Source organism: Rhinopithecus roxellana, chromosome 3 (genome assembly GCF_007565055.1).
Source record: "Rhinopithecus roxellana isolate Shanxi Qingling chromosome 3, ASM756505v1, whole genome shotgun sequence".
NCBI lineage: Eukaryota > Metazoa > Chordata > Mammalia > Primates > Cercopithecidae > Rhinopithecus > Rhinopithecus roxellana.
Genome location: NC_044551.1, coordinates 134,481,305 through 135,634,737, shown reverse-complemented (window position 1 = coordinate 135,634,737; position 1,153,433 = coordinate 134,481,305). Strand labels below are relative to the sequence as shown.

Here is a 1,153,433-nt window from a genome sequence, read left to right as displayed (position 1 = left end):
AGAAAAGAGAAGTTTTATTTAGAAGTATTCTTAGATATTATCTAATTCTTTATGAACTTTTGCAAATTATTTTCACCTTACAAATGTATGTTAAGGCCTTATTAAGAGTGAATTTCATAATTCTCTCCAGTAAACTTAAGTTCATTGTAATAAAGAGAGAAAGCTTTGTAAGGGCAGGAATGTACTGAAAACTTTTTAAAGAAGGCCAGTAATTCCAGGACTTCCACATGGGTCTACAAAAAGGTCTCATCAATCGGTTTCTACGTGGCCCAAACATTAGCCTTGGAAATGGAGATAGGATCTCAGGATAGCTCTTAGGTCCCTGATAGGACCATGGAGAAGGAAAAAAAAAGAGTGGGAGAAAGGAAGCTAGGCACTGACCTTGCAAGCCATCCTATCATTTACTCTCTGATTTCAATGTTTTTTACATATTCTGAAAAAGAAATGTAAGAATTACATATAAGAAATCAAGAATATAATTCTGAAAGGTAAATACTATCTAGTGCTTTTCATTTTGATGCAAAAAATTATATAGTTGATACTTTTTATAGTTATATATTGTTATTTTAATTGCTCATATTATTTCTGATCTTGTTTTTATACTTAATTGTAAGTGTCTTGAAGGCAGAGACCTTGGTGGAAGGCTTGTACATACTTCACAGGAATCACAGTGCACCAAGAACATATGTACTTGAATGTTAAGATAAAATAAAATCAATCGTTACTTAAATTTTTCATGCCACAGAGGGAAATTAAATATTTTATATTGACTTAGGGGGGATTAACTTTACCTATATTTCAGCGAATAATTTGAACATGTGTTGAGAATCTTCTTTGATAACTGTACACAAGTGTTTCTTATTTATCTGTAATTTTAAAAACTAAAAATAACAGAGTATGATAATTCCAGTCTAACTTTGTGTATGTAGATGTATATACACACACATATATACATATATACATATATACACATTATATGTATATATATGTGCATATATATGAGGGAATGTGTACATATGTATATATGCGCATATATATACATATATACACATTTCGTAATATATATATACACACTCTTATATATGAGAATATATATTATGAGAGAATGTGTACATATGTGCGTGTGTGTGTGTATATATATACATATGTATGTATGTATATGTATAGCAATGGAGGAAAAGAAGTGTGTCCAAGCACCTGAGCAGCCATTTGGCCAAAGAGGACTACAGCCAGTGTGGCTTCTTGAACTTATGATTATACACTTAATCAGTGCCTGACCTAACCCTTAATAAGTCAAATCTCTATTGATTTGCAGCCTTACTATCTCAGAGTGTGCTGTGAGTGGATACAGGAGCTGGCAAGTAGGAGAACTAAGAGTGGAGAAGGTGCCTTCACTGGGAAACAGGTCACCACAGAACTTTCCTCATCATGGTGCATACAAGGGAGTATACCCCTTCAGGAAAGCAACAGAAGCAACATAGAGAAGAGTAGCATAATGCATCCAGTATGATCAGACAAAGAAAAATAAGTCCCCAACAAATAAGAACACATAACTCATGAACCTGACTAGCACAGAACAAAGAAATCATTTAACCACAGTAAGTCTAGCAGATCAATATAAGCAATCAACATTTAGACTAAAATGAGTGTTTTTCACACTGGTTTATGCAGTTTGACTGATTTCACGATCTAAATCAATCGGTTTAAGCAGATTGATCAATTTCACCACCTGAATTCTTTCCATATGGACGTAGCTTAAGAATACTACAAGAATATTTAAAATTATGTGTACACAGTCGTTTCATAGATAACTGAATGAAAATGAAATTTCTACCCCAAGATAAAATGATTAAAATCATGTGGGTAGTGGCAGAAATTGTGTACATAAAGACTGCTCTAAACATATGATACCTTAGCTCCATATATGGTTCTTTAAAGCTGTCCCCAGGCAACCTTACTGTAGAAAGTTTAGGGGCAGGTTATCAGTGACACATGGAGGGCTCTCTGGGCTAAGAAGGGACTTTCAGGCCACAGTGTTCTCACAAGTTCTAAGAAGTCATTCACAGTGAGAGGGACCACATTCGAAGAGGATTGACAGTTTAGACTGAAAACAGCTTTCAAAGAGACTAATCTTATAAAGTATTGCAAATGAATAAGGGCAACAGGAGTAGGTGTTCACCTGCCAGTCTCCGCCGTGCAAGATGAGAGCCTGTCTGTACGCACACATGCGCTGACTTAAAAAAAAAAATCATATAAAAAACAACATCTTTGCTACGGAGTCGTTTTTAACAAGTATTACAGAAAGAGCACCAGCTACCAAAAAGAGTTGCCAGGGCCAGAAGGAGCCATCAATCGAAACAGTTTACATTTCAAAGTTTTTCCAAGAAGAGTGAAAACGTCTCCTCTCCTTGATGGAAAACGGAGGAGCTGTAGTAAAGAATCTATTTGCTGCCTTCTCAGTCAAGTTTCTTTCTCTAGAGTGGCCCTTTAACCATTAGGTTGAGGCCAACAGGTAGAGATAAAAAGGAATGTTTGTGTCTTCTGCTTGTGCTCTGAGCAGCTTAACTAGGCTGTAGAGTTAAGATAAAAATCCTCTTTCTTTTGTGAGTTTCGTTGTTCAGAAAGGAGTCTTTTTTGCTCTTGGGCACTACTGGAGATAAACAGGTCACTTTGACTTTTACACTCTGTACTTCCATTGACATCACTAACAATTATACACATCAGCCTTGGAATGTGTTTTTCTCCCCAAAATATTTCAGGAATTGACTGTTTCTTGTCTCGGCTTCATTTACAACCTTGGAAATTAATGCTAAACATGCTACATTTTAACCACTGTATATTTGTTTATCTCTTTAAAAAAGTCTTTTATTTGAAAGAAAAAAATTTGGCCCTAGGTGGAAAAGCATTTCTTAAAATCAGGAACGGTTTTCGTAAGGTATATAATCTAAATGTATACTTCTGTTTTTAGCTTTTAATTTTCTAAATTTTTTCCTTATTTCTAAACACCAAATTTGATTTCCTGAATCCATTAGGATAAATTCTACATACCTCATTCTTACTTCTAGAAGCATGTTAAATGGAAGCACTAATCTAAGAAAAAATTTAATTTCACAATTAAGACTTGGGAAAGAAAACAACAGACCCTGGGACCCCTTTGTCATGAACTTGTCCCATAAAAATAGTTATTTGTGCTTTTCCCTCCCCTTACTCCAATAATCCCACCACTGGATTCAATTGTTATCACATCTCTTTGACCAACAGGCAGTTTGTAGAACCATAATGAAGACTCCGCATCCGTGATGATCATTTTTTCAGATTGCAGTGTGAATAGAAAAGGGAAAAAATGAAAGGACCCCCTTCTATTTTTGCACACACATATAAATGCTGCCCATTACGGTTACAAAAATTACAGTCACTTTCTTAGATTGATTTATTGATATAAATGACACGATATCACTGAAAAAATATTGCCAATTTCCATATTAACATCCTTTATAAATACCATTGGTTCTTAATGAACTCCTTCTGACCTCCTGGTCTGAGACCGTCGCTATGTGATGTACATAATTCTCTCAACACTGATCCATTACTTCTGCTCAGTGCTGGGGGTCAGGCCAATAGTGTAAAGTCAAAGATAATTAGCACCCCTATCAATAACCAGCTACAGAATTGCTGCCTAAGTGACAGGCCAGAAAAGCCAAAAAAGGAGGTAGCAATATAAAGTAGAAGGGAAGTGCCGGTATATTCTGTGGTTCGAGCAGCTGCTATGGACTATCAGCATCACCAGGAGACCTCATTGCATTAGCATAAATTCAAATGACAAATGCACAGTGCTATTCAGAGATTCATTAATTTGCAATGGGTGCAGTGCTCATGACATATTAGTGCAAAATTCAAATGTCTTTGTAGCAATGTGAATTTAGTTGTGAGACCAAAGTCGCTAAAATGAAAATGTGTGGTTTTTTTAGCAGTTTATTAAATTATGAACTGTGATGACTATATCCGTGCATCTTTTTAAGCAGATGAGGTCCAGCGTGCTCCAGCGGCAAATCGCATGGTTTGTGTTGATATTTTCCTGTCAGACAATTTCCCAAGCAGCAGATAAGATACTAGACTGTCTGCCTTGCTCCGCTGCATGCGGACTGAGAGCTCCCCCTTCTGGACAAATGACATTGCCACTCTAAAAGAAAACCCAGCCATTTTTTGTCTTTTTATATTTTTAAAAGGTTTTGAGGCAAAGAATTTTGGTGTCCACCTAAGCCAAAAGAAAACAATTTGCAATTATTTATTATAAGTGACAGTACATGATAACTGTCTTCAAAATACTGAAGAGTCACCCTCAATTGAAATGCATCATATAATTTTATATGAAGCTTCTTCAAGACCTCACTTGCAAATATCTTTTAAAAATAACTGCCTGATTTATATATACCAAGAATATAAGCTACAAAAATAATAAAAACTATCATATTCATATTGCTTCCACAATATCATAAACAAACTTAAAATTACTAGCATTCTATTGTATAAGAAAAAAGCAAGTATACACACGGCTGGAGCCTTTTAAACAAAGCAACCAAGTGTATATTGTATTCAACTCTATTGAATGAAATTATGAACAGACCCAGACAAGGAAAGTCAGATCATACCCATGTCACATGTGTGTGGTGTGTTGCATGTGCATTTTTCTCTTTAACATCAGGAATCTTCTGTCTAATTACTTCAAGTTGGTCAAAGCAGATTTATCATTGGTGTGTCTTTTAAAAATTGGCATTTTTTTACATTTAAATAATGACTCAGATTAGTACAATAATGGGATGAAGAAGGTTAATTTGTCTGCAGTATTAACATTACAAAAATATACTAGATGTCAACACCTGCACTTCTCAGTACCCAGGGTTCACAGCCTCTTAGAGTAGACCTGCATCCCAGTTCATATGATCTAAATATTCATGTTCACATCTAATACTAACAAAAACATACATATAGCATTTTTCAGTAAAAGCTATCGCTTCCCAAACCATGTAACATACCTCTGAATGAATTGAAAAACATGTTGCATTTTGAAAGTTACTTTTAGGAGAATAGAAAATCTTGAAGTAAAAGATTTGCCCTTTGGCCATTTGAGCCAATTGATCTCCATCAGAGTACTAGAAGTGTGTTTTAGCAGATCTTTATGAAAATTTATGTTTATCATTTTTTAACTTTAAATATGTTATTGAATGTAAAAGGGGGTGACATCACTCTGTTACTGCTTATAGATTTAATTACATACTTTCTGAGCATTATTTCAGTTTATGATGAATTTGGGAGGAAGGTCTTCTAATGAAAGTTGTGTACTTTTGAATTACATTTTATAATATCATTGAAGCATTGTATCATCTTCAGCAATTAAAAGTAAGATCACTGTTATCTATTCCAGTTACTTGCAGTTGAAGCGGTCTTGAGTTATTTAGCAGGCTCATTTTATTTTACAGTAACTGCTACAAGGAAGACACAAAACTAATGAGGATTGAGAAGGATCACTGTACTGTACATTATACATGTGGAAGTTGTATATAACTAAGCAATATCAGATTTATCACTGTAACCAGATATCTAGGCATTGTTTTTCTCTAATGAATTTTCTTTCACCAAGTAATTAGAATCTCAGATTTACAGAATGTTAGAACTGGGAGAGCCATTGTTGATCATCTCTCATTTTATGGATGGGAGAACCAAAGGTTCAGAAAAGTTAAGCGAATTTACCAAGACCTAATGGTTAGAAAATGGCAGAACTGAAACAAGAACGCTGCTCTCTACACATCCTTTCCCAAACTTGAGCTGACAAGCCCAGAGGGCCTGTAAAAACACAGATTGCTGAGCGTATTTCCAGGGTTCCTGATTCTGTAGGGCTGCAGTAGGGCCTACTGATTTGCATTTTTATCAAGTTCTAGGCAATGTTATGCTTGCTCGTCCAGGGACCACACTTTGAGAGCTATTGGTCTCTAAACCAGTTTTTGAAAAAACTGGCATTTTATTTCTAATAGCTTTTCTCTTAAAGAAGAAAGCAAACTCAAGCTAATACTTGCCACATTACTTTGTTGTCATCTCTCTAATAGAGGGTTCGATAATACATTATGAAAAGTCTGGAAGGTTGCAGAAAAACAACAATAACAAAAACGGCATCCCGATTAAGGCATTTGGGGGCACTAAAAATAAAATAATGTCTGAGCTTCAGTTTTTCTAAATCATAACAGAATGTAGTTGGAAGCCAAATATAGGAAAGATGGCCTTGTTTTCTGGTCCCTTCCCCCACTAGCCAACAACATTTAGACAACATAGAAGTTTACCTTTTTAGTCTCTAAAATAGAATAGCATTCACAAACTTAATTAATCAAGGTACAATTCATCACTGCCTATATAGTATTCACAAATTTACATACTGAGAGCCAGAAAGAAGGAGCCCCTGTGTAAATGAACTTGAACTCATCCGTGCCTGAAGCACAGACTCAGAAGAACAGGAGCATGTTCAAGAGGAACTTCGCCAGGGCACGTGCTCGTTCTTAAGCCCACAACACAGAATTCAACAAACCTGTTCAGCAGTCTGGTGGCACAGTTGTAATATAATTTCATTTTTTCCTGGTTTGAAGAATGACCGTGATGAAGATAATCACCAAAATACAAATATATACGTGTGTGTATATATATATATATATATATATATATATACATATATATATACACACACTTAATTTTAAAAAATAGTATCAGTTTGGAAAATGAAAATAACTGATGGTGAAAAAAGATTTTAACTATATACATAAACCTTGATGTTCTTATGTTTTTTTCTCCCATTTTTATTGAAGTACAATATAATTACTTCTTTTTATATAAGACTTTAAGGTAAATTATCTTTTGTCAGTTTTCTAGAAAAATTTGATTTCATATGATAGGCTTGATCTCAATTGATACCGTCAATCAAATGGCATTTTTCCGGACATTAAGGGTGCCTTCCCCCTAAATAACATCCCTGTTTTGGGGGTTTTTTGCCAAGTTATTACATTAAAATCTGATTCCATATATTATTTAAACTTTCATAGAAAATAACCTTTTCACTTAAAAATAATTTTCAAATATAAATGGTTTCCAAGTAGATTTTACTGTGCTTTTGCCTTATACTTAGTTTTCTACCATTATCCCTGTTTTTCAGACAAGCCAACCAAATCACAGAAAAACTAACATAGGTTTTGCTGTGATTGCAGGTGCATCCAGTGTGTTCCTGGGCTTACTTCATGCCTAAACCAACATTTTGTGTTCACTGTTATTTCCTTTAGGCCCTCCATTAATAGACTCCTAATCTCAACATCTTTTGCCACGCTAGGTGCTTCCTTTCTTGTTTCTTTCTCAGGTTCTGCCTGCCAAAACCCTTTAATGACTTGACATTTCTGAATTATAGCAAAAATGTATTTTGCTCTGTGTGAATTAAACTGAATTATTTAGTGTTTCAATCATAATTTAAAAAAATTGTGAGTGGCAAACAGGGAATTAGTTTATTCAGAACAAAAGTCTATGATAAAATGATTTTTTTTCAGGACAATAGAATACTATTTATTTAAAAAAAAAAAAAAAAACCTAAATTCTGTCCTGTAAAACAAGTGTTAAGTGTGATCAAATATTGTGACTCAGAGGTTATCTGGCAAAAAAAAAAAAAAAAAAAAAAAAAAAACCATATTATCAATGTAAACAGCTAAAAACTAGCCTCCTATGAATACTAAAGAAAATAAATTATAATCTATTAATTCAGGTTTTCTGTTCTACAACTGTGTTTTTGTTTATACCTTTTCATTTCAAATGTATGTGCATAAACTATTTTTATCCCTCAGTAAAAATAAAGCTAGATATGTTCTGGTATATTAAGCAACTCTGTTTTACCTGTTTCTAAAATCTTCTCTCTGATATTTTCATCACGGGTATCTTACACAGACTCTAGAAATGCAAAGGCAATACAAATGGTATGTAAGAACCTTTATTAATCTTTGTTTCAAGGAGAATGTGAACATTCTCTGTACGATTAATATTCTGTGTCCACCCACAAAATTCTACAGAGAAGTACGTGTGTGTGTGTGTGTGTGTGTGTGTGTGTGTGTGTGTGTGTGTGAATCGGTAAGTTTGATTTTAGTAGGAAATCAGTAAAATATGCATATTACAAATAAAGAGAGTACAAGTCCCCATCTGCCATTTATAGTAAGATTTTATATTTCAGAGCTTAATAATGAACCTCTCTGGGGAAAATTTAATAAAGCAGGTGCCCTTGTATTGCCGGCAGTTTGGTTTTTCTGCATCTCTTTTCTTCTTACTCCCCGGGGGGAAGAAAAATCTCAGTAAGATTTGTGACCCTGTATCAAAGATAAATCTAGTATAGTCTGGACTATACACCACCCAAACTGATCCAGATCTCCCACCCAACCCACTGTTCGTTACTGTTTATAAAGTGCAACATGCCCTGTGAAATTATAGGTTGGAGCATTCTTTATCTGTCCTTACCACAAGAAGTACAAAATCAGTTTAGAGTAACTGGAAATTGCAGTGTTTCAAATTTAAAGAAACACCAGTTATGTATAGGGTGGGTTAGGGATGGGGGTAGTTCTTAACTGTTCTTTTCTCCTACAGAACACTGAGCGTCTAAAACATGTTCAATCCTGTTAATGCTTGTCAAAAATTTCACAGTTCAGCTTTGTTCAGATTTTTTACTGACTATGAAAAATCAATTTGGTGGGATTCAGATTCATAAAGATGGAAGAGCTGCAAGAGACCTTAAATAACCTTGTTCTACCAAGTCTATAGGTAAAAACTGAGTCCCAGGGAAATTAAGGGACTTGCTCAAGGTTTCACATGTCCAGATTGGAACTCAAGTCTGCAGGCGTCCAGTCCATCATCCTTCCCACTGCTCATTTCATCTATTATTATACTTCAGTAATTAAACAATTTAGATAAGTTATACAATGTGATTTCACAATTAAGATAAAGCAGTCATATTATATCCAGGGTTGTGTGGAATTTCATCTGTGCAAAATTTCACTTGGTATTTAGTCATTACACTCAAACAGTATCATTATCTTTCAATTACAGAGATCAATTTTAGTTCATTAGCAAAATAAAATGCTTGCAGAAGGTCCACACAAATTCTTCAAAGCTGCAATCTTCTAAATGTCAGAATTGAAATACATTTTATAAAAAAAACAAAATGTGACAAAAGTACTTGAGGTTAAACCACAGCTGTGCAAGACTCACTGCCCTGCGTGATCATAAATCTGCTAAAAAGGCATAATTCAAAGTTCTGTAAAGGAAAATGTGTGTCGTTGCCAACTAATAATATTGCCATTTCCCCCAATTTCTTGGATTTTGCAGCTTTTCAAGAAAGATTTGGGTCATAGGATATTGTGACACAAATAAAGTATTATGAGTACAGATTCAACCTAAGATGACCTAGAGGCTGCATAAAGGGAAGATTAGATTAATATTGAAGCCTTGCAAAAGGATTACTATCTATAGGCAAAAACAATGGCCCAAGCAATATAGCTATTAGTAATGATGGTAAGCTTATCAGGCTTTCTAAACTGAGAGCCTTAATTGCTATCCAGACAAATCCCAGTCAGCTAAGCAGAGCTACCAGCAAAGGGGCAATATTATCAAGTTTAAGTCGATGCTAATATCCTTTTGATAAATCTGTGTTGATAAATCTTGGAAGAAGTTATTTACAAAATATGTATAAAGTTGATGCTCCTTAATATGTTTAACTATTGTAAGGTTATCATACTAGAGTTTCTAAGATTATATGGATATTTCAGCTTTAACTTGTTAGAATATGTAAACCAAAAATATAGCCTTTGGTTTTCCAACATATTTTTATACTATTGTACTTTTTTCTAAAGAAGGAAGTGGTGATTTGCTCATACTATGATGTGGCCACACTGATAGCACAGCTAATGATCCTTGTGGCATAAATTAAAGTTGCAATAAATGAGATTCTTTTTCTACTAATAAGTTCAGAAATTTAAAACCCAAAAAGATAAAGGGTTTTCGATTTTACCTTTATACATAACCCTTTTCAACATAAGTAAACTCTTCATAAATTTTGTTATGGAATGTAAATAATACATAGTCTTCTTTGTGATTACTTGTTTCATGGAACCCAGTCCTTTGAATTCTCAATTACTAGAAATTCAAGAAGTTTATCATGTTAAACAGTTTACTAATACAGTAGAAAGATGAGAAATACCATTTTGTGCCATACCGACCAAGGGTAGTGGTATTCATCGAGCTTGGATGATAAGTAAAAAAGGCAAGCAAGAAAATAGAAATTAGGGATGCACTGAGAGTTGTCCCGTAAACATGAGTGAAGGCCAGGAAAAAAGTTAAGAGAACAGAAAGGGCCTTTTTAAAAAAATGAAACATGTCAGGCACAGTGGTTCATGCCTGTAATCCCAATCCCTTTGTAGGCTGAGGCGGGAGGATCACTTGAAGCCATGAGTTCAAGACCAGCCTGGGCAACATAGCAAGACCTTGTCTCTACAAAAAATAATAACAATAATAACAAATTTTTTTTAAAAAATTTAATTAGTCAGGCATGGCGTCGCACACTTATAGTCCTAGCTAATAGGGAGGTTGAGATGAGATCACTTGAGCCCATGAGTTCAGGGCTGCAGTGAGTTATATGATCATGCCACTGTATTCCAGCATGGATGGCAGAGTAAGATCTTATTTCTTTTATTTCTTTTTTTTTTTTTTTTTTTTTTTTTTTTTTTTTTTAAGGAAGCCTGGTGTAGCAATTAAACTCCAGAGGCAAAATTTAAATATTCTTGTGTTATGGGTGGGAGAGATGGACAGGTAATTGTGAGATTATCAATACGTATGCACTGAAAGAGCATTGTACTCAGCAATCAAGTCTCCAAGGAAAAGAACTGTGTGTGTGTGATTGAAAGGACAGGGGGAGGCACTGAAGAATATCCAGAGCTATGCCTGCCGTTGAGGGACTGAAGTCATCCTGTTTTGAAGGATCACTTGGGTGAGCCCCAGGAAAGTTTTCTGCTGCATAGACTAACAGATGGAGGAAGGCCAGAGCTCAATAACAGCAGAACACATCAGTGAAAAGCAAACTAACTGATGGCAGTCCAGTCACAAAGCCGACGCAAGGCTCATCTGTGCTTGGAAGTACTGTTGGAGAAGGGCTTCCTTTGGGTTTGTAAAAATCCCTTAAATTCTTAGACAGTCTTGGAAACTGGTTGGCCCCCTAAGTATGCAATACCATACTTCTGGCCAGCGTAGCATGTGGAGGCTTAAGCCAATCCTACTTTAACCTAGCAAAGGAAAACCGGTGTGACTGTCCTTGCAAGCAGAGCCTGGGGACTCCTTTATCCCAATTACATAAATATTTGTTGTGTTGTTGTCTCTTTTGTTTTAAAAATACCACTACTGAAGGTAACAGATACCTGTGCAGATGAAGCCGAAAACCCCATTGTACAGCTCTCAATCCATTTTACATTTTTACCTGCACATCTAGTCATTTGGATTATGATATTTACAACTAAATGCTTTATATAAAAAAACCTAGTATTGTTGATACTCTTGATCTTATACTTTATTCCATAAACAAATCCATGATATTAGGAATGCTGATGATGAAACTGTCCTGAATGTTGCTATTACTTAGAAATTTTCAGTAATGTCCTATCGTTTCATATGTTTCCCAATGTCTTGCATTGTTCACTTATATTCATCTTTTACAAAGAAAACAGAACCAAGGGAAATGCTCAGAGATGTATAGGTTGTCTTAATTTAACTCACAGATGTTTTTAAAATTCAAGCCTGGGGTTTAGAAAACAGGAGTAACTAGGAATGAAGCTCTCCGTCAACAAAAACTTTGAGTAGAAAATAACAGGCTATCTTGAATAGCTTGGATATTCCATTTAAGGCTAAGAGTCTAGGAAAAACAAAAACTCTTTTTAAAATTATTCGAGTTTTTGATTTCTCAAATAACACATCTACATACTTGCATTAAACAGCAAACATTACAAAGAACTCTAAATTATCAGTTGATCACCCTAATGAAAATACAAATCAGTTCCCACAGGTAAGCACTGTTACCAGTTACTGCTATATTCGTCTAAACTATTTCCTATACATTTATAAAGATACATAGAATAAGTGCGCAGTTACCTTTATATACACAATTAGTACATGAAAATATGGTATGTTTGATTTTACATGAACAGAGAGAAGGTATCTTTCAATTCTATGAGTATGTAATTTAATTATACTGAGAAAAATAAAACATTTTTTGCAATTATTGGCCTAGAAATTACCACTGAATTTTGCTTCCGAAATAGCATATTAGCAGGAGCCTCTTCTACCTAAGGAGGAAAAATCTGCTTTAATAGCCCTTTCATATCCCTCGCAGCCCAGTGACAGCATATATTTAGCTTCACTCTCATCTGCAAAACAGAAATGTTCCGCTCAGATTTTGTTATAAAACTTGTACCTGATGAACCTCAAGGCAAGTTGTGGAATCACATACCGTTTTTGTCCAGCAACCCACTTTACTCATCTTTTATTGTCATTGCTTATCAAATTTGCAACACACACACATATATTCATAGACACATAGAGAAAATTAAACCCTACACTTCTTCCCTTGAGAGGGGAAAGGAAAGAAAAACAGGAAAGTCAATATTCAAAATTTGCTGTGGTTAAGTATATATATATGTATATATGTATATGTTTATATATATGTTTCCCCTTAGAGGTTGCTGGATAGAGGATGGGTTTACAAAAAGTTTAAATAAATGATCAGTTACTCTAAGACCTCCAGAGACTTCACATTTTTTAACTCTAATATTTGGGAGCTGTTTGATTTGATGTTTGATTTGAAATGAAAAGGTTTAAATAAATGCTTGGAAAGTATACTGGATGGCAGTATTTAGCAATCTTGTTTTCTTTACATAATGTAACACACTAATGGACTACATTTTTCTTTGCTTTCTGCCGTTAACTTTGAAAATAAGCAAGTTACTGTCCAAATCAGAGCCAAAAACACCACAGGGTTTCTGGCTGCGAAGGGACACTTCATGCACAAATGTGGGAAAGGAAAAAGTTGATAAACAGCCAGTTGGGAAGTGTGAAGAGATTATTTTTATTTCATGGTGTTTTCAGTGTGTAGTATCTCAGATGTTCAAAAATATATCACTATGCCTGAAAGTTTACAATTCCCATGGTAGATATTATCTGATGTAGTAGCAGATAAAATACTTATAATGGGGACACTCTCCCTCAACCTCTCCCTCTCTTTTCTTCTCTCCACTCCAAATCTAGCACCGTTAAAATGAAGCTTCACGGAAGTCAAGCTTAAGCACACTGGGATTTTAATGAATGGGTCCATGAGATGCAGCTCTTAAAAACAGATGCTGTCCCTCTGCTGCTGTTCTCTCTTCTTGGTTATTTTTATTTCTTTCCCAGTCAAAGAGGTTGGTACGTCAGGGTGATTTTCCTTTGCTAACCATCCTTTTTCCAACATTTAACACCAAAGTATTATGTTCAGACCTCAAGGTTTACAATGATAGTGTTTGAACAAAACTGGGGGGGGGGGGGGGGGGAACTTGAACAAATTACAATTTGCATTCTATTGTTGATTCTGTAGAATTTTAAAATGTATATATAAATGTACATAGGAGAATGAACACACACATACAATCAGACCACACTGGGTGTCTAAAATAACAAAAAGTAATTATCTGATCGAAGTGCCAACCTGCAAACTTTTTGTGAGGTTTCTAGTGTGTATTGCACATTTTCTTTTACATGAAACATTGCCTGCACTAGTCTTTTCATTAGTTCATTCCTCTCATTGTCATTGCCTCTGATTATTTTGTTGATTATGATCTTGACTTTTAATTAATATTTATAGATTGTGCTAATTTCATAACACAGGAAACATTTGAAATTAAATAAAGAAAAATTTGAATTTATTTAATTTAATCAATAAAGGTGTATCACTTGGGAGCATAAATGGGAAGTTAATTTGTTTCACAAAATAAATACCACAACAATGGAAAGACAAAAATTTTAAATAAAATTCTCACAATAGAGGATAAAGTAAAGAATATTTTCCTCTGATGTCCTGTAATAAATGAGTATGCAAATATAATCAATTGACACTGGTAAAATCATGATTACAAATTATGTTTTTTAATGTGTTCCAATATTTTGTATCTATGCACCCCCTAAAAAAAGCTATTTAAATTAAACAAAGAAATTTATCACAGAGGAGCTAAAAAGTATACACATGTATAGAATGTTTTCTGCTGATAAGTAATAAATCTGTTGAATGAACATTCCAAAAAGCAGAGAGTTTTTGTAAAACTAGGAAACAATTAAAAACCACCATCTAACAGAATGGGTGGCAATTGCATGGATAAATCCCCCAGGCATTCCATGCCCATTCATTAGTTGAAAAGCAAAAAAAAAAAAAAAAAAAAAAAAAAAAAAATACCCAGGATACATCTTGTTTCTTGGACCCTTCATCCAAAAGAAACCAAAGCAAATTACAGTATTTCCAATTTAATTTGGAAGCTAGTCAACCCTCTGTTTAAACTTCTGAAATAATATTGGTAAAATAGTCAGAATCACAGACTCCTATCTGCTTTCCAATGACATGCGCTTCCTCTGTTCCTATGCGAAGAAGGGATTTATTTCTAGTAAATAAACTATTTCACGGGAAAAAATAAACACAATTTCATGAAGATAAGAATGTCGCGTCATAGGAGACAAAGAAAAAAGCCGTGTGTTTACATCATATGTTTTAAAGTAGCTTCTTTTTATATTAGCAATTTCTTATCAAAAACAGGAAAATAACACATTCATAAGATATGGAAAACTCAGCTTCTGAGGAATAGTGGTGTTTGACAAATATAAAATAAAAAACACCATAATGTCTGCTTTTGTAAATTTTGAAGATTGGTAAACTGAAGATAAACTTCAGAAACGAGAGAGACTCAGTAACACCAAGAGAAATGTAGGACCCAGAGAAAAATCTTAACAAAATTCCTGTCTATTTTCCTTCTTAGTTTTATTGAATAAACAAATCCATTGGTGGAGTAAGGAGCTGGATGTTAATGCTTCCTCCTTCAGTCTGTCTAAGTCAGGAGTAGGCAAACAAACATGTCCCCACTAAGTGTTAGAAAATCTCTGGGCCTCAACCTTTTAAGGAAATGATTCTCAGCATCGACAAAACACCCCCAACTGCCTCTCTTTCATGACCTCCTTGAGAATACTCTTAAAGTTATCCTGCTCATAAAGCTAATTCCATAGTTCCTCAAAAAGTTTACCACATGACCCAGCAGTTGCAGTCCTAGGGATATGTCCCAAAGAATTGAAAATAGGATTTGAAACAAAAATGTGTACATGAATGTTCATAACAGCACTATTCAAAGTGTCAAAAGGTGGAAACAACCAAAATACCCATCAACAGATGAATGAATAAACAAAATGTGATATATCCATACAATTATTCACCTGTAGAAGGTAATGAAATATTGATAAACAACATGGATGAACTCTGAAAGCATTATGCTAAGGGAAGAAGTCAGACAAAAGGCCACATATTGAACGATTTCTTTCATATGATACACACAGCATAGGCAAATCCAGAGAGACAGAAAACAGTTCAGTGGTTGCCGGGGGTTGAGGAGAGGAATGAACTAGGGACTGATTGATTAACGGATATGAGGTTTCCTTTTAAGTTAATACAAATGCTCTGGGCTGGGCACCATGACTTATGCCTATATAATCTCAGCACTTTAGGAGGCCAAAGTGGGAGAAGTGCTTGAGCCCAGAAGTTTGAGATCAACTTACAAAAATTTTAAAATGTAGCCAGGCCTGGCGGCACCAAAATGTGGTAGGTGGTCAACTGGTGGTACATGAAACCACTTTAAGTGGTAAACAGCAAACATTAAGTTTTTTATCTATCATGTCAAATTTGTAATTTTGGAAGTGAAAAAAAATTTGCTTTAAAATAAATTTACTTAGGTAAAAGTTTTAATTGACTTAAAGAAAACAATTAAGCAGGCCAGGTGTGGTGGCTCATGCCCATAATCCCAGCACTTTGGGAGGTTAAGGTGGGAGGATTATTTGGACCCGGGAGTTCAAGACCAGCCTGGGCAATATAGCAAGACCCCATTTCCACAAAAATAAAATTTAAAAAACAGCCAGGTGTGGTGGCATGCACCTGTAGTCCCAGCTACTTGGGAAGTGAGAAGAGAGGATCACTTGAGCCCAGGAGGTCAACACTATGGTAAACCGTGATTGTGCCATTGCACTGCAGCCTGGGTGACAGAGTACAACCCTGTCTCAAAAAAAAAAAATGTTCTGTACCAACGTCGGGACTGATGGTTGCACAGCATTGTGCAGGTACTAAAAGCCACTGAATTGTATACTTTATAATAGTTAAAATGGTGAATTTTATATGTAAATTTTACCTCAAGTCAAAAAAAAAAAAACTAATTCTAGTACATATGGCCTGGCCCAGAGCCTTCAGGGCTGATGTGCCTGGCTCAAGAGAACTAAAGACCCTGGCAGGTAAGACTCCTTGCATCAATCCTACAAGGTGCACTATCTTTAAGTTGGGTAAAGTTTCTGCAGCAATGCCTCGATGCTCAAGTTTACTGTTTTAAAATTTGGCGGTTATGGCCCTAAAGATAAAAACTGATATGTTAAACAGTAGGCATTTTCAAGAAATCTGGATTTTAGAATATTCTTTCCAAGTTCAGGACCTACTTTTAGCTCTTTGGCCATTAGATAAAAGAAATTTCGAAGCGAAAATGGTCAATGACTTCCTTCTAGGGTATCCATCTAACCAGTTTCCTGGAAGAGTTTTACTTTACATCTATTACCCTACTGTTATTATTAATACTGTGCCTACCACTCTCAACTATCTCAGTCTGGATGATCAATTATACAGTCTCCCTACTTCGAGGGGACCACTGTAAAGCCTCCCTATCTTTTCTATCCAACAGGAATCTTATTTGTGCCAGCTTTGATCCAGTTCTCTGGCAAGCTAGATGGGATTTGTCTTAATATGTGCATTCTGTTTGCCAAGGCATACATAGCATGTTTGGACACATGGTCTCATTTTATAATCTTTTGCTCTTATTTATTCTTCTTACTCTATGGCAGAGCTAATCATTTGTGGGAACCAAAATGTTAGGAATAGATGGTGTGTCAAATGTTGCCATAGCAGACTTTTCTGTGGAACATATTTTTTAAAATAATCCAAAAAGAAAATGTTTTAAACTTAATTTGAGTAGCCCCTGGTGTTATTGAATGGTAGTGTGTGAAGGAAATCTGGGTGAAATTTCACTCACATCTACTTTCTGGGATCAAGTCCTATAGATAATTCTGTAGCTATCTCCCTATACTTGTGAGCATCCCTCTAGGTAAAAAGTAGTCATCTTTAAAAAAAAAAAAAAAAAAGAAAAAAACCTACGCATAGTCTCAAAATTTATCTTCATACAAGATTAGATTAGAGAAGTAAGTGGGCTGAGAAGACTGAAATGGGCTGAGAAGTTTTCAAAATAGATTGCCATTGAACACATCAAATTTAATACATTCCTCTTAAATATCGCTGTCTGCTTCTTATATCATACATCTAGAAATTGCTTACTTCTAGAAATTTGGTAGCATAATGGTGGCATACTTCAGGATTTGACCATCAAAGTCATCCCAGGCAAAAATTACTCAGGCATTACTTTAGTCGGGCTACTTCGATTACAACAGAGGCTCACACAAGCCATCTTAAGAGAAGGGAAGTTTACTGTGAAATTACCCATAGGCTTAAAGAACCACTTACTGGCTACATCAGCCTCCCCCAGGGTAGGTGGTCATAATTACTGCCCTCCTTTGCTTATTCAAACTGTATGCTTCCTCAAAACTTTGGTTTCCTATGGCTCAACCATGGTGCCAGCTTTACACCATAGCATCCTCTCAGCTTCAGATCCTACTTCTTTCCATTTAGTTCAGATAAGTGAAGGCGAATCTGATTGGTCCAACTTATCGCATTTCTGTGGAACAGCTGCCCTTGTTTCAGATTTATCATCCCTTTTCCATCCCCCCAACCAAGATAAACTGTTTTGGCCAAAGAAGAAAGGCCGGTCATGTAATGCAGTTAAAATCCCCATCACCTCCCTATCATGAGAGGTTTTAAGCAAGATAAACGTCAAAACTGAGAGGGCTTCAGTAGCACCAACAGAAGTGTAGGACCCAGACAAAATATTTAACCAAAAGTTCCTGCCAAATTTCCTACTTTGTGTTACTGAATAAATAAATCCATTGGTGGAGTCACGGTTCAGAATGGGAAATTCAGCATGCCTAGCTGGGGCAGTTACGCCTTCGTATTTTCCTCTCACGCATTTCAGTCCATCTCCATGAAAAAGTAGTTTCATAAAACTGCTTTCCATTCCATTCCATTTCATTCCATTCCATTCCAATTCCGACCTCAACCTTCCCTGGATCTCATTCTCATTAACAATTATCTTTAACCGGGTATCAAATATTTCCAACATAACTTGTTAACTAGTGACAACATGATGCTACTTCCAGGAAACTAGGAGACTAATCTCTTCTCCTGTTTCTCAGACCTTCGTCTTCCAACATGTTTACTGGGAACATAGAAAGAGAACAAAACATAGCCCAAACATCCATCTCTAATGACAGGCGTGACTTTATCTGCCATACTCACTCTGACTCTTCCCTGTGCTTATTACACGTCACTCTCCTGAACTTTGGCTGCTGGCATGATTACATTTAAATTATCATCTCCTACCAGCTAATGCCAATATAATGGTAACCTATCTGTACTATTAAAGACACATTTAGGAACAGGTATTTCTGCCAAGCACCCCAATTACATCATAATTTTGTTTACTAGGTCAGCTCAGGATTTTCTTGCTTTTCCATTTAATTCAAATCAATGCCCAATCAAAACACATTATGATTTATGTATATATTTCCGTGACACTGCTTCAAAGCACAAAGCTTATGCAATAAAGTCTGATTTTTGGAAAGCATTTTTTAAATTACAAACATGAAAGTGCATATTTTGAAAGTCCTTTTTGCAGAAATGAAGGCCAGCCAGCTGGGGATAAAACATTGCAGATCTTTGCTGCACAGTGAGAAGAGCAGTTTCTACAAAATTTTAAAAGTTGAATAATACTTACTAAATGACTGCATAGCACAATGTAGTACTATAGAAAATGTATTTCTTTAATAAAAGCTATCTTCTTGCCCTCAGAGTGCCTATAATAGTTTGATGGGTCCTCGGTATTATCATCCTTGTTCAGTTTCTGAAGTTTTCAATTGGATAGCTTTTTCAGAGCTTGGGGAAAATAGTGAGCGAACAGCCCTAGAACCTTCTCTGGGCAGAAAAAAAAAAAAAATCCCATGAAATGTAATGTGTTAAGAAAATATCTTTCTTATCTCTCTAGTCCCCCAAGCAAGCCTGTTGAATTCTCCCACTTGTCGGTGTAGGGATCATGCCAGCAGCCAAGGTTCAGGAGAGTAATGTGGAATAAGCACAGGGAAGCATCAGAGTGAGTACAGAAGATAAAGGCACGCCTATCATTAGAGATATATGTTTGGGCTATCTTTTGTTCTCTATGTTCCCAGTAAACATCATTTTGGAAGATGAAGGTCTGAGAAATAGGAGAAAAGATTAAAGATATCAGACAAGGGAAAGGAAGAGAAGCAGATAAACAACCTGACATCCCAGAAGGTGGGAATTTTCCCTTTTCTGGGAAGCAAAAAAAAAAAAAAAAAAAAAAAAAAAAAAAAAAAAAAAAAAAAAAAAAAATCCTCTCAAGCAAATTTAACACCTTCACGCATGTAATTAATTTATTATCACTTAAAATAAAACATAGCAATAAAAACTCAGGCTAATCACATGCAAAAGTTACTGTTTTCAGACACAGACCATGCAAACAGTCCTCAAGCTTATAAAAGATTACATTTTGGAACAAGAGCTATCAAGTAAAATTACTGGATCTTGATTTTTTAATGTTATAAAGGGGTGGTGGGAGGGAGGGAGCAGAGGTGTATGTTCTAGCCTAAACCCTAACATTAAACATTTTGTAAGAAAAGCAGAAAGGAGCTATTTAGTACCCCCCAAAATGTCTGTTTTAGACTTGTGCAGATTAAAACCTTCGAAAATATTGAACAGCACAAAGTATGAATCCCAGCACTATAATTTTTCTAGCTATGTGACCTCAGACAAGTTATCCCCTCAGACTCAGTTTCCTGATTTATTAAAATGGAATAATAATGGCACCTATCTCATGGGATATTGTAAGAGTTAAATTACATAACCTATGTAAAGCACTCAGCAATGCCCAGAAAAGTGTGTGCGCTCAATAAAGGTTAGCTGTTGTTAGTATTATCATGTGTAATTATTAATAACCAGGCTCATGTCTTGCCACTCATCCTGTAAACTGCCCTGGTTTATCAAACCACATTGCAGCCCATAAGTCCCAGACAAAAACACCAGATAACGCCATTGTATATAATCCTACATATTTATTCCTGACATCGTTCTAATTCAGTCACTCCTCATCACTCCTCCACCTGACTTGAATCATGCCGCCAGTTTCCAACAATCCCCATGTGCCCTCTTTATTTTATTTATTTATTTTTATTTATTATAACTTTTTTAAGACAGAGTCTCACTATGCTGCCCAGGCTGGTTTTGAACTCTTGGTTCAAACAATTCTCCCACCTCAGTCTCCAGAGTAGCTGGAACTACAAGTGCCTGTCACCACTCCTGGCTCCATGTGCCCTCTTTAGCTCCAGCCCCGGTTCTGGCCTCCATCACTTCACTGGGACCTGCTCAAGCTAGCTATGTTCTCTATACCACCCCCACTGCCTCGGTGAAAGCGTTAGATCAACTTAATATATCATCTAAAATAACTTAATACAATCCATTATAAATGTATAAAATGTAACATCTTCATAATTTTCCCTTAATTCAATCAAATCTTGATTCTTCCCTTACTCCTCTCCCACCAAAACTTGTTCCTTCCTGAGACCTCCTCATCTCAGTAAAAAGCACCTCTAGCACTTCCCTAGAATTCTAAATGTTGATTCTTCTCTTTTCTTACTCCCTAAATTCAATCCATTGGCAAGTTCTATAGCCTCAACTTTAAAATACATCCTGAATCTTTCCCCTTTTATCTCCATTACTAACACCTTTGTCCTTTATAGAATCAGCATCAGCACAACCTGCAAACATGGGCACCATCCCACTTGTATTGAATCAGACCCCAGGGAGAAGAAGCAGGCCTATCAGCTTGTGTTCAGCTCTCCCTTCTGGTGATTCCCATGAACACTTCCATTTAAGAACCACTGCTCCCATCAAAACCACTACCGTTTCTCCCACTGAGAATATCACAATAGCCTTCTGACTCACGTCCCTGACCCGACTCTTTTGCTCCCCAACAATCCATTTTCCACACAGCCGCAAGAAGAACAGTTTTTCACTTAAAATCCTCCAGTGACTTCCAATGTCCACTAAACTAAAATCCATTTTCCTTATTCTGGCTTACAAATCCCTTCATGAGCTGGCTACATCCTACTTTTCCAACTGCATTTCTCTCCAGCATCTTTTATGAGCTGGTGACACTGGTCTTCTCTTGCCATTACTTGAACATATCATTCTGGTTTCTACCACAGGGCCTTGGTAAAAACTTGCTCTTCTGCTGGAATCATTCTTGTCATTGGGATCCCAGCTTCAATGTTTGCTCCTCAGAGAGGTCTTCTCATTATGTTACTTAATAAGTAGCTTCTGGACTCCAATAATTCGTCACAATCAGATAGCCAACAATCATTCTCTATGTATCTTTAACTGTGATCTCATAACTTTCTTATTCGCTAATTTAAGATCTATTATCTTTCTTCTACTAGAATAGACTAAGAGTAAGGACCTTGTTCATTGTATTCACCCTTATTCACTCAGAAACTACAACATGGCCCGGCACGGTGGCTCACGCCTGTAATCCCTGAAATTTGAAAGGCCGAGGTGAGCAGATCACTTGAGGTCAGGAGTTCGAGACCAGCCTGGCCAACATGGTGAGACCCCCATCCCTACTAAAAATATAAAAATTAGCCTAGCGTGGTGACAAGCATCTGTAATCCTAGCTACTTGAGTGGCTGAGGCAGGAGAATCACTTGAACCCGGGAGGTGGAGGTTGCAGTGAGCTAAGATTTTGCCACTGCACTCCAGCCCAGGCAACAAGAGTGAGATTTCATCTTAAAAAAAAAAAAAAAAAGAAGTGGAAACTACAACAATCACTGGCATATGTGCAGCAAACGTTTAATAAATATTAATATTTAACAATAATTAATAAATTAATTATTTATTGAAATAATTCATTAATTGAAATAAAGCAGAAGAGGAAGAAATATTTTCAGCAGTTTCAGGAAATTTGGAAAGTATTCTTTAAGAAGATTGTGTCCAGTTACCCTGAAAAGAGGCAGAGTAGGACAATGGATTAAAACTAAGCTTGGAATCAGATCCAGCAGGATTCAAATCCTAGGTCTACCTCTTACGATATACAAAAAGTATCTCTTTTTTTTAACTTGTTCAACTTCTAAAGCAATTTTTTATCTTTCCTTTTTTTTTGTTGTTGTTTGTTTTGTTTTGGAGACAAGGTGTCACTCTGTCACCCAGACTGTAGTGGGTGGCATGATCACTGCTCACTGCAGCCTTGGCCTCCCAGACTCAAGCAATTATCCCACCTCAGCCCCCTGAGTAGCGGAGACTACAGGTGTGTACTACCGCCCCCAGCTAATTTTTTATTTTTTGTAGAAATGAGATTTCACAATGTTGCCCAGGCTTGTCTCAAACTCCTGGACTCAAGAGTTCCTCCTGCCTCCTGCTTAGCATCTTCCTCTCAGGGTCATTGTTGGGATTAACTAAATGATGTTACAGAGTAGTAGATCTACTCTGTAAACTATACCTTGAAACTTTAAAGAAGATTTGGAGTTCCTTGAAAAATATGTGTGTCATATGACAATATAAATGTAAATCAAAACAAAATAAAGAAAAAATTCACCCTATAATCTCGTTTCCTTCAAAGAAAAAACTATTTCACTTTGCCATTTCCCTTTCACATACACATACAAATTATTTACATAATGAAAATCTTAAAATGGGTTCAATTTTGTAATTTCTTGCCTTTTTGAAAACCCAATTCAAAATGTCTCCTTTTCTGTCTCTTTTTTTTTTCTTTTTCTCAAGCAGGCAAAGTGATCAAGTTGCTGGTCTCTCCTGCCTTTGAAGCTGAAAGTCTTACTACCTTCTTGTACTGCTCTCTACATTAGCAATTTCATCTTGCACTCTGATATTATGAATGTCATACCTTTAAAATGCATGAACCAACCCTTATTTGCACTAAAAATTCCAAGCCTTTGATCATTCCTCATCCTTTTGTCTCAAAAATAACTACTCCAGGTTTTGACTTGCATAGTGGTCAACTCAAAAGCACACATCTCCGTGTTTGATCATGAATCTACAAAATTAAAAGCCTTTGTTCTCATTGGAGCAATGCTGGTAACAGGAAAAGGAGTGAATCCTGGAGGCAGATAGAAGTTGGAAGTCACAGAAATATGACGAGTATCATCATTCAGGAGACAGCCTAAATTGCATAAGTTGTTGAAGTGCTTGTGGCCACTCTGAGTGTTGCGAAGGGATAACATAGGTATAACAAGGAAACGATTGTAAACTAATAGATTTTGAAAAGTAAACAGGGGAAAACGAAAGTCTCCAAGTTTACAATCTATCCAAGTAACATTAATTGAATGCCTACTTTATGCCATGCAATGTGATAAATTCTGGAAATATGGTGATGATTAAAAATAAATAAATGAGCCAGGCAAGGTCGTTCATGCCTGTAATTCCCAGAGCTTTGGGACACCAAGGCGGGGGGATTTCTTGAGGCCAGGAGTTTGAGACCATCCTGGGCAACATGACAGAGAGCACAGCATCCACAAAGGTCCTAAGTCAGAAACAAGGCCTGTTGACAGAACTGATAGAAAACCAGTATGACAATGGCCAAAATTGCTCACAAGATGAGTCAGAGCACCATGCAAGTCAATGTTGGGATGTGTCTAAATCAGTGCTGGAGCTGTAACTCAAAAAGTTGGCTGTGAGGGTTAAAGAAAGAAAATAAGATAACCTTGGTAAGGAATATAGTACAGTGCCTGGCACAAACCAAAGCTATTTGTACGTGTTCCCTATTCTTATTACCATCATATTCATGACCATGTCTACTTGCTCATACATTAGCCATTTTCCTCTTTTCTGCCATCTTACCTGACAAGTCAGGTCAGGCCACTATTGTTCCTCACATGGATCACTCCAATAGCTTCCTTCAAACTCATTCTCTACACTGAATTCTTCCCTTCCCACATGAAAGCATTTAATGATTCCACCTCTGGTTAGTTGTGTGTAATGATGGCTTTGAATATGGTTCATTGTGTGCAATGTTTATAAGATTAAAAGCCAGACATTATTTATTCTGGTCAAAATATACAGAAAATACAGTCATTGCCACCCAAGATAGTGATAGAGATGGCTTAAATATTATGTGCTCAAAATGCCAGGTGAAATTAAAATATCATCCAGAGTAATTATAACTTTAACTAAGGAGTCACCTGTCAGGTAGGATCTCCAAAATACCAAAAGCTATATTGAGTGGGGAAGGTGAGGCTACATCTGCTCAGTGAAAGATCTAGGGAGAGCTAGAAATGTTGGAGCCTCTGATCACTTTAAAGTACAGCCTTTAGTAAAACTTCTCCAGAGTGAAGTTCCATGACAGTCATAGCTCTCTGCTCCAGCCAACCAAGTCTAGAGCACCAGCCAATCTAGGACCCCAATTTCCTCATCAACAGTGTAAGAGGTGAGGCTGGGAGAGCCATGTAAGCAATAGAATTTCTAATTAATGGCAGGACACAGTTTACACATGTAATCTAATCACTTTGGGAGGCCAAGGCGGGCAGATGATTTGAGATTGGGAGTTCAAGACCAGCCTGACCAATAAGGTGAAACTCCCTCTCTATTAAAAATACCAAAATTAGCCAGGTGTGGTGGCACACGCCTATAGTTCCAGCTACTCAAGAGACTGAGGCAGGAGAAGAGCTTGAATAGGGGAGGTGGAGGTTGCAGTGAGCCAAGATTATGCCACTGCACTCCAGCCTGGGTGACAGATTGAGATTCTGTCTCAAAAAAAAAAAAAAAAGAATTTTTAATTAAAGACCCCAAAATCCTTCTCTTTTTATTTTGAACTTAGTTCTGGCTAGCCTATGGGTAAATACCAACCATCATATAGGAACCTAAATGGCATAGTCTTCAAAACCAAGAGAAGTACAAACATAATAGAGTCACCTTCTAAGTAAAACCGTTCTAATGATTCACATTGCCTCAAGATAAAATCACTCCATGTAGAGCCTTTCATGATTTGTGATCTATACCCTCTTGAATTCCTCCAACTTCACCTCTCATTACAACCCACACTCACTCAACACTCCAAACTTAACCACAGCTTTTGAAATCTCCAGAGTGGATTACGCTCCAACTCATCTTTGAGTCTTTGGATATAGGCTACTCTATCTGCCTAGAATTTCTTCCCTCCCTGCTACCAATTCATTCTTCAGGACTCAGCTTAGAAATTATCTTCCACAGCTGGACGCGGTGGCTCATGCCTGTAATCCCAGCACTTTGGGAGGCCAAGGCAGGCGGGTCAATTGGGGTTGAGATTTTGATGCCAGCCTAACCAACATGGAGAAACCCCATCTCTACTAAAAATACAAAGTTACCTGGGTGTGGTGGCTCATGCCTGTAATCCCAGCTACTCCAGAGGCTGAGGCAGGAGAATCACTTGAACCCAGGAGGCAGAGGTTGCAGTGAGTTTAGAGCATGCCATTGCACTCCAGCCTGGGCAACAAGAATGAAACTCTGTCTCAAAAAATACGTATATATATTATCTTCCAAAAGATGCCTGTCCTGAATACCCTATCCGAGGTTTTATGTCTCTCCTAAATGTTCCCACAGCACCCTGTTTCTATGCTTAGTAAACCATTGCCTGCTTTTGCACCCCACACCACCACACTAGATTGTGATCTGCCTGAAAGAAAATACAGTGATGTCTTCATTCAGCTCTTTTTTCTTTTCTGTTTTAAATAATTTCAATTTTTATTTTAAATTCACAGGGTGCAAGTGCAGACTTGTTACATGAGTATATTACATGACACTAAGATTTGGAGTACAGGTGATCTTGTCACCCAGGTAGTGAACATAGTACCCTATAGGTAGCTTTTTACCCCATACCCTTCACACTCTCTCCCTCAACCCCAGTACTCCCCAGTGTCTGTTGTCTCCATCTTTATGCCCATGTGTGCTCAATAATTAGCTCCCACTAAATAAGAACGTGCTGTATTTGGTTTTCTGTCCCTGTGTTAATTTGCTTAGGATAATGACCTCCAGCCTGGATCCATATTGCTCCACAAAGGACATAATTTTATTTTTTATGACTGTGTAATATTCCATGGGGTATACGTATGGCATTTTGTTTACACAATCCACCATCATTGGGCACTTAGGTGCAATTGTGAATAGCACTGGGATGAACATACAAGTGCATAGGTCTTTTTTGTAGAACAATTGATTTTCCTTTGAGTATATACCCAGTAATGGGATGGCTGGGTCGAATGGTAGTTGTATTTTAAGTTCTTTGAGAAATCTCCAAACTGCCTTCCACAGTGGCTGAACTAATTTAAATTCCCATCAACAGTGTATAAACATTCCCTTTTCTCCACAGTCTCAGCAGCATCTGTTATTTTTTGATTTTTTAATAATAGCCATTCTGACTGGTGTGAGATGGTATCTCATTGTGGTTTTGATTCATTCACCAAATTAAGAGTTTTCTTTATGCACGTAGTGAATAAAAATAAAGTCCCTATCCTCAAGAAGCTTATATACTTTATTTAGCTTGTCTTTCCAGCATGTAGCAGCACATAGTAAACAATAAATAGATGAAGAGAGTTTGAGTGGATAGCAGTTGTTCTTGTCATTGTTATTGGTTGGGAAATCTCTAAGAACAACCTTGCCCAGGGCAGGAGAGTTTAGAACATTTACTTTGTTTATAATATTTATTTATTTTCTGGTTATTGAAAACTATATTCAGTATATGAAATTCAATATATATATATATATATATGCCTAAAGAAGTGAGTAAAAACTCAACTGAAAATACATATGAAACATGTATTGATATTTTATGTTTTCTTGCTGTATGTTTCTGTGTACGTGTATATGTATGGATATGTACAGGTTTTTAATTGTTTTATTGGAATATAATTCATACATCATGCAGTTCACCCATTTAAAGTGTTTTTTAGTGTGTTCACAGGATGATACAACAATCACCACAATCTAAATTTTAGAACATTTTCATCTTACCAGAAAGAGATTCTACATACCGTTTAATTAGCAATCACCCCCAACATCGCACTCCCTTGCTCCAGGCAACCACTAATCTACTTTCTGTCTCTATGGATTTGACTATTCTAGGCATTTTATATAAATGGAATTATACAATATATAGTTTTGTGACTTGCTTCCTTCACTTAGAATAATGTTTTCAAGGATCATCCATGTTGTAGCATGCCAGTACTTTATTTACTTTTATAACCAAATAATATTTCATTGTGTAGATATACCATATTTTATTTATCCATTCATCACTTGATAGACATTTGGGTTGTTTCCACTGTTTAGCTATCAGGAATAATTCTGCTATAAACATTCATATACAAGGTTTTGTGTGGTTGTATGCCTTCATTTCTTTTGCTTATCTTCCAAGTAGTAAAATTGCTGGGTAATATGGCAACTCTGTGTTTAACATTTTGAGCAAATACCAAACTGTTTTCAAAGTGGCTACACCAATTTATTTTCCCACCAGCAACAAATGAAGATTTCATTTTCTCCTACATTTCTTAACTTAGGGAAGTTCTTATTGTAGATAAGTAAGATTTTCTGTATAAAGCAGACTTAGGTTCTGCTTTACAAGCTACACAAGTGCTTCTCTCTTATAAAAGAATTACTTGTAATGGCTGTATTAGTCTGTTCAGGCTGCCATAACAAAATGCCACAGATTAGGTGGTGTAAACAACAGAAATTCATTTTCTTACAGTTCTAGAGGCTGGAAAGCGCAAAATCAAGTTTCCAGCGGAGTTTAGTGTCTGGCGAGGGCTCTCTTCCTGGCTTGCAGATGGGTGCTTTGTCCTCAGATGACCTTTTCTCAGAGCACATGCCTAAAGAAGAGAGAGAGCACTCTGGTCGATCTTCCTTTTCTTATAAAGACAAAAACTCTCTCAGATTAGAGCCCCACCTTTATGACCTCTCTTAACATCTATTACCTGTTTACAGTCCCTGTCTCCAAACACAGTCACATTAGGGGTTAGGGCTTCGACATGTGATTTTAGAGGAGGACACAATTCAGTCCATAGCAGTGACTAAAAAATGGTCTATTGCAAAATTCTATATGAAAATGATGCTCTAGGAGCAAGATATTAAAGTTTAAAAACTTTTTCCTTAAAATACATTATTTGCAAATTTTCTTTAAAATTCATTTTGTTGTGTTAGCTACATACCCTTCACGTCCAAGTGTGGATAAAAGTGTCTTTCTGAAATTTCTCACCTGCATCTACTTGCAATCTGGAAGAACAGACTTCACACTCTTTCAAAAGATATTTAAATTTTCTGTGTAGCTCAACTGTTGTTGTCTCTAACTCCATTTCCATGCTAGAGAAAATGATGCCTTTTACACCATTGAGAGCCTGTATAATCTTGAAAGTTTTCATTTGAACTGATGAAGGAAAAGAGGCCATCCTAGAGTTAGCTTTATTGGAAGCTTCTACTAAGCAAAAAACTTCAGATTTCCAAAGAAAACTAATTGGAACCCTGAAGCAGATGGGAAAAGCAGAAATTTCGGAACACCTCGGTGACCTCATTACAAGCATAATGAAGGAGGCAACGATGGAGTTAATTAGAAGAGAGGCAAGAAAAAGATTAAATGAGAGTACAAAAAAAATGTAACTCAGAGAAAGAGAGGCATTCAGCAAGAAATAGAATATGCTGATCTCTGCAAAACTATTCAGAACCGAGGGAGATGGGAGCTAGAATCAAACAAAAGGAATATAAACCAGGTGGCCACTGAGGATGAAAAGTCTGTAGAAAACACAAAGAGCGGGCACCTGGGAAGGAATTACCAGATATCTGCATCAAGCAGAAAATATAGACTTGGTAGCCAAAGGAATTTAGTTAGTTACACAAGAGGAGTCGTTCTTAATTGGGTGACACTGATTGTGTGCCTGTGTGTGTATGATGGATAAAACTCATGGATTTCTTAACAGTCACAAATAGACATTAGTCCAAATTTGTCCATTGCCACTTAAGGCCACCTTAAACTGTTAATATCTTAACCACTTTCTAACCTAAGGGCTATTACTCTACTATGTGTAGAGAACAAACAGACCTCTAAAGATCATTATTTTCATAAGCAATATTTGCCCTTCAGACATAGGCTGCGGATGGTAAATTTTAAAACTTGTCCATAAAATGGTATTTTAGACATGTAGTTTGTCCATTTATTTATGGCTCATACTCATTTTGAGAACAACAAGAAGACAGTTTCATAGCTCTAAAATTCACATGTGAAAGTTTGTTGCAAGAAAGGAATACCATGCTTTCTGGTCCAAATATAATTATGCTACTTGTGTAGACTGGTGGTTTAAATTATAAGAAATTGCAAAGACATGATCCAGAAAATATTCAGTTAACACAGACTAACTTCTAGAAAGTTCAGCTCCAAAATTTATTTCTGAATTATGTAGATTAGCTAGTTACAATGAGCACACAGATTAGAAATTTGCCACATATTTTCTTTATTTATATTTGAAGTAATCCAGGTCTACAAGCTGTGGTTGAATTGAACGTGAAACCATAAGTATGATTTGCTATAGTTCACCTTAATGCCACATGGTGATACATTTATGGCTCCAGATTCTCACTCATGTACCCCCCAGGGATGTCACCAGGCAAGCGTCAAATTGGACTAACCAGTCATTTTTGCTGTAGTCCTACAGTGATCAAGAATGTAAGATTTCTTCTAGCTCAGACTGTTACATGAATAATGTAGAAGGTACATTTCTCACATGTATCATACCTTCAAACCTCTTGCAGAACTATATTCCACTGTATACATAAATTAAAAGTTAATGCTTCAAACTTCCTTTATAGCATAAAAGAAGAAATAAAATTTTAAAATATAAACAAAGAGAAGGGTCAAATTATTTTGAATGTGATTTTGGGACAGTTGATTCCAAATAAAAGGAAGTAATATCTCATCAGAACTTTTGTAGAAATTTATACTATGGCAGCCTACTTCATTTAACCCCATCATGGCAATTGTTTCCTAGTAACTAGTCTTCTTAGTAAATCAGATATTCATTTTTTAAGCATGGTCTTTTTAGTTCACTAAACTCTTTAAGTACCCCCACTTCAACCCTTCTAACTATCTATCTGCCAGGCCAATTCCAAAGCCTAAAATTTCTAAATATTCCCTTCTATTTCCTCTGCCCTGTTGAACAGGGTGTTCAACAGTCTAACTTCTGAAAAAAGTCAGATAACCATGTTGATTGGCTTCCACAAACTTCTACTCCCTGAGTTTTCCCCAGTTGCTTTTAACTTCCAAGTTTACAGTAAATGAATAAACAGCAATAGCTATCCAATTGTGAGCTCTGGAGTCATTCCTATAACCCTTCTACCAATTCCTGAATCATATCAAGTTTCCTTCCATGTTCTTCCCACTATCTAACATTCTCTGGAAAACTGCCAAGCACTCCCACCCCCTCATTTGCAGCATACACCCAACTTTATCAATCAGTCCAAAGTCATTCAACAATATTAAGACTTTTAACTTCTTAACAATTCAAGGGCAATTATCACTTTCTCAAGAGTGAGTTTGGAAACGCCACTCGCAAGATTCTGACAAGTATGGTGCAGACACAAGGCGGACTCCAAACCTAAGCCATTTGTCTGGAGATCTGCTAGTTAAATTGGTTTTATTTGAAAACTAAATGGAAAAACTTAATGAAGGAAATGGTATGAAAGATTAAAGGCACAAAAGAGGGAAGAAGTTTACGGATACCAAATTGAGTTCATGAGAATGCTGGAAAATATTGTAAATACTGATCAAATGTGTGAAAGTGATACGGTTTGACTCTGTGTCCCCACCCAAATCTCATCTTGAATTGTACTCCCATAATCCCCATGTGTTGTGGGAGGGATCTGGTAGGAGATAATTTGAATCTTGGGGGTAGTTTCTCCCATAGTGTTTTCGTGGTAGTGAATAAGTCTCATGAGATCTGATGGTTTTATCAGAGGTTTCTGCTTTTACATCTGCCTCATTTTCTCTTGACACTGCCATGTAAGAAGTACCTTTTGCCTCTTGCCATGATTCTGAGGCCTCCCCTGCCATGTGGAACTGTAAGTCCAATTAAAACTTTTTCCCTTTTTTATTTTTTTTATTTTGAGATTGAGTCTTTCTCAGTTGCCTAGGCTAGAGCACGTGATCTTGGCTCACTGCAACCTCCGCCTCCCGAGTTCAAGCAATTCTCTGCCTCTGCCTCCCGAGTAGGTGGGATTATAGGTGCCTGCCACCATGCCAGGCTAATTTTTGTATTTTTAGTAGAGACAGGGTTTCACCATGTTGGCCAGGCTGGTCTTGAACTCCTGACCTCGTGCTCCACCGGCTTCAGCCTCCCAAAGTGCTGGGATTACAGGCGTGAGTCACCGCACCCAGCCTCAAACTTCTTTTTCTTCCCAGTCTTGGATATGTCTTTATCAGCAGCGTGAAAATAGACTAATACAGAAAGCCAGCATCGATCACTAGGAAAAGCACCAGAGTAGACAAGCAACAGGGAGCAGAACACATATTCCAGGGTGACAGAGCAAACAGAGTAGGGTGGGAGTGAAGGCATACCTTTCCTTATATGGAGCTGAGATGTGGTGAGAACAATGCAGTGTGATGACAGGAGTAGAATGGATGGGAATGAGTAAGCCAAGAATGGAGTGCCAAAGCCTTTGCTCTCACAAAAGAGAGGAAGAATGGAAATAAGACCACGTTATTAACAGATTGTGCTCCACTTTTAAAATAAATCTAATATTCCATTATTGTACATTGTCACACTCTTACACAATTAGTTCTGGTTCTATTTTAAATCAGAATTATATACTTGGAGCAAGTATGTTCTATATGACATTTGAAAGTTTCCTGTACAATGAGCACACTTAGTGATGAGGGAAGGAATAATAATGCCACCATTTATTTATATAAAATTTTATCATAATACTTTTTGGCAAAATACATATTTAATTGTATAAAATGATTATAAGTGATATATAATATTTTACTGATAATAATATAATAATGAAGACTATATAATATACAGTGTAACATAATATAATATAATAAAAAATACTATAACATATTTGTCTCCAAGCCTTTACTAAATCACTTGCCTTCTTCCCTCGACTCCTTGCTAGCTTTGACGTTGTTCACGTTCCTCTTCATCTGTAATTGAATTGTACCTAAGAGTACTTTACATCAGAGTACTTTCCCCTCCACCCAGCAGGGGTCTTGCTTTGTAGTTGCTCTTTGCACAGATGAGAAAAGAAACCAGCCCTTTCACCACTGAGGGGACTGCTGCTTTTTGCTTTTTTAGTCACATTATTATAAGAGCATCAGTGTTCAGGGACATATTCTGCTCATTTATCTAATCATCTCCAGAAGGTTTCTTAAAAGAACCAAAGCTCTTAGTGCAACTTCCTGAATGTGATCAGGTAAACATCAGTTCAAATTTTCAAATCGCAAAATTACACAGAGGCCAAGGAACTAGAGAACAGCGACCTTCTCATTCAGTTTCCCCAAAGAAGAATATCAAAGAAAGATAGGCTGCATTGTGAGTAACTTAAGTTCATAGGTAGACAGTCACCAAGGAAATTTTCATTAAGGTTTGATGCCAAGGAAAGCCATAGAATAGCCTACTGAAAGTATTAGGTCAAAACCCTAATGGAAGGGAGACAAAATGATAAGGGACAGAAAGGGGTAAAAGAGGAAGAGAAGGAAGAAGAAAATGGTATTCTTATTTAAAAATGCATATAATACCAGCTACATGTAAACCACCTTTACAAATAAAGTACAGCTGAAAAATGCCCACTCTTCAGTTAGATGCTAGATAACCACTTATCTCCATGGCTTACTTCACTCCCACCGTTGTCACTTTCCTCAGAGAGGTGGAAATCTAAGTTGTCAATTAATAGATAATGTAAGATTACTTAGACATCATGTAAACTTTTAGCCACATAGAAATACAATGTTGTAGTTCTTTTTCAAGGCTACAGGGTTTAGTCAAATCATTTTTTGGGGGAAAAATAAGAGTTTGAAAATATGATTGAAGATTACAGAGTACATGATCCTTTAAGATGTGAAATTTCACAATTATGACTTTTTAAATGACTCTACATTCCCCTTTCTGAGAATACAGAATATAATCTGTTTTTGTAAAATGTTTTCAGCGTGTATATGTGCATTTGCTTATATACACACAAACATATATACAATATATCTTTTGAAATATGATGGCTTGATGTTTAAAGTTTTCTGACACTAAGCTGGATTATATTTTGAATATAATCCTTTATAATATAACACAGTCCTTTTGTTTCAGTAAATTCTTTTCTTCCTGTTTTCAACACCTTAATGCTACATTATGAGTGCAATTCATACTGCAATAGAGCAATATAAGGCAGTATGACACAATTAGAAAGCACTTGTCTTGTAGGCTCTAGGTCTGGAAAAAAAAATGAAAAACAAAAAGAAAGCACTTATTTTCTATAGATATAGCATCAGTGTCTCTGAAAGAGTTAATATTACTTCCAAAATACCAAGCCAGGGACATAGGAAAGCAGTGAGAAAATTGGTTCAATATGATATTGATTTGTGGAATTCTTGAGTTCAGAGCAAGAGTTCCCCACTTAGTCTATAGATCCAATCTAGGTATTCCTGGAATACATAGTTCAGGCAGAACTCACTGGAGATCTAGCAATATAAACACTAACCAAATTAACTCTAAGATGCTTTAGATACTGGTTCATAAACAATGGTACCAGTACACTCCTATGTACTCTTAGATCTTCCCATACTATCCATCAAGCTGTGAAATGCCCAGACATACTCCAGCCACCAAGTAAAGAATGGATGGCATTTAATAAAAGCAAGTCAAAGTTAACATTTTGAATCAATTTCTTTCCCTAATATAGCAGCAGAGAGTGATTTAAAGCAAATGTTTTAATTGTGCATTTCCTCTGGCCGATCCTAATCTAGCATTAAAACAGTGCCTCCTACAACTTTGTCACTCCCACCTGCCACTGCTAATGTTGTAGTTGTGTAGGCATAACCTATGTGCATTTAGGTCCAAATTTAAAATATTCTGGAAGTTAGTGTTCCTTTCCAATGTACTTTTCTATATACAAACAGGAAAAAGTTAAATCGAGGCAAAAATCTGTAACTCTAAGGACACTTTGTCTTAAACATTTTCTTCACTATTTCTAATCATCTTTATAAAACTGCTTTGCCAACTAACAGCAGTCAAATTCTTAAATAAAAATAGCAGAAAATTGTAAATAAATAAAGAAATGAACAAACAGCTCCTTGCTCCAAATGAAAACATTTCCTATTATATTCCATCAGTGTAGTTACAGTTTAAAGGTATAAAGGGAGTGTCCAAAGTAGTGTGTAAACAATAAATATTATCTAAAAATGAAACACACTTTATTAGCTGTTTAGGGCTTTCTATTTCTTCTGGCTAATAAAGTGGAATTCAAATATTACATTTGAAGCTGAATCATAAATCCATCAAAGAGCTTATTTTCCCCAAATCCCAACTTCAAAACATATGGAAAATTGCCTAAAGGTAGAGAAAGTTGTTGCTTTTATCACACTGTGCATCTAAATTCCCAAGATGATTGATTTAACGAGGTTTGCACATTAGAAGCCTTTTCCATTGTTACAATAAGAGGAAATCACAAGAAAGATTAATGCCCTCCGCATGGTGCCACAGTATTAAAATGTCTTTGAAATGTCTTCACTCCAGGAGCACTTCCTACCCATGCCAGTACTTAGTAAAGTTGGTCTCAGTGTAAAGGATTTATTAGTTACAGCCAATGACGCTGTTGTGCTGGAAATAAATACCTGCAATACGCTTACTTTCCAAGAGACATATAAACCAGTCAGTTTCCAAACAAAATTTAATTTCATGGCCCGGTACAAGGAGAGCACGTCTCTGAGATGCTCACAAGTGAGGCCACCCACAGGTCTGCCACAGTATCTAGGATCTTGTCACAACACTGCAGTGTTACCAAATGGAAAGCAAAGCCACGCACCCTCCTATCTCTTGGAAAACTTCTCAGATCCTCACTGGCATTTTCTCTAAAGTAATGGAATGTTTTCTTGCTCTCACCTTTCCTCCTCTTCACAGACACAGGAGAAAAAACATTTCAATCTGCTGTTACAATCTCTGGGATGGTGCCATACGCCTGAGTCTGTTTTCTCATACTGCTTGGATTATATAAAAGAGGTAGCTTCAGAGAATTATTTTTTAAATGATTAAGACTAAGACTCCTATACTCATATACAAGCAATAGCATTAACTGTACAAATTATATGCTCCATATTGAGCTAAGTGCTGGGATATACACATGAAATAATTTATGAACAAAAAATTATTTATTATTTCATTACCATGAAGTAAAATAATAAATCTGAAGTAAGTAGCACATACAACGATAAAACAAGTTAAAATAAGAAATATCACATGAAATGCAACAGAACTGTGATTGACAAATACCAAAATGTACATGGCATAGAAAGGCAATTGCTGGCATGCATCAAATATTAAATCAATAAGCATAGAAATAGAAAGTTTCTATCTAGTATATCAATGTTATTCCCTGGTATTATGCATTTCTGTTTCTTTCCCTCTCCTCATGCTCCCCTGGTCTGGAATGTTTCGTCTCTTCTCTGTTCATCCAAGTGATATTGTCCTTAAGGACCCAGCTGAAATCCCACTTCCCCATGGCAACCACAAACTCCATCATTCTCCCACTTCTATAAACTTTTAGTTTTTCTAGTAACCATTTCATACTTCAGTGTCTATTGGCCCATGCTGCTTACTATTGTTTCCCCTTAATTAATTATCCTTGCTGGCTTGCAAGCGTCATGAGAGTAGGAAACAAACCTTCTATGACTTCTGTTTCCTCATAACACTTATAGGAGTGAGCACGTGTTTATTTGTACTTAATAAATACTTGACACTTTGGTTTGATGTAGGATGACCTGCTACCAAAGGACTTCATGAGGTTATAAAAAAGTTGTTAAATGCAGAATGGAAATATTAATTTATTCACCACTTCAAAGTGAATAAACAAAAATAGTCATCAAAATATATAGAAAACACAGACACTGAGGTACAAATTATGCAGTGGTAAATGTTTAACTCATTAGTTAGTTTAAAACAGTAAAAATTAGAATCGGGGAAAAAATCCATAGGTAAACACAATAGGAACAAGCAGTAATAGATGATGATTAATCCAGATGCAAATACAATAGGAACGAACATTCATGTATTAACTCATAGTTTCTTTGCCTTGTTCCAAAAATTCTAGTATTGCTTCCTAGGCATCTCTCTCCCTTGTAATGAAAAAGTTAAGATTAACTGTCAGCAGATCATGAGGGTGTGGGACAAGTAGAAAGAAGCAAAGAGCTTGTACACACGAGGCATTCAGGAGCCATGTAGGGAGAAAATTTACAGAGGATGAAGATAAAAGCTGCTCAGGGAGCTGCTGGTGAGAGAGGTAGGGGTGAAAACAAAGACCTGGATTCCAGTTATATTTAGCTGCTAAGTAGCAGAAATATTTGGGAAAGTTATTGAAACTCTTTGAATTACAGATAACGTACATATCTGTAAAATCTGAATAATAAAACCCACCATACGGGATTGTTGGAAGGATTAAATTAGTTCCTGGTTCATTATTGACATTCAGTAAATAGAGCAAATCTCACGTTATTATCAATAACAGGCTTTGAAATACTGGTAATCTCACTTCAGCCTCCCAAGTAACTGGGACTACAAGCACACACCACTGTGCCTGGCTAATGTTTTGTACTTTTTGTAGAAACGGAGTTTCACCATGTTGCCCAGTCTACCTTTTCCCTTCGTTTGGCTATTTCTTTGAGCATTCAGTGTCTTCCAATCCAGCTTCTATCTTCACACTTTCCTCCTCTTGATATTATTTCCATGGCTTCACTTTCACCTATTCTACGGCAAGCACATACTGCCCCTGAGAGTACAGAAAGAAAAAATGCAAAGAAGAAGAAAAATAAGGATTTTTTGTGTGTGTTTAATAAGTTGAATCAGCTGGGCACAGTGGTTCATGCCTGTAATCCCAGCACTTTGGGAGGCCAAGGTGGGTGAATCACCTGATCGGGAGTTCCAGACCAGCCTGGCCAACATGGTGAAACCCTGCCTCTATTAAACACACCAAAATTAGTCGGACATGGTGACTCATGCCTATAATCCCAGCTACTCAGGAGGCTGAGACAGGAGAATCGCTTGAACCTGGGAGGTGGAGGTTGCAGTGAGCTCACAGTGAGCTGAGATTGCACCACTGCACTCCAGCCTGGGTGACAGAGCAAGACCCTGTCTCAAAAATAATAATAATGATAATAACAATAAGTTGAATAGTATGAAATTATCATCTTGTGAGGAAAAGTTTATATATATATGATATATAATATGTTTATAACAGTATGTCTGTCTACAAATATTATAAATACCTTCTAATGTTTTATTGTTCTGAGCTTATGAAAAGTAAAGATACATTTACTTTGGTAACATTGCAAAGCCATGTTCAATGTGTGGGGAAATTTCAAAAGTTTGCCATAAACCTCATACAAATGGTTATACAGTTAAGTTTCTTCAGTTGAAAGCAATAGAAGCCAATTCTGGCTAATTTAAGCATAGAAAGTAATTTATCGGAAGGTATAGGATAGTTCATAGGATTTTTTTTAAATCTGAACAATTCTTGGGAAACATAGACTTAGGGCAACCATAGACCTCAAGAGCAAGAATTAATGTTCAGAAACCTGAACATTAGGTCCCAGAAATGAGGAAGTTCTACTTTTTATGCGTGGGTTTTCCTTTCATGATTCAAAGCTCACGTAGAGTCTAGCTGGCCTACTTTAGGCCAAGGCTCCACATAGAATCCCCATGTGGTACAACCCCAGGGGCCAAATTCCTATTTAGTCTGTGACTGAACCAGTGAGAAAGATGTTCCTTGGAATTACATGACATGGGATCTGGCGTTAAAGCATGTGGACTGACTGTTCCAACAGGGCAGACAAAATTTTACTTTTTTGCCCCCCAAAAGTAAAATTTTACTTCCCAAAGCTGGAGGAAGAAAGAAGAGAGGTCTACCAGAGCACGTGTCTGTGTCCAGTGACAAACGGCAAGCAAAAGATACTCTTCCGAGTTGAGTAACCTGGAAAAAAAAAATCACACTTATTATCACAATAGTTACACTTCAATTGTTTCTGTTACTGAACCCTGTAAGAGAACATTTTCATAGCTTCTTATGAGATGATTCTTACAATTGTTGTTTAGCTAAAGTATTATAAGAATATGAGTCTTCAAAGCACAGGGCTTCTTATTGTTTACGGGTGTAAAGAGGAGGGGTTCTTCTTAGCTGGAAATAAGTCAGATGCTTCTACAGAAAAAAATAAATAAATAAGCCCATAACCCTAGCCAGGAAGGATGAGGATATTCATTTATCGATTATCATAGTTCTGCCAGTCAGATATACAGGAAGCACACACTGCAGACCTGAAACCAGATCAGAAAAAGCACATTCTAAACAGATGGTGTTCAGCCAAGAAAAGTGTCTTTTATTAAGATTCCACACCTCCAGGTGCACATGTAAGTTTCCTGCTACCACAAGACAATGTCGAGACTTGGCTTCCTGAACTACCTGGTTGCCAGTTTCTACCCCATGTTTTGTGGGTACAGCTAAAATAGCACAAGTGGTTTAAGCTCAGATTACAATCTTGGCTCCATCATTTACTTGCTAGTTTTATGAGACCCTGAGCAAGTAATTTATTCTCTGTCTCTCGGTTTTCTCATCTGGAAAAAGTGGGAATAATATTCCTGCCCCACAGGGTTGCATATTATTACATAAGTTAATGCATGTAGAGTGCTTTGAATGTGCCTTGGGACTTCATAAATACTCAATAAAAATTAGCTAGATATTTTTCTCCTAACTCTCCTGGTATACAACTATTATTGATTCCATTATTATGGTTATACAATCACCTTTCACCCTTTTAGTTTGTATATATGTATGTCTGTTTCTCTGGACCATAATCTTAGCTTTCCTCCAAAGTATATTCTTTGGTTTTGTCTATCAGAAAACCAACATAGAGCACTTCTTTTGGTTAGACCCAATTTTTTTCTTGTTCACCCAAGAGTTCGCTGTCTCTTCATTACTAAGAGCACCCAAATTCATTCAAATATAAGTCAGCCATGTTCTTTCCAAAAGACAACTTCTACCCAACCTCAAGAAGTTAGGTTTCTTTGGTCCAAGACAATTATGGTAATTCTATTTTCCTTATTTTAGTTTGGGGCTGTATAAAGTATCACAGTCAATTCTTAGTCTGATCTTTTATGACTCCAGATGTGTGAGCAAACCAATGAGGAATCTGACCCTAGGTATTCAAGACATAACTCTCATATTGTGTAAAAAAAAAAATCAAAGCAATTAGCAGGGCATTAAGTTGGTAGTGAAGCCACTAGCCCTTTGAGGCTAGAATATAGCTAACTTGGGACAAAATTCTATAATCTGGGAATTTGACTCATCTATGCTAAAAATTTTCTTTCTAGTGTCCCGCTATGCTTAAATGTCACAAAGAAATTTCAAATACTAACAAGGTGTCTTGGGTAGCAGGAGCTCAGTGGTATACAGCACTCAAATTTGTCCCCAAGGAGTCAGACCAGGAGCTCATAGAGCAATGGCAGGCCATTGAAGCAAAAGCAAGTAACACATTTTGGTAGTTGTACCGCTAAGAGTTGCAATGGATTTGGCTAAGATGGAAAAATAAAGACTCAAAAAAATGAAAGAGGCTGTGCACCGTGGCTCACGCCTGTAATCCCAACACTTTGGGAGGCTGGGTAGGTGGATCACCTGAGGTCAGGAGTTCGAGACCAGCCCAGCCAACATGGTGAAACTCTATCTCCACTAAAAATACAAAAATTAGTCAGGCATGGTGGCACATGCCTGTAATCCCAGCTACTTGGGAGGCTGAGGCAGGAGAATCGCTTGAACCCCGGAGGTGGAGGTAGCAATGAGCCAAGATGGAGCCACTGTACTCCAGAATGGGCAACAGAGAGAGACTCCATCTCAAAAAATAATAATAATAATAAAATAAATAAAAATAAACAGAAAAAAAAGAAACAGTACTCAGCATGCAGGTAAAAGTTAAGGTTTATTTGAGCGAATTCAGTTAACTTGGTAATGATCAAAAGACAAGGAGATGACAGTAACATCTGGATAGAATAGTGTTCTATCATGCATTTTCGTTGTCTACTCAGTAGCAATTTCTCTGTCTCTTCATTACTAAGGGCACCCAAATTCATTCAAATCTAAGTCAGCCATGTTCTTCCCAAAAGACAGCATCTACCCAACCCCAAAAAGTTAGGTTTGTTTGGTCCAAGTCAATTACGGTAATTCCGTTTTCCTTATTTTAGGAATGGGCATGTAACAAAAGACTCACCTATAAGAAGTGAGGGGAGACTTCTGTGGATGGATAGATGAACAAGGTTTATAGTTTTTTAAAAAGGTAAGAAGAAAATGGTAAGAGAAAAAATCAAGCATTTATTCTCTTTTTCCTGTATTTTGAGTAACCAGATAGTTTTTGAGAAAGAGTTATTCTTTATTCAAGAATACCAACTAGGGCCGGGGGCGGTGGCTCACACCTGTAATCCCAGCACTTTGGGAGGCCTAGGAGGGTGGATCATGAGGTCAGGAGATCAAGACCACGATGAAACCCCGTCTCTAATAAAAATACAAAAACTTAGCCGGGCATGGTGGCTGGTGCCTGTAGTCCCAGCTACTCAGGAGGCTGAGGCAGGACAATGGCATGAACCCGGGAGGCAGAACTTGCAGTGAGCCGAGACCATGCCACAGCACTCCAGCCTGGGGGACAGAGCGAGACTGTCTCAGAAAAATAAAATAAAATAAAAAATTTAAATTAAATTAAATTAAATAAAACAAACGCCAACTAAAAAAATTCAACCCTTAAAAGAATAATGAATCTAGGCAACAACCATCAATAGATGTTAAAATATTATGGAAAAGTTGACGTGGAACTTTATAGTGGATGGAATTTTACAGTGGATAGATCTTATTGACAACTTCTGAATCCACAGATGAATTTTAGTATACTAAAAGTAGAACACAAGGCTGTATCTGTCATCCAATTTGAAGTTTGGGGCTGTATAAAGTATCACTTGTAAAATATTATTACAAAACAAAAGTGAATCTTAATCTATTAAAGTCTCTATATTTAAATCTCTAGTTTGGAAATATGAGGAGAGATAATCAGGTTAAAACCATCACAAGGAAGCAAACAGCCAAATCCAGAACATAGGATAAACTACAGGACAAACTAATTTCTTCAACAAAATGAGGAGAGAAGGACTCTTGTAGATTAAAAGATGGTTAGAGAAGCATAACAACCAAATGCAGTGTATGAACCTTATTTGGATTTTTTTCTTTAGAAAAAAAATTGAACACAGATTAGTGTGTAAATAAGTTGAACACTGAACACAGATTAGTGTGTAAATAAGTTTAAGAAATTATTATTATCATTGTATGTGATATCAGCATCACATTTAAATTAAAAGTCCTTAGATGCTTAAAATGCATGCTGAAATATTTATAGATAAAATATATAATACTTAAAGATAATCATATTTAAAAGTGTAGAAAGGAATAAATGAAACAGATTGGCAAATATCTGTAATTGTTGAAGCTAGGTGAAGGGCGTATGACTGAAATTTTCTGCAATTGAGATTTTAGACATATGGGAAAAATATGACATTAGAAATGATGCACTCTGTTCCCATTTCCAACTTCTGAATATCATTGTAACCACGAGGGGACAACTCTTCTTATGGCAGAGCAGAGAAAGAGAAAAAAAAAACAGACCTTGATGACATCATGAGCTAGTGGATTATGTAGCCCTGAAATCATTTTACTCTGTGATGTTACCACGTCAAATAAAAAATGCTTTATTATTTCATCTAATTTTAAAATGGGTTTTCTGTTACTTGCAGCCACAATTATCTTAATTGATAAAATGTTATATATAAAGTTATTTTGTTGCTGTTTTTAAATTATTTATTTTTAATTAACCAAATAATTACATGTTCATTGAAGCAAGTTATTATATGCTCAGTGAAAAAAAAAAGAATATAGAACACAGATTATTATTCTCCTTCATGTGGCCCCATCTCCCTCTCCTTAACAGAGGCAGCCACCCTTAACATATTTTGATTTAAATGTTATTGGAATATCTGCATCTATGCTTGCCTAGATGACATTGTTTATGAGGACTGCTCTGTCAGTCTGTGTGCCTATGTATCTATGTGTATCATCACATGTGGGACCTGATCCTTCTGGGACAGACAAGGAATCTGTCTTCTCATTCACTTCTAATTATCTCCCCCCTGTGGCTAATGTGGCACTAAAATTTCACCATGCACTCAGTAAACCCTTATTTGTAGGTAATATTAATGTTGATAAGAATAGCCAGGCTCACAAGAATCATTTCCAAACTGCGCTCAAACTGAACTCCAAGTCTGCAAAAGCAATATTGTACCTTCCCCACCCCCACAGAAAAATAACAATAGATCACAACCAAAGATACCAGCAGGTGTGCAACATGCAAATGGCAAGCATGAAAACTGAAGTGACTGACATTCTGAAGACATTTTCCAGCAAGATAAATTGTCAAAGCTGAGAACATTTGAACAGCAGGGCACAGCAAAGAGGCATTACATCTTCACATTTCAAGTCATTTGGCTGTGCACGGCAGAGTTACTTATAAAACTTAGTAAAGAGAAATCTACATTAACTGTTGAGCCATCCATAGGACTGCATTTGGTAGGGAGAGAGGGCATATGTGCCCATCTGTTCCGGATCTAGCTACCTTCCCAACCTTCCCTCTCTTGTCATTTTTAGAATGTAAACATTCTGAATGTAGGGAGGAACTGGGTTCTGTGGTATGTTCTGAACAGTTTCCAGCACTTTGAGCACTTAGAACATTTTTAAGGAATAACAACATTTTGCATTGGACTGAAGGGAATAGAACTTCCCCTTCATTTGCTAAAATGAGAATATCTTTTATTCACCAAAAGCTGTTCTTTGGCTGACCAATTTAGCAAAAGAATAAAGAACTCCTTTTCTCATGCTTAGAAGGGACCTGTTCTTAAACAATGAAATGATAATTCAAGGAGACATGTAGCAGCAGACAGCCAGTTTGTAAAAGTACTTTTCTGGACAAGAAAGATAGTTTCAAAATGTAGAAACTCAATTGGACCCAGCTAGATTTTGCTTTGGGAGGCCCACAGTGCCTAATGCAGACACAGAAAAAAAAAGAAAAAAAAATGTGCCAGATTAGGGCAGGCATTTAGAAAAAGAACAAAAAGCTTTTTGATTCCACATGCCTAAGTTTAAAAGAGGGAAAAGGGAACTGGTGTCTATCTTTTAGAATCTTTAAGGAGTAATAGTAGCCTGATTATTTAAAAGAAAATCAAAGCTTTTAAAATTCTAAATTTTGTTTTAATTTTGATTTTTTTTAAATCAAAGCTTTTAAAATCCTAAAAAGTCCTTTAGAATTTTTTCTATAGATATCATCATTCATATGTGAAACAAATGTAAAAATAGAGTGACTTACTGTGCACTGAATTAGTGAAAAACTGGAAACAATACAAATATTCATCAACAGAACACCAGTTGTCATAAGCACATGAAAACATGAAATATTATGTAGCTATAAAAAAGGATGAAGTTTCTCTACATAATCATGAAAATATCTGAGTAGTATATTGTTAAGTTTAAAAAAAATACAAGAGTATATATAATATAATGACAGTTTTATAGTAAAGAAAAATATCTATATAGCAAATACATCCATGAAAAAAGTCTGTAAGGGCATATTTTAAAACCTCATGGTGGCTCCCTCGTGAGATTTGGAACTGAGCAGGTACAAGATAAGAACTGAAGGACTGATTTTCATGGTGTAGTGTTTCATAGTTTTTCATTTTGAATCATGTGACTGTTAAAAACTGTTTTTAATTAAGTCCTTTTAAAACCTTTCTCAAAACTTAGATCAATTAAACAGGCCAAGTTTCATCTTTTGGATGATTTTTTTTTTGATGCCTTCCTCCATTTATTGCAAAAGGAAAGCAATCCTGCCTGCATTTATGGACTCATATAAAAAAAATAGAGCAGGTAAAAAGGAGGTAAGTGTATAATACACTATTTTTCCCTAGACAGTTGAAAACTTGAATATATAAATATTTGAAATGGTGTGTTGCTAACATAAAATGAGAGATGTAACCTCAGGGGTAGAACGGAATTCACAAGGGAATGACTACAATTTAGAGGAAGAAAAATACATACAGTCAGACTAATGCTAAAACCCCAATTGTGTCCACAGAGACTGTAAACAAGAAGTCTGGGTGAGTGACAAACATCATAAGATCTTCAACAATGGATGATAGTTTATATGCTCCACTCCATTTATGTCAATAATAGTTATATTTATGGAATGTGTAGATGGCCTCACCCAAAGGCCCTATTACCATAGAGAATAAAAGTGTGGCATAAAGGGCAACTCTGCCCATTGCCCCTGGTTAAAATAAATTGCTGAGAATACAATCCAGTCCAAGAATGAATGCCTAAAGACCTCTGTTTAAAGTTTTAACTTAATCCCTAAAACCTTTTGTTGTATCTTTATTTTTCTATCATTTCTCAACTGTTTTGAAAATAAGCACCTATAGTATTTGGGGAAATAAAAGCTATATTAGGTTCTCTGTCAAGACCATATGGATCCTTCTTTCTCAATGATAACACAAAACAACACAAAACTAAACAAAAAATTCAAGTACTATTGTTGCCTTCATTTTATCCCTCTAGCTAAAAAAGAAAAAATTTAAATAAACTGGCCACTGCTTTTTAATGTTGACTAAATGAAAAATAAGCCAATATTACACATAAAAAACACTGAACATAAATGATAAGCTCCCATTATTATATTTGCTATTTAATTTGTAGATGTTAATTATAAAAGTAAATCAATGTAATGTAGACATATTGTGATAAATAATTCCACAGTGTGATTCACATAAAAATCCTTCATTTGAAAATGAAGTCACTTTTTCAAATTAGGGAAAATACACTTGGGATGATTGGAGTCTCTCCAAATAACTGGCAGAAGCATAAACATGACTTAATAATCTGAGTGTCATTTCAACTAAGTGTTTGTGAGGTATCAGATGCATGAAAAACTCTGGTGAAAAACAAACCAGAAACATATTGCAACAAATTATTATTATAATATGATTCATTTCTATACATGATTTTTAGTATTAAGTCAGTGATCCTTCCTAAAATCCAGACTACAGTGTATCACAGATACTATATCATTTGTCTAACACATTTAGTTTCATAACCAGATGGCTATCAGTAGTTGCAACTTTAAAACATTATAAAAGAGCCTGTTTAACAATTTGAGTGTGCCAAAAAGTGACTTCCTCTGAGAAAAAAAAAAAAAAAAATCAAATGCAAAAGTAAAAGTGCAATCACTCATCTTGATTATTTTGCCTGTCACTAAATATCTGAAAGTAGCAATAGAAACTTAAGAAATAGAGGGATCTAGGAGACTTTTAGTAAGAGAGAGAATTTCTTCTACAACATTCAACAGATGATTATTCAATCTGGATTATTGATGAGTGCCCTTAGTCAGTGATAAGCAGCTGCAGTAATAGTCTTTCCTTGTTGAATGGATCTAATTGTTATCAGAACTTTTAAGTTAGCAGCCCCCATGCTGTCTACCAAATATTCCGAAGCCAAAAAAAGAAAAGTTTATTTTTCCCCCAACATGGTAGTTTTTCAGATATTCAAACAGTCCTTCCATGTACCCAGGTTTTCTGGTTCCAAACCAAACATTTTTCAGTTGTCTTCTTATAACATACTTTCCAGATGCTATACCTTCCCAATTTCTCTTTGACACTCTCATAAGATAATGTCCCTATTAGAGCGTATTAAGTGTGACTAACACCATGCTTCAACTAACACAGCCTAAAATTGCGCACCTTAACAGTTGCAACACATTTTTTCAAATCTCAGAGTAGATTTAGGATTAACCATAATGCTAACGTCTTTTCAGTATTACACTTTTTGACATTTTATATTACTTTAATAATCATAGGACTTTATGTTAATATCTGAAAATTTTAACTGATTGTTTTTAGTACCTCTTTCCAAATAGTTTTAATTTTCAATCAAAATTGAGGCATACTCATTATACCTAAAGTTTATATTATTGTTAATTTTTATAACCTTGGAGCCTATTTCCAAAACAATAAAAAAGAATGTTTGAGTAACTACAGTTAGAAAATTTCATTAGAGAAAGTCTCAAAAACTAACATTGGTGCATCAATCAACCAGTTTTCTTTGCATTTTGTTGTACAGTCACATGCATTTCCAGTTATTTGTGTTATCACTAATTTCACATTTTAGTACCCGTTCAAAAAGTATGTGAAGAGGGTTGTCAAATAACCAAGCCACTCTATACCATGGAATAATGATGACCCACCAATTTAGCAATTCATAAAGAAATGGAAATGGCATTAGTTAGCAAGAACTTTTTGCTGGTGAATACATGCTGCCACCCAGAGATTACATTCCATATTTCAGTGCACTTTGTCCCAGTTTATTTCTTCACCCAAGAAAAAGGAAAACAATTAATTCTCCATGGGTATGACCTTGGAATTTGGATTTTAACTGTTATGAAATGTTAAATTTTAAAAGCTTAAACATTAATGAAATGTCTAAGAATAGTCAAAGCAAGAAACAGAAATCTAGTATGGTTACTCAGTCCCAGTGGAATCTGGATGTCTTCTTAGTGACATGAGATTTATCTCTGAGGTAGTAAACCGTAAGATATCCTGGAGAAGACAAGCTTCATTTAAACACGTACCTTATTAATGTTATCCAAAGTTGCACGTGTATTTGTTTTTAAACGCCTTCTCTTTCTGTCAATATTTGCTAACTTTCTGGCAAATACAAATAGGTTGGTAGCAAAGTATTCTTCCTTAGTTATGAAACTATGTACGGTGAAGAAATAAATGAACAAATGAATAAGTAAAAGATGACAGAAGGGAAGGAGAGGGAGAGAGGAGGGAGAAAATTGTCTATTGAATAAATTGGTCTTGCACTCTCTCTGTTGGATAGAAATGCTTTTCTTACTGGTTTCCAGTAGGAAAGGAAATTAACTAAAGGGAAGAGCACAAAGGTATTAGGAAAGAGGTACATCAATGATGTGAGACACCACTACCCAAGTTTTTACACAAGTTCTGGGATAGATTTGACTAACTTTTTCCAAATAGATTTTTAATTATCAAATGAGAGAGACAAACTCTGAAATCTAGCACATGGAAACATAACAAGCCAGTTAAGAGACACTGGTCGGCTGGGCACAGTGGCTCACGCCTGTAATCCCAGCATTTTGGGAGGTCAAGGCAGGAGAATTGCTTGAGTTCAAGAGTTCAAGACCAGCCAGGGCAACATGGTGAAACTCTGTCCCTACAAAAAATACCAAAATTAGCCAGCTGTGGTGGCACACACCTGTTGTCCCAGCTACTTGGGAGGCTGAGGCAGGAGGATCACTTGAGCCCAGGAGGCAGAGGTCACAGCGAGCTGAGACCACGCCACTGCACTCCAGCCTGGGCAATAGACTGAGACCCCACCTCAAAAGAAGAGATAGTGGACAGTGGCCTACTTGTAACATTTTAGAAGGCTTAATTTAAATTATAAAAAAAAAAAAAAAGTATTCAATTACTTTAAAAACATTGTCTTAATAAAAAAATGATTCTAATATAAAAGGCTTAAAACGTAAAACACATTTTAAAGAAACAAAAAAAGTTGAGATTAATCAATTTCTAAATAAAAACAAATTGAGCTAAAATAACCATATAATAAATCAGTTATGGTATAATTAGACTATGTAGAGATTAATTGGTCTGTAATGCTTACCATGACATTGTGGAGGTGAAGATAACAAAGCAAGTCTTTTTGTCATTAAGATTTCTTCAATTTCAGGTTATAGGATAATCCAAAAGCCTTTTTAAATATTCTTAACTTTTCAGAAGTAATTTATTTTGTAAGATTTTTCATCGTGTATATTTCTTTTTTTAATCTTTGCCCTGAACATTAAGAAAGTCATTTGTTTTTAATTTGCAGTGTTCTGCCAGCAGCAAATGTGAATGACAATATTACTTGCTTTTCCTTCCTCCTATTAAAGATTGCAAGCATTAAAAAATTTGATTCCTATTTTTATTTTGAGTCACTTTTCGCAAAGTTGGTAAGATGTTGATTGTGTAATGGTGAAGGGTTTTCTTCATCTTGACTTAACTCTACCCCTATTATCGCACCATGACATTTTCTTGGTCCTGGGATGGCTAGGAGGAGAAAAGGTATATGGGTACCTTGAGCTATACGGGCTGTAAGTTCTTTGGATATTTGAAACAGGAAAATCTGTAAATCTGTCATTGTAATACTGTGCCCTTCGAGATGGGAAAATCACACACTACTTCTTCCTTTGTCCTTGGAAAAATAGCAAAATGAGTCATTTTGTTATAAAAATATTAAGTAGTAATGTTTGAGAACCTATGGCTCCAAAGAGCTAAAATGCTCACTGAAATCATGTAGAAGGCTAAGTGTAACCTCTGCAGACTTTCTCCTTTTAAGAAATATCCTTTTTTAGCTCTGCATTTTCATGGTAGCATACTTGCTGACTGTTGCTTTCCTTATGGATGAGGATGTGTGATAAGTCTAATTATTATTGCTCATGTAATACTAGGAACTAAGACTTAGAACTACAAAAAAGATGTGTGATCTTATACTGGTTTCAAGGATATAAAAGCAAACTGGAGTCAGACTCTCCGGGAATGGAGGCTTACATTTATATTTTTAGAAAGCTCCATGCGTGCTTCTGAAGCAGTGCCAGGTTTGAAAAGTCTTTTACTACAGCGTATTGTAGGAAACTCCCTCATGGTATAATTTAAGATTCAATAAACCAGACTTTGAAAATAATCTGATGTTGGGCTATTATGTTCTGATGTGATTATTTGGGGCAAGGACACACCAGGAATGTTCTAAGACCGGAGTTTCCCTAGAAAGAAGTGGAAGTGAGAAGGCACAGGGACGAGAGAGGCAGGTTGAGACAGCACATGTGACTGAGATGGTGAAAATTTCTCTGCTCACATTGGGCCTTGTACTTCAAGCACAGCACCTTGGAGCATCAAGACATACTAAAAAGAGCTCCTGGCTGTGGGGAAAGCTGAACTACATTTATGGCAGCAGGCCGGGGCCATTCTTCTTTGTGCACAAGAATGATGAGTGCTAAGGGAAAGTGGATAGGGCACTGACAGCTTTACCCACACTCAGGAAGTAGGTTAAATGTGCATGAAGTATGCACAAAGTTATCGAGTATTTCTCATGTGTGTGTGTTTGTGTGTATGTCAGAGTTCACTACATTTAGTTCTGAACTGCAGTGCAAAGAACATACCATTTAAGATACTACAAGATCCACCTGTTCAAAGTTTAATTTTCCCTCAGCAAAAACAAACGAAGCAGAAAGGGTATATCTGGCACCTCTTGGCATTCAACACTTTCTCCATTACCAGCTCAAGATGAAACCTAAATGTTTGCATGTGCTCTAGGTCCTAGTGGAGGCAAAGATGTAGAAACAACAATGGTTACTGCTGTTTTCAGATTCACCTGGACAATGGAGATGCTTTTGCAGGTTGCCTTACCTTCAATGATAAGGCTACATCTCAGAAGTGAACAAGTATAGCATCATAATATCTGTATGTAGGCATTGAAAACCACACATTGCAAAATAATGTGTACAGGATTCACAAAACTTAATTTGTGTGCCATATAATGACAAATCTGATGACTGAATATGCTGTCACAGTGAACTTTCCTCACAGCTACAAAAAGATTCTAATGATCTGTACAGATTTATCTATAAGATTCTTATTGTTGGGTAAGAATGAAAACTTGCCTGTTATTTTATTACATATTGCATATTTCCTCCATAAAATTGTATCATTTTACACTCCCACAGCAGTGCAAAAATTCTCATAGACTTATCGACATTATATATTATCAAATTTGGGCTTTTTGCAAACCTGATAGATGAAAAATGACAACTTGGTGTGATTTTAACTTGCTTTTCACTCACTGTGAGTGAAGTTGAGCATCTTCTCATGTGCATTTGAGACCACATGTATTTCTGTTTCTGCGTTGTGTTCGTTCATGCCCTTTGCCTATTTTTTGGGAGGAAACCACTGGACTTCTTCTCAATTTTCACAATTTGTACACTTCTTCTATTAAGGTTCTCCAGAGCAACCAAATCCCCCATATATGTGTGTGTATATATATAATGTATGGAATATTTATATCATATATAGGGAATATCTGTATCCTTACTTATCTATCCTACATATATCAATTCCCTATATATATAAATTCCTATATATATAAATTCCCCATATATATGTAGGCTGGATAGATAGATGATAGATAAATAGATGGATAGATAATTTTTATATTAGGATATATAGATAGATAAAGATATAGATATAATAAAATTATTATGAGAATTAGCTCAAGGCCCACAATCTGCTGTATGCAAGCTAGATAACAAGGGGAAGGCCAGTGATGTAATTCAATTCAAGTCTAAAGGCCTGAGAACAGGGGAAGCTGTGGAAGTCCCAGTGGAAGGCTGAAGGCCTGAGAACTGGGGTAGTCACTTGCATAAGTCCTGGAGTCTGAAGTCTAGAAAACCAGGAGCTTTAATGTTCGAGGGCAAAAGATGGATATCCCAGCTCAAGAAGAGAGCATACACCCTCCTTCTGTCTTTTTGTTCTATTCAGTGAATTGGATGATGTCCATCCACGCTAGTGAGAGCAGATCTTCTGTGATCAGTCTACGAATTCAAATACTAATCTCTTTTGGTAACATCATAACAGACACCCAGAAATAATGTTTTATCAGCTATCTGGGCATCCCTTAGCCCAGTCAAGTTGATACATAAAATTAACCATCACAGGCCAGGGTACAGTGGCTTGCACCTCTAATCTCAGCAACTTTGGAGGCTAAGGCAAGAGGATCGCTTGAACCCAGGAGTTCAAGGCTGCAGTGAGCTATGATTATGCTACTTCACTCCTGCCTGGGCAACAGAGCAAGAATCTATCTCTAGAAAAACAAACAGGCCGGGCACGGTGGCTCATGCCTGTAATTCCAGCACTTTGGGAGGCCGAGGCAGGTGGATAACGAGGTCAGGAAATCGAGACCATCCTGGCTAACACGGTGAAACCCCGTCTCTACTAAAAATACAAAAAATTAGCTGGGCATGGTGGCAGGTGCCTATAGTCCCAGCTACTCAAGAGGCTGAGGCAGGAGAATAGCATGAGCCCAGGAGGCAGAGCTTGCAGTGAGCCGAGATCAAACCACTGCACTCCAGCCTGGGCAACAGAGCGAGACTCCATCTCAAAAAAAAAAAAACAAAAACAAAACAAAACAAAAAAATTATTATACTGCCCCTAAATTGATTCATAAATTTCATACAATTTGAATACAAATGCCAACAGGGTTTTTATTTATTTTTTGTTTTTCTGAAACAAGACAAAAAGTGCTGGGGTTTTTGGATACTTCTTGCTTGTTTATTTTTCTTTAGTAACAAGAAACAATTTGAATTTACTTTAAATATACAGAAAAGCTTATAAGCTTTTCCTATTTCTTAAGTTTCACCTACGTACTGTGTTTTATCTTTTTTTCTATTGTGAAAAGGGTCTTTTCTTCAAATTATATCTTCCAACTTATTGATTTTGCGTCTATTAGGTATTTATTTCTGTATGTTAATTTCAAATCCTGTGACCTTTCTGAGCTTTGTAATAGTTTTTAATAGATTCTCTTGGGATTTTTTAGTTACTTATTCATAGGTTGCCTTTTCATTTTCTCTTTTTATAATTTTAATTTTTTCTCTTATCTAATTGTGCTATCTAACGTTGTCAGTATAATTTTAAATAGTAATGCTGAAAATGAGTGTTACTGTCTTATTCCTGACTTGATTGAGAATTCCTTCAATGCTTATTTATTTTGTAATATGTTGTTCTGGAGATAATGAGACACAAATATGCACATATCTCTGTACATATATAAGTATTTGTATATATGCTATATCTATGTTTCTACACAGACATATATAGTTAATCTATCAGTTTTCATTTATAATTTTAATAAATTAAAAATGGAGATTGAATTATGTCAAATGTCTTTTCAGCATCCATAAACATAATTATATAATTTTATTCTTAAACCTATTAATTTACTAATATAAAACAATTCTTCCTGTGCTGGAATAAACCCCCATTTGGTTATGATGTGTTATTTTTTAAGGTACTGTAGAATATTATTTGCTTATATTTTATTTAATATAATTGCATAAATATTTAGAAGTGAGATCAATCTGTAGTTTTTATCTCATGGAGCTTTAGTAGTTTTGGTATCAGGCCAGGCGCAGTGGCTCAGCCTGTAATCCTAGCATTGGGAGGCCAAAACTGGCGAATCACCTGAAGTCAGGAGTTCGAGACCAGCCTGGCCAACATGGCAAAATCTCGTATCTACTAAAAAAGTACAAAAATTAGCCAGGCATGGTGGCAGGCATCTGTAATCCCAGCTACTCAGGAGGCTGAAGCAGGAGAATCACTTGAACCCAGGAGGCAGAGGTTGCAGTGAGCTGAGATCGCACCACTGCTCTCCAGCCTGGGCGACAAGAGTGAGACTCATCTCAAAACAAACAACAAAATTTGTTTTGGTATCAGGGTTATACTCACTTCATAAAATAAATCCCAACCTTGTCCTGTGTTTTCTTTATTAAGCTGGAACAGCTTAAAAAGCACTGAGAATACCTGCCTTTAATGATTTTATAGAAATATGATTTAGAAAACATCTGGCCGTGATGATCTTTTAAAGGATGGCCCTTTGATCCATTTTTCTATTTATTCTAACCTCTTTCCCTTCCTACCCCTCAAGTTCTCCATTATCCAATTTTAATCAATAATTATTTTCACAATGTTTATTTTTGGAAACTTACGTATGCTTACACTTATGCTACTTGACTTGTTACCTGTTTTACTTCCACTTATTACTTATGAGACAACTATTAAGTTCAGTCGACTTTTTTTTTTTTTTTAGACAGAGTTCCTATGTTGCTCAGGCTGGAGTGCAATGGCAATGGTGCGATCTCAGCTCACTGATTGCAACCTCCGCCTCCTGGGTTCAAGCAATTCTCCTGCCTCAGCCTCCCAAGTAGTTTGGATTATAGGCGCCCACCACCATGCCCGGCTAATTTTTGTATTTTTAGTAGAGACAGGATTTCACCATGTGGTTGGGCTGGTCTTGAACACCTGACCTCCTGTGATCCATGCACCTCATCATCCCAAAGTGCTGGGATTACGGGCATGAGCCATCGCGCCCAGCCAAGTTCATTCTACTTTCTACCATCTCTCCTTCTCCTTTCATTTTTTTCTCAGGTCCTCAATTTTTACATTGTCAAGGCATGCAACAATTATACACAAATATGTCACTTTTGTCTTTTTATACCTTTGTCTTATTATTGATAATGTATTTAAGTCTATTGCTTATTATTGGTTCTTTTGTCATTTCTTTCCTTAATCATCTTCTGGTTGGAAAATGTGCAACTTCAAGATCTTCCATGTTGTACATAGATTATCTGAAACCTGCACCCATAAAGGAGTGTTTGGCTCGGTATCTAATGCTCGGCTCAGACTTCTTTTCTTGAGTACAGGGCTCTACAATGTTCTGTAGGCATTAAATACTGCTTTCAAAAAGTACGATGCAGCTTAGTTTTTGTTCCTCATAACCTGGATATCTTGTGGAGTTATACAAAGAATTTTTTTTTTATTCTTTAAAGTCCGATACTTTTATTTGTTTATTTATTTATATCTTAATATTGATTCTGGATTGGTTTTCTTCGGTATATGATACGCCTTTTCAAGAGATTCAAGTCTCATGTGATTTTAGGGGCATTCCTTTGAATTATAATTTAAAATATTTGTTCTGTTACTTTATTTTGTTTTTCTTCCTCAAGAACTTAAATTATATGTTTCTGGATCTCCTTTGTCCATTTTTCTGTCTAGTCTCTTTTTTATTTTTTACTTTTTTCCCATTTTCTTTCTCATGTCATTATTGTGTTTTTATATCTGGTGTTACTTGTGCTTTTTGTAATTTAATCTGCATTTCTGAAATAATTTCATCTTTTCCTTTCATTTCTTTCCTGAATTCTGTCAATTCTCAGTTTCATGTTCCTACTGTCTGCCATCTTTTCTCTGAGTTCCTTTATTTCTATTCCATGATTTTTATAACTGTGAATATATAATATATATATATATATATATAGCTTTTCTATATAATATGAAAATGTTTGTGATTTTCTTCTAATCTTAGCAGTGTTTTTCTGGGGAGTTTTCTTCTGTTGTTCAGCTCTGATTTTTCTTGTGTTTTTACAACATCTTCATTTGAATTCAGCATTTTTACTTTTTCGTTCATAGCTGAATGAGTTTTTCCTGGCTCACCTATTATCAAAAGAACCTGGTAAATGGGAGAAAAGAGATAAGGGTTGTGTTTTAGCTCACTCGTGCTGCTATTACAGAATACTTGAAACTTGGAAATTTATAAAGAATAGAAATTTGTTTCTCACAGTTTGGCACTTTCAAGTCCACAAACAAGGTGCTAAAAGGTTTGGTTGTCTGGAGAGGGCTACTTCCTCCTTCCAGAATGGTGCCTCAATACTGCATCCTCCAAAGAGAAGGAAGGATGTGTTTTCACATGGCAGAAAACAGAAGGTTAAAAGGGGGCAAACTCTCTCCATCAAGCCCTTTTAAAAGAGCACCTAATTCTATTCGTAAGGGTGAAATCCTCATGATTCAATCACCTTGCAAAGGCCACACTTCCCAATACTGTTGCATTGGGGATTAAGTTTCACACAAATTTTCAAGAGGACAAAAATATTCAAACCATAACAGGTTGCTTTCTCAGTTTCTTAGCTCAAGAAATCTGCCTTAGATAGCTGAGCTGTTTTTACTCAAACATTTCTGACACCAAATGTGTGGGGATTTTTTCTCACACCAAACAATTCTCCCACTCTCTGGACACCAACTAGGTGTCCTACAATTCAATTAAATTGTGACACTACCCCAAGTTAGCACAGACCACGCAGTTGAAGGGTTGAGTCCCATAAGACTACCCCAACTTCAGATGCCAGTCACAAGTTCTGGGTTGCCACCTATACATATGACCAAATGACTATAAATTCAGGGTGTCCATGACTCCTCCCTCAGGTTCAATAACTTGCTAGAATGGCTCACAGAACTCAGAAAAACACATTACAAGTTTATTGTAAAGGATAAGGCTCAGAAACAGCCAATTGGAAGGGATGCATAGGACGAGGTATGCATGGGTTGGGGAGTCCATAGACTTTCCTTGCCCTGTCTGGATTATCCACTATCCCAGCACTTCAGTGTGTTTGCTAACCCAGAAGCTCTCCAAACCCTGTCACTGGGTAAGGGGGTGGTTATTGTGATTTCATTATGTAGCCATATTGATCAAATCATTGGCTATTGATACTTAGCTCAACCTCCATCTTCTCTCTCCTCCCCAGAGGTCAGGAGTTGAGGCTGAAAGTTCTGACCCTCTAATCATGCCTTGGTCTTTCTGATTACTAGCCTCCATAATGATGTCTAGGGGTCCCCAGCTACCAATCATCTCATTAGCAAACAAAGACACTCTTATTGCTTTTGAGATTACAGAGGTTTTAGGAGCTAGGCGCTAGAAACTAGGACAAAGATGAAATATATATCTCCTATTGTATCGCTCTGTAACCAGTATTTTCTTTAGTATCATCTTTAATATCGTTTAATACTGCCACCCTATTCTCTACACTGTCTACAATCGTTCACATTGCTTCTCTGAGCACTAATGCTCTCCCCTGCTTGTTCTTGGTTCTACCCACAGCAGTTCTCACACAGGGCCCCTTCCTTTGGTGGGGTGAAAATTTGCTGGCATTGTCTGTGCTCTGCTTCTGCTAGAAAATCTCACTCCCAGTTCTTTCCTACAACACCTGCCATCACCCAACACTGTGTGTCAACCCATGCTATTCTTCTTGTTTCAAATGTTCTTCCCCTAACTTATGTTTTATTCAGTTTGTGGATTTTTCTTGGTCTTCTAGTTCTTTTGAAGGCTGTGGAGAGTTGTAGTATTGTTGTTGTTGTCTCTATTGTAATCCATAATTCCTCTAGTTCTCATTTCAAGTTATTATTTCTGTTTTCTTACCTTGTATTATCCAGAAGACTTCAGAATAGTTTGATAAAACTTAGAGCTAGATCTCTGGAAGACTGTAGAAAACTAAGAGAAGCATCTATGCCCACGCATGCGATCAAACAGAAGGTATGGAAGAGCCCTTAGCAGGCTGAAGGAGGTCAGCCATCTGAGACCAGAGAAAGCATTATGAGTGGAAGGAGACTAGACTCAGAAAGTTTATCTGCAGTGTGGAAACAGACAGCTGAAAACAATACCAGATGTGTTATTTATAAAACTAGTAGGCACACTCAGGCATTCACTTGAATTCTGGTGGAAGAGAATAATAACAGCAACAACAGCTAACACAGAGCACCTCTATGTGCCAGGCACTGGTCTAAGTGCTTTACACACATTGACTCATTTGTCTCTCACAACAACACTATATGATAGTTACAGATTTTATCCCTATTTTACAGATAAGGAAACTGACGCGTAGAGCATATGAGTAATTTGCTACAGGTGAATAGCAAGTGAACAATGGAGCTGGAATTCAAATCCAAACAATCTGCTCCAGATTCCATCCTCTTAACTAGTAAGTTATTTGTATTCATCAAAATTTTGAAAGAAATAAGACACCTTCTGAAAAGCGGACTTTTAAGGTGTTCTCAATATAAGACTCTATGTTCTTTAGTCCCTTGGAATGCATGCTTAAAGCCACCATAATTTGAGCAACAATGTTAATCTGACTTCATGTGTGCCATAAGCCATTAGTTCAGGGAAATTCTGCGTTGCATATATGTATTAAGAATAAGTATTACTTTGGTACTTTAGAAATCAGTGGGTGAAAAATTCTAATCTGGAATATAGTTATTTAAGTAAGAAAATATATGGTTTACTTCAAGATGGCAACGATTTCATGTGATCCACATTTAAATAGAAAAGCTAATTATTTTAATTTTGAAATCAAATTAATATAAAAAATAAAGTGTCTACAAACTAAAAGCCATACCTGTCCTGCTTATAAAAATGGCAACTTTTATTTGTGTTCCACATAAGGTATAAAATCTTGCTTCCTTGAAAATGGCCCCATATTGAAAAATGAGGTTTTGTTTTGTTTTTTTGTTTTTTGTTTTTTGTTTTTGTTTTTGTTTTTTTGAGATGGAAGTCTCACTCTGTTGCCCAGGCTGGAGTGCAGTGGTGCGATCTCCGCTCACTGCAACCTCCACCTCCCGGGATCAAGCGATTCTTCTGCCTCAGCCTCCCAAGTAGCTGGGACTACATGCACGCACCACCACGCCTGGCTAATTTTTGTAATTTTAGTAGAGATGGGGTTTCACCATATTGGCCAGGGTGGTCTCAAACTCCTGACCTCGCAATCCATCCACCTCGGCCTCCCAAAGTGCTGGGATTACAGGTGTGAGCCACTGCACCTGGCCAAAAAAATGAGAATTTTTTAAACAACCACTAGTATGTAACAACTACCACTGAATAATTAGTGTCACAATCACTGGAGATACTGACATTGCACAGATAACTAATGTTCCTTTTTCTTAATTTTTTAAAAACTTTTATTTTAGGTTCAGGGATACAAGCGTAGGTTTGTTATGTAGGTACATTGTGTGCCATGGGGGTTTGGTGTATAGATTATTTTATTACCCAGGTAATAAGCATAGTACCTAATAGGTAGTTTTTTGATCCTTTGCCTCCTCCCACCCTCTGCCCTCAAAGGAGCCCCATGTTTGTTGTTCCCTTCTTTGTGTCCACGTGTACTCAATGTTTAGCTCCTACCTATACGTGAGAATATACAGTATTTGGTTTTCCGTTCCTGCATTAGTTTACTTAGGAAAATGGCCTCCAGCTCCATTCATGTTGCTGTAAAGGAAATGAACTTACTATTTTTTTGTCTGCATAGTATTCCATGGTGTGTTTGTACCACATTTTCCTTATTCAATCTACCATTGATAGGTATTTAGTTTGACTCTATGTCTTTGCAAATATATATATTTTGTTATATACCCAATAATGAGATTGATGGATTGAATGGTACTTCCATTTTAAATTCTTTGAGGAATCACAACACTGCTTTCCACAATGACTGAACTAATTTACAACCCCACCAGCAGTGTATAAACATTTCCTTTTCTACTCAACCTCACTAGCATCTTTTATTTTTTGACTTTTTAGTAATAGCCATTCTGACTGGTGTGAGATGGTATCTCATTGTGGTTTTGATTTGCATTTCTCTAATGATCAGTGGTGTTGAGCTTTTTTCCATATGTCTTCTTTTGAGAAGTGTCTGTTCATATCCTTTGCCAACTTTTTAATGGGGTTGTTTGTATTTTGCTTGTTAATTTATTTAAGTTCGTTATAGATTCTAGATATTAGACCTTTGTCAGATGCATTGTTTGCAATAATTTTCTCCAATTCTGTAGGTTATCTGTTTACATTGTTGATAGTTTCTATTGCTGTGCAGAAGCTGTTTAGTTTAATTAGGTCATACTTGCCAATTTTTGTTTTTGTTCCAATTACTTTTGGCATCTTAATCATGAAATCTTTGCCAGGGCCTCTGTCCAGAATGGCATTCCCTAAGTTATCTTCCAGGGCTTTTACAATTTTAAGTTTTACATTTAAGTCTTTAATCCTTCTTGAGTTTATTTTTGTATGTGGTGTGAAGAAGGGATCCTGCTTCAATCTTCTGAATATAGCTAGCCAGTTATCTTGTTGACATTTATTGAATGGAAAGTCTTTTGACTATTGCTTGTTTTGTTGACTTTAAGATCAGATGGTTGTAATTGTGCAGCTATTTTCACTCTGTTCTATTTCATTGGTCTATGTTTCTGTTTTTGTACCAGTACCATGCTGTTTTGGTTACTATAGCCTTGTAATATAGTTTGAAGTCAAGTAATGTGATACTTCCAGCTTTGTTTCTTGCTTTGTTTTGTTTGTTTGTTTGTTTTTGTTTTTGTTTTTGTAGTTTTTGCTTAGGTTTGCCTTGGCTGTTAGAGCTCTTGTTTTTCATTCCATAAGAATTTTAAAATAATTTTTTTAATTCTGCAAAAAATACCATTGGTAGTTTCATAGAAATAGCATTCAATCTGTAAATTTCTTTGGGCAGTATGGCCATTTTAACACTATTGATTCTTCCTATCCCTGTGCATGGAATGTTGTTCCATTTGTTTGTGTTATCTCTAATTTCTTTGAGCAGTGTTTTGTAATTCTTATTGTAGAGATCTTTCACCTCCCTGGTTAGCTGTGTGCCCAGGATTTTATTCTTTTTCTGGCTATCATGAATGGGATTGCATTCTTGATTTGGATCTCAACTTGGGCACTGTTGGTGTATAGACATGCTAGTGATTGTCTTACATTGGTTTTGTATCCTTTAACTTTGTTGAAGTTGTTTATCAGATCTAGGAGCTTTTGGGCAGAGAGTATAGGATTTTCTAGGTATGGAACCATATTGTCTGCGAATGGAAATAGTTTGACATCTTCGCTTCCTATTTGAATGACTTTTATTTCTTTCACTTGCCTGATTGCTCTGACTAGGACTTCTAATACTACGTTTAATCAAAGTGGTGACAGTGGGCATCACTATCTTATTCTGGTTTCAAGGGGAATGCTTCCAGCTTTTGCCCATTCAGTATGATGTTGACTATGGGTTTCTCATAGACAACTCATTATTTTGAGGTATGTTCATTCAATGTTTAGTTTGTTAAGGGTTTTTAACATGAAGGGATATTGAATTTTATCAAAAGTATTTTTTGCATTTATTGAGATGATCATGTGGTTTCTGATTTCAGTTCTGTTTATGTGGAGAATCACATTTTTTTGATTTGCATATGTTGAACCAACCTTGCATCCCAGAGATCAAGCCCACTTGATTGTGGTGAATTACCTTTTTGATGTGCTGCTGGATTTGGTTTGCTAGTATTTTGTTGACAATTTTTGCATCTATGTTCATCAAGAATATTTTTACATCTATGTTCATTAAGGATATTGGTCTGAAGTTTTCTTTCTTTGTTGTGTCTCTGCCAGATTTTGGTATGAGAATGATCCTCACAGAGTGAGTTAGGGAGGAGTCTCTCCTCAGTTTTTTGGAATAATTTCAGTAGGAATTGTACCAGCTCTTCTTTGTACATCTGGCAGAATTCAGTTGTGAATCCATCTGGTCCTTGGCTTTTTTTTATTGGTAGGCTATTTATTACTGATTCAATTTCAGAGCTCGTTATTAGTCTGTTCAAGGATTTGATATTTTTTTTCTATTCAATCTTGAGAGGTCATATGTTTCCAGAATTTATTCTTTTTTTTCTAGATTTTCTAGTTAGTGTGTATAGAGGTATTCACAGTAGTCTCTGAAAGTTTTTTGTATTTCTGTAGGATCTCTGGTAATGTCCTTTCTGTCATTTCTGATTGTGTTTATTTGGATCTTCTTTTTTCAAAATTAGTCTAGCTAGTGGCCTATTTTATTTATTCTTTCAAAGATTCTGCTCCTGGATTTGATGATCTTTTGTATGGTTTTAGGTTTCTCAATTCCCTTCAGTTCAGCTTTGATTGTGGTTATTTCTTGTCTTCTGCTAGCCTTGTGGTTGGTTTGCTCTCACTTATTTAGCTCTTCTACATGTAAGGTTAGGTTGTTAATTTGTGATCTGTCTGACTTTTTGATGTGGGCATTTGGCACTATAAACTTCCCTCTTAACACTGCCTTATCTATATCCCAGAGTTTCTTGTGTATTTTATCTTTGTTCTCATTAGTTTTGAAGAATTTCTTGATTTCTGCCTAATTTCATTGATAACTCAAAGTAAACTCATTGTTTACTCATGTAAGAGCAAGTTGTTTAATTTTCATGTAATTGTATAGTTTTGAGTGATTTGATTAATGTTGATTTTTATTTGTATTGCCCTGTGGCCAGGGAGTGTGGTTGATATGGTTTCGGTTTTCTTGTTTTTTTAATTTGCTGAGGATTGTTTTGTGTCCAATTTTGTGGCTGATTTTAGAATATATGCCATATGGTGATGAAAAGAATGTATATTCTGTTGTTTGGGGAATGGAAAGTAATGTAGGTATCTATTAGTACTAGTGTTGAGTTCAGGTCTTGAATATCTTCTGCCTCAATTTTATGCCTTGATGATCTGTCTAATACTGTCAGTGGCATGTTTAAGTCTCCCACTATTATGTGGAAATTTAAGTCTCTTTATAGGTCCTAAGAATTTGCTTTATAAATCTGGGTGTTCCTGTAGGGTGCATATATATTTAGGATAGTTCTTTTGTTGTTGTTGTTGAATTACACCTTTTACCATTATGGAATGCCCTCCTTGTCTTTTTCTAATCTTTGTTGATTTAAAGTCTGTTTTATTTGAAATTAGAATAGCAACCCCTGCTTTTTTCTGTTTCCCCTTTGCTTTCTAGTTTTTTTCTCCATTCCTTTACTTTGAGCCTATAAGGGTTATTGTATGTGAGACGGGTCTCGTAGAGACAGCATGCCATTGGATCTTGTTTTTTATCCAGCTTGCCACTCTGTGCCTTTTAATGGGAGCATTTAGCCCAATTGTATTCAAAGTAAATACTGATATGTGTGAATTTGGTCCTGTCATCCTGTTGTTAACTGGTTATCATGCAGACTTGTTTACGTGGTTGCTTTACAGTGTCAATGGTCTGTTTACTTAAGGTGTTTGTGTTTTTGTTTTTGTTTTTGTTTTGTAGTGGCTGGTAACAGTCTTTCCTTTCCACATTTACCACTCCTTTCAGGACCTCTTGTCAGCGAGGTATGACGTAATGAATTCCCTCAGCATTTGTTTGTCTGAAAAGGACCTTCTGTTTCCTTCACTTATGAATCTTAGTTTGGCTGAACGTGAAATTCTCGGTTGAATATTCCTTTTGTTAAGAATGCTGAATATAGGCCCCCATTATCTTCTGGCTTGTTGGGTTTCTGCTGAAAGATCTGCTGTTAGCCTGATGGAGTTCCCTTTGTAGGTGACCTGTTCCTTCTATCTAGCTGCCTTTAACAATTTTCTTTCATTCGACTTTGGGGAATCTGATTATTATGTGTCTTGGGGATGGCATTTTGTGTAGTACCTTGCAGGGGTTCTCTGCCTTTCCTGAATTTGAATGTTGGCCTCTCTAGTGAGGCTGGGAACGTTTTCATGATGATATCCTGAAATATGTTTTCCAAGTGGCTTGCTCTCTACCCATCTCTTCCAGGGATACCAATGATTTGTAGATTTGGTCTCCTTTCAAAATTGCATAATTCTCGGAGGTTTTGTTCATTCTCTTTTATTCTTTTTTCTTTATTTTTCTCTGGCCGAATTAGTTCAGAGAACCAGTCTCCAAGCTCCAAGATTCTTTCCTTACCTTGATCTATTCTGCTGTTAATAGTTACAATTGCATTATAAAGTTCTTTTAGCATCCTTGTCCACTCTATCAGATCAAATTGGTTCTGTCTTACAATGGCCATTTCATCTATCAGCTCCTGATTCATTTTATTGTAATCCTTGGATTCCTTGAGTTGGGTTTCAACTTTCTCATGAATCTCAATAATTTTCGTTCCTATCCGTATTCTGAATTCTATTTCTGTCATTTCTGCCATTTCAGCCTGGTTAAGAACCCTTGCTGAAGAACTAGTACAGTCATTTGGAGGAAAGAGAATGCTCTGTCTTTTTGAGTTGCCAGAGTTCTTGTGCTGGTTCTTTCTCATCTGTGTAAGGTGACGTTCCTTCACTGTAGTATAGTTTGAGTACAGTCAGCTGACTTCTTTTCTGGATGGTTTCAGAGGGCTGAGGCTTTGTGCAAGACCTTTATTTGTAGCTGAGTTCTTGTCCTTGGTGTCACAGGGTGGGTATATTATCAAAGTATTTTTGGAGTTGACATTTGGGCCGTGATCCAGCAGATGGTGCTTAAGCATAATGGCCAGTAGGTAGACTCTTGCTCAGTCACATGACTCCTCTGTATTTCTTCTCAATTGCAGCCATGCTCCCTCTTAGTGCTCTGAAAGTGTGGGCTCCTCTCCCACTGGAATGCTGGCTGTGCATCTCAGGTTGGTACTCCCAGACTGCACACCACAGACATGGTGCAAACTCAGGCTTTCTGTTCCCTCCCCATCTTGGAGCAGCAAGGGATGTGACCTTGGCAGTGACTGTGGCTGAGGGCCTTTCACTTGTCTCTTGGGATTTCACCACAGAGAAATGCAGAGCTCCTGCCAGTCAGTGCATTTGGCCCAGGGTGGGGCAGCTGTGTTGTGGGCCCCAGTCAGGTGGCCCTGCCTGGTAATAAGCAAGGATGGCAAGGGGCTTATCAAGGAGACAAACTGGTCTCTTACCCTTAGGGTGGCTGTGGCTTGCCAAAAGTGTGGCTAAAGTACTAGGGTCTTTACTCCTTTCCCAGTCCAGGGGCAGTACCACTGCAGTGACAATGGCAGAGGGGCTTTCAGTTGCTTCTGGGAGCTCCACCTCAGAGAAGCACGGGGCTGCTGCTACTGAGAATGTTCAGCCAGAGGATGGGTTTGTTGCCCTGCTGGCTCAAGCTGTGGGTCCCTCTTGGTGAAGAGTGGGGAGGTAAGGACTCACACGGAGGAGAGAGGGGGCTCCTCTGTATATGGTAACTGTGCTGTGCTAGCAGTGAGAGTAAAGCCCTCAGGCCCTTTGTTTCTTCTCCAATCCTTAGGCAACAGGGGCGGAACCACTGCCATGGCAGTGGATGAGGAGTTTTTGGTTGCCTCAAAGAGCCCCTCCCCAGGGAAACACAGAGCCGCCACTAACAATGGGAATGCTCAGCCAGGGTTGGGGTGGCTACTCTGCAGTCCTAAGCTGAGGGTCCTGCTTGGTGAAGAGTCAGGGATGGAGGCTTACATGCAAGAGACACTGGGCTCCTCTCCAAATAATGGATGCGGTGTGCTGGAGCTTCCAGCATAGTGACAAGACTCTATTCCTTCCCCAGCCCCAGGGCAGTAATAAAAGTACTACTGCAGCTACAATTGCAGAGGGTTTGTGGGATGCCTCTGTGATTTCCTCCTCAGAGAAATGCAGAGGGTCATTGACTGAAGTGTTCAGCAGGGAGCAGGGTGGTTGTGTTTAGATCCCAGGTGGAGAGGGACTGCCCAGTGACGAGTAGCAGAGGTGGGACCCATATGGAAAACAGTCTGGCCAGTTTTTCATAAAGCACCTGCACTGTGATGGGGGTTCGCATTGGTCCGCAACTGCTATGCTACCTTCCAAGCACAGAGGAGCAAGGGCTGTGGGCAGCAAAAATAGCAGCCTCCCTGCTTCCTCTGGGACCTCCATCCCAGGGAAGTGCAGAGCTCAAGAGCTCAGGCAGGGAGTGGGTAGAGTCCTTTCTCTATCAGGTCCCCTTATCCAGAGAGCAATAGTAGAAGTGATGACCCACGTGAAAAAGTCTGGCCACTTTTCTGAAAGGCAGCTGCACGGTACTTGGGGTCCAAGATAGTTCCTAGTCACTGCGCATGCTCCTGAGCCTGAGAGCAATGGGAGCGATGGCTGCAGAGCAGCAGAAATGACAGCCTATCTCTCCCTCTGGGGGCTCCACCCCAGGGAAACTGCAGAGCTGCTCCCGGCCCAGGAATGAAAGCAGAGCTGCAGTGGCCTCGCTAGCGTCTCAGGCCAGTAGGTCTTTCCCTGTAATTCTTCTTATAGAGATGGCTCACCTCCTTGGTTAAATATATTTTACTTTGTGTGTGTGACTATTGTAAATGAGATTGCTTCTTGACTTGGTTCTCAGCTAGATTGTTATTTGTGAACAGAAACATTACAGATTGCTGTATGATAATTTTGTTTTCTGGAAATTTACTAAATTCATTTTTAAAATCTAAGAGTTTCTAGTGAAGTCTTCAGGGTTTTCTAGATATAAAATCATATAATCAGCAAATAGGGATAATTTGACTTCTTTTCCAATTTGGATGCCTTTTATTTTTTTTTTTTCTTTTGCTTGATTGCTCTGGTAAGGACTTTCAGTATTATAAGAGTGGTAAAACTGGGCATCCTTGTCATATTCTAGTTCTTAGATGGAATGCTTTCAACTTTTCCCCATTAAGTATGATGTCAGCTGTGGGATTTTCATAGATGGCCTTCATTATGTTGAGATAGGTTCCTTTTATGCCTAGTCTGTTGAGGAGCTTTATCATGAAAGTTACTGAATTTTACTGAAGGTTCTTTCTGCATCTAATGAGATGATCAAAGAGTTTTTGTACTTAATTCTGTTTATGTAATAGTAATATATCACGTTTGTTGACTTGTATATATTGAACCATCCTTGCATCCCTGGGATAAATCCCAACTGATCATGGTTTATTATCTTTTTGCTGTGTTATTGGATTTTATTTGCTAGTATTTTGTTGAGGATTTTTGTATCTGTGTTCATCAGGATATTGGTCTGTAGTGCTTTTTCTTTGTTGTGTCTTTGTCTGGTTTTGATATCATAATGATACGGGCCTCATAGAATGAGTTAGGGAGAATTCTTGCCTCTTTGATTTTTGGAATAGTTTCAGGAAGATTGGTATTAGTTCTTCTTTATATGTTTCTTCTTTGTATGCACAATTCAGCGGTGAATCCATCTGGTCATGGGCTTTTTTTTCTTGGAAGTTTTTTTAGTATTGATTTAAAATTATTACTCATTATTGGTCCATTCTAGTGTTCTGTTTCTTCCTAGCTCAATCTCAAGAAATTGTGTGTTCCCAGAAATTTATTCACTTCCTCTAAATTTTCTACTTTGTGAAAGTATAGTTGTTCAAAACAGTCTCTGATGATCTTTTGTATTTCTGTGGTATCAGTTATAATGTCCCTTTTTCATCTCTGATTGTGTTTATTTGGATCTTCTCTCTTCTCAGTTAGTCTAGCTAGTGGCATATCAATTTTGCTTAGGTTTTTGAAGAACTAACTTTTCATTTTATTGATCCTTTGTGATTTGTGATTTGTGATATATTTCACTTAGTTCTACTCTGATCCTTATATCCTTTCTTCTGATAAATTTAGGTTTAGTTTGTTCTTCTTTTCCCTGTTCCTTAAGGTGCAATGTTAGGTTGTTAATTCATGATCATTTTACTTTTTTGATGTAGGCATTTAATGCTATAAATTTCCCTCTTACCACTTTTGCTGTATTCCACAGCTTTCGTGAAGTATTATGTTTTCATTTTTATTTACTTCAAAAAATTTTTCAATTTCCATCTTAATGTCTTCATTGACCTAGCCATTATTCTGGAGCATGTTGTTTAACTTCCTTATATTTGTATAGTTTTGGAAGTTCCTCTTACTATATATTTCTAGCTTTATTCCACTGTGGTATGAGAAGATACTTGATATAGTTTAGATTTTTTTATGTTTGTTGAGATTTTTGTTGTGGCTAAATATATGCTCTATCTTGGAGAATGTTCCATGTGCTGCTGAAAATAATGTATATTCTATAGTTGGGCAGAATGTTCTGTAAATGTCTGTTAAGTTTATTTGTTCTATCTCATGAGGCAAATTGAATTTTTTAAAAAATGTTGTTCAAAAGTCCAATTTAAAACCAATGTTCCTTTGTTAACTTTCTGTCTCAGTGATCTGTCTAGTGTTGTGAGCGAGGTGTGTTAAAGTCCCCTACTGTTATTGTATTGCTATCTATCTCTTTCTTTAGATCTAGTAATATTTGTTTGATAAATTTTGATGCTTTGATAATGAGTACATATATATTTATTATTATATAATTAACTTCTTTGTCTTTTTATACTGTTTTTTTAAATCTGTTTTATTTGATATAAATATAGCTATTCCTGCCTGCTTTTGGTTTCTATTTGTGTGGAATCTCTTTTTCCACCTCTTTACTTTCAAAATATATATATCTTTATAGGTAAGGTGAATTTCTTGTAGGTAGCATATAGTTGAATGATGTTTCTTGATCCATTCTGCCAATCTGTCTCTTAAGTGGAGTATTTAATCCATTTATATGCAAGGTTAATATCAATATGTGAAGCTTTTTTCGTGTCATACTGTTGATTATTTTCGAGTTGTTTTATAAATTCTTTCTTTCTTTTTCTCTTTTTGCCTTTGTGTTTTGATGAAATTTTGTCATGTTGCCATTTGATTTCTTTCTCTTTCTCCTTTATGTGATGGTTTTATACAAACTGTTTTATATGTCCATGTATTTTCATGGTGGTGAATATTAACCTTTTGCTTCCACATTTAAGATCATTTAGAGTATTTCTTATAGTCCCAGTCTAGCAGTGAAAATTTCCCTCAGCATTTGCTTATCTCAGAAAGACTTTGTTTCTCCTTTATTTATGAAGTTTCTTCTGAAAGGATACAAAATTCTTGGGGGATACATTCTTTTTCTCAGCATTTCAAAAATGCCATTTTTTTCTGGCCTTTAAGGTTTCTGCTGAAAAGTCCACTGTTAGTCTGATGGGATTTCCCTTGTAGGTAACTAGGCACTTTTCTCTTGCTGATTTTAGAATTATTTCTTTCACTTTGACTTTAGACATTCTGAATATATGTTGTGGTGGGGTCTTTTTTCAATGTCTTACCTTGGGGATCACTGGGCCTCCTGAATCTGAATGTCTCTCTTAATAGACTTGGGAAGTTTTCATTGATTGTTTCTTTAAATACGTTTTCTAATCACTCCCTTGAGAACACCAATAATTCATAAGTTTGGTTGCTTTTTATAGTCTCAGATGTTTCAAAGGCTTTGTTCATTCTTTTTATCCTTTGTATGTTATTTTTTTCTGATTGGATTATTTCAAAAGTCTTGTCTTCAAGGTCTGAGATTCTTTCCTCTGCTTGGTCTAGTCCATTATTGTAGCTTTAGAATGTATTTTTTATTTCCTTCTGTGAATTTTTTAGTTTCAGAATTTCCACTTGGTTGTTTGGGTTTTTGTTTCTTCATCTCCTTGGTAAATTTCTCATTCATGTCCTAGATTGATTTTCTGATTTATTTGCATTGGTTTTCAGATTTCTCTTGCATCTCATTGAACTTATTTAAAATCAATATTTTGAATCATTTATCTGGCATTTCAAGGACTTTTTTATTGGTATCTATTGCTGACAATTGTTCTGTCCTTTTGATTGTATATTGGCCTGTCCTTTTTTTTTTTTTTTTTTTTTTGAGACAGAGTCTCGCTGTCACCCAGGCTGGAGTGCAGTGGCCGGATCTCAGCTCACTGCAAGCTCCGCCTCCCGGGTTTATGTCATTCTCCTGCCTCAGCCTCCCGAGTAGCTGGGACTACCAGTGCCCGCCACCTTGCCTGGCTAGTTTTTTGGTTTTTTTAGTAGAGATGGGGTTTCACCGTGTTAGCCAGGATGGTCTTGATCTCCTGACCTCGTGATCCACCCGTCTCGGCCTCCCAAAGTGCTGGGATTACAGGCGGCCTGCCTTTTAATGTTCCTGTGTCCTTCTGCTGATTTTAACCTGTGCCTCCTGGGTTCAAGCAATTCTCCTGCCTCAGCCTCCCAAGAAGCTGGGATTACAGGCACATGCCACCACACCCAGCTAATTTTTGCATTTTTAGTAGAGACAGGGTTTCACCATGTAGGTAGGCAAGGCTGGTATCAAACTCCTAATCTCAAATGATCTACCTGCCTCAGCCTCCCAAAGTGTTAGTATTACAGGTGTGAGCCACCATACCCAATCTTTGTTCCAATTTCTTGAAATTGCTTTCGTAGGAGATATTTTTTTCCTCAGGATTTATGTATATTGTTGATTAAGATACTTTGGCTTTAATTTTGGGTGCCTGAAGTACTGTGATCTTTTTATGACTTCTTCAATAGTACATAGGGTCAATGGTCTGTGTCATTTCCTTGGCAATTTAGGGTACAGTTATTAGTTGAGGTTATGATGAAGTTTAGCTGAAGACTTAGATGCCAACTGAACCAGCCTTCAGGCCCTAGTGGTGGCAGCAGTGGGTTGACTGTGCCTGTTTTTAGGCCTCAGGTCAGCCTCCACTGACCCTGGTGTTAGTGGGTCCTGGAGGGCTAAATTTTAGGCTTCCAGGTGGCTTTCTTAGAACCCAGTACTGGGAGTGGTGGGCCCAGTGTGTGGTGTGAGTTCTAAGTTCTTGGACAACTGGTATTTCATGTGGGTGATGGAAGTGGAGAAACTCACTGGGACCCAAAAAGTCCATGTTGGTGCTGCTGGAAGCTGCAATAGGTTGGGCAAGTTAGTGCCCAGTCCCACAGACACCTGGAGCATGGCAGAGTGTATTGTCCTAAGAGTGCTTAAGAGAGCTTCGTCTTCCCTGTCCCTCCCTGAGCTGGGTGGTGGCTGCAGCTTAATTGCCTCAAATTCAGCCCAAGGGTGGGGCACAGCCCAGCATTAAACTCTCAAAATGGTACCAGCTGCCAGCGTGTGACCTGAGAGGGCAGGGCCTATCTCAGGCCAATAGCATGAGCAAGAAGCTGTGGGGAGTGTGATCCCCTTGAGTCTCAATCTTACAGAAGCCAATCTTACAGACAGCCTGGCTTCCTTGTTTCACTTCAACAAAGTCATGGCTGCAGCTATGTCAAGTCAAACTTGGCCAGAGGGTGGGATGTAGCCCAGCATTAAACTCTTAAAATGGCACCTTGGGCCTGTGACCAGGGAGGACAGGGCTCCTCCCAGGCAGACAGTGTGGGCAAGAAGTCTTAGGGAGTACGGTCTACTCATGTCTCAGTCTCAACAGCAGCCAGCAGTGATCCTCCCGGGGGTGAATGGGAGTGTTTGTTCTCCCTTCTGCCTCTTTGGAGCAGCTCAGCAGCAGCAGCAGCCATGTCTGTAGATTCCCCGGTCTCTCGGCTCAAAATGACTCCCAGCTGAGATGCTCCAGGCTCAGATACCTACAAGATTCTGTGTGGGTTACTTTTCTGGAGCAACATCTCTGTGCAATCTTTAGGCAGCTCTGTACGTCAGGCCCATTCCCTAGTAGGTCGATGATTTCTCCCTTGGCCAAGATCACAAAACCCCATTTTGGAGCCCTAGAGTTTTCTCTCTTACTGTTTCCTCACGTGCAGGAGCCTCTCCCAGCTCCCAGTCAGTTCCCAGCTGAGCAAGCTGCCTTAAACCCTCTACTTACTTACTTTGGGTGCTTCCCATCTCTCTTCTCTTGCTTATCCTAGCGTTCTTTTCTATGAAATCTGTTCAAAATGTGTTGAGATTAGCATTTAAGTCAATAGACTGAATAAAGCATCTTGCCCTTCCCAATGTGGGTAGACATCATGCAGTATGTTGAGGACCTCAGTAGAACATAAGGAAGAGGAAGGAGGCATTTATTCCTTTTATCTGTCTCACTGTTTGAGCTGGTACATCTCATCTCTTCTTCTGCCTTGCAGCTGGGCTTTACATCATGGGCTCCCCTGATTCTCATACCTTCAGACTCAGACTCTGAGTTATATCACCAACTTCCCTGGGTCTTCAGCTTACAGACGGCAGATAATGAGATGATGGGATTTTTCAGCCTCCATAACCATGTGAGCCAATTCCTATGTGTATTAACTTACATGTGCTTATATGTGTGTGTATATTTGTATACATATATGTATATCTGTATACATATATGTGTATATGTATATGTATATCTGTATACATATATATGTATATGTATATGTATATCTGTATACATATATATGTATATGTATATGTATATCCTATTGGTCTGTTTTTCCAGAGGAACCCAACATATAACCTAATGCTGTTCAAAGCATCTGCACTCCTATTTGGAGTTTACAACAGTCTAGTAAGGTGAGTGAAATTTTAGCATTCTCATTTCACAGATGAGGAGATGCAGGTTCTAAGAAGTTAAGTGATTTTCCAAGGCCACATGGAGACTTAAATTGTTAAAAGAGATGAAGACTTAGGGCTTCTGCCCCCCAGATCTAGTGTTCTACCCACAGCACCCCACCAACATGGACATGTGAGAGACAACTCAAACGCGTGCAAATAGTAGACAACTCTGTCTACTATTACAGTACACAACTCTGTACTGAACCTCAGGTTCCCCAGGTTATGTTCAAGATTAATAAAAGTCAGACACCCAAGAATGTCACCCTAAGTATCTGGAAGCCCCTGACTTCTGATTTCTTGTCCAGTAAAGATATTATAATTGATTTGATTTTCTGTATATTTGCCCTCTGAAGTCATCCAGCTATTCATTCAGTCAATAATAACTGAATATTAATAGAAAATGTGTTATGTGTGTTGATTAAACATATGGCTACGGTTTTTGGGGGCAAATAAGAGACTTACATGGATTAAAACTATTAAATTTACATTTACAAGTATATGCCAATATATTAAAATCAGTTGACCCAAACCCACACAAGTTATCCACCAACTTGATATCAAAGTATAATACTACATTCTATTCTAGTAGTTTATTTTTACAAACATTTATTTTTAAAATAAATTAAATAACTCTTAGATTTTAAAATATCAACAAAAACATTGTTTAAATTTCCTGAGAAATTCATCATCATTAGGAAATAATACATTTATATTTAGAGTCAAATTACATTTGACTAAGACTTTATGGATTCAATAACCTACTTCAGGAAATACTATCCCACAACATCTTTTCTTCATATATAATTAATGTGTTCTAAAGTTCTTGTTTATTTATTTATTTTTTAAATATATTATTGATTTCCTGCCCTGAGCCATGCTGGACACTGGGGACACAACAGGGAATAAAACAAATTTAAACAATTTTTAGAATCACCCATCCTCATGGAGATAACATTGCAGGAGGTGGCACAGGGACAGATACTGAAAAAGACAGGTAGATAAAATGTAAAGTATGTTAGATCGTGATCAATGCTGAGAGGAAAAGTAAAGGGGGCAAGCCAGATAGAAGGAGCTGTTGTTTAGATAGGGTGACCAGGGCTTCTTATTTGTCCAGTAAAGTTTCATGTCCTAGGAATCCTCAGTCCCAGGCAAAATAGGATCTTTGGTCACTCTAAATCTGTATTGAGAGGCAAGGGAAGACATACTATGAAAATATTCTTTCAGTGAAAAGAACACTTCCAGTAGAGGAAGCAGCAAGTGGAAAGACCCTGAGGCAGGAATATGCCTGGCTTATTACTTGGGCAAAGTCAAGGATTAGTGGGGCAGTAGTGAGCAAGATATGAGATGAAGAGAAGTATGAGGCTGCAAGTTGCTTCAGAGAAATGCTCAGTGTCCTCCACAGGAAGAAGGAACACCCTCAGTACTGCTAGCTTTGGCTGGGAAGAAACTTACTCTGAATGCTGGCTGTTCCTAGTTCTTACTTCTGGTACTTCTGGAGAAGCCAAGGGGCAAAAGGGGTCAAGAATAATAGTTTAGGAAGAAAAGGGAAAGAAATGAGCCCAGCCACAAGGAAAGGCTCCCTCCCACAAATCCATCTCCCTTTGGAAAGTCTTAGGTTAAATCCTTGAAAGTGCCTGCATATTTATCCCATCTCTCCATTTTTTCTTCTCTGATCTTGCTCAACTGGGCTCCTTCTGTTTGTTGACAACTCAGGATTTTAAAGTTAGTACTACCACCAGGCATTCCTGCTAATGGAAGAAGTCCAAATTCTATTTGGCCACGAATACAATTACACCCACAGAAGTGTATTTTTGCTCCCAGCTTCAGTCTTCTTTTTGCCAGGTAGATAATTTATACAGAACTAGAAAAAGATTGTTTGGGGGCAAATGACACAATACATTTGCCACAGATAGACACAGCCTCCTATGTGAAACCAAGACAATGAGCAGTTCACTTAACTTTTCAACTCCCGTTTCAGCATCCTTTTTAATTTAAATGGAGTTGATATTTCTTTACCACCTACTAGCACCCGAAGGGTGTCATAAGGACACTTTTAAAATGCTTTCAACTACTCAGATGAAAGATACTTTATGAATATTATGTGATGCTGTCACTGAATCTTCATTCTCACTAGCCTATTTATGTGTCTTTCTTTTTTATTTTCCACAAACATAATCATGCAGTATACCCATTGTCTGCATACTTTGCAAATTTGCTAACTAGGCATTCGTGTGCTCCTTCAGGTGTTTCATCCATATTTATTGATATTCATCAAACAAGCAGGGATAGTAATGTAGCCTGTTTGCTTTTTTTTGTTTGTTTTCTGCTACTTTAGTTGAAGACAAATTAAATTGTCTCTCAGATGTTATCAGCAGCTGTCAAAAAGCATCCCTTACTCAAAGATCTATTTTGTATTCAGAAAACACAAAATCACATAACACAGTCACTCCAGCAGCAACCTCAGTAGCTATCTATAGCTGTTTATTGAGGGCCAACTATGTGTCAATCATCAAATTTTTTATTGCATCTAGGAGAATTCCAGAAATGGGTAACCACCATGTGACATGTATGATTCAAAGACTCCCAGCAATAACCCCTTCCCTTTAATGTACTTTCCAAAACAGATTCCCTCTAAACAATGTGAGAGGGCACATCAGTGGTGCCCAAGGCTTTGCATAAAGGCTTCACAAGTAATTTGAGCCCTAAACACTGCCATGTGAGGAATGACTTAGGGAGGGGTAAGAGTATGAAATAATAAGCATAAGAAATGCGTTTGATGGAGATTACACAGACTATCACTGGGTATGTAAGACTTCTGCCTGATAGGAAATAAAGTGCAAAAAAGCAAATACTATATTTTTAAAAATATTTCAAGTCATTTGATTTCTTTTGTTTTGTTTTGTTTTTTGAGATGGAGTCTCACTCTGTCACCCAGGCTGGCATGCAGTGGCACAATCTCGGCTCACTGCAACCTCCACCTCCTGGGTTCTCCTGATTCTCCTGCCTCAGCCTCCTGAGTAACTGGGATTACAGGCATGTGCCACCATGCCCAGGTAATTTTTATATTTTTAGTAGAGATGGGGTTTCACCATGTTGGCCAGGCTGGTCTCGAACTCCTGACCTCAAGTGATCCACCCGCCTCAGCCTCCCTAAGTGCTAGGATTACACGTGTGAGCCACCGTGCCCAGCTAAGTCATTCAATTTCTACAAATTTACAATTACTACCTTGGGAGAGCACCGAATCCGGCAAACATCTATTCTTTAGAAATTGATCACTTTGTGTATTTAACATGGCAGGGTTTTTGTTGTTACTGTTCAACTCTCTTTTTCTTTTTTTTTTTTTTTTCATATTTATTGTTCTCTTTTTTAAAAAAGATGAAGTGAAATATTTTACTAAAACACACACACACACACACACACACACAGGGAAACAAACCAAAAGTTTGAGTTCCTAAGCCTGGTTGTGCTACTTGAGATTCATATAACCTCTATACATTTTAATTTCCTAATCTGTGAAATGCTTATATTACCAGCCCTTCCTCATCACAGGGTTACTCCATTATATGAAATAATGTATACAAAAACAGTTGGAAAAATATGTCACCATGCAAATATTTGGTAGAAATTATTATTTTCTAGTATTTAAGCTACTAATCTTATCTCCTGTTCTGGCCATCAAAGGTTGCCCTGAAGAAACTTAGAAAAAAAAAACCTTTTGCATTTGCTTATGCAGTTCCACTCTGCCACTTCCATAGGGGAATGTGTTTATCTTTGTCCAGCCTCTGGCAAGCACATGACTCCATCCTGTGTAGCCGGAGGGAAAGAATAGTGCTGAATGAAAAATAAGGGTCAATCATCCAATTGACATTCACTTCTTCTGGTTCAATCATCTATTTGTCATGACGAGAAGCCACAAAACTATACTTGCATGTGAAGTACAACAAGAAAATACAGAGAGATAAATTAAAAAGAAAAACCTGAGCAATCATCACCTATTTTTCCTTTGAGGGAATATTCCACAGTCCGTGTTTCAAGAACAAGGTATTTTTATTAAGAACTTTTTTGTCATTGCCCCAATATGTAACCTTTTAATGATGTATCCTGTATCTCTATAAATTATATAGCATGTGTCAAAATCAAATATTCCTAAAATATTATCAAAAGTTGCTAAATATATTTTGCACATTCCTTCCTAACTCTATGTTATATGATAATTGATACACAGCCCACAAAACATCTAAAAATACTTTTACAGCAAAATAAATGCCTGTAATTTCTTTCTACTCTATGGTAAATGTTGACCACAGAAACCAATGTAGAAATTCATAAGTATAATTCGGGAAGTAAAGGGAAGGAAAAATAAGACAGCGGTCTCCACAACTCAACGTTTACTTCATCTCTCTTTATTTACTAATTCACACATAGTTCAAGGAGTTAGAACCCATTAGAATTATGCCTTTTTCCCCCCAGTGATATGGAATGGTTTTTTGATTTTTTTTATTTTCTGAGTCAGGAGATTGCTTTCCATTTGAATTTAACAAATATCAAGAAACGGCAAACAACTTGGCTTCACACTGTTACCCCTCCCAAAACCATTTTTCCGTTCTCCTCCCAAACAGAGTGATGATTTTCTTAGGTATCTATGCCTTTCCCCCACAATTCAGGGGGAGGATATTCCGACCTCTTGCCCTCTCTAAGTGTTATCTCTCCATTGAGCAAACAAAACGTTGTGTAACCTTGAAACTGCTTTTGGGCCAAGGTAGGAAATGACCTAAGTCATACCAATCTGATTGAATGGAACAATCTGATTTCATTCTTGTGCTATGGGATCTCAGTCTCTCCTGTTGGATGTGAATATGATCTCATTCAGACGTGGAAAATAAAAAAATCAAACTTGTGGAAGTTAAGAGTAGAATGAATGATAGGTATCAGTGGCTGGAGGATGTGGGTGGATAGAAAGGGAAGATATCCATCAAAGGGTACAACGTTTTAGCTATACAGGAGGAATAAGCCTTAGTAATCTATTGCATGGAATGGTGACGTACTTAATAATAATGAACTCTATACTTCAAAATTGCCTAAGCATTACATTTTAAATGTCCTCACCAGAAAAGTTTGATAAATATGTGAGGTTATAGATACGTTATTAGTTTGATTTAATCATTCTAGAATGTAAGTGTTATGCCCAGACCGTTTGTTCCCCGAAGAAGACCACCAGAGTCCAGAGTCAAAGCCAAGCGGCAAGGATCTTTAATGCAAGTTCGAACTTGGTCCCTCCGTTCCACAACATACAAGAGGGCCCCAAACAATGCGTGCGCTTGCTTTTTATAGCTCGAGGTAAACAGGACTTGTCAGGTTACAGAGGAACAAGGCATTTCTCTAGGCTACAGCATTACAATTGGTTTACGTGTTAATGTTAAGTTATGCTTTTAGCAGCCTTCTTATTGGTTCTTGCGCTTTCACAAACGGTTGTAACCTTATTGGAGCTTCTCCAGGTGTCGTTTTTCTTTGAGATATATGGAGGAATGTGTTTGTGTTGGGCCCAGGAAGTGGAGGCATATGGGGGGATGTGATGTGCTCAAGGCTGTGATGTGTTTGTGTCGGGCCCAGGAAGTGGAGGCATTGCTCAAGGCTGTGATGTGTTGAGGAATGTGTTCTTTCATAAGCATGTATCAAACATCACCTTATACATCATAAATGTATGTAATTATTATTTGTCAATTAAAAAGAAAATATAATGTTTCCAAAAAGAAAGAAGAATATGAGAAATAAAAAGAATCATGTAGACCCAATGGCTCTAATGGTAACTGCAAGGGGACGCAGGCATAGGATGAAGCTGTTGCTGAATACGGCAGAGCATAGACGCAGAAAGAACCTGAGGCTTTAAAGACTTACCTCCAGCTATTGTATGACAAGAAGCCTGCCTTACTCCTGGCAATTATGTGAAGTGACTTTCATAATTGTTTCATCAATTTAGATTGTGTTGTCATTGTTACTTGCAGCCAACACCATCCTAACTTATCAATCATGTTCCTTACAATTTTTCTTTTATTTTCCACAGTTTAATAATGAGTAAGCCTGTTCAGTATATATAAGTAAGCTCATAGACATAGGTTTGCTTTGTTGTATTGTATATGAATGATTAGTCCATCAACATGTCCAAGTTGCTGTTACTAAGGGGACAGTCAGCAATGAGAAAGCTTCATGCATGTCAGAGTATCAGTTTTAGCACTTCTTTCACGAAGAAGAGAAAACCCAGAGAGTTTAAGAGTGTACATGCTGTTCCATCTTTGCATGGAAGCATCTTTGCACTCTTCTTCTCTATCTGATCTGGCTGACTCCTATTCACCCTTCATGGTTAAATTTCACTGTCCCTTCTCCTGAGAAGCCCTTTTTGATCTACGAAGATGACTAGACTAGATGCCCTTCCTGTGTGTTCCCACAGCACTTTCATTTTGTCTCAATCGCAGCTCGTTAGCATATGGTAATTACCTTTCTTTTTGTATTCCCCACTAGCCTGTAAGTTCCCTTGGGGCTGGGATGGTTTATATTTTGCTGTTATATCTATAGTCTTTGGCATAATACCTGTTCCTCATAGGTTCTCAATAAATATTTACAGAATGAACACAGGCCCAGAATGCTTTGAATAGACTAAGACAGAATTTTAGCATAAAATAGCCATTGCTTTTAGAAAATTTAGTAGAAAATATTTTGGAAAAAGCAAAATTTCCAAAATAAGACTTTATGTGTGGTAAACTTTGAGCATTTGTAATTACAAACTTCAAATATTTTAATAAAGGTCCTATGCAAGAAAAAGATACACTAGAAAAGATGCTGCAAGATTCCTTAAATTCAGTAAACTATGAAAGGAAAAATAATTCAGGCTTATAGCAGAGAAATTACCCTTTGTCACACTCTGAGTATTATCACCAGTTTATAATGAGAAATAACTGAAGATCGAGATCAGAACTCATTCTGTGTCCTTTATAGTTGTTCTAAAATATGCTCCAGTAATTCTCAACACTTTTGTGGTGTTCATGAATCCCCAGATTTTAGAATCCTTTCAAGTCGTTTCATATGGGACAATCCTGCTTCACGACTTTACAGTCAAGATTCTGTTGCCCGGAAATGACCATTTCTATTACGTATATGACTTTAATAATTATCTTTTTATATTTCCATCACAAGTAGCATTATTCTGGATGCATACCAATATAGAAGCCAATTACTACTTAAATTGAAAGTAGGGACTACCAAAATTATTTTATTACACCATAATTTTTGGTATCAGATAATAAGTACAAAAACTCAAGCATCACTAGAACTTAGAAATCTCCTCAAAGCATGTTCCTAATATAAGACTTTGTTAAAAATAGAACTTGCTTTATGCCATTAGAAAATGTCAAAATTTTAATAATATAAATTGTAACAGAAGGCTTTCACTTTGCCTAATTAGAGCAAAGAAAGTTTTGTTTTGTTTTTAAAGTAATATTTTTACTCATGAGCACCAACACTCCAAAGAGGCCATAAAGGGTGTGAAGAGCAGATTTTAAGAGAATAAAGCAGAGTCATACTACATCTCCAGAGTATTTGCATTTTGTTTTTATTTGATGCCTATTTTCATGTATTTCTAGTTTTCTGGTGATAACAAGATTTTCCAATTTTACTTCTGTTGAAAGATAATGATTTCAGTTGTATACCTCAAGATGACACCCACAGAAGTTTTTAAAGCCCAGTAAAGCTACTCCTAGAAAGGAGTCCCCATGTATAATTTATTAAAAGCAAACAAGCAACCCAACCAAGTTAATTGAATTTATTTTGCAACTTTACATTCCTATCTATAAAGTTTTATTGGAAATCTCTTGTGATTATGACTCCGCTCCTTGGGTAGAGGGTTGAAGAAGTGATAGTTAAAGATTTTCGTCTTGCATCCTAGCATCTAGGGCCTTAGCTTATGCCAATAGAAAGAAAGAGCAAGAGACATCTAAAAGGGAGAGATGACAGAGTTAATGATCAGAGGTAGCCTAGTAAAGTCCTAGAACTCTGATCCTGGCATAGCTATCATGAAAAGTCTTGGTTCACCTTTATTGGCCATGTACCCACTGAAATCTGAGCTCCCTTAATTGTCAGTCTATTCTGTTATTGTGTGGTTGGTTGATTGACTGACTGGTTGATTTTTGTTGATAGTAACGGAGTAGTTCCCTTTTTCTTTATGCCATTATATGTGCTACCATGTTGCCAGTTTGTTGCTTTACCAATATTTACTCTGAAATAGTATTTTTCTATGCCACCTTAATGCTTCCTCCCATATAGATTATATTTGCCTTGCAGTCTCTTGCTCTAGCTTTCCGTCTCTCCTTTATTCTCCACAAGTAAGTCACATTAGAAGAAAATTGCTAAGTATATTAAATATGAAATGATATATCCTACAGTTATATGTAACCTATTTTAGAAGAGAGGTATAGATAGGAAAGAAATCCAAAGGCAGCCACTAGATTGTACCTACGTAACAGAATAAAAAGAAGAGACTTGGGAGGCTGAGGCAGGAATATGGCATGAATTCGGGAGGCGGAGTTTGCAGTGAGTCGAGATCACGGCACTGCACTCCAACCTGAACGACAGAGTGAGACTCTGTCTCAGAGAAAAAAAAAAGAAGAGACTTAAGATTATCAAGTCTTATCTAGTCTTGAGACTAAATTATCAACTCTTATCTGGTCTTGGTAAAAAGACTACGTAAGGTTCCACGAATGATGGCATTTGGGGCCTAAATGTCCATGAAACTATATTTCATGGTGTACCACATAGACCAAAAAGTTCATGTAAGAGGAAAAAAACGGAAAGATTAGAAACCTGACCTCTGAAAGGGAGAGAGAAAGGTAAAAGCTGGTTACAATCCAGATATTAAATGGGAGGAAAGTAACATTAAGAAGCATGAAATGGAAGTAGATGGTAATTGGGACCAAAAGAGAAGAATTTATCTTAGAAAAGAACAATGTCATCATCAAATGTGGAAGGAACAATAAAGGAAAAAATTAAGGTGATTGGAAGAGCAAATTATAAGAGTAATTAAACGGGATTTTGAACATTAGATACACACACATATATGAAGTGTCTGTTTAACAAACTGAACACAGAACAATGGAGAAGAGGTTCACTTCAGAGCACCTCTACCGAGTGGAAGTGAATCTTAAGTTCGCACCTCCATGTGCTTGCTAAGACATTAATGTCAAAACCTAATATTGATATTAAATAAGTCACTAAATCTTTGCTAAATTCTGCAATATGTAACTAGAAATAATGCTCTAAAGATGTGTGGGTAATGTGAATACTTATAATAGTATGCTGTGAGTACTATCATAAGCACTTTTTCCTTTTCCAATATTTCAATATCCAGCAGTGTATAATTATATAATGTCAACCTGTTATGTTTGAAAATAATACCCCCACATGGGTTGGCTTATATCACAAGATCTTTGAATATGAATATGGTTATAAGAATTCCCCTTTTGATTATACCTATGTTGAAATAGTTTGTTGCTATAGGTTGTGGTAATAATACTTCAAATTTCATAGCCCTTTCATCCAAGGATTTGGGGAGATGTTGCTAAAAATAGGAGAGCTAAAATTCAGTAACTAGAAAGCCTAATGTTGTTCTTTCTCTACTTATTGTGAAACATTTTAAAGGTAAGGATTTGAGGAGTTTCTTATTATTTCTCAAATTTTTCTTTGCTATCACAGAGAAAAATTATGCTAATATAAATGTAGAGGCAATTATAAGATGCATACAATTGCATAATGAACCAGGTTGTATATAATTGAAGAAAAGTTTGTATTTAGAGCAAAGAAAAGACAGCAAAGATTGCTCTGAACTCTGATGAAAATATGTCATATTTAAAAACATGACATGACTGAGCTTTTTGAATTGCCTTCTGAGAATATAACTGGATTCATGTTTGCAAAACAGCAGGCTATGTATGGAGTGCTAGGGTAACTCACATCTTAGAAGTGAATCTACAACTAGTTCATAAACATAACCCACTAAGCTCATCTATGACGCACAAAGGCAGCATATCTGCAATACAAAGGGTAGACCAAGGGGAAGAAAGCCTTTAAAACCAGCAGAGGAAGAATATGATCTAATCTGTGAAGTACAAAAACTATTGTACAAATGTTGGTCAATATATTGATTTGTAATGAAAATTATAACTCTAGAGTAGTACAGCTCTTATTTTAAGAAAGAAAATACCATATTTCATGTCAACTTCTGTGCATCTCGGTTTGAAATTGATAATATGTTTTCTTCTCTCTTCAGTTGTCAACCTGAAATGTCTCATGTAATTCCATATGCTGATGGCTTTCTTTTAGTTGTGTTTTGTTTTGGTTTAATAATACATTTGAGTGGTAGAAAACTCAGAGTACCTCAGAATTCAAAACCTCAAATTTGAATTTATGTTTCCAATTCCATTACTTAGCTCTCTAAGTAGCTCTCAGAATAGCTCTCTAGATATTCCATAAGTATTTAGAGGGACCCAAATGTGGCCCAAGCATTGGAGTAAGGGTTGGGGCAAGAGCTGTGAGTTGGACAGGTGCAGTCCTGGCCTTCATGGACCTGATGGTGGGGAGATGAAGACAGACTCCAAAAAAACAAGTGCTGTGAGTTTCATGAAAAGAAGTGCTGGAGCCATGAAAGCATTGCACGAGGTAGCTGGGGAAAGGGTAATATAAAATAAACCCTGAGGGATGAGTAGGAGGTAAGGATCAGCTATAGGCAAAGAGGGGAGACTGAGAGAGGGACTAGCATACTTAAGGGTCCTGAACCAAGAAATAACATGTAGATTCAAGGTAGGCCAGAAGGGCTTCTACTAAGGGAGGAGACCACCCCTCTTATTGTCTTATGCCCAGTTTCTGCCTCCAAAGAAAGAAGAAGTAAAAATTAAAAGTAGAAATGAAATCCACAAGCAGACAGCCTGGCACCACACCCTGGGCCTGGTAGTTAAAGATCAACCCCTGAACTAATTGGTTATGTTATCTATAGATTACAGACATTGTATAGAAAAGCCCTGTGAAAATCTCTGTCCTGTTCTGTTCCGTTCTAATTACTGGTGCATGCAACCCCCAGTCACGTACCTCCCGCTTGCTCGATCAATCACCACTCTCTCACGTGGACCCCCTTAGAGTCGTGAGCCCTTAAAAGGGACAGGAGTTGCTCACTCAGGGAGCTTGGTTGTTGGAAATGTGAGTCTTGCCAAAGCTCCCAGTCAAATAAAGCCCTTCCTTCTTTAACTCACTGTCTGAGGGGTTTTGTCTGCGGCTTGTCCTGCTACACTACTACTCAGTCAGCACTGAGCCCAGTAGCTGTGTCCATTGCTGTGTTCATTGACACATCATCATAGTGCCTAGCACAGAGTAGTCACCCAATAAATATTTGTTGGATGAATGTGGCTGAAGGATAGATAACTAGAAGAGTAGAACAAAATGATCCTATAGAGGTAAGCTAGGAACCAAACATGCAAAGCCTAGTAGGCATGTTAAGATGTTGAAGTTTATCTTAAAAACAATGGGATATTATCAAAGGTTCTATGTAGGGCATTAGCAGATACAGAAAGACTGTTTTTTCTATTATTGTATTTCATCAAATCTAAGATGCCATTGATTATAAAATGTACCATTATTTTATATGTGATTTATTTAAAGCAAACACTGTTAATTAAACCAGGATACAAAATAAATTGTAAGACATATTCCAATTTTAGAAAAGTTAAAGTGGAAAATAAAAAATGCATTTGAAGTTGACAAAATGTAATATATGTGGAAAGAAAATGAATTAAAAGTGAGAAAACTGGGTACAAAGTGACTAGTTAGGAGGGTATTGTTATGGCTGTCTCAGTTGCTCAATCTGTTGCAGAAGTTCAATACTGGACTAAAGCAGAGATAGTTGGGATGGAGAAAAATGGACAGAAATGAGAAATATTCAGAATGCAGAACTGCCAGAATTTGCAACTGGTGTGTATTAGAGTGAAAAAGTCAGAGGTATTGGGTGGATGCTGGTATTGTTTATTGAGTTGGAAACATTAGTGTGGAAGCTCTGAAGAGAAATCTGACTAGAGATATAAATTTGTGATTTCTCAGCATACAGATGGTGAATGAGGTCGTGAAAGCAAAAGACATTTATTTCTCCCCTAGGTCAGCAGTTTTTTAACTGGGGCAATGACTCCAGCTGCATTGCAGAAGTTGCGTTGGAGATGGCAATGATGGGAGACAATTAAACAAATCAAAAGGTTCTTGAAGTAGTACAAGAGAGGAAAATGAGTGCCTGACAAAGGCATCAGAAGCAGGAATAGAAAGAGGATTCAGACTCCAGAGATATTGTAGAGGTGAAAGCTCAGGACTTAGTGACTAAGTTGGCTGTGGAGGCTGTGGGACCAAAATAATTTACAGGTTCCTGGGTAGATCATGCTGCCATTAGCTATAATAGAGGTGAAAAAAAGAAGCGGCAGCAAAAAAAAAAAAAAAAAAAAAAAAAAAAAGGTTTGCAGGCAGGATAGTGAGCTCAGTTTCAGGCTCTTTACTCGCTATCACCTATGGAGCATGCAGATGAAGATGTCCACTGGGCAGGTAGAGCACTGACAGAAAAAAAAAACAAATTCTATGCCATGCTACAACAGAAGCTTGTTCATTCTGTAGGCAGCAGTAGAGAAGTTCTGCCCTTACTCGTCTTGTTCAAGGAGAAAAGGTAGCATCTTTTTGCCTGACAGCTCAGGCTCTCCAGTTCGATGGACTCCAACTTTAGTCTTGACTCTACTGGTTACTGGCTGGAAGATTGTGGGGTAGACACTTGACATCCTTGAGCTTTGGTTTCTTTATCAGTAAATTGAGAAAAAAAATATTTAGCTACTGAAGTTAACTTACAAATTAAAGAAGATACAAAAATTCCCAGAACAGTGCTGGGCATGTGAAAAGGACTTGATAAATGATAGCTATTTTTATTATCCGTTTTGTTGTGTCTATCAACTCTGGGACAGTTCCTTCCAGCATTTATAATTGTATTCATTTGTTTAATTCTTTCATCAACTATTTATAGGATCCTGCTATATGCGAGGGACTGGTGACCATTTGTTTGCATCATACCTCTCCATGTCTTATTCAATCATCTGAGTTACTAGCTGCTATTTTAGTGTTTGATGTCTCACCCAGCAGGCTGGGATAAAATATCAAGTCCTCACACATGCCAGCAGAGGGTCATATGAGTTTTTTTCCTCACAGACTAAATGAAAGGACATGAGGAAGACACATATGAAGCAAGGGAGAGCAAACCCAAGCTTGAACAAAGAACTTATATTTCTGCAGAACTTATGTATTTAAAAGAGAAAAGTAATTTCTACCTCAGAAAGAGACAATTCCTCCAAATGATTTAAATCTCTTTTTCTGTAACACTTAGGGAAAAGTTATATCATTAATTTGTGATTCTCTTTTTCTAACATCTGTAATTTTAATCATATTTGTACCTTTCTTCCTTCAGGGATTTATTCCTATTTGCTACTCTTTTGTTATCATCACAAGGCTTTGAAACGGAGTCATTTGGAAGCTATTCTTGCTTACGCTCTTATTTTTCTCTACGTGGCTTTAACAACAATTTTTAAATTCTTACGCAGAATTACCTGTTGGAAACTGCCCTTGTTGTAGAATAGGTCACCTTGATTTATAATACATCTACATATATATTCTTTTGTGGTTTCTAGATTTCCCTTTGCTAACTTTCTTAGAAAATTCCTCAGTATGCCTCTTTCTACTAATTGATCACTTAATTACCTAGGATTTCACTACTCTACTTTGAAATGGCTTCTTTTTATTTAGTTAGTTTTTATCTTCTTCTGGTCTGTGTATACCAATAAGATATAAGAAAGAATGCCCTAAATGTCACTCTTCTATTTTACAAGACTCCCGACAGACAGCCACCTGTTATCTCTTCACTCATGGCTGACCATGAGCAGACATGGGAATCTTTCATCAGTTCCTTCACTAAAGAACACACACCATAAAATTAAAACAAAAACATACATTCTATATTTAAGGGAACAATTTTTGTTATATTTAAGTTCTAGGATACATGTGCAGAATGTGCAGGTTTGTTAAATAGGTATTCATGTGCCATGCTGGTTTGGTGCATCCATCAACCTGTAATGTAGGTTTTAAGCCCCATATGCATTAGGTATTTATCCTAATGCTCTCCTTCTCCTAGCCTTCCACCCCTCAACGGGCTACCTGGTGTGTGAATGTCCGCTCCCTGTGTCCATGTGTTCTCATTCAACTCTCAATTATGAGTGAGAACATGTGGTGTTTGGTTTTCTGGAGAACAATATTTTTCAAGAATATTTTTATGTGATGTCAGCATGGCATTTTTTTTATTAACTGTAAGAACTTGTAATCTAGCTGGGGATACAGAACCTCATGGAACATTCAGGGATCACCACAAAAATAATGAAGTCCCAGTTTATAAGAAAACTAGGTAGACCAAACTGAACACACAAATCACTCAGTAGGGATTCGAGCAAGGGAGTGTTTCTGATCTGATAAGGTGAAAGAGTTTCTAGGGAGTAGAAATTTGAAAAATAAGTGAAAAACTCTACTGGACATTTAACAAAAGAAAATAATTTTTATTCCTTTAAAACAGAAAATAATGCACAGATTTCAGAGTACCAAGAAACCTAAAAGACCAAAGAAATAATTTGACTCAGGCCTAAGTTGTTCTCAATCCAAACAATATTACCCATCTGATGCTTCTACATTGGTTTCAGCTCCCTTATTATCTGGATATTTGTCCTATAAATGTTTAACAGATATAAACCACCATACCTCTTGAAAGTAGGCAAGAGGTGGGGGAGGTCAAAGAAAGGTTTTACCTGAAGTTGATGACACCTTCAAAGGGGGAACACATGTTTCTTTAAAACTCTTATGGGGCAAAGATGTTTGAAAATGAAGACAGCCTGTCATAACTCCATTTCCTCATGTGAAACTTTCCCATAAGCAGAGAATTCTGCATTCTTTAATAGAAATATGAAAGCATATAGCCAGGCACAGTGGTGTGTGCCTGTAATCCCAGTTACTAAGGAGGCTGAAGCAAGAGGACTGTTTGAGCCTGGGAGTTCAAGAACAGTCTGGGCAACATAGTAAGACTCTCATCTCAAAAAAAAAAAATGAAGAAATATGAAAGTACAAGCCAACACAATTTTTAGTTGGGTATTTCCTACAGAAATTTTCCAAACATTATATGTTCCATTTGTTGCAAAATGTATGAATTATCTTTTGAAAAAGCTCTTACTAGTGTCACACAAATCTAAATTGTTTCTCATAAGAAAGAGTAAATTATTAATTTATGGTGAGTATGTGGGGAAAATTTTATCATGAATCTCCAGAAATAGGGCCAAAGATATGCAGAGAGGAAGCAAAAGGGAATTCCTGAACAGCCCAAAGGAAACAGAATAAGAAACTTTCTGTAAATTTTCTACCTTTAGCAAAGAATATGTCAAACCTCAAGCAAGGAACTTTATTCTCTGTAAAATAAAAGAGAAGCAATCTATTGGGAAACGTAATTATGACATAGAGAAAGGTCTCAACTAGGGAATAATTTCTCCAGAGTTTGGTTTTAGTAATTTCAAGTACAAGACAAAAAGCTACAATGAAAAACATATGAGTAAAATTACAATAGGTTTTCAAAAATGAATAATTCATTATACTGTGATAAGTATATAAGAATTTATACCACTAAATCAAGAAAATAATGGCATGTTGTAAAAATGCCTAAATTCATAAATCATTTGGTTTTGAAAATACTGAATTTTTTCATACTTGTAAAACTTGGAAATAGCAGTTTAAAAAAAGTCATTCCAAAATGAGGGTTTTAATGCCAGATAGACTGAGTTTTAATTCTCACTCTGTCATTTACTATGTTACGTCAGCATTTTCCTTATCTGTAATAATATCTGCTGTGGAAATTTCTTGTGATGTACATAAGGCACCTAAAACTTCCTGTTAACTATGGTGAATTGAACACACCTGTTCTCTGCTTCTTCCCCTAAAATTCTAAATTTTTTAAAAAAGAAAAGGAAAAGAGAAAAATTAAACGTAAATCCACAAGAACAACAAAAATGGGAGAGAATATAGGATACAAAAGATTACAATGATTTTAAAATCTGAAAAACAAATAGATAAAGGGTAAGTGTCATAACATATTACAGAAAGCTGAAACCTAAGTCTGCAATCTAGTTGTGCCACAGAACCTGGAAAGTCTCAAAAACTGACAACAGAAGTATTCCTGAAGGATGGGGATAGAGTGGGACTGAAAACAAAATTTTAGACAGATCTCCCTCCTTCCTCTGTGCTGAAGACTGAGATTTACTCTCTGCAGAGAATGAACCAGACTTCTACATTCAGGAACAGAAGATACAACTGAGTGTATAGGCAAGGTACCCAACTGAACACAGGGGCACAAAGTGGAAGTCTACATTCTGAATAGCCTTTCTCCCTACTCCATCCACTACTTACCTCTCAAAACACTGGCAGCCAAACTTAAGCCCCTAAGGCATAAGATTGGAAGATTCTTCTCTTAATAAACTGAATAAGCTGGCTAAAGGGAAAAGACATAGAAATTGAAACAAGGGGAAAAAAATGTTAAAAAATTACGGGATCCATCCAGAAGGTGCTATGTTAAAATGTCAGGAATTGCAGAAAAAGAAAACAAATAAAACAAATAAAAAATTGAGGGACACAAATCATTAAAAAACTAATACAAGAAAAATTTTCAAATACCAAAAGTCATGGGTTTCCAAACTGAAAAGATCTGTTGAATTTATCATATAATAAGTGAGAAAGGGCCTACACCAGGATACACTACCACGAAAAGTTAGTGTACTGTCTATAAATATAAATTTTAAAAAATCAAAACTTTCCGGAGAAAGGAGAAACAAAAACATCTTATATGAAGTAACAATTAAGGTTCACTTCCATTATATACCTTTCCACCTAAGCCTGCCACCTAAAACAATTATAAAAGCTGGGTGAAAACAGCTACTTTAAGGCATTGGAAATAATTAAGGCAGCCAGGACTTGGAGAGCCAGGATCACAAAGAAAAGGAAAATACATTGAGGTGAGCCTCATATTCACCAGTGCTTTTTCTCCTCAGGGCATTTGCTGATTTGCACATCTTCTAACTGCCTACCAGAGGAAAAAAATTCTTTCTGAAAAAAGACAAAATCAGCCAGAGCTTCTATAATTTTTAACTTACAATGTCCAGCATTAAGTCAAAAATTATCAGAAATGCCAGGATGACAAAAAATAACTAAAAACAAAAAAATAAAAAATAGAATCCCATGCCTCATGGATAGATAGTCCAGATATTAGAGTTATCAATACACATTTTTAAATAGCTATAATAATATATTCAAGGGAAAAAAAGTGGCAAGATGAAGAATTTTATCAGAACTGAAATCTATGTTTAAAAGGCATCACATGAAAATTCTAGAACTGAAAAACAAAATAACTGAGATTAAGAAATCAATAGATGGGTGTAACAATAGATTAGACTAGCAAGAGAGAAAGGATACTGAATTGGAAAACAGCTCTTTAGAAACAAATAATTCAAACTGAAACATAAACAGAATAAAAGAACATAAAAGCCAGGAAAAGCATGAGCATCAAATGGAGAATAGTAGAAAGGTTCAACAGGAATTAAGTGGAAATCTCAGCATGACAGCTGTGTGGCCAGCATAAAGAGCAACCAGTGTGGATTAGAGCAGGAGACAGAGGGCTCTAGAAGGGATTTCTACACTGTCAGAATGCCAGTTCCATTCAAGAATTGGGATGGATTAATGATACTTATGTAGAAAAGTAAAAAACAAAAAAAGAGGAAATTTTTAATTTTAGAGAAAGCATACTATAACCAGAAATGAAATACAGTGTATGGTTCATTATTTATACATAATAGTTATGTAGTCATAATAATGTAAATAAATATTAATTTAAATAAGAATGATTATATAATTTTGGAAGCATGAGTAAGGGGCTAAATATCTACATGTTAAAGAGATGAGGATATAAGATAAGAGAACTAAACCATATCTTCCATAGCAGGACATACAAGAAACAATATTTAAAACTGTCAAATGAAGAAATAGCAGTATTTCTATTTAGGAATATGAAAGCAAACATTAAAATAAGCAGCTACAAATAATTTTAAATAGTAGCCATTGGAGAAAACAAGAGAAGAGAGAAATAAAACAAAGGCTAGCTTTTTATGAGTCTTGAAGCATTATTTGATTTGTTAAGCATGTGTAAGTATAAATTTTGTAAGAAAAATTTACCTTAAGAATAAAAAGTAAAGAAAGCCTCTAAGACAGTGACTGATACACATTAGGTTTTCTATAAATGTTTCCTATATAAATTATATGATTTCAAGGAATGTGGTGAAGGTAGGTGATCGATATTTGTTGGCCCAGGATCTTTCTGAAGGAAGAAAGCATTGCCTTGTATATTCCCTGAGTGTGTCTTCTGCCTCCATTTGCTGGAGTCTCTCTGACAATTGTTCAGCAGAGCAGTGCCTCCACAGTACAGAGTGGGCAGATGCATACATAAGGCTTGTGATGGCTAATATTGAATGTCATCTTGATTGGATTGAAAGATGCAAAGTATTGTTCCTGGGTGTGTCTGTAAGGGTGTTGCCAAAGAATATTAACATTTGAGTCAGTGGACTGGAAGAGACAGACCCACCCTCAACCTAGGTGGGCACCATCTAATCAGCTGCCAGGGCAGTTAGAAGAAAGCAGGCAGAAGAAAATGGAAGAGAAGACTTGCTGAGTCTTCTGGCCTTCATCTTTCTCCTGTGCTGGATGCTTCTTGCCTTCGAACATCAGACTCCAAGTTCTTCAGCTTTTGGATTCTTGGACTTAACACCAGTGGTTTGCCAGGAGCTCTTGGGCCATTGGCCACAGACCAACGGCTGCACTGTTGGCTTGCCTACTTTTGAGGTTTTGGGACTCGGACTGATGCACCACTGGCTTCCTTGATCCTCAACTTGCAGACAGCCTATCGTAGGACTTCACCTTATGATTATGTGAATCAATTCTCCTTAATAAACTCCCTTTCATATATACATATATCCTATTAGTTCTGTCCCTCTAGAAAACCCTAACTGATACAAGACTGACTACACTAAACTATTACTTGCCTATAAGTAATAACCACCCAATGACCTGCCATAGGCCTTATGAGCTTCTTCCAAGCTCGTAGTCTGGCTACTGGTCAAAAAATGAGGTCTATTGGCTTTATTTAGCTGATAACTAAATCCTAGAGAAATCTCAATCCTCGGATGATTATGCTGAGTGATCCAGGATTATGGGGGCAGGCAAGAAATCCTCTGTAGCAAAAAGCTGAGATCATTTATCAAAAAAACAAACAAACAAACAAACAAATCCTAGCTGAGTGCAGCGGCTCACACCTATAATTCCAACACCTTGGGAGACCAGTCTGGGCAACATGGCGAAATCCCATCTCTACAAAAAAAAAAAAAAAAAATTAGCCAGACATCGTGGCATGCACCTATAGTCCCAGCTACTCAGGGGACTGTGGTGGGAGAATCACTTGAGCTCAAGAGGTCAAGGCTGCAGTGAGCCATGTCCATAACACTGCACTCCAGCTTGGGCAACAGAGTAAGACCCTGTCTCAAGAAAAAAAAAAATCCCGTAACACTCATATTTCACTTCCAAGTAACAATTAAGTTTCCCTAGGTGATCATATAGGGATCACCTTAGGAATGACATTTGTAGTGTGATTATTTATAGTTTTAAATAGCATGGCAAATCAAATATGTATCTGAAGAAACAAAGCTAGTATATAATAGTGGTTGAGTGTTCTTAGGATGGATGGATAGATGGGTAAATTTATATTAGAATGAATAATGACTCAGAAGACAAAATATAATATAATATAGCATACAACAACTTAATCATAAACATAAAGGATCTGAAAACATGATAGTGAGGTAATATTTCATGTACTTCTTCCTCCACAATTTTGGGTCTTGTTAGGCCAAATAGATATTACAGTTGGAAGGGATATTAGGAAATCATTCAGTTCTCTTTATTTTAACAGATGAGGAAACAAAACTATTACTGAACCAAACTTGAATCCACTCACCTGGCACAATAAAGCCAAATACCAACACTGAGGTTTGCAGGAAGAGAAAGAAGGACATTTATTGCAGGGCACCAAGTAAGAAGAACAGGTAGCTAACACTTAAGACGCAGCCTCCCCAGTGACTTACAATAGCAAGGGTTTTTAAAGACAGGGGGACATTTCAGGAAAACAGAAGTAACAGGCAAACTCATAAATCAATACATGGAGGTTATACATTGACTTGTTCTGCAAAGACAGGATATCTTGAAACAGGGGCTAACAGGTCCGAGGTGGATTTAGAGATTCTCTGATTTGAATTGGCTAAGGGAACAAGACTTTGTCTAAAACCTTGGGGTCAGCAGAAAGGTACGTTAAGCCTTGGGGTTAACATATCTTCGTTAAGATGAGGAAACCTGTTAATCATCAAGTGGTGCTATATCAGAGTCAAGTCATGAGAGCAAGTCACAACAGACTGGGTCAGTGTGATCAGTCTAGGAAGATTGGTTGAAGATTGGTTGCCTGCAGGTGTGACTCTCTCAAGGCCCCTTTTAAGAAATTTAAAACAGCCCGAGTTCAGTCTTCAGTTTCTTTTTGCCTGAGGTCTACCTGACAGTGGGCAGCATTCTCCATCAATGGGGATCCTGGTTTCTGAAAAACAGATCAAGAAAGTATGCTAATAAGTTATCTTTTAGTTTCTATGGGGAACCAAACACCTTATGGCCCTGACTTGCTTGGATGACTATTGTTTAGGTTATTATTCTCTTCTTACTTATCAGGCTATTCATTTACTTCTCAGGGCTAGCTAGATGCCTGGAATTTCCCTTGAAGGGACTCAGAATTTTCCCTTTATTTCCATGCTTGAGTGGTTGCAGCTGGCCCCTAAGATTGGTCCCTTTTCCATCTCAAAAGCTTTAAGAAGTCAAGGTAGGGGCAAATTCTGGGAAGACAATGGTGGCAGTTGGGTAGTAATGAATGTTCCCAAAGTTCAACATACAAACAAAAGACAATTATGACAGTAAAGCAAAAACACCCAAAGATCAACATCTAAAACAAGATAGGCAAAAGAGGTATCCCATTGAGCCCCCAGATCCAGATGCAGAGAAAATGTCGACAGTTACAATGTGTGGGATCAGCATTTGTGTGAAAAGAGGTGGAGGAGTGTCTGACAGACCTGAGGACAGCAAAACCTTCAAAGCATCAGAAAATGTCACCAGCTAAAACAAGGCTTCTTCCTAATAAAAATTAAAATGCTGTTTTAGAGGTATATGTTGACTTAATTGACATCACAAAAGACTCATGAGATATTCTTATGCCTAATCTGAAGATTAGGCCACAGAAAATTTAAATATCATTAAGTAACCAGGTAGCAACTGTCTATTAGTTGTCAGTATTTTAAAATTTGGTGAGAAAATAAATAGCAACCCAAAAGACATTGCTTGTGTGTATGTAACATTATCTATGTCAATTTATCAATATTTTAATATAATCTTTCTTTTAAACCATTAGTTTCATACTCTTTCTTGGCACTAAAGCAAATGATTCTAGAAAATCACTGTATTTTAACTTTGAAATTGTTTGGAACTATAAAACTGACCTTTCAAAATACTAATCTTTTGGCTAAGTGCTAAAGTATCCTTTTAGCATCAGGAACACTTTCTGTCATCCTGGGGATATTGAAACTGCTGTTTCCCCCTCAAAATGTATGAGAAGACCCTCTAGTATACATTGATATGGTGCCCCAAGGACATCTCTATTTATAATGTGAAGTATCTCAGGAACAAATCTGTTTTCAGGCCATAGTGCTCCAAGGCAGAACAGTGTGGTCTGTCCCAGGTGAGTTTCTTAGGTGGCCCCTTACAATGCAAATTGAGCTGCCCTCAAGGCACTCTATAAATTTATTATAAAAATCTAAAATAAAAAAACACAAAATAACAAAAAAAAAAGTTTGCCTTATTAAAATTAAAACTATTCCCCTCACTCAATGTAACTTTAAAATAGAGTAGAGCAACAGTTACCATAAGAAACAATGGAAAGGCCTCTAGCACTCCACAAAACACCTTCTTATATATAACTGACTAAAGTAAAACATTCTGATTCAAGGAGCTGACGTAGTTACAGTGCCCTATGTGCTTTACAATTATTACATTGCTTTGTGATGGGATAATATGCATTAAAAAAATTTACAGTTAGTTGTGTCCAAACTTGTTTTGATAACCTTCTTATTACTTACTTTCCTGTCTCCAGACACATCTCTTGGCAAGAATGTTGAGTAAAGAGTTAAAATAAAAACCTTAAACTACCTTTTAAATTCTAGCTATTTAACACGTCAGTTCTGACCATGATAGAGTAACAGGGAGACATCCTCCTTAAACAATGAGAAAACTTTATAAAAATATTGGAAAGAATAATTTGCCCCAGCTTACTACCTAAAGATAGTTTCCAGTCCTCAACAAAAGGAAGCCCTGTGGTCTCATGAGGAGAAGAGACAGAAGATGAAATTTAGGGAGGCTGAGACAGCTTAGAATTTGTGATCAAAATACCAGAAAGGAGAGAGCTACAAAGAAATTTCCAGAGATCTGTGGAGGGTTCTCCTTACATCTTTGGCTAGCTGATCTGTACATGCAAGAGAAGAAAGTAACTCTGGCCACATAAGAAAGCCACAGAAACCATAAGGCCAATCAATTCCCACAGTTCCTACAGGACTGGAAATAGTCCGTGTTCCTACCAGTCGGAGTGGAAAGACCACATAATTCACAAAGTGTTAGGAAGGGTCTTCGAGAGCATACTGCTTAGTAGTGAGGCCAAATTAGTCCCAGACTAAACCCTGCTCTGGATCTACCTAACAAAGTTTTAAAACAAGCTTCAAACGAATCTAACTGATTCCTAAGAACTTAACTGCATTCCAGGACAATATTCAACAATATTTAAAGGAATACCAAAAATTCCAGCACCCAAAACCAAAAACACAATGTCCAGTATCCAATCAATAATTAGCAGACACGGCTGGGCGCGGTGGCTCAAGCCTGTAATCCCAGCACTTTGGGAGGCCGAGGCGGGCGGATCACAAGGTCAGGAGATCGAGACCATCCTGGCTAACACGGTGAAACCCCGTCTCTACTAAAAAATACAAAAAACTAGCCGGGCGAGGTGGCGGGCGCCTGTAGTCCCAGCTACTCCGGAGGCTGAGGCAGGAGAATGGCATGAACCCGGGAGGCGGAGCTTGCAGTGAGCTGAGATCTGGCCAGTGCACTCCAGCTTGGGTGACAGAGCGAGACTCCATCTCAAAAAAATAAATAAATAAAAATAATTAGCAGACACGAGAAGCTGCATGCACAACAGAGATGATGGAATTAATGACCGTGAATGTAAAGAGGGGACAAATGGAAGAAATTTTTTTAAATGATACTTTTTTGACATGAAAAAATTTAGTAGCCGAGATTTAAAATATGCCAGATATGTCTTAGCAGCAGATTGGGAACTGCAGAGGAAAAAAAAAAATCAATGAATTTGAAGAAACAATAAAAACTATCCAAATGAAGCACAGAGGCAAAAATAAAGACAGAAAAAAGTATCAGTGACCTCTGGGACACTGTCTAATGCATGAAGGAAAACTGAGAGAAAGGAGGAGAGAAAAAATATTTGAAGAATTGATGGACAAAAATCTTCCAAATTTGATAAATTCTTCCTACTTTTTAAATGTATAATATCTTGGAGAACAGTCCACTTTCCAATGATTAATGAGCCTAAGACTTGGCTTGGGCAGGGAAAAAGCCAAAAATTCAAAGCTGTTACTGAGAAATTCCACGTGAAATCTTAACTATTTTACTAAAAAAAGAGAAAGAAAAAGAAAAGAAATAACAGCCCTAAGAAGCGAATTAAGGCTGAAATGTCATGTGGTATTTTAACCTTAATTCTGAATTTCCTTGTTCTAATCAATCTAAATCAGGTCCTAATGATATTTAAACGTAGCTACTTACAATTCCCATAATAGGCAAACAAAAGGGAGATTAAAATAATTCTATTATTTCACAATGATGAAACAGACTGAATATTTCAATTATTCTACTTATTATAGTACACATAGAACAATGTTCTGTAATCTGCTTCGATATATATAGGCTCTTTAACCACACCACAGTGGGACTAATACAGTCACTTTGGTTGAGCTGCACTCGCTGATTCAATGTTGAAATAAAGTACTTCACAGATTAGCTTAGTCTGCAGCACTTAAAGGTCAGGATTTATTGTAATGTAAATCACAAAGCAATTTTATCTTGACAGAGATTACATACTGTTACAATATTTCTCGCTGAATCTAGTGATGCGTTTGCTTTTTCTTTGCAACTGCTGTGCAAATTGGACCGTAGCCCAGAAAAGAAAAAGAGATGGCAGGCTGCTTTGGCTTTTTAGAAACAACTTAATTCTCTTCATTTTTCAAAGTTCCATAAGAAAAAATAACTCTGAAAATACACATAAAATCATACATAAATACTTGTAAACCTTAATAAACTCTGAGCTCCAGTGCACACAGATATCTGTAAATGACCACCTCTCGAATATTTTGATGTGTTTTAGGAAAGGATATAATTGCTAATGACTCACTTCTGATCATTCATACCAAGTAGCTTGATACATTATTTAAATTATCTCCATTTTAAGCAAACAAAAACAATAAGAAGAGCTCATGTTTTTATTGACAGAAACCACAAACAAAAATAAAATTGAGTGTAAACAAAGAAAGGTGATGATTAGAATGTCCACTGCTGTCATTGTCTCTCTAGCCAAATATGAAGAGGTGGAATAGCAAAACCTTCCCAATTTTTCTGTTTCTTCAGAGATTGTACTTAAAGTAGAAGGGATTGGGGCCAGAAATCAGAAGAACTTTTTGATTACCACAGAATCAAATGAACTTCTCAAAGAGTTTGAGGAGTCTTTATTTCTGAAATTCTCAAGACAAGGCCAGCTCATTCTCTGTCCTGCATCATGAATCAGTGTCCTGCACCAAGAATCATGCATGCATAAAACGTCCCCACAAAGAATCAACTGGCATATGTAAGAATTCTGCCCATTTTTTATCAGTTCTTCATATATAGTTTACATTAATAATATACAAGAATGATGGTGAGTCCCAGGACCTACCAGGAAATGTAACCGAGGCTAATCTTAAGTTGCAATTATTTCATTTCATTTCTATTTCTCTAATTTGGGCCACAAATAAGTTTGTATTTCCAACCCTGGCAAAGCACTTTTCCTTGAATGAAAGTCATAAGTTATTGTGTGTTTTATTCAAATATTAAGCAGCGTGTTCTTTCATTCTGGCTGTGTCTTATAAAGCAGGGCTTCCCACATATCAGTCATTCCAGGTCAACCTTTATACATCTATAATCCAATTATAGTGTGATTTGCTCAATTTTTTTTGGTTTTTGTTTTGTTTTGTTTTTGTTTTTAAAGAGACAAGGTCACCCAGGCAGGAGTGCAGTGGCACAATTATAGCTGACTGCAGCCTCTGATTCCTGGGTTCAAGTAGTCCTCCTGCCTCAGCCTCCCAAGTAAATAGGACTACAGGTGTGCACCACCACACCTGGGTTTTGTTGTTGCTGTTGTTGTTGTTTTGTTTGTTTGTTTTTTGTTTATTTGTGAGACAGGGTCTTGCTGTGTTGCCTAGGCTAGTCTCAAACTCCTGGGCTCAAGCAATCCTCCCACCTCAGCCTCCAGGATTACAGGGGTCAGTCAGTGTGCCTGACCTGCTTAATTGTTCTCTTTAAATTAATTCAAAATTTGACTTAGGTAAATTTATTTTAAAACAAAAATTTTCACTTTCAAAATTATAGACTTGACATGATAGATAAAAAAGTTGATGTTTGCTGTCTACCACTTTAAGTGGTTTCATGTACCACTAGTTGTCCACATTATCACATTTTGGGAAATGCAAACTATACACGGTTTTGAAAATAGGAAGTATGTATTACAGATTCCAGTGGCATGTGGACAATAAATGATATTCATAGAATGCAAGCTTTTTAATAAATTGCATTTATTCTTACAATGCAAACATCCCTATCCACAATACCATATACAATTAGGTACATGCACTTCCCATCCAAAGGTTTCCTGTATATGTTGGATGAGCATACATCCTGGTTTACCTTGGCATTGGTATTTATGGGAGGTTTAATGACTTACACAGTGTTCCTACAGCTATTACAGGACACAGCTAGTACTCACATTGAGGTCTCTTCTCCATATCAAGTGATCTTTTCTAGGGAATTGGGAGAAGTAAGGGTCTTAGAAGGAAAATGATGGGGTTTGGGAGGGAGAATTATTCTGAGAAGGAGCCATTCCCTTTCCCTGTGTGAATCTGGAGAGATTAGGGCAGGCAATGGCATGTTTGCAATGTTCCACATTCCCATTTTATAAGAACCCATTTTCCATTAAAACTATATTATAAATACTGATTAGATTGCTGGGATTATAGTCAACAGACCTTGTGTTTTAAGTGGACTCTCGTTCTGTCCTAAAAATCTAACCAGACTCTTAATTACAAATTAAGTTTTATAACTCAGTTTTCACTTTTGATGCTGAAAAGAAAAGAATGAGATGGAAGAATAGGAGGCACCCCCTGTGTGGCCTTGGAGACATGAAGAGAAGGGGAGGACACATAACAAAATAGTCAGCCTGTCTTTTCTGCACTACCCTCCTTTCCTTTTGCGCCACTGTGAGTGTTATGCCAAGCACGTCTATCCTCTCAGCTCGCATGGGGGAGGGCCAAAAGCTTTACATTACACCACTGGTTTACACCCTGAGAAACGTCTCGTGAGCTGCAAAATACACTTTGAAGCAACTTTCTAAAAGGCACATCTATATTTACCAATGTGTTCCACATGATTAAACTGTGAAATTTGTCTCCAGTTTGGCAATACCTTAGAGAGATGTTGTGAGGTTTAGAAAGAAAATGCCTGTGAAGTGCTGTGAGTTCCATAGAAGGAAAGCACTCTACATCTAAGGTGCTGTTACACTCCTTGATGCTATATTGGTGCAACAGCAAGTAAAATAGCGTAAGCCATGATGTCACAATGTTGTCATGCAACATCATCCACAGTGAGAGCAAGAAAAATCTGTTTTTAAAATGCCTCTTTCCCCCCTCCTCTTCAGCTTGTTAAAGCATATGGTATCCAAAACTAGTTCACAGTGAACTTCATTTCTGCCACTGCTGTAAATGAAGTTTCTTCTCAGGCAGATGTCAGTGCTAAAAGTTTGGTGCTCATAAATACCAAATTTACATAAAATCTATATAGCTTTTTTCAAAAGTCTTTCTTGGTTGATGTAGGCTGATTGGCTGGGATACACAGTTCACTTACTTATTCCTGTAACCATAATACATTTCTAGATTCACTAATTGGAAAAACAATGATTTCGACTGAGCCACGCAAATGACATTCCCCAAGGCCTCTCTGATTGTAAATGCCGTGTGTCAGATTGAAAGAAAGAGACGAATTTAGAAAGTTAACTGAGATCTTCTTGGACTGTTAATTTAGGCCTATGGCTTCAAACTATAGGCTATCATTTATGCAAAATGCATCGTTTGTTGGTGGAATAAGAAATGAATTTTATAGGTATTTTACTGCCTGCAAATACCATCAAACTAACCTGTTGATAAAGCAGATCTGAGTTACTGTGCTTGCCACAGTAACAGAGGTCACTACCTTGACAATAATCTTTATGGTATCTCAGAAGAGGAAAGGGCAAAGAGAGGGTATTTATGAGATTTGGGGCATCTGGTTTAAGGTGGGTCTCTTGCGGTGGGATGTGGGGGCTTGATTATGATTGGTCAAGTTTGTGATGTTTTAGTATTGGTAGACATAGAGAGGGAAGGGTTTTGAAAAAAGGGTTTTAACACAGTCCTTGAAGAGTAAACAGTTGTTTTATGCTGCTTTAATTTGAGTAGTTTAATATATGTTTAAATGGATTTCCGGGAACATTTTGAAATGAACGATAAAGTTATCAGCAATTTTATCTCCCTGGGCAAAACTTTTCTGAAATACTAAAATCAAGCATATGAAGATAGTGAAATAATAATATCACATTAATGAAGCAACATAATAGTAAAATCAAGTTAATGTAAATTTTAAGCTGTGTAAGTATAGACAGCTTTGGATCTCAACACATATACTACGAGTGTTCTTCAAATTCAACTGAAAAATCTCAGCATACCAAAAGCAGCTCCTTTTCTCTGAAAAAGATTCATTTTCAGCCACTGAAGCAGACAGTCTACCTCTAAGATATCCCCCCTTCTTTTTTTATGGTGATTGCTGACTACCTTTCTTAAGATCACTGTCCATTTTTGGCCTGAGCATCATTCCACTTTTCTAATTGATTTAGCATATTTCTATGTATACAATGTAGTTTAATGATTTGAGGACAAACCTTGAGTTCCTTGGAAACACTGAATTGTCAGTCTCACAGTAAAAATTCTAATCATAACACTACTCAGCTTAAAACTTTTTAGTAAACCTTTTAGACTTCTGGATGAAGTTTAAGTTTCTATACATGCTTCTTGGGTCATATTTTCTTCTACTTCTCTCTCACTTCACCCCATCTGTGAGTGCATACATGAATGTTATACATCAATTACACTAAACTGTTGACAATTCCAGAATGCATTTGTCTCTCTCTTCCTTCACTTGAAGGTCTTGTACATGCACAGTTGTGTGTATCTGGAAAGCTCACCAATTACTCCTTTCTTCTTTTTTCCACTGGTTAATTCCATTAAAGATCCTCTCAGAAAAAAAAAAAAAAAAAGAAAAAAACAAACAAACAAACAAAACAAAAACGCTTCCCCCAGGACACCCCTTGAAATAGGAGGAAACTCTTCCCTTTTGTGCTTCCTTAATACTTTATACTTATTTCCATCAGTCCACTCCCTCTCAAATAATAAGGAACTTTTTACATTATATTATAATTCTCTATTTATTTACTTACCTTATCCTATCCGTTAGTAAGCTTCTTGAAGGCAAGCGTATTGTATGGGAAATAGAGAGCCCTCAATTATATATTTTGAATAGTCAGTGAGTTAATGAATAGATAAAACCTTAAGATTGCAACAAAAAAATTATAAAACTTGACAGAATCTCAAAGAAATTACCTGACGGATCCTAAAAAGTAAAGAATTCTCAAAGTATTTGTCTAATAACAATAAAATTTAAAGGAATTAAACTTAAAATCTTCACAAATAATATAAAAGTGTGAGAATGCATTCTGCTAGTGAAGCTGTGGGGAGGTAGGCACTTTCAAACATTACTGGTACAACCCTTTTGAAGAAGAATTGGACAATACCTAACAAAATTAGATATGCACTTACCTATATGCACTTACATTTTAACCCAACAATTAAACTTTTAGGAAGTTACCCTGAAGATGCACTTACCACAAAAGAGAAACATATATGCAAAAGATTATTCATTACAAAATTGTTTATAATATTAAAATATTGAAAGCACAGTAACCAAATCAGGAAGGTACTGGTACAGAAACAGACACATAGACTGATGGAACAGGTTAGAGAACCTAGAATTAAAGCCACACACCTACAACCATCTGATCTTCAACAAAGTCAACAATAACAAGCAATGGGGAAAGGATTCCTTATTCAATAAAATAGTGATGGGATAACTGGCTAGCCATATGTAAAAGATTGAAACTGGAACCCTTCCTTTCACCATATACAAAAATCAACTCAAGATGGATTAAAGACTTAAATGTAAGACCTAAAACTATAAAAACTCTAGAAGAAAACCTAGAAAATACCATTCTGGTCATTGACTGTGACAAATAATTTATGACTAAGCCCCAAAACCAATTGCAACAAAACCAAAAAGCGACAAATGGCTTCTAATTAAACTAAAGAGCTTCTGCACAGCAGAAGCTAGCAAGAGAGTAAACAGACAGCCTACAGAATGGGAAAAAATATTTGCAAACTGTACATCCAACAAAGGTCCAATATCCAAAATCTATAAGGAATTTAAACAATTCAACAAGCAAAGAACAAACAACCCCATTAAAAAATGGGCAAAGGACCTGAACAGACACATCTCAAAGAAGACATGCTGAGACCCCAAAAGCAAATGCAACAAAAACAGAAATAAATAAATGGAACCCAATTAAACGAAAAAGCTTCTGCACAGCAAAAAAAAAAAAAAAAAAAAAAAATCAGCAGAGTGAACAGCCAACCCACAGAATGGAAGGAAATATTTGCAAACTGTGTATTCAACAACAGACTAATATCCAGGACCTGCAAGGAACTCAAACACGTCAGCAAGAAAAAAAAATCCCATCAAAAAGTGGGAAAATGACATGAATATATATTTCTCAAAAGAAGATATACAAATAGCCAGGAAGCATGAAAAGATACTCAGCATCACTAATCATCAGGGAAATGCAAATTAAAGCCACAATGAAATACCAGCTTATTCCTGCAAGAATAGCCATAATTAAAAAGTCAAAAAACAATAGATGTTGGCATGGATGTGGTGAAAAGGAAACACTTCTACACTGCTGGTGGGAATGTAAACTAGTACAACCTCTATGGAAAACAGTATGGAGGTTTCTTAAAGAACTAAAAGTAGATTTACCATTTGATTCAACAATCTCACTACTGGGTATCTACTCAAAGGAAAAGAAGTCATTATATGAAAAAGACACATGCACTTGCATGTTTATAGCAGCACAATTGACGATTGCAAATATATGGAACCAGCTTAAGTGCCCATTGACCAATGATAGATAAAGAAAATGTGGTGGGTATATACACATGGAGTATGACTCAACCATAAAAAGGAGCAAAATAATGTCCTTTGCAGAATCTTGGATGGAGCGGGAGTCCTTTCTAAGTGAACTCAAGAATTGAAAACCAAAAACCACATGTTCTCACTTATAAGTGGAAGCTAAGCTATGAGAATGAAAAGACATGCAGAGTGATATAATGGACTTTGAAGACCCAGGGAGGAGTGGGTGGGAAGGGTGAGGGACAAAAGACTATATATGGGGTACAGTGTATACTGCTCAGGTGATGGGTGCACTGGAATCTCAGAATTCACCACTATAGAATTCATCCATGTAACCAAAAACTATCTGTACTCCAAAAACTATTGAAATTCTTTTAAAAGACATAAATGTGGCCAACAAACATGTGAAAAAATGCTCAACATCACAATTAATTAGAGAAATGCAAATCAAAACCACAGTAAGATACCATCTCACACCAGTCAGAATGGTTATTACTAAAAAGTCAGCCAGGTGCAGTGGCTCATGTCTGTAATTCCAGCACTTTGGGAAACAGAGGCAGGTGGGTCACTTGAGCAAAGGAGCTAGAGAACAACCTGTGCAACATGGGGAGACCCTGACTCTATAGGAAACTACAACAATCAGCTGGGCATGGTGGGTCAGTCCTGTAGTTCCAGCTACTCAGGAGACTGAGATGAGAAGATCATTTGAGCTTATGAGGTGAAGGCTGCAGTGAGTCATGATCACACCACTGCTCTCCAGCCTGGACAAAAAAGTGAGACCCTGTCTAAAAAATAAAAGAAAAAAAAGTAAAAAAAAAAAAAAAAAAAAAAAAAAAGTGTTGGCGAGGTTCTGGAGAAAAGGGAACACATACACTGCTGATGGGAATGTAAATTAATTCAGCTACTGTGAAAAGCAGTTTGGAGATTTCTCAAATAACTTAAAACAGAACTCCCACTCAACCCAGCATTCCCGCTACTGGGTAAATACCCAAAGAAAAATAAATCATTCTACCAAAAAGACACATACACTTTCATGCTCATCACAGCTGTATTCATAATAGCAAAGACATGGAATCAACCTAGATGCCCATCAGCAGTGTACTAGATAAAGAAAACGTGATACATATATACCATGAAATACTATGCAGCCTTAAAAAACACCAAAATCATGTCCTTTGCAGCAACATGGATGCAGCTGAAAGCCATTATTCTAAGTGAACATATCCTTCTTCTCATAGTGGCAGGAGGGAGAAGAATGAGAGTTGAACAAAGGGTCCTTATAAAACCATCAGATCTCTTGAGAACGTACTCGCTATCACAAAGATAGCATGGGGTAAACTGCCCCCATGATTCAATTACATCCCACTGGGTCCCTCCCATGACATGTGGAGACTATGGAAACTACAATTCAAGATGAGATTTGGGTGGGGACATAGCAAAACCATATCAGTAGGATTCAGAATTAGATCCTGGACTAGAAAAAGAACATTAATGGGATAATCTGAGAGATTTTAATAAGGCCTGTAAATTAATTACTAGTATTTTTTAATGTTAATTTTCTGATTTTGATTATTATACTATGATTATATAAGATTTCAGGAGTTTAGGAAGTAAGTATGAGTGACAGTGACTTGTGTGTAGTCTTCAAAATTTTATTAAAATTTAAAATTTAAATATGTGCAAACCAGTTTGATATCCTAGTAAAAAAAATTATTTTAATGAGACTACTCAATATATCTGGAATATTCTGTATACCTTAGAATTTCATGATTGTTTTTTCAATTGCTAAGGCAAAATTTCTAAATCCCAAGGAAAATAGTTTTCCTTTCTATGATTTTCTAATATAATACCAACAATAATTACACTCTACATTTTGTAGTGCTTTAAAATTTCTAAATAATAATTACTTATATATGAGATTATTGTGTTGCTTCCGTAAATAATGTTTGGACTACGTAAGATATTTTATATGATATTTTATGTTAACCAAAGTATCTTCTACACATTAAGTGATTAATAAATTACTGTTATTATTATTATTACTATTATCCTCTTTGCCTTTTGCTCTAAATCACAACTTTAAAAGGTTTGTAGTACACCTATTATTTTACCCATTTTGGAGATTAGAAAAAAGAGTCATGTAGGTAATAACAGGGGATCCAGGATTAAAGCCAGATATTCTGATTTAGACTGAATGTCTGATCTCCCCATGACATCTGCAAGGCAGTGACCAAGCCTTATATTTCACTTCTATAAATCTTCCTCAGAGTCTAACACATAGCCAAGGTTCAACCAAGACTGCCTTTTAAAGAGACACAACTTAAATGTAGATTAATTTCTTAGAAAGAAAAAAATATTAAACCAATAATAGAACAGAGGTTCCCTGATTTCAATGGTTACATACCCCTTATATGTGTGACCAGCATCAGAGTAATTTAAAAGAAAAATGTTGTTATAAAATATTATTACTAGGTTATAAAGGAGTTGGATATATTAATCAATTAACCAAGAAGGTTTATTTTCTGTAAGTAGTAGCTTGTGACATAGGGTGGGAATAGCAAGGTTGAGTGGGAAAGCATAGCGAGGGTGTATGAACCAAAATGTCTTGGAGATAATTTTCAGATCATTTGCAAATGCATTCTCCTAGTACCTGCCACAATCTGTAAGGGGCTGGACTCTATCGTGCAAGGATGTCTAGTTTAAAAAATCTCCAGTTTATTCTATGAGATTATTTTCTTTCGTTTGTTTTTGTATTCCCTTTTCTTTCACTGTTTCTTTTATTTAATTTAAAATAATTATACAAAATGTGCATCTATTTTAACATGTCAAACAAGAAAGTACCTTTTTTTAAGTCAATAATCCCCTTTCTCTCTCATCCTCCTCAGTAAAAACTGAGGACATGAATGCAAATGCTTGTGGATGTGACTATGGGATTCTATGGATGTTCTCTTCAACTTTTTCAGTAAGGTAGGAAGAAAAGTCTTTAGCTGAGAAAAAGTATTGGAAGTATGATATAAGAAGAAGTGTGAAATAATATTTCACACTTTGTTTGTTCTCCCACTTTCTGGACTAAGGATATACAGCATGGTTACGAGGCAGTATTAGGGTTCCATTTGAGGTTTGTGATCATGAGTTAAAATGAAACCCATTAATAAGACTCTATGCTTTTTACTAACCACATTCAGCTTCATGAGTGCAGGCATGGAACAAGTGGAAGGTTGGATTAACTAGGAATGTGGCTTTGGCTCAGCAAGGACAATGAATCAAGAAAGCCAAAATGGTATCAAGGGTACGTGCAAGGGAGAATTATAATTGATTTAAGCTAAGTAAAGAAGGGAGAGAGGATATGAAGATGTTGAGAAGTGAAATGGTGAAAGATCAATGGATTAAATGGATTAAAGTTCCTAGTGGGGTTAAAGAATTATGATTATTGGATACTCCGGGTACTAGAGGGAGAAAGATGGAAATTTAGCACATGATGGTCGGAGAGTGGGATGCATGAAATTGAAATTATGAAGAAGTTGTAGTAATTAGTCAAGATCTAAGTTATGACTATGGGAATTAATGATTAAGGTAAGTTGGAAGGCAAAATCACTGAAGGAGACAAATTCAAAGAACTGAAAGATCAAAATGTTGAAAAAGTATGTGATTGACATTACCAAGAATTAAGATCACAAATAGTATTGATGACGGGGGAAAGGTGGTGTGAATTATGTGTAATAAAGAATTTGGCTGGCTTTTGTTTTCTAGAAGGTAGTCCTTAAAATTTCCCAAGTGATAAGAGTGTCTTTGTTATTCACGATGGGCTCTGATAGTTTATGCTAATGAGGTGACTTATGGTGGGTTTCTAGATAGTTTGTGCCAATGAAATGACTCAGGATACAGCTGGCTACTCCAGAAAGATGAACCATGTGATTACAGGGTTAGAGATTTGAGCCATGTGATATCACCTTTATGAGGGAGAGGATGAGCCCTGGAGACTGAGTTCAATGCTGGCCAGTGATTCAATCAGTCATGCCTACATAATGTAAGCTCAATAAACACTCTGAACACTGAAGCTTTGGCAAGCTTCCCTGGATGGTAACACTCTGTGTATTGTTACACATCCATAGCAGGAGGATGCCAGGAGGGTGATGTATTCTGACTCCATGAGGAGAAGACACTAGAAGATTTATGTTTGGGAGTCTCTTAGACCTATACACTGCTTCTTTTGGCTAATTCTGGTTTGTATCCTTTTGCTATAATAAAAGTATAAACATAAGGAAATAAACAAAACTGAGGCCATATAAATTCTGGAACTTTGGAATAACTATTAATATATTGCATTAGTCCACTTTCACACTGCTAATGAAGACATACACGAGACTGGGCAATTTACAAAAGAAAAAGTTTTACCGGACTTACAGTTCCATGTGGCTGGAGAGGCCTCACAATCTTGGAAGAAGGTAAAAGGCACATCTTACATGGCAGCAGGGAAGAAAGAGGGCTTGTGCAGGGAAACTCCCATTTTTAAAACCATCAGAGCTTTTGAGACTCATTCACTCTCATAAGAGCACAGGAAAGACCCACCACCATAATTTAATTACCTCCTGTTGGGTTCTTCCCATGACACATGGGAATTGTGGAAGTTACAATTCAAGATGAGATTTGGGTGGGGACACAGCCAAACCGTATTATTTTGCCCCTGGCCCCTCCTAAATCTCATGTTCTCACATTTCAAAACCAATCATGCCTTCCCAACAGTCCCCCAGAGTCTTAACTCATTTTAACATTAACTCAAAAGTCCACAGTTCAATGTCTTGTCTGAGACAAGGCAAGTCCCTTCTGTCTATAAGCCTATAAAATCAAAAGCAAGTTAGTTACTTCCTAGATAAAATGGGGGTACAGGCATCAGGTAAATACAACCATTTTAAATGGGAGAAATTGGCCAAAACAAAGGGGCTACAGGCTTCATGCAAGTCCAAAATTCAATGGGGCAGTCAAATCGTAAAGTTCCAAAATGATCTCCTTTGACTCCATGTTTCACATTCGGGTCACACTGATTCAAGAGGTCAGTTCCCATGGCCTTAGGCACTTCCACTCCTGTGACTTTGCACAGTATAGCCCCTCTCCTGGCTGCTTTCATGGGCTGGCATTGAGTGTCTGCAGCTTTTCCAGGTGCACAGTGCAAGCTGTCAGAGGATCTACCATTCTGGGGTCTGGAGGACATGGTCCTCTTCTCACAGCTCCACTAGGTGGTGCTCCAGTAGGGACTCTGTGGGACCTCCAACCCCACATTTCCCTTCTGCACTGCCCTAGCAGATGTTTTCCATGGGGGCCCTGTGCCTGCAGCAAACTTCTGCCTGGACATCCAAGTGTTTCCATAAATCCTCTGAAATCTAGGCGAGGTTCCCAAACCTCAATTCTTGTCTTCTGTGCACCCACAGGACCAACACCACATGTAAGCCACCAAGGCTTGGGGCTTGCAACCTCTGAAGCAATGGCCTGAGCTGTACCTTTGCCCCTGTTAGCCATGGCTGGAGAAACTGGATGCAGGGCTCTAGACCGTACACAGCAGAGGGACCCTGGGCCCAGCCCATGAAACCATTTTTCCCTCCTAAACCTCCAGTCCTGTGATGAAAGGGGCTGCTGCAAAGGTCTCTAACATGCCCTGGAGACATTTTCCCATTGTCCTGGGGATTAACATTTGGCTCCTCATTACTTACACAAATTTCTGCAGCCAGTTTGAATTTCTCTACACAAAATGGGATTTTCTTTTGATCACATTGTTGGGCTGGAAATTTTCCAAACTTTTATGCTCTCCTTCCCTTATAAAATGGAATGTCTTTAATGGCACCCAAGTCACCTTTTGAATGCTTTGCTGCTTAGAAATTTCTTCTGCCAGATACCCTAAAACATCTCTCTCAACTTCAAAGTTCCACATATGTCTATGGCAGGGGCAAAATGCCACCAGTCTCTTTGCTAAAACATAACAAGAGTCACCTTTGCTCCAGTTCCCAATAAGTTCCTCATTTTCATCTGAGACCACCTCAGCCTGGACTTTATTGTTCATATTGCTATCAACATTTTGGGCAAAGCCATTCAACAAGTCTCTAGGAAATTCTAAACTTTCCCACATTTTCTTGTCTTCTTCTGAACCCCCAAGACTATTTCAACCTCTGCCTGTTACCCAGTTCCAAAGTCGCTTCCACATTTTTGGGTATTTTTTCAGCAACATGCAATTCCTGTTACCAATTTAATGTATTAGTCCATTTTCATGCTGCTGATAAAGACATACCTGAGACTGGGCAATTTACAAAAGAAAGAGGTTTGATGGATTTACAGTTCCATGTGGCTGGAGAGGCCTCACAATCATGGAAGAAGATGAAAGGCACGTCTTACATGGCAGCAGGGAAGAGAGAGAGCTTGTGCAGGGAAACCCCCATTTTTAAAACCATCAGAGCTTATGAGAGTCATTCACTTTCATGAGAAGAGCACAGGAAAGACCCAACCCCATAATTCAATCACCTCTCACCAGGTTTTTCCCAAGACACATGGGAATTGTAGGAGTTACAATCCCAGATGAGATTTGAGTGGGGACACAGCCAAATCATATTATACATGGAAAAAAAATCAGTCTGCAGAGAAAAACAGTAAATTAGATATACCAAGGAAAGTGTGTCCAATCTTAGAAAATTGCTTCATAATTATCCTTTTTATAAGACATTCCTTAGTAATAGATGCTTTACAAATTAACAAAGAATAGTCTTTGCAGTTTGTGACAATTTACCTGAAATACAATAGGATAGTAGGTAAACCATGAGTCACAGAATCATACTTGGAAACTTCTAGTTAACATAAATGAATTAATTAGTTTAATAAAAATAAGTAAAGAAGTAAGTAAATAAAAACACTAAGCATTCTCCATTCTCCAAGGTCAATGTTTCAAAGATCCTTTATCTACCGACCATATGTAAAGCAATGGCCCTACTTGTAGATGGCTTTTGTGACTGTGGCACAAAAGCATTCAAACTGTTCTCCATGCCTCTATTGGTAATTCTGAGTATACTAATTCTGAGTATTGGTAATTCTGAGTCTTGTGAACTGCATGTGACAATAAGGCCCACATAGAATGCTGACATTAAAACTTAGACACGTGCTACTCTAGAAGGGGTGGATATTGAAAGTATAAACTATTTGATGTCTGAAATTTTAAAGATTAGCATCTCTTCCTAACTCACCACTGTATGATAACCTTTCACATTAAAAAATAAATCAAACTATTCACCTGAAAGACCAACTATTCAGTGAATGATTTGTGAATGAAAGTCTGTAGTTATGCTATCTAAAAATCATACTTTTTGCTTTTTTAACTTTTTGCTTTTTAAATTTTTTGCTTTTTTTGATCCAACAAAATTAGACTATAATGTGATGATAACCTCTAAAACACAACACTTTAACACAACCAATTTAATTATCTCCACGCTAAATATTAAAGGTGAATCACAGGAGATTTCAATCCTAAGTCACTAAGAAATCAAGACTGTGAAAGCTTCATTTTAACACATAGATTCATGATGATCACAGCAAGGAAACTTAATAGACTACACACAGACTCTTCACACTCACTCCCATCTCTGGTTGACACAAAGGACTTCTGCTCACATTTTATTAGCCAAAACATGTGACATAGTCCATCTAACTTCAGAGTGGGTAGGAGTTAAACCCTTCCACATTCCTGGAAGAGGAATGGAATACTTGTGAATGCATAATGACATATTTTGCATTTGAGCACCTGACAATTCACATTTCTCAGTGAGAAGTAGGAAAATGCTCCTACTCTCTCTCTCTAGTCTCTCCTCACTTAAGACTCAATTCTAGCCCAAACATATCTGGCACCTAAAACACTTTGAGCTAGCTTCTTATGATATAGAAGAATCCAGTCAGGTATTCTGGCACAGGAACTGGCAACCTGTCAGAAATCAGGGGAAGACAATTTGTATAGGCAAGAGATATAGTGAGCCCTTGCTCTTCACAAATATCTTCTACTGTCAAAGTCTACCCACTTTACATTTTTAGATTAAAACCACCACAAAAACATTTTTAATTTTAAAAAGCTTTGTGTGATCAGAAATTTCAGAAAGGGCAGAAAAGCTACAAGACAAAAATATTTCAGATTTCACTACCTAGATATATCCATTTCTTATTACAGAGAGTTTCCAAATACAGTTGACCCTTGAAAGATGCAAGGGGTTTGGAGTACCTATTTCCCATGCAGTTGGAAAATTCATGTATAACTTTTGACTCCCTGTATTAGGCCCTTCTTGCATTGCTATAAAGAAATAACTGAGACTAGGTAATTTATAAAGAAAAAAAGCTTAATTGGCTCACAGATCTACAGGCTTTGAAGGAAGCATGATGCTGGCATCTGCTTAGCTTCTGGTGAAGCCTCAGGGAGTCTTCAATCATGGCAGAAGGTGAAGCAGGAGCAGATATTTCACATGATGAAAGTAGGAGCGAGGGGCAGGGAGAGGTCACTTTTAAATGACCAGATCTTGCAAGAACTCACTATCACAAAGGCAGCACCAAGCCATGAGGGATCCTCCCCCATGATCTAAACACCTCCCACTAGGTGCCACCTCCAGCAGTGGGGAATTAAAATTCAACATGAGATTTGTGCAGGGAAAAGTATCCAAACTATATCACTCCCCAAAATCTTAACTACTGATAGCCTAATGTTGACTGGAAGCCTTCCCAATAACTTATACTCAACTGACACATGTTTTATATGTTATATGTATCATATACTGTATTCTTATGATACAGTAAGCAGATAAAAGAAAATGTTATAAAGAAAATCATAGAGAAGAGAAAAATATTTACTATTCATTAAATGGACGTGGATTGTCATCTTCACATAGAGCTGACTGAGGAGGAGGAGAAAGAGAAAGGTTCGTCTTACAGTCTCATGGATGGTAGAGGCAGAAAAGGTGCAGAAGGTGGAAGAAGAAGCAGGAGAGGCAGACACATTTGGTGTAAATGTATGGAAATACATCGTAATTTCTGTCTGATGTTTTTGCTTTTTCATTTCTCTAAAAATGTTTTTATACAGTACCAATCCTTCTTCCACCATTTACTTTAGTTTCAATGTCTATATCATTGAAGAATTCATGTCATTAATGAAATTAAAAGTAGTCTTGAATCATTTGTACCCTTCTGCCAAATTGTCTAATATCGATTTGTTTTCTGGCACTGCTTCTTCCACATCTTCTGCTTCATCATCTGGCACTGGTCTGTAAGCACTTATCTTCATCAAATCATCTCTTGTTAATTCCTCTGATGTGATGTCTATTAGCTCTTGAATTTCTCCAAGATCCCTATCTGAAAACCCTTCATTCTTGACCTATTTTGCCACATCCATGATCTTTTTCACGATTTCCTTGATGGACTCTGTCATAAGTCTTGTGAAGTTATGCACAACATCTGGACATGGTTTTCTCCAGCAGGAACTAATTGTTTCAGGCTTGATGGTTTTCACAGCTTTTTCTATAGCAACACTGGCATCTTCAGTGGTGTAATCCTTCCAGACTTTCATAATGTCCTCTTTATTAGTGTTCTTTCCCAAAGCCTTGAAAATGGTTTCCACAGAGTATTGCATATAATGAGCCTTACAGGTCCTTATCGCCCCTGATTTAGAGCCTGAATTAGAGACACTGTGTTTGGAGGAAAGTAGACCGCTTTAGCACAGTTGATGTTGAACCCGTGGGGTTCTGGGTGGCCAGGGGCATTGTCCAATATCGAAAGAATTTTAAAAGGCAGTCCCTTACTGTCAAGGTACTTCCAGACTTCAGGAGCAAAGCATTGATGGAATCAGTTCTAAAAATGGAGTTCTTGTTGTCCAGGCCTTCTTGTTCTACAACCAAAAGATTTGCAGCTGTTTTTTAACTTCCTCTTCAAGGCTTGGAAGTTACCAGCTTTATAACTAAGGACAGTCCTCATCTTAAACCCAACTGCATTTACACAAGAGTAGAGTTAGCCTATCTCTTCCTGCCTTACATTTCGGTACTTGTTTCTCTTCCTTACTAATAGATGTTCTTTATGTCATTTTTACCCAAAAATAAGGCACTTTTATCTGTGTTAAAAACTTATTCAGGCAGATAAACTTTCTCCTCATTGATTTTCTTAATGCACCTGGGAATTTGTATGCTGTCTCTTGGTCAGCAGAAGCTACTTCTCCTCTTATCTTGACATTTTTTAAGCCAAACCTCTTTCAAAATTATCAAACCATCCTTTGCTGGCTTTAAATTCTGCAGTTGTAGATTCTTCACTTGCCTTCTGCTTTCTGTTGTCATATAATGACCTTGCTTTCTCTCAAATCATATTAGAGTCTATAGATGTGCCTTTCTTATAGCAATCCTATAATCACATAAAAGTTGCATTTTCAATACTACATAAAAAGGTATTTCACAATAAGTGAAAGGTTTTCACACTTGCTAATCTAGCTGTAATAACAGCTTCACGAATTTCCTTTTCATTTATTATAGTGGTGCTTATGCTGGACTCATTTATCTTGAAATGGTACACAACTGCGACTGCAGACCTCTATCTATGGCACACTTTAAGCAACTCAGCTTTCTCTTGTAATATCATGATTTTTCTTGGCTTCTTGGGAGCACCTGCAGCATCGTTAGTGGTACTTCATATGGGTCCCATGATGTTATCCAAAGTTTACAGTATTGCAGAAAACATGATGAAAAATACACAAAGATCACAAGAGATCACTTTTTACTTCAATAAGCAACTTACTGGAGAGAGGTACTGCTCACGTGGAGATGATTGGTGTCACATAGCATTCTAAGAAGACATTTGTAGCACTTCAGCTCACCACAATACCAAAGGATGGGGGCTAAAATATTATTAATAGTAGTACAATATTATTACAGTTCATTGTATACAGTTATGATTTAATATTGCATCTTTATGTTTGTTTACACTTCTTTCAACTGTGAATGGTACCACACACACTCTGTGTGCATAAGTTCTGATACATTTTAACTTTCTATAATAGATTAGTGTGTATTTTTTGGCCATAAATAATAAAACAGACTAGTATTTACATGTATTTTATGCATTCATGGCATATCTTACTTTTTCTAATATTTTTATATTTCTAGGCGGTGTGGTTGGTCTAGGAGTTTTTTAAACTGTCACAAATGTCCAAAACATTTTCCAGTATATTTACTTTAAAATTACTCATATAAGTGGGCAAAGTTCAAATCTACATTTTTCAAAAGTAAACTGTGCATGGAAAAATGTCTTGGCATTTGATATATGCCATTCGATTGTGCATTTAAGATTATAGTTTTTCTGGCTGAGCATGTTGGCTCACACCTGTAATACCTGCACTTAGGGAGGCTGAGGTGAGTGGATCACCAGAAGTCTAGAGTTCAAGACCAACCTGGCCAATATGATAAAACCCCGTCTCTACTAAAAATACAAAAAATTAGGTGGGTGTGGTGGTGGGCATCTGTAATCCCAACTATTCGGGAGGCCTGAGTCAGGAGAATCACTTGAACCCGGGAAGTGGAGGTTGCAGTGAACTGATATCACATAACTGCACTTCAGCCTGGGCAACAAGAGCGAAACTCCATCTCAAAAAAAAAAAAAAAAAAAAAAAAGAGAGATTATAGTTTTTCTTCATTATGCAAAAAAACCATAATGATGCAATGGGAATTTATGTATATAAATCTTTATATGTATTTCTAAGATTAAATTAATAAAAAAATAACTAAGTCAAAAAGTATGGATTTTTTTCTTTTTTGAGAAAGGCTTCCTCTGTTGCCCAGGCTGGAGTTCAGTGGCATGATCTTGGCTCACTGCAACCTCTGCCTCCCAGTTTCAAGTGATTCTTGTGTGTCAGCCTCCCAAATAGCTGGGATTACAAGCATACGCCACCACACCCAAGTAATTTTTTTTTTTTTTTTTTGTAGTAATGGGCTTTTGCCATGTTGGCCAGACTGGTCTCAAACTCCTGGCCTCAAGTGATCAGCACACCTCAGCCTCCCAAACTGCTGGGATTACAGATGTAAGCTACCATGCCCTGCCAAGTATGGACATTTTTAAAGTTCTTAATGGATATTGCCCACTTGCAAAATCCATGAGTTTAGGAACTTTATCTTATTTGCCTCTGGGTCAGTAGAACCAGAAAGTGATGAACATATAGTAGACACTCACTGAGAATGTACTAAATTAATGAATTAATACATTGCCCAAGGGCTTTACAAAATAAATAGCACTTTCAAATACAATCATTCCCACAGGAAGTTAAGTCTGTCGCTTGTCCCCATCTTGGTCTGATTCATTATTTAGCTGATTTATTTCTTCTTAATACTCACTAAAGGAATTGCTATGTTTAATAGGAAATATTTCCCGGGAGGTAACTGAGGGGAGGACACACTTACTTTTCCCCGCAATTCCCCAAAAGCTTTTCTTGGGACTTCAAGATTCAACAATTTATTTGATAATCTGGCAGTAAGAAAAATAAATACATTCAATAGGCTAGAAATAATTGTAGTTTCCTAAAGCCTGGGTAGGGAATAGATGCTTATAGATAAGTATAAGTAGTATAAGTAACTGTGTGTATGCCCATGCATAGGGGTGTGTGCATGCTTGCTAGTGGCCACCATAACATCAACTACATTTTGTTGCAGATTAAATACTGCTCATATTTCTCAAATTAATCCACATCCGAAGTGCATATGTAGCTTCCCATTTCTACACATGACCATAATCCCAGAACAACCCTTGACAAATCCTTCAACTTTCCTGGTTCACTCTTCTCTAATAATAGACAAAGTATACATGTAGTAGTTTGATATAGAACTTCTATATCTCAGTTCCTAAATTAAGGCCTTTCACAGAGCTTTTAATAATACAGTCCCATGCTCCTGGAATTATAGGCAAAGTTAAAAATCATTCCTCCTTTGCCTTTCAACAAATTTCAATTCTCTCCTCTAACTATGTGCATGTAAATTCTATTAATGCTAATGGAGGCGATGTACAGGCATACAGAGTGGAATATATCTCTAAATCACACTTTAATCTTTAGCTACATAACTCTGGCACCTGTTCAAATGATACATGTGCCTCAAATACACACTATATGTCTCTTGTTTCCTATCTGGGTATTAAAATTTATTCATGTATTTTTAGTAGCTATTACAACATTTTGGCCAACAAATTTTGTTATTATTGTTATACATGTGTTGAGTTTTAACTGGGTGCTAGATGTGACCATAAACATTCCTGATTTATTATAATGCAATTAGAATGTAAATTTGATTCCTGACCAGGTTATATTTATTTTTTAAAATGGAAATTTTCTGTTGTTTTCCACCTGGTTAAACATATGTAGTAAAAAGAAAACATAACGCAAACAAAATAAATATAAGTAACCTGGTAGCTTGTTTCTGTACTGAATCATGGTTATCTTTAATTTAAAAAAAAAATTTTAATGCATGCATTTTTAAAAACCCAGTTAAATGAGGTTATACTTGGTTTATTTATACTAAAATATATTTTATTAACTGTATTAATGTTTTAGAGAAAAAGTGGTTAGCTAAACCATTTTACATTATTTTTACGTGTTTGATGTTCTCTGGACACTTGGAAATCTAGCTTTAGCCACTTCTCAAGAGGGCCTCCTGCACCTCCACCTTCACATTCTTTCTTTCCTTTTCCATCTTACCACAATGTTCCCTCAAAAGGTGAAAAAGTAGATAATACTGAAACATGTACACTATAGCAAGGCCAGAAGCTGTATACTTTGAGGTGAAAAAAAAAGGTCATATTCTTCCTAACTGATCTCTTACTCTGGAGCTCTAAATCAATAGATACAGAAACTTGCCAATTAAATGCATTCAGTCTCTTTGCATTTAAAACTGTAAATATTCAGTCAATGCAAAGTTCAAAGTCCCTCCCAGGACTATTTTCACTTTCCTTTCCCCTTTCCCCTTCCTGAGAGAATGGGGCAGGGTGTAAGCCTTGAATCCTCAGGCAGTGGCAGTACAGATGCTGCCATGTGGTGCCACAGATTTTGTGAATTTGTTTGAATGTAACCCAGAGAGCCCCTGGCCTCTGCCACAGCCTCCAGGCACAAAATCCACCTTCTGCAGAAACTTTGAATTATATAGAACCCGAACCCTAGGCCAGACCCATTCACCTATCCCCATCCTTCAACCATCTTATCCTCTATTCAGTGGCATGATTGGATGTGGTTTCATTCCAATTCCTGGACTTCTCTGAAAGACTTGCAACTTCCCGGGCTATGTCTCAAGAAACTAGGACTAAGGATCCCATCACTTGAAATTCCGGTGTTTCTATCCTCCTCAATCCCTCCCTACAGTGCTCCTCCCCAGGCTTAAACCTTAAGTAGAGAGCCAGGCAGGACACTCATCTCTGACCCCTCCCCTTCTCTCTCTTCTCCCAGTAAAATAATTTTCTGCTTTCCCTTCCTATCTGAACAGAACTGTCTCTAAAAAATTCTATTTCTTCTTCCCTGTTCCATGGCATTTTCCCCTTCTCCTCCACATTCTCTACTGACATAATCCTGACTTTGTTCAAGTGTGGATCAGAGGTGTGTTTAGGGGAGCCTGAGCCACGCCTCAATTTCAGAGAGTAAAATATAATTTAGATTAAGCCAAGCATGGCAATTTAATTTCTCTGGCTAGTTGGTTTAGGAATGGCCTGTGGTATAATTATGGCCACTGGGATGTGAGGAGGAGCATGCCGGAGGCTTCTGGAAAAGTGTTTCTTTTGTTCCGGCAAGGGGTCCTGATTCAGACACCAAAAGAGAGTTCTTGGATCCGAGCAAGAAAGAAATTTGAGGCGAGTCCATTGATTAAAGTTAATGCAAGTTTATTAAGAAGTAAAGGAATAAAAGACTCCACAGACAGAGCAGCCCCGACGGCTACTGGTCGCCCAAATTTTTTTTTTTTTTTTTTAGACGAAGTCTTGCTCTGTCGCCCAGGCTGGAGTGCAGTGGCGCGATCTTGGCTCACTGCAATCCTCACCTCCCGGGTTCAAGCAATTCTTGTGCCTCAGCCTCCTGAGTAGCTGGGATTACAGGCACATGCCACCATGCCTAGCTAATTTTTGTATTTTTGGTAGAGACAGGGTTTCACCATGTTGGCCAGGCTGGTCTTGAACTCCTGACCTCAGGTGATTCTCCCGCCTCAGTCTCCCAAACTGCTGTGATTACAGGGTTGCTCATTTTTATGATTATTTCTTGATTATATGCTAAACAAGTCATGGATTATTCATGTCTCCCCTTTTTAGACCACATAGGGTAACTTCCTGATATTGCCATGACATTTGTAAACTCTCAAGGTGCTGGTGGGAGAGTAGCAGTGAGGACAACCAGAGGTCACTTTCATTGCCATCTTGGTTTTGGTGGGTTTTGGCTGGCTTCTTTAGTGCGACCTGTTTTATCAGCAAGGTCTTTATGACCTATGAATCTTGTGCTGACCTCCTATCTCATCCTGTGACTTAGAATGCCTAACCTACTGGGAATGTGGCCCAGCAGCCCCTGTTCAAGATGGATTCACTCTGGTTCAAATGCCTCTGACAGTTTCTTAAAGAGAGACATGAAGACAAATGACCTCTTCTCCCACGCGGCCTTCGGATATTGTTTATGAGGACCAAGGCCTGCGACTGATGCAGTCATCTTGCAGCTATGAGGAGAGTAGCCAGCACTCTAAGGATGGCAGCCAAGACTTCAGAAAAACACCTGGTCCTTAATAATGTCACTGAGTCACTGAGCTAGACACCCTACCTAGAACCTCAAGGTTTCTTTTCGCGTGAGATAATATTTACTTATGGGTAAACACTTCTAGTTGACTTTCTGTGGCTTGCAGCCAAAAGTATACTAACTTCCCTGAGGTAAAAATGTTGAGAGGGCCACAGGGAGATAAGACAGAAGTCAGATAAAGGAAAATATATTGAAATATAATATAAAAGGCCGGGCGCGGTGGCTCAAGCCTGTAATCCCAGCACTTTGGGAGGCCGAGACGGGCGGATCACGAGGTCAGGAGATCGAGACCATCCTGGCTAACACAGTGAAACCCCGTCTCTACTAAAAATACAAAAACTAGCCGGGCGAGGTGGCGGGCGCCTGTAGTCCCAGCTACTCGGGAGGCTGAGGCGGGAGAATGGCGCAAAACCCGGGAGGCGGAGCTTGCAGTGAGCTGAGATCGGGCCACTGCACTCCAGTCCGGGCGACAGAGCGAGACTCCGCCTCAAAAAAAAAAAAAAAAAAAAAAAAAAAAAAAAAAAAATATAATATAAAAATACTACTTCCATAGCAAATGTAAAATATTTCTTTTCAGATGATGTGAGAGAGGTGTGGAATTACATCAGAGTTTTTTCAGAGGTGGCTTGGCTATGAGAGTTACTGGTGAATCCGGGTTCCTGTCCATGAACAATGAGTCTCAAGGAGCTACCACAATATTAATAAGCTAGACTAAATGTAGCCTGCATTTATAGAAAGTACCTAATGTGCCATTAGTCCCTATCGATGGCATCCTCTATAGAGCCCCCAAATGTCCACAGTGCTTGAGAGTCTCACCTGAAGAAACTTCACTATCCAGATGAAAGAGACAAAAAATAATTTTCATTTATCAGACACTACCTTTTTGGTTTGTTTGTGTTTTTATCAACATTATGAATATACATAGGTTAGGCCGGTCACAGTGGCTTATGCCTGTAATCCCAGCACTTAGGGAGGCAAAGGCGTGCGGATCACTTGAGCCCAAGAGTTTAAAACCAGCCTGGGCAACAAAGTAAGACCCTGTTTCTACAAATAATAGGTGTAGAAATAATAGGTGTAGAAATAATAGGTGGGACCACAGGTGGAGCACACCTGTGGTCCCAGCTACTCAGGAGGCTGAGGCGGGAGAATCATTTGAACCCAGGAAGTCAAGGCTGCAGTGAGCTGTGTTTGTGCTACTGCACTTTGGTCTGAGGGACGGAATGAGATTCTGTCTCAAAATAAACAAATAAACAAACAAACATAGTTTAAAGAGTCAAGTTTTATAAACTTTTTCTTAAAACAACAACAACTTCTTTCCTTGCCCTTATATTCTGCTTCCCAGAAGCAACCTGTTTCAGTTTTTAAAATTTAATCTTTTAGTATTCATTTCCAAATCTTTCCACAATTTAATACTGTATTAGATTTCAAGAGCTGCCATAACAAAATACCATAGACTGAGTGGCTTAAACAACAGAAGTTTATTTTCTCACAGTTCTGGAAGCTGGAAGTCCTAGATCAACGTGTTCTCAGGTTTGGTTTATCCCGCAGCCTCTCTCATTGGCTTGGAGATGGTTCCCTCACTGTGTCCTCATATAGTCTTTTCTTTGTGCTCAGGCATCTGTGGTGCCTCCCTCTGTACTCTTTGCAATTCAGGACTAATCTCCTTTTCTTACAAGGACAACAGTCAGATTGGGTTAAGGTCCATCCTAACAGACCAGCCTTTGAATATGGGCTGCTTCTGAGGGGAGGATGTAACCTCGGGCAAGGTAGCACTTTTTTTCGCCATTTAGCTGTGACCCCTCCACTACAGTCTTTAACTTTTGTATTAAAAGCTTTCTTCATGGCCAGGCACGGTTGCTCATGCCTGTAATCCTAGCACTTTGGAAGGCCAAGGCAGGGGAATAATTTCAGACCAGGAGTTTGAGATCAGCCTGGCCAACATGGTGAAACCTCGTCTCTACTAAAAATACAAATATTAGCCAGCCATGGTGGTGCACGCCTGTAATACCAGCTCCTGGGGAGGCTGAGGCACAGGAATTGCTTGAACTCAGGAGGTAGAGATTGCAGTGAGATCACTCCACTGCACTCCAGCCTGGGCAGCAGAGCAAGACTCTCCCTCAAAAAGAAAAATTTTAAAATAAAGCTTTCCTCACTTACTTGGTGAGTTTTAACTTTTTGTGAATTACTAAAAAGTTATCTGAAAGCTCTGAGTGCAACCTGGAGCCTGTCAACTTTGATCTATACTATAGGGGGTTCTGGCTGGTCATTTCATTGGTCCTTCAGTTTTCTTTTCTCTTGACTGGTCAGATTTCCCAAAGAAGCATCTTTTGCCTCAACTGTATTGTGGACACTCTGAGAGCTGAGTGGAGAAAGAAAGATTACAGAGAGAGATCTGAATATTCAGTATGCAAATGTTCAATTAATCCCTTTTTTCCCACAAGTTATTGCTCCCCCGACTTCCCCAACACCCCCATCCTACCACCACTACTCTTCTTGATACATCTCAATCCAGAGAAGTTTTGTTTTATCTGCTTTGGAGACTAACCCTATCAAGTTGGGTAAAGGAAGTTGCCCACCTGTGCAATTGGGGATTTATTTAATGGCCTCTTAAGGAAGCTTTCAACCAATCTTCCTATTTTTAGCTCCATTTTCAATCTGATTTTCAGAGGTACCTGGAAATGCCAATTCCTGAACCTTCTGGATATTCTGCAGTGTAAAAGTTTCTCAGCTTTTCCCAAGTCAGCAAAAAAGAATCTGGCTTTCTAGGTTTGCTGAGTCAATATTATTCATTCATCTGCCTTCAAGCTTCCAAAATTTTTGCTATTTCTTTCTCCTCCATTCTTTTTGTCCTTGCGGGTATGTACCTTTTAAAAAACAGCCCTTTACTGTCATCTTAGGGAGTAAAAGTATATGTGTCTACTTGAACTCGACTTATACATTTTCTCTTTCCCTCTCATTTTCACACACACACACTTTTTAAAATATAGGTAGAATATTCTAACAAAAGAAAATAAGTGTCTTTCCCACCCCTGTCTGTTAGCCATCAGTTGCCTCTTTGCGTCCAATCCCAAGCAGGTAATCTAGTTCTCTATGTGTTCTTCCAGAGTTTCTTTATGTACATAAGATGAAATATAAATATATATTCTTATTGCTCCCTTTTTACACAAATAGATTATTATAAGACTGTTCTGCATTTTGCCATTTTCATCTAATACTGCTTGAAGCTCTTTGCATATCAGTATAGACCTCTTTCTCATTCTTTTTAATAGCTGTATAGTATTCCAATTAATCAGCCTCTTATCAAGGGACATTTTATTTGTTTCCAATTTTTACTATATAAAACCTGTAATGAATGGTCTTAAACATAAACAATTTTGCATTTATACAAGTATATCCATAAGCTAAATTCCAAGAGATCTGTTAGATCTCTTGGAATGTAGGCATTCATAATGTTACCAATTGCCTTCCATGGGATTTGTACCAATTTGTAATGCCAGCAGTGGATGGATTCTGGTTTATTTCCCCTCCTCTTTACATTTAACAGAGTATATTACAAAAATAATTGAATAAAAGTGGTACCTCAGTGTACTTTAATTTTGCATTTCATTAGTATGAGTGATTTCATATGTCTAATATAAATTTTTATTTCATTATGATTGTACTTTATTCAGTTCTTGATAATATAGAGTTAATAATTTTATTTGGAGAAAAAAGTAGTGTGTGTATTTATGTATGTGTGTGTGTGTGTACATATAACCAAAAGTTCAAAGGCATTATTACACCTTGCTTGGTCAAATGTATAATAGCAGTATATATATTTAAAAATCTCTTGCTACATCTAAAGTATTGTATTACGTATTTTAGTGTTTATTCAGGACAAGGAAAATTATCCAAACAAGTTATCTGGAACAAGGAATTTATCATGCAGAAGAACATGTCTGGGATAGAAGGTCCATTAACACTCAAATTGTGAGTTCACTAGTCTGGTCTAGGTTGAGAAAGTATGTTAGGAACAATAGCTTGCTCGTATCTGCGATGTGTTAAAATTAACTGTGTTTATTAATATTGGGTTTAGAATCATATGGTAGAAAACATTACATTAGCCGAGTTATGTAATCATTCTCAGCATCAGTTTCCTGATCTGAACAATGGACATGGTAATATCTGTTCCACAACGTTCGTAAACTTTGTTCACCACTGACACCCATTAATATAAATCACTTCTAATCAATGAACTCAGAAAGGAGGTAGTCACATGAGTCAGATAAAAACATCTAGAATTTAGAAAATTATACAGCTCTCAGAAAGAGAATATTTGAACAATAAAAAATAAGGAATTTTGAGATATATATGACTATAAATAAATAAAATAGCACCTGATGCTAAGAAAGCATGCATAATCTGAAAGCACAAAATAGAATGTCCTCACAACTAGACGTGAGGCAAAAGGATAGATTTACTAACTTTGTGATTACAGAACTTACCTATTCTGTAATTATAAATAGTATGGTATGAAAATGTTTCATAAAAACTGTAAGCCTTTAAATCCCAGACAAAGCCAGTGGAGTAGGGAATAAGATATACTGAATTAACAAAATTTAGAAAGTTATGTTTTCATGAAAAAGAGTTTTTCCTGCTTTCTGTAGGTAATCTTGTAGATATATTAAACAGAAATTCTTCTCAAATAAAGACTGAATTTATATTTTCACTTAATAGTTACTCTACTTAAAAAAGTTTATCAAGAAAACCTCATCTTTTATTTCTTTATTTTTACATTTTAATTACTATATATAATGTAAAAATAAAATTATACCACAAGAAATACCATTATATGGAATCTAAAAAGCACTTTTTTCAAACAGGTGTATACACTTAAAAAAAATAAAACTCTAACATCATGGAACTGTTGTGTAAAACAAATGTTCTTCCTCAGATTCATTTTTTTTTGTTGCAGCAATAGGGCCCCCTGCTGGACATTGAAAATATATTTTGTCCTATTTTTCTTTTTCCAAGTCACTTATCCTAATTTGAGTAATTAAGTGCCATTCTTCCTTGAAGAAATGAATAAAGAAGTTTAGAAGGCCTGTGGATTGACTGTCATCCCTTCTACAGATGAATTCGTACCTAGTAACATTCATAATTGCAGGAATTAAACGATTCTAACTAAAAAGAACATTCCCCAAAACATAAAGTCTTAGCTGATAGAGACTAATAAAATTAAATATGCAAAATAATGAAGCTTTTAAAAATCACACTCATAGATTATAAGAATCTAGTTAATGATCCCTCTTATTGGTCTATATATATTCATGTATACAAGGCAAATGGCTCCTTAACTGGGAAAGAACAATCGTTGTTCATTGATGACTCACAAGAAAATTACCATATGGAAGTATGAAGAGATACACCTTTCATTGTTGGGTTACATGAGATGATACCTTAACAAGTGATATGTAATGGAAGGAAAAAGTGTGCCAACTTCTATGCATGAATAAAACAGGAGTTCTTGAAGAGAAACCAGAACCACGTGTTCCCAGTCAGTTCCACCAGGGGATGCCCACCCAGAAGCCTAATCACCTTGGAACAATATGGAACCCAGATTTCATTCCATACCCTCTTGAAAATGAAAGTTCCAGCAGTGTCAGCCTGGGGCAAAAACTGAAATTTAGATGATACTATCTTTTTTTAACTGTTTCCCACATTGTTGAGGTCCTGGAGATCCCAGAACATCCAAGATCTAATTATAGAGTTGCAAATCACTTGAACCTATAGGTCAATAACCACTCCATGGGTCCTTTCTCTGGCATCAGTGTCCCACTGCTGCTCACCATTTCCCTGTGACTCCCATAAGTTTCCCCTGCATTAGCCCTAAATCTCTGGCTTCCCTGAGGCTTACGAACAACTAAGCAGCTATTGATATGGATGGTGTATTCCTCAACACTTAATTCATCAGAATCCTGAGCAATGTTTTCAGATGGTCAAACACTACAGCAATCTTAATCTCTTTAATTTCATGTTTCTTGATTTTTTTTTCAGTAAGTAGTATATGGAGTATGTCATTGAACTGATAAGGAGTATGTGAATTAATTTACACTTCAGAAAACTTCTACATCCATACTGTAAGCTGTATTCTAAATCAAGCTCTCCTTTACCTCTAGGCCCTCACTCACCTTTTATTTCATCCTGGGCTCCTAGAACAAATTTCTTGATTATATAGGAGCAATTTGACTGGTCTGTAGACTAACACTATTAAAGTACAGCAGATGTCTTGGCATTTTCCTTCCCCTATAGTGCTGGGAAGGGCTCCTTTGGGTTCTCATTCCTACTTTAACCAAACATACTTCTCAGTTAACTCAGCACTTCTCTAATCTTGTGGGAGACAAGGGGGAGAAGGTGAGAGCAAAAGTGGTAAAATGCAGCAATTACTTAATTGGGAGAAGAGCCTTGTCCAGGTCTCTGCTATGTTTAATATGGTTAATCTGAACACTCCTCCATCTGACCCCAAATAACTGAAGTTGACTGCATTTGTCTCTTCTTATTTCTATACAGTTTGCGATCTATTATTTCTAATTTAATAATCGTACTGAATTTGTGTTGGAGAAGTCTGCTACAATCCTTTTTTGGAAAAAAAAAAGATGTTATATAAAGTATAAATAAAATAGAAACTAAGAACTCTTTTAAAAAGATTTGCCTTTTCTCTTTTTCACATGAATTAACTCTTTAGACCCTAATAGCTGCTAGCAATCAAGTTTAGCATTTTGAAAATAATGTTTTAAAAATGATTGATTTCAATTATAACTTAGGTAGAAACATAAACCATGATTTTTAAGCTGATTTCAACCAAATGTTAATAGCATATAATTTATCCATGCTCCCTAAGAATATATTTCCTCCCAATGGACTGAACACTGCCTTGCTCACCTGTTTATGAATACTCCAAAGAAACTAATCTGAGTTTAGAATTTACCCCCAAGCAATATCCTAGCTACCTAGGTCTGGGTACAACCAACAGCTCCTTAGAGGCCCTGAAGACCCCAGAACTTCCAGGATCAGATTGTAGAACTATAGGCACTTGGGCCCACAGGCCAATAATTCAAACTACACAAGAAGTGTTAACTATAACAATTAATTTTAATATAACTTTGCAATTCACAAAACACTTTCATAAACATAATTTCATTTAATTTTTCCCCAAACCATATGAAATACAGTAGATTGTTAATTTTCTAGTTTTTAAAAATCTTTCCCAGTTTTGTTTTTCTTGTATCTTTGCTACAATAGTGAAATCAACCAATTAGATATAAACAAAGTTTTCTTTCACAAGGAAAATTCTTAGAATCCAAATCTTGCTTCTCCCCCTCTGAAAGAGTTATTGTTTTTATTGCCAGTGTTGAAAAACATCCCACTATCCCTTAGGACTTAGATTAGCAACAATTATTTCCTAGCAAGACCAGTATAGAAAGTCTCCTGAAAAGCTCAGTTTTGGCCAGCTACTCAGATTTAATGGAACATTTTTAATCTTAATAGGAAAAGGAAAATGTAATATTGCTTAAAGTATGGTTATCTACCTGTTTAGCAGGAACCTTAAATGTATAAACTTTCAAAACAATCAAAATGCATATTTTCTTAAAAAATAATAATAAGCCAACCCCAAACCTTTAACCTGCTGTTAAATTTAAGGAGGTCCTAAATGGTAGGAAATATAATTTGAAAATATTTTTGTCACTTAACATTTAGTTTATGTATATTGAGTGGTCTTTAAAAAGCTTCGTATCAGAAATAGGCTTCCATCAATAAGTCTCTAGAATTTATGCTCTACAATAGTACATGTCTCTGTGCTGTCAAACATACACGGACCTTTTGCAAGACCCTGGAGATAGGCAGTCTAGGTAATACCATACAGTGAAAAGGATCGTCCTTTTCAGAGAGCACAGTGGTGTGTTAGCAAATGTTACAAGCATATTAAAATCAGAAATGTTGGACTCCAGGGATTCTATTAAGTATCTCTTACTTATTTTATTATAGAATAAAGAAAACCTATTTTAAAATATTCTTAATTAAGTATAAAATGGAGGTAACCCTGCTGCTGTTTGATTCTATAAAATGTCAGTAATATTCCTAAAATCATCATATAATGAAAATATATTTTACATAGTCTCAGAATAGCACAAGACATATAGGTTTCCAAAGTTCTCATGAAAGAGATAATTTGGATTTCTGTAGACAATTAGATAAAATTATTAATAAAAACACCTAGTATTTAGAGTATACCTCACAAAGGTAACTTTTAACATACAATCATAAAGTTCAGATAAACCAGAACCTGGTTTTATTTTAGATTTCATTTGGCAATTTTTCATAGCATCTAGGATGAAGTTTTCAATGAATGGTTTAACTACAGTATATTCTGAATTCAGAATCAGTAAAGGTAAACAAATTACCTATTCCAAACTGAAAATCTATTCCAAGAACTCCAAGATGCAACTAAGCTCTCATCCAGTAGGCTACCATATTTCATTCTGAGATTTCCTACTTACAACCCAAATTCTGCACAATTCTAATATTAAAATCACCTTTACTGACCACCCCTCTCCTCCAACCAATGCACCTCAACTGAGACCTACAAGAACTTTGCTTTAAGACTACCAGCTTCAGGTCCACAAACCTTGCTCCTTCCTCCTCTTTGGCTTAATGCTTAAGACCACCCACACAACCTTCTATCAACCATACTTCTAAATCTAAAGTTCCTTTCATTTTAAACAGTCCCTAAAATAAAATCTTCTCCACAAAAATTAAGTGATAAAGTTTCCCTAAATGTTACCCTCAAAATGAAAATCTTTTGCAAGTCTTCACTACTCAATAATGTTTACTTTCTCAATAACTATTTGCTTAACACTATTTTTAATGTATTTCTTTTCCAAACTGATTTATTCTTTCAATGTGTTGTCTCCATGACTATATAATTACCTAAGATTATAAGCTTCCAGAGTTCTGACACAAAACACTAACTTACATGGAATAACACATAATATAATGCCATGCTAACTTAAACAAACATGTTTCACAAATGTTTTTCATCTGAGCTTCTGAAGCTCAAATTCTCTTTCATGTTTTGTGGTTCTAAAGGTGTGATGTATTACATCTTGAGGGATTACATAAAAGTCATTGTTAAGAAGACAGCATCAGTTATAAGTGGGCTCTAGAGTAAAAAAACTTGGGATCATATTCCAATTCAGTTACAACCTGTTACCTTCAACATGTTATTTAAACCCTCCAAATGTTTGTAAAAGACAATCCTACAGTATCTACCCCAAAAGGTTATTAAGATTAAAATGTGTAACTTCTCTAAAATAACAGTGGTTGCTATTCCCAGAGATCAATCATATGATTTGCCTAGGACAGTTCTGATTTATCTCTGTTATCCTAGTGTAAATAATAGCTCCCCCCTATCCTCTAGCTCCTTCGTTCTCAAAAGTAACCTGGTTCAGATAATAAAATACATAATCAGCTGTGCTAGTTATTGAACCACTTTTTCTCCCCACAACTCCAAACCACTATTCTATACTCAAATTGTAATACTAGGGCTAGGACTATGAAAACTACATTTCTCCCTTGCCACCTGAATTTTTGTTAGGCTCCACTAATAGCAGCACTAGAAGATAAAGACATAAAGGCAGGAGAGGGAAAGAATCTTGCTGTTTCCTGTTTGCTTGTTATTCCTACCAGCATTCCCAGAGCAACGGCTCTTCATTCCAGTAGCCACACTTAGTTCGTCTCCTGCTTTTCTCAGCATTCCCCATACCAGCTTCATCATTCCCTATCTACACTACCACCACTTACCAGTGGCCCCTCCTCAGATGTCCGAGTCCCTGCTCTGCTGAAGCTCTCCCCAAAGTGTCTAGTAACCACAACCTCTATCTTGGTCCCCTAGGCCTAGGGGTGGTAGCTGCTACCTGAAGTTATGTGTCCTTTCTGCTTTTGTTTTGGTTCTCCAGTACCAATGTAACCTATTCCTTATATTACACTGCTAAAATTGTAATACATTACATATTGTGGTTTTTTAAATTATTTTTTCTTTTTCACATTGGTCATCAGAACATTGTAAATGATCTTTAAAAAACACATCACTATTAAATCCCTAAGAGATTTTACTTCCAGTGACTAGCATCAAAGCTCACCAGGAAACCAGAGTAGCAATGCACTAACCAAGTTTAGTAGGTAACAACTTTCTCACATCATGAAATGCCACTGCATAGTAAGTAGGATCATAAGGATAAATATAACAAATACCTACTTCCCTCTTTTTACAAAAAAAAATCACTCTTCAGTCAACTGCACTAGCCAGTATTTTTTCCTTTCCACTCTACAGTTACTGATTATGAATACTAGAAGAAACAACAATAATTCATATCCTACTGTAAGGTGAGTCTTCCACAAACATGAAGAGCCCAGATGAACACTCTTCTCTAACCCACAGTAAGAGAAGAAACAAAGGTGCTAGTATCCCAAGGAGAAAGTATGTATACTAAGAAAAAAGAAGGCCGGGTGGGGTGGCTCACACCTGTAATCTCAGCACTTTGGGAGGCCACGGCGGGCAGATCACCTGAGGTCAGAAGTTCAAGACCAGCCTGGTCAACATGGTGAAACTCCACCTCTACTAAAAATACAAAAATTAGCTGGGTGTGGTGGCAGGCGCCTATAATCCCAGCTACCTGGGAGGCTGAGGCAGGAGAATTGCTTGAACCCAAGAGGCGGAGGTTGCAGTGAGCCAAGATCACGCCATGGCACTCCAACCTCGGGGACAGAATGAGACTCCGTACCCCCCCCAAAAAGAAAAAAGACAAAATATCCATAAAGTGGCAAAAAATAGCTTCACTATTCCAATAAAGTCATAGAAGACTCGCAAAAATAGATTTACTTTTACTGTTTTATTTTTCACTTTCCTGGAAATCAATACATTTCATGATCAAGACAGAGGCAACTCATCAGTAAGTGCGATAAAAATGTTTTAATTTCAAGGTCTGTTGCCCTGAATGTTGTTATGACTGTGACCATTGAATTTGTATTCAAAATTAAGTTTTATTCTAGTTAACTTGCTGATATAGTTTGTGTATCTATCCCCACCCAAATATCATGTTGAATTGTAATCCCCAGTACTAGAGGTGAGGCCTGGTGGGAGGTGATTAGATGTCCTCACAATAGTGAGTTCTCATGAGATCTGGTGGTTTAAAAGTGCTTGGTATTTCTCTTACTTGCTCACTCTGGTTTTCACCGTGTGATGTGCCTGCTCCCCCTTTGCCTCTACCATGATTGTAAGATTCCTGAGGCCTCCCCAGAAGCAGATGCTAGCACCATGCTTCCTGTAAAGCCTGCAGAACCGTTAAGCCAATTAAACCTCCTTTCTTTATAAAATACGCAGTCTTGGGTATTTCTTCATAGCAATACAAGAATGACCTAATATATACTTGCTTTCTAGATAACTGTTTGAAATGTCACTACTGCTATAGTGTTCCCTACTGATTTTGTGTTAAATTTCTAGTGGACAGCCCTTAATGTAATACTCTTAAAAGGCTCACAACATTTAAAGTGCCTCAAATTATACTGTACTTTAAACTTAAAATTTAAAACAAGAATTCTAAAGAAAGATTGCTGAAATAGACAACTCAATTCCCTTCCTGGGACAGCCCATAACACCAAGTACTAGATTACGAGTGAAGGATCCATATAGGTACTATTTTTCCTATGATCCATCTCCATAACCACTTGTTTCCCCCTAACATACACTTCTACAAGGCAGAAGAGCCCACCAATGCTTGGAAAGTCTGTCTCTACTATTTCCTGGTGAATCACAGACTGTTCCTTTATATAGGTTAAACATAGACTTAAATTATTTCTGTGGCTTACAGCTTTCTATTTTCACCACTGTGACATTTAATTGAATGATAATTATCTTAACAAATCAAAATTCCAAAATTTAAATCTCTCACTTAGTCAAGAAGTTCGAGAATTCAAATTGTATTCATTCAATTCGTTTGAGGAAATATTCAGGAAAAAATTAACTTTCATACTTATATTGATACCAAAAGAGTTAAGAAACATAATACACAAGGATAAATGGGTCTATCTGCACAATACTTATTCCCTCTAAACTCAAAGACAGGATTCTTAAAAAAGGGATTAGGCTTACATTGAGTCATCTTGTATTAAAATATAGACTGTCAAAATTGATGAAATGTTAGGTAATGGAAAAATGTGCCATTCTATTGCTATTTGTATTTCAATTTTTGTTTCAGAAACTAGTAAAATTATAAAGAGGAGATTTAAGAAATACACTCTTGAGGGTTAACAGATACTAGGAATAAAAACAAATTTACCAAACTTTAAAATACTAATAAAATAAGCATTTTATTAATGAAAGTCTGGAAAACGTGTGCACCAAAATAAAAGTGACTATTAATGTTAAATTAAAAAACCTTCAAAGAACACATATCACATATTCAATTTTTAAAAACTTTATATAAAAGCTCTATTATAAATACAAAGCTAAACTATCTGAGTACTAACAACATACTTCATACAAAGAAACTTAACAGTAGTAAAATACAAATACATAAGATGCTTATTTTTGGTCCTTTTGGATAAAAGAACTAAGTTGGTTTTTTTCAAATGGCTCCAGGCACAAAAATAGAATATAAGATGATAACTGCAACATTCTTAGTGTTTATCCTTGTAATTCTTTAAATGTCACCAGTCATAATAGCAATGAACTCCTCTTGGTTTACTGTGGTAAGAAAGAAAATGAAACAGTCAGAAATACAAATATTTTATTTTTTCAGAGTCCACGACTACCGTTTTACACTAAGTATTTAAAAAATTTTACATTATGCAAAATTGTTACATCAAGGCATGGCTTTTTGCTTTTACTTCGTTAGGAAGTGGAACGTGTTTATTAAATGTAACCTCTTGAATGCAAAAGTACATATAATGTGATAAACATTATAAATTAGTATTCTATAATGTTAACTGGGGAAAAGACAATGCTACCAAAAAAGTCAATCACAGTCATATTTGTACATACTTGCTAAAACATTTTAAATGCTTGACATTTCAAAGTTCTTTAAACAATCTTCTTTATAACCTTTATTCTACTAGTTCATTTAGCAAATCCTTCCTTTACAAGTAAGCTTGAACATATCATGCATGTAAATTCGATTTCTAAAGAATGAAAATATATTAAAATTATAAGAAATTATTATTTTTTAAACTTTTATATGCTTAAAAGCCTACGTTAAAGAATAATTAAAACCAGGTCACCATACCTCAAAAGTATCAATAAAAATGGCAATTTGAAAAGATTACAGATTTAATCTTAATCGCCAAGGTAATCCAGCAACTATATAGATGTAAACGCAGAAAATAATCATGGATAAGGACTAATATTTAGTTTGCCAAAATTATAAATATAGTAAGAATCTTCAATTTATAAAACATAATGTTTAAGACAGCAACCTAGAATAAGAAATCAGATAATCTTATTGAATATAATTTTGAAAACCCAATATATGCACACATATCAATTAAGAAAAATGTTCAGAAGATACTTCTACTAAGTATTTAGCATTTAGCCCTAAGACTTAATACATACCTAAGCAAGACACAAGTTATGAATGATAATTTTGATAATGCCAAAAGAAAACTACAGAGACATTAAGACCTGGTTTCTAGTCATAGCTCTGCACAGAACAGTTCTGCATCTCATTTCCTTCATCTGAAAACACTGAACTATGAGATGATGTTTTAGATTGTTTAACTCTTATTTACCATAGAAGGTATTATATGAAAATACACCATTGAATCAAACATTTTTAAGTGGCTAGTGAATGCCAATACCACAATAAGTGTTGTGTAATATATCAAAACAGACACCAGGCTTCCTATTCTGGTATACATTAAAACTGAAATGAGAAAGATATTATATATTATAAAATTATTGTTAACTTTCTTAAGTGTAACATTGATATCATAGCTTTATGAAAGATATATCCTTGTTCTTAGTAGATGGATATGCTGAAATATTAAAGGATCAAGCTTTCTTTTGTTTTATTAAAATTTAATTAATTAATTAATTAATTAATTTATTTATTTATGAGACTGGCTAACTTTTGTATTTTTGGTAGAGACGAGGTTTCACCATGTTGCCAAGGCTGGTCTTGAACTCCTGGGCTTAAGCAATCCACCTGCCTCAGCCTCCCAAGGTGCTGGGATTACAGGCATGGGTCATGGTGCCTGGCCTAAAGGATTGAGTTCTTAATATACGAAATTTATTTTCAAATGATTGAGAAAAAAACATACACATGACAGATAAAGCAAATGCGGTAAAATACTAATTATCGAATCTAGGCAGAAGGTACAATGGTGTTCACTGTAGTAGTCTGACAATTTTTCTCTACGTTTGAGAATATTCATAATGAATAGTTAGAAAAAATTAGCCAATTAAAAAATGTTGAGGAGATAAAACATGGTCACAGGGAATGAAAAGAATATATACTGCACTGGTTCTAGAAACCACATAGAAAACCATTTTCGATAACTATGTTAGTCAGTTTTTATACTTGAAACAGAACAAATGTTTTATAACATAAAATACTATTTATTATTAAAATAAAGACCAAATCAGTGTTGAAAAAAATCCTTCACAATGGTAAAAATTATTACTAATGAGAAAAATTCAGGTAAAGGTAAATCATTACTTGGGCTCTAAAATAAAAACACAGATTCTGGAAAGGAGGTAGAAAGGGAGCTGGGGTGGGAGAACACCATCAGAAATACAGTCAAGAAAGAGAATAGTGTATGCCTCACAGAAATAAGCTAAGAGTTAGGAAAAATGCACCCTCCAGAAGCTGACAGGGAACTATGAATCCATGCAATCAGTATTTAACATCTATAAAACACTATAATAGACATAGTAAGACCGTAATACAACATCTATAATACTCTCAAACTACTTTCAAGAATCTTACAAATTGAAGTAGTGATCTTTAACCTTTGCAGTTAAATAGCCATGCCTGAATATCTTAGGAAAGCTATGATCCCTCTCTGTTTCCAATAAATAAAGCTCAAATACATAAAATTATTAATCAATTCAGCCAGTGTGCACCTTCACTGAAGAACCCCCGATTTAGACTGAGGCATCTAGACCAAATAGGAAGCAAGAGTATGTTCTTAAGAACTGTATTAAGAGAAAAAACATAAAACAGCCTTAGAATGATTTGATTACAAATCATTTTAACAGTGTAATACAGCCATGATTAAAATATTCAAAATCCAAAAAGTACTTGTTACTTAAAGATCTAGAAAGCCTGTAATCCCAGCACTTCGGGAGGCCGAGACGGGCGGATCACGAGGTCAGGAGATCGAGACTATCCTGGCTAACATGGTGAAACCCCATCTCTACTAAAAAATACAAAAAACTAGCTGGGCGAGGTGGCGGGCACCTGTAGTCCCAACTACTCGGGAGGCTGAGGCAGAAGAATGGCGTAAACCTGGGAGGCGGAGCTTGCAGTGAGCTGAGATCGGGCCACTGCACTCCAGCCTGGGCGACAGAGCAAGACTCCGTCTCAAAAAAAAAAAAAAAGATCTAGAACTTTTTCTTGATCTGTAAAATTTCAATACTCAAACTGCACATATTTTAAGCTTCATATAGAAGTTTGAAAACCACAAAACACTTAATTTTTATATTGTTTATACATAAAAACTTTAAATTATAATAGCATTTCAAACACATTTAAAACTACAGTCAGTCTTCTGTAACCACAGGTTCCTCACATCTGCAGATTAAACCAACTGCAATGAAAAATATTTGGGAAAATAATACAATAAAAAAATACAAATAAAATAAATTATAACTATTTACATAGCATTTACATTGTATTGGGTATTATAAGTAATCTAGAAATGATTTAAGGTATACAGGAGGATATGTGAAAGTTATATGCAAATACTATGCCATTTTATACAAGGGACTTGAGCACCATAGATTTTGTCATCCTTAAGCGACTTGGAACTAATCTCCTGTGCTTATCAAGGGACAGCTGAATTCCATGATTCATACCTAAAAACATAGTACTTAAACCCCAAAAAGTAAAAATTAGAAAGTGGCTCAGGAAATTAAACTAGTTACTTTACTACCAGTCTTGTAGGCAGTTAAAAGACAATCTTCCATACCTCTGTACATTTGGTTTTATAACCTTCTCTATTAATATCTTAAATCAAGTTTCTATATCTAATAAATCTACCACAATGCCTAGCTTAAAATAAGCATTTGGTAAAACATTTATTGAATCAAGAAAATATGACACTTTGTTTCCTTTTATATTGCCTTCTTTAACAAAATTTTTCATAAATCAACCATTTCATAGAGTGAATCTTATTATAAGTTGCTAACAATAGGAATTTTAGAGAACTAAGTAGATTAAGTACCTTAGAGACCATCTGGCTTTGAAGGGGAAAAGCAAATCTTAGAATTCGAAGTTCCAACTGAGTATGTTGCTAATACACTGCTTCCTATAATAGTATGTAATTTTTAAAACTCCATAAACATAGAAGTCTAGTTAATATTTTACTTCATAGCCCAAGAGGCAATACAATATTATATTTAAAAGCACATTCTTTGCCATTATGGAGATTTGTTTTGAGTTCTGGCTCTACCATGTACTGTATTAGCTTTTGATAACCTGGGGCAGACTATTAATCTCTCAAAGCTTTAGTTTCCTCATCTATATATATACATCTATTATACGTATGTATAGGTATATTATTATATCTACTTTACAAGTTATTATGGAAATTAAGTGACATAATTCATGCTAATATCCAATACAGTAACTGCTAAATAAATGTTAACAAACATCATCATTATTTAAAAGATGATCCATTCTGGCTTTTCAAAACGTTCCTTTCATTTTTTCCAAAAGATGTGCTGTGTTTTATTTTATATATGTTGTGGGCGGGGGGGAAGTGACTCTTTCTGTATCATTATCACAGCTTTATGTCTATCTTGTAGTACATCTTATTTACCTTTAACTTCACATTCGCCATGTTTATTATTGTATATACCCAGTATTTTTAAAATTTCATTGCTCTTAGATACCGAAAAGCATGAAAAAGTCACAAAGACAGAAGAATACTAAAGTTCACAAAAAAGATAGCAAGGTCTAATCTTCAGCAGTTTAACATATAAATAAAGTGGTTTTTATCTCAACAAAACTTAAGTTTCCAGCCAAAAGATTCCATATTAAGTGTATGAAAGTATCAAAACAATCTGTTTCTCTAAATGCTATAGGCCTTCAATGGAAGTCTCATGATTCACACAGAGAGCATTATGGGAAGCTTTTGAGAAAAAGACGGTGTTTAATACGTACCTGAGAGAATGAATCACATTTCAGCAGGCAGAAATTAACATTAGAGCCTTCTTAAGAAACAGTACGACGAAATGAACAGCATAAAAATGTGTTTTCAGGATAGAGTATTTTGACAAAATGTGTACATATAGGAGGTGAGGGTTAAAGAAGAAAAGTGGAAGAATACACTGGGAAATAAAATTACTCAAGGTGGGACAGATCACAGAAGGCTTTGAAGTTTACTCTGTAGGCACTGAAGAATCGTTCCAAGTGCTTGAAAAAGGAAATGGCATTATCAAATGTATATTTTAGGAAAAGAATGAGACCAAGAGACTGAAGAAGAGGTTAGAGACTTTTATATGCCTAAAGGGCAATCAGGACACTACAAGAGACTGCCAAGTGAAAGCAGGAACCACATCTGCCTTTTTCATTGTGTAGCACCAGTCAACACACAGGACACTGCACCCAGTAGGCAGCCAAGGTAAGAATAAATGAGGCTCATAACATTCCTAATTAGAAATTAGGGCCTGAACTAGGACAGCCACAGTGGACAAAGATAAAAACAGATTCAAAACATTTGAAGGGGAAAATCAATAGAACTTAGAACTTAGCATGTAGGTTGAGGGAGAAGCCATTAAAGACTGAAATTTTATTGAAAGGCCGAAATTTTGGTGATGTTTCACCTTCAGAGAAAAGTGAGGTGCCTTCTTGAAGTGTAATTGGTTTTAGAGATCTGCTTCATTCTAAACTGAATATGTGAATTATTTAGACAGAAGGCCCATTACAAGAAGCGGTAAGTTTACAAAAAAGTCTTGCAAGTCATTTGTTTTTAGAAAAATGTATTACACGTGTAGTATCAGGAATACTTGGAAAATATGTTTCACTTAAGACTTACTTTCTCCATCACCATCTTTGTCAAATTCTTCTATCATAGCTCGAAGCTCTTCATCACTCATGTTTTCACCCAATTCTCTAGCAACACGTCGCAAATTTCTCAAGCTTATTTTACCTGAATCATCATCATCAAATAGTTTAAATGCCTTGAGTATTTCTTCATGGGGATCTCTTTCCAATATCCAGTCTGTCACTACAGTTTAAAAAAATATATATTTTAATAAACCTGCATAGTCACAAAGGCATTCATTTGTGATATCAACTAAATATTAGATGAGAATTAAAGCTGTGACTGTCAACATTTAGTCTGACAATAAAATGTCAAATGAGATCCCCAAACCCCGAGATAAACCTGAAATTAGAAAAAACAAATCCATACTTTGAATGTTAACCTTTTTATTATGAGCAACTTGTCTTATTAAAAAAGTAAGCAAAACTGTATCACACAGAGGCAAAATTAAAAGGACTACATTTATGCCATATTTAAGATCTACTATAATCAAGAATTGTACTAGGCTCCACTGACATCAAGCACACAAGGAGTGTGTCATCTACTTGTGGAGAGACATACCAACAAAATAATTGGAGCTAACTAAATAAAAGCTGCTTGCTAACTAAATGTCATACTAACACTGATTCTTCCTCAAATTTAATCCAACTTCAAAACAAGAAAAACTGCGAAAGACAAAAAGTACTGCCATCGCAGACACAGGCACAATCTCAAGAGAGCAGATGAAAATTCCACTAATACCTTCGTGATTAGAAGAACCTCTTGGTTTTCCAAAATTTAGAAAGTAGTAAATAGGATCAAATCTGACTATAGCAGGAAAGCCCACCCAAAAAAAAAACCTGTGGAAAGAAGGTCTCCTTAAAGCTTACCCGTTTTGTTTGGATAAATCACTCTCAGACAACTAACTAAAAATAAATGTAGTTTCAAACCTCAATGGTAATTGTGTATTTTAATACACTAAATATAATCATATATAACAACATAGTAATAAGCTTAAGTATTTTCAATTTTACCAGTCTTCAATCAATAGCCACAATAAAAATTAAAATACAAATCTGTGGCATAAAAATTGTTGTTACTAAATAAAATTCTAACAATATCTAAATAAATATCTCTGAAGTAATTATATACACTATCTGCCACTACAAGAAAAGGTATTTATGGCCTTTACTATGCTATTAAAAATAACTTGGTCCTGTTAAAGGTTACAGAATCATAAAAAAAAAAAAAAAAAAAAAAAAAAACAGAAAACTGCTTATAGATGGAAAATACTGGAATGTTTAAAGAACCCAGAATGAAAAAAATACAAAGTCTCCAACAAGTTACTGTTTTGTGGCTGTTTCACCTATATTAGGTTCAATAATCACCTATTCAAATGACTATTATATCATCTACACATATTTTCAATAGTTTCCTTTTATCCATTAATTTTATCCAAAAAGGCTGCCAAGTAACTAATTGAAGTATATTACTGTAAGTATGCAAATCATCAAAGCTCATAAATATTCAGTCAAAAAGGAGCTGGCATATCTACAGCCATAACACCAAAATAAAATACCACACTTAACTCTATGGCACATACTCAACTTATTTTGAATTTAGTCCCAACAAAAAAGCAGGACAAGGAAAAAAAGTGTTAAGAAATTTTCTTCACCAATTAAATAATTTACATGACAGGTGAACCAAAAAAGCAGCTTGCTGAAAGTATTAATGTACTTAAAGAAGCAACAGGGTGATTGGGGAACAGATGGGGCTCCAAGATGTATAAATTCTTATCCCACTGGTACTTTAATTGTGTTAGTTATTTCAGAGCTATGTGTCTATATATTCTTTTATCAATATTCTTCCTTAAAATGCAGCTTTTCGTGGGAATTATAAATGCTCATCATTTTGGACAGCAAAAACATTACCTAATATATAACTTTATAATGATTCTCCTCCATGCCTTCATGTTCTATTCTTGTTCCACAAAGTAGAATTTAATTACAAGAAATATATTTATTTTCAATGAAAATATTAGTAAACTGATATAGAGGCAGTTAAGGTGGGTTTCATTTATTTCACAAAACTCCAAATTTCTGTCCATGTAACTGTATTTTCAAATGATTTAATTACACATACTATCAGAAATGTACTTCTTCAAAATACTTTCTTAGACCTTTCATGTGTAAAAATCACTTAAGAATACGGCAAATCCAAAAACATCACATCAAAAGTAAATTAAAAATCATTGTAGGTAATGCTAGAAATACAGCTTTAACTGTTATTTCTCAATGTCTTTTGGAAACTTCTATCCAAACATACCAGTGAAACATGTTGGACTCCAAATTCATTCCACTACCACCATGGTAACTGTAGCTGCCTCCTCTACCCCCACCAAAAGATAACAGCAACATTGACAGCCAGATTCCACATTTGAAAAGTATAAATCATTTTCAGTCCCATAAACTTAATCAGGTCCTATAGTACTGAGAATACTATTTTTTTTAATTTTTGTTTTGAAACAAGGTCTCGCTCTGTTGCCCAGGCTGGAGTGCAATGGCATGATCCCAGCTTACTGCAGCCTCAACTCCTGGGCTCAAGCAATTTTTCCACCTCAGCCTCCAAAGCAGCTGGGACTACAGGCATGTGCCATCACATCTGGTTAATTTTTTTTTTATTTTTTGTAGAGAGACAGGATCTCACTTTGTTGCCCCGGCTGGTCTCAAACTCCTGTGAGCAAGCAATCCTCCCGCCTTGACCTCCCAAAGTGCTGGGATTACAGGCATGGGCCACCAAGCCTAGCCTCTTCTTTACTCTTAAATGTATTTTCTTTTCACGCTCGCCATCCTCAGCATAAAAAATAGTATTTTCTGTCTGCAGTCTCTCTTCCTTCCATTGCATCATCCATAATACTCTCATCAGTTTTATTTCTCAAATATATCATATCCTCTTCCCTTAAAATTTGTGAATGATCCTCTGCTAACTAAAATTAAAAATCTTTTAAGTTTTGCAAGACTTTACCAGTCTGGCCCAATCCTACACTTCCAGGCATTTCCCTATCGTCTAGCCCAGAACACTATCTAGTTTCCCAAACACGCTATGCTTCTAGTACCATTCTTTGTTGTTGCTGCTTTCTAAGCCTAGAATGCTTTTTCTCTACTCTTCCTGGCAATCTTGGAATGAAATCCTACTCACGTTTCCAAAGGCCTAAATTTAAAATCTCCTCTGCAAAGTCTTCAATTCCTCTATATCAGGGATTAACAAATCTTTCCTGTAAAAGGCCAGACAGTAAATACTTTAGGCTTTGTAGAGGGCCATAAAGTCTCTAACTACTCACTCTGCCATGGTAGCACAAAAGCTGCATGAAAGAATGGGTGTGGTAGTGTACAAGCAGCAGCTGAATTTGGTCCAAAGGCTATAGTTGCTGACTTCTGTCCTAGACAAAATTACAATTTACCACATAGTACTATAGCCTGTTGTCACCTATATGTACATTGTAAACTCCCTGAAAGAAGAACCTCTTAGTAACTTTTAATTAAGTCTTCTTCCTAACCCCAGTACAGTACCTAATACCAAAAAATTCAGTGTTAAATAAGCAAAATGAAGACAATAATACACTATTATAATCTGAATCAGCAATAAGTAGTACATGTCAAAAATAGTGTACAAACGTTTGACTTATGTTGGTGTTCAAGACAGAATTCCTAAAACATCTATGTTACTCACTAGCCTCAGGATGTCTTGACCCTAAACTTACATTAAATATATTTTAAAGCTTTTTTCTAGTACTAGGAAGAATCCATAATAGTTAACTGCCAAACTTCATCCAGATAGATCTGTGGAACAGTATCCTCAATTAGTTCATAAAACTAGGACTCAAATGTTATGATTTAGAATCATTTGTCCCAAAGCACAAAATATATTAATCTGTGGTCAGTGATTAGTTAAAAATAATCAACAAAAGGGGAAATACATAGTTCTTGACTGATTCCCAAACAGTAATAAATTTTTATTTTACACCTGGTACTCTCCATAGGTAGCCTTAAGATAGCTAAGATAGCTGTCAAAAGGTTAATCTTTGAGTGTCAAAGCTGAAGTTTAGCCACATCTATTTATTCTAAAGGAAGCCAGTATTTCTGCTCTGTTAATAACATAGAACAGATAGGGCGTCAGGAAAAAGTGGAGGTGGCATGGGATTCTGGTCCCAACTGCCAATAAAAAAATCACAATTTTAAAATTGTATTCATTTAAGATGAAATAAAATATTTTGTAAAATTATTAGTGATGATATAGTGCTTACAATAGCCTTTATAATAAAAAGTATACACAGAGTCTATTTTATGTCCCAGTGATGCATATATGATTATTTCGAGCCCCTGAAACAAAGACAATTTTTTAAAGTAATAATAATAACAAATGCTTAGTAGCACTTACAACATGCTAGGCCCTTTTCTAGGTACTTTACATGTTATTAACTTAATCCTCAGAAGAATCTCATGAGAGAGTACAATGATCCCCACTTTATAGTTGAAAATGAGGCACAGGGTATTAAAAAGACCAAGTTCCAGAGCTATAAAGTGGCAAAACCAAGGTATGAACCAACGGAATCTGGTTCCAAGTGCTAAACCACTATACTGTACTAAACATACCTGGATTATAGCTCCTTCCTAATAGTATCATTTCCACTGTATCCTAATATCTTGTTTCTACAAATAAACAATCTAAGGTAAAACTAGGAATACTACGATCATAAACTTCAGGAGAGTGTCCATTCTGGGAGAACAAAAGGTAGCTCTCTCCCTCTCCTCAAATAAATAATTCTACAAATTAGAGGAAAAAAGGAAAATGTCCCCAACAAACAAGTTGCCTCTCTAAACAGTCATATATTAGTTCATAAGTTGAGTATCTTCTGTGCTGTATTTTTTTTCTCTTAGGTTTATCATTTATTTTCCATCTCAACTGCTTTTGACTCGAGCATTTGGATTTTAAAAACTGACTAATGACATGAATCTAAATTTTCTCTGCGTATACTAATTGCCATTTCTTTTTGCTTCCCATATTGCTTCTTGATGAATATTTAAAAGAAGGGGTTTGTGTATATAACAGAATTTGTTCCAAATATCTTAAAATACTTATATGATGTGCTTATATCGTGACCCATTGGTTTAGGGGGGAAAAAAAAGAAATAAACCTGAATATTTATATATTTTGTAGGTAATATCCTAGACAATAGTAACATCCTTGTCTTCCAGACTCTTCTATTTTGAAAAAGCCTGGTCTATGTATGCTATAAATAATTCACTAAAATCAACCACACAAAAATTTAGCCATATTAAGCCTATGACACATTATCTTCAGTTGGTGGTACTAGGATGTTTTCTCCTGCTTCCAGTATGCCCACTGCCTCCTTTACTACTACCCTCTAAACAGATGACTTTACCCACTAAGATCAAGGTCATCCAGAGGATGTAGCCTCTCATAAACTCTGTCAACCTGAAGTCGTGCATTTCATCTACGGCCAGAGATACCAACTACTACCAGTTCTCTCTTCCCCACTTAGCCAGCAAAAATCACATACCAGAAAGGTCTTGGGAAACATTTTCCAAACAGCAGGATATCAAATTTTCTGTTTTACTGAGCAAAAATAATTTTTTGATCACCCTTCAAGTTTTATCACATAATATAAATACAAATAACTTGGAAAAGCATCTTTCCATAAAAAGCTACACAGTAGTTCCTTGGTTAGAATCTTCACAACAAAACAAAAGACAAAACTATAAATCTCAGAGCAAAGCCATATTTTTTCTTTGAAAATGAAAAAAGTAAAAAAAAAAAAAAAAAAAAAAAAAATCCAAACAAAACTGAGTAAGAGTCACATTATACACCAGTGTTCTATAAGAAAATTCCATAACCTAGAGAATTTAAAATTTAAAAAGTCATATTAATCAGACAATTTCCTAACAGCTGCTGATTACAAAGACTATTAAAATACACACCAACTTCATTAAAATCTTCAAAGGTGATTTTCCCTGTGGCTTCTCTGTCATAATCTTTAAGAATCTTCAGTACATCAGCTTTTTTTACATCAAACCCCAAGGCTCTCATTGCCACCTTTTGGATTAAAAGGGAAAAGCAAATTATAAAGCAATCTTTACAAAAGAATTTCTAGTTATTAAGTTTTTACATCTTAAGAGATGAACACACATTAATAAAATATAACTTTTTTGCATGTTTTACCTCTTTAAAATAGCAGTGACAGTGTAATTGTTCTTCACTACTGAAATTAAGTATGTATAAGTTTTTTCATTTATAAATTGCATTTTTATATGACAAAGTAACCAACAAGTGTTTACAGATTTTACTATATAAAATGCACTAACTTACTGCACAGATAATTTGACTGTTATTTGTTATCAAGGGATTAACAACCAAAATGAGAAAAAGGCATAGCATAAATATTAAACAGTTATATGATAGAAGAGATAAAACATTAAAATAAGAATTATCATCAGTATCTCCATGATTAGTTATTAGGTAAATGATAGGGCTAAGGACCCTGAGCTTAGAGAAAAAAGAGATTTTGTTACTAGTAACAAGGAAGGAAACATGTTACTGACTAGATAAGTCTTATTTGGAAAGATTCAAGTTGTTCCTTGAAGGACAGATGAAGAGGGCATTTGGGAAGGATGACTAGTATTAAAAGAAACACTGAAATGAACAATAGGTTTGAAGGACAACGAACAGAGCAGTTTACCTCACCTGAATTACAAGAGTTCAGGTGAGATAAACTGCTCACCTGGATTAGAAGGTGAATTCCACGTGAATTAGAAGAGTTCGGGAAGAAGAAAGCAGTTAGCAAATGAAAAAAGTAGTTGGTGGCAAAAGTGTAGAGAACATTCAGTAGAAAGCAAAGGAATCTGAACTTTAAGTAGTATATAATGAGGAGTTATTAATAGTAAAGGTTTATGAGCAACTAACAATTTATAAGCAATGGTGAAAGACTTTTTAAACTATCTAAATTCAGTGGTAGTGTACAAGGTGAACTACAAGTAGAGAAACCATTTAGGAAGCTCCAGGTATGAAATAAGGTCTGAAACCAAGACAGTCAATGGTTACTAATGGAAGAGACACTATAAAGGCAGACTTGATCAAATCTGGGTAACCAAAAATAAAACAAAAACAAAAAACAGTGGGAAAAGAGAGCTAAAGAGGACTGCAAGATTGAGAAAGCTAGACTTACAGGCCTATTAACTGCTTTTATACATTCTATACTGTCACTGCATAGTTCGTATCCCTACTTGGAATTCTAATGCTTAAAAATCCCTTACGAAATTACAAAAATTAAAACTACCAAATAAACACTTACATTCACCTATCCATTAAGGCTATTAAAAATCTCAAAATACTATCTTTCCCACTGTGCTGAAAGTAAGTCCCATTCTACCCTAAACCCAAATCTCTCCTTATACCCTGACAAATAATAATTTACAAATCCCTCTCTACACCTTGACATTCTGGGTCTTAAAGTCGACATTTTTACCTATTAGCATGTGTCAACATCAAACAGCACTGAAGTTGTTTGTACCACAGAAAGTGGATCGAGACTATGTTACTAACAAACACAAATTATGAGATTAAAAGACAACAATCCCACAGTCCGAAAACAGTATGAGTCACCAAGAAACAAAAACAAAAAAACAGTGAAAAGAATATGGTAAGAATAGTTTAAATTCCAGTTTGAAATCCTTTAATGATGTCAGTGAAAAATAAGCACCTTCCCTAGGAATGTATTGTTACATTTAAAATGCTATTCGTTTTATCACGTGAAAAAGATTTTCTAAAAACTGTGTTAGGAGTTCTATTCAGTATTATTATAGAATCTAACTACGAATGCTTAAAATGCCTTCATAGTTCCAAAACCAATTTAGTTAAAATAATTACTTAGAAATGTAATGTAAAGCAACTGTCAAAATGCAAATCATTTTAACACAGAAACAAGTATTTTAAAGTATACCATTACCTTTAATTCATGATAATCTATTGCTTCATCTTTGTCTGTATCAAATAGTTCAAAAGCATCTTTAATTTCTTGTTTCTGTTCCTCAGACAGTTCTCTTCTTTTTTTCCTCTTTGTTTTGTCTACTACAAGCTCACTTCTATGAAATGGAAAGAAAAAGCCCTTAGTCCACTTTAATTCTCTTTACTAACAGAAATTAACCAATAATTATTTTCTAAATTTTAAAAATGAAAGTACTTTGGAGAAAGATAGGGAAACTTTCCCTTTATGAGTCAATGCCCTGTTTATTCCATAGTGTAAATTGCTATAAATACGAACTTCCCAAAACTAAAGCGTGTTACAGATTATTAAAAGAAATGAGGACCAAACTTTTCCTTTTCCCAGCTTTTTATTTATTCCCACTTTCCCTAGCTTTTTATTTATTCCCACTAATGTTACTGTGGAAGAAACAAGAACTGTGAATAAGCAACATTACTTTTATGTCTGAAACTCCAACCAAAAAAAAACAAAAACACTCACAATATTGTACAAGAATGTTAAAGAAACAAAAAAATCTCCAAATGAAACCAAAATTCATAACTGACAATCACTATATATCGGTTTACTTTTGATAGTTCTGATAATTAAGTTCATAAAATTACTACAAAAAATACAACTGAGTTAACTTATATTTTGGGACTGTTGGTTCAAAATGTTTTTAGATTACACGTTTCTAACAGTTTGGCAATTTACGTGTCATTTCCTCCACTGATATTAACAAATCATCCAAAATATTAATGAGTCTAAACATATGACAAATATTAGATGTCAAAAAAGTATACAATATTTGTGCTTCATAAGTCTTGTCTCACTTAACATGTAAACTTGGCGGTTAAACTTCTCATAAACTCTGGAAACGCTTAAAGAAAAAAGCAAAAATTACTTTAAAGCCAGAAATGTTTTCCTTAAGAGCTGCCCATCTAAATGTGCTCCAAGTTTTCCAATGGAGCCGCAACACTGGTATAAGAACAAGTTTTGAAACATACAATCCGGTAACACATTAACATGTCAAAACCAGTTGACTGTGTTTAAAACACGTATCTAGTTGCATTTGAAAGTCGTTTTGGCCTCTGAACGCTACCAAAAAAAAAAAAAAAAAAAGCTAGGAAGTGACCAGTAGATGCAGTATGACAAAGCTGAGGAAGATCTTCCTTTCATGAGACCTGACTTGACACAAACTTGGTTATTCCTGGGGTCAGTCTTTTTCTTCCTGAGACTTTTAGAGGCCAAGTCCAGAACCGACTCACCCCTGACCCCATCCAAGGGTACCATGATTATCCCTTAGCAGAACATGGAACATTTTTAGAGTGTCCTAAGTATATGTATAGTTTTACGGTACAACGTCTACATAGGGGGAGCGGGCAACAGAGGGTTAGAGGTTAGAACTGAAAGGTAAAGAAACGAAAGAAACAGGAAATCCAAGAGACAGTTTGCCAATTAGTCACTAAAATGGGTTTCCAATTACACCGTAAAGCAGGACCTTAGGAGAAGAGGAAAGAGTTTTTTGTTATTTCCAAAATTTATAGGTGGATGATTGCATCGGCAGCGGAGCAGCCGAGGTGGGGCCCTGGCCAGGCATACGAATTGAATGAAGGGATGTTCCGCGGCCTGATCTATCAGAGCAACAGAGTAGAAGCCTCGCGATACTTCATTCCCTCCTCGCTCGCAACTAAGCCCATTTTTTTGGTAGTCCAAAGCCCTACGCGCTGACAGAAATAACCTCCTTAGCAGAAATGCACTGGAAGTCTCGTTCTCTGCAGGGCACCGGAGCCCAGAGGGTGAGTGATCCGGGCAGGCTGCCCTAGGCTCCTTTCCCGCATCCCAAACAGCATCCCGTGCCTCGCCACGGCCCCAAACGGCCTCCCTTCCACACACACCCTCCCTAGGTCCCGCTCCGGGGTGTGGAGAGCACTGCCGCCTCCTTATTACCGACCTCAGAGCTAAACTCATTATCTCTTCGGACAGAGTCGTTCCTCTCAAGAAACGATTTTAACCCCTACCCAAAGCAGCAACACTCCCACAACCGTTCAACAGACACGAACGACCTCAGCGGCCTCAGGGACCTCCCACAACATAGACACTTTTGAGCTGGATTGGTTGAAATGTCGCTATGGTTCTGCCCATTATGGCGGAAGCTTTACCAATTTTATTTTCATTGGGTATGCTTTACGTCAATCAAGAAAAAAACCTTTCTCTCCCCCACCCACCCACCCCGCCCCTCCATGCCTAGGGCCGCTCTCACCCTTCGGATTGGCCCGATGCCTTTTTCCCCGAATCCTTTGCGGGTCCGGCCTCCGATCCCTGTGTGGTGGTTTGGGTAGTGGGAGCTTTCGTCTCTCGCGTATTGTCCTGCGGTCTGTGGGCCGACGTTCGAAAACTGGATGGATAGCTTGGACGGTGGGAAGGGAAGGGACACGCTGCAGGCCACCCTCCGGCTAGAAGGAGGCAGTAGCTGAGGAACAAGGTCTGCAAAGCGTGGCTCTGCTCTGTTCTAAAACTTTGGATGGCCTCAGTACCTAGGGAATGTGTTTAAAATGCAGACTTAAATGCCCCTTTCTCCATTCTAATTTCAGTAGGTATGAATCTGCGTTTGTATTCCTCGCAAGCCTTCCAAGTGATTCTGAGGCAGGTGCTGTGACTATACTTGGATTATCACAGGGTGAGATTATCAGGCTATTTATGGTAAAGCTGTATCTAAACCGCCCTTCCCTCTCCTTTTCCTCCTTTGAACTGTTTGAAACGGATTTGTTAGCTTCTGTCTCTTATTTTACGGTGCTGTAAATTGTTAATACACATGAGACTGTATTCACTACCAAACCAAGTCTCCTAAAGCTCACTTGAATGTCTACTTATTCGTCTCCCTTACAGGTTCAATTTCTTGAAGGCCATGATTATATCTATTTAACGCTTTTCCTTGTACCTAATAAAATGTCTGGTGCATAGGTGCTCGGTAAATTAGGTGGAATCTTTTGAAAACCCACAAAATACTGAGCTAAACAGCAAATCTCATAAACGGGAATAAAATAGCCTGAGGATGGGAGTTGAAGGCGGAGAATATATAAACATATGTTTAAGGGATGTATATAAAATTTTAGAGAAGGGAGAGAGCACAAGATAGGCTTCCTAAAGAGGTGGCATAAACGTTAGACCTAGAAGGATGGGCTAAATTTGCACAAGTAAAGATAGTATGCTAGAACAAGCTAAAAATTAGCTAAGGGATAGCACCCCTAAAAAACGAAAGCGGAACTTTTATTTTGTTCGTATTTTAAATTTTGAAGTACCTTTATAAATCACCTTTGACTCTAAAAGGAAAGAGAAATTGTAATTACTAGAACATAGTGATATTGAAAAAAACTATATGTTAACATTTTAAGATACAGACCAAACTATAGGAGAACATTATTTTAAATAAGAAAGAATAAAAATAGACCAAGCATTTATTTGAAGATGTTAGAAATGAAGAACAAAATTGTATAATTGAAATTAGGAAGAGGAAATTAGTAAAGTTAAAGTTGGAGAACAACGTTTTAAAAGGAAATGGTCAAATTGATAAAGTACTCATAATCTGGTGTAAAGCTGGTTTTTGGCAATACCAGTGAAATTCAAAGACAGGAAGTGTAACAAGAAAAGGAATAGTGCCACTAGTAAGGTTGGTAATTTAATAAAAGGGAGGTTTAAAAATTATTAAAATATTTTATACAATTTTATACTGCCAATAAATATTAATAGAAAATGAAATAGTCACTTTTCAAGGAAAACATAACTCAAAAAAGGTGGAAAACTGAATCAAGTCAATAACTACAGACAAGACTGAAAAAAAGATGCCAAATTTCTGTACCCTCAAATAAAAAGCTTCCAGCCCACTCAGATTTATGGGTAAAAATCATAAGAGCTGAATCTTGTGCTTTAAACTCAAGTCATAGAAAATGATGGAGAGCTTCTTAGCTTAATTTTTGAAGCTGCCATAATCTTTAACATCCTAAAAGAACATTTAAAGTCACTCAATGTAAGCTTAGTGATGATGAAGGCTATACATGTTGCTCACCATTGTATCCCCGGTGCCTGAGTCATATTTGATGTTCATTTGTGAACTTAAGTGCAAAATTCCTAGATGTTAGCAAAATCAGTTTGATACTGTCTTAAAGGAGCATTTCTCTATAACCAAATTGAGTTTTTTGTTGTTGTTGTTAAGTGCAAAGATAATTCAAAATATAAATCTGTGTTAAATATAGTGTTAAGGAAATCATCTCAGTGTCAAAAAGACACTGAATAATAGGCAACACTTTTTCTACTAGGATATAAAGTGGGTTTAGAAAATACTTTTTTAAATATGATCGGCAAAATACTTAAACACCAGTGTTTCTCAAACCTCATTCCTGAAGCACTAGAATTTTGTGAGATGCTTTTGGTCTCAGAGTGAGTTTTATAAGCAAATAATTTGGGCAAACAGATTTTAACATGTTTTCAATAGGGTATCCTTTTAAGAGTGACAAGGAATTTACACGCATCACTTTTATTATATTTAGTGAGAACTAGTGACAACCACTTCTTGCTTCACAGGAGTCTTGAGTCAAATCTCTAGATGGAAAACTGCTCTGCTGAAACTTGGGGTCGGATTATCTGTTTCTGAAGATAAGACAGGTGATTACACTAATTTAAATCTAAATTTGATGCAATCAAAATTCTCATTTTTCTTGAACAAAATTATTCCAAAGATCTCAACAGCAGTTGCATAAAAATAACTTACTAAACTGTGAAAAAGAATAATAATACAAAAATTGCTCTATAGGACAGTAAAATGTATTTGGTACAATGGTAATCAGACCAGGAATTCCAGAGACAGCCAAACGTAAATAAAAATTTCTGCTTTGAGAAGGTAGTGACAGGAGTGTTTAGTCTGCCTCCTAAAGCCTTAATAAAGCAAGAGTTCCTCTATCACCCATGCTGGAGTACAGTGGCATAGCTCACTATAACCTCGAACTGGGCTTAAAGGATCCTCCCACCTCAGCCTCCTGAAAAGTTAGGACTACAGAAGCATGCCATCATGCTCAGCTAATTTTTTTTAAATTTTACACTATGTTGCTATGTTGCCCAGGTTGGTCTAGAACTCCTGGTCTCAAGTGATCCTCCAGCCTCAGGCTCCCAAAGTGTTGAGATTACAGGAATTAGTTCCCATGCCTAGCCAATAAATTAATTTGTTAAGCTGAAGTCACCTGGAGAGGGGCCATCAGCAGACTAGGTATTTCAAAAATTATTGGAAAGATCAAAAGAAATGTGGAAACTTGTTGACAAATGAAACAGATCACGGAAGTTGCATCCCATAATTTTTCCGGAGGTGACTAATGTTTCACAGAGAGTTGATCTGCCTAGCAAAGTCCCAGAGAGACTCCAGGAATGGAGTTCTCTTGTACAGTAGAAGGTGAAATGAGAAGGGGGCTAAATACAAAACGTCAATTTAAAGCCTCTTTAGGAAACCACTGTACTTCCATTCCTCCAGATTCCTCTCCCCAGTATTTGGTCTCTACCTCTATCTAGAACTCCACTCTTTTTTTTTTTTTCCTTTTTTAGAGACGGGGGTTCTCTCTGTTGCCCAGGCTGTAGTGCAGTGACATGGGCATAGATCATAGCTCACTGCAATCTCACTCAACCTCCTGGGCTCAAGCAACCTCCCACCTTGTGTCTTGGCCTCCTGAAGTGCTGGGATTACAAGTGTGAGCCACCGCACCTGGCCTAAGTCTTTAAAATGAATGAAGAATGAAAAACCATCAGAGATGTGAAAATCAACAACATGAAAGATGAAACTAAAAACTATTTCGGGAAGACTCTGAGTCAGCTAAGGAACCAAAATAAAATAATAAGAAATTAATAATAATAAGCTTCCTAAGAAGTACTCAAGAAAATATTAGAGAACAGAATACTCTGAAAAAGGAACATCAGATAATAAGAAAAGTCTGTTGAAAATAAACATATGAATGTAAAAATTAAAATGGCAAGATGATTTAATTGAAAAAATATCACAGAACCTGCAGTATTCAAACAACATGGAGAATTTTGAAAAAAAATATGGAGGACTAATTCGTTATTTGACTAATAATTTCTGAAAGAGAACAACAAGAGGAGGAGGAGAAAAATATCAGACATTGAAAATATATTTCAAAGAACTGAAGATAAATACAGGTCTCTAAATTGATAGAACACATTTAATACTGAGCAAAATTATAGTAAAAGAACACACCTAGACACATAAAGAAGACATTTCAGAGCATCAAAATAAAAAGGCCTAAAAACTTCCAGACACAAGAATCTGACCTTTTATAAAAGAATAAGAACTGAGCTAATATCAGATTTCTCATCAGAAACTTTAGATACCAAAAGATAATACCTTTAAAATTGTAACTGAAAATTATTTTGAGCTTAGAACTTTATTTCCTGTCAGAACAAAAAATCAAGTGTGCGTACATAATAAAGAGTTCAGAAAGTTCAATTATATACTCTTTCTGAAATATGTACTCCAGAAAAGTAAGAATGAAATCCAAAAATAAGATAGAAGTAAAATACAAGAGTGTGGCATAGAATGACTGACCCATCAAAAATGTCCATGTCCTCCTAATCCTTGAAATTTGTTAATGTTACTTTACATGGAAAAAGGAACTTAGTAGGTGTAATTAAGGTTATTGAATGGTTTTATTAGGCTTTGGGCTTTTAGGTCCTTAACAATCTTTTGGAGTCCTTGTTGGGCCTCAGGTCTAAGCGGTTACTGGCTTTGGTAGGGAAAGGAGGCGGAATCCTTTAGTTTAACTTGAATGGGACAGGATTCTTTGCTCGTCCATATTGTCCTTCTGTTGCCCAACTTCCGAATTAATTCCTTCCTCACGTAGGGGACAGCCAACTGTGTTCCTTCTCTTATGTTCAGGTGTATAATGGCCCCTGCTTTTGCTAGGATGTCTTTCCCTAACAAAGGCGTGGGCTTTCAGGCATAATTAGAAAGGCATGCGAAAAGAGTAAAGTTCCCCAGTCACAACTTAGTGGCTGGGAGAAGTATCTAGTGACTGCCTGTCCTAGGACCCCTTGGATAGTGACAGATGTGGAGGACAGTTGTCCAGGACAGGAGAGTAAGACTGAGAAGGCTGTGCCAGTGTCCAGGAAACAGTTAATCTCCTGGCCCTCAATGGTCAAGCATACCTGGGGCTTTGTGAGGGTGATGGCATGGGCTGGCGCTTGCACTGGGCACCCTCAGTCCTGCTGCTGGATCATCTGGTTAGTGGCTTCTGACTTAGAGGATCTTCATCCCCTGGGGTAGTGGGCCTTCCAGTGATTCCCTTGACATAAGGGGCATGGACAAGGGGATGGCTTATTTCTATTCGGACAGTCTTTTTTAAAGTGTCCTTGTAGACTACACTGGAAGCAAGACCTATTAGGCATTCGATTTGCCCAGTCTTTCCCTTTTGCAGAGCCTCCAAAGTCTGCCTGCCTGAGGGCCATAACTAAAGCAATGGCTTATTTTTTTTTTTTCAATTCCATTTGTCCCATGCCATCAGCTCCTCCTGAAAGAACACATTCCTCAACACATCACAGCCTTGAGCACATCACATCCCCCCATATGCCTCCACTTCCTGGGCCCGACACAAACACATCACAGCCTTGAGCAATGCCTCCACTTCCTGGGCCCGACACAAACACGTTCCTCCATATATCTCAAAGGAAAACAACACCTGGAGAATCTCCGATAAGGTTACAACCGTTTGTAAAAGCGCAGGAACCAATAAGAAAGCTGCTAAAAGTATAATTTAAAATGTAAATCAATTGTAATGCTGTAGCCTAGAGAAATGCCTTGTTCCTCTGTAACCTGACAAGTCCTGTTTACCTCGAGCTATAAAAAGCAAGCGCACGCATTGTTCCGGGCCCTCTTGAATGTTGTAGAACGGAGGGACCAAGTTCGAACTTGCATTAAAGATCCTTGCCGCTTGGCTTTGACTCTGGACTCTGGTGGTCTTCTCCGGGGAATAAACGGTCTGGGCATAACACTCCTGATCTCTATTATAAAAACCGAGGTTGCCAAGTTCAATAGGGGTTCTAAGTTTTTCTCTGGGCCCAACGTTTCCAATGTCTGCAGCTGGCTGAGTGATAAACTTATCCTTTAAGGTTAGTTGGCCTTCAATAGAGTCCAGTGACAGAGAGGTATGCTTCCTCAATGCCTTCCTTAGTATCTCCAGAAAGGCAGTAGGATTTTCTTACTTTCCCTGTGTTATAGTGGACATCATTGAATAGGCTTCTTCCAGGTTTTCCTTAGTCCTTCTAGCACGCAAGTTAGCAAACGTCTGCTGCACCAATCTCCATGTTCTGATTCTGTGTCCCAGTGAGGATCTATACTGGGAACTGCCTGCTGGCCTGTGGGGAACTGCTCACATTCCTCTGTTGTCATCTTATCACTGACCTGACTTAGACACCAGAGATCACCAGACTCTCGGGCTACAGTTATGGTGGCACTTCTCTCATTTGGGGTTAGTGTCTGATCTACCAGTAACATAATAGCTCTCCATGTCAGATCAAAGGATTGTCCTAACCCTTGTAAAACATCAATATAGCCATCAGGGTTATCTGAGAATTTGCCTAGGTCTGTTTTAATTTGCTTCAAGTCTGAGAGGGAAAAAGGTACATGGACTCTGACTGGGCCGAATTCTCTAGAATACATCTTAGGGACATTTTAGCCTTGAGGGGAACGTTTCCCATCTGAAAAAAGAACGTAGGGATGCCAGCACCCCTAGTCATTTTCTCATGAGCATCAGTCGTAGAGCCTCCTCTATGGTCCTAATGCTTATTCCTTTCCAGGGTGCATAACTGCCCATGGACCTCTGCTTATCAGATTAGTTATGCTTACCAACGTAGCAGTCTTGCACCTGTTTTCCCACCTTTCTTGACCACAAAGAAAGGGGTATGGGCTGCTGGATTCTAGTGGTCCTTTACAAGCGTGCCCAACATTGACTTTGCACTCACGGGTGAGTTCTAGAGCTAGGCTGGGTTCCTGAGTATTTTATAACAACCCAGTTGCCCCATCCAGATGCATTCCCATAAACAACAGTTCTTATGCAAATTCACTTCATATAACCTTTTGAGTCAGGATTGAGATAGAGTTTTTTTGAAGATGATAACCATTTTTTTCCAAAGCGAAACTTCCTTTATGTCTGTAGACTGGACTGTGTAAGGCCACAAGATTAGAAGTTAGGATAATACAGGTTACACTGTTAACTTTTAGCGAACTTTACTTTTATTGAAAACCTTGTAAGTTTGGGATTTCAATTATCCTTTGCTATTAATAACACCTTGTTTAGTCTAAATTAACTTAGAATTGGTATAGATGGTTTTTTATTCCACAAGTACTCTAAGGCTTGGCTGAGTGCAAACAGCTTGCACATTTGAACAGACCAATTATTAGGCAATTTTCCTAACTCTGCTGTTACAGGAGTTTCCCTATCAATTACTGAATACCCATTGTGTTTTTTACCCTCAATCACCCGGGAGGAACAATCTATTGTCCTGTCCTGAAGGGAGTTCCTCTTAGGTTTTGGTTGGACCTTTGTATGATAATTAAGATTTAAATCCCCTGTTAGGAAATTTGCTGGGTTAAGGGAATTTTCAGTGGTTAGTGTTAAATCATCTTTTTCTAACAGAATAGTTTTATACTTTTAGATTTTTGAGTTAGTAAGCTACCTTTTTGCCTTTTTTTTTTTTTTTTTTTTTTTTACTTAGGATACTTCTGAACTGGTGAGGTGTGCTCACCATGAGGTTTCCTCTAAAAGTTATTTTTCTACTTTCTTCTGCTAGCAAAGAAGTTGCCACTACAGATTGGATGCATTTGGGCCATCCGCAGCTTCCTTGGTTAAGGATTTTTGATAGGAAGGCTACGGGTTGTGAGTGGCCTCAGTGCTTTCGGGCTATGCCCTTGTTTGCACTGACAAGCAGGTGGTATTAGAGTGTTACAGGGTCACAGAGAAGACCTTCAATTATCAATTATAGGTTTTAAATTTACCCTGGCTTTTAAAGGAATAGGGTACACTGTTTTTTCTTTACTACTTCTATCCTCTCTCTCTCTCTCTCTCTGCCTTCTCTCTTTCCCCTCTTTTGTCTCTCTTTCTCTGTCTCTCTGCTTTCTCTCTTGGTAGATGGATTTTGGGAACACAGCGGAAAGAGGTTCGCTCGTTGCCCCCCTTTGCTACTATAGGAATATGCTACCTCCCTGGCTGGGCGAGGTGGCTCACGCCTGTAATCCCAGCACTTTGGGAGCCTGAGGCGGGTGAATCACAAGGTCAGGAGATTGAGAGCATCCTGGCTAACACAGTGAAACCCCGTCTCTACCAAAAAAAAAATACAAAAAATTAGCCAGACATGGTGGCAGGTACAACTAGTCCCAGCTACTTGGAAGGTTGAGGCTGGAGAATGGTGTGAACCCGGGAGGCGGAGCTTGCGGTGAGCCAAGATGGCGTGCGCCATTGCACTCTAGCCTGGGCAACAGAGCGAGACTCTGTCTCAAAAAAAAAAAAAAAAAAAAAAAATGCACCTCCCTTTAATTTACTCAATTTGCTTTCATCCTGATCTATTGTGTTGTTGTAGACACAGTTCCAGTTGTTAAAGTACTGGGTCATCAGTTCTAAGGCCCTGGCCAAAGAGCTGAGGCTTGGAGATTGTATTGCAGTGGGGGTAAGTTGGGTAGAAACTGGGGGAGGAGAGCATCTTACATAATGGGAGAGCAATCCTCTTAGCCATTTACAAACTTGGGGCCCTGGCAAGGGTGGTGGGGAACAGGTCCCACATAACTGCCCATGTCGAGAGCTATATACCTAAATTGGGAGTGACACTAGGGGCAAGACTCCCTGGGTTCATAGCCTAGGTGCATTCGGATGCAGCGTTGAGCTTCCTTAGATCCCTTTGGAGATACAACTTGCTCTGATACTTGGGAGAGGAAGTGAAAGTCTGAAGCATTAGTACCTAAGAGGCAGGGATTGGAGGAAGTAAATTCAGAGGTAAGGAGAATTTTGGGGCTACACTTTCAAGAAAGTGGTGGTTAGGACCCAGGAGATATGGGTCAGAAGGAGAGGTAGGGGCGCACACATGGGCGACTGTGGAGTAGAGACTTCTGGTTGTGCCATGGTCTCAACCGGCCAATGCTGGGAGTTCAGGATGACAGCTTTCTACCTCTAGTCCGGCCCTCGGCTTCCCCAGGAAAATTGTTAAAGTGGAAACTGCTTCCAGGAAACTGGGTACTGCTTTCCAGTTGGAAAGCCTGTACCCAGAAAGCCTCACACTTGAGTCTTAAGTCCAGTGGCCATGCTAATCATTTTTAAGTAGCTGATAGGTACCTGGTATTTTCCTCCAATTCTAAAGAAGAATAGGACAGAATAGCAAGTGAAAGTGGTCCAGTATTACTCACCGCTTTGGAGAATCCCCATGCAGGTCACCAAATGTTACCAGCGCGTCTTTGTTCTTGAGCCCTCAAGATGGTGGTGGCCGCTCCCAAGATGGCAGCAAGCCTTTTGCTCTCTGACCTGGGGTTCTTGGCCTCACAGATTCCAAGGAATGGGACTCTGGGCCATGTGGTGAGTGTTATAGGGCCGTGTAGTGAGTGTTATAGCTCTATTAGAAGCCGTGGGTCACGGAAGAGAACCATGGAACCCAGTGACTAATGTTCAGCTCAATTAGGATGAACCTGGGCACTTAGCTGCACAGCAACAATGGCGAGCCTTTAGCCCAATCAGGAGTGGCAATGGGCACCTCACTGGATCAGAAGCACAGTGGACACCCTGCCAGATCCGGAGGGGTAGACGTCTGCGGTGGATCTGCAATGATGGCGATCAGCAATGGTGGATGATGAGCAAAAGCTCACCTTGAGCCAGAACAAAGATGGACCAGAAGAGTGTGCAGTTGTAAGATTTAACAGAGTGAAAACAGAGCTCCCATACAACAGGAGGGCACCCAAAGCAGGTAGCCCCTGCCGGCTGGAATACCTGGATTTGTATCCTGGTCATTGTCCCTTCCCCTGTGCCTTCAGGCGATAGATGATTGACTATTTTTTTGCCTCTTGCTTTTAGCCTAATTGGCATTTTAGTGAGCTGAGTTACAAGCCCTGTGTTTAAAGGTGGGTGTGATCACCTTCCCCAGCTAGGCTTAGGAATTCTTAGTCAACCTAGGAAATCTGGCTAGTCCTGTCTCTCAAACATAGGTTCATCAGTTGCTATAAATATACCTCTCTCATGCAAGATGTTGATAATAGGGGAGAGGTTGCACAAGTATAGGGGCAGAGGATACATGTGAGCTCTGAAATTTCTGCTCAATTTTGCTGTGAACCTAAAACTGCTCTAAAAAAAAATGGTCTATTTTCTTAAAAAGATGAGACTGTTGGAGTATTTAAAATGGATTACCTCTGGGAAATGGGAAATGAGATACTCATTTCCTATTCCAACTGAGACCAATTGCTTTTTAGATCTGTCAAACAACAGTTGGGTTCCTTGGTTAACCCCACCATTTCTCATATTTCACATCTTCATCCTGTTACTATGTTTCACTCTTACTTTGCTGGAGTGTATCTTCAGGAACTCAGAAATGGTATATGACAGGCAAATTTTCTAAATTCTGTATTTTGTCCCCACAACTGCTTTCACAGTTGAAATGGAAAATGGAAAAGAATGAGACAGGTGACTTTTACCCTTATGAACTATATTTAGTAAACCACACTCATGAAGTACTTTGATAAAAATCCAGAATAGAAGGAAAAATTCATCTGGTCAAAATGTATTCTACAGTCCATTAGGAAAATAAAGTTAGATCCACATTTCAGATTTTGTATCAAAATACAATCAAGACAAGTTGAAAGTTTAGCTATAAAAAACTTAAAGAACATATACTTAGTTTGATAATGTTAGAATTCAGAAAGACTTCCTCAGCATAATTATCAACATTAGAACCCATAAAATAATGATAGATCTGACTACACAAATGTACTTTTTTTTTTTTTTTTTTGAGACAGAATCTTGCCCTGTCACCCAGGCTTGAGTCCAGTAGTGCAGTCTCAGTTCACTGCAACCGCCGCCTCCCAGGTTCAAGCAATTCTCCTGTCTCAGCCTTCCAAGTAGCTGGGAGTACAAGCCCATGCCACCAAGCCTGGCTACTTTTTGTATTTTTAGTAGAGATGGGGTTTCACCATGTTGATCAGGCTGGTCTCAAACTCCTGGCCACAAGTGATCTACCTGCCTCAGCCTCCCAAAGTGCTGGGACTATAGGCGTGAGCCACCACACCTGGCCCAAGTGTACATTCTTATATAAATAAAATATCCTTATATAAATAAAATACACACCAAGCTATGTAACCAGTGTTTAACTCTGGAGAGAACAATGGCAACTGGAGAAAGGGATCAGGAAAGATCTTCAGTGGAAAGCACCGAAACAACAAAACAGAAAATAATAAATTGGGCTTCACCAACAAAACAGAAAATACATAAATTGGGCCTCACCAAAGCTAAAAACTTTTGGGCATCAAAAGATACTATGAAGAGAGTAAAAAAGAAACCCACGTGGGAGAATGGGAGAAAATATTTGCAAATCGTATATCTGATAAAGGGCTGATATTCTGAATGTATAAAGAACTCCTATAACTGAACAACAGAAAAACAAGCAATTCAAAAATAGGCAAAGGACTCGAATAGACATTTCTCCAAGAAGACAAAGGAATGAACAATATGAACATGATAAGATATTCAACATCACTAATCACTAGGGAAATGCAAATCAAAATCATGGTGAGATAACACTTCACATCCATTACAATGACTGGTATAGAAACAAACAGCATCTGAAAATAGCAAATATTGGCAAGGATGTGAAGAAATTGGAACCCTATGCATTGCAGGTGGGAATGTAAAATGGTAGAGGTGCTGTGGAAAACAATATGGCGGCTCCTCAAAAATTACATGTGATTCATATGATTCAGCAATTCCATTTCTGGGTATATACCCAAAAGAAATGAAAACAGAGACTAGAACAGATAGCTGTTTACCCATGTTTGTAGCAGCATTATTCATAATAGCCAAAAGGTAGAAACAACCCAAATGTCCATTGGATAAATCAAATATAGTCTGTAAATACAGTGGAATATTATTCAGCCTTAAAAAGTAATGAAATCCTGATATATACTACAACATGGGTGAACTTTGAAAACATTGTTAAATGAAATAAGCCAGATACCAAAGGACAAATATATGATTCTACTTACATGAGGTACCTAGAATAGGGCAATTCATAGAGATAGAAAGTAGAATGGTGATTATCAGGGATTGGAAGAACGGGAGAATGGAGAGTTATTGTTTAATGGGCATAGAGTCTCAATTTGAGATTATGAAAATATGGGAGACAGAGGAACCACTTTCAAAAAATTTTTTAAAGGTACACTGTGAGGAAACAATCAGATGAATCCAGAAAGTAAAACATTCCTTAGGAACTGGCCGTTCCCTTCAGTAAGCCAGTGCAAGAAAAAAGGCAGTAAATTAGATTGAAAAAGATTGAAAGGATGTTACAACCAGATGAAATGTCTTGCCCCAGATTAGATATTAGTCTGGACAAAGCTGCTGTAAAAGGCATCAGGGAGACAATTGAGGAAATTTGAATATGAATTAGGAATTCAGGGATATAAATAAATATTATTAATTTTTTTTCAGGCATTATAAGAATATTTTGCCCATGTATGAAAATGTTCTCTTTTTAGAAATGCAAACTGTGTTAAGAGGTGAAATGTCCAAAATTTCTATAATTTACTTTAAAATAATATACAAAAATACTTTAAAATAGGGATACAATGATAAGTAATGTTATGTCATCTAATTCCTAATTCATATTCAAATTTCCTCAATTGTCTCCATAATACCTTTTACAGTAGTTTTGTCCAAACCAATATCTAATCTGGGACAAGATATTTTGGTTGTAATATCCTTTAAATCTCTTTTTGAGTTGGTGGAAAAGTAATTGTGGTTTTTGCCATTATAAAGAAACTAAGGGGAATTAGATAGGAGGTGACCAGGGATTGAGTACTATAGACTTGCAGTCTCTGAGAAAGTGACATTTGAGCTGAGATATTAAGTGATTGCCAGCTATGTCAGTTCAGGTCCTCCAAGGTCTAGATGACAAGACAGGATTGGTTTTAAAATAGATCAGAAAACACCTGTGAAGGATAAAGGTGTGGCAAACAAGAGAAGGCAGGAGAGTCTTCAAACCGCAATGCAGTTCTGGCACCTGGGAAAGGAGAGCAGGAAAGAAAGAGCATTGGATAGGAAGAGTTTTCAGAGTGCAGCACAGTTGTGAGAAAGTCTCAGGCCAATGGGAGCCCCCAAGCAGAAATTGCCTATCAGAGGAGTCCTGCCTTGAGCAAGAATGGCCCAGCTCTGGTTTCCCCACTGACCATCCCATTGATAGTGCTCAGTCCTTGGCTGGATGTAGTTAGCCTCAGTATGAATGCCGAGGTGGATCACAAGTTATGGCCACTAGAGGGTGCCAACTCTGCTCCTCACAGCAGGTTCTCTTGAAGGGAAATCTGAGCGGCACACCTTCTTAGCTGTCCTTCCAGCCAAAGATCTGGAGGAAGAATCTATCAAGAGGAGAAAATGGCAAAGGCAGAGTCCCTAAAATATAGGAAAATTGTTGGTATATTTGAGGAAAAGAGAAAACTGAGTAAGTTTGCAGCATAATGAGAGTGGCAAACTGGCACAAGAAGTCAGACTGATAAGCAGAGGCCCCATCATATGGAGCTGAAAAGACTATGATGAGGGGGTAAATTTCATTCCAAGTGTAATGGAAATCCATCAACCAGTTGTTTTAAGCAGTGAGTTATTATGATCTGATTTAGGTTTTAGATTCAAACTTTCTAAAACATTAATCTGTATTTATAGCATTCATTTCTTCGTATTTCATTTTCTCCCAACCCACAGCAAGTCTGATTTACATCCTCACCTCTCTATTGAAAATGCTTTTACTAGGTTACCAAAAGCTTGTTAATTGCTAAGTTCAATTGCTTCTTTCTAATTCCCATCCTAGTTGTCTCCTGGGTCACATCTACACATTAGCCACTCCTTAAAATTGCTCTCGTGGCTGCTTTTCACTACTCCTTTCTAATTTCCTCCTATGGCTTTTAAAAATCCATTCCCTAAATTTTTTTATTGGCAATTATGTCTTTAATACTTTCATGTTATCCCTAGGCATCCTCACCTGCTAAATTTCACCTACATGCTGATGACTCCAAAATTTCTAACTTTTTTTTTTTTTTTTTACCTCTAGCCCTCTATTCTCACTCTTCAAACCTGTATTTTCATCTGTGAGTCATGCATTTCCACGTCAGAGCATAATATACCAAAACAAAAATCATTACCTTCCTTAAAAATGCTTCTTATGGCCTGGTGCAGTGGTGCACACCTATAATCTCAGAATTTTGGGAGGCTGAGGTGGGTGGATTGCTTGAGCTCAGGAGTTTGAGACCAGCCTGGGCAACATGGCAAACAAAACCTTGTCTCTACAAAAAATACAAAAATTAGCCAGGCATAGTGGCACAGGCTTGTAGTCCCAGCTAGTTGGGAGGCTGAGGTGGGAGAATCACTTGAACCCGGGAGGTGGAGGTTGCAGTGAGCTATGATCATGCCACTGTGCTCCAGCCTAGGTGACAGAGTGAGACATTGTATCAAAAGGAAAGAAAGAAAGAAAATTCTTTTTTTTTTTTTTTTTTTTTTTTTTTGAGACAGAGTCTCACTCTGTTGCCCAGGCTGGAGTGCAATGGCCAGATCTCAGCTCACTGCAAGCTCCGCCTCCCAGGTGTAAGCCATTCTCCTGCCTCAGCCTCCCGAGTAGCTGGGGCTACAGGCGCCCGCCACCTCGCCCGGCTAGTTTTTTGTATTTTTTAGTAGAGACGAGGTTTCACCGTGTTAGCCAGGAGGGTCGATCTCCTGACCTCGTGATCCGCCCGTCTCGGCCTCCCAAAGTGCTGGGATTACAGGCTTGAGCCACCGTGCCCGGCCAGAAAGAAAATTCGTACATATTCTCTTTCTTGGATAATGACATCATCAGTCACACAATTCACATAACTTCTTGGAATAACAATTTAACTCCTCACTTATGGTCAAAGTATAATTTTCAAAATTTAAAGACATGACTGTCATATAATTATGGAATGAATAGGTCTCAAATGTCTGTCTCTTTGATGAGAAAACAAGCATGATGGTAAAGCTGGTTTAAAATTAGGGAAATTGAGTATACATAGCGAGTCACAAAAGATGTTTAAACTTATAAGCTGAAATAAGTTTGCTAAATTACAATGTCATACAAGTTACTGTTCTATAGGTCAAAATAAACTATAGCCTTTGGAGTTATGTTCTCTGCTAGATAAAAATGATTTGCATCTCTGTAGGGCAAAAATCTACGCGTTAACTTTTTGCACACTATCAGTTCTAATAAATGGCATATAAATCAAACAAAGGTATATCTCCTGGAGAATAAAATAATCATTGGGTGGATCTATTAAGCAATGCTCCAGTATGACATGCAGTCATTCCTTGGCCTTATTTCCAAGTTCTGGATATTTTTTTTTCTCATACTTGCCGTTGATCTTAAATCGCCATTATGTGGTGATGGAGCTATATTTTAAAGACAAATCTGTCTGACTTCAATGCCTATGTTTTAGAATGTTAGTTGCTGGCTAATTCAAATACCATACATAAGATGAGAAGTAAGGACTGAGAAGAGGTCTCTGCTTTTCAAAATCAGTAGGACACAGTGATTAAAAGAGTATGGCATTAGACAAAGAGAGAAAAATATATCAATAGATAGACCTACTTATACAGTCCATGTGATCTACTACAAAGGCAACAGTACAATTCAATGAGAAAAAGAAGACCTTTACAATAAATGGTGCTGCAGCAACCAGATATAACACATACAAAAAGACATGAACTTTGATTCCTGCCTTGTACCATACACAGAAATTTACTTAAGAATAATCATATACCTATATGTAAAAGAAAAAGCTATAAAGATTCTGAAAGAAAGTGTCAGGGAATATCTTTATGATTTTGGGGCAGGCAAAATTTCTTAAACAGAACTTAAATAGCTCCAATCATGAAATTGAAACTTGAAAAATTAGACATTATCAAAACTAAACATTTCTGGTCATCAAAGACACCAGTAGAAAAATGAAAAGGCAAGTCACAGACTGGGAGGAAAAATTTACAATACACATACCTGACACCGCATTACAAATCAATTATAAAAAGACTAAACATCCTATAAGAATAATGGATAAAAGATTTGAACGGCACTTCACAAATGTGGCTACCTCAATAAACACATGAGAAAGTATTTAACATAATTAGTTAAATACAAGTTAAAACAAGTTAAAACCACAATAAATAATGTCATGCAAACACCAAAATGGCTAAAATTAAATTTTAAAAATTTTAGGTCAGGTGCAGGTTGCTCATGCCTGTAATTCCAGCACTTCAGGAGGCCAAGGCGGGCGGATCATTTGAGGTCAGGCATTCAATACCAGCCTGGCCAACATGGTGAAACCCCAACTCTACTAAAAATAAAATTTGCCGGGCGTGGTGGTGAGTGCCTGTAATCCCATCAGGCAGGAGAATCACTTCAGCCTGGGGGGCAAAGGTTGCAGTGAGTTGAGATAGTGCCACTGCACTCCAGCCTGGGTGACAGAGCGAGACTCAGTCTCATTAAAAAAAAAAAAAAAATTAAAGACTAATGATATCAGATGGTGGCAAGAATGGGAATCAGCTCTCAAAATTGCTGGTATCAGTACAAAATGATACAACCACTTTGTAAAATTGTCTGTCTGTCTTTCTCTACTAATGTTAAACATTCAGTTACCTTATGACACAGCAATTTCAGTTGTAGGTATTTACCCAAAAGAAGTGCATGTGCCCGCAAAAAACTTTCACAAGACTGATCATTGCAGCTTTATTCACAATAACCCCAAACTGAAACAATTGAAATGTCCACTGACAGGCAAAAGAACAAATAAGTTGTGATATATTCCTACAGTGGAATAGTATCAGTAATAAAGGAAAAAAATAAAAATAAAGCTTCTGGTATAGTCTACAACCATGTTGCCCCTCATGTATTGTTTTGAGTGAAGTAAATCAAGTATAAAAGATATATAAAAGAATACACACAACGAATATGTAGTATAGGATTCCATTTATAGAAAGTTCAACAACAAGCAAAAGTAAACAATGTTTATAGAAATCAGAGTAGGGGTTACCTCTGGACAGGCAGGGATGGAGGTAGTCGTGATAATATGTTCTGAAAAGAAACAGTGGAGTTTTACGGGGTGTTGGAAATGTTTTGTGTCTTGATCTGCATGGTAGTTACCTGGGTGTATACATGTAAAAATAATCTAACTGTTCATTTAAGATTACTGCACTTCAGCAAAGGAAAATGTCAACAGAGTGAACAGACAACCTACAGAATAGGAGAAAAATTTTGCAATTATGCATTTGACTAAAGTCTAATATCCAGCATCTGTAAGGAACTTAAATTTACAAGAAAAAACCCCATTGAAAAGTGGGGAAAGGACATTAAACAGACACTTTTCAAAAGATTACATACATGCGGCCAACAAGCATATGGAAAAAAAGCTCAACATCACTAATCATTAGCGAAATGCAAATCAAAACAACAATGAGATACCATATCTCACCAGTCAGAATGGCTACTATTAAAAAGTTAAAAACCAGCAGAGGCTGGTGAGGTTGCAGAGAAAAAGGAACGCTTATACACTGTTAGTAGGAGTGTAAATTAGTTCAACCATTGTGGAAAGCAGTGTGGCAATTCCTCAATGACCTAAAAACAAATACTGTATGACCCAGCAATCCCATTGCTGGGCATATACCCAAAGGAATATAAATCATACTATTATGAAGAAACATGCACACATATGCCCATTGCAGCACTATTCACAATAGCAAAGACATAGAATCAACCGAAATGCCCATCAATGGTAGACTAGATAAAGAAAATGTGATACACATAGCCCATGAAATACTATAAACCCTGTGAAATACTATGCAGCTAAGAAGGAATGAGATCTTGTCCTTTGCAGAGACATGAATGGAGTGGAACGCCATTATCCTTAGCAAACTGACAGAGGAACTGAAAACCAAATACCACATATACTCACTTATAAGTAGGAGCTACATGATGAAACACATGGACACATAGGGGGGAACAACACTGAGGCCCGTCAGAGGGTGGAGGTTACAGGAGGGAGATGATTAGAAAAAATGACTAATGGGTACTAGGTTTAATACCTGGGTGATGAAATGATCTGTACAACAAACCTCCATGACACAAGTTTACCTACATAATAAACCTGTACATATACCCCTTAACTTAAAATAAAAATTAGATAAATAAATAAGAATTGGCACACTTTATGCATTTTACTAGATATGTTATCCGTCAAAAAGGATATCATTTAGTTTTTTAGTAAAAAAACTAAAAAAGGATTAGTTTTACATGGGGCCTTGGTTTGCAATTTTTGTAGAACCAGGGAAAATAGTCTAGATTATAAAGGATCAATGAATAATGATGTAATGAAAATTAACTTCAGTTTCAAGAAATTTGATTTGAAGAGAAGGAGAAAATTAAGGAAGTAATAAAAGACATCAACAAGTCAAAGAAATACGTTTTCAAAATTCCTTTAGAATTGGGAATGACTATGAGGGAGAAGAAGCCAGTGGAGAAGCATAAGTTAAAGATGGGAGCAGAGAGAAGAGAAAGTTGGTATCTTTAAGTCAGAAACGGAAGAGTTACCTAAATAATGAGAAGGAAGCTGTCTACCTCATCAAATAGAGCAAAGGAAGAGAGTAGGTGAAGAAACATAGACGCTATGCATCTGACAAAAGTCTAATATCCAGCATCTATAAGGAACTTAAATTTGCAAGAAAAAGACAACCCCATTAAAAAGTGGGCAAAGGACATGAACAGACACTTTTCAAAAGAAGACACCTTTCAAAAGAAGACATAATTTAGGGACTTTTACTGTACCTGACCTCAACCTTCTTACTAAAATAAGTAAGAACATCTACTAAAATTCAGGAGGTGTAGGGAAAAGAGGACTGGAGGTAGTGAGCTTGATGAAGTCAAGTAGCTGTGTCATTATCTGTGAAATCCTAGGCAAGTTACTTTGCTTTTTGAGTTTCCTGACTCATGTGATGGAAACTACATTCACCTCACAGAGTTGCTGTGAAGATGTAATGAGCTAATGTCTACAACGTGTCCATATAAGGCAAACAGTGAATATTAGTTCCCCTTTTAAAGGAGCAGAGATGCTGAAAATTACCCTTCCTGAATAGTTTGGTGAAAACAACGAATAACCTGGAGTCAGCATAAAAAAGCCCCAACAGAGAAGGATACAGAATCTAATGCAAAGCACTTTACTAACATTTGTGAGGGACAGTGCAAATGAAGTCCAAAAAACTTTGTCTAAATATTTACAACTTATAAATCAAGCTAGCAAAGTATTCAATAAAAGATGTTCTGTCCTCCTCCTTTCATAAATATAGCTTAGAAATGACTTGAAGTCCAGTTTCAAAGTTAGAATCTCCAGATTCCTTGGAGTTTCACACTGAGTCTTGGTGATGTGAGAAGAGCCAGAACAACTCTGCCTTCTTCCACTTCTGTCCCATACTGAAAGGGGTCTCCGGTGTATGTGTGAAGATACTCCAGCCTGCAAATCCAAGCTCTGTTCTCACCGTTGGCACCCTTGGGTCGTTCTTGAGCTTAGGGTTGTTCATTCCTATGGCATGGTCTTTGCCTTACAAAAGCCCTACCAGCAAGCTCAGAGCCATTTGGGCAGAAAATTCTGAGGGTCCGAGTACCTGGAGCTTTCTCTGGAAGGGAGCACTGTGGGCTTTGGGTGCTCATTAGGCCCCAGAGGCTCCTCACCTCATAGTGGAGGGGTGTGGCTGAGGAAGGGCCAGAGTGGCTCCAAAGTATGGGCCCCTGAGCAGGCGCCTCTCATGCCCAGAGCCAAGGGCTATGTAGCTAGTCACATTTAACTCTTAGATTACTCACACTTCGAGTCCCAGTAGTAAATGCAGGTAAACTCCAGTACTACTGACTAGAAAGAGCAAAAGACTCAAGACCAGAATATGCTAAAAAATAGAAAGAAAATGAAGTACAACCTATAAATCTTTATTAAGAAGCTCTTTCTACTTAAAAAGTAAGCAATGTAGCCTTCTGAGTTATTGTGATCAATTGAAAACTTCCCTATAAAGCACTGTGTAAAACTGAAAATGATATCTTAATCTCAGATATGCTCTGCAAATCAGGATACTTAATAGCTAGCAGTGACCTGAAAATGCTTTGTGAGCCTTGGCTGGAGAAAAAGAAATTTTCTACCCTCTATTCTTTGTCTGGCTTTATATTTCTTAAAATCAAGCAAGTTGTATTTACATATGCATATTTGTAGATTCATAGGATGTCTGTGAACTCAAATGGTGTTCTTACTACAACAATCAGAAACAAAGAATTTTGCATTTTTTCGACAAATTCTCATTAGTAATGAGGCACTGAACATGCTAGTGAATACAACATAGAGGAGAATATTAATCAGGTTATTTTTAGCTACCACCTACATACACCATCAAGGCAACATCAAGAGCAGGAGGGAAATAATGATTCTTTTAGTTTAATAAACCATGATGTTTCTGAAAATTTCCTCTTTCCTTTCCAAATCAGGCATCTAATTATATAAGTTATTACTGTGGCAACAGATTAGATACAAGGAGAAAGAGAAAGAGTTGGGGGAAGAATGAAGGAAGGAAGGGAAGGTGAAGGAAAGAAAGTGAAGGTGGGAGGGAGGGAAAACTAGGCTATGAAACAAACAAGAAATAATCATTAAAAGAAGAAAAAAAGTGTTTTTACTGAAGAGTAGAATGTGGGAACTGGTAACTAGAAGAAAAAGGAAACACTGAAAAAAATGTGTTTAGGATTCAAACCAGTCAATATCAGAATAAAAGAAAGGTAAACTTTGTGAATGTTGATAAAAGATGCCACAAATCACAGTATTAGCTTGCAAAAGATAGGATGAGGACATACATATATTTCAAAACTATGTAATAAACCCTGCAAGTAACATTCAATAGAAGATGCAAAGATTACATATTTTATATAACATTTTATATAACATATACATTATATATTGTTACACATAATATGTGTTTATATTACAACTACTTGAGAAGACAGCTCACATAAAAAGATCTACAAACCCTTTTTAAACATAGAACTCAAACAACATCTCTAAAAATAAAATGAAAACAAACTACTGTGAGATAAAAATGTTTACCCAATGAATTTGCAAAGACCTCGGTTTGGTAATACAAATTTACTATGGAAAGTGTAGCAGGACAAAACTTCCTTAAATATTGTAGATAGTTAAATCATTTGGGGCAACTTTTTTGGAAAGCCTTGGAAACAGTATGTATCAAAATTTAAAACGCACATACCCTTTGAACTAGCATTTATACTTCTGAGAAATTATCCTTTAGATATACCTGTACTTGTACAGAGAGTGTGTACAAAGCTATTCATGTAGATTATAAGAGGAAAAGATTGGAAAAAGACTTGAATGTTCATTAATATAAGGCAGGTTAAATATATTCATTTACATTCATATTGTACAATTATTATGCACCTGATAAAAGGAATAAGGTAAATCCTTAGGCACTAATATGAAATATGTTTGAAATATATCATTAAGTGAAATAAAAAAAGTGCAGTGTATGTAACATACTATCATCTGAGTTAGAAAACAGTAATAAAAAGGGGGCCGGGCGCGGTGGCTCAAGCCTGTAATCCCAGCGCTTTGGGAGGCCGAGACGGGCGGATCACGAGGTCAGAAGATCGAGACCATCCTGGCTAACATGGTGAAACCCCGTCTCTACTAAAAAATACAAAAAACTAGCCGGGTGAGGTGGCGGGCGCCTGTAGTCCCAGCTACTCGGGAGGCTGAGGCAGGAGAATGGCGTAAACCCGGGAGGCGGAGCTTGCAGTGAGCTGAGATCCGGCCACTGCACTCCAGCCCGGGCGACAGAGCGAGACTCCGTCTCAAAAAAAAAAATAAATAAAAATAAATAAATAAATAAATAAATAAATAAATAAATAAATAAATAAAAAGGGGTTGGGGCCACTTCATATTGTCAATGCTCTTCAGCCAAAGATCCCCAGAAGTACTTAAGTTAAACAAGTTGGGTTTAGTATTTTGTGCTGCAAGGGAGAAAGCAAGAATTGTGTGATATCTCAGCAAAAATGTGTAAAAAGAACTTCATAAGGATTTGGCTTTGGTTTGGGTTTATGGAAGTAAGGGTAATTTCATGATTGAATATCTTAAATTTTATCTACAGAGAGGAAAGACTATAGGAGGACAAAGCGAGAATTGGGTAAAGTTCAAATTTCCCTACTTGGCCTTCACTGGTATGAGTGAGGATGGAGCCATAGTTTTGATGTTTGGCAGCAGTAAGTTTGTTATTTTTCTACAAAGTTTTCTGTCTTGCTAGACTGCCTTTTCCTTGTCCTTTGACTCGAGGGAGCAGACTTTTGCTGGGACATTTTTTTTGTCTGTGGCCATTGGCATTTCCAGGTTGCCAGCTTTGCAATTACCACCTGTGACATGTAAAGGGAAAACAAAGACTAAGGAACTCACTATCATGTCATTCTTCAGATTCTGAAGTTCTCACCTCTTCTGCCTTCTCTTTACTAATCAGAATATTCATGTTTGTTTTATATATTATGCCCAGGGTTTTTTGTTGTACTGGGAAAAGTATATCTATTGCATCTTCCTGGAAATGGAAGTCCTCCTGGATATACTTTTGTTTGGTTTGAATTTTTTGTCATAAGCATGAATGCCATAGATTATTACATGCTTTTCTAGGACTGATAATTTGCTCAATCTTAATGAAGAGAATAGTGGGATAAAGTTGGGGTAAGTAAAGCTGCTTAGTTTAGGTGATCAGGAAAAGCCCCTCTACAATACTTGAGCTGAGATTAGAATCTAGGCTTGTGAAGAACTGCAGAGCAGAGGAAGGGTAAAAGCAAAAGTCCTGAAGTAAGAACAAGCAAAGTATAATCCGGGACAGAGTGCTAGTGTCAGTGAAATGCTGGAGCTAACTTGTGTCAGCTCAGAAGAGCCAATTGTTAAAATTTCAGGAATTTTGTGAGCTGATACATAATTATTATTAAAAATTAAATTATATAAACATAATTAAATATTTGAAACAAAAGCAATAAATAATTAGAAATTTACCATTTTTGAATTATTTTACATTTTCCTATTATCTATGTTTTTAAAATCATTTATACCTAATACACACATTGTGGAAATACTATATGATGCTATAATACTATAATACTACACTGCTGTGCATCTTCAGTGACCTTATATTGATGTATTTAAGTTGGTGAGAGTATTTACACCTCAGATACTGGCAAATGCTACAAATTAGGGCTTAATTTGTGGTTTTTCCAACTGTCTAGATTTAAGAACACGATGAAGAAAATGTTAATAATACAGATTAAACTTAAAAGTATGTCAAGTTAATAACCATTACATTATACATAGTATGAATTAACAAGGAAATAGCCTTCCAGTATTTAAAAACTATCATTTGATTCAGCCAAGAAGTCACTCAGATCATCTATAAAGGCATTAAGTTTCAACATATGTCTTCATTGTTTTACTTTTATCTTATGAAGGAAGGAAAAAGAGGGGAGCAGGAAAGAATAGCACTTGTAAATTTTATATTACAAGTGCAAAAATTTATAGACATTATCACTGCTTGCCTTATTTATTGTATCCGTGTCAGATGGCCACCTATAACTAAGTGAATCTGCGAAACATGCATTTTAAACATTGCTGCCTCTAACTAAACAATGATTCTGTTAATAAGGAAGGAGAAGAAAGTAGTTGGCTGGAAAAGTAGACAAGGCAGATGGGGCAAGAATGGAAGCCCAGAAACCAGTAGAGGCTATTCTAGTGGCCCAGAATACAGAAGATGGAGGCTTATACTAAGGTGGGGGGCATGGGAAGGGAGAAGACTGGACAGATTCAAAGTAGTATTTGGAGACTAAATGAATACAACAAGATTGGAGGAGACTGGGGAAGGAAGAATTAACAACTTTCTTAGGTTTGGGGTTAGAGCAACTAGGTGGATGGTAGTGCCATTTACAGAGATGAGAAAGACTAGAAGGAAAGTATGGGTGCAGAAATGGGGAATGAGTTTGAACTTAGAGACAATAAATAACTTTCAGATGCATTTTTAAAATTTATGTGGGGCCTGACACCGTGGCTCACGCCTGTAATCCTAACACTTTGGGAGGCCAAGGCAGGTGAATCACCTGAAGTCAGGAGTTTGAGAGCACCTGGCCAACATGGCAAAACCCCATCTCTACTAAAAATACAAAAAATTAGGCCGGGCGTGGTGGCTCACGCCTGAAATGCTAGCACTTCAGGAGGCCGAGGCGGGCAGATCACGAGGTCAGGAGATCAAGACCATCCTGGCTAACACGGTGAAACCCGTCTCTACTAAAAATACAAAAAAACATTAGCCGGGCGTGGTGGTGGGCGCCTGTAGTCCCAGCTGCTCGGGAGGCTGAGGCAGGAGAATGGCATGAACCCAGGAGGCAGAGCTTGCAGTGAGCCAAGATTGTGCCACTGCACTCCAGCCTGGGCAACAGAGCAAGACTTGGTCTCAAAAAAAAAAAAAAAATTAGCAGGCATGGTGGCTGGTGCCTATAATCCCAGCTACTCAGGAGGCTGAGACAGGAGAATCACTTGAACCCTGGCAGGGAGGCTACACTAAGCCGAGATAGCGCCACTTCACTCCAGCCTGGGGGAAATTGTGAAACTCCATCTCAAAAATAAATAAATAAATACATAAATCAATACATATGTGGAACTGTTAAGTAGGAAGTCATTTATAAGAATCTAGAGCTTCAGAGAAAAGTGAAATCTAGGAATAAATTTGAATAGTCAATATTTAAATAGTATTTAAAGTAATGTAACTAGACAAAATCAACTAGAAAAAGTGTGTATGTGATATATATGTGTATATATGTGTGTGTGTGTGTGTGTGTGTGTATAGTTCAAAACCACAGCTAGCATATTGTAAGAGGTATGACCAATGTATTAGAAAGAAAACCAGGAGAAAAAAAATATATATATATATATGATGTGTCTACGTATATATAGATGTCTATATATATGTGTGTGTGTGTGTGTGTATATATATATAGAGAGAGAGAGAGAGAGAGAGTTCAAGACCAAAGCTAGCATTATGTTAAGTGGTGTGACCAATGTAGTAGAAGAAAAAAAAAAAAAAAAAACAGGAGAAAATGAGTCATGCTGAAAACCATATAGGAGACACTGGTCAACTTAGCTGGGCTTGGCAAAATTGGTAACCTCATCAAAAGCACATTTTGTGAAATGTTGGCAGCCAGAATGAATTAATTAGAAGTAGTCCCAGCATGTCTATTATCAACCAAGATTTATGTAAAATGTATTCTAAATTTTTTTTTCTAATTATGAGAACTCTAAGGTGGAAACCATTTTAAACTCACAAGTTTACCTGGCAATCGGAGACCGAATTCCTCCTTTAAACTGACTCTATTATGAGTCTATCCCTTGTTGATTGCCCCTTTCCCCATTTATTATTTATAGCAAAGGTTGCACACTTACGGCCTGATGGCCAGATTGTGCCCACATATTTTGTTCAAGCTGTATAGTATTGGCTTATGCAGAATTTTTAAATTTTTAAATCTTGGAAAGAAAAGAATCCTCATCTTTGTAGGATACATATTACTAGTCTGTCTCTCCTGCTTGCCCTCTACCTCCCCATTATCATTAATAATCTTTCCACAGCATCTTTTTCTTTCTCACACATTCCTTAAAAAGCTGTGTAACTATTGAAGTATTTACACGTGAGATAATGTGATGTCTTTAACAGGCTTCAAAATAATCCAGTGTCAGGGGAAATTGGTTAGTGAGGGTGTAGATGAAACCAAATCGGCCATGCATTGAAAATTGTTGAGGGACCAGGCATGGTGGCTCACACCTGTAATCCCAGCACTTTGGGAGGCCAAGGTGGGTGGATCACCTGAGGTCAGGAGTTCGAGAACAGCCTGACTGACATGGTGAAACCCCATCTCTACTAAAAATACAAAAATTAGCTGGGCATGGTGGCAGACACCTGTAGTGCCACCTACTGGGGAGGCTGAGGCAGGAGAATTGCTTGAACCCTGGAGGCAGAGGTTACAGTGAGCCGAGATCAAGTCATTGCACTTCAATCTGAGCAACAAGAGCGAAACTCCGTCTCAAAAAGAAAAAATAAAAAGAAAAGGAAAAAAGAAAATTGTTAAGGATGGGTCAGTATGCAAGGGTTGATCCCTATGCTATTCTCTCTACATTGTATGTGATTGAATATTTCCAGAATAAAACCGTTTTTAAATGGGGGAGGGGAAGAACTCGAGTAGTCCTTACCATCAAGAAATTTATACTCAACTTGAGAAGGCACATTACTCAAGAAGTTAAAACTCAGAGGCTGCGGGGAGAAGAGTGTGCACTGGCAGAAGGAAAGATGGCACAAAGGTGTTTAAAGGTATGCCATGTTGATGCAGAAAGCCAGATCGCAGTATGGTTGCAGCAGAGCAGGAGCAAACATTCGTGGAGTACTTTGTGTTAACTTCTGTGTACTGTGTTTTACAGGATTTTTCTCATTTACTGTTTACATACATCCTATGAGGTTGATGTCATAGGCAAGAAAGCTCTGATACTCAAACAAGTTAAATTATCTGCCTTGGGTCACAAAGCTGGTGTAGGATACCTTTTGGGAAAGTAATCTCACTGGAAAAGCCAGACTGCAATTTGCTGAGGAAAACTTGTGGAACAGAGACCAGGGGTCACCTACAAGCTAAATAAGATGTATGGAAAGTGTGCTTAAAATGTTTCCTTTTGTTGCTAACATTTAAAAATCAGAAACAAAGACTTTAGATTTCTGACTTTTCTTTAATAACTGAGAATCCATCAACATGGGTGCTGTACCCCTCTCACCGTCAAGGCACTGCTGCCCCCTTTAGGTGGGACTTATGCTCTCTTTTCTGCGGGAGTTCCTCCACTCATTATTGCAAACCTGCTGCTTCACTTTATGCATTATGGCCTACATAGGTATTTGAATTCATTTATATACTAATTATATTCATCCTGGAGTGTTATGACATGCTGGCATGGGTCTGATCAGTGAGAGAGAAAGGAGTACAGTCTTAGAAACTCAATGTGATTTGACCACCACATGTTGAGAACTACGCTCCAAACCACTTATCTGGCAATTAATCGTGTCCTCTATGCCTACTATAATGTCTCTTGCAGTGTTTTCTTGTGCTATAAATGCTAAGTGCCATATGATGAGTGGTGTGATAATAAACGCTTAGGGTTTCAGAGGAGGGCACAATTATTTCTGCAATCATTAAGACAAAAAATTATAAAAGTTGAGTTGAAATTTTGTAATAGAAGACAAACCATTACATATGGAAGGAAAATCAAAGGAAAAAGCCTAAACTTAGGAAGGTGCAAATATGTGCAGAGAGTAGAAAGTGGACCAGTGTACTTGAAGTTGAGGTTCCTTCATCCAAGCAACTGTAACTCAGGACTTCATAGAACCACAGAAATGTTTAAACTAGAAAAGAACTTACAGCCCATCTATACTTGAAATTATTCTTACAGATGACAACCAAGATTTGTTTTTTACAATTTTTTGTAGAGGTGGGGTCTTTCTATGTTACCCAGACTAGTCTTGAACCGCTGGCCTTAAGTGATCCTCCTGCCTCGGCCTCTTTAAGTGTTCATATTATAGGCATAAACCACTCTGCCCGGGCACGATCTTTAGAAGTTAGGTGATTTGCTTAATGTCACATTGGTAATTCATGAAGGAATTGAGATTAGATTTTCTGCTTTCTATTGTTCTCCTCTGTACTTCCCTTCAACATGAATCATTTACATTGTAGACAAGGAGAGAAAAGTCTGAGCTGCTGCTGGGTTCTGGACACATTATTTTTCTTGACCTCAAGTCGCAGTTGCCCTTTGCCTTTCATCACTCAATTTTGCTTCAAATTCTTAGCCAGGAACTGAACCAAGAAAATACTGCGGGCAAATCTGACAAGCAGAAAAAAGAATTAAGAAGGGTTGATGCATCATACCACTTTTTGCCATTATGTGACTACATTTGACCTTCTTCAAAAATGACCTGGCCAGCTTCTATTCTATATTACTACCAGGCTCAGAAAAGGGGAAGAAACTACACAGTGAATTTTTAACCAACTAAAGTGGGCATGAGGAAAGGGAAGATGTGCTGGCAGGCAAGTCTCAGGCTCAGCATTTATAATAATAAGAACTGAAATCTGAAAAGAGTAGTCAGCTTCAGTGCTGTCTAAAAGGCACTCGGGCTTCCTCTGGCTTTTGCTCCACAGCTAGTGTTGCCTAGTTTGTATCTTGTAATTCAGGCTGGCAATATAGCCTAGTGTTAAGATCACAGCCTTTGGCTTTGAATCCAGGTTTTAGCATTTACCAGCTAAGTGATAGGGATAATTGATTTAACCTCTCCAAGCATAAGTTTACACACATATAAAACGGTGACTTGAATAGTTCTTACTATCCTCATTGGGTTGTAATGATGATCGAGTACCTTAATTTAGGTTTCCCCCAAGGCACAATCTGAGATGAAATTTTGAATGCAAGTAGTTTATTTGGGAGGTGAGAGTGTGATGATGTGAGACAGGGAGAAGAGCCAATAATGGCTGAGTTAATAAGCACATACCCCCTGTGTGAAGAAGAGGCCAAATCCTACCAGGGATTCTTCATCACAGGGCCAGGAAGCTGGGAAGGTTGGTTATCCTTAACTTCCCATTCCTTGCTAGTTGAGAATTTCTCCCGGGCAAGTGTACCAGACACTTCTGGCCTCCCCGAGCACAGGTCAGGTACAGTCCAGAACACAGAGAAAGCCCTCTCACAGAAAATCCATGGCTTGAAGTAGAAAGCTTTGTTTTCACAGGAACTGTCCACTAAGGCTGCAGGTGACTTCTAGATGGGGCCAAGGGGATATGGATAGGGCATTGACAGCATCTTCTTTAGTGAGATAATGTATTTATCATAGTAATTCCTGGAACACAGTAAGCACTCAACAAATGATACAGCTACTTAAAGTACAAGGTGCTCAGCACAAAGATGGCAAAGGGAAGGTCCTCCCAATTAAAAAGAGGAAACACTGTCACTAAGGAGATGAGATGAGTAGAATCAACCCAGAAACCTGGAAGTCATCCTTCACTCTACCTTCTTCCCTTCACCCGGCTCCCCCGCTGACCCCACCTTTTTCTCCATGTCTCATCAGTTTAATCACTTTAGCATCTCTCATTTCTCTCTTCTCCACTCCAGCAACACTACCTTAAGGTAGGCTTTCACATTCCTTGCTTTAGGTATCATATCAACCTTCTGTCTACCTGACCTTCCTGTTATTCTCCCTTTCTTGAATTACCCAACCCATTCATTCAGTACTATCAGAATGCTTTTTCTAAAACCCAATTCTGACAAGGTCAAACTCTACCTCAAATGCTTTGATGATTTGCCATTTATTTCTGGGTAAAGTTAAAACTCTTTAGTTTAGGACACAAGACTTCTCATAACCTGGTCCTGCTTATTTACTCAATCCCATCTGCACTGTACTTTACCCTCAACTTCCACACCCACACATAAGATTTAGTGCCTAATGTATGGTACATTTTCTCATCATTCACTGCCATTGCCTGACTCCCACCTTTTTTCATCTAGAAAGCTCCTCGTTTTCATTAAGGAATTCAAATCGCTATCATCTTCTACAAAAAACTACCCCTGATATTTCCCCTTCCCTCTTGATCTGGATAGGTGATCAAATGACCATCTCTGTATATCTTTTTTTTTCTTTTTTTGAGACAGTGTCTCACTCTGTCACTAGCGCTAGAGTTTAGTGACACCATCATGGCTCACTGCAACCTCTACCTCCCAGGCTCAAGTGATCCCTCTGCCTCAGCTACCAGAATAGCTGAGACTATAGGCATGCAACACCATGCTCAGCTAATTTTTGTATTTTTTTGTAGAGATGGGGTTTCATCATATTGCCCACGCTGGTCTCGAATTCCTGGGCTCAAGTGATCCTCACACCTCTGCCTTGCAAAGTACTGGGATTACAGGTGTGAGCCACCATGCCCAGCCTGTATATCTCAAAACCTACCACTTGTATTATAAGTATTGGCTTACTTTGTGTCTTACTAATTAGACTGTCATTCTTCATAATCAGATACCAAGAGTCTGCATTCATAAAAAGTATGCGAAGTGATTTTTATCCACATTGAAGTCTAAAAACAATTTTTTACAATAAGTGCTTCCTAAAGGGAAGGACCTTTTTTCCTTGTAATTCCAGTGCCTATCATAGCTCCTAGCATGTATCTGATGCTCAATATGTAACACTTGAATTAATAAATAAAATTGCTTCTCTGGAATATTTCCACTCTTTCACAGAGATTTTATCAGGTTGCCACATGTGGTAGTAAGACTTATTAAAGAACGCTTCCCTGCACAGATGGTATTGTAATTTGGGCATCTCATTGTTGATCTGCCAGTCCTCCAGCTAAGTGGTTATTAAATAAGACCTGTTGTTCTACTTTTTCACCCTTGATTGCCTTAAAATCTTTTTTAAGTATTTAGTCTTATTGGTTTTGGTAATGAAGTCTAGAAGATTGGTTCTTAAACTCAGACACATCAGAATGACCTGGAGAGCTTGCTAAAAATAAAGATGTTTGAACCCCAATCCCAAAGATTCAAATTCATTATTTGAGTGGGAAGGAGCCACGCTCTGTATTTTTAATGAGATTTTGAAGAAGAAAGTATCCCCTATAATAAACAGAACTACAGATTGTATAATTTAGAGAAACGGATGGCATTTTTACAAACAGATACACCCTTATGACTTATTTCCTCTGGACAAATACCATGACTTGTTTCAAAAGAGTTTATCAGCACACTTTACAAATAGCTCTTGAAGTTTGGCAGCATTACAATATTTTGCCTTGATTGACTTGCCTAGTAACTTAACATACCTAAAGAAAAATCCACTGTCTATTTTCTTTTCTTGTGAATGTAAAGGTAGGTTGCAAATTTAACCAAGAAATTGGGAGTGTGGTCATCCAACTTTGACTTGTGTGTGTTCACATGTTGCATGTTGCCTTCTTACTAGATGACAAAAGCAAATCTTACTCCAGACCTTGTGTCTGTTCTTACTTCCCACAACAGGCTCTGTAGTTACCTGAACCCTGACAACAACTGAGGGGGCTGCTGGGTGAGGACAAGTATACACCTTCCTCCCTCTACCATAAACTATCCAGGGTATCATGGCAGTCTCTGCCCCAGACTGTTTTCAGAATAAAGGTTTTTATTATTTTACACAGGAATCATAAAGTGAACCTGTTTGTTCCTCTGTTTAGTTCATCTCCCCTTTAAACTTGTATATCTACTCCAGAAGAATACTAGAAAATCTAGATTACTCTGGAAAAGACTTGGCATCTTGTTTGTCTCAGGCTGGATATATTCCACCGTGGTACTCGGATGAGAATTAAGCTCTATTCTGTTTAATTCAGTTTAAGCTATTATAGTCTCCAAAGTAAAAAAATTGCTTTAAAAGTGGTATCAGAATACTCAGGAATTGAAAAAAAAATAGTTTCCTCTTGACAATACTTGAGCTAATGGTGATCTGAAATGTCCAAGGAGAACATGGGAAAATCTTTGTCATGGTCAGATGGAGTCCAAACATCTATGGGAGCTTTTGTCTCTCATGCTGTTATTAGAAATAAAATCGCTCTATAGAATAGAGTGATTCCATTTTACTTAGGACTACAAAAACATATACCCATGCAGAAAGTAAATGATACCTGTGAATTTTCTGAGTTTACCTATAAATAAAATTTTGCTGGACTTACAGATGTAATTTTTATAAGTATAAACGTCAAAGGTTTTTGGATTGAATAGTGTTACAGAAATACATTTTAAATTTTATAATAAAAGTCAATGATAAATTAATATTTAATAAAATATACTTTTGTAGCCAATTTTGCTATAATAGTGTATTTAACAAAAGCAAGGGACTGTAGCTTTAGACTATACTTTAGAAAACATCACTATATAACTGTATATAACATGTACCTGTTTATTTTATAAGGCTTCTTCTAAAATTTTGTTAGAACTATTAATTTCACCGTTAATTTAATTTTGGTTTTGGTTTTGGCTGTCTAATATCTGGCAATTTCTTCAGTGTAACATCATCTTTCATTAATATTTTCTTCAATTATGAGGTTTTTGTGTGTTTTAATTCAAATCCTACTTAATAGAGAATATAACTTGAAAAGAAAAAGATAAGTGGCCAAGTCTGAATCCTTAATTTGAAAAAGTGTGTTAAGAATTGCTTTCTACAAACAAATGTTTTTATATTCAGGGCCACATGAAAATATTAATGAGAAGCTTCATGGGAAAAACTTGCTTTACTGAATTTCTTCAATTAAACCACTAGATGGCAATAGCTTTGTTTCTTTGTGAATGAACTAGACAAATGGCTCATAAAACATTTAATTGTTTTGTTAAAAGCTCTTATTTCAGCTACCAAATTGCAATTCCTCAATTCTTAAAAAATAAAATTACAAACGAGAAAACCCTAGAACAGCTAGAGACTATTTTATAGTGTTGAGTTGTAGTAAATTAATGTCCTTCCTTAGTAATCAGAAAGTCGCTGGGTCACTGAGGTGGAAAAAGAACAGCTGGCTTCACTTTGGAGCCCGCAAACTTCCAAGATTTTAGGCCTGTAAAGATACTTCATACAGGAAGACACAGCTGAACCAGGGATCATGAATATGTCTTCATTACTTTCGACAAATTTTTTTCCTTTCTCATCTAATTTCACCTACTCTAAAACTTATTTTTGCTCTTTATGGATGTAAAAAACACAGCCAAGGGTAGAACGAAGGTTTTCAGAGCAGACGACTCTGATGGATTTCCTCTACCATAGAAGATTTTACACACTGCATGGAAAAACTGTAGTCACTGTACGCAAAATGCATTTTCTACCTCAGAATTACTACCAAGTTTTTATGGTTCCCATACCATGTGATATATTATATCCAGCTAGCTTTACTCATTTTACTTATATGTCTTCATCTTCAAAGCATTTGAGTTTGCAAACTTTGACCTTTTCACAGTTCACAAGTGTACTGGGTTCTCTTATTTATTTCCAAATCTAGTCTCTGGAGAAAGTGGGACACATTTCCAGATTTGAGAATATTGAGTGGCAGGCACCACATCCCATTTAGAATAGTGAGCCAAGTCAGAGATAATTTATTTCTATTCTCTTTTAATTTAAAAACAATTCTTCACTCATCTTCTAGGACATCTACTTCTTTTTTTTTTTTTTTTTCCTCCTTGAGATGAAGTCTCGCTTGGCCACCCAGGCTGTAATGCAGGGAGGCGATCTCGGCGCACTGCAACCTCTGCCTCCCAGGTACAAGCGATTCTCCTGCCTCAGCCTCCCAAGTAGCTGGGATTACAGGCACCTGCCACAATGCCCGGCTAATTTTTGTATTTTTAGTAGAGACGTGGTTCCACCATGTTGGCCATGCTGGTCTCGAACTCCTGACCTCAGGTGATCTGCCTGCCTCGGCCTCCCAAAGTGCTGGGATTACAGTTTTTGAGCAACTTAGGTTTACATATTTAGTAACTTATCTGAGTTTTCTTTTTTTAATTGAACCTGCTGAAATATGACCATCAAAACTTTAAGCATTTTACTGCTAAATTATAATATTCAGAAGAAGCAAAAAGATATATGTAATTTTTACTGTCATGCAAATATTAAATGAACTAATAAGAAAGATTTTATTATATTCATTGATTAATGAGAGAATCAGTTTAAAGAAAAATCTCAAAAACATATACATACATATACACAATTAAAAATGCTGAAAAGAACTAGCTAACATACAAAACTGGTAGTAGTCTGTAGGCAATAAAAATATTTGTGGTAAACTTTTCTACAAGGCAAAAATCAATTGTATCTCTAACAGACAGAATTAATTTGCATTGCTATAGGTAATAATTACTTGCATTACTATTAATATTAGTATTGTCCAAGTAAATGTCTACCTATATTAAGATGTAAAATAGCCTTTTTAATAGAAAGTCAGTCAAAGGTACACAACCTTATATAATCAGATAATTTCCAGAAGGTCTGCTAAACTCAGTAATCTCATTTTGCCCATTTCCAAGTGGTAGACAATTTTTCTAACACTGCCATTTTTAAAAGTTATTATGTTGTGGAATGAGCAATATAATCTCAGAAAAGAGCCTATTCCATATGCTGCAACAGAGCAAACTACAAAGAGAAATTTTTTGTTCTAAATTTCCTGCACAAATGATGAATATGACTAGTGATAAAATCAGGGATACTGTCATTAAACTTTGGAACAAATTAAGCAGGCAATGAGCTGCCTTAGCTCTAGAAGTAATGTCCAGGCCAGGTGCAGTGGCTAATGCCGGTAATCCCAGCACTTTGGGAGGCCGAGGCAGGCAGATCATATGAGGTCAGGAGTTTGAGACCAGCCTGGCTAACATGGTGAAACCACGTCTCTACTAAAAATACAAAAAATTAGCCAGGCCCGGTGGCAGGTGCCTGTAATCCCAGCTACTTGGGAGGCTGAGGCAAGAGAATCGCTGGAACCTGGGAGGCAGAGCTTGCAGTAAGCTGAGATGGCGCCACAGCACTCCAGCCTGGGTGACAGAGCGAGACTTCGTCTCAAACAAACAAACAAAAAGAAGTAGATGTCCTTGAAGATGAGCAAAGAATTTTTTTTTTAATTAAAAGAGAATAGAAATAAATTATCTCTGACTTGGCTCACTATTCTAGGTGGGATGTGGTGCCACTCATTCTCAAATCTGGAAATGTGTCCCACTTTCTTCAGAGACTAGATTTGGAAATAAACAAGAGAACACAGTACATTTTGCAAACTGTGAAAAGGTCAAAGTTTGCAAACACAAATGCTTTGAAGATGAAGGCAGATAAGTAAAATGAGTAAAGCTAGCTAGATATAATATATCACATGGTATGAGAACCATAAAAACTTGGGAAGCTCAGGCCTTATCTAAGAGAGAGACCACTATTTAGGTCCAGCCTCATCTAAAGAGAGAGACCAATTTTCAGGTCCAGACAATTGATAATGTGGGGAAATACATGCCCTAAATTGCCAGATTTTCAGATTTCTCAAGAGAAACAAGAAAACCAAATTTTGCATTCTTCTGGTTTTTTAAGACGGCCTTAAAAAAATTCAACCTCCCAAACAGGCAACTATGTATCTTGCCTTGCCCTCACAAAAATCTGCCTAAGGAAGTTTTCTAGAAGTCCTCTTCCATTTAAAGTCAGTTGAAAGGGAAAGTCAGTTGAGAAGTAAGAGTGTAATTGGGGAAGTGGCAAGAATTGAGCAGCAGTAATGAGCAGGCAAACAGTAAGAATATATAGGCTATAGATAGAATATATCTATGAGTCAATAGGGAACCATCACAAATGAAGGGTCCTTTGGGAGTTGGGAATTCTCATGACTTAGGAAAAACTTGAGTATTAAAGAGTATCAGTTATCAATTTTTTCATTTGTTTATTGACACTCAAAAAAATTGAGTATCAGTTTCATCAGTTGTTATTCTCATCCTCCACTCCAATACTGTCAGTGCTGAGCTCACTTACGGGAACCAATAAATATTTGCTAATTGGGTTCTCATTCTTATAACAGGTCAAGGATTAATATAACAACTTTAATTTTCTGTCCACTGTTTTATAACTCAGACATTGTGCATGTGTGTATGTATGTGTGTGTATGTCTTAATTTCTTAAAATCAGTGGAGAAGTAAAGATGTGATTAAATTATTAATGATAAAATTCCAGAATGGAACTGGGAATATATTATCACCACAGCCTGCTTTTACTCCTTTACTCCCTAAGGATTTCACAAAACTTTGGCTAATAGAAAGTATATTTTAACTGGTCACAGTTTCTATAAAGATGTATACCAAAGCCTCTACCACTATCACTGTCTATTAGACCACTTGGAGAACTCTGACCTAAACTGAACCAATCAGATTCTTTTTCTTGAGATGCTGAACATGGATATTGAGCCGACTAGTCAGACAATGCTAAGTACTTGAATTGAAAGGTCAGGGCAAGACCTGACAAAGGACAGCAAATCAAAGCCAAGTACAAGATAATTTGGGGGGGGGGGGGGGCAAAGAGATGCCCAGAAGTACAGAGAGAATCAGGGCCATGCCACTTGGAGAGAGATGAAAGGAAGTATTGGGGTTTTAACACCTTTTTTTCATTTTCCAGGTGGACCAACTATATTTTATTTCTTCAAATGCTTTTGAAGTGACCAGTTTTGTCCTCTTGATAAACTTTTCCTTTATTGGTGCTGATTTGTGTATATTTGTTACTTACAATCATGCAATGGATAATCCCTTTCTACTAGTTGCAGCACTGCCAGATGCAGGAAACTCTTGTTTGGCAGAATGGAGAGACCTCATTTTTGTGACCTGAAAACATGCTGTGGTCTCTATGGTGATTTTTACAGCTGATTCTCAGTGCTTTTTACCATCATGATGCTGAAGGTTAAATTAAAATGTTGCTAAAAATAAGATGAAATGGAACGTCGGGGTCATGTTGAGTCTTCCTTGGCATTTCTGATGTAATTATCTCCACATCATATATTTCCATTAAAAATATCAAAGTTGTGGTGGCTCCTAGGCCTTCATTTGAAGGTTGCAGGCTGGGCGCAGTGGCTCATGCCTATAATCCTGGCACTTTGGGAGGCCAAGGCAGGCAGATCACCTGAGGTCAGGAGTTTGAGACAAGCCTGGTCAACATGGTGAAACCCCATCTCTGTTAAAAATACAAAAATTAGCTGGGCATGGTGGTGGGTGCCTGTAATCCCAGCTACTCGGGAGGCTGAGGCAGGAGAATTGCTTGAACCCGGGAGGCGGAGGTTGCAGTGAGCTGAGATGGTGTCATTGGCACTCTAGCCTAGGCAACAAGACCAAAACTTTGTCTCAAAAAAAAAAAGGTTGCAATTTTTGCATTTTTAGCTATAAGAAATAGTATCATTTTAATATTTAAAGACTATCTCATTTTATTGTCTATTTAATGGTCAGTTTTTTAAAGCTTCAAATAAGATAACTAGCTCAATGGAAACAATTTACCTCAATATAAACGTGTTTTTCTTTGATTCATTCATCAATGATTCAGTTACCTTTTTTTTCTTTTCACCACTTTGTATTTATTTATTATAAATAAATAAGAATTTAAATTAATTATAGAAGATACATATATAACTATAAAATATAGTTTATATTTAAAAAATCATCTTTTTTCCCACAATCTTCTACTGGCAAGTAGCTTTGTAATCACATCTAATTATTATCAACTACATGAACAATTATGTTACAGATCATTAAATTTCATTATATTTTGCTATGAACTTAGAGTACAACAATAAGAACAAATAGACTCCTCAACTTCTCTACCTCTAATAACAAGTTTCATTTCACATTAGTTTTTATCATCAGTAAATAAATATATAAATGTTAAAGTATACTGAGCTGAAGAATATCAGTTAAAACTGGTATTTGAGGGAAATTATTCAAATGGTAGTGTTCAGGATTAGAGAGATGGAGAGAGAGGAGTCAGAGAGAGAAACAGAGAAACGATATGAAGCATAGTAGGAGGTTGCTATAGTAATCCATGTGTGAGATGACAGAATCCTGAAATAGACTGAAGGTAGAGGGATGCAAAGTAACAGACAAGCTTGACAGACATCGGAAAGATGATGACATTTTTAATAGGGAAGAGTCAGGATAACTGAGCATTCGGCTCTGGATACCTATGAGAAAAGTGGTGAAATCAAGAAAGCTATACCATAGACTGAATATCTGAGTCCCCTCCAAAATTCTTATGTTGAAATCTAACCTCCAGTGTCATGGTATTTGAAGATAAGGCCTTTGCATAGTGATTAGGTAATGAGGGGGGAGTCCTCATGAGTGGGATTAGTGACTTTCTACAAGGGACACCAGAGAGCTCTTTTTCTCCCTTCATCTTGTGAGGTTACAGTGAGAAGATGGCAGTCTATAAACTAGGAAATAAACTGTCACCAGACACCAAATCTGTTGGCACCTTGATTGGATTTTCCTACCACACGATTTCATTGCTGGTTCACCCTCCCCTTCCCTCCTGTTCCCCTCCCCTCCCCTCCCCTCCACTCCACTCCACTCCTCTCCCTTCCCCTCCCCTTCCTTCTTCTTTCTTCAAATGCTCTTGAAATGACCAGGTATTTTTTTTCTCATTCTGTTGCCCAGGCTGAGTGCAATGGTGCCATCTTGGCTCACTGCAACCTCCGCCTCCTGGCTCAAGCGATCCTCCCATGTCAGCCTCCCAAGTAGTTGGGAGTACAGGCACATGCCACCACACCTGGCTAATTTTTTTTTTTTCTTTTTTTGTAGAGACAGGTTTTCACCATGTTTCCCGGCTAGTCTCAAACTCCTGAGCTCAGGTGATCTACTGGTTTCAGCCTCCCAAAATGCTGGGATTACAGGTGTGAGCCACCATGCCCGGCCTCATTGCTGATTTCTACAAAACATTAAGGAAGAATTAATACCAATCCTTCTCAAATTCTTCCAAAAAGTTGAAAAGGAAGAAACTGGAAGAGGAGGGACCAAAAGTTTTAGCCAGAGCAATTAAGCAAGAAAAGGCATCCTAATAGGAAAGGAAAAAGTAAATTTGTCTCTGTTTGCAGATGACACAATTTATATATAGACAACTCAAACAACTCCACTGAAAAACCGAACTAATAAACAAATTCAGTAAAGTTGCAGGATATAAAATCAGCATATAAAAATTAGTTGCATTGCTATACACTAACAACAAACTATCAAAAAAAAAAAAACAGAAATTAAGAAAATCCCATGTACAATAGCATTAAACATAAAATACTTAGGATCAAATTTAACCAAGGAGGTGAAAAATCTGTAAATTGAAAACTATAAAATACTAATGAAAGAAATTGAAGAAGACATCAATGAATAAAAACATATTCAGCCTTCATAGATTGGAAAAATCAACATTGTAAAAATGTCCATACTACCCAAAGTAATCTACAGATTCAATGCAACCTCTATCAAAATTCCAATGGTACTTTTCACAGAAATAGAAACAATAATCCTAGAATTCATATGGAACCACAAAAAAACCCTGAGTTGCTAAAGCAATCCTGAGCAAGAACAAAACTTCCTGATTTCAGATTATATATTGGAAAGCTCTAGCAAACAAAACAGTATTGCACTGGCATTAAAACAGATTCACAGATCACTGGCACAAAATAAACCCATGCATATATGGTAACTAATCTTTGAACAGGCTTAAAAAATACATTATGGGCTGGCTGGGCACGGTGGCTCACGCCTGTAATCCCAGCACTTTAGGAGGCCGAGGTGGGTGGATCACGAGGTCAGGAGATCGAGACCATCCTGGCTAACACAGCGAAACCCCGTCTCTACTAAAAATACAAAAAATTAGCCGTGCGTAGTGGCGGGAGCCTGTAGTCCTAGCTACTCAGGAGGCTAAGGCAGGAGAATGGCGTGAACCCAGGAGGTGGAGCTTGCAGTGAGCTGAGATTATACCACTGCACTCCAGCCTGGGTGACAGAGTGAGACGCCGTCTCAAAAAAAAAAAAAAAAAAACATTATGGGAAAAAAAATCATCTCTTCAGCAAATGGTTTTGAGAAGACTGGGTTTCTACATGCAGAAAATTAAATTAGATTCTAATCTTTTTTTTTTTTTTTTTTTTTGAGATGGAGTCTCGCTCTGTCACCCAGGCTGGAGCGCAGTGGCATGATCTCGGCTCACTGCAACCTCCACCTCACGGGTTCAAGCAATTCTCCCGCCTCCAGCTCACCAGAAGCTGGGATTACAGGCGCCCGCCACCACATATGGCTAATTTTTTGTATCTGTAGTAGAGACCAGGTTTCACCATATTGGTCAGGTGGGTCTTGAACTCCTGAGCCACTGTGCCTGGCTCTTCCCTCCCTCCTTCCCTCCCTCTCTTCCTTCCTTTCTCTTCTTTTTTCTTCTCTTCTCCTCTTCTCTTCTCTTCTCTTCTCTTCTCTTCTCTTCTCTTCTCTTCTCTTCTCTTCTCTTCTCTTTCTCTGTCGCCCAAGCTGGAATGCAGTGGCATGATGTTGGCTCACTGTAACCTCTGCCTCCGGGGTTCAAGCAGTTCTCCTGCCTCAGCCTCCCAAGTAGCTGGGACTACAGGTGCAAGCTACCACGCCCGGCTAATTTTGTATTTTTAGTAGAGACAGTGTTTCACAATGCTGACCAAGCTGGTTTCGAACTCCTGATATCAGGTGATCTGCCTGCCTCAGCCTCCCAAAGTGCTGGGATTACAGGTGGGAGCCACCGTGCCCAGCCTAGATTCTAATCTTACACACCACACACAAAACTCAAAATGGATTAAAGACTTAAATATGAGCACTGAAACCATAAAGTTTCCCATTTCCCCAATTTTCCTATATGGTTATTTGTAATAACTTTTCCTTTCCTAACTCTTATGGTTTTTCCTGAAGTTAATAACTATCTTTTTTATATACTCAATTTTTTATGCATTTATCACTATTTCATAATGCACATATTTCCCAGGTATGTAAATCTCTTAATATGGGTAAATAAATATATTAAGTAGTATTCTAATAGTTTTATCATCTTCAAGAAGTGTCTTCTAGAGCCATTTGATCTGCTCCAGTACAACTGGGTTGTTTTCTAGATTCCTGTGGTTTGAGCAGCTCTTTCAACATTATGTTGGTAATGCCTTTGTCTTGCTTTTGTGTTGAAACCATGTGCCTTAAATCATATTTCTTCACATTTTAGAGTTTGCTCTCTTGTTTCAGTTGAAGGCATTCCAGTATATAAAAAAGTTTTTGTTCTAAACTCACACTTGACTAATAGTTTGGCTGGGTATATAATTCAAAGTTGAAAAGCATTTGCCTCAGTTTTTTTTTTTTTTTTTCTTTTTTTTTTTTTTGAGATGGAGTCTCACTCTGTTGCCCAGGTTCGAGTGCAGTGGAGCGATCTCGGTTCACTGCAAGCTCCACCTCCCGGGTTCACGCCATTCTCCTGCCTCAGCCTCCCGAGTAGCTGAGACTACAGGCACCACACCCGGCTAATTTTTTTGTATTTTTAGTAGAGATGGGGTTTCACCGTGTAAGCCAGGATGATCTTGATCTCCTGACCTCGTGATCCACCTGCCTTGGCCTCCCAGAGTGCCTGGATTACAGGCATGAGCCACCACGCCCGGCCTCAAATGTTTAATAAATCATTCCTCCATCGTCTTCTAGCATCCAGGGTAATTTTTAAGGACTCTAAAGTCATTCTGATTCCTTATCTGTTAAATAAAGTGTAATTCTACCCTCCCTGTCCCTGCCCCCACCTCCCCCACAAACTGGAAGCTTGTTGAGTCTTTTGTCTGTATCTAGTATTCTTAAATTTCATGACTTGTATCTTGGTGTGTATCCATCTTCATTTTGTAAGCAGTCCTTTCAGTCTAGAAATTCATATTTTGTACTCTCATAAATCCTTCTGAATCATTTCACTGATAATATTTTCCCGTTGTTTTCTCTTTTCTTACTTTTTACGATACTTACTATTTGAATTTTAGGCCTCCTGGACTGATACTCTGATTTATTTATCATCTCCATCCTATTTTCCAGTCTTTGGTTTACTTTCTAGGTTTTTTTTCAACCATATTGTCTAAAATATCTATAAAGTTTCTACTATCATCTTTTTTTAAGAGTTGCTTTTTCTTCTTGTTGCTTATTTATACCCCATTCTGTTCTTTTATGGATGCCACGTTTTGTCTTACCTTTGAGAAGATTAATAATATATTTATTAAAGTGTTCCTTTCTTAAGAAATTTAAATCCATGCAAAAGTAGAATAGTATAATGAGCCCACATGGATCTATCATTCAGCTTCAACAATTATCAACTCACAATTTTGTTTTATCTATACCCCCAATGCTTTCCCAACTCCTCTCCCCCTTTGAATAATTCTGAAGTAAATCCCAGACCAGACATTACATTATTGTTTTTGGTATAGTTGTCTAAAAAATACGTACTGTTTATTTTTGTATAACCATAATATCTTTATCTTGCCTTAAAAAATTAACAAGAATTCCTTTTAATCTTCATGAAAATAATACTCTATTAAAACATCAAATAGTATTACAAGACTAATAACAATGGCAAAAATGAAAAACCAGCAACTCTTTGCCTTATTTCTGCCTACTCATAAATCTTACTTTCCAGAAGAAACCAGTTTAGAGTCCTTAAGACATTTCTTCACATTTTAAGATATTTAGTTATCTTGCACTTTATGGTTTATGTTTTTAAAGGTTATGTGTTGATATCCTATTGTAGTAGATGTAAATTTAGCACTCATGTGACAACGCTCCCTACTATTTTCCCCAGAGTTACATAAAAATTTCTAGTTATGTCAGTGTTTGATATATACTTTTTTGCTATATACAGTTTTCAAAACTTATTACTGAAAATTTCAAATATATGTAAGAGAATGTAATGTAATAAATCCCATGTATCTGTCATCCAGTTAATATTTACAACTGCATAGCTAATTTGTTTCTTCTTTGTTGCACTTTTTTTTTTTTTTTCCTGAAACAGGGTCTCACTCTGGAGTGAGTCCTGGATTGCAGTGGCACAATCACAGCTCACTGCAGCCTCGACCTCTAGCCTACTGAGTAGTTGGACCACAGGTATGTGTCACTATGCCCAGCTAATTTTTATTTTTATTATTTTTTTGAAGGAAAATTTGTATTTTAATTATTTTTATGTACAGAAAACTCAACAGTGTACATTTAACCCAGCTTAGTGGCAAGTTCTTTAGCCTTTGCCTTTTCGAGCTTGGCGATACGAGCCACAGACTTGGGACCCAGGACATTGCCGCCCCAGTGATGGCGGATGTCATCGTATCTGTCGTTGTAATTGGCCCTGATAGCTTCCACCAGCTTAGCCAAAGCTCCTTTGTCTTCCGAGTTCACCTGTGTGAAGGCGACAGTGGTGCAGGTCTTCCTGTGGACTAGACGGCCCAGTCTGGCCTTCCCCTTGGTAATGCAGTAAGGGACCCCCATTTTACGACACAGGGCAGGCAAGAAGGCAACCAGCTCGATGGGATCCATGTCGTGTGCAGTTACCACCAGCTGAGCTTTCTTGTTCTCCACCAACTTGGTGAGGGTGTTAACTCCTGCTCGAAGGACAGGTGGTCTCTTAGTGGAGACATCCCCTTAGCCAGCAGCTTTCTTCTCCACCCGGGCCAACAGCCTCTGCTGCTTCTCTTGCTTTGTCTCTGGTCTGTACTTATGGGCCAGCTTAAGCAGCTGAGTAGCTGTTTGGCTGTCTAGGGCCTGGGTGAACTGGTTAATAGCAGGAGGCACTTTCAGCCGCTTATAGAGGATGGCTTTCTGCCACTGCAACCTGATACAGCGAGGCCATTTCACAAAGCGGGTGAGGTCTCTTTTGGGCTGGATGTCCTGTCCAATGCCAAAATTCTTAGGTCTTTTCTCAAACAGGGGATTCACCACGTTTTTGGCCTCCTGCTTTTTCACGACAGCAGAGGCCGGAGCCACCTTCTTTCTTGGCCTTCTTTCCTTTCAGCATCTTGGGCAGCGGGAGGAGAGAGGAAAAAAGCTTTTTTTTTTTTTTTGGTAGAGATGAGGTTTTGCTATGTTGCCCAGGCTGGTGTTGAACTCCTGGGCTCAAACTAACCTCCAGCCTGGGCCTCCCAAAGTGCTGGGATTACAGGCATGAGCCATGGAGCCAGTCTGTTATACCCATATTTTGTAGCAAATCCCAGAAAGATATACTTTCATTTGTAAACAATTTAATATGTATCTCCAAAATGACTTTTTTTTCAAAAGTGTAATAGTTTTACCATGACTAAAAAACACACAAAAAAATATATTTGTAATAGTCTCAAATGATCAAGTCAGCATTGGCATTTCTCCACGTTTAATTTTTCTATTTCTTTTTCCTCTGCCTCCTCCTCTTCTTTTGTTGTTATACTGGTTTGTTTGAATCAGGATCTTCTAAACACTATCTAAACCTGCAAGATTTGCATTCCATTTAAATGTTTCTTAAGCCTTTAAAACTACATAGGTTCCTGGCCAGGTGCGGTGGCTCACACCTGTAATCCTAGCACTTTGGGAGGCGGAGGCGGGCGGATCACGAGGTCAGGAGATCAAGACCATCCTGGCTAACACAGGTGAAACCCCGTCTCTACTAAAAAAAATTACAAAAAATTAGCTGGGCGTGGTGGCAGACGCCTGTAGTCCCAGCTACTCGGGAGGCTGAGGCAGGAGAATGGCGTGATCCCGGGAGGCGGAGCTTGCAGTGAGCCGACTTTGCGCCACTGCACTACAGCCTGGGTGACAGAGTAAGACTCTTGTCTCAAAACAAAAAACAAAAAACAAAAAAACTACATAGGTTCCTTTTTCCTCTGTCCTTTTTTTCCTCTAGTTTATTTGTTGAAGAAACCATTATGTTTATCTTACAGTTTTCCACATTATGAACTTCGCTGATTACACTTTGATGATGCCATTTAACATGTTACTCTATGCTTTATGTTTTCTATAAACTGGCATTTAAGTCTAGAGGCTCAAATCTAAGTATTAACCCTTTGTGGCATAAGCTGAAAATAATCTTTTCCAGTTTGTTATTTATATTTTTGCTTTGTTTATGGTCTTTTTATCATGCAAAATTAAAAAAAAATAATGTATGCAAGTGTGTCCATTTTTTATTTTATTGCTAGTATTTGGAATAAGGATCAGAAAAATTTTTCATATCCACAAGTTATACAGGAGTTTGCTTCTGTTTTTTTCTGAAACATATATAGTTTTATTATTTTATATTTACATCTCTTGAGAAGAATGAATCTGATTTTATCTTTTTCCATTTCACTGCTACCCCAAGACCACATATTGAAAAATTTACGTTTTCTTTTGCTAATTTAAGGTACCACCTTTATTGTACACTAATCAATATAATAATTGTATCTATTTATAAAGTTTTACATTTTGTTTGATCAGTTCTGTTCATACGACAATACCGTAATGTTTTAATTTTACAGAATTTGTAATATGATAGGACAGGACCCCTTTTATTTATTCTTCCTTAGCGTGGTGTTTCTGGCTATTTTGTTTGTTTGGTGTTTGTTTGTTTGAGACGGAGTTTCGCTCTTGTTGCCCAGGCTGAAGTGCAGTGGCACAATCTCGACTCACCGCAACCTCCTCCTCCCGGGTTCAAGCGATTCTCCTGTCGCAGCCTCCCGAGTAGCTGGGACTACAGGTGCACACCACCACACCCCGCTAATTTTTGTATTTTTAGTAGAGACAGGGTTTTGCCATGTTGGTCAGGCTGGTCTCGAACTCCTGACCTCAGGTGCTCCACCCACCTCGGCCTCCTAAAGTGCTGGGATTACAGGCGTGAGCCACCACGCCCAGCCTGTTTTGCTTTTTTTGAGAGGGAGTGTCACTCTGAAGTCCAGGCTGGAGTGCGGTGGCACCATCTTGGCTCACTGCAACCTCTGCCTCCCCAGATCAAGCGATTCTCTTGTCTCAGCCTGTCAAGTAGCTGGGATTACAGGCGCGCACCACCATGCCCCGCTAATTTTTGTATTTTTGGTAGAGATGGGGTTTCATCACATTGGCCAGGCTGGTCTCGAACTCCTGACCTCAAGTGATCCACCAGCTTTGGCCTCCCAAAGTGCTGGGATTACAGGCGCCAGCCACTGCACCCAGCCATTTTTCTGGCTATTTTTACTTGCTTGTTTTTCCTAAAGATCTTTATAATTAACTTGTTAAGGTCTAGAAAAAAAAAAATGGTAGGAATTTTATGGTGTCATGTCAAATTTATAAAGTAACTTGGGAAAGATTGATATCTTTATAATATAGAATCATCCTTGTCTAAAACTATGAAGAGTATGAAATTTTGCCCTATTTACAAGCTAACTAGTAAGCCTACCACAGTCTATGGATGCTGGTAGAAAACATGAAATGTCTGGGTCGGAGACAAAGGATTTCATTACAGCAATGTTAGTAGCTAGGGTATTCGAATGTGCTTGCACTATTTTCCCAAATTCCAGTTGCCACAAGGTGATGTGAAGAGGGCAAGGTGACACTGGCACAAGTAGGGAGTTGCTAAAAAGGAAAAATACATATATAAGCTTAGGAAACCCAGTGTTTTTATACTGGACATTAAGAAAATACACCCTTTGCTCTGGAGGGAGACACCATCTGTATTTTTGAAAACTATTCACTATACAGACATCTTTGAAACTATGAATTTTTTTCCCATTTTTATTTTAGAGACAGGGTCTCACTATGTTGCCCAGACTGGCCTTGAACTCCTGAGCTAAAGGGATCCTCTTCCCCTCAACCTCCTAAGAGGCTGGGACTTCAAGTGCTTACCACCATGCCTAGCTAAAAAATGGATTTAAAAATTTTTTTTAGGCTGGGCACAGTGGTTCATGCCTGTAATCCCAGCACTTTGGGAGGCCAGAGCAGGCATATCACCTGAGCTCAGGGGTTTGAGACCACCCTGGGCAACATGGTGAAACCCTGTCTCTACTAAAATACAAAAAGTTAGCTGGGTGTGGTGGCACATACCTGTAGTCCCAGCTACTTGGGAGGCTGAGGCATGAGAATTGCTTGAGCTGTGGAGGCAGGGGTTGCAGTGAGCCAAGATCGTACCACTGTACTCCAGCTTGGGCTACAGAGTGAGACTCCATCTAAAAAAAAATAAAAAATAAAAAAATAATAATAATAAAAATTGAGGTAGGGTCTCATTGTGTCACCCAAGCTGGAGTACAGTAGTGCAATCACAGCTCACTGAAGCCTCAACTTCCCCCAGCCCAGATGATTCTCCCACCTCAGCCTCCCAAGTGGCTGGCACTGCAGGCATGTGCCACACACCCAGCTAATTTTTTCACAGAGATGGGGTTTCGCCATGTGCCCAGGTTGGTCTCAAACTTCTAAATTCAAGCAATCCATCCACCTTGGCCTCACAAAGTACTAGGATTACAGGCATGAGCCACAATGCCCAGCCATAAAAAACTGATTTTTGCCTAGGGTATAAAGACAATAATGAGAAAGAACACTTTCAAACGAATGAAGATTGGACAACTGGATATCCTTTTGCAAAAGAAGGAAGTCAAACGCCCTACCTCGTATCATATACAAAAAATAACCCAAAATCGATTAAAAAACTAAATGTAATGGCTGGAACCATAAAGCTTGTAAAAGAAAACATAGGCATAAATCTTCATGACTTTGCATTAGACAACACTTTCTTAGATATGTTACCAAAAACACAAGTAGCCCCCAAAAATCTAGATAAATTTGACTTCATCCAAATTAAAAACTTCTGTGTTTCAAAGGATATTACCAAGAAAGTGAAAAGATAATCTGTACAATGAGAGAAAACATTTTAAATCCATATATTTGTAAAGGGCTAGTATGCAGAATGTGCAAGAATCTCTTAAAATGCAACCAAAGATAATCCTATTAAAAATGGGCAAAAGATATGAATACTTGTTCCTTCCAAGGGAAGACACAAATAGCCAATGAGCATATAGAAATGATTGACATTTTTAGCCAACAGGAAAACACAAATCAAAACTACAATCAAAATCTCATGTTCAATAAGATGGTGTCTTAATATATTTTTGCTGCTGTAACATAGTACCTGAGACTGGGTAATTTATAATGCACAGAAAGTTATTGACTAACAGTTCTGGAGGCTAAGAGTCCAAGATCAAGGGGCTAGCATTTGACAAGGGTCTTCTTGCTGCATCACCCCATGGTGAAAGGTGGAAGGGCAAGAGAGAGTCAGAGAGGGGTGAACCCTCCCTTTTATATGGGCACCAATCCTGCCCATAAGAGTTAGTACTCATTGCCTAATCATCACTTCCTAAAAGTCCCACCTCCTTTTTTTTTTTTGAGACTTCCTGTTCTCCTGTTGCCCAAGCTGGAGTGCAATGGCGCGATTTAGGCTCACTGCAACCTCTTCCTGGGTTGAAGCAATTCTCCTGCCTCAGCCTCCCAAATAGCTGGGACTACAGGGGCATGCCACAATGCCCAGCTGACTTTTGTATTTTTAGTAGAGACAGGGTTTCACCATGTTGCCCAGGCTGGTCTCAAACTTCTGATCTCAGGTGATCCACCTACCTCGGCCTCCCAAAGTGCTGGGATTACAAGTGCGAGCCACCTTGCCTGGACAAGTCCCACCTCTTAACACTGTGACCATGGCAATTAAATTTCAACATGAGTTTTAGAGTGGACAAATATTCACATCATAGCAGATGGTATAATAAAAAAGATGAAAAATAATGGAGATATTGTAACCATCATACATTGCTGGTGGGGAATATAAAATGGGACAGCCACTTTGCAAAAGAGTTTGGCAATTCTTCAAAAAGTGAAAAGCTAGAGCTGCCATATCCAGCTCCACTTCCAGGTATGGAACTAAGAGAATTGAAAATATATGAATACACAAAAAATTATTCTTGAATGTTCATAATAGCATTATTCATAATTGTTAAAAAGTAGAAACAATCGAAATGTCCATTAATTGATGAATGGATATTCAAAATGTGGTATATTACACAAGGAAATATTCATCAACAAAAAGAACTACTGATACGTGCTACAACGTGGATGAATCTTGAAAACATTATGCTAAGTAAAATAATCTAAACTCAAAAGGCCATATGTTATATAATTCCATTTATCTGGAATTCCCAGCATAGGCAAATCCCTAGAGACAAAAAGTAGGTGTGGTTTCCAGGAACTGAGGGGTAAAGGAGAATTGGTAGTGATTACTAATAGGTACAGGGTTCTTTGGGGGCAGTAAAAATGTTCTGGAATTAGGTAATGGTGCTGGTTGCACACATCTGTGAATATAATTAAGACCACTAAATTGTACACTTTAATGGATGAATTTAATGGTGTGAGAATTATATTTTTATAATTTAAAAAAATTTAACATATGGAACAAAAGTAGTCAGTGCTTGTTTGCAAGGTGCACAGAAATGTGAGAGACCCCATGGAGAATTGTTTCTCAATATTCCTATCTAAATATTAATACATAGTATTTGTTGTTTTTCGACAGTTTTCTGTAAACAAGGTTGAACATTTTTTATTACTTGTGCCTAGTCATTTGAAAAATTATTTATTATAGTATATATTGTATTATATATTATAAATAATATTTTGGGGCTGGGCGCGATGGCTCACACCCGTAATCCCTGCATTTCGGGAGGCCAGGCAGATCGCAAGGTCAAGAGATCAAGACCATCCTGGCCAACATGGTGAAACCCTGTCTCTACTAAAACTACAAAAATTAACCAGGCCTGGTGGCACACGCCTGTAGTCCCAGCTACTCGGGAGGCTGAGGCAGGAGAATTACTTAAACCTGGGCGGAGGTTGCAGTGAGCCAAGATTGTGCCACTGCACTCCAGCCTGGCAGCAGAGCGAGACTCCATCTCATGAACAAAAAATACCTACATAAATAAATAATATTTCTGAACTCATTGTATGTATAAATGAACTCTCGATTTTTAATGTTAATTTGATGTCCTGTTACTTTATTCTCATAATGCTTTTAGTGTTTGTTTTCCAGTTATTTCCTTCCTCCCCCCCGCCCCCCCGTAGGTTGTTTGCTTTTGACATAGATACTTAAACTTATCAGTAGAAGACTTTAGAGTTTCTGGGGTAGGAGTGGCAAGAAAGGGAGTCTCAACTGTGAGCTAGCTGCCTTATAGGGTAATCTCACTGGGCTCTTTCCTTGGGGACTCCAGATTCAATATCATGAAGTTCTTTCTCTTGAGTCAAATTTCTGCAAAAAGACTCTTTCAACCTTCTGCTGGGAGGGTATGATGCCACCTACATGCATTCTTTGAACTATGTCAAAAGAGTCTGGGAATGGTGGGTCTTTACTTTTGTATACAGACTTTTTTTTTTAGATAAGAGTTTTGCTCTGTCGCCCAGGCTGGAATACAGTGGCGTGATCTTGGCTCACTGCAATCTCCATCTCCCAGGTCCAAGAGATTCTCATGTCTCAGCCACCCGAATAGCTGGGATTACAGGCGCCCGCCACCACACCTGGCTAATTTATGTATTTTTGGTAGAGACAGGGTTTCACCACGTTAGCCAAGCTGGTCTCGAACTCCTGACCTCTGGTGATCCACCCACCTGGGCCACCCAAAGTGCTGGGACTACAGGTGTGAACCACCATGCCAGGACTTTTGTTGTATATTAACCTTTGCCAAATTTCTCTTTTTTCAATATAGGGCCCAAGTCTTAATAAAGTTTAGTCTCCTCAAAATAAAAATCCACTGTTTCATCTTTCTAACTAAAAATCCTCTAGCCTGGAGCAGATCTCAGTTTTGTGGGCCCTGAAGCGTATGGAATTCGGGGACTTTGAGAGAATGAATACAAAAATAACTTACCTTTGCAAAATAAAAAAAAATAAAAAAAAAAAAACAAAAAAAGACTTACCAGGCATGGTGGCTCATGCCTATAAAACCCCAGTAATTTGGGAGGCCAAGGCAGGCAGATTGCTTGAACTCAGATTTCGAGACCAGCCTGGGCAACATAGTGAAACCTCATCTCTACTAAAACTACAAAAACTAGCATGCCTGTAGTCCCAGCTACTTGGGAGGCTGCAAGCGGGAGGATCACCTGAGCTCTAGAGGTTGAGGCTGCAGTGAGCTGTGATCAATCCACTGCACTACAGCCTGGGTGACAGAGTCAGACCCTGTTAAAGAACAAAAAAAAGACCATTTTAACACATATCTCAGGCTCTTCCTGGATTCTTGGAAGGGGCTCATCCAAGTGCAGTGGCCTTAAACTATAGCATACTTTACTTCATGGCAAATCTATATTGACCCCCAATAGTCCCTGAAGCTGGGGAGAGAAAATTGCTTAATAGCGTAAGGGAGGAATTTGGTGCTCTAAATCACAAACAAAATTTGAATCAAGAAGACCTTTAACCTCCCTCTCAGAGTCACCTAGTAATATCAATTTCTAAGCTTTTTATGGGGTTTTGTGCTAGAGGATCAATTTTTGGCTTTCCTCATCCCTGGCCTAGTTTTCAGCTTTCTTGGGTTTGTCAAATCAGTTTTCATTCATCCATCAGCTTTTTGGTGTCCAGAAATGTTGTTGCTGTTGTCTCCTTTGCCATTCTTGTTCCTGTGAGTTTATGCTATTAAAAAAAAAAAACCTCTTTCCTGTCATTTTATTAAGAGTTTTAGAAAAGAGCAGAAGGCAGTGTGTATACTCAAACTGCCCTTCTTAAGGCAAAGTCTGATGGTGCCAAATCATACTTCAAAATTGCCCCCCAAATGGTGCAACACTTTATACTTCTGGCAACACAGCATGAAATAGCCACTTACTCTTACCAGTACTCCATATTCTTAAAATTTACCAATCTGGTTCAACTATCTCATTTACTTTAATTTGTATTTCCCTGGTTACTAGTGAGGTTATTTTATATGTTTATATATTTGTTTTTCCCCTTCTATGAGTAACCTGTTCATACAATTTACCCCCAACCCGTCTTTTTTTTTTTTTTTTTGTGAGATGGAGTCTCACTCTGTCACTCAGGCTGGAGTACAGTGGCGTGATCTCAGCTCACTGCAACCTCCACCTCCCAGGTTCAAGCGATTCTCCTGCCTCAGCCTCCCAAGAAGCTGGGACTACAGGCATGCACCACCAGGCCTGGCTGATTTTTGTATTTTTAGTACAGATGGCATTTCACCATGCTGGTCAGGCTGGTCTTGAACTCCTGACCTCATGATCCGCTGCGTCAGCCTCTCAAAGTGCTGGAATTACAGGCATGAGCCACCGTGCTTGGCCCAATTTACCCATTTTTTATAGTATGTAGTGAAGGGGACCAGAACATGCTGCCCCCAAATATGCCATTTTAGTATACTGAATATTTTGAACTGAAGGTAACTGAGAAAATGCAGATGCCCCCTTACTACCCAAAAGCAGGGCATAACACTTCCCATGAGAGAGGTACCCTTCTCCACCATACCATAAAGAGGACATTCTTCTCACTGGAGATGAAGAGTTATGCCAAAATAAATCTGCATAAACAAACCTAAAGTAATCCTTATCTTCCATTGGTTTCTCCCATATATTTTCTGTTCACTTTCCCACAATTTACCACCCTTAGCCAAAACTCCACTTTCCTTTGTCTTGTCACACCTCCACAATTTTGTCATTTTTTGTTGAAATGGTATATAAGTGCTCAGGCCTATCTGCTTCTATGGGTCATGAAGGCCTGTGTGTACACATAAAAATATTAACATTAAATAAAATTTGTATGCTTATGCTTTTCTCCTGTTAATCTGTCTTTTGTCAGTTTAATTCACAGCCACAGCTATAGAATTGAAGAGGAGAGAAGAAAGGTCTTTCCTCCCTTACAGTAGTTTATCGTTTGCTTACTGATTTGTAGGCATTCTTTATATTTGTTAAATTATGTTATACAAATTGTGATTTTTTAAAATCTCTTTTTAACTTTATTTCATCTAAATTCTAAGACATTTAAAATTTTGATGTAATTTTGCTTTTTGTGTCTATGAAAGACAGATCTTCCCCATTCCAAGGTGTTAAATATGATTTTCTTTTAATACATGTGTGGCTCTGATTTTCACATTTAGGGCTTTAATCCATTTGGAATTTACTTTTATAATGGCAGGAGCCATTTTTCCCACATCAACAATGGTAACATTTATTGCACAGTCTATCTTTTACCCATTGATTTGAATTGTCATATTTCTTAATTACAAAAGGCTTATATGAGTATTTTTCTGTTTCTGGGTTCTCTATTCTTTCTCACAAATTTAGTGTCTTATTGACCATAAGCTTCTCAAAACTGCACTTTGTACAGGAAAATCCTTGCAAGAAATTAAATGGAAACTTGCTAATGTTATAAAAATATCAATTATAGATTGAAATAAAATGACTACTTTAATATTTATTACACAAATGCTTAGTTACACTTATCTGAAAATTATAGGACAATTGGTGCATGTCACATTCATATTACTATCCATATAAGAACAAATACAGTCATTTAGTCAACTATATCAGGATAACACACAAGGTTTTTGTTTGTTTTAGGCTTCCCAGTTGAAAGAAAACATCAAGTAAGGAAAATGAATTTCCAATGATTAAGCATTAACATAAATAATAAAATTACTTCTAAATATCTTAACATTTTGACAACTTTGTATTATACTTACATACTAGTATTTCCAAAAATCGTAAGTTACAAGGGTCACTGTCAGGATGGAAATATATTTTGAAAAGCTTTTTAAAGATATATTATTATTATGCTTTAGCATCGTTTGATTTATTCTTGGCACATGTGGCATCTCGGAAAGTAAAAAATACACCTTGCCAATTTTCTGCTATTGTGCAGATACAAGAGAAAGAGAAGTGTGGGGCAGACAGACCTGTGTTCAGTTACCAGCTTTGTCCAAAATTGTGTTGTCTGAGGCTGGTCAATTACCTTTTGGTGCTGGGAGTAGGATTAAATTAAATAAAGCATATTTTAAATGTACAGCATGGGCACTCAATAAATGATACACTTTACCCAATTTATTCACATTGAAGTAATAGTAAAATATCACAGTTCCATGTTGTGGTACAATTTGAAAAACTGAAAAAATTGGGAAATTTAAAAAAAATCAATGTTTTGAAAAATTGCACTTTTTATAAATAAATCCTTCAGCAGGTTTAAATATTTCCTAATAAAACTTAGTGCCTACTGGCCGGGCGCAGTGGCTCAAGCCTGTAATCCCAGCACTTTGGGAGGCCGAGACAGGCGGATCACGAGGTCAGGAGATCGAGACCATCCTGGCTAACACTGTGAAACCCCGTCTCTACTAAAAAAAAATACAAAAAACTAGCCGGGCGAGGTGGCGGGCGCCTGTAGTCCCAGCTACTCGGGAGGCTGAGGCAGGAGAATGGCGTAAACCCGGGAGGCGGACCTTGCAGTGAGCTGAGATCCGGCCACTGCACTCCAGCCCGGGTGACAGAGCGAGACTCTGTCTCAAAAAAAAAAAAAAAAAAAAAAAACTTAGTGCCTACTATACCCTGATTTTTAAAAAAAGGCCTAAAATATGATAAAAATGATCAGTGGTTAAGGACTTTTGGTTTTCCTTTGTGCTACTGATATAAAAATAATGGCTTTATTTAAGGCTTAGTAAGTGATTATTTGTAGTTGCCCTGAACCAAATCATTATTCTCAATGTTGCACTCAGTTGAAACAGACCTACTGCCTTGAATGACCATCATAGAGAAATGCCCATGATATCCTATTAATATAATTGAACCAATCATACTCTCCTTTTTGATTGAAGTAAAGGTTCATTTGGTGGCATGTGGCAGTTCAGCTTGTCTCCCATTAAGAATGACTCATATACACAATCACAAATCAATTTTTCTCATGCTAAATATCTGGTGTTTGGAATATATTGGATTCCTGAAAATTAAATTTATATTTTCACAAGGAATAGACTATTCTAGACTAGCAATGCTTATATCCCTATTCTTGGATTGTTTTGTTTCCTACCCTGACCATCTAACAAGCTCATCCTTCCAAATTTGATTCAAAAACCCCTCCTCCAGTAAACTTTGCCTAACCGAAGTTCACACCCCTCCATTTATGTCCCTTACATGCACGTATAATGTACATTAACTTGCATATACTATTATTTATATTTTGTGTGCTTTCAACTTTTAGCTATAATGTTGTCTTTGACTTTTTTAAGCCTCCACAGTGTTTAGCGCTGTGCTACACATGTATATATGTGACTGTGTGTGTTTGCATGTGGGGTTGTGTTTGTGTATGTATATGTTTATGTGTGTGTGAGTTGAATGAATAAAAAACTAAAGAACCTGGGCATCTGTAGGGTAGAAAAGTCTCATAATTTTTCAGAAACCAAAGTTGCTGGATCTTCCTAACATTAAAAAATCTGATTTCCAAGCGATTTCAGTTTGGTTTTAGTTATGTCAGTAATAAAAAGGCAGTGGGAAAAAATTGTTTAAAACCCTTTATGAAATATTCTAAAAGGCCTTTTAACAAATTATTAACAGCACCAAACTAAAACATTTTACTAAATAGTGGTATAACCTTTTCTATGACTTTACGAACGTAGACTTCTCTATTCAAGACAAAGAATACTGAACAGGAATAGGTGTTGTGAATCAGGATACAAAAGGCAATTCACTCTAAGTCAATAGCTAATGCACATTTTGCAATTAATTTAAAAATCCCTCTGTAGTACATATGCATGTTAAGTAAAAGAATAGTTGCAGATCTTCATAGTAGTTCTAATACTGTAAAACATAACACAATACTGAAGTCGCTATTTAACAGGAAAAATTTTGTTTATAATAGCTGTTAATATTAAAATAGGATATAATAATAAAAAATTATTCTCAATGTGTATATTTTCAAATTTGCCTGACAGTGTCCTTTTAAGAATCTGACAATTTGTAGTTAGATTACAGACATTTGCATTTCACTTTCATAATTGAAAATATTACTTACACAATAACAAACAACATATAGTAGCTTTATACTGAAGCACTCTGCAATTTATATTTAAAGCTTTGCAATAAAGCAAGATTCACTGTACTTTTCATAAGTTATATTACATGTCATGTATGCTATAATTACACAAAGAATAAATAAATGAAGCATAAAAAATGCAGGACGATAACAATGGAATGTTTTAGCTGTCATTCTCAGTGTTACTTCATATGTCTGCATTAAATTCTGATGTATTTTAAACCCAAGAACCTTTATCTTTAAATAATACACTAAAAATATCAAGTTTAAAGTACAAACATAATACTCTATATGCCTTTTTTCCTAGGTCATCTGGGAAATAAAACAAGACAAACAGAGGCAAGAGCAGTTCTTTCTCTTGCCACAGAATCTCTCTTTACTTCCCTATAAACCTTTATGTCATTTCTAGAGCATACATTACAAGATGACAGCTTTGGCAAAGTATAAGCATATTAAATGGCTTCTTTCTTAGAAGAAAGAAAATAATTTAAACTAACAATTTGCTTTTTGGCTTATTCATTCTCAATCTTTCTCTGATATATAATAGTGGTATAAAAAACACTTCATGAAATGCTCACTATTAATCAGTTAAATAGTACAGAATGAATTAATGTATGTAATTAATCAAAATATATTATCAGTATAGATACTATGGTGAGGTCCTAGAATTTGTTACACGTAGAGCTAAACTTGCAAGAGATCGCATGGCAAAAGTAGAAACTTTGTGACATATCCCAGCTTTTGAAATATAGTTAGAAGCCAATCGAAAAAGCCTTTCAGCACCAAAGGTATTGAAGTGCCCGGGAAGCACCTTCTCTACCAGACCTCTGTCCACTAATTCTATTAGACGTTCACAGGTCCCAACATAGTCACTTATCCTGCTGTAGGGGAGCCAGTCAATCAGTGATCCATCATACACGACGTCTCCACTGAAGAGAATCTTTCGGTCTTTGTCATGTAAGCAAATACTGCCCCTGGAGTGACCTGGCATGTGCATAACAGTGAGCTGTCTGTCACCAAGGTTGATCACATCCCCTACAAATGGAAACAGAGTTTACAGATAAACATGTTGTATACTTGACTTAGCATTTAAAGCATAGAAGAGCATTATATGCTTCCAAAGAAATTGGGAAGGATGACATTTTATTTCATAAATACTGTATTTCTTAATGATGATTTAAAAATAAGCTGCCTATGGTTCATTCCTATTGTTTGCTAGACCAGTGTTTGCCAAAGCAAGTAATGTGGAACACTATTTCTACAGGCTATCATGAGACATAAATGAAAAGGAAGTAATTATGTGGTCAAATAGTTTGAGGAACTCTCAGTTTAAAGAAAATTCAGCAGCTTTTCAGAAAGACCTCTTTGAGCTTTTATTATATGAATGTATACTGTGGATATACACAAAGTAGATACAGTTGTACAATTTCTCAAACTTATTTGATCATGAAACTTTTAATTTTCAGAACATCTATGGTACCAGTATCCTGTTGACACAATTAATGAATGTTGCTCTAGGGAATTTTGTTGTATTTTGCCTCTTGTTGTATCACCCTGTCAGAATTAGGGCTTGAGGAATTGATATAAATGATGATGCTCTAATATGTGAGTAATAATCTCCATAATCTCTGACCCAGGAACCTCAAGTCTTCTGTCAGAATACATTAAACTCTGGCAGGCTAACTTGCAAATAGGGTTAAATCTCAGACTTCAGTTACCGACAGCAGAGAGGAAATGGAGCTACATGGGTGCAAAATTGCTCTGTTTCACTGGAATTACATTAGTATAAACTTGAAGTAAATCATGGTAAATTAAAAGATTCATACTGTAATCTCTAGTGCAAGCACATACACAGGAAAAAGTTTAAAAATATATAGCTAAAAAATTAATAAAGGAATCAAAATGGTGTAATAATCAGGATTTGGTAAACATAAAAAGGCAGAGATTGTCAGACTGGATTAAAAATCACGATATATGCAGCCTACAGGAAAGAAACTATAAGGCCAAAGACACAAATAGGTTGAAAAGCTTAACCATATTAAATATTACTTTAAGAGAACTAGAGCAGCTATATTAATGTAAGACAAAATTGATTTTTACATGAAGAATATTACTAAAGTAATTTTATGATAATATACATTAAATCAATACATCGACAAATAATTATAAATGTACATGCACCTAAAATATCACCAAAAATACACGAAGCAAAAACAAACAGAAATAAAGGATAAACAATTCAACAATTATATTTGGAGAGTTCAACATTCTTCTCTGTGTAATTCATAAAATAAGTAAACAGAAAATCAAAAAGGATATGGAAGACCTGAACAACTCTATCAACCAACTTGACCTGACAAAAATAAAACACTTTACTCCAAAATGGCAAAGTACACATTCTTTTCAACTGCAGTTGAAATATTCAACAGGCTATAAAGCTAGGCCATAAAGCAAGAATCAATAAATGTAAAAGGAATAAAATCATACAAAGTATGTTCTCTGACTATAACATAATTAAATTAGAAATAACAAAATGAACAGAAAATTGATAACGTGTAGTCTTTTTGTTTGTTTTTTTTCTGAGACAGAGCTTTCCTCTCTCGTCCTGGCTGGAGTGCAGTGGCGCAGTCTTGGCTCGCTGCAACCTCCTGCCTTCCAGGTTCAAACAATTCTTGTGCCTCAGCCAGCTGAGTAGCTGGAATTACAGGCGTGTGCCATCATGCCTGGCTAATTTTTATATTTTTAGTAGAGATGGGGTTTCACCATGTTGGCCAGGCTGGTTGCCATGTTGCCAAGGCTGGCCTCAAGTGATCCTCCCTCCCTGGCCTCCCAAAGTGCTGTATTATAGGCATGAGCTACCACGCCCAACCTTATTATGTGTTTTTAATAGGCAAAAAATAAATTAGGAAGAACAAAAATAAATATGGGCAATATTCAAATATATGTAAAGCAAACATCAAACTTCTATATAGTTTATGGATCAAAGAAGAAATCAAAGGGAAATATAAAAATATTTTGAATGAATGAAAACAAAATCAAAACACATCCAAATGTATAGAATACAGCTGAAGCAGTACTTAAAAGAAAATTTATTGCTTTAAATGCTTATTTTATAAAGGATTAAATGTTTAAAATCAATAATCAAATTACTATCCTAAGAAGTTAGGAAAAGAAGAGCAAATCAAACACAAAGTAAGTGTTAATGGAAATAATAAAGGACAGGGCAAAAATAAATGAATACAAATACCAACAAAGAAAAGCAGATGAAACCAACAGTTATTTATTTGAAAACTACAACAAAATTGGTACACCTTTAGCTAGACAAATCAAGAAAAAATTAGAGAAGATACAACTTGCTAAAATAGGAATGAAGGAAGGAACATCACTATAGACCCTGAAGAAATTAAAAGGAGAATAAGGGAATATTATGAACAATTTTAAGCCAACAGATTTGACAACTTACTTGAAATGAACATATTCTTAAAAAGAGACAAATTATCAAAAGTGATCCAAGAAGAAATGAAGTCTAAATAAATGTATATCAAGCAAATAAATTGATTAACAATTTAAAGTTTCCCCACAAAGAAAAGTCTGGGCTCAAAGAAGACTTCATTGATCAATTCTGTCAATCATTTTAAAACGGGACAATTTCAACCCTAAACAATTTCAACCCATATAAAGACTTTCAGAATATAGACGAGAAATCTAACTCAGTTATTGCTCTCATAAAAGCGAAAGACAATATATTAAAATAACAACAACATCAGGCCTGCTGCAGTGGCTCACTCCTGTAATCCCAGCACTTTGGCAACATGTGGGAGGATTGTTTGAGGCCAGGAGTTCGAGACCAGCCTGGGCAAAATAATGAGACCTCCATTTCTATAAAAATTAAAAATAATAATAATAATAAAAAGCCAGGCAGGGTGTTTTGTGCCTGTAGTCCCAGTTACTCAGAAAGCTGAGGTGGAAGGATTGCTTGAGCCCAGAAGTTTGAGGCTGCAGAGATCTATGATGGCACCATTGCACTCCGGCCTGAACAACAAAAGGAGACTCTTTCAAACAAAACACAACAAAAGCCTGTACACAAATATACCTAATGAATGCGGTCTTAAAATTATTGACAAAATACTGGCAAATCAAATCCAGCAACTTATAAATAGGAAAATGACAAAGCGGAGTTTATCCCAGAAATATTAAGTTTGGTTGAGCTAGTGAAAATAAATTAGTGTAATATACTATATTAATAAAGGAGAAAGCCATATGATTATCTCAATAGATACATAAAAAGCATATGACAAAATCCAATTCTCATTCATGATAAAAACTTCCAGCAAACTTGGAATAGTTGGGGAAGGTCCTGAACTTGATAAAAGTCACTTATGAACACCTATAGGTAATACCTCTTTGAATAGAAAGTCTCCTAAGATAACAAGGCAAGGATGTCTGCTCTTACCATTTCTATTCAACATTATACTGAAGATCCTAGACAGTGTAATAAGCCAAGAAAAAGAGAGTAAGGTCACACAGATTAGAAAAGAAAAAGTAAATCTGTTTTTATTTAGACACAATCTTACGTACAGAAAATCCTAAGTAAAGTAAGAAAAAGCTAGAGAACTAAAAAACAAGTTTAGGAATGTCACAGGATACAAGATCAACATACGAAGATAAACTGTATTTCTATATGCTACAAATTACTATCAAAAATGAATTTTAAAACATTCGACTCAAAATAGCATCAGAAAGAGTAAAATACTTGGGGAAAAATTTGACAAAAGATGTTTTGCAATATATGAACACTGTATGATGAAAACTACAAAAACACTGTCAAGAGAAATTAAAGAAGACCTAAATAAAAGGAGAGAGAGGCTATGCTTACTGTCTCAATATCACTAAGACTCAATATTGCTATGATGGTAATGTAACCCAATTTTTCCAATAGCTACACTGCCTAAGAAAACTTTCTGCAATGACTGAAATATTGGTTCTCAATACTGTTCAGTATGGTGTGGCTAATGGTGCTTGAAATAAAGCTAGTACAATTAAGGAATTAAAATTTTAATTCTAACCAACTTTTTTAAAGAGATGGAATCTCTGTCACTCAGGCTGAAGTGCAATGGCCTGCTTATAGCTCACTGTAACTCCTGAACACCTGGGCTCAAGGGATCCTTCCAAGTAGCTGGGACTACAGGTATATGACACCAGCCTAGCTAACTTAAAAACTTTTTTTTAGAGACAAGATCTCACTTTGTTACGTAGGCTAGTCTTATACTCCTGGCCTTAAATGATCCTCCATCCTCAGTCTCCTAAGTAGCTGGGATTACAGGTGAGCCACCACATCTGGTAATCTTAATTTAAATTTGCTAGTCATACATGGCTAGTGGCTACTGTAATGGCCAGTAAAAATTCAACATAATTTCAATCAAAATCTTGACCTTTTTTCGAAGAAACTGAAAGTCTGACTCTAAATTTCACATGGAAATGCAGCACAATTTGCAATTGCAAAAATATGGAACCATCTCAATGTCCATCAATCAACAAGTAAATAAAATGTGATACACACACACACACACACACACACACACACACACACACACACATACACCACAGAATACTACTCAGCCATAAAAAGGAATGAAATAATGGCATTCATAGCAACCTGGATGAAATTGGAGACTATTACTCTAAGTGAAGGAACTCAAGAATGAAAAATCAAACATCATATATTCTCACTCATTATGTGGGAGCTAAGCTATGAGGGCGTAAAGGCAAAAGAATGATACACTAATGTTTGGGGGCTTGGGGAAAAGGGTGTGGGGTGGTGAGGGATAAAAGACTACACATTGGTTCAAGACCAGGTTGGTCAACATGGTGAAATCCTGTCTCTACTAAATACACGAAAATTAGTCGGGCGTGGTGGCGGGCACCTGTAATCCCAGCTACTTGGGAGGTTGAGGCAGGAGAATCGCTTGAACCCAGGAGGCGGAGGTTGTAATGAGCCAAGATCATGCCATTGCACTCCAGTCTGGGCAACAAGAGCGAAACTTCGTCTCAAAAAAAAAAAAAAAAAAAAAGACTACACATTGGGTACGGTGTATGCTGCTCGGTAATGGGCACACCAAAATCTCAGAAATCACCATTAAAGAACTTATTCATGTAACCAAACACCCACTTGTTCCTCCAAAAACCAATTGAAATAAAAATGTTTTAAAAAAAAAAAAAAGATTTGGAAAAATTGGAACCCTTACACACTGTAACTAGGAATATAAAATGGTATAATCGCTTTGAGAACCAGTTTGGCACTTTCTTAAAAAATTAACGTACATTTACCATATGACCCAGGAATTCTGTTCCTAGGTGTCTACTAAGGGAAATGAAAACAAGCATCCACACAAAGACTTGTATGCGAATGTTCATGGCAGTATTATTCATAGCAGTTCCGAACTGGAAAGATTTAAATTTCCTTTAATAGGTGAAGACAGAAATAAAATGCTATATTCACACAATGGAATATTTATCAGAAATAGAAAGGAATGAATTATTAATAGATGCCACAATATGGATGAATATCCAAAAGAAGCCAAAAAAGACTCTATCTATCTATCTATCTATCTATCTATCTATCTATCTATCTATCTATTTATCTACTATCTATCTATCTATCTATGGCATGATTGTAGTTATAGAAAATTTTCAGAAAATCAAAACTACAGCAACACAAAACAGATCAGTGAGGCCAGGGGTGGGAGTAGGTGACTGAAAAAAAAAAGCAGGAGGAAACTTTCAGGGTTAACAGAAGTGTTCTTGAACTAAATTGTGGTTATAGTTGCCTGTATGAATGCATTTCCTAAAATTCATCAAACCATACACTTAAAATAGGTATATTTATGGTGTGTAAATATACCTTAATAAAGCTGTTAAAAATATTTAAGTGGAAACAATCCAAATGTACATCAATGGATAAATGGGTATTAAAATATGATACATATTCATAAAATGAAATATTATTTGGTAATAAAAATAAATGAAGTACTGATTCACCCTTCAACATGGATAAACCTTGAAATCATAATGCTAAGTGAAGGCAATTGTGAAGGTCCACACGTTGTATTTTTCCACTTTAATGAAATGTCCAGAATAGACAAATCTGGGGTGGGGATAGGGGGCTGGGGATGTTAAGGGGGATGATGGCTAAAAGAAGGGGCTATTTGTTTCAGAGGTAAGAAAAATATTCTCAAATTGACTGCAATGGATGTACAACTGAAAAGATTAAAAACCACTGAATTATACATGTTAAATGGGTGAATTTTATGGTATATGCATTATACCTAATTCATAAAAAGCTATTAAAAGGGAAATAATAGAACTGAATGCAAAAAATTCAGTAATTTTAAAGATAAGCACAATGCTTCAAATACATTTTCTGAATATGCTGGTACTTCTGGCTTTTGCTTTATAAGCCCAGGGATTCACATTATTTCTTTTCTGAATTTAGGAGTAAAGAAATTCCTTGTTATTTGGGTATCATTAGTACTTAAATAAGATGATTTAAAACTGGGACTAAATTTTTTGTGGAGGGGGGTAGAAAGGACTAAAATTTTACAGTACATAGTGAGAAATGGAAAACAGTTTGGTTAGAATTTCATTTTAAAGAATTACTAAATTTAATCTTATCAGTAGAGAGTCTCTTCAGTAGTTTGCTAATCTACCGTGGCCACAGTTCCTAGTGAGATGAAATGTAATAATATTATGTCCTGTAAAGTGCTATTTTCTTCTCATACAGAAGGTCCTTTGGGCAAAAGTCAAGAGCCTTAACAATTTTCCAAAAGGCCTTTCTTAATACTTTGAATTCCCAATTATTTGCTTTTGAAGAGCCATTTGTGTCATTATCTGTATCATTTTCCCCTTCTTCCATTGTGAACTGATCTGTCTCTACAACAGTACTGCTCAAAGCATGATCTGAAGACCAGTAGCAGTAGCAGCAGTAGCAGCTTTCCAGGTGTTTTTCATGCATGAAATAGTTTGAAAAACAAATCTAATCCAGACTTCTAGAATTTGCCTGTGATAACGGTATACTGGGTAGCTAGTCAGGCATAAGCAGGGCAGGAGAGGGGTCTCCGCAACCCCACACACACATCAGGAATGTCAGGTGATGGTCAGGTGGTTGCTGAAACGCTCTCTCTAAAATAAGAATCAGCTGCAGCTCATGCCAGGGTAAAGCAGTCTCCCAATAGACAGAAACACCTGAAACTGGTGATCAGCAGCTTCCCAATAAGATTTTAAGAGGTGGGTGAGTGGGCTCAAGCATGCGCATTAAGAGGCAAAATGGTGTTTAACTGGTATGTGACCTCCCAGGGACATTCAACTGGTAAGGGAAGAATGCCTCAAGTGAATATGTATAAAACTCCAGTAAACACATTGTGCACGCTCACCTCCCAAGCACTGGCAGGCCACTGCACATGCAGAAAGCCCACCCCAAGGGAAGAATTAGGGTAGAAGAGATGCAAGACCCCAGAAGTATGAGAACATATAAAACCCCAAAGCAAAAAGTCAAACTGCACACTTGATCTCTCAAGTTGCCCGCCTGGCCTTCTTCCAAGTGTACTTCCTTTCATGACTGCTCTAAAGCTTTTTAATAAACCTTCGCTCCTGCTCTAAAACTTGCCTCGGTCTCTCCTTCTGCCTTCTGCCCCTCAGTCGAAGTCTTTCTTCTGAGGAGGCAAGAAGTGAGATTGCTGCAGACCCATATGGATTCACTGCTGGTAACAATAAGAATCACCTGTAATACATGTTAAACACACAAGTTTCTAGACCCACTCCAAAGTTTCTGAATTAATCTTTTGGGGAAGAGTCTGAAATCTGTATGCTGAACAAACAACCAAGGTGATTACGGGAAAGAAAGTTTGGGAAGCAAGGAATTATGCTAGTAGTTTTCAAACCTTAGTGTGCATCAGAATTCCCTGTAATGCTTGTTAAAACACAGACTGCTGGGCCCCACCCCCAATTACTGCACTGATAAGACTAGTGCCCGAGAATCTACATTTCTAACAAGCTACCAGGCAATACTAAAGCTGTTAGTGAGGACCATGCTTTGAGAACTACTGCTCAGGCAGCACTGCCTCTTCAGTTACGACAACATGTAAAGAAGGATGAAGTAAAATACTGCATAGCCATAACTGCACTATAAAATGCTAAGCAATGTAATTCTATAAAATAATATATCTCGCAAATTATGGTATGCAGAACTTCTGCATCAGAATCACCTGGGGACTGTTAAAGATAAGGATTCCTTTGTCACACACAAGCCCTACAGCATCCAAACTTAGGTGTTAAAGCCTAGAACTTGCTATTTTTAACAAGCTCCTGCATACCAAAAATCTAGAACCACTGTCATCATGCCTAAATGACTTTTCTAATGGATGATGCCAAGCACTGTATAATCATAGGGCTACATTCTCTGAAAGAATTTTTGTCCTGATGGTACTGCCAGGACACAAGAGCAAAAAGCCAGCTGGCATCTGTCCTGGGTAGCTGAAATCTACGTCAGGGCAGAGCCTCGTTTGCTGCTTCATCTGCCCATTTTCTCTTGTCTGAATCCCAGTAGTGACATTAAGATGGTTTCGGACACTCCCAGAGTTCTTCACATTCCAGTCGTAAGGGACCAGAATTCCTTTATAGGATTAGTCCAGATTTAAGGCACCTCTAGTGATTACAAACCACTACCACTTCCTGTATGATTGGCAGGTAAGGCAAATAAATTATTTCTAAGTTGATTTAGTAATAGAGCTACTGGAGACCAACTGTTTAATAAACGTAGAGAAAGGTTAAATGTAAGAGAAGACTGATCCTAAAAAGAAGCTATAGAGAATTACCAATTCAGGGACAGAATCATATTGATCTTTGGTTATATCCAGGTGATATTAAAATATTTAGCAATAGATAAAATGTAAGTACCCGCCCATCAAAATAGATACCAACTGTAAGCAACCAATAAGGCCATGGTTGCTGAATATCATTAGTTCTGCCATTATCCTGTGGCTTTAAAAATGCTTTCAATATGCTGATAATGCTCACACATAGAATTTCATGAGCACCTCTCTTACAAGAACCAGAAATGCCTATGAAGCGTATCATAAACACACAAGCACACACATACACAAAACCCTTCCAACTTCATCCTGATCTAATTGTCCAGATTCCAGTCATTCTAGACTTCTCTTACACACTCTTTCCAACACGGCATCCTCTATCTTTTAAAATTTCAGTTTATATACAAAAATATATATGTGCATATTTCAAATAAAATATTTCAGAGGGGCTTAAAATGTAAGACAAAAATTTACTTGCTCCATTTTGCTCTATCTCCAATCTTGCTTCCATGATGCACCCACTTCTAACAATCTCAGCTATTTCTTCTGGTAGTTACCTCTACCAGATATAGTTATCTCTAAATAATGGTTATACTCCATTTCCATATTTACCAATTGGGTATACTCTGATTTCATGCATGTATTATTTCTTGGTTTTAAAATTTTGTTAGCCATTGACTTCCACTGTGAAATAGGATTTTTAGTTCTCTTTACTCCCCACTCTCCACATACCATCACATCCCCCTGAGAAAGAATTATGATTCAACTGCTCCAATCTGGACCCTCTAAGCCTGGGGTACTAGCATTATTAGAGTGTCATCTGTTGCATCTTCCTGATGCTTTCTTTTGAATTCTATTTCCTGTTTACTATATTACTTCTTTCTTGGTTCACTCCCTTATTTTGAAGGGGCATATCCTAGTAGCTTTCTAAGAAACAGTATGTGGGAAATAATTTGAGAACTTGATTAATAGTGGGATATCGAATTCTAGATTGGAAATCATTTTCATTCAAATTGGAAGGCAAGATTTCTTCTTTGCTAGCTCCAAAACCATTCTATTCTGAGTACATAACTCTTTTGTTTACATTTCTTAAAGCTTGTAAAATCTTCTTTGATCTCAGTGTTCTGAAATTTTACAATAACATGCTTGGGTTTGGATGTGTTTTCATCTATTGTCCTGTGAAGTCTGTGGGCCCTTTCAATCTGGAAAATTTATATCCTTTAATTGTGTGATATATTACTGGATTACCTCTACCTCTACTATTTCTTTTTTTTTTTTTTCTTTTTCTTTGAGACAGAATCTAGCTCTGTGGCCTAGGCTGGAGTGCAATGGCACGATCTCGGCTCACTGCAACCTCTCCCTCCAGAGTTCAGGGGATTCTCCTGTCTCAGCCTCCCGAGTAGCTGGGATTAGAGGCATGTACCATCACACCCAGCTAATTTTTGTATTTTTAGTAGAGACGGGGTTTCACCATGTTGGCCAGGCTGGTCTTGAACTCCTGACCTCAGGTGATCCGCCCTCCTCGGCCTTTCAAATTGTTGGGATTACAGGCATGAGTCACTGCGCTCGGCTGCCCTACTATTTCTTTTCTTTCGCTGTCTCTGTCCTATCTCTGTATCCATTATTCTAAGGCTGGATTTTCCAAACTGGTCCTCCTACTTACTTTAGTCTTTTTCTCTCCTGGTTTCTATTTTCCTTTATTGCTCTTTAGTAAGTTTTTCAACTTTATCTTCTAGACCTACTGCTGCGTAATTTCTGATGTTTTAAATTCCGAGAGCTTTTTTTTTTTTTGGTGAATATTGTTCTGTTATTTATTTTTAAAGCATCCTTATTGACTCTTAGGTATCTTGAATGCAATAGCTTGTCTTATCCCCTGATGATATTGATGATAGTTGCCCACTCTCAAATTGCTTTATGCTGTTTAATAGTTGATCTCATGTTAGAGAATTTTCTCAGATTTTTTTTATAATGCTTGGTTGCCTATTTAAGAGTTCGGGGGCATGAGTAAAAATGGCTATTGTCAAAAAGACAGAAAATAACAGATGCTGACAAGGATGTGGAGAAAGGGGAATGCTTGTACATTGTTAGTGGGGATGTAAATTAGTACAGCAACTATTGAAAATAGTATGAAGGTTCTTCAACAAACTGAAAATAGAACTACCATATGACCCAGCAATCCCACTGCTGGGTATATACATCCAAAAGAAAGGAAATCAGAATACTAAAGAGATAACTGCATTCCCATGTTTATTGCAGCAATATTTACAATAGCCAAGATGTGGAATCAACCTAACTGTCCATCAGCAGATGAACGGATAAAGACAGTGTGGGACAATATACACAGTGGAATTATTCACTCACAAAAAATAATGAAATTGTCACTTGCAGCAACACGGATGGAACTGGAGGGCATTACGTTAAGTGAAAGAAGCCAGGCACAAAATGACAAATACCTCATGTTCACACTCATATGTGGGAGGTAGTGCTAGTATGGTGGTTACCAGAGGCTGGAAAGGGTGGGGGAAGGGAATGAAGAGATTGGTTAATGGGTACAAAAATACAATTAGATAAAATAAATAAGTTCCAGCGTTTGATAGACTAGAGTTAATAAGGATTTATCGCATGTTTCAAAATAGCTAGAAGATTTGGAATGTTTCTGACACAAAGAAATCATAAATGTTTGAAGGGTGGTGGATATTCTAAATAACCTGATTTGATCATTACATTGTATGCATTTATCAAAATATCACACATACCTCACAAGTAATTACAACTATTAGGTATCAATTAAAAAAAAGAAGGGGGGACAAGAAGGCTGCTTGCAGCACATGCATGGGGCCTGGTGACTGAGGCTTCACACTAGAGAAAGAGGCCAGGATTTCTTAGGTATTCCTCTACATTGGTATCTTCGTCTTTCCTCTAGAAGGCAGATTCCCTAGATAACATTTTTCTAATTTCCTACCTGGGTGGGGAAAGGCCTGGCTCTCATCCTTCTGGAAAACTAGTAGGACGGACGAACATACACACACACACTCTTTCTTTCTCCTGTTTTCCATACTGAGCCCTTAAGATCAATAGTAATTTGGCATCCTTCAATCAAGAAACTCCTTTGTTTTACTATCCCTAGAGAATAAACTAATTGGATGGGAGAGGGAGGGGCATTCACTAGAGTTTTAAGAGCTTCTTAAAAGGTTTTCAAGAAATTCTACTTACTCTTCCCTTTGCCGCCACTGAGGTACTGCCTATTGCTAATTCCTGTAATTTTTAAGGCTTCTGCGGTGGAAACTGAATTGGCTCTTAATTTCCCTTTGCTGGCATAGTATAAAACTGTTAACTTAGTAACCACATCTACTTTCTAGCATCCGAAACAGTTCCCCCAGCCAATGGGGCTTTATGTTTAAATCACGGTTCCTTTACAGTATATTAATGGTGCTTCGGAAGAGAGCCAAATTAGATGTGTCTGTTCAATTCGCCACCTTCCTACAACCTGTTTTAGCCTCTGCAAATGACTTAAGTCTGCCTGAAATCACGCCTCTGAGATAATATCTTGGTGACACTGGGCATATGGCTTAAACATGTATGTAATAGGGATCACAATGCCAGAACTTTGTATCACTTTAGTGAAAAATGGGCACAATGATGTATGCCCACTCAAGAGCTATGTGCTATGTCAATTTAAGGTCTACTGCTATCTTAGAGGAAGATAACCATTTCACTATTAGTAAGGCGAGTTGCTTTTTCATCCAGATAATGCACTGGATGATATGGCTATTCTCTCCTTGTCCCTCATTTACAAGTTGGCTTTTGGGTTAGAGATACAGTGCACAGATTTATGCTTCTCCATGACAAGCAATCATCAATTCATTAAAGGAAATGTAATAAATGATTTCAGCTCCTTGCATTCTACCAAAGCAATGAATACTTTATGCTGTTCATGTGTGTAACTGTATACAAATTTTTAATACAAATATTTTATGTATCCTCCCAGGCATCTGGATTATGTTAACAGCAAGTTAGCAGGCCACATCATTCAGAATATACGGGAAATTAATATTCTTGAGAAGACAGGAAATTAGACACTACTTGAGAGGGTGGCGCATCCAGCTCCTCATGAAAAACAACTTTTGATAATACAGTACTATCACCTTCAAAGTGTCTGGTAAACATTAAGGTTTCTTTTCACCCTTTTAAAGGCTTAAAGCACCACACAAGTAGTTTGCAGGCCCCTTTCAGCTCCCAAAATGTTAGGATTCTACCATTAACCGGAAACCTGGGTTCTAGTCCCAGCTCTTTTCGAGATGGGCGATGTGACCTCTTGCATGATACTCAGGCCTGCATGGGTTCTTTCTTCATCTATAAAACAATCCCTATCATCTTTCACCTTTGATTTCCCATTGCTGATACGGAATCAAGAGTCAATTTCAAAATTAATTTATTCTTTTCAATAATTTAAGTATATTTTAATACTAATGTAAACATTTTTGGTCTGGGTGTCAGAATTTGGTCTGAATACCCATCAACTGCATGGAAATCTTACTCCTAAAAGTACCCATTTTTGTCAAGAAATACAGTAATTAGGTGTGACTTTAATGTAAATTAAAATTTAATGTACATGTACTTTCATCTCATATTGTCAGATAATGTAAGACTCCCATCTAAACCATTTTTTTTTTTTTAATTTTAGATTTAAAACTTTAATGAAGACTTTTGTTGGGTGGGGGTGAGGTACAGAATCTTGCAATTTTTTTTTTTTAGCACCGATAAGTACAATATAATACTGCAATTTTTAAAATATCTCAAATGAGTAAGATGTCATCTGTGAGATAAACTGATTTTTGTAAAATATTTCATTATTTGCCATATTGTTTGGTCATAAAGTGAGCTTCATTATACTGCAGCAACTGGCTTTTTCTACTATATAGAGGCATGTTTTAATAAACCAAATTGGTAATTAAAATGGTCTCACGCTAAAGAAGGGGACTTTCACATTCTACTCAGAATTATCATCATGTATTTATGAGGTACGTTCTGCATGCCTTGATCTATTGTGCCTAGATTCATATCCTAGCTTTTATCATGATCTGGCTCAGGCAAGCCATTTAACTGGGAGGTCAGTGGCCTCACTTTAAATGTGTTGTGAGGATAAAATGAAATCAGAAGTATTCTAAAAAGAAAATAGAAAACTAATATACCAAATATTGCTGATGTGGCAAATTAGCTCAATTATTTAAGTCCTTGCGTAGGGAGAATGGGCTGAGGCCCTAATCTATTTATTTTCATTCCATGAATTTCTCTCTGAATTCCACATTTGTCTTTTACAGAGCCAAAGACGACCATGGCTACCTATGCATTAGTCCACATAATTTACCTCTACCGAAAATTACTTCCTCATTGATCTTTCTCAGGCTTTGCTTTCAACCGGACCAGATACGTCATAAAGTTAGACTCAGATATATTCTACGTTTATGATTACTATTAAGCTTTTGCAATCGTGAGTCAACATCAACAGAAACCTATCTGAGAGGTTTCCAATCGCATTAGCGGATTGGAATCACTGGTCTGATGACTTTCTAAGGCTACAGGTGGGAACTGCAGTCTGCAGTTCTCAAAAGCACAGATCATGACATGCACTCCCCGTGGGCCGTCATTCCTTAAAAGTCTACTCACTACGAAAGCTCCTGGAAATGTCGGGCAGGTGCTTAGGGAAAGAATAAGAAATCCCTAGTCAGTCACAAGTCTCTGTAGTGTTACTACTATAGCCGACGCAGGAAACTGGCTAGGGAGGGGTTGGTGCCGGCTTTCAAAAAAGTACTCAGAATTGCTACACGGTGCAAAGCTGCCCTCTGGCAGGGAAGGCTGTGATGGCTTTGGCTCTGGTCAAGTGGGTTTTTACTCAGGGAAGGGTGTTAACAGAAGTGGTTCTGGCGAGGTGCCAAAATAATCCCCTTTATGGCCACGCAAGTCTGCAACATGCGGCACTCGGACACTCTCTTCCCAATACCCTCCCTTAACGAGAGCGCGCGCCCGCGGGGGCCCATTACCATCCTGCAGGATGAGGGTGGGCTGCACCGCCTGTACCCGGAACTGTCTGGCCCTCCAGCCGGGGCTGGGCGCCCGCACCACCTCGCTATCGGAGAGCCAGGTCACGGTCTCAAAGTTGTCCCCGCGAGCCAGCGCCTCGGCCTCGGCGTGGTGCACGGCCACCCGGTCGAACTGGTAGAGGCCGCCGGAGTGGTCGAAGTGCACGTGGGTGGCCACGGCAAGCAGCGGCCGGCGCGCCGCGTCCTCTTTGGCCCCGCGGTCCTGCAAGAGGCCTGAGGAGTACAGGTACTCCGGAAGGCTGCGCAGCCCCAGGCCTGTATCGATCACCACGTCCTGCTCGGAGCCGCGCACCAGCCAGATGTTGGCACGGTTGCCCGACTCGTAGAAGCGTTCTTGAATCCAGAAGATACCATCGCCTAGAGACTTGTGGGCGTACCACTCGAGCGCCGACATGCTGGGCAGGGATGCAGCCAGGCGGAGTGAGTGTGGGCGTGCGAGTCTCCCACAGGCTGTGTAGACACCGGGCGCTGCGGCTGTGTGGAGCCGTCTGCCTGCAGCCAGGGAGGAGGCGCTGAGTGAGGCGGGGGCGGGGGATGCGGGAGTCAGAATAGGAGGAGGAAGGACGCAGACCGACGCTGCCTGTAGCGTGCGCTCTCGCACCCTCCCGCCAGGTCGGCAGCAAGCAGAGGCTGCGCCACCAGCACGGGGGCGCAGGAGCTACAGCAGCCTCGGCAGGCGCACCACGAGGGAGCTTTAACGCAGGGACCACTGCAGCAGAATGGAGACTCAGGTGGCGACCCTTTCGCCACCCCTGGCGTGTGACAGCAGAGGCCCGGAGCAAGGGTGGGAAGCGCTAGGACCGCCCACCCACTGGCTCCCCACGGCGCGCACTCCCAGCTGGCGCGGAAAGTGTGGGGCCTAGCAGGTTGTACGGAGACTACGGAGCCTGCCAAGGGCAAAAAAGCTCTCTGCCGAGGGGATGGGGCTTGCCTAGGGAGTGGGCGGGGCTAGTTGGTAGGGCTCACGCAGCGGTCCTGGGGCCGCGTGGAGGGCGGTGCGAGTTTCTCCTGAGGTGGAACGAACGGCACTCGAGCGCCGGTGTTCTCTGCCAGCACCCCTTCCTTGCCGGCCGGCGCTTCGGCTGCAGAGTTTTGCCCAAGCTTCGAGACTTAGGGAACAGGTAACCGAGGAAGCAATCGAAGACTTGGGAGGGTTGGGGAGGGTAGAGGGGAGTTAAAGGGGCTTGTGGAGAAGTTGTGGGGGAAGTCGGGGGTAGAGATTCATTAACGCGCCTCTGGGTTGAGGGGCGTTTGGAGATAGCTTGGTACCTCCCCTCCTTGTCCTGCTCCCTTCAGAATTTTTTAAGTCGAATTTCCAGATCTTACCCAGTCTCCCCTCCTGGGACTGTTTGCAGTGAGTTAGAAGGGTATTTATGCTCTTACTGATAGTAGGTTATTTTCCAAATCCGGTGACTTTATGATTTGTTAAGGCACTAGTCATTGCCGCAGATTGCAGCTGAGGACCGACTATTCAGTATCTGTTTTCGTAACTGTTGGCATTTTATATCGTAGGGAAGGAAGTTGTTAATATGGTTTGTCTTCTAAAAAATAAAATTCTGTATCCACCCTCTTTTTTTTTTTTTTTTTTTTTTTTTTGGTTTGGTCTGCCCTTGGAAGAGAGTAAAGCGAGTTGGTAGAAAGGCTCAAATAAAGAAAAGGAGCACCTGGTGAGGACGGGAAAAGTGAATAATGACTGGGTGTGGCCCCGCCAGCCACATAAATCATCCACTCTGTTAACATAAGGTTACTGTCTCCACTCCCCACTTCCCAGCTATTGAAGCATCTATTTAGGTGTTTTTTTGATTTTTGTTTTTTTGAGACAGAGCCTCTATTGCCCAGGCTGGAGTGCAGTGGCGCAATCTCGTCTCACTGCAACCTCCGCCTCCTGGGTTCAAGCGATTCTCCTGCCTCAGCCTCCCAAGGAGCCGAGATTACAGGCGCCCGCCACTGCACCCGGCTAATTTTGTATTTTTAGTAGAAACGGGGTTTCACTATGTTGGCCAGGCTGGTCTTGAACTCCTGACCTCAAGTGATCCGCCTGCCTCAGCCTCCCAAAGTGCTGGGATTACAGGCGTGAGCCACTACACCCGGCCAGAAGCATCTATTTAGGCTTCAGAAATTCCCTTGAGAACTTGACTAACCTCCCAACTTAGCCAGGAAGAATGATAAAGAGACTCATGAGACAGAATTACAAAAGAATTATGAAAACCGTTACTGTGACAACTACTAATAAGCCTTCATGGAAGGAGAGGTATACGCTCTTTTCCTAGCCTCCTAAAGTCTTTGGTGGGCATGCAGCTTTTCTAAATACTTTGCTAATCTTGGTAGAGATTATTCGGTTACTCAGTTGGGGGCTATCCTTATGCACAAGTCGCTGAGCTAGATAATTCATGAACAGAATTGTGTAAAAAGGTCATGATCTGGATTCTCAGGAGTTTTAAGGAAGATAATGTCTGTACACAATTACTTGCAAGATAAAGCATTACAGGGTATGTACCACAGAGAAAGTAAAAACTCGAATACAGATGGAAGGGATTCATGAGGAGTGGCTTTTGAGCAGGCCTTAAAAGACTACTTTTAGAGCATTCTCAGCAGAGTAATATAGGGCCCTCAGTAGTCTGGGTACTTTTTCTCTAGGCAGAAGTGAGCCACTAGTGGTGAAATGGAGTGATATCTCTACCAGGCCATGAGCTCAGCAATAATTTGCCCAATAATCATTGGACTTTTGCCAGGCTTCGGTTAGTAATGGGGACATAAAAAGGAGAATAAGTTTCCAAGGAGACCTTCACACTTCCTGGTCCCTCTGCCTGCATCCCACATCTCACTGGATATCCTTTTTTAATTCTCTGCATGGCTCTTTGCTTTACTTGTGTCAGGCTTATGCTCAGATATCACTGAATAAGAGAGGACTTCTTCAGCCACCCTTTCCACAATAGCATCCATGTTTCCTGTCTTTATTTTTCTTCTTGTCACTTCCTGACATTTCCTATAAAATATATTTTGTCAGTTTCTTACCTCAGACTCTGAGCTTCATGAGAGGAGAGATTTTGTTTTGCTCACTACTGTATTCTCAATTCATAGAAGACAGCCTGACGATGAGGGTGCTTAATAAATACTTGATTGGATTGAAGAACTCCCTGGGAGACAGATAAGAGCTGACAGTTACAACATGATTGTAAAAAGGGCTTAAAAGCAGAGTAGTACTTGGGAAACACAGAGAAGGGAGAGGCCTATCTCCATGTAGGGTGGAAGAAATTGTCATGGAGAAAGTGTCATTTGCATGGCATCTGAAAAGAACCTGGGGCTTAGGTGGATGTGGCGGGAAGGGCACTCCAGGCATGCAATGGTTGATTTGGCCACAGCGTGGGGTGCATGTGGTGAGAGGCAGAAAGACTCCAAAGCTCTTTTAAGGAGAGTCACATGTCAAGATTTGTATTCCAGAAAGATACCCTAGACTGCAGAGTGGATTGAAAGGGAGAGTCCGGCCACAGGAAGTTTATTTATTCTGTTTTAGAGGTCCAGGTGAGAGATGCGAGGGTCTGAACTGAAGCAGAGGTGGAAGAAACAGAACATGGGAGAGAGAACAGAGCTGGTAAACCTCTACTTTTAGATGGGGGATTGGAAGTAGACAGGTCAGGATACCCATCCTGATTATAGCAATTTAGGGATCATTCATCAGGAATAACTGTGACTTAACTTTCACTGCCTCCTCTAGCTTCTATGTCTGCTTCTGTCTGTTTGTGCATTTGTTGAGGGAGCTGGCGTTGTTACTGGTGGAGGGTGTCCAGGTTCTTGGCGTCTTGAACAAAGAATTGGACAAAATGCACAAAGCAAAGAATGAAGCGACGAAAGCAGATATTTATTGAAAATGAAAGTACACTCCAGTGGGGGAGTGGGTGGAGCAAATGGGCTCAAGGGTCCCCTTACAGAATTTGTGGGGGTTTAAATACCCTCTAGGGGTTTCCATTTAGTTACTTGGTGTACACCCTATGTAAACGAAGAGGATGAAGTAAAGTTACAAAGTCGTTTACTTGGCATATGCCCTATGGAGAGGGTATTTCCTGTCATAGCTGAAGTGTGAATCAGCCTGTTTGTTCCCTGCCTCCAGACCCTATTTTCCTGCCTCAGTGTGTACAAGGAACTGTGTAAAACGTGGAGGACAAGACATTTCGCTTACATCATAACTCATAACATGTTAGAACTAGGAGGAATTTCAGAGATTAGCTCAGCATCTGCTAGGGGTTGTTTTTGTAGTTGATTAAAATTGACTTTTTCAGCTCTTGGATGCTTAAACTATACCCATTTTTAAGCCCCCCAGAACAATTCTGAATAGGAATTTTCAGGAGACATCCTGAAATGGAAGGGGCAATGCTACTGATTTTACATTTTTAATTGAGTCTGTTTTGCAGTTATTAATTCACTTCATTGAATAAAGACCTCCCTGGGATTAAAAAAGTCTTCTAACCAGCCTAGACTATGCTTCCTGAAGTGTAATGCAAATGAAAGAATAGTGGAAAGGTTTTCTGAGGCCTTAAAGCTGTCCTGCTTTTGTTAGGAATTAGCTTTGCGTCCTTAGGTAATCAAGTAACCGCTTAGGGTGTCACTTTCCTTTTCTGTAAAATGGGAGGTTTAATCTGCAGTGGTTCTTTTTTTTTTTTTTGAGACAGAGTCTTGCTCTGTCGCCCAGGCTGGAGTGCAGTGGCCTGATCTTGGCTCACTGCAAGCTCCGCCTCCCAGGTTCACGCCATTCTCCTGCCTCAGCCTCCCGAGTAGCTGGGACTACAGGCGTCCCCCACCACGCCTGGCTAATTTTTTGTATTTTTAGTAGAGACGGGGTTTCACCGTGTTAGCCAGGATGGTCTCAATCTCCTGACCTCGTGATCCGCCCGCCTCGGCCTCCCAAAGTGCTGGGATTACAGACGTGAGCCACCGCGCCCGGATTTTTTTTTTTTTTTTTTTTTTTTGAGAGGGAGTCTCACTCTCTCACCCAGGCTGGAGTTCAGCGGCGCAATCTCAGCTCACTGCCATCTCCACCTTCCGGATTCAAGTGATTCTCCTGCCTCAGCCTCCTGAGTAGCTGGGACTACAGGCATGTACTACCATGCCCAGCTAAGCCTGTAATCCCAGCACTTTGGGAGACCGAGGCGGGCAGATCAGGAGGTCAAGAGATCGAGGTCATCCTGGCCAACATGATGAAACCCCGTCTCTACTAAAAATGCAGTGGTTCTTAATTTGGGTTGCACGCTGTAATCTCCTGGAATGCTTTAAAAAGTCCTGATGCTTAAATAGTACCTCCAGAGCTTCTGATTTTATTGTTCTGGGGTGAATCCTGGGTTTTCTTTTCTTTAAAACCTCCCAGTGATTCCAGTGTGCAGGTAGGTCCCACTTAAAGAAAGGGGGAAAAAAGCCTTAATAGTGGGCTAACTGAATTGTACTTCTGTGGGTAGATTTGCTCCTCAAATCACAGTGCACAAATAGGGTAAGCCTGACATTAATTGTGGAGCTGTTGCTACATAGGAAGCAGTATGCTAGACAGTAGGGAGGATAAAATCTCTACTTAATAGACAGTAGGGAGGATAAAATCTCTACTTAACACAGTCAGAACCAACAAACAGCCAGGCGCAGTGGCTTATGCCTGTAATCCCAGCACTTTGGGAGGCTGAGGAAGGCACATCACCTAAGGCCAGGAGTTCAAGAGTAACTTTGCCAACATGGTGAAACCCTATCTCTACTAAAAATACAAAAATTAGCCGGGTTTGGTGGCGGGCACCAGTAATCCCAGCTACACTGCAGGCTGAGGCAGGAGAATTGCTTGAACCCGGGAGGCGGAGGTTGCAGCGAGCCGAGATCCCGCCAATGCACTCCAGCCTGGGCGACAGAGATTCCATCTCAGGGAGGGGGAAAGACAAACAAACAACAAACTAAAAACATAGGTGAAACTCTTCTCCTTTGGAAAAGGTCCATTTCCCAAAAGTGGTGTTCTCTTTATTTCTTTGAAAATTGATGAGTGTGGTAACGTGTATCACCTGAATTTTTTTTTTTTTTTTAATCTATGTGTTTTAACAGGAGGATCTTTCCAAGAGCAATGTGGGATGAAGTGACTGTTGTGGTTGCTGAGGGACTTAAACTGGCTTTTATGGTGAAAAGGGATGTAGCAAGTCAGGGAGGCAGAGGGAGTAAGTTGCAGTGGAAAGACTGGTATTCAAGAAATGACTATAGACTAGTGAGTCAGGAAAATAGGGTGCAACCATCTTTTAAAAGGGCTCTGAGTAAATAGGGAGTTTGGATTTAATTCAATTAGCCAAGAGGGAAGATGAGGAGAGTAGCAGAATCAAAACTGTGCTTTAGAATGAGTAATGTGGATCCATAAATTAAACAGGAAGAACAAGGGATACAACAAGGTTTGCAGTTAATTAGAAGTGAGGTGAAAAAGGACTGAGCTGGATTATGGTAGAGAAATTGCAAAGAAAGTGACATTTAGAAGGAAGGCATTGATCAGTGCTCTCTAGCTCCTAGCACAGTGCCTGGAATGCTCAATATTGGTTGAATGAGTGACTCAGTGAAATTGGGCCATATGAAGTAGAGAAAGATTTGAAACATGAGGAAATATAGAAAGCACTAAAACTCCTTTATTCAAGAGTTTGATATATTGAAAAAGGAATGAGGCAGTGTGAGTTAACTCAACCACAGTCTCACTTGTAAGTCGTTTCTTTCATGATATATTTACCAGGATCCAGGGACTCTCTCTGAGCTCTGCAGGAGAAGAAAATGAATTTATCAGCTCCTCTGTGTAGAGGGGAATGGATTCATGAAAACTAAACTTAAAGAGATGGATTTGTAGACTGGAATGCCATATAATTATTAAATGTGTCAACAAACTAGGAAACTTTTCTGTCAAGGGTAGTACATTCGCTAATGATAGCAATTCATACACCCAAAGATTGCTTGATTAAAAATGGAAATTTAGAATCAGTAAAGATTGTTATTTTTCAAGAGCTATTTCATGAAGCCGTGCTAGCTGGTATCCTCTTTTTTTAGAGTGAGTTTTCCAAACTTTTCCAGGGCCCACCTCCAAAGATTCTGGTATAGTAGGTTTGAAGGCTTGAAGAAAGCCTAGGACTGTGTGTTTAGCAGGTCCTCTGGTTAATTCTCATGATCAGGAAAGTCTGGTAAACTTTACCTGAAATTGTTTTTAATCTTTAAGTAGTGGCAGATCCTGGACTGGAGTGCAGCCCAGTGGTTTTGAGTAGGGCTAGTGGGCTCTTGTAATTGTTTCTTAGAGTGAAAGGTGTGACCCCTTCTGCTCAGCAGTTTGGATACTTGGGAGACATGCTTTCTCTAGGCTCAGCATATGTCTTAGTGACTCAGCAATTGAAACAAATCCATTTGGATATTTTCCTGCTTTTTTAATGTAGAGAGCTGGAATAAGTTTGGCTATTAAAATAAATACAGTTACTGTATGAATTTTATTTTAAGGTAACTAAATAATAGATAAGAGAAATTGATTCCTGGTAGAATTCCAATTAATGAAACAGAAAGAATGATACAATTTGTATACCACCATTTTGCAATTCATAATGGAAAAATGGATGTAGGTGGTGATCATCAGTGACTGCTAAAATCATTAGGTGAAAACTGATGGACACTTTATACTTAATGAAATAGACCAACACCTGAACCCATGACCAGCCTGATCAATACCAAGAGTGAGACTTTATGTTCATCTTGATGTAATGCAGAAGGAAAGAGAGAGCATCCCTTTTAAGTATTCTTTAAAAAAAAAAAAATCAAACCCTAATCTAAACCTCTAGTTTACCTGTTTATTGGAAATACACCCAGTGAAGAGAGGAATATGTTAAACCATATCTCAGGCATAAATCAGTCAAATCCAGAATACGGGAAATTGTATAGCTTTGCTACTTTCAAAGTATGGTTTACAAATCAGTTGATGTCTCCTGAGACCTTGATAAAAATGCAGATTCTCAGTTTCTGATTCAAAATGCTGATTCAAAATCTGCATTTTAACAAGATTCCTAGGTAATTCTCTTGTACCTAAAGTTTAAGAAGCATTGTACAGAGCACTGACCTAGTTTTTTAGACAAATAGACAGAAAAAAGCAAAAAAAAAAAAAAAAAAAAAGGAAAACGATTACAGTTTAAAAGAAAGTAAAATGTCATGTATTTTTTATATCTTGATTTGAACAAATTAACTGTAAAAACATGTGATAAGTAAAAAATGTGAATGTTCTATATAAGATGATGGTATAGAGTTATTGTTAAAATTATAGATGCAATGTTATTGTGATTTTTTTTTTAAAAGCCCTTAACTCTCAGAGAAGATACATACTGAAGAGTTTAAAATAATCTGAAGCATGGGAGTAGAAAAGTATAGTGAAAGTACAATAGTCATATACTGTTAATTTTGAAGCTAAGTAGTGGGTATATGGGGATTTACTATACTGACTTTTGTGTAAGTATAGTAAATGTAAGTATTAGTAAAAAAAAAAAAAAAAAGGCATGGAGTTGTAGTTTAAAATGGCAACGTTAAAGATGACAAATCAACTTTTAGTGTTCAAGCAGCTATGAAGGAAAACTCAAATATGGAGGCCTGCAAGGATAAATTTACAAAATGAATAATGTAAAACTATGAAACCCAAAGGGAGGGATTGAAACCAGCTTTGCAAAAATCATAACTGAGAAAATTATGACAGTGAAAGATACAAGACCTAGCTGATCCCATCTTGCTTCTAACCTCTAAACTGTCCTTGTTCATTCTTGGGCGTGAAACCACCTTTGCAAAATTATGACTGAGACAACGAAAGAGATCTAAACTAACTGTGACTCCGTCTTACTTCTAACCTTTAAGCTGTCCTTGTTCATTCCTGGGCATAGACTGAACTAACTTTGGGAGGATCTTAGTTTATGGTTTAAAACAAAGACGGTTACAGACTTTCCCAAAACAAACCTCCTCCTTGCCTCCTGCCATTGTAGGACTAAGAAATTATTCACAAGATTAGAAATTACAGTTTAGGAGTCATGCAGCTGGAGGCTACAAGATTCTGACCCTCCCTAAACTGAAGATCAGTGCTTGAGATATTTTGCAGACCCTGCTCTTGATGGATCAGGGGACACTACCCAGAGCGATTAACTGACTCTTCTGATCTTTTAGCCCCCACCCAGGAACTGACTCTGCAGAAGAGAACAGCTTTGACTTCCTATGATTTCATCCTGGAGCCAACCAGTCTGCACTTCCAATTCACTGGCCCCCTACCCACCAAATTAACCTTAAAATCTCTGATCTCCAGCCAGGCGCAGTGGCTCACTCCTGTAATCCCAGCACTTTGGGAAGCCAAGGCGGGTGGATCACCTGAAGTCAAGAGTTCAAGACCAGCCTGACCAACATGGAGAAACCCTGTCTCTACTAAAAATACAAAATTAGATAGGCATGGTGGCGCATGCCTGTAATCCCAACTACTCGGGAGGCTGAGGCAGGAGAATTGCTTGAACCTGGGAGGTGGAGGTTGCAGTGAGCCAAGACCGCGCCACTGCACTCCACCCTGGGCAACAAGAGCGAAACTCCATGTCAAAAAAATCTCCGAGCTTTCGGGGAGGCTGATCTAAGGAGTAATAAAACTCCGGTCTCCCGCACAGCCAGCTCTGTGTGAATTACTCTTTCTATATTGCAATTCCCCTGTCTTGATAAATCAGCTCTGTCCAGACAACAGGCAGGGTGAACCCCTTGGGCAGTTACAAAATCATGTCTGAAAATGTTCTCAGTTTCATAGCCATTATGTCAAATCAAATGCCATGTATTCTACTTGAGTAATTCACAGAAAACAGGAAACAATGTTTCATTACAAAAAGATGTTGAATATATGATTTGCTTCTGGGGCCTTAAGTGTAGAAGGACATTAAAATTGGCCATCATTGGCGGGGTGTCATTGGCTGGGCGCCGTGGCTCATGCCTATAATCCTAGCACTTTGGGAGGCTGAGGCAGGCGGATCACTTGAGGTCAGGAGTTTGAGACCAACCTGGCCAACATGGTGAAATGCCGTCTCTACTAAAAAAATTCAAAAGTAAGTCCTATGATCCCAGCTACTTAGGAGACTGAGACAGGAAAATCACTTAAGCAAGGGAGGGAGGTTACAGTGAGCCACGATTGTGCCACCTGGGTGACGGAGCAAGACTTCATCTGAAAAAAATAATAACAAATAAAAAATTTTAAAAATTAAATTGGCTGTCTAAAAGTGCAGTGCCTTGTTACTGCTATTCTTTGCAAATGAATTAAAACTTGGACTGCCACATCCTAAGTGTTACGTAGATTTACAGCAGTTACAGTTATCTCACCTTTAAGGCAAATATTTTTAAGTTGCTAAGGCTAATGTGTATAATTTTAAACCTCAAAGATGAGACCTATGAAGTCCTTGATTCTACATGTGTATTTTAACTCAACTACTCCTTAGTAGCTAAGACTTCCACCAGAACAGTTCTCTCAATACTCTTAACATTTGCTGTGTGTTAGAATCACCTGGGAAGCTTCTAAAACTGACTCTTGCCCAATCCTCACCCCAAGAGATCTGGATTGATTGGTTCAGTTCAGTGATTCTCAGAACTTAGCATACATAAGAATTATCTGGAAGGCTTCTTAAAACACCAATGCTGGGCTCACGCACAGTTTCTTTTTTCTTTAGGTCTGTGGTAGAACTCACAGTTTGCATTTCTACCAAGTTCTAAGTGATGCTGCTGCAGACAGCACTCTTTGAGAACCATTGCTCTAGGTTTTTAAGCTACGCAAGTGATTCTAATGGCAGCCAGGGTTGAGAACTGAGAGGCGCTTGCTTTGTAGTGTTAGCCCTGTGATAAAGTGAGCTGGGAGTTTTCAGCCTTTTGGTCCAAAGAACTGCGTATATTCAAATTGTAGACAGTAAAATTGATATAAAGAGATAGCACCTTGTTGGTTTTAGGTGGTGTTCCTTCACCATTAATGTGGCAGACTAAGAGGGGTGACATTAATGGCCAGACAAGAAACCCTGGTGAAGAGTAGAACAGCTGTGTGAAGTACTGTGGCTTGCATAATTTTGTAAGGAGGGCAAGTGAGAGTGAGTAGATTCAGAAATTAGACTGAGCTGATGGGACCAAAACCAAAGCCACTCCTCTGACTTCCTCCAGGTGGACTGGAGGACATATCGTTTCTGTCTTGGGTTCACAGGCTTAAATGAGACTCAGTATTATCAGCGGGAAAAGAGATGTAAAGAGTGTGCATTATAATCATCACTACAGTTGAATGCAGATTTCTACTGGAAGAACTCCAGCGTAAAGAACCCTGTTTTTACATTGCCAGCTCAGTTCTCATAGTATAATCAGAGGATTCAAAAGTTCAGTACAACTTGCATGTGTGATATCACTCCAGTCCCCAAAATTGAAGAGTACAGGTTTATCATAACTTTAATGATTTCAGCTCTTTTCCTCTGAATTTTTTTTTCTTGGACAGGCTTCTTTCGAGTCTCATCGAGCGACCATTACCATTTCTAAAAGGGAGACATTGGACTAGATCTCAGGGATTCTTCCTAACACTCACATGCTAAGATAAACCATTTAGAGTCTTAAAGTATATATGACTAATGATAGTTTTTATGTTGATATGAAAAAGAAAGATTTCTTCTCATCATTCTGGATGTGGGGCAGTAGTAGTGGGTGAGGGAGTTGAAGCCATCATTATCTTACCTGCCAAAGATGTGTGAGTGTGAGAAATTCAACAGTTACTTGTGAAATGTTTATTTCTCCACATGTTTTGCTTTCCAAAAGTATTTTAAATCAACTATGCTACTTAAGGGGTGCAGTTTTATATTTTGCTTTAAAGTGTTGATTTCTTTTTTATGTGTGATCCAGTAAATCTTAATCATTAATAGTGCCTTTCAGAATTTGGCTACTCATCTGGTATAACTATTTCTGATGGCTGGGAATAAAGGAAGAGGACGTGCTGCTTATACCTTTAATATTGAGGCTGTTGGATTTAGCAAAGGTGAAAAGTTACCTGATGTAGTGTTGAAACCACCCCCACTATTTCCTGTAAGTATATGAACTGTTGAATTCTCATAGTGTGTTTTTTCATTTTTCAGAGAATATTAAATTCTATATAGACTTGATATATGATTATAGTATCCTCAAGTATAAGAAAGTAAAGGAGATGTGTTTCACTTACCTTTAAATATTTTCATGATCTGCTTTCTTAAAATATAGAAAACAAAACTGTATATGTTTTTCTATTAATATATTTAGTGCTATGTGAACCAGTAAAGAATTAGTTTTCAATTCTTACAACTCCTGTTGGCGTTACTGATAAATTCCAATATGAAAGGGAACTTAGAACCATTATAAAACCTAATGACTTTTTCTTTTTCTTTTTTTTTGAGAAAAAGAAAATAATAGTTTTAAAAGTCATTAGGTTTTATAATGGTTCTAAGTTCCCACCATATCGCACCTTCACTTAATGATTTTCTTCTCGTCTTGTATCTATAGAATTTAAGTTTGCTCCTTAGTATGCCACTTGACTTTGTCCCCTACTGAACTTTTTTTGCTTATTTTAGTGTTGTTTTAAAATTTAGTGAGTATGCTACAAGCTAAATTTGCATAATATATAATGTTTTCACTTTATGTTTAGTTTAGAATGTATCCAGTGATCTAGATATCTCACACAAGAGGTCTCTGCTTTTTGCTGTTGATATTTTACCTTTTTGATATTCAGTGCAGCATAAAAACAAAGACAAATATCTCAGGTATTGGCATAATGTCACTTTACAGTGATTTTTAAAACAAGCTCTTTTCCATGTATGAGGAGATTACTTCTAAACACTGGGGATGTTAGTACATAGTATTTCTTTATACTTGGAATAAAATTAAAATTCCTTACTACGGGGTAAAAGGCTCTTCCTGATCTCTCCGTTTTGATGTCTCTCTGACCCTTTTTCTACCACTGTCCTTCTCATTCCTCAGCTACGCGGGCCTCCTTATGTCCTCAGGCCTTTGGGCCTGCTGGTTCCCCACCATCTCTTCTCTTTGCATGGATGGCTCCCTGATTTTATCGCAATCTCTACTCAAATGTGACTTCCCCAAGAGGCCACGCGTGCTCACCCTGTGTAGATTCCACCTCCATCCTCCATGCACTGTCAGTCACTTTTCCTTTACCCACCTTCGTTTACTTTTATGTCATTTATCACTATGTGAAATTGTATGTCACCTCATTTGTTTACTAATTTGTTGTGTGTTTCTCTCCTAGAATGTAAGTTCCCTGTGGGCAGGGACTTTGACTTGTTTATCATGGTATCTTCTATAGTCTAACCGTGTTGGGTACTCAATAAGTAGTTGCAGAATGAGTGTATATATTCCTAATCAAATTTTGAAAATGTACCTTATCTTTATTCTCTGAAACCAGAAATGTCTTTACTATGTACCCTAGAGATCCACTTGTTAATGAATATATTTGTGTAAATATATGCACACATACAAATGCATATTTGTGTATATGTATATGTGTGTATAATTTTAAAAACTTGAAATGCAGCTTCAAACTCCATCTTGCCATTTATTCATTCTATGGGCTTATAAATTGTTCACTTCTCAATTTCTTCACTGTAAAAGGAGAAATATTAGTAGTCCTTTCAATGAGATAATGGATATTGGATATTGAATATATCATAGTAACCATATACTAAATGATAGCTGCTGCTTTTTTATTTATTTATTTTCCAATAACACCACCACTAGTTGAGGTTAATAAGGACCTAAAGCAGCTGCTCTCATTTGGGTACCTTAGTTTTTCTTTTTCTTTTTCCTTTTTTTTTTTTGGTATGTTAATTTTTTTTTTTTTTTTTTTTTTTTTTTTTGTGAGACAGACTCTTGCTCTGTCACCCAGGTTGGAGTGCAGTGGCACGATCTTGGCTCACTGCAAGCTTCGCCTCCTAGGTTCACGCCATTCTCCTGCCTCAGCCTCCCGAGTAGCTGGGACTACAGGCACCTGCCACCACACCTGGCTAATTTTTTTTTTTTTTTGTATTTTTAGTAGAGACAGGGTTTCACCGTGTTAGCCAGGATGGTCTCGATCTCCTGACCTTGTGATCCGCCTCCTCGGCCTCCCAAAGTGCTGGGATTACAGGCGTAAGCCACTGCGCCTGCCTGGTATCTTAATCTTTAAAGTAGATAATCACATACGTCAACAGACTGTATGACAAAATGATTATTGATGTAGTTTTCAGGGCCAATAGGAAAATTATGCATCTTTTTTACCTCTAATATGAGAGCAAAGTAGGAAATGGGTTAACAGGTTAAATAGACTACAGAAGTTCATCTTTTAAGTTGATTATAAAACTTAGTGCCTGTAAAACACAGTATTTCAATAAAACTGCTCTTTTCTACAATACAGATAAAAGGGATATTAAAATACATAATTGATTTGAAAAAAAACCTTTGTCTCTTAATATAAACAGGATACAGATTATAAACCAGTGCCACTGAAAACAGGAGAAGGTGAAGAATATATGCTGGCTTTGAAACAGGAGTTGAGAGAAACAATGAAAAGAATGCCTTATTTTATTGAAACACCTGAAGAAAGACAAGGTACCATATTGGAATCTTTAATTATGTGTCTTAATGTATACAGATGAAACAGTGTTTAAGCACAAGGTATATAATCATTGAATGTTGATTGATTCTATTCAATCAAAAATTATCAACCACTTTGAAAAAGCATATTTATGTTGCTTTAACAGAAAAAATACTTTAAAGTTTGATATTTTATTTTTAGAAATAGCTTTCACAATAATTTTATATGTCCAGTGAAAATTATGAAAAACAGGAAAATTTTGAAAAGTAAAAATTACCCATGCTTATGTCTAGAGAACCACTATTAATATTTTGTTATATAGTCCAGATTTTTTCTTATGCATGTATATTCTCTTTACAAAATTAGATTCATATTACTTTGTATCTTTTTTCACTCAGTAGCATATTAGCATTTTCACATATCCTTATTATTCTTGGCAAACATGACTTTTAATGACTTAGTAGTCTACTCTGTGGATATAATATTATTAACTGTAACTAATTTCCTGCTTTTTAAAGATTATTTCCAGTTTTTTGCTTGTATATATAATGCTGTGATTATTATCATTATACATAAACCTTTATGCATGTCTCCAATTATTTAATATTTAGGTTAAAAAAATTTTTAAGACTTGATTTTGTTTGGTTTATCATTTAGGTATTTGATATGATGTAAAATGTGTGTTCATTAGTGCTGCTTAGGGAAGAAAGGAAACATTATAGTTGGAGAGGGCTCAACAGTCTCAGACTAGAAGTGGGAAGTGGTTTTATAGGAAAGGAAAACGATTCCTGCGTAGCTATTTAGCACAGCAGTACTATATTGATTTTTCACTTTCTGCCCTTGATTGTTGAAATTAGAGAGACTGATACCACCTTTGAGTTCTCAAAACAACATCATTAAAACATGAGAAATTAATAGTGTCATCTCATTCCATTAGTATTAAAAATACATTCCATTTTTCCTCTCTCTAGAATAGTTTGAATTGGCTGAGTCAAAAAAGGAAGCCTTGTGTAATGATCTTAGCATGCACTTATAATTATAAGAAGCATTTTAGACAAATTCATTTAATTCTCAAAACATAGCTGCTTTGAGTTATATAATGGTTTGATAAGAGATATTTTATCTCAAAAATATTTAATTGTTTTTGGTTTTTTTTGTAATGGAATGGAGTCTCACTCTTGTCACCCAGGCTGGAGTGCAGTGGTGCAATCTCGACTCACTGCAACCTCCGCCTCCTGGGTTCAAGTGATTCTGATATCTCAGCCCCCTGAGTAGCTGGAATTATAGATGCACAATACCATGCCCAGCTAATTTTGATATTTTTAGTTGAGACGTTTCACCATGTTGGCCAGGCTGGTCTGGAACTCCTGACCTAAAGTAGTCTGCCCGCATCAGCCACCGAAAGTGCTGGGATTACAGATAGACGTGAGCCACCGCGCCCGGCCTAATACTGAAATTTTTAACTTCCATGAATATGTTGTATGCTTTCATCTGTTTGAGTTCTAAAATAAAACTTTTCATTTTAAAGATTTCAAAAAGACCAAATGAACTAATCAGTATTCATTCTTATTAGAAAAAATAGTAATGCAGGGTATACTTTAGTGCTTTTAAAATTGATCTTTTCTCTATGGTACAGATTTACTTAGCTGAATGTGGTTGTTATTAAAGCACATGTCTAATTTAAAAGTACATCAAATCAGACCAGGTGCAGTGGCTTACTCTTGTAATCCTAGCACATTGGGAGGCTGAGGCAGGCCGATCACCTGAGGTCCGGAGTTTGAGACCAATCTGGCCAACATGGGCAAACCCCGTCTCTATTAAAAATACAAAAATTAGCCAGGCGTGGTGGCCGGTGCCTGTAATCCCAGCTTCTCAGGAAGCTGAGGCAGGAGAATCGCTTGAACCGGGGAGGTGGAGGTTGCAGTGAGCTGGGATTATGTCACTGTACTGCAACCTGGGCAACAGAGTGAGACTCTGTCTCAAAAAAAAAAAAAGTGTATCAAATAATTAAAGCATTTATGTGAGTGTTTTAGACAGGGATATTAAAAACATAATTTTGTCGGTGAGGCGCTGTGGCTCACGCCTGTAATCCCTGCGCTTTGGGAGGCCGAGGCAAGTGGATCACGAGGTCAGGAGATCGAGACCATCCTGTCTAACACGGTGAAACCCCATCTTTACTAAAAATACAAAAATTAGCAGGGCATGGTGGCGGGTGCCTGTAGTCCCAGCTACTCGGGAGGCTGAGGCAGGAGAATGGCGTGAACCCGAGAGGTGGAGCTTTCAGTGAGCCGAGATCGTGCCATTGCACTCCAGCCTGGGTGACAGAGCGAGACTGTCTCTTAACAACAAAAAACAAACAAACAAACAAAAAACCATAATTCTGTTGTTGGTCTTTGGGAATGGTTGGCTTGTACTTGGATTAAGGGGCACTTTATCTTTGATAACTAGGCAATAAAGTATTTAAAAATATAAGGGTTTTTTTTTTGCTTTTATTTCTTTCAGGGGAAAACTCTTGTATAGAAATTTCCAGATTGATACAAGTACATTCTCCCTGAGATCTTCATGTTTACTTCTGTCTTTTTTTTTTTTAATTGTTTTATTTTGTATTTTAGAGATGAGGTCTCGCTCTGTCACCCAGGCTAGAGTGCAGTGGCACGATCACAGCTTACTGCAGCTTCCAAACTCCTGGGCTCAAGTGATCCTCCTACCTCAACCTCTTGAGTAGCTGGGACTACAGGCACATACCACCATGCCTGGCTAATTTTTTATTTTTATTGTTTTTGTAGAGACAGCAGTCTCGCTTTTTTGCTCACAGTGGTCTCGAATTCCTGGCTTCAAGCGATCCTCCCATCTTGGCCTCCCAAAGTGCTGGAATTACAGGCCTGAGCCGCCACACCCAGCTTACCTCTCTTTCCTGATAATAGTGTGCTTAAAAAACACACTCATGTTAAAAATAAAGGTTTTTCTATAAAATATATACATTTATATGTGCATATATAGGTTTATATAATATGTGTATATATGTGCATGTATAAATTTATATAATATCCATGCTATGAGTAAAAAAGAATTGGCCAGATTGAACAGAACCACCCGACTGTCAGAATCATATTCCAGATAGAGATACTGCATGACTGTGCATTCGCCAGGTGCATCACTTGCCACCTGTGTTCTTTAGGAAAGAGAGACTTAAGGGCTACTGTAAATAACTAAATCATGGCCGGGCGCGGTGGCTCAAGCCTGTAATCCCAGCACTTTGGGAGGCCGAGATGAGTGGATCACGAGGTCAGGAGTTCGAGACCATCCTGGCTAACATGGTGAAACCCCGTCTCTACTAAAAATACAAAAAAAACCTAGCCGGGCGAGGTGGCGGGCGCCTGTAGTCCCAGCTACTCAGGAGGCTGAGGCAGGAGAATGGCGTAAACCCGGGAGGCGGAGCTTGCAGTGAGCTGAGATCCGGCCACTGCACTCCAGCCTGGGCGACAGAGCGAGACTCAGTCTCAAATAAATAAATAAATAAATAAATAAATAAATAAATAAATAAATCATTAGACACTAGGACAGACAAATAGGGTGGGAGATCTCAAGACTTCCTGATAGTCAAGTGGCTGGTGGCTCAGGGCATTGAGATCAGTCCTAAAGAACTGAAGGCATGGAATGAACATATTTCATGTTGCAATGTCTTCAAAGTTTGTTTTTAATGTTTTCAGGTAGAATTATAGAAATGATTAGTATTTTGCATCGAAATTTGTTATATAATAAAGGAAAAACACCAATGAATATTATTTAGTGAATTTTGGCTGTAAGAGGATGTAGAGATCGTCCAGTCCAATGGTTTCTAGCTCAAGTTCCTGAACTACAGGGTCCTTTGAGGTAGAAACATGATTCTGACAGTGGTGATGGTGTCATAAGTCATTTTCAGAACCTCACAGCTTAATGGAAATAGTACGTTTACTTAAATACGTCCATAGGTCTGTTACTGAATAAATGGAATTTGGTTTACTAATTCTTGCTATAGCACCCGTGTCCGTGAGACTCAATATAAATTTTTGACAGTATTTTTGGAACAGTTCTTATTGTTTGTGTGATTGATATTCATAACTTTTATTCTTGCATAGAGGTTTTCTAAAGAAGAAACAGAAATTTACTTGAAAAGGAAAACTCGTTTTATCTTAGAATACCGTATCAGCCCATTGAACCCTTTTATATATCTAAGATAACTGTGGAATCTGAGTGATCTTATGTTTTCTCTATCTTGAAGTACCTTCCTATTTCATCATCATAGGTATTACCTTATCATTATTCATCAGACATTCCCCAACTATGCTGAAAAAAAGAATAAATATAAAAAACGGGAGAATGATGGAATTGACTGTGCAATTGAAATAAATTATCACTATTATGTCATCATATAGTTTTCCTGTTGCATTATCCAAAGTATTATATCTGTTTTTTAAGAAGACATAAAGTCTTCAGAGAGCCTCATATTTGTAGTTGCTCTGTTTTAATTTTCATTTAATACAATTGAAAATTTCAAAATTTTTTAATTTTCTGTTCATAATGTCCAAAATTGACAGTAAAACATGTTCCACAGTTCTTAGATGAATCAGAAGACAAATGCAAAGAGATAGATAGCTCTCTGGATGCTAATGATGATGATGAAATTGATTGTATAAGCAAAATCTCAGACTGAGTCTTCAGATGACATTGTCTTCAGTGAATTTTCTCAAATTCAAGAATCGATGAGTAAACACTATCTCCAAGAATTAAAAAGGAATTATGGTGGCCTTGTACAGTCAATCTGTGAAAAAGACCTCATCGTGTAATACTTTGTATCAAAAACCTGGAATATCCCATTTGCTAAAATGAGGTGATCGTTTTTGTTTTGTTTTATGATATTTATGCACCAAAATTAATTTGATGTGTTTTGTAACTGGCAAATGCTGAACATAAAGGCAGAGACAAAAATGATCGAAAGGAAATTGATTATATAGACATGAAATTGTTTTTTGGATTGATCATGTTAATTGGTGATTATAAATATAATAATGAAAATATTTTGCAAGTATAGAGCAAAGAAGATGGCTGGGCCATCCTCTCTTCAATAGAAGTATGAGACATGAAAGTTTTTTAAAGTATTGCATTTTAGATATGTAAGTACAGGAAGACTTGGAAGTAGTGATAAGCTAGATTGTTTTTTGGATTGATCATGTTAATTGGTGATTATAAATTTAATAATGAAAATACTTTGCAAGTATAGAGCAAAGAAGATGGCTGGGCCATCCTCTCTTCAATAGAAGTATGAGACATGAAAGTTTTTTAAAGTATTGTATTTTAGATATGTAAGTACAGGAAGGCTTGGAAGTAGTGATAAGCATTTGTAATCTGAAATTATTTAGATGACACACGTATGAGAAAAAGAACCAGAAGAAATGATAAGTTAGAACCTATTAAAGATGCATTTGGAATCTGGGATCAGGAAATACAGAAGGCATATATTCTAGGTTTGTGTGTGGCAGCTGATGCACAGAAAACTGCATTCAAATGACTTTGCCCATTTTGGTTAAATTTAACTTCAAAACCAGTAAAACATGTAATATAAATTTGGATTTGCTATAGTTAATTGCTTAGTAAAATCTCCAATAGCTTTATTTATTTATTTTTATTTGAGACAGGATCTTGTTCTGTCACCCAGGCTGGAATGCAGTGGCATAATCTCAGCTCACTGCAGCCTCTACCTCCCAGGCTCAAGCGATCCTTCCACCACAGCCTCCCAAGTAGCTGGAATCACTGGCATGAGCTACCATGCCCGGCTAATTTTTGTATTTTTTGTAGAGATGGGGTTTCACCATATTGCTCAGGCTGGTCTCAAACTCCTGGACTAAATCCACATGCCTTGGCCTCCCAAAGTGCTGGGTTTACATCCTGAGCCACTGTGTTGGGCCTAGTTTTATGATTTTTAAGTAACAGCTTTACTGAGACATAATCCACATGTGTAAATTTACTTCTTGAAGTATACAATTCAGTGACTTTTAATATAGCTACAGAGCTATGCAGCCAACACCACTGTTTAATTTTTGTTTGTTTTGAGACAGAGTCTTCCTCTGTTACCCAGGCTAGAATGCAGTGGCATGATCTCGGTTCACTGCAACTTCCGCCTCCTGGATTCAAGTGATTCTCTTGCCTCAATCTCAGTACCTGTAATCTCAGTACCTGGGATTACAGGCACACGCCACCACACCTGGCTAATTTTTTTTGTATTTTTAGTACAGATGGCGTTTTACCATGTTGGCCCAGCTGGTCTTGAACTCCTGACCTCAAGTAATCTACCTGCCCCAGCCTCTCAAAGTGCTGGGATTATAGGTGTGAGCCACTGCGCCTAGTCGCTCTGGGATTACAGGTGTGAGCCACTATGCCCAGCCACTATCTAATTTTTTAGAAGCTTTTCGTCATCCGGAAAAGAAATTCTGTAACCTTTAGTAGTCAGTCCCTACTCTTCCCTCCTTCCAACCCGTGGCGCCAGAAATCTGCTTTCTGTCTGTGGAGACTTATCTGTTCTGACCATCTCATATAAGTGGAATCCTGTAATATGTGTCTTTTTGTGACTGGCTTCTTTGACTTGCCATAATGTTTTCAAGGTTCATTCATGGCTTAGTACATATGAGTGCTTCATTCCTTTTTATGGCTAACATCCCACTGTATGGATATATGCCACATTTTGTTTATCCACTCATCACTCGATGGGCATTTGGGTCAGTTCACTTTCGGGATTACATAAGTTATCCTGTCATGAACATTCATGTACATGTTTTGTGTGAACGTTTGTTTTCATTTCTGTTGGGTATGCACATAGGATCATATGGTAACTCTGTATTTCACATATGGAGGAACTGCCAAACTGTTTTCTAAAGTGGGTGTACCGTTTTACATTCCCATCAATAATATATGAAGGTTCAAATTTCTCCATATCCTTGCCAATGTTTCTTATTGTTTTTTTGATCCTAGCCATCCTAGTGGTTGTAACACAGTATCTCATTGTAGTTTTGATTTGAATTTCCGTAATGATTAGTGATGTTGGACATCTTTTCATGCTTTTTGTCCATTTTTGTATCTTCTTTAGAGAAATGTCTATTCAAATCCTTTACCCCTTTTTAATTGAGTTCCAATGATTAGTTTTCAATAGCTATTCTTTTAGCTGTTATCTTATTTATTCTCTGTATTTCATTATTTGAAATTAACCTAAAAATACTTTAAAATACAAAAAATGGTCTATTGTACCCAGAGGAAAAAGACTAAAAATTATTTTTTTCTGGCATACTGAAGGTTAAAATTATTTAAAATATGGAATCTGTTTTGGAGAAAATTCTTAAAAAGAAGTCGTTGTGTTACAAATGCTAGGAATCTCTCATTTGTGCTGACTTCGTTTTACAGATGAAAAACTTGGCAGGATTGGTTAAAACATTTGACCTGAAGTCAAGCAGTTAAAATACCTAGAAAAACCTGATCTCTTGGTCTCTGATCTATTGCTTATTTTAGTTACCTTTCTGTCATACGTGGTTGTATTATTTGGAAGCATATTTTTGACACAGAAGAAAAATCAGTACGTATTTGGTCCCTAATTTTTATCTATTCATCTTTAGTATTACCTTTCGCTTTTCATGACTAACTCCTGAACTACTTTTTATGATGAACATGGCTTCAGGCTTTTGTGTGATAGTGTTGCTTTCCAACTTGTGCTGCTAGGAAAGAGTTTGTGCCCTCCTTAAGGGTGTTTCTTGTGATAAGGTGGACCAGTCTGAAGCAGGAGCCACAGTTATGGCTTTACTGGTTTTGGCAAGCTCAGAGGATCCCTGCAGATTTTTCAGCAGTTGGCATGTAGGGCTTGCAGCTTACTCATTTATGCCTCACATTGGTAACCCCTCGCCAAGTCCAACCTTGCCTACCCTTACCCTTTTTCCCGTTCTCTTATGTACAAATACAGGAAACTCCCTGCATGTGAAATAAAAAATGTTGTCTCTTGTGTTCAGTTATCTTAAAGAAATGGCTTAAGTTCAGGGTTACTTTTGATTTTCCTAATGAGTTCTTTATTCTTTTTTTCTCCTAGATATTGAAAGGTATAGTAAAAGATACATGAAGGTATACAAGGAAGAATGGATACCAGGTAACTGCAAAACGCACAGTATGGAAACAATTTTTAAAGGCTGTCTCTCTCACCTCATATTTTTTTTTTTTAGGCTATGTTTTCTATTTTTACCATAGGAAAATTGAGTCTGGTTCTTTTATTGTGATTAATTAGTAATATAAATCTGTTAGAAACTAAGGTGAAAAGATTTTTATGCTAAAACAAGGAAGAGTTGAAGTGCTTTTGTGGAAGTTCTTAAAATATATATATATATGTTTGTTTGTTTTGTTTTGTTTTGAGACGGAGTCTCGCTCTGTTGGCCAGGCTGGAGTGCAGTGGTGCAATCTCGGCTCAGTGCAAGCTCCACCTCCAGGGTTCTTGCCCATTGTCCTGCCTCAGCTTCCCGAGTAGCTGGGACTATAGGCGGCTGCCACCACGCCTGGCTAATTTTTTGTATTTTTAGTAGAGACAGGGTTTCACTGTGTTAGCCAGGATGGTCTTGATCTCCTGACCTTGTAATCTGCCCACTTTGGCCTCCCAAAGTGCTGGTATTTATAGGCGTGAGCCACTGTGCCCGGCCCTTAAAATATATTTTTTATAAAAATAGGACAGGCCAAACAAACCATTTGGATTTTCCAATTTAATTAGCCACAATCACAATTGTAATTTGTAGTACCAAGAAGCACAAATACTGTGCTCCTGAGCAATTTTAGAGTATTTGAAGAGAAAAAAAAAATCTTGTTTTAAAGGTATTGTAAGCCAAGCTCATGGATCTTCCTTTCTTTTAAGCAGACTAGTTTTAGTTGTTAGGTTTCTTTTTCAAAAGAACTATATCTAAAAAGAAGCTTTACCTTGGGTATGGACAAGTTGGAAGGGGCCGTAAAGGAGATCTCATCCCACTCATTCATTTTGCAAATAAAAACAGTTGTCATAGAAATAAAGTGACCTGCCAGGCCATGTGCCATTACTGTTAGAACCCAGGTCTCATTTTAATTCACATTCTTTTTATGTCTCTGTCCTTGGTCTTTTATGGAAACTGCCCTTATGTAAAAACATAAATGGCATTAACAGCATTATCGTTTTCACAGATTATAGTACTATCTTTTCAGTGTTGGTAAGGTCGGACACAACTTAGGTCTCGCATTTCTTCCGTTTCATTAGTATTCATCTCTCAAATGATTCTGTTTACATATTCCCGTCATGATCTAAAATGAATAGTTTACAAAAACTAAAATATATTCAAAGCAAAATTTATTTTTCAGGTAAAATGACTTGAGATTTAAATGCTTTATAAAAATGCTCCAAAATTTCTTTATTAGCAGGCAGTATTTTTAAATCAACTTTTATGTTGCTTCAATTTTCTATTTAACTCTATGCTTAAAAATGAAAAGAAAGTGACACATTAGAGGAATTATTTAACTGATACAAGCAAAAGTATTTATTGGAGGAAATTTATTTTTGACAGCTATTTATATTTTTAATTTTAAAGTTTTCAGATGTTAGAATTGTTTATTTCATTTTGCATGTGTTGGGATTGTGGTAACATACTTTTGAAAAAAAAAATTTGTTGCATAAGAAATATATCAACTACAGAATATATCAACTACAGAAAACTTATGAAATACAAAGTAGTCAAATAAATAAATATAAATAATACTTAAGAAAAACTGTCATAATTCCAGCACCCACAAATAATTACCATAAGATTTTCTTCCCAAAAAATTTTATAGCACTGTTTCAGAGCTATTGTAATAAACTTTTCTTTATAGGAGAAAATATATCATTGTCTGTTATATTTGGATTTTTTTTTTTTATGTTTCAAGCTAAATTTGTAAAGTCAGATACTAAGGCACTTTATTGTCATTTCCTGGACAACTATTGTGTCCTTCACGTAGTTACATTCAATGCCACTAATTCCTAAAGGAAACTGCAATTTTTTTATTTTTTATTTTATGTACAGATTGGAGAAGACTTCCAGGAGAGATGATGCCAAGAAATAAATGTAAAAAAGGTACATTCACTAATATAATAGTAATTCAGGTAGGAGAAGGTCATTTCTTACATTCTGTTAATATGGACTTGTCAACCCAAAATTATACTCACTGTTCTTAATGCTTTTCTTAAAGTATTTTGTGCCAGGCAAGGGGGCTCATGCCTGTAATCTCAGCACTTTGGGAGGCTGAGGTGGGAGGATCACTTGAGCCCAGGAGTTTGAGACCAGCCTGGGCAACATAGTGAGAACTTGTCTCTACATAAAGTTAAAACAAATATTAGCCAAGTGTGGTGGCATGCACCTGTAGTCCCAGCTACTTGGGAGGCTAAGGTGGGAGGATCACTTGAGCCGAAGAGGCAGAGGCTGCAGTTAACCCAAATTGCACCACTGCACTTAAGCCTGGAAGACAGAGCAAGACCTTGACACTCTATAAGACCCTGACTCTCTGTCTCCCTCTCTCTGTCCCCCTGTATATATAAAAATGCATTGTAACTATTTTGCTAAAGCTTGTTTTTTTTTGTTTATCTTTTGGGTGTTTTTTTTCTTAGTTGTTGCCTTTTCTTTGTGTGTGTCTTATTTTTTAATTTTTAAATTTTATATCTTTTTAAAAATTTCAGTGTTTATTTTACATACAGGGGTACATGTGCAAGTTTGTTACATTGGTATATTGCACCAGGTAGTGAGTGTACTACCTAATAGGTAGTTAACCCACTCCACTCCGTCCTCCCCTCCCAACTTCAGTAGTTCACTGTGTCTATTGTTCCCATGTTTATGTCCATGTGTGCTCAGTGTTTAGCACCCACTTATAAGTGAGAACATGCAATATTTGGTTTTCTGTATTTATTCACTTAGGATTTTCCTTTAGTTGTGGAATTCTGGAGATGCTAAGAAAGACTCTTCAATTACTGTGGACTTTTTCATTGGCATAATTGCAGATTTTTTATTATACTGGCTACATTATGAATTATTACTAAAACATTTTAAAATTGGGAAACCAATAAAACAGAGCTTTATGTTGTATAGAAGAATGCCAAAGTGAATGTTTGCAGTTTGTTTTCCTTTAGTAATTTCATTCAGTAAATAGGTATCTATTATTGCCAGACATTGTGTTGACAGGAATAAAACTGAGCAAAGTGGGAATCATCCTTGCCCTCATGGAGCTTGTAGTCAAATGCGGTAAAATCATTAAACAAAAACACACTGTCCTCATTGGGAAGGGTTCTTTGAGGAAATGGAATTGGAGTTGAGATTGAAGGATGAGTAGGAGTTTACTGAGACACAGTTGTGGGAGAGGAAATAGGGAAATAATAGGTTTGTGAGAGAAAATCAGAAGTTCAGTTCAAAAGTGTTACTTATGGTTCCTTTGAAATATACAAATAGAAATGTTAAATATATTGTTGGACACAGGGGAATGGACCTCAAAATGGAGACTGTAGTCATTATCAGAGATACGATCATTAAGACCAAAAGAAAGGGTGAGATGGTCTAGGGCAGAATTAGATAATTAGAAGAAAGGAGGGCCTAAACCTGAGCTTATAGGAATGCCAACATTTAATGGGCTGGTAGAGGAGACTGACTGGCAAAGAAGGAAACTGGAAAGAGAGAGGGAGGAGGAGAACCAGGAGAGCAGGGTTACACAAGATAGTCTGGTATTTCGGAAGGTGGTCAACAATGTTAAAAGATGTTAGACATTGCTGCTAAGAGGTCAAATAGGATGAAGACAGGAAAATGTTCGCTCATTTTTGACGTGTCAGTTATTGGTGACCTCAGTGAGAGCTTTTTGAAAGATTCGCAGAGGTAGAATCCACATTGGAATGGCTTAACCGGTAAATGGAGCTTAGGAAATGGAGACAGCTAGCATACATGAGTCTTCTTAGAATTTTGCTATGAAGAGTGAAGAGTGAAAAAGGAAGGTAGCCAGCGAGGTTAAGAACAGTGGGGTTATCAACTAACAGAAGAGAAGAGAAGGAATTCCCATTCCCCTTTTTAACACCTTTATTGAGATATAATTGACATACAATACAATGCACATATTTGAAGTACATACACAATTTACATTTTTTGCACGTGTATTTTTATTTTAAAGATACAGTATATAATCATATTTAGCTTGCATGTAGAATATTTTGAAATATGACAATTTATATTCTGTCTTTTATACTGTTGGTTTTTATTGGGCAAATATATTACTTTCATAATAAAATACCTGTGCATGAATGATACTGGTCATGTCCTAGAGGATCACACATCTGTAGTTGACTTTAAAGCTGAAAAGAATGTGTTCATTTTGGAGGAGTTAACGTTTTCAAATATGTCATCCCTGGGATTCTATACCCAAATTAATCATTAGTAAAAGCTCCCAATGTATCAGGATTTCCATTTGTTAATAAACAAAGCAACAATGAAACTTTGTTTCTCATGTTGCTCTAGTATTTTTTTGTTACATATTGTGTAATTTTTATGTCTTGTTTCTGATAGGCTTGGACTCTTCTTTTTGTTAAGATGTCCTCCATTGATTTACATAGAAGTAAACAGTAATAACAGTAGAGTCAAAGGCTGAAAACAGGTGTTTCTTGAAGAACCAGCTACTGCCATGTGTTAAAAGAAACTATTCAAATATATGCAGATACTTGGTCAAAGATGGGAAAAAAAAATTAGTTTACTTACCTGACCATATTCTCTAGTATCCCTTTAACAAAGGTTTATGTTATGAAATTAAATAATTTGATAAAAAAAAGTTCTTAGAAAAAGACTTCATGATGTAAGTAGAATACATTCTTAGCTAATGTGTTTTGGCATTAATATTATAATATTTATTGAGATCTTGTTCATAAGTGATGCTATATTTTATTTGTTACAGTTCATATTAAACAGTCTTTGCCCTCAAGGGGGTCAGAGAAAGTTACCCATCATTAAATTTAACTACTACTTTTGTTTGAGGAACCTCACTAATGCATATGTTTGGGAGCTCTGAGCTCAGTAATTCCCTGAGGGGCAATTCAGTATAACACAGTAAATTGTAATTCCATCAGTTATGGGTCATCTACCACAATCTAAAAATTTTCTTTTGTAGGTTAAATGTTAATCTTTAACAAAATTACATCTTCCTGAGCCAAATTTTCCTCTTACAAAGTAATTTCTAAGTGTTTAGTTTTATTTTGGAAAAGAACTGTAATACTCTCTGACCACAATGGGACGATTTTGTAGCTTATCATATTGCTTTGGTAACTAACTGGCAGAATTTATATGTGAAATAGTTCTCTACACCCTGCACTTTCAGAATAGCCTCAAAATGCAATATTTTTGATAGGAGTAGAAAAAAGAAATTATGTAGCCCAAAGCCATTACAACATTTTATTTCACTTACATGCTTTTGAATTTTCAGATTCATATGATGAGTGTATTCAGTTTAACTATTGTAATCTTTATTGCAAAGATACTTGTGTGTTGCACTGTCATCTCTTTCACCATTGGCAAATGCACATATTTGAAGTACATACACAATTTACATTTTTTGCACATATGTATTTAAGGCAGACATATTTTTATTTTACTTTAAAGATACAGCATATAATCATATTTGGCTTGAATGCAGAATTTTGAGATATGGCAATTTATCTTCTGTCTTTTATACTGTTGGTTTTTATTGGGCAAGTATATTATTTTCATAATAAAATACTTGTGCCTGAATGACACTGGTCATGTCCTAGAGCATCACACATCTGTAGTTGACTTTAAAGCCGAAAAGAATATTTATCCTGCACTTCCTTTTTATTTTGCACACCTGGTAAGGTTCCTCTGGTTAGAATGAAGTATACTTATCAGTGAAGGAGAAGCCAGTGCAGGTGGATTTGTGGGAGCCTTTCACTATACTCTTGGTACTTGTCTATGAGGCAACATTTTAGCAGTTTTGGCCCTAATGATATTAATTGCCAGTACCAATTTTCAGTACTAGTAAAAAATATACTTCAGTCTTAAAAAAAGAAAAATCCTATTAAGTGATCATCATTTATTCCTCATCATTGGAAAATTGGTGAGGTGTGATTTGTTTATTCTTTGAGAAAATTAATTTACTCTGGAAACTATGTGACTGCCTAGGATGCAGTAGCACAATGCTGGATAGCATACGCAAGGACAAGGAAATACAATACACAGTTGCAGTTGCAGAAAAATGTGTTAACTGGTGGTTTTACTTCAGCAGGCCCAAAACCCAAAAAGGCAAAAGATGCAGGGAAAGGCACATCACTCACTAATACTGCAGATGTGTTGAAAAAAATTGAGGTAAGGTTTTCTTCTTACTATACAAGTGAACTGAAAAAATGTAAAAGATCCTACCTCCTTTTGCTTTCTTGTTTCAACCTTTCAGCATTCTCTTACTTTTTAATAATGTAAATTTGGCAGAAGCGAACCCAGCGTATAAGGTAACTGGGAAGGTTTGAACTTTGTGGGCTGGGAGATATGGAGGGTCTGTCCTGTCCTTTGTTAGTACTTGCCTGGCCACTTACCTCATCTTCTGTCACCTCTTTCTTTTTCACTGTATCCCCCTTTCGGCTTGTATTTGAATCATGCAAGGGGAGAGAAACATGAAAAAGTTTTACAAAGAGTTACATATGTAATTCTTTTAAAAACCTCTCATTTTTCCTCCTGTTGGTTAATATGTACTGTTTAATGCTTTTTTGGTCTTATGTTAAGTATTGAATATTGAGGGAAAACTGTATTTTATAGAACTTATTTTTATAGCCTTCTTTATCTAAATATTTCACAAATAAAAATGTAAGATTCAGAAGGTTAAAACACTGAAAATTTTCCCTCCTATTCCTTTCCCTAGTCATCCAGTTCCCTTCCTATAGACAACCAATGTTACTAGTTTCTTATATGTATTTTTCAGAAGTATTTCATACATAGCAAATACAAGGTTTTTTTTTTCTTTTTAAAGACAGAGGTAGCATATTACATTCTGCATTTTCATTTTATCACTTAACAAAATACCTTGGATGTGGTTCCATATCAGTCTCTGTAGAGTTACCTCATCCTTTTCTTTTTTTTGGCTGCACTATAAAAATGAACTGTAATTTATTTAATTAATGTCCTACATAATTGGACATACAGACATTATATTTCATCTAGTGTTTTGCTGTTATTAACAATGCTGCAATGAATTCATGTTAAGTATGTCATTTCACATATGTAGGGTGGCTTTCTACAAGTATTTGGTCAGTACTTATGTGCACTGTATGAAATGGATAGCTATTGTTACATTGCTCTTTATGGAGATTATACCAATTAACTACCATTATCAGTGCATGCATTGTCTTGCTTTGATGATGATGATGACAGTAACAGCTAACACTTTATTGAAACTTATTCTGTGCCAGCCTCCTTGATGAGCTCTTTACATATGTTATGTTCATAAAAGTTCATAACAACAAGGAGAGGTGGGTATTATTCCTTCTTTACAGATGAGGAAGTCAAGGCTTTAAATTTTTTACTTGCCTGGCCAAGTAGGCACAGCTACTTGGTAGTGGAAACTCATATTTTTATTTTATTATTTGACCAGTACTTGAGTTAGAGATAACATGTCTGAAAAATAAAGCCAGAGTACTGACGAAGGAGCAGTGATAACTGTCAGGTTTAACTATACTGGAATGATGGGATTGCAGTTCTAGCCAGTTTGTATTGATTGAACTCAGGTTCTGGCTATGCTTAAAGCTTCCTGGAGAAAACTTGCTAAGATGACATGTGCTGTAAGGAAGATTGATCTGGACCTCTGGGTGTGGTTTCTCCTGGTAACAAATTGTGTTTCCATATTCTCTACATTTAAACACCTTTTTCAGGACACACACTGGCAAAACTGGAAATTTAAATCTAGAAATACCAATGAGTTTAGTAGAACAAAAATTGTTCCCAGATGACTCTCTTATTGCTGATTTTTTCAGCAAAAGCAGTTCCAAATTTTTTTATAATAGAACATTAATGGATGGATAGGGAGTGACATACATTCAAATCTCATGATTAATGTGTGAGTAATTAGTGGTAAACTAATATCTGAGGTTTCTTTTTTCTGCATAACAGGAGGCTCTGTATGGTGCCTGTAAGGCTGTATAATATTTAAACCAGAAGAACTGCTCTCTGTCCATAATTGAACACTGTTTTCAGTGTCTTTATAGTATTCATTTTATTCTTAAATCTGTAAAGTAGTAAGGTTAGATGGTTAAATCTCAACAGGAGAGAAAATAGAGACTAGTAAGTAGAAGAGCTGAAACTAGTAGCTTAATGCAAAAGGAATGAAGCAGTGAGACAATGTATGTGACTTTGAGATCAGTTTTTATTAAAAAGTTGTATAAATCTGCTATTTTTAACCTATTTTATGAGTCTGATTTAGATCTATGTGGTGGAAATAAAGATGAGAATTTTTTTTAAAGACATTTGAGATAGCAATAATAGAAATATAGACTTCCTAGTTCCTATGTGGCACTGAATGAATACTGTATTTAAAAAGTACTTTTGGCCAGGCGTGGTGGGTCATGCCTGTAATCCCAGTACTTTGGGAGGCCGAGGCAGGTTGATCACAAGGTCAGGAGATCGAGACCATCCTGACTAACACAGTGAAACCTCGTCTCTACTATAAATACAAAAAAATTAGCCGGGCATGATAGCGGGCGCCTGTAGTCCCAGCTACTCGGGAGGCTGAGGCAGGAGAATGATGGGAACCCGGGAGGTGGAGCTTGCAGTGAGTCGAGATCGTGCCACTGCCCTCCAGCCTGGGTGACAGAGCAAGACTCCTTCTCCAAAAAAAAAAATAAAAAAAATAAAAAGTACTTTTACATAACTGGTTTAAATAACTATGTTCTTGATTATAAAATAATAGCATGATTTTTTAGACATAGTGTGTACCCTGCACAGAGCTAAATAAATATGGTGCTACAATTTCCTATTAACTACACAAACTTATTGGTTGCAGGTCTTTTTACTGTGATCTGATTAAAATATAAAAAAAAGTTATAATATTAACATAGCATCATATATGTGTGTATATCTTATTATAGATGCTGCAAAAGATCCATAAGCACGCTTTACTTGCACTTTTCCAAAAGGATTGCCATTTGGAAAAATTGCACACATTATATTGTAGTAATAACACATATAAGACAACATATGAGTCAGTATCAAGATAAATCATCTTATGTCTATTACCTTGGTGTTATTTGTTCTGCCTAAGTGGGTTAAGCAGACAGGAAAGGTGGAGTTTGAATTTTGATTAGAAATTGAGCCTATCTAATGTAGTCTCTCTATTGTCTTTGGTTTCCTTAAATTCAAATTTGAATTAATTACGATTTTTAAAGATACGCATTTAAGAACCAATAAAGGAATAGCTAAGTTGTAGTTACTCCAGATATAAAACCTGTTTTCTCTCTATATGTAGTCTACAAAGCAAATACCTTATAATAGAGATGGAGTGTTTGCAGATTCATGCATTAATATTCCAATTTCTGTTTAGGGGACTAATCACATTTTAGCTGAGGTGATTTATGCCTTAATTATGAGTATTAATATGTGAAATTATTGACTCCTGGAAAACTTGTGAAATTCTGTCATATGTGCAAATTGAGCATAGTACAATTTAGTGAACAGATAGTGACAGTAATGAACATAGGTCACTTTTTATTAAATGAAAAAAATTGTTGGTAGTCCTAATAAAAATACAAGGATGTAATTTTAAAGTTAATTTTGTATACTATTCCCTGATGGTTCCACTTGTGGGTAAGTGGAACTCTCATGGAATCAAAGCTTTCCAAACTGCATCTCTCTTTTGTCTTCTCTTTTAGAATTTCTAATAATTGCTAGTATTGACTGTGATTTGAGTTTTAATTTCTCTTTTTCTTCTCCATCTGCCAGATATAATAAGAAACAAGAATTCCTGGCAACAGGAAGTAAATAATGAGAGAGAAAAGAGATAAAGACACAGATAAAATGCAACTAGGATAATCTAGCCCAGGATGACTTGCTATTATAATAATAGTGTTAAATGGTCTCATGTATAAAGTGGAACATAGACATTTTGAAATACTATTACCTTACTTTTTCTCCTTTTATGTTAGAAGGAAAACAAAATAACATTCTAAAAGTTCTCCATAAACTAAGTCACCTCAAATATTTTAGAAGGAGGTAGGATAGACCGCGAGGTACTGTGGCTCATGCCTGTAATCCCAGCACTTCGGGAGGCTAAGGTGGGCAGATCTCTTGAGACCAGGAGTTCGAGACCAGCATGGCCAACATGGAGAAACCCTGTCTCTACTAAAAAATTAGCCAGGCTTGGTGGTGTGCGCCTGTAGTCCCAGCTACTCAGGAAGCTGAAGCAGGAGAATCACTTGAACCCAGGAGGAGCAGGTTGCAGTGAGCCAAGATCGTGCCACTGCACTCCAGCCTGGGTGACAGAGCGAGACTTCCTCTCAAAAAAAAGAGAAGGTAGGAGGGAAATTAAGCATTGTGCATTAGAGCTGATAAGCCCAGTATTAATCTGAAACCCAATTATTAAGTAACAAAATCAAAGAAAATGCTGGTTTAATGGTGAGATAGTAAATTCCTTCTTTCTTGAGTTGACTGATAGTTTCCTAGTGGTGACCTGGAGGTGGTGTTAAGATGGGATTAGAATAAGGTGATACATAACTGTTCCCTTAAGGCTAAGCAGGGAAGTCAGCAGTCTAGTGGTTTCCATACAAATTAATGAAACACGCTTATACCAGGAATTGGAAAAAAGAGACGATGGTGAAAAATCAGATGAGGAAAATGAAGATAAAGAAGGAAGCAAAGAGAAAAGTAAAGAAGGTGATGATGACGATGACGATGATGCTGCAGAACAGGAGGAATATGATGAAGAAGAGCAAGAAGAGGTAATGGTTCATTTGGGGATGGCAGCAAAATAAATAAGGTTTATCTAATAAGGAATCATATATATAGTATGTACTAAAATCAACAAACAGAAACCAAGATGATGGGAACCAGAAGTATATTATTATCAATGGCATCAGTTCCTTGCTATCAAGAGAACTATTATAGCATTGAAATTATAATGATGTCAAATTGAATATAGGAGATAAAAATAACTTGATTGGCAGCTTTGTAAGTATAAATCTGCAAGTTAAGGAGATTGATCAGATTAGTGCAGTTAAGATTTAACAACATAAAAATTTAAGTCAGCAATTCAGGTAACGGAGAGCTTAACCACATAGGTCTAGAGGAGAATCCCTGCAGTGTGTTTCAAAATTCCAAAGTGCGTGTGGACACTATCAGAGAAAATTGATAATTTAACCTCAGGTATCTGGCTGAGTCAGGACCCTGTGTTTTCGATTTGGGATGCCTAACTTTTAGAATGAAATGCACATAGTACATTTCAGAATTAGCTGGAGTCAATCAGGTATTTTTAGCAGGGTAACTTTGCAGACCACAGCCTCGTTGGGACTTTGTAGACACCTCAGACAGTAACCCTAGGTGGAGAGTTTCTTCTCTATTCTGGTGACCTTTGTCTTCATTCCATTTCAGCCTCTTATACCACATTCTCAAATTTTCTTCTTCAGAAACTGTTCCAACTATGAAATCTTTACTATATTTATTTTGCATTAAATTTGCTATCTTTTGAAATTTATATTGATATAAACAGAGTAGTGTGGATACATTTTTTATCTGTTTCCAAGTGGCTAGCCAGCTGCTAACCTCATTTCTTCAATGATTTGCTTTCCTCATTGATTTTGAAATTCTTCCTATATCAGCTATTAGATTCCCATTTCTACCTCTGTTCTCTGTTCCATTGATCTATTTTGAATCAACACTAAGCTGTTCCAAGTAGTAGAAGCTTCTGATTATTTGTTTATGCTTGTAGAGCATGTCTTCCATGCTGCTCTTTTGTTTTCACAATTTTCCTGAATATTCTGTCTATTCTTTCAGATAAATTTTAAGTCTAAACATTTAAAAATTAAATATGTCAATTTGTGGTAGATCACATTTGTCTCCAGCCTTCTTTTCAGATCATTCATGTTTTTATTTCCATTGCTCTCTGACACGATTGAGACTGTCAGTACTTCTGATCATCTCTTTCCCCTTTACTGGTTCTCTGTTTTAATTTTCTTTTCTGAGAAACTTAGACCCTTGCTCACCCTTTATCTTCTTTTTTGCCATTATTCTTGTCTCTTGTCCTCCCAGCGCACACTCTAGACCAAAGCCAACTTTGATCATTTCCATTCTCTATCTCTTTCCCCTTTCAAATCTGACCTATTGAGCATTTCTTGGGAATCACAGAAATTGATGCCCCTCAAAAAACACTAGCCTCATTTTTCTGGCTAACATGTTTCCTATTTCTCTTTTTAAGTCAGCTCTTTACAGCAATTATTTTAAATCAACTTCTTTCTTCTTATTTCTCTTTGTTTACTACCTTTTCTTTCACTCTTAGCAGATGATAGTACCTCCATACAGGAAATGAAGTCATCAAGAGGAAACTCTATTAATTTCATGTCCTCTGCCTGCAAACTCAGTGTCTTCCTTCCTCCTCCTCTTTTTTTTTTTTTTTTTTTTAATCAAGGGAGGAAATCCCCTTTCTCCTATTTGGGGCTAATGGTCCTATCCTTTTTTGGAACCATAGTCCTCAGGTCATTTCCCTTTCCATATTTTTAACCTCTTTTTCTGTCTGTCTCTTCCATTCATGAATTAAAACATGTTCATTTCCCATTGTAAAATATGGTGTCTACATTCTCCCTCATGCCATCTCTTGGAAAGCTTCTTTAGCTGTCATCACCCTCCCCCTCCCCCGCCATTAGCTCTTTTCAATCTTAGTTTCACCTCCATTCCTATTCAAATTATTGCTTTTGACAAATAGAAGTAGCTTAAAGAAAGAAATTATTGCTACCACGCTCACCATAGACAAATTTTAGCCTTTATGTCACTTAACTTTTCTGTAGTATTTAACACTTCTGATAGCTCTATTATTAAAATACTATTTCCTGGCCAAGCACAGTGGCTTACTGTGTAATCCCAGCACTTTGGGAGGCCAACGCAGGTGGATCACGAGGTCAGGAGTTTGAGACCAGCTTGGCCAACATGGTGAAACCCAGTCTCTACTAGAAATACAAAAATTAGCCAGGCATGGTGAAAGGTGCCTGTAATCTCAGCTACTTGGGATGCTGAGGCAGGAGAATCGCTTGAACCCAGGAGGCAGAGGTTGCAGTGAGCTGAGATTGTGCCACTGCACTCCAGCCTGGGCAACATATATATATATACTTATATATATAAATATATATATTTATAATTTCCTTTATTTAAATTCAACAATTTTCAGCAATTATATGCATCTTTTATGTCAGGGATTGTGCTAATTGCTAAGTCATAGACAAACATGTTAGCTTCCCTTCATTTTTGTTACATGATGCTTCTCATTTTTCTCCTATATCTGGTACATTTTTGTAGTCTCTTGAGTTCTTTCTAGTCTTTAAATGTCAGTATTCTTCAGGGTTCTTCCCTTGGGCTGCTTTTTCTTGCCATCATCTCTCTGATTGATTGCATCCCTCCCCATAGTTACCCTGTATAGACGTGTAACTCCTCAGTTCTTTTTCATTCAACCTATAGTAAGTGTACACTAAGTATATGCTTGGAATTCTACTAGGCAATGGGAAAATGAAGATAAGATACAGTTCTTCTCTCAGGGAAATCACTAGAGAGACAAGAAAGGTAACAGTTAATACACAGTGAATAACGCTGATATGTTAGTACAGGATGCTATAGCAGCACATAAGAGATGCTATGGGCACACCAAAGTCTATTTTAGGCATATCAAAGATGATATTTCAAGGAAGACAATTTAGGTGATCTGAAGAGCTAATCACATCAAGATAGAAACATGGAATGGAGTGGACACTTACAGGGAGAAAAAGGAACATGGAGAGAGGCTTGCAGGTGATGAGAGTGTAGCATCTTAATTTAACTGATCATATAAATTGGTATGGCTGAAGTAGAGGGTGTAAGTGGACTTATGTTGAGAGATGAAGCTGGAGAGATGAGCAGGTCATTAAGGACTTTGAATGTCAAGCTGAGAAATTTGACTTTATCCTGAGCACTGTGGGGAGCATTGAGGGGTTTTAAACAGTGGAATGGTATAATGATGCTTATATTTTAGAAAGCTCAGTTGCTTTGAATGGAAGAGCCAAGTTTGGGTCATATTTGAAAGCTTATTGCTGTAAACCAGTGGTTTTCAATACTCTTGAAGGGATATTTAGTAGTGTCTGGAGATACATTTGGTTGTCACACTGCCATGGGGGTAGTAGGGTGGTGGTGCTATAGGTTCTAGTTTGTGTGGTCAATATTCTAGACAAGACTGGCATTTGCAATGCTCTGTTGACAATGTCTGCTTGCATTGAGTTGAGTTGGAACTATATCTGTGTTGAAATTAAGATCTCCTTTAACAAAAACAAACATTGGGATTCTAGTAGTTTTAGAATTCTTCATTGAGCCTTAGCAGAATATTAACACCAGTGGGTTATTATAACATTTCATTTAAAACAAACAAACAAAAACAACAGAAAAACTCCCCATTTTAATAGATAAATGTGTGTTCTGCATGTATGGCTGAGTGAGGGTTGGAAAGGAGATCTTCATTAACACCTTTCTACATTTAAAATTATTCCTCTCTGCTCTTTTTAGCAATTATTAATTAAAATTTGTGGTAATTTATCCAATGTATTGAGGATTTGATGGCGCATTTTCTTTTGAAGAATAAAATGCGGCAAATTATCTGGTAACACCTATTAGTAAAATCAAGGAAATAAAGACTTTTCTTCAATCTTTTGAATGTTGTAATTGACGAAAAACACAAGGGCTCAAATGAGAGCCTAGAACCATTTAAGCCATCAGTTTCACTACTGAAATTATAGGTTTCGCTACCTGGTACCTGTATCAAGATTACTAACATTACACAATTACCAAATTTGAAACACTTAAACAGAACTTGGAGGAGGTATTCATGTCTAAAACACAAGTGACATATGCTTGATTTAGAATACTAGAGTATCCTTTCCTTATTCATCTCCACTTTATGTACAAATCGGCTTACTTTTATTTCTACACAAGTGTTCTTACCAAAGGTCTCCTTTACAATGAGACCTCATTTGAACTCTCAACCATGCCACCCTCCCCTGATATACAGGCCCCAAGCTTCACCCAGGTGTCTAAATATTGCCAAAGTTTTTGGGCACCAGAAAAGCCAGGCCAACTATCCAGAGATGGGAATGGTCTTAGCTGGATGCAGAAACTTACAGTATCTAGGGAAGAAAAAGTAATGAGATAACTATCTAAATAATGCATATACAGTGAATAATACATGTTACTTTTCTTGCATTATGTAAATACATTTATATTAAAAATCCCACTATCCAGATAGTAAAACACAAAAACAAACAAAAAAACATTGGAAAAAAATTAATAAAATTGATACGAGAAATAAAATTTATAAAAAATTAATAAAATTTGAGAATAGTCTGTATTTCTTACTATAGATAGTAGAGATGTGGAGATTAATCTCTTTTTATAGCAGATCTCAATCATGTGCAAAAATGTACTGACTAGTAAAAGAAACACCCATGGTCTTATCACTCAACTTTAACAATGGTCAATTCATAGCTAATCTTTCAACCACTCATTCATCTACCCAATCCCTCCCTGTCTACCCATCCCATTCCCTGTGCCCCATGTGCCTTGGATTGCAAAGAAAATCCTAGGCATCGTATCATTTCATCCACAAATATTTCAGTATGGATTCAAAAATAAGTAAGGGCTCTTTAGCAACATCACTGTATCATTTTAACACCCCATACAATGAAATATAATTCTTAATTTCATCAAGTATCAGGCCAGTATTGAATTTTCTTGGTTGTCTCAAAAGGTTTGTTTGTTTCAAACAGAATTCAAATACAATCCATACATTGCAACTGATTAATAACTCTTAGGTTTACTTTATATCCAAAGTGGATTTTTGATTGCAAGATACTGGAGGCCCAGAAAAATAAATAAGAAAGTAAGATTTTGAATTTTTGATAGAAAGCACAGATATTTTCTGAGTTATTTGCATGGACGATAGTCTCATTCAGTCACAAGAAAAAGAAACTAAGAAGCCCTAGATAGAGTATAATATAGGCATCTTTTGGATTTGGTTTGGTATCATGAGGCTTTTTTTTTTTTTTTGGTTAGGAAGTAAAAGTGTCTCTGGCTTATGCTCAGTTATGCTTTGTGACTAAAAATCTCAGTACTGGGGTAGTCTAATGGATGTTAATGTAAACTGGCTTTTTTTCTTGAGTGTCTGTGCATTTTTTGGGTAAGTGTTTAGAGGTTTAGCTAACTAAACTATGTATCATCCCAGTAAGCTGTAATGTGTTAGTAGCTATATTATCCTATCGAGATGGTATGGGCAACCCTTCATGTTCTCTTAGCTAGTTGGTGCCTGACAAGAATGGGAGGTGGTGGTCTTAAGGAAGAAAGCACAGGTAAACACAAGTGAAAACTGTTGTGTTTTTGCAGCGGATAAAAAAGCAGAGACTTTTAAGCCTGGAATATTTTCTTACTACTCATTCATTTTAATATTGACAAAGGAATATATCATTTCACTTAGGAAAATGACTACATTAATTCATACTTTGAAGATGGAGATGATTTTGGCGCAGACAGTGATGACAACATGGATGAAGCAACCTATTAGGCATGAAATTTTTCAAAAAATATTTTTATGACGCAGCTTCTGAACATTTGGACAGACTTGATTTGTATTTTGTCTCTGATAAGGAACAAATATTTATTTTTGTTTTGTTTTGTTTTGGACAAATATTTGTTACCAAAATATTCAAAACCACTTTGAGTTTACATACTAGTTACCTTACAAATTAGTACCTGACATTCTGACATTCCTTCTAAACACCTCTGCCATCTCTCTTACATACTCTCATGGATTTTTTTTTTATTTGAATATGAATGTGCCTAAAGAATTTTTGCTCTCTTAATCTATGTATATGTACTTGAAGAAATCATTCTTGCTTAACTGCTGATCTTTTGTAAAACTACTGCTAGTCATAATGGATTTCTATAACCTGAAAGTTGATATAATACAGCACATGGAGCACTTTAAAAACAAAGAAACTTGAAAATAATTTTATTTTTTACCTTTACATGGTGTGTTCTAGACTACTGCATTATGACTACATAAACCTACCTGAGCTCTTAAAAGTACAGAATTGTGAGATAGAGGTTTTGTGATGGAAAACATACACACAGGGAAAAATACCAAACTGAGCAATATAAATTTCACAACTCACTCTTAGCCGGTATAAAGAAACTCTCACATGGGGTGAATATTATAAATACTTGAATTTGGGACTAAATACTGTATGATATATGAATTAATCATTCCACTGTAATAACTGACATCTTCAAATAGTTGGGCTTATGAAAAATTTGACTAAGACATTTAATTTTATATTTTATAAAATGTGAAGTTCTGGTCATATAAATATCATGTAGAATGCATGTGTGTGAACTCTATGAAGTGAAGTGTGGTGGCCTTTTATGTTTCAGAGTACTCAAGCTGTACAATTGATTTATATAAAAACGCAAAATGAACTCAGGTCATTTTGAAATTAAGATTAATTTTTTTGTTGTTTAAAGCTAGCTCTCCTAACTTTATATTTTGGGAAAAATTACCTAAAAACCTCAGCCTACAAAGACTCTCACAAATGCCAAAGATTTTCAAGGAAATTCATATTATATATTTCAAAAATGATTTATCAATGTTATCTACCAAAGGAAATAATTTTATTTTTCCCTTTTGGGAAGATATTATTATCCTCTAATGTTAGAATCAGATCCCTAGATTCTGTTTCTACCTGTACTATTAAACTCCACCTTGAACCTAAGCTTGGTTGTTTCTGTGCCTTAGTTTCTCCACTTGTAAACAATTTCCTATAAAAATTGTTTAAACACCAACCAAAATTTACCATATGTATTCATTCTCTTGCCTTAAAGATCAGTTCTTAATTTACATTTGGCCCTCACCCTCTAAAAATTTGTAGTTTGGAGAGTAACTGAAAACACAATTTTAAGAAACATTTTAAGAAACACAATTTTAAGAAACATTATTTCCTCACAAAATATAATCTTATTTTCCTATCTTGTATTCATGCAGAAAATTGGAGAAAATGTGTATTGTCTTGTGCCATTTTGCAACATGAATTTCTCAGGAAAAAGATCACTTTCAATGGCAATACTTTCTTAAATTCAAGATGGGTGTGAGGACCTATCTTATTAGTTTACAGCTGTGTTAACCATTTGTGAATTACTTCTTGTTTAAAGGAAGTTGTCAAAAAATTTTTAAGATTCTAAATGGAATATATGAATAAAGTAAGCCGTAGAATAGAAACTTCACAAAAAGTTGTCATTTGCAGTTGATAATTAATATAGGTGTTTTATTCTTTCAACTCCTTAGTACCAGAGCCAAATACCATTTAGTTCTCAGAAATCTTATCAATATTGTTCTGTTTACCTACTTATTATAAATCTGCAGATAACCACTTGAACCAGGCAAATACACTGAAGATAAAGGTTATTTCTTTTTTTAGCTTTGAATTTGTCATGACCATTTTAGTCTTGAAGATAGCAGGGCAGCCACTTGGGGCAAGGATTTACTCTGGGAGGTACCAGCCATACCCTTTGAGAACCTTCTTTCCCCCTTTGAAAGATCTTTTTACAATGTTAAGGTATAGTAGTTGTGAGAACAAGCAGGATTTGCAGGTTGCTTTACCAGCATGAATCTCATTTTTCTGGCTTAAAATCTGAGACTGTGAAATTATTCCATAGGAAAGTTAATGTTATTTTGCAGAATTAGCCTGTTACATAAAAGTATTTGTTGAAGTGTCTTTAATAAAATTGCTATCATGAGCAAAACTGTTTGGTTGCTGTAATGCTTATTTTTCTGTATTTATTTACACATTAAATTCTTACAAAATTGTGTTCATTTTATAGTAAGATATTTTGTTTTAAACTTATTTAAATGTTTATTTCGTAGAGAAAACTAATTTGTTAATACAGATCTTACCTAGTAACTTATCTATTAAGCAGGGATGCTTGTTCCAAATATTCTTGAATAAACAATCACCACAAACAACAAAACTGGGTAATGATTATTCAAAAAAGTTGTGAGATGGGCATGCTGGTCTGTGCCTGTAGTCCCAGCTACTCGGGAGGCTGAGGTGGGAGGACTGTTTGAGCTCAGGAGGTCAAGGCTTCAGTGGGCCAAGAGGAAGCTGAGGTGGGAGGACTGCTTGAGCCCAGGAGGTTGAGGCTTCAGTGAGCCAAGATGACAACACACACGCACACGCACACACAGTTATGACAACAAACTTAAGAGATTTGGCAGACAATATAATTTAGTGTGATCATTCGTGCTTGGGCTGATTTATACTGGATACTAGAGAATGTTAAGACATTCAGAAGATTCTTGTTAAACTTTTCACTTCACTACCTTCAAATGTACAGTGTCGATGGCTTTGCTTTTACATGGTTAAAATCTCAAGCCTGTGTGGTGGCATGTGCCTGTAGTCCCAGCTACTCGGGAGGCTCACATGGGAGGATCAGTTGGCCCCAGGAGTTCGAGGCTGCAGTGAACCATCATGCCATTGCACTTCAGCCTGGGCGACAGAGCAAGCGTCTGTCTCAGGAAAAAAAAAAAAATTAGAAAATAAAACCCCTGTAGTAAAAATTACCATTTTATTTAAAAAACACAATTTTAAGATCAAGATGCATTTGAAAATGGGAAAAAGAAAAAAACAGGGTTTATACACATTCCTCCATCAAATAAAAGCTCCAAAAAACTTTCTCAGTTTTTCTGCTAAGAATCTTTTAAACAGTATTCTTGAGGTTTTATAATAAATTAAAACTACATATAAATAGAGCAGGTTATAATCTGTAGATAATGACTCATCTACAACTTCATAGCAATTCCTGGACCATGCCTTACCAGATCTTACCCTGAGGAAAATCCCCCAAAGAACATTCATCTAAAATGTTTTATCTATGTCTTACAGATAATCCAGGGTATTCTGCCTCACTGTAGCAAATAGGAAATCTGAATTGGTAAACCTCTGGCAATTTGCTGTATCTTACATAATATCTCTGTATTAGTCTGAAAGTAGAGGAGAAAAGCTTTGCTTTATTCAATTAAATTCACTGGCTTCCATTTTAGATTGAATAATAGAAACTTTATTACATGTTATAGATCTTTCAAAATATGAAAAATAAGGGGCAAAAAATTTTAAAAACATTTTACAGATGTACATGCTAACAATGTTCTAGTTACATTTGTATAAAATACATTATACAAAAGATAGATTTTGCATACATAAAAATTAAAGCATTCAGATATTTCTGTGATCTAACAGTGCAATATGCACATACGTGGAAGAAAATACGGATTACCTGAGCAACATTTTTGTAATTCAAATAAAAAATGAATCCCATCAGTGCACCATTTAAATACAGACTTTAAAAAACTCCACTTTTGTCCTGTAACACTGACTAGATCCTTGCTTCATGATATTTCTAAACCTAAGCATATCCTTCATATTTCCAACTAGGTAATTTTAGAAGTAAATACTTTAAATAAAAAAGAACTAATTACTAAGTAGTGGTTCATTTAAAAAAAACTCTTCAGGACACTGAGCCAAGCAGGTAGAGTTCAGCAAAAGAAAAGCTGTAAATAAAAAGTCCTTTGGAGAAGATAATTTAACATGAGTCTTCTAATTTTTAATGTGGCCAGCAGAGTCTATAACCACTTTTAACATACCTTTTGAAAACAGGAACCCCATAACTTCCTAGGAGTGGGATAGCAATTTTATTTTAACCCAGACTTCATAAAACTATCAGCTTTTTCTTTACTTGCTAACTCCAAAATTTTAAGTGAACCAAATGCAGTGATTCTGCTGTTACTTTTACATTGCATACAAGTGCATGTGTGCACACATGCAGACACACACGAAGACCACATGTAAAGCAGCAGATTCAAATAAGGGTGCCAACAATTAAAATCACAATGTTAAACAATAACTGTGCTTGTTAATTAGTTATACAAGGTAATTTGCATTTGATACAAACTTAACTTACATTAGTACTTTTTAGAAACTAAAATTATTCCAAATGTTTTAAATGCTTAGAAAATTCTTTTCTAAATGGGTAAGAACTGTAATTCAATATGTAACCTTTATACAGAATTATATATAACTCAAATTATATTCAATTAATTCAAAAATATATAATTTAAATATAGAAAAAAGAAAACTACCTGATGTGTTATAAGGATGTATATTTCCTTCAAAAAAGGATACTCTGCAAGACAAATGATTTTTAATCAACAAATACACAGCACACCGTATTCCTTTAAAAATAAATAACATATTTTGGAAATCGAACCCATAACAATTTCAAAGTACAACTAGCAAAAAGGTAAGGAATCACTGACTGTAATTTCATCAATTTGATGTAAACAAAGTTCTTCAAAGGACACCTGGCCTGTTTACCCTAAAATAATCTGCATTTTCTTCCTTAAAACCTCATTTTTCAGCAAGCTTAATAAATACAATGTAAACTGACCAGTTAGCACTGAGCATAAATTATATCACACTCTTCTTTTCAAGATGCCCAAGGCACATTAAAACTATTTTTTAAATGTTTAATTTGCTAAGAGAACCAATTTGTAACTTTCCTATTAAACACTTTTTGGTAATTGTCTAAGGTCCTCTAATACTTGCAAAGGCTTTAATGTTTGACTTCTTTGTCCTATCTTTTCCTGATGGTCTTCTCCTGAAAGTACATAAAACTCCACTTGCCATAAATATTTACTTATTCCAACTGAAATTTGAAATATATAAAATGATTTATCAAAAGCCTGAAATATCAACAATTAGGAAATAATGCCCAGAAAATGAGGTGGTATTATATATCCTAAGTATATATTATATACAAAACAGGCAATCCAGACTCCACCAAATCTCATTTCTATTGAAGAATCATTCTGGTTACATTTTTAGAACACATACTTTTAAAGATTAAATGATGGAATCAGTATGCAAATGCTTCTTCCTTAGTCAGACTATAGCCGACTCAACAGATCTTAAAAAGAGGCACTATCACGCCCTTTCAAGCAATCTATACACCTTTGGCCTTTGTTTCCCAATTTGATGCTGTATGTATAGTTCAGGAAAAAAGTCTAAATTGGGTGTTTTCTCTTTGAAAAACAGAGGTTAAGGGATTACTAATTTGTCTGTTACAGTTAATATAAAAGACCTCTACTCGTTTTTGCTTAATGAACCGTTTTCTTCAACAGACCTCAGACAGTTTTGACCCAATTATTTGTGCTTGATGGTTAAAATGGAGACAAATTTATATAGCCTATGTAACGAATCTGACTGGACCATCTGAAATAATGCTTAAATTCTGAAACTTGGATTTACTTACATAAAGCAGTAAGGCATTAAATATAATTAAGGCATGTTACTGTATGTAACAGCAATGATTTATCACAGTATGTAAGGAATTATTTCTTAAATAATGGTAATATGTACATGTTTAACATTTTTCATCATCGAAACTACAAAAGTGCTTTCAAATATCAGAGACAAATATAATCATTTTAAAAACAGATGCACAGAGGTGAGGTTAAAGGGTCTGTCCTAAAGAAAGCATTCTTAAGACAAAAATTACTGTCAGGTCTTCACCTATTCCAGTGTTCTACTGACTTCCCAACCATAATACATTATTTTGGGGTCTTGAAAATATTTTAATCTATTTCTTGGCCTCTGTTGTAGGAATTATAAATCACTTTCCCCTTTCTCTTTGTACGTATGCTTTCATAGTACATGTGCTAAATGTAATTTTTAAAGGTTTTGAAGTGGTGTGTTACGTATGCTACCATGAATAATTTTAGAATCAAACTTTCTTACAACTGAATATTTTGGGGGTTCATAGTAGTAAATTTTTTTCAGCTGCAGACAACTGATGCTGTCATTCTGCATCATAAATTTAACATTAATAAACTTTTTTAAAATTACCTAAAAAAAAATTTAAACATACATCTTAAGAAAAATGATACATCTTCCAAGTTAAGAACTTCCTAAACACACGTTTAAATTAATTTCTGCTTGAAACATTGACACACCAGATTTATGGATCAACTGCTCTCAACATCAACTAGTTGCTCAAAAAATGTTCAGTGTGAAATCCTTTTGTTAAAAACAAAAGCATCCTCAATCTCTCTCAATTCTGCCTTTGAAGCGATTATTGGATATAACTGATTCACCACATTCCAGATGCACATGTGACTACTAACGTGATTATGAACTAATTGCTATGTTTCAGTGTTGAGCAGCAGGTGAGTCAGAATCCTGACTATACAGTTTATTATCATCTTGTTGGCCGAAATGTATTCCTTTAGTTGGCACAATTCCATTTTCCATTTCTCTCTGCTGTGATGGGGGTGTGATTTTTGAATGTAAATGTGAAGAGTCCACTGTTGAATGATGACTAACATCCACCTTAGCTAAAATTTCATAATACAACAAATAAAACACCGGTGTTATTATACCTACTATCAACATTATCACGACAGCTGTCCACCACCCTATTCCCCAGTCTGCTCCATAATAGGGATCTTTACGTTGAGTGTTTTTGTTATCAGGTTCAAAACGTATTTGTTGTGCTGTTAAGGCCGATACTACCTCATTGAGGTTCTCTCTCTTATTGTCTGTACACTTTACTATTTGTTCTATGTCTCGGTCTACTTCTTTTAAAAAGCTACCAGCTGAGTCACTGTAAGCAAGGGAATCATTAGCTGGCAAAATTTCCCGTTGTTCGGAAGAGTATTGAACAGATGAATGACGTGAAGTCTGTCTTCCTTTTGGAGGACAAAGTGTTTCGGTCAAGGAACTGAACTTTTTTACTGGAATTTTGATAGACCTAAGGGCAAAAAAGTCTTGATCACTGATGAGATTGTTAACTCTCTTGATATCTGCTACCTGTAAAAAAAAAAAAAAAAAAAAGGCAACATACAATTGAATTCTAAATCAAAATAAAGGTAGCAATAGTCATTCATCCTAGTTACTTTTGGAGGAAAAAAAAATTGAACTTAATCATTATTAGTATGAAGTTGCACCCAGAGAAATTTTAATTTTATTTGTAGATGAGAATTCTACACCACTTTAGATCTACCAATCTTAGGAAATCACTACTTTCTACTATCACCCACATATATTTGTAACACTAATTAATGCTATTTAAGTAGATCCTAGAATCCTTTGCTGTTTCCCTTTGTGCATCATGCATAAATACCACAGTCCTTCTACTCGTAAACAATTTGTGAAGGAAGGATTATGGATAGTTATCTTCTTTATTCCAATTTGGAAACTAGAATATAGACAAATGCTACCCAACTAAAACTACCATATTTTATCAAAACCAAGATGCTATAACTCTTAAGATGCAGCATTATTTTATGTATATCTAGGGGGAAAAAAAAAACTTCACCAAAAATTGAAGATGCCACCATTCCAAAAAAAGATGCTAAAATGTGTGGAAAAGCATATATACCTTAGAATTTAAAAAACTGGTAATTTACCCCCTTACTTCTGAAGCCATTCCCCCCCCCCCCAAACTTCTCAGTGTAAGTGCATTATTCAACTACCTTCAAGACTAATCACTTTTATAAGCTTTTTCTCTATATATTATATATTCCTCAACCTGTTTGTATTATCCAATCCACTGTGAGATAACCTGTCTGTATATCCTATTCCACTGTGTTGGGGGAAGAGGGCAGTGTCTGGCAGATTACCAATTGGTATGCCAGGTTCTCCCACCATCTGTTAGTCCCATTCATTTCCATCAACGCTTTAATCTAAAACCTAATCATGTAACACCTGATTGATGTCAGAGAGATAAAGTGGGTCTAGTATGAAGCTTAGATTTCTGGTTTGGTCAACTTGATGGATGATGGCATTCACTAAGAAATGGAACACTGTGGAGGGTAAGAAGAGGATGAATGCAGATTTTAGATATGCTGACTTGGAGCTGCTTGAGATACACAAGTGGAAGATGTTCAGGACAGAGTTATAGATATATGCCTGAAACTCAAGAATGATCTCAGCTGGAGACACAGATTTGTGGACTATCAGCAAAAATATAATTGAAGTCGGCCAGGCATGGTGGCTCATGCCTGTAATTCCAGCACTTTGGGAGGCCGAGGCAGGTAGATCACTTGAGGTCAGGAGTTCGAGACCAGCCTGGCCAACATGGTGAAACCCCATCTCTACTAAAAATATAAAAACTAGCCAGGCATGGTGGTACGTGCCTGTAGTCCTAGCTACTCGGGAGGCTGAGGCAGGAGAATTACTGGAACCCGGGAGATTGTGGTTGCAGTGAGCAGAGATTATGCCACTGCACTCCAGCCTGGGCAACAGAGCAAGACTACATCTCAAAAAAAAAAAAAAAAAAGTAATTGAAGTCAAAGAGGTCCAAGAGTAGACAGATTCACTAGAAAAAGCCTGGGAGAAAAAAGCAACAAGAAGATCCCTAAGGAACTCCAACATTTGATGGGTATGCTGAGTAACAGAAATCCACAAAGGAGATGAAGAATGGCCAGGAAGGGAATATACAATAGTGGTTAAAAGCATGGATAACTGGGTTTGAAGCATGGCTTTGACACTGTCTAGCTGTATGACCTGGGGCAAGTTGTTTAACCTCCTTGCCATTAAGGTTCCACACCTGCAATATGGCAGTAATACTACTACCTACATTATAGGGTTGAGGTGAACATTAATGATTTAAATTTTGCAGGACACTCAGAACAGTGATATATAGTATGTCATATAAAAGTTAGCTATTATTAAATGTTAACAGTAGGAAAACCAGAAACCTGAAAATTCAAGGTGGTCAAGCAGAGAGGGTCTTTATGAGGGAGTAGTGAACAGAATCAACTGTAGATTCGTAATCAAGTACAATGAAGACTAAAAGAGGTCAAGCTGGAAAAATAATCTTGCAGTGTATGTGTGGGGGGATTAGAAGGAAAGGGTTGAACAATAACTAAAAGATGAAACAGTAAAGATAAAGGGTGTTTTATCATCTTACTACCTTCACATTGTTTTGTCTTATAGCAAATGAAGATTCACTGACAAATCCCAAAGTCTGACCCCATTCTCTTTAAATGCTCTTTTGCTTGGTATTGTGTACTCCTACTAATCTACTTAATACTCTTTTTGAATTAGGGTTCCAAGATTTAGTATCTACCTAAGTTATCTCTCTGAATATCCCTATAATGATTTCTATGCTATGCTAACTTCCTTGGTTGCATTCAAGATTCCAACCTTGGACTTTTTATTCTTCTCATCAGTTGTATAACTGACAGATTTTTAATAATTCTTAAGATTATTTCTAAGTGGAATATACCACTAACTACTTACTGTATTTTTTAAATGATAAATCCTTTTATAATAAATTTTATAATTTTTTTGTTGCTTATGCTCCCATCAAAAAGATGCACTGCTTATCTTAACTAATTCTGTTCATCAACTTTCCCACTATAGTGGCTGATATGGTTTGGGTATGTGTCCCCACCCAAATCTCATGTCATCTTATAATCTCCAATGTTGGAGATGGGGCCTGGGGGAGGTGATTGGATCATGCAGGTGGATTTCCCCCTTGATAATGTCCTGAGTTCTTGTGAGATCTGGTTGTTTAAAAGTATGTGAAACCTCCTCTCTCACTCGCTCTTCCTCCTGCTCCAGCCGTGTGAAAATGCCTGCTCTGGCTTTGCCTTCCGCCATGAGTAAAAGCTCTCTGAGGCCTCCCCAGAAGCAGATGCTGCCTGCTTTATGTAAAACCTGCAGAACCAATAAACCTCTTTTCTTATAAACTACCCAGTCTCAGGTATTTTTTTTATAGCAATGTGAGCACAGACTAATACAGTGGCCAATGCCATCTCTCCATTAATGTTAAGCACTTTTTTCATCATTCTCACTTCACATAAGCAATCAGCTGATATATCCTGTGATTTTCCCCAATACATTTTTTAACACTTCTTTATCCTTATCACAAATATTTTAGTCTAAGTCCTGATCATCTTTATTATTCCAGTAATCTCTTTATTGGATCCCCTTCAATTCATCAGCAGGCCCCTCTGTTGTTCTGTATCACTCCTGTTAAAACCCTACAATAACTGTATTCCCTTACTGTATGGATCAAACTTTTCCTCAGTGTCTCAAAGCATTTCATCCCAAATAGTCTGTGCCACTCATTTCTGAAATACCTACGAAAATTCCCTTTGTTGTTTACCATATTTCCTCCTTGAAATCTTTACATCACTGTTGAATGCCTGAAACATCTTTGTACCTCATTGGAAATATGACCTATTTTTAATTATTCAGATGGTATGTTAAATTTCCCTAAGATAATTTTCTAGGTTCATTAAAAGAAAGCTAGTATCTTATAAAACCACTGAACCACAAACTCTCCTCTTGGATCTGTACCTTGATGTTTTTAGCCTTGTCTCTCATTTTGAAGTCTATTCCACCATCTACCTTCTATGACATATTCTGTAATTTATTTATCAATGGTCTTATTTCTCTACAAAACATTTACTCACATGTTTATTTGCATTTAGAAATAAACTTAAATATATTGTGATATAATAATGGCAAGAATTGATATTGCCATACATGAGCAAGGCAGGAGGAAAAAACTACCCAGCTCTTTTACCACATCAAAAAATTCATTTTATTAAAATATTTTATTAAATTTTAAAATCAAAATTTGTAATGTTTTGATGAATTGTGAATTGTAATAAGAAATGTGAATTGTTGCAATAGTTGCAAATGTAGAAAAAATACAACCTCATGACCATAATTTTTTTAGAATATAAACATATATAAATACATTTATATAATATAAACTTATAGACATGTGTTCCTATTGCAGAGAAGTATTACAGGTAGTCAATAAGAGGTTTTTCAAGTATAAAAATACTTTACATCATGAAAAATTTGGGGGGAAGATGAAAATATTAATGAGAAAAAGGGATGATATAAAATCTCATGCTATTAATAAAAGAGCTCTCATATACACACTTTCCACTTTTTTAAAAAATACAAATTTCAGGTAGCAAATCCTGGAAGTACTTAGAATTCTGTGGATGCATTTAAAGAGCACTCTAATAGTCTTATTTTTAAATGTTAATACAACATTCTGAAAATTATACACTTTGTAACTATTTTAAGTCATGAGGAAGAATTTAAGTTCACTTAAAAATGTGCCAGGAGGTACACAGTACACATATTTCAAAATTCTGTTGGGAGTATGAGAACAAAAAGTTTGAAAACAAATGTTCTAACCGGTTTCCATATCAATGTGGATATAAAAATATCCTGTTGGCCGGGCGCGGTGGCTCAAGCCTGTAATCCCAGCACTTTGGGAGGCCGAGACGGGTGGATCACGAGGTCAGGAGATTGAGAACATCCTGGCTAACACGGTGAAACCCCGTCTCTACTAAAAAATACAAAAAACTAGCCGGGCGAGGTGGCGGGCGCCTGTAGTCCCAGCTACTCGGGAGGCTGAGGCAGGAGAATGGCTTACACCCGGGAGGCGGAGCTTGCAGTGAGCGGAGATCGCGCCACTGCACTCCAGCCTGGGCAACAGAGCGAGACTCCGTCTCAAAAAAAAAAAAAAAAAAAAATCCTGCTAAGCCCTCAAGATGGACATAATGACACAGACAGAAAAAGGGTCCAAATAGAGTACAGTATCTATTAAAATTAAAAATACACCATTCCTCTTATCTGGCAATCCCACTTTTGGGATCTATCCCACAGAAATAAAGGCACTGCCATTTAAAGATACAGTTGTGATAATATTTGCTACACAAGGTAAAACACCAAGAAAATCCTGAGTATCAATTAATAGGGCAATGGCTTAAAAATACTGGAACACTGATACTACAGACATTATACAACCATTTAAAATAATGAGTTAGATCTATAAGGCTTTAAGGGATGGTCATGAGGGTGTCCATGATACACTAAAAAATGAAAAATGCAAGTTGCAAAGTAAAATGCGATATAATCCACGTTTAAAAATACAAAGATTACTAACTCCCCAAAACATGTATATATAAATAAATACTTATGAGCACAAAAGAAGGTACAGGAACATGCCAAAGTGTTAACACTGGTTATCTCAAGAAATTGGGACAGGGAAAAACTTTTCCTTATACATTTCCACATTTATTTTTTTTCCACTTGAATAAGAAGATAACACATTTAAGTGTTGATTTCAATACTGAAATCTGTGGATTTGGAAATACACAGAAATTCAAGTATTTGTTAAAATTTTAAAAAGTAAACATTTACAAATGTGACACAGACACAGATTTCTTTTCTTTTTTTTTTTTTTTTTTTTTTTTTGAGACAGAGTCTCGCTCTGTCGCCCAGGCTGGAGTGGAGTGCAGTGGCGGGATCTTGGCTCACTGCAAGCTCTACCTCCTGGGTTCATGCCATTCTCCTGCCTCAGCCTCCCAAGTAGCTGGGACTACAGGCGCCTGCCACCACGCCCGCCTAATTTTTTTGTATTTTTATTAGAGACGGGGTTTCACTGTGTTAGCCAGGATGGTCTTGATCTCCTGACCTCGTGATCCACTCGCATCAGCCTCCCAAAGTGCTGGGATTACAGGCATGAGCCACCGCACCCAGCCCATGTGATACAGATTTCTATGCAAAAAATAATAAGAGCAAAAAATGGAGAAAGGAATAAACAAGGTAAAAAAAGGACATGGAATTTATTTCAGCGTGGGTAAACAAATAATTTCTTATGGATTGCATTATGTGATATTAAAACTTACCGTACAACAGTACTGAAGGGCTATTGCATTTAGTGTATCTCCTTCTTGTATATCTTTTGTTAATACTATAACGTCATCAAGTCTATCTCTTGATGTACTTCTTCGGACCTTCTCTTTTCCTCTGGATCGAAGCTCATACACTTCAGCATCCTCCTCCAACATATCACTGTCTGAACAATTTCCAAATGCATGTACTTGACCACTTGACTGAACTCCTGGAAGAGGAAAACTACGATTCTGATGCCTCCCTGCCATAATGTTAAAATCTGGAGGAAAAAAAAAGCACAGAAAATTTTGGAATGTAGCTGATCCAACTGACTGACTGCATGCATCGTACATTCAGGACACAATCTTTTGTTTTTGTTTTAATGGTATTAGTTATTTAAACATTTAGGTTTAAGGTTTTTTTTGTTTGTTTTGTTTTTTGAGATGGAGTCTCACTCTGTCACCCAGGCTGGAGTACAATAGTGCAATCTCAGCTTACTGCAACCTTTGCCTCCCAGGTTTAAGTGATTCTCCTGTTTCAGTCTCCCGAGTAGCTGGGATTACAGGTGCCCACCATCACGCCCAGCCCATTTTTGTATTTTTAGTAGAGGCAGGGTTTCACCATGTTGGCCAGGCTGGTCTCGAACTCTTGACCTCAGGTGATCCGCCAACCTCAGCCTCCCAAAGTGCTAGGATTACAGGTGTGAGTCACCATGCCTGGTCTAGGTTCAGGCTTTATAACTGTTAAAGTACAACAAACATATCTGGCAGTGGAGGCAAAGGTATGGGAAGAAGAGGTAATCTCCTCTATTAGATCATATATCACTAAACACGTGGAGTAATTACATATTAACAAAGGCAAATTGCTATAATTTTTTTGGTAAAAATATAACTTATTATAAAATTAAATACTATAAAATATTACATGAAATATAATGTATAAATATAAAATCTTAAATTCCCCTTATTCTGAGTATGTGAAGAAAATCAGAGAAATAATTGTGTTATGTCTTAAAAACTTGTGACTATACAACTTATAGCTCTGATGGAATCAAAGCATGTTTTATATACACATACACTTTTATGAATTCAAAACTTTCTGGCTTGTTCTGCATTTTAAATTCATTCAGGATTGGAGTATCTTTTGTACTACTTCCTCCTGGACTTCGGTATTTATATTTAGTGCAGATATGCGTGCTATACAGGTTATGATTTTGCTTCCCTGGAAGCCTTTTAGCCAACTTAGAGTCCTCATCAACTTCAGTTGATGGTCCATAAAGACTGTGAACAGATCTTAGGTCACTGTGTTCATTTATACTTTAGAAAAAGCATTGTAAGACTGACTGGTAGCTGACCTAAGTTAAAAACATGCATCAACGAATACTTTTTGTTTACTTGCATACTCACTCTCAACTCACCATCATCAAGTTGATCTACTCTCATTAGGAACACAAGAACTTTAAAAACGAATCCCACATTCACAGTTTTGGCTTCGTGTTAATTATTCATATAAGAAGGGGCAGATTGCTTTCTGTTCTTGTTGGGAAAGATGGAGGGAAGTAGTAAGAAGCACTTTGGAGATAAAATACTTTGCACTTAAGGTGGTTCAGACATGAAGAGAAGGAGTAAGTTAAGCATCACACCAAGATTTCTGATTTACATAACAAATTGTGGTGCCATTCTCTGAGATATGGAAGAGGAGCTGGGGCAGTAGGTGCATGGCTATGACTATGAATTCCTCTAAGATAGTAAAAAGGAATGGCAAATAGACAAATGGGCTATACAGTTAAATTCAGAGGAAAGGTCTAGGTTAGAAATAAAATTTCATGACCAATCTGCACATAGGTGAAAATGAATCTGTGAGTACATGCGATATTACCTAGAGAGTATAGAAAAAGAAAAGAGGGCCCAAGACTGAGCCTTAAAGAAGTCCAACATTCAGTATCTTGGAGAAAGGAAATCAGCCTGAAAATATGGACAAGGAGTGTCCAGAAGAGGGAGAAACCATGGAAGTGTTATGTCATGGAAGCCAAAGCAAAATAACATCTCAAAGACTTACTATTTTTTTAATACTATGGATGAGCATCAAGTGAAACAGGAAAAAAAAAAAAAAAAAAAAAACAGAAGAGACCAGCTCCAAAAATCTGAGTGCATAAAATGGTTGACAATAAATTACAAAGGTTGAGGATCCCTAACCCAAAAATCCAAATCTTAAATACTCTGAAATTTGAAATATTTTGAGTGTTGACATGAAGCCACAAATGGAAAATTCCACGCCTTATATTTCAGACTTAAGATTAGGAATGCTAAACCTGTATAGGTATTCTGGTGATGTGCTTAAGTACCCTGAACACATTATTTTTTCACTGTATTAATAGTATGTCTTTTTTTTTTTTTTCCTGTTATGCGCTTATGTGTGAATAAGTGTAAGAAAATGATTGCTTACTAGTAGCACATAAATTCAGAGTTAGGAATGATGGTAATGCCAAACCACCACAAATTTTCCATAAGGGTGGCTGAGATAGTGACACAAAATTTTGCCTGCTGATGGTTCCAGATACAAAAACTTTTGTGCACAAATTATATAAAATTACCTTCCGGCTATGTGTATAAGTTGAACATGAAACACAAATTTCATGTTCAGATGGGTCCCATCCCCAATATATCTTATTATGTATATGCAAACATTCCAAAATCCAAAGAAATCTGAAACACTTCCTGTCTCAAGTATTTCAGGTAAGGACTACCCAACCTGTACTTTCTATGTAGGCGTACACTTATCATAAAATGCTTTAAAACCATTTAATATAGTTGAATCCAACCCTTGAAAGCTAGTTTCTGACCCTACTCTAAGGGCAATATTGTAATGCTTTAAAAGCTCAAGATTTCTTATTAAGATAACATAGAGAACTAATAGCTATATGTTAAGTACATTATTTCAACTGTTCTCTTAAGTGCTACATTATTACCAAGAACTAGGATTCCTAACTTGACAGCTATCAAACTAAAGAAAACTATCACATTTTATATCTCCAAAGTAGTTTTGAAGTCATGACTACATCTTTTCCTCCAAGGATAACAGTTTTATTTCCACTCATTTAACCAAGTCTTTTTTTAATCTTGCATCTTTAATCTAGGGAATGTCTGTGAATCCTGTAGATTCCAGGCAAATTTTATACATATGTATATTTTTCTGGGGAGAATTCTTATTGCTTTTCTCAAAAAGCATCCATGATCAAAAAAGTTAAGACTTAATATACAGCAATTTACACGTAGCTATACCGACCTACTTATGCTGTCCCATTAGACACTTTCTCCCTAATGATTTGTTCTTAGAACTTAAAAATTGGCTTAGTAGTACAGCTAACTGAAAATCACTAAGCAATGCCCCAAAGTCATTTTAGCTATTTGTTTCTATCAACCTCTCTCCATGATATATTTCTAAATAATAATTTAAAGGTCAGAACTTCACCTGTCTATCTCTCCACTCCCCTTTGTAATGAAATGCAGGCAGCTGACTATACCCAGTTACAAAACTGGGTATTCTGAATGATCAAGAACTGGCTGTGTCTCCAACCGAAGTGAACAGACTGACCCAGGTAATCACTCCAGTCTACTACTCAGAGATTAGAAAGTACATAATATTTAAGTCATCTGGCTCAATTCTATTCACTTCTCTTAATTCTCTTAGTGCAGGAAAAAGGCACGAATTCCCTCTTCAGAAACCTGGAACAAGCCTGCGTGCTACGTAGATTACGAGGGGCCACAAAACAGTGTTAAAGCATTCATCAGCTCAGTCTGTAACTGAAAATGGTTTCCCAAACACCTTCGTACGGTAGAACGGCTGCTCCTGGGTGTTTCGCCTTGACCTTCTTTAAGCAAGAAGCAATAAGAGGGTCACAGGGCACAAGTTAAAGCTGCAAAGGGACAGAATCAAAGGCGCCTTATCCGCTGCCAGGGCCAATTTTATTTTTCAAAACTTAACTTCCTCCCCTCTGTATTGCACACTTCAAGTTTTTCTTTCCCTGCTATCGTCAGCGAGGATTACGTCTCAGATTCTTCGGTCACGGCATAACACTTGAGCGATGTGACAAGATGCCGTCAGCGAATATTTCACGCCAACATAAAGTTGTGGGAGAAATGCTGTATTTGGGTGGGAAATGAGCTGCCCCGGTAATAAAGCCGGTAGGCGTCCTTCCTCTGAGCCTCAGTTCCCCCGACAGTGTGACAAGAGGGCCTGGCAGGGCTGGTCTGGAAGTTCTTCCCTTTCTCGGGGGTGTCCTCCCCGCGGGCCGAGCCCCGCCCTACAGCACCCACCATACCTGTGGCCGAGGGCTCAGCGCCTCCAGTGAGGACGCAGCTGGGGCCCAACCCCGCCCTCCTGGACCGGGCCACCCTCACCTCCTGCCACCATCTTTACCTGTCCTCGTTAGCAGGGGACACGCTGCGAGGAGATGACCAAAAGGTCCGTCGTCCCCGCTGTCCCGGGGAAGTTCATGGTCGAGCCTCCGCCTCGGGCTGACCTAGTCCGCCTCCGCCTCTGCCGCCAACGTCTCCGCCTTCCGAGCCGTACGCCGCCGCCACGTCCGCAAACCTGAGGTGCGTCATCGCGTCAAGTGGGCGGAGGTGGGAAGAGGCGGGGGAGGAGGAGGAGGGCAAGCCCAGAACGGGGGAGTCCAACCACAGGTCCACGCCCAGCACGCAGGCGCAGGGACTCCGCAGGGGCCCGGGGGCACATCCAATCCCCAGGTCCAATCCCCGGGTCCAATCTCCAGCCCTGCCCTTAACTCCTCTCCTTCTTCCCCGTCACCTTACTCTCAGCGGAAAAGATCTGGTGGTCAAGTCAGCGGACCGAACCCGCGACCCCCAGCGACCTACTGGCTGCGTCTTTGTCCAGCGACCACACGGAGCTGGCAGAGACTGTCGGAGGCACACTGAGGACGAGCCATGGCTCAGGATGTGTCGGGGAGCTGTCTTGCATTTTTTTCTTGCTGTGCATCTCGAATTTTCTTTAGGGTGGGGAAGGACACCTCAAAAGCACTGTTGACATCACGGTTTCAGAAAATTGCACCATGCTTGTTACCCTTTTCATGGTGAAGACTCCAGACTGCTGCAGAAGAGGCAAAATACTGGAGAGGAAACCCTTGGGGAACCAAGGACGAGGGTTGGAGGGGGGTTGTTTCAACCTTTGTGTTTTTAGGTGAGGAAAGTGAGCCACCTAGAGTCAGGCCCCAGGAAATGTTTTCCCTGGCTGGAGGAGTCAAGGGAGTCAACAAATTGTAATCTAACTTATTTTGGTTTGAAAATTAACTGAGTCATTGGTAGTCACCATTGGACTCTATGAGATGTCAGCTTGTTAAATAACAAACTCATGACTTCATACATGATTTTTATCACAAATGTATTCAATGAGTATGATAATGTATTTGAATTTATGTATTTGAATAGCAAAACCCGCAATTACTTTTGCACCAACCTAATAAATGAGTGTAAAGCATTTTAATGAGTTTGATGTCTCTCAGTGTTGACATTAGAGACGTTGCACTTTGACGACCATGCTAACTGTTACGACAATACCCATTTTAGGCACAAATAGCTGGGGTGCAGGGTGCACAGCAGTGCTTTTCAGAATGTCTGAATATTTATACATTAGAAAGCCTTTGAAGCTTGGTTTTAAATTGTTTTTCAAAGAGTATGTTTTTGGTTTTCTGGTAAGTGCCTCTGCAAAGGTTAGGAGTTTTGCATTGCAATAGTTTTCTTTTATTTGCAGGGATAGGCACTGTGCTCCCCAGCGCCACAAAAAGAACTGCAGGAGAAGACGACTTTTTAAAAAAGATTGTCTGAGTTGTTCTGTGTGTTTTTGCCCTCATGACATCCCTGTCTGTAACCATTTATCACTGAGACATTCTCTCATCAGCAGACAAAGGATATATTCCCTACTTGATATGTAGGACTTCGGCTGCTTAGCCCTCATGAATGTTAATGGGAATACAACCTTCTTTCTGTCTATAGGTTATTTTTCTTATTTTAATGTCAATAGACAGCAGAATTAATGTGAGAGTCAAAGTGATAGATTTCAAGCACTTCTATAGGACCGATACCTGTATCCTTCATATAAACAACTTTCTCAAAGATATCTGCATGCTCTTGAATCGTTATTTGTATTTAACAAGGATGCAAATATTAAACTTTTTATAAAAATGCAAGAATAGGGTTATATTTTATTATTAGAATATACAAAAGAAGCGATGAGCGTGAATTTTGGCCAAATTCCAGAAAGCTGGCCAGTAGGAACAAGCATTTTGTCTTCAAGAAAAAGGATGTCCCCAGTGCTCAGCAGAGCCAAAAGGATTTTTAGTGCTTCAAGATCTCATCTGACACAGTTTCTGTTAAAAGGCTATAGATGAAATAATATGTAATTTCTAGGAATATGTGTTTTAGTCACTAACGTTAAGTTTTTGTAAATTCTCCCAGAGTAGAAGTTGTACTGAAATGAGTGTAAATTGATGCATCCTGTTAGGCAATATGTATCAAAATTAGAAATGCAATTGACTGAACTATTACATTGCTAAGTAATTACCTTAGATTTACTTACAGATACACATGTGTAAGATTTAACAGATATGTTCAGGAATGTTTGCACAGTAATAGCCAAAATCTAAAAACATTCTAAATGTTTATCAGTAGTTGACTGATACTTCTGGTACATTAAAACAATATAATGTTATTCTTGGGTTCAAAAGAGTGAAGTTAATCTGGCATTTGCTGATTTATTCATTCATTTACCTAAGAAGTTTTTGTTGAAGAAAAATAGTGCTTAAAAAGACAAATTCCACTTACTTGTGGAGCTTGAATGACTGAAGCATATAGAAAGATCTTTAAAATGTTTTTAGTCTATTTTTGGAAGAAAAAGATAGGACAGGAGGTATGATGTTATTTCTATGGAATAAAATTTTAAATAAGCATCTCCCATCCTACCCCCCGTACCCTGCCGACACACACATACACATACACACACACATTCTCTCTCTCTCTCTCTCACACACACACACACACACACATACATGCAGAGAGATTCATTTAATTTTTCCATTTGGAAAGTTACTCAAGGAATTTTAACAGTGGCTGAAAAGGACTAGACATGGCAGAGGAGTAGGCAGGAGATTTTGCCTTTTCCTCTTAGAACTTTCTATATAGATTGAATTTTTATTACTACATGCTTTTATTATTATATTAAGAATTAACACATTTTATTTTTGAGTAACTGGACTTGTTTATCTGGAGCTAACCTATAATTAACCATCCATCTCTTAGTCATTCCTGAGTCTGTTTGTACTTTGTATTCAAGTGGCAAATGTCTGGAGAAAAGAACCAGATCAATTCTCTCATAAATCAAAAAATGAAAGGGTAACAAAACATTGAATTCTTTTTACATGTCTTCTTGATTTTCCTCTTTCTGATTTCTTTCAACCCTGCTCTTTTACTCTCTCCTCCTTCCTATTATTCCTATTTCTATCCTCTTAGCAGCCTTTTCTGTCCAGTTTCTACTTTTCAGAAGCAGAACTAGAAAGAACTGTTGGACAATAAGGAAATACTGTAAGTAATCTCAAATGAAGTTAAAATTGGATTATGGAGTGAAACTTTAAAAAAAAAAAAAAAACCTCCCGTATCTCTGATCTTCAAATAACCTATGTAGAGAGAAAATTATTGTGTCTTTTCTCTCGAAGTCTTGGAAAAAAACAGACTGGATGATTTGCATATGTTCTGCTAGCAGATGTACCACGTCACCTCTCTAGCTGCCTTTAATCCTGTGATTTTTAAACATAGTGATTATTGTAATCATGGCTTTGCCATAATGTGGATAAAAGAAGAGTCATGTATGCTTCTGGAATCCAAAGCTGTTTATAAATGCTAGTAATTAATTCATGGATCCTAAATATGACTTGAAAACAATCATCTTCACATATTCATCCATGCAGACACGATGAAAACTAGCCTCACAAATACTATCCTTACACTCTTTAGCTAGGTGGTTGGTACACGTAGAAAGGAACAGTTACATATTTATATTTAAGTAGACTGTAATTTGAAATGCTTTGTTTCCCATGGTCTTTATAATCACTACTGTCACATAGATCAGTGCAGGTGAATTCTCCCGGAACCTTCATCCTGCTTGTTTCTGTGCCTACTTCTTCAGAGATTTAAGATGATAAGACAGAAGGTAATTAAGTTCACTAAACCAAAGGAAAACCTGAGGCATGACCCAGTCTATGGAATTGGGTAATGGTAGATAGTGATAACCCAGAAGTGGAGAGCAAGTCAAAATGGAGTACAGAGAGTGGACATCCAGTTTGATTTCTTAGGTCTTCAGCACTGCATTCACAGAGACAGGAAAGCTAGCGAGTGGGGAAGAATAAAGAGAATGGAAGAGGCAAGAGCATCTTCTCTTTCTAGTCTAGGCCTTTCCAGATAGTGACCACTTCTGTGACCATCCTCAGCTTAGTCAACACTGACAAAACCAAAAAAGAATTTCAAAAGCAAAACTTCCGTGCTCAAAAAAGAATAATAGTGAGGTGTAAATGCATACCTAAAATGAAGGTAGTTGCTTATCTGACAAAATATAGACAGAAATTTCATCTATTCATTCAACAAATGTTAATTAAGCAGCAACTGTGTTTCAAATCCTGCTTTAATAAAGCACCAGGGACATGCAATGAACAAACAAACCCAAATCTTTGCCCACTTGGAGCGTATATTCTTGTGATGAAAGATAAATAAACGAAATTGTGTTAGATGGTGATAAGTGAATGGAGGAACACTCAATACGGTAGGAGCTGCAGTGTTTTGGGTTGGGGGAGAGTCTCCACCCTATGAAAATTCTCTCTCCCTGAGAAAGAAGCTGTGCCTAGAGTATTGGAGGAACAACAAAGAGACCAGCATGGCTGGAGCAGATTGCCGAAGGAGGGAGCCTTAGGAGAAGAGGTCAGACGGAGCCAAATGGGATAGGACTCTATCAGCCATTGCAAGGACTTGGGCTTTCACCCTGAGCAAGACAAGAAACCATTGGAGGGTTCTGACCAGAGGAGGTCATCATCTACCTTTTAAAAGGATCCCATACGAAAGTGAGGGCAGCAGCAGGGAGATCAGTTAGGAGGAAATTGTAGTCATTCAGGCAAGAGGGAAGATGTCTCAAATTAGAGAAAAACATCAAATATCACATTGATGTGGATTAAAAATACTTGATTTAAGAATATTTTTACAAAGCCCCCGACTCTATGAGGATTCTCAATTTTAGTTTTAAAGATATCTTTCGCCGAGCATGGTGGCTCAAGCCTGTAATCCCAGCACTTTGGGGGGCCGAGACGGGTGGATCACGAGGTCAGGAGATCGAGACCACCCTGACTAACATGGTGAAACCCCCGTCTCTACTAAAAAATACAAAAAACTAGCCGGGTGAGGTGGCGGGCGCCCGTAGTCCCAGCTACTCGGGAGGCTGAGGCAGGAGAATGGCATGAACCTGAGGAGGAGCTTGCAGTGAGCTGAGATCCGGCCACTGCACTCCAGCCTGGGTGACAGAGCAAGACTCCGTCTCAAAAAAAAAAAAAAAAAAAAAAAAAAAAAAAAAAAAAAAAAAATATTTTTCACTAGTTCCTTCTTGCATACTTTGATTAATGACTCTATATTGGGGCCTCTTTTCCCCATTAATTCTAAATAAGCCAGATTTTCCACTGTAGCAATTGTTGGATCTAAGTAAAGTTTCCATTCTGCCCTCTCACCATGTTTTCTCTTATTTACAGTTAAGATGAGCTGAATTTTTTCCCCTTCTTCTAAGTCTTAATCCTATCTGGCTTCTAAATTCTTCAGAATTATTTGAAGCAAAGAATGCCTGCTGATTTCAAAGAACATTTTACACTTGGACTTACTTGGTGGGGTATATAGCAAGGGTCGTGGAGGCTTCCTTCCTTTCCATGCAGAACAATGTGTTTGACAATGATACACACTGATCAATGAGCAATCTGTTAGTAAGAAACATACAGAAGCTCATTTCTTTGATTTGTTGTTTTGAAAAGTACTTATTTTTCTTTGGAGTATTTTTCAGTTTAAAATCTAATCTGTTATTTTGTAGAATAATCAATTTATATTAGTTGAAACTTGATTAACTTTTCTTTTATTACCCTGTCCTTAAGCTCATACTACAGATTTGGTTATATATCGCATAACAATATAAATGAACACTTGTTTTATAAAGATCTCAAATTCTATTGTCTCAATCATTTCATTGAAAGATAAATATTACTACACCAATCTTCTAAGGAAAATTTCTTGTGTGTTATTCCTGGCTTTGGACAGGATAATGTTTATAGGCTTTGTATTTAATGCTGATGCAATAGAAGGCATTATATTTTAAAAGAATAGCTTTTCTGTATACAAATACTAGGATTGCTTGTAAGGCAAAGCCATAAAAGCATTGCATAATCTATTCTAGTAAAATAGAGATGCTAGCCCTTTGACTGTATTTGGTTTTAGCAACTGAACAGAGTTTCAAAATGAATATGGTAAAAATAGACAAAAGGATTTATAGTAAATTTTTTCCCCCGGCTCTGTGTTACCTCTCATGAGCCTTGTTCATCTTTTTCTCAATATCTGCCATTACTCATTAAAATTCTAGTTTCATAAAAACTACAAGTAGAGACTGCTGTTGCTGGTTGTATATGTGTAATAAGAGCACTCAAATGCATTGCTAAAGGACTGGAAAACACCAACAAGGAGATTATGATAAGAATGGTAACAACAACCACTTCCAACAGGTATAAAGTTAAGGCAGTCTGTGCAAAACTGACATTCTGATAACTATACAAGCTGTTGTCAAAGTATGATCTCAGGACCCCTGCCAATCCCCAAGACTCCTTCATAGGGTCCTCAAGTATTTTCACAATAATTGTAAGAAGTTATTTGCCGTGTTCACTGAGTTATCACTTGCGTTCAAGTTATTCTTGTACAGCCATAGGAGATGAGCTCATAGGGAGTCAAATGGAATAGGACTTTGTTAGCCATTGTAGGGACTTAGGCTTTCACTCCGAGCAAGACAGCAAACAACTGGAGGCTTCTGGGCAGAGGAGATTATCATTTACCTTTTAAAAGGATTTCATAGGAAGGTTAGGGCAGCAGCAGGGAGATCAGTTAAGAGGCAATTGCAGGTCGGGTACAGTGGCTCATGCTTGTAATCCCAGCACTTTGGGAGGCTGAGGCAGGCGGATCACGAGGTCAGGAGATCGAGACCATCTTGGCTAACATGATGAAACCTCATCTCTACTAAAAAAAAAAAAAAAAAAAAAAAAATGCAGAAAAAAAAAAAAATTAGCCGGGTGTGGTGGCAGGCGCCTGTAGTCCTAGCTACTCGGGAGGCTGAGCCAGGAGAATGGCGTGAACCCAGGATGTGGAGCTTGCAGTGAGCCGAGATCGTGCCACTGCACTACAGCCTGGGCGACAGAGCAAGACTTTGTCAGAAAAAAAAAAAAAAAAAAAGAGGCAATTGCAGTAACTCAGGAAAAAGGGAGGTTGATTCAAATTAGACAGGAACACCATATATCACTTTAAAAATGTTACTCGATTAAGCAGTAAATATGTATTTATTGTATTAAGTCTCAGTCCTGGAGGCAGGATACAGTGGCTCACACCTGTAATCTCAGCACTTTGGGAGGCTGAGGTGGGTGGATCACCTGAGGTCAGGAGTCCAAGACCAGCATGGCTAACCTGGCAAAACCCCATCTTTTCTAAAAATACAAAAATTAGCTAGGCATGGTGACACACGCCTGTAGTCCCAGCTGCTCGGGAGGCTGAGGCAGAAGAATCGCTTGAACCCCGGAGGTGGAATTTGCAGTGAGCCGAGATAGTGTCACTCCACTTCAGCCTGGGTGACAGAGTGAGAGTCTGTCTCAAAATAAATAAATAAATCTCAGTCCTTGAATATGAGTTTTATTATTCTTTCTGACGAAACGGGAAATTGCACATGAAGTTCTGCTGCTGCATATCAAAGTAATATGGTTGTTTGAGAAAAAAAGTCTGGTGGCCTTGTTTGAGTTGGGAACTGAGCAAATCGTTTTTGTCAAACGACACTATTTTTAACATAAAGAATGACTGACAGAAAAACTATGGTTGGCTGGGAACAGTAGTTCATGCCTGTAATTTCAGCACTTTAGGAGGCTGAGGTGAGAGGATCAATTGAGCCCAGGAATTTGAGACCAGCCTGAGCAACACAGGGAGACTCTCATCTCTACAAAAATAAAAAATTTAAAAAATTAGCTGGTCATGGTGGCGCATGCCTGTGGTCCCAGCTACTCGGTAGGCTGAGGCAGGAGGATTGCTTGAAGCTGGGAAGTTGATGCTGCAGTGAGCTGTGACCACGCCACTGGATCCCGGCCTGGTTGCCAGACCTTGTCTCAAAAACAACAACAAACCAAATATGTTCAATAAGACTTGGATATTTGATGGACATTTTCTTGAAAATGAGCAAAGCCAGCCAGTTACTTCCAAAAAAGAAAAAAAGACCATAGTTGCTACCATTGATAAAACTCAAGTTCTCAAGCAGAAATTAGATTTTTAGAAAACGTTTATTGCCTCTATGAGAGTTGGCAGCGTCCCAAAACTATAAGGATTTTGTGATGAGATTAGCGGTGATATTAATAATGTAATTTTTCAAATAGCGTATATATTGAAATTTGTCAAGACTTGGAACTTGTGCATAACTCAGGGAACAATATTTTCCAAATAATGTAATGTAAAATGCTAAAAAATCATGCACAGATAAAAGATCCATTCAAAGTGTAAGGCCAAGGATTTTAATGTGGCTGATTTGAAGCATAAAAGTTTACTGCTATCGTTTTATAAACCAAAAATTGACAGAGGTAAATCTAATTGAATAGAGGTTTATTTTGCCAAGATTGAGGATGTGCCTAGGAAAAAGAAACACAAGTTACAGTAAGATCTGTTACTTGTACTTTTTCCAAAGAGGGTTTTGGAAACATCAATATTTAAAGTGTAAATAACAAGCAGAAGGGAAAGAAAAAAAAAAAAAGGAGGATGGATAGGCAATGAGGGAAGTGGTTACATTGTTATAACCACTCCCATTAGCACTCAGTGAATCTGTGTTTTACATGCAAAAAGGAGGAGGTAGATGAAAAGTCAGTTATGCGTTCCTCTTGTGCTAAGTTTAAATTTTACACAAGATAAAGTAAGCATACGAAACGACAGCTCTCTGTTTGGACAAAAAAGGAACGCAGGTTTTGTGTCACTCAGTTCCCTAACTTTGCCTTAGGCATAGTGAGTTTGGAATCCTGAAATTCCTTTTTTCCTTTACACCTTCAAATGCTACATTGCAACTTACCTTTAGGAAGCTATCAGTGAGTCTTGGTACAGTATCAAAGAACAACATTCACAATTTTGTGAAAAACTATTAAAATATTTTCCCTTATCCCAACCATGTATCTGTATGAGGCCAGATTTTTTTTTTTTTTTAATCTACTTCAGCCAAAACCACATATAGCAACACACTGAATTCGGAGCAAATACAAGAATTACTGGTCATTGCAACTAATAAATGACTTCAATAAAGTTGCAAGATGCAAGATACACACACAAAATCACTAGTAGTTCTGTACATTAACAACAAACAATCTGAAAAAGAAACTGAGATTGTAATAGCATCAAAAAATACTTAAGAATATACTCTTATCAAGAGGTGTAGTATTTGTATACTGAAAACTACAAAATAATGCTGTGGGAAAATAAAGAATATCTAACGAAATGGAAAGACATGATGTGTTGACAAATTGGAAGAATTAATATCAGTAAGATGACAATGCTCCCTACAAATATCTACAAATTCAATGTAATTCCTATCAAAATCCTACTGGCAATTTTTTTATAATTGAAAAACTGATCCTAAAACTCGTATCAAATGCCGAAGATTCTGAATAGTCAAAATACTCTTGAAATAGAAGTACAAATCTGGAAGATACACACTTTTGAATTACAAAACTACAATAATCAACAGTGTGGTTCTGTGTCCAGAATTGGTGGGTTCTTGGTCTTACAGACCTAAAGAATGAAGCTGCAGACCCTCGCAGTGTTACACTTGTTAAAGACGGTGTGTCAAGAGTTTGTTTTCAGACGTTCACCCATATGTATCTGGAGCTTCTTCTTTCTGGTGGGTTCATGGCCTTGCTGTCAGGAGTGAAGCTGCAGACCTTAGCGGTAAGTGTTAGGGCTCTTAAAGGCAGCGCGTCCGTCAAGTGTTAGGGCTCTTAAAGGCAGCGCATCCGGAGTTGTTCATTCTTCCTAGTGGGTTCCTGGTCTCATTGGCTTCAGAAGTGAGACTGCAAACCCTCACTGGTGAGTGTTACAGCTCATAAACGCAGCATGGACCCAAGAGAGCGAGCAGCAACAAAACTTATTTCAAACAGCAAAACCAGAAAACCACCACAACGTGCAAAACCACCCAAGAGGGTAGCAGCTGGCTGGGGCAGCCTGCTTTTATTCCCTTATCTGGCCCCACCCACATCCTGCTGATTGGTCCATTTTACAGAGAGCTGATTGGTCCACTTTACAGAGCGCTGATTGGTCCATTTTGACAGAGTGCTGATTGGTGCATTTACAATCCTTGAGCTAAACGCTAAACACAGAGTCACAGAGTGCTAGTTAGCTAGATACAGAGTTAGCTAGATAGAGTACCGATTGGTGTATTCACAAACCCTGAGCTAGACACAGAGTGCTGACTGGTGTATTCACAAACTCTGAGCTAGACACGGAGTGCTGATTGGTGCATTTACAATCCTTGAGCTAGACACAGAATGCTAGATGGAAAAGTTCTCCAAGTACCCACTAGGTTAGCTAGATACAGAGTGCTGCACATATGATCCTCGTGCTAGATATAAAAGTTTTCCAAGTCCCCATCCAGTTCAGGAGCCCAGCAGGCTTCACCCAGTGGATCCTGCACCAGGGCTGCAAGCGGAGCTGCCTGCCAGTCCCAAGCCATGCCTGCACTCCTCAGCCCTTGGTCTGTCGATGGGACTGGGCGCCACGGAGCCCGTCAGGGAGGCTCCGTTTGCGCAGGAGCCCACTGCAGGCAGGGAGCTCAGTCATGGCGGGCTGCAGGGACTGAGCCCGGCTGTGCCGGCGGGCTGGCACTGCTGGGGGACCCTGCGCAAACTCCACAGCTGCTGGCCCAGGTGCTAAGCCCCTCACTGCCATGGGCCGGTGGTGCTAGCCGGCCGCTCGGTGTGCGGGCCCGCGGAGCCCAGTGCCCACGCCCACGCCCACGCCAGCTGGAACTCGCACTGGCCCCGGAGCGCCGCGCACAGCCCCAGTTCTCGCCCAGGCCTCTCCCTCCACACTTCCCCGCAAGCTGAGGGAGGCAGCTCTGGCCTCAGCCGGCCCAGAGAGGGGCTCCCACGGTGCTGTGGCGGGCTGAAGGGCTCCTCAAGCGCCGCCAGAGTGGACTCCGAGGCCGAGGAGGCGCTGAAAGTGAGGGCTGCTAGCACATTATCACCTCTCAGTTCTGCCATAAGGATGTTCCTAGTGGCAGGTCTATGCAAGACTATCCTTAAAAGTCTGAGGAAGCTGAAAGGCCAAAGAAAGAAAATAAGGGCCAGTTTTTCAGAAATAAACATTTATTAAGGATTTATGAAGATAATCATGTCTGTGTCTCAGGTGGTGGTGAGACAAGATAGGGGATACCAGCACCTTCACTCCTCAGGCATAATATACCATAGGGAAGGAATGTATAGGACAACTATAGAGAAAGGCAAGAATGCCATAGTAATCTCCTGAGGCACAGGATTTATGGTCAAGGTTGTTTTGACCTAAGGATGGGATTTACAGTAAGTACATGCTCTTACACATTTGACCATTTTAACATAAGAAAATATCAATTTCATGTGGTTCAGCCTAATGATGTTTTAAAGACATTGCTGATAGTATTTCTTTGCTGTAATGCTTTTCTACTTAAATGATAATATACGTTAGTCAATTTTTCTTTTGTATTATTTTTAATTACTTCACACTGCCAGTAGAGTGCGTTGGCTGTGTGGTGATAGCAATTGAAATTTAAAAATAAAATATAGGCATATACTCATCTGGTTATGATTTGCCTTTCTGGCTCTCTAGTTGCATAATTCAACTTGATGCTGCATAATTCTTTTTCCTTTTATTCGATTCCATGTGGTGGCAGAACTACTACCAAAGATGAATACTTTCAGTACCTTTCATATCAAAGCTGCAGCTTTCACATTCTGTTCTATTGGTACTGCATTTTGGCAGTGGATAAAGGGACACAGTTAAAGTCTCTGCTCATAATTGGTTTTATCTGGGAAAGATTTTCTTTGAACTAGTGGCCACCCGTGCTTTTATAATTATCAGAAATTAACTAGCTCAGCATTTCTTGTAAGAAATATTCACAATTCACTTCCTTGCTTTTGGAAGAAAAGAAAAGAAAGACAGAAAAGGAAAGAACTAAGGAGTATTAGAGAACTCCATTTTGTTTGGGAGTATTCCATGTGGGATTGCTCTAATGCAATGCTAAAACTGTGTTTTTCTGCATGGTACTCTTTGAAGCACAATCTTAACCTTTTTTCAGAACCCTACAAAAGAAGAAAACTTAAAAAGAATTTGTATTTTCTGAAAATTTCAGTGTAAGTTTTCTGATATGACCTGACATTTACAAGCCACAAAGTATTAACGCTTTGTAGAGTATGTATATGCATTTCAATATGATTTGAAAGGTAGAGCACTCCTAACTTCAAGTCTAAAACTGTTAGCAGAGATGTCTGTGTCAAGTGGACCAGGCACCCACATATAAGACATAAACTTTGCAAGGTCTTGCATGATCCCCAGACACACCATAAGTCAACCCTCTCTTCCCACTGGGCTTGATTTTCCCACCCATGAGGGAATAGACAGTGGGAGCTTTGTTTGCAGTGTCTTTGTTTGCTTGCAGCCACTGGTAAAATAAACATTACTTCAGATTGAAGAAGTCCTTGGGTGAGCTTGGGGGTTCTGGGAGAACTTTTTCTATAACCCAACACAGATGACTTCATCAGGTTATCTGGTTTAGACTTGCCTCACTTAGGAAAATTGGATTGCAGCATCCTGTGCATATCCATGTAGGACTGGATGTTAAGTGAGAGGCTCCCCACCCACTGGAAGGGATCTGAAAGAGGAATATTAAAGAGAAACGCCCTCTTTCACTTTAGCCTGACCCTATCTGTCAATGAAGCTTCAAAGGCACTTCAGGGTCTTGTCAGGCAGCATTGTAGTCTAAAAATTTCTCGTAATTTCATCTTTGGACAGTACTGATGAGCTCTGCACTGGACATAGCCCACTGATAGCTGAAAATGTACACAATGAGTGCTTAAACTGAGAAATCAGTCTCATTTTGTGACCCAATCTACTAGAAACTTATGTGATTATAAAAAAGTATTTGAAGAAATCTCAGTATTTTACAATAGGAAGGGTCAGTTTTATAATTTTAAATTTGTTGAATGGTGAAGGCATTAATGTGTGGAAGTGATTATTAATAAATAGAAAGATTTGGTAGATAACATGCTTCTTGTTACTTCTATTTCCAGATAGATTATATATAGAAGTGGAATTTAATATGTTTTATATCAAAGATTTAAAGATTTTATATCAAAAGATTTATACTGTCCCCTCATTTCCATCCCCCCTCTCACATACCTCCCAGGAAATTAACTATTTGAATTCATCGTTGGATAAGTTTACTATGGCCCACAGAATATTTCTGGAAAATGTTAAATTCTTTTTTACTGTAGTACCTGGAATGTAAATGCAAACTTATTATAAGATAATTATGCAAGGAGTGGAAACTTCATATTCTATCCTCATAAATAAAGTGTAGACAGAAATAATAATCCTGGTTCAACTGGAACTCGAATTTAAGAATGAAGGATTTGTTTGCCTTGTCTCCTCCCAAACCTCAAGTAATAAATCTCAAAAGCTTCAATATTGATTCAACAAAATGAATGGCTGAGTCATTTCAGAAGGACTCTGACAAGTGGACAAACGCTGCCATGGCGACATTTTGATATGCAGCTTGCTTACTGAGCCTGGCTGGCTTCCTCCCCCTGCCATTAAAGCAAAATGACAAACCACGGGAAGTGCCACACACAGCGTGCCTAAACCAGAGGCAACTGGAGGAGAAAAACAGATTTAATTAGCTGTTCTCAAAAAGTTAAAAACTTGATATACATTTATGTTTGATTTATGGAGGAATTCCTTTTAAAATATGAGAAAAACTGCTCTGAGACATGCTTCTTGCTAAGAAATAGAAACTATTACTGATTTTTAAAAGTCTCAGATAGCATTCTCTGTAAATGTTTTGTAAACATACTTTTGAGGATAAAATATTGTTAGCTTGGGAAGATAGATTTAAAATATTTCCCATAGGACATAAATTCTACTCAATTCATCTTTTACTAAATAATGTAGTAAAGTATTACATATGGCCAGTAAAAAACTAAAATACAGTATGTGTAATCACATATGATTACTGCTGCATATATTTAGATTTGTAAGGAAATAAATGTCAGAAAGTAATATGTATACTTGGATATTAGTTGATCTTAATACTCATTTGATGGAGCTAATTAGGAATTACATATGTGTTCTTTTCTTTATTAGTATAAAGTATATCAAGATATATTAAAAGCAGGTGCAATTCACATCAATGAAAAGATGTTATTTAAAAATTTTTAGTGGGAAATTGCTGTTATATATGTAATTATGAATTTATTAACTGTATGTATAATTAACACTATAGTTTTTTTGAATAATGAATTGGTTAACTGAGAAGAAAAACTGTCTCAATTGCATCTAAAATACAGGTAGAGTAGGCAATAACTGTTTTGTTTTATTTTCCTGTTTTTCTGTTTGTCAATTATTAAAATCTCACTATGTAGCAGGCTTCATTATCTTATTCAGTCCACACACAAGCCTGAGCAATGAGTCCTGGGAGACTCTCTATTTTGCAGATAAGGAAACTAAAATGTGAAAGGTTGATAAATTGATCTAAGTTCACTCCACCTGTCTACACTACATGATCTCTTGATATTATCTGGACCTAACCATATTAAATATTTTGATTTTTACTATTCTGTGGCTTTAGAAATAGAAACCGTACTAGTGACTGATATCACAAAGTCTCAGACATCATGTTCTATAAATAGACTTCTTGAAAAAAACATTTTTAACTTAGGAGGGTCAAGATTTAAAATATTTGCAGTAGAGCATGAAGATCATACTTAATTTATCGTTTGTATTTTACTTATTAATTTTAGAACATTTCATGAGAGTATAAAAATTTAGAAAAGAGAGAGATAAGCAAGTACAAAAAAGTGAAGCATTCATTTCACATGAAGAAGCAAAGAGAAAAGGCTTTTTTGTTGGGTTTGTTTGTTATCACGTTTGTGGTTTAAAATTATAAAATGCCACCTCAACTTCTGTTGTCTGTGAGGATCTGGGTTGACCGCTGGCTTATCAAACATCTCAGTCTTAAAGAGGAACTACTTTTTGTATACTTCATCTATATAGGGAACAAATCATTTACAGAGAAGGTTTTGTCACATCACATTAAAGATTTCAAAATAGTCATAATAAATTACAATAAATTTGTTACCGCTAGATAACCCACACATAGTTTAGGTAAGATCCAAAGGCCTTGGCAAGACAGAAGAATGTGGAGACCAGACTTCTAGACGCACTTCAGATTCTTCCCTCTGGGTCACTGCATGAAGCTTTCTGAGAAGCAGCTTTCAGTGGGCCTACCTTGTCCAAACAGAACCAACCTAGGCTTGAGATGCTGCTCACATCTTAACTCCTTTCTGGGACAGTGTGGTGTCATGTCTCACTGGAGCTATTTTTGAGCTCTTGAACTCTTTCTGCTGTTCTGCTTTATACCTTCCAGAAGGACTTACTCCTCTCAATTTTCCCAAATCTTCCCCTGCTTTTCTTTTCTTTTTTTCTTTTTTATGGGGGCAAGGGGAGGGGATGGAATCTCGCTCTTGCCCAGGCTGGAGGGCAGTGGTGCTATCATGACTCACTTCAACCTTTGCCTCCTGGGCTCAAGTGATCCTCCCATCTCAGCCACCCAAGCAGCTGGTACTACTGGCCTGCACCACCACACTCTGCTAATTGACTTTTTTTTTTAGAGATAAGGTCTCACTGTGTTGCCCAGGCTGGTCTCAAACTGCGGGGCTCAAGTGATCCTCCTGCCTCAGCTTTGCAGAGTGTTGGGATTACAGGCATGAGCCACATGCCCGGCCTTTCACCAGCTTTTCAATCTCCTCATAAAGTACATATTTTCTTATGTAGTCCTCATTGGAGAGACAACTCCAGGAGCACCAGTCACATAGATTTCCATGTAGATGGGAATTACATGAACAAGAGTTGCACAACTCCTGCACCCAAGAAGGGACTGACATGGAGAGGCATGGCCCTAAGCCATAAGGATGCCAAACCCCAAGGAAACTCAGTCCCTTTCCATTAGCTGCCACACTGGAATTCATATGACTTTGATGTTAGACCCACAGTAAGGCTTTAATACTTCTTTAAAACAGCACTTCCAAAGTCTATTTTGAATATTAATTGGAATAAGATAGAAAAAAAGGTTTCTATCTTGCTATTTCATAAATTTATTTTATAAATTTATTTAGGAAATAGCAAGTTAAACAAATTTAAACTGATTTTAAGAAAGCACTCTTATTTTATTAAATTATTAATTTATTGATTTTCTAAGAATGTTTCCCACATTTGTGGTTTGAGACTTTTGCCCTTTGCAAAATTGGGGAACTGAAATTCGTAGTAACTTTTTTTTTTTTTTTTTTTTGAGGTGGAGTCTTGCTCTGTTGCCCAGGATAGTGCAGTGGTGAAATCTCAACTCACTGCAACCTCTGCCTCCTAGGTTCGAGCAATTCTTCTGCCTCAGCCTCCTGAATAGCTGGGACTACAGGGGCATGCTACTATGCCCATGTAATTTTTGTCTTTTTAATAGAGACAGCATTTTGCCATGTTGGCCAAACTGTTCTTGAACTCCCGACTTCAGGTGATCTGCCCACCTCGGCCTCCCAAAGTGCTGGGATTACAGGCGTGAGCCACGATGTCCCACCCCATAGTAACATTTTTAGAAATAGTGAGACAACTGGTTTACTGAGGAATTTTAATTCAGTGTAGTTCAAACGAATCAGCACTGTGATCTCCAGTATCTTCAGTAGGTGTCCTATGCCAAATCATTCTTTCTCACTGGGTAGCAAATCCCTTGGGCAGATTTCATAACTGCAATATAAAGCATCAATCTCAAACCATATGTAAAGCTTTCCCCTCCAAGAGACCAATCTGGAGAGAGAGAGAGAGAGAGAGAGAGAGAGAGAGAGAGAGAGAGAGAGAGAGAGAGAGAGAGAGAGAGAGAGAGAGAGAGAGAGAGAGAGAGAGAGAGAGAGAGATTGTGTATGGTGATTCTGGTTTTAGGAAGCCCCTTTTCTACCTGTTCCTTTTCAAAGCCTAACTCTTCTGGATACTGAGGGAATATAGGAAAAGGACAAACATCCTTTTACTTAACATGCTTATAGGAATAGTGCCTTTCTTTAGGGTTGTGGTTGCTTCTTTTGATAGCAGACTAGTTCTTGCCTGTGTGAACAGCACACTAACTTTCCCAAAAGCATACAGGTAAGTTCGGTTGGCTTCTGCGAGCCTAACCCATAGTATGGTTGCTTGAAGTGTGTTCTTCCTTAACTACCTCCTTCAGCTATTGCCCAGCAGTACACAGTCTCTTATTCCTGGAATCTTCCCACTGCATAGGCTGTTTTCTTGTCAGATATTGGCAAGATTTTGCTCGTAAGTGGCTTACATGGTATCACAATTCATGGGAGATCTATACATCCTTATACAAAGGTATGAGTAAGGCTTCTCCCTTGCAGTCCTTCTCTGGGTCCTACCATCTTTCTTTCTTAAATTCTCTTTCCTCTTAGTGGTAGGCTTAGGGCAGATAAATAAGTTATTGACATCCAATGAGAGAATGAGTTGCTGTTTCTCACTCTCTAATAGAGTCTCCAATCTCTACCACAAATTTTCTGGGCAAGAGAGAAAAGCCAGAACTTCCCCTCTAGGCGAACTACTTATGACTGCCTCTTTCCTTTTTCCCTTCTCCTTGGGGTGACTATGGAGGCAGGTAATTGTCCTATATTCAATCCTTTCACCTCTAAGAAAGCTCTGGAAGTAGATTCTGTTCCCAGTGGTTGGCAGATTTCTTTAGAAGTCATATACTTGTTTCTTTGGTCCTAGCTTGTACCTAATCACCAGTTCCAGGGGAGCAGAAGATGGCTCCTTTAGTGCATTGGTTTATAATATCATATAATGTTCATAGCAGTTGGACACGAAGTACCAGTGGGTGCAGATGCTGATCATACTTGTTTGACTTTTTTTTTTAGAGGTTGAGAATGAGGAATTTGGCGTAAGTCTGGTAAGAGTCAGAATTTTAAGTCAGATCAAGCAAGAAGTTAACCAGAATCTGGACGTATTACAGGTTTGAGAGTAAGGTGAAAATACTGATCAGAAACTAGGTAGAGAAAGAAGAAACAGAAGATTACAAAAATGAGTACCTAGAACAGAACAGTGCAGATTTTTTTTTTTTTTTTTTTTTTGCAAAGTATCAGAGCTAGAATGTATTTAACATGTAACACATAGAGGAACCTTGTGGGACAAGCCAGCAAATTCTGCTACAGAAAGCTTCTTGTGGGCTGGGACCATGTCCTTACTCAGCTTTACATCTCTGAGGCATTATGCAATATTGACACTTAGTAAATGTTTGTTGAATGAGTTAGTCAATTTAGGACAGACAACGGTATCGAAAAACGATTTGATAATTAAGTAATTTTTGCTTTTGCATAGAGTAGGCATTGGTACACTGTGACCCTTGGGCCCTTTCTGACTGCCACTTTTTGTAGATGTTCTATTAGCACACAGTCAGGCTCATATGTTTACATATTGTCTTTGGGTCCATTCACACTGCAATGAATGACAAGACTGAATAGTTGCCACAGAGACTATGTGGCCTATGAAACTGAACTGAAATACTTATTACCTGGCTCTTTATATTAAAAGTTTCCTGATGTCTAAGCATAGAGGTTTAAAACTGTTTTTACATGTTTCCTGGGAGCTCAGTTATAGCATGGCTAACCCAGGTCCTACAGGTAGAGGTGATTGGGAGCACCTGGCTGTTCTGTCAGAAGGATAACGGTAAGTCCCGGAGCTGAAACAGGGTGGGTGTGAGAGTTCTCTCTGAGCCAAGAGGGAAGTCATCTTGATTCAAACAAGTAATATCTTCCCTCCTTTCTCTGAACCATCTTTCCTTGTATATCTCTGATAGTACTGTTCACATTGTACTTTGAACTTTGTCTTCTTTCTCTTACTTGAAGTGGACTAGATGAAGGCAGAGATCATATTGTGCTCATGTTCATATTCTGAGTGACTAATGATGCTTCTGAATAAATAGGTACTCATTTAAAATATGCATTGCAGCTAGCTGGATTATGATACTATTGGAAGAAGAGGAAAAGCAAGGTCTGGCAGCTTGGAGGCAGCAGGCTATTAAGTATTATTAAGTAAGAGATCAATTAAATGAAAATCAGTTTGGAGCAGAGTGTCTGAATAAGTGGTAGTACCAACACATAGCTCTGTGTGAAAGACTGTTTAGGAACTTCCTCAGACTTTCGGAGGCTTTTTATTTCCAAAAGGCCCAAGAATATTCATCTTTTTCTGACACTGGAGCAGATGCTCAGGCTGAAAGTAGTCTTAGTTGTTAAACAGATTCTCTGATCCCTGTGGGACAGGAAATTCTTTGACTCACAAATTCTGAATCAGGTTCTGACAGTGGGCCCTCCTTCTCACTTTTTTGCCTAGTCATATCGCTCATTCAAAGCCCGTTAAGAGCCTATTTATGTGCCTGACTCTTTGAGATAACTTGGATTTAAGTTCTGTTTGTTTTTACATTATTGCTATAGTTTGGCCATTTGACCTCTTCTAACCTCATGTTGAAGTCTGATCCCCAGTGTTGGAGGTGGGGCCTAATGGGAGGTATTTGGGTTCACCAGGAGGTGGATACTTCATGAATAGCTTGGTGCTGTCCATGAGTGAATTCTTGCTCTATTAGTTGCCGAGACAACTGGTTGTTAAAAAGAAACTGGTACTTCCCAGTTCTCTCTCTGGCTTCCTCTCTTGTCACATGAGCTCTGCTTTACCTTCCACCACGAGTGGAAGTAGCTGAAGCCCTCACCAGAAGCAGATTCTGGCACCACACTTCTTGTACAACCTACAGAACTGTGAGCCAAATAAACCTCTTTTTTTAAATTATTAATTATCCAGCCTCAGGTATTCCTTTAAAGCAATACAAAAATGGATGAAGACAATTATAGAGTTCTAAAATGACAAACACTAAAATTTATTGAGAATGTTACTGTATATTAGTGTGCAAATGCAGTGGGCATGGGGGACTGTTGAGGTGACTGGGTGCTTTATTTTATCTTTAGATTCTAGGTGGTTCTGAACTTAAGAGTGGGGAGAGAAAGAGGAGTTCAAGTCTGTGGCTCCTGACAATCCCAACTTTTTCTTTTCCCATCTGGGACCTAGGGCCCAAATAGAAAAAGCCTTTGAGAGGCAGATTCGGGTACTCTTGAAGTATTATCCTATTTTTACTTTTGAGGGGTAAGAGGGAGTAGATATTGCCTAAGCTTGATTTTGCTGCTTTGGTGAAATTCCTTTACGCATGCCTAAACTTAGATATGTGAAACCTAGGATATGAGAAATACCTTTTTCAAGGTAATAAAAAGATTCTTTTCAGACGATTTATAAGGTTTACTTAGTATGCAAGACTAATTAAATTGGAATAGGAAGGAAAATTGTATGACGTCAGTACTTTTCTTACTGGGTTTAAGAAAACTAATTTCTCTTTACAGTGTGAAATTTGGAGCTATTGAGTTGATTTTGATGAAGATTACCTGTAGAAGAAAAGGTTACATTCCACCAATGTTGCTTTTAGGCAGAATTGGGAATTGGGCTAACTTTGTCTTTAGAACCTTCAACTTTCCTTTCAACACTCCTATCTCTCAGTGGCACCTGACACCTCCCACCTCCAGGTGCCTAGTAATATGCTTTTCCTTTCTTTCTTTTTTCTCTTTCTTTTTTAATCAAAGCCTTTGAAGAACAAAGGCTCTCTAAGTTGTAATGATGGGTGAGGTTTAAAGTATCTCTGATTCAGGCATATTTGTATTTTACATGGGATCAAGTCTTATGTTTTGTAAGGTTGGATTGTGAAATATAAATAAATGAAAAATGAGCCCTGGGAAACTTTTTAATATGATAGGCTCTCAGGTCTGTCTGTCCTTCCTTCCTTCCTTCCTTCCTTCCCTTTTGTTGGTTCCTTCCTTCCATCCTTCCCTCCTTCCTTACCACTTCCCTCCCTCCTTCCTTACCACTTCCCTCCCTCCCTTCCTCCTCTCCTTCCTTCCTTCATGTACCGAGTTTCTACTATATCCCAGAGACTATTCTTGCTACTGAGTATAGAGCAGCAAATGACAGACACATGCAAGCTACCCCCATGGAACTTTCATTTTTATGGGGAGACAAAAACACCTAAATATCTTAATAAGTAAACAGGGTATTTATTAGGGATAAATTATGGAAAATAAATAGAAGAGTGTAGTGGCTGCAAGTGGTGGTGAAAGTTATCAGGGCAGGTGCTTCCAAGGAAGAGATAGTTAAGCTACCCCTCAAATGAGGTCCATGATAGAGCCAGCCATATGAAGCTCTCCAGGAGCAGTGTGCCTGGCAGAGGAAAAAACTTGTGCAAAGTCTTGGAGGCAGAAATGATTTTGCTGTGCTTGAGCCAAAGAAAGGAGTGTCAGTGTGATAGGAATACAGTGAAATAGGGGGAAAGTGGTACTAGATGAGGTTGGAGAAGAAAAGAGAAATAGAATTATGTGAGGTCTCTTGTTCCATGTTAAGAAGTTTGGATTTAAGTTCAGTGAGCATTTGTTTAATAACTTCAGCATTTGAGAGCATCTACACTACTTTGTCAAGTATTTGTACTACAATTACCAACTATATTGTTTCTTGTGGTTTTATTCTTCAAAGCAAAGCTTTTTGGAGAAGCCTTCAGCAATCCATACGCTCTCTTCTTCCTAGAGATTTCTAGCACTCTGAGTGGCTCGTTTTTTTTTGCATGGCATATTCTGCTTTTTGGTTGATTAACTTTCACCTCAGAAAGAGTGCAAATCAATGAACTTAGAGTGGTTTTAGAGATCACTGTTTTTCCCACAGTGCCTTCCAGAGTCTTCTGCTTCCTAAACACTTAGTAATAATTGTTAATTACCTAGTTCCCTGAGGTAGATTGGGTGAGGGTGTAAATTTTCATTACTCATCACAGTGCCTAGGGTAGTGTCATACACTAAGTAATTAAATCACAAGCTGAGTAAGTCCAGTTGTGGGGAATGTGTTTAATCATGAGACTTGGTGAAACAAGAATTAAGATGCAATATTTAGTTGGTAGACGTTGACTCTGCCAGGGTCTTAATCAACTAAAGTAATATTTAACCACAAATAAAGCCCTTACAAATGCTAATAAAACAACACTGAGTTCAATATTCATTTTAGTAAGACGTTTTAAATAATCTGTAAGAAAACATTTTTCTGTTACTGTTTTCTGTTTTACATGTGACTACATGGATAACTGATTCACAGTTTTCACTTTAAGTTGCTTTGAAATTATCGTTCATATATGGCAGGATTTAGTAAGCATGTCTGTCTATGTCTACTCTGTTAATATGCTCGTGGATTTAAAGCTTCCAGACCCAGGTCCGACCTTTGTAGATGAGCCTCACAGGAAAGCTGTTCAATCTCCCATATCACCTAGGTTGCTATTCTCCCTACCTTTTGCAGCGCCTTGATGTGCCATTTGCATTCCCACACGGTTTCTGTATAAGAATCATTTAGTCTGAACAAACTTGCCCTTTGACACCCAGCTGTTTGTTGAGTATTGCAGCTTTCAGAGGAGGTGCTCAGCAACAGCTCATAATAGCGCTGAATTAGTGCCCCTAGACAGCAGTATGTAACACAAAGTATCTAGTTATTCCTATTCCACTTAGGAAGAGTACTTGTGTGAGCTGCATTTAAAATGAGGAGGCTGAGAACCCATTTTTTTTTTCTTCTATAAAAAGCGGTGAGTTGGTGTGGGAGTGCTAATCTTTCTCTTTGCTCCCAGTTTGAAACTTCCGTGATTCTAATAATGCTGCATTTGCTTTAAAAAATCTCTGGTGCAGACGGGGATGTGCACATTACTGATGGTATGGTCTGACATTGGGCCTTTACCTTTGTGCACTAGGAAAGATAAGCAACATTTGCTGACGGTTTACCACCTGCCAGGTGTACTGTAAAGAGTTGCACTTCACACACAGTCTCATTCAACTACTAACAGCCTTATGAGTTAGTAATTAATAATCCTATCTTATGACGAGACAGACAGTTCATCTCAGATGTTGACCTCAATCCCTGCTTTATAAATTCAGTTGAGAGTAGATCCTTCCTTTCTAATATTTCATCAATTTATGCCCAAATTCTTATGGGGTAAACTTAGGGAGTGCTTCGGTCAACATGCAAAGAAATATTCTCTTAGGAACGGAACAAGACTAGTAAATGGGTTTTCTTCCCAGAAAGAAAACTAGGAATTGCTTACAGTGGAGTACCCAGGGCGGTGTGCACCGCTGTCCATGGTGAGTTCCTTGTGCCCAAGGGGCAGCTAGAAAGTTTAGCCAAACGAGACGATTACAAAGCGCTGACCGCGCACTTTGCCTGGGACGCGCAGGCAGAGGCGGGACGCGCAGGCAGAGGCAGGACTCGCGCGCTCCTAAGCCCCGGCAGGTCAGCTTAGGCGCCTCGCTGCTGGAAGAGTCCATTAGGGATGGCCAAGGCAGGGTGTTCCCGACGCCGGAGCGCGGACCTGGCTGCCCGCTGCGCAGAGCAGTGTGCGCTGCCCTGGGCGGCCACCCCCGCTCCGTTGGTCAGGTGAGCGCTGCCTGGGGAGCCATGGGTCCTATTGGAGCAGAGGAAGGATGGAGAGGGAGGAGGCAAGGGACGGGGAGAAAGCGGAGGAGAATGGAGCCGCCCTCCTGATCGCGTAGTGGGAGTAAGAATCAGCAGCCTGGGCTAGGAGTACGTACGGGAGTGAGAGGCAGAGCGAGGGTGTGTGGAGGGCTGGCGGGGACCGCTGGGAGCGCGCGGATGTCGGTGTTTCTGCGGCCAGGTAGGCTATGACTGAGGAGTGGTGCTGCGAGCATCGCGGTGCCCCAAGGGAGCGCCTCAGCATCAGCACCTGTTGCTGGAGGTGGGCGGCGAGGGCGGCGCGGAGGGCGGGCCACAGCCGGACGCAGGGAGGCTAGGCGCGCAGCCGGCGCCGGGGCCTGCGGGTAACGGGGCATAGCTGCCCGCATCGGTTCTGTCCAAGGCTGCGGCTTTGCAGGGAGAGTTAGGTTCCTGCACCCCCTACCCGCCCCTTCCAAAGATTCCTGATCTCAAAGGTGGTGAGAAGTGAATGAGCAGAGTGAAAAGCTTCCTTTCTTCTTTTTTCTGCCCGTTTGAAACCCGAACCCTAGCTTTAATTTTAAAAAAGTCTAGCTTAAAAATAACCGACCAAGAACGGCGCGCCATAGGTAATAATTGATAACGGGAAGGGTGAGATAAACTTAAGGAGTCTTGTTTGTGTTCTAAAATAACCACTGCGTCGAAAAATTTCAGTGAAATATATTGATTTTAGGGAGCTTGGGTTTAACATGGAGCTATAGCATAACATATATATGTATATATATTTAAAAGCTTATGCTTTTTTAATTTTAAAAACTATCTCAAAATTGATTTTTTCTTAAAACCAAGAAATTATAGCTGTGTTCGTCAGGGGAAAATTGATTTTAAGGTGTTTTATCTTATGTAACTTGTTTTAAACCAACTTTTGCCACTTCATGAAATCCATAGCCTTTAAAATGTGTGTAATGTATTTATTAGTATGCTGCACACTCTTTTAGAAACTGGTATCAAATTTTAAAGATGCATAATTACTGAGAATTAGGATGAAAGTCAAAAATATACCTTAACTAATACAGCATGATTAGAAATTCTTACTGAAGTTATGATTACTTTAAATTACTAAAGTTTTTTTCTCCCTTTATGTGTAGTTTATCAAAATAATTATATCAAACAACAACAACAAAAACCCAACAGATCATAAGTAAGAGAAAAAATGATATCTTAGGCAGGATACAAATGAGCACCAATAATTTATTCTGGGTTAATTTCATAGAGTAAGTGAAAACTATTCCCGCCTATGTAATTTGAGAAAAATGTAGGTTACAGGGAGATGTCAAAAACACTCTGAACTGTGTTATGATAACATATATAAAATATGTGTGATTAGATATAATGTTCTAGCTCTGCCATTAACACACAGTGACTTTGGACATTCACCCATCCTTCCAGGCATTAATTTCTTCGTTTATAAAATAAAGTAATTGGACTAGGTGATTGCAAAGGTTTATTTCAGCTAAAAATATTATATCTCTCAAATTATTACTTTTAGAAGAAGTAACCAAGATATACACACTTTAAAAATGTACGGCTGAAGTATGACTGAATCTTACATCCATTTTCTCATTTCCATGATGAATAAATATAGCAGGCATTCCTTAATGAATGCCTGCTAGATAGTGAATTCTTAGAAACTCTTTACATAGATTATCTTATTTAACACAATGCCATCATAAATTGAATAGTAGTATATTCCAATTTATAGATAATGATAGTGAAGAATGAAAAGTTTAAGTTCCTTGCCCAGAGTTGCAGTTTATAAGAGCTGGGTCAAATATTTTTTCGGAATGCTCTTAGGACCTTATACTATACTGAATGTGATGATTAAAAGCTAAAATTGTCCGTAAATGGAAGTAATCTTGGACTACTATGAGAGTCCATAATGGGGCAAAGGTAAGTTATGTAACACTGAGTCTTAATACCATTGAATATATAGGTGCTGTATCAATCTCCATTATATCTTAATAAGTTACGTATTTATGCCATATATTTATTAAATGCCAGTTGTATTCTAAGAAAGTGATAATATGAGATATATTTGGAACACAAATGGTTTTATGGTAATATAACTACTAGAAAAAATGTGAGAGGGCAGAAACTAGTATTAAGCAAATGCTAGTATTAAGTATGTCAAATGTCTTTCTACTTGAAGGTAGTCATGCTTGAGACAAAAATGCTTACACCCAAGGGAAAAGGGTGTTCAGAGCGGAATTAGCTGTGACTAAACTCTTTTGTTCATATACCATGATGAATCATAATAGTATGTCACATTTATTGAATTGTATGCCAGGAATTCTCTTAAGCCCTTTATTAGTGTAACTTTATATTGGATCATGAATTAAATTGTTTTATCCTGATTTACAAATGAAGAAACTGAGGCAGAAAGATCTATGCCCTGGGAGGACCCACAAAGAAAATACTTTTTATCTTAGATTAAATGTGTGATCATTCATTGTTCTGAAATTCTTAGGCTGTTAACATAACGTGAAATCTTGAAGCACTGGAAGGAGACTTGGAGCCAAACTAAACCGACCTCTTTATTTTATATTTGAGGTAAATGAGACCTAGAACAGTTAAGAGACACACTTAAGGCCACATGTTTTAGTCACCTATACATTCTTGTATACTGCTAGGTAAGAAGTATCCTAATGGGTTAACTTGGTTGTTAATTGTTTGATTTATTGTCACTCAAACAAATGCCACCTTGTGCCGTTTCTTATATTGCTGCCCTACTTTTATTTAAAATTTCAAGGTTGCCCCAGTTAGGATGCAAAATCCTTGAAGACGATGACTGTATTCTATATTTCTCTTATATAGTGTCTATATATATATGTGATTATATCTATAGGGTTTAGCATAATGGTTTATCTATTGAATAAATTGCTTTGTTGCCTATTTGCCTTTGATAAGTTGTTATTTTATGCATCAGGTCTGAAATCTACACAGTGGAAGCACAATGCCATCACCATTTTTCACTCCAAGTAGAGGGCAACTAGACAATTTACAGATGCTTACAGAGTGTAATGAGCTTCTTAGAAAATTGTTTAATTTGGTTATAAAATGCAGTGTGTTACCATGGAGAGATTTGGATGTGTATTTCCCTGATTTTGGTGGGGCGGGGAGGAATCACATAGCTGAGTATCACTCACTGTTCAATTTACCTCCCCACCATTCTGGAAATAACTTTTTTTCTGAGTGCAAAGATAATGCAAAGTCATGCAGGAAATTCAGACAGTAAAGAAATAATGAAAAATCACCAGAACCTCCCCAATCTAAAGGTTTTGGTGAATATCCAGTCACAGAGGTCTTTCTTCTCTTAATTCCTGTCGAATTACGGTGAGAGCTGAATTATTTATTGAAACCATTTACAGTAAAGTTCTATTTAGTCTTAGTATTCCATTACTCCTGGGCAGTTCAGACTTTATGTAAGTAAAGATATTTGTTGAGCAATGAAGGTAAACATACTACTAATAAACTAGAGTCTACTCCATGTAGAATGGAGTAGTACAGAAAAGTTGATTTCCTCACATTGCATGCCTAATTTTTTCCTTTCACAAGGTAGGATTGGGAACACAGGGAGCATCTTTTGCATGCATGGAGGGTTCCCCAATATGCCAGGATGTTAGGCCACACATGAAGCCACAGCACCCCAGCTCTGTTGCCCTGAGTGAGGTGTGGCAGAGGAGGAGAAGGGTGGAGCTGAGGCACAAGCGACTGTGGTAATACAAAGGCTGTTTTCCGATTCTACTGTGACACACTATACACTTAAAAATGTACCAGACCAAGTCCCTCCCTCAGCTGCTGGGCAGGTGGTCACGGGGCCCTTTTCTGGTGCAGTCAGGCGTAAGTCTGGCTTTACCTCAAAGCAGGGGCAAGATGCTGATAGGGCATTTCTCATTCATTTATTCAGGATTCTGAAAACCTAGAATAGACCCTCTTTTATATTAAAGGGAAACACTGGCTGCTGGAATCATTGTCCATAAATGAGTTTTGAAGTAATACTCACAAAATTATTAAGTATAAAGAAAAGTTGTGGCGTTTCTTTGAGAGAAACGATAACTCTTTCTGTATGCATTTGCATGTAATTACACTGAAAATAGTTGTTTTGAAGATTATGTTTTCTGGTTATTTTAATTTCATAAATCTATTTGCTATTCAAAACTTACTTCCCTAGGCATATTTTCTTGGTTTAAACTATACGTTTGAGCATAGAGATTTTTCATGCTTCACTTTATTAGGGGCTTAACATGGCTTTAATCCAACCATCTGTTCGCATCTTGGCACATCAGCACGTCTGATGTGCTGGCAGGGGCCAAATAAATTTCCCACATTTTAAAGGTTAGAGAAAGAGCTACCTTTATGAATAGATTCCAGATGATTCTCAGCAAGACAATGGTATAGAAGTGGAGTAAAAATGCATTTCATTCTCTGAAGCACAAGGTCCCCTGTCTGTCTTCAGTTTTGCTGAAAGGCAATTAGCATTTCAACTAGCCAGTTTGGTTACATGCAACGAAGTACTTGGGTTTATAATTTGCTGCTCTCTGTCTGAGGCTGTTGAGTGCTAGGTCTTATGTAATCCTTTCCAAGTAGTCTTCTCTCCAGCATAGTTATTGTTGCTGGTTTTAAATAACTAATCAACAGAGAGTTTTCCTTGCCTTCAACTGTAGGGTGCCATAGGGCAAGGAAAATGAAATACCAAGCAAATAAGGGGATGACTGTAATTATAAATAGTCATTATTGAAATGTGGCACAGGTTGAAAGACATAGAATAGCTTCAAATAAAATGCAACTCCAAAAAGTCATTGTGTGCACTGTTAATGGTTTATTTCTCATGCAGTATGCACAATAAGCATAGGGCATACATACTGAGATTCATTCAGTTAACATGACTCACAAAATTAACAAAGAAGGTGCAATTCCTTTATGCCAGAAAGAATTCTGTGGGGAATAAGTTTAAAAGAGAAAAGATTCTTAAGTGCTACAACAAATGAATAAGTGCTCTGAGGCATATTGTGGAAATAAAGGTTTTGTACTGTGTGCTGATTGAAAATAAGATTTTTGTCAGCTTCTTTAGTCATGAATTTTGACAATTAGGTAGTATTAATATACTTCATGTATACACTCATATTCCTCTGAAGGAGCCACTGTATGGTATGGTAATCCTTTTGTTAGGATAATTAGGATGATATTGTCCTGTAATCCATGTCATGGACCAGTAATTCAGTGTAGCTCCATCTTTTAGTGCAATACTGTTTTTGCATAACTGTACTTGCGTAAATATTTGGAAGTAAAATAATACATTTTTCATTCTTCAAATAATGTTTAACCAAAAGAAGGCATAATAGAAGTGTTTTAGATATGTCTTACAAGTGATCAGTATAGTTTTGAGAACATATGTGAAATAATTCATTTTCATCTATATTTCCAATCTGTGATTATAAAGCTTTTATTACAGTTATAGTTAGAATCATTAGTTTTATTTAACTAAATTCAACCGTGTTTGTGAGCAGGAATGAAACGAAGAGAGCTTGTTGGTTGGTTCTCTGGCAGACTAGTAAGCTAAGGTTGGAGAGTGTTCTGAAAAAAGTGGGACTTCACTGGGACTTTGAAAAATAGTGGAGGAGAGGGAGTGGAAAGAGGTAGAGAGGATTGGGACTACCTTAGATTAAAGTTGCAGAAGCATGAATAATACAAGTGCCTTGTCCCAGACACATATTAGATTAACCTGACTGGAAATGTTGAAGGAAGAGAAAGAGATGACTGGAAGTGCAGAGAAGGTTTGATTGTTTTTTAAATTGATAGATAATTCACATATAAAAAAAAAATCACCTTTCAAAGTATACATTTCCGTAACATTTAATATGTTTACAAAGTTGTGGCTGTGTGTGGTGGCTCACTTCTGTAATCCCAACACTTTGAAAGGCCGAGGTGGGAGGGTCACCTGAGGTCAGGAGTTTGAGACCAGCCTGGGCAACATGGTGAAACCCTGTCTACACTAAAAATACAAAAAAATTAGCTGGGCGTGGTGGTGGGTTCATTTAGTACTACAGGTGGGCCTGTAGTGCCAGCTACTTGGGAGGGTAAGTCAAGAGAATCATATGACCGCAGAGGCAGAGGTTGCAGTGAGCCGAGATTGCGCCACTGCACTCCAGCCTGGGCAACAAGAGCAAAACTCCGTCTCAAAAAAAAAAGTTGTGCAGCCATCACCACTGTCTATTCCAGAACATTTTCATCACCTCCAAAAGAAGCTCTGTACCCATTAGCTTTTGCTCTCTATTTCACCTTTCTCCACCACCTTCCAATTTCTGGAAACCAGTAATCTATTTTCTATCTCTATAGGTGTGCCTATTCAGGGCATTTCGTATAAATGGAATCATACAATATGTGGCCTTCTGTGTCTCCTTTCACTTAGCATGATGTTTTAAAGATTCATCCGTGTTGTACCATGTAGCAATACTTCAGTCTTTTTGTAATTGCCAAATAATATTCCAGAGTATGGATATGCCACCTTTCATTTATGCATTTATAAACAGATGGGTGTTTGCATTGGTTTTACTTTTTGATTATTATAAATAATGCTGCTTTAAGCATTTGCGTACAAGTTTTTTGTGCAGACGTAAGTTTTTTGTTCTTGTGGTTGCACATCTAGGAGTGGAATTTCTAGGTCATATTGTCACCTTGTGCTTCATTTTTTGAAGAATTTCCAACTGTTTTCTAAAGTGTGTTTACCATTTTATATGCCCACCAGCAATGTATGAGAGTTTCAATTTCTCTCTTTTTTATGTTAACCATCCTATTAGGTGTGAAGTGATGTCTCATTTGGGTTTTGATTTGTATTTCCTTAATGACTAATGATGTTGAGAACCTTTTCATATGCTTGTTGGTCATTTGTGTACTTCTTTGGAGAAATTTCTATTCAGGTTTTCTGCCCATTTTTAAAATAGTTTTTTTTTTTTTAATTGAGTTATAAGAGTTCTTCCCATACTCTAGATACTAATCCCTTATCAGATATATCATTTGCAATTGTTTTTCATTGTGTGGGTTGTCTTTTTACTTTCTTGATGGTGTCATATGAAGCAAAATGTCTTAATTTTGTTGGATTATTTAACTTTTCTTTGGTTGCTTATACTTTTGGTGTCACAGCTAAGCAACTGTTGGCTGATACGAGGTCACAAAGATTTATACCCGTGTTTTCATCTAAGAGTTTTATAGTTTAAGCTTTTACATTTAGGTTTTTATTCCATTTTGTGTTAATTTTTAATATGATATAAGTTTCCTTCATTTGCACATAGATATCTAATTATCCAGGTTCCATTGGCTAAATAAATCATTCTTTCCTCATTAAATTGGCTTGACTCCACTGTCAAAAATTAATTGACTATAAATGTATGATTTTGTTTCTGGACTCAACTCTATTTCATTGATCTAGTTGTCTTTCTGCCAGTACCTCACAGTCTTGATTATTTTACATCTTTTGTTAAATTTCTTCCTAAGCATTTCATTTATTAATAATGTTGTGAATGCAATTATTTTCTTAATTTTATTTTTGAATTCTTCATTACTAATGTGTAGAAATAACAATTGATTCTTGTATATTGATTTTGTATCCTGTAATCTTGCTGAACTCTTTTATTTTTTTATGTGTGGACTTTTTAGGATATTCTATATCCAATATCATGTCATCTGTAGATAGAGATAGTTGAATTTATCTTTCCCAAGGATATGTTTTATTTTTTTTTTCTTGCCTAGTTGTCCTGCCTAGAACTTCCAGTAAAGTGCTAAATAGAAATGGTGAGAGCTGAGATCCTTGTCTTGTCCTGTGATCGTAGAGAGAAAACTTTTGGTCTTTTAGGATTAAGTATGATGTGGATACCCATTATAGACACCCTTTGTCAGGTTGGAGAATTACCCCTTTATTCCTACTTTGTATAATAAAAAGATGTTGAATTTTTTCAAGTGCTTTTTTTTGTGTCTTTTGAGATCATCGTGTGATTCCCTCTGCTTTTTTTCTATTAATTTGGTACATTGCGTTAATTTGTTCTTGGTGGTGAACAAGTGTTGCATTCCTGGATAGATCTAATTTGGTTATATAGCGTATATTTTGTTTTATATGTTACTGGATTTGGTTTGCTAGTATTTTGTTAAGAGTTTTTGTGTCAATATTCATAAGGGATATTTGTCTTAGTTTTTTTCTTAGTTCTTTTTTTGCCATAATGTCTTTGTCTGGTGTTAGTATCAGGTAATACTGGCCTCATAAAATAGTTTGGGAAGTCTTGTTCTTTGTATATATATGTATTTAAGTTTGTGAAGGGTTGATGTTAATTATTCCTTAAACATTTGGTAGAATTCACCAGTGAAACCATCTGGTCCTGGACTTTCTTCATGGTAAGTTTTGCAATTACTAGTTCAATCTATTTAATTGTTGTGGGCATATTCAGATTTTTAATTTCTTTTCGAGTCAATTTTGGATGTTTGTATCTTCCTAGGGATTTGTTTACTTCTAGTTCTAGGTTATCTAGTTTGTTGGCATATAATTGTTCATGGTTATGCTTTATATACTTAGTTTTATTTCTGTAAAGTTGGTAGCAATGACCCCTTTTGAATTTCTCATTTTAGTAATACAAATATTCTTCCCTTTTTTCTTAATCTAGCCAAAGTTTTGTCAGTTTTTTAATCTTTTTTTTTTTGACAGAATCTTCCTCTGTTGCCCAGGTGGGAGTGCAGTGGTGCGATCTTGTCTCACTACAGCCTCTGCCTTCTGGGTTTGAGCGATTCTCCTGCCTCAGCCTCCTGAGTGGCTGGGATTACAGGCGCCTGCCACCACGCCCAGCTAATTTTTGTATTTTTAGTGGAGACAGAGTTGCACCATGTTGGCCACCTGGTCTCAAACTCCTGATCTCAAGTGATCCACCCACCTTGGCCTCCCAAAGTATTGGTAGTACAGACGTGAGCCACAGTGCCCAGTCACTTTTGTTACCGTTTCAAAGAACCAACTTTTACTTTTGTTGATTTTCTGTATTGTATTTCTATTCTATATTTTATTTATTACCACTCAAATATTTTTTCTTTGTTTCCTTCTGCTTGATTTGGGTTTAGTTTGCCTATTTTTCTTCTACTTTCTTTTTTATTTTTATTTTTATTTTATTATTATTATACTTTAAGTTCTAGGGTACATGTGCATAACGTGCAGGTTTGTTACATATGTATACTTATGCCATGTTGGTGTGCTGCACCCATCAACTCATCATTTACATCAGGTATGACTCCCAATGCAATCCCTCCCCCCTCCCCCCTCCTCATGATAGGCCCCGGTGTATGATGTTCCCCTTCCTGACTCCAAGTGATCTCATTGTTCAGTTCCCACCTATGAGTGAGAACATGCGGTGTTTGGTTTTCTGTTCTTGTGATAGTTTGCTGAGAGTGATGGTTTCCAGCTGTATCCCTGTCTCTACAAAGGACACGAACTCATCCTTTTTTATGGCTGCATAGTATTCCATGGTGTATATGTGCCACATTTTCTTAATCCAGTCTGTCACTGATGGACATTTGGGTTGATTCCAAGTCTTTGCTATTGTGAATAGTGCCGCAATAAACATACATGTGCATGTGTCTTTATAGCAGCATGATTTATATCCTTTGGGTATATACCCAGTAATGGGATGGCTGGGTCATATGGTACTTCTATTTCTAGATCCTTGAGGAATTGCCATACTGTTTTCCACAATGGTTGAACTAGTTTACAGTCCCACCAACAGTGTAAAAGTGTTCCTATTTCTCCACATCCTCTCCAGCACCTGTTGTTTCCTGACTTTTTAATGATTGCCATTCTAACTGGTGTGAGATGGTATCTCATTGTGGTTTTGATTTGCATTTCTCTGATGGCGAGTGATGATGAGCATTTTTTCATGTGTCTGTTGGCTGTATGAATGTCTTCTTTTGAGAAATGTCTGTTCATGTCCTTTGCCCACTTTTTGATGGGGTTGTTTGTTTTTTTTCTTGTAAATGTGTTTGAGTTCTTTGTAGGTTCTGGATATTAGCCCTTTGTCTGATGAGTAGATTGCAAAAATTTTCTCCCACTCTGTGGGTTGCCTGTTCACTCTGATGGTAGTTTCTTTTGCTGTGCAGAAGTTCTTTAGTTTAATTAGATCCCATTTGTCAATTTTGGCTTTTGTTGCCATTGCTTTTGGTGTTTTAGACATGAAGTCCTTGCCCATGCCTATGTCCTGAATGGTATTACATAGGTTTTCTTCTAGGATTTTTATGGTTTTAGGTCTAACATTTAAGTCTCTAATCCATCTTGAATTAATTTTCGTATAAGGAGTAAGGAAAGGATCCAGTTTCAGCTTTCTACTTATAGCTAGCCAATTTTCCCAGCACCACTTATTAAATAGGGAATCCTTTCCCCATTTCTTGTTTTTGTCAGGTTTGTCAAAGATCAGATGGCTGTAGATGTGTGGTATTATTTCTGAGGGCTCTGTTCTGCTCCATTGGTCTATATCTCTGTTTTGGTAGCAGTACCATGCTGTTTTGGTTACTGTAGCCTTGTAGTATAGTTTGAAGTCAGGTAGCGTGATGCCTCCAGCTTTGTTCTTTTGACTTAGGATTGTCTTGGCAATGCGGGCTCTTTTTTGGTTCCATATGAACTTTAAAGCAGTTTTTTCCAATTTTGTGAAGAAACTCATTGGTAGCTTGATGGGGATGGCATTGAATCTATAAATGACCTTGGGCAGTATGGCCATTTTCGCGATATTGATTCTTCCTATCCATGAGCATGGTATGTTCTTCCATTTGTTTGTGTCCTCTTTGATTTCACTGAGCAGTGGTTTGTAGTTCTCCTTGAAGAGGTCCTTTACATCCCTTGTAAGTTGGATTCCTAGGTATTTTATTCTCTTTGAAGCAATTGTGAATGGAAGTTCAATCATGATTTGGCTCTCTGTTTGACTGTTACTGGTGTATAAGAATGCTTGTGATTTTTGCACATTAATTTTGTATCCTGAGACTTTGCTGAAGTTGCTTATCAGCTTAAGGAGATTTTGGGCTGAGACAATGGGGTTTTCTAAATATACAATCATGTCATCTGCAAACAGGGACAATTTGACTTCTTCTTTTCCTAATTGAATACCCTTTATTTCTTTCTCTTGCCTGATTGCCCTAGCCAGAACTTCCAACGCTATGTTGAATAGGAGTGGTGAGAGAGGGCATCCCTGTCTTGTGCCAGTTTTCAAAGGGAATTTTTCAGTTTTTGCCCATTCAGTATGATATTGGCTGTGGGTTTGTCATAAATAGCTCTTATTATTTTGAGATACGTTCCATCAATACCGAATTTATTGAGCGTTTTTAGCATGAAGGGCTGTTGAATTTTGTCAAAGGCCTTTTCTGCATCTATTGAGATAATCATGTGGTTCTTGTCTTTGGTTCTGTTTCTGTGCTGGATTACGTTTATTGATTTGCGTATGTTGAACCAGCCTTGCATCCCAGGGATGAAGCCCACTGGATCATGGTGGATAAGCTTTTTGATTTGCTGCTGGATCTGGTTTGCTAGTATTTTATTGAGGATTTTTGCATCGATGTTCATCAGGGATATTGGTCTAAAATTCTCTTTTTTTGTTGTATCTCTCCCAGGCTTTGGTATCAGGATGATGTTGGCCTCATAAAATGAGTTAGGGAGGATTCCCTCTTTTTCTATTGATTGGAATAGTTCAGAAGGAATGGTACCAGCTCCGCCTTGTACCTCTGGTAGAATTCAGCTGTGAATCCATCTGGTCCTGGACTTTTTTTGGTTGGTAGGCTATTAATTATTGCCTCAATTTCAGAGCCTGCTATTGGTCTATTCAGGGATTCAGCTTCTTCCTGGTTTAGTCTTAGGAGAGTGTAAGTGTCCAGGAAATTATCCATTTCTTCTAGATTTTCTAGTTAATTTGCGTAGAGGTGTTTATAGTATTCTCTGATGGTAGTTTGTATTTCTGTGGGGTCGGTGGTGATATCCCCTTTATCATTTTTTATTGCGTCTGTTTTATTCTTCTCTCTTTTCTTCTTTATTAGTCTTGCTAGCGGTCTATCAATTTTGTTGATCTTTTCAAAAAACCATCTCCTGGATTCATTGATTTTTTGGAGGGTTTTTTGTGTCTCTATCTCCTTCAGTTCTGCTCTGATCTTAGTTATTTCTTGCCTTCTGCTACCTTTTGAATGTGTTTGCTCTTGCTTCTCTAGTTCTTTTAATTGTGATGTTAGAGTGTCAATTTTAGATCTTTCCAGCTTTCTCTTGTGGCATTTAGTGCTATAAATTTCCCTCTACACACTGCTTTAAGTGTGTCCCAGACATTCTGGTATGTTGTATCTTTGTTCTCATTGGTTTCAAAGAACATCTTTATTTCTGCCTTCATTTCGTTATGTACCCAGTAGTCATTCAGGAGCAGGTTGTTCAGTTTCCATGTAGTTGAGCGGTTTTGATTGAGTTTCTTAATCCTGAGTTCTAGTTTGATTGCACTGTGGTCTGAGAGACAGTTTGTTATAATTTCTGTTCTTGTACATTTGCTGAGGATTGCTTTACTTCCAATTATGTGGTCAATTTTGGAATAAGTGTGATGTGGTGCTGAGAAGAATGTATATTCTGTTGATTTGGGATGGAGAGTTCTATAGATGTCTATTAGGTCGGCTTGCTGCAGAGATGAGTTCAATTCCTGGATATCCTTGTTAACTTTCTGTCTCGTTGATCTGCCTAATGTTGACAGTGGGGTGTTGAAGCCTCTCGTTATTATTGTATGGGAGTCTAAGTCTCTTTGTAAGTCTCTAAGGACTTGCTTTATGAATCTGGGTGCTCCTGTATTGGGTGCATATATATTTAGGAGAGTTAGCTCTTCCTGTTGAATTGATCCCATTACCATTATGTAATGGCCTTCTTTGTCTCTTTTGATCTTTGATGGTTTAAAGTCTGTTTTTATCAGAGACTAGTATTGCAACCCCTGCTTTTTTTTGTTCTCCATTTGCTTGGTAGATCTTCCTCCATCCCTTTATTTTGAGCCTATGTATGTCTCGCCGTGTGAGATGGGTCTCCTGAATACAGTGGACTGATGGGTCTTGACTCTTTATCCAGTTTGTCAGTCTGTGTCTTTTAATTGGACCATTTAGTCCATTTACATTTAAGGTTAATATTGTTATGTGTGAACTTGATCCTGCCATTATATTAACTGGTTATTTTACTCATTAGATGATGCAATTTCTTCCTAGCCTCGATGGTCTTTACATTTTGGCATGTTTTTGCAATGGCTGGTACTGGTTGTTCCTTTCCATGTTTAGTGCTTCCTTCAGGGTCTCTTGTAAGGCAGGCCTGGTGGTGACAAAATCTCTAAGCATTTGCTTCTCTGAAAGTATTTTATTTCTCCTTCACTTATGAAACTTAGTTTGGCTGGATATGAAATTCTGGGTTTAAAATTCTTTTCTTTCAGAATGTTGAATATTGGCCCCCACTCTCTTCTGGCTTGTAGAGTTTCTGCCGAGAGATCTGCTGTTAGTCTGATGGGCTTCCCTTTGTGGATAACCCAACCTTTCTCTCTGGCTGCCCTTAAGATTTTTTCCTTCATTTCAACTTTGGTGAATCTGGCAATTATGTGTCTTGGAGTTGCTCTTCTGGAGGAGTATCTTTGTGGCGTTCTCTGTATTTCCTGAATTTGAATGTTGGCCTGCCCTACTAGGTTGGGGAAGTTCTCCTGGATGATATCCTGAAGAGTGTTTTCCAACTTGGTTCCATTTTCCTCCTCACTTTCAGGCACCCCAATCAGATGTAGATTTGGTCTTTTTACATAATCCCATACTTCTTGCAGGCTTTGTTCATTTCTTTTTCTTCTTTTTTCTTTAGGTTTCTCTTCTCACTTCATTTCATTCATTTGATCCTCAATTGCTGATACTCTTTCTTCCAGTTGATTGAATCGGTTACTGAAGCTTGTGCATTTGTCACGTATTTCTCATGTCATGGTTTTCATCTCTGTCATTTCGTTTATGGCCTTCTCTGCATTAATTATTCTAGTTATCAATTCTTCCACTCTTTTTTCAAGATTTTTAGTTTCTTTGCGCTGGGTACGTAATTCCTCCTTTAGCTCTGAGAAGTTTGATGGACTGAAGCCTTCTTCTCTCATCTCGTCAAAGCTTTGATCCGTTGCTGGCGATGAGCTGCGTTCCTTTGGAGGGGGAGATGCGCTCTTATTTTTTGAATTTCCAGCTTTTCTGCCCGCTTTTTCCCCATCTTTGTGGTTTTATCTGCTTCTGGTCTTTGATGATGGTGACGTACTGATGGGATTTTGGTGTGGGTGTCCTTCCTGTTGGTTAGTTTTCCTTCTAACAGTCAGGACCCTCAGCTGTACGTCTGTTGGAGATTGCTTGAGGTCCATTCCAGACCCTGTTTGCCTGGGTGTCAGCAGCAGAGGCTGCAGAAGATAGAATATTGCTGAACAGCGAGTGTACCTGTCTGGTTCTTGCTTTGGAAGCTTCCTCTCAGGGGTGTACTCCACCGTGTCAGGTGTGGGGTGTCGGTCTGCCCCTAGTGGGGGATGTCTCCCAGTTAGGCTACTCAGGGATCAGGGACCCACTTGAGCAGGCAGTCTGTCTGTTCTCAGATCTCAACCTCCGTGTTGGGAGATCCACTGCTCTCTTCAAAGCTGTCAGACAGAGTCGTTTGCATCTGCAGAGGTTTCTGCTGCTTTGTTGTTGTTGTTGTTGTTGTGTAGCTGTGCCCTGTCCCCAGAGGTGGAATCTACAGAGACAGGTAGGCCTCTTTGCGCTGCTGTGAACTCCACCCAGTTGGAGCTTCCCAGCAGCTTTGTTTACCTACTTAAGCCTCAGCAATGGCGGGCGCCCCTCCCCCAGCCTCGTTGCTGTCTTGCAGTTAGATCGCAGACTGCTGTGCTAGCAATGAGGGAGGCTCCATGGGAGTGGGACCCTCCTGGCCAGGTGTGGGATATAATCTCCTGGTGTTCCCGTTTGCTAAGACCCTTGGTAAAGCGCAGTATTGGGGTGGGAGTTACCGGATTTTCCAGGTGTTGTGTGTCTCAGTTCCCCTGGCTAGGAAAAGGGATTCCTTTCCCCCTTGTGCTTCCCAGGTGAGGCAATGCCTCGCCCTGCTTCAGCTCTCGCTGGTCGAGCTGCAGCTGCTGACCAGCACCAATTGTCCGGCACTCCCTAGTGAGATGTACTCAGTACCTCAGTTGAAAATGCAGAAATCACCTGTCTTCTGTGTCGCTCGCGCTGGGAGCTGGAGACTGGAGCTGTTCCTATTCGGCCATCTTGCTCCGCCCCCACTTCTTCTTTCTTAAGATGGCAATTTAGGTTCTTTATTTGAGATCTTTCTTTTTTTAAATATATGCATTTATGCCTGTACATTTCCTTCCAAGCATTGCTTTAGGTACATCCCATACGTTTTGTTGTGTTCTGATTTTATTTTCATTAATCTCAAATTATTTTCTAATTGACATTGTGCTTACTTTTTTGATCCTTTGGTCATTTAGTAGTGTGCTGTTTAATTTCAACATGTTTGTACATTTTGCACTTTTTTCTGTTATTAATTTCTAATCTCATTCTCTTATTGTTGGACAATATACTTTGTATGATTAAAGTCCTTTAAATTTATTGAGACTTGGTTTAGGGCCTTATATATTATCTGTTCTGGAGACTGCTTCATGTGTACTTGATAAGATGTGTGTCTGTTGTGGGGTGAAGTGTTCTATAGACATGTATTGAGTCTAGTTAGTTTATAGTATGTTTTAACCCTTTTCTTATTCATCTTTTATTTAGTTGTTATATTCAGTATTGAACGTGGAGTACTAAAGTCACTAACTATAATTGTTAAATTGTCTGTTTTTCCCCTCAATTTGGTCATTTTTTAATTCATGTGTTTTGGAATTGGTTTTTTATGTACCTGTAGATTTACAGTTGTTACATCTTTCTGATAAATTGAGCCCTTTATCTTTATAAAATATCCTTCTTTGTCTCTAGCAACACTTTCTGTCCTAATGTCTATTTTGTCCAATATTAGTGTCTTAGTCCATTTTCTGAATACCAGAGATTGGGTAATTTATAAGCAATAGAGGTTTATTTAACTCACAGTTTTGGAGGCCTGAAAGTCCAAGAACTTGGCTCTGGTATCTGGCAAGGGCTTTTGTGCTATGTTATTCCAGGATGGAAAGTTACAGGGCAAACAAGCATGTGAGACAGAGAGGGGAAATTAGACCAAACTTATCCTTTTATCAGGAGGCCACTCCTGTGATGACTAACCCAGACCCCTAATAGCAGCATTATTCCATTCATGACGGCAAAACCTTCATAACATAATCACCTCTTAAAGGTCCTACCTCTCAACACTGTTAGTTACAATGGCAATTAAATTTCAATATGAGTTTTGGACAGGTCATTGACACTGTAGTAATGAATATAGTCCCTTCAGCTTTCTTTTGGTTTCTGTTTGCTATATATATATATATGATTATTATTATTTTATTTTATTTTATTTTGAGACAGAGTTTTTCTCTGTTGCCCAGGCTGGAGTGCAATGGCACAATCTTGGCTCACTGCAAGCCCTGCCTCCCGGGTTCACGCCATTCTCCTGCCTCAGCCTCCCAGGTAGCTGGGACTGCCGGCGCCTGCCACCACGCCCTGCTAATGTTTTGTATTTTTGGTAGAGACGGGGTTTCACCATGTTAGCCAGGATGGTCTCGATCTCCTGACCTTGTGATCTACCTGGCTCAGCCTCCTAAAGTGCTGGGATTGATTACAGGCGTGAGCCACTGCGCCCGGCCTATATATATGTTCATTCTTAGTTTCAACCTATTTGTGGCTTTGAGTTTCAAGTGCATCACTTATAAAGAGCATATAGCTGGGTCATTTTTTCCAATTCATTCTGATGACTTCTGCCTTTTAATTGGAGTATTTAATGCAGTAATATTTAATGTAATTACTGATAACATAGGATTGATGTCTGCCATTTTGCTATTTGTTTTTCGCGTCTATGTCCCTTTTCATCTTCTGTTCCTCTTTTACTGCCTTCTTTTATTTTACATAGATATTTTCTAAGGTATCATTTTAATTTTGTGATTGTTTCTTTTATTATATTCTTTTCATTAATTTTATTATTGGTTACCCTGGGGATTACATTTAATATCCTAACCTATAGTAATGTAGCTCAGATTAATAACAACTTAATTTCAATAGCATGCAATAATTTTACTCCTATATAGTTCCATTTCTGCCCCTGCTTTTTGTTATTGTTGTACAAATTACATTTTTACACAGTATATACTCTTTAGCACAGATCTATTATTATTGCTCTATATAGTCATCTTTTAAATCAGAGAGGCTAAAAGTAGTTATAACAAAAGTACATTTATGCCATCTTTCGTTTTTATCTGTCATGTAACCTTTCCTGGCATTTTACATTTTTTTCTGTGGATTCAAGTTACTCTCTAGTGTTCTTTCATTTCACCCCAAAAGACTCCTTTTAGTATTTCTGGAAAGGAAAGTTGTTAGCCACATGGTCTCTCACTTTGTGTTTATCCAGGAATGTCTTAATTTCTTCTTAATTTTGAAATGACAATTTTGTTGTATATGGTATTCTTGGTTTATTGTCTTTTAGCACTTTGAATACATCACTGCCTTCTAGCCTCCTAGGCTAGAGGAGAAATCAGGTATTAATCAGAATATCACTTTTATGTGATAATTTTCTTCTTCCTTCTTCTTTTATGATTCTCTCTTTGTCTTTTGCTTTGGCAGTTTTGTTACATGTCTACATGTGGATCTGTTTGTGTTTATTTTACTTAGAGTTTACTGAGCTTCTTAGATATGTAGATTAATGTTTTTAAATCAAATTTGGGAAGCCTTCAGCCATTATTTCATCAGCCATATTTCTTTAACTCCTTTCTGTTGTTAGTCTTCTTCTTCTGGGACTTCCACTAGGCCTATATTGGTATATTTGGTGGTGTCCTATAGGACTCTGAGGCTCTGTTCATTTTTGTTCCTTGTTTTGTCTTTTTTTCCCTCAACCTGGATAATTTCATTTATCTTCTTGTTCACTGATTTACTCTTCTGGATGCTTAATTCAGCTGTGGAGCCCCTCTAATGAATTTCTAAGTGTAGTTATTTTACTTCTCAACTCCAGATTTCTGTTTTTTTTTTTTTTAAACAAACAGCTTTTTGATATCATTCATTTGATGAGAAATCATTTTTATACTTTTTATTGTTTATATAGACATGATTTCCCTTAGTTCTTTGAAAATACTTAAAACAGTTTATGCAAAGTCTTTGTCTAGTAAGTCTAACATCTGGTATGTTCTCCAGGGACAATATTTATCGATTACTTTTTTGCTGTGTATTGCTCATATTTTCTTGTTTCTTTCCATGCTTGGTATTTTTCTTTTTTGAGAAACTGTATGGCTTTAAAGTTCAGATTCCCCCTATTCCTAGGGTTTGTTGTTGTTACTGCTTTTATTGTTGTTTTTTTTAGTGAATTTTCTGAAGTCTGTTTAAAGTATGCACTCTTTGTTATGTGTGGCCATTGCCCTCTCTGCTTCTTTAGCGTAGTGGTCAGCTAATGATTGGACAGAGATTTTCTTAAATCCTGGGAAACAGTAAGTCTCCCAGTTTTTGCTTGGGAGCTCCATGTGCATTTTGAAGAATACCTTTAGCATTCAGCCAGAAAATTTTCAACTCGGCCTGACCTTCACTTCCTCTTTGCACACAGCCTCAAAGCCAGCCAGAGGTGAGAATGTAGGGCTTTTACAGTTTTTTCATGAACATGTGCACAGCCTTATACTTGTGTGTCATCTTCTAGGTTTTAGGAATATGTCAGAAATTTTTAAATTTGCAATAAACTTCTCATTGCCTAGTCTTTCCTTTTAAGCTTTTAGTTAACGTATTGTTTTTCCCAGCGGTTATCTACTACTTCTGGCAGCTGTTATGTTACATAATTGCCTATAAATATTTTTGACAAGTGCCTCTAAGGAAAAACTTTTCATATACTGGGCAAACTTTGAGTCAGGTCGAATAAAGATACCGTGGTGAGCTAAGTCTTCAAGAAACCACTAGATAGATCAAACAATGACAACTCTGTGAATTGGGCTTTGATGGCTTTCCTGCCCCATTCTGTTCCCTTCAGTGGCTGCCAGGATGCTGGTTTTAGCTGTGATTGCAGGCTGTTAGTTTTTAAGGTGACTTTGGAGGCTGGGAGAGTTGTGTGGGAATAGGTCAAGTTTAAATATAATAAAGTACACTGATTTCCTGGAGATTCAGCTGTTTTTCTTTAATAAATGCTCCTTGGAATCCTGCAAGCCCTTGGTTAATTTCCAAAGTTCTGCAAACATGGATTCTGACAATTTTTGCTAGTGTTCTCATTTTTATGGAGCAGAGGATTTTAGGAGGTCCTTACCCTGACATTTGCACTGGTTTGGATTTTCAGAGCAAGAGTTAGGGTTTCTCCTACCTCTTGTTAGACATTATGGAATCACTGTCAGTTTTTGAATTACAGACTGGTATAAAAATAGTCTTTTGAAGACTATTCTCTGGGAGAAGGCTTATTGGAATGGGCAGAAGATAGCAAATTCATAAAGCCAATAACAATGGATATATGTTGATAAGCTCTTGTTTTGGGTAGCAGCAAAACAATGTTAAATAAAGAATAAAGGAGGCATTTAAAGAAGGTGTCAGAAGTACATGGTGACCTTTTGCATGACTTTTGTGTTTAAGCGGGTTTGATGTCTATAAAATAAAATAAAATAAAATAAGATAAAAAAGTGCTTCTGAAGAATATGCCATTCATCCAGTCATCCATTCATTCACCAAATATATGTGAATGAATTAGTACAAAAGCAGAAACCAAGACCAATGGAACAAAATAGAAAACAGAATAGAAATAAAGCTGCATACCTACAACCATCTGATCTTTGACAAGGCCAGCAAAAACAAGCAATGGGGAAAAGACTCTCTATTCAATAAATGGTGTTGGTATATACGTGCACACACGCTCACACGCACGCACGCACACGCACATGAATTAACAATGTCTGACAAATTATCCTTTGATGGATGTAGAGAAAATAGTGAATAATTTTCAAAGGAAAAAAAAATTGAGACCATAGGATGTGTGTTTTAGGACTAACCTTGGAAAAGGGAAGGGTTTCCTGTACTGTGAGAGAAGAGAAAATAAAGTAATTGGGGGAAATTGGAATTAGAATGGACTGGATAGGAGCAAGGATGCATCAGAGAATATATTCATGCCCTTCCTCACCTACCAGGAAGCGTGGATAAAACAGACAAGTGGCATTTAAAAGGAATTTGTCCCCATACTTCTATATATCTTGTTAAACTCAGGATCAAGTTATGGGGCAAATGCATCACAGATGGCTTGGCGGTTTCACTTAGATCTCTCCGTGTTTAGATCTACTAATTAAGTAAGAAATTTAAGGCCACGAAATTGTGAGGAAACACAATAAAGTAATGCTTTCCAATTCACAGTTTTCCCCTCAGCACTGGATGTAGGTTTTCCTAAGAAAGGAAGTGTGGTATTGGCCAGCATAATGACTGAGCTCTCCGGGATATTGCTGAAATCAGAAATGTGATTGAATATTATCTGATTCCCACTGAATCCATTCCCTGATGGCTTCTGTCTTTTTGGTGGAGACTTATCTAAATTACAGTCATGCATTGCTTAATGATGAGGATATCTTCTGAGAAATGTGTTGTTAGGTGATTTTGTCATCATGCAAACATCATAGAGTGTGCTTACACAAACCTAGATGGTATAACCAACCACACAGCTAGGCTATATATATATCCTATGGATCCTAGGCTAAAAACCTGTACAGCATGTTACTGTATTGAATATTGTAGGTAATTATAAAACCAAGGTAAGAATCTGTGTATCTACACATACCTAAACCTAGAAAAGGTATAGTAAAAATACAATATTATAATCTTATGGACCACCATTATATACCTGGTCCATCACTGACTGAAACATCATTATGCAGTCTATGACTGTTTGTTGGATGAACTGCCAAAATGAGAAGTAAATTATTATTTTCTTCTGAGACAAATTATTGAAGTTTTAAAATGTTGTTGTTTTTAATGAGGGAAATTTAATAAATCACTTGATTGAGAACTGGGCATTAAGTAAAAATTAAGTCCCAGTTACCAAAGCATAATTTGTCAGATATTGTTAATTCATGTGTGTGTGTGCATGTGAGCATGTGTGCACATTTATACCAACACCATTTATTGAGTAGAGAGTATTTTCTCCATTACTTGTTTTTGTTGACCTTGTCAAAGATCAGATAGTTGTAGGTATGCAGCTTTATTTCTATTCTGTTTTCTATTTTGTTCTATTGGTCTTTGTTTCTGCTTTTGTACCAGTAACAAGCTGTTTTGGTTACTATGGCTTTATAGTATAGTTTGACATCAGGTAGTGTGGCACCTCCAGCATTGCTCTTTATGCTTTGGCTATTCAGGCTCTTTTTTGGTTCCATGTTAATTTCAGAATAGTTTTTTTTTTTTTTTTTAAATTCTGTGAAGAATAATATTGGTAGTTTGATAGGAATTGCATTGAATCTGTAAATTGCTTTGGTCAGTATGGACATTTTTATGATATTGTTTCTTTCAGTCCATGAGCATGGAATATTTTTTCATTTGTGTCATCTGATTTCTTTCAGTAATGTTTTGTAGTTCCCCTTATAGAGATCTTTCACCTCCTTGGTTGGCTATATTCTTAGGTATTTCATTTTCTTTGTGGCTGTTGTAGGTGGGATTCTGTTCTTGATTTAACTTTTAGCCTGAATTTTGTGTATAGAAATGCTACTAATTTTTGTACATTGATTTTGTATCCTGAAAGTTTACTAAAATTATCAATTCTAGGAGCCTTTTCATGGAGTCTTTAGGATTTTCTAGATATAGAATCATATCAGGTTGATGCCAGCTTCATAGAATGAGTTAAGGAGAAGTCTGTTCTCCTAGATTTTTGGGAATAGTTTCAGTGGGATTGGTATCAGTTCCTTGTATGTCTGTTAGAGTTCAGCTGTGAATCCATCTGGTCCAGGGTATGTTTTGGTTGGTAGGTTCCTTATCACTAATTTAATTTCAGAAGTTGATATTGGTCTGTTCAGGGTTTCAAGCTCCTCCTGATTCGATCTTGGGAGATTTTGTGCTTGCATGTATGTATCCTTTTCCTGTAAGATTTTCTAATTTGAGTGCTTAGAGTTGTTTATAGTAGGCTCTGAGGATTTTTTATATTTCTCTGGGATGAATTGTAATATAACTTTTGTCATTTCAGATTGTGCTTATTTGGATCTTCTCTTTCTGTTTCTTTGTTAATCTAGCCAGGAGTTTACCAATTTTATTTATTTATTTTAAAGATCCAATTTTTGGTTTCATTAATCTTTTGTATGAATTTTACATCTCAATTTTGTTAAGTTCTTTAATTTTTAGTTATTTCTTTTTTTTGGGTAGCTTTGGGTTTGGTTTGTTCTTTTTCTCCTAGTTTTCTTAGGTACAAAGTTATATTGTTGATTTGAGACCTTTCTAACTTCTTTTTTTTTTTCTTTTAAAAAAGACATGTTATGTTATGTTATGTTATGTTATGTTATGTTATGTTATGTTATGTTATGTTATTCTTTGAGACAGAGTCTCACTCTGTCGCCCATGCTGGAGTGCAGTGGCATGATCGCAGCTCACTGCAATCTCCACCTCCTGGGTTCAAGCAATTCTCGTGACTCAGCCTCCTGAGTAGCTGGGATTACAGGTGTGTGCACCATGCCCAGGTAATTTTTGTATTTTTAGTAGAGATAGAGTTTCACCATGTTGACCAGGCTGGTAAAAAGGGACATTTGAATACAAAGGAAGTAGTCAAAGAATTCTGATCTCAGATTGCAGGCTGGCCCTTTTCAAACAGAGGCAGCTGGCCGTTTACCTTGCCTTCATTTTCCAGGGGTTTTTCCTCCCATTAATGCACAGTGAAAGTTTCATCCTAAACTAATCCTGTCTGCACGATGGCTTTGGGGACCTGCCTTGCCCCAGGGTTTTGTCTGCGGGCCTGGCAACTTCGACCATGAGAGGCAGACTCCCTCTAACTGGAGACTGACAAGTGGAAACTGTTCAGATTATTCCCAGAGGCCCTACGTAGGGGCGGATCATCTTGGTGAATTCTCAGGCATCATCCAAATCTGCCTCCTAGGCACAGAACATCATTCTCTGGGGTCTCAGGGCTGCCTGGACTCCAGGAAGCCAGTCTCTGCTGCTCCTGGTGTGCCCCTAGGGCTGGCCGAGGTTGGTAAGGCCTCTTCTTACCAGACCAGAGGACAAAGTGGTTCATGTTGATCCCTGTGAAATGCTTGCACAACCCCAAGAGCCTGAGACTCGTCAAAGAATGTCCCTTTTTATTTCCTGTTCATTACATTGCCACACACAATCCAGACAAGACACCCCAGCACTGCTTCTAGTCCTCTGCTTAAAGGTGGAATTCTATTATTATTATTATTATACTTTTAAGTTCTAGGATACATGTGCACAATATGTAGGTTTTTTACATAGGTAATACATATGCCATGTTGGTTTGCTGCACCCATCAACTCGTTATTTACATTAGGTGTTTCTCCTAATGCTATCCCTCCCCCAACCCCCCATCCCATGACAGGCCCCGGTGTGTGATGTTCCCTGCCCTGTGTCCAAGTGTTCTCATTATTCAGTTCCCACCTATGAATGAGAACATGCAGTGTTTGGTTTTGTATCCGTGTGGTTTTCTGTCCTTGTGATAGTTCGCTGAGAATGATGGTTTCCAGCTTCATCCATGTCCCTGCAAAGCATATGAACTCATCCTTTTTTATGGCTGCATACTATTCCATGGTGTATATGTGCCACATTTTCTTAATCCAGTCTATCATTGATGGACATTTGGGTTGGTTCCAAGTCTTTGCTACTGTAAACAGTGCCGCAGTAAGCATACGTGTGGGTGTGTCTTTATAGTAGCATAATTTATAATCTTTTGGGTATATACCCAGTAATTGGGATTGCTGGGTCAAATGGTATTTCTAGTTCTAGATCCTTGAGGAATCGCCACACTGTCTTCCACAATGGTTGAATTAATTTACACTCCCACCAACCAACAGTCTGAAAGCATTTCTATTTCTCCACATCCTCTCCAGCATCTGTTGTTTCCTGACTTTTAATGATCGCCATTCTAATTGGCATGAGATGGTATCTCATTGTGGTTTTTGATTTGCATTTCTCTGATGGCTAGTGATGATGAGCATTTTTTCATGTGTCTGTTGGCTGCATAAATGTCTTCTTTGGAGGAGTGTCTGTTCATATCCTTTTGCCCACTTTTTGATGGTTTTTTTTTTTTTTTTTCCCTGTAAGTTTGTTTAAGTTCTTTGTAGATTCTGGATATTAGCCCTTTGTCAGATGGGTAGATTGCAAAATTTTTCTCTCATTCTGTAGGTTTCCTGTTCATGCTGATGGTAGTTTCTTTTGTTGTGCAGAAGCTCTTTAGTTTAATTAGATCCCATTTGTCAATTTTGTCTTTTGTTGCCATTGCTTTTGGTGTTTTAGTCATGAAGCCCTTGCCCTTGCCCATGCCTATGTCCTGAATGGTATTGCCTAAATTTTCTTCTAGGGTTTTTATGGGTTTAGGTCAAAGATTTAAGTCTTTAATCCATCTTGAATTAATTTTTGTATAAGGTGCAAGGAAGGGATCCATTTTCAGCTTTCTACATATGGCTAGCCAGTTTTCTCAGCACCATTTATTAAATAGAGAATCCTTTCCCCATTTCTTTTTTTTTTTTTTTTTTTTATCAGGTTTGTCAGAGATCAGATGGTTGTAGATGTGTGGTGTTATTTCTGAGGGCTCTGTTCTGTTCCATTGGTCTATATATCTGTTTTGGTACCACTACCATGCTGTTTTGTTTACTGTAGCCTTGTAGTATAGTTTGAAGTCAGGTAGCGTGATGCCTCCAGCTTTGTTTTTTTTGCTTAGGATTGTCTTGGCAATGTGGGCTCTTTTTTGGTTCCATATGAACTTTAAAGTAGTTTTTCCAATTCCATGAAAAAAGTCAGTGGTAGCTTGATGGGGATAGCATTGAATCTATAAATTACTTCAGGTGCTGTGGCCATTTTCATGGCATTGATTGTTCCTGTCCATTAGCATGGAATGTTCTTCCATTTGTTTGTGTCCTCTTTTATTTCATTGAGCAGTGATTTGTAGCTCTCCTTGAAGAAGTCCTTCATATCCTTTGTTAATTGGATTCCTAGGTATTTTATTCTCTATGTAGTAAATGTGAATAGGAGTTCACTCATGATTTGGCTCTCTGTTTGTCTATTATTGGTGTATAGCAATGCTTGTGATTTTTACACATTTATTTTGTATCCTGAAACTTTGCTGAAGTTGCTTACCAGCTTAAGGATATTCTGGGCTGAGACGATGGCGTTTTCTATATATACAATCATGTCATCTGCAAACAGAGACAATTTGACTTCCTCTTTTCCTAATTGAGTACCTTTTATTTCTTTATCTTGCCCGATTGCCCTAGCCAGAGCTTCCAACACTGTTGAATAGGAGTGGTGAGAGGGGAATCCTTGTCTTCTGCTGGTTTTCAAAGGGAATGCTTCCAGTTTTTGCCCATTCAGTATGATATTGGCTGTGGGTTTGTCATAAATAGCTCTTATTATTTTGAGATACATTCCATCAATACCTAGTTTATTGAGAGTTTTTGGCATGAAGTGCTGTTGAATTTTGTTGAAGGCCTTTTCTGCATCTGTTGAGATAATCACGTGGTTTTTGTCGTTGGTTCTGTTTATGTGATGGATTATATTTATTGATTTGTGTATGTTGAACCATCTTTGCATCCCAGGGATGAAGCCGACTTGATCATGGTGGATAAGCTTTTTGATATGCTGCTGAATACGGTTTGCCAGTATTTTATTGAGGATTTTTGCATCGATGTTCATCAGGGATATTGGTCTAAAATTCTCTTTTTTTGTTGTGTCTCTACCCAGGTTTGGTATCAGGATGATACTGGCCTCATAAAATGAGTTAGGGAGGATTCCCTCTTTCTCTATTGATTGGAATAGTTTCAGAAGGAATGGTACCAGCTCCTCCTTGTACCTCTGGTAGAGTTCGGCTATGAATCCATCTGGTCCTGGACTTTTTCTGGTTGGTAGGCTATTAATTATTGCCTCAATTTCAGAGCCTGTTATTGGTCTATTCAGGGATTCAGCTTCTTCCTGGTTTAGTCTTGGGAGAGTGTATGTGTCCAGAAATTTATCCATTTCTTCTAGATTTTCTAGTTTATTTGCGTAAAGATGTTTATAGTATTCTCTGATGGTAGTTCGTATTTCTGTGGGGTCGATGGTGGTATCCCCTGTATCATTTTTTATTGTGTCTATTTGATTCTTCTCTCTTTTCTTCTTTATTAGTCTCGCTAGTGCTCTACCTATTTTGTTGATCTTTTCAAAAAACCAGTTCCTGGATTCATTAATTTTTTGACATTTTTTTGTGTCTCTATCTCTTCGAGTTCTCTGATCTTAGTTATATCTTGCCTTCTGCTAGCTTTGGAATGTGTTTGCTCCTGCTTCTCTAGTTCTTTTAATTGTGATGTTAGGGTATTGCTTTTAGATCTTTCCTGCTTTCTCTTGTGGGCATTTAGTGCTATAAATTTCCCTCTACACACTGCTTTACATGTGTCCCAGAGATTCTGTTACATTGTATCTTTTTTCTCATTGGTTTCAAAGAGCATCTGTATTTCTGCCTTCATTTTGTTATGTACCCAGTAGTCAGGAGCAGGTTGTTCAGTTTCCATGTAGTTGTGTGGTTTTGATTGAGTTTCTTAATCCTGAGTTCTAGTTTGATTGCACTGTGGTCGGAGAGACAGTTTGTTGTGATTTCTGTTCTTTTACATTTGCTGAGGAGTGCTTTACTTCCAATTTTGTGGTCAATTTTAGAATAAGTGTGACATGGTGCCGAGAAGAATGTATATTCTGTTGATTTGGGGTGTAGAGTTCTGTAGACGTCTATTAGGTCTGCTTGGTGCGGAGCTAAGTTCAAGTCCTGGATATCCTTGTTAACCTTCTGTCTCGATTTGTCTAATATTGACAGTGGGGTGTTAAAGTCTCTCATTATTATTGTGTGGGAGTCTAAGTCTCTTCATATGTCTCTGAGGACTTGCTTTATGAATCTGGGTGCTTCTGTATTGGGTGCAGATACATTTAGGATAGTTAACTCTTCTTGCTGAATTGATCCCATTACCATTATGTAATGGCCTTCTCTGTCTCTTTTAATCTTTCTTTGTTGGTTTAAAGTGTGTTTTATCAGAGACTAGGATTGCAACCCCTGCCTTTTTTTTTTTCTTTCCGTTTGCTTGGTAGATCTTCCTCCATCCCTTTATTTCTAGCCTATGTGCGTCTTTGCACATGAGATGGGTCTTCTGAAAAGAGCACACGGATGGGTCTTGACTGTTTACCCAATTTGCTAGTCTGTGTCTTTTAATTGGGGGCATTTAACCCATTTACATTTAAGGTTAATATTGTTATGTCTGAATTTGATCCTGTCATTATGGTCTTAGCTGGCTATTTTGCCCATTAATTGATGCAGTTTCTTCACAACATTGATGGTCTTTACAATTTGGCATGTTTTTGCAGTGGCTGGTACCGGTTGTTCCTTTCCATATTTAATGCTTCCCTCAGGAACTCTTGTAAGTCAGACCTGGTCATGACAAAATCTCTCAGCATTTGCTTGTGTGTAAAGGATTTTATTTCTCCTTCACTTATGAAGCTTAGTTTGGCTGGATATGAGATTCTGGGTTGAAAATTCATTTATTTTAGAATACTGAATATTGGCCCCCACTCTCTTCTGGCTTGTAGGGTTTCTGCTGAGAGATCTGCTGTTAGTCTGATGGGCTTCCCTTTGTGGATAACCCAACCTTTCTCTCTGGCTGCCCTTAACATTTTTTCCTTCATTTCAACCTTGGTGAATCTGACGATTATGTGTCTTGGGGTTGCTTTTCTGGAGGAGTATCTTTGTGGTGTTTTCTGTGTTTCCTGTTGGGGAAGCTCTCCTGGATAATATCCTGAACAGTGTTTCCCAATTTTGTTCCATTCTTCCTGTCACTTTCAGGTACACCAATCAGACGTAGATTTGGTCTTTTCACATAGTCCCATATTTCTTGGAGGCTTTGTTCATTTCTTTTTCCTCTTTTTTCTCTAAACTTGTCTTCTTGCTTTATTGCATTAATTTGATCTTCAATCACTGATACCCTTTCTTCCACTTGATCATATTGACTACTGAAGCTTGTACATGTGTCACGAAGTTTTCGTGCTGTGGTTTTCAGCTTCATCAGGTCATTTAAGGTCCTCTCTACACTGTTTATTCTAGTTAGCCATTTGTCTATCCTTTTTTTCAGGGTTTTTGGCTTCCTTGGATTGGTTTGAACATGCTCCTTTAGCTTGGAGAATTTTATTATTACTGACCTTCTGAAGCCTACTTCTGTCACCTCATCAAAGTCATTCTCTGTCCAGCTTTGGTCCGTTGCTGGTGAGGAACTGCTATCCTTTGGAGGAGAAGAGGCACTCTGGTTTTTAGAATTTTCAGCTTTTCTTCTCTGGTTTCTCCCCATCTTTGTGGTTTTATCTACCTTTGGTCTTTGATGTTGGTGACCTACAGATGGAGTTTTGATGTGTATATCCTTTTTGTTGATGTTGATGTTATTCCTTTCTGTTTGTTAGTTTTCCTTCTAACAGTCAGGTCCCTCATCTGCAGGTCAGTTGGAGTTTGCTGGAGGTCCACTCCAGATCCTGTTTGCCTGGGCATCACCAGTGAAGGCTGTAGAACAGCAAATATTGCAGAATAGAAAATATTGCTGCCTGATCCTTCTTCTGGAAGCTTCGTCCCAGAGGAGCAGTCACCTGTATGAGGTGTCTGTCGGCCCCTACTGGGAGGTGTCTTCCAGTTAGGCCACACAGGGGTCTGGGACCCACTTGAGGCAGTTTGTCTATTCTCACAGTTCAAATGCCATGCTGGGAGAACCACTGCTCTCTTCAGAGCTGTCAGACAGGGCTCTAACTTCTTGATAAAGGTGTTTTAAGGCTATTAACTTTCTTCTTAACACTGCTTTGGCTGTATTCCAGAGATTTTGGTAAGTTGTGTCTCTATTTTCATTAGTTTCAAATAATTTTTACATTTCTACTTTAACTTCAATGTTCACCCAGGAGTTATTCAGGAGTAATTTGTTTAATTTCCATGTATTGTGTTATTTGGAGAGATTTTCTTGGTATTGCTTTTCATTTTTATTGCATTGTGGTCCAAGAGTGTACTTGGTATATGATTTCAGTTGTTTTTTATTTATTGAGGCTTGCTTTATGGCCAAGCATGTGTTTTTTCTTTTTTTTTTTTTGGAATATGTTCTGTGTGCAGATGAGAAGAATGTACATTCTGTGGTTGTTGGGTGGAGTGTTCTGTAGACGTATATTAGGTCTGATTGCTCAAGTGTTAAGCTTAATTCCAGAGTTTCTTTGTTAGTTTTTTGCCTCAATGATCTAACACTGTCAGTGGAAAGTTGAAATCTCCCACTATTTTTGTATGGTTTTCTAAAGTCTTTTCTTAGGCCAAGAAGAAGTTATTTATAAATCTGGATGCTCCAGAGTTGGGTGTGTATTTATTTAGGATAGCTAACGCTTCTTGTAGGACTGTACCTTTTATCATTATGTAATGCCTTTCATTGTCCTTCTTAACTTTTATTGGTTTAAAGTCTGTTTTATTTGAGATAAGAATAGTGACTCCTGCTCTTTTTAATTTTTTGTTATTGGTAAATCTTCCTCCACTCTTTTACTTTGAGAATTTTTTTTAGAAATGGGATCTCTCTGTCTCACCCAGGCTGGAGTATAGTGGTATCATCATAGCTGATTGCAGCCTTGAGCTCCTGAATTCAAGAGATTGTCCTGCCTCATTCTCCCAAGGAGCTGGGACTATTGGTGTGCACCATCATGCCCAGCTAATTAGAAAACAAAACATTCTTTTAAGATATAGGGTCTTTCTGCGTTGCCAAGGCTTGTCTCAAACTTGTCTTCAAGTGATCCTCCTGCTTCAGCTTCCCAAGTAGCTGAGATCACAGGCTCAGTCCTCCATGCCTGGCTTAGTTTAAAATTAATTCACTTTGTATCTTAAATTTTCTAATATAAATAAGTGTATAATCACACACACATCTGTATTAGGTATTTTCTTTTTTTTTTTTTCATTTTTTTATTATACTTTAAGTTCTAGGGTACATGTGCATAACGTGCAGGTTTGTTACATATGTATATTTGTGCCATGTTGGTGTGCTGCACCCATCAACTCGTCAGCACCCATCAATTCATCATTTATATCATGCATAACTCCCCAATGCAATCCCTCCCCCCTCCCCCTCCCCATGATATGCCCCAGTGTGTGATGTTCCCCTTCCCGAGTCCAAGTGATCTCATTGTTCAGTTCCCACCTACGAGTGAGAACATGCGGTGTTTGGTTTTCTCTTCTTGTGATAGTTTGCTAAGAATGATGGTTTCCAGCTGCATCCATGTCCCTACAAAGGACGCAAACTCATCCTTTTTTATGACTGCATAGTATTCCATGGTGTATATGTGCCACATTTTCTTAATCCAGTCTGTCACTGATGGACATTTGGGTTGATTCCAAGTCTTTGCTATTGTGAATAGTGCCGCAATAAACATACGTGTGCATGTGTCTTTGTAGTAGAATAATTTATAATCCTTTGGGTATATACCCAGTAGTGGGATGGCTGGGTCATATGGTACATCTAGTTCTAGATCCTTGAGGAATTGCCATACTGTTTTCCACAATGGTTGAACTAGTTTACAATCCCACCAGCAGTGTAAAAGTGTTCCTATTTCTCCACATCCTCTCCAACAACTGTTGTTTCCTGATTTTTTAATGATTGCCATTCTAACTGGTGTGAGATGGTATCTCATTGTGGTTTTGATTTGCATTTCTCTGATGGCGAGTGATGATGAGCATTTTTTCATGTGTCTGTCGGCTGTATGAATGTCTTCTTTTGAGAAATGTCTGTTCATATCCTTTCCCCATTTTTTGATGGGGTTGTTTGTTTTTTTCTTGTTAGGTATTTTCATTGGGTAGTGTTACACTGAAAACATCACTGTAATAAAATATATTTCTAAAACTTATCTAGGATTTTTTATTTTGCTACCAGAAGGATAAATAATTGGAAATAATCTTTGAGTATTACTGTAAAGTAATTTGATCATTGTGTGGTGGTTTTATATAGTATTTAAGTAGTAAAGTCAGGAAACTTTGGAAATTGTTCATGTTTTCAGGTGACTAGAATGCCCTAGCTTTTATAAGTCAGTAGCATACCTAGTAGTTGAGACCTTAGTATAATATATGATTAATAGACTTTCCTGAAACTGTTTTAGCTTCCAAGAGATTTTACTTCATCACATTTTTTATTTCTCAGTAATATTCATGAGTGATATATATTGGGAATTGGTCATTAATTCATTCCTTTTTTAACTGAAGCACTCTAGCATGAGTTTGAAAAAAAACATTGAGCTGGTGATTTCTGCTTTCACATTTTATTACAACCTCAAAACTTGTTTTATAATGATTTTTAGTGATATTTTAACATCTTTGTGATTTCATGGCTCCGTACATTTGGAAGTTCCATTCCTACTCTTCTAGCTACCAAAAACCTTTCCCTCCCTCCCCTGGCACACTTCTTTCAGCACAGGAGATGAATGTAACCATAGAATCAGGGCCCCGTACTTCCATTTTTTCATTACTTTTGTTCTATTGAAGTATCGTGATAGCCACAAAAAACATCGGGGCCTACAACTAATTACCTTGCAAATGGTAAATCACTGTGGGTTTAAAATTGTATATAATATGACCATTCTTATTACATAGTTAATCGCTAGGTGTAAGGGTTTTTCTATTCATTAGTGCTGGAAATAACAGACTGTGCTGCTCATAAGAGAATGAGTTTGATTATAGAGAGAAGAGAGTAAAATGTGAACTTTTCATTCAACGGTATTTTTAATATGATAGGTGCTATATATATAATGACTTTGAAAATGATCTTTCTTATGTGACTATTTGTAAGATTTCTTTGTTAATAGAAAATGTGTATTTAGAATTTTGTTAAGAGTGTAAGATCTGGACTTCGATGGTTTGGGTTTATATCCTGGCCATTTCCAAAGTACAATTTGGCAAATATATTTAATCCCTCTGTATCCCAGTTTCCTCATTTCGCAATGGGCGTACTAATACAATATTTTAGATGGTTATCAGGAGGATTAGCTGAGTTTCATGTAAAGCAGTTAAAACAGCATGTAGTGCTTGGTAAAGTTAGCTGCTATTAGTGAATACTGTAACACGTAAAAATTCAAATTATTAATGATTTGGGTGCCTAAATGAAACTTTTTTTCCCCTTAGCTCCTGTGTCTCCTTCTAGAATCCTGAAGAATGTTTAAATTTACCTTGAAGCTGCTAGAGCTCAAGCTTCAGCCTCTGAGCATTTTGGTTTTAATTTTTACTTTTCTGCTTGAAGCAGAGTCCCAAATTATATGTATGTGCTTTAGGCATAACCAACTTCTCTAAAAATTAATGACTTAAAATAACCACTTATTTTGTTCATGAATCTGTAATTTGGGTAGAGCTTGCTGGGGACTGCTTGTGTGTGCTATATACAGGGTTCGTGGGGCAGCCCACCTGGGGCTGGAATACCCTTTTCCAAGATGTCTCACTCAAGATGGCTGGCAAGTTGATGCTGGCTGTTAGTTCTCCAGGTGAGCCACTCTGTGGGGTGACTTGAGCTTCCTCACAGAAGTGGATGCTGCCAGTTTTTAAAGATTTGGGCGGGAAAGCCAGCCTGTCTTTGCTAGAAATAAATATAGTATTAAGTTCTACTATATTTTATTATTCAAGAGGCTATAGAACCTACATTTAAGAAGAGGGGACAAACAACCCACCTTTTAATGGCGAAGTGTCAAAAAATTGTGGTTCCATATTTTAAAACCACCACACTGCATTTGCTGTTAAAATAATAACAAGCAAGGTAGCTATTATGGACTACTTTGTTGGAAGTGTACCCATTTGACAGAGGATGTGATTTCTGGGTTACTTAAGGAAAAAGCCACTTTGACCTCCTGATGATAATATAGTCATACTTTATTTTTACACTGGAAGTTTCAACTGAAGCACCAACAAATATATCAGATGTCAAAATGAGTTGTGAGAAATCCAAACACAAAATTTCAAAGAATATAACAAAACCAATTATGTAACTTTTGAATTCTCTCACTTACATTGAGTATACAAAAAAATCAAGTGTAAAATCTGAGAGAGAATTTTCTGAGGATAATTTATACTGGGAGAACTGTGGGGGTGCTGTGAGCATCCCCTGACCCTCTGCCCCTCATGTGTGTCTGTGCATCATCCTAAGTGTGGTGAGAAGGGCTTCAACAAACCCCTTGGAGAGTATGGTGTTTGCTTCAAGACAACAATGACAAAAGTCCTGATCAATTTCTGAGGGAGCTAAGGAGGCCTGTGGTTGTAGGATGGAGGGCAGACTCTGGATGAACTATACCATCTCCCACAGCAGGGCAAATGGAAGTGAGCCCCAGGGCTGGCTATGAAACCCGTGATAAAGACGTTAGCCTGAAGTCATTTTAAAGGGATCCTGCCCAGAGAGCAGCCTGTCAGGGAAAGGGGAGCCCAGGAGTACATTGCTGTGGGCATATTGTCAGAAGCTGAAGTTGAAGGAGATCTAGATTAGTCAGCTGAAAGAGAAGCAGCCCCTGCATGTTGGGATTCAAGTTGATGGGTCCTGCAGTGAGACCTCTGTAGAGACTTAACATGCCACTAGAATGATTCAGCCAAGGACATAGAGAACAAAGCCATCTTATGGCAGTCCAGTCAAGTAAGAACCTTTCTAACCTCTTGTCAGTTCTGACCTTATTCAACCCTCACCTTGCTCTGCCCTTAGTGGGGATGGGAAACCAATTGGCCAGCTGAGGGAGGAAGAAAATTATTGACAGGCAAAAAGAAAAGATGGACATTAACTTTCTCCAGCTGTAAGCCACCAGCTTGCAGCAGTCCCTAGTTGGGGCAGAAGAAGGGTTAATGTTAAATTTAAGTTAGAGCTATGATTATTATGTGGAGTGCGCCATTAAATATTTTTATTACCTACAAAGAACTCAAACAAATTTACAAGAAAAAAACAAATAACCTCATCAAAAAGTGGGCAAAGGATATGAACAGACATTTCTCAAAAGAAGACATTCATACAGCCAACAGACACATGAAAAAATGCTCATCATCACTCACCATCAGAGAAATGCAAATCAAAACCACAGTGAGATACCATCTCACACCAGTTAGAATGGCAATCATTAAAAAGTCAGGAAACAACAGGTGCTGGAGAGGATGTGGAGAAATAGGAACACTTTTACACTGTTGGTGGGATTGTAAACTAGTTCAACCATTATGGAAAACAGTATGGCAATTCCTCAAGGATCTAGAACTAGATGTACCATATGACCCAGCCATCCCATTACTGGGTATATACCCAAAGGATCATAAATCATGCTGCTATAAAGACACATGCACACGTATGTTTATTGCGGCACTGTTCACAATAGCAAAGACTCGGAATCAACCCAAATGTCCATCAGTGACAGACTGGATTAAGAAAATGTGGCACATATACACCATGGAATACTATGCAGCCATAAAAAAGGATGAGTTTGTGTCCTTTGTAGGGACATGGATGCAGCTGGAAACCATCATTCTCAGCAAACTATCACAAGAACAGAAAACCAAACACCGCATGTTCTCACTCATAGGTGGGAACTGAACAATGAGATCACTTGGACTCGGGAAGGAGAACATCACACACTGGGGCCTATCATGGGGAGAGGGGAGGGGAGAGGGATTGCATTGGGAGTTATACCTTATGTAAATGATGAGTTGATGGGTGCTGACGAGTTGATGGGTGCAGCACACCAACATGGCACAAGTATACATATATAACAAACCTGCACGTTATGCACATGTACCCTAGAACTTAAAGTATAATAATAATAAAAAAATAAAATAAAAGTTAAAAAAAAGCAAAATATATATATATTTTTTATTATAAAAGGTTTCCTACATGCACAAAAGTAGAGAGAATAGTAAAATGAGCCCCTTTTTACCCCGACTCAGAATTAGCAATTATCAAGATTTTGCCATACTTGTTTCATGTATGTCTACATAATATAGAGTACAGCTATAAAATGTATGGATATTTTCCTACATAACTATAGTGCTTTTATCCTACCTAACAAAACTAACAATAATTCCATGGTATTGTTCAATAATAAGTCCACCTTCAAATTTCCTTGATTGTCTTGAAAATGTCTTTTATAGTTGATTTCTTCTAATTAGAATATAATTAAGTTGTAGATATTCTGACAGTAGTCTTCTTGCATCTCTAACCCACCAACTGTGATTTGTTGAAGAAATGTGGCAGTTTGTCCCATAGAATGTCCATGTTCTGAATTTGTTTGTTCTCTTTTTTGGATTACTTCACATGTTTTTTTAGCTCCCATTTTTCCTGTAAACTGGAAGTTAGCTCTAAAGCTCCAATTAGATTCAGGTTCTGCTTTTTGGGGCAAGAATGCTACATCAATATGGTGCTGTGAATTTCACATTGCATTACATCAGGAGGCACATCGTGTCTGGCTCTACCACTTCAGTGGCATTGGGATTCAGCAGTGGGTTCAGGTGGTGACAGCTCAATCCCTTCATTGTTAAATTTCCCATTATCTTTTTATCTCATTGTTTCATCCACGCATGCTGGCTTCCTTGATTATTTTACTAGGAGTTACAAATAGGTGATTTTCTAACTGTCATTCTTACCTCATTAGTTGAAATTTTTCTGTAAGGTAAAACTTTTTCCTTAACAACTTGGCTATTTGGTTACCTGGAAAAGGAGTTTACTTAGGATAGACGGGATAAATGTTTAATTCTTTCCCTTTAAATGTTAATTTCAGAGTAAGTAGTTTGTGCCCTAGTTACCTTCAGTGGTGGCCATTGAACTGACTTTCTTTCCATCTTTCTTTTCATCACTATGAACATATGGATTTATATATTCAATGTGTTTCAAACAGTTACATTCATTATCCCTTTAGATACTCAAAAATTTTAATCTTTAGCCGATGGGAACACTTTCATGTTTCTCTTGTGACGTGACCCCATTACTCTTACATAGTTTCCTTGCTCAAGATGTTCAGGTTTGTTTTGCATATTTCTTTCCCCGGATACCAGTCATTCCTCTAAAGAGTCCTTCTTACTTGTAGTGGGGAATGATGGTTAGAATCTGAAGTCCAGTCCCTTATGATCCTTATTATTATTGAATTGTTCATTATTTGGAAGTCTTTTTAGTGGACAGAGCCAGGAAATACGTATTTTTACAAAGAAAAAAGGTCGTGATGTGATACTGATATTTCCAGTTTAAGTTTAACCTTACAGAAACTTTACGTAATTTCTTTGATTTTATTGTCATTTCTCTTTTCTCTCTCTCTTCTTCTTTTTTTTGTTTTTAATGGAGTCTTGCCCTGTCATCTAGGCTAGAGTGCAGTGGTGCAATCTTGGCTCACTGCAACCTCTGCCTCCCAGGTTCAAGCTATTCCTCCTGCCTCAGCTTCCTGAGAAGCTGGTACTACAGGCGCACGCCACCATGCCCAGCTGATTTTTTTGTATTTTTAGTAGAGATGAGGTTTCACCATGTTGGCCAGGCTGGACTTAAACTCCTGACCACAAGTGATCCTCCCACCTCAGCCTTCCAAAGTGCTGGGATTACAGGCATGAGCCACTGTGCCCGGCATGTTTTCTCTTAAGTAATTATTATTTGCTCTATCCTACCAAATGTATAGTTTCAAAATATATATCCTACAGTATATAAAATATGGTTTCAAAGTGTGTATTCTGCAGCATAAAAATTTTAATTTCACATAATTATACTGATATTACCACTGAGAATATTTAATGAAATATAAGCTTTCTTTACAGCTGTATTTGTCTTTAGAATTTATTCTGCTAGGTATAGACAGTCAAAATACTGTATTCTATAGCCACTAGAATTAATTTGTGTGTGTGCTATTATCACTACTTTATATTCAGTAGCTTTATTTCAGTTATTTGCCAGTATATATGCTTTTATTTAGAAAAGAAACATTGGTGACTTAAAACCTAGTAGAAATGATTATCTATACAGGGAGGAAAAGAATGGGTAAATGGAAGTGAGTGTTCTCTGAATATACATTCTTATATAGGTTTAACTTTGGATTCATAGAAATGTGTTATATATTTAGAAAATAAAAATTAGATTAAACAATCTTCACCTGGAGATGCCCAATAGTCTGACGGAGATAATGAGTTTGGAATTTAGGGGAGAAGTTAAGCTGGAGATGTAAATTTGGGAGACAGTGTTTTAAATTACAGATGAGTGAATGAGACCAGAGTGAGTCTGAATGTGGATGAAGCAGTCTAAGCCTGAGAAGTGGTATGTCCCGTCACGTAGCGGTCAGAAAGAAGGCAAGAGTTCAGCAAAGGAGGTGGAGGGGCTTCTAGTGAGGTGAAAAGGAAAATCAGAGGAATGTGGTGTCAGGAAGCCACATGAAAATGTGACTCAAGAAGGAGGAACTGACCATGTGCCCTTCCAGTCACTTTTTGTATTGCTTTCCTTTCATATGTTCTAAACCACAAATGAATATCTAAAGAGTCGTAAGAGGTAGTTGAAGTTAGGGAAGCGGGAGATATTTAGAGTGGGAGGGGACAGCTCTGATAATGGCAAAGTGAGTCCAAGTGAGAAGTTGAGGTAAACCAATTCATTGAAAACTTTAATTCGGAGCCTAACTACCTCCTTATAACCTCAGAATTCTCAGCAGATTTTGCAGCTTAGATGGAAGTCAGGAATTAAAAGAGCATCAAACTGAAATTTTAAGTCAGAATAATAAGAAGCTAAAAAGTATTATCTTTCATGATTTGTATGGGTAAGAAACACAAAGAGAAAAATAAAGGTATCTTCTATTTTTTTTAAAGCCAATTGATTAGCCTAAATTTTATGATTGAAGGAAAAGACAATTATCTTGATAGAAAGTGAGGGCAGAGTGGGTGGTATAACTTCAAAGTGTTCTGCACGCTGGACACGTTGATCAAAGGCAAAATAATAAAAGAAGCAAGTCTGAGGAGTCATTACATTATTACAAAAAGACTCCCTGTGTTTCAATTTATGACACCAGAGTTCCTAAGGCGGAGTCAAGAGATGAAAGATATCATAGTTGATGCACTCAATGAATTCTGTTAATGGCTTCCTTTTCACTTGTGAATTTTCTTCAAAGGTAAGTTTTAGGTACAAAGGATTTCACAGAAGGATGTGAAATACATGTATGTGAAGGGAAACTGGCTTCTCTCCTCAAGCAGTGTATTGTGGCTGAGAAGGAATGTGGGGAATGGAAGAAAAGGAGAAAAACAGCTTGGTAGAAATACAATAGATGATCTGGTATTTGTTTCAATGTCTGTATGCTTGTGTTGACTAAATGATATTTTTGCCTTTTTTATTTTATAAAAACATTTGACACGTACGAAACAAGAAGTTCCCTGTTTGCTTATGGGTGGAGAACACATTCATCTAATTCTCGCTGTAAGGTTGTTATTAAGCCCTGGGTGTTTATAGTCACAATTCAGGTGCTAGATTATGGGTATTCAATGATCTTAGTTTTAAGGTTTTGGTTCAGAGTTCTAATTTTTGGAATTTTGCTTTTCGTAAACAGCATCAGAAATGACCAAAAGTAAAATATATTCAATGTAGAAACTATGGAAAACATAGAAAAGCACAAAGAAACACCAATATTACTGAAAAAATTACCTAAAGGTTGACCACTGTTCTTCCAGTGCTTTTCTATGGATATACTCACTTTTATGCATAAATATATTTGCACATTTATTCTATTTTAATGTAAAATATTCCATTTTAGATTAACATGCTACATCATAAAACTCATTTAAAATATACTCTGATATTTTATAATACTTCCTTATTATTTTAAATAATTATATAATAAGTATTAAAATGACACATTTTGTTGTATTTCATTTGAGGAATTAATGTGTATTCAAACAGCAGCATCAGAAACAGAGATGTTTCGTTATCTATTGCTATGTAAGAAGCCCTGTCCAAACTTAGTGGCTTGAATTAATTTATGATGATCTCTCACAGGTCTAGGGTTTGAAGGACTTAGCTGGGCTCTTCTTCCTTGGGGTGCATCATAGAGTTGCAGCCCAATAATGGCTGAGGCTGATGTCATCTGTTTAATCATTCATGTGTCTGATGTCTGAGTTGTGATGTCATGTCTGGACATGACGTGTATGGATGGCTGGAGGCTAACTAGGTATGTCTCTTTCCATATAGCCATTCCATGTGGCTAGCTTAGGCTTCCTGAAAGCCTGGCAGTCTTAGGTAGTCAGATCCCTTATACTGTGGTGTCTTCCTCTGGGGCAGGCATTCCAAGAGGACTGGGCAGAAACTTCAAAACAACTTAATGATGTAGCTTCAGAGACCAAGAATGTCACATTTCTGCTACATTCTTTTGATTAAGCAAGTCACCAAAGCCCAGATTCAAGGGGAGAGGACTTAGACTCCGTTCTCAAAGTGAGGAATACCAAAGAATTTGCAGTTCCTGTTATATATTAAAAGTGGCCCCATCCAATTTGAAAGTATAGTAATACACTGTTATTTCAATGTTCTGTAATAACAGACGTATTATCAGTCATGTTATATTTTCATTTAAATACTATTACTGGAAAAATGGCACTTGTGTATTTTTTTTAAATAAAAATGCTGTCATAGTATTTTTGTATTGTATTTATCCTACTTGTTACCCTTGAACACTTCCCAATGTCTATAGTTTACATAATTTTTTTTAAGTTTAATTTTTGTAGTTATATAGTAGGTATGTAATTTATGGGTTACATGAGATTTTTTGATTCAGGCATGCAATGCATAATAATCACATTCGAGTAAATGGGGTATCCATCACCTCAAGCATTTATCCTTTATCATAAAATACTTTTAATGAGGCTGAGCATGATGGCTCACGCCTGTAATCCCAGCGCTTTGGGAGGCCAACGTGGGTGGATCAGTTGAGACCAGGAGTTCGAGACTAGCCTGAACAACATGGTCAACATGGTCAAACCCCGACCTTACTAAATACAAAAAATTAGCCAGGCATGGTTACAAGCCATACTTGTAATCCCAGCTACTTGGAAGGCTGAGGCATGAGAATCGCTTTAACCCAGGAGGCGGAGGTTGCATTGAGCTGAGGTCACACCATTGCACTCCAGTCTGGGCAACACAGCAAGACTCTGTCTCAAAAAAAAAAAAAAAAATATATATATATATATTCATATTTTTCTGATATATCACTTCTGAAATTATGTAAAGATTATCCACTGGTTAGATAAAATAGTTACTATAATAATGACAAAATAATTGTTCACTTTAAATTGTAGTGGGGTTAAGCAAACCAGTATACAGTATAAAGAGCTAAAATAACTAGAGATTTGGTAAGGGAAAGGCATAATTGCTGATGGCTCAATGCTTAACTGACCACTAGGGAATTGTAAATGATTGAAAAAGTCAACTAATCCGGGACACTTAAAGTGAATTATTGTTTTAGTAGCTAAAAATACTTTGAACCTGAAGCATTCTTTTAGTAGCAATGGTTTTGTTCATGTAAATTGGGTGAATTAATAAAAATAACACTAGTTATTGAATGGTTAACATAAGTTAGGCATTGTGCTAAGTATATTACATACATTATTTCAGCGAATCCTCACAACTGCTTTTTGAGGTGGATGATTTAATTTCACATTTTCAGATGAGAAAACAGGTTTAGAGACACAACTGAGATTTAGAGATGCTAAGCCGCTTGCCAAACTAATACAGATAATAAGGAGTGATTCAGGATGTAACTTAGGTGATGTGAACTCAAAACAAATGTTTGGAGTATGAAAAACAGTATGGAGATTCCTTAAAGAGCTACAAGTAGATATGCCATTTGATCCAGCAGTTCCACTCCAGGGTATCAACCCAGAGAAAAAGAAGTCATTGTACAAAAAAGATATTTGCACACGCATGTTTATAGCAGTACGATTCACAATTGCAAAAATATGGGACTAGCCCAAATGCCCATCAGTCAATGAGTGGATAAAGAAAATGTGGTATATATGTTCCATGGAGTACTACTCAGCCATAAAAAGGAATGAAATAATGGCATTTGCAGCAACCTGGATGGAATTGGAGACCATTATTCTAAGAGAAGTAACTCAGGTATGGAAAACCAAACATTGTATCTTCCCATTCGTAAGTGGGAGCTAAGCTATGAGGATGAAAAGGCATAAGAATGATACAATGGATTTTGGTGACTCAGGGGAAAGGGTGGTAGGAGGCTGAGGGATAAAAGACTACACATAGGGTTTAATTAGATCCCATTTGTCTATTTTGGCTTTTGTTGCCATTTGTTGCTTTTGGTGTTTTAGTCATGAAGTTTTTGCCCATGCCTATGTCCTGAATGGTATTGTCTAGATTTTCTTCTAGGAAAGAGCTTCTGCACAGCAAAAGAAACTACCATCAGAAGTGAACAGGCAACCTATGGAATGGGAGAAAATTTTTGCAATCTACCCATATGACAAACGGCTAATATCCAGAATCTACAAAGAACTTAAACAAATTTACAAGAAAAAAGCCAACAATCCCATCAAAACGTGGGCAAAAGGATATGAACAGACACTCCTCAAAAGAAAACATTTATGCAGCCAACAGACACATGAAAAAATGTTCATCATCACTGGTCATCAGAGAAATGCAAATAAAAACCGCAATGAGATACCATCTCATGCCAGTTAGAATGGCAATCATTAAAAAGCCAGGAAACAACATGCTGGAGAGGATGTGGAGAAATAGGAACGGTTTTACCAGGTTGGTGGGAGTATAAATTAGTTCAACCATTGTGGAAGACAATGTGGCGATTCCTCAAGGATCTAGAACTAGAAATACCATTTGACCCAGCAATCCCATTACTGGGTATATACCCAAAGGATTATAAATCATGCTACTGTTAAGACACATGCACACGTATATTTATTGTGGCACTATTCACAATAGCAAAGACTTGGAACCAACCCAAATGTCCATCAATGATAGACTGGATTAAGAAAACATGGCCCATGTACTCTATGGAATACTATGCAGCCATAAAAAGGATGAGTTCATGTGCTTTGCGGGGACATGGATGAAGCTGGAAACCATCATTCTGAGCGAACTATCACAAGGACAGAAAACCAAACACCACATGTTCTCACTTATAGGTGGGAATCGAACTATGAGAACACATGGACACAGGGAGGGGAACATCACATTCTGGGACCTGTCATGGCTGGGGGGCTGGGGGAGGGATAGCATTGGGAGAAATACCTAATGTAAATGATGAGTTGATGGGTGCAGCACACCAACATGGCACATGTATACCTATGTAACAAACCTGCACATTGTACACATGTATCCTAGAACTTAAAGTATAATAATAATTTTAAAAAGACTACACGTTGGGTACAGTGTATGTACACTGCTTGGGTGAGGAGTGTATCAAAATCGTAGAAATCCCACCAAAGAACTTACTCATGTAACCAAATACCACCTGTTCTCCCAAAACCCATTGAAATAAAAAGAAGTACAGTATTCAAAGAAAAACTTTTATCATTGACTATGATCTTGATAGGAGTTTTTTTGGTATAAGCTTTTTGTCAAATTAGCAAATTCTCTTGTATCCCAAGCATGCTAAGAGTTTTGTGTTTTTTACATAACTTTATTGATATATAATTAAATTAAACTTCATATGTTTAAATTGTACAATTTGATCCACTATTACAGATGTGTACATCTATGGAAACATTACTACAATACAAATAATGAACACTTTTATAATCCACCCCCCTAAAAACACAAGTGTTTGTAAGTCTGTGTAATATGATTTCTTCTTAAAATAAAAAAGTATATATTGGTAATTTGGAATATGATTAGGTTTAGGGTAGAAGAGGATGCAAAGGTAAATAAAATATGACACCCTTTGTTGTGGTTTGGCTGTGTCCCCACCCAAATTTCATCTTGAATTGTAGATCCCATAATCCCCACATGTCATGGGAAGGGCCAGATGGGAGGTAATTGAGTCATGGGGGCAGTTACCTCCATGCTGTTCTCATGATAGTGAGTGAGTTCTTATGAGTTCTGATAGTTTTATAAGGGGCTCTTGCTCCTTCGCTCAGCACTTCTCTCTCCTGGGACATGTTTGCGGCTGCTTCTGCCATAATTGTACGTTTCCTGAGGCCTCCCTAGCCATTCAGAACTGTGTGTCAATTAAACATCTTTCCTTTATAAATTACTCGGTCTCGGGCAGTTTTTTATAGCAGTGTGAGAACAGACTGAACACCCTTCTTAAAAAAAACAAAAACAGAGTAGTGGGTGATCTATGTAGTTATAAGACAAAGAATAATATTGCAGGTGATTTATAGGAAAGATATGATCAACTCATCTTCACTGTGGGGACACAGGACAGAGGCAGAGGGTAGTTGGGAGGTGTTACACTTAGTTTTGGTTTGATACATGTTTGAGGGACTGGTAGGACGTTTGTTTGGAGATATGTAGAAGTCAGTTGAAAGTGTGAGCATGATTGGGGATTTATTTCTTTAAGAAGAATTATTGCCACTATAATCAGAATAGCTTGCCAGAAACTTCGAGGTAGCTCAATGGAAGTGTCTTGATAGCTGACAATATGAGTCTTGTTCTGCAGGATGTAAATATCAATGGGGAAAGTTGTTCTGTGGCTATTAGAGATTTTGGAAATGTTGAATAAAAGTTGTATTCTTTTAGGCCTTTTCAGGGTTTGTTATAGACTTTAAATATTTTGAATATTTAAGAAGGTTGTTTAGAATCTGCACAAATGTGTTTCCTAAATGTATTTCTGACAGAATTCTTTCATCTGATCAAAATGTGGGCATAGCATTGCATAGACCACACTGGGGAATATTGGTTGGAACTTAAATGAAAGGATAAGAGTTGTATAGGGAGACTTTTACAGGGACCAGGCAAAGCTGAGATTGCTCAGAGGACAGGGTTAAATCTGATATTGAAGGGAAGGAGGGAGTTGAAGTGGAAGCTTGAAGAGGAAACCAGGCAAGAATGGGAAGCTTTTTGTAGGTAAGAAGAGTGCATTCGTGGGATGGGGAGCAAAGGAGAGAGAGAAGGAGGGAGAGAGAAGAGAAGAGAAGAGAGGAAGAAGATAAATTAATAGAGGTGAAATCTTAAACATGAAAGAATGAGGTCAGAAGCATAGATGGTAGGTTGCTCTTAGAGAAGAGTATGGGTGTTCCATGTTTGGAGACAGTCTATGGAGATAGAGGTGGATAATTTTGAGGGAAGGAAAATAAAATCTTTTAAATGTTTGAACTATTACAAAAGTTTAAGGGTGGACAGTTAATATTGATAGGGAATCTGATGCAATAATGAAAGCACATAAGAATAAACTCATTCTTATTTTAAGTGTATGAAGATATACTATTCATTTTTCAGTAACTGTTCATGCAGTAGTGTGGAGGGCATAGTTGGGAGGCAAGAACAGATTTAAAAAGGATTTACTTTTTCTTAGGAAAAAACTCACTCAAGATGGGATCCAATTTAAATGCCTTGATTTTAGTCATGTTTACTGCGGTGTACCCACACCTTCAATTATGCCTGGCAGATAGTAGAGAGTCAGTGAGTACTTTCTGAATGCCATTGAATGATGAATGAATGTTAGACACAGCCACAGCACATCAATAGTGCCCACATGCCACACATGGCTTTCCTTTAAGCTCTTTCAAACTTGTGTCCATGAACGAAAAGACTAAGGTCTTGAAAAGACTTGGCACTAAGCCCTGTAGCCAGAGGAAGCTGCTTAGGGACCCTGTGGGCTAAAGATAGCTCTAAAGAAGTGGCATAGGCAGTGGAGTGTTTCTCCTCTGAAGAATTGTGCTGACCTGTGCCAGGAGTTGCGGCTAGCGAGGCACAAGGTACACAGCCTGAAGTAGCAGGCCTGGACAGATGGAAGAAGACTGACTTAAGACAGGGCATCAGGTACCGGAGGTTAGTGGCAGCTGAATTACTGTAGTCTGGGAGACACCAGACGTCCTTTAGGAATGCATTAGCCACTGAAATTCTTAGAGCATACAAGTAGGGGAGCTCCAAGAGGTAAAAATGGATTTCCTGCCAGCATGATGCATGACATCTTGAGTAGGATTTAATTTAATTTGGAAAATAATGGAGTGCTGACATATTTGCACCATGGGTGTTGTGGACTAGTTCATACTTGTTACATGCTAGGTATTCCAAGGAATTAATAATCTTTGTTACATCACAGCTATAAGACAATTTTAATCAAATATATCAATCTAACCCTATTATCCCTCCAATCCCAGCAGAGTACTGAAACAGGGTTTTGGCTGCATTTAAAACAAAAACTCCACCAAATCCTTTAAGAACAGGAAAAGAAGAGAAACATTTAATTTTGGAATACGTGTAGGTAGTAGCTCATGGCCATAAAAATGCCCAAAGAGTAGAGGTTTAAGGTAAGAAAAGAAATTAGAGAGTTAGAGTAAATGTGTTGAGAAAAACACAGGTGTACTTACAAAGTATGTTCATGAAAGCCAGAAAAAGTAAAGCTAGTATAGTATTAGGCATTCACTTCTCTACAAAGATGAATTTAAATCAAACCTAATGAATACCTTATTTAAAATTTTAAATAAAAAGTTTTACAAAATGTTTTGTACAGCTCTGACTCATCTAAATGTTCAGTTATTGATAAATTCTTAGGCATTCCCTAAACTGGAACATTTTCATCCCTTGACATGGAATTTTTAAATGTTCTGACCGATGTTATTAACATTTTTATAAATACATCAGTCTGAAATGAGTTTACCCTGGAGTTAGTGTCACTTCTAGAGGGTACTTAACAATCTTCAATGGATTTAGCAAAGAGTATTTTCACATTTGGTTTTTACCTGATTGATAAATGCTTTTGTAATCTTATCAAGCATTATAGAAAGTCATTAAAAAATTGATTTCAGGCTTTATCATCATATTTTTTATTTGTAAGCTTCTGTGTAACTGAGAAGTCAGAGAAGCCCAATCTCAGAGATTTTTCCTAAAGCGTATCGACAAAACATTGTAGCATACCGAGATGACATGAAATCTCACAAGTTCCATGTGTATGAGACAGATGTAGAAATAGTACTGTAAAGTCATTGGCTTCAAACTTCCTGGGATGGAATGTTTGTAATCCAGGCTTAGGTTTTACAAGTTTGAAATTGGTGGAGGATTGTAGAAGTTGGGGGAATAATAGAGCATGTTCAGGTATTTTGATTGCAAATTAAGGCTCTTATTTTAATAGAATTTTGTACAGTCCTTGAGGCCCTGTGGAAAATTATTAGTTGAAGGGATTGAATGTCTAAAAAATACTAAATATCTTGTTTTAGTTTGGTAAATGGCTCCTGGTAGTGACAACAGATAATATGGCACGCAAATACCTTGCAAATGGGAAAGAGACAGTACTTAGCTGGACTAGAAGTGATCTTCCAGAGCTTTATCTAATTCATTTGAGCATCAAATATATATTTATTATTATTATACTTTAAGTTCTAGGGTACATGTGTACAATGTGCCATTTTGTTACATAGGTATACATATGCCATGTTGCTTTATTGCACCCATTAACTTGTTATTTACATTAGGTGTTTCTCCTAATGCTATCCCTCCCCCTTCCCCCTGCCCCACGACAGGCCCTGGGGTGTGATATTCCCCGCCCTGTGTCCATGCGTTCTCATTGTTGAACTCCCATTTGTGAGTGAGAACATGCAGTGTTTGGTTTTCCATCCTGGTGATAGTTTGCTGAGAATGATGGTTTCCAGCTTCATCCATGTCCCTGCAAAGGACATGAACTCATCCTTTTTTATGGCTGCATAGTATTCCATGGTATATATGTGCCACATTTTCTTAATCCAGTCTATCATTGATGGACATTTGGGTTGGTTCCAAGTTTTTGCTATTGTGAATAGTGACTGCAACAAACATACATGTGCCTGTGTCTTTATAGTAGCATGATTTATAATCCTTTGGGTATATTCCCAGTAATGGGATTGCTGGGTCAAATGGTATTTCTAGTTCTAGATCCTTGAGGAATCACCACATGTTTAGCCAGAATAATAAAATGTTTATTTTTCTTCATATCATTGGTAAATTCACACAATTCCATTTTGTGTCAAAAGTAATAAATGAAAGTGAGAACCAGAAAACAGCACAGTTGTGAACAAAATTAAAAACCTACATTTTTTAAAAACAAAAATTTTAAAACAGATGCATTAAAAAACCAAACAGACAAAATATCCTTTCACTTAGAAACAAGGGAAAACCCAGCTGGGCGCGGTGGCTCACACCTGTAATCCCAGCACTTTGGGAGGCTGAGGCAGGTCGATGACCTGAGGTCGGGAGTGCAAGACCAGCCTGACCAACATGGAGTAATTTTGTCTGTACTAAAAAATACAAAAATTAGCCGGGTGTGGTGATGCATGCCCGTAATCCCAGCTACTCAGGAGTCTGAGGCAGGAAAATTGCTTGAACCCAGGAGGCGGAGGTTGTAGCGAGCTGAGATCACGCCATTGCACTCCAGCCTGGGCAACAAGAGCGAAACTCCGTCTCAAAAAAAAAAAGAAAAAAAAAAAAAAAAAGGAGCAAGGGAAAACCAATTCTTCTAAATAAGCCTTTTGTTAAATAGGAACTCATATCTGTGGCAATAGGCTTTTTAGAATTTCATAATATAACAGACTTTTTAGAATATCATAACACTAGGAACTCCACTTACCAAACCTGAGATGCAGCCAAAACTATACATGAAGCAAACCCATATCTTTTAAATAATAAAAAGTAACTTGGTTTTCAATTTATGAATCTTAAAAATATACCATACTAAACCAATCAGGATAGAGAATTGATAAAGATTAAAAATGAAATTGATGAATTAGAAAACAGAAAAACATTGGACTTAATCCCAGATCAAAATAACCAAATAAAGTCAGTAGTCTTATAACTTCATTTTACCCTGCTGGTAAGTGTCAGAGTATTCTAAGGGCATAGATGCTAGACCCTGGTGCATTTTCTTCAGTGTGAAGGTTGGAATTATCCAACTGGTCAATTAGTCTAAATTCTGGGTAACAGTTTATATCTTTAATGGCTAGAAAGTGGTTTGCAGGTGATACTGCTGGAGACTATAATTGCTTGAGGAAGCCAAGGAAATAGAGTAAAAACCATCAGTCAGTTGGGGATTGCTGGAGGCTTGGACAATAAGGGTGTGCAAGCATCACTACAACCTGGAACATTATGATCAAGAGCCTTATTAACAGAAGAAATAATGAACGTAAACACGTGATTTCGGAGAGTATTTGAAGACTAAAATCTGCAATTGTCAATTAGCCTTTTGGCAACATATCTCCATAAACATACGCTGTAATGATCCTGTATTACATAAATTCTTTTAGGCTCCCATGCATGTATCCCATTCATCTTCCAATTAGATTCCATTCCCAAGTTCTGCACGTTTACAATACAACATCCTGACAATGTTTCGATGCCTGGTACAGTTTTTAATAAGTGGGTAGATGGATGGGAGGAAATCAGTTTGTTTGATTTAACGGAAAGCAGTAAGAGATTTTCAAAAGGGGTGAGGGGTGCTATACATAATGACTTCCTTCCAAAGTATTTGGTATGGAAAAGAGGGAAAGAGTAACTTTGCAGTGGAGCACCCTAACAAATACTTCCTCGGCCAGGTAACCAAGCTCAACATCAGTAGTGATAAGTTATGTTGATAGTATGTACCTTTTGTATAAGTGATGAGAAGGTCTTTTTGCCTTTTTTGGTCTTCCCCAAAACCAATAACCAGTCTAATCATGAGAAAGTTATCAGACAAATCCTAACTGAGGGACATGCTCCAGAATACCTGACTGCATTCCTCAAAAGCGCAGGGCATCAAAAATAAGAAAACTCTGAGGAGATGTCACAGCCAAGAGGAGCCTAAGGAAACATGACAACCCAATGTAATGTGGTGTCCTGGATGTGATCCTAGGAACAGAAAAAGAAAATTAGCTAAAAACTAAAAAAACTGGAAAAAAGTGTTGACTTTAATTAGTCAAACTGTATTATACTTTGTATTTCTATTTTGTTATAGAAATGATTAATAGACATTTAAAAATCGAGGTAAAAAGTCATGGTGGTGGCTCAGCAGAAGCTAGGTGGTTTAAAGATTTGTGGTGTTTAAGCCTGAAGACAGTGGTTTCCCTTTCGAAACACTTTCAGGGCCTCTGATCTAACTTTTGGTGTCTATCATTTCTTTTTCTTTTTTTTTTTTTTTTAAACCTAGAGGAACCACCAATTATTACAGATGAAATACAAACACTTTTTTTCTAACCATGAAAAGTACTGTTCTCCTTCTCTGAGGTCATACATGTAGCTGGGAGGATAGGCATCTGCAAAGTTCCCAGACCTCTACCTGTGCTTCCCATGCCAGTTGCAGTGTGTAGAGGTGGCAGATACTGTGGTTCAAACTTTGGGGGTCATCCAGGAACATCAGAAATCCCAGCATTTTGTTCTTTCACATATAGTGTTGTAATTCATTTGTCTTCTGACCTTGAAGTCCATGATGAGTTTTCATTGTTCTTTTCAATTTTCCTGAGTTCTCAATGTTTCCATCTACCTCAGACATTCCTTCACTCTAATGTTGCTACTGTGGAGGGTAGGCAGGAGATTGTGGGTGTATGGGTGGTGCTCATATAAGACAGTCCAGGATGCCCAATGCTGTTTCCTTTGGTCTCTTGACCATGTGGAGATTGAAGGTCTAGACCCTAGAAACTGGCACTTCATGGTGCACAGAGATGGATTCCCTCCCCTGGGCCTCATGAATACTTCAGTGCTATAGCTGTTCAATTTGCTTCCCTTTAACAATTGAGGAAACTCAAGGCCATGTGAAGGGAAGTGAGTTGTCTAAACTTCCACAGCTGGGAAGATGGCAGTGACTAGATTGGAGCCCAAGGCTGAGTGGAATCAGTGCTTGCCTCCTGCTTTGGAGGTGACTCAGGGCTCAACACCCCAGGAGGCACTTGCAGTGTCCAGCTAAAGGCTTCATGACATCTGTGGTAGGATGCCCATGGAGGCACTGCCAGGGATTCTTCCCGTTGTCCTATAAAATCAAAGTCCTGGGACACTGCATGGAGGCATTCCACAAGGTGGTGAGTGTGCATGTGTGTGTATGTGCATGCACACACGTGTGGGCGTGCACGTACACATGCACGTTCACCACCTTGTGAACTGCTTTTCCACCTCTGAATGACATGGAGATAAGAAATGTTTTACTTTCCTCTTTGACCCTACTCTGAGGAGACATTAGGAGGGTATAGGAGAGCAAAATTCTCTGTCTAACTGGCAGCTACTGCTTAGCTCCAGGCAAGGGATGCCATGGAGAAATGTGGACCCAGATTTGCCAATTCTGGTAATTTTTCAAAATAATCTAGAAATCCATTTTTTAAATGTGAAATCTACAAATTTTAAATCTTGGCAAAAACGATCTTTTAGTATTGTTTTGTAAACACAGTTTGGACTAAAAGACACATATCCCTAGGCATCTGGGTTTATAACATTAAATTCCCTCTTTTGCTTTCTTTCTTACTGGCAGTGAGTGCAAATAATTCATTTAGAAAGCATAGGCACCTAGATTCTTCAATAAAAGCAGACTGTCTTCAATGAAGAGAAAGAAACTCACAGAAAGAACCCAAAGAAACAATTTTAAAAATTTAGATAATACTACTAAATCTCAGGAGAAAAAAATAATTTTTATTTGACTAGAGCTAATTAAAGCTGTTTTCAGTGAGATCTTAATTTCAAGAAAACTGCTTTTCATGACTTTTCAAGATCTATGTAGGATTACAAAATTATGTTTGTTTAAGAAGAGTTATAGGGGGCAAAAATCTATCCTTAGATCCTTAAGACCTCTTCATAATTTGAGAAATTGTTGCGGTTGATTATTTTTGTAGATGGAGGGGTGCCATCTAATGGCGGTTTAAGAAATCTTAATTAAACGTATGATCCTTATTTTTTAAAGAACCTAAAAGACAAGTGATATCTTACTACTTGACAGAGATACTGTCACATACTCAGATTTATAACGTATATGAGCAAACTTTGACTTATTTTGTTGCTTCTAAATCGGCCTCAAAAGATTTAGATCAGTGAGATTTTCATTTTGTGCTTTGCAAATGTGGGTGAGAGAAAGCACAATTGAAACCCATAATCTTCTAGAGCTCCACAGAGCCCTGGAATTAAAGCTTCTCTACACTGTTCTTCCCATTTCCATGGTGGGCATATGTAGTCCAAATATAAACAGCTCGAATGGCTTTTGTGATCTGTTTCTTGATGACTCATGCAAGTGGGAGTACATGATCTCACGGAAAATGTCAAGCTTAAATATTCCAGAAAGAAGATAGAAATCAGAAGTCCCATTACATGAGTTAAAAGACTGTATGTAACCCCAGCACTCTGGAAGGACAAGGCGGGCAGATCATGAGGTCAAGAGATCGAGACCATCCTGGCCAACATGGTGAAACCTTGTCCCTACTGAAAATAAAAAAATTAGCTGGGCATGGTGGCGTGTACCTGTAGTCCTAGCTACTCAGGAGGCTGAGGCAGGAGAATCGCTTGAACCCAGGAGGTGGAGGTTGCAGTGAGCCAAGATTATGCCACTGCACTCCAGCCTGGTGGTAGAGTGAGACTGCGTCTCAAATAAATAAATAAATAAATAAATAAATAAATAAATTTTAAAAATGACTTTATGTATTAGATCAAGTATTTACTTGCTCTGTTTCTGTTACGTAAAATGTTACTTTTCCTGGAAGTGTTTATCTATGCTGCATCATTGTTCATGGAAATAGCCATTGTAGAATCAGTCTTATGTATGTACCATGGCAATTTGTGATATCATGGTTACTTTTCTGAAAAACATTATTGTGTTTAGGTACATTTTTTGAAAGTTTACAAGCGTAACTCTCACACAAGCATGAAATGAACATGTCAAGATTTTATTCAACCCATTAGTTAGTGAGGAAACTAATAGAGTGTTAATACTGGTTCAAAGAGCATTTTTGGAACAAAGTATTTACAAGAAAATTAATAAAGAAATGTTAAGGTAAGGTTTCTGGGTGAGATGTAAAACTAGTTAACATCCTACTGGGAAATAAAGCTGTAACCTGTGGATTATCTGTTTCACTGTACAAAAATTACTTGTACTTTTCAGCCAAGTAACATGATGAAAAAAAGAAAAAAAGTACTTGCACTTTAATAGGACAAATTTTTCCAAATTTACATGTGACTTCACTAAGTCTGCGATCTTTTATCAATGGTAAACAATTGTTGATTTAACTAACTGTGTTTTATTGGGTGGGTCTGTGTCCTGTATGATCATTAAAAGCATAGTCCACACACTATTTTTTGGCTTGTATTCAAGTTTTGGATACCCTAAGAAAAAATCAAACGTGAGCCTCATGTCTGTGCCTGTGCCATTGTCAGAGTAAAATAACTGTATTTGCCTGAATCTGACAAAACTAAGGCAAGGGAGGACGAAGAGTCTCTTGCTTTCTTTTTCTATACCATGCTTTTCCTACCTTCTTATTACTCTAAGAAGGTGGGTTAATGTATTTCTTTACTCGGTTTTTCATTAAATAAGCATATCTTGAGGGTCATCGTATACCAGGGACTGTACTAGGTGGTGGGTAGGTAAAGCTATTCAAGATGGGCAAGGTCATTATCCTGCAGGCGTTTTTGTTCTAAGGAGAGAAACACAATAAATGCAAATTGTGACAACTACACAGAAGGAAACAAAAGGGCATTGTTTAAAAGAATATTAGGCTCCCAGGTAGACATTAGTGTTGCAAATGTATTTATTGTCTCAACTACACACCATAATTATTGTAGAACTCATCAATAAAATGGCAGTTTCCGTTGACTGTCACTACACCTATCCATTCATTCTCCAGCGAAGGGTAGACACAATTATGGTAATTTACACTTTCCTAGACCACATGTTGTCAAATGTACATCAATCAAAAGTGGTTGCCCTCTACACCTGGGGGGCAGCAGACATCCTGGTATCCCCCTTTATATCATCTTGGGATTTCCTTTGATGCTTTGCTGTGTTTGACTCTTGATTACCGATCCTGTCTTTCCTTCTTTCTTACTTTACTTGGTTTATTCCCTTGTTTTGATGGAGAACACCCTCCAGGAACATCCTGAGAAAGGGTATGTAGAGACGAAAGTTTTAGGTCTTGTATATTAGGAATTATCATGACATTATCCTTCCACTTAACTAATAGTTTCATTGGGTATAGAATTTTAACTATTAACTTCAGGTAGTTACCTTTAATATAGCACTTTACAGAAAAACGTTTTCAAACAATTAGGGAAACCTCCAAGGACAAAAGGAAGGCGAGAAGAAACAATTGCAACTCAGTTTTGAAGCCAGAAGGCAGATGGATGAGTAGTGATTCCCTTAGCAGACCCAAGAAAGCTTAGCAGTAAGCAAGGAGGCTGAGAAATAGTCAAATTTATATAGAAATCACCACTAAAGGCACAGGAAATAATAGTATCAGGTACCTTTACAACTTTGGTGGTGAGCGAGCAACTAGATGGGGAGAAAACTGCTCCAGGATATCCTTAAAATCATCATCCCTTCCATCCTGTGCTGCTGCTGACCTCCTGCTTACCCCTCCAAATCTGGTCTTCATTCTCTAGGAAAGGTAAAACAGGATCTCTTGAACGATGATGTGAGCCATGTTTGTGGGTTAGGATCCCTAAGTAACATAGGGGATTAAGTGACCATATGATGACTGAATTCAGGGAGTCCAGTTTTTTACCGCCTTCTATTGGGTCCCAGATGTCTTGGTAATTATATCTGTACCCTTTAGATGGGAGTATGGAAGATTCTTCTTTGGGGAAACTGATCAATGTAAGAGTAAAGTTTTTTCTATAGATACTAAAATTGGGACTTTCTAATAAGTGGTTCACTCGTTCACCCAAAGTTGACAAGCCACATTCTTCTACACATGCTCAGAACTTTCAAATACTGTTTTGGTCTCTTATCCTTGATCATATGAAGATACGAAGATCCATATATTCAGAGCATCCAATCAGCAGTTTAGTCTCATAATTTTAAGTATATACAGATGATCAAGAATTACCAGATATAGAAGATAGATTCCAGAATAAATAACAAATTTTATTTTTGTTAATTTAGAGGTAACAAAGAATATAAAGAGGGAAGATTTTTTTTTTTTTAAAATCAGTATTTTCTAAGATAGTTTACAAAACCATTGGATTAATAGAAAAATAACAGGATACTGTTAAATTCTTAGAAATTGAAAACATGATAGCATAAATTAAAAAATACTAGGATAATTGAAATTTAATGTGAATTAAATTCTTGGAAAGCAGAGCAAAAATAAAAGAATTAGAAATTAGAGAGAATAAGATATAAGGAAATGAGAGAACCATCCTCAGAATAGCAGTACCAAATAATAGGAGTTCTGGGAGAGAAATCAGTGAAAATGGAGTTGGGGCAGAAATCATTGTGAAATAATAAAGGAAACTGTCTGTCTGAAGGATATGAGTGGCACATTGAAGGGAATTTACAAAGTGTTCAGCCAAATGGGCAAGAATGAACTAATTACAAGATACATCATTCTGAAGTTTCAGAACACTTTACAATGAGAAGAACCTTCCAAAGGGCGGACAACACAATCAGAACGGGTCACAAACACTTCAGAATCAAAACAATTTTAGATTTTTTAGTAGCAACACTAGGTGTTTGAAAACAGTGGACTGAGGCTTTCAAAATTCTGAAAGAACATTATTTTTACCTACAATTCTATACTCAGTTAAACCGTTAGTTAAGTGGAGGGATATTATTGTGATAATTCCTCACATACAAGACCTAAAACATTTATCTCTACATATGCTTTCTCAGGATGTTACTGGAGAGTTTTCTCCATCAAACAAGGGAATAAACCAAATAAACTAAGAAAGAAGAGAACATGGGATTAACAAACAGAGAATGAAACACAGGAAAGGATTCAAAGGGATTCCAGGATAATAGAAACAGGGATCCCAGCATGACTGTTGCCTATCATGTGTAGAGGACAAACACTTTTGATTGATAGTAGGTTTAAGTTACCATAATTGTGTCAGCTGTTCCCCAAGAGTGAATCAGTGGGTGTAGTGAAAGTCAATGGAAACTGGCATTTTATTGATGAGATATACAATGATGATGGTGTGTCTGAAACAATAAACATATTCCCAACACAAAGGTCTACATGGAAGCCTGGTATTCCTTTGTTAACTAACATCTTGGAAAGGTGTGCTGATTTACATAGTCTGTTTTCTGTAGGAATACATATATGTCTGTGTGTGTGTATATATATATATACACACACTGATTTCTATGGTCTGTCTTCTGTAGGAATACATATATGTCTGTATATATATATACACACATAAACAATCTCTTGAGAGATATAAATGAAGTCGATAACTGGGATTCACTGTGGGTAGGAGCAGCATATGGCTGATGGAGGGTACTGTGAGGGAGGCTTATTTTTTACTGTTTATCTTTTTGTTCCTTTTAAATATTTTGCCACGTGCATATATAAGGCATTTAAAAATGAATAAAATAAAATGTATTTCTTAAAAATTGAAAATAAAGACAAATGACATTACAGTCTGAGTAAGAGACTATTCGTTTTATTTATTACTTTAAAAATGTTTAGCACTTACTCTATTTGTAACGTTAGAGTACTTTGTTTTTGGAAGTTGTAAATTTAAATTCTGTTTTGGTTTGGGAGAGGGCAAAAGTCAATTTTTTTGGTGGTTCTTGCCAAATACAAGAAAGACAGATTACGAATTCTTAGAAGCTGAATAATTGATGATAGGAACGATGAAGCTTCTCTTGTTCCACAGGAGTAATTCTATAGTTTTAGAATGCCCCTTAGTAGATGTAATAGAATTCAAGTAATTCTAAACTTGAAAACCTTGTTCCTTTAGGATCATATTTTCAGTATTAATTACCTGGTGGTCACTCCGTGGGAAGATGCTTGCTATGGCATTGACAAGGCAAAAGATGAAGCTAAAAGGTCAATGCATTCATTCAGTTCTGCACTAGTAATGTTTGTCTTTTCAGGTCCTTGTCCCATCACTCATAGATACTGTATAGTTGTTTATTCTGAAATGTAAAGAGATGGAGTTAACTTTCAAATTGAGGGAAGGTTTTTTTTTTTTTTTTTTTTTTTTTGAGACGGAGTCTCGCTGTGTTGCCCGGGCTGGAGTGCAGTGGCCGGATCTCAGCTCACTGCAAGCTCCGCCTCCCGGGTTCACGCCATTCTCCTGCCTCAGCCTCCCGAGTAGCTGGGACTACAGGCGCCCACCAGGTCGCCCGGCTAGTTTTTTGTATTTTTAGTAGAGACAGGGTTTCACCATGTTAGCCGGGATGGTCTCGATCTCCTGACCTCGTGATCCGCCCGTCTCGGCCTCCCAAAGTGCTGGGATTACAGGCTTGAGCCACCGCGCCCGGCCAGAGGGAAGGTTTTTTTTAATCGAAGTTGATTAATGCAAAATTAATTGAATTATGATTTTCTTTCATTGTCTTCTCTTGGGTCCTAATTCTTATTTTTTTAATTTTACTCTCTTCCTTCTTCTACTCTGTTTCTGCATAGTTATTGAGACATAGGAAGAAACACTCTTTGACTCTTTCCTTTTAATCAGAATATGCTATACCTATTACATTTCCTAAGGTGCCCATCACTTGTTTGAGACAAGATGGGAGGAAGGTACTGTCCTAGATAAACATAATTTAGAATTTATTGGTTATAATGAACATTGTTGATGAATTTTATAGTATTTGATGCTCTTATGGGCTAAGTAATCCAGGTAAAAAATAAAGCAGGGAAAATAAGAGTACATTTTTCAACAGGAATAATGAAGCATCCTGAGAAACAGCAATAGGAATAAATTAATGTCAGACTAATGTAAAGAAGCAAGATATTGGGGTTCCTTGGTGATAATCAGAAGGGGCTTAGCTTTTTCAGACACTGAGTCAATATGGTACATTCTTGTCCTGCTGTGTTCTATTCTGAAGACATCCTTAGTTTGTCTAAGTGTCCTATTAGTCATTGCCAGTTATGAGCTGGAGGGGAAAATATTAGACTGTGAGTACAGATGGTGGTAAGAATTGCATGGGAACAGAAGATAGCTAGCATGGCATCCTTTCATGAATGCTTAGAGAAGAATAATACTGTTGAATGTTATAGTGGGACAGAGGGGACTTTCCAGTTTGTTTATCGTAATATGAGTTTGCAGTATCACAAACTGGAGATTGGCTGGTAAATATTGATGTTGAAAGCAACAGAAAACCCAACCCAAGCCAGCTAGAGCACAAAATGTAATTTATTGTCTCAGTAATTGGAAAATTCAGGATAAAGCTGAATTCAAGAGCTTAAGCTTGATTATCAAAATGTGGCTCCTTTCATCCCCTTGGCTCTGTCTTTGGCTGTGTTCGTTTCATTTCCAGACTGTGGGAGAACTTGCCCCAATTATCACAATCCCAAATACAGTGGTAGAGGGAATTTCCATTTTTATGCTTAAGGGAAAGTTTCCTAATTGTGTCTTCTGTCTTCTTGGCTTTGATTGACCTGATCTGAATGCCAACCCTATGATTCTGTTTGAGCCAAGGAACATATTTTAAGTATCTTTGTGACCTCGGTGGTAGATTAGCACAGGGTGTTGCATGATGTACAGGTACACAATATACAAATGTTGTATTAAACTGTAAGCTGCTTTTCTCAAAACAACCATTTTGCATTGTAAGAGCTGCTCTAATATAGTCCAGATTTTAATTCTGAATTTTTTTTTGGAGCAAAATTAGGTGACTTGTTGGAGAGACTGAATATGATTACTAGAATTCAAGAATTTGAGATTTTCTGCCTGTGTGCTATCAGGACTTATCAAAATCTCACAGTAGAATTCAGCAAATAAGAAGCAAGAAATTAAATTACATATCATCTTAGCATGATAAGAGATCTATTAAGAGATTAGGGATATATTGGAAGAAAGAGTTTTAATTTCTTTTGAATCATACAAAACAAAAGTGAGAGGTGGGAGGAGAACATGGATGATAGCTGGAAATGAGAGGACTTGAATATTGGAATATCATCCCATTAGAGAAGAGGAATGATGTCAGTGATGCTAAAACTATTCTTTCACAATTGCAACAGAATACAAATTATGCACATCATGATCTTAAAACATACGTTTGAAATTCATTTTATAGAGAAGTTTAAAAATAAGTAGTCTGACGGGGCATGAAAACATTTTGTTAAATCTAATAAGAGCAAAAAATGACCTAAAATAGATTTAAGACTTATGCACTGCGTCATTTATTACTAATGCCTGGTCTTCTGATTTTAATTTAAAAAAACGGAATTCCAAAGATTAGATTTTTAGTATGATAGAGGGAAGTGTACCTAGCTACTCTAAAAAATAAACTATTCAGCATTTGTGTAATTATGCGTGTCTTGTAATGGGAACTTCATTTTCAAAGCTTTTTTTAATCTTTAAATTCTATTGAATGCCAATTTTGCCCCAACAACTTTTCATACAGTGTGAAAAGATGAAAGCAAAGGAGATGCAATTGTCAGTGATGTCACAGAATTTGAGGCATTTCCAATCATGCCTGTGTGCTCATTTTGCATAATCTCAAAACTCACTGATGTGGACCAATTTCAAATGAATTTATTGACAAACACAGGATCTTGGAGCTCTAATTGCCTGGGAAACTGTAAGAATGCAGCGTTTGAGCTCTTGGTCCTGACATAAAAAGATGCTGTTAAATATTTGAAGTAGTCAAGAAAGCTGTAGTGTCATTTAAATAAATGTAATGTTTATTAGAATAATAAAGTGAAACTTTTAGGAGATTCATAATTATGCAGTCTTATGGGAGTTTTGGTTATTGTGCATGAGCTTGAAATATCTGAATGCTTGGAAACGTAGCATAAATGATCTATCGTATTATTCAAGGTGGTGGTATGTGATTTGTTGAAATAAAATATAAATGACAGTATGGTGTGGTTATTGGGTAGAGAGTTTGGAGTTAGCCTTCAAAGCCTACATAGCCACTTAACTGAATAATATTGCATATGTTAACTAACCCATCTCTGCTTTAGTTTTCTCAGCTATAAAATGGTACTAATGCTACGCTCACCTTCTTCATAGAGATATTGTAAGGATTAAATGTGTTAATGTACCTAAAGTACCTTAAAACAGTGCTATATAAGCATTTGCTGTTATGATCACTCTGTAAAAGTCATTACAGCTTTTACTCAGAATGCACAAAATCTTAAAATGCGGTATCAGAATATGAAAAAACATATGAGGAAGTTCGCACATATAGCATTGCAAAAGTTCAGTAGTTAACTCGTAACTACAAATGTGACTTTTTGTATGTTCACTCCAGGACACACTTCTAACACTATTCCTCACACTCTAGGACAGTAATTCTCAAAGTGTATTATACCAAGAATCAGTTGCATCAGAATTAATAGGGCTACTTGTTTTAAATGCATATTCCTGGGCCTCACTCTAGACTCACCAGATCAGAATTTTTGAGAGTGAGAATTTGCATTTTAACAAATGCCTGAGGTGATCTTTATGCAGGACAGATTTTGAGAACTGTTCTTCCTTGTTCCTGATTCCCTCTACTCATGCTGTAATCTCACTTTCACTCTGTCTCACATTGCACTTCAGATGTCTTATTTCTCTCAGTTCACGGTTCTATCACATCTCCCGTTCAAGGACTTTAGATTTTTCTTTCAAAATCACAGTAGACCAAAATTGATTTTTTTTCTTTCACATCCAAAGCCTAGGTTGCCACCTTCTTTCTCCGTCTTCCATTTTGTACTCTCTTCATTGTACCTTGTTCATTTTCTTCCCACTATTTGTCCTAAGTGGGGTGTAAAATCATTCTGGCTTTAGGATTCCATAAAAGACCTTCACTTGGCTTTGGTTTAGCTCAGAACTGCTCCCACTTACCTGTCTCACAAATGCTTTGCTTTTTCCCTTCCCTTTCTCTCATCTTTTTCATTTCCTTTCTTTCCATGAACATTACTGGATTAGAAGACAGGGAAGAGTTTGCAGCTGGTCAAGGAAAACTATTTTATTTCTTCTTCAGATTTCATTAGTCTTCTGGCAGGTTTGCCTGGAGAGAAGGGACAGGTACAAAAGAAGTCCCAATCCTTCAACATCTCTGTCCCTGTTAGCTTATATCCCTTTCCTGGACTCCATTTGAACTCGGCATCCCTGTCTGGGTTTTGCAATCAGAAGTGTGTGAGACATCATTGAGCAGTCTCAGACTGCATTGTCCGTATATACTTAACTGAGAACATTGCATTTAAATCCTAAAATATATCAGGAACTCATGTATTTGGTGTGTCTAAATATAAAGCCATGTGTAGCTCAGTGGAAACATCACATACAAGAAAATTTTATTACTTCTTGGCCAAGGTAAAGATTAATAGGAAGCATTTTGGCTCATAGAATATGTAATGCAGCTCTTTAAAACATGTGAACTTTTTATGTTCGTGCGACTGATCACATAGATCCATTGGAATCTTAATGATCCATGAGGGAAATTGTTCACATTTTTAGAGGTACATCTACATTACAAAACAGCAGCATTTTCAGGAGACCACTGCACTGTTGTGCTTTTGAAAGAGCCTGAATCCCAGAGTGCTGAAAGTGGGAACAATATTGATGACTCATACATATCGTAGTAAAAAAAAAAAAAAAAGTATCATGAAAAAAAGGAAATATACACTTTGATAAACTTGCTTATTTTAAAGCAACATGAACATTTTCTTAGACGTGGTCTTAGTATTTTAGCTAGTAAAATGAAAGAAATTTAAGTCCTGTAAATTTATCCCTTCTTTAAGAGGATTAGAATTTCCTTGCAATGACTAAGAATTAAAAAAAAATTCTCAAAGGAGACAAATTTAAGGAAAAAGTAAACACCAACCAAGAAATCAATTTGTTGCTAGAAATGTAGCTTCAACTGTTTCAGTTTTGGCTGGTATATCATAGTTTTATTTGTGTAAATATGGTCTTTAATTAAATTTCCATGTTGCTGCTTAGGTTTTTCTTAAAGTGTGGATGTCAATAAATTTTTTACATGAACTAAATTTAATAAGTAAGTTTAACTTGTAACTATTATCTTGGTATAGAAGCTAAAAAGCAAAAAGTATTTCTGAATAGTAGAAAAAGAACCATAAGAGTAGAATCGTGATTTTTAACTTCTGTCATCACACATCTGAGTTTGATGGCTTAGCAGTTGATATATTTATGTCTTAGTTGTTTGCTGTCTAACTCTTCATACTGTGTTTATGTCTATAGACATCACAATCTAATGAAAATAGATTAGATATATTTCGTGAATTTTATATATATATACATTTTGTTTTGTTTTGTTTTGTTTTAGGGATGCCCTCTGCATCTTTATTAGTAAATCTTCTTTCAGCTTTACTCATCCTGTTTGTGTCTGGAGAAACAGAAATAAGATTTACTGGACAAACTGAATTTGTTGTTAATGAAACAAGTACAACAGTTATTCGTCTTATCATTGAAAGGATAGGAGAGCCAGCAAATGTTACTGCAATTGTATCGGTAAGAAATTATTATAGTTCTATTTTTACTGAAATAGATATGAAATTTCTTAGTTTTAATGGCAAGGATTTTTTTTTTCTGTTTGAGATTTTGAGCAGTTTCATTATGGTAAATGATAGATGATTTGCACATAACACTATTCCATTTTTATCTCTTATAGGTTTATAGAGTGCTCCAACATAACCATGTGCATTTGACAGTACTATTTTTAAAGATATAGACTGATCATTTTACAGTGTTCATGTATTTATTTTAGAACAAGAACTTTTCATTTTGGGTAATTTGGATTGTAGTTATATCTGCTCAGATATACTCTCTATTGTAAGGTGGTGTAGAGAAAATGTATGGAATATTTAAAAGTAGAAAACTGACAATAGTAAAAAAAAACTTTAGTTATGTCTGAGAGCTCTTTTAGTGGGAAAAATTAAGTATATTAACTTAAGTGAATGTTAGGTAGAATTTGTTAAACTATAGATCTATCTTGCACACAGTTTAGTTACTGGGTGGATTGTGTGTGCGTGAGTATGTGTCTACTTTTAACCAGAAAGTTATGTCATATGACCACTAAGAACATTGCTATATTTGAGTCTCAAAGTACTTAAACATTTTGTTTGCAAAAATAAAATTTTAAGTGGTAGGTTTAATAATCACATTATGAAATATTATAAAAAGAGAAGATGCAGAAAAACGACCTATGAACAAATCCAGTGCTATAATTTTAGTTATTTGTGACTAATATCTATATATAGACATTATTTTTAGAGTATGCATTATATTAGATAATCTTTTTCATATAATTTTCATTGAATCTTAACAATTTTTTCAGGTTCCTTTATCATTTTCACAACTTTTCTTGATGGTGTTGTAATTACTTCCTTATCATTCTTCCTTTTCATTGAGGTTGCTTCTAATTTTTACTGTTATGAATGTTATTCTGGTGAATATATATATGTGTATATATTTTGATTTTTACTTATTTCGAAGTGTTAATGATTTGATTAATTTGCATTTGATTAATGAAATTGATGAAATGATTTTCATAGGCTGAATTACCGTGCTTTTCCGTTTGTTTCAGTGGCTCTTGATAATTCTTTCTTAAAGTTTGTGTCATTTTCTATAGTAAGGTATATTTCCAACACCCTTGACAACTTACTTGGATTTCTCAACTATTTTAAACTTATTTTTATGTATGAGAACTAGGAATTGACTAAAATTTCCCTGTACATGTTTTTTATTGGTACTAAATCAAATATTTTTTCTAGTAGTTAAATTACTCATTTTGAGCTGTTTGGTGAAAGAGATCTCATGTTGATCTGCACAAGGTCATGCAGAATCTTACCAATAATGCGAGACTCTTACTAGTCATGCTGATTTTACAGAATAAGATCTTAAAAAGTTAAGGAAAAGTTTATGATGACTAAAACATTTGAAATGCTGGAAGAATTAGATCTTTATTGGAGATGTGGGAGAATATGAGTACAACTTTAGGTTGAGTTTGGGAAAGAGCATTTTCTTTGAAACGGATAGGAAAATAATTGATTTTCCTGACACATTTTTTGGCAGGCCACATACACCTCTTTCTTTTCCTTCTTTTTTGTCGATATATAATTGTTGTACGTATTTTGGGGGGTATATGTGATATTTTAATATTTGTATACAATGTGTAATGATCAAATTAGGGGAATTGGGATATCCTTCACTTCAAACATTAATTTTTTCTTTGTGTTGGAAGCATTACAATTCCCCTCTTCTAGCTATTTTGATATATTAAATTATTTGATACAATAAATTAATGTTAACTATAATTTCCCTACTGTACTATCGAATATTGGAACCCATTCCTTCTGTTTTTGACTCCTTAACCAACTTCTCTTCATTGTCCTCTTCCCTTCTCAGCCTCTGGTAACCACCATTCTACTCTCTACCTCCATCAGATCCACATTTTTAGCTGGATGAGAATGTGTGGATGAGAAGATGCAATATCTATCTTTCAGCGCCTGGCTTATTTCACTTAATATAATGACCTCTTGTTACATTCATGTTGCTGCAAATGAAAGGATTTCATTCTTTTTGATGGCTGAATAATATTCTGTTGTGTTGCTTTGCATATATACAACAATTTTTTGAGAATTTTAGCTATGATTTGTCTTCTTGTTAGGTTTGCTGTAGTCTACTCCAGATCAATCAAGAGCAGAGAAAAAAATTCACATAATTGCTTTCCTATATAATTATTATTTTTCTGTGTAATATTTGTTTTCATTTCACAGCACGAACAAATGATTTTGTTTAGAATCATTTCTATTTTCTTTTTTTTTGGAGGCGAATTCTTGCTCTGTTGCCCAGGCTGGAGTGCAGTGGTGCGATCTCAGCTCATTGCAACCTCTGCCTCCCGGGTTCAAGTGATTCTCCTGCCTTCGGAATAGCTGGGACTACAGACACACACCACCACTCCCAGCTAATTTTTGTATTTTTATTAGAGACGGGGTTTCACCATATTGGCTAGGCTGGTCTCAAACTCTTGACCTCATGATCCGCCCACTTTGGCCTCCCAAAGTGCTGGGATTACAGTAGTGAGCCACTGAGCCTGGCCTAGAATCATTTGTTTATTTCTGAAGATAAGTTTTTTCAGTTGTTAAATATTTATGATTTTTGTTTTTGTACACCCTGTCGATAAATATAAAAGTCACTTGATTTATGCTTTTTCTCTTGATTGCTGTAATTAATGTCAGTTTTACTTGTCCTAATACTGTATTAAATAAGAATGATCTATATTTTGCATTTCATAGCTGTATGGAGAGGACAGTGGTGATTTTTTTGACACATATGCTGCAGCTTTTATACCTGCTGGAGAAACAAACAGAACAGTGTACATAGCAGTATGTGATGATGACTTACCAGAGCCTGATGAAACTTTTATTTTTCACTTAACATTACAGGTAAGTCCGTGTTTCCTCCTTATAGAAATTATAAGGAGGACTTATAAAACTTATAAAAATCTTTTAGTACTTAACAACCTATCTATCTAGAGATGAGCCAATTCAGATAACTGGTGGTGGTATTCGTAGAATCCAGAACAGACAACCTGTTCAACATTTCCGTAATCTGGTTATTCCTTGATCTTGTCAGAAATTCCACAGCTAGTTTTTGGATCCATTCACCTTACTCAGGAATTGCCATGACACTTGCTCCAGAAAACTTTGCCTTCCCTTTGGCCTTTTTTTCTTTTATTCCTCGCCTGCTACCAGATGTGCAAAGAATGACTGTGACTTCTGAATTCAAAGGACAAGGATACATAAAGCAGGCATGGAAGTGGGAGGTCCCTGTGACTTAAATTCAGAGTACCGATGGGGAAAAAAACTTGAGTAGTCTTAGGTTTAATTGAACTTTATGGCTTCATCTATTAGGTTGAGGCAATGACTCGCTAACAACATTCTGGTGGTTTTTTCTAAAGAGCATTAAGAATTTTTTTCTTGAATAATTGTGTCACTACCATTAAAATGTTTGTGAAAAAGACACTTGAAACAGTTATATTTTGCTCTTTTAAGTCATTCTTTAAAGAATATACTTTTGTGCTGCTCTTGAACATCTGTACAAATGTTACAGAAAACTCTGCATTTTATAAACATAGTTTTAATGTTTTATCTTCAATTTGGTTCTGTGATTCATAGAATAACTAATTCTAAAGTTCCAGCACCTTCAATAGCATGAGAAAAATTACATTGAATTTTTTACTGTGTACTTAATTCTGTTATATTAGTGACAGGATAGTAATTATAACTAATTTATAATATAGTATTACTAGCCAGTGATTATTTATAATTATACTATCATATATTATTAAGAGTCAGTGACTTACGCTTTTCAAAACTTTTTTGAAAATTTTTCATTTGGAACTTCTTAACCATATTGATGTAATTGGAATGTTTACTTAATCTGTACATTAAGATTACATATGTATTTTTATTATATTCTGAATGACTACTTGAAGACAAACTCTACAAAAATAAATATTTAATTTATTATTTTATTTTTAATTCATTATTTTATTTTTGGGATTTTATTTTAGAAATCTTCAGCAAATGTGAAGCTCGGATGGCCAAGGACTGCTACTGTGACAATATTATCAAATGACAATGCATTTGGAATTATTTCATTTAATATGGTATGGACACAATTTAATGATACTTGTGGTTGCTAGATAATAGTTTATTAAATTTTAAAAATTAGTTTTCATGATGTTAGCAGTATCATGCTGTCTTTTGATATTTAAATAAAATTTGCTTTAACTTTGTCTCTGTTTCACATTCTATAGACCATTCATTTGTTCTACCCAAGATGTTTGTGAATTGAGGAGGCTTGTATGATCATGGACATCTGTTGTCCTAATCTCTTTCTGCCGATTGTTCCACCTGACTCCTTTGTTACCACTTTTGTCTTTAATTCAGATATACCACTCATTGCTTTTGCCTGATTTCCCCAAATGTCACCTAAAGAAAGTGTTGTTTGTTTGTCAGACTCTTCTGAAAGTTTGGAGTTAATGGGAGATGAGAACGCATATTGAAATAATACTTTTCAAAAAACTTACTATGAACTTAAATTGAATAGCAGGTGTTACCTCTCTTTAAAATTCTGTAGTCATCCCAACTCTTAAGATTTTCCCATTAATTGATATTTTCTGAAGGTTGAAACTTCATTCCATCCCACTCACTTTTGCTCAATAGTTTATTTTCTATTCCTTAACTGAATTCCTGTGGCTCTGGCCAATCCTATGATCAGAGGGTTTTATGTTTGGAAACAAATACACAAGATAGGGCCCTTCTTTAGATAAATTGTTTCTAGCTCTTAAAATAAAACCAAGTTTATCTCCAATACAATTGAATTTGGCCACTAAATTTTAGACTCCAGTAACATTCCTGACTTAGAGTCTCTTTGAATCACATTACTAATTATAATTAATAAAACACGTTGCAATACTTCCCAGCTTTTCATTTATTTTTAGATTGCTACTACAATTGGTTGTATTGTATGTCATTTTCTTGGTACCTTAACTTATCTTTGAAACAAGTTTGCTATAGGTAAATATCTTTATAGTGCCGTATCTTCATTAAAAAGGGTATTTGACCAACCTCAGTTTGGTAGAAATTCGGTAACCTCCATTATACTGTCATTTAAAAACATTAAGTTAATTAATCAACCATCTCTTATTTGAATGATAAGGAATTATTAATGATGAAGCAGGCTCCCTTAATTGCTTAATTTCTCTCCATATGGCTTTCTTGCTACACTAACTCCCTGTATATCACCTCTGACCTCACACTGATTTGTTTAAAGGTTTATTTTGTTGTTGTTGACATTATACATCTTAGCCTCTGAGAAATGAATCCTAGTTTCTGGCATGGATCCCAGGTCCCTGACTGCTGGGGGTCTCAGTGCTGCCAGGCAGCCTTTGACATCCTTGAAATTAAACTAAATAACCATTGAGCTCACAGTGGTGCTCAATAGGCTGGCTTTGGTTTCCACCCTGAGGATGATTATGTTGGTAGTGAAAATGACATTGATGATGATGATGATGATAATAGCAACATTTACTGAACCCTCAGTATATGTCAGGTAGCAACATTTACTGAACCCTCAGTATAAGCACTTGATGTGAACTCTTGCATTGAAACCTTATCACAACCTTTCAAGATGGATATTCCTAACCCCAGTTATGGATGGGGCTACTGAGTTTTGCTGTCACCTGGAGAGCTGGCCACTGCTTCTGTAGCTTGTTTGCACTTGGCTGCGTCTGTATTCCTCCTCTCCCACCTTGAGTTTCCACCAGCCAAATCAGCATATTTCTTTTGAAGTCCTCGCTTTCACCTCCTGCAGAGATCCTGTCCTGAAAGTTATTAGCAGTGTCTGCTTTTCACTGACAAGCTGGCTGATGTGGAGAAAGAGGGGTTGTGGGCAGGGCCAAGTGGTGGTCCCAGTGACTTGCTGCCTTGGTCTGGAGGCTTAACTCATGTCTGTCACCTCCTGGGCCCCTGTGAGCATTTGAGTTTGTCACCTTTCAACTAAAAAAACCTTTAAATTCCTCAGCAGAACAGCTAGTTGATGGTAGAACCAGGACAGGAAACAGCATCTTTTGCTTGACTAGTTTTTGTGTTCCCTTTACTCTATTATTTTTAACTTTTTCAGCATTTTAAAGCTATAGTTCATTGACGCTAGGAAATATCACATTCTTATACACAGTGTGGATTGATTTGTCTGTGGAAATTGAGCGTTTCTGAGGTAATAGTTTTTACTGCCTCATACCTCTGATTGCTCAGATCCTCATCATCTGTGCTTGCTCTCCTCAATAGCTTCCCTCAGTCACAGTGAGTGAGCCCAGGGGCAGAAACGAGTCCGTGCCTCTTACTCTCATCAGGGAAAAGGGAACCTATGGAATGGTCATGGTGACTTTTGAGGTAAGTTTACTCCGAAGTAATTTTATTTTAGTTATTTTTATTTTTGAGACAGAGTCTTGCCCTATTGCCCAGGCTGGAGTGCAGTGGCATGATCTCAGCTCAGTGCAACCTCTGCCCCCCGGGTTCAAGTGATTCTCCTGCCTCAGTCTCCCCAGTAGCTGGGATTACAGGCACGCTCCACCATGCCTGGCTAAGTTTTGTATTTTTAGTAGAGACAGGGTGTCACCATGTTGGCTAGGGTATTCTTGAACTCCTGGTCTCAGGTGATCCGCCCGCCTAGGCCTCCAAAGTGCTGGGATTACAGGTGTGAGTCACCGCACCTGGCCCTGAAATCACTTTAAATACAAACACTGGAGTTCATACCAGATGGCTACAGTTTTGAAAATCAAAGTTCCTTGTATAATAAACACGACACAATACAATTAAAATAAAGATGAATACTTTTCTGATCTGATACATTTCATGATTAATATAAAAATGTTTTCCTTGCTGCTTGTGTATACAATGCTTACATGAAATACAAGCTAACATTTTAGATATGTGGGAAAAATAAATCATAAGATAGAATAATAATGTTAATTCTATAAATTTCATAAAACTTTTATGATAAATGTTTTCAAAAATAGGAAATTTTAAAATACCCATGGATTACTTAGGTTTATGTAAAATGATTTAATATGTTGTCTTTCTCCATTTTATTTTTATTTTAATTTTTTTTTGAGACAGGATCTTACTCTGATGCCCCGGCTGGAGTGCAGTGGCACAGTCATGGCTCACTGCACCCTCAACCTCCTGAGCTCATGCAGTCCTCCTGCATCAGCCTTCTGAATAGCTGGGAGTACAGGTGTGCATCACCATGCCCAGCTAAGTTTTAATGTTTTTTGTAGAGATGAAGTTGCATTATGTTGCCCAGGCTGGTCTCGAACTCCTGAGCACAAATGATCCTCCCTCTTCAGCCTCCCAAAGAGCTGGGATTACAGTCATGACCCACTATGCCTTTCTCCCACCCCCCACTTTTTTCAGTACATCAAATGGATGGTGTTTATTGCCATTGCATTCCACCATGGGAATCCATAAATGTTACAGGATGTGGCATGAATATGATAAGCTGTGGGTGAGGTGTATTTTTCAGGTGCTAGCTCTAATCATTTGATTTGATTGCTTACTGACCATGTGCCAATCATGGTGTCACCACATTGCTGTTCTGTGAGATACACATTTAAATCTTCAACTAATTTTGTGTTTTCTGTGTTTTTTAGGATCCACAACATGATCATACACTATTTTCAAACATTAGAGTGTTAGCAATTTCAGATACCGGTTTCTTTCCTCATTATTAATGGTAATATCAATAAAATGGAAACTTGTATTTATGTAACACAATTCTATGGAAGCATAGAATAGTTTTGTTCATGCTTGTGGGTGTCCACATCATATGGTAGTTATGTTAACTACACAGAACATAGAACAGCAGAAGGCAATAATGCATGAAAAACATAGTAAACACTAACTAAATATGCAGTAGTCTTGCAAGTTCTACACTGGAAGTCATACACAATTTTTCAGGTACTTAGGAATATGCATTTAGACAATTTTTGAAAGTTTTTCTGATAAATATTAGAAAAATTAGAAAATAATTGGCTGTAGAAAGAATAAATCATCCAGGTTAGAGTGTTTTCAACTTATCTATGGATGTCTAAAGTTATTTTATCAGATTTGTAGCCTGTTTTCTATTTAAATAATTATAAGTAACATTTTTGGAGTGCTTAATATTGCCATATATTGTTGTAAGTGCTTTATATTGATTATAACTGCATACAGATAGCACCCCTCCCTGGCACTCGATCTCTCTCATGCTATTCTTAATTTTTTCTCTATGATACTTATTATCATATAACATACACCCATTCATTTACTTATCATTTATTCCCTTCCTTTAAATGTCAGGTCTATATGGTGCAGAGTTAGCTCTGTTCACTGCTAAATCTTTAGTACCTAGAAGAGATGGAGCATGGAGCATGCTTTTTTTAATGAATGATTTTATTCATTCTTCAACAAATGCTTTTTTTAATGAATGATTTTATTCATTCTTCACATCTTCACATCCAGCTTGTGAAGTGGAAAATATTGGCATTTGATTCTGTTACTTGAGGGAATTTACTAATCTTGAATACCCTTTCTTCCAAGAAGAAATATTTATAGAGTATTTCTCCCTTCAGGTTTAACGTAATGCTTGAGAAAAAGCAGCTCATAGAAACCACGTACTTTAATGCAGTTATAGTCAATATCTATAATTACGTTATAGGACCTATTAATTTGAAGGGCAGAATGATGTAATTCCTTCAGAACATCTTTAAACTTCAGATTTTTGTCAGCTGACATCACAATGATGCTTTCTCAATCTCGTGAAGTATTTTGTATTTATTGATGGCATTGTGTGTTTCTTTTCAGGTAGAGGGTGGCCCAAATTCCCCTGATGAAGATTTGAGTCCAGTCAAAGGAAATATCACCTTTCTCCCTGGCAGAGCAACAGTAATTTATAACTTGACAGTACTCGACGATGAGGTTGGTTAATGTTACATACCCAAACGGGACAAGGACCCTGTGTTGCAGGACACAGTCCTGTATAAACTTAGTGTATTGTGGCCAGTCACACCTCAGCTATAAAGAGCTATTTTGGAATACATCTTCTTATTATTTATCTTACTTAATTCACATTAAATTTTACATCTAAAAGCTGGTGAATTTGAATATAACTGGCAACCATACATAATACAAACATTTAAGCATTTTGTATACCCTGATAATCTATTTGTGTTAGTGCTTTCAATTTTGAGCAAGAACAGTACTAACCTAGAATAAATATTTTACCACAAAAGCAAAGAAAAATTCTACTTAAGTTGATATTCTTTTGTTTGGATATTTTTAATGTTCACATTTATGGGAAGGTTTTTATTATTTTCATATTTCACATTGAAACTACCAAGGATAGAGATACATGATACAGCTAGCTTAATTGCTAAGAAAATAATGAATCTGAGCAATAATGTGCAAGGATGTCCCCCACATGAGCTAAACAAGAGAAAACATGACTTTTTAGAAAAGAAACTATATTTTGCCAGAAAAGAAAACAAAAAGAAAATAGCTGGGAGTTTGTAACCCTCCCTCTACCCTCCTACAAACATTCCGAAACTAAATCACAAGAAACCTCAAGAGAAGGGAAAAAAATGTATTAGAGTATTAGAAGACATTATTAGAAAAGAGTTCTTCTCTTGAAAAAAATAAAATATTTGGAAGCATTGATATCTCTAGTTCCTCTGGTTCTGGAAGCAAGCAAAAAAAACCTTTTGTTTTAAGATCTCAGAGCACTGGGCCGGGCGCGGTGGCTCAAGCCTGTAATCCCAGCACTTTGCGAGGCCGAGACGGGTGGATAACGAGGTCAGGAGATCAAGACCATCCTGGCTAACATGGTGAAACCCTGTCTCTACTAAAAATACAAAAAATCAGCCGGGCGTGGTGGCGGGTGCCTGTAGTCCCAGCTACTCAGGAGGCTGAGGCAGGAGAATGGCGTAAACCTGGGAGGCGGAGCTTGCAGTGAACTGAGATCCGGCCGCTGCACTCCAGCCCGGGCGACAGAGCGAGACTCCGTCTCAAAAAAAAAAAAAAAGATCTCAGAGCATTGAACGGGCTATAATTTGGGGAGATGATTAATTATGCCTTTTGATTGTAAATTTGAAAGATCAATCAAATCATAACATTTTATTTTTAAGATAAATAGCTTTGCTTTTTGTATTGCTACTGATGGAGGTAAAAGTGTGCATTTTTTCTTCACTTTTATTTCTAAAATAGAGTTTGTGGCGAATGAAAAGCTCACACAGCACTGTGGATATTAACCCCAAGATTTCTCTGCAGGAGCATTAAAAAAGGGGGGAAAAAAAAGAAAAGCAAAAATTGCACTTTAACAGTGTCAACATTTTTCCTAGTAGTGACTCTTACAGCTTTTCCTCCAGGGAGGCATCATGTGTATCTCGAAAAGCATATATTGGTGTCACATGTTTAACTCCTGAATTAACCATTTGGAGAAAAGCAAGAGTAATTCACAAGGAAAACTAACAATTTTTATGTAATGTTTAACGTACTTTCCAGATTCTTAGGTATTATTAGACTTTCAGTACTACTTCTAACCCTACCAAACTGATAAAACTGATAGAAATGTATGACAATTTTTTACTATTTAATCTTTGGAGTTATCCAAGGACCAGTTAAGGTTGAAAGACATTATACTTGTACTTCATTAGTTGTACTGTTGCTTCATTACGTTTTCTTTTCCTGTCCAAAATACGTTATTTACCTGTGGAAAATATTTTATTAATTGGAGACTAAACAAGCCTTTCTATTTGCTCCCTCAGTTAGAGAATTTTTATTTCTGTGTAATTGTATTGAAACATAATGACTTGTTACACTTTAGTCTCTTTCCAGGTGTTTTGGCTGTTGATGTTTTGCCTCTGTTTATATTCCTTTAACAGGTACCAGAAAATGATGAAGTATTCTTAGTTCAACTGAAAAGTGTAGAAGGAGGAGCTGAGATAAACACCTCTAGGAATTCAGTTGAGATCATCATTAAGAAAAATGATAGTCCCGTGAGATTCCTTCAGAGTATTTATTTGGTTCCTGAGGAAGACCACATACTCGTAATTCCAGTAGTTCGTGGAAAGGACAACAATGGAAATCTGATTGGACCTGATGAATATGAGGTTTCAATCAGTTATGCTATCGCAACTGGGAATTCCACAGCACATGCCCAGCAAAATCTGGACTTCATTGATCTTCAACCAAACACAACTGTTGTTTTTCCACCTTTTATTCATGAATCTCACTTGAAATTTCAAATAGTTGATGACACCATACCAGAGATTGCTGAATCGTTTCACATTATGTTACTAAAAGATACCTTACAGGGAGATGCTGTGCTAATAAGCCCTTCTGTTGTACAAGTCACCATTAAGCCAAATGATAAACCTTATGGAGTCCTTTCACTCAGCAGTGTTTTGTTTGAAAGGACAATTATAATTGATGAAGATAGAATATCAAGGTATGATTTATTTTAAATATATTGCTACCATTATTTTAATATATTATTCCAAGATTTAAGTTTTGTGGTGTTGGACACAACAACGAACTGTTAGAATATGTGTAATTTTTTTTCTACCATGGCTTCACTGTTTTCTTTCTTATTTGGAGTGTGATTTAATTATGCAAATGATTTATAGTATAGTAGTTCCCTAGGACACATTCACATATCCACACCTTCATATTAAAAATGTTTTTTTTCCACCAGGTGTGGTGACTCACACCTGTAATCCCAGCACTTTGGCAGGCTTAGGGGGAGGATTATCTTAGGCCAGGAGTTCGAGACCAGCCTGGGCAACAAAGTGAGACCCCCGCCCACAAAAAATAAAATAAAATAAAATAAAAAGATTAGCTGAGTGTGGTGGTGTCCACCTGAAGTTCCAGATACGTGGGAGGCTAATGCAGGAGGATTGCCTGAGTCCATGAGGTTGAGGTTGTTGTAAGCTCTGATCACACCATTGCACTTCAGCTTGGGCAACAGAATGTGACCCAGTCTCAAACAAAAAACAAATCAGTTGTAACCTTTTGTTACATAGATTCTGTTTTTATCAGTGTCTAATGGACAACATGACATTGGGAAAGCTAATCTAAGGGAAATAAAGTGTACTATGTGACAATATGTATTTCTCTTAAAACATTTAAGATTTGAAGAAATCACAGTGGTTAGAAATGGCGGTACCCATGGGAACGTCTCTGTGAATTGGGTGTTGACACGGAACAACAGTGATCCCTCACCAGTAACAGCAGATATCACCCCAAGCTCTGGAGTTCTCCATTTTGCACAAGGGCAGATGTTGGCAACAGTTCCTCTTACTATAGTTGATGATGATCTTCCAGAAGAGGCAGAAGCTTATCTACTTCAAATTCTGCCTCATACAATACGAGGAGGTGCAGAAGTGAGCGAGCCAGCAGAGGTATAACTCTTGTTATGCTTTATGCTTGTTAATATTCCTGTGCTGTAGAAGAACCAAAGAATGTGATCATACACATCAACTTTATGTTTAGTTTGAAGGGACAAGAAAAACACTGGCTTTGGAAAGATAGTTTTCTTGTTCAGTATTCCTTCTGAAAATAAATATTTTACTCTCTAAAAAATTCCACAAACTGATTTAGGAACATTTCCAAATCTGTTTTTGGTTCATCTTTTACTCTATTATGTGTAGGAAGTCATCACTTTTAGACATGAAATATTAATATTCAAATTAGAATAACATGGAAAATACAGGATTTGATAATCTCAGATGTGAGAATTCTATACTTTAATATTTTATTCCTTTATCTGCAGCTTTTGTTCTACATTCAGGATAGCGATGATGTCTATGGCCTAATAACATTTTTTCCTATGGAAAACCAGAAGATTGAAAGCAGCCCAGGTGAACGACACTTATCCTTGAGTTTTACAAGACTAGGAGGGACTAAAGGAGATGTGAGGCTGCTTTATTCTGTACTTTACATTCCTGCTGGAGCTGTGGACCCCTTGCAAGCAAAAGATGGCATCTTAAATATATCGAGGAGAAATGACCTCACTTTTCCAGAGCAAAAAACTCAAGTCACTACAAAATTACCAATAAGAAATGATGCATTCCTTCAAAATGGAGCTCACTTTCTAGTACAGGTACTTTTATTATTAAAATAATCGTAATTTTGGTTAACCCTCAAGTGTACTAATCTGTATGAAAGAATTAACTAAAATTATTTTGACTTTGTTATTTTCTGTCATTTATATTTTGTTACTAAAAGTTATTTAGGTAGTTGGAAGAGAGATTATGCCTGCTCCTGAGGTATATAAGGATGAAGAAGACAAGAATTTTTACCAAAGTTAATATTTTAATTACGTGACATTAAAAGTACGCCAGACGTGAAATGCCAGTCATGCAAGTCGGACTGTCATGGATAACATAGTAGAGTAACTTACAAACTATTACAGGGGAGAGCAAGAGAAAGAGAGGCTAACTATGCTTTGAATTGATTTGAGAAAATATGACATAGGAATAGGATTTGTAGGATAAGTGTGTTTTCATAATGAATATTACAAGGGAAATATTTCAGAAATAAAGCAATATGAGAATTTTTTTTCTTTTTTTCGAGACAGAGTCTCACTCTGTCACCTAGGCTGGAGTGCAGTAGCACGATCTCAGTTCACTGCAGTCTCCACGTCCTAGGTTCAAGCGATTTTCCTGCCTTAGCCTCCCAAGTAGCTGGGATTACAGGTGCCTGCCACCACACCCGGCTGGCTAATTTTTGTATTTTTAGTACAGACGGAGTTTTGCCATGTTGGCCAGGCTGGTCTTGAACTCCTTACCTCAGATAATCCACCCGCCTGGGCCTCCTAAAGTGCTCGGATTATAGTTGTAAGCCACCGCGCCTGGCCCAAGAAAAATTTTATAAATACTTTTAAATAATATGCTAAAAAATCAATTTCTTTGTCTGGGTAGGATCTCTGTACCTTCAGCTGTTTAGTAAAGTCTCCATAACATATCCTTCCATTTTACATATTTCATTTCTTCTGCTAACCAAAATATTTTTATGGCCAAAGTGTAAAATATCTGCACTCATTTATGATACTGTTGTTGTTTTCCATGTGTTGATTGCTTGACACTTAAAATCCAAAATCAATAAAGAGTGCTTATTAAATTATGTAAACCAATTAAATACAGAATCAGGTAGTGTGAATGGACTGACAAGGAAAGAGCCAAAATCTTATGTTGCCATACATTTTGCCAACTGAAGTATATAGCAAATTAAATATTCTATTTCACTAATTTCTTTGAATCTTACCACATTTAAGTATGTTTCATATTTTGTCTAGTTTTTTTTATGATGGATTTATTATTCCTTTCTCTGGAGTTTCTGATTGTCCCTTTTCTATATGTTATCTTCACTATATTACTGAGACCTTGCTGCTATCTTCCTGTGCGTGTTGAATGTTGAGTTTAGCTAAACTAACTGCTTTCTATGCTTGTTTTACATCTGTTGTCTGGGATGTTTTTTACTGAACTCCTGAATTTTCTTAATCTCTTGCCTTTCCCTTCTGGGATTATGCTGTATTTTTATTGTACTATATCTACCCTCAAACACATGTGTTGAAAGTATATATGTAAGGTAAACTTTTTGAGTCTTTGAGCATCTGAAATGTGAAATTTTATACTCATATTGATAGTTTGGCTTGGTAGAAATTTCTAGATTAAAATAATTTCTTCTTCAGAACTTGAAAGGAATTGTTGTTAAGCTTCCAGAGTTGCAGATGAGAAATTTGAAGGGAAGGAAATGATTTATCTTTTAGATAATTCGATCTTTGTCTCTGAAAGCTTTTTACAACTGTTCATTGGTGTTCTGAATTTTGTAAGACTGTGTCAGCACTTGGTAGGGTGACTGTTTTCATTTTGAAGACTCCCGCCTTTTTTTAAGCTGAGCCTCCAGGCATACTTGTGCTGTTAGTGCATTTTTCGAGAACTCTTGTCCAAGGGGCTTAGTGGGTAACCTGTTATGGGGATGTAGGATTTGTCAGTATGTAAGCGACACCTTTTTGTAATATATCTACACAGAGGGAGGCATTTGCCATCTTCCCCAGAGCCCTACACTAATGGCAATAGATCCTGATCTTCACCTTTATTATTATTAATTTTTGTTTTCTTGCATCTCCTCCAAGTGGGAAGATTTTCATGTGATGTGTGCTTCTACTTGTGAGGATAACTCACTCTCTGGAGGACCCTTGGATTTTTCTTGGAGTGGAAAGATAGGGAACATGGCTCTGTTCACAATGGTGTCTGGTTTGTCCTGTGGCTTATGGATGCCAGGGAGTCTAGATCTGTGAAGTGAAATACTGCAAATGGCCATGCACATGACTTGGGCCCTTGTGAGCATTAAGTTAAAACAACTAGAATGCTGCCACCAGAACACATTTAGAGCTATATTTAGAAACTAAAAAACAAAACCAAAGAAACCCTCTGGCTTTATACAAAAACATGACATAATTTGTTTGCTTTTAAAAATTGATTTTATTAATATGGAAATGCATACTGATTTTACCAGTTCACACTTACAGTAGCATTTCTGAAGTTTCAAGACTGTCTGGGATACAATTTGTTGAGTTTCAGAATTTAATGGAATTTTTTTGATGTCAGCACTTGTTTGTCTTCTCTGCTGTCGGTGTCCTCAGGTTTCAGGGTTTCAGAACATTCTCATAAGTATATGTTCAAGGATTTTTTTGGAATTTTTTGGTGCCTAGTGTTCTCCCTTTTGTTTGTCTCCAGTCTGGCATCATCTACAACTCATACAAGAACCAGATTATTAAAACAAGTGGAGTGAGGCCAAGATTTTACACAGTTGCTTTTGCTTTCATGGAGGCCTGGGCATTCTGGCATATGTGGAATTGTTGCGGTGATGTGATAAAAAGTTTAAGAATTGATGATGCAGAAACGTTGTTCTGGAGTTACAGAGAACGTTTTTGTTATTTTAGCTTTCTAATTTCTTTTCTCATAATGCCTCAAAACTAGTTTTTACTATAGATAGAGACAGTAAAAACTGTGCTAATATATATAAAAAATCTGTACCAATATCAGTATCCTCTATGCTAAACTTTTAATCTTTTGAAAGGTCCAATATTTCTATCCAAGTAGCTGCAGAGAATTCTTGTATAAATACATCCTTTGTATGAGTCAGGTATTATACTAGCTACTCTGCCTCAGTATTCTATATAAATATGACAATTAATTTTTGATAACACTTGAAAACTAAGAAAAAGTTGAAGAAGGATGTAATTAATATCTGATTTTTGGTGATCCTGGGTTAGAAAGTTGCACCACTAATTTCAGACTCAATTCTTTATGTATCTCTCTATATAGTTAAAAAACAAAGGTCTTACAGTGCAGTTAATTTAACACTTGCTTAGGGGGAAGAAGGCATTATTAGTCACTGACATAAATCATTGAGGTTCAAAACAGTTGTAGGTTCTGGAAGGCTGGTTGGAATAAGAGGGTTGTGTAGTTTTCATAGTACATAATAGATGAGCAACTCAAGAATAGGAAGCCTCAGCCTCTGCATGCAAAGTTGAATGAAACTAAAGAAAGGAGAATTCTTTAGTCGCTCCTCATTCTTTAGTAACCCTCTCAGCTAAATACATTAGTCTGAGGTGCAGCTTTTGGCAAGCATGGGGTTACTAATGTGCTGTCCCAGTGGCAAACTATCTGAAAGTAAAGAATGATTCTTTATGAATGAATAGAGCAGTTTGATTTAGCAGATGGAACCCAGACAAAAAAAGGCTTATAGGCTAGGAAATAAGCCATGTACAATTAACATTTTCTTTTCCATCAGTTCATTTCATAACTGTCTGTATTTTCTTTCTAATTTGTCAAAAATACTATACGTAAGATTAATTGTATAACATTTTTGATAAGTGTAGGGAAATATGACTTACATATTTCTTTCTTTTTAGAAAGTTTTGAGTAAAAATGTATTGATTTTTTCTTGATGCTTAACACAGTGTTATCTGTTTAGCTCTTTTTGAATATACAGCAATGAGAATGTTCATTCACAAACATGTGCTTGGTCATACGTGACCACTGTATTTTAGAAATATCTTTGCTTTATAACAATGCACACCCTTATATTTATATACCATTCAAATATATGTATTTTATTTAACTTTGTGCTATTTTGTAAGATAAATATATGTGTGTATATATATTCCTTTTCTCTAGAAAGAATGACAATTATGTGACTTTATTTGTCTTTACATTTAATTTACATTGCGAAGTAAATGCAGTATACTAAAAATCACGTTTTATTTTATGTGATTTAATCTGTATGCCAATACTTGACAAAATTGATCAATCTAATTTTTTTCTTTTTTTGAAAGAATATTTACCAAAACCAAAATTATTTATGTCTTTCTCCTGTATGTGATTTTTTAAAGCAAAATATGTGACATTTAAAAAAGACATTTACTTTTATTCATTAACATGTACCATTCATCACAAAGTAGGAGGGAAATCAGTACCAGTCCTGTCCACGTGTGGAAAATCAATTTAAATCACAGTTCTACTGGTGGTTACTTAGTGTCATCATTTCAATATTATAAAGCCTAACAGAGGGCTTTAAAGAGTGGGAGAGACATGTTTTATTAAGTTAAAAGTTGCATTTTATTGTAATATTTAAAATCCCTGTGGTTTTTGCAGTTCTGTAATGATTACCTATTCCTGCACTCCTGAAGTGAACACTGTGTGCATTGAGAAGTTAGATTTTGAAAAGTTAGAATATTGAAAACGTTGAATGTGATTTATCAGAATTCTTATAGAGCTCAGATTGTGTAGAAGGGAGGAATTAACGGATATTTATTGTGAAGCTGCTGCAGTTTCAAGTCTATGTCAAGCCTATGTCATGTATTGGGAAAATGCTGAAAAGGACACAGACCCATAAGAGCTCTACAGACCTGTTGGGAAGTAAAAATCTGGAATGCATCAAATGATGATAAACCAGCAATATGTAAAATGTATAACTACAGGGATACTATATGTTATACATTGCAGTTCTTTAAATGTAAAGAAGCATGAAGTTATTAATGGAGTTCTGAGTGGTCTTCTGATACTGAATTTTGTCTGGAGGAGAAGGAAAATGGGGGATGATTGGAAGTCTGGGTCAGTGGAAGACAGGAAGGAGATGTGGACGACTGATATTTGGCTTTAAGGTCAAGGTAGTTGGATGTAGGTGGCAAGGAGGAGAAGCAGGTGGTGGCACTGGTGATGATACTAGTGAAGGTGCATGAAACAGGGACAGTGATTTCTGTTTTGGATATTGTATATGTAAGGTGTTTGTGTGACATTTATATGATGTCTGGTGGCAGTTGGCTATAATGATTTGAAATTAGAGGGAGAGATGCAGAGATGCAGAGATTATGAAGGAGCAGGCATAAAATTATAAGATAAAGGGTTTAGGGAGACCCCTGGGGAATTATAATTGAGAGACAGAAAGAGCTCCAGAGGCCAGGAAAGGAGATTGAAAAGGGATGGTGAATGAGGGAGGAAGAGAATAAAATTGCCAAGTTATTGGTGACCTCTACCTATGCTTACCTTGTCGCCCCATGCTGTTACGCTTTTTTAAAACATTTCTATTCTATCAATTCTTATTACTTTTTTTTGTGTTTTTGTTTATTATAGTTGGAAACTGTGGAGTTGTTGAACATAATTCCCCCAATCCCACCCATAAGCCCTAGATTTGGGGAAATCTGCAATATTTCTTTACTGGTTACTCCAGCCATTGCAAACGGAGAAATTGGCCTTCTTAGCAATCTTCCAATTATTTTGCATGAACCAGAAGATTTTGCTGCTGAAGTAGTAAGTAGGCTCTTTCTTACTGATGGGGGCTAATGAATATGAAGTAATGTACAGACACTATTTTAAAAATAGGATCAGCATAGCACTGTTTTTAAAATAGGATCAGCATATAGGGTTAACAGATCTTAAACAGCTTCACCATGTACAAGAAGCTTTCAGTATGTCATTTGAAATAGGTAACTGATGAGTATGTGATTTTCCCATCATCTTTTACATTATTAGATAGAATGAAATTAGAATTAATTACTCACAGTGAGTGTAGGATATTTTGATGTGACAGCTTTCAGACAGTTCTATGACATTCGATACTACAGTGGTAGCCAAACATAAACTTTTTTTTTTTTTTTTTTTTTTGAGAGAGGATTTTACTGTGTCATCCAGGCTGGAGTGCAGTGGCGTGATCTCAGCTCAGTGCAACCTCTGCCTCCTGAGTAGCTGGGACTACGGGTGTGTGCCACCACTCCTGGCTATTTTTTAAATTATTATTATTTTTAGTAAAGATGGGGGTTTCATCATGTTGTCCAGTTTAGTACCCAACTCCTGAACTCAAGTAGTCCACCTCCCTCGGCCTCCCCACGTGATGGGATTGCACACGTGAGGCATTGTACCTGGTGTATAAACCTTTTCTTTCTTTTTCTTTTTTTCTTAATGGCCAAGACATGGCACCACAGGTGTGCTTGACCTACTTCATTTCTGAGCATTCCATATGTTTGGGTTGGAGTGAGGTGGCCAGCTTGGGTCTTATGCTTGATGATGGAGATGATGGTGGTAAAGCTGTGGAATGCTAAATCTTAAGAATTTTTTACTTTATATATACAATATATGTAAATTTTTGCATATAGACATATAAAAATTTCACATGCAGAGCACACCATCCCTCCCCTTCAACCATGCCCTGGTTGAATTTCTCTCTTAGGGAGGGCTCTTCTTTAGCCTTACCATTTCCTGAGTCATAGTTTGTCCAAGACCTTCTCCAAATCCCCCACACTTAAATTTGATTTAAACTGAGTTGAGGTTTAGATCAGAAAGGAGAGTTGTTTTTGTTGTCAAAGCCTTATGTTAAAATATGGTGACCTCAATTTCCATTGTATATTAGCATCAGTAAATGGACAGAGAAGTTTCATCTGTCAAGATGGTTTTGATTTTTCATGTTTTTCTGAAAACTCTTCTAAAAACAGGAAAGCATTTAGTTTTCTCTTAAGGAATGGATTGCTTTTATTTATCTTAGATAGCTGTACATTTACCATTTCATATTTTTCCCTGAAGAAAAATTAGCTTTTAGGAAGTTTTGGGCTCCTTGGACCTGCATTCTTCCCCTCTTGGGAAACAGCAGAAAAGCTAGGAGTTTTCCTTTGTTTGTTTCAGATACAGCCTGGATGATGCCCACTCCCTCAAGCTGATTCAGGGTCCCAGCCCTCTGTTACTTCTTGTGTCTTCCATAAGAATCTTTGCTCACTAGTCTCAGGTTATGACCATTGTAAGGTGAAGTAGCAGAATGATTAATGGTGAAAATATCTTGTTTTTTTCCAAGATGAGCGTAAAGGGCAAAGAAAAAATAAAACAGGATACTCCTCTTTTAGGAGCATAAAAAGAATAGCATAATCTAACCATTAAATATTCCTTTATATTCTTCCTTTGAAAAAACTTCATCATGATCTATAGTGATGTTTTTATTATATATTTTTAAAGTGTATCGCCCTTGAATGAAACCACCAAATATAATTTGAGTTTCAGAATTATTATAATAGCTTCCATTTATTTGGCTTATACTGTAGAGAGGCACTGTTCTAGATACTTTACTTAAACAATCTGTAATCCTCACTGCAAACTTGCAAAATAGGAATCATTAGCTTTATTTCACACGAGAAAATTAGGATCAGAGAGGTTAAGTAACTTGCTCAAGGTAACCCAGAGTCATGATAAAAATATATGATTTTATTTCTATGGTATTTATCCTATTGGTTAGAAACTTTTTTTAAAATTTTGCCCCCATCACTTAGGATGTATTTTATATGACATGATTTTCCAGTTTTAATCACTGAAGTTTATTTTTCAGTTTATATTGTGATAGTAAGTTAATTCTATTTTCAGAGAACCTCTAATGGAAATTTATTCTTTAGCAAGATAGCTCTATGTTTTTCACAATTCTTTGAGTTTTAAAATATTTGATATCTTTTATCAAGAAAACCCAGATTGGACACATTTTTGGGTGAGGGGTGTTTTGTATATAAATTTGGTTAGCAAAAATTAATAAAAATATATTTAAAGTTATTTCCATGCTTAGAGGATTGTTTGGTTGTGTTTTAATGCATTTAATAGTTCACTTCTCTATATAGAATACATATGTTCACACAATAATATATGTACAAACTAATAGCAATACCAAAGCTTATATAATTTCTGAACATATATTTTGGAAGAAGTTATTCTGTTCTTTTATTTTTATAAGGTATACATTCCCTTACATCGGGATGGAACTGATGGCCAGGCTACTGTCTACTGGAGCTTGAAGCCCTCTGGCTTTAATTCAAAAGCAGTGACCCCAGATGATATAGGTCCTTTTAATGGCTCTGTTTTGTTTTTATCTGGGCAAAGTGATACAACAATCAACATTACTGTCAAAGGTGATGACATACCGGAAATGAATGAAACTGTAACACTTTCTCTAGACAGGTAAGAACAAAACAACCAAGTGTTTAGTAATATTTATGTTTGAGTTCTCTTCAATAACTTTGAAATCAAGAAATAGTGTTATACTGGCCTTCAGACTGTTCTGTTATTTGTTGATGGCTTCTGATTAGACTATGAGTATAATTATATCTTTCAGTGAATTTTTACCCTGCTATTCATTGTGAAGAAGCACTGCAGAGAGAATTTATGGAAGGTATCAGATAAATATGAAACATAGCTAATATGTTGTTATATTAAAAAAAAAAGGCACAAATCTAAATCTAAGACGTTAGGTTAAACAAATCTAAATCTAAATCTAAAACGTTGTGTTAAGCAAACAGTTCTGCTGGCTTTATGTTCAACAGAAGAGAGGACTAGAGCTGGTGAGTAAAAAGAAAGCATTAATCTTCATATAATAAAATTCTCTTTTTTACATGGATCTTAAACATTAATTTTATGATTATTTTCCAGAGAATAAATACTTGCACAAAATTAAGAGATCCTCTTCAGTAATAATTAATAAGAATCGATTTAGCTTTTCTCAGTGGGTAATTTATATTTAGAAAATTTCACGATCTTTCAAAGAGTTTTTTTTCAGTAGTTTAGAAAATCCTTTCTAAATATATAAAATACTGTGTTTAATGACTTCATAATTTTAAAAAATTAGGATCAATCTTATCCCTGACACAAGTCTCTTTATATGAAAGTTGATGCATATTAGAGAAGGTTACTGTGACTTTTGGAGGGTTTTGTGCAATTCATGTTTAGAAACAATAAAATTCACAGATAAATTCAAGGGACATTTTGTGTTACATTATTCAAGACTAAAGTAGTAAAAGTTATTTTATATAATCCCTGGATCTCTCTATATCAATGTCTTATAGATTTTTCTTTGTAGGTGTCTTGTCTAAACACATTTTAAAAAATCTGATGAGTAACTGATTTTCATTTTTATGTGAAAGAAAAGTATAGAATGTAGGCAACAAATTATTGAATGTCCACTGTTCCTTTTGCTTTCTTTCAAAACCACATTGTGTTTAATTCCTTTCTTATATAAAGAGTAAAACAAAACAACAACCAAAATACCAAGCAAACAAAAAAAACAAAAAGCAAAAACCAATTTACAACACACACGCACACACACAGAGTCTAGATGACTTACGGTTTTTTTGTTTTTGTTTTTGTTTTTTGTTTTTTTTTTTTTTTTGCTTTTATTATTTTTAATTGACATAATTATACATATTTATGATTACAGTGATATTTTATACATTTTTACAGTGTGTAATGATAAAATCAGGGTAATTAGCATATTTATCACCTCAAACTTTTTTTTTTTTTTTTTATTATACTTTCAGTTCTAGGGTACATGTGCATAACGTGCAGGTTTGTTACATATGTATACTTGTGCCATGTTGGTGTGCTGCACCCATCAACTCGTCAGCACCCATCAATTCATCATTTATATCATGTATAACTCCCCAATGCAATCCCTCCCTCCTCCCCCCTCCCCAGACTTACGGTTTTAATGTATGTTTCAGAACTTTTCTTAAGAAAAGGTATTTCATACGATAAAAAAAAATCAGTAAAATGTAATGCAATGTAAATTGGAAATTAAACATTTTTTTTGTTTTGTTTTCCTTAAGTAAGGTGTAAGCATTCAGTGGTCAATCTTGAAAACAACTAAAGAAACAGAAACAGTAATGATAAACCAATGCTGTAGGAATCCATACAAACTTTGCTAGCTTAGTTGACAGTTTCTACTCTCAACTAAATGTTTAAAGAATGATTTAGATTATCCATCTGCAAATTGATAGTGACTATTCTTTATATTATTTCAAACTATTCATTTTTAAATCTTAGGTAACATTTGAAATTAAGTATAATTTTTAAGGGTTTATTTTGTTCTTCTTTTTCTTTCTCCTGTGGGTAAAAATAGTACATAAGGAAGTACAAATCATGAGGTAGAAAATTTCAGAAATTATTGGGTCTTTTCAAATAGAGGAAGTTAGTTCATATATATATTAAAATGTTTTAATTTGATTAATAATTGGTGCCTACTTGTATTATCTCACTTGTGTGTGAACAAGAATGAGCAAATTACATTTGAATGTTCAGGGACATTTAGTTAAATAAAATCTAGATACCATATTTTATCAAAAACTCCCTCTTAGTTTTGCAGTTTTGACGAAACTTGAGTGAAAGAATAAATGAATGCTAGCAAGTGTGATTACAATAAATCACAATACAATATTGCAATAAAAATAGTTAACAGTTTATTGTGATAACAGTTTGTAATTTTCTCTCAATGTCAAATCCAAGTTCAGCTTCTCTATATTTCAACTCAATATAGACAAAAGTTGCCCTGGTACTAAAAAACCTGTGGTGCTTTCAAATACCATGCTAATTAAAAATATTCTATTTAGTTTTCCTCAGATCACAATTTCATCATGCCAGTTTATTTCAGAAAAATTTTGGTACATGTGGTATATAACCCTATATTTATAAATGGTGCATTTGATTTTGAAAGTGAAGCTATAGGGCTCTACATTTGACATGTGCTTTCAAGGCTGTTTGAAAATGGAATACACTGCAGATTTGGAAAAGTGTTTTGGTTTCCTGATAAAAGTTGTATTTAAGTAATATTTGATGTAATTAAAAGATATAATGATATGGCTTCTTCAGTATATTGCTGTGCAAATGATATAGGTATAGATTTCTCTAGTTACACGGTTTTGTTTTTTCTAACTCAAAGAACAACTGGCTTTAGATCTGAGAGGTTTTTATATTTTTCAAACCTAATTAAAGCTACCAAGTAATTATAAGCAGGGCTGAAAGAAATTTGTTCAGCTGCTGCGGTTTGTGAGCCTGTACAGTGCTTGGCAGGCACAAGCGCCTTGGAGGAGGCCTGGAAAGGAATGTTTTGAATGGGTCTTGACAAGCTTGCTGGCCATGGGGTCATCTTCCATTAAGTGGGAACTGCTGAAGCTCTTGCTAGCATTTGTCAATAGCGAAGAATCCAGGGTGCAGAGTTCCCATAAAACCAGCATTACTAGCTCTTGGGAAAAAAAGGAAACCTTTCTTTAGCTTTATTTTTCCCTTGCCATTCTAAGTTTCTCGCAGTATTAGTGAGATTTTGGCAAATGGTGCCCTGCCTCCTGTTTCCCCCTCCCACACTTCTTTCTGTGTTGACAGGGTAGAAACTGAAAGGTTTGTCGTGTATTTTGGGTAAGTGTACAAAATAATACCTTGTTTTGGTGATTCAGTATTTTGTTTTGCAAGTGATTTTTTTGGACAAGGCTGCTGTTCTGCATGATTACAGGTCTTGGGAAATTTTGCCTGTCCACCTGGCTGTGCATGCTTTGTGTGCAGTTTCGTTTTCTCATGATGAGGGGAGCTTACACAAAGGTGTTTATTAATTTTTGGTCCTAAGAGTTTTGCACTGTGAATGCACTTAAAATATTTTGAAATTTGAGAATTAGTGTAATGACATTAAGAAGAACTTAAACTTTTTAACTTTCCTTGTAGGTACACATAACATCAAGAACAATTATTGTGCTGTACTTCTGAAATTTTTACCCAACATCTTTTATGAATCTTGTAGCTTGTTTAACAGAGAATTAGCGATCAATTATCTGAACGGTTCCATTGGTTTTCTGAGTGCATCTAAGCAATTTCTTGCTTATATCTCAGAGTCGTATACAGAACTTTTCAGAATTTGCATTTCACGTAAGGGTAGCATATTTTAAGAAAGTTTAAAAATAAATTTATTTAATATTCAGAATGGATTTTTATATTTTGCATTCTGAGCCAGTTTTTTGTTTCCTAGCTTCTATGGATATAATAACTTTTAATTAATGAGGATATTGTTATAAACGATGGATAAATTTGCTACGAAAATCATAAGACTGTTTTAACTGTATAAAATAACTCCTATTATTTAGACTCTCTCTTCTGTGGCCACTAGCATGCTAGATATTATCAGATCTCTAAAAACTAGGGAAAGATGTCAATTCAGATTCTCTGTTAAATAGGAAGTGAGGTTTTCTTCTACATATTTCTACTTATGAATTGTGGTTTCATTGTGATTTGCGGTCTGAGCATGAATATATTTTTGGTTCAATAGGATGTGACATTTGGCAAGGTTTAGAGCAGCTTGCAGGATTGATAATTCTTAAGAGCCTGCTGGCTTTTTAACTCTCAGAATCTTGCAGTCCAAGTCCCTTTGATCATTCTAATTATGCTCTGAATGTTAAAACCAGAAATTTAAAAAACATATTGTTTTAATATGTTCTTTTGGAGATACATAGGAATTGGTATAACATGTCATGCATCTCAGATCTATTCTATTCTTTTTTTTCTTATATTCCCTACATTTTCTTTTATACTAAAAGGAAAAAAGCACAGGTTGAAAATTAAGGGGAATAGAAGACAGCTGAAGCCACAACATATTCCTAAGATGTAATTACAATTGTGTTTAATTTTTATCAACGTCCATTTAGTTATCCAGCTATTATGTGCTCTATTCAGTTAGTATGATCTTATGTAATGAGTTTTAAAAATAAATTCAAGTGTATGTAAAATTGAAACGTAATTTTGTTTTAAGATATCTTCTATGTGTTACAAATTAAATTTTTCTAAAACTAGAATCAAATCTGCAAATTTTGATACTTTATTTAAATAAAATATATTGATGACATTTGGTTACACTATTCTTGGTGTACATATGTAGTGTTTGCTTTTTATCAAATAAAAAAGATGTAATGAGTTCAGAAATAGAAGTTCTTTCACAACTGTTAGGAGTAAAACTGTTTTGAGCTTAAATGATTTCAACACACGTAAATTCACTTAAGGTCTAATTCCTCGTAGCCTTCCTTTTCATTATCCTGAAGAGTTGTAAATATTGCCTTAAAAGCCTGCAAAATTCAGAAGTAAAACTGGAAGTAGCAGGTGCTATTTTTCCCTCTGACTTCTCTAGGGTTAACGTGGAAAACCAAGTGCTGAAATCTGGATATACTAGCCGTGACCTAATTATTTTGGAAAATGATGAACCTGGGGGAGTTTTTGAATTTTCTCCTGCTTCCAGAGGACCCTATGTTATAAAAGTAAGTATGAAAAAAACTTCCACTTATTCTGTGCTCACAACTTTAGAAGAATGATCTCAAAGGGTTTCAACTTTTGTGGATTTTTTTAAAGGAAGGAGAATCTGTAGAGCTCCACATCATCCGATCGAGGGGGTCCCTTGTTAAGCAGTTTCTACACTACCGAGTAGAGCCAAGAGATAGCAATGAATTCTATGGAAACACAGGAATACTAGAATTTAAACCTGGAGAAAGGGAGATAGTGATCACCTTGCTAGCAAGATTGGATGGGATACCAGAGGTATGGGATTTTATTTTTTCTTTATGTTTCTCTGTAAGATTGATAGTATTTGGTATATTATGAATATAAGTATTTTGAACATTGGCAAAGAGACAGGAAAGAGGTAGGCAAGAAAAGATTGAGAAGTACATAGATTTGGAAAATTTTTAACACAAGATTAAAAAATGAAGACTCATTCAAATTAGAATGGTGTATTTTTGCCCCACATAAAGAAATAACAAACAGTCTTAGACTTTCAGTGTGTGACCAGTTTTCATCTCCTTTTAGCTTTATTCATGTTAAGGCTTCCTTTAGGTAATATGTATTGACTGAACTTTTAATGATGTGGTTTTAAACTGAAGAAATTTTGCTATAGAATTACTTTGTTGAAAAAAAGAAATTCAAGTTTTATGTTAATAGAACCAGGTATAGTTCCGTTATGCTTACTCAGCAATACATGTGTAACTCTTAAATTAATTTAGTTTTATTCACTTTTGTAAGTTTAAATGACTAGATCATCAGTGATAACATCCACTTTTCTTACCATTTTAGAGTAGTATCATTGTTTCTCTTTTTCTCTTTTTGGACAATGTATATGTATTTCTGGTGTCTCTCTTAATTGATAGGAGAATGTTAATTTTTAAAGAAATAATGTCACCTCTTTTGTCCTTTCAGTGAGTTATATGCTTCTGAAAATTTGAGTATATTAATATTCTTGAATATTTATGTTTTTTAATTTGTTGTGAAAAGTCAACTTTATAATTTCCATACTTTGACACGTTCATTTTAGTTGGATGAACACTACTGGGTGGTCCTCAGCAGCCACGGAGACCGGGAAAGCAAGTTGGGAAGTGCCACCATTGTCAATATAACGATTCTGAAAAATGATGATCCTCATGGGATTATAGAATTTGTTTCTGATGGTCTAATTGTGATGATAAATGAAAGCAAAGGAGATGATATCTACAGTGGTAATTTATTCTGTGTCTTATATTGTATTTCTGTTTACTGAAGAAGAAATATAATTTTTTTAGTAACTAGTTATTGACAGTTGCTCACCCTGCCTTAGAAATGATACATAGTGCAGAATTTTTTAGAATCATATTTAGGACCACGATTTTTATTTCTTACATAGTATTGTGATGATACTGATGACTTCAGTTATATTTCGATACCACTTAAGCATATGCAGTGCAACTCAAATACTCAAGAATGAGTCCATCCAAATAGGAAGAACCATAAAACTAAGAACTATTGCTAGGGAACTATTGAGCTGACAGGAAATGATAAAGTTTATTTTTAGAGCAGTGTCTGTCTGAGTAAGGAAATCGCACTTGAACATGCAGCTTCCTGTAACTGCTTTGAGCAGATATTTTTACGGGACTTTATGATAGGTGTGCCTAATTCATCATCCTTCTGTTTCCCATTCCGACTGACTTCTAAAATCCCAAACTAGAAGAGATTGAGTCCATTTATTTAATTAATTATATAGCTACAGAGGGAGGAACAGGCTAATATATTTTTATATGTACCTTAAAAACTGTGCTAAGCAAATAGTTGGCACTTACTAAAAAGAGGTGTTGTTTTTATGTTTGTTTATGTAACAAATTTCTTTACTCATCATTTTAAAGTTTTGTATGTGTTCATATATATTATGTATGTTTCCATTTCACAGCTGTTTATGATGTAGTAAGAAATCGAGGCAACTTTGGTGATGTTAGTGTATCATGGCTGGTCAGTCCAGACTTTACACAAGATGTATTTCCTGTACAAGGGACTATTGTCTTTGGAGATCAGGAATTTTCAAAAAATATTATCATTTACTCCCTTCCAGATGAGGTAAATGTTGCATATAACTTTCTGCCTTACTTGTTGTAGTTGATCAATAATTATTTTTTATTAAATAATTAAACATCTGGTAACATATTTTGTGATAAAAGTCTATGATAAAGAACTCAGGTGTGACAGTGTCTGACCATAAGCCAGAAGAGCAGTATTATGTTTTGGTCCCCCTGAAGACATGTTGAACTCTAGAACTGAGAGTGGTCAGTGACAATGCTCATGTATCCAGTATCAGGGCTTCTTAGTTGGAGAGGTGAAGCCCTCGGCTTGTATTTAGTCCCTTTGAAGGCAAGGTCAGCTATTAAGTGTCCTATGGTGCAGTCTCAGCATCAGGACACAGGGTCGCACGAGTCCTGGACCAAACATGGCATTTCTTCTTACTGATAGTAAAGAGAAAGATCTTAGTAACAACAGGGAGTGAACCTTTGCTAGGAGAGTGACACTTAGAACGGCTATGGAGACCAGTCCCCTTTCCCTCAGACCCATTCCTCAAGAGACAAAATTCTGACACCTTTCTGTTTCAGGGGGAGGGGGGCACCAGTGCACAGAGATGACGTGAAAAAGAAACAGTGTCCACCTGGGGATCCGTGTAGGCTCAGAAATGTGGGGAATCAAATCTTGTTAGGACATGGAGTGAGGCCTTTATGACCCATGCAGGTGAAACTTCAGTGAGGTTTGTAAGCGGCCTTTGTGAGCTAGCTGAGCTTTAGTTACTAAGACAAACTGCTCTAAGTGTTCAAAAAGTTATTTTTTATGTTTCATCTTAAAAATCAACATGTTTCCCATTTTCTTGCAGAAATAATATGACCTCTGGGGTATATCTGTTTTTAGCTTATATAAGGCAAAATATCTATATTTCCATTAAATTTCATAGTTAGTCTAAATGAACTGGCTGTTTGTATGAATGCACATGAAAATTATTTTTTGGGGGATCTGAGTCTTACCTGAATATGTTAGGGGAAGTTCTGCCCCCGAAAAGGAAATGAATAATAGGGTTAATGGTACTTTAAAAAAAAAAAAAACTCAATAATTTAAGAATATATAATGTAATTTATGTGTATAAGTCACCTGACTTAAAACATGTAACATTTTCCAAAGATTCCAGAAGAAATGGAAGAATTTACCATTGTCTTACTGAATGCCACTGGAGGAGCTAAAGTGGGAAATAGAACAACTGCAACTCTGAGGATTAGAAGAAATGATGACCCCATTTATTTTGCAGGTGGTATTGCTATCTTATTTGAATGAGTTCACATATTTCTTAAACAGTATATATACACACACACACACACACACATATATATGCACATGCATACATACATTTATATACATATATTTAGCAATTTTTTTCATTGAGCATTTTCTTTTTTTTTTTTTTTTTTGAATTTTTAAGATCCTTTTATTTATGTTAGCTGAGGCAAGACTGAGATTCAAAAGCAGTTCTGTCTGGGTTCAAAGCCTGTGTTGTGCCCACTACACTAATATCCCAAGACAAAGAGTCCTTCGCCTTCCTCAGGAACTGGTTATAGCTTATGGCATTTTTTTTCTTTAATGATGCTCACTCTTAAGAAGTGTTTCCTAATATTTAATCTAAATCCCACTCTTCTCTTCCAGTTTAAACAATTCCTTTTATTTGTGTCCTCGATGGGGAGAGAGAACATTGGTCAGTGTCCTCCTTAATAACAGCTCTTTAACAGTTATGAAATTGCTTCTACTCCAGGCTAAATGCATCCAACTCCTTCAACCTTTTGTTAAAGGGCCAATTTTCCAACCTATTGATAATTGCATTTGCATTGAGCATTTTCAATAAAGCACAATTGATGCTTGTTTAAACATGATTTTGTAATTCATTCGAGTTACACATTGTTATTTTATTTGTTTGAAGTTTTAACTAATACTTCAAAACTTTTTGAAGCAAAAAAAAATAAGTACTGTTTTGTTATCTTTTTCCCCCTTTCAAATTTCTAGGTATTTTTTTTCTTTTGTGCAGAAAAGAACACTTCTCCATGTGATTTCTTCAAATAACACAGTCTAGCTGGTTCAGGGCTAGATTATGTATTAGAAGGACCTGAGTATTGTGCCTAATGGATAGCCATGTACTACTATAATAACTAAACTAATATTTAAGGGAAATATTAATTAAAATTTCTTCATTTTGCCACTTTAACGCTCTCTTTAGAACTGTCTTTGGCCACCTGAGGAATCTTTTGGTTTTGTTTATGAAATGGTTGATGTGTAACTCTTTCTTGAATCCTTTTTGTCAGCTATATATGGATTAATTTACCCAATGCAGGAATCTTGTAGCCTTTTGTATTTTATTGGTTTGTATTCTCTCTCCCTTCCTTCCTTCCCTCCCTCCTTCCTTCCTTCCTTCCTTCCTTCCTTCCTTCCTTCCTTCCTTCCTTCCTTCCTTCCTTCCTTCCTTCCTTCCTTCCTTCCTTCCTTCCTTCTTCTTCTCTCTCTCTCTCTCTCTCTCTCTCTCTCTCTCTTTCTTTCTTTCTTTCTTTCTGTCTTTCTCTCTTTTTTTTTTAGATGGAGTATCGCTCTGTCATCAGGCTGGAGTGCAGTGGTGTGATCTCGGCTCACTGTACCTTCCGCCTCCTGGGTTCAAGTAATTCTCCTGCCTCAGCCTCCTGAGTAGCTGGGACTACAGGCTGGCACCACCACTCCCAGCTAATTTTTGTATTTTTAGTAGAGACAGGTTTTCACCATGTTGGCCAGGAGGTCTTGGTCTCTTGACCTTGTGATCTGCCTGCCTCGGCCTCCCAAAGTTCTGGGATTACAGGCGTGCGCCACTGCTCCCAGCCTGATTTATATTCTTAACCTTCAGTTGATGTGTACTTAATGAATTAACCTTATGTTCAACCTTCTGGTAACTGCTGCTACAAATATAAAACATAAGCTCTCTGGGCCTGTTCTCAAGGAAGTTACATCCTCAACTTGGAAATGAAGTTTATGAGATAGTAGGCAGAGGATTTGAAATAGCATGCAATTTGCTGACAGATTCGATGTTGAAGATAATGGATTTTGTAGGACTTATGGCAAGAGGACGGCCATTGACTGTTGAAGTAATCAGAGGGGACTCAAGTCAGAGTTGGGAACAGAGCTAATTATTTTGGCAAAGACACAGTAGAAAGTGTCTCGGAGGGCAGGGAGAAGCACAGTGTGATCTGAAAATATGTGGTGGAATCAGAAAAGCTCACGTATTTTCTTTGTCGATATTTCAGAACCTCGTGTAGTGAGGGTTCAGGAAGGTGAGACTGCCAACTTTACAGTTCTCAGAAATGGATCTGTTGATGTGACTTGCACGGTCCAGTACGCTACCATGGATGGGAAGGCCACTGCACGAGAGAGAGATTTCATTCCTGTTGAAAAAGGAGAAACGCTCATTTTTGAGGTTGGAAGTAGAGAGCAGAGCATATCTATATTTGTTAATGAAGATGGTATCCCAGAAATGGATGAGTCCTTTTATATAATCCTCTTTAATTCAACGGGTAAGTAAATTATACTTTTTTTTGTGGCATATTTGCTTCGGTGCTTTAGTAAGATGAAATTAAGCACTATAGTCCAATAATGAGGACAAGTAGGGCCTAACTGTATTTGTACTGTTCAAGAGCAAAATTATTTCATTGCTTTCTTGAGAAATGGGGTGAAGAATATATGTGTTGAACCTTTATGTATTGAAGAATGTATGTGTTGAACCTTTATGTATTTTGTATACTTTATGACATCCTTTTTAACGTGTTCTTTACAATATGGCACGAATAGAAAATTCTGATATATAAGTAAGTGAATTCTTACAGCTAAAAGTAACAGGCCTTGGGAATATGGCTTCCCTAGGTATTGCCTGGTCACCCAGTGACTTAAGGGATAGGTATCCTGTAGCATTTTCTTTGGAGCAGGGTGTTGGCACACTTGGTTGGGAAGCTTAATTCTGTAGGCAGCTAACCTCAACTGTTTGATAATTCTCTGGAGCCATGGCCAAAATGAATGACAATCTGCAAGGGAAAAAGATGTGTTCGTCCTTCTTCTCCATACTATAAATGAAACAGGATGTTTTCACCCTATTCTTTGGGATTTGAGAATGTTTTGGCTCTACTTTCTGTAGATTGGAAAGGCCTATGGCTTCTCTTGATACTTATTTTATTCTTTTTTTTTTTTTTTTTTTTTTGAGGCGGAGTCTCACTCTGTCGCCTGGACTGGAGTGCAGTGGCCGGATCTCAGCTCACTGCAAGCTCCGCCTCCCGGGTTCACGCCATTCTCCTGCCTCAGCCTCCGGAGCAGCTGGAACTACAGGCGCCCGCCACCTCGCCCGGCTAGCTTTTTTTGTATTTTTAGTAGAGACGGGGTTTCACTGTGTTAGCCAGGATGGTCTCGATCTCCTGACCTCGTGATCCGCCCGTCTCGGCCTCCCAAAGTGCTGGGATTACAGGCTTGAGCCACCGCGCCCGGCCGATACTTATTTTATTCTTTTAACAGTACAAGGAGTTTTTTTTTCCTTGAACCTTTTGAGAGTAAGCTAAAGACATGATGCGCTATCAACCTAAATACATTAGAGTGTGTTCTCCCACAGAGATGCCCTCATGAGCTCTAACGTTTGCATCGGGGTGCAGTGATGCCCTATCTGCCACCCCCAGTGTAATGCCAACATTGTGTTCCACCTTGTGCCCTTTGCACTGAAAGACTGAGGAAGAGAAAGAGATCTCTTAATTATTGTTTTAGCTGTGTCTTTTATTCTCCCCATCTTCTTGACTTTCTTCACTGCTGTCCCTCTTTCTATTCCCCTTCCTCTTTTTCTCCTTTTGTCTTTCTCTGTCTCTCATTTTTCACATAGCTTAACTAAGAAAACACAAAAGTTAAAACTAAAAACTATTATCCTGTGAGGAAAATTAGACTTTGTAGAATAAACCCACAAGGGCAGTTTCACAATTGCGAAAAACATCGTCAGATCTTACCTAGATGAAAAACATTTGGTGAATCTAATCGTTGTTCTAAAATTTAAATGAAAGGAGTTGCTACAGATAAAAATAATTTTAGTGAAGTAAAAGTGGAAAACAAAGTTTTACTGTGAAATACAGAAAAACAATGAAGGAATGACATTATTATTATTATTCTAATTTTAATGGAGTCTCGCTCTGTCACCAGGCTGGAGTGCAGTGGTGCAATCTTGGCTCACTGCAGCCTCCGCCTCCCAGGTTCAAGTGATTCTCCTGCCTCAGCCTCCTGAGTAGCTGGGACTACAGGCGCACACCACCATGCCCAGCTAGTTTTTTAATTTTTAGTAGAGACGGGTTTTCACCATGTTAGCCAGGATAGTCTTGATCTCTTGACCCTGTGATCCACCTGTCTCAGTCTCCCAAAATGCTGGGATTACAGGTGTGAAAAAATGATATTATCTTAATAGAATTTATTTACTCTAGAAATAAGTTCTTGATGACATATATTAACTTAATGTGATTCTGGTAAACATTTTTGTCTCAAAAATACCACTGTGGTTAAACTATCATTAGGAAAAAAACGCCAGTATGGTTAAATAGTGAATGAATCAAAACATCCTGAACCTTTTGTAAAGAGTAGGGGAATTGACTTTTTTTTTTTTTTTTTGAGATGAAGTCTCACTCTGTTGCTCAGGCTAGAGTGCAGTGATATGATCTCAGCTCACTGCAACCCCTGCCTCCTAGGTTCAAGCGATTCTCCTGCCTCAGCCTCCTCAGTAGCTGGGACTACAGGCTGGTACCACCACACCCAGCTAATGTTTGTATTTTTAGTAGAGATGGGGTTTCATCATGTTGGCCAGGCTGGTCTATAATTCCTGACCTCAAGCAATCCGCCCACCTGGGCCCCCCAGGATGCTGGGATTATAGGCGTGAGCCACTGTGGCTGGCTGGAAATTGACACTTGAAAAAGAGGTTTAGTTTATTTTGTGAACTATGTCATTGGGAAAAAATATATATTAACATTTGATTTTGAGAGAAAGAGAGAGAGAGAGGAAGAACACAAGGTGTGATTGGGTTACTGGCCTGAGGTATGTGTGCTACTTCATACTGCTGCTGCATTTGCTGCATTTGTCTTTAATATTTTTCCAGAAATGATGGCATTTGAGAATCCAATTACTTTAGTTAAGAAGGCTCAGATGACAAAATCCCTAGAACTTGTGATTTTTAAATGCATCCTTTCTTAGCTCTTTCCTCCTTTATGATGTTGAAACATCAAGGACTGGTGAGACCCATGATGGGACACTGTAGAGGCAGCATTTCTGACATGACCTAGTGCTGGCAGTGGCTGCTTATCCTGATGCTTACCATTTAGAGCATGTGCTCTGATATTGGGTCAAAGGATATGGCCATCCTTCAAGCCCTTGTTAAATATTGCCAGTTCATCTTGCAGAGAAACAGAATGAATTTTCAGCACCACTAGGACATGTTGCATTACAAATGCAAATGGTAATAGAACCCTGCCAAAATTAGGTTTTATTATTTTTTATTCATTTTTGCTAGATTTTATTATATGCTCTTTATTTATTGTCAGCATTTTCTACACAATGATTTGCTATTTTTATGTCTTTTTTTCTGTTGAATTGTCAAGTGAAGTTGAGTACAGTTGTATAATTTTTTTTTTGATGAGCTGGTTTGCTATATATAATTTGTTTCTATAATTTTAGCTGTAGGTGTTGTTGTATATATCTATTTTTGAAAGTGTTAGTTGCATCAGTTCAGCAATAAATAAATTCTGTACAACAGTTACTGAGCATCTATTTTTCTAGGGCATGGAATTGAATCAGAATCATTAGTCCAAGGAGCTTATAGTAAAATTGTGTGTATGTCTGTGTGTGTGTATGTGTCCCAATATAGTATGATCATTGTTATGATAGATTGACAAAGAGCAAAGTGCCATGGGAGCATGCTGGAGAGGCACTTATCTTAACCTGGGGATTCAAGGAAGAATTCCTGGGAGAGTTGTTGCTTGAGCTGGGTTCTCAGGAATGATAAGTTAGGTGAATGAAGATGAGAAGGACTTTTGCTCCCCTGTGCAACAGCTGGAGTAAAGGTAAAGAGATAGACACCACAGGGAAGTGATGAGAGGAGACCTAATGTGTAGGCAATAACAGTGCCAATATGCTGTGCAAAGAACTGGAGTAGAAAGGAATCAAGCCCAGACCATGGAGATTGCTTTGTTCTATATACAACCAGATCAAACTTTACTGCCTGAAGGCAGAGATGTAAAGGGAAACGCTCAAGCCAGTGATTCCAATGAACACAGACAGTAGTATTTTATGTTATCAGGTAATCCTTTATTATTTTTATGAAATAAAAGAATCCACCTAAGAAATTTGAAAATAGAAGAAATTATGTTTTTGATTTCTAATCAAGCTGTTGAAGCTATATTCCTTTTGTGAAGAAAAGTGTGGTTTTCAATAAAATAGTTGACTTGTAACTAAAAAACAAAATGGAAACTATTTCATCTTGAAATTATGTAGGCATCTCTCTCTTTGTATGTATGTTTGTACATATGTGTGTATACATAAACATTTTTGGAAATATGGAGCAGTATTTTGCATTTATTGTATGACCTTCAGTGAGGAAATTCTCGCTGAAAATTTCAACTTAATTCTAAAATTTCTTAATTTAAAAACATAAATTTAATAGCAAGTTAGCTACTTCTTTGTTATTTTCTCTTTTCCACTTTTAATTTAGGTGATACAGTAGTATATCAATATGGGGTAGCTACAGTAATTATTGAAGCTAATGATGACCCAAACGGCATTTTTTGTCTGGAGCCCATAGACAAAGCAGTGGAAGAAGGAAAGACTAATGCATTTTGGTAAGCATATTTAGATAAGGCAAGTTTAAAATTGGATGAAATAAAACCATTAAGTATGTGTGAAATTCTGAAATATTCCTTCAAAATTTAAAAATTGGTTAAGGATTGAGTAATTTCAAAGTTGGCAGTCTGAATGAGTGGTAAACTTTTTTTATGCTGTTGCCGGTTATCTTAAAAAAAAAAATAATAACTTTAGCAGGTAAGTAGAAGTTATTCTCCCCACCTCCCTAATTCAAACTTCAATCATTTTTGAGACTGAGAAACTTGAATTATTGAAGATCTTCAGGAACTCTTCTCTGAGATATGTAAGTACCCTCACCTTGTACTTTGCTTTTGGAAAACTTTTTCCAACTGTCATTTAGTATTTTTTGATGGAGCTTAGAATTTATCTTTCAGTTTGGATTTTGAAGACAAGACTTTTAAGACTGGTTCTCTTTATTAAAGTTCTACCTTATTCTTCTCTTCCCATGAAATTCTTCATAGCTTGCCACATAGAACCAGCTGGTTGGTTTATTTAAAGATGATAGATAGTAAAAATATGTTTCCTTGATAACACAGGAAGCTCTCATTAGAGTAAGATTCCCTACTTATACATTTTCTTTAATTTATTTTGTAGGATTTTGAGGCACCAAGGATGCTTTGGTAGTGTTTCTGTATCTTGGCAGCTCTTTCAGAATGATTCTGCTTTGCAGCCTGGACAGGAGTTCTATGAAACTTCAGGAACTGTTAACTTCATGGATGGAGAAGAAGCAAAACCAATCATTCTTCATGCTTTTCCAGATAAAATTCCTGAATTCATTGAATTTTATATTCTAAAACTTGTAAACATTTCAGGTACTGTGTTTTTCCATGTCTTATTTTATTTCCATGTCTTATTTATACTAAATTTTATATTTTATACTTAGATAATTAGAGCCATATACAAAATGCAATTGGTTTAGTATTTGTGTCATGACTATCTGATTTTAAATGTTAAAATACCCTTCTTGATTCAAGTGTTATTCTTTTTTTTTTTTTTTTTTTTTTTTTGAGGCAGAGTCTCACTCGGTCCCCGGGGCTGGAGTGCAGTGGCCGGATCTCAGCTCACTGCAAGCTCCGCCTCCCGGGTTTACACCATTCTCCTGCCTCAGCCTCCCGAGTAGCTGGGACTACAGGCACCCGCCACCTCACCCGGCTAGTTTTCTGTATTTTTTAGTAGAGACGGGGTTTCACCGTATTAGCCAGGATGGTCTCGATCTCCTGACCTCGTGATCTGCCCGTCTCGGCCTCCCAAAGTGCTGGGATTACAGGCTTGAGCCACCGCGCCCGGCCTCAAGTGTTATTCTTAACATTAACTTTTTTGATATCTTAGTTTGGTTCAGTTTTAGGGATGGAGGCCTACATCCATCCTCAAACTTGCAAATAGACTTTCTCCACACCAACTATACTGTCTCCAACAAGATATTAGTGGAATGTGGGAGGTAAGGATTCATGGTAGCTTAAAGCTTGGTCTTTGTGTCATAGTTTAAACAATCAATTTTCACATCACTTTTGGTTTTAAGCACAGAATTAAACCTTTCTAATTCATATACTCTTTTCAGGCTTGACTGATTATCAATAAAATTATGCTGAACCAATATTATTTTATATCCTGCCCCTAAAATAAAATGTGGTGAAAGCCACATGGTGACACTACTATTCATTGATAATCAGTAAATTATTTAGCCAGAAGTTTGCTAAGCAAATTCTTTTTTCTTTATACTAGAAAGTACTTGAAATTCTAATTTCTCACTCATAAATTTTCTTGTTACAGGTGGATCCCCAGGTCCTGGGGGCCAACTAGCAGAAACCAACCTCCAGGTGACAGTAATGATTCCATTCAATGATGATCCCTTTGGGGTTTTCATCTTGGATCCAGAGTGTTTAGAGAGAGAAGTGGCAGAAGATGTCCTGTCTGAAGATGATATGTCTTATATTACCAACTTCACCATTTTGAGGCAACAGGGTGTGTTTGGTGATGTACGACTGGGCTGGGAAATACTGTCCAGTGAGTTCCCTGCTGGTTTGCCACCAATGATAGATTTTTTACTGGCTGGAATTTTCCCCACCACTGTGCATTTACAACAGCACATGCGGCGTCACCATAGTGGAACGGATGCTTTGTACTTCACCGGACTAGAGGGTGCATTTGGGACTGTTAATCCAAAATATCATCCCTTCAGGAATAATACAGTTGCCAACTTTACATTCTCAGCTTGGGTAATGCCCAATGCCAATACGAATGGATTCATTATAGCGAAGGATGATGGTAATGGAAGCATCTACTATGGGGTAAAAATTCAAACCAATGAATCCCATGTGACACTTTCCCTTCATTATAAAACCTTGGGTTCCAATGCTACATACATTGCCAAGGCAACAGTCATGAAATATTTAGAAGAAAGTGTGTGGCTTCATCTACTAATTATCCTGGATGATGGTATAATCGAATTCTACCTGGATGGAAATGCAATGCCCAGGGGAATCAAGAGTCTGAAAGGAGAAGCCATTACTGATGGTGAGGGTTATCATTACAACTAGGACACTGAAATTTGAAGTTTGCAAAATTTTTCATTAAAATTTAGATTTTTAAAAAAATGCTAATATGTGTTTGAAAACTCTACTTATGCATTGGTTTAATTTATTTAATCAAAACTGTGTGCCTACCAAGATCATGATAAATTCTGTCCTGAGTGTTACAGAAATGAATCAGAGTTTTGCACTTGAAGAACCTGTAATAGGCACTAGCAGAGCAATGTGTGATATATCACGATACCTTGTAGGAAGAAAGAAAAAAATATGAAAGAGGAACATTTGTCCTTCTGTGGGTAGTAGGAGAGATGGGAAGTCATATTCCTGGCAGAGGAATGAGCAAACGAGTAGAAATGTGAAACGGCATGTTGTACCTGGGGAACTGCTGCTAGTTCAGTGTTGCTGGAGGTAGAGGGTGGTGCATGTGAAAAGAAAGCAGGAGAGAAAAATCACAGTGAAAAGTGATTATGGATGTATACTATTAGGAGGTAACTTTGTGAATTCTGTGGAGTGCTTTGAAGAGATAATATTTGCTATCTTTAAACTAGATCATATGCTGATTCCTGAAGAAGCACATTTGTGTGTGTGTGCACACAAATACTGGTTATCTGCATTATAGTCACCATTTCCTCTCAGCCCCTCCATCCTATGATTTTGTTCCTTTTTGTATTTAGTGGAGATAGAGTAGAGCTTATATGGCTATAGCTTAATAGAGTATTTTTCTCTGAACCTCTTACGTTAGTTATTTGGTTTTTTGTTTTTTGTTTTTTTTTCTCCCAGAGCAGGGAAAAAAGATAGGCAATGAAAACATGCACATATCTACCAATTTCAATCCCGTGGATTTTGCTTACAAGCGCTTTGTGGTATTATCCACTTTTTGGCTGTGTGAATACCTGCAAGTATCTGTTAGCCTTGATTCTTTTGGTGATGGTACTGGTGGTGGAATGAGAATGGAAATGATTGGGGGAAGTGGGAGCTGGTGTTTTTTCCTCTGGCTTACTGCGAAGGAACTTGTTATTTTTGGAATTTGTAACTTGGAAAGATAATTTTTAAAGTATATATAAAGTTATTGAACTGTAGTACACTTTATGTTATAAAAAATATAAAAGTATGCATATTGTAAGTGTACAGATAAATGAAATTTTTAAAACTTAAATTAATCAGTTTCAGCACTCATGTAATCAGCCTCCAGACCAAGAAAGAGAGCATTCCAGAAGCCCCCTTTGACTCTTCTCCAGTTGTTAACTCACCATCCTTCCTACTGACTCTTGGTATTTTTAAGAGCTTAAGATTCGCTTTTCCTATTTTTAAATTTACATAAATAGAGCTGAACAGTATATACACTTGAATGTCCAGCTTCTTTTGCTCAGTATTGTTTGTGAAGTTCATCCATATTTTTGCCGGTTGTAGATATTCATGCTCATTACCATATAGAATTCTCTTATGTTACTATAACACAATTTATTAGTGCTACTTTTAATTTCTGTTTGGGTTGTTTTCAGTTCTGTCTATTACATATAATACTTCTATGGATACTCTTATACATGTTTTTTGATGAACATATGCCTGCCATATGCATTTCTGTTGAGCACATTCCTGGGGATGGAATTGCTGAATGACAGTGTGTGCAAATATTTGGTTTTAGTAGATAATGCCTATCCATTTTCCGAAATAGTTGAACCTAATTATACTCTCGCCTCTAGTGTATGAGAGTTCCACTTCATTAATGCGTAGCTTCTTCCATCTTTACTTTTGGTTTGTAGTGGTATCTCACAGTATCAAAAAAGTGTATTTTTAGAAAAACAATTCTATGTTCAATATAGAAAAATTGTAAAGTACACATATACAACAAAAATAGAAATCATTTACAATAAAAATCATTTACAATCATTACAAGAATCATTTACTGTCATTCAGAGATAGCCACTATAAACATTAAGCATACTGTTAACATGTTCATATACACACACTATATACATATTTAACAATTTTTCTTCTTTATTGTCAAAACAATACAGGTGTATTCCATGAAATTTGAGAAGTACAGAATAGCATTAAGATGCAGAATGAAAGCTACCATATTCCCTCCATGAACCACTGTAACATATTGGCATTTTTATAACTTTTATTTTGAATGATTTAGCATTGTAACTTTAGTAGTTAACACTACAAGTAGAGAAATAATGATCACGTTTGTTCCAGAGAATTAGTCATAGAAGCAAAGTCCTTAGAATCCTCAACTTTGTATAGTGTTTTACATTTGTAAGGCATTTTCCATACATTACCTAATTTGTACTTCATAATAATTCAATTTATTAAATAGAGGTCAGAGTCAGTAAATAAATTCGCTAGCATCACACAGGCAAGTAATAGAGGAACCAAGACCTGAAAATAAACTTTTAACTCCTAGGTCAATGTTCCTTTTAACATATCATAGAAACAAAACCAAAGGAGATGTGATCATTTCTATATCCTTGACTCCAGATAGTATCCTAACAGTGAGAACCATGATGTGGTTTTGTGAGAATCAGGGGAACTTGAATCATTTTAGTTGCCAGATAGTTCAGTAGAAGAGACGACAGCATAGGATTTCCCACCCAAACTGGAGCTCCAGTGAACAGGTGTTTCTGGTTTGCTGGACAGGAAGGTGTTCTCTGTAGTCGGTATGGGAGCAGTCATGACAGTAACATGCCAGACACTTGTGACTACCCTGAAAGCCGTCTGGGTGGAGATTTGTGAAACAGTCTCCGTTGAGGTTATTGACAAGAAATATTGTTTGTACTTTTTTTTCCCCAGAATCTCTGCCAATATCTCATCTTACCTAAAGATCTTACATAAATATCTTAGTTGAGTTATTAGAGTACAAACAAGTAAAGAAAGGAGAACTAGTGGAAGCATGAAAAGGATTGTTATTGAGATATAGTGACACAGTTGGGCTGCTTGTTATTATATTTAAAAGTCCCCAAGACTTACATACAATGTTTCTGAGAAGAAATATTTCTATTTCTACATCTATTCTATTAGTTGTTTGGATAGAGAGATGTATTTGTCCTGTAGAAATACTTTTTATGAATTCTCACAACTGTTAACTCAATGAGTGTCTTAACATATCAAGCCTTGAAGTTCTTAAATAATAGTATAATACTGAAGTTTAAAAATTGTGATGAGGCTAGGTGTAGTGGCCCATGCCTGTAATCGCACCTCAAGCAATCCTCCCATCTAAGCACTTTGGGAGGATTGCTTGAGACCAGGAGTGTGAGATCAGCCTGGAAAACAGAGCAAGACCTTGCCTCTTAAAAAAAAAAAAGAGATTAAAAAATTAGCCAGGCATGACAGTGGACTCCTGTAGTGACGTCCTCGCTACTTGTTAGTCTGAGGTGGTTGGATTGCTTGAGCCCAGGAGTTTGAGGTCACAGTGAGCTATTATCATGCCATTGCACTCTAGCCTGGGTAAAAGAGCAAAATCTTGTCTCTGAAGTAAATAAATAAATAACTTAATTAATTAATTAAAATTGTGATGAAATTAAGCCCATTTTTAAATGTGCAAGAGTAAATTTTAAAATATAGAATAAATTTATATCTAAATACACACATGCACATACATGTATACATGTTCAGAGACTGTTTTCTAGAAATGTTGACAGACTGATATAAGTTACCTTTAAGGATATCATCTAATTTGAAGATAGTTACCAATTCTTTTAGTACAAAATATCATAAATCCTAGTGATTATGGATTCCTTTTTAAAAATCATAATAGAAGATAATATCCGATTCATTGTATACTAGTTACGAAAAAGTTTTATTTATCCAAGAATATCTTTCAGTAAAATTGGCTTACTTTCTGAATCACACTTACATTTTAGGACAGGACACTTGAAGGTATTGTAGCATTTACACTTGTCTCTAATTTCAGGTCCTGGAATACTGAGAATTGGAGCAGGGATAAATGGCAATGACAGATTTACAGGTCTGATGCAGGATGTGAGGTCCTATGAGCGGAAACTGACACTTGAAGAAATTTATGAACTTCATGCCATGCCCGCAAAAAGTGATTTACACCCCGTTTCTGGATATCTGGAGTTCAGACAGGGAGAAACTAACAAATCATTCATTATTTCTGCGAGAGATGACAATGATGAGGAAGGAGAAGAATTATTCATTCTTAAACTAGTCTCTGTGTATGGAGGAGCTTGTATTTCTGAAGAAAATACTACTGCAAGATTAATAATACAAAAAAGTGACAATGCAAATGGCTTGTTTGGTTTCACAGGAGCTTGTATACCAGAGGTAAGTAGTGAGCTTGGAGAATTTTGGAGTTAAAAAATTCATTGTAGGTGAATTTGTTTGGGACTCAGCTTTCTTTCATTTGGTAAGATTGGTTGCGCATCTACTCCAAGTCCAGAAGTATGCTAGGGCCAGTGATTGCAAATATAAATTACAAAATTCTTACTCTTAGGAGTTCACCCTTTGAATCAACTTAATGAGCTGATAGAAGTAGTAAGTTAGCAAATGAAACTTTAGCAGTTCGCCTTAAAGTTAGTGCTCTTCAAAGAATGCATGTTTATATTCCACCTATTTATTTTTTGGCTACTGTTTTGGATGCCATTTAAGTGAATGAAATAATATATATTGAAAGCTTGTATGAAGAACTGTATTTGCAACTTTATTAAAATATGATTTTTTGAGGTTTTATTTTTTTACACGTGAAATGTACTTGAGTAGTCAGTTCTTCCGTGTTGGGTGTAAATGCCTTTCTTATCAACCATCTTGGCCAGCTTAATTCATTAGGCTGTCTTACTGTCCTTATCAGTTCTTTCCATGTTTTCGAAGATTTGTAATCATCTTGGTTTCCTGTTCAGTAATGTGAGAACTCATGAAACTACTTCCCAGGTGTTGTGTGTGACGGCAACAGCTTGGTGGCCATGAAAGGATGCCAAGGAACAAGAGTCTTTCTTTTTGCAGTTGATTCTAATTGGTTTAGAAGGGTGTATAAGTATATTGAAATGATTTTTAAAAAATGAATGAGTAGAGTTTGAAAAAAAAAATCTAGGTCATAGACTCATTCTAGGTTAAACTGGGATGCCTGCCTCTCTGGAGTGTCTTTCTTGCCACTTGAGCCCTTTGGTTTAGTGACAGTCATAAGAGATCTTCAAATAGTGTGATCTTTTTTTTTTTTTTACATCAGAAATAGAATATTCTAGACTAGCAATAGCAAATGTCATACAAATCTACAACTTGAAAAAGAAAGCTGTTTACGTATAGTGGATAATGCCTTTAAATAAGTATTCAGCTATCAAAGAACTTTCACATATTACATTTTATGCACCTTTCTGATAATCCATAATATAGGTGCAATATTAACCAGTGTGATAGTGATATTAACCAGTGTGATTATTTTGTATAATGTGTGTCAACATTTTGAAGATCTATATAATCAGTAACTAATATTTTTTAAGTAATCAATGCATATTGTTGCAAATCATGCCTGAGTAAAAGACTGTTTCCAAGTACAAAGTAGACCAGTGAATTTTAAAGTACTAGAGTGTGTTCCCAGGTTGCAACTAAATGCTAAGAAACTGCCACTTGTCAAATTTTGGATTTTGGCATAGTATCAAGGAAAAATACCCATAATTATCGGAAAAGACTAGTAAAATCCTCTTCCTTTTCCTGTTACACACATGTATATAAAAGGCTGGATTTTCTTTATACCCTTTAACCAGAGTAAAAGATAGAAACAGACAGGCTGGGCGCGGTGGCTCATGCCTGTAATCCCAGCACTTTGGGAGGGTGAGGCGGACGGATCACGAGGTCAGGAGATTGAGACCATCCTGGCTAACACTGTAGTTCTTTCCCATAAAATATGTTGTTTATGTGAGCATAACATATTATTGCTGTCTTAAAATGAGTTATCAATCAATATTTAAATTTTTTAGTTTTTCATTTGTACTATGGAAAATATCAGCAGATTTTAATGACATCAACAAAAAACTCTCTGGGATTCTCAGTAGTTCTGATGTGTACAGGAGTCCTGAAACTAAAACATTTGAGAACTGCTGGTTTACTCTGTGCTTGTAATTATCTTCAGAGTTTAAATTTTATGATCACTTGCCTCATTTTTAGAAATAAAGACTACAGCCAGTTCCATAGATTCTTCTCTATTATGTTGTTGCAATGACATTGACAATTTAACTTTAAAAAAAAAATCCTTCAAAATTTCTGAACGCAGTAGAGACCCTGTAAAGACTCTGGGCTGGGCACGGTGGCTCATGCCTGTAATTCCAGCATTTTGGGAGGCTGAGGTGGGAGGATCTCTTGAGCCTAGGAGTTTGAGAACAGCCTACGCAACATAGTGAGACACCCATGTTTATTTTAAATTGAAATAAAAATTTTAAAAATTTAAAATAGGCCGTCTGAGTTATGTTATGCTTTTACCTTTTTTGTAGATTAATATGACATAAAGTAATATTACAGTTAAAATGATAGCATACTGAAATCTTAAATAGTGAAAATACGTAGACTATGGCATAGCTTGCTATTTGGCACATTGAAAGAGAAGGTAATTATTCTGTGATTTGTTTTCTACCAACCAGGTACGCTATGTCCTGGCAAAGAGCAGGTGGTTAATAAACTGTAATTAAAAGAATGAATAAAACCTGTGAAGCCGTTTCGAGTCCTGGTGAGGCATGCCAGATAGTGCTTTGGATTCCCAGTGGGATCTGTATTGAACAGAAGATGGATTTTGTTAGTTCTATAGCCTAGTAACCACATTCTCATGTTTCTTCCCCATATTTTGTTATTCTGTGTACTTTCTATATTATTTTCTCTCTACCATATTTTAACACTGTTTTTACATGTATACCACGTAATTATAAATTAATGAAGTTGCTTTCATAGTGATTCATAGAACTTGCTAGTCTTATTATTTTATTTTTTATAAGTAGTACTTGCATTATATTTTATATTTATAAACTGTGGCTTTATTTTATATGAAATACATTTTATATTTATAAACTTTGGGAAGATCTTGTGAAAATAAGAATATCATTTCAACTTGGACTGTATTTGTTTTTAAGTGCCTACCATATGCTATGTGAATAGACTCCTTTGGATATAAGTGATATTGGTATAATCCGATATCACCAATCATCACCCATGCATGAAACAAAATTAAAAATTAATTGGATTTGTAGCTTTAATTTTCTGTTGCAATAGAGAAGGCCGATTCATGGTTCAGAATACTTTTTCTAAGAAAAGAGATTTCAAAACCTCTTCTTACTGTTTCTGTTCATTATTACTGTTCTGATGATCTGAATATTTGGCAAATTCTTGACTTAAAAGAGGAGACGGTAGTGAGTGTTATTGTTTCCAGTGAGATACTGTGTGGGGATGGTTTGATGATTATTATGGATGTTACGCCTCTTCCTCTAGTGGCCTAAATGTTTGTTTGTATCATAATTCTAAACTCAATCAGATGAATATTTTAATATTAGAAAAAAGGTTTAGATATTTATTTTCTATGTTTAGTGTGTTTCTGTATTAATAATTACATACTGGAGTCCAATATTTCTAAAAGTGTTGCCCTCGGATGACCCTGTCAGAAATACCTAATGCTTATTACCGGACATCGTTCTTGACTCAGGACCCCATTCCTGGATCACATTCTCTGGCTGGGGGACAAGGGAAGTTTAAGCTGAATTAGAAAATCTGTTTAAATGAAAGTTTTCATATATAGAGTATACACAAAAACAGAGAAGATAAAGGAATGAGTCCCAGTGTACTAGCTTCAATAATTATCAGCCTTTTGGCAATGTTGTTTAATCATTTTTGGTTAAAGTACTTTTTTTTTTTTTTGAGACGGAGTCTCTGTTCCCTAGGCTGGAGTGCAGTGACAGGATCTCGGCTCACTGCAAGCTCCGCCTCCCAGATTCATGCCATTCTCCTGCTTCAGCCTCCAGAGTAGCTGGGACTATAGGCGCCCACCACCACGCCTGGCTAATCTTTTGTATTTTTAGTAGAGACGGGGTTTCACTGTGTTAGCCAGGATGGTCTTGGTCTCCTGACCTCGTGACCGCCTGCCTCAGCCTCCCAAAGTGCTGGGATTACAGGTGTAAGCCACCGTGCCTGGCCAGTTAAAGTATTTTTTAAAAGCAAACCTCAGGCATTATGTGATTTCTCTGTAAATTCAGAAATATTAAAGGTGGATTTGCACTGAGAATCCTGGTGGTTTTTTTTGATGGACCCTTGACATTAGAAAGCTCTTTTATAACTTAAAAAGTTTACTTTATTGAGCAAAATATTACTTCATTAAATTTTCTATAAAATGTTGATATATAGCATATAACTGTACATTCTTTTATTAGATATGAATAGTGATTTTGTAAAACTGAAAATATTCAGGAAGCTATAGGTTTTGATGAAGGTTTTAGTAAATAAAAGTATAGTTAGGTAACTTTTCCCTGTAACTTTTGCAAACAAAATCCTCATCTCAGTCCTAAATGCTGTCTGGTAATGCTTACGGATTTCATAAAAGTTTAAGTTTGTAAAAGAAACCATCATACATTTCTTAGTATCTCTTTGGATCTATTTAACTCATGCCTCTTGCTGAAAAGGGAAAATATTTAATATTTACATATTATGATTAATGGTTTATTAATTTAACTCATGAGATGTTATGATCTCCATTTGCAGAAGAGACTGCGAATGCTTGATAAGTGGTGGAATGAGGAAGCTCAGGACTGTTTGACCTTAAAGCCATACTCTTTCCATCACACACTTGCTCATGTACCATTCTGCTAGCATGAAAATCCTGACGTAGATCCCTAAGTGGAAGTTAAATCTGATGTTGTATTGACACGTGGGTCTCAAGCTGCATCCTCCTCTTCTGTCCAACATCTTAAGGTTGGAGTGCCCCACCTTCAGGACAGTCAGTTCTGCCATGACATGATGGATGGATTCTTAAAAATCATCACACTGTGCCAGATGCATAATGAGAAACACAGAACTTATGGAAAAGATGGGGTTAGGAAAACACTGCTCAAGAACTTGGTCATTGACACTTAAAAAAAATAGGGACCTGATAAAAATGTGTACACTAAATATTTAATACTTATAAAACACAATAAATATGACATATTAATTTAAAAACTTTAAGTTTATTTGTAGAAGTGGGCATCAGAAGGATTGCAGCTTGTGTGTTATTGTGAAATGATATAATGAGCATTATCTAAAATTGGAGGAAAGTTATAACACTAGATGTGGTTAAGTGTGGCTAGTAACACAGGTGTTGAACTGAGTAGCTGGTAGTTGTTGGAGGTATGTGTTTGAGGTTTGTGGCTTGTTTCAGGTGGGCACAGTTTTCTGTGTCCATCACGTACGTTTCTTATGGATGAAATAGCACTTATAAGCAAATGCAAGTTGTGGCTCTTTTCAAATTGTTCCCTAATATATTATCAATTGCATTGGAACAGTTTCATGATTTCAATATAAGGGTTATAGCAGAATTAAATGTAGTTGGTCCTCTTCTCCTATCCATCTACACTCCCCCTGTTCTCGCAACTGGTTTTCAAATACCATTTGTATAATTATCTATTTATCCACCGATTTTATATGGCTTTAAATATCATTTATATATTGTTAACTTCCAAATTTATGATGTCAATCTCATCTTTTCTCTAAAATTCCAGACCCATTTCTTTAGTCACAACTTGATGCATTTCTAGTATGTTTATTTCATAGACACTTCAAATTAGACATATTTTAAGCCCTTTGATTCTTACCCAAAACCTGTGTCTGACTCATACAGTAGGAAAGTCAAGCCCACTTCACAGATGCCTGGGCTTCATATGTTGCTACTTGCTGTAAGTGGGCTGATGCCTCTCTAGTGCTCTAATCAGAGGTGTTTCTTAAGGTCAGAGGGCAGAGCCGTAAACCGTCCACTTAGCCATTCATCTTTTGTGGTTGGAGAAATGGCCTGAAGTATGAAGCTACATTCAACCCTGAGCAGTGTTCATGGTGTAGTTGATTGGTCAGGTGCTTGGAAGAATCAAGACTAGAGACAAAGATGTTTGGGGAGGAGTCATGTGAATAGATTGCCAGGAGTCAACACTGAATATGAGGGGGTGTTTCCCAAAAGGTTCTCAACCGTGAAATCAAAGTAAGGCTCCACTGCATATCGGCCAGACTCTCCTTTGTCATCACAGTGCCATTAACAGCATGATGGCAGGGATGGAGGTTGTGCATAGGTCTGACAGCATGAGCTCCCTCTTACCAAGACTGATGTAGCAAGTGGTGGTTGCTGAATGTCCCAACAGTGAGCAGCAGAGACCAAAGCTAAGCACTTCTCAATAAACCATTTACTGGTACATTGATCCCAACCAGACTTTATCACTTCAAAGTTAACAGCAATTCATTCTTACTGGAATTAATACTTTAGCTAATGTATTTACTTTAGCCTCCTAATACATCCTAATACAAGCATCATCATCTGAAGGCATAAAGAATGCCAGCTTTAACCACATGGAGACCTGCATCACATGGCCTCAAAGGGACTAATATGAAGGAGGTGTAGCAGTGGGTACATAGTCATAGGACTCGTTCACTGGCCTCACCATATACCACGTTAACCTGAAGTAGCTGGCCTCCTCATACAATTGAATGGCCTGCTGAAGACCTAGCCATGGTGCTGGCTTAAGGACAGCTTCTTGGAAGGTTGAAGTATTGTCCTCCAGGATGCAGTATGTGCTTTCAATGACTGGTATCTGTTTTTGTGTCCCCAATAACTAGAATACACAGGCTCAGGAAACAGGAGGTAGAAGTGAGACTGACCCCTGTCTCTACTACTTTTAGTGACCTGCTGCCTGAATTTGTTTCCCACTTTAGGCTCCACTGGATTAGAAGTTCTGGTTCTGGCAGTGGGGCTGGGGGAAGAATGTGCCTGCTAGGAGACAACTGAGGGCACCACTGACCTATCACCTGGTTGTTTTGGGCCTCTCATGCCCATGGACCAGCAGGCAAATAAAAGAGTTGGAATGTTGCCCCAGGTGTACTTGATCCTCTTTACCATGAGAACACCCGGGTTGCTGTGCTGCTCAGTGAAACTCAGAGGATTTACTGGAACGTCTCCTGGTGACTCCACATTCATTGATAACTTTCGACTATTGTCGATTTGTAGACAAATCCCAAATCTGTCCTCTGCAAGATGTCAGCACCAAAATGGCTCTCTCTTATGCTGATCAGAGATGCTTATGGTTCATATGAAAAATAAAGAATGGCATTCTATATATTAAAACTTGTATTTTTATCTGTATTCATTTTTGGTTATTTTTTCTCCAAATTATATATTTGCTAACATAAAAATAAAATTGAATTGAGAAGCTGAGGATTTGACAGTAGGAAGGCCTTACTCTAAATGATATTCCAACTGCTTCCACCATAGAGTTTTAAAGAATTATCTTTAAGTGTTTAGATAAAAAATTTTCCACTTGAAAAAACACCTCTAGGTTTATATGGTAAAAATACCAACAAATATATTAAGCATGGCATAAGATACCTTCTTTGATCTGACTGTTGTTCCCACACTAGGCATCTCTCAAGGCTCTCCCCATTTGGCACTTCATGCCCCCCTGCCAAAATGATACCACCAAATACACTGTATTGCTTCTTATGTCTATGCCTAGAAAGTTCTCTCTGATGTCATGTTCCTCCCCCTACCCCAAACCCCCACCCTTATTTGGTCTGTCTGTGCTGAGCCCATTATAAAATTGCAAGTTGGTCTTTCTGTTTAGAATTATACTTATCCAGAGAAAGGACTACACATTAAAAAATATTTTGCAGCCATACCATATGGCACAGTGGTTGGAACACAGAGATATCAATCAATGAATTACTTGTGCAGTTCAGAGATTATGATTCTTTTTCGTTTATCTCTATAAAGGAATGGGAGAAAATGAATGATTGTAAATATTTCTTAGGAGTCAGAGTTTTTCTGGGGGAATGCACAGGCCTCTTTAGTACCTTTTAGAGAGGTAAAAAGTTGTAGAATTAAGTTTATGGTAAAAGGGTTTTATTAAAGCATTGTAATTTTGTCACTGATTTGAATTGGTATGCACTTATTAATAATTTACATTCAATTTCAGATTGCAGAGGAGGGATCAACCATTTCTTGTGTGGTTGAGAGAACCAGAGGAGCTCTGGATTATGTGCATGTTTTTTACACCATCTCACAGATTGAAACTGATGGCATTAATTACCTTGTTGATGACTTTGCTAACACCAGTGGAACTATCACATTCCTTCCTTGGCAGAGATCAGAGGTAAACCCTACCTTTTTTGTTTCTTTGAAAGCCTCCTGGAAAGCTTTTCCTGACATGTTTGTTCTGTAATTTCTTTGCAGCTTCTTGTTATGTAAGCAATTTAAAATATTTAGATTGTTAGGTATACATCATGGTATAAAATATTTTTGTATTTATGCAAAAGAAAAATTAATAATTTTTTTTTTTTTTTTTTTTGAGGCGGAGTCTCGCTCTGCCGCCCAGGCTGGAGTGCAGTGGCCGGATCTCAGCTCACTGCAAGCTCTGCCTCCCGGGTTCACGCCATTCTCCTGCCTCAGCCTCCCGAGTAGCTGGGACTACAGGCGCCCGCCACCTCGCCCGGCTAGTTTTTTTTTTGTATTTTTTTTAGTAGAGACGGGGTTTCACCATGTTAGCCAGGATGGTCTCGATCTCCTGACCTCGTGATCCACCCGTCTCGGCCTCCCAAAGTGCTGGGATTACAGGCTTGAGCCACCGCGCCCAGCCAAAATTAATAATTTTGAATAATGTGTGTTTCTGTTTAGTTTATGAAGCCCAATATAATAAATATCGTATAGCTGAAAGGTATATTTCTATGGATTTTTTGTTATTACTGATGCACTGGGAACCCACAGATTTCTTTTATTATTATTATTATTATTATTATTATTATTATACTTTAAGTTCTAGGGTACATGTGCACAACGTGGAGGTTTGTTACATATGTATACATGTGTCATGTTGGTTTGCTGCACCCATCAACTCGTCATTTACATTAGGTATTTCTCCTAACACTATCCTACGACAGGCCCCAGTGTGTGATGTTCCCCTCCCTGTGTCCATGTGTTCTCATTGTTAAACTCCCATTTATGAGTGAGAACATGCGGTGTTTGGCTTTCTGTCCTTGTGATATTTTGCTGAGAATGATGGGAAACCACAGGAATTCTTTTTTTGTTTTTTTTGAGACAGAGTTTTGCTCTTGTTGTGCAATGGCATGATCTCGGCTCACTGCGACCTCCACCTCCTGGGTTCAAGCGATTCTCTTGCCTCAGCCTCCCAAGTAGCTGGGATTACAGGCATGTACCACCATGCCTGGCTAATTTTGTATTTTCAGTAGAGATGGGGTTTCTCCATGTTTCTCAGGCTGGTCTCAAACTCCCGGCCTCAGGTGATCCGCCCGCCTCAGCCTCCCCAAGTGCTGGGATTACAGGTGTGAGCCACCACGCCCAGCCCAGAATTCTTAATGTTAGTCTTCTAATCAGCCAGTGAGAAATTCCTATAACTGTAATCTCATTTTATTTGCATTAAACTTGGAGAGATGAGGTTTTTCAAATATATATTTCAAGAGTAAAGGTGACCTCAGTTTCATAAAAAAACTTTCCATGAACAAGAGTCACATGTCTGAATATATACTCCATAAATAAATGATATTTTTTATAAGTAAGATTGGGATGAGGCTTTCTCCTGTATCAGAATATTTAAGTATTGATCATGTTGGAATATGCATGTCAATATAATTTTTAAATTAAAATATAAATCTCTTATAAGTCATCAGGGATACATAGCAAACTAAGTTAAGGTTTGTAAATAATAAGTAATTTTTGAGGACACTTTTGAGGGATTTAGAAGTTAGTTGGATTAAAAAAAATTGAGGGAAGGTTTAAAATGTTAAGATCTAAAGAATAAAAGCTAAGGAAAAGTGACCAAATTTCTATAATTTGGTGGAATAAAGAAGCAAATTAAACAGTATAACAGCAAAAGTTCCTTGATACTAGTCTGTGGACAGACCCATGATAAAGGTTTTACTAGTACTTTACCATTGTTTTATAAATTAAATTTATATACATTTTGAAAGAGATAAGAGTTAATCAAATTTAGTAATTAAAGTAGTTCTAAATGTTCCAGTCAAGTATCATATAAAATATTTTGACTGGACATGATGGTGTGCACCTGTAGGGTAAACTACTTGGGGGCTGAGGTGGAAGGATAACTTGGTCCTGGGAGGTTGAGGCTGCAGTGAGCTGTGATCACACCAGTGCACTCCAACCTGGGCAACAGAGCCAGACTTTATCTCATATATATTTGATTACCTAAGTTAACAATTTCTTTTTCCCTTAGTTCATGAATTCTATGATTTAGGTAGTACATGTTATTTTTGCACTTCTCTGAGCACATCAGCTGTGTCATGTATTACTCCTTAATTTAAAATACGATTAAAATGTACATTAAAAGCCAAATTTAAGTTTGAACTCAGATCTAGTGAACCAAAATCTCTAGAAAAAGAACATTGAAAAAAAAAAAAAAAAAAAAAAAACAGCTCTCCAGGTGCTTTTAGGACCAATGATTAGTATTTTGGAGACTGTATTTGGATTTAGAGTTTGTTTTCAGACAGTTGTCACTCCTTTCTGGGAGAAACCAGGAAGTCACCATTCTTACTTACATAGCCTCTCTATTTCTTACTCTGTATGTTAAGTGCCTCATCAGGCCTGCATCTTCTCTCTCTAGACAAATCTCAAATCTAACAATTTTTCCACATCTCTTTTGTTACTGTATTAGTTCAGAATTTTATCATTTCTGGTCAGTCACCTCCTAACTTATCCTCTTGCATCCTTTTTTGTTTTGTGCACTCTGTTGATTCTGCCGTGGTACTTATTCTAAAGCAGAATGCTCATTTGGTCAGTCCTCTGCTTAGGATTCTTCAATTTCTCTCCACTTTCTGTGGAATGAAGTCCAAGTGTTTTATGATAGCATAAAAGATCCCTATGATTTGGCTCCTGATTATTCATTCAGCCTCATGTTTTCCTCTTGACTGGTGATCCGATTGCAGATGCCGTGTTGTTTCATGTCTCCTTGCCTTTGTCAGTATTATGTCTTTTGTTTGGAGTGTCCTTTCCCATTATTATTTACAACTGTAAGTGATCAATCAGAATTTGCTTCAAACACATCTGCTGTAAAACCTTACCAGGTAGAGTTAGTTTCTTCATCACTTTATTTTGTACAGAACTCTATCATGATATTTTCACATTGGATTTTAAGTGATTTCCTATAGATCTGTCTCCTGTGATAGATTAGGACTGGGGTCATGTCTAACCCCAGCATACTGCATTATGTTGAAACATGTTCGTTTGATTAATAAAGAAAGGAGAAACTGTTTTTTCACTTTAAATTTTGAGTTAAATTTTGTAGAGCATGGCTGAGTTATTCCTATTCCTTTTATAACCTTTTTTGGATTAATTGCTTGTGGGACTCCTAAGGCCCATCATGAATCTACTTTCTAAAATACTGCTCCTGAGCATGTCAGGCTCTCCTTAGGCAGACACTAGACACAGGTACATTGCCCTTGCTTCTTATCCTATCACATCTCATCATAGAACTTGCAGTTTCTTAATTGGGAAGTCTCTACCTGATGTTGGTAATACCATGGTCTTTGGTACAAAAAATATATGATATTATATTGGTAAATCAACGTATCATATATGATGTGATACTGATGCATGTATAGGCTACTGTCAGAAAATGCTACTGCTCAGCACCTGCCTTAGTCTGTTGGGACTGTTATAACAACATACCTTAGACTGAGTGCCTTATAAAGAACAAAAAGTTACTGCTCACAGTTTTGGAGACTGGGAAGTCTGAGAGCAGGGTGCCTGTAGATTCTGTGTCTGGTGAGGGCTTACTCTGCTTCAAAGATTTGGTGCCTTCTCAATATGCCCTCCTTACGGTGGAAGGGGCGAACAGGCTCCCTCAACACTAATTCCATTCATGAGAGCTCTATCCTCAAGCCCTCATCACCTCCTGAAAACCCCACCTTTTAATAACACTACTTAGGGGATTAGATTTTAACCTAGGAATTTGGGAGGCAGGAGGACAAGACATTCAGACTATAGCAGCACCCATTATTTTAAAGGAATTAATCTATTCAGACTTCTCTTTCGCTGTATATGTCTGTATGCACACATATGCACACACACATACAGTGTTTTAATGTTTAAATTTATGCAGAAATAAGTCTTAAGGGGTAACTTCATTTAAATATAATTTAGTTGCCTTTTGAATTTTCTTCTGGTAAGTAATTTCTAAATGCCTTATTGCTTAGTGCCTCTGGATATTTATATTTATAGGTTCTGAATATATATGTCCTTGATGATGATATTCCTGAACTTAATGAGTATTTCCGTGTGACGTTGGTTTCTGCAATTCCTGGAGATGGGAAGCTAGGCTCAACTCCTACCAGTGGTGCAAGCATAGATCCTGAAAAGGAAACGACCGATATCACCATCAAAGCTAGTGATCATCCATATGGTAACCTGCTCCTTTTGCAAGAAAAATCTTCTCTTCTCTGGGTGTACTTAGTTTTGTTAAGAACTTCTTAAGGCACTTTTTGCAAATGATGGAATTAGAATGCCTTCGACCTCCTGGTTTCTAAACTCTTTAACTTGTATGCTGCCATTTTGAGGGACATTGTTTATGAGAGAAAATATAAAGATCAGTTTCCAAACTTCAATAATATATTTTGAAAAGTTTTTGCCCAATTATTAAAATGAAACAAATTATTTCTGTTCATAGCTATCAAATTTCTTTATTAATTATCCTATGGTGATTTTTTAACACGTAAGTGAAAAACTTTGTAATTTATATTTTATTAAGCTTCAAGAAGTGAAGCTATCACTCTTTATATTAATTTCTTTTTTTTTTTTTTTTTTTTTTTTTTTTTTTTTTTTTTTTTTTTTGAGACGGAGTTTTGCTCTGTCGCCCAGGCTGGAGTGCAGTGGCCGGATCTAAGCTCACTGCAAGCTCCGCCTCCCAGGTTTGCGCCATTCTCCTGCCTCAGCCTCCCGAGTAGCTGGGACTACAGGCGCCCACCACCTCGCCCGGCTAGTTTTTTGTATTTTTTAGTAGAGACGGGGTTTCACCATGTTAGCCAGGATGGTCTCGATCTCCTGACCTCGTGATCCGCCCGTCTCGGCCTCCCAAAGTGCTGGGATTACAGGCTTGAGCCACCGCGCCTGGCCTTATATTAATTTCTTTTTGTCTTATACTAAATAATGACAATTTTCTCGATTGGGGAACTATCACAGATGTCTGTCCTAGTAAATTGAGAATGTTTTCTGTATTGAAAAATAGTATTTCTTCTACAGGAATGAATCAAGAACATCTGTTAAAAGGTTTGGGTAGAAATCTTGAGAGACTCTTCACCTTTAGTTTTCATAGTTAGGTTTTATTTGTTTGTTGATTTGTTTGTTTTTAAGTGTTGCAACTCCTTTAAGGTGCCATTTAACCTGTTCTACTATATGTTCTAGAATGATTTCTGGAGATTCTAATAAAATATGAGTAAAAGTTAGAAAATGTACATTTTAAAATGCTATCAATATTCCTGCTATTGATGCTGCTGTGGGAAGAAAAGCTTTCTTTGAGTAGAGACATGGAAAATTAACAATTTAACTTTCATTATTCTGAAAGCTTATGAATATATTCTGTGTCAAAAGCATGTTAGTTAAATCTTTGCTAAAATATTTTCTAAATAAAGGCCCTCCGATTTTTGGCCTGGTGATCAAAATAATTGTGTAAGATCGCTTTAATTGAATAAGAAATTCTTGCACAGTTCATTGGGAGAATGCCTTGGCCCCTTTGTCTCCACTAGGCTTGCTGCAGTTCTCCACAGGGCTGCCTCCTCAGCCTGAGGACACAATGACCCTGCCTGCAAGCAGTGTTCCACATATCACCGTGCAGGAGGAAGATGGAGAAATCAGGTTATTGGTCATCCGTGCACAGGGACTTCTGGGAAGGGTGACTGCGGAATTTAGAACAGTGTCCTTGACAGCATTCAGTCCTGAGGATTACCAGGTAATTCACTCAGTCCTTTTGAAGTTGTATTTGCACTTGTAAAACAGACATAATCCTTCTCTGGAAAGGATTTACACTGTACCTGGAACATGGTGACTCATGCCTGTAATCCTAGCGCTTTGCGAGGCCAAGGTGAGAGGATTGCTTGAGGCCAAGAGTTGTTGACCAGCGTGGGCAATGTAGCAAGTCACTTTCTCTACAAAAACAGAAAGAAAAAAAATTAGCTGGGTGTGGTGGTGCACACCTGTTGTCCTAGCTACTCTGGCAGCTGAGATAGGAGGATTGCTTGAGCCTAGGAGTTCAAGGCTGCAGTGAGCTATGATCCCATCACTGAGCTCCAGTGTTGGTGACATTGTGAGACTCTGTCTCTAAAAAATAAAATAAAATAAAAAAGAAAAAGAAAAAAAGAAATAATCTACCTTATCTAATTGGAGAATATTTATTTAGAATTTACGTTGAACACTATTCATACACACTGAAGTGTTTTCAATTTTGTATTTTACTTGTCTTCTGAGTATTTATAATAATTTGGGATATAACAAACATTCTGATTTTACAAACTCATATACAGAATGATTGTAATCTGTTCGTATACAGAATGATTGTAATCTAATGGATCAATCTTTTATATTTCAGAATGTTGCTGGCACATTAGAATTTCAACCAGGAGAAAGATATAAATACATTTCTGTAAACATCACTGATAATTCTATTCCTGAACTGGAAAAATCTTTTAAAGTTGAGTTGTTAAATTTGGAAGGAGGAGGTAAGGCTGGTAATGCAAAAATATTAAATATTTGCTTGTCTCCCCATGCTGATGACAGTAGATTCCTTTAGGGAAGTATGTTCCTTTGAATTAATCTTACTTAAATAAATGAATAAATTATTAGTTTTCGGAGAAGGCAGCCTGAAAGTTAATAATTGCTTAAGATACATGATAATGTATACCATAATATATGTGGTAATATAATCTATATGAATCATTTTTGATTGATAATTCCTTTCTTGGTAAAAAGAAAATCCTCCTCTTTACATACACTTTTAGTATTAGTCTTATAAATTAATATTCAACTCATAGTTTCACATTGATATACTTTCGCTATGAAGTTTGGTTAATTCTGAGTAATATCTCTGTTTATTATATGGACAGCATGTTTGTGCTGTTTTTTTCTCGCTTATTATTACCCACTGATATTTTTCTAGAAGAGATGTGCTTTTAGAATGTAACGTGTAAGTGTACTAAGTCACCAGATTACAGGTTTCATTCATGGTAGGTTCCTGTAAGATCACCTCTCTCTTTTCCGTTTTTTGCTATAGCTCTGCTAGGTCAATCTACAGATATAACAGTGTAAAATCTAGTCCTTTTGGATGATCTATTATCAGTTGATTATTAATAAAAGAAATCAACAATGCCTTAACTTCAATTCTGCTTTTCAGAAAGCTCTGATTATCAAGGGTTATTGGAATCAAACTTATTTCATGACAAAACTCATCTGTAAGTGAGGCTATTGGTAATATGTATCCCAATTAGATGCAGTACTTCTTTGCAAAAGTGTTCATGTGTTTATCAGGTGCTACTGGGAGTGTTATGGAATACGTACGATATGCATTGTATTACCTTTATAAGTACAAGAAATTGAGAGATGATACAGTGTTTATCAGAACAGTTCCTTTCATTACAAAACCTGGTATAATAATAATTATCTCATTATTATTTATTATTTTGATGAAGAAAGCTATAGTATATAAGCCATCCAAAGGAAAAATTGGTATGACTGAGATATTAAAGTTGTCGTTATGTATAAAGTAGGTATTTGGGGTAAATATGCAAAAATTTTTCTTTCCTATGTTCCCAAATCTCAGGTGCGAGCAAGGAGACCAAGCCAGTGTTTGGGAGCAGGGAAATGGTTAAACAGTGTTGAGCTTGGTTGAATGCATAAAACAGTAGAAATGTGCTGTCTAGTAGGTGGCATATAAAAATACCAGCTTTTCTTGTCTTCCAGAGACAAGTCCTTGTATCTCCAAATCACTATTTGCATTACTAAAAAGGTTACTATAAAATATTTGAAAAGTTGCCCTTTGTATTACTTATAGCTAAAAATCCTTATGTAACAGAAAGAGAAAATGTTAGTCACCATTAGCTAATACTGATTAATAATTGTACATGAAATGTTATTAAGATGATAATAATACTTGTGATTATATGACCACTTATAGTGATACTTGTTATATTATTGAGAAATTTCTCCCCGTATCTCTATATAACAATATGCATTGTTATATATTAATTGGACTTGAATACTCACTAGAAAACCAACCTTGCAGTTTCGTAGGAAGCAATAGTGGCAGAGAATCTGATTTATCCCTCAGTGAGTTGGGATTGGAGGAAAAGGAATTTATACAATGACCTTTACTCTTGGACTCATAGGTAGGGACTGTTTAACATGTCAGGTAGCTTATAGAGCTAAATTCTTTGGAGAGTCAAGGACTTATTTCATGCTTTTTAACTATAAAACTGATGAAACTGATGATTCTACATAAGGTAGCCACAACCTGAATAGATGTCTTATGCTAGCCAAAGTATATATGGTGTTGAACTTCTTTTTTTATGACTTCTGGATAATGTGGGAGCAAAGCCATGTACCAGATATTTACTGGAAATCCATTTTGCCTTTTGGATCTGTGTGATGATTTCAGGTTCCTGGTGCCATACATTCTCATATCTGATATATCCCAGTCCCGCTGACAGGCAAAAACACAGGGCAAAAGGAGAAGAGAGGGCAGATCTTAAACTAGCATGTCAATCAAGGATATTGGTAGAAGCATATATGTATGGATGTGGCTTTGCTATTTTTACTCTCCTATTGCTATCATCATTGCCCTTCCTATCTTCTTTGTTTGCAAACATTTGGTAAAATAATGGTTGGGGTACAAGATATATTAGAGGGGAAGGTATAACCATTTTCTCTTTATTATGGCCAAAGTACTTTATATTTTATATTTTGATAATAGTATTTATTTTCCATTATTTTATTTGATCTTTACAACTCTTAGTCCATTTCATGCTGCTATAACAGAATACCACAGACTGGGCAATTTATAAACAATAGAAGTTTACATGGCTTATGGTTCTCGAGGCTGGAAAGTCCAATATTGGGTGACTGCATCCTTGTAGGGCATTCTTGATACATCATAACGTAGTGGAAGGCTCCACATGGTCAGAGAATGCATATGAGAGGGCAAGAGAGGACTGAATTTGCTTTTACAAGAAATCCATTCTTGCAATAATGAACCCACTCCCAGGATACCAGCATTAATTTATTCATGAGGGCAGAGGTGTCATGACCCGATCACACCTTAAAGTTCCCAATTCTCAATATGGTTGCATTTACGATTAAATTTCCAACATGCGAACTTTGGGGAACACATTCAAACCATAGCAACAACATATCTATAAAAGACAGCACCTTTCATAGGTGAGGAGACTGAGATACCAAGAAGTTTTGTGACTTGCTGACATTTTTACAGCTGGCATCTTTCACAACCAAGAAAGCAGAATATTTAGATGGCTTGTCTAGTACTCCTTCCACAATGTCGGTGGCCAGAGGGTGATCAAGTTTGAGAATGGTAAATAATTGTGATGGGGATTTGAATGTGTGGATGGAAGGAAAAGTTAGATGCATTTCCCAATGTTGAACTGGTTGTTGCAAATGGTGAGGTGATTATCATAGGCATATTAGGCCTAAGCATATGATTACATAATCAAATAAATATATTTTAAATATCTAAGATATTAGAAAATAATTTACATTGCTGCAAAAAAAGTGAAAATTTAAAAATAGTACTAGATTGGGAGAAATGGGAAATAACAATTACAGTCTACATGGAGTATTTCATGAAACTGAATGAAATTTTGATAATTTGATAGCTTGACTGGTGCTATAATTTTGCTATTTAAAATGATCCGTTTCCTGTGGAAGAAAGCATGTTATTGGGTTAATACTACTGCATTTTCCTCTTTGCTTGATATGTTTTAAGACCTCTCAATTTTCTCATTGTGTCAATGTGTGTTGTGTGGGTTGTGTCTCTGTGTCTCCTTGTGAAGTAGCTGAACTCTTTAGGGTTGATGGAAGTGGTAGTGGTGATGGGGACATGGAATTCCTCCTTCCAACTATTCACAAACATGGTAAGCAGCTTTTCTAAGGTCCTTTACTATTATACGTTTTAATTTTAACTTCTCGTTTTAGAGACAATACTGACCACTTATTGACACCTACTATGTGTAGGTCCTTTACATATTTTGTCTCATTAACTGTCACAGCAACTTTATGAAGTATAATTTACTTCACGTTGTAGTCACCCAGCTAGAAAGGGATCAAGTCAGAATCACATCCCTGTCTGCTTCCAAAACCTAGACTCTCCTTCCTGTATGAACCTAATGCAGTTTCCTGATTGTAATTGTGATAGAAATTTCATTTGAATGTCATTGATAAAAATGATTGTTTGGAAACATTTTACATAGCGTCAAATACCTAAAAAGAGGTCAATAGAAAATTTGTATTTTCATTTTAAATACATCACACTTATTCTCTGTACAAAAAGAACTATGAATCCTTATATGTAAAATTTAATCAAAACAAATGGGGAGTAATCCCAGCACTTTGGGAGGCCAAGGCGGGCTGATCACCTGAGCTCAGGAGTTCGCGACCAGCCTGACCAACATAATGAAATCCTGTTTCTACTAAAATTACAAAAATTAGCCAGGTATGGTGGCATGTACCTGTAATACCAGCTATTCAGGAGGCTGAGGCAAGAGAATCTCTTGAACCCAGGAGGCAGAGGTTGAGTGAACCAAGATTGCGTCACTGCACTCCAGGCTGGGTGGCAGAGCAAGACTCTGTTCTCAAAGAAAAAAAAAAAAAAAAAAAAGAAAGAAACAAACAAATGGGAAAAAGAAATTAGGAAGAAAATAAATGGATAGTTGGCAATTAATGAGGGTGATATTGAAAAGAGGATGCCTTTTGAAGTAGATTTATATACAAACATGATTCAGCTTTTTACCTCAAATATTTTTTCACATGTGAAAAGCATACTTAGAATATTTGTTTCTTGAAGAACAGCATTTTCTAATCCTCAAATCCTTCTTTTTTCACAATGTCAGATTTTATATTTTAGTGTCAGAACTCAATGATTTCACCCCCTTCATTCCTATCTTCCATCAGTGCCTAATGCAACCTCTGTAGTTAATTACTCTGTTACTTTTAGAATTGTTCATTTTCTAGTCTGCAGACATTAATGCAACATAAAATTTGAACAGTCTTTTTAGGAAAAAATTAAATGCTGCTTTAGATCTTGGCATCTTTTTAGCTGCAGAATGGGACTATTTAGGATCAGGAGAGAGAGATTTATAGCATCATCCCATGATGAAAAAATAGGCCTAGAATTCATGCACATTGGAAACCAAGAATCTGTTCAGCCAGAATGACTAAAATCATAGGGAAACTACTTATTATTTCATGAAGGTAAGAGTCATTTTGGCTCAAGTTCTTTTGAGGTCAGCAAAGGTCGTGGGAGACCTTCCTCATATACTCAGTGTGGAAGAATGTTCTCTTTCATAGAGATGAAAAAGAAAAACAAGTTTTCCTTATTCATCTCCAAGTGCTTATGCAGCACTTGTACATCACGTTGGTGCCAAAGTAGAGAAAGGTCATAAAAGCATGAATATGTGTGGCACCCATTTGTGTCTGCCTTTCTTTCTAAAACAAATTAGAATGTACTCAATGAACGTACGGACTCTTTTCAAAAAGTTGCTCCTTGGCTTTTCCTTTGGTTTGTAAATTACTCATTAACATTTTTTTTTTTTTTTTTTTTTTTTTTGGAACTTGTTCATGCAGCTGGTCTAGGAGTGGCTTCCCAAATTCTAGTGACAATTGCAGCCTCTGACCATGCTCATGGCGTATTTGAATTTAGCCCTGAGTCACTCTTTGTCAGTGGAACTGAACCAGAAGATGGGTATAGCACTGTTATATTAAATGTGAGTATCTTTTCTTCCTTCATTCCTAGACATTTTCTGTTGTTTTAAAAACTGTACTATGTTATGAAAGTGTGTTTTATGTTTTCTGCTTTTTTTGTGTAGGCCTAGGGGAATGAGCCTGTTGGCACAGGCAATACAAATTGGTGATCGAACAGTGATTTGGCATTTATTTTTGTCTTTAGTGTTGCACATGGAGTCATTGTTTAATCCTGAGGATCCTTGACCCTTTAAGGAATATAATGGAGCTGTACTACAAGTATTTATCTTACATAGATTTTTGTGTTTGTTCAGATGGGGTGTGGTAACAAACATCTCTAAAGTATCAATGGCTGGTACAAGAAAGATTTGTTTTTGTTTTTCCTTTTTTTTTTTTTTTTTTCTTTTTTGGAGACGGAGTTTCACTCTTGTTGCCCAGTGGAGTGCAATGGCGCGATCTCAGCTCACCACAACCTGCGCCTCCTGGGTTCAAGTGATTCGCCTGCCTTAGCCTCCCAAGTAGCTGGGATTACAGGCATGCGTCACCATGCCCGGCTGATTTTGTATTTTTAGTAGAGACAGGGTTTCTCCATGTTGGTCATGCTGGTCTAAAACTCCCAACCTCAGGTGATCCACTCGCCTTGGCCTCTCAAAGTGCTGGAAAAGATTTGTTTTTCATTCACAGTATGTATATGTCCAACTTAAGTTAGCAAGGGGCACTGATTATTAGATACTTTAGGTACCAAGGCTATATCTCAGCAGGTGCTTTTATCTTCTTGGTGGAGGGAAATGTGGATGTGAAGAACAGCATGCCAGCTCTTATAGCTTCTTTCTGGAAGTGATTGACATTATTTCTACTTAACTTCCTTGGTCAAAGCAGGTCTCCTGGCTGTGCCTAATGTTAGTGGATGAAGTGCAGTCCTATCCTGTCTCTCTCCCATAAGGAAAGACGATCTAAAACATGGGTGAACTATCTATAATAATAACTTTTTATTATATATGTGTGTGTTTGTATGGCTACTCTGCTTTGTTCCAGTAGAAATGAAGAAGGATTCATTGTTCAGTGACTCACAGGAGCTAACTACTTGCTCAGCTTCCATATGAATAATGAAGAAATATCACTCAAACATATCCTTCTGTACTACTATGGCAGATTTTCAATAAACTGTTGTGGGATAAATTGAACAACCTTAGAAAGGATAACTCAGGAAAGATTAAAAAAAGCATTAAGGGAAAGGATCAACTTTTTATAAAATTACTGTCTAATTTTATTTTGATGTAACCATCATATTTCAAGAACAAATAAAAATTACTCTTAGTTGGGATTTACTTGGATACATTTTTAAGCTTTTCATTGTTAACATTAAATTTTTAGGCTTTTCATTGTTAGCATATTATTGACAGAAGCATATCTTCCTTCTTAAATGTGTTTTCTTATACTTTGGGTCAAATATGTTTTTTGGTGAGTTTGCATAATATATTGAAGATAAAAGTAAATGTGATTTGTTTTAAAATGAGTTTTACAGCTCACTTTTCAGAAAACACCATTTATATATAACTTGCAATGAAATATATACCATTTTTGCAGCGATTGTGAAAACTTCTATGAGTGTGCCTAAATGTAATTCATTGTTAATCACATTTGATTTATTGGGGATAAAATAAAAGATACACAAAAGATAGTTATAATTTGAGTAGAAGCTACATTTTTTCATCAATGTATATTTTCATGCAGCAATCACTTTGAAATTTTTATTTCAACTGTTTCTTTTTTTTTTAAGAGATAGAGTCTTGCTGTGTTTTCCAGGCTGGAGTGTGGTGGCACCATCATAGCTGACTGCAACCTTGAAGTCCTGGGCTTCAGTAACCCTCCTGTCTCGGTCTCCTGAATAACTGGGGCTATAGGCATATGCCACTGCACTCGGCACAGTCACTTTTTAAATATCCTCCATTTATAAGACTCTCTGTGGGCCTTCAAAGATGGATAGTATATGACCCCTGCCTGCAGCAGTCTTGTAGTCTGGAGAAGAACTTATATAAAATAAAATTGTGCTGCTATCATTAGTGTATTTATAAGCCTCTAAGTAACTGGCTTTAATCTCTCTTTTAATAGATTTTAATATTAAATATTTTGTAGGTTATAAGACATCATGGAACTCTGTCTCCAGTGACTTTGCATTGGAACATAGACTCTGATCCTGATGGTGATCTCGCCTTCACCTCTGGCAACATCACATTTGAGATTGGGCAGACGAGCGCCAATATCACTGTGGAGATATTGCCTGACGAAGACCCAGAACTGGATAAGGCATTCTCTGTGTCAATCCTCAGTGTTTCCAGTGGTTCTTTGGGAGCTCATATTAATGCCACATTAACAGTTTTGGCTAGTGATGATCCATGTGGTGTATTCATTTTTTCTGAGAAAAACAGACCTGTTAAAGTCGAGGAAGCAACCCAGAACATCACACTATCAATAATAAGGTTGAAAGGCCTCATGGGAAAAGTCCTTGTCTCATATGCAACACTAGATGATATGGAAAAACCACCTTATTTTCCGCCTAATTTAGCGAGAGCAACTCAAGGAAGAGACTATATACCAGCTTCTGGATTTGCTCTTTTTCGAGCTAATCAGAGTGAGGCAACAATAGCTATTTCAATTTTGGATGATGATGAGCCGGAAAGGTCCGAATCTGTCTTGATCGAACTACTCAACTCTACTTTAATGGCGAAAGTACAGAGTCGTTCAAGTAAGTATCCCTTTGTGTGTTATTATTATTAGCCATCAGAATCCTGAAACAATCAATTTAAAATTTTATTTAATAGAGAATTCTATAAAAAAATAGTAAACTCTAACTTTGAAAGTGTCCTCTTTCAACAGTTTACCTGTAAGGCAACTGGAAGCCAGACACATTTTTTTCTTCAAGATTATGTTTTAAAAGTCAGTGGAAAGTAGGACAGGAACTTTAAAATTATCTAGCACACTCTATTATGACAGGGTTGATGTAGTCTTGAGGCTGACTCTGATTTCCGGATGAGTGGATTCGTCCACTGGGGTTGCTGTAACAAACTGCCATAAACTGGGTGGCTTAGAAACAACAGAAATTTTTCCTCATGGTTCTGGAGGCTGGGAAGTGCCACGATTAAGGTGCCAGCAGATTCAGTGTCTGGTAAGAGTCTGCTTCCTGGGTCTTGTGGAGGGTTGAGGGGTCTCTGTCTCTCTCAGGCCTCTTTTACATGGGCACTAACCCCATTTACAAGGGTCTCACCTCCTTAACCTAATCACCTTCAAGGGCTCCACCTCTTGATACTATCACCACAGGGATTAGGATTCAAATATATCAATTTTGAGGTAGGAGGACTTCAGACCATAGCAACAAAGTAGTTCAGTGACAATATTAATTAAGAATGGGCAGTGCAGAACAGGTTTGTCAGGGAAGAAAGTGAAGTGGTTAAAGAGGCAGTCATTTGGAGTATGATGATTTGCGGCTAGTTTTTGAGGCCAAGGAACTAAATTAGTTTCCTTCTCAGTCTTGTAACTGAAATGCTGTTTTGTTTTAATGGCACAGTGAACTAATTAGAAGAGCATCATTCTGTAGATTTCATCATTATCTGTTGTAATATTATGTAAAGCGATGATTATACTCTAATGATTTTTTTCCTTTTTGATAACTTTTCAACACGTATTAAAATATTTCTGTAGGTAACTGTTCTTTTGTTATAAATTCTATAATAAAAATTTCTCCAGAATGTAAGCTCCAATAGAGCAGGGACATTCCATTTAGTTTATTTTTGGATCCTGACTGTCTAGATTAATGCTGGTGCATATTAAACAATACATATTCTTAAAAATAAATAGTAGAGCCGGGCGCGTTGGCTCAGGTTTGTCATCCTAGCACTTTGGGAGGCTGAGGCAGGTGGATTGCCTGAGCTCAGGAGTTCCAGACCAGCCTGGGCAACATGGTGAAACCCCGTCTCTACTAAAATACAAAAGAAATTAGCTGGGCATAGCAGCGTGTGCCTGTGGTCGCAACTACTCAGGAGGCTGAGGCAGGAGAATTGCTTGAACTCAGGAGGTGGAGGTTGTGGTGAGCCGAGATGGCGTCACTGCACTCCAGCACTCCAGCCTGGGTGATAGAGTGAGACTCCATCTCTATAAATAAATAAGTTAATTAAATAAATAGTAGAGGGAAAACCCCAAATAAGAGTCCTGTTTGGCTGATGGAATCTTGCTGAGGTTTCTTGATGACTTTTGGCCAGTTCTTAGAATTTCGATAGCTTTCTGTGTTCTATTTGGATCTTCTGTCTTTCAGTTCCAAATTCTCCACGTCTTGGGCCTAAGGTAGAAACTGTTGCACAACTAATTATCATTGCCAATGATGATGCATTTGGAACTCTTCAGCTCTCAGCGCCAGTTGTCCAAGTGGCAGAAAATCATGTTGGACCCATTATCAATGTGACTAGAACAGGAGGAGCATTTGCAGATGTCTCTGTGAAATTTAAAGCTGTGCCAATAACTGCAATAGCTGGTAAGAAAAGACATCTAAAAAGCAGTACATACAGAGGGACATATGCACAGAGGGACATGTATCCTTGATTAACAAAACCTCTCAAAGTTGCAATTAGGATAATCAACTAGAAAACTAGAAATACTCTTGTGTCTTTTTCAAGGGACAAATCTAGAGTCTTTTTTTTGTTTTTTTGTTTTTGTTTTTTTTTTTGGATTTTTTTGTTTTTGAGATACAGTCTCGCTTGATTTTACAATTTTGCTTTGTTTTGTTTTGAGATTGAGTCTTGCTCTGTCGCCCAGGCTGGAGTGCCGTGGTGTGACCTTGGCTCACTGCAACGTCCACCTCCCGGGTTCAAGCGATTCTCCTGCCTCAGCCTCCCAGGTAGCTGGGACTACAGGTGTGTGCCACCATGCCCAGCTAATTTTTGTATTTTTAGTAGAGATGGGGTTTTACCATGTTGGCCAGGATGGTCTGGATCTGTGACCTCATGATCTGCCCACCTCGGCCTCCCAAAGTGCTGGTAGAGTTTTTATAGATTTATGACATTGAACTTGTAGATATAGCAAAAAGTTTTGGCTAAATTATCTATGAATTTAAAAGGTCGATATGCGCACATCAATGAAAAGTAAACTGAGGAAAACACTAGTTTTCTCTGAGTGTACTCCTCATTTTTGAAAGAGATTCACTTGTAAATGACTACTGAGGAATGCAGGGAAAATGGGCAGCTACATCCTTTCAGTGCTTGGCAACAGCCTTGTCTCTGGATCCCTTTATCTTGCTTGCTTATTTATTTGTGAAGAGCAAGGAAGAGGCAATACTTAGTATTAACTATTTTATGTATAGGAAAACGACTTCATTGCCAGATGTATGTATAAGAAGACTGCCTACTTTGATAGTGCCGTCCCAGCATCCAGAGGGAGATTTGCCTGAGAACTATTCAATTAGAATCTTTCTAATGTGCTCTCAGAGGAACAGGAATGTGCGTGGGTGGGATACTGTGCTTGATTTTAAAAAAAAATCATATGGACATAATACTTGCTTGAAAAGACAATAAACCAGGCTCATCTAATACCTAACTGGTGTAGGCTGGGGTAGCTCCTAGGAGTACCTGGCTGCCTGTAGAGGGCCTCACACATTGACAGATGGTGGGGTTTGGTCAGTGTTCTAAGAAATTAGCTCTCAGTCTTCACACGGAGCACCCCTCCTTTCCCCACCCACTTTTTTTTTTTCCTCCTGCCATCCTGAGCAATACTCAGTAGCAGCTTTCAATCTATGCAAGAAGGTCTTTTCATGTCCAGCTGCATCATCGATGATGCTAGCGTTCCCCTATCTGTGCAATGATATAATTTCTCTCTCCAGTGACATTACAATTCTAGTTCTGTTCTTTCTTCTAAAAGTATACCTTTTTTTCTTGTAGTTAAGAGGGGCTATCTTGTAATGAATGATTCTCTATTTATATGTATAAATAGACCAAATATGTATACATCTTTCGCAAAGTGAAGGAATGAACTTGAACACCCCAGGAAGTCTTTTTCATTATTTTGTGATATTATCAAACCCATTTTTCTACTGAGAGGCATAAAAGTCTTCTTGCTTAGAATAAATGTAGTCAATATCCTCAAAAAAGTATTTCCAAGTAGATCCATAAAGTTTGATACCTAATAGTTTTTCCCTAGTATATGGAATGTTTGTGATCATATTTTAGAAGTCTTAACATTTTACTTTTGGTCTTTTCAGGTGAAGATTATAGTATAGCTTCATCAGATGTGGTCTTGCTAGAAGGGGAAACCAGTAAAGCTGTGCCAATATATATCATTAATGATATCTATCCTGAACTGGAAGAATCTTTTCTTGTGCAACTGCTGAATGAAACAACGGGAGGAGCCAGACTAGGGGCTTTGACAGAGGCAGTCATTATTATTGAGGCCTCTGATGACCCCTATGGATTATTTGGTATGAAGACTAATTTGTGTCTCTCTTTGACTTGTCTGTATGTATAGATCATAGATAATGATCTTTTCTTTACTTTTAGAGACTCAGAATTGATCTGATCATGTTTTCTTTCTTAACCTGCTGTTACTGACATATAGGACATCTGTGCACAGTCATTGGCAGTGGTTAGTGATTGTTTTAAAAAGAAATCGTATCAGTCTCTTCGCATATATGGAAAAGTCACAGACTATTGGCTTTAGGGTGGGACCTGGCTCCTACATGTGTTTTGTGAGTCTTAGGCAATTCTTTAGAGAAATAATTTAATTTATAGAAATTTACACAAAAATTTGGATTTCTGGGCTTTCTTGATAAATAGGAAATCTGGCAATATCAAGTTCCCTTTCCTGCATAACGTCAGTCATGGGAACCAAATAGTAATTGCCCCTCTGGAGCAGGCTTGCACTGTGCAATCAGCTTCTGTGCTCACTGGACCTGTCACTCATGTCTGGTATAGACATGAGCCCTATGGGCTTTGTGGTTTCTACTTCTATCACAGTGAAAACTCATTTGAAAATTTTGGCAGGGCAGACCAATTTGTATCACAGCATGTTACTCTAGGGTTTTTGTGGGTTATAGCTACTTAGATTGCTTAGGGGTAAAGAGAATCCACTATAGAATGGTGCTTGGTTAACTGTTATCTCTGTTTCACTTTGTATTTGAAGTGAACTCTGCTCTGTCTACCCTTCAGGTTTTCAGATTACTAAACTTATTGTAGAGGAACCTGAGTTTAACTCAGTGAAGGTAAACCTGCCAATAATTCGAAATTCTGGGACACTCGGCAATGTTACTGTTCAGTGGGTTGCCACCATTAATGGACAGCTTGCTACTGGCGACCTGCGAGTTGTCTCAGGTAATGTGACCTTTGCCCCTGGGGAAACCATTCAAACCTTGTTGTTAGAGGTCCTGGCTGACGACGTTCCGGAGATTGAAGAGGTGAGAGGAATGGCTAGTATAGAATGACACTGTAAATCATACCTTATCTATAGTGACTAGAACAGATGGCCGTTGTGACATTTTGGAGAGGATGTCAAATAAATTATTCCTGCAAGAATGTTCAAACTATGCTAGTGTGAAAGTGATCCTTACAGTTGACAAAAGCAGGAATATTCTAGAAATAGATTGTGTACATATGCCAGTTTACTACTATAAGACTTTTTTGTATAATTACATTGCATTGTTCAACATTTTGATTAAAAGGTTAAATAACACACACATATGTATATCACATATATATATATATGTCTGTCATAATTTATAATACATTTGTTCTGTATAAACTTTTTTTCTTTTTCTTTTTCTTTTTTTTGAGATGGAGTTTCGCACTTGTTGCCCAGGCTGGAGGGCAGTGGCACAATCTCGGCTCACTGCAACCTATGCTTCCTGAGTTTAAGGGATTCTCCTGCCTCAGCATTCTGAGTAGCTGGGATTACAGGAGCACACAACCATGCCTGGTTAACTTTTGTATTTTTAGTAGAGACAGAGTTTCACCGTGTTGGCTAGGCTGGTCTCGAACTCCTGACCTCAGGTGATCCACCTGCCTCGGCCTCCCAAAGTGCTGGGATTACAGGCATGAGCCAACGCACTTGTCCTGTTCTGTATAAACTCTTAACTTATTTTATACTCCCTTTTGGCTTGGGTGTGAGCCACTCAATCTTAAGTATTATTGTGGTTTTTCATTCATTCATTCATTCATTCATTCATTCATTCATTCACTTATTCTTCAACCATTGTTGAGAATTTACTATATGAAAAATACTATGCGAAATACATCTTCCTGATATTTCCTTTTCATGATGAAGCAGGAAGGTAGCAAATACAAGTACAGTATCAGTAGAAAAGTTAATCACTAACATATATTGGCTGAAGATAATTTTATTGTATGAAATTCAAGTATTATTAACATTTACATATCATAAAATTACTTTGGATAGCATTTATTCTTTAATAGTATAAAATTTTATAGAAGTTCATAAAATTTATTTTGAATGCTAATTGTGCCGTTTTTCACTTCTAAAATATTAGATATTCATTAGCACATAAACATTTCTGTTTTTGTCTCTCTAAATTTAGGTGGCATTACAGTATGTTTTTGTTTTAAATTTTGTCAAATAATTTTATTTAAGATAATGTGGGAAGTAAAGCATACTGTATTAACTCTCCATTAAAATGTATATTTCAGATTTTTTTAAAAAGGGTATAGGATGTAAAAGTCCTATTATTGAAATGGTAAACATAAACAGGGATATTAAAATTGAGTCACATGATTATATAACGATATTAAGGAGTTTAAACAGCCTGTATGTCCTATATATAACTAGGTTCTATTATTAAATGTTGATGATGGGTTATTCTGTTACATGCTGGGTTTGTAAGTGTAATTGGGGGAGTTTCTTTTAGTCCATTTATATTTCATTCCATTTTGTTCTTGTACTTGTATGTATATGTTTGATTTTTTTCCCTTGAATCATTTTTATTCTAATTTCAGAACTGTGATGCTGTTAAGGAAGTTTTCACTGTATTTTTAGGTTATCCAAGTGCAACTAACTGATGCCTCTGGTGGAGGTACTATTGGGTTAGATCGAATTGCAAATATTATTATTCCTGCCAATGATAATCCTTATGGTGCAGTAGCCTTTGTTCAGAAGGTTTATCGTGTTCAAGAGCCTCTGGAAAGAAGTTCCTGTGCTAACATAACTGTCAGGCGAAGGTATATGAGATAGCTACTTGCATCTGTGGGAGTGATGAGAGTTGTGGGGTGGTGGGGAAGGATCCCTTGCACAGCTAAATCATTTAGGTTTTGTGGTTTTTTCCTATGCCATAAATTATTTTATAGGTTATTTTTATGTGTTAATTGAATTATGCTTATTAGTATAAAGGGCCTTTCATTTATCATAACAATTGTTAGTGAAATAGGTAATAAATTTTACATCACTGAGCTCTCTAACCCAAGAAATGCATTGCTTTAATCTGTAATTTGTTACAATTAGTACTTAAATATAACTGGCTTCTAAATTAAAGAACATTTGTATGATGTATGAAGGAGTTGATTTCCAGGTCTGTTTTTTTCTCGCCTTTTTTTTTTTGGTGAGGCAGCATTGGGCTCACTGAGATCCTTCAGAAATAGAAAACAGGATCTTGGGAAATTGTGACAAGTATAGTCAGCCCTCTGGTATCCACAGGGGATTGATTGCAGGGTCGTTGGATATAACAAAATCCTTGGATACTCCCCTTATATAAAGTGGTGTAAAATATAAAATTTGCATATAACTTATGCACAGCCATCCATATACTTTAAATCATCTCTAGATTACTTATAATACCTAATACAATGTAAATGCTATGTAAATAGTTGCTATATTGGACTGGTTTTTAAAGTTTGTATTTTTAAAATTTTTTTTTCTGAATATTTTTGATCTGCGGTCTTGAATCCACAGATGTAGAACCTGTGGATACAGAGGGCTGACTGTTACTACATTTCCTCAAAATGTAGTTGTGTTTGTTATCATTGTTACTTTGTTTCAGTTAAGTATAGCAATAAAAATTAACTTTGTAATTTTGTTTTGAAATCCTGAATTTGCATACCTTGGAAAATATTTTCATAGCTTGGTTAAAAATAAGTGTTGTTTGATTGAAAATTAGCAAGGTTTCCTTACAGGAGAAAACAAAATGTTGGGAGACAAGTGTAATTAAGAAACAGGGTTGTGTTTGTACTACGACTTTAAGCATTTAAAAAAAAAATTGAAAACCACAATCAGCATTCCTCTTCTCTATGTGTAATTACTTTGAGTGCTTAACCTGTCTTTTAATTGTCACTCCACATTTTAGCGGAGGGCACTTTGGTCAGCTGTTGTTGTTCTACAGTACTTCCGACATTGATGTAGTGGCTCTGGCAATGGAGGAAGGTCAAGATTTACTGTCCTACTATGAATCACCAATTCAAGGGGTGCCTGACCCACTTTGGAGAACTTGGGTGAATGTCTCTGTCGTGGGGGAGCCCCAGTATACCTGTGCCACTTTGTGCCTTAAAGAACAAGCTTGCTCAGCGTTTTCATTTTTCAGTGCTTCTGAGGGTCCCCAGTGTTTCTGGATAACATCATGGATCAGCCCAGCTGTCAACAGTTCAGACTTTTGGACCTACAGGAAAAACATGACCAGGGTAGCATCTCTTTTTAGTGGTCAGGCTATGGCTGGGAGTGACTATGAGCCTGTGACAAGGCAATGGGCCATAATGCAGGAAGGTGATGAATTCGCAAATCTCACAGTGTCTGTTCTTCCTGATGATTTCCCAGAGATGGATGAGAGTTTTCTGATTTCTCTCCTTGAAGTTCACCTCATGAACATTTCAACCAGTTTGAAAAATCAGCCAGTCATAGGCCAGCCAAATACTTCCACAGTTGTCATAGCACTGAATGGTGATGCCTTTGGAGTGTTTGTGATCTACAGTATTAGTCCCAATACTTCCGAAGATGGCTTATTTGTTGAAGTTCAGGAGCAGCCCCAAACCTTGGTGGAGCTGATGATACACAGGACAGGGGGCAGCTTAGGTCAAGTGGCAGTCGAATGGCATGTTGTTGGTGGAACAGCGACTGAAGGTTTAGATTTTATAGGTGCTGGAGAGATTCTGACCTTTGCCGAAGGTGAGTGACTGGTTCTAAATGAATTTCAGTTGCCCCTGGTAAAGTCATCATAGTCCATTTTTATGATAAACTTTGTAAGAATTCTTACTGTGTACATTCTTGTTAATATATAAAAATGTAGTTTGGCTTTAGAAAAAAATAGAAGTTAATTGGCTTGTTAATGGTTGGCATGACATACATAGCCTGACGTGACTGTACATATATATCTTTTTAGTTTAAAAAACAGATTTTCTGGGAATACGTGAATTTTATCCCTTTATGTTTGATAGTAGTGTCTTTAACAAAGCACGGAGGAAACTACAAGGCAAGTTCTGATTTTGTAAGGGAACTTTTAATAATGACCCATGTACCTACAACCATACCTGTTGGTAAGAAGCAGTGGTAGCTAGGAAAATGAGTATTAATTGATAAACATTTTCATATGCACTAGACAAATCAGGAAATATCAGTGAAAATTATTTGTAAATAAAAGTAGCATAAACTTTGGTGACTGCATTTATATTACATTAATCCTAGTGATCAATTTATAATACTGCTCCTACACTTGCGATCACTACTGTGAATTTCCATAAACAATATAATGATACTTTACATGACCAGCTAATTAGAATTAGGATCAGATTGAGTGGTTCTTTTTCAGGACTGTTTGACTTCTGTGCTATTTAAAATTGGGAAAGTTAGTATGTTTAAAATAGTTTGGGTGTGGGAAAGGTATCTTTACTGAGATTATTGATTAAATCCTCATTTGGGCAATTATATATTCCATAGAATTTTAAAAAACAGTGCTTTTCTGATTGAAAAAGTAATGTATACTCTAAAAACTTCAGAGTATACAACAAAATGAAGGCAAGAAACTTTATTCATAATTCCGTATTTTAGAACAATCCATTGTATTTGTTTAACTTTTTAAGGCATATACTTTTTTTTTGGAAACTAATTAGAGGTCATGGTACACATATAATATGCTTTTTGAAACATATAATAATCATGTTTTAGAGTAAATTTTTAAAATTGTATAAAATATTTTTACGATGGTTATTTTCTAGTCAGTGATTTGAGGATTTAGTGGGATATGATATGCTTGACGGAAGATGGGAACAGGTTAGTAATTGGTAACTTTTCTATTTCAAAAGGAATAAGGAAAATGTAACGAGGAGGGCGTGGAAATAAAAATATAAAGTTAGATTTTCCAGTGGTTTTGTTAACTACAAAGAAAGTTATATATAAAGAAATAGCATTATATAAATTATTATTACCATGAATTGTAACCTTAGCATCGCACAAAATGGACTCTATTTTATAACTATTGCTAACTTAGATTCTTAGATAGTGCAGACTGTCTTAAAGCAATCTTGGCACTACTGTATTGATGAAAATGCACCAGGGTCACAAAAGAGAGAACATGCATTTAATCTCCTTTCTCCTTTTTCCTGCCTTGTCTTTTCTCTTTCATTCTCTCTCCAGAAAGTGGTGAGAAAATAAATAGGGGACACCTTAGACTGAACAGCAGGAACAGTATTGGATTTAGGGACATTCTGTGGTGCCCTATCTACTAGATCAAATTGCATAGTAGATTGCTTGGACTTTGTGGCTGTCACTTGTCCCTTTGAGTTCCTCTTTTGTTTTCTTCCTTCATTGCACTACTTCCTGGAAACTGGTACTTGATGCTGTTATCTCATCTAGTTACCCAAAGATGCATCTCATTCAGGCTGGTTCTTTTGCTCAGAATTTGACATCCCTTTTTAGTTCCTCATTTTGACCAGCATTTTGTAAGTGTTCCTGGTTTTTCAGGAAGGTGTTGTGTTGAATATCCGATTAAAACTGTCACAGTAATGCCAGAATGAGAATGAGACCCCACTCTCCTGAAGGGAGTTGTTTCTGAACAGAAGATAACTTTGAAGCTCTTTTCCTAGCTAGGTATCTGTTCTTGGCTAAAATCCAGGAAGTAAAGCCATGATTCTTTGAAACAATTCTACCTTTTGACTTTCCCATAATTGAAAATGTCCTTTTCCCCAATCTGTCTTCATTAATGAAATTTTGCAGTGTTTGATGTGTGAAAAGATATATATAAATATATATGTATATGTAATCATCAAAATTTGCTTATATTGCCCATGATATGGAGCTGTTATAATTCACTCATATTTTTACTTAACTTTTAAAACTAGAAATTATTTTAGGCCTTTCTGAGTTCTCTATGTTGGTGATTTTGTTACTTTGGTTTTTATTCCATTGATGTTTTTATAGGTGAAACCAAAAAGACAGTCATTTTAACCATCTTGGATGACTCTGAACCAGAGGATGACGAAAGCATCATAGTTAGTTTGGTGTACACTGAAGGTGGAAGCAGAATTTTGCCAAGCTCCGACACCATTAGAGTGAACATTTTGGCCAATGACAATGTGGCAGGAATTGTTAGCTTTCAGACAGCTTCCAGATCTGTCATAGGTCATGAAGGTGGGTTCCTTTTTCTGTTAAGCATATTCATTTTCTTTTCCATGGATGTCATTTTTTGTCTAGTTCTTTAAAACTTCTGATATTTTTCCCTTTCATTATTTTGTTGAACTGTGTGTGTGTTAATCTGCATAGAACTTCTTTGGGAGAAGGCTTTGTAATGAACTGTTTAGCCTGATTTAGGAACCTTGCAAAACAATTCCATGTTCTAGCTTGCCATTCTCTACTGGTAGGACTTTAAGAAAGCTAAACCTGGAATGCTTAGTTTTCCCATCTGTTAAATGATACAAAATATTACTTACTTCATAGGTTTCTTTGTGAGGATTAAGTGAGCTAACAAATGTAAAATGCTTAGCATAGTTCCTGGAAAGTATAGTGTATGCCCAAGGGTAGCCATTGGTATCAAACAGTGAAACATTGGCAGCCGGTTAAAAACAAGTAATAGTTTGTAATCAGTGAATATTTTAGCCTGGATTTTATATTGTGTTTGTATATTTTATGAACAAAGTACCAAGCTAGAAAACCTTATAAAATGTCTGTCTTCCTTAAAAAACAATAATTTTCTTGAATTCTTACTTGATGTTTTATATCACATGTAGGGTTTTACCCAGAGGGGCTAATTTTTGTGTGTTTAAAATATAACAGTGTTTTTGTCTGTTTAAGCCTGTTTTGGGGTAAAACAGGTATTGATAGCCTGTGTTTCATTACTTAGTTTATATCTGGAATTAAAAAAATAATTTTACCTTGAATAGTTAATAAATGAAAAGGATATAGATTAGGTACTTGGACATCTATTTAATAGATGAGAAAACAAATCGAGACACAGAGAGATTAAAAGACTTGACAATGTCAGACAGTTAGTGGCTGTGCTAGAAACAGAATGTATTTTACTGTATTACCTTTTTCCCTCACTGTACTTCCAACTTGCAAGTTTATTTATCCATGCAAATATTCGAGCCATTTTCAGTACTCTACTTTTATTGATGGTTTGGAATTGCATGTTGTCATAGCAGTAATGAGTAAAAGTGACTAACAAATTCCATAAATCTAATTTAAAGACAGATCAACTATCAAAAAGTTATTTATAACATAATACAAAGTTACTGCAGGAATAGTTAATAATAATGACAATAGTAACACTTATGGAGTGTTTTCTGTGTGCCAGACACTCCACCTTCATTATTTCACTTAAGTTTAACAGCAGTCCTATGAAATAGGTATAATCGTATACACCAGATTTTCATTCAAGGAAACTGAATTTGAGAGAGACTAAATAGCAACAATTATTCAGTGGTAATGCTTAGGCCCAGCTGTGTCAAATCCAAAGCCCATGCTCTATAGGGCACCTAATGAGAGAATTTATTTTGCTTGAACTTGTGTCTTCTGTGGAACCTGACAATGCCGGGACTTTTGGTAAATATTTGAAGTTATTTGAGTTGGAAGCAGAATGAATTTGAGTAGCAATGCCTATGTGAGGGAAGGAAATTAGTGAGAGAACCTGACTCTGTCTCAGGTTAAAGGTGGACATTGGTTAAAGATGATAGCTCAAGGCCGGGCGCGGTGGCTCAAGCCTGTAATCCCAGCACTTTGGGAGGCTGAGGCGGGCGGATCACAAGGTCAGGAGATCGAGACCATCCTGGCTAACACGCTGAAACCCCGTCTCTACTAAAAAATACAAAAAAAAAACTAGCCGGGCGAGGTGGCGGGTGCCTGTAGTCCCAGCTGCTCGGGAGGCTGAGGCAGGGGAATGACGTGAGCCCAGGAGGCGGAGCTTGCAGTGAGCTGAGATCTGGCCAGTGCACTCCAGCTTGGGTGACAGGGCGAGACTCTGCCTCAAAAAAAAAAAAAAAAAAAAAAAAAGATGATAGCTCAAATCTGGAAAATGAGTATGATGATTTTTGCCTACAGAGGATAAAAAGCAAATTATCGGAATGGAACCATGAAAAACATCAGACTAAGGTGCTGGGAAAGAAAAGTTACCCGAGAGGAGAGAGAAGCTTTTGCTGGAGAGGCAGGGAGAAACCAGGGAGAGCGTGTGTTTTCAATCAGTTACACTGATTACTCAGTAATCGATGTGTCTCATACTAATAAGGCCAAAAAGGGGAGTTAGATCTCAAATGGGCCAAACAAGACAGTAGCAATGGTAGATGAATTTTAAGGGAGGACTGAGGATAGGAAGCAAATATCTAAGGATGACAAACATAGAGACCTTCGGCAGGTGCTTCTCAGTGTGGCTTTCAAGAGGCTGCCTGTTCAGTGTTTGCTTGTGGTCTGTGACAAGAGGATTGGAAACTCTCATAACAATTTCACTTTGCTGTGATATCCAAAAGCAGTGTCTATGGGCTGGTATTTGTTTTTTTGTTTGTTTGTTTTTTGTGTTTTTTTTTTTTTTTTGCCGTTTAACTTATCTAGTCATTTATTTTATTTTGTTTTACAAGAGGGTCAGCTTCTGATGTATTGAGGCAAACAAAGCAAAAAGCCCTGTCCTTCACAGCATGAAGTTTTGAGAAGCACTGCTTATTGGCTGTGACAGCAAGGAGAGGAGAAACATTGGAGAAAACAGATGAAAGGGGAGCATTTTGGATTTGTTTTGTTTTGTTGAAGAAATATAGGAAGGAAAAGAAGAGAATCAAAGTGTTAGTGATATGGAAGGTACAAATAAGAGCTGAGATCAGGAAAGGATACATGAGATTTAAGGAGGGATTTAGAGCTAGACTAGGCATGTGCTTTTCAGCAATATGATGAAATTTCTTTTCTGAGGAATACAAAAGAATTTGGATGTCTAGGATCAATTTAAGGAGATTTTAACTGTAGGGCTATTAAGTTTGTGAAAGTGCATTCTGTGAGCCTGGATCGTGGTGGTAGTGGTGAGTTGGAGGGCTCTGAAGACACTGAGGCCCTCCTTCTAGGTACCACAGCGTCTTGGAGAGACTGCAGACATGAACACCTACAGTCTCTTTGGCTGGGATGAACTTCGCCTGAAAACAATATTGTGGCCTCGTCAGTTTCCAACAGCTAATTATCTGCAGGAGAGGCAAACAGGAAGGATTAGTAATTAAAATAAATGGTCCAAAGGTGTTATGGTTAAAAATCTGCTTGAGCATTTCAATCTAAAACACCAAATTGCTTTTATTGCAGGTATGAGTGCTCCCTAGATTTTTTACATTTCCTACGTAAAAGTTGGGGTCAATTTCTATTTTTTACTTACTTTTTCTCTTCATTCCTAAGCCTTTTCCTGGAATATAAATTATTTTTTTCAAAAACATATTAAGCCACAATAGTTCTGTATTTTATGTATGCTTTATATTACCATGAAAATTGCACAGAGAAATGTGTATGTATCATGATGAGTTTATGAAAGTGAATTAATGAAAACATCATGGTGATTCTTCAGAGATAACCGCTAAACCAATGGGGTAAAAATAACCTTGCCATGTGAGCTTTTAACAGTGTTAACATTGCTTTTGGCCTAGTGTTGGAGTTTCATTTATGTGATTAGATTTAAAATGTGGACTATGCTGAACTTCTGGCTCTAGAATGCATTTTTGATTCATGGGGAGGATTTGCCTTAGTCTCTAACAATGTATTGAATTCTGTAGAATCCTATTTCTACATTTTGTCTTAATGCAATTGGAGAGCTGCCCAGTGATAAATATTACTTTCTTTCAAACGTAATGGACAGAATTTAGAAATATAGGACAATGGATTTTACTGTGGTTGCACACTGGGTATAAATGGGCTCTTTATAAATCTGTGCTAGGTGTTTCTCTCTGTCACCCAATTCAGCAGCATCATAATCATCCTGTCACATTCGATGGATTTTAAATTTTTTCTTCTCTTACGGACAGCATGAATCTTTTTTATACAAAGATTTGAACAAGAAATGTGATTCTTTAAAGAAATATATAGAACTGCTATATTGGAAATATTCAACTTTTTCTTAACTCTTCGTATTGACAGTCTGTGCTTCCCATTATTCATATTCCTATAATTGTTTTAACCCATTTTCTTTTTTATTATAGAGGGCAATTTGGATAGTATACATATGTTGTGTATACATGTATCTATTAAAATATATTTTCTGTATTTTGATTTTCCATTATTTTTATGTACATTGTAGGTGGTGTTTATCTTTGTAAAAAGAATTCAGGCCTTGAAAATAAGTGCCTGAAACACTTAGGATTATTAAAATACATTCTTCATTTCATATTCTTTATCTGCATTAGGTTAGTCCTAGACACTATCTGACAGATCTGCTTTAGAATTGAAATGTGTCACTAACTTTTGGTAAACTCTGTGGATTTCATATCAAGATGATCTTCCGGTTTTGTAGTTAGACACTTGGTTAGGTAAGAGCTCTTCTGGCTTTCATCTTGGGTGAAAACTAGAAGGCTGTTTGCTGTTTAGTATCTAGTAAAGTCTTTGTCATCTAAGAATTATACTCTCTCTTAAGACGTTTCTTCTTTTCCCTTAAATTTGGAAGACTAAGTACTTATTTTTAAGTTTTTCTGTTTTCCTGTGACTGTTTGACTTTTCACCCTGGCAGAAGGTATTTTTCTGAAATGTCCAGTCATTTTTTCCAGGAGGCATTTTAAATGGACCTGGCTCCTGGAAGTCTGCAATAAAGAGACAGAATCAATACCTCCCTTTTGATTATTACTTAGAAAAAATTTCACACTATTCTTGCTGTTGACATGATACATTTTCACTAGGCTTACAAGATTATGTGTTTAAGAAATACTTTATCTTTTATTTATATGTGCTTCTCTATGTGTGTGTGGGTGCGCATGTGTTTGTGTGTATGTGTGTTTGTGTGTGTGTGTGTTTGTGTGTGTCATGCTTCAAAATATATTTTTGCAGTATTTTCTTGCAGGTTACTTTCATGGTAACTTTTTAACTTTTCAGAGGGGATATTGATGAAGTAGTATTAGACTTTGAGTGTTTTTACATGTAGTAAGTTTGTCTGAACATTTTACTTTCTTTTCTCCTAAGCATTTTATTTTTACTTTTACCTAAAAGTGATGTATTTATTCCCAAATCTCTGTGTGTAAACTTGCAACTGCAATTTTATTATTGTGATTATAGGTTACCCTTCAACATGGAAATTTTTTGACCTGCATTTTGTTTTCTTGCCATTCGTGTTCTCTTTGCACTTTAGTACTTCATTAAACTTCCATAATTTTCTTTTTGAACCATTAACAAGTTTTGTGATTTGAAAAGTTTGAAAACCACAACTCTTACGAAAGAGTCACCAGACAACACTGTAGGTGAAATAGCTTAATAATTTCAAGGATTTTTCTATGCTCTTTGGGAATAAATTTTTGTTTTTCAGTATTCCAAACTTGCTCTGTAAGAAATTTCATATATTGTACAATAGACACCAGAGTTTCATAGTAGTGTCTATATTTTGTTCACAAGTTTTACAAATACAAAATTTTTAAATGGTATGTTAGCAATGGCTGACTATACACAGTCTTTCAGTTTCATCCCAATCTTTGGACAATCTGATCTAGAAATTCCTGTGTTTTTAAAAGATCAATCTAAGACATAGTCTACTAATGTAATGGTAACTAAGGTTTTTTGTATTGACACACTTAAAATGTGTTTTAAAAAGTCTTTCTAATGCTTTTATTTATATTATCCACTCTCCTTAAAATGTTCATTTTGTTAAAATTGTGTTTAAATTTAGTAAGAAAAATTTATTTTATGTTTTTAAATTGAAATTAAGATAGTTTCTAAATTAATTAATTCATGGTATTTTAAGAAACCTTCTTATAAGAAATATGTTTAGTTGTCTTCAGAAATAAAAAACATGGCAGTTTAAAAAATACTCGAAAGCAGTATTTAAATTTTATTGTTTTATTTCTACTCTTTAAAAAGTGTTTGAAGATATTACTTATATACACAAAAGTTACTTGGATAACTAACTGAACTAAACTAACTAAGAGTGACATTTTTAGTGAATGTGATTTTTAACTATATGTCTATGCTATACAATTTGATTAAGGATGTTGTCTCCTCAGTCTTTTAAAACATCATTCTATCTTTGCATAATAATAATTTTTTTAGTGATATAGTTCATTGGTATTTCTTAATTGTGTTCATCATCTTATAAATCTAATGAATTGAGCATATTTTCAACAAGTCATATGGCCATTAGCACACTCCCTAACAGCTTACTTTATGCTTTTAGCAATTTGAAAGACACGTTATGATTTTCTTCACTTTTGTAAAGTATTATATAGGGATAGAAGCCAGGAATAGAAAAGATCTAAAATATCTCCATCATCCAAGAATGATAACTGTAACTTTGGCGAAGTTACAGATGTTGATGTACAGATTTGACATCTTTCCTTTGTATTTCTTTTTATAAAACAAAATCATTGGTGGTAATATGTAAGTTACAACTATAGAAATGTGATTTTCAGGTATTTGCAAGCATTTTTATGCATGCATTGTGTAAAATCACATTGCATATCAGTGTAAGGAATTTATGCCCTTTTGAAAAGTGAAGGAAGAATTTACTTGTGTTATTACCATGAGGACTTTATTATTTTCTTTAATTTACAGAACACTTATGTTCTGGTGCATGTTTTGGAGTGTATAAAAGTTTGTGTTTCCCATTTTAGCATGTGCTTTTGTAGCTTTTACATGTTGAGTTTCCTGAAGTTCTACTAAATGGAAGTATTTAGAAGTGGGATAATAAACAGTAAGCATGTGTAAAACTTCTAGAAAATTCAAAACAGAACAGCTTTGTAATGTTCTTGGGAAAGGTGCTGTAATAATTGCATGCTTGGGGTTTGGGTTTTGTTGAGTTCAAATGTGAAGTTTATTTTCCATTAAGCATGTATCAATTTACACATTTTACTTGCAGGAGAAATTTTGCAATTCCATGTGATAAGAACTTCCCCTGGTCGAGGAAATGTTACTGTTAACTGGAAAATTATTGGGCAAAATCTAGAACTCAATTTTGCTAACTTCAGCGGACAGCTCTTCTTTCCTGAGGTAATACTGCAGAGAAAAGTCAACCACAAGTATCTAGAAAGAATGGTGTATTTTGAGGAAAATGGGATAGAAAAGCAGCACTATTGTAGTTATTATCTTTCTGTCTTCTCCAGACCTACGTGCTGTGAAGTCTTTGACGATGTATTTAATTGTTTTTATCTTCCTTCCCATTGCCTCAATATTAAGCCAAGCCGATATTACCTTCTGCCTTGAGTAGTACATTGAACTTCTAATGACTAGTGTCCCTGCAGCACTTGTCTTCTTTTCTCTGCTCCAGTTTTTTCTATTCACCATTGTTGTAGAAACCTCCCCAACTTTGTGCTTTGAGATTTCCGGTAGTGCTACATTGCTCAATGAATAAGATTTGCATTCATTAGCTCAGCATTCAAGATCTTCCACAATTAGCCCCTGTCTGCTTGGAGCTTACATTCCCATGAGTCAGTGGCTTTTATTTATTTATTTTTAAGCCACAGAACTTTTGTTTAAATGAAAATATGTTTGGCTGCATGATTTATAGTAAAAATAAGGCAGGAGATAGCTCATTCGATAACGATAGAGGGATTGATTTCTTTTTGTATGACATAGGGGTTGTTGAATACAACATTGTTTGTGCATTTGTTGGATGACAACATTCCTGAGGAGAAAGAAGTATACCAAGTCATTCTGTATGATGTCAGGACACAAGGTAATCCAGAATTTAATTTTATTTTTTTTTGGTATATTCTTTTCATAAAAGAAAGAAAATTGTTATCTCTGTATTTAACAGTTAGATGCATACCAATTTTTAAAATGTGACTTTATTATGTGTCCCCTAGAAATGTTAGATCCAAAAAACATTAGCATCATATGGGAATACTTATCTTTATGGACTAGAGAAAAAAGCCCTGAAACATTTTGCTGAATGGTTACTTACAGAATAAAATTCATTTCCAAAGGTAGAATTTTTTTGAAATTAATTTGAGACTTGCAGGCCAATTTGAATTTTGGACCAATTATATGGATAATTCAAATTTAGTCTTCCTTTTTTTTTTTCTTTTTTTTTTTTTTTTTTTTTGTGACAGGGTCTTGCTCTGTCGCCAGACTGGAGTGCAGTGGCGCAATCTCGGTTCACTGCAGTCTCTGCCTCCCGGGTTCAAGCGATTCTCCTGCCTCAGTCTCCCAAGTAGGTGGGACTACAGGCGTGCACCACCATGCCCAGCTAATTTTTGTATTTTAGTAGACAGGGTTTCACCATGTTGGCAGGATGGTCTCAATCTCTTGATCTCGTGATCTGCCTGCCTTGGCCTCCCAAAGTGCTGGGATTACAGGTGTGAGCCACCACACACAGCCCAAATTGAGTCATTTTTAAGCAAATTATCTGGGTACCTTCCTCAATTTCTACTCAGTTTCTATAATTCTGATAACCAATATAAACTAATAATGACAGTAATATGTGAAGTGAAGAAATTCATGATCTTCCACCTGAAAGAAAAATAGAATGTGGCTTTTGTTAACCTGAAGATTTGTTAGAGAAGTAAATAGAACATTTTTGATTACCTTAATGTTTCAGAGAGTGAGGTTATATTTCCAATGATTAAAAGCTAATGCCAAATCACTGGTAGATTCCTCCCTGATATTTTTAGGAGTTCCACCAGCAGGAATCGCCCTGCTTGATGCTCAAGGATATGCAGCTGTCCTCACAGTAGAAGCCAGTGATGAACCACATGGAGTTTTAAATTTTGCCCTTCCATCAAGATTTGTGTTACTACAAGAGGCTAACATAACAATTCAGCTTTTCATCAACAGAGAATTTGGATCTCTAGGTTTGTGTTACTCTAGAATGAATGGGTTTTCCAGGCAGGTGCTTATTAATATTCTACTTGTGTGGATGAAAGCCATTGCTAAAATAAATCAGTGACAAGAGAAAATTAATGTTTTTTCATTCAGGACAGAACATTATAACTTCCTTATTTTTGAAAAGATTAAAGGAATTTTCTGTTTTCACAGAAATGCTGTGTAATTAACAAACATAACACTTCAGCAGCATACAGTAATTTAGGCTGTCTGTGGGTCTACTAATCTATGCTGGGCTTGGTCATGGGTGGCTGTATTCCATATGTCTGTCATTCTTCTCCTGGAACCAGTGGTAGCACAAAAGACCAAGTGAAAATGTGTAAGGCCCCCTGAGGTCTAGGGTTAGAACCAGCATATCATCATTTTTACCTTGTTCTGTTAGCCAAAACAAGTCACATATCCAAATGCAAAGTCTAGAGGCAGGGAAATATGCTTTTCCCACAGTGAGACACCTGTGAGCCATCACATGGTAAAGATTATGGATATAGGAAGGGGTGAGGAATTGGGAACAGTAATACTAGCTACTGAAGGTGCTTTTAGGAAAGGCAAAAAATCCACAATGGGACATTATTGTAAACGTTTAGGGAATTATGAAACATTTTTCCAACCTATTCAATTAGGAGCTATCAATGTCACATATACCACTGTTCCTGGAATGCTGAGTCTGAAGAACCAAACAGTGGGAAACCTAGCAGAGCCAGAAGTTGATTTTGTCCCTGTCATTGGCTTTCTGATTTTAGAAGAAGGGGAAACAGCAGCAGCCATCAACATTACCATTCTTGAGGTAAAACTCCTATTTTTTTTCCTTACTATTGTATTAAACCTGAAGTAACTACATAGAAGGTAGAAATTGATGGAAGAGTCTGTAACATATAAGTAGTAACATTTAGTAACACACTTCTAGTAACTTTGCATTTTAAGACATCAAGTTTCATGAAAACTAAGTCTACCTGAGTTTTTTCTATTTGTAAAAAAAAAAAAAATACTCTGACTTTAATATCAGGTTTGGATACTCTACAATTATAATACTAGAAACTTAGTGAATTCTTTTCTGCTTGGTTCCCCTTGCTGGTACCTTTAAATCATCTTATTTCTTTTCTTGATTTCATTGTTATTGTTTGTTTTTTTTTAATCGTACAGGGGTTTCTGTTCTTGTTTAGATCGACTGGCCTGCTGTTATGTATTTTATTATAGACATACCCATGATAAAGAATTTTCTTAGGGTAGTCCCCTTTAAGATGTCATAGACCTATGAGGTTTCAAGGAGTATTTTGATTACTCCATAGGATTCTTTGGACCAGAAAATCCATGTATGTCAGAATCTTTGTTGGTAGTAGGACCGTTTAAATTAGAGATAGGGAGAGACTCACTAGAGGCAGATGGCACAATATGCAATTATGATTATGTTAAGCTTAACATAATCATTAGTGATTGAAATTGTATTTTAAATAATTTTTCACATTGTGGAATCTCATGTTGTTTTGAGACTTAGTGTATCAGTTACCTAAATACATTTCCAAGAGGTTTATAAAAATGGCACTCATGGAGGGAGTGGGAGATGATGTGTAGGACAGGGGAAGGGAAAGAGGGAGAAAGCATGAATATTGCAGTTGAAAAAATATTTTTCAATTCCTATGTATTTTGGGAGTTCTATTTTAAAATGCATTTTATTATCTTGGAGGCCTGTTCTTTTACCAAATTATAAGTGGTATAAACCATCTACCTTCTGAGGTCAGTAACTTACTTTGTTGATTACTGTGGCACTGTGACCTAATATAACAGTATAAAAATCCCAAAGCTGTAAAATTAAAGGTAATATTATGTCAGTATACGGGATATAACACGAGATTTGATAAAGCTTTCAATTAAGTTATCTTTCAAATGTATGCTTTATTAATAACAATATAAATAAATGGATTGATTATTCCTTAGATATGTTAGGTTTTAAAGCAGAGAATGCACAGTTGTCCTTCTTTTCTCTGAGGAGTCTAGGTTTTTTTGAACATGGGGTTTTTGGTTCCACCTTTATTTCATCCTAGCTCTTTGCAACCCTTTTTGCTCCCTCAGTAGCACTAGATTTAGAGACTGCAGGGCTATGTATATAGGAACAAGCTGCCCTGGGGAGTGGTAGGGAGGAGTTATTGCATGGGGGGTGGGGGACAGTAAGAGTAGGCACAGCAGTCCTTCTGTGTCGCTGACCTTATAAGCTCATATTGGCCCATATATTGCATAAGACAATCTAGAGACCATGATTTTCACATATTTGTTTACATGAAAACATGACTCCATTAAATAAAGTGAGGAGAAAAGCATATGTTGGTGAGTGTGTGCTGACATTATATATGCATAAATATACACACACATTGTGTTTCTTTGTAAATATTGACGGCTGGCTGATCATTCTTGATATGGATTTTGCTAATCCTTATGTTTGTAGTACCTGCCTTGTTTTCATTGCTATTATATGGACTAGTGATTAATAATAATAGCCATTAATTTTAAAGCATTTTCTCTAGGCCACTCTACACACATGATTTGTAATCATTATTACAGTCTCCCACCCAAAGGATCTATTATTGCCCCAGTATAGAGATAGTAGAATTGGAGTCCTAAGTAATTTTAAGTAACTTACTTAAAATTATAGAATTTGGTACTAGGCCTCCTTGAACTGCAAAGCCCTTTTTTTTTTTTCGTGGTATTCTATTCTTCCTTCTACACATTGGATATTACGGTAATTTAAAGTGTTTTGTTCATGTTATACTTAAAATAATTAGGCTTATATATTTATAAAATTGGCTTACATATTATATAAATCTAGGTTAAAAATGTTAAAATACTTAAGTGGTTTCATATGCGTCAACCTAATTAATTCATATACACCCAAGTATAAGTTTAATACTTTTATGTTTATTCTTTCTAATTTGGATGTCTACTTTATGATTGCATTTTTGTATCTTCTGTATACTAATTACACAGTTTAACTTAAAAATGGTTTCTGAGGGTTACTTTGAGAGTATAATTAAAGGAATTTAATGGTGTGATTTTTTTTCAGGATGATATACCAGAGCTAGAAGAGTATTTCCTGGTAAATTTAACTTATGTTGAACTTATCATGGCTGCTTCAACTTCATTTCCTCCCAGACTAGGTATAAGGGGTTTCTTGTTTGTTTCTTTTTACTCAATTCAAATGAAATGAAGAAACTTTGTTTTTGAATCACAAGTGATCATTGTGCTGTTTTGTTAATCTTGGCTATGTGTCAAAATATGATGGAATTTTATATTTATTTTTGATACTCTCATATATTGCAATTTCTACATTGAACAATGTAAAGACATTAAAAATTATTGTGTGATGTTCTTTAAATTTTACAACTATTCTATAAACAAATTCATAATCCTCAAAATAGTTCTTTGGAAGGTACTTTTCTTTCATTATCTTTTAAAATTAGCTGTTTTCATTAGATCTCCAAACTCTCAGATGTTTTTCTTTTCTTTCAGGTTAAGCAGTGCTGTTGTTTGCTTCTTTGTTGCTTTGTTGTGTTCTCTGCTTCTCTTTTGACCTTTTTTCTTTTTCTTTTCATGCTTTTAGAAAAGAATCAGTTAATTCATTACAGACTGAAAGGTAAAACCTGAACCTTGGTACAAACTTATCTAGATTCCTTTGAAAAGATGTATTCCTGTTTAAACACAAATTCCTGTTTTCAGTGTGGACATTTACTACTGGGAAATTTTGTCTGAAGCCTGTAGGTGTGATGGCCCAATAGAGGGTGATGCTGAATTGGTTAGAAGCAGTGCTGGACAGGGGAAAGTTAACTTGGGTTAAAGGAAGAGAAGCATGGCCAGGAGCAGTGGCCTGGGGAACAGGCATTCCTTATTCATTTCTGAAGCTCATTGTGATAACTTTGAAAATATTGAAAGGAAATAATCCGTTTCTAACCTATTGTTTGAATAGTTTCAGTTCTTTTACTAAAGAAATAGATGATTCCAATGACTAGGCTGTTTATATCAGGTATTATTACAAGATAATTATTATTCACACTAAGACAACTAACAAAACAATTCAGATTTCTTTCATCCTCTTACTGAGATAATTTGAATAGTTGACTTCTGTTGAGTGGTTTCTAATGCTCCTATTTCAAGTGCTTTGTCCGTTGGTAATGTCATTACTTACATCTTCTCATTTTATAGATGAGGTAGCTTAGGCTAAGAGAAGCTGAGTAACATGCCCCAAATCGCACAACTATGGAGTGGTAGAGCTGTCTTCAATGGTGTGGCCTGATTTTAGAATCTCTGCTTTTTAGCCTCTTGTCTGATAGACACAAACCCTGATTTTATATGCTTTCCCGGACAGTGTTGTTCTTTTCTCTCTAGAGAGAATTACACTCTCCCTACCCTTTCCCCATCCAGGCAGCTATCATAAGTGTCCTAGACTAAGGTGGTACCTCTGACATTTAAAAGGTAAAGAACAAAATATTAAAAACAAAAATCAAAACAAAACCAAAAAACCAATCAGGAACAGGATTCGTTAATATTTTAAGACTAGCCCAGGAACAGGGTTAGTAATATTTTAAGACTGAAACCAAAAAGCCAACCAGGAGCAGGGTTAGTTAATATTTTAGGGTATTGGTAACATACTAAGTTTGGTGGACAGAATAAAAATAAAAAGGGAAAGATAAGTTTACTTTGATATTAATCTCTCTTGAGTTCACCAAACCTTTTCCCCATCTTTCCCACGTGTCTCAGCTTCTGTTTGTGTCCCTGTCTCTCTGTGTCTCTTTTGCATGCCTGTATTTTTCTCTGTACCATTCCTTGTGCTTCTCTTCTCATTTCTTTCTTTTTTTTCTCTCTGTCTGCTCCTTCCAACTGTCCCCATTTTCCTTTCCTCCTGAAACAGCGATATTATAGAATAGAGATGCCAAATATGTTTTAACTAATTAAAATAATAGAAACAAAACAGTAATCTCAGTTGTTAATTATTTTATACTGTTCTCAGCTGATTAAATTTCTATAAATCAGTGGCTTTTGTTAGCCAAAAGTGTCCTTATTCAGATATGATAAACATTGTCTCTTTATTTTCTTGAATATCTTTTGAGTAATTTTTATAATACCTGTACATTAGGAGTTATATAATTTCAAAGGGACTGTCTTTAAATCCTATATCAAAAAGTATTTTTAATCATTTTTATGTATTTTAAGATGTGTTTCTATTTTTTTAGATTCAGAAGGTTTGACTGCACAAATTATTATCGATGCCAATGATGGGGCCCGAGGTGTAATTGAATGGCAACATAGCAGGTAAGGCCAAGGCTGCATGAGGGTCCTCTTCTGGGTTTCGTATTCTTTACTGTCTACCAAATAAAAGTTTATAAGGGAAAAATTAATGTTTTTTAAAAACTATATTGTAGGTTTGAAGTAAATGAAACCCATGGAAGTTTAACATTGGTAGCCCAGAGGAGCAGAGAAGCTCTTGGCCATGTTTCCTTGTTTGTGTATGCTCAGAATTTGGAAGCACAACTGGGGCTGGATTATATCTTCACCCCAATGGTAGGTCTCAAAATCTATCACAGATGACTTTTACAAATTATTTTATAATCATTATTCCTTAAGAATTACAGTGATTTAGGTCCCATATAAATAAATTATTCTTAATAAATCATTACATATTTCAAAGTAAATTAGGACAGAAGATTTCCACATGGTAAAATAGTTCCCTTCACTATTTTACTATTCTAAATATTATTATGTATGCATTAACTATTTCATTACAGTATTTGATACTGGAGAATACAAGCTGTAATATTAAAGAATTTATATCATTTGATAGTCTTTCCAGAATGTTTCTCATACTTCTCGAAAATTTTAGCTCTTATTTCTTTGTTTTTGCTCACTGAAACACTTTTAGTGTTTTAAAATACTTTTATCTGATCCCTTCATGCCTTTTATTTCTTAGCCAAATGTTTACTTTCTTCTCTTCCCTCATAATTTTTTTGGAGACAGAGTTTCGCTCTGTCACTCAGGTTGGAGTACAGTGGTACAATCTTGGCTCACTGCAACCTCCACCTCCCAGGTTCAAGCAATTCTTCTGCCTCAACCTCCTGAGTAGCTAGGATTACAGGTGGCCACCACCATGCCTGGCTAATTTTTTTTTTTATTTTTTTATTTTTAATGTATTTTATATTTTTAGTGTATTTCACCTTGTTGGCCAGGCTGGTCTCAAATTCCTGGCCTCAAGTGATCAGCCCCCTTTAGCCTCCCAAAGTGCTGGGATTACAGGCATGAGCCACTGCTCCCAGCCCCCTCATAATTTTTACTTTTTAAACTTAATGTTGACAGTTTAAATAAAAAGATATAAACCAAAAAATAAGGAAACAAAATTCAATGTAAAATAGCTTATTATTTACATTCGCAACTATATTGTATTTCTTTGCAAACATTCTATGGAAACTCAGAGTGTATATAAATATAATACTGTCTGCTTTTACCTTTTTGACCAGATTCTTCATTTTGCTGATGGAGAAAGGTATAAAAATGTCAATATCATGATTCTTGATGATGACATTCCAGAAGGAGATGAAAAATTTCAGCTGATTTTAACAAATCCTTCTCCTGGACTAGAGCTAGGGAAAAATACAATAGGTAATTAATAATTTCTTATAAACAGCTTCCTCTCCTTCATGCTGGGTTCCTTAATATTGGGGAAGATGTAAAGGGATTAAAAAGTCTTGGTGGTTTTCTATGCTTACAATGAGAGTGATTTTAAGTTAGAGAATTTCAGAATTTCTGTGTCTCTATAACAGTGCCTCTAGCTTGTATATATTGGTGTATATATGCATGTATGTAAAAGACAAAAAAAGTAGGTTGATACTACAGATAATATTATTTCCTCAGTTGTTGTAGGGTTATTTAATTTGTAGATATCTTTCCTTTGGAATTTGAATTTTGCTCTGGTTTCCTACTTAGCAATAGAAAGAATTACAAAGGTAATTCCTTTAGTGTCATCTACTCTGTAGTGTTTCTGCATAGTGTTGAGGTATACTGATACTTCAGACAGATTATGGGAGCCATAATTCTTTGGTTGGAACAGTTAGGTATTGTTGCTAAGAGTCGTTCTACTCCATGGCTTGATAGGTATTGTGCTGACTGTTTAGAAAAGGTAAGAAAGAGACAAAGGAGAAAACTCGGGAACATACAGAACTTTAAGGTTGAAAGAGCTCTTAAAAAGTCACTTCCATTCCTTCTGATGATAGACAAGCTAGGTGGATTTCAAGGATTGAATGCTGACTGACCCTTCAAACTCCTGTTTTAGTCAGTGGCTGAGCAGGTTGTTTTTTTTTTTTTTTTTTAATTAATTTGATGAATATTTGCATTCCTAAATTATTGGTCTTTATGGAGAAATTTGATTTGTGGTAGAAAATATGAAAGAATTCTGAGTAGCCCCAGGATTAGTTTTTACTTTTCTTGCTATATTGATAAAATACATTGATATTTCTCAATCCCCAGAAGCCTTTTTATTTTTTTATTTTTTTTTTTTGAGGCTGTGGCTATTTTTCAAATTCAGAGTATACGTTTAAGATCAAATCATTTTCTTGTAAAACATAATGGGTTGGTAAATGGTTATATGAATGGATACCATGTGTTGGCTGAGAATAGTCTAGGTACAAATAACAGAAAACCCAATGCAAATGGATTTAAACACATATAATTTATTGGTTTATTTAACCTGAGGATACAGAGACATATGGCTTTAGATGACAGAGGAGCAGGACTTAATTCTGCCAAAGATCCTGAGGTTTTCTGTCTCTTTTCTTTGCCTTTTGGAATATTGGCTTCATTGCAAGGCTAACATTATTCATTGTCATTAGATGGTGATCAGGATCATTCTTCTGCATTTCATATAACAGGAGAGAGTATTCTCATTCATGCATGCCTACAAGGTCCTCATATAAATCTGATTGAAATTACATAGGTTACATGCCCACTTCCATGAGTAGGAGAAATGAATATATTATTGAGCGCTGCCAAGGTTACTTTGTAATTTTCTATTTTTAAAGATTAAAAAATTCCTCAGAGCAATAAGTGCTTTGACAGTGAGTCGTTTCTTAAACTCTGCCCCATTGATTGACCTTGAGACTATTTCCAAACCCTTATAAAGTTTCAGTAAATATCCTTTTACATAAATCTTTGTATATGTGGATAATTAAGATAATCTGTTGAGTACAATGCATGTTGAGTGGAAAGAACTAATCTACTGCCTTCTGTGTTAGTTACACTCCAACTGTATACATATACAATAGTTTCTCCATATCCTTCCCAGCAATTTCTTTAATCTTTAAATTTTCATATGCCATTTCTAATGACTGAAAAATATGTGGTTGTATTATGCATTGTTGTGATTTTTTCTTTCATTGTCCTGTTTGTTAATAAGCTTGACACTGTTTTTTTTTTTTCTTTGTGATTCTGTTTTTTGTATCCCTTATATACTTTCCTGTGGTTTTTGCTTTATTGGTTTGTAGGAATAGTAATATATTTTGAATTCAGCCCTTTGCCTCTTAAATATATTACAAATATTTCTCCCAGTCTGTCATTTATCTTTTATTATAATGTCTCATAAAATTTTTTAAATTTAAAATATCAAATATTTTGATACGCTTTTAAATGTCATAAAATATTTTACTATATTTTACTATATTTTTCTACTATTTTCATAGTTTTGATTTATATTTACATTATTGAACATATAAGGAAGGTATTCATTGGTAGTGTGTGAGGCAAGGATACAACTTCATTTTTCTTCTAAAATGTATAAAACAATACCCTAATATTGTACAGAGAATGAAACATCCAATATTATGGAAACATCATAATATTGTACAGAGAACTGAAACATCAATTTTCAACATGAAATATCTACCCTTCTTTTTTTCCTTTTTTTTAATCCATCTACCTTTCGTTTTTCTGGACTCTGTTTTGTTCTATTTGCCTATTTATGTGCTAATAGCATGCTGTTTTATTTATCATAGCCTTGAAGTACATTTTGCTAGTTTTGCAGGTCAAATATTTTTCTTTTTCTATAAATTATCTCACCTATTCCTTAAAAAAGTCTCTTTCATATCTTAGATTCAAGCTGAGATCTATAAAACAAACAATTTTAATTGGTGTTGAATTAGAATTATGGATTAATTTGGATGGATTTGACATCACTATAATATTAAGTTTTGCAATTTAGAAATATAAAATGCCTCTCCAGTAATTCAAATCTTTTATACCATTGCCTTCCCTTGTGTTCTCTCAAAACCAAACTATAAGACAAGGATTAGGACAAGGATTTAGTTTATTTGAGAGGTGATCTGTGGAGGCCTGATGAGAAATAAGGAGGTGAAAGAGAGAGAGGAAAGTTGATAGGTGATGTCCTAATGAACAGTACTGCTGTGGGCAACTGACACTCAGTCCTGCTGGGGTCCCTCTTAGACACCAGGTTGAATAAAGCTTAGGATTGTCCCATGACAAGGAAGGAAATCTGGACTGTTCATTCACTTACTCCTATTTCTGATCATTTGAGAGTTGCTCTTGGGTGTTAAATTTGCAACAGTTGTGATTTTACTCCTGCATGGGCTGATGCTCTCTTCAGGTAAAGAGAGATCACTGGACAAATAGGAACTGCTGCAGGTCACTTTAGAGTGGCTGAAGGGGATATAGGTGAGGTGCTGACAGTGTCTGCTACATACATTAAAAGTTTGTGATTTTCTTCATATAGGTTTTATAGTTTTTACATTAGGCTAATTTCTAAGTATTGTTGCTATTGTGAATAAGGTCTACTTTTTTTTTTTTTTTTTTTTTTTTTTTTTTTTTTTTTAGATAGCTGATCTATAGAGATATTATAGTAGTCTTTAAGAATGGATGATCTTAAGCGGACTTCCTGACTTTGTGCACCAGGTCTGCCACTTCCCAGCTTGTAAACTTCTTCAAATTACCTGTCTATGCTTCAATCATAGGTTCTGTAAAATGAGAATAATAATATAATCAATATCATAGGGTTATTGCAAGAATTAAAAGAGTTAATATAGATTAAGCAATTAGCAAGTTCTTAATAGTATTAGTTTCAATTATTATTAATATAAGTGATAGTAAAAAATAGAACACTCTTGATTTGTGAAGTTTACTCAGCTTGCTTTGTGTATTTACTATAGTTCTAATATTTTCTCTTGCATTTTCTTAGTAGACAATCATGTCATCTAGAAAATAGTGATAGTTTTGACTCTTTCCACTACTTTTACAAGTGTTATCTGGCTGGTAGCCCTGGGACACTGTTAAATGGTAGCAATTATGACAGACATTATTATTTTGTTTCTGTTTTTAGTGGGAATGCTGCTAATGTTTCAATATTAAGTTTGATATTTGCTGTTGACTTCTGAGAGATTGCTTCATCAGGTTAAGGAAGCTGCCTTTTATCCCAAGATTACTGAGTTATTTTTCTATCATGAGTGAATATGGAATTTTATTAAATGCTTTGAAAAATTCTGTCATTTTATTTATTTTTTTTTTTTTTGAGACGGAGTCTGGCTCTGTCGCCCAGGCTGGAGTGCAGTGGCCGGATCTCAGCTCACTGCAAGCTCCGCCTCCCAGGTTCACACCATTCTCCTGCCTCCGCCTCCCAAGTAGCTGGGACTACAGGCGCCCGCCTCGTCGCCCGGCTAGTTTTTTGTATTATTTAGTAGAGACGGGGTTTCACTGTATTAGCCAGGATGGTCTTGATCTCCTGACCTTGTGATCCGCCCGTCTCGGCCTCCCAAAGTGCTGGGATTACAGGCTTGAGCCACCGCGCCCGGCCAAAATTCTGTCATTTTTAAGATCCTCTTAAAACAATCACCTTAGGTAAAGAGTTGGCCTAGTTTTCAATTAGACATCCACACTTTTTTTTAGCATTTATAACCAATCTATTTTCATTTGTTGCTTTAATATTTTTATTTTGGCAGCCTTAATTACTGTCCTTGCTAATGATGACGGCCCTGGAGTTCTATCATTTAACAACAGTGAGCACTTTTTCCTAAGAGAGCCAACAGCTGTCTACGTCCAGGAGAGTGTTGCAGTATTGTACATTGTTCGGGAACCTGCACAAGGATTGTTTGGAACTGTGACAGTTCAGTTCATTGTGACAGAAGTGAATTCCTCAAATGAATCTAAAGATCTGACTCCTTCCAAAGGCTATATTGTTTTAGAAGAAGGTATTCGATTCAAGGTACAGTAAGAAGCTTTAATGAGAATGGAAGTTTATCTTTAATATTTATAAAATAAATTTATCTTAGATGAGCACTCAAGTCCTAGAATGAAAAAACAATTCTTCCAACTTAGGTGATAGATAAAGACATGCTTCAATTACTATGTGACAAGTGCTATAGTTCTGTTTACTCTGTATAAAGTGCAAGTGGAACATTTTACTATTAATAGGGTAGAAGAATATGTAAATAATAAAGAAAATATATGTATGGCTATTTTAAATTTTCAGCACACTTAAATTGCATATGTCACTTTATATTGTATATAAACCATATAAAAGAAAACCCAAGCCAATTTTTGTAAGCATTAAGTCCCAACCAGTCGTTTTCCTTTTGCCACATTTTTGTTGAACAAAATGTAACTGCTTACTTCAGACTGCTTGTTTGACAACAGGAATAGTTTATTGGAGGAAAAAATGTTGGATTTGAGATTAATTATAAATATGATCTATACTCACAGTTTACCTTCCAAAACCTCTTTTTCTATATATTAACAATTTTCTGTTCCTGCTACTAAACTTTATTTTTTAAAACAGTTTAAGTTTAAAATAGCTAATTATGTTAGCTTTAAGCATTTTTCAAGCCAGGTATATAAAGTATAATAAATCTAAACTAATAGATTTGAAGCTATTTTGTCTAAAACAGTCCATCTAATAATTTTTTTAATGATCAGTTTATGTAACTTCAGCACATTTGCAAATGCATATTCATTTTCATGTTTTTTTTTCACATTTTGGAAATTTAAAACCTTAATTGGTTTGTGCAAGGTCACTTACATTTAAATCTTGAAATATGTATATAAATATTCAAATTTGAAATATTTTATTAATTTTCTATTGCTTTATTCATGTTTTTTCATCTTTTAAATTTTTTCTTAAATTTATTTTTTTGTTTGTTTTATATTTTTTACTGTGACTTTTTCATAAAAGACTCCTTTTTCACAGTATATGTATATACTTTTATTTTTATTAGACAAATTAAATGTTAGAGCAAATTGGATTAAATAAATTTAACTGACATAACTGCTTTTATTCCAAAAAGTTTTTGTTTTGAGGTATAAACAGTAAAAAACACAAATCTTAAGTATATGGCTTAGTGACTTTAAAGATATATACATACACATGTGACTACCACTTAGATTAAAATATTTAACATTAAGACCGGGCGTAGTGGCACACACCTGTAATCTTCAGGAGGCTAGGTGGGCAGATCTCTTTTTTTTTTTTTTTTTTTTTTGAGACGGAGTCTTGCTCTGTGGCCCAGGCTGGAGTGCAGTGGCCGGATCTCAGCTCACTGCAAGCTCCGCCTCCCGGGTTTACACCATTCTCCTGACTCAGCCTCCCGAGTAGCTGGGACTACAGGCGCCCGCCACCTCGCCCGGCTAGTTTTTTTGTATTTTTTAGTAGAGACGGGGTTTCATCATGTTAGCCAGGATGGTCTTGATCTCCTGACCTCGTGATCCGCCCGTCTCGGCCTCCCAAAGTGCTGGGATTACAGGCTTGAGCCACCGCGCCCGGCCTAGATCTCTTGAGGTCAGGAGTTCGAGACCAGCCTGGCCAACATAGTGAAACCCTGTCTCTACTAAAAATACAAAAATTAGCCAGGTTTAGTGGTGCGTGCCTGTGATGGTTCTCAGGAGGCTGAGGCAGGAGAATAACTTGAACTTGGGAGGCAGAGGTTGCAGTGAACAGAGTGCCACTGCATTCCAGTCTGGGTGACAGAACGAGACTCCATCTCATTCATTCAGTCGTTCATAAATAAATAAATAAATAAATAAATAAATAAATAAATAAATGTGTTTAATATTATCATCACCGAGAAGATTCCCCTTGTCTCTTCCCCTTTCCAGAGGAAACTACTTCTGATTTCTATCATTGATGACTCATTTTGCTTGAGCTTCCTATAAATAGAATCATACAGTGTGTACTCTTTTGTGTCTGCCTTCTTTCACTCAATATAATTTTTAAGTCTGTGTGGTTGCATGCATCAGTAGTTGGACATTTTTTTTTAAATCACTGAGTAGCATTTTGTAAAATAGACCACTATTGGTTTGTCTGTTCTCCCACTGATGAACATTCAGGATGTTTCTAATTTGTGCCTGCTATGACTGCAACTGTTTTTTTAACAGTGAACTCTAGATTAGAATGAGATTAATCAAATTATGTAGCCAGAGCAGGACAAAAAGTTCACAAAAATGAAGACATAGATGTAATTTTTAATCAATGTTATTTTAAAATGCACTAAATGTTTTTGGACACTTCAGTGCAATATATCACAAAGTTGAAAATCCTAAAAGTAGTAACCTGAAACAGGTGTAACCATCACATTGTAGGAATCAGTGTTAAATCAAAGTGAGATGGTATTTTTCAAAACATGGTATTTTGTTGTCAGAAATGTTTAGTAGATTTCTCTGTATGTATGTTACAAAAAATACTGTATTCTAGTAACCTTATCTTTTGATTTTGTTTTCAGGCCTTACACATATCTGCCATATTAGACGCGGAACCAGAAATGGATGAGTATTTTGTTTGCACCTTGTTTAATCCAACTGGTGGTGCTAGACTAGGGGCACGTGTTCAAACCCTGATAACAGTTTTGCAAAACCAGGCCCCTTTGGGGCTATTCAGTATCTCTGCAGTTGAAAATAGGTATAGTTTATTCATAAGGAAATTATCCCTTCTGAACCTATAAGTAGGGAATATTTTTTGCATAAGAAAATGCAGAAGGAAATTGATGTCTAATTATTTTGAAAAGGATTTTTAAAATGAACTCTAGAAAAGATAGGTCTACAGAGACCAATTACTCTCCTAACTGGGAGTATCAAAAACCTAAACTCACCCTGTTATTAGAATGGTGTTACTAGAATTCTTATTTTCTTGGAGTTCACACTTTCAGGTAAAGGTCTGTACTATTTTGTGTTTTTAAAAATAATGAAAAGCAAGAAATAATATAAAGTAGACTTCACTGCTCAAACCAAATGAATGACTCTTCAAACATATATTAACATGATTGTGGTTTTAAAATTTCTTCTAGAAGCTGACAAATATTTATTTTTTATATCATAAAATATTTTAATCTAGTTTCATTAGTATGTTAATTTACTGACTCATTTTTTTCCTATAAAGTGTTTTTCATACATATTTGAAGAAACATAAGAATGACAATTTGTTTTTCAGAATATATCGTGTGAAGTTACTGAAGTAACTGATTTTCAATATTTTCTTGGATTGTATAAGTTTAAAAGTGTATTAAGTATATGCTAGCAATATGATATATATTTTAAATATGTAGAATATGTACTTTCTCTGCTTTCCACAATCCATGTATTTCTTTTAGCGCCACCTCCATAGACATCGAAGAAGCCAATAGGACCGTGTATTTAAATGTATCTCGAACTAATGGCATTGGTTTGGCTGTGAGTGTGCAGTGGGAGACAGTATCTGAAACAGCCTTTGGCATGAGTATGTTTCATTTCTTATGAGAACAAAATTCTGTAACCAAGAAATATCACATGTATAAGATTTATATTTTTTCCCATGAATTGTATGTTATTGATCGTTTGAAAATGGAAAACAGATAATCTGATTCTTTTATTGCACCTATAAATATGTGTTGAGGCCGGGCACGGTGGCTCATGCCTGTAATCCCAGCACTTTGGGAGGCCGAAGTGGGCGGATCACGAGGTCAGGAGATTGAGATCATCCTGGGTAGCACGGTGAAACCCCATCTCTACTAAAAATACAAAAAATTAGCCGGGCGTGGTGTTGGGCACCTGTAGTCCCAGCTACTCAGGGGGCTAAGGCAGGAGAATGGCGTGAACCCGGAAGGTGGAGCTTGCAGTGAGCTGAGATGGCACCACTGCACTCCAGCCTGGGCGACAGTGCAAGACTCCATCAAAAATAAAATAAAATAAAATAAAAATAAATAAATAAAATGAAGTAAAGTATGTATTGGGTACCTGTCACATGCCAGGCATGGCACTGAACTCATGGATCTTAGAATTTAGGGGGTGACAGAAATGAATCAAATAAGTAAAAATCAATGTATACTTTAAACTTTAATAGGTGCTTCAAAGGAAAAGTTCTAAGCGTTGAAAGAATATAGGGGAATGCTTTCAAGGGGTATTGATCTTTGAACTAAGACTGAATAATAAGTAGAATTGATTATGCAAAGGACTGGGTTGGAAGAACCTGGAGGTGAGAGTGAGAAGCTGTGAAGGCAGAAAACTGAGGCATAAAAAACACATAAGCGAAGAACTTGGGTGAATAGTAGGTACAGAAATAAGGAGGAATGTTGAGCTTGGATAGCTGGAAAAGACCAGATCATTCGAGACCTTAAGGAATATTTTATAGTTGCCAGTCTTTATAATAGTGTTAACGGAGAGCCTTTGAGTGGTTTAGGAATGGAAGACAGTTACCATATGTAATATGGTATGGTATAATCATATTTGGATTTTGAAGATATTATTCACAGTGCCATGTAAATAATGGGTTGGCACAGAAGAAAAGTGAAGATACAGGGAGGCAAGATGATGGTAGCTTAGACTAGGTGTTGAATATGAGGGTGAAGGAGAGGGAAGTACCAGAGATGAGTCAGGTTTCTAGCTTGTGCAGTTGGATGGGAGAAGGAGTTCATGCTATTCACTAAGATGGAATTCCAAAAAAAAGCATAGTTGTATTTTGGTAAGGGAAGTAAAATAAATGTGGTTTAACACATTTTGAATTTGAGTTACTTTTGAGAATAAATTTCTCTAGACTCAAAAGAAAGTCTCTGCTGGAGAGATAAACCTGGGAACTTTAGCTATATATATTGTATTTGAAGTCATGGAAATTGATGTAATAATCTGAAAAGAAAGGCTGAAGATGGAGAAGGGAAGAGGATGCTATAGACTGAACTATAAGAAGGTTCAAGGTGAATGGCTGAGGATATGGGATGATGGCCTAGCAAAGGAGACTTAGAGAACCTGGTAAGAAACTTAGGAAAAAACAGGATGGCAGATACCAGCAGAAGGGTGCTTTAAAATGGAGGAAGAAGTAAACGGTGTCAACCCCTGGTGAGAAGTCCAGTAAAATGAGAACCTGAAAAATAACTATTACAGTTAGCAACATAGAAGGCATTAGACCATAGAAAGGGCTATTTGTATGGAAAGACAGAGACTGAATACCATTTTGAATAGAGGTGAAAGAAGAGAGACCTCAGCTATATGCAACCATTTCAAGAAGTTTGGCTGGGAAGATAGGACCTGGAGAAGGTGGTAGTGGTGGGGTGTAGGATTCAGAAGGTTTTTTGCATGTTTAGTTTGGAGAGACCCAAGCATGTGTAGGTTGGATGGAAAAGGTACAGAAATATTAAATATTTAGAAGAAAAAGGAGATAATTAATAGTGGTATGGTTGTCTAGAAGACAAGTAGAGATGGGATCCAAAAATGAAAGATTGTGGTTTCTAATTTAGTTTTCTCCATTACTGCTTGGACTTTGCATGCATTTTTTTGGAAGTGCTCATGAGAGCATGTGTTGGGGACTCTTAATCGTTAGCAGTCATTGCTTATTCTTCATTTGTGGTCATCTTGAGTTACTGTAGAGAAGGATTTGTCCGTATGTCGGGACCATTTGGGACTGTAAATGAAAAATCTGCAGTATACCTTTAAAAGGGAGCAACGTAAGAATTTAAAATGCTGGATTTTTTAGAAAAGGAAATTGCTATTGGATATTACATGTAAGGCATTGACAAATTCTTTTGAATTGGTAATCTAAAAATGATCAATCATTTATAGGGAGCCCAGGTTTCAACTTTGATAGTTGTTCTTGCTGCATCATGTTCACACCACTAACCAAAATTTAAAAAGATCTTAATGTTTTGGAGGGAAGCAGCCATGTTAAGAGATTATACATTTTTTAAAAATTTTTACTCTTCATTAGTTAGGGGATTTTTATTTTTGTCCATTTTTTTTTTTTTTTTGTAGTACAGAATTTTAAAACATATACCAGTTGTAGCAGTTTGATAAAACCTTGACAGCCATTTGAAATATGTGAGTCTGCTTGACATTCTTAAAATAGATAAAATGTAAAGTGAAAACTTAGATGGGCATAATTTTATAAATTTTTTAAACCAAATATTTATCATGCTTCTATAAAGGGTATTTATTATTGTAAAATTTCTCAGTTATATTTTTATCAACTTTACCGAAGTTGATAAAAATCATGTTCTGCATATTTCCCTTTAAAATATACATTTAGTATTTATTTAGTTAGTTTTTGAGTCAGGGTCTGTCCCTGGCTGGAGTGCAGTGGCACTATCTCAGCTCACTACCACCTCCGCCTCCCGGGTTCACGCAATTCGCGTGCCTCAGCCATCCGAGTAGCTGGCATTACAGACATACACCACCACACCCAGCTGATTTTTGTATTTTTAGTAGAGACTGGTTTCACCATGTTGACCAGGCTGGCCTCAAACTCCTGACCTCAAGTGATCCATCTACCTTGGCCTCCCAAAATTCTGGGATTACATGCGTGCGCCACCATGCCCAGCCACATTTAGTATTTATTTCTAAATACACCTTGGAAAAGTGTGTGTAGGTATAAAGCAGAACATTAAAAACATTTCTTGGTTTTTAAATTAGATTTTTAAAAAATTCTTATTTGTAGTACACATTAATTATTTGTTGTTATTGTAAAGTTTTCTCGCTTGCGTCTTGTCTTTTCACACTCACACACATGCGTCATGAAGGGATCTTCATTTGTAGTCACAAATGCAGTAGTCTCATTGTTCAAACAATAAATTAGAATAGATAAGTTTTTGAAGGAGTAATAAAATAGTAAATTATGATTTGTGTTTTTCAGGGGGAATGGATGTTGTGTTTTCCGTATTTCAAAGTTTTTTGGCTGAATCAGCTTCTGGCTGGTGTTTCTTTACTTTGGAAAATTTCATATATGGTATAATGTTAAGAAAATCATCTGTTACTCTTTACCGATGGCAGGGGATTTTTATTCCAGTTGAGGTAAACATCAGTATTTTTTTATAATACAAAAATAAAATGTGCAGATAAATTTTAGATGTATCATGAATTACTGTATTCTTATTTCTCATTTTCTAGGATTTAAATATAGAAAATCCTAAAACTTGTGAGGCCTTTAATATCGGTTTTTCTCCCTACTTTGTGATTACTCATGAAGAAAGAAATGAAGAAAAGCCTTCTCTTAACAGTGTGTATACATTCACATCTGGATTTAAATTATTCCTGGTAAAAAAAAGTTTCATTTTTAAATAGATTGCTTTCTTTAAAAGTAATTAAGATTTGTAAGATTGTTCAGATTGTAAGATAATGTATGTTCTATGTTAATGTGAAAAAAGACTTTTTGTGAGTTGATACACATTTTAGCAAAGTATCTTAATCCGGGAATATTTTTGTCTTTTTAAAATGACACTTAGGTATGCCTAACTTGGGATTAAAATTTTTTAAGTCTTGCACTTCATATAGTAATTCATGCTATTAGTGTGTTCGGTGGCTTTCTTAGTTCAAGTCTCCTTTAAGTTTTCATTCCCACTCTGTCCTTGCAGGTACAAACAATTATTCTGGAAAGTTCTCAAGTAAGATATTTTACCTCAGACAGCCAAGATTATTTAATCATTGCAAGTCAAAGAGATGATTCCGAATTAACTCAGGTTTGATTCTTTTAAAATGAAGTGGTTTTTTTGTTTGTTTGTTTGTTTTGCTTTGCTTTTTAACATTATAATTGAAATTTACCAAAGGTATGGTCTGCCAGTTTAGTATAAAAGAAAAACCATAATTTCATTGTAGTAAAGTAGAATGTAAAGACTGGTTAGTTAAAAGTTAATTTTTAAACACCAGAGTCATAAAATATTATTGTCTTCAAGAGCCAAGGATAATGTAATAATAAATGTGAACATTTAATTAGAATTTAACTGAATTGCAAAACATTGTGGAGAAAAATCACACAGCCAGATAGAGAGTACCACTAAAAGTTCATGATTAGCATTGCCACACAGGTATTCAGTGTCACCTCAGAAATCCCACATTTCTTTAGTAAACTAGATCTTGTAATCCTAGTAATGCTTATTTGATAACTTTTGTGACTTCTTAAACTTCCATACATGCTTCACATTTCCATTTTCAGCTAATTCCCTTGTTGAAATGAAAGCTACCAAAAGGGGTATTACTCATTTTCCCAACACCAAATTCAAAAACCCACTTGAAACCCAATCTTATTCCTCATTCCTGCTACGACAGAGAAAGTATCCCTTCTAAAAAGCCAGCCCTCTCACATAGGTGCCCATCTTGCCCTCATAAGGTTAGCTATTCCCCCCATCTCTGGAGTCTATCTCTCTCTATTTGGTTACTACAGTCAGCGTAAATGTTCTAGCTTCACCCAGCTTAAAAAGAAATTCCTCCCCGATCTCATTCCCTTCTAATTTTTGTTTCATTTCCTTTCTTCCCTCTATAGTAAGACATCCTGAAAGAATTATCTATTTGTTTTGTCTTTACTTCCCCATGCTCACCAATGACAACTGGGTTGCCAATTCCAGCGGGTGTTTTTCTGCGTAATCATTATACATTCCACCAGCATGTGACAGTCACCTCATCCTCAAATATAAATCTTATCTTGCTTTCTAAGACACTACACAGATTTTCCTTTTCCCTTTCTCTCTCTCTCTCTCTGTGTATGTATGTGGGTATATGTGTGTGTGTGTGTGTGTGTGTGTGTGTGTGTGTGTGTGTGATCCTTCTCATTCCCTATTCCCAGTTCCTCTTCCCTTTTGTAAACTTAGATGTCTTGGAGTTTTCCAGAAAGATTCACTTATAGTTCAGATTTCTTTTTTCTTTCTCTTCACTCACTTGGATACTTTTATCAATCCTATGGTTTTAAATATCAGCAATAGGCTAGTTCTTTTAAATTATATCTGTAGCCTTTTCCCTGTATTTCAGGCCTACATACCTAACTACCTATTGACATGTTCACTTAAATATATTTTTGGTACATAATATTTAACATATCCCAAACTGACCTTTGATTTTCACTATGAAACTCGTTACTTCAGTGCTAGCTTTCATCTCAGGAAGTAGCAACCCCACAAACTCAGTTGCTGAGGACAGAATCCTGGGATATTTCTTCCTTGATTACTCCCTTTTTTTTTTTGCGGACAGGGGGGTGGGGTCTGGCTCTGTGGCCCAGGCTCTAGTGCAGTGACGTGACAGATCACTACAGCCTTGACCTCCTGGGCTCTGGTGATCCTCCTACCTTAGCCTCCCAGGTGACTGGGTCAACAGGTGTGTGTCACCACACCTGACTGATTTTTTGTATTTTGTAGAGATGGGGTTTTACCATGTTTCTCGGGTTGGTCTTGAACTTACTCCTTCTTATTCTTTCACATCGAGTTTATCATTAAGTATTTTTGATTATATGTGTCAATAAGTGAAGACATTTTATCTCTACTCCTCCCTACTTCAGGTCCCCATTATTTCTCTTCCACACCATTATAGTATCCTCCTAGCTGTTCTCTGAACTTCCTTGACCTCCTCAGATCCATTCTCCATTGAGTAACTGGAGGCATTTTTTGAAAATATTAATTGACTAATGTTATTTCTGATTTTAAAGCCACTCAATGATTTGCAATTATACTTAGAATAAATTTGAAATTATTTAATATGGGCTTAACATAGGATAGCTACATTTCCAGAGTTGCCTTGGAAAGTACTGGATTATGCCTGTTGTTCTGGTATTGTTATTGCCCCTTTCACTCTTTAAAGGATCCCTGTTTAGATGATAAATTTTATGGCCACCCTAATGGGAGGTTCTCCATGATCGTACCTCTCCAGCCTTAACTCTCATAAATCTCCCAGCACTATCAAATTCCTTCCTGTCTTTATTCAGATAATGACAAACTTTTTCTGTCTTAAGAACTTTGTCATGTCGTTCCTTCTAACTTGATTTCCCTAATACCTTCATAATTCTCTATCAGACCATCCTAATTGTCATCTTCAGTACTTGACCCATTTTATACTCAGTCATTTATTTAATTATTGATATGTTTCTTGTTTACCTTTTCCTAATAGTTAATAAGATCCATAAAGGGAAAGGCCGCTGTATCCATAGTTCCTAGCATAATGTCTGTGGCTTAAAAGTTCCTAATTGTTGACTGAATAAGTATAATTTTCTGTGACATTGACCAGCTTGCTTTCAGGTAGGGTCTGAATTTTAATTTTGCATTTATGAACACTTACCCTGAAACCTTGTGTGCATTGACTGCCACCATGGGGACATGTTTCTCTGTATTCTGTTGCTCAAGCAATTGATAATAATATTGCAGAATTAGAATGTTTCTTATTCATTTCTAAATTTTTCATATTTAGTTTATTTCCTGGTTTTAGCTTTCCCTTTCCCTGTTGTTACCAACCCTTACCCTGATGTACATTTGATACTGATTTCTTTTCAAGTAACTTCTCTTTCATTCACTTTATGTGTGTGTGTGTGTGTGTCGTGTGTACTCATGTGCATAGACATAGATGTGCACACTCACACAGATTAGATAAGGGAGAGAGCAGCGAGGGAGCATCAGTTTTAGTGCTTTCTTTTTTTATGAAGGTATCTTTTTAACCAAATAAAAGGATCCAAGAGAGTATACATATGATATTGATTACATTCTTGCAAGTGCTAAATTCCTAGTCATAAAGGGTTTTGTATTTCAACATTTCCTTCAGGTCTTCAGGTGGAATGGAGGAAGCTTCGTGTTGCATCAAAAACTCCCTGTCCGAGGTGTGCTGACCGTGGCCTTGTTCAACAAGGGAGGCTCTGTGTTCTTAGCCATTTCCCAGGCTAATGCCAGGCTAAACTCCGTTTTATTCAGATGGTCTGGCACTGGGTTTATTACCTTTCAAGAGGTGCCTGTCAGTGGGACAACACAAGTTGAGGCTTTGTCTTCAGCCAGTGATATTTACTTAATATTTGCCAAAAATGTCTTTCTAGGTGAGAAGATAAAGTATTTGTAATGTATATATAGTTATTATTGAACTCATCTCGCATTCATATGGTATATTTTGTATGAAAATGCTCTTGTAATAATTTTTTACTAATCCATATATTTCTTGATAGATAAGTATTAATTGTTAGCTGTAAATGGATTTTTGAGAAATATTTAAGCAGTATGCCCCTAATCTTGTGGTGTTCTGACTACCACCTTAAAGTTATATTAAAACAAAATTGGAAGTAGATAGGTAAAGTTGAAAGATACATGAATATTTTAAATCCAGGATGCAAACAAGTAACTTTTTATATATATTTACTTGAGGTGCCATGAATAATTCATAGTATTAATAAATAATGTTCAGAACTTTTTATAATACTCTTTCAGAATATTCTTGGAAGGAAAATTTACTTTTTGCTACTGAGTAGAACTTTCATAGGTAAAATTGCAGCATTCCTAAAAAATAAAAAAAAAATTGTCCTTGTACTTTCTTTAACATTATATCATGGTTAATGACTAATAATGTATTTGTGTCATGCAATAAATGCAAAAAGGCTTTTGAAGTACTTCCTATTAATTTGTATTTTTATTAGACTAAATGGATTCTGAGGAAATTTGTTTCTTCTTATTTTTATTGTAGTTTTATTATGTAATTTTGTCATTTTTTTCTGTAACTTTTGCATTAAGATTTGACTTTTATTTCATTATTGTAGGAGATCAGAATTCAATTGATATTTTCGTCTGGGAGATGGGGCAGTCTTCCTTCAGGTATTTTCAGTCCCTAGATTTTGCTGCTGTTAACAGAATCCACTCCTTCACACCAGCCTCAGGAATAGGTAAGGACTTTTCAATTGCTTACCAGTTCTAAAGGTAGTATGGAAAGCCAGAATGATTTTAATCTCATTGATTTAGATTTAGTGTCACATTGCCAGACACTGGTTTTTTTTTTTTTTTTTTTTTTTTTTTGAGACAGAGTCTCACTCTGTCATCCAGGCTGGAGTGCAGCGGGGCAGTCTCTGCTCACTGCAAGCTCCACCTCCCAGGTTCACGCCACTCTCCTGCCTCAGCCTCCTGAGTAGCTGGGACTACAGGTGCCCGCCACCTCGCCCGGCTAGTTTTTTTGTATTTTTAGTAGAGACGGGGTTTCACCCTGTTAGCCAAGATGGTCTCGATCTCCACACCTCGTGATCTGCCCACCTTGGCCTTCCAAAGCGCTGAGATTACAGGCGTGAGCCACTGTGCCCGGCTGACACTGGGTATTTTAATGGGAATATAACATCAAGATCTTTATAAAACTCCTTCCAGAAATCCTAGAATTTTTTGAAATTCTTTTGAATTTCAGTTCTCCTTTTGCAGATTAATACTTTCAAAATGGACATTGGCTTGAGAATAATCAGAATAAATAAAATATGGAGGAAAATATTAGTGAAGAATAAAAATATTTCTTTTGTCTAGAGAAACATGACGAGGGACATTGACATTAAATATGTATTTTTAAAATATGAAAGTATGTGTATGGCAATAGCAAGTATTTGCATTTAAGAATTTTTTTTTAAGTTGGAGAATGACTATGAGAATTCTTCCATTTTCATTAACTCTCCCAACCTCCTCCACAGTCTGAAATCCTTTCTTGGTCTTCTGTACTTTAATCCACACATCAGAAACATAAGCAATATTTTTAATCACTGTGGTTTCAGAAACAAAGTCAACTGGAGAGAACCCAAGGTATTATTGCTGTCTGAAGGTTGTAGGATTATTTTAGGGTTGGCAAGGAATCCCTTGGGTGGGTCAGTGATAATAAGGAGATGAAGCTGAGGCCAGCTGGCATGGTGAGCTTATGAAGCTGGCTCATGGGGTGGGTGTTCACAGCATAGGAAGCAGACACAGACAGTGGGTCATCATGTCTCCTGTCAAGGTCTTTAGAGAATTTGTGAGCCAAGCCTGAGTGACTCCACAGGTGACTCTGGATGAATCACAGTCCTGTTTTTAAATTGAGATATGGCAATTCTGTATAAATTAAATGGCACACAGTTATTAATTTGATATTATATGTAAGTCAATGTTACAACGCTATGAAGAATTCCTCTACTTAAAAGCCTTAATATATGGTTGGAGAAGCAGGAAAAAATATTAAGATACTAATTCAAGGTATACGACTGTATTAGTCCATTCTCACACTGCTTTAAAAAAACTATCTGAATCTGGCTAATTTATGAAGAAAAAAGGTTTAATTGACTCACAGTTCCACAGGCTGTACAGAAAGCATGCTTTGGGAGGCCTCAGTAAGCTTACAATCATGGCAGAAGGGTAAAGGGGAAGCAAGCACCTTCTTTACATGGTGGAGGGAAAGAGAGTGAAGGGGGAGTGCTGCACACTTTTAAACAACTAGATCTTGGGAGAACTCCCCTACTATCACAAGAACAGCAAGGGGGAAATCTGCCTCTATGATCCAGTCACCTGCCACCAGGTCCCTTCCCCAACACTGGGAATTATAGTTTGACTTGAGATTTGGGTTGGGACACAGAACCAAACCATTTCAACAACCAATACCATTTGCTCTGTGAGGGGTAGAATTGGAGTGATTAAGAGAGATGAGAGAGAGCTTGAGCGATGTCTAGGTGGATTGGCAGGACACACTTTGGGCAGAGAGAAAGGTGTGAGCAAAGGATAAAGGCAGAAGTGTTTGTAGCATTGAGAGAACCATTGGTAGGTGAAAGTGCCAGGGACAGAGGATTTGACCAGAATGTTGTGGTGCTGAGGTTGGAGATACAACACTGGAATCTAGAGAAGATGGCCTGGAATGGCAGGCACATGGTATGCCTATGCCTCAAATCATCCAGCAGTTTTCACACATTTTGGTCTTAGAATCTATATTCATATTTATTGTATAAGAGATTAAAACTGAGAAATTTTAAAGTCATTTATTTTAAAATGACAACAATATACTCATTATATGTAAATGTAACATGTTATTTTTAAAAGACATATTTTCTAAAATGAACACTTTTATGAGAAGAATGGCATTGGTTGTATTTTAATTTTTGAAAATCTTTAATGGCTGGTTTAATACATGGTATGTGTATTCTACTTTTTATTTATGTATTTAATTAATTTTTTAAAGAGACAGCATTTTGCTCATTTGCCAGACTGTAAAGTAGTGGTGCAGTCATAGCTTACTGCATCCTTGAACACATGAGTTCAAGCCATATTCCTGCCTCAGCCTCCTGAATAGCTAGGACTACAGGCATGCTCCATCATGCCCACATAAGTAAAAAAAATTTTTTTTTGTAAAAATGGAGTTTCTTTATGTTGCCCAGGCTGGTCTTGAGCTCCTGACTTCAAGAAATCCTCCTGCCTCAAAGTGCTGGGATTACAGGCGTGAGACACTGTGCCCAACTGATTCTCTTAATTAAATTTTTTTCCAGCTTTATTAAGGCTTGATTGACAAATAAACATTGCATATATTTAAGATATACAATGTGATATTTTGATATACATATAGTGATATGTATTTCCTCCATTGAGCTAATTAACCCATCCGTTACCTCACGTATTTACCTTTTTTTTAAAGGAAAACACTTAAGATCTAGTCTCTTAGCAAATTTCAGGTACACAGGTACATTATTGTTAACTGTAGTTATTATGCTGTAGATTAGGTCCACAGAAATTACCCATCTTATAACTTAAAGTTGGTACTCTTTAATCAAAATCCCCTATTTCTCCCAACCCCTGGCCCCTGGCAAGCACAATTCTACAATTTGCTTTTGTGAGTTTGACTTTTTCAGTTTCCACATATAAGTGAGATCAGGCAGTACTTGTCTGAGTCTGTGTTCTCATGTCTGCATCTGAATTCATCAGTATTATCAGTCATTTAGCCTCTGCTAAGTCCTATACACTCATGAAAGAATGAGAGTGAAGTAGAAAAACAGCATTATTATGAAAACAGCATTATGTTCATATTATTATGAAAATAGTTTTGACCTCTGAAATCCTCTAAAAGGGTTTCAATGTCTCTTAGATCCCTGGATCACACTCAACAGTAGTGAGATAGAGAAATCCTTGAAGGCTTTTCAACAGCAAATGATGATCAAAGGCATGTTTTACAACTCCTCATAGCTTTGGTGTATAGAATATGCTGGACGAAGTAACTTGCAACTGCCTGGGCAAGAGTTGAAGGGGGCCCTTAGCTGGGGTGAGAAATTAGGAATGAAGATTCTTGTGGGAAAGATAAATTAGAAATGAAAATCCTTGTGGGAAAGAGAAGTTAGAAATGAAGATTCAACAGCACTTGATGTCTGTTCAAATGTGGGGAGCAAAAGTTATTATACCTTGGCAATTTGGAGGATAATGGTGTTAAATTAGGAAAAGACACAGAAGATGTCTGTAGTGAGAAATGTGATGAACTTGTTTATAGGTGTCTAGTTTGAGATAATAGAGAAGCATGTGTAGAGAAGCATGTGGAACTAGAATCAGGAAGAAATTGGGAGTTCAAGGTTTGGATTTTGGAGACATCCATGCTTGGGGATAGTTGAACGCACAAGTGTTAAAATGTACAAAGTAAATTATATTGATTGCGAAGACTGGAGGATTTAGCACAAATACAGGAGTCAGTATTTGTAATTTTTCCCTTAGGTGCCCGACTACTGCTTTCTTTATCAGGCATTTAACATATAGGCAGTGTTAACCTTCAGTCACCTCGACTACTGACCAGGAATCATAGGTTATTTATGTCTAACTTTTAATTTAGTATTATTTTTAATTTACAAGTTATAATTATATTACATATATTAAGTGTAGTATGTTTTGATAAATATATACAATGTGGAATATTAAATCAAGCTAATTAACATATCCATCACTTAACATTTTTGTGATGGTACAGTTGAAATGTACTGTTAGTTATTTTGAAATATACTATACATTATTATTGATTATAGTCACCCTGGTGTGCAGATCTCAAAAATTCCTCCTGTCTAGCCAAAACTTTGTACCTTTTGACCACGAACTTCCCATTCTTTTGCTCTTCCCTACCCTGGTGACTATTGTACTCTTTGCTATGAATTCAACTTTTAAAAGATTACATAACTAGTGAGATCATGCAGTATTTGTCTTTCTGTGTCTAGCTTATTTACTTGGCATAACGTCTTCCAGATTCATCCATGTTGTCCCAAATGACAGAATTTTGTTCTTTTAAAGTTGAATAGTATTCCATCATGTATATATACCACATTTTCTTTATCCATTCATCTGTTCATAGATATATAGGTTGAGTTCACATTTTGACTATTGTGAATAGTGCTATAATGAACATGGGAGTGCAGATATCCCTTTGACATATTGATTTCAATTTCTTTTGACATATTCCCAGACAGAAGCGGGTATTGCTGGATCATTCTGTTTCATTGTTGGGGGAACCTCCATACCATTTTCCATGACATCTTACTAGTTTGCATTTCTACCAAGAGTGCATGTGCAAGGATTTCCTTTTCTCCTCTTCTTCAACACTTATTTTTTTTAAGAGATTTATTCTAATAGGTATGAGGTGATAGCTTATTTTGGTTTTAATTTTTATTTTCCTAATGATTAGTGATCAGCATTTTTTTCATGAACCTGTTGGCCATATATAAGACATCTTTTGAGAAGTGTCTTTTCAGACACTAGCCAATTTTATTTTTATTTTTATTTTTATTTTTTTGAAACGGAGTTGATCAGTTGCCCAGGCTAGAGTGCAGTGATGCAATCTCGGCTGACTGCAGCCTCTGCCTCCCAGGTTCAAGTGATTCTCCTGCCTCAGCCTCCCGAGTAGCTGGGATTACAGGCACCCGCAACCATGCCCAGCTAGCTAATTTCACCATCTTGGCCAAGCGGGTCTCAAACCCCTGACCTCATGATCCACCCGCCTCAGCCTCCCAAAGTGCTGGGATTACAGGCGTAAGCCCCCGGGCCCTGCCTAGCATATTTTTTAATTGGGTTGTTTCCTTGCTATTGAGTTATATTAACCATTTATCAGATAGCTGTATGGTTTTAAAATGTTTTTTCCCATTCTTTGGGTTGTTCCTTCATTTTGTGAATTGTTTCCTTTGCTGTGCAGAAGCTTTTTAGTTTGATGCAAACCCATTTGTCTATTTTTGCTTTTGTTGCCTGAACTTCTGGAGTCAATCAAAAAAATCCTTGCCCAAATTAATGTCATGAAGATACTCCCCCTGTTTTCATTGAGTAGTTTATAGCTTAACGTCTTTAATTTATTTTGAGTTGATTTATGTATTTGGTGTGAAATATGGATCTAATTTCATTCTTCCACATGTGGATATCCAGTTTTCTCAACATCATTTATTGAATAGACTCTCTTTCTTCATTATGTGTTGTTGGCACCTTTGTCAAAAATTAATTGGTTGTAAATGTGTGAATTAATATCTGGGCTTTTTATCCCATCCCATTTGATCAGTCAGTCTGTTTTTATGCCAGTACCATGATGTTTTGATCATAAATGCTTTATATTTTGAAGTCAGGTAGTGTGATGCATCCAGCCTTGTTCTTTTTGTTTGAAATTGTTTTGGCTATTCAGAGTCTTTTGTGGTTTCATAAGAATTTAAAGTTTTTTTTTTTTTCTGTGAAAATAGAAAAATGATACTGGAATTTTGATAAGGACTGCATTGAATCTGTAGATCACTTTGGTTAGCATGGACATTTTAACAACATTCAGTTCATGAATGTGGGATATCTTTTGATTTATTTGTGTTTTTTTATATTTCTTTCATTGGTGTTGTACAGTTTTCAGTACACGAGTCTTTCATTTTCTTAGTTAAATTTACTGCAAAATATTTTATCTTATTTTTTATTGCTGTTGTAAATAGGATTGTTTTCTTAACTTTTTTGGATAGCTAGTTATTAGTGTATAGAAATGCTACAGATTTTTGTATGTTGATTTTGTATCCTGCAACTTTACTGACTTCAGTTATCAGTTCTAAGAGTTTGTTTTAATGCAAGCTTTGGGGTTTTCAAATATAAAACATGTTGTCAGCAAACAGAGACAATTTAATTTCTTCCATTCCTGTTTACGTATGTCTTATTTCTTTCTCTCGCTTAATTGCTTTGGCTGGAACTTTCAGAACTATGTTGAAAGGAAGTGACAATAGTGGGCATCTTCGTCTTGGCCAGGATCTTGGAGAAAACCTTTTTCAACTTTTCACCATTGTGGATAATGTTGGTTACTTGTTTGTTATATGTGACTTTCATTGTGTTGAAGTACATTTTCTCTATACTTATTATTTTGACAGCTTTTATCATGAAAGGATGTTGATTTTTTTCAAATGCTTATTCTGCATCAATTTAGATGATTATTTGGTTTTTATTCTTCACTTTCTTATTGTGGTGAATCGCATTTATTGATCTGCATATATTGAACTATCCATAAATTCCAAGAATAAATCCCACTTGATCATGGTGAATGATTCCTTTATTGCATTGTTGAATTTAATTTGCTATTGTCTTACTAGGGATTTTTGCATCTATGTTCATCAGAGATATTGGCCTGTAATTATTTTTCTTACAGTGTCTTTGGCCTTTATATCCTCTGTTCCTCTGTTTGGAACTATCCTCTGTTCTTCAGTTTTTTGGAATAATTTAAGAAGGATTGGTATTTGTCCTTTAAATGTTTAGTAGAATTCAGCCATGAAGGTATCAGGTTCTGGGACTTTCTTTGATATGAGTCTTTTTATGACTGATTTAATTTCCTTATTCATTATTGAGCTGCTTAGGTTTTCTATCTCTTCATGATTCAGTCTTAGTAGGTGCTATGTGTCTAGACATTTATTCATTTTTTCAAGGTTATCCAATTTTTGGCACATTACTGTGGTAGTTTCTCTTGATCCTTTGTATTTCAGTGTTTCTGTGGTATCTATTGTAATGTCTCCACTTTTATTTCTGATTTTGATTGAATCTTCACTTGTTTTCTTAGTTGATGTAGCTAAGGGTTTGTCAACCTCTTCTTTTCAAAAAAACAATTCTTAGTTTTATTTTTTTCTATTGTTTTTCTAGTCTTTCTTTTATTTATTTTTGCTCTTTGTTATTTGCTTCCTTCTGTTAACTTTGGGCTTAGTTTGTTCTTTTTCTATTTCCTTTAGTTGTAATACTAGACCATTCATTTGAGATTTTATTTCTTTTTCAATACAGGTGTTTATTGCTATAAATTTTCCTTTTTGGACTGTTTTTGCTGCATACCATACATTTTAGTATATTATTTTTATTTTTGTCTTAAGGTATCTTTTTATTTCTTCTGCAAGTCATTTGTTGTTTAGAGTATATTTAATTTCTGTGTATTTGTGAATTTCCCAAGATTTCTTCTGTTATTGATTTCTAGCTTAATGCCCTTATGATCAGAAAACATACTTGCTATGCTTTCAGTGCTCTTAAATTTGTTAAGACTTGTTTTGTGGCCTAACATACAGTCTATCCTGAAACATGTTCTGTTTTCTTGAGAAGAAAGTATATTCTATTGCTGTTGGATAGAAGATTTTGTGTATGTCTGTTAGGTCTATTTGGTCTACAGTATAATTTAAGTCCAGTGTTTTCTTATTGATGCGCTGTCTAGATAGTCAGTTTATTGTTGAAAGTGAGGTACTGGGGTCCCCTACTATTACTGTATTGCAGTCTATATCTCCCTTCATATCATTTAATAATTGCTTTATTATTTAGGTGCTCCAATGTTGGGTGTATATATATTTACAATTGTTATGTCTTCTTGATGAATTTACCCTTTTGTTATTATATAATGGTCTTCTTTGTCCCTTTTTATAGTTTTTTACTTAAAGTCTATTTTACCTGATATAAAGATAACTACTCTTCTCTTGTGACTTACATTTGCAAGGAACACCTTTTTCGATTCCTTCATTTTCACTTTATAAGTGTTGTTATTGGTAAATAGTCTCTCTTAGGCAGCATATGGTTGGATCTTATTTTTTTTTTTAAATACATTCAGCCATTCTGTGTCTTTTGATGAATTTAATCCATTTCATTCAGGATAATTATTAATAGGAACAGACTTGCTACTGCCCTTTCATTATTTGTTTTCTGTTTGTTTTGTAGATCTTTTGTTTCATTCTTCTTCTCTTGCTGTTTTCCTTTGGGGCTTGATGGTTTCCTCTGGTGGTCTGCTTTGAATCCTTTCTTTTTATAGTTTTTGCTTCCACTGTAGTTTTCTGCTTTGTGGTTACCGTGAGGCTTACATAAAATATCTTGTACTCAAAAACAGCTATTTAAATTTGATGAAAACTTCATAGCAAACAAAAACTGTATTTTTATGTTCTCTCCCCTAAAACTTTTTGATTTTGATCTTAGAATGTTTTTGTAATTTGTATTTCTTAACAATTTATTATAGCTAGTTATTTTTAATAGTTTTATCTTTTAAACCTCATATTAGAGATAAATTTGCTTTATATAATCACCTTACATTATTAGACTATCCTGAACATGACTATATTACTTATACCATTCAGTTTTTTTTTAATTTTCACATGTTCTATGTTATTAGTTATCAGTCTTTAATTTAAGCTTAAAGAACTCCCTTTAGCAATTCTATAGAGCAGGCCTAGTGGTGACAAACTCTCTAAGCCTTTGTCTGGGAAAAATTTATTTCTTTTCTTGTTTCTGAAGGACAACTTTCCTGACTAAAGTATTCTTGGTGGAAGTTTTTTTCCCCCTCCTTCATTACTTTGAGTTTATTATTCTACTCTCTCATGGTCTGCAGGGTTTCTGCTGAGACTTCTGCTAATTAGCCATATTGAGACTCCTTTGAATGTGATTATATTTTCTATCTCTTGCTGCTTTCAGTATTCTTTCTTTGCATTTGATTTTTGTCTTGGTGAACTCTTCATTGAGTTGAATTTGATTGGAGAACTTCCAATTGTTGAATTTTTGGATTCAATTCAATTGTTGAATTGTTGAATTGAATTTGATTGGAGAACTTCCAATTGGAAGACAAAAACTTCCAATTTTTGTCTTGGTGAACTCTTCATTGAGTTGAATTTGATTGGAGAATTTGATTTGAGCTTCCAATTTCTAGATAGTGTTGTCTTTCCCTAGATTTAGGCATTTTTCAGCCATTATTTTTAAAAATAATGATTCTTGGTATTTTTTCTTTCTCTTCTTTGGGAACTCCTGTTATGTACTGTTTAGTTCTCTTGGTTGTGTCACATAATTCCTATAGGCCTTCTCTATTCTTTTTCATTCTTTTTTATTTTTGCTGCTTTAACTGGAGAACTTCAAGTATCCTATCTTTTAATTCACTGATTATCTTTCTTCTGCTTGGTCAAGTCTGCTGTTGAAATTTTCTACTGAATTTTTAGAAAGTCATTATATTCCTTATCTCTGGTGTTTCTGATTTTATTGTTTCTTTTTATTTCTTGATCAGATTTCTTATTTTGTTCATGAATTGTTTTCCAAATTGCATTTACTTTTTTGTCCATATTTTCTTATAGTTCCCTGAACTTCTTTAAGAGAATTATTCTGAATTTTTTAATCATTCATTTTATAGATCTCCATTTTTTCAAGATTCATTATTGGAACTTTATTAATTTCTTTTGGTGGTGTCATATTTCCCTGATTTTTAAAAACTCCTGTGTTGGCATCTGCACATGTGAGGAAACAGCCACCCTTTTCAGGCTTTTCTAGTGTTCTGTGGTGGTGATAGAACTTCACTATTTAGTCTAGCTTGGGATTCTGGTTGGGTTAGTTGGTAGTGACCCCAGACAAGTAGACTTTGTTATCATGTTTTGTACTTGGGCTGGGCTGTTACCTGTAACCTGGGATCAAATGGAAGTGCTGGCTGTGCTCTGAGTTCCAGTGAAATCTCTGGTTGGGATCTTCAGTAAGGCAGAGCTATTGCCTGGGCTTAGTAATTGCCTCTGATCAGACAGTGTTGTAGATTGTCTTCCCTGGCTGGCCAGTACTGTGGTTTGGGATCTGTATCTGGGCAGGGCCACCTACTTGGCTGGGAGACTGGGCGAGGTGTCTAGATTGCTATTTAACTACTTGGGGTAGGCAGAACCACAGACTATGCTGCGTAGATATGCATGGACATGGGCTTGCCTCCCATACTAGTCTATCCTTAAGCAGAGCACTGAGATTTGGTTCAGTAGCTGTTTAGCTACTGGAGTTGAGCAGGGTCAGATGCTCTCCTCAGAAGACATTCATATACATGCACTTGACTCCTGGCCTGGCAAGGGCTTAAGGAGAACCCCAGGATTTGGTTGGATTGATGCTCACTAGCTAAGTCTGGGCAGGACTAGATTCAGATAATCACTGACCTGCTTTTAACTTCTAGCTTGGAGTGAAGTTAAGGAAAGTACTGGGGCTTGGCTAAGTCACAGCTCTGCAGCTGGGTCTGAGTAGGGTCAGATGCTCTCTTTGGATAATCAGTAGATCTGGGAACGGTCAGAGGGTCCCTTTGTGGATAATGCTGACCTGCCCTTGCTTCTTGGCCTGGAAGTGGCTGTGAAGGAGATCACCAGGGCTTGGCTAGGTCACAGCTCTGTAGCTGCATCTAGGTGGTATCAGATGCTCCCTCTGTGAATGATCACAAATGTACCCCTGCCTTCTGGCCTGATAAAGGACTTAAGAGTACACTAGAGCTTGGTTGGGTTGCAGCTCAATCACCGGGCTTGGGTGGAGCTAGATGTTCACTCAGCAGATACTTATCAACATGCTGCTATCTCCTGGCCTGGGGAAGTTTTAAGGAGAGCGCAAAGGCTGGGTGTGGAAGCTGGCCAGGGATTTGGGCCTGGGAGGCCTGTCAACTGTGCCTCATGCAGAGCAATGCTGTTGCGTATCCTTTCTGGTAGTGTGCCTCCACTGGCCACAAGGCAGAGCCACCGCCAAGATCTGCATGTCCGTTACTGTGAGCCCTACCCCTGTTAATTGTTTCTAAGTGACCTCAGGTGGTCTAGCCCTGTTGATACTGCTAGTGTTTCCAGTGGGGCAAGACAAGGGAGTGTTACCTGTGAATGGGCCCAGAATGTTGGGGAAGCTGAATGTCTGCCTCCAACTCAACTCTGTCTTCCCTCTGTAAAAACCCACAGTTCCTGGGGAATCTCTTGTGTGCCGGACTGTGCTGGCTTGGGGGAGGGGCAACATAGTCAAAGAGAAACTGTTCCTCTTACACTTCAAGTGTAGCTAGTGTAGCTGTTCTTTGTGGTCCAAGGGCTGTTTCATCCTCACTGCCATGTTCTGGGATATTCATCAAGCCATTCTTGTCTCTGAATAGCTGCAAACTGGATTTCTATAGAAAACAGTAGAGCCAGAGAATTCCTATTTCACCTTCTTGGTGATGTCAATTCTATTTACCTCTCACTTTTTATAGATTGTTTCTCACATTGTACTTTGTTTCCATGTTTTCTACTCCTTCCCCCTCATCCCTGTGGAATGCCCATACCACATTCTCCCAGTCTCCAGCCACTTCCTACCTGGACTATTACATCACTTCCTGGCCTCCACACTATCTTTACGTTGCCATTAGAGTCCTCTGCCTGTCTCTGTTCTGCTCATTCTTTCCTTAAATAACTTTTCTTTACATTGCCAACACTTTGGCTAGTTATAAATCTGTTATTATCCTAAGATATACAACTTGAGTGACTTATCATTCATTCAACAAGTGATTTGTTGAGTAAATTATGTGTCTTTCATCATATATTTGTTTAGTTTTTATCTACTTGTCCTTTAGTTTTTTGCCTTTATTATGTTTGCTTTTCTTATTCCTCAAGTATTCAAGTGGACTAACTATGTCTCTTTGAGTCACTTATTATTATTCAAAATAGTTGCCTAATGAATGTTTTCAAGGATGATGAGTGCTGCCTGAAAGGACCATTAAATAAAGTTATGGAATTCTCTTTAAAGATTTAAAAAATATATAATAGGCATACTTTCTAAAAGAATTTGCGAAAAATTCTGCCAGAGGCTTGTTAAAGAACCCATTGTGAGGTCTCTTTATTTCTTTTGTTTCTGTGACTTGAGGCTGTAGAAGTATGAATAGATTGTAGGTAATTATTTAGAATGGCTTATTATAGATCTCCTGAAAGCTGAAATTATGCATTAAATAATGTTCAAGGGCTTTCTTATTTTGAATGTGTCAAATATTTTATTAAAAGTATTAGATTGGAGCCATAACTATGAGGATCACATATTTATTCTGGTTAATGACTTGACAGAGATTACTGGGTGGTGACTGAATGCTTTAAATGGAAGAAGAAGAATGAATATGACAAGGACCATGAGGACATATAAACTTATCTTCCCTCTCACCCTTTTCTCCTTTAGTAGTTAATAGATATTTTAAGTGCCAATTATGTGCCAAGCCCATTAGTAGACCCTGGGGAAACAAGGGTAAGCAAAACTACATATAAACCCTGCCCTGAGGAAGTTTCGTATGTAGCAGGGAAGAGAGATATTGTGTATAATCATACATGTAAGTTTCTAGTTATAAATGGATAACTGCTATGAAACTACAATACTTTCATACTACAAAATGAGAGGACTTGCCCTGGTCTAAGAGATGCCCAGAAACCTCACTTAAGGAAGAATCATTTAATCGAGAATTATATGTTGAGTAGGAGTTTAAGAGGTAGAGTTAATGATGGAGCAGGCTCTAGACAAAGGGAACAGCATGTTCAGAGAGGTCAGGTGGTGGTGGTGAGCATGTGCTTTTAGGTAAGAACTAAAAAGGGACAAATGTGGCCAAAATACAGACATACTTAATGTTTAATAATTAAATATACAATATACAATAACAAATATCAAATGTAGGGAAATTATTGAATATATTTTGATCAACCATATGTATTATTTATGCACTGAAATTATAGACTTGAAAACTATATAGAAACATAGAACACTGTAATAGTATAGACATGGTGTAATATTGTGAATTAAGAGTTTTTTGTATTTATACTGTTTATAACTGTCAATTATGAATTCATATGAATGGTAACTAGAAAGGAAAATGAAATATTTCATGAAGGGATTATAAGTATGTCTCACTTTTTAAAATATCCTACTATGCTATCTAATAAATATTAAGATGAATATAAAAGAGTTTAAAATTAGTTTGAGTTTTAGCAGCTAGTAATTTCTTTTTTATTAAATGGGTATAGATACCTCATCAAGCTGGCTTGGTCATTCCAAAGCACTTAAAAAATTATTATTTACATCCAGTTATTTCAGAAATTGAAGCATATTTAGTTACCTCAGGAATCACAATGGAACTTTGAGACTTTGGAAGATTTTGCTTTGGAACCGATGCAGGGAGTGTGGGAGGTGACAGTTTACATCTTAAGTTGTCTTTTCTTTCCTTCCTGCAGCCCACATACTTCTTGTTGGCCAAGATATGTCTGCTCTTTACTGCTGGAATTCAGAGCTTAATCAATTCTCTTTTGTTCTGGAAGTACCTTCTGCTTATGATGTGGCTTCTGTTACAGTAAAGTCCCTTAATTCAAGCAAGAATTTAATAGCTCTAGTGGGAACTCATTCACATATATATGAGCTAGCCTACATTTCCAGCCATTCTGACTTTATTCCTAGGTAGGTTCAACATTTTATGCTAAGTATATTTATGCTCACCGTAATTTTATATGACAGTTCATTTCCATGACTTTATTTAGTGACTGAAAAATATACAAAATATAAGTTATTTATCAGCCTGAAATTTGGTTATTATCCATATTTCTAATATCTATTCTACCAAGTTAATCAGTATTACATGAATATTTTGGATTAAAATTTTATTTATGAAATGTTGTGATTCTTCCAAACCTTTAATATCAATTAATGTAATGGTAACTTTATGAGTAGTCTACTATGTATATATCTTAAATTTGTTGTAGTTGACTTATTTTGTATATGCTTCTTATGGTAGTTCAGGTGAACTGGTATTTGAACCGGGTGACAGAGAAGCTACAATAGCAGTAAATATCCTTGATGATACAGTTCCAGAAAAAGAAGAATCCTTCAAAGTTCAACTTAAAAATCCCAAAGGAGGAGCAGAGATTGGTGTTAATGATTCTGTAACAGTAACCATCCTGTCTAATGATGATGCCTATGGAATTGTTGCATTTGCTCAGGTAATGATACTGAAGACCCCACACTTGCAATGCAAATGTTTGATTTATTGTATTTGTGTATTAGCTATTATTAGCACTCAGCAAGTCATAGTTTGAGTATGTATCATCAAGCCTCTCTCGCTTCCCTTTCCCCTGCCTCCCTTTTATGCTGCATTCTAGGGTGAATTCTACTGACAAAAATTCTGAATTTTGCAATTTACAGTCTTACACACTGGACTCTGAGTCAACTTGTCCTAATCTTTTTGCTATTTTCAGATTACTTTTATAGGATTGACTTTGAAATGTTACAGGTTGATCTTGGTCTGAAAGTTTGACTCTGCTGTTAGTTTTGTTACCAGAGAGAAAGGATGACGTAGATTCTAAATACAATATATACTGTGTGATATACACATCACATACAAATATATTACTGTCATATTATGCTTTTGTTACTTCTGTGGAGAGGGGAAGAGAATGAGAGGTGGGGTAAGGGGAGGGTGGAGGAGAGAGAGAGTGTTGTAATTATATGTACGTTGGACGTGTAGATGTCTTTTCCTGAAGAAAGAGAACCATGCAAATCCTAAGTCACTCCTGTGCCCAGACTTCGTATTTCTTTATCAGCAAGCAAAAGGACATCTCTTATTTACATCATTTAGTCCTTTTGACAAAGTGAATTCTTACTTCTGAATTCGAGTTATAACTGCAGCTATTATGTATCTCTCTCTGAAATATTTTTCATATAAGGGAAACCTAACCCAAATTTGCCTATACACCAAGAGCATGTCCTAAAAGAAGGTGAGCTTCGGGGTTAGTTGGATACTCTACCATGTCATTATGGCTTAGATTGTTTCCATATCTCTACTTTGCCATCACAAAATTGACTTTCATTTGGTTGTTTGAAAGCTGATGTTATTGTTAAGGTTACTATGTTCCTGTTTATGTTCATTTGGGGAGAGAGAGATATTTTATGAGATTCTCAAAGTAAGGAAGACATTTCCCAAAAGACTCTAGAAAATGGCTTATATCTCATTGTCCAGAACTGGGTAACAAGCCCACTCACTCATTCATTCACTGAATCGTGCAGCAGTCATTTAACAAACGCCTGTTATGTACCAGATACTGTTTCAGATGCTAGAGTCATGATAGAAAATAAAAATGGCAAAATTCTTTATTTTCATGATCCTTAAATTCTAGAGAGAGCAAGGGGAGAAAGACAGTAAACACAGACATAAGAAAATATGTGCTATATTTGATGGTGATGAGTGTACTATGAAGAAATGTTAGGCAGGCAAGGCAGATGGAGAATGCAAGGGAGGGAGTGGAGGTTGCATGTGGGGAAATCTAAAATAGGATGATCAGTAAGGGCTGTTTGGAGGAAATGATAGAAGGACAAAGACCGGTGAGGGATGAGGGTGTGAGCTATGTAATATCTGGGTAGGAATATTTAAAGCAGAAGGACCCATCAGCAAGAGCAAAGGCCCTGCAGTGCAGCCCTGCCCATCTGGAGCAACAAGGAGGCCACTGTGGCTGATGTCTGTATGTGATAGGGGATGAGGTTCAACAGGTGCAGGGCCAGGGCTCTGTGTCAGGAATTCCCAGTATCACCCACAGTTTCGATGAGTCACTAAGAGGACTCACAGGACCTAGCATTTAGTCATACCCATGGCTATGATTTATTACAGCAAAGAATACAAAATAAAATCATTGAAGGGAAAAAGCTCATGGGGTAAAGTCCAGAGGAAGCCAGATTCCCACTCCCAACCCCACCCATTGACACAGGACCCAGGATTTTAACTGGGGTCTGATCATGATCATGCAGGCACCCTCTGCCTGGGACATACCAAAATTCTAGACTCTCAGAAAGAAAATGAATGTTCAGCATAAACCACAATTATTATGCAATGTAGGCACTGGGAGCTGCTTAACAGTTCTGGGAATGGTGGGAACTCTCCTGAAATCCAAGTTCCCAGATACCAGCAGAGAGCCAACCTGTGAACAATGGCTTTCGTCTCGTTGTCCAGATGGATAGCAGTCAGGTTTGCTGTATGAACAATTTCCTGCATTAGCCCGCTAGCATTGTAATGAATTTGGACCCTGAGGGAATTAGAGAGCCTTTGAAGGGGGTGGAGAAGAAAAGTGAATGATCCGACTCACATTTTAAAAGGAACAACTCTGACCATATTACAGAGAATAGATTGTAAGTGGGCAAGGACAGAAATAGACCAGTTAGGAATTATTACAGTAATAAATGATGGAGCTATGGGAAGCGTGTTCACTGACTTATGGATATAGGAAGAGCAGGTTTAGGGGATAAGATGAGGAATTTTGGATGTGCTTAAAGTCTTGTGTCTATTGCATGCAAGGGTCAGAAGTTTACACTGCTACTCAATCTGGCCCATCCCTGGAGCTAAGTAAGCATAGATCAGCTTCTTCTGAGGCATCTCTGCCCAATAGGGATATCATGTGTGCCACGTATGAAAATGTAAGTTTCCTAGCAGCCTACATTTTTTAAAAAGTAGAAAGAAGTAGGTCATTTGATTTTAATATATTTTATTTAACCCAATACATCTGAAATATTTTTTCAACATGCAGTGAACATAAAATCATTAAGGAAATAGTTTACATTTTTCATATCTTGTCTTCAAACTCTAGTGTGCATTTTACACTTATAGACTAGCTACACTAACTACATTTCAATTGGTGAATAGCCACATGTGGCCAGTGGCTATTGTGAAGGAAAAGGCAACTCATAAGACATGAACTGGGTCGTGGGTGGGGAAAGTTAGAAAGAAACAAGAGGACCCCTATTTTTATTAGGTACTCACTTGTGTCTTCACTTTCTTCAGATCTCTGCAAAATGACACCTTACCAGAAAGATCTTCATTGATGGAAAATTGCAGCTCCCCACCATCATTCTATATCTTTTTATCATTATAAAAAGTTTCTTCTTTATGACACTTATAATTTCCTAGTTTGTCTATCATCAAGGTTTTTTTTTTTTTTTTTTTTTTTTTTTTTTTTTTTTTTAATACAAAAATTGAAGAGTATGAGAGCTGGGATACTGCTGTGTTCACAGCTTTCTCCCTGCACCCAGAGAAGTGCCTGGCACACATTAGGGGCTTAGGATGAACCTGTCATACCTGTCATTCTATGGGAGAAGCACAACACTTACAAGGCGTTCTCAAGGCCTTATACAAGTCTGTAGGGCAGAGCTGGGCTTCTTGGGGTGAGAACTGACATGCTCTGCTGTGTGGTTCCATCTTCTCACCCTGTAGCCTTGCGGCAGATGGAGAGGACGTGCTATTCCTCAACTGAGCATGGTAGATTTCCCTTTATGAAGCTTGTTCCAAAATTGTTCTGGAGACATAAAATTACTGTTAGTTAATACTTGCCAATAGATACTGAATTCTTTCAATCTGTTCAGTAGAATTCTTCATTACAGGTCTTTTATGTCTGGACAATCTCATTTCAAAATGAGATATAGTAGATAATGAGAATTTCTCAAATATTTTCTGGCTTCATAAAGTACTTATTTTATTAACCCTCATTAATGGAGGGCATGGAGCCAGAGAGAGCTGGCTTTTTAAAAAGACATTGTCTTTTGTGAATAAATTATGTGCATATTTTAAAATCAGGGCATTTTGTTTAGGAATGCTTGATTGCCTGGAGCAAGATTTTATTACTATGTAACATCTGTAACAATGTGTTAAAATACTGTGTAAAATATTGCTAAAGGATAGAATGGCTACTCAAATTAGCATTCTAAGTAGAAGCTCTCATAAGTTTTAAGAAATTAATGGAGGAATCTCTTTTCAGGTTATCATAGTGACCTGAATGGAAAGATTTTAAAAAATCTTTACACTCCTTATTCCTGCTTTACTGATATGAAAAATCCAGGGGTATTGCAAGAAGAGATTGCTTGAAGCATTCATTTTGAGGAACAGTTCGTGAAATGGCTGACAAGAGATGTTGTGTATGTTTGGTGAAGAATGTTGTAGTCACACAGAAATAGATAATTAGTTTGGGACAAAAGAAAGAGGCTAGGAAGCATAGATAAGAAAAACAAAGAAAGTAAGGAATTCTATCATAAGGGAAAGGGATATTTCAGGCAGGAAAACACAGTTGTAAAGGCCATAAGCTAAGGATGAAACACCATCAATGGAGACAGGATAGCCCACAGAAACATTTCAGAGGATGTGAATTTAAGGATAAGAGACATTTGTGAATGATCAAGGACAAAGCTCTAATTCTCATGACAACCTTGCACATGGATGGGATGCTGGAAACCATATAGGTCAAGCTTTTGTTTTACAAATAGGAGACAAAGACCTAGAGGGATTGCCAGAGGTTACAAAGGGGAAAAAGGCTTCCCTGCTCTCCTGACTGTATATCCTTTCTGTTCTACAAACTTTTTGCATGCTATGAATACTTTTACAAAAGTACATGCTTTCTGAGTATTAATGTAATATATGTTCCCTGAGCAAAATTCGAAAAATATAGAAACAAACAACTTAGTCTTTTACTTATTCAAACATGTATGTTTTAAATCATGGTCATTCTATGTGACTGTTTTTTAATTGTTGTTTTCACTTACTATGTCATGTTGCTTAGGACTGTGAAGTTTGCAAATTCATAATAACATGAGACAAAAAAAGAAATCTGATTATGTAATTTCAGGTAACCCCCTGTGACTTTCTGTGTACTTTTTCAGAATTCATTATATAAGCAAGTGGAAGAAATGGAACAAGATAGCCTAGTAACCTTGAATGTTGAACGCTTGAAAGGCACATATGGTCGTATAACCGTAGCATGGGAAGCTGATGGAAGTATTAGTGATATATTTCCTACCTCAGGAGTGGTATGTAATTTACAGAGTTATAGGAGACACTTTTAAATTATGGTTACTAGTGGTGTATGGGGCCAAATCCTGCCTTATGGAGGAAGTGTTTGAGTTTGACCATGTCAACACTGAATTCCTACTAATCATCGTAGAGAGGGATACAATTTTAAGGTTAGTTTTCTTGTTGTGGGTATTGTTCTTTTTTTAAAATATAAAACCAAAATTTTCCTTTAAAAGGTCATTGTTTTTGAGTTTCAGTACATTCTTTGGCCACATTGTGGGTGCATCACATTGTTAGAAAGATAAAATCAAAATGTGGTTTCCAGATTTAGGCACAATGGAAGTAGTAAGTAGGGAACAAGTCTGTGTAAAACAGTCGGACATATGAAAAAGTAGATCTGAGTTGTGGAGTGGTAGAGGTTGGGTTTCCTGTAAATAGACTCTAAGATTGAGAGTTGTGGACAGAAGGATTTTAGGGAGATACATCTATGAGGATATGAGGAAGGTGAGGATGTGCAGAAGGAGAAGTTGATCCACAGGCAATTGCAGCTGAGGTTGATTGCAACTGAGTTCAGGAGATGAGCTGGTCCTTAGGAGTTGTTCCCAGTTTAGAGCTGAGCCATTGACATCCCCATTTTAGCAGTCCTTGGCTTCAGGCCACCCTCAGGGTTGGGTATAACCTTGAGTGAGACCTTTGCTGTAGCACAGGGTGATTCCCAATGAGGAGCACAGAACCTGTTGTTCCTAGTAGCCGAGGGATGGGTACATCAGCCCCAAGAAGGGATCTGGCCAGACGACAAGATTATCCATTACTGGAGAATAGTATAGCTGGAGCTGAGGTTCAAGAATGGAATCGGAATGAGCCAAATAAGTACATAATTAACAACAAGAGGGATCAGAGAGCCTTTCGTTCCTAGCTGGAAGATGGGTTGTCTTCTTGGCTTGCCTTCGGTTTCATAGATTAGTCCGTGTATATTGCCTAAATACTTCTCTGAGGAGTTCTTTTAAAGGAACTCTCATGGAACTGTCTCAAAAAAAGGACAGATATATATCATGGTTCATCAATTCTAGGTTTCTGTATTATTTCAAAGATGATTGGAGCTTCTGTATATTAAGAGTGTTATAGCAAATTCTGTTGCATTTAATATTTACTTTAGGTAAGCTACCAAAACTGTAAGTTGTGTCTGTCAGGTTCTATATGTTCTGATTTATATTTCCCCAATTGTCATTTCTTATATAAACATGATTACAATTATTTCTAATTTAAATATAAAATGGTACCTTAAACATAGACTATATTTTGGAAGAATTAATTATTTCATTCAGGGAGCTAGTACATTTTTTTTCTGTAAAGGGCCAGATAGTAAATATTTTAGGCTTTGTGAGCCATTTGGTCTCTTTCGCTACTACTTTGCCTTTGTAATAGAATTGTGCTAGAAAATATAAGCAATATTAGCAGACAATGTAGGCAGCAATAGACAATATGCAATTGAATGAGCTTGGTTGTCTTCCAGTAAAACTTGATTTATGACAAATGGGTTTGGCCATTGGGCAGTAGTTTTCTGACCTCTGATTTTATTGCTAAAGCTCTTGAATTTATTTTTGTAACTTTTATTTTAAGTTCAGGGGTATATGTGCAAGTTTGTTACATAGGTAAACTTGTGTCATGGGGTTTTGTTGTACAGATCATTTCATCATGCAGGTATTAAGCCTAGTACCCCTTAGTTATTTTTCCTGGTCCTCTCCCTTTTCCCACCTTCCACCCTTGAATAAGCCCCAGTGTGTGTTGTTTCCCTCTATGTGTCTGTGTGTTCTCATCATTTGGCTGCCACTTATAAGTGAGAACATGTGGTATTTGGTTTTCTGTTCCAGTGTTAGTTTGCTAAGGATAATGGCCTCCAGCTCCATCTATGTCCCTGCAAAGGACATGATCTTATTTTTCTTTTGTGACTGCATACCTAAAGAAAGAAATACCATTCAATATAGCATTTCCATTACTGAGTTTAAAAGGCATATAAATCATCCTGTGATAAATACACATGCATATGTATGTTCATTGCAACATTCTTCACAATAGCAAAGACATGGAATCAACCTAAATGACCATCAATGATAGACTGAATAGAGCTTTTGAATTTATATTCTCCATTGCCTTTTCCAGGTAGAAAGATGAATGTCAGCAAAGGTAGATACATCAGCCTATAATGCTAGTTTGAATAATTATAGTTTGTAGCTGCATTGCTGGAGAGTGGTGTGTGAGGTAAGAATCAGTGGAAAATGACATTCAAGAAGTCCTATCAGCAAGGATTTCAGATGCTTTTTAGCAAATTTGGATTTAACTCTTTGGACAGGAGAGACACAAAAGGATAAGAGAGATGCTAATGATTTGCATCTCTCCCTATCTTTCTCTCTCCACCTGTGTTTTAGTTGATTCATTGCTTAGTGATATATCTGTTCAGAGTTTAGTCAAAGGAAATAATCTGGGCAAAAGTTTTGTAGAGAAAAATCTTTAAGCTAGTATGCCACCTTATTTTATTTTTATGGATCTTTGTATATGGTATCTAGAACTCAGATTCCCAGAGAGACTATATACTTTATCTTAGAATGGAATTCAGGCTCCAGTATTTGACAATTTGGCTGCATGTTTTTTTTTTTATTATTATTATTAGCTTAAAGTTTATAAATGGTTTGCTTTTTCCTTTTTCCTAACAATCTTCTGTTAATATGAAAGGCATCTGATTTGTAGAATCATATTATTATGTTACTTAAATATCTCTTGCTATTTAAGTTATGGGTTTAATAAAAGAAAATTAAATTTTTAAATATTCTTACTACATAGTGACAATTACAAAATAAATAACATCTTCTTTCTTTAAAATTCTAGATTTCATTTACTGAAGGCCAGGTACTGTCAACAATCACTCTGACTGTTCTTGCTGATAATATACCAGAGTTATCAGAGGTTGTGATTGTAACCCTCACCCGTATCACTACAGAAGGAGTTGAGGACTCATACATAGGTGCTACTATTGATCAGGACAGAAGCAAGTCTGTTATAACAACTTTGCCCAGTGACTCACCTTTTGGCTTGGTGGGCTGGCATGCTGTGTCTGTCTTCATTAGAGTAGCAGAGCCTAAAGGTAAATATTGTTAAATATCCTTCAAGTTTTAATGAGAAGCTTCATTGGATAATTTAATTCTAATATTTATAAGGAATGTAAATTTCTCTTTTTGTATGACTTTTTCAGTTTGACAGGTCATACTCAATCCTTGTTGTTAAATTTGGTAATCATGTGAAATCACCTAGCAATAATGTTATAGGAAATGTATCTTTTAAAAGATACATTATAATAGAAATATTAATATTTTAGTTGTGAGTGCAGTAGAGGTGACTTTTTTTTACTTTTTCTTTTTCATCATTCATCTGTTCTCTTCACTCAGCTATACTTTCTGTAGATTTTCAATAGTTACAGAGAACAGTGAGCAACACAGTGAAATGTACATGGCACTAAAGGTATTAATTGTTTAATCCAAAATAGTAATTAGAATAATTTTATCCTTGGAAGTGTACAGTGGCCAGTTTCTCTTTTGAGTACTAAAATCATCACCCAAGTAAGTATTCATATTAGCTGCTGGTGAAGGTTCTAAACTTTTCACATACTAACATGGACATCCAGCTTTCCAGTACCTTTCACTTGAATAGTCAATGGGAAAAATACAACATGTAGTTATGTTCCTGGGTCTTTAATATGGCATATTAAGTTTTTAAAATCTAAACAATGAAATAAAAGTTAGGTGCTGTGAAATACTTTGAGCCTCGTGATAGGCACATCACTGTAAGAACAAAATCACTCTTAATGATTAGTCATTAAATGATGACTTTGTATACATAATTTTTCATTGTTTGAAGAATCTTTTGAGCATTTATAATTATCATCTCTGTTCAGCCTGCATATCTGTACTTCCCTAAGACTTTGCAGCAATTTCTATTAATGTGTATGACATGTGCAACATAGAAGGGTGCTTAGAGAATCAGAAGTGGGGGGTTAGAACTGGGACATAATGTTAGGAGTGGATGGTGATTCTCTGCCCAACTTTGGCGACCAGGAAGACCAAGCACAGAATAATCCTTGGGAGTATACATTGTCTTTGTTTCACTTCTTTTTCCTTAACTGTCTACAAGGGATAGAGTAGAGTGTTCCACTCTAGGTACTTGGAACAGCATTAGCAGCAAATAGAAAAGCCTATTTATTTGTGGCATGTTTCTCTTACAGAAAACACCACCACTCTTCGGTTACAAATAGCTCGAGATAAAGGACTACTTGGAGATATTGCCATTCACTTGAGAGCTAAACCCAATTTCTTACTGCATGTCGATAATCAAGCTACTGAGAATGAAGATTATATATTGCAAGAGACAATAATCATAATGAAAGAAAATGTAAAAGAAGCTCATGCCAAAGTTTCCATTTTGCCGGTAAGTCAAGGCTGCCATGAATGTGATCTAAAATAAAGGAAAATGCTCTTAAGTAAAATTGTGATGCTCTTCTAGGTAAAAATCTTTTTTTTTTTCATAAAAGGATGCTTTTAAGCATAAAAAAAAGTAAGCTAATGTTCCCACCCACCTAAATATTTAATAAAGAATGAATATTTTATAACTGGCTGACAAAAATGATGTCTATTACTTGTATTTATTCTTGAACTGGAATATTGTTTGAATGAATTTTGAAGCACTGAATTTAGATTAATTATATCTGATTGGACCCACTGTAATTTTGTTTTGTCAGTTTTTAAACTAATGGCAACAAATGAAATGCCCAAATCAATCTGGTTATTTTTATTATTCATTTAATAGGACAGTATTTTTCCTTTCATGATATGATTACTTGAATCAAGATTAGTCTTCAGATGGTTTAGATCTGGTTTTAGCTATCTGTATTTATCCATATATGTCTGTAGAGAGAGAGAAAAACAGAGAAAGAGAGGGGGAGAATGTGTGAATATATCCGTAATGATGCACAAGAAATTGAAAGTGGTTAATAGTGGATTAGTGTTAATATTATTATAAAATAACAAAATGTTGTTTTATATTATATAAATAGTATTAATCTTATATATTATATACCATAGAATATATTACGTTATTAAATAAATATATTACATAATGTTAGTGTTACTAATAGTGATATTAGTGGTTTTAGGTAATAGTATCTTCCGAAGAGTATAATTTGGGAAAGTTATAAGGGATGGGATAGACATGAGGGTTTTTTTTCTCCTCTTTTTAGAGTATTTTTTATCTTTGGAAATTTTTTATTATGTGAAAACAATAAGAAATTTAAAAATTTTAAATATAGGCTTATATCTAGATTTTCAAGTCTAGAGCACTTTAAAAATGCATGTAGCATCTACCAGTGTTTCCTAAATTTTCTTTTTGGATATTAAGTATGTAAAACATACAATAGAATATGGTCAAAATTTCAGGATAGGTTTTTAAAAATTATTTTATTTGCTAATGAGTGTGAAGATTCCATTGAAACATCACCAGTGAGCTAGAATATTCCATAGATTCTGAAGTTGTCAGTGGGAAGGTATTAAAATATAACAATAATCTTTTCTGTGTTTGACAGATCTGCCCATTCCCATGAACAAAGTCAATTATTTCCTTACTGAAACATATCAAGTATTCAATGCAAGTTAAATGTCTTAAAAAAAATGAAACACCATCTTTTTCCCCCATTCCCCAGGATGATATTCCTGAATTGGAGGAAGGATTTATTGTCACTATCACTGAGGTGAACCTGGTGAACACTGACTTCTCTGCAGGACAGCCAAGTGTGCGGAGGCCTGGAATGGAAGTAGCTGAGATAATGATTGAAGAAAATGACGATCCCAGAGGAATTTTTATGTTTCATGTTACTAGAGTGAGACGAACTTTCATTTGTTTACAGTCATACAGAAGCCTCTCCCTGCTGTTTTGGCCAGTGTTTTGTAATGTTTTTTGCAAAAACATTTAGCTTTGTCTCTATTTTTAAATAGATAAGTAACCAAATTGCTCTTATAAACTAATTCTTAGGTCTCTTTGGGCTAGACCAAAGGATTCAACAAGTTTACTTTCATTAAATTAAACGTAAGAGTTCAGAAGACCTTTTATGCATGCTTATATCTGATTGTTAATTTCTACTTTGAAGGATGAAGTATAGAAAGTTAAGTAGAAACAATACGTTTAGAAAGATGACTTATGAGAGTTACCGTTTTATCTTGCCTTTCAACTGATACTCTTTACTTAAAGGGCGCTGGGGAAGTTATTACTGCCTATGAAGTGCCTCCACCCTTGAACGTTCTTCAAGTTCCTGTAGTCCGGCTGGCTGGAAGCTTTGGGGCAGTAAATGTTTATTGGAAAGCATCACCAGACAGTGCTGGCCTGGAAGACTTTAAACCATCTCATGGGATTCTTGAATTTGCAGATAGACAAGTACGCCAGTCACTAACATACTAGTCTTTTTGCGTTGTACTTGACACATTTTGTAGGCATCCATCAAATGAATGTACATTAGTGATTGCTAAATGCATTATACTCTAAATGTTCCTATGTTGAGTCAAACAAATATTATTAATTGAAATACAATTTATTAATGGGCATGGGAAGAGACTTATAAAGATACAACAATCTTACCCTTTTCTGAACCCCCGCCCCAGTTTTATTTAAAATAAATAGAAGTTACAAAACAGGATAATAATTGACTTAGAAATGCCTAACAATATAGAGAAAACTGTCTGATGAACTAGACTATTCCTGTGGACTTTAGTTTCTTTCATCTTTTATTTTGTTTCTTAATGCCGGTAAATATAGATATTTATTTAGAATTTGCACTAAAAGTATGGACAGTTTTTACTTAATATCTAAAATGCCCTTTATAATTTAAAAAAATGACTAAGAGAAAATGAACAAAATAGTTAAAACTTGAAAAACTGAAAAACAATATTCTAGATTTAGGCTTACCAGTCTTAAATGTTATGAAACATTCCCCAAGAATTACAAATTTTGTAAACTTGGCATTTTTTAATATGTAAGAATAAGATGTTTTCATACATTTTTTTTTTTAATCAGTAAGTGGAAAAGGCTTATGAACAACCATGAAGTGTTAGTAACTTCAACTAGCACCTCTGTCCACAGGTAGCCTTATTTTGGCTAGACAGATTACCAGAGTATGCGTCAACTTATTAGTTGCTCATGGTGGGCAGTAGTAAATGCTGTTAAAAGGTAAGCTTACAGATCTAGATTTTCCTACACAGAAAAACATATTATTGTTAATATTTTTGAAATCCTGAGCTTTTAAAACAGTTTTAGAACTTGAAACATTTCCTAGTAAAAAGAGCAGCATGCAAGTCAATGAGATTCTTATGTTAAAAGCAGAAACAAAAACGTTGATTTGAAACAAATACATTGATTTGAATCATTGAAGCAGCCTTCCAACTTTAATGACATTATCAACTCCTTATCTGTGCGTGAAGTTCAAGTTCCATCATTAACCAGCATCCTGAGGATCAGGTTTATTCTTAAAATTCACATCCTCTAAGGAAGGGACTCTGTATTTTACAGCACAGATTTGAGGTGCAGGCAATTTAGTTAGCTTCTATTTGAGCATTTGATTTTATTCACGTTTCCACCTGTCTGAGTGTGATATCCAGGTTTTTCACTTTTCTCTGTTGTTAAAGATTTTAGGTAGATTTAGATAGAAAAACTTCATTTTCTGATAAATGTCTGTGTCAAAAACATTGGAATATTTTTATGACCAATAGTGAAACTGCAAGCTGGATCAAGGTTTATTTATTTATAAGTTTATAAAAACTTTTAACATAGACTCAGAAAATTGAACTAAATCCTGATTATAAACATCCAGGAATAGCACATTTGGGTCTTCTTTCTGCCTTTCTTTTTGACTGCATTGCAAAAACAATATCTGAAACCAATGGGATTTATTTTAATTGTGGAAGACAATGGTAATTTTTATGTAAATTTCATATCATGTAATATTAATACCAAGCATACTGCATTTTATGTTTGTGCAATGGTATTAGAACCTGCACGACATTAAAAACATTTTAAGAATAAGGATTTATTGTTTTTAATGTATAAATAATACTATCTTATCACATCAATAATTTTTTATCTTAAAAGTAATAGACAGCAAATTTCTGATTTTAAAATACCGTAAATATACACAACTTTAAAATGCCATAAATATATATGCCATAAATATATACAACTTTAAAAGTATTACGAATATTATAAGCAAAAGAACTACTTTTTTGTACCATGTTTCTAAGTTTTTTAGTTTCAGCTAAAAAATTAAAATATATATAAGCAAAAACTGTTACTACATTATTTCTTTCCTCATTTCCTATCTTCCTCCTTCTTTTCCTCCTTCTTTTTCTCCCTTCCTTCCTTTCTTTCATAGGTTACTGCAGTGATAGAAATGACCATAATTGATGATGCTGAATTTGAATTGACAGAGACTTTCAATATTTCCTTGATCAGTGTTGCTGGAGGTGGCAGACTTGGTGATGATGTTGTGGTAACTGTTGTTATTCCACAAAATGATTCTCCATTTGGAGTATTTGGATTTGAAGAAAAGACAGTAAGTTAAATATATCAGGGGAATGCATTATTTCAGGCTAGTGTTTCATGTAATTTTGAGTAGAAAGTATCTTGCATTTTTGTTTTGAAAGTCTTGGCCAGGCGTGGTGGCCAGTAATCCCAGCACTTTGGGAGGCCGAGGAGGGCGGATCACAACGTCAGGAGATCAACACCATCCTGGCCAACATGGTGAAACCCCCGCTCTACTAAAAATCCAAAAATTAGCTGGGCATGGTGGTGTGTGCCTATAATCCCAGCTACTTGGGAGTCTGAGGCAGGAGAAATCACTAGAACCCAGAAGGCAGGGATTGCAGTGACCGGAGATCATGCCATTGCACTCCAGCCTGGCGACATAGACTCCATCTCAAAAAAAAAAAAAAAAAAACAAGTCCCGGTGTGGTGGCTCACACCTGTAATCCCAGCACTTTGGGAGGCCGAGGCGGGGTGGATCACAAGGTCATGAGTTCGAGACCAGCTTGACCAATATGGTGAAACCCTGTCTCTACTAAAAAAATACAAAAATTAGCCTGGTGTGGTGGCGCATGCCTGTAGTCCCAGCTGCTTGGGAGGCTGAGGCAAGAGAATCACTTGAACGCGGGAGGCAGAGGTTGCAGTGAGCCAAGAGCACAGCACTGCATGCCAGCCTGGGCAACAGAGTGAGACTTCATCTCAAAAAAAAAAAAAAAAAAAAAAAAGAAAGTCTTTATTACCCTTCACGTTTGAGTCTCTTCTCAAGGATCTTTTGAGTGGGCTATTGAATTAGGGGCCAATCCTCCAGCCTGTGCACACAGTTTGATAGTAATGTGAGCCTTAATATCAGGAAATTACGAAGGGGAACAGATTCCTATTTATTGGGTGTAGTAGACCAAGATGTACTTTTCATCCACACCACCTATTCTCTGCCTGCTTTACTGCCAGACCACCATTCTGGTCACAGGCAGGATTCTGTCGTGGGTCTGGGTGTTACATCCCACAATGGGTTTACCTGGTGAGGGATTTATATTACCCACTGTTATGCTAGTCTGTTGTGACTTATGTAGAACAAAACACCACAGTCACCCCCCACCAGCTCATGTATTTCTCTGTATTTCTTCTCACTTCTTATTGGCTGTTTACTTCCAAGACTTGAAAGAAGGAACCCAATTATTATTGATTCAGCCACACAGAGAGAGAGAGAGAGAAAAAAGCCTAATTAATCATGAAAGCTAAGTGTTTGTGCAGCCAGATTTGGTACCCAGTACTAAATTGTCACTACATCTTAAGTATAAAACACTATAAATTCCATTATAATTATTATTACATAATTATGACATAATATTATGACCTTACCTTTCAAAAGAAATTCCAAGGTATGAATTAAGTATTTAGATAATCCATAAAAGTATTTAGATAATCCATAAAAGTATTTAGATAATCCCCATATACTCAGCAACTCTTCCAGCTCCATATGTCACCATTCCCTTCATTTAATCACTTATAGGTAGTCAGTAATTCACATAGATTTCTTTTAATTGATAAACCAATTGCCATAATGTTCTACTGTCCTGTGGATGCAAGGCTAGACCCACAGCTTGCCTACGAGTGCTGGAGTTCCCAGATGCTCCAAAATTGAAATATAACAAATAACTGCCTAATGATTTGGCTATTTAATTTCAATTTCATAAGAAAATGAGACCTGTAAGAGGGACAGAACAAACTTTCACTGTAGCCCAATGAGCTCTTCCTTGAAAAAAAAAAAAAATGGGCAGCTGTGTTTGTAAGGAGTGTTGGATTGGCAAAAGAGTGACTGTGAATATCTCCCAAGCAGCAGAAAATTACACATGAATATGTAATTTATTTTTTATAAAATGTCTCTTAGCTTATAAGTTTAGATTAAAAGTTCAGGGTTTAGTGTTCAAATCTTCAATTGATGAAATTTCACAATAACATTTTTCATCAAACTTTTGGACTTGGGCACTGGACAATGTGTTTATAATCTACTCTTACTGTTAGAGTAAATGAACACCTACACTAGTATTCATAAATAATTTTTATTCATTTTATTGTAACTGCGATCATAAACTCTAGTGTTTTAAACCTAGTGTTAAGCACACTTGGTCTGGGAAATAATATCGTTACAGCTACAAATTTTCAATTTGTCTTAGAGTCTAAAGGAAAGATTTAGGTTACCCAATTCCTACTGTATTGTTGAATATGTAAAGCACACGTGCTTGGGCTTTAATTCATTAGATGTCGATGGCTATTTTGATTGTTGGTGATAATAGTAGCTGCATGATGCTCAGCCCTTTGTGACTGCTTCCCTTGCTTATATCCTATCTTTCCTATCACAAAAGTTTCTTGGTAACATGGAGTTTATCTTTTAACCTTAATGAGATATACAATATTGTGCACACAATAAACATTCTGTTAGCATTATTTGGTGACACAGATTAGATTCACAGCTGAGGTACATTAAGAAAAGACTGTTAGTAAAAATCCATCAAAATTAACAAGCTGTTCACAAGGGCAATGTGGTAAGTACACCAAAGCCCTGGGAATAGCAGAGACCCATGGAAATCTACTTGTGAAACCTAAACTAAAATGTTACATCTATAGAATCAAGAAGACTTATATAATGGATTTACTCTATTTTTTTCTTGCTAAATATCTCTAGTCCCTGAGGAGTGGTATGAACAGTTTGGAGTTAAAATATCCTAATTAGATTCCAGGCTCCTCATCTCCAAATATATGTATATATCTGGCCCTCAGATTTCTGTGAGTTTCTGTGAGGCTTAAATAAGATAAGGTATATGTAAGAACTGACACACAATAGAAGCTCATTTCAGTTTGTTCTAAATCTGTGCTCTTGACATCAATGCAAATCTCATGAAGAAAACAAAACAAGATTGTATTGCATGTTAAGCTTCTATCTGTCTTGAAAGTGGAAAGCATTGTGTTATATTTTCTATTTATATAGCGGATGGATGATATAAGTTCAATGAGGACTTTGCTTCACAGAGTCAACATATGTACTTCACTTAAACTAGATCTGTTAATAAGGACTTGTATAAAAAATAAATAGTGCTGGTAAATGAATGTATTGAATCTCCTCTCTTTATCTCAGATTAATAAACCACTTTTAAACTTCGACTCACTAAAGTAGGTACACTACAGATAATACAGAGGATAGTTTAGGTCTGTATTATGTGGGGAGCATGATTGTAGTAACAAAGATCCCCCCAAATCCAGTTTCTTCATATAGTAAATGTGCATTTCTTCTTCATGCAGGAATCCTGCACTAGAGTGCCCAGTCGGCTGATGCTTATGGACACCTCTTATTCAACTGGCAGCTCTCAGGCCCTAGACTCTGTCCGTCTTGAGGTTCTGTCCTCTTCTGTGTCCTGGGCATCCTCTCTATTCACCTGCCAAATGGAAAAGTAGAGGATGTGGGGTCTTGTGTGGAAGTTTATGGCAAGAATATTAGCAGCAGAAGTCATTTCTGCCTCTATTCTCTGGGTCAAAATTCAGTCGCATGCCCTACCTAATTGCAAGAGAAGACAGGAAACGCCAACTAGTTGAGCATCTAGGAATAGAAAGTGGGATTTGGTAAAAAAAAAAAATTTTCTGCCACACGATCATAACATGTAACATTCATTCTAAACTTTAAAACTGCAGTCATTGTAAACAGAAATAAGATTCTATTTGTTTATCCTGCTCTTTTCGTTTGTTTCTTTTGCCTTACTGGATTTTCTTCTTTCAGGTAATGATTGATGAATCCCTTTCATCCGATGACCCAGATTCATATGTGATATTGACGGTTGTCCGGTCCCCAGGAGGAAAAGGAACCGTCCGACTTCAGTGGACCGTAGATGAGAAGGCTAAACATGACCTTAGTCCTTTGAATGGGACCCTTCATTTTGATGAGGTATAGTCAGCATTAGGACTCATGTGTTTTTTCCCTAATTTGTCTTTGAGTTTCTTTTTCCTTTTTATTGTAAATTCAGGGGGCACATATGCAGGTTTGTTTCATGGGTATATTGCATATGCTGGGGTTTGGGCTTCTGGTGAGCCCGTAACCTAATAGTGACTATAGTACCCAATAGGTAGTTTTTCAGCCCACACCCCATTCCCACCCTCCCACCTCAAATAGTCCCCAGTGTCTGCTGTTTCCATCTTTATGTCCATGTATATTCATTGTCTAGTTCCTACTTATAAGTGAGAACACATGGTATTTGATTTTCTGTTTCTGCATTAATTCATTTAGGATAATGGCTCCTAATTGCATCTGTGTTGCTTTAAAGGACATGATTTAATTATTTTATATGTCTGTGTAGTACTTCATGGTGTATATCTGCCACATTTTCTTTATCCAGTTCACTGTTGGTGGACACTAAAGTTGATTCCATACCTTTGCTATTGTGAATAGGTTGACTGATATCTGATGTTAAGTGGAAGCACCTGCCCTGGTGTGGGATGCAGGCAGGGAAGGATGGTAAGAAGCGATCATGTTGGAATGTGTTGGGGTCTCTTGGGGAGTGGTAAGGGGGTACACCAGCTTCTAGTCCTGAGCCAGCAGGAATGAAGTTTTCTTCCCTCTCGTGCCCCTGTTGCAGTACTCATGACTTTCATTTCATAAAGACTGTCCTTTGGCTCCGCAGTGCAGCTGCAGGCCACAGATGTGCCCCTCTAGGAGCTGGTACCAAAATGGGCTCAGGGCAGGCCTCTTCCCTTGCTCCAGGGCAAGCAACTTCACAACTTGTCTGTCCTCCATTGCTGGGACACTGTTGCTCTGTGTAAGGAGGGGGAGTTGGGCCCTGTTCTTCCTGTAAGCCCAAGTGGCACAGGCTCACTTTGAGCAGGGATAGAGTCACTGAAAAAAGCACACAAAAAAGCTTTCTTTGTGTGCATGCGCTAACTCCCAGTGGGAAGAACCACAGCTGTGTCTGCAACAGTCTAGAGTGGGAGATGACCACCTCTACCACTGTCCCTAGGCGTTGGTGCTGCCGTTTTCAGTGACTGGCCCTATGCCTGCATTTCCTTTGTCCCAAGGGGATTTTGGTGGGCTGTGCTCCCCCTCCCTTATGGGCAGCCTATATTGTGGATCTTAGATCTCCAGAAGTCCTTTAGCTCCCTGGCACCCACCTGACCTCCGTGCTTCCCAACGTCAGAGCCAGTTGTGGGGTATATTTGCAGGAGATCTGGTGGTGCAGTGACTCTAGAGCCGAGAGGTCTCAGGCAGAGCAGTGGCACTACAGGTACACAACCACTATGGCACCCTCCATCTCAGTTTGGGTCTGAGGGGAACATAGACACGCCTGCACAAGCTAGCAAACCGGTTCTCTGTCCCTGGGAAGTTCCCGAATAGCCACTTACAGCCTTGTCTTGTGTCATGAGCACAGAGTGGCACCTCAGAAGCTTGACAATCAGGAGATTGTCAGAGGAGTGAGGAGAGGAGAGAAGCACTCCCACCTACTTCCCATGGGGTTCCAAGCTCCTTGGGGTCAATCTCTGTAGACTCTTGCTGCTTCCGTTTTCTACACCCCAACTTCTTCCCACTCGCCCTCTGACAGATCCTGGCTTTCTTCCCCCGGTTTTCTGTTCAGAACTTGTCCTTTCACCAGTAACTTTGATCATCTTCCTGAGGAGAACTGGCACCTGATGTCCCTAGAGAGTCATCTGCTAGAGGCAGTGGGCGCTGTGCTATGGCTGCTGAGGGGAATGGTAACCGTAGTCACCCTGTGTGGCCACACCTCGAAAGCTGTCTTTGATTTTCTTTTGCATAGTATTACTTGTGAATGCATGTGATAATATTTACTATGTCTGGGATTTTTTTGGAAATCCATATGCATGATGGGAGGAAGAAATCACACACAACACACACACACACGCATGGAAACTCTAGATATCTGAAATGAAATTCTTTTTTTTGAAATTTTTATTGATACATAATTGATATACAGATTTTCAGAGTACATGTGATAAATTGGTATTCATATAATCAAATCAGAGTATTTGAGATATCCATCACCTTAAATATTTTTTCTTTTTTTTTTTTTTTTTTTTTGGAGACAGAGTCTCGCTCTGCCGCCCAGGCTGGAGTGCAGTGGCCGGATCTCAGCTCACTGCAAGCTCCGCCTCCCGGGTTCACGCCATTCTCCTGCCTCAGCCTCCCGAGTAGCTGGGACTACAGGCGCCCGCCACCTCGCCCGGCTAGTTTTTTGTATTTTTTAGTGGAGACGGGGTTTCACCATGTTAGCCAGGATGGTCTCGATCTCCTGACCTCGTGATCTGCCCATCTCGGCCTCCCAAAGTGCTAGGATTACAGGCTTGAGCCACCGCACCCGGCCAAATATTTTTTCTTTATGCTAGGAACAGTCTAATTATTCTGCAGCTGTTTTGAAATGTACAATAGATTATTATTACCTATATCAAAATTTCTTTTTTTTTTTGGAGATAGGGTCTTGTTCTGTCACCCAGGCAGTAATGCAGTGATGCAATCATAGCTCACTGAAGCTTCAACCTCCCGGCTCAAGCAATCTTTCCACCTTAGCCTCATAAGTAATTGAGACTGTAGGCTTGTGCCACCATGCCCAGCTATTTTTTAATTTTTTTAATTTATTTTTTATTTTTTATTAATTTTTTTCGAGACGGAGTCTTGCTCTGTCATCCTGGCTGGAGTGCAGTGGCACGAGCTCCACTCACTGCAAGCTCCACCTCCCGGGTTTACGCCATTCTCCTGCCTCAGCCTCCTGAGTAGCTGGGACTACAGGCGCCCGCCACCACGCCTGGCTAATTTTTTGTATTTTTTACTAGAGACGAGGTCTCACCGTGTTAGCCAAGATGGTCACAATCTCCTGACCTTATGATCCACCTGCCTTGGCCTCCCAAAGTGCTGGGATTACAGGCGTGAGTCACTGTGCCTGATCTATAGTCACATTTTAAATTCAGACTCTGCCCACATTTTACCATCAAAACTACCCCTCTCTCACATTTTTCCTCTCCTGATTGAAGGCAAAGCCAATCAACCACGCTGGATGTCTGGGTGTCATCCCCAGCTGCACCTTTTCTGTAATTGTTACATGTATTTGATTACCAAGTCTAGTCAGTTTTCCCTTTAAGTGTGTTTTCTGACTATTCTGACTGTGCAGAACTTCTATACCGACTCAAAATACTGATTGTGTAACATAATAAGACAATGTCAAACTTACAAAAACTCATAGGTTGTAACATCCATGTACACTTTGAAAAGAAATTAAGGAAGTATTTCAGCCAATCAAAAAAACGGAAACACAATAAGTAGTTTGAGAATAGCAAGCATATTACAGTCCATCTGTATGTGTCTCAGCCTCCCACACTGATAAGAAGTGAAGGTGCAAGGTCCTATCTACTTTGAAGGAGGAACATAATCTTTTGGCCCATGCAGTTGGTTTCTGCAACTTGTAAGAATGACTCCCTTTCTCAAAGTTTGGTTGGACATTTACAGATCTGTTTCTGTTTCTTTATGTCTTCATCAACATGAGCCTGAGCACCTTGGCTGGAGTATCAACCAACCCACCGTAGGATGTGATGTTTCTGGTTGCCTGTGTTCATTCAGTTTCTTCCTCCTCTTCCCATTCTTTGGCTAGTTTTAATAATCAAAAGAAGTGGGGAAGCAGCATATGGGGCCCAGTTAAGCTGAGCACAGAGGTTTTGTTTTGTTTTGTTTTGTTTTTTATGAATAATACCAACCTAACCACAGGACAGTGGTATTTACCAATCAAACTCCTAAGTCTTTTTCTGGAAGAGAGGATGTGGAGGTGGAAGAGACAATCTGATTCTAAAATATACATGGAAATACAAAATGCCAAGAATAGCCAGCAGCTCACAAAGAAGAATATGGAGGGTGGCCCTACTTAGCCAGTGTGTCAAATAATACACAGTTAAAGTAAATAAGACAGTGTGATATTTGCTCTGGGATGAACAAACAGGCCAAAGAGAAGAAACTAGTCCAGATTTGTCAGTCTTTTTATAGTTTTTGCTTTTAGAATCATGTTTAAACAGTTTTCTTAATTTAATATCTAAACTGCTTTCTTAAATTAATAAAGATGAAACCAGAAGGCAATTAGTTAAAAAACAAAAATACCAATAAAACCTGATTCATAAATTTAAAAAACTTAGAAAATAAGAATTGACAAGAAGGAAGTAATTATTAAAAGAGAAAATATTGAAAATTGTAAGAGATTATATAAATGTAGACAAATAAATTTTAAAAACCTATGTGAAATTGGCTCTAGCAGGTATACAGCAGATATAGAAAGTCTAAACCTATGCACTTTTGAAAATGAATAGAGAATAAATATTAAAAACATTAAAAGCTCTGTAGGGGGTTTTCCAAAGGAATTCCAACAAATACATTTACATGGTCCATGTCTACATTTTTTTTTTTTTCAGTCTAGTGACTCTTCCTCAGAGCCTGCAACATGAGATACAAATACCTTTTTTCCCTTCAGTATTGCAATGTGATTGCAATACAGAAATAAATACCTTTTTTCCCTTCAGTGTAGCAAGATGTGATTAAGGAGGTCATCAGTGATGCCCTCTGGCAGTCTATTTGCCATGCACCTGTTCTGCCATCATTTTTGAGGTGTGATTATCCCGATGGCATTAAATCTCAAGCCAGATGTTGCAGGTATATCATCCACTTACTTCTCAGATTCTGACACATGATGACTCATGAAACATCTAGGTTGTGTGCCCTAGCCATGATCTGAAAACTTCTCACCTGAGAAGCATTTAGAATTTAGAAATTAGTTCAAATGTCTATAAAGATTTTCCTCAGTAATAAGAAGCAATAATTTTCTGGTTACCAGATTCTTACTGCTAGATACACTTCCCAGGTGATTAAAAAGGTTTTCTTGTTTTGAGCATAAAATCTACACTAAAATGGCAAATAATCTGATCTTTTCCTCCAGCGAATAAGGTCATCCGTTTTTAGAGTACTGCATTAGGAGGGATGGTGTTGTTTCTAGATTCCACTCTCTCCATCCACTTGTTTGGTCATCAGCCTGGTATATTTCATGTACAACTGTGTAATGGATGTCTGTTTCTGTATGTCTGTGTCTGAATATGTACAAAGATCTGTGTCTCCCACAGGTTCTAATTGGTTTTGAGGATGCCTTTCATCATCTCTCAGTTCTACTTATGGCCAGTGGTATCCACTGCATCAATAATGCCCAGGTTGATCTCCATTCCCACAAATCATTCTCATAGCAACTTAGTATTCACATTGGCAATAGGGAAACCTAGTCTACAGAAGCTGTTGTACCTACTGTACATCCTAGGTTGTACCAATACTTACTGTGTAAATGTTTCCTGGACTTTCTCAAAATGTAACAGTGACTGTAGAGTCACCATTGCCCATCTTACAGGGAAGGTCTCACAATAATTCTGTTCAATCCTACCTTGGTAACAGGGGAAAGTTCTTCATTCCTATTTCTACTTTATGCAGGACAACTAAGCTCCATACTCTGTTTATAGAAACATACAACTCTCTGGAACTGATGAATGGTCCATAGGTGATAAGTCAGGGGGATATTGCACTTTACCTTCCTTGAGGAGAAAATTATGAGGTGGAGATTGGTGTCCAGAGGCTTTTTAGGAAGTACTCTTGAGGTCAACACCTGTGTAAGTGGAAGAAGCAGGATTGGGCAGGGATGAAGGCAAACTGTGAGGCAGTTGAAACTGACACTACAGTATACTACAATTTATTTGGAAATGGGACTGACCCTTCAGAGCTGTCTGAGTTAGAATGATGTTAAGTTTTATAATCTTGTGTTGAGCAGTTATTGTGTGTAGAGCATGCCAGGAAGAGCATTTGACCATGTGGGAAGGGGTTGTCTTCAGATAAGGCAACTTGCAAAGGAGCCTGACAGATGAGAGTTGTCTGCTGAAAACCCTTCCAGCAGACAGGGTAATGAGTCCTTTCCAGGAGGGGAATCTTAGTGAACATCAGAGCATCCACCACAGAGATGCAGGGTAGGGCCACGTTCAAGAGAAGATTGTTCTGAAAAGTTCTCCCTCTCTTTCCCTTGGTCTTTTATGATATAACTTATTCTTTCACTGCCCACTTTGACTCTTTGCCTTCTACCCATTCCTGCTTCCTTCCCGCCCCATCCACTTTTGTTGGTTCCAAGAGTGTTCCCTATTATGTCTTTCCTCTCTTGTCTTTCTCTTAGCAGAGTAACTTCTAGAAACTTTGTTAAGTATCACTGTAGGCTAGTAAAAATAAAATGGTCCTGGGAAGATAAGAGGAAAGGAAATATACAGAGAACAGCTACGCCAATACTTTGAGAGAGAATCATGATGCTTATCATTTTTATCTCTACCTTTTCCTCCACATTCTAAAACAACTTGAATTTGTCCTATGCATCACTGATAAATTTTCTGCAGTTTGAATTCTGCATTTTATTGTTTCTCATGAACATTGTAGTTTTGCAATTGCATTTTTTCTTTGAGATTTTTATTATTAAATAGTATTAATCTCTTCACTTAAGCTTTTGTTTCTTCATAGTTGCTTATTGTTATTTTTACAATATATGCATTTTTAAAAATTTTGTAAGGGCTTCTAGGAAAATATGTACTCCCTGGCTGAGACCTCATTAGATGTACTTATGAAAAATCTGTAATTCTGGGATGCAGTGCATCACTCTCATTCCTTTTACTCTCTACATATTATGAATTGGAAACTCAGAATCGATATAAGGAGGAAAGAGCTGATAACGGTGGGAACACTAAAGCTCTGAGGTAGGTGGCAACCAGTTATTCTTGGTTAGTATAGTATCTGTGGCCTGGAGTTCAAAGAAGTCAGGAAATGGGTCTTACCCCCAGCAGTTTGTTCTCACACTGCTAATAAAGACGTACTCAAGATTCAGTAATTTATAAAGGAAAGGAGGTTTAATGGACTTACAGTTCCACATGACTGGAGATGCCTCACAATTATGGCAGAAGATGAAGGAGGAGCAAAGGCATGTCTTACATGGTAGCGGAAAAGAGAGCATGTGTAGGGGAACTGCCCCTTATAAAACCATCAGATCTTGTGAGACTTACTCATTATCATGAGAACTGCATTGGAAAAAACCCACCTCCATGATTCAGTACCTCCCACCAGGTCCCTCCAATGACATGTGGGGATTATGGGAGCTACAATTCAAGATAAGATTTGGGTGGGGACACAGCCAAACCATAGCACCCCCTCTGTTGTTCTTCCTGTTATTTAGGTTCATGGCATGGCATGTGTATCCCGTGGTCTACTCCAAATTGATTCCTTCATTAGTAAAATTGTACCTATATTTTAGAAACATTTTAATCTTTAGTTTCTTTCTTTCTATCAGTCTTGGCCCTTTATGGTGTCTACATGTGCATTTGAAGAAGGCATAACTCACTCAACCAGTCTCTGCCAGTTTAACTCAGAAGTCTCTTTCCTCCATCTTTGTTTAAATTTGCTGTAAAAATATATGTGCTTATGGAAAAACAAAACAAAAAAAAAAAAAAAAACACCTCAGTCAGTACACAAGGATGTAGAAAAACAAATAAAATTCCCCTGACTCCTTCTGAATCTTGCATTCCTACTTCCTAGAGGTAACCGCTATTGACAGTTTTTTATATACCCTTTGAAAAATTTTCTATGCATATCCAAACATATGTATCTTATTCTTACAAAAATGGAATTTTACACTGCAATCTGTTCAGTAGCTTGCTCTTTTTACTTTATAATCTATCTTAAACATTTATTTTTCATACTAGCCAAAATCCATTGCACTAAAAAAATTGGTTACATGTTTTTCATTGCATAGATTCCCCTTAGTATTTGATACTATTGACATTTCTTCATGAGTATTGTTTTACTGTGGTGTTTATAGTTCTGGGATTCACATTTCTTGTTTAGTATTTAATTCTGTCTAGTTCTCCTTTCCCGAATGTTTATATACTTTCGCAGACTTCTATCACCTATAATTTGTATTATGTTCCTCTCCTTTACTATCTTCACAATCTTGGTTCTCTTGAGATATGGGAAGTAGCCACTGAAAAGTAAAAAGGATATACATTTTATAGCGAGCTAGACCTTAATCCAAATCTTCACTTTATTATTTAATGCCATGTGACTTTAGGAAAATTAATTTATCTCACATTTGGGTTCTTAGTTGCTAAATGGCAATAATAAGGCTTAATCTAAACAAAGGCTCTGAGCATTGCATGAAATAATGTTTGTGAAGAAACTAACCAATTTACAGACATTTAGAAAGTGTTTGATACAACAACTGTAATTTAGAAACATTTTAATGAAATAGCAGGCTGCTACCTCAACTTAATATCTACATCATAGGATAAAAACTAAATGCTTTAAATTTTTGAAGCTCAACACCTTTTCTACATCATAGGATAAAAAAAATTAAAGGTTTTAAATTTTATAAAAATAGGAAGACTTTGTATTTCTATTTTCCTGAGATAGCCTATATGTAGTGCCATTTCTCAAACTGTTGCTCTGCACTGCTATTCAGCAGAACAGAAATAATTGTTCTGAATTTTAAAGAAAAAAAGGGATTCCAGGTTCACATGGATTTGGGAAAACCTTGATTGAACTAAGTAGGCTCTTTTTATGCAGGATTATTTTTAGATACTTTAATGTACTTAAGTCCATTTTGAATCTCTAATAGAAGAAATATTCTGAATTTATTCCCCTGTGAAACTTCACCATCACCTTTTTATCTGAGAACATTTATTACTATCTTCTCTAACCACTGGCTGGAATTTTCCACCTATAGTCACCCTTTCCCCCCTCTTACTGGTTGTAGATTTCTTTGAGAAATGAAGAGCATATGATATGAAGAGCTGCCTTACATATACAGTAGATAAGGTGGAGGGCAATATAAACATAAAATATAGTTGATTCTCATGATTCACAGTAGCCAATCCTTATCATTCATAATCCCCCACTTGCGAATTTCCCTCCTCACTAAGGTGTATTTGCAACCTCCAAAGTCGATACTCCTGGTGTTTTCATGGTCATTCAGGAACATACAAAAAGTGTTGGAGAATTTGATTCACCTGATTTGTACATTTACAGCCGAGGTTGAACAAGTCAACACATTGACTTTTTGTTTCAGCTCTCATGTTGTGAACAAATGTTCTTTTTACAGTCCATTTATTATCACTTTTTAAAATTTTTGTGCTTTCTGTTGGTGAGTTTACTGTTTAAATTTGCCCTCAAGTATAGTGCTGAAATATGGTGTTCCTAAGCACAAGAAGGCTGTGATGTACCCTAAGGAGAAAATATCTATGTTAGATAAACTTTAGTCAGGTGTGAGTCATAGTGCTTATTAAACATGACAAATGTATTTGAATGATTCTAAGTTTTTGCTAATGTGGACATGTCTGCAAATGACCACAAAAGTTCTCAGCATTGATTTTGGAGTTACAAAATTGGGTGAGTAGACAAATGTGCAAATAAGGAATCCAAGAATAAAGGAACCAACTGTATATAAAATCAGTAGCACCTTGAGAAATTACTGTACATATAAATAAGTATGTAAAGATGTTCATGGCAGTATTATTTGTAAGAGTAAATAGTCATTGTCAGATAAATCTTGCAAATAGTATAAAGGCAAACAATGGAATCCCCACAGCAATGAAAATAATACATTGAGTCTGAGAGCGGTGGCTCATGCCTGTTATCCCAGCATTTTGGGAGGCCAAGCCTGGTGAATCATTTGAGGTCAGGAGTTTGAGACCAGCCTGGCCAACGTGGCAAAACCCCATCTCTACTAAAAACACAGAAATTAGCCAGGCATGGTAACGCACACCTGTAGTCCCAGCTACTCGGGAGACTGAGGCAGAAGAATAGTTTGAACCTGGGAGGCGGAGGTTGCAGTGAGCTGAGATCATACCACTGCACTCCAGCCTGGGTGACAGAGTGAGACCCTGTCTCAAAAAAAAAAAAAAAAAAAAAAAAAAATACATTGAATCTACATATGAAAACATGGGTAACCTCAAGAGTGTGCATTGAAGGAAAAATTAAGGAGACATAATGCATTTTAGAGTGAATAATAGGATGGGAAGAGTTTTGAAAAGGGAGATTGAAATGGGCTGATAAAGGGGACAAAAATAATAAATTATAATAAAAGACCATTTGTTGTCAAGTAGAAACAATGCTGCTGACAGAAGGACCAATTCAAACTATATACCCGAGATCCAAGAAAAAATGTAAGAAAAAATAAAATCATTAACATTCTTATGAATTACCAGTAATGAAAAACAATGTACTATGAGAAAGAAGTATAAAATACCTAGGAATGGATTCAGCAAGAAACAAGTGGAACTGATTAATAAATAAAGATAAAAACAAAATCTTAAAGGTGAAGGTAAAAGAAAACTGAAACATGCATGTAAAATACCAAGTTCCTGGATAGAAAAACTGCATTTTCTTATGAATTAGGCCCTTTACTGCTACCGTTAGATATTTTTGTTAGCTGGAAGGTGCCATTACTAATTTAACATCAGCAAAATATACTATGAGTTGGATATCCAGTGATGATGAACAACGGCTGGCATCTCAGGACTGTAGGTTGTCCCTACAACTGTGATCTAATGTCATTTGCACTTTTTTTCCTCCTTTGAATGGAGCTGTTTCTTATAAATATTAAGTCTGTGGCCTTTGTCTGTTTACATAATTGTGTGATCATTTAGCTTTCTTTAAAGATTGGATTTTCAATGTTTAAAATTTTTCAGTAAATTTAGTGGTTGTATTCTTTTCCCATTTTCCCCATAAAGAACCCAAATGGAATTTGTATTCAGAACTGATTTTTGTGGAGTAATTCTTTCTAGGTGCAACTTATAATTCTAGTGACAAAAAAGACACCCTTAAAAGTGATTATGGACATAAATATTATTCTGCTTAATGACAACATTCAAACTTTGGCTTTGGTTAATCTGGAAAATGCACCGTTTCTGTTATTGGATGTAGACTGAGTCCCAGAAGACCATTGTGTTGCACACACTTCAAGACACAGTGTTGGAGGAGGACAGGCGTTTCACCATTCAGCTGATATCAATTGATGAGGCAGAAATATCTCCAGTAAAAGGTAAGAGAAATTCACATTTTTGGAAATTAAAAAGTAAATTCTCAGAAAAAAATGTAATAAAATAACCCATAGTTACAAAAATGGGCAATGTTAGGTTTTATAATTCCTAAAACATAAAGATACCATTTTCCACAGGTATTAAAGGTTAAGAATGTTTTAAATTAAAATTACAATATCCAATCTTGGTAAGATCATAGGTCAAAGATTTCATACTGCTTAGATGTGTAATTTTTTTAATGAAGATGTTTATTGTAGCAGTGTTTATAAAATGTAAAATAAAATATGTCAGCTTCCTAAGTGGTCCAATAGTAGGAGACTAGTTAAATGTGTTATAATACTATGCAGCCATTCAACGTGACATAACAGGAAAAACTGTTAATTACATTAAAAATTAAGAACACATAACTACATGGATAATAGTCACATTAAGAAAACAGATTTTGGCCGGGCGCAGTGCCTCAAGCCTGTAATCCCAGCACTTTGGGAGGCCGAGACGGGCGGATCACGAGGTCAGGAGATCGAGACCATCCTGGCTAACCCGGTGAAACCCCGTCTCTAGTAAAAAATACAAAAAACTAGCCGGGCGAGGTGGCAGGCGCCTGTAGTCCCAGCTACTCAGGAGGCTGGGGCAGGAGAATGGCGTAAACCCGGGAGGCGGAGCTTGCAGTGAGCCAAGATCCGGCCACTGCACTCTAGCCTGGGTGACAGAGCGAGACTCCGTCTCAAAAAAATAAAATAAAATAATAATAATAATAAAAAGAAAACAGATTTTAGGACATGCTAAATAAATGTAATGTTTTGTCATGTGCATGTCTTACATGAGGTTGGAATTATTGATTTGAAATGTTAATAGTGGTTTTTGATTACCTATATTTTTAAAACATATTTACAATTATCACACATTATCTTTGTAATAAAACTATTTTTAAATGTTTCATATTATGTTTAGCATTATAGCCTATGTACATCTATTTTCATCTGAAAGTAGTTACTCAGATATTTTGACATTTCAGAAACAGGCATTTTAATTCTCATTTGCCTCCAGTTGATATGATGATTTGTTTCTTGGATCCATAGAGAAAAAATTAATGATTCTAAAATGGTTTTATTGTGCTATAAACAATAATAACCAACCATAAAAAACTGGTTCAGAAACTTTTAGCATGAAAATTTGGTGATTGTTACATTTCTTTTTTGCCATCAAGAACTCCATCCTATGCAAGGGTCTGTGGCTAAAAGCAGATTTCATGTCCAAGGAAATTTTCAGAATTGTAGAGTATCTATCACTGTATATACTTAGGGTAGTTATTCTTTCTGCAGTTTCATTTAGTATATTTTCCAACAAGGAATATCATATCATTGCACCATATTCTTTTATAAGTCTTTAGTTAGCTTTAGTTAACTCTTTCATAGGTCTTTAGTTATCCATATCATGTTAAAATGACAGATGTCACATAGGCTAATTAAACATAGAAGAATATATCATTGGATCAGGATAAATCATTTACCATATTAAAAATTATTTTTGAGGCAGGATCTTGCTCTGTCACTTAGGCTGGAGTGCAGTGGTGTGATCACAGATTCCTGCAGCCTTCAATTCCCAGGCTCAAACAAACCTCCCACCTCAGACTCCTGAGTAGCTAGGACTACAGGCATGTGCCACTATGCCCAGCTAATTTATTTTTATATTTGCAGGGATGGAGTCTCCCTATGTTGCCCAGGTTGGTTTTGAACTCCTGGGCTCATGGGATCCTCCCACCTCAGCCTCCCAAAGTGTTGGGATTACAGGTGTGATCCATTGCACCTGATTCTTAATATAGTTCTGTCTGACTGTGACACTTGCTGTGACAAGCCACTGTTGATTCCATTAATCCATTGTCAAGCAAAATGAGAGTATAGTGATCTAGCTCTTTGTGTAATGAACCCCTAATGTGTGTTTCTGGAAACAATTTTCTTTAAGTTTCTGCTAAGTTATATGGATACCCAAATACTTGATATCGTTTTTTATTTCATCTTAGTAGAAATATTTGACACAGGTTTATAAATGCTTACAGTCAAATGATAGAGTCAGAAAAATAAAAATGAAAAAGTGCACGGAAGAAGTCTTGCTTTTGCCATGTAGCCAGTTGACATAGCTGTGTAGCCAATTGCAGTGAGCTGCAAAATGGTTACTATAGAAGCACATTAATGCCAATGGTAGAGGAGCCCTTGCTTTTCATGAGAGTGATAGGGAAATTACTGCCAAGTTTCTTTCTGCCCGTTTCATTAAAATGTAATCTTGGGCAAGTGATTTGCATCCATGTCTTCAAGACCTCAGTGTGCTTCAGTGTCATCATAGGTAAAATGAGGATGTTAATATCTAACTTACATGAGAGTCATGAGAATGAACTAGATTCCTGTGTGTAAAGTGCTTAGAAAGTTGCCAGGCATATACTAAGTGCTTGTGTGCATCTGCTACAAAGCGGTCTATATCATCTTGAATTTAGGTAGTGCATCAATAATTATTCGGGGTGATAAGCGAGCATCAGGAGAAGTTGGGATAGCTCCGTCATCTAGGCGCATCCTCATCGGGGAACCCTCAGCAAAATATAATGGTACCGCTATTATCAGGTGAGGACTTCATGATTTTTCTTTGCCTATGTGGGCGTTACAAAGTTTTATTTAAATGATTAGTCTTAAATCCATCATTCTCAATACATACATAGTCTTCAAGCATTAACATCCTATATACTGTTAACATCCTGTGGAGAGGAGAACAAGTTTTGGGCAGAAATTGAAATAATATCCTGACCTATCCTGATGTTAGATCATGAGAAGGTTTCTGACTCTTGAGTGATTTGCACAAATTACACCAAGGAAAACACATGGAGTTGAGATCAGAAAAATCTATGCTTTCACCTCTGTTCTGTTACTAAACATGTGATATAAGGGAGTTACTTCATCTCTGCAAGCTTGTGTGTCTTAGCTACAAAATCATTCCTTAGAAAATCATAAGGGCCAAACATTTTGCTTCCAAGTGTTCTAAAATCGGTCTGTATTAGTCTGTTCTCACACTGCTATAAAGAACTGCTTGAGACTGAATAATTTACGAAGAAAAGAGGTTTAATTGGTTCAAGGTTCTGCAGGCTGTACAGGAAGCATGACTGGTGAGGCCTCAGGAAACTTACAATCGTGGCAGAAGGCAAAAGGAGAGCTGGCACGTCCTACCTGGCTGGAGCAGGAGGAAGGGGTGGAAGGGTGCTACCTACTTTTCAACAACCAGATCTCGTGAGAACTTGATCACGAAAACAGCAAGGAGGAATTCCGTCCCCATGATTCAGTCACCTCCCACCAGGCCCCACCTCCAACACTTGAGGTCACACTTCAGCATGAGATTTATGTAGGGACACAGAGCCAAACCGTATCAGGGCCTATCATATAACTAAATTAGTATGATCATAGGCAAGTTTGTTTACTCGTAAATTTTCTTATGAGGGATGGGAAGCAACTATCAATGGCTTAGCTGAGTTTGACTTTATACTTTATCCTCGTGGTAGTTATCCAGAAGTAAGGCTATCCCTTCCCATCAGCATGCCCTTATATAAAGGGTCTTCCAGTCTTTAGAGAACTTAGACTTTTCATATTTTGTACCTTTCGTGTTAAGTGAAAAGCCTATAAATATTAATACTTCTTTTTATTTCTTTAAACCTTGTGCTTTTAGTGATAAATTTTTGCCTGTATTCCTGTCAAGATAGATTTGCACTAGCTTAATACTTTGGGTGTTACTATCTTGGAATTTTAAGACTTTCTTTGGTTTATAGTTGGTAGTAGATGAGGTTATTTAAAAGAGAACTGTTACTGAAATGGATGAAAATTGTTTACTGTTAAAAGAGAAAATGTTTAAGAAAAGTACCTTCAATTGAAATGTATTGTATACATTTGTTTATTGTTGTAGCCTTGTTCGTGGCCCAGGGATTCTGGGGGAGGTCACAGTGTTCTGGAGGATATTCCCTCCTTCCATGGGGGAATTTGCTGAAACATCAGGAAAACTGACAATGCGAGATGGACAGTCTGCAGTCATTGTAGTAATACAGGTATCAATATTAGCTGGTTTCTGTTATGCCCTTTACTCTGTGTGCTGGTGTGCGTGCAGGTGTGAGCATATGTGTGTGTGTGTGTGTGTATGTGTGTGTGGTTAGAAGTGGGGAATGGGGAGGAGGTAAATATTCCAGCATTTATGGTTGTTGGCATGCACACGCATGTGTGTGTGTGCGCGTGTGCGTGTGTGTGGATGACAGTGGGGACTGGAGAGAAGGTTAATATGACAGCATTTGTTATTGTGGAGGTGCCTGTGTGTGGGGTTAAAAGTGGGAATGGGGAGGAGATTATTATTACAAAATCTGTTATTATTTAGAGGTTAGGAGTTTTTCTTGAAATTTCACAGATTCTACTGTCGATGATTCTTTGTCTTTCTCTAGGCTTTGAATGATGACATTCCCGAGGAAAAAAGTTTCTATGAGTTTCATCTCACTGCCATCAGTGAGGGAGGAGTTCTGAGTGAATCCAGCAGCACTGCCAACATCACGATGGTGGCCAGCGACTCTCCCTATGGCCAGTTTGCCTTTTCACATGAGCAACTTCGAGTGTCAGAAGCACAGAGGGTATAGTATGAAATGCTTAAGATTTTAATATCATTTTTATTTTTACATATTAAAATGTTTTCTTGTTTCTATTCCAAACTTTTCACAAACTGATTAATTTGCTCCAAACATCATTATTTTAGCATATAATGTATATAATTTTATAACCTTATATGTAATTTTAACACAATCCTGGTAAATAGAACCTTTAGTTAGAGATAGTATTGTCTGGTAGATTAAACATCCAAATCAAATAAGAAAATGCTTTTTGCATAGGTTAACATCACAATCATCCGTTCCGGTGGAGCTTTTGGCCGCGTGCGACTCTGGTACGAGACGATGAGCGGGACAGCGGAAGCAGGCTTGGATTTTGTTCCTGCAGCCGGGGAACTCCTCTTTGAAGCAGGGGAGATGAGGAAAAGTCTGCAAGTTGAAATCCTTGATGATGACCATCCTGAAGGCCCAGAGGAATTTTCTCTAACAATTACAAAGGTGGAACTCCAGGGAAGGTAAAGTAGAAAGGAAATTAGGAAAAAGAAAGCCAAAAGCAGAGAGAGAGAAAGTTCTATCGTGTAGAGATTGATACTGAGCTCTAAAGCAGTTCTTTCCCTACTGTTTCTCAGATTTGTGTTACATTAGAACAGGTCATAGAAGGGAAAGTATGACAATGACTGCTTTTTTATTTTAAATTTTCTCAAATATAACTTCTCTCTGAAAGTTGAAAGTATGTGTTTCTATTGTGTGGACTCATTCTGGGTGGCCAGGAAGTTGAATATGATATGGGCTTCTAAATGGTGAAGAAACAGCCTAACAGCTCTCTAAATCAGAGGTCAACTGGTGTGGCTGAATTTGCTGCTTTTGATTTCCATACTTGTGAAAGGGCTGGAGGGAGGGATTTCTTTCCTTGGTGCATCTGAAGGCTGTATTGATTTCTCTGTGGGTGAATGACATAGATGCTTGCCCCATAGTTTTAAAGTGGGGAAAATTTAGAGTGAAAGCTAGTTGGCCATTAATGTGCACCATGCTTTCAAGGAAGATCATGAATTAACCATAATGAGTCTCTTTCATTCCCTGATTTAGTGGGGCAGATTTGATGAGATGGAAAAACATCTTTAGCATGTTTAAATACTCACAGGTTCTGCAGTGCACAGGTTGAGAGAGACCTACCAGCACCTCTGCCCGGATAGCAGATAGGTGGGCCCTTCAACTAGAATAATGCCTGCGTTTAGAAGAATCACAAAGACATTTTTCTTGTGCATGAAAATATTTTTGCATTTGTAATGTGAATATCATGCTTTAAAAACTTTTTTAAACTAAAATATGTCACTCAGTGACTTAAGTGTATATCATCCCATCTGGGAAAAAATATATATTGTGGGCTCACATACCCTTCAAATTTTAAATTTCCCAAAAATGCTTCTGTGCCTGGCAGTGAGAGTGAATTTGTACTCCTAGTAGATATAGTAAAAAGTTTGAGCTGATCACTGATGATTTTAATTAAATAAACTGCAATTTGGTAAAAGCTTATTTAATGTGAGATCATATTTGTGTTATTAACCAGCTAGAGCTTGAGGATTTTGTCTTCTTTGCTACTGTTTTTTTAAAAAGCGGTTTCTATGTAAGTTTAATTCTGGGGAAGCAAGTTTTGCCTTCCAGATAAATTTCTAGGTTTTCTTAGATCTCAAAAGGTAAGTAGTACAACTCGCTGATCTACAGCCCATCTCAGACTACTGATAACAGTTACTCATCGTTTAATAGTCCAAACCTCAGTTTTATAATTTTGCCTTATATTGGATTCACCAACTTTCAACCTTTCAACAATAGGTAGGATATAAATACCAGAATAGAATTTGGGAATTGAATGAAGGACTAAAATGGTTTATCGCCGTTTTTTAGCATCAGGAATTCAAGTCATATTTTGAAGCCCTGGAAGTTGAAGCTTTGTTTGATGGGAATAATATTAATCTAAAAAAAAACTTCTTTTGCAGAAGTATCATTACAGAAGTAAACTACCATCTATATTAAAGATAGAGGAATTGATTATGATTGGTTTCTGTAGAAATTGAAATACTTTTCTTTCTTTTTTATTTTTCTTTCTTTCTCCTTCCTTCCTCTTTCCTTCCTTCCTTCCTTCACTTCTTACCTTCCTCTCTCTCTCCTCCTTCTCCTCCTTCCCCTCCTCCTCCTTCCCTTCTCTTCCCTTCCCTTCCCTTCCCTTCCCTTCCCTTCCCTTCCTTAGGAAAGAAGAGAAGAAGGAAGAAAGAAAGGAGGAAGTAACAAGAAAGGAAAAGGAAAGGAACTTCATTCTCTTCTCTTCCCTTCCTTTCTTTCTCTTCTCTTCTCTTCTCTTCTCTTCTCTTCTCTCCTCTCTCTTCTCTCTTCTCTCTTCTCTCTTCTCTCTTCTCTTCTTTTCTTTCCAAAGTCTTGCTGTGTCATCCAGGACAGAGTGCAGTGGCACAATCATAGTTCACTGCAACTTTGAATGCCTGGACTAAAGGTATCCTCTCGCCTCAGACTTCTAATTAGTTACGACTGCAGGCATGTGCCATCATGTCTGGCTAATTTTTTAAAATTAGTTTTTAGTAGAGATAAGGTCTCACTATGTTGCCCAGGCTGGTATTGAGAGGTATTTTTTTGAATCTTGATGTTTTAGTTTGAAATTTAATTAGTGTCATGACACTCACTGTTTCTTTAAATAAATCATCTTAACCTAACACTGTAAATCTCAAGGCCTCCTGCTTACCTATCTCTGAGTGCACTAGGTCTATTACTGCACAAGTATTCAGCCATGATTCCCAGAGGTTCATTTTACAACAGCATCTTTCCAATTTTCTCACAGTTTATTATCTTCCCATTGCCCACGTTTAGTAACTTTATATTAGTTTTGGCTTCGTATAGGCACCAATAATTGGGAGCAGTACAGAAATCTGTTTCAAAATATCATTTCAGAAAAAAAGAGTATTTTAGTGTTGAGGATCTTTAAAAGTATTGAAGTACTTTATAAAACTAAGTTGTAGGAGCTAAGAGGATTTTTTAATTCATGCTATGCAATTATGTATTTTTTATTTTGTTGTATTTTATTTTATTCTAATTTATATGACTTTGGAAGAGGGTATGATTTTACCATCCAAGAAAATGGACTTCAGATAGATGAACCTCCTGAAATAGGAAACATCTCCATTGTTCGAATCACGATAATGAAAAATGATAATGCAGAAGGCATCATTGAATTTGACCCAAAGTATACTGCCTTCGAAGGTAGGTTCAGTTAGCTAGCTTGTAAGTAAGTGTACCACCACTTTCCAAATTACATTAGTTTGAATTTCAATGTGTACATTTTTTTTAGTTTGCTGTGGGTGTGTGTGTTTGTGTTTACACATATGCACTTTTATACTTATTTACTTATTTGAAGTACATTTTCAGTTACCTTTGGGTGGTCTTGAACCTTGCTGTGAATGGCAATGTTAGGAACAAGGCTATCTAGAAAAACTGTATTTAACATTAGTATTATTAAAATGTTTCTGTTTCAAACATTTTAATGAAAGTCTTTGTAATTTGTGCATATTTAATTTCCTATGTGACTAGAAATCAGTGAATATTTACTTCCTAATTAATAATCATCTTTGAAATGAATACTTTACTGGCCTAGAGATGCAGGTAGTATCTGAATCCTTGATCTTGCTTTCTTGAAACAGTCCCCAATAGCAGCTTGCCTGATATTCCTAATTCTTTCCTGTTGTAGAAGTAGAATACAGAATATATGGTTACGTTCCTTCCCAGGTAGGAAGAGATGGCTGCCTTTCTAAGAAATGATTTTATTAAAATACAGAATGCGAATATGACTTTAAAAATAAATATCTTATTGCTGCAATTAACCTGATTGGCTTCTTTGCCTCTATCAAAATTCTTTGGTTATCTAGCCATTTTTAAAGTTCATAAAAAATTGCCTTAGAGGCCGGGCGCGGTGGCTCAAGCCTGTAATCCCAGCACTTTGGGAGGCCGAGATGGGCAGATCACAAGGTCAGGAGATCGAGACCATCCTGGCTAACATGGTGAAACCCCGTCTCTACTAAAAAATACAAAAAACTAGCTGGGCGAGGTGGCAGGTGCCTGAAGTCCCAGCTGCTCGGGAGACTGAGGCAGGAGAATGGCATAAACCCAGGAGACGGAGCTTGCAGTGAGCTGAGATCCGGCCACTGCACTCCAGCCTGGGTGACAGAGCGAGATTCCCGTCTCAAAAAAAAAAAAAAAAAAAAAAATTGCCTTAGGCGTCGGTTTATAATGACTTTATAGGTAAGTCATGGAATGCATCACTACTTTGTGAACTTCAGTCTCTACCTGGTAAAAATCTTATTACATTTTTGCATCAAGAAATAAATGACACTTAGAATTTTTTCAGTTCATTGTTTTCTGTTAGATTCATTGTCTTTGGGGAATTTTGGTCAGTGCATATTTATATTTATAATGTACATTGGGTATTGTTTAGTCATAGCTAATATGAGCCCTATTAAATTATATTTTAATATGCAGAATTTAGCATAGTTTAAGAAATATATTTTTGAAAATAATGTTTAAGTTGAAATCAAACATTGAAGATGCATTTTCAGATTCACAAGTAGATTTCATGAGAAGTGAAAATGTAATCAAATTGTACTTATATCTGGACTTTTAAAAATTCATATGATATACATATCATAAACCTCATTTATTTATATTACGATGTTTATATTTCAACTGAATGTGTGGAAGCAATCCAGAGTGGTTTCCTATGAGCACAACCACCTTAAATGTTTCCTTGTGTCCATCTAACATTGTCTTAGAAAGCAAGGATCATTTATTGGTATGTAGTACATGGAGGGAGAATGCCAATGCTACCGATTAAATAGGTTATTTAAATGCTAATTGTACTGCTCACTGTAACTTTCAACATCTCGTAAACTATGTTCCTCCTAAAAAATAAGTCAGGAGGTTTTTCACTAATCCCCTTTGAAAATGATAAAAGAACTATGAAAACATAGAGTGCTTACTTTGTGCCATTATATTGAATTGCCAGGTTTAATTTGGCTGAATCTTATAAGTTAGTTGCTCTGTCTGGCTTACCAATTAATTCCAAGTTCCCATTACAGTGGAGGAAGATGTTGGGCTAATCATGATTCCAGTGGTGAGGCTACATGGAACTTATGGCTATGTGACAGCTGATTTCATCTCTCAGAGCTCCTCTGCCAGTCCTGGAGGTGTTGATTACATTTTACATGACAGTACAGTCACCTTTCAGCATGGGCAAAACTTAAGTTTTATAAATATCTCCATCATTGATGACAATGAAAGGTTGGTATATAGAAAATAATGTGGGCATACATAAGACATAAGTATTGTGTTCTAACCCTTACATATGTTCTGCACTGACAATAGAACTTTAGATAATATGTGTCCATTGAGAAACAACAGGTGAAATACTTTTGGGGTGTAGGGGTAGGGAAAGGGACTAGGAGACGATGTGGTTGCATATGTCACTTCATTTCAAATAAAGGAAATAATATTTTCTGTTTCTCTAGACTTAAAAACTCTAATTAGAACGTGGAAACATCCTTCAATTCACTTGCTTTATGCATTAAGCAATTAAAAAGAGGGCAAGAAAGTCCCTACGACTGCCCTAGGTCATATAATATTGATGTTAATCATTCATTCTTTTAGCTAAGCACCCACTTCTTACCACTTGATGTGTGACTACTGTGCCTTGAATATGTATGACCAATTTGGAAAATGACTGGTTATTGGGATTTTACAAGCACTTTAATATGTTTAGACTCACAGAATTGCTCCTTCTTGCCATGCAGTGAATTTGAGGAGCCCATTGAAATTCTACTCACTGGAGCTACTGGAGGAGCGGTCCTTGGACGCCACCTAGTGAGCAAAATTATAATAGCCAAGAGTGACTCTCCCTTTGGCGTTGTAAGGTTTCTCAATCAAAGCAAAATTTCTGTTTCTAATCCCAATTCCACAATGATTTTATCGCTGGTTCTGGAGCGGACTGGAGGACTCTTGGGAGAGATTCAGGTAGATTTATTTTACTCATGACTTTAAATATAATTTTTGATGGACTGAGTATGGTGTGTTTTCTCATTCCCCAAGTATATTTATTTCTTTATTCACAATCAATCAATATTTATTAATTACCTTGTATGTGTACAGCAGCTTTTGAGCTAGATGAAGTACATAAAAATGTATGAGGCATACATCTGTCCTCAGGGAACCTTGAGGGCTTGTTAGAAATGAAGTAAATGATTCTCATAAAATTTAGTAATTCAACAAGTATTCTTTGAATGCTTTCTGTGTGTCACACTCTGTTCTAGGTACTGAGAATATACTGGGGAACTAGACAGACCTCCTCTCTGTTCTTACAGAGTTTTCATTTTATTAAGCAGAGCTGAGCAATAAACAGCTAAAAATAAATTGATCTGATAACAGTAAGGGCTCTGCTTGTAAAACTGGGAGACACAATTGCAAGTGCTGTGCTGGATGGTGAGGATGTAGTAAGTCAGCTGCAAGATGCGTTATGAGAAAGAGGTTAGAAGAGTGAGCATTTGAGCAGAAGGAATAATAGCTTCTGCAGAAGCATAAGCTGGCATGTTTCAGGCATGGAGGGGTTCATGTGGTTGGGACCTGGAGGTAAGGGGATAATAGCACAGGATAGATCAGAAGGCCCAAAGATGTTCGATCACACAGAACTTCCTAAGCCAGGTTAAAGATTTCATTGCTTAGCGAAATAAAAGCGGACACAAACAAATGGAAGAACATTCCATGCTCATGGATCAGAAGAATCAATATAGTGAAAATGGCCATACTGCCCAAGGTAATTTATAGAGTCATTGCCATCCTCATCAAGCTACCAATGACTTTCTTCACAGAATTGGAAAAAAGGACTTTAAACTTCATATGGAACCAAAAAAGAGCCCACATTGCCAAGACAATCCTAAGCAAAAAGAACAAAGTTGGAGGCATCACACTACCTGACTTCAAACTATACTACAAGGCTAAGTAACCAAAACAGCATGGTACTGGTACCAAAACAGAGATATAGACCAATGGAACAGAACAGAGGCCTCAGAAATAACACCCCACATCTACAACCATCTGATCTGTGACAAACCTGACAAAAACAAGCAATGGGGAAAGGATTCCCTATTTAATCAATGGTGTTGGGAAAACTGGCTAGCCATATGCAGAAAGCTGAAACTGGGCCCCTTCCTTATACCACATACAAAAATTAACTCAAGATGGATTAAAGACTTAAAAGTAAGACCCCAAACCATAAAAATCCTAGAAGAAAACCTAGGAAATACCATTCAGGACATAGGCATGGGCAAAGGCTTCATGTCTAAAACACCAAAAGCAATGGCAACAAAAGCCAAAATTGACAAATAGGATCTAATTAAACTAAAGAGCTTCTGCACAGCAAAAGAGACTACCATCAGAGTGAACAGGCAACCTACAGAATGGGAGAAAATTTTTACAATCTACTGCCCATCTGACAAAGGGCTAATGTCCGGAAACTACAAAGAACTCAAACAAATTTACAAGAAAAAAAAAAAAAAACACCATCAAAAAGTGGGCAAAGGATATGAACAGACACTTCTCAAAAGAAGACATTTATCCGGCCAACAGACACATGAAAAAATGCCATCATCACTGGTCATCAGAGAAATGCACATCGAAACGCGACGAAATACCATCTCACTCCAGTTAGAATGATGATCACTAAAAAGTCAGGAAACAACAGTTGCCGGAGAGGATGTGGAGAAATAGAAACACTTTTACACTGTTGGTAGGAGTGTAAATGGGTTCAACCATTGTGGAAGACAGTGTGGCGATTCCTCAAGGATCTAGAACTAGAAATACCATTTGACCTAGCAATCCCATTACTGGGTATATACCCAAAGGATTATAAATCATGCTACTGTAAAGACACACACACACGTGTGTTTATTGTGGCACTATTCACAATAGCAAAGACTTGGAACCAACCCAGATGTCCATCAGTGATAGACTGGATTAAGAAAATGTGGCACATATCCACCATGGAATACTATGCAACCATAAAAAATGATGAGTTCATGTCCTTTGCAGGGACATGAATGAAGCTGGAAACCATCATTCTCAGCAAACTAACACAGGGAGAGGAAGCCAAGCACCACGTTTTCTCACTTACAGGTGGGAATTGAACAATGAGAGCACTTGGACACAGTGCAGGGAACATCACACACTGGGGCCTGTTGGGGGTGGGGAACTGGGGGAGGGATAGCATTAGGAGAAATACCTAATGTAAATGATGAGTTGATGGGTGCAGCAAACCAACATGGCACATGTATACCTATGTATCAAACCTGCACGTTGTGCACATGTGCCCTAGAACTTAAAGTATAATAATTAAAAAAAAAGATTTCATTCGAAGTAGAAATAGGATGCCATTAGAAAATCGTAAGCCAGAGAACAATGTCACCAGATTGTCTTTTAAAGCAGCTGTTTAAGTCTACTGCAAGGAAAACGGATTCAAGAAGTTGGTGGGGCAGCATAGGAGCAGGAAGGATAGCTGGGAGGCTATTTATTTCCCTCTATCGTCCAAGTCAAAGCTGACAGTGGCTCCGACAGAGTGGTGAAAATAAAGATGGCGAGAAGTGGATATACATTGATATTTGGAAGAAAAATTCACTAGGTTGGAAGTAGAGGCTGAGGGAAACACAGGAATCAAGGATAACTCCTTGAATTTAAGTTTGAGCAGCTGGATAATTTGTAGGGTTGTTTACTAAAATGCAGAAGCTCAAGGAGAAATTAAGAGTTCTGTTTTGGCCATGTTCTTCTGAGATACTACTGGACATCCCAGGGGAGCATGGTCACGTAGGCAGGTCAGCATGCGAGTGTGTGTTGTGGTTTGGAAGGTGTTGACACATGGAGAAGCGTTTGAACACATGGGGCGTAAGGGGTATATCTGGAAACGGGAAGGATATGGTGCTGAGTCCTGAGCTTCCACCATGTAGAGATCAGAGGAAGGAGAGCCAGCAGAGAAGCTTGAGAAGTAGAGGAGGAGGAAAACTAGGAAGGCAGGTGGCACATTAAGTATCATGTAAGCCAAGAAGACAGGACATGGTGTTTGAAAAAGGAAATAGTCAGCTGGCGCGCTGCTGATGAAAGATCAAGTAAGAAGCAAACACAAGTGCCCAACGTTCTTTGTAGACTGTGTGAGAGGCATACCATTTCAAATCATAGAAATGTAGAAAACTTTGTTTCTTATAACAATGTATGAAGATTTCTGTGTCTTTTACACTAGGAATGTAAGTAGGTTTAACATTTTTGCATGGTCTACAGCTTTAACATTTTTGCATGGTCTACAGCTTTAACATTTTTGCATGGTCTACAGCTTTAACATTTTTGCATGGTCTACAGCAGAGTTTTTGCATGGTTTACAGCAGAGTTTTTGCATGGTCTACAGCAGAGTTTTTGCATGGTTTTGTTGTCTTATTTATATAGGTTTTGATTGGCACAGCCTGTGCACACAGCAGGACAGTATTGTACTTATATGTTTTTAAAATGTTTATATTTCTCCAATATGTATTTTAATATAGATTTTTACATGTTTTTTATCCTATGTGATGACAAATTACTGGTTATTAATACTTTTCTTCTGTTAGATAATTTTATTCATGAATATTATAGGTATGTAGTTTATATTTGCAAATATCTTTTTTTTTTTTTTTTGAGATGGAGTTTCGCTCTTGTTGTCTAGGCTGGAGTGCAGTGGCAGGATCTTGGCTCCCTGCAACCCCTGCCTCCTGGGTTCAAGCAATTCTCCTGTTTCAGCCCCGAGTAGCTGGGATTACAGCCGTCGGTCACCACGTCTGGCTAATTTTTGTAATTTTAGTAGAGACACGGTTTCACCATGTTGGCCAGGTTGGTCTCAAACTCCTGATCTCAGGTGATCCGCCCACCTCGGCCTCCCAAAGTGCTGGGATTACAGGTGTGAGCCACTGCACCCTGCCGCAGATATCATTATTTTTAACAACAAAAAACAGTTTATGAAACAGCAATTTGATGGAATTATCCTAGAATAATTTTCCTGTATGTGTATATATTTTCTTAATACTAGATACCCTGAAATAATTATTTGCTTAAAATTGATCTCTATTAAATACCAAAACCAAAAACATCCTATAGGTGAACTGGGAGATAGTAGGACCCAACTCTGAAGAAGCCTTACTGCCACAGAATGGAGACATTGCAGACCCAGTGAGCGGGCTCTTCTCTTTTAGAGAAGGAGAAGGCGGAGTGAGAACCATAATTCTGACAATCTATCCTCATGAAGAAATTGAAGTTGAAGAGACGTTCATTATTAAACTTCATCTTGTGAAAGGAGAAGCTAAATTAGACTCCAGAGCTAAAGATGTTACATTAACCGTATGTATGACTTTATTTTTCTCACAAAATGTGGATTTAATGGATTTATCAGAAAATACATTTACATTTGTTGAAACTCTACATACTTGTGATGAATTGGAAATTATAAAACCAAATAAAATCATAATGATTCTGAAGGGTCAAACTTTTTGGTTTTCATGTCAGCTCATTACATAGCCTGATTATTGGTAATTAAAAAACATTTTAATATATGATAAATACTTATTTTACAAGCTTGGAGAAAATTTGGTGTTTTTGGAATATTTGGCTGTTTTAGAGCAGAGGTATTTGTTATAGCATACTAGAGGTATTTGTTATAGCATACCAAACATTGGATATCTTTGTCTTCAGAGAATGTAAAAATTATTAACTAGTTATATTCCAGATGGTTTGAAGGAAAAATGGTACTTGTTCAGTTAAGGCAAAAAGTGCTGGGACCAAGACTACTGAAAATAATGCAGATGGATGACCCACTTTTTAAAGTTTATAAAATACTTGTACTTGGGATCTATATCAGTCAAAGAGTTTTCCAGAGACACAAAACCAATAGGACAGACATGCGCGCGCGCGCACACACACACACACACACACACACACACACACACACACACACACAGCGGGGTGGTGGGAGAGAGAGAGATTTGAAGGAATAAGCTCACATGATTGTTAGGGCTAGCAAATCCAAAATCCATGAAATAGGCTGGCAGACAGGAAACTCAGGAAAGAGTTGAAGCTGCAATTTTGTGGAGCAGTTCAATAAGCTAAAAACTCAAGCAGGATTCCTAAGTTACAGTTCTGAGGCAGATTTCCTTTTTCTCCAGGAAACCTCAGTTTTTACTTTTAAGGCCTTCAGTTGTTTAGATGAGGCCCATTCACATTCTTGAGGGTGATCTCCTTTACGTATAGTCAGCTGATTGTAAGTATTCATTGTATCTCCAAAATACCTTCACGGTGACATCTAGATGAGCATTTGACCAAACAACTGGGCACCATAGTCTTGGCAAGCTGATATATAAAATTAGTTCTCACAGGACCTGCTTGCTTCTCTCCATGTATATCATAGCTAGTAGGAAGAATTTAGCTAAAATTAACTGATTAAATGTAGTAAATATGAGATGAATAAAGCAAAATTCGGGCATCAAATTACTATTCTCTTGGGATTCTACAAATGGGAGTTTTCTGGATTCTTAATTCCCATCATCTTTGGGGAATAAGAACCTACTTGTTTTAGGTAACAGTCAATGTGATAAAGAAGTTTTCAAAAATCAGGTAGCTAGGTAGATTATATTCAAGTGTCATTTTTATGTTTCTTTAATTTCCTCAGTTTCTCTGTTTGTTAATATGTGGGATACTATAATTTCATCCCTATTGTTTTATATATTATTTCCTCTGTTCTCTGTTTATATTTTTTAGATACAAAAGTTTGGTGACCCAAATGGAGTTGTTCAGTTTGCTCCTGAAACTTTGTCTAAGAAGACTTATTCGGAGCCTCTGGCTCTGGAAGGACCCCTGCTCATTACCTTCTTTGTCAGAAGAGTCAAGGGCACCTTTGGAGAGATTACAGTATTATTTTTCATTTGATTTTTCAAAGTACCAGTTTGCCTAACAAATGTGGTTAAGAGGGACAGAGAAACTACATGTTCTAGTTAATTAAAGTTTTTAATAAACTAAAATTACACGAGTCTTCAGAGAAATAGAGGCTTTGTTTAAACATCTTTGGGCTCTCTCAGCATCAACCACTAGCTATCTCTCTAAATTAAATTTGGTTACAGTTAGTTCGAAAGATTTTCCTCACACTTAAAAAAGAACCAAATGATTTTACATTTTATTGTTTGCTATAAAGTGAAGCCTTTCCTCCTTAAGCCTCTCAATGATTTGTGTAAATTCTCCCAGGCCTTATTTCTCATTAGAATTTTTCCATTTAGCAACTGTTTTTTAAGAAATTGTATTTGCATGTATATTTATATAGAATGTTTAGCCTTGTAAGTTTTCATGATTTTTTGATTAACAGATCAAGGTAATTTGCTAGAAAAACATACTTTGTGAAATTTCTCTATACACTGACTTATCTTTCTGTATTGGATATTAACTGGTACTTCTTCAGTTGAAACTTCATAGTTTGGAGCCCAGCAATTCTTGAAAAATAATGATTGATTTTTGACATCTCATAGATAGTTCCTTTTTATTAAAAACAAACAAATTCTGATTTGAATTGTCAAATTATCTACTTTTTACCTTCAAATATTGTGTGTGGTCCACTACTAAAGCTATTTGTGGAACTGGAATTTTTAAGGTAGCTTGCTTCTCTGTGTCCCTTCAAATTGTGCTATTATTTTAAATAATGAGATTTTGTAATCTTGTCCTGCAAATAGCATTCAACAGCCTGAAAGAGTCAATATACGTCTCAAGCTAACATATACTTAGAGAGTTTGGCTTTGAATATAGTGATGCACAATTACAATTTTTTTTGTATATTATAGAGAAAAACATAATTTAAAGGAATTTGGTGCAATGTACTGAATTATATAACTTTGCTGAGTTCTTTTCTTTTATTTTAGGTCTACTGGGAATTAAGTAGTGAGTTTGACATTACTGAAGACTTTCTTTCCACCAATGGATTTTTCGCCATTGCTGATGGAGAGAGTGAAGCTAGCTTTGATGTTCATTTGCTACCAGATGAGGTACCTGAGATAGAGGAAGATTATATGATCCAGCTTGTTTCTGTAGAGGGAGGAGCAGAACTGGACCTGGAGAAAAGTATCACATGGTTCTCTGTTTATGCAAATGATGACCCACATGGAATATTTGCCCTGTATTCTGATCGCCAGTCAATACTTATTGGGCAGAACCTTATTAGATCCATCCAAATTAACATAACCCGGCTTGCTGGAACATTTGGAGATGTGGCTGTTGGGCTTCGAATATCATCTGATCATAAAGAACAGCCGATTGTTACTGAAAATGCGGAGAGGCAGCTGGTGGTCAAAGATGGTGCCACATATAAAGTGGACATGGTGCCAATAAAGAATCAGGTTTGTGGCATTTCTTCAGTTTTCTGATCATTCCAATAAAACCCTTTCAGGAGTGCTCATGCTTACCTCATGATCAGTTTGAAATCTTATTCAGGTATTTAAATGGAACCACAAAAAATTCCCTTGAAAATGTTTAGTAACTACTGGATAATACACTTGCAGATTGTAATAAGTGTATTATTATTTGGATGGAGATAATAGATTTTAGTGTAGAGAGTAACAGACACTTACTTACAAAGTTCTAGGAAGTGTTTGCAGTGCTGCGCATATACACCTGCACACCCATGCACATGTGTACACACACACACATACACTACTTGTCAAAGGGGAGAAATTTGTAGGCTTCTTTGTGCTTCTAGCAAAGAGTAGTGCAATGAAATAGATTACATGAAAAGGATTTGTGAATACAGAGACTGGTACCTGCTTCTCTCATTGAAAAGTTGGAACATAGGAAATTGGCTATGATATTCTCTAATGGTCGTGAGGAGAAATCACAGCAGGCTGGTCTGCCAACATCTGGGGTGAATGATCAGAATGCATGGATTTCCTGTGGGTCAAGCAGACAGCCCAGCAGTCTTTCTCAGTCTGAACCACAGAAAGTGATTTGACTGTTTTTTTAAATCCCCCAAGGATGGTACATGTTATATCATCCTCTGTGCATGCATTATGGCATTCATTGCCACTGGATGCATTATGGCATTGGGATTAATTATCTCACAGGTAAGAAAGGCTATCCAAGAAGTAGACACATTGGAGTCATCTTGAGAAAAACTTGCAGGGTGAATTGTGAAGCTAGGAGAGAATGAGAAAGGATATATATTCTCTCTGTCGAGGAATGGTGAAGAGGGGAATTCTGAAGCCTTTGGGAACAACCAAATAAATTCCGTGAAGGCTCGAGCATTTGGGTGCTGCTTTCATGGAGGTGTGGTGTTCAGCCAGTGTCAGCTTAGTTTCGTATAAACTTGTGATCCATAGAAAATAGGTTATCATTTCTGGATAAGGAATAAGCCTATTACACTAATCCATATTTACAGTGCAACGTTTTGATGTGTTGTGTACCTGAGCTTTTTGTTGTTGCTTAATAAAGAAAACAAATGGGGTCTTCTTAGTGAGACATGAGTTTCATAGTTATTCCTACATTCCTGTGCAGTATATCCTCATTTAATGTCCACAGGTTCTTGGAAATTGCAGCTTTAAGTGAAATGATGTACAATGTAACCAATTTTACCATAAGCTAATTGATATAAACAATAGTTAAGTTCCTACAGCATATTTCTGGTCACAAAAACAGCACCAGACTTCTAAATAAAGACCACCTACTTTGAAATTAAACATTGAAATAAATGTGAGCTATACCTACATTTGAGAAAGAGTAATGAAAGCAAAATAATTAGTCACAAGAGTAATAAAAACAAAATAATTAGTCACCCTATTATTCCAGTTCAAGGTCATGGGCTGCCAGAGCCTGTCATGGTAGCTCAGGGCTCAGGGCAGGGATCAACCCTGGATAGGACTCCATCCCATCGCAGGGCACAGTCGCACTCATACCCACACTCACTCAGACTGGAATCATTGACACATGCTGATTCAGCCTCACGTGCACATCTTTGGAATGTGGGAGGAAACCAGAACACCTGGAGAAACCCATGCAGACATTGGGAGAATGTGCAAACTCCACACGGACAGTGGCCCTGGCTGGGAATTCATGTTTTTATTATCAACTTTGTATGGAACAGCATTGAATGAAACCGTGTGATTTGAAGACCTGTTGTAGTTCTTTGGGAAACTGACTCAATGTCATGACCTTGCTTGATCAATTTCTAACCTCCATTTCCTGTATCCAACAGCTGTCAAGGCTAAAGAGTACAAAAATGGAAAAAGAGAGGTAGATTAAGTTAGCCAGAATATCATGTATCAAGTCTCACTTACAAATTAGAAAAATTTTAAAAAATACAGTATGCCTCAATTGTGTAACTCGAAACATTTTCCCATATATTCGTAGCATTACATTCTGAACATATTCAGGTTATAAGCTGCTAAAGAACACTAGGGGGCAATCCTTTAACTTTTCTAGGAATAGCTTGGTATCATTTTATAGTAAGTTTTCATTTGACAATAAGGCTTGCCAAAGAGAAGATTAGATATTGTATTGTTTTACTAAGCAATGTGTAGTACAAAATTGCTCTCAGGTGTAAGAAAACCAAAATATGTGATGTTTATTACACGGACTAACACCCTTGATCTGCCTAGTTGTTAGACTGTTTTTCACAGTACCTGGTAGTCCGCTTTTCATTCCATTTCAAAGCTTAGCATTGCAGTTTATAAAAATACTTAGCTTTCCTAATACAATAAATGAAGTATCGTTTATGAATTTCTTAATATTGTCTTTGAACCCATTTTACTTGTTTTTATGATTTCTATTTTCATAAAGAGTAACACAAGTTTACTAGTTTATGCATGCAAAAAAAACCCCTCTTTTTTGCTCACTTTAATGCCTCTCTTTAACCTATTTCAAGTTGCATATCTTCCTTCTTTCTGGCACATTCCAGGATTGTGGTGTAAGACTCCACATAGATTTTTAGGTATTGGTGAGTTAGTCTTCCAAGGAACTATTTGGGGAAAGGTGTGGCATGCCCTTAAACCAAAGACAAGAGTTTTTTCAGTGGTCCCTTTCTTCCTTCTCACCCGGTATATAACCCATTGCTCTTTGAAGATTAGGATATTAGTTACAAGAGTTTACATCCTGTTCTCCCTCTTCTACCCTCCGGGATAAAAGTTGAGACTTTGGACAGGTAAGCCACAGAGAAGGACACCAAGGGCCATGATGTATCTAACCTCTTGTGCTGTGGCTTGTAACCTTCAAGTGGGTCTTTGAACAAGGTAGGTTTCCATTAGGCTCTGAGAACAAAAGAGTCTTGATGTAGGTTTAACACCAGAACCTTGGATTGTCAACTGTTAGCACCTGGTAAGTTGTTAACACCAGGTTAACAACTGACATTTTTTATGAGTCACAAACTGACAATAAGAATCACTGGCCTGCTAAAGAAACAAGTCTAGGTTTGAAATACTTTTTCAGAATGCAAGAGGAATTTTATATTTGCGGCTGGGTCATTTATTGAGCACTTATTATGTGCCAATCATTGTGAGAAGCTCAGCAGATACAAAGATGACTGAGAAACAATTCCTGGTGCCATGTTGCTCCCTGTCTAGTGTATGAACAACCAGTTATAAAAGCATGTGGATAAATAGTGTTGGCATGTTCACAGGATGTTATGGTACCATAAATTGTTTCTGTTTGTGCCCAATGCCATCAAGAACAATAGGCAGGAATTGCTGGCAAAATGGCCGAATAGGACAGCTCCAGTCTGCAGCTCCCAGTGAGATCAATGCAGAAGGCAGGTGATTTCTGCATTTCCAACTTAGGTACCCCGTTCATCTCACTGGGACTGGTTGGACAGTGGGTGCAGCCCATGGAGGGCAAGCTGAAGCAGGGTGGCGTGTCGCCTCACCTGAGAAGCGCAAGGGGTCAGGGAATTTTCTCCCTACCCAAGGGAAGCTATGAGAGACCGAGCCTGAGGAACTGTGCATTCCGGCCCAGATACGGTGCTTTTCCCATAGTCTTCGCAACCTGCACACCAGGAGACTCCCTCCGGTGCCTACACCACCAGGCACCAGGGCCCTGGGTTTCACGCACAAAACTGGACAGTTGTTTGGGCAGACAGCAATCTGGCTGCAGGAGTTTTTTTTTTGTTCCCCCCCACCCCCCATATCTCAATGGTACCTGGAATGCCAGCAAAACAGAACTGTTCACTCCCCTGGAGAGGGGGCTGATGCCAGGGAGCCAAGTGGTCTTGCTCAGTGGGTCCCACCCCCAAGGAGCCCAGCAAACTAAGATCCACTGGCTTGAAATTCTCACTGCCAGCACAGCGGCAGTCTGAGATCGACCTGGGAAGCTCGAGCTTGGTTGGGGGAGGGGCGTCCACCATGGCTGAGGCTGGAGTAGGCGGTTTTACCCTCACAGTGTAAACAAAGCCAACAGAAAGTTCTAACTGAGCTGAGCCCACCACAGTGCAGCAAGGCTGCTGTGGCTGGACTGCCAGATTTCTCCTCTCTGGGCAGGGCATCTCTGAAAAAAAGCAGCACCAGTCAGGGACTTATAGAGAAAACCCCCATCACCCTGGGACAGAGCACCTGGGGGAAGGGGTGACTGTGGGCACAACTTCAGCAGACTTACATGTCCCTGCCTAATGTCTCTGAAGAGAGCAGCGGATCTCCCAGCACAGAGTTCAAGCTCTACTAAGGGTCAGACCGCCTCCTCAAGTTGGTCCCTGACCCGCATGTATCCTGACTGGGAAATACCTCCCAGTACGGGCTGGCAGAGAACTCATACAGGAGAGCTCTGGCTGGCATCTGGCACAGGACCCACTGGGTCGAAGCTTCCAGAGGAAAGAACAGGAATCAATCTTTGCTGTTCTGCAGCCTCTGCTGGTGATACCCAGGCAAACAGGGTCTGGAGTGGACCTCCAGCAAACTCCAGCAGACCTGCAGCAGAGGGACCTGACTGTTAGAAGGAAAACTAACAGAAAGGAACAGCATATCCACTCAGAGACCCCATCCGAAGGTCACCAACATTAAAGACCAAGGGTAGATAAATCCACAAAGAGGGGGAGAAACCAGAGCAAAAATGCTGAAAATTCCAAAAACCAGAACAGTTCTCTCCTCCAAAGGATCACAACTCCTTGCTATCAAGGGAACAAAACTGGATGGAGAATGAATTTGATGATTGACAGAAGTAGGCTTCAGAAGGTGGATAATAACAAACTTCTCTGAGCTAAAGGAGCATGTTCTAACCCAATGCAAGGAAGCTAAGAACCTTGAAAAAAGATTAGATGAATTGCTAACTAGAATAACGAGTTTAGAGAAGAACATAAATGACCTGATGGAGCTCAGAAACACAGCACAAGAACTTCGTGAAGCGTACACAAGTATCAATAGCTGAATCGATCAAGTGGAAGAAAGGATATCATAGATTGAAGATAAACTTAATGAAATAAAGCAAGAAGACAAGATTAGAGAAAAAAAATAAAAAGGAATGAACAAAGCCTCCAAGAAATATGGGACTATGTGAAAAGACCAAATCTACATTTGATTGGTGTACCTGAAAGTGATGGGGAGAATGGAACCAAGCTGGAAAACACTCCTTCAGGATATTATCCAGGAGAGCTTCCCCAACCTAGCAAGACTGGCCAACATTCAAATTCAGGAAATACAGAGAACACCACAAAGATACCCCTCGAGAAGAGCAACCCCAAGCACATAATTGTCAGATTCACCAAAGTTGAAATGAAGGAAACAATGTTAAGGGCAGCCAGAGAGAAAGGTTGGGTTACTCACCAAGGGAAGCCCATCAGACTAACAGCAGATCTCTTGGCAGAAACCCTACAAGCCAGAAGAGAGTGGGGGCCAATATTCAACATTCTTAAAGAAAAGAATTTTAAACCCAGAATTTCATATCCAGCCAAACTGAGTTTCGTAAGTGAAGGAGAAATAAAATCCTTTACAGACAAGCAAATGCTGACAGATTTTGTCACCACCAGGCCTGCCTTATAAGAGCTCCTGAAGGAAGCACTAAACATGGAAAGTAAAACCGGTACCAGCCACTGCAAAAGCATACCAAATTGTAAAGACCATCGACACTATGAAGAAACTACAACTAATGGGCAAAATAACCAGCTAGCATCATAATGACAGGATCAAATTCATACATAACAATATTAACCTTAAATGTAAATAGGATAAATTTCCCAATTAAAAGACACAGACTGCCAAATTGGATAAAGAGTCAAGAACTATCGGTGTGCTGTATTCAGGAGACCCATCTCACGTGCAGAGACACACATAGGCTCAAAATAAAGGAATGGAAGAATATTTACCAAGCAAATGAAAAGCAAAAACCAAACAAAAAAAAAAACAGGAGTTGCAATCCTAATCTCTGATAAAACAGACTTTAAACCAGCAAAGATCAAAAGAGACAAAGAAGGGCATTACATAATGGTAAAGGGATCAATTCAACAAGAAGAGTTAAATATCCTAAATATATATGCAACCAATACAGGAGCACCCAGATTCATAAAGCAAGTTCTTAGAGACCTACAAAGAGACTTAGACTCCCACACAATAATAATGGGAGATGTTGACACCCCACTGTCAATATTAGATCAACAGACAGAATATTAACAAGGATATTCAGGACTTGAACTCAGCTCTGGACCAAGTGGACTTAAGAGACATCTACAGATATCTCCATGTCAAATCAACAGAATATATATTCTTCTCAACATCTCATAGCACTTATTCTAAAATTGACCACATAATTGGAAGTAAAACACTTCTCAGCAAATGTGAAAGAATGGAAATCATAACAAACAGTCTTTCAGAGCACAGTGCAGTCAAATTAGAACTCAGGATTGAGAAACTCACTCAAAACTGGGTAAATAACAAAATGAAGGCAGAAATAAAGATGTTCTTTGAAACCAATGAGAACAAAGACACAATGTACCTGAATATCTGACACAGTTAACACAGTGTTTAGAGGGAAGTTTATAGCACTGAATGCCCACAAGAGAGCAGGAAAGATCTAAAATCGACACCCTAACATCAAAATTAAAAGAACTAGAGTAGCAAGGGCAAAAAAATTCAAAAGCTAGCAGAAGACAAGAAATAGCTAAGATAAGAGCAGAACTGAAGGAGATAGAGACATGAAAAATGCTTCAAAAATTCAATGACTCCAGGAGCTGATTTTTTGAAAAGATCAATAAAATAGATTGACTGCTAGCCAAACTAATAAAGAAGAAAAGAGAGAAGAATCAGATAGATGCAATAAAAAATGATATAGGGGATATCACCGCTGATCCCACAGAAATACAAACCACCATCAGAGAATACTATAAACATCTCTACACAAATAAACTAGAAAATCTAGAAGAAATAGATAAATTCCTGGACACATACACCCTCCCAAGTCTAAACCAGGAAGAAATCGAATCCCTGAATAGAGCAAATAACAGGTTCTGAAATTGAGGCAGTAATTAATAGCCTATCAACCAAAAAAAGTCCAGGACCAGACGGATTCACCACTGAATTCTACCAGAGGTACAGAGAGGAGCTGGTAACATTCCTTCTGAAACTATTCCAAACAAAAGAAAAAGAAGGAATCCTCCCTGACTCATTTTATGAAGCCAGCATCATTCTGATATCAAAACCTGACATCAAAAAAAGAAAATTTCAGGCCAATATCTCTGATGAACATTGATGTGAAAATCGTCAATAAAATACTGGCAAACCAAATCCAGCAGCACATCAAAAAGCTTATCTACCACAATCAAGTCAGCTTCATTCCTGGGATGCAAGGCTTTTTCAAGATATGCAAATCAATAAAAGCAATCCATCACATAAACAGAAACAACGACAAAAACCACATGATTATCTCAATAGAAGCAGAAAAGGCCTTTGACAAAATTCAGCAGCCCTTCATGCTAAAAAAACTCAATAAGCTAGGTGTTGATGGAATTTATCTCAAAATAATAACCATTTATGACAAACAACCAATATCATACTGAATGGGCAAAAACTAGAAGCATTCCCTTTGAAAACTGGCACAAGACAAGGATGCCCTCTCTCACCACTCCCATTTAACATAGTATTGGAAGTCCTGGCCAGGGCAATCAGACAAGAGAAAGGAATAAAGGATATTCAAACAGGAAAAGCAGAAGTCAGATTATCTCTGTTTGCAGATGACATGATTGTATATTTAGAAAACACCTTCATCTCAGTCCCAGATCTCCTTAAGCTGATAAGCAACTTCAGCAAAGTCTCAGGATATAAAATCAATGTGCAAAAATCAGAAACATTCCTATATACCAGTAACTGTCAGAGAGCCAAATCATGAGTGAACTCCCATTCACAGTAGCTTCAAAGAGAATAAAATACCTAGGAATCCAGCTTGCAAGGGATGTGAAGGATCTCTTCAAGGACAACTACAAACCACTGCTCAAGGGAATAAGAGAGGACACAAACAAATGGAGAAACATTCCATGCTCGTGGATAGGAAGAATGAATATCATTAAGATGGCCATACTGCCCAAAGTAATTTATTGATTCAGTGATATCCCCATCAAGCTACCATTGACTTTCTTCACAGAATTGGAAAAAAGTACTTTAAACTTCATATGGAACCAAAAAAGAGCCCACATTGCCAAGACAATCCTAAGCAAAAAGAACAAAGCTGAAGGCATCATGCTACCTGACTTCAAACTATACTACAAGGCTAAGTAACCAAAACAGCATGGTAGTGGTACCAAAACAGGTATATAGACCAATGGAACAGAACAGAGGCCTCAGAAGTAACACCCCACATCTACAACCATCTGATCTGTGACAAACCTGACAAAAACAGGCAATGGGGAAAGGATTCCCTATTTAATCAGTGGTGTTGGGAAAACTGGCTAGCCATATGCAGAAAGCTGAAACTGGGCCCCTTCCTTATATCGTATACAAAAATTAACTCAAGATGGATTAAAGACTTAAAAGTAAGACCCCAAACCATAAAAATCCTAGAAGAAAACCTAGGAAATACCATTCAGGACATAGGCATGGGCAAAGGCTTCATGTCTAAAACACCAAAAGCAATGGCAACAAAAGCCAAAATTGACAAATAGGATCTAATTAAACTAAAGAGCTTCTGCACAGCAAAAGAAACTACCATCAGAGTGAACAGGCAACCTACAGAATGGGAGAAAATTTTTGCAATCTATCCATCTGACAAAGGGCTAATGTCCAGAATCTACAAAGAACTTAAACAAATTTACAACAAAAAAAAACTCCATCAAAAAGTGGGCAAAAGATATGAACAGATACTTCCAAAAGAAGACATTTATGTAGCCAACAAACATGAAAAAAAAATGCTCATTATCACTGGTCATTATAGAAATACAAATCAAAACCACAATAAGATACCATCTCACACCAGTTAGAATGGTGATCATTAAAAAGTCAGGAAACAACAGATGCTGGAAAGGATGTGGAGAAATGGGAACACTTTTACGACTTTGATGGGAGTGTATTAATTCAACCATTGTAGAAGACAGTGTGACTATTCCTCAAGGATCTAGGACTAGAAATCCATTTGACCCAGCAATCCCATTATTGGGTATATATATACCCAAAGGATTATAAATCATTCTACTATAAAGACACATGCACACATAGGTTTATTGTGGCACTATTCACAATAGCAAAGACTTGGAACCAACCCAAATGTCCCTCAGTGATAGACTAGATAAAGAAAATGTGACACATATACACTATGGAATACTATGCAGCCGTAAAAACGGTTGAGTTCATGTCCTTTGCAGAGTCGTGGATGAAGCTGGACACTATCATTCTCAGCAAACTAACACAAGATCAGAAAACCAGACACCGCATGTTCTCACTCATAAGTGGAAGTTGAACTATGAGAACACATGGACACAGAGAGGGGAACGTCACACACCAGGGCCTATCGGGGGATGGAGGCTAGGGGAGGGGTAGCATTAGGAGAATTACCTAATATAGCTGATAGGTTGATGGGTGCAGCAAACCACCATGGCATGTGTATACCTATGTAACAAAACTGCATATTCTGCACATATACCCCAGAACTTAAAGTATAATAATAATAAAAATAAAGAAAGAATGATCGCCAATATAGAAAATGGTATTGGTGACACAGTCTTGGATTACGCAAATGGAAGACCATATTGAGAACACGATCAACTCCTAAAAACTTTCAAATTCATTTTTAAATTAATCTAACCTATTTTCTTCTGTAGATAAACCAGCTTTTCCTCAAATCTGCTCTAACTCATGTTCCATGTTAGCATTTAATGACTGCTCCCTGGGGATCTGCCACATCATACAAGTCTGCGTGTACCGGATGGGCCCATGAGCAGAGGAGCTAGGCGGGAAAGCACAAGTGACCTGGTGCTTTAAGTTGACACCTGGCTCTTCACTCTTGGGAATATAAAGATAAAGAAAAATCATTAGCTGCCAAGCCAGTGACCTTCATGGGGGAGGGGTACACTCTTATAGGAGAGGTGGGATGTATATGATTAAAGTTTTTCTGTGATTTATTTGTCTTTTTTAGCACTTGACCCGTGATTCATATTCAGTGAATGTCATTTTGAATGAATAAAACATCTGTTATCCTCATGGTGCCCAATATTTGAAACCGCCACGTTATATATTTTGCAAATTTGAGGAGGTGTTGTCTAAATTCATTATACTTAAAAGAAGAGACTTTACAGAAACGGCTGCTTATTACATTCAATAAAGATATGCGAAGTTTTTGGGAATATTCCAGGTTGTAAGATAACTTGGGGATTATTACCAAGACCAATGTTTCTATGGGAAAATATGCTGTAAGTTTCAAAAATAACTTTTAGCATAACATCAATACATAAATTCCAGATTCCCCCTATTTTGTTGGATTCTAAAATTTTGAAAATATATAATATATAGCATTAATATTTATTTATCCAACATATTCAAATAATTAGTATGCTGAAATTATTCATTTTGAGTAAATATGATGAATTGTTAGTAATTATTCAATGACGAGGAGGAAAGTGAGTTTTGCCAAGTTTATAGGAGCTGACACTTTCGCCAGAGTGCCTCTTCCGTTTTCTTGACAATTGATTCCATCATGAACACTGTCTCTGTGACTACTGTCATTGGTCAAGCCATTTGAGCACGTGAAAAATTTGAAAATTTGTATTTCTTGTTGTTGTTGTTTTTCCTTTTGGGGGGGGGAGGGGGAGGCAGAGTCTTGCACTGTTGCCAGGCTGGAGTGCAGTGGCACAATCTCAGCTCACTGCAACCTCTGCCTCCTGGGTTCAAGTGATTCTCCTGCCTCAGCCTCCCAAGTAGCTGGGACCACAAGCTTGCACCACCAAGCCCAGCTAATTTTTTTTATTTTTAAGTAGAGACAGGGTTTCACCATATTGGCCACGCTGGTCTTGAATTCCTGACCTCAAGTGATCCACCCGCCTGGGCCTCCCAAAGTGCTGGGATTATAGGCATGAGCCACCGCACCTGGCCCATTTGTAGTTTTTTATAGTCTACATCTTCCACTCCTTATCTCACACCTTACATACTGATCATTTGTTTTGTGATGGGGGAAAGTGCTTATATTGATGAAACTGTTTGCTACTAAAGCAACCTCAGGTAGTATGCTAATGGCTCAAGTCAAATAACAGCATTTTTCTCTGAAAACTATTTCTAAATCACTGACACTGTTTGTTTATAGGTCTTCCTATCACTGGGCTCTAATTTCACTTTGCAACTGGTGACTGTGATGCTTGTTGGTGGACGTTTCTATGGAATGCCAACAATTCTTCAGGAAGCAAAATCTGCTGTCCTTCCAGTCTCTGAGAAAGCTGCCAATTCTCAGGTAATTGGCCCTGGGTGTGGTTCTCTCAGCAGACCACTAGAGAGCAGCTTTTACAGGAAGGACGGAGACTCTTAGAGCTAGCATTTCTCATGAGTAACTATTTTCTTAAATATAAATGAGTCTGAATATCACGGTAGATGTAACCAATATATTATATAAAAATACTTAGTCTATTTTCAACATTCAGTAGGAAAAAAAGAGACATATCCAGATCTCTTCTTGATATTATGTATCTAATATTGAGGTATTTTATGTTAAATAATTAAAATGATAATGAAGCACTAATATGCCAGACTTTTTCTTGTACTACCAGTGTGAATGTTTATCTTTAATATTCAGACTTTGGTTTACTGGGACGAGTTTGTGCTGATGTAGATAAATGTTGATGGTCAGATCCTGTGATATGGTTGTATCTAAGTATTTGCATCTTCTGTCTGAGGTCGTTGTAGGGAAGATTATTTCCCAATCACTTCATAAATGCTCATGAGAACAAAGAATAACTTGAAGGCTTTCCTTTCCTTTCAGGCGGATTCTGTCAATATAAGAAAAAGGCAAGGCTATTGTCTGTGGCTATGGTAACATGTGTATTTTTGAAGCCATTGTGAGATATAATTCTATCCTGCTCCTTCAGGTGGGAGCTGAAGTGACTTAGGCAAGCCTGTCTTAAGATGCTGAGGTGGAATCTGTACAGATGAATGGGCAGGAATATGGGCAGATATAGTCTCTGGCCACTATGGGATGCTCTTCAGCTACTCCCTCCTGAGCATCTTCTCCAAGGAGAATGAATGCTTTTTATCTTAAAATGGAATACACTGGCATTTAAAATAACTGAGAGAAAGAGGTTTTTTTTTTCTCTGCCTCCTCTCTTTAAGAGTGAATGAAGAAATAGAATTTATTAATGCTTTGAATTTTGTTGTCTTCTTTTTGTTCATGGGTTGTTATTAAAAAAAAGATTCAGCAAAACCATTCATTTCGAGTAAAACATTTCCTACTGCTTATCCATGCATATTGTTACATACTGTATCACCCCAAAGGGCAAGGCTAGAGTCCATCATGGTACATTCATGTCTTTGGTGTATACTCTATACTCGTATCAGTGTTTGGTGTGTGTGTGTGTGTGTAGTTTGTGTGTGTGATGTGGCTAGGGCATTTTAAAACAGCCCTCTAGCCACGTAGCAAGAATGATCTCACTCAAAGCTTTTGGCATTTGCTAAGCAGAAGCCTCACTGGGCTGAGCATGGTGGCTCATGCTTTTAATCTCAGCAATTTGAGAGGCCCAGGTGGGCGAATACCCTGAGGTCAGGAGTTTGAGAGTAGCCTGACCAACATGGTGAAACCCCATCTCTCCTAAAAATACAAAAGTAGCTGCATGTGGTCGCACACGTCTGTAGTCCCAGCTACTGGGGAGACTGAGGTATGAGAATCATTTGAACCCGGGAGGCAGAGGTTGGAGTGAGCCGAGATCATGCTACTGCACTCCAGCCTGGGTTACAGAGCGACATTCTGTCAAAGAAGAAGAAGAAGAAGAAGAAGGAGAGGGAGAGGGAGAGAGAGAGGGAGAGGGAGAGAGAGAGGGAGAGGGAGGGGGGGAGAGGAGGGAGAGGAGGAGGAGGAGGAAAAGGAAGAAGAAGAGGAGGAAGAAGAGGAGGAAGAAGAACAGCCTCACTGTAACAGAGAATCTAGGCTGGAGTCAAATTAAAGTAGTTGTTGTTTCTTTTCTTCTGTGGCTCCAGAAGTTATCTTGCGGAACCCTCTCACGTTTTTCTATTATTCTTCATTCCAATTTAAGAAGGGGAGAGTGAGTTTTAAATATAACTCTTGATTAAATGGTATCCCACATTTATAGCCATTGAGACCAAAAGAGGTAAACTGAATTGTTCAAATCAAAATGTGAAGCCAGGAATCTGCTTTTATTCTTCCTCATTGCTCAGAACTTACTTCGTCTATAAATCACATACCCTGGGAATGTTGCGCATAAAACAAAATCTTACTTGATGCTTGTGATAAAGATGGGTATTAAGAAAACTAAAGTTTTCTGCTTTTCAGAAAAAGGTATAAAATTTAGTTGGAGCTGAAAAGAACCCTAATATGGTGCTTATTTTATAAATGACAAAATATACTATTCTGTCTTAGAAGGCAAATTTTAGTTCTACAAATGAGGTTCTGGAAAGACCCATGAACAAGTCCTGTTAAATGCCATTTAAAATAGTTTCCTTTCATTTAACCATACTTATGCTTACCTTTTTTGGATGTTGTTCATTCAAAAGATAGCCTTTTGATTAAAAAAGAAAAAGCTATCGACTATAACCTAAATAATAAAGTAAAATAAATTTTAAAATCTGAGATGTTATTTCTTAAACACTTCTCTTTAATTCAATATAAGACAAGGATATATATTATATAAATGAAGGAAAAGTTTATGTTTAACCCATTCCTCAGAAAACAGGAAGGTTTAGAGAGAAATAAAATAAGCGTGATTTTTCCCTCAGGTCGGATTTGACTCCACTGCTTTTCAACTCATGAACATCAGTGCTGGCACAAGCCACGTTATGATTTCTAGGAGGGGCACATATGGCGCTCTCTCGGTTGCCTGGACCACTGGATATGCTCCTGGGTTAGAAATTCCTGAATTCATTGTTGTTGGCAACATGACCCCAACACTGGGTGAGTTGTATTTTTTCTAAGATGAGTCCTGTAGAATATTGGAAGGATATCATTGGCCACTAATTGTCTTGGGTTATTCTTATTCTGGACACTGAATGTAGTTTTCTTTTTTCTTTTTCTTTCTTTTTTTTTTTTTTTTTTTTGAGACGGAGTCTTGCTGTGTCGCCCAGGCTGGAGTGCAGTGGCCGGATATCAGCTCACTGCAAGCTCCGCCTCCCGGGTTCACGCCATTCTCCCACCTCAGCCTCCGAGTAGCTGGGACTACAGGCGCCCGCCACCACGCCCGGCTAATTTTTTGTATTTTTAGTAGAGACGGGGTTTCACCATGTTAGCCAGGATGGTCTTGATCTCCTGACCTCGTGATCCACCCGCCTCGGCCTCCCAAAGTGCTGGGATTACAGGCTTGAGCCACCGCGCCCGGCTGAATGTAGTTTTCTAATACAATACTCCCATATTTAAGTGATCAGAGTAGTGCAGGTTGCTTGGTGAGAAAAGGAGAGAAGCTTTTTTCAGTCAAATTAACAACTTCATGCCTTACCTCAAAAGAGTGGGGTCACTAAGCAAACTACTCTGTCTATACAATAGGAGCTTGTTGAAAGTAGTTCTGAGAATCTAATTTGGCAAATACAGTAATAAGAAAAATAAAAATGCATACAGCCCTTGTATGCATTTCCGTGTTTACCTGACTATTTCTGGCAGTAGGGCAGCTGTTACTTTAGATACTTTATTTTTTAAATTATACCATTAGCTCTTTGAGAGTTAGTGAGATGCGAATGTTAGATGGTTTGACCTCTACCGTGTTATAGAAAGCTCACTGCAAATTTAGATAATGAGAGTTTATAAAGAACCCTTCAGTGGACCCTGAATCTGAGGATCTCCCTCCTTGATTCACAGGGTCTTGTGGTCAGCAGGCAAACACCATTTACACTCAGTAAGAAACCTAATGAATCCTGCTCTCAGAGAGGAGGGAATGATTTTCATTTTCCCAAGACCTTGGCATCACTGAGAGATAAGAAGGAATGAAAGCTAAAGTCCTGTAGAAGATGGGGGGTGAGGGCTCGGCCAGTGAAAATGACATTTTCATGCCAGCTTCCATCCTAACAGCAATCCCAGAAAACAGAGAGAAATTAGCCTCGTGATTGAGAGACACCATAGTGTGACAACTGCCTTGGATACTGGGGCTTCTTTAGCCCCTGGATAGGTGCCCTGATCTGATGTCTGAGACATTGGCTCCTCTTGTTTTCCTTTTGGCATGTCCCCTAAGTTAAAGATATTTGATTATCTTTTCTATTTTCTAGCCCTTTTTTTTTCTACAGAAACTCTTATCTTTTACTTCCTTACTCCTCTGTCACCTTGGGTGATATGCATAGCTCCGTACAATTTAGGGTGATTTTTAAAAGATTTTATGTTAGTAACTACTTGCTACATATGAAAAGATTTATGTGTAGAAATATTGCTTATTATGAGTGTGTATGCGGTTTTGTGCTTGCATATCACATTAATCTTCAAACGCTTTTGTGAGTTTATGTTAACTTGATTCAACTGAAATAACAGGAGTTCCCAAATAATAGATCTGTATCTTCAAACAGGTTCATTTAGTTTTTTTGAGGCTTTGTAATAAATTTTCAAACACAATGAAAAGTACAGTGTACACCCATAAACTCACTGAGTAGATTTATTTATTTATTTTATTTTTAATTTTAATTTTAATTTTTTTTTTTTTTTTGAGACAGAGTCTTGCTGTATCACCCATGCTGGAGTGCAGTGGTGCCATCTCAGCTCACTGCAACATCCACCTCCCGGGCTCAAGGTATTCTCCTGCCTCAGCCTCCTGAGTAGCTGGAATTACAGGCTCGCGCCACCATGCCCGGCTAATTTTTGTATTTGTTGTAGAGATGGGGTTTCACCATGTTGGCCAGGCTGGTCTCAAACTCCTGATCTCAAGATCCATCCTCTTTGGCCTCCCAAAGTGTTGGGATTACAGGTGTGAGCCACTGTACCTGGCCTTGACTGGATTTAATAGTTGTTACAGTCAGCCATATTTGTGACATTTTTTCTGAAGCATTTTAAAGTAAAATACATAGATTATGATATTTCACCCCAATCTACTTCAATATGTATTCTAAAAATATTCTGGGGCCAGAATTTAAACCAAAGCCTGACACTAAATCTATATTAAAACCTGCCTAACACCAGTCTCTTTTCACTATTGGATTTTGTCATTGAGCCAGGAAAGAAAAAGATATAAAGGAGAAAAGTAAACAGGGACTGACAGCAAGATTTGTGTGGTCTCCTGTAAGTTTACCTCTCCCCTATCCCTTTATAAAAATGTTTTACCTTTTGTAAACTATAATCGAATTTTGGATAAGAAAATATATTACTACAGTTTTAAAAGTCAAATCCCACTTTAAGATAAGAACTAATACCCTACTTTCCTTTTCATGTTTTCCTTCAGGGAGCCTTTCATTTTCCCACGGTGAACAAAGGAAAGGAGTTTTCCTGTGGACGTTTCCCAGCCCTGGTCGGCCAGAAGCTTTTGTTCTTCATCTATCAGGAGTGCAGAGCAGCGCTCCTGGCGGAGCTCAACTCCGGTAAGACCAACCTAATTCTCACCCAAGAAATTCTCTGAGGAATAATCTGGAATTCATCCATCAAAACAGAAAAAGGCACAAGGATTATTCTCCTTGAAGGAAACGCAAACATAGTTTTAGTGTAGAGCGTCACATGACGTGCATGCCGGAGAGGGAGGCAGCTCTCAGGAGCCCCGCCACCCACTGCTTGCCTTAAAGAGAGTTCCTCATGCTCCATCTTGAGAATGGGGACTGGGGTACCATCTCTGATAAGAGCCATGATGGCAGTTCTCGTCTTGTTAAAGGAAGCTCTCTTCTGAGAAGCTGAAAACACCTGATTGCCCCAAGTGATTAAGAGTAAGAATAAGATTAAGTAAGAATAAAACATCACAGTGGGGTGATAAATATTACCTGTTTGGACCAGTGACCCTTTGACTTTAATTTAATTTTATTGAATTTTACTATGTATCTGTAGTCACTCTTTTTGCAAATACAGTATATTTGCAGATAAATACATACCAGCCAAAAGCAACTTACTTTCCTTATTTCTGGGATAGACTCAATCAGAGCAGTAGAGGGCAGACCTGTTATTCAGACTTAGGGATTTAGTCCTGGCTTTGCCACTTACTCACTGTGTGACTTTGAGAAAATTACTTCATCTTTCCGTTCTTCAGTTTACTTGTAAAATAAAGAAAATTTGGGGGTATGAAAACTAGAGCATATTCAAGTATGTTTGTATACATGTTTATGTGTGGGAGATCTCCATTGGGGAAATCAGATATGACTTTAAATTATACATATGCCATTTTTAAAATGTTCGTCATTTTAAAACATGTTTTAGAGTTACAAATTCAAATGCTTTAACAGCAACAATAGTTATTAACAGTATTATAGTGCTTGACCAGTTGTGGTGGCTCACGCCTGTAATCCCAGCACTTTGGGAGGCCAGGGCAGGCCAATCACCTGAGATTAGGAATTGAAGACCAGACTGGCCAACATGGCGAAACCCCATCTGTACTTAAAACACAAAACATCTGCCAGGTGTGATGGCGAGTGCTTGTAGTCCCAGCTACTTGGGAGGCTGAGGCAGGAGATTCGCTTCAGGAGCCCAGGAGGCAGAGGTTGCAATGAACTGAGATCGCGCCACAGCACTCCAGCCTGGGCAACAGAGTGAGTGAGACTCTGTCTCAAAAACAACAACAACAAGTAGTATTACAGTACTTACCCTAGGCCAGGCATAAATCTTATAGTGCTTACTCTAGGCCAGGCATAAATCATACACACACACAAACACACACATGCACACACGTACTCTCTCTCTCTCTCTTTACTCTCCCCAGCAGCCTTACGAAGTAGATTCTATTATTTGTCCCATTTTATAGATGACAAAAGTCATAGATAGATTATGCAATAACCCAGAAGCACACAGTTTATACATGTTGGGGTCATGATTTCAACCCAGGCTGAATGGCCTCTGTCTGAGGTATTAACCACTGTTTTATGTAGTGAGTGCTAGCTGCTTGACAAGAGAGAGTGATGGGATCTGAAGAATCCTCCCTAAAGACATTTAAATTTATATTAAAACCAAAAACCTGTTAGCAAAAGAAATTATACCTGTAGACAGAATTAGGCCAAGAGGCCACCAGTTGTAACCTCTGATATAGCTGTTAACTCACAACAAAAAACTATAGGAAAAAACTGAGGATAAATTATTCTATCATGGGTGTCTATCCTACTTCACACACAAAGTTTTAGCTACATTTGCATGAGAGGATAGTCCCATTACTGGCAGCTGAAGGAAGCAAGGATTTTGCTTCTAGTGCCAGTAACTATTTCTATCTGGTAGATAAGAAAGCTGGCAGAGGTCCAGAACATTGTAGTAATATTGTTCCCCTTGCACTGATCCTAAGAGAGAGCCTATTTTCAGATCCCTCAGACAATTGCTCTGGGATGATGGAGAAATACAACAGAGACCTATGAGCTTTTCATTTTGCTCAGACTTGTTAGGTCCTGTCCCTGCTTTTGCAGCTCCAGTTCTTACATTTCTTGTGCCCTTACTTGTCAGTAAATAGGGTTTGATGGAATTTGAAATGGCACTTCATTGTTAAGTTGCTGCCCTCACGAGCAGCATTTTAAATTGTGAACGATGAATCTCTACAGTCATATTCCTATTTTTTAAAATCAATTTCTTCTTGATTTAATTTTTTTCCCAGATCAGGTTTCATCGTTGCTGAAATTGAACCAATGGGCATCTTCCAATTTTCCAGTAGCTCAAGAAATATCATAGTGTCAGAAGATACACAGATGATCAGATTACATGTACAAAGACTATTTGGGTTCCACAGCGATCTTATTAAAGTTTCTTATCAGACCACTGCAGGAAGCGCCAAGCCACTGGAAGATTTTGAGCCTGTTCAGAATGGGGAACTGTTTTTTCAAAAATTCCAAACTGAGGTTGATTTTGAAATAACCATTATTAATGATCAGCTTTCTGAGATAGAAGAATTCTTTTACATTAACCTTACTTCAGTAGAAATTAGGGGATTACAAAAGTTTGATGTTAATTGGAGCCCACGCCTGAATCTAGATTTCAGTGTTGCAGTGATCACAATATTGGATAATGATGACCTGGCAGGAATGGATGTTTCCTTCCCCATGACAACTGTGGCTGTAACAGTTGACACAACTCTCATTCCTGTAGAAACTGAATCCACCACATACTTCGGCACAAGCAAGACGACTACCATTCTGCAGCCAACCAATGTGGTTGCCATTGTTACTGAGGCAACTGATGTATCTGCCATCCCTGAGAAACTTGTCACCCTTCATGGCACACCTGCTGTGTCTGAAAAGCCTGATGTGGCCACGGTAACTGCCAATGTTTCCATTCATGGAACATTCAGCCTTGGGCCATCCATTGTTTATGTTGAAGAGGAGATGAAGAATGGCATATTCAACACTGCAGAAGTTCTTATCCGAAGAACTGGTGGGTTTACTGGCAATGTCAGCATAACAGTTAAAACTTTCGGTGAAAGACGTGCTCAGAAGGAACCAAATGCATTGCCCTTTCATGGTATCTATGGGATTTCCAACCTAACGTGGGCAGTTGAAGAAGAAGACTTTGAAGAACAAACCCTTACCCTTATATTCCTAGATGGAGAAAGAGAACGTAAAGTATCAGTTCAAATTTTGGATGACGATGAGCCTGAGGGGCAGGAATTCTTCTATGTGTTTCTCACAAACCCTCAAGGGGGAGCACAGATTGTGGAGGGGAAGGATGACACTGGATTTGCAGCTTTTGCCATGGTTATTATTACAGGTATATCTTTGAAATGATGGAGATAAAAATTACTTTTGTGGTACATAATTTGTATTAAGATGAATCCGGCTTAAATTTAATGGAAGAAGGTGAAGTACTTAAGTTATTCATAGGAATGCATTAAAGTGTTGTTTTTCTGTAGCATGGACCCATGACATGAACTCATGATGTGCTGTTCTGAGGGCCCTGTAATTTAATGTACTGTAAATGTCACTGAGATCAGAGCCAGTAGTACAATCTATAAATCCATACTTTCACAATATAAAGAGCATTTAATTTAATCATCCAAACACGTGATTGCCTATCCTGTTTTGAAACTTCATTCTAAATTTACCAGCCACTTTCAGTAACCCATCCTAAAGTCAAAGATCTCATTGGCAGGAATTTTTTTTTTTCTGTTACCAAATAGATTTAAACTATTGCCTTTTGTTTTGCTTTTGACCCAATGTAGTTGATATAGCCATCATACTATTGCATATATATGTTACAATAGCTTAAAAATTTAATTTTTTGTTTCTCAGGTATCTTATGCAATCTTTTCGTGACAGTTTGCAGTTTACCTCTGAAATCATCCTGTATTTTTTTTCTTGTTTTTTTTGTTTGTTTGTTTGTTTTTTGAGATGGAGTCTTGCTCTGTTGCCCAGGCTGGAGTGCAGTGGCACGATCACGGCTCACTGCAACCTCTGCCTCCTGGGTTCAAGCAATTCTCTGCCTCAGCCTCCCGAGTAGCTGGGATTACAGGCACCTGCCACCACCCCTGGCTAATTTTTTTGTAGTTTTAGTAGAGACAGGGTTTCCTTATGTTGGCCAGCTTGTCTTGAACTCCTGACCTCGTGATCCACCCGCCTCAGCCTACCAAAGTGCTGAGATTACAGGTGTGAGTCCCTGCACCCGGCCTGCAATCATACTGTATTTCTTCAAATGAAATACATCAGCATGTCAATACCTTATATGAATTAGTGACAGGCTATGTCATGATTCTTTTCTTCTTTCATTTTTATGTTTTATTGTAAAGTGACAACTTGTAATTATACATATTTAAAGGGTACAAGGAATGATGTTATGATTTATAAATACAGTGTAGAATAATTTAATCAAGCTAGTTGCATGTACATTATCTCAAACATTTTTTGTAGTGAGAATATTTCAAATTTACTGTCTTAGAAACTTGGAAACGTACAGTACTCTGTATTAACTGTATTCACCATTCTGTGCAATAGACCTCAAAACATGTTTTTGAGTTTTGATGCTTCCTGGAGTTCATATTTTGTTTTAGTCACTCAGTTTTAATTCAGTCATAATTTTGCAGTCTTTTAACTTCCTTTCATATGCTCAGCATTATCTCATTTATGTTAACCTACAAATTTACATCAGTTAGTATGATTTATTCCTATTTCTACAGTTTATGTAGTGTATTGTAAATTCTTATTCTGTTCTACAAGTTATTTACTGATTTTGATTCAAATTGGCTTAATACCACCTATATATTTCTATTAAAATTAGTTTGGCCGTCAGCATCCTCCTTCTCATTCTACGACACAGATATTTTATTACAGTTATTTGAATATGACCAAGGCTGATAGTTAAAACATTTAACAATTAGTTTGGCATCGGCCAGGCCCATTAAAATGGCTTCTGGAGGTTCTTTGCTGTTCTAAGCGATACTCCATTAATTACTGGATCACGAGGAGGTCTTGTAGTCCTGGTTAAGAAAGTGGCAGTGGGTTCTTTGGGGGCTCAGGACAGAAGTTAGGTGCCAACTGGAATGGAAGTGCTTCCCTGTTTTATGAGATAATAATATAGCCTACCAGTGCCTATCCCTTCATCAGCTCTGAGCTTAGTTTTAACTCACCAGGCAAATGGTGAGTCAGCTGAGCTCTGTGAGATTCTGTGATATTTACCTTCCCTACATAAGGCACACTCGTCACACACCTGTTGCAAATGACTGACACCCTGCCATAGCTACCACTAACGTCATGTGATGTAATTGGCCTGACTACACCACCAGGCACATTCGTGTGGTCATAATCCCTTAAGTTCCTTTACTTGCAAATGTTGCCCTCATCTTTTCCCTACTTGGCATTTTTTTCTTAATAATATTTCTCACTTAATTGGATAATTAATTTTGCTGCATCCACCCATCTTTATAATCTTTTCATATTTAGATTTTAGAGCAAACTTTCTGAGTAAGTCAGGGAAAAAAATAGTTTATTTAGTTTTGATTTCGATCATTGGCATATTATCAGTCTGGAATCATCTTACTAGAAATCTGAAATCAAATTTGTTATTGTAAATGTGACAAGGGAAGTGTTATTTTCATTAGAATCATGCTAGTTGCTATTGCCTTGGAAAAGGAAATGAGGGTTCTGCTGTGATAGTCTTGTAATCTACTTGAAGAGCCCAAATCCTCACTTAAGGTGACAAGAAAACAATTGCTGCCAAAGATAAAAAGGCAATGTCAGATTCTGATACCAGGCTATGAAGTGATTGTAGTGATTAATTGGTGAGGATGAGGATTGGCAGTCTGAAACAAAACACACATGAGATCCTAGGACAAATGTAACCCATCATTTGCATGTCCCTAATAAAGGGGCTCCACATTTACTTTAGGACCAGGGAAATGGTCCAGAGGCTGATGCCTACTAGTTCTTCCCTATCAGGACAGTTCGGTGGTTTTCTGTTTCCTTAACTCAACCTACTCCCTAACTTTAGAAATTCTGTCTACTTAGAATGCCAGGAATCAGGTTTCAGGGTGATGGGTACACATGATAATATGGTTTGGCTCTGTGTCCCCACTCAATTCTTATCTCCAGTTGTAATCCCCCAAATCCCCATGTGTCGAGGGTGGGACCTGGTGGGACATGATTGGATCATGGGGGCAGTTTCCCCCATGCTATTCTTGTGACAGTGAGTGAGTTCTCATGAGATCTGATGGTTTAAAAGTAGCACTTCCCCTTGCTCTCTCTCTCCTGCCACCATATATGACGTGCTTTGCTTCCCCTTCCACCATGATTGTAAGTTTGCTGAGGCCTCCCAAGACATGCAGAACTGTGAATCAAACCTCTTTTGTTTATAAATTACCTAGTCTCAGCTAGCATCTTTATAGCAACATAAAAATGAACTAATACACATTGTTTTTCAGGCTGATTGCTTTAGGATCATTGCTTCTAGGATCAATGCAAAACTGGGTCATGGAGAAATAGAAAGCAGTCAGAGCTGTGCACTGGTATTTCTCTAGTCTGAGAAGCTGGCTTAGGTGCTGCCTAGAATTTGAAGTGATGATTTCTGTATAGTATGGGCCCTAGTTTTGTTCCAGTTTGAACATTTTTTTAAGTATAATGGTATCTGTAACCTCAAGTGTTGCTTAGGAAAGTTTCTGATACCGAGAGATGCTCAGGAGTTCCTTAATATTTCTGTTTTGTTCTGGGGCAAATAGCTTAATGGGTAGCATAGATGATCTTTTAGTCAAACCTCTTATGTGAAAGTAAATCCGTTGAGCAGAGTTCATTTATTTGACAAATATTTATTCAACACTTACTATATGCTCAGTTCTGTTCTCGGAGCTGGGGATACAGTAGTGAATAAAAGTTGTTGCTCGAGTAGGGCTTACATTCTGTGGGGGATATATAGTCTTAAAACAGGTAAATATCTAAAATTTCAAGTACTGTCAAATGTAAAGTAGGATCTTAATAGAAAAATGAATATGTGTGTCAGGTGAAAGAGTGGGATTTGATGATTTATTTCTTCTTTTCTTCTATTCCCAAACAGCCACCTTGATGTTATCATAGTTTAGTTTATTTTTAATAAAGATATTTTAACAACTCTAGCTCCCCTCACCACCTGTGAATTTCTCACTTTTAAACCATGTGAGCTGGCATGATTAGTGGAGCATGGGAGGTCTTTTAAATAATTCTTGAATATATTATAGCCCTCCATTCTTTTTTCAGGGAGTGACCTTCACAATGGCATCATAGGATTCAGTGAGGAGTCCCAGAATGGACTAGAACTCAGGGAAGGAGCTGATATGAGAAGATTGCACCTTATTGTCACAAGACAGCCAAACAGGTAAGTATATATATAGTATATGGAAGACGTAACATTCTGTGTGTCTGTATAAATCTAAGTTCAATTCATACAATGGTAGAGGCAGGGTAAGATAGAAGGAAGTAGTGTGGAATTTGGCATGTCTTCAGATGCTCTAGTTCTTAATCTGTGATTATGATACTTCGTTTATGATCATAACTTAGGGTTACCTTGAGTGTTTTATACTTCATGAAGTATTGTACAAATATCAGACTATGTAGGTCATCACTTCATCTTACTGCCTGTTATCTGCTCACTCTACATACATACCATTTTCCTGTAAGGAAAACTTGGAGTACCAAAATTTTGTTTGCAACTTAAAACTGTATAGTAGCAGCTTTGGATACTAATCACATACATGTGCTTGGCATGCACACATGCACATGTGTATATATTACATTTTCCATTTTGGACCTAAATAATCTGTGAGAATGTAAGTCTCCCTTTGCCCTATTTTGCAGAAACAACCATTATGAGTGGAAGTGTTGTTTCTTTAGAAAAAATCTTTTTAAAAGAGAAATGAGAAACATTTACTTGCCTTTAAGAACTCCCTGTAATTCTCATTTTCACATTTTTTGGACATAATAGAAAAATATTATTTGTTTTTACATTCCTCATACAGAGTATCAGGATACTTATTCATTATCAAATGGAATGTAGTCAAAGAAAACCACATAAGCCCTGAGGCTTAATTTAATTCTCTCATTTGTAGTGAGGAAAATTGGTCATTTTCAGCATCATCAATGGTAAAGTAAGTGTTATACTTTGGATGAAGAGGTACCATTTGGCACAATGATAATAAACTCTATTAGACATGGGGATGACACCCTTTGTTAAAGCATTGGGTGGGTTTCTTGCTCACAGGGCCTTTGAAGATGTCAAGGTCTTTTGGCGAGTCACACTTAACAAAACAGTCGTCGTGCTCCAGAAGGATGGGGTAAACCTGATGGAGGAACTTCGGTCTGTGTCAGGGACCACAACCTGTACAACGGGTCAAACAAAATGCTTTATCAGCATTGAACTCAAACCAGAGAAGGTAAGAAATGAAGACACACACTAGTGTCAACTTCTAATTATATTTCTTTAGAATTAATCATTTTAAAACCACTATTGAAACTTTTACATTGTTAATATGGAGATTCTTTGTGTCTTTCTTAGCCATAATGTCTAAATCTCTTTGCTGACAACAAACTTTAGACAGACTTGATTACATTATGAATTTTGTAAATAGACTTGTCATTTCTGTATTTTTTTGTTTCTTGCCATATTCTAAAATAACAACCATGTAGATTTCACTTCTTTTATTTGTATTCTTGGTACAGTTCTTTCCTTTTCTCGAAATAAATGTCTTCTTCACAATTCTTTTTATTAACCCCTTCCTACTTACATACAAAGAAAACAATGTTTATCATTGCTTAATAAATGACCACATGCTTAATAAAAGACGTATCTTGATATACTAACTCTACTAAAATTAATAAAATATTAAGTATATACTGTTAGAATCATATTTATCTTGCATGCTATCTCTTTTATATAATGATAACATTTCTTCTTTCAGTATCACTATAAATTCAAATTCAAATAATTTTTATTACTTACTAAGTGATTTTCTTTTTGGCATTCAAATAGTCATGGCATGGCCACTGATAGTCTTATTAAGCTGGTCTTTTGTCTTTTCAGTATTACTTTAAAAATATCTGGAAGCATACTTGCTTTATAGCAATAACAAGCATTCTAGAGCTGTCTTGATTTTTTCCCTAATGTAAGACAGCCAATTAACTAGTGTCAAAGGACTTGATTTCTTTGATCAGAAAGATTTTAGAGATCTATATGTATGTACTAGAGCTATGCAGGGAAGTTGATGCAGGCAAATGTGTTGCTCTTGTGGCCACTCTGGTGGTAGTAGCGCTAGAAAACATATTTTCCTTAAGGTGTTGAATCCCCACTCTTTTTTTCGTAGTTCAACATATCACATCATTGTTTTTTGCTTTTCTTGAGTTATCATCAGTTACTAAAACTTTCTGTCACACTGACAATGAGGAACTGAAATTTCAGTCCTCAAGGCATTTGATCATATAGTATGTCCTCACTTCACATACTCAATAGGCTCTTGGAAACTGCAACTTTATGTGAAACAATGTGCTGTATAATGAAACCAGTTTTACCACAGACTAATTGATATAAACAACAGTTGAGTTCCTACTGCACAGTGTATGTCCTTTCCTTTAAAGTTGCTGTTTCCAAGAACCTGTCATGGTTAAGTGAAGACTTACTGTATTCTACTTGAAAACATTTAAACCCTTCTTCATGCATTTCTTCCAAATATTTTTATGCTTCCATCAACCCTTTCAACCCCAGATTTCTTTTTGTTATTTTCTTTTTTGAGACAGAGCCTCGCTCTGTGGCCCAGGCTACAGTGCAGTGCTGCAATCTTGGCTCACTGAAACTTCCACCTCGTGAGTTCAAGCGATTCTCATGCCTCAGCCTCCTGAGTAGCTGGGATTATAGGTGCACACCACCTTGCCCAGCTAATTTTTGTATTTTTAGTAGAGGCGGGGATTCACCCTGTTGGCCTGGCTGGTCTCAAACTTCTAGCCTCAAGCAATCCACCCACCTTGGCCTCCCAAAGTGCTGGGACTGCAGGCATGAGTCACCATGCCCAGCCTCCATATTTCTTAACTATAGCTTTCTCTTAATCAAAGTACTACTTTCTCCATGGTGCCTCCCATGAAACCTCTAGTTGGAGTTGTTGATTCGCTAAATTTACAAAACATTATCTGTACGTTTCTTATGTTAGTTATCAGTTATATGCAGTGTTACAACTTATGCATAGTTTATATAGACTATAAAACTGTTAGCTGTTCAAAAATTAGAATGTGGTTTTACGTCCTCCATAAATATGTTTTGCGTACATGAATTACTAAAAATTATATTGTGCATTTTATCTCGAATAGATTTTGGTGAATTAGAATACTGATAAGATCTCACTAGGCTTTAAACATCTGTCTCGTACAGTAGATGTTAACCTTGTAATTCTAAGAAGAGAGACGAGAAAAGCCATCAGGAGTGGGCTTGGGGAAGCTGAATAAAGAGAAATAGGAAAGTTAAAGTATAGATGGGGTTAGGGAAGACTGCTTCCTCGGAGCTTGCCCTCCTTGCAGAAGAATATATAATTAAGGGGTAAGAGAATGTTGTATGCAATACATGGGGTGCTATCTGTATATATTTGTTTTCCTAACTAGAGAAATGCTGCTAAGCCCATCATCAAATAGTTTCAGTTAGGTAAGAGAAAAAAATTACTCACACCTCTTCTTTCTCTTTCACATATGATACTCAAATCATAGAGTTTTCTTCTACATTTTGAGAAGCAGCTAATTTTCAAGACTTTTTTCCCTCATTATCTTTTCACCTGTTAAAAGGCAAGGTACAAGCAAGGTTAATATACATTCTAGTTTCATTAAGAGGAAATTTGAAAAGAGAGAAGATGGAAGATGATTATGTTCTCATGAAAATGAAAAAATATTTTTTAAAAAGTACTTTTGCTGTACATGTTAACATTTTACCTTTTTTGAGTAGAAGGGAACTTATTACTCATCCAGTTCAAATTATTTTTATGTCATATAAACTGAAACCTAATGATATAAACAACACATGTTCTGTGACAATATTCTTCTGTAGTGGGCTTTGAGAAATTATTTGGACATCCTAGTAGAGCCCCCCAATTATTGCTAAACTTTTGACCTAAATACCATCTTCTTCATTTTTTGTCAAAGGAAAGACATCAGCTACACTGAACTTACTCTTGGAGTCACTGGAGTCAGTATAAGAGCTAGGGTTCTGATAATGGAAGACTTTGGTTCAAATCTTAACTCTTCTACCAATTAGCTGGGTGACATTGGACAGGTTGCTCAGCCTTCCTGAGCCTCCCAGGTTTAATGGGGTTAATAATATGGCTGTGAGGCAAATAAAGAAAATAATGAATGAGAAGTTCTTAGCACAACTCTCGGCAGAGTTGGCCCTTCATAAGAGATGGTGAGTATTGTGATTATTCAGAATGGATGGAGATGGAGCCCAAGGGAATGCAGTGACTTGAGTAATAACTACATCAACACAAGTGATACAAGAGTTACAGATACTGCAGACACAACAAATGCATCCACAGAATTACACCATGTAGGGACCAGCCCTACAGGGTCTGTGGGTTTTTCTCCTCATGTGCGGAGACAAGAGATCATAGAAATAAAGACACAAGACAAAGAGATAGAAGAAAAGACAGCTGGGCCCGGCAGACCACTACCACCAAGACGTGGAGACCGGTAGTAGCCCCGAATGCCTGGCTGCGCTGTTATTTATTGGATACAAGGCAAAAGGAGCAGGGTAAGGAGTGTGAGTCATCTCCAATGATTGATAAGGTCACGTGAGTCACGTGTCCACCAGACAGGGGGCCCTTCCCTGTTAGGTAGCCGAGGTGGAGAGAGAGAGAGGACAGCTTACATCATTATTTCTTGCATGCTCTTTTCAGAAAGCTCAAAGACTTTAACACTTTCACTAATTTTGCTACTGCTATTTAGAGGGTGGAGCCAGGTGTACAGAGTGGAACATGAAAGTGAAACAGGAGCGTGACTGTTGAAGCACAGCATCACAGGGAGACAATTAGGCCTCTGGATGGCTGTGGGTGGGCCTGACTGATGTCAGGTCTTCCACAAGAGGTGATGGAGAAGAGTCTTCTCTAACACCCCCAGGGAAAGGGAGACTCCCTTTCCCAGTCTGCTAAGTAACGGGTGCCTTCCCTAGGCACTGATGCTACTGCTAGACCAAGGTCAGCTAATTAACAGTTGCCTTCCTAGGTGCTAGTGTTACTGCTAGACCAAGGAGCCCTCTAGTGGCCCTGTCCAGGCGTGACAGAGGGCTCACACTCTTGTCTTCTGGTCACTTCTCACCATGCCCCTTCAGTTCCTGTCTTTGTATGCTCTGGCTTTTCCTAGGTTATAATTGTAGAGCAAAGATTATTATAATATTGGATTAAAGAGTAATGCTACAAACTGATGATTAATAATACTCATATATCATCATATCTATAATCTATTTCTAGTACTACTATTATTTTATGTATTTTCTTTATTGTACTGGCACAGCTTGTGTCCTCGGTCCCTTGCCTTGGCACCTGGGTGGCTTGCTGCCCACAACACCACTCATTAATGGCAGTGTCCCTTACCTCAATCCAGTCTAGTGGTACTCAAAGTTTTTTGACTCTGTCCTGTCTCAGATTATCATCTCCGCAGTTTTTCAGTACTTTCACTTTCGAATTATTAAGAATTTAAGTAACTTTCCCAATTCAATTACTGGGCCACGATTATAACTCATCTCTTGAATTTCAGTCCATTTCCCCTTTTCCTGATGATTTATCTTATGATTCTGTATTAGCAAAATGTGTAAGGTAACAATTAACTTAGGAAGCATGCTCATAACCACAAAGTCTGTTTAAATCCAGTGTTTAAATATTTGTTGCAAATATTTCCAAAAATATTTAAGTAAAGTATTGTTTCATTGTTAACTTTGGTTTTTCTATTGCTGAACAGTTCTGGTCCTTGGAAAAATCATCTTATACTAGTTAGGGCAAAAGATTGTCCTGGGACGGTTCTGACCTAACCAGGAAAAGAACCTGCTGGGAATTACACATGGAATGGGCTCTTATGAGGTCTCTGTCATTTTTAGGAGTCTGGGGAGGTTCACATATGATCTGTGAGTCTTGATATCTCATGAGACTTCAGAAATGTTGTTTCAATAGATGGTTTATTTCTAAGACTGGAAGACTCTTTATGTTATTAGTCTAATGTAGGCACCCATCTGTACACTGTTCAATTTCAGATGATTCTTTACTTAGATTGTAACATTATTTTGTTTGTAGGTGACTGTACGTAATGTTCTAATCATCATCACAATGAAAAAGGAATATTTTACTAGAAAATAAATAAAAGTCTCTGTTGGAAAGTAATATACTGAAATCCTTGGTTAAAAGAAACTACTTTGAATTCAAGCTCACTTGGTCATACTAGATCTTGAATATAGTTACTATACTTTGATAGTGCTTTAGTTTATTGTATTTGCCAAATGTAGTTTCTCAAAAGTGGAAATAGTATGATGATTTCCATATTTCAATATTGACTGACAGTTGATCAGCAACAGTAAAGAATGATATGTGCCATAGAAAAAAACTAAATATTTCTTCAGAAAACAAAAGATTAAGTTGATTTATGCTGTGACTAAGATATAACTTATATAAACACTTGGATAATTCTGAAGCATTCGTTGTATCATTTCATTATGTAATAATTATCATTAAAATGATCACAAAACATAATGGCAATTGCTGGTAGGTAAAAATGATACATTATATCAAATTAGACAATGTCACTGCAGTTATAAAGGCATCAGCTTAGCTCCTTTGAGTTATGCCAGGAAGGTAACAATATTGCTAAGATTTGTGGATGATTTTGTTAAGAGTGAATCATTAGTAAAAACAAGTGATTGCCAGTATGTTATAACATTGAATTCAGACTTTAGAAAATAAATTATTGGAGACTTAAGAAGGAACCAAGGTGAAACATTAGCAAACTATAACCAGCAGACTACATTTAGACTATATACTGAATTTTGGGAAATTTTGAAAAATACATAAAATTTCAGAATTGACTATTATAAATATTTGACTATATTTATTTAAAACACTTTAAAAAAAAGAAAAAGAAAACCTTACAAAATTGAAAATCCATTTTTTCCCTCTCCCCAGTAATATTCTCCAACTCCACTCCCTGCCCTGTCCCCTACCCAAACCCTCCACCCAGAGCAACTACAGTCAGGGTGTGGTAGTTAAAAAAGAAAACTTTACATAAATATGTATCTATTAATAAAATATACTAAGCTTTGTGTAGTTTTAACTTTACCTTTATGGTATCATGCTATACATATCATTATACAGCGTGATATTTTCACTTGTCATTATTTTGAGATGTGTCTGTGTTAAAAAATATTGAATTAGTTTATTCCTTTTAACTACTTTATAGTGTTTTGTGGTATGAATACATTTAATTTATTTTTTTGCTGATCATAGTATACATAGGTTATTTCCTGACATTGATTTTCTAGTAAGAAACTCGCCCAGAGAAAGTAAATGTATTTTTAAAGAAAGACTAAAAAATAGATGTCATGATAATCTAAGAATTTAATTCCATAATTTACAGAATATATCTCTAGATTTATATATTTATTTCTCTAATAATGTGTATGAATCATACAATTTTTAAATATCAGAACTATCTACAGATAGAAATGTATTAGTAATAGTTCTTTTTTTTTTTCCTTTTTCTCATTGTCAGATACCACAGGTTGAAGTGTATTTTTTTGTGGAACTATATGAAGCTACTGCTGGAGCAGCAATAAACAACAGCGCCAGATTTGCACAGATTAAAATCTTACAAAGTGATGAATCTCAAAGCCTCGTGTATTTTTCTGTGGGTTCTCGGCTGGCAGTGGCTCACAAGAAGGCCACTTTAATCAGTCTGCAGGTGGCCAGAGATTCTGGGACAGGACTAATGATGTCTGTTAACTTTAGTACCCAGGTAAGCATGGAATATATACTCATATACGTTATGGTTTTCTTCTTTAACTACAGCTAGAGTAATGACACAGGGAATAATTGATACATTATTTTCTGAGGATAACATCGTAATTCACTTTTTGTTCATTACATTAAGCTTTATCCTTGAAACAGCTCAGTTTTTCACTCATCAGTATCAGATCATGTTTTAAAATGACAGACTTGTATTTTTTCTATCTTTTGACAAGATTGGTTATACAGTGCAAACTATATCTTACATAAATCTGTTTTATAAAATCTCTAAGGAGTTAAAATTTCTTCAGAATGTAACTGTGTAAGGCCCGAAGCAGAAAGTAAGGATCTTATTATGTTTTGTATCCAAAACAGTTGAAAATTTTCTTTTTCAGAACCTCCAGTACTAGCTGATCTTTACACTTCTTCAAATTCATGTGTTCACAAAGCCTCGCTGCCACTTTTTTCACATCCATCCTCTTAGGTTGGATAAAAGACAGGGAGGCTATCTGGGGACTCAGAAGATCAATGCTGCATAACACTAAGTCACCAGACCATGGGCTTGGCCCCAACAATACCATATACCTTTCAGCTTTATTTTTTGCTTTTGTTTTAGCAGTGAAACTCTAATATAGTAAAGCAAAAATGTGTCTCTACTCTGCTTGAAGCATGATTGTTAGGATCATAGCTGACCCACCTTAGTCCTCTCTTTGTCATAGCTGACCCACCTTAGTCCTCTCTTTGTTCCCCTTACTTTATGTAACTTCAGGAAACCCACTATTTGAAAACTACCATTCTGGACAGCTCTTCTATTTCTCATGTTTTAAGATTCCAAACCAGATGACTCCTTGGGCCTTAAGATTTCACAGTTTCATTAAAAGTTCCCTTTAGTACCTGCTTGGTTGTGTCACCATTGGGTGACTCAAACAAACAGGACATTCTGTACATAAAAGAGAACATATATGTGGCCAGTATGTTGTAGCAGTTGCATGAGTCAAGATGAGAGAATAGGCCTCAAGCTGTGGATATTAAGCTGTTCTGGAAGTTTGCCAGGCAGTAAAAGTTATCTTTATGACAGAGTCCACAGCTCAGCAAACAAAAAGAAAACTCTCTATTATATGAGACCCTAGAAATAAAGTCTTTTCTAAATAGCACAAAGAGAAGTATGCTCATTTACAGTAGGAAGACTTGAGTATTTTTTATTGGAGTATTTAAGATAGAAGACAATCTATAGATAAAGTCTGTTTCATTCTTCCTCTTCTCCCATAAAATGTGTATTGTCATAACTTACTACTTTGTAGAATGGAAGAAAGGGGACTGGAGATGAAAAATCAGATGATAAAAGAGATTTGAGGCACATCTTAAGCGAGTTTATGTGCTCAGTCAGATGAGAGGGAAATTGAAGTTGCCAAAAGAAGAATCTGAAGGCCAGCATCTCTATCATATATATTTATATCTTTTCTAGATTCTTTATAAGTGATTCTTTGCAAAATGCATGCTGTCACTAGTGTATAAATCATAAAGGGCACTTATTTATGGAACAATATATTTTTAGGAATTTCCAGTTTTCCCTACCATAATGGTTAATTTGTATGTCAACTTGACTGGACCACAGAGTGCCCATATATCTGGTCAAACATTATTCTGAGTGTTTCTGTGAGGGTTATATTTTGGAATGAGATTGGCATGTAAATCAGTAGACTGAGTAAAGCAGATTGACTTTGTAATGTGGGTGAGCCTCATTTAATCAGTCGAAGTCCTGAATAGAGCAAAAAGCCTGGCCCTCCCTTAAGTAAGAGATAATTTTTCCTATCTGATAGGCTTTGAACTGGAATAGTGGCTTTTTCAGTCTTTGGACTCAAAATGGAACATTGGCTTTTCCTGGGTCTCAAGCCTGCTCGCCTTTGCACTGGAACTACACCATTGGTTCTCCTAATTCTCAGGCCATAAGGTTTGAACTGTAACCACTGACTTTGGTCTCCAGCCTGTTAAATCATCCTGCAGATGATCTTGAGTCTTCTCAGCCTCTATAACTGCATGAGCTAATTTCTTATCTTATAACAAATCTCTCTCTCTATATATATATACATACACACATATACACATATATACATATATACACACACATATATACATACATACATACACACACACACACACACACACACCCTATTCTGACCCTGACCCATAAACATACTACCCTGAGATTATGGGCTTAGTAGAGAATGTTTGTGGCAATGCGTTAATACCAGTTTTTTTTAATTTTTAATTTTTGTAGGTACATAGTAGGTGTATATATTAATGGGATTCATGAGATATTTTGTTACAGGCATACAATGCATAATAATCACATCAGGATAAATGGGGTATCCATCACCTCAAGCACTTATCCTTTGTTTTTGTTACAGACAATTCAATTATACTTTTCTAGTTATTTTAAAATGTACAATAAATTATTGTTAACGATAGTCATCCTGTTGTGCTATCAAATACTATATTTTATTCATTCTATCTGACTATTTTTTGTACTCAATGACCATTCTAACTTCCCTCAACCCCCTCCACCCCACCGCCACCACCCTTCTCAGCCTTTGGTAACCATCATTCTACTCCCCATCTTCATGAGTTCAATTGTTTCAATTTGTAGCTCCCACACATAAGTGAGAACTTGTAATGTTTGTGTTTCTCTGCGTGGCTTATTTCACTTAACATAATAACCTGTAGTTCCATCCATGTTGCAAATTACAGGATCTCATTCTTTTTAATGGCTTAATAGTACTGCATTGTGTATATGTACCACATTTTCAATATCCATTCATCTGTTGATGAACACTTCAGTTGCTTCCAAATCTTGACTGTGGTGAATAGTGTTGCAACAAACATGAGAGTGCAGGTATCTCTTCGATACACTTTCTTTTCTTTTGGGTGTATCCCTAGTATTTCCTTTCTTTTGGGTATATACCTAGGAGTGGAATTACTGGATTACATGGTAGCTCTATTTTTAGTTTTTTCAGGAATCTCCAAACTTCTCCACAGTGGTTGTACTAATTTACATTCCTACCAGCAGTGTATGAGGGTTCCATTTTCTCCACCTTCTCACTGGCATTCATTATTGCCTTTCTTTTGCATAAAAGCCATTTAACTGGGGTGAGATTATATCTCATTGCAGTTTTGATTTGCATTTCTCTCATGATCAGTGATGTTGAGCACCTTTTCTTATACCTATTTGCCATTTGTATGTCTTTTGAGAAATGTCTATTCAGATCTTTTGTCCATTTTTAAATTGGATTATTACATTTTTACTTATAGAGTTTCTTGAGCTCCTTATATATTCTAGTTATTAATCTCTTGTCAGATGGGTACTTTGCAGATATTTTCTCCCATTCCTTGGGTTGTTGCTTCACTTTGTTGATTGTTTCGTTGGTTGTGCAGAAACTTTTTAATTTGATGTGATTCCATTTGTCCAGTTTTGCTTTGGTTGTGGGGTATTACTCAAAAAAGTCTGCCAGTCCAATGTCCTAGAGAGTTTCCTCCAATGTTTTCTTGTAGTAGTTTCATAGTTTGAGATCTTAAATTTAAGTCTTTAATCCATTTTTATTTTGATTTGACTTTTTGTATATGGTGAGAGATTGGGATCTAGTTTCATTCCTCTGCATATGGATATCCAGATTTCCTGGAACCATTTATTGAAGAGACTGCCCTTTTTCCAATGTATGTTCTTGTCACCTTTGTGGAAAATGAGTTCACTATAGAAGTACGGATTTGTTTCTGGGTTCTGTTCCATTCTGTTCCATTGGTCTATATGTCTGCTTTTATGCCAGTACCATGCTGTTTGGGTTACTATCGCTCTCTAATATAATTTGAAATCAGGTAATGTGATTTCTCCAGTTTTGTTATTTTTGCTCAGGATAGCTTTGGCTATTCTGAGTCTTTTGTTTCTCCATTTAAGACTATTTTTCCTATTTCTATGAAGAATGTCATTGGCATTTTGATAGGGATTGTGTTGAATCTGTAGGTTGCTTTGAGTAGTGTGAACATGTTTACAATACTGATTCTTGCAATCCATGAACATGAAATATCTGCATTTTTGTGTCTTCTTCAATTGCTAGCATCAATGTTTCTCATAGATATTTTTTGTTTTTGAGATAGGATCTTGATCTTCTGCCCAGGCTGGAATGCTGTGGTGTGATCATGGCTTACTACATCCTCAACCTCCTAGGCTCAAGCAATGCTCCCACCTCAGCCTCTCAAGTAGCCGTGACTACAAGTGCACACCACCACACCTGGCTAATTTTTGTAGTTTTTGTAGAAATGGGATTTTACCATAATACTCAGGCTGGTCTCAAACTCGTGGGCTCAAGCAATCCACCAACTTCAGCCATCCAAAATGCTGGAATTATAGGCATGAGCCACCATGCCTACCCAGTTTTATAGTTTTCATTTTAGCGATCTTTCACTTGTTTAGCTAAGTTTATTCTCAGGTATTTTATTTTATGTGGCTATTGTAAATAGGACTTTTTTTTTTTTTTTTCCATATGGTTCACTGTTGGCATATAGAAATGCTACTGATGTTTGTGTGTTGATTTTAAATACTGCAACTTTACTAAATTTGTTTATCAATTCTATTTTTTTTGTTGTTGTTGAAATCTAGTTTTTTCCAAATACAAGGTCATATCATCTGCAAACAAGGATAATTTGACTTCTTCCTTTCCAATTTGTATGGCCTTTATATCATTCTCTTGTCTAATTGCCATTAAAATAATTGCCATTTAAAGTAATTGTCATTATTTTAAAATGATGACATCTTATTACTGATTCCATAAACATACAAGTGAACTAACAAGCAAAGAGAAAACTGATAAAATTTGACACCTTAACTTTGTACCCCACTTTTTAACTTTTTGTTGTTTCTAGTTGTATCATCTTATACTGTCTATGTCTAGAAAAGTTGTTGTAGTTATTATTTTTATCCGTTCATTGTTTAGTCTTTCTACTCAAGAAATGAGTAGCTTACACACAAAAATTACAGTGTTATAATATTCTGTAATTTTCTGTGTCCTTGCTATTAACCATGAGTTTTGTACATTCAGATGATTTCTTATTGCTTATTAACATCTTTTTCTTTTAAGTCGAAGAACTTTCATTAGCATTTCTTGTAGGATAGGACTGGTGTTGATAAAATCTCTCAGCTTTGTTTGTCTGGGAAAGTCTTTCTCCTTCATGTCTGGAGGATATTTTCACTTGATATACTACGCTGGGATAAAAGTTTCTTCAGCACTTACTAAATATATCATGCTACACTCCCCTGGCCTGTAAGGTTTCCACTGAAAAGTTTGCTACCAGATGTATTGGAGCTCCATTCTATGTTATTTGTTTCCTTTTACTTGCTGCTTTTAGGATTCTTTTTTTTTTTTAATCCTTGACCTTTGGGAGTTTGATTATTAAATGCCTTGAGGTAGCCTTTCTTGGGTTAAATCTGCTTGGTATTCTGTAACCTTGTTGTACTTGAATACTGATATCTTTCTCTATGTTTGGGAAGTTCCTTATTATTAACTCTTTGAATAAACTTTCTACTTCTATCTCTCTCTTTACGTCCTCTTTAAGGCCAATACCTCTTGGATTTGGCCTTTGAATGATATTTATAGATCTTGTATGCATGTTTCATTGTTTTTCATTCTTTTTTCTTTTATTTCCTCTGACTCCCTTTCCTTCCTTCCCTCCCTCCCTCCCTTCTTTCTTTCTCCTTCCTTCCTTCCTTCCTTCCTTCTTTCTTTCTTTTTTTTCTCTCTCTCTTTCTTTCTCTCTCTGTCTCTTTCTTTCTTTCCTTTCTTTCTTGATTCTTCCAATCCATGAACATGAAATATCTGCATTCTGTGTCTTCTTCAGTTGTTTTGCGAGGTCATCTTTTCCTGGATGGTTTTGGTTTTGATGCTAGTGGATATTTGTCAATATCTGGGCAGTGAAAAATTATGCATTTATTGTAGTCTTCACAGTCTGGGCTTATTTTTACCCATCCTTCTTGGAAAGTTTTTCCAGATATTTGAAGAGACTTGGGTGCTGTGATCTAAATTTTTGGTTATTGCAGCCATATCTGCATTAGGTGGCACCCCAAGTCCACTAATGCTGTTGCTCTTGCAGACTCCTAGAAGTACTGCATTGGTGGTCTTGGATAAGATCTGGGAAAATTCCCTGGATTACCAGGCAAAGACTCTTGTTCTCTTTCCTTACTTTCTCCTAAACAAAAGGAGCCTCTCTGTCTGTGCTGAACTTCCTGGAGCTGCCAGAGGGTTGATTCAAGAACTCTTGTGGTCACTACCACTGGGATTGTGCAAGATCAGACCTGAAGCCAGCACAGCACTGGGGTTCTCACCCAAGGCCCATGGTGACCACTGCATAACATATATCATAATCTAACTAATAAAAATTAAAGGCAAGAAAAATATTGAAAGAACTGAGAAAGAAAGGTACCTTATCTTTAGGGCAAAAGCAATAGGAATGACAGGAGATTTCTCATGGAAAACCATGGGTCCCAGGTGGAAATAGCACACTATTTTTCAAGTGCTGAAGGAAAAGAAACTTCAGCCCTAAATTCTATATCCAGTGAACATGTCTTTCACAAGTGAAGGGGAAATTAAGATATTCCCAGATGAAAGAAAAATGAAGAATTTGTTGCACACAGACCTACCCTGAAAGAATGGCTAACGAAAGATCTTTAAACAGAAAGGGAATGATAAAAAGGAAAGAACCTTGGAACATCAGGAAGGAAGAAATAACACAATAAACAAAAGTGGATTTCACCAGAAAAGATGTACAGATAAAGAATAAGCATGTAAAATTATGTTCAACACCATTAGCTATTAGCAAAATGAAACCACAACGGGATATCACTAGATGCCTACCAGAATGGCTAAAATAAAATCCATGACAACACCAAATGCTGGTGAGAATTCACAGAGACTGGATCACTTATTCATTGCTGATGGGATGAAAAATGGTAAGCCACTCTGGAAAACAGTTTAGAAGTTTCTTCAAGAATTAAACATGAACTACCTTATGACTCAGGAGTTGCAGTCCCGGGCATTTATTCCTGATAAATGAAAACTTATGTTCACACAAAAACTTGCACATGAACATTTATAGTATCTTATTAATAATAGCCCCAAAGTGGAAACAATTCAGGTGTCCTTCAATGGGTAAATGGTTAAATTGTAGTACATCCATGCATGGAACACTACTCACTAATAATAAGAAACAAACTATTGATACATATAACCACCTAATATCCATATAATCATACTAAGTAAAAAAAAAAAAAAAAAAGCTGATACCAAAAGATTCTATACTGTGTGATTCCATTTCTATAATATTCTTGAAATTACAAAATTATAGGAATGGAAAAGAAATTGGTGGTTGCCAGAGATTAAGGAGGGAATGGGCTGGGGTGATGCAAGTGTAGCTATAGAAGGTAACATGCAGAATTCTTGTGGGGGTGAAAATGTTCTGGCTCTTGACTGTATCAATGACAAAATCCTGGTTGTGATATTATATTGCAGTTATGCAAGATGTTACTAATGAAGGAGATTGGGTAAAGGGTGTAGGAAATCTCCTTCATTATTTCTTATAACTGCATGTGAATCTGTAATTATGTCAGAATAAAAGTTTTAACAATTAGAAATGACAGTTTCACCTCTCTGGTATTATTTTCTTGTTGCTTAATTGCTCTTGTGTTGTACTCTAAGTGCTAGGCATATTACTCTAAGTGCTAGGCATATAATTCTCTTTTCCAGTAGCTGGCATGGATGAAAAAATAATTATGGATCAAGTTGTTATTCTGTTATGATACTGATTTTCATTTTACTTTAAATAGATTAATGCAGTTAAAACAGTCATTGTAACTTAGATACCCTTTGGTAGACCAGCATTCCCATGTACATAAGTACTGTAGCCTTAGCATCAGTTCTCTTATATCTAAGTTTGTGATATAAAGTTAAGACGGAATTTCAGGTCCTTCCTATTTGAGACAATGAAGACATCTGTTATTCTAGTTATCTTTCAATTAAATAGACCTATAGCTAAAAACAAATTTGAAACTGATTCCAAATACTTTCTTTTATATATGTGTGCTAGCTGAAAGCACACAAGTTCAAGAAAGACCATATTTTTCCTTCTTACTTTCACATTGCCTTTTCTATTCAAAGACTATTTCTATATTGATTTTTTTTTTTTTTTTTTTTTTTTTTGAGATGGAGTCTCGCCCTGTCACCCAGGCTGGAGTGCAATGGTGCGATCTTGGCTCACTGCAACTTCTACCTCCTGGGTTCAAGCTATTCTCCCAGCTCAGCCTCCTGAGTGGCTGCGATTACAGGCACCCACCATCATGACTGGCTAATTTTTGTATTTTTGTAGAGATGACATTTCACCATGTTGGCCAGGTTGGTCTTGAACTCCTGACCTCAAGTGATCCACCTGCCTCGGCCTCCCCATTATCACTTTTAAATTGCATGGTGCTGCTTTGTGTTTATTATATGTATTTTAATAAACACAAAGAACACAAGAACATTTTGATTGTTTCATTTCCTTTAAATATTTGAACTATGAAATAAGTCCTGCCAAAAAACAGCAGGCCAAATGTATACATACAGTTTATAGTAATCAGATCACCACCACCTTGTTTCAGAAATTCAACTTTATCAGAATTTTATTATAAAACTTTTCATTATGAACCCCTCTGATGCCATCTTGCTCTTTCCTTGACTATCCCCACCTTGCAGATAATTTCTATCTTGAATTTTATATTAAATTATTCATATGTTTTTTAAGTAGTTCTATTCTTATGTATTATTTGGGTTTACCTGTTTTGGAAATTGTGCAAATTAAATCAATCCAATTATATTGTTCTGTGTTCCTTGTTTTGTTCAGTCATATGTTTGTGAACTATCCATGCTGATGTGTGTAATTGAAATTCTTTCATTTTAACTGTTATATAGTATTCCAGGGAATATTTTAATGTATCCATTCTACAGCCATTAGATTTTTGAGTTATTTCCTTCAGTAAGGCTTTCTGTTTTATCATTACACTGCAGATGCTCTTAAAAAGCATTCATTGATTTTTTTTTTCACTTTTTGACACAATCAATCACTTCCTCCTTCCTGAAGAATGCTCTTCTTTGGGCTTTTGTAATACCACACATTCCTGCTCTTAATCCTTACCTCACTTGGAGCTCCTTCCTGTTGTCTATGTTGGTCTTCCTAGTCAGTAAATGTTGGGATCCACCAAGATTCAATCTCCAGGCTAGACTATGTAGAACTGTTTGTTAAATATCATCTGTAAATGGAGGACTTCCACATTTTTATCACTAACCTCATCATCTCTCCTGATCCAGACCCATGTATCTGATTGCTCTTACTTGATGTCATCACTTGAATGTCTAAGAGGCATCTCAGACTACTGTGTGTAACAGATAACTCTTAATTTGTCCCTTAATAATATTTTCCCCAGTTTCCCACCATTCATTATCCATTTACTCATTCATCCAGGCAAGCAACTAGGAGTTGCCTTTGCTTCTCCTCTTCCTTCCACCCAATATCAAATTCATCAGAAAGTTCTATTGACTCTAAGCTGGGCACAGTGGTCAAAGCCTGTTGTCCCAGCTACTTAGGAGAATCTCTTGAGCCCAAGAGTTGGATACCAGCCTTGTTGATATAGCAAGACCCTCATCTCTAAAAGAAAAAAAAACCCAAATTCAAACAAAGAAAAAGTCCTGTTGACTCTACATTCAAATTTATTTCTAGTCTGAGTACTTCTACTCATGTGTATCTCTAGTCTGAGTATTTCTACTCATGTGACCCTATTTATTCTACCACTGTTTCTTGCATGAACGAATGCAAAAACCTCCATGCTCATCCCCTACTATATCCTAATATACACAATAGCCAGAACACTCATGAATGTTAAATAAAATGTGTCATTCTCCTGCTTGAATCCTCTAGGGTCTGCCTGCCACATTTTGAATAATGAACCTACATGCCTACATGATCAGACTCCTATCCACCTCTCTCTCTCTCTCTCTCTCTTTTTTTTTTTTTTTTGAGTTGGAGTCTCACTCTATTGCCCAGGCTGGAGTGCAGTGGTACAATCTTGGCTCACTGCAACCTCCGCCTCCCAAGTTCAAGTGATTCTCCTGCTGCAACCTCCCCAGTAGCTGGAATTACAGGTGCATGACACCACGCCCTGCTAATTTTTTTTTATTTTTAGTAGAGATGAGGTTTCACTGTGTTAGCTAAGATGGTCTTGATCTCCTGACCTTGTGATCTGCCCGCCTCAGCCTCCCAAAGTGCTGAGTTTACAGGCGTAAGCCACCGCACCCGGCCTCCACCTCTCTTATAAATCAGCATCCAGCACTCTTCTTCTCCTAGTCACATTGGCCTTAGGTTCTTCCTTGAACAGACTAAGATGGTTCCCACCTCCAGTGCCTTTGTAATTATTCTTTCTTCCTAGAATATTTCCCGAGATCCTTATGTAGCCTATTCATTTATTTCCCTGCAGTCTCTGTTCAAATATCACAAGAACTTCTATGTCCAGTTTTATATCAAATGGTACCGTTACCGTCACCCTGCATTCCCTTACCTGCTTTTATTTTTCTTCATAGAACTTGTCTTCATGTAAAAATCTATCATTAATTCCACAGCCCTTGTGCAACCTGTATCTTCTGCTACAATAGTAGGTTCTATGAATGCAGGTATTCTGTTGTTCAAATCTACATCCGTAGTATGCCACTTGGCTTGTACTAGGAGTTTAACAGTTCTTGGCTCAGTAGTAAATAAATGCACATTCCTTTGATTCTTCCTTGACTAAAGTGTTCATGCTTCATGTTCCAAAACACTTTTTCCAAGAAAACTTTTCAATAACCGTAATTTGAAGAATAGCAGAGGTATATATGTCCAGGACCCTACTCCTTAGGATATTTCCATATTTGAGTGTAAACGTGAAACCAATTTCTTCTACTTCCTCCTTCCTCCCCACTGCTTTCTCTCTACTCTCCCCAGCCTGCCCCCAAAAATTTCTATGTGACAGTGAAAATATAAATATTCCCCCTTTTCCTGCATACTTAAATTTTGCCACATGTGTTATTTGAAGCCCGATTTTCAGTCACTATTGGAGAAATGAAGGCAAGAGTGACATTTCTGGTCTAATTTGCTTCCTTGGTCCATTTGAAGGCATCTCTTTCCTAATCTCATCACTATATATTATGTATTTATCTCTCTAATTTATCTTAGAAGATTATAAAAAGTATAAAACCCCAAATTTTGGTAGTACTGTTGTCATCATTGCCCTCCAGTTTGTTTAAGAGAAACTGAATTTGTTTAAGAAACAAGTTTAGGACAAGATCAGAGGTGTCATAGATTCACTTAAATGGTGTTGTTTAATTTCTAGGAGTTGAGGAGTGCTGAAACAATTGGTCGTACTATCATATCTCCAGCTATTTCTGGGAAGGATTTTGTGATAACTGAAGGTACATTGGTCTTTGAACCTGGCCAGAGAAGCACTGTATTGGATGTCATCCTAACGCCAGAGAGAGGATCTTTAAATTCTTTTCCTAAACGCTTCCAGATTGTCCTTTTTGACCCAAAAGGTGGTGCCAGAATTGATAAAGTGTATGGTACTGCCAACATCACTCTTGTCTCGGACGCAGATTCGCAGGCCATTTGGGGGCTTGCAGATCAGCTACATCAGCCCGTGAATGATGATATTCTCAACAGAGTGCTCCATACCATCAGCATGAAAGTGGCCACAGAAAACACAGATGAACAACTCAGTGCCATGATGCATTTAATAGAAAAGGTAAGTTCTTGTGAATATTAGCACTTGGTTTAGTGAAATTTTGTAAATTTAAAAACCCGAGTAAAACCAAAATTACATTCTCTTTTAACATTGGTTATTATGAAATTATGATAAAGTTAGATTTCTGAATATAGAAATAGAATGCATCATGTCGAACACTGTCCTCTTGCTTGGATATGACTGATGCCTCTTTGGAAATCTCTGTCTTAGGCTTAGAGAATGACCTAGTGCAGTAGTAAAGACAGTCTAGTGCCTGAAAAAAAAGGCTGCAGAGGTTGGAAGCTATAGGCAGTTGGCGATTCTGCAGAAACTGGCCAATTAACTTTGTAGTTTGAGCCTCACTTTTTTAGTCCATTAAGAAAAGGACTTGAACTAGATTATCTACATAGTCCTTCCAGTTTAAATGCCATGGAATAGGATTATCGCCCTCTGCTTGTTCTTTGGTCTTCACGGGCACTGAAAACTCACAGAAAAGAAAAATTAAGAAATGACTAGATAATTTCAGACTTTCCGTTTGGTTTAGACTTGTACAAAACAGATTTTATTTTAAACCTATTTACTTATACCTCTGCAAATGATGGAATTAAATGGAGATGTGAGAGCCTAAGAATATAAATTTTGAAAGATATCTATAAAGTTATTACTTTAAAAAAGCCTCCTTTAAAGGTTTACTTTGGGCTTTCTTATAAAGATATTTCCTATCAATATATTTATATAGAAGAATGTTTTGAGTACATACACATGAGTGTATAATTACTACATCTCTTACATAGTCACCTTTAAATACTTTAGATGTTTACAATGGAGTTTTAGATGGTCATGCACTTTCCATCTGGTGCTAGCTCTTAAAATACAATGCTTGAAGGGTAGGAAAGAAAATTATAAAGTACAGAGGTAAAAAGAGCAGACCATGGCAAACATCTTATAAAGCAAAGGAAAGCAATTCCTATTTCATGCACAGAAAATTCTAGCAATAAAACTCACTCCATAAAATATTATTACTTGAATTTTCTAATGGCCCAATGGCATAGAACAATGCCAAGTTGTTTTTGTTCAGGGAAAGAGAAAGAATGTACAGTAATTACATTTTAGGGAAGAAAACAGGACCTCACTTCATATGATTTAGGGAAAATATATGGAAATTCTGCTACTTTTTGTTCTCAATAAGTTATGTGTGTTAACCAAGTTATTATTGGTTAAGAATCAACACTTATTTCAGTAGAGTTGTCAGATAGTACATCTTGACTGTTACTAGTACTATCATGAATAATACAATTGAATTATAAAAGTAGCTCCTATGGGAAAATATAATAAACTTTTTTTGAGTAACCATTAGCAAACAGTACAATTTTCTCATACATGAAGATACTTAAATAAATAACCTGGGAATACTTGGAGGAATAAAATAAATTTTAAATGTTATAAAATATTGTAATATTATAAAATATTGCCTGTAATCCCAGCACTTTGGGAGGCAGAGGTGGGTGGATCACTTGAGGTCAGGAGTTCAAGACCACCCTGGCCAACATGTGAAACCCTGTCTCTACTAAAAATACAAAAATTAGCCAGACGTGGTGGCACACGCCTGTAGTCCCAGCTACTCGGGAGGCTGAGGCAGGAGAATCCCTTGAACCCGGGAGGCGGTGGTTGCACTGAACCAAGATTGTGCCACTGCACTCCAGCCTGGGTGACAGAGCAAGACTGCATCTTAAAAAAAAAACAAAAAACAAACAAACAAAAAAAAAAAACAAAAAAAAAAAAATTGTAAAATCAAGTAAAAAACATCATTTGAATTCTCTCTTTTTTTTTTTTTTTTTTTTTTTTTTGAGAGGAGTCTCGCTCGGTTGCCCAGGCTGGAGTGCCCTGGCGCCATCTCGGCTCACTGCAAGCTCTGCCTCCCGGGTTCACACCATTCTCCTGCCTCAGCCTCCCAAGTAGCTGGGACTACAGGCGCCCGCCACAACGCCCGGCTAATTTTTTATATTTTTGGTAGAGACGGGGTTTCACTGTGTTAGCCAAGATGGTCTTGATCTTCTGACCTCGTGATCCGCCCACCTCGGCCTCCCATACTGCTGGGATTACAGGCGTGAACCACTGCACCCGGCCTGAATTCTTAAAAGAAAATGACTAATATTTGATTTCAACTGAAGCCTTCTTTGCTCTGGTTATTTTCAAATCAAGTTTTTGTCACTACTTTTTAAAAAATAGAATGGTATAATGTACTCTCAAATTCCTTTTTTATATGTACATCAATACTGGAATCTATTGATTTAACTGACTTATTTAATAATTATAGAAATATATAATACATATGTACATACAGAAAACATATAAATAAAATAAAAATTCTACTAACACAGACTTCAGTAAATGGAAATTCATACCTTGTTCTGCAATAAGAAGACTCAATATATGGACACAACAGTTTTCTGTAAATTAACCTATAAATGCATCGTAATTCCTATCAGTATATCAGTAGGTTGTTTTGGGGTTATTTTTACATTGATAAAATGATACTAAAGATTACCTGGAAATGTAAACATGTAAAAATGGGCAGAACTTTCCTGAAAAAGAAGAAAAAGGAGAGGGACCTTACCCTAGCAGATATGAAAACATATTTGAAATACTATGATTAAAGGGGCACTGGTGCAGACATAAACATTCACATCAATGGAATAGAACAAAAAGTTCAAAAACTGAAGCATAGATGAAAATTTTATATGTGATAAAGGTGCTATTTAAGAATCAATGGGTCGAAAATATTATTCAACAAATAGTGTTGAGATGGCTGATGTAACCATTTGAAAGCAAAAAAAAAAAAAAAAAAAAAAGAGCTGAACCTTATCCTAAACTCTATCCCAAAATAAATTCTAGATAGATCAAATATTTCAGTGTAAAACTGAAACCGTGAAAGCAGCAGAAAACATGGATCAGTCATTTCATCGTTTTAGTTTAGAATGAGGAAGATCTTTCTAAAGCATCAGACAAAACCCAGAAGCCACAAAGGAAATGATTGATACCTTGACCACATACAGTTTAAATAAAATTTATCTTAGCATACACCAAAGCAAAGTGAAAAGACAACTAATGAGTGTGGGGAACATTTTTGCAAATACACGTGTGATGAGAATGTTTATTTCAGCATTACTTATTATAACAATAAAAACTGGGAAAAATGATAGCCATTATGAGGGGCCTAACTAAATGAATGCATAAAATATATTTAAAAATGCAAGAAATACATATTTTATATTTTAAACATAGCAATAATAATGAGAATAATAAAACAAATACTGAAAATGTAGATTATCACATAAAGATAAGGTTCCAAAATTTACCAAATAAAAATAAGGAATGCTCAGTTAAGTTTGAATTTCAGATAAGCAACAAATACTTTTTTTAGTATAAGTATATTGCAGATACTTATTTGGGACATATTTATACCAAAAAGTTTTTGTTGCCTGTCTAAAATTCAAATAAGGTCATTTGTACTTTACCTGGCAAACCATTGATATATGCCATATGAAATTATATACACTCTAAAATAACCTCAAATTAAAAAGGACAGAATAGAACTTCCAAGTACTGGAAGGTACTTCATTCTATAAGATCTTATATTTTAAGTGAAATTGTTTTATATTTTTAAATTTTATTTTCCCCCAGATTCTGAGTTCTTTGAAACAAAATCTATTCTATCAAGCATTTCTTTTAAAAAATCTCACTAAATCTGAGGAAATATTATTACACATGCTAGAAGTGGCACAAGTATTGTACTGAAAAAGAGCATTAGCTTTAAATGCCTCACTATAAAGACTTTCTATATGAAATCCAGCTGTGGGTTCAGGCAAATTTTTGCTATGACAGAATATTCTGTCCCCTGATTTTCCCAGGCATAGTGAAATAAAAAACATTTTAGAAGTTCTCAGTCGCCTTAATAGCAAGAGCAGTCTAAAACCCCACCTGAATCTGATATGCTAACTTTGAATTTCGTCAGGTTTTGATTTTGTGGTTATCAAATCTTGGCAAAGCCCATCAGGAGGTGTTGACTCTAATTTTTTGTCTGAAACACTTGAAAGAGCACAGGAATCATTAGCTCTGTAAAAGTTTGATAGACTATCCCCTACTTCCAAAGACCTCCATCTGTATCTTCTATCCTGACAACTTTTTAAGTTTTTTTCATGGTTGATTCAGGTCTTCTACTTGTTCATAAGGCAATTTTAATAATGTTGGGAGTTCTTTTGTTGTTTGTGTAAACTGGCCTTGTGGAGCCAGCCTGTTCTTTTCATCATATACTTTTTAATAATAGGTACCTTATATTTCAGTAATTAGTTTTTACACTTGATTTATTTTGTTATCATACTAACAAGGATTTTGAGTTAACTTTATATTTTACTGGCTGGTTTTGTGTTTCACGCTTGAGGTAATTTTGACTGACTTGTCTGTGAACTGAGCCAATCCAGGTGGTTGCTTTTGGACAAGCAAGTGGGGAATGTTGCCAGGCAGTGTAGGACAGCTGTCAGGAGCACCTCCTAGGCTTCATGGTCACCAATTGTGTGAGAACAAAAAGGACAAGTTAGTCATCCTCCTTCTGCCTTAGTTCCCCTAACTGGAAACAAAGATAATAGGACCTTCCTCACAGGTTGTTGTGAAGATTAGTTGCGAGAAAGTGCCAAAAACTACAAGGTCCCTGTACTGACTGAGTGTTATAGAAATGGCCTTTTTGTTTCAGTTTTGTGTACTTTACTAAAAGAAATTTTCTAATTTTTTTTTTTGAATATGAATGAAAGTGTGAGTAGCCATAAAATCTCTGGATTACAACCTTTAATTCTTACAATTCTGCATATATTGCTTTTCTGACTTCTGACATTTCGTTTTTAGAAAAGTCAGAAGTTAAACTAAATTTTTGTTTTTCTGTTGGTAATTTTTTTCCTATCTGGTTTCTGGTATGATTTTTTTTTACTCTTGAAATAATATTTTTTAAAATCACCGAGATAATATCTGGTGTTGTCTCTTTTTCTAATTTTCCCTAGTATAAAAGCAATCTCTACATTTTTAGACATGAATATTTCTTCAGCATATTAAGGAGCTGTGCTATTTTTGGCCTCTGCCTGCTCTTTTATATATAAAATTGTATCTTAGGGATTTATCAAGAGTTGTCCTACTAGCCTGTTGTCTTTTCTCTAAGTTCTGGGAGATTTTCTTGAGCTTGTTTCCATTTATCATATTCAGTTTGCTTGTTTCAGTATCCAGTGGTTGTGATCTGTCTCCATTTGTAATTTTTGCATTGCTAAATTTTTATTCTGTGTCTTTTACATTTCCCTGTGGGTTATTCTCCACTCTGCCTTACTATCTGGGAGATGACTATTCTTATAAATGCCAGTCGTGAGCTCTACTGCAAGCTTGGAACTGTACTAGATTACAAAGTCATAAAAAAAAATGGGTGACATGATCCACTTTCACGATGAGCTTGAAACAGACAAATCATTTCTAGGTTGTCATAAGTTCACTAATAAAGGTACATGCAGGTTACAAAAAGAGTGAAAATGTAGGTTGGTAGATGGGGCATAGTGTAAGAATCATAGAGAAAGTGATGACTTTTAGAGTTTGAGGAAGTAATAGGGACTTATCAGAAGGTAATGGAGTAAGTGGCTTCACACCAATGCTTAAACAATAAAGATGTGGTCCCCCTTCATTCTGGAGTTTTCCTCCTTTTTTTCCCCTGTCTCTCAAAAAAACAAATAACCCAGTTTTTTGGGTTTTTTTTTTAGTAGGAAGGGTCATACTTATTGAAAAAGGCAAAAGTGGCCGGAGCTCTTAACTAATCTTGAAAAGGATTTTCTCATTTGGTGCTTTAAATATTTAGTGATTATGGTAGCTTCTGTTTACTAAAAAAAAATAATTTTGCCACTATTATAAACAAATATTCTTGAGGTATTTATTTCCTTATTTGTTGGTCAAAAGAATAAGAATTCCTGGGATAGATGTAAAAGTGAGACTAATTTTAACTCATGATGTTAATTATTGTAGTTAAAATTAAGTAATCTGTGCAGCCATTTAGGACTTTATCTAATGATTAAGTAGAAAATATTTTGGTGATTATGCCTTTTCTTTATAGATGATTATGTCTTTTCAACTGCATATATATATATTTGAAATACAATTTTGATACCAATTTCTCTTAAATTTTCTTATGTTTATCCTTACTAATGTTAACAACTATTAATAAAGAACACACACATATATATAGCGTATAATTTAAGAAATTTCTTTTCATAGATATATTTTTATACTTAGATTCTTTTTCCAGATAACTACTGAAGGAAAAAATCAAGCTTTCAGTGTTGCCAGCCGAACTCTTTTCTATGAGATTCTTTGTTCTCTTATTAACCCAAAGCGCAAGGACACTAAGGGATTCAGTCACTTTACTGAAGTGACTGAGAATTTTGCCTTTTCTCTGCTGACTAATGTTACTTGCAGCTCTCCTGGTGAAAAGTAAGTATCTTTTAATATATTAGCAGTACTTTTTATGCATTTTTCACTGTTTACAAAGCAACATGTAATGCAAAATGACATTTAGATGATGTAACTAAGAATGCATCGTACCTCTTGGGCAGTTGAAGTTAATTATTTGAAGGAAACATAGCAGGTACATCAAAAAAATGAATGTATACTGTCAACAATATATTCCACTTATTTTGAAGTGTTTTTTTGAAAATAACAAAGTCTTACTGTTTATTCTTATTTATTTAATGAGTGAAAGGTACATTCTGAATAGAAAAAAAAAGTGATTTCAACCTTTAGGAGTGTTTTGATGTGCTGTTAACTGTGCTTCCCTCAATCACAAACAATTGTAATTGTTTTGTCCATTTGGAGACAGCTCTCAGAATGTTGTTGAACTTCAGGCTAGTTGTCGGAAAGCTAGCAAAAGGAAAAGGAAAAAATAAAATGTGGCTCATGTTCATTATTAACTACATAATTAATTTTATAACTGTATGTTAACATACCTCTCTGTACTATAGGTACTATACTAATACCTTTATATTAACTATATATATATTTTTTAGACGGAGTTTTGCTCTTGTTGCCCAGGCTAGACTGCAGTGGCGGGGTCTCAGCTCACTTCAATTTCTGCCTCCTAGGCTCGGGTGATTCTCCCACCTCAACCTCCCTAATAGCTGGGACCAGAGGCGTGCACCACCACACCTGGCTAATTTTTGTATTTTTTTGTAGAGACAGGATTTCACCATGTTGCTTAGGCTGTTCTTGAACTCCTGGGCTCAAGCAATCCACCTGTCTTGGCTTCCCAAAATGCTGGGATTGCAAGTGTGAGCCACTGTGCCCAGACCAATGTTAGTTCCTAGGTCACAAGACATACGAAGTTCAAAGAGATAGTCAATCCAGATAGAAAAAAGTTATAAGAGAGAACAAGGAATAAAATAATAATAATACAAATGATATTAATTATACCTCTGCTATAGTCCTGACACTGATTTAAATTGAACAATATTGATTGCCTTTGTTAATAGGTAAAAACAGTATAATGAAATTTCCATGTGGTTCAACCTAATCCTTGCTAAAAGTTGTGCATATTATTTTGTCCTTACAGAGATCATTTTAAGTAGCTATTCAGGATTTGAGTGAGGGCTTTTAATACCCCTATTTACAGATGTAGTCACTAAAGCTAGAAATCTTACACAGCTTGCCAAGTATCACACAATTAGTTCATGGTGAGGCCTGGACCCAACCTCGGGCTTACTTGAGTCTACAGCCCCTGCTGGACAGCTGTGGTCAGAATAGATTGTAACCACCTACTTCATAGCAAAATCTGCCTTCTCCAACCCCATGGCTTTGAAGTGCCCTAGACTTTCATCCCAGATCAGTTCTAATGTGTGACTTGAGGTAAACGTACAGAATCAACATATCCCTATACTCTACTCTTCCTTTAATTTTGATGAGCGGGTCCTGGAAATTGAGGTTTTCTTAATGTGCAAAATCAGAAAAGCATCAGAAAAGACTCACAGGGGCCTTTTGAAAGGATTCTCCAATCCTCACGCCCACTCCTAGACGTCCATCTGAGAGCAATGATTAGCAGTTCGGCTCCTTAGTGCGTCTTATAAATGTCTCTAATGCTGTCTTCAGAAATCTCTGAAATGGATCATTTATTTGCTTCAAGTAAGTTTACACTCACTGAGGCCACCGTATGCATTTGTGTGTTTGTGTAGTCAAGAATACCTGTCATTGTTTTCCCCTGTTGAGCTATGTTCAACTATTCTGTTCAATGAAATCAAGCAGTTCATAGCTTTGTAATCCCCACAATCTCATTCTTCTTTTCCATTTTCCCCGTATCTCTATAATAACACCAGCATGTTAAAATCACCAGGTTGTCTTAGATGTGAACCATCTACCTTGCTGTGCACATTGAGTCCCATATCTGTGCCTTCAAAGGCCCAGTGAAAACTCAAGAGCATATAAGATGTACAAAAAGAGTGGCCTTTTCTGTTTTGTTGACTACTGTATTTCCCAGGCCTAGAACAGTGTGTGGTATGTGGTAGATTCTCAGTGGTTACAATAAAATGAGGGAATAGAATGAGTAAATGAATCAACATGTTTTCTGCCATGTGCTTCCACTAAATAGACTTACTTTCCCTTTTGAGTTGTCCAGGAAAAGGAAACAGCATGTACAATGACAGGCAGGCAAGAATTAGCATGGTATGTTTGGGGAGATCATCAGTTTTTTAAAGATTGAACATGGAGTAAGCTAGGTAGGGTGTGTGTGTGTGTGTGAGAGAGAGAGAGAGCGAGAGAGAGAGAGAGAGAGAGAGAGAGAGAGAGAGAGAGAGACAAAGGGAGAGAGAGAGAGAATGAATCAAACTTTGGATTTTAGAGACATTATGTTGAGAAGAGTGTTAAAGGTTAGAGAATAGGGCAAAGAAAGAAACAGGAAAACCACATAGAGGATTACTGTTCAGGTAAAAGAAGATGAGGACTGAAATTAAGGCAGGGACATGAGAGGGTGGTACCTTGAAAATAATTAGGTGGTAGAATTAATATGAAGATGACAAATTGAACACAGAAAATGAGAGAGCTCAAGACTAGTTTGTTTACTCAGGAAGCCCTAAAGATGCTGAACATTCTGATATGCATTATTTATACATTGTCTTGAGCAGTATCAAGGGTGTCTGCTGAGAATTAAGCATTTAGGGAGTGAGCAAGGATATTGAGAAGAATGATGAAATCTAGAACAATCACTTGGAAGCCAAGTAAAAATAATGCCAGGTGGCACTGAGGGTCCAACTGAGGTTGGTCACTGTGAATTTGCAGTGGTGCCAATCTACATGTCAATGTGGGAGTTATCCCCCCTCGTACCAACCTAGGTATAAAGCAGACTGTGAGATTGATCAGGGTGAGTGCATTTGAGGGACATAGGTGTCACAGGTTAAGGTGTCAGGGAAATTATGATTATCAGCAAATAGGAGGGGTCAGGAATTTGTCATGCTTGTGTCAAGGTAAGGTAGAGTCACTGCACGTGGTGGTGTTCTTAGTTTGCCAAGATAGCAGAGTCCCTGACTGGACTGACTCTGAGTAGATGACAAAGGATGGGAGGGGAAAAGGGATGTGGAGTCTTGTGTCTGAGGTTCACTGATCTCATCCACATTGTGTCTGGTCAGGGTGTCTGCAGTGACACCTTTTAGGCTGAGAGTCACCATTGACTTCAGATTAAAAGATGAGATTTTGACAAGCTATGGTGGAGGTGGAGGTGGAGGTATGTGGGGTCCATACAAATTGAGGTGTTTCAATAGGAGGCATGGACAGAGGACCTAGAGCCCCTGGTGAATAAGTGGATTCAATTTGAAGGCACCAATTTGAATAGGATAGCTGAGGTTACAGAGGAGATTTTTTTTTAGAGAGGATGTATCACTACAGGAAAAAGTTGGCCCTTACTCTTTCTTTTCCTGACTCAGTTTAAAATTCTCTGCTCCATTTCCCACATCTGGGGTCTTGACAAGATATCATGTAAATCTATGATGTAGTTATGCATACTCTACATCGATTGTGACATATATAACTTTTAACATTTAATGCATAAATCTTATCCTAATATTCTAATATTCTCTCAGCTTTTCCAGGCAGGTTTAAGGTCTGATTTATCTATGTGTCTCCTGATTGTTTGCAAACATGATGGGTCAGCCAACAGGATGCATCTGATTCTCTGGGGGACTGGTTATAAATATAAATTCCTAGAACCCCTAATACCCTCCCTGGGTAGGGATTCTGATTTAGTAAATCTGCAGTGTAATCTAGAAATCTGTACTTTAAAACAAACTTCCAAGTAATTTCAATGCACACTGAGGTTTAGAAGCAATTTCACTGAGCCCAGGTTCTTATTATGCCTAGTAGATCTTCAAAACAGACTTGTTAAGTGAAAAAAGATCACTGTTCAGTGCTGTTTCTCTTGTCCGTCAAATAAGATTTTATTAGCCAGGCTCTGGGGTGGATTAGAAAGGCATGAGGTCAACTCTTGTTGAAAACATGGCTCTACATATATAAGGTTTATGATGTTCTTAAATAAAGCAAAGGGCTTTAGCTCAGTGGGGGACATGCTTTTCTCAACCTCTTGCAGCAATGCTGATGTGACTGACATAGAAAAGCTTACTTTATAGCCACAGATTTCATCTTTATAGCCACAGATTTCATCTTGATATCCGTAAAACAGTTTTCAAAAACCCATGTTTTAGGTTACTAGGAGCATCAAGCCAGAGGATGCAGAAAATTCTGTGCAAAAAATCATGACAACCACAAAAGAACTGAAGGCACATTCTATCTACTGCTTCTGGGTTTGTTCTGTTACTGTTATACATAAAGATTAGAACCCAATTGTAATGCACTTTAACAGATATAAGTGGATATATGTATTCAAATACATGCCATTTTTACAGACCCTTTGCTTTTCTGTTGTAGAGGCAAAACCATCCTTGATAGTTGCCCTTACTTGTCAATATTGGCTCTTCACTGGTATCCTCAGCAAATCAATGGACACAAGTTTGAAGGAAAGGAAGGAGATTATATTCGAATTCCAGAGAGGCTACTGGATATCCAGGATGCAGAAATAATGGCTGGGAAAAGTACATGTAAATTAGTCCAGTTTACAGAGTATAGCAGCCAACAGTGGTTTATAAGTGGAAACAATCTTCCTACCCTGAAAAATAAGGTAATCTATCATTTAAAACACTTAAATGGTTGGAATGTGATTTATATCTTTAGCAGGCACACTCGGAATGTGTTTGTTTAATCACAGTTTTGGTAAGTGCTACTCATGGTGAACTAATATGAAATGTGTTCCATCTTTATGAACTATTTGTAGAAAGTTTAGTTTCTAAGTGAGCTGGAAATATTTCCTTCATGTTTTGAGTAAAATACATATTATATATGTGAGAAAAGTAAAAAATATATAGCTTTCACTAATATAATATACTATTCTTAACTTTTAGTGAAGTCATCCAGTTAGAGTCAAAGTGAGTGTTGTCAGCTGAAGACTGCTGAATGACTAAGGCGGGGTAGAAAGGGCACAATGGAAAACCAATCGGACATCCTGCATGCATAAATAAGCTAAATACTAACAGTGAGAGAAAACAAGTGACTGTAGCTACTAGAAAAATGAGCTCAAGCTCAGTGTAGGAGACTCAGTCATTACACCAATTGTAAAACATCATTATATGTTCTGTTGCTTTTAACATTCTAGGTATTATCTTTGAGTGTGAAAGGTCAGAGTTCACAACTCCTGACTAATGACAATGAGGTTCTCTACAGGATCCATGCTGCTGAGACAAGAATTATCCCTCAGACATCTCTGTGTCTCCTTTGGAATCAGGCTGCTGCAAGGTACTTATTAATACATTTAAAAAATCAGAATTTGATCCTTCCCCATTTCAGTACCACTGAGCCTAATGTTTTGTACTGAGCATAGATGGTGGCCCCAGATGACATTAGACTGGAAAATAACCTCCATAATAAATAAGAGGAAGCAACATAGGAAATGGTCTAGTATCGTTCTGATGGCAAATGCAGCCCAGCATTTCAATATGCATGTAGCACATTATTTACTTCTTCATTTTTACTACTTTCATGGGATGTAGCATGAGTTCTGCCCAATTCCGATAACCTTGAAGTTATCAGTAAATTTATTGGGCAGGAAAGAAATTCCTTCTTTTACCATTTCCATCTGGGCTTGTGGTTCTGGAAGCTGATGCCTTGTGTTTAAGAGGAATCAGCAGGAATTTATAATTCTAGTCCACATGGCTTGGAGTACATTTTGAGATTAAATCCATGGACACAAATGGAAAGGAGAGAATGATTCTTTCTTTGAATCTCCTCGGCCTCAGGCCTCAAGTTTTGAGCAGTTTACAGTCACTAGGAGATCAGTCAATGCTGCAGGATCAGGCAGTGCTGGCCTAGAAGGGTCTAGGGTTCGTGCCAGCTACTTGATTTTGTTTATTACTGACTTTCAGCCACGCAAACTAAAATTCTAAATAGGTGTAATATAATAGCTTAGTTTGGTAACCAAGTGTCCTCAAAAACACTGAAATTTCTACTTTCTCTTAGAAAAATTCCTCTTGAAATTTCTTCCTAGGTTTAAGACAGATCTTAAACCTAATACATAGATACTCTGAAATCTTCAATATATAATTAATAGTGAATGTTTCAAGCTGCATCTGGAGTTTGGGTCAGGAAGTTTTAGGTCCTTAAAAAAGTAAAGAAATTAAGAGGCATTAAAACGGAAGAGTCTCAAGCGATAGTCACTGAGGAAGGCTTAGAAGGCATGGCATCAGATACAGTGTTTGCTAAAATCATGACATGGTTTTTCTGCTAAATTAGCCAGAATTCATAAAGGAAACGCTTGAAAGAAGCTTAGAAAACATATACATAAGTCACTCCAGAGTAGAAAAAAATTGAGGAAGAAATCTTAGAAAACCATACAAGTAATTGATATGGTTCAAAATACAAGGACTTGTGGAAAAAAAAAAAAAAAAAAAGAAGAGTAAACACATATCACAGCCATGTTCTTGTAGGCATTTTGAATGCTAGAGAAGAGTGCCTTCTGTTGAACATGTCGAGTAGGTTTGCTAGATTAGGTAGGAATTTATACTGCCCTGTTGAGAGGACAAGCTCCTTTGGTACCAGGAATGCCTTCAAAGCTTTGGTTGGTATTTAGGCTGCTTCTGAAGACATCCTGTGGAATCTGTTATGTCATGTTCTGGACAAGATGTTCCCTTCACTGTTTCTTCTTGAAAATGTGGTTTACTTAAGTATTGAGTAAAGAACACTTAAGTTCAGTAAGCTATTTTTTTCTTTAAAAGCCATCTCAACACCTTAAGTATTGATGAAAGAGGAAAAATGACTATTGTGTTTTTGCCCTAGCTGGTTGTCTGACAGTCAATTTTGCAAAGTGGTTGAGGAAACTGCAGACTCTGTGGAATGTGCCTGTTCACACATGTCTGTGTATGCTGTCTATGCTCAGACTGACAACTTGTCATCATACAATGAAGCCTTCTTCACTTCTGGATTTATATGTATCTCAGGTCAGTGACAGTATTTTTGAATCAATAGTTATAAATGTTTATGAAAATGAAAATCTGTTTTTCCATAGTCCTTTTACATATGCAGGATGCAAACATACCATAATTCCATCAGCACTAGGATAAAGCAAACTTTTTCATTGTCTTATTCATTAATTCATTCAACAAATATTTATGGAGGACCATCTCTGTACTGAGGATACAGTAAAGAATGAGATGCAGTTTCACCCCTAAAGAGTATGTACTACAGTGTAGGATAGAAGCTAGATAATAGTTAAGGAAAGGCTATAGTTTACAATATCATGGTTTAGAGGGCAGGTTCTGCAGTTACAATATGATGACTATGTGAGATAGTAAGAAATACATCCAAAGAATTTTCAAAAAAATGCATGCAAAGAATTTTGTATTTTTATTGTTTTTAAAGCTACCCCATGGGAAGATTTTGTATTCTACAACTTAAGAGTTGTGAATATGCCAACCACTGTGTTAAAAAATAAATCATCTTTCACATTCCACATCTAGGCCTCATATTTGGCAGTAAGAAGAAATTAAATTGTATTAATGTCTGTCAAACTATTTACCTACAACTTAACAATAGTAGTATTATTATTTCCTGTATTAATGATATGGTTGGGCATCTGAGAATTCCTTAAACTATAATTCTATGCCCCACCCTCACCCATTCTGTGCTCTGATTCTCTTCTTACAGCCCCACAACTTTTTCTATGAACAAGGTGCTATATAGTGAATTAAATTAAGAGCTGGGTATAGGATAATGGTTAAAAAATGCAAACTTTGGAGCCAGACTGCTTGGGTTCAAATCCTAATTATGCTGTTAGCTAGTTGTGGGACCTGGATCAAATTACTTAGTTTCTCTGTACTTCATTTTTCCCACACATGATATTTGATTACCCATTGTATCTATGTAACAGGGTGGTAAATATATGAAGTGAGACTTTTTTAACATTCTGCTTTAGTGATATTTTGTCTGTAAATGTGATTATTATTGAATGCATATCTCTTGTATTTGGTATGCAAACAGTCTCTAATAGTCATTATCTTTTAGGAAGTTTTTCTGGAGATAGAATCAAGTAATTAATTAATATTCTTTGTTCTGGTTGCCAGTCTTTCCAATATAACTTTATTTTATATACTTATAAATTTTCTTTAATGTGTTTTAATTCTGAACCTAACTTCAATTCAATAGCAAGACATTAACTTCTTATTCTTAATATCTTTCATAAAGGATGACATTTCTTACTTAATAGAATCTTCTAGGTCCATATAGTTCCAAAATCAGATGGAGACATCCTATTTTACTTTTATGCTAATATATTTAAAGAGCAAATCAATTTTATAGAATGATGAAATAATATCAAAAGGTACAATGTTAAAATACAATCTAGATGTCACTTTAAATGTTTCCATCGAGACATAGGTTTATGTGCTGCTATGACCCACAAAATCCCTTGCTTGTTCCCAAAGACTGAATATCAAAAAAAGAAGGAGTTTTAAAAACTGAAGAGAGAATGTTATCCCGATTGTATAGAAAACTAGTAGGACTGACTATAATGGGTTTCCTGGAGAATCGTTAGTAAATACCTGTGTATATTTTCTGCAACTTACTCTAGAAAAGGCTACATGGATTTGCACATGTATTTGAGAACACTTAAATGTTAGTATCTGCTTTTATCACTTTTGACTTGGCGTCATATTTGAAATTATTTTATTCCCTCTGTCCATGTCATATTGTTATGTAATTGCATGTTCTGTCGATAAGGAGATACAAAGTCTTGTCTTTGTACCTCAGTTTCGGCTCATCCCTCAGAGCTGAATGAATTCCCATCCCTCTGATGGATCCCCAGGAACCAGAAAAGAGAATTTTATATATCTTATATACATATTCTTTATATATCTTATATACATTTTCTATAATTTAGGTCAGGACACATCGAATATCCCTGTGAACGTGATAGCACTTTGCTAGTACTTTTCCTGAAATACAGCAATATACAATTAGACAGGAATTTAACCTTTTTTTTTTTTTTTTTTAACATACAGAGTAGATCACAATGTATGGGTCCCAATTCTAGTTTGCAGTTCTATTTACTATACTAGAGCAGAACTACCCTAGTGTGTGAAATAGTTGTAAAGGCCAAAAAGCTTACCACTTCTAAGCTTAGAAAGATGAAAGGAAAGGGCATATACATGTGACTTAAAATTGTAAACTAGTTTGCCAACTATCAGAAAATTAAGCTAAGATCATTCCTTGAGGTTAAAATGAAAGGACAAATCATTCATTGTTGTGTGCATTAGAGTGCAGCATTGTGGAACTCAACACAAAGATGGCTTGGTAGAAGTATAACTTAAAATAATTAGATAATAAAGCCATAATTTTGTAGTATAATTATTAAGAAACTTAGCATGGTTTGAGATACACATTGCTATTTTGAGGATGTCAAGGAAGCCTACTCTGCCTTCCCATAACTCTTTTGATATTGTACTATCAAAGATAAGACTATTGGTTAGGCTACTGCATTGAGTTTGACTCTGAATACAACTCTTATAGTCTTGTAATCTTTTTTTTTTTTTTTTTTTTTTTAGATGGAGCACCACCATACTTGGCAAATTTTTGTATTTTTTGTAGAGATAGGGTTTCGCCATACGGCCCAGGCTGGTCTCAACTCCTGGACTCAAGCGATCTTTCCATCTCACCCTGCCAAAGTGCTGGGATTATAAGTGTGAACCACCATGCCTGGCCAATATGGACATATTATTTGGGATGAGTTTGGCTAGAAGTAACAGATGACAGCTCAAAGATATCTTAAACAAATGGACTTAGTTCCCAAATTGATTAATTCAATACCTTAATGGTGTTGTCAGGAGCCCAGGCTCTTCTCTTTTTATCCTCAAAGATTTTTTTCCCTCAGCTTTGTCTGTACATGATCTTAAGTTGGCTGTGGCAACTCCAAGCATCACACTAGCAATGTCCAGGCTTGCCAAGGGAAAAGCTCTTATTTGGGTCCAGTTTTAACAGCAGTGAAAACTTTCCTAAAAGCCACCCAGAATGTTTTCCCTTGCATCTTTTTGATCAGAATTATATTCTGTGCCCTTTCATAACTAGTCTTTGTCTTAGAGAAGATCCAGATAGAAATAGAGAGACAAGCACTGAAAGAGCAGCAAGGGTTTATCTTTCTGAACATTGCCCAGCAGTCCCTGACATATACTAGTTCATTGGTTGTTTTGTAGAGATGGTGGGAGTGAGGCAAGTGGGCACAGGAGTTGCTACTATTTTGCTCAGGCTGGTCTCTAAAACGTCTGGCCTCAAGCGATCCTCCTGCCTGAATCTCCCAAAGTGCTTGAATTACAGCTGTGAGTCACCACACCAGCCTGACATACAATAGTTTTAATAGATGTTTGTTAAGTAAATAAATACACAGTATTGATCTGATGATATCCTCCAATAATGAGATGTATTTTTGCTATGTGTCAAGTTCATACTTTCAAGTGCCGTACCATATTATTGTAGCCATTTTTAATAAAAATTATTTTATTTATTTTGAGATGAAGTCTCTCTCTCTGTCACCCAGGCAGTGGTGTGGTCTCGGCTCACTGCAACTTCTGCCTTCTGGGCTCAAGCGAGTGTCCTGCCTCAGCCCCCTGGGTAGCTGGGATTACAGGCACGTGCCACCAAGCCTGGATAATTTAAAAAATTATTTTAAAATATGGCATATTTTTTCTTGCTTTCACTTAGGATAGTTTAACACAACACTCTCCAACAGAGTTTTCCAGGATGATGGGGATATTTTACACTGTCTCGTGTGGTAGCCACTAGCCACCAGTGGTGCCTGAGCCCTTGAAATATGGCTTATACAATTGGAAAACTGAATTTTTAATTCTATTTCATTTTAATTAATGAAAATTTAAATTTAAGCCTGGGTGCTGTGGCTCACACCTTTAATCTCAGCACTTTGGGAGGCCAGGAGTTCAAGACCAGCCTGGGCAACATAGTGAGACCCTGTCTCTACAAAAAGTAAAAAAAAAAAAAAGGCCACGCATGATGGCACATGCTGTAGTCCTAGCTACTCAGGTGACTGAGATAGGAGGATTGCTTGAGCTTAGGAGTTCAAGGCTGCAGTGAGCTATGACCATGCCACTGCACTCCAGCCTGGGTGACTGAGCAAGACTCTGTCTCTTAAAAAATAATAATAATAGTAATGAAAATTTAAACTTAAATGCCCACATGTGACTAGTGGCTATTGTATTGAACAGCGTTAAGTTCAACCACCCTGTTTATCTGGAGGGTGATCTCCTGGCAACCTCACCCCTCCTTTCTTTTCAAGGAAAGAATAACTCCTTTCACCTAATACACAGAACTTTTATACTGTAAAATCCTTCATGCTGACTTTTGTTCACACTATAAATCTTTTTTTTTTTTGAGACAGAGTTTCACTCTTGTTGCCCAGACTGGAGTGCAATGGTCCGATCTCAGTTCATTGTAACCTCCACCTCCGGAATTCAAGCACTTCTCTTGCCTCAGCCTCTTGAGTAGCTGGGATTACAGGTGCCCACCACCATGCCCAGCTAATGTTTGTATTTTTAGTAGAGGTGGGATTTTGTGCCTTTAGCTTATTAGTAGCAGTAACCAAAAGGCATTATGCTGAGGAGAGAGGCATTATGCTGATGAGAAACATGGGAATCAATAGTGATAAGCAACAAAAAGTAGAAAAAGTGACAAGCACAGAAGTTAGGTTGGTGCAAAAGTAACTGCAGTTTTTGAAATTAAAATTAATTAAAATTAGTTGCCAAGGCCAGGCGCAGTGGCTCAAGTCTATAATCTCAGCACTTTGGGAGGCCTAGACAGGCGGATCACGCAGTCAAGAGATCGAGACCATCCTGGCTAACACGGTGAAACCCCGTCTCTACTAAAAAATACAAAAAACTAGCCGGGTGAGGTGGCGGGCACCTGTAGTCCCAGCTACTCGGGAAGCTGAGGCAGGAGAATGGCTAAACCCGGGAGGCGGAGCTTGCAGTGAGCTGAGATCTAGCCACTGCACTTCAGCCTGGGCGACAGAGCAAGACTCCGTCTCAAAAAAAAAAAAAAAAAAAAAAAATTAGTTGCCAAAACCGTAATTATTTTTGCACCAACTTAATACATTAGGTGGGATAATAGAAAAAAAGCCTAAGCTGAAAAGCTAATAGTGGACTTAATAATGAAATAATGATAATTTGGTTTTATTTGAATTTATCTGTAGAGAAGGCAGACAGATAAACAGATAATTCATAAATATTTTAAGGAAAATTTCATGAGAAAACGTACTAATACTTGTCTTGTGAAGGAGTAAACTTAAGTTATTTGGAAAGTATCTCTCATTCTTAAGTGATGCCAAATAATAAAGATGTTTACAAACATATGTAATGTACATATTTAATTTATGTACAAATATTTCATATGTTTATATGCATGCAAACTTTCAGATATTGTATAGATAGACAGGGGAATCTGTAGTCAAGTGTGATAATAAAAGACTTTAGCTGTTCTTTACTAATTAGATGTTCTTTTAGAACCAAATCTGTTACCTACATAGCGGTAGGAAAAAAAAGAAAAGGCAGATTACTCAATTAGCTGCTTGTTTTGTCTACATCATTGCCAAGAAATCTGTTTTTTTAAAAAAACTGTTCAGAGTATACCTTTAAGTAATACCTGGAATTGTGATACTTTATTTTTTTAAATTTTTATTTATTTATCTTTTTTTTTTTTTTTTTTTTTTTTTGAGACGGAGTCTTGCTCTGTCGCCCAGGCTGGATTGCAGTGGTGCAATCCTGGCTCACTGCAACCTCTGCCTCCAGGATTCAAGTGATTCTCCTGCCTCAGCCTTCCAGATAGCTGGGACTACAGGTGCATGCCACCACGCCCAGCTCATTTTTTTTATTTTTAGTAGACACAGGGTTTCACCGTGTTAGCCAGGATGATCTCGATCTCCTGACTTTGTGATCTGCCCACCTCAGCCTCCCAAAGTGCTGGAATTACAGGCATGAGCCACCACGCCCGGCTATATTTATTTTTTAAAAAATCATTCTATTTATAGTTATAACACTTTATGCTTTGTAATTTGCATATTTATATTAAGGAATTTAAACCAAAAAGCTTCTGCAATTAAAAAAATGATTTCTAAGTTTAAATAGATGTTAAATATAGCTATTTAATTTCAGATGAAAAAATAAAAGATAAGTATTTAGTTTATAGTGTCTTAGAAACCTGATAATTGAAATAATTATTTCTTTAAATTTTAGGTATTCAATACCCCACCCAAGCCAGATGAGTTTCCCTAGACTAGGACCCGATCTGTTTGAGGTTTTTAGCAATATTCTTCTCCCCTACGTAAAAAAACACATCTAGATAACTATGATGCGTTATAGGCTAGTAGAATCTTGCCTGTCTTCCTGCTACTGGCTTTGAATCTTGAACTGCCACCAGGTGTCATGCTAGTATTTGAATTGAAGCCTAATATACTTAATTAAATATTTCTGAGCTGGTCAAATTTAGTATATTAAATGTATATTATGAAACAGGAGTATAATAGAGCATTACTAAGTTAAAGGAAAAGGCTATAAATAGGCTCTTCTTGTACACTAGAACAAATAGTTGACTTGTGTATTTCTCCTTGCTCAGCACTAATCCCTTGCCTCACATTGTTATCATCTACCGCGTAAACTTACAGCAGAGCACATATTTGTGATCATGTGCCTTAAAATGAAAAAGAAAACCTTGCAAGCCCGGCTTTAAAGTCAGTATATTACTCACACACACACAGAGACACACACATGCACATTCACACACTCAAGCCTTGAATTTAAACTGGCTTTTATCATCTTAGGGAATTCAAAGTATACATTACTTGAGTTCTGAGCATCCGCTCTAATAGTATATAGACTACCTGGGTCAAGATCCACAATATCTGGCATGCCTCTGCAGTTTCTGAAGATACACTCTGTACTTGTGTGGGTGGATTTTGAAGCCAGCCCCAGGACCTACACACGTGTTCCATAACACCCCATGGAAGCCTTCCCAAAAAACGGATTGCTCCAGATATCTTGGCCAAATTTCTAGGCCAAAAGGCTTGACTAATGCAAAGCCTCCCTTGTTGTGGAGAGCCTTGTCTACCTGGTTAAAATATAACTCAAATGGTTTCTCAAAAAGAAGTTATGAGAAAATGAGTCACAAGACCCCATGTAGACCTTTTGCAGATGCCCAGTCCACTTATACCAACATGCAATGTATTCTGAAAGTTTGTTCCACAGCTTCAAAAGAAAACAAAATGTTAAATGAGTGCAGTGGCTCCTGTTTATTAGGGAGGCATTGATATAACTAAACAAGGTAATACGTGCAAAGTACATGGCAAAGCAGTATACATATGTCAATTGCTGCTATGTTTCAGTAATCCTTAGATGAAATAACCTACTGAGAATAAGAGTGGGGTAAAATACTTAAGGGAAAAAGCAAATAGGTTATCATATGCAGCATGTTTAAGTCTTAAAAGGCAGAGAATATTTTTAAAATATGTGTATACTCTGCCTTTAAAAATCTAACGTTAAAAGAAATGTATATGAATTGCAAGATAAAAGATTTCTTGGATTAGTGCTAAGGTTCTGACTATCCCCTTGAAGTTGTGTAAACAGGCGAATTCAAACAAACTCAAAGATAATAAGAATAATCTTCTTCATACAACTTAGAAATTTAGAAGTTTAAGTTAAAAGTCATTGTGGAGAAAATAGCACATTTTCTTCCTGGTTTGGGCATCCAGTAGTGCAAAGTTGCCTTTAAAATTCATAATTAACACTATTGTAATTACACAACTACTTCTAGTAGATAAAAAAGGGGTAATTACCAAACCTGAGTTTTGGTAGGACCATTCAAAATTTTATGACTGAAAAATCTTATTCACGTACCTGAATATTTCTATTTCCCCAAGCCACCTGTTCTTAGAAAGTTGGATTCCAATTTGACTTTTTCTTAAACAATAAAACTTGACTTCTGTAAATATAGAAAACCAAGGGCCTAATAAAATTGTTAATCTGCTAAATTTGTAATTTCTTTTTAGTGGAGAAGTGAACATGTAGATATTTATAGTTATCCATTGGGCTTGACTGCTAAGTGTGAAGATCTTACTTGTCATGGAAAATGGAGTAGATTACAATTGCCATGTCGTCTTTTCCAGAGGTACTGGGCAGAGACAGGTGGCAGACCTGACATGCCTACCTGCTGCCAAAGATTCTTGCTATGATGCTGTTAGAATCTTCGTGGATTATTAAACCATACGTGGACTTTTTTGTTCCTACAGGTCTTTGCTTGGCTGTTCTTTCCCATATATTCTGTGCCAGGTACTCCATGTTTGCAGCTAAACTTCTGACTCACATGATGGCAGCCAGCTTATGTACACAGGTAGGAGAGCGCTGGCATTTATGATTTATCATGAGATGTCTGTGTTTCTTCTTCTTTGGTCCTCGAACTGAGTGTAAAAGTAAAGTTTAATCTCAACTTAATTTAAATAAACTTGTTTAGTTTTGCAGTAGAAGAGAATGGGGACAGGAGAGTCATGTAAGGAAAATTAGGCCTAAAATGCTTCTTTCTACAGAGAAGCACCTTAATATCATCGCTTACAAAAAAAGCTTCTTATCACAAAGTATCTTATTGTCAGCTAATATATGCTGAATGCGTTTGTAATTTATATATACATTAAAATTAACATATTTTATTAATATGTTTGAAATATGCTGTGTTATAAATTCTTTATGTGTAGGATGTTAAGATGATGTAAACTTTTGAAGTATCTGGACACTTTGTATTGTTTCCTATGATATAATAGTTTGATAGAACATTTTCTTTTGAAAAATCAATCAGTTTTCTATGGTAGAAGAAACTGTGAAAAACATTGACTTATTAGCAATGTTAATTTAAAGTATCTAGTTTAAAGCACCGTGTAAAGCACAGAAACCAGAACAAAAGATGAAATTAGATGCTTTTTCTATCCATACAGTGTTTATAGTCTAGAAAAGCAGATGTACATATAAGTAACTATAATTCAGTGTGATGTGTGAACATAGACCATTTGCAAACTACTCTGTGAAAATAGATGAAGGCTTAAGTCATTTTTTTTTTTTTTCATTTTTCTCTGAAGGTCAAGAAAGTCTTCATAGAGGAGATGATATTGAGCTGGGACTCAAATGAGTGAAAATTCAGTTTGTTGATAAGGACTAAAAAGGGTCTAGACATTTATATAGGCAAAGGAAAAAAAGCATAATTACTTCTACTTTAAGGCTGAAATTATAGATCCAGGCAGAAAGAATATTCTATATAATGTTCTTATTGAGATACTTTTTAATTTTTTTTATAAAATTAGAAAATCCCACTCTTCTGGGTGGGGAAACACTACTGCAATGCAGACAATACTCTGTTGATTGGGTGCTGGTCATATGTGTGTATTCAATTTGTGTGCATTTATTGTGCTGTAGACATGATTTGCATAGTTTTTTTAGAATGCTAAAGTGCATTTATTGAACTCTGGATAGAACTTGAAAAAAATAGCATTTGTGGTGGAGCTGAAATATAAAATGGAAAATTATCTTAAACATTGAGATTCTGTCACACTTTTTTGTTCTAGGAGTGAAAATGGCCTGTAAGTTCCACACTCTATTTTTCAGGGAATAATTAAGTGCTGGATTCTACACAGAGGTCTCTGATTGGGTTTTTAAAGGCCCTATGAGCTATGAGAAGTAGCAGTGGTTACCAAAGGTGCTTGCTTTGAATTTCATAAGGCTATTTATATTGTCTTTGTAACCTGCCTTAGCTGTTTGATCTCGCCTTTGCTTCTTGAATCTAATATATTAGAAAACCCGCCTTCCATAATTAGAGTTTACTTGGCTGTATTCACTACCCACTCTGGTGATTTTTTGGCAGCAGAATTTGTGCAAGGCTTAATTATAGCACTATAGAATTACAGACAACTCTTCAGTGTCCTAGCAGACAAATTTGCTCATGTCTAGGGATGTGAAAGACAAAACCAGGATTTCTATGTTGGAGCATTGACTTTTGATTCATGTTGTATTTAACATTGATTTTGGAGAAAACGGTTAGTCATATCCATGTTTTTCAGTATATTTTTAGAATAAATGAAACAATGTAGCATGAAAAATCATGTAATGTATGACTTGTGACATGAAATAACTAAAAAAGTATTTTCATATCTCATTTTTGGCAGGAAGAATTGGTATATTATTGATAGAAAATAGTTTATTTCAAAATGCTTTATCTACTTAGATTTAAAAATACCCTCTGAGTTAAGAAGAATAGTTATCTCCCTTAAAACCTTTTAGTTAAGGCTTTAAAAAATTCTTAGGCCCCCAAAACAAGAAGCTGACTACAGTAAGTTGGGCTCCCACCCTATATAAATTTTAAAGTCATGTTTATAGCTCCAGTTATAGAATCTTCCAACAGGAGTTATTATAGTTCCAGACTTGGATCTTTCATTTGGGATCCGCTGTCAATGTTATATTGTCATTTCTGGAGATTGAGTTAACTCTAGAGAAGTCTTCAAAAAATACAGGCTTGGCCTATGGTTCTTTAGCTAAGAGGGAAAATTCTGTAGCTGACCTAGAGTGTTTGAGTTGTGAATACTTTGCAGACAAGTCTGCCAAGACCATTCATTTTCAAATCTTTATTAATGAACTAGGACTAAGTAGAATGGCTTTTGTGGAGAAGGGAAGAATGGAAATGCGATAGTCCTGGATTTCCTTTTGGAGCAATGTGGTATAATGGAATCAGAAAGTCAGGAAAATATGCTCGTCCAGCTCTACTTTCCACTTCTAGAAATATGTAGACTATTAAAACCATAATTTATTGTGTGTATGTGTGTATGTATGTGTGTGTGTGTGTGTGTATTCATGATTGGAGGAATATAGATACAAATCCAAAGATGATTCCTACTTTAAAAATCAAGATTCTCCTTTAATCTGGAGTTTGTCACTATAGCCCCTTTGAAAATCATCGACTATAAAATACCAGTAGGTGGCAGTAGAAGATTTATTTTTCTCCCTTAAATTTGCCAGTCTCCCTTTAGCCATGACAGCATTCAGTAAAAAAATTGAGAGATGCTTTCATAGTACTTCTTTAACTGGACTAAAGGGTATTTGTCTGCAGCATAGCAAATACATATTTGTGCATTCCTACCTTTGTCTTTTTATCCTCTTTATTCAGAATTTAATTAAATGCAAAAGTGCCATAAGAAAAGATTGTACTCCACTGGTTTGAATATATCTTTCTACTGCTTATATATGTTCAAGTTCAGGGACATAAAATCACTTTCATCACTATATTTATGAACATTAAGCGTGTTATTGATACAGAAAAATGTGTTTATTATGTCACAGAAGCTTTGAGATAGAGGTCTCTATTTTCAGTTTATCAAAAAACATACATATTTTTTCAATACCAAGTTATTTTTTTCTCACTTATATAAATGAAAATGATTAAATGGCAAGAAATTGTGGAGCTCTTCAAGTATGATGTGAAAAATCAGCAGACAAATTTGCATGGTATTGGGTGATATTTCTGAGAAAAACATTTAATTATATCTTTGGGATTTTTATCTTTGAATCACATTGCCAACCCATGTGTGCCCCGATAAGGCTGGTAAACAACTAGTCACAAAGGGCAAGTTTGCAGTTCAGCGTTCTCAGTTCTGGAGGTTCTGTCAGGAAAAGCAATCTTCCAAATCTAAAAAAAGAACAGAAGTTTCCTCATAGAAAACATGATGATAAGATAGAACTGTATTTACTCTGATTAATAATACTTAACAAGGGAAAATATTTGTTTTTCTTCTCTATGGTTTGTTATTTGTATAGCGTAAACGTATTTTCTGAAACTAAATAGCAAATTCATCTAGAAATGATGTGTGTAAGTCTATACATTTACCAGCAAGACTATAGCTTAGGGGCCTAGTCTCTGGAATTTAAAAATGTTGGACTGTTACTGCCTTTTGTCCACTTCTCATTCTGCAACACTTTGGGATGTCATTTTGCAATGTCCTGTTTCCCAGGAAGGATCCTACTCAGACACCCTTGCGAAAAGCTTCTGCTTTAATCTGGAATTATGTCATTCTCGCTTTGAGTATCTAGCATCTTTGGGAATCTTTGATCGTGCATGACTAAAGGCAGAAGTCCTGTGTGACTTCCCAAATGTTGGCTCCTTCTGGATACTATGAATCCTGGTTTCTGTTCCAGCAGCTTGTGCTGTTTTGTTGAGATTGCCAACACAAGAAAGTCATTGTGTGAGTAAGGCTTGAAGACACATATGTAATAAGCATATTTTAACTGAAGCAGAGTAAGATAGAGATGGTAAAATGTTCATTAGTCAGAACAGAATTTTCCTTAGTTGGAAGTTTTTGCTAATCACTTATTAACCAGAATATCCTTTGTTGTTTCTACTTTTTTTGCTAAAAAAAAAAAAAAAAAAGTATGTAGGAGTTTAAGTACAAGGATCAAAATTAAATCTTGCTTTGAAGATTAGGAAATTGAGAAGCAGAGGGTCATTTTTCAGTAGAACATTTATGATTATATGTTAGTGCAGATGTAAATGGATCAAGAAAGTAACAAAGAAGTGTTTCCTAAACTTCAATGTAGGCATCTTGTTAAAATTCCGATAGTGCATCAGTGAGTCTATGGTGGGTTTCGAGATCCTACTTGTTAAGATATTAGATTAGCTATATTATGACCCCAAAACATCTCTAGTGGTTGTTATTGCTGCTGCTGTTGCTGTTATTATTATTACTAAATCCATATAATCAAGCTATTTTTCTTAATATGAAATTTTATTTAAGAAATCCCATGTATTATTTTTTTTTAGTTTCATTTCAAATATTACTGCCTTTAAAATGACTTGCACACTTGTATCTTTCCCTAATTAATGAAAGTCTGCTGCTGTGTCCTTCTGACTTTTTTTTTCTGTTTTCTAAGAAAGGGAAAGGTTCTTAGGCAAGTGGACTAAGAGATAATTTAGAGTATGAACAAGGCCTTTATTCTGGTCATTCTCATAGCATTTGAGAATTTGCAAAACTTCTCACTGTTGTTTTGGACATAAAATAAGCTACTAGAAAGAAGATATAACTAGTTCCCCTGCCCTAAGTTCATTCTTTTCTACCAAGATCTTGTAGGTGCCCTCGCCCTACTACAAAGGTATTGAGTATGTAAGCCTTTTTTTTTTTGGTACAATTAACTGTATTTAACTGTGTCTTTATGTAGATATTGGGGTATTTAACTGCATCTTTTCTTCATGTAGAGATTAGTTTAGTGAATATGAATAAAGACATTCTGCACACAGATATGAATATACATTTAAGTTGAGTTTATTAAACTATTTGACTCAATTTAGGTATGCTCACTGTATGGTGAAAATATTATTACATTCATGACTGAGTGACCATTCAACATTCAATAGTGAAATTAAAACCAAAAAATTGAGCAAACCCTCATCTCAGGTCAAGACCATTATTCATCCAGCAGCTCGACCACTTCCATCTCATCTATCATATGCACAGTATTGAGACCGTACAATGACAAATGCCAAGCAAGATGCATACACACACACACACGAAGCATGTAAATGATAACCTAAAACACTAACCTCATAGTAAGAACCAAGTATATAAAGAGAAAAAAATCTCTTCCTCTGTAGTATACTATGTAGTACTACATAGGCTGAGAATAAGGGATCCCAGCTTACAGAGTCTCTCTGGAGGAAATGGAATCTGACCTGGTTATTGAAGAGTGCGTAAGATTTGAAGACTTGGCATGTGACACATTCTAGGCAAGGAAAAGAACAAGAACAAAGACATCGTGGTTATAGTGATCCTGGCTGCTTTCACTTGAGTAAGGTTTGAAGATCCCGCAGAGAAATAGGTAAGTTTTGACTGCAGGTGAGGCAGCTCCCCGTTGTCTGAGAACCATGAGGAGTTAGAAAGTCACCAATGGAATTAGTCCAAAAAGTCACAATATGAAAGGAGTGCTTTTAAGGATTAATCTGGCAATGAGAGATTAAAGGAAAAATGAATTAAAGAAGGTAAGAGACTCTAATTAGGGAGAGTAGAGAGGTTGGGTGGATTGCTTTTACCATCATCCAGTTAGGATGGGTTCTGAGCTTAGACAATGGTAATGGCAATGAGAATTCAAAGGAAGGAATAAGGACTAATAAAAATGTCGTATTTTTCTTTATTAAATTTCTGCACTTTCTTGTCTTCTGTCTTTAAAACAATAAAAAAGCCACATTGCAAATTTTATTTACTAAACATTAATGTAATACTTATTACATATTACAAGAGGTAGGGATTATGAGGTAGGTATTAGTATTATTCTTATTTTACAGATTAGGAAATTGCAACATAAAGAGTTGAATTACCTGCCATAGGTCACATAGTGGTAAGTAACAGAGCTAGTATTTGAACACAGCAGCCAGCCTCCAGTCCTTTTTTAAACTGCTATACTAAGTTGCTTCATAAATGAGGAATTAATAAAATTTACTCTGTCACCAAATGAGAGAGATTTTTAAGGTGATTGTGAAACTAGTGGTTTCATTTGACTTAAATAGGAAAGTGGAAAGGTTTAATAGTTGGAGAGTGGTATGTGCAATTTTCAGCGTTGAAGGGTTTAAGGATTCCATAGCATAGAGATTTAGATGTTATCTACATAAATGTAGAACTTCTTGACACTTTAAAATAGGTTCTCTGAGACAGGTTGGGTAGAGAGCCTGTGTAGATAGAATACATATACCTAATGTCGTTAAGGACTGGACTTTATGGCAGTGAATTTAGTAATTTACACATACTACATTATTTACTCTTGTAACAACCAAATGAGGTGGATACTGTTATCATTCCTAAAGAGACTAAGGGACACTCAGTTACCTGCCGTAACCTACATAGGTAGAACATTGAAGGAAGAAGAAATTGAAGCCAGATGTGTCTGGCTCCAAAACTCGTGTATTTAGAGACCATGCTATGTGGAATGAGAAGGATCACTACAAGAGGATTGGGAAAATGTTAAAGTTTTTGAAGCCAAGGAAGGAAAAATGTTTCAAATGGAAGGATTTGTGCATCATGAGGAGATTAGTTCTCAGATTTGGCAAGAACAAGGTCCCTGGAAACTTGGAGAGAGATGATGAAAATTAGAAAAGGTTAAAGAGTAAATGGGTAGGAAGAAAATGGATGAGACTATCAGACCACAGCTGTGAAGTTTGTCAATGAAAGCAGAAGGCAATCAAAGCACAGGAAGTGGGGAACCATTATGGTGACTCTGATCATAGAAGGTTTGCTGGAGGGAATCTGGCCCCTGGGGCTGCCACCCAAGGGGCAGGTCTCCCCCATCTCCTGCACTGGTATTTTCTTTCCTTGAAAGAGAACTTCCTATTGAAGTTTGTTGAAAGGGTAATAGGAATTAGTAAGTTTCTCTTTGATCCATGTGTTTGTTTATATGTTGTGATTAATTTGAATTATTTAGGTCTAGGCAAGTGACTCCCTTCTAGTGCACCTCACCTAATCACGTTATATCTAGGAGAAAATTAGAACTCTAGTTTGACCTTTCTTTTTCCATTTCTTGAATCCAAATTTCTGTGATAGCCTTATATTTTTGGTATTGTTACTGTTGAACTTTATGTAAACTTGCAATCAATCATGAAACAAATTTATAGTTAGCAATTATCCGATAATTATATAAGTCAGTCTACAACCAAAAATATTAATGTTATGCTATTCACAAGTGTGTGCTTTGCAGCATTACAATGATTTTGGTACTCAAAATAGAGTGAAATTTGCATATTGATTAAGGTATTGAATTCTCCCCCCAAAAAAATGTTATTTTATTTTTGCTTTCTTTTTATTTAAGGCTGCATTTTCCTTTATGTATCAAATTTGTCTTTCTTAAAGTCTCTTAATAATAAAATCAGATTCCTTTTCCCCAGCAAGCTTTCAAAATTCAGCTGAAATAGACTGTTCTCGCTAAATTGAAAATAAGTGGACACTGAAGATACAAAAATAGTATCATGGTCACAATACTGGGAAATTCAGACTTTCCCAAGTGCTGAAGTAGCAAAGCAACAGAAAGAGTGAGTAATATTCTGAATTAGGCTACAGTGACATTATCATGTTTGCAACATGGCTTTTGTTACTAGGAAAATTTGTGAGGCAAATCCAGACTTTACCAAAAAAATACCGGTTTGGAACCATCTATTACAGCTTCAGTAACATAAACTATCCTTGACTTTTAAAAGACTTCCTTGATGTCTCTGACTAGGCAAAATCAACATATGAAAAAAGTTGTTTTTATGAATATTTAATGAGTGCTCTAAAGAACTGTAACAAATATGGAGCGTAGGGGGTAGCGTCTCAGTTTTGGAATTAGAGAGACTGATGGGGTAACATCTGTCAACTACCGTGGAAAAAAAATCACTAGGAAAATAATAAGAATGCCTGATTTGCAGCGTTGTTGAGAAGATACATAGTGGATCATGTTCAAATGCACAAAACACAAGATCTGGGGAAGGAGATTTCAGAAGAGGAGGGCAAGGAGGATTCCTGCTGTCTCACAATGTGCAGAGGCCCTTCAGGTTCTGCCCTGAGTTGAACACGGAATCCTTCTGGAGAACCTGAGCCCTGAGTCTGCTTTTCTGTGCTTCAGGTTTTCTTAAATCAGCTGCAAGGGAGGAGAGAATTTGGGGCCCCACCCTTTTTCAGTAATTGGCTCTGTCAAGCCTGTAACTGTGCCTGTCATTGTACTATAGATAATATAGACGATGAAATTTTTTTCCGTTGGTCTGCATTATCTGTTGTAGACACCATCAGTAATTTTGTTTATAGTTTTTAAGAGTTTCTTTCCCTAATCTGAGTATTTTCTAAGTGTTTGTGTCCTCATTGCTTGTGTTGAATTGTTATAACCTTAAAAATTAGAGATATATATATGTATTATATATAAAATATATAATATGTGTGTCTATCTAGAAAAATATATATGGTGTGAGCTTGTGTATATGTGTGTGTATACATTTGAAATTTGACATAGACCTATATTTTAAAATACAGAGACACTTGGCTCCAAAGCTGAAGGGCTAGCGCTGGTCTTGTGAAAATACAGAGACACTTATTTAATGAAACAGTACTGCTAAGGACTATGATAAGCACTTGATACGTTAATTCCAGCACTCTGTGGCATAGTCAGTATTTATATTATTGTCTCTGCATTGTGCATAAGAAATCTGAGACACTAAACAGTTCTGTGACTTGCCCCAGGTCTCAGATCAAGTAAGTCTATCTCCAAAAGGTGTTTCCATAACCCCTTCTCCACCCCTTTACAGAGGAGCCCTCAGACACCCTGGTAGCCTTTTTCCAGCCACTTCCATGGAGCCTAATGACATGGTCCTCTTGCAGACAGTTTTAGCATTCACTCTGTTACTATACCAAGCGTGCTAGTAGGCTTCTCTTTAGTTTCCTTTGTAACTCTCTGAAGTCTTGCTTTCTTCTGTGAAACTTTTAAATGAGTGGTCCTTATAAAATTGGTTTTTAGATTTACATTGACCTCAACCCCATGAAGTTGTATCTCCTGAGCTTTATCTGCTTGCTGTACCAACAGAGTGCCTTTTATGTAGTTGCCTACCTGCCTAGCTGAGCTTTAAGCTCCCAAGGGAAGAGACTATTCTTTTTTATATCACATCCAATGCCAAAAGGTAAAAGACCAAAATAACATCAGTCATAAAGACAAAGCAGCCTTTCCATATTCTTTGCGTGCGGTCTAGAACTGCCCTTCTGGCAGAGCCCTATTCGGATACCACCTTCCGGGAACATACACTCTGTGTTCTGCCAGGAGTGGGAAGGAGCTTGGTTTCAGCTACTATATTTTGGTTGTAAGGGCGAATGTTATTGCCAAACTGAAAAACATGTCAAATATCAACAACCAAGTGGGTTTTGTGGTCACATTTCATCTGTAGGTGATGGCATGTGCCGGTGATTTTATGGGGTTTGATGTGGAAACTGAGAAATTCCACAACTCCAGAGCGCACCTCTAAGCCCCACCCCCCGATTCTTACTCTTCTGCAAGACAGAGATCAAGGTTGAATGAAAATCTTTGAGTACAAATTCTCAATTTTTGCATTTTTAAAAACTTCTAAAGTATAGATTTCTTTAAAAAAAAATGCTCAGAGAAAAAATTTAAAAAGCCAGATGTGGTGGTGCACACCTGTAGTCCCAGCTACTCTGGAGGTTGAGGCAGGAGAATTGCTTGAGCCCAGGAGTTGGAGGCTGCAGTGAGCTGTGATCATGCTACTGCACTATAGCCTGGGTAATAAAGACCTTGTCTCTTAAAAAAGAAAGGAAAAAAACTTCAGTTAACCATATTTGGGAATTAAATGCTTTTCTACTCTCTATTTTTTGGGTTTATCCCATTTGTGATCCCTTCTCTCAATTGTCACCATTATCTTGCTAACTTAAGCCACCTTTCTTCTTTTATGGACTCCAAACTCTTCTCCATGGTTTTAACCTGACCCCTTTCTCCTTAATCTGTTCTCCTTTCAGCAGAAGGAGTGGTCCTTTTAAAGACTAAATTGACTCTAATCATTCTCTCTCAGACCCTTCGATGTCTTCCTATTGCACATAACAGAGGGACTCTGACCTCCCTCTTACTCAGGATCAGTCTCTGACCATTCTCCGATCTCATCTTGTACCACCTCCACATTCACCCAGCACAGCCACAGTGGGCACAGTTCTTTAAATATGCCCAGCTTCTTCTTGTCCTACATGCTGTGTTCTAGTTAAAACCTAAGCCTGGAAAGTTCTGCCCCAGTGTTTTGCTCATCCGTGTTTCCATTTATACAGCATTCACTCACACTCAGCTCTTATGTTACCACCTCAGAGTGGCCTCCCCAAGAAGCCCCTCCCCCATGGTGTCTCATCACTGTTATATTTATTCATATCATATATCAATATCTAAATTTTCTTGTTCATATATTGTATTCTGTCCCCTTTTCCCCTTTCTGCTTCTAGAATGTCAACTCCATTAGATCAGGAATTGCCTGTCTTGTTCATTGCTGTTTCTAGCACTCATAAAAGGCCTTTTGGCTCACACTAGATTTTCAATTAAAAAATGTTTAAATGAATAAGAAAAACAATGAAGTTAAAAGAAATCTTAGGCTTTCTTATGAAGAACATTCTTAGCAATCTGAAACTAACCTATCACCATTTTCTCATGAAAATAAGCACTTCCTATATTCTCAATTCCTTAAAGCAAAACAAAACCAGAACTGGGTATGGGGCACATGCCTGTAATCCCAACTACTGGGAAGGCTGAGGCTAGAGGATCCTTTGAGTCCAGGAGTTTGAGCCCGCAATGAGCTATGATTGCGCCACTGCACTCCAGCCTGGGAAACAGAGCAAGACCCTGAATTTAAAGTCAGAATTTTAAAGAAGAAATTATTCATATTCTTTTTTTAAATTATTGTACTTTAAGTTCTAGGGTACATGTGCACAATGTGCAGGTTTGTTACATATGTATACATGTGCCATGTTGGTGTGCTGTACCCATTAACTCATCATTTACATTAGGTATATCTCCTAATGCTATCCCTCCCCACTCCCACCACCCCACAACAGGCCCTGATGTGTGATGTTCCCCTTCCTGTTCCCCTTCCTGTGTCTAAGTGTTCTCATTGTTCAATTCCCACTTATGAGTGAGAACATACGGTTTTTTTTTTTTTTTTTTTTTTTTTATCCTTGCGATAGTTTGCTGAGAATGATGGTTTCCAGCTTCATCCATGTCGCTGCAAAGGATATGAACTCATCCTTTTTTATGACTGCATAGTATTTAATGGTGTATATGTGCCACATTTTCTTAATCCAGTCTATCATTGATGGACATTTGGGTTGGTCCCAAGTCTTTGCTATTGTGAATAGTGCCGCAATAAACATACGTGTGCATGTGTCTTTATCGCAGCATGATTTATAATCCTTTGGGTATATATCCAGCAATGGAATTGCTGGGTCAAATGGTGTTTCTAGTTATAGATCCTTGAGGAATCACCACACTGTCTTCCACAATGGTGGAACTAGTTTACAGTCCCACCAACAGTGTAAAAGTGTTCCTATTTCTCTACATCCTCTCCAACACCTGTTGTTTCCTGACTTTTTAATGATCGTCATTCTAACTGGTGTAAGATGGTATCTCATTGTGGTTTTGATTTGCATTTCTCTGAAGACCAGTAATGATGAGCATTTTTTCATGTGTCTGTTGGCTGCATAAATGTCTTCTTTTGAGAAGTGTCTCTTTATATCCTTTGCCCCCTTTTTGATGGGGTTGTTTTTTCTTGTAAATTTGTTTGAGATCTTTGTAGATTCTGGATATTAGCCCTTTGTCAGATGAGTAGATTGCAAAAATTTTCTCCCATTCTGTAGGTTGCCAGTTCACTCTGATGGTAGTTTCTTTTGCTGTGCAGAAGCTCTTTAGTTTAATTAGATCCCATTTGTCAATTTTGACTTTTATTGCCATTGCTTTTGGTGTTTCAGACATGAAGTCCTTGCTCATGCCTGTATCCCAAATGGTATTGCCTAGGTTTTCTTCTACTAGGATTTTTATGGTTTTAGATCTTGACATTTAAGTCTTTAATCCATCTTGAATTAATTTTTGTATAAGGTGTAAGGAAGGGATCCAGTTTCAGCTTTCTACATATGGCTAGCCGGTTTTCCCAGCACCATTTATTAAATAGGGAATCCTTTCCCCATTTCTTGTTTCTCTCAGGTTTGTCAAAGATCAGATGACTGTAGATGTGTGGTATTATTTCTGAGGGCTCTGTTCTGTTCCATTGGTCTATATCTCTGTTTTGGTACCAGTACCATGCTGTTTTGGCTACTGTAGCCTTGTAGTATAGTTTGAAGTCAGGTAGCGTGATGCCTCCAGCTTTGTTCTTTTGGCTTAGGATTGACTTGTCAATGCAGGCTCTTTTTTAGTTCCATATGAACTTTAAAGTAGTTTTTTCTAATTCTGTGAAGAAAATCAGTGGTAGCTTGATGGTAATGGCATTGAATCTGTAAATTACCTTGAGCAGTATGGCCATTTTAACGATATTTATTCTCTTATCCATGAGCATGGAATGTTCTTCCATTTGTTTGTGTCCTCTTTTATTTTGTTGAGCAGTGGTTTGTTGTTCTCCTTGAAGAGGTCCATCACATCCCTTTAAGTTGGGTTCCTAGGTATTTTATTCTCTTTGAAGCAATTGTGAATGGGAGTTCACTCATGATTTGGCTCTCTGTTTGTCTATTATTGGTGTATAGGAATGCTTGTGATTTTTGCACATTGATTTTGTATCCTGAGACTTTGCTGAAGTTGCTTATCAGCTTAAGGAGATTTTGGGATGAGACGACATATTCTTAAATGTAATCTGTAGTGATCTACATCTTTTATAAACAAATTGTATTATAATTCTTGGTTTATAATTTAGATGTGTTCAATGCAGAATTAATTTCCCCAGAAAAAAATGCTTGTAAAGAGAAGTCAAGATCTCAAGCCAGCCACCAAAGCTTATTTGACTCTTACTCTGTCTGACTGTTCTGGATCCTAATTGAATTTATAACTTCTCTTCATGTTAAAGCACATTCTGATTTCTAATTGGGAACTTCAAGAAAACCCATACTGCTCCCACAGCCTCTGTTATATGCCTCTTCCTTCAAAGTCCATAGAAGCAGGCTACAAGGAAAGCAGGTGGTGGCGGGGTCAGGAAAGGTGAGATGGAGGGGAAGAGGGAGACTTCTGGACACTAGCTAGCTTCCTGGGTCAGATAGGTGCTTCTGCAAGTGAGTTGCATAGCAAATGGTAAGGTTTCTGAAACTTTGTGGTCACAGAGTGTGCAAAGAGAATTGGTTCTTAAAGCAGCTTTAGTAACTTATTAAGAAGCAAGGTTGGAGATGAGAGAACAATTTTTTGAGTACAGAAAAAGTTTTCCTAAGTAATGTCTATGTGTCAAAGGAATGAAATTTTGTGTTACAATTTAGATACTCCAAGATAGATAATTACTAATTGTAAAAGCTAATTTTAATAGTGTTAACTAGTAAATGTCTATAGTACCAAAATAACTAAAATGGGCCATTAAAATATGGCTATAAATATCAAGTTTATTACATTTTTAGTATGTTGAAATTGACAAATGAAATACCCCAAAATACTGCAGGATGTCTAGACATAATGAGCAATCTTGTCATGTTTAGGTCATGTTTATAATTGTGATTAATCTACTCTTAGTTTCTGAGTTTATCGTATCTGATACCACACTCCGAAAGTCTTTTAACCTATGAGTAGTTGAAAGCATTCATGACGGTGCCTGGTATTTTGTAAATAAATGGATTAATAAGATATAACAATCACAAATCCTAATCCTCCTCTCAGAAGTATTTAAAAAAAACTAAAATCTTTGCATTTAAGGAGCATGGTTTTGTACTTTGGAAATCTTTAAGTTAAATTGTTGGTTTAATTTTTGGAACACTTTTCAAGTGTTCAATAAATATTTATTTCAGAAGGACAATATAAGCATTTACAGTTATATAAAAATATCCATATAGGCACTGCTAACACAGTTTCTTCACTTCACAGGTGCACAAAGGTTGCAGGCATCTAAGAGATTAACCCCAGGAAGCCAGAGGAGCTGAATTGCCCGTGCTTTAACTCAGTTTGTGGTTATCATTATTGTTAACTCACTAGATACTCATGAGAAGCCATTAAAAAATGCCCTTGTATTGTACAAACAATCCACACTTCAGCAACCTTTCACTCTAAGATTAGAAAATGCTCTTTGACAACCTTTGTTGGGGTTAATTATTGAAGACTTTTTTGTGAATGTAGGAAAGTCAGATGAGGTCAAGCAAGTCTGTCTATTACCTCCTGTTTTAGTCTTAAAGTAGCAGAAAAATCTATTTGTTCTCCAGGTAATGAAAAGAAGACCTTTTCTGAAAATTTTGTTGAAGCACAATTTAAATTTATCTCATGTTTGCAGTTATTCATTCACTGTTCCCATTCTCCAACTATTTAGTGTCATATGTACTATGACACGGTAATGTCATATTATGTAATATGTGGTAATGACACAGTAAAAGACATAGTTTACACCCTCAAGTGTAAGCGTACGATAGCAGTCTGTATACATTGGGAACCAAAAAAGAGTTATTTATTCTATCCAGGTTGAGGGGTGGAGTCAGAAGAATCTTTATAGAGATAAAAATGCTTAGCTGTCTTGAAAGATGAGATGTCTTCACCAGGAAGAATCTACATATAATTAAAAGACAGACATTAGTAAAGGCAGAGGAATGGGCGGTATCTGGCAGGATTAGTGACGCAAAAAGGATTGCTCTACCTTGGATTATGTTTTGTTTAGTTTGCAAGGAATCTGGATTGGTTCAACTGGTTAAGAGCTGATGGCGAGGAAAGGAGAGCTACTCCTGAGCAGACCTGTTGGAAAAGTAGAATAGTCGCCAGACCTGAGCAGAACTGATGTATGGAGAAGCAACAGAAAATGAGAATTTTTTTGGATAAGAATTTGGGTTCCACAGATACATTTTAGTGTCTCACAAGCATTTTTTTTTTTTTTTTGGAAATGTGTTAACTTGTCTAATCTGAAAAGGCTGAAGTATCTAGTTCTGTACTACTGCTTATGGAAAAATGGAAAGTTTCTGTCTGTTAGGCATCAGTTGGGTTTCAGTGTGTTTTTATGTTTTTTTTTTTCATTTAATGTCTCTTACAAATTTAATATTGTAAAGAATGATTCCTCATAACATCCCCCAATGAACCCTTTGTTATTAGTTTAAGTGAAGAGATAGGAAAAAATAATCAAGTATAAGGTATATTTTTTCAATGTTATTTCAAACACAATGTACTGCTATCACATATTGAAGACTCATAAGGCATAAATCAATATTACTTTACCTTTTGAAATATTTAAATTTATGTAAAAATATTAATACTACCTCATATATGCCCTTTTGTGAAATTCAGGAAAAAAATGAAACTGTAAAAACTGCAACTGTGTGACTGTAGAAATTAAATCATGTGTATAGTTTCTGTGATATTACCCTTTGTGAATTTGCTATCGAATTCATATTCTTGAGGTAAAGATAGAATTCGGACCTTAGAAAAATACAGTGAAAATGCCACAGGAAAATATTGTGGTGGTGTTTAAAATTCAACGTGTGTAACTCTTTTCTAGGTTATTAATAGGCTTGGGAAAAACAATATAAGCAATTTCTCCTAAATAGAAGCAAGTCTGAGAGAATAGACTTCCGTCAGAATTGGCTACTGTTAGGGAGAAGGGAAGCTGAATTCAAACAGTTTTGTGAGAAACTGGAAAAGAGGAAGCAATTGAACTTCACAATCGGTCACTGAAATTTGATTTACTTTCTTTGGAGTTTACAAGCGGCTGCCAAGTTATGTCTAACGCACACTGCCTAATCCTTGGAGGCCTCTCTTCCAGCTGATGTCTGCGTCAGTGGTGGCCATGAGAGAGGAAGCAACTTGAAGAAAAGATTGTTTACCACTTAAATTTAACATGGAATTTGAGGCTAACGTAAGTGGTTTAAAACACCACTGGAATGCTGTTTTGTATGTTTGTGATTCCCTAAACATCCACCCAGCATCTAGTCCTAAATATTAATTAGGATCTATCTCATTCCGAAGAACACCTTCTTACCACTTCTTTGAAGGTAATTATGAAAAGTCAAAGACATACTTCTAAAAAATACCTCTATGTTCACAGTCATTTATGAGATTAAACAGATAACCAGCTGACTAACAAACTCCAACATAGTCATGATGGTGTCCTTAAGCAGATTATAATCTTAGGAGTGCTGGGGAGATTTATACAGATATGAAAGGAGGGCAAATCAAGGAAGTATGAAGTCAGCTACATGGTGTAGTGTAGCTGTCACACATTATTAGTTGTTGCACATTTACACTTTCCCCACTTACAGGTTACAATTTGCTTGAAAATTAAAAACTCGAACCATATTTGGTTGTTAATTCTCCTCCTGTGGACGGACTGGAACAAATGGCAAGAGAAACGATCGCCCAGCTACAAGTGAGTCATTCTTTCCTGGGATAAGGCTACTTCAGCTTTAAGTGGAGAGTGGCTTGGGGAAGCTGTTGTGGAAGTAAGGTCACAGTCTGAGACATGTTTGAAGCAAGACTTTTGCTCCACTTCTTCCAGTCTGCATGCAAAAGGAAGGAAGGAGAACATCCACTGGCAGAAGCTGAATGAGGGCTTCAGCCTCACCTCCATGGTTCCCTATACAGGAGCAGAGCCCAGCCAAGGTTCCCACCTAATACCATCTTTCCAGAAATTGTTTTGAGATACATAGGAGTAAAAGACCCTTATATTCACAAAGAAACCTAGCAATCATATTCATTTGAAAAGCAATCCATATGAACATTTTGGAAACAAAAGAAAGTATCAGTATACAGGGTGACATAAACTTGAAAGGAGATTTGAAAAGAAAAGAACAAGCAGTATTCATTCAAAAAAACAGAAGGTAGGATGTTATGGAAGTAAAACAGTTAAGATACTTTATCTGTTTAGGTTTAAATTTTTTAACTTTTAAAATTTGTGATATAATTTTGATTATGGGAAGCATAGATTCCGGTTATCAAAGGAAGAATGACCTTTTCCCACTTCCTTTTGAGTTTCTCAAAATTTCAATTTTCTCCTTAATTATGCTGTTTTGATTTGTTTGATTTTATGCTTTTTTTTTTCTCCAATTGGTAAGGGACATGTTTAATTTAAAATTTTAATTTAAATTATCTTGGCCAGGCACAGTGGTTCGTGCCTGTAATACCAGCACTTTGGGAGGTCAAGGCAGGCAAATCGCTTGAGGTCAGGAGTTTGTGACCAGCCTGGCTAACATGGTGAAACTCCTGTCTCTACTGAAAATACAAAATTAGCCAGGTATGGTGGTGCACGCCTGTAATCCCAGCTACTTGGGAGGCTGAGGCAGGAGAATCAATTGCTTGAATCCAGGAGGCAGAGGTTACTCTGTCTCAAAATAATAATAATAATAATAATAATAATAATAATTACATTATTTTAAGAAGCAATTTTTAGATTTCTATTTTTTTCCTTTTATTTGCATAATTCTAGAGAGGTAATGGTGTTGTTAATAATATTCTTTTTGAACTCCTGTTATATTCCAGAGACTTTAAATAAGCTACTTTATTTTATTTCACAATAGTGCTACCAGTAGACATTGCCATCCTCATTTTATACTAAATAAACTTAAATCTGCTTAAGATCCCATAACTATGAAGCAGGGCTAAGATTTGAACCTCTGTGTGTCTGATTCTCTTTTAAGCACTAAATTACAAACACACATGTATAAAAAATGTGTGTATAAATATGTATATCATATCTATATGAATGTATGTTATGTACAGTATCTGCTATTTCCTTTTCCTGAAAATTGCTAAAGGCTTTAATCAGATAGATGGAATTTGAGCAGTCAGTGGTGGAGGTTGCCTGTCAGTGGGGAGAAAGCATTTTGAGCAAAGAAAACATCAGTGACACACCTTGGGTTTAAGAAAGTACAGGACATGTTTTAAAATGCACCAGAGTAAGACACCAACTGACATGTACCATCTTTGAATGAGAATGTTGTGGGGAAGCTTGAAAAGCAGATTCAGATCAGCCTATGGGAGGTCATGAAGGCTTAGTTTAGTAGTTGGGGCTTTACTTTCCAGGCTTTAGATGATTTTTATCAAGGAAATAATAGAAGATTTATCCTGGAGCCACCTCTCAGCTCAGCTTCTCTGAACATTGTGGAATTATTGTACTAACTTGCACAAACTCATAACAATAGCAGCAACCATTCCAATATGTCAGCTTTCCAGAGAATGTTGTCCATTGTCAGGATATGTAAATAATTTCAAATTTCTCATCCATAGTAGTCTCCCATCTGTATAAATAAGCTTGCAGTGAATAGTCGCCAGATTTTAGCAGTGAGTTTTCCTATGTAGTCCATTCCTGATCAAAGACTGCGTTACAGGATGCGTGGTTCTGTCTGGTTTACTTAGTATTGCTTTCACTCTTTGGGGAAGCTTGACCTCTATCTGCTCAATGATGCATTCTTTTCTTCATACCTGGATAATGTTTTGGAGTACATTTTAACAAAACCAGATGATGAGGGTAAACACCAATGTGAGAAGCTTCACTGTGCATCTCATCTTTAGTTGATAATTGATGGAATATTTTGTATTTCTTGGATCCTACCTCAGTACATGGCCAAGAAACTGCTGGACTCCACCTGTGCAATTTTTGAAAAGAAATTAAATGATGTGTTCCAGGAAGGGTTTGCATTTGCTCATTATTTCTGGCTTAATCAAATTAAAGGAGAAGAATGAAAAGCAGCTAACTCCAGAGCACCTGTAACCAGTGTTGCCGGAAATTATGACCCTGTTAGCTTGACATTGTGTGGTGAAGGGGTCTAATTATTGGACTGTTAATAATATTATTTAAGTCCTCATTAAATGTGCTACCATTTAATAGGATTTTCTGATCACAAATCTTCATTAAAGTCTTAGAAAGTTTTTTTTAATCTTGTATTTTTCCATAAATTCATCCCATTGAATAACTCAAGAGAGGTGAACTTTGGCCAGTGGGTCACAGCAAAGGATAAAGATTGGGTAATATGTATCAGGGATGGCTGGAATTTGTAATCATTTCCAGCTGTCTCAGCAGTATTAATGAAAGTATTATACGACAAATATGGAAAGATGATTAGAGATTGGAAAGAAGAGACATCAAGTATGCAATGTGGGACTTTTTTAAAAAAAAATACAAGGTCTTGCTCTGTTGACCAGGCTGGGGTACAGTAGTATGATCATAGATTATTGTATCCTCAAACTCTTGGGCAGTCAAGCGATCCTCCTGCCTCAGCTTCCTGAGTAGTTGGGACTATAGGCTCAACTATTTTCTTTTTTTGTAGAGATAGGTCTTGCTTTGTTGCTCAGGCTGGTCTCCACCTCCTGGCTTCAAGCAAACTGCTGCTTTCAGCCTTCCAAAGTGTTGGGGATTACAGGTGTGAGCTACTGCACATAGCCTGCTTTTTAACTTTTGAAAATAAACTTATACTAAGGACTGAGCCAAAAGAAAAACTTCTAAATTTCATATATGGTAGAAAATTGCAGATTTCCTCACAGAAGAAAAGAGATTACCTTTTATATTAATATACCCACCTTCAAACAGAAAGTTATTATAGATTTTAAGATTGAAGTTTGATATTTTGCTGTACTATAATTATTTTAAAAGATAGACTTTTTGCCTTTCTGAGAGTAGGTTTCACAAATCTTGTCAGTACTTCTTTTTGTATCTTTCTCATTAATTTTGAAAGAGAAGGAAGGAAATATTGAATATTCTATTGAGAAAGGAAATACTGAATATCGTCTTGAGACCCATGTCTTTTACCTTTTTAATTCCTATTTCCTGATGTGGAGAGAAACTTGTTCACAGTCTCCTGTACTGATGGAGCTGTAAATCTAATGTACATCCAGATCATTTCAAAGCCTATTTTTTCTCACTACATATATGCCTATCTGTTTCTTCATTACAGCTTTTCAAATACTTTTCTCTGTGATAATTCCCACCTTAAAATTTCAGGAAAGCTATTGTTCTGGATGGGGAAACTCCCTTTGTGCCCTGAAGGGCCTTTGGATACACTCACCCCCTTCCTGCTTAACCAGAATAAAGTGCTAAGTTTGCATTTCACATTTAGAAAATGAATACCTTTTCTTTTACTAAAGAAACTAGAGCATATGGATTAAGGTAAAGGAATATGAGAAACAACATCCAAAAATACACGTATTTTAAAGAAATAGTCAACTAATAAGTTCATGTTTAATAAAAATGTAAATAATATATTATTTTTAACATGAACATAATTGTGATTTCAAAATTTCAAAAATTATTGCAATGTCCTTAAAATAGTGTTGAATTTAAAACCTTCACTTTACAAAATGTCTCTGACCATATTATCTATTATGCTGTTAGTAACTAGAGATTTTAAAGTAAAGATAGCTTTTTTTGCGTAGTAATATTTTCATCAAAATTGCAGTGCAGTAAGAAAAAAAATTCAATCTCTACCTTGGAAGTTTAGGCTTTGAACATAATCTTAGTGAGTATATCTATAAAACTGTTAGCCTCAATTATCTCTGAATTGATTTTGTTTGATCAAAGACACAACTGTGAAGAATCATTATTCTTTCTACTGTGTTTTCAGATGAACCCTGACAGATTTTTCATGACAGATAATACTAAAAATTACATGTTCATCTGTGGGAACCAGAAGGAAGGTCATATCTTGCTTCTACCTCCTAGAATATCTGCATGGTATTTCAGGCTATCGAAGAGGATTTTTGTGCTGGAGAGGCAGCAAATATGTATTGATCCTTAAATAAGTATCTAATTTCTTCTCTCTTCCTATTACTTCAGTAGGTATAAAATCCAGTAGTGAGGTATGCTGAAAATGATGGTGTTTAGACTCCTGGTTAGTACTTTGAACATTTTCATTTTAAATAATGATTCTCTTGCAAACTGGTCACTCCTGTGATTCATATTTCCCTTTCACAGCTTCTGAATATAACTTGGAGGGATACTGGTACAATGCTGGCTTTCTCTCCCACCTCCCAAATGTATTTGCACATGTGCAGACTATTCCTTCTTCTAACTGCTACTTCTCTGTTTTTTACTTCTTCAGCCTTTCACCTCCTCACACCCCCATTTTCTAACTCCCCAAGGCCATCATTCTCACCTGCATTTTGTAGCTAGCAGACATGTCCACGTGCATATCATCCTTCCACTCATGGGACTGTGGCATGGAGAAGTGTGTTGCAGTAACTAGACCTCTGCATTTCTGAGTGGAATGTTACAGGGCCTCTGCAGAAGTTGATGGGGATGGGCCCCAGTGAGCTAGAAGGTTGTAGTGTGACAGTAGAGTCCTCTTCTCCTCCTTGTGTATAGCCCTTAGTTTGTGCATCATCCATAGCATTCCTTATTCCTCATTACTTCCCTTCTTGTCTCCCTTTATTGCTCTGTGTCAAGTTAGGAATCACACTCATAGAACTAAATTACTATCATGCACGTTAACATCACTGGCATTAACTACATGGTTTTTATAAAGGATTTTTTATAAAACCTTAGACTAGGATTTCTCAACTCAGGCACTATTGACATTTGGGACCAGATAATTTGTTGTGGGGCACTGTCCTGTATATTGTAGGATGTTTAGCAGCATCCCTGCCCTCTACCCTTCAAATGCCGGTAGCACACTTCCCCTAAAACATTTTGCAAAAACTAAAAATGTCTCTAGACATTACCAAGTGTCCCCTGGAGGCCAGAATCACCTCCAAGCGAGAACCACTACTATAGACAGCCAGTCTATTCTTTTCATCATTTTTTTCTGCACATTTTATGAAATGTATCTTGTTGTTTTTAAATTACAGAACAGTTGTCTCCTTTGACTTTAGGATGTTGGTTTTAACACAACTGGGTCATTAAATCGCTTCTGACTTGTTTCATATTATGGTCTCTTCAAGAGCTGCTACTACATTTTTACAGTATTGTTTTTGTGTGAGATATTGAAAAGACAATGTTAGTGGTATATATCAGGTGCCTATGACAATTAATTGCCTGATCACTCTAAATTATTTGGAGACTATCTTGGTGATGACTCTGCCCTCCTCCTTATGTGCTTTATGACTCAAACCAAACTACCAATTTCAACTTTTTGTAAAAACTAGACCCCACATTGTCATTATGTTTTGTTTCTCCAGCCCGAAGCATAGCACAATAATTGTCTTGATTTAAGGTGACCAGTTATCTCCACCTGCCTATGACTGTCCTGGGTTTAGCCCTGAAAGTTCTACATCTCAGTAAATCCTTCAGTCCCAAGCAATCTAGGAGAGTTGAGTACCATAATTGATAATTTCCTTTTTGTTTCTTTGGCAACCAAAGTAATGAATCCTGCTCTCATTCCTATACAATGGCCTGGGGAGTTTAGTGCAGGGGCACTGAGGTCCTGTGGGTTGAGTTTGGCCCACTATCGTGGTATGTATGTTCTTACAGTATGCTTCCCATGGACCTTGCAGCCCCATGTTGTTTTATATCTAGTTCCTCTACACATGTATGTTAATAGTTTTGTACCTGATAACCTTTGCTTTGCAACCCTTCATTTAAGGACCAGTTTTATTTGTTGAAGAAAATCTTTAGCTCTGTGTAGATTTTTCACAAGACAAACTCATAGATGTACTTATTGTTCAAGATGTTTTTCTGCTACCACGTAACAAGAAATCAGCTTTCTGAAGCAATTAATAATCTCTTGGCAGTCTTTCTAAAGGTTTTCTTGTTCCCAGGTGATTAACTCAAAGACTTCTTAAAGTCTCAGGACTTTACAGATGAAACAGATAGCAATCTGTTGGGAGATGATTAAGGACTGTTAAATTATCTTCTCCATACTTAAACATCTTCTCCATAATGATATGGAAATACTCCAACTTTAGCTTAACTCCTTCAAATTAAAGTTTGTCTCTACAAAAACTCCTGTTAAAGTGCACATCTGTGGGAAATAACAAACCCATCAGCATATAGTAAGTTTATGGATCAAATGGTTATTACACAACCCTAGGTGAAATGTGATAAGCTTTGAGAGGAGATGGAAGGAAGTGTTCTGAAGCTTTATTTGTCTGGCACAAGATGAGGACTGAAAGGTGACAGTTCTAAGCAGTTAAAATACTGTGAAGATAAGGAGTGCCAGGAGAAGGGTTGGAAACAGAATACTGGTTAGAGAAAGAGATAGAAATGAATCTGCCTCATAATTTGTCTGGCCCTTTTATTCTTAGCCTGTTGTTTTAAGGAGTTGCTTAATAGTCAGGTCTTGAGGCTACTGCACATAACATGAAGAAGAAAGGGAAGGAGGGAAAGAGGGAGAGAGGGAAGGAGGAAGAAAGGGAGGGTGGTGGTGGTGTTGCTCATTACCCACCCCCAGTATATGGAAATGGCTTGATCAAGATCTCATTAACTCTAAAATATCAAATACTAATCCCATGATGCCCTCTCCTGATTTTAAGTGTAGCAGGATTAATAGTTTTACTTAGAAGGCACCAACAATCCTGTTGCTGACATCCATATTTTTTTCGTATAGGGACAATGCACAAATTTATTGAGCAGCATCAAACGCTTGCACCAACCTTTCGTTCTGGAGGCTGGCTATTGGCACTATTTTATAGGAAACTGCTCAAAGGAACTCTGATCATATTCTTACTAGTATTACCTAATAGTCAGGAACCTTTATTTTCTCTTTGAAGATGGTTCAAAAAATTATATAGATCACTCACTCCTGATTGGTCTTTGGCTTCAGCTTCTCAGACTCTTCCTCTTCTGGCCAACTACCAACTGCTAGAGGTTGTCACTTCACTACTGGGCTCGCTTATTTTCTGTCTCTATAGCAGTATTTAACAAAGTACTGGGATGAGACATGCCAGGAGAGTTTAATAAAAATGCAGATTCAAAGCCTCCACCCCAAACATACTGAATCAGAATCTCCTCAGGAATCGTATACTAAAATTATAGAAATGTTACTCCATACTCTCTCCATAAATGATCTCATCATTAGCCATAGCGTTAAGCTTTAACCATTTTTGTATACTTCATGACTCACAAACTTTTATCTCCACCGTAAACCACTCTTTTAAGCTCTGGTCTTATATACTCTGTTGCTCCTTGATAACTCTTCTTGGATGTCTCACAGGTATCTCAAATTTAATATGTCCGGATGACAAGTTTAACATCCACTTGAAAACCATTCTTCCCAGTTTCCCATATCTTAATAATTGGGGCCATCATTCACAGAGTTTCTCAAGCATTATTCTTTCCTTCCTATATGTGTATTCAGCCTGCCAGCAAGACTTTCATCTACCAGCAAGTTCTTTTAATTCTACCTTTAAATGATGCCATGAGTTCATCTCCTTTTTACTGAATCCATCTACTACCTTTTGCCAAATGTACCACATGTCTTATGTGACAGCTAAAATAGTGTTTTAACTGATCTGCCTGCTTCACCTCTTCTCACTACTAGTTTGCTCTCTAGTTAGGAGCCAGTGTTATCTTTTAAAAATGATGTCCTCTGCTGAAACCCTTTTACAGCTTTCCATTGCTCTTCAAGATCAATTCCACATTATAATATGGCTGTTAAGACTGCACTGCCACGCCACACTGACCTTGCCTTGGTTGCCTAAAGGTGTCATGCCTTGGAACCTTTGTGGGTACCATGGTCTCTGTCTGGCATGCTCTTTTCCCTGATCCTTGGCTGTTTGTATCGGAGGTTCCTTCTCTCACTTCAAGGATCAGGTTAAATGTCACCTTTTATGGAGGTCTTCGTCACTCTATTCCACTCTATTTAATCCTCCCATCTCTCCAACAGACTGTATTCTTTCAGTTCATTTTCCTGTTCTCTAAAGTACTCAGCATGTTGTGGGTCTTGACTTATTCATCTCTGTTTTCTCGTGGATGGTACACTCCATGAGGGCAGAAACCATGGCTGCTTTCATTACTGCTGTGCACTCATTTTCTGCCGCAGTGCCTGACAAATGATAAACACTGAATGCATATTTGTTATTAATTATTAAAGTTTTATTTCTTTGTCTTTAATACAAGGGCAAGAATGTCTTCAGTGTAGCGCCAAGAAGTGTTTATATGGGAAACAATTTGGGTGAGATTTTATAATAAGAAGTAACAAATTTGATAGTGAAAGTGTAAACCTACAAACTAAGACCTAACATAGAGTTGTAATAGTTCAACTGTACCTTGTCCCTCCTCTCTCATGCTGTTATACAGATTATATGTCAGTCTTTGATAACATTTACTAGCCAATGCTTTCTTTAGCTGTATAATTCACAATAGCATTTTTGTACCACAGTTTTTATAGTCAGGATTCTAGACACAGTAACTAATTTTTTTTTTCTTATATGTGGAAAAAGAACACAAGGTTGATCTCAGATACACAGATAAAGTAGGTATTTCCCTACAGAGTCTGACTTGAGGGAGGTTATAAAAGCAAATAAAATGAGAAGTATTCTTTAATTCCTGTTTTTGTTGTGTGCCCAAAATTTCACCATTTTGAATATTATCCTGTTCTGTTAAAATTATATATGCATGAAAGTGTCATTACAGTATCAAACTACAATGTATATGAGATCTGTCATATCACATTTATGTTGACTAGTGGAACAGGGTAACATTAAATAATTTTTTCCCTCTAGAAGGAAGAGTGAGCTGTAAGTGAAAACTGACTACCATATAACTCTGTGATGGCATAATTTCATTTTTAAACAGAAATGTTTATGTAGATTTCTGCCTCCTTATTGCACTGTGAGCTCTTAAAGAGAAAAAAGGTGGGGTTTTTTTTTGCATTTGAATCATTAGGACATAAAATCATAGGTGTTCATAAAATTGTATTAAAAATTGATAACTACAACAAATATAAAATAGCAATATCTTCTGGCTGGCAAAAGTGTTTAAAAACAAAATAATATATTGGCAAAAGTTGGAATGATATAAGCAAACATATAAATGTGCTTGTGGACTTTGCAGGAAAAAATGACTAATGGGCCTTCGTCCTTTACAAATGGATAATGTATTTGATGTTGGATATCATATATCATTTGGTGTTTTTATCATTGTACTGCAGATTTGCTTAGTCGACTTTATATTAGTTGCCTTTGTTTTCTCCTTTCTTATCTAGCCATTTTCACCTTCTATGCTTGGCTTATTTTGGTTAAGTGGTACAAATATTGAGTAACAGCTGTTGATGTTGGCATACTTTTCACAACCCCTCTGTGGCCTTTCTCCTCATTACCTTATCTGACACTTCTTTCACTGTATTTTTACTATTCCTGCAAAACAGACTCTAGTGAAATATAGGAGCCATAGTGTAATCCTCTGTCTACTATTTTTCTCATAGTAGAAACTGTGGCTACAACTGGGATATCATTAGCAAGCTAAATGCTGACTATCAAATCTTGGATTGTGGCCTTCTATGAATCATTTGTCTTTTGAATAAGGTGTGTACAATGTTGGAAAGAAATCATAGCAAGGTCTACACTGGAGTGCCAACAAGTTTTTCAAAAAGGGATACCACACCCAAACAAGCATTTTTTCAAGAGCTAACATTAAGAGTAATTAACATTTAATATACCCCACTTGTTTGTCCATTAAGTATTCATGAAAACTAACATTTTAGCCATGTGTGTCAGTGCTCAGTTTAACTTAACCCTTGATCTTTCAACTGTTTGTCTTTATTAGGTTTGTCTTCTCTGAAAAGAGACCTTTTAAAATATTAATTGCTTTTCATAAAAAGTGAACCTACTCTGTGGAGGTTGATGGTTTAGATGAATTAACATCAGCATTGTGGTCTCTTAACAGGCCTCTCATTATAGAGAAGACTTACTCAGGGAATGAAGAATTGCTCAGGGCTCTTCCTTGTACAGACCGTTGTTTTCAATACTACAATATCCCCTTAAGTATATATTCTCAGGGTATTATACTTTTTTGTTGATAGTCTTTAACAGTAAGAAGGAAACTTCTTGGTGGATCTATCATCTACAACAATATGAAAACTATGCAATTTTATTTTTTCATCATTTTTTCACCTTTTGTGGTCAGATAAAAATGGCCAGATTTTTAAATTATTATATGATTTTCCATGAAATTTTTTTGTGCACAATTTGTTATTAATACTCTTCCATGTACTTGAGAATACCATATTTAATGTATATCAAGTTAAATGATGTTATAATACCATTTGTTAATGTTTCATATGCGGATAATTGCCCTAAGTCAAACAGATAAGCCCTATCAAAGTATGTACTGACACATTTGATAGGAAGCCTGTAGAGAAAGAGAGGGCTGATGGAGACCGAGTTTCTTTCTTGCACATAAACAATTATTCTCTTACTTGAGAGACTTTGCACACTTGTTCTATACAGCTACAAAACCCTTGCCCATTCCAGCTGCTCACTCCTAAACCCAGTCTGGTTGATAAGTCTTGCAGCTCATTATATTGATACACCATTTTAGGTGTGATCAATCCTTAACCCCAAGGAGGGAAAAAAAGAATCCCTTTCTTTGTTTGATTCCGTATTTTTTAATATACCCTAAGATTGCTTTAGCTATTTTAGCTATTGAAAATAAATCATAAAACTGACTTCATTTATTACACAGTGCAAATCTTTTTGCAGCTCACCTTTTCATACCATGTTAGGTTTCTGAAATGTACACTAGCTGTGTGTAAGTCTGTTTTATACATTTGAAAGGCTGTACTGTTCTGCCCTGTATGAATGTCCTACCGTGTGTTCATTCCTTCCTGACTGGATGAACTCTGAATGGTTTCCACCCTTTTGCTCTTACACATGGTGTTTCAGTGAGCCGTACAGCACAGTGGTTAACAACACTGAGCTGGATTGCTTGGGTTTGTAGTTCTACCACTGCTAGTTACAGGACCTTGACAAGTCATAAAACTCAGTGCTCAGTTCACCCACCTGTTACATGAAGCATATTTCCTGTGAGGTAGGCATATTTATGAAGATAGCAGAGTAAAAACACATGAAAGACTTAAACAGTACCTGTCATGTAAGAAACACTATGCAAGTGTTCCATTTATTAACATGACCCTTTTACATGCCTCCTCACATATAAATGTGACACATTTTCATGTGTAAATGCATAGAAGGGTAATTTCTGGGCCACAGCATAAGGATATATTCAGTTTTGCCCCCAAATTGTTAAATGTTCTCTAAAGACATTGTAACAATTTATATTTCTACCAGTGCCATGTAAATTACTGTTTATCCTCATCTTCTCCAATGCTTCGTGTCATCAGATTTTTTACTATTTTTTAGTCTGTTGATTTTAATTAGCATTTCCTGATAAAGAGTAAAGTTGAAAATCTTTTTAAATTGGCCTTTCTTGTAGTTTTCAATTAACATACTTTGTACAAAACAAAATGTATGATAGTGTATATGAGCATATGAAATTAAAAGGAAATTCACTTTTTACCTCTAGGAAGAAGGAGCAGGAATGGAATGGGAGAGTGGGTTTATATGCATCTGTAACATTTTTTTTTTCTTTAAGCAAAAAAGTTTGAAAATATATGGAAAATTTTTATTGTTTTAATTTGAATGATGAGTAGCTGTTTATATTTTATATTATGTTGTTCTTTTCATAATATTTTCAGTTTTTCATAGTTTTTTGAAAATACATAAATTTAGGTGTATTACCAAGCCAGCATTTAGCCTTCCTTTTGATTAGACATACTTTTGTATTTCTCATTTTTTTTTTTTTTTTTTTGGATTGGAGTTAGCAATAGATGTGTGTATGGGGTTAATGATGTTATAGGGGTGTTAGACAACACAAACTGAAAGGTAATATCGAAATAGCCTTTTATAAAATATCACCTTCCTATAGATGACTGATAAGTGATAGCTATATTCTAAATATAATTAAGAAAATTAGTATGTGCAGGGAAGTAAATTACTTATGGTAAAACTTTAATTATAAAAGTATAAATGGGAAAATGAAAATAATATCTAATTTACAAGAAAAAACATGGAAAGTATATTTGGAGCTTAATAGGAGCAAAAAGGAGAGATTTTTTCAGGTACTGATAATCATCACATCAATTATGGTGTAATGATAAAACAATAAAATATCGTATGGAATATCATATTTAAAATGTTTTACTACAAAATTAATTAGATCAATAAAATTTTACTTGGCTATAGCATAAAAGTACCTTTCTTTTCACTTTTAGAAGAATTTCTGTTTTAGATAATATCATTAAAATAGGTTAAATGTTATTGACACTGAAGGGAAGCAAATATCATAAACCCATCTGCTATCATGACTTATCCATGTAAATATGTAATATTTAATTTGGGGAAGCAGTAATATATTTGTAATTATTACTATAGTTAATATGGAAACTTTGATTCTAACATGGACAAATTATATATGGTATAACCTCATCTAGGTAATTTTTCTTTAGTCTCTATTGAAAAATTATGAGTTCAGAGTAGAGAATGCACCTCAAGTTTTATCCTTTAGAATGTAAAGACTAAAGGATGGATTCTTTTGAAAAAATTGACTAGAACTGTTGATTCTAGTTTCAAGGGGAAGTGTCATAGAATCTTTCATAGAACTAAGAAATCATTAGTGTAGATTTATCCACTTCTTTTGCTTTGAAGTACTCACCTCTCTCAATGTTGCAAAATTTCATGTGAATGTGAGGTCACTTTTCTATCGTATTTCTTAACATATTTCGTATAATAAACTTTTATTATTTTGAGAAATTTTCCAATTTGTTCTGTTCTAGTACTTTCTGATTCAAATTGTCCAAAACAGTGTTATAATAATTTATGAGACTGTTTCAGTGATATAAAGATAGAGTAATATGTGATAAAATATGGTTTTCTTAACTTCCCAGATCCCAGAGAACAGTCTTATGTCATTCAGGCCTGGCAATTTGAAAATCATAACCATTTGAAAATTAGGTCAGTTATGGATCCATTAATCAAATACATTTTTAAAAATTTCAGCGAAGTAAATTGGAAAAACAAAGATACTCATTTGAAGTGTACAATTTGATAAGTTTTTACATATATATATATATACACACACATATATAATCATTAAAAATCATCAGCACAATCAAGGTAATAAGCATACCCCAAAAGTTTTCTCTTACCCTTTTTAATCCTTCACCCCCACTCTTCTATCTCCAGTTAACCAGTGATCTGTTTTCTGTTATAAAATATGAGTTTATATATTCTTGAATTACATATTTTTGTTAATGAAGCATATTCATTATACTGCAAAAGCAAATTACAACCCAGTTTGTAATAGAGTGGTATACTAATTCTAAATGATTTTTCTATATTCATTCATGTCCTTGGGAAGTGTCCAAAACACAGCTTATTTCTATCCATGATCTTTAATCAAAACTTACCCAATTGACTTTGGCTCGGCCAAGATGGAGTAACAGGGGTAGATGAGTTGCAAGTGGATTCGTCTATTAGTTATCTATTGCTGTATAACAAATTATACTAAAACTTGGCAGCTTAAACAACAATCATTTATTATAACACAAAATTTCTGAGGGTTGGGAATCTAGGAGTAGCTTAGCTAGGTAGTTTTGGCCTCTGCTGTTTCATGAGGTTGCTGTCACTATCAGCGAGGGATGAAGTTAAATGCTTGACTGAGGGTAGATAGTCTGTTTCCAAGATGACTGACTAGTGTGATGATTGACTAAAAGCTCCAGTTCCCTGCTTTAGGAAGGCTTCAGATTCTCACCTTTTGGGCGTTTTATAAGACTGTTAATGATAGTATCAGCTTCCCCCAAATTGAGTACTCTGAGAGAGAGAATGAGCATGACCAAGGTAAAAGCCACATTTTATTTGGCAATCTACTATTAGAAGTCACATGCCATCTCTTCTCCCGTATTTTACTGGTCACACACAACTACCCTAGTCTACTGTGGGAGGGGACTTACGCAAGGGTATACCAGGAGGTGGGGATCACTGAGGCCATTGTGAAGGCTGGCTGCCATGATATGTTTGGCTATATAAAGTCAAACTATTTGACAAGTTTTAAGACTCTTGTGTAATCAGCCCATAAAATCTATTTTAGCAGTATCCATTTGCTTATAATTTATGAGCTGACTACACAATAATTTTATAGTTTTATCAAATAATAATTTTTTAAAGAGCATATGTATTTAATAATTTCCTACCATCAACCTTGTTGCATTTCTTTAAATGTACTCTATATTTCAATAGCTTTGTTCAACCTGGTAGCTATCGTTCCTCTGCACTTTCTTTTTAGTATATATTTAAGTACTTACGAGACTTTTGGAACAAAAGAGAAGCAACTTTATAGGTTAAACCTTCAGTGTGTTGTAAAAGAATCTGAATCTTATTTACTCGTAAGGATTACTCATAAGGACTAATAATAAACATTAAATTAAAGATTAGCTAATTCAATATTTATTTTTCCCATGCCCTGCACTGACAAAAAGTTGTTCATTTTGGAGATTATAAATATGTTGTTCACACTGTTCAATGTATTTGCAATATTTTAGGTGTAAATATATTTTAAAAATTAATGTTGCTTTAAAAACTGGTATTGGGAAACATAAAGAGGGTATCATTAAATCCCACAGACATTCAGCATACTTTTAGAAGATCATCTTTAGCTTGTGGCTAAACCTTAATAAAGACTCAAAATATTAATGGATATTCTCACATAGTAACGGTAAGAGAGTAGGTGACTCAAAATAAGCCCCCAAATGCAAACAGTAAAAACTAAATTGAACACAGCATCAAAAAATCTGTCAGTAAAATCATTGTGCCCCACCCTATAGCACATGCTGTTCCCAAGGCAGAGCAGCAAGCTCCAAAGCTTAAGTTTTGGCAGAGATTTTCATAATTCTCAAAACTTCTTCCAACTCCAAGATCTGTGTTCATTTTCATTATTATTTTTATTCTCATATCCCACTGCCTCATTCTCTGCTGTTACTTATCACTTTATGACATTAGGATTACCTGCAGAATTGGATATAATTTTAACTGCACCCAAAACCAGAGCAGCATGTAAAATGAGTAGGTGAAATGGCTTGCCTTTGCTTAGTGAGTTGTGGGGATGGCTGGCTGTGGGTTGGGAGGGACTGTATTTGTCTGCTAGCTGACAAAACTGAGCAGATTAATAAATTTTGACTATTCTGCTCCCATGACAACACTTTGTTTAGCTGATATTTCAGTACCTTGTTAAGAGCACAGCAGTCACCGACTGCAAGGCAGCAAAGTGACTTCCCAGACTCCAGTGAGTTCCCTGAGTTTGACAGACACAGATTCATTCAAGCATGGACACAAGAAATGGCAGAGTGCAAGACACTGGATATCTGTTGCTAAAAATGAGTATGGAACCTGGTTCATTCTTTAACTTCAACTTCTTCAAGGTAATTTTTGATTAAATGAGGAATGTCAGTATTAAGAAGCAATGTTTTATTTCCTAAGTCGGTCCTTAAGTCAAAGTGCTCTAATTAGATCAATTTTAGCCGTTCATTACATGAATCAGTATTTATTAAGGTTTTCTTTTCTTTCTTTTTTTTTTTTTAGACAGGGTCCTGCTCTGTTACCTAGGCCAGAGTGCAGTGGCATGTTCACTGCTCATTGCAGTCTTGACCTTCTGAGCTCAAGTAATGCTCGCACCTCAGCCTCCTGAGCAGCTGTGACCACGAGCGTGCACCACCATGTCTGGCTAATTTTTTTATTTTTTATTTTTGTAGAGATGAAGTCTTGCTGTGATGCCCAGGTTGGTCTTCTGGGCTCAAGCAATCCTCATGCCTTACTGAATTTCTAATATGGGCCAGGTAACCATGTTCACAGTGGTAAACAAAAAAGGACATCGTCTCTGCTCTCTGAAAGTAAATACCGTGGCATTTGAGGCAGAATGAAGGGGTACATAAACACACTTTAGCTAGTGGTAAGTGTAATAGTGAAAATCAGAGAATAATTGAAGGGATGTGGGGTCAGAAAAGGCATCACTGTGGGGCTGACATGTGAATTGAAAAGAAAGAAAAATATCTAAGACAATAACAATCTTGGCAGAGAAAACAACAGGTGCAAAGGCCCAGAGGCCAGAAAAAGCTTGGCATGCTTGAGCAACAAAGCAGACATTGTAGCTGGAATTTAGGGAACAAGATGGGGAGTCTTAGAAAATGGTATCAGGAGGTGGGTAAGGTCTTCATATAGCACATCTTTAAAACTTCACCTTTCTTTTCTCTTTTTCTCAGTTAAGTAAATACATAGAATATCTCGCCTTTTCAGCAAATTTCGAGATAGGGAACTGAGGAGAATGCCATTATTTTGGCTCCTTCAGAGTTGAAATAGCTTCTAATTTGCTGCTGTCCTCCAGTTTAGGAGATACAGTGTAACAGGGAGCATACAGCCAAAATCTGAGACATCTGTAAGCAAGCAGTCAGGAGTAGCTTGACTATACATCCAAGAGTATAGTCTTGGTAACTTTGCTTTAATTGTGAACTGCTTCTGTTAATTTTTTACTAACAGTTGAACTGAAAGTTGTTTATTTATAAATTTGTGTCATTTATTAGAATGAGATATGCTCTATTATGTTTAGGAGTGCCAATGAGGGTGCAGATAAGTGCTTGAATTCCATTTTCAGAGGTCATTGACTATCAAAATGATCAAGCTAACTGGATTTCACTGTAGTTGAAAATGTAAATTGTTGGATTGTGTCATTGTTATTTTTTAACTATGATAAATATGATAAGTTAGTTTAAATGCAATAGATCTGGAGTTTCTTCCTTAGAAATTTCAGTCTAAGGAAATTTATCTGTTTATGATTATTGGTCTTACAAATTTATTCTGAAATAATCAGATTTTAAAATAAATAAATCTGATATTACGGTGACCTGTTTTTGTTTCTGTTTTTGTTTTTGTTTTTTGAGACAGAGTCTTGCTCTGTCGCTGGGGCTAGAGTGCAGTGGCGTGATTGCAGCTTACTGCATCCTCAACCTCCCAGCTTGAGAGACTCCTCCCACCTCAACCTCCCAAGTAGGTGGGACTACAGGCATTTTCCACCATGCCCAGCTAATTTATTTTTGTATTATCTGTAGAGATGGGGTTTTGCCATGTTGCCCAGGCTGGTCTCAAAATCCTGGGCTCAAGTGATTGACCCCCCTCAGCCTCCCAAAGTGCTGGAACTATAGGTGTGAGCCACTGCACCTAGCTGATTTGTTATGTGTTATGTAAGCATTGAAGTTATTTCTTGAGAAATAAGTAGATAACAATTTGCACTGTAATAGGTAATGTATTAGGCAAGTTGATACCCATTCATCTGGTTTGGCCCTTGACAGCTAGGCTTTATTATATGGTTTAAATATATTTGCAGTAGAAGTGAAACTACTATAAAAAATAAATATCTCATGTAAATGACAAAGTAAATACTATAATCTCTCATGAAAAAGACTATAAAAATGTAGCCTTATCATGAACTCTTTGTGCCTGTACCAGCACAAGACAGCATTAAATGGGCAAGAAGGGGCTCATCAGGCTGGATGACATTCCCCTTATGGCAGGTTCTTGGTGGTGGGCTGACCCACATGGAGTGTAGACCATGAAGTCCCACAAAGCACTGACCTCTATGGACAGGTTAGGAAATTGGAATCCTTGCTTTAGGGAGTGATTCTTTCACGAGTATTTGCTTCAAAATAGCTATTTCTTACTGACTCCTTATTGTTTGTTGCTTGCACGCATTTTAAAGAGGAAAATGTCTCACCTTAGAGAAACAGAATTGAATATAAAATATCACTGAGATAGCACAAAGTTTAGCACATTGAATATATACTTACATATAAATATAAATATTATGTAAAGTTTTAATTTTATAGATTAATTTAGTTCAAATAAAAATAAACTGTGACAGAAAGACAGGGTAATGATTCATAGTTAATATTTAAGTGATTCAACATTGAATTCAAGAGGTCTAGATTTTATACCCTTACCTGCCACTTGTTAATTTTGTCCTTGTTTCACCAGCTATAAAATTTGAATAATACAGTGTTAATTATTTAGAAGAGCAAACTGTGGATGTAGATATATGTGTGTAATACACCTATATTATAGAATTACATATATTATATAAGGGGTCCTTGAAGTACTGCAAGCATTAGCACAGTGCTTGGCAAAACATCAGCACTCAACACATACGAATATCATTAGCAATCGTATTTTCTGCTTTTTGTGCCCCCAAAGAGTAGTTGGATGTTTTGCATTCTACCGTTGTATTATCATTCGGGACTAAATCAACTCTAAAATAAGTTTTTACATCTATTTGTAAACCTAGATCTTCCTTTTTTGAGGGCTATCATTTTGCCTAGGAGGCCTTCTTTGGCTTGGGTTAGCTATAATTAAGAGGGCAAGAAAATGTTTCCCTTCTGCCATGCCTTTAGAGTATGTGTGGGTACGAACAATGTGCTCATGTAACCTAACAGCATAGGAGAGGGAATTGCAGATTCGGTGAACTTGCCTTGCCAAACCCCATAACAGTAGCAGATGGATGAGGTGTAGAGGGTGCTGTGTCCTGTTTCCAGACCCCGCTAACTTTAGCCTGGCTTTTCCAGATTTCAGAGTCTTTGCCTTTATCCAGTTCCCTCCAGGCCCAGGAGGATCTTAAAAGTAAGATAGAGGTTTTCTAATGAACAAGATTGCTTGACGTGTCCCCTAAGAAGCCCTCCTCTTTTGTGTAGGCATGTGCAGTATTACTTTGGATAGTGTTTGTTTCATTCCCATGGCACATTTATACATATTAATCCCTGAAGGCACTATAAAGTGTGATATGAATTGCAAGTTCATTTGCTTTTGTTGTGTTTGACTATTTGGTGCTGAAGATCTTTTGCAAACAAAGAGAAAATAATGGATAACACTTTGTGTTCAGAACCAGAACATGAGTCTCCAATGACTTTAATTTTTATGCTTGGGCCAAAAAATAGAGGATCCTGGCAATTTCAATCACCATTGTTTGGTCTTCAGTGCTCATACCATTTCCTTAGGTGGTTATCATATTTTAGTTTAGCTCCTACGTTTTAAATCGGTAGTAGAGATTCATTTTTAATGCTTGATAAGCAGCCAAGTTTCAGGCTTAATTCACTTAGTCAGTCTTGAGTCATTGCTCTATCCTCACTTTCATAGCAAGTATCATCATTGGGACTTATACCGCAATGTTTTTCTTCTGAATAAACAGTTTCACAGCTTAATATAGGTTAGTATTTTCAACATGCTTGATTTTCAAGCATGCTTGAATAAGTTTACATGCTAGAAACTGGCTGGGTACGTGGACTCACACCTGAATCCCAGCAATTTGGGAGGCCAAGGAGGGGGGATCACTTGATGCCAGGAGTTTGAGACCAAGCCTACAAAACATAGTGAGACCCTGCCTCTACAAAAGATTTAAAAAATTGACCAGGTGTGGTGGTGCACACCTGTAGTCCCATATACTCAGGAGGCTGAAGCTGGAGGATCTTGTGTGCCCGGGGGCTCGAGTCTGCAGTGAGCCATGATCACACCACTACACTCCAGCCTGCACAATAGAGTGAGACCCTGTCTCTAAAAAAATAAAATGAATGCTAGAAACTGGTTGAAAGTAACTGAACAGGAGGAACTGAGGATGTGGCACTCATTCTTGGAAATCAGTTGTGGTTAAAGATTAAAACAGACTCTGCTGCTGTCTTTCTTATGTAAACATAAAGTCCAAGGACCACACATGACATATAAAAAAAATCGCTTAGCTTCTGTAAAACTTTTTAAAAATCCTTTCTTTAAATGTTTTCATGATTATATATTGTTTGCAAAGTAAATGATACAGGTTAACTTCCTGGATGCTTACTTTTAGCAGAAATATATCAGATAGCAAACTTGCTGACAGATGAATCACAGCTTTGCCCACCTGTAATGAGGGTACACTGCTTGATCCCAGGATGGTCCCAGACTTTCAGGATGGTATTTCTGGCCTCCAGTCCACTTAGGGAACTGATCATTCTAAATACCTCTCTGGGTTTATGTTCTCCACTTCATCTGGCCCATGATAGATAAACATCCCCTGACTGACCAAAAGTAACAAAGCTGAAAAAACTTGGCCAGATCTGGAAACTTGTTAGTCTGCCTCTTCCTGTACCAGAACCACATTCCAGATTGCTTCCCAGGGTCTGACTTCAGGCCACTGTTCTTTTCTGGCCTTGACCTCAGTACCTGTCTTATACATGACTTTATGCTTTTCTCCCTCTGCCTCATCCCACCCTCGTTCTTTGTATCCTACCTCTAGTTTTTATCCTTCAGACGCTTTTTATTTTTTTCCCTTGTTTGAATGTATTTTTAGGTTTTCTCTAGGCCTTGCTTAACAACCTGTCATACTTTCCAGAGTCTCATGCTCCATTCCTTCCACTCTTTCCACCTCAATCTATTCTACCTCACCTGAAGACTCTGATAACAAGATCAAGGTCTTCCACCTGAGCCTGATGGGGTTTTGGCCAGCCGACATTCCTCCATCACCTAATGGCCTTAGCTGCCTTGTGTCCTGTCCACCTGAGATGACACTCCTTGCATCCAGTTCTTTGAGAGAAAGAATTCTTACCATAGATTTGACTTAACTGCTCCTTCAGATTTCCTTTCTCTGACTCATTTAGTCTTCAATACTTTTTCTCAGCAAATTTTATGTTGGATATACAAAATAACAAAACAGAACATACTTATTTCATTTACAATTTTGGTAAACTTTTATTATGACACCCCATTTTAGCTGTCACTCCCATTATCTTGTTTAATCTGTTAACATGCAATAAAGGCAGTAATAAATAGAAGGGAATAAATTTTATGAGCAGAAAGTAATATTTGAGAATTTTCTGTCCATCCTCCATTTAGATAGAGATTTAATAGTTCTCTTAAAGGCATTGTTTGTATGCCCAAATTCTGCTTATAGACCATTGCTATTCTTTTTTTAAAAAAATCCAGATCTGTGCTTCTGGTGTGTAACCATGAATATAGGTTTGTGTATCAAAACAGATAAACAAATATGTGCCTTGTGCTTTATGAGCAAAATCACCCTTGAAAATCCTTTACATTTTGCTCGATACCTCACAGAGTTTGTTCTGTTTTGCTTTTTTATTTGCTTAGGTTTTTAAAATTTAAATAAATTGCTACAATTTAAAAATCAGAAAGTTTCAACAAAAATACAGATTGCAAGTGCCAAAAAAATGTTAAGATCTCTCAACAATGCTACCTGCATTTCTTTGCCACAGCTATGTGCTTGTGCTAAGGAGCAGCTGCCTCTTGACATGGGAATGTGCTTGCTGCTTTGACACAATTCATCACTCACATTAGTTGCCTGGGCTTTCTAGGCATGGAGTTTGTGCTTCTTGTCTTAAAGGAGAAGCATAGTTGGAACCAAAGAGGTAAAGGCATAGACTCCCACCCAGCAATGCTTTTCTTTTAAAAGAACATAAAATAAGCCCCCTACCCTAAAATACAAAGAATAAAATAGCAGTCTTTCATAGTACCACCACCCAGAATAAATCAGTATTAATATTTTGGCATATTTGTTTTATGATTTTTTCCCCTGACTAATCCCATTTTTGTCCTGTAGAATTTTATTTCTATATGCAGGGGTGAATTTCTTCTCAAGAAGTCTCCCTCATTCTTAAAAATTTGCTATCTTTTTCCTCAAGAGATATAATAATCTCGGTTTTGTAAAGTCCAGTAGTTTTGTGCCTAAGGCATTAGACTTTCTCCAGATCACAGACTCTCATGGTTCCTAGTCAGGCCATTACGCCCAAGTCAAAAACATGGTTATCAGTTAATTTCATACTGATTTAAATAGGATAAAGACACAGCTCTAAATTCTTTAGTAGTTTGGTTTGTAAGTATTCATAAATGTGGAGCATTTCAAGCCAGATTCATCTTAGTCCTAACCTTACTTGGTCAGAGAGTTGTCAGACCAACTTCAAGCCAGTGGAAGTGAGATGTAAGTATAATCAAGTAAGCATCTGTACCAAAGATGAGAAATTCAGCTGCCCTTCCTTTGTGGTACCATATCCACAGTCCCAAGTCACCTCTATTGCCCCTAAACCTTTGTACCCAAGAGCCCTCCCCTTAGGAATGAATGTGAATCCGTTTGACTTTTGCTCCAACTACTTACATAATTATCAACCTCTGATATGTAATTGCTGTGCATGTTAGCAATTCTCTCTCAGGTGTTTAGGATGCAAATAATTTTTTAAAAATTAGTACTTGGTCTTCTTTGCTTGCTCCCAAAGGAGAATTTAATACATAGTATGACTGTGACATATGTATATATTAAAGTATAAAATATTTTTTCAGTAAGATGTAATATAGAACTCAACACTCTGGTATATAGTTGGTGTTCAACTGATGTCAATTTCTTCCTTTTTAAAAACATGTACTATTCTAGCAATATCATGGATTAAGTGGGATTCTAATAGCTTCAGTTTTTGTTTTAGTCTAAGTGTTCTAAGTGTGATAAGTCATTATAAAGTTTTGGTTCCTGGGTAGAGAGTAGACTGTAGTGTGAATAATGGCCTCTAGGGATAGTAGAAGCAGAGAGGACAGTTCAGAAGGCTTTGCAGAGGTCCAGGTGAAAGATGCTGCTGATTTGAACTAGGAGATTAGTAGTGGGGGAGAAGAGGTTTCAAGGTTGCACTGTATTTTGAAGGAAAAGAAAGGAGTCGAGGAAGAGCCCTGGGTTGAATCGTTCAAGCTTTGTTGATTTCTTTCCCTCAAGACACCAATTATCCACATTATTTCTACCTTTAAGAAATCACCTTTGTACCATTTTCCATTATTCAGTGGCTTCTCATTCCTCCTTTTCTGTCACCACCTACCTGTGGAAGGTTACAGATTATACCTGTTTTGTGAACTTCCTAACAGGTTTTGAAATCCCCGTTCTTTCATCAAACTCTCCTGATTAACCAAAGACCAGACTATTTCCACATAGTTTATTCAGTTGGAAGGAAGGGTTTCCATAGCTATTCTGTTCTCAACCCAGTTACATATGTTGCCCCTTGCTGCGGTGCACTTACCTTTTATTTGGACAATACCTGTTTCCATTTGTATGGATTTGCTCTGCAAATCTTAATTCAGTGTTTCAGTATACGTGCATTGATATAAGTGCCCATCTTTGATTGTTAGCACATAGAGGGCAATCGCTGCCTTACTTGTGCAATTAGGTTCTAAATAAATCATTTTTAAGTGATGATAACATTTTGATTCCAATGTACTGGCTGTATTTGATAAGAACTTTAATCACATTTTCACCAGTAATTAGGCTCTTTTCCGCTCACATTTAAAGTAATGGAATGGTATCTTTAGAACATCTGGATTTTTCAGAAGGCAGCCTCTGCTTTCAGTTTTCAAGTGTTGGCTTCTTCACCATGTTGAGTTCACAAGTTCTCCATTTATTACAGCATCATGCCTTTGCCATTCTGCCACATGCATCACATAATTCTTGTTACTGGAAAGCCACTTTTGTGTTTGAAACTATTAGGAAAGGGATGGAAAAATCCCTTATTTTAAGAAAAATTGACATCTTATGGTAGTAATCTAAAATTTTCATTGACTTGGCTTCCATAATATGTTTTTATGAACCATGTATAGCAAAAGGAATTAATTTCCTTTGAGTATCACCACACGGACTTTTAGGAACCAAGAATGATTTATTTGCTTTGTGTCTAAGATTAACCAACTTAAGAATGGAAAAATCCTATTAGATCATAAGAGACTGTTCCCTTCCCCACTGCAGGATTATGTGCTACAGTGTATTTCCTAATCTTTGTTCTTTTTAATAACATTCTTCCTGTATTCATTTGAAAGTCATTACTCCAAAATATTTCCATGAAATTATAATATCATGCATGATTTTAGATGGAGATAAATTTTTGATGTTTGTTTTATAATATCCACCAAAGTTTATTTTTAAAAATATTGAGTAATATTTATCTCTTTAAAATGGGGCAGTTATACTAGGCCCCTACAAGTTGAAATAATAGCAATATTTTCTTTTACTTTACTAACTTTATTATTTTTGGATTAGTGATATTTTGCTTGGAACATACTATGGACTGCAGATTATTTCTCAGATATGCTTTAGAAAGAAATTAGAATGGGCCTCAAGCCAACAGGCAAGCAGATCAGGGTTTGTTTTCTTTCAATTTTTTTTTTATTTTTAAATTTTGTGGGTACCTAGTAGGTGTATGTATTTATACAGTCATGAGATGTTTTCAGACAGGCATGCAATGTGTCATAATCACATCATGGAAAATGGGGTATTCATCCCCTCAAGGATTTATCCTTCATGTTACAAACAATCCAGTTATATGCTTTAAGTTATTTTAAAGTATACAGTTAAATTATTATTGACTATAGTCACCCTGTTTTGCTGTCAAATACTAGGTCTTATTCATTCTAAATTTGTACCCATTCACCATCCTTTCCTTTCCGTCCAACCCCTAACTACCCTTCCCAGCCTCTGGTAAACATCCTTCTACTCTCTATGTCTGTGAGTTCAGTTATTTTGATTTTCAGATCCCACAAGTGAGGGAGAACATGTGATCTTTGTCTTTCTGTGCCAGGCTTATTTCACTTAACACAGTGATCTCCAGTTCTATCCTTTTGTTGCAAATGATAGGATCTTTTTCTTTTTATAGCTGAATACTACTCCATTGTGTATATGTACCACATTTTCTTTATCCATTCATCTGTTGATGTACACTTAGGTTAATTCTGAATCTTGGCTATTGTGAGCAGTGCTGCAACAAACATGCGAGTGCAGATATCTCTTCAGTATCCTGATTTCCTTTCTTTTGCGTATATACCCAGCAGCGGGATTGCTGGAACATTTAGCTCTATTTTTAGTTTTTTGAGGAACCTCCAAACTATTCTCTGTAGTGGTTGTACTAATTTACATTCCCAGCAACAATGTCTGAGGGTTTCCTTTTCTCCACATCCTCACCAGCATTTGTTATTGCCTGTCTTTTGGATATAAGCCAGTTTAACTGGGGTGACCTGATGTATCACTGTAGTTTTGATTTGCATTTCTCTGGTGATCAGTAATATTGAGCACCTTTTCATATGCCTGTTCACCATTCGTTTATCTTCTTCAAGATATGTCTATTCAATTTTTTTGCCAATATTTTAATAGGATTATTAGATTTTTTTTTCTAGAGAGTTCTGTGAGCTCCTTATATATTCTGGTTATTAGTCCCTTATCAGATGGGTAATTTTCTTCCATTCTGTAGGACCTCTCTTCACTTTGTTTCCTTTACAGAAGCTTTTAAATTTGATGTGATCCTATTTGTCCATTTTTGCTTTGGTTGAATGTGCTTGTAGGGTATTAGCCTAGAAATTTTTGCTTAGACCAATGTCCTGGAGAGTTTCCCCAATGTTATCTTATCGGAGCTTCATAGTTTGAGGTCTTAGGTTTAAGTCTTTACTCCATTTTGATTTGATTTTTATGTGGTAGGAGATAGGAGTCTAGTTTCATTCCTCTGCATATGGATATCCAGTTTTCCCAGTACCATTTGTTAAAGAGACTGCATTTTTTCTCGGTGTATGTTCTTGGCCCCTTTATTGAAAACAAGTTCACTGTAGGTGTGTGGATTTGTTTCTGGGGTCTCTATTCTGTTCCATTGGTCTGTGTGTCTCAGTTTATGCTGTACCATACTGTTTTGATTACTACTGTGTAGTATAATTTCAAATCAGGTAATGTAATTCCCCCAGTTTTGTTCTTTTTGCTTAAGACAGCTTTGACTAATCTGGGTCTTTTCTGGCTCCATATTGATTTTGGATTTTTTTCTATTTCTTTTTTATGTTTTTATTTTTTATACTTTAAGTTCTAGAGTACATGTGCATAACGTGCAGGTTTGTTACATATGTATACTTGTGCCATGTTGGTGTGCTGCACCCATCAACTCGTCAGCACCCATCAATTCGTCATTTATATCAGATATAACTCCCAATGCAATCCCTCCCCCCTCCCCCCTCCCCATGATAGGCCCCGATGTGTGATGTTCCCCTTCCCGAGTCCAAGTGATCTCATTGTTCAGTTCCCACCTATGAGTGAGAACATGCGGTGTTTGGTTTTCTGTTCTTGTGATAGTTTGCTAAGAATGATGGTTTCCAGCTGCATCCGTGTCCCTACAAAGGACGCAAACTCATCCTTTTTTATGGCTGCATAATATTCCATGGTGTATATGTGCCACATTTTCTTAATCCAGTCTGTCACTGATGGACATTTGGGTTGATTCCAAGTCTTTGCTATTGTGAATAGTGCCGCAATAAACATACGTGTGCATGTGTCTTTATAGCAGCATGATTTATAATCCTTTGGGTATATACCCAGTAGTGGGATGGCTGGGTCATATGGTACATCTAGTTCTAGATCCTTGAGGAATTGCCATATTGTTTTCCATAATGGTTGAACTAGTTTACAATCCCACCAACAATGTAAAAGTGTTCCTATTTCTCCACATCCTCTCCAACACCTGTTGTTTCCTGACTTTTGAATGATTGCCATTCTAACTGGTGTGAGATGGTATCTCATTGTGGTTTTGATTTGCATTTCTTTGATGGCCAGTGATGATGAGCATTTTTTCATGTGTCTGTTGGCTGTATGAATGTCTTCTTTTGAGAAATGTCTGTTCATATCCTTTGCCCACTTTTTGATGGGGTTGTTTGTTTTTTTCTTGTAAATGTGTTTGAGTTCTTTGTAGATTCTGGATATTAGCCCTTTGTCAGATGAGTAGATTGCAAAAATTTTCTCCCATTCTGTAGGTTGCCTGTTCACTCTGATGGTAGTTTCTTTTGCTGTGCAGAAGCTCTTTAGTTTAATTAGATCCCATTTGTCAATTTTGGCTTTTGCTGCCGTTGCTTTTGGTGTTTTAGACATGAAGTCCTTGCCCATGCCTATGTCCTGAATGGTACTACCTAGGTTTTCTTCTAGGATTTTTATGGTATTAGGTCTAACATTTAAGTCTCTAATCCATCTTGAATTAATTTTCGTATAAGGAGTAAGGAAAGGATCCAGTTTCAGCTTTCTACTTATGGCTAGCCAATTTTCCCAGCACCATTTATTAAATAGGGAATCCTTTCCCCATTTCTTGTTTCTCTCAGGTTTGTCAAAGATCAGATGGCTGTAGATGTGTGGTATTATTTCTGAGGACTCTGTTCTGTTCCATTGGTCTATATCTCTGTTTTGGTACCAGTACCATGCTGTTTTGGTTACTGTAGCCTTGTAGTATAGTTTGAAGTCAGGTAGCGTGACGCCTCCAGCTTTGTCCTTTTGACTTAGGATTGTCTTGGAAATGTGGGCTCTTTTTTGGTTCCATATGAACTTTAAAGCAGTTTTTTCCAATTCTGTGAAGAAACTCATTGGTAGCTTGATGGGGATGGCATTGAATCTATAAACAACCTTGGGCAGTATGGCCATTTTCACGATATTGATTCTTCCTATCCATGAGCATGGTATGTTCTTCCATTTGTTTGTGTCCTCTTTGATTTCACTGAGCAGTGGTTTGTAGTTCTCCTTGAAGAGGTCCTTTACATCCCTTGTAAGTTGGATTCCTAGGTATTTTATTCTCTTTGAAGCAATTGTGAATTTTTAGATTGTTTTGGGTAGTATGGACATTTTAGCAATATTGATTCTTCCAATCCATGAACATGGAATAGCTCTCATTTTTGGTGCCACCTTCCATTTTTTCATTAGTGTTTTATAGTTTTTATTATAAAGTTCTTTCACTTCTTTGGTTACCTTAATTCCTAGGTATTTAATTTTATTCGTGGCTAATGTAAATGGGATGACTTTTTGTATTTCTTTTTCAAACTTGTAGCTGTTGGCATAAATAAATGCTACGGATTTTTGTATGATGATTTTGTACCCTTCAGTTTTACTGAATTTGTTTATCAGTTCTAAGATTTTATTGTGCAGTCTTTAGGATTTTCCAAATATAAGATCACATAATCTGTAAACAAGGATAATTTGACATCTTTTTTTCCAATTTGGATGCCCTTTATATCTTTCTCTTGTCTCATTGCTCTAGCTAGGACTTGGAGTACTATGTTGAATAACAGTAGTGAAAGTGGGCATTTTTGTTGTGTTCCAGATCTCAGAGGAAAGGCTTTTGGTTTTTCTCCATTCAATATGATGCTACCTGTGGGTCTGCCATATATGGCTTTATTTTGTTGAGGTGTGTTCCTTCTATATCCAGTTTTTTGAGAATTTTTATTATGAAAGAACGTTGATTTTTATCAAATGATTTTTCAGCATTAATTAAAATGATCATTTGGTTTTATTCCTCCATTCTTCTCCTGATATGATGTATCACATTGATTGATTTACCTATGTTGAACCATTTTTGCATCCCCAAGATAAATCCCACTTGATCATGATGAATAATGTTTTTAATGTATTGTTGAATTCAGTTTGCTAGTATCTTATTGAGGGTTTTTTTCATTAATATTCATTGGAGATATTGGCATATATATATATAGGCCTATATATATATATAGGCCTATATATATATATAGGCCTATATATATATATAGGCCTATATATATATATATTTTAATGTGTTTTTGTCTGGTTTTGGTATCAGGGTAATATTGACCTGGTAGAATGAGTTTGGAAGTATTCCCTCTTCCTCGGTTTTTTTTTTTTTTTTTTTTTTTCAGAATGATTTGGGTAGGACTGGTATTAGCTCTTCTTTAAATGTTTGGTAGAATTCAGTGAAGCCATCAGGTTCTGGGCTGCTTTTTACTGGGAGAGATTTTATTACAGCTTTCATCTCATTACTTGTTATTGGTCAGTTCAGGTTTTGGACTTCTTGGTTCAATCTTGGTAAGTTGTATGTGTCTAGGAATTTGTCCATTTCTTCTAGATTTTCCAATTTATTGGCATGTAGTTTCTCATAGTAGCCTCTAAAGATCCTTTGAATTTTAGTGATATCAGTTATCAGTTGTAATGTCTCCATTTTCAACTATGGTTTTATTTATTTGGATCTTCTCTCTTTTTTCTTAGTCTGGTTGACGGTCTGTCAATTATGTTTAACTTTTCAAAATACCAACTCTTTGTTTCACTGATCTTTTGTATTATTTTCTTCATTTCAATTTTATTTATTGCTGCTGTTTTCTTTATTATTTCTTCTACTAATTTTGGATTTGGTTTGCTCTGCTTTTCTAGTTCTTTAAGATGCATCATTAGCTTGTTTAGTTGAATTTTTTTGTTTTCCATTGCTTTAATGTAAGAAAAGGCAGAATTGCTAGACTCATGATCCGGACATGAATAACTTGAGTAATAACATACGTAATTAATGTTCTAAAGCAGTTTAGAGGTGCACATCTAAACCTGCTAAGACTCTCTGTAGGTGGTGGCTTCTGTTTATAGTCCATGATTTCCAGAGGATGGTACACTAGCACTTAATTGCCCATCTTTTCTAAGTTAAGATACATATATGAAATATAACTAGGAAATAGTTTAAATTAATCAACATATTTCTTATGGGCATTATGAATACATTACATGGTGGCGCTATTGACAGTTCTCTTTTTAACCTCATGGTGTAAATATTTTATATTCTCAAATATAGTTTGGAAATCAAATGACTCATAAAAAACAAAATAGCTAAAAACGAAAAGAATAAGCCGTAATGTTATGTATCACTTTGGTTGGATTCACATACTGTCCTAAAGCAGTCTATAATTAAATAATCACTTAAATTAATAAATATTAATTTTCGTCCAGCAAATCAGATAAAAATCTGCTAATTTGCTACTTAAAAATTGGCAGTGGCTCTTCAGCACCTCGAAAACGAAGTCTAAACTCCCTAACGTAGCGTATGCCCTAGTACCAGGCCACATTTTAGTCCTACCTTCCATCCTTTCCTTTCTCACACCTTCTTCCTACCCCACCCCTGTATGTTAGTTGTCTTACATCTTTTTCCTTGTGGATTCCGCAATCCAAATTTTGCCCTTCTGCCAACTGTGATTTTTCCCATCTTTACCTGGTGAATTTCTATTCATCCTTCATACCCAATGTCAAAGGGCTGGGCATGTGAGAACTTTCTGGACTTGATTAGGTAGACCGGAAATATTTTATATTCTCTGGGGTTTTCTAAGGTGGAAATGAAGCTTTCTTCATCTCTGTGTTCCTCTCTTCATCTAGTACCTACCACAGTATCTGCTAGGCATTCGATGGTAGGCATATTGTAGGAGCTTATGGAATTTGCCAAATTATTTTTTTGTTTTTAAGAGTCTTACTCTGTCACCCAGGCTGGAGTGCAGTGGTGCAATCTCGGCTCACTGCAACCCCCATCTCCCAGGTTGAAGTAATTCTCCTGCCTCAGCCTCCCAAATAGCTGGGACTACAGAGGTGCACGGCCATGCCAGGTTAAGTTTTGTATTTTTTAGTAGAGATGGGCTTTCAATATATCACTCAGGTTGGTCTTGAACTCCTGACCTCAGGTGATCTGCCCACCTCTGCCTCCCAACGTGCTGAGATTAAAGGCGTGAGCCACCACACCAGGTCAGAATTTGCTGATAAATTAATGTTATGGTAATCATTCATGGATAGATTATACTTTTTTTATTATTTAATTTAATTTTTATTTTTAATCTTTAATTTTTGTGGGTACATAGTAGGTGTATATATTTATAGGTTACATGAGATATTTTGATACAGGAATACAATGAATAATAATCACATCAGGGTAAATGGGGTTTCCATCTTCTCAAGCATTTGTCCTTTGTGTTTCAGACAATTCGATTGTATTCTTAGTTATTTTAAGATATATAATTATTTTTGATGATAGTCACCCTGTTATGCTAGCAAATACTAGTACATACACATTATTTCTATTTTATATCCATAGATCATAATGTTTTAATGACAACTTGCCAATATTTCCTATTCTGATTCTTCATATTTCACATACATAAAGAAATCGGTGCCTATTGTATTTTGATACAGACTTTTTGCTTGCCTTTACTTTGAATTCAATGGTAGAATTTTATTATAATAACATAAGATAAATTACCTATTCTTATGTCATTATATACTAAATATTGTGTGCATGATCTTCTGTGCATATCCCTGAGTGAAGAGTGATATATTATTAAAGAGAATCTCAGAAACATTTAAGGAGCATTGGCTATTAAAAAACAAAGTATAACATGAATCCATAGCTCTCCAGGTGTTTGGAATCTCTTTGGGGGAAACTCATACATGAAACAAACAAACAAAAATGCAAGGCAGCACACAGTTGAGTTAAAACGCTCAGAGGAATAATCACTATAGGAATTCAGAGAATGGTGTGTTGAGATTGTTAAAGAGTAAGGGAGGAAGTAGGATTTGAGAGTGATTTTAAGGATGAGTAGGAGAGGAGGATATTGCAGGAGATTGGGAGCATTAGAGCAGAGGCACAATCTCTGAAGAGAGTGAGAAATCTTTCCTTTCCTTGGTCCCTTCTCATGCTGTCTTTTCTCCAGACACTCTTCTTTGCCTGCTGCCTTGCTGCTCAGGGTCACACTAGCCTAGTTCTGGGAAAGCATCCAGTAGGAAACGTGTAAGAAACTTCCTGGCCATAGCAGAAAATTGCTCTAGTATCAAATTGCTTTGTTGCTTGGGCCTCACATCTGTTTCCTTGCCCTTTCACCAACCCCTGTGCTACTGAAGTGGATCTCCTGATTCCTGAGTCCTTGATCTTTTGACCATTCCAAAATTTTGCTATTATGCCTTGGTGCTGCTCTCTGCCTACTTGATTTCTCTTCTGCCCTTCGTGTCTGCCCTTCTGTGACCTGTGTGTTGTAACTTTTGCCTGGCTGAAGCCTGAAGACTCAGACTCTTGGCTGGTTAGTATAGCTGGCTTACTGTTCAGCTAGTGCTGACCTACTCCATAGGTGATATTCCCAACCAGACAAATTGGAGTCCTGGTCTCTTGCCCACCTTCTTGTTCTGTCATAACAACCAGCTTGCTTGGTATGAAGGGATCATTTGTGGGAATACTAAAAACTTTGTGAGAATACGCAAAAAGATAAAAAAAAAAAAAAAAAAGAAAAAGAGAGAGAGAGACAGAGAGATAAAGCTAGGCTGTGAAAGGATTTGCAAGGAAGGTTGAAGTTTGTATTTTGTTCTCTAGGCCAGTGACCTTCAAAGTTCAAGGTCTGCACCTCAAAAGTAGGCAAGGTGATCCATGGGGTGTGGAAAGAAATTATTATAATAACTGGTTCAGTGTGTTTCTATCTTTAAAAAGTTTTTTCTAAGAAAAACAGTTATTTAAAATACAGAAGAAACAGAAAACCAAACATTTAAAATATAAAATAAATTAAAAATACAAATGTTTAAATTGTGGATTGACCCAAGACACCCCATATGTCAGATGGTCACATACCAACTTTGGTAACGGGCTTCTGGAGGGAGAAGAATAAACGGGCTTACTGTTTATTCACTTTCAGCTTGTTCGAGGTATTGCTGTTAATGCGTGCCTAGATTTGCAGATTGTGTTTTAGCCTTAACCAAAATAACATTTGTAAAGTGGTCAAGTGCCTTTAAAAGATCCCTGCCAAGAACCTGCAGGTTGAAGCTACTATTTGTGATGCAGTCAGACGGAGGAGCTGATGCTTGTACTCCTAATACTAGCTTTAGCCATACTTAGAGCAAAAATCAGTGGTATTTTAATCAGATATAACTGAACTTCTACCACCAAAAGTTGATAATTTTCAAGAAAACTATTAGAAAAGTGAATGTATCCAAATACCTTTGACAAAGAACCTCATCCTAAGTGTATATTCTACTTTGAGATAATACACATTGTGAATATAATATTATGATTAGTCAGCCATTTAAAAATCATTTTTATTTCATTTTTATACTCAGCCTTTAAAATACCCACTTTCAATGGACACTTTTACGGTCTGTGTTTAGTTATATATATATATATATATATATATATATATATATATATATATACACACACACATATCTGCACACACCTGTATGTGTTTAATTTTGAGAATAAACATATATATTGTACATAAATATTTATATTTTGGGCACATGATCAAGAAGTTTTCAGGGGATTATTCTGTGGTCATCCGATTAGAAATTTTTAGAGAATACAGGTACTCCCAGTGAGGGGTGGTTTCTTTAATAACAAGAAACTGAAAACTGACTGAAAATCTAATCTTTTATGAAAATTATTTCTTAGATGCTTTCAGAAATGTTGCTTCTTACCAACGTGATATATAAAACTAAATCTTGTTTGACCGTGGTGATGACATGTTTTTTAAATCAGTTTTCCTATCTATTCCTATTGCAGTTTTGGTTGTTTATCTGAACCTTGAAACACCAGAGCAAAAGGAGGATGATATTAACCTAGTCTGACATGGTTCTTGTATTAATTAAGTGGTAGCCATGTCTTATTCAATATTAAAAAACAGAGTTTAATTCACATGTTTTCTGTCCATTCTACAAATAAACCTGGTAAAGGAGTTTTTTCAGAGAACCATAACATCTTAAACATATTTGATGGGTTTACCAAAGAAAGTAATTATGGCTGTAAAATCTGTGTGACTCTATTTTTAAATGAAGTTCTTCAGGAAAAGCGGGTAGACAGCATAATGAGAATTCTATTTTTAACTTAGGTAACTTTTTTCATGGACTGACAATGCTGTGACTTTTTCAAACAGACAATGAGCCACCTAGCTTTTGAACTCTTTCCTATTCTGTAAACATTAGGAAGCACCAGTGTGTGTCCTAATGCAAACACACTCATCCAGACCTCATGTGGTATATTCATGATCATTTACGTTTGTTTATTCAAAGGTCATTAAAACATGTGATTTAGATTTGTTTTCTTAATGTTTCTGTGGAAACTAAAAAACTAATCTACAAGGTTGTTTTACATACAGGTTTACCTGAAAGGAAAATAAAATTTATTTTAGCTTTTGGCAATTTTTGTTAATATAAAACATAAAGTGAGTCACACAAAAGTTGACCTTGAAACTTCTCATTTTTTTTTATATTAGTGGTTTTAATACTATTGCATTTGAAATTTTAAACTTTTAATAAAATTGGGTTAAAATGTATCCCTCCTTTTCTTTATATATTTATTCCGCCTCTGTTATCTTATCTTTCTGCATCTTTAGAAGATTATAAGCTTTTGGAATCAGAAACAATGTCATAGACTTTTCTTCTTTTGTCTTCCCAGGAAGTTGATTAGAGTAGGAACTGTCACGGTCCCACAGTTTCCTTCAGTAGCTCAGGTTAAGGACAGATTATACATAGGACATAAGGAAACAGCTGCTAAAGTCATTCTGTTGAGCAGCAGCATAAAAGCAGCATGTTGGGTCTGCAGTACTGGGTTCAAATGTTGGCTCTGCTAATTCTAAGCTTTATGGAGTTGTGCAGTTGACTCAATGAGTCAATCTCATGGAGTTCTTGTGAAGCATGTAAGTTTCCTAACAAAGTGCTTGGTAAGTGGTGAGTACTTCATGAATGCGAGCTGTTTTTATTATCATTATGATTATGTGGAAGAGAGAACCTTGTTAGCAGGGGTATTTAAGGAGAAAGTAACTTCTCAAAAAGACCAGTGGTGAAAGCAGAAAGCCTATTGCAGTATGGATGCCAATGCCCCTTCTAATGAAGCAAGCAGGAGGGAAAGGGAAAGAAGCAGCAGCTGGATAGAAGCACCTGTGTCAGATTAAATGAAACTACCAAACATTTCTTCTGACCTCCTGCCAGCATCATCTTTCTTAAAAAATAATTTTGACTTTTATTTTAGATTCAGTGGTTGCATATGCAGATTTGTTAGTTACAGGGTATATTGCATGATGCTGAGGTTTGGGATACAAATGATCTTGTCATCCAGGTAGTAAGCATAGCACCCAATAGTTAGCTTTTCAACCCTTTCTCCACTCCCTCTTTTCACATTCTAGTAGTCCCCAGTGTCTATTGCTGCCATCTTTATGTCCATGAGTACCTAATGTTTAGCTCCCCCTTACAATGTGGTATAAGTGATATTGGTTCTCCATAGCATGGAGAATATGGGTTATTTGGTTTTCTGTCCCTGTGTTAATTTGCTTAGGATAATAGCCTCCAGCAGCATCCATGTTCCTGGAAAGGACATGACTTTGTTCTTTTTTATAGCTGCAAAGCATTCCATGGTGTACCACATTTTCTCTATCCAATCGACCATTGACAGGCAGCTAGGTTGATTCCATGTCTTCGCTATTGTAAATAGTCCAGCATCATCTTTTGCTCAAAGTTAATTAAGTCCACTTCTCAAGCCTGTATTTTCCACATTTATTGCTCTGTAGTAGAAATTTGGGACTTTGATGTTGGATTTTGAAACATATTTTTATTTTTCTTCATGAAATACTGCATGAGAAACAAGACTAGGCAAACATTCTAAGTTGTAAGTAGTAAGTTTCTCATCATTAAAAGGTTCAATGTATAAATGATGTGCCACCCTTAGCCATGGATTCATGTTTTCCACTGGGTAATCTGGGGCACCAGGAAAACTGAGCATTATAGACTGTGGAAATATAGCCAGAGCCTTCTCAGTGATTAGTTATGACTGAGGGCAGGGTGAAATCAGTGCTCCGCATTTATCCCATTACAACTTTGGAATGAAAATGTCACCCCTTCCCATAGCAGCAATTACACTAGCAATTAGAGAATCAACACTTTTATGAATTTCATGTCTGGCCCAAAGTACAAGCCTGAATTTCTAGACTTTTTTACAATAATTATCCTGTTATATCAATATTTATCATTTTCTTAGTGAGAAGTCTTATTTTTATAATTTGGTAGAAGTTATCTAACCAATTAGTTCTCATAGAAGTTTAACATTAAAAAGTGGTAGCATAAAAATAGTTTTAGATTTAATGATTGATATACACATGACATTATAAAATGTCTTTTGCAGTAAAGTTAATTAATAAAATGTTTTAAATATCTGAGTTTTATTTTTTTCTCGATTGCAGGAAATTTACATTTGATGAGGAAGCTAAATACCTTCCATTTAAAGTCATGGGCCTAATTTATAACTCATGCCTCTCTTCCCATTTTAGAGTGATTTTCTAAATATAATCACAAAGTATGAGGTTCCTTTCATAAAATCTTATTCTGAAATGAGTTCCATGTGAGTGTTTACAGGGAAAACCAAGCCAACCAAAATGCACTTTCAAGATTCATGTGTTTGCTTTATTTAAAAATATCTATAATTAGTTGCTCATAGATAAATGATACTTTTGTCCTGCCTCAACATCATAAATCTTTGCAGGTGAATATTGTGCTATAATGTTTTTTTACCATGACATGAATTTTAAAGACTTAATAAGCCGCCCTTAGCATGGTTACTTTAACAGGGAAAATTGAATCTTTGGTTTAACATATGAAATAGCGAGTGGGGCTATAGTAATGGATCCAGATTTAGCTGAATAATACAGTTTGAGCATTCCTTATCCAAAATGCTTGGGACAAGAAATATTTTGGATGTGGGGTTTTTACACATTTTGGAATACTTGCATTATACTTATCAGTTGAACATCCCTAATCCAGGAGTCCAAAATGCTCCAATGAACACTTTCTTTGAGCATTATATAGGTGTTCAAAAAGTTTCAGATTGTTGAGCAGTTCAAATTCCGATTTTCAGATTAGGGATACTCAACCTGTAACACTAACCTTAATTGAAACTTTACCTTATTCTAGACACTATGCTAAACCTTTCATGGAGACCTGTCTCACTTACACCTCACAACAAATCTTTGAATAAGGTACTCTTCTTGTCCCTATTTTTAAAATGATGAAACTGAGTTTAAATAAAACTGTGAATGTGTTTAACTCTTCTAAGGTCACACAACTATTAAGTGGAGATATACCTTAAGGCCAGATGAAGAGTTTTAGTTTTATGTTGAGTGAAACATAACTATACAGCAAATGTACTATTAATATGTAAGTCATAGTTTTGTAAATGTGATTTTATCTAATAACCTTTAATTAATAAAAGAGATGATTTCCCCATTTCTGATTGATTTTTACTTGCCAGCAGCTGCTAGATCCTTTCCATTAAGTTTACAGGTCAAGTTGTTAATAATCTTTAAACAGAAGCTTAAATCTACCAGCTAAGTTTATTTATTAACAACAACAGAAACAAAAACAACCTGTTTTTCAAGGTTCCTTTTATAATAAACAGTTGTCATAGGACCACAGTGGAATATATTTTAATTGCCTTCAAGATCTGTTAAAAGACAAATTCTCTAAGTAACCATTGGAGCATTTATGAACAAAGAGATTTTATTGTCCCTGCCTACGTGCTCCCCTAAAAACTGGATGAGTTGTGATGTAACTTGTTTTTCTTCTTTTAACTTTAAGAACTTTAACAGTTACAGAAAATTCAAAGAATATAACAAATATCTCCATAATAAAATATTACTACTGTTATATTTTCTTTCAATTATTTTGTTTAAAAATATTGCAAACAAACTTTTAAAAAATGTTCAGTATTACTAATTTGTGGGAATTATTTATTACCTAGAAAATGCTCACTTATCCAGACAGCGTTCTAAAAGTAATCATAGAAAAGGTATTCCAATGTACTTTAGTATAATGTATTCTCAATTATCATTTGTATAGGGCATTATTTATCATTTTAAAATGGCAAGTAAAAAATTTAAAATAATCAGTAATCTGGTTTAAAGGACTCTGATGCTAAAATAATTATTTTGAGATTTGTTGTGTGGAGTGGCTATGGATTTTGACTTAAGAATTCAGTGGCTGTTTAATCCCCCTGACTTTAGTATTACTTATTAATCTCTGTGTCCTTTGGTCAGGAATTTGGGGAAGAGCCACATGAGTTGGGCATGACTAGGTCCACAAGCTTGTTTATTTGTTTTTCCATTGTGACTGAAGGCTAACCTCTTAAAAAAGGCAAAAGCATTCTGCAAAAATTAACGTTGATTGTGAGATTGGTGGAAAGAGGGTGGGAACAAAGTAAAAAAATACACATCAAGTTCTAAAATTAGCCACTGTGATCAATGCATGCTGCCAAGGGGTGCTGCTGGCTGACCTATGATGGAAAGACCCTTTCCCAGCCCCCAGGGGTGGTCTGAGGAGGAGGAGTCAAGCCTCTAGATCATATTAAGTTGGCACACTTCATCATTAAACAAAGTACTAAGATTAATTACTTCAAAGGGGAAGATTAGTTGATTTTAACTGTAAAAATGCACATACTTAACAGTTCAACATTTCATGATTTATATATATAAACACTGAGATTCTAAAGGTAAGGCCTTTGGCCATACCTAACATAATTTATTTATTCATACTTTCAAGCCCTGGAAAGTTTTTGATCCCCTTATATTTAAGGTGGATGTTTTGGTTTAGGAGGGTATGGGCAGAGAATGTTGGCCTTTCTGTAGCATTTCTAAGAGGTTTTCTTTGGGTGTGAATTAGCACCAGGGCTTAGGGAATTGGAGAGATAGGAAGGAGAGGGTATTTGGATGCAAGATGTCATTGGCCTCTCACTGAGTATTCAGTGTAGGGGCAACCTAGCCTTAATTATGTTTTTATGGCATTGTTTTTTTCAAGAATCCCATCCCAGTGAGTTGTTTAGAAGCAGGATTATATTTAATAAGGCAATGGCAATTTTTTAAAACATGGATTTAATATAATAATTTTTCATTTCATTTTAAATGACATTTTAATAACTGTAACTTAATATTTAAATATAAGAAGATATTTTTTAATTGGTAACATCATTACAATGTTTTGTAAATCAAAAAGAAATTTAAATTTTCGACAAATTCACCACTAATACTGGAAGACAATGCTAGATCAATTGATCAGGCCTCTTTTTTGATGAAGTCTAAGCACTGAATTTTTAGGAGCTCTGCTGATGATTTCATGTGCACCCCAGGTAAAGAAGCAATGTTTTATGTAGTTTCAACAACAGTGTACATATTTATTCTGCATTCAGTTTATATATTCTATTTCACTTAATTTTATAGGGAATATTTTCATTGTTTATTCAGGGTTCACAAGTTTTTAATTAGAATGTATATTTGTGTATCTCAATTTATTAAATTATTCATATAATATTGAATATTTCATTGTAAGTTAGTAGAAAATAATGGTGCAGTATCGTTTGATTTCTGTGTTGAATCATTTCCAGACCAAATCAAAAAGAATGAACAAACCTTGCTGTTTCCAGTTGCCACGTTATTTTCATAAGGGATGTAGCAATCACAATACTGTCAGCAATGAGTGCTTGTTTCACCACAGCTTTCCTGGAATTGGGAATTATCGATTACTAAACTCATTTTAAATTTTCATTGTTTTCAGGGCTCCAAAAATGAAAAGAAAGGGAAAATGCCACAAATAGCTATGTTTATAAATGGAGCCATTAGTAGTTCCCTGGAAGTAGAGAGATGTATACAGTGATGTGCCTACAACTAGATCCACGTAGGTTATTCTAACTTAAATGACTTTCTAAGTCATTACCAATACAAATTTTAAAGATATAAATTACCTACAACAATCAAGAATGGATAAAAATTAACTACTACAGCTTATGCCAACCATGTGCTAGCAGTGGGAATACTCAAAATAAGCAAACAAAACTTCAGTGAATCAAAACAAAATCAACAGGTGTAACCTGCTTCGCATTCTTCAAGTTTATATCAAGCTCTGAATCTGCCAAACTCCTGAGGAAGTCAGTTTCCTCTATAATTGAGAGATAAGCTCTATTACTGAGAGAACCAACTTCTTTCCTTAAAAGAATAAACCAGCTAGAGTCTCATTTTGTATTGTTTATTATCCCTTGACTACAGAAGCATGCTACCAAGCAGAAAGCAGGCTTTGTCACAAATACCAAGAAATCCAGATGCTCAGAGAATCTCTCTGAGTTGTTTTTATTGTTCTCTTTCTCCTCTTTCTCTCCCTCTTCCTCTGTCACTTGTACCATCACATCACCACCACCACAACCACTATCACTTTTTTAAAAAAGGAAGCATTTTTATCTGCCTTCTTTTATTTAATCTTTATTAATAGTAGCTCTTAGGGAGATATATTTCAGTATTTCATTTTTCAAATGAGGATGAGCTGCCAAAGGATGAATACCTAATTCAAGGTTACACAACCAGTAAGAGCAGAAACTGGAATTTGACTGAGGCATATTAGACCCTACGGTCTGAGTAGACTTGCTAAAGCTGTTTGACTCTCACAGTTCAGATCAGTTCAGAGTGCTGGGTCAGTCCAATCTGGAGGCTGTGGCAGGTGCTAAATCTTGTAGGAAGCAGTCCCAATATTTGGGACCTGCTCTGGTTTTAGTGACCCCACAGAAAGCCTAGTCTGACTTTTCAGGAAGCCTGCAATGGTTTTATGACAGACCACATCTACTAGACTAAATGAAAGCCCAGATCCAGAGATAAATGATCTAAACATCTATTTCCCAGTGGCCAGATCTGTTTTATTAAGAATCACATTATTGGGTTTCAATGTTCAGGCTATTTTCAGCGATTTTATCTCTTGCATCTTCTACATCCATGAGTCACCAAGTTCGGTATGAGAAGTAGATAGCAAACATTAGTGGAAAAATTATAGAATTCGAATGTACATATATCTGAGCTTGAACTCCAGCCTTAGTAGTTAGTATTTTTATAACTTTGGGTACTAAATTTCTTAATGTCTGTGTGCCTCAACTTTCTTGTCTTTACACTGTAAATAATAGTAAGTTTCCAAAGTTGTTATGGAGATTAAATGAGATATCTATATATAAACATGTTGTACAATGTCTTGCATATGATAGGCTCTCTTCCTCCCATTTATGTTTACTCCACAATGATTATTTAAACCATTATTTTATATTTCCACTTCTTGTGTTACTATAACCAAGACCTCCTTCTCTTCACCTCTTAGTGGAAGAAATTTACACAAGCCATAGGGGTCTTTCTCAATTCCTCCTTTAATTGTATCTATCCCTGGTTTAGGAATTCACAGTGTGTATAACGCAGAGACCTAATCAATCTGACTATAGAACATAACCCTGCCCTACCCTGCCTGATGCATCTTATACATTTTGAGTAATATTTCTCTAAAAACTTTGTTTTAATTTGCCTACTAAAGATCATCCTCTGGTTTTCTGGCAACACATAAAACATTTCAAATTATGTGCATCCTCAGATAACAAATCCAAACCTCTTTTTCTAGTTTTTCATATTTTCCAGCTGCTATTAGCTTCCTTCCTGTCACCCAGATCAAGAATCACAGAATCATAAAGGAGCATAGAACTCATCTAATTATTTCCTTTTAGCCCAAATCTGCTGTTCCTGTCTCATATATACTTCTCATCAGCATCTATATATTCCCAAACAATGGATGAAAGAGAAAGCCTTGACCAATCATAAAAACAATGTTTTCTAATAACTGGAGAGATGGTATTTAGATAGGATTGGAGACTTCAAAATGACATTGATAAGAGAAAATAATATTGAGAGGTGTAGTAGATACATAGAAAATTCTGTTATTACACTTTCTAATTCATTCACTTTATTTTTCTGAATCTTATAGTGATTATGACTATAACTGAGATAAACTGGACTTTGATAAATCAAAGTTATTCCTCAAAGTAATCTCTTTTGTTGCTAAAATGTACTATAATTATTAAATGTATTTGTGATTCAGGTCAGTTTTAGTTTAAGCTTTGAGTGTAGTTTCATTAACGGAAATACAGATAATTGCTTGAGAACTCATTAAATGTATGTACTACTAGAATAGAAAGGAAAATATTTTGGGCTGGGCGTGGTGGCTCACACCTGTAATCCCAGCACTTTGGGAGGCCGAGGTGGGTGGATCACATGAGGTCAGGAGTTCGAGACCAGCCTGACCAAAATGGAGAAACCCCATCTCTACTAAAAATACAAAATTAGCCAGGCATGGTGGCGCATGCCTATAATCCCAGCTACTTGGGAGGCTGAGGCGGGAGAATCGCCTGGACCTAGGAGGCAGGGGTTGCGGTGAGCCAAGATCACGCCATTGCACTCCAACCTAGGCAACAAAAGTGAAACTCCATCTCAAAAAAGAAAGAAGAAAACTATTTTGGAAGAGTAATATTTACACTACTGTCTTAGCCTGTTCAGGCTGCTATAACAAATTACCATGGGCTGTGTGGCTTATAAACAACAAACATTTATTTCTCGCAGCTCTGGAGACTGAGAAGTCCTAAATCAAAATGCCAGCAGCTTCAGTGTCTGGTGAGGGCCCACTTCCTGGATTACAAACGTTTTTTCACTATGTCCTCATGTGGCTGAAAGGGCCAGTGAGCTCTCTTGGGCCACTTTTATAAGGGCAGTAATCCTATTCATGCAAGAGGAGCCCTCATGACCTGATCACCTCCCAAAGGCTCCATCTCCTAATGCCGTTGCCTTATGGGTTAGAGTTTCAACATATGAATTGGGGGGGACACAAACATTAGAACATAACAAATACTCTTTTGAAAATGGTTTACTGGCTTTCTAAATTTAAAAAAAAATTTCTCTTCAGAGTGTTTTTACTTTTCATTATTTTACATACAGGTGCCCACTAGAATTTATGTACATTTAACAGATTTAAGAGTTATTTCTAATATACTAGTTGGAAATGATTAATATTTTGTAGCTGATTCCCATAATAAACTAAGTCAATCAAAAATATTTTATTAGATGAATTAGAGCAGTTATCTCATTAGTATCTTTTCCTCTAATTACTACAGAATATAAAATTCATTTATTTCTCCTCATTGTAAGGCAATTTCCTAGAGTGAATAGCTCAATAAAAATAGTATAATGTTTAGAATGTAAATGTGGAATTTTACACATTCCGTTTTTTAAAAAGCTAACTCAGTTCCCCTGTACTTACTTTTTTACTTTTATTTATTTATTTATTTATTTTTTGAGAGGGAGTCTTGCTCAGTCACCCAGGCTGGAGTGCAGTGGCGCGATCTCGGCTCACTGCAAGCTCCACCTCCTGAGTTCACGCCATTCTCCTGCCTCAGCCTCCCGAGTAGCTGGGACTACAGGTGCCCACCACCACGCCTGGCTAACTTTTATTTTGTATTTTTAGTAGAGACGGGGTTTCACCGTATTAGCCAGGATGGTCTCAATCTCCTGATCGGATGGTCTCGATCTCCTGATCTCGTGAGCCATCCTCCTCGGTCTCCCAAAGTGCTGGGATTACAGGCATGAGCCACCACGCCCAGCTTGTACTTACTGAAATTCCTCTTCTAAATGTCATTAATTAACTACTGGCTGTCAAATTCAGTTGCCATTTTCTCTTTCTTATCTTCCTTTGATATTGTTAATCACATCCTACTTTGTAAAACTCTCTTTCTTTTCTGTATTTTAGTTTTAAATTTTATTAAATCATGTAAGCTATTTAAAAAGTGAGCACTTCTGTACCTGCTTCCATTTTAATAAATAAAACACTATCAACAAAGTTCAAGTTCCCTATGTGCTCCTCCCAGATTGTATATTCCTTCATGCCCAAATGGAAGTGTAACCATTATCCAAACTTGCATATTTACAATCACATGCATTTTAAATGTTCTTTTGCTACATAGTATGTACCTGTACATAATGTGTCATGTCATATTTTGGTATATTTTAACTTTTATTTAAATGATACCACACTGTGTGAATGGGTGTGTTTTTAGCACCTATTTTTTGTTTCATCATTTAACATTGTTTTTATGAGAGTCTTATTTATTTATTTATTGTTTTTGGTTTCTAGGGGTCTTGTAATTGACTGCCTTCTCTTCTAGCTGTACAACCTCTCCCTACGTATTCCCTGCCTCATGTGGCTTCTATAAACCTTTCATATTTTTCTTAGATCCAGGCCTGTTTGTCTAAAAACCTACTGAATATCTCCAACAGGATATCCTGCAAATAACATAAACTTCATCCTTCAAAATATGGGTTTATTATTGTCTCCCCAGATCTGCAATTTCTTTTGCTTTTTCTTTAATTCAAATAATGGCACACTATCAACTCTGTGATCTGTGCTCTTAAATTTAGTCATTGTGAAATCCCTGGTGTTCTTTACCATAACTTCATGGCTACTTAAATCACTAAATCCTCTAGAGGGTAAAAGTAAAAACTAAGCTGCTGGAACAAGATATATTAATGTAGTAATGCGTATATATAATAAGTAAGTCTCAACCCAATAAAGTTGTGTCTTGTTTTGTTTGTTTTTGTTTTTGTTTTTTTTCTACACGAGTCTGAGGTGTCTGAGCCCCAGGTCAATGCAGCACTACAACATGTCTTCCATCTTCAACATATGACTTCCGAGGTCATCCTTCCAGCCTGTGGGAGAGAGGACAGTGCAAGTCAGGGGTCAAAAACTGACTCATAAGAAGGGCCTAAGTTGTTCAATCACTTCCATTCACACTGCCGGTTGCAAGGGGTCTAACAAAAACAGTCCGTAAGTGGGTAGCCACCCCTTCGCCCTAACTCTTATCATTAAAATATAGGAGGATAACTTTGGTGGACAGTCCCTTATCTGCACCACACATAACTTCATAAATGTCTTCCAGGGCCTTTCCTTCTTTACTTCATTTCACTGCCACACTGTATGGTGTCAACATTGCTTGCTTAAACTATTTCAGATAGTCTTTTGGCTGATTATATTTTCTTCTTCCAATCCATCCCCCATGCTAATATCAGTTATCTTTCTAAAATATTGGTGTTTTGTTGTTGCCCTTCAGGAAAATTTTTAAAAGTCCAGTATCTCTCTGTGGCCTCTGAAATATTTATGGGATAAACAATATGATGTGTGACAGATATATAGAACAGTTACAACGTGATCTTAGGTTATTTATCTGGCTTTGTCACTCATTGTGTATATTCTATACTTTGAACAAATTTGCCAGCTCACTGTCACTTACTATGTCGTGTATTTTCATAGCTGTGTGTCTTCATTTTTGGAGTTTCCTGTGTCTGGAAAATATATTTCCCTTTTTCCTCTACAGTGGTCACCTCCTATCAGTAGCTTTCCTAGATAACCTTCCAATTAACCAAAGCAGAGCCCATTGCTGCTTTACCGGTGTTATCATGTATATAAACCTTTGCTGCTCAGAATGTGATCAGCAGACCAACAGCACTGGCCTCACTTGGAAGTTTGTTAGAAATGCAGAATGCTGGGCCCAACCTGACCTACTGAATTAGCATCTGCATTTGTAACTGGTTCCCATGTGATCTGACACTGCTGGTCCTCAGGCTTTAGAAATAGCATTCATCATATTAATGACAGTTGGTTCCTGATGCATGGCCTCCTGTAGGCCTTAAGTTTCTCATGCAGGAACTGTATCTTGTTCAATGTGGAACCCTTTCAAAACCTTCCACAGAGTATCTGCTACATAGTGACTCCCACTAAATTTACACTGAGTGACTTGATTTGTATTTTGTCTTATCTAATGGTCCTATAAGAAGTTATGCTTAGAATTTGGGTGTTTTCACCACTAAACCCACCAAATTATGTGTCTTTATGAGAAACAGAAGCATTTTTGCACCTTCTAAACCATATCCTTTCAAACTTATGAGGATTACATGCATGTGCATGCATCACATAATATGGAAAAAATTTATTGCAGTTTATGATTATAATTTTTCATTATGCCTTTAAAGGAACCATTAGCTAAAAGGATATTTTCATAAACAAATATTATAGTAAGGGCTAGCCTAATGTATATAAAGAAGAATGTACATTTTTAAAGTTGGAAATTGCCTCTGATTTTTAATATGTGCTATAAAATCCATCACAATTTAGAATTTTTCTTTGAAATCAATTTAAAATAAATTTTTTAAAGTATGTGTTTAAACATATAAAATTTAAATAACCTGAAATTTGAATATTTACTAGGACATATACATAAAATAGCTTGCTTCATTGACCTGGGGCTCATACACCTCAGACTCTTGTAGAAGAAAAAAAACAAACAAAACAATACTGTCACTGTTGCAAACTGCAATGTAGAACAGTCCCAATCTTGCCTTAGGTTATTTGTTGTAAGTGCCGACAACATCTCAGGTTAAAAGTTGTTGTCAGTGCTATTCTTTTTATGTTGCTATTAATGATTAGGCACATCTTCTTTAAATAGCTTTTGATCATATTAACTGGTACACTATGGATTATACTGCACTGATTATATTTAAGTTGTTGACTTAATATATAGATATGTTTTTTTTTCTGTACAATGTTAAGAAAAGTAGATAACTATATCCTACAGAAACATTAAGAAATCATTTTTAAGAAAAGTTTCCATTTCTGCTTATATTTTAGTTTAATTTTTCATCCACATTCTGTTTTATAGCAGATGAATTTTAAAAGGCCAGTCTATATTTAAAATAGGCATTAATTTTAGCCATGGGTGTTGGCTTTCCATTTTAATGGCCTGACCGGTAAACATCTTCTTTTGTTGTTTCTTTTAAAAAAAATATGTGGTTTGTCTAGCAAATCTTTGGTAAAGAAACACATTTCTTAACAGTACTATTTTAAGGACAGATTAAACTGTGATTTTGCTGCAACAGCCTCCTGACCGATAGAGTCAGATGTTCTACTTTCTTATTAGAAACATCAATGCCAATATTTACTTTTAGTACTGGTCTAACAAAATGAATATGTTGCCAGAGGCGTGTCATGAGTCCTTTTGGCAAACTCCAAATAAGAAACAAACAGAAATAGTGAATGAGAATGCCAACTTTAAAAACAAATACGTATTTTTATTATGTACTTAACTGGCCAAGAACATTCCTACATAATCTTCTAAAATTCATAATGACCAAATGGTAATACTTTCATTGCCTGGGTGGTTTTCAACTTGGTATTCAATGTATGAATTCTTGTCAATGAAATAGTATCATTTTGTGTCTGAGTATTTATGTGGCTTTTTTTAACCAAAGAAAAAAAAAACAAACATTAGTGTTAGCCAAAATTGTAATTTTTAAATACTGGAGAGTTATTTCTAAATTTACATGAGTCCAAATTTCCAAGCAAGAACTATAATCCTCCTTTGCTTACCTGATAATTTTTATTGCCCTAATCAACTTGGTCTTGTGCTACTGTAAATAACTTTAAAGAAATGAGGAAATATTGTGGTTTAAATTTCAGTAACAATAATTTTACCTAGGTTTTAATTAAATATCTCTCACAATATGAGAGCCTGCATAATATAGAATATCCAATTCATTAAAACAGTTGCAGAGGATCCCCTGTGGGCCATCTGGGATGACTACTGCCTAACTGTGAAGGAGAAACCTAACCAGAATATTTCAGTATGTTGCATCAGTGATAAGAAAACTTCTGAACTTCTGCCATGAGAGCTCAGAGAAGAGGCCACTTTGTTCATCCCAAGGTGACTTGGAATAGATGACACCAAAGCTGAAGGATTTGTAGATTTTTTTATAGGTGAAGAGAGAGAGGAGGGAGAAGGAGGTACTTGCTCGAAGTATGTCCTGATAAAACAAGCAGCACTGGTAAAAGCAGGCAGATCTGACAGAATGTCGTGTGTGGATGGAGGAAGAGAATGAAACAGCAGTTTAAGGTGACTGGTGGGCAATGCAAATTTGAGGAGTCATGGAGGATGAGGCTGGACTGGTAAACAGGAGCTAAGTCATCAAGGGCCAGATATCAAAGAAGTTTATACAGTGAAGATTTAGGGCAAAGGGGTGATATGGAAGGGATCAGTTATCCAAAAAGTTAGTCAATTATCCAAGAATGTATCCAGCTCACTTAATGGAGCTAGCTCACTTATGGAGCTAGATACATTCAAATGGTTTCTATAAATCCCTTGTCTTAGTTCAGTTCTCCTAGTGATGCCCAAATTGATAAATTTCACTAGGTAAAGTGTTTGCTGTTCTCAAAGTAATATAATTCTACCTGGAAGTCAGCATATTTTTAAAAATCACAAATTGTAAGAAAAAAAATCATTTTGATTATGTGCCAAATTTTATATGTGATTATGTTGAAGTATGGAAAACAGCATGATTCAACAAACATTTTATTAAAATTGACAACACAATTTCTTGAAAGAAATATTTTAATAATTGTTAATTCCTACTTATTAGTCTATAATTAGGCATGTTTCCTAATTGATGAAAATAAATGAAATCACTCTCTCTGGATAGGCATATACTTGAAAATCCTTTATATTAGAGAAAAATTGATGTCAATTTGCTGCTTAAATTTAAGCCCCTAAAATCTGAAAGCTTAATTGAATATTTAGTGGACATAAAATGAATGTTCCATAAGAGCAGAGGCACAAAGTTGAAACAGCAAAGAGAAGCATGGACTCTAGCTTTAGATTTTTGCTTTATTCCCTATGTTTTATTTTCCTTCTCCACATAAATTGTTATAAATTTTCCACTTGCTAGAAGGGATTTCTCAAGCATTGCGGGGCAGCTTAGTTTATTTTCTTTGTGGGTAAATAATCATTTTAGCAGGTGAGAGAATTCAAGGAAGTGGTAACTTGCTAGGAAATGAGTTCGCAGGGCTGTGAATGTTTTTTCATTAGTGGTACGATTTCCCAAATATCCCATTTCATTTTCGTGTAAAAGGTACTTTTCCATCTCATCACGTCTACATTGAGTTAGTTTGCCCACTAGGAGGCACTCTTTCCAAGCTCTATTTCCCAAGGTGTCCAGCTGACTTTCCCCAATAAAAACCTGTGAGCATTTACTCATCTTTTGTGTTTTTGTTACTAAGCTAAGGTTTTTGTACCTGGCTTCTGTTTGCTAGTGGAAATGGCCTTTTTTGTTGTTGTTTAAAACAAACCAACAAAAATGACTTCCAGCTGTTTCGGTTGGTACCTGTTTTTCAAGGTACTAGTCTGTGGAGAGATGTTTAACTTACTAGAAAAACATGATGTGTTTGATATCAAGTGTTCACTAAAAGTTCTACTATTACCTTTAAAATAGTAATTTTCTCCCTGATACTTATTTCCAAATGTAAAAACATATAGATCTCTATATACAGCTCAGTTGTGAACAATCGAAAGCATTAATTCATCATAGAATGCATTGCTGCAAAAGACAAACAGTGATTTGTATCAGAAAAAGCTTTCAGATCAAAAAAATCATCAGAGAATATAGGCTTGCTGTGAGCTCTGTGTGTGTGTATACATACACATAGTATACACACATACATATATGTATACATGTAAAAACACACAGATGGCAACAAGACTATATAAAAAGGACACTTGCTCAGTGGCATGTGAAAGTCAGTCTCATCACACACTGTGCTGGTCACACATTCATATGCAGGCCCCACGTATGTAATTATACATATAAAATTAGAGTTGTTAGTGATCCCAGAATAATCACTCTCTGAAGACTTTTAATGAACTTCAAATTGAAATTGGTTGGTTTACTTAAAAAGCATGCTTTTTCAAATTTTTTAATGTCAGAGCTTGAGACCTGGTCCCATCAATTCATTCACTTATTGAGTGTCTGCTCTGTGGTCAGGACTTGTTCTATATTTTGTTTATGACAGTGAACATAGAGACAAAATTTACTCATGGTGCTTATGTTTGGTGGTAGTGGTGGCAAGGCAGGGGTGCACACCAGACTAGGATTAATTGCAATGACAAAGGGTAATGTAAAAGGATTAAGAGTGCTAGAAGCAGAGCTATTTTATATAGGAATGCCAAGGAAAATGTGTCTGAGAAGACACTATTTGAGAAGCGATCTGAGGGAAATGAGGAAGAAAGCTATGCATGTAGCTGGCGGATAACATTCCAGATAAAAGGGGAAAGCAAATATAGTCCTGAGGTTTATTTTAAGGACAGTGAGTCTGGTTCTGGAATGTGAGGGGGAGTGGTGGGAGATGAAGTTAGTGAGATGTGCCAGGACCTAGTAGAATTTTTCTCCAAATGAGATAGGAAGTCACTGGCAGGGTTCGTGCAGAAGAGTGGGTTGATGAGACTAACTTTTTGGAGAATCTTTCTTTCTAGCTTTTGAGTTGATTTAGTATTCAAAAGCCTTCACTATTAGGACTCTACTTGGTGCTCCCGGGAAGTTCTCTGCCCTCCAATCCTTCTGGTTTTTATTTAGGTTCCTTCTGCCTGGAATGCCCATTTTCTTGTAGAGAGTGTGAATCCCAGTCCACACACAGAGATATGTGAGGAATATAACCATTTGTTCACAGCTGAATTGAGCCCTATTCTGTGGATGGTATTAACAGTCTGTCAATTCTGGTCTCCTTTGGCCTTATTCTGTGGCTGCACGTAGGCCTTTGGGGACTCTTGTAACAGTGAGCCATCTAGGGAGGTAGGCAAGGGGCCTGTCTCAGGCACAACTGCCCAGACACAGACTGTAGCCTTTCTACTCCAGAAACTATTTCAGAAAAGTAGCCATGGGTTCTTACTGACCTCAGATCCCTAAACCTCTGCAGGGGTTTTGTCTGTTCTTCTTGCTGGAAGTTGGCATAGTCTCACCTCATTTCTTCACTCTCTTCATCTCTCCCCTTCCGACCCTACAGGTCTCTAGATCTGTTCTGGCCTAGCATGGGAAGTTTTGCCCTTGCTCAGTATTCTTCCAGGCCTTTGATCTCTTCCTTATCTTCATTCTGCTTATAATTGATGTCTTCTCTGCTCAATCTTGCTATTGCTTGAAGGGGTGGAGACTACAACAGATGAAAAGGAATACTAGAGGAAAAAAAACCTTGGTTATTTCAGAACATTATTCTGCCACTTACGCTTCTAACTCTGATAAAGTCCCGCTTATCTTTTCAGGCCCATCTTGTTTATCAGTTTCCTCTTAGCAACCTGCCCACAGCTACTGGTCGCTCTCATCACAGGAGACAAGCACTTCCTCTTGTGTGCTCCCTGAGCATTTTGGCATTTTGTTTGTGTCCTCCATCCTGACCCTTGTCCATTGTTATCATGTCACCTTTTGAATTGTTGTTCCAGACTTTCAATTGTTGGGTGCTTGAGGTCACAGGGACCACTACTTCTTCAGGGGTGTTTTGTTTTTGTCTTAGTCAGCTAGGGCTGCCATGACAAAATACAACGGACTGTGTAACTTAAACAACAGAAATTTATTTCTCACAGTTCTGGAGGCTGGCAAGTAAGAGCAGGGCACTTACAAGGTAGATTTTGATCGGAGGCCTCTTCTCTTGGCTTATAGGTGGCCTCTAGCTCACTACATGCTCACATGACCTCTTCTCTGTTTGTACTTGGAGAAGGAAAAAGAGCAAATTCTCTGGTGTGTCTTACAAGGGCACTAATCCCATGATGAGGACCCCACCTTCATAACTTCATCCAACCTCATATAACTTAATTACCTCCTAGAAGCCCAATCTCCAGTTACCATCACAATGGGGGTCAAGGCTTCACATATGACTTTTGGAATGACACAAATGTTCAATCCATAACAGTTTTGTTTTGTCTTCTTTTGTTTTCATCTCTGGCATTTATGATGGTGCCAGTTATAATGGAGAACAATACTTAATCAGTGAAAATATGATGCATATTCACCTAGGCAAGAAATCTTTCCTATTCCTGTCAATAAGGTTCAAGGCTCTCCAATGAGAAATTAGATTGTTCAGCTCTAATGTTTGTCAAAACAGAAGTTAATGCTTTCCCCTACTCCATAGTTTTGCTTTTAAGCCTTTTTGATGTCACAAGAAATATAGGAAATTATTTTTGTTGACAATAACGCTGCTCATGGCCAGGGGTGAATAGTTCTAAAGCTTTGCATCTCTCTGCTACATTCAGTCCCAACTTCCACACCTCCTAGACCCTGACTGGTACCAGCTGGCAGAGGGGAATAGTTGTAACCTATTTGGTCATGTTTTGCTTTCTAATATAGAAAATATTGATTATGCTTTTAAAAATTATGGAAAATCATAGTTATTTAACAGAAAAAAAAATCTGTAAAAAATGGGGCATGTGACTTTCTAATACTGCTTTTGTTGTTGTTGCTGTTTAGTTTATAAGTCTGTGGGCCCCACAAAATGTATGCCCTTACACCTATACACGTAACTGTGGTGTGGGTTCAGCGCAATTAGGAAGGACAGATGTGTGTCCAAATGTCATATGACTGGAGGCAGTGTTTCTCAGAATGTGGTTTGAAGGCCACCTTGATTGCAGTAGGTAACCTGGATTGCTTGTTACAAATGAAGTTTTTCCAGCCCAGGCAGTGACACACACCTGTTGCCCCAGCTACTCTGGAGGCTAAGGCAGGAGAACTGCTTGAGTCTGGGAGTTGAAGGCTGTAGTGTGTTGTAATGGTGCTTGTGAATAATCACTGCACTGGAGCCTGAGCAACATAGCGACAACCCCACCTCTAAACAAAACAACAAAAAAATGCTTTTCAAGAGTTTGAAAATAAGACTCTTCCATGATGAGGCCTGAAATTCTGCATTTGTAATAAATTACCAGGATGCTTTTTATGTACCCTAAACTTTATGAATTATTGCTGTATGTGGTGCGGAAAGACAATAGTCGTGTTTTGCAGTATTCTTCCAATCTTCTTGATTTCTTCTGGGCCAAGATATTTTGGATTATGGATCCAATTTAGTTATTACTAGATCATTCTGTTTTTTATTTTCTGTTTATTTCTAACATTAATTATGGTGTTCTCTCTCTGTCTCTCTCTCTCACACACACACACACTCACATTCTAGCTGTATCTAAACATCTATTACTTTCAAATTTGTAAACATATTTTTGTATCTCTTTAGGATTTTTTTAAAAAATGACATCAATTGAATCTATAAAAATCTTCCCCTTTTTAAAATGTGTGCCTTTTTTTCTTAAGCTTTATTCAAGTTTTATCTATTTTATTGGTATTTTCAAAAACCGAGCTTATGGTTTTGTTGACTATCTCTACTTTTATTCTAATTAATATTTTATCATCTTATTATTTATTTTCTTCTACCTAATATGTTTATATTTTTATCTTTACTTGGCTTTTAAATTAAATTATCTTATTTTAGTTTTGTTTTGTAAATACAATTAAATCTAAATTTAGCTTTAAGTATCACTGTAGCTGCTTTCCAACAAATTTTGGCAGATAGTACTTTTTACGTCATTTAGTCCTAAACAGTTAGTAATTTCTATATTAATTCCTTGAATTAATTTAGGAGTGCATTTAAAATTTCTTAAACGTATGTTTTTTTTGCTACTTTTTAATTTTTGATTTCTAATTTAATAATGTCGGATAAAAATGTAATATGTCTAAAATGTCTTTGTTTTGCCTGCAATCTTACATCATGTAATAGGTTGACAGGGTATAAAATTCTAGGTTAATACTTATACTTCCTTAACACCTTGAAAATATCATTTCATTATTTCTTACCATCTGTTGTAACCAGTAAGAAGTTTATTGTCAGTCTATTATTCTAATGTAGATAATTTGTATTTTCCCCTCCTAGTAGACTTTAAGATTCTCCAGTTTCGTTACAATATATATTGATGTAGGTTTTACCTTACATATTCGATCCTTATTTTTTCTACTTAGTACTTTGTACTTTCAACCTAATGACTTGTGTATTTCTTTAATTCTGGAAAATTCTCAGCAATACTTTACATATACTTTTACTATTTCCTTCATTCTCTTTTTCTGGAAGATTTGTTGGAGGTCTTTTCTGTAGCATGAATATTACATCATAATTTTAAGCCTTATCTTTCTGTGCTACATTCTGGATAAGTTTCTTTGTTTTCATTACCCCTTCATTAATTCACCCTTTGATCCCAGTTTAAAGTTATGGCATTTATTGTATCTTTTAATTGCAGTGACTGTATTTTTTTCAGTTTTAAGCTTTGTGTTTTTCATCTTTATCTATTCTTATTTCACTTCTGACTGTGTATATTTTATGAATTCATTCCTTTTATTGATGGTTTTGTCTTTATTAACCTCTGGCCATTGTTAGCATATTCTTTTAATACCTTTGTCAGATTGTTTCATGAAGTTAATTTTATCTAAAGTGCATTTATGTTCAAACTGTTGATTTTATTAATTGTCTTTTATTTGTATACCTGCCCAGTGTCTTGATTTTTATTCCATTTTTGGTTCACAAGAATGTTTGCTTGTATTTGTCCTTGGCTGTCATTTTTACTCCCCAATCTTATTTTTTTTAATCCATCATTGGTATATGTATTTAGAGTGGATTTTCCGGTATGAACTCATTGTGCATCTGGAACTGAGAGTCCCAAACAGCTTGGTTGAGTAAGAGGAGAAAATTAAAAAACGAATTTTATTAGAGTTGTCATTCAATAATTTTTAATGTCAATTAGGACGAAAGCAGCTTTTTCTTTCCTTACATCCATGTTGGTACTCATGGCTCTGAAAAATTTACTTTGAATTCACTTGAAGCTATTCTTATTTAGATTGGCTTAATCTTAGAACTGTTTGGCTGTTACTTATATTTTACTTCCTAATGCAATATACTACCATAAACATTGGAAAGTATGGTTTTTTGGAGGCAAAAGGTAACAGTGAGACTGGCAATGTTTGAGTGCCAAAAGATATTACTTGAAGACTTTCCCAATGAATACTTCTATAAAAGCTTTCTGTGATCTAGTCTGGATATGACAGTGCTCCCTCAGCCAGAACCTCTGCTTAATTCCCCTCTCCCTTTCACTCAACACATATTTAATTGAGCACCTATTATATTCCAGGCACTCCTCTATGCACTGGGGATATATGACAGCAGAGAGATCATATAAAATCTCTACCCTCTTGGAACCTACATTCCAGCTTATTGTTAGTAATAGCTTTGCTCAGAGAGAATTTTTATTAATCACTGAAACACTGAAGAAAGGATAATTCTAGATTGTTTATTTTACAAAGTATTGGTAGGAAAAGTAAAGTGATGATTCTAGGATCTGCTTTTGTTATCTTTCAACCCAGGAAGTATATCCAGGGGAAGCCACTTTTATTCTTATTACATTTCTAGAAAACTGCCACAAGAAATCCTAACCACATACATATATACTTGTGTTTCTCTATTTTCTATAGTAAATCTATGCTGGTGGAAGACTGTCAGTTATTCTAATGTTATTGTTATGGATTTAAGATAAAATAAGCCAGGAGAAGATTGATAATCTGTTTTATTTCTCTATCAATCAAAGGTGTCAGTTTTAGAAAACATGTTCACTTCTTCCAGCTTTGAAAACAAAGTTAAACTAAGGCAATGAAAGGGAAGCACATTGTCAGTTTAAACCTCAAAGTCACATTTTAAAACATAATCGAAGAAGGGACCCATATTTAATTAGATACAAAATACAGATTAGAGTTCCTCTCATTAATTAGGTAGCTGTGTGAGGAATCACTCTTAAAAGCAGTTTTAGGGTATTAGTTTTCACTGACTTACACATTTTGTTCTGACCTGCTGCTGTGATTAATGAATTTTTGAGCAGTGACGATTAGGTTAATTTGAGTTCATTATTCAAATACCAGGGCCTAACAGATGGAACACTACACTGAAGGTCAGGAAATGTGAATTCCACTCTAGGCTCACGGCTGAATTTCCATGCAATTTGAATTTCTTCTCCTTTGTGAAGATATTTGGGGATTAATGTTAGTGTGAATAAAATGCTCTAAATGACAAGGATAGAAAGTACTATGAAAGCAAATGTGGAAAAAATGATAATTTAGGATAAAGAATCTCTCTTGTTCATCTGGGAATAATATTTAGAATTCATAAACAACTTTTTAGGGGGAATTTAGATGCTGTACAGGTGGCAGAATTTTTTTTTTTTTTTTTTTTTTTTTTTTTTGCTGGACTTTAAAATAATAATACCTGATACTTGAATAGTGATTTCCAGGTTTTTAAACTCTTTCTCGTTCTACTCTTATGTGAACCTTAGAAAAGCCCTGTAAGTTAGACAATTATTCTCTGAGGCCTCATGTGGAAAACAGACAATAATCTGTTTTCCTGGAGAGGTTAAGAGAGATTAGACACATATATGTTGTCCTTCAAACCTGATGCCATTTTAGAGCTCTCCATGTAAGATGATCCTGTCATTCTCACCTAGCCTCATATCCTCACATAGTTCAGAAATAATTTGTTTTCTCAAGCATATAACTTGGTCTTCTTATTTTCCTTAGGTCTTCAAAATGCATTGTCGACTTGTTTTCTTCTTAAGAACTGTTCCTGTAAACAGCTCCCAGGATTTTTTGCAGACTAGCAGAGCAGTGAAAGAACTGCAGTTATTTCAGGGAAGGAATGTAAATAGGCTAAGAATCTACCTCCCCTCACTGACTGTCTTTCGAGGACTTAGATATAAATCTGATTCTGTCTTATCCAAAATATGAGTTGCTTTGATTTTGTGAAATACAAGAGCACACTCTGTGTTCAAACTATTCCACGAAGAGAAAATATATTATCTGTGTTACTGTCTAGTGTTCACTAAGAATCCAAGCTAAGTCAAAAGGCCAGGTATAATTGGCATTTACTGTGAATTTATGAATCATCTATGATTTTGATGCTGCTGCTTCTTATTCCAAACTTGGCCGTTGCCAGCAATGGGACTTTACACAGGTGAGTTGGCTGAGTTTCAGTACAATTCTCTGTTTAATTGTAAACATATATGCACTGGGTATAAATAGGGTGGTATTTTGTACACATTGCCATGTCTACAGTCAGAGTAAATTTCCTTCTAAAAACAAAATTCCTAAAATAGAGAGGGAAACATGTATCAAGAGCTTGGAAGCAGGCTGTAGGATGTAGCTGGTAGAGGTTTTAGTCACAGGACTCATCTTAGGCTCTGCAGTGGGGGTAGAGGCCTCCTTAGTTCAGTAGAGCCCATTAAATTTGTTAAGGGCATATTAGCACATAAAAGGGTTCTAATTTCTGGACCGAAAGAGTCAGTGACCCTGTCACATTACCCTTATCTTTTCTCTGTACCTATTCTACCTTCTCCAACGCATGCACACAAACACACACACAGTCACATAGTGCAGGTCTAGAAATACAGACGTCAGAAGCCAAAAATGCACTCACAACAGGTGTCATTTTGTTTTTCAGCACTAAAAGGCATACTGTAGTTAATATGGTGTGGCAGCTGTTTGGTGTGACTAAATAATGTTACCTTTTATTTCATCAAAATACAATGTTTCTATCCTTTAAACTACTTTTTTTTTCTGCTTTGAATTTTTATAATAACATATACTTACTCTGAAAACAGAAACTGCTTTGGAATAGTTTTTCATCTCACAGGTACTATAACAGAAGTGGCATGACTATTCAGTGTTCAAAATAATTATAAAACTAGTGTACTGCTTAAAATGATGCCACTGTATCAGCAACATTTTCCAGTTTTCCCTTTGTTGGATGACTCAAGACTGTTCTGTTTACTCCTCCTCTCTGTCTAGTGAAAAAAAAAAACAGAAAAAGTTAGGATATTCGAATGAACTTTCTTTGGATTGTTTTCAAATGATTTATTTCTTTAGAACCTCATAAGCAGCAAACAGAACAGTTATACAGAATGACTTACAACTAGCCAAGGGATAAAAGCTATTGAACTACCACAGCTAGGAAAATAGATGAAATGCAAATATATATGATAATAAATAAACATGCAGTTACATTTACCTTAGATTAATTTTTTTCAGGTAACCAGGACAATAATAAATTATTGAGTGATATACTGTGATGTTTTCCAGTTTGTGGATTAATTTCACAAACTGCATGGAAGCAAAAAGCTTGCTCTGTTCTAACTCAAACAAAAGCCCACAGAAGGAGAGAAAGGATGCTGCAAAGGCTGGAGCCAGCCAGTTTGAACCGGCACTAGTTAGTAATGGCAGAGAGAAAAGAGGTGGGACCAGCGCGGGAAGGAGGAGCACTCACACTCAGAGGGGAATTACATTCAGCCACTGCCTCATTTTTCAGGTTCACTGTAAAGGCCATTTAGAGGATGTAATTTAACTGTGTGGTTATAGGCCTAATGTTTTCACAAACTTCTTATTCTTCTGTGAAGGAGACACAGAAATAGCTGTTGGTGCTACAGCAGTGCTTTCTGCATTTCCCCTCCTGGGATTTGCCTTTTCCCCCCCTCCCATTTAGAATTGAACGTGGATATTGGTAAAATAGCATCCTTAGTTTGGGACATTTCCTGAGAAAAAAATGAAAACAAAACAAGCTTCTAGAGAATTTCTAAGATCATGGCAAGGAAAATTACTTAAAAAAAAAAAAGGCTAGGCAGATAACACCATCCAAAACAAATAAAACTCCTTCAAAATGATATCTAGTTATGATATTGTAGAATGTGCATAAAGAAACTCTATTTGCTCTAAATAAATTGAGACAGGATATCTTTTATAATACCTAGTGAAAATTAAAGTCACAAAAGACTGTCTTAAGTAAAGGCAATCAAATTGGGTAAAATTATATGATCAGTCTTGTGAACATTTAAAATACAAATAGCCATTTTAAAAAATGAGAATGACTTTTAAGAATGAGTTAAATTGAGTGGACAAGAAGGTGATTATAGGGCTTCTGGTATTTTTCAAGCTCATCATTCTCAAATCAGTTCTGTCTCATTAATTTCGGGGTTTACTACTACTAGGCAGCAATCCAAAACTATTTAAAACCTGCTGGATGGTTTTTCACTCTAGGAGTCATTGCCAACCCCATCCCCCAACCAAAAATACAGGGACTGGAGACAAAACTGGGAGAAATGTTTAACACAAACACTCTGCCATGCAGACATCCTTAGGAATTTAAAGATTCAGCAACTTTAGGGTAAATTCTCACCAGTTGAGTTCAGGTGCATATGAAATAAAACCCACAGCTAAGTTAGGCGTGTATGTTGACGTTTCATTTAGTAGATGCTATCCAGAATTAACTCATAATATTGTAATGACTTTGGAAATCAAAATGTGATGATACAATTGATTTTAAATTTTCCATGGTAATTGTAGTCATGAAAAGCCTGAGTGATCTAATAATCTTATTTTAGACATTGGTTTCAGTTTTTCTTCTCACAAAGCCTTATATTAGAGCAATTTGCAAGAAAACCATGTTCTTCTTTATTCTTCCGCACTCTTTGGTAGATAACCATGGAGTGGAACTGTCCAGAAAGAAGAGGGTCTACAAGAAGCCTATCTTATCTAAACCAAAAGTGAATAATTTGCATTGTTAACTAGCCACTTTTTCTTAGTTGTTCACTCATTGACACCATACATTGGCCAGAGCTAATCTGTACTGTAGCTTCAAAGTGCTAAGATGATAGCAAGTGAGTTAATGATGATCCCATAATCTTTGAAGAAACTTATATACTGGACAGTAAACTAACAATGCCAAGTAGTAATCAATTAAGAAAACTCTTAAGTAGCAGACACAGTAAGGAGTTAATTCTAGAAAAATAGTGGACTAGATGTATTTGGGAAAGGCTATAACTCGAGTTATTCCCTGGAAGAGGGGTCCCAATGGCTGAAAGGAGAGAGGAGGGGGAATAGTATGAAATAGTTATGGAAGATTAGAGAGTTTCTCAGGGTTAATAGCGGGTTCTGAGTTTGAGACTAGTGAGAAGCTTGAGTGTACAGATACAGTGGGGTCAGGTTAAAGATTGTAAAGTTAATCTTTTTATAGATCAGGGCTTAAAAACCCCAATGCCTTCTGGGGCCAGAGAAGCTACTTCAGCAAGGCTCTAGGGACTGGCAGAAGGGGTGGTAACAGATGAATATGTGCCCTAAGAGTAAGCCATTGTTTACCTCCACGTAATCATTCCTTATGGCAAGGACTTCTTATTTTTCAAGAGAAATTGATTATATGAACTATTGTGTGAAATACCTGGATTTTTAAAACACTAAACAAATCAAACAAAACCTATATTGACACAGATTTTAAACTACACCCATAACTGTGTAGGAAAAGGAAGTCTTAGAGCTTTTTAGTCAGGCCAGAGATAATGATGAATACTTTAGGAAGGTTATCACAATGGTTACCTATTGGTGATTTTGAATGGAAAAGACCTGTGGACCCAAGCCATAGACTCCAGGAAGCCTTTTTTGCCCCTTCTGCAATTAGGAGTTAGGAAGACATTTAAGTAAGTAATCAGCAAGACTTGATGACTGATTAAACTGGCTGTCACATGTGTTCTTTAGGGTGCTTTGGCTGGGGGGACGGACTGTAGTTATTTAAAGCTGGACTTCCCCTGTCTCTCATAAAAGTATTCTTTGTCCACAATATCTGCACCACCTGCCTCTAACCGGTAGTGGTGCCTCTACAACTTCACCTGCAATTGCTCAGAAAATTGAACAGTGAGGGTTGGGTGGGTGGGTGAGTTAGTTCTTAAGGTTCTTCTGAGATGTGGGGTGTAGTGGGAAAAGCTTTAACCCTCATCTTACAATCAGAAGACTTGGAACCAAGTCCCAATTTTGCTACTTCCTGGCCTTATGACCTTGGACAAATCACACACACCTTGAACCTGGCAAATTCTTCGTCATCTTGGTGCTGTGGCACATGCTGTGTTTCCTGACCTGCAAAATCTCTCTCTTCACCTTTACCTGACTGTCACTTTCTTGTCCTTAAGATCACAGCTAAAATGTCACTTTCTCAGAGAGGCCTTCCATGACCTTGCCATCTAAAGTGGAGTTTCTATCAGTTTCCTTGGGCTGAGGTAACAAATTTACCACAAACTGGTGGTTACATGTCCAAATTCAAGATATTTCCAGCAGCTAATCCATCTAAAACTTAGAGAAGAATCCTTCCTGGCCTCCTCCTAGCTGCTGGTGGTTCCCGGCAATCCTTAGTGTGCCTTGGCTTGCAGCTGCAACACTCCTACCCCTTCCTTTGGGGTCACATGGCTTTCTTCCCTGTGTGTGTCTGGGTCTCTTCATGTGGCCTTCCTATAAGAACATCAGTCATTGGATTTAGAGCCCTCCTTAATTCTGCAAGACCTCATTTTAACTAATGGCATCTGCAAAGATGCTATGTCCAAATAAAGTCAACTTCTAAAGTTCCAGGTATACATGAATTGAGGTGTGTGGGGGGGGCACTATTCAACCCACTACCAACCCCGTTTTAAAATTATCTTTATTGTATTTACCATATTTGTAGTTATATATTAATTTGTTGGTTTATCTTTCTAACATGGGAATTCTATGAAGGCAAGCTTTAAGTCTGTTTTATTTATTTCTATATACTCAATGCCTGGGTAATTTTTGATATCTAAAAGCTAGAAGGTCGAGGTTGCAGTGAGACAAGATCTTGCCACTGCACTCTATCTAGCCTGGGTGACAGAGTGAGACCCTTTCTCAAAAAAAAAAAAAAAAAAAAAAAAGGAGGTAGGGAGGGACAATTAGCAGACTGATACAATAAAAAGTAATACTAGGAGTATGATCAAGGATTGTCTTCCAAAGGAAGTGACGTTTGAGCTGAGACAAATGAGATGGACAGGAATCACCTCGAAGGAGAATATCCCAGGCAAAGGGAAGAACATGGGCAAAGAATCTAAAACAAGAAAGGGCTTGGTTTGTTCAAGAAAATGAAAAGAGACTGCAGTGCCGCAGCTGAGTGAGTAATGGGCACAGCGGTATAGATGATGAAGTGACAGAGTAGATAGGGCAAGATCATATAGGGCATTGCAAGATCATGGTAACGCTTCTTAATTACATGTTAAGAATCACTCCATTAAGTGGACATGGACAGGTAGAACTTTGGTAAAAGATAATATAATGAATCAAGATTTGAACATAATCATTTTGCAGTATCTGTGTGGCTGTACTTGTTGACTGGATTTTCTTTTAATTTAATTTTAAGTTTCAGGATACATGTGCAGGACATGCAGATTTGTTACATAGGTAAACATGTGCTATGGTGGTTTGCTACACTTATCAACCCATCATCTAGGTATTAAGCCCAACATGCATTAGCTATTTATCCTGATGCTCTCCCTCCTCCTACTCCTCCCACCCAACAGGCCCCAGTGTATGTTTCCCCCCCTGTGTCCATGTGTTCTCATTGTTCAGTTCCCATTTATAGGTGAGAACATGAGGTGTTTGGTTTTCTGTCCTCATGTTAGTTTGCTGAGGATAATGGCTTCTAGCTACATCCATGTCCCTGAAAAGGACATGATCTCATTCCTTTTTATGGCTGCATAGTATTCCATGATGTATATGTACCACATTTTCTTTATCTAGTCTGTCATTGATGGACATTTGGGTTGATTCCATGTCTTTACAATTGTGAATAGTGCTGCAGTGAACATGTGGATGTATCTATATAATAGAATGATTTATATTCCTAAGAACATATACCCAAAAATGGGATTGCTGGTTCCGATGGTATTTCTGGTTCTAGGTCTTCGAGGAATCACCACACTGTCTTTCACAATGGTTGAACTAATTTACATTCCTACTAATAGTGCAAAAGTGTTCCTGTTTCTCCATAGCCTCGCCAGCATTGGTTGTTTCTTGACTTTTTAATAATTGCCATTCTGACTGGCATGAGACGGTATCTCACTATGATTTTGATTTGCATTTCTCTAACAGGCAGTGATGTCGAGCTTGTTCTTCGTATGTTTGTTGGCCACATAAATGTCTTCTTTTGAGAACTGTCTGTTCATGTCCTTTGCTCACTTTATAATGGGGTTGTCTTTTTCTTGTAGATTTATTCAAGTTCCTTGTAGTTTCTGGATATTACATCTTTGTCAGATGGATAGTTTGCAAAAATTTTCTCCCATTCTGTAGGGTTTAGTTTAAGTAGATTCCATTTTTCAATTTTTGCTTTTGTTTTAATTTTTTTTTTATGTTTTCATCATGAAATGTTTGATGGGTGGATTATTTTAAATGTTGATATAATTCTCAGGAAGAAATTGAAGCTAAAATGCAGGTGTAGGCGGCATTAGAGTATTGGTGGATGAAAGTGGGGATATAAAAGACATATGAAAGAAGGCCCAGAACACCAATATTTAAGGGAAGTAGGACGAAGAGAAAGCAGGTCCTGAAGTAGGGTAAGGAAGGTCAGTACAGGCACTGTGCCTAAAAGTCTTATCAAACAAAGGTATGTTTATCCTCCAGGCCCAGAGAATAATTTTTCAGAGTGAAATGAGAACCCATATGTCCTATCTTCCTATATCATCAATCATGGATGTTATTTTATGGCATAATAACATTAATATGTAGTTTAAATAAACATGATATCGAGAAAGCAACAAGTATTATAAAATGCAAATGAGTTTTAAAAGATTCAATGTGACACACATGTTCACACATACACACAAAATAAGTCTTTGTCAAAGATATAGCCCCAGACTTCCTAGGAGAACTCAAACATTCATATCATTTCCTTACAGAGGTGCTTGAGCAGAAATGTTTGAGACATACTCAATGAATTATGACTTATTCTGCACAGCTACTCCACAAGGTAGATATAATTAACTTGATTTTAAAGCTATCATTAATGAAGGTCAGGAAGTTAAGTAACTTCCATGACATTATTCTGTTAGTTACTAGGTGATATTAGAATTTGAATCCAGGACTCTGGTTTCAAAGTCTGAAATCTTTATGTTTTATAAGGAGGTGAGCTAGGAGTAAGCAAGTGTAAAGAAAGAGGACATGGTCAGTAATATAAAATACCAAGCAGTGCGAGTAGGATGAGGACTAAAAAGTTAACTTGGCACTTGACTTGACCTTAGGTGACCATGGAACCTAAGTTAAAGGATATTGAAATATGTTGTATACCACAATGACATACAACTGTTCAGCAACTGGAATGACTAAAATGAAGAAGAACTACCAGTGGATAACGTAAGTGTTACCAGTAGAAATATCTGCTAAACGTATAAACACATGGTATCCTATGACCCTTCAACTTTATTCCTAGGTAAATACCCAAGAGAAATGTCCTATAGAAAACAAGTAGGGATGGTCCTTGACTTACAATGGGGTTACATCCCAAGAAACCTATAATAAGTTTAAAATGCATTCACTATACCTTACCTATCAAACATCATAGCTTAACCTAGCCTACCTTAAACAAGCTCTGACACTTACATTAGCCTACAGTTGCACAAAATCATCTAACACAAAGTCTATTTTATAATAAAGTGTTTAACCTCTCATGTAATTGATTAAGTCAATACTTAATCTTAATTGACTTAATTAAGTCAATACTGAAAGTGGAAAACAGAATGGTTGTATGAGTACTCCAAATAGAGTTTCTACTGAATATATATCACTTTTGCACCATCATGAAGTCAGAAAATTGTAAGTCAGACATCATAAGTCAGGGGCCATCTGTGTATAAAATATTTATTGCAGCTTTATTAACACTAGCCTGAAATAGTAAACAACTCAAGTGTCCATCAAGAAGTAGAATGGGTACATTTTCATGTATTCATTCAATGGAATGCTATACAACAATAAAAAAGTGAAGTGTTGTTACGTGTAACAATATGGGTTAATCTCACAGATACTTGTTAAGAGAAACCAGGCATGAAATAGCACATACTACATGGTTCTATTTATATGAAGTTCATGAATGGGCAAAATTAATGATGATGATGCAAGTTTACATGAATACTTTAGGTTTCAGGGTTATGAGTGAGCCTTGCAAGGTGTTAGAAAAGTTCTATACCTTGATCTTGTTTGTGGGTACATGGGTCTATACTTTATATGGGTCTATACTTTATATGGGTCTGTGTGTAAACTTTAAGGTGAGTGCACCCTACTGTGTGTATGTTAAACTTCCATCTAAAAAATTTTTAAGGTGATGATAAAGGGAAATCCCAGGTAGCAGTTGTTTTAACAACCTTTCTGTTACAACCTTATAAAACTATTCAATCTTGCAAATCATGTAGTACATGTATTCCTCTTAATGACTATAAAATTAAAAATGAATGGGGAATTAGTAAGAAACATTATAGATATAGATGTTAGAAGTAATAAATGGAAGAGCAAGTTCCGAAATAGGTTACCGAAAGGACAGGTGGTGGGAAATATAGAGAGGATATCAACTTCCCACTACAGGGAAATTCTCTAGGGGCTTTTTGCATAACAGGGTGCCCTTTCTCATAATGGCTAGATTTGGTTAGAGTCTGATGCAAGTATTCTGAAATGTTTTTGAATGATGAGCCAGAAAGAAGCAAAAAATAAAAAATAAAATTATAGCATGTTAGAGCTGTAAGACAAGGTATATTACATTTCATCCAGCCCAACCCTCTTATTTTAAAATGGACTATGTTGCGTTTACTCTTTGGAAGTCACTCAGTACAGTACAGAGTGCTCTGATATGGTGTTTCTTTGACAAAGGAGGGATGCCTTTACTGAAGTTTCATTAATCATTTCCAGAATAATGCATTGTTAAGCGTGAACTTTGTACAATGCTTGGTCCATGATCCCTATCAGCATCTTAACAATTGAATGTTTCTGAATGTCAGACAAGTGGAGATACATTCACTAAAATGTGGTAGCCATTTCAATGAAAAATGTGATAATGAACAGATTTTAAGGTATACCATGCCACATCTTAAATTGCATTTATCTCCTGGATGAAAAGGAACGTCTTATTCCCACTTTAAGATATATTAGTATATCTCTCTTAGGGTATATATATTGCTATATATCAATGTAATTACACTGTTCACTGTGGAGAGGAAGTATTGCAGGTGAGAAATAATAGTGGAAAGGGGTAGGGATGGACATATTTAAGAACTATTTTATTTATTTATTTTTGAGATGGAGTGTTGCTCTGTCATCCATGCTGGAGTGCAGTGGGGCGATCTCAGCTCACTGCAGCTTCTGCCTCCCCAGTTGAAGAGATTCTTGTGCCTCAGCCTCCCAAGTAGCTGGGATTACACAACGCCCAGATAATTTTCGTATTTTTAGTGAAAACAGGATTTTGCCCTGTTGGTCAGGCTGGTCTCGAACTCCTGACCTCAGCTGATTCACCCGCCTTGGCCTTCCAAAGTGCTGGGATTACAGGCATGAGCCTCTGCGCCCAGGCCTTAAGAACTATTTTTAAAATATACCTGATAGAATTTGAGAACCAATTATACAGGATGAAGAAAAAAAGGGAGTCAAAATCTTGAGTAACAAACTGTTGAGTGATACACAGATGCTGGAGTAGCGGGAGTACTTTAGTTGAAGGGGAACGAAATTTCAACTTGGCACCTTGTAGTGCGTGCTTAGGCTTCAGTATGTATCCCTGATCAACTTGCATAATAGTAAATGAATTATAAATAATGTTCTTCTGTTACCTGTGTCTCTCTTTCTTCCTATGGATGATATGCCTAATTTTAAAAAGTTGAATATTTCATATTATTGATCTCAACAAAGATAAGCCTCACTCTTCATTTATATCCTCATTCCCACTTTGCAGAACGAGCAATTGTGTTATAAAATTTGTGGTGAAAACATAAAAACAATAGGCAAAAGGAAAGCTGGTATGGAACTCATGCCTTGATAATGGCATTTGCTCATTTTTGCATCTAGATGGCCAACTCTTTTCAAGTAGGAAACATTTCATTGCTCCATAATGTCTTCCATAGAGCCGTACTCAGTGCTAGGTAGTTTCTGCCTGCTAGGGAAGAACTAGTTTAATTGGACTGTAGAGAGGTAATAAGAATGCTTGTTTTCCAAAACTGAACTGAGGACAAGTCAACATTCTGGATTATTTTTAAAGTAATACATGTTTTGAAGATACCTGTGGCCATTTATTGAGGAAAGAGTGAATAACATTTCTGTAATTATTGTGGATTCTTGAAAATAGACAATAGGATTTTAATCATTTTCCGACATTTTTAAGTTTTAAACCTAATACCATCTGACCATGACTTAAACAGAGCCTAGAAACTAAAATTTTATTTTATTTTTGTCACTGTTTACTCCTAAAAACTAACATTTTACTTACGTTAATACAATTTTGGTTTTATTAGGTGCCAGGGCTATCAGTAATTGGCATATACTATGGTTAATAATGTATTTGTTAAAGTAAATCACTTTTAATGGGGCTACCAATAAGTGAATGTCTCCAATTCAAACTTAAATTTTAAATCATAGGTTTGTAAACATTTCTAAATAAGTCAGAACACTGCATCTAACAAATGTTTATTCAACAACTGTATATTAAATTATCAGATCTTAGCCAATATGCTCAGTGCTAGAGATACATCAATAAATAAGATCCCTGCCCTCAAAGTGCTTAAAATCTGAACTTAGAATTCATGAAATCCAAATTACAAAGAGTTGATATTATTTTTAAGACATAAATTATACTGTATATAAAGCTATATTAATTTTTCCAGACAATAGCTAAATTGCCATAATAGTCTCATGCAAATCAATGGGAATACTGATAAAGCTCAGTTATTTGTAATTATTGAAGTAAGAATTTTCTCTAAAGACTGAAGACTGAAATTTCTACACAGATGTAAAATTAATAAAAATTGTGTGTGGCTATCCAAAACTTCATTATACTAACTATTTATATTTGCCCATAGTCTGCATTGTACTTTTAAAATTCTTTCTCTCTTTTTAGTACTGGTTGTCACCACTGCCAAGATAGTGCCTCCACTGCTAATCTCTATGACCTGCGCTACCACCTCCACCTCCCTCTGTTTTCTCTCTTTCTTTTGATTTCTGCCACTTCTTCAGATAAAATTCACCTTCATTCAAAACAACTGATTGTCTATGGGTGTTCTTAGGCAGTTGGCATGCTCTTTTCTTTCTGATCAGCCAATTGTGGAATACCATTAGTTATCTTTGTGCCCTTTTCATCTTTATTCCTACTTGCTGTTCAAGAGTACTACCTTTGTGTTAACATTCGTTTATGATGGGGGAGGGTCGTGATAAACACTGGAGTGTGTGGAAGGATGGGCTATCTTGACGTCTGGAGTGTTCTGGATACTTGAAGTTGCTGAAAGGCTGATCTATAGATATCCAGGACATGTAATATGATTAAAGTACAGTTGAGCTTCCAGAATTCCTTATCTTACTCCAAATATTGTTTTATGACTTAGGAGAACCAAATTTTCTATTTGGGACTTAAACTCAGGTGAGCTGTCTGTATAGGTAGTAATAAGTGGAAAGTGTTCAAATCTCCCCTAAAATTTCCACCATTTAGATTCTGAAGTGAACTTTTATGTAGATCTTGACTTGTCTCTTGATTTGCCTTGTTTTCTTCTACACACTGCTCCTTTATTTTATTTCCTATTTGCTGTTGGATTGTCTGTATCAGGACATTTTTTTTTTAAGATAACCACTTGAATTTTCTGTTGATAATTGTTTTGTCACCTATTTTGTCAGTGAGAGAATATAAATTTTAGTGTTCACATAAATGGAAAACCAGTTTAGTAATTAATTGAAATCATTGAAAAGACCACAGTTTTACTCACCAGTGAGGTTCATTGGTTAGCTTGGACCAAGTGTACGGGAACACTGGTATTAACAGAAATATTTTTGAAAGCCATGTGAAAAAATCTCAATAGTGTCTCCATAAATTCAGAGAACTCATGATAGCCCTTGCTTGAGTTTCAGAAGTTTTCATAAAGCAGTATAACGGCAGCAGAGAATAGCAGAAAGAGAACTGAGCTGAGGTCGGGTAGGCTCAATGCAAATTTTGTCATTGGTTAACTGTGAGACCTTTGTTACCTTTGCTGTCACACAGGGACAATAACATAAGACTATTATGAGGAATCAAATGAAATAACCTATCTGAAGAAATCACAGAAAAGCCTATCACTGTAAGACTCCAGTAAATGTTGATTTCCTCCTCATTTAGTTAAGTCAAAATATTACTTCAGTGTTCCCACAGTGTTCATTTTAGGACAGTTCTAGAATTTATATGCTTATTTCTCCAATTCTGGTAATACTGGATTTTCTTGAAGGATCTAGTTTATTTTTATCGGTTTGGGAGTTTTTTGTTTTGTTTTGTTTTTTAACTGACCTACTCAGATAATGAAGACTCTTAATAAATGTCTTGATATTTCTACTCTAACAGTCACACAAAATAAAAACAGCTCTTGAAGAAAACAATTCAAAGTTTAAAACATATAAAAATTTAGGTATTTAATTTGAAGTAAAAGTTTGAATTGAAAATGATAATAAAACCAATGTGTGCCATTTCTTTGTAATAATTGTTATAATTTTCTAGCATAATTCTTAAAGGGGAAATGGTGCAAAGAACAGCATAAGAGAAGAGTATGGTAATGGTTGTAGGAAATTTATTTCATTTTTCATTCCTTAAAAATCTAGATAAAAGATAAGAACTGTTTTCTTTAAAGACCTATAGGCATGTGTTTTATTTTTAAATGTTAATCAAATTTCTGCTATACTCCTTTATTTTAACTATGTCAACTGACTGATCAAATAATTACCAATAGTAATTAAAAAGTACTTTCTATATTTAAACAAATATTAAGATAACTAAGTGGTAACTCAGCTAATGTGGCTTTTTAATGATAACAAAATATATTAGATATCCACATGTTATGTAAAACCTTGTGTAAAATATTGGGCTGCTTTTCCCAGCCTTGCTTTTTTTTTTTTTAAACATCCTATTTATAAAGATTTAAAAGCCTGTGGGTGAGAGTGGGGGATGAAATTTAGTATCCCTTAAAGCACTTTGCTAATGCTTTGATTCATATATATGTGCTCACTAAATGTTGGATCTCTATGGGGTAGCATATTTTCTATTATATGTTAGAAAATACTAATTCACTTTTTAAAATAGTTGTATGAGATATGAAAAGGCAGAACTGGTGAGTTAGTAGCTGCTGCTTTTTAGGCATGCCATGCTATCAAACCAAGATAGAACATTATCAGTAAAAATGTTTGAACAAAATCCTAAAGACATATAAAGGAAGTCACTTTATGAAAAATGTAACTGCTTTTCAACATCTTTACCTTTTCTTGTACTTGCCCAAATTATGACTATGATGCATTACCTATAAACATAAAGTGTAAAAAGTATAAACGTTTGATATATTTGTGCATATGTTGCATTTTCTTTTATTATCTCTATTCCTAGTATAATTCAATTTAGGCCAAAATGTTAAGTTTAGTTGTGATTTTATATTTCCTTAGGTTAACTTGAGACATGTGAACAAGTAAATTATTTATATGCTATATAATCCTCTACCTACTAGGATATTTACTTAATAGTGGTTTTGTGGCTTAGGAAGCAGAATAATTAATTAGAGTGAATTAATGGCACACACTGGTTGCTCTATGTTTCTGATTTGCTTTGGACTGAATCTTTATGTTGCTCAAGCATTGTTTCTGCTGTTTAGCAGTTGCCTAAGTTCATATGTTGGAGCCTAATCCCCAGAGTGATGGTATTTGGAGATGGGGCCTTTATTTGGGAGCTAATTAGGTCATGACAGTGAAGCCCTCATGACCAAGATTTGTGCACTTAGAAGAAAAGAACAGAGAGAGCTCGCTTTTTTTCTCTGTGTTCTCTGCCATGTAAGGACACAATGAGATGACGACCGTCTGCAAACCAGGAAGCGGGTTCTCACCAGACACCAGATCTTCTGGCACTTTGATCTTGGACTTTCCGTCCTCTAGAACCATGATAAATGTTTGTTGTTTAAGCTACCCAGTCTCTATAATAATATTTGTCATAACAGCCCGAACTGACTCAGACACATTTATTCCTCATTTATGAGCAAATAAACCAAAATCATAATAGTTTTCTTGCTTTTGATCTGAAAATAATGCATTTCCCAATTTTATATGCCAAAGACCTATATATTTTATTGTCTATACTTCTTGCCTGCTGCCCCAAAGCAGAGAGTCCTGTATATGTTTGTTTATTCATACATCCCAGGCCTTCTCAAAATAACCCTCAACCTGAAATAGAATGTGATTTAAAATAACAGAACCTTGGCTCTGGAATCAGGCATGTGGCAAGCACACAGAATATATATGTTGATGGAATCTCGGTCATGAGGGCTTCACTGTCATGACCTAATTAGCTCCCAAATAAAGGCCCCATCTCCAAATACCATCACTCTGGGGATTAGGCTCCAACATATGAACTTAGGCAACTGCTAAACAGCAGAAACAATGCTTGAGCAACACAAAGATTCAGTCCAAAGCAAATCAGAAACATAAAGCAACCAGTATGTGCCATTAATTCACTCTAATTAGTTACTCTGCTTCCTAAGCCACAAAACTACTATTAAGTAAATATCCTAGTAGGTAGAGGATTATATAGCATATAAATAATTTACTTGTTCACATGTCTCAAGTTAACCTAAGGAAATATAAAATCACAACTAAACTTAACATTTTGGCCTAAATTGAGTTATGCTGGGAATAGAAATAGTAAAAGAAAATGTAACATATGCACAAATATATCAAATGTTTATACTTTTTAGACTTCATGTTTATAGGTAATGCATCATAGACATAATTTGGGCAAGTACAAGAAAAGGTAAAGATGTTGAAAAGCAGTTACATTTTTCATAAAGTGACTTCCTTTATATGTCCTTAGGATTTTGTTCAAACGTTTTTACTGATAATGTTCTATCTTGGTTTGATAGTATGGCATGCCTAAAAAGCAGCAGCTACTAACTCACCACTTCTGAATGATTAGATAAAGGAATGAAAAGATGATCTGATTTGTAAAATGCTCCCATATTGAAATACCTTCTCCCTCTTTTTTTTATCTTTTTATAGATCATGCAACACTTTTGTACTTGGGAAAGTGTTCTAACTAAAGCAATTATGCAATAAAAGTAACCTTGATGTTGGCTTCTCTGTCAACTTTACATTGGATGAAATATTTGGGAATTGTGCTTTGTAGTTTTAAAAATACAGGTGTACGTAGCAGGGAAATGATAACACTCTCAATAATTAAGGACAAGCAATCATATCCTCGATGTAAAATGGGAAGGAATAATAATTTTTTTTTAATTTTTAAGAAACATCTAATGTCACTCCACTTAGAGAAAACACATTAATTTCTTTTATGTTGTCAGGCAGAGAAAGTATAAACTTTGGACTTTGCAGAGTAAGGTTAGGCTATGGCCTGTGAGTTAATAAACACTATTGTTAGATTTATATAGAATTTTATTAGTCTTGCTCAGTTTCTCTTCAATTCCATCTAATAAGGTTTCCTTTCCAGCTTATATGTATGCTTATCTAAGTCCAAGGAATTCCATGAGAAGTTTAATCGAAATATTTTCAATTGATAACTTATGAAGCAAAAACAGCAATTTCCCACTATATATTTCAAATAAGTTTATTGTACAATTTTGAAGTGACTGTAGAGTCTGAATTATATTCAGACCATGTATCTGTTGTATTCAGATTCTGGCCATGTATCCACTAACAAAATAAAATGAAAAAATGAACATGGTTTTGTCACAAGTTAATTGTTCAACAACAATAATAACAACAAAATTATCTAAAATCTGAATTTTCTGAGTAATGACTCAGTACCATCAGTAAAGTAGTAGAATGCAAACCTTAGTGTGCTATCTGTGTAAATAATTTAATTATGTTCACTCCAGATATAGAGACTTTTTTGTTTCCACGGAATTCGTAAACTGTCATTACAGAACTAAGAAATGTAACTTTGAAAATCCAAGTCTACATGTAAAATTTAGTTCAAACTTTGTAATATTCAAATGATCTTGATGTTTCAGCTTGATATTTCAGCCAGCCTTTGCACTCATTGTTCTTCCTCCAAATGAAAAGACTTTATATACTTCTAGAGAATCTCCTATACAAGCAGGAAGTGTGAGTATGTGGCTTTAGTGATTTTTGGAGTATATGCTAGCATCATTTTAAGTGGTTATTTTAAGTATTAAAAGTGGTTAGAAGCACAGGCTTTGAAGTCAACAAACTTGGCTCAAGTCCTGAGTCTGTTGTATCTTAGGTATAGCTGTGTGACATCAGTGGTAAGAGCTGTAATGTTAAGCAAGATGCTATCAATCACAGCAAATGTTAAGATTTGGAATTGACAGAAAAAAAATGTAAACATGCTATGGGAGCACAAGGTAATGAAGAAAAGATACAGAAAATGCAAGAAACTAAGTATGGCATTATTCCAAGTGGCACATGATCCAGGCAATCTCTACCAAGCATAATTAAGCAGGAAAAAAGAAATAGTCTTTCCTTAGGTCTGTGCCCTTGGCAAACGTATTTACTTTTATTAAGCCCCAGTTTCCTTCACTATGAGATAAAACAGCAGTGATCTGTAAATTGCATAGATTATTTAAATATGATGAAATAATATCTCTAGGGCCTTTAGCACAGTACCTGGCACATGAAAACCATTCATTAAAAAGTAACTATTATTATTGTTGCTGTTACTATTTCTTATAAAAATAAATCAGTACTTCTTTGGCTGTGTACCAGATGAAAAAGACTAGTCTTGGTGTTAATGACTCATAAAGATCTGTTTCTCAGAAGATGACTTTTTAAAGAAAAGAGAAAAAATAAAAGCATACTAAAATACCTCTATAAAAATTCTGTAGTGCGGGCTAATTTTGCTTCCTTTTTTAAATTTCAACTGTTTTATATATATATATATACACACACACACACATATTACATATAGTATATATAACATATATGTATATATTTTAACTATATATGTAATATATTTTACATATATATGTATATATATTACTATATGAAGTTTTTCCTACTATCTAAATCTATTTTAAAGATAATTAACTATTGAAGAAAAAATAATGACAAAGTAGTGTGAGGTTTGCAACATATATAAAAGTAGAATATATGCCAGGAGATCAGGAGAGAAAATAGTATATTATTGTGAGGTTTTCATTCTATATATGAAGTAGTATACTACCAACCAATGTCTTTCATAAACATAGATGCAAATATTCTTAATACAATATTAGCAAATCAAAATGATAATATATCATGACAGAATGATAGCTATCCCAATAATGCAAGGACGACTTAAAATTCAAAAGTTAATCAATGTAATTAATAGCAAACTAAAATAAAAAATATTTTTTATTTGGGAGGCTGAAGCAGGTGGATCACCTGAGCTGGGGATTGCAAGACTAGCCTAGGCAACATGGCAAAGCCCTGACTCTACAAAAAGAAAAAGAAAAAGAAAAAAATACAAAAATGAGCCAGGCCAGTGGTGCATGGCTGTATTCCCCAACTACTTTTGAGGCTGAGATGGGAGGATTGCTTGAGTTCAGGAGGTTGAGGCTGCAATGAGCCAAAATTGTGCCACTGCACTCTGTCCTGGACAACAGAGCCAGACCTTGTCTTAAAAAAAAAAAAAAAAAAGAGAGAGAAAAGAAAGAAATATTTTGGATAATTTCTGTAGGGAAATATAATTAACAAAATTTAATATCAATTCCCAATAAAAATAAATTTATTCCCAATAAAATTCCCAATAAAAACTCCCAGCAAACAGCAAAGTAAGAAGAGAAGGAATGTTCTTAACCTGGTAAAGGTATCTATAAAACTATGTAACTATGTAACTAATGTACTTGTATTAGTTTGCTAGGGCTGCCATAACAAAGTAACACAGACTGGATGGCTTTAACAACACTAATTTTCTCACAGTTTGGAGGCTACCGTCTGAGTTGAAGGTGTCTTTAGGGTTGACTTCATACTGAGGCCTCTCTCCTCAGCTTTTAGGTGGCCATCATCTCCCTTTGTCTTCACATGGTTTGTCTTCTGTGCATGTGTGTATCTGTGTCCAAAATTTTCACCTCCTGTAAGGACACCAGTCATAATGGACTAGTACCATTCTAAAGACCTCATCTTAACTTAATTACCTATTTTAAAACTTTATCTTCAAATACAGTTACATACTGAAGTACTGGGGTTTGGGACTCCAACATGTGAATTTGGAGAGGAAACAATTTAGCCCATAACAATACTCAATGCTGAAAAACTGAATGCTTTCCCCCTAAAATTAGAAACAAAACAAGGATGTTCATTTTTGCCACTTCTATTTAATTGTGTGTGTGTGTGTGTGTGTGTGTGTGTGTGTGTGTGTGCATATATTTCTCCCAGCAAGTACAATAGGCAAGATAAGACAATTAGAGCATTCTAATTAGCAAATAAGTAAAACCCTATTTATATAGAGATGACATGATCCTATATTTAAAATACAATGTTATCTACAAAACAGCTACTCAAACTAACGTGATTCTGTAAGTTTACAGGGTACAAGATCAATATATAAAAATAAATTGTATTTCTATGTGTCAGGAAGGAATAATCAGAAACTAAAATTTAATAAAAATATCAATTACAATAATATTTAACATATAAAAGAATTAGGGGTGAATCTTTTTTTTTAATGTGTGAAGGAGATGTATGTGCATAACTACAAAACACCGCTGAGAGAAACTAGAGAAGACCTAAATAAATGAAGAAAGACACTGTATTAATGGGATGCAAGAGTGAATGTTGTTAATATGTCATTTCTCCCCAGGTTGAGATTCAGCTTTCTTTTGTAGAAATTGACTACCTCATCATAAAAGTCACATGGAAATGCAAATGACTAAGAATAACCAAAACAACTTTGGAAAAGAATAAATTAGAACCTAACACTACCCTTTTCAATAAATATAGCTACAGTAATCTAGATGATGTAGTATTGTTGTAAACACAGACAAATAGATCAAGGGAACAGTTTAGAGAGCCCAGAAATAGACTCCAACATATATAGGCAAATACCCAAAGGCAGTTTACTAGAGGAAAGATGACAGTCTTTCAACAAATGGTGCTGAAAAAATATGGGTACATTATTTTGGGAAAAAAATCTCCAAATATACTGAGTGAAATTGGACACAAAAGAGCACATATGCCTATATTTATATAAAATTTAATAAATGCAAACTAATGTATTAGAAAAAGATCAGTGGCTGGGCGCGGTGGCTCACGCCTGTAAGCCCAGCACTTTGGGAGGGCGAGGTGGGCGGATCACGAGGTCAGGAGATCGAGACCATCCTGGCTAACACAGTGAAACCCCATCTCTACTAAAAATACAAAAAATTAGCCGTGTGTGGTGGTGGGTGCCTGTAGTCCCAGCTACTTGGAGGCTGAGGCAGGAGAATGGCGTGAACCCAGAAGGCGGAGCTTGCAGTGAGCCGAGATTACGCCACTGCATTCCAGCCTGGGTGACAGAGCGAGACTCATCTCAAAAAAAAAAAAAAAAAAAAAAAAAAAAACCAGATCAGTGTATGCCTAGGGTTGTAGGGGTGGTGGTGGTGCAGGGAGGTACTACAAAGGGCACGAGAAAACTTTTGGGGCTGATGCATGTGTTCATTATTTTAATTGTGATGATGGCTTCACAGGTGCAAAAACCTATGAGGTCAAATACTTTAAATATGCACCTTTTATTGTCTGTCAATCATACATCAATAAAGCTGTTTTTTAAACAAACACCTACTTGTGTTCAAACTCATGATAGAATCTGTACAGGATGCTTGCCATGTTCTCTTTTTTACAAAAATATACTTTAAAATAATTATAAGAATGGATAGGATCACATTGTTTTTAAGAAGTTGACAAGTTTTCAAAGACTTTAAAATTAATTTTATTTAAAAGTTGAGATTTATGAGAAAAATTCTTATAATAAAATCTTATTTTAAAAGTTCGGAGGAGAAAAAGGTTGTTTATGGTTGAAAGGAATAACCAGGTATTAAAAAATAGGAAAGTCTAGGAATCTGCCATGATCAGAGTAAGCAGGTAGAATTTCCAGGTATTCATGACAGAGTTCTACCACATTTTGAAAGGTAAACATGAGTTTAACCTGGGAAGATGAGAAAGAGAAATTGTAGATAAAAGGAAGAGGAAGAACAAAGGCAAGAGTAGAGACATGAAGAAGTATGTTTAGGGAATAGCAGTAAATGCATTTGGATAGAATGTTTGGTATACAAAGAGTCTTATGGAAGATAAACTTAGGAAGAGAAGGTGGGGCAGATGGGACTTGGGTTTCCTCTCTGAAAGTTTATTTGAATCCCCACAGGCAGTGCTAATACTCTCAACTCTGCATTCTCCTAATATTTTACTCCATACCCTGCTACAATACTTGTCACATTGTATTGCATCATATGTCTAGCTTCACCCTTAGGCAGCCTTCTATTAGAAAGAACTACATTTGGCTCATTATAAATGCTCAATAACAAGGGATGTCCCACTTTAAAAAATAGGAAAGTCTAGGAATCTGCCATTATCAGAGTAAGTCGACTAGGCAGAATTTGAGCTGGTCCTTTAAAAACTGACTAGTTTTGGCGACGCGCAGTGGTTCATGCTATAATCCCAGCACTTTGGGAGGCCGAAGTGGGTGGATCACGAGGTCAGGAGATCGAGACCATCCTGGCTAACACGATGAAAACCCGTCTCTATTAAAAATACAAAAATGGTGGCATGCCCTGTAGTTCCAGCTACTACTCAGGAGGCTGAGGCAGGAGATTCCCTTGAACCCGGGAGGCGGAGGTTGCAGTGAGCCAAAAGATCATGCTACTGCACTCCAGCCTGGGCGACAGAGCGAGACTCCGTCTCAAAAAAAAAAAAAAAAAAAAAGAAGAAGAAGGAATGCTGGTACTGCAAATCAGGATACCAGAATTTGAATCGCATTTTAAATTTAAAACTTGTTTAAGGACCTTTAAATATGTTAATTATCCTATAGTTCTTCCTTCGTTATTTACTAAATTGGGGTAAAAACAATAATGACTTCACATTATTAATATATGAGTTATACACAAAAGAACGGAGGAAAACATGTAGCGCCATGCTGGTATACAGCAGTTTTCTGCCATCATGTACTTCATCTTGCCCAGCACAATAGTTTGTAGATAGTGGATACTTAAGCACTCGTTCATACTGAATAAATCAACGTACGAACAACTGAGAGCCTTTGAAAAATTCCTTTTTTTGTTCATGTTCAACTTAATGCTTCCAGAGAACTGACTGTGAAAATAACCTTTTTTCTGGTAATCTCTGTGTTTGAATAAAAGAGCAATGGTGAAACTCCATCTATTTTTAGGTTTTGTAGCCTTAAAAATGAGAGAGCTAAATATGCTGGGAGATTTTATTTATTTTGTTTTACTTGGTCTCATTTTATTTCCATTTTAAATTAAGTTAATGAAATTTTGGGTAGTCCTGGTCACATGTAATACCTAGTTCTCCAAGTATTCTTTGTGCACCCCTTTTATAGCAATGTGCATTGTGACAGCTCAGCCTCCTCTTGCTGACTAATCTCCTGTACAGACAGAAGCAATTCCCATAATTCAGATAATAACCTGGAACAACTTTCATGGTTTACAAAAGTAGATTTGTAACTGATCTTCTTATAATTTAGAAAAGGAGATTAGAGTATAATAAAATATCAAATCATACCTTAAGAATAGAATTTTGGATGTTAAAACTATTCTGAAAGTAAATACAGTTTTAAACAAGAATCTGTACTGATTTAGTTGCTTCAAAGAAAACATATTGAAAAATAATTTAAGTTAGCATATACTTATAGGTAGTTTCATAGAATGCTTAAAGCTAAACATAGTCAATTATAATTTGGATTACACTATTCTATTATATAACAACCTATTTAAGTTGATTAGAACAAAACTACTAGGTAAACTTCAACACAATCCATATAATAGAATCTGAATTAGAAAGGCTTGAATTTATTGTACCTACATTTATGAAGACTTTATGGAAATAGATGCACCTTTGTGAAAAGACAGAACATGAAATGTTAAAATGATTGCTTTTTTATCCTTTTTTTTTTTTTTTTTTTTTTTGGCTAAACCATACCATACTCTTAAGTCATAGTTCCAGTGCTTAGTGCATAGAAGGTGTTCAAGGAATAATTGTGGAATTTAGAAAGGTTTAATTTATGACCTATAATAAAGGTCAGAATAAATGGTAAAGTTAGACAAAAAAAGTCAAGGAAAATGTAAGCATAATCTCTAATAATTCAAAAGCTATGTTGTGGTGTGTTCTAGGAAGGTGAATTTGTGGACTTTATTTTTTTTAAGGGAACACATTTGTCAGGAAATAATGTTACATAAATTTCTATTTTCTGCTTTAAATGCTGGCATGCCTTCTTTGTAATAGTGTATATTACAAATGCACCATATCCAAGGCTAAGTAAACAGAAAGTTGAATCAAGGTACTTCTCATTTTAAAAATTATTCTGGAGTCTTGGAGTAGAAAGAGACTCTGGAGTTGATTTTTTCCAACTTCCTTCTGTTATTGATGAGGGAAGTAGAAGGGGAAAAGGACTTGTTCACTGTCCATAGCTTAAAAAAAAGATTTTTTTAAATTCTGTACTTGATGGTACATTAAGGTACTCAATGAATAATTTCCAAGAAGAAAGAGTCACTTCAGCATAAGAGATACATATTGTAGATTTATTAATTTACAGTCAATATCAATTATAGTAATAAATTGGTAATTATTAATAATTATTAATTTTAAATTAGCATGTTGGGTCTTATGTAATTGAGGAATCAGAATAAGGTGCATCTTTCATTGTGAAATTGAGATGTTGGGAACATGCAAAGCCTCACTGCAGATCCTAACGAATTTACCACAGGGATGCTGCCCTACCAATACACTTGAGTAGAAATTTTCAAGGGGAGTTGAGGGACGTGTCCTTGGTAACAAGAGGATTGGGGAGGGGCATATTTCACTTGAAATTTAAACTACATTTTGTCCTGTGGTCTTATTTATTTTGGGGCACGCTATTTATTTTTTTAAATAAATTCAAATAGCATTAAAGGCATTCATGTTTTCTTTTTAAAAGTTGAGAGATTTTAAGGCATAAGTCAACTAGTTTTCTCCTCTGTGCTTTTGGAATAAATCATTCATTTTTATAATAAACATTTATTGATCACCTCTGTATTCCAGGCACAGTAGTACTCTCTGAAAATATAGTCAAAAAGTTGATTCCTATCTGTAAGGGGGAGCCAGAGTTTATTCATTGAGAATTTATAGCCCAATATTATTGCTCCAAGTTTCCCCCTGCCATCTACACTCATCCTTGCAATATTTGACACAGTAGTCATTTATTGGAGAAAATACAAAAAGATAGAAATCACAAAGAATTATTTACTTCACTTGCTTATTTACTCAGCAAGTATTTATTGAGTACCTACCATGTGCCAGTCACTAAGCTATGTGCTTGGGTTACATTAGTGAGTAAAACAGTCAACGATCCTGTCTTTGCGGGGATTATATTCTAGGAGGTGAGACTAATAGCCAAAAAACAAAAAAAAAAAATGCAAATACAAAGCATGTTAGAAGGTGATGTGTGATGGTTAAAAGAGAGAGAGAGAGAGAGAAAAGTAGAGTTGGGGAATTATGTGTGTGAGAAGGAAATTAAAAAGCAGGATACAATTTTAAATAGTGTGGTCAAGAGAGGCCTCATTGTGACTTTTTAACAAAGGCTTGAAGGCCCTTGAAATAAAAATCAAAGATTAAGATAATCATAGAATTTGAATTTTTAAACTCATTTTACGTCCGTTTTGTTGTCTGTGTTACTTCCTGGCAAGAGGCTGCAGGTGATGGGTAAAGTCAAATATTTGATTTCTCTTTCTTTTCTCTCCCATTAGCTTTGATTTACACAAGGAGTAGTATTTCCACTATCTTCTACTTTGCTAAAATAAATGTATTTCATGGGACTTTTGCTCATCAATGATAAGAACCAGGTTTACCTTGCGAATTTCCTTATGAGAGCCTAGAGCAACATGTAGCATAATTTCATGTCATGCATTATTTCTTAGAAATATAAAAATCCATATATTGCCATTTTTAGAATGACTCTTAAAGTCATATCAGTTTAGACAACAAGTCAATTTACTTTCCCATGGAATCACTGAGTCATAGATTTAGATAAGAAAGCATTTACTTTCTTAATATTCTTCATCAATTTTAGCATATTTTAAAAATAGAAGTATCTGTTTTTTTACAGATTCTGTTTCTGGCGTCTGCATATGCAAGTCCCCAACTCGCTGAGGAGAGCTGTTCAGCTGTGGCTGCTGTCACACATTACCTGTACCTTTGCCAGTTTAGCTGGATGCTCATTCAGGTTGGTACCTCACTCCCTCTCCCCGCCCCTTTAATCTTTTAATGACTCTGGGTGGAGTGGTCTTAATGTCTGATACTCTGTACTGAAGTAGAAGTAATTCCATATATCCATCACTGCATTCTCAGGATATAAATGCCAAATAAAAACACCCTATAAGCTGTACAATGGTAGAGAGCATTGTGAGTTTGAAGAAATTACGGAAATCTAGTAGGATTTGAAACAAGGGAGTGGTTAGAGATGAAGTCTGCAATGCGGGCCCTATAAAGCACAGTAGGAAATTAGAACATTTTTCTAGGAAAAGTAATAGAAGGTTTTTAAGTAAAGGAGTGACATGATAAGATTTAGATATTAGAAAGATCTCCCTGTTTGTAGTGAATATGAGACAGGAAAGGGTGGATAGGCAAGCCAATTAAGTAGATTTAGCTGTATTCAAGGGGAAATCATGGTAGCGTGAACTAGGGAGGTGGCAGTAGAAGCAAAGGGAAGAGGACTGCTTTGGAGATTTTTTAAAATTAGAACTATAGGATGTAAAGACTGGTTGTGAGGAATGCAGAAGTTGGAACCCAGGATGCTCCCCAAATTTCTGGCCTGGGTGTCTGGTGGATACTGGTAACTGAAATTATGATCACTGAACAATGGGGAAAAGCTGGTGAGTTTCGTTTGGGACATGCTGAATGTGAAGTGTCTATGAAACCTCCACTGGGAACTTTGAGGAGACGGGGACAAATGAAGCTAAAGCTCAGAAGAGAGGCCTACACTTTAGAAATGCACTGGGAATCACAGCGCTTTGGGAAGCCAAGGCAAGCAGATCACCTAAGGTCAGGAGTTCAAGACCAGCCTGGCCAACATGGTCAAATCCCGTCTCTACTAAAATACAAAAAATTAACTAGGTGTGGTGGTGGGCGCCTGTAATCTCAGCTACTAGGGAGGCTGAGGCAGGAGAATCATTTTAACCCAGGAGGCGGAGGTTGCAGTAAGCCGAGATGATGCCATTGGACTCCAGCCTGGGCAACAAAAGCGAAATTCCGTCTAAAAAAAAAAAAATGCACTGGGAAGTTATTGGCTTAGAGTTGGAAAATGGAGCCATTGGTTTGGAAGAGATTACTTGGGGAGAAGGTACAGAGTGAGACCAGCAGAGTCCTAGCATACTCACCTGAGGAACTAATACATATTGGCAGAGGAATTTCAATTCTCCTTTTCTAACTAAAATCCCAAATTATCTCCATTATTCTTTGTTGATTTGGTTGATAAATGGCTGATACGGTTGATAAAGAGGAGGACAGTGCATAGTATTAACGTCACTAATTAAATGGCTCAACTAAAATGCTGCATTTGATAATGCATTCTGTGTAATGGTATTGTTAAGTTTTTCATGTGATAGTTTCATATGCATTTCTGACTATGCATGTAAACTATTTTATGAAAACAGATGCATTCAGTCCCTTGCATATTCTTTTTTCTTGTTGAAGAAGAAGGTTGTAGCAACAGTGAAATAATGGTAAAAGGAGAAAGAAAGTGGTGGTGATATTATGAGAGAATACCACACAGGCTCAAGGAAGGGTTGTTTTCCCCAGTATGATATGATAGTAGTGGGGGCTGAAGAAGAGGACTGAACTATTTAGCTAATAGAACTAGTTGAAACAAGTGGCACTCCGGATCTGGGTTTGAATTCTGGCTCTACTACTATCTGTGTAAGCTTAATTAAACTATTGACTCTCACCAAGTTTTGTTTCTAAATCTGCATATAGAGATAATAATTCCAAACTCATAAAATAATTATTAATATTTTATAGCTCTTTCAGCGGTTTTAATCATGGACAATTCATGGTGTTTTCAAACTCCCCTCTCAAAAAAATTTACAAATAAAAGTGAATTTAAAGCATATAACATAAAACTTACATATCTGCTGAAATTAGAATAACATTTGCAAGATTTTCTGATTGCAAAATTCTTTAAGAGTTTATCTGAGTTAAACTTTTTTAAATGTACCCTATTTATGTTGTTATCTATCTGCCTGGATTGAGGTCCCCAGTGCTGTGCTAAAGGTCTTTGTCCATGCCCCTGACCTATTCAGAATTTTTGATTCATTACTTGGATGAAAACACAGGAAATTGCTTATCAGATATGCATGTGGTACAGAGCTGAAAGGACAGCTGCAGCAGAGAGCTGCCTGCATTAAGATTACAGGTAGAGCTAATGAAGAGAAACTGTACTGTGATAAATTAAAAACTGGAATGAAAGAGACATCATCTGATGGACGTTAATGTAAATTACTCAAAATTATAATTTAACATAAACTCGGCAGCAATTAAATATGTGACCAGAATGCTTAACAATAACAACTACAGTAACTGCAAAAACAACACACACCTAGGTTGCATTGATAGCAATATGGAAGCAGACATGGTTACATTGTAATCTACAAAATTCGGACTATTTTGGGACACAGCAACCACTCTCATGGGTCATGTTTCAGCAGGAACATTAATTATCCAATGAGAAGTTGGAAAACAACCCTCTAAGAAACTTTGAGGCAGCTGGGCATAACTAACCTGGAAAGAATTTAGGGAGATGTGATGGCTGTCTACAAATACCGGAAGGGCTCCTACAGGAAAGGGTGGACTATGTAGCTCCATTTGGCAGAACCAGAGCAAATGGGTCAAAAATTAGGGAAGGAAATTTTTAATTCAGGTTAAGAGTTTTCATAGCCAATAAAACTGTCAAAGTTGAAGAGGCTTTTCTAAAAGTAGAGTGAATTCAATCACTGAAAAATATTGAGAGGGAGATGACCAACTTTCAAACATGTTTTAGATGGATTTTCTGCTTTCAGGGAGCATTAGACAAAATCATATATAAGATTTCACCCAAGTTAATGAAGATTGGTATATTCTACATCTCTTCTTCAAGTTAGGTAAATATGACTGTGGCTGATTCACATTTAGTAGACCAATTAGATTTCTGGATGGCTAATGGCTTAGGAAAGCTATTTAAAGTACCAGTGAAGTTTAATGTATTTCAGATGGTACACCACACATTTTTCATGGTTTGTGGTGTGACCACAAGGGGAAAAAGTCAGCAAATTCTGAATTCTTCTTAGGTTACTTTTAATGAATTATTTTATGTTCAGAGGTTGTCACTTCAGCAACCAACATTTTCCCATTCATAAAATAATGACTGCTAAAAATTATTTTTTTCTAAAATCTGTTTTAAAAACATTATGTAGAAGGTTAGACTATTATTAGCTCAATCCCATTGGTTGAATTAGGTTGAATAAAATTGAGAGAATTTTTACTTCAATTATTCTACTTCTTTTTTTTAGTAATATAGGAGTGAATATGATACTACTTATGTCTGTGCATAGCTTATGACAATAAATTAATCATAAATTTGTAATTACTGAGTTAAGCATGTCAGAACTGTTGATGTTTATTTTTATCTGCATTATATCTTCAGTCTTAGAATACATTTATATGACTTTATCTTGAAAATTATTTTACTTTTATATCCTATACTTTTAGTGCCTCATAATAAATTTAGATTAATTTTAGAGTAGCTTAGGGAAAATTTTATTGGTAAACAAGTTACATAAGCTCTCTGAGCCTAGATTTTCTTATTTGAAAACTCAAGTTGTAATAATACTACCTCTCTTTACAGACTGTGAAAAGATAAAATGAATTAATACATAGAATGAGCTTGATATGGTGTCTGGGACAGACTGGATACTCTGTACATATTTACCCATATTATTTGTTAAGATAATATGTTGTGGCTAAAATTTCATAGATTTGAAAACATCTTGACTGCTCTGCTTTTCCAATATAAATTATACCTTCTTTTTAACCAAAGAAAATCAACTTCATGTAGTGTCAAGAGGTCTGACTTTGAGTGAAGTGGACACTAACTAGCTATAAAGCCTTAGCAAGCTGGAGAACCTTTAACCCTTTATTAAAGTAGATGCATTGCTCATAACAGGCTCCATAAATAAAAGCCTTGCCTCTGTTTCTTCAGGCTTCCCTTTTCTTTGACAGAGAGGTCACACAGTGCAAGGCGAGGATGTAGTAACAAATTGTTTTGCTTATTTTTTAAAAGGAAACAAATCATAAATTCCTTTCTTGGCCACACATATTGAATTATCCTTCTGTTTGCTCTTCAGGTAAGAGCACTCCCTTGGAACTATTGAAATCATTTCTCCCTTAAGAAGGCAGGGTTATATCTCCTTTAAGAAAAATTGACAATGAGAATTTAAAATCTTGCAGTATCTTTACTCTGTTTTGCTAGTTCTATTTTTCCTTCTTCTGTTCTGATTTGGTTTCATTTTAGACATAGCATATACAAAACATAATTGAATACTAAATAAAAAGTACAACTTTTTCTCACTATTTCTTGCATTCTCCATTCTCTGCTCTACCTTCAATACCAATTCCTGAAGGTAAACATTACTGTTTTCCTGTGTATCTCTCCATAAATATTCCATGCATAGACAAATATTTATGACTATTTAAATAAGCACATGTGTGTTCTTGTATGTGTGTGTGTATATATATATACAGTGTACATATATTTAGATATAGTGTATATATGTGTTACGTGTATATGTATATGCATGTGCGTGTGTATATATATATGGACATCCTTAAGTTTACCACGCATGGGTATATCTTTTTCCTATGCTATAATATGGTTATTACATAATTTATTTTTCTGGGCTCCAGTTGATGACATTACATAATTTTTTGGTTATTGTGTTACATTTTGCTATAGTAAACAGTGTGTCCTTGAATATCCTCACACTCTGAATATTTGTTTACTTGGGCCGTATCCATAGAATAAATTCCTAGCAATTATGCTTTTACTATTCATGTCTACACGAAACATGCTCTCAGTTGGATTTCCAGATCATGAGGTAAATAAATTGCAAATAAATTATTTGAGATATTCGTATATGATATAGGTAAATAGACAAACAATTTTTGCCTGTATATTCATTTGGCTCAATTTTATGATCACTTCCTGTCACCATGTTAAATGATTGTATAGCAATCTGCATCAGTTATGAAAAATATACAAACCTTGCATTGTTCTTGCAGTATGCTCATCTCATGCCTAGAGTTACAGCTTAATTTGAAATATAATCTTTTCTTTTGAAATTACAGCTTAACTGAAGAACACAGTTTTAAAATGGTAGAATAAGGTTAGAAATCATTTTACAGTTGTACTTGAGCATTCACATCTTGTGCGTTAATTTCTCAATGTAACCAGACTATGAACAAGCAAATGTACATGTTATTTATTCCTTGGTAGAAAGGCTACTTAGTGCCAGAGCATAGCAAAATAGGAAGGGAAATGCTAAAATTAGCCTTGTTTCTCCTTTATCATTGATTTAATTTTGAGGGACATCAAAGGTGTTAAGGACAACAGACTGGTATCAAGATAAAAATGACACACCCAGAAAATACTGACTTCTCCAGTCCTCAAAAAGTCTTGCAATTTATTTCATGCAATAAATATTAAGAAAGAGGGAGGAGAATTGGGGCAAGGACCAGTGATAACATTTCTTAGACTCTCATCTGAAATGAATGATTAAGAGCATATGGAATAGATAGAATTAATAGCATCTGTGATCTCTGACTAAACTTGATGCTATAGGTTAGTTTAAGGATTCTGGTGACACAATTAATAATCAACTATTAAAAAACAGTCAGGATACCGATCTTTATTTCATATACCCTGAAAATTATGGAGCTCAAATAACCGATTTTTAACTTTAAAAGGCAGTTCTCCTTTATGTTTTACTCATATGCTAATATGCATTTTATAAAGATATATGAATAAGTGAATGAATATGTGTTTATGGAACATATGAAAGCATAACTATGGCCTATGACAAAACACTTAACAAGATATGTCTTCAATTTTTCTATCTGGACATTGGGAAAAATAGTAGAGAAAATGTTATTGTAAAAATAAATAGATTTGTGTAGGAATGTAAGTATATATGCTTGTAGACACAGTCTTTTAGTTTACTGCTATCTATATTTGACTTAAATTATATCTGGGTATTACAATTGGTTGCTTGCATTTAACACAGAATCACTTTAAATTCCAATAGCCTTATTACTAACTCTGAGAAATACACTTCTCCCATCCTCCGTTTCCTCTGGTGTAAACAGAGCATAATAAAACCTAGGAGAGAAGTCTTGATTAAATGATATATAGCTTTATGTTTGGTCTACATTTATTAACCAAATAATAAATATTTGTTTCGACTGGGCACGGTGTCTCATGCCTGTAATCCCAGCAATTTGAGAGGCCGAGGCGGGCGCATCATGAAGTCAGGAGATCGAGACCATCCTGGCTAACACGGTGAAACCCTGTCTCTACTAAAATACAAAAAATTAGCCGGGCGTGGTGGCAAGTGCTGGTAGTCCCAGCTACTCAGGAGGCTGAGGCAGGAGAGCAGTGTGAACCCAGGAGGCGTAGCTTGCAGTGAGCTGGGATTGCGCCACTGCACTCCAGCCTGGGTGACAGAGCGAGACTCCGTCTCAAAAAAATAAAATAAAATAAATAAATAAATAAATAAATATTTGTTTCATTCTTCCCATTAAACTCCCTCATTGCTAACACAGCAGTCTGCGATCTAACTGAAACGGCAGCAGCGAGGCTGGGGGAGGGGCGCCCGCCATTGCTGAGGCTTAAGTAGGTAAACAAAGCCTCTGGGAAGCTCGAACTGGGTGGAGCTCACAGCAGCTCAAGGAAACCTGCCTGTCTCTGTAGACTCCACCTCTGGGGACAGGGCACAGTTAAAAAAACAACAACAACAACAAAAAGGCAGCAGAACCTCTGCAGACGCAAACGACTCTGTCTGACAGCTTTGAAGAGAGCAGTGGATCTCCCAACACGGAGGTTGAGATCTGAGAAGGGACAGACTGCTCAAGTGGGTCCCTGACCCCTGAGTAGCCTCACTGGGAGACATCCCCCACTAGGGGCAGTCTGACACCCCACACCTCACAGGGTGGAGTACACCCCTGAGAGGAAGCTTCCAAAGGAAGAATCAGACAGGTACACTCGCTATTCAGCAATATTCTGTCTTCTGCAACCTCTGCTGCTGATACCCAGGCAAACAGGGTCTGGAGTGGACCTCAAGCAATCTCCAACAGACCTACAGCTGAGGGTCCTGACTGTTAGAAGGAAAACTATCAAACAGGAAGGACACCTATACCAAAACCCCATCAGTACGTCACCATCATCAAAGACCAGAGACAGATAAAACCACAAAGATGGGGAAAAAGCAGGGCAGAAAAGCTGGAAAATCAAAAAATAAGAGCGCATCTCCCCCTGCAAAGGAGCGCAGCCCATCGCCAGCAACGGATCGAAGCTGCTCAGAGAATGACTTTGACAAGATGAGAGAAGAAGGCTTCAGTCCATCAAACTTCTCAGAGCTAAAGGAGGAATTACGTACCCAGCGCAAAGAAACTAAAAATCTTGAAAAAAGAGTGGAAGAATTGACAGCTAGACTAATTAATGCAGAGAAGGTCATAAACGAAATGACAGAGATGAAAACCATGACACGAGAAATACATGACAAATGCACAAGCTTCAGTAACCGACTCGATCAACTGGAAGAAAGAGTATCAGCGATTGAGGATCAAATGAATGAAATGAGAAGAGAAACCAAAAGAAAAAAGAGAAAAAGAAATGAACAAAGCCTACAAGAAGTATGGGATTATGTAAAAAGACCAAATCTACGTCTGATTGGGGTGCCTGAAAGTGAGGGGGAAAATGGAACCAAGTTGGAAAACACTCTTCAGGATATCATCCAGGAGAACTTCCCCAACCTAGTAGGGCAGGCCAACATTCAAATTCAGGAAATACAGAGAACGCCACAAAGATACTCCTCCAGAAGAGCAACTCCAAGACACATAATTGCCAGACTCACCAAAGTTGAAATGAAGGAAAAAATCTTAAGGGCAGCCAGAGAGAAAGGTCGGGTTACCCACAAAGGGAAGCCTATCAGACTAACAGCAGATCTCTTGGCAGAAACTCTACAAGCCAGAAGAGAGTGGGGGCCAATATTCAACGTTCTTAAAGAAAAGAATTTTAAACCCAGAATTTCATATCCAGCCGAACTAAGTTTCATAAGTGAAGGAGATACAAATTCCTTTACAGATAAGCAAATGCTTAGAGATTTTGTCACCACCAGGCCTGCCTTACAAGAGACTGAAGGAAGCCCTAAACATGGAAAGGAACAACCGGTACCAGCCATTGCAAAAACATGCCAAAATGTAAAGACCATCGAGGCTAGGAAGAAACTGCATCAACTAACAAGCAAAATAACCAGTTAATATCATAATGGCAGGATCAAGTTCACACATAACCATATTAACCTTAAATGTAAATGGACTAAATGCTCCGATTAAAAGACACAGACTGGCAAACTGGATAAAGAGTCAAGACCCATCAGTCTGCTGTATTCAGGAGACCCATCTCACATGCAGAGACATACATAGGCTCAAAATAAAGGGATGGAGGAAGATCTACCAAGCAAATGGAGAACAAAAAAAAGCAAGGGTTGCAATCCTAGTCTCTGATAAAACAGACTTTAAACCATCAAAGATCAAAAGAGACAAAGAAGGCCATTACATAATGGTAAAGGGATCAATTCAACAGGAAGAGCTAACTCTCCTAAATATATATGCAGCCAATACAGGAGCACCCAGATTCATAAAGCAAGTCCTTAGAGACTTACAAAGAGACTTAGACTCCCATACAATAATAATGGGAGACTTCAACACTCCACTGTGAACATTAGACAGATCAACGAGACAGAAAGTTAACAAGGATATCCAGGAATTGAACTCATCTCTGCACCAAGCGGACCTAATAGACATCTATACAACTCTCCACCCCAAATCAACAGAATATACATTCTTCTCAGCACCACATCGCACTTATTCCAAAATTGACCACACAATTGGAAGTAAAGCACTCCTCAGCAAATGTAAAAGAACAGAAATTATAACAAACTGTCTCTCAGACCACAGTGCAATCAAACTAGAACTCAGGACTAAGAAACTCAATCAAAACCACTCAACTACATGGAAACTGAACAATCTGCTCCTGAATGACTACCGGGTACATAACGAAATGAAAGCAGAAATAAAGATGTTCTTTGAAACCAATGAGAACAAAGATAAAACATACCAGAATCTCTGGGACACATTTAAAGCAGTGTGTAGAGGGAAATTTATAGCACTAAATGCCCACAAGAGAAAGCAGGAAAGATCTAAAATTGACACTCTAACATCACAATTTTTTTTTTTTTTTTTTTTTGAGACGGAGTCTCGCTCTGTCGCCCAGGCTGGAGTGCAGTGGCCGGATCTCAGCTCACTGCAAGCTCCGCCTCCTGGGTTCACGCCATTCTCCTGCCTCAGCCTCCTGAGTAGCTGGGACTACAGGCGCCCGCCAGGTCGCCCGGCTAGATTTTTGTATTTTTAGTAGAGACGGGGTTTCACCATGTTAGCCAGGATGGTCTTGATCTCCTGACCTCGTGATCCGCCCGTCTCGGCCTCCCAAAGTGCTGGGATTACAGGCTTGAGCCACCGCGCCCGGCCTAACATCACAATTAAAAGAACTAGAGACGCAAGAGCAAACACATTCAAAAGCTAGCAGAAGGCAAGAGATAACTAAGATCAGAGCAGAACTGAAGGAGACAGACACAAAAAACCCTCCAAAAAATCAATGAATCCAGGAGTTGGTTTTTTGAAAAGATCAACAAAATTGACAGACTGCTAGCAAGACTAATAAAGAAGAAAACAGAGAGGAATCAAATAGATGCAATAAAAAATGATAAAGGGGATATCACCACCGACCCCACAGAAATATAAACTACCATCAGAGAATACTATAAACACCTCTACGCAAATCAACTAGAAAATCTAGAAGAAATGGTTATAATTTCCTGGACACTTACACTCTCCCAAGACTAAACCAGGAAGAAGTTGAATCCCTGAATAGACCAATAGCAGGCTCTGAAATTGAGGCAATAATTAATAGCCTACCCACCAAAAAAAGTCCAGGACCAGATGGATTCACAGCTGAATTCTACCAGAGGTACAAGGAGGAGCTGGTACCATTCCTTCTGAAACTATTCCAATCAATAGAAAAAGAGGGAATCCTCCCTAACTCATTTTATGAGGCCAACATCATCCTGATACCAAAGCCTGGCAGAGACACAACAAAAAAAGAGAATTTTAGACCAATATCCCTGATGAACATCGATGCCAAAATCCTCAATAAAATACTGGCAAACCGGATTCAGCAGCACATCCAAAAGCTTATCCACCATGATCAAGTGGGCTTCATCCCTGGGATGCAAGGCTGGTTCAACATTCGCAAATCAATAAACATAATCCAGCATATAAACAGAACCAAAGACAAGAACCACATGATTATCTCAATAGATGCAGAAAAGGCTTTTGACAAAATTCAACAGCCCTTCATGCTAAAAACGCTCAATAAATTCGGTATTGATGGAACGTACCTCAAAATAATAAGAGCTATTTATGACAAACCCACAGCTAATATCATACTGAATGGGCAAAAACTGGAAAAATTCCCTTTGAAATCTGGCACAAGACAGGGATGCCCTCTCTCACCACTCCTATTCAACATAGTCTTGGAAGTTCTGGCTAGGGCAATCAGGCAAGAGAAAGAAATCAAGGGTATCCAGTTAGGAAAAGAAGAAGTCAAATTGTCCCTGTTTGCAGATGACATGATTGTATATTTAGAAAACCCCGTTGTCTCAGCCCAAAATCTCCTTAAGCTGATAAGCAACTTCAGCAAAGTCTCAGGATACAAAATTAATGTGCAAAAATCACAAGTGTTCTTATACAGCAGTAACAGACAAACAGAGAGCCAAATCATGAATGAACTTCCATTCACGATTGCTTCAAAGAGAATCAAATACCTAGGAATCCAACTTACAAGGGATGTAAAGGACCTCTTCAAGGAGAACTACAAACCACTGCTCAGTGAAATCAAAGAGGACACAAACAAATGGAAGAACATACCATGCTCATGGATAGGAAGAATCAATACCGTGAAAATGGCCATACTGCCCAAGGTTATTTATAGATTCAATGCCATCCCCATCAAGCTACCAATGAGTTTCTTCACAGAATTGGAAAAAACTGCTTTAAAGTTCATATGGAACCAAAAAAGAGCCCCCATTTCCAAGACAATCCTAAGTCAAAAGGACAAAGCTGGAGGCATCATGCTACCTGACTTCAAACTATACTACAAGGCTACAGTAACCAAAACAGCATGGTACTGGTACCAAAACAGAGATATAGACCAATGGAACAGAACAGAGTCCTCAGAAATAATACCACACATCTACAGCCATCTGATCTTTGACAAACCTGAGAGAAACCAGAAATGGGGAAAGGATTCCCTATTTAATAAATGGTGCTGGGAAAATTGGCTAGCCATAAGTAGAAAGCTGAAACTGGATCCTTTCCTTACTCCTTATACAAAGATTAATTCAAGGTGGATTAGAGACTTAAATGTTAGACCTAATACCATAAAAACCCTAGAAGAAAATCTAGGTAGTACCATTCAGGACATAGGCATGGGCAAGGACTTCATGTCTAAAACACCAAAAGCAACGGCAGCAAAAGCCAAAATTGACAAATGGGATCTAATTAAACTAAAGAGCTTCTGCACAGCAAAAGAAACTACCACCAGAGTGAACAGACAACCTACAGAATGGGAGAAAATTTTTGCAATCTACTCATCTGACAAAGGGCTAATATCCAGAATCTACAAAGAACTCAAACAAATATACAAGAAAAAAACAAACAACCCCATCAAAAAGTGGGCAAAGGATATGAACAGACATTTCTCAAAAGAAGACATTCATACAGCCAACAGACACATGAAAAAATGCTCACCATCACTCGCCATCAGAGAAATGCAAATCAAAGCCACAATGAGATACCATCTCACACCAGTTAGAATGGCAATCATTAAAAAGTCAGGAAACAACAGATGTTGGAGAGGATGTGGAGAAATAGGAACACTTTTACACTGTTGGTGGGATTGTAAACTAGTTCAACCATTATGGAAAACAGTATGGCAATTCCTCAAGGATCTAGAACTAGATGTACCATATGACCCAGCCATCCCACTACTGGGTATATACCCAAAGGATTATAAATTATTCTACTACAAAGACACATGCACACGTATGTTTATTGCGGCACTATTCACAATAGCAAAGACTTGGAATCAACCCAAATGTCCATCTGTGACAGACTGGATTAAGAAAATGTGGCACATATACACCATGGAATACTATGCAGCCATAAAAAAGGATGAGTTTGCGTCCTTTGTAGGGACATGGATGCAGCTGGAAACCATCCTTCTTAGGAAACTATCACAAGAACAGAAAACCAAACACCGCATGTTCTCACTCATAGGTGGGAACTGAACAATGAGATCACTTGGACTCGGGAAGGGGAACATCACACACTGGGGCCTATCATGGGGAGGGGGGAGGGGGGAGGGATTGCGTTGGGAGTTATACATGATATAAATGATGAATTGATGGGTGCTGACTAGTTGGGTGCAGCACACCAACATGGCACAAGTATACATATGTAACAAACCTGCACGTTATGCACATGTACCCTAGAACTTAAAGTATAATAGAAAAAAAAAATAAAGCCTTAAAATAAAAAATAAATAAATAAATAAATAAATAAATATTTGTTTCATTCTTCCGTTAAACTATTACCTTCACTGTTTTTCACTTTTCACCAGTTAACTTTTGTCCTTCATTATGAGTTCAGGCAAATCAATTAAAATTATGGAGTCTTCTAAAATTCTTTCTGGAGGGAGTGGTTAATGGGTGAAAAATATAGTTAGGATGAATAAAATCTAGTATTTGATAGCACAAGCAGGGTGATTGTGCTCAACTAAATTTATTGTATATTTTAAAATAATAAAAAGAGTGGAATTAGAATGTTCCTAATGCAAAGAAATAATAACTGCTTGAGGTGATGGATACCCCAATTAGCCTGATTTGATTATTACAGATTGTATGCCTGTATCAAAATATCACACTTACCCCATAAATATATACCTATTATATACCCATTTTAAATAAAAAATTAAACACATTTAAATCAAATTATTTTTAACAAGGTAGCATATATATGTATATAAACAAACTCAGAACTAAACCAAATGATAAAATTAGTGTTAAAAGTCAATAAAATGTTTTAAATGCTCAAAACAAATTGTGTACATCTTCATTTATTTCGTATTTCTCAATTAAAATTATATGCAAAGCATTTCAATAGGTACTACAAGGTAAAGGAAAATTAATCCACAGTTCACGATTGTTTTAGGTATTATATTCTGATAAGCCTTTGTAAGTTTTCCTTAAGTCTTAGAAAAAAAATGATGATACAGAACAGGTTATCTTTTTACTTATATGAGTAAAGCGTATCTCCACTGGCATATAAAGTGGGGAAAAAAATGAGGACAAGAAACTATCATGTAATAATAATATTGTCAATATTTGTGTCAATTTCTTTTTTGTGTTTTCTTTTTGAGATGGGGTCTTGTTCTGTCACCCCAACTGGAGTGCAGTGGCACAATCTCAGCTCACTGCAACCTCTGCCTCCCAGGCTCAAGCAATCCTCCTACCTAATCCTGAGTAGCTGAGACTATAGACGTGCATCATCATGCCTGGCTAGTACTTTGTATTTTTTGTAGAGATGGATTTTCCTCATGTTGCCCAGGCTGATCTTGAACTCCTGGGCTCAAGCAATCTGCCTGCCTCGGCCTCACAAAGTGCTGGGATTACAGGTGTGAGCTACCATGCCAGCCTATTTGTGTCAATTTATATGGAAATAAATCTTAAATATAATCAGTATTTACAAGGCAGTTTGGAGTTATGTTGCACTCCCAGTTCTGTAGCTAACCAGAAGATGAAAAAGCTATGCTGTTCTTTCATTACCTCAGTTTCCTCATAAGGGGCCATGGTAAAATGACCTGTAAGATCTGTGTTGCTGCTAAAAAAACATAGTCTGTGTACATCCGTGCCATTAGTGTTTTTACTTAAAGAATTGTCATTTCTGCAATAATCAATCACAAAGTGTTAGGAAATTATTAATAACTAAAAATTTAACCTCTCCTCTTACTACAGAAGGAAATTAAAACCCAGAGAAGCCAAGTGATATTGGCCAAAAGCAGTTTATCCATGCAGAACCATGTCAAAGATGCAAATCAAATTACTAATCATCATGTCCTTTTGAATTTTGTAGATTTTTAAAAATATGTAACATTTATATTACTTATTATGCACCTGGAGCTTTACTTTTGGATGAGTGCTTTGCAAATCTTCCTTTTCTGTATTTGTGTAGATTGTGTTTGTAATAGGAAATTTTCAAAAATAGCATTACATAGTTTTCCTTACAGTTATTAATATGGGCTTTTAATTAAGTACTCCCAAGTACAGTTCCCTAGGTGATCATGATGGGATGTAACAATGTGCTAGCAGCCCTTACTCTCAGTGCCTCCTCGACCTCCGCGTCCACTCTGGCGGCGCTTGAGGAGCTCTTCAGCCCGCCACGGAACCGTGGGAGCCCCTCTCTGGGCTGGCTGAGGCTGGAGCCACCTCCCCCTACTTGCAGGGAGGTGTGGAGGGAGAGGCGCCCGCGAGAACCAGGGCTGCAAGCTGCGCTCGCGAGCCAGTGCAAGTTCCGGTGGGCGTGGGCTCCGTGGGCTCTGCACACTGAGCAGCCGGCTGGCACAGCCGGCCCAGGGCAGTGAGGGGCTTAGCAACCAGGCCAGCAGCTGCAGAGGTTGCACCACCGGTCCCCCAGCAGTGCTGGCCGCTGGCTCCACACTCAAATTCTCCCAGGGCCTTAGCTGCTTCCCCACAGGGCAGGGCTCGGGACCTGCAGCCCGCCATGTCTGAGCTCCCCACCTGCGGTGGGCTCCCGTATGGCGTGGGCCTCTCTGAAGGGCGCCACCCCCTGCTCTATGGAGCCTGGTCCCACAGACAGCCCAAGGGCTGAGTGCAGGTGTGGCTTGGGACTGACAGGCAGCTCTGCCTGCAGCCCTGGTGCAGGATCCACTAGGTGAAGCCAGCTGGGCTCCTGAACTGGGATCCGGACTTGGAGAACTTTTATATCCAGCGGGAGGATCCTATGTGCACCAATCAGCACTCTGTATCTAGCTAACCTAGTGGAGACTTGGAGGACTAGCACTCTGTGACTCTGTATCTAGCTCAAGGATTGTAAATGCACCAATCAGCACTCTGTGTCTAACTCAGGGTTTGTAAATACACCAATCAGTACTCTGTGTCTAGCTCAAGGTTTGTGAATACACTCTGTATCTAGCTAAGCTAGTAGGGACTTAGAGGACTAGCATTCTGTGACTCTGTGTCTGGCTCAAGGATTGTAAACGCACAAATCACTCTGTGTCTAGCTCAGGGTTTGTAAATACACCAATCAGTACTCTATGTCTAGCTCAAGGTTTGTAAATACACCAGTTGGTACTCTGTATCTAGCTAACTCTATATCTAGCTAACTAGCACTCCATGACTCTGCCTCTAGCTCAAGGATTGTAAACTCACTAATCAGCACTCTGTCAAAACGGACCAATCAGCTCTCTGTAGAATGGACCAATCAGCAGGATGTGGGTGGGGCCAGATAAGGGAATAAAAGCAGGCTGTCAGAGCTAGCCAGCGGCAGCCGGCTGGGATCCCCTTCCACAGTGTGGAAGCCTTGTTCTTTTGCTCTTTGCAATAAATCTTGCTGCTGCTCACTCTTTCGGTCCACGCTGCCTTTGTGAGCTGTAACACCGCGAAAGTCTGCAGCTTCACTCCTGAAGCCAGCAAGACCATGAACCCACTGGGAAGAACGAACAACTCCAGACGCGCTGCCTTAAAGAGCTGTGACACTCACCACGAAGGTCTGCAGCTTCACTCCTGACAGTGAGACCACGAACCCACCAGAAGGAAGAAGGTCCAGACATATCTGAACATCTGAAGGAACAAACTCCGGACACACCATCTTTAAGAACTGTAACACTCACCACAAGGGTCGGCGGCTTCATTCTTGAAGTCAGTGAAACCAAGAACCCACCAATTCCGGACACAATGATATGCTGGTAATTGTGGGAAGTGTGAGAATTCAAGAGTACGTCATCTTTCATCTTTCCTGATAAGCAACAATGAAAATAAGAAGATGGTAGTTCTAATATCTTAATGTTTAGAGTTATTAAAGACGAGAACGTTTAGTAACATCACTGATTTATAAGCTACAAAAAATATCATTTAATTGTCTCTTTCCAAATGACGAATTTGGTTTATAATGCTGAAAATATTTCGGAATTTTTTTGTTGTACTTGTCTTCAGAGACTATATCCCATCTGTTTAAATGACCCTTAATGCTAGGAAACGTTGTATTCTGAGTGTGTATGAAATGTAGAAACAATCAAGTAGGATGGATGTAGTTGGTTAACTTTGGGCATAATAACATTTTGGCTAAAAATGCCATGACTACATTGTGAGGATGGGTGGTCTTAAGATAGTTTATAAGATCCTTCTAACAACATTTTAAAAGCTTAGAAACAGAAGTGTAAATAGAGACCTACACATTGAATATTTTAGTACAGTCTTTAGCAGGAAAAGTATAAGATAAACTGTGAACAGTAAGCTATGTTTAGTTAGCATGAAGCATATTTGGGTGAGCAACACCTTCTAACTTGTGTTCTGTTAGTTCCACATTGGATAAACGCATAGTCAATCAGGCACACAGATCACGTTTGCTATATATCTGTTAACATAAAATTGTGCAAACATAATGATTTGTTAACTACTCTTAAATTATGAAGGAAGAACAATGATTTCAAGGAAAGGAATACAACAGGTCATCAATATCATTTCATTCAACATCATTTTGTTGTAACATTGATGAGAAAATAAATTGCTAGCCTTGGCTACTCTCTGTGAGACGTGAGCCCTGAAAATCTGAGACAGGTCTCAGTTATTTTAGGAAGTGTATTTTGCAAAGGTTGAGGACACACGCCCATGATACAGCCTCAGGAGGTCCTGTTAACATGTACCCAAGGTGGTCAGAGCACAGTTTGGTTTTACACATTTTACGGAGACATGAGACACCAATCAACATATGGAAGGTAAACATTGATTTAGTCTGGAAAGGCAGAACAACCCGAAGCAGAAGTGGGAAGGCTCAAAGTAGGGAGGGAGCTTCCAGGACATAGGTAGAAAAGATACACTTTTTGAGACATTGTTTTGAGTTTCTGATTAACTTCTCCAAACGAAGCAATCAGATACGCATTTATCTCAGTGAGCAGAAGGATAACTTTGAATAGAATGGGAGGCAGGTTGGCCCTAAGCAGTCCCAGCTCGACTTTTCCCTTTAGCTTAGTGATTTGGGGGCCCCAAAATTTATTTTCTTTTCACAGTGGAGTTTGCATGTTCTCCTCATGTTTGCATGGGTTTTTTCTAGTACTCGGGTTTCCTCTCACATCCTAAAGCTGTGTACCCTGGCTTAATTGGTATGTCTAGATGTTCACGCTCTGCATGTGCGTGGGTGTGTATGTGTGAGTGCACCCTGAGATGGGATGACGTCCTGTGCAGAACTGGTTCCTGCCTTGTGCCCTGAGCTGCCAGGATGGGCTCTGGTCATCCTTGACCCCGAACTGGAATAAGCAGGTTGTAAAATGAATGAATAAATGAATACAATTATTGTAAAATAAAAATTTATAAAGTATATGAAGAAAGTAAATCAGGTAAATGCAAGACAATAAACAATTCTGTACAGAAGTGCACAGGGAGCCTGCCATGTTTGTGATTGTCTTTGACCTGCATAGTGGTAGAAAGTGCTCCTGACAATTTTCACTTTGCAAACATTTATTCCTTGATTTAACCCACCATAATGACAACAAGTGACACTCATTGATTCACCAAAACCTGGATAACTAATTACTACTCAAGAGGCTGAGGTGGGAGGATTGCTTGAGCCCAGGACTTCAAGGCTGCCCTGAGCTATGATTGTGCCACTGCACCCCAGCCTGGGTGACAGAGCAAGACCCTGTCTCTAAAAAATAATTTTGTAAAAATAATCATCTCACTTGTTTTTATCAGTCTTTCTTAAAGGTATGTATAGGTCACATTTAATTCCGTGTTTAATATGAGAAGTATTTAAGTCTTTAGAAGCTTGGTCATTGTTTTGTGAGCAGAAATATGCCATAGGAACTTAACTCTTTTCTACATCAATTAATCTATGCTAACGTTGGTTTCGTGATACTCTGTTTTGCTTAAAGTTGCAGTTTCCAAGAACCTATTGACGATTTCAAGTGAGGACATATTGTATAGTCAAATGCTCCAGGGTCTTCTTTTGGTTTAAAAAAAAATGGCGATAACTGGAGATTTTTAACCCCACTGCTTTGGGGAAGCAATACATTAATACATCTCATTCAAGTTTTGGGTGGAAGAAGAAAGAAAAACTAAGTTACCTAAGTCGAGCTAATGTAAACAAAATTGAAATCCTAAAGGCATTTTGGATAACTCATTGAACCTAAGAACTATACCTACAGTTGGACTTCACAAGGGACTGTGAGCATTCTTCTCTAACACACCTCTGCTTCACTATGCTCATGGCTACCCCCTTTCTATGTCCTCTTACTTTAGTTGACCTGCTTAGACTGTCATGAAACATCAAGGAATTCAGTGCAGATGATTGGCTCAGCCTGGGCCAGGCTTCTGCCCTGATCAAATCAGCTGTGGCCAGGGGAGCAGCATCAGGGAGTACACAGAGCACACTGAACCCACTCTGCCTGTGGTGGGAGGAGGGTTAGAGAGGCAGAGTTTGGAAAAGGGATGCTCATGAGCTAGGCATGTGTCCAAAAATGTGCCTACCACAGTATGTTACAATAAAATTCAAGTAAAACTTGAAATGAGGTAGTCAACACAAATCTTATGTTTGGGCCATAATAGTTCTAGAATAATTCAATGTTGTGTCATTACATTTTAGTATTTCTAGTCCATAGCTTTAAAAATGATATCATTATGGGAAGTACTTCTCTTAGAGTATATTTCAGTGATCATATTCTTTGTTTTTTTTTTGAGATGGAGTCTTGCTGTGTCGCCCAGGCTAGAGTACAGTGGTACGATCTTGGCTCACTGCAAGTTCTACCTCCCGGGTTCACACCATTCTCCTGCCTCAGCCTCCCAAGTAGCTGGGACTACAGGTGCCTGCCACCATGCCTGGCTAATTTTTGTATTTTTAGTAGAGATGGGGTTTCACCATGTTAGCTAGGATGGTCTCGATCTCCTGACCTCGTGATCCACAAGCCTCAGCCTCCCAATCAGTGATCACAGTCTTTTAAGAAGAAATTTAAATTATTTTTTATTTATAATTGACAAAGGCTTGTAACATTTGAAGCTTGTTTTGCTTAACCAAGTATTCAGTAATTCAGCCACACTGGGCCTTGAGCTGTTTGGGACAGATGCACTGCATGTATAAATGTAACAATTACACTTGTCTCAGTCTTATCTGAGCCTGTGGTCAAGGCCAGACAGCTGCTGAAAGGTTGAGTAATTCTAACTGATGGAACAAATGTCCATCTGCGTAAAAGCAGACATTTTGAAAGTGTCTCAATCTTTATCATGATGAATCAACTTAGAGTCATTTACCAATCTGTACCCTTCTTGACTCTTCCACCTATTGCACCACTGAGTTACGATGTTACATGGATGCACACAAGCATCTAACCAACATAAATAATTAGTACTTTTGTTTAGAAGATGGATTAATCAATGATCCTTGCTTTGTATGAATTTTCATTCTTCAACAGGCAGTATTGACTACCCCAGCAACAACATTTGACACAACTCCACTTATTTGAGTCCACATCCCTAAACTAATTACAAAAAGAAAAAAAAATGCTGGATCTAGTAATTTTTAAAGATGAGTTGGAACAAAGTTATATAAGCAACAACTCAAAACATGCTTCATAATTACAGATATAAGCAGATATACATAGAGATATGGAGTGCTGGCAGGAAATAAAATTCAGAGACACAAGTCTCTAAGTAACCAAACATATTTATCCTTCCCTGGTTCAGCCTAATACTAATCCCTCAAGGCTAATTTGGTACAGATAAAATCTTACTCAGAAGCCTCAGTAAATAAAACATCTGAAAGCCTTCCCACAAACGTTAGGAGTACTTATTTTTCAAATAGAAAAGTGTTTATCTTTTGCCTTTCACACTGTCTGACCTCCTAATAGGAGACTTAAGAAGAGGCAGTGACATTTTCCAGCATTGACTATGTATGTGCTCAGCACTTTGCATGTAATATCTCATTTAATCTTTATAATAACCTTGTTGTACACATGAAACTGAGGCTCTGAAAATGTTGTCACTTGCCCGAGATTATCCACTTAAAGTATAACATTAATGAGTATGAATGAATTATATAGACATATAATAATATAGACATAATATATAATTCATTCATACTCACACTCTTTCTACCATGCAAAACTGAGACGGAGGATTTATCCAGGCAATAGGTATTACTGTTTGAAATATGTATGGCATGACATTCAATATTGTTTCTGTACTAAATATATGGTATATTAGTGTGCATTGTATTTGTATGTTTGTGTATGTTTGTGTGTTTGGATGTGCTTATAATTAAGTATAAGCATTCCTCATGGAAAGAAGACACGTAGAAGACTTAGATCCAAGTTAAGTGTGGGATTTGGAGCCAACATAACATTTATAGGCCTCAGTTTTCTTACTCTATTTATTTAATGTGTCCCCTCATCCCCCCTCACTCTCTACACACTTGTCCCATTTATATGTTTTATCTCAGTAAGAAATAACAGATATAAGATGTGACATAAATATAATATAAAAGAAATACTGCCCTTAATTATTTATGTCCTGCTTATTTGGAAACTAAGGTTCAAAAAAGTAAATACCACCCCATCTCTTTCACTGCTGTATCCCCAGGGCCTACGCTGCTCTGTGAAATTTAGTAAGCACTCAATAAATACTTGTCATGTGAATGAACAAAAGGGAGAGAGTATAAACTGGGAAACATGGACCACAAAACAAACCCTGCTATAGTACTTTCTTTCTGTGTGATCATTTTCTGTTTATTTGTCAACACCTTCCACTGGACACTGAGACCAAGGTTGTCTTCAACGCTATTTTCCCGTTAGAACAGTATCTGGCCCTGCCATATAACAGGCCCTCAATAAATAAAAATTGTCAAAAAGTTTGAAAATATAGGGCTCTTTACCTCATTATCACCTGGAAGTTAATGTGGGAAGTAGGTTTGCATATTAGTGTATGTTTCTTCAAAGACACATTTACAAAGCAATCATAGAGGATTGTAACTGAGAGTAAATCAGAGCAAATTAAGGCAAATAAAAAAATACAGAAAATGAACTAAATATTTCACTGTGTTTCCAGAATTTGAGGTATCTTGAATTTATTGCATAAGAATGAAATTCTTATGAAAGAATGAATGTATGAACTAACTAAAAAAAAAAAATCAAAACTAATCATTAAGTAGATCCTGGCCCTTTGTTGGTCAGTAACTTATTGCCTAAACCAGGTGAATTTGTGTTCTGTGCCATTAAAAAAGAGCCTGTTCATTTTATGTTGTTTTCTTCCTTAGTCTGTGAATTTCTGGTACGTGCTGGTGATGAATGATGAGCACACAGAGAGGCGATATCTGCTGTTTTTCCTTCTGAGTTGGGGACTACCAGCTTTTGTGGTGATTCTCCTCATAGTTATTTTGAAAGGAATCTATCATCAGAGCATGTCACAGATCTATGGACTTATTCATGGTGACCTGTAAGTACATCCAGTCAACACATTGCCCTGGCTTTCATGTACCTAAGCAGATTTTGTTGCCGTAAGAGCTGTGATTGAATACGTACTGGGAAGATCTTTGTTTTTCTGCCACAGTGTCTGAAGCTCTGCTTACTCTAATTACTCTTCTAAATAGGAAACTATGGCCTCTTAAGTTTCTTTTTTTTTTTTTTTAATTTTATTTTTTTTTATTATACTTTAAGTTCTAGGGTACATGTGCATAACGTGCAGGCTCGTTACATATGTATATTTGTGCCATGTTGGTGTGCTGCACCCATCAACTCGTCAGCACCCATCAATTCATCATTTATATCATGTATAACTCCCCAATGCAATCCCTCCCCCCTCCCCCCTCCCCATGATAGGCCCCAGTGAAAGCAGATGCGGTTTCCTCAAGTGAGTTGGTGTATCAAACAGTTCATGGTAATTTGTACATTAGCATTTAGTTTATTAGATTGAAGCAAACAATAATATTTAGCAAAATCAGGGCACTATGAAATATTTGATAAAGAATTAGTAAAAAAAAGTTGGAGTGTTGGCACATTACCTAAGCAGTGTGTTTTTAGTGAGAGAGGAGGATGGCAGCCACCATCACCCATAAGATCCCTGAATACCAAACAACTGCATCATAGTGAATGGAGAGTGTCTGCAGAAGTGCATAGGAACAAGACAAGGTCAACTTGGTCTTAGATATTCTTGTTAAAATACCCTTTTAATCTTAAAATCTTAACACTTTTTATGTACATATGTATATATATACACATATGCATATATATATATATGTGTGTGTGACTTAATCCTAAATGTGGTATCTTGTGGCTTTGAGGACCACTGAGCCCTTCTTATTAGTTCCACATGTATGGGGTAGAAAAACACTTTGCGTACCCTAGAACTTAAAGTATAATAAAAAAATAAATTAAAAAAAAAAAAAGAAAAACACTTTGCAATAGTAAAGCTCAACCAACTCTCTTGGTATAAGGAAGAGAAAAAGTAAAATTCTAAATAAGAAAAAATAGCCTATTCACAGTCTTATGAAGACAGTATTACTTAATTATCTAACAGGTTATTATGAAGATAAAATTAGTTAATAGACATGAAAAATATTGAAAGTTAAAGTATTATATCAGCAGAAGTCATTTTAATAGAATTATTGTTTCTGATCAGTTATATACATAATAAATACTTGTTATTGATGTATATAAATGTATTGCACACATAGGCAGTCACAAACACATACCCCATACCACATTCAGATGAAGGAGGCTAGCTATGTAAAACACACACCCAAACCCACAAACATACACAAACATACAAATACAATACACACTAATATGCCATATATTTTTGTAATTCTTTTTATTGAAATTCAAAAGACTCCCTAATACTGATTATTTTATAATATTATAATGTGTTTTATGCATATACAAGTCTATGTTCCTGTAATCTTCTAAAAAGGAATGATGGCATCATTTCAGAATTATATTATGATTTTTTACATTTTACCACCCCTTGCATTAATGTAAATCTTGGACTGCCAAGGTTAATTTCAGAAAATTCTACGTCATTCTTTGTGACATGCAAAGTAACCATAAAGCAAGTCGTGGTGGCTAGCAGACCATTCTTTTCATGAGCTTCCTGGCAAGACAGGACTTATTTAATTTTAGCATTACATGTATACCCATCCAGCCTTGCTAAATGGACCCAATGAATGTAATATTAATTAGAAAAAACTATCTTGTTCATTTTAAAAGGATTTCTAAAGGGAGAAATGAACTATGATCAAAGAATGTCCAAATGAACTTACTCAAAGTATTTGCCTTCTTAAGCTTTTGGCAAATGTTCTCTATGACCAACTAAATTATAACAAGTGAAATGTAAAATATAGTTACTTCTACCTGGTTTTAATCTTAAGGAATTGTTAGACCAGAGACCGGGTGTGGTGGCTCACACCTGTAATCCCAGCACTTTGGGAGGCTGAGACAGGCAGATCACAAGGTCAGGAGATTGAGACCATTCTGGCCAATGTGGTGAAACCCCGTCTCCACTAAAAATACAAAAATTAGCTGAGCATGGTGGTGCATGCCTGTAGTACCAGCTACTCAGGAGGCTGTGGCAGGAGAATCACTTGAACCCGGGAGACGGAGGTTGCAGTGAGTCAAGATCACACCACTGCACTCCAGCCTAGGTGCCAGAACAGGACTCCAACTCAAAGAAAAAAAAAATTATTAGATCAGCATGTCTAATTGCATTACAGGTTACTTTTCTCCTTAATTCACAAAGACTATTCCTAAATCATTCCCATATGAATTTATTCTAGCTTGTAAAAATTCTGTATCTTTAATATTACTTCAGTTTTAATATAAGGTTATAAACTGATATATTATTGATACTAAAATATTGTATACTTATATCATCATTTTAAAGCATGCCATTTCTCTAGAGGTCATGGTAGATTTATGGTTTTATGAACTAATGGCTCATCTGTTGTCCAGTGGTTACTTCATAGTATTTTGCTTTTCTTCTAGGCTCTTCCCTAGAAGAATTTTAAAATTCTTAGCTCATTATGGAAGAGCTAAGAATTTTTTAACATGCCTCAAGGGGAAAATCTCCAAGTATCTTGTTCACTTCTTTCTGGAACGTGTTTTCTCAAGTTCTCTTTCCTGCCAGCCCTGAAGTCTAATTTTTGTTTCCTTAGCTCTTTGAGATTGCCAAATAATTCGCTGGCTTTCCTGACTCTCAGCACCTTTCCTTGTCCTGGATTTTCAGTCTCCCTTTCTTCTCCAAGTATTAATAGGTGAATACCCTGGAGGGAAAAGTGATATGCTGAATGTAGCACTGATTTCAGTGAGCTTCTCTTCTTTACAAGCTTGGCCTCTCAATCTTGCCTGCCTCAACAGCTTTATAGTGCCTTCAAACAAATGGTTTTGTTTGGTTGATTTTGCTTTAATTTTATTTTTTCTGATTATTCTAGATGGAATTATAAATCATGTACAAGCTATTTCACTAAATATAGTTCATTATTTTAAGATGGATTTTATAGATAGTGTGAATGTCTACATTTTTTCTTTTTTTTTCTTTTTTTTAAATTATTATTATTATACTTTAAGTTCTAGGGTATATGTGCATAACGTGCAGGTTTGTTACATATGTATACTTGTGCCATGTTGGTGTGCTGCACCCATCAACTCATCAGCACCCATCAACTCGTCATTTACATCAGGTATAACTCCCAGTGCAATCCCTCCCCCCTCCCCGCTCCCCATGATAGGCCCCGGTGTGTGATGTTCCCCTTCCCGTGTCCAAGTGATCTCATTGTTCAGTTCCCACCTATGAGTGAGAACATGCGGTGTTTGGTTTTCTCTTCTTGTGATAGTTTGCTGAGAATGATGGTTTCGTGAATGTCTACATTTTAAATAGTAATACGCTGGTTAAGTGTTACTGATTAAATATAGCCAAAGTCCAAAATTTTACCAAATAATTGATATAATCGAGGGTTAAATTGCTTATGGAAAGCAGTGAAAACACTTTAAATACTGGTGTTTCCTAAGTGCTGACTTTGGTCTACTTTTCTCCCTACGCATTGTTGTCTATTCTTAGGGCTTGCCATTTTCTATGTAGTAACCCCAGAAGTTGTGTCTCTAGCCTATAAAACACTTTCCTGAGCTCCATACCCATATTATATATTCCATACCCATATTATATATTCAAATGTCTCAGAAACATCTTTACCAGAGTGACACACAGCTATTTCATATTTAGTATGTTTAAAATTGATATCCTAAAATGCTTTGACCCACATTCTCTATGAAATGTCCACTGTCCACCCACATACACAGGCTGTGAACCCAAGTTACTTTCTACTTCTTTCACCTTACACTCAATATTCTACAATCATGAATTATTTTCTAGTCTAACTCCTAAATATTTGTTTTCCTAATCCAGTTTCTCATTTCAACCATCATCTCTTACTTCATCACCATCTCTTCAGTTCAGCCTCTGTCTTCTTTGGTATGTTGGGTTGCCTCCTAACTTGTGCCCCTACCTATAATTTCTTCATTTTTTTAATCTATGCATTAAATTCTGAAATATGCAAGTGATCGTATTACTCTGATGCTTAAAACCCAACAGTTGCCTTTCGTTACCTTCAAGGTCATAGCTTGATAGGTCATCCATGGTTTGACACTAAACTGCTAAACCAGCTTTTTAAAAATCATTCTTCCCACTCTCCTCCCTTGTTTTCCTTTGTAACTGAATTGCTTGATTTTTCCCATCATCTCTTATTTCTATACCTTTGAATGTATCTTTTATATCTCAAATGCCTTTCTTTCCTTTGTGTGCCTACAAAGTCCCTATTTTTCCTCGAAGCATCAACTTAAATATCAACTTAGTAAAGCGTCTGTTTTCAGATTAAAATGCTACCTCTTATATATAGCCTTGGTAGACTCATAACCTTTCATAAATCCTAAGATTGTACTAATTATACTATGTTGAAAATGTTTGTTTATGCCATTCATGTAACTTGAAATTCAGCCTGGAGAACAGTGATTACTTACAGACTCTATGGAAAGGGTTGGTAAGTTTATCCCTTAGTGGAAATATCTCAAGTAGAAAAAGGAAGGCCTTAACAATCCAATGTAAATTTACACAAATAACAGTTTAGAAAAAACTTTCGTGTTTCCTCTACACAATAACATATACATGCACAATAAAGATTTCATACAGCAATATGATTAATAAAGATATCTAATATATTTAGAGGTCACCAAATGATGTGTCTCAATATTTTAAACACCACATGAGGCATGTCAAATCTTGTAAGGAAGAAATTTTCTTATATGTACATAAGAGATCAAATTCTAATTTACCAAGACAAATATGTATTTTTCAGCCTAGATTTAAATTGCACAACCTGATTTGGAGAAAAGCTAAAAGTACCTATAAAATTTAAAATGTCCTTTTTTCTATAAAGTAGAAAACCCAATATAAACTTAATATTGCTGCTTTGCCACTGAACTAGATGACGCTATGGATCTATGAGGAATCATAGTCTACTGAAAGTTAATAGGAGGAGGCACCTACACTTTCAAAGTTTTCTAAAGCAGCATTCCCCAGCCTTTTTGGCACCAGGGACTAGTTTTGTGGAGGACACTTTTTTCACGGATGGGGCCTGGGAGTGGGAAGTGGTTTCAGGATGAAACTGTTCCACCTCAGATCATTAGGCATTAGTTAGATTCTCATAAGGAGCACTCAACTGGGATCCCTCGCATGCACAGTTCACAATGGGTTCACACTCCTATGATAATCTAATGCCTCCACTGATCTGACAGGAGGCAGACCTCAGGTGGTAATGCTGGCTCGCCCACCGCTCACCTCCTACTTTGCAGCCCTGTTCCTAATAGGCCGTTGGCAGGTACCAGTCCATGGCCCTGGGTTTGGAGACCCCTAAAATACATATTCATCACTTTCGAATTTAGTGCTAGAAATGCTTCCAACTTCCTTTCTATCTTACAATTGAACAGTTCTTAAACTGAAACAAAGGCAAAAGTAAATGAATCTGCCCCTGAATGATTGCTGTTTGTTACTAGAAGTAACTCTATTGAGAGTACCTGGAAGTAGTCTCTATTAGGTAGTTTTATATCGAATATCTTTGGAAGTAGTCACCTACTTTTCTTGGGATAGATTTTTGGCTACTTTAGGTAAAGAAAACAAGCTAAAGGAGACCTTATCATGCAAAGTGTAGGGGAAAAGAGAATATAAAAAGAGTCAAGACCCAGGGTGTAACTAAAGGGAATGTGGTCCTGAGGGGTGTTCTTACGTAGAGAATATGCCTTTTTTCTGGAACCCCAGTTATGTGAATATTGATAGAGTGATTGGAATGAGTGCCAAAGACATGCCATAGAGAGGTGAGGACAATGAAGACATTACTTACTTTTATCTCAATATTCTAACTTCTAAACAACCCCAACACATTAATAAATGTCAATAGCAGTAAAAATGACACAATAAAGATGATAGGTTGTTTTTTACTTCCAAATTGCCTGCTTTTTTTCATCCTTGCTAATTCATATGAATTCAAACTTAAGAAAAATCAACAAATAACTTATTGAATAATGACTACAAAGGCTTAAGTTAATTCTCTTCTAAGCATAGAATTTGATTGTAATGAAAAATTGAATAGCTTCATAATTTAATTTTAAAATTGATTACAGTTTTTTTAGTTTTTTTGTTGTTTGTCTTTAATTTGTGGAGACAAGGTCTTGCTGTATTGCCCAGGCTAGTCTCAAACTCCTGGGCTCATGCAATTTTCCCATCTCCCAGAGTGCTAGGATTACAGGCATGAGCCATCATGCCCAGCCTAGTTTTTTAGTATTTTAGTTTTTTAGTATTTTAGCATTATGTTTTACTTTAGATACACTAAACAAATCTTTATTAAAAGCTACTCTGATTATCCTGCTCCTGAACTGAATTACCAGTTTTGCTAAATCCTCTGAAAACAATCTAATTTTGCAAGCTGTATTAGAAGAAATGTTGTTAATATAGAGGACAAATCTCTATTTTAAATTAGAACTAAATAGAAGTAATTGTACTGTATGGGAAATATGATATAATACGAGAGTCTTTATTTTCATTAAATTACTTTAAAAGAGAATCATGAAAAAAATGTTTTTTAGAGAGCACGTTTACTTGTCTGAGGAGTGAACAAAGTCACCATATATCTTTGAAAAAGAATGTTGTCAGGAATCTCTTCATGCATTTGCTCAGGTAGGGATATATTACTGCCTGTGGGTGCACATGCACACACATAAAGAGATAAAAGTACATCCACATAAAAATAGCAACCTTAGACTAGCATTTTCTATCTATTCAGACCCTAAAATTAAAAAATATTGAAAGTACGTTTCCCCACAAAGTCTTCTTAGAATAATGGAATCTAAGGGTTAGAAAATGTCTAGCTTGCTCTAATGAAGTCTCCCACACATCCTTACAAACATGATTCAAATTCTTATTCAAAGGCTTGTTAGCTCCTTCAAATTTTTACTCTAAACATGCTCACTATATCTGACTTTTTATGGTGATTAATTATACAATTTATTCTGCTAATACCTTGTTATCTTAGTTTGACTTACAGTATTATCACTCTAAACAACAACCTTAGCTTTTCTGATTACCACTTTGTGTCTCTGAGAAAAATTCCAACTAATGTTTTGAGTTATGTCTCGCTTGGCTTCTCTTAGTTCCTAGATCCTCCTCTTTGCACACAAGGTAGAACCTAGGTGTAAAAAGAACTTTATCAAGCTTTTAATGCAATCTCCATGTAGTTCTGGAGTAACCTTCACAGCATTACTGACATTCTTTCACTTTATGTTTGAACTCTTCCATGAGAAAGAACATACTTTCTCCCAGGACTTCTTTGTGTAGAATAGGAAACTATCTCTTTTAGATTCTGGTTTAATATCTAATTGATGGGTTCATTGCAAATAAGCAAAATAATGTGACATTTTCCACATGATAATCCTTTAAATATTTCTCCCAGTTCTTTTTTTTATCTAAACATTTCTGATTGGTTTATATAGTTTCTTATGCAACATGTCTTCACTGTTTTGATTGATCTCTTCTAAACTAAGTCTATGTCAATTCTTCTTTTTACCTTTTATTTTAAGAATTTTAAACTTATAGAAAAATTGCAAAAATTATACAGAGTTTACATATACCTTTTATCCAGTGTGCATGCATACTTACATAATTATAGCACAATGATCATAACTAGGAAATTAACAATGATAAAACCCTTTAAACTGCAGACCTTGTTCAGATTTCACCAGTTTTCCCCCAATGTCTTTTTTCTACTCTGAAATCCAATGCACTATATCCCATTATGTTTAGTGTTTCTGTGTCCTTGGTCTTCAATCTGACAATTTCTCTGTCTTTCCTTGGTTTTCACTTTTTTTTTTTTTTTTTTTTTTTGACAGAGTCTCACTCTGTCACCCCAGCTGCAGTGCAGTGGCATGATCTTGGCTCACTGCAACCTCCACCTCTAGGGTTCAAGTGATTCTCCTGCCTCAGCCTCCCGACTAGCTGGGACTATAGGCATGTGCCACCATGCCTAGCTAATTTTTGTATTATTAGTAGAGACGGGGTTTCACCATATTGGCCAGGCTGGTCTCGAACTCCTGACTTCGTGATCTGCCCACCTCGGCCTGCCAAAGTGCTGGGATTACAGGCATGAGCCACCAGGCCTGGCCTGTTTTCACTTTTGAAGAGTACTGGTGAATTGTTTTATAGAATAACTCCAAACTTCTCTGATATTTTTTCAAGATTAGATAGAATTTACACATTTTTGGCTAGAATGACACAGAGTGTTAAAGTACAAGTTTTTTCATATGAACATATGCTTTCAATTCTCTTGAGTGTATGTCTAGGAGTAGAATTTGTTGGGTCATATGATTTAGCTTGCTAGTTTCAAGATTATCTCATTGTCTTTGACTTTCAACAATTTATATGTCTAGGTGTGGGTCTGTGTGAGTGGAGTCTGTTAAACTTCTTGGATATATGGATTAATGTTTTTCATCAGTTTGGGAAGTTTTCAGCCATTGATTTATCAAATATCCTTTTACCTCCTCTCCTCTGAGTCTTTTATTATGCATATGTTGGTACATTTGATGCTGTTCCACAAAAATCTAAGGCTGTATTAATTTTTCCTTGCTCTGTTTTTTATATGTTCCTCAGTTGTGATAACCTCTATTGACCTATCTTCACATTTACCAATTTTTTTTCTTCTTTCTGGTTGAATCTGTTGTTCAGCATCATTAGTAAAATTTTCATTTTGGTTATTGTTCTGTTCTTTTCTTTCTTTCTTCCTTTCTTCCTTTCTTCCTGTCTTCCTGTCTTCCTTTCTTCCTTTCGACAGAGTTTTGCTCTTGTCGTCCAGGCTGGACTGGAGTGCAATGACATGGTCTTGGCTCACTGCAACCGCTGCCTCCCAGGTTCAAGCGATTCTCTTGCCTCTGCCTCCCTAGTAGCTGGGATTACAGGCAACCACCACCACGCCCAGCTAGTTTTTATATTTTTAGTAGAGATGGGGTTTCACCATGTTGGCCAGGCTGGTCTGGAAGGTGATCCGCCCACCTCTGCCTCCCAAAGTGCTGGGATTACAGGCGTGGGCTGCCATGCCCAGCTTAGTGGTTGTACTTTTCAATTCAAGAACTTCTATGTGGTTCTTTTTTATGATTTCTCTTTGATATTTTCTATTTGATGAGATGTAATTCTCATATGTTCATTTAATTATATGGACATAGTTTCTTTTATGTTTTGAACATAATTAAAATAGCTAATTTAAAGTATTTGTTCAGTAAATCTAACATCTGGTTTTCTTGAGGGATAGTTTCTATTCATTATTTTCTTGTGTATACATCATACCTTCTTGGTTTTTTGCATATTTTGTAAATTTTCATTGAAAATTGGACATTCTATGTGGAAAATTTAGAAATCATAAATTTTTCTCTCAGGGTTTATTGTTTCTGTTCATAGTAGTAGTTGCTGTTTATTAACTTTTCTGAATTTACAGATTTAATTTCATAAATCTATATTCTTTCTCACACGTGACCACTGACATCTCTTGTTTCATTAATTTAGTGGTCAGCTAATGATTGAACAGAGATTTCCTTAAATGCCTGTAACCAATAAATCTCCCAGTCTTTGCCACAAGGCTCTATGTGCATGTTGGGGCATGACTTCAACACTCTACCAGGAAGTTAGTAACTGTCTTAGCCTTCGCATTATGTATATCCTCAAGGTCAACCAGTGGTGAGAGAGCCTAGGGCCTTCTCAGGTCTTTCCTGAACATGAGCAAAGCCTCAAGCATGTCCATGGCCTTTTACATTCCCAGGAATGTATTGGAGCTTTCCAAAGCCTATGTGTATATCTCATACTGCAGCTTTTCTTTTAAGCTTTTGAGGTTTTTTGCTCAATTGTTGTTATCCACTGGCTCAGATAGCCATGATGTTAAATCATGTGCTTTTACTTGTTTTTAACAAACAACCCCCTGTCTCCTTACCCCATACCCAAGGAATAGATTTTTTGCATTGACTGAACTCTGAGGTACATGAAATACAGACAGCCTTGCAAGTTGGGATTTTCTTTGAGAATGAAGCTTTGAAAGAGCTCCAGCTTCATTTTGCTCACCAAAGCCCCTCTCCAGTGGGTGCCAGAGTGTATCCAGAATGCAGGCTATTTTTCAAGGCTATATGAGTCTAGAGAGTTTCCCCAGCCATGCCTTCTATACAGCCTGTGGAACTGTGAGTTAATTAAACCTATTTTCTTCATAAATTACCCAGCCTCAGGTAGCTTTGTATAGTAGTGTGAGAATGGACTAATATAGAAAATTGGTACCTGGAGTGGGGCATTATTATGAAGACACCTGAAAAGCTGGAAGCAACTTTGAAATGAGGTAACAGGCAAAGACTGGAACAGTTTGGAGGGCTCAGAAGACATGAAGATGGGGAAAGTTTGTAACTTTCTAGAGACTTGTTAAATTTTTGAGACCAAAGTGCTGATAGTGATATAGACAATGAAGTTCAGGCTGAGGTGGCCTCAGATGGAAATGAGGAACTTACTGAGAACTACAGTAAAGGTCACTCTTGCTAAGCTTTAGCAAAGAGACTGGTGTCATTGTGCCCCTGCTCTAGGGATCTCTGGAACTTTGAAATTGAGAGAGATGATTTAGGGTACCTTGCAGAAGAAATTTTTAAGCAGCAAAATGTTTAAGATGTGACCTGGCTGCTTCTAAAAGCCTATGCTCATTTGCATAAAGAAATGATCTGAAATTGGAACTTATATTTAAAAGGGAAGCAAAGCATAAAAGTTTGGAAAATTTGCAGCCTGGCTATGAGGTAGAAAAGAAAAACCCATTTTTGGGGGAGAAATTCAAGCCAACTGCCGAAATTTGCATAAGTAAAGAGGAGCTGAGTGTTAATTGCTAAGACAATGGGGAAAATGCCTCCTAGGCATTTCAGACCTTCACAGCAGCCTATCCCATTACAAGCCCAGAGGTCTAGGAGGGAAAAATGGTTTTGTGGACCAGGCTCAGCACCCCACTGCTGTGTGTAGCCTCAGGACATCCCAGCCCCTCCAGCTCCAGCTGTGGTGAAAAAGGCCAGAGATATATCTTAGGCCACTGCTCCAGAGGGTGCAAGCCATAAGAATCCTTGGCAGCTTCCACATGGTATTAAGCCTGTGGGTGCACAGAGTGCCAGAGTTGAAGCCTGGGAGACTCCAACTAGATTTCAGAGGATGTATGGAAATGCCTGGATGTCCAGACAGAAGTCTGCTGCAGGGGTAGGACACTCATGGAGAACCTCTACTAGGACAGTACAGAGGGGAAATGTGGGGTTGGAGTCCCTACACAGAGTCCCCACAAAGAGTCACAGAGTCCCCATTGGGACACTGCCTAGTGGAGCTGTGAGGAGAGGGCCACTGTCCTGCAGACCCCAGAATGGTAGATCCACAGACAGTTTGCATCATGTGCCTGGAAAAGCAGCAGGCACTCAATGCCAGCCCATGAAAGCAGCTGTGGATGCTGTACCCTGCAGAGCACAGGGTCAGAATTGACCAAGGCCTTGGGAGCCCACGCCTAGTGTCAGTGTCACCTGGATGTGAGACACAGAGTCAAAGGAGATTATTTTGGAGCTTTAAGATTTAATGACTGCCCTGCTGGGTTTTGGATATGCATGGGACCTGTAGTCCCTTTGTTTTGGCCAATTTCTTCCTTTTGGAATGGGAGTATTTACCCAATTCCTGTACACCCATTGTATCTTGTTGGAAGTAACCAACTTGTTTTTTTATTTTAGAGGCTCAGAGGCAGAAGGGACTTGGCCTGACTCTCATTAAGATTTTAGACTTGAACTTTTGAGTTAATGCTAAAATGAGTTAATATTTGGGAGGTTATTGAGAAGACATGATTGTGTTTTGAAATGTGAAGACATGAGATTTGGGAGGGGACAGTGACAGTATGATATAGTTTGGTTATGTATCCCCACTCAAATCTCATGTTGAATTATGATCCTGAGTGTTGGAGGTGGGGCCTAGTGGGAGGTTATTGGATTATGGGAGTAGTTTCTAATGGTTTAGCACCATCTGCAGAATGCTGTCTTGTGATAGAGTTCTCATGAGATCTGGTTATTTGAAAGTATGTAGCTCCTCCCCCTTTGCTCTCTCTTTTTCCTGTTCCTGCCATTTAAGACATGCCTCCTTCCTCTTCACCTTCTGCCATGATTGTAAATTTCCTGAGGCCTCCCCAGCCATGTTTCTTGTATAGCCTGCAGAACTATAAGTCAATTAAACCTCTTTTCTTCATAAATTACCTAGCCTCAGGTAGTTCTTTATAGCAGTGTGAGAATAGACTAACACAGCTTCATATCTAGAATACCCAGGTACTGAAATACAAAGACCTAAAATTACATTTTCACAAACTCATTGTACTAAATATGTCTTAAGATATGCCTCTAAAATTATCCTTAATTGGAGTATAGTGGAAAGAGCAGGGGCTTTGGAGGTGGACAGATGAGGAGTCAAATACCAACTCGGGCATGTTCTAGTTGTGTGACACTGAGCAAATTACTTACCCTCTGTGAGCTTGAAGTTTTCCATCTGTGCAATAGGCATCATAAAACCTGTCTCCTAGGATTGTGATGTGTGTAAAGTGAAATGATGCCTGTAGGGAAAATGCATGTACAGTACCTGGCACAGAGGAGGGGACAATAAGTGAAAGCCACATGTATAAGTCTATGAATGTGTGTCTCATATGAAGTAGTAATTACATGTAAGCAATCAGACAAGCCCAGTTAAACATTGTTGACCCTATAAGTCCTGGAGAGTTGCTTACCATTTTGTTATCTCCGGCTATTTTGAAAGTATTATTTACATCATTTTCATCTTTTTCTTCTGTACTCATATTTGACATAAGGATTGCAAGCACTAAATTCTTTAATATTTCTGAAACTTGGAAGCTTCTACCAACCTAAGTTAGGAGCTTGTTTTGTTTTTGTCAAAAATGAGAAAGAAAAATGTCTCTAAAGCTTACAGTCTTCTATGAGACTGTCTTGGTCGGTGAGTGCTGCTGTACTAGAATACCATAGACTGGAGGACTTAAAAAGTGAGCATTATTTTTTTTTACACACAATCACAACAAGAATGGGATATCATGTGTACTTTGCAATTTACTTTATGTTTCCTGGTAAGTAAATTAAAAGTTTACTTTTTATCAGTATGTAATTACCTGTATCGGTATGTAATACTCATTTTCTGTGTCAGTATGTAATACTCATTACATTATAATTTATAATGTTCTACTGTGTTGATTTAATCAACCTTTTTGACAGACTTCTGAACTATTTCCAGTTCTTTATATCATTGTTGTGATGAATATCCATATATAGGTATCTTTGTATACTTATGTTAATATTTTTATAGGGAAAATTTCAAGCAGTGGAATGACTAATGATATATGTATACATTTTTACTTTAAAAGATATTGTCAAAGTGTTTTCTACAAAAGATGCACCTGTTTATACTAAAACAATAAATGATGACAGTGCCTTTTTCTCCACATTCTTGCCAACTCTGGGCATCATAAGTTCTTTTTAATATTTACCAATGTGATTTACACACACCTAAATATACACATATATAGTACCTTAAACTTGTATTTCTTTAATTATTAGTTATGTTTTAATAGCTTCATTTATCATGTTACCAGACACTATACTAAGGGCATACTCTCATATACAACGCTGTGAGTTTGAATATATTTGCATAGATCTATATAGCATTTGTTTCTTTTTTGAATTACTTGTTCATCTCCCTCCATTAATTTTTCTGATTGTTTGCTCATGTTTTTCAATGATTTGGGAGTGCTTTGTTCTTACTCTTTTCTCGTTTCCTTCTTTTGGCACTGAGGTGGGCTATATTATAGCTATTAGTTTTTGTCTCTCTTGAATTTTTATTTCTCTATTAACACATCTTTCCCTTATCTATTTTTAAGGAAATTTACATCTTATATGAGATGAGTTTTTGTATGATATCAAATTGTTTCAGATAATTATTTTAAATATTTTGTGTGCTAATTCAATTTTCCATCTACAATAATAGTACAGTTAACATGTTGAGAACATTTAAAGTTATGTTTAACTTTAACTCAGGATCAAAATGGTGAAAACATATGTTGCCATAAGAACCTCAGTCTATATTCATCCTAATTTATTAACTAGAGGCAGAATCAGGAAGATTAATGATTACTTTTTAATGCAAAGTGCTAAGAATTTAGACATTTGAAATATCAAGCGTAATAGAGCATTAGGAAATAGGTAATTGTAAAACTGCGGGTGACGAACTTATAATGATAGAGATGTTTATGAGATTACATTTCATCTTTTTTATTCTCTTTAAAAATTTTAGTGATAAAATGGAAAATTGGGCACCTTTTATTGTCAGAAGCTCTGTAATACAAAGTTTTTCTTCAATATTTCAAAGATTTCCATTTGGAAAGCTGAAAAAGGCTCATACAGCCACAGATGGTCAAGTGTGTATTATTCAGGAAAGAAAACAGTTCTTTGTAGAGGAAGTTCTGTTGTAGATGTCTCTAATGAAAAAGGGAATACACACAAACGTAAACAGCTTGTTAAACAGGATATTTCATACAATTTAAGAAAAACCATTCCTGGCTCAAAAGGATTTTCTGACAACTGATTTTGGGTTTGTATTATTTGCTTTGTAGCTTCTCAGAAGCAAGGATCTGCCTCCTCTTTCTTTTTCTTAAAATAATGTTATATTTTTCTTATAAAATTAATCAATTTTTTTAGAAATTATGGAAAGCAAAAAAATACAATAAAAATAAAAATCAGAGGTATCCTCATCATTTAGATATATACACTTGATGTGTTTCTGTTTATGTCTAGATTTATACATTTTTGTTTTATAATAGAAAATTGAGATCTCTCAATTTTATCTCCTGCTTATTTCACTCAATGTCATATTATTAGAATTTCCCATGCCATTGAGTATACCTCAACACTTTTTAATGGATTCACAATGTCTATCTCATGATAGATTTATAAAACATGTTTACCTTTCTTCATCGTTGAGCATTAAAATTCTCCCCATCCCCATTTTTAATATTTAAAAACCTGCAGTGAATGTGCTACGTTGTATTTCCACTTCACAGATTCCTTGAAATGAAATTACTAGATTAAGGATATAAGACTTTTAGAAATATTAGAATTACCAAACTGTCTTCCAGAAAGGTTGAAAATTTAGAGTCTTAACATTTTTTGAAAGTACCAGTCTCCCAACACAAGGACTAGTCTTGATTTTTTTATTAGCGTTATAATTTTGACAGTAAATATTGTATATTAGGTTGGTGCAAAAGTCATTGTGATTTTTGCCATTACTTTCGGTGATTCTCCAGAGAAACAGAGCTTACAGGATCTGTGTATGTGTGTGTGTGTGTGTGTGTGTGTGTGTGTGTGTGTGTGTGTGTGTGTTTATAAAGACATTTATTGTAAGGAATGACTCACACTGTCATGGAGGCCAGCTGAAGATCTCTAGGGTGAGTTGGCAAGCTGGAAAACTAGGAGGGCTGATGTTTCAACTTGAGTACAGGGCAGGAAAAAAAAAAAAATGATGTCCCAGTTTGAAGGCTATTGGGCAGGAAGAATTCTGTTACTCTGGGAAGGATCAGCCTTTTTTCCTCAGGCCTTCAACTGATTGGATAAGGCCCACCCACAGTAGGGAGAGCAGTCAGCTTCACTCAGACCACCAATTTTAATGTTAATCTCATCTAAAACCATTCTTACAAAAAACACCCAGAATAATGTTTGACCAAGTATCTGTCAAGTTAGGTTCTCCATTGTGTCTCCATTTTTCTTTTATTTTTGAGACAGGGTCTCACTCTGTTGCCCAGGCTGGAGTGCAGTGGTACAATAATGACTCACTACAGCCTCAACTTCCTGGACTCAAGTGATCCTCTTGCCTCAGCTTCCCTAGTAGCTGGTACTACAGGCATGTACCACCACACCTGGCTAATATTTTTATCTTTTGTAGAAACCAGGTCTCACTGTGTTGCCCAGGCTGATCTTGTATTGCTGACCTGGAGGAATCCTCCCACCATGACCTCCCAAAGTGCTGAGATTATAGATGTGAGACACTGCACCTGGCCATTTTTCATTTTTTAAGAAGTCTGCAGTGAATGTATTATGTCAAATGATTTAATTATGTCATATAATTTCAAGTTGACACATGAAATTAACCATCACATGTCATGATATGTTATTGTTTTTATTGCTATTTTTTTAATGAAACCGGGGAATTTAGGCATACTCTTATTTATTCATTGGCCATTTTGGACTTATAAACTGTTTGTATTTTTGTCCATTTTCTTGTTTTGTTATTGATTTGTGAGAATTTTGTTCCTATTAAAGATATTACTTTGTAGTATTCGATGAACATATTTGCCACACTTTGTGATTTAAATTTTTAAATTGCAGTAAAATCTATCCAAGTTTTTGTATATTTTTATTGTATTGTATGTTTCAGAAAGTTTTTCTTCTATTAGATCTTTCAATACTATGTTATTCCATTTCATTTTGGAGGGTTCTGTTTTCCTAAATATCAATTAACTTATTTGATCTTCTTTCTATCTCACACATTTGCATTATATTCTCTCTAATTATTTTCTCTTTGTGTCTTTTTCTCTCAGTTGTTGCTAATTCAGTTGCAAGTTGTGTTTATTTCTTACAACACTAAATATTGTAACATTATTTTTCTTGATGTTATTCACATCAGAACTCAGATAATATATTATTATTTTCTAGCATTTTGTGTTACAGATTAGCCTGATATTATTTTTCCATTTAGGTAAACTTTTTCTTCACCTTCATGAATGCTTATAGATCTTTACATTTTTATTTCTATAATGTAAAACTTTGAGCTGAGTATATATAACTGTAACTATTTTTTCTTAAACTTGTCTGGTCTTGGGCGGTCTCATAAGTCAACAGACGATGTGTTCTGCTCAATGAAATTTTTCAATCTTACACAGTCTATTTGCTATTTTTCCATTGTTCTGGAATCAGAGATATCAAAGTATTGTGAATACATACTTTGTCTTTCATGTTCATAATAATCATGTTCTTTTAAAAACAGTTTCCAGCTCTTTGACTTTACCCCATGCATCTGTCATAGTTTCTCCAGTTTGTCTGCTATGAAAGTGATTTTGGATTCTGCAGTGTCATTCTGCTTATTATTGCTTCCAATGCAGATGTCAGGTGTTATTTCATTTTCCCCCATTTCTTTTCCTCTTTAGTTAAATCCCTCAGTCACCCTTTGTCTGGGCCTTATTTTACTTCTTTTCCTTTGGGTTTGTCTTCTTGGCTACTATTTAGACTTCCAAGCCATTTTCTAAATTTTTTCTAATTTTCTAAATTATAATCTTTTTTTCTGAATTTGAGGACTTTCACTTTTTCTTCTCATGTACCCATGTTGATATTTTTTGTTGAATTTATTAACTCATTCTAGAATGAGATCCCCATGGGGCCTCATGTTGTCTAATACATGAAGTTATGACTTTGGTTCTGTTCACTTTCTTCTTAGACTCTCCATCTTTAAATATACAGCCTAATTTTAAATGTATATACATTATAATAGCCCAGTTAACAATGATTAAGTATTCATTTACTACAGATCTATAGAATGGATGTAGTATTTACCTACTGTTACCTACATAGTCTAGTTATCTGATACTTTAAAAACCAATGAAATATATGGAAAATGTCAGCCCCCCAGTTGTCTCTGTACCTGTGTAATCTCTCCTTACCTCCCAGGGTACCACACTCTAACACAGTCCCCTTTACTTCAGCTACTCCTGTGGAATTGGTGAGCTGCAGCCTCTAAACAATGTATAAAGGTAATTAGAATTGGTTGAAGGGATGGACTGCTAGCAGAAGAAAAGGTTGTACTCAGTCTCAAAAAGAAATTATTTGAGCTGCTCAACTTTTTAGTGGATAGAAATCCTGCACCTTTTAATTGAGTGAATACCAGGTAACCCATTAGGTAACTTGTTTCTTCTTGGGAAATTAAGGTGTAATGAGGTACAAGGGCAGAATAATTATAGGTAGCACAGCTAGAATTAAACCACGTGTATCTATCTGACTTATTATCCACAGATCCATAGCTGCTCTCACACATACGCTAGAAATCCTATTCTACTTAAAACACACTGGTGATATTTTATGTGAATATCTGACAGTTTCTCTGAAGGTGGAGGAAGCAGTGAGGAAAACTGCTTGACATAATTCTGTTCAGTTCTAGAAACAGAAATGATGAGATCCCAGGAGATAACAGTTCTCGCCTTGTGGAGCTCTTGATAAACAGGGAGGGAAATCCTGAACGTAATTAGATGTGTGCACACACTAAAATTTAGGAAGATCCATTTTTAAACACTCAGACAAAAATGAGTATTTCATGAACAGAGGTGCTGAAAGGAATGAGCGCCAGAGGAATAAAAGTTTCAAAAGTTAAGTTCCAATGGAATGGTTGGGAATAATTTTAAATAAAAATATTTACAGTCATTAAAACCAGTATGGGTACATGTATTCTTCCCAGTGGATTCAGATGTAAGAAGAACAGGTATAATGAAAGAAAGTAGGAAAGTATCATTAATGGGAAAAGAATAGCCAATGTAAGAAAAAAGGAAGCTTAAATCTAAAACAAAGTGAGGCTTGCTAAAAAATGATGAAATGGTAACTGTAGGAAAGGAGAAGTCATTTAAAGTTTGTGTTCAGATTAAACATGCACTCAACAGTGGAGAAAATGTCGACTATAAGGAGACATTATAGTATTAGAAAAAGGAAAAATGATTAAGTCCTATTTTGCTTTAATCTTCCCTGTCAAATAGAATATTTGTGGATGGGGGAAGCCTACGTTTACATGACTTCAACTATCAGATAACTGAACTGATGTAAAAGCATCTAGATGTTCTAAGTAACATTATATATTCTTCCTGCATGACTGATAATATTCACATATGAGAGAACCTGATGAACTGACTTTGAGGAATGTAGAATGCAGGACAGTTTGGTAATGGAAAACAAATGAAAAATAAGCAAATATTTTTATAAATCTGATTTATCAATCTCAACCATCTTATGAATCCTCAAAGTCTAATTTATCAGTTTTATGAATTAGATTCTGAATCCTCCCAGTCCTGAAAAAAAATTTCCTAAAATATCTTATTCATCTGATTTTTGGGGAACACTTAGGAAAAGAAAGTAGTGATAAACTAGATTACATATGCTATTAGACCAATTTCCTTTGCAAAGGGGTATACCAACATAGGAGAATGCTATAGACGTTGTAATCTTTGACTTTGATTCTCATGACTTTCTTAAGAATGAGATGGTGAAATATAGGACTGGATATGGTTGAGTTGTTTTGTGATTGGTTTAATAAATGTGTCTAAGTATTGGTTTAATCGTTCATTGTGAATTCTAAAGCTAAAGAGAAATGCTGGAAAACAGTGGGGCTTCAGGAGGAGAATGGCCATGATGGTTAGGAGGATGTCACGTGCCGTCATGTAGAGGGTCACAGATAGAAGCAACGGGGAGGGCTCAAGTGTGAGAAGTCCTAGGAGAGACAGCATGGCTCTCTTCAAATGAAGAACTAACATAGCCAAAAAGGAGGCCTGGAGAATCAACTGGGAGAGGCAAGCATTGAATGGAAGTTAACTGAATGAACTCTAAAGTTCTTCCCTCACTGTTTTATAATTTGGTTCTCTTTTATAAACGTAAAGTACAGTCATATTTTTTAAAATTGTTATTAAATATACTACATTCAACCCTACACTAAATTTAAGTGGGTATTTTGTATATTTTCTCAGAATTCATCTTAAACTTGATAGCTTCTTTATGCTGGTTTCAGAGTAAATGCTCAAAAATCTATTTGATTGGCTAACTTAAGTTTCTAGTTGCTAAAATATCACCTAGATATGACTTGTAAACCAAAATTACCTTCTCTTAACAGAAAAAGACAATGTAAGATACTTAGGTAAAGAAATTTAACATAATTTTAAAATTATATCTTAAAATTGTATCATAACTTTTTAAGGCAAAAAATTCAATTTGTTTGCTATTGCTATTTTCTTTTGGAGTGCAGTAGTGCACTTGGCTCACTACAACCTCGCCTCCTGGGTTCAAGCAGTTCTCCTGCCTCAGCCTCCCAAGTAGCTGGGACTACAGGCACATGCCACCACGCCCAGCTAATTTCTTTTTTGTATTTTAGTAGAGGCAGGGTTTCACCATGTTGCCCAAGCTGGTCAATTGCTATTTATGTTGTGAAAAATCTGCTTATGCTGCACTCTCCCACTTTATTATCCGCAGTCTTATTCCTCTAGGTGCTCAAGCTAGATCATCTGAAGTCATCTTTGGCAGCACTCTATCACCCATTTCTGTATCCTGCCTGTTAGTCACAGGGTTATTGATCCTTTCGATAACACTTAAAACCTGTCCTCTCCTGTCCATTCTTATTTCACAGGCCTAATTCAAGTCCTCATGATCTTGAACAAAGTCTATTGCAATAGCCTTAAAACAAGTTATATCATTTACCCCCATTCCATTCCTTTCCCTGTACCATCACTAAAGTTCATTCCAAAACACAGATCTACTTAAAACCCTTCAGGAATTTTTAAATCCCTGGGGGGAAAAATCCAAACTCTTCTACACAGTATGCAATGTCCTTAATTCATTGGCCCCAACCTATATTTTCCCATCCTTTCACAGCCACTCATGCCTGCTAAGCCCTGAGTCTATATTTTTCAAACTAGAATACTTGTAGAGTGGCCAGAGTCACAGAGCCACAGGATAGACATCACCCATGTTCTTGGAAGTTTAATTTTATTTACATATCTAGGATTTTTTAAAGTAACTCAGCTGGTAAATAAGTTGAAATACCATTTTTATACTACACAAATTATACCTGTGACGTCTGAATGGGAATACAGGTACAGAGCCTTACAGGGGCAGATGTGGGTTTCAAAGAGACTGAGACGTCTGTGATTTGGAGAGCCAACCATAAGAAACATGTACAAAATTGCAAATCCAAAATTAGATACGAAAACGAATATTCGTTTGTAAAGAGAAAAAAGTCACGACGTATTTTGTACTTAAAATTTTGACGAACACTACAAATATACAAAATCCAGAAATAACATAACTGTATTATTAGTTGTCAGATATACCTCTCTAATTTTTTTCACAAAATGTTTGTATGCTTTTTGACCACCTCTTTGCATGGTATCAATTAATAAGATGTTCTGTGGAGAAACCTGAATGATAGATGAGTACTTCCTCTAACATGGTCAATTGAAATTTGTTTCTATACTCATAGATGTTCTCACTGTTTGTAGTATTGCTACAGATTTTTCCCAACAAAGACAGAATTCTCATAAATTCTACTTTTTGTGATTTTTTAAATTAAAAATAGGTATATTAAGCATTTATAATTTAATATACTAGATATCTTTCTGATAAAAAGAGAAATAGGAGTATGATAATTGTAAGCATTTTTCTTAGATAACCTTCTGGCTATGTACATTTTAAACTTTATTTTTCCTCTAGTTCTTCTGTGTCTGGACCCAGTTGGACATTTTCATATCATTGTATAACCTCTGACCCTGCATATCCTTGTCACCGATGCCATAGGAGGTGGTACAGTGCGTGATGGCTAATAATGACTTCATGATAAGTGGAAGTGCCTGCAAGCCACACAAATATTTCCTACACACTCCAGCAAAATTAAATCCCATCTGCACTTCCCCTTAACCACATTCCAAATTACCAGTCCTTCCAGTATACCCAATGCAAGAGCGGTTATGCCAGAAGGAAAATTGAGATTGAAAAGAGAGTGGCCTTAACTAATCGTTTTACAAACTTAACAAAAACTCATGACCAGTTGAACATATTGCTGGGGCCACTCCTGGCCCTGGAAGGGGCCATGCCAGTGAGTGGCCCTGACACATAAGCTTCATTAGCTTCAATGGTACATCTACCTCTAGTTCATTAAAAGAAAGACCACACTTAACTGGCTCCTGATAATTAATACAAAACGTTTTTTAACATATACTCATAGTGTAGCCTTCAGTGCTTAGAGTCAATCCATTCTTTTCCTCCTTTGATCTCCCTACTTACTTCCTTTTCTCTCCCCTGGGTCCTGCTCCATCCTGCTACTGCCTCTTGTGGTCACGGATAAATATGCCCATTTCTGTCTCCATTCTGAAAGGTTACTGGTGAATCCTTATACCCTCAGAACAGAGCATATATAAGAAACACAAATGTTATTCTTGATAATATTGATTTTTCTCTCATAGCTTTAAATATTAGTATTTTGATGTACTGAAAGACTTCCCCCTGCCTTGCAGAGAAGTTGAGATGGAAAAGAGAACAGAGCCATATCCCAAGTGAAAATACATAGGAAAGATAATGGAAAACTCCAATGCATGTTTAGGATGAAACAGAAGAAATCAAAGAATCTCCATCTTAGCATTGGGCCTTTTCAAGCTGCAACTTCAGATCACCAGAATTACCCATTCGTTCTTTGCCACTTTTCTAAGTGGAAAAATCTGAGAAACACTGCTGTGTACATATTCAATTATACTACTAATAATATTATTTCATATTTCACTCTTTGTCTTGTTTTATTTTGTTTTTTTTAAGAGCATTTCCCATCTCTGTCAAATGATTTTTTACTCAACTTTCAAGGTCTAGTTCAAAGGTTATTATTCTATGTTGTTCTATGAGACGTTCTCAGGACACTTCAGGCAAAATTAATTGTGTCTCTTTCTTCTTTTCTAATGCCTTTAACCCCTATTTTATCATTTAGAAGGTATCTTACAGTCAAATATTTATCTCTCATAAATACATATTAGGTCATAATATTTATAAAAGCAATGTCTCATTCTTTTTTGTAATCCAGGAACCTATCCTGGCAGTCTTGTGTTGGTAAATGTTTAACAGCTGACTTCTGTGGTTAGACAACAACTGACTTGGAGCATCAGTTAATTTCTGTGTTTTAAATGCTTCCAACATGGTAGCTTCCAAGCTACCAATGGAGAATCACTGACCACAGCATTGGGAAGAGATGCATACGGCACACCATTCTGGGGTATTTCTACTAGACAGATACAGTAGATGCACGAATAATAATAAAATGTAGCAAAATAATTAATAAGTCATGAGTTTTGAGTATTTACTACCTTTGCTTTTAATCTAGTTAATTGTAAGTCTATACAATTTCATTATTATTATTATTTTCATTTGAGACAGTCTCACTCTGTCACCCAGGCTGGAGTGCAGTGGCGTGATGTCAACTCACTGCAACCTCCATCTCCCAGGTTCAAGTGATTCTTGTGCCTCAGCCTCCTAAGTAGCTGAGATTACAGGCATGTACCACCACGCCTGGCTAATTTTTGTATTTTTAGTAGAGAGAGCGTCTCACCATGTTGTTGAGGTGGGTCTCAAACTCCTGACCTCAAGATATCCTTCTGTCTCAGTTACTCGAAGTGCTGGGATTACAAGTGTTAGCTACCATGCCTGGCCTGTATAATTTTATATAATGGCTGTGTTTAATAACTGGTTCACCAAATTCTTGAAAATGTAACAATCGGTTCTCATAGAGCTAGTACAAACCAGCCCCAGCACAGTATTTTACATGGCTCCTTGAAAGTGAATATTGACAAATCACAACAGACATTTTCAGAGGATTCTAGAAAAAATTCATATTTGTAGTGGAGGAGGAACACTAATTCTGACCCTTAAATTGATATTGATGTTATCCTCAGATAATCTGTTGCATTTATATGCAGCTTGCTATCTCTTCAATTCATAAAAATTCTCAAAATGTGTTGTTCATAGAAGTAAATCACAGAGTAACACAAAAACTGTTCATCATTCCCTGAGTTCTTTCAAGCTTGACATTTTCCTTTGTATAGATATGAAGTCAGAGGGAGCAACTATGACTTTCCACTCACAGAATCTGGGCAGAATGATCTTTCATCAAAGCAGATGATAAAGAGAATAGATGTGGTATCAAGAATTGTTGGGATTTCCTCGGATAAAAACTCTTATAAACTCATTATTGCAATTCTGCCACAAGTCTCAGATTGTCCTGTTGGAGACAACTGAAACAAGATGAGGCAAATAATACAGCTGTAGTGTGTTCCAAGAATAACAGAATGACTTACTGTTGTCTGTCCCATGACATGTAATTAGATATTTCTGAGAGATTTCAGAATAAATTTTATTTTTTATTCTAAATGTTCATACCTGTAATCTTTTCTCTGTCATATAGTAAATATCTGTTTATAACAGACATTTAGAACCAGATAATGAAAAATAATTGGAAATTTTCTTTTCTAAAAGCTGTAACTTTTGAGTAAGATTTTAATAAAAGAATTCCATTTAAGTTTTTTTCTATTTTGCAGTAGCTAAAGAGAAATTAATTAGTCATGTCATGAACCCAAGTTGTATAATATGTGTTTATAAAATTGTACTAATCCACCACACTAAATTGAGTGGATTTGCAAACATTCTATCACGGCCCTTCAGGTATTTAGAGTCAAGGAGAAAGAGAGACTAAAAAGCATCAGAAAATTAAGGACATACACTTAAATGTGTTTCAATAAACTAAGGATAGTTACATGAATTATTAGTATAAATTTCATGTGTTTCTTAAAACATCACAAGTTGGTTGAATATCTGAGTTCCATTAAGGCATTACAGAGCAAAAAAAAAAAAAAAAAGAAAATGTTGACTTAATCAGGGTCACCCTGGTAATTACTCTTATAATCTTAGCATTTCATTCATAAGAATTGGCCTATGGTAGATTACAAACATAATAGTCCTTAAACATGAATTACTGAAAACTGGCCATGTTAGGAAGTCTATGTTAATAGGGGAACAAAATGAATGGGAATGCATAAAAGCTAACTGCAACATGACACACAGGCTTCCTAAGAAATAAATAATGAGCTAATTCACCATTTCTGAGAAGCAGTAGTTTCATACGCAGTTCCTGGGGTGGATCAAAAGAACCACCTAAATATGAGCACACATCTATCCATCATCTAAAAGAAAAGGAAATGCCCAACTATACACAAAGGCTATGTTAAAACACCAGGCTTGTTCTCAGAAATCAGATGATCTTGGAGGCACTTTTCATTGACTTTTGTTTGGCCTGTGCAGACATATTTATGAATTGTAAGAGAAGCTTAGCTTTTCTCTGAGTCCTAAAATATTTGAAATAGAGATATCAAGTTCTCATTTGTTTAGATGAATTTTTAGTGGACCAAAAATGAAATGAAAGGTTTTAGGCCAAAGATATTTTCATGTATTAAACCCACCAGGAAATGAGTACTTTAAATGACAGTCACCCCATGATACAAAGAAATTTTGTCTGATTTATCTGAAATGCTAAATCATGTACTACTTACAGTGGAAACCTTCTGTAAATTTTCTATAAGTTAATCAAATTTGCATCCTAAGAATCACTTTTCATTCATTTAAACTGTATTCATCTTAATCTCTGAAAATATTCTGAAATTTTTGAAATTTATTTAATAATTATTAGACAAAGTAATAATTTCTTAGTGGTGTGTGGTGTATTTTAATAATTGATTTACCTGTCTTTCCCACTAGACTATGAGTTCCCTGAAAATAGGATTTCAATATCATTTGACTTTGGATTTTCAGCATTGTGCACTTAAACTCACTATTTGAGTGAATGATTTCTTCGAAAAAGATACTGAATTCAATTTATGTTACTAATGTTAATATGCATGGAAAAAATATGGAACAATATACATCAATCTACTAGCAGTAGTTTTCTCTACGAAATGGGATGGGGAAGAGGTATCAGGAGTATTTTACTTTCTGCTTTAGATTTGCATGATTGTCTTCATCACAACCTTGCTTTACTACTTTTATAATAAAAATTATGAGGACATAAACAAGTAGCACTTTAAAGTTAGTAGATGAAAAACTTGGCAACTATCCAACTTTTTGTTGCTGTTTATGGTAGAGTCTTCACTAAATTGTATTACCAGTTATTTTATTTTCTGAGGAAGAAAAATTAAATTTGAATACTTTTATAGTTAAGAACATGTCATTTTTAGTTCTTTTCTGATGTTTTGGATTTGTCTTCTCTTCACAGTTCTTTGTCTGCTTCTCTTTCTTCTAGAGTTACCAGTTTCCTTATTTAGCCATCATCACCCTAATAAGTGGCAAACAAGCACTACTGCCTAGATTCTAGGGAATTTCACTCCACATTTTACCTCATCTATTTAGAACATTATGATGTTCAGAATACTTTTGTAGACCCTCTATATGTATTAACATATTAATACACTGTGTATGTATCCAACATCCCTAATCTATAAAACTAGAAAATGGTGAATTTAAATTTCTGTGTTCTTCCTCTAACTAGTATCATCATTATCAAGTTGTGTGTTTACGACATTGCCTGTATTTTCCATTCACAAAGGCTTTTCCAGTTTTGTTTTGGTAAGGCCAGGGGAAAGAAAAAAAAAGCAACGCTAACAGAAATGGTTTTGTAGTTAATAAAGCTACTTTATTAGCTTGAAATTGCATTTCATGATAGTAGTAGTAATTAACCACTTTGTCCATTTACACCACTTTTCTCCCTGGGAAGCGAGCTACAATCTCCTACAATACTGAAAATTCCCCCAGGTATCTGAGCACTTCATTCCCCACCCCTCTCTTCACGGCTAATAAAATTACCCTTTCTTTTTGATTAACTATTATAGTGTATCTCACATTTAACCTTTCCTTTTCATTCACACTATTACTGCTTAAATCCAGGACCTGAAATACAAACAACTTCAATAGCATGCTAATCGTGTTCAGTGTTTCTTTACATTGGGGCTAGGTTGTTCTACTTTCCCCTATTGCCATTCCCCTGTAGCTGGTTTCCTACTTACTCCTCAACAAAATTTTATTTCCCTTAAACCAGTGTTCAAGGTCCCTGGATACCTTTCAGCTTGGTCTGTGACTGTTAGACATTCCATTTGTTCCAGTCTGGTTGCAATACTTGTTATTATTCCCCATTGAACAACTTACACTTTCCTCTCTCTGCCCATTTTCTTATATCATTTATATTAATAAGTTGCCTTCAGTTCTCCTTTATCATCTGTCTATTAAACTCATATTATTTAGACCTTTAAATTATTTAGGGTTCCATGACCTTCTAGAAGGCTTGCTTTATTTCCATTATAGCTGGGTTCTCTCCCCTATGAATAGCTTTCTATTTATTTGAACCATCTTATGTCACTTATCAGTTATTTTCTTGTATCATCATTTATGTAGCTCTCCTCCCATTACTTTCTTTATTTCCCGTTTGTCAAGTAATGTGCTCAATGCTGAGGGAAAAGTGGAAAACAAAAAAGTTTGCTCCCTCTTGAGACAGGGTCCATGGTAATGTATATTCATAAATGTTTAAAATACATAATTATATATATGTTTTTAATTCTCTTTTAAACTTTTACTCTAGGTTCAGGGGTGTATGTAAAGGTTTGTTATACAAGTAAATCTGTGCAACGAGGGGTTGTTTAACATTATTTCAGGTATTAAGCCTATTACTCGATACTTATTTTTTCTGTTCTTCTCCCTCCTCCCACCTTCACCTTCAAGTAGATGCCAATGTCTGTTGTTCCCTTCTTTGTGTTCATGAGTTCTCATCATTTAGCTCCATTTTATAAGTGAGAATATGCAGTACTTGGCTTTCTCTTCTTACGTTGGTTTGCCAAGGGTGATAGCTTCCAGCTCCATCCTTGTTCCCACAAAAAACACAAACAAACATGATCTTGTTCTTTTTTATGGCTGTATAGTATTCCATGGTGTATATGTATCACATTTTCTTTATCCAATCTGTCATTGATGGGCATTTAGGTTGATTCCATGTCTTTGCTATTGTGATCAGTGCTGCAATGAACATCCACATGCATGTGTCTTTATGATAGAATGATTTCTATTCCTATGGATATCATCCCCGGTAATGGGATTGCTGGGTTGAATGATAGATCTGCTTTTAGCTCTTTGAGGAATCACCATAATGCTTTCCACAATGGTTGGACTAATTTACATTAGCATCAACAGTGTATAACTGTTCCCTTTTCTTGGCAACCTTGCCAGCATCTGTTTGTTTTTTTGTCTTTTTAGTAATACTCATTCTGACTGGTGTAAGATGCTATCTCATTGTGGTTTTGATTTGTATTTCTCTAATGATCAGTGATATTGAACTTTTTTTCATATGCCTGTTGGCCACATGTATGTCTTCATTTGAAAAGTGTAAGTTCATGTCCTTTGCCCACTTTTTAGTGGGGTTGTTTGTTTTCCTCTTGTAAATTTAAGTTCCTCATAGACACTGAGTATTAGACCTTTGTCAGATGCATAATTTGAATTTTTTTCTCCCGTTCTATAGGTTGTCGGTTTTCTCTGTTCATAGTTTCTTTTGTTGTGCAGAAGTTCTTAAGTTTAATTAGATCACATTTGTCAATTTTGCTTTTGTTGAGATTGCTATTGTTGTCTTTGTCATGTAATCTTTGCTCATTTCTATGTCTAGGGTGGTATTGCCTAGGTGATTTTCCCGGGGTTTTATAGTTTCGAGTTTTACATTAAGTTTTTTATTCATCTTGAGTTGATTTTTGTGTATGGTGTAAGGAAGCAGTCTAGCTTCAATCTTCTATGTATGGCTAGACATTTATCCCAGCACCATTTATTGAATAGGGAGCCTTTTCCTAGTGGTTTGTTTTGGTCAGCTTACTTAAAGATCGGATGATCCTAGCTATGTGGCCTTATTTCTGGGCTCTATTTTGTTCCATTGGTCTATGTGTCTGTTTTCATACCAGTACCATGCTATTTTGCTTACTGTAGCCTCGTAGGCAATCCCATTCACAATTGCCACACACACACACACACACACACACACACACACACACACATCCCTAGGCATACAACTAACCAGGGAGGTGAAAGACCTCCCGGGGCTGAAGTCTACCTGATCATGATGGATTGGCTTTTTGATGTGCTGTTGAATATGGTTTGTAGTATTTTGTTGAGGATTTTTGCATCGATGTTCATCAAGGATATTGTCCTGCATTTTTCTTTTGTTGTTTCTCTGCCAGGTTTTGGTATCAGGATGATGCTGGCCTCATAGAATGAGTTGGAGAGGAGTTCTTTCTCCTCAATTTTTTTGAACAGTTTCAACAGAAGTGGAACCAGCTCTTCTTTGTACATCTGGTAGAATTTGGCTGTAAATCCATCAGGTCCTGGGCTTTTTTTGTTCTTGTTGGTTGGTAGGCTATTTATTACTGACTCAGTTTTGGAGCTTGTTACTGGTCTGTTCAGGAAACTTATTTTTTTCAGATTCAGTCTTGGGAAGGTGTATGTGTCCCGGAATTTATCCATCTCTTCTAGGTTTTCTAGTTTGTATGCAAAGGTGTGTTTGTCGTAGTTTCTGGTGGTAATTTTTATTTATGTGAGGGCCAGTGATAACATCCCCTTTGTCATTTCTAATTATGTTTATTTGGATCTGTTTTCTTTATTAATCTAGCTAGTGGCCTATATATCTTATTAATATTTTCAAAAAACCAACTCCTCGATTAATTAATCTTTTGGATTTTTTTGTGTCTTGATATCTTTCAGTTCAACTGGAATTTTGGTTATTTCTTGTCTTCTGGTAGCGGTGTGGTTCATTTCTTCTTGTTTCTCTAATGTTTGAGTTGTGATGTTTGGCTATTAATTTCAGATTTTTCTAACTTTTTGATGTGGGCATTTAGTGCTATGAAGTTCCCTCTTAACACTACTTTACCTGTGTCTCAGAGTTTCTGGCATTTTGTATCTTTGTTCTCATTAGTTTCAAAGAATTTCTTTTAATTTCATTATTTACCCAAAAATCATTTAGGAGCATATTGTTTAATTTCCATGTAATTGCATGGTTTTGAGCAATTTTCTTAGTCTTGACTTCTGTTTTTACTGCACTGTGGTTTGAGAGTGTGGTTGGTATGATTGTGGTTCTTTTGCATTTGCTGAGGATCATTTTATGTCCAATTATGTGGTAGATTTTAGAGTATGTGCCATGAAGAGTGTGTATTTTGTTGTTTTTTGGGTGGAGAGTTCTGTAGAGGTCTAGCAAATACATTTGGTCCAACTTTGAGTTCAAGTCCTGAATATCTTTGTTAATTTTCTGCCTCAGTAGTCTATCTAATACTGTCAGTGGAATGTTGAAGTCTCCCATTATTGTGCGGCAGTCTATGTCTCTTTGTAGGTTTCTAAGAACTTGCCTTATGAACTTAGGTGCTCCTGTGTTGGGTGCATATGTATTTAGGTTAGTTAGGTCCTTTAGGTGAATTGAACCCTTTACCAATATTTAATGCCCTTATTTGTCTTTTTAAATTTTGTTGATTTAAAGTCTGTTTTGTCTGAAATTAGAACTGCAACTTCTGTTTTTTTCTGTTTTCCATTTGCTTGGTAGATTTTCCTCCATCCCTCTATTTTGAGCCTATGGGTGTCATTATGTGTGAGATGGGTCTCTTGAAGACAGCATACATTTGGGGCTTGCTTTTTTATCCGGCTTGCCAGTCTGTGCCTTTTAAGTGGGGCGTTTCACTTGTTTACATTCAAGGTTAGTATTGATATGTTTGGATTTGGTCCTGTCATTGTGGTGTTAACTGGTTATCATTCTGGCTTGTTTATGAGATTGCTTTATAGTGTCACTGGTCTGTGTATTTAAGTGTGTTTTGTATTAGCTGGTAACAATCTTTCCTTTCTCTATTTAGTGCTCCTTTCAAGATCTCTTGTAAGGCAAGTCTGATGGTAATGAACTCCCTCAATGTTTGCTTATTTGAAAAAGATCTTATTTCTCCTTTATGTAGGAAGCTTAATTTGGCTGGATATGAAATTTCAGTTGAAGATTTTTACATTTTTTAAATTATTAATTAGCCTTTAATTGGCTGATTTGGACCGTGCCATGCCTTAACAATGACAAACAATATCTTGTGTTTCTTAAGGATTTATTCATTATCTGGTTTCAGGTATTGTGTGGTAGGAAGTTCTTTAGAAATTACCAGACCCTAGAGGGTCCTTGTTCTTACAAACTCCAACTTCCATCCTGGTTCTCAGTCCCTGCAAGCTTCACACACATGTGAACAAATGTGGAGAAAAATTACTTGTGACCCAGGTCATTTACTTGGTCTCTTTTTCTGTCTTAATTTCCTTAAGCTGATTATTGATTACAAAGAAAACCTTTGGACTTTGGGGGGAGGGGAAATGCTGGCCAATATTTCATGAAAACCATTCACTGTCCTCTGGATCATTAGTAGAAGAAACAGACATGCAATCCTATAAGCCTACCAAAGGTGAGATTGATGAATTTTAGGTATCCTGTGGCAGATGGTGAAAATCAGAGATGACGCTCACCTGCTCCAGCTTGAGGATATAGATTAAGTTAAAATGGAACAAAAGATAATGTGACCAAAGAAAAGAAAGTCATTTAGTTCATTTTTTTGTTGTTCATTAATTCAACAAATATTTATTAAGCACTTTCTATGTGCCAATTGCTGAAGATTGCTGAAGTAGACACTAGCGATACAGTAATAAAAGTAGTACCTGATACTAATCCTTGGTGCTAGTAAAAAGAAAAAGTACAGGGATGAAAAGGGAAGCTAATGAGGGAACAGAGAAACAGAGAAGAGAACTTTAACATTAATCTAGACTGTAATATGATTGGAAGACATAGGGATATTCAGGATATAAGTTGAAGAGTTCCAATGGGAGAACTATTTATGAAACCATTGTTCCATTGCACTCAGTAGTACCAAGCAGTCCACAAGAATTGATACGTATTTCAAACATGCCTTACTACAAGCATGGCTTTCAAAATGGATATATGTGACTCATGAAGAGCTTTGTTCAATCTACTATTGCTAAACTTTCAATTTTGACGTATTTTTCATTAAGAGGTACTGTTCTCCCTTGCAATACTGATTGACCAGCTGCCAAACCACGTGAACTACATTTGGACCACAATTGGCAGAACATACTCTAATGTTGCGGATCACGAGGTCAGGAGATCGAGACCATCCTGGCTAACATGGTGAAACCCCGTCTCTACTAAAAATACAAAAAAAAACTAGCCGGGCGAGGTGGCGGGCGCCTGTAGTCCCAGCTACTCGGGAGGCTGAGGCAGGAGAATGGCGTAAACCCGGGAGGCGGAGCTTGCAGTGAGCTGAGATCTGGCCACTGCACTCCAGACCGGGCGACAGAACGAGACTCTGCCTCAAAAAAAAAAAAAAAAAAAAAAAAAAAAAAAGATAATACAACAAGTACTTCTTTGTAATTCCATGTTCAAAATGAAAGTAAAAAATAAGCACCAAAAAAAAAAATGATAAATTTTCAAATTAAAATGTTCCAGTGGATCCGTGGGGGTCTATGAAGTGTCTTTTGTTTTGCTATCTGAAGGAGAGCTGAAGCTGTTTATATTGTGTTGCCACTTCAGCAGTGAGTCAGGAACACTTTATCCTCCTATGGCATGAATACAGGGGGTGATTGCAGACAAAACAACCAGTCAGAGCAATTATTACATGCTCTTTGCAACTCTGTGCCGTGCCTCTTGGTAAATAGGATTTTATGATAAAAGCATCAAGATGTAGATATATCACCAGTGATGTGAATTGTTAAGTAGATTTATAAGGTACAAATGTGTGTATGCCCTTGGATGTGAATTTACCCCCAGGACAGTGTTTTCCAGTGTGTGGTTTCCAGGTGACTTGTATCACTAGAAAATTCCTATTTCTAGGATCCTTCTACAGAGATTCTTATTTCTCAGGTCTAGTGTGGGCCCTGAGTGTCAGCACTTTGAGTAAGTCCTCAGAGGATTCTAATGCAGATTGAAGTTTAAAAGCTATGGACCTAGAAGAAAAAGAATCACTTCCAATCAGTCAACATAACTAAATTGTTAACAGAAAACTATAATTTTATATATTCAGCAGTATAAAGTATATATGATATTCTGAAAGAATGTAAAACAAATATATTGAGAGTATTCATAGTCTACCCTACTATGTTTTTAACAAGTACATGCTGGATCTTCTATATTCACTTAGAAAAAGAAAACAATATACAGAGACCTAATAAAGAACCTGGTTCTGAAAGGGAAAGAAATACCTTTTCTGAAAGTCTCTGAGCATCTTTTCTCTTCTGACCTTGTCTGTTCTGAAAGATGAATGTCCTACAGGCAATCCCAGGTGGTCTTCCTAGACTGCAATTCTCCCTGCCCTTAAGTATGTGGAGTTAACTGAAGCTCCAGACAGCTCATCACCAGATGAATTTCTCAAATAGTTCCCTCTGCTGTCCCGGGACCTGCCAGAGATTCCTTGGGAGATGCCTTTGGTAAACTGGATATGGGAGATTTACATAGCAGCATAGTGGGAGAGAGGTTTTGGCAGAGCCTCTTCAAGAGAGGTGTTGAAAGAAAAGCTGAGATTTATGTTACTCAAGTAGTAGCAGATTTGTGACCTCAAGTAGTGTTTGCTTTGAGTTCTTAGGTGTGAAAGGCAACTTTTGCCTTTCTAAAAAGAAGAAATTTTTTAAGTCTTGCATACCATGTTTGCTGTAAGTCAGCTAAAGGGGAAAATGCAACTGGACATTCATACAAATAAAGTAAGAAATTAATTCTAAATCCTTTTGTTAAATAGTCACATTTGGATTCCTTTGTGAAGCTATCTTCTAAAGCAGAGTATACTGATTCAATAAGTAAATATACCTACATTTTATGAAGCCAACTTAGGATTCATGTTAATACAAATGACAGAAATCCAACGTAAACTGCCATGGCTTAAGCCTTAAAGCTTAAATAAGTTGTCTGTGAATGACTGGCTTCAATCATTGCTGAATTCAGAGGTTCAAGATGTCACAGCATTCTGACTTTCACCATCTAGGTGTTGAGCCGATGTTATAGAAATCAGTCATTTCATCACTGTAAGATGCCTCCCTCAGGGTGGCAACACAGTGACTGGTGGCTTCAGGTTTTCATCCTTTCAGCCTACCAGTCCAGAAGAAAGATAGTTTCTCTTTTCAACAGTTCCAGCAGAAGTTCTAAATAGGAGTCCTGTTGGCTGCATGGATTCAATATTCACCCCTGAACTTATCACTGTGGATAGGAGAGCAGATAACATTGATTGTCCAGGTCATATGCCCATGGCTAGAGCAAGAGCAGAGAAGAATGAGGTCAGTTATGATGAAATCACATGGATTTCAAAGGAAATTCTAAAGTGCTGTTACCAGAAGAACAGGGAATAAATGTCATACTGGCAACTGGCATCTATGTCTGTTACACAGCTACACCATAATTAGTAGTAAGGAAAGTAGCAGTGGGCTTTTTGTGCATTCACCTTTGTGATTGTTGTCTACTTTAATCTGGTATGGATGGTCATTTTGTCCAGGACACCTTTAACCACTTTTTCTTGCCTTAAGACTTATACTATTTGATAAGTGTGTTATACTTTAGTGCAAAGTGAGACCAACATTAAGACAGCTCTTCTTGCCCTTGGCTAACAGCAACAGATATGCTGTACCATTAATTTACTTGGTTATTTCTCTTCTGTGGGAAAAAAAATTGGATATGATGCCACTTGATCCCTCTTTTTTTCATAAAAGTCTGATGATTTGGAAACTGTTTTATAATTATTTTTTAATCCTTAAATTCCCGGGATTTTGGTGATAGATGTCATTCAAATAAATTGGTTGTTAGTGAAAATACTGCTATCTGAGCACATGAGCCTTAAAAAAATGATTATTTTCTATTTCTTCACATCTTGTTAGCTCTTCAGATTCACTATGATTATTTAAATATATGTATAGTGAAATCTAATTCTTCTGGTGCAGAACATTTTTTCCTTCATTTGTTTAACTATTTCCTACTCTCTGTCTCTCTTCCACCCCCAGGTCTCATGCTTTCTCCCTGTATAATTATTTGAGCAGCTAGAATGCTAAAATTTTCACCCAATAATTGGGCCTGTCTAAGCCTTAGTGATCAAAGTATGTCATGTTTAAAAAACTTTTAGAAGAAATATAACATTTCTAACTGTAATTTTTAAGGCTTATAGTTATGGCATATTGACTACGATTTCTTCCCCATGGATGACAAATGATGCTCCTATCTGTATAAAGTTAACTGGTTTACATTATTTCTGAGTAAGTCCCAGCAATTGTTTTTGTCAGGCTACCACTGGTGTATGCTTTTGTAAGCTGGCCTTGATCCTAAAGAGTAGGGCTAGGAATCCAACATGCATCCAGTTCTATTTCTCAACCCTCTGAACTATGTAACTTTCTTAGTGCTGACATACTCACTGGCCCGCATTATTTAATCAGCTGATCACAAAAAAAAAGAATTTGCCAGATAGCTTGCATTTACATATGACTTTTCATTTTAGAAAGTACTTTCACGTACATTATCTCACTTGATTCTCATAATAGATGAGGTCTTATTCTCTTAAATTTGCAGGTCAAGAGTAGAACTTAGGGACCTTAATGATTTGCACCAGGTTACATAACTAAGAAATGACAGAGTCAGGTCTTTGACTCTGAACTGTCTGTGTTCTTCCAATCACACCATTGCCTGGAATCCATTCCAGCATTTGCAGACTGTGAGACAGAGCTAAGCATGTGTGAAAGACCCACTGCCATTGTTCGCATCCATCAAGACGTCTTTAAAGCTGAAAAATGTGCAGGCATCTCAGGCCTCATAGAAACTGAGACACTAGGAAGCCACTGAAAGAGGAATGAACCAGCAGAAGACATTTTAAAGGATATTAAGCCTACTGAACACCACTGCTTTGACATCTAAATCTTCGAAATATTATTTAAGGGGTACTGACTTTGAGTACAAGTTAGTTCTTGCGCTACCTGTACACAATTCAAATAAAATAAGTATTTTAGTTGAATGTCATTTCATTTGAAATCTGTTTAAGTTTAAATACTTTCAAGCTTACTCATTCCCAGTTTGCTAATATGTAAATGAGGGTTTACTTTTTCTCTTAAGCCCTTTTTATATGTTTTCAAATTTCAATAGAAATTTAAAGCAAATCTTTCCATATCAGAAACAGACATAAATCAATGCTTTGGATCCCTAAGAGCAGTTATTTAAAGTCAGTTAACTTATTGTTGGAACTTTGAATCGCTAAAGGAAAATATTTTATCTAACCTCATTTTTGTCTCATTTCTAGAATGTCAATAACAACTGTCACAAATGATATTTTTGAAGAGCTATAATGTAAAATGGCATTAGGTTGTCAGTTTCACTTACCAGCAAGTAAGATATGACTTGGATTCTAAACAAGGCCTCGCCTACTGTCTTTCCCTTGGTGGTATTATTTTTCTCTCAATTTCCTCACGATGTTGTATTTACAAAGTTAAGTACAGAAAATCCAATTTGAGAGGCTGGAAGCAGATCAAATGGTTTAATGAGCTCAGCTTTATTTATATTAGGTGGGGAAATCAAAGCTGAGACTAATAATTTCTGTGCCCATAAAAGAATAAGAGACCTAATTAAGCCCACTCAGTGAACCAGGTTAGAGACTGCTTATCTTCCACATTTCCTGTGTGAAATAGTCCTGTCCCATCTCATCAGCTTTCATGTGAATCTTTACCAAGGAAGTGCAAATAGAGGTATCTGGCTATCCTGAAAGGATAGCAGCAGGTAGATACAGTGTGATTGCATGCCTAAATTATTGTATCTGGTGTGACACAGACGAACAGTGATCCTTGTCCTGGCTTTTGAGAAAATACCTAGGCAGATATGAACTCTATTTCAAAAGAAGACTGGTGCCTAGATAGAAGGTATCATAATGTCTGCATCTGGAACAGCTGTAACATTTGGAATTCAGATGTAGCTGCTTCGTGTGAGCAGAGATATCATACATCCGAGAAACAGCCAATGACCGTCAACTTGTAACTGATTGCCTACCTGTAAGAATGGGTCAGCACCATATTAGCGTAGTCTTCAGTCAAGAAAGGTGGCAATTGAGAGTATCAGTATAGTGACACGGATTCTAAAATCATACAAACAAATGATAGAGCATGCAACTTGAAAACTTTTTGAAATTGAAAAAACACAGTGGAATACCTGATATAGTTACTAATCACAGTCCTCCAAACAATTTTATTTTGAACTAGTTAAAATAGCATAATCATTATCTTTCTTCTAGCTTTATCTGCCGGATTCAATTGTAGCAGATGCTATCCAGTGGATTTATCAGTGTAATCTAGGATCTGTGATGACAGATCTTCATGAGTAGAATTTATAACTGAGGAAACCTTGTATTTGTGCTGAATCCAGACTTAACGCTTAGGTACATCCAACTGCTCAGAATGTCAGTGGAGCCCAAGTGGTGAGACCACTAAATTTATTATCAGGGAGAGTTTAGTATGAGCTCCAAAAATTCTCTATGGCTTTTTGCTGCCATAAAAATAGGCAGTAAAAAAATATTTCAGTAAAAGATTTGATTCTGAGGCTCAGTAGGTTACCTACTCCCTATGCTTTAAGGTTTCTGGGAAAAAAAGTGTCTAAGCAATTTTCTAAGTTCTAGAGACATTTGTAGTCTTATTTGTGTAACTCCTGTAATCAAGGCTAAATGCAGACAGCTAAGAGTTTGGTTTGGCCTGTATTTACTTGAAATGGCTAGCACCCATTTACAGGCTCATAAATCTTTCAAGTGTTTCCACCGCGTGAGTTTATGGAACCCCACCCCCCACTCATGAACAACTAAAATTGGGTCACAGATAAGCTTGATTACTTGTGGGGAAACAATTTGGGGGAGATGAATATGTAATTTAGTTTCCCTTAATGTGAGGGATGAATTTGTTCCAACAGGTTTACAAGTTACAGTTTTAGCCTGCAGCTTTCTGTGTTGCTATTTTAAAATGTCATATTTAAAGGAGACACAAGAGCTAAAAATAAGTAAATTTAGGTGTGAAGTCCTAGGGCCTTGGGGTAGGATATTTGGGATCCTATGGATCTTTCGATGACTATAAAGCCCACAGTTGTCTCAGGACTTACTTCTTTTTGTGAGTGGGTTAAAATAGAAATGATTGATTTTTCCCCATTGAAGATTCCACAGATAAAAACTAATTATCTTAATGGAAAATTGATGCTTAAACAGAAACCCTTCTTTATAAACAAATGTATATTAAATTTTTACAGTTAATAAAGCTGGTGCTTATATATTAAAAACACTCTTGTGATTCAAAACACCATAATGTGTAGCTAAACAATGAGTTTTATACAAGTGCTATGTACTTTGAGTAAGAAGATTAATCTGTAGCAATTCACAAGCTAAATTAGGGGTAAGATACCAAAGCCAGATGAAAAGCAAGGAGGTCCTTGTGATAGTGTAAGGAAGTGAGGAAGGTGAGATGATAAAGTGGGAATGGTAAGGAAAGCAAATACCTGATACCGGAGATTAAGTTATTGCTGTGTAGTCAAATGAAAAGGTATATATGTGCTCTCTTTTCCTTTTGTTTGGTTTTTGAGTTAGAGTTTTTTTTCCTGAATTGTTTAGTTGCCAGAATACTGGGTGAAAGATACTTGGAAATGCTCTCTGGTATCAGGTTTGGAAATATACCATATCCCCATCCATGGTTTCTGTTTCAGAATGGCAAAAGGATCCTGGGCCACCCAAGCTCCAGGGCTGGCATGGTGGGCAGGGAACTCAGGATCCTAGCAGTGCTTTCCCCTGAAGCCATGAACAAGGCTGTTGTAGTTACATTTCGTTTTTCGAAAATTCAAGTGGCTATGCTGACAAGAGAGAGGATGAAAGCAGGGAGTATCACTAAAATGCTTCTAAAATATTAATTTTGTTTATTTTTATGACCTAAATGTAATAACTGATGTATAGTAACTTGTAACCTACATGTAACTGAACCTCAGTTCTCTCCAGTTCAAGTTTATCTTTTCATGTTTTTCATCTTAAATAACCACTATGTCTCAAACTTGAGTACACAGTAGAATCACTTGGAAAACTTTTTAAAAGTAGTACTGATTCATAGGCCCAATCCTAAACCAATTTCTGCACCTAGGGCCTTGGGGCCAAGCATGGGTAGGTTCTAAAATTTCCCCAGCTGATTCTAATGTGCAGCAGGATTGAGTTCCTCCCCTCTAGACATTGACACCTGTAACATCTATTTATCTCAGTTGATTCTTGGTGATGTTAGCCATTTCTTCCATTGTATGGCCAGCCTGTCTGGTGTTGGATGACTTTGAGTCAGAGGAGAATGACAATGAAATTGAAGGTTTGGGCATTTTCAGCCTAAGGGAAGAAAGGAAGCATGTTAATAATATCCTGTTTTAGAAACAGAAGCAGCCTCTGTATGCCTGAATCATTTTAGTAGGTTAATAAACCCTAAAGTATTGCTCTATTAACTACTCTCCTTACTCTGCCAACATTTAGGATTTGAAAACACTAAACCCTTGTTTACATCCTCTGTAAGTCAGCATTGATTTGTTTCTCTTCTGGGATTTAGTTAAAAACAGTGTTCGGTTGCACACACATTTTACAAAACGGAACTACACAAAATGATTTAAAAATATAAATAAAATTTCTAATCCCTAAAAAATGCCCCTGATTGTAGACATACTTCATAATGAAGGATCCAGGATTCCATCAAAATTTTTTTTGTTGTTAAAAAAGTTACTTTGTTATCTCAGAATACAAACTATGTAGCATGTGCGTTCTCTGCATAGGGTTTAGAATGCAGCTTATTGCTTTAATGGATTACAGTTAAATCTTTCTTTTCAGTAGGAGGCATGCCCTTTAAATTCTTGCCAGGCTAAGTAACACATGAGACAATTTACATCCACTAAGATTTCGGTAACTTGATGCAATAGCCTTAGCAACAAAATTCTACCAAATGAAAAGTGTCAAATTGCACAGAATGGTGTTCATAGCCAGTGGGTCTCCTCAGCCATTTCCCTGGGAATTGTGCCAAGGTAAAAGGCTTTAGAGTTTCCATTGGTTATAAACTACAGCTTTTTGAGCTCTCTTTAGACTAGGAAAGTTGATTACCTATAGCAATGTTCTCTGGCCAACACTGGCAACCTTGAGACCACTCCCAATCCATCTTCACAAAAGACCTGCCACACATTAATTAGAATATAACTCCTCTTCTGCTTAATTATCCTTCTCTCTAACATTTCCCTCCTTTTCTGTTCTGTTTTCCACTTACGTCTTCTCTTATTCACAGTTTCCCACCTCCTCCCTCATGCAGAATTGCATAAAAATCATACAAGTAGTCAAGGGGCAAAGTCAGGAGCTAGCATATTAAAGAAGCAATAATATTGCCTAAGGGCAAAAGGGAGATTTTTTTTTTTTTTTTTTTTTTTAGGTCATGTCTTATCTAAGCCAAATAGTTGAGCATTTTAATACAAATTATCAAAATAGATGCATAACTACTACCCAAAAAGAATACGGGATTTAGTATAAAAATCAATGACCTTTGTGGGCATAGAAGCGAAATAACAGATATAATTACTTTTTAATACAAAAGATCATTTCTTCTGTTTGTGAGGCACAAAGGAAGGGCATGCATCAGATAAACAGTTTGTTTCAGCTGATCTCTCAAGAGACTGCCACAGGCAAAAGACATAGCCGGTAGAGTACCCATCTCCCCACCCTTCTGTTGCACATTCAGAATTGCAGCCTGGGAACCAGGGGCATCACCAATAAGCAACAGTGAAAAGGGCTGCAAAACCCACACATTTTCAATTCCATTGTATTTATTCTAGTTACCTTCACTGATAACCAAAACAGGGAGGTGAAACAAAGCTGTTTTGCTGTTGTTTCACTGTGATCAATCCAGAAACCATGAATATGCTGTTAACAATAAGCTTGGCAGGTGAACTTCAACATGTGAAAGCATCTCAGTTCTCAACAAGGCAAGAGTGACAGACTTGAAGAGTCAGGCACAGTTTATTGCTGAGATAATAACCAAGAAAATGCCATCTAATAATAATGACAGTAATACTTAAGTGCTTACTACTCAGTGCTACAGTGAAATTGATAGTACTGTTATCATCACCATCCTCATTTTAAAAATGAGAAAACTGAGGTATAAAATTTACATAAAATTAATACAAAGTCCCACAGCTAGCAATACACAGCTTAGCTGGTATTGACCCTGCTCCAAGGTCAGCGCTTTGAACTGTTAGGCCATGGTTCTGTTAAGCTTTATGAAACTTCTGTGCCTTACAAACAAGATTAAATATTTGCAAATGCTTCAAAGCTGAATAGCCTGATGCCAAGAAAGGAAATATGAAATATTTCATTTGAGCAAGGCGTAAAACAATGCCTTTCAAAAAAATAAGCCAGTCAAAGATCATTTCACTGCTTTGTTGCTTTGTAAATGTTAATTAAGCCTCCATTCTAAAATCCTGCTATTTAATTATGAAATAATATTTTTCTTCTATCTCAGTATAATTCCCTTTCCCTACATTCCAACACAGTCCTGAAAAGTGAACAATTTCAAGATTAGACCTCTATTCTTGATATTGAGAAACAGCAGGAAATAAGTACACACTATTAAGTAGACATGACTTTGGATTAGTACCTCCTTGGATTTCAGTTATGGAGGGAAAGTGGAAGCTCTTGGGGAGGCATCATGACACTTTAAACATGAGCATTCCTGAATCATAGGGGACAGAACCATTTGTGTTGTGAGTGGATTTTGGAGGAGTGCCAAAAAGACCTGGCAGGTAACAAAAGTTGGTGACACTGAAGGCCTCAGTTAAAACGTGTAAGAAATAAGTAAGAATTTAATGTCTTCATAAAGATAAGCTAACCTCAGCTTTTATACTGCAGTGAGAATAGGATCAGAGACCCACAGAACCAGAAACTAGCCCTTGCTGTCTAACCAGGTTGGGTGCAGTGGCTCACACCTGTAATCCCAGCACTTTGGGAAGCCGAGGCAGATGGATCACATGAGACCAGGAGTTCGAGACCAGCCTGCCTAACATGGAAAAACACCATCTCTACCAAAAATATAAAAATTAGCCAAGTGTGGTGGTGCACGCCTGTAGTCCCAGCTACTCGGGAGGCTGAGACAGGAGAATCGCTGGAACCCAGGAGGCAGAGGTTGCAGTGAACCAAAATAGTGCCACTGCACTCTAGCCTGGGCAACAGCACAAAACACAGTCTCGAAAAAAAAAAAAAGAAAAGAAAAACTGTCTAACTAGAGGAAAGGAGCAATCTCTCCGTTCTTCATCTTCTAATCTATAAAACAAATAATGGACTAAACAATAGTTGCTAACCTCTTTGATAATCTAACAGATGGAGTCCCTGGACCCCTCATCCTACAGGTTAAAAACTTGTAGTTTAAATCCCTCAAACTCTTTATAATGCCTACAGTGGTGATTTCTGTTAATTTGCAGTACTGAGAAGGTGAGATACAGTGAGTGTAATTTCCTTGTTTGACAAGATGGCAAGGCCAGCCCAGAAAAGATACGGAAACAGCATAAGAAGGAAAGTCAAAAAGGCTACTGGGCTAGTTAGGGCAGGCACTCTGGAAGGAGGGCGGTCACTGAGGAGATGGCTCTGCTCTGTGCCGAAGGCAAACTAGAATGAACTGACAATTTTGCTTTCAGGGGAGGGGATGATGAAGAGTTCAGTTTTGCTCTCCTGCTTTAGTGTACTGTGCTTTATACATTGGTCCAGACTATCTAATCAGGATCTCATTAAGGGAAAGCTTAGCATTGTTTGAGTTCTCTTTCCCACAGCAGAGCTAAAAGTAAACAGCGGCCAAAGATAAACAAGGAGCATTGCTTTTTCCTGTGTTGTACAATAGTAAGTCTAATTTTATTGACAATTATTGTTGGTAGTATAAATACTGAATCTGAGATGAACTTTGCAAAGAGCCTGCTGGTTTCTAAGCTTTACCAAGCCAGCAGACTTTCTTTTGTTGCTAAGGGAATTTTTTTTTTTTTTTTCCAAATCAGGATTTCTTAAATAGCAGGCTTTGTATGCCAGAAGACACAAGTGACCCACTCGCTACTGAGGTCCAGCTTTTTTTTTTTTTTTTTAATTCTTTAAATCAATGAATGGCTGAACTTCAACTTTTCTCTGCTGTTGTTTCATATAAAAGAGGTAGATGAGAGAGATTTATGAGTAAAGAATAGAGCTTCTGCTTCTGAATCCTCCTTTGGGGTCATCTGAGTCATGGTTTAGGAAATAATTCCTACAAAAATCCCTGAAACAATGGACCAATTCCACTCTTCCCTCTTCTCCCTCATACCCAGCTATCCCCATAAACCCAGAGAGAGGACCTGACCCCATAGAAGCAAAGGTGCCCTGGAATATATTCCTAGTTTGTGAAACAAAATTGCATTTACCAAGATCTGCCTCACAGTTCTTTCTTGACTGATTGCTTATTTACTCCTGGCTATATTTACAAAAGACTTTAGACTGACTTTGATATCCTTAAAGTTGGTCTTGATATCTTTTCATTTTGCTCTTTTTTGTCTGGCCCAATCCACACCCTGCCCTAAGCACATTTTCTCAATAATAACGCCCATTTACACATGACCAGACTTATGTAACATACTAGATCTATCTTAGTCATGCCGCAATGTCTTGCCCTCCTCCAGTTTAAGACATCTCTACCATCAAAGACCAGCCTCTTTAAACATAACCTGTACCAGGCAGATGTACCATGACACCCAACATGTCTGAGCTCAAGTCCAAGTGAAAACACTAGACTTTTCTTTTTTTTTTTTTTTTAAATAGAGTCTCGCTTTGTTCTGTCGCCAAGGCTGAAGTGCAGTAGTGCAATCATATCTCACTGCAGCCTTGAGCTTCTGAAGTCAGGGAGTCCTCTTGCCTCAACCTCTTGTGTAGCTAGGACTACAGGTGCACATCAGCATTTGGCTAAGTTTTTTTTATTTTATGTGGAGACAGATTTTGCTATGTTGACCAGGCTAGGCTTGAACTCCTAAGTTAAGTGATCCTTCCACCTGGGCTTCCCAAAGTGGTAGAATTACAGGCATGAGCCACGACACCTGGCCAAAGCATTAGAACTTTTTTCTTTAGGGTTTTTACAAAGAAATTTATCATATGCACAATTCCACTCCACATTCTGCTCCTTCATATTATGAAAGTTGGTGTATATTTTTTCCGTCTTTTCATATTCTTCATGAACTACAAAGAAAATTAATTTATGCAAATGTACCTATGCTTCAGCAATTTGCCTGTTTAATCAATATAATGTCTTAGATGTGATTCCAAATGATATGCATACCTTTAGTTGACTCACTTAATCTATTACTTTTTATGCCAAGGTATGAATATGGTACAATTTATTTCTCTAATTTATTAGTTATTAATAGATAGAAACGTAGATTTTCCTGAATTTTTCATTATTATAAACAGTAGTTCAATGAACACACTTCCATATACATATGCACAAAGTTTCTCTGGAACATGGAACTGGAAATGAAATTGCTTGGCTTCATGTAGCTATATCTTAAATATTAGTAAATATTGACAAATTACTCTAAAAAATGGTTGCAACAATTTAAACCTAACCAGCTATTTTGAAGCGTATCCCCACAGCTTTGCCAACACATGGTGTCTTGCTCTTTCAAATAGTTGTCCAGCAATTTTTTCTAATAGGTTATTTTTTCTTATTTATTTGTAGAAATTTTATTTATTTCATGAATATAATCATTTGTCAATTAAATACGTTGCAAATATCTGCTTCTAGTTTTCCTTGTTTTTTAAATTCTGTATATCAAATGAAGTATTCAGGTTTGATACAGTTGTACTAACCAATATTTTCCTTAACTTTTGATTTAGAAAAAAATCCCCCACAGTATTTCAATACCATACTCTCTTACAGTGTTTTCTAAAATATTTAAAGTTTTATTTTTTACACCTAGATATTTTATTCATCTGGAATGTATTTTGTAAATGGTGTCAAGGAGGGATCTGCTTTTAAAAAATAATAACCAATTGTTTCAAGAGCATTTATTAAGTAATATCTTTCCCCATTTACTTGTCATATACTAAAATTACTGTTCACATGTGGGTAAACTCTCTCTTCTGTTCCATTTGCTTATCCCTGCACCAACACCATACTCTTTTAATTGTTGTATGATATTTCTCCTTTAATCTGCTAATGATGAGATTATATTGATAGATATTCAAATATTAAAGTCTTTGAAATGCTTAGATAAACCCTTTCTTTTAGTCCACTCTTGGATTCAAATTATTAATACTTAATTCAGGTTTTTGCATGTATATTCTAAGCAAGGCCGGTTTATAATGATTCTTTCTCACATGTTTTTGGTATTTTGGTATCTAAATTATGATAACATAAAAAATGAAGTGGTGAGAAATGGTACCATTTTTTTAAGATGGGGTTCTTTGTGCATAAAGATTTGTTTAACTTTTGCTCGTAAAACTATTGATTTTAGAGGTGTAGGGTGAATTTTGACTCTAATTTCTTCAGTAATTTTTGGTCTAGCCATGTTTTCTATTTTTATTGAATCACTTTTGAGAGGTCTTTTTATTTTTATTTTTTGTTTTTGTATAAAATTTAAATTTTATGATCATATGTGGACCTTTTTACACTTAACACAGTGGAAATGTTCATATTTATTCTTTCCCCAAAGGAAAAATTTCTGAATCATCACTATGTTGCACAGTAGAATAGGAATTCAGGTACTTAGTCAAGTTAAGAATGCAAATAACAGACAAGATTAACTTCCAAAGTCTGAAGTCATCAACATGATTATGTAGTACTCTATCTCAGGCTTTACCTAAAAATTCATTATTATTCAGATAAAGAAAGCCCCTACTCACATGTTTTTGAAAAGCCTCTGCCCCACCACAATTTCCTGAGATCTGTGAAGAAACTGCAGTCTTGTGATCAGAGTCATATACTACTGGCAGTCTTGTAATCAAAGGAAAAAATGTCGACTGATTTTATATGTCAATCAGTTGTAGTCAGTTGATCTAATTAGAAACCTTGACAAATGCCTCGTGGCGATTGCAGATAACTGCCAATCATATAGGGATGGTACAGTAGCTCAGTGTTTTGGGATCAGCTCTTGTACAAGAGTAAAGGAACAAAAACATCTGTAAGTAAGGTATCAGAAAAATAATTGTCCACAACCAAAAAGACAAGAAAAGTAATCAAGGTTTCCAGGAGTGTGTCCATGTGGTTCCTTCAAAGGGCTCCTTGGGGTGCTGTTGAATGTGTTCCAAGGCCAGCCTGTTGTAAGTCTCACTGATTTCAAACACAGTAAAATGCTGCTGCACTTACTGACAGATACAATCCCACTCCAATCTATCTCATCCGCTGATGGAAGTTCATCATTCTCCATGCTCTATGCAGTGGTCCCGAAAACCTTCCCGTTACCATGGCCAGCGTTAAAGAGTCACTCAACTCTGAATAATCTGGTGGCTTTGGCATTTCAGAGAAAGCCACCAGAAAGTAAATCCCCTGGGTCACCAGGCTCAGAGAAAGGTGAGTGCCACCAGTCTGGAGCACCAGCTACTAGTGATTAAGAACCTTGTGACTGTGGCAGGTCATGCGCGGCCCTGGTCCCTGTGGCCGCTCTGGCACCCCCACCACCTGGCGGCCCCGCTTCTGAGAATTCTTTTTAGAAAATAGTTTATAATCTAAGTATTCAAATATGTTAGCATTAGATGAGTCATATTATTTTCTGATATCTAAGGTTGTGTCTCATTGTTTTTGTGCCTTCCTTCTTCTCATGATCAATAATGCCAAAGAATGTTAGTATCTTTTCAAAGAATTAACTCTTTAAACAATTATATTTTATTTATGTGATCAACAAATTTTATTAACTGCTATATGCCAGACTGTTCTAACTAACTGGGTTTCTTTTTAAAAAGTAAAGATTAAACGAATCCTAGATCCCAGCATTGTGGATTTTATGAGGCAGAAACAGGTTGTTCAAAAAAGAAAAAATAATTAATTATCTGATATATTAAGAAGATAATAAATGCTATGGGAAAATAAAGCAGAGTGAGGAGAATCAGAAGTGCCACATGTTGGGAGCAGCATGCAGGCTGCAATTTTAAAGAAGGTGGGCAGAAATATTATTGAGAAGATGAGATTTGAACAAAGATTTAGAGGAGGCAGGGAAGTTAGTCATTTGAGCATCCCAGAAGTAATATTCCTGGTGGAGGGAACAGCCAGTGCAAAGGCCCTAAGGCAGGAGCATGCTGGGCATGTCTGGGGATTGCGAAGAGGCCAGTGTGGCTCCAATAGAGTGAATGAGAGGGAGAAGAGAGAAGTCAGAATAGGTAAGGGTAATGACTCTGAGTTTAAGAAGGCTGTGGGAAGAATGACATAATCTGATTTATAGTTTTAAATATAAACGGAAGCAGAGTAGAAAAGTTATGATGCTATTGCAATGTAAAGGCAAAAAAATGATAGTCACTTGGATTAAGGTGGTAACAACTGACATGTAGTGGCGAATTTAGAGTCACCTATCTCTGTTGTCTTCATTTGTCTTTATTTCACCAGTATTGGCTTATATCATTAGTATTGTCTTCCTGCTTTCTGTAGTTGAGTCATTAACCATCTTGTCTTATCTGTTTTGTTCTGCTAATTATAATTATATATATTTTACTAAGTCTCCTAATTATATAATTTATTCTTTCTTTGCCTTACTAAGTTTTTGTGTTTCTCAACTTTATCTGTCAGTTTCTGAAAGAAACAAAATCTTCCATTATGGTTTTGGATTTGTAAATGTTACTTTATATTAGTGTTTGAATTATATATTTTGAGGCCATTTTCTCTTAGATGCATATAGATCCACACTGTTATATCTTCCAGGGGAAATCATTTTTTGAACCTTTTTAAATCTCTATGAATGTTTTAAAGCCTTACTTTGTATATGATTTCCTATTAGTATTACTACTCCAACTTTCTGTTCTGCTGTGGCATTTCCTGGCCATTTACTTTAGACTTTAAGGGTCATTCATTATTTTAGGTAAATCTTATGTAGCACAGATCTGGAATTGTTTATATCCAATCTAGAGCCCTGTTAATTAGTGGGTTTTATACATTTACGGTTATTTTGATTGCTAATAAACTTTGAGTTATTTCTACTAACTTACTTTGTGTTTTCTATGAACTGAGCCTTTTGTTAGCTTCCGTTTTTACTTTTCTTCCATTGATGTGATTAAACACTCCACTTTTTTGGTTACTAATTTGTGTGGTTTTAAAAATACATATAGTTTAAAATATTTTAAGTTAATAATGTCTTTAACTTGTTCTTGAATGATACAAGGACTTTTATTTCCTTGTGTGGTTTATAATTTTTTTATTATAAGTGTGGCTAGAATTTTCTGTAGGAATTCCTTGTGCCCTTTGACAGGGTCCTACATGATTTAAAGATTCCAGACCAGTTTTATCTTACTTTCTCAGCTTCATGTTCCTGATCTATGAGAATAGTGTGAATTTGGATGTCACATCTACATGGAGCAAGGTTTGGAGTTCAAGTTTCTGACTGGTAACTATTTGCCACTCTCCCAGAGCAGTGAGCAAAGATTTTTCTGATTCCCTGTTCTTGATTTTGGCAGCCGTTCATGGCTCCTAGGTCTCTGCATGTAATTTAGTCCTGGCAATGTGCAAACAGGGCCCTGACACCTCCTCACAGGCATTAAACCCTGCCTTTCCCAGTTCTGATTGCTCTGTGAGCCGCAGGACTTCAGTCCTGTTACCCAGTGTGACATTTTGTTGTGGCTTTATTTTTGGCACATGAGGACTTATGATTCTAAATTTTGAGTTGCACTATAAATTCCAAATTGTATTATTCTTATTTATATTTTAAGCAGTTTATTTGTTTGGAGCAAGGGTGGGGGATTCTTACACATCAGTACTGTCTACCATATTGACTTAAAGTTCGTCTTTCACATTTTTACATTTAACAGATACTCAAATCTTAGTGATTGTTTTTATATTCTGAGTACTTCATTATTCAGGGACATTTTTCATTTAACATTTCTTTTTCTCTTACTTAAAGTCACCAAATATCTTTATTTCTTTATGTAAGAGAAATGAAGCATGCAGAAATTCCTCATCAACTACAGTTTTGTGATAACCTGATTTTTTTCTACAGATACTAAATTTTAAAAAATTTAAAGTTTGTATTTAATGTGATTGCTTTCTGTCCTTCAAATCTTCCAAAATATAGCTGGAAGACCAAATCTAGTGTAGGCCGAGAGGTTACCTAAGCATTTTGCTGAGGCTTGTGAAAACCAGCTATGGTCAGTCTAAGTACAAACACATTCCATTTCATTCTAACAAGGTTTGGTTTACAAACTTCAAGCAGGTTAAAGTCTACATAACACAAAACTCATGGAGAAATCTGCCTCACTGGTTAGACTGAGCAAAGTTTCCTTAAAATTTGAAGAGAGATTCAAGAAGGGTAATATGTCATGGTAGATTATTAACATTAATAATTCCATTTTATTTTAGAAAAGGATGTGTTTTTAGAAGTTTTATTATTAAGTACTACATCCTCCTAAAGTCTTCCTTCCATTTAAACATTTTGAGAGCTTGGCCTAATTCCTTATCACAAGAAAGGCAGGGCGTACAGTGTCCTCACCAGTATCTCCATGGAAACTTTTGCTTTGAATTTCTGCTTTGCCTGTATTCTCTCTCTCCACTCTTGATTCTAGCTTCTTTCAGGTGTTTTCTCTCTGTCTCTTATCCACACAGCCATGAAGCAGTCTCCTTTTGTTTTTTTTTTTGTTTGTTTGTTTGTTTGTTTGTTTTGCATTCTGCCAAATTCTAAAAGTACAAATCAGAGTGACAAGCAGACAAAACAGGGTGTTCTGGTGAACATTCTTTTTATCCCCCTGTTATGTTGCCAAGGCTGGAGTGCAGTGGCATGATCATAGCACACTACAGCCTCAAACTCCCAGGTGCAAGTGGTCCTCCCACCTTGGCCTTCCCAGTAGGTAGGACTGCAGGCATGCTAATTTTGTTATTTTTTTGTAGAGACAAGGTCTCACTATTTTGACCAGGCTATTCTCCAACTCCTGGCCTCAAGCAATCCTCCCACCTTAGCCTTCCAAAGCACTGGGATTTCAGATGTGAACCATTGCATCCAGACTGACATCCTTATTTTTAAAGCTTCCTCTGCCATCTGTAACACAGGAATTTTTGCAATGGCTCTGTTTCTCCTTCTAACCCTGTCGTTCTTCCACCATCCAACCTGCCACCATATGTTGTATGCCATCCACCCTTTTTGATGTCCTTAATTCTCACTGCCTCCCTCTTGAGCTGTCTCTGGAAAGAAACCAAATTTTCCTCACTTTCTGTTGAAAAGCAAATCCAACTTCTCTTGGTGTCACCTTGTCTTTGTCTTGAGGTCCATGCACTTACTTCCCAATGGACTATTAAGGAGTTTTGCTGAACAAATTATTTCCCCAAGAATAATTCTGTTTATAGGATTTTAAAATAATATTTTCCTCTTCCCCAATATATGTTTTAGAATGATTTTACAACTTTTTGCTTAACTCCAATTTTCTGAAATATTACTAACTCAGGTTTTGTTAAATAATGAAAATTTCAAGAATGTAGTTCTTGTGAATGGTAAACTATTCATTTATATTTATATTATTTACTAGGCTAATTTAGGTAGAACAAAAGGAATCTAAAAATATCTTGAATTGAGAAGCCAATATAGCTTGGGTATGAATAGTATAGATGAAATCATGTATCTGCCTGCCTAGTTTCAAATCTTCCTCCATCACTTCCTAGCTGGGGTGACCTTAGACAAGTTATTTAACCTCTCTGTTCTTTGGTTTCCTAATCTATAACATCTAATAATAATAATAACAATAATCATCTCTCTCCATAGATAGATAGATAGATAGATAGATAGATAGATAGATAGATAGATATAGATATCTTACAACAATGCCTGGCACCTAGTAGGCACTATATACATGTGTCAGCTAAGATTTACTTACTTACACACAGAATCTCAAGAACAAAAATATGAGATAAAGGAAGTTGACAGATGAGGGTTTCAGATTAAGTATTATAGATATCTGATGTTAAAAAATATACTTAATGAAGAAATCATTATGTTTCATTATGTTTCGTTATGTATTCTAATATACTCTAAATGAATTCACAATGTACTTCACATAAGGAGGTAAGGCATATATCCTTAAATAGCTCTTAGTATGTTTTTCTGGCTCCTTAGGAAATCTGATAAAAGTAACTTACTCATTTCAAGAGCTCTGCTAATGCTGTGTACAGTGGCTCACACCTGTAATTCCCAACACTTTGGAAGGTTGCGGCAGGAGGATTGCTTGAAGCCAGAAGTTCTAGACCAACCTGGGCAACAAAGCAAGAGCCTGTCTCTACAACAAATAAAAAAAACTTGACCAGGCATGCGGGTGAGCACCTGTAGTCCTGGTTGCTAGAGAGGCTGAGGCAGGATCACTTGAGCCCAGGAGTTGGAGTCTGAAGTGACCTATGATTGTTCAACTGTGCTCAAACATGGAAAACAAAGCAAGACCCTGTCTCAAAATGTGTGTGTGTGTGTGTATATATATGTATATATATATTTATACATGTATATAATATTTATACATATATATACACATTTACACATATATATATTTTGAGACAGGGTCTTGCTCTGTTGTTCATATATATATATTTGTGTGTGTGTGTATATAATTGTTTTTAAAAGGAACTATGTTAAAATAGTGGTTACCCAGGGGATTCACAATGCCCATGAAGCCCATTCTTATACCTCAGATTAAGAATCCCTGGCTTAAGAGTTTCTGGCAGGAAATTAAATGCAAGAAAATAAAAATAAAATATTTTTAAATGTTAAAGATTATACAACTTAGATGACCTTTTTGTTGCCAGGGACTCTGATGGATCTAAAATGCTACCCTACTTGCTAGCTAGTAAGTTAGCCTGCCACAGTTTCATGGATACTGACAGATACGAACATTCTAGGTCAGAGACAAAGCAATTTTATCATTCATGGCACAGCAAGCAGCACTGCTCCATGTTTGCATCAGTTCTCCTTGCCCCAAAGACCCAGGCAGGCAACACAAAGCAGCCCAGGAGGATGCTGTGCATGCAGTGGATTTGCATCACAGCTGAGGATATCCAAGTTTAGGAAAGCCCAATCTTTTATAACAAATACAAGCAAACATGCCTTATCTTTGCAGTAGAAGGACATGTCTTTTTTATACTAGACAGTAAGCAAATCTGTTGTCTGCTTTAGAGGAAAGCAACTGTGTCTATCCTCCAAAGTGGATCATATATTCTTAAAAAAAAAAAAGTCCAAAATGAAAGCTGTCAGTGCCTCTGCTTGCAAGCCATGCAGAAACAAGGAAGAAGAATTGTCTCCCAATGTTTGTCCCATCAAGTCAGGAAGGGAAAATTTTGTCATTTATTAGTTGGGAGAGGGGGGATAAAGTTAGTTATGTGGATGGATAGATAACTAATAAGCTCTTCGCTGTAATCAGAAATAAGAAAAGAACAAGATGTATGTGATGTTTGCCTTCAGGGAGCTAACAGTCTGGTGATAGTGACAGGTTTTAAACAGATAAGCCATAAAATGATTAATTGCAATTTAGATAAGTTTCACCAGAAGAACTGAAGATTTATGAAACTATATATTGAGGGACTTGATCTAGTTTATGATATCAAAGAAAGTGTCCCTGAGGAGATAACATTTGAAAACAAGGCCTAACAGACAGAATAAAGTTGAGCATCTCTAATCCTAAAACCCAAACACTGCAAAATCCAAAACTTTTTGACTGCCAACATGACATCACAAGTGGAAAATTCCACACTTGACCTCATGTGATAGGCCACAGTCAAAATGCAGTCAAACTTTGTTTCATGCACAAAATTGTTAAAATTATTGTACAAGTTACCTTTAGGGTATGTGCATAAGGTATACATGAAACATAAATGAATTTTGTGTTTAGACTTAGGTTCCATCCCTAAGATATCTCATTATATATGCAGATATTCCTAAATCTGAGAAAAATTCAAAATCTAAAACATTTTGGGTCCCAAGGATTTCAGATACTTCACCTGTGGTAGGAATTGTCAGGTGAAGAGTAGGGAATACAATATTCTGGGTAGAAGGAAGACCCTATTGAATGAAGGAACCCTGTATTATTAGAGAAACTACAAGAAAGCCAGGATTACTAGAGCATTGTAAGATAAGCAGGAGCCAGATTGGATTTTGGACTTGATTTTGATGGCAATGCAAAGACAGTGAAGAGTTAAGAAAGAGAATTACCTCATTATATTAGCATTTTTAAGTGCCCCTTCATTGTTGTACGTGGGATTGGTTGTAGGGAAAAGGATGAATGCAGACATTAGAGTTAAGAGCTTATTGCTACAAGCCCAGCAAGAGGTGATAGTTCTCTGGCTACAGACAGTGACAGTGTGGATGAAGAGAAATGAATGAATTCAAAAAATATGTTTATAAAGTGTAGTTGTCAGACCTGGATGACTGATTTCATCTAGTAGGAGTAAAAGAAAGTCGTGGATGATTCTCAGATTTCTAGCATGGGCAACTGTGCAGGCAGAGTGCCTAGAATTAACTAGCCTCTTGGGAATTCATCTCATAAATTCACTTCTATTTCAGTGACAGCAAGCATCCTAGAGATATACACACAGGGAAACTGATTCTCTCCAGAGCCCTAAGAACTAACTTTGGTACAGATAAAAGATGAGCTGTAGGGAATTGAGATGTCACAGTCACCTCAATACACTTGAATTCATAGAAGAAAGAATACCTTTGTGCTCTCAGTTGGTTAAAAATTGCACCTCAAATTTTCCTACCAGTATGATCCCTTTTGAGCTGTATAATTTACATTGGGGTATGATGCCATCATTAATGCTCCCCATGTTGATTCTAATGAGGCATATGTCCTTTTCTCATGCAGAGAAAAGAATACTCTTACTACCCACAGATATTCTGAATATATTGTTGATATTCAACCATATCAAATATTGAACCTGGTGCTTCCAATATGTAAGTTATTCCTTAGGATTAAGAAACTACTAAAAGCATTTTCTTGGAGTATTTAAAATACAGTTGACAAAAATCCAACTCAAAGTAGCATAAGAAAATGTGTAGCTCATGTAAGTAAAAACTTTCAGAGCAGGGTAGGATTCAGGCAGTCATAGATACCCAAGATATCATCACGCTGCTGTCTTGCTCCATGACTCCCTTCTGGAGTCCTTTGTTACCCTCGTTATTGGGCAGGCTTTATTCATGAAGTACAAAAGGAAGTCACTGGCAGCTCTAGGCCTACACAGTCAATCTGATTTCCCAGTGGAAAAGTGTCTCGCTTCCTGACCATGAAAACAGGGAAGACTGTTTGAGTCATGTATTCACCTCTGAACTAAAGCTCTGATTGTCCAAGTTGGGTCACCTGCTTGCCTTGGCCAGTCTAATTGGAATCATATTTGGTTCTGGTTCTAATCTGTTCTCCAAAGGAAGAGGGGATTTTATCCCAGAACATGGGGAAATAAAGATGGATGGGCATGCAAACAAACAAATAATAAATGCCCACTTCACATAAGTAAAATGGGGAAGAGCTGAAACATCACAGAATGATTTTAGTACAGGCCAGTGTAGAATTGCAGATGTGGAAGGTTAAAACAAGGTACATTGATATGAGATGAAGAAAAGATAATTATGCAGTAATACACATGAAAAGATAGAAAGACTGTAGTATGTTGCTTGTGAATCCGTAGGTGTCAAAGTTTTAGAAACAAAGATGTACAAGGATGAATAAAAACCATGTCTAGAATGTGGGAATGATGGTTTAATTTTGGTATTTTACTACTCTTAAATTAGATCCTTGTATCTGAGGTGGAACTCCTCAGCTAAAGAAAACTGAAAGCAATTGGAAAGATCCAGAAGAGCTCTATGAAGATGAGTAATGGGTAGAAAGTAAAATTTAAAAATCAATAAATTTGTATGTAGTGTTTTGTCCATGCAAAATAAAGCTCTTTGAGGAGGATAAAATATATACAATTATTGCAGTAGCAAAAGAGAAATATAATGCTTTTACATATATGGTTTCAATTCAGAAAAAAAATGCAGCTATTTTTCTCTTTGCATCCATACTCAAAACAAAACAGAATAAAAGAAGTTCAAGCAGGTGCATGAAATATTTGTATGAGAGATAAATATTTTTAACTTGGAGTTAATAACTGTTAGAATGAATTTCAAGCCTTCTCTGGGATCTTTTAAAGTAGAGTTCCTTCTCATATGTTTGGACCGTGGGGCACTGTACTGCTCAAGGGTAGAGTGACCAGTTAGATGACTATATGCTTCATGAGGATGGGAATCCTCTGTTGGGCAAATTCACATCTGATGGGCTGCAGCATAATGGTCTCTAAAATATTTGCTAAGTATGTGTTGATGTTAATTTGTATTTCACTTAGCTGTTAATTATCTGTTTGGAATCTGTTTTATGGATCTGTTTAACAAATATTACATTTATATTGGTGTTGTCGTCATACATACATGGCATCATACGTAGACTGCCAACTTTCTAGCTGCTGTGTTTTCAGTGAATAGAAGCTAGATGTGCTCAGTAAAAGATGATGACAAGAAGAGACTGATATAATTTCCAGTTATCTGCAATTTTGGATCATGTGATCCATTGTCTCCATCTATTGTCAACTAAGCATTCATTTCAGGAGTAATTATGGAAGATGAGGTTTGTTAATATTATAAGTTATAATGAATACTAAGGACACAGTCATAACACCTTTATGAATAGACTCAATATTGCATCCAGGTCATTATGGAATTAAGCAACACAATTTAGGTTCAGTAAAAAAACTTAAGGACCATCTTCTACCCAATCTTCTCTTCTTCTCTAGTTATTTTATTATTTAAGTGATGATATGATTGAGACCTAATTATGTTAAGAGACTTGCCCAATTACACTGTTGGTGAGAGTGTAAATTAACCATTGTGGAAGACAGTGTGGTGATTCCTCAAGGATCTAGAACCAGAAATACCATTTGACCCAGCAATCCCATTCCTGGGTATATACCCAAAGGATTATAAATTATTCTACTATAAAGACACATGCACACGTATATTTATTGCAGCACTATTCACAGTAGCAAAGACTTGGAACCAACCTAAATGTCCATCAATGATAGACTGGATAAAGAAAATGTGGCACATATACACCATGGAATACTATGCAGTCATAAGAAAGGATGAGTTCATGTCCTTTGCAGGGACATGGATGAAGCTGGAAACCATCATTCTCAGCAAACTAACAGGAACAGAAAACCAAACACCGCATGTTCTCACTTGTAAGTGGGAGTTGAACAATGAGAACACATGGACACAGGGAGGGGAACATCATACAGTGGGGCCCCGTTGAGAGGTGGGGGTTTAGGGAAGGGATAGCATTAGGAGAAACACCTAATGTAGATGACAGGTTGATGGGTGTAGCAAACCACCATGGCACGTGTATACCTATGTAACAAACCTGCAGGTTCTGCCATGTATCCCAGAACTTAAAATATAATAATAAAAAAAGAGAGGGAGAGACTTGTGCAATTTGAAATAACCTCTTTATGGCAGAAACTGAACTAAAACCTACTTGAAAGAATTTCAATTTCCCGAAGCTAGAGGAGAGTTTTCAGAGGCCTATCTTAACATCAATATTGATTTCAATTGGTCAGTATAATCTTTACCTTCATATCATCTTGAGACTCAATTGGTTGACCATTTTCATAATACTCTAAGAACGAACTCAACGCAGACATTAAACACATGCATATTGTGTTTGTTTTTCCTTATGTATATTTAAGGAAAGTATTATATTTGAGGAGAACTTAGGGGATGTGGCTAAAATTAGCCCTCCACTAGGAAGTATTTTTGAGGATGAAGAAATGTGGAAGTTATTTAACTGCTTTACAGATGTTTTAAGCTTGAGGCTCTTAGTTTTATTGATTTACTGTGATCTAATTACTCTAATTCATTCACCACTGACCAAGGAAGACATAGTCGTTCAGTTCAAAGATCTCCCCAAGCCCTGTCTTAACTTCTCTGAAATCAGTAGAGTAGTTAATGCATGATGAAAAGATTGTGGTTTGCTAAAAAAAATTATTTTTATCTTAGATAATAAAAACAACCAAGGAGTCATAATGGTGGGAGTCACCAGAAATGATAAATAATTATAATAAATATCACAGTGCAGGTGATATATTAAAAACAACAGCTTTCTTACAGCCACCAAGTAAACTGTTTTATATCATTCACAGCTAGGCCAGAGTTGTCCCTTGGACATAAGGAGACGTGCCTACCTAAGATGTTCAAACAAATGTTATATTGCCTAAGTGGGATATGTTCAGGGTTTTAGCCAATCACATTGCAGACAGCTATCTTTGAATATTAAAGCAGGATAATTTAATCTGAATTGAATTTCAGTATTAGAAAATACAGCAACCTTTTAAAAATAATACCCTCCACATTAGCAAACAATCTCTGTCCTGTTTCCTTTATGCAGTTATAAAATTATGGAAGTTAGGGTTTTAACAAACTTGTGCTTGTAGACCCATAAATGGAAGGCACCCTAGAAAGCAGCCTCCATGACAGTTTCACATGTGATCGGAGTGCTGAAAGGGCTTACTGTTTGGCTTCAACTCTTTACTGAGATCCTTAAAACTTGATTTCTCGGTGTTTTTTTTTTTCCTTCCCAAGAGAACAAACAAGCTATAGTTCGAGGCAGTAGTAACCCCAAGCATTTTTATTAATGTTTACTCAGCAACAGTCTGAGCTTTGTATGGTTGCTTTATCCCCAATTCACTGTGTATCTGCAATTTCCTGTTCACCATCTGGGAAAATCAGATGTAACTCTTATGAGAAGAGGCACCAACGTTCCATCTCTAGTTCATTATTTCAGATGTAATCGAAGGAGTAGATCTACAGTGTGTTCTTGGCTGTAATGCAGTACAGTTGTCCATTGTCTGGATACAAATCTGTTTGTGTTCATCTTCTTCTAAAGGAATCTCTTTTCCAGATATAGTTCTATTAAATACTATATCAATACTTGATGTTTAAGGTTTGTCAGGTTCAAGCTGATAAGCCCTACTTTTTAAAAAACTAGTATTCTTATATCTTGATGCTGATACTCTTCAGGGCTCTAGAGGTTCTTGCTACCACTTTTGTAAGGAGACATTGCTCAGTGCCCTGCCCCAGCAGCCATTTTGTTCAGAGAAACAGTGTACACAGTGGTTACAGCAGGGACTCGGGAGCCAGACCAACTGCTTGGGTTCAAACTCTGGTTCTGCCTCCTCCTAGAATTTAACCTTGAGAAGTTAAATAACCTCTCTGTGCCTCAGTTCCTCCATTTATAAAATGGGGATGATAATTCTAGTAATTACCTCTTAGGATTATTGTGAGGATTAAATAAGTTATTCTAAGTGATTACTGAGAAGAGTGCTTAGCACTTAGTGGGCAGTACTTAAAGGTTAGATATTTGTATAGCTGCTCTTATCTCAAGGCTTTGCATTTGCTGTCTCTTCTATCTAGAATATTCTTTCAGACTTCACATGGTATGCCCTCTCCAGATGTCACTCCTCGAATAGGCCTTTCCTGGTCATCTTTTTCACTGTTCCTATTTGCTGCTTTATTTTTTAAAAGCCTTGATCACCATCCAATATTGTATTTTATATTTATTTTATATTTTGAACTCCCTGTTTCTTCAAAAAGAAAGTAATCTTAATGAGGTCTTTTGTATAAGACTGTATGCCTAGAGTCTAGAACAGTGTCTGGTATGTACATAGTAGATGCTCAACAAATATTTGGAGAATGAATGAAGAAATTATTATAGAAAGATATTTACATTAGAATGCATTTCTGTAGATGTATGAATCTCTCTATCAGAACTCTCCAGAGCACAAAATAATCACAATTACTACAAGATAAATTAGATCTTGTTTTAGGCTGTGCTTGCAATGCATTGAACACTAGGCTCATATGAAACACTTAAGAGTGTCTACAGTGACTCACAACATAAGCCTGATCTTTTAGTTTGACTTCTCAAAGTCAGTTATATTTTCAATATAAATGAAGTAAAACATACACTTGAAACAGAAAAAACTAGCACAAGTTTAAAAATTTAAGACAGTTCTCTACATACAAAAATGATAATACTTTCTATCACTGGTCAAGAAAAAGTCACTATTTTAAGTAGTAATCACTTGTGTGCATTTTTTTCAGTATTGCTATTAGAAGAACTTTCTCATTTTCAATTTTGAGTCATTCAACAATGAATTGTTAGAGCTGTTGCTTTGCTTTACCACATATCACAGGGTAAAATAGCCAAAGTCTGCTTAAGCGGGTTAAGTAAAAATGGAGAATGTCAGAAAAATGGAAGACCTCCTAACCCACACCAGAATTGCACTTGCTTTGATACTATTATCTCAATAATGTCAAACAAAAATGAATTGACTTTGCCTTTTGAAATTTTATTTAGCTACGCACTGTCAGTACCTTAAAGATAAAAGAATAAATGTTTCTTCTTTCTTGAACCCTTACTGTGTACCAATATGCTTAGCATTGAGTGGGATACAAAAATGCGTAAAGTTATGTTCTTGAAAAGTTTATAGTCTGTTTAGAGCAACAAGACCAAAAAAACCATAAGAAATCAGTATATATCAGTAAATCATTGGTTTCTAAAGAAATTCAGATGTAGGAAGATTATGGTGGGTGGTTGAGAACACAAGAAGAGAGTGATGCTGGCCGGGCACGGTGGCTCAAGCCTGTAATCCCAGCACTTTGGGAGGCCAAGGCAGGTGGATCACGAGGTCAGGAGATCAAGATCATCCTGGCTAACACGGTGAAACCCCGTCTTTACTAAAAATTACAAAAAACTAGCCGGGCGAGGTGGCTGGCGCCTGTAGTCCCAGCTACACGGGAGGCTGAGGCAGGAGAATGGCGTAAACCCAGGAGGCGGAGCTTGCAGTGAGCTGAGATCCAGCCACTGCACTCCAGCCCGGGGGACAGAGCAAGACTCCATCTCAAAAAAAAAAAAAAAAAAAAAAGAAGAGAGTGATGCTTTGCCAAACATTAAAGGATGAAAAGCATTTTATTAGGTAATTTGGAAGGAGAAGAGAACATTCCATGCATGAAACACAGCCTGAGCAAAGATAAAAATGACAAATTATACCAGACATTCAAAAAGAAGAATTGGTACCATTACTGTTGACACTATTCCACAAGATAGAGAAAGAGGGAATCCTCCCTAAATCATTCTATGAAGCCAGTGTCACCCTGATACCAAGAACAGGAAAGGACATAACCAAAAAAATTATAGACCAATATCCCTGATGAACATACATGCAAAAATCCTTAACAAAATACTGGCTAACCGAATCCAACAACATATCAAAAATACAAGCCACCATGATCAAGTGGGTTTCATAACAGGGATGCAGGGATGGTTTAACATATGCAAGGTAGGGGGCATGCCCAAGATGGCCTAATAGGAACAGCTCCAGCCTCCAGCTCCTAGTGTGAGCAACACAGAAGATGAGTGATTTCTGCATTTTCAACTGAGGTACCAGGTTCATATCACTGGGGTGTGTCAGACAGTTGGCGCTGGTCCACGGGTGCAGCCCAACCAGCGAGAGCTGAAGCAGGGCGAGGCATCGCCTCACCTGGGAAGTGCAAGGGGGAAGGGAATTCCTTTTCCTAGCCAAAGGAAATCGAGACACACAACACCTGGAAAATCGGGTAACTCCCACCCTAATACTGCACTTTACCAAGGGTCTTAGCAAATGGCACACCAGGAGATTATATCCCACACCTGGCCCAGAGGGTCCCACGCCAACGGAGCCTCCCTCATTGCTAGCGTAGCAGTCTGAGATCTAACTGCAAGGCAGCAGCGAGGCTCGGGGAGGGGCGCCTGCCATTGCTGAGGCTTAAGTAGGTAATCAAAGCCTCCAGGAAGCTCGAATTGGGTGGAGCCCACCACAGCTCAAGGAGGCCGGCCTGCCTCTGTAGAATTCTCTGGGGACAGGGCATAGCTAAACAAAAAACAGCAGAAACCTCGGCAGAGGTAAATGTCCCTGTCTGACAGCTTTGAAGAGAGCAGTGGATCTCCCAGCATGGAGGTTGAGATCTGAGAACAAACAGACTGCTTGCTCAAGTGGGTCCCTGACCCCTGAGTAGCCTAACTGGGAGACATCCCCCACTGGGTGCAGACCGACACCTCATACCTCACATGGCGGGGTACACCCCTGAGACGAAGCATCCAGAGCAAGAATCAGACAGCAACCCTTGCTGTTCCGCAATATTCTATCTTCTGCAGCATCTGCTGCTGATACCCAGACAAACAGGGCCTGGAGTGGACCTCAAGCAAACTCCAACAGACCTACAGCTAAGGGTCCTGACTGTTAGAAGGAAAACTAACAAACAGAAAGGACACCCACACCAAAACCCCATCAGTATATCACCATCATCAAAGACCAAAGGCAGATAAAACCACATAGATGGTAAAAAAGCAGGGCTGAAAAGCTGGAAATTCAAAAAATCAGAGCACATCTCCCCCTCCAAAGGAAAGCAGCTCATCACCAGCAACGGAACAAAGCTGGATGGAGAATGACTTGGATGAGTTGAAAGAAGGCTTCAGTTGATCAAACTTCTCAGAGCTAAAGGAGGAACTATGTAACCAGTGCAAAGAAACTGAAAGCCTTGGAAAAAGAATGGATGAATGGCTAACTAGAATAATCAATGCAGAGAAGACCTTAAAAGAACTGATAGAGATGAAAACCATAACACGAGAACTACGTGACAAATGCACAAGCTTCAGTAACCAACTCGATCAACTGGAAGAAAGAGTATCAGCGATTGAAGATCAAATGAATGAAATGAAGTGAGAAGACAAGTGTAGAGAAAAAAGAGTAAAAAGAAATGAACAAAGCCTCCAAGAAATATGGCATTATGTGAAAAGACCAAATCTACGTCTGATTGGTGTGCCTGAAAGTGATGGGGAAAATGGAACCAAGTTGGAAAACACTCTGCAGGGTATCATCCAGGAGAACTTTCCCAACCTAGTAATGCAGGCCAACATTCAAATTCAGGAAATACAGAGAATGCCACAAAGATACTCCTCCAGAAGAGCAACTCCAAGACACATAATTGCCAGACTCACCAAAGTTGAAATGAAGGAAAAAATGTTAAGGGCAGCCAGACAGAAAGGTCGGGTTGCACACAAAGGGAAACCCATCACACTAACACCAGATCTCCTGGCAGAAACTCTCCAAGCCAGAAGAGAGTGGGGGCCAATATTCAACATTCTTAAAGAAAAGAATTTTCAACCCAGAATTTCATATCCAGCCAAGCTAAGTTTCATAAGTGAAGGAGAAATAAAATCCTTTACAGACAAGCAAATGCTTAGAGATTTTGTTGCCACCAGGCCTGCCCTACAAGAGAAGCACTAAACATGGAAAGGAAGGAAGCACTAAACATGGAAAGGAACAACAGGTACCAGCCATTGCAAAAACGTGTCAAAATGTAAAGTCCATCAATGCTAGGAAGAAACTGCATCAACTTGCGAGCAAAAGAACCAGTTAATATCATAATGACAGGATCAAGTTCACACATAACAATATTAACCTTAAATGTAAATGGACTAAATGCTCCAATTAAAAGACACAGACTGGCAAATTGGATAGAGTCAAGACTCATCAGTTTGCTGTGTTCAGGAGACCCATCTCACATGCAGAGACACACATAGACTCAAAATAAAGGGATGGAGGAAGATCTACCAAGCAAATGGAAAATAAAAAAAACCAGGGTTTGCAATACTAGTCTCTGATAAAACAGACTTTAAACCATCAAAGATCAAAAGAGACAAAGAAGGCCATTACATAATGGTAAAGGGATCAATTCATCAGGAAGAGCTAACTATCCTAAATATATATGCACCCAATACAGGAGCACCCAGATTCATAAAATAAGTCCTTAGAGACTTACAAAGAGACTTAGACTCCCATACAATAATAATGGGAGACTTTAACACCCCACTGTCAACATTAGACAGATCAATGAGACAGAAAGTTAACAAAGATATCCAGGAATTGAACTCAGCTCTGCACCAAGTGGACCTAATAGACATCTACAGAACTCTCCACCCCAGATCAACAGAATATACATCCTTCTCAGCACCACATCACACTTATTCCAAAATCGACTATGTAGTTGAAAGTGAAGCACTCCTCAGCAAATGTAAACGAACAGAAATTATAACAAACTGTCTCTCAGACCACAGTGCAATCAAACTAGAACTCAGGACTAAGAAACTCAATCAAAACCGCTCAACTACATGGAAACTGAACAATGTGCTCCTGAATGACTACTGGGTACATAACGAAATGAAGGCAGAAATAAAGATGTTCTTTGAAACCAGTGAGAACAAAGATATAACATACCAGAATCTCTGGGACACATTTAAAGCAGTGTGTAGAGGGAAATTTATAGCACTAAATGCCCACAAGAGAAAGTAGGAAAGATCTAAAATTAACACCCTAACATAACAATTAAAAGAACTAGAGAAGCAAGAGCAAACATATTTAAAAGCTAGCAGAAGGCAAGAGATAACTAAGATCAGAGCAGAACTGAAGGAGATAGAGACACAAACAACCCTCCAAAAAATCAATGAATCCAGGAGCTAGTTTTTTGAAAAGATCAACAAAATTCATAGACTGCTAGCAAGACTAATAAAGAAGAAAAGAGAGAAGAATCAAATAGATGCAATAAAAAATGATAAAGAGGATATCACCACTGACCCCACAGAAATACAAACTACCATCAGAGAATACTATAAACACCTCTATGCAAATAAACTAGAAAACCTAGAAGAAATGGATAATTTCCTGGACACTTACACTCTCCCAAGACTAAACCAGGAAGAAGTTGAATCCCTGAATAGACCAATAGCAGGCTCTGAAATTGAGGTAATAATTGATAGCCTACCAACCAAAAAAAGTACAGGACCAGACAGATTCACAGCCGAATTCTACCAGAGGTACAAGGAGGAGTTGGTACCATTCCTTCTGAAACTATTCCAATCAATAGAAAAAGAGGGAATCCTCTCTAACTCATTTTACGAGGCCAACATCATCCTGATACCAAAGCCTGGCAGAGACACCACAAAAAAAGAGAATTGTAGACCAATATCCCTGATGAACATCGATGCAAAAATCCTCAATAAAATACTGGCAAACCGAATCCAGCAGCACATCCAAAAGCTTATCCACCATAATCAAGTGGGCTTCATCCCTGGGATGCAAGGCTGGTTCAACATACACAAATCAATAAACACAATCCAGCATATAAAGAGAACCAAAGACAAAAAACACATGATTATCTCAATAGATGCAGAAAAGGCCTCTGACAAAATTCAACAGCCCTTCATGCTAGAAACTCTCAATAAATTCGGTATTGATGGAACATGTCTCAAAATAATAAGAGCTATTTATGACAAACCCACAGCCAATATCATACTGAATGGGCAAAAACTGGAAGCATTCCCTTTGAAAACTGGCACAAGACAGGGATGCCCTCTCTCACCACTCCTATTCAACATAGTGTTGGAAGTTCTGGTCAGGGCAATCAGGCAAGAGAAAGAAATAAAGAGTATTCAGTTAGGAAAAGAAGTCAAATTGTCCCTGTTTGCAGATGACATTATTGTGTATTTAGAAAACCCCATTGTCTCAGCCCAAAATCTCCTTAAGCTGATAAGCAACTTCAGCAAAGTCTCAGGATACAAAATCAATGTGCAAAAATCATAAGCATTCTTAGACAGCAGTAACAGTCAAACAGAGAGCCAAATCATGAATGAACTCCCATTCACAATAGCTTCAAAGAGAATAAAATACCTAGGAATCCAACTTACAAGGGATGTAAAGGACCTCTTCAAGGAGAACTACAAACCACTTCTCAGTGAAATAAAAGAGGATACAAACAAATGGAAGAACGTATGTTTATTGCGGCAGTATTCACAATAGCAAAGACTTGGAATCAACCCAAATGTCCATCAATGACAGACTGGATTAAGAAAATGTAGCACATATACACCATGGAATACTATGCAGCCATAAAAAAGGATGAGTTCGTGTCCTTCTTAGGGACATGGATGCAGCTGGAAACCATCATTCTCAGCAAACTATCGCAAAAACAGAAAACCAAATACTGCATGTTCTCACTCATAGGTCGGAATTGAACAATGAGATCACTTGGACACAGGAAGGGGAACATCACACACCAGGCCCTACTGTGGGGAGGGGGTAGTGGGGAGGGATAGCATTAGGAGATATACCTGATGTAAACAATGAGTTAATGGGTGCAGCACACCAACATGGCACATGTATACATATGTAACAAACCTGCACATTGTGCACATGTACCCTAGAACTTAAAGTATAAAAAAAAAATGCAAGGCAATAAATGTGATATGCCACATAAGCAGAATTAAAAATAAAAATCACATGATCACCTCAACAGATACAGAAAAAGCATTTGACAAAATCCAACATTGCTTTATGATTAAAACTCTCAGCAAAATTGTCATACAAGGGACATACCTCAAGGTAATAAAAGCCATCTATGACAAACCCACAGCCAACATAACACTGAATGGGGAAAAGTTGAGAACTGGAACAAGACAAGGACGCCCACTCTCACCGCTTTTCTTCAGCATAGTACTGGAAGTCCTAGCCAGAGCGATCAGACAAGAGAAAGAAATAAGGCCATCCAAATCAGTAAAGAGGAAGTCAAACTGTTGCTGTTCGCTAATTACATGATTGTTTACCTAGAAAACCCTAAAGACTCCTCCAGAAAGTTTCTAGAACTGATAAAAGAATTCAGCAAAGTTTCTGGATACAAAATAAATGTACAGAAATCAGTAGGTCTTCTATACACCAACAGCGACTAAGCTGAGAATCAAGTCAAGAACTCAACACATCTTATAATAGCTGCAAAAAATAAAATAAAATAAAATACTTAGGAGTACACCTGACCAAGGAGGTGAAAGACCTCTACAAGGAAAACTACAAAACACTGCTGGAAGAAATCATAGACAACACAAATAAATGGAAACACATCCCATGCTCATGGATGGGTAAAATCAATATTGTGAAAATGAACATACTGCCAAAAGCAGTCTACAAATTTGCCACAATTCCCATCAAAATATCATCATCATTCTTCACAGAACTAGAAAAAACAATCCTAAAATTCATATGGAATCAAAAAAGAGCCTGCATAGCCAAAGCAAGACTAAGCAAAAAGAACAATTCTGGAGGCATCACATTACCAAATTACAAACTATGATATAAGGCCATCGTCACCAAAACAGCATGGTACTAGGATAAAAATAGGCACATAGACCAATGGAACAGAATAGAAAACCTAGAAATAAAGTCAAATACAGCCAACTGATCTTTGACAAAGCAAACAAAAACATAAAGTGGGGTAAGATACCCTATTCAATAAATGGTGCTGGGATAATTGGCAAGTCACGTGTAGGAGGATGAAACAGGATCCTCGTCTCTCACCTTATACAAAAATAAACTCAAGATGGATTAAGGACTTAAATGTAAGACCTGAAACTATAAAAATTCTAGAAGATAACTAACATTGGAAAACCCCTTCTACACATTGGCTCAGGCAAGGATTTCATGACCAAGAAACCAAAATCAAATGCAGTAAGAAGAAAGATGAACAGCTGGGACTTAATTAAACTAAAGAGCTTTTGTATGGCAAAAGGAACAGTCAGCAGAGTAAATAGACACCCCACAGAGTGGGAGAAAATCGTCACAATCTATACATCTCACCAAGGACTAATATCCAAAATCTACAACAAATTCAAACAAATTAGCAAGAAAAAACAAACAATCCCATCCAAAGTGAGCTAAGGACATGAATAGACAATTCTCCAAAGAAGATATACAAGTGGCCAACAAACATGAAAAAATGCTCAACATCACTGATGATCAGGGAAATGCAAACCAAAACCACAATGCCAGTACCACCTTCCTCCTACAAGAATGGCCATGATCAAAAAGTCAAAAAATAATGGATACTGGCATGGATGCGGTGAACAGGGAACACTTCTATACTACTGGTGGGAATGTAAACTAGTACAACCACTGTGAAAAACAATGTGGTGACTATTGTAGAATAAAATAGTACTAATCTGGGAGTTCAAAGATCTGAATTTGAGCTCTAGTTGCCACACCTAGTAACTGTGGACAAATTTCTTAGTCAAACAGTTCCCTTGTTGTTATAAAAAAAGATAATACCCTTTGTTTATCCATAATTTTTCTCTTTACATGTATGTATTAGTCAGAGTTCTCTAGAGGGAGGGACAGAACTAAGAAGATAAATACATATATAAAGATAAGTTTGTTAAGGAGTATTAACTCACACGTTCAAAAGATGAGGTCCCACAATAGGCTGTATGCAAGCTGAGGAGCAACGAAGCCAGTCCAAGTCCCAAAACTGAAGAACTTGGAGTCTGATGTTCGAGGATAGGAAGCATCCAGCATGGGAGAAAGATGTAGGCTCGGAGGCTAAGTCAGTCTAACTTAGTCCATGTTCTTCTGCCTGCTTTTATTCTGGCTATGCTGGCAGCTGATTAGATTGTGCCCAAGCAGATGAAGGTTGGGGTCTTCCTTTCCAAGTCCACTGACTCAAATGTTGATCTCCTTTGGCAACACCCTCACAGACACACCCAGGAACGATACTTTGATCCTTCAAACAAGTTGACACTCAATATTAACCATCATAGTGTGACTAATATGTTAGGATTCATGAGGTCTAATCATAAAGTGATGCTTACTATTTTGCCACTGATTGTTTCTTTATAGTTTGTTCAATGAAAGAAGTCTTCTGCCACTAAATAAAACCTTAGAAAAATTCTTGAAACTTCTAATAATTCTTTGGAAATAGAAAGCCTTGTGATTACTGTAAATCACAAAGATAGTCTTGACTCAATTATTTAAAAATCTGATCCCATGGGATTGTCAAAGTTGCTAACTTTATTTGGTTAAAACTACTATCCTTCCAACAGCAAGGATTTACTAAGGCATAAAGTTTACAGCTAGGGAAGAGCGTGTGGTTAGCCTCTTTCTCCCTGCCTCTTTACACTTGTGCTAATTAATCTTTATTTCTCTCTCTCCTGAGTTGGAACATGGGGAGGAAGAATGTGGAAGAGAGGCAGGAGAATACTGGCACATTTGTTTAATTGGTACTGTCATAAATTGGCTGCCATCCTCTGGACAGTTGCTTATGATTTGCACAATCTCTAGCAACTCAGTACCTTTTGCCTGTCTCTGCTGAGGCCTAATGGCCCTTCCAGAAGGTTCTATCAGACAAGAACTAGGATCATATTATTGTAGCTCTCTCTTGTGCAATGTATCAGATAAATCTGTGCAACACATTGACCCAATAAACTTTTGAAGTGCAAGTTTACCCAACCTAACCACCTCTTTTTCTAGCCTGCTGCTAGAGTAGCAAGCCAGCCTCTCTCTCACACTGGAGATTTTCCAAAGAGGGTCATAACCAGAACTCTTCATGCCTTCCCCCCAGCTCCAGGGGGCACACAGTTACTTCTACATAGCACAATTGTAGGTATCTTGTTCTTTTTCCTATACAAGTGCATGCCAAAAATAATTAAATAAATAAATAAATAAAACCTTTTGTTTTCTAAACTTCCTTTCTCTCTTTCTGACTGTTTAATGCCTTTGACATGTAAAGATATCTAGCCTGTTCTCAGCCACATAGTTTCACAAGTTGCTCTGATGCTTCCTTGTCTTCCAGCTTACTTCGATATCTGATGCCTTAGGTTCTTGATCAAAACTTCCAGTTTAACAACAAGATCTATTGATGTTTGTAAAGTGACTTAAATAAATGAAAGTCACAAAAAAGGTACGGCGTGTTTGCCGTAGTTAGGCAACTCAGTAGTTAGGCAACACCAACAGAAGTTTATTTTACTCTAGTTTCTTTGCCTACAATGCCATTAAGTCCACCTGCAGATGGGTGATGGTAACCGAATTATAAACAGCTTATCTAAAAACCACCTATTAGTGTGACTTTCATATTACAGCCTATATTTATTGTGCATTCTGCTTTTCCTTAAAAAAAAAAAAAAAAAACCAAGACCACTGTACTGAACCAATTGATAATTATCCATGTTAACAAAATATATCTTAAAAAGTGATATAGTTTAAAGATTTAAGAATAATTTCTAGGTAAACTAGTAAACCTTTCTCCTTTACCCTAGAGTTTATGTGACACAGCACTGGTTTATTCTCATAAATCTTGTGTTTGTTTATGGATTTATCACTGGTTTATCCCCATAAATTCACATTTGTTTATGGATTCGTCAGGACAATTCTCTGTTTAAATGCATTGTCTGATGATCCAGGATGTCTCCTTCATTCTTCTGAAATAGTTAAGTCTAGGCTGAGTGGACCTTTCACAGTTAGGATCACAGCAGATTATTTCAACATTTTTTAAAAAGTCTTAAAACTTTCCATGTGGTGGTCTACTTAGAACAAGTCAACCCATTTGGAATAAATGATTAAATACTTAACTAAACATATGAATTTTACACTAAATGGCCATACCTGGACACTTGTTGCACTTTATATTAATTCAAAATCAAGACAAATATTATCATTCAATGTAATTCTGAATAGCTTATGTTTAGGCAAACACCAGAATTTAAGGGATGACTATAATCAAATGAAATGAATTTTCATAAGAAAAATGTCAATCTCAGACAAATATAAAACTCAGATAACCAGTATCTCTTGATTATTTTTGAAGGGGGAGTGCTTTAGATGAAAGAAATAAACTGGTTATAAACAAGAATGACAATGGAGTGCTATGAGTTCCACCGGGCCAACTTTAGGGCTTGAGCATCCTTAGATTTTGGTATCTGCGGGAGGCCCTGGAATCAATGTACCACAAATACTGAGGGACAACTGTATGTGAAGTTTGGAAACACCTCATAAAAATGTACAAACTTATCAGTTGCCTAATGCAACTGTTCCTCCGACATGAGTCATGTGCGGGCCTGCCAGGGAGAATTCCAGATGTCCTCCTCCAGATCCTGCTGGTAAAGAATTAGAAAAATAATTAACCATACCAATCTGGGTACTTATGCTGACAGTGAGGGTCTACATTTTTTGGAAATAAAGCATTTGGACTCTTTTCCAATTGGGTGAGGTATTCCTTGGGTGGTATCTTGACATTTGAGGACTAGCATTAATTTGCTTGAAACAACAGCATGTTAATAAGAACACTGCAATATTAACTCAGTAAATATTTTCCTGTTGTTCTGAAAGAGACATCAGTGGTCTAGCTCCTTGATTTGGTAGTAGGAAATCTTAAATCTCAGTTTGGCTTCTAAATAGGGTACTTTGTGCCTGTGACCCTTTCATATAAAATCAACAATTCTCAGCACTTCACAATGACCTTATCCTATTTTATTTTTCCATCATGGCATTGTTGATATCATTATCAATATCAAGTATAGTATGTATTTATTTATTTGTATGCATTTTCATATTTTCTGTATTTCAGGAATCTGTGTGGGATTCTGGCTTAGGTTTAAAAGAAAGTTTTTTGTTTTTTTTTTAAGTCTTTGTAATAACTTAGCCCTGAACAAGGTTAGACTAAAAAGAATTTGAGAGGCTGAGGTAGGAGAATTACTTGAACCCAGGAGTTCAAGACCACCCTCGGCAACATAGAGAGAGCCTGTCTCTACAAAATAAATTAAAAATTAGCCAGGCAAGATGGTGTGTGCCTGTGGTCCCAGATACTCAGGAGCTGAGGTGGGAGGATTGCTTGAGCCCAGAAGGTTGAGGCTGCAGTGAGACGCAATTTTACTGCTGCACTCCAGCCTGGGTGATGGAGTGAGACCCTGTCTCGAAAAATAAAATTAAATATTTAAAAAGGATCCAGACAAAGTGATATCCACTAGAATGTAAGCTCCAGGAGGGCAAGGACTTTTTGCAGCTGTGATTGTTCACTGCTCTAACCCTGGAGCCTCGAACATTCTCTGACCTATAACCAATGCTCAATAGTCAGGAAGAATGGATATTATAATTAAGGCTTGTCCTATGGATTTCTTGTGAAGATTAAACTAAAGATTGCATATCAGCTTAGCACAACATGAGATACAAAATCCCTAAAAGTCTCCTTATTGCACTCAGACTTTTAAATGTATGAATTTCAACCCATAAACTGAAGATACTGATTATATGCATGTTTTAAATATATTCAACTTCTGAATATTATACAGGAAGTCCCTGACTCACAATGATTCAACTGAACAGTTTTCCAACTTTAGAATGATACAAAAGCAATATATATTCAATAGAAACTGTACTTTGAGTACCCATACAATCATTCTTTCACTTTCAGTGTAGTATTTAATAAATTACATGAGATATGAAACACTTTATTATTAAATAGGCTTGTGTTAGATTACTTTATTCAACTGTAGGCTAACAAGTTTTCTGAGCATGTTTAAGGTAGGCTGGGCTAAGCTATAATGTTCAGTAGATTAGGGGTATTAAATGCATTTTGACTTAGGATTTTTTTTTTTTTTTTTTTTTTTTTTTTTTTTTTGAGGCGGAGTCTCTGTCGTCCAGAATGGAGTGCAGTGGCGCGATCTCGGGTCACTACAAGCACTGCCTCCCGGGTTCATGCCATTCTTCTGCCTCAGCCTCCTGAGTAGCTGCGACTACAGGCACCCACCACCATGCCCGCCTAATTTTTTTGTATTTTTTAGTAGAGATGAGGTTTCACCGCATTAGCCAGGGTGGTCTCGATCAACTTAGGGAATTTTTGACTTAAAATGGGGTTACATCCCAATAAGCATCTATATTTGGCATCCTTGTTTATGTAAGTGGACTTTTTTACAATGATGAGAACCTCACTCTGATATTATTAACAATTCACCTTATGTTTGCTATATAAAAACTTCTTTCATATAAAAGGTGGAAGAATATCCTGTTTAGGATATTTGTTTTACCTAACCATAGACTGAAGACCACTTTTGACTTTATTTGATCTGTATTTTGGCACTCTTTGTTTAATAATTATTACACCCAAAGCTAGAGAACAAACTTACTGGCTTTTCTTTTTTAAATTAATCTCCTTTTCTTTTTTTTTTTTCAAAGGTTAATCTAGAGGCAGTGCTCCACTTTGAACTTTAAGCAAATATAAGCCTTAACATCAGTGTCTCTGCAGTGAGTTTTTGTAAGGATTGAGGAAAGGGAGTTACAGGAAATAAGACATCAAATATTAGCTTTTGTGGTAGCCTGATACCTTCTATGTTTTCTTGAACATTTCTCCTAAAAAAAAAAAAAGTGCATTTTAGAATCTGACTTTCCAAAATTGCTTTGTAATAGCGTTTACTGAATTGATTGTACTGTTTTGTTAATAGCACTGTTTTGTTGATAGCACTGAAAAAAGGGAAAACCTCTGCATATTTCTTCTTCTTCTTCTTCTTCTTTTTTTTTTTTTTTTTTTTTTTTTTTTTTTTTTTTTTTGACAGAGTTTTGCTCTGTCACCCAGGCTGGAGTGCAGTGGCACAGTGATCTCAGCTTACTGCAACCTCCAACCCCGGGCTCAAACAATTATCATGCCTCAGCCTCCTGAGTAGCTGGGATTACAGGCCCCCACCACCAGCTCGGCTAAATTTAGGACTTTTAGTAGAGACGGGTCTCACCACCTTGGTCAGGCTGGTCTCAAATTCCTGACCTCAGGTGATCCACCCGCCTCGGCCTCCCAAAGTACTGGGATTACAAATATGAGCCACTGCGCCCAGCCTACACCTAGCATTTTAAGTATCTTGAGGTTTGTTAAAGATGTCTATGTCACACTCCACTTATAGTTTAAGAGAAATTTTTCTATATCAATAAAGAACAAATTTAGATTTAAAAAGACAGGGAATAAACAGTATCAGAGGCCTCTCCTCCCCCCAGAAACATACTTCTTTAGTATTCTTCAGTTTGCTGATCTACCCAATTTAATGCTTTCTTCAGTTGTTAAGTTTTGATTCATTAAAGGCTAATAAAGGAAAGTGGAATTTTTCAGGGAGTGGTGAATTATTTTACCTCTACTGCACTTCCCAGGGCCCCTCCACTCAGCTTTGATCTTATGGTTCGTTCCTTGTCATTTTCACTGGGTTGAAGGGACCTCCAAAGGGAACATTGGTTTGATCACTGCTTCCTTCCTGATGTAGCTCTGATTTCTAAACTGTCTGGCGTTCTTTTGAAATCCTTATATTACAGTTCTCTTGGGCTTTCCTCTGCAATAACCCTTCACACAGTCTTTACTGGAGGGGTTACAAAATGATATGTGTCACTCAGTCTCTCTAGGCCCTTTCTCTAAAATTAGTAAAATACACAGTCTTTGTATCTTTGGACCCTCAAGCCTTTATTTTAATTCTATGTGTTTATTAATTCTGGTCCCTACCCTCAAAATCAGAGTACATATACAAATCCTTGACCTTGGAAGTTTTATGGCCCCAGAGAAACAAAGATTAATCATAATTGTTATCTTCCTGAAAATCTCAAGCCCTGCTTCCCTTTTTAAGTGCACAGATGATTCCTGAACCAACAGGAAACAAAGTTGAGAAATTTTTGAGCCTTTCTTTTCTTTGCCATTGTCCAGAAAGAGAATATAGTTCTCCAAAGACTATCCAATTCATTTTCATATTGTTAAAGTAACAAATGTCCTTCTTGATTCTAATCTCATCTCTTTCTTGGCAAATAAGATTTCACTGTCTTAACTTCCCTTCACATAATAATTCACTCCTTTCCTTGTGCTCCAGTCACACTCCAGGTGGTTTTGCTATCACATTTAAAACACTGAACTAACTTACGGCATAGTGTGAGCCTCTTCTCCACGCCAGACTGATCTCCAGCTCAGGAAGCATGTCTTATTCATCACTGCATGTCCAAGCATAGCAAATAGCATGCACATAGTTATTGCTTAATAAATGCATATAAAATGAATAAATAATGAATAGCAGTCAAGTAAAAGTCAGTGGTGGGTTTTCCATTAATATAAGATCAAGAATTTTGTCCATTATATGACACAAAAGCCCTGCTGCTTTCATACTGGAAAAAGTTGTGCTTCATTTCAACTACTCTGTGTGTGTGTGTGTGTGTGTGTGTGTGTGTGTGTGTGTGTGTGTATGAGAGAGAGACAGAGAGAGACAAAGACTCTGAAACAGCTGCTAAAGAGAACAAACTGGGATGAATGCATAACCCATTATTAGCGAATAGCATTTTGATACCCCACTCCTAGTTCAATCTTAGTTTATTTCTTTTTTGCCTCATTTCTCTCATTTTTAATTTTTTTTATGTTGAGCAACTTTATAAGCAACTTGAAACCTTTTTTAGGCACATCAATTAATCTTTTGTATTTTGTACAAATAATAAAAAAGCATAACAAAGATCTAGTGCCTGTTTGCTGAAGAGGAAAGTATGGGCAAAAAAATCCTGAGGATGCTATTTACTGCTGCCTGGATATTGAAGTAACATGTTAGGAGCCTGTCTTGTCCATTTGGGATACTATAACAAAATACCATAGACCAGGTAGCATATAAATAATAGACACTTATTTGTCTTGGTTCTGGAGGCTGGTTAGTTCAATATCAAGGCACTGGCAGAAGGACCCCATGTTGGTTTATAGACAGCCATCTTTTTGCTATAACTTCCCATGGCAGAAAGGCAAGAGTGAGTCTGGGGCTTCTTTTATCAGGGTACTAATCCCATTCATGAGGGCTCTGCTCTAGTGACCTAATCATTCCCCCAAAGCCCTACCTCCTAGTACCATCATGTTGGGGGTTAGGATTTCAACATGTAAATTTTGGGAATACACAAACATTCAAACTACAGCAGAACCTTTAATAGAACTGTCTCATCTTCAAAGTCACAGTAGAGGAGGCCACTGAGATTGTGTGTGCTTCCCAACCCTTCAAAACAGCAACCATAAAGAACACATCCCTGGGTAGGTAAGTAATCCCAACATGAAGGCTTAATTACCATCTCCCCTTTCTGGGATTTTAAACCTAGGATTTACTGTAGACAATTTTGAGTTACCTTGACAGAACCAAATAAAGATTTAAACACATATTATAAAAAGGTTGTGAGTTTTTCTTGCTTTCAAATGACTGAGCACTGACCCAGAGCCTTCACATTTAAGTCACTGCTATGAGTGCTCTAAAGGAAATGTTTGCTCTTCTGAGAAATGGTATTAGACACTGAATTAGAGGTGATGACAACTTTATGGATTAAGAGCTCTGATAAGCTTGCTGTTGCAAAAAAATGGGGGATATTAACCAAACATTTGAGTAGCATATGAAATGAAATATGAATACAGTTAAGTGCCGTATATGATTTCTATACATGAGGAGACATTACAGTGCTACAGCAAAGAAATTAAATCAATTTGCATACTAAAGTTAATGATAATAATGGCTGTCCTTTACTGAGTCCTTACCACATGCTAGGTACATGCTAAGCATTTTGATTACCTCATTTATCTCTCACAACAAATTTGTGGGGCAAAAACCAGATTTTATTTATATTTTACAAATAAGGCTACTGAGGCTCAGAGAGGTAATTTCTTTCACCCATAGTCACAAAGCTATTAAAAGGCAGTGCTGGTGCTCAAAGCCAGGGCTATCTGATTCAGAGTTCACATCAGTAAGCACTTCACTTTCTCACTGTTTTGTGAAATCATCATGTTCTTCTTTTCTTCAATTCAGAATGACCCAGACAGTGATGAGTTTTGGTATATTTCCGCACATAATCCAACCCAGCAAGATTAGTCTGTGTTCTGGGTGACAGCAGGCAACAGGATCTTTAAGCAAGTCTTTAATTTAGAGGTTGGTGCAAAAGTAACTATGAATTTTAAATCATTGTATAACTAGCCTCAAACACATCTTTATTAATCAAAATAGAATCCATTACAATCGACACATTTTTGCCAACAAGAAATAAGTTTGTTTATTCCTGTCACATAAAAATCTGTGCTTCAGTATGTGATGAACTGTTGGAAAGCATTTTCTGCATCCTGCTGGTTGTGGAAGCATTTTCCCTGTAAAAAGTTGTTGAGATGCTTGAAGAAGTGGTAGTTGGTTGGCAAAAGGTTAGGTGACTATGGCAGATGAGGCAAAACTTCGGAGCCCAATTCATTCAACTTTTGAAGCATTGGTTGTGCATTGTGCAGTTGGGCGTTGTCATGGAGATGAATTGGGCCCTTTCTGTTGCACAATGCCAGCTGCAGGCATTGCAGTTTTCAGTGCATCTCATCGATTTGCTGAGCATACTTCTCAGAGGTAATGGTTTCGCCAGGATTCAGAAAGCTGTAGTGGATCAGACCAGCAACAAACCACCGAACAGTGACCATGATTTTTTTTTGGTGCAAGTTTGGCTTTGGGAAGTGCTTTGGAGCTCGGTCCAACCACTAAGCTGGTCATCACCAGTTGTCCTATAAAATCCACTTTCATCGCACGTCACAATCCGATTGAAAAATAGTTCATTGTTGTTGCATAGAATACAAGAAGACTACACTTCAAAATGACAATTTTTTAAAAATTTTCTTTCAGTCGGCTCATGAGGCATCCACTTACCGAGCTTTTTCACCTTTCCAATTTGCTTCAAATGCCCAACGACAGTAGAATGGTCTCCATTGGGTTCTTTGCCAACTTCTTGTGTTGTTGTAAAATGATCAGCTTCGATGGTTGCTCTCAGTTGGTCATTGTCAACTTCCGATGGCCGCCCACTAGGCTCCTTATCTTCAAGTCTCTTGTCTCCTTTGCAAAACTTCTTAACCACTGCTGTGCTGTACATATGTTAGCCATTCCTGGGCCAGAATGCATTATTGATGTTGCAAGTTGTCTCCACTGCTTTATGACACATTTTGAACTAGAATAAGAAAATCACTCGAATTTGCTTTTTGTCCAATATAATCTCCATAGTCTAAAATAAACATAAAACAAACAGCAAGTAATGTCATCAGCAAAAAGCCATAAATCGAGAAATGCCATTAAAGTGATGTATAATATAACCACATTTATTTAAGAATGTATTCCATTATCAAATGGCAAATTCCAACAATGGAAATTCCATTTGTACCAACCTAATATTTTCTCCTGACTCCTCTCCAGACACCTAGGTAATAGGCCACTATAGGAGTAAAGAAGAACATCCCTGACCTTTAGGAAAATTGTATTGTTTAAAAGTACTTGATACCTTCCCAGATGGGATGCATGTCACACTCTTGAATTTTCAGTATGTTTTTAAGTTATTTCCATTTTGTAGCACATGCAACATTTATTTGAAGAAAGAAAAAAAAAGAAAAGAACAAATAAACTATTGTACCATCATAAAGGGAAGTGTTTGAAGATATTAGTTGGCCCAGCTCCACAATTAAGAAGTTTGGCTACAATTAAAACCTTTAGAATATCGGTCAGAAATACTTACTGTCTATTAGATCATCATTTTTTTAATGAGAAGAAATTTAGAAAGTTCGTAAGGAGACAGCCTCACATTCTTTAAAGCCAGTTTTAGACTATTTGGACTTTTCTTATACATGCATGAGTACGCTCAGAAATTCAAATTACTCTGCTGTTCCTATTTTATTTCGCTACCCTGAAATCCTGTTGTTGAAACTACAAGACTTAAAAATAACAGGAACATCCTGTTGACAAAAATAAATTCCTTACGATAAAATATTTTTCAACTGAAGCCAATTTTTTTTTTGGATGGGGAAAGGGCCTTGGTGGGAGAGGGGATTGTGAGTGGCAGAATGCTGATTTGGGTTCATTGCTCTTTCCTCCTAGCTTTGCTCTCTCTCCCTCTAAGGGAATGAGTTGTATTATTTTACATGAATTTTTGTGTTATGCAAAAATGTTGATATGTGGTGTCTTTGAAAACTGTTTTATGGAAGGAATATGTGTGTCTGTGCTGCCCAGGTATTACTAGTGAGTATTATACTTAGGAATGAGCATGTTTAGTGTGATGTTCACTAACACTTGATTTATTCAATAGTTCCCTAACCCCTGGGAATGCATGTGCAAAGAATAAAACGTTTGAGACATTTGCTTGACAAGGGATTTAGATTATTAGCAGAATCTGATCCCTGAAAACATTTTAGGTTATTTTTCCATGGAGTCTGACTTATGCTGTGGAGCCTCATGACAGCACTGACCAGGAGTTTAAACAGTCAGGTGCCGGGCAAGCCTCAGAAGTCCTTGCACTTGGTTTCTTCACCCATGATGCTGGAGGGAGAGTGGCATGACCTCTCCTATCCCTTCTAGTGCTAAGAGTCTATGAAGGAACTTATTTCTTAAAGAAGGAAGTGCTGTTATCTTTCTAGTGGGCAGCTCAGAATGACAGGGATATTAATAGTGGCCTGCATTCCAACAGTCAACACTGAGATCCTCCAGCAGTCACCCCATCCAGAATGCAGGCTTTGAAAGGCTAGAAACCCTCCCTCTTGCATAAAATCATTAGGTAATTGACCTTTTTTTTTCTTTGTTGGCACTTTTTGCCCTCTTTTTGGAAGCTTTGTGGGAGTGGAATGGGAGTATGGAAGATAAGAAACCCTAAGTTTAAATCCCTAGAAAAGCCCCTGCACCAACAGCTCAATTTACTGCTGCTAACACCACTGGCCAGACTGGTTTGTCAGCCATTGGTGGTATGATGGTGTCATGTTGGACTTCCTTGAGTAGTACGTGCCTCTTTTTGAATGACCCATAATTACCTTGACTTTTCAAATTGGACCAAGTTTCAACACTGGTTTTGTAGAAACACACATGAGTCATGAGGAAAAGCAGCCAAGGGAAAGTTTTCCTCCTTCCCCTCATGTGGATGTGCTGTGGACACAGGCAGATAATCATAATTGCATGACTGAGTCACCTTAAACACCTGCTGATTGGTAAGGAACTCGGGAGAGAAAGAGCTGGTTTCACCTACCTCTTCCACAGTCTACCCTGATCACCCCAACTGAGAGGTTGTTTTCTTTCACTAAACTCATACTGCACAGCACTTTTCTCTGACACATAAAGAAATGTGATGAATGTTCGCACTTTCCTCTGTACTATTTGATATCTTCTCTTTTTTAATGCACATTAAATCTTGTATATTGTATACATAAGAGGATTTGGGCTTAGCAATAGATGACAGTGGTCCTAGTTATCTTTTATTGAGTACCTACAGCATGCCAGCCTCTGATCCAAGATCTTTACATGTATTCAATCATTTGGTTCTCACGGTACTCTTGTAAGGTAGATGCCATTGTTTTCCCCATTTTATTTTTTGGAAAACTGAGGTGTGGAGAAGCTACATACTGAGTATGTGGAGAAGTTACATAGTTGCAAAGTCAATAAGAGGTATACCTGGGAACGTTCCAAATATCTGGCCTCAGAGCCTTCATTATTATCAGTATTTTTTTGTGAGCAGAATTATTCTAACCCATCAGTAAAAGGCTTCTCCTCACTCTGTCCTTCCCCCTACATTATACCCTCAACAGCAAGATCATTTTCTTTTGAGAAGCTTCTTTACGAAAGTCATAAAGGAGCTCTCTTGACATCTGTCTGTCTAGCTTAGGGCAGTTCAAATTGGGACTTTTAAAATGTTGCCTCTACATATGTATGATCTAATTCTTACCACTTCAAAGCTTCTGGGAAAGTTTCAGGGAAAGTGAAATGTGTCATTTCCCCCTCAATATTGGGAATTCCCCATAAAGTGGATAAAATTTTAGCGTGTATTTCCTTTACTTTTAGTTTTACTTTCCTCTTCTGAAATTAATTCATAATCTCTATCTCAAGTTTACTCCAGATTTTTTGGCCCATATTTCTTTTTAACATTATTCAATATCCCTTGCATATTGGCCTTTTACATTTCTTAAGTTTCCAGTTTTAACTGTAACATTGCAGGACACATAAAAATGATAAATAAATACTAATTAATAGTAACACCATAGACTAGCAACAATGCAATATGAGCATATTTAGGGTTTAGATATCTTAGTACACTTTTATGTACTAACCTGTTGCACAGCAAACACCAACATCCTTACGTATTTATTCCAAAAAAAATTAGGATACCAGGATTGAAATGGGCTCTGCAACAGAGCTGAGTATTGGATTTGAGACATAACTAATCTACAACTTAAGATAATAACCTTAAAATGATGGACATATAACCTCATCTACTCACACTGTCGCTGTTTACTTGTTGTTTGTTTGTTGCTGGGGGGTGGGATGGTAGTTTTGGTTCTTTTGCTTGTTTGTTTGGTTGGTTTTTTGAGACACTCTGTCGCCCAGGCTGGAGTGCGGTGGCATGATCATGGCTCACTGCAGCGTGTCTCCCAGGCTCCAGCCATCCTCCTGCCTTAGCCTCCCAAGTAGTTGGAACTACAGACATACTCCACCATGCCTGGCAATTTTATATATGTATATGTGTGTGTGTGTGTGTGTGTGTGTGTGTGTGTGTGTGTGTGTGTGTGTGTGTGTATCTTTTTCTTTTTTAATAAGGATGAGGTTTCGTCATGTTGCCAAGGCTGTTTTCAAACTCCTAGCCTCAAGCAATCCCCCAACCTCAGCCTGCTGAAGTGCTGAGGTTACAAGCATGAGCCACCACACCTGGTGACTGTTTTCTTAATAATTGAAAATTATCTTACTATTTCCAGAATTTTATGATTACAATTTTAATAATAGTGCAAAGAAATGTGTAGTGTATTTTAAACAGAGTACGACTAACTTTAACCGATGATTTCGTAATGATTTTAAGTTATCATTTAGGATCACCAGTTATTGCAATGTGCTGCAAATGTTAATGTGACTAAAGATGGCACATATGGGCATGACTGAATGTTCACCCCTGCATGGAATGCTCTAGAAGTTTTTTCTTGGAGCATTTGTAACTATCACAGAAAGCCACATATGGGGCTAATTTCCAGGTCAATGTAATGTGGCTACTATTCTGTAAAATGTGGTGAATAATTCAAAGTTGAATTATCCTTCTACAAAATGATGTTTGCCCTTTTGAGGAATCAAACCATTGCTGTGAGGATTTTTTTGCCAGTGAGACATCTGCATCATCAATAGTGGCCAAGAGTGACACTCCTTGGGCATAGACCCATCCAAAATGCAGGCTCTGAAAGGCTAGAAACTCTCCCTTTTCTAGAAAATCATTAGGTAACTGGCCTTTTCTTTCCAGGTACCTTTTGCCCTCTTTTTGGAGCAAGAGGTAATAACAGGACACCTTGAATACTCTAGGACAATGACATTTTCCAGTACCAAACAATTTTGTTTTATGAGAGAACATAGAGCGTTCATACATACAAAAAATAACAAGTCAGCCTGCCCTTATTCTGATGAAATGCTGAGGGGGCTTGATTCACTGGAACCTACCTGGAATGAAGTTGGCAAGCAGTGTCCAATGAATTTATTTCAGCGGTTTTATCGAGTTACTTAGGGAACAGGCTGCTCAGACTTCAGTTTCTTGGGAAAAGAAAAAAAAAAAAGTATATTGACTTTTGGACTGTTTTTCATCAACTATCTTTAACCTACTAATACTTGGAGTCCATTATTTGCCCTTGGAATTATATGTAAATATATTTAACTCCTTAATGAACCAGGGATGTGGGCAATTCTTCCTTATTCACCAAGAGCTAATTATTTACAATATAAGGTGGTATTTTAATGTAGGCAGTGTATCTGACTACTTCAAAATCTTAGTTTAATATTAAATGAAATCAAATATCTGCTCCTTTCAAATTAGATGAAATTAATATTGCTGTAATAGGTCTGTTTTTTCTTCCTTATCTTTTCAAGCAATATAAGCGTATGAGTACATTTTAAGTACTTAAAAATGAGCCCAATTCTTGTTCCTTGGTCCTTTGGCATTTTTTTGAGGCATTTGTCAATACATAGAGTTAGCAGTTCTCACCGTGGTGTGGAGTGTGCTCTAAAACAGGTAGACATGGTAGTGATCCTATGCATCTTCAAGAGCAATGTTGTTGAAAGAGCAGTTGTGCGTTCACTCCCTTTTTCTATCACTTGCTCACTAGCTATGTTTTAACTGTGGTCATTGTAGTTGCATGTAAATCCACAAAACTTATTTCAAGTCGAAGGGAGGTGGGGATATAGAAGTATACCACAGGCATTCACGTGAATATTCAATAGCGGGAAATGAAGTACAGTTGGACCTCAGGAGACCTAGAACTAGCATGCCAGTAACCAGAGCCACATTCTTCTTCTTTTAGGGACCACAGAGTCTCTCACTTCTGTGTTGTTACTTGCATCGGAACCCTCTTCTTCTCTCCCCTTTTCTCTTGCTTCCTCTTCCCCTTTCTCTGTTAATTTCTTCTGAAGATTTGTGTATTTGCTCCAATATGGCCATTTGCCCTGACATCAGCTCTAGTGCCCACCAGTAATGTGCAACTCTGCCTGTCAGATTCTCAAGGGCAAAAGACAGATTGGCTCAGCTCAGCTTTTAGAGCAGAGTCACCAAATTATAAGTCAGGGGCAAGCAAGAATAGTTGTCTCTGAGGCAGGTGTTCATCTCAGAGCTAGTCATCTGTGGCTGGGGGAGTGGGGGTGGAGGATGTAGCACAGGGATCCCCCTTTCCAGAAACTTTGAGCAGCATAGGTCACTGTGGAACATGTCTGTTGCACTCACACAGAAACCTTATTCCTTCAACAGCTGTTTAGATGCAGCAGAACTGAATATTAACATCCTACTACATCCACTGCACCCCAGCACTTTCCTTCCCATCTCGTTTGGCCGGTCTGCAGATCTGCTGTATCCTCTGTTGTCACTTTAATGCTAGCTCTCCTTTTCTGCAACATTCAGATTGCTTCTGAACATTGCATCTGAAGAGCCCAGGCTTCTAAATATCACAGATCTCTGCTTTTCTATCCGTTTTGCTTTCAGCTGTTTTTCTTTCTCACTGGTTCTTCAGGCTGTTGTGACCACCCTGTGCTGTGAAATCTCTGATTCTTTTTGGAGTTCCATAGCCCCTTGGCTCCCTACCAAAGAGATGTAAAGATTAGCTAGTTAATTAGGTTAAGCTACTTTATGTCTAAAGAGTGTGCTAGAAGAGTGTTTCTCAAACTTTTTTTTTTTTTTTTTTTTTGAGACAGAGTTTCACTCTGTTACCCAGGCTGGAGTGCAGTGGCACTATCTTGGCTCACTGCAACCTCCACCTCCTGGGCTCAAGCGATTCTCCCACTTCACCCTCCAAGAAACTGGGACCACAGGCATGATGCCACCGCACCCGGCTAATTTTTGTATTTTGTAGAGATGGGGTTTCTCCATGTTGCTCAGGCTGGTTTTGAACTCCTGAGCTCAAACAATCTGCCCACCTCGGCCTCCCAAAGTGCTGAGATTACAGGCATGAGCCACTGCACCAACTGTTTTTCTCAAACTTTAAACCGTTTTCCTGTTTGCTCCAAGAGTGCCCAGCAGCGGCGCTTGTGGCTACAGCGTTTACCCCAAGATAACTTTGCCACAAAATATCTCGCTTTTATTATTTTCATGTCTGTCTAGTATATGGATTTTAGAAACAAAAGACATAATTCTATTTATAGCATTCTATTTTTAGTAATGGTATTTTCATTTACAATATATAGTAATTCCCTATCGTTTAAGTTGTCAAATCCTAGAAAATGTAGCATTCCTACGCATGATGTTAACATCATTTTGGAACAGTTGTTGGCGGAAGATTCATTTGATGAGTCAGATTTTTCCAAAATAGAAGATTCTGATGATTCAGACGATTCTGATGTTAGTTCTGTTTAGAAATAACTCCAAGAACAGTTTTCATGTTTTCTTTTCACATTGAAAATCAGTCAAATTTGCTTCAGCCTCAAAGAACATGTTTATGTAAAATTAAATGAGGCTGGCAGTGAAGTGCACTTTTTTTTCTAAACAGGATTAATACGCATAGGAAACACCTGGGGAACTTGTGAAACTGCAGATGAGATTCAGGAGCTCCATGGGGGAGCTGATGGTGGTGATGCTGATGGAAGAATAACACAACTTCCAGTAGAAGACTAGATTTCAGAAGTGTTGTGCATTGTTGTAAATATATTCTCCCTGACAGGAGGAACCATGCCTTAGGCATCTTTATATGCCCTTCCATGCCCAGCACTGTAGCTGGTATGTGATTGATATTTAAATGTTGATTGGATTATGACTGAGCTGAGGACACTTGAAATACAGGATTTTCTATGCCATATTTTTAAGTGAGAGGTTTTTTTTTTTTTTATTTTATTATACTTTAAGTTCTAGGGTACATGTGCATAACGTGCAGGTTTGTTACATATGTATATTTGTGCCATGTTGGTGTGCTGCACCCATCAACTCGTCAGCACCCATCAATTCATCATTTATATCATGTATAACTCCCCAATGCAATCCCTCCCCCCTCCCCCCTCCCCATGATAGGCCCCGGTGTGTGATGTTCCCCTTCCCGAGTCCAAGTGATCTTATTGTTCAGTTCCCACCTATGAGTGAGAACATGTGGTGTTTGGTTTTCTCTTCTTGTGACAGTTTGCTAAGAATGATGGTTTCTAGCTGCATCCATGTCCCTACAAAGGACGCAAACTCATCCTTTTTTATGGCTGCATAGTATTCCATGGTGTATATGTGCCACATTTTCTTAATCCAGTCTGTCACAGATGGACATTTGGGTTGATTCCAAGTCTTTGCTATTGTGAATAGTGCTGCAATAAACATACGTGTGCATGTGTCTTTGTAGTAGAATAATTTATAATCCTTTGGGTATATACCCAGTAGTGGGATGGCTGGGTCATATGGTACATCTAGTTCTAGATCCTTGAGGAATTGCCATACTGTTTTCCATAATGGTTGAACTAGTTTACAATCCCACCAACAGTGTAAAAATGTTCCTATTTCTCCACATCCTCTCCAGCACCTGTTGTTTCCTGACTTTTGAATGATTGCCATTCTAACTGGTGTGAGATGGTATCTCATTGTGGCTTTGATTTGCATTTCTCTGATGGCCAGTGATGATGAGCATTTTTTCATGTGTCTGTTGGCTGTATGAATGTCTTCTTTTGAGAAATGTCTGTTCATATCCTTTGCCCACTTTTTGATGGGGTTGTTTGTTTTTTTCTTGTATATTTGTTTGAGTTCTTTGTAGATTCTGGATATTAGCCCTTTGTCAGATGAGTAGATTGCAAAAATTTTCTCCCATTCTGTAGGTTGCCTGTTCACTCTGATGGTAGTTTCTTTTGCTGTGCAGAAGCTCTTTAGTTTAATTAGATCCCATTTGTCAATTTTGGCTTTTGCTGCCATTGCTTTTGGTGTTTTAGACATGAAGTCCTTGCCCATGCCTATGTCCTGAATGGTACTACCTAGATTTTCTTCTAGGGTTTTTATGGTATTAGGTCTAACATTTAAGTCTCTAATCCATCTTAAATTAATCTTCGTATAAGGAGTAAGGAAAGGATCCAGTTTCAGCTTTCTACTTATGGCTAGCCAATTTTCCCAGCACCATTTATTAAATAGGGAATCCTTTCCCCATTTCTTGTTTCTCTCAGGTTTGTCAAAGATCAGATGGCTGTAGATGTGTGGTATTATTTCTGAGGACTCTGTTCTGTTCCATTGATCTATATCTCTGTTTTGGTACCAGTACCATGCTGTTTTGGTTACTGTAGCCTTGTAGTATAGTTTGAAGTCAGGTAGCGTGACGCCTCCAGCTTTGTCCTTTTGACTTAGGATTGTCTTGGCAATGCGGGCTCTTTTTTGGTTCCATATGAACTTTAAAGCAGTTTTTTCCAGTTCTGTGAAGAAACTCATTGGTAGCTTGATGGGGATGGCATTGAATCTATAAATAACCTTGGGCAGTATGGCCATTTTCACGATATTGATTCTTCCTATCCATGAGCATGGTATGTTCTTCCATTTGTTTGTGTCCTCTTTGATTTCACTGAGCAGTGGTTTGTAGTTCTCCTTGAAGAGGTCCTTTACATCCCTTGTAAGTTGGATTCCTAGGTATTTTATTCTCTTTGAAGCAATTGTGAATGGAAGTTCATTCCTGACTTGGCTCTCTGCTTGTCTGTTACTGGTGTATAAGAATGCTTGTGATTTTTGCACATTAATTTTATCCTGAGACTTTGCTGTAGTTGCTTATCAGCTTAAGGAGATTTTGGGCTGAGACGATGGGGTTTTCTAAATATACAATCATGTCATCTGCAAACAGGGACAATTTGACTTCTTCTTTTCCTAACTGAATACCCTTGATTTCTTTCTCTTGCCTGATTGCCCTAGCCAGAACTTCCAACACTATGTTGAATAGGAGTGGTGAGAGAGGGCATCCCTGTCTTGTGCCAGTTTTCAAAGGGAATTTTTCCAGTTTTTTCCCATTCAGAATGATATTAGCTGTGGGCTTGTGATAAATAGCTCTTATTATTTTGAGGTACGTTCCATCAGTACCAAATTTATTGAGCGTTTTTAGCATGAACGGCTGTTGAATTTTGTCAAAAGTCTTTTCTGCATCTATTGAGATAATCATGTGGTTCTTGACTGTGGTTCTGTTTATATGCTGGATTATGTTTATTGATTTGCGAATGTTGAACCAGCCTTGCATCCCAGGGATGAAGCCCACTTGATCATGGTGGATAAGCTTTTGGATGTGCTGCTGAATCCGGTTTGCCAGTATTTTATTGAGGATCTTTGCATCGATGTTCATCAGGGATATTGGTCTAAAATTCTCTTTTTTTGTTGTGTCTCTGCCGGGCTTTGGTATCAGGATGATGTTGGCCTCATCAAATGAGTTAGGGAGGATTCCCTCTTTTTCTATTGATTGGAATAGTTTCAGAAGGAATGGTACCAGCTCCTCCTTGTACCTCTGGTAGAATTCAGCTGTGAATCCATCTGGTCCTGGACTTTTTTTGGTGGGTAGGCTATTAATTGTTGCCTCAATTTCAGAGCCTGCTATTGGTCTATTCAGGGATTCAACTTCTTCCTGGTTTAGTCTTGGAAGAGTGTAAGTGTCCAGGAAATTATCCATTTCTTCTAGATTTTCTAGTTGATTTGTGTAGAGGTGTTTATAGTATTCGCTGATGGTAGTTTGTATTTCTGTGGTGTCGGTGGTGATATCCCCTTTATCTTTTTTTATTGCATCTATTTGATTCCTCTCTCTTTTCTTCTTTATTAGTCTTGCTAGTGGTCTGTCAATTTTGTTGATCTTTTCAAAAAACCAACTCCTGGATTCATTGATTTTTTGGAGGGTTTTTTGTGTCTCTATCTCCTTCAGTTCTGCTCTGATCTTAGTTATTTCTTGCCTTCTGCTAGCTTTTGAATGTGTTTGCTCTTGCCTCTCTAGTTCTTTTAATTGTGATGTTAGAGTGTCAATTTTAGATCTTTCCTGCTTTCTCTTGTGGGCATTTAGTGCTATAAATTTCCCTCTACACACTGCTTTAAATGTGTCCCAGAGATTCTGGTATGTTGTATCTTTGTTCTCATTGGTTTCAAAGAACATCTTTATTTCTGCCTTCATTTCGTTATGTACCCAGTAGTCATTCAGGAGCAGGTTGTTCAGTTTCCATGTAGTTGAGCGGTTTTGATTGTGTTTCTTAGTCCTGAGTTCTAGTTTGATTGCACTGTGGTCTGAGAGACAGTTTGTTATAATTTCTGTTCTTTTACATTTGCTGAGGAGTGCTTTACTTCCAATTATGTGGTCAATTTTGGAATAAGTGCAATGTGGTGCTGAGAAGAATGTATATTGTGTTGATTTGGGGTGGAGAGTTGTATAGATGTCTATTAGGTCCGCTTGGTGCAGAGATGAATTCAATTCCTGGATATCCTTGTTAACTTTCTGTCTCGTTGATCTGTCTAATGTTGACAGTGGAGTGTTGAAGTCTCCCATTATTGTTGTATGGGAGTCTAAGTCTCTTTGTAAGTCTCTAAGGACTTGCTTTATGAATCTGGGTGCTCCTGTATTGGGTGCATATATATTTAGGAGAGTTAGCTCTTCCTGTTGAATTGATCCCTTTACCATTATGTAATGGCCTTCTTTGTCTCTTTTGATCTTTGATGGTTTAAAGTCTGTTTTATCAGAGACTAGGATTGCAACCCCTGCTTTTTTTTGTTCCCCATTTGCTTGGTAGATCTTCCTCCATCCCTTTATTTTGAGCCTATGTATGTCTCTGCATGTGAGATGGGTCTCCTGAATACAGCAGACTGATGGGTCTTGACTCTTTATCCAGTTTGCCAGTCTGTGTCTTTTAATTGGAGCATTTAATCCATTTACATTTAAGGTTAATATTGTTATGTGTGAACTTGATCCTGCCATTATGATATTAACTGGTTATTTTGCTCGTTAGTTGATGCAGTTTCTTCCTAGCCTCCATGGTCTTTACAGTTTGGCATGTTTTTGCAATGGCTGGTACCGGTTGTTCCTTTCCATGTTTAGGGCTTCCTTCAGGGTCTCTTGTAAGGCAGGCCTGGTGGTGACAAAATCTCTAAACATTTGCTTATCTGTAAAGGATTTTATTTCTCCTTCACTTATGAAACTTAGTTTGGCTGGATATGAAATTCTGGGTTTAAAATTCTTTTCTTTAAGAACGTTGAATATTGGCCCCCACTCTCTTCTGGCTTGTAGAGTTTCTGCCGCGAGATCTGCTGTTAGTCTGATGGGGTCCCTTTGTGGGTAACCTGACCTTTCTCTCTGGCTGCCCTTAAGATTTTTTCCTTCATTTCAACTTTGGTGAATCTGGCAATTATGTGTCTTGGAGTTGCTCTTCTGGAGGAGTATCTTTGTGGCGTTCTCTGTATTTCCTGAATTTGAATGTTGGCCTGCCCTACTAGGTTGGGGAAGTTGTCCTGGATGATATCCTGAAGAGTGTTTTCCAACTTGGTTCCATTTTCCCCCTCACTTTCAGGCACCCCAATCAGATGTAGATTTGTTCTTTTTACATAATCCCATACTTCTTGTAGGCTTTGTTCATTTCTTTTTCTTCTTTTTTCTTTTGGTTTCTCTTCTCGCTTCATTTCATTCATTTGATCCTCAATCGCTGATACTCTTTCTTCCAGTTGATCGAGTCGGTTACTGAAGCTTGTGCATTTGTCACATATTTCTCATGTCATGGTTTTCATCTCTGTCATTTCGTTTATGACCTTCTCTGCATTAATTAGTCTAGCTGTCAATTCTTCCACTCTTTTTTCAAGATTTTTAGTTTCTTTGCGCTGGGTACATAATTCCTCCTTTAGCTCTGAGAAGTTTGATGGACTGAAGCCTTCTTCTCTCATCTCGTCAAAGTCATTCTCTGACCAGCTTCGATCCGTTGCTGGCGATGGGCTGCGCTCCTTTGCAGGGGGAGATGCGCTCTTATTTTTTGAATTTCCAGCTTTTCTGCCCTGCTTTTTCCCCATCTTTGTGGTTTTATCTGTCTCTGGTCTTTGATGATGGTGACGTACTGATGGGGTTTTGGTATAGGTGTCCTTCCTGTTTGATAGTTTTCCTTCTGACAGTCAGGACCCTCAGCTATAGGTCTGTTGGAGATTGCTTGAGGTCCACTCCAGACCCTGTTTGCCTGGGTATCAGCAGCAGAGGTTGCAGAAGATAGAATATTGCTGAACAGCGAGTGTACCTGTCTGATTCTTGCTTTGGAAGCTTCCTCTCAGGGGTGTACTCCACCCTGTGAGGTGTGGGGTGTCAGACTGCCCCTAGTGGGGGATGTCTCCCACTTAGGCTACTCAGGGGTCAGGGACCCACTTGAGCAGGCAGTCTGTCCGTTCTCAGATCTCAACCTCCGTGTTGGGAGAACCACTGCTCTCTTCAAAGCTGTCAGACAGTGTAGTTCGCGTCTGCTCAGGCCTCTCCTGCTTCCCCTGTTGTTTTTTTAGCTGAGCCCTGCCCCCAGAGGTGGAGTCTATAGAGACAGGCAGGTTTCCTTGAGCTGCGGTGAGCTCCACCCAGTTCGAGCTTCCCAGCGGCTTTGTTTACCTACTTAAGCCTCAGCAATGGCGGGCGCCCCTCCCCCAGCCTCACTGCTGCCTCGAGGTTAGATCGCCACAGACTGCTGAGTAATCAATGAGGGAGGCTCCCTGGGCATGGGACCCTCCCGGCCAGGTGAGGGATATATTCTTCTGGTGTGCCCGTTTGCTTAAAGCGCGGTATTGGGGTGGGAGTTACCTGATTTTCCAGGTGTTGTGTGTCTCAGTTCCCCTGGCTAGGAAAAGGGATTCCCTTCCCCCTTGCGCTTTCCAGGTGAGGTGATGCCTCGCCGTGCTTCAGCTCTCGCTGGTCAGGCTGCAGCAGCTGACCAGCACCGATTGTCCGGCACTCCCTAGTGAGATGACCCCAGTACCTCAGTTGAAAATGCAGAAATCACCAGTCTTCTGTGTCGCTCGCGCTGGGAGTTGGAGACTGGAGCTGTTCCTATTCGGCCATCTTGCTCCGCCCTCTAAGTGAGAGGTTTTCAAAGACTGCTAAGAACCAGTTAAATCAATAAGCATTTCTTAAGGATCTGATTGTGCAAAGCTCTGGGAGAAATATAAAGAAAATGTTATAGTCCCTGTCCTCAAAAGAACACTGGCATATTTACCACTAACTTGAATATGTCTATACTGGAATTGTGGAAATAATTTTCAAATTGTAGAGGTACACTGAAGGGCAGTGAGCCTGTTTATGGTCCTAGCAATTTGACGTTTTATAATTTAGGCGTTATTTTCCCCATATATACATAACAATAATGGTTTCTAGTTATGTTTCAGTGGGATAATGCATGTGAGGATTGGGTTTCATACTCTGCACACGGTAAATGATTACTAGCAGTAGTAGTAGTGGCAGCAGTAATAATTAGTCTTAATTATCCATCCAGTTCAGTTTAGGAAAAACTGTTTCCCTCTCTCTCTCTAAGTGCATATGCTTTCTTAATGTTCCATTTCCCTTTGTAGAGATTATCTGCAGTTTAAGCTTAATGTTATTCAAAGTATAAACTTAAACAAAAATGCATTTTAGGATTTAGTTGATTCCCCTGGATATGAAAACAACTGCTATATGCTCTACAACAGAAAGACAGAAAGAGGAATGTTTTCCTACCTTACAATTATTTAAACCCAAACTGTATTTCTCCTTTTCTCTGATGTTTTCATAAATTTATTCCTTTTAAAAAAAAATGCACTTAAAGTATTTCTCTAAGTCTCTCCAACCATTTTGGATTGACCAGGAAATACATACATACACACACAATGCATGCATGCATAAATTCGCAGGTAAATAAAAATGTATGTCAAATAAGAGCATTATCTTCGGAAAGAACGTAAATTGAGTATACAAGGAAAGGAATATTGAAATCATAAATAGTGTCTTAGACTTTACAAAGGATAAGCATCTATAGAATAACATCTGTATCTTCAACTGATAAAATCAATAAGCAGATATACTGTACTCTCTATACAAATTAGAAACCAGTTGGTGATAAATGGTGAACAATTCTTGATTGCTAGACCATCCCATGTACTCCCCAGATAAAGTAGGTCATCACTATAAATTTCCATGTAGAGAAGAAAAAGGTAGTTGAAGTGACAAATGTGTCTTTTAATGTAGAGGTTATCATTGAAGAAATCCTCAGGAGACCTCTGAGGGAGGCTGCACCTGAGCCTGGGAATCATGACTACCATCCTAGTCTTAGAAGTTCTCACAAAGAAGACCTTGGACACATTTATTGTCCTTTCATTACGTGAGTCCTTTTCATTACCTGTGTAACCCAGATATAACCTGGCTGTCCAGCTGCCTGGATTTCTTCAGATTTTCCAGTTTGCCAGGGTCAACTTGTTCTTTAAAATATAATTTAAATAGACTCAAATCACAATCTCACGCACAGGGAGTTCCCAGCATCCATTCCAGTATTTTCAGTGGTTGTAAGTGGAGTTCATGTCTCTCCTAGACCCCTGTGCCTCTGAGTTCCTTCTTACAAAGATTTCAGACAGGAATAAAGAAATTGAAATACTCTATGCCACCCACATGATTTTTTTTTTAAATCAAGTTGGGTAACGCGAGTGAAAATGTTTCAGTAAGTATAAAGCATTACCGAGGAGAGATAATAATCTTACTAACTTAGAAAGTGAGTAAAAGCATTATGAGTACTCCGAGGGTAGACTCAGAAGAGGAAAAACTGAAGGTAATGAAACAGCATCTACTTGTTTCATCTGGCTAAATATAGAGAAAAAGATGAAGTCCTGACAAGACTTTGAAGTGAATTAGAATTGTCTGTAGGTTCTAACAAGAAAATCTATCCATGAAAGTTTTAAAAGGAACAGTAATAGTTATGTGGTTGTAAGACCCCAAAAGACTATTTGACACCTAAAGTGAGAAAGATTCCTGAAGTTCTTTGAAGGTGGTTGAGCTGTAATTACAGAGAACACATTCTCCTCACCTTTTTTAAGGAAGCAAATCTACATGGCCTTTGTCTCATTTTCTCTTCTCATATCTGCCAGATGTGTTCTTGAAGCAATGGCTGCATGTTAATCAGCTACTTCCACAGCCCTGGTGCAGGCATTGCCTTCTTCCTCCTGATTTCTTATGTTACTTTCAGTTTTTCTAATAATTCATTCCCAGCCTTATTTCAAAAGCTGTTCTAACATGATATTCACAGTTTCCTATCACCCCTCATCACTTTCATGTGCTCTAATCCTCAAACTAACTACCTGAATATACTGTACCTCTAATTTGGGTGAACTGGAGGAAATTCTGGTTGGCAAGGCTACTTTTTTTTCTTTCAAGGGTAGAATATAGTTCATTTATCTTGAACATTTTTAAGTATTTGGGAGAAATTTTATTGTACACCAATAGAAATTTTATTCAGACAGTATTGTTCAGAAAATCAGAATAATGCCTATGAGCTTTAACAGAAGAGTTAAAAGATAATTTAAAACAAGAAGGTGTTAAGTATATGAGACATGATTTGGGGATGTGGAATCATAGCTGGTCCCAGCTCCTCTCCATGGACCATCAGGGAGTAGGAGCCCATTTGTTATCTGCACCATGGATTACCCTGGTACCCCTGCCTCCTTTGCAAATGTTAAGTGTTTCATAACGCTGTCTGACTCCCTGATCCCTAGGAGGTAGCACACAAGGCAGGCAGTTTTTGTTTGAAGGAGACTGGGACGGAGTCCCGACTGGACAACAGTGAGCAAGGGGATTGGCCCTGCGGTTCTGCAATGCTCTAAGTAGAGAAGGTAAGAGGAGCTGCCAACGAGAACAGGCATGCTGTGGGAGCAAGCCCTCCTCCTTAACATTCTGGTCCGACATTGACCAAGTGGAGGATGAACATGGAGTAGGTACTCTCAGGGGCCTAGTACTTCTGAGAAGTCATGACTTGTGGAGCTCTGAATAAAAGGAGAAAAGGGGATGGCTTCAGGATTGGGTCATTTTCCTGCCCCTTTTCTGAAAGGATGAGCCATCGATGTCAAGTCATCCTATAAGCAGGGAGAACTGCAAAGGAGACTTTATTTATTTATTTATTTATTTATTTATTTATTTATTTATTTATTGAGACAGAGTCTCGCTCTTGTTGCCCAGGCTGGAGTACAATGGCATGATCTCAGCTCACCACAACCGCTGCCTCCCGGGTTCAAGTGATTCTCTTGCCTTAGCCTTCCAAGTAGCTGGGATTACAGGCATGCGCCACCACACCCAGCTAATTTTGTATTTTTAGTAGAGAAGGGGTTTCTCCGTGTTGGTCAGGCTGGTCTTGAACTCCCGACCTGAGGTGATCCGCCCACCTCGGCCTCCCAAAGTTCTGGGATTACACGCATGAGCCACTGTGCCTGGCCACAAAGGAAATTAAGATTAGCACTTAGAGAGTTCCCTTCTCTTCCTGAGTGGAGCAGTGGACATGTCTGGTTACTTCCAACCTCCCAAAGTTTCACGTTGCTTGTTTAATTTTTTAATCAAAATAATGTGTCATCAGCTGGAGGTCACCTTTCAAAGTCTGTTCTTACAGCACTCTGTATGAAATCTTTATATTCCTAGAGCAACTCAATAATTGAGTCAGTAATTTTCCCTATTTTGCTATCCCAAATTGAATTATGATGACATTTTTCAAGACACAAATAAGGCAGTGAAACCTATGTGTGATTCTTCATCAGTATCTGAATTTGTATAAGCATCTTTAGGCTACTTGCTGTCAATGGAATCCATAATTCACATGAAAAAAATAGGTGACCTTTTGAAACCAATATACATAAGAATGAGTAACCAACATGGCCACTATTTTTAGTGCAGGAGTATGTTCAATATTAAGACCATTAGTGTTTGCCCATTTTATTTAATCATGTGTCCTTCATGTGGAAGAATTAGGTCTTATTGCATACAGATGAGTGTTCAGCTAATGATTCAGGCTTCATGCTATCAAAATTCTAAAAGCCAAGAAATTTATCATTTTTATATCCCTTTGCAGATACACAGTATGTGTAGAAATATCTCTTGAAATATGCCTTGTTTACATGAGAAATACATTAAGCAGATTATGTTCATTAGAAATAGTATCTGAGTGGCCGGGTACGGTGGCTCATGCCTGTAATCCCAGCACTTTGGGAGGCCAAGGCAGGTGGATCACAAGGTCAGGAGATCGAGACCATCCTGGCTAACACGGTGAAACCCCATCTGTACTTAAAAAAAAAAAAAAGCTGGGCATGGTGGTGGGCGCCTGTAGTCCCAGCTACTCAGGAAGTTGAGGCAGGAGAATAGTGTGAACCTGGGAGGCAGAGCTTACAGTGAGCCAAGATTGCACCACTGCCCTCCAGCCTGGGTGACAGAGTGAGACTCCATCTCAAAAAACAAACAAAAAAGAAATAGTATCTTAGGCCTTTAATAATATATTTCTTTTTAATATAAAATTGAGGCACTCACACACACAAGAAAATAAAATACCTAGGAATACATCTGGCCAAGGACATGAAACATCTCTACAAGGAGAACTACAAAACACTGCTGAAAGAAATAATACATGACACAAACAAATGCAAAAGTATTCCAGCTTGTGGATTAGAAGAATCAATATTGTTCAAATGGCCATACTACCCAAAGCAATCTACAGATTCAATGTTATTCCTATCAAACTACCAACATCATTTTTCATAGAATTAGAAAAAAGCTATTCTGAAATTCATATGAAACACAAAAATAGCCTGAATAGCCAAAGAAATCCTAAGCAAAAAGAACAAAGCTAGAGGCATCACGTTACTTGGCTTTAAACTACACTAAAAGTCTAGAGTAACCAAAACAGCATGGTACTGATACAAAAACAGACACATAGACCAATGGAATAAGTTAGAAAACGGAAAAATAAGGCCACACACCTACAAACATCTGATCTTCTGCAAAGCTGACAAGAACAAAGGACAGGGAAAGAACTCTCTATTCAATAGATGGTGCTGGGATAACTGGCTAGCCATATGGAAAAGATTGAAATTGGACCCCTTCCTTACACCATATACAAAAATTAACTCGGGTTGGATTAAAGACTTAACTGTATAACCTAAAACTATAAAACTCCCCAAAGAAAACCTAGGAAATATCATTCTGGACATAGGCCCTGGCACAATGTCCATGGAGATTTCATGACTATGACCCCAAAAGCAATTGCAACAAAGACAAAAATTGACAAGTATCAGCAGAGTAAACAGACAACTTACAAAATGGGAGAAAATATTCACAAACCATGCATCTGACAAAGGTCTAATATCCACAATATATGAGGAACTTATACAATTGAACAAGCAAAGAACAACTCCACTAAAATGTAGACAAAAAACATGAACAGATACTTCTCAAAAGAATTACAAGCAGCCAACAAACATACGATAAAATGCTCAACGTCATCAATCATCAGGGAAATGCAAATCAAAACCACAATGAAACACCATTTCATACCTGTCAGAATGGTCATTATTAAAAAGTCAAAAAACAAGAGATATTGGCAAGGTGGTGGAGAAAAGTGAATGCATGTACACTATTGGTGTGAATATAAATTAGTTCAGACCATATTGAAAGCAGTTTGAAGATTTCTCAAAGAACTTAGAACGTAACTATTTGTCCCAGCAATCCCATTACTGGACATGTATCCAAATGAAAATAAATCGTTTATCAAAAAAGACACATGTACTTGTATGTTCATCATAGCGCTATTCACAATAGCAAAGACATGAAATCAATCCAGGTGCCCAGCAATGGTGGGTTGGATAAAGAAAATGTGGTACATATAAACCATAGAATACTATGTAGCCATAACAAAAAACGGGAAATCGTGTCCTTTGCAACAGCGTGGATGAAGCTGGAGGCCATTATTCTAGGCAAATTAACACAGGAACAAAAAACCAAATACCACGTGTTTTCACTTATAAGTGGAAACTAAGCATTGGGTACTCTTGGACATAAAGGTGGCAACAACAGTCACTGGAAATTGATAGACGGGGAAGGGATGGAGTGGGGCAAGGATTACAAAACTAACTTGGATATTTCGCTCACTGCGAAATGACCTGTGACTTTTTAATAATGACCATTCTGACAGGTATGAAATGGTGTTTCATTGTGGTTTTGATTTGCATTTCCCTGACCTGTGTCATTTCACAGTGAGTGTGACTGTGATGGGGTCATTCATATCCCAAACTTTAGCATCATTGAAATATACTCATGTAACAAACTTGCACATGGACTCCCAGAATCTAAAATGAAAGTTGAAATTATTTTTAAAAAATTAAAGCACTATTTTCCCAAATCAGAAGAATGAGTGTTTCCCTGCTTACTTGTATTTTGGATTCCTTCTAAACAGGCTATGTGTGTTTTCCCCTGAGTTTTCTTCAAAGTCTAGTATTTATGGCTGTATTATAATCTAGGTTTATAGATATTATATTTTTGAAAAATAGAGAAAGTGGGGAAAATACTTTAAAAGAGACACTTCTTACTATTAAGGTTTCTTGTAATTAAAAGTATAGTCTTGTAACTTGGAGGTATATCCCTTACAAGAATACTTCAGAAGCAGTTTTAGATATTGAGAACCTGTTTAACATTCCTCCATTTTGAGATTTTCATGCAAGATTTTATGCAAAGCACAAGTGGATGTTATGTTCCATAAGTAAAAATTTCTACTTATATCTCTAAAACCATTTTGCTGATAATTTCAGTGTTACCAAAATAAATAAATAAATAATCTAAGTTTGCCTTGGACCCCGTTGTCCTATCTAAACTCTGGTAATAATAAATATAATTGTGCAGTGTAGCTTCTAAATGGAAAAATTATCTTCATTTTCAAGAGAGAATAGATGGCTCTTGGGGAAATGTATAGTTTAGGAATAAGAAAACTGTCAGTCACTCAAAAAACAAGATTGTGGAGATGACAAGAGTGGAGCCCTGGGAATCCTCAGATTTGCCTTTAAGCAATACCTTCTCTCTTATGGTTCCCAAGGGATACTGGGCTGGAAAAGCAAGGCAAACCCATGCTTTGTTATTAGCTCCCTAATTGTGACATGATCCCTCATCCTTTATTTCCTCTGTTAGGAAGAAAACTCGTCCCAGGAAGAAAACTCCAAATGGAGAGAGAGGGAAGGAAGGAAAGAGCAGAAAGGGAGAGAAGGGAGAGGGGGTGGAGGAGAGAGAGCAGGTGGCTTGGCCTCCTCCTATGCAGGAGCAGCAATGGCCTCTGTGACCTTTTACCCTGAGGGGCCAGAGAGGTCAAGAGAAGTCCCTCTGACATGATCAGTCATTGACAGGACACAGTGACTTTGTCATCAGCCCCATGGCCATAAATCCGGATGGCATTCTTCTTTTGAGGTTAAATAGAGAAAGGAAATAGAAAGGAACCTGGAACTCTCCCTGGAATCCACCAACTAATTTGAAACATAAGCTGGGCATGACTAGATTAGTGATTCCTAAAGTGTGTTCCAGGGCACATTAGTCCTATAGCATGACCATATGTCTGTGTATCTGTGTGTGCATGTGTGTGTGAAAAAGGAGAAGGGTTTAATTTTCGTTGAAGTCTACAAATGATGGGTTAAACAAAATTTACTAAATGCTTTATGTGAATTATTTCAGTTAATCTTGACAACTAACTTTTGTTGCGGATACTATTATAATCCTTATTTTATTTATTTATTTATTTTTATTTTATTATTATTTTTTTAGATGGAGTCTCACTCTGTCACCCAGGCTGGAGTGCAGTGGCATGATCTTGGATCACTGCAACCTCACCTCCGCCTCCCAGGTTCAAGCAATTCTCCTTCCTCAACCTCCCAAGTAGCTGGGACTACAGGCACCTGCCACCACGCCCAGCTAATTTTTTTTTATTTTTAGTAGAGACAGGGTTTCACCATGTTGGCCAGGCTAGTCTCAAACTCTTGATCTCAGGGGATCTGCCAGCCTCAGCCTCCCAAAGTGCTGGGATTGCAGGGATGAGCCATTGCACCCTGCCTGTAATCTTTATTTTAAAGATGAGAGTTCAGAGAAGTTAAAAAATGTATCTAAAGTGACTCTTTTTTTTTTTTTTTTTTTTTAAGATGTGGTGCTGGATTCAATAGCCTGATTTCAGAGCCCAGATCTCTTGACTCCATGACTTTCTGTGGCTTTTTAAAAATGAACAGATATGTACCCTTAACTTCTGTGAGATGTACATAGCGTGCATCTCTCAAATTTATTTGGCCATAACCTTTTTTTGCAGCTTTCTGAACTTTACACGAGGCGAATGTTCCAGGGAACCTACTGTGTGAAGCAGTGGGCTAGATTTAATCGGATGTTGTACTCAAACAAAACTTAAGTTTGGCAAACCAAAAATCTGATGTTGCCAGCATCCAGATACAAAGAGCTAGTATAAAGTAGTGATGTGATACATTCTGAATTTAGAAATATCTGCACTGAGACTGAGTTACCTCTTCTCATTTCTCTTCCAGGTGTTTTATTCCAAATGTCTATGCTGCTTTGTTCACTGCAGCTCTTGTTCCTTTGATGTGCCTTGTGGTGGTGTTCGTGGTGTTCATCCATGCCTACCAGGTGAAGCCACAGTGGAAAGCATATGACGATGTCTTCAGAGGAAGGACAAATGCTGCAGGTTTGAAAGGAACTATATTTGTACTTTGGAGATTGAAACGCTTTAATGGTGGGAAAATGTCACTGCATTTTTTTTTTATCAAAAGAGGGAAATTCAGCTCAGCTTTCAGCTCTGAAGCCACAAGTTAAGCTATAGCTCTCCAGTTTCTCCTGCTTCTTGGTACCTCTGATGTCTCTCTTTCTCCAGGGCTCTGTAGGGTTTATTGCTCGTTCCAATTTTGTCCTTAAGATATTGATAGCCAAGTAAATGAGTCACAGCCTTGGGAGCCACTTCCCAAGCCTTCCTTAAGTGAAACAATAATAACTTGTGTTCTCCCTGTGAAATCTGTTCATTTCTCTCCGATTTTGAGACTTCTGCACAGTCGAACAAACATCCACAGTGCTCATGAGTGTGCATGCGGAGCTCTGGTTGTGCTGACAGATGTTTAAAAACATGTAATCAGACAGCTACATAAGTGGCTACACATGTCTGGTTACTTAAGAATGCAAGTCTTTCTAGTTCAAATTGGCTTTCACTGCAGCTCATATTTTCCCTTTGAATCATACCTAACAGAGGGTTTTATGATCTGATTCTTTTAATTATTGTTTTTAGATTAGAGGCCCTCAGGAATTTTCTTAGCTAGAAGCGATAGGCACACACCTGCATACAGAAAATGCTCTGTAAAATGTTATGTGAGTGACTGGGATATTAGGGAGCAGCTTAAGAACTGGGAGTAGAGGATCCCTCTTGGGCCAGTGAGGAAGAGAAGTCTCCTTTTCTCTAAAGTTTTACAAGTCTAAAGTCAAATGAATGACAGTCTTAGAGGAATTCTTCACATTTTAAGTGCTTGTCAAAGTTTAAGCAAGTAGCATATATGATGTATCTAGACTAGTGTCTAATACATTATTAGGGGCTCAGTAGCCACAGGGTGTCACTCTAATGTAATGCAGTTCTAGTTCCTGAACTTGATCAGTTAATATGCAAAAGGATTTTCCTTGTAGTATAAAGAAAAGACACTCATTTGTATTACTTTGTGGGATAGTTTGTAGGATAGCAGTATCTAGCCAGCTCTTTTCTATTCTTTCTCATTTAGCGTGCAATCCTTGTGTTGGCAGAATTTTTTTTTTTTTTTTTTTTTTTTTTTTTTTTCTAAGACAGGGTCTCACTCTGTCATCCAGCCTGGAGTGCAGTGGCACGATCTTGACTCATGGCAGCCTCTGCCTATAAGATTCAAGCAATGCTGCTTCCTCAGCCACCTGAGTAGCTGGGACTACAGGCATGTGCCACCACGCCTGGCTAACTTTTGTATTTTCAGTAGAGATGGGGTTTCACCACAATGCCCAGACTGGTCTTGAACTCCTGAGGTCAGGCAATCCACCTGCTTCAGCTTCCCAAAGTGCTAGGATTACAGGCATGAGCCACCATGCCCAGCCGAGGAATATTGTTTAAGGTTATGATTAATTTTGACTCCTGTAATAAAAAATACTCAATGTATAAATTTTACTTTTTCATGGGACACAGAATTTATCTAGAAGCTATGCTTGTTTTTTTCAGTTTTTAATACTCTTTTTTTAATTACTTTTTTTAAAAATTTAACTTCTTTCTTTTTACATTTATTTTAGGTTGAGGGGTACATGTGCATATTTATTGTGTAGATAAATTGCATGTCACCTCATGGGGGTTTGATGTACAGATTATTTCACCACCCAGGTAATAAGCATAATATCCAATAGGTAATTTTTCAGTCCTCACCCTCCTCTTTCCCTCTACCCTCAAGTAGGCCCCAGTGTCTCTTATTCCCATCTTTGTGTCTATATGTACTCAATATTTACTCCCACTTACAAGTGAGAACATGTGGTATTTGGTTTTCTGTTCCTCTGTTAGTTCACTTAGGATAACAGCCTCCAGCTCCATCTGTGTTGCTGCAAAGGAGATGATCTCAGCTTTTTATGGCTGCATAGTTTTCCATGGTGTATGTGTACATTTTCTTTATCCAGTCTGCCACTGATGGGTAATTAGGTTGATTTCACGTCTTTGCTATTGTGAATAGTGCTGTGATTAACATGTGTGCATGTGTCTTCATGGTAGAACAATTTCTATTCCTTTGGGTACATGCCCAATAATGGGATTGCTGGGTCGAGTAGTAATTCTACTTTGAGTTCTTTGAGAAATAGCCAAGCTGCATTTCACAATGACTGAACTAATTTACATTCCTACCAGCAATGTATAAGCATTCCCTTTTCTCTACAGCCTTGCCAGCATCTATTATTTTTTAACTTTTTCATGATAGCCATTCTGACTGGTGTGAAGTGGTATCTCATTGTGGTTTTGATTTGCATTTCTCTAATGATTAGCAATGTTGAGCATTTTCATATGCTTGTTGACTTCTTCATGGCACATATGTCTTCTTTTGAAAAGTGTCTGTTCATGTATTTTGCCCACTTTTTAATGGTCTTATTTGGGTTTGCCTGTTAATTTGTTTAGGTTCCTCAAAGATTCTGAATATTAGACCACTGTGAGATACATAGTTTGCAAAAATTTTCTCCCATTCTGTAGGTTGCCTGTTTACTCTGTTGATAGTTTCTTTTGCTGTACAGGAGCTCTTTAGTTTAATTAGGTCCCATGTCAGAAGCTATGCTTTTAATCAACTTGGGATTCATCTTATTAAAATGTACATTCTTTTTGGGGGAGAATGGTCATTTGTTTTTTCCTCTAAGTGACAAGATTTGTTGTTTTATATATAATGTAAAAGTGCCAATGCTTGCATGTTTTCAATAATGCTAACATAGGATAGGGGCCTAACATAGTGAGTTAATTCTTTGAATGCCTAAATCACCCCATGCACCTCTTGAATATGCTTCATTACTGATATAGTAGATAAAACAGTACCCTGATTATCGGAAAAAGATAGCCCTCAAGCATTGAATATAAGGCAAAAGTTCCAGCACAGTTGTATCTTAACAAGGGAACCCTCTCTTACAACAAAATGTGAATAGAAGCATTGCCCTATTGTTGTATTACAAATAAAAAAGTATAATATTTCTAATTCCCATGGCAATTCATTCTAATAGTCATTATACTTGGACTTTTGCTACAGTTTTCTGATTAATATCTCTGATTCTACTCTTTTTATTCTCCATTTCATTATCTCAGATGTCTACATTTTAAAAATATAAAGTGGATTTCCTCATTCTCCAGCATTTCAGTCAAGGTTTCTCTCATTGTCCCCCAAAAAAGTCCAGTCCCTTTAGCTTACAAGAGTTTCCACAGTCCAACCCGGGACCATGTTTCCATTCCCAAATTAGTTACTATTATCCTGCATTCTGACATGCCAATCTATTTACTTTTTCCTAAATTTGCCTGACATTGCCATCTTTGCTCATGTAAAGAAATCTGTACTTTGAGCTCCTCCCCATTAGTTGGTAAAACCCATGTGCTCAATAAGTGATATGGGAAAACGTAGATGAGTGAGAGACCAGTGCAAGGGGCTTATCAGCCTCCCATATTCTTTATTAGCTCTACAAAGCTTTCCAAAATAACTTCAGAATCTAAGCAACAGTGATGTGCTTGACAATCACAAGTTAATTCTCCTAGACATCCCTCTACTTCTTTACAGAAATTCTAGAAACTTTCAATATTCTCCCTCTTTTGTGAAGCTTTAGGAATTGCCTCTTTACAGAATCACACCAAGTAAGAATTACTCATTCCCTTCTCTATGCCTTTAAAGTACTTGTCCCTTTAGTCATTGTAGCCCTTATCTTAGAATGGAGCAGTCATTTGTTTTGGTGTGTGTGGTTGGTGAATTTCCTTAAAAAATTATTAATTCCTTGAGGGCAGGAACCATTTAGTGTTCATCTCTGTATCCCCAGGGCCTTGCAGAGTGCTCAGTGGATAGCAGGAGCATAATTAATATTTATTAATTAAATGAATAAATTAATAATCATCAATGTACCACAAAATTCTATAATTGTAAAAATGGATACCCAAGCTAAAGATAGCATTAAGAAGGAGAGAAACTGTAATATTATCAAAGTAGAAATTAAATGATTTAATTCTCTGATCTGTTTGTAAATATTCCTCAAAAGTTATTATTATTAGGACTATTTTTATAAGAAATATTTTTTAAAGTTATATAATCCCAAATTCTCTATAATTCCCAATTCAATTCAATTCCCAATTCCAAAACTCTATAATTCCCAAAACTCATGTTCAGCTTTGCTCCCAACCTGATCTTTTGTGTTTTTATTTTCAACGTACTATAACTCACCTGTACTTGAATATGCTCCACTTAACTCAAATTCAAAATTTCTTTTTTTTTCTTTTCCAGATAATTCTTTTCTTTTTTTTTAAATTATACTTTCAGTTCTAGGGTAGATGTGCACAACATGCAGGTTTGTTACATAGGTATACATGTGCCATGTTGGTTTGCTGCACCCATCAACTTATCATTTACATGAGGCATTTCTTCTATTTACTCTACCACAGAGCAGTTGACACTCTCTGTGAATCTTTTTGCTAAAATTCTCTTGTGCTAACCTGTTAAATATCCAGTTAAGATGGTACTATAAATTCACGTTTTGCCCTCTGCCTTACTCTGTATACAGAATAGCCAAAGAATAATATATAACAAAAGAATGTTAAAAATACCATGAGCATCTCTATAGAACAGAAATCAAGCAGAAACACCAAATGTACCCGTAGAATAGGCCAAAACCATAGACCTGATATCTTCTGGGGCCCAGAAGCAGGTAGACGCAGGACGTCTTGCTGGGCTCAAAATCTTCCATGATTTCTGTAGAACTGAGCTTCAAGCTAATCACTCTCTTTGTGGATTAAATGTGCCTGACCACAGGAGCAACTTTGCATCACATTTGTTCACTGGTTGTAATGAATACAAGTAACCATCCCTTACACCGTGTATTTTGAGTGACTTTTTTGTTCCCAACATCCCTTCATTTCAAACAGAGTTCAGATAAACTCAGTGAAACCCAAAGGAATGGGGAGAACAACGAATAAGCACCTCATAAATGGAATACACTCAGTGCTATAGATGCCCACCATCAACCCCTTCCCTCCCTGAGCATGGCCTGGGACAGGACACCTTGGCTTTTTGTGGCCCATTGACTGCCATGGACCAAATTGTTGAAGGTCAGTGACTCCTAATGAGAATCACTTGCCTCCTTCTCCCTTCAGTGGGTGGATGTGTAGTGAGAATGAGTTTTGATAAAGGTATGTCCCTGAACTAAATTTCAGTGTCTCAAACAGCATTTTAAACAAAGCCTGTAATTTTTGGGCTTGGTTTTGATCTCCGGCAAAGATAAGCTTGTCTCTCTTTTTAGGCTCATTAGAATTTACTGACTCCTTTCTGATTCATGATCCAGTTCTTATATGAGGAATGATTCATAGATCAGGAGAGGAAAATTCATTTCAATCAAGAAAGGAAGTAGATGATTACAAATCCCTTCCTTCTAAAAATCCCACACATAGGTTTCAATATGATATATGAAAACGGAAACGTGGCTTGATCCAGCTAGTCATGTAATGTGAACCTGAGGTATTTAGAATCTCCTGGTACTGTAATGGCCACATCTCTTACATGGGAGCCTTATTTGAGGATGAATGCTTCCATTTCTTCAACCTTAGAGTGAACAACAACAGTAGTATAAATCAATATTTTTTATTATAAAAATTATTGAAAACTTTTTATAGTGAATATTGTAAATGCTCATGCCTTACATCCTAAAGTTGAATGCCTTTTTTACTCTTGTCATTTTTTAAATTTCAAATAGTGTTCAAAAGAAATGAAATCCAAAGGAAAAAGAGGGAAAGGAAAGGGCTCCTGTTAAATAAACTGTGTTGCAGTCTCCAAAGATGGCTGCCATCGGTTACTTTTCTCCTTTTATGTAGGTGCTACTCCTCACATCAAAGGATGGAGACTACCTCTCATCCTTTTACATCTGGGCTGGCTTTGGACTTGCTTAGACCAATGTAATGTGATGGAAGTTTTGCTTTCTCATAATGGGCCTAGACTTTAAGATGAATGGCAGTTTTGGATTCCTTCCTCTTGGAAGCCAGCCACCAACTAAGTTCAATTACCAAGAGACCACCATGGTGGTAGAAACCCCAAGCTGGCCATGTGGAGCAGACATGTGCAAAGGCAGGTTCAGCCAGCCTCCAGTTGTGTCAGGCAAACCAGCTCTGATTCCGGAAATGGACATGTGAGTGAAGAAGACTTCTTGTAGGTTCCATCCCCAATGGACACCACACAGAGTTGAAAATCTGCCTATCCCAGATTGCAGAATTGGGAGAAATAGTACATTATTTTAAGTCACCAAGTTTGGTGCCAGCTTATTATGAAGCAATCAATAGCTGAAACATTCTGGTGTTTCAATATCCTCATTATTCTCACATCAAACTTGTAAGTATGTCATTGTCCTTTTAAATGTTACTGCTTGCAGAAACCTTTAGGGTTTATAAATAAAAATGGAAAAACATGATATGATTTTTTTTTCCTAAAGCAGAATTGGGGCTTCTGCTAAAGTAAAGTAAAAGTGATCTTACCCAGTAACAGTACGTACTTGAATAGGATCCAGAATGACCAACATAACAGGTTTCACATGTCCTTGGCAGTTAGACGCATGTTTGAAGTCTACTCCCAGTTCCATTTCTGAAAATAACATTTTAAAAAAACAATGCCTTGGGGCCTAAGGAAAACCCTAGCTTCTTGCTCGACCATGAACAGACACTCCCACTCAATCTTGAAAAAATCTTTGTGAAACACAGTTCACTCTTCCCACATTTTGCCAATAGTGGTGGGGGAAATCCCACATATTAAAAACATATACATATGGATGCCCATTCTCTGCTTAGGTTTTTGACCTCATTCCTCAAAGATTCATATCGGAAATGTCTCTGCCTAGAAGATGATGTGTAGTCATTCAGCGTTAGTTTTCTTCATTATTGTTTCTGAAAACACTTGGGATTTGATATTGCTCATGAAAAACTCCTAGAACAATAACATCAGGAGTTTCCTAAGGCTTTACATATCGACATGAAAAGTAAAAAGGAAAATCATACTGTGGAGAGAAGGCTTAAATTTCTGTTGAAACACCCCTGATTTACACGTGTCACCAGAAAGAAAAGGGGCCGACCACTTGTGGCAGACCTGGACCTTTCTAGAATTCAGGTTTCCTGGATTTCTTACTTTAGTGAATTGCCTTTTACCAGTCTCAATTGGACATGGATGAGGACAAAGGTAATCCCCCACTCAGGCTATTTCAGTACTAAACTATTATGTTTAATTGACATCTTTTTTCTAGGTGGACAGAGGGCATAGAGCATGGATATGGGATGGGGGTGAGAGAAAGAGTAAAGGGCTGGCACTGCATGTAAGTGGCAGGTCTTTGGTGATCCACATCATGGTTGTTGTCATCATGATCACTGCCACCCATTAAGATTCACCATTCACCATTCATCAGGCACTGTGTTAAGAATTTCACGTAGCCGGCTGGGCGCAGTGGCTCAAGCCTGTAATCCCAGCGCTTTGGGAGGCCGAAACGGGCAGATCACGAGGTCAGGAGATCGAGACCATCCTGGCTAACACGGTGAAACCCCGTCTCTACTAAAAAATACAAAAAACTAGCCGGGCGCGGCGTCGGACTCCTGTAGTCCCAGTTACTCGGGAGGCTGAGGCAGGAGAATGGTGTGAACCTGGGAGGCGGAGCTTGCAGTGAGCCAAGATCGCGCCACTGCACTCCAGCCTGGGCAACAGAGCAAGACTCCGTCTCAAAAAAAAATAAAATAATTTCACGTATATTATCTCAATTTAATATATACATATGTACATAATATCTGTACATATTTATGGGGTACATGTGATATTCTGTGACACACATAGAATGTGTAATGATCATGTCAGGGTACTTGGGATGTCCATCGCCTTGAATATTTATCATTTCAATGTGTTGGGAACATTTCAAGTTATCTCTTCTAGCTGTTTTGAAATATACAGTACATGTTGTTAACTGTAGTCAACCTAGTTTGCTATCAAACATTTTATCTCAATTTTTACATGAAGCCTGTGAAGCAGGTATGATTTCCTCTAGTCAGACAAGAAAATCAAGGAAATGAGAGGCTTAGAAACACTTTCACATTTACAAAGCTGTTAAATCGTGGGATTAGAATCGCAGGTTGATTCACAGGCTCTCCAGAGCTGCCATTGTTGTTAACACCAATACTTTTGCCCTTACCGTTTTGTTTTCAAAACTCTTCTTGGTAATAGTGACATGTAAACATTAAATATTAAACTTAAAGAACTCTAATTTCATAAAAGTAGTATTAGACTTCACACCCAACTCCACCCCACCCTGCAAAAAAAAAAAAAAAAAAAAAAAAACTTGAAGCTATCAGGGTTGGAAAATTAATCTTTCATCTTCTACTTAATCTTCTGATTTCCAGGAAAGATTGGCCCTCTTTATGGTGTACCAAAACATCCCTAGTTTTCCTCACTATTCTCATATGTAATGCAAGTATAATAACATTATTTAATTTTGTAGGGTTATGTGAAAGATAAAATTTTAATTCATATAAATATTTAGTATAGTCCCTGAAACATACTAAGCACTCAATATGTGTTAGTATTTTTATTAGTATAGGATCCCTTTCAATATGTAATTGGTACAGAATACAGTCAGATATATAACTCCTTTCTCCTGTATACTTCACCAGTGTCTCTCACATGTTCCCCTCCCTTTCTTCATGATTTTGGCTGGTGTATTCGCTCAGGCTACCATACAAAATACCATAGACTGGGTGTCCTAAAAAACAGACATTTATTTGTCACAGTTCCAGAGACTGAAAGTCCAAGATCAAGGCATCAGCTGATTCAGGTCCTGGCGAGGCTTGCATGGATATTTTGCTGTCTCCTCTCTTGGGTGAGAGAGAGCCTTCTCATGTCTCTTCTTATAAGGACACTAATTCCATCATGGGGGTTCCACCTTCATGAGATTATCACCTCCTGAAGGCCCCATCTCCAAATACCATTGCACTGGGAGTTTGGGCTTCAACATACAAATTTGCAGGATGGAGGAAACAATTCAGTCTGTAGCACCTTGGTGATGTCTCCCATCATCTCATCCTTAGACTATTACAGCTGTCTTGAGACCGATATTGCTCAGTTCTCATCTATCCCCATTCCACACTGAAGCATTCTAAAAAGCAAAATTGACCATGTCATAAAATCATCCAATGACAATCATTAGACTATAGAATAAAAGGAAAAATTCAGGAGCTGGTCATGGTGACTCACACCTGTAATCCCAGCACTTTGAGAGGCCGAGGCAAGTGGATCATCTGAGGTCACGAGTTTGAGACCAGCCTGGCCATGGTGGCAGATGCCTGTATTCCCAGCTACTCTGGTGGCTGAGGCAGGAGAATGTCTTGAACCGGGGAGGTGGAGGTTGGAGTGAGCCGAGATCACCCCATTGCACTCCAGCCTGAGCAACAAGAGTGAAACTCCGTCTCAAAAATTAATTAAAAATGGTAAAAATAAAACAATATTCACTACTTCTCCACATAGTCTTTAATGTCCTAACCATACTTACCTAGTGCTGCCACCTAAAAGTGATATGACTTCTGATAAAACTCGACTTAAATAACACAACTAAATTCACTCTTGCTTGCTGAGTTCATCACTTATGGTGATGAGAGAGGAGACGGAATAGAATTAAAACTCATTTCCATCTTGATACCCATGATAAATAAGCTTCAGTAGGGTGTTAGTGGAAGATACGTTAACATGATACACACTTAAAGCCAATGTCTAAGAGTATCAAAGTGATGTTGTTGTTTAGGTGCATCGCACACTCTTTGACCCTTAATGTGGCTGGCATCTCTTGTTGACATGTGCATATCACTGCCATGCCATACGATGTTTGACCCGGAGAATTAATGAAACATTCTCATTGTTTATCAGTTTTGTACTCAGGCTAAGTAAGTTTCCTATCTATTTTCTTGCCATTGTTCTCCAAATTAATAATAAATTTTAATTTTCCTGGCAGATCCTATTTTTTTCTGAGATAGAGTCTTACTGTATTGCCCAGGATGGAGTGCCATGGCACAATCATCGCTCCCTGCAGCTTCAATCTCCTGGGCTCAAGAGATACTCCCACCTTGGGCTCCCAAGTAGCCAGGACTATAAACACATGCTACCATGCCCAGCTAATTTTTTAAATTTTTTTACTTAAGAGCACTTTTTAAAAAATGGATGACTAAAGTTTTTCATTCAACTCTTGGCTAATGAAAATACAGTTACTGATTTTTTAAAATGTTTCTCTCCAGGATTTTATTCATAATGAGTATATGTAAAACTTGACGAGTCGAGAGCAGAAAAATTAGTCTCTTGAGGCTGTTTTATCTTGGAATAAGTATGGCATTGAAAGCACTGTGTTTCTCTCGAGCTGGTCTATGAGCCATCTCAGTTGGTATCAACATGGTGATACTGTAACACACTATGGTTCTCTCTCCCAAGTTCTTACCTGTATTTCTATTCTTGGTTTGCAACTTTTTCCATGTATTATTTGTTGTTATTTTCATTATTTAAAGTTACCTCTAATTTATGATTCAGTGCCTATACAGTTCTTTAAGGAAATACATAGTCCACAATCCTTTGTATGATCATACTTTAAATACATGAATCAACTGGTACATTATTAAAGAGGAGATACAGAAATAAAGGAAAATGGGTTTACTAGTACTAGAGAAACAGGAAGTAGGGAAAGGTAATTTGGGGAATTAGCAATTGCATCATAAATTTCTTTAAAAATGAACAGTTAGCACAATACCCATGATCATAATGCTATACTCAACAGTTCACATAGTATAAAACTCAAGCATATAGAAGACAGTGACATTTTTACAGTATGATACATATTTCTAGATGGACAAGAAAGACCTACAGGAGAGAGAAATATTTAAGACGTGAGGCAGTTGTGGAAAATTCATTGAAACAAGTTCCAAGAGTAGGCGCACATGTATACCTATGTAACAAACCTGCACATTGTGCACATGTGCCTTAGAACTTAAAGTACAATAAATAAATAAATAAATATATATATAGGCCAGGCGCAGTGGCTCACGCTTGTAGTCCCAGCACTTTAGGAGGCCGAGGCGGGTGGATCACGAGGTCAGGAGATCGAGACCATGCTGGCTAACACGGTGGAACCCCGTCTCTACTAAAAATACAAAAAATTATCTGGGCGTGGTGGCAGGCACCTGTAGTCCTAGCTACCTGGGAGGCTGGGGCAGGAGAATGGTGTGAACCCAGGAGGCGGTGCTTGCAGTGAGCCGAGATTGTGCCACTGCACTCCAGCCTGGGGTAACAGAGTGAGACTTTGTCTCAAAAAAAAAATATATATATACACACACACACACACACACACACACACACATATATAGAAAAAAAAAGAAATTTTGCCAATCACCAACCCACTCTTTGCCACACAGTTCTCTTTTATCAGCCAATTAGTGCTACTCTGTAATGGATACTAATTTATTATAAGTACTCTTAAGTAAGCCATCTCTGCTTCTGAGACATCCTCTGGATTATTTTTAATTGATAAGTCTTAAGCGATCTTTGAAACAGATTCTACTACCCTGAAGTCTGTGTTTTATACCTTCTGTCCTCACTGTCTAGTCAAGACATGAAAACAACATGGTGTTATCTCACACAACTTTCCTTGTGTTCTCTGATCATTTCTCTTTGCCATCTCTCTTCTTCGCCATTTTTCATTTCATCTTAGATGAGAAAGTAAGTGGCTCATTCTCACCAAAGCCAGCTCTCCCAATTGTGTCTTTCATCTATTTTTCCTACTCTTGGAACTTGTTTCATTGAATTTTCCACAATTGCCTCACATCTTAAATATTTCTCTCTCCTGTAGGTCTTTCTTGTCTATGTAGAAATATGTATCACTTTACACTGCCTAGAAGAGCTTACTCGTAATGCTGCTGCTTTATCAAATTACTGCCGTGCCTCTCTTCTTTCTTTTACCAACAACTACTCTTGAAAAGTAGTTCATACAAGTTGCCTGTTCTCATCACCTCCTGTTCACTGTTAAGCCTTCAGAGTACCTTCCTTATTCTCTTTCATTCATCACTCATGACTTTGGGCACCACATCCACTGACCACTCTTCTCATCTGCGTTATCTTTCAGTTCTTCTGTAGAAATCACTACTGATAACCAGCCTTCCTTGAAAAGTCCATCTCTCTTGGTTTTCACAACACCCTATTCTTTTTACAAGTATTTTCCTGCTAACTCCCAGGTCATAACCCTTTCTTCTTATGCCTGAAAACTCTGAAGTTTGTGTATATTCCAGGGATTGCCTTTGCTTTTTTTTTTACCTTCAATTTTTTTTAAATTTTATTATTATTATACTTTAAGTTCTAGGGTACATGTGCATAACGTGCAGGTTTGTTACATATGTATACTTGTGCCATGTTGGTGTGCTGCACCCATCATCTCGTCAGCACCCATCAACTCGTCATTTACATCAGGTATACCTCCCAATGCAATCCCTCCCCCCTCCCCCCGCCCATGATAGGCCCCGGTGTGTGATGTTCCCCTTCCCGAGTCCAAGTGATGTCATTGTTCAGTTCCCACCTATGAGTGAGAACATGCAATGTTTGGTTTTCTGTTCTTGTGATAGTTTGCTAAGAATGATGGTTTCCAGCTGCATCCATGTCCCTACAAAGGACACAAACTCATGCATTTTTTATGTCATAGTGATAGTTTTCAAATCTATTACCTTGAGCCTAACTTCTCTCTCCACATATAAGCTCACATTTTCAAATGTCTTGGGATACATTTGCTTGGGTTTCTCTCTGATCACTTGTCCTCAAGATGTACAGATATTGTCATCAACTTTGCTCCTCTGCCTTATCCTAATTGCTCTGATCTCAGTGTTATTCTTTCACTCCTTTCTTTTCTTCTTCCTCTTGATACTTTTTCTGATTTTCCTAATCTGAAAGCTAGGGTAATTTCTTTCACTTCATAGTCATACTCTCAGATCAGTGGCTGTCAAAACTAACTGATCATCAAAATTACTTATGCTTTCAGAAATTATGGTTTGATGAGTCTCACTATAGTGAGACTTACTAAATTAGAATCTCTGGTGATGAAGTTCCACAATTTGTATATTTTTAAACTCTCCTACTCTTTTCTGATTTGAGGGTACTACTAGAGATTCTATCTCTACATTTCTGTGCCTACCCCTTCATTACATTGCAGGGGCCACTCCTATGCCATTCCCCTACCCTCAGGCCTTCATTACTGAGACCACAGCAATCCTTCTCTAACTGGTGTCCCTGCCTCTAGCATTCTCTCTACCAACCTATTTTCTTTCCTATGAGTTTAAGCTATGTGAATATGCCACACCTCTTCTCCGAAATTTAAAATGGCTGTCCATTTCTCTGTAAAGTAATTATGTATTGTTTAACCTGGCCTTCAATATTCCTTCGTGACCTAGTGCTACAAACGTCTCATTACTCACCTTCATGGACCTTTAACACCAGCCAGAAGGAACAACCTACACTAATTTATGCATTTGCTTTACACTACACTAATTTATGCATGCCTCTCTTTATGCTGCTCTCACTGCCTTTGCCTCAATATTTGGATGTTCAAATATGGCCCATCTTCATAGCCCAGCCAAAATTCCTTCTTCTTCCCCCAAAGTTCCCTGATAATCCTCAATATGAAGAACGTCTTGTTTTCCCTGAACTTTTATGTAACTTTTATAAATCTCTCCTATATTACTTATCCTACTTTTTCTTATAGGGTATATGCAAATATATATGTAATATTTACAAATATATAGTCTTTTATTTGTTTTGTTTTGTTTTTTGTTTTTTGAGAAGGAGTCTCACTCTGTTACCCAGGCTGGAGTACAGTACACTCAACTTGATCTTGGCTCACTGCAACCTCCGCCTCCTGAGTTCAAGCAATTCTCCTGCCGCAGCCTCCCAAGTAGCTGGGACTGCAGGCATGCACCACCATGCCCGGCTAGTGTTTTATTTTTTTTAATGGTAGAGATGGGGTTTCACCATGTTGGCCAGGCTGGTCTTGCACTCCTGACCTGAGGTGATCCACCTGCCTTAGCTTCCCAAAGTGAATGTATATAATCTTTGAGAGCAGATCCAAATATAATTCAACTTTTTATCTATCACATTTTATCTAATACATTTTGGTGCTAAAGAAATATATTTCTTGAATAACAAACAGCAGCCAAAGTTTATCTGGAACTGTTCATAGTGTTCCACTTTTCAACCACTAAATCCTCACAATCCACAAAACCTTATTTGGGAGGCCTAGTATATTCAATTTACTTATGAGGAAATTGAGCCTCAGAGCAGTTAAGTAACTAATACAAGGTCACACAGCTAGTGAAGGCCCTCAAGTAGCCTGGTTCCGGAGTCCATGCTTGTAATCACTGTACTACTCTGCCTTTTTTTGTGAATAAATTCCACCCAGTCATATTTTTTAACCTCAGTGCATTTTTTAACATTTAATAGGCTGAGGGCTCGTATTCAAAAGAGATCTTTTTCTTTTAATTGAATTTGACAGAAGCAAGCTTTAAATTTTATCATAAATAACCTTCAAGAAAGCAAATAATGTGATTTACAATTAGGATTCATCAACTTCAAGGAAGAAGTAGAAATTTGCTTATAGGAAAGATTTAAACGTGTAGCATAGTTACATAAAGCTCTGTTGTACAATTTTACAAAGACTGTAAATCAGAATAGTTATAAATTAATAAGTAATTGAAATGAACCATATTTGATTCTTATACTCATTTAATTATATAATCTCCAAGACATGTGATTTCCTTCTCCCCATCTTTTTCCCCCAATGCTAGAGTATTTGCACATAAATATTTAATCCATGGTTATATTAAAGCTGCTTTGCTACCATAAAAAAAAAAATGTTTTTTTACAAACATCTCTCACAAACTTTGTCACTGGACAGACTCCACCAGGTAAAAAAATAAGTGAATGGAAACAAAACAAGAAGGTAGCAGGATCTGCCTAGCTTATTAAAGATGAAATTGAATAGTGGAAATAGCTCCATTTTGGAGGCTTAGGAAGCATAGAGACCAAAAAACTGTATGGCTGCTCATTTATTAGTCTTAAACTATTAATGTCAAATTCATAGTATCCAGAGTTAAATAAGATTCTAATGCTCCTTTACTTAAAAAGAAAAATGGAAGCATATAGTTGTGAGCCTGGGGCAAAAAGAAGCTATAACATCAACCATACATTTGCTAATAATATCAGACACACCTGTGAACCAGTTTAACCATTAACAATTTAAACTCTACATTTTAAAAGCCCTGGAATAAAGAGTAAGGTCTACGTTTAATATTGACAAACAAATACAGAAATACAATTTAATAGTCTATCACTGGGCGCAAATCACTTTGATCAAATCACTTTGATCACTAATATACAGGTATTAGACAGCCTCTTTCTCCCTAGAGTATATATATGGCATTCAATCTGGGAATTGCCTTTTTTTCTGAACACCACTGTTTCCCTTTTTTTTCTGTAAGGGCTTGGTCCAATGTTGCTAGTAAGAATGAGCAATAAAATATTAGTTCACTCCCTTATGCATTAAATCCCTGCCACACCTGTGGCTATTGTACCATTGTTTAAATGGGTAAAAAACAGCCCTGCGTGAGTTATGTATCCATTTGCTTAATTAAAAATATAATTATTTAACAACAGAGAGTAACTAATATACCTACAGCTGTTGGGAAATACCATTATTTCTAAGACCAGACAATGCCCTGATAATCTGATAGCTGCTGGGAAAAGAGATGCAGTTAATCACATCGATACGAGAGTCAAAGGATTTAACTCGTCGACTTTTTAGAATAGTGATATGGCACGGGAAGTAAAAAAATTTAATCAAATTTTAAATTTGTGTTACAGTTTTGTGTGTGATGGTTAGAGAACCAAATGAAAGAAACAAAGGCAGCTTTGAGGTATGCTGGCATTTATCCAGATTGAGGGTGTACCAGAAAACAGTTCTGGAAACTGACATTTACGATAACTCATTCAAATATTTTCTTGCACAATTAGGTTTATGTTTAGGGTTAATTTTCCTGAGACATCATGCCATTTCTGACTCAAGATTTCAGCATTGAATTTGAGCCTATTAACTCTTAATGAGTGCTAACTGATGTCTTATCAAACTATCTATAAAAGATAACTGGCTATTCATGGCCAAATACATAGTCATCTAATGTCCAAAAATTAGGAGACCATCTAACCAGATTCAAAATACAGACATAGGTAGGTTTAAAGATGCATTGTACATTTTCATTGTATTACAAAAGTTAAGTGTGTTGGAAAATTGCTGTTAGCTGCCTGAGCATGCCTGTAGCTGCGTCTTGAGCTCCTTGATGGCTGAGTAACCGGTAATGTAGTTAGAAAACTAGGTTAAGCCAGTCTTCAGTCATTAGTTGGCTGACTTCATATTTGTTTTAGAACTCTAATCTTCTAAGAACTTGTTTTCATAATTCTACCTTATGAAACATTTATGAAATGTGTAGAAAATTACTAAGATAGCTGTAAACCCAAATGATAATTCCTTTTCCCATAGTTTCAATAATTTTTTTCTTTGCTAGAAGAAAACAGAGCACTTAACCTTTTCCTTAAGAATCACAGATCTATTTGATCCCCCCTCAGCAGAATATTATCTGGCACTTTCAAAGTACATGGTTCAAATAGAATTACTCTAATAATAGTTCTTGCGAGGTCTGTGTGGGTCTCATCTAACTTGGTTATTCTCCTTAGATTCAAAATTATAGCCTGCAAATTGAAAATTATACATAGCTTTTGCAAGGCAAGACCATAATTCTAGGTTTGAACCAGTTTTTTTTCAACCCCAATAAATCACATTCAAAGTAGACCTGACACTGGACTGTCTTTTAGCATCCAGGAGAGCCCTAAGTCAGCTGTTGACAAAGTACTGCATTTTAAGTTCCCAGAAAACCTTGAGACTCCACTGAGAATTTGCTTACATTCTCCTCTTTACCCCTGGAAAATATACTCTAGGCCAATAATGATTCACTTCTCTGCCTGCAGATCCAGTATGTCACCTGCACAGATCTTTCCATATCATGCTTGTATCCTTCACATATCAGTAAGGGTCAGGGTAAATCCATGTCAGAAGGTAGTCGGTGGAAGCCTCCACCATGGTTATGTTTACTGTTCCTACCTTTACCTCTAAAGGACGAGCTACTTAAATTACCTTCTAAGGCAAAAGTTCAAAAATTATGGGTGACATAGTACATTGATGAGTCCCACTGCCAACATATTTTACATGGAATGAGATGGCAAGGGAGAGAGTAGAGTAGATGGGATAGTATAGGAATGGGATGGGATGGGAGAGAGTAGAGTGGATAGGGTAGGATAGGATAGGATAGGATCGGATCGAATAGAATAGAATAGAATAGAATAGAATAGAATAGAATAGAATAGAATAGAATAGATCAAAGTGTGTCATACATTAACTTGGGTTTCATAAAAGTTTTCTTTAAAGATTGTATAGTTCACATGTAAAATGCGTTTCTCACTGTGGTTTGTGGTCAGAGTTTGAAAGTCAGTATTGTACAGTAAATTTGACTCATCAGTGGCCCTGGAACTGACATATGTCTATGGAAATCTTAGATAAGGTGGATTGTTTCTGGGAAGCATTTAATGCTTCCATCACACTTTTTCTCCTTCCCTCTTTTTTTCCCTCCCATTAAGAAACAATCCCATTGAAGTGTCTCTATGGAAATGTTACTCATAGGCAGCTTTGTTTACTAGCCACAAACTCCAATTTTTTATCAAGCCCCTGCAGCCCAAGAGCAATTCTCTCCCTGCTGTGACATCCACATTTCTCTCTGCACCTTCCCTACTCTTTAAATAAAGAGTGAAGGGGATAGTGGGGGTACAATTTCTTGTCAATTTTACTTTTAACTGTAGTATGTCTTCTTAGCCACTCCCATAAGGCCTTTTTCTTAATTTATTAAACTAGAATCAGAAATTGTCTTTTTAAATTCATTAAACTAGTGCTTGAGAATTATCTCATTGTTTTTGTGAGCTCACATTCTAGGAGAGTATTAAGCAATAAACAAATATGTAAATTGTGTTAGGATTCTCCATAGAAACAGAACCAACAAGAGATCCCTGGCAGATTGGAGACTGAAGAAGCTGGTGGTGTATTTCAAAGGCCTGAGAGGCAGAGGTGAATGGTGTAGATTTCAGTTTGAGTTTGAAGACCTGAAAAACCAGGAATGCTAAGGGTGGAAAAAGGAATGTTCCAGCTCAAGCAGTCAAGCAGAAGAAAGGTGAAGCTAACCTTCCTCCACCTTTGTGGTTCTTTTGAGGCCCTCAAGGTGTTGGGTGATGCCCACTGACATGAGGGAGGGCCATCTGCTTACCCAGTCTGCAAATTCACATGCAAATCTCTTTTGGAAACACCCTCACAGACACACTTAGAAATAATGTCTAATCAGATATCTGGGCTTCCTTTAGTCCAGTCAAGTTGACCCACAAAATTAACCATCACATAAATCATATAGTAAGTAAGGCCTTTTTTTTTTTTTTTTTTTTTTTGAGACAGAGTCTTGCTCTGTTGCCCAGGCTGGAGTTCAGTGGTACAATATTGGCTCACTGTAACCTCTGCCTCCCTGGTTCAAGCGATTCCTCTGCCTCAGCCTCCCGAATAGCTGGGATTCTGGGATTACAGGCGCCTGCCACCATGCCCAGCTAATTTTTGTATTTTTTAGTAGAGATGGGGTTTCACCATGTTGTCCAAGCTGGTCTCAAACTCCTGACTTCAGGTGATCCACCTGCCTCAGCCTCCCAGAGTGGTGGGATTACAGGTGTGAGCCAGCATGCCCGGCCCAAGAGGTCCATTTTTAGTTGGTTAGTCAGGAAGTTTTTAGTGACAGTTTGAATGTGATAGAACTTTGAGTCTGCTTGTTGAAAACAATCCTCAGAGTCTAGGCTTACACCTGATTACATCAGGATAAACAGAAGGGTTCTATAGCCAAACAAGTATGGGAGATTCTGGTATATATATAAAAAACTTAAACATGTTTATTTACTATGTGATATTTAGAACTTCAAATCTACAAAGGAAGAAATAGAATGAGACAAGATGAAAAGCAGCAAGGTAATGGGAATGGAGGGAAATTTAGAGGTGGATTAAAAAAAATAAAGTTGGAAAAACTGTAGAAGACGAGAGATGAAGTCAATTAAATAGGGCCATGGTTGCTCTTTGAAAAATACTACCCATATCAGAACAAAACAAGCAACAATTGCAGGGTATCTATAGCTATGTGCTCTTTCCCTAACGTGACTAAACTCATGATGGTGGTGAGAATCAGGATAATAGTAGTTGATGCTTATTGAACATGTTCCTGATGCCCAGCCTTGTGCTGAGTGCCTTGGGTGCATGGTTTCCCTCTCTGGAATGCAGATCCACACAGGTAGAGGCTGCCTCTGCCTTGGCTCATCTCTTTACTTCCAGCACTTAGCACAATAGCTGTTCAATAGGAACATGGAATTTGACCTATCAGCCTTAACTAATACTTACAAATTGATCCATGAATTATTAAAATTTCCTCAATTATCTTTTACTTTTTTATCAGGAATTATGGCACAGAGAAGTTAAGGAGTTTGGCTGAGACCCACCCAACAGGCTCAAAAGTGATAGAATTGGAAGCCGGATGCAGATCTATCTATCCCTCACGCTCATCCCCATTCAAAATATTGCCTCAGAGCAGTTATTTTCCTCCATGGATCTTATCTTAAAGGACTAGTGTACCTTAGACCCACTGCTGCAAAGCAAATTAACTTTTCCCTGAAATGCATTCTCTTCATTCTTGTACTTTCAAAGTCCAGGGCTTCTCTAAAGAGAAATTCAAGCTTTCAGATGAAAAGAGCAGCAGTAAAAATAAAAAGCAGGGTCGTACCAACAAGTCACATCAACAATTATTTTATTGAACAAACATTAACTGACTTACTTATGCCAGACCATATGCTAGGCACTGGGAATATAAAGATAAATAAGATAGACTGAGTTAGTGCACTTAATAACCTCTAATGAAAGAGATAGACACGTAACAAGTAATGACAAAGAGCTACAGGCATGAAGAAATACAGTGTGGTCAGGGTGCCTGGAAGACTAGAGAGCATTCACTGGGAAGTAGGCAGGAACTGGTGGTGAGGTTTATCTTTTATGATATGGGAGGCAGTTGAAGGATTTTTAGCCTTTAAATGGCATGATCATATATGAAAATACATATAAACATGCACTTTTATGTATACATACATGTATGCATACGTACATACATAACTTTTTTTTTTGTCTGTCACTCTGTCACCCAGGCTGGAGTGCAGTGGCATGATCTCTGCTCACTGCAACCTCAAGCCTCCCAGGTTCAAGCAATTATCCTGCCTCAGCCTCCCAAATAGCTGGGATTACAGGCATGCACCACCATGCCCAGCTAATTTTTATATTTTTAGTAAAGGTGGCGTTTTGCCATGTTGACCAAGATGGTCTCGAGCTCCTAGCCTCCAGTGATCGGCCGGCCTCAGCCTTCAAAAGTGCTGGGATTATAGGCATGAGCCACTGCACCCAGCCATAATTTTTTTAGAAGATGTTTCCCTGGGCCGGGCACAGTGGCTCATGCCTGTAATCCCAACCCTTTGGGAGGCTGAGGTGGGTGGATCACCTGAGGTCAGGAGTTTGAGACCAGCTTGGCCAACATGATAAAACATCATCTCTACTAAAAATACAAGAATTAGCTGGGCGTGGTGGTGGGCACCTATAATCCCAGCTACTCGGGAGTCTGAAGCAGGAGAATTGTTTGAACCCGGGAGGGAGATGTTGCAGTGAGCAAAGATCATGCAATTGCACTCCAGCCTGGGCAACACAGTGAGACTCTATCTATGTAAAAAAAAAAAAGAAAAAGAAAAAAAAAACAGATGTTTATCTGGCCATAATAGGAGTAGGAGGGGTGAATTGGAACAGACAGCTCTCCCTACAAATCTGTCAAAATAGGCTCACTAAAAGAGATGAAGTCCTCAGAAGGACAATGTTCTAGGAAGGATTGTAGAAGACAAATTTCAGAGCAAATTAGAAGATAGACAAAATATGTCGACTGATTTGAAGCACCATATGAAGGAAAATGGGGCATCAGGGTAAATCGGTGTGAATGGTGATACCAGTACTCAGACGGAGGAAAAAGTGTGATGAGAAGAGGAATACTAAATTCAGCTGTGGAGGAACTCTGTTTGAAGTGGTTTGGGGATCTCCAGGCCTGGAGCTTAAGAGAAGTGAAGATGCAGATTCAAAAAGAGTTGGCCCTAATGTGCTTGGAGGAAGGTAACATTGGAGATTATGAATTTAGGAAGGATATCGTAATAAAATGAAGAATCTGGCACATAATAAGTGTTGATACAGTCTAGCCTGCTGCAATAAATATTTGCAACCGTATCTGGAGACAGAGGCCAAAGGACCTAGAGTGAGTTTCTTATTATCCGAATGGGTTTTCAAGAGCTGTTTTGGAAATGTGTTGGAGAACTGCTGAAGAGAAAAGGAAATTCTAAAATTAGATCCAAGTATAGAACTAGTGGCCAAGGATTAGGAATGCCAGCTACCCAAATGAGGTGGAGGGTGTTTTTTTGAACAATTTGCAAACCCAGTCTTTTTTTTTTTTTTTTTTTTTTACACGGGGTCTCACTCTGTCACCCAGACTGGAGTGCAGTGGCACAGTTAGCTCACTGAAACCTCCACCTTCCAGGCTCAAGAGAGCCTTCTACCTCAGCCTCCTGAGTGGCTGAGACTACAGGCATGCATTTCCACACTTGGCTAAATTTTTGTATTATTTGTAAAGACAGGGTTTTGCCATGTTGCCGAGGCTGACCCCAGTCTTTAACTCTGTTGTTCACTCTCCCATGCACAGTGTCCTCATGATGATTTGGCAGTGCTGTGAAATATGTGCCTTATTGTCTTCCTGTATGACCCTCAGTTTATTTGCTGAGAACAGTGGTGGCTGACTGCTGCGGAATTGGTGTTAATCCTTGTTAGGAAACCTCAAGGACACCAATATTTTCTCACCAAGAAAATATTCAGATCACGGAAACATCCTTGTCTCTAAGTATCTGTGAATTTCAGAATAAAGACCTGTGTTTTAGAAATAAAGTTCTTTGATACTCTTTTGTTTCAATTTTATCTTTCTTTTCTAATTTAAAAATAACGTGTGCCCACTGTTGGAAATAGATCCATTAATATCTTTTTATTTAATTTTTTTTTTTTTTTGAAATGGAGTTTCACTCTTGTTGCCCAGACTGGAATGTAATGGTGCTATCTGGGCTCACTGCAACCTCCACCTCCCAGGTTCATGTGATGCTCCTGCCTCAGCCTCCCGAGTAGCCCCCATGCCCGGCTATTTTTTGTATTTTTAATAGAGATAGGGTTTCACTACATTGACCAGGCTGGTCTGAAACTCCTGACCTCAGGTGATCCCCCCACCTCGGCCTCCCAAAGTGCTGGAATTACAGGCATGAACCACAGCACTTGGCTGATATCTTAAATCCACATTATTTCACAGTTGTGTTCTATGTTTTACATTGATAGGTTTGTTTAAGTAGCACATTCCAAATTGTTAGAATCAGAAGGTCAGTGAGGTAAAATTAAAACAAGTACTTTGGAAGATTGTAAACACAGAATAAATTTCAGCTTCATGTAAATGGAGTGTGATTTCCATAATAGAGCCATTATTGTTGTCACTGGTGCACAGCAATAAAGCCAAGGGTGCAATTACAAAGAAAACAGATAATACAACACCATACTTTCTTTAAAAATGGCAGTTAAATTCATGGAAATAATATTTTTCACTAAAAAATAAAGAGATGTGATGTAATCTCAATAGAATCTACTAACTCCCGTGAGTAGACTTTCTTAATGATAGTAGCACTAATTGACATATCTACTTGCTGGTTTGTTGTTTGTTGTCGTTTGTTTTGTTTTCTTTGCCTTTCAAGAAGTAATTTCTTTCACTAAAACCTTTTCAGACTACTTTGGTTTTCACATTTGTGACTCCTTGTTAATTTAAGTATGTAAATTAAGTACTGTGATGATTTGATTTTTTTTCTCCCTTCCGTGGAACTTCATCTTGACACAGCCTGAGTTACTTGGCATAGTCTTTTTTCCTTTTTATTAATTGTAGCAAAATATGCATAACAAAATTTAGCATCTTAAACCATTTTAAGTGTACACTTCAATGTCACATAAGTACACTGACAATGTTGTGCAACCGTCACCACTATCCATGTTTCCAGAACTTTTTCATCACTCCAAACAGAAACTCTATATCCATTAAACAATAACTCACTATTCTGCACTCCTCCCAGTCCCTGGTAACTTCTGTTCTACTTTCTGCCTCTGAATTTGCCTATTCTAGGCACCTCATGTAAATGAAATTATTTGTCCTTTCGTGTATGGCTTGTTTCACATAACATTTTCAAGGGTCATCCACGGCATAGCATATATTATAATTTCATTCCTTTTTAAGCTTCAGTATCTCAGTCTATTCAGGCTGTTACAGAATACCCTAGACAAGCTAACTTATAAACAGCAGAAATGTACTTCTGACAGTTCTGGAGGCAGAGAAGTTCAAGATCAAGGTGCCAGCAGATTCAGTGTCTGGCAAGGGCCCAGATTTCTTGCCCGTAGATGGTGCCTTCTCAGCATGTCCTCACATGGTGGAAGGGGCAGGGCAGTGCCCTGGGGCGTCTTTTATGGGTGCACTAATCCCATTCATGAGGGCTCTGTTCTCACAACCTAATCACCTCCAAGCAGTCCAACCTTCTAATGCTATCATTGGTGATTAGGTTTCAACATATAAAGTGTGGGGGAACACAAATATTAAAAGCATGGCACTGAGTAATATTACATTATATGCAAATAGTATATTTTATTTATCTCTTCATCTGTTGATGGACATTTGGGTTGTTTCCACCTTTTGGCTATTGTGATACTGCCATGAATAATGGTGTGCAAATATCCATTTGAGTACCTGTACCTTCACTTTTTTTGAATATATACCTATAAGTGGAATTGTTGGATTGTATGGTAACTTATGTTTAACATTTGGAGGTTCTACCAAACTGTTTTCCACAGCAGTTGTGCCATTTTACATCTCTATCAGTCATGCACAAGGGTTGCAGTTGCTAAATATGCTCACCAACACCTGCTATTTCCTGGTTTTTTGATAATAGTCATCCTAGTGGGTATGAAGTGGTATCACTGTGGTTTTGATCTTTGTTTCCCTAATGACTAGTGATCCTGAGCATCTTTTCATGTCATTATTGACCATTTGTATATCTTCTCAAAAGAAATGTCCTTTGTCCATTTTTCAAATGGATTGAATGGGTATTTTGTTAAGTTGTAGGAGTTCTTTATTCTATATGGCACAGTCTTTTATATAGATACTCATTTCTTGGGTGCAAAACTGTGTTTGTAGGGCCTCCTTTTATTGAGAACATTGAAATGATTCTGTTTTATCTTCACTAATTGACTTCTAAACACAAGTTGTTTCCAATATTACAAATTACAAATGCTTTCTTTGGTAAATACTGAATTATAGACAGCAGAGAAGTTATTAGTAGTTCATCAAATATGAAATGACAGCTTAGGAAATATAAAACCAAAGTGATTTTCAGTTGAATGGAGCACTGTTTTTCAGTTTGCCAAATGAAATTTGTAAGCACTGTTTAATAACAATGTGCCTCCCAACTAACTTTCATCACCATCACCCCCTCCCAATACCTCTTTTCTTTTGACTTAGGCCCTAAAGAAAGTTAAAGGTGCCTCCTCACAGGTAGATTAACCATAAAGCTGATAAAGCTTAAGTTTCAGGTCCTTTCACCAGCCTTGGCCCCTTCCAAGATCCTGTACCTAATTATGGTTTTGTAATTTTTTTTTAAACAAGCCTCCCCAATATAAGCCCCCCTAATATAAGAAGGTCCACAAAATCTGAATGTGCCTCTGGATATGTTTCTTCTATCTGAAATCATTATCTTAATCATTGTTGTACTTCTGGAAGGCAAGCCTGGGATCTATTAAGTATGCTGAGTTATTTATGACTAGCTTTTTTCCTTACGGAGTTTCTAGTCTGGAGTGCCAAACTACTATTCTGCAGAATTCAAGGAAAATATAAGCCATGGGCATTCTCATGAGCCCCAGTATGCTCCCTTAGCTTCTCCAGTAAGCTCTGTCAGCACACACCACTTGCTTTGCTCTAAGAGCTTACAGGAACATGCAGGCCAAACTTTGAAAATTGGTTCCTAGTTGTTCATATGAAATGTGCGTGTCCCTTTGTACTCTGCACAGAGCCATAAATAGAATTTTGTTCTTACACAGTGGAAGAAAAGAATGCAGTTGCCAGACTTGATACCTAATCTTTGAAAATTTTGTGACCACAGCTTAGGGGTTTTCTAAATATTAGGATATCTTGTCAGAAGTAAAAATGAGCCTTCTGGCCCTTTATCAAATTGTGTTATTTCATTAAATAAAAATGAATTTTTCTAAAACTTGAATAAATCTTAATATATATTTTCTTGTCCTGCTACAAAGCATTAGTGACAAATTATTCATCTATGTAAATCTTCTTGTATTAGTCTTATTTTCCCTGTAAAGTTATAATAATAATTTAGACAATTTGCATATATTGTGATGAAGGCTATATATCAGCACAGTCCCCTTCTAAAGCCTTCTTTCTCTTAAAAAAAACAAGTGTTCAGTTTCCCTCTTTCTCCTCACCACTTCCCTTCTCCCTCTTTGCCTTCTCTCCTTGTGCTTTCTTTTTCCTCCCTTTCCCGAACAATTCCATCTACAGCCACCAGTTGGTACAGAGCAAGGTGTGCATCTGCAGGAAGGGGCCCAAGCCTGGGTGTCAGAAGCCAATCATTGTGAGGAAGGAATCCATGTGAGGAGTGCAGTGCTGCCCAGCAGGAACTGTGGGACGCTGAGTGAGTTTGGGAGGCCACCTGAGCGAGGGAATGGATAACAGCAATAGGAAGTTGGATACATGCAGAGGAGTGGATCGGATCAGTAGATATATTAAGAATAATAAGAAATAGCGGGGTGCAGTGGCTCACACCTGTAATCCCAGCACTTCGAGAGGCCGAGGTAGGCAGATCGCCTGAATCTAGGAGTTCAAGAATAATGAGAAATAGATCTCTTACCAACACAGAAGAGTTACAAATATGGAAAGGAAGAAAACTGGAATTAACCCTGTGATGTTGGGTTGGAATTAGAAGCATTGAAATGAACTAATGAATTTCATTATATGGGGATAGATAGAGTAAAACAGATCTAAATGTGTTTGCGTGTGCATATGCATGTGTATCCTCTCACTCTATCTACTGAGAGAGCTTAGGAGCAGCAACAGCAGTGACCATACCTAGCCCCAGATCACAGTTTCTAAATATCATTCTCCCCTAAAAGAAACCAGGACTGGGACAGAGAACATTTGAAACATCTTGGGCCAAAAAGCAAACAACTGCTAGTAGAATGATGAGGATATAACCACAGGCACAGAAACCATCTTGAAAGGGTTCCCACTAGGGACAACTTGGCATCAAAACAAACAATGATAGTGGCTGGGTACCATGGCTTATGCCTGTAATCCCAGCACTTTGGGAGGCCAAGGCACGCGGATCGCTTAAGCCCAGAATTTCAAGACCAGCCAGACAACATGGCAAAACCCCATGTATACAAAAAATACAAAAATTAGGTGGGTGTGGTGGCATACACCTGTAGTTTCAGCTACTTGGGAGGCTGAGAGGTGGGGGGATGGCTTGAGCCCAGGAGGTCAAACCTGCAGTGAGCTGTGACAACACCACTGCACTCCAGTCTGGGCAATGGAGAAAGACTTTGTATGACCCTATGCGAAGGAAAAGGAGAGGAAAAAGAAAAGAGAAAACGAAAAAAGAAATAAGGAAGGAGGGAGGGAGGGAGAAAGAAAGGAAAAAGGGTAAAAGAAAGAATAATGGATAATATGCTAAATAAGCAGGAATCTATTAGTCTATATTAGAAAATAAGTAAGTGGATAAATCAAACATTTGGTAAGGAAAAAGATATTTACATAGTTTCAAAGAAATGCCACAGATAAAACTTCTTCATTACAAAGGGAAAAATGCTAACTTTATAGTGAAGAATTTGTGCAGCCACCATCTTAATCAAGTGACCAAAATGAACATCTTCAGTAATGAGATAAACTGAGTTCTTGTGCCACCTGATAGAATGCTGTAAGATGAACCCAGCATCCCTTCTGTGATTTCTAACAGTTCATAATCTAAATCTAATCATGAGAAAAATCAAATAAACTCAAATTTAAGGATACTCTACAAGAAAAACTGGCTGGTAATCATCAAAAGTGTCAGGGTTACAAAAGTCAAGGACACACGGAAGACCCATTTGGGATTAAGAGTTTACAGAGACGTGTCAGCTATACAAGGCTGGATCTCTGGATCTCTCTGCTAAAAAGGAAATTACTGGTATAATAAAATGGAATCTGAGAATGATAGTACTATATTGGTGTTAATTTCCTGATTTTATGGCATCATGTTTATGTAGGAAAATGTCTTTGTAGAAAACACACATTATTCAGAGGGTAATGGGGAATCAGATTGACAATATTCAATTGATTCAGGAAAAAAAAAAAAACTTTCTCATTGTACTCTACTTGCACCTCTTCTGTATATTTGAGATTGTTTCCAAATAAAATTAAATTTGAAAATTGCTAAAGTTGTAAGCAACTGTTTAAATTCCATAGTGCACGAGGATTTTAGGTGTTAATTGATGGTAGTGGGTAAAGAAGGGCTTTGAGGTCTGTCATGAAAGTTGTCAGTGGTGTGGTCTACCCTGATGTCTTTCAACAGCTTGGAAATGTGTTTATTTGTGGCTGCAAAGATCTGATTCACTTTCTAAATCTTACATAACTTGTCATTTAAATATTAAAATCACCTCTGTATGGTTATTATTCTAAAACTCAGATAGCAAACAAAATTCAAAATAAACAAGTGGAAAGGGTAATAAAGTACCTTGACCCTGAGAAAATCTATTCTGAAAACGTTTGAAACAAACTGCATTAGAATATGTGTAGAATAAACTTAGTTGATCATTATGAATCAGTCACTTCCTCTTTGCTCTTAAACTTACCAATAAATTTTGGTGTCTTCTCAATCAGAAAAAGGATGTGAGTACAGGTTTTTCCAACACACACACGCATGCGTGCACACACACACACACAATGTTATGTAATTTCTGTTATTAAGTGCCTGGTTGGAATATGCTAATTTCGGGAGCACACTACTGACTGCCATTTTCTGGTGGAACACTCTTTTAACGAGATTTCTACAACTCCATTGTTGCTTGTGGTACTTTCTGAACAGTCCAGCAGGTGGTAGTCTAGGAGAGGAACAGTTCTCATCCTTCCCCATCCACGCCTGGACCTACCAGCAGCCCCATTTGCAAAACAGAAAGAATGTGGACTCAGCAATGTGCCTTCTCTCCTCTGGCATAAGAATGGGATTTCCAAGGTTGTTCTCTCAAAATGGGCACTTAGAATACCACAGAAAGAAGCCAAAAATAACTTTGTGTATACCTGTGACTGTGCAGTATTCTGAAGCTCAAAAATTCTTTTTTTTTTTTAATTTCTAGAAATTCCACTGATTTTATATCTCTTTGCTCTGATTTCTGTGACATGGCTTTGGGGAGGACTACACATGGCCTACAGACACTTCTGGATGTTGGTTCTCTTTGTCATTTTCAACAGTCTGCAGGTAAGCCTTACAGTTTGGTTAGTGACAACATACATTTATCTTAATGAACACAAGGCATAGAATTTCAATATTAAAGAGTCAGGCATCCACACACAGGTGAATTTGTGCATACAATAACATCATATAGAGTTGTAAAATAAAATGATAGGAGCCTAAATCTTTAACATTTGAAATATGACTGGGATTCTAACTTGCTCATTATACAGTTAGGGAAGAAAAATATTTATTCTCCTTCATTTTGACAACATCAAAGTAACTACACAAACATATTTCTTTTTCAGTAGGATTGATGTTTATCAACTTTGCAGATGGCAGCCATGTAAGATCAATGCACATATTTGGATTGTGGCTGGGTCTAGAAATTAGATCAATTGAGGAGTGAAATAGTGATGTTCAAGCAATCCCCTCTTAAGTGTGATGCTTACTGAAATGAGAGTGTTTGGTTCACTAAAACATGACTGACATCTCCTAAGTCCAGCAGTGCCCAGCTTAAATTAGTTTTATAAGCATGCTTGGATAACTAGAAATTATATAACTGCAGCAAAAATGAAAGCTGACATTTTTAGTACTTTTGTTAAATGGAAAGATGTTGCACCCTGATATTAACAAGGAACAAGTGAACACATTTTCCTTGTTTTCCAAAGTAAAAAGATCTGCCCTAGACTAAAATAATTTCTTAAATTTACTAAAATTATCTCTAAATAGTCCTTCTTTTGGCTACCGTCTTGCAAGGATGATGTGTGGCAAACACACAGACATATACACACTTTCAGAATTGTAGCATACAACTGAAATGTGACTCTGATCATCTTTTAGGTTTGCACCTGAGCAGACAAATTCTTTAGTTAGATCATAGCTTACATGATGGTGCCTAATCAAGGCATATTATCAATTTAGGAAGGGGAAAATACAAAATAACTAAAAGTTTAGAACCAAGTTGGTACAAGTTTCTATATAGAAAACTGTCTATGGTTACAGGTGAGCACTTACTATTGCCAGGTGGTAAAAAGACAGCTCGGCTTCTCTGGGATTTGATGATTCAAGGAGTAAACAATTAACTCTTAAGAATCCAATATGGCAGGTGCCATGTAAACAGAGCATTTTGAAAGTGAGTAGGGGCCTGTTGACCATCAGGGTAGAGGCTCGGTCTTGGTTATCTTTGGATCCCTAGGGCCTAGTAGAACTAAGAACAAGGTCCAAACCAACAGCCTGCAGGTGTGTTTTGCTTGGCAGACACACAATGTTATACAAAAGATTGTTTTAGATTTTCAAATATTTACTTCAAACTTTTAAAATTGAGAATTTTCACATTAAAAACCTGAATTGCTGGCTTTTTTTTCAAGGCAGTATTTACATGGCAACAATTTCCAAGCCCTGAGCAGACCTGATATATGTCATTCATTTTACTTGCCCCTGAGATAATGACACATTTAATGCTTATTAAATAATAAATGAGTATATGGTTAGAGATGGGAATTTCAGGCAGAGAAGACTGTTAGCCAAGGCTGCAAGAAGGGAAAATAACTAATCTCACCTAGATTAAGCAATGGGTTGAGAAGGAAAAAGAAACGTCTTGCAATTAGAAAAGAAGTGGTGGGAGAGGAGACAGAAAGCGTAGATTGGTTTAAATGCCAGCTTTCTATGCTCAGGATGCTGAATTTTAGTCTTTAAGCAAAGGGAAGCCATCAAAGTTGTGTTTTTTCTTTGGTTTGCTCTAATGTTTTTAAATCTTGTCAATTAATTTTTTTTTTCATTTTGAATGGGATGACATGTTTGTACTGGAAGGATAACGAAATGTTTATGAGAGGATATTGAAAAAAAGAGCAGCTCTAAGTAGGTAGGTTATTGTCGTATTTTAGACTATAGATGTTCTGGCAGTGTGCCTGGGAATAAAATGTAGGTAACAGGTTTGAGAGTTGTTACAGAGATAAACACTTTTCGTTTTATTGTTTAATTGACATGTAATAATTGTATGTTTATGGCTACATAGTGACGTATTGATACATGTAACATATAATAAAAGAATTAGCATATCTATCGTCTCAAACATTTATCATTACTTTGTGTTGGGAATATTCAATATCCTCCATCTAGCACTTTGAAACTATAAAATATTGTTAACTATAGTCATCCTGTAGTGCTATAGAACACAAGAACTTAGTTCTTCTATCTAGCTGTAATTTTATATCTTTCAACAAATCTTTCCCTATCCTCCTTTTTCCCCTACCCTTCCCAGCTTCTAGTACCCTCTGTTCTACTTTTTACTTCTATGAGATCAACATTTTTTAGCTTCCACACATGAGTGAGAACATGCAATGTCTAACTTTCTGTTCTTGGGTTATTTCACTTACCATAATGTCCTCCAGTTCCATCTATGTTGCCATAAATGTCCCCAATTAATGTTCTAGCTGCCCTCTGTCAAAAATCAGTTGGCTGTAGATAATGTGGATTAATTTTGTGCTTCTCTATTCTGTTCCATTGGTCCACTTGTCTTTGTTTATGCCAATACCATGCTGTTTTGGTTACTATAGCTTTGTAGTATATTTTGAATTCTGATAGTACAATGCCTTCAGCTTTGTTCTTTTGCTCAGGATTGCTTTAGTTATTTGAGGTCTTTTGTGATCCCACACAAATTTTAGGATTTTATTTTATTTTTTCATTGGGTTGATGCAAAAGTAATTGTGATTTTTGTCAATAAAAGTAATGGCAAAAACCGCGGTTACATTTGCACCAACCTTTTCTTTTTTTTGGTTTTTTTGTTTGTTTGTTTTTGAGACAGAGTTTTACTCTGTCACCCAGGCTGGAATGCAGTGACACGAACTCAGCTCACTTGAGCCTCCACCTCAGGCTCAAGCGATCCTCCCACCTCAGCCTCCCAAGTAGCTGGGACTACAGGCACATGCCACCATGCCTGGCTAATTTTGTTTGTTTGTTTGTTTGTTTTGTAGAGACAGGGTTTCGCCATGTTTCCCAGGCTGCTCTTGAACTCCTGAACTCAAGCAGTCCACTCACCTTGCCTCCCAAAGTGCTGGAATTACAGGTGTGAGCCACCGCACCTGGCCATCATTCTTTTTTATGGCTGAATAGTATTCCATTGTGTATATTTACCATTTTCCTTATCCATTCATTGGTTGTTGGGCATATAGGTTGATTCCACATCTTGGCTATTGCAAATAGTGCAGCAACAAACATGAGTGTGCAGATGTCTCTTCAATACACTGATTTTCTTTCCTTGGGATAAATGCTCAGTGGCGAGATGACTGGATCATATGTAGTTCTATTGACAATTTTTTTAGGACCCTCCATGCCATTCTGCATAGTGGTTATACTAGCAGTGTAGAAGAGTTCTGTTTTCTCTGCATCATCACCAGCACTTATTTTTTGTCTTTTTGATGATAGTCATCCTAACTGGGGTGAGATGATAATTCACTTTGGCTTTGTTTGGCACTTGCCTGATGATTAGTGATGCTGAGCATTTTTTCATATATTTGTTGGCCATTTGTATAACTGTTCAGATCATTTGCCTGTTTTATTTAGATTGCTTTTGCTGTTGAAATGTTTGAGTTCCTTGTACGTTCTGCATATTAATTATCTGTCAGATGAATAGTTTACAGATATTTTCTCTCATCCGCTAGGTTGTCTTTATTACTTTGTTAATTGTTTCCTGCTGTGCAGAGGCTTTTTAGTTTGACTTAATCCCATTTGTTTATGAAATAAACATTTTATAAATGCTTCAGAACATTGGTCTAGGAAAATATTTTATAAATAAGAATCTTTAGATTCTTATAATTTTATAAATAGATTCTTATTATATTTATAAACCTTTTATTTATATTTAATAGCCTTTAAAACCTTTTCTTTATATTTAATATCCTTTTATATTTAAAAACCTTTTATAAATAAGAATCTATTTACAAAATTATAAAGTGAAGCATTTCACCTTGTTTTCTTCCAGTAATTTTATAGTTTTGGGTCTTACATTTAGGTCTTTGATCCATTTTGAGTTGGTTTTTGTATAGGGTGAGAGTCGGGGGTCTAGATTTTTTCTTCTGCATGTGAACATCCAGGATTCCCAGCAACCTTTATTGAAGAGACTTTCCTTTCCCCAATTAATGTTCTAGCTGCCCTCTGTCAAAAATCAGTTGGCTGTAGATAATGTGGATTAATTTTGTGTTTCTCTATTCTGTTCCATTGGTCCACTTGTCTTTGTTTATGCCAATACCATGCTGTTTTGGTTACTATAGCTTTGTAGTATATTTTGAATTCTGATAGTACAATGCCTTCAGCTTTGTTCTTTTGCTCAGGATTGCTTTAGTTATTTGAGGTCTTTTGTGATCCCACACAAATTTTAGGATTTTATTTTATTTTTTCTATTTCTGAGAAGAATATTATGGGTATTTTGATAGGGGTTGCATCAGCTCTGTAGATTGCTTTGGCTAGTATGGTTGTTTTAACAATATTAATTCTTCTGACCCATGAGGAGCATGAGATAAATATTAATGAAATTTGGTTGACCAATTAAATATAGGAAGGTAAAGTGTGAGAGAGGAACATCACTTAGAAATTTCTGGCTTGAATGAATGGCTGGGCACTGATATCTTTAGTCCAAATGGAGATTACATAAAGAGCAAGGTCTGGGGAATAAGCTGTGAAGTTGGTGAGATTTAGGAGACATTGCTAAATACTGTATACCAATGTTTTAGTAACTGGGTACAGAGATAGGGCTAATGAAAGAAATTGTTAATGAGTAATCAGAGAGCTAGGAAGAGAACCTGGATAGGGTTTGTAGTTGTAGGTAGAAAAGAAAGTTCAAGAGGACGCAATGCCTAACTCTGGCTAGTGTAGCAGAGAAGTTAAATAGGATGAGAACTGAGGAACAATGCAGTCTACAGCAGTGGTTCCCAAAACCGTTATGTGCAGCAGAATTCCATGGGGAACTTGTTAAAACACAGATGTTATACCCCACACCCAGAGTTTCTGATACAGTAGGTCTGGGTGGAATCTGATCATTTGCATTTCTAATAAGTTTCCAGGTGGTACTGATTCGGCTGGTCTAGGAACTACAATATGAGAAAAAGAAGTGAAATAGAGACTGCAAAGAGAGAAAGAAATCGCTTAGGAAGGGAGGTTGGTTGGTTCAAAGGAGATTTTTTGGTTTTGTTTTCTCGTGACAAGAACTAACAAAGGAGAAATTGACATCTATAGGAAAGATTTATTGTCATGGCAAGATCATGGACGAGGCAGGAAGAACAGAAGAGATAGAGGGCTTCTCTGAGGGAGGAGTAGCAATGTTTTTTGTTTTGTTTTGTTTTGTTTTCTCTGAGGCTGGGGAAAGAATAAATGATTGGTGAACATGAAACACTACTCTGGAGCTGAAAGTGTGGAATGTTGGCATTTGCATGTAATGCCCTCTCTTTTGTCTTAAAGGCAAGAGGCAAGGTCATTTGTTGAGAGGAATGGGTTCAAAGCATGAGATAAAAATTTTAAAAAGGTATGGAGCAGTTTCTAGACAGAACATACATAACTTAAACTATGTTGAAAGATCATCAATAAATGGATTGCTTAGAGAAAAATCAGTGGGATTCAGTGGAGATTAGACAACTTAAATCTGTAATTGAGCCAGTCAGCAGTAATTAAATAAATGTAAGCCTTAGGATTATAATGGTAGCCTGGGTAACCTATCAAACCACATGCACAGGAAAAGTTTATTGAGCTCTTATGGAGGTTTGTAAAGAAAGGAGGACTGTGGAACATAGTAATATATGTCACTGGTACATACAAGAAAACATTTCGGTCTCTTTCTTTGAAGAACTTATTGGAAACTAAGAATAAGTAAAAACTAAAAATATTTTAAACTTATGTTTAATGAGCTTAATTCAATCCAGGTGACATTACTGAAGCAGCAATGATTATTTGTACTACTGTTGGTTGGTACCTGGCACACTGGCACATTCCTGGTACCAGGTGCTCAGTGAATCAGTCCTAAAAGTAATGTCTATTAAGAAACACCTGGAAAATATCCTTTTTCTAGAGTTTATTTTGGTTCATTTAACTTATAAATCACTTGAGGTATTCAATTTAGGCCTTTCCATGGAATATGGCTATATAGTATTAATAGTAAGATTTTTTAAGTATGTTCCATAAACACTTGTTTCCTCCCCTGCCCCCCCGCCCTCGGATGGCTTTCATATTTCTCTACTGACTTTTGCCAACACCTATGACCATAAAAGCATATTATGTATCTTATGCTTGTTTACTACATTTTGCTCAGAGAAGATTACTGACTAATTTTTTATCCAGATTATTATGATGTCATAGGTGCTCTAAAACTGATTATTGAAAGGTGATATTTATATAGTATTCTGATCTTTTTAATCTTTTAAGTTTTTTAAAAATATTTTTCAACACGCACTCTAGAATCTGAGATCTCAGGATCTCTAGCCACCTCTGTCCTCTTTCTCTACAGTCTTTTTTTTTTCCTTTGAGACTGGGTCTTGCTGTGTCTCCCAAGCTGGAGGGCAATGACATGATCATAGCTCACTGCAGCCTTGAACTCCTGGGCTCAAGCAATCCTCCTGCCTCATCCCCACAAGTAGCTGAACTACAGGCACACACTACCATGCCTGGCTGTTTTTTAATTTTTATTTTTTTGTAGAGACAAGGTTTTACTATGTTGCCCTGGGCTGGTCTTGAACTGCTGGCCTCAAGTGATCCTCCCACCTCAGCCTCCCAAAGTGCTGGGATTATAGGCATGGGCCACCATGTCTAGCCTGATTTTTTGATATTTAGTGTCTGATGTATTTTAAATAAGAAAATTTTGATCACTTAAAATATTATCTAAAATATTTACCTGAAATTTATCACTTCCTAAAATTTCAAAGTTGAACTACCAAACTTTTTAATACATTTGCACATTTAGGAAAATGCATGTGAGGTATTTTGCAAAGCATTATGGATACAAATGCAAATATAAGGTTTAAAAATCATCATTCTAAACATTGTTAATTTTTATTGCTGAATACTCTTCCTTGAACTATAAGGACTTCTTCTCGTCCAAGAAGTGAACTTTTTACTCAGAGTCTTACTGGTCTATCCTTATTCTTTACATTTTCTTGATCTTTTAAAAAAATTAAACTGTTGGATATCAAGGGTGAGCAGAACATAGAGAATGAAGGTGAAAATGCCCTTTCAGCTTATTCAATCAGAATTTGTTCCTAATTCCAGTAGCTACTATATAACACATGATCATGGTCATGATAATTGTGTTGTTGCCACTTCCCCATGATGTGAGGTTAACAAATCCTGATTTTCATTGTGCTTTATTTTTTGTCAAAAGAAGGGCTCTGACTTCAAGAGAGAAGAAAAGTACTTTTTTACCTACATGCCTAGTGAGCCCAGATTCCAAAGGCCTTGGGGTTCTATGTTTCCTTCCGCTGAATGGGCTTTCCAAGTACATTGATCATGGTGGCCGCCACGGAGCAAGACTCACCTCCTGCCAGCTTTCCAGCCCCAGCAGGAAAGAGCTTATTCCTAGATAAGAAAATCCTATGGAGGACTGAATGGTACCATCCTGGGTCGCATCCCATGCAGGAACCAATCACAGGGTAACAGGTACTCTGGCCAGGCCTGGGTCATGAACAGAGTCCAATAATGGAAAGAGTCAAGCTGGTTTCATAAAAAACCACATGGAATGGAATTCCTGCCAGAAGAAAGGATTCTGTTACCAACAGAAGGGGGCAACAGTGCTAGGCAGGCCAAAGTAACAGACATCCACTATACTTACTTTCTAAATCTGCTTGTTCATTGATATAAGTTTGGGGCAAGGCGAGCAACAGCTTCTGTCACAAAATTAGGAAACTTTATCAGTGTGATATCAGTTTGTTAGAATAGTGCTTGTGATCTATCATATAACCAATGTCTCTATATTTTCCACAAGAAATTCATAAGAAGCTATGTTTAATATTTTTTATTTTCCTGTTCCATTAATCCAATAACCTCTATTTTAAAAAAACTGAGTTGAGTTTGTCATTTCTAAGGCAGGTCGTAAGTTTCTTAAACTATTCAGGCCAAGTTATTTCCAAATTTGTATCATCATTTATTGGTAATAATCACCAGGTTTATACTCAGCTGGAAGACCCTGACAGAACCCTGTCAGTTAAAATATTGAATATAGCTACTGTCCAAAGCTTGCAGGTGTTCTAGGCTTCCACCCATTGAGATTAGAAGCATCTCTAGGCTTCCAGACAGGGATCCTCCAGGATGCTAGTGCAGCGCTAGACCTGCAGCCATTCTGATTGGGCAATGCTTATGCCACACTCATCATTAAATATTTTGCATGTCACTCCTAGCTGAAATTATGTGCTGAAATATTTCTTCTAATTTTAACCTGAACCAGTCAGATTCAGGCTGAAATACAGCATTTATTTCAGGTTTTCTTCTAGGGGGTCTCTCACACTTACTATGTTAGAATTTCACTGACAATTTTCTCACATGTAGAGAGAATCCCATGTAAGATAATGAGTGTAGCCAGCAGTAACAGACGTGTGCTGCTTGGAGATGCTAGAAAATCCATTTGTGGAGAAGGTTCATATGCATAGAAGCTTTCCAAAATCTGAAACGCATTCTTCTTGGAATGCATAAGCTGGCAAGTGAGCAGAGCTTTGCACAGTGTTGGGATATGACACTTCTCAGTATGTCAGTTATGAGACTGCATTCTCCAGAGTACTGTTTGACTGTTTCTCTGTGACTGACTTGTACATGTTCGTTTGTATAAGCATCTGGTCTCGAGATGTTCCCTGGCACGTTTTGAATCATTCCCTATTTCAGAGAGGGGAGTTACAACATGGAATTTGTAGCTAAAAATACGTAGTCCATATTCAGACTTAAAGAGCCAGTTGGTTAAAATCATTTTCATTCCTAGCCCCATGTCTTAAGCTACTAAATGGCTGGGAAATAAGTGATTGAAAGATGGAAACAGTTTATTCTGTTTTTTAAAAATTGTTTTTTGGTGGTCACTAGAGTGCCTTAAACACAGAAAACATTTTTCTTATTTTAAAAAAACAAACAGTTCTCTCTCTCTCCACCCACCCTGCCTTTTACCCTTTCTTTTCTTGTTTTCTATGTGTCTCTTGTTGGTATATGTTGAATTTCAGTTTTAAAATTAAAGCCATCTTTTAGGAAGAAATTTTCCCAAATGAAAATAGCTTTTGAGGTATCATAAGAAATGGAACATATTTATTTGCTCATAGAAAATATAGATTCCATCCCAAATGGAATACTGGATCAAATTAATAATCCCCCTTCAATTCTCATTTAGTATCCAGAAGGGTTCAGTGCAGGTGTCTGCTTAGATACAGTACATATTTAGTCTTGGCTGCTTCCTTTTGAGGATAAACAGCTCTTGGGAAATACACATTGTTAAATAATCAGTTACAGAGGACTAATTGTTTCAAGGCACTCCCTTTCCAATTGCTTTCCAACAGCCAACAGTAATAAGAAATGTCACTTTGTTTCCATTGGAGACTAGCACATGAACTATTCATGAAGAGCGGAAAAGCAGTCTTCCCAGAAAACCCTGGAATAAACATGTAGAAGCCAGGGGAGGCTGAGACTCTATCATTGATTTGTCCCAGAGCCATGTCAAATTCAGTGAAAAAAAAAAATTCACTAAATTTGTTTTGTAAAGTGAGAATTCAGGGAGACTAATGAATGCCTCATGCGCCCTTCAAAACATCCCCAAAGGTTTCTATAACTTCACAGATAAATATATAGAAGCTGAGACAAGGAGGTGTACTTAAATTTTCTTAATCAGGTTGTGCCGCTCTGCCCTGTGGTCAGCAGCATCTGGGCTGGTGAAACATCTCTGTGTTTTTGAGCAACAAGCTAACTCCATTTCACAATGAGTGACAGTGTCTGACATTGCCTGCTCATTAGCCTGTTGATTGACCAGGCATCGTTCTTTAGATAGACTGCAGGATTTTCACTTTTGTTTCATCTGGGTTCTCTAAATAAAAGTGTCAAGGTCTGATCTGCCAGTAAACATCTTCCACAAATACAGTTTTAGTAATGAGAGGCTTGAACTATACCTTTTCATACCTGGCTCCCTCCTTCCAAACAGGTGCCTCCGTTTCTTCGCTCTAATTCGTGCTATCTTTTAATCTTTTAGTTTTTTTTTTTTTTCCTGTGATGTTTCCATTTTCTGAGTGTTCTATGATCACATTTATTGCAATTTAAAGAATGTATTAATAATGTGCTTTTCCTGGGCTCTGTGAGCCTTTACTTTGCCTGCAAAAAGATCTAGCACACTCCAATACTTGAAAGAGCAAATGTACAAGATTTGATTTAAACTAAACAAGATGCATACGTCCTCTTTAAAAGAGTTCGGGAGAACAAAGCAAGTGACATTTGGGACTCGTTTTTACCTGGTCATTCAGATTCATTGTCTTAATGTTAACTGATAATTTTTTCCAGGATCTAAAATTTTATTCTTATCTCTCGTATTACTCAAATGTTGGGGTGGGGAGAATACATTTTTTAAAAAATACTTTTATATGAATATTTTACACCAACATTTTGTAATGTTCAGCCGTCAGATTTAGTAGAAGATGCATGTAGTTAAGTGTCAAGCAACCTCTATTTTACCGAGCAACATGAGTTATCCGCTTTTCAGAGGTGCTGATTTTGCCCCTAAATTTTGTCCTAAGGATTGTGTAAAAATATATGTGTATAAATAAAATCTGTAAACTATGCAATATTTTACAAGTGCAAATCAGAATAAATGAGCAAAAAGAAGTGTTTATCTCAGGATATATTTAAAGAAAACTGAGAGGCCAACGAGCTGAGGCTGTAAACCTAGTCTTTGACTCTTCTCTTATGGCATAGGCTCTCCCCATCAATGGTCGCATTCGCTCACAAGTATTTCCTTCATGCAGATCCTGTAGCTCCTCTGTAACTACCATCACATTCCTTGGTTTACAGTATAGATCTGTTGTATGTCATTCACCTGCTTTCAGATATGTACCAAACGCCTTTAGGCTCAAGCAGGTAACTTATATGGCTGAAATGTGCTTATTGTGAGACTATAGGGATCAGTGGGGACTGCAGAAGAACTGGAGAACTCACACTCCTCCTAAAAGCACTCAAATGCAAATGAAAAAAGCAAACACTGTGCGGGCCAAGCAAAAGCTATTACAGGCTAAATTTCCATGGATGGCAGTCAGTGTGCAATCTCAGGATAAGTTCAAATTTTTCCCTCTTAAGAGAATTTAATTTCTTTTGGAAGGCAAATTGAATATAGGCAGACCACCTTGATCCAGTAGAAAATGGGTTTCCACAGCTCAGAGATTACCTCCCCATTGAGGCCTTCCTTTACCTCCTCTAAGAGAATCAGTTGTTCCATAATTATAGTCCCTCAGTATATTGTCTATATATTCCTAATAAATCCTAGCATATTGTATCATTAAAAAAAGAAAGAGGCTGTGCACAGTGACTCATGCCTATAATCCCAGCACTTTGGGAGGCCGAAGTGAGTGGATCCCCTGAGGTCAGGAGTTCGAGACCAACCTGGCCAACACGGCGAAACCCCATCTCTACTAAAAATACAAAAATTAGCTGGGCATGCTGGCATGTGCCCTTAGTCCCAGCTACTCAGGAGGCTGAGGCAGAAGAATTGCTTGAACCTGGGAGGCAGAGGTTGCAGTGAGCCGAGATCACATCGCTGTACTCCAGCCTGGGCAACAGAGCGAGACTGCATCTCAAAAAAAAAAAGCCAGGCGCAGTGGCTCATGCCTCTAATTCCAGCACTTTGGGAGGATGAGGCGGGCAGATCATGTGGTCAGAAGTTAGAGACCAGCCTGGCCAACATAGTGAAACCCCATCTCTACTAAAAATAAAAAAATAAAAAAATAAAAAATAGCTGGGCATGGTGGCAGGAACCTGTAATCCCAGCTACTTGGGAGGCTGAGGTAGGAGAATCACTTGAACCTGGGAGGCGGAGGTTGCAGTGAGCCGAGATTGCATCACCGCACTCCAGCCTGGGCAACAGTGCAAGACTTCACCTCAAAAACACAAAACCACACAGAAAGATGGCTGAGTGCAGTAGCTCAAGCCTATAATCCGAGCACTTTGGGAAGCCGAGGTGGGTGGATCACCTGAGGTCAGGAGTTCGAGACCAGCTTGGCCAACATAGTGAAACCCCATCTCTACCAAAAATACAAAAATTAGCCAGGTGTGGTGGCACACGCCTGTAATTGCAGCTACTCAGAAGGTTGAGGCAGGAGAATTGCTTGAACCCGGGAAGCGGAGGTTGCAGTGAGCCAAGATCACACCTCTGCACTCCAGCCTCAGCAACAGAGCAACTCTGTCAAAAGAAAGAAAGGGAAGGAGGGAGGGAGGAAGGAAGGGAAGGAAATGGGTTTCAGGCCATGTGAAGGTTAACCAATCTATTTATAGTTTTCTCTCTCTTGAGACAAAGTGGAAATTTGCGGAGGGGACCCAGGACTCCAGTGAAAGCCTATTGTGTTTTCTAGAAACCTCCCCTCCTTGTCTCTGAACTCCATTTTTTCATTCCCCAATACTATGAGACTCTTGAATTCATTACTCAGCTTCTTAGCTTCTGAGTAGCTGCTTTCTGCTTAGTCCCCATAGCCTTTCCTCTCATGCACAGGCAGCTTCACAAGTGTGACATGCCGTCATTTCCTTTTTCTTTGGAATCGTGGCTCCTCAAGTCCTAGCTGCCTTGGAGGACTTGAACTCTGTTGTTTGTCTCCCCAACCGTGTCAGATTCCTGCAAGTCTCAGGCTGCAACTTTCTGTTCAGCCTCTAGGCATCTCACTGCAAACTACAAAGTCTCTCATAGGAAAAAAAGCAGCGCTGAATATAGGGCTCCCCAATAAATGGGTTTTGCTTCTCTCCAGGATCTTGGCCCCTCAACTACTGGCTGTTTTGAGTACTCTCTGATGCCTTTCAACCCTTGTTTCATTATTGTTCTTGTTCTTGTGTTATTGGTTTTGTTCGTGCTCCTATTTTTGTTATTGTATAAGTGTATGTGAAAACATTTTTCTCCAGTTTAAATAGTTGTACTCAATGAGGTTAATCTGACATACACTACTCCATCAGAGCCAGCAACAAAAATCTCAATACATTTATTTCAACAAATTATATCTAATAATTTTTTTTTTTTTTTTTTTTTTGAGACGGAGTCTCGCTCTGTTGCTCAGGCTGGAGTGCAGTGGCCGGATCTCAGCTCACTGCAAGTTCTGCCTCCCGGGTTTACGCCATTCTCCTGCCGCAGCCTCCCGAGTAGCTGGGACTACAGACGCCCACCACCTCACCCGGCTAGCTTTTGTATTTTTTTAGTAGAGACGGGGTTTCACCATGTTAGCCAGGATGGTCTCAATCTCCTGACCTCATGATCCGCCCATCTCGGGCTCCAAACTGCCGGGATTACAGGCTTGAGCCACCGCGCCCGGCCCTATATCTAATAATTTTTAACATATACTGATTGCATACTAATAAATGAAGATAGTTAGAGGTGCTGGAATTCATCAGGTATTTAGTGGATACTTTTTAAGGCATATACTCCTGGGCCGGCATCCTAAGAGCATCATGATGAGGAAGCCTGTACATGCAACATCTTATGGTCAGCTGATGAACTGTACTTTTTCTTGCATTCACCAAAACTAAAACAATAAATATGGAGGTTGAGTAAGATCTTAGAATCTGTAATCCATCAATTGAAGATTGAGATTCAGAAATGATATTTCAGCTTCAGAATGGCCACACCTATTTCACAAAGCTGAAATAAAACAATAGGAAAAACAGATTGGCCAGGTGCAGTGGCTCATGCCTATAATCCCAGCACTTTGGGAGGCCAAGGTGGGCAAATCACTAGAGGTCAGGAGCTTGAGGCCAGTCTGGCTAACATGGTGAAACCCCATGGCTACTAAAAATACAAAAATTAGCTGGGCATGATGGTGGGCACCTGTAATCCCAGCTACTTGGGAGGCGGAGGCAGAAGGATCGCTTGAACACAGGAGGCGAAGGTTGTAGTGAGCCGAGATCATGCCATTGTACTCCAGCCTGGGCGACAGAATGAGCCTCCATCTAAAAAACAAAACAAAACAAACAAAAACAAACAGACTGATAACACAAAGGGCAACTACAACTAAAGGTACATGCGCCAAATGGATAGTACTCCAGGAAACAGATCTGCCTTCTCAGAATACGGATAGAAAAATGTCAACTACAGTTCTACTGAAAAAAATATAAAGAGCATGAATTCAAATATAAACTGAACTTTCTTTTTTTTTTTTTTTTTTTGAGGCGGAGTCTCGCTCTGTCGCCCGGACTGGAGTGCAGTGGCCAGATCTCAGCTCACTGCAAGCTCCGCCTCCCGGGTTTACACCATTCTCCTGCCTCAGCCTCCCCCTCCCGAGTAGCTGGGACTACAGGCGCCCGCCACCTCGCCCGGCTAGTTTTTGTATTTTTAGTGGAGATGGGGTTTCACCGTGTTAGCCAGGATGGTCTCGATCTCCTGACCTCGTGATCCGCCCGTCTCGGCCTCCCAAATTGCTGGGATTACAGGCTTGAGCCACCACACCCGGCCTGAACTTTCTTTTTAAACTCTTTAGATAGATGGGTCTGGGAAGTTTTATCTTCTGTCTTGCAGAATAAACCAATTCCATGTCACTGTTTTCCTCTACAAATATTTTAAATAATGTTCTCTTTACTTTGAGAAATGGCATGAAACAGCAAATTGAAAATACCTTGAAATACAAATCCTGTCTTACTAATTTTTAGTTTTGTGATTGTAGGCAAGTTATATAATTTCTCTGAAATGAGGATAGCACTACTTACTTTACAAGGCACCCATTGGAAATCAACCAAAGAATGTGAAATTTCTAGCACTTACCTGGTGTATATTAACATTAACTGCCTTTCTCTTGTCCCTAATATGATACCATAACTGCCTATGCATTTCATGTAAGATTACTTCACTGAAATCAGTTAGCAGTGTTTTCTCTAATTCCCTTCGGTTAGTCTGATTATTCAATCTGTTCAGAAGCCCGATGATATCACAGGCTGCATTTACTAAGCTACCAACTCAGTAATCTTATTTGGAAATAAGACCTCAATGTATGGGTGCCATATAAATGTGATGTAGACATAAAATCTGCCTGTTATATTTTGTCCTTTGTTCCATAATTAATGTTTTGGGACATGTTGGGCCAGTACCACACTGCTAGTCTTGGAAACTCTCAGTTATAAAGTGGTAATATAGTCAAGCATTGCAAAAAGGGGGCCACTACACTGGGCGGATAATATTTGATTTGGCATGTGATACTTAGGAATAAAATTGGTAAAATCAGGATTGGCTCATGACCTTCATAAAGAATTTTCAGAAAGTTTTCTTTGCATGTTGATTGCTAGAATAGGGAGTACCCAGAGAGGCAGCATCACCTATCAGGAGTACAATTATTAGCTAAGACTAAATAATAGTAGGTAAAAAGTAGGTAAAGTAGAATGTTAAGATGGTCATTTAAAAAGGTTTGCAAGAAAAATCTAATACATAACTATTCGAGGAAAACAAAAGAATTTGAATTCATCAGAGTACTCTTCATAGCACAATTGATTATAAAATTTTATAGTTAAAATTTTTATTTGGAAAATTTGTAATATCAAATATATAAAGTAAATTATACATAGTTTATTGTTGGAACCAATATCATAACACTGGAAATGTTATATTTATTTATTCATTCATTCAGAAACATTAATCTATCCAGACTATGTTCATGTATGTATTTGTAGACTGATTATTCTATGCCCTCAATATATATTATGATAAAAATCAGAACAAGAACAATAATATTGATTAAGTGTTTATTATGTGGAATTGTACTTATTTCGTTAAATCTTTGCAGCAACCTGAATGGTAGGGACTTTTATTCCTGCCTTTTTACACATGGAGAAGCAAAGGCTTAGAGACTTTTAGGCAAGGTCACATACCCAATAAATAACATATGAGCGGGGAATCTATAATCAGTTTCCTCATCACACACTACAACGCTGAAAGAAGAGGACATTTTGTATTATATTGGAAACCTCAGTTTTGCTTTTTACTAAAACCATTTTCTCAACTACTACACTGAAAATATTTGAAAAACTGCACAATAAATAGCAACTCAAGAGACACAAATGATCACTTCATAGTTAAACGCTAAACTGATGATACTAACGATAATTCCCTATCACTTACTCTGGGAATCATTGGGAAAGTTACTCAATTGCTGTAAGCCTCAGGTTCCGTCTTCAAAAAATGAGAATAATAATAGAACCCACCTTAGGATTAGGATTGTTGAGAGGACTGAGTAGTATAAATAATATATGTGAAGCATGGCCGCATGTGCAAAGCAGGAACGGTGCTCAGAAAATATTAGCTACTCTTATTGTCAGTGTGGTGGTTGCTATTTAGTGTTATTTGTAATTATTCTTAGCAATAATAATAATTTGATAAGTTCACAGGAATATCTAGAAAAGTCAGAGATGGCTTTAGGAAAGATGTGGTCCTTAGCCAGGCTATAATGTTACTAAATTTGGATGAGTCTAGAGGCAAAGGAAGTCTCTTCAGGTTCTTCAGATAGAAGTCAGGAATGGGAAAATGTACAAGGTGGGGAGAGCATAGTCATCCTTGTCTGGCTGGAATTAAGCTTATGTAGGATAATAAAGGGAAATACTGTTGAAAAGGCCTTGGGGGAGGGGGATGGTCACATGAGCAAAGTCTTTGTGTCACACGATTATGGGATCTGTTTAAACAGTTTAAAGTAATTGAGGAAAAAAGCTTCTAAAAAATTATTTTTTTGTAAATACCATAACCCCTGCAATTATTGAATTCTGGCCTTTTACATTCTATCTATAAAGACAAATCCAAACACAGCCACCAGGGAGTTTATTCCGCTGGAGGACAGAACCATTATGACGGATGCTTTGCTCCTTGCACTGATACTGACTCTGAGAATGAGCTCAGAGCAGCATGAAAAGAATTTACCATAAATAAATAATACATAAATACAAAAACTGTAATCCAGAGTGTAATCTTCTTGAGATCAGGGGCCATGATTTAAAAATCTCCTATGCCTCTCATAGTTGTAACACCTCTTACAGTGCTAAGAACCTACTGAATTGAATTCCTGGCGCACCTTTTTTTTTTTTTTTTTTTTTTTTTTTTTAGGACACTGCACAAATGAGCACTGAAGTGAAAGAACCTTATCTAATCCTTAAGGCATAGAGAATGGCACCAATCAGGGGCCCTCTGAACTTGGCACTGCTTGTATCTCTCTAAACTCACAGGGAAATCTGTTTTTTCTTTTCCTGTCTCCATCTCTGTTTCATCAACTGGAACTTCTTATCATTTTCTTCTCCTTTGAACATCTGTTTTCTATTGCATCCCGTTGTTTTCATTTTTCATCTATCTTGATCATTCTCATACAGTCACAGCTCTGTTAGTAATCCCACAGATAACTATGTATGACTTGTTCTCTGAGAGAGCAAGCCTTTAGCATACAAGGACTCATCTCTGCTTTAAAAAAGCAAACAAAGTTTTTAAATCCACCTAATAGTGTTCAGCAGGGAATTTTTTTATTTTTAGAAGACATGGTGAATTTTCCAATTCAGTAAGAGCAAAAAGAAATAATAAAACACCCAGATTTGTGCCATTTCAGAATGCCAGTGCACATTCCTAGTGGCAGTTAATACTGGCAGGTGCTGTGAGGAATCATACATAGGCAACTGGATTCCTGAAGTCAGCCAAGAGTTGATTGCTTATGTTTTTAGAGCTGTGTGAAGAAGAAAAATGTAGGCACACCACTGCTGTGCAGTCCACGGGAGTCTTACAGCTGCAGGCCCTGAAGCACTTTGAAAATCGTCCCTAATTGTCTTTTGCTTCTGTGTTACCAACTTATCGCCTACCCCCATGGTGGCTTTCATGCTGTGTGTCACCAAAAGCTAGCCTCTGCTATTTTCTAAGGAAGGAACTGGCAACTGTCCCAAAGATGAAATCTAAATGTAATCTCCATAGTTGCAGGTAGAAGCAAACAAAATGTTTTAGAACTTTTCTTATCTTGACTTCAGGCATCATACCTCATATTTATCAACTTTGTAGCCAACTTCAGGGCAAACATTAAGAAATAAACCACACACATCCACTTCTCCTTTGGTTCCGGAAAGTCTCTCCATTGGCGTGACTTTGTATCTTTATATTGGCAAATACTTGGCTCAATTATAAAAGTTATAGATCTTCCTCACTAGCACAAGTCTTTTCCAGCCCAAACAGCTATTGGATTTGCAGACACAAGGACAGCAGAGACTGCAGGACCTTGGCTTTGCTTGGTCATTCAGAACCTTTTGGCAAAGGAAAAGGCACTAGTGAGTGCCTATCCAGCCTCAGGGCAGCTCAAAGGGAAATTGAAAAAGTGTAGAAAAGGTGAGACTAGCAAGAACCAAATCTTGCTAGAGAACTACTGACAAGAGCATAGCACTAACACCAGGTGCTCACTTGGATACTCAGGGTATCCAAGATGCTGCAAACTCCTGTGTCTACAAAGGCTGGAAGCAAACTCGCCTGGAGCCTGTGGTCAAGTGAGAGCATGCCTCATAAGGGGGGATGAAGGGAGACAAAGGGGCAGCAGCTATGTGGCTTCAGTTAAACATTTGCTGGTCAGGAAGCAGATCCAGTGTCAGTCAGATCTTCTGATTTTTCTAAAGAAGCCAGAAACTAAATTTTTTCTTTGAAAGCTCCTAATTTGTGAATGGTGGCAAGTATTTAAGACAACCTTTATGCGGGTCAATGAAAACCTGCCAGCAGACAGTATTCAAGCTGCCAGTTTGTAGCCTCTGGCTTACCTAGTAGGCATTCCCTCATAGTCCATGTGGATCAGGAAAAAGAAATTTCTCCAGCTTTGTCTATCTTTTACAAATTTTCTACACTGAACATTTTTTTCTAACCAGAGTTGTTTTTAGAGCTTTTGGACCCCTTTTCTGAACACAGTCTGGAACAAACCCCAGTTCCCAGGGTGGCCTCAGGATGATCCATCCCCTCGAGTGACCTCAAGTCCGTAGCTGATCTGAAAGGAGAGAACAGAGAGTCTGGACATTCGGGGCCTGTTCTAGACTAGTACAAAACACTGGGCTCCACGTGTCTCAGTACTACAGCTGCAGGGAAGACAAAAAGTCACTCATTCTAAGTTAGGCCAGAAGCTCTTCAGCTGTGCTTGGCAATGTGGAGTATAGCCATACAGAAGGGAATGAGATGCTGTGGGAGACAGAAGAGATATGAAACTATAGAATGGGGTCAGGCGCTATGGCCCACACCTGTAATCCCAATACTTTGGGAGGCCAAGGTGGGTGGGTCACTTGAGGTCAGGAGTTCAAAACCAGCCTGGCCAACATGGTAAAACCCCATTTCTACTAAAAATACAAAAATTAGCCTGGCATGGTAACAGGCACCTGTAATCCCAGCTGCTCGGGAGGCTGAGGCAGAAGAATTGCTTGAACCCTGAAAGAGGAGGCTGCAGTGAGCCAAGATCATGCCATTGCACTCCAGTCTGGGCAACAGAATGAGACTCTGGCTCAAAAAAAAAGAAAGAAAGAAAGAAAGTACAGAGTAGAATGGGGAATATAGGAGAACACTATTTATTTCTAGTCCTCAACTGTAAGAAAAAAATCAAAAGTAGAGGTGCTAAATCATGAGACCATGGGAGATGCTCAGTGCTCCTTTCTAGCTTGATCCATGAATGCACTCGTCCTTACACCAGACTATCGGAAATCTTCGCCACAACCGGAAGCCATGCCAGGGGTGCAGTGGCTAGGATGGAGATAGCAGGCTATTTTTGTTCCAAGTGAAACAAAAGGCCAAGTGAACAGGTAAATATATGGGGCAACTCAAAAGGGATGTCAGCCCCGGAGCTGACTGGTATGTTTCTTCTTTATGGTGTGAAAGTCGGGCCAGAAGTCTGAGTAACCAAGTCAGGACCTGCAGTTTGGACAGGATCCGAGCTGTGGTTCAGAACCACAGCATTGGAGACAAAAGCAAGTCCTGCATGTCCAGTGTCATCTGGGCCTTGTGGTTTTTTCCTTTCTTCCTTTTTATAATGGATTTTTTTTTTTTTTCTCAGAGAGGAGATCACATCAGCCAAATATGAGATACAGGCTCAACTAATTAAATATTTTTTGGTTTATTTACTTGTGATTTTAAAAGAATATGAAGCATGCTTGGGAGACATTTGTGTCTGGAAAGAGTTGAGCAACTCTAAAGCCGTAGCATGCAGCAATTGGTGAAAAATTGCTAAATTATGTTTCTTTTTTTTTTTCCGCAAAATGTCAAATGTTGTTCTTTTGCTTCTATAAAGGTCAGTATGGTTTAAAGAGAAGAAAAAAAAAAAAAAAAAAAAAAAAAAAACTTGGACCATTAACTTGTTATTGAACTTCAAAAGTGTTGTATTTACCAGTAAAAATAAATCTAAAAATGTTTTGGTGGCTCTGAAACAAGAAAGACTGAATTGTAATCAAATTAGTGAATTTCTGGTACTTTCCTCTTCTTTTTGGGTCTTTCCGTAAAAACAACAAGGAGAAAACTAATTCAACAGCAAAAGTTGTTTATAAGTACTCTATATGTTGCCTTGTTGTGGAATATGAGTTATCACACTAGATGAATGGGATGTCATAATTTTTCCCTCATGCTTTTCTGCCCTTTGATGTTTTTGAACAAGAATATAGCTGTGGAAATATAATTATTTTAATGAATACATTTCATAGTGGCATTTCCCAAATGGTAACAAAGGACTTACTCCTTCAGCAGAAAAGTCCTCTCCTTTTTATAACTGATGATGTACTTGTATACAGACACACACACACACGCACACACACACAAAGAAAAAGAGAAAGTACTATTTGTTCAAGTTTATTTTCTAATAGCCATTGTTATTTATTAGCACTGTCTGCTCTAGTCATAGCACATTACTACCTCATACTTCTTTTTGGGAAAACTATTTTGGGGGAAAAAATAAAATAGCATTACTTAACGGTGTGAAACCGTAAGTTTTTATTGGATTGTATCTTATAATCTTATTTCAAAGGCAGAGGGTAGGCTGGCAAAATGTAGGCCAGGAAATGATTATTGTTGTCACTGACAGAACACATACTAGTGACATTTTCAAAATAGAATGTGCAGAAGTTTATCTTTAGTAGCTCTGCACCCAATTGCCAATGTTTTTCTCCTTCTCTTGCCCCCTCCCCACTACTCTCTAGCTTGTGTTCTTTTGCTGAACTTGGCTTACTCTCAGTTAATCCCTGCTAAAGATTTCACAGTGCTAGTTTCAGATATGCTTCCTGCCAGGATACTGGCATTTTAAAGAGGGACTCCCAGACTTCCTGCCTGTCTCTCCTACTCCTGGAGCAAAAGTGAACATACAAAAATCAGTTTCCCCTGGTCATTCTTTTTCCATGGAAATAGGAAGGACAGCCTCTCCACCATGCTCCTGGATTCAAATCCTGGCTGTGCTACTTGCTAGTCCTATGATCATGGGCCAGTTACTTAACATCCCTGTGTCTCAGTTTCCTTATCTGTAAAGTGAAAAAGATGGTTATCTTACAGGGTTGTTGGGAGATTGAATGAGATAATATATATAAAACATTTAAAAGAGTGGCTATACATAATAAATACCCAATAACTGTTCATTATTATATTACTATTATTCTGTCTTAGTCCATTCAGGTTGCTATAGCAAATATATGGGTAATTTATAAACAACAGAAACTTATAGCTCATAGTTCTGGAGGCTGGGATGTCCAAGATCACGGTGCCAGCAGATTTGCTATCTAGTGAGGGCCTGTTTCTCATAGACGGCACCTTCTTTGTGTCCTTACATGGCAGAAGAGTGAAGGGAAAAGAAGGCTAACAAGCTCCCTCAGGCTGTTTTATATCAGCCCTAATCCCATTGATGATGGTAGAGCCCTCATGACCTAATCACCTCCTAAGGCCCCACCTTTTAATACCACCACAATGAGGATTAGGTTTCAACATGAATTTTGGAGGCAATTGCCAAACCATGGCAATTCCCAGCATTACCATCCTTGTTTTATAAATCTCGTTTTCTGAATTGACTTATAATTACTTCTCCATTCCCTGAGCTAAGTATTTATTGTATTAGAGTTAGAAGATGCTTCATTTAAATTATATTAATTTATTTATTTATCTATTCTGTTGCAGGAACTGTTGTATGTGCTTTAGCTAAATCACAAAATAGACAAAATATCTGTCTGTTAGCAAAACATACAAAAATGCCTGCCCTTGAGAAACATATATCCTAGCAGGGTGTGGAGGGTGGGTGAGGTAGAGACAATAGATAGATAATTCAAATAAACATAACTAAATTATGTAGTATGTTAGAAGATGATAAATTCCAAGTCCAGGAGAGCGAGGGGCGGGCCGGTGGAATAGGTGGCCAAGGAGAAGGCCTTGAAACCTTTGAGAAGGCCATTAATGAGCACGGGTAGAAGGAAGCCAGGGAGAGTCTCAGTGTCCATCTTCAGTAGCTTTTACTTCCTTGCATGATTCACATAGTTATTTTTAAACTTTTTTACTGAGTAGAAATTTTTGTATGTAGTATTTCTGACTATGATTATTCATCACAGTGAGTTCCATAACATTACTAGTACCACAAAGATAATATCTTTGAAACTAAACCTTTTGGTCTATTTTTTGGCCTTTATCCTAAAATTTTCTATTGTGTTTATTATCTAGTATATTTGAATTTACCTCTCCAAAATCACCACAAAATAAAATTTTTAAATGTTTGTCTTGTTTTTCTCTCACCATTAAGTGGAGTTAATATTAGTTTCATTAGGTAAGGTTTCATTTTAAATTGTGGCCATTTGGTATTGCTACATCAAAAGGAAGTTAAAATTTGGTTGCCTAACATCACTTACCAATGTAGGTGTACTGTGAGCAAAAATAGAACAAAAATACTTTATCTGGAGATTGAAAAGTCCCAGTGGTGACTTTAGCATGACTGGAAAAAATCTTGTAACCCTCTAGTGAAGACCTCTGAAGTTAACATAATGAAGGATAGAAAAAAATGACAGGACAAAAGCGAACTTCATGGTAAAATGTGAAAGTATTCCTCGAAAAAGGCTGTTCATAATAAACGTGGGTATTTTAGTTACAGGTTCAGGAAGAAAAATTTTAGATTGATTTATTTAGTTCAGATAAATTAAGTGAAAATATGAAACTATAAAATTTTCTATAATGCTCTTTCATTTGAGCCTGTATTTTTTTCTAATTAATTTCTAAAGACATTTTAACTATTAAATACTAAAATGAACTATCACTTCAAAAGTGAGGTTTAAGAATCTCTAGAACTATGCTGTTTGTATTTATGAGACAGAGGAGAAGGGATAAGAGAGACAGCCAAAGACAGTCCCTTGGAGACTTGGGGTTTCAGCAGCTGTGCCATGGGGCAGTGCAGACCTCCAAGTGCCCAGGTTTTCAGTCCAGGATCTTCAAGACTATCTAGAATAAAGCCAGCAGCGTGGACAGAGGGGAAGTCACACACTGCTTTTCTTTCTCCTTCCTATTGCGTGTATTCTCAACACTCAGGACTTGCCTTCTCTGAATGGGTGAGAGTAGAGAAGCACAGAGGTTGATATCCCCTAAACTTGTATGAGAGTCTGTTAAACTCTGCTGCTGACATGATGTACAAACAGTGGTCTTTAAAAGTGCATATCACTCACTTTGGATAAGTCATGCATTATAATATCCTTTGCCCCAAAAGTAGCCATTACTATTACTTCCTGAAAGGGCCAGGAATATGCTTGGAAGATACTGCGAGAGCTACAGTCTGGAGCATCACAGCACAGAGCTGTTGCCTGATCCCTGAAAATGCATTGACAATTGCTAAGGTCCGCAGAGAATCCAGGCAACACTATTCTTGGGCAAATCACAGCATCGAGTTAGACTTGGAATCAGACAGGCCTAAGTTTGAATTCCAGGTAGAGTGCCATCCCTAAATCCCAGTAGATGAAATAACACATAATGTGCTTAGCCCAGTGCTTGCCACGTAGTAAACACTCAGTAAAGGGAAGCTTTATTATTTTTTTCAAAAGAATAAAGAAGAGAAGAATTGCATGGCCTTAAATAATTCTCCAAATTTATTTTGAGTGAATGCATTTTGTGCTAGAGCTTTTCATTGGTAACCAGATCAACAGAGCTTAGAAAGCACTATTTTGAGGTATATCAGCTGAAATGAACACATGCAGTGATTATGTTCATATTTGATACAGAGGGATTTTATTTCATTGTCATCTTCCTTCTACCATGCTATGCCCATCGGTAATTCTGTTTTCCTTTTTAAAATGTTTTCAAACTTTACCTTTCTTTAGAATCCAGCTTTAAATGGACTACTTCCTTGAAGCTTTCCGTGCCTGCTCTAGTTTATAGTAACATCTTCTGATGCAACCCCCACATCATTGCATTCCATATCTTCACTCATTTGGCACTTCATCCTACATTGCCTGGGGCAGTTCCCTAACCAGTTCCCTGAAGATCCACTCTCTTCGTTCTTTTGTACTGCCTGTAAAGCTTAATTACAGAGCTGGCACAGGGTTCCCACTAAATTCTTGTCGAATTAAATCTCTTATTTGAAATTTCCAGTGCCTCCACTCCCCTTCCATAAATCCTCTCAATGTAGGGAAATCTCTTTAGATGACTAACCAGTGTTAACACCTCAACCCAAACTGACATTTTCAAATTATGATGCTTCATAATTTTCCAGTGTGTTCTACCAAAACGATGTTTACATGAAAAGAACATAATTATCCAACATTTTTCCTAAGACCATGGTAAAAGCCAGCAGCATTGTCCCACTTAGAAGAGCTCAAATAGCTAAAGGTTACATGCTTTGCCTCAGATAATAGACTTAGCGAAGGGGGTAGTAGTAGAAATGAGGTCAGCCCCCAGAGCAGTCTGGTGGCCTTGAGCAACCAGGAAGGTAAAGCCGGTACCTCAGTTAAATCACCAAGTTTACTGGAAGTGCATATTTTTCATGTGCCAAATTCAGTAAGTCATGGAGCAAATGTTTATTTTGCTATGCTTTGAAAAGTTTCTTTGCTTCTTGTAAGTTTTCTCAGTGGAAGAGTTCCAAGTTATGACTTAATCTATGTTTGCAGCATTGCACTGGAAACAGGATTTGTCTGTGAAATGGCTGTGTCATTTGTGGACCACTTTTGTAGGGAAACTGTGGGTTTAGGAAGGGCGGAAGCAACAGCAGAAGTGCCTGGTGTTTGAATGGATGTGCCTTTCTCGGAGGCAGCAAGCAGCGTACCCATATTATAAAGGTTTTGATTTTCTAACATCTGAAGACAGGCATCCAGCCTTGCAGAACAGCCAGGTGTCTGTTCTGTAGAATACAATTCCTTGTTTCCAGAATTACGGTAACCAAATAATACATAAGGTCACCTGATTGCCCTTCCCAAAAACCTGAACAAACAGCACCTTTACGCTTGCTGGTAGATGCCGTACTAGACTCTTTGTAAGCTGCCTCAGGTCAGAGAAGAACAAGCCATTACTAGTATGGGAGTCTATCCCCAGTCAGGGCTAGTTGCTATTCTCCCTTGCATACTCTGCAGGCATCCTACAAGACATTTGAGACTTCATATTTGTTAAATAATAGAAATCTGGCTGACCTAGTGGCTCATGCTGTAATCCTAATGCTTTGGGAGGCTGAAGTGGGCAGATCACTTGAGGCCAGGAGTTCGAGACCAGCCTGGGCAACATAGTGACAAAAAAAATAAAAATTAACCAGGCATGGTGGTGTGCCTATAGTCCCAGCTACTCCAGAGGCTGAGGCAGGAAGATCACTTGAGCCCAGGAACTCAAGGCTGCAGTGAGCTCTGATCCTGCCACTGCACTCCTGTCTTGGTAAAGGAGCTATCCCTGTCTTGCACATACACACACACACACACACACACACACACACACAAAGATTTGGGTTATTACAAAAGGGATCACTCAAAGACTTTATGCCTTAGAGAAATATTTCTTCAGCTGGATAAACAGTCCATATAGTCACACAGTAGACAAAGCAAAAGGAAGATCTTAGTGACAGCTTAAATCCGGGCTAAGAAATTAGGAAGCTGACTTTATAGAGACACCAGTACTTGCCTTGAACCATTTTAATTCTCCTCTGTTTTCATAATACAAATTTGAGATGCTTTCAAATTCGACAGACCAACAGTGCTTTTGATTCACAACCTAAAGAAGCTTGTTAACCCTTTCCAAAATAGAGTCACTCTGCTTCTTGAACTCACTGGAAGTATGCTAGTTTTACAAGTCTTCAGAGTTTATTATGTTTCCTGGAAGTGTGTCTCTTTAACTTTATGTTAAATCTAATCACTCTGGTTGGTATTTTAATTTTAAACAATCAACAGCCTTGTCCTCAAAAACAAAACAAAAGAAAGCAAGCCTTTGGATATATTGTCTGATCTGCTTGCAGTCTTTCTCCCAGTGCCCTCCCCTCCCTCTCTCTGCCTCCTGCCTCAAGCTTTCTGCTTGTCTTTTTAAACTCTCCGACATCAAATCTTTCAAGGCAGCTTCTCTGTTGGGCCCCAACTACCCCTAGATTTATTGTCTCTAAACTCCTGCAATATAATATTTCCCCCTTATCATAGCATTTATGTATAGACAGTCCCTGACTTAGAGTGATTTAAGATTTTTCAGCTTTGTGATGGTTATCAGAGTGGCAAATGCATTTGGATTTACAATATTTTCAACTAAAAATGGGTTTATTGAGATGTAGCCCCATTGTAAGTCCAGGAACATCTGTAACGTAATTATTTTTGTCTTTCCCTCACTGAACTAGCCACTTGAAGACAGGTGCTATGTATTTAATCTCTGTGTTCCAACCCTAACAATACTTGTTCTCAGTAAATGTTTAATGATTGAATGGATCCCTGGATGAATAAATACTTGGATTAATGCTAAGAAGAATGAAAGGCTTATTGTACCTTTCCAACATGTTGACTTATGTTGGCACATCCTAAATTCAAACAACTTCTCCACCACCACCATCCACATACACACCCTGGAAAAAATAGTAATAGCATGGGTGGGGGGAGGGTAATTCTACTGTCCTTGCAGCAAGCTAATAATGGCCACACTAATTTCAGAATGGTCTATCTTGTGTTCCCAATACTTAGTACTTGAATCGTCATCATTGTTCACTCTCAGGCAAATCAAGCAGGACAGGATTCACTAGGAAATAAATGCTCTTTTTAAGTTCCTGGAGGATTATTATAGAATACAGTGAGGCAAAGATTCTTTAATGTTGGAAAAATGAAACAATACCTCTGTAATTAAAGCCAAAAGCTACAGTATAAATGAGGGAAAATGGTAATCAGCCTAAGCTAGGAAAAACCTCAGTTCAAAATACTTAATTTTCTCTGTACTAAGAAATCAATGCATACTTGTGGGTGTTTTAAGATCAAAATGATTTAGAATGTTTTCCTGTGACATTTATGAGTTAGAACAGAATTAGAGCTATCTCTGAAATTCATTTCCTTTCTTTGCAAACAAATATGGTTAACATTTACTAGAGGTATTCATTCTTCTCTAACACATACGATTTTGATGTATATTGTAAGAACAGCAAAAATCATTATTAAACATCTACTTTTAAATTTTCTCCCCACTATGATTATCTGTCATGCAGGCCATGAGCAAGCTAAATTAGAAAACATTTTGGAAAAGGTAGAGTTCTCCCCTGCCTATGAGTTCTATAATTACTTGCCCTTATTGTATTCACCACTAGTTTAATGATGCGTAGGGTATGGTATTGTTTGTTGGTTTTCTCTCAAGTATATTTTAAAGTCTGCCTTTATTTTGGGTGACATCATAGATCAAAGTTCGATCCTTAGTTTTACAGGCTCAAAACAACTTCATTTCAACAATACTGCAGAAAGCTGAGCACAATTCAAGTATTCAGGATGTATTAATTTACAATGGGATTTATGCTTGGCTAAAGAAATGGATTAGTTGTCTATAGAAAGTAAAATTCAAAGGTTTAAGCTTCTTTGTGATATGCTCCAAGAGGAGACCTTGATTCTGCAGATGAGGAAATTGGAACCCTGAGTTTTTAGCACTACTTAGTGTCACAGCTGAGACTGGAGTTCAGCTGAGACTACAGTCCAAGAGGACACAGATCTCTATTCAAAATACGCTTCTTATGTAGTCATAATTGTAATAAGAAAAAGAAAAATATGTTAAGAAATACTCTTCTTAGACATTGGCCTATTCAAGAGATCTGTGTACTTCTCATAACCCTTGCTGCCTCCCTGATTTTTGAGTGGGATTGATGGTCAGAAGCTGGAACTACAGATAATCCAAATTTTTTAGTGACTATAAAACAAAATATGAAAGAAAATGCTCTGTAAAATTAGAGAAAAATTGAATAGGAAAAAAGGGATATTTTCATGAAGCTAAAGTCATCTGATAACACCCCTTTCTCTCCACTTTGGGAGATAAACTGGTTTATTTCTAAATTAAAAAAACAAAAAATAAAGCTGGGCATGGTGGCTCATGCCTGTAATCCCAGCACTTTGGGAAGCTGAGGTGGGTGGATCACCTGAGATCAGGAGTTTGAGACTAGCCTGGCCAACATGGTGAAGCCCCGTCTCTACTAAAAATACAAAAATTAGCCGGGCGTGGTGGTGGGCACCTGTAAACCCAGCTACTCAGGAGACTGAGGCAGGATAATTGCTTGAGCCCGGGAGGCAGAGGTTGCAGTGAGCCAAGATTGTGCCATTACACTCCAGCCTGGGTGACAAGAGCAAAACTCCATCTCAATGATGTCTTGAATAGGAGACATCAAGACATAAAGTATCTGGGTTACTGGTTACTGAAAAGGAATCTATGAATGACAGACTCTTTTTATTTTTAAAATTTTAGATTCAGTGGGTACATGTGCAAGTTTGTTGCATGGATTTATTACATGATGCTGGGGTTTGGGCTTCTATTATCCTGTCCCTCAAGTAGTGAACATAGTGCCCTATAAGTAGTTTTTCGATTGTTACCCCTTCATCCTTCCCTCTTTGGGGATCATTGTGTTTATCCTCATCTTGGTGTCTATGTGTACTCAAAGTTAGTTCCGCTTATAAGCGAGGACATGCAGTATTTGATTCTATTTCTCTATTAATTTGGTTAAGATAGTGGCCTCCAGCTATACCTGTGTTGCCACAAAGGATGTGATTTCCATTTTTTATGGCTGTATAGTATTCCGTGGTATATATGTACCACATTTTTCTTACCCAGCCCACCATTGATGGGAACATGTGTTGATTCCATGTCTTTGCCATTGTGAATAGTGCTGCAATAATCATATGAATGCAGATGTCTTTTTGGTAGAAAAAATTATTTTCCTTTGGGCTTATACCCAGTAATGGGATTGCTGGATAGAATAGTAATTCTATTTTTAGTTATTTGAGAAATCTCCAAACTGCTTTCCACAGGGACTAAACTAATTTGCATTCTCACCAACAGTGTATAAAAATTGTCTTTTCTCCACAACCTTACCAACAGCTGTTATTTTCTGACATTTTAGTAATAGCCATTCAGATTGGTATGAGATGATATCTCATTATGGTTTTTATTTGTGTCTCTGATGAGTTGTGTTGTTGAGCATTGTTTCATGTTTGTTGACTGCTTGTATGACTTCTTTTGAAGTGTCTGTTCATGTCCTTTGCCCACTTTGGGGTTTTTTGTTTGTTTGTTTGTTTGTTTTTTGTTGTTGTTGCTTTGAGATGGAGTCTCACTTTGTTGCCCAGGCTGGAGTGCAGTGGCATGATCTCAGCTCACTGTAACCTCTGCCTCCTGGGTTCAAGGGATTCTCCCTCCACAGCCTTGCCAGTAGCTGAGATTACAGGCATGAGTCACCATGCCCAGCCTTTGTCCAGTTTTTTTTTTCTTCCTTACATTTATTTATTTATTTTATTTTTTATTTTTTATTATACTTTAAGTTCTAGGGTACATGTGGACAACGTGCAGGTTTGTTACATACGTATACATGTGCCATGTTGGTGTGCTGTACCCATCAACTCGTAATTTACATTAGGTATATCTCCTAATGCTATCCCTCCCCCCTACCCACTCCCCACAATAGGACCTGGTGTGTGATGTTCCCCTTCCTATGTCCAAGTGATCTCATTGTTTAATTCCCACCTATGAGTGAGAACATGCGGTATTTGGTTTTCTGTTCTTGCAATAGTTTGCTGAGAATGATGGTTTCCAGCTGCATCCATGTCCCTACAAAGGACATGAACTCATTCTTTTTTATGGCTGCATAGTATTCCATGATGTATATGTGTCACATTTTCTTAATCCAGTCTGTCACTGATGCACATTTTGGGTTGATTCCAAGTCTTTGCTATTGTGAATAGTGCTGCAATAAACATACGTGTGCATGTGTCTTTATAGCAGCATGACTTATAATCCTTTGGGTATATCCCCAGTAGTAGGATGGCTGGGTCAAATGGTATTTCTAGTTCTAGATCCTTGAGGAATAGCCACACTGTTTTCCACAATAGTTGAACTGGTTTGCAGTCCCACCAACAGTGTAAAAGTGTTCCTATTTCTCCACATCCTCTCCAGCACCTGTTGTTTCCCTGATTTTTTAATGATTGCCATTCTAACTGGTGTGAGATGGTATATCATTGTGGTTTTGATTTGCATTTCTCTGATGGCCAGTGATGATGAGCATTTTTTCATGTGTCTGTTGGTTGCATAAATGTCTTGTTTTGAGAAATGTCTGTTCATATCCTTTGCCCACTTTTTGATGGGGTTGTTTGTTTTTTTCTTGTAAATTTGATTGAGTTCTTTATAGGTTCTGGATATTAGCCCTTTGTCAGATGAGTAGATTGCAAAAATTTTCTCCCATTCTGTAGGTTGTTCACTCTGATGGTAGTTTCTTTTGCTGTGCAGAAGCTCTTTAGTTTAGTTAGATCCCATTTGTCAATTTTGGCTTTTGTTGCCGTTGCTTTTGGTGTTTTACACATGAAGTCCTTGCCCATGCCTATGTCCTGAATGGTATTACCTAGGTTTTCTTCTAGGGTTTTTTATGGTTTTAGGTCTGACATCTATGTCTCTAATCCATCTTGAATTAATTTTCATATAGGGAGTAAGGAAAGGATCCAGTTTCAGCTTTCTACTTATAGCTAGCCAATTTTCCCAGCACCATTTATTAAATAGGGAATCCTTTCCCCATTTCTTGTTTCTCTCAGGTTTGTCAAAGCTCAGATGGCTGTAGATGTGTGGTATTATTTCTGAGGACTCTGTTCTGTTCCATTGGTCTGTATCTCTGTTTTGGTACCAGTACCATGCTGTTTTGGTTACTGTAGCCTTGTAGTATAGTTTGAAGTCAGGTAGCGTGATGCCTCCAGCTTTGTTCTTTTGACTTAGGATTGTCTTGGAAATGCGGGCTCTTTTTTGGTTCCATATGAACTTTAAAGCTGTTTTCTCCAATTCTGTGAAGAAACTCATTGGTAGCTTCATGGGGATGGCATTGAATCAATAAATTACCTTGGGCAGTATGGCCATTTTCACAATATTGATTCTTCCTATCCATGAGCATGGTATGTTCTTCCATTTGTTTGTGTCCTCTTTGATTTCACTGAGCAGTGGTTTGTAGTTCTCCTTGAAGAGGTCTTTTACATCCCTTGTAAGCTGGATTCCTAGGTATTTGATTCTCTTTGAAGCAATTGTGAATGGAAGTTCATTCCTGATTTGGCTCTCTGTTTGTCTGTTACTGGTGTCTAAGAATGCTTGTGATTTTTGCACATTGATTTTGTATCCTGAGACTTTGCTGAAGTTGCTTATCAGCTTAAGGAGATTTTGGGCTGAGACAATGGGGTTTTCTAAATATACAATCATGTCATCTGCAAACAGGGACAATTTGACTACTTCTTTTCCTAGCTGAATACCCTTGATTTCTTTCTCTTGCCTGATTGTCCTAGCCAGAGCTTCCAACACTGTGTTGAATAGGAGTGGTGAGAGAGGGCATCCCTGTCTTGTGCCAGTTTTGAAAGGGAATGCTTCCAGTTTTTGCCCATTTAGTATGATATTGGCTCTGGGTTTGTCATAAATAGCTCTTATTATTTTGAGATACGTTCCATCAATACCGAATTTATTGAGAGTTTTTAGCATGAAGGCCTGTTAAATTTTGTCAAAGGCCTTTTCTGCATCTATTGAGATAATCATGTGGTTTTTGTCTTTGGTTCTGTTTCTATGCTGGATTACGTTTATTGATTTGCGTATGTTGAACCAGCCTTGCATCCCAGGGATGAAGCCCACTTGATCATGGTGAATAAGCTTTTCGATGTGCTGCTGGATTCGGTTTGCCAGTATTTTATTGAGGATTTTTGCATCGATGTTCATCAGGGATATTGGTCTACAATTCTCTTTTTTTGTTGTATCTCTGTCAGGCTTTGGTATCAGGATGATGTTGGCCTCGTGAAATGAGTTAGGGAGGATTTCCTCTTTTTCTATTGATTGGAATAGTTTCAGAAGGAATGGTACCAACTCCTCCTTGTACCTCCGGTAGAATTCCACTGTGAATCCCTCTGGTCCGAATTGAGAGAAGAAGGCTTCAGTCGATCAAACTTCTCAGAGCTAAAGGAGGAACTATGTAACCAGTGCAAAGAAACTAAAAACCTTGAAAAAAGATTTGACAAATGGCTAACTAGAATAACCAATGTAGAGAAATCCTTAAAAGAACTGATAGAGATGAAAACCATAACACGAGAACTACGTGACAAATGCACAAGCTTCAGTAATTGACCCTTTGTCCAATTTTTAATGAGGTTGTTTGTTTGTTTTTCTTGTTGGTTTGTTTAAGTTCCTTATAGATTCTAGATATTAGTCCTTTGTCAGATGGATAGTTTGCAAATGTTTTCCCTCATTCTGTAGGTTGTCTGTTTCCTCTGTTGATAGATTCTTTTGCTATATAAAAGCCCTTTAGTTTAATTAGGTCCCAATTGTCAATTTTTGTTTTTGTTACATTTGCTTTTGAGGACTTAGTCATAAATTCCTTGAGGAGGACAATGTCTAAGAAGGGTATTTCCTAAGTTTTCTTCTAGCATTTTTGTAGTTTGGGAGTCTTACATGTAAGTCTTGAATCCACTTTGAGTTAACTTTTGTATATGGTGAGAGTTAGGAGTTTCATTCTCCTGCATATGCCTATCCAATTTTCCTAGCACCATTTATTGAATAGGTATGCTTCCCTGTTGTTTATTTTTGTCAACTTTGTCAACGGTCAGTTGACTGTAGGTGTGCAACTTTATTTTGGGAGTCTCTGTTCTGGTCCATTGGCATGACAGATTCTTGACTCTCACTGGCTACCTAAATGATCATTTCTCATTGGTTTACTGGATTTTTTTCCTTATAGAACAAATTGTTGAATTTATTTTAACTATTTATATTAAAAATCAAAAATCAATGTGGCTTTAACTAGAAGGTCCTTTGGAAGTTTTGTAAATTTGAGTTTTATTGTTATCTTCATCACTAATACATTTACAAATCACATTTTAGGTATTTCTGAAAAGATATCAACAAGTATCTTCTCTCATCATTTATTCATTCAAAGGTATTCATTACGTAGATGACCACATTAGGTTCTGAGGCTACAGTGGAGAACCAAACAGGAATGGTCCCAAACAGAATGCATAAAATCACAGAGGTTGCATTCTACTGTGGGAGGAAGATTTGAATAAAATAATCACACAAATATTGTTATAAACTGTGATAAGTTCTACAAGAGAACAGTATGGGGTGTTGTGAATACATAAACAGAAGAATGCCATCTAATTGGGGGAATTCCTGAGGAAGTGAAATCAGATGGCTGACGAGGTGGCACCAGGCCCAGGAGGGACTATCCATTCAAGAATAGTGTTCCAGCCAAAGGGAGCAGCATGTGAGGGGGAGAGGGCAGCACCTGCATGATAAATATTCATGGAATGACTGAGTTAATGAACATGCAAAGGCACTGAGGTGGAGACTTGAAATCAGATGAGTGGAGCTAGATGTGGACAGTGAAGGAGGTGTAATGATGACCTTGAAAAAGTGGGCAGAATGCAGGTCATGCAGAGGCCTATAAGACAAGCAAAGATTTAGGTTTTCATCTTGAAAGTAGTGGTAATCATTAAAGTGTTATAGGTAGTGACGTTGCATCTTCTATTACAGAGAATTATTGTAGGAGAGGAGGGGAAGAGACTAGGGAGTGAGCTGATAGGGAGATTTTTGTCTGAGTGAAGGTGTGATATCATGGTGTTTTCTTTTTCTTAACTTTTATTTTAGGTTTAGGGGTACATGTGCAGGTTTGTTATGTAGGTAGTAAAGACTTAAATGATTATTGTGTTTTCAACTAGCATATTAGCAATGTGCTTGAAGAGAAGTTGGAGGTTCAAGAGTTAATTCTGAGGTGATAGATTGGATTTGGGGCTGGAGGAGGAGAGACAAGGGGTCACGCTAGGTGTCCTGGGCCATCCTGGTGACTCAGTATCTATAGATGATTCATCTGGCACTCTCCTGCTCATTACTGCATTACTGAATGCCACCTCTACTACCCACACCTCTGGTCCCACCCTGGACTTTGCCACTATCCTAAGTTACTCCACTGCTGAAATAGAAGGGAACTACAAATATCCTTGTGCTTCCAGCCACCTCACATCCAGGTTTCTGAGCTTGCTAAGGAGAACAATGTACTTGAAGAAGTTACTGACCCTCTCTGAAGGCTCCTAGGATGAAGGATGGTAATGCCTACTTCATTGGACTGTTGGAAGATGTGGACAACAATGTTACAAAGACCCTGATATAGTGTGTGGCACATATAGAAATGCAATGAGATAGAAATCCTTTCCTCTTTTGTGTGCTGGTTCTTATATCTTAAACTTTTGTGAGTCTGAGTAACTTTGATTTGCTACTGCCATAAGTATGTTTTTAATTCAGCACTTAATTTGTCAGGATTTTATACAGAAGTTACCCCATCACACAGTGTATTAAAGAAATATACCTATCATTAATTAGGCAATAACTGAGCTTTTAGTACCAAGAGGGTGTCCTTTTCCAAAAGTGTAGCTATGCTCTAAAAAAAAAAAAAAAAAAAAAAGGTAAATCCTCAGTATGCCACTGACTTCAGTTCCATAAACTAATAATTTAATAAAATGAAAATGATCCAACTGCTACTATATCAAGCCTATTAATTTCACACATGTGTAAAATCTGTAAGGAAGAGGAAATAGCATGTAAACTGGGAAGATAAGTGTCTTGATTCTTCAGGAGAAGAAAAGTAGGCAAGCACAGAGAACTCTGTTTTTTCTGGGTCATATATTTTAAAGGAATGGCCTGCTGTTTCTTTCTCTTTTTTTTTTTTTTTTTTTTTGTTTTGTTTTTTTAAAGACACATTCTGTCACCTTGGCTGGAGTACAGTGGCCTGATCATGGCTCACTGCAGCCTCAAGCCCCCAGGCTCAAGCAATCACCCCTTTTCAGCCTCCCAGGTAGCTAGTATTATAGGTGTGCACCACCACACCTGGCTAATTTTTTGTATTTTTTGTAAAGACAGGGTTTCACCATGTTGCCCAGGCTGGCCTCAAACTACAAGGCTCAAGTGATCCCCACCCTGCCGGCCTGGGTCTCCCAAAGTGCTCAGATTATAGGCGTGAGCCACTGTGTCCAACTGCCTATACTGCTTCTTTGTGCCCAGACTTTGCTATTATTGGCAAATCATATAAAGGATCACAATCATCCTTTTGCCATGGGGAGGAATATATAGATTCACTATTTTCACTAATGATGTGTAAATAAATATTAATGAATTATTTTTATTAATTGTACAGTCATTTCCTCATACAAACCTAGAATGTTTCCTTATGTTAAGATTATTTTTTCAGAGAATATGAAGATTTTATTTCTTTGTCTTATAAATCCCAAAGTTTTATTTGTTCTATAAATTACAACCTATATTAGACTAATTTTATAAAGTGTATGTTCTAAGAGTGGTAAAATTCAAAATCAAGGTATAAATAACTCTCTGCATGAAAGACTTGCAAAACTACCTAAAGAAAACCAAAATTGGAAATTTGGGATTTAATTTTTTAATTTTAGAAAATTTTCTTTTTCTTGGGAGGCCGAGGTGGGCGGATCACTTGAGGTCAGGAGTTTGAGACTAGCCTGGCCAACATGGTGAAACCCCATCTCTACTAGAAATACAAAAATTAGCTGGGTGTGGTGGCGCAGGTCTGTAATTCCAGCTACTTGGGAGGCTAAGGCAGGAGAATCACTTGAACTGGAGGGAGAGGTTGCAGTGAGCCAAGATCGTGCCACTGCACTCCAGCCTGGGAGATAGTGTTAGACTCCATCTCAAAAAAGAAAAAGAAAAAAAGAAAATTTTATTTTTCTACATAGACACTGCGTTGTGTACTAAAATTAAAATTATTTTAACTCAATAAAATAGTAAAATTTGACATGATTTTACATATATTCCCAGGGGTTTTAAACATGCACATGCATACATACACATAGAGTTCAGCTTTTGTTGCCTTTCCTATGCCTTTCATCCCTTCCAACTATAGGTGTTTTTAGTCCCAGCCTATAAAATCTGTGATTACATACCTTCATACCCTTATTTACTAGGGATCGGAGTCATAGGAGCAGCTTGCAAAGAAAGCATCCCAATTTAAGTATTTCAGAATTTCTGGAAAGATGTATTATGGCATAGATGATACAATTTGACTCGTTTCTTAGTTAAGAGTGAGCTTTTAATTCATAGAAGCTGTTCCTATAGGGAGTCTGGTTCTTCCTGCCCTTGTTTTTCTAGGCCCCAGGCAATACAGGCTTTTCTAGAGTTCATATATTCACTCATCTACCCAACAACTGTTTATGAAAAACTTGCTATTTTCAGGGCACCGTGCTGGCCTATGACATTGCAGAAATCCAGCTTTCTTGCTTGAAGAAGTTGATGGGCGATGATGTCACATTAGGGTGCAGCATAATGAGGGCTGTCAACAGGGCGTGGGCAGAGTATAGTATTAGGTTACCTAATGCAGTATGGGGTGGTGGGGTGGCCAGAGAAGCATCTCCACATCCGGGAGGAAGTTGATACTTAACTGATAAGTAGGATTAGCAGATAGTTAGGGAAGAGCAGCAGAGGGAACCACAAGTCCATGGGGCAAACCTAAGGAGAAGCACAGCACATCTTGATGAATTGAAAGTATGGCTGTTTCAGTATGCTTGGAGTAGGGAATCTGAGGCAGTGGGTGGCCTTGTTCAGTACACCTGCAGTGGAGATTCTGAGGCAGGGAGTGGTGGCAGATGAAGACCAAACCACAGAAGCTTTATTAGCCAAATTACAAAATTATGTTCTCTATTCCGAAGGTATTAGGGAACCACTGAAACATTAACACCTCCCACATTACCCCCTACCATTTTCTGAAATGACTCAATAAAAAATAAACCTTATTGGTGAATCAAAAGAGCTGCAAATGCCTTAAGGAAGGTGGCCAATACTTGTATTTAGACCTACACTTAAGGCAGAACAGCACCTTGGTTCGCGTTCTCTACCAGTTCTGGGAAAGAAGTGATTCTTAGCCGTGTAAAATATTCAACCACAAAGATCCTGCTTGGCCTTGTACTGTTACGTTATTTCTCGGAAGACAGCCTTGTGGCAGGCCACCTCAACTGGTAGGAATGTGCTGTATAAAGAAATCAATCAACCAGGTTAAGGATGAGATCGACTTTGTGCAAATTCTTTTTGTAGTAAAAATAACAATATCACCTTTCTTTATAAATTTGATCTATAGCTTACAAATATATATGGTACATTTTATTTGAGACTCATAAAAATCCATGGAAGTAATTGGTACTGAAATTCCCATTTCCCAGATTTAAAAAACTGAGATTCATACAAATAAAATATAGTTACACATAATAATAATTAGCAAGCAGCAGAGCTGAGATTCATTCCAAGATACCAGACTTTAAACCATCCTGTTCTTTACAAGAGACTGGCTATTTTCAATGAAGAGAATTAAGTTTGGGGCTGGACTAAAATCCTTATTTGGATTTTTTTTGTCAAGTTACCGATTACAAGAATTGATCACTCCATTTCCTTTAGAAGTAGAAATAATAGTCATTTTGCTGATTTTCTTTGTTATGGTCTAAGAAAAAGAAATGCTCTGTTTAAAAAATGTACTGTTTAAAAACAGATTGATTTGAGGTCATGGCAGTTAAAAGTGGCACTACCAGAAACTGAGTTATGAAAAATTGGCTATAGAATAAATATATATATGAAATTCTTATTATCCCTTTTCTTTTATCCTTTTTTCTTTTCTTTTCACTGTGACCTTGAACTCCTGGGCTCAAGCAGTCCTCCTGCCTCAGCCTCCCAAAGTACTGAGAATACAGGCTTGAGCCACTGTACCCAGCCCTTTGTTTTCCATTTGACTTTCATCACAAGATGGGGTGATACAGGACCTCATCTAAAACTTACTTGCTCTTGATAAAGTTGAAAATTTTCTGTTGGGAAAGTAATTTGGGAGTGTAGACCCACATCATGGCAGGCATTCTAGGCCACAGGACTTAACTGTATTCGTATGCCTCATATTTTTAACTGCCTCATATTTTAACTGCGTGAGGCTTCATATGCCTCATATTTTAACTGAGTGTAGCTCTTTGAGGCAGGTACCATATATTTTACATCCTTTTATGCATTCACAGAGTTTCCAATATAGTAGACACTCAAAAACTTTTAAAGAATGGTATACAACATTATTTTGTTGAGGAAAGATTAAAATATTTAGAAGAACTTCCCTAAATGTAGGCAAAGCCGTCACTTGGACCTATCTTCCACTTTACTGTTTTCCTATTCAAGCAGTGGTCTGAGATTGAGGGATCAGAGGAACTCCTGGTAGAATTCCAATCATTAGACTACATGAGTGGCCATGAAATGCTTTGGAGGTAAGACTAAGTCTATTCTGTTCACTGCCTGCAAGGAGCCTACAGTGCATTACCAGGTGGACCCTTAGCTATTAGTATTTACTCAGTGAATGAACCAAAGATGGTTAAGAGAACTTAAATTGCAGACCATCCTCATATAAGAGAGCTGGTTAGAATCTGGATTTATATAAGGATAAAATTGCTAGTCCTGCTGTATCAAATAGGATGGCTTCTACAATACTGGTCCCTTAGCAAGCAATTACTAGTTTGCCTTATAACTCACTGTCATTGCCAGTTGAATGAAATGGGGTGATGTTAATAAAAATGCTGAGACAACAGGCTAACCCAAGAATCCCAGGCAAACCAGGACTGTCACAAGCAAACCAGGATCTGAGGTTACCCTAGTGATTGCCCAACCATAAATCCAACCTTCAGCTCTTATTCCAAAAAAGTGCTTACATATAAAAGCATCTCATTACATAATTAACGGGTTGGAGGGGAAAAAAAAACCCTTCTGTAGAAATTGTAATTTTACAAAAGTTTATATCCAAGCTGGAGTGGTTATTTCTGAATGCTAAAATTTGATATCAATTTTGGGGGGCTTCTCTGTATTTTCTTTCTTTCTTATTTCTCCTTCTGCAATAAATATGAATTTGGTTTGCTTTTAAATTTTTATTTTTTTAAATTAAAACATCCATTGAGTCTTAGCATTTTACTAATAAATCCTATAGAACATCCTTAGAGAACTGCTAGGGCCCTTGTTTCACTGATAAGAAAATAGCAACAAAAATATATAATGATTTGTTTCTACTAAACCGTCATCAGAAAAGAGTATTCAAAAATAATAACATAATCTTTTAACAGTATATATGGTGGAATTATTACAATATTTATTTCTGTTTGGATGCTGTATTATCTCAAATCCATAAATGCAAAAATTCCAAGAAGTATGATATCTCAAGGAATATTTATCCACTAGTGAGACTAACCAGAATTTGTCATTTTGCCAACTGTATTGGTAAACTTTTTTAAAATTTATTTAATGGAGCCTTGCTCTGTTGCCCAGGCTGGAGTGCAGTGGCACCATCTCGGCTCACTGCAACCTCCACCTCCTGGGTTCAAGCAATTCTTATGCCTCAGCCTCCCAAGTAACTGGGATTACAGGTATGTGCCACCACACCCAGCTAATTTTTTATTTTTAGTAGAGACAGGGTTTCACCATGTTGGCCAAGCTGGTCATGAACTCCTGACCTCAAGTGATCTGCTCCCCTCAGCCTCCCAAAGTGCTGGGATTACAGGCGTGAGCCACCGCGCCCGCTTTATTGACAAATCTCTTATCTCTTTGGGGCATAATTTACACCTGTGTCTTTTGGTGCCACAAAGCATAGCATGTGAAGCTGCACATTTCTATAAGAGTCTACATGGACTATATCATTGTCTTGGAATGGATTCACATGAGAATGTTTCTAAAACAAGGCAATGCAGGTCATCTTTGATATTTAGTTACATTATAATGAAGTTAATAATTTATTTAAAGTTTTTGAGATTTTTTTTTCCTGTTAAAAGCAATATAAAAGATTTAGAAGCCCAGTATATATGTATCTTGGCAGACTGACTCCCTTCAGCAGCTTGTGGGACAAGAATAAGTCAGGAATACAAAAACTGGGCATCTCAGAAGGGATGTTGGTGTGAGATAAGGTGTTTCATTTGCAGGAAAGCACACCACACTAGTCTGGCATTGCAGAGAACGTGAAGTTTGCAGTGTGCATTCAGTATTTCTCTTCAAGTGGAACATCTGATTCAGTTCGTATTTTAAAGGAATTTAATTCTGTGCTATATAGTCTTTTGCTCTGAATAAGGAAAATAATGATTGAAATGGATGGGTTAGAAGGAGTAAAATAATCCCATCAAGTGTTAACATGTAGTTATCAAACTGGCTGATTTAATGGACCAAGTCCGATTATTCCCCTAACCTGACACCTTTTTTTGACACTGGTACATATTACATAGTTCAGCCTATTCTCACCACTCTCTCTATTGTAATTGTAGTTTTTTTCCACGGACATCAGTTACTTCTGAAATGAACAAATGCCTCTTTCTCTTTCTCCTTGATGTCTGTTTTGACAATGTGGAACACCTCATTCTCCAGGAACAAAATCTTCCCTTGGCTTCCCTGATATAGTTGTGGCTGTCCTTAATCTGACTTGCCTGACCAGTCAGTTCTTCCTTGTTTACTTCACTGGTTCTTCTTCCTGTTCATGTCCTCCAGCTGTGTTTAATCCTGAGCACTCAGCTTTCTTTCTCTATAAAGTGTCTTCCCTTAAAAAGTCATACACCCATGTGGCTTCAGCTTTTCACCACTACACAGCTATTTTCTACACTTGCATTCTAACCTTGCCTTCTCTCTTAATCTTCAGTGGGGTACTTAAAATATCTCACGTTTTTGCCTCAAACATGTATGAAATTTAATTTAGCTTCTACAGCAAAGTGATCCCTTCTCCTCCTTTATTTTTGTTGGAACTGGGTCATCCAATTTTCCCCTTTCATCATCATCAACACTGTTCTTTGGTCACCTATCAGTGGCCAAACAATTACGCTTATCTATACAATGAGAAGGTTATCTGAAGGCTAAACTTTTAAGGCCTTGTTTTCAAAAAGGTAATTTAAAGGACACTGACCAAAACTATGTTTAAGACTACTTATAACAAGATTTAAATAAATAATCTTATTTATTACAGCACAATGTGGTACTTTTATAATTTTTTTAAGAAATTCCTATTGAAAGACAATACCAACTCAATTCTTTCCTCCACTTTTTATTAAAACTTTTTTAAAAATTATCCTTGAATGCCAAACCTTTTCTATATTATTAAGTCCCACCTCAATACCGTTTGACCACCTCCCATCTTTTCTACCCCTCAATCCAACCACCCAGATTTGTACTTTGGAAAATTTTTAAATCTAGGAACTATCCAAGCAGGGTTAGTGGGGTAAGGGAGTTTGGATTCTTGCAATCTGTTAAAAACTCACTTTTCAGTTCCTTCCATCTTGTCAGAAATAGTCTGGCTCCTGATCAGTCCTATCATGACTGATTAGCATTCCATGCTTTGAAACTTAACAGAAATATGAAGAATATTGAGAGTCTCAGAGACAAAGCACTGTCAAATAGGCTCAAAAGGAAAGGCTGAAGAACAGGGATCATATTATCTGGAGATGAGATTACTGAAGCATGTCCTAATACTTACCTGTTGATTTATGGGTATTTACCACTAAGAGACTCTAACCTAATGTTTCTTATGTCCATAAGTGGCACACAGAGAAATATATTCTTAAATTGCAGATAGAAACCTTGGCATATAAAAAGAAGAATACCTTGTCTGTATACTGGATATTTATAATTCAAAAACTGCAAAATTGTTGTTCCTAGGAATTGCAAAATTTAGAATACACATCTGTCCAAACCTTAAAAGTGAAGAACTGCTGCCTAGATATTTAATGATAGACATGTCTAAATCCAGCAGACTTGTTTTATTATCTCTATAGTTTTGAATAGATAGTGTCCCCTAAGTTATTGAGGAATTATAGAAGAATTTGACAAACCCATGGTGAATACTAGTTAATTACTTAAACCATGCAAATATTTTAAAAAGCATTTGAGCAAAATTGCTTACATAGATTTCCAAATATTTCAGTTGTACTAACCTATAGCTATCAAGATAAACTCACTTGTTTCCTTTTTCCATATATTTAATACACAGTTAGATTGTGGATTCTTATTATAAATAAGACCATCACCAAAAGCAATATTATAAATAAGACCATCAACAAAAGCAATTTTAAATGTAAAAACTAAGAGTAGTTTTTAAGATGAAGCAATTAGAGATTAAATGCCTACTCTCCACACACCTGAAAAATATACAAATGCAGAAATACTGTACATATTTGGTTTTTCAATTCTGTCACTGGCACAATATCTGTTATCTTTGCTGCTAAGTCATCGGTGATGCAAAACAGCAGTAGGTCAGCAGCCCAAGAGCTGTTTGAATCCAGAAATAAGAGATCACAAAGACTTCCCAGGGGTGTCTGCCAAGGAGACAGCAAAAGCAACAGGCCCTCTAAGGAGATGTAACCATGGGAAAGAGCATGGCAGTATGCAAACTCAGTTTCAGCAGAAAAGCCAGATAGCCAGGATGTCACCTGAGGGCTCAGCACAAAGTGACCATACTGCCAGGGAGACACCAACCCAGAAGAGCATTGACCTGGTCAGGAAGGGATGCTTCATTCTCCCATGAAGCCATGACACATGTTACATGTTGCAACAGAAAGACTAAGCCGAAACAAAAGTTGTATTGAACAACTAGAGAAATACCTGGCTATAGTGGTGATGGAATTAGAGGACTAAAACCAACACATCCCTCAGACCCATGACTGTCCCTACCCCTTCCTACTCTGTCCCTCTAATGAAATTAAAAGCCGTAATCCCTTATCTAACAAATATTTCCTAAACTCTTGCATGTCAGGGACTGTACTATAAACAAAAATAAATAAATAAAACAGTGAACTGGACATGGCCTCTTACTTTCTAGGAGGTTACAGCTTAAAGGAAGGTCTTCCTTTTTTAATCCCAAATTTGTGATTTTTGAGATGAAGAGAGCATAATTTGAATGGAGGTTTCATTCCTCTGAGTCCCTTATTCCACATTGTCTCAGGGATCCACATTGATTTGGAGAACTCATCTGAAACCTGAAGATGTCTCTCAACTAGGAGTTGTTGAACCTTAGAGAACTTGTAAAAAGGTCTCAAAAGAGTGTAAAGCCCAGCTTAATCTCTTTGCTGTTTTAACCACTTCTTCCCACCCCACTTCCTGGTTAAATTTATGCAATGGTAATATTGATTCTTTCGTATCTCATATGGAACTGATAAAAATTTTTGAGATAATCGTCCAGAATCTCCTGTACTTATTTTACTCCTTGATGATGTCAAGAACATTTATTAACTCCTTAGACTATTATGATTTCATTTGTGTCTCACTGAATGTTTGCTAATAAGTTTAAATTCTTGAATCAAACAAATACAGAATTGGTCATAGTGTTACGGGATCCTTGGAGTTTCACTTTGCCAGCTAGAAACCTCTGTGGCCAGTGATTCCTTTGTCTGAGTTTTGCTCAGGCCCACTGTGCCTGCTCAGCCTGGCAGACTGCGCTTAGCTCATGCTACTGGCCTGGATCCCATGCCTGCCGAAGGCGAGTGGAGTGGCGAGGGGTGTGTGAATGAGCAAGTATGGGGTCTGGCCACTGCACACAGTGGTGGAACCGGCAGCTCCAGACACCGCCACAGGCACTGGCTCTCTGTGAGGCTGTGGCTGGACTAGGCATCCCACAAGTAGCTTCCATGGCTGGCACCAGGGAACATGGTCATGCCCAGAAGCTTGGAAATGCCAGGAACTGCAGAGCCCCAAAGAAGGTGTCACTGCCCTGGCTTGGGGCACTCCTAGGTCTGGGATCCCCAAGGAGCCACAGCTCTTCTCTCCTTGTTGCCTGCAATATGGCAAGGAGGTGGTGTGTTTCAGCCCTGTTTGTGTTACAGCTCTTTCAGCCCTGCCATTCGGCATGTTCCAAGTTCTCGTCCCATGCCCAGGTAGAAGGAGGTATGCAGACAAGTGGAAGGTGAGAAAGGTGAAGAGGAGCTTTATTGAGTGGTAGAGCTCAGAGGAGACTCACAGTGCTCCTCTCTGCAGCTGGTCGTCCCTGCGTCTGCTCAGCTCTCAGCAGAGAGGAAACAACAAAGTAGGTAGCTTATTTCCACAGGCAGGTCATCCCATCAAGTGCTCAAGTCTGGCTGAGTCTGGAGTTTTTATGGGCTTCAGAGGGAGGAAGTGCATGCTGATTGGTTCATGGGTGGTCATGGGCAGGTCTAGAAAAAGCACCATAAGTTCCCACTCCAGTTTGCAGGACTGACAGCCTGGTCCCCAGGCTTCAGGCCTTCCCCAGCTTAAAGTTGGGGCCTCACCAGGGACCTTCGCCCTCTACTCCAGAGCCTGTCTGCCTGCTGCCACTGTTCATGATGCCCAGGCCGTTTGTACAGAGGGGTGCCTGCAGGCCAGTGCTAAGCTGCCCTCAGCCCCACTCAGCCTCCCTCCCATGTTCATTGGCATTCTAAGTGTGGAAGGGGTCAAGGCAGCAGGGGGATAGTATGTCAGTGTTGCCCTGAGTGTGTGCATACCTGGCTGGGTTGCAACTGTGCCTGGGCTTGGCCTCAACTTTGCTCTGAGATTGGAGCAGGCACTGGGAGTGTGGAGAGGCCAGGCAGTGGGAGCAGGCACTTCTGAGCCTGAAGGGGCAGCAGGCGGCTTCCTGGGCCCTTGAGAGTGCAGATATGCCCAGGTCTGCAGCTGCAGCTTGGGTGGCTGCAGTGGCACCCAGAAGGTCAGGGCTCCTGCCTTCTGCCAGCCCTCACCAGCTCTGTGGAGTTCAAAGCCCAGCCATACCTCCCCTTTTGCAGCCAGCTTCTCCACAGCAGCCACTCCAGATGGGCCATTGCTACCATCAATAGTGTGTATGGTCAATCCAGATATTACTGAAGATATTTTCTTGTTTGTTTTTAGAGGCAGGTTCTGGCTCTGTTACCCAGGCTGCAATGCAGTGATGCAAACATGGCTCACTGCAGCCTCAGCCTCTTCGGCTCAGGCAATCCTCCTGCTTAGCATCCTAAGTAGCTGGGATAGCAGGTGTGTGCTACCATGCCTGGCTAATTTCTTTTTTATTTTTTGTAGAGATGGGATCTCTAGGTTGCCCAGGCTAGTCTCAAACTCCTGGTCTCAAGTGATCTTCCCATCTTGGTCTCCCAAGTCATTGGGATTACAGGCATGAGCCACCACGCCCAATCTAACTAAAGATTTTTGAAAGCATTTTTTTATGATTGTAGTAAGAGAACCAACAAAATAATCAAAATCATAATGAATAGAAATTCCCTTCCCTGTAAGCTTTCACTAGGTAAAGAATAGGAAGAACAGATGGATCATATAGGTCCTGCTTCTAAAACAGTTAAGCTGTTATATTGTAAGCTATTGTATTTGTGAGTAACTTGAGGTTAGGAGCCAAATATTTTATATTTACATCTCAGTGCTTGGCAATGCACATAGTGGGTGATCAGCAATATTGGATTAAATAATTGAGAATCCAGATTCTCTTATAATTCTTTCACAGACTGGCATACAAAAGGGAGCCTGAGATTTAACATGCAGTGTTTGGAATGGGGACTTGTTTTTATCCTGAGGTCAGAAACCTCCACAGCTGAGTACTTTGGATAATGAAAGTTCATTTTCTATATTTGCCCAGCTTGGGCTGGACACAGGCAAATGTCATACGATACGCATTTAAACATTCTTTTCTTTCCATTTTAAGCATTTGTGTTTACTGCAGCACATCTCAAAGATTCACAATATTTACTGTATATTTCTATGCTTTTAAGAAAAAAAGATGCAGCTTTCACAGGCAAGTTAATTTCAGCAGGCAGATCCTTTCCTGAAGCAAAAAAGGCTAGATATAAAAACAAACAAGAGGGAGAATACACTGTTTTAACAAATGGGTCCTTAGAGATGGATTTTGAAGCATGGATTTTGTTTCCCGATCTAGATTTTACCCTATCACTTCACAACACTGAGAGAAATCCTGAAATAAATCAGTAACATTTGTACAATTTTTAAGGCTGACAGTTTTATTTTTTTCCTGTTTTGTCTATTGCTGTAGCCAATGTAATTAGGTCATACCCATGTGAGAAGTTTATTGTACAAGAAAAATTTTGGATGTGTGTGTGTATTTTCAGGAAGATTTGTTTCTGCTAATGTGCATGATGTCCTTTGCACATGAAACTAATTCACTTATTATCATACACAATTTAGAATGTTATTATTGTTTCCAAAAAAAAAAAAACTCTAATTCAAGGGGAAACACATGTTTGTTTACTTTTCTATCATGGTTAGAGCAGTTACACTTAAAAGTATTTTTAGCAGATAAACCACTGATTTTAAAACGTATTTTTTAACAATACAGATTAGATGCCCAAGCAGGGATCATTTGAGTAGAAAGGGGAGAAAGGACTAAATCATAATAGTATTCCAGAAATGGCAGCAGAAATCAAATGCTAGCCTACATACCTTGAGCATTGCCCTCTAATTTCACTTTTATAAAAGTTGTTTGTAATTCTTAGTCCTGGGTATTTTCTAACAGACTTTTTATGATTATATCAACAGATGTAAGTTTCAGGCCCACAAGAAAATTATTGCTTCTACACTCCCAGAAATGTTAGGAACCGTGGGAGAATGCCGTTTTTCACAAAATGAAGCTAGTTATTCATGTTTTCTGAAAAATCTTGATGTTAACTCATTTTCTTCTTTAATAAGCTGAATGCCTTGCTTTTATTTTTATGTGTTAATTTAATAATTTTAGTAACTATTTAATTGAGATTCTTACTTGCTTCCGAAACATAAGCACCAGGATGAATAGACACAAGAGGCACAATTTAACATATTTTATTGGCTGAGCATAAAGGTCACAATTACCAAGCTTTATAGACACACCATTAGAAGTATACAATAGATCTTTTGTAGAGACCATGAAGGAGAGCCAGTGTCGGCAATGTCAGGAACAGCAATACAAATTTTGAGTTGCTGTCTGTGACAAAAGCAGAGCAATTGTCAAGAATTTGACTGGGTCGCAAAAGAATTTAAAGGGCCAGCAGCTCTTTAAGAATGCACGCATTAGCGTTAGCTTTATCCTTATGTAACATTTACTGTGAGGCAAGGCATGCCAAATATTAAGCAATCTACTGAATTCCTCTGAGTACCTACCCAGTGATTCTATTTTCAAATGAGATAAGTAGGTGAGATATACAAATGAAATCAGGAGGCTTGATTAATGCTGCTCTTCCAGAAATCTACAATGTGAATGGATCACTATTAGTACCCCAGTTTAAGCATTTTGCTAAGAAAAAAATGGAAATGAGTGCAATAGATGGGAAAATATGGTACTTTTTTGGAAGGAAAAAAGTTTCCTTTCTAAAACAAAATGTACATGGCTAATCAGATATACTTCTGCAATTCTGTTTTCATGTATTAATAGAGCTAGATTTCAGCTTCACTTAAGTTTTTACCAAGAGAAGAACTTGAGGGCATGGTATCTTGCACCTGTAATCCCAGCCCTGCGGGAGGCCAAGGTGGGCATATCTCATGAGCTCAGAAATTCAAGACCAGCCTGGGCAACATGGCAAAACACCATCTGTACAAAAAATAAAAATAGAAAACCAGCTGAGCATGGTGAAACATGCCCGTGGTACCAGCTACAGGGGAAACTAAGGTAGGAGTATCACTTGAGCCCAGGAGGCAGGTAGCACCACTGCTGGGATTGCACCACTGCACTCCAACTGAACTCCAGTCTGGGTGACAGAGCAAAACCTTGTCTCAAAAAAAAAAAAAACAAAGATTTGTTAGTGAGAGGTCAGTTTTCCTAAATTACATTGACTAAATTTTTTGTGACATTCAAAATTTGCCATGGTCGCTTGCTAGACTCCTAACATGTTCTGTAAATTATCAGCTTTTAGTAGAATTTGAAGAATGCTTGTGGAAAATCAGTGATGCTTTCAACCATTGGTATGGTTTAGTTCTGTGTCCCCACCCAAATCTCACCTTGGATTGTAATAATCCCCATGTGTCAAGGGCAGGACAAGATGGAAGTAGTTGGATCATAGGGGCAGTTTACCATGCTGTTCTCATGATAGTGAGTGTGTCTCATTAGATCTGATGGTTTCATATGCATCTAGCATTTCTCCTGCTTGCACTCATTCTCTTTCCTGCCTCTCTGTGAAGAGGTGTCTTCTGCCATAATTGTAAGTTTTCTGAGGCCTCCCCAGCTATGTGGAACTGAGTCAATTAAACCTCTTTTCTTTATAAATTACCCAGTCTCAGGTATTTCTTTATAGCAGTGTGAGAACAGACTAATACAGTAAATTGGTACCTCAGAGAGTAGGGTGCTGCTATAAAGCTATCCAAAAATGTGGAAGCGCCCTTGGAACTGGGTAATAGGCAGAGGTTGGAACAGTTTGGAGGGCTCAGAAGAAGACAGGAAAATGTGGAAAAGTGTGGAACTTCCTAGAGATTTGTTGAATAGCTTTGACCAAAATGCTGATAGTGATGAGGACAATGAAGTCCAGGCAGAGGTGGTCTCAGATACAGACAAGGAACTTGTTGGGAACTGGAGTAAAGGTGACCCTTGCTATGCTTTAAGAAAAAGACTGGTATCATTTTACCCCCTCCCTAGAAATCTGAAACTTTTGAACTTGAGAGAGTTAATTTAGATTATCTGGTGGAAGAAATTTCTAAGCAGCAAAGCATTCAAGACATGACAAAGCATAAAAGTTTGGAAAATTTGCAGCCTGACGATGCAGTAGAAAAGAAAAACCCATTTTCTGGGGAGAAATTCGAGCCACCTGCAGAAATTTGCATAAGTAATGAGGAGCCAAATGTTAATCGCCAAGACAATGGGGAAAATATCTCCAGGGCATGCTAGAGACCTTCACTGCAGCCCCTCCCATCACAGGCCCAGAGGCCTGTGAGAGAAAAATGGTATCCTGGACCTGGTCCAGGGCCTTCCTGCTGTGTGCCATGTGTCCTAGCTGCTCCAGTCATGACTAAAAGGGGCCAAGGTACATCTCAGGCTATTGCATCAGAGGGTGCAAGCCCCCAGCCTTGGCAGCTTCCACATGTTGCTGGTCCTGTGGGTATGCAGAAGGCAAGAATTGAGTTTGGGAACCTCTGCCTAGATTTCAGAGGGTGTATGGAAATGCCTGGACACCCAGGCAGAAGTTTGCTGCAGGGGTGGAGCCCTCATAAAGAACCTCTGGTAGGGCAGTGCAGAAGGGAAATTGGGGGTTGGAGCCCCCACACAGAGTCCCCACTGGGTCACTGCCTCAGTGAGAAGAGACCCACCATCTTCTAGATCCCAGAATGGTTTATCCACAAATAGTATGCACCGTGCACCTGGAAAAGCCACAGACACGCAAAGCCAGCCTGTGAAAGCAGCTGGGAGGGGGTCTGTAATGTGCAAAGCCACAGAGGTGGAGCTGTCCAAGGCCGTGGGAACCCACCTCTTGCATCAGCATGAACCTGGATGTAAGACATAGAGTCAAAGATAATTTTGCAACTTTAAGGATTAATGACTGCCTTATTGGATTTTGGACTTGCATGGAGTCTGTAGCCCCTTTGTTTTGACCAATTAGTCACATTTGGAATGGGTGTATTTACGCAATGTCTGTATCCCCCTTGTATCTAGGAAGCAACTAACTTGCTTTTTGATTTTACAGGCTCAGAGGCGGAAGGGACTTGCCTTGTCTCAGATGAGACTTTGGAGTTGGACTTTTGGGTTAATGCTGGAATGAGTTAAGACTTTGGGGGATCGTTGGAAGGACATGATTGTGTTTTACAATGTGAGGACATGAGATTTGGGAGTGCCCAGGGGCGGAATGATATGGTTTGGCTCTGCGTTCTCCACATCTCACCTTGAATTGTAATAATCCCCACGTGTCAAGGGCAGGACCAGGTGGAAATAATTGGATCATGGAGGCAGTTTTCTCCATGCTGTTCTCATGATAATTAGTGAGTCTCATGAGATCTGATGGTTTTATAAGTGTCTGGCATTTCCCCTCCTTGCACTCATTGTTTCTCCTGCCACCCTATGAAGAGGTGCCTTCCACCATGATTATAAGTTTCTTGAGGCCTCCCCAGTCATGTGAAACTGAGTCAATTAAAGCTCTTTCTTTATAAATTACCCAGTCTTGGCTGGGCACAGTGGCTCACGCCTATAATCCCAGCACTTTGTGAGGCCAAGGTGAGTGGATCACATGAGGTCAGGAGTTCAAGACCAGCCTGGCCAACATAATGAAACTCTGTCTCTACTAAAAATATAAAAATTAGCCAGGTGTGGTGGCACACATCTGAGGTCCCAGCTACTCGGGAGACTGAGGCAGGAGAATCACTTGAACCCAGGAGGCAGAGGTGCAGTGAGCCGAGACTTGTGCCACTGCACTCCAGCCTGGGTGACAGAATGAAACTCCATCTCAAAAAAAAAAAAAAAGAAAAAAGAAAAGAAAAGAAAGAAAAACAAATTACCCGGTCTTGAGTATTTCTTCATAGCAGCATGAGAATGGACCAATACAACCATGCTTATTCTTCAGCTACGATAGCAGGACAGCCTTTGACATGCTGATGTTCTTTTTTTTTTTTTTTTTTTCAGGGACTTTATGTTTTCGTGGTTTATTTCATTTTACACAACCAAACGTGTTGCCCTATGAAGGCCAGTTACACTGTGGAAATGAATGGGCATCCTGGACCCAGCACAGCCTTTTTCACGCCCGGGAGTGGAATGCCTCCTGCTGGAGGGGAAATCAGCAAATCCACTCAGAATCTCATCAGTGCTATGGAGGAGGTGTCTGCCCTTGCCCTTTCATTCTGTCTCTGTCTCTGTCTGTTTGTCTCTCTCTCTCTGTGTGTCTGTCTGTCTGTCTCTCTCTGTCTGTCTCATTGACAGGCTCTCTACCTCGTAAAGAGTACAAGATGAATAACACTAGGTGATTTTTAAATCTTACATATTAACATCTTCTGACCTATGGTACTTGATTTCCTTACTGCAGCATCACACCCATTATCTAATTCTTTCTCTTCCTCACCCTGTGAGCTAGACTGACCAGCAGTTTGTATTTGGAAATCAGATAGAGTATAATTTGACATTTCTTTCTTCAAAATCTTTCTAATTTGACATGCCAGTGACTGGGTCTGCCAAGGAAATGGTTCTTAAGATGCTATTTTTCCTAAAAATACTTTCATAGCTCTCTTCCTCCACCGATTCCAACTCACTACCTCAATCCCAACAAACAGAGAAAAGAAATTAAGCCAAACCTCTTTTCAGTTTACGTACTAGAAAATATTTTAGAAAAAAAGCTCAGAAGAGTGCTTCTGCAGCACTACTGGAAAATCTAGTCAGGATTTCCTCTGTAAAAATCTACCTCCCACTGCTCTCTGCATTCTGTCCACATCATTTTTATTTGCTGTGCATGAATCCCATTGCCACCAGCTTGTCAGTAATGCTGCCCCTAGCACTGGGGCACTGCTCACATTTTAAAACATCCCTGAATTCCTCTGGCCAGGAGGAGATAGTAACAAAGGCCTCTAAAAATTTCTGCAGTGTCCAAGATGTGCTTGGTTACCATTTTTTTATGAGCTCGTATTGCCCTCTTTATATTAAGGAGCCAAGGAAAACAGTATTTGTGTTTACTTCCTGAAAAATGGCAGGAAATGAAGGTACATCTGTCTGAAAAGGTAACAGTTTATATTAATAGATAGATGGATGGAGAGATAGGTAGATAGATAGATCAATAGACTGAAAACTTACCTGTCCAGAGATAACTTTTGTCCTTCGTAGCAATATGGAAAGTAATTTTACTTATGTTAAGTTAAAATTAAGGTAAATATTAACAATTCAAGTACTATATATATTTTTAGTTTTAATGAGAAATTTTAATTTACAGAATTATTAACTAGTAACAGAAACAGAGTAGAAAGGTGGTTGTCAAGTGCTGGGGGTGAAAGAAATGAAGGATTTTGATCAAAGGATTTTGATGAAAATTTCAGTTATAAAATGAATTAGTTCAAGTACAGTTTTTAAAAATCAAGCTATATCTTTAGTATCCTTAAATTTTTGGAAATCTAGTATGATTTCTCTATCCCCAAAGTTCTTAAAATCGACTTATTTCATCACAGCAGGTCCAATGGAAACAGGGATTTTTTAGAATCAATAATTCAGAAATGAATCTTAAAATTTTTTTGAATGGTTGCTCAGTCTAGCATTTGTTTAGATCTGAACTGTCCAATACAATAACCATTAGCTGCATGTGGCTATTTAAATTTAAACTAAAATTAGGCAACATTAAAGAGTCAGTTTATCATTCACCCTCACCACATTTTAAGTGCTCAACAGCCACATGCGTTTGGTAGCTGCCATATTGGAGAACACAGATATAACACATTTGTATCACTGCAGAAAGTTTTATTGGACACTGCTGGTCTAGATGTTCAACTTCCGAGTGAAGTTTTTTAAGGTTCATCTTTTCCTCTCAAGTTCGTTTCTAAAGTTCTCAGATCGCTGTTCTCAGAAATGAAGTGTCTTTACCGTCTCTCAGAACACCCTATGCTGGTGGGCAGTAGCTGTTAACAGTCCAATTCTTGGGCCAGAGCCACCACTTGGGTGCTCATTTGGGAGTTGTGCAACAGCAGAGCCTGAAGTGTGCTCTGCATTCCTCACAGGCTTAGAATTGGCCTTCATTCAGCTGTCAGTGAGGTGCTGTCAGAGACATTCTAAAAAGCCATGCAGAGAAGGGAAAGTATAGGAAAGAAGGATTAAGGGGTTGTTTATCAGTAACCTAGAGGTATGTAAATACATTTAATCATTCCAGGATAGAGCTATCTTTTTAATCATTCAATCCAAAACAAGGAGGAATGCTATGAAAGTATTTTTCTCAATTTAGTATGTCCTTATAGATACCTTCTATATTTAAAATCCTGTGTGGCATTTTAGATAAAGGATTAGGAGGATTCGTCTCCATTTCTTATATTTTTTAACAGAGTTTTCTTTGTACACATCTTCCCAAAAAATGTATTTATTGGGTTAAAAATTAGTTTTCATTCCCCACACATGACAACATAGAAATCTACAAGTAATTCAAATAGAGACATTGTTTAGAATCACAGATTAAATTGTCTCAGGGAGAGACATAATTTTCTAAAGAATAAAGATAAAATTAAAGTTGTTTTGTTTTTGTTTTTGTTTTTTTAGTAGAGATAGGGTATCTCTCTGTCACCCAGGCTGGAGCATAGTGGCATGATCATAGCCCACTGCAGCCTCGAACTTCTGAACTCAAGTGAGTCTCCCACCTCAGCCTCCTGAGTAGCTGGGAATACAGGTGCACACCACCACACCCAGCTAATTTTTTACATTTTAAAATTGTTTGTAGATATGGAGGTCTCACCGTCTTGTCCAGGTGGGTCTCTAACTCCTGGAATCAAGCAATCCTCCCACCAAAATCTAAGGCCAGGCATGGTGGTTCACACCTGTAATCATAGCACTTTGAGAAGTTGAGGCAGGATCTCTTGAGCCCAGGAATTTGAGACCAGCCTGAGCAATGTAGTGAGACTCCATCTCTACAAAAAAAAATATATATATAAGTAAGTAAAGGTCTAGTTTCAAAACAGTGCCACCACCCTTTAACAAGGTCTTTGTAAGGAAAGGCAGAGATCAGTTGTTCATATGGGTTTCATAGTGAATGTGTATGCATTCATATTATGATTTTTTTTTCCCCCATCCCAATCCAAAAAGGTGCCACCTGACTGGGAGAGAGCATCCTTCCAACAGGCCAGTCAGGCCAGCCCTGATTTAAAGCCAAGTCCACAAAATGGAGCCACGTTCCCATCCTCTGGAGGATATGGCCAGGGGTCACTGATAGCTGATGAGGAGTCCCAGGAGTTTGATGATTTGATATTTGCATTGAAAACTGGTATGTATGAACCCATGAACCACATTACAAGTAGGCACTCTTGCTATGTTACAATTTATATTTTCTTCCCATGAAGTTGCAAAGTACTCAGTCACCCTTAGCACATCCTGATTCTCATGACCCATTCCTAATCCCGGGAAAACTCTAGGATATTTTGTTCTTGGCACAAAATATAAGACAACCTAAAAATAATTTACAACTTGCTTTCAAAAAAGGCATACTCTAGCTAAATGTAAATATCCCTGTCCTGGAATCTTGCTAGAACACGAAGATACTATTAAGTTTGCTATAGACAGTCGATAGGGATCTCACTGAGGGAGTTTTGCCTCTGGCCTGCCAAAGAGACCTTCTTATGGAGTGCCTTTGAAGCAGAAACTTTCAAAGGCAACATAATGAGCATGGTATAGTTCTATAATTTCCAAGGGCTATCACATACAATAATTCTTTGACCCTCCTATATATTCAGTCCCACTCAACTTTGAGACCCCAGTGAATAGTTCTTACAGAATGAGAGGAAAACAGTCCTAAAGGTCCCAACTCATCAGCATATGATGCGAGAAACAGGCTAAGGCAATAAAAGACCACAAAACCGCCTGATTAAAGGTCACACGCTCCTGGGTGAAACAGTTAGTGGATATCATTCTTTCCTGTGTGTCTAAATGATAGCTGCATTCATAATAGAAATATAATGGATATTTTATTGGGGAAATTCTATTTTGAACATTAAAAGAAAACCATAAAGTAATTTGAGTTGTTTTCAAATCAAATATGCAGTTTAAAAATTGCTTTTCCTCAGAAAAATTTTGAACTGACACCTATAAAAATCCCAGTGCATTTTAATTTCAAGATATCCACATGAGCAAGAAGATATGTCCATGCCCTGTTGAAGTTATTGAAATATTTATTGGGAAGTGCATTTTACTATCTTATAGTTTTATTGTTTGGCTCTAAAGTATATTGCTTTGCTAAAACATTTTTCTTCATTATTTTGAAGTTAAAAGTTTACATTATATCTTGAAAATACTCCAAAATGCCTAAGAATAACAGCATATTTTCACGTATCGTATTTTACAACCTTCCCAAGGTTACATAGTTAAGAAATAGCAGCAGTGCGAAGCAGCAGAAGCAGGCCACCTGACCCTGAGACCATGCTCTCAGTCACTGTGCCACAACCACCTTGCGAGTGCTTTGTTAAGAATGGCAAATCCGATCTGTATTAGTCCATTCTCACACTGCTATGAAGAAATACCAGAGACTGGGCAATTTATAAAGGAAAGAGGTTTAATTGACTCACATGGCTGGGGAGGCTTCAGGAAACGTACAATCATGGCGGAAGGCAAAGGAGAAGCAGGCACCTTCTTCACGGTGGCAGGACAGAGTGAGTGCAAGCAGGGGAAATGCCAGACACTTGTAAAACCATCAGATCTTGTGAGACTCACTCACTATCACAAGAATAGCATAGGGTAAACCGCCCCCATGATCCAATTGCCTCCACCTGGTCCTGCCATCCACAGGTGGAGAATATGGGGCTAGAATTACAATTATAATTGAATTGTACAATTACAATTGAATCTTACAGTTCAAGATGAGATTTTGGGTGGGGACACAGCCAAATCATATCACTATAGAAAGGAATAAGAACTCAACCCTACACTCACATTAGTGCTTAGAATAACCTTTGCTAGATATTGTTGAATGCTGAGTGAGTGGATGAATTTGAACAATGAAGCTTAGAGTTTGCTAGGAAAAATAGGCATTCACACAAACATGAAATAAGAAAGAATAAAGTAATGGAGAGAGTTATAAATGACAGAGGAGATGAAGAGGTAACAAAAAATTCTCTATTAATTCTTGAAGGATGTATAGGTTTTAAGCAAGTAAAGAATGGAGGAAAGGGCATTAGGAACTGAGAGAATAGAATTAGCAGGAGCCCAGAGGCTTAACGGCATGTGTCCTCTTTTAGAACCTGTGCTGCTGTGGCAGGGGCAGAGAGTAAGAGAAGCCAGGCAGCAGAAGGCAGGCCTGACAGGTAGCTTGCCGGCACCATCGATTGTCTACTAGAGTTCCCCAGCTGGGTTTCAGCAAATACCTGCCCTTAGCTATTCATAGTCATTCCTCAATGGGAGGATCCCTGACCCAGTGTATTTGAGAAATTGCAGAGATTCACAATTCACATTAGCATTTTAGCAGCTCTGAAATGTTCTAGACAAAGGAAACCCATTTTGCTTAATTTAACCTGGTCTTTCCAGAACACTAGCAATACATTCATTTTGGGGAAGCAGAACACTCACTGATACTTTGTGTAATATTAAAATGCTATTTGGATGCCATGGTAAGGAGTGAGACTTTTATAGAGCATAGTGAGCCATGTAGGCTTTGGAGGAAAGGAATGGCATGTTCCTATTGGTTTTGAGGCAAAATAACTCTTATGAAAGTATGAAGAAATAAATTTACAAGCAACATCACAAAGGCTGGGAGGTTATTACAGTGTTCCAAAAGAATGAGGTTAAGGCCTCAAATCTAGAGAGTGGAAATAAAAATGAGAAGATGAGCTTCCCAACAAGAGGAATGCTGAGGAAAAACTGAGGGACAATCTTCCAAAGCTCATGCTTCTCATCATGATGGCTGACTGAAGGAAAAGTATATAGAGCATTTGTTTGTTTATGCTAATAAACAAATAGATTTGGTTTAGCAAACATGCAGGAGAAAACTGTTAAGTTCAGATGTGGACATCAGGCCTGGTGGCTCCTAAATATTCAGGTTTGGATCTTAAGTGAGGGACCAGGGTAAAAGGGAATGATCTGAAATGCATCAGCACAGAGACTATATTTGAAGCTATGAAGATGAAAAAGGTTGATCTGGGAGAATGGAAGGAGAGAGAAGAGAAGAAAGGAAAAGAGATGAGGAAGTCAGGGGAGAAGAAGGAAGGGAAACAAGAATATTATAGAAAATACCAACATTGAAAGAGTGAATTAGAAGACAGTCTCACAAAGAAGCTGTAGCAAGTTCAGAAAGAAAACCAAAGAGGAAGGAGTTTCAGGAAGGAAGAAATGATTGGCTGGATAAAACGTTCCTTAAAGTCGGGGCTGAAAAGGGACTTTCAGACTACAAGTAGTTCTCAGGGCAGATTATGTCCTCACTGCTACAGTGTCATCAGTTGTTGAAGTTATGACACCGGAAACATAAAGTGAATTCTTGGAACATAATTAAATTAGATCTATATTACATTACATCTTATATTTATATAACAACTATGAAGTGCATTCGGTTCTAGAATGTAAGGAATGTCTTGCTTACTTATAGATTTGGTTCAGCATTCCTTTAGAGTTCCCTGAACTCACTAGGAAATAAATACTTTAAAAGACCAAAATAACAATCTCTAACACTTGGTTCCCTATATTCTTAGAAAAAGTACCGTAGTAATCAAGTATCAGCCACTGGACACTTTCCCTCCTAGAATATGGTCAAATAAAGGATCAGTCTACATGCCATTCTGTCTACAGCAGTTATAATTGACTCATAAGGCCAGATTCAGCCCAACAAAGTGCTGTGCTTGATCCATATAACATCTTAACATTTTTTGAGCCAATATTAAAAATTTAGAGCTATTTTCCAAAAATGTAGAATTTCTAGAAAAATCTAGCAACAGAGTCTTTGAAGTCGAGCACAGCACTGCTTGCTTGGAACTGAGTAGTAGCAGCCCCTTTGGACATGAGCTCTTCCATTTTCTAGTGTCTACTAGGCCCATGTCACTGGTTTATGCAAACATCCTTGGCCACTAGGACATTTGAGTTTGCAAACCTTGATCTATCTCAGGTCCACCTTCACTATGGCCTACTCCAAGTCAAGTACTGAAACAGTGGGTCTTCCATGTCTCTTTCATTTGAAACAACTTGTCAAAGCTATGGAGCCTTTTGCATATGTTTAAAAAGTTTTTCATAATCAGTTTAAATAGTATCAAATAATGTAATTTCCACTGTATCATACATTTTGGTGTTTGAAAACAAAAATTTTACATTATTTTTTTAAACTAACCCAAAGGCTCTTTGCTAACTACCTTAGCAATGTAATACCTAGTTATTCATTTTTTAAATATATGAACAGGCTTTTTTTTATAATTGGAAATTTGACATCTCTTTCTTTTCTCCTTGAACTTTTTATTTCCATTCTACTTTCTCCATGGAATTTTATCCTACTATAATATGTTTCATACTTACAATTCATTTTACTCATATTTCTCTCCAACAGAACATGTTTTTAAATTAGAACTTAATTTTTTTCTGTGGCCATGAGACTCTAAAGTGTTCAAAATTTCTTTTATACTGTGACCATCACAATTATTCCTAGTGTACAGCTCAACAAATCAACATGAGTAACAGAAACATCTGTTTTGGTAAATGATTGTCAAAAATGAAAAAGACTAATCAGAATAATAGATATGGAAATTCAAGATCTGGGAATGTATTCCTTTAAAGCTGTCCTTCCCATACCACCTTGTACTCCTTGAAAAGGCATCATGTACCACAAGTTAAAGGAATCCCAGCCTGAAGACTTCTACTGCAGGTGCTTTACATCCTGCAGAGGCATTGACCTGGAGTGATGTGCAGCATTAGATTATGAGGAGGGGCCGCCAGCTCCCACATTGACCCCTGACTTTAGCCAAATCGTTAACCACCTCTTCTCACCTATAAAAATCCTACATTGCAAAGATTTCCATATTCTCAAATAACAGTTTCTACCATGTATCTGATAATTTTCTACTTGAGATTATGTGACAGTGAGCCACCAATTTCTGCCCATGTCCTAGGCTTTCTGGCACGCCTCCAATCTCTCCTTACATCTGCAGCCAACCTTAGAGAACACTGTAAATTGAAGGCAAAATGGGCCTTTGGCATTCAACAGCCATTCTTTTTAACCTCCTCCTTTCTTAGCTATAGCATCATTCGTAATAAAGTTTTCTATAAACAGGTAAAAGATAAAAGCTTTTTCTGTGGTTTTTACATCTTAGTAGAAAACTCTTAAAAACCAAAACTACAAGGTGGAAAAAAGTTCATTTTTAATTGTGGGACTTCAGGCACTGTGGTAGTATCAGATGAAAAGTGATTTGTCTATCCTTCTCAAATTGTACCACCTGTTAATCAGGTTTGTTCTATGTACTTCCCTTACCCTAATATCCTGCACTAAAATATGTGTCGGAGAGTATGTAAGAATCAAGACAGAGGTTAATAAGTCACAAATGAGCAAGTAGGTCACAAGAATAGGAAGCATGGTCCATCCAATGCAAATTCCACATAGAAGCAGGAAGGGTGGCCAGATGAACATGTAGAAATAAGAATCTGGCCTAGTCCTGGGCCAGAGTTTATGTTCTGAAAAACCGGGATTCATCTCAGTATCCCTGGATATGTAACAGTGCTGAGTATCTCAGTTGATGCTCCATATTAGATGGATGGATGGATGGATGGGATTCAGGAAGAGTGACTAGGCCTCTCAATAGCCACCGATACTATTTCCTGTGCCCTTTTAATCTCCCCTTAGAATTCATCATCTTTCAGTTAGGAATAATGTTCAGATATTCAAGCACATACTAAAATGCTTGTATTAATTCAGTAGGTAGAATGCCTTTACTGAGTGCAATAGAGAGAATTTAATGTCAGAATGCCATAATAAGGGGCAAGCAGGAGAGCTAACACTCTTTAGCTAAGACATTCTCTTTTTAATTGTTAAGATTAACCGTGAGAAAAACTATATCTCTAAAAGAGAAAGCTTAAGTAGTCAGTTTCCAGATTAAAAAACATCATCACTTCTTTACAAGCATTTACAAATGTGTCAGCAGACTCCAAATTCATGTTTAACAGCTGCAAATAAATTCTGATGTGAGCAAGACAATGTTTTTGAAGCCACTGTGTTAGTGCATACTTAGTTGCATACTTCAAACTTATATTAAAGGCAAGTATATTAAAACGGTTTGATCTAAAGTAGAAGCCCTGTCCCATAAACCAGTCATGGACTTCTTTTTCAATCTAATTTTAGCCATATTACATTTTTAAAAATTTAGAAAAAAACACTATTGACATTTCTAATTTTTAAGTTAAAATATTTGACTTTCTATGAGAAATCCACATTTCATTCTAAAAAAAAGATGACATAAGATCAGGAGATCAAGACCATCCTGGCTAACATGGTGAAACTCCGTCTCTACTAAAAATACAAAAAAATTAGCCGGACGTGGTGGCGGGCACCTGTAGTCCCAGCTACTCGGAGGCTGAGGCGGGAGAATGGCGTGAACCCGGGAGGTGGAGCTTGCAGTGAGCTGAGATCCGGCCACTGCACTCCAGCCTGGGTGACACAGCGAGACTCCGTCTCAAAAAAAAAAAAAAAAAAAAAAAAGATGACATAATGTCTTTCAATTATTTGTTCTTGAAGTACATCAGCACTTACACAGGCAAGTGAGACACTGAGTTCTAGACTAGTGGTATCCTGATTATTAGTTTTTTGTTTGTTTGTTTGTTTGTTTGTTTTAAATAGAGCTGTCTAATGTATCATCAGTGTCCCCAAGACTTTAGGAGAGTGGGAACAGTCACCCTGGGACAGCCTCCATTTTAGGGAAGAGGAGAAAGTTCCAAGCAAACTAGAACAGAGACTCAGGGTGAGGGTAGGATGGAAAGGAATGTCTCTACATTCTTAACAAGGTGTGCCTTGAGTACTGGCATTTCTGTGTTGATCCCAAGTTGACAAGATTCCTGAAAATGTCAAGCTTAGAACATATTGGGCTTAGAAAGGAGTCTTTCTTCAGCGGGGGCTTCTCCCAGAATGACTAACCTGATTCCCCACCATCCCCAGCCCCCTGGCTTCCTGGTGTTATCCCAGGCCGATGACATCAATGTCATGGTAAACATTTCCCTATCGGAAACCTAGACATAATTTATTTTTCAGTTAGAAGAAAATAGATGACAAGTCCTTGAACACAAATGAAAACATTCAGAATCAAGGCCCAAAATACTCAAACTTCTCCAAGAACTCATCAATAAATTTCTCTTTGCAAGATATCACATCAAACCACAATGACTTATTTAACTTCAAGAAATTCTGCAGCCCAGTGTAGTAAACAAAGTTAGGTGAGAATCAAAATGGAAAAGTGGAATTTTGAAAGATTTTGATTTTTTTCCTCAGAAAAAGATGGAAGGGGTATGGTCTTTGGATCATTGTCACATTGATGTGGGCCACTCAACTAGCACCTCTCATCCTCACTCAGTCCCTGCATCTATAAAACAGGACTGATAGTCACCCTATCCTAACCAAAGTATATTAAAATGTTAAGAAAAGGTGAAGCTCATGGTGAATGTAAATTATTAGTTTTAGTTCCTTTATGATTGCCTGGTCTGTTGACCAAAGGAAAGTGTCCCTGTTATCTCAGTCGCTGGATTTTTCTTAAACTTTTGGTTTTAAATTTAAGCATGGAAACACTTTTCAGAAAATCAGGATACTTACTGCAAACTACCCACCTATATCATTTAATGAATTGCAAAGAGATGGGAGACCTGGTTTGTGCTCCCAGGTCTCGGCTTGTTACACTTGTGTGTAATATATGCCTTTTCTGAGTCTCAGTGAGGGATGAGAATTTGAATATTTGTGCATTTCTTTGAACTGGGAAGAAACTGCAAAGGATGATGAGGTGGGTCAGGTACATGTGGTGACTCAAGAGGAGTCTAGAACTTGCTTACATATCTTGAGTTGCTAAACAAGCTCAGCATGCTTTCAATAAGGCAGAGCTTGTCTTTCTAGTGTGCTTTGTCCCAGGTGTCATCACACGCTTTATGATGTATTCCTAGTGGGATCTAGAGCAGGCAGACACTGAAATCACTGGGAGTTGGTACTAGTTAAATGATTTGGCCTTAGTCTTCCCTGAGGCTAATCATGGGGTCCTCTCTGTTCCTCCCTAGTGCTTCCATATTTAGCTCTTCCTTGCTACAGGCTCCAGGGCCTTAGTAACCTCCTTATAGAATGGCCACTATCTTACAATTCACTGAGGTACTTCCAAATAACACAGTTCTCCTGTTCCCAGCAGAGAAACATGGGCCATTTGTCCTTCGAAGTCCTGGAAGTAGACACAAATGTTACCTTCGGGGGCCAAGCATTATTTATGGTATTACATAAATGATTGAAGAGGGCTGGGTGAAAACAGAGATAAACTGAAGGACTGCCTGGTCCATGGGTTTTTTTGTTGTTGTTTTTTGTTTGTTTTGTAATGCAGAAATGCAGGCCCAGTGTTGCCTGATCTTCTGGTTGTCTTTTGGTTTTGTTTTGTTTTTTTGTTTGTTTTTGTTTTTGTTTTTTCAAGAGAAACCAGAAATCTGATTTTTTTATGCGAAATTGTTAAATTTTAGCAACTTACTGAATTTTTTTTTTTTTTTTTTTGAGACGGAGTCTCGCTCTGTCGTCCAGGCTGGAGTGCAGTGGCGCGATCTCGGCTCACTGCAAGCTCCGCCTCCCGGGTTCACGCCATTCGCCTGCCTCAGCCTCCCGAGTATCTGGGACTACAGGCGCCCGCCACCTCGCCCGGCTAATTTTTTGTATTTTTAGTAGAGACGGGGTTTCACCGTGTTAGCCAGGATGGTCTCGACCTCCTGACCTCATGATCCGCCCGCCTCGGCCTCCCAAAGTGCTGGGATTACAGGCTTGAGCCACCGCGCCCAGCCAAGCAACTTACTAAATTTTTAAAAATACATTGTCATTGGCAATATTCTGGTTCTTGAAGAAAAGAGTTTATGGGTGTTAAGCATTTTACTTTATGGCTTATGTATACATTATAGATAGGAGTATTATTAAATTTATCATCAAAACCTGGGCAATGTGAGAGAATAAAGGGGACGTGATTAATGATTCTGTCAGGGACGAGAACTTTTCACATTTTATGTCCTCCAGCTCCCTATTTTAATAAAATGGAAAAATAAGTATCTGTAAAAAGTATAGAGATGGGCCTTGATGGACAGGCAGGAAGACACTCAGGCTGGAATTAACATGTTGCATTCAGGGCATCAGGAGACCTGATCAGTTTCAGAGAAAGCTCTCCAAAAGGCAGTGGTTGGGATACATCTATTTGATAGGCTAGAGACAGATTAAGGACTGATTTGAAAGCCAAAGCAGAAGGTTCCCAACTCAGTGCAACTGGCAATAGGAACTAACATTTGTTCTTGAGAAGGAGAGGGCAGCGGAATACAGAACAGACCAGAGGAACAGAACAGGAGATGAGATGGAACAGGCAGGTTCACAACTTAGGATGCAGAGCACAGTTTATTACTACATTCAGCAGACATTTACTGAACACCTGCAGTGTGCTGAGCACTGTCCTATGAGCTAGGAGACAAAGATAGGAAGGACATAATCCAGTGGGGGAGTCAGAAATTTTAAAAAGAGAATCATCCTGTTTCAAGGGGTAGCAGAGTTGATACTGGTAGGAAGAGTGGAGGCAGCCACATGAAGGAGGTGGGAAGTGAGAAGAGCACCCCAGGCAGAGGTGCCAATATAAGAACGTGGTATGAAAAGGCAGTGACCTGCTGCTCCATGTCCTGAGCTTGGAAACCCTAGTGAGACATTAGGAGAGAATGCAGGCAAGAGGATCCTGCAGGCCTTGAGGCAGGGCAGAAGACAAGGCCACCAGAAATGATGCAGCAGGAGGAAATGTATGAGAACGCCGAAGAGGTCTAGAAAGAGCCAGCAGATCAGAGGATGAGATGGGCAAATACCATGTCACAGAAGCAAAAGGAGGAAGTGGAGTTTCAACAGTGGCCTTTAACAGAGAGAGTGCGAAGGTCAGAGACCCAGAAGAAGAAGGGCTTGGCTAGAAGGTCACTAGTAGGCTCTGGCTTCCATTTCCAGATAGGCTAAGATTAAGCTAATTCACCATTTTCCCACAACTGTCAACTCTGCAGAATTGCCTTTTCTTCATCTCAGAAAGGGAAATCCCAGCTGCCTAAGCAACCGGCTTTTCACTTTCCTCCTTGTTTGCAGAGTCTAGTGGGGCTGGCCCTGGTAACCTCTGGTGATTCATCCAGCACACCCTATGACCACATCCCCATTGTGTGTGTGTAGAGAGAGGATGAGAGTTAATGTGTTCCTCTGAACTGTATTACAAAAGAAAAGAACATTGTTCTCTAGAAATATGAAAGAAAAAGAAAAGAACAAGGTGTTACTCTAGCATAGTTTTAAGTTTTCTCAATTATCTGAGTTGTAAAAAACAAAACAAAACAAAAAAACAAAACAAAGTAGCAAATAGTGGAGCTTCCTCAAAACAGATTCTGAGCACTGTCAGTAGTTAACTGCTGTGGTGGAATTCCTGTGTGGATCTATTTTGGCACTGTGTTATGTAATTATTTTTATCTTAGGATCAGATATGAATCAGAGCCAATGTCTTCAGGGCACTGGTGTGACTCCAGGTGTTCTCACATACCTGTCTTTCTTCTCAGATCACTGCCCAACACTGAATCTCAAGTGATGGACCTCAGTGCATATGAGCTCGGGGCCTATATGTTTTGTAACAGCAAATCCTACCCCACTGGTGAAAAAGTCTAATAACCTGACTGGTTTTCTATTTGGATGAGACCCCAGTTGAGAGATTATATTCTGGTAATAGGTTACACCTGTCCACCACGTGGAAACAAACAATAAAGATTGAGAACCCAAATGTGTGTCTTTAGAAATTAATCTGTACATTTTAAAAAACTATCAAAGGAAACGTAAAAGATAGTTTCATAATTGTTAGGTATTAATAATATCTATTCTAAATGTATAGCTTATTTTTTACTAATATAATAGAAATAAAAAGAATTGGACCTAATATAAATTGATTCTTAAGAATTCACTGCATTAATAGTTCGGATTTTTGTGTTCATTCTATTTCTGTGGCAGGTGCTGGTCTCAGTGTCAGTGACAATGAATCTGGTCAAGGCAGCCAGGAGGGGGGCACCTTGACTGACTCTCAGATCGTGGAGCTCAGGAGGATACCCATCGCCGACACTCACCTCTAGCACCTCACTAACCATTTGACTGAGCCCATTTTCATATTTGTATCAGCTTTTGTGCTAAAACTCTCTAAGTACATCCACCTGTGTAATAGGACCCTGTGAATTGTACTGGATGATTAACACAAAAGTGATTGTTGTATTTGGAGTATAAATTACTGATTGTGTGTGACCTGAAAATTCACTGCTATAAGAAAGATGGAGTCAGTTTGTATCAGTTAATAGGATGTTCATATTCCGAGAATGTTAGTTGTTTTTTTAAATCATCCTATATGGCTAACATTGTTTAATGAAAGTAATGCTCAATAAAGCAATAGAACCTATTTGGTATCATCCAGCTTCATTATTCATAAAGAAACATTGTACATAGGCAAAAAAAGCTAACTCTATATGTAGATGATGACAGGCACCCTGTGCCATCTTGCATGAATCCAAGTGATCCAGATTCAAGACTTCACTGCAGCTAGAAGACTTTAATTCCTGAAAAATGTAAACTGGTCTGTCTGTTGATGATCCTGCACCTAAATGTTGATGGGATTACTGAATTTGGCCTAGTCTTTCAACAGTATGTATTTCTGCTCATTATAAAATTAGGGATCTGAACATTTCTCAGAATGAATGTTCTGTCCCCAGTTAAAAATAACTCCATCAAACATTTTTTCATGCAGTTAAGAAGAGGATCTTTCAAACAATACAGAGTTTGTTTTAGAGAAACATTTCTCGGTTTAGATTTTTCAGTCTTTCTTTGTCTTGGAATGAGACATCAGAAAGTCTATCCCGGAACAAACGCTGTGGTGTTTGTGATGATTTCATTAACTGTGGTTCCAGAAGAATCATCAGGAACAGAACAAGTTTGTCCTGAGGAAGCCATTTTGATTTTTTATTTTGGAATTCTTAAATATGTTTGAGAAAATCAGTATCATCTCAAGAAAGGTTAAAAAGATTAGTTAAGAGAAAATTTTGTTCTGCTAATAATTTGCCTTAGAGCCATAATTAAAAGATCCAAGTGCTTTTTCGTCGCTACTAAGGGTGGCTTTATTTGTTATAAAGTCTGAGGTGGCATTATTTATCTTGATAAATTATAAAATGTCTCCTTTTCCTGTGAGTCCTCCCCTTCCCCTACCCCATTCATCTTATATTGAGTTTTGATAAGTAGACTGTCACTGTAAGTAGAAAACGAAGAGTCAGGAGCAGTGGCTTATGCCTGCAATCCCAGCACTTTGGGAGGCCAAGGCGGGAGGATCCCTTGAGTCCAGGAGTTCAAAACTAGCCTGGGTGACATGGCAAAACTCTGTCTGTACAAAAAAAAAAAAAAAAAAATACATTAGACATCTAATTATCTAACAAAGGCAACTGTTGATAGCTCTTTTCTTTTCTATATAGTGCCAAAATTTGAGAAAACCTGACCAAAAAAAAGGGTTGCTGGGTTTCTATTGCTATTCAAATTGCCATCTTGATAAATCAAAAGGGCTACCTGCCACTGTTCAGCTTGATTCTTTTAAATATTGGAAGGAAAACCCAAGGTTTTACAAGCCACAGTGCTAAAAACAAATGAGATTCATATGCCAATAGCAACAATAGTTTGCCATTCTGTTTCCTCCAAATGTGCATTAAAGTGGGACACCTGCCATATAGTACTGTGTAGGGAGAAGCAAATAAAATCAAATTCTCAAAAATGAAAACCAAAAGGCTAGGACTCTTAACACGTCACCTGTGATCTTTCTCTTTCAGTAGGCTTGATCGTCTTTCTCTCCATGACATTTCCTTAACACCTTTACTGAGATATCATTCACATTCCATAAAACCTATTTAAAGTGTACACTTCAATGGTATTTGGTATATTACTTTATTGGAGTTTTAAAAAATTGTAGTAAAATACATATGAAGGGTATTATTTTAACCATTTTAAGGGTATAATTCAGTGGTTTAATTACATTCACGATGTTTTGCAACCATCACCTTTATCTATTTCCAGAATGTTTTCATCACTCCAAACAGAAACTGTATACCCCATCTCCATCACATTTTCTTTCCTCTGTAAGAGACACCTAACATTTCCTTGGTAATGTCTTCATTTTCCTACATTGTTGTGATTACTTTTTTGCATTTGTTTCTGTTTTACATTTTTAGTATTTTAGAACGTCAAAAATAAAAAGGATTTTTCATAATTTGGATACAAGTACAGAGGGGTATGCACATGGGTTACAGGATGGTGATAGAACTGGTGGAATTTCAAGACAGGAAATACCAGTTGAATGAAAATCTTAGTAAACAAGACACAGAAAGCATTTCATTCTGGAACTTGAGTTTCGCGCTGATTTTCAATCTCTTGAGGTACTTTAAGGTTTAATCAATATTTTCCATGCCTCCCAAATCTGATCACGGAAGTTTAAATATAATGGAGGTATGAAAACAAAATGCCATTTGGGAACTGAACTCCCAAACAAATTCACCTTGTTTACCAGCACTTGAGATCCTAAGGCCTCTGGGTAGATTTGTTTGAGGTTAAGTGTCAATCAGATAAGTAAGTGGTGTTGACCTCAAAGTGTCTGGATGCCAGAGTGGATCTCCCTTGGACACCCTGACTTTGGCAGAAACAAAGAAAGCACTAAGGCCATGCCTGTGTTCCATATGGTCTTCTAATTGTTAATGTCATAGACCCAGTCCTTCCAATGCTTCTCTAGCAGGATCCAAGTCAAAGGACCACATATTCCATGAGTAGTATTTAAAAACTGGACCAAATGACTGAGGCTAGGAAACTCTTTCATTATCTTGCGTCTCTTCTACTTTTTTTTTTTTTTTTTTTTTTTTTTTTTGAGATGGAGTCTCACTCTGCCTCCCAGGCTCGGGCACAGTAGCACAGTCTTGGCTGACTGCAACCTCTGCCTCCCAGGTTTATGTGATTCTCCTGCTTCAGCCTCCCAAGTAGCTGGGATTACAAGCACACGCCACCACAACCAGCTAAGTTTTTGTATTTTCAGTAGAGACAGGGTTTCACCATGTTGTCCAGGCTGGTCTCAAACTCCTGACCTGAGATGATCTGCCCGCCACAGCCTCCCAAACTGCTGGGATTAGAGGCATGAGCCACCACGTCCGGCCACTTCTAGTCTTTTTGACTGACTAGTGAAATAAAATACAACTCAGATGAGTGATACTGATAAAATGTAGTTGGTACATTCTGATTTTATTCTTACTCAATTATTCTCACCTACCCAAACAACACTGTACTAGAAAAGCAAACTCACCTTTATAAACATTTAGAAACACCCAGATGCTTTATTAAACTAGTGCATAGTAGCTAGCACATGCATTAATACATGCACAATATGCCTAAGGAAAACACATTATTTTCATGGTAATCTATAACTATTCAAGCCACCTTGACAAGTTAGGCAACTACTTTAATTAGGAATTGACTACACTGGAGATAAAAGGGTTTAACAAAGAATTTATTCACAACAACCCGGATACTTACTGATGCTTCAGTATCATTGATTTATGGTTAACAAACATCTTTTATAAAGTAAATTACATGGTTTCAAGAAGAAACGCAAATGGCGAATAGCCATGTTTCCTATCATCTGTAACAATGGGATACTATTATCAAGTTTTATTGTCATGGTCCTTGGGAGTACTATGGATGTCTCAGTTCAGTTCCCAGCCTGGCTCTTGCAGTGGACTCAGCAACTGGATCTAACTATGAGAACCGAGGTTGGAGCCAAAGTTCCTAAAACTGACATAGCTCAAGAAATTTATGAGCACTTTCAGTACATGAAATAGTATTTTAGGACTTTGAAAAAACATAAGTAATCACTGCTTTCTAATAGATACAATAATTCAAATTTTAGCAAGGTCAAACTTTACTTTTTGCCTATAATAAACCTTTATGAGTTTGTAAACAAATCACAAATTTGATTTTTTTTTTAATTTAGGATTATACTCCTAGCATTTGTTTTGTAACACTAATGAAGGAAAGAGACAATGCAAACAATTTCAACATCACTATTTTGAGTTTTGGTATGACTACATTTATTTCAAAGGTGTGTGTGTGAGAGAGAGAGAAAGAGAGAGAGACAGAGAGATTGAAAAGTTCTGGAGGCTGGGTGCAGTGGCTCACACCTGTAATCACAGCACTTCGGGAGGCCAAGGCAAGCAGATCACTTGAGGCCAGGCATTTGAGACCAGCCTGGACAACATGGCGAAACCCCATCTCTACAAAAAATACAAAAATTAGCCAGGCATGGTGGCAGGTTCCTGTAAGGCTGAGGCAAGAGAATTGCTTGAACCCAAGAGGTTTCAGTGAGCCTAGATTGTGCCACTGCACCTCCAGCCTGGGTAAAAAAGATAGACTGCCTTAAAAAAAAAAAAAAGTCCTGGGAATTCAGAGCAAGAAAAGTAGGAAAATTATGATAATATTAGTTTCCACGAGTAAAAGATGTTTTCAAAAGCTGATTTGTGAAGTGTGTGACCTGCACCACATTATATATCCTTATTCTGCGCATTCATCAAAATCATTTTGAAGACTTTTGTACATTACAGGAGGGGAGTAGTGGTCATTTAATGGAAGACTTGAAAGGGTGAGTAAGAACACTCACACAAACTAGAAAGATACTCAGGAACTATCAGGGGCACTATGGTTTCTTTCCTGAATGTTCTCAGATAATACACAAATGTTATATAGTAAAGGGGTTGTTTCCCCTTTTAAAAGATCACCTTTATCCTCAAGGTCCATCTGTGCACATTTTGCAGAATTTCCTTTTTAAAGGCTGAGTAGTATTCCACTGTATGTCTATGCAAACTCTGTTTATCTGTTCATCTGTCAATGGACATCTGGGTTGTTTGCACATCTTGGCTATTGTGAGTAGTGCTGCAATGAATATATAAGTGTTAATGTCTCTTCAAGATTCTGATTTCATTTCTTTTGGACAAATATTCAGAAGTGGGATTGCTGGTTCATTTGTTAGTTCTATTTTTAATTTTTTTAGGAAGTCCCATACTGTTTTCCATAGTAGCCACACCATTTTGCATTCTCACCAACAGTGTACAAGGGTTCTGGTTTCTCCACACCCTCACCAACACTTGTCTTTTTGTTTTCTCATAATAGCTGTGCTGGCAGTTGTCAGGTGAAATCTCATTGTGGTTTTGATTTTCATTTATCTGATGACTAGTGACATTGTGCATTTTTTAATACACCTGTTAGTCATTTGTATGTCTGCTTTGAAGAAATGTCTATTCTAGTCCTTAGTCCATTTTTAATTGGGTTATCAAGTGTTTTTTGCTTTTGAACTGCTGGAGTTCCTTAAATATTTTGGAAATTAACCCTTTATCAGCTACATGGTTTGCAAATATTTTCTCCACTCTATAGGTTGCCATTTTACTCTGCTGATAAGTGGAATAAGTCAATCACAGAAAGACAAATACTACATTATTCCACTTCTGAAGTATCTAAAATAGTCAACTTCACAGAATTAAAGAGTGGAATAGTGGTTGCCAGGGGATAGGGGAGAGGAAATAGGGATTTAAATCAATGGGCATAAAGTTTCAGTTAAGCAAGTTGAATAAGCTCTAGAATAAGCTCTGGAAATTTGGCATACAACAGTACACATTGTACTTATAGTCAACAATAATGTAATGTAGACTTAAAATTTTGTTAAGAGGGTAAATCTCATGTTAGGTGTTCTTAACACAATAAAATAAATTGTTAAAAAATTGCTTACAGGGGCCAGGCGTGGTGGCTCACGCCTGTAATCCCAGCACCTTGGGAGGCCAAGGCGGGCAGACCACAACATCAGGAGATCGAGATCATCCTGGCTAACACGATGAAACCCCGTCTCTACAAAAAATACAAAAAAAATTAACCGGGCGTGGTGGCAGGCGCCTGTAGTCCCAGCTACTCGGGAGGCTGAGGCAGGAGAATGGCATGAACCCGGGAGGCAGAGCTTGCAGTGAGCTGAGATAACGCCACTGCACTCCAGCTTGGGCGACAGAGCAAGACTCCATCTCAAAAAAAAATTAAAAAAAAAAAAATTAAAAAAAAAATAAATTGCTTACAGGGCAGTTTGATCACTATTTTTCACTGTAAGTGCTGGCTGCATGGAAAAGGAAGTTCAAAAAAAATTTTTGAAAAATTTCCCTATCTCTTCTGGAACCCCTAAAAGTAACTTCTCACAGAATCCCCCTAATGACATCTGCAAAACCCTAATTAAACAACCTGTGCTAGACTATAAGCTCCTTAAGAGTGTTCCCACTTTTACTTGTCTCTGCCTCATTTGTTTTGTTATCCTAAGCAATTAACACAGTGCCTGAAACAAAATGATGCCCAATAAATTTGTTGAGCTGGAAAAAAGTCACCTTTACCCTAGTAGCTAAATTAAAGCACCTTTTTTCTTGATTTTAAAAAATTGATTTGGTTACAGAAGTTATGCCTTTAAAAATCCAAATGGATAGCAATTATTGAACAAATAAGATGCCATATCATCTTCGTGTTACCAAATAGCTTTCATTTGCAAGGCTATAGTTTGTTGAACTGCATCTGTAATTCACTCTGCTTCACAGTCATCCAAGGAGTCTTGAAAACCACTAAAGATCTATGAAAAATTTGTTATTTTCATTTTGGCAGTAGTCTATACAACAGGTTTCAAACGAGTATAGATTTTTAAGGATTACTGGGGTTAGGAGGGGACAAAAGGAATAAATGAACAACAAAAGATGATATTTACTTTTCGCATCTCATTCTTGTTTCAAGACCTGTTAGTCATAAGGGCTTTGTGTGGAAAATTACATATGCATGAGTATTTCATAACCAAATGGTTGTAATTGCTTCTACTTATCTGGTTCCACAGTAGGAAGTCAAAGAAGTGTGTATTTGTCATTTCATGGTTGATTCATTATGCCTGTACTAAGTATGTTTGAAATAAGTCCACTCCATAATACCCAACTCTAGATAACATGTAATTTCTCATTGTAGTAAACCAAGTTAAGAAGACTCACTGTACTCTGAAGATAAAGCAATGTAATCAGTTTAACTGTTTGTGTCCAAGGTTCAGAAGAACACACTGTCATCTTCACAACCGAACAATGACTCTATTCCACAATTTTAGGAACTACATATTGATAAGAATCAAGACCTTTCCATATCCAACCACATCATGCTTTCTCAAGACAACCCAAAGTATTCTGAGTCAAAAGTTATTGCTTCTTGTCAGTCACCAAGATAAAGACTAACCTGTGGAAAGTAGACCCCTTTTCCTGGCAAAAGATAAAAAAGTTTGAAAAAGAAAATAATTTTTTAAAGAATAAACTTTAAAGTCAGCACAACAGTTTCGATAAAACACACAAAATTGCAATTTACCAATGTAGATTATAGAGCAAATATAACAGAATTGACAAATTCAAAGGATGAACAAAAAGATAAACAGATTTTATTTTATCTTTGGTCCAGTTATTCAAAACTTCTATAAACTAGAACAGTATAGGCAATTTTGAAAGAGAGAAAAAGCATTTTCTTAACCCTACAAAATTTCTCTTGGAATACTGGTCACAGTAAAGTTTGGAATCTTTGCTCTTTGTCTTATTCATCCTTCCCTCTTCCTCATACTTCATATTTTATAGGGGAGGGAGTTTTTGAAAATTTACATTGAAATTATTTTTAAATAAAGTCTATTTTTCACACTATGTGAGCATGTCTGATTATTGTTAAAAAAGAAAAATGTCAACAAATTCAGTTTAATGATTGATTGGTTTTTATTAGCAATTCATGAATTGGACAGCATCTCATTTGTAAAACAGAGGGAGCCCCATTAGGTATGACAGGACAACTGATTTTTGTAAGGAAACTTGAGCAGGAGCAAGGAAACGGCATAATACAAAAAAGCAAATTGTTTAACGTCAGGTTACTTCAGAGTACTTTCCTCATAAGGGTTAAAGCAGAAAGGACTTTGTTATCATGCCGGCTCAGGTCAACTGGACCCTTTAGGATTGGTTGCTGTGAATCTCTTGTTTTTCAGAAAAACTGGCCTATTTAGAGATTTTCCTGTTCTTTTTCATTTCAGTTTGATTATGTGGCACTTAACACAAGTGACTCCATTTTGGTTTGTTCTGTTGGGGCCTTGTGCAGAAGCTCAGTTCAAAATAATGGCTACCTTTAAATTTTATTTACCATTATAAATCAAAATACCAATAAAAGATTAATTTATATTAAGATGAAATCAAGAAATAATTTTAAAATAAATAATAAATAAATGCTTTGGAATTGGAAATTAAGAATTTTTAAGAAATAAATAATAAGATGAAGTGCATCCATCAGCTCATTAGAGGGAAAAGAATAAATTCAAAAATACTAAGATGGATGATGTTTAGCCAGTTCTCCACAGGGCCTAAGTCACTGCCAGTGATGATTAAGCAGCTGGATGGAGAGGATATGAAAATTCAAGTGCCAAGGCACAGCCTAACTGAGGCAGGACAGAGGATCAAGGGAAACAATGAGAAAGAATCTCTCTTTCCGTTTCTCGCTTATTACCCAGAGTTTAAGCCTGATAGCAGTTCTTAAATGTTTTAGTTATTTTTTAACCCAGAGATGTTGAAAGTGAGATTGGATAAGCTGCTGGAGTAGAGGCGCTGTTTGAGTATTCGGTCACACTAAAATATTCAGGGAGGGTATGGGTCTCTGTCCCCAGAGAACAGGCTGAGATTGCAGCATGAGAATCCCCTTCCTTCCTGCTCCAGCCCCGCCCCAATGGCAGCACCTGCATTTGTGCATCAGGTGCTTGGGATATTAGGAAGTGGAAGAAGTCCCATTTTGATTCCTGATTCTGATGAGAACATTAGTAAAGAATCAAAATAATTGGCATATTCTTCTCACCACTACCTCCTACCACTACCTCTACTCGCAGAGGATTATTAATATTATTTTTTTTTTAGACAGAGTCTTGCTCTGTCACCCAGGCTGGATGGAGTGCATTGGTGTGATCTCAGCTCACTGAAACCTCCGCCTCCCAGGTTCAAGTGATTCTCCTGCCTCATTCTTCTGAGTAACTGGGATTACAGGCCCTCGCCACCACACCCAGCTAATTTTTGTATTTTTAGTAAAGATGAGGTTTCGCCATGTTGGCTAGGCTGGTCTCAAACTCCTGACCTCAAATGATCCTCCTGCCTTGACCTCCCAAAGTACTGGCATTACAGGTGTGAGCCATTGCTCACAGCCACACAGAAGTAGTTTTTAATACACATCCCTTCACTTTTGAGCCAGAAATACCGGATTAATTTTTCCTCACACAGCTCCCTCCTATATCCTTTCTATCCTCTCTATCAATCAATACCAGCCCTGTTTCTGCTGTAAGAGAGATGATGAGCAGTTGGCATTTTCTGCCTTGTAGGAGTTTCACCAACAAAGTACATACATTTCATCCTAGGTGAGATAGAAAAACACTCAATGTAAGTGTTCTCAAAACAATTTGTATTGTGGCAAAGGCAGGGAAAATTTTGTTTCTGTACATAGATGAATTATTTTGATGTGAGACAGAGGTAGAAGCAGGATGGAATGAACCATTTTGCTCTCCACACAGCACAGGAAGACTATGTGATTTCTCTTTTGCACACATGCACACTCATTGTCTCTCTCATAAAAGCACCTTAAAACTATAACTAGTCTGAAGTAGTTCTTAGGGGTTAACAAGTCCAAATAATTATCCATGATAGGTTCAATAATAATTCATTTTATTTAGATGAATGCTCAGTTTCCTTTGAAATTCAGACTAGTGGACTATGCCTGCTGATAGTATAATAGAAAATTATGTAAAGGAAATTACTTTCCTGGATATGAAACAAAGAAATTTATACAAGTGAATATGACCAATTCTGTACTACACAACTAAAGAAAAATATACAGACCATATTATGGATTTTTATAATAGGTCTAATATTAAGAGCAAATAATAAGAAGAATAAATACTACTCAGGTTGAGAAATTATTTTTTAAAGCGTTACAGGTTCATGTCGTTATTAGAAAGGAAGTAGGAATTGAGCATGCCTTAAAAACAAAAGGTAAATTGGAATTCTTTGGCAAGGCAAATATTGAAGTCAAGGAGTCAAGGACACAAGCATTATAAAATACTTAACAAACTTCAAACACAAGAGTTACTAGGAGATTGGAAAATTGTAGTACAATTCTAGATTAACGTCTGCCTGGTTTCCCGAAAGAAGATTTTACCAAGAGCCAGAATTATCCACTAAATGGTTGCACTGGAAGGCTTCCATTGCAAACACCCAATTTTTTTTAACTATTAAATTTAGCATACCATGATTCTATGTAAGCAAACTCAGATACTGCTTCATTGCCATTATTATTATTATTATTATTATTATTATTATTATTAGTTACATTTTCTACTAACAAACTGCATAGTATTATATATTTTCTTGTTTTCTGGGCACTGTACTTGTGATTATATTGTTCTATCTCATCAAACCTATAGAAGTCTACAGGTAAAGTTTAGTGGGTTTTGTATTTTGCCCAGTACTATCTAGAATACGAGGCTGTCCAGTTGGAATTGCGAGATTCGCTTATTTTGCAGAATTTAAACTCTTTGACTAAGCTGGACATGGTGGCATGCACCTGTAGTCCTAGCTACTTGAGAGGCTGAGACAGGAGAATTGCTTGAGTCCAAGAGTTCAAGGTTGCAGTGAGCTATAATTGCACCACTGCACTCTAGCCTGGGTGACAGAATGAGACCCTGTCTCTATGGAAAAAAAGAAGAAAGAAAGGAAGAAAGAAAAGAAAGAAAGAGAAGGAAGGAAGGAAGGAAGGAAGGAAGGAAGGAAGGAAGGAAGGAAGGAAGGAAGGAAGGAAGGAAGGAAGGAGAAGGAAAGAGAAAGATAGAGAAAGAAGAAAGGAAAAGAAAGAAAAAGAGAAAGGAAGGAAGGAGGAAGAAGAAGAAAAGGAAGAGGAAGAAGAAGTAACGAAGGACATTAGGCTGAAAGTCATAAAGACCTAAAGAAGCAGAAAGAAGGAACAGACAGAAAGCCAGAAGACAGAAGACCTAACGAACAGAAGGAAAGAAGGAAAGAAGGAAAGAAGAAAAAGAGAGAGAAAGGGAAACAATTTGACCATTTCCAAATAGAGAAAAACTCTAAGGTTCTTCTCTTTGGAAAAAAACCATTCTTCACAGGATTTAGATTGTGATAAATAAAACTGTGACCACAATTTTACAACTCCCTAAAAGATGACAAGCCTTTTAACTTCAGTGATTTGTACTTCCCCTAGCATCCACCCCTTCTCCTAAGCATAGTTGCTGAATACTTAGACCTTCAGAATAGACAAAGACCAGCTGGAAGTATAACACATTTCCACTTGGTTCCAGGTGTCATGTGGTAAAATGTATAGAACCCAAGGCCCTGAATGACTTTTGGAATAAACAATAGTTGCTTTCTGTTTTAGGTCTAAACTGTGAACATGAAGCAGAGAGGAATTGCTTACACTCTGCCTGCTTCAAGGCAAAGTAAAAATTAAGCTCAGCATGCCATCACATACTTACAAGTGACTTAGGTGAACATTCCTTATAATAGATTTTGAGAGTGCCAAGGTTTCCAATGAAATGAGAAACCATTAAAATGGCTTATCATTTATCATTTTGGGAAAAATGGAGAGACTACTGAATCACCTCTAGCAGTAAGTGACCCTTCATGGACTCTAAAGGCATCATAGACAATGGCCAAAACTATTAAATTCATGGCCAAATCAGGGAGACTTTTTAAAATATGGCTTCTACAGTCACCCCCAATGGCAGTACAATACACTTATAATATGTAAAGAAGTACACATGATACTTGATTTAATAAGCCTCCTTTTGGGGATGTTGATGAGCTATAGTTCACAGTTCTCTCTAATAATGCTAAAGCTTCATTTCAAAGAGAATATCATGTGTTTTAAAGAAAAATGTAATAGTGGTAAAATAAGATTATACAGGATACATGGTCTTCCATCATACAAATTTTTTGGAGAATGAAATAAATGACAGAAGAAAGCTCTTGCGTAGTCACTTGAAAGAATATTTTTAGAAGTTCTTAAGAATATTAGCAATTAAAGTGAGAAAGCTTTTATAATACAACCCAAAGTTTATCACTAATAAAAATATGTATAAAATTCTAAATATGTACATATATTTACATATAAATATATAATATGAATATAAAAATTATACATTTATAGAAATATATAACATATACCTTTACATGTTATATTTATAATGTAAATGTATACACCTATCTTCACACACAAATATACACATACATGTATATAACATGTTGTTAATAGTGTTAGTACAGAGATTTTCAGTTTCTTCTTTGGCTTTTGTGTATTTTTCAAGTTTTCTACATAGAATGTATATTAAATTTGAATTCTGAAAAAATATACATATAGTTTGCTGGAAATTATTTAAGTCCCGGGTTTAGCACAAGTGGTGTTTAAGGCATCTATTCTTTTTGTTCAGTCAATCTCTAGTGTAGCGATTATAACAGGTAAGATTTTTAGAGTCTAAAGGCCACAGGCTTCCTGTTCCTGATAGAAATGACACCCCCGTGAAATCTGCTTCATAGATGACAGTAGGTGACCACAACGATTAGTGTACTATGAACCTCAGAACCTCTGGAGCTGTGGGTGCCAAACCCTGTGGGACCTCTGTCGTAAACTAATAGACTTAACTTCTCAGTCCAAGCAAATCTCTAATTTGGGCATGGGGAGAAAGAAAGAAGAAGTCCCAAGCCAAAGGAATTGTCTGTCACTGACAGTTTGTGGAAGGAATACAGGAGTGCTTTTATTCTAATCAATGGGTGCCACAATGTTAGCATATTTAAAAGATAATGACATAGACTTGATGGTCACAAAGGAATCATTTATGGAAAAATGAGCATTTGGGGTATTATTTCAGACTTTCGTATTTGTTCCATGTTTCAGAAAATAAAAAAAAAAAAATTTTTAAATTTAAAAACTGGCCGGGCGTGGTGGCTCAAGCCTGTAATCCCAGCACTTTGGGAGGCCGAGACGGGCGGATCACGAGGTCAGGAGATCGAGACCATCCTGGCTAACACGGTGAAACCCCGTCTCTACTAAAAACTACCAAAAACTAGCCGGGCGAGGTGGCGGCGCCTGTAGTCCCAGCTACCGGGGAGGCTGAGGCAGGAGAATGGCGTGAACCCGGGAGGCGGAGCTTGCAGTGAGCTGAGATCTGGCCACAGTACTCCAGCCTGGGTGACAGAGCGAGACTCCGTCTCAAAAAAAAAAAAAAAAAAAAAAAAAAAAAATTTAAAAACTATGCTAAATTTCAAAGGAAACTTGAGCCTTACCATTCACATGTTCTGTAATTTCAAATAACTGTTCCAAAGCTGATAATGAAATTTTGTTTTCATTGAATAAAGATTGACTTCTAAGTCACTTTATTTAAATACTAAAAGCAAAGAGAAAAACCAGTCCTCTCCTGCCACTTTCTCTGGGCTCCCAGGCCCTGCATGCTTCCTAGTTAATCACACACAATCCAAACATTCTCCACATACAGTGCACAGCCTCACAGCACTCCCCAGCTCAGCAAGCTCAGGGTCTAAGGCCTCTCCTATTCTTCCACATGGTATTCTAAAATACATATCGAGTACTTCAGCATTTTTAAAAAGTCTTGGTATATACATAGGAACTTGATATTTGATATCTGATTTTTTCCTATTTCATATTTTTAATAAACTTAATTTATTGTGCCTCATTTATACTTGCATAAACTAGAAGGTGGTATATCCTTTTAATTGTAGTTGTCAAAAATATGTCACTCTACTTTCACACAAACCAAGGTACATTTAGAGGCATCCTGCTCGGTTCTAAAATTAGGTCAGTTCACCCACACAATGTTTCCTATTTCATGAGGCCCTCCATGCCCAATGCCATCTGTTTTCTGCTGCTCCCTCCGCCATCCACTAATACCCTCTCCCCGAGTAACATTTTTCTGCTTTTGTATTCCTTTTTTATTCTCTTTCTGTGACAATGTCAAAGACAATAGCAGAACCAAAGAGATATTGTATTAATCAAGAGAACTGATACTAGCTACCATAATAAACAAAGTCCAGTTTTCAGTGATTTATCATAATATCAAGTTATTTCTTGTTTATGCAAAGTCCAATATCCCTCATTTCAAAGCAATGACTTGGAATCCCTTCTCCTTTCATTCTGTAGTGTCACTGTCCTTTAGGCCCTCAGAATCCTTCATTTCTATCAAGGTGGATGGGAGAAAGAATGAAAGAATGGAAGCTTTCGTGGAATATGTGGTCATCGTCACTAGAAGTGCATTGGCCAGCACTCAGTCATGTAGTACTGTCTAGATGATGGACAGGCTAGGAAATATGTGTCAGGAAAGAGCAGATGTAGGTAAATACCAACTACCTAGGCCACATACAGAGCCTCTCTCAATTCTTTACACAATCGTATCATCTCAGGTGGACCACCTTAATCCAGTGTGTATCTTTATGCATGCACTTCCCTTACCACTCCAGTCACCCTGCTTCCTTCTCTGCCTTATATATCTGGCATTATCTGCATTGGCCAGGCTGGAGTGCAGTGGCACAATCATGGCTCACTGCAGCCTTGACCTCTCAGGCACAAGTAATCCTCTTGCCTCAGCCTCCCAAGTAGCTGCGACTACAGGCGTGCACCACACGCCCGGCTAACTTTTTAAAATTTTTTTATACAGACAAGGTCTCACTAAGTTGCAGACCAGTCTCAATCTCCTGAGCTCAAGTGATCCTCCCACTGCAGCTTCTCAAAGTGCTGAGATTACATGTGTGAGCCACCACACCTGGCTCTGGCATTATCATTTCAGCCCACCCAAAGCTATGCTTCCCACAAACCAAGTGTATTACTCCCTGCTGACTCACCACTCTATCTTGAGTTTCAGAAAAAAAATCAAATGTTTCTAAAGTTAAATACTTGCCTTAGATTGTGTTAATTTCTTCAGTCTTTGCAAGGAATAAAAACTAAGGGTGAAATAAGCTGATAGAATCACCACTGGCTACCATAATAAAAGCATTCATACCAAGTGCAAGGCAGGGCTCGGTGGCTCATGCCTGTAATCTTAGCACTTTGGGAGGCCCAGATGGGTGGACTGTTTGAGCTCAGGAGTTCGAGACCAGCCTGGGCAACATGGTGAAATCCCATCTCTACTAAAAATACAAAAATTAACTGGGCATGGAGGCCCACACCTGTCCCAACTATTCAAGAGGCTGAGGTGGGAGGATAGCTTGAGCCTGGGAGGCAGAGGTTGCTGTGAACTGAGGTCATATCCCTGCACTCCAACCTGGTTGATGGAGTATGACCCCTTCTCAAAAAAAAAAAAAGAAAAGAAAAGAAATTTCACACCAAGTGCAAGAAACAATACAAACAACACAATAAAGAAAATTCCAGAGGAGATAGAAGCAGAAATAATAACTTAAATTTTTCATAAAAGACTAATACAATAATTTTGGATACTCTGATACACGTTTACAATTCTTCAAAATTTCCTGAGATGAAAAGATAAATCCTCTGCACCAGGACAGATAGCCGGAGTTACTAGTTTCATAACTAGAATTATGAAAGAGGAGTGTTCAAAGGAACAAGCTGCATTTGGAAACATTTTGCAATCTTTGGACCTGAGATCAGTGACCCAAAAGATGAGTTAAAATATTCTGAAAAACAATCTCTTACAATAGACGTCACTAAGCCAGATATGATCCTTCCGCAGAAAAAAAAGGAAAAACCAACCATGAAAAGATTTTACCACTTCCTCTGGAATTCAGAATCATCTGAAACACTGCTGGGGAAGAAAATAGAGGGAAATATTGTTGTATGTCTTAATCTTTGCTTGTACCCATTCAATTAATCTTACAGGTTTTCAAACTCATTTTTTGGCTTATCTTATTAACTCTTTTATCTGTATTTCATATAGGAGTATGACAGTCCCTTTTATTTAAATTACCCTACCATTACTATTGAAACTTTTTAAATCAATATTGTTCTAAAGCTTTATTTATATCAGGTCAGACTTTTTTCTGGTTGGATAGGGTAATAGTAGTTGTAATAATTAAAAGTGAAGAAATAACTTAGATCAGAATTTAAAAAAATTTCCTTGGCTTTTTTACTTACAGGAAATTGTGGATTATTCTTTTCCAGAAGGTAAAAAAAAATCTTGTGTGAGTAATAAGACAAATTTTCACACAAATAACAAATAACATGAGCTAGACAGATGTTGTTTATAAATTCTTTTACTTGTGCCATTTCTTTGGGAAGTTAGGAAAAAGAAAATCACTTAAAGTACAAAATAATAGATGCTTTGCCATTGGGACCCTATTATAATATGCAATTGACAAAGTTCAAGTGGATTTTAATATTAGTAGTCTAAACTGTAAAATCATGAATGGTACTGTAATTGGGTTCTTTTGGTTGCAGAAAGATCTACTTGTAACCAGCTGCTGTGATAAAGGGCAATTAACAAATAAAGTTACAGGACTATTTCATGGAAGCTATAGAACTCTCTCCCTTCTCTGTTTCTCCCCTTTGTGTCTCTCAACTAGATGTCTATGCTTCCCAGTTAATATGGAAGAAAATGACTGGCAACATATACCAATGTATCCTCCATTTAAGAAAGTACCCCAGGCTAGGCATTGTGGCTCATGCCTGCAATCCCAGTACTTTGAGAGGGCCAGGACACTTGAGTCCAAGAGTTCAAGACCAGTTTAGGCAACATAGCGAAACCTTCTCTCTACTAAAAATACAAAAATTAGCCAGGCGTGGTGGCACTCTCCTGTAATCCCAGCTACTCGGGAGGCTGAGGCATGAGGTTGCTTGAATCCGGGAGTGGGAGGTTGCAGTGAGCTGAGATTGCACCACTGCACTCCAACCTGGGTGAAAGAGTGAGACCCTTTCTAGAAGGGAAGGAAGGAAAGAGGAAGGAAGGAAGGAAGGACAACTAAGTCCCAAATCTTTTTTCTTTTCTTTGAGACAGGGTCTCTCTCTGTCATCCAGGCTGAAGTGCAGTGGTATAATCTCAGCTCACTGCAGCCTCAACCTCCTGGACTCATATGATACTCCCACCTCAGCCTCCTGAGTAGCTGGGACTACAGGTATGTACCAGTACGCCCAGCTAATTTTTTTTTTTTTTTTTTTTTGGAGAGGTGGAGTTTTTGCCATGTTGCCCAGGCTGTTCTCTAACTCCTGGACTCAAGCCATCTGCCCACCTTGGCCTCCGAAAGTGCTGGGATTACAGGTGTCAGCCACCGCACCTGGTCTAAATCACAATTCTAAATTCCTGCGAATGGATCTGATTATTCCAGTTTAAATCCAAATTTCAGTCTCTAATCACCTTTGACAGTGCTAAGTCATTTTGTACAAACGGTGATCAGAGGCCCACTGCTGGTACAGTTCAAAAAAACACAACATACAGCAATGAAAAAAATAAATGCCAAGAACAGACCAGGCACGATGGCTCACGCCTGTAATCCCAGGACTTTGGGTGGCTGAAGTGGGAGGATCACTTGAGGTCAGGAGTTTAAGACTAGCCTGGCCAACATGGTGAAGCCCCGTCTTTACTAATGATACAAAACTCAACCAGGCATGGTGGCGCACGCCTGTAATCCCAGCTACTCAGGAGGCTGAGGCACAGGGATCAATTGAACCCAGGAGGAGGAGGTTGGGAGCAGTGAGCCAAGACTGTGCCACTGCACTCCAGCCTGGGTAACAGAGTGAAACTGCATCTCAAAAGCAAGCAAACAAATGCCAAGAACAATGTTAACATTAAAGCCAAGAAAACTTAACTTGCACAATGATTAATCAGCTACTTCAATGGCAATTTTTTATTGATCTGTCTGTTTTCATAGCATGCTGAATGCAATCTCAGTGAGTTAATTATAGATCCAGATTAATGGATCTTTATATATATATATATATATATATATATATATATATATGATGTGATGGAAGTACATCATTGACTTCAACAGACATATCATAACTATGAGAGATTCCCAAAGACATATCTTGAGACTTGTATCATCTTCTCACTGTGTCTATCCAAATCTTATCAATTCAAACTTTTATAACTTTGATTTCTTCCTTTAAATTATTACTTGTTGTCAAGTCCACAGTGCTTCAGGACATGCAATTCATGAAGACCATCATGTGGATGTCATCCCCTGTCCTGTTCATCTGATAGAATGTTTAAATTCTTTTGTAGTTAGTTATGTTTTTTGTGCCTATAACCTACTTTTCCAAATACATTGTAAATTTGTGGAGGCCAGGGATCATGCATTCCTGTATTAGTTACCTACTGATGCATAACAAATTCCACCAAGATTTAGCAGCCTCAAACAACAAACATTTATTATTCACATAATTTCTGAGGGTCAGGAATCCGGGAACAGCTTAGCCAGATCAAACTGTCAGCCAAGGTTGCAACCTCATGAGAAATCATCCGATGGCTTGACCATGCCTACAAGATCCACTTCCAAGATGGCTCACTCAGATTGCTGTTGGCAGAAGGTCTAAGTTCATACCAATGTGGGATTCTCCACAGGGCTACCTGAGCATCCTCACAGCATGTCAGCTGTTTTCCCCAGAGTCAGTGATTACAGAGAGAGAGAGAGAGAGAGAGCGAGCAATAATCAGGGTGCCTTTTTGTGACTTAGTCTCCAAACTTACACACCACAACTTCCACTTTATTCTATTGATTAGAAGCCAGTCATTAAATCCAGCCCTCACTCAAGGGGCAGGAAATTAGACTCCACCTCTTAAAGGGAGGAATATAAAAAAATTTGTGCATGCAATTTTAGAAGTACCACACCATTTTGACGGCATCTTCAGAGTCTACATTTGAGCCAGTACTCAATTTTTATTTTTACTGTGATTGATCACGTTGTACAATACTGAGAAAATCCACCCAAGTGAAATGTAGGAGCAAATCAAGCTCATATCTCAGAATATTTGCTTTTGTTTCCAGCTTTCTAGAAAAAGGTTTGACTTACTTGTTTATCAATTAACACATTTATCCTTTCCTGTTATAACCATTATTTAGGGGGCCTTATTATATGTCAGACACTGTTATATAGTAAAGGGACACAAATAAATCTTTGTGTCTCTGCTCTTACTGTACTTTAGAATCACCCTGGAGAAATTTAAAAAATAATTTTGCCAGACCCCAGCCCAGAAGATTAAATCAGAATATTTTGGAGAGTAGGGCTTGGAATTGGTATTTTGTACAGTTCTCCAGATGGTTCTAATATACAGCAAGGGACAAGCTCTACCGAACTAGATACTTTTGGATGTCTTTTCCATGACTTGTTCTCTTCCGTAACAGTCTTCTGACATTACAACAGTTACCCTATGCAAGGCCAAGGAGGTCCAGGTGACAGTCCAGGGGGGAAAAAATGTGTGTTTCTTGATCCTTTGGCACATGGTGCGTGTTTAAATGTTTGAGTATATGAAAATTATATTTCCTGTTGCTCATTCTTTTCCTAGATTGACAGAGGATGCCCTGGATGCCACTTGTATCTCAGAACTAAGATTGTAACTAAATGGGAGATAGAATTTCTCTCAGCTTGGGTTGGAACAGGAGTTCAAGAGATCAGAGAGGCCTCCTCAGAGATTCACCAAAAGGGAGGACCTGGGATACAAACTTTCTTGGAGTTTGCTTGCTGAGCTTAAGACTAGATGGTTGCCCATTTCATATAAACATTGCACCCCAGGTAAAGATGGAGGCATCAGCTTCCTCCTCCAGCTTCCTCCTTTCTTATTTCTCTATTTGTCAAGCTTTACAAAGTCGTTTCTCTCTGACTAGTTCCTGACAGTCAGAGTTCAGTCAGCTCCTGGGTGGAGCTGAGTTTAGTGAAAAACAGGGTAACTTGAAAACACCACACCTATAATTGAAGATTTCTGAAGGCCTTTTATGATCTATCTTTTCTAGTTATTGCCTCTCACCTATCCAACATCAAACCAGCTGAGTCCACAATCCAGGTAACAGTTGTTCAGGCTTGGCATCAAACAACACTTGGGACTCAGGGCATGACTCTTCAGTGAGATTTGTCGTAACCTAAGAGGCATCTCTAGCTATTTTCGAATTACTTCCATTGCAAAAGGTACTGAATTATTTGTTGAATCATGTCATTTTCTTGGAGAAACCTCTGCCTTCAGAGTTCAAGGGATTCTCCTGCCTTAGCCTCCTGAGAAGCTAGGATTACAGGCAGGTGCCAAAACACCCAGCTAATTTTTTGTATTTTAGTAGAGACAAAGTTTCACCATGTTTGCCAGGCTGGTCTCAAACTCCTGGCATCAAGTGATCATCTGCCTGCCTCGGCCTCCGAAGGTGCTGGGATTATTGGTGTGAGCCACTACACCTGACTCCACTAACTTTCCTAAAAGCTATTTATAATGATTTTCTCTGTGTTACAGAAGAGGAAACTGAAACCAAGAAAAAAATAAGACCATTGCCCAAAAGTCATTTCCACTTCAATCTTTTCTTCTGGCTTCTTTTCTAGCTTGCTTTCTGTTCTACCATCATTTTTTTTTCTATTTTTTTTTTTTTTCTCTATTGTTCTTTCCCTTTCATTTGCCTCTTTGAGTTTCAGGAATAAGAAATTCATTCTTAGAAGCATAAATGTTGAACACAAGAAAAGACAAGTAAAACCTGAGTCAACTTGAAGCTGCTGCTCAAAGAGGGGGGAAAAAAATCCAGAACAAAGATTTATTCCTGACCCAAACTACTGTCTTCATAAGTTGGCTGGCTCACCTGACTGTCAAAACAAGTTTGGGAAGGAGGAAGAAATGAACACATTAGCTTTGCAACAACACTTGCCCCACTGCCCGCCCACTTACTTGAAGGGGAAGTTGGTAAACTTCACCTTTGGGACTCCAAATGGCCTAGCTGCAATTCAGCTCTAAACATTGTACTATCCTGTGGCCAAGCGCCCCAAGGAATCTGAAGGATTCAGACTGGTGAAGTGATAACCATAATAATGCCTTCCATTTGTATAACTCCTTGACAAAGAATGTTTTCATGTGTCATCTCATATACTCACTTATGTCATTCATTAAAGTATATGGGAGATCTAACATGAAAGTGATGATAGTGTTCCCCTAAATAAGCTCAAGACTTTGATTTTTAAAAAAAATCATACCTTTCTTGTCTATTTTGATAGTTTTCTAATGCAGTTTCATGGGGGAAAAAATCACAGCGATGACCTGATGGTACAAACTAAAGCTATCTCTGGAGACATCTGCCTGAAGAGTCATGGGTAGTTTCCTCTTAATATTTGCAAGTTGGCAATATTCCACTGAAGTCTTGGACTCTGTTGGCTGCCTGTAAAACCTCTCCCTGGAACACCCCATAAGTCTCTACTGCTTTTCTACAGAGCTCATGAATGGGAAAGAGCTTAAAGTTATAAGGACTTGGAAATACTCTTTATAGAAAATCGGGGAAGTGAATCAGAGTAATTAACCTAAGGGTTTAACTAATCTTCACAGTTGGTTTGTGACCTATGATTGCATTAGTCTCTTTAGGATTTGTCGAGAGAACTCGCATGAGATTAATATCCTCTCCTTAATCCCTACTTTTAATAGAGTTTTGTTTAGCCTCATGTTCTCAGCTGCCCTGTGCCCCTACGAGAAATCCTTCCCAGAGGTCTGTTAGAGGTGGTTCATCAAATGGAAAGAATGAAATGGTAATCCCTATCAAACACTGAAATTTCTAAATCCAGGCAGAATTTTCATCATTATATGTAAAAAAAAAAAAAAAAAAAAAAAAGTTGGGAAGTCCTCACACCTCCTAGAAGCAACACTCATTTAGAAGGTTGTTTGGTTTGTTCCCAAATGAACAGGTGCTCTACTTTTGCAAATCAGACAATTTTAATTAGTCAACATACAAAACATCCTTCATCTAACTTTACATACATAGGATAAACATTTAATGTGTCATTTAAACCAAGACATTGTGAAGAGCAAAAGGAGGCATTAAAAACAATCACAACAGGATGACACATGCAAACATGGACTATCCAGGGTAAAACAGGACGTGTGGCCAACCTGCACATACATCAATACTTGAAGCAGTTCTTCTCTAGTCCTCATGTTTTTTGTTATATTGGAATATGGCAAGGATACTGTTCACTTTCTTTTTTATATGGAGAAGTAAATTTGTTCAAGTTTCTTGAAAAATAATCCTACATTCTAAGTCTCCGCTAATCTGTTTTGAATCTCATCATGTATTTTATTTCTATGAAACTGAGACGTAGGCTTTCCACATAGCTATATTTTTGTGAATCCTCCAGAAGATTATTTAAAAATACCTACAGTTTTTCCCACTATTTCAACATTTATTCAAAGACACTTAGTTTTATTTTGAACAACTTTGAAGTTTATTTTGGAATAAAAGTGTCAGTTTTTCCCCAAAATTCTCCAAGTTTTCGTAGAACAATGGATTTACTTTTTAGAAGAACATTGAGTATCTGAATATATCAACACTTTACTGTTGGTTATCAGATGTCAAAACTGACAATCTCCATCCCCCACCCCATGAGTCAGTTGTCTGCCTAACTTATGATAGAGATGTAGAAACATAGAGATAGATAGTGCTGGGGCTTAGAACACAATATCCCAAAATATGGCACTTTGGTATGCTGAGTAGTTGGAACTGAAGGAGACTGGAAAGGCTTCAGAAGCAAGAAGTTCTCTCTGATCATCTCCAACCCTCCTTTCTCCTTTCCCACTTCACCTCTGAGCAGATCACAGAAACTAGAACTCCTCGTCCCAAAGCAATTCATAAAACCCATGTCACTCTTTGCCCTTTCCCCTTTTCTCCTGGAGACCCTCATGTGACAAGTATCCTGCCCTATACCCAGAGGAAAGAATGCCAAACAGAGGGGCCAAAAAGAATCTGATCAAACAGGACTTCTTAAGTTCCCCTAGTTTATGACTATTAGATCATAACCTTTTTGTCCAATTACATTTCTACATGCTTGTCCATTCTTCACTGAACCTAAACATAAAAGTACTCGGTTTTCCCTGTGCCTTTAGGTCTTGATTTCTGAAGGCTTCCTATCACATAAAACTTTAATTAAATACATTTATTATGCTTTTCTTTTGCTAATTTGTCTTCTGTATTGAAGTGTCAGCCATGACCTTAAAAGATACTACCTTCTCACTTTCTACCCGTACAGTTTCTGGCACCCAACATGGAGTGGCTGAGGCACTTGACTCACTCTGGAGCCTGCAGTTGAGATCCTGGGACAGGCCGGGCGCGGTGGCTCAAGCCTGTAATCCCAGCACTTTGGGAGGCCGAGACGGGCGGATCACCAGGTCAGGAGATCGAGACCATCCTGGCTAACACGGTGAAACCCCGTCTCTACTAAAAATACAAAAACTAGCCGGGCGAGGTGGCGGGCGCCTGTAGTCCCAGCTACTCGGGAGGCTGAGGCAGGAGAATGGCGTAAACCCGGGAGGCGGAGCTTGCAGTGAGCTGAGATCTGGCCACTGCACTCCAGTCCGGGCGACAGAGCGAGACTCCGCCTCAAAAAAAAAAAAAAAAAAAAAAAAAAAAAAAGAGATCCTAGGACAACTGACAAAAAGCCAGCAAAAAGGTTAAAAAAAAAAAAAATGTCCTTACCAAGATCAGTATTTCAGGATCTCTGCCTATAGTGCCTGTGAAGGGAAAGTGGAAGGTAAAAATTTATCTTTATCCTTTCCTTTCCAACTTCAGATTAGCAGAAGAAAGTATTTGTTTGAATTGTAATTTGTGTGTAAATTTGGTTTGGGTGTACTCATTTGTTATTAATCCTTTAAACAAATGTGTTAGGCTTTTCTCTTGTTAACTTGACTTCTGTTACAGGGTGTTGGGTATCGACCTTGGAACGGATGAGGAAGAAGGACCTTGTTGTCACTAATTTCATAGACAGATGATGGATGCATTTCATGGGTCTAATTCAAACACACACAGGAAAAATTGGTTTGAACACTCCAGATTTTAAGAGAGCTCATTTTGCTCCAGTTTTAATTTAATTATATTTAACATGGTGCTATGTATTTACTTTTCTCCTGCTATATATATATTTGTAAGATATCCGAAATTCTTTGGAAGTAGGAGAAGTACAAAAAAAAAAAAAAAGTGACCACATACAAGGTTGTGATGGGTGGAAGGAACCAGGGGGTTTAGAACTGAGAAATTCAGAGATTTAAGCAATGGTCTACTGGGGGCGAAGATAACACCACATTTGCAAGAAATGGAGAGGATGTCCAGCATGTGATCCTCCACTCTGAATTATAAAGTCTTCTTGATTCATCTATTTTTCCCCTGTGTTTGGATGTGAATATTACCTTCCCTTTCTGCTGTAGTGTATATGGTTGTTTAAGGTAAGGGCACTAAGGAATTTCTGGAATACCTGTTCTTCAATAAAGTCATCAGCCATTTATGAACATTCTGCTCTAACTTGTTGGCATTGGAAAGTCATTCTGGATTTTTGAGTGGGTAATGACATGATACAATATGCCTTAGTATGATTAACTCATCAGTGAGTAAAATAATAACAGCTAACATTTTATATCATTCTTGCTCTTAATGGGTACTATTTTATATCTCCTCTATCACTGAATCTTCAAAAGAACCATATGTGAAATAGACACCTTAATTATCTCCATTTTCCAGACAAAGAAATGGGAGCTATTTCTATTGAAATAACTTGCCAAGTTCGTATAACTATAAAGAGGTAGCACTAACAGTCAAACCCATGCAGTAAAGTTCTAAAGCTTGTCTATCTGCTACACAGTCAGGACTACATTGACTAGAAGGAGATACTGAAAGCAGGAAAACTATGTAACAGATTATTGCATAATTCAGACATAAGAGGATGAAGCAAGGGGAAAGAAAAGGCAAGGGTGGTGCTACAAAGGAAGAGACAGTAGGATCGTGAAGTTCTTTGAAGTTGTCAGGTTGTAAAGAGAACAAAGACATACTTATTTTGATTAATAGGAGTAATGTGGCTGGTAAAAAACACTGAAGAAAGTGAGACTGTTGCCAGGCACCGTGGCTCATGCCTGTAATCCCAGCACTTCAGGAGGCTGAGGTGGGTGGATCTCTTGCAGTCAGGAGTTCAAGACCAGCCTGGCCAACAAGGTGAAACCCTGTCTCTACTGGAAAAAAAAAAAAAAAAGCCTACAAAAATTAGTCTGGTATGGTGGTGCATGCCTGTAGTCCCAGCTACTTGGGAGGCTGAGGCAGGAGAATTGCTTGAACCCTAGAGGTGGAGGTTGCAGTGAGCTGAGATCGCACCACTGCACTCCAACCTGGATGATGGAGCAAGATTCCATCTCAAAAAAAAAAGTGAGACTGTTGAGTGAGGGAGTAACTTCTTGCTGGATATTTGGAATTTAAAAAAATCTAGAATGAACAAAGAAAGTTGGCATATTAATCTTGTTTACAAAACAAAATGAAACACCCCAATAAATGTTAGCTGTTTCTGCATTATATTTCACTTCACTGAGAGGAAATCGCATTGGTAGAATGTACAGGATGTCTCCTCACAAGAATCATTAAAAAACAAAAAAGTATAATTTTGCTGCAGAAATGAAAGGAACAGCCTCTTGAAAACTTAATTTGTTCAAGATCACACACCTTGTGAATAGCCAAATCTTTTCTGTTTCCTTGATAATCTATAACTATACATCAGAATATTCATCACTAATGGTGATTTTCAATCCCTTAGGCAAGGAGAGCTCAGACTGTGAAGAAATATGAAGAGAAGGAATGAATAAACAAACCAATAGATCTACGAATGGATAATATGTAAGTTTTAAGAATAAAAAAACCTCCACCTGAAATTCTCTTTTCCTACTTTTCCATTAAGCCACGTAGGTTCTTTTATTCAAAGCATTACTCAAAACTTACCCTTTATTTAAAGAAAAAAAAAACTCTCTAAATGGAAAATCAGTGGTCTCTAGTTCTTTTGGATTTAGGTGTTTTGGGTTTTGTTTTCGTTTTTTTTTTAAAGCGACCCTTAAAACACACTGATGTAATCTCAAGATATTTCTACTAAGCATCTATATAGGGGTTGGGCATAATCTCTTTCAGGAACTACAGCTATTCCAGAGAACTGGGCAGCAATTTTAGATCTTCAGTTTATTTGGAAATCTCTGTTAGGCCATATGTTATGATTCACTGGGCAAACATATCTTATACACTGCATGAGTCTTTGTATTTGTGTGAATATTGACTTATGCTTTAGCTTTTAAGGCACTAGTTGCAGGAACAGAGATTTCTTTCTGCTAAATGAATCTTGACAGGTGAACTTTCCATTGTTTGAAGGCATTTTTATTCTTTCCAGATATACATTAATTTATCTAGTTTATTGACTGGAAGTTATAACTGAATTGCAAAATGAGAGCAACATGTTCTTTTCCTTCAGACAGATTCATGTCCATCAGAGTACATCATCTTCAACAACAGGTGACCAACCCGCTAGGTAAGTGTGAGGATTAATATGGCTTGGTCATGTTTATATAATTTTCAAAGCTCTCATTAGAAAAGTGCTATGGTGGCCATAAAAAGTTGGTCTGCATCTACCTATGCTCAGGCTAAAAATCTGCTTTCATAAACCCAACTTTTTTCTAAAGATATTGAGGAGTGGTAACCAGCTGTTTTCCAAATCAAGTTAACGTGTCCTTAAAACCAGTTTAAATTACAGCTGATGTTACCAGAACAGAGATCTTCAAATTTTAGCATGACTCAGAATCACCTGGAGAGCTGGACTCCATCCCTAGAGTTTCTGATTCAGTAGATCTGGATGGAGCCTGAGAATGGACATTCTAACACATTTCCAGGTGGAAGGGTTTCTTCTGGCCAGGGCATCACACTTTATGAACCACTGACCTAAGAAGGTGCTTTCTTACCAGTGGGACTGCAAGAGCAATAATATCAAAGAGTAATTGTGGAAACTTCTCTAGACAGATTAAGATGTGGTCATTTAAAATTAGACCTGGTTTTCTTGTTGTTTTCTTATTGTTTATTTGTTTGGAAGGAAGTTGTGAACTAAAAACAGAGATTGCTGCTAATACTCCTGTCGTGATCTAGAGTTACTTGATTAAATTTGTCAGTGTCTGCATCTGAATCCAGTACCTCTACTCTCACATCCTCTCCCTCAACTAAAACCAAAAATAAAACAAAACAAAGCAAATATCTAAACAAAATGCTGTGGTCTCTTACCAGCACTTAAAAAGTTAACAACAGCGCCAAATAGAATTGCTCAAGGCAGTGGAGGTTAAACCAGCATTTGGAAATGCTGTGAGAACACAGATAGTTTAAACTGTAGAAGAGGCCTGAGGAAATAACAGAGGAAAACTTTCCGTCCAAGGTTCCAGTTGCCAAGGAGTTTGTGTAGGTTGCTGGAGACCTCACCCCTCCGTGGCTCCTCCATGACTCACTGTGTCCCTGGGAAGCCTTGGACTCAGCAACCAACGAAAACTCAGAAACTCTGCCTTTGATCTTACCAGGATGAAATGCCCCAGAGAGCTTTGGTTTCTAAAACATGGATGTTTTTGATCAAATAGTAGTAGCAGAGCCTAGACTCCGATTCCTAGAACTCAGCCTGATTATGACCCTGGAAAGGTTGAGATTAGAGAAAACCAAGTAATGGATCCCCCTGGAGGTGCAGGAGAGAGGGAAGAAGGACTCACATACTCTTAGACCCGGCTCAGATGTTGGGTGGCTTGACGCTTCAAGGTCACTCCTGCTATGTTCCTGAAACCTAGTTCTGTGTGAATCCCCTTTTTTGAGAGTTGAATCACCTCCTACAGGTAGAAAATGACACACAGATGAAGTGGCTTTTGGTTCTGGATTTTTATCCTTAGCCACTTCACCTCTTGCCCTTGCAGGTCTGAAACCAATTCTAACCAGAAGCAAATATGTCCGTTTTCCTTTCCTCCACAAAGAAGAATCCCTCATGCCGCAGTGCTTAATCAAACTTTCAGCTGGTTCAGATCAGCGCTTCTCACACTTTAATGTATGTACATATAAATAACCTGGGGATCTTGCTAAGAAGCACGGGCTAATTCTGTAGGTTTACACTGGGGCCTGAAATTCTGCCTTTCTAACCAACTCCCAGGTGATATAGAGACTGCTGCTCTGAGGACCATGCTTTGAGTAGCAAGGGGATGAGTTTTCAACTTTGGTTACCCAATAAGGTCACCCTGAGAGGCTGATTGCTGTTTGCTGGTTTTTAAGACTAACACTCAGGTATCCAGAGACTGATCTGGAGTGGGGCTTCATATTCCTTAAGAACTTCCTCTGTTATTTATGATTATGCAACAAGAATTGAGAAAACAAGTCCAAATGAATGTTTTTCAAACTGTAAGTAGCAATCATTAGTGGATCGGAATCAGAAATAACATTTAAAATATTACTTAAATGAAACAATGGAGCAGAACACAGCAGAGCACATTATAATAGTGTAAGTATTGTTTTGTGAAACTTTTTAGCTATGTACCTATGTGACTATAAAGCTCTCAATGTTTATTACTAAGAATTAGTCGAAAAAACTTTGAAAGTCCGTTGCATCTACTTAACTCTGTCATTGTGGTACAAAAGTAGGCACAGACAACATGTAAATGAATGGGCATGGCTGTGTGAAATTTGTATTTCATATAATTTTTACATGTTACAAAGTATTTTGTATTGATTTCTTTTCAACAATTTTAAAATGTGAAACCATTCTTAGGTCATGGGCTCTACAGCAAAACAGCAAATTGGCCACCTTGGCGCTTGAGGCTTGCATAGGTTGTTGACCTCTTACCTAGATTGAGATATATTCTTTGTTTGGACCCTAAACTTGATTTGATCAGTTCAGTTATAACAAATTGCCTCAGGCTTGGTCCCAAATTAGTCTCCTATTATGACTGGCTACTGCAGCCTTTGTATTTTGATTTAAAAAACCTGGATTTAGAGGCCAGGCCTTTTGTGGTTGTTAGTAATAACAATAATTGTTGCTGTTAAAACAAGATAGTATGATACTTTGGGCTTTAAAAATCTATGTCAAAATCCTATATTAAATATGCAAAGTAGTTTTAGCTAAGAATAACTGAGTAACTGGATAAAATATGTGTGTCTTCCCACCACTTTATGTAACAGCATTTCCCTTTGATAATAAAATCTCAACACTTCCATTAATAAATTGGCAGTTTATCCTAAAGAATAGATGTTTTAAAAGGTGTGCTTTGCAAATGAAAAATTGATGACATATAATGATCAAATGCAAGTAAGTTCCTTATAGGAAAATATGATTCTTTTTTACTATTGAACAGAAAACTGAACAATTTCAATGAAAGCCATGGTTAAAACATGCTTCCCTTTTCTCAGTTCCTGGGCATATTATACATTTTGTAGTACCTTGTTGGAGCATTCTTTTTTAAGCTTTTCAATGGACCAGAGTTAAAAGCCTGTTGGGTAAATTTTTGGGGTGGCGGAGAGTATCCCACTCGTTTTTGGCTACAATTGTAAGTATTTATTATGTTTCCACTGTGCACTTGGTAGTTGGCTCAGCCCTTGAAGATATGGCAGTTAAAAATACAAACTTCCCCTGTAATTCCAGCACTTTGAGAGGCTGAGGCAGGAGGATTGCTTGAGGGCAGGAGCTTGAGACCAGCCTGGGCAAAATATTGAGACCATCCCCCCAACCTGCCACCTCTACAAGAAACAAGGCTAACAACAACAACAACAACAAAAATTAGCCAGGTGTGGTGGTGCACGCCTGTACACCTGTAGTCCCAGTTACTTGGTAGGCGGAGGCAGAAGAATCACTTGAGCCCAGGAGTTGGAGGTTACACTGAGCTATGATGGTACCACTGCACTTCATTTGGAGACAGAGCAAGACCCTGTCTTGAAAACAAAAATTTTTAAAAACCATGGCTTCTGAGCACACAGAGCTTACAAGATTGTAAGTAGATGATGGCAGAGGCCACTCTTAGGCAGTTACAGATAAATCTTTAATTACCAACTGTGATAAAACCAAATGTAAATGCCGTGAAGAGTGTGTTAGACACGACTCAGTTTTTAACTAGGTGTTTCATGGGAAGCATCTCTGAGGAGTAACATTTTAGCTTTTATACAGCGTTTTGTAAAAAGTATAACTTTTATATAGGGTAGGTACATGAACAGATTTCCATTTTAATCTCTGAGAAGATCAAAATTCATGTTTGGTTTGGTCATCGTCAAGCACCAACAGAGTATGGGCATGTGGTAGAACTCAATAAGCATTCACTACTGCTGTTAAGTACTCAGAATTACTTAGGCTACCGTTTCAAAAACAGGTAAGGAGGGGTGTGCGAAAAATGAAAGTGGAAAGACCTGTTGAAAGATGTTGCAAGAAACGGTGGTATTTCGGACAAGAGTGTCATTGGTAGAGATGGGGCAAAGAAGAGTCATGATGTATTTTAGAGATAGAATTAACAGTATTTTGTTATTATAGGGAGATGAGGAAGGGGGAAATTAAAGTCATTCCCAGACTGTGTGAAGAGAAACATGAAAAAAAACTCAGGTTTCATGAGATGGATTAACCAGTTTTGAAAACTTTGCATTTGAGACATTTATGAAGTAATCAGTTGGAGACAACCAAGTAGACAGTGGAATATACAGACCTGGAAATCACAGAGAGGACTGGGATAGAAGTACAAATGTGGAGTCATTGGCATGTGCATAGTATTTTCTTTATTTTTTGTGATGAGTGCTAATTCAGTACCTACTATGTATCAGGCACTGTTCTAGCTATTGGGAATATACAGAGAAAGAAAAACAACAAAGTTTCATATGAAGTCTTTTGAAGATAGAGTAGTCACGTTGACCAGAACATATAGTTACAGACAATTGGGGAAAAAGGAGCATTTTAAGAAGTTGACAGGCTGGGCATGGTGGCTCACATCTGTAATCCCAGTGCTTTCGGAGGCCAAGGCAGGAGGATCACTTGACGCCAGGAGTTTAAGACCAGCTTGAGTAACATGGTGAGATGCCATCTCCACCAACAAGAAAAAAAAAAAAATTAGCCAACCATGGTGGTGCAGCACGTATAGTCCCAGCTACTCAGGAGGCTGAGAACAGAGGATTACGTGAGCCCAGGAGGTCGAGGTTGCAATGAGCCATGTTCATGCCACTACACTCCAGCCTGAGCAACAGGGCTAGACCCTGCCCCAATCAATCAATCGAAATCTGGAAAAGTGTGTTCCAGATAAAGCGGACAGCAACTGCAAAGGCCCTCAAGGTGAAGTGCATTTGATGTGCCTAAGGAATTCCTAGAGATAGGTATGTTAGCAGTGAAGTAAGCAAAGGAGAAACTAGAAGAAGGAAGGGTCTGAATCATGCAGACACTTGTAGTCCACGGTATATTTTTCTACTGGAGGATTTGAACAGGGAAGTGATGTAATCTGGCTTACGTATCTTTAAAATTATATCTCCACTGAGAGTAGATTGTAGGGGTCTAGTGAGAAGCAGCGAGATCCATTAAGAAGCTCCTCGAGTGCTCCTATTCATATATTATGTTAGGGCTATGCGCTGAGTTTGCTCCCAACATTCATATGTTGAAGACCTCACTCCCCTCATCTAATGATATTTGCAGGTGGACCCTTTGGAAGATAATTATATTTCAATCAGGTGTTCAGGGTTAGGCCGCGTGATGAGATTAGTGCCCTTAGAAACAGAGGCATCAGAGATCTCTCTCTCTCTCTCCCTCCCTCCCTCCCTCCCTCCCTCTCTCTCTCTCTCTCTCCCTCCCCCTCCCTCCCTCCCTCCCTCCCTCCCTCTCTCTCTCTCTCTCTCTCTCTCTCTCTCTCTCTCTCTCTCTCTCTCTCTCTCTCTCTCTCTCTCGTCTCTCTCTCTCTCTCCCCTCCACATCCCTCTTGTGAGGACACAGCAAGAGGACAGCCATCTGCAAGACAAGTAAAACGTCCTCACCAGAACTTGACTATGTTGGCACCCCTGATCTAAGAGTTCCAGCCTCCAAAACTGAGAGAAAATAAATTTCTATTGTTTATGCCACTCAGTCTGTGATAGTTTGTGATGGCAGCCTGAGCAGACTAATACAATTAGAAAGAAAAAAAAAAATCTCTGCGGGGTGGTAGAGACCAGAAATACCCACTTACTGTGTTAGCTCGTCTAGCACTATGCAGAGTTCCAATGCCCAATGTGAGTCGGCTTGGCTTGAAAAAAAATTACTATGAATTTGAATAAGATTCAGTTCCTGAAGAGTACAGACAAAAGAACAGCTCTAAGCTCTGGCAGCTTGCTTTCCTCCTGTCAGTTTCTCTGTCTTATTCATTTATGGTCTCTGAAAAAGGCCGAGGCAAAAATGTAAAGAGAGCAGTTCCACAGGTTGGAGGATTAGTCAATTCTCCAAGGAGACTCAAACTCCATCTGCTGCTATTTATTAGATCACTCTGCACCATAAAAACCTATTGATGAGTGTTAGCCAATGATATGCCATTACAACAACAGAGATAATGCAATAGCCATGTCATAAAATGGTTACCCCTTATCACAGCTATGTTTCAATTGTTCCTCAATGCACTGAGCGCATTAAAGGGCTGTATTCCAACCGCCAAACAATTCTGGTGCAGGAGCTCCTTGGAGGCACCTGCTGTGAGTGAAAGGTAATATTGTGACGATTATTACTGCTTGGAGAGTGATTGCACAGACACGTGCCAACTGCCTGTGCCAGTGCTGGACTGTGTAACAGAATGGATCTAAATTAAACTGAAAATAAAATCAGTTAACTTTAAATTGTTTAAGCTTCCCAACCAAGCAAAATTGTAAGTAGGGATGACTTACCCTGTTTAATTTTGTGACTATACTTTTGGGGACCAGCTGGAATGCAGCCGCATTAAGACATAGAGTGTCCACTTTTTCTTCTGAGGAGGAAAAAGCCTGGAAAAAGACAACCCATTTGTTTTCTGGATGCTTGTATCCATCCAATCTTATTTCTCAATCCAGATCACTGAAGAAGGGCACTTCCCCCCATCATATTAAGTGAATTACACTGATTTCAAATAACTTTCCCAGAGCTGAGTCAAACCTGCAGCCCAGGCTCATTGGCCAACTGATCCTAGCTTGGGATAAGTCAGAAGCCAACAAGTAGCCCCCAAATCTTGGATTCTACCCCAGCCTTTGTAGTCCTGGCACAACGTCCACAAAACCTGAAGGAGTCCTAAAATCCAGAGCCCCAGAACCGCAAATGGGATGGCTACAGTCCTAACTCTGTGATTCTACCCTCATGCCACTGTTTCTATTCTCTCCAATACCAACTGCTCAGGGAACCCACTGAGAGGGAACTTGCCCTTTCCTAATGCTGCTCAGTTTTAAAGGAGCTACAGTGAGAAAGTTGCTGAGTTTTCCCAAATACTATTAAAAAAAAAAAAAAAAAAAGATGAGGTTTGGATTAGAGGACAGAATGTCAGAATGTTCAACAAATATCCATGTGCCCTCCACATTCACCAGTCTCCCTGAGGGTGAGATCTGGGCCATGTGACTAGTTCTGCAAATAGGATAAGAACAGAAGGAGCAGAGTCATTTCCAGCTCTGGCCTCTCAAGACACCCCATCCTCCAAACCTTCCCCTGCCTTCCCACTTGGAGACAACTGGCCCAACTGTATAACTACAAAATGGTGGGAGCTGTCAGATCTGTATCAGACCAGAATGTGAGGAAGAAATATAGATATCTTTGTTGTATGAAACCACCGAGGTTTCAGGAGTCTGTGTGTTGTTGCTGCCGGCACTGATAATCCTGAATAGAGACTGTCTTCTGACTGCCTCACTGAATTGGTATTCAGCCACTGTACCTTGTGGTTTGGCCAAACTGATGCATGATCTTGAAGTCCTGGAAGCAACCATCTTTACTATGTCCAAGAAGTAGTATTCTCAAAGTTTGTATTAATGGGAGAGAAAACTCCATTAAATGCTTAGTTAAATGCATTATGCATTACTGACTACACGTACAAAGCAGTGAGATGAAAATTGGGGTAAACACCAGAAAAGTACAAATCATATCAAGGAGGTGACCTGAGAGGCATGGAGCATTTCCAGATAAAGCAGTTAAATAACAATGGTTCTCATAAAGAAATGCAGAATATGGAAAAACCAGTGTGGGTTGGACGTACATAAAGATTCTTCAGGTGTAGGGGGCCTTGGAGGTCAGGTGTGATGGGCTGAATTGTGCTCTCCTCCCCCAAATTCATCTGTTGAAGCTCTAACCTTTGGTATTTCAGACTGTGACTGAATTTGGAGATAGGGAATGTAAAAGGGTAGTCAGTTAAAATGAGGTCATTAGGGTGAGCTCTAATTGACATGACTAGCATCCTAATAAGAAGAGGAAATCAGGACATAAACACACACAAAGGGAAGAGCATGCAAAAACACAGGGAGAAGATGGCCATCAACAAGCCAAAGAGGCCGCGCCTGGTGGCTCACGCCTGTAATCCCAGCGCTTTGGGAGGCTGAGGTGGGCGGATCACTTGAGCCCAGGAGTTTAAGATCAGACTGGGTAACTGGCAAAATCCGATCTCTACCAAAAATACAAAACAAAATTAGCCGGCCATGGTGGCTTGCGCCTGTTGTCCCAACTACTCAGGAGGCTGAGGTGGGAGGATTGCTTGAGGCCAAGAGACAAAGATTGCGGTAAGCAGAGATCACACCACTGCATTCCAGCATGGGCAATAGAGTGAGACCCTGTTTCAAAAAAAAGGAAAGAAAGAAAAAGAAACCAACCCTGCTGATACCACAATCAAACTTTTAGTCTTCAGAGCTGTGAGAAAATAAATTCCTGTTGTTTACGACGCCCAGCCTGTGATACTGTGCTGTGTGGTAGCACTCGCAAACTCACGCAGGCAAAAGTTTCTCCAGAGAAAGAGTGAGACAGTAGTCTATGCAGTATTATTTCGCTGAACTAAAGCACAGTGGGGAGAATAAACATCATAAATTTGGAAGAAAGTAGGAAGAATATCTTCCCTGAAGATATTGAGAATTATAATTGGATGGATAACTTGGAGTAATATTTGTGAGGGTCTTTATTCCCTGATTGAGAAATTTTGATATTATTCTACAAGTGAGTTGAAGATTACAGTACATAACAGTTTAAAAATATTACATCAAAATCTCCAGGGTGGGGTCCAAACATTAGTATTTTTAACAAGCTTCCAGGTTATTCTGAGAGAACATCAGTAAATTTGAGAACCATGGCTATAAGCAGTTGGGAATTCCTAAAAGGATTGCATAGGCATTTTGCTGTATGGGTGATAGATAAAGAGGTAGGGGGCATGCGGATATTCCACAGTGGAGCACTCCTTTATCTCTGATCTAGCCCTACCCAGAATAATGGAAGCCTGCAACCACTGGGACTCAAAATATTAAATCCAGTGCCTCCTGGCATGTAAAAGTTCACCTCCACTTAGTTAACATTCATTCTTATTTAAAATAGCAAGCTAGTTCTTCTTTCTAAATTGTTTTATTGTTTTTAAATGTATATACACAAAGTACCCCAAAATAAATAAATAATACTTGAATTATCACTATCTTGTCATAAGCATTTTATTGAACATTCCTTCTGTGATCTATCTGTGCATCTACTTGTATTGTATAAGCATACAGTTCACATAAATGTGATGATGCTGTTTGTGCTCTCTTTATCACCCACTTCTCCACTCAAAAGTAGATTGCAAAAATATCTCCAAATCTTTATTTCATATCTACATCAAAAGTAGATATTTTATATCTACATCAAAGTATTCCATTGTTTAGATGTTTTCTAATTATGTAGCCAGACCTCAACTAATAAGCACATAAATCACTCCTCATTTTTGACCCCTAAAAACAACACTGACTGGGGGTCACAGGGGAGAAGAGTGATAGCTAACATGTGCAGGGTTTCTTTTCGAGGTGGTGAAATGTTCTAAAACTGACTATGGTGATTGTTGCACATATCCGTGAATATACTACAAACCACTGAACTATATACTTGATATGGGTAAACTGTATGGCATGTGAACTATATCTCAATAAAGCTGTTTTTAAAAAAGACATCCCTTGCCCTCTCTCATCACTCCTATTTAACATCGTATTGGAAGTTCTGGACAGAGCAATCAGATAAGAGAAAGAAATAAAGGATATTCAAATAAAAAGAAAGGAAGTCAAATTATCTTTGTTTGCAGGTGACATGACCCTATATGTAGAAAACCTCATCGTCTCAGCCTAAATGCTTCTTAAGCTGATAAGCAACTTCAGTCAAGTCCCAGGATTCAAAATCAATGTGCAAAAAATCGCTAGCACTCCTATACACCAACAGGCAAGCAGAGAGCCGAATCATGAATTAACTGCTGTTCACAATTGCTACAAAAAGAATAAAATACCTAGGAATACAGCTAACAGGAGAAGTGAAGGACCTCTTCAAGGAGAACTATAAACTACTCCTCAAATAAATCAGAGAGGACACAAACAAATGGAAAAAATCCCATACTTATGGACAGGAAGAATCAATATAATGAAAATGGCCATACTGCCCCAAATAATTTATAGATTCAATGCTATTCCCATTAAACTACCATTGACATTTTTCACAGAATTGGAAAAAACTACTTTAAAATTCATATGGAATGAAAAAAGAGCCCGAATATCCAAGACAATCCTAAGCAAAAAGAGCAAAGCTGAAAGCATGCTACCTGACTTCAAACTATACTACAAGGCTACAGTAACCAAAACAGCATGGTATTGGTACAAGAACAAACACATAGACCTATGGAACAGAATAGAGAACTCAGAAATAAGGCCACATACCTACAACCATCTCATCTTCAACAAACCTGATGAAAACAAGCAATGCGGAAAGGATTTCCTATTTAATAAATGGTGCTGGGAGAACTGGCTAGCCATATGTAGAAAACTTAAACTGGACCCCTTCCTTACACCTTATACAAAAATTTACTCAAAATGGATTAAAGTCTTAAATGTAAAACCCAAAACTATAAAAACCCTAGAAGAAAATCTAGGCAATATCATTCAGGACATAGGCATGGGCAAAGATTTCATTATGAAGATGCCAAAAGGAATTGCAATGAAAGCCAAAATTAACAAATGGTATCTAATTAAATTAAAGAGCTCCTGCAAAGCAAAAGAAACTGTCATGAGAGTGAGCAGACACCCTACAGAATGTGAGAAAATTTTTGCAATCTACCCATCTGACAAAGGTCTAATATCCAGCATCTACAAGGAACTTAAACAAATTTACAAAAAAAATACAAACAACCCCATTAAAAAGTGGGCAAAGGACATGAACAGACACTTCTCAAAAGAAGACATACACATGGCCAACAAACTTATGAAAAAGCTCAACATCACTGATCATTAGAGAAATGCAAATCAAAACCACAATGAGATACTGTCTCACACCAGTCAGAATAGCTATTACTAAAAAGTCAAAAAACTGGCTGTGTGCAGTGGCTCACGACTGTAATCCCAGCACTTTGGGAGGCCAAGCTGGGCAGATCACCTGAGGTCAAGAGTTCGAGACCAGCCTGACCAAGGTGAAACCCTGTCTCTACTAATAATACAAAAATTAGCTGGGCGTGGTGGCTCAAACCTGTAATCACAGCTACTCGGGAGGCTGAGGCCGGAGAATTACTTGAACCCAGGGCCAGAAGGTGCAGTGAACTAAGATTGCGCCATTGCACTCGAGAGTGCAATGGGCGATCAGTGAAACTCCATCTCCAAAAAAAAAAAAAAAAAAAAAAAAAAAAGACAAAAATAACAGATGCTGGCAAGGTTACAGAGAAAACACTTTTACACTGTTGGTGAGAGTGTAAATTAGTTTAACCACTGTGGAAGACAGTGTGGTGATTCCTCAAAGTTCTAGTGGCAGAAATACCATTTAACCCAGCAATCCCATTGAATTGCTAATGGATGCTGGGCTTAATATCGAAGTGATTGGATGATCTGTACAGCAAACTACCATAGCACACTTTTACCTATGTAACAAACCTCCACATTCTGCACATGTATCCCTGAACTTAAAAGGTAAAGATTAAAAAAAAAAAAAAAAAGACATCCTCACAACCAGATCTATTCACTCTCTTCAGTTATTATCCTAATGCAAATTCTGAAATATGTACTCATTAAGCAGATTAATAATTATAATGGAGTAATAATTAAGTATTGATGGATTAATAATTAATAATCCAGGGAATTTCATTTTACAGATGAATACATGCTTTTAAAAAAATACACCATTCCTGGGGCAGAGCAAGATGGCCGAATAGGAACAGCTCCAGTCTCCAACTCCCAGCGCGAGCGACACAGAAGACCGGTGATTTCTGCATTTTCAACTGAGGTACTGGATTCATCTCACTAGGGAGTGCCGGACAATCGGTGCTGGTCAGCCGCTGCAGCCTGACCAGCTACAGCTGAAGCAGGGCGAGGCATCGCCTCACCTGGGAAGTGCAAGGGGGAAGGGAATCCCTTTTCCTAGCCAGGGGAACTGAGACACACAACACCTGGAAAATCGGGTAACTCCCACCCCAATACTGGGCTTTAAGCAAACGGGCACACCAGGAGATTATATCCCACACCTGGCTGGGAGGGTCCCACGCCCACGGAGCCTCCCTCATTGCTAGCACAGCAGTCTGCGATCTAACCACAAGGCAGCAGCGAGGCTGGGGGAGGGGCGCCCGCCATTGCTGAGGCTTAAGTAGGTAAACAAAGCAGTGGGGAAGCTCGAACTGGGTGGAGCTCACAGCAGCTCAAGGAAGCCTGCCTGTCTCTGTAGACCCCATCCTCTGGGGACAGGGCACAGCTAAACAACAACAACAACAACAAAAGCAGCAGAAACCTCTGCAGACGCAAACGACTCTGTCTCACAGCTTTGAAGAGAGCAGTGGATCTCCCAACACGGAGGCTGAGATCTGAGAAGGGACAGACTGCCTGCTCAAGTGGGTCCCTGACCCCTGAGTAGCCTAACTGGGAGACATCCCCCACTAGGGGCAGACTGACACCCCACACCTCACACGGTGGAGTACACCCCTGAGAGGAAGCTTCCAAAGTAAGAATCAGACAGGTACACTCACTGTTCAGCAATATTCTATCTTCTGCAGCCTCTGCTGCTGATACCCAGGTAAACAGGGTCTGGAGTGGACCTCAGCAATCTCCAACAGACCTACAGCTGAGGGTCCTGACTGTTAGAAGGAAAACTATCAAACAGGAAGAACACCTATACCAAAACCCCATCAGTATGTCACCATCATCAAAGAACAGAGGCAGATAAAACCACAAAGATGGGGAAAAAGCAAGGCAGAAAAGCTGGAAATTCAAAAAATAAGAGCGCATCTCCCCCTGCAAAGGAGTGCAACTCATCGCCAGCAATGGATCAAAGCTGGACAGAGAATGACTTTAACGAGATGAGAGAAGAAGGCTTCAGTCCATCAAACTTTTCAGAGCTAAAGGAGGAATTACGTACCCAGTGCAAAGAAACTAAACATCTTGAAAAACGAGTGGAAGAATTGATAGCTAGAATAATTAATGCAGAGAAGGTCATAAACAAAATGACAGAGATGAAAACCATGACACGAGAAATACGTGACAAATGCACAAGCTTCAGTAACTGACTCGATCAACTGGAAGAAAGAGTATCAGCGATGGAGGATCAAATGAATGAAATGAAGTGAGAAGAGAAACCAAAAGAAAAAAGAAGAAAAAGAAATGAACAAAGCCTGCAAGAAGTATGGGATTATGTAAAAAGACCAAATCTACGTCTGATTGGGGTGCCTGAAAGTGAGGGGGAAAATGGAACCAAGTTGGAAAACACTCTTCAGGATATCATCCAGGAGAACTTCCCCAACTTAGTAGAGCAGGCTAACATTCAAATTCAGGAAATACAGAGAATGCCACAAAGATACTCCTTGAGAAGAGCAACTCCAAGACACATAATTGCCAGATTCACCAAAGTTGAAATGAAGGAAAAAATCTTAAGGGCAGCCAGAGAGAAAGGTCGGGTTACCCACAAAGGGAAGCCCATCAGACTAACAGCAGATCTCTCGGCAGAAACTCTACAAGCCAGAAGAGAGTGAGGGCCAATATTCAACATTCTTAAAGAAAAGAATTTTCAACCCAGAATTTCATATCCAGCCAAACTAAGTTTCATAAGCGAAGGAGAAATAAAATCCTTTACAGATAAGCAAATGCTTAGAGATTTTGTTACCACCAGGCCTGCCTTACAAGAGACCCTGAAGGAAGCACTAAACATGGAAAGGAATGACCGGTACCAGCAATTGCAAAAACATGCCAAAATGTAAAGACCATCGAGGCTAGGAAGAAACTGCATCAACTAACGAGCAAAATAACCAGTTAATATCATAATGGCAGGATCAAGTTCACACATAACAATATTAACCTTAAATGTAAATGGACTAAATGCTCCAATTAAAAGACACAGACTGGCAAACTGGATAAAGAGTCAAGACCCATCAGTCTGCTGTATTCAGGAGACCCATCTCACATGCAGAGACATACATAGGCTCAAAATAAAGGGATGGAGGAAGATCTACCAAGCAAATGGAGAACAAAAAAAAGCAAGGGTTGCAATCCTAGTCTCTGATAAAACAGACTTTAAACCATCAAAGATGAAAAGAGACAAATAAGGCCATTACATAATGGTAAAGGGATCAATTCAACAGGAAGAGCTAACTATCCTAAATATATATGCACCCAAAACAGGAGCACCCAGATTCATAAAGCAAGTCCTTAGAGACTTACAAAGAGACTTAGACTCCCATACAATAATAATGAGAGGCTTCAACACCCCACTGTCAACATTAGACAGATCAACTGAGACAGAAAGTTAACAAGGATATCCAGGAATTGAACTCATCTCTGCAGCAAGCAGACCTAATAGACATCTATAGAACTCTCCACCCCAAATCAACAGAATATACATTCTTCTCAGCACCACATCACACTTATTCCAAAATTGACCACATAATTGGAAGTAAAGCACTCCTCAGCAAATATAAAAGAACAGAAATTATAACAAACTGTCTCTCAGACCACAGTGCAATCAAACTAGAACTCAGGACTAAGAAACTCAATCAAAACCGCTCAACTACATGGAAACTGAACAACCTGCTCCTGAATGACTACTGGGTACATAACGAAATGAAGGCAGAAATAAAGATGTTCTTTGAAACCAATGAGAACAAAGATACAACATACCAGAATCTCTGGGACACATTTAAAGCAGTGTGTAGAGGGAAATTTATAGCACTAAATGCCCACAAGAGAAAGCTGGAAAGATCTAAAATTGACACTCTAACATCACAATTAAAAGAACTGGAGAAGCAAGAGTAAATACATTCAAAAGCTAGCAGAAGGCAAGAAATAACTAAGATCAGAGCAGAACTGAAGGAGATAGAGACACAAAAAACCCTCCAAAAAATCAGTGAATCCAGGAGTTGGTTTTTTGAAAAGATCAACAAAATTGACAGACTGCTAGCAAGACTAATAAAGAAGAAAAGAGAGAAGAATCAAATAGACACAATAAAAAAAGATAAAGGGGATATCACCACCGACCCCACAGAAATACAAACTACCATCAGAGAATACTATAAAAACCTCTACGCAAATCAACTAGAAAATCTAGAAGAAATGGATAATTTCCTGGACACTTACACTCTTCCAAGACTAAACCAGGAAGAAGTTAAATCCCTGAATAGACCAATAGCAGGCTCTGAAATTGAGGCAATAATTAATAGCCTACCAACCAAAAAAAGTCCAGGACCAGATGGATTCACAGCTGAATTCTACCAGAGGTACAAGGAGGAGCTGGTACCATTCCTTCTGAAACTATTCCAATCAATAGAAAAAGAGGGAATCCTCCCTAACTCATTTTATGAGGCCAACATCATCCTGATACCAAAGCCTGGCAGAGACACAACAAAAAAAGAGAATTTTAGACCAATATCCCTGATGAACATCGATGCAAAAATCCTCAATAAAATACTGGCAAACCGGATTCAGCAGCACATCAAAAAGCTTATCCACCATGATCAAGTGGGCTTCATCCCTGGGATGCCAGGCTGGTTCAACATTCACAAATCAATAAATGTAATCCAGCATAGAAACAGAACCAAAGACAAGAACCACATGATTATCTCAATAGATGCAGAAAAGGCTTTTGACAAAATTCAACAGCCCTTCATGCTAAAAACGCTCAATAAATTTGGTATTGATGGAACGTACCTCAAAATAATAAGAGCTATTTATGACAAACCCACAGCCAATATCATACTGAATGGGCAAAAACTGGAAAAATTCCCTTTGAAATCTGGCACAAGACAGGGATGCCCTCTCTCACCACTCCTATTCAACATAGTGTTGGAAGTTCTGGCTAGGGCAATCAGGCAAGAGAAAGAAATCAAGGGTATTCAGTTAGGAAAAGAAGAAGTCAAATTGTCCCTGTTTGCAGATGACATGATTGTATATTTAGAAAACCCCATTGTCTCAGCCCAAAATCTCCTTAAGCTGATAAGCAACTTCAGCAAAGTCTCAGGATACAAAATTAATGTACAAAAATCACAAGCATTCTTATACAGCAGTAACAGACAAACAGAGAGCCAAATCAGGAATGAACTTCCATTCACAATTGCTTCAAAGAGAATAAAATACCTAGGAATCCAGCTTACAAGGGATGTAAAGGACCTCTTCAAGGAGAACTACAAACCACTGCTCAGTGAAATCAAAGAGGACACAAACAAATGGAAGAACATACCATGCTCATGGATAGGAAGAATCAATATCGTGAAAATGGCCATACTGCCCAAGGTAATTTATTGATTCAATGCCATCCCCATGAAGCTACCAATGAGTTTCTTCACAGAATTGGAAAAAACTGCTTTAAAGTTCATATGGAACCAAAAAAGAGCCCGCATTTCCAAGACAATCCTAAGTCAAAAGAACAAAGCTGGAGTCATCACGCTACCTGACTTCAAACTATACTACAAGGCTACAGTAACCAAAACAGCATGGTACTGGTACCAAAACAGAGATACAGACCAATGGAACAGAACAGAGTCCTCAGAAATAATACCACACATCTACAGCCATCTGATCTTTGACAAACCTGAGAGAAACAAGAAATGGGGAAAGGATTCCCTATTTAATAAATGGTGCTGGGAAAATTGACTAGCCATAAGTAGAAAGCTGAAACTGGATCCTTTCCTTACTCCTTATACGAAAATTAATTCAAGATGGATTAGAGACTTAAATGTTAGACCTAACACCATAAAAACCCTAGAAGAAAATCTAGGTAGTACCATTCAGGACATAGGCATGGGCAAGGACTTCATGTCTAAAACACCAAAAGCAACGGCAGCAAAAGCCAAAATTGACAAATGGGATCTAATTAAACTAAAGAGCTTCTGCACAGCAAAAGAAACTACCATCAGAGTGAACAGGCCACCTACAGAATAGGAGAAAATTTTTGCAATCTACTCATCTGACAAAGGGCTAATATCCAGAATCTACAAAGAACTCAAACACATTTACAAGAAAAAAACAAACAATGCCATCAAAAAGTGGGCAAAGGATATGAACAGACATTTCTCAAAAGAAGACATTCATACAGCCAACAGACACATGAAAAAATGCTCATCATCACTCACCATCAGAGAAATGCAAATCAAAACCACAATGAGATACTATCTCACACCAGTTAGAATGGCAATCATTAAAAAGTCATGAAACAATAGGTGCTGGAGAGGATGTGGAGAAATAGGAACACTTTTACACTGTTGGTGGGATTGTAAACTAGTTCAACCACTATGGAATACAGTATGCCAATTCCTCAAGGATCTAGAACTAGATGTACCATATGACGCAGCCATCCCATTCCTGGGTATATACCCAAAGAATCATAAATCATGCTGCTATAAAGACACATGCACACGTATGTTTATTGTGGCACTATTCACAATAGCAAAGACTTGGAATCAACCCAAATGTCCATCAGTGACAGACTGGATTAAGAAAATGTGGCACATATACACCATGGAATACTATGCAGCCATAAAAAAGAATGACTTTGTGTCCTTTGTAGGGACATGGATGCAGCTGGAAACCATCATTCTTAGCAAACTATCACAAGAACAGAAAACCAAACACCACATGTTCTCACTCATAGGTGGGAACTGAACAATGAGATCACTTGGACTCGGGAAGGGGAACATCACACACCGGGACCTATCATGGGGAGGGGGGAGGGGGGAGGGATTGCACTGGGAGTTGTACCTGATGTAAATGACGAGTTGATGGGTGCTGACGAGTTGATGGGTGCAGCACACCAACATGGCACAAGTGTACATATGTAACAAACCTGCACGTTATGCACATGTACCCTAGAACTTAAAGTATAGTAATAATAATAATAATAATAATAATAATAATAATAAAATAAATTAAAAATACACCTGAGGCCAGGCGCAGTGGCTCATGCTTATAATCCCAATATGGGAGGCCAAAGTGCGAGAATCACTTGAGCCCAGGAGTTCAATACTAGCCTGGGCAACATAAGGAAAGCCTGTCTCTACAAAAGAATTTTTAAAAGTTAGCTGGGTGTCGTGGTGTGCACCTGCTTTGGAGGCCAAGCGGGTAGCATGGCTTGAGCCCAGAAGTTTGAGACTAGCCTGGGCAACATAATGGGACCCTATCTCTACAAAAACTTAAGAAATTAGCCAGGCAAGGTGGAACACCTCTGATTCTGCTACTCAGGAGGCTGAGGTGGGAGGATCACCTGAACTTGGGATGTCAAGGCTGCAGTGAGCTATGCTCATGCCACTGCACTCCAGCCTGGGTGACAGAGTAAGACCCTGCTCTGGAAAAAGAAAATAATAATAACACACCCGAAATACACTAATATGAGAATATGTATTTCCCCTCATATTTACCAACATTAGGTTTTGATGACCTTTTTTTCATTTTGAAAATCTAAGTTGTAAAAGAAAATGTTTTGTTATGTTAAAAATTTGATTCATATCTTTCCTTATATTGGTTATCTATATTTCTTCTTTGTGTATTACCTACTTATTTATTTATTTTGCCTATTTTCTTAAATTTAAAATCGCTTTCTAAGATTCTTTTGAATTTTAGAGAAATTGTCCCATGTCTTTGAACCAATAAGGATGTGATATTTTTCAGGAATATCTCTGTAAAATTAGTACAGTTGACCCTTGCACAACATAGACTTGTAATGCATGAATCCACTTATATAGATGGATTTTCTTCAGTCTCTGCCACCCCTGAAACAGCAAGACTAAGCTCTCCTATTCCTCCTCCTCCTCAACCTACCTAGTGTGAAGACCACAAGGATGAATACCTTTATGATGCTCCACTTCCACTTAATGAACAGCAAGTATATTTTCTTTTTGTTATGATTTTCTTAATAACATTTTCTTTTCTGTAGCTTACTTTATTATAATAATACAGAATATAATACACACGTGTACAAAATGTGTGTTAATCAATTGTTCATGTTATTGATAAGGCTTCTGTTCAACAATAGGCTGTTAGTAAAGTTTGTGGCTTGTGGGGAGTCAAACGTCATATATTGGTTTTTTTGACTGTATAGGTGGTCAGTGGCCCTAACCCCCATCTTATTCAAGGGTCAACTGCAGTTGCAAAAAGTAGCAATGTTTCATCAAATCTAAAAACTTTCGTGGTTTTTATTTTTTATTTTTTTAATTTTATTTATTTTTTTTGGAGATGGAGTCTAGCTCTGTCGCCCAGGCTGGAGTGCAGTGGTGTGATCTTGGCTCAGGGCAAGCTCCGCCTCCCGGGTTCACACCATTCTCCTGCCTCAGCCTCCCGAGTAGCTGGGACTACAGGCGCCCGCCACCTCGCCCGGCTAATTGTTTGTATTTTCAGTAGAGACAGGGTTTCACCGTGTTAGCCGGTATGGTCTCAATCTCCTGACCTCATGATCTGCCTGCCTCGGCCTCCCAAAGTGCTGGGATTACAGAAATGCATTCATATTTTTATAGTACAAAAAGAAAAAAACTGCTGAGATATAAAAAGTATTAAAAATTAAGCTCAAAGTAAGTAGAACTAAGGAAACAAGGACTAAAAATCAATAAAATAAAAAATAAATCTTAAAAATCAACAAACTCAAAAGTTAGTTCCTTGAAAAAAAAGTGTAAACATGATTAACTCCCAATAAAACTGATCAAAAAAAGAAAACAGGAGAGGAAGAAGGGGGAAATTAAACTACTAATATCAGGAGCAAGACAGGGAATATCACTATAGAGCTATAAAAATTAAAATGATAATGGGAAGACATCATGAATAATTTTATGCCAATAAGGTAAAGAATCTACATGAAGTTAACAAATTCTTTGAAAAATACAGTGTATCAAAATTGACTCAAGGACAAATAGAAAATTTGAATAACTTTACCTCTGTTGAAGGAATTGCATTTGTAATGAAACATTCCTAAAAACAAAATATCATGCTCATATGGCTGGACCAGTGAATCACATCAAATATTTAAGAAAGAAATAAAACCAGTCTTGAATAACCTCTTTCAGAAAATAGAGGGAGAGCTTAAGCATAAAAGAAAGCAAATACGATGGACTGGACTTCATCAAAATTAAATATCTCAGCTCATTAAGAGATATCATTAAATAGATGAAAAGACAAGTCACAGATTTGGAAAAAATATCTGCTATATGATGGCACAGGACTTGTATTTAGAATATTTAAAGAACTGCAAGTCAATGATTAAAAGACAATAACCCAATTTCAAGTGAGCAAATGATTGCAATACTTCACACGCTTTAAAAAACGTAACTACTAAGTTCAATATGGATAATACTTGATTCAGCAAAGGTAAAAAGCAACAGGAACTCTTCAACACTGTTGATGAGAGAGTGAATGGCACAATTACTTTGGAAAACTCTTTGGCACTTTCTTATAAAATTAAATATATACCTAATTCATTACCCAGCAATTTCACTCCTAGGCAGTTACTCAGGATAAATGAAAACATGCATCCATAGAAATACTTGTAAAAGAATACGTGTGGCGGCCAGGCGCAGTGGCTCATGCCTATAATCCCAGAATTTTGGGAGGCCGAGGCGTGTGGATCACTTGAGGTCAGGAATTCAAGACCAGCCTGGCCAACATGGTGAAACCCTGTCTCTACAAAAAATACAAAAAATTAGCCTGGCATGGTGGTGGGCCCTGTAGTCCCAGCTACTCGGGAGGCTGAGGCAGGAGAATGGCGTGAACCCATGGGGCGGAGCTTGCAGTGAGCCAAGATTGCGCCACTGCACTCCTGCCTGGGCGACAGAGCGAGACTTTGTCTCAAAAAAAAAAAAAAAAAAAAAGAATATACGTGGCAACTTCATTAATAATAGCTAAAAAATAGAAACAGCCTAACAGGCTATTAACAGTAGACTGGATAAATAAATCATGGTATAACCATACAGCGGAATAGTATTTAGCAATAAAAATAATAAACTAGTGATGCACACAAGATGGAAGAATCTCAAAAATATATTGAATGAAATAATCCAGACACAAAAGTAAACACTGTGTAATTCCATTTAAGAGACGTACAAAACTAGACAAATTAATCTATGTTGATAGGAAGCCTAACCATGGTGGTGGCTTCTGTGTAGGCGGCCCGTGTGTGGGTGCCAGGCGGGAGAAACTTTCTAAGGTGATGAAAATATTTTGTCTCTAATATCTGTTTCTGTATCTTGATTAAGGTGTGAGTTACATGAAAATATTCATTTATCAAAGTTCATTGAACTATTGTATGTAAATTATGCCTTAATTTTAAAAATATGATACTCCAATGGTTTTAAAGCATCGTGATTTTAGGGACATTAAAGTGTTTCAAACGTACAAAATGTACAAATCTTTGAAATACAGGATACATTGTAACTTTTAAAGGTATATTCACAGTAGGCAAAAGGTGGAAGCAAACCAAGTATTCATGGACAGGTGAACGAATAAACAAAATATGGTCTATACATATCATGGAATAGTATTCAACCTTAAAAAGTATGGAAATTCTGACTTATGCAACAACACGGATGAACTCTGAAGATGCACCAAGTCAAATAAGTCCATCGCAAAAGGACAAATACTATGATTTCGCTTATATGAGATACCTAGAATAGTGAAATTCATAGAAACAGAAAGCAATAATGGTGGTTGTCAGGGGCTAGAGGGAGGGGAAAATGGGGAGTTACTGTGTAATGGTTGTGGAGTTTCAGTTAGAAAAGATGAAAAAGTTCTGGAGATGAAGGATGGTGATGGTTGTACAAAGATGTGAGTGTACGTGGACTTAATGTCACAGAACTGTACATTTAGAAGGACTGAAATGGTTTTACATTATATACATTTTACCACAGTTTAAAAAAAGAAAAATTAAAACTAGTCCAGACAATAAGTGTTTCGTATTTCAAACTTGGGTCCAAGTGAGTAATCAAAAGCATAGCCCCAACCAAAACAAAGGCAAACAAAAATAGTAAATAGCTAAGTGATTCGGAAGAAGCTGTTTCTGTTTGAATCAATTTATGCTGGGCACAAACACTTTCAAAGCTGATAAACAGGACTCACTGTCTTCCCATTCGGCTTTCAGGCCTCAGGGTGGCTTACAGTTCTTCTCAAAATCAAGAGCCTATCCTCCCACCAAACAGCCTTATTTCATAATGCAACTTCTCAAAGATAAAAATATACAGACAGCACATGATTTTAACTCAAAAAGAGCATAACGTCAACAATAAATCAGAAGAAACACAAACACTGTGTAACAGACCCCTTTCAAAAAGACAAGTAGACCAGTTTAGGAAGATAAATATAACTATAACATGCCATATGGATTGGAAATGGTGAATTACACTAATTATTACTCCAACACAAGTCCAGCATTTTCCTCGGAAATGTGAGCAAGATTTTGGAATACATAAAGGTCTGTTTAAAAAACAAAAAAAGTAAAGTCCATTAAAAGTGTAGAAAAGTGTAGAAAATCCCTGTATCAGAAATATATGTCAGTATGAGCTCATTTTTAATTCAAGAATAGATTGTCCCCGAACATAGAAAACTAAAGAGATGTCCTATAGACCATTCTAATTTCATGTTATAATAATCATTAGAATCATTATTTAACTGAGGAGTAAATGTAAACTTTTCTAAGAGAGCAAATAAAATTGATTGCAAGGTGTTTATTAAGACTCTATAATATGTATCAAATTGCTTAATACACAGATGTTGCCTTGCCCTCTGAGAAAATAAAAACACTACAGGCAGTGTAAGAATAAATACAAACTAAGTAGGTAATAAAGATGTGAGATTGGGCATATACATTGTTTAAAGATCAAAGTTTAAGTGAACTCTGTGGCAGCCAGTGAACTATAGTTGGGTTTATACTATGATAAAATAAATAAAAGCAGGCTGAAAGGTAAATGATCACTCATATAACAAATATTTATATAGGCCAGGCATGGTAGCTCATGCCTGTAATCCCAATACTTTGGGAGGCCGAGGTGGGTGGATCACTCCTGAGGTCAGGAGTTCGAGACCAGCCTAGCCAACATGATGAAACCCCATCTCTACTGAAAATACAAAATTAGCCAGGCCTAGTGGCATGTGCCTGTAATCCCAGCTACTCAGGAGGCTGAGGCAGGAGTATCACTTGAACCCAGGAGGTGGAGTTTGCAGTGAGCCGATATCACACCATTGCACTTCAGCCTGGGCAACAGGAGTAAAACTCCATCTCCAAAAACAAACAAACAAACAAAAAATTATATAAAAACATAAAAAGCCAATCCACAAAGATGCTTAATCTCTTCAGATCACTGTGTCCTTTTTTTATGTGTATGTTTTAAATACTCAGTGCAGTCAACATTTCATCTTGAAGGACAGAGCTTGTTTGTTCACATCATACTTTTCTTATAAGGCTCAAATATCAGCAGTACCCACTGAGAATTTCAAAAGAAGCTTTCTTGAAACTCACTTAACTTTGCTGGTTGATTTTTGTTGTTTACCTAGTGAAGTACAGTCATATATGGCTTTATGACAGGGATACATTCAGAGAAATGCTTCATTAGGTGATTTCATCATTGTGTGAACATCATAGAGTGTACTTAGATCTAGATGATATAGCCTATTACACACCTAAGCTGTATGGTATAATATATTCTGTTGCTTCCAGGTTAGAAACCTGTACATCATGTTGTGTTGAATACTGTAGGCCAGAGGTCCCCAATCCCTGGGTTATGGACCGGTAGAGTTTGTGGTCTGTTAGGAACCAGGCCGCACAGCAGGAGGTGAGCGAGGGACCAGGAAGCATTACTGCCTGAGTTCTGCCTCCTGTCATATCAGCTGCCGCATCAGATTCTCATAACAGTGCGAATGTGGTTGTGAAGTGTGCATATGAGGGATCTAGGTTGTGAGCTCCTTAGGGGAATCTAAAGCCTAATGATCTGAGATAGAACAGTTCCATCCCAAAACTGTCCTCCCCATCCCAGCCCTCCCCCGTCGCCCTCATCAGTGAAAAAATTGTCTTCCACAAAAGGGTCCCTGGTGCCAAAAAGATTAGGGGCCGCTGCTATAGGCAATTGTAACACCATGGTATTTGTGTATCTAAACATGTGTAAACATAGAAAATGTATAATGAAATAAAATATTTAAAAAAAAAAAAGGAATACCTATATAGGGCATTCACCATGAATGGAGCTTGTAGGCCTGGAAGTTGCTCTTGGGTGAGTCATTGAGTCAGTGGTGAGTGAATGTGAAGGCCTAGGACATTACTGTACACTATTGCAGATTATAACCACTATATACTTATGCTACACTAAATTTATTTTAAAATTTTTTCTTTAATAATAAATTGGCTTACTGTAACTTTTTTACTTCACAAACTTTCGTTTTTTAAACTTTTTGACTCTTTTGTAATAACATTTAGCTTAAAATGAGAACATTTAGCTTAAAATTTTTTTTCTTTATATCCCTATTTGTAGCCACTTTCTGGTAATTTCTCTTTTTTTTTTTTTTTTTTTGTACTTTTTAAACTTTTTTGTTAAAAATGAAGACAAACACACACATTGGTCTAGACATACAGAGTCAGGAATACCAATATCACTGTCCGCTACCTCCACATCTTGTCCAATGAAGACACTGGAATGTCTTCAGGGGCAGTAATACACATGGAGCTGTCACGTCCTATGACAACAATGTCTTCTTCTGGAATGCAGGCACACTTCAGATATACTACAGTGCCAATATCAAAACAAAGTGAGTCACACACTTTTTTTGGTTTCCCAGTGCATATGAAAGTTGTCTTCACGCTATACTGTAGTCTATTAAGTGTGCAATTGCATTATGTCTAAAAAAAAGTACGTACCTTAATTCAAAAATACATTGTTTCTAAAAATGCTAATGATAATCTGAGTCTTCAGAGAATTATAATCTTTTTGCTGAAAGGTCTTGCCTCAATGTTGCTTGCTGCTCACTGGTCAGGGTGGTGGTTGCAGAAGGTTGAGGTGGCTGTGACAGTTTCCTAAAATAAGACAATAGGGTTTGCTGTATCAATTGACTCTTCCTTTCACAAAAGAGTTGTCTGTAGCATGTAATGCTGTTTGACAGCATTTTACCCACAGTAGGACTTCTTTCACAACTTGACTCAATCCTCTCAAAGCTATTGCTTTATCAACTAAATTTACATAGTATCCTTCATTGTGATTTCAGCAATGTTCACAGTCAGGAGTAGATTCCATTTCAAGAAACCCACTTTCTTTGCTCATCAACAAGAAGTAACTCCTCAGGTGTTCAAGTTTTATCATGAGATTGCAGCAATTCAGTGACGTCTTCAGGTATTCTAGTTCTCATCCTGTTTTCATCACATATGCAATTACTTCCTCCATTGACGTCTTGAACCCCTCGAAGTCATCCATGAGGGTTAGAATCAACTTCCTCCAAACTCCTGTTAATGTTGATATTTTGACCTGTTCTCATGAATTACAAATGTTCTTAATAGCATCTAGAATGGTGAATACTTTCTAGAAGGTTTCAATTGACATTGCCCAGATCCATTAGAGGAATTACTATCTATGGCAGCTATAGCCTTATGGAATGCATTTCTTAGCTAATAATACTTGAAATTCAAAATTACTCCTTGATCCATGAGCTGCAGAGTGGATGCTGTGTTAGCAGGCAAGAAAAGAACGTTAATCGCCTTGTATATCTTCAGAAGAGCTCTTGGGTGAACAGGTGCATTTTCAATGAATAGTAATATTTTGAAAGGAATCTTTTTTTCTGAGCAATAGGTCTCAATACTGGGCCTAAAATATTCAGTAAACCATGCTGCAAACATATTTGCTATCATCCATGCTTTCTTGTTTCATTTATAGATCACAGGCAGAGTAGATTCCGTGTAATTCTTAAGGGCCCTAGGATTTTCAGAATGGTAAATGAGCATTGGTTTCAACTTAAAGTCACCAGCTACACTAACAAGAGACTCCACTTGTCCATTGAAGCTTTGAAACTAGGCATTGACTTCTCTCTAACCATGAAAGCCCTGGATGGCACCTTCTTCCAATAGAAAGCTATTTCATCTAAACTGAAAATCTATTGTTGAGTGTAGCCACGTTTATCAATTATCTTAGCTAGATCTTCTGGATAACTTGCTACAGCTTCTTCAGCAGCACTTGCTGCTTCACCTTGCACTTTTATGTTCTGGAGATGGCTACTTTCCTTAAACTTCATGAATCACCTTCTGCTAGCTTCACACTTTTCTTCTGCAGCTTCTTCACCTCTCTCAGCTTCATAAATAGAAGAGAGTTGCATCTTGGCTCTAGATTAGGCTTTGGTTTAAAGGAATATTGTGGCTGGTCTGATCTTTTATCCAGACCACTAAATCTTTCTTTATATCGGCAACAGGGCTGTTTCATTTTCTTATCATTCATGTTCACTGGAGTAGCACTTTTAATTTCCTGCAAGGAATTTTCCTTTGTATTCACAGTTTGTTTGGCTTACACCACCCAGCTTTTGGACCATCTCAGCTTCTGACATGCCTTCGTCACTAAGCTTAATCATCTATAGCTTTGATTGAGAGTAAGAGATATGAGACACTTCCCTTCCCTTGAACATTTGGAAGCCACTGTAGGGTTACTAATTGGCCTAATTTTAATATTATTGTGTCTCAGGGAATAGGGAGGCCTGAGGAGAGGAAGAGAGAAAGGGGAACAGCCAGTGAGTGGAGCAGTCAGAACACATACAACATTTATCAACTGTTTGCTGTCTTCTGTGGATGCAGTTTGTGGCACCCAGAACAATTGTGACATTAACATCAAAAATAAAGAAATTATAATAATAATGAAAAAGTTTGAAATATTGCAAGAATTGCCAAAATGTAGCAGAGACATAAAGTGAACACATGCTATTGAAAAAAATGGCACCAATAGACTTGCTCAGTGCAGGGTTGATACAAATCTTCAATTTGGAAAAAAATGCATTATCTTCAAAGCATAATAAACCAAAGTGCAATAAAACAAGATGTGCACGTACCATCTGAAGGACCTACCTGAGGCTGTTTTGTAGATTATTTTTTGTAAGTAAGATTACACTCTAAAATAATGATTCAACATACATTATAGTAAATACATCAACCAGTAGCATAATCATTCATTACCATTATCAAGTATTATATACTGTACAAAATCGTATGTGCTATACTTTTATATGACTGGCCACACAGGTTTGTTTACACAAGCATCACTACAAACACATGAGTAATGAATGCAGTGTGCTATGACATTATGACGGCTATGATGGCATGGCACTAGGTGAGAGTAACGTTTCAGCTCCGTTAGAATCTTACGGAAGTTTATGTGCTCCATTGTTGACTAAGATGTCATGATGCAGTGCATGACTATATGTTATCTGTAGAAATGAGATTGTTGGCCGGGCGCGGTGGCTCAAGCCTGTAATCCCAGCACTTTGGGAGGCCGAGATGGGTGGATCACGAGGTCAGGAGATCGAGACCATCCTGGCTAACACGGTGAAACCCCGTCTCTACTAAAAATACAAACAATTAGCCGGGCGAGGTGGCGGCGCCTGTAGTCCCAGCTACCTGGGAGGCTGAGGCAGGAGAATGGCGTGAACCCGGGAGGCGGAGCTTGCAGTGAGCTGAGATCCCGCCACCGCACTCCAGCCAGGATGACAGAGCAAGACTCCGTCTCAAAAAAAAAAAAAAAAAAGAGATTGTTTGGGGTCAATTAAGGCTACTATACCACTATGTTTTTTAGAACTGTAGAAATCTAAATTAACTAATATTTCTACAGGACTTTTTCACAGATATTTTCTCATAATAACCCAATTCTTTTAAAGAAAATAAGAAGTGGCTTGTTTTCATCACCATTAATCTACAAAACAAAGAAAGAAATAAAAATACAGTTGGTTTATACTTCAGATACATACCTTTGGTGATTTTCATAGAATCAAAAAAAAAAAATTGTGGCCTCGAAAACAATCATTTTAACATTAATTTTCCCAAATTAAGCTCCCTTAATAATTTTGGAAATTGTGTTTATTTTCAGTTGAGTGGGGTATATTCAGTAAATCAATTTGCAATGCATTTCTTGCATCTACATCTCTCTTGCTGGTATTTCTCCTCTCACAGAATGATTAGCACAGAAGACACTTCCTCCATGGGACCCTGGCTTAGAAATGGGTGCATTTCAGAACCAAAGTAGTATAAGCTGCCAAAATGTTTCTGAGCAATGGAAAAAGGGTCCTCCTGTGTCCCTCACAGCTCATTGAAGAGTTTGCCCCACCATTATCCCCAGGCTTTTCCATCTTCAATGTCTTCCCCTTAATCGCACCCATTTCTAATCTTGGTGAACAATTGCAAATGTTTCTTCTCAAGAGAATCTTTCCTCCATCCTGCATTTTTTGCAATCTCTAGCCATTTTGGAAAATTTCTTGAAAGAAGACATTTCCACATCTGTGCCTTCTTCTCATTCACCATAATCTGGCCTCCACTCCCACTCTTCTACTAGACTTTTCCAAAACGTTTCCAAGGAGTTCTATAGGAGCAAGTATAGAAGCCTCTTCTGGGCCGGGTGCATTGGCTCACACCTGTAATCTCAACACTCTGGGAGGCCAAGGTGGGTGGATCACCTGAGGTCAGGAGTTTGAGGCCAGCCTGCCCAACATGGTGAAACTCTATCTCTACTAAAAATACAAAAATTAGCTGGATTAGTGGCGCACACCTGTAACCCTAGCTACCTGGGAAGCTGAGGCAGGAGAATCGCTTGAACCCGGGAGGCAGAGGTTGCGGTGAGCTGAGATCACACCACTGCACTCCAGCCTGGGTGACAGAGTGAGACTCCATCTCAAAACAAACAAACAAAAAATGCTCCGTGCCAGTGTTTCCAGTGCTTGCTAAGACTGTGCTGTTCTGGATGCCAAGCCTTGCTTTGGTGCTGTTTTCTTCCTACTTTGTCTCTCCTTTTATTTAATTGGGTGCCGAAATGTAAGAGGCCTTTAAGTTTCCTTACTTCGCGCTCCTTTTACCTAGGCTAATCTCTCTTGCTTTCATTCAGGCTTCTACTAGGACTGCTGTACACTGATAGCACTCCACAATTTATCCTCCCCTTTTCTGGTCTGTGAGAGTCTGAGCATTTCATTTTTTCCAGATGAAAGCTCAACATTTCCACTCAGATGAGCCTCAGTTACCTCAGAATCAGCATTCCAAAAACCAAACTTTTATCTCTTTTTATTGTAGAGACAGGGTCTTGCTCTGTCTTCACCTAGGCTAGAGTTCAGTGGCATGATCATAGCTCATGGCAGCCTTTAAACTCTGGGGCTCAAGCAATCTTCCCGTCCCAGCCTCCAGAGCAGCTGGGACCACAGGCGTACACCACCCTGTTCAGCTAGCAACCTTTTCTTTCTTCTGCAAATTTTTCTTCTTCCTATGTCTTGGGCCCTTCTTGGGTAAGTAGCAACATCATCTCCCTACTCACACAAAATAAAGAACTGAACTAAGCTCTGATATTTGTTCCCACTTAAGCCCCCTCTTTAAATTGCTTAGTCTGTGAATTCATCTCCTCTTCTCTCTTTCCTCTGACTCTGCCCTTGCTCAGACTATCATCATCAATGTTCTGGATGACACTGGTAGCTCCGAACATGTCCCCTCACTTCCAATCTTTCCTAATAGAGCACATCCTGATCCATACACAGTGAGACTTTTATCTCTTAGCAATGATAAAATAGAATTCCTTGGAAAACATCACAAAACACTTTTGGTAGAAAAAAACAAACACTGCTATGTTAAGAGACTACATAAACCCTAATCTGTATTCCACATGGTTTTTCACCAGAGGAATATTTCTGAAGTAAAAATATGTTCCATTACTCCCCTGCTGAAAACTCCAGAATAGCACTTCGCTGTCTTCAGAATCAAAGAAAAAGGGTCTGATTTTCCACTCCTATGTTACTCCATCTATGCTAATTTGTGTTAGAGACAACTATGCTCTGTAATAACTCTGGGCTTCGGACGTTCAGTTTCTTTCTGCCCAGAATGCCCACTTCCCATCCTGTCAGCTGTCTGTTCATCCTTCATTATTCAGTTCCTCTTTACCTCTCGAGACTCAGTATCTCACCCTTCTCCTCAATGCTGACTCACTCAAACCATGTCCGCATTGAACCCCCTCCTAAACTTCTTTTAATCTTTTAAAATTGCTCTTTCTTGCCTGGGGAGCCTTTGTACACACATTTCTCTCTGTCTCGAATACTCCTCCCTGCTTAGCTTGCCTGACACTTACCTAATCTTCAAAATTCACTTCAAATGTCATTTCCTCTGCCTCTGACTCCTCAAGCTGTCCTCTGTACAGGGACCAGAGCATGCTTGATCACTTTCAAAGCACTGTACTGTATGGTGGTTTTTTTAAATCTATTTTCCTATTTGATTTTGAGCATGGCATGTTAATTAGGGCAATGCTACTTATTGCAGGAGACAAACTCCTACATCTGAGTAGCTTAATATAATGGAGGTTTCTTTCTTTCCCATAGAAAGTCCAAACAGATGTTCCTAATTGTCAGGTGGCTCTACTCCAAGCATGAGTCAGGGTCCTAAATTCCATCCTGTGGCTCAGCCAGTTTCAATACATGTTCACTTTGAAAAAGAAGCTTTATGGGCCAAGCCTGCTGGTGCTTCACATGATCACTGCCCATAAGTCACATGGCCACACCCAATTATAAGAGAGCCTGGAAAAAGTAGTTAAGCTGTGCACCTAGGAAGAAGAGGAAATACTATGATATACAGACATCTAGTCTCTGCTGGAGCTACGCTCTGCTTTTTCTCTGTCTGTCGCCAATACCTGTCATGGACCTGACCCATATTTATTGAACAAATGAGTGAATGAAAAGCAATAGATCTTATATTTTAATTCAGCACTTCCAGTAGCTTTTAAAGAGCACTTAGACTCCCCAAATCCACTTTAAAAAAAGCCTTCTCTTTTTTCTACACCCAATGAACTAAAAATAGGTTTTTAAAGGAAGAAATATAAAACAAGTTGTAATTGGTGGCATGTACTACCATAGCAAAAGTCCTTACTCAAGTGACTGACACGGAAAAATCACCCTGATGTGGTTTGGCTCTGTGTCCCCCTCAAATTTCATTTCAAATTGTAATCCCCACATGTTGGAGGAGGGGACTGGTGGGAGATGACTGGATCATGGGGGTGGATTTCTTCTTTGCTATTTTCATGACAGTGAGTTCTCATGAGACCTGATGGTTTAAAAGTGTGGCACTTCCCTTCGCTCTGTCTCCTCCTGCCACTGTGTAAGATATGCCTTGCTTACCCTTCACCTTCTGCCATGATTGTAAGTTTCCTGAGGCCTCCCCAGCCATGCAGAACTGTGAGTCAATTAAACCTTTTTTGTTTGTAAATTACCCAGTCTGGGGGTAGTATCTTTATAGTAGTGTGAGAACTTATTAAAACACACCCCTCTGGAAATTTAATAATGATGGTAGCTGTATTTGTTTTCTAGGGCTACTGTAACAAAGTCCCACAAAGTAGGTGGCTTAAGTAGGAGAAATTCATTGTCCCACAGTTCCAGAGGCTGGAAGTCCAAGATCAAGGTGTCAGCAGGATTGGTTCCTTCTGAGGGCTGTGAGGGAGAATCTGCCCCATGCCTCTCCCCTAGCTTCTGATGGTTTTCTGGCAGTCTTTGGTGTTCCTTGGCTTCTGCAATATCACCCCAATCTCTGCCTTTATGTTTGTATGGCATTCCCCCTATGTGCATATCTGTATCCAAATTTTCCCCTTTATAAGGACATCAGTCATATTGGATCCAGGCCCACTCTACTCCAGTACGTCCTCATTTTAGCCAATTATATCTGCAACAACCCTATTTCCAAATAAGGTCACATTCTGAAATGCTATGGATTAGGACTCCAGCATGTGAATTTTTAAGGGACAGAACTCCACCGACAGAGAGGGGATTTATGAAGCTCAGATGTGTTAGCCTCCCTGTTTGTCCTTACTTTGCGGTAAAGCTTAAAAAGAATCTTGTCATCCAAATTAGACTTTTTTCTGCCAAAGGGCAGCATTCTGACTGAAGAGGAAGGATGGGATGGAAGGCAGCCATGGCATCCGAGGCACAGGCCCCATGTGAAACAACAGTAATACTAAGAATTTACTTTCGTAACTGATAGCTCTTAGAAGAAGAGGCGTATTTGTAACCCCAGTTACAGTACTTTGCTTTGACTGAAAAGTCAATTTCAACTGTTCATTATGAGCACATTCCTTTTCCCTGAAGTTCCATCAAAATGCAAATACAGACATGTGGGACATGAGGGATCTTCTTGCTTTAACAAACACATACACAAAGTGATTTCTAGCAATTAAAATGGTGGCTTCAATAGTCATCTGATCTCTCACATTATCTTCCCCTTGAATCATAAATATCATAGTCATCAGAGAGCCTTCAAAAACGTTAATTGGAGCAAACGATGTATTTTCTCATTTTCTTTAGAGTTTTCCTCAAAAACTTCATAGAAGCATCAAATTAATGAGCTTGAAACAATTGTGGGAATTGTTCAGTCTAAGGATTGACAGGGGTGCTCAGGAAAGCCCTGAGAGTTCATTCAAGTCCGGAAGGGTAGAGGCAGGTGGGGTGGGTGAGTAGAGTAGTGGGACAATGGGGAGGAAATTGGAAAGAAAGAAATTCTGGCCAGTTGGCCCACCTGCAGACCAACCCAATCAGGGCACTCTCCTTTCATCTAATGTACATATTGTAGCTTTGTTTGAAGAAAGTATTTCATGTTTTATAAAAGTAAGAAAATTTAGTCCCAGAGAAATTGTGATTTATTGAAATTCCGGTAGCTAGCCAAGTGAGCAGCAGAGCTGAACGAGAATCAAAGTTTTCTTCTGTCCATCCATACACACTAAGCTACATCTCTCCCAACTTCATACAAATGCAAGAAGGAAAGCTCACTACAGGTTCATTTAAGGCAAATATGTTGTCTGCCTTGATCTGGTGATTTATGACAACTCAATCCCTGTCTTCATAAAAATAAGCCATGCCAGCTAGGTGCAGTGGCTCTCGCCTTTAATCCCAGCACTTTGGGAGGCCGAGGTGGGCAGATCACGAGGTCAGGAGTTTGAGACCAGCCTGACCAACATGGTGAAACCCCATCTCTACTGAAAATACAAAAATTAGCCAAGTGTGGTGGCAGGCTCCTGTAATCCCAGCCACTCAGGAAGCTGAGGCAGGAGAACCACTTGAACCCGGGGGGCGGAGGGGGCAGTGAGCAGAGATCACACCACTGCCCTCCAGTCTGGGAGCCTGGGCAATAGAGCGAGACTTTGTCTCAAATCATCATCATCATCATCATCATCATCATCCAAGTCTAAATTGGGGCATTTTTAGCTTAGCCCTTTCAACATAAAATATTTTTATGATATAAGGATGTAACTTTTATATAATGACTATTATATTTCAAGTTGATCACAGATCTAGACCTTTATTCTTCACCTGAAATTCTTTTCTTTCAGCTCAATAAAGAGCATCTAATTTTTAAAGGCCCAGTTAGGGCCAGGCATGGAAGCTCACATCTGTAATCCCAGCACTTTGGGAGGTTAAAATGGGTAGATCACTTGAGGCCAGGAGTTTGAGACCAGCCTGAACAACATGGCAAAACTCCGTCTTTACTAAAAATACAAAAATTAACCAGACATGGTGGTGTACCCCTGTAATCCCAGCTATTTGGGAGGCTGAGGCACGAGAACGGCTTGAACCCAGGAAGTGGTGATGGGGTGAGCAGAGATGATGCCACTGCACTCCAGCCTGGGTGACAGTGAAACTCTCTCTGTCAAAAAAAAAAAAAAGGCCCAATTAGCACAACTGAAACTGATCCAACCAGAGAAGTGTTCCATCACGTAAAACATTACATAAGGTTAAGTTCACTGGGCATTTGTTAAATGGGCTATTTTAAATAAATATACTCCCTGTGTTACATTTTAATATGAGCAATCTCTTTCTTACATGGGGCCAAGTGGTCCTGGAAATTCCCTCCTCTTCCCTCCACATCGCAGCCACTCATTCTTATTTAGGGTAGAGATGAATAACACTTAGAGAGAAGCAAGAATGGGAAAAGGAAAGGAGGGGTCAGGCACAGTGGCTCATGCCTGTAATCCTAGGACTTTGGGAGGCCAAGATGGGAGGATCACTTGAGGCCAGGAGTTCGAGATCAGCCTAGTCAATAGATATCATCTCTAATTTTTAAAATTGACTAATAATAATCATTTAAAAATAACAAAAGGAAAGGAGGCTCTCTTCCTCTTTGCAAGGAGGAAGAGGAAGGAGTTAAACACAAAAAAGGAAAAGGATCAAGGATTTGGAGAGAAGAAAAATCATTTTTTCATTCCCCTAACAATCTTGGTTGAGGAAATCCAGGTAGAAAGGGGAAGAGAGAATGGAGAAAGATTGGAGGGAGGAAGCAGTCACAAGAATAAGACACAGCTCATTATAGCTGTGCTTCTCCTTAATTCCTGGTTGTCCTCTCATCCAAGGACACATTTAAATTAGCTTGAGCGAGACAGAAGAGTTTATTGGACAGATAAAAAAAAATCTTATAGAAAACACACTCAGACCACAGGCGGAACTAGCATCTATAGCAGCAAACTGATAAGCTCTAGGGAAAATTCTTTCCCTCTGGCTTTCTTGCTGGTTTTCTCTATTTCTCCCTCCCTTCTCTACTCCTTCTCCCTCTCCCTCCCCATCTCCAACCCATGGTTCCTCATCTCTTCTCCCTGTGTTTTTCCTTCTTCCTCTACGTGTGCTGTTCTCTGCCGGTCCATTCACAAGAGAGGCCTGGCCTCCTGTAGCTCCAGGGAATCTCTTCATTTCAAACAACCAGTAGTTAACTGGTATTCCTGTCCCAGGTCCAAACTCTCAAGTTGAAATATTTAGTTGGCCTAGCCTAGGTCACGTGTCTACCATGGTTCCATGAGATCTGGTCAGTTGGTTCCATCTAACTGCCAAGGTGTCTACTTTTGTTGGGGAGTTGGGAGAGATACCAAGTAGCTAAAATACAAAAATACTAAAATTTTTGCTTCAAAAGAGAGGGGAATTATGGACTAAACAAGCAGCTTCATAGAGTTCTACAACCCTTTGCAACCCTGTCGCAGGCTCTCAAGTGGTGTCCTTAGTCTCCAGCCCTTATCCCAAGAGTCTTCAACCTCTTACAATACTGTTTCTAACGGTATTGTCCAGGTCACTTGCATCAAAGTGTGTTTACTAAAAATGTAAATACTTAAGCCCCTTACTCCAGACCTCTTCCAGAGGCCTTGTGTGTTAAATACACTCTGGGGACTGGTTTGAAAATCTCAGTGCTAAGAAGATTGCATTGGAAAACTTATTCTGAGTTTTAACTAAACTTTTGAAGTAATAATTATAGATATTATGGTATTAATAGATAATATTTATTAAATATAATAAGTATCCAATAAATAATTATATATTGTATAATTATAGATTATATATTATTTTATAAATAACTATTTTAGATATTTATTATAGATAATTATTACAGATATTTATTATAGATAATAAATGTAAGACACTAGTTATGAAAAGTATATAGCACTCTCTAGATTAAAAGGATATTTATTTTTGAATTTTACAAAGTAGAAAGAAGTTGCTATTATGCCAAAAGTAATATGCAGAATTTTCTTCTTTATTTACATGCCATACCATTTACTTTGTGCATCCACAATTCCTATAAGTGTGTAAGGAGCCCAAGAAGTCTGCATTAGTGTTTATCACATTTCTGCCTTTTTCACAGCCATCCTGATGATTCCATATTCTGAGGTTATTTTCTTTTCATTTCTGGCTCTATCTAGATAATCCTAACATCTTTATCTCAGTACAACTATGTACTAGGTGTCAACATCAAATGCCACTGCCACTCTCCTATGAAAGTCATCTACAACAAAACTTACACTAGTCCTCCTTATCTACAGATTGACCATCAGTACACACTCATTTTTCTCTGACTGGATTCTCTCCTTCACTATTTCTTGGAGCTTGTGCTTCTCAAATTTGGATACATACATTCCTGGGGAGGCATAATTTTAGATCAGGAGCCATAAGACAATGTTTCTCACTGGAGCATTTATTTAACTGAGGATTTAGATGATTAAATAACTTAACTGGAAAGCAACTATATGAGTTATCTTTGTCTTAAATAAGACCTGGATATGTTAAATAGAAAGACACAAATTTCACATTACATTTTAAGAAAAAAGGTGGGCCTTCAAAAAATGTGTGCTATGTCCTCCAAGTTCCCAATCTTGGGTGCCTTATTTACTTGATAATATGTTATCAGTTTAGCTGATCTTCTTGAAACACACACATTCAACAACTATGCAAATACTAGTTTAAACAATAAGAAAAGCTTGTCACTGAGCCTGATTGACAGAAAAATGTCAGTCAGGTCTGGCATATCATCTCCCCTTTCTATCTCATTCTAACTGAATCCCAAGGTCACTGATTTTCAAGGGGCTGGGTCAGAGCCAAAAGAAAGCAATTTCATTTTCATCTAAGCATAGCATTCAGTAGATCTTGAGCAAAGTAAATATCCTCGGAGCTGGTTTCATAATAGGTTCCTCCTATGAAGACTGGCTCTAACCAGTTCTTGGGAAACGTGCTTACAGACAAGAATTGCCCAACTGATTTCAGTAGACTAGAAAGTACACAGGGCAGCAGAGGTCAAGCCAATGACTGTACAACCTATACACATCTTTATGGATAAATTAATCCCCAAAACAATGGCACATACTTCCTTACTATTAAGACTTAGATAACACAATCTAAAGAGCTCAAGGCATTCTTCATAAAAACTCAAAAGTAAACAATGATATTCATTCTTTTCTGGCTGACAGGGCGAAAATTACCTCCATGGGGCTTGGCCATACAGATAGCTTGAGTAGACAGCTGCCCACACAGTGTAATTTGAGGGGAGCCACAAGGTTCTGTCTGTTGGAAAATATATTCCCCTTTGATTTCCCAGAGCATAGCCTTCCCCAGATTCTTGGCTTCCATTCTCACCATTAGTCACCAGAGTTAGATACTAAGTAGAAGTAGTACATCCATAAAGTCATTGTGGAAATGTACACTTAAATGACCTGAGAGGGGCATTGGGTTTTTTCCCATTTATACGATAAAACGCATTCACACATTAACATGGATTAGTTTACCTGGGTTCATTGTCAATCTGGAAAGCAAATGCTAGAATTCTGACGGCATGTGACATAAAATAATAAGTTTTTGATGACAGTTGAGGCATGAGTTTCATGGGAGTCAGAAGACCTGGTTGGGCCCAGCAGAGGGCACTCTAGGAAACCAGCACAAGAAGATTAGACACAGCATAGTAGAGATAGACTTACTAAATTTAGCTTTTTATTCCTTTGTAATTTTTGCTAAGCCAGCCCCGACCACCACAAAGCAAACAGGACCACTTTAAAGTTAACTGGTCATGAGTAGAGTGCCCAGGAGGCAGCAATTTGCTTCTGAAATCTGAAAATGCCAGAACAATTGTCATCATCATCATCATCATCATCATCATCACGACTACTAAAAGCCACATACATTTCTCAATAGTTTCTGGTAGAATCAATCGCTTTCATCCCTCTAGTGGGTAATATAAAGGAGCTGGCAGAAAACACAGAGAAAGAGAATTAAAGGCACAGAGGAAACTCACGACTGATAAGCAGAGGCTGGGTATGGTAGTAAAAAGACAGCTAAGGCTGAACACCGTGGTTCACGCCTATAATCCCAGCACTTTGAGAGGCCGAGGCAGGAGGATCGCTTGAGCTTGGGAGTTCAAGACCGACCTGGAGCCGGGTGCAGTGGCTCATGCCTGTAATCCTAGCACTTTGGGATCCATCCACTCAGGTGGGTGGATCACCTGAGGTCAGGAGTTTGAGAGCAGCCTGGACAACATGGTGAAACCCCGTCTCTACTAAAAATAACAAAAATTATCCAGCCATGGCTGTGCGTGGCTGTAATCCCAGCTACTTGGGATGCTGAAGCAGGAGAATCGCTTGAATCGGAGAGGCTGAGGTTGTATTGAGCCGAGATTATGCCACTGCACTCCAGCCTGGGTGACAGAGTGAGACTCTGTCTCCAAAAAAAAAAAAAAGAAAAAGAAGAAGAAAAAAGAAAAAGACCAGCCTGGACAACATAGCGACACCCCATCTCTACAAAAAATACAAAAATTAGCCAAGTGTGGTGGTGCACACCTGTAGTCCCGGCTACTAGGAAGGCTGAAGTGGGAGGATTGCTTGAGCCCAGGAGGTCGAGGCTGCAGTGAGCCGAAATTACACCACTGCACTTCAGCTAGGGTGACAGAGCGAGACCCTGTCAAAAAAAAAAAAAAAAAGGCAGCTAAGATAACATCCTTACCAATTGCCACGTAAAGTAGATTGCTGGAATGGCTACCAAATTCCTTTACTATCTGACACTGGTTTGTTCACATACCTGTAAAGTATTTATAGAAATTCACAGATAGATCAGATAGAGCCAGATCAGTTAACTCTTAGAGAGCCAGAGGATACTTTCTCCGCACAGCAAATTAAATTGTTCCTAAGGAAAAGCATGGAGTTCACTTTAGGTACACAAAGATAATCCCAACATAGACTTGACAGTGTGCTTGCTGTAGACTAAAGAGTAGAAAATGAGTTTTGAAAAATTATCAAAAAAATTAATAATCAGTGATCATATATAGCAAAACACAGGTATCCAACACATTAGGTTAATGCAAAAGGAATTGTGGGTTTTGCCATTTTGAAAGTAATACAGCAAGGCCAGGCGCGGTGGCTCATGCTTATAATCCCACCACTTTGGAAGGCCAAGGTGGGTGGATCACTTGAGGTCAGGAGTTTGAGACCAGCCTGGCCAATGTGGTGAAACCCTGTCTCTACTAAAAATACAAAAATTATTGGGGTGTGCTGGTGGGTGCCTGTAATACCAGCTACTCGGGAGGCTGAGGCGGGAGAATCATGTGAACCCAGGAGGCAAAGGTTGCAATGAACTGAGATTGCATCACTGCAGCACTCCAGCTTGGGTAATAGAGCAAGACTCCATCTCAAAAAAAAAAAAAAAAAAAAAAAGACAGTTGCACCTATAATCCCAGCTACTCAGGACGCTGAAGTGGGAGGATCACTTGAGCGTAGGAGTTTGAGGCCAGCCTGGGGAACAAGGTGAGACCCCCATCTCCAAAGTAACAATAATAATAATAATAATAATAATAATTTGTCTTTAACAATGATCCTATCTTCTGACCTAATCCAATATAAAAGTGTTAATCTTTGATAAGAAAAGAGGATATAGAGAAAGTCAAGGCCTAGCATTGTCCCTGTCACTGTACTTATTATACCTTTTGTTGTTTGTCTTCCTCCACTGTACTGTATACATTTTCTGTGTGCAGAGACAAAGCGCTTGGGTTTGGTAAATGCTCGGTAAACACTGACTGAATGAATAAGCACAATACATTCCTTAGGGCTGAGGTAGAACTTGAGTGACAGCACAATTGGAGGTGATAGGAGGAAATCTAGTCAGGCTGATGGAACTTGGTGCACAGTATGTGTGCTTACGGGCAACAGGTGTCAGTGATATCCAAAAAGAAGTTCTCAACCAAGCCACTGGTCAAGTGGCAGAAGCCCAGATACAGGAAATCTAGAAGTGGCAGCACGCAAAGGTACGTGTGCATGGAGAGATAGGATTAGGAAAATCTGTTAGCCAATAGCCAAATCCCACCATTGGCCTGGTGTCAGAGGAGATTACAGTCATTGAGAAGGCGTCTATATCAACAGGGCAGAGGCCAGGTTCTAGAATATAAAGTTATCAAGATAGAAATACAGATGTTTTTTAGAAGTGGGAGCTTCCAAAACCAAGTTAAATGGGATCAGTTGTTCGGTTTCACTAAGAAGAAAAGTAGTAGTAGCAGTCTGGCAACAGGTGTTATTGGTCTATTTTATAGATCAGAAAGCTGAGGCTCAGTGAGACTATGTAAACTTGTCGAAGACCATACAGCTAATTTAAATTAGTGATTCTGGTTTAAAAATAAAGCCTACCTATGCCGGGTGTGGTGGCTCATACCTGTAATCTCAACATTTTGGGAGGCTGAGGTGGGAGGATCACTTGAGGTCAGGAGTTCAAGACCAGCCTGGCCAACAGGGTGAAACCCCATCTCTACTAAAAATACAAAAATTAGCCAGGTGTGGTGGCACGCACTTGTAATCCCAGCTACTCAGGAGGCTGAGGTAGGGGAACCACTTGAACCCGGGAGGCAAAGGTTGCAGTGAGCCAAAATCATGCTGCTGCACTCCAGCCTTGGCAATAGAGTGAGACTCTGTCTAAAAAAAAAAGATGTCCAAAAAAATAAAATAAAGCCTAGCTAAATCCAAATCCAATTATTCCTCTTTTTCTTACTTCAGCCTGTGACTCTTAAAACTTTAGTCACTGGAACTGGTAAGTCAGACTAGCTTTGCAACTCAGTTTTGAATCTTTCAGACATCTTGGAGCACTGGACTAAAACTCTTCAAATCAGCCCTTAATGGTTGCAGAGCTGGGGATGGAGCTGAAACTACAGCAATGGTTCTCAACCTTGCCTGCACATTGGAATTATCTCCAGTGTTTTAAAAACACAGATGCCTAGGTTCCACCACAGACATGATAATTTAATTGATCTGAGGTATGGCTTGTGTGTCAAGAATTTTTTTTTTTTTTTTTTTTTTTTTTTTTTTTTTTTGAGACAGAATCGCACTCAGTAGCCAGGCTAGAGTACAGTGGTGCAATGTCGGCTCACTACAACCACTGCCTCCTGGGTTCAAGCGATTCTCCTGCCTCAGCCTCCCAAGTAGCTGGGACTACAGGCATGTGTGACCATGCCCAGCTAATTTTTGTATTTTTAGTAGAGACGAGGTTTCACAATGTTAGCCAGGATGGTCTCAATCTCTTGCCCTCATGATCTGCCCGCTTCGACCTTTCGAAGTGCTGGGATTACAGGCATGAGCCACTGCGCCTGGACACTTCAGGATTTTTTAGGGTCCCCCTAGATGATTCTAATGTGCATCCAAGCTGGGAACTACTGGCTTAGAAGCAGAAGTCAAGAGGCCTCAGCTGTTTGCAGAGGAAGGCTATGGTGGCTTCTATATTTCAATGGGATAGGAAAAATACTAGAAGACTCATGGGCTTGTATTTCTTTTCTTGAACAAGTGGACCATAACCGACTCTTTGTTTTTCTAGTTTAACCTTAGAAAATATGCCCAAAGTCAACAGGTATACAATTAACCTTGCAAGTCAAATGGTTCCATGTTCTTAGATTCTAAGTGCTAGTTGTGTGTGACCCAAGGCAAGGTTTTAGAACTGAATCTCCCAAATTGCTCATTACTATTCTATGCTTGGCTAAAACTCTTACATCACCCCGCAATGGAATGTGACCCAAGTCAAGAAGAAAACAGAAACATTTGTGTTGTTTTCATAATTAGGAATGGGAATGAAGAGGGATTGAGGTATCTCAAAACAACTTGTACTTTTCCCAACCTATTTAAGACCTGATTCATGTAATACTTACTAATCTTGATGCCTACAAATGACATAGTACATGTATAATTTCTGGATGTGTAAATTCTAGACATTTAATTTGCTTGGACCAAATCCTAACCATAGAACTTGTTTATTACTTAAGGTACACACTTAATACAGCAAATACAACAAGCTTCCTATCGCCAGCTTCCATGATCAGAATTCTTGTGCACAGTTCCCTAATAGGAAACAATTAATTATACAATAAATACATATTTGTTTAGGGTCACTATACATCTTTGCTTGCCTGGAATTATCCTGTCATTCCAGAATAATTATTAATAGCACCCTCTCTCACTCTCAAAAATGTTTCACTTTTGATGATAAATTTTCTGGGTACCCTTACAAATAGCTCACTCAATCTGCTCTTCCTCTGCAACCACTATAGTGATACATCATGTTTGGAATGTGGTCTATTTCTGTTTTGAGCACTCCTATAGCTATTCAGGAAAATAAGGCCATTGAAACATTAATCAGTTGATCAACATGTCTTCTTTATATTTTTAAAGAAATATAGAACTGCTTGAACAAATAGGAAACAAATAGTAAACTGATAGACATAATCCTAAATATATCAGAATTACATTTATTGTAGCATAAATTCACTGTAAGTAATTGTATTGTCAGTTGATTAACAATGTGATGATAGAACACAATTTCTTCAGGCACAAAGTGATAGGGTGTATTTCTTGTGGCTGCATAGTTGTCCTTCTCCTTGAACATGTTCCATCTGGCAATGTCACAAATATCACACAGTCCTCTAATTACTAGACAATCTTTTGAAGCATTATTATCTAGCACTGATCAACCAAAAGTACATACTTGTCCAGCATGGAAACTCCTTGACTCAATCAGCACATCTCACCTGGATGAAATCCAAAAACTGAACAGGTTGTAGGGTTTGCTACTTCTGGCACATAGCCAAAACTTGTGATATGATTTATTTCAAACTATGGACAATGTATGCAGATAGTGGTTCAAGACTAGCCTGACCAAAGTAAGGTTTTGAAAGAGAAGGGGGGCACCATAATAATTACACTAGCCGAAAACGGACACTTTGAGACTGTTTTGGGTAAACCAGACTACAGTCACTCTAGTCAAGGCAAAAAAGAAAAAAGAAAAAGAAAGCAGGCCATTGCATTTTATTTACTTCCACATCCAAGGATTGCTCTTCTAACCAAATCAGGTTGCATGTAGAGAGATGGGTCACAGTTAATAAAATGATTTCTGTATTTCATGGTGTACTCCCGTTTCCTTGTTTTATTTATCTTCCAAGTATGTTCTTTCATAGAAGTATATGTTATATCAATGAATGAGAAAATGTCTTAGAGAAAAGTGTCTAAGATAATAAAGGTCCTGGAGAAAAAGAGTCATTTGAGAAATGGGGTACATGATGTATATGAAATCTGACCTCAAACACTGTAAGGAGTGTCATTTTTAAGTGAGAATGGGCAGGTGCTGAACTCCATAGAGCAGAGCATAGACAGAAGTTTTTAAAATCCAAGGAAGCAAATTTTCATTCCACATAAGAACTTTAACACTTATTGGCAACAGAATAAGTTGCTGAATAGGATAGAAAATATATCAATATGGGAAGTATACAAGTAGAAGCTCAGTAGCCATCAGTAGTGTTACAGAGGAATTTTGTTTGTTTGTTTGTTTTTGAGACAGGGTCTCATTCTGTCACCCAGGATGGAGTGCAGTGGCACAATCACAGCTCACTGCAGCCTCAGCCTCCCAGGCCCAACCAATCCTCCAATCTCGGCCTCGCAGGTAGCTGGGACTACAGGCATGCACCACCATGCCTGGCTAAGTTTTAAATCTTTTGTAGAGATGTGTCAGGGTAGGGGGAAGGGTTGGTCTCCCTATGTTCCCCAGGCTGGTCTCGAATGCCTGGGCTCAAGCAATGATCCTGCCTCAACCACCCAAAGTGCTGAGATTACAGTTGTGAACCACTGCGTCCGGCTTCAGAGAAGTTTTGATGCACCAGGTGGCGCTGGTAATTTAAGGTTCTCTTGTGAAATGGGTCTTTTCACCTGGCCGGCATCTTATTCCTTCTTCTGGTAACAGCATCTCATTGCTCTTTGTTGAACCACCTCTCCCCTATTTCTATGAGGTATGGTTGAGCTAAAATTATCCTCAGCTTCCAGAAACGGGCATCTGATCCTTATATAGACATTCAGTGACTTTTATCTCCTTGGCCAAGAAAGGGCACATGGTCCACACTTGGAAAATTTGCAGCAGTCCTAAGACTTTTAAGGAAACTGTTGGGAAAAAGAAATCTTTTTCTTTACAGGTTGCTGAAAGGGTAAGATGTAGGCCCAGAACTTCTGGCAACTATCTTGCTAGCAAGTGGGGGAGGGCTTGCCTGAGAATGACACCAATCTACAGGAAAGCATAGCCAAGCAGTGGAGAGAGGGAGACTGAGTCCTGGCTCTTTTTTTTTAAGCCCATACATCTAATAATGTCTGAAGCCAGATTAACCCCTGGATTTTTAAGTTCTATGTGTTAAGACATTCCCTTTTATTTTTAAGCCAGTTTGAATTTTTAAAAAATTATTTGAAACAGAAAGAATTCTGAATAATACAGGTCCCTTCCAAGAAAATAAAACTTGATTATAGTAACATGTACTCTCTATATATAGTTTGGCAGATTTCTGGTTATTTCTGGTAGATTTCTAGCATTTCTAGTAATGCTTTGATGGTAGTTAGATACAATTACTTGCTATAAGCAATTGGAAATAATAAAACCTCATTGTTTTAAAAGTGGGTATTTCACATGGATATAGACAGTCTTTCCCATTTCATTTGAATTAATGAGATGTTGCTGCATAATATGTACTTGGTTTATCTTATGCTGGTGATCCTCAACCTGGGGCTCCTAGAAGTGGTAATGTTAATGAATGCATTTTACTTAACATTAAAATATTTTAAAGTATGAGGTCCGTGGCTGACTTTTAAAAATAAATATTTTAAAAGGGGTTGTTTAAAAAGAATTTTTTAAAAGGAATTCATAACAGTGGTAAAATATTGGGAAATGCCTCAACAAATGCTATGGTAGTTGATGTCATGGTTTCTAGCAAGTCTAGCTGGAGTTAAGCAGGAAAGGAATTTATTAAAAGGATAGTGAATAATTTGTAGACCCACTGGCAGGGCTGGAGAGCCTAATTTCAGGATAAAATCTGAAAGTTTCACACTAAGTTTAGCTTTATTGTTTATAAGGAAGTAATATTAATAGGTGTCTTAGCCACAGTCACAAGAAAAAAGACCCCTGTTCTTGGTTTCTTCCATCACTCACCCTTAGTTAAAGTCCAATTCTGAACCTATCTAAGTCTCATGACAATATACTGTCTTCAAAAGAAGCTGTTAAGTGTCTGGCATTCTTAGCCTCCTTAGCAATAGACTCTTTTTGCCCCACACCAAGATTCATGAGTGGGAATTCTCAAATACAGTATAGAATGGGACTTGGTTGCCATACAGTCAAAATGAATCACGAATGTCCACTATAAGCCAAACTTTTGGCAGTTCAACACCAACTTACAAGCTTCTCCCTATGCTTAACGTTCTAGGAAAAAAAATGTTCCTACTTAAAGTAACTATTCTTCCTCATATAAAAGGAATCAGTTGAAGTTTCATCCAGCTCGAAATACAGGCTTTCTGGAAGATGTCCAGTTCTTCTGGAATTGTGCCATGGTATTGTCTCAATATTCTATAAACTATGGACTAATTTGTAAAAGCCAATACTAATAAATAAATAATAGAACAAAGATACAATGTAGGAAAAATGGTTAAGATTTATATATACATGAAAGAAAATATGGGTAGGTGTTACAGTCTTATTTCTGTAATTCATCTTGGTGCTATATTTGCACTGATGACTCAACTCCTCTATTATCACTTTTAATTTTCTTTTCCCCTCAAACAAGGGTTTACCCATACCTTGATCCTGAAAAAGCTGCCCCTTGATCATTCTTCCCATATTAGGTTGCTATGGATTTCCTTTAACTTTTGATGCTGGACTTGACAGTATTAAGAAGCACCCCAGAGGACTGCTGGATTTCTACCAACACCCTTCTTGATCCTATTGTGTAATAGCAACACTGCTTCCCCATTATAGCTAGAATCATCATTTCTGTCATATCATAATTTCTTTTGGATTTTTCATCCTGTGGTTTTAGAGTTGGAAATAAAAAAGTGGCAAACTCAGCTTCCAGTGCTGTTAAGCCAGTGTTTACTTGGTACTCTGTGGAAGCAATCCTCCTTTGGCTACTAAGACCCCCTAAACCAGCAGAGCCCAAGGGGACTGGAGTGAGACGCAAGCTTTTGTGATTCAGCCACTATGTGATTTCGTGAGAGCTGTCATTCCAGTTCTACCCCTTAATTACCAAATTCATGCATTCACAGAAGCATCAGTACCATAAAACTGTCACAGCTTCAGACCACATACCATATTTCATATGCTAGCACCCCAACTTCACAATGTGTTATCTTCTGGCTGGCATCATAGTTGAATATTTGGTATCCCATCTCATCGTTTTGTAAGGCAGACTGCTACCGTGTATCATGAGATACATGGTTAAGTCAGTAATTCCATCAACATTAATCCATTTTCTTATTTTTAACTTTCTCAATTAGAAGTTATACTGTATGGCACTTCTGATGGAGAATACATTTCATAAGTCTATAAATGGTAAGTCTGACAGAAACATATGGGGAAGAAAAAGCAAATACAGTAGTCCCCCCTTATCCATTGTTTTGCTTTACCATTTCAGTTATCTGTAGTCAATAGTGGCCCAAAAATATTAAGTGGAAATTCTAAAAATAGACAACTAATCAGTTTTAAATTACACACCATTCTGAGTAGCATGATGAAATCTTGTACCATCTTGGTCTGTCCTGCACTGGACATGAATCTGGACATGAATCATCCCTTTGTCGGATATATTCACAGTATACATGCTACCTGCTTGATACTGTATAGGAAAAAAACATAGTGTATGTAGTGGTCCTTTTTCACACTGCTATAAGGACATACATTTTATAAAGAAAAGAGGTTTAATTGACTCACAGTTCCACAGGGCTGGGGAGGCCTCAGGAAATTTACAATCATGGCAGAAGGAGAAGCAAACATGTCCTTCTTCACATGGCAGCAGGAAGGAGAAGAATGAGTGCCTAGCAAAGGGGGAAACCCCTTATAAAACCATCAGATCTTGTGAGAAGTAACTCACTGTCATGAGAATAATATGGGGAAAACCACCCCCATGATTTAACTATCTCCACCTGGTCCCTCCTACAACACATCCGGATTATGGGAACTACATTCAAGGTGAGATTTGAGTGTGGACACAGCCAAACCATATTATTCTGCCCCTTGCCCCTCTGAAATCTCATGTCTTCACAATTCAAAACACAATCATGCCCTTCCAACAGTCCCTCAAAGTCTTAACTCACTCCAGCATTAGCCCAAAAGTCCAAGTCCCAAGTCTCATGTGAGACAAGTCTCTTCCACCTATGAGCCTGTAAATTCAAAAGTAAGCTAGTTATTCCTAGATACAATGAGGGTACAGGCATTGGGTAAATACACCCATTCCAAATAGGAGAAATTGGCCAAAACAAAGGGGATACAGACCCCATCCAAGTCCAAAATCCAATAGGGCAATCATTAAACCTTAAAGTTCCACAATGATCTCCTTTGACTCCATGTCTCACCTCCAGGTCACACTGATGCAAGAGGTAGGCTCCCATGGCCTTGTGCAGCTCTGCCCCTGTGGCTCTGGTGGATACAGCCCCCTTCCCAGCTGCTTTCATGGGCTGGCATTGAGTGCCTGCAGATTTTCCAGGTGCACTCTGCAAGCTGTCCTGTTGGTGGATCTACCACTCTGGGGTCTAGAGGACAGTGGCCCTCTTCTCACAGCTCCACTAGGCAGTGCCCCAGTGGGGACTCTGTGTGAGGAATCCATCCCCACAATTCCCCTTTCACACTGCCCTAGCAGTGGTTCTCTATGAGGGCCCTGCCCCTGCAGCAAACTTCTACCTGGACATCCAGGTGTTTCCACATATCCTCCGAAATCTAGGTGGAGATTCCCAAACTTCAGTTCTTGACTTCTGTGCACTTGCACACTCAACACCATATGAAAGCTGCCAAGGCTTGGGGCTTTCACCCTCTGAAGCCATGACCTGAGCTGTTCCTTGGCCTCTTTTAGCCACGACTGGAGTGGCTAGGATGCAGGGCACCAAGTCCCTATGTGTACACAGCAGGGAGGCATTGGGCCAGGCCCACAAAGCCATTTTTCCTCTTAAGCTTGCCAGCCTATGACAGGAGGGGCTGCAGTGAAGTTCTCTGACATGCCCTGGAGACACTTTCCCAGTGTGTTGGCCATTAACATCCAGCTCCTAATTACTTATGCAAATTTCTGCCCTGGGCTTGAATTTCTCCCCAGAATATAAGTTTTTCTTTTCTGTCGCATTGTCAGGCTGCAAATTTTCCAAACTTTTATGCTCTGCTTCCTTTTGAATGCTTTGCCACTTAGAAATTTCTTCTGCCAGATATCCTAAATCATCTCTCTCAAGTTCAAAGTTCCACAGATCTCTAGGGCAGGGGCAAAATGCCTCAGTCTCTTTGCATAGCAAGAGTAACTTTACTCCAGTTCCCAACAAGTTCCCCATTTCCATCTGAGACCACCTCAGCCTGGACTTCATTGTCCATATCACTATCAGCATTTTAGTCAAAGACATTCAACAAGTCTCTAGGAATTTCCAAACTTTCCTGCATCTTCCAACCTCTGAGCCCTCCAAACTGTTCCAACCTCTGCCTGTTACCCAGTTCCAAAGTTGCTTCCACATTTTCAGGTGTCTTTGAAGCAGCACCCTACCCTGCAGTACAAATTTACTGTATTAATTTGTTCTCATGCTGCTATAAGGACATACACAAGACTGGGTAATTTATAAGGAAAATTGATTGACTTACGGTTCCACAGGACAGGGGAGGCCTCAGGAAACTTACAATCACGGCAGAAGGGGAAGCAAACATTTCCTTTCTCACATGGCAGCAAGAAGGAGAAGAATGAGTGCCCAGCAAAGGGGGAAGCCCCTTATAAAACCATCAGTAACCATCAGATCTCATGGCTGTACATGATGGCTCACATCTGTAATCCCAACACTTCGAGAGGCTGAGGTGGTAGGCAGATTACCTGAGGTCAGGAGTTCGAGACCAACCTGGCCAACATGGTGAAACCCCATCTCTACTAAAAATGCAAGAATTAGCCAGGTGTGGTGACAGGAGCCTGTAATCCCAGCTACTTAGGAGGCTGAGGCAGGAGAATCGCTTGAACCCGAGAGTCAGAGGTTGCAGTAAGCTGAGATCATGCCACTGCCCTCCAGCCTGGACAACAGAGTGAGACTCCATCTAAAAATAGATAATAAACAAACAAACAAACAAAAGATAAAGACATCAGATCTCGTGAGAACTAACTCACTATAACTACAACAGGATGGTATTGAACCTCCATGGTTCAATTATCTCCACCAGGTCCCTCCTCCAACACATGGGGATTATGGGAGCTACAATTCAATATGACATTTGGTTGGGGGTACAGCCATTCCATATCAGTGTATATAGGATCCGTTACTGTGCAGTTTCAGGCATCCACTGGGGTCTTGAAACTTGTCCCCTATAGATAAGGGGGGACTACTGTACAAATGCTATCCCAACTTAAAATTATTTATTTATCATTTTACTTATTTTTTATATCTTTCCCAACTGGAAGATAAACTCCCTGAGGACAAGAACCTCCTCTCTTCTGTGTGCCACTCTATTATAGACACATTCCTGTGGGAAATTATGATCTTTCAGACATTATTTATCCACAATTCAAAAAACCTTTGCACATGAAACAGCAGGCAAAGGTTTTAAAAGTACAAATTAATCAGAACAATAAAAACTCTCTAGGAAAAATCAATAACATTTTAAGTTAGACACTGCTTAAAATACAACACTGCAGAGTAATAGATGGCATGGCTTTGTGAAAAAGAGAAAGACTTTGCCTTACTACTTACGATGGAAATACCTACAAAATTCTTTTTAATGGGCTATAAAAATAGATGTTCAAATATAGCTGCCTTGAACAATTTTTTTATGTGTTTATAGCTTTAACCCAGGGCCTCATCCTAAGAATTTTTGCTACTGATAATGAAGCTGTATTTTTTTAAAAATGAAAATGGTATGTACCTGAGATCTTTTAGGAAGACAGTCTAATTAAGATTAGCAACTAGAGGGAAAGAAAACCCAAGCTAAATGTTTCTATACTTTAGTAAATTCTACCCTCTATGGTCCTAATAGCAAGAGCATGGCCACTTTGAGCAGTGTTGCAAGGCAGTTGCTCACACACACACTACTCAGCCATGAATGGGTGGCTTGAAGCCACCAGGAAGATAGGTTTAAATTGGCAACATCATTTTCCTGATTCTACCCTGAGACTAAAGCATCCTGCTTTAGGATTTGGGTCAGTCAATCAGCAGGTATTTATCTGGTGCTTACTTTGTGCCTGTGACGCTGTTAACTCAGCAGAAAAACATAAGCAAAGACAAAAAGTTAGAGGCAAGAGAAAAAAAGCCAAAATAACAAAAACTTAGATGACAAAACACTGAAGACAGTGTTAGAGTACTGCTGCAAGGAGAAAGAGATAATTATATGTTCACAGATCCAAGAAGTGAAGAATTACTTCCACCTAAAGTCTTTTGATTTAAATCAAATATACCTGATAAACATATGTGAAGTGCACTGGATACATATTTTTAAAACACATGTTTTAGTTGTTATTCCCCAGTGAGAAGTATGGGTGCAGCATAGCCTTTTATTATGATAATAGGCAATTACATGCATTACCCTTTCCTAAAGTTCTTACTCCACTCAAACTTAAACAGTTATTTGACAATGTTGATTAGCTCAAATATGAGGTACAGACAAGCATTATCAGATAGTCCCTAGAACTGTAACTGATTCCTAAATCACTCTACTGAAAAGAAAAAGGTGGTATCCTGGCCCGATAGTCAGTCACTGTGAGGGTCTGACATTTACACTCAGAGAGGATCTCACCTGCTATTGCAGCTACTTTCACATCCTTGACCTTTAAATCTTCTCCGGCCTTGCATCCCTATTGCTGGGCCAGGAGAGAATAAATCAGACCATGTGCACACATCTGCAGGAATATCACAGCCTTGAATATTTTATTTTATGTGTAGGCCCAGTCCTCATAGCCATGAACCCTTGACGTGTAAAACCACTATGATTTTGTACCAACAGGTATCTCAGCTAAGTTGCTGAGATGAGGCAGCAACTTACCACGTTGTCTAGCCTCTTAGCAGTGGCCACAGCTCCTACCTCACGGAGGAAAATTGCAGACAACAGCTGCATAACCAGGCCATGACTCTTTTTTCTTTTTTTTTTTTTTTTTTTTTTTTGAGACGGAGTCTTGCTCTGTCACCCAGGCTGGAGTGCAGTGGCCGGATCTCAGCTCACTGCAAGCTCCGCCTCCCGGGTTTACGCCATTCTCCTGCCTCAGCCTCCCGAGTAGCTGGGACTACAGGCTCCCGCCACCTTGCCCGGCTAGTTTTTTTGTATTTTTAGTAGAGACGGGGTTTCACCGGGTTAGCCAGGATGGTCTTGATCTCCTGACCTTGTGATCCGCCCGTCTCGGCCTCCCAAAGTGCTGGGATTACAGGCTTGAGCCACCGCGCCCGGCCTCTTTTCTCTTTTCTACCCATCTCAGAGTTTGTTCCTCTACTAAATTCTTCTTAGTTTCAAAAGCAGATTCCCTACCCTCTCTTGCAATATTTTGTTTCATAAATTGTTTTCTCAAATATTATATTTCAATCTTACCTTCCTTCTGCCTATAAAACCATTAGCCTTATCTAATCTAAAGCATACAAATAAAACAATTTAAATCAACTCTGTACCCACATCATAGCTCTGTACCCACTTCATAGGGGTTCACAGGAACCACTCTGTTCCTCTGCTCCCTCTCTCCTCTTTCACAGCCAAACTCCACAGAAGAATGGTCTTCAATCTCCAGCTACATTTCTTGATATTTCAGTTTCTCCCCAATCTCCAGCTACTTTCCTCACATCTCAGTTTCCCACATTTCCCTGGCAAAGCTCATCCACGACTTTCCTATTGCTAAATCCCTTAAAGTCCTTTTAGTTCTCACATTAAATTATCTATGTTTTTGCTATGGATAACTTGAAACTCTCCCCCCTCCTCGCTTTCAGAGACATCAACTTTTCTGACCATTTCTTGTCTTCATTACTGGTGCCTGCTTTTTTTTGAGACGGAGTCTCGCTCTGTCACCCAGGCTGGAATGCAGTGGTGCAATCTTGGCTCACTGCAAGCTCCATCTCCCGAATTCATGCCATTCTCCTGCCTCAGCCTCCTGAGTAGCTGGGACTACAGGCGCCCGCCACCACACCCGGCTAATTTTTTGTATTTTTAATAGAGACGGGGTTTCACTGTGTTAGCCAGGATAGTCTCCATCTCCTGTCCTCATGATCCACCCGCCTCGGCCTCCCAAAGTGCTAGGATTACAGGCATGAGCCACCGTGCCTGGCCTGGTGCCTGCTTTTTAAATGTTGGTGTTTCTTTTTGTATTACTCTAAAATTTTTCCCTGGGAAATTGTGCTGGTAACTTTTAGATCTACATGTCCGTCTCTACCTTTTTAGACAACTAGTCCAAATCCTTCCCCACATATCCAATTGCCTATTCTTCTCTCCATCTTGAAGTCCCAGAGAAATCAAACTCAACAGGTTCTAAGCGAAGTTCATCTTTCTCTCAAAACTTCCTCCTCAGTCTTTTGTCCTTATTTTAACAAATGTCATCAGTACTTTTAACCCAATGGTTTCCTGTCTTCCATATTTTAATCTAGTCTGTTCCCTCTGCTGAGATTACCCTTTTGTCCCACTTGTCTGCCTATGAATGCTCCCTCAACTTTAAGCTTGAGAATCACCTCCTTCATGGAGCACTACCAGCCTGGCCAGGTAAAAGTGACCACTGCTGGCTGCCTGCTACCACCCTTAAAGAGATACCTCAAACAGTATGTGTAGCACTGAATTATGAAGAAGGAGCATGTTTTACGGAGAAAGAGGAGCACATGGAAAAGCCCTATGATAAGAAGGAATTTGGGTGGGCTTTTGAGGGACCACAAGAAGCTCTGTGGCTGGGGCACTGGGCCAAAGGGACAGTAGCATGAAACCAGCTAAGATTGTTGGAAATTTGAGGGATGGTGGAAGAAACAAATGGAGAAGGCAGGTGGGGTGCCAGCCATGCAGGAGCTTGCAGGCCATGGTAAAGCTTTTTCCATGCTATTCTAACTACCATGGGAAGCCAAGGACATTTCTAAAGCTGGGAGTGACAAAATCCAATGTAGATTTTAAAATGACCTCTCTAGCTGCATTGTGAATAGATTTCAGAGAAGTAAGATTGTTAAAGAGGTGACTAGTTAGGAAGTCATTACAATAATCCAGCCAGAAAATGATGGTCACTTAGTGTGGAGCAGTAGTAGGGATGACAGAGAGCATAGTCCAAATTTTTGTCAAACTTTCTCGTACATGCAAACAAATGAGACTATGTTGCTTGATTAAACTAATAATCAGTTTCAGGGTGTTCCATGGTCATTACTGGCTGCATCCTGTGACCATCTGGAGACCAGAATGACCAGCCAAGCCCTATGTCTTTGCACGCACACAAAAACAATTTTTACAGAATTAATTGGCATGCTCCACAAAGTCTGCTGTGTTCTTTGAACTCTCCTGACCTTGGGAAAATGCTTTTCCCACAGAAAACTTTTCAGCCAATTGAGCTTGGACTCTTCTTAAAGGTCACATGGACTCTTGTATTGGAAATACTATTTGTACGTTTCTATTTCCTTTGTTAGTTCCAGAGTCTACGTTCCTCTCATAGAGCAAACAAAGGCTTAAGGAAGATCAATGAAGAAAAGAAATGAAGGACATATTGGAAATAAACTTCCTGAAGAAACCACATGGGAAAGAAATGCCACTAAAACTACTAGGTAGAAATAATATCTATATGCCAGATACAGCAATAAAAAAATTGGTAATCACATACAGACAACTTTCATGAGATCTGTGTTCCTAGGAACAGAGTAATAGGTAGTGTCAGAAGATAAAATTACAATAAATTCAGTTTAAAGATTTCAAATGGCTTAGTTGTGATTCTAGAATCAGGCAACAACACTCCATCCCATAAAATAGAGTAAGTGTTCCAATGAGTTGGGCTGAGGAGGTTGGCTTTATAGACAGAAAATGAGCTGAAGAAGGCAGACATAAAGAACAAAAAGAGATAGATCATTTCAAAGTTACTTTCCTTATAAGACAGGGACAGGGACACAGAATAATAGAGAGATAACTGATTGGTTAACACCAGTTTACTTCAGATCACTCTTTAGCATAAGGATTAAAACAAGGGGAACTTCATTATCATGCCAATTGAAGATTACAACAGATCTGTTAGAAAAATTAAGCTATTTGTCCCTCTTGATTTCTTGGAAGACCAGATAATAACTCAGTTTTAGTTTGGTGAGTGTGGGTGACTCCATTTGTCATTTCTAGTCTAATCTGCTGGGGCCTAGTGCAGGAGTTAATGACCTCCTCTGTTTGTTTAACAATTTCCCTCTTTTGATGAGGTTCTCCCCCAGATGAGAGTGTGATCAAAACTAAAGGCATTGGCCAGGTGCAGTGGCTCATGCCTGTAATCCCAGCACTTTGGGAGGCCAAGACAGGCAGATCACCTGATGTCAGGAGTTTGAGACCAACCTGGCCAACATGGTAAAACCCCATCTCTACTAAAAATACAAGAAATTAGCCGGGCATGGTGGCGGGCACCAGTAATCCCAGCTACTTGGGAGGCTGAGGCAGGAGGAACACTTGAACCCGGGAGGCTGAGGCTGCAGTGAGGTGAGATCACGCCACTGCATTCCAGCCTGGGCAACAAGAGCAAGACTCCATCACAAAACAATGAAAATTAAAAATTTTTTTAAAAATTTAAAAATAAAAACGAAAGATATTAACACTACTCTTAGTTACCATCATTCTGGGTTTCCATTCTCAACATGTCATTGGAAGGTTACAGTGTTCTCATGAAAATGCATTTCTTTGGGCTGAAGGAAAACTATTTGATATTCGACAGATAGCTGTGTGCAAAAAGTTAAAACTTTTTAAGATGACATAATGCACCAGGGAGACTATTTGTATAACTATTAGGAAGATATTACCAAGAGTTTGGAGTATGCTCCTAAGCCAGGGTCTTGATGAATTGAACCACCTAAAATTGAATAGATCAAAGAATGAATCAGATGAGGAATCTACCCATTTTAACCAAGTAGCCTGATCATTAACTTTTTGCAACTGAGTGTCCACAATACCCTATGTATTTATCTATGTGCAACAAGAAGTGTCATCGACTGCACAGATTTCTCCCTGTTCAGTAAATAGTAGACAGCAATTCTATCATCTAGCAACACAGGAAAATGTCCAAATCAGGCCGGGCGCGGTGGCTCAAGCCTGTAATCCCAGCACTTTGGGAGGCCGAGACGGGCGGATCACGAGGTCAGGAGATCGAGACCATCCTGGCTAACACGGTGAAACCCCATCTCTACTAAAAAATACAAAAAGCTAGCCGGGCGAGGTGGCTGATGCCTGTAGTCCCAGCTACTCAGGAGGCTGAGGCAGGAGAATGGCGTAAACCCAGGAGGCGGAGCTTGCAGTGAGCTGAGATCCGGCCACTGCACTCCAGCCTGGGGGACAGAGCGAGACTCCGTCTCAAAAAAAAAAAAAAAAAAAAAAAAAAAAAGAAAAAAAAAAAAAAAGGAAAATGTCCAAATCAAAGCAGAGAGTACTAACTCTATAAAAAGAGACCACTAGTACAATTTGAACAAACATCGTGTTAGGAATGTTGCTAATGTTACCTGTTAGGTATACTCAAAGATCTCTTAAGTCCTGTAAAGGTTTAGGTTTGAGCCAGTCATGGTGGTGCATTCCTAAATTCCCAGCTACTCAGGAGGCTGAGGTGGAAGGATTGCTTGTGCCCAGTTCAAGGTTGTAATGTGCCATAATTATGCCTGTGAATAGCCACTGCACTCCAGCCTGGGCAACATAGCAAAACCCCACTTCTTTAAAAAAAAAAAAAGGATTTGACATGACAGATCCAGTGCTTTGTTAAGTTACTCACAAAAACTACTGACTGAAATTCTAACTACAGCATTATCCTGTCAAGTGAAAGAGGTAAGCATAAATAACGAAAAATTAAGAAGGGTAAGAATTGTCTGAGCTCAGGCATTTTAGACCAGGCTGGGCAACATGGTGAGGCCCCATCTCTACAAAATATAAAAGAAAAAAATTATTAAAGAAAAATAAGAAGGGTAAGAGTCTTACTACGATATGGAGTCTTGTTCTTCTGGTTTTGTGATAAGCTATCCACAGCATGAAGTCAGCTACTTATCCTAGTTTGCAGTTTGAGTATCTTCAGTTGTGGCATCAGACATTCTGACAAACTATCTATGTGGCTCAAACATCAAGCATGAGACTTGTCCCTTGGAATGTATATTGAATTGTCCAACTTTGGCTATAGGGTTTCAGGAACAGAGCAGTTCTTATTCTTTGTTGAAGAGTTGTACCCAGATGTTGTACCCAGAAAGAATTTGGAATCCAGTCTACAGATAGATCATAAAAACTCAAAAGCAATAAACAGGTCTATAATCAAATAACAGATGTACTGTACTTTTCTTTTGAAATATAATTTTTCTCTCTACAGTCACCCCCGTTTTTATTAAAGATAATCATGGTAAGACCAATATGTTTGTAAAATTAAGTGTAGCCTCAAACTTGGCCTGATATTTACATAAGTACAGCAAGAATAGCCACATAAGCTCACTCCTTTTAAATTTGCTTTGCTGTAAATTTTCACAAGGAAGCTAAATTTGGACTTTTAAAAAGCTCTTGACACCAGGAAGTCAAACCAAAGCAGATATCAGACTTTGCCTACAGTATGTAATACCTTGATGTTCTCTGGCCTGCCAAGAAGTGACAACTTTTTACTCACTCTCTGAAGGGTTGGGAACTCCTGAAGCCAGGCATTCTATGCACATTTTCAAATATGACATTCCAGTCAAAGCCTTAGTAATAATATATTCAGTATTTCAACTGCATCTTGTTAAATGATACAGTTAAATTCTTATTGAACTTATGTAAATACTCATATTTGACATAAAAATAAGAATACTCACCAATAGTTTCTGAACTTTGGAGAGATCAAGTAGGGAAGAAAAGCAAATGTTTCTATTTTATGTACAAAAGAATACTTTATCAAATTGCTGTAAGCTGTACATAGCTGAAAAGAAAAAGAAATTCCTTAAATTTGAAAAACAAAACATGAAAAGAACCAGCATTGGCTCAAATTTTTAAAAGGCATAAAACCTCATATGTTGTCTTCATCAGTTAATTCAGTCTAATGTAATTAATGTTTGCTCTGTTTAATCTTGGTTAGCAGCCTCACAAACCCATCAGTTTTTGTTGTTATTGTTGCTGTTGTTGTTTTGAGACAGAGACTCTCTCTGTTGCTGACGTTGGAGTGCAGTGGTGCTATTTCGGCTTACTGCAACCTCTGCCTCCTGAGTTCAAGCAATTCTTGTACCTCAACCCCTCAAGTAGCTGGGATTACAGCGCCACCACACCAGCCTAATTTTTGTATTTTTTTCAGTAGAGATGGGGTTTCGCCATGTTGTCCATCCAGGCTGATCATGAACTCCTGACCTCAAGTGATCTGCCCACCTCAGCCTCCCAAAGTGCTTGGATTACAGGTGTGAGCCACCATGCCCAACCCCATGTTTTTTCACTAGAGTTTTAGAAATTCTTATCCAGTTTAATAATATCTCAGTTATCAGAAACCTGAACTTGTCAGAATTCTTTCCATTCTTTTCATGAACCTCCTTGAAGATACAATGCTTTAAGAGTATAGTTGCTTGCAAAAAGCTTTCAGAAAAGCATCAGAACAAAGCAATTAACTGCAGGCAACAAGACATAAAATGGCCATGGTTCAAAATCTGATGAGAGTCCGTAGTGACCCACTTGACAAGGAAATTTGTTTTTTTCTGTGGTGTACAAAATTGGAACATAATAACCAAAATTATGACTTATAACATCATAATTTTTGAAATCTCATACAATTTTGGAGCACATTTAATAATATATCCATACAAATATAACTCAAAGAAGGTTAAACATTTCTTATTTGACAATATTTCTCATATAATTTAATATATGAAATAAGCCTACTTCAGTTTAATACTTCTTTTATACATCATTTGAAAAGTTCTAGAACCCTGTAGAACATATCAAAGTTAGTTCAAGGTTAAAAGACTTAAATTGAGAATTTGATTTGGGGAAGTCTGTAAAAATAAAGGTTTCAAATGCTTGATCAAAAATAGGATCACACGGCCAGGCACGGTGGCTCACTCCTGTAATCCCAGCATTCTGGGAGGCCGAGGTGGGCAGATCACTTGAAGTCAGGAGTTCCAGACCAGCCTGACCAACATGGCGAAATCCCATCTCTACAAAAAATACAAAAATTAGCTGGGCATGATGACACACATGTATGGTCCCAGCTATTCGGGAGACTGAGGCAGGAAAATCGCTTGAGCCCAGGAGGCAGAAGTTTCAGTGAGCTGAGATGGCACAACTGCATTCCAGCCTGGGGGACAGAGACAGACTCTGTCTTTAAATAAATAAATAAATATATAAGTACATGAAACTTTGAATATTTTCCAATTCTAAATCTGACAAGTCATTCTGAACTCCATTTTCAAATTCCATGGCCTTTCTATAACTAAAACCACTTCCGTGTTTCCTTTTCTTTTTTTCTTCGCATAACATAATTGTACACTGGTAATGTTTAACAGACAGCTCTCCCAGGTAAAACAACAACAACAACAAACCCTGATTTATTGTGTTCACCCATTTCTGTGGTATAACTACTCCTGTTTACCATGACTGACTTCAAATTATCAATATGACGTCACTAAATGTGGAGGTGGAAAGACATGCTTATGACTGGTTCTCATAAATCAGTTTACGGAAGCTTTAGCACACCATTGATATAACATACCTCTTTGCATCCCACTACAAGGCATACAGAATTTGGTCTGTGAAAAATTTTTCTTTAACTGTTTAAGGCAGCTTTTGGGGTTGTAGTTGAGGATATTGGACATAAGATATTTAGATCTGGAATCTAGTTGATAAATAAGACAACTGCCACGGTACAGTTAATAGTGTTAATAATAATGATAATTTTCTACCTCAAAGGAAAGAACTAAAATTTTATTTGAATTAAAAATTCCTAATATGTAAATTCCCCAATATACATTCTAAATTGATAATAAACTATTATTTTTCATTGAGAAGTAAAGGCCTTATGAAATTTTATTCTTGGCTTTCCTGTACAGAAATACTGGCCAGTTTTCTATCAGCTGGCCAGCGTACGATTAATATAAAACTTTTATAGACATAGCAATATTTAACTATAATGACTTTGGGTTTTTTTTTTCTTTTTTTTTTTTGTCAAAGGAGAAAATTGTGTTTTTCTTGACTATAACACAAAATAAATTATTTTTAAATTTTTCACAAAATCTCCAACAACAAGAGTTTTAACAATCTTGGTAAACTAGGTTTAGAAATAGCAACATTTTAAACCTCCAAAATATTATACAATACATTAAGTCCATCTCATGTTTATAAATTACACATGAAATCATATGAACAAACAACTTTTTTGCCGTTACACAGATATGCTATGACTTTACAATCCTAGTCCCTGTATAAGCCAAAGAGAGAGTAGATAGTGAATAGTGGCCTTCGACCACACATAACTTATTTAGTTATACATGCACACACATGCATGCATGCAAGCTCTTTTGGGATTTTGATTAGGATCAAAATCAGTTTGGAGAAAATGATATTTTTATAGTGTTGAGTCTTCCAGTTCATGAACATGACATATCCCTCTGTTGATTTTGGCCTATAAAAACTTCTCTCAATAATATTTTATATATTTATGCATAAGGATCTTGCACATGGCCAGGTACAGTGGTTCAGGCCTGTAATCCCAGCACTTTGGGAGGCCAAGATGGATGAATCACTTGAGATCAGGAGTTCAAGACCAACCTGACCAACATGGTGAAACACCATCTCCACTAAAAATTCAAATGTTAGCCAGGCATGGTGGTGTGCACCTGTAGTCCCAGTTACTTGGGAAACTGAGACAAGAGAATCACTTGAACCCAGGAGGCTGAGGCTGCAGTAAGCCGAGATCATGTCATGGCACTCCAACCTGGACAACAGAGCAAGACTCCATCTCAAAATAAATAAATAAATAAAAAGACCTTGCACATCTTGATTGGCTCTAGGCATTTTAAATTTTTATGATGTTGTGAATTTTATATTTTCAAACTTGTATTTTGTAAATGCTGCTGATGTGTAAATACAACTGATACTTTCTCTGGGTCATTTTAGATGCCTTTTGCAGATTAGGAAAGTTCTTATCCATTTCTTTTTCTTTTTTTTTTTTTTGAGATAGTGTCACCTCTGTCACCCAGGTTGGAGTACAGTGGTGTGAGCTTGGCTTACTGTAACCGCCACCTCCTAGACTCAAGTGATCCTCCCACCTTAGCCTCCTAAGTAGCTGGGACCACAGGTGCATGCCACCATGCTCAGCTAATTTTTTGTATTTTTGATAGAGATGGGGTTTCACCATGTTACCCAGGCTGATCTCGAACTCTTGAGCTCAAGCAACCCACCTGCCTCAGCCTGCCAAAGTGCTGGGATTAGATAGCTAGCACACCTGGTGCCTATCTATTTCTAATTTGCTAGAAGTTGAATTTAAATCATGTATGAGTATTGAAATTATTATTATTATTTTATTTATTTATTTATTTTTGAGACGAAGTCTCACTGTGTCACCCAGGCTGGAGTGTGGTGGCGCGATCTCGGCTCATGGCAAGGTCTGCCGCCTGGGTTCAAGTGATTCTCCTGCCTCAGCCTCCCCAGTAGCTGGGACTACAGGCACCCACCACCATGCCTGGCTAATGTTTTATATTTTTAGTAGAGACGGGGTTTCACTGTGTTAGCCAGGATGGTCTCAATCTCCTGACCTCGTGATCTGCCTGCCTCAGCCTCCCAAAGTGCTGGGATTACAGGCGTGAGCCACCACACCCAGCCCTGAGTATTGAAATTATTAAAAGATATTTCTGCATCTTTTGAGATCAAATCATTTTTCTCTTTTATTCTGCAAGTGTGATGAATTACATTGGTTAATTTTCAAAAGTTAAGTCAATTTACATTTCTTTAATAAACCCCACTTGAATGTAATATATATGCTTACATGGTAGTGTTGTGTATTTTAATTCTACTCACATATTTGTCAAGAACTATGAAAGATATGAGATTTTACTCTACTTGCAAGCTAGCAAGTTAGCCTGCCATAATTTCAGGGATGCAGGCAGAAGCTACAACATTCCTGAGTCAAAGATGAAGGACATTATTACTCATGGCACAGGAAGCAATGTGAGCTTTGTGTTTGTGTCAATTCTCCTTACCCCCCAAAGCCCACTGGGGTGACATGGAATGGTCCAGGTAGATATTAGGCACATAGTGCATTTGAATCATAACTAAGAAATCCTGAGCGGGCAAACTTACTCTGCTTTGAAGGGAGACACTATCTCTACCCCAAAGCTCCTTGCTGTACAAATATTCATTTGAAATAGTCTGAAACAAAACTTTCAGTGCCCTTGCTCATAAATCATGCAGAGGCCTATAAAGAACTGTCTTCCAATAATATTTAAATTACACAAGGTATGATCATTATTATATTTAATCAACTTTCATTTAGATATACCCACATATTTACCTTTCTCATTGCTCTTCTTTCTTTCTTGAATAGTTGATCTTCCATTAGGAATGATTTTTCTTCTGCCTAAAGAAGTATTTTCTTTATTGTGGGTCTGCTAGAGATCAATTATATCAGTTTTTGCTTAAAAAACAAATGTCATTATTTCATCTTCATTCTTGGAGGGTATTTTCCCTGTGTATAAACTATAGGTTATCTTCTTTGGGTTCTTTGGAAATATCATACCATTGTTTTCTGGCTTTCATTGTTTCTTTTGAAAAGTAATATGTCAAACTGTTTTCCTTGAAAGTAATCTGTCTTTTCTCTTCTGGCTGCTTTTAAAATTTACCTTATTATTGTTATTTACATCAGCTTTACAATGATGAGCCTAGGTATGAATTTCTTTTTATTTATCCTTAGGAATTATTGAATATAGGCTTATTGTTCTTTATCAACTTTGGAAGATTCTTAGCCATTATTTTCTCAAATATTATTTCTGCCCTATTTCACTCTCTTCTACTTCTTGGATTCCACATGTATATCATATTTTCTCACTGTAATCTCATCATTTCTCTCTCTTTTTTGTCTGCCATTAATTGTGATTTATGATTTTCTGCATATTTTCTTCTGTCCTACCATTCAGATCATAGATTCTTTCTTCAATTGTGTTTAGTCTGCAGTTAAATCCATATATTTTGTTCTTAATTTTAGTTACTGCATTTGCAAATTCTAGCTTTTGTATTTGATCCTTTTTCAATTTACCATGATTTAATATTTTTAGCTCTCAGCTATAATTCCAAATCTTGTCTTTTATCTCTTTGAATGTAAGAAAGCATAGCTTTTAAAATCAATGTTTGGGGACCCTAATTTTTGGAGTCCTTGCAAGACTGTTTTTAGTTATTTTTCATGAAGTTCTGTCTTCTTAGGGTCTTGGTTATTTTCTACTGTGCATCAGAACTTATATTTGAAAAATTGTATGTTGACATAATTTGAGGTCTAGCACATTGTTAACTTTACCCAGGAAAAAGTTTGCATTTGGGGCATTGGGAATCTCTAGCAATCTGGAAATGCTTAAGATAATTTCAGTGATAAAAGTAATTTGGAACTGGGCTACAGTCTTTGAGAGAGCCAGTTGGCTTCTACTTCACCCTTATTCCTGACTATAGTTCTTTGGAGTTACAATCTTATGTGGAAAGAGTTTGATAAGCTTCCACTTGGGAAGGACTTTTATACCCCAGATACCTTTTCTGGGATTTTCAAATGTCTCAGGAGAAAAGCGGCCTCAATCATAAGGCACAAGTCTCTTGATTTTTATTTTTTTTCCAAATCCTGAACTAATTATACCCTACTTCTTTAGCTTTCAGATACCTTCAAATGGATTTTCCCCTTATCTTTTCTATTAAAACTCAGTAGGAGGTTTGGTCTGAATTACTAGTTTGTCACTACTGGAAATGAACATTCCTATTACTTAGTTTTTGTTGTGGTTGTTGTTGTTGATCTCCAGATACTAAATTCTGATGTATAGTCATTGTTGAAGAACATAGAGTGGAAACAAGCTGTCATGTAACATTACTTGTCCCCCACCTAAGCCACATACACTTACCACCACTATCACCACCACCACCACAACTGTAACAACAGATGTGATTACTCTTCAGGATTCTAGTCAAGACATTCAGCAGTCGGGCCCATAGGTCAGCAGTAACAGTTGATTGAGACTGACAGGATTGGAATGGGAGGTGAAAGTGGGTGCCGAGGGAAGCAGAATAGACAGAAATTGGGTAATTTTCTGGGGCATGTGTTGGGTAAAGTGGTGGTTCCCACTTACAGACTTGTGCTGCTCTGCTAAGTTATATCAGGACTAAGTTATATCAGGAAAAAGGAAGAAAAACAAAAAAACAGATGTGCTTTTTCTTCTAGGAAGCTCAACTCCTCTTTACATAAGATTGTTTCCCTGGAGTAGCTTAACTCCACCACTAGGTCTCCAAAGATGGTGATGTTCCTTGCCCCTTGGTGTCATTGATCAAGAGATTAACAATTAGAATTAGAATTTCCTCATTTGGTGGAAAAATCCATGCCTAGTACCATGTTATTTCAAGACTGCATGATAGAAGAATGATATTCACTTAAAAAAAAAAAAAGCCAACAAACTTTGCCTTTTAAATTATTTCTGATGAGATATTGAACTCATATACGACCAAATTTCTAGTTTTCCATTTTAGGGACTGTCAATCAGGAGCAGCATTGAGGAGCTAAATGTGGTCATGTCTGCACTCCAAGCCTGCTAAAAATGTTTTAGCTTCCAAACAGACAGAGTGACTGTTTCGTCAGCATGCAGCTGAGGGGTGAATGAGGACAGCCAGGCTGGGTACATTGCCACAGTTGTCTGTGCATGTTCACCTCACGTCATAGGTTTTCTTTTACCCCAGTGCGCTCCATCTTTCCCTCCTTTCTGCTTAACAAGCACTCATACATTCAAATTTAATTGTAACTTCTTTGTGTATTTGTGTGTATACTTGGATGTGTTTTATATCTCTTTTATAGAGATAAAGTTTATTAAAGGTAGAGATTGTGTCTTCTTAGCTTATAATTTAAGTGATCTGACCACATTAATGTGGATTATGGAGCAGTTAGTTAATCCCCTCAGCTAGACTGAACCGAATAATTTCACCATGTGCATGGAGAACTCTGTTAAGCTGGAGTTATCACTGAGCCACAGACATTTATTGAGCACCTTCTATGTGTCTAGAACTATCCTAGATGTTGGAGAAAGAACACAAAAAGACTCAATCTTTACTTCCAATGTGATCACACCCTAATTATGAGTATACCTGTGTTGTAAGGAATAAGTGTAATGAGGACCACAACCATATAAATAAGTAAAATCAACAACGATATTTGAAAATAGAGAAAACACAAAAAATTCTTTTTAGAGGACTCCAAAAAGACTTCTGAGAAAAGATTACATATAAACTTTTGGTGATTACATGCCTATCATGAGGGCAAACAGTAATAAAGAACTCCAAGTACGGAGAACAAGACATGTACAGATTAAAAGGTGAGAGAGAGGACTATATATTTGGGGGTTAGGCTAGTGGGTTTCATGAAAAAACCATAGAAGAACAGTAGGGGTCAGAGGTTTAATGCTTAACAAAATCTGTTGATATCTCCCAGAAATGTAAGTCCAGAAAATTCATCTTATTTCTGTCCTGATAATTCTCAAAGCATCACCATACTGGTTCCCAAACCAGCTCACAGCATGTCATTAACATAAAACAGTCTTTGAGCAGGGATGCTCAAGGAATCTGGGAATCAATTCTCCTGGTTTGAATCAGATTTGACATATTATAAATTCAAATGCAGTAGATGGGTTATAAACTATTTCACTGATTTCTTACTCATTTTTTTCATTTCATTTCACAAATGTACATTTTCTAGATTCATTAGAGCCCCCAGGCACTCCTCGGTGACAGAAATAATGCTATATGTTCACTAATTCCTTTTCCTCAGCACACAAGAAGACTATATTTCTTGGCCTCCTATAAATTTATTTTTATTTTATTTTATTTTTTGAGATAGATTCTCACTCTATGGCCCAGGCTGGAGTGCGGTGGCACAATCTTGGCTCACTGCAACCTCCGCCTTCCAGGTTCAAGCGATTCTCGTGCCTCAGCCTCCTGAGTAGCTGGGACTACAGGTGTGCGTCATCATACCCTGCTAATTTTTGTATTTTTAGTAGAGATGAGGTTTCGCCATGTTGCCCAGGCTCATCTCGGATTCCCGACCTCAAGTGATCTGCCAGCCTCCATCTCCCAAAGTGCTGAGATTATAGGCATGAACCACCATGCATGGCCTATTGGCCTCATATAGAGTTAGATTGGGGCAAAAATCTGGCAATAAAACATAAGCAGAAGTGTGGCCTTGAAAACATCCTTCTTGATTCTACAATTTTTCCTACAGACACTTTTGTAATACCTTTGAAAGCTCAATGTTCCAGGTAGTAGAAAGCTTGGAAGAGAGTCTCTGGGAAGACTTGACTGTTCCATAAAGAACTGTGATGTGAACAAGAACTAAACATTGCTGTGTACGCCACTGAGATAGCTTACCATATCCCCATTGCCTGGAGTGGGGGTGGGATGTAGCACATTGAAATCTACAAATTCTAGGGGGTCTAAAGCTTCAGATTTATGGTTTAGTACAAATGATAAAAGGCCAAGCGTGGTGGCTCACACCTGTAATACCAGCATTTTGGGAGGCCAAGGCAGGCAGATCAGGAGTTCGAGACCAGCGTAGCCAACATGGTGAAACCCCATTGCTACTAAAAATACAAAAAACAGCCAGGGTGTGGTGGTGGGCACCTGTAATCCCAGCTACTTGGGAGGTTGAGGCAGGAGAATTGCTTGAACTTGGGAAACAGAGGTTACAGTGACCCAAGATTGCCCCACTGCACTCCAGCCTGGGCGACAGAGTGAGACTCCATCTCAAAAAAAAGAAAAGAAAGATAAACATGAGGGCCTATTAACTATCGCAATTCTTATTTGAGACTCTCCTCCAACCAGAAACAATTTTGTTCTCTTTAATGAGACAACTAAGACAAAGGAAAATAGTAAAGAAACTTGCTTTCCTTGGTCTTAACTATGGATGAGGGTGAGAGGTCTCTCTTGATAATGTGTAACCTCAAGTGGCCCTCAACCTGAACTTAAGGTCAAAATTTACACTCTCTGTATGGTTCGAAATGCCCAAACTAAAAATTTATATTAAAATGGTTCTAGGTTGGCAGTGTTTCCAAGTGGTACTGATAGAAGAACTTGTAGATGTTTTAAGTCTAGGTCTCAAAGAGCTTTCACAGATAAACTTCCAAGGAATGGGAGTATAGATTAGAAAAATCTCAAAACAACAAAAGAAGACACTGAGAGCAAGAAAAACAAAAACAAAAAGAAAACAAAATGCTATCACCACTACAGAAGTAAATCTGCAAAGACATAGATTCTGAAATGATAATAAGCATGTCAAATGTATTTAAAGAAGTTATTTTTGGCCAGGCACGGTGGCTCACACCTGGAATCCCAGCACTTTGGGAGGCCGAGGCAGGCAGAATACAAGCTCAGAAGTTCGATACCAGCTCCCCCAACATGGTGAAACCCTGTCTCTACTAAAAATATAAAAAATTAGCTGGGCGTGCGTGATGGTGCGTGCCTCTAGTCCCAGCTACTCAGGAGGCTGAGGTAGAAGGATTGCTTGAACCCGGGAGGCAGAGGTTGCAGTGAGACGAGATTGCGCCACTGTACTCCAGCCTGAGCGACAGAGCTAGACTTCATCTCAAAAGGAAAAAAAAAAAGGTGGCTGATAATATTCTGGAATTGATAAAAGGCACAAATCGTCACATTCAGGAACATAAGGAACACAATGCAAAGTAAACGAAACCTACAATTAAACCCATCCTAGTTAAACTGCAGAACACTAAGACAAACAAAAAGAAAGATTTGTCTACAAGGACAGAAAGAATGAGAAATTTGAATAGCAATCTGAAACCAAATGGGTTTAGCATAATTCAAAAAACTTCCTACTCTACAATGATTGTAAAGAAATTTAAAAAGCAATGCAACATATGCCTCAAAACCCACAAACAGCTCCCAGTAATTATGTCTGGTAATTCTGGAAGTGGGAATAAAGTTGGGCCTTAAAAAGGAAGATTGAGTCAATGTTGAAGAAGCAGTTATATACCCAGAGCCCTGCAACTCCTTGTAGTCAAGGGATTGCCATTTTCTTACTCCAGCACAACACTGAAGGTTCATCACCTAGAGAGAATAGAACTTGACTAGAGGGCACAAGGCACTGTGAGAGCAGGCTACCATATTGAAAACAGATTAAATAAAATGGTTATATACTAAATATTGAGACATTACCATTTCTCCACCAGCCTTCTGACTGAAAACATCAGCCACCAGTTTTTACCTGCAAGGCAGGAATATGGAAGACCCTTTTCCAGGTCTCATAAAAATACTTATAGGCACTATAAGATATATATATTATATATAAAATATATATTATATGAAACTATATATAATATATATTATATGAAACTATATATAATATATATTATATAAAACTATATATAATATATTATATAAAACTATTAATGTAACATATATTATATATATTATATATATAATATATATAAGGTATAATACCTACAGTCAGGGCTTCCCCAATAAAATATTGCAGCCAAAACACCTCATAATAAAGCTCCTGGTCAGTAAGTCTCCCACACATGGATATGGAACTCCAAATTATCTTTTTTTTTTTTTCTTTTTGAGACAGGGTTTCAGGCCGGGCGCAGTGGCTCAAGCCTGTAATCCCAGCACTTTGGGAGGCCGAGACGGGCGGATCATGAGGTCAGGAGATCGAGACCATCCTGGCTAACACGGTGAAACCCCGTCTCTACTAAAAAATACAAAAATCTAGCCGGGCGAGATGGCGGGCGCCTGTAGTCCCAGCTACTCGGGAGGCTGAGGCAGGAGAATGGTGTAAACCCGGGAGGCGGAGCTTGCAGTGAGCTGAGATCCAGCCACTGCACTCCAGCCCGGGCGACAGAGCGAGACTCCGTCTCAAAAAAAAAAAAAAAAAAGAAAAAGAGACAGGGTTTCACTGTGTTGAACAGGCTGCAGTGCAGTGGCACAATCACAGTTCACTGCAGCCTCCCCCTTCGGGGACTAAAGTGATCCTCCCACCTCAGCCTCTCAAGTAGCTGGAACCACAGGCATGAGCCACCACACCTGGCTAATTTTTGTATTTTTGGTAGAGATGGGGTTTTGCCATATTGCCTAAGTTGGTCTTGAACTGCTGGCCTCAAGTGATCCACCCACCTCAGCCTCCCAAAGTGTTGGGATTACAAGCATGAGCCACCATGCCTGACCCAAACGATCTCTTAAATGCCCCATTTTTAGTGAGAGCAGGCAGCCAAGGATCACTATGAAATACTGAGGAATATGTGAAAGAGAAACCAAAACAAAGAAATGAGAAAAAAAAAAAAAAAAGTTCTCAAGGAAACAGAGATCGTGCAAAGAGAAGAAAAATAATTTTTAAGTTGCTTATATCTCCAGAGAGATGATATAGAGTGGCCATAAAAGAATAGGATACTTTGTTTAAGAAACAGGAATAAAGGAGCTATTAGAAATTACAAATATGGGCAGGGCATGATGGCTCACACCTGTAATCGCAGCACTTTGGGAGGTTGAAACAGGTAGATCACTTGAGGTTAGGAGTTCAAGACCAGCCTGGGCAACATGGTGAAACCTCATCTCTACCAAAAATACAAAAATTAACCAGGAGTAGTGGCTCGTGTCTGTGGTCCCAGCTACTTGGGAGGCTGAGGTCAGAGGATGACTTTAGACCTGGAAGGGGAAGGCTTGCAGAGTCAAGATCACGCCACAGCACTCCAACCTAGGCAACAGAGCAAGACCCTGTCTAAAAAAAAAAAAAAAAAAAAGAAAAATTATAAATATGCTAGAAACGAGAAGTTAGAAGGGCATGAATATAATGTTGAGAAAATCTCCCAGAAAGTAGAGCAAAAAGGCAAAGAGATAAGAGAGAAAAATGAAAGAAAGTTAGGACATCAGCCCATCATGTCTACCCTGAAATAATAGTAGAGAACATAGGAAATGTTCTGGAGAAAAATCTTCAAAAAAGTAATCAATAACATTGAGCAGAGCAGAAGCTCATGAATTTCCAGATTGAAAGGACTCATAGAGTGTGCTTGCCACATTGATAAAAATAAATTCATGCCAAGTTACATCGTTGTGAAATATCAGAATACTGGGGGCAAAAGTTTCCATAGAGGAGAAAAGTAGGTTATATACAAAGGAAAAAGAATTGAAATAGCATCAGGTGCCTGAACAGCAAAATTGGAAGACAGAAGACATTGAAACAATGTCGTCTTCTTCTTCTTCTTCTTCTTCTTCTTTTTTTTTTTTTTAATAGGGATGGTCTTGTTATGTGCCCAGGCTGATTTTGAACTCCTGAGCTTCAGCAATCCTCCTGCCTCGGGCTCCCAAAGTGCTGGGATTACAGGTGTGAGCCACCACGCCTGGCCAGAACAATGTCTTTAAAACTTCTAAGGTAAAATTATTTCCAACTTAGAATTCTATCCTCAGTCAAACTATCAACCATTAGAGAGGGAAACACAGAAGCCTCCTAAGATAGAAGGAATATTCTGTTTTTCAAAGTTTGCTAAAGAGTACATGTGCATTCATCTTATTAGTCCTTAAGCCATTATGGGTATGTACTATACACTATTAAAACTGTCTATAGGCAGGGAGTGGTAGTTCACGCTTGTAATCACAGCACTTTGGGAGGCCGAGGCTGATGGATCACTTGAGGTTGGGAGTTCAAGACCTGCCTAGCCAACATGGTGAAACCCTGTCTCTACTAAAAATACCAAAATTAGCTGGGTGTGGTGGTGGGCGCCTGTAGTCCCAGCTACTGGGGAGGTTGAGGTTGCAGTGATGCAGTGAGCGGAGACTGTGCCACTGCACTCCAGCCTAGGAGACAGAGTGAGACTGCGTTTCAAAAAACAAAAAACAAAAAAAAAAAAAAAAAAAGAAGAAAAAAACTGTCTATAACATAATTTAAAAGTAATTTTTAAAAGAGTTAGCAAATATGTCAAAAGGTTAAATGATGGGTACATGTATGTTTTGTATGTTATTCTCTGTACTTTTAATATACTTAAAATATACTCCAATTCTTTTTTTTTTTTCTTTTTTTTTTTTTTTTGAGACAGGGTCTCACTCCATCACCTAACCTAAAGTGCAAGGCATGATTATGGCCCAATGTAACCTCAAACTCCTGGGCTCGAGTGATCCTCGCATCACAGCCTCCCAAGTAGCTGGGACTACAGACACGCACCACCATGCTGGCTAATTTTTGTGTTTTTAGTAGAAACGGGGTTTCACCATGTTGGCTAGGCTAATCTCGAACTCCTGACCTCAAGTGATCCGTCTGCCTTGGCCTCCCAAAGTTCTGGGATTACAGGTATGAGCCGCCTCACCCGGCCAAACTATGCTTTATTCAAGTTGCTTATATCTTCAGAGAGATAAGATGGTACAACCATAAAAGAATAGGAACCATAAATTCATATCATCTCAATTTTGATTTATGTATAAATTTCTGCCCTTTGAGCACCAGTACACATTTTCTGAATTAACTCTAAAATTATAATACTAGGCCCTTATCCCCTAGACCTTTTTTTTTTTTTTCTTTTTTCTTTTCTTGTCTTTTTTTTTTTTTTTTTTGGTAGAGACAGGGTCTTGTTATGTTGCCCTATCAGGCTGGTCTCGAACCCCTGAGCTCAAGCAATCCTCCTGCTTCTGCCTCCCAAAGTGCTGAGATTACAGGTGTGAGCCACCACGCCAGCCCCCTGGGCCATTTTAAACTTGAAAAATTGAATTATATAGTGTTTCTTCCACCAAAATGCATCATTTATAGATGTCAACATAAATACATTTTGAATGTTAAATCTGGAATACTTTGGTTATGACCCTGATTCAATCAGAAGAATGGACTAAATGAACTCTTATCCCCTTCTAGCCTGTACAATTACAACACTTTTTTGAGTTTGAGCTATAATATAGTTACAGATACAAACGTAAAATACATAATATTCTTCCAAGCCCATTATCTTTTTTTGTTTGCCCAGACTCCGTCCCTCATTCTCAATCCTAAATGCTGACATAAAACTTACACCATCCTCTGACTAGAGTGGGACACTGGAAAGTGAAATAGAAGCACATCCTCTTGGGTTAGAGATTGGTTTTCTTCCTGGAGCTATTGAGAAAGTCTCCCTTTATCTGCTGAGGTTTCTAAACTGCTAGCATGTAAGCTTGAAGTTGCTTCTTGCCTGCCTGCTAGGAATGCCTGCCTGAGAATGAAGTGGCTCAGAAGATAGGAGAGCAGATCAAAGGAGGGAGATCATTTCTTAATGACAGTATTTGAATTGTGAGTGAAAATAGGTCGATTCTTAAACTTTCAAATTTCACAAGTGAAGAAATAAGACAAAGATTAACTTAGAGAAAAGCAAAAGGTTATATGAGAAACAGAGAAATTGTAAAATGCTACATGTCTCAGCTGTGAACAGCTTTTACGTAGTCATAATAATGTAAATTATGAATACTGGTTTAGCCAAAATTAAAACATAATTATATGAGGTGAATGGTAGGATGAGAAGGATAGATACATATGAAGAAAGCAATGAGTCAAACAATGCTCATCCTAAAATAGGAAGTCAATAGATGATACAGTTTGGCTCTGTGTCTCCACCCAAATCTCATCTCCAATTGTAATTTCCATGTGTTGAGGGAGGGACCTGTAATCCCCACGTGTTGAGGGAGGGAGGTGATAAGATCCTGGGGGCAGTTTCCCCCATTCTGTTCTAGTGATAGTGAATGAGTTTTCATGATATCTATGGTTGTTAAGTGTTTGGAAGTTCCTCCTCACTCTTCTCTTTCCTGGCAACTTGTGAAGAAGGTGCCTGTTTCCCCTTCCACCATGATTTTAAGTTTCCTGATGTCTCTCCAGCCATGCGGAAATGTGAGTCAATTGAACACTTTTCTTTGTAAATTACCCAGTCTCAGGGGAGTTCTTTATAGCAGTGTGAAGATGGACTAATACAATAGATGATGTCTAAAGCTGAAAAGTCACAAAGCAGCTATATAACCATATTATTTAGAGATAAGACATGGCAAGTCATGGTGGCTCATGCCTGTAATCCCAACACTTTAGGGGGCTAAGGCAGGAGGATCACTTGAACCCAAGAGATCAAAAGCAGCCTGGGCAGCATAGGGAGACCCGTCTCTAAAAAAAAAAATTTTTTTTTTTAGTCAGATATGGTGGTGCATGCCTGTAGTCCCAGCTACTTGGGAGACTGAAGCAGGAAGATTGCTTGAGCCTGGGAGGTCAAGGCTGCAGTGAACCGTGATTGCACCACGGCACTCCAGCCTGGGCAATAAAGTGAGACCCTGTCTCAAAAAAGAAAAGAAAGTATGACCAAAAAACTCTCCCCCAACCTCAAAAAAAAAAAAAAAAAAAATCAATCCCACTGAGGCCAGACATGGTGACTTGTGCCTGTAATCCCAGCACTTCGGGAGGCCAGAGTGGGAGGATCATTTGAGCCCAGAAGTTCAAGACCAGCCTGGACAACATAGTGAGACCTTGTCTCTATAAAAGCAATTTTTTAAATTCCACTGAAACAATAAGAAATTATTGCTTGGGGCCCTTGGTAGTCCCCTTTTAATGTAGAAATTCATATCCTTCAGTTCTGACAAATGTTCTTGATTTACTTATTTGATTATTTTCTTCTATCCATTTTCTCTTATCTCCTTTTATGAATATTTTTTTCTTCTTAAAAAAAAAAAATCTCCTCAGATTCCTTTTACCATCTGAAATAACTGTTATTCAGATATTGAACTTCTTGCACTGGTCCTTAAGTCCTCTAAATCTTTTCTCTATGTAATTCCCGAGTAGCTGGGATTACACATATGTGCCACTATGCCTAGCTAATTTTTGCATTTTTTGTAGAGACAGGCTTTTACCATGTTGGCCAGGCTGGTCTCAAACTCCTGCCCTCAAGCGATCCACCCCCTCTCCCGCCCTCGACCTCCTGAAGTGCTGGAATTACAAGTGTGAGCCACTATGCCCAGCCTTCAACTCTTCTATTGAATATTTTTTTAATATATATTCTTGTGATTTGAATATTGAGGATATCTTTCTTACTCTTTTTAGAGACAAACAGATAAATAGATGATAGATGATAGATAAATAGATGATAGATAGACAGATAGACAGACAGATAGACAGATAGATAGATAGATAGACAGACAGATAGATCATCAAACTGTTCTCTTTTATGGATACAGCATTCTCTCTTCTCTATCAGAGATACGAAAGTATTTCCATGTTCTCCTCCTGCCTGTATCCATCCCTTCAATGTTGTCTTAATCTACCTGTTGCCCTCTCTGTCTTTCACATAAGAGGATCCTCTCAGATGTTGAATGATCTTGGATTCTCTAAGAGCTGGTGACTAGAAAGCTAATAGAGAGCTCTGAGCATCTTCTGGATGCACTACATTTAGGGGGTCCTTTACTCTTGGTGGGTGATATGGGTGGCCCGTTTCTTTGAAGGAACTCTAATATCAGGATCTTTAGGTCTTCTTGACTCATCAGGTTCCCCAGAGATGACTTTTCCACTCTTCAGCCTAGAGAGAGTAGAGGCTGGAAGCAAACATTCTAGGAACTAAGGATAGGAAGACAAGCTGACTGCTCTTAGAATATATGTTAAAAATCATTTAATTCCACTGTTCTTGGCAGAGTAGCCCCTAGCTTCGATGTTGCCTGATGTCTTCCATTTCCAATATTCTCTTTAGAATAAACCTGCAATATTTTGTCCTTGTTGTTCCTGCACTTGATCCACTATACAGAGCAGGGGAAGAGCTCTGGGGTGAGAGGTGTCCAACTGCATCTTATAAACACTTTCACACAATCTCCTATTTATAGGCTCCCATTCATCATAGTTCAAAAGCACCTAGTGCCAATAATTTTGAGCCTCTAAGAAATCTGACATAAAAATGTATTTACTTCTCTATTTTCCCCACAGCTGCTTTCTTTGTTGTTGTTGTTGTTGTTGTTGTTGTTGCTGTTGTTGAGACGGAGTCTCTCTCTGTTGCCCAGGCTGGAGTGCAGTGGCAAGATCTCGGCTCACTGCAAACTCCGCCTCCTGGGTTCACGCCATTCTCCTGCCTCAACCTCCTGCGTAGCTAATTTTTTGGTACCCGCCACCACGCCCGGCTGATTCTAAGGTATTTTTTTTTTTTTTAGTGGAGATGGGGTTTCACCATTTTAGCCAGGATGGTCTCTATCTCCTGACCTCATGATCTGCCTGCCCCGGCCTCCCAAAGAGCTGCGATTACAGGCATGAGCCACCGTGCCCGGCCCACAGTTGCTTTCTAAAGTTTTAACAAGCAGTTACTATGTCTGTTTGCGTTTCAGTTTCCAGAATTTCCTTATATTGACTCCTTTTTTGTCCTCTTTGTCTTTATGGGTTTGTTCCTCTTTTTAAATCACTTTTCTGTCATTTTAATGAAATTTTAGAAAGAAAGTAAACACAAACACATATTTGATTCTTTATCTTTACCTAGAACTCTATTCTTTACTTTTCATTATTTTAGTTATTACAGCAACCACTGCGGAAGCTATGGGTAGTAGGATTTTATGAAATGTCCAAAGATAGATATCTTTCAAGGTGGTTTACGTTAGGCAGATCTAGGCTAATTATGAAAACTCCTATTTAGTTCTCAAAATTTTCCTAAGCTATTATTAACATATACAGCAGTTTATGCATTGCTTGTCTCAGAAAAAACTACCCTCTGATTTTGTAGGTCCTAAAACTGAATTGTTCTATACATAATTTCCTTCACATTTTGAATTCAATGGGAGTCTTTTTCACTAATGTGGGCAAATTTATTCTTTAATCTATTTTTCACCAAAATGGTTTTCTATCTATCTATCCATCCATCCATCTATCGATTATCTATCTATAAAATATGGTATGGATGTTTTTTCCCTCTGTGATGGTTAATACTGTCAACTTGATTGAATCAAAGGATGCAAAGTATTATTCCTGGGTGTGTCTGTGAGGCTGTTGCCAAAGGAGATTAACATTTGAATCAGTGGAATGGGAAAGGCAGACCCACCCTCAATCCGGGTAGGCACAACCTAATTAGCTGCCAGCACAGCCAGAATAAAAGCAGGCAGAAGAATGTGAAAAGACTAGACTGGCTTAACCTCTCAGCCTACATCTTTCTCCATGCTGGATGCTTTCTGCCTTCAAACATTGGACTCCTGTTTCTTTAGCTTCGGGATTTGGACTGGCTTCCTTGCTCCTCAGCTTGCAGACAGCCTATTGTGGAACCACACCTTGTAATCATGTGTGTCAATGCTCCTAATATAAAGGAGCATTTTTATATATAAATATATATATAATCTTTATATATACATTTATATATACATCTTTATATATATACACATCTACCCTTTATATATACATCTACCCCATTAGTTCTGTCCCTCATGAGAACCCTAATCCACCCTCCAAATCTCATGTTGGAAGATAATCCCTAATGTTGGAGGTGGGGCTTGGTGGGAGGTATGTGGGTCGTAAGGGTGGATCTCTCTGGCTTGGTTCTGTCCTCTCGGGAATGAATGAGTTCTTGCTGTATGAGTTTGTACAAGATCTGGTTGTTTAAAAGAGCCTGGAACTTTCTCCTCTCTCTGTTGCTCCCTCTCTTGCCATGTGATATGCCAGCACTCCCTTCGCCTTCTGCCATTTAAGCCTCCTGAGGCCTCACCAGAAGCCAAGCAAATGCTAGTGCCATGCTTCCTGTATACATTGCAGAACTGTGAGCCAAAGAAACCTCTTTCGTTTATAAATTACCCAGTCTCAGATATTCCTTTCTAGCAGTGCAAACAGATAACACAGTATATTAAATTGCTTTTTTATGGCATACAAACAATGAGCAAGCCCTAAAAATTGTATTTTCAATAGCATCTCTATTCTATTTTTTATAATAATTATACTATTTTACTTATTTTACCAATCACTTATTCAAAGGACTACTTTCAGGTACATTTTAGTATAAATTCAATGTTTATAAAATTCATAGAGTTAGGCCAGGCGCAGTGGCTCACGCCTATAATTCCAGCACTTTGGGAGGCCAAGGTGGGTGAATCATCTGAGGACAGGAGTTCAAGACCAGCCTGGCCAATATGGCAAAACACTGTCTCTATTAAAAATACAAAAATCAGCTGGGTGTGATGGCAGGCACCTGTAATCCTAGCTACTCAGGAGGCTGAAGCAGGAGAACTGCTTGAACCCAGGAGGCGAAGGTTGCAGTGAGCCAAGATGGTGCCACGCACTCCAGCCTGGGCAACAAGAGCAAAACTGTCATAAAAAAGAGTTATCTCTGCTAGATTATAAGTATCTGGACATCAAAAATAGGTTAATATTTATATTCATGTATTTCTTTCCATGTCTAATACAGTGTATTGTACCTTGACCTTGCACAATAAATGACTGTGCAATTGCTATTTCAGCATAATTACCATGCAGCAAGACTAGATTAAAAACTCTGCACTGGGCACGGTGGCTCATGCATGTAATCCCAGCACTTTGGGAGGCTGAGGCAGGTGGATCACGAGGTCAGGAGATCGAGACCATCCTAGCTAACATGGTGAAACCCCATCTCTACTAAAAATACAAAAAAATTATCTGGGTGTGGTGGCAGATGCCTGTAGTCCCAGCTACTCGGGAGGCTGAGGCAGGAGAATGGTGTGAACCTGGGAGGTAGAGCTTGCAGTGAGCTGAAATTGTGCCACTGCACTCCAGCCTGGGTGACAGAGTAAGACTCCATCTCAAAATAATAATAATAATAATAATAAATAATAATAATAATAATCTAGTACACTGATAAGTTTTTAAGTAATTTTTACCAAAAATTTGGCACAACAATTATTATTTTTTCCTTGAAATGAATACCACAAAGAAGTGTTTTGTGCTGTGTAGGAAAAAAGAAAGATGATGGGGCAGAGTGCCTAACAAAGTTGAATAATTAGTCAAATTTTATTTTTGAGCATTTTTCCTAAAATTCAATTGCGTGGTTTAAATGCTTGCTCTTTGCTGCTTTGGAAATCTGTTGATAAATGATATTGCAGTCCTTGGTATGCACTTACACAGGCATTCATGTGTTTCTTGCCAGTGCCAGGAGGCAGAGTCAATATTATATTTCCTTTCTGAGGGTGAAGGAGTTCACAAAGATCACCTGACTGGTCAAGGCCTTTTCTACACTGGGATCTTTCTAACAGGTCATTGAATCATCAGCAGCTGAAGAAAATAAGGACTGTTTGCAGTATGTGTTTTCACTATCATTCATTTGCTTCTTGATACCTTCCAAAAGAGATGAGCGATTTTTTTCTCTTTCTTTAGGGGGACGGGGTGGGGGTGGGGTCTCACTCTGTTGCCCAGGCTGAAGTGCAGTTTCACAATCATGGCCCTTTGCAGCCTTAACCTCTCAGGCTGAAGCAGTCCTCCCACCTCAGCTTCCCATGTAGCCAGGACTACAGGTGCATGCCACCATGCCCAGCTAATTTTTTGATTTTTTTGTGGAGACAGGGTCTTGCTATGTTGCCCAGGCTGGTCTTGAACTCCTGGGTTCAAATGATCCTCTGACTTCAGCCTTCCAAAGTGTTGGGATTACAGGTGTAAGCCACGGTACCTGATGAGTTGAATGGTTCTGACAAAATTTGGTTCTTTAAATAAAGTTAAAGAAGCATCTAAAGCTTGTATTGGCACCCTGAAATGAAACAGTCAGGAAGAACTAGAGGATAAATTCTTTGAAGGCAAAAAACGTTTACTTTTCTCTCTCATATCTCATCACCCTATACCACTGGTGGACATAAAATAATTGCTCAGGCCGGGCGCGGTTGCTCATGCCTGTAATCCCAGCACTTTGGGAGGCCGAGTCAGGCGAATCATGAGGTCAGGGTGGTTCAAGACGAGCCTGAACAATATAGTGAAGCCCCGTCTCTACTAAAAATACAAAAAATTAGCCAGGCCTGGTGGCAGGTGCTTGTAATCCCAGCTACTCAGGAGGCTGAGGCAGGAGAATCATTTGAACCTGGGAGGCAGAGGTTGCAGTGAGCTGAGATCACACCACTGCACTCCAGCCCGGGCGACAGGGCAAGACTCCGTCTCAAAAAAAGTACATATTCAATACCATTGTTGTTTGCATAGGTAACAGAAGTTTCCAAATGGGGTTATGTTCTCCAATTTTAAATGATTTTATTGAAATTTGCTATCTGGTTAATGTTAACTAATGTTATTCCACTGAGAATAATCTTTAGTTCACATTTCTGTTGGCTAGTAGGCTTCCCAAAGCTGTTTACTAACATGAGTATGATACTGCAACCAGCCATAAAATCTAGAAGAGTAACTAAGAAACCTTCCTTCACTTATGAGTTTATTGATTGGTTTATTTATTCAGGTGTTCCAGAATTATATGAATCTAGACTATGCTTCTTTTGAAAGCCTTGATTTTATTTGGAAAAGGTGATCTTTTCCAGTAACATTTTATTCCACTTTCAACTTATACCATATAAAATGTGCATTTGGAATCTCTCCAATAGCAAATACAGATGTAGTTTAATCCACCCTGACTAAAGAACAGTCCAGAAACAAAAATATTCTGGGGCTCACTGATCTGTAAACACAAAATTAATGAATCATGTTCTGGTACTCATTCTGCTACTCATGTGATTCAGCCTATTACACATTTAAATATTCATACCTTTGTCTGTAAAATAGAATTGCTTATTACCTTCTGAATAGTTTTAAGGAAAAACCAATAATATACATTTTCATACTAAAATATATGTGTGTATAGATGTCATGACGTCTATTTATTAAACATTAAATAGTATATGGCACATGACTGGGCACTCTGAAGGTTAAAATCACAGCTTTAGAAAGAAACAATTCACCTTTAATTTCCAAAATTTGGTTAAAAGCTTTCTTTACAAAGTTATGTAGCTATGTAGTCTTAAGTATTTAATAAAATATATTTATGTCAAGTAAACAATAAGAGTCTTGCTAGCCATCTTAGTCTGGTAAACAATGCTCCTAGAATTATTGAAAAATCTAATTATCATTAACCTTTGCAAATACACACAGCTGTAGTCTTTAAGAGTGACAAATTACAATTATGGCCTAATTACTGAGCCTTACTCTAGACAAGTGCAAAATATTTACAATGGAATATAAGAATCCACACAACCCTATTGCTTCAGTACAGATAAATTCTATGGCCGCCTCACGTCTAAACATTTTCTTTATTTTTTTATTTTAGAGGAAAAACATAATTGTCATTTTATGTGCTCAACATCATAGAAGTAAAAATCGTAGTCTCCAAACAAGTTTGTTTAAATGTGTTTGCAAATGTTCTTTCCGTGTGCATTTTTAAACACCCCCCACCAAAGAAACATGCATATATTTAAACAGATTTTGCCACAGCAGAGTAAGTAGTAAGGAAATCTACACAATTATAGATGGCTTTATGGCCAGGCATGGTAGTACATGCCTGGAATCCCATGCTTTGGGTAGTACATGCTTTGGGAGGCCAAGGCAGATGGATCACCTGAGGTCAGGAGTTCAAGACCAGTCTGGCCAACATGCTGAAACCTCATCTCCACTAAAACTACAAAAAATTAGTCAGGCATGGTGGTGCATGCCTGTAGTCCCAGCTACTCAGGAGGTTGAAGCAGGAGACTCACTTGAGCCCAGGAGGCAGAGGGTGCAGTGAGCCAATGTCACACCACTGCACTCCAGCCTGGGCAGCAGACTAAGACTCCATCTCAAAAAAAAAAAAAAAAAAAAAAAATTATAGGTGTTTCAAAATACTTAGGGTAATTGATATAGAACATAAAGATTTAGAAATTGGTTCTTCCAAGTTCTTTGTACTTCAGTGAGCTATCCTTTGGTGGACACTTCTAAATCTAACATTGTGTAGGATCTTCTTACACCATCTATTGGTGCTTCAAAATGCTTGTCATGGGTATGGTATCAAATATTTGATACCTTTAATTAAAAATAGGCCAAAAAGGCCGGGCGCGGTGGCTCAAGCCTGTAATCCCAGCACTTTGGGAGGCCAAGATGGGCGGATCACAAGGTCAGGAGATCAAGACCATCCTGGCTAACACGGTGAAACCCCGTCTCTACTAAAAAATACAAAAAACTAGCCGGGCGAGGTGGCGGGCGCCTGTAGTCCCAGCTACTCGGGAGGCTGAGGCAGGAGAATGGCGTAAACCCGGGAGACGGAGCTTGCAGTGAGCTGAGATCCGGCCACTGCACTCCAGCCTGGGTGACAGAGTGAGACTCCGTCTGAAAAAAAAAGAAAAAAAAAAAAGGCCAAAAAGGCAGGCAATCATGAGCATGAGTCAACAATTGATCAAAGAGTATCTCTGCTCTATAATTAGAATCCATAGACCCTGATCCTAGTGCTTGATTAATTGAATTTGGCCAAAGGGGCCATATATTTATATGACTTTAAATGTATAACTTATGGAATAGTAGGACTAATAGTTGTTCATCTTGTACTTCACAGAATTGTCATGATCTCATTTTACTTTTAGTTATTTTTCAAACTTGAGTAAAGTATTTTTATATGCACAGAATCCTCAAGTATTCACAAATTGGCATACACTCTGTATATTATCCATTTTCATAACACGGAATGTACTTCAGGTTGAGACACTGGGCAATTCAGTTTGAAGACATTTCGGGTGATTAAAATAATTTAGAGTTGCCAGTGACCGTGAGTTTCATCTTAGTTTCTTACCAGTATAACTGTACAAATTGTGCATTTTTCCACTGCTCTTCTTCTTTAAATAGATTTTTTTTCCTAGCACTTAGAGGAAGTGTGAGTTCAGAATTAGACTGACCTGAGTTTGGCTCGTCTTTCAAAAGATACTTCCAATTCATTGAGAATATTGTCAACACTACACACAGAATAAGTTCAAAATCCAAATTCTTCTCTTCAGCTTCACTGGCCACAATGCTGGTCCAATCTCCTACCTGAGCAATTGTAATAATCTCCTAGCTGGTCTATGTGCTTCCACCCTTGCCCCCATAGTTTATTTCCCATACCAGAGTGGTCCTTCTAAAATATAAGACATAATATGCCTCTCTAATGCTCAAAAGCCTCCAGTGATTTCCCGCTTCATTCATTTCATCCATTCAAAAGTTCATTGGCCTACAAAGCCCTGAATGAGCTGGGCTCCCCTACCTATCTCATCTCATCTCCTACCATTTCCCCATCTCGCATTGCACAGCAGCCCCACTGGCCTCCTTCATATTCCTCATACACACCGAAGAATGCACTTTTGCATGTGCTGTCCTCTTTACCTTCTGAATGCTGTTCCCCCAGGTACTTTCATGGCATCCTCCTTTACTTCTTCCAGATCTTGCTCAAATGTCTCTTTAAGAAGACTTTTCTGATCATCCTCTATATCTAGTAACATATCACTTCCTTGCCTTTTTTATTTTCCTCTGTAGCACTTATTGCCAATGAAAACATCATATATTTATGTGTTTATTAGTTTGTAATCTGACTTCCCCCATTAGAATGTAAATTCCATAAGGCCAAGGACTTTATGTTGTTTATTTTTGTATTACCCAACACCAAGAATAATGTCTGTCTGGCATGTAACAAGTGCTTTAAAAATACTTGGTGAAGGAATGTATATAACTTGTTAATTGCTTGATACTGGGCAAATTGAAAATTATTTTTTCTTATCTCTGTAATAGGGCTAATAATTAATATTTCACAGTTATTAGATAATAACATGAAATATATAAAATATAGCATAATGCTTGCCATATTATAGTTTTTAATACATAATTTTTCCTTTCAACTCACTATGATTTATTCTGCAATACAAATTTTGAGAATGACTACTTAATTTATAGAAAAATGTATGATAATGAATTTCACCAAAACCTTATAAAGGTAGGCCAACAGCTAATCATCTTTCAAGACTCAGCTCTCAAATATTACTCATTCCTTTTATTTGTTGGTTTATTTAACTTACTTTTCTTTTTTAGAGAAGGGGGTCTCACTGTGTTGCCCAGGCTGGACCTGAATTCCTGGGCTCAGGTGATCTTCTCACCTCAGCCTCCCGAGTAGCTGGGTTGCTAATTCTGTAAAGACTTTCTCTAACCTCTCTGAGGGTCTTGACCCTTACATTCATTGTGATCCATGGTACCCTCTAACCACTTCTGGCATAACAACAATTCATTTTACATACTCCACTATTTATTATTTTCTCACATTAGACAAGTCCTTAATGCTAAGTTTTATTTACCTTTGTATTCAAGTCAAGCAAATATTCAACAAATTTATGTGCAATAAAATTAGGCACTTGAGGCATATACAAATAAAAATATCATTCCCAATACCTATAGAGAGAATGGTCTGATCAATCTGTGGAAAGCACACATATAAGAAACAATTTCAGTGTACGATTATAAAGCCAAATGCTAAAAGTCGAGGGTTAAGTTTCTAGCTATGGCATTATAAAGTGGTCAGGTGAACCTTTACGCAGATAACAATGATAAAAGCTGGACAAACATTTATTTAAAACAATGATTTGAAAACTCTGGAGAAAACCAGAAGTCACACACAGTTTATTCTTGAAAGACTGTAACAGCAGCAGGTAAGAATTGCAGTGTGTGTGTGTGTGTGTGTGTGTGTGTGTGTGTGTGCGCGCGCGCCTGAGGACAGTTTGCAATGCCCAAAGCTCCTGGGACAGAAAACTACAGTATTACTGGTGGAAGAAGACAGAGTACAGAGCTTTCAGAGTAGCTGGAACTTTAGGAGGAAATCTTAGAAGGAAGAAAACCACAAAAGGGATAAGGCCCAAATTCTGAATATAAACTCTACCCAAATCCCTAGCTGACTGCTAAATTATGGATAAGTAGAAAAGACCACATGGGGATAGCAAAAGATAGGTAGAAAAGAGGGAATAATGTATCTGAACATTGTATCAGAACTATCTCAGGCAAGATTTGTGACTTTGTTGGTCTTTGACAGAGTATATTCCCAACCTGAATGCAGCTGAGGCAGCAGAAAGCTGAAGGCTTAATGGCCTGAGATGCTGGAGGAATACTTGGAAATCTGTGGCGAATGAGAAAGGGTAGCTCTGAAATTAAGGGAACTACAGAGAGTGCTACTCCAAATTGAATTTTTAAAATTTCCCCAATCCTTGGCTAACACCTAAACTACGTAGATCATAACTGGAATCTATAGGTAGGAAAGAAGAATGCTGGAAATGGTAACTGTGTGGTTAAATAGATACGTAGTATATTGTACACACATACATTTCCTTGCTTTATTTAAAAGATTCATAACTGCTGAAAGCAAATATTATAGCACTTTGTTACTAATATGAAGAAGAAGGGGTGGCACTACAGACCTACAAACATTAAAATGGGAATATTTAAACATAAAATAAGGGAATATTTAAACATCCTTATGCCAATAAATTCAATGGTTAGGTAAACAAATTACTTGAGAGACCCAAATTACTAATTTTGTTAATAGAAAAAAGAAAATATAAATAGTCAAATATGTATTAGAGAAATTAAATTCAAATTAAAAACTTTCACACACATAAACACACACAACTCCAGGTCTAGATGGCTTTACTAGTGAACTGTATTAGACAGTCAGTAAAAGAGTAATACCAAGTCCAGAGAAACTGCATAAGAAAAACAGAGGGTGTGACTTCTGTTTTTGACTTATTTTACAAGACCACTGTTATGTCAATACCAAAACCAGTTGAAGACATCATGAGAAAGAAAACTATAGATTAATCTCTCCTGAACATAGACAAATGGAAAAAAATCTTTAAACTATTAGAAAATCAATCCTGCAATACATAAAGAGGATTAATATGTCATGACCATGACTATGTATTTGTAATTGCAGGATTTCAAACTTGATTTGACATTTAAAATCAGTTGATATGGCCAGACATAGTGGCTCATGTTTGTAATCCTAGCACTTTGGGAGGCCAAGACGGGTGGATCACCTGAGGTCAGGAGTTCGAGACCAGCCTGGTCAACGTGGTGAAACCCCATCACTACTAAAAATACAAAAATTAGCCAGATGTGGTGGCACACACCTATAATCCTAGCTACTTGGAAGGCTAGAGCAGAAGAATCACTTGAACCTGGGAGGCAGAGGTTGCAATGAGCTGAGATTATGCCATTGCACTCCAGCCTGGGCAACAAGAGTGAGACTCTGTTAAAAAAAAAAAAAAAAAAATCAGTCGATGTAATTCACCATATTAATAGAATAAATAAGAAAAAATATATAATCATTTCAATAGATACAGAAAAGGTATCTGGCAAATTTCAACACCCTTCGTGGCAAAACTCTCAACAAATAGGATAGAAAAGAGCATCCTCAATCTGATAAAGGGCAACTGTGGAAAACCTAGAGGTAACATCATACATCATATTGAAATATTGAGTATTTCTCCTCCAAAGACGAAGGGATAGTCTGCATTTATCATATATATTCAACAAAGTACTGGAAATCCTAGTCATTCCAATAAGGCAAGAAAAAAATACAAAGCAAGATTGGAAAGGAAGAAGTAAAACTGTGTTTACCCATCAACAACATGATTGTGCATATAGAAAATTTTAAGGAATTCCAAATAAACTACTGAGACAAATAAGTGAATTTAGCAAAATTATAGGAAATAAAGTCAATATTAAATTGTATTTTAGATACTAACCAAGATCCCTTGGATATGAAATTAAAGAAACAACTACATTTACAACAGCATCAAAACATACGAAATAGGGATAAATTAAATTGTTCAATGTCCTTAGTCTCGTCCTTAGTCTTCGGGAAACTGCAAGTTAAAATCACAATGATATACCTCTACAAACCCACTAAAATGACTAAAATTATATACTTAATCATACAACCCAGGCATTTTCTCCTAGATATTTGCCCAAGAGAAATGAGTACTACATAAAGATTTACATACAAATGTCCATAGCAGCTTTACTCAAAATAGCCCTAAAGTGGATACAATCCAAATGTTCATCAACAGGCAAATGGATAAACTAATTGTGGTGTATTCATAAAATGAAATAAAACTCAGTAGGGGAAAAACAAAAAACACAAGTTACAGATGCATGCAACAACACTGATGACTCTCAAAAAGTTTATGCTAAGTAAGAAAGCCTGGCCAAAAAGAGTATACACTGTTTATAGAATAATCTGAAAAAGGCAAAAGCAATCTATCATGATAGTAAGCAGATCAGTTGCTTGGGGCTGAGGGTGGAGGCAGAATTGACTGAAAAGAGACATTAGGGAGGCCTGTGGGTGATGGGGAGGATGCTCCATATCTTGTAGCAGTGGTTTACTCAAGCATACACGTTCATCAAGATTGTATGCTTAGAATGGGTGCATTTTATTGTATGTAAATTATAACTCAATGTAGTTCTTTAAATGTGGCTTTGTAATTAATATTTCACAGTTATTGAGATAACATAAAATGAAATATGTAAAATCTCTATAGCATAATGCTTGCCAATTATAGTTTTTAATACATAATTATTTCCTTTCAATTCACTGTGATTTATTCTGCAATACAAACTTTGAGAATGGCTACTTAATTTATAGAAAAATGTATGATAAGAAATTTCACCAAAACCTTATAAAGGTGGGCCAATAGCTAACCATCTTTCAAGACTCAGCTCTCAAGTATTACTCATTCCTTTTATTTGTTGGTTTATTTAACTTACTTTTTTCATTATAGAGCTTAGAAAAGAGGGGCTCTTAGGGGCACATCATTGAAAATTTTATTTTCTTTCTTTTTTTTTTTTTTGAGACGGAGTCTCGCTGTGTCGCCCAGGCTGGAGTGCAGTGGCACGATCTGGGCTCACTGCAAGCTCCGCCTCCCGGGTTCCCGCCATTCTCCCGCCTCAGCCTCTGAGTAGCTGGGACTACAGGCGCCCGCCACTGCGCCCGGCTAGTTTTTTGTATTTTTAGTAGAGACGGGCTAGTTTTTTGTATTTTTAGTAGACCGTGTTAGCCAGGAGGGTCTCGATCTCCTGACCTCGTGATCCGCACGCCTCGGCCTCCCAAAGTGCTGGGATTACAGGCTTGAGCCACCGCGCCCGGCTTATTTTCTTTTTTTTTTTTTTTTTTTTTTTTTTTTACCTGCAAACCTAATTCCACTGTGTGTTACAAATTAACATGGCTGATAAAAGCATTCTGGTTAGCCTGATAAGAAAGATAAATAAATCACACTGAAATCAAACCACTAGGATTCTTGTTAGGCTCAAGAGCTAGTAAAGAAGCCCTGTCCCTCAGGCATACAAAAAGTTGTGGTGCTGGAGATGCAATCACCACAGAAAATAAAACCCAAAGGGCTGGGGAGGAGGTGAAAAGAGGATAGTGTGAATACCAACCTGGCTCCTTTGCTGGGAACTCTTGTTATCTTGTTCTGTATTTATCCAGTGCTGTATTTAGAAAAGATTAAATCAAAACTGTGAAATTAAAACATGATGAGTGACAGTTCTGAGAGACAACAGCTGTGGCATTAGATTTTCATCATGTCAGGCCTGAGATCTGTATTTCAGGTCACTTTTTTCCATTGGCACTGATCCTGAAGGACAAAAATTATCTTTCTATTGGCTCTTTTCTAAACCACCTGTTGCCTCCATGAGGTAAAAGATTAATAGGGTTTAAATGGGAAGTGAGCCATTTCAAAGGTCTGGGTTGAATGGGGTCTTCATAGAGCACTTACCTCAGGAGTTTAGGCAAAATATCATCCGGTGTCATCAGCAATAATAATCCCATGTGTTATACTCCCCTTCTAGGTAGAGAAAACTTTTGAATCACAATACACATTTCAAATGCACACTCTAATACAATTAGAGAGTTGAACAAATATCTATTGTTTTCTACAGTATATGAAAAAACTTATCTTTTGAAACAGTTATATCTAATACATTGTCAAATAAATCCCAAGTAACTAAAGAATTTAAGGCATTATGAGAATGCACCTTTCTTCCTTCTTTTGTTTGAGACAAAGTCTCGCTCTGTCACCCAGGCTGGAGCACAATGGCGCAATCTCGGCTCACTGCAACCTCTGCCTCCCGGGTTCAAGCGATTCTCCTGCCTCAGCCTCCTGAGTAGCTGGGATTACAGGCGCCCACCACCACGCCCTGATAATTTTTTTGTATTTTTAGTAGAGACGAGGTTTCTCCATGTTGGTCAAGCTGGTCTTGAACTCCTGACCTCATGATTTACCCATGTCGGCCTCCCAAAGTGCTGGGATTACAGGCGTGAGCGATCACGCCTGGCTCCTTTTTTCCTTCTTAATAAATGCATAGGCCAGGGGTGGTGGCTCATGCCTGTAATCCCAGCACTTGGGGAGACCCAAGCGTGTGGATCACTTAAAGTCAGGAGTTGGAGACCAACCTTGCCAACATGGTGAAACCCCATCTTAACTTAAAATACAAAAATTAGCCAAGCATCGTGGTGCACACCTATAATCCCAGCTACTTGGGAGGCTGAAGCAGGATAATCACTTGAACCCAGGAGGTGGAGGTTGCAGTGAGCCAAGATAGTGTCACTGCATTCAGGCCTGGGCAAGAGTGAGACTCCATCTCAAGAAAGAAAGAAAAAAAAAAGTATAGTTTCAAAAGTCATGAAACTAACTTTGTCTATAAAATAAGGTCTTGATAAATGGTTAAATATCAATATTTGGGTAAGCTGACTCTGGCATATCTATAAGATGGAATACTATCAGCAATGAAAAGGAACAGACTACCGATATACTGAGGAAAACTGATAAATCTCAAATTCATTATGCTAAATGAAAAAAGACCAAATTCAAAAGTCTGCATACTCTTTGATAACATTTACAAGGCATTCTGGAAGAGGCAACATTATATAGAAAAAAAAACAAACAGATGGGTGATTTCCAGGGTCTGCAGGGCAGGGTTGGGTTTGATTTCAACAGGATGCGAGGTTGGGGGGAGGTATGAGGTACTTCGAGGAGTGAAGGAACTACTTGGTGTTTTGATTGTGGTGGTGGTTACATGACTGTATGCATTTGTCAAAGCTTACAAAACTATGCACTAAAATGCATAAAAATTACTGTACATAAATCATCATCTTTTTCAAAATAATATTTCAAAGAACTTTTTTTTTTAAATGTGCTTTAATTTGAAGGAGGTATTTATGGTCATCACAGGTATTGCAGATCTGGAAATCCTCATTACACTCTAAATGTGCAAAATGAGTCATCAGGCTGTTCTATTAATAGAAAGTGAACTGCATGAGCTACAATATTTTAGTAAGGATATAAGCCTTATGAAGAGCTGTACATACCATTGTTGCAGGGAGTTTGTTGTTTTGTTTTCACCTGTGTTTAGATGTAGTGAATAAGAATGAGATGTATATTTGAAATTTGCTCTTTTACATTTAAGGAAGTAGGACACTTGATTGAAAGAAAACTAGGATTTTTTCACCAGTAGATTGCTACATTTAGTTTTGGAATGCTCTATGTGTGTCTTTTAATTATCTTCACAAATTGTTAAAAGTGGATAGATTGTTTAGCTTGTGCCTATAAATCCTAGCTTTACAGCCTGAAAATGTATTTACACACCTATTTCTTCATCTCTTTCTCTGATAAAGCGCTAATAAGTTTATCAGAGAAATTCTATTGAAGAACCATGAATTTCCCAACTGAAAGTTTCTGCTAAATGGTGAGCAGAATAAATGGTATACCCTTTAGTAAAAGCAATACCCTAAAATTACAGAAAGCTAGAAATAGCTAAACTAAAAATAAAGAATAGGTTGCTCTGTCTATGCAGCAGCCATTCTTTTATTCCTTTACTTTCCTAATAAACTTGCTTTCACTTAAAAAAAAAAAAAAAGAAAGAAAGAAAAGGACAAAGAAGGCTAGGTTGCAGTGGCTCATGCCTGTAATCTCAACATTTTGGGAGGCCAAGATGGGAGGATTGTTTGAGCTCAGGAGTTCAAGACCAGACTGGGCAACACAGCAAGATCCCCTCTTTGAAAACTAGAGGAAAAAAAAAAACAGAAGAAGAAAGAGAAGAAATTCAAAGGTTGGAATAGAAAAAATAAAGAATTAAAATTCAGGCTTTCACCTGACTTCTCATCTGCAATACTGTTAAGACAGTGAAGCAACGCTGTCGGTTTTTGAAGGAAAATGATTTCAATCAAGAATTCTAGACAGCTTAAATATCAATTAAATGGGCCAGTTGCAGTGGCTCATGCCTGTAATGCCAGTACTTCGGGAGGCCAAGGCGGATGGATCACCTAAGGTTAGGAGTTCAAGACCAGCCTAACCAACATGGAGAAACCCCATCTCTACTAAAAATACAAAATTAGCTGGGCATCATGGCACATGCCTGTAATCCCAGCTACTTGGGAGGCCGAGGCAGGAGAATCACTTGAATCTGGGAGGCGGAGGTTGTGGTGAGCCAAGATCGTTCCATTGCACTCCAGTCTGGGCAACAAGAGCAAAAGTCCGTCTCAAAATAAATAAATAAATAAATAAATAAATAAATAAATAAATAAATACTCAATTAAACGTAACAACAAAAAAACATGTTTAGATATGCAGGCATTAGTAAGTTTATCTTTCAGGCATTTTCTCTTTAAAGATACTTGAGAGTAGAGGGAATAAGTCAAGGAATGAAGATATGGGATCTAAAAGACAGTGGCTCCAGCCTAATACTGAATGTACAGAAGTCTCAAAGTAATAGCTGTTCAACAGGGCTAGAAAGCAATCAGTTCAAAGAGGCCAGAGGGATACCAGAGGCTGGAGGTCTCCTAGAAAGAAAAGTTTCCATAGACCAAGTAGTATGTTTGAGAATTTTGGAAGAAATTATGGGCGATAATAAATTTTTTTAAATTAGAGACGCTAGGAAAAATACTAGATTGCAGAAAAGGACATGCAATTATATATTGATTTTAATCCACAGTTCCCAGCTCATAACTCTCATAGCTTTTGTTATAATATTTTGTTATAATGTTGAGGCACTTAAGGCCTCAGAAGCAAGCCTCAGAAAACAGAATCTTTTTCTTTCATCTTCTCCTGCCCTTCTTTTTTTTTTTTTTTTTTTTTTTTTTTTGAGTAAGAGTCTCGCTCTATCACCCAGACTGGAGTGCAGTGGTGTGATCTCAGCTTACCGCAACTCCACCTCCCAGATTCAAGTGATTCTCCTGCCTCAGCCTTCCCAGCAGTTGGGACTACAGGCATGTACCATCATGCCCAGCTAATTTTTTTGTACGTTTAATAGAGACGGGGTTTCACCATGTTGACCAGGCTGGTCTCAAACTCCTGGGCTCAGGTGATCCACTCGTCTTGGCCTCCCAAAGTGCTGGGATTCCAGGCGTGAGCTACCGCTCCTAGCCTTCTCCTGCCCTTCTTTCACCTGCTCCTTTTTGTCCCCAAGGAGGGACCCTAATCTTCCCCTGCCTTTCAGAAGAATTCATGCCCCATACCCCGGAGGAAAAAATGCTGCACAGAAAGGTCAAGAAAAATCTAAACAGACAGGCCTTGCTGAATTTTCCCACTCAGCCCATTACCATGAGATCATGCTTTTGTGTCCAATCACATTTCCACATAGTTAGCAATCATGCCAATCCAATGTAGTCTCCACAAAAGACCCAAGAGAAGGATTCACAGAGCTTCTGGATAGCTGAACATGTGGATGTTCTACGGGGTGGTGTGCTCGGCATGGGCATGGAAGCTCTGCTCCCATTGCCCCAGGCCTTTCCCTATGCATCTCTTCATCTGTATCCTTTGTAATATCCCTCATCATAAGCCAGTAAACAACATAAATGTTTCCCCAGTTCTCTAGGCTGCTCTAGCAAATAGCTAAACCCAGGAGGAGGCTGTAGGATCCCCAGTTTATAGCTGGCTGATCAGAAACACAGGTAAAACAAGCTGTGGCTTGTGACTGGCAACAGAAGTGGGGAAGAGGGGCAGTTTTGGGGATGTAGGCCTCAGGTAGATATCTCTAGGTAGATAGTGTCAGAATTGAATTAGAGGACACCCAGCTGGCATCCACTGCAAAAATGATTGCTTGCTTGTTGTGTGGGGAAACCCTTCCCCCACACTCACTCAGAAGTGTTGATTGTTGTGGCAGAGGAGAAACAGTTTGTGGTTTTGACTTTGGTTAAAATCCATTAACGCATTCTGTGTAAGTGTGGAGTCCTTATCATGGCATTCATGATTCACTGTAATCTCAAAATCAGTTACCATTTTGGATTTACTTTCCTTACATGCCCCCTACACTAGAAAATACTACATTATTTTCTCTGCCATGAAGAATATTCATATAGTCTTTTTATCTTCTTTTTTTTTTTTTTTTTTTTTTTTTGAGACAGGATCTCACTTTGTCTCCCAGGCTGAAGTGCACTGCTGTGATCTCAGCTTACTGCAGCATCTACTTCCTGGGCTCAAATGATCCTCCCACCTCAGCCCCTAAAGTAGCCGGTTCTACAGGTGTGCTAATTTTTTGTAGAGCTGGGGTTTTACCAGGTTGCCCAGGCTGGTCTCTAACTCCCGAACTCTAGCAATCCACCCACCTGGGCCTCCCAAAGTGCTAGGATTACAGGCGTGAGCCACCAAGCCCAGCCCATACATCTTTTTGTTGTTGTTGTTGTTGTTGTTGTTGTTGTTGTTCCTTATTAGACGGAGTCTTGCTCTGTCACCCAGGCTGTAGTGCAGTAGCGTAATCTGGGCTCACTGCAACCTCTGCCTCCCAGGTTCAAGCCATCCTCCCGCCTCAGTTTCCCAAGTAGCTGGGATTACAAGTGTGCGTCACCACGTCTGGCTAATTTTTGCATTTTTTAGTAGAGACAGGATTTCATCATGTTGGCCAGGCTGGTCTTGAACCCCTGGCCTCAAGTTATCTGCCCACCTTGGCCTCCCAAAGTGCTGGGATTACAGGCATAAGCCACTGCTCTCAGTCCAGTCTTAATAATGCAAATGGTAAGGCTTTTTTTACTTTCATTGTCAACCTATAGACAAATCTCAAAACAGTTAATTATATAAAAGTCATCAACCTCAATACGGTCAAGGGACATACAGATGACAGAATTTAACAGGAACAAAGAGAAAAGACAGGTAAAGACAAAGACAGGTATGTATACCCTCTTCCAACAAAGTAAGTATTCACATTGTCGCTTATTTTTTTTTTAATCGGTTGAGTCTTAAATATTTTACTTAAAGTCACAGGTGGTATAAGAGAGCTAAATCCTCACCTATCATATGCAGGAAACCAATGAATAATGTAGTTGCAGGCACTTAATATGCACTAAAAAATGTCATTTCCCTTACTTTAGTCAAAATCCATTAACTCATTCTGTGTACGTGTGGAGTCTTTATCATGGCATTCATGATTCACTGTAATCTCAAAATCAGTTACCATTTTGGATTTACTTTCCTGATATGCCTCCTACACTCCAGTGAAATGAAACCATATCCACCATGCAGCCATTGATGCAAGCATGTCAATAGAGGGAGACTTATAAAAGCAAGCAGTAAGGATTCTGAGAAGCTGATACACCTTGGTCAAATTCAATTCTATGAGGAAGCTTTGAGCAGTGGCAGTATGGTAGCCAATGCAGTTTATCCAAGGTGTGATTATTATTAATTGAAAACTGTTCCCAATACTTCACTGTAATGACCTACAATATAGTCAGCATTGGCAATTTTTTGTTTGTTTGTTTAAGAAATGGTCTCACTCTGTCACCCAGGCTGGAGTGCAGTGGTACAATCACAGCTCACCACAGCCTCAGGTGATCCTTCCACCTCAGCCTCCCAAGTAGCTGGGACTACAAGCACCTAACACCATGCCCGAATAATTTTCATATTTTTTGTAGAGATTGGGTTTACCATGTAGCCCGGGCTGGTCTCGAACTCCTGGGCTCAAGCGATCTTACCACTTTGGCCTCCCAAAGTGCTAGGATTACAGGTATGAGCCACTGAGCCTGGACTCCAGCATTGGCAAATTTTGACCATCTCTACAGAGACTGAATAATAAATAAATAAATGCTAAATTTTATCAGGAGAACTCAAAGCACACACAATTAGTGTTAGTCAATATGAAAGCTTTAGGCTAAAATTATTTCTTGGCTTGCAGAAAAAACATCACATTCAGCCTGGCAAAACAATGACTCTGTTTCTATTATGCCAATTAGACCCTTGGTAATCTAGCTCTAATGAGGAACTTTGGAGCACCTTTTTATTAATCTTAATATTGCAATTATCATAAAAACCATTTGGAGACAACATAAAGAAGATTATTGGGGTCAGGTGCAGTAGCTCATGCCTGTAATCCCAGCATTCGAGGAGGCCTAGTTGAGAAGATCGCTTGAGCCCAGGAGTTCAAGACCAGCCTGGGCAACATGATAAGACCCCGTATTTATAAAAGAATAAGTAAATAGGCTAGGTGAAGTGGCTCACGCCTGTAATTCCAGCACTTTGGGAGGCTGAGGCGGGTGGATCACGTGAGGTCAGGAGTTCGAGACCAGCCTAGCCAACATGGCGAAACCCCGTCTCCACTAAAAATACAAAAATTAGCCAGGTGTGGTGGCATGCACCTGAAATCCCAGCTACTCAGGAGGTTGAGGTGGGAGAATCGCTTGAACCCAGGAGGTGAAGGTTGCATTGAGCCAAGATTGAGCCACTGCACTCCACCCTGGGAGACTCCATCTTAAAAAAAAAAAAGATTATGTAAATAAAATTAGCTGGGCTTGGTGGTGTGCACCTGTGGTTCCAGCTATTTGGGAGGCAAAGACAAGAGGATTGCTTGAGCCTAGGAGGTCAAGCCTGTGGTTAGCCATGTTTGTGCCATTGCACTTCAGCCTTGGCAACAGAGCAAGACCATGTCTCAAAAAAAAAAAAATAAAAAGTTTAAAAGATTACTCGTGTCTTCATGTAGCATGATAATAGAGAGTCTCTCATTTTCACCCACTGGCAATTTGGGTAGTTAGAAAGGAAAAATGACTCAGCTTGAAATATAGGGCTAGCTGGATGCAGTGGTGCATGTCTGTAGTTCCAGCTACTAAAGAGGGTGAGGCAGGAGGCTAGCTTGAGTGCAGAAGTTCAAGGCTGTAATGTGCCATAATTGCACCTGTGAATAGCCACTGCACTCCAGCCTGGGCAACATAGTGAGATCCTCCATCTCTAAAATAAATAAATAAGTAAATACATGTAAAAAATATATAGGACAATAATGGTAAAATCCATTGAAACAAACTGAAAAGAGCTTCATTATATTTCAAGAGTGCATATTTTATTTATGATGAATGCAGACTACTATTTCAGGTGTCTTAGTCGGGGAGCAGTATGTATTCTCTCCATCAGTATCTTTGTTGCTTAGGTTTCTTTGTAAGCAACAGAAATCAACTGAGGCTAGCTCTGGGCCCATTAAAAATAATTTAAAATAAATTATAATTAACTAAAAATAACAATACACAAATTAAACATTGACACTTACTTTTTTTTTTTTTTTTTTTTTCTGAGACGGAGTCTCGCTCTGTTGCCCAGGCTGGAGTGCAGTGGCCGGATCTCAGCTCACTGCACGCTCCGCCTCCCAGGTTTATGCCATTCTCCTGCCTCAGCCTCCCGAGTAGCTGGGACTACAGGCGCCTGCCACCTCGCCCAGCTAGTTTTTTGTATTTTTTTTTAGTAGAGACGGGGTTTCACCGTGTTAGCCAGAATGGTCTCGATCTCCTGACCTCGTGATCCGCCCATCTCGGCCTCCCAAAGTGCTGGGATTACAGGCTTGAGCCACCGCGCTCGGCCAACACTTAATTTTTTAAATAAAATAACATTTGGAAAGATACTAGGTAGCATTTCAAACAAAAGAAAATAGCTAAACAATGGGGACTAGGTGGGCGGATCACCGGAGCTCAGGAGTTCGAGACCAGCCTGGCAAACATGGTGAAACCCCATCTCTTCTAAAAATACAAAACTTAACCCGGCATGGTGGCGGGCACCTGTAGTCTCAGCTACTTGGGAGGCTGAGGCAGGAGAATCACTCGAACCCTAGAGGCAGAGATTGCCACTCTACCCTGGGTGACAGAGTAAGACTCTGTCTAAAAAAAAAAAAAAGAACCAAAACAAAAAAACAACGGGGACTTGTGGAGGATAGCAACTAGGGTTGCTCTCGGATTCTCAGTGGTAAAACAAACAAAATATCTGGTTTGTGTCTCTGATCACTACCACTAAAATGACTCAGCTTCAAACACCTTCTTCATTTTTGAGACTACATATTTAGAGGCCTAGGACATAAATAGCCCTGTGTTTCAACCTTAGGGGAAGGGACAAGGAGAAGGCAAGCACTGTGGCTGAGAGTCCTACATAGAAATGTTGGCCAGGATGACTTGAGGCTTCTCAAAGGAAAGAGGGAGAATTAATGCAAGGCAGACAAAAAGAGATTCCTACTACAAACTGTCAAGGGCTTTTAAAAATACATTATTGGCCGGGCGCGGTGGCTCAAGCCTGTAATCCCAGCACTTTGGGAGGCCGAGACGGGCAGATCACGAGGTCAGGAGATCGAGACCATCCTGGCTAACACGGTGAAACCCCGTCTCTACTAAAAAATACAAAAAACTAGCCGGGCGAGGTGGTGGGCGCCTGTAGTCCCAGCTACTTGGGAGGCTGAGGCAGGAGAATGTCGTGAACCCGGGAGGCGGAGCTTGCAGTGAGCTGAGATCCGGCCACTGCACTCCAGCTTGGGCGACAGAGCGAGACTCCGTCTCAAAAAAAAAAAAAAAAAAAAAAAAACAAATAAAAATACATTATTACCTTGAAGCTGCCCCTCTGGTCCTACTCTTATCCTTTCCCGGGATTATAAGGATTCCCTTCTCTTTCTCGCCCTGGTCCTACGATATTTTCAGTTTATCTGTTAATGTGATTATAATTTTAGCTATAATTATTTTTTTCACTTTTTCTTTTTTTTCTTGAGACAGAGTCTTGCTCTGTCACTCAGGCTGGAGTGCAGTGGCGCAATCTCAGCTCACTGCAAGCTCCGCCTCCTGGGTTCAAGCAATTCCCCCTGCCTCAGCCTCCCGAGTAGCTGGGATTATAGGCATGAGCCACCATGCCCGGCTTTTTCCCTTTTGTTTTAGGGCTTACTTTCTATGGTCAAACTAATCCTTTGTGGTAGAAGTTTGTCTTGCCTTGTACCATACATATTTAAACATGTGCGATTTTGTATGTTTGTCCAGAGATATGCCATAGCTTTCACTATTATTATTAATAACTACTGAGTTCTTACTTTCAACTCAGCATCATGTTATAAGAGATGCTAAGTTGCCCTTGAGGCCAGGCGCAGTGGATCACACCTGTAATCCCCGCACTTTGGGAGGCTGAAGCAGATGGATCACTTGAGGTCAGGAGTTCGAGATCAGCCTTGCAAACATGGTGAAACCCCGTCTCTACTAAAAATACAAAAAGAGAAAAAAAAATTAGCCAGACACGGTGGCATGCACCTGTAATCCCAGCTACTTGGGAGGCTGAAGCAGGAGAATCACTTGAACTCAGGAGGCAAAGGTTGCAGTGAGTCGAGATCGCGCCACTGCACTCCAGCCTGGGCAACAAAGTGAGACTCTGTCTCGAAAATAAATAAATAAATAAATAAATAAATAAATAAATAAATAAATAAATAAATAAAATTTTAAAATAAAATACGATCAGGTTATTTTAAAATAATGCTTATTTTTTAAGTTATTTTTTCACATAATGCATTTCTACTTATTGATAATAAAATCACCACATCTCCCTATTATGGGATAAATCATGTCCCCCAAAGCAATGTATTGAAATCCTGTACCCCAGTACCTGTTCATGTGATCTTATTTGAAAATAGAACCTTTGCAGATATAATCAATTTACAACGTATTCACTGGGCCCTAATCCAACATAACTGGTGTCCTTATAAGAAGACGACGTAAAAGACAGACACTCGGGGAGGATGCCATGTGACCACAGGAGCAAAGGCTGAAGTAATACAGCTACAACCCCAGGAACTGCAAGTATCCATGGTCACCTCTGGAAGCTAGGAAGATACAAGGAAGGATTCTACCCAGAGTTTCAGAAGGAACACGGCTCTGCCGACTCCTTCACTTTGGACTTCTGGTTTCCAGAACTGTGAGAGAATAAATTTCTATTGTTTTAATCACCCAGTTTGTGGTATTTTGTTATAGCAGCCTTAGGAAACTAATACATGTCCCCTCCACAACCAGACTCATTTCTTTTTCTTTCCTCCTCCACCAGCCTTAGATTGTAACTCTTACAATTACTGTAAGACAGTGGTTCCTGAATTTTCACACACATCACCTGGGGATCTTGCTAACATGCAGATTCTGATTCAGTAGTTATGGATGGGGTGTGAGAGTCTATTCCCCAGTGATGCCCATGTGGCTGGACTAAGGACCAGGCTTGGAGAATCAAGGCTATAAAAAAGTCAGGCCCAGTATGGGAGCTCACACCTATAATCCCAGCACTTTGGGAGGCCAAGGCAGGTGGATCACTTGAGGTTAGGAGTTTGACAAAAGCCTGGTGAACATGATGAAACCCTTACTCTACTAAAAATACAAAAATTAGCTGGGCATCCAGCTACTTGGGAGGCTGAGGCAGGAGAATCACTTGAATCCGGGAAGGAAGGCAGAGGTTGCAGTGAGCTGAGATTGTACCACTGCACTCCAGCCTGGGTGACAGAGTGAGACTCTGTCAAAATAAATAAATAAATAAATAAATAAATAAATAAATAAAACTAAATTAAATTTTAGAAATTAGCTGGGCGTTGGCCGGGCATGGTGGTTCATGCCTGTAATCCCAGCACTTTGGGAAGCCGAGGTGGGCAGATCACGAGGTCAGGAGTTCAATACCAGCCCGGCCAACATAGTGAAACCCTGTCCCTACTAAAAACACAAAAATTAGCAGGGCTTGATGGTGCGTGCCTATAGTCCCAGCTACTCAGGAGGTTGAGGGAAGAGAATCTCTTGAACCCAGGAGGCAGAGGTTGTGGTGAGCCGAGATCACAACACTGCACTCCAGCCTAGGCAACAAAGCGAGACTCCATCTCCAAAATCAATAAGTAAATATATAAAAATCAGCTGGGCGTGGTGGTGTGCGCCTGTAATCCCAGTTACTCTGGAGGCTGAGACAAGAGAATCACTTAAACCTGGGAGGTGGAGGTTACAGTGAGCTGAAATCACACAACTGCACTCCAGCCTGGGCAACAGAGTGAAAAAAAAAAGGTCAGCAAGGAGATGTCTTTGTCAGGCATGTTTCAGATCTAGGCTTTTTGGCTTTTTGCCACAATGCTAACAGAGATTGAATGGAAAAACCCAGTGAAATGAAAAGAAAATAAGTATTCATGGAACTAATGTCTTGTGCCTCTCCCCTAAAGAAGAAGGAGGAGGAGGAGGAGGAGGAGGACGAAGGGAGGGAGAGAGGGAGGGAAGGGAAAGAAAAGAAGTAAACAAAATATCCAAGGGGAAAACAATTACTTTCTTTTCTTTCTTTCAGAGACAGTGTCTTGCTGTGTTGCCCAGGCTGGTCTTGAACACCTGGGCTCAAGCAATCCTGCCTCCTGCCTTGGCCTTTTGCAAAGTGTTGGGATTGCAGGCATGAGCCACCACACCTGACCTAAAAATTTCAAAGTAGACTTGAAGATTATTGTCCAATCAACCCGCTCTCCCCACCTACACAAAAGATTTAGAATACAAATATTTCAACCTTGTTTTCTAAATAAGTGAATTTATGAATATAATAGTGAGCTGATATTTTATGTGGTCACTTTTAATTTTTCTCTTTTTCCTTTTATCTCATCAAATTCCTTTTTAGCATAATTTTATTTTTAAAATGGTGATTTCAAAATGAAACACTGCAGACGGAGAGACGAATGAGCACCATAATGGAACAACATAGGCCAACTACCCTTGAGTTACTGATGTTACTACTTGGGAATAGTGGTGACTTTGAAAAAGTTCAAAGACTAACTTTGAAAGCATTTCAAAATGCCTATTTTTGGCTGGTTGTCGTGGCTCATGCCTGTAATTCCAGTACTTTGAGAGGCCTAGGTGGGCGGATCACTTGAGCTCAGAAATTTGAGGCCAGCCTGGGGAGCCTGGAAAAACCCCATTTCTATAAGAAATACAAAAATTAGCCAGGCGTGGCATGCACCTGTAGCCCTGGCTACTTAGGAGGCTGAGGTGGGAGGATCACCTGACCCCTGGGAGATTGGGGCTGCAGCAAGCAGTGATCATGCCGCTGCACTTTAGCCTGAGCAGCAGGGTAAGACCATGTTGATAGAAAAAAAAAAAAAAAGCCTATTTGGGGGGCTTTACCTTCAGAGATAGTGTCTTCAAGCCTGAGGGCTCGTCAAGGAATTAGAGTTTTTGTATAACTCTTTGGGTAATTCTGACACAAAGTCAGACTGAAGAAATACTACTCTGAAATAAAGAAAATTTATAGAAACTTGATTTTATTTTATAAACAAAGTTCTAATTAAAAAAGAAAGAAAAAAGAGCCAGCCAAGTGTGGTGGTGCACGCTTGTAATCCCAGCACCTTGGGAGGCAGAGGCAGGCGGATCTCTTGAGCCCAGGAGTTCGAGACCAGCCTGGGCAACATGGTGAAATCCTGTCTCTTAAAAAAATACAAAAATTATTCAGGCATGGTGGCACACACCTGTAACCACAGCCACTGAGGAGGCTGAGGTGGGACTATCACCTGATCCTGGGGAGGGTGAGGCTGAAGTGAGCTGAGATCCCACCGCTTCACTTTAGCCTGGGCGAGAGAGACCATGTCTCAAAATAAGTAAATAAAAATAGAAAGGAAGAAAGAGAAAAAGAAAGAGCAGAGTGGTGGTGCACGCCTGTAGTCCTAACTACTGGAGAGGCTGAGGTGGAAGGGTTCCTTGAGCCCAGGATTTCGAGGCCAGCCTGGGCAACGCAGAAAGACCCTCTGTCTCTTTAAAGAAAAAAAAAAAAAAGAAAAGAAAGAAAATTTGTCTATATTAATATACAGTTAAAGCAAACAATATAATATATAAAACCAAATTTGGAAATATTTTTTCTTCCATCAAAACTTAAACATCAATTTTAGAACACAGTGTTCCATATTGTAAGGAGTCCTAGAGTCTACCCAGTATAATGTCTCACATCCTCCCCCTCTTGCTAGTAGTCTTCAAACCTAACTATACCTAAGAATCACTGATAGGTAGTTGGTTAACACGATGGATTATTTCTAGGCCCCGCCCTCAGACAGGTGCCTCCATGCCCCTACCCCGCCAGAACATTCCGAGTCTGTAATTTGAAGTGAGCTTTAAGAATCTGCATTTTTACCGCGGCGCTTTTGATGCAGGCGGTCTATGGTAAAGTTGGAGAAATGCTGCCCTACTGCCGCGTTGCAGATTGAACTCTGGGGAAGAATAAATGAGCACGACCGCTCCTGAATATAGGTTTCATCTAAATCTTTCTCAGAAACTTTCAAAGGGGAGTGGCAGACAGAAAATGAGCATGGTATCTAATCAGCAAGTGGGATGGCAGATAAGAACGCCTTTACGAAGGCCCCAGTTTTTACAGTAAGTCCCTCACTGCCTGCACACGACGATGCCAAGTTCCAACCTGATTTGCGTCACCACAATTGTGGGTTTGCGCCAAGGTTAGTTATCAAGCGTAGTGACAGGATAAAGTCACAAAATGAGGGACAAAAATAAGACGAGAGCTGGGCACAACGGAAGTGAAACCTGGGTGGAGGTCACCTCGAAGTCACAGTGGAAGGACGATGGCAGGGATTTGTCCCAACACGCTTTTGATGAAAGAATTTGATTAGTGGACTATTGCACTCTTACAGGCAAAGAAAACAGAGCACGGCAGTGCCCCGCTCGGTAGGGATTCAAAAGCAGTGAAAGCTGGCTAGCTCTGTTTAAAGCGACAGGACTGCTCTGCTGTGCAGGAAAGACTAAGGAGGCAGCTGTATCTGCGAAGTCCTGCGAGCTCCCGGCGACAGGAGGAGCGCGAGCAGCTGACGGGGGAAATCCACTAGCAGCGAGTCCGATGAGTCAGCGCTGAGTCACGCTGGGAGCTACGTGCCGGCCTCGGCGGCCGCAGCCCGGGACCCGCAGCCCCGGAGTCAGCCGAGGTCCGCCGCTTCCTGGAAGACCCTCCCTGCGCCTGAGGGAGGGGGCGGTGTCGCCTCTTCGAGCCGCCAAGGCCCCCTGCAGTCACACACTCGCCCGCACGCACGACCTCCTCGCTCCATCCTGGGGACATCCAGGATTCACCCCGAGGGGAAGTGTCCCATGTGACAAATGGTTAGAGCTTGGGCGGATGCTTTCATCCCATGTGTTTCCTCAAAGCTGAGATTCCAGCGCTCTTGCTTTTTTCGTGTTGTTGTTAGGTTTTTAACTTTTTTTCCCCGTTTCCTGGCAGAGGATTAACACGCTGATCTTTTTATAGTTTCCAATATTTTAAATGAAGCACAAGAAGAATGGATTAATAAAACGTGTTGAAACTCGTGCATCAAATCGTCAACTGCTCTGGGGTCTAAAATGACTAGAAAGTGGCTGCAGTAGAAGCTTTGAATGTCGGGTAACTGGGAAGGATAAACTCGGTTTTGATGTGCCCTTTGTTAATGAAAAGCAAATCTTTGCTATTTGTCCAACCACCTTTATAATAATTAAATTTGTCTAAAGACTGGAGACATATTTGGTAATAATTAGATATGGAGTCACCAAAGAACAGGGTAGCCATTCCTTTTGTGTTTTATATGCCGTAACTAACATTCTGTTGTCCTGATGTGCAAATGATACATTGTTGGTTTTAAAAAGTATTATGGCAATGTTTATATCCATGCTGAGAGTTAATAGCAGGTATTGTGTCATCAAGTGCAGCTAGTCAGTGAGATAGTCCTGCTGCAGATGGGGTAATTATTATTTAGGGACAATTTTAGGCTGTTTTTCAAGACAGACTGAGTCTTTAGAAGTTGTGCCAGCTGTTACCGGTGGTTCTGCTTCATTGGGAGAATTATTTCCCTCCTTATCCCTATGTGCTTGTGAAATGATGCAAAACAATAGAGAGTTCGTGTAGTTTGACTGCTTTTCTTGCAGGGAAGGAGACTGAAGTAATTAGAGGTTGAACTGACTCACCAAGGTTACTGGAGAAGCATGACTACCCAATTTTGTAAAGGAGAGAAAAGCTGCCAAACAAATACAAATAGGAAACATGAAAATACAAGAGATGATCAGAACCCAGGAAAGCAAAATGAGTAATATGGACCAGAAATGGAATCTCATATACTTGAACTAGTTGTAATGGGAGGTATACTTAATGTGCTAGCCTTAAAAAAAAAAAAAAAAGTCAAATTATTGCATAACAATTTAAAATTTTAAGTAATTACATACATTATTTGATGTTTTAAAAACTGTGCCTGATTCTGATTCATTATTCTTAGCATATCCATATTGATATTGCCTTGGCATTTGCCAGTCAGACTTCAGTTCGAAACCCAAGTTCATCTTACAACAGTGTGAACTTGGGCTTGATACTTAGCTTCTCTAAGCCTATAATGTAGATTATGATCACCATTTCACCTGTTTACAAAGCAGGATTAAATGAGATGATGCCTATAAAAGGTTTAGCACATTTCCGGGCAAAAAATTTCTCAGTAAACGAAGCTTGTATTGTGTATCAGTATTATTGAACTTGATTAAACTATTGATCAGGTCACAAAGAGGTAGTACAGGTACTTTGTCCAGATCATAGAACTAAGAAAAGTTTTGGGAATGTACATCACAAACGTAGTGGTTCAGTGACTGGTATGGTTTGGCTCTGTGTCCCCACCCAAATCTCATCTTGATTTGTAATCCCCATGTGTCAAGGAAGGGACCTGTAATCCCCTTGTATTGAGGGAGGGAGGTGATTGGACCGTGGAGTCAGTTGCCCCCATGCTGTTCTCGTGATAGTGAGTGAGTTCTCATGAGATCTGGTGGTTTTATAAGTGTTTGGTAGTTCCTCCTTCATTCTTCTCTTTTGTTCCACTTTCTGAAGAAGGTGCTTACTTACCCTTCACTTTCTGCCATGATTGTAAGTTTCCTGAGGCCCCCCAAGCCATGTGAAACTGCGAGTCAATTAAACCTCTTTTTTTCCTTATAAATTACTCAGTCTCAAGTATTTCTTTGTAGCAGTGTGAAACCAGACTAATACAGTGACCTTGGGCAAGATCCTTGGACAAGTCTAAAACACCTGAGCAAGCACTTAATGTTCTTTGATTATGAGAGGAGAGATGAAAGAAGTAAAGGAAATCTAAATAAAATGAATGCCCTACAATCATCAGTTGGCCAGAAAAGTGGTAGGTGATGCAAAACAATCAGGCAAGAACCCTTTTCTCCCATCCTCAGAGAGAGCTCCTTGACAAAGCAGCATAGCAGTCACAGGGCAGAGAGGATATACCATGGTACTATTGCCCTTTAAATTATAGATCAATCCCTTTGCCATACAGAAATGCATTATTTAGCTGAGACAGAAATTTTGTTCTGTCCAGATATAAGGCTGATGAGCTTAGCTGTTGATAGAAGTTAGTGACCAATCTCCCATCAACTTCCCCAAGAAGCTCATAAAAGGTAAGTCACTAAGTCATTTTCTTTTTTCTTTTTCTTTTTTTTGAGATGGGGTCTTGCTCTGTTGTCCAGGCTGGAGTGCAGTGACATGATCTCAGCTCACTGCAACCTCTGCCTCCTGGGCTCAAGTAACTATCCTGCCTCAGCCTCCCAAGTAGCTAGGACTACAGGCACACACCACCACACCCAGCTAATTTTTTGTATTTTTAGTAAAGGTGGGGTTTCACCATATTGGCCAGGCTGGGATCTCAAGCATCTGCCTGCCTCCACCTCCCAAAGTGCTGGGATTACAGGTGTGAGCCACCTCACCCAGTGATAAGTCACTTTCTCAAAATAGTATTTGTCTTAGTCAGCTCGGGCTGCCATAACAAAGTACCACAGACTGTGTAGCTTAAGCAATGGAAATATACTTCTCACAGTTCTGGAGACTGGAAAGATCAGGGTGCCAGCAAGGAAGGTTTTATTCTGAAGCCTCTTCTCTTTGCTTGCAGGTGGATGCTCAAATGACCTCTTCTTTGTGCATACACAGGGTGGTGAGGAGAGAGAGAAGGGGTGGGTTTTAGGCTTCAATATATAAATTTTAACAGTGTTAAAAGACAAAATTACAACAAATTTAAAGATCAATCTGGCTTTTATTTGGGATTCTAGAATCAGGCAGCATTTTATTCTATAAAATAGTGAGTGCTCTACTGGGTTTAGCAAAACAGTTACTTTTTTGTTTTTTGCTTTTTTTGAGACAGGGTCTCACTCTTGTCCAGGCTTGAGTACGGTGGCATGATCAGCGCTTACTGCAGCAGTTTTTATATGAGAACAAGGAAACAAATATAGAAAAAAGCAGAATGGTTAACATCAGGTTACTTCAGGTTACTTTTCTTATAAGGTTTAAAGCAGAAGGGACTTCCTTATTAGGGTGACTCAAGTTGACTGGGTCTTTTCCAAGTGATAGCTGTGAGTGAACCTCTTGTTTTCAAGAAAAACTAGTGTGTTTGCGGATTTATCTGCTTCCTTAAAGTTTTAGCTTGATTATGTGGTTTGGTCTATTGTTTCCTACTATGGGACCTCAGTCCAAAATAATGGCCTCCTATAAATTTTATTTACCAAGAGGGACATGACTCAGGACACAGCAATTTCTTTTTATTCTTTCTCTTTTTTTCTCTCTCTCTTTTCTTTTTCATTCTCTAATGTGCTTCACAGAAAGGGATTTCAGCTGGCACAGTGGCTCATGCCTGTAATCCCAACACTTTGGAAGGACAGGGCAGGAGAATCTCCTGGGGTCAGGAAGTCGGGGCTTCAGTGAGCTATGATAGCACCACAGCATACCAGCCTGGATGACAGAGTGAGACCCTGACTCAAAACAAGACAAAACAAAACCAAACAATACCAACTCCCCCCCCAAAACAAAGCAAGATATTTGTTTCAAAATTACCCCCCACCAAAAGAACACAACTCCTTTGCAAATGAAACAACAGACTCCATACATGATGATGGTTCCATAAGATTATGATGCAGCTGAAAATTTTCTAGTGACATCATAGTCATTGTAAGGTTGTAGCACGATGTGTTAGCTTTTCTATGTCTAGATATGTTTAGAGACTGAAACACAACTGTGTTACAATTGCCTATAGTATTCAGTACAGTAACATGCTGTACAGCTTTGTAGCCTAGGAGCAATAGGCTATGTAAACCAAAAAGTGTCTGAGACAAATCTCATCAATTTAGAGGCTTATTTTGCTCAGATTGAGGACACACCAGGAAAAAGAGACACAAGTTACACTAGAATCTGTGGACTGTGTTTTTTCCAAAGAGTCTTGAGGACTTCAGTTTTTAAAGGGGAAAGAGCAGGCAGGTGAGGAAGGAGTAACAGTCAATTCCTCTCACGAAGTAAATCTGCATTTTTACATAGTATAAACATGGAGTAGAGAAAGAAGTTGTATTAGTCCATTTTCACGCTGTTGATAAAGACATACCTGAGACTGGGTAATTTATACAGGAAGAAGAGTTTAATGAACTTACAGTTCCACAATGGCTGGGGAAGTCTCACAATCATGGCAGAAGGCAAAGAGGAGCAAGTCATGTCTTACATGGATGGCAGCAGGCATATAAAGGAGATTTTGCAGGGAAATTCCCTCTTCTAAAACTATCAGATCTCATGAGACTTACTTGCCATCACGAGAACAGCATGGGAAAGACCTGCCCCCATGATTCACTACCTCCTACGGGGTCCTTCCCAGAACAGGTAGGAATTCAAGATGAAATTTGGGTGGGGACACAGCTAGACCATATCAGAAGTCAAACATGCATTTGTCTCAGGATGGGCAGAGGGATGATTTCTAATCTTGTCTTTGTCCAGTACCTGTGAAGGTAAACTGTTAATCTACATTATCAGGATGTGATTCCACAGAACTCTGTTTTAGGGTAAAGACTTGGGCCCACAAAGAATTTCCTTGTGTGCAATTTGTGAGGGAGGTCACATAGGGAGATATGAGGCCCCCTGTGCTGCAGCTATCTGTTTAGGAGCAAAAGGAAGGCAGTTTTTGCATGACTCATTTCCCAAGCTTAACTTTTCCCTTTGGCATAGTGAGTTTAGTGTTTCAAGATTTTATTTTCCTTTCACAGCTATACTATATAGCCTAGGTGTGTAGTAGGCTATACCATCTAGGTCTGTCTAAATACTCTGTGATGTTCACACAATGACAAAATCACCTATGGATTTGTTTCTCAGAATGTATCTCCATCATTAAGCAATGCATGACTGTATTGACAGACTCAGAATTATTTCCTTTCATAAATTCATTCAGTAATCTCTGCAATTTTCAGTATTAAATTGTGGGACACTTAATGGTGACCATCTTTGCCTCTGTACTTTTGCACTAGTTCAAGGCACATGATGTCTTCCCTTCTCCTCTCTCTGTATTCAAATCCAACTCAGCCTTAGTGCACAGATAAAACTCCTACTTTCTCTTTGAACCCTGATCACTAACACTTCAAGCCAAATGGATCTCACCCTCTGCAGGACCTTGTGGCATATGTTGCTGTTCATGTATTATCCTGTTGACATTTGAACTTCTGCCATGTCAAGTGGCTATGTCAGTGGTTTACATGTCTCAAAAATATCTATATAAATGTCTCTCCAACTAAACTGTAAGCACTCTTGAGACAAGAGACAAATTCTTACATGCATGTTATAGTATCCACAGTAGGTAGCAACATTCTCTGAACATTGGCGCTCAATAAATAGCAATGCAATCTTTGGCATTTTTCAATGGATACAGAAACTTTGTGATTATGAAGTTTAATATTTCATATATTTAGTAAGTAGGAGAACAGATCAGAAAGATACCTATTCCAGACTGTAGATCTCATAAAAGCTTTGGGCATGTTCATCACAGGAATGCTAATTCAGTGACCGTGGGCGAGATCCTTAGCTGCTGGGGCTCCGTTTCTCTTTTTGAAAAGTAATAGGAGTTGGTGCAGGGAGGGATAGGGACACACACACACACACAGAGAAAAGAAAAATAAAAGGGTTTATACTTTGTGATCCCAAAAGTTCTTTCCAGATTTGTTTTAAAAACACAGCTTAATGAATATTGTTATGAGCCAGATAGATACTAAACACTTCGTCAGCATTTTAAAATCTGATCCTGTAAATACAACTTTGTGAGGTGAGGCAGTATCATTCCTAGTTTCACAGATAAGGTAACTGAGAAATAAGAAGTTTAAGGAACTTTCCCAAGGACACTCAACTAATAAGCAGCAGAAAAGAACTGGATTGGAATCCAGGCCTGTCCAACTGCAAAGCCTGAGATCTTATGCTATTCTGCTTCATTTCTACACTGTTCATTTTTGTAGAGAGACTGTAGCTGAGAAAAGTTAAATATTTCACCCAGAATTTCACATCTAGGAATTGGTAGAGGTAGGACTGGATTCCAAGACTAGCTTTCTTTCCCCTATCATATGCTTCAGGTATCTATTTTATCAACAAAAATTCAGAAGTTTTAGTCGATTTCAGTGAGTTAATTGGTATTGAATATAATTCAACAGTGAATGTAGTTGATTGTGTTTGTTGAATAAATAAATGAGTTTATTTTCTAGTTTAGAAAACTTTTCTGTCTGGGCACAGTGGCTAATACCTGCAATACCAGCACTATGGGAGGCTGAGGTGGAAGAATTGCTTAAGACCAGGAGTTGGAGGCCAGCCTGGGCAACATGGCAAAACTCCATCTCTACAAAAAATACAAAAATTAGCCAGGCGTGGTGGTGCATGCCTGTAGTCCCAGCTACTCGGGAGGCTGAGGTACAAGGATGGCTTGAGCTCAGCAGGTCGAGGCTGCAGTGAGCCATAAATGTACCTGGGCAACAGAGCACTCCAGCCTGGGCAAAAGAGTGAGACCCTGTCTTCAAACAAAAAAAAAAGAAAGAAAAAAGAAAAATTTTCTGACGTACCCTCTGTGCTTCACCAATTCTAAGCAAAAGTCGGTGAGAAGTTGTTAAGGATTTCAATAACATAAATGTAGGAACACACCAGGGTGTGAGGGGTGGCAGTCACTATAATACATGAAACAGCCTTTATAGGGATGTTATTGAGAAAAGTAGAAGAATATAAAATATATTCTCCTTTAATCAAATCCAAAAGAAATAATGACACAATTCACATCATTGCTAACTCCGAGCAAGAATAAACATAGCTGCCTGTCTTAAGTTCAGATTACAATTTGAATCTTCACAGAAACCAGTTTTCCTCAGGGAAGAATCTATGTAAAAAAATCAACTATGTAAAATAATTGCCACGGCCTCCTGCCTACAGGAGTTTGTTTTCTACTTTAAGGAAAATCAAGGGAGAAATTCTAGGGCCCCGTGGCACAATCTTTGCCTATGTTCTTTCCTTGAGTGAGCCTCAGAAATGTCCTTGCGGGGTACCTTGTGGAGCCAGGCAGGCCTTGACCCATTAGGTGATGAGGGCCTACCAGAGAGCCCGCTGTGGAAAAGAAAAAATATGGAAGGCCAGGATCTGCACTGGAAGGATGAGGAGAGTGATGACCTAATTATTTGCCCCCAACCAAGATATTCTTAGATCTACTCTGGGATTTTCTACAGCCAGACCAGAGCATAAAGCTGGCATTCATCCCAGAAGAAAACTTAAGCAATTCCATGGACCCTGAGGAAACAAGTAATAGGGAAAGAAAAAAAAAAAAAAAGCCAGACTCTTTCCCATGTCTTCAAATGTCAGAGAGTTGCCTTAAAGTTAAAGTGATTATTTACAACCTTGCCGTGTTTATTCCACAAGTGTACTAATATATGTTATTGTTGAATATGATGGGGAGAATGATTCACTAACATTTCTAGGCAAGTTTTGAAGAATACAGGAACTTTTGGGTACCCTTAATACCATATGTACTTGCCAAGGAACATTTCTTCTTATTATATTAATAATTATAAGAAAACACAGTATGCTTATTAATACTTGCCAAATGTTGGTGTACATAGAGCTTTTCTTTTCAACAAGATAATCAGATTACGTAAAACATCTGTGTGAACCAGGGCAGGCCTAATTCAGCTGACATTTGGCCATGTGCATCTGTCCTTTTTCATCTGGCTAAGCCTGCGCCTGCCTCTAAACCGCATGCCTTGTAGGAGAGAACCTCCTTTCGAATGGAAAAGGAGGACCTTTGTTTCAGGACCGAAGAATGAAAGACTCAGAGATCCAAATGAATTAAAGACCTATCTGGAATAAAATCTAGGAGTTGCCAGCCATGGTGGAAGGCACCTGTAGTCTCATCTACTCGAGAGACTGAGGACGGAGGATTGCGTGGGCCCAGTTCTGGGCTGTAATGCCTTATGTATGCCCATCAGTGTCGATACTGGAGCTGGGGCCTACCAGGTGGCCTAAAAAGAAACGAACCCACCCAGATTGGAAACAGCAGGTAAAAAGTCCCATGCTAATCAGTAGTGGGATCATGCCTGTGAATAACCACTGCACTCCAGCCAGAGCAACATAGGGAGACCCATGTCTACAAAATGAAAAATAAAAATAAAAATCCAGAAGTCCACTGTTAAGATGCAGCTATCTGGACTTTGCACTGCTGTAGGGAATGGCTGTAGTAAATAACACACTAAGCAGTTAATGATTTTATTCATATGATGAATCATTTACATTCCGTTAACCATTATCTGAATATTGATAATCACAGCATTGCATAGTTTGCCCTTCAACCTGTTTTTTGTTGCTGTTGTTGTTTTGTGTGTGTGTGTGCACAAAGTCAAGGTCTCTCTATGTTGCCCAGGCTGGGCTTCAACTCCTGGCCTCAAGCCATCCTCCCATCTTGGCCTCCCAAGCGCTGGGATTACAGGTGTGAGCCACCATGTCTGGCCTCAACCTATAATCTTTAGCTTTATATAATACCTCTTGAGGCAAACTATCACAGAATTATTATTCCCCTTATACAGATAGATGCTTTTTTTTGTTTTTGTTTGTTTGTTTGTTTGTTTTGATGCTTTTTTGAAGCCACCCAGAAATCAGGAAAAGACTTTATGTCCTTCTTCCAAATACAGCATAGACCACTAGAGACTATGACTGAGTTTTTTATTACCTGAGGATGGGGATTCCTGTAGGCTTTTCACCTTGTTAGTATAGAAGGTGGAACTAGGATTGACAAACCACCATTAAGATGCTTAGGCCAGAAGCACCTTGGAGAATCAAAAGGAAGTCCCAGAGACTTTGCTGTAGATACTGCTCTCGTGTCAGAAATGTTCAAATATAATAACAGCTTGGTTACTATATAAGTGCTGTTGCATTAATAAACCCACCTCAGGACCAGACATCCTACAGGAGCCTTGGATGAAAGCTCTGCATGAAACAGTGCTCTTCAATGGATGCTAGATTAAGGACCAAGTATGCAGTGCCTCTGAAGACCTTGGCAAAGAGGGAAGAAACCTCCTTGAGCCCACCCATCCTGGTTCCACCTAAGTGATGAGAAGTGAAGCTGGGGAACAGACTTTCCTCATTTAAAATGTAAGTTTCTATTCTGGCTCAAAAGAAATTTTACCCCAAATTTCCCCAAATCTAGAGGTGCATATCCCTCCCTAAGGGCAAATTCTCAAAAATAAAGAATTAAACATATAAAAAAAATATAAAAGGGGATACATCTTATACACAGACAATAAAGGCCTGTCATGAATGTTCCCTTTAAACTCTGTGCATGTATAATATTGGTAGCTGAATGTGACATGCCATAAGCACAACAGGTAATTATATCCTGCCAGTCAAAAGTTCAGCCTCACTGTCAAAATGAGCAAACATACAATTATAATAACAATTATTTACTATTCTATAATTATAAATATAATAATCATGATCGTGATAAATAACATATATTAATGGCTTACTATGTACCAGGTCGTTGGGTAAACTATGTATCTCATTTAATCTTTACAACTATCCTCTGAGGCACTATTCTTATTACCAGTTTACAAAAGCAGAATCTTGGATTAAGAAATTTGCCCAAAGCCATCCAGCTATTAAGTGGATAAGCCAAGATTCAAGCTAGGTCTGTTTGCCTCCAGGAACATTTTAAAAAGACACAGATGGCTGGGCACAGTGGCTCACGCCTGTAATCCCAGGATTTTGGGAGGCTGAGGCAGGCGGATCATGAGGTCAGGAGTTCAAGACCAGCCTGACCCCACATGGTGAAACTCCGTCTCTACTAAAAATACAAAAATTAGCCAGGTGCAGTGGCACACACCTGTAATCCCAGCTACTCAGGAGGCTGAGGCAGGAGAATCGTTTGAACCTGGGAGGCGGAGATTGCAGTGAGCCCAGATTGCACCACTGCACTCCAGCCTGGGCAACAGAGTGAGACTCCGTCTCAAACAAACAAACAAAAAAGACACAGACACACTTAGTCATGCATGTACCTGTATGTGTCTACATAGCAGGCAAGCAGGCATGGAAAGTCCAGACACAGACTCAGGTATCCTAGCATGTAGCTCTGTTTCTCTATCACTGATCTTAACCTAACTCTAGAGCCCAGTTTCCACTGCCAGTGGAAAACTGCATTTTGCTGATTGAAAACTCATTCTATTTGGGGTAATTCTCACTTAACTCGGGATTACCCTTTCTCTGCCTTTTTCCATCCCCTTTTTGGGGTATGAGATAGGAGTGGGAAGAGGAGAGGGAGGATATGTATATCTTCCTGATATCAGTGGGGAAGGGACCCTTGGCCTTCCATCCTTCCCTATCCCTGCTGGTCCCCTTTGAAGTTGAACCAAATCCACTTCATGTCACAGTCCATACACTGCAGAGGTAGATGTAACCTCCCCAGTCTACACCAAACTCCTTTGGGCCCTTAGCTACTCCCAGCTAGCCTGGTGCTCCTCTTAAGAACTATGGGATCTGATGGATACCCTCCTGCCCTATGTAGGTGTTACTGGAAAGAGGTCCCCATCAAGACCTCAAGAGAGGGTTCTTGGACCTTGTGCAAGAAAGAACTGGGGGCAAGTCCATAGAATAAAGTGAAAGGAAGTTCATTAAGAAAGTAAAGAAATAAAAGAATAGCTACTCCATAGCCAGGCATGGGCTGCTCAGTTGCTTATACTTACTGTAACTTCTTGATTACATGCTAAACAAGGGGTGGATTATTCATGAGTTTTCTGGGAAACGGGTGAGCAATTCCTGGAACTGAGGGCTCCTCCCCGTTTTAGACCATATATGGTAAATGCCATGGCATTTGTAAACTGTCATGGCGCTGGTGGGAGTGTCTTTTAGCATGCTAATACTTTATAGTTAATTTATAATGAGCAATGAGGACGACCACAGATCACTTTTGTTGCCATCTTTGTTTTGGTGGGATTTAGCCGGCTTCTTTACCGCATGCCATTTTATCAACAAGGTCTTTATGACCTCCTATCTCATACTGTGTCTTAAAATGCCTAACTTACTGGAAATGCAGCCCAGCAGCTCTCAGCCTTATTTTACCCAGCCCCTATTCAAGATGGAGTTGCTATGGTTTAAACGCCTCCGGCTCTGACATAGGGGTGAGGCTCCTCTCAGTTCCACCCACGCAGATCTTTCCTCATCCACTGTGCTGGACAAGGCATTTCTCCGAAAGACTCACAGTTTCCTCTGGCTATACAATGAGAATAGAGACAAAACTCCCGATTGGTGAGGTAAACTTTGTCTTCATTTTTACAACTCAGTTTTTTCCCCCGTAAGTATAGTCTGTGGTATAATACAAAATATATATGGTCAGCTGCGTGCGATAGCTCATACCTCTAATCCCAGCACTTTGGGAGGCCAAGGTGGGTGGATCACCTGAGGTCAGGAGTTCAAGACCAGCCTGGCCAACATGGTGAAACCCCCCGTCTCTACTAAAAATACAAAAATTAGCTGAGTGCGGTGGAGCATGCTTGTAATCCCAGCTGCTTGGGAGGCTGAGGCAGGAAACTCGCTTGAACCCGGGAGGTACAGGTTGCAGTGCACCAAGATCACACCACTGCACTCCAGCCTGGGCAACAAAGTGAGACGTCGTATCAAAAACAAACAAAAAAAGAAATCTATATGATCTTTGTCTCTGATTCCTGTCACAGAGCTCCTGAAACACTTGGAATTTCTGGAGTGACAAGAGTGCCTTTTTGTTATTTGCAACACGCAGCTTTGATAACACCTGAGTTCATGCTAATGAGGTTAATTAGGGTGGGGCCCCTCGGGCAGTCTCAGTCAGGGAGAGGCTGGAGATAAAGTTCTATTAATATAAAACTTTTTTTTTTTCTTAAGAGATGCTCTGAGACCAGGCTTGGTGGCTCGCATCTATAACCCCAGCACTTTGGGAGGCGGAGGCAGGTGGATCAAGAGGTCAGGAGATCAAGACCATCATGGCTAACACGGTGAAACACCATCTCTACTAAAAATACAAAAAATTAGCCGAGCATGGTGGCAGGCGCCTGTAGTCCCAGTTACTTGGGAAGCTGAGGCAGGAGAATGGCATGAACCCTAGAGGCAGAGCTTGCAGTGAGCCGAGATCGCGCCACTGCACTCCAGCCTGGGCGACAGAGCGAGACTCCATCTCAAAAAAAAAAAAGGGATGCTCTGTTTCCCAGGTGTTTGCATTGGCACCTCAACCTCCTGGGCTCAAGCAATCCTCTGGCCTCAGCCCCACAAGTAGCTGGGACTACCAGCACATGCCACACACGCGGCTACTTTTTGTATTTTTTGTAGAGAGGGAATTTTGCCATGTTGCCCAGGCTGCTCTGGAACTCCTGAGCTCAGTAGTTCACACGCCTTGGCCTCCCAAAGTGCTGGGATTACAGGGGTGTGCCACCGTGCCCATCCAAGTTCTATAAAAATTATTGAATAGCAAGATTTGGTGATCTTCTGGGCTGCTGAAGATGTGAAGGTGCTGGGATCAGTGTGCCCAGAAAAGGCATGGAAGCTCCATGTCCCCCGATACCTTGCCTCCTCCATATCTTGTCCTATCTGTCACTTCAGCTGGGTATTCATCTATATCCTTTGTAACATCCTTTATAATTAACCAGTAAGCATAAGTAAAATGTTTCCCTGTGTTGTCTAAATTATTGAACCCAAAGTGGGGAGCGGGGGATATTGTGGGAACCCTGATTTATAGCGGGCTGGCCAGAAGCACAGTTCACAACCTAGGACTTGTGATTGGCATTTGAAATGGGGCCAGTCTCCTGAGATGGAGACCTAAATCTGTGAGATCTGATATTATCTCCAAGTGTCCTAACTGAATTAGAAGACACCCAGTTGGTATGTGGTGGAAAATTGCTTGGTGTGTGACAAAAATCCTGCATGTCTAGTCAAATAAGTGTTCTTTATTATTATTATTATTGTTATTATTATTATTTATTTTGAGATGGAGTCTTGCTCTGTTTCCCAGGTTGGAGTGCAGTGGTGTAATCTCAGCTCCCTACAACCTCTGCCTCTTGGGTTCAAGAGATTCTCCCACCTCAGCCTCTCAAGTAACTGAGATTACAGGTGCCCACCAACACAACTAGCTAATTTTTATATTTTTAGTAGAGACGGGGTTTCACCATGTTGACGAGGCTGATCTTGAACTCCTGACCTCAGGTGATCCGCCCGTGTCGGCCTCCCAAAGTGCTGGGATTACAGGTGTGAGCCACTGCACCTGGCCTGGTCACTTAAGTGTTCCGTGTTGAGTGCGAGAGTAGACAGAAAAAAACTGCTTTTCTTTTCCATTTACATCTATCATTGTAGTTTTCTAAAAACTTACTTTTATTAACGAGAACATCAAATGCCTGCATTATAAGGGGATAGGTTATGTCAGAAGGGGACATTGGGATGTGTTTGCCTCTTTCTGATGCAGTGTGGGAACCACTACTATGAAAGTATTTGGTCACGCAACAGAAGCAAAGGGAGAGGCTGGGCGCAGTGGCTCACGCCTGTAATCCCAGCACTTGGGGAAGCTGAGGCAGGTGGATCACTTGAGGTCAGGAGGTGGAGACCAGCCTGGCCAACATGGTGAAACTCTGTCTCTACTAAAAATACAAAAATTAGCTGGGTGTGGTGGCACATGCCTGTAATCCCAGCTACTTCAGAGGCTGAGGCAGGAGAATCACTTGAACCCAGGAGATGAAGATTGCAGTGAGCCAAGATTGCACCATTGCACTCCAGCCTGGGCAACAGAGCAAGACTCTGTTTCAAAAAAAAAGAAGCAAAGGGAGAAACATGAGCTGTTTACTCTGAAGAAAGATGAAACAAAAGGGTTCATTTCCAGGTACAGTGGAGACAGAGGCCTAATTTCTGCAGGCCACAGCCTGACTTTCATCTAATATGTGCCTCCCCAAGCTGACACAATAGACCCAGTATGTAAATCACATCTTGATTCTGTCTCTATAGTGTCTCTGCCCAGTCACCCAGAAATCACTATACTAATGAAGTGAAGGATGTGTGGCAAGCCCAGCTCTGCAGTTGGGACACAGCCCTGGCACAGCTCCTGCTGACATGTGCCACTCCTGGAATGCTGGGCCACTCCACCCTCAAGCTAACTTCTGGCTGAACTGGGGTTAACCTGGCTTCAGCAGAGGAGAGGCGTCAGTCCTGGTTTTCACACTTGAACTTTTGGTTCAAGAGCAAAAGCCAAAAAATGCAACCTATCCCAAGTAACAGCCAGGATGTTGATGCTGCCAGGCAATTCCTGGCTCACTGGACCACCACCTCCTACTTTCTGGACCAAGAGGATACACCAGAGACCAACCTCCTGTGATTCAGACCTTGGTGACAAATCATTGATCCAGCCAGCTTTCTTCCTTTGCTTAAGTTGCTACCTAGTAATGAGCTATGCACTTTGCAAAGAGTATTAATACTTTTAGACTAGCAAGATGTAAAAGAAATATTGCAGTATTTATGAAAAATGATGGCCTTGGAGACCGGAAGAACTTTAGAGGAGGTGGGATTTTGTTTTTAGTACCATATCTGCTCTAATAAGTTTAATGCTTCATATAGTAAGATTCATCATATTGTCATCTATTGTCATAAAATTCTGGTGTGATGTTCTTTTTCTATACAGAAGTGTTAAGTGCATAGGATTAAAAATGCTGTGATACGCTGTGACCCAAAAGGGGTATGATCCAGACCCCAAGAGAGAGTTCTTGGATTTCACACAAGAAAGAATTTGGGGCAAATCCATACAGTAAAGTGAAAGCCAGCTTATTAAGAAAGTAAAAGGCTGGGCACAGTGGCTCATGCCTGTAATCCTAGCACTTTGGGAAGCTGAGGTGGGTGGATTACCTGCGGTCAGGAGTTCAAGACCAGCCTGGTCAACACAGTGAAACCCCATGTCTATTAAAAATACAAAAAATTAGGTGGGCATGGTGGTGCATGTCTGTAATCCCAGCTACTCAGGAGGCTGAGGCAGGAGAATTAATTGCCTGATCCTGGGAGGCGGAGGTTGCAGTGAGCCAAGATCGTGCCACTGCACTCCAGCCTGGGCAACAGAGTAAGGCTGCATCTCAAAAAAAAAAAAAGTAAAGGAATAAAAGAATGGCTACTCCATAGAGCAGCCCTGAGGGCTGCTGGTTGGCCATTTTTATGGTTATTTCTTGATGATATGCTAAACAAGGGGTGGATTATTCATAAAAAGCCTCCCCTTTTTACACCATATAGGGTAACTTCCTGACGTCGCCATGGGATTTGTAAACTGTCATGGCTCTGGTGGGAGTGTAGCAGTGAGGATGACCAGAGGTCACTCTCATCACCATCTTGGTGTTGGTGGGATTTAGCCGGCTTCTTTACTGCAACCTGTTTTATCAGCGAGGTCTTTATGACCTGTATCTTGAGCCAACCTCCTGTGACTTAGAATGCCTAGCCATCTGGGAATGCAGCCTAGTAGGTTTTAGCCTCATTTTACGCAGCTCCTATTCAAGATGGAGTTGCTCTGGTTCAAACTCCTCTGACAAGGCCATAGCTGTATACAAGAATAATTCATAATCTAGGTCTGGTGTTGTGGTTCATACCTGTAATTGCAGCACTTAGGGAGACCAAGGCAGAGGACTGGACATAATCCTAGCTACTCTAGAGGCTAAGGCAGGAGCATCACTTGAGCCCAGGAGTTCCAGGCTGCAGTGAGCTAGCCAGACTTGGGGACAGAGCAAGACCCTGTCCTAGAAAAAATAAATAAATAAATAAAAAGGATAATTCTTAATCTATATGGAAAAGTTGACTATGACTTGAATAAACGTATTTGTTGCACCCATTAATACAATGTAGTATAGTAAAGATGAGAAAAATCTAAGAATATCGAGAGAATGCACAGTGATGGGTCCTACAATAATGAAGATTGTCTTAAAGTCTTGCTTCTGGAACTGGCAATAAAACACTTCATTTGACTTTTATTTCCATATAATCTATTTATACTACTTTGTATTTAGTTGGCTAATTTATTTATTTAAATAGCTTTTTATTTTTAATTGCCAAATAATAATTGTACAGGTATATATTTATGGAGTAAAGTGTGACGTTTCCATATATATATATATACATATGAATGATCAAATCAGGCTAATTAGCATATACATCACCTCAAATATTTATCATTTCTTTGTGGTAAAAATATTTAAAATTCTCTCTTTTAGCTATTTTGAAATATATACAGTACCTTTTTTTTTTCTTTTCTTCTATTTTTTTAAAACACAGAGAGACAGGGTCTTATTCTGTCACCCAGGCTGAGTGCAGTGGTGCCATCTCAGCTCACTGTAACTTCCATCTCCCAAGTTCAAGTGATTCTCTTGAGTCAGCCTCCCAAGTAGGGCGGGACTACAGGCATGCGCCACCATGCCCGGCTAAGTTTTGTATTTGTAGTAGAGACGGGGTTTCACCAGGTTGCTCAGGCTGCTCTTGAACTCCTGACCTCAAGTGATCTGTCCTCCTTGGCCTCCCAGAGTGCTGGCATTACAGGTGTGAGCCACCATGCCCAGCCTATTTATTTATTTTTGGGAAAGAGTCTTGCTCTGTTGCCCAGGCTGGAGTGCAGTGCCACAATCTTGGCTCACTGCAACCTCCACCTTTCTGGTTCTAGTGATTCTCCTGCCTCAGCCTCCTGAGTAGATGGGATTATAGGCACAAGCCACTGCGCCCAGCTGATTTTTGTATTTTTAGCAGAGACAGAGTTTTGCCATCTTGGCCAGGCTGGTCTCGAACCCCCAGCGTCAAGTGATCCACCCACCTTGGCCTCCCAAAGTGCTGGGATTCAGGAGTGAGCCACCACGCATATTTCATTTAAACAATCTGCCTCAAAGCCAGTCATTTCCTCTATTTTATTGCTGCTATTTTTTTTTTTTTTTTTTTTTTTTTTTTTTGTGAAGGAGTCTCTCACTCTGTTGCCCAGGCCAGAATGCAGTGGCATAATCTCAGCTCACTGCAACTTCCACCTCCCAGGTTCAAGCAATTCTCCTGCCTCAGCCTCCTGAGTAGCTGGGACTACAAACATGCACCACCATACCCAGCTAATTTTTGTATTTGTAGTAGAGATGGGGTTTCACCATGTTGGCCAGGCACCATGTTGGCCAGACTGATCTTGAACTCCTGACCTCAGGCGATCCACCCACCTCGACCTCCCAAAATGCTGGGATTACAGGCGTGAGCCACCATGCCCAGTCTTATTGCTGCTATTCTTAATGCCACTTCAGAACTTTATTTTCTTTTCTCCTTGACTAATATTACCTAACTATGTACACTGTACCAGAAATGCTCTCAACAGAGTGGAAAACATACAGAATCTTGGAGACAGTGAGTGGGCTAACTGGTAAGTACCAGCAGAGATTCTCATAGATGCTCATCATAGGTGCTCAGAGTGGGAACATAAAAGAACAATAATCTTTTTTCTTATTCATAATTATAGTAATCTTTTCATAACATGAGAGCATATACTTTATATCTGGGACTGTAAGAGATTAATAGCTTTATTTTTATATCTTTTCAATCTAATCCCCAGTTAAATTTTTTTTTTTTTTTTTTTTTTGAGATGGGTTGTTGTTCTGTTACCCAGGTTGGAGTGCAGTGGCCCAATCTCAGCTCATTGCAATGGCCCAATCTCAGCTCACTGCAACTTCTGCTTCCCTGGATCAAGCTATCCCCCTACCTCAGTCTCCTGAGCAGCTGGAAATACAGGTGTGTGTCACCACACCTGTCTACTTTTTTTATTTTGGGAGAGATAGGATGTATTAGTCCATTTTCATACTGCTATAAGGAACTGCCAGATGGCCAGGAGTGGTGGCTCACGCCTGTAATCCCAGCACTTTGGGAGGCTGAGGCGGGCGGATGACTTGAGGTCAGGAGTTTGAGACCAGCCTGGACACCATGACGAAACCCCGTCTCCACTAAAAATACAAAAATTAGCTGGGAGTGATGGCACACACCTGTAGTCCCAGCTATTTGGGAGGCTAAGGCATGAGAATTGCTTGAACCCAGGAGGCGGAGGTTGCAGTAAGCCAAGATCATGCCATTGCATTCCAGCCTGGGTGACAGAGTGAGACTTTGTCTCAAAAAAAAAAAAAAAAAAAAAAAAAGAGCTGCCCGATGGATCACTTGAGGTCAGGAATTTGAGACTAGCTTGGCCAACATAGTTAAAACCCCATCTCTACTAAAAATACAAAAATTAGCTGGGTGTGGTGGTGCGCACCTGTAGTCCTAGCTGCTCTGTCTCAAAATAAAAAAAAAGTTTGCAATCTTCATGAGCACACTGACTGCAATAATGTTGAACACTGTCAAGCAAAGAAAAGCCATTTTCCCTTCATTTCTTCCAAGTTTGACTTTGAAGGAGACAGAAAGTTTTCTTATTAGGCATTGTTTTTGCTCATGTGCTCAGATATAGCAAGCTAATAAATCTGTCAGAGATAAAATTTACATTTCTCAGGAGACTGAACATTCACACCAGCCAGCATTCCCATCAAGGAATATGAATACATAAATGTACATATACTTGAACCTCTACAGTTGTTGTTTCCAGTGTTTTAAGCATCAGTTCATGTGCTCGTTGACATATGAGAGTCTTCCCTTTTGAAAGTCCAAACAGATTGAAAAACAAATTGTGAAATCACAGGACGACACTAAGGAATATTGCATCACTCTCCTCCCTGCCTCAACACCCCCACTTCCATTTTCTGCTCAAAAGATTTCCTAATATCTGAGAGCATCATCAGTGTATGATGGCATTTAAAAAGGCTGAAATGTTTTTTAAAGCTTCCAAAGCATTTAACCTTAAGAATCATATATGGAACAAATTTACCACTGAAAGTTAATCTCAGATATGTTGGTGTCTTTTATTTATTTATTTTTTGACATAAAATCTTGCTCTGTTGTCCAAGCTGGAGGGCAATGGCACAATCATGGCTCATTGCAACTTCGACCTTCTGGGCTCAAAAGATTCTCCCTCCTCAGCCTCAAAAGTAGCTGGGACCACAAGCACACACCACTACACTCAGCTAATTTTTTATTTTTTGTAGAGACACAGTTTTGCTCTGTTGCGCAGGCTGGTCTCAAACTCATGGCCTCAAGCAATCCTTCCACCTCAGCCTCCCAAAGGGCTAGGATTACGGGGCTGAGCCACCATACCAAGCCTGTTTGCGTCTTATTCCATTTGAAGCACAACTGAAAGAAACACTGTTTTGTCATCAAAACGATGTTAAGATGGCATTTCTTTTATTTTACATGTTGCTTTTACTATTTCAGTAAGTAGGAACAAAGAAGTAAAGTTGGTTCTAGTAATTGAGTTGGTTCTAGTAATTTAAAACTAACAGTAAAAGAAAATCACAATGCTGTCAGTTCCAATTGCCTTTACAGGAAGAACGATCATAAATTCATTCTCATTGGTAGATGCATCGCCAACTAGAGGCAGGCCCAGCACAGCTTCTTCTGTCACAGAGGCCCAAAGCAGAAAATTTCAGATAGATTAGCTGTGTTACAGTCAATGGATGCAGCCCCAAATAGAATGCTGTTCACACTGAATTTTGACATTTTACTCAACAATCATTAGTACCTGCTATATTAGCTATTATTGTTATTACTATTGTCAACTTTGGTCATTATTATATTTCCAATACAGAGATGAGTGCTCAACACATAGAAGGCAATCAGTATGTATTTATTAAATAAATGAGTAGGTGACTTAATCAAGGGATAAGAATTACTACTTAAAGAAGAGTAATTTTGCCCTTGTTTTACTGTGTAAAAACAGTGCTTAAAAACTAGCTATATTTATTTTCTTTCAGAACCTTCTTTGCTAAAACTTTACTTTTCTTCTGTCTCTACTGCTTAGAGTCAGTGAGGCCACACACTCAGGTTCAAGTTGATTTTCTTCCTATTTGTGGATGTCATCTATGTATCTGCCTTTTTAGGCAGTGAAATCATTCCAAAAGTTCTTGTTGACTGCAAGAGCTTGAAGGCTCTTTATTTGTAAGGGGATGAGAATACTGGCATCCATTCTGTCTTATTTAGTGACTGAAATGTGTGACGCTGAACAAGGGCTTTATCCTCGGGTTGCCTCTGTTTATCCATCTGGAAAAAGAGAAGGACAATACTCACTTGTCTGGTATGGAAGTGATTGCCAAGGACTTTGTGATCCCCATAGAGAAGGTGACATTTTAGTTGCTACATATTATACATGTTTTCCTTTCATTAATTAGGTGTTCAGATACAGATATTGAACAAAAAATAAAAAAGCAGAGATAGTCATATAGATTTTAATAATATGTACCTGCCTCCTTTATGTGCTAACTTTACATTTGATTACTATTTTTTTCTTCTTTTGAGACAGAGTCTCACTCTGTCGCCCAGGCTGGAGTGCAGTGGCGTGATTTTGGCTCACTGCAACCTCCACCTCCCAGGTTCAAGCAATTCTCATGCCTCAGCCTCCTGAGTAGCTGGGACTACAGACATGCACCACCACACCTGGCTAATTTTCTGTATTTTTAGTAGAGAGGGGGTTTTGCCATGTTGGCGAGGCTGGTCTCGAACTCCTAACCTTGTGTGATCCACACACCTTGGACTCCCAAAGTGCTGGAATTACAGGTGTGAGCCACCACGCCCGGCCAACACTTGATTATTCTTTAATCTACAATCACAGAGACCATTTAGTACAGTATTTCTTAAACAGGTCGTGCCTACATTCCCCTGTGTAATTTTTAAGTCTGCACATGCCCTGGCCCCACTTTATTTTCCCCTGGTTAAGAACCAGGGATCAGGACCAATCTCTCTTTTTTTTTAAGAAGTAGAACACTGAGGGGCAGCTGGTAAGTGTAGCATCAGGACAAAAATCCTCATCTTCTGACATCTTCTGATGGGTTTTGTTCCTGTACAATATGAAATATCAATTTATTTGAATTTATTTGTTTGTATTGATATATTTTAAGGTAACTTACCTTTTTTTTTTTTTTTCTGGAGACAGAGTTTCGCTCTTGTTGCCCACGCTGGAGTGCAATGGCACAATGTCAGCTCACTGCAGCCTCTGCCTCCCAGGTTCAAGCGATTCTCCTCCCTCAGCCTCCTGAGTAGCTGGGATTACAGGCATTCTCTACCATGCTCGGCTGACTGTGTGTTTTTAGTAGAGATAAGGTTTCACCATGTTGGTCAGGCTGGTCTCAAACTCCTGACCTCAGGTAATCTGCCCGCCTCGGCCTCCCAAAGTGCTGGGATTACAAGAATTAGCCACCTTGCCTGGCCAAGCTAACTTTCTATATACACATTGGCAGTAACCATTGAAAACTTGTCTGCCCTGCTTTATAGTTCATAACTGTGTTTTCCCCTTTCCATTTCTTCTCTAATCTATAAAAGCTTCTGACAGTCATCCTGCTGGAAATAAATTCAACCTTCTATAAATACTCAAAGCACATGTAACCTGTATTATATTCAGGTATTTATCAATCAGTATCGTTCTGCATTAAACAATTTTTGTCTTCCTTTCTCTAGTTCTCCAAGTCATGAACTCCTGGAAACAGAAGTCAATACACACATTGTCCTTGGAACAACAACAACAAAATAAAAGCTTATGTACCAGGCAATGTGTTAGACCAGTGGTTCTCAAACTTTAACATTAATCATCAGAATCACCTGGGGTGCTTGTTAAAGTACTTAGTCCTGGATCCCATCCCCAGAGTTTCTGATTTAATGGGTCTGGTGTGGTAACAGGAATTTGCATTTTTATCACGTTGCCAGGTCATGTCATTTTGAAAAACATTCTTCTGCCTGGTCTAAATTTTAATATTTGCTACTGCTTCAGTAAGTACGTTTTATTATTTCCATTTTCTTTTCTTTTCTTTTCTTTTTTTTTTTTTTTTTGAGATGGAGTCTCATTGTCACCCAGGCTGAAGTGCAGTGGCGTAATCTCGGCTCACTGCAACCTCTGCCTCCCAGGTTCAAGCGATTCTCCCCTCAGCCTCCTGAGTACCTGGGACTATAGGCACATGCCACCATTCCCGGCTAACTTTTGTATTTTTACAGGAGATGGGGTTTCGCCATGTTGGCTAGGCTGGTCTTGAACTTCTAACCTCAGGTGATCTGCCCGCCTCGGCCTCCCAAAGTGCTGGGATTACAGTCAGGAGCCACCGCACCTGGCCTATTATTCCCCTTTCAAAAGAGTCACACAACTAGTAAATAGAAGAGGTAAGATTGAATCCACCTCTTGATAGTGATTTGGTCTTCCCCTTAGCACACCCTCCCCTTATTTTAGAGTTTCTCTTATAAATCATAAGCTCTCAAGAAATGTACACAGGATAGCTGGGTGTGTTGTCAAGCCTGTAGTCCCAGCCACTCGGGAAGCTGAGGGAGGAGGATCACTTGAACCCAGGAGTTCAAGGCTACAGAAAGCCATGATCTCCATGATCAAGCCACTGCAATCCAGCCCAGGTGGCGCAGTGAGACCCCAACTCTAAAAAACAGAGAGATAGAAATGTACACAGGAGGTCACTGAATTGTTAGACCTGGAGACAGGCTTTTGCCTAGGTTCAATTGTGATATTGGGCAAATTACATAACCTCCCTCCCAGCACATGCCTCAATTTTCTCATCTGTGAATTGGAAATTCATAGTATTTACCTGTAGTACAGTAGTTGACTCCCCAAAATTCAATCTATTCCTCTTCCACCTTACAGCAATCAATGTGGTTCAAGGAATTGCCACAGCTCTGAGGGTAAATTCTAATTAATTCAAATCATTCCAGATAACCCTAATCTTCTGTATGAGCCTTAGTTGATTACACAATAGTATTCCTTCCCACCTCTTAATAGCTACTGTTTAGTAGCTAAGCAACTGACTAAAGTTAAACTGACTAAAGTTAAGATAACTAAAGTTATAAGGAGGAGAAAGATTTTTTTTTCACTTTTTTCATTGTTTGTAGAGGCATTCTCTCTCCTTTGCTCAACATAAATAAGGAGATAGGGTCTGATGGCCCAACCTGCAGAGAGGAGTTGATGTGAAGAGGAATCCAACACTGGACGTTAGGACAGAGGCAGAACCTGGGGACCTGGAGACAAGGCAGACATACAGGATTCATCAGCCAACCTGAAGATGCCTTCTCTCTAGACTCTCAGTTACGTGAGCCAAAAAATGCCCCATTGTTTTAGTTGATTGGAGTTTGTTGTTTCTCCCTTCCTGTAATTTATAGTCAAACACTCTGATAACCTATGACAAAGGATTAGTATACAATTAAATGAAGTAATACATAAAGAGGTTGGGCATACAATACTTACCTCACGTGGGCTAAAACCACTACCAAGGCAGCTTCTAGGCCCAAGAGCACAAATGACCTTAAATGCCACTGAAAGCTCCCTTGGAGGTGTTCTCATCAGGAGGATTAGAGAAGCCAAAACCACCAGGTGAATATCTCTGTCAATGATAGACAACTTGGCTGTAACAGGAAAAGAGTCTAGAATGTATGGGATTATGGATCAACGAATAGAGTTAACTTTAGAAAGGAGATTTACAAAATAAGTAGCAGGTATGGATATTGTTAGTCCGTAGCTGATTAAGGCTCTGATTAAGTGAATTGCCCCAAGTCTCATAGCAGACATGGGCCTCGTCCAGACTTAGAGCTCATATTACTTGCAGTGGACGTCTGTTCTCTTGGCAGTCCAGCAGGCCACCTTTTCCTTCAGGGCACTGCTCTCCCACTGCATTACACATGTGACTTGTTTGGGGCTGCCAAAATATATTTGGTTATCTTTTTTTTTCCCCCAGTAAGCTAATACAAAATTATTGTTTCTTCAATAATTACTTTGCATTTATTGTCATCATTTCACTCCCAAATGTATCAAAATTAAGTTTAAAAGGAAGCAAAAAAGGATAACTAGAAGATATGATTACCTTTTAGTCATAGATAGTTTGTCTTAATTTAATTTAATGTAACTTAATTTAGGAGAGCTAAGTAATTAAACATGAGGCCAAAGTACATAAGAAAGCGGCAGCCCTTTATTGCAAATATGCACACACTCTTGGGCGAGGTTCTCTGGTCCTCAGGTGTGGGGGTCCAGGGAAGTCTCCCAGGCGCCCTGGTTAGGTTGCCCGCTCCACGAATGCGGAGGCCGAAGAAGTCACACGGGCTCCTGCCGGCAGCGGACTTTTATGCATTGGTACTGGAAGGGGGAGGACAGTGGGCGGGATAAGGGCGTGATAGGGGCGTCTCCATAGGCGTGGCCGGGTAAGTTTCGATCTCTTTGGATTGATGTCACCTGGGGCATGCTCTGTTGATCTGCATCTTCCCGGGCGCAGGCTGCATTTTCCTGCGCGGGAAAGTTGGTGAGGAAGAACCGGGAAGCAACAGGGGCGGTGCCTTCTTGTTTACCTTCCTCCATCTTGTCCCTTCTCCCTCACCCAAACAGTTTCATTATGTTATCTTTTAGGGTCTGGAATACACTAACTAGTGTATTAGACAAAAATTTTATGAGAATTGGTTAAAGATATAAGAAATTTGTTTGGAAGAAAAAAAAAGCCATTGTTTTGAGAGTAAATACTAGGGAGGAAGAAGCTTGCAAGCCACCCAAATATGGCCTGGACTCTGGCGTGTGTGTGCGTGCTGGGGAGTGTCTTGGTGGTGGACTCTGGCGTGTGTGTGTGTGTGCTGGGGAGTGTCTTGGTGGTGATGTTGTGTCATTGCTTCATTTTTGGCACTCAGTCACTACTCAAGAAAACCAGATTGAAAATTTGGAATATGTGCTTCAGTGGATTGAAACTGGCCTCCAGTCACTAAGGAAAAAATCAAAACAAAACACACAAGAATTTAGAGACAATATTTTTCTGCCAAAAAATAATTTTTCCTTGATGCTATTTCTTATTTGGGTCAATACTCCAATGGAAAAACTAGATAGATTGGTCAAGAGTTCAATATAATTTTCTGTGACATTTGAACTAAAGTAACATCATAAAAACTTAAACACAGGAAATTGTGTCCTCTCCTGCTGATGTATGTGTGACTATTTGTCTCTCTTAAAAGAAAGTAGAAGAGAATTAATTGAATGGTATTCTGTTTTATTTGAAATGTTAACTCTCAAACTAATTTGTTTATTCAATAAATATTTATTAAGCACCTATTACATGCCAGTACTATATGCCATGTTTAGATGCTTGGGATACATTAATGAGTAAAACAAAACCAGTAGCAAACTTGAATATGCAGATAAAGGTTTAAAATATTGTTGGCACGGGCCAGGCGCAATGGATCACGCCTGTAATCCTAGCACTTTGGGAGGCTAAGGTGCGAGGATCACTTGAGGTCAGAAGTTTGAGACCAACCCGGGCAACATAGTGAGACCCTCATCTCTATTTAAAGAAAAAAGAAAAAATATTATTGTTGGCACAGTCATAGAAATGGGAACAGTAGACACTGGGGCATACAAGAGTGGGGAAGGGAGTGAGGTAAGGGTTGAAAAAAGCTATCTGTTGGGTACTATACTGACTACCTGGATAACAGATTTGATTCATGTATACTCCAAACCTCAGCATGATGCAATATACCCGGGTAACAAACCTGCAAATGTATCCCCTGATTCTAAAATAAAAGTTCAAAAAATAAAAATAAAATAAAAATAATTGGACTTCTGAGACTCATTTGTGAACCAATTTATTTTCTTGCTATTATTGCTATCATAATTCTTGGCTAAACAGCTATTATAACTGCCTCAATTTTGAAAATATCAGGGTTTTTTTGTTTGTTTGTTTTTGAGATGGAGTTTTGCTCTGTCACCCAGGTGGGAGTGCAATTGCACGATCTCAGCTCACTGCAACCTCCACCTCCCAGGTTTGAGCAATTCTCCTGCCTCAGCCTCCCAAGTAGCTGGGATTACAGGCACATGACAACACGCCTGGCTAATTTTTTGTATTTTTTGTATTTTTAGTAGAGATGAGGTTTCACCATGTTGGCCAGGCTGGTCTCGAACTCCTGACTTCCAGTGATCTGCCCACCTCAGCCTCCCAAAGTGCTGTGATTACAGGCGTGAGCTATCGCTCCTGGCCTCAAAATATCAATTAGAATCTAGCTGCCTGCCCTTTGTTGAGCCAAATGATATGATAGGTGAGGAGAACTGGGAAACTTAGAGGAGGTTACACAGATCTTTACAAAAAGAGAGGGGCTGACTCTGGGATAATATGGAGGATACTGGGGAAGAAATGTATTATTCAAGTGAGGAAGAATCTACATAAAAGAAGAGATTGGGATTTCTTCTTTTTCTTTCTTTCTTTCTTTTTTTTTTTTTTTTTTTTTGAGACAAAGTCTCACCTAGGCTGGAGTGCAGTGGCGTGATCTCAGCTTGCTGCAACCTCAGCCCTGCCAGGTTCAAGCAATTCTCCTGCCTCAGCCTCCTGCATAGCTGGGATATAGGCAGAGTCTCCCTTTGTTGCCCAGGCTGGTCTCAAATTCCTGTACTCAAGCAGTCCGCCCACCTTGACCTCTCAAAGAGCTGGGATTATATGCATGGGCCACCGTAACTAGCCTAGTTTTCTGTTTTTTGTTAGTCAGGTGATGATAGGCGAGGAGAAGTGGGGAAACTTACAAGTTACACTGATCTTTATGAAAACAGGTGGGCCGACTCTGGGATAATTCAAGTCACAACTCTTCTGTGGGGTGATTAGATTACTTGCTCAACATTACACAGATCTTCAGCCATTCTTGGATGAATCTGTTGGGCATGGACCACTAGAGGAATAGTAGATGCTCTATCATTAGGGATTCTGATCTATTCTGAAGAGAACAAAGAGACTTTTACTCTCAGAATCAATTCTCAGGACCTCTACCTAGTTCAGAAGAGGCCTCCTCTGGTTAAGAGACCACATGCTGGCAGGGTGCAGTGTTCACGCCTGTAATCCTGATGCATTAAGAGACCAAGGCAGGAGAATTGCTCAAGCCTAGGATTTCAAGACCAGTCTGCCCAACTGAGTGAGACTCTTATCTACAAAAAAAATTTGAAAATCAGCTGGGTGTGGTGGTGTGCCCCAGTGCCCACACCTGTAGTCCCTACCTTGGGAGGTCGAGGCTGCAGTGAGCTGTGATCAAATCACCACTCTCCAGCCTGGGTAACAGAGCAAAACCCTGTCCCAAAAAAAAAAAAAAAAAAAAAAAAAAAAAAAAAAAAACCCAAACATATGTAAGCATATTCATCTACAAAAAAAATTGTTTTAAAATTAAAAAATAAAAATAAAATAAACAACAACAACAAAAAGAAAACAACCAAGAGACCACATGTGTTCTGAGGTCCTGAAGTACTGCAGAGTCTCCAGACCCACCTAAGAGCAGAAACTTTTAGTCTATTTGAAAATCTAATTACAGAAGGAAACAAGTACCTTGGTGCTTTTGTCTTTGCTTGCAAATACAACAAAAAATTAATGGTAACTGCTTTATTTTTTTCTTTTCTTTTTTTTTTTTTTTTGAGACAGAGTCTCACGCTGTTGCCCAGACTGGAGTGCAGTGGCACGATCTCAACTCACTGCAGCCTCCGCCTCTTGGGTTCCAGCAATTCTCCTGCCTCAGCCTCCCAGGTAGTTAGGATTACAGACGTGCACCACCACGCCCAGCTGATTTTTGTATTTTTAGTAGAGACGGGGTTTCAACATGTTGGCCAGGCTGGCCTACGAACTCCTGACCTCAGGTGATCAGCCTGCTTCAGCCTCCCAAAGTGCTAGGATTACAAGCGTGAGCCACCGTGCTGGCCATAATTTCTTTCTCTTCCTTTCTCTGCTTCTTTCTTCCCTTCCTTTCTCCCTTCTTCCCACCCTTCTTTCTTTCCTTCCTCCATCCTTTCTTCCTTCCCTCCTTCTTTCTTTTCCTGTATCTATTCAACAAACAAGTATTTAGAGCAGGAGTCTTCAATCTTTTGGCTTCCCTGGGCCACATAGAAGAATTGTGTTGGGCCACACATAAAATACACTAACACTAACAATAGCTGATGGACTAAAACACGTACACACAAATCTTACAATGTTTTAAGAAAGTTTACAAATTTGTGTTTGGCTGCATTCAAAGCCATCTTGGGCCACATGTGGCCCGTGGGCCTTGGGTTGGACAAGCTTGATTTAGAGGTGACTTTATGCAAGGCCGGGTGCTAGATACTGGGGTTGTATGGTGAACAGAGGAAGGTCCCTGCCCCAAGAGACAGTGTAATTCCCTTATGGTGTGGAACACATGAGCCATGAGGTCAGGAGCTGTGGAGTCTTGTTCACCACTGTATCCTCTACTCCTTCCTAGCACAGCACATGGCAATAAGTACATGCTCAGAAATATGTTGAGTGAGTGAATACAAGTTGAGTGCTGCTTCACTGAGTAAGGGGTGCTCTTGAAGTCCCTCAGCTGGTAAATGCCATCCTGCAGACTGCCCAAGTTCCCCTCAGGATAAACAGAACCAGTGTACATTCGGATCTTAAGAGTGGTCATCCGGAATACATACCTTATGAAAAAGTAAGGCTATTCAGGTTCAGTAATGATACACTTGGTTTGCAAATAACACATGTTCGTTTTCATGTTGCTAAAGACTCCTTGCTAGGAAACGAAACACTTGTAATTTAATATGCAATGTTCTCAAGAGTTTGAGGCCAAACCACCTCAAGCTGTGAATGCCTTGGCTCTGAAGAGCCAGTCAGGGTCAGGGCAGGGCAGCACTTGGCCTGATGCTCCTCCAGAATAAACCAAACAGCCACAGGAAGTGGTTTCCGTGATTCAGTAGGTGGCACACTTCCTTTTGAGTCAGAACTGAATCACAGCTGTGAGAGGCGAAAAAGACCTATTTCTTTATCCCATACTTTTTCCCTTTTCCCAGTGGTAAATTTATCACGGACTGTCATATAATGTATCCTGTTTAGTTAGCGTATTTAAGCAAACAAAAAAATTTTGGCAAATCAACTATGGGGAAGCAAGAAAGGAGGGGGAAACACGGCTGACTGAAATGAATCCAAGTGTCCTTATGTCGTCACAGGGCCATATTCTCAGAGGTGATTGAAAGAAATGCCACAGTGATTTTGCTGGGGTCATTCAGGCCCCTCGTTCTCTCAACTGGAACCTGACCCATTTCTAGTGAAAGCAGTTAGATCACACTTACATAAACTGTGTTGCTTCAAATGGGCCTGCCCTCCTCTTCACTCACTAACCCTGGCTTGCTCCTTGGCATGTCTGCTGGAAGGCCATTCTCTGTCTGTCCCAGGCATGGCGCTAGTTCAGCTGCGGGTGAAATGATCCTGTTCTGAATGTACTGAATGCTGCTGGCAATGCTGGAAATTGTTGTGAGGCTTAAGGAAAAACCCCATAGATATCAACAAGTCATAAAAACAGGCGTATTTTCTCTTCGTCTCTTTCCCACTGTATGTTTTATTCTTCAATATGAACAGTTCTGGGAATGAAAATGTATTTAACAATATTTTCCTCTGATGAACTAGATTTTAGTATAATTTATGGCTTCCTTCCATACCAATTTGTTCATATTGATAGCATGCTTCAGAACAAAGCTTCAGAGACTCAGGCTATACATCCTATAACACTCTTGGAAGACCAATAATCAGACTGGAACCAGAAATCTTATTGCCACGTTAATATTTCATTTTCCTTCTGTGAAATGGTCCACTAAGGTAAAGAACACAAGATTCAAAGTCACATAGACCCATGTACACATTCAATCTACACAAAAGTTTGTGGAGCTGTGTGATCTTCAACAGGTCTCTTAAACTCTCTGAGCCATAATTTCCTCAGTCTAAAAACTGCAGTGCTGGCCGGGCGCGGTGGCTCAAGCCTGTAATCCCAGCACTTTGGGAGGCCGAGACAGGCGGATCACGAGGTCAGGAGATCGAGACCATCCTGGCTAACACGGTGAAACCCCGTCTCTACTAAAAATACAAAAACTAGCCGGGCGAGGTGGCGGGCGCCTGTAGTCCCAGCTACTCGGGAGGCTGAGGCAGGAGAATGGCGTAAACCCGGGAGGCGGAGCTTGCAGTGAGCTGAGATCTGGCCACTGCACTCCAGTCCGGGCGACAGAGCGAGACTCTGCCTCAAAAAAAAAAAAAAAAAAAAAAAAAAAAAACTGCAGTGCTAACATAAGGCCAACATTACAGTGAGAACTAAATAAAACTTTTACATAGTGTCTAGGACAGCTCCTAGCTCATATTTAGTGTTTAAAATAAGCCTCTGACATTTCTCTTTATTTACAATACCTTTCCATTGGGAGATAAGGACAGCATTTGGACACAACTGTATGGGCATGCTAAGTTTCATCCTTCCAAAGATGTCAGTCATATTCAGCTCCTTTGGCAGTTTCATCAACAGCACCTGTAGCACATGTGATATCAAAGAGCAAGTCAGGTTCCTTAATAAAGTGGTAAAGAAGGTCAGCCAAGATGTAGGCTTTAAAACCAAGGCCAGCTCTTCTGGGCAGGACAGTTGTGGCTGATGGATGACAGTCAAATGTAATGGGAGTCCTCATTTGACATATTGAAGGGAGCACCTCAAGGATGGGCAGGGAAAAGAACCATCAACAGTACTCACCACCAAAGCAGCAGTGAGTGCCTAGGTCAAACTGGACAAGGGCTAGCAGACAGGTGGAAATGCGAATACATCGTTAGATTTGAAAAGCCCTTTGGCAGGGCGCGGTGGCTAATGCCTGTAATCCCAGCACTTCCGGAGGCCAAGGCGGGTGGATCACGAGGTCAGGAGATGGAGACCATCCTGGCTAACAAGGTGAAACCCCATCTCTACTAAAAATACAAAAAAATCAGCCAGGTGTGGTGGCGGGCACCTGTAGTCCCAACTACTCAGGAGGCTGAGGCAGGAGAATTGCATGAAACCGGGAGGCGGAGCTTACAGTGAACCGAGATCACGCCACTGCACTCCAGCCTGGGTGACAGAGCGAAACTCTGTCTCAAAAAAAAAAAAAGAAAAGTCCTTTTAAAATGTCCATCCTCCCATAGCCCTTTGAAGCCTCCCACGTCCCCCCACTTCCTCCCAAAATGGCGTATAAAAAGGGTGATGGTTTTTAGACAAAGGCAGTGGTACTCCCCAAACAGTTAAGGTCCAGAACATCATCTTGTATATACCTGTCTTAGAGCTATCACATTGTGTACGGGGGTTTCCTGATTACTTGACAGACTCTTCTGCTAGACAAACTCCTGAAGACAAGGAGTGGGTCTTATTCATCCTTTAGCCAAACCTTACCTGTAGCTCAGCATGTAGCCCGTGGTAGATGCTCAACCAGTTTTGTTAACGTGAGAGAAATACAAGAAAGCCAAGTCAGAAATACCAATGATGCTGTTAGAAAACTTCAAAGAGGAATTGGTGGTCTCTGGTGCCAAGGTCCCATAAGAGTTCCAGCTGGGTGAGCTTCTTGCGAGGAAAGGAGCCAGAAGTCAGAACTGATAGTGTGACAATATGAGAGAAAAGAGGATGAAAGCTGTTTTAAAATTGCATCTCTCTAAGGCAATCCAAGCTTGACACATGATTTCTGGAGGTCTGGGCATTGTCTGAGTGGAGTGTTGATTGTATGTCTCCTGGAGGCTTCTGTTTAAATAACTGCCAGAGCAGGATGACTCAGCAGTCGGAGGATGAGATGCTCTTGATCTGCCTCCCTCTTTAAGTGACAAATCGCATTGCCCTGGGTGTCTGTGGCAATCTCTGATATGACACACTCCTTCCTGCCAGCCCATCAGCCAGGGTGGCAAGTCACAGTTACTAATCTGGAGACTGACCAAAATTGCTGACAGGCATGATTCCATGCTCTAAGTGTGGAGAATGATCTTTAAAATGAACTCTTATCAATAGGTTTTTGTTTCTTTTTCTTTTTCTTTTTTTCTTTTTGAGACAGTCTCGCTCTGTAGCCAGGCTGGAGTGTAGTGGTGCGATCTCGGCTCACTGCAACCTCCACCTCCTGGGTTCAAGTGATGCTGCTGCCTCAGCCTCCCGAGTAGCTGGGACTACAGGCGCATGTCACCACGCCCGCTAATTTTTGCAATTTTAGTAGAGACATGGTTTCACCATGTTGCCCAGGCTTCTCCTGAACTCCTTACTTCAGGTGATCCACCCACCTCAGCCTCCCAAAATGCTGGGATTATAGGCGTGAGCTACCACGCCTGGCCTAGATTTTGTTTCTAAGACTGAGTCTTACTCTGTTGCCCAGGCTGGAGTGCAGTGGTGTGATCTTGGCTCAATGCAGCCTCTGCCTCTTGGGTTCAAGCGATTCCCTTGCTTCAGCTTCCTGGGTACCTGGGATTACAGGCGCCCGCCACCACACCTGGCTATTTGTATTTTTAGTAAAAATGGACTTTCGCCATGTTGGCCAGGCTGGTCTCAAACTGCTGCCCTCAAGTGATCCGCTCGCCTCGGCCTCCGAAAGTGCTGGGATTCTAGGCGTAAGCCATGGCACTCAGCCTTGTTTCTGAAATTTAGAGACTGATTTTACATTTCTAGTCTGTCTCCATATGAAAGACTCTCTATTGTCTTCAGGATAAAGTCAAAATTCAATATCCTGGCCATTAGGGTCCTATAGGAACTTATCTATTCCTACCTTCCTAGAATAATAGAATCTTAATTTGTTTTGCTTTTTCTTCTGCTTGATATTGGCTTACTTCTGTTTGTTTCTTTGTTTTTGTCCCTGGCAGATAAATGGTGACAAGACAAAGCTTTAAGAATGTGGCCTAGAGGCCAGGTGTGGTGGCTCACTCCTATAATCCCAGTACTTTGGGAGGCTGAGGCGTGCAGATCACTTGAGGTCAGGAGTTGGAGACTAGCTTGACCTAATATGGTGAAACCCCATCTCTACAAAAAATCCAGGTGTGTTGGTGCACTCCTGTAATCCCAGCTACTCGGAGGCTGAGGCAGTAGAATCGCTTGAACCTGGGAGATGGAGGTTGCAGAGAGCCCAGAACACCCCACTGCACTCTAGCCTGAGTGACAGAGGGAGACTCCTTCTGAAAGGAGAAGAAAGGGAAGGCGATAACACAATATAACTAACTAACTAACTAACTAACTAAATAAATAAATAAATAATTTAGTAGCGCAGAACTTTCATGTTGGCCATTAAAAAGCAGTATTCTCTAGATTTTTTTGTTTGACAAATGTTGGTCAACTTTCAAGTAGGGATTCAAGGATAGCTTAGATACAAGAATCAAAAACTATACCTGTGGGAACAGAAAACTTAAATTTGTGATTCGGACTAGCTGCTCTGTGCTACGCTTGAAATGAGCTAAATAGGTTTCTAACTTTTTTGATTGTTTGAGACAGAGTCTTGCACTGTCACTCAGGCTGGAATGCAATGGCATGATCTCGGCTCACTGACTCCCAGGTTCAAGCGATTCTCCTGCCTCAGTCTCCCGAGTAGCTGGGATTACAGGCGCACACTGCCACACCTGGCTAATTTTTTATACTTTTTGGTAGAGATGGGTGTTTCACCATGTTGGCCAGGCTGGCCACTTCCGACCTCAAGTGATCCACCCGCCTAGGCCTCCCAAAGTGCTGGGATTACAGGCGTGCACCACCACACCCAGCTGGTCTCTAACATATTTTTAGGCATTATAAATGCTTTAATTTGTCTGCAGGGCTGATTCAAATTTCAGATTATGTTTTTGCAACCCCTGGTTCAGATCAAGGGAATGACAATCCACACTACCCACAACCCCACTATTCACCTCTACACCATCCTTCCTACTCACTGCAAACCATTCTCTGAGAGGAATTTCCTTGGCTACATCAGTATTGTCTCTGGCGAACAAGGACTTTGGGTCACACATTTTGTGTTTCCTCAGAGTTTAGTTCAGTGGGTCCTGTCCACGCTGTGGCGCTTAACACCGTTGATTTGATTTGACTTTGAAAGAAGAGCTCTCCACTTACCTCCAATCTCTGCAGATTCCACTCAAGGATAATTGTGAATTGTGGTTTTTTTATTTACCCCCCGGAGTTTTCATTGTTAGCCTAATTATTATTTGCAATATTAATTTCTTTTGGCAGGCAGTAGCAATTTAACAAATCTCTTTTGGAGCCCAGAGAGAAGTGTTTCCACTTGAGATAAATGTTTGGGTAACAATAATGAAGAGAAAATATTCAGACTTTTTGTGATTCTAATTCACTTGCAAGTTTTACTTTTTCTGCTTTGAGATTTTCTGTAGCTGTGAGTCCTTAGGAAATCCACTTTGGTTTACTTATAATATTTTTAAACAGTATTTTAAAATGAAACAAAGTAAAACAACATGTTGTTTCATCAGTTTATTGTAGACATGTAAAAATGCATATATAAGACCAAGCGCTGGCCGGGCGCGGTGGCTCAAGCCTGTAATCCCAGCACTTTGGGAGGCCGAGATGGGCGGATCACGAGGTCAGGAGATCGAGACCATCCTGGCTAACACGGTGAAACCCCGTCTCTACTAAAAAATACAAAAAACTAGCCGGGCGAGGTGGCGGGCGCCTGTAGTCCCAGCTACTCGGAGGCTGAGGCAGGAGAATGGCATAAACCCGGGAGGCGGAGCTTGCAGTGAGCTGAGAACCGGCCACTGCACTCCAGCCTGGGCGACAGAACGAGACTCCGTCTCAAAAAAAAAAAAAAAAAAAAGACCAAGCGCAGTGGCTCACACCATTACACTCCAGTCTGGGCAATAGAGTGAGACTGTATTTCAAAACAAACAAACAAACAAACAAACCGTAGATAAGCACACAGAAGAAACTCTGAAACATCTATAATCTCACAACCAAGCAATAATAATGGTAGATATTCTGGAGTACACACTTTACAAAGCTGTTTGTTTGTTTATTTGTTTTTGGAGTTGGAGGTGAGGAGGGGTTGAGAAGGTGAAGTTGGAGGTGAGGTCTTTGTTGTTGTTGTTTGAAGCAGGGTCTCACTCTGTGGCCTAGGCTGGCGTGCAGGCCGCTATCTGGGTTCACTGCAGCCTCGCCCTTGTTGGGCTCAAGTGATCCTCCCATTTCAGCCTCCTGAGTAGCTGAGTAGCTGGGACTACAGGTGTGTGCCACCACGTTCAGCTGAAAATTTTTTTTTTTCTTGTATTTTGTAGAGATGGGGTTTCACAATGTTGCCTAGGCTGGTCTCGAATTCCTGAGCTCAAGCGATCTGCCCGCCTCAGCCTCCCAAAGTGCTGGCATTACAGGAGTGTGTCACTGCGCCCAGCCATTAGAGTTTTACCATGTATAAGGAATACTGATCATGCTAGTTTGTTACCTACTTTTCAAATTTAATAATAGATGGCACACCCTTTTCTATAATGATTTAGTTGCTCTAACAATTTTTTTTTTTGCTATAACAATTTATTCTTTTATGGCTTCATAATACATTTAACCAAACCTTATATTTCCCATTACTATATAATGCTACAAAGACACTTTTGTAAATAAATATTTATCTGAATATCCTATTCAGCCCTGAAGGTAGGCTTCTTAAATTGAATGTCATGATATTTCTGAAGCTGTTTTTTCTTTTTTTTAATAGATGGTAGCCGGGCACTGTGGCTCCCACCTATAATCCCAGCAGTTTAGGAGGCCAAGGGGGGCAGATTACTTGAATTCAGCAGTTTGAGACCAGCCTGGCCAATATGACAAAACACCATCTCTACTAACAGTATGGAAAAAAAAAAAAGATCATAACATTTATCTTTAGAAAGTTTGTATCAACTTGGCCGAGCACAATGGCTCACTCCTGTAATCCCAGCACTTTGGGAGGCTGAAGCCGGCAGATCACATGAGGTTGGGAGTTGAAGACCAGCCTGACCAACATAGAGAAACCCTGTCTCTACTAAAAATACAAAAATTAACCAGGTGTGGTGGCACATGCTTGTAATCCCAGCTGCTCGAGAGGCTGAGGCAGAAAAGTCTCTTGAACCGGGGAGGCAGAGGTTGTGGTGAGCTGAGATCGTGCCATTGCACTCCAACCTGGGCAACAAGGGCGAAATTCCGTCTCAAAAAAAAAAAACACGAAAATGTGGATCAACATATACTACTATGAGTGCTACAGATTTTTAGAATCACCATGATAATCTCTCTCTGAGCCAAATACCATGTGTGTCTGTGTGTGTGTGAATTAGCAAATATTTATTGTGCACCTCCTAAGTTCTAGGCACAGGAAGAGTGAACAAGGTAGATAACTTACTTTTATTTTTAAATTTGTAATTAATTAATTACTTGTTTTTGAGACAAGCTCTGGCTCTGTCACCCAGACTGGAGTGCAACCTCTGCCTGCCAAGTTCAATCAATTCTCGGGCCTCGGTCTCCCAAGTAGCTGAGACTACAGACGCCCGCCACCACACCCAGCTAATTTTTGTATTTTTAGTAGAAATGGAGTTTCACCATGTTGTCTAGACTGATCTCAAACTCCTGATCACAAGTAATCAGCACGCCTTGGCCTCCCAAAGTACTGGGATTACAGGAATGAGCCACCGTGCCCGGCCTATTTTTATTTTTTTATTTTAAGACTAGTCAAGTGTACTAGTGAGAAGCGGGGAAAAGTAGAACAGAGAACTTCAATCTTATTGATGGAATTGTGCAATGAACGAATTATCTAATTTCAGGCTGAGTTATATACTGTGAAGAAGAGTAAAGCAGTATGTGTATGCATTTGTGTGAAACTACAGTGGGGAGTGGTTATCATTTTAAAAAAAAAATTTAAATAATGTACTATTTTTATTTTATTTTATCTCAACAGTTTTTGAGAAACAAGTGGTTTTTGGTTACATGGATAAATTCTTTAGTGGTAATTTCTGAGATTTTGGTGCACCCATCACCTGAGCACTGTGCACTGTACCCAATGTGTAGTCTTTTATTTCTCACCTCCCTCCCACCCTTCCCCCCAAGTCCCCAAAGTTCATTATATCATTCTTATGCCTTTGCATATTCATAGCTTACCTCCCACTTATGCGTGAGAACATATGATGTTTAGTTTTCCATTCCTGAGTTCCTTCACTTAGAATAATCATCTCCAGTTCCATCTAGGTTGCTGTGAATGCTATTATTTTATTCCTTTTTATGGTTGAGTAGTATTCCATGGTGTATATGTACCACATTTTCTTTAGCCAGTCGTTGGTTTATAGGCATTTTGGCTGGTTCCACATCTTTGCAATTGTGAATTATGCTGCTGTAAACACATGTGTACAAGCGTCTTTTTTATATAATGACTTATTTTCCTTTGGGTAGATACCTAGTAGTGGGATTGCTGGATCAAATGGTAGTTCTACTTTTAGTTCTTTAAGGAATCTCCATACTGCTTTCCATAGTGGTTGTACTAATTTACATCCCCACCAGCAGTGTAAAAGTGTTCCCTTTTCACCACATCCCATCCAGGTCAACATTTTCTTTTCTTTTCTTTTCTTTTCTTTTTTTTTTTTTTTTACAGATAGGGTCTCACTTTGTTGGCCATGCTGGTCTCAAACTCCTGAGCTCAAGTGATCTGCCCACCTTAGCCTCCCAAAGTGCTGGGATTAGGGGCATGAGCCACCACACCTGGCCCAACATCTATTATTTATGTTTATTGCTATTTATTTTTATTTTATTTTATTTGAGACGGAGTTTTGCTCTTATAGCCCAGGCTGGAGTGCAATGGCGCCATCTCAGCTCACCGCAACTTCTGCCTCCCAGGTTCAAGCAATTCTCCTGCCTCAGTCCCCGAGTAACTGGGATTACAAGCATGAGTCACCACGCCCGGCTAATTTTGTGTTTTCAGTAGAGACGGAATTTCTCCATGTTGGTCAGGCTGGTCTCGAACTCTTGACCTCAGGTGATCCACCCTCTTTGGCCTCCCAAAGTGTTGAGAATACAGGTATGAGCCACCAAGCCCAGCCTCTTTTTATTTATTTTTAAATTATGGCTATTTTTACAGGAGTAAGGTGGTATACCATTGTGGTTTTAATTAGCATTTCTCTGTAATTAGTGAGGTTGCGCATTTTTTTTCATTTTTTTCAGATGTTTGTCAGCCATTTATATATCTTCTTTTTTTGTTTTTTTGAGATGGAGTTTTGCTTTTGTTGCCCAGGCTGGAGTGCAATGGCATGATGTCAGCTCACCACAACCTCCGCCTCCCGGGTTCAAGCAATTCTCCTGTCTCAGCCCCCCGAGTAGCTGGGACTACAGGCATGCATCACCACACTGGGCTAATTTTGTGTTTTTAGAAGAAGCGGGGTTAAAACCATGTTGGTCAGGCTGGTCTCGAACTCCCAATCTGAGGTGACCTACCCACCTTGGCCTCCCAAAGTACTGGGATTACAGGTGTGAGCCACCATGCCCGGCCGGCCATTTATGTATCTTCTTTTGGGAATTGTCTATTCATGTCCTGTGCCCACTTTTTGATGGGATTATTTGTTTTTTCTTGCTGGTTAGTTTGAGTTCTTTACAGAGTCTGGATATTAGTCCTTGGTGGAATGCATAGTTTGTGAAGATTTTCTCCCACTGTGGATTGTCTGTTTACTCTGTTATTTCTTTTGCTGTGCAGAAGCCTTTTAGTTTAATTAGTTCTCATCTATTTATCTTTGTTTTTATTGTTGCATTTGCTTTTGGGTTCTTAGTCATGAACTTTTGCCTAAGCCAATGTCTAGAAAAGCTTTTCTGATGTTCTTTTCTAGAATTTGTATGGTTTCAGATCTTAGACTTAAGTCTTCAATCCATCTTAATTTTTGTATAAGGTGAGAGATGAGGATTCAGTTTCATTCTTCTACATGGGCATGTCAATTATCTCAGCATCACTTATTGAATGGGATGTCCTTTCCCCACTTTGTTTTTGTTTGCTTTGTCGAAGATCAGTTGGCTGTAAGTATTTGGCTTTATTTCTGGGTTCTCTATTCCATTCCGTTGGTCTACATGCCTATTTTTAGGGTATCACTATTTTAGATAGATGGTCAGGGAAGCCCAGTATAAGCATGCAGTATCAGAATAGAAACTGTTTCTAAAACTAACACCTTTTTTTTTTTTTTTGGAGACGGAGTCTCGCTCTGTCACCCAGGCTGGAGTGCAATGGCGCGATCTCGGCTCACTGCAAGCTCAGCCTCCTGGGTTCACGCCATTCTCCTGCCTCAGCCTCCCGAGTAGCTGGGACTACAGGCGCCCACCACCACGCCCGGCTAAATTTTTTGTACTTTTAGTAGAGACGGGGTTTCACTGTGTTAGCCAGGATGGTCTCGATCTCCTGACCTTGTGATCCACCCACCTCAGCTTCCCAAAGTGCTGGGATTACAGGCATGAGCCACCATGCCCGGCCAACTAACACCTTTTTATATCAGAAACCTGTGAATTGGAACAAGTGTATAGAGGAAATAAACGTTCCCTAATTAAATAATATTTAACCCTAGCAATTTGGTTTCTTTTATCTTTTAATGTGTTCAGTTTTTGTTTTCCTATACACATATTGATATATTCTTAGAATATTGCTGGGCCAGGTGCAATGGCTCATACCTGTAATCCCAGCACTTTGAAAGGGAGGCTGAGGTGGGTGGATTGCCTGACCTCAGGAGTTTGAGACCAGCCTGGGCAACATAGTGAGACCCTATCTCTTTCTCTCTCTCTCTCTCTTTTTTTTTTTTAGATGGAGTCTTGCTCTGTCGCCCACGCTGGAGTGCAGTGACTCGATCTCGGTTCAATGCAACCTCCTTCTCCCAAGTTCAAGCAATTCTCCCGCCTCAGCCTCCCAGGTAGCTGAGACTACAGGTACGTGCATACCACTATGCCCAGCTAATTTTTGTAATTTTTAGTAGAGATGGGGTTTTGCCATGGTGGCCAGGCTGGTCTTGAATGCCTGACCTCAGGTGATCTGCCCACCTTGGCTCCCCAAAGTGGTGGGATTACAGGCATGAATGACCACTCCTGGCCAAGACTCCATCTCTACTAAAAACACAAAAAATTAACCTGGCCTGGTGGCAGGCGCCTGTGGTCCCACCTTCTTGTGAAGCTGAGGTGGGAGGATAGCTTGAGCCCAGAAGGCAGGGGCTTTAGGGAGCTGAGATCATGGCACTGCACTCCAGAGTGAGACCTCATCTCCAAAAAAAAAAAAAAAAGATACTGTTGAGCATACTGTGCATATACTCAGCATATGTGCACCATAGTAGCCATCATCATTTTTTCCAGCCAGTGGATCTAGTGAGGAGGCTCTGTGCTTGGAAACTTAAGGTTTTGTTTTGTGGGCTAATATGTGGGCTGAAATTGTTACAATTGCAACAGTCCTCTGTAATTTGGTTTAAAATATTCACTTTCCTCCTTCTCCTAAACAGGCGGAGTGGGATATATACTTTTTTGTTTGTTTGTTTTGTTTTTTATTTTTTGATATGTAGTCTTGCTCTGTCACCCAGGCTGGAGTGCAGTGACACAACCTTAGTGCTCACTGCAACCTCCACCTCCCGGGTTCAAGCAGTTCTCCTGCCTCAGCCTCCCAAGTAGCTGGGACTATAGGCGCACGCAACCACACCCGGCTAATTTTTGTATTTTTGGTAGAGAAGGGTGTTTCACCATGTTGGCCAGGCTGGTCTCAGACACCTGACCTCAGGTGATCCGCCTACTTCCACCTCCCAAAGTGGTGGAGTTACAGGCGTGAGCCACCTGGCCAGGACAGGTTTATTTATTATTTTTAATAAGTGGGTTAATGTATTCCCTTGGGTGAAAGTAGATGTGCAACATTTTAGATATCACTGGAGAAACCACAGAAGACCACAGGGTAGGGACTAGGCATTAATAGTGTTGAGATGAACACTACCAGTAGGAAAAGAACTTGCCAAAGCAATCTTGCAAATTCTTGGAGAATATCCTGCCACCTCTGGAAAAAAGGGAAAAAAAGCCACAGTCAATTCTGTCTCTGTCAGATGTCTAAATAGCACCTTTCTCTTCCACAGATTTGCAAAACTAGGGGTCTTTTGTGACCTTTTTCTTTTGTGTAGTCCTTATCCCAATGCATCAGCAAGTCCTGCTGGCTCTACCTTCAAATTAAAGCCTGACTCCAACTACCTCTCATCACTTCTGTGGTTACCACTAGGGTGCACAGCACCTTTCTGTCACCTGATTACTGAAATCGCTTCTTTAAAAAAACTTTTTTATTAATAGATTAACATTTTCTTTATTTTCTTCTTTCTTTTTCTTTTTCTTTTTTTTCTTTTTTTTTTTTTTTTTTTGAGACCGAGTCTCCCTCTGTCGCCCAGGCTGGAGTGCAGTGGCGCAGTCTTGCCTCACTGCAAGCTCCACCTCCCAGGTTCCCGCCATTCTCCTGCCTCAGCCTCCCAAGTAGCTGGGACTATAGGTGCCCGCCACAATGCCCGGCTAATTTTTGTATTTTTAGTAGAGATGGGGGTTTTGCCATATTGTTCAGGCTGGTCTTGAACTCCTGACCTTGTGATCTGCCCGCCTCGGCCTCCCAAAGTGCTGGGATTACAGGTGTGAGCCACCGTGCCCGGCCCATTTTGTTTATTTTTAAATTTTTAAAATAATTTATTTCTATTTTTATTGCCTTTTCCTACATACTCTGAAGATTATTGCAATGAATTTTTTTTTTTTTTTTTTTTTTTTTTTTTGAGAATCTGGCTGCAGCACTGCCAGATTCTAATTAGCCTGCTTTTGTGCTTGCCTCCTCTCTCCACCTCTCACCCCAGGCCCCACACGTCCTTCTCCCATCAGTAATCTTGTCCGCACAAAACATCAAGAGCAACTATATCTACGTATTAGTTAAGGTATAGACAGGAAAGAGATGCCCACACAAACTAATTTCAAGACTGTTTAATAAAAGAACAATTTACAAAGGTAAGGACAGGTTTGAGGGAAATAAAAAATGAATAGAGCAGTATCCCAGAGTGCAGGAAGTGGTTACAGGGAATGTACACAGAGAAATAGCCAGGCTTTGGATGGAAGTTCTTTGATTTCCTTCTGACAGTCCAACCCCTCTTCCCCTCACCCCTGGCACAGGGCAAGGGGAGGAGAATAAAGAGTGGATCTGGAGGGGCAAAAAGAAGAAACTCTTCTAAAATGTAAATCAGAGATTTTTATTCCCTTTTCTGAATCCCCTAATGTATGCCCATCTCAGAGTTTAGAGGGATATATACCTCTTCTCTTCTTATGGTTTTCTTTTTTGTTTTGAGACGGAACCTCACTCTTGTTGCCCAGGCTGGAGTGCAATGGCGCAATCTCGGGTCACTGCAACCTCCGCCTCCCGGATTCAAGTGATTCTCCTGCCTCAGCCTCCCGAGTAGCTGGGACTATAGGCATGTGCTACCATGCACGGCTAATTTTTGTATTTTTAGTAGAGACAGGGTTTCTCTCCACGTTGGTCAGTCTGGTCTCGAACTCCTGACCTCAGGTGATCCGCCCGCCTCGGCCTCCCAAAGTGCTGGGATTACAGGCGTGAGCCACCGCTCTTGGCCTGGTTTTCTTAAAGAGAGATTATTCCTAAGCACCTCCTGGGCTTTCTGTCTGCAGACACTCCGCTCCCGGAAAGATGACTGACTTACTGATTGATAAATGTGGAATGGAACACCAGGCCTGGCTCTTGACTCTCTTGGGAAGGAGTCAGCTAGCAGAAAGCAAACATTCTGTTTTGCTCTGCTGTCAGGTAAGCCTTCCTCAGGTTCTTTCCGCCTAATATTGGGGGTTTAGGATTAGTAAGTCCCCTTAGCTAACAACCTAAAGCAGCATCTAACAACTGGAGCTTTATCTGTAATGAAGTTGATCTGCTGGTTTCCATCTTTACTTTGAAAAGGAACTTCACTCACTCACCAAGTGCTTTTTGGAGAGCCTGCTATGTGTCAGATATTGTTCTGCTGCTAGAGATACATTCGAGAGGGGGAGAAAAAGAAAAAAACAGACAAAAATCTCTTGCTTTATTGTACTACTTATTTAAAACCTGGTTGGGGAACAAGGACACAATTTATAGGGGGAATCTCCTCTGAGACCTTCAATTTATTTATTTATTTATTTACTTACTTACTTTTGAGATGGAGTCTTGCTCTGTCGCCAGGATGGAGTGCAATTATGCGATCTTTGCTCAGTGCAATCTCCACCTCCCGGGTTCAAGCGATGCTTGTGCCTCAGCTGCCCAAGAAACTGTGACCACAGGCGCCCGCGACCACGCCCAGCTAATTTTTTGTGTTTCTGGTAATGATACGGTTTCACCATATTGCCCAGGCTGGTCTCAAACTCCTGAGCTCAAGCAATACGCCCGCCTCAGCCTTCCCAAAGTGCTGGGATTACAGGTGTGAGCCATGGTGCCTGGCTGCCTTCAACTTTATTCAGAGCAATGTGCTCATTAAAATACAAAGTTCTGGCCCGGTGTGGTAGCACTAGCCTTTGGTTCCAGCTACTGGGGAGGCTAAGGCACGAGGATCGCTTGAAGCTGGGAGGTGGAGATTTGCAGTGAACCGAGATCCCACCACTGCACTCCAGCCTGGGCGACAGAGCCAGACCCTGTCTTAAAAATAAGTGAAGAAGGAACGAAAGAAAAAATAATAATAAAATAAAATAAAATAAAATAAAAATAAAGTACTTCTCATAGCCTACAAAGCTCTTCCTGGTATGATCCCTGTGCCTTCTGTCCTCATCTCTGGCCTCACTCCCGCTCCCTTTCTGGTCATGTTGGCCTTCGTGCTCTTGTTTGGTCACATCAGGCATAGTCCCTCCCCCGTCCTTTGCACATGCTGTTCCCTCTGCCTGGATGGCTCTTCCTCTACATAACCACATGATCTGGTGCTTCGCTTCTGTCAGGTATCTGTTTACCTTCACAGAGAGGATTTTCCCATCCACCTACAGAAAACGAACCCATCTCTGTCTTTGTCTATTTCCCTTCCCCAATTTCTTTTTATTATTTATTTATTTATTTATTTTTGAGGCAGAGTCTCGCTCTGTCACCCAGGCTGGAGTGCAGTGGTGTGATCTCAACTCACTTCAACCTCCATCTCCCCGGTTCAAGCGATTCTCCTGCCTCAGCCTCCCAGGTAGCTGGGACTACAGGTGCGTGCCACCATGCCCAGCTATTTTATTTTTTTTAATAGAGATGGGGCTTCACCATGTTAGCCAGGATGGTCTTGATCTTCTGACCTCGTGGTCCCCCTGCCTCGGCCTCCCAAAGTGCTGGGATTACAGGCGTGAGCCACTGCACCCAGCCCCAGTTTCATTTTTCTTCCTATCACTTATCACCACCACATATACATAAATGTGTTCCATTTTCCTCCTTGTCTAACAGAGGGGAAACACTTTATCTGCTTGCTCTGTTGACAGTGACTGTGATGATGCACATATACTTGTATCATGCTTATTTGTTAGCCAGACAAGGTTCTAAATGTTTTACAATGATTAACTCATTTAATTTTATATCATATCACCTCATATCAACCTTCCAAGGTAAGAACTGTTATCATTTATACTTTCTAGATAAAGAAATTGAGTCACAGAGAGATTACAAAATCTGCCCAAGGTCACAGAGCTAGTAAGGGGTGGAGCAGATATTTAAACAGAGTCAGATTGTATCCTTGATGAGAATTACAAACAGGAACAGAGCAACTGGTTTTGTTCATGTTCTACCCTCAGGGCATAGAATGGTGCCTAGCACTTAGTTTAAATGAATGAATAAATGAAAGAATGTTATGTTTCTTAGAATTGTTTTGAAGATTAAAAATAGTTATTAATGTAAAGGGCTTAAATCAGTCCATGGCACATAGTCAGAGCTCAATACAGGTTAAGAAAAAACAGAACTTCTGGTTTAACCTTGGGCTGTATCAATACCCTCTCTCTTTATGTTCTGAACAGTAATTAGATATTGTAATGGGTTCTCAACTTAAAATTTGAAGAACAGTTCTCAAGCTATGCTCAAATCTATCAAATGTATAATTGCTGGACTCTGAAATGGACTAATGTCTTCAGTGCTAAAATCAAATAATGGGATTTTTCTCAACTCACAGAAAACATCAAACAAGTGAATAGGATTTTCTAAATTTTAGGTGTTTCTCCTATGTATTTTTCTTAAAACATCAACTACTGCATCTTATCTGTTGGGTACAAGAGTGAGTGAATAAGTAGCAAATACTAACAGGCTAACAGGAAAAGATGGAAAGAGCCCTAGTTGGAAATAAGAAAGCAGCCATGGTTTATTTGTAAATATAAGATCAAGGCAATGTGATTTACAAAACCAACATTGAATATTCTTGAAAAAGAAATTAAATAAATGCATAAATATTTGTTTATCTGTCTACGTATCTCCATTTAGATTTAGATATGTAGATACATCTTTTTGTACTAAATCAGAGTTTTGGGGATTGAAATAAATTCATCCACATTTTATCATAACACAAGGAGCACCTTTAATTTCAGGATATTCTGCTTCCTGAACAAGTTAAATAACCATTGAACTAGGAAAGCAAAAACAAAAAGTAAAAACCTGGCAAACTCAGTGTTAAGAGATTTCCTGCTGGCTCCCTCTCCACTTAAAAGAGGAAACCCACAAGAACTTTAGCAGAACTGTATTTGCAGTGTAATTTTGGTCTGAAGTTTCTTCTCCACTCAAATGGAACTCAATCTGGATTGCCAAGAAGTATAGTTCTATAATTTTATTTTATTTTATTTTATTTATTTATTTATTTATTTATTTTTTTTATTTTTTTTTTTTTTGAGACGGAGTCTTGCTCTGCCACCCAGGCTGGAGTGCAGTGGCCAGCTCTCAGCTCACTGCAAGCTCCGCCTCCCGGGTTCACGCCATTCTCCTGTCTCAGCCTCCCCAGTAGCTGGGACTACAGGCGCCCGCCTCGTCGCCCGGCTAGTTTTTTGTATTTTTTAGTAGAGACGGGGTTTCACCATATTAGCCGGGATGGTCTCGATCTCCTGACCTCGTGATCCGCCCGTCTCGGCCTCCCAAAGTGCTGGGATTACAGGCTTGAGCCACCGCGCCCGGCCTATTTTATTTTTTGAGATGGAGTCTCACTCTGTTGTCCAGGCTGGAGTGCCGTGGCATGATCTCAGCTCACCGCAACCTCCACCTCCTGGGTTCAAGCGATTCTCCTTCCTCAGTCTCCCCAGTAACTGGGATTACAGGTGCACACCAAAATGCCCGGCTAATTTTTGTATATATATATATATATATTTTTTTTTTTTTTTTTTTTTTGAGACAGAGTCTCGCTCTGTCACCTGGGCTGGAGTGCAGTGGCCGGATCTCAGCTCACTGCAAGCTCTGCCTCCTGGGTTTACGCCATTCTCCTGCCTCAGCCTCCCGAGTAGCTGGGACTACAGGCGCCCGCCACCTCGCCCGGCTAGTGTTTTGTATTTTTTAGTAGAGACGGGGTTTCACCGTGTTAGCCAGGATGGTCTCGATCTCCTGACTTCGTGATCCGTCCATCTCGGCCTCCCAAAGTGCTGGGATTACAGGTTTGAGCCACTGCGCCCGGCCCTAATTTTTGTATTTTTAATAGAGATGGGGTTTCACCATGTTGACCAGGCTGGTCTTGAACTGACTCCGTGATCTGCCTGCCTTGGCCTCCCAAAGTGCTGGGATTACAGGCATGAGCCACCGCACCTGGCCTAGTTGTATAATGTGATTCAAAGACTGTAAAGATAACTCACATAGACTATTAATTTTTTAAGTATAACTATCAAAAAAATTATAATTTTTGTGTTTAATTTATAACAGTTATAAAAGAAAAACCAACATACATTTTTCAGAAGTTATTCAGGAGCCTACTGTTATCTTGCTTAATTATTTTTGCAAAGTGATAGTCTTAATCCAGGCACTGGATGGCAAGAAAAATTTGCACCTTGAGAGTAAAAATGTGAAAATCACATGTCATTTGAAGGGCCTAATTATACTTTTGGAAAGGGCATTGAACTTAGCTGTTTTCATTAGTGGGCACTGACTGTGCAAATTCCCACCTCAATAGAGCTTTGCTATTGCCCCCAAACCATGCCCTTCGTGTAAATATCAGTGCAATTTCTACCGCAAGCAAAAATTATGGGGATATTAACCAGATCTCTTTGAACAATTTAACTGAGTTCCCCCTGGCTGTAATGAATCTCCCCTAGCAGTCAGCTGAAACATGTTTATTTAAACTATTTAAACATTTACTTGGTGCAAGATAGAGGAGCAGCAGCAGCAGCATGTTTAACGGCAATTTTCTTAACAAAAAAGGGAGAAATACATATATGCTTTTATAATAACTTCTTCTTACTTTACAGAAAGGTGATACGTCCCAAATCTAAAAAAGGGAAAGATATAAAATTTTCTTCAAAAATCACTTTTCAAAGAAACCAAAAAGCAAACAAATAAAACCCCCAAAACTTGGAATGTCCTCGTTCGCTAGTTTTCCTTTCCTCTTCAGTGTTGGAATTTCATCTCTTTCCATTGTATCTTTCATGTTGGTAAATCCCCTTAGATTTAAAAAAAAAAAATTTTTTTTCTTCCTTAGGCTATGTTATTGAAACCAGTCTAGTTTCACCTGTAAGATCTAGGCAGCCATGGGAGTAATTTCTTCTTCTAACAGAATGAGTCTCTCTAGCTCAAAGAATCAACCTGGCTTTCACAAGCAAGCCACAAAAAAACGTTATCAGGCCTATGGATCAGTCTGAGACCTGCTCTGTCTTCCTGGAACAGTTTCCACATCTGGTAAGAAGTGTATAATATGCTTCAGAAAAATGTATATAGAGGTGGAGCTGGAGGACTCCCTGTTTAAAATGTGGATTAATAGAAAAAAATCACAAGGAACCATGTATTGTGATCACAAGATACAGCTGATCCTCACAGGTGCCCAGCCTCATAAAAGACACAACTCAGCTTCTATTGCATTTTATTTTATTTTTTAAAAATATTTGTTGTTTTGTATTCCCGGTAGAATGACTATTCTGTTGCATTTTAAACACATCTGGTCACATTACACAGTAAAATAAATAATTTCCATGTCTCTATTCCTGTTGCCTTGTATAGTTGTGGTTCATACATCAACTAGCCCGTTTTGTGGTGCCTCAACTTTGCCTAGAATGTAACACAAATGTAAACCTCAAAGTATCTGAAAAACTAATGCTTATATTTCATTTTTTCCTATATCTCCATTCATTATAACCGATAACTTTTCTATAGTTATATAAAAATAATCTTTATGTTTCTACACAGAATGTAAAAGAATTAAAGATTGCATTTCTTTTTTTTTTCTTTTGAGATGGAGTTTCACTCGTCACCCAGGCTGGAGTGCAATGGCGTCATCTCGGCTCACGGCAACCTCCACCTCCCGGGTTCAAGCAATTCTCCTGCCTCAGCCTCCCAAGTAGCTGGGATTACAGGCATGTGCCACCACGCCTGGCTAATTTTTTAATTTTAGTAGACACAAGGTTTCTCCATGGTGGTCAGGCTGGTCTCGAACTCCCGACCTCAGGTGATCCTCCCACCTCGGCCTCCCAAAGTGCTGGGATTACAGGCGTGAGCCACTGAGCCTGGCCAGAAGATTGCACTTCTAAAACTAAAGTTGAAATATTTAGTTTACCATGTAATTAAAAGTTACAAATAATTGTAGCAAGTTAGGAAATTGCACTTGTAGCATGTAATTGTTATTGACAATAAATGCAAAGGTTTATAAAATTCAATTGCTATTCTAATACTTGGACCTCATCAGCCAGTCATAAGCCAGCCTCTAGGAAATTTTCAACACAAACACATGTTCTGCATTTATGTACCCTGAATCTCAATCATAAGGTATATTTTAAATTCTAAACTCAAGAATAGTCTCAATTTATTTATTTATTTATTTATTTTGAGACGGAGTCTTGCTTTGTCACCCAGCTGCAGTGCAGTGGCACGATCTCAGCTCACTGCAACCTCTGCCTCCCAGGTTCAAGCAATTCTCCTGCCTCAGCTGCCTGAGTAGCTGGGATTACAGACACTCGCCACCATGCCCTGCTAATTTTTGTATTTTTAGTAGAGATAGGGTTTCACCATGTTGGCCAGGCTGGTCTCGAACTCCTGACCTCAGGTGATCCGCCCGAGACAGCCTCCCGAAGTATTGGGATTACAGGCGTGAGTCACTGAGCCCGGCCATCAATTTTTCAATAATGACAATGAGGTTGGCCAGAACCACTAAGTCTATTTCTTATTTATTTATTTATTTATTTATTTATTTATTTATTTATTTATTTTTGAGACAGAGACGCTGTCACTGACTGCAGCCTCGACCATCTGGGCTGAAGCCATCCTCCCACGTAAGCCTCCTGAGTAGCTGGGACTACAGGTGCATGCTGCTGCACCGGCTTATTTTTTAATTTTTGTAGAGACTGAGATCTTGCTCTTCTGCCCAGGCTTGTCTTGAACTCGTGGACACAAGCCATTCTCCCACCTCAGCCTCCCAAGCTAGTGAGATGACAGGCTACTTCACTTTTAGAGTTTAAGATGGTTGCTACTGCCTTCATTATATCTCATTGACTTTATGAATCCAGTTCATAAAAATTTTACAGTGAAGAACGCAGTTTAACATATGTGCTGGTATCCTCAAGTTTGTAGGTGAAAATGAGGACAGAAAGAAAAACAAGTGTACCGAAAAATTTATGGGTGAATGAGTTCTCTATTTTCACCCCTCACAATCTACCATGAAGTCCTGCCTGTTCTACATTAAAGATCTACTTCTCACTTTTCTTGTTACCATCCGCCAGACCTAGTTATCATTATCTTTCACCTGGACTAGTGCAGAACTTCCTGACTATCTTCTCACCTTTCCTGTTGCCCCTGTTAATTTATTCTGCGTGCAACAGCCAAAGAGGTGTTTAAAAATGTAAACTAAATTATCTGACCACTTTCTCACAAAGGTATCTCTTTGCACTGAGAGTCAAATCCATACTCCTTGGCATGGACCACGTTGCACTACATACCCTGGCTCCTCTTGTTTTTCCACACTAGTTCTTTTGTTTTGTTTTGTTTTTGTTTTCTGAGAGAGGGTCTCACTCTGCTGCCCAGGCTGAAGTGTGTGGCATGATCACAGCTCACCATAACCTTGAAATCCTGAGCTCAAACAATCCTCCTGCTTCAGCTTCCCTAGTAGCTAGGACTACAGGCACATGCCACCTCATCCAGCTATTTAAAAATACTTTGTCATGTAGGGATAAGGTCTTACTATTTTGCCCAGGTTGGTCTCCAACTCCTGGCCTCAAGAGATCCTCCTGTCTCACCTCCCAAAGTGCTAGGAGTACAGGTGTGAGCCACTGTGCCCAACCCCTCACTGTTTCTCATTTACGAGCTATACATCGATCTTTTTCCTGTTTCTTTGATGTGCCAAACACTTGCTTCTCCTTCTGCTGGGAACAATTGCCTCTGGTTTTTATTTTTTCATCCACACTAAATTTATTGATATTCCAACACAGATAGTATTTTCAAACAACCAAGTTATTATTTTTGTCATTCCCCTTTTCTCTGAGCCATTGAGGAGCTGTTGCTGGTTAATCATGCTGTTTTCCCTTCCTTCTTAGGCATACAGGAGACTCTACTTCTTAACTGACCAGTAGTCAGTTAAGGCCATGTGGTCAGTGCTAGACAATGAAATGTGAGCCTAAGTAAGATATGTCACTTCTGAGCTGAGGTCGTGGCCCCTTTGGTATTTGCATGACTCATTTCCCATTATCATTCAGGTCTTGGTTCAAATGCTGCTCACTCAAGGATCCCTCTCACCTCCAACCCAGTCACTCTGCTCACGTATTTCATAGAACAAGGACCATTTAAAAATTGCTTGCACTGCTTTATCTCCTGTGTCTAGTACAGTGCCTCACACACAGCAAGTGCCCAAGAAATGTGTTAATTACACAAAGTGGAAATTAGAAACAGCCATCCATCTATTTATCACCCATCTATGCATCCATTTACAAATTCATTCAACAACTTTTACTGAATCCCCATTATGAGTCAGGCACTGTGCTAGACGATGCAAAAGTAGATAAAGTAAGATCCTAGCCCTTGAAGTGCTCATAATTGTGTTGGGACTGTAAGACATGTGAGCATATAATTATAATGCCATGTAGTATGTGGGCAACAAGAGCTAAACTCCGTCTCAAAAATGAAATGAAATGAAATAAAATAAATAAAATAAAATAAAATAAAATAAAATAAAATAAAATAAAATAAAATGGTTCCCAGTGTAGTGGCAAAGTGCTGTTTAGTATTCCTAAGCACAAGACACCTGTGATACATCTTACAGATAAATCCTTGTATTAGATAAGCTTCATTCCAGCATAAATTATAGTGCTGTTGGCCATAAGTATATTAAGTAATTGTCTTTCTTTTTTCTCTTTCCTTTTCTTTGGAGACAGAGTCTTGCTCTGTTCCCCAGGCTGGAGTGCAGTGGCGCAATCTCGGCTCACTGCAACCTCCGTCTCCTGTGTTCAAGCGATTCTTGTGCCTCAGCCTCCAAAGTATCCAGGGACTACAGGTGCATGCCACCACACCTGGCTAATTTTTTCTATGTTAGTAAAGACAGGGTGTCACCGTGTTGTCCAGGCTGGCTTCGAACTCTTGAGCTCAGGCAATCTGCCCACCTTGGCTTCCCAAAGTGCTGGGATTGCAGGCATGAGCTACCGTGCCTGGCCAAGTAATTGTAAACCAAAAATAAAATTCTAAGGCCCCCCAAGCATCTGCACGGATCTCTCCTCTCAGCCAAGGGCATTCCAGAGTTAACCTGAAGATCCAGTTCAGGTCGTGATGGAAGCTGTTTTAGACATACCTCATTATACTCCTCCAGCATCAACATCAATACTGCCCTTCAGTTTGATAAGACACATTTACAATCTATTCTCTCTAAAGCCTGCTACATGGAGGCTTCATCTGCATGATAAAATTTTGGTCTCCACAACCCCTTATCTTAACCCAGACATTCCTTTCTGGTGATAATAACTCTTTCAATCAATTGCCAATCAGAACACATTATAATCTTCCTATGACGTGGAAGCCCCTCCTCCCTTTGAGTTTTCCCGCCCTTACAGATCCAACTAATGTAAATCTTACGTTTATTGATTGATGTTTTATGTGTCCCTAAAATGTATAAAAGCAAGCCATACCCCAATAACCTTGGACACATGTCAGAACCTCCTGAGGCTGTGCGATGAATGCATCCTTAACCTTGGCAACACAAACTTTCCAAATTGATTGAAACCTGCCTCAGATGCTTTTGGGTTCGGATCTTTAAACAGAAAAACATATAAAACAAGGTTATGTATTGATCAGTTGACAAAAACGTTGTCACCAAGGGCTGTAGCAACCTAATCTTGTATTTTCCCTAAGGAGCAATGCGTCACTATTCACTAATTCAGTGTTTGTGGAGACTTTACATAACATAATTGCCATGAATAATGAGAATCAACACATTGGAGACTTGCTTTAAAAACACTTGAAAGAGGCCAGGCACAGTGGCTTACACCTGCAATCTCAGCACTTTGGGATGCCAACGTGGGTGAATCTCTTGAGCTCAGAAGTTCAAAATAATCTGGGCAACATGGTGGAACCCAGTCTCTACAAAAAATACAAAAATTAGCTGGGTGTGGTGGTGCACACCTATAGTCCCAGTTACTTGGGAGGTTGAGGTAGGAGGATCAGATGGCTTGAGTCTTGGGAGGCGGAGGTTGCAGTGAGCAGTAATTGCACACTGCACTCCAGCCTGAGTGACAGAGTGAGATCCTGTCTCAAAAAAACAGAAAAACAAAACCAACCCACTTGCACTTTAGTTGATGATTTTTTTTTTTTTTTTTTTGAGATGGAGTCTTACTCTGTCACCCAGGCTGGAGTGCAGTGGCACGATCTAGGCTCACCGCAATCTCCACCTGTTGGGTTCCAGTGATTCTCCTGCCTCAGCCTCCTGAGTAGCTGGGATTACAGACGTGCACCACCATGCCAGCTAAGTTTTGTATTTTTAGTAGAGACAGGGTTTCACCATGTTGGCCAGGCTGGTCTCAAACTCCTGGCCTCATATGATCCACCTGCCTCAGCCTCCCAAAGTGCTGGAATTACAGGCGTAAGCCACCGCGCCCAGCCTTTTTTTTTTGAGCTAGGGTCTCACTATGTTGCCTAGGCTGTGTTCTCCCGCTCCTGGGCTCAAGTGATCCTCCCACCTCAACCTCCCAATTAGTTAGGGCTACAGGTGTACACCGCCATGGCTAGCTTCTTTAGTGGAATTCCGTACAAACAAGAACATTGGGATATTCAGAGTAACTTCATTCTTATTAATACCAGAAGTACCAACCTATGTCTATATTTGATCTGTAACCCAGCAAATGCTAATATAGATCCAAGGACAAATCTAATTTATGCCACTCTAACTAGGGTTTTTCTGGTTTTGTTTAGGTCAACCTGGTACGTGGTGAAATCAAATGTAAACATACTGTACAAAAGCATAGATTTATTTCCAAATATATGACTTAGAAGACATTTTGGGGCCGGGTGCGGTGGCTCACGCCTGTAATCCCAGCACTTTGGGAGGCCGAGGCGGGCGGATCACAAGGTCAGGAGATCGAGACCACGGTGAAACCCCGTCTCTACTAAAAATAAAAAAAAAAGCCGGGCGCCGTGGCGGGCGCCCGTAGTCCCAGCTACTTGGGAGGCTGAAGCAGGAGAATGGCGGGAACCTGGGAGGCGGAGCTTGCAGTGAGCCGAGATAGCGCCACTGCACTCCAGCCTGGTGGACAGAGCGAGACTCCGTCTCAAAAAAAAAAAAAAAAAAAAAGACATTTTGGAAAAAAAAGATTTTTTTTTTCTTTAAACAGGGAAGCATTCTTTCTCCCAGTCAAACTCACATCCAGGACAAGACGTTAAAGAAGAATTGCCTTAAAGGGAGAGAGGTTGTCACAAATGCTCTCCCCATGAGCCTGCAGGTATATGGATAGTCCTTGCCACTGGTTACTAGTGTGTGCAAAAGGTATTGAATGCAATTATGGAGAGATCTTGGGAGCAAAGAGGTAAAAACATCAATAATTATTGCCCGAACATCTCTCACATGATTAACTTTGGCAGAGAATTGGGTACAAGCGTGTGATAATTGGCATTGTGTGGTGGTTCATGCCTATAATCCCAGCATTTTGAGAGGCCAAGGCAGGTGGATTGCTTGAGCTCCCAGCTTGGGCAAATGTGGTGAAACTTCATCTCTACACAATTAAGTGAATTTTTTTTCATATACATATATGTGTGTGTGTGTATATATACATATATATTTTTTTTAATGTGTGTGTGTGTGTGTGTGTGTGTGTGTGTGTGTGTGTGTTTTCTTACCTAAGAGATAAGTGAGTTTTGACTTGGGAGAAAGGTCAGGAAAAAATCTAGACCAGAGCAGTAGTTCTTAAATGTGGAAGACATTTAAGAATCATAGGCATTAGGAGATATACGTAATGTAAATGATGAGTTAACGGGTGCAGCACACCAACATGGCACGTGTATACATGTGTAACAAACCTGCATGTTGTGCATATGTACCATAGAACTTAAAATATAATAAAAAAAAATCATAGGCTGGGCAAGGTGGCCTGTAATCCCAGCACTTTGGGAGGCCAAGGTGGGTGGATCACGAGGTCAGGAGATCAAGACCATCCTGGCCAACATGGTGAAACCCCGTCTCTACTAAAAATAAAAAAATTAGCTGGGTGTGGTGGTGTGCGCCTGTAATCCCACCTACTCAGGAGGCTGAGGCAGGAGAATCTCTTGAACCCAGGAGGTGGAGATTGCAGTGAGCTGAGATTGCGCCACTGCACTCTAGCCTGGCAAAAGAGAGAGACTCTCTCAAAATAAAAAAAAAAAATCATGCCAGAATCGAACTAAAATGCAAATGCCCAGTCCCACCTCCAGAGATTCTCACTCAGTAAGAATAGCTGCAGTTCCAGAAATAGGCATTTTCACAAGTGTCCCAGAAACCCTGATGTAGATTGTCCTAGACCACATTGAGGTGCTGATGGAATGGGCAGCCAGCTTCCAGAAGCTGGAGTACCTGCTGATAGTCCTTCCTGCCATTTACTCTGATGCAGGTCTATGCTGTGTTCTGAGGACAGTAATGCATAGATGGAGTGACTCTGGAAGAAGAAAACTTGCAAGGATGTGCTGAGCAATCTGGAAGTATGACAAGTCCTGAAAATAAACTTTGTCCATGTATACATTTTCCCATAACTCTTCCTGTTCTTTTGGGAGCCTAGAGCCACTATTTTCTGAAGAAAATAAAAAGACAGTATGTTGGTATTGTGTTGGAATAGGGCCTTTCACAATTAAAGTGGTGATAATCATTGTTTCTAAATTTATATTTTAATGTTAGTGATTCATAGGGAATGAAATTTTAGTCTTTAACAGTCTAAATATCTGCATGCCAAAGAATAAATTTGCCCAATAGTAATACATTTCATATGCTTTTGTGGATAATTTTCTGACTTTAAAAGTCAGCTGCATTCATTTCTCAGGGTCACTCTGACCACTTTTTCATTCATTCATTCAACAAATATGTATCGGCCTGGTGCGGTGGCTCATGCCTGTAAACCCAGAACTTTGGGAGGCCGAGGCGGGCGATCACCTGAGTAGTCAGAAGTTCAAGACCACCCTGGTCAACGTGGTGAAACCCTGTCTCTACTAAAAATACAAAAATTAGCTGGGTGTGGTGGTGCACACCTGTAATCTCAGCTACTTGGGAGGCTGAGGCAGGAGAATGGCTTGAACCTGGGAAGCAGGGGTTTCAGTGAGCCAAGATGGAGCCACTGCACTCCAGCCTGGGCAACAGAACGAGACTCCGTCTCAAAAATTTAAATAAATAAATAAATAAATAAATAAATAAACCAACACAAATATGTATTGCACTTGAGATACCTTAGTGTTCACAAACTTGAATACTAATAGAGAAGACAGAAAATAAATATAATGAATAAGAAATAGAATAAATTACATGTTATAAAGTGTTAGTGCTATGGGAAAATATACAAGGAGAGAGAAAGAAGAAAGAAACGAGGCTCCGTAAAGACTGGTGCAGTACCAGTTTATAATTTTTTTTTTTTTTTTTGAGACAAGATCTCACTCTGTCACCCAGACTGGAGGGCAGTGACGTGATCTTGGCTCACTGCATCCTCCGCTTCCCAGGTTCAAGTGATTCTCCTGACTCAGCCTCCCAAGTAGCTGGGATTACAGGCATGTGCCACCATGCCAGCTAATTTTTGTATTTTTAGTAGAGATGGGGTTTTACCATGTTGGCCAGACTGGTCTCAAATTCCTGACCTCAAGTGATCTGCCTGCCTTGGCCTCCCAAAGTGCTGGGATTACAGGTGTGAGCCACCTCGGCCAGCCCAAAATTTAAAATAGAGTTTTTAGGGTAGGCCTGTCATTTGAATAAAGACTCAGAGAGAGTGAGGAGACAGGGTATGCAATATTTCAAGCAGAGGAAATGGTCTGTGCAAAAGCTCTAAGGCAGCAAAGCTGCATGGAATATTTGAAAAAGTGCCAGTAGTCAGGTGTAGCCAGAATGCCATGTGCAGGGAGGAGGTCACCACAGTGATGGTGATAAGGGAGTAAGTGCAGAGAGCAGAGAGCCTCATACACCATTGTAGCAAATTTGGCTTTCACTCTGAAAAAAATAGGGAGCCACTATTGTCAGAAGTCATGTGACTTGATCCAGTTTTTCATTTTATTTTATTTATTTATTTATTTACTTATTTTTTTTGAGACAGAGTTTTGCTCTGTCACCTAGGCTGAGTACAATGGCACGATCTCGGCTCACTGCAACCTCTATCTCCTGGGTTCAAGCAATTCTCCTGCCTCAGCCTCCTGAGTTGGGACTATAGGCATGCACCACCACGCTCAGCTGATTTTTATATTTTTAGTAGAGATGCGGTTTCACCATGTTGGCCAGGTTGGTCTTGAACTCCTGACCTCAAGTGATCCTCCTGCCTTGGCCTTCCAAAGTGCTGCAATTACAGATGTGAGCCACCGCACCTGGCCTTGGCTTTTCATTTTAAGGGATATCTCTGACTACTATGTTGAGAATAAATTGTTAAAGGGGCAAGGGTGAAAGCAGAGATAATGTCTGGAGGTCAGTGCAATAATGCAATGTCAAGGTGACAGTGACAAAGACCAGGATGGTAGTTGTGAACATGGTGAGAAATGGTTGGAGTCTGGGTATATTTTGAAAGGAGAGCAATTTAAGTTTCCTGACAAGTTGGATATGGGATGTAAGAGAATGACAGAATTCAAGGATGCTTCTTTGGACTGAGCAAACCAAGTACAGAGATGGCATTCACTGAGATTGTCATTCTTTGTTTTACCTAACACTGTACTGTATTCAAAAGCCAGCCAGTCAGTATGAACTTAATCACGTTGAGGCATGAATGCACATTGCTTAGCCTCTGGAATGGGTAGCTTTCAAAGAGAAATTGCCTGTTTTCTAATCCTGGCTCACTGCCTACTAGCTGTATTACTTAACCTCTTAAACTTGAGCAAATTACTTAACTTCTCTGAGCCTCAGATTCCTTCCCTGTGAAATGGGGATAATAACAGTACTACCTTGTGGAGTTGATAATGTTCAGGGAACTGATATATGAAAGAACTTAAAAACAGAACCTGGAAAACCTGGAATATATTTCAGCTAACAGTATGATTAAAATAGTGGATGAGAAGAGACTGCTAATTTTTTTTCCCGTATTCCATTAGAGTTGGTTTTCCCCTTTTCTTTCCAGAATGAGTCACTTGGTGACTTTTAATTAGGGAGTTGCAAACATTTATGGGAACTTAGATAAAAGGTAAGTATTATTTTCTTTTGTCTGTCAGATGATTGTTAAAGATGGACAAGATCATGCCACTGCACTCAGCCTAGGTGACAGAGCAAAACTCTGTCTCAAGAAAAAATTAAATAAATAAAATGAAATGAAAATAAAAGAAAAAAAAACTTGTACATATGAGAGGAAATGTAGACACATTCAAACATTAAAAATTAAAAGCAGTTATTCTCAGATTTATGCTTAATGGTGTTAATGATGTTAGAATGAATAAAGAAAGCAAATTTCAAAAAAAAAAGAGAACTTAGATATCATGTGACTCAATCCTTTCTTTATTCATTTTACATTGTTATGTAATCTGGATGCCAGTGCCTGTCACCTGTTTGGAGGCAACTAGACCTCTAATATTTAAATAACTCGTGCCCTTTTTACAATACAGTGGAAACTCAGCATCTATCCCAGTAATCCTCGAGGGGCTAACATTTTAGTCGTTCTACTCCAGTTTGCTGTTATTTGTTGGCATCTCAGGCTCTGCCCTCTCTGATGCCTTTTTTCCATCCTGTTCCCAACATTTATTTATTTATTTAGAGACAGAGTCTCGCTCTGTCACCCAGGCTGGAGTATGGTGGTGCGATCTTGGCTCACTGCAATCTCCGCCTCCCAGGTTCAAGCGATTCTTGTGCCTCAGCCTCTTGATTAGCTGGAACCACAGGCATGCACCACCATGCCTAGCTAATTTTTTTATTTTTAGTAGAGACGGGGTTTTGCTGTGTTGGCCAGGCTGGTCTCGAGCTCCTGACCTCAAGTGACCCACCGGCCTCAGCCTCCCAAAGTACTGGGATTACAGGCCTGAGCCACCGCACCAGGCCTCATGTACCCAACATTGGACACAACCTAAATTACTCCCATTTCACAAAGCACCACTAATACAAGGTCAAGGGTGTAAGTTTTACTGGAATTTGTATTAACTGTAAAGGGTTGTGGAGCTGCACAGTACAGGAAAAAAGTTCAAAATCATTACAATGACTCTACTACAGTCTACTAATTAGTCCCTGTCATAAAGAATTTCTGTATCTCCTTAATAGATCACTTCCAGTTATATTTTTGCCACAGGTCTCTCCTCCCTAGCCACCTCCCATTCCCAAGCCTTCTAATTCTTATTTTATTATGCAAAGCAGTTTAACAGTTTAAACTCTTCCTACCTATGCTTTTCAGTGTCTCATCTTTAATAGCAAGCAGATTCATTAAGGTATATTGATAAATGTAAGTGACATTTACTCCAATACATGTCACTGCGAATAGCAACTGCACTCCAGCCTGGGCAATGAAGCAAGACCCCATCTCTAATAAAATAAAATAAAATGTATTTTTAAAAAAGAAAAGCACAGAGATAAGAGAGCTTAGAGCAGACTCGCCTTATCTAGTGATGATGGGTTAAGGAAAGCTTATTGGAATTAAGATAGATGTGAATGATAAGAAAATAAAGAAGAGGCCGGGCATGGTGGCTCATGCCTGTAATCTCAGAACTCTGGGAGGCTGAGGCAGATAGATCACTTGAGGTCAGGAGTTCGAGACCAGCCTGGCCAACATGGTGAAACCCAGTCTCTACTAAAAACACAAAAATTGGCCAGGCATGATGGCAGGTGCCTGTAATCACAACTACTTGGGAAACTGAGGCAGCAGAATTGCTTGAACCTGGGAGGTGGAGGTTGCAGTGAGCTGAGATCATGCCACTACACTCTAGCCTGGGTGACAAGAGCCAAACTCAGTCTCAAAAGCAAAAACAAAACGAACAAAGAAGATATAGAGGAGTCAGACAAAGCTATTGAGTAACTTAAAGAAAGCCAATATGGCTCTAGGGTACTTGGTGTGAGGCTGCAGAGAGAAGCCAGCCGGCAATCCTACAGAGTCTCGTAAGACAGGAAGCTTATCATGATCTAGACTAGCAATGGGAAACCCAGACTCCAGCGGCTCTAGCAGAGAAGGGACTAGAGAAGGCAGAAGTAGAAACAGGGAGGCCAGTGGAGAGACTATTGGAGAAGTCCAGGTAAGAATTTACAGCAGCACAGTTGAGGGTTCCGGCAGTGCACATGGCAGAAAGGGTTTGTGCTGAATTATTTTCTCTCCCTGTGTATACTAAATTATGTCCTAAGGGCCCTGGGGCACATTGCATATTTCAAATAAAAAGAAACAAAGCTATTTCTGCATCAAGGTTTCTCAGCCTTGGCGCTATTGACATTTTGGATGGGATGTATCTTTGCTGTGCTGTGCATTGTGGGATGTTTAGTAGCTTCACTGATTTCTACCCTCGGGTGCCCATAGCAGCTCCCACCCCCAGTATGACAACCAAAAATGTGTTCCAGACATTACAAAATGTTCCCTGGGCCTGGGAGTACAGAGTGAGGAGGGCAAAATTGCCCCTCTTGAGAATCACCGTTCTATAGGGACATAGATATTCATTTGTTTGAAATTATCTGAGACAGCCGGGTGTGGTGGCTCACACCTGTAAACCCAGCACTTTAGGAGGCTGAGGTGAGAGGATCACTTGCCTGGGAGTTAGAAACCAGCCTGGGCACCAGGGTGAGATGCCGTCTCTACAAAACATGTTAAAAAAATTAGCCAGGCATGGTGGCTTGTGACTATGGTCTCAGCTAATAGGGAGGCTTAGGCAGGAAGATAGCTTCAGCCAGGACTGCCAAGTTACAGTAAGCTATGAGCACACCACTGAACTTCAATCTGGATGACAGAGCGAGAAACAATCTCTCTCTCTCTCTCTCTTTTTGAGACGGAGTCTCATTCTGTCACCCAGGCTGGAGTGCAGTGGCCTGATCTCAGTTCACTAGAGCCTCCACCTCCTAGGTTCAAGCGATTCTCCCACCACAGTCTCTCAAGTAGCTGGGATTACAAATGCTTGCCACCATGCCTGGCTAATATTTATTTATTTATTTGAGACAGGGTCTCACTCTGTCACCCAGGCTAGAGTGAAGTGGCATGATCTTGGCTCACTGCAACCTCTAACTCCTGGGAATACAGGCATGCACCACCATGCCTGGCTAATTTTTGTATTTTTTAGTAGAGACGGGGTTTCACCATGTTGCCCAGGCTGGTCTTCAACTCCTGACCAACAAGTGATCCACCCACCTCGGCCTCCCGAAGTGCTGAGATTACAGGTGTGAGCCACCATGTCTGGCCGAGAGAGATTTTTTTTTCTCTTAAAAAAAATTATCAGATACATGTTAACAATTAAAATTTCTAGAATGGCTTCTCTGAAAATAATTGAGATGAAAATTAAGACAACAGGAATTTTTTGAAAGGATTCTATAATGAAATTAAGGTTTATATGGGTACTAAGGAAAAAAGAAGCTGAATTGAAAAGGGGGTTTTGTCCATTTATTCAATCTTATGTTTCATTATGTCAAACTAGGTGTTGTACAAGCCTTATGTTATTATAGGAAAAAAATACCAAAATAAACCCCTTTTTTGGCCTCAACTTTTATAAGAAGATGTTTCTCAAGGTTTTCTTCTTTCAGCTCTGGCATGATCTCCCAGAATGACTGAGATGTACTCCTGATTATTTACATAACATTTCCTTAAGAGGAATCAGGCACATTGCAAAGGCAGATGCAGAGAGTAACTTAGAAGAGTTTTGGCTGATAGTTGTTTTTTCCTCTTCTTGATCATAGGGTCTGAATATTTCAGATTCACACAAAAAATAATTTAGGTTTAAGAGTATTAGAGGCTCCATTTAAGCCTTCATTATTTAAAACTGGCAAAAAAAGTTGTGTTGAATAAATTACTATCTGAAAATCTCTAAATTTGACTAGCTGCTGAGATCACATTGGGAAAGAAATCTGGCCCTAAGTTAGCTTTTTTAAATAGTCATAACTTGTTTTTAAAAGGGGAAAATTAAATTAGTGTAAGGATTTGAATATCTTTGGTCTTATTGGAAGCAGATCTGCTAGTATTGTTGTAGAATGTAAAACTTTTTCTTGTCCCCACCCCTCTCCTTTCATCCCCAAGCCCCAGCTCTCTTCCCAGTCCACACTCAGTACAACCCACAAACCGTCAGTCTGGCAGCCACTCTTAAAGGCCTCATAGCAGGAAAAGTTCTCTTGGATTTTATCTTTTCCTTCTATAGACATGTTCATCTGAATGATCTGTGATTTAGTTTCCAAATCATTATTTGCAGATAAGTGGAGTTTAAAATATTTATTGTTTTTAATTTAAAGCATTGTAGTCCAAAAACTTTTTGTAGGTGTGGAGACAGAGTCTTGCTATGTTGCCCAGGCTGGAGTGCAGTGGTGCCATCATAGCTCACTGCAGCCTTGAGCTTCTGGCCTTAAGCAGTCTTCCCACTTCAGCATCCTAAAGTATTGGGATTACAGGCGTGAGCCACTGCACCTGGTGAGAAGGCACTGCATTCTGAATGTGTAAGTATAATCTTTGATAGGCTCCTTCCTTAGACCCTAAGCACTTCAGCGTGGGCACACAGAATTTTCTGTATTGTTTCAGGACTTTTCTTCTAGGACCTTTTTTTTCTTTTTGTTTTTTTTGAGATGGAGTCTTGCTCTGTCACACAGGCTGGAGTGCAGTGGTGGGATCTCGGCTCACTGCAACTTCAGCCTCCCTGGTTCAAGCAATTCTCCTTGCCTAAGCCTCCCGAGTAGCCGGGATTACAGGTACCTGCCACCATGCCCAGCTAATTTTTGTATTTTTAGTACAGATGGGGTTTTGCTATGTTGGCCAGGTTGGTCTTGAACTCCCGACCTCAGGGGATCCACCCACCATGGCCTCCCAAAGTGCTGGGATCACAAGCGTGAGCCACCGTGCCCAGTCAGCACAAATTAAATACATAAATGCTGTATCTGCTAACAGGTCCACAACCTGTCTACCTCCAATAAATGACTATTTTAACTGGTCTTAAAAGTCTTGAGATGGACAACTGATCCTGGAATGTTTTTCATATCTGTTACTTCATATCCTCAGGGCATTTTAGAAGGTGACTATGTGTTCTTTAAAAATGTGGCTATTGGTCGGGCATGGTAGCTCACGCCTGTAAACCCTACACTTTGGGAGGCCAAGACTGGTGGACCACTTGAGGTTAGGAGTTTTAGACCAGCCTGACCAAGATGGTGAAACCCCATCTGTATTAAAAATACAAAGAAAAAAAAAAAAAAAATATTGGCAGCAGGCACCTTTAATCCCCCTTACTCAGGAGACTGAGGAAGGAGAATCACTTGAACCCGGGAGGTGGAGGTTGCAATGAACTGAGATCGCACCGCTGCACTCCAGCCTGGGTGACAGAGCGAGACTCCTTTTCAAATAAATAAATAAATAAATAAATAAATAAATAAATAAATAAATAAAAATGTGGCTATCATAGTATAGTGGATAAAGAATAGGCAACTCCCTGAGTATGACTTTTGGAAATGTCCTATGCTTGTTTAGGCCTTACCTTCCCATCTATAGTGAAGATGATAATCAAACCTACCCGCATCCATGAGCATGCCTTTCACTTAGTTCTGTACTGGCCTCCCTCATGGTTTTCAAACGTGTGCTACCGTTTCTGGCATCACATGCAGACAGAACAACATCCAGTGCAAGAAGATAGGCTGTTTCTTCCTTTTATTTTACTTTAAGGGAGAGGCAACATTTCCCAGATGTCTCATGGTTCACTGGCCAGAACTGATTCATGTCCTCTTCCTTAAGCAGTCACTGGCAAGGGGAGAGGGTTTATTTGATTGTCTTTTTCTCTTTCTTTTTTTTTGAGACAGAGTCTCAGTCTGTCACCACGCTGGAGTGCAATGGCGCGACCTTGGCTCACTGCAACCTCCACCTCCTGGGTGCAAGCACTTCTTCTGCCTCAGCCTCCCAAGTAGCTGGGACTACAGGTGCATGCCACCATGCTCAGCTGATTTTTGTATTTTAGTAGAGACAGGGGGTTTCACCGTGTTGGCCAGGATGGTCTCAATCTCTCAACCTCGTCATCCACCCGTATCAGCCTCCCAAACTGATGAGATTACAGGCGGGAGCCACTGTGCCCGGCCTTGATTAACCAGGATTCACCCTCAAGTCACTTTTGAGGGATGGATGCCATGAATAAATTAGAAATTCTGTCAGCATATAAGTGATCATTGTAAACTGGGCCACGCAATCATTTTGCTATACTATCTTATAGGATTATTAGAAAACTAAATGCTTTGACTCCTGCGAAGTTCTTAGTAATGATGATCATGGCACTTGCTGTGTGCAATACATTGTCCTTTACACATACAGCTTTACATTTACAGCAATCCTTAAAAACATCCCATTAGCTATGTGTGTATTATTGTTGTTGTTTTTCTTTTTTAGAGATGAGGTCTCACTGTGTGGCCTAGGCTGCAGTGCAGTAGTTACTCACAGGCACGATCATAGGGCATGGAAGCTTTAAACTCTGTATTGGTCCATTTTCATGCTGCTGATGAAGATATACCCAAGACTGAGTAATTTATACAGAAAAACGTATTTTTGTTTGTTTGTTTGTTTTTTTGAGAGGGAGTCTCGCTCTGTCGCCAGGCTGGAGTGCAGTGGTGCAATCTGGGATCACTGCAATCTCCACCTCCTGGGTTCAAGCGATTCTCCTGCTTCAACCTCCCGAGTAGCTGGGATTACAGGCATGCACCACCATACCCAGCTAATTTTTTTGATTTTTAGTAGAGATGCAGTTTCTCCATGTTGGCCAGGATGGTCTTAATCTCCTGACCCCAGTGATTCACCCACCTCAGCCTCCCAAAGTGCTGGGATTACAGGCGTGAGCCACTGTGCCCAGGAAAAAGGGTTTAATGAACTGACAGTTCCACATGGCTGAGGAGGCCTCACAATCATGGTGGAAGGCAAGAAAGAGCAAGTCACAGCTTTCGTGGACAGCCAGCAGGCAAAGAGAGAGCTTTTGCAGGGAAACTCCCATGTTTAAAACCATCAGATCTCATGAGACTTATTCACTACCATAAGAATAGCACGGGAAAGACCTGTCCCTGTGATTCAATCACCTCCCACTGGGTTCCTCCCATAACGCAATGAAATTCAAGATGAGATTTAGGTGGGAACACAGTTAAACCAGATCATTCCATTCTTGGCCCCTCCCAAATCTCTTTTCCTCATATTTCAAAACCAATCATGTCTTACCAACAGTCCCCCAAAGTCTTAACTCATTTCAACATTAACTCAAATTTTGTGTCCTTTGTAGGGACATGGATAAAGCTGGAAACCATCATTCTCAGAAACTCTCGCAAGAGCAGGAAACCAAACACCGCATGTTCTCACTCATAGGTGGGAATTGAACAATGAGATCACTTGGACACAGGAAGGGGAATATCACATACCAGGGCCTGTTGTGGGGTGGGGGAAGGGGGAGGGATAGCATTAGGAGATATATCTAATGTAAATGATGAGTTAATGGGTGCAGCACAACATGGCACATGTATACATATGTAACAAACCTGCACATTGTGCACATGTACCCTAGAACATAAAGTATATATATAAAAAAAAAGTTCACAGTTCTAAGTCTCATCTGAGACAAGGCAAGTCTCTTCTGCCTATAAGCCTGTAAAATCAAAAGCAAGTTAGTTACTTCCTAGATATAATGGGGGTACAGGCATTGGGTAAATACAGCTGTTCCAAATGGGAGAAATTGGCCAAAACAAAGGGGCTACAGCCCTATGCAAGTCTGAAATCCATCGGGGCAGTCAAATCTTAAAGCTCCAAAATGATCTCCTTTGACTCCATGTCTCACATCCAGGTCACTCTGATGCAAGAGGTATGTTCCCATGTTCTTGGGCAGCTTCGCCCCTGTGACTTTGCAGGGGATAGCCTCCCTCCTGGCTGCTTTCACAGGCTGGCAATGAGTGTCTGTGGCTTTTCCAGGCACACAGTGCAAGCTGTTGGTGGATCTACCATTCTGGAGTCTGGAGGATGGTGGCCTCCTTCTCCCAGCTCCACTAGGCAGTGCCCTAGTAAGTACTCTATATGGGGGCTCTGACCCTACATTTTTCTTCTACACTGCCCTAGCAGAGGTTCTTCATGAAGGTCCTGCCCCTGCAGCAAACTTCTGCCTGGGCATCCAGGCATTTCCATACATCATCTGAAATCTAGGTGGAGGTTCCCAAACCCCAATTTGTGACTTCTGTGTACTTGCAGGCTTAACACCACATGGAAACTGCCAAGACTTGGGGCTTGCACCCTCTGAAGCCACGGCCCAAGCACTTCGTTGGCCCCTTTCAACCATGGCTGGAGTGGTTGGGACACAGGGCACCAAGTCCCTAAGCTGCACACAGCACAAGGACCCTGGGCCTGGCCCACAAAACCACTTTTTCCTCGTAGGCCTTTGGGCCTATGATGGCAGGGGCTGCCGTGAAGACCTCTGACATGACTTGGAGACATTTTCCCCATTGTTTTGGGGATTAACATTAAGCTCCTTATTACTTATGCACATTTCTGCAGCCAGCTTGAATTTCTCCTCAGAAAATGGAATTTTCTTTTCTATCACATTGTCTGACTGCAAATTTTCCAAACTTTTATGCTCTGCTTCCCTTATAAAACTGAATGCCTTTAACAGCACCCAAGTCACCTCTTGAATGCTTTGCTGCTTAGAAATTTCTTCTGCCAGATACTCTAAATCATCTCTTTCAAGTTAAAAGTTCTACAAATCTCTAGGGCAGGGGAAAAATGCTACCAGTCTTTGCTAAAACATAACAAGAGTCACTTTTGCTCCAGTTCCCAACAAGTTCCTCAACTCCATCTGAGGCCACCTCAGTCTGGACTTTATTGTCCATATTCTATCAGCATTTTGGACAAAGCCATTCAAGTAGTCTTTAGGAAGTTCCAAACTTTCCCACATTTTCCTGTCTTTTGAGCCCTCAAAACTGTTTCAACCTCTGCCTGTTAACCAGTTCCAAAATCGCTTCCACATTTTTGCATATCTTTTCAGCAGCACACCACCCTACTCGTACCAATTTACTGTATTAGTTCATTTTCACGCTGCTGATAGACATACCAAAGACTGGGTAATTTATACAGGAAAAAAGGTTTAATGGACTTACAGTTCCATGTGGCTGGGGAGCCATCACAAATCACGGTAGACGGCAAGGAGGAGCAAGTCACATCTTACCAGGATGGTGACAGGCAGAGAGAGAGTTTGTGCAGGGAAACTCTCATTTTTAAAAGCATCAGATTTCATGAGATGTATTCACTATCACGAGAACAGCACGGAAAAGACCAGCTCCCATGATTCAATCAACTCCCACTGGGTTCCTCCCACAGCACATGGGAATTCAAGATGAGATTTGGGTGGGGACACAGTCAAACCATACAAACTGCTTGGCTCAAATGATCCTCCTGCCTCAGTTCCCCCAGTAATTGGACTACAGCTGTGCACTGCCACACCTGTCTATGTTATTATCTTAGTTTTACAGATAAAAAAGCTGTGGCACAGACAGATTAAGTAACTTGCCCAAGGTTTCAAGTTTGTAACTGGCTAAACTGTGGTTAGAACCCTGACAATCTGCCTCTGGAAGCTACACACTTAACTCATGTTCTGGTCCTGGAGCAAATGTGCTTAACCATACTCCTGATGTTATAATTTGAATTTGTCCCCTGAAAAATTCAGGTGTTGAAACTTAATGAACAATGTCATGGTATTAAGAGGTAGGGCCTTTAAGGGATGATTATGTCACAAGGGCTTCTCCCTCCTGAATGCAATTAGGCTCTTTTAAGGGAGGCCTCACACAGCGTTTTCTTGTCTTTTGAGGTTTGCTTGTCCTTTCACCTCATACCATGTAAGGACATGGTGCTCCCCTCCTCTGGAGGATACAGCAACAAGGTGTCATCTTGGAAACAGAAAGCAGTCCTCACCAGACAACTGCACCTGCCAACACCTTGATCTTGAACTTCCCGAACTTCAAAATTAAACTTTTGTTTTTCAAAAATTACCCAGTCTGTGGTGTTCTGTTATAGCAGCACAAATGAACTAAGACACCTGGCAGATAGTAAGTACTCGGCCCCCGTTAGCTGTTATTATAATCTCTGCTGGCCTATGTTTCTCAGGCAATGTTTACAAGATCTTTCTTCTTTTTCTCTCTGTCCTCTGAAGACATGGAAAGACATTCACATTTTAAAAAAAAAAAAGTGGGCTGGGTTCATGGCTCACATATGTAATTGCAGAATTTGAGAAGCTGAGGTAGGAGGACTGATTCAAGCCAAAGTCGAGACCAGCCTGGGCAACACAGGGAAACCTGTCTTTACAAAAAATAAAAAAGAAATTAGCCAGGCATGGTGGTATGTGCCTGTGGTCCAAGCTACTCAAGAGTCTGAGATGGAAGAATTGTCACAATTCACTTAGACAGAACCTGCCTTGTCACTGAGGCACTTAAATTGATGACCTCTGGGCTACATCCCAGTTTTAAATTTTTTCTCAGAGATCTTAATTAATCTGTTGGAGCCCAGGAGGTTGAGGCTGTAGTGAACCATGATCACACTATTGCACTCCAGTCTTAGGGAACAGAGAGAGACCCTATCTCTAAAGAAAAAATTAAATTAAATTAAATAACTAAATGATAAAAGTAATAGAAAGGGTTTGAACATAAATTTAAAAGAAGTGTTTTGCAAACTCTATATCATAAGCTTTTTTTTTTTTTTTTTTTTTTTATTTGGAGACAGAGTCCCACTTCATTGCCCAGGCTGGAGTGCAGTGATGTGATGATCTTGACTCACTGCAGCCTCTGTCTCCCTGGTTCAAGTGATTCTCATGCCTCAGCCTCCTGAGTAACTGGGATTACAGGTGTAAGCCACCACACCCAGCTAATTTTTGTATTTTTGGTAGAAACAGGGTCTTGCCATGTTGTCTAGGCTTGTCTATATCATAAGCTATTAGTGGGCCATAAAACCTATTTAGTGAGTCATGACCAACATTTAAAAAATAAAATATAACATCATAGAATAGGGTAAAACAGTGGAACTGAATAAAAAACATTGGGGTACACTCATATAATGCAAAAAGTTTCATCTTTTGAAATTTTTGTCTCAATTATATGTGTACATTTATATATGTATTCTAGCTTGCCAAGTAAAATGTAATGGTGGTCAAAAAAGCTTGAAAAATCTGCTCTAAAATCTTGCTGCTCAAATTGTGAACCAGCAACATCATGTCTGGGAGCTGCTTGGACAATGCTAATCTCAGGCTCCATCCAGACCCGCTTGAATGAGAAATTGCATTTGACAAAATCCTCAGATGATTTTCCTTTGCATACTGAAGGTAGGGCTGGTCATTACCTGTTAATTCCACGTGCCCCCACAGGGTGTTCTCCAGGTGCTGGGTGAAGAGGAGAAGTGACCATAGCTGCAAAATGATGCCCTGGTGATCCGTCTGATCCTCAGGCTCCTTTAGGATGACTTCGTTAAAGGAAAATTCTGAGAACATGGCTCATTGGCTCACTGACTTCCTTTTTTCTTCTTTCCTTTTCTGTCCTGAAAATGATTTTTTTTTTCTCATCTCTCTCTCTTTCTCAAAACACACACACACACATACACACACACACACACACACACATTCTCTCTCACACACACACACACACACACATTTCCAGCTTTTGAAAAAAGTTGAAAAATCCAGCAACACAAGCTGATGTTTCTAGAGGGCACCAACCAGCTGGAATTGAGTAGCCCCTGTGTACACTGGACAGAGCCCAAATCCCCTGTTCTACCCCCTGCACACAATTCACTTAGACAGAACCTACCTCGTCATTGAAGGCACTTAAGTTGGTGACCTCTGGGCTACATCATCCCAGTTTTAAACTTTTTCCTCATAGATCTTCATTAATCTGCAGTAATTAGATCCTCTTTGGATTTGCTCACTCAAAATGATTTGTTTTTTAAATTAAACTTCTCTGTAGTCCCCCCAGCTACTCAGGAGGCTGAGGCAGGAGGATTGCTCTAGCCTAGGAATTCAAGGCTGTAGTGAACTGTGATCATGCCTGTGAATAGCCACTGCACTCTAACCTGGGCAACATAGAAAGACCTTTTCTGTAACAAAACAAAACAAAACAAAACAAAACAGAACAACAACAAAAAAAAAACAGGTGCACTTGGTCTTGCAAGCCATCTGCTTGGCCTTCTTCCAAGTGTACTTTCCTTCCTTTCATTACTGCTCTAAAGATTTTAATAAACTTTCATTCCTGCTCTGAAACTTGCCTCCGTCTCACCTTCTGCCTTATGCCCCTTAGTTGAATTCTTTCTTCTGAGGAGGCAAGAATTGAGGTTACTGCAGATCCATATGGATAACTACCACCAGTAACATATTTGATGCCACATGATTCTGGCACACTTTAGCACTGTTACCTAGTAAATTTCCTTCTTGCCTAAGCCACTTTGAGTCTTGCCTTCAGTTGCTTGCAGCCAGAAACATCCTTCTTTACACCTTGCCTTCTTCACCTGGAGGCATCTGACCCCCATGCATGGATTTTCTTCTTTTTTTCTCTCTCTCTTCTGCCTACTAACCAACTCCCAGAACAATTCCTCTTGGCCATAAGTGACTCTGTTCCTCCTGGCTGATTTCTCAGCACACCCTGACAAGTGGCTCATGGGGGTGGGAAGGACTTTAGGGTCCATACTGAGTAGATCTGAGGCACTAATGGCCCTCTTGGACAGGGTTAAAGCCTAAACTGTGCAATGTCTGGGGCTTCCTCTGCTTTTTCATCTAAAATCCGCTGCTTCACAAAAACCTGCACCACCCATTCTCTTTTCTCTGTATGTGTTCAAAATTTATTTAAAAACACATACATATGGCCGGGTGCGGTGGCTTACACCTGTAATCCCAGCACTTTGGGAGTCCAAGGTGGGTGGATCACCTGAGGTCAGGAGTTCAAGACCAGCCTGGCCAATATGTTGAAACCCCATCTCTACTAAAAATACAAAAATTAGCTGGGCATGGTGGTGGGCGCCTGTGGTCCCAGCTACTTGGGAAACTGAGACAGGAGAATCGCTTGAACCCAGGAAGTGGAGGTTGCAATGAGCCGAGATCGTGCCACTGCACTCCAGCCTCGGAGACAGAGCAAGACTCCGTCTCAAACAGACAAAAAAACCACACATAACACACACAGACGAAAACAAACAAACAAACAAACACCTTCTGATCCTTGAGTCAGCAAGAATTTAGCTAAAGTGTGTTATTCCAACTATAACAAAAATATATCCCCCTGGACCTCCTGTCATTTGTAATTGGCTTCCATTTATTACATTGCAAGCTCCCACTCTGCTTCTAAGGTCTTTTTTTGCAGTGATCTTACAGTCACTTCTCAACTCCTTTTAGTGGAGTTTTGATCTTCTTTCATATACTCCCTTGCAGTGTCTCCTCAAATGTTCATCCTGTTGTTCCATTTAGTCTATCAGAGACTTTAGTTTGTTGATCCGAGAGGATAAATTAATGTACGTTCCAGTTTAATGTGCTCCAGAGTAAAGTGCCTCAGGCTATGAGATGGGCTAGTAATTAGCAGAGACAGAATACTTGAGAGGACGTACAAATGTCTTTTCAAAGAAGGCATTTGGGGTAGAATTGGGAAAGGTGCAGACACAAAGAGTGACAAGATCTGAGTTTTCTCCTGTGAATAATAATTGTCTCGTTGTGATGGGCTTAGCCTTCCCTTCTATAATAAGGATGTTTCTGGCTGCAAGTAATTAAAGGTCAGGCTCAAAGTGGCTTAGGCAATGATGGAAATTTATTAGCTCACAAAGCTAAAAAGTGCAAGAGGCAGTCAGGTTTCAGGTAGAATCAGATCAGGGCTCCAGCTTGACTTCTATTTTGAGTCTCTCAACTCTGCTCCTGTCTGTGTCTGCTTCATTTATATCCTGGCTTTTTTCGCATTAAATAACAGCTGAGGTAACTCCACATACAACGATTTCCAGAGGAAAAGAGAACACGCGTCCTGACAACTCTTTGGCAAGAGCAAGAAAATTTCCCAGAAATCTTCCCCAAATTATTCTTGTATCCCTCTGGTGAGTACTGGGTCATTTACCCATCCTCCAGCTATTCATGGTGGCCAAGGTGATAAGAATAAGCTCACCAAGGCTCACTGTTTATTAGCTCACACATACCTCAAGGTTAAAAGTTGTGGAGTAGGGAACACTTATCGTTAAGGAGGGGTACAAAGTTGGACAGAGACACCTATGTTAGAACCTATGCAGTCAGGAAGAAACTTCATTTCTTTTGATAATCCTCTTAGTTGCTATTTCACATACAGAAAAAAATTTAAAAACACTTTTAGGGTTGCCCTTCTCTTTCCTTCACAAGGATGATTTTTTTTTTTTTTTTTTTGAGAAGGAGTTTTGTTCTTGTTGCCCAGGCTGGAGTGTGATGGTGCAATCTTGGCTCACCTCAACCTCTGCCTCCTGGGTTCAAGCGATTCTCCTGCCTCAACCTCCCAAGTAGCCGGGGTTACAGGCATGCACCATCATGCCCGACTAACTTTGTATTTTTAGTAGACACAGGGTTTCACCATGTTGGTCAGGCTGGTCTCAAACTCCTGACCTCAAGTGATCCACCTGCCTCAGGCTCCCAAAGTGCTGGGATGACAGGTGTGAGCCATCACGCCTGGCCAAAGATGAAATTTTAATAGTAAAAGGAGAAGAAAAGCAGCACTGGTAACAATAGCATCCCCACTTTCTTGTCTTTATCGGCTTGGGGTCATTACAAAACACCATAGACTAGTTGGCTTAAGCAACATGAATTTATTTTCTTCCAGTTCTGGAGACTGGCAAGTTCTAGATCAAGGTGCAGGCAGTTTCCACAGGAGGCCTACATGCCGCCACTGTGCTGCCACCATGTCTCTAGTGATCCCTGAAAAGTTCCAGCATATTTTGCGAGTACTCAACACCAACATCGATGAGTGGTGTAAAATAGCCTTTGCCATCACTGCCATTAAAGGTGTAGGTCAAAGATATGCTCATGCGGTGCTGAGGAAAGCAGACATCAACCTCACCAGGAGGGTGGGAGAGCTCACTGAGGATGAGGTAGAACGTGTGATCACCACGATACAGAATCCACACCAGTACAAGATCCCAGGCTGGTTCTTGAACAGACAGAAGGATGTAAAGGATGGAAAATATAGCCAGTTCCTAGCCAATGGTCTGGACAACAAGCTCTGTGAAGACCTGGAGTGACCAAAGAAGATCTGGGCACAAAGAGGGCTCTGCCACTCCTGGGGCCTTCATGTCCGAGGCCAGCACACCAAGACAACTGATCACCGTGGCCATACTGTGGGTGTGTCCAAGAAGAAATCAGTCTGTAGGACTTGTCTGTTAGTTTATATACCTTAAAACAAACAAACAAACAAAACAAAACAAAACAAAATGGTGAAGGCTGACTCAGTTCCCCAGTGAGGGCCCTCTTCCTGCCTTGCAGACTGCCATTTTCTTGCTGTGTCCTCGCATGACAGAGAGGTCAGATTTCCTTCTCTCTCTTCCTCCTTTTTTTTTTTTTTTTTTTTGAGGTTGAGTCTCACTCTATCACCCAAGCTAGAGTGCAGTGGCACGATCTCAGCTCACTGCAACCTCTGCCTCCTAAGTTCAAGCAATTCTCCTGCCTCAGCCTCCTGAGTAGCAGGGATTACAGGTGTGTGCCACCACGCTCGGCTAATATTTTTGTATTTTTAGTAGAGACGGAGTTTCTCCATGTTGGCCAAGCCGATCTCGAACTCCTGACCTCAGGTTATCCACCTACCTAAAGTGCTGGGATTACAGGCGTGAGCCACTGTGCCTGACCTCTCTTCCTCTTTTTAACAAAGCCATAGTCCTATCAGATTAGGGCCTTACCCTATGAACTCATTTAACTGTAATTATCTCCTGAAGATTCTCTCTCCAGATACAATCACATTGTGGGTTAGGGTTTCAATATATAAATTTGCAGGGGACACAATTCAGTCCATATCAGTAACCCAAGTGTTAATCACTGTGAGAGCTGAAGGGTGGGGTGGGATGAAGTACAAAAGAAGTAATGAATCTGTTTCCTGTTTTCAGGAGCTTATGGTCTTGTTGGGGAGGTAAGAAAAATAAATTATAAATAAGAACAAATGCTGTGAGGTAGAGTGAATGCTGAGGGCACTGCAGAGTGACAGGGATCAATAAAGGTTGGAAGGGGCCAGGAAACTTTTATTTATGTATTGAAATGGGGTCTTGTTATGTTACCCAGGCTGTTTTTGTTTGTTTTGTTTTGCTTTTTAACACAGTGTCTCACTCTATCACCAGACTGGAGCGCAGTGGCATGATCTTGGCTCACTGAAACCTCTACCTCCCAGATTCAAGTAATTCTCCTGCCTCAGCCACCTGAGTAGCTGCGATTACAGGTGCATGCCACCATGCCCAGCTAATATTTGTATTTTTAGTAGAGGCGGGGTTTCACCATGTTGGCCAGTCTGGTCTCAGACTCCTGATCTCGAGTGATCCGCCGGCCTCAGCCTCCCAAAGTACTGGGATTGTGGGCATGAGCCACTGAGCCCGGCCCCAGGCTGGTTTTGAACCAGGTTCAGGTGATCCTCCTGCTTCTACCTCCCAAAGTGCTGAGATTATAGGGATGAGTCACCAGTGGCCGACTGATCAAAAAAACTTCACGGAGGAGTTGACACTTAATCTGGGTTTTTAGAATGGTTGGAAGGGAGTGAGGAGTGTGCGACAGGACAGAAACCTAGACCAAGAGTGTAGCAATGGCGGGCCAAATACCACCTTGTTCTTAGAGAAAACGGACTTTCTAATTGAGGCAGTGGAGTGAATCGGTGAAGAGAGTGGTTCCTTTAATAGAAATCAGAAATTCCAGGAAGGAAGGTGTAGGGATGTGGTTAGATATATGAGGAAAGATGAGGAGTTCATTTTAGAAATACTTGTTTTGAGAAACTGGAGAATTTACCAAGTAAAATATCTGTAATGTTATTAATAATAAGGGCAAAGAGATGAGTGAAAGTAGGACTGATGATAATAGATATTTAAATCATCAAAGGGTTGATAATTTAGGCTGAGAGAATGAATGATCTTTTTGAGAAAATACGAAGGGTGATATATGTAAGAAGAGACCTTAGAAGACATCACCATCACCAAGAAGGATCCAGCAATAGTTAATGGCATAATAACATGAAACTGTTGGAAATGTAATGGATCCAGTTCTAATTTTCTGTTTATACATAGCATTTAGTGTTAAGTAAAATAAATGTTTGTTGATTGACTTGATAATTGAACGAATGTTAGAAGTTTAAAATTCAAAAAGCCTAATGTGCATTAGGGATTTAAAGAAAAAAAAATATGTATATGTTATATATAAGTGTGTGTGTGCATGTATTTTAAATTTAGAGATGGGATTTTGCCGTGTTGCCCAGGCTGTGAACTGCTGAGTTCCTTTTTCATTTGTTTGATTTTTTTTTTTTTTCAGGGATGTTTTGAAGTCAAACCAGTTTTTCCACTTCCATTTAATTAAGTGTTTTGAGCATTATTTATTATTCATACACTGAAGAAATGAAAAGCTGAAGAGGTTCTCCCATCACGTGAAAGGATTAATTAGTTCAGTTTTCCGAGGCGTCATCTGACTGTCAGACAGTTCAGGTACATTCACTGAGGCATTTCCAGTGGGCAAGCAGCCTGGGAGAGCACTGCGCTGTGACCTAGTTTTCCCTTTGGAATCAGGTCCTCTCTCCTGCGTTTACCTTGGCCTCTCCCACCCCTTGGCAGATCCACTCCCATTGACCTTTCTGTCTGTACCAGCAGCTGCTGCTGACAGTCCAGCCTTACTTACCTCTGTGAAAACAGTGTATAGCGGTCTGCCTTTAAATTTCCTATTCCCATCTGGACCTCCTTTAGGAGCTCAGCGCTGCTCACAATTGAACCTGAAATTCTAGGTCTTCTAATCTCTTCTCTCCAACTGGCAGTATTTACCACACTGATGTCTAGTTCTTGTGGAGTCTTGTTGTGGGATGCATGAGTTTTATGCTAATGGAGGTGTTTCTGAAGACAAAGCCTTGGGTCAGATAAAAGGTTAATTGATATGTGTAGTGTGACAGTAAAATGCAAGGACTTTAAATTCAGATAGTCTTGGATGTGGATTAGTTTTAATTTGACAGGTGTGTGATTTGGGACAGTTGCTCAATCTTTTTGTGAACATTATTTCCCCAACTAAAAAAAAATAGACAAAATACTAATCTTTGAAAGTTGTTGTAAGGATTAATAAGATAATGTACATAAAGAGACCTTGCACAATACCTGGCATATTGTAAGAGCTTGATAGGACAATATTTATATGACAGGCCAAGAAAATATGTGTGCCATTTTCCACTTCCCAAATCCTTTTACATGGGTTTAGAAAGGAGATTAAGAAAGACAAACATATGATCTTTTCCCTAATTTCAGAATATACGCTCCGAGTACTACCTGGTCAGAGCTTTTTGATTCCTATGTTATTTTGTAAGCTAGTGCTTCACAGTGCTAAAGAATAGTGCCTTAGAGAACTTAATGCATTAATAGATTTTCCTTAAACTGGAACTTTTTTTTCTCCTTTATTGAATCAAGAAAGCTAAGTGTCAAACAGGCATATAGATTATACTCTAAGGTAACAAAACTCTATTACGTTGTATTTCATTAGAGCTGAATCAAAGTCATTTTGGAAGAAATTGTGCTGTGTAACAAGAGGGATTGGTAGCAGAGACTTTTTGCTACCATTTTCTCCAGGCTTTTCCATTCTGTACTTGAGTAGCATTGTCCCAAATAGAAATATCCCAGGGTCCTTTTTTCCTCTTGAAAGACTCTAATGTTAAGACTAAATTGGAGATTACCATGGAAGTAAACGACATTAAGGTGTACAGAGAAATATTCAACCTCCCTTAGAAGGAATGTTTCTGCTTACCTTATGGTCTTCCTGTTTCCCTCCTTTCATTATGTAAGCCAGAGTCAGCAGTACCTTTACCATAAATAAGCAGGCAAGTGGCTTCGCAGTGGCTCCTGAGTACCAGCCAACTCTTATACCAACTACGACTCAAATGTTGTTTCCACAAATTAGTTTCCTTTTGTGTATACACACACACACACACGCACACACACACACATACATAAGTTATAATGTATAATCAAATATATTTCTGGCCGGGTGTGGTGGCTCATGCCAATAATCCCAGCACTTTGGGAGGCAGAGATAGGCAGATCGCTTGAGGCCAGGAATTCGAGACCAGTCTGGCCAACATGGTGAAATCCTGTCTCTACTAAAAATACAGAAAATTGGTCAGGTGCAGTGGCTCACACCTGTAATCCCGGCTACTTGGGAGGCTTGAGGCAGGAGAATCGCTTGAATCTGGGAGGCGGAGGTTGCAGTGAGCCAAGATCGTGCCAGTGCACTCCTGCCTGGGTGAGAGTGAGACTCTGTCTCAAAAAACAAAACAAACAAACAAGCAAACAAAACCCCCCCAGAAAATTAGCCTGGTGTGGTGGCCCATGCCTGTAGGCTACTTGGGAGGCTGAGGCAGGAGAATTGCTTGAACACAGGAGGCTGAGGTTGCAGTGAGCTGAAATCCTGACACTGCACTACAGTCTGGGTGACACAGTAAGACCCTGTCTCAAAAAAAAAAAAAAAAAAAAAAAAACCAGAAAAAAGAAAACTCAAATACATTTCCTGATACATAATTATGTAGTAGTAAATACATAATTATTTACTGATAATTTCCTGGAGGTTTTAAAATTTACATATTGGCTTAAACAGTATACATTAAAATTACTTAACACTCGGCGAAAATACCTATCTTCATGCTGGAATTAGGAAGATTTTAATTACTTTACATGGAATTATGACTAGATAACCAAACTAACCCCAGATTACATAGTATGTGGCATTATAAAAGAAAGATCTCTCCTGAATTTCATTTCCATTGAAAAGACGTACAATATTTGGCTAGAAGAAATTTCAGAAGTCATGGAAAACTTTCACTTCTCTTGAGAGGAATGAAGAAACTAACATCCAGGGAGTTTACTGATGGGTGCATTGCATTGTGATTGGCTGGCTGTAGGAAGACTGGGAGTTAGAATTAAAAAATATATATATATTAAACAAATTACTTAAAAAAATAAATAGAGTTGGGGTCTTGCTGTGTTTCCCAGGCAGGTCTCAGACTCCTAAGCTCACGTGATCCTACCGCCTCAGCCTCCCGGAGTGCTGGGATTATAGGCGTGAACCACCAAACCTGGCTAAAGATTATTAATTCTTAATTCAGTACACTTCCCAGAACACTGTGGTCACTGGATAATTTTGTGGCTACCCTTGAAAGAATGTGGTGAGCTTCAACTGTTTTGAAATAAGGTAGTGGCCTACATAGTAGTACAAATTATTTCCTAGAGAAAAATGAAATTGTGTAAGTTCTTGCTTTAATTTTTAATTTATTTTTATGTGTTTTTTTTACTTTTTTATTACTTATTTTATTAAAAATTTTAAATTATTTTTTATCTTAACTTTTAAAAATTTTTAAATTTTAATTTTTTATTCTATTCTTTTATTTTTTATTTTTAAATTAATTAATTAATTAATATTTTAAGCCAGTGCCTTATCCATTAGGTGACTGGGGTTAAATTGTGCAAGTTTTAAGCTGCAATATTGGTTAAAATCTAGGGAAATTATGAATGTTACAATAATATGAAATCTTAAAGCCTGGATACAAGGCTATGGTATTTTAACTCCATTGTATCAGGCACTCTAAGTAGAAAGATATTGCTGAAAGGGTCTTTGTTTTATAGATTAGGAAACAGGAAATGGGGCCCCCAGAGAACTTAAATCACTTGTTTAAGTTCATTGGGCCACTTAGTGGATGTGGACCAGAATTTAGATTTCTTTCTTTCTTTCTTCTTTAAATTTTAGACCCAGGGGGCTACATGTGCAGGTTTGTTACAGGAGTACATTGCATGTAACTGAGGTTTGGGCTTCAATTGATCTCATTACCCAAAAGAAAACATAGCACCCAATAGGTGGTTTTTCAACCCTTCCCACACCCACCTTTTGGAGTCCCTAGTGTCTGTTATTGCTATCTTTACGTCCTTTGTACCCAGTGTTTAACTCCTACCTATAAGTGAGAACACGCAGTGTTTGCTTTTCTCTTTCTGTGTTAATTTGCTTAGGATAAAGGCCTCCAACTGCATTCATGTTGCTACAAAGGACATGATTTAATTCTTTTTTATGGCTGCATAGTGTTCCACTGTGTAGATGAACCAGATTTTCTTTATTCAATTTGCTACTGATGGGCACCTAAGCTGATACCGTGTCTCTGCTATTGTGAATAGTGCTGTAATAAACAAGTGAGTGCAGGTGTCTTTTTGGTAGAATGATTTCTTTCCCTTTGGGTATATATACAGCAATAGATTGTTGGGTTGAATGGCAATTCTATTTTCAGTTCTTTGAGAAATCTCCAATCTGCTTTCCACAGTGGCTGGACTAATTGACATTCCCACCAACAGTGTATAAGTGTTTTCCTTGGCTCTGCAACCTCACCAGCATCTGTTATTTTTTGACTTTCTAATAATAGCCTTTCTGCCTGACATGAGACGATATCTCATTGTGGTTTTTTTCTTTTTTCCCCCACAACAAAAACCACATTCAATCTCATTGTGGTTTTGTTTTTCATTTCTCTGATCATTAGTGACACAGAACTCAGGTTAGTTGTCTCCTATTTTGAGTACTCACCCACCACAGTACCAGTGTCTAGGAAAAAAATAGTTTCCTTTAATCTCTATTGATTTTACAGTTCAGGATTGAGTCTGCTCTGTAAAGTTAGGAATAGCTAACTACATTTACTCTAAACAGGAAGCTCTTCCTTATGGATACTATACTGTTATCATGGTCTATTTTGGGGAGAGAAGGAGAGTGTTATGGGCTGAATTATATCCTCCAAAAAGAAATATTGAAGCCCTAACCCCTAATACCTCAGAATGTGGCCTTATTTGGAAATAGAGTCATTGTAGATGTGATTAGTTGATATGAAGTCATGCTACAGTAGGGTAGGCCCTTAATCCAATATGACTGGTATCCTTATAAAGAAAGAGACACAGGGAGAAGGAAGCCATATGGAGAGATGGAGATACACAGGGAGAAGATGGCCTTAAATCAATGGAGGTGGACTTTGGAGTGATGCAGTTACAAACCAAGAGATGCCAAGGATTGCCAGCTGTCAGTCCACTTTGTGTTGCTATAAAGGAATATTGGCTGGGAATGGAAGCTTGTGCTTGTAATCATAGCACTTTGGGAGGCCGAGGTGAGAGGATTGCTTGAGGGCAGGATTTCGAGGCCAGCCTGCACAGCATAATGAGACACCATTTCCAAAAAAAAAAAAAAATAGCTGAGTATGGTGGCACACACCTGGAGTTCCAGCTACTGGGAAGGCTGAGGCAGGAGGATCAGTTGAGCCCAGGAGATTGAGTCTGCAGTGCTGCAGTGAGTGAGCTATGATTGTGCCAGTGCACTCCAGCCTGGGTGACAGAGCCAGACTCCATATTTTTAAAAAAGAAATAAAGTAAAGAAAGAAAAAAAAAGAAAAAAGGAATACCCGAGGCTGGGTAATTTACAAAGAAAAGAGGTTTATTGGGCTCATTGTTCTGCAGGCTGTACAAAAGGCATGCAACCAGCATCTGTTTCTGATGAGGGCCTTAGGAAGCTTTCAGTCATAGTGGAAAGCAAATGGCAAGCATAGTGAAAGAAGGAGCAAGAGAGTGATAGGAGAGGGAGGTGCCAGACTCTTTTTATCAACCAGATCTCCCATGGACTAATAGAGTGAAAACTCACTTATTACCTTGGGGAAGGCACCAAGCCATTCTTGAGGGATCTGCCTCCATGACCCAAACACCTCCGGTTGGGCTCCACTTCTAACACTAATCACATTTCAGCATGAGATTTGCAGGGGCTGAACATCCAAACTATAACATCAGGCGCCACCAGAAGCTAGGAGAAGCGAGCAAATATTTTTTCCCTACAGGATTCAGAGGAATATGGTCCTGTCAATACCTTGTTTTTGCCACCTCTAGTCTCCAGAACTGTGGGAGAATACATTTCTATTTTTCTAAGCTTTGTGGTGATTTGTTATAGCAGCCACAGGAAACTAACCTAGGGAGCAAGTCAATGAGAGAATTCATTGGGACCTTCCCGATCAGTCTACTGATCAGTTTGCTCAAGACTCATGAAAGCTCACCAGCTTGGGGCATTTGTCCGTGGCTTCCCTTATACAGCATGGATTCCTATGGCTTTTCCTCACAAAGGTTTTCTAGAATTGGCTTTCCAAATGGGAGGAAGAATGGTGAAAGAGAGGGAACATAACATTTTCTTCTCTTCTTTTGTATTTGGAATTGACAAACTAGAGAAGAAAGCATGTATGATTTTATTGCCGTAGGTTCTGTATATGCATTTATAGGCTACCAGCATACTATTAGTTTGCATGATGCGTGTGCTGTTATCTTAGTTTCTTGCTGTTTTCCTTTTATTCTAGCCATCTTAATACTATTCTTTGGGATTCAGACTTGTCAAGCTGTCTGGATTATAAAAGTGTGCCTTGTACTAGAAGGTGGAAATGTGGAATTTCCCTAAAAAAAAAGCAAAAAAAAAAAAAAAATCAAAAAAAAGCAAATAAACCAGATCCTCCTGACTGCTTATTCTAACAATTTGCCCTTCTCTTATTAAGTTGTGAATTAATTTGACAAAAATTACCTAATAAGTATAAATTCCTATATTCTATAAGAATCGAACAGCTTTTCCTTTGGCAAAAATTCACATTATCTAAAATAATTACTGCATAATACTTTGACTATCATTACTTTTATCATCATTGTTAGATCTATGAGTTGGAGAACTGTGTTTGTTTTCTGAGACAGGATCTCACTCTGTTGCCCAGGCTGGAGTGCAGTGGCATGATCATGGCTTACTGCAGACTCCACCTCCCAGGGCTCAGGTGATTCTCCTACCTCAGAATCCCAGGTAGCTGGGACCACAAGTAAAATTAGCCACAGTGCCTGGCTAATTTTTGTGTTTTTGGTAGAGACAGAGTTTCTGCGTGTTGCCCAGGCTGGTCTTGAACTCCTGGGCTCAAGCAGTCCTCTCTCCTCAGCCTCTTAAAGTGTTGGGATTACATGTGTGAGCCACTGCACCCATGAATTGGTGAAATTCACATCATTTTTTAAGGTTAAAAATTAAGAGAGTATATTTTAATCTCTCATTTCCTTCTATTCACTGGTAAGACTGTTCTACGTAACTAGTAAACAGACTTCCAAATTATACAAAGTTATGTTCTAACTTACTGTCTTATTGACTTCCCCAGAGACCTACCAATGCCAGAAGTAATAATTATTATTTGGACAGGAAATTGATGTGAGAACTTATCTAGGTCTTGAATTCAGAAGTAGCAAAAATCCATTTCCAGTTAGAATTAGCTATGCTGTGTTAGAGATTTGTAATATAAATGTCGTAAACATTTGTTTTCTTGAATAACGTTAGGATATATATTTTTGACATGTAAATGCTAGAAACTATTCCAAAGCAACTTTATTTAAGTTGGTATTTGCGAAGGTGGTTCAAAAAAATTTTTTTCCTTATATGTTTAACTTTATGCTGTCCAGCAGTCAAATACAGTGATACTGGTTCCATTTCCAGGTAGACATACCTTTGGATTTTCAAACCACTAGTTGTCTTGGATTTGCAGTGATCCTTCCATGTTCATTCATTCATTTCATTTCCTCATTATTTTTCTCAGTTTTTTTTTGTTAAATATTGCAGATTATATTTCTCAAAAGTCAAAATAAACTATATTAATAAAGTTTTTGTCTAGTTGGAAACATTTGTCTCCCTTCTGTATTGACTTTGATATCAAAAAATTAAAAGGTAGAATTATGTCATTATTTTGTCATGGAAGTTTTGAGAAATGCTGATTGCTGACATAAAAATTCCAAAGGTAAGACTGGGCGTGGTGGCTCATGCTTGTAATCCCAGCACTTTGGGAGGCCGAGGTGGGCAGATCACATGAGGTCCAGAGTTCGAAATCAGCCTGGTCAACATGGCGAAACTCCGTCTCTACTAAAAATACAAAAATTAGCCAGGCGTGGCAGTGCGCACCTCTAATCCCAGCTACTGGGGAGGCTGAGGCAGGAGAATCACTTGAACCCAGGAGGCAGAGGTTGCAGTGAGCTGAGATTGTGCCACTGCACTTTAGCCTGGGCAACAGAGTGAGACTCCTTCTCAAAAAAAAAAAAAAAATCCTGAAGGTATAACTGCCTACTGACTCAGTAGTTACAAAGTTCTATCTCAAAAATGTCATCTGGGTCATGTGGGTCAGTGTTCTAGGGTAGATCTTGACAGTTGACTTTTCTAATGAGCTTCTGTGGGATGCCATTGCTGCTGGTTTGGATATCACTCGAAATAGCAAGAATGTAGTCATCACTTTGTCCTTTCTGGAAACAGAACTCTTTCTACTGAGAAACCCATTTTATGTGGTATAAAATATGACCCAGGTGTTGGCCAATCACAATCTCTCTTAAGAAGTGATTTTGGTGCCAGATACGGTGGTTCATGCCTGTAATCTTAACACTTTGGGAGGCCAGGAAGGAAGATTGCTTGAGGTCAGGGGTTCAGAACCAGCCCGGGCAACATAGCAAAACCCCATCTCGACCAAATATACAAAAATTAGCTGGTGTGGTGGTGCATGCCTGTAGTCCTAGCTACTTGGGAGGCTGAGGTGGGAGGATGGTTTGAGCCTGTGAGATGGTGGAGGTTGCGATGAGCGGAGATTGCACCATTTCCGTCCAGCCTGGGTGGCAGAGCCAGACCTGGACTCAAAAAGAAAAAAAAAAAGTGATTTTTGGGACTCTAGGTGGTATGTCATCCTTCAAGTATAAAAGGGGTCATCTTTCCTGGTCTATCTAACATGAAAAAGTAAGGCTAACATGAAAGAATAAGGCCAATATAAAAAGGGATAAGATGAAGCAATAAAAAAGTATGTCCCCGGGGCATTATTTGGATTCCTGGATTCAGATGTGTTTAATATATTTTATTCCTGGAATTACAAGTTAATATATTCAGATTTTTCTTAAGCAAGTCTGAATTTCTCCCTATCCTACAACCAAAAGTACTGGTAAATATACCAAGTTCAGCCATTCAACAAATTATAACTAATGGCAATAGGACTTTGATCAAAGTGTAGTTGAGTTAATACAAAAGCAGAAGATAATTCATGCTCTTATGTAACCTAAGGGACGTGTGCTGAACTCAACGTCTATAAGTATTCTAATACAGTCTTAGAAGCAATGTGGTGACTGTCCAATATAACTGATTTACAGCATTATCTTCTTACTTAAAAGATGTGTAACGCTTTGGGAGGCTGAAGGGGGAGGATCACCTGAGACCAGGCATTTAAGGCCAATCTGGGCAACAAAGCAGGACTCTTGTCTCTATAAAACACTAGCTGGGCATGGTGGCACATGCCTGTGGTGCTAGCTAATCTGGAGGCTGAGGCAGGAGGATAGAGACCCAGTCTTGGAAAAATAAAGAAGTATAAGCTCACACCTCCAGTGGTGAAAATGACCTTGGGTAGCTACTTTTCCACTTTGTAGATGAGGAAATCAACTTGCATTTTGTTCTATGCTCCATCTAAAGTTACTGAACCCAGAACCTAGGTCTACCCTTCTCATTCTACAAGTCCCCTCTTCCACACTTTCATTGTTATTCCTTATTATTTATTTATTTATTTTTAAACAGAGTCTCACTCTGTCACCTAGGCTGGAGTACAGTGGTATGATCTTGGCTCACTGTAGCCTCTGCCTCCCGGGTTCAAGTGATTCTTGTGCCTCAGCCTTCTGAGTAGCTAGGATTACAGGCGCATGCACGCCCGGCTAATTTTTGTATTTTTAGTAGAGATGGGGTTTTCCCATGTTGGCCCGGCTGGTCTTGAACTCCTGACCTCAGCAGATTCACACCTCAGTCTCCAGAGGTGCCGGGATTACGGGCCTGGCTTGTTATTCCTTAATGTATTAAGACTTTATTATGTTATCGCTGGCTTCTGGTTGAGTGCAAAGGATGACAGTACTTCCTAAACTTAAGTGGCTATAAATGTATACAAAATGTATACATTTGTATGTCTATGCCAGGCTCTGTGGCTCTTGCCTGTAATCCCAACACTTTGGGAGGTCAGCAGGATTGCTTGAGACCAGGAATTTGAGACCAGCCTGGGCAACATAGCAAGATATCAGCTCTACAAACATTAAAAAAAAAAAAAATTAGCAGGCATAGTGGCACGTGCCTGTAGTACCAGCTACTGGGGAGGCTGAAGTGGGAGGGTCTCTTGAGCCTGGGAGGTAGTGAGCTGTGATCACATCACTGCACTCCAGCCTGGGCAAAAGCGCAAGACCCTGTCTCAAAAAACAAAACAAAAAAACCCAAAGTGTATGTCTAGATGCCTCTTTGTAACGTACTTCGCATGTGAATATGTATTTGGGAAGAAATATTGGAGAATCATATAGTAAGGCCCATATACAACTTGATAACTCATGCATGAATGTATAAACACTGTAAGAAAAATTCTAAATGTGACTCCAGAAGTACTTCTAAGGTTATCAGACACTGTAAAATTGATTCTTTTAAGACAAATAATATTCACTGTTTTTAAAATTTAAAGAAATTTAGAAATATTCTTCAAAAATTAGAAATTAATGTAACTTTTAGGCCAGGCGTGGTGGTTTGCGCCTGTAATCCTAGCACTTTGGAGGCTAAGTGGGGTGGATCACTTGAGTCCAGGACTTTGAGACCAGCCTGGGCAACATGGCAAAATCTCTACAAAAAACACAAAAATTAGCTGGGCATGGTGGGGCATGCCTGTAGTCTCAGCTACTTGGGGGTCTGAGGCAGGAGGATTGCTTGAACCTGGGAAGTCAAGGCTGAAGTGAGCCGAGATCCTGCTACTGCAGTGCAGCCTGGGCGATGAAGTGAGACACACTCTTAAAAACAAAAAAAATGTAACTATGTTATGTTTATGTACTCTTGAAATACTGGTAATTTCAACACAACACAGTGAGAAGGAATTGGTGCCTGTAAGTGAATTATTTTACCTGGTTAAGTTTGCTTCATATTTAAGACTGAAATTTAGAGTCTGGACATGGTGTCTCATGCCTATAATCCCAGTGCTTTAGTGTTTGAGGCCAGGAGTTTGAGATCAGCTTGGGTAACATAGTGAGACCACGACTACAAAAAAATTAGAAAATTAGCTGGGTGTGGTGGTATGCACCTATAGTCCTAGCTACTTGGCAGGCTGAGACAGGAGGACTGCTTTAGCCTAAGAGTTGGTCAGTAATTTTCTTTAGTACAGACCTAGATACAATTCTTACCCAGAATGGCTTAAAATGGAGTTTAATTATAACAGTTTAATGTATTTGCATGTATGGTGAGTTACTAATATGATCAAGATTCAAATAAATCTCCAAACAATTATACAAAACAGAAAAAAACAAAACACTTTATTTTCCACAAGGAAGAGCAATAGGAAAAATTAAATCATTTCCCACATATTGTTTTCTTAAAACAGAGCCTACAAGAACATATTCAGCACCAAATAAAAAAGGAAAAAAAAAGAGAAATTACAAACAGCCATAGAATATAATCTATAAAGCAAACATTTAATATTGCACTTTGTTTTGCTAACATTTTGGATTTTACTTTTCCTAATTGAAAAATCAGGAATCTATCTTGAATACTGGAATACAACTGTGAACCTCACATCTTATGTCAGGAATTGACCAATATTTTTAAAAAAGTAATGCCTCTAAAGAAATACTTTTTAATGGGGAAAATAAAACTTTATTTGATAAAGTTTTATACATTTTAAAGTTTTATCACATTTTGTGATCCAGTGCCAATTATCAGAATATTGGTCATTCTTGCTTCATGTGTTATTTGTAAGAGTATATAATGACAAGTATTCCAATGCTATGCATATCAACAATTGTTCCCTAGTCAGACATAAGAGAGAAAAGGGATTTTCTGACAATCCCCCCCAAAACAAAAATAAAACCACCAAATGCCCTTTATGCCAAATATTCCATTAGCTTTTTTTGAGGGGGACATTCACAAAATGATTTAACAATAAAAAAATACTTCACCCCCATTTCCTTATTATCTAGTATTAGTTTGCTACGGGAGCCCAAACCCTTTAACCGAATCACTTAAAACGCGATTCATTTTTACACTGGGCTTTCTTCACCCTGTCAGCATTTTTCAAACATGAATTGTCTTCCATGTTTTCTTAAAGGCCACTTATGGAAAAGCCTATTTGTTTTGTATGAGCTTTAAGACAGTATTTAACCAGGTCAAGCACCAAGCCAGAGCTACTATTATTTTCAACCACTTTATTAACTGTGGGGTTAAATGGCAGGATAGATGTAACACCCATTTTACACGTATGTTGCAACATCAGAGATGCTGGTTTTCTTTAAAAACATCAGAGCTGAATTCCTTCTAAAATACAACAACAACAACAACAAAATAAGTACACTTGGTACCTTGGAAAATGCTGAAATGCTATCACGAATGCTGGTATATTTGTTATGAGCCAACAGAAAATTACCTTTAATATAAACTATAATTTACTGATGTGATTGTTCTTCCTATGTAATCTATACATGATCAAAGTGAGTGATTTCTCATGTTTAGCAAATTGTTCTTTAGGTAATGAAAAACAGTATTCTCATTAGAAAAACACAAAAATACAAAAGATTTATCGCAGCAAACGTTCTAGTATTTTAAATTTTGAAGTTATATACTTTTGGAATAAAGTTGAGTTTTCATGCTATATCAAGCTTGAGCAAGATAGCAAAGGTACAAATTGAGCTCTCTAATCATAATCTTAATATATGTATTCCTGCTCATTAATATACTTTGCACCAGCAAAAACGATTTCCAACATATGTGTTTTGGAGGTAATTAAGTAACTCTGTATAAAAATAAATGCACTTTTCCCTCCTTTCCCCAGTGAATGGAAAACTTCTATACTTTTAAAATAATAATAATAAAAATAATTTTTAAGAGCAACAGCCCTCAACTCTTTGCTGGTGCCTGCCATACTGCCTTTCTTCACTCCATTCTTAGCTCAGCTAGTTTTTCTTGCATGTCATGATAAAAAGGGAATGTGGGTGGGTTATAACTTTTGTGTATGTCCCGTTTCCAAATTTCCCTCTCCAAAAAGCCAACCAAATAAACGAACAAACAAAAAAAAAAAACAGTGCAACAAAACACAAATAGCATTCCAACAGTTTGGCAAGTGATGCGTTCACCTGAGATTAAGTGATTTTAGGCAGTCAGTAACAAAATGCTGCTTTGCTGTAATAGTAGAAAGGCAACAAATTTTTAAAAGAAACCAAGAAGGTATACAATCTTGACAGTCTCTTATTAGCTTCCTCCTCTCATCTCTTTTTTCCCCACATTATCTGTTGCGTATCTACTACAGTAGGCTGCAAAACATACAGCAAAAAGGATTGGCTTGAAGGCATTTGATGTTTGTAAATAAATCCACAATTGGATCCAAGCTGAAGAGGTGATACATGGTCAGCCTAGTAGGACAATTCTGAGCATGTGCATACGCAGGTAAAGTCCAGGCTATGTTAAATTAAAAAAAAAATGTCAGTGCGTTTTTTCATGTTAAAGTTTTTTCAAAGCTTTCTTTTGTTCCTTGTTGTGCTGACCACAAACAAGTTTTAAGAGTATCAAGAGTCTGGCAAAAATAGAAAAAAAAAAAAAAAAAAAAAAAAAGCTGTAGTGACATTGAACCGCACAATGTAAGCATTGAGCATGTGCAAATTTTCAAATCAAAAGAAGGAAATCATCCCTCTTTACAACGTGGTGTCTTGACACGTACGACCATAGGCTAAGAAGACTGCTCTGAGTATGTGCCAGTTTTAAAAGAGAAAAGCTTAGATCTTCAAGCATGTTGGAGCAGTCCCAGAATGTTGCTGTAGGCTTCTAAAGCATGATCACTGGTTGTTTCATGTATTCGCCATTTTTCTGGGCAAAAGCAATTCCACTTCCTCTGAAACGTGTCTCCAAGATACTTCTCTGTCCTCAGCCGGAAGAGATACAGTTCGGAACCCACATCAACTTGATTCAACCAAGCGTTCCTTCAACGAGAGGGGCAGGATGGTCTATCATCTGCTGACTGATCAGGATTTGGATCAATCTAGAAAGAAATGAGAAAAAAGTTTACAGAGTTATTTCATGAGGTCTAGGAAGAATGCAGCAAATGACTACAATTCTGAATACTAGTCAAGAAATGTAATCAGAGAGAGCATACACAGCTTGTTAGCATATTGTATCCAATTATAGCATATTGTATCCAATTATTCTCTTTTCATATCTGAAATGCTATGTGGGGAGGAAAGGGTGCTGGTACCTATAAAGTACCTGATATTTAATTACTGGATTAACAAGATTTATAAAGGTATGTCTGAATAGTCCCCTATTTCACAAAAATTAACAGTAAAATTTTATCATTGAAAGAAGACTTGCTTAGTACTTTAGTAGTACTTAATTAAGACCTCAATACACAATGTAGAATATCTTCATAGCAATCATCTCCTTTTGTAAAGTACCCCTTTTCATCCTTCTACAAAAAAGTTAACTCATTGCTTCCTCTGACTTTGGAAAAATGAAATTGTGTAAACAATTCTCTTTGTTTATACAATGTGCAAACAATTTGTTTACTCACATAAACAATGTGCTTATGTGAGGTAATAATTCATGGGTGTAAAACTCCAGAGATGGCCAAAAATGCAGTGTGTGTATCAGGAGGTAAAACTGCTGAACCCAAAATACTCAAGAGGTTTCCTCTCACCTTCTTTATCTTTGGAGTGGCTTTCATATGTATGTATTTTTAATGAAAAGTTGCTTCTCAGGTACAAAAAGAATGGTCACAGAAAAGCAAATTGTTGGGTTTAATATATTTTTTACTGAAAAAGCTTTTGGATGAGACCCATCCACTTGCATTTAAATGTGGAACAACCCAAATTGCCTCAGAAGCTTTAGGTAAAACACATTTTTGAAGGAAAAAAGTCAAATAACTCTCAGTTAAATCACACCCTGAACATATTTCAGGGTTTTAAAAGTTGCAAATTATCTTTCGTGCTTTTTAAAAGGAGGCAGAATTTTCCCACAAATTGCTTAAAAGTGAACTATACTTAGATTGCCATTCTTTTTAAAATGCCTCCTTGGACAGCCAGGGAGCCTCAAATCAAGCCAGAAATGACTGACTTATAATAAGCAAGACAGAAATGTCGAAGTAAAAATGTAATGACAAAATCTGTAGCAAGTGACAGAACACTTTTAGCATCTAACAGAAATTTTATGTATTAGAAAATAGATAGAAAAAAATTATGTCTCATCAAGAATTCTGAATATTCTATAATCAATGAATGAAGAAGATCTCATATTACTGCATCCAAAGGAAAACTGACCCTTCCAGTTATGGTGTTTAAAAAAAAAGAGAGAGAAATTTGATGAACCATCCCCCTGATGTTTAATTTGGGAGTAATATTTCAGTGTAAAACAGCTATGTAAATTACAGTAACCAAAAGAAAAAGCTGATTCTAGTAATTTACAGAATTATTTTGGTATCAAAACCAACTCCAAAACCCCTTAAAAATGTGTACTAGTGGCTAAAGTCTGAAATATCGTGAAATTGCTGGATACCCTACCTACTTACTCCTTGTCTTTACATATACTGTTCTTCCTGTCTTTTGAGGACTACTCATTCTTCAAAATTCAGCTTAACAGTCACCTTTTCAAGAAGCGCCACCTGATTCCCAAGACCCAATAAGCTGCTCCTCAAATGAGCTGTGCATTTTAACACATTATTATGTAATATTTTGCTTCTTAGCTTGTTTTCCTCAGTAGTCTGTGGGTTTCTCCTAAGGGCCATGTTTTATTTACATTTAAGTGCTTAGCTGCCATCAATATGAGATAAATGAAAATAGTCTAACCATGTGGGAATGTTGTTTTAAGATGTTACCACAAATACATTATTTCTTATGACTAAGAATGTCAAAATATGCAAGAATTGGAAAAGAATCATGAATAAGATAAATTCTAGCTATTTAATCAGTGTTTGCAAAATGCCAGTTCTTCCTATTGATGCTTGGATATACAAAATTCTTCCTTCAAAAAATGTGTCTCAAGATACAAGTTTAAGAGAAAAAAAAATTAGTAATTCAACATGAGGTTAGATCATTATCTTAATTAATTCCCTAATAAGTGAACAGTCCTACCTCTGTCTCAAACTTAGTAAATACTGATGACCTTAATCTTAACTTTTACTCTGTCGTTTTAAATTATTTGTTCTGTTATTATCATGACAATCAAGATCTAATTACATTTAAAAAAAAATGCCTGCAATGCTATTTCCCAAGACAGCCAGTTCATTTCATACTTAAGGAGTAGGTACTTACCTCTGAATAAAGAGGCGGAGGCAAGAACCGAAACTCCTGGATATATGCAAACAGTGGTCCTTGAAGCGCTCTCTCAAAGTCATCACAAGCATTCACTGGTGCAAGATTGTTCCGTCTTTGTTCCTCTGTTACCACTTCTGCATAGCTGGGTGGTGCTGAAGGAAAAAGATACACGCAATTCGAACAGCATGTTCTTATGCATGTCAAAATACACAAAATAGTAGGTATTAAAAAGCAATGTCAAAGTAAAATAATAATTATTTGTTTGGTGATTAAAACTATAAAGACATATAATCAAAACTGAATATTAGGGGCACATCTACTTTCTTTAGGGGAAGATTACGTTCATCTAGGGTCATAAAATATCAGAAGCAAAATAATTTTCTTGATAATAATAGTAAGAGATTAAGCTTAGTTATGTATTATCAAATTACCTTCAGGTCTTTCAGGAAGTGATAAACTGAGCCAGTTCATATTCATGCTACACTGACTGCTTACACTTGAGGTTCTGCTACCAAATGGATGTAGAGGAATGGTACCGATGACAAGTGGCAAATTAAGAAATAAATCCATAGCTCCAGGAATATCCACATATACCTAAACATTGCAAAGAAATATTACGTTTAGAATGCCAAGTATGATATCTTTTTCAAATACTAATAACCATTTTAATGTTATTTGAAACCCCCATTTACTTCATTTTTTATCTTACATACATGAAAAGTTTCTCTTTTATGTATAATTCTGTATAGTACATTTACATATAAGGTATAATTATAAGTCAAACTATATAAAGAGTTATGTATTTCATATGTCACTATATATGGAATTAAAAAACCTGGATATAAGACAAAATTATGTCTCCATAACTTTAAGATTAAAAACAAAACAAAACAAAACACCAAAGACTTCTTGGGCCAGGCACTGTGGCTCAGCCTCTAATTCCAACACTTTGGGAGGCCATGGTGGGTGGATCACTTGAGCCCAGGAGTTCAAGACCAACCTGGGCGACATGGTGAAACTCGATCACTACAAAAAACACAAAAATTATCCAGGCCTGGCTACAGGCACACTTGTAGTCCCAGCTACTTGGGAGGCTGAGGTGGGAGGACCACTGGAGCCCAGAAAGCAGAGGATGCAGCAGAGCTGAGACTGTGCCGCGGCACTCCAGCCTGGGTGACAGGTGTTTCAAAAAAGAAAAAAGAAAGGAAAAAACCTCTTAAATGTGTACATACCATTAGTGAATATTCCACACGGATTATACTACAGTCGAGGATAGAGGGAGAAACTGGTGGAATTTTCAGCAACTTGCCATTCCACGTCTCTGTCTTTCCAGATGATAAGGATTCCCCACGCAAATTAGCCACAAGCTGTTTTACTTCCTTCATTTTCCCTTTGGCATAGAAGGCCTGTGTTTGGTAAATGGCTGCCTTTGGCACCACCATTCGGGAAGAGCAGTTCTCAATCTCAGCAAATATCTGAATTGATTCACCTAGATAGGGAAAAATATATACATATCTACTGTTAGAAAAAAAAAAAAAACAAAAGAAATCAAGATTCTTTTTTTTTTGAGATGGAGTCTCGCTCTGTCGCCCAGGCTGGAGTGCAGTGGCTGGATCTCAGCTCACTGCAAGCTCCGCCTCCCGGGTTTACGCCATTCTCCTGCCTCAGCCTCCCGACTAGCTGGGACTACAGGTGCCCGCCACCTTGCCCGGCTAGTTTTTTTTATTTTTTTTTATTTTTCACTAGAGATGGGGTTTCACCAGGTTAGCCAGGATGGTCTCGATCTCCTGACCTCGTGATCCGCCCATCTCGGCCTCCCAAAGTGCTAGGATTACAGGCTTTAGCCACCGCGCCCGGCCAAGAAATCAAAATTCTTAAAGCTAAAGTAAGAAAGAGCAACTAACATGCACGAAAAGGTGTCCTAGGAACTGCAAATAACTTAAGAGTCATAGAAATGAACTAATCAGTAGCTATTTGAAAAAGGAAACTACATTCTACTTTGTGAAAAAATCAAATGGAAAAGCACAATTTGTTATTTCACAAAAGAATACTATATTATGTTGAAATTTAATAGTCATAAATTTATACACAAAAGCTAAGTGAAGAAAGTTTTTTGTGGGAATCTACCTCATACATACCTGGGGTATAGCCCTTCCTTTCAATTTTGGCACTTAAGGATATTGGGCCTGAGGTACAGAACCAGCAACAGAGTGTCTTTTCTTTTGTGCCTGCTTGGGGTGACTGTAAGAAAACAATTTAGAGAAAAAGGTCAGTGTATGGATTAGTACAATCAATACCAGAACATTTTAAAATATAATCCTAAATTTGTGGAAAATTAAAAATTAAAACTGGTTTTGCTTTTTTTTGTATCCAGATATACTTATTTTTTAACTAACCGATGGTTTTGAATTATACCATTACTTTTATTTTTATATAAATTTCCATTCAATTAGAAAAAAAGGTACAGCGTGTACAGCCTTTCCCATAAACAGTTTTTTAGTTCACACTATTTACAAATACAGTAATTAAAAACCAACCAAATAAAAAAAACCCTTTCCACATTCCATTTAAACTGCCTTAAAAAGGCAGCACAGAAAGCAATCTGACTATAATTCCAAATGTTAACATCTTTCTTTGAGAATAAAAAAAAATGTAAAAAAGGAAAATGCCCATTTCTTATTTGCTTTAAAGATGTTATCATTTGTTTAAACCAAATAAAGTTTTAAGTCAAATTTGATTTATTCTCAGACAAATGCAATTAAAAATAGATTCTTTTAAAAAAGGAGTTAAGTTTTTTTATGAAAGGAATGATTCCCCATTATTTGACAACTATCCCTCTATTGGAATAATAAAGTATAGTACAAATTTTAGATTATGATATTGTCAAGTTACGTGATACTGTATTACAAAAAAAGATACTACTGTCCTTCTTCCACTCAAATCATCCAAGGACCAGATTTGTTTTTTGTTATGGCTTTTGTTACTCATATTGTGAGTAAGAGATACTTCACATCATATACTGGTCTTAGTTTCATATTTACTTAAAGATACTACAATGTCAAAAATATGAGCATATTTTTCATTAATTTCAGTGTTCTTGACTGTATTTAAGAAAATGTATATTTATGAAATTTTAAAAGAAAACCAGTATTTTAAAATTATGACAACTGCATAGTTTAGGTGATTGATTATTCTTTAATATTTATATGCCAAAAACAAAGAATGAATAATTCAGTCAATTCTTACCAGTAATGAAGGAGTGTTGATATCTATATGCTCAAAGACTGTAAATTCCTTCTTTAATTTTACTGGTAGTAGCCAAGGCCTGTGCAATTCGGCTTTCACCCAATAGCGCACACTGCCATGTCGGCCTTCGAATGAGGTAGCAAGTGGTCTGTGCAGAATATAAAGGTCAATATATTAATTTTATACCTCTTTCTAACAATTACACAGTAGGTCAGAATAGAAGTGTTAATATATTGTATTGTTTATGTACCAATGAGGTATCAAACATGTAATTTAAAAAATTTCCAAAGGGATAAGTCATTGGGGAAAACACTTTCTATTTCCAAGTAACAATAAACAATAAATATCTTTAAAATTTTGCTTTAAAAAGCCAGAAGAATACAATCCATTTAAACTAAGAGGAGGCTACTTTTAATGATGGTGGCAAAATTATGAAAGTTTAATGGACATTTTTTGAAAAGGCCAAGAATTCAAAAACAAAGTTGAGAATGGTTTAACTATTTCTACTGATAAATTCTAGACACTGGTTAAACATTCAGACCAAATTCCCTATAGTACTCCACTTCTCATTAGCCAGATTATCATCTTTTTATAGTAACTAATTAAGGTCTAGAAAAAGCCTGGAATAGTCATTATAGTTTCAAAAATTTCACATTTCGTAAGTTTACTGAAAAACTACTTTTATATCTCTCAGTTTACTCATTTTCTAATTCTTATGTGGCTGTTCTCTAACTTTACAGGCTTCAAAAGAAAAAGTCCTCTTGATCTATGTCAAGAGAATCACATTTTTTTTTTAACTGTCAGATTTTACTTGCGAAAGGCTTTATTTTAGCCAGTTCAGTCTCTTTCATAATTTCATTAGTAAAATACTCAATGTTCAGTTAGTTACAAGGAAGAGTGCTAGCTTAGATTAGTATAAGGAACACTGGTGTTTTCACATTTTTTTTTTGCATTTTAGACTCCCATATTAACTTGTATATAGCAGAGAAATAAAATCTTAAACTATATGCTAATAGTTATCCAAAATTTATGTTAAATGACTTTGGTTTACAGACAGAATTTTAACATTAAATGACCCTGAAAATACTCAGGCCCCATATTAGCCTTATTCTATCGACAGACTTTAATATTTTTCTCAGGAATTAGATAAGGGCATTATATTCCAAATAAAATTCTCAAATAATATAGTAAATAGAATTTTCTAAAAAATACCATTTATGATTTCTCTCTTTATATAACATCTCAAGCACTAGAATTAACAAATGTAGAATTATGTACATTTGTCACCTGACAAAATCTTATATATTCTGTTTATTCTCCAGAATAATCGGCACAAGTGCCATTTTGCAGGTTTTAGTATTTGCTAAAAGGCATTTTTTTTTAAAAAAAGTTTGTATAATCTCTTCCAACAATCTGTCAGTAATTCAAGAATATACCACTTTCCTTTTTCCTTTCTTACTAGATTCCAAGTTTTATATCAATGTATCCTTGATGTATTTTTCCTTTTAAGCTTGGGTCATATCTCTTGTGTGACCTTCCCATTAGTTCTTTGTACAGAAGTTATTAAGTTCATATCAGGAGAACAACATTTCTAAAGTTAGGATATTCCTAATTATTTTTACTTTTGAAAGTTACTGCTATTCGTTAGTATTAGCAGAAAAGGTGGAACACAGAATTTTTTATAAATTGAAGCTACTGAGACTCGATAGGGTCTTTTCTCATAATGATAACTGATAATAAACTAAGTATAAAGTGGTTATTATTTGACTAGCACCTTCCAATTCACTCATGTTAAAGGAAACACTATTCCTATTTTAAAAGCCTCATGAACATTGGGATAGAATACTGAAAATTGAGTATGCTTTCTATAATTTTGCCATGGTAGATTAAAAAAGTAGCTTCTTATGTTTAATATATTGTTTTCCTCTAGCAAGTTCCAGTCATGAAAAGGGTTTTTTTTTTTCAACTAAAAGTGTTTAAATTTAGAATACTTAATTTTAAAGTAATGCTCTGATCATGGGTATGTATAAAAATGCCTATTATTTATAATACTTACGTCTGTGGAAGCTCGAAGCTGAATGCATATTCATGCCTTCCTGAATGAATAGTGTGGAAGCCTTCTTCGGAATTATCATCATCTAAAACAAACATAAAAAGAAAACAAAGAATTTATTATTTGACATTTACATACTCCGCAGGGTGGCATAACTTTAAAGATGCTTACATAATAATTAAGACCACAAAACAAGCTTTGGAGTCTGAGAGATCCGAGTTCTAATTCTAACTTCATCATTTCCTCTGGACAAAATAAAAATCCCGTTTTCAGCTGCCTTATCTGTAAAATGGGGATAATGAATACTCACACCCCACAGACTTTTGTTTTTTTAAATGGAAAATGACCCAAACTGTTGATAAAATAGTATATATACTCAAAAGGCTCGGGTCTCACATCATGGTAAGATAATGCTATCTTTGTCTCCAGCTGTTTGCTTAAATTTATCGCATGAAGACTACAATGTATCAAATAAAAACTGTTCAGGCAACCCTTTTAAAATATGTCAGTTTAGGGGGAATAATGCCAAAGATGTGAATAGGATACTCCAAAACCACTAGAAAACTTTGTCAAATAGATGGAGTAAAAAAAAAAAAAAAAAAAAAAGGCACACACATTGATTTTAATGTCAGTTTTGTAATTAAAAATAATTATTTATTGACTTAAAGTGATCACAACACTCAGTCCTAGCAACGATTAAAATTTGCATAAACTATACCTTAGATCATTACCAAGAACCGCATTTAGGAGGTGCCTGCTTATAAGGAAACAATATTGTCCGACATTCTTTAAGAAGATGAAGTCTAATTATTAACAGTTTCCAGTTTCTATAAAAAAGGGATGACCTTTCATTTTACAACAAATTTTTTTGGTCAAATTTGGTTTTCAAGTGGCATGAAAATAAAGAAATATAATCGAAAATATGGGAGGGGGTTCTAGATCATTAAAATGCTTATTTAGCGTTCTAAATAATTACAGAAATATCTTTTAGTTTTCTCGGTGTAGAAACCTTTACGATTAGCCCCCAGAGTAGAAAAAACTGGCATATTATTTAACTTTCCTTCAGCAAAGTATTGAATATACACAAAAAACGTGATGCCTCCCTGATATCAAACGAGAAAAGGGGGGAAAAGCATGTATACGTCGATACTTTTATTTAAAAATCACGATACTTTTATTTAAAAATTGTATGTCTCCATACAATTTTCCTCGTCCCCTGTGCAAATCCCCTGAACAGATTTCAGAACCAAAAACTAGCTGATGAGCTGGGGGCCATTTAAATTCGCTCCCCTCGAAGGCGCCCGAAGTTCGCCTTCCTCTCCCTTTCTTCCCTCTTCGCTCCCTTTTTGTGCCAGCTCAGCAGTCTCATTGAGGCGAGCGGCGGCGGCCGCGCCGTGGTAAACAAGTGCCGGGCTGTCAATCAAGAACTAGACCGGAGCAGGAGAGGACCGGCCTAAACCGGCGCGAGCAGATCCCAGCCGGCCTGCCCGCGCGCCGCCGCCGCCGCCCGCGCGCCCCGCTATACATACGGCATACGTCGCGCGGCGCTCGCGCCCGTGCCCGCACAACCTAGCCTGCTGGACGAGGGGCGGGGCGAGCGAGCCGCGGCGCTTCCGCTTTACACGCCCCAGCCGGCGACCGGTTCGATCTGGCTCGGGCCACTCTGACACCTTTAGTTTCGGCGAGGGAAACTGGGGCAGCCGAGGGGAGGCGGGGGCCTGAAGCTTTCAGAAAACAATAGGGGAGGGGGCAAATGATACCCTTCTAAGCCCCCACCCAGATTTCGATATTGGAATCATTTTCTTTCTTCCCCGGGCCAGCCTCTGCTCTGTCTACTCAGGTCAACTCAAGGTAGCCAGTGTGGCGACCGGAGAGGTCGGGGAACACGCTTTGTTTCAGAAGCGTTCACAGGAGTCCCCTGACACCTCCCACCCGAAAGATAGCTAAGGGGGGGGTCTTGCCAACCCTTCCCATCCAACTTCCATCTGAAAAGGATTTTCTGCTAAAGTTGGGTCCAGGGCCATCCGGCACCTGTAAGGCCGGCAGGAGCGTCTGCCCTCAACTCAGCTAAAGCCTGAAGTCGTTTCCTTTCGATGGTCCTTAGCAGGCCCAAAAGAGGGGCGACAGAATGTGATGTGACACGTGCCGGGCGCCCCCAGAAGCCCGGGAACAAACGTGAGTACGGACTGGGTGGGGGTCGCTCTGGAGGGACCTTTACCGGCGCACGCCGGTTTCCTAGCCTCGCCCCAGCAGCGGCGCGAGCCCCCTCTCCCCACCCGCCCGCGCCCAATCCAATCAGCGCCTGCCATCGCCTTAGCAACAGGCTAACAAACCTGGCTCCGCCTATCCCAGGCGCCCGGGGCGGGGTCTCAGTTACCAGGCTAGTTTGAGAGCTCCCAATTTCAAGTCATTGAAACTATTCCAAACTGAGCTCGTCTACGCGTTGCAGGGTTTGGGGGGCATTTTGTTGGGTGTGCAGGGCATTTAGTTTTCTTTACCATGAAATCATGGTGTAACTAATGAAATTATATTTGTCCTCACAACTCATTGTTCTACTTTTCCCCCATTGCAAGTCTCAACCTCTTGAAGAAAAATCTGTTTCACCCATTTCATAAAAGATTGCAATATTCAGAAAGATAGAAACACAAACTCATCTATCTGCTTTTCAACAAATACCAAGATTGTCATTAGGCATCTGCATCTCCTATCAGTGTTAACGCTTGGAGACATTAATTAGTTATTTCAGGATGCAAAGTACCTGTATCTACGAAAATCCTACTAAAGAACTGAGTTCACCTCAGTAGTTTCAGAAATCATGCATTAATACTGCCCCTCAAAGCATCCTTCATTTCTCACTTGCCTTAGTTCAGTCATCAGCACCTCTCCAGGATGTACGTTTTTAATATAAAAAAGAAGGTAAAATATGTCTCTAATTTTTTTCTGAAAATCGCCAACATCTGAACTAAATACTGCATTAAAAAGGAGAGGCACAAAAATTACATAACCAGTTTTAACATTATATTCTTCTTGGGCTAGGAATTAAGTCATCGCCACCACCTGACGCGTGTAACCAATCTGCTGAGAGCAGAACAAGCGCCCCTCCTCACCACCCCCCAGAACTGGTCCGAAACAGGATTGAACCGCTTCTAACAAAGGGTGGAAACTTAGAAAAACAAGCCTAGACTCTCCTATATTTCCACAATGTAACCATTTAAACAATAGATTGGAAATCTCAGGACTCCTTCTCCCTTTGACAACCCTTTATCTCCCTCTTCTAACCAAAAGTCAAATCCAGTGTGCCCTATACTTTTCAATTCCATTTGACTGGCATGGGTTTCAAATTGAATGCACGTTCCAAAGTTAGACATGATGCTCGGAAAAGAAAATTACTGATCCTAAATGGCTTCTAAAACTGACTCGATACCTATCATAATGACAGACAGTACCCTTTAAAATAAGGAATGCTGGGTGTAAATTTTTAAAGGAATGGGAAAGAATAGAGAAAAAACACGTGGGGTGCAGATACCATATGTCAAAATAAGCCACATAAACCTTTTATGAAAGCACAGTGATCAATTCTTTAAAGTCTTTTGCATTCCAAAATTAAAAATGAAACACGCCCATTAAGCCTCTTAAAAATGTTATTACATTTCTTGATCGAAGTTCAGGTTTTACATCTTAGGTTGCAAGTAAAAGGGCAAAAATCTAAGACTGCAGCTTTTAGCAATTCATTTGAAAATATATTAGTAAAACGATTGAATTGGATTCAAGCAGAATTTATAAGGTGCAAATGGACTACAAGCGCGTATGGCACAGACCAAGCCGGGTATAGAGGCAGTTGAATAAGTGTAGTTTGCAGTCACTTTGCAGATGCCTGCATGCATTACGGCTTAACATACGATGAACGTCAAGGAGAATCCAAACCTTCCAACTTTGCTAACCTTTATCAAACTGCTTAGTTATACTATGAGTAGAATCACGTTAATTCAGAAAACTGAAAAGGTACGTTTCCAAAGAAAATGAGTCTAATGACTTCTGAATAACAGAAAAACTTACCTCTTTCGTGCCCAATTAAGATGTCTTTATGGTTGAAATATTCTACTTCTTCAGTGTAATTCTGTGTATAGGCAGTATTGGAGCCGGCGTTTCTAGATTCAGTCCAGCGTACTTTCGCATGTCCTCTTGCATGAATTTTAAGAGATTTTACTCTGATTTCCCCAGTAACTTCTAAATTTACCCTTCCTGAGACAGTATCCCCACTAGAATACACAGGGACATTGCTGTCATTAAGACAGTCAAAGCTTATTGTCAAACTCTTCACCTTTCCCAGCACCATGTTTATAACAAAATCTATAAAAATATAATGTAAGACAAAAAAGTCAAGATCGCATATAAAATGTGATCTTCACTTAACACTGATCGATATTTTTGCCGTGCAAAATGCTTGCAGGCCGGATCAGTGATTCTCTACAAATAGTTCATTGAGATTTCTTTAAAAGTCAGGGCAGCAGAAGCTGCTGCTCCGCGCTCCCGCTCGTCTCAGTGGTCTCCTTACAAAGACGGGCGGCTAAAGGCTGCCAGCTCACTTTAAGAGCAGCTTTGTGAAAAACAACCCCAGTGCGCAGGCGCAGGCCGCGGCTCCTGTCCGCCCTCCCTGCGCGCCCCCTCCCGCGGCGCGCCGCGCCGCGCCGCGCCGCGCTCGCTCCTTCCCTGGCTCGCTCGCTCCCGGGTACAGTAGTTGTAGAGTTAGGGGAAGGAGATACTGGAGCTGCCGGCCGGCTGAACCTGACTTCTCTTCATTGTGGGCTCCTATTGGTAGGCAGGCTGCCGTATACCCCCGACGTGCTATCTGGAGCCCCTTACTGAGCACACTCTACTGGAAAGATAATGGCAGAGTGGGGTGCGAGGAGACAAGGCCTGGGTGGGGAGTTTGCAAAGCCAAGTAAGGATAAACTGCAGTGACTACCCCAAAGCGTGCGTTACTGGCACTGCAGCGTTTTACCAACTGCCTGGATGGGAGGAGGAAAAAGTGATGTGTGAAGAGAGATGGGGGAAGGGAGAAACCGGTTGGGCAAGCGGCCGATTGTTGAGCATAATCTAACGAATTTTCAAAGAAAACGTAATAAAACTGGACAAGAAGTATTGTTCATAGACAAGAGCATACTTGGCTTGGATTTTTTTTTTTTTAAACCAGTACTTTGTAGGCAGGGTGGAAATGAACTCAGTGGAGGTCAAAGAAACCTTAGTCCTTTGAAGAGCGAGGTAGAGAAGCAAGTACAATGTAATCAATAGGCTTTTTTGTCTCCTCAACTTCTTTCTCCTACATCGCTTAATTAGATAGCACCGAAAACAACCAAGTTGTTTCCAGGATGACACGGGTGGGGGCTGGGGGGAAGCTTGACCACTTCCTCGAAGGAAGAAAAAGTCCTTTTTAAGACACCACCTACGGCTAGATTTGCAGAGTAAGACATGATTACAACTCCTGTGTCCAGAGGAATAAGAATAGAGTTCGGCCTAAAAAAGTACCACCTTATAAAAGGCGTATGACATAGTGGTTTAGCTGACATATTGTTTGCAACAGAATCGGAAAATCTTTGTTAGAAATTAGTGAAGCGCATAAAATTGTTTTTAAAAAGCATGATTTGGTATATAAATAGGGGTTAACTGTGAAGCTTTAATTTTCGGCCGAAAGAGCCTTGGACCATTTAACGTAGTAATTCTCATGATACATCTTAAATATAGGTACATTTCTCTTTTTATTGTGAATGTTTGGTAAAAAATAGCAGTGCTTTCGTCACATCACACTGGGATTCAGAGCATAACAGCATAAACTCATCTAGATTACTGGCAATCAACAGAACTGCCTTACAAGAGAAATGTAGAAAGAAAAAATTATGAATCTGGTGCTATCTCTCTCTCTATATTTATGTATGACCAAAAATACCTTGGAAGATCTTTGGCTGTCCGTGTCTAAACATTTTAGATTCTTTTGCGTAGTGTATTTGGGTAGGTTGGGCCTATGAGTCACAATAAACTAAACTTATTGGTCTTGCTGTTTTATTTCAAAAGAAACTAAACTTTTGGGGGCTGGATTTTAGTTGACAAGGCAGTATCTTGGACTCAACAGCAATATATAAAAAGTATTAATATGCAAACTAGACAATTAATGAGCAGGCCATTTATTTCACAGTTTAGATCGCTATGCGTAAAATTATAAATTTGCATATTTAAGTGGGAAAAACAGTCTTAGCTTCCCCCCCTCTTGGTTGACACCTGGTGGAAATTCTAGGTAAAGTACCTGGGGCCTTGTACTAGCTTTGATTACAGATACTACTTGTGTTTTTTCTCCACCTAGTGGTAGAAGTGGTGAATTTCCTAGAATGACAGCTTTTCCTCAGCATAATGTCAATAATATTTAATAAGCATTCAAAAACCACTGAGCAAGGAATGGATTTAAAAGTGTAGTCCACAATGAATACATAAATTCATTGCACATTTGTGTCTACATTTATGTTAAAAATTATTAAGGGTGAGTGAACAATAGCTGAATTCAGATTTTTTTAGTAAAATTTATTTAATTAGAATATAACTTATTTCAGAAAAAAGAATTAAATACACCAGAATTGCATTTAATAAAACAGAACTCTAAGAAATTTATCTGTAGTTTGGGAAATTGTTTTAAAATATTAAATGTTTCATTCCTGTTACTGTATAGTACATTATTCTTTGTGTTTGAAGCTTTCAGGATCTTTTGAATGGTTGTCTTTATTTTGCTATTTTTAAAATTTTCTTTTTACTGTGTCTTCTTAAATACTTAGGTAACTGGCAAATTTCCAAGAAATTCTTACCAGCTGCCATTTTCATTTTGATTTTTTGAGATGGCGTCTCAACTCTGTCACCTGGCCTGGAGTGCAGTGGCACAATCTTGGCTCTCTGCAGCCTCCACCTCCCAGGTTCAAGCGATTCTCTTGCCTTAGCCTCCAGAGCAGCTGGGATTACAAGCATGCACCACCACCCCCAGCTAATTTTTGTATTTTTAGTAGAGACAGTTTCACCATGTTGGCCAGGCTGGTCTCGAACTCCTGGCGTCAAGATATCCGCCCGCCTTGGCCTCCCAAAGTGCTGGGATTACAGACCTGAGCTGCCCGCTCCTGGTCTCTCTTTATCTTTTCATTTCTTAAAAGAAAAACAAAAACACTTGGACCAGATTTTGAATGTTTTCTCTTGTTGCTTTCATAACTTCCCCCTTTCAGATTTTTTTGTCTAAATATCTACTCCTTAGACAGCTTGAAATGCTGTACTGTAGACATTATCTTGGGCTTCTCAGCTTTCTTCACTGGGCCCTTATTGTATTTTGTATTATATTTAAACTATTTGTCTTTACCACCAAGGCTCTTTCCTACTGCTCCCCAGCCTACGTCTCATATGCCATCTCCGCCTACTCATCTGCTAACTCTCTATATTCTTGTCAAGTACATCTTCTGTCCCTTTTGTTAGCTTGTCTCACTGTTGCCAGTGTGCACTTACATGTGCTTTTGGTGCCCAGAATAACATCCCACTACTATGTTATCTCCTTTGCTTTTTTCTAATCCCTCCACTAGATGCAGTTGGCACAACTGAGTAAAATTCCAACTAGACTGAATAACTAGCTTCCCATCCCCCTTTCATTGCTTCTTCAGAGCTTAAGTAGGAATCTCTTCATATTTGCTTTTTGGCTTTTGAGTCAAATGGCTCTTTCACCTTAATATATTAAAGTTTGAACTCAATCTCAAGAACTCTATCAAAGACTGATAAATGATCATTGCTATCAAGGTGTATGATATTGAGGAAATACGTCAAGATTACTGCCAAGTTTGGAGTTTTTTGCATATTATATCAACATGCTCAATATTTTTATTTTGTTTTTAAAAGGAAACCATCTCAACTGGAAGTTTTGGTGTTTGGTTGTAAAAAAAAAAAAAAAAAAAACCCTACCAGTAGTCAGAATCTGTTTCATAAAGAAAAATATGAAATCTATGCTTAATCTATTTTAACTAGCAGCTGATAGGCCGAGTGCTATGGAACGAAGGTTTTTTTTTTTTTTTCCCCTTTGGTCTTAACTCTGTATTTCAAGATTTTGTAACTCTGACTTAACTCTTTAATATTCTCACGGTGGAGCAAATTTGATATGCAGACTGGAGAGAAGATTTGCTATTATTAGCAAAATGAGTAGTATTCTTTTTCTATATTTGAGAGCTATTACACACATAATGTATATTATATTTGTTATATTCTTCATACTTAATAGACTTTTATATATGTTATGGATTTTGTGATGAAAATTACCATCAAATTTGGATTCTGTTCTCCTTCATTAATAAATAGTGTAATTTGTGTTATGTGAACACCATTTAATCTGTTATATTTTGTTTCTTGATTAAAATAAAATCACCCATAATTCTACTGTCTGTCCATTCAGAGACACCACTGTTAACATTTTGGTGTATTTTCATCTAGATGTACAACTAAAGAAAAGCATTGCCAGTTAAGCTATGACAGTGCATATTATCATGTAGAAGATGAATTGGTAAGGTTTATTCATCTAAGCTCAAATGGCGTCTGGTCTACAGAAAGAATTAGGAATGCTAAATTTCTTTTCTGAGCTATTTTATAAATTTTGACTTTTGACTATGCACAACTTTGTATAATGAGGGTAAAATTTTACTTGCTATAATAAAATATTTTCTGGCTGAGTGTGGTAGCTCATGCCTGTAATCCCAGAACTTGAGAGGCTAAGGTGGGAGGATTGCTTGAGTCCAGTGGTTTGAGACCAGTCTGGGCAGCATAGCAAGACTGTGTCTCTACAAAAAATACAAAAATTAGCCAGGCATGGTGGCATGCGTCTATAGTCCCAACTATTCAGGAGGCTGAGGTAGGAGGATCACTTGAGCCTGGAAGGTTGAGTCTGCAGTTAGCTGAGCTCGTGCCATTTCACTCCAGTCTAGGTGACAGAGTGAGACCCTGTCTCAAAAAAAATTAAAAAAAAAATGTTTTTCAAACATTTGACTATTTTATTTTGAGACAGCTCTGTTGTACAGCTGGAGTGCAGTGGTACAATCTTGGCTCACTGAAACCTCTGCCTCCTGGATTCAACCTGGGATTACAGGCCTGTGTCACCACACTCTGCTAATTTTTGTATTTTTAGTAGAGACAGGGTTTTGCCACATTGCCCAGGCTGGTCTTGAACTCCTGGCCTCAAGTGATCTGCCTACCTTGGCCTCCAAAAGTGCTGGGATTACAGGTGTGAGCCACCATTCCTGGACAACATTTTGATAATTTTATATAGCATATGTAGCTTATATAGCATATCTACTTTGAAAAATTTTACTCTCCCAGGGATGAAAGGGCTGAAGAGACCCATTAAAGTCATTAAGTCAACTCCCTGCCTTTAAGCAACCTGAGAACCCATTCTATTTTTGTTTTTATTTTCTTATTTATTTAAATTTTAACTTTCATTTTAGATTCAGGGGTACATGTGCAGGATTGTTACATGTGTATACTGCGTGATGCTGTGGTTTGGGGTATGATTGATCTCATAACCCAGGTAGTGAGCACAATACCCAATGGGTAGTTTTTCAACCCTTCCTACTCCTGCTGTAATAGTCCCTAGTGTCTGTTGTTCCTCTCTTTATGTCCATATGTATCCGGTGTTTAGCTCCCACTTGTAAGTGAGAACATGCAGTATTTGGCTTTATGTTTCTGTGTTAATTCACTTAAGATAATGGATTCCAGCTGCACCCATGTTGCCGCAGAGGACATGATTTCATTCTTTTTTTATGGCTGCATAGTATTCCATGGTATATATGTACCACATTTTCTTTATCCAGTCCATCATTGGTAGGCATCTAGGTTGATTCCATATCTTTGCTATTGTGAATACTGCTGTAATGAATATACAAGTGCATGAGTCTTTTGGTAGAACAATTTCTTTTCCTTTGGGTATATACCCAGGAATGGGATTGCCAGGTCGAATGGTAGTTCAATTTTTAGTTAATTGAGAAATCTCCAAACTGCTTTCCACAGTGGCTGGACTAATTTATATTCCCACCAACAGTATATAAGCATTCCCTTTTCTCCACAGCCTGCCAACATCTGTTATTTTCTTATCTTCTTCCTTCTTCTTCTTCTTTTTTTTTTTTTTTTTGAGATGGAGTAGTGTTCTGTCACCCAGGCTGGAGTGCAGTGGCGTGATCTTGGTTCACTCTAACCTCCAGACCTCCTGGGTTCAAGCGATTCTCCTGCCTCAGCCTCCTGAGTAACTGGGACTACAGGTCACCACACCTGGCTAATTTTCGTATTTTTAGTAGAGACAGGGTTTCACCATGTTGGTCAGGGGGGTAGCAAACTCTGGACCTCAGGTGATCCACCCACCTTGGCCTCCCAAAGTGGTGAGTTTACAGGTGTGAGCCGCCACACCTGGCCATTTTTGTCTTTTATAAAAAAATATTTTCTTGATGGATATTGAGTTTTAGTGGTAAAGTACAACAGAAGGGAACCAGTTCCCAGTTTTTAAATATCAAACTTACATATAGCTAGCTGGAATTTAATATTCAATACCTTACCTGGACATATTGCCCTTCTAAGTATCTACATTTTCTGTGTTGATGAAGGGGATCACTATTATAAATGATTTTTTAAACCCCAAAACTTGTTATTTACTGCCACTAACTTCTCAGTACTGCTTAATGGAATATTTTCCAACAGTTCGCCACCTAAAGTTAGTTTTATGTACTATTAATTATTATCTTTATGTTATAATTTTAAAATTGTAAGAGAATTTTTGCTTCTCGCCCATCCTTAATCAGCCCAGTTTTTATGTTACTGTCTTTCCTAGTGTTAGGGACTTTTACTTGAAGAAGTAGCTATTGCAGCACTATTCACAATAACAAAGACATGGAATCAACCCAAATGCCCATCAATGATAGACTGGATAAAGAAGATGTGGTACAAATAAACCATGGAATACTATGCAGCCATAAAAAGGAATGAGATCATGTCCTTTACAGGGACATGGATGATGCTGGAGGCCATTATCCTTAGCAAACTAACACAGAAACAGAAAACAAAATACTGCATGTTCTCACTTGTAAGTGGGAGCCAAATTATGAGAACACATGGACACACAGAGGAGAACAACACACACTGGGCCTTTCAGAGGGTGGAAGACAGGAGAGGATCAGGAAAAACAACTAATTGATACTAAGCTTAATACTTGGGTGATGAAATAGTTTGTACAACAAACCCCCATGACATAAGTTTACCTATGTAACAAACCTGCACTTGTACCCCTAAACTTAAAATTAAAGTTTTAAAAAAGGCCAGGTGAGGTGGCTCGTGACTGTAATCCCAGCACTTTGGGAAGCTGAGGTGGGCAGATCACTTGAGGTCAGGAGTTTGAGACCAGCCTGAGCAACATGGTGAAACCCCGTCTCTACTTAAAATACAAAATTAGCTGGGTGTGGTGGCAGGTGCCTGTAGTCTCAGTTACTTGGGAGGCTGAGGCAAGGAGAACTGCTTGAGCCTGGTGGGTGGAGGAGGTTGCAATGAGCTGAGATCGTGCACCAAGAAGAAGTAGGTGTGATAAAGGACGTGTTTGCCAAGGGAAGGCTGTAAGGAGGAGGGACAATTTTAGTTTGTTTGCTGAGAACTCGCTACCCTCAGAATTCTAAGTATTTTGTTTCAGGGTCAGGAAATAGGTTAGGTGACAGCTAAACCTTAAAATCACACATTTAATTTATGACCTAGCAAATTTCCTTGATGATCAGCGATTTCTTTTTTTTTTTTTTTTTTTTTTTTTTTTTTCTGAGGCAGAGTCTCGCTGTGTCACTCAGGCTGGAGCGCAGTGGTGCGATCTTGGCTCACTGCAGCCTCCACCTCCCAGGTCCAAGCGATTCTCCTGCCTCAGCCCCCCGAATAGCTGAGATTACAGGCACACCCCCACCATGCCCGACTAATTTTTGTATTTTTAGTGGAGACGGGGTTTTGCCATGTTGGCCAAGCTGATCTCGAACTCCTGACCTCAGGTGATTCACTGCCTCGGCCTCCCAAAGAGCTGGGATTACAGGCGTGAGTCACCAGGCCCAGGCCCGGCAATTGGTTTTATATTTATTGTTTTTGTAACACAAATGTCTTTTTGGTTCAGGTATAAAGTACGTAAACCAATACATTTTAGTGGAAACATGAGGCAACTGAAATTTCTTGCTCAAAATTGACATTATATTTTGTAGCTATGTATAAATGTCAAATTATTTTGCTGAAGACAATGCAATAGAAAGGAATTTAATGCTTTATTAGTTTGCACTTTGAAACACATATGTAGGAATTTGTGAGCACAGGGATATGCATGCTATTGTAAAGATGCATATAACAAAGTATCCAAAGTGAGGAACAGAATTAAATCATGAATAATTTACAGATGAAAATAATTTATTCAGTCCTGGTCTTCAGAAAGAGGGAGTAATGTTTAGTAAAGCCTAAATATTTTTGGAAGTTCTAAAGGAAGGGCTCACTAAAATAATAAAAAGCTAATACTTTTTTTGGTAAGGTATGGGTTAAAAACAAAATTTGAAAGCTAGAGTAGATACCATTTTATCTAATAGTTCTAATGTCCAAATCATCTTTTACAGTTAGAAATAAGGAATACTTTATTTGTACTGGTGGATCATTTGATTAGAAAGAAGTCTTTTAGCTTTATTTTTGTATTTATTATTTTGCTATTATTTGGGTCTGTTTTGGCAAAACTTGGAAGAAGCCTTCAGAAAAGTTAACGTGTAAGAGTACTGGGCTGAGCCTTGCTCATCTTTTGGGTCTTTCTGCCAATGAATGAAGAAGAAGAGAACCTTTAAGACTGAGTCCCTTCATGGACAAGTGCCCAGTGGGAGATTGTTGCAGGGAAAGACTGTAACATAGGTTTTGTTTTCTGAGACAAAGTCTCATCTCATTCTGTCCCTGTGGCCCAGGCTGGAGTGCAGGTAGTATTGGCTCACCACAACCTCTGCTGCCCAGGTTCAAGAGAGTCTCCTGCCTCAGCCTCCCGAGTAGCTGGGATTACAGGCGCCTGCCACTATGCCCAGCTAATTTTTTGTATTTTTAGTAGAGATGGGTTTCACCATGTTGACCAAGCTGCCCTTGAACTCCTGACCTCAAGTGACCTGCCTGTCCAGGCCCCCCCAAAGTACTGGGATTACAGACGTAAGCCACCATGCCTGGCCGATTGTAACATAGATTCTTGATGCTTAAGAGGATAATATGGGAAAAAACAGAAGGTGATACTGTTAATTCTATTTATAGTAGTAAATGAGTAAATCTTTCTCCTTTTCACAAGCCCTAGTGATTCTGTGTTCTAAACATTTTGCTTTTTTGTTTTGGTCTGTCTCTGCAGTGATTCTTGATTTTACTTTGTAAATGTTTTTGTTGTCATATGTTCATTTGCACATAATTTGAGTTATTTAAAATTTTCTGGTCACCCCAAATGAAATAAAACGTTGGCCAGTAGTTAGGAGATAGTGGTGGCGAATAACTGCAAAGGTAGTTTAGTGGACTGCATAAAAATTACCAAAACATCATTAAGGAAGTCCCATCAGGGGAGCAGTATGAGAGTGAAGGGCAGACAATGATGTCTCCTGGTGGATGTGGGAACAGAGAGGGATGAGAAGACAGTCTTATTAGATAGTCCAGAGACACCTCAGGTGGTTAGGCTCGCATTAAACAGTGAACATGAGGCAGGCATGTCTGATAATGACAGGAAGTCAAGAAAACTTTTCAGGGGATTGGGAAGCTTGGCTGATAACAGATGATGAGAGGAGTGGGAGGAGTGGCAAGTGGTGGTGGAGTGAAGCAGTTTTTTTCCTTTATAGGTGTATAGGACATGGATACATTGGCTAAGAAGTCCAAAATCCATGAGGTTATTTGTTGACTGGGGTGTGTGTGCATGCGAGAGAGAGATCACATCATATTGTTAACAGCTGCAATAATGGCCTATTTTATGGCAGGCACTGTGCTTTTCACTCATTATCCTGTTTGGTCCTTGTAAGAGTTCTATGAGGTAAATACTGTTATACCCATTTTATAGAGAAGAAAACAGGCTTAAGGTGATTAAGTAATGTGCCCAAACTGAAACAGCTAGTAAATGGTGGTGGTAGGATTTGAACCTTTGTTTTTGATCATTAGGCTATAGTGCAAGCAAGTACTATAGCACTATTTATCAATAAGATATGGCCTCTTCTGAGAAGGCTTCTGTAACCATCCTCCCCTCCCTTAGTTTGGATTATATGTTTCTCTTTTGTGTTCACAGCACCTTTTAAAATTCTATTCCTTAACAATTTTATACATAGTTTGTACATATTATCTGTTCCATAATATTCCAAGCCTCTCAAGGGCACTTTCCTTGTCTTATCTAGTGCCCAAATGTCAAACATTTTCATATCTCCAGCATGTAGCATAGTGCCTGTCACATATGCACTCAATAAATGTTTATTGATATGTGATAGATTGATAGTGGAATGTTATCTTTAAGAAATTTTTCATTGTATCATTGTAGACACTGATGAGTAGTTTTTCTGGATAACCACATGAAAACCAGGGGACTGATGAATTAGATAATACTTAGATTCAAAGTATCATTTTTATAAATGTATGCTGATTGCCACAGGGTCAGTATTGTGAAGTAAGTATCTGATTTCAGTTAAAGTAAATAAGGATTACTAGCTTAGGCTAAAGTAAAGTTTTATGGTTAAAAAGCAATATTAAAAATACATACATTGGGCTAGCTGCAGTGGCTTATGCCTGTAATCCCAGCACTTTGGGAGGCCGAGGTGGCCAGATCACCTGAGGTCGGGAGTTTGAGACCAGGCTGACCAACATGGAGAAACTCTGTCTCTACTAAAAATACAAAATTAGCTGGGCATGGTGGCACATGCCTGTAATCCCAGCTACTCAGGAGGCTGAGGCAGGAGAATCGCTTGAGCCAAGGACTCAGAGGTTGTGGTGAGCCGAGATCGCGCCATTGCACTCCAGCCTGAGCAACAAGAGCAAAACTCCGTCTCAAAAAACAAACACACAAAAAACATATATTATCTTTTAGCATTTTTCTGCTTATATTACACTTGATACATTATTTAAAACTGATGAACAAGGAATCTTTCAGCCTGCTTTTAATTGGACCTAAGGAAAAGTGCAATTGTGTACCACAGCAAAAAGCAAAATACCTGAGAGGAAGCTAATTGAAATTTGTAATATTGTTTATCTGTGTTTTTAACATAGTATATAGCTTATATAGCTGACGTTTAAAGTATTCTGAACAATTTGCATCTAGATAATAGAAAGGTTTATTTCAAAGGTCTTGATTACTGAATATTTTGTTATATATAAATATATATTTTATATATATATATATGCACACACACACACACAAACACACACGATGTCCCTCTTAGAAATTAAAATCTCTAAAACATTTCTGTGTAGAGGCACTTCTTTATTCATAAGTTTGGTAAATTCAGTAGTCAGGTATGCAAAACCCTGGTCACTAAAATATATATGATTTCAAAACAATCTTATATACATTTTTTAATTTTTAAAATTATTATTATTTCAATTTTTAAATTTTTATTTCTTTTCCAAGATGGAGTCTTGTTCTGTTGCCTAGGCTGGAGTGCAGTGGTGGTTTCTTGGCTCACTGCGACCTCTGCCTTCTGGGTTTAGGTGATTCTCCTGCCTTAGCCTTCCGAATAGCTGGGATTACAGGCACACACTACTGCGCCTGGCTAATTTTGAATTTTTAGTAGAGACAGGGTTTCTCCATGTTGGACAGGCTGGTCTCGAACTCCTGACCTCGTCATCTGCCCTCCTTGGTCTCCCAAAGTGCTGAGATTACAGGCGTGAACCACCATGCCTGGCCTAAAATTATTTTTTAAAATAATGAAATAATTAGGTAAAATAATCAGATCTTGGTGTGTAATTGAATATGGATATAGAGGAAGGGTGTTAATTGAATGTTAGAGGTAAGAGGAATCAAGGATGACACTGGTTGGCCTAGGCAACTTGCTAAATGGTGGAGTTCCTCACTGAGATGTGGAACATGGGGAAGGAGGATGATGATGAATTTCAGTTTTGTATTTTTAAAATTTTGAAACAATACAAAATGTACAGAAAATTTGCAGGTACAGTACAGAAGACTTTTTTTCCTGGACCATTTGAAAGTAAGTTGCCAGTATGATGCCTCACTGCCAGTAAAGACTATGCCTTCACAGCCATAGTACAACCATGGAAATCAAGTCATTAACGTTAGACATTACTACCATGTAATACTCAAATCCCAATCAAGTTTTGTCTGTTGTCTCAATACTCTCCTTTAGGGCAAAAGGATCCAGGTTAGAATCACCTGTTACATATAGTTTTCAGGCCTTTTTAGTCTCCCTCTGTTGGGAGCAGCAATATAACCCTTTCCTGGTCTTTAATGATCTTGACCCTTTTGAAGACCAGATATTTTGTAGATTGTACCTCTGTGTACAATTCAACCTGTTTTTTTTTTTTTTTTTTTTTTCAGCCATGGTTCTGGGTGAGAATTAAGCCTTACCACCCTTAGAAATCTGTATTAGTGAGTTCTCCAGAAAAAACGGAATTAATTTATTTATTAAAAAATAACAAATAAATGGCTCATGACGTTATGGAGGCTGAGAAGTCCCATGATCTGCTGTCTGCAAACTGGAAATCCAGGAAGCTTGTGGTGTAATTTAGTATTAGGTTGGTGCAAAACTAATTAGTAAAACTAATTTACTTTTAATTAAAAGTAATGGCAAAAATCGAAATTAGTTTTGCACCAACCTAATACAAGTCTGAGTTCAGAACAAGTCTTAAGATTCAGGAGTGCTAAGGAGAGAAATAGATCCACATACCAGTGCGAACAATCAGAAAGCAGATTGAAACATCCTCCATCTTTTTGTTCTCTTCAGGCCCTCAGGGGATTACATAATGCCCACCTACACTGGGGATGCCCATCTGCTTTACTCAGTCCACCAATCCAAATGCCAGTCTCTTCCAGAAACACCCTCACAGATATAACCAGATAACCTTTAGCTAGATATCTGGGCATCCTGGGGCCCAGTCAAGTTGACAGACACAGTTAACTACCACAGCATGTATTGGATGAAATAATTAAGTTTGAAAAATACATTTAGGATGGCATTAATTATATGCCATTCTTGAGAGAGTTGAGCAAATGGTCACTATGTGCTGGGGTTCAGCTGAAAAAGTCTGAATGATTCGATTTTGATAGGAACACTTCAAAAGTGATGCTGTTTTCTCCTCACTGATTCCTATCAGATAATGTACAATTTTGGTTTGTCCCATTACTAATGATCATTTGAATAAGGATGTGTCTGTCCGAATTCTCAACTACTTGGTTCCCCACCCTGACCTTAGGGAATTTGTAAGTATTTTGTATGGTAGTTTTTTGAAACTTTGCAAGTATCCCATTTCTTATCAAACTTTCTATTTGTTTGTTTATTTATATGACCATTGATTAATATGAGCCTTAATTTATTATTTATCTTGATCTTCAAATTGTGCCCAATTTAGCTAGTAGAAATCCCTTCAAAGTAGCTTATGACATATCTCCATCATATTTCAACTACCTTCTTTTTTTCTGGCACATGAAACAAGCTCATCTTATACTTCTCTTGTACTTCTTGTACTTAACAAGCTCATCTTGTAATTCCCCTGCCTAGCCCTGGAATCAGCCATTTCTCCAAGTTAGCCCTGAGTCTTTGAAGGAGCACTAGGTATACACCTTGCTTTGAGAGTGTGGTACTTTCAGGCTGT

The 1,153,433-nt window shown here is 37.7% G+C and overlaps 6 protein-coding genes, 1 long non-coding RNA gene, 1 other non-coding gene and 3 pseudogenes across 21 annotated transcripts; 4 read left to right on the top strand and 7 right to left on the bottom strand.

The window, feature by feature from the left end:
- Nucleotides 1-130,391: 130,391 nt before the first annotated feature.
- CETN3 (centrin 3) lies at nucleotides 130,392-146,805 on the bottom strand. Its single transcript, XM_010387983.2, has 5 exons — nucleotides 146,664-146,805; nucleotides 144,695-144,830; nucleotides 142,671-142,785; nucleotides 136,684-136,875; nucleotides 130,392-131,170 (listed from the first exon to the last, which is right to left on the bottom strand). Exons 1-5 carry the CDS (start codon nucleotides 146,678-146,680, stop codon nucleotides 131,127-131,129), a joined length of 504 nt encoding a protein of 167 aa, XP_010386285.1. The 5' UTR covers nucleotides 146,681-146,805; the 3' UTR covers nucleotides 130,392-131,126.
- Nucleotides 146,806-189,773: 42,968 nt separating this feature from the next.
- Nucleotides 189,774-190,635, bottom strand: LOC104681632 (annotated as a pseudogene). Its single transcript, XR_004056380.1, has one exon. The product of XR_004056380.1 is annotated as a 60S ribosomal protein L7a pseudogene (transcript).
- A 10,440-nt stretch (nucleotides 190,636-201,075) lies between these two features.
- On the bottom strand, nucleotides 201,076-219,238 carry MBLAC2 (metallo-beta-lactamase domain containing 2). The gene is made up of 2 exons (XM_010387981.2): nucleotides 218,528-219,238; nucleotides 201,076-203,655 (listed from the first exon to the last, which is right to left on the bottom strand). The coding sequence occupies exons 1-2, from the start codon at nucleotides 218,979-218,981 to the stop codon at nucleotides 203,270-203,272; spliced, it is 840 nt and encodes a 279-aa protein (XP_010386283.1). The 5' UTR covers nucleotides 218,982-219,238; the 3' UTR covers nucleotides 201,076-203,269.
- POLR3G (RNA polymerase III subunit G) lies at nucleotides 218,983-260,327 on the top strand. Of its 4 annotated transcripts, none has more exons than XM_010387979.2 (8): nucleotides 218,983-219,708; nucleotides 230,507-230,656; nucleotides 233,071-233,200; nucleotides 241,291-241,347; nucleotides 243,269-243,319; nucleotides 247,500-247,582; nucleotides 252,046-252,192; nucleotides 257,946-260,327. In XM_010387979.2, exons 2-8 carry the CDS (start codon nucleotides 230,540-230,542, stop codon nucleotides 258,030-258,032), a joined length of 672 nt encoding a protein of 223 aa, XP_010386281.1. In that variant the 5' UTR covers nucleotides 218,983-219,708; nucleotides 230,507-230,539; the 3' UTR covers nucleotides 258,033-260,327. The 4 variants fall into 4 exon arrangements, with proteins under 4 accessions (XP_010386281.1, XP_030783005.1, XP_010386282.1 ...); XM_030927145.1 differs by having other exon boundaries at nucleotides 230,497-230,656; nucleotides 247,503-247,582; XM_010387980.2 differs by having other exon boundaries at nucleotides 230,497-230,656.
- Nucleotides 260,328-261,557: 1,230 nt separating this feature from the next.
- On the bottom strand, nucleotides 261,558-275,797 carry LYSMD3 (LysM domain containing 3). The gene is made up of 3 exons (XM_010387978.2): nucleotides 275,653-275,797; nucleotides 271,248-271,513; nucleotides 261,558-265,386 (listed from the first exon to the last, which is right to left on the bottom strand). The coding sequence occupies exons 2-3, from the start codon at nucleotides 271,500-271,502 to the stop codon at nucleotides 264,727-264,729; spliced, it is 915 nt and encodes a 304-aa protein (XP_010386280.2). The 5' UTR covers nucleotides 271,503-271,513; nucleotides 275,653-275,797; the 3' UTR covers nucleotides 261,558-264,726.
- Nucleotides 275,798-299,477: 23,680 nt separating this feature from the next.
- Nucleotides 299,478-911,281, top strand: ADGRV1 (adhesion G protein-coupled receptor V1). The gene is made up of 90 exons (XM_030927972.1): nucleotides 299,478-299,592; nucleotides 361,191-361,375; nucleotides 364,162-364,311; nucleotides 365,442-365,537; nucleotides 367,720-367,824; nucleotides 370,276-370,389; nucleotides 372,351-372,916; nucleotides 373,598-373,868; nucleotides 374,240-374,569; nucleotides 380,109-380,285; nucleotides 382,735-382,958; nucleotides 387,931-388,057; nucleotides 388,149-388,334; nucleotides 389,104-389,284; nucleotides 389,989-390,152; nucleotides 391,254-391,377; nucleotides 393,383-393,649; nucleotides 397,850-397,976; nucleotides 398,593-398,810; nucleotides 399,769-400,512; nucleotides 404,443-404,816; nucleotides 412,664-412,840; nucleotides 416,938-417,118; nucleotides 418,458-418,660; nucleotides 419,297-419,426; nucleotides 422,766-422,846; nucleotides 424,555-424,694; nucleotides 426,808-427,417; nucleotides 428,981-429,196; nucleotides 430,916-431,131; nucleotides 431,859-432,103; nucleotides 433,696-433,877; nucleotides 434,996-435,807; nucleotides 438,055-438,264; nucleotides 445,136-445,266; nucleotides 445,852-445,951; nucleotides 446,889-447,068; nucleotides 447,720-447,883; nucleotides 450,152-450,245; nucleotides 452,316-452,394; nucleotides 452,505-452,643; nucleotides 453,594-453,735; nucleotides 458,073-458,335; nucleotides 460,845-461,020; nucleotides 461,709-461,833; nucleotides 465,212-465,369; nucleotides 465,466-465,612; nucleotides 465,930-466,034; nucleotides 469,090-469,354; nucleotides 470,066-470,188; nucleotides 483,701-483,920; nucleotides 484,255-484,459; nucleotides 489,150-489,296; nucleotides 492,163-492,418; nucleotides 493,553-493,755; nucleotides 495,023-495,199; nucleotides 495,568-495,750; nucleotides 497,738-497,917; nucleotides 501,656-501,820; nucleotides 512,894-513,011; nucleotides 515,498-515,621; nucleotides 516,946-517,084; nucleotides 517,469-517,651; nucleotides 517,907-518,139; nucleotides 520,740-520,888; nucleotides 522,757-522,958; nucleotides 523,468-523,687; nucleotides 527,840-528,079; nucleotides 529,493-529,642; nucleotides 530,638-531,111; nucleotides 542,456-542,599; nucleotides 545,089-545,263; nucleotides 547,719-547,854; nucleotides 550,047-551,152; nucleotides 555,100-555,217; nucleotides 556,100-556,271; nucleotides 562,615-562,857; nucleotides 574,282-574,689; nucleotides 580,997-581,181; nucleotides 585,649-585,898; nucleotides 586,430-586,569; nucleotides 588,106-588,266; nucleotides 596,606-596,706; nucleotides 694,849-694,965; nucleotides 716,703-716,881; nucleotides 816,049-816,206; nucleotides 844,970-845,091; nucleotides 896,406-896,597; nucleotides 899,541-899,718; nucleotides 910,624-911,281. Exons 1-90 carry the CDS (start codon nucleotides 299,571-299,573, stop codon nucleotides 910,740-910,742), a joined length of 18,918 nt encoding a protein of 6,305 aa, XP_030783832.1. The 5' UTR covers nucleotides 299,478-299,570; the 3' UTR covers nucleotides 910,743-911,281.
- Nucleotides 762,984-763,485, bottom strand: LOC115896470 (annotated as a pseudogene).
- A 118,869-nt stretch (nucleotides 911,282-1,030,150) lies between the features above and the next one.
- On the top strand, nucleotides 1,030,151-1,030,291 carry LOC115896759. The gene has a single exon (XR_004056643.1). It is a non-coding gene; the product is annotated as a U4 spliceosomal RNA (small nuclear RNA).
- A 29,824-nt stretch (nucleotides 1,030,292-1,060,115) lies between these two features.
- LOC104667939 lies at nucleotides 1,060,116-1,070,680 on the bottom strand. 8 transcript variants are annotated; one of them, XR_004056421.1, is made up of 8 exons: nucleotides 1,070,330-1,070,680; nucleotides 1,069,333-1,069,447; nucleotides 1,068,231-1,068,748; nucleotides 1,065,696-1,065,838; nucleotides 1,062,402-1,063,893; nucleotides 1,062,107-1,062,175; nucleotides 1,061,749-1,061,836; nucleotides 1,060,116-1,060,246 (listed from the first exon to the last, which is right to left on the bottom strand). It is a non-coding gene; the product is annotated as an uncharacterized LOC104667939 (long non-coding RNA). The 8 variants fall into 8 exon arrangements; XR_004056414.1 differs by having other exon boundaries at nucleotides 1,062,107-1,063,893; XR_004056418.1 differs by having other exon boundaries at nucleotides 1,062,107-1,063,430.
- A 40,953-nt stretch (nucleotides 1,070,681-1,111,633) lies between these two features.
- LOC104667942 lies at nucleotides 1,111,634-1,112,128 on the top strand (annotated as a pseudogene).
- A 13,141-nt stretch (nucleotides 1,112,129-1,125,269) lies between these two features.
- On the bottom strand, nucleotides 1,125,270-1,140,171 carry ARRDC3 (arrestin domain containing 3). Of its 3 annotated transcripts, none has more exons than XR_748739.2 (8): nucleotides 1,139,631-1,140,171; nucleotides 1,135,578-1,135,659; nucleotides 1,133,522-1,133,669; nucleotides 1,132,414-1,132,516; nucleotides 1,131,508-1,131,764; nucleotides 1,130,707-1,130,869; nucleotides 1,130,273-1,130,465; nucleotides 1,125,270-1,128,009 (listed from the first exon to the last, which is right to left on the bottom strand). XR_748739.2 is itself a non-coding variant. In XM_010370555.2 (8 exons), exons 1-8 carry the CDS (start codon nucleotides 1,139,908-1,139,910, stop codon nucleotides 1,127,953-1,127,955), a joined length of 1,245 nt encoding a protein of 414 aa, XP_010368857.1. In that variant the 5' UTR covers nucleotides 1,139,911-1,140,171; the 3' UTR covers nucleotides 1,125,270-1,127,952. The 3 variants fall into 3 exon arrangements, 2 of the variants coding, with proteins under 2 accessions (XP_010368857.1, XP_030783219.1); XM_010370555.2 differs by having other exon boundaries at nucleotides 1,130,273-1,130,427; XM_030927359.1 differs by lacking the exon at nucleotides 1,133,522-1,133,669 and having other exon boundaries at nucleotides 1,130,273-1,130,427; nucleotides 1,139,631-1,140,135.
- Nucleotides 1,140,172-1,153,433: the final 13,262 nt, after the last annotated feature.

Coding starts and splice junctions, on each gene's coding strand:
- ADGRV1 (XM_030927972.1), top strand. CDS start 299,571: ATGTCGGTGTTTCTGCGGCCAG. Junction 365,538..367,719: donor GAATTATTTCATTTAATATG/GTATGGACACAA, acceptor TCTCCTCAATAG/CTTCCCTCAGTCACAGTGAG. Junction 520,889..522,756: donor AAAGTATACTGCCTTCGAAG/GTAGGTTCAGTT, acceptor TTCCCATTACAG/TGGAGGAAGATGTTGGGCTA.
- POLR3G (XM_010387979.2), top strand. CDS start 230,540: ATGGCTGGGAATAAAGGAAGAGGACGTGCTGCTTATACCTTTAATATT. Junction 241,348..243,268: donor CAAGGAAGAATGGATACCAG/GTAACTGCAAAA, acceptor TTTTATGTACAG/ATTGGAGAAGACTTCCAGGA. Junction 243,320..247,499: donor AAGAAATAAATGTAAAAAAG/GTACATTCACTA, acceptor GTTTTACTTCAG/CAGGCCCAAAACCCAAAAAG.
- MBLAC2 (XM_010387981.2), bottom strand. CDS start 218,981: ATGTCGGCGCTCGAGTGGTACGCCCACAAGTCTCTAGGCGATGGTATC. Junction 203,656..218,527: donor CACCCTCATCCTGCAGGATG/GTAATGGGCCCC, acceptor TTCCATTTGTAG/GGGATGTGATCAACCTTGGT.
- LYSMD3 (XM_010387978.2), bottom strand. CDS start 271,502: ATGGCAGGGAGGCATCAGAATCGTAGTTTTCCTCTTCCAGGAGTTCAG. Junction 265,387..271,247: donor CCCTTCAGTACTGTTGTACG/GTAAGTTTTAAT, acceptor TTTTTTTTACAG/GTAGCAGATATCAAGAGAGT.
- ARRDC3 (XM_010370555.2), bottom strand. CDS start 1,139,910: ATGGTGCTGGGAAAGGTGAAGAGTTTGACAATAAGCTTTGACTGTCTT. Junction 1,133,670..1,135,577: donor AGCTTCGAGCTTCCACAGAC/GTAAGTATTATA, acceptor TATTCTGCACAG/ACCACTTGCTACCTCATTCG. Junction 1,131,765..1,132,413: donor AAGGAAGGGCTATACCCCAG/GTATGTATGAGG, acceptor TTCCCTATCTAG/GTGAATCAATTCAGATATTT.
- CETN3 (XM_010387983.2), bottom strand. Junction 136,876..142,670: donor TGAAGATTTTAATGAAGTTG/GTGTGTATTTTA, acceptor TTTAAACTGTAG/TGACAGACTGGATATTGGAA. Junction 131,171..136,683: donor CAAAGATGGTGATGGAGAAA/GTAAGTCTTAAG, acceptor TTCTTACCACAG/TAAACCAAGAGGAGTTCATT.